Source organism: Equus przewalskii, chromosome 21 (assembly GCF_037783145.1).
Source record: "Equus przewalskii isolate Varuska chromosome 21, EquPr2, whole genome shotgun sequence".
Classification (NCBI taxonomy): domain Eukaryota; kingdom Metazoa; phylum Chordata; class Mammalia; order Perissodactyla; family Equidae; genus Equus; species Equus przewalskii.
Genome location: NC_091851.1, coordinates 14,634,597 through 15,788,029, shown reverse-complemented (window position 1 = coordinate 15,788,029; position 1,153,433 = coordinate 14,634,597). Strand labels below are relative to the sequence as shown.

The window sequence follows — 1,153,433 nt, the reverse complement described above, 5'->3', positions numbered from 1 at the left end:
CTAAAAAGTCCATTGCCTTGAGAATCAGATTAATTACTTTCAAACAATTTCTGGTCCAGTATTTTATACCTTTATACTCATAGACTCACTTGGGAAGATTTTTTTTTTTTAATACAGGTAACTAGTTCTCACCAAAGAGCAATTTGATCTGAAGCTCTGGGTGTAGGACCTGGGATGCAGTATTTTTTAAAATGCTACCAGTTGATTCTGATGCACAGTAAGGATTGAGAGTTCAAGAAGCATGGAGCCAATCAATTATGCAAGATGCTTAAAATGGAATATTGGTCTTCAAATGGTACTTGTCAAGTGTAGAAAACTCTGTAGATTTGAGGATGAAAATTTGAGCCTGAAAGATTCAGTAAAACAAACTGTCTTGAAAAACACTAATACTCTACAATTATTTTTCCATCAAAATAAAATGGTGCCAAGGACACGGCCTCTTCCAAGTAACAAATCTTTAAAACCAAAGTGAAATTTTAAAACCACTCCTTCAAATAGCATCCATCCGGTAGTCAGATGGCCTATTTTAGTTCATTTCCCGTTTCTGCTTGGTGGAGTTCTTGGGATATTTCTAGAATCAATGGGGAATTAGGAATTGGGTGCCAATTTAGATATTTGATTTGGAAATTGAGTCTTTGAAAACCATCAATTCCAAATACAGGGCAAGCCCTTCTTATTATGCTACCCCAGAAACTGGCAATAAGAAAACTCTAAAAACATTTATGAATGCAGGAGCCAGATTCTCTGGGCTGCAGGTGGAGCATACACAGCTGCCAGGAAAAGTAAGACACCTGCTATGTCCTTGAGTACCCTTTGATGGTGGGGAAAGGAGAACAATAGGGTCTGCTGTGGTATAACCTGGGGAGTAGTTATAAATAAGTGTGATTAAAGAGCTCTGTTGGGAGACCTTTCTGAAAGGGCACGCACAGTGGGCCCTGGTAGTAAGAATTCAAGGCTGGTAATTCCAGGCAGCTTCTGCTAAATGTAAAAGACCGCTGGAAAAGTTACCCACCTGCCATAATCAGTCCTTAACACCTGAAGATACATTACTTCATCAGACACATAATTAGCTACTCGATCTAGTCAGTTCAGCAGATGTCTATGGAAGTCTACTGTCTGTACAGACATTGTGCTTGGCGGAGAGGCATCAATGTCAAACACAAGTGTGAAAAAGGATCACTTGACAACCAGATTAAAAGACAGAGCTGAGCCTTAAGCCCAAATCTTCTGATTTACATGGACTGTGGAAGGGTCAGGAATCTGCCTTTGAACAGGCCCGCCCACCGGTACTGATGGTGCAGGGGTCTAAGAACAACACCGAGAGACTGATGGAGATTTACACGATGCCTTCATTGAGAGCATCTTAATTTGAAGGGAGAGGTGTATTTAGCAAAGACCTGAGTAAGACAGGACTCCAGCAGGGGTTTCTGGATGCCGAAAGGAAGCCTCAAAGAACAGGGAGTGACAGGAAAGTCCTGAGTCCAAGACCCTCCAGAAAGTAGGGGAGGACCCAAAGGAAGAGGAGATGAGCAGTTGCTGAGAACAAACCTCAGAATTTCAAAACTTTGCCTGAGACCCACTCGGGGAGAACAGCAGTTTAGAAAGCATGAGGCTATAAGAAAATTCCAGACCAGCGAACAGTCAACGAGTATAACTACCTGCCAGGCATTGCACCATGGTTTGGATACATCACCTTCACCAAGAGGCAGCTGCATCCTGTAGGTTATGAGTACAGACTCTAGAACAGTGGTCAACAACCCTGGCTACCCCTGAGATCACCTGGGAGCTTTGAAAAATACTGATACAAGGCCCCAAGCAGAGTTTCTGGTGTAATTGGTTACAGGTGTAGCCTGAGCCTTTGCATTTCTTCAATGCTCCCAGTGAGGGTTGAGAACTAATGCTCTACAACAGTGCTTCATCAAATCTGGAGTGTTTCAGAATCTCCTAGAGAGCTAACAGGGAACACTTCAACACTCCTTGAAGTAGGCGGGGCCCGATCTCTTGTATTTACCAAGTCCCCTAGGGGAAGTCTGACATCCACCAAGTTTGAGAATCATGGATCTAGAGTAAGACTGCAGGAGTCAGATCCAGGGCCTCACCACTCCTCAACTGGGTGCCTTGGGCAAGTTAGGCACCCCATCTGTGCTTCATCTTCCACATCTGTAAAGCATGGACAGTAGGACACATCTGATGAAGGATGACTGTGGACGGCTGTGGAGATTCTTTTCCTTCCCCTTTTTGACTAGCTTAGCAGAGAGCTGGCTTGGCAGCTCCGAGTCCTCTCTTTTCAGAAGAACAGGCTGATACTAGCCACCAGCGCATCCTCCCCACTTCTAATAAGGCCACTTCCCTGAGGAGGGAGCTTCTACTGTTTTATAATCTCATAGATATTTCCTGCGTATTCTCTCCCAATCCTCACCCTCACCACAATTATACAGAAAATGTTTTTCAAACTATAGTGTGCAGTGGACCCCTCAAAGGACTCGATAAAACACAGGTTTCTGGGCCCTACCCCTAGAGCTTCTGAGTCAGTAGGTCTGACTGTGGCCCAAGAATTGTATTTATAACAGGTGTTCAAGTAATACTGATGACAGTCTCTGATATGCTTTGAGAACCCCTGATGGGGAACACTTTAGGGACAGGGTTCCTCCCTACAGAACACTGGTCGTGTCTAAGCTCTGGGCTTAGAGAGTCTGAGGACTGTGTCACTTTACTACTTCTCTGACTGTTAGATTTCCCTCAATAGTCTCTCTTTTATATCTGTACTGCATAATGCAAATGGTGTACGTCCACGGCAATAATAGGGATTATACATACTATTGCATGTAAAATTGTTTAGAAATGTACGTTACAAAGAGTTTGAGATCTTAAATGGAAGCCAACATTATTTTTTATCTCTCAAACCACACTTGAATACTTACTATGTGTCAGACATTTGGCGAGATGCTGGAATTAATATATGAATAAGATGCATTCCTTATGATCTAGGAATTGACAAGAAGAAAATAAAAACATGTCCACAAATAATTATAATCCTATCATAAACACAACAGTATAAGTAGTCTCTAATATGGGCAGGATCCCATTAATTTAGTTCTCATTAGGGAAGGGCAAAGGCCATGATCGCTTTCTTTGCTACCACCAAATTCCCACAGGAGGCATAAAAAGCCACTCCCTGACCCCTCCCCCCGACTCCCCTTCCTCCCTGCAGCCCCCAGCCCTGACTTCAGAGTTCACTGGAGAGATGTGCTGCACATGTGTAGTATATTAGGCTGGACCGGATTCATCAAAGATAAACACAGTGCAGGAAACAGCATTTAGGAAATATCTATTAGATGTGGTTTCAGCCTAAATTATTTTTTGCCCACACTCAGATGCTTGAAGTTTTTATCATTCTTCCTATTATTATCTGGTGTTTACATAGACCCTTTCTTCAAAGAGCTACCACCACTTCTTCAAGTGTTACCTTCCTTTGCATTACATCCCTGAGAGATTAAGAAGTCACTGATTGCCTTCATTTCATGGAGGAGACAAGAGATGGAGAGACATTAATGGTTCGTCCCAGAGCAGGAACTGGAAACCAGAAGTTCTGCCCGAGGAGCCAGGGCTCCATATTCTGTTGTATCATAAAAAGTAAAAGATAAATACTACCCAAAGGCACGTGCCTCATTTGTCTCAAAGGATAACAACTTGGGGCAAAAAATAATAATAAATGAAACCAAAGGAGAGGTATTATTTTCCAGAAATCATGCCTAATCATTCAAGAGAAGAACTTCGTCCTCTTCAGAGGATCATCACAAACAAGCTACTTTAAATGAAGATATAAATTTCTATTTTGACTCAAAGGGTATAGCAGCTCCTAGTACCTGACTCCTGTTCCTGCCAAGAAGTGTTTATCCTTACCAATCCCCTGTAATAATGTTTAACAAATGGTGTGGGCTGGACCACCCAGCTTCTGGTAAGAAGAAAGAAACAAGCATTCCCAGGATCCATGTTTTTCTATGCTGACAATGTTGAGAAAGAATGAGAACTGTATGTTAAAATATCATGACTCCTCATTTAAAATAAATTGCATCCAGAGTCTTACAACGTTAATGTTAGTAGGTCTGGAGAAGTTGGACAGAAAAATGGTTGGGTTTTCCCTCTCAGATACTTTCGCCTAGTAGTGAGACTAACCACTGGGTATAGTACCCAATCAGAATTAAAAATAAGGCCTCGGTCAACTGCCCTCCTGCTGGAACTTATGGAAGAGAAATCCCGGACTCCTCAGCTCCCAGTTTATCAAAAAAGAAAGCAAAAATTCAACATTTTGTTCCTGGCACCTAGAATATCTTCCTCTAAATTTGCTCGATTCCAGGAAATCCTACAAATATTTACAATCTGAGGTCACTTTGCAATAACATTTTCTAGATGCTGATGGAAAACATGTCTGACTTGATTTGAACCATATCAACTTCTATACTGAGTCAGAACATCCTTACTGTGACAGACTCTTGTGAAACCCAAAAGTCAGAATCACTGGAAAGCTTGGACAGGAAGTATAATGAAAGCCCGATTTCCGGGGAAGTCCAGGAGGAGTTCTATGTGAATTCGTTGTATTTAGCTAAGATTATGGTAAAACTTTTCTGGCTCATGGTCATCCCACATTTGAAGGAAGCCTAGTATATTAGTGTAATTTCTAGATTTCTACACTGTCTCTACTTAAATAGCTCAAGAATAAGGAATTATACCTCTGAAACCTGACATAATCATAGGCAGCCAATACCTGCTTATATAAATAATCTCATCACCACCATTTTCATGTTTACATAACCTATAACCATTCACCAAATGCCTATGAGGATCTCTGGCTAATGAAAAACCCTTACCCAGGTAACTCATGGCTGAAATTCCCATAGGAAAAACTGATGAAGACAGCTGTCCTGTTTCATTAGATCTTCATATCAATATTAACAAATACCCAACCTAGAAGAGAGGAGTCAGCATGGCATTTGCCACTGGTCATTTTGATCAAGATCCAGACGAGTTCTCCCGTATTCACAGAAGACTGGGGGTACTCTGCAAAGAGCAAGGCAATAGCATTTTATTTCCCTGATCTGCCCACGTCACTCAGAACCTTAGCAGGCGCTTAGTAGAGTTAGCCGTGACCATTGGGGGTGGGGGCAATAAGGGAGAAACAGGAGAACCAGTTTGACCTTTAGAGTCTCAGGAAATTATACTGCTCTTGTGACAGAGGTGTCAGACTGCTTTGGCTTGCAAAATCTTAGCAGGACGTATTGCTCGTGGCTTCCTGGGAATAATAGGGATGTCCCAAGATCATCTCAGCAGAATATGTTTCTGAATAAAGCTCATGTAAATTACAGAAACATTTCTCCCATCACACCAGTTCACAACCCCTTCCTGATTTCAGCCCCTCCTCTTCACCTTAATAACCGAGATGTTATCAGGGTAACAACTGGAATACCCCTAGTTTAGCAAATTTCCTCCTTAATCCAGATGGCTTGTAGCTGGAGGTCTTCACCAATGTGTAAACTCTCAGCATTTTGTGGCTTTATTATCAAGCCATTATCAGAGTCTGGGCCTTCCTCCACATCGTGATTTTCATCTCTGGCTCCCTACCCCCACCATGCCCTACAAATAAATGTTATCTTTTATAGCCAGAGGGTTATGACAAGGAAAAACATTCTAACACAAAGGAAACGTGAATTATTACTGATTGAGTCTTGGTTTAAATGAGGAATTTGAGGGTACAAGGGGCCTAGAGCATTGTTTCACCTTGAAGAACAAGATGTAAAAATACAAGCCAGACTGGCACTGCCTCCAGACTCACTATACCTAGGGAGCATCCAGACTCGATTCTCCTTTCTGACTGAAGTCCTCCATTTAGCCAAGAAGCTCATTGTACAATATTCTCCTCATACAGACCGCAGAATGAGCTACTTGTGTTTTCTTAATTGAAAGGTTTTCTGCTAACCTGGAACAGGGAGCTGTTTTTAACTCTCGGCAGTCTACCTGCTTTCTAGAGGCACTAAATTTTCTTTATTGAACTCAGATAAAGACAGCAACAGTATCAAAAACTTATCTCAAAATGAAAGTTATGGCTTCCAGCTCTTGTTCCATCCAGTGACCAAAAATTAGCAACCCTAGGGTGCTATTTCTTTTTTTTTTTTTAAACATTGGCACCTGAGCTAACATCTGTTGTCAACCTTCTTTCATTTATTTATTGACTGATTGATTTTTTCTTCTTCTCCCCAAAGCCCCCCAGTACGTAGTTGTATATTCTACTTGTAGGTGCCTCTGGTGGTGCTGCCTGGGACACTTCCTCAGCATGACCTGACAAGCTGTGCCATGTCTGCGCCCAGGATCTGAACCGGCAACACACGGGCCTCCAAAGCAGAGCGCACCGACGTAACCACTCAACAACCAGGTTGGCCCAGGGGGCTATTTCTTTTGATTCTGTTCAGCAAATGGTTCTCAACTTTGGCCACACATTAGAATTGCCTCAAGGGATTTCAGAAATCCCAATGCCCACAACACCTGTGACCATTTAAATAGGAATTCTAGGGGCCAGCCCCATGGCCCAGTGGTTAAGTTTGTGACCTCCGCTTTGGTGGTCCAGAGTTTTGCGGGTTCACATCCTGGGCACGGACCTAGTACTGCTCATCAAACCATGCTGACGAGGCATCCCACATAACACAACCAGAAGGACCTACAACTAGAATATACAACTATGTACTGGGGGGCTTTGGGGAGAAGAAAGAAAAAAAAACAAGATTGGCAACAGATGCTAGCTTAAGTGCCAATCAAAATAAATAAAGAACTAAATAAATAGGAATTCTAGGGGTTGGATTCAGGCCTCAGTATTTTCTGAAGTGCCAGTGGTGATGCCAATGCACAGCCAGGATTTTAAAAGATTTCTTGAACTAGCAGTTCTCAAGCTTCAGTGTGCATGAGAATCACTTGAAGGACATGTTAAAATACAGACGGCTGGGCCTCAACCCCAGAGTTTCTGATTCAGTAGGTCTGGGGTGGAGCCCAAAAATTTGCATTTCCAGCAAGTTCCCAAGTGATGCTCAAGCTGGTGCTTTTAGTATGGGGACCACACCTTGAGAACCGATGTCTTACATGCAAATGTCGATTTGACAGTTTTAGGCAGAAGAAATAAAGCTCATTTGTTTATATTTAAGAGAAATTGGTTTAATACAAACAGCCATTTTTAAGAGCATTATATAATCTTTAATTTGACAAACTAATGGGAATATTGGTGACAGTGCCAAAGAGCAAGTCTTAATGGCTTCATTTCCCTCCCAATTATAGAAGAAATCCAACTCATAAAATATAACTGAAATGTTTAAACAAAGCACTTATGTGGTACTTAGGTGAAATTGTAACTCTTGTAAAACAGCACAGATTATGATCAATTTCATGAAGTATCTGGTTTGTTTCACCCAGTTCACTTGAAAATTTGAGCAGCTGAGCATCACAGAGAGAGAACTGTGTAACTGCACTTTGATTAGCAAAAACACAATAATTCAAATTATTTATCTAGTTCATAACATCTTTCTCATTCCTTAGGAAACAGCTTTCCTACAATTTTTGAAAAATCCCTGACATCTCTGGCCTCCATACCTGCTGAAGGACATCACACTAATTCCTTCAGGAAACAGTTGTATGTCTTGGTATCATTGTATCAAATCCATTTCTCCTCCTTTGGGGTTTTGATTTTTGCTAAGTTGCTATGATTATACCAATGCCTTTATCACAGAATTTTTAAAATTACTTATGAGTGAATGTTCATATTAGCTTTATTCTTAATAGAGAAAAAACCCTGAAAACAACACAAATGTTCATCAACAAGGGAAGGATAAATAAATGACAGCCTATTTATACAATGAAGTACAATACAACAATAAAAAAATTAAGTAGTGCACCACATGACAACATAAAGAATCTCATAGATACAATGTTGAGTCAAAGAAGCCAGACATAAAAGAGTTCATACTGGATAGTTTCATTTGTATGACGTTCAAGAACAAGCAAAACTAATTTATAGCCTACAATTCAGAAGAGTAGCTGCCTTTGAGGGAAGTATTGACTGGAAGGGGGCATGAAAAGTCCTTCTGCAATATTCTATATCACATTCTAGATGGTAAAGTGCATGCATGTATGTGTACACATTAATTGAGCTTATGATTCATGTACTTTATATGGTATAGCTTGAAAAGTTAAATTTCAAAATTTCATTAATATGACAAATTACCTTTTGTGAAATATTCCTCATACCCAAATTCAAAAACTGCTTACATGCTGGAATTTAATAATTGTTAACGATGAGTTTAATAATGGAACACAGCCCAAAAGACTTCTTATAAAGTCAAATGTAAAAGACTTCCATCTGAAGATTATTTACTTCCTCTTCTTTTTAGTGGGGCTTCTTTTGAAGGCCCACCAATATAAGAGTAAGGTATGAAATGCTATAGATGAAGGACAAACAGAATGGGGAGGAGAAAGACTTCATTGGCAGACAAAGGATTTCAACAAGTTTTGGAAGGCAGAAAGAGATGGAAGATGGTAACTGAGTTAGCAGATGCTGAAAAACATGGCCTAAGGTCACTGTAAAGGAGATAGGAAATGTGGCAGGGATAATTTTCCCTGAAGAATCCTAGACAGGCTTGGCGCTCAGAGGCATCAGCAAAACTTCACAAGAGATGCTAACTCGTTTGCAACTGTGAAAAAATAAGAAATGATGATTTTCACAAAACAAGAATAGTATAGTGTTTTTAAAAAGAGTGGAGAACAGGGGCCGGACCCGTGACACAGTGGTTAAGTGCATATGTTCCGCTTTGGTGGCCCAGGCTTTGCCAGTTCGGATTGCAGGTGTGGACATGGCATCACTTGGCAAGCCATGCCGTGGTAGGCGTCCCACATATAAAGTGAAGGAAGATTGGCACAGATGTGAGCTCAGGGCCAATCTTCCTCAGCAAAAACAGGAGGATTGGCAGCAGATGTTAGCTCAGGGCTCATCTTCCTAAAAAGAAAAAAAAAAGAATGGAGGACAAATAATTTTTAGAAATTAAAAATATGACCATCAAAATAAAAAACTCAAAAATATTGAGAAGATAAATATGAAGTAAACACCTCAGAAAATAGAAAAAAAGAACAGAGGAAAAATGTGACAGAAATAATAAGAGGTTTGGCAAATTAATATGGGAAGAAGGCTTTTCAGATGGAGAGAAAAGGGAAAATAAATGGGAAGAAATTATTTAAAAAATCATACAAGAAATATTGCAAAAGGTAAAAGACACGCGTTTCTTAATTGGCCAAGCCCAGGAGAATAAAGGGCAATTAAATAAAAAGGCCACACCAAAGCACATCATCATAGAGTTTAAGAACCGAGGGATAGAGACCTTTATGGATGGTGGAGTGAGGATGTCCATGAACCTGCTCTCCTACAAAAACAACAACAATACTGGCAAAACAATTAAAACCAATAATGTCAGAACTCTTGAAATTAATCAAATCTACTGAAAATTGCTCGTCCAAGGGAAATGATTAAGACATTGCGGTAGGACAGTGGATTGTACGGCATTTACCTTGAGGTTATTCCAACCACCCTGACCCTCACCAGCTCAGTGGCACTGCAGCCATGAAAAGCTAGCAGCCTCACAGCTAAAGGAGAAGACTGGCATCTTTTGGAGCTCTGTTAAAAGCTTCATGCTCAGAGCACAGTCAATATTTTTTCCAAACTGGTAGCTCCCTAGAAAATTGCTGTTTCCAAGTTTGTGTAGCCATTTGACTTGACTCAGAGCTCAGCTCAGCAAAAGAAAGAAAACAAAAAAACCCTACCCCCGGGGAATTGGTGTGAACGATAGCAATCTTCCAGCAACACTGCAGATGCCTAAGCCTGTGATGTGAGTTAGGGAAAGCTGGATCCTAGAGGAAAATTTAAAGGGAAGTCCTGTAAAACTATAGGACCAGAAGGAACTTTGAAAAGTTCCAACATTTCTGGGGATCTAAAAGGCCTCTCACATGCACAGGACTATGTGTACGCTCAGGAAAAACCTGGGAAAGTACAAAACCTCAGTCATTCACCTCTGGCTGACCTTGAGGCCTTGCACAAGTAGGAAGGAAACTTAGACTTGTCTTGTAAATTTCCTGAAATTTGAGGGTAGGCTTTCACACACAGATCCCCCTGACAAAGAGTACAACACATAAAGGCAAGGTATTTAAGGAAATGTTTTGACTGATCATTGGCTTACTACTAAATTGCACTGACCAAGTAGCAATCCCTAGGAAGCTCAAGAATAATAATTACACATGGTTGCATTAGTCACCAACGATTTTGCAACCTCCATGAGAACAGAGACTTTGTTTTGTTCACCAGAGTGTTCCCAATCTTGCATATTTGCGGAATTCAATAAATACATGAATACTCAAATTAATATCAATAAGCTTAGATCACCATCATTCTGTAAAATGAAAAATCAAAGCAACTCATCTATGAATCTAGCATTTGTTATCACTGTATTGCTTTGAGATAGGTGGTAGTAGAAGTAACACTACGGAGTAGAAAATGAAGTTGTCTGAAAAAAATTAAGTGGTGAGGTACTGGGTGGACCCTGTGATGTCCAAATCCCTCTTCAGGAATGAAGGACTTAGCCCTCCATTTGCTGGGAGTACAGCAAGAAGACTGCCAACCTTCCCTACGATTGCCTCAGCTCAAGAAACTGCCTTGTCAAGACTGTGCCTTCTTCCAGGCCAGCCTACATCCAAGATTGATCAAAAAGAGATTACAGAGATGCAGCCCCCTCTTCCCAACTGGGTCAACTCGAAAGGACCATCCTAGCCCCAGGATACTCCTGCTTCATTGAAACTGCATTCTCCCTCTGCCCAATCCTGCTTCTTTTCCCTCACTTGCACAAGTTTCCATCATGAAAGCATCCGTAATTAATGGGATACTGTATGAATCTCTATGTCAGAGAAGTAGGTGTCAAGTCTCCTATCAATTTCTTCCACTTTATCAAGCTGCCTCATGCATGAGCCCATGCAGGAAGGTGTTCCTTGTTATCTTTATTCTAGCATAAAGTAAGAGCTCTCCTAGAATAATAAGTACTTGTTTCCTGGCCTTCCATTATTTGGTATGGCTTAATTAAATTAATATGTCTTTGCTTCTCTCAAGCCTTGGGTAGAGGTTTAACATGTTCCCTAAAGATATAAAGAAGTGGTTTATTATAGATTTACTATGTCTGCCTTTATTATTTGTTTTTAGAGATTGGTGAGCCTGGTCATGATTACACATATGAACAAATCAGTTCCCAACTCTTCTGGCAGATTTCTGAGCAACCTTGCTTGGAAAACACCTGGCAAAACATATTTTCATTCAACTTCAGGCAATTCAAAAGCAGCTGAAAGTCACTTAAGTGGAAACTCAACTATGATGCTGCTTTTCAAATCAAAAGCAAGATCTCAGCTCCACAGGATGTGGCAGGTTGCCAGGTATTTAATATTCGAGGGACAAGTACACTGTTGGGAGCTTCTTTACATAATTGACAAACCAAAACCCAAAGTACCAAGGGTAATGATTTGCTTCTCTTTGACCACAGAACTGGTATTGTGATATTCCTCTACTGCATATAAATCACTTTCAGAGAGCCATTAGAGGGCTGTTCTGAGTCCTGAGAAGACAAGCAACAAGCCTCCGGGTAGCTGAGCAATGTCAGAACAAGGTACAGGGTGGGTTTAGGGTCACTTTGGAGCTGCCATCATTTTTCTTCTTTCTTACTCCTGAATCTGCCAAATTATTTTGGCCCAACTGCTGTGCATCTGAATTCTATGCAGACAATAGTACAGACACGTGGTTTTCTCACAAGGTCTTTGATGGATTGGATCAGGACATCAAACAGCAGCACATCTCCAGATGTCACAAAAAGCTTTGCAGAGGGTTTGCAGATTATGTTTTGCCAACCATCTGGGCTGTGAGACAGACACATCAGACCAAGAATGTCACATGAGCTGACCAGTATTTTCACAAGTCACTGGTGGTCGGAGGTTGAGGCACACTTTTCGCTGTGCAGGTGCCACATGGCCCACCAGTGTTCTGTTGTTAGAGGAATGATAGACCAGGAAACTAAAATGAGTAATACTGATCATGTGAAATTCCTTAAGGAAAGATTAAATTATCAGTTATTTTATATTATTTTGGTTCCTTTTCTTTAAAGGAAGAAAAAGATTTGTAAATTGACATTTCTGTGCTGATGATATACCAGTTGCCTTACATCATTTATATGCCTCGTTTGATTTTTGCAATACACTATGAAAGGATAAGAAAAATGAAATCCTTAGAAAGCCCAGAACCTGCCTAAGTTTACACAAGTAAAGCAAAAATATGAGGATCTGAACGCAGGTTGTAGTGACGTCAAATTATATGGCATTCCCACTCTTACACACAACCCAAATGAGTTATGATCCAAGCCCTAAGTAAAGAGTCCAATTTGTTCTCTTTTATTGATTTTATTTTTTTAACTCATAAAACAAGTGAAAAATTTGTCCCATTCAGTTCACATTTTTACTACCTCTCTTCTCATTGGTGAACCTCTTGGCAGGGCCTTTTATTCATAAAATAAGCCATGCTATTTTCAAGATTCTATTTGTAAAACACATAGCTGGTTATACTGAGATGAAACAGACACTGACCCTACCTTTTATTTATTGTTGAGCATGGGACACTGCACACAAACATCTATCATACACAGGGAAAGCTTCATGCACATTTCAGCTAGACTTTAAAGGATTAATGGAGGAAAAGGAACATCCTAAGCAGAGGGAACATCATGGACAATCATAATGTGTGTACAGGAATAAAAAATTATTCAAGATTCCCAGGAAAGAAAGAAAGAAAGGGAGGAAGGAAGGAAGGATGGAAGGAAGGAAAGAAGGCAGGAAGGAAGGAAAGAAAGAAAGAAAGAGAGAAAGAAAGGAAAGAAAGAAAGAAAGAAAGAAAGAAAGAAAGAAAGAAAGAAAAAGAGAAAGAAAGAAAAATTGTGAACATATCATACTGCTTCATATAAGTTAAAACAGGAAGTCTGAAAATAGGAGTGTTAAAGATCACAAAATTATCTCAATTCTTCACCCCTCTTTGTAACCACACCCTTTGCCACATAACCTTGCTGGGCCCTCCACCTGGGGTTGGGGTGATCTGCTCTGTCCCTTGACTTTGGCTCAGCCAATGTGACTTGCTTAGGCCAATGGGATGTGAGCAGGTGTGACACAAACAGAAGCTGATGTTGAACCTCTTGATCTCAAGTTCATGTGTCCGATGAGCAATAAGCAAATCATTGAGACACTGGTGCTTGGAGATGGAGAAAGGTTTATTCGAATTACCCAAAATGAGAAGATGGGAGGATAGGTTCTCTCAAATCTGCCTTAACAAGGAAGAAAGCAGGGGGGTTTATAGAGCTCAGGGGCTTGTGAGAAGGAGTTCTGGAGAAACAAAGGGGAAATCCATGTTTCTTTCACTCCAGATAGGCCCTTGTGCAATCAGACTTCGAGACCTGAAAGGTAGCTGGGGGCTGGTTATTTGGTGATCACAACTTCCTTGAAGGCATTCTTTTTCTTCTGCAAAACAAGCTCATAAATCCTTGTGACCCTTGAGTCACCTCTCAGGTTAAACAAGAAAATAGCAAATTGACAAGATTAACTTCTTGTCATCTGTGTCTTGTTGGGAACAAGGTTGAAGGGTAATCACGTTCTTATTGAATATTTACAGTAACCCTCAGGTACTCAGCTGCAAAGCTTGAAATGGGCTTACTTATCAGGCTTGCTTTGTTAAGCCTCTGCCATTGCCGAGAGAAATGCCTTGAGATAGCTTTCTGGAGGATAAAGGCATATGAAGCAGAGCCAAGGGAGTGCAGCTGCTACAGTCACTCCAGCCAAAGCAGTCTAGGTCAGCTGACCACCTGGCAACCCCACACATGTCAGTCTAGCACAGTTCAGCAGAGCCACCCAGTCAATGCCTAGATGACTCCGGACATGTGGGCAGTAAACTCAAATTTTTGTATGATACAGAAGTTCTCTTGTTTGTTATACAACAATAGATAATACAACTAACAGAAGAAGTGATAAGAAAACAGACAGATAGTGATAGAGGGAGTCATAAGAAATAGATAGCCAATACAGAGAGTGTTGAGAATTTATGAGAAAATCCACCATCGTCCACACAGATAGCATAGGATTTTTATAGGCATCATCTCATCAGCCTGCCTCTCAACTCCGTGTAGGACATTTGAACAACAGTCCTTCTCAATGCTGAGAAGGAATTTGTTAGTAACCCCTCCACATCATAACAGCTCTCCAAATCAAACCCTGATGCTTGATAGACCTTTACTGAGCCTGCAGTATGATGACCTCATGCCTCTGTACCCTTCCTTCATTTTGTCCCTTATGGTATTTCTCATCATGTCGACTTTTCCGTAAAAGAAATGAGCATCTTTGAAGGCAGGCATTTTGTTTTTCTCCTCTTTGCACCTCCTGGAATGCCTACCACAGAGATTTGCAAATGGAAGACAATTAAGTACATAACACTTTTTTAATTAAAACAGAAAGAGGGACTGGAGGCAAGAAAAAGCTATTTATGAAACAATCTCTTACCTGAAATTCCAAAATCTCACGGGTTTTGGCAACTTATCAGTGGCAAAAGCTAACCTAAACTGACAGGAAGCTTTTTATAATATTTACTTCGCTTTGTTTCAGGGCAGAAATAGTAATCTCATTGAATATGGCGTATTGACTCAAACCCTACCCACTAATATATGACATATGGCTCAGATTTATAAAACACACAAAAAAATTCTGAAATACATCCAGGCCCTAAGGTTTCTGATACAGGTTTGTGGATCATATTCTAATAATCCAGGTGGAAAATGGGCAGTAACTGGAGACTGAACTGAAAACACATCAGTAGGAAGAGAGAAGAGATTAGAAAGCCTGCTGAGGTAGAATAGAGAAGTCTCGGTCAATAAATGGATGCTGAGCCATGAGAAAAGTGAGATTTAAAAAGAGGAAACATAATTAGATCCACTTTAGCAAAAATACTGCAAATGAGGTACCAGAAAATATGGAAGCACAAGCGCATGCCCTCTCTGTGAGGAGCCAGGGAATCGTTTTCTTTCTGGCTTCTTCACCAGATGGCTGAACTTGTTTAAGTTGTTTCCTTTGAATCTCAAAAACTCTTTTACATAGGAAAACTTAAACTGGTGGTTTCCAAGCTTAATAGAGTTTTATAATTATCAGAACTAATTTAATACGCAGATTCTTGGTCCTTGTCATGAAGATTCTTTTTTCTTTTATTGCAGTAACATTGGAGTATAACATTATATAGCTTTCAGATGTACATCATAATATATTTCAAAATCTGTGTACAGTACATCATGTTCACTACCCAAAAACTACTTATAGCCTATCACCTCACATGTGAGCCTAATCACCCCTTGGTGAATGGAGAATGAAAATCGTATGATCATCTCAACAGATGCAGAGAAAGCATTTGACAAGATACAGCATCCATTTATTAAAAAAATTCTAAATAAAATGGGTATAGAAGGAAAATGTCACGGAGATTCTGAATTTGTAGGTGTGGGATGGAGTCAAGGAATCGATACTTTGTAACAAGTAGATGGTCCATGAACCATATTTTCAGAAACACCACACTAAAACCAAATCAAGGACTTTTGACTAGGCACTGATGCAATAAACTTTTACCAGGCTTCAGATTATTTGATTATTTTTTCAAATCCTCAAATTTCTTATCTATTGCTTTTTTTCCTACCCAGGAAGCTTCCTTTCTTCTGAGAATAGCACCTGCTAGAGAACACTTTATTCATCTTTTTGAGTCATGGAGTTCTACTAGAGACTTTCAATGGTAAAATATTACCTTAAGGCTCAGTTGATTAGCCTGAAGTTGAGCATGTGGCATCAGGTGGTCTAACCAAGAGCCCTTACCTGGGAATTTTGTATCTGGAAACAAAAAGATGAGGGAAAGTCTCTTCCTAGTTGCAAAGCTTTAACATACGCCTTGAGAGCCTTCCCAAGGTCTCATTTGCCATGTAGGTGGTTCACAGTGAGGAATGCAGTGAGGGAAACAGAGGCAAAAGTCTGAGAAAGAGGGGAGGTGACATCAGCATCATGGCAGAGTGAGCTTTTCCCTCGAACTATCCTTTCTAAAATACAACAAAAAGGACATTCAAACACCAACAGAGGATACACTCACAACACAGGAGATGCCTGGGAGTCCCACCAAGCCATATGCCTGAAGGTCGTAGTGAGGCTGGAACCTCTGGAATAAGGTGAAGTTGGTCAGCAGGAGCCCCGTGGAGAGAGAGGAGCCACAGCTATAGGAGGAGTACAGCTGAGGAGAGGTGCTCCATTCCCACCCAGCACTCTGGGCCAGCACTCCAGCCCCACATTTGCCAGGAGAGGTGTGACAAGGGCTGGCTAGAGGGTCACAGCTGTGGGATGGTGCTCTGTTCCTGCCTGGTTCTCCAGCCCCATCCTCAAAGCCCATGTTCACCAGGAGAGTGGCAAAGTGAGGGGCCAGCTAGAGGTGGGGCACAGCTGGGGAGAGGTGTTCCATTCCCGCCCGGCACTCCAGCCCCAAACTCCAGCCCCACATTTGCTGGGAGAACAGCACAGCGAGAGAGCAGCTAGCTAGAGGAGGAGCACAGCTGGGGAGAGGTGCTCCATTCTGGCCCAGCACTCCAGCCCTGCGCTTCAGCCGCATGATCACTAAGAGCACCACATGGAGAGAGAAGCAGTGGCAGGTGGAGCCCCATTAGTGCCCAGAGCACCATGCAGAGAGAGAGGCATCAGTTGGGGGAGGCATGCAGGCATAAGAAAGTGCTCCTCATCCCACATGGCACTCCAGTCCTGCTATCACCCAGAGCTCCACACAGAGTGAGAAGCAGAGGCTGGGGGAAGCACAGTGGATGGAGTGCACCACTCTCGCTGCCCAGTGCTCCAGATCTGCCATCAGCCAGAGCATCGTATAGCAAGAAAAGCACTCAGTGGCCAGAGCTGGGGAGCCCCAGATCATGCTGGGTCCACAATACACAATGCCTCCACTCAGTGGAGGCACATTGCAGCAGTGACCAAATAATAAGGCCATGTTGAGACAAAAATCCACACCATCAAACAGTATGAGAAAGTTTATTAAATCGCCATTAAATCTCCAGACCAGAAGGAAAGTGACAGGCACCCAGAAACCAACCCTGAAGAGACAGAAATCCATAAGCTAAATGACGCAGAATTCAAAATAGCTATCACAAAGAAAACTCAACAAGTTAGAAGCAAACACAGAAAGACAAATTAACGAATTCTGGAGCTTCTTTACAAACGAGATTGAAACTTTAAAGAAGAACCAATCCAAATTGTTGGAGATTAAAAACACAATGGATGAGATTTTTTAAAAATCTGGACTCCCTAAACATCAAAACTGACAATATGGAAGACCAAATTAGCAATTTAAAAGACAATACTATGAAAATGCTTCAGAGGGAGGAGAAAAGAGAACTAAGACTAAAAAGACATGAAGAGGCTCTCAGAGAAATATCCGACTCAATTAGGAAATGCAACATAAGGATTATAGGTATTCAAGAGGGGGAAGGGGAAGATAAGGAGAATGGATCAGAAAGCTTGTTCAAAGAAATAATAGTGTAGAATTTCCCAAGCCTGGGGAAGGAGGTGGAAATCCACTTGAAAGAAGCAACCAGAGCCCCAAACTATGTTAATGTAAAAAGACCTGCTGCAAGGCATATAGTAGTAAAGCTGGCAAAAGCCAATGAGGAGGAAAATACATTAAGGGCAGCAGGGCAGAAGAAAATAACTTACAAAGGAATCCCTGTCAGGCTTTCAGCAGATTTCTCAGCAGAAACTTTACAGGCTAGGAGAGAGTGGAATGATATATTCAAAATCCTGAAAGACAAAAACTTCCAGCCAAGAATACTCTACCCAGCAAAAATCTCCCTCAGATATGACAGAGAAATAAAAACTTTCCCAGATAAACAAAAGCTAAGGGAGTTCATCACCACATGACTCCCACTACAAGAAATCCTCAAGAAGGCTCTCATACCTGAAAAAACAAAACAGGAAAGGGTCTACAAGGCCCTGAGCAAGGAGAAGAATAGGTATGCAACAATCAGAAATTGGCAGCTCTCTATAACTTCAGGTTGGTAAACATTTAACTCTTACATCAAGGATAACGAAAAAGAAAACACCAAAATAAAAATTATATCATCACCTTAACCACAAACTCACAACACAAGATGGAATAGGATATGACAAAAATAACTTAGAAGGAGAAGAGGAAAGGGACTGAATCAGTGTACTCTAAGGAAATAAGAGGCAATCAGAAAACATTTTTCTTCGAGACTTTTTATATGAACCTAATGGTAACCACTAAACAAACAATTTGAACAGAGACATGTACAATAAAGAAGGAGAAAATGAAGAAAACCAACATAGAAAACTACCTAATTAAATCGGCAGCCCAATATACATGGGAGAAGAAAAACAGATATGCAGAAAAACAAGAAAACATGCAATAAGTGGCAGTATTAAGCCCTCATATATCAATAATCACTCTAAATGTAAATGGACTGAATTCTCCAATCCAAAGACATAGAGTGGCAGGATGGACTAAAGAACAAGACCCGACATTATGCTGCCTCCAGGAAACACATCTCAGCTCCAAAGACTAACATAGGCTCAGAGTGAAGGGATGAAAGATGATACTCTAAGCTAATGGCAAACAAAGGAAAGCAGGTGTTGCCATACTTATATGAGACAAGTCGACTTCAAGATAAAACAGGTAAAGAGAGACATAGAGGGGCGGTATATAATGATAAAAGGGATGCTCCAGCAAGAAGATATAACACTTATACACATATATATGCACCCAGCACAGGAGCACCAAAGCACATAAAGTAACTATTGACAAACCTAAAAAGGAGATACTACCAGCAACACAATAGTAGTAGGGGACCTCAACACCCCACTTACTTCAATGGATAGATCAGCCAGACAAAAAGTCAACAAGGACATAGTGGAATTAAACGAAAAACTAGACCAGATGAAATTAATAGAAATATATAGAGTACTCCACCCAAAACAGCAGAGTACACATTCTTCTCAAGTGTGCATGGGACATTCTCAAGGATAGACCATATATTGGGAAACAAGACAAACCTCAATAAATTTAATAAGACTGAAATCATATCTACTGTCTTCTCCGAACATAATGCTATGAAACTAGAAATAAACAACATGCTACTGAACAACCAATGGGTTGTCGAAGAACTAAAAGGAGAAATCAAAAAATATTTGCAGACAAATTAGAATGAAAACCCACCATACCAACTCATATGGGATGCAGCAAAAGTGGTCCTAGGAGGGTAATTTATAGCAATACAGGCCCATGTTAACAAACAAGAAAAAGCTCAAATAAACAGTCTTAAACTAAACCTAACAGAATTAGAAAAAGAAGAACAAATAAAGCTCAAACTCAGTAGAAGGAGGGAAATAATAAAAATTAGAGCAGAAATAAATGAAATTGAAACAAAAAAGCTGTAAAAAGGATCAATGAAACAAGGAGCTGGTTATTTTAGAAGATAAACAAAATTGACAAACCCTTAGCCAGACTCACTAAGAAAAAAAGAGAGAAGGCTCAAATATATAAAATTAGAAATACAAGAGGAGAAATTACAACAGATACCACAGAAATACAAGAGAGTATAAGAGAATATTATGAAAAACTATATGCCAACAAACTGGACAATGCAGAAATGGATAAATTCTTAGACTCTTACAACCTCCCAAGACTGACTCGAGAAGAAATAGAGAATCTGAGTACACCAATCACAAGTAAAGAGATTGAAACAGTTACCAAAAACCTCCCCAAAAATAAAAGTCCAGGACCAGACGGCTTCTCAGGAGAATTCTAGCAAACATTCGAAGAAGATTTATTACCCATTCTTCTCAAACTATTCCAAAAAATTGAGGAAGATGGAAAAATTCCTAACACATTCTACCAGGCCAGCATCACCCTGATACCAAAGCCAGATAAGGACAACACAAAGAAGGAAAATTACAGGCCAATATCACTGATGAACATAGATGCAAAAATCCTGAACAAAATATTGGCAAACTGAATACAGCAATACGTTAAAAAGATCATACACCATGATCAAGTGGCATTCATACCAGTGACACAAGGATGGTTCAATATCCATAAATCAACCAACATGATACATCACATTAACAAAATGAGGAAGAAACACCACATGATAATCTCCATAGATCCAGAGAAACCAAAAAAAAAAAAAAAAAAAAAGTCTGAAACAGAGTATTCTGGAACAATTGTAGCTCCTGGTTCTAGTTATTCAGGACAACCATAGGTCTCTTTGCCCTTTTAAAAGTTATGTGAAACCTAATATTCTCCAAATATTTTTTCCTGTGGCCTAAATGGTTTAGTTGGGCTTCTGTCACTTGCAAACCAATGTGTTTTTAATTCTTAATCCATATATTCAAATTTTATTTTTCTTATTTTAGAAAATTCATTCTGAATCAACAACTATACATGTAATGTCATGTTTCCAATCTTTGTATTTCTGAATATACCTTAATGATCATCCTTAGTAAAAGTTGGCAGAAGTAGAACAATTCTGCTTCTATTCAATCACATAAACATCAAAGATTACTTGTTGGTGCAAAGAAAACTAAAAAATGTTCTTGTGCAAAGAATGACCTTAATTACAAATTTTATGATGGATCAATAATTTTTGAAAACATACAGATTTCGTTGCCAGGATACTAAATATATTACTTAACTTTCACTACAGTAATAAACAATTCCAAAATCTCAGCAGCTTACGACAGCTAACATATATTTCTTTCTCATGGATCAGTGGAGCAACTATCCTAGAGAACCTATACACCCATATCTGGGGAACAGACACACAAATGTTTCTTATAGTCTCTATGGGAGCGACCCCACTTGCACACATTTCACTGGAGAACACAAGTCCCCTGACCAAACCCCAAATCAATATGACAGGACAGTGCTCTCCACCCACATTGAAACACACAAACTCAGAAGAGAGTGAATAACTGTGACAATAATATAAGCTACTGCATAAGATTCTTTTTAAAAAACTTCACTTTTGAAATATTTTCATCAATTAGTAAAATTTGTAAATTAGTAAAATTATCTTCTAATCTAATATATGTCATGAAAGACCTTCTGAATCTGAACAAAATAGATCTTATTTGTATATTATGTACTCACACACATACCCAAGCATGCACACCTATAATCTCATAATGAAGATCTTAGAGAAATTCTGCTTTCAGTTTGACATTCAGCTGTGCATTTTTTTCAATTTATAACCAGATGCACTGGGTTCACCTCTTGGTGAGTGCAGACCCGAAAAGCACAACCAAGGCGTAAGTGGGTGAAGAAAAGATTTATTGCTTGCACAAGCAATGGAGAACACTGGGGATAACTCCTCAAAGCAGGCTCTCTGTGAGCTCACTGCCAGTGGAGACTTTTCACACAAGAGAGCAGAGGATAAGAAGTTTATTTGTAATAACAACTGTGTTCATTCAGGGTGCATGCATAGCAGGTAACTATGCTATCACATACATCACATGATCTTAAAATGGCTGCTTAGATCCTCCCAGAGGAGGAGAGTTTAAGATGCTAACGAGTTTAAGGTAATTTTAGGTTGCTTAGTACTGAAACATTTTGCAGGGGTCTTGCTGCAACCCTGTAAGATTCTCTGCAAGATACTAACATTTGCAAAATGGGGGCATCAATTTCTGCAAAACAGAACACATAGTTTCTTCCTATCTGACAAACGTTTGACAGACTATGCTGATTGTTGATCAGATCCTTGGTAACACTTTCTTTGCCTGGTTCCCTGGTCACAAATTCATCGAATGAAATATTTTCCTAGAAACTTCCCAGTCTTGAAGACAGTATGGAGAAGATCATGCCGACATATTGCCTTCAATTTTTAAATGAGATCAATCATTCGTGAATATATCTAGCATAAAATTTGGAACATATTAGATCTTTCTTTTTTTTAATGAGGAATATTGGCCCTGAACTAACATCTGTGCCAGTCTTCCTCTATTTTGTATGTGGGATGCTGCCACAACATGGCTTGATGAGCAGTGTGTAGGCCCGTGCCTGGGATCCCAACTTGTGACCCCAGGCCACCAAAGTGGAGCACAGGAACTTAACCTGTACACCACTGGGCCAGCCCCTAGGTAATTTTTTACATCTAAATATGATTCATTCATTATTCCATCCAAGTCCTTCTTACAAACATTAGTCAAATTTTGCTAAAATCGTTCACAAATTATCTAAGAGCTAATTTTTGCCTTTATCCTGCCAAAGTCTCTTTGGTCCATAGAAGATTTGTTAGCTACCTACTCATTCCTTTTCTTCGCCTTTCTCAGACATTCCTACTGAAAATCCATGTGACATAACAGTTGAGAACAGGTTCTGGAGCCAGGCCACTTGATGTCAATAACAGTTAGCTATTCTTATAACTTCCTTTGTAAGTAAACTACTGACTTTAGACTAAATTAGGCTAATTTTTAATCCTATTGTCATAACAAATGGTAACCCTATCCTGATTTCAAGTCAACAATTAGAGTCACAAATTTTACTTATAAAATTGACTCAAACAGAGTACATGGCTTTAGGAATGGTTCTAATTTTAAGAAGCAATGAGAGATAGATAATGTTGTCTTAGGCACCTAATTATCACCAAGCTTGGTGTGGGAAAATCTGCATCCCATATAGCATTTGCAACTTTAAGGGAATAAACATAAGCTTTACAACCAACATTTGACAAATACAGTTTGCTCAAGCAAAGATATCCTAGTCTTAATTTTAGAAGACAATCATCCTTCAAACTATTATAAAAATTATCAATATTAAGAAAATTGTCTTTGCCCTTTTAAGCAATTAAACTCAGACAGAAACTCAACTTTGTGTTGACAAGATACATAATTAGTGTAGATCTAATTTGGTTATGTTACCAATAAGATGTCTAGTTGCTAACCTTTCCTTAATTCTGCAACATGATGCAATGGAAAGCTGAAGTTTTGACTTCCATTATTTCAGACTTTCTTATTAAAGTACTGATTGAGGTTGATGGCTTTCCTGCAGTTACATTTGACATTCTGATCAAGGCCAAATTAAAGAAATTTCAACCCTTCTTTGATAAACAAGGAGCTACAACAATGGACTCATCCTTTTGGTAGCTATAGCATCTTTTCAAATACTGAATCTTTGGACAACACGCTTAAAGGGAGTAAAAGACCAAAAATCATACAAACAAGTCAGCAATAAACATAACCGAATCATGGTAGCAGGATAGCCATGCCTATCTAAATCTATAAAACACCTATTGACACAAGAAAACATTTCAGTATATTTCAGTAAAAAGACAACTATTAGTGACTTGTCTCTGTGGTATGCCTCTTCCTTTTATTTACAGAGATTTCCATTCTTCTTTTCACCCTGTCACACAACCCACTGGTCTACAAATTTCATCTAACAGGCATTGTCCTAAGTGTATGTAAACTAAGTTGTAGCAAAAATAATATGCATTCATTGCTTGAGATTTGGAACCCACTTGTGAATAATTCTCTGTACACTTGCACCCATGAGAAAACAGTGAATCAGTCATGAACACAGCTCATTACTTATATACAATGTTCAGCCCGTGTCTCCTAGGCTTGGTTGAGAAAGTTCATACTTGCATACAGCAATTTGTCTTGTACTAAAACCCCTCCACTTTGGAATTGTTATAACCTGTTTTTGGACACAAGACTTAATTCTATAAGCATATGTTGACAGCCTATTGTCTAACAATAATGAGGAGCTATGGCACATACAAGGAAGTCCCTGTATCATCACAGCCTACCTGGAGAAAAAAGGCCCCGCACGAATAAGAGAAGACAATGTATGATCAAACATCACAGTGTCTCATTTAAGGAAGATATAAAACACAATGGAAAGAAGACTATGTTGGAAATTCTAGCCCTGGACACCAACCAATCTCTAGTTTATGACTTAACACCACTGGCTTCAGTTTCCTAATGTGAAAAATGGGGAAGTTCAGAGAGGTGACTTCACAGATCCCTTCAAGTTCTCAGGTTTGCAGAAGGTCAGAGAACGGGGAGATAATTGTGGCTTAGAGAAAGTAAAGAATGCGCCAGATGGAAAAGGAAAACCTAAAAATAAGTTAGGCATTAGAAGATGAAGTGGCATCGATGTTTCAAGAGGAGGGAAACTGTTTTAAATGGGCAAAACTACAAGATTAAAAGTGCTAGGGGTGTTGCTGCTTTTAATAGCTCTTCAAGATGCTATGCAACAACTTGCAAGAATGTCTCAACTCAACCAGTGTGATCGTGCATGCCCTTAAGTGAAATATACACGGGTTTTAGAGCATTGTGTATAAAGTTTGGCTTGAATCTTAGCTCAGGATGTTAACTCTGCTTAAATCTGGGCAAGTCACTTAATCTCTCAATGCCTCAATTTTTTTATTGTTAAAATGAAGACAATAATAATACACATTCCATCTAGTTGCTGTGATAACAGGTTGCTGCATTTAAAACTCTTAGCGTGACACCTAGGACGTTGTAGGTTTTCAATAAGGTTTTTACAAAAATTGTAGTTTTGGCAGCAGTAATGGCCATAGATGAAATACTTGAGCTACACATAAGTATGGATTTTGGTTCCCTGTATCTTCCCCAAATTTAGTTTCTCCTGAAAACACACATTTGAGATAGTGTAAGAAAGGAATTACTGCCTTTTCGGTACACAATCACAGCCAAACTCCACTTCTTATATACAAACGCAGAGGAGTAGAAAGGAAGAATAGAGAAAGCTCTTTTCCTCCATCCTTTTCGCACCCATCAATAACATAAACAATTTTGGGCTAAATCTTAAGATGCCAGTCACCATCCTCCAGACTTGCAGGTGTAAATAAAGAGTAAGCCTTATAGCATTTTTCAGTGATTTCAAAATTGAGACTGAGAAAGATTAAACACATAGCCAAAATCGTACCATAGCTAAAGAATCCCGAACAAACCCAATTCCACATATCACTGATCTACACTTAATTTTCTAATTATCAAAAACTGGTGATATTAAAAATGGAAAGACATCCTGTGTTCGTGGATTGGAAGATCTAACACAATTCATGTGGTGTCTCCGTTTGGGCTTCTATAATAGCATACCATAGACTGGGTAGCTTATAAACAACTGAAATGTATTTCTCACGGTTCTGGAGACTGGGAAGCCCAAAATCAAGCCACCAACCCTTTGCAGTGAAAGTTTCCTGACCCCCGTTCCAAAAGAATGACCTGAACAGGTTGTCAACAGATGTAGGCCCTCATTTCTTCTTCTATTAGAAAGTACGTAGGCAGAGAAGTCATTCAGATGTACCTTCAAATATGTTCTCTGCCATTTACTGACTGTGTGATTTTGTGAATTTCTAAACATATCTGAACCTCCTTTTTCATCTTTAACTATCAGTCTTTCAAGGGTAAGAATTACATGACCAAATTCATATAAAGCACCTTGAATAGTGCCCGACACCCGGTGAACATTGGCTTTCCTTTCACCTCCTGGGTAAGTTACTTGTGAGCTCAGATTTTCCCATCAAAATTATGGCAATGATTTCCTAATTGAAATAAAGCTGAGTAAGCAGATAATATAATAATTTCTGTAATAGTACTCTGGAAAATTCATTCATTCAATAAACACATATGAGCATCTGTATGCCAGGCATTCTTCTTCACTGTGGAAATGAAGACATTCAAAACTTTGCTCTTATTGAACTTGAAGTCTTGAAACTGCAAGGTCTGCTGCTTATTCGCAGACACTAAGAATGAATCAGAAGAGAGAGAGTGGTCCACTGGGTCAAGGGCTCCTGAGAGACGAAGGAGATAAAAGAAAAATGCCCATGGGATTTGACAAGTTGGAGGTTACTAGTGACCTAGACAAGAATTGTTTCAATGGATTGGGAAGGACAGAATCAGAGCATCCATAGACAATGATTTCAAGAAATGTACCTGAAAGGGGAAGCAGAGAAATTGAGTTGTATCAAGACAGACATTTTGAAAGATCATTTCTTAATATGGAACACTCTTTACTGATTGCAAGCCTCTGTGAAAGTGGGCACTAGTAAAGAAAATACAAGTTTGAGACAATCAATTGGCTAAATGAGAAAAATCACATGATCATATTAATAAATGCAGAAAAAGTATTTGACAAAATCAAGCACTCATTCATGATTTTAAGAAAACCATCAGCAGACTAGGAATAGAGGGGAATTTCCTCAACTTGTTAAAGAACAGATACAAAAAACCTATGACAACCATGACATTTAATGGTGAGAAACTAGAATCTTTCCTGCTAAGATCAAGAACAAGTCAAGGATGTTCCCTCTCACCACTGCTTTTCAACCTCATGTTGGAAGTTCTAGCTAATACTGTAAGAAAAAGGAATAAAAGGTATAGTGAATAGGAAGGAAGAAAGAAAACTGCTTTTGTTCATAGATGACATGATTGTCGATGTAGAAAATCTGAAAGAATTGACCAAAAAAATTACTCCTGGTAGTGATAATAGCAAGATTTCAGGATGCAAGATTAATATATAAAAGTCAATCACTTTCCTATATACTAGCAATGAGCAAGTAGAATTTGGAATTAAAAAATAATACCATTTATATTAGCACCCCCAAAAATGAAATATCTAGGTATAAATCTAAAATTACATACAACATATATATGAGAAAAACTATGAAATGCTGATGAAAGAAATCAAAGAGGAACTAAATAGATAGAGAGATATTCCATGTTCATGAATAGGAAGATTCAATTTGTCAAGATGTCAGTTTTTTCCAATTTGATCTATAGATTCAACGCAATGCCAAAAAAATCCCACCAAGTTATTTTGTGGATAGCGACAAGCTGAATCTGAAGTTTATAGGGAGAGGCCAAAGGCTGAGAATAGCCAATATAATACTGAAGGCAAAGAACAAAGTCAGAGGACTGAAACTACTCAACTTCAAGAATTACTATCAAGCTACAGTAATCAAGACAAAGTGAAGTTGATGAAAGAAGAGACAAATAGATCAAAGGACCAGGTGGAGAGCCTAGAAACAGATCCACATAAAAACAGTCAACTAAACCTTTGACAAAGAAGTAAAGGCAACACAATGCAGAAATGATAGCTTTTTCAACAATTGGTGATGGAACAACTGGACATCCACGTACAAGAAGAAAAATAATGAATCTAGACACAGACCTTAACACTTCCAAAAAAATAACTCAAGATGGATCATAGACTTTAACGTAAAATGCAAAACTATAAATCTTGAAGATAACACAGGTGAAAACCTAGACATCCTTGAGTACGGCAATAACTTTTTTAGATACAACACCAAAGGCATGATTCCTGAAAGAAATAATTAATAAGCTGGACTTCATTAATATTAAAAGTGTGTACTTCACAAAAGACATTCTTAAGAGAATGAGAAGACAAGCCACAGACTGGGGGAAAATATTTGCAAAAGACACATCTGATAAAGAACTGTTATATAAAATGTGCTAAGAACTCTTAAAACTCAACAGTAAGAAAACTAATAACATTTTTTAAATAGTCAAAAGACCTATTAGAATAGCCCAAATCCAAAGCACTGACAAAACCAAATGCTGACAAGGATGTGGAGCTGCAGGAATTCTCATTCATTGTTGGTAGGAATGCAAAATGGTACAGCCACTTTGGAAGACAATTTGGCAGTTTCTTCCTAAACTAAACACACTCTTAACATGCAATTCAGCAATCGCACTCCTTTGTATGTGCCAAATGAGTTGGAAACACATCCACACAAAAACATGCAGGTGGATGTTTATAACAGCTTTATTCGTAATTTCCAAGACGTAGAAGCAACCAAGATATCTTTCAGCAGGTGAATGGATAAATAAACTGTGATATACCCAGACAATGGAATATTATTCAGTGCTAAAAAAGAGCTATCAAACTGTGAAAAGACATAGAGGAACCTTAAATACATATCACTGTGTGCAAGAAGCCAATTTGAAAAGGCTACAAACTATATGATTCTGAAAAAGTTAAAACTATGGAGACAGTAGAAGGATCGGTGGTTACCACGTGTTGTGGGGAAGGAGGGATGACTAGACAGAGCACAGAAGATTTTTAGGGCAGTAAAACTACTCCATAAGACTGTAATGGTAGAAATACATCCTTATACATTTGTCAAAACCTATATAACGTGTGACACTACAAGTGAACCCTAATGTAAACTATGGACTTTGGGTGATAATGATGTATCAATGTAGGTTCATCAATTGTAACAACATACTACTCCTGGGGAGGATTTTGATAATGGGGAAAGCTGTGCATACATAGAGGCAAGGGAGATATGAGAAATCTCTGTACCTTCTGCTCAATTTTGCTGTGACTCTAAAACTGCTCTAAAAAATAATGTTTACTTAAAAAACAAACAGGGGCCGGCTCCATGGCCGAGTGGTTAAGTTCGCGCGCTCAGCTGCAGCGGCCCAGGGTTCGGATCCTGGGCGCGGACATGGCACCGCTCATCAGGCCACATTGAGGCGGCGTCCCACAGCCCACAACTAGAAGGGCATGCAACTAAGATATACAACTGTGTACAGGGGTCGAGGGGCGGGGTGGAGATAAAGCAGAAAAAATAAATAAAGATTGGCAACAGTTGTTAGCCCAGGTGCCAATCCTCAAAAAAAAAAAAAAAAAAAAAAAAACCTCAGACAATTTAGACCAAGATGACCTCCTCTTAGCTCAGGAGAAAATTTATTGCTTAAAAACATAAGTAAATGAAGTTCCCCTGGATGAGACAAATGTGGTTGGATGTGTAGCTCTTATCTTTCAGCTGGTTCCTCAAAAAGTCAGACCCCCTCCCCAAAATCTTCCCACTTTCCTTTCACCCAAATTGGGCTATCTGATGCTGGGAGGGAAATACATTTTACATTAACGGTATTGCTGAATTATGAGTTGAAGCCCAAGTTTCCATGAGTTATCATGGACAGGGTTAGTCTGCTGAACTGAATGATTCAGTTAATCCTAAACCTCACGTAAAACAGTAATTGCAGCCACCTCTTCTTCCTCTTAAATGTTTTGCTAAAATTAATAACAAATCACAAGGATTCTAGCACTTTCTTGGCAAGGTAGTAAGGAACCTGGAAATCAATTACCATAATTTCTGAAGGCCTACTTATGTCCATCTTCTAAGACAGATGCAATAACTTGTAACATTTGCTGAGCAATTCACATACGCCAGACATTGCATTAAGTAATTTACCGTATTATATAGTTTCCTAGCAACAGTCTGAGGTTCCTATTAATATTCCTGTTTTATAGATAAAGAAACTGAAGTTCGGAGAAGTTATATAATTTTCCCCAGGTCGCACTGCCTGACATTTGTGGTTTCTAATTTCAAAATCCATTCTCCAGATATGAAGCACTGAGAGAGACTCAGCACCGCCTTCTGTGGGTTCTGATTGTGAGGGAACAGCATGCCTGAATTGAGGGCAGGTGGCAAGGTGACTGTCCTGTACTCTCTTGGGTTGCTGGTGTCATGGAAGACCAGGCAGGACCTGAAATAATTCCAGATGAGCTATCACCAGAGAGACATGACTGTGAAGGATCTTGGGTTGGATCCTGGGCCAGAAAAATAACAACGAGGGCAACTGACAAGATCTGAAGAGATCTGTAGATGAGATCCTGTTATCATGCACATGTTGATTTCCCCGATTTTGATAACTGTGCAGTGCTTATGAATGTCCTTGCTTTTAGGAAAAACACACTGAAATGACTAGAGGTAAGGGAAAACCATGTCTACAACTTACTCCCAAACATTGCATAAAATAAATACAAACATAAATACACACACACGCACACAGAAGGACTTTGCCTCTATCTTCCCCTTCTTTGTAGGATCCTAAAACAAAGAGCAATACCAATCTACTCTCCAAGTTATAGTCCTTAAATGTGGCAAATGAAGAAGCAAAGAGTCAGGGAAGTCATCCCAAGAGCAAGAGAAAGGATCAGTTATGTTTAATTTTGTCTAATATTTTTACCCAGTACTTTCCCAGTATAAAGTCAAAAAATATCAAAAAATTAAAGGTCAAAAAAATTCAAATTCAGAACTCCTGCATTGGAGGAACACATATAGTGTTTCAATTTTAATTGAATATGGCCTGAAATTTAGGGGATTAGTCCAAAGCTAATTTCATAAACCTCAAATAGAATTACGTTGTAAGTGATTAAAATAAGAAAATAACAAAAGAATTCTAATTTGGCCATTTTATTCATAAGTAGGTATTCCCAAATTAACATTTAAACTGAAGTCAAATAAATCCTTAACACTTTATTAACTAATGCTAAGGCCAATTGTTTGAGACAACTAACTTATTTCAAGCCGGGACCATGCTATGTGTTCCCTTCCATATCCCCCATACTGATATTAGAACCCAGGCATATGATGTTTGATGGAAACGCGTTGAATAAACGGAAGTTGGGACAGGGCATCAAAACTGATACAAGGTTTTACGCTTCTGATCACGGAAAGCCAACTTGCATTCATTCCATTCCAGTGCCAGACAATCCTTATTTCCAGCCTCCTGTGGTCATCTTTGGCTAAGTGATGTGGGACAGTGCATTTCCCAAAGCAACTTCATAGGCCAAGCTTAATTAGGCAGAATCAACTTTCTCAAGTAGCACCAGTCCCAATACCTGGAACCACAGCTGTCTGCTGACATAATGTTCACATGGCACCTTGCTTTAATTTGTTATCTGAGATAAGATAGCATTCATTTTGACCCTGAATGAATGGCCTCCATCCCAGGTGTGAAGGTTGCCTCCATTATCTTAAAGGATAGAATATAAAGTATTTCTATTTTACCTATTTCTGCTGTTTCTGAAATCCCTTTTCTCAACTAAGTGGGTACGGTGGTACTAAGGTTTCATCAATCATTAGCCAACAGGACTCTGCATAAATGTGGCGGGGCTGCTTGCAAAGCAACCCCATTAAGGAATCGCTCCAGCAGGTCTAGTTTCTCTATCTTCATGTACGTAATATTTGCCATCACCTAGCATTTCAGATTATAAGTGTTATGTGACTCCCCTTGTGCTGGAAGGAGGTTTGGAAGCAACTGTGTAGATCCTGTTAGTCATATGTTTCTATGGTTATTTATAAATATTATGACCAATCTTAGTCAATATATGATGATTACAAATTATTCTTTTTTAATTGCCAGGAGCTGTTTTCCTCCAGAGGTCATTTAGAAGGATTTTCAAATTCACTTGACTCTGATGAATGCAACTGCCAGACAGAAAATATTAACGTGGCCAAAATTTTGTCAATTAGGTTGAGATGCAGACTCCAGCTTGCTGTGAAGAATGAGAAAAGAATGAAGAAGTGCAGAAAGGAATCCTTGGTTGACTGTGTCTTTGAGGAGGTACTTATTTACAAGCAGGGGAAAAATAAATCTCACGAGAAAATTATATGCCTTGTGGATCAAAGAGAAGTCTGTTGACTTTTCTAGATCTGAAGTTACTACACAAGATAGAATTGACAAGTTTCTTGTATCCTCACAGACTACATCGTTGGCAAAGACCAACATAAACGCTCAACTGAGAGTAATATTGGGTGAAACGCAAACTTTGAGTGGGAAGGGAATTCAGCAATGCGTACTGAGAAACGCAGCTGATGCTTTATGTAGAATATGCAAAGTTAGCTTTACGCCACTGGCCAGGCTCCAGTTAGCTCAAGGCTGTCATAACACATCTTGGAGCTTTGAGGATGCTAGCTGAATGAATAAATATCAGATTAAAAGTCTCAGGAGCCAGGCCTGTTTGCACCGTAAACATAAGGCAGAGAAAAGTAATTCAGGCAAAATTGAACCACAGAAGTGAAACGACTCTCATGTCTATTCTGTAGGTATCTATTTTGGTAAATATCCCTCTTGTTACTAAATATAACAGGTGCAAGCACACCAAGTATTATAAATAGCCACAATGACAGCGCAACTTTTTAAGGTCTCAATTGTTGCTTTTGCACATCAAGAGTTTTTGATGCATCTCTTGGTTGGTTGGTTGGTGAATGTGTTAACGTGTTTTCCAGTAAGCAAGACAGAATTCCTTTCTTTCTTTTTCTTTGCCTTCTTAGGTTTTTTGCCCCAGGCAAGAAAAAGCAAAAAGGACTCAAAACAAAAGAAAGGAGTAATTAACTGAATTCTCTTTCAGTTAGCTTTTCTTCTGAATCTGTCTATCTATCTACCTACTACCTACCTACGTGTGTCTGTCTGTCTGCCCGTCTGTATATATACATATCTTTGAAAAAAATAAACAAAAGTGAATCAATTTTTTTAAAAATTCAATCAGTAATTGTATAGGTGGCAGGTATATATGGCAAAAAGATAGAGGAAGTACACAAGTACAGTAAGGTTTGGAATCACCATACTACACTTCAGTGCCTCCTACTTGTGAGTTAAAAGGAAATGAATCCGTCTTCTGGAATCAGGAAACAGAATTAAAAGGAACCTAAGGAAAACATATTTCCAAATCCCCTCTTCCTCCATATTATTTTATAGATGAGAAAATTGAGGGCTGGAGACTCACTGGCTGCTGAAATTACACAAATATTTTTGGGAGAAGCTGCATTTAGAACTATGTTTTGGATTCCATGCAGGGGCTACTAGGAGGGTTCATGTTTGACACACAGATTTCAAGAGCAGAATGGTGGACCGCGAATTCCTCTGAAAAATTGCCAGCAAAATATTAGCTGCCACTACTGCACTGAAACCCATTCCAATCAGCAGATACTGTACACTTATGTGCCAGATAACAAAGCTTTGGTCAACCAACAATAGACCACGTATATGACCGTGGTCCCATAAGATGAGTACCATGGAGCCTACGCATGTAGTAGGTTACACCATCTAGGTTTGTGTAAGTACGATGCAACTATGATGTAACTATGATGTTGGGCCAACGACAAAATCACCTAATGATGCATTTATCAACAGACCCCTATTGTTAAGCAATGCGTGACTATACGTATAGAGATCTGATAATAGAGTAATGACATTTTTTCTTCAGCCAAACTCTCTAAAGGTTATGCATCCAACTGAGAATGTTTGGATCTCCCATTGGTTAAGGCCCAAGCCCACATATCTATCTACACATTTGACAAAGACTTATCAAGTGCCTAGTGTGTGTCAGCACTGTGCTGGAGTTGTGAATCCCACTCAGAGGTCCTGTCTTCTGAGAACTCAGACTCAAGTGGGTGAGACTGGCTGTTCACAATTTAATAAATCAATAAATAGATAATAACTGACTGATTTAGTGCTATAAGAAGAATTAACAGGGTGTCATGATACAGAATGAGAGAAAGGTCCAATTGTCAATAGGGTGGTCACAGTTAAGTCCATTTTGATGAAGTAAAATTTAAGCTGAGGACTGATAGTAGACACAAACCACCGTGAGATCTGATCTATGGGGAAAAAAATATTCCAGGTGAAGGAAGACCTTGTGGCCCAAATAAGTGGATGTGTTTTGAGACCTAAAAAGGAGTTAGACCTGCTGGATATTTCAAAGGAGAGAATAGTAGCTGTAGATGTGGAGGAGGATGAGACCCATCATGCAGGCGTCCATGGATAGGAGCACAGTTTTTATTCTAAGAACAATGGATTTAAGCAGACAAGTGATGTAAGTTTCTAAAAGATCCCTCTGGCTGTGATATGAACAATAAATTGTAGGGGCAAGAGTGGAAATGAAGAAATCAATCTGCAGGCTATTGCAGAAGTCTGGGTAAAACATCATGGTGACTTTGATAGAGTGGGAGTTCTCAAGATTGAGGAAAATAGATGGGGATGAGGGATATTTTGGAGAGAGAATTGACAGGACTGCTGATGAATTGATGTGGGGGCTGAGGGAAAGGGAGGCGTCAAGAACGACTCTCAGGCTTCTGGCTTCTGTAACTGGGTCAACGGTGGTGCCATTTATAGAGATGAAAAAGGCTGAGGAGAGCCAGGTTTGAGGGGGAAATGAAGGGTTCTGTTTTGGCCATAGTAAGCTTGAGATACCTATGACACATCCAACTGGAAATGTCAAATGGATAATTGGATGTTTGAGTCTCAGGCTTATAAGAAACATGTGGCCTGAAGACATTGAACACTCTCAGCCTATTGATGGGTTTAAGCTCTGGGAGAGAATGCACACATATCTTTCTCAAACTATCTCCACACACACAGTGCTTTCCATTTTCCTTCAGATTCTAGGGATTTGGAACACTGACCTCTCAACTCTGGGTGCTCACCCATCCACTTTATCTTCTGGGTTCCTCTCCTCTACAGAGCTGCGTCTTACAAAAATTTCTACTTATCCCTTCAAGGTGATCAGAAAACAGCCATACAGGCCCTTCTCACTTTAGGTCTTTTTAACTACAGTGGAAAAAACCCACTGCAAACAATAAAAACCGCTAAGGGAGGTTTTCAGTAGAAACTGAAAAGTTTTTTCTTCCTGTAAATGCAGCTATTCTTGGGATTCTTTGCTCCTGATTTGTTTCTTGGTGTTTAGACTAAAGTTTCCATCTATCCTTCACTTATAGCTCGATCATTCCTGTGAATGTTCTGAGTCTTTCAGTGGTGGAATTCACACCGACTCAGAATTCCAGATGCTGAGATCTGGAGAAGACTAGTCCAACCTGCTCATGTTACATGTGAGAACAAAAATCTAAAAATTTTAAGTAACTGACCAATGTGGTGGTTCTAATGTTTATATTATTTACACTCTCTAATTTTTCTATAACATTATATATATTTTCTTGTTGCTGGGTAGATTGTTCTTTCCTCTACTCTAGACTATATGAATGCAGCTGACTCACTTTACCTTGTGGGTTCCTGGACAACAAAACGCTGCAATTTCACTTCTAATTACACTTTCTTAAAGCTATACAGAGTTGCCTGCAAGTTCACTTACCATGGGCACCAGAACCGTCTCTAATTGAAGCTGGCCTCTTCCATCAGACTGACATACTCATAGAGATTTCACAGGAAGAGGGCTTCCAAAACACAGCCTCATGTCACTATCTTACTTGCGACTCTAGTAGGACAATGCATGACACAACGTATATAACAGGTTTTAAAACCTCATCATTTTTTGTATTCTTGGGATCTACAATATTTTCTCCTACAATTTTCTTGTTCTTTTTAATGATTAAATCCACACATGCTCAGCTGAGAAGTTTTAAAAATGCAGAAAAGTACGAAGAAAACAAAAATATCTATAATCCTATGAACCTTAGATAATCACATTTATATTTTATTATGTTTGCTTTCAGGCCTTATTCTAGGCATGTAAGTTTGTATGTGTTTTTGTGTATGTGTCTATATAGATAGTGTTTATACAAATTCACACATATTTATATATTTTTCTGTATGTATATATAAACATTAAATACATGTATATACAGATACATACAAAATATATAAAATACATACATATTTTTATGTGATTTAAATTTTCTAATTTTTCTAGAATTTTTTATAGATGTATTATGTATATGAAGGGATATATATATATATATATATATATCCCTTTACAAAATGCATGGCACATTATAAGCATCCAATAAGTGTTGGCTGCATTATTATTATAATCAAAGATACAGAGTGAGTGTCGAGAGAGGTGAGGAGTGTTCTTTGGCCAAGATCAGAAGATGCTCTCAGGGAGCATGAGTCAAAGCCAGCAGACTTTATGACTCTCACAATGCTGTGCTGGAACCAGTGGTGGATGGTCATAAGGACTAGTGCTTTTATCTCCAAAAACCCTGAACCAACACCAGGAATGACTACAAACCCAATTATGTGCATGCTCCTTCTTTGAGAACGATCAGTGTAGAACATGCTTGCCTCAAGAGGGATAGGAAACCAATGACAATTTAAATTCTCATTCTCAAGGCTTTAAAATAATAAAACAATTGACTTTTCTCATAACAATTACCATCTTCCTCCAAATACCCATACTACTCTGAACTCTTGTTTAAGTTTTGCATTCTAGAAATCCTACGTGTTGTTCTAGGCACATAAAGGCGAGTTTATTGAGGTGGGGAAGAAAGAGCATTAGCCTGTGTGTTCAGGGGCACACTTTCTCATGTGACTTTTGGCCTCTGCTTAAACTCTTTTCCCAGCTATACAGCTATGTTTTACAAAAATATAAGAATATTCAAGATCACTAAGTTCGGGTCTAAATTTATACATGTCAATCAGAGAAAGTGAATAACCTGAGACCATTTTGTAAACCAGAGGGGACAAAGATGAAAGAGGACTGGTTGCCATGATTATATAGTAGGCAAACTTCTCATCCTTCCTGGGACAAAATAGAGAAAGCAGGCTTAACATTGACTTCAGAAGTTAGAAGGAAGATTTCGTAAGAAGGAGGAGTTGCTTGACATAAGAATGAATGGGTAAGTTTGTGAAATATCCTCCAGAGAGCTCTTAAAACAAGTATAGTTCTCTGTCTTTGTTTGACTGGGTTGATTGGCACTAGCTGACCAGGGCTCATCCAGTCCTCTGACTCAGTGAAGCAAACATTGGTCCATGGACACTGGAAATATTCATTAACGTCTTGTGAACACAGTCATGAATCACTTAATGAAGGGGAATAATACATTCTGAGAAATGTGTCATTAGGTGATTTCATCATTGTGTGAACATCACAGAGTGAACTTACACAAACCTAGATGGTATAGCGTCCTACACACCTAGGCTATATGGTACTAATCTTATGGGACCACCATTGTATATGTGGTCCGTCATTGACCGAAACATCATTAAGACTGTATGTGCCTCCTAGGAATCACATTTGGGGCCAAGATGGTGACAAGTACCTAGCATTGTCCAGACTACGAATGGAAAATGGATGTTGATCTTTCCGATGCTACATGTACACACTAGACATGCTTACAAATGATCTGGTGGGGTTTCTCAAAATATGAGGTATGGTGCCCCCAAAATTCCTGGAAACACTCCACTATTTAAATGCTTAGCTATGTAAAAGCTTTGGATAAAGGGCTTTATTTCCCTTCCTTTAATTGTTTGAAGGATGTACACACATTTATTTACATACAAGTACAATCAGACTATTTTTGGCATCCAAATAGTCATCAGTCGCTTCAGGTGAGGGCGATTGATTCTTTGATGCCTTGGGACACTTTTCAGCTCATCTGCGGGCATTACTGTGATAAAAAAAAAACTTCCATATCTTCTTTTCCTATTTTTATTTCATGGCCCTCTTCACTTGTTCATTAATTCACTGGAATTAAAGGCCTGCCTTTGCTATTAAGATCATACCTGACTGAGGGAGTTGTGTAGTACACGCTTCCCTCACATTGATATATTTGCCATCATCTTACTGCCTATTCTTCTGTGTGTATGTTACTTCTCCTGAACAAAAAGTATGTAATTAGGCTTAATTTGTACTTCGTGTGTAGTATCTAGTGATATCTATCATAAAAAAGTAGAATATAACAGGATTGAAGGTTACATATTATCTCTAGAGCAAAATGCTATGAAAAATAACACGGAAAGTTGAAGATGAGCAGTGATGTTTAAATTCTCCTATTTAGTCTCAAATATTAATGATAGGTATGTAACTGTCCTAACACCCACTTATTTGATCAAGATTCTGGGGACTTGACCGACTGGAAGCACAACAGTGGGGAAGTGGTCAAAAATGCAAGTGTACACTCAATCACACTAACGCAAATATATTATTTCTAGGCAAAGGGGGAAAATGCCCCAGTATTCTTGCACTTGCCATAGTGCATCAGAAGAACTCTGTCAAACCCTTGGAGCCTTATTTAGGAGGAACACTGGAGGAGAGCGAGTGAGGAATTGAGGTGACACATGGTAAGTGTCCTCGGCAGCCTCAGCCCCTGCCAGCCTCGCAGCCTCTCTGGAAAGTCACAACAAGCTCTCATTCACCTTGGGGGCTTAATACTCCTACTTGGGATGTTTTTCCTCCCACTCCTTGCTAGATCTGCTCCTTATTCATCCCTCAAGTCTTTGTTTAAATAACTGTATCACTTCCTCAGAGAAACTGTCCCAGATCCACATCTTAATTCGTCCCCTACATCCTGCATGCTTCTGGCCAGTCTCATATCTTTCCAGTTTAGCTCAGGCAAGATCTGGCAAAATGAGTACAGATGGAGGATCCCCAGGCTGCCCCTGGTGAAGGAGCATTCATTGTATATTAGTATTTCCTAATTCTAGTGATCCCCATAGTCTCTCTTTATTTTTCTAAGAAGCCTGACAACAACTTGCAAAATCAATCAATCTGTCCCCCACATGCCCATATCATATTCCCTGACTTGCCCCTCACACCATCTATTCCAATTTAGCAGTTAATTTTTTAATATTTTATTTTACACCTTTCCTCCCTCCCCACTAGACTGACTTCCATGAAGGCAGGAACCAACTCCAATTTGTTCAGTGCCAAAACCTACCAAACATCCAGTAGAACCCATTAGAATGACAGTCTGTGATCAATCTGAAGGAAGCATCTACAAATAGATAACTTCCTAATTCAGAGAGAGATGAACCTCAGAGGCAGACCTTTCATTACCAATGAATGAATGAACAGGTGAAGAGGACCATGAAATAACCACTGCAAGTGTAGACTTCAGCAGACTGGCTGAGAAGAGTCCTGGGAAATCAATTACTGTTGCTTGAGAAAATGAGGAAACCGATACTTGGAGTCATTAATAATGTGCCAATGTCATACAAGCAGCAAGTGGCAGGGCATGCACAGGATCCTCAACAACTATCTGATGAATGAACAAGGGCACACATTCACAAGACAAGTTGCCCACAAGTTGTTGGGTAATTCCACATATAATAATGTTCTGGGTTTTTTTCTTTAACAATATTGTTTTCCAAAAATTCATTCCCAGTTTTGTATTTATGAAGCTCAAAAAATTGATTCCCTCTTCTCCATGATATCTCTTCATTATTTCATTCATTTAACCAAGATTTATTGACTGCATCAAATGTCAGATGCTATTCCAAGAACACAGTGACGAGCAAATAAAGACATCGTGTCTCCCCTCCTGGATTTTACTGGGATCAGACAAATAGCAAATCACCATATAAATGTGAAATTACTGCATTGCTACATATTTCACTGGAGAGAAGCTGTGGGAGCTTATAGAAGGGGTGTTTGACCCCATAACAGAGATCAGAAGGATGAATGGTATTATTCTAACTCATCAAAGAGGGAGGGAAATACATTCCAACAGAGGCAACAGTATGTGCCCTGTGATAGGAGACACAATGTGTGTGAGGGACTGAAAAAGTTCCGTGGGGCTGAATGAGATAAAGTGAGGAATGCGTGGTGTGAGCTAAAGCTAGAGACACGGGAAGTGGTCAATGCATGCAAGGCTGCATACGTAAATCTACAGATACTAATGGCAAAGAGAACTCTAGAGGAGTTTTAAGCTAGGAAACAATGTTATCAGATAAAAATTTTGTAAACTGTTTCTCTGACAAGTGTCTGCAGAATATAGGGGCAAAGAGTAGCAGAGATAATTGGATACTAAGGATGGCAAAATATGATGATGGCATGGACAAAAATGCATTGGAGATAGAAAGTGAACCAATTCAACCTACTGTTGGAAAGTCAACAGAAAAAGATTTATTGATGGTTTGGGTGAGAAGGAAAGAAAAGGAAAATGACATCTACAGGATGATTCTCTGCTATTTTCCTCTCCTGACACCCATCTCCTCCCTCTCTTCTTAACAATAGAACCCTAAATTTATTTGGTGTGGCTAAGAGTCTCAGATAAAATTTATATTTTTCTGCCTCACCTTCAGCTGTGTATTGTTATTATGTTATGTCGCTAACCACTTGGCAGGAAAATATAAGTGGAAGTGTTTGGACTTTCTGAGATGTTTCCTTAAAAAGAGAAAAAAAAAGGAGTCATGGTCTTACTCTTCTCTTCCTAAACCCTTCTGTTTGGAATTTAGATGTGAAATTGTAACTTGAGCAGTCAATTTGGATCATGAAGGCAAGGACCAAACATTGGAGAAGGCAGGCACTCACATGCCAGCCAGGCCTCCAGACTATTTTTATGAGAAAACAAAACTTTTTTACGTCTAAATCACCTGCAGAAACTGATCTGCTACACAGCATAGTCCACTAGGTAAACAAGAGTGGCATTTACTGGGGAGGCGGAAGGCTAGGGGAAGTCCACCTGAAGGGGAGAAACACCAAGAGTTAAACTGAACTTGATAAGTTTGAGATGCCTCAGAGATGACCGACTGGGCAGTTAAATATAGGAGTCTAGGATTTCTAACACATGTCTGGATTAAGTATAGATAGTTGAGATTCCTTGGCGTACTGAAGGTATTTACAATCACATAAGAAAATAAAGTAGATCTACAGATTCAATGCAAACCTGTCAAAATCTCAGACGGCTTTTTTGCAGAATTTGAAAAGCAAATCGTAAAATTCACACGCAAATGCAAGGAAGCTGGGATAGCCAAAACAATCTCGAAAAAGAAGAACAAAGCGGGAAGACTCACACTTCTCAATTCTAAAACTTACTACAAAGCTACAGCAATGAAGACAGCACAGTACTGGCATAAAATGACATGTTAATCAATAAAATAGTATTGAGAGTCCAGAAGTAAACCTTTACATTTGTGGTCAATTGACTTTTGATAAGGGCGCTGAGAAAATTCAATGGGGGAAGGAATAGTTTTTCAGGAAGTGGTGCTGAGAAAACAGGACGGCCACAGGCAAAATAATGAAATAGGATGCCTACCTCACACCATGCACAGCGCCGTATTGTCCCTCAGAAGCCCCAGCCTGTGGTGCAGCCTATTCCAGCGTGGACTGAACCCAGGGACAGATACCCCAGAGCCTTGGACGCTGAGTCAAGCTGTTGGCGCATGTGCAGTTCACTCCCTGGGACCTGCCCTCGGGCATCAGGCCCTCCTGGCCTCTTGGACAGGGCCTGTCCTCATCCATTAGGCCATCATCCAGGGTCCAGCGGTTCCCCAAACTGCACCATTGATGAGGAGGTTTGAATGGTGGCTCCTGTCAGACCACATATGGTCCTGCTGTCCTTACTGGACTTTGGGTATGTCTGGCAACTGTGATTCCTAGGTGACTTTCATCCCATGTGTCCTGGGTCAGGCACAGAATGGGTACAGAGATCCCTGAGATCTGGCTACAGGGGAATTATTAACTCTGTTCTGGAGCAGGATGGACCCTGGCAGCAGGATGTGTCCCCAGAAGTCTCCACCTGGGGCCAGGCCTATCCCTACCCAGCCCTGGGAACCAGCACAGGGAACCTGGATTCCGAGTGTACCCACATGCACATGCGTAGTTCACTCCAAGCTCACCTGCACTCAAGCATTCACTTCTACGCCTGGGTCAACAGGGGCCACCCGTCACCTAGCAAGCCATTTTCCTAGGCCAGGGTTTCCGCACTACGCTCCTGATGCACAGAAGGAAGGTCATTTGAGCCAGCCCTCTTATGGCCCTGTGCAGGGAAGATACAGAGGGCCTCTGTGGGCATCAGGTCTCCCAGGTGTCTCTCATGAGCGGATTCCCTGGCACTGCCCGAGATGACGAGGCTAAGGAGTTACCGTGAGATCTGGCTTCAGGAGAACAAGCATCTCTTTGGGAGTGGGCTGGACCTTGGCAGGGCAGTGAGTCTCCCAAAATTCCCCGCATTGGCACAGTCTATCCCTACACGGCCTGGACCCACAGACCGAATCCCAGGAACAGATCTCTGGAGGCCTAGATACTGAGTCTCTCAGCAGGCACATGCGCAGTTCACTCCTGTGCACCTGCCCTCAGGCATTAGGCCCTCCTGGATTATTGGATAGAGCCTGCCCTCACCCAACAAGCCAATCCTGGGGTCAGTGACTCCCCCAACCGTACCACTGATGATGAGGTTTGCATGCATGATGTAATATCTATTGTACTTCATCAATGAAAATCATACCTAGATTGTAGAAAAATTGTTAGAACTCAATAATAAAAATACTAAAGATGTGAATGGACATTTCTCCAAAGAAGACAGACGAATGGCCAGAAAGCACATGAAAACATCATTAGTTATTTGCATTAGAAAAAAGCAAATCAAAACCACAATGAAATACCACTTCACACCCACAAGAATGGCTATAGTCAAAATGGCATACAATAGTGTGAGTCGGCAGGAATGTGGAGAAATTGGAGCCCTCGTACATTGGTGGTGAGAATGCAAAATGATGCAGCTAATGTTATTTGAATACAGTTTCTGAAAAGATTAAATGTAGAGTTACCATATAACCCAGCAATCGCACTCCTAGGTATATACTCAAGAAATGAAACCATCTGTCCACAAAAAAACTTATTCATAAATATTTATAGCAAGCATTATTCACAAGAGCCAAAAAGTAGAAACAACCCAAATGTTCTGCCACTGATGAATGGATTAATAAAATCTGTTATATCCATACAATGGCAGACTATTTGGCAATAAAAAGTAATGAAGTACTGATATATTCTATAACATGTGAACATTGAAAACAAGCAAAGAGAAAGAAGCCAGACACAAAAGAATGCAAAGGACCTAGATCATATGATTCCAGTTATAAGAAAAGTCCAGAATGGGCAAATCTATAGAAACATGAAGTAGATGAGTGTCTGCATAGGGTTGGGGGTAGTGGAGGTGGGAAAGAATGAATAGACTCTTAATGGATACAGGAATTTCTTTGAGAGATGATAGACGTGTTCTGAAATCGGATAGTGGTGATGGTTGTACAACTCCATGACTCTACTAAAAAACACTGAGTTGTACACTTGAAATGGGTGAATTTTATGGTATGTGAATTAAATCTCAAAAAAGTGGTTAAAAAAATCAGAAGCGAAGTTGACATTTCTTTGCCCATCAGAGTGCAAAACCACACAATCATATTAATGGACTACTAGTTCCCAAATGTGCAATTTATCTACGTTCTTACCACGGGGTGCCTCTGTATCTGATCGTACCTTTTGGTTCCCAGAAGCCCCAGCATCTTGATTGTCTCTTTTCTTGCCTTTTTCTCCCACCAAACTATGAACAGAAGTGATGGATTTTTATATCAGAAAACACAGAAGTGATGGATTTTTATATCAGAAGTTCTCTTGAGACCCCAGCATCTTAACTGTCTCTTTTCTTGCCTTTTCCTCCCACCAAGCTATGAACAACTACACACAAGTGATGGGATTTATCTCAGGATTTCCAGAAATCTTGATCCAGATTTTTCTGCTTGAAAGATACTTAGCCATTGGTAAAACAGTAATTAGAAAATCAGAATTATTTAATTATATACTATAAATATGTAGGATGTATGTTATATACATTGGAATAATCGTTTACATTCAAGTTAACTTCTTCACTGCAGAAGTTTAAATGCATCTCCTCCTACCCTCTCTCTCAGATATTTGAAGTGTTTATAGAGTAGTCATTAATAAGACTTCACCACCTTAGGGCTGCAAGACTGATCTTTTATGTCATTTCTGGCCTATGCATGTCTATATAGGTACTCTGTCCGAGGGTGTGGCCCTCTGGCCCAGCTCCTCTCAGACTTGAGCTGTATCAGAATCTCACAGGCAGCTTGTTAAGATACTGATTGCTGGGGCCACCCGTAGCAGAGGGGTTAAGTTCGCATCTTCTGCTTTAATGGGACGGGGTTTGCTGGTTTGGATTCCAGATGCGGACCTATGCACCCCTTGTCAAGCCATGCTGTGGCAGGTGTCCCATATATAAAGTAGAAGATGGGCATGGATGTTAGCTCAGGGCTAATCTTCCTCAAAAACAAAACAAAACAAAAAAAACACTGATTGCTGGGCTCCACCCACAGGAGTGGTGATTCAGTGGTCTCTTTATTGGGCCTGAGAGTTTGCATTTCTTATTAGCCCCCAGGCATTGCTGATGTTGCCATCCACAGACCACGCTTGGAATGTCAATGGACTGGAGCGCTAACATCTGTGTGTTGTACTTAAACACGAGTCAGGCTTAGCTGTGTCTCTCAGAGGAGGCGTCTGCCAGAGCAGTTGTTCAATAATAAGTCCACATATAGCAAGCTCTCATTTTTAATAATTGCATATTACCACTTATATGATAAATTTTGGCTCCTTACTCTTTAGCTTTTATAATTACAATAAAGAATGTTAACAATTATGAGATAGTGTTTGTAATTTATAAGAAAATAATGTCCTAATAATTCGCTTTAGGGCTTCTACTCTAAGGATAATCCAGGGCCGGCCCCGTGGCATAGTGGTTAAGTTCGCACACTAGGTTTGCAGGTTCGGATCCCGGGTGCCGACCTAGACCCACTCATCAAGCCACACTGTGGCGGCATCCCACGTAAAGTAGAGGAAGATTGACACAGATGTTAGCTCAGTGACAATCTTCCTCACAAAAAATAAAAATAAAATAAAAAATAAATAAAGATCACCCTAACACTACAAAACAAGGTTTAAAAGAAGAAATTAATATTTGTAGTTATTATTCTAAATAATTGAAATTTTCTTGATACTTTTCAACCAAAACCAAAATACAAATAAATCGAATGCTAAAACATTTAATAAATTGAATCCTATAACTGCCAACCGTAAGAGCTGACAATCAACTATCATTACAACTCTATTCTTCTTATTTGAAAAGTAAATGTTTTTTATTTGAGTTTATAAGGGAAATTATAGCAACAAAATGTTACTTTTAAAAATATACGCCAGGAAAGTGAAACAGCTGACAAGATTAAACTGAACATCAATATGGTGGGAAAAGACCACAGGTAGGACACACGAGGGAGTCAATATTTTCTGAACAATAATCTAATCCATGATAGGTCTTAACACATGTTTCACTTTTACTCATAAATGATAGCTGGTTGAAGTCAAGAGCAAAGAAACATCATTTAGGGAGAGCACACAAATTATAGTAATTATGTAAATTTTCTCAACATGATCAGCACCAAATCAGCACATTGAATTCTTCTGATTAAAATTCCTGCAGATCAAATCAGAATAGCTTTAGATCTCAGAAAATCAGTGCTTAAGAAGAAAAAATACAGCAGGGATTACACACAATTTGTCTTTTCATTTAACCTGAATGAAGAGGTTCCAGAGGCACCTCCTGGCTGAAAAGAGAATATGAAGCCAACTGTCTTATAATCTAGAAAGAGATGCATCTTCTAGAAAAACAGATCAGTCGATGGCTAATCCAAAAGTGGTGATATTCTAAAGATCAGATCGCAAAAGCAGTCTTTATTTTTGATGATATAAAACACGTAACTAAATTTCAAAATATATCTAAAGAACATCTATCCTCTAATGAAACACAATGTAACATGCCATTTTTAATTTATTGGTCAACAAATCATACTTTTTTTCTTTTATAATTTTATAATCGTATTTTTTATTTTGTAATTTTATAACATTACTTTTTTAAGTAAATAACCTCTGTTCTCAATTTAAATAGTAACATATTTATACTTTGCCTGTGTATAAAGAATATTAAAAGATTTCATTTAAATAATTTTATAAAATGTGATTAATAATGCAAATTATTATTTTTAAAAGAGCATGTTGTCATATATCATGTAAATATTCCACAATGATTCTTTGAATACATAAAAGTAACTCCAAGTTTATATGTAAAATTTTGTATTCAATTCTAGGGTTGCTGTAACAAATTGACAAAAATTTCATGGTTTAAAATGACAGAAATTTATTCTCTCACAGTTTTGGAGGCCAGAAGTCCAAAATCAAGGTGTCAGTAGGGTTGGTTCTTTCTGCTCGGAGGTGAAAGCCATTCAAATACCGCTCTCCTAGCTTCTGGTGTTTGCCAGCAATCCTTGGCATTACTTAGCTTTTAGACGCATCACCGCAATTTCTACCTCACTCTTCCTCATGGCTTTCCCCCTGTGTCTCTGTATGTCATCTCCTTTTTTTTGTTGCTGTTTTTTTAGGAAGATTAGCCTTTAGCTAACATCTGCCACCAATCCTCTTTTTTGTTAAGGAAGATTGGCTCTGAGCTAACATCCATGCCCATCTTCCTCTACTTTATATGTGGGATCTCTGCCATATCATGGCTTGATAAATGGTGCATAGGTCCACACCCGGTGAACCAGTGAACCCCGGATGGCCAAAGTGGAGTGCGCACGAACTTAACCACTACACCACCAGGCCAGCCCCTGTCAACTCCTTTTTTGTCTAATACTCATCATTGGTTTTAGGTCCCATCCAAATCCAGGATAATCTTATCTCAAGATTCTTACCTTAATTACATGAGCAAACACCCTTATTCCAAATAAAGTCATATTTTAAGGTTCTGGGCAAACATAACTTTTGGGAGCCACAATTCAACTCACTACAATTGTGAAAGAAGTTTGTGAGTTAAAAATAATTATTAAAATAGCAGCAATTCACTGCTTGCTATTCCGCCCATGCCTTCTTTATTCTTTATTCACCCATAGATTTATTTTGTCCAGTGATTGAGTCCCTGCTATGTGCCAGGCACTGAGTTAGGCCCTTGGAAGACAAGAGTGACCAAAACAATTATCGCCTCTAAGAAGGCAGTCATGTGCTGCTTTCCACACAGGGCTAGGCTGTGGCCAAGTTTTCACCACCCTGACACAAAATGAAATAAACTTTTTAAGAATTTGAGTTTATTTCACTTAAGTGTTTGTTTTATTCCTAGAGTAGGCCCTGTTTACTCTTTTGTCCAGTTGCTTGTGTTCTATAAGTAGGAATGAATGAGTGAATAGATTGTGCTTTGGAATTTTCTTTTTCAAACTTCAAGATATTCTTTCTTGGGGAAATAAAAAATATGGTAATTCTATTAGATTCTCTCAAATTCATTTAAATTAACGAATTATTTTAAAGCTAAAATTCTGGGAACCACTGTTTCAAAGCGCATTGGTCATGATGCAAACCTCCACTGAACTTGGCCATCTTCTCCATCATACAAGAGGAGAAAGATTCTCAAGATGCTCATACGTTGTCACTAATCTGATATTGTTGGCACCAGCCTTCCAGTTTCACTGTAACCTGTGCCCACACGTTAGGTGAACAGGAAAAGAAAGAGCTGTCAGGAAGCTAGTTGCCTGAGGTGAAGAAATCTGCAGAGAGCAAAGGCTGCTGGGAAGACTAGGATGACTGTTAGAGCAGCTCTTGCCGCAGACTGTGAGAGATTAGGGCATCAGGGAGATATGCTTTGGTGGCTCAGTTGGATCAGATGTGACATAAACTATAGAGCAACATTCTCTCCATCTCTGCATGGAACCAAAGAGAACTTGTACTCATTGAGAGCTTCCCAGGGCATATCCCCACCTCAACATTTCTAAGGTTAGTTATCCTCCTAGACTCAGCGGGGAGAGATTGTGATGAGAACTGGGGTGGGAGTGGGTTGAAGGAAGATTGCAAGTTGATGGAGTCAAGAAGACTAACATTTGTTTTTATTATTACTGATAGTAATTTCAATACTTATATCCATAGGCTGGTAACAATTGTGCTACTGAAATGGGTGAAACGAGCAAGTGAAAGATAGAAGATTCATCCTACAGAAGGAGATTCTTAATAAGAGAAGCTGGGAAGTAGCATTTCCTTTACAGGCATATTTTAGAGAGGGGTGAATTTTAGAAGTATATTAATGAATGCTTCTGGAATAAAGAGTTATTTTAATACTTACAAGGCAGGACATGCTGAAGATTCTTCCTGAACTTTTATTTACTTTCCACACTGTGAGCAGGAAAGGGTTAACCCAGCAGGCCGAGGCTGCTCAAATTTGCACATCCCTAAGAAAGATCTGTCTTCAAGACTGGTCCTTGATGGGATCCTGAGAGAGAATCTCTGAGTCTCTAGAATATCCTGCTTGATAGGAGTGTTGTTGTATGCCCGAGGCCTTGGGCCATGCTCTGTCTGGTTGACCTTTTGGGAAGCTAGAGTCCAAGAAGCAGAGGTCAGGTTCATGGGCACTGCATGCCTACACGACTGACCCACAATAAAGCCCAGGACTCATGGAGTGGGTGAGCTTCCTGAAAAAGAAAAATAATCAATTCAAAAGAATGGGGAGTAAAAAAAATTTTAAGCTGAAAAAATACAAATCGTAAAAAGAAATAACTGATTTGAACACCCAAACAACCTACATTTTATTACGTGTCAAAGCATCAAACATTTAAGGAGACTCAGATTGGCCAAATATGAGATAATTCAAGCATCAAAGATAATCCTGTTTATAATTCAAACCCTGTAAGCACATAAAAGTGTATGAACACATAATGAGACTCACAATGATAGAAAATGAAACAGAAGAACCCACGTACAATTTGATAACTATCTAATACACAATTCTTTACTGCGAAAATGGAACTTAAAGGAAAAGCTGTACACATTAATTCTGCCTTATAATTCACATTTAGAATTATTTTATCTTTTTTGTGATTTGACCCTTTTTTTTCTGCTTTTTCTCCCCAAATTCCCCCAGTACATACTTGTATATTTGTTTACTTGTGGGTCCCTCTAGTTGTGGCATGTGGGATGCTGCCTCAGCATGGCCTGACGAGCAGTGCCATGTCCATGCACAGGATCCGAACCAGCGAAACCCTGGGTCACCAAAGCCGAGTGCATGAACTTAACCACTCGGCCATGGGGCTGGCCCCTGACCCTTTTTATGTTAAAGTCTGTTATATTTGAAACACCTATATCATTTTCTTTTGGTTTGTATTTGCATGATTAATATTTTTCCCCCACTCCTTTATTTCAACTTTTCTGTTTCTGTTTTAGTTGGGTCTTTTATAAACATCATATAGATTCTTTTTTCAAATTTGTCAATCTTTGTCTTTTAATAGAACAATGAATCTATTTATATATTTTTAAATTTTATTGTGAAAATTTCAAACATAAATGGGAGGAAAAATTAGCAAAATAAGTATCCTAACATCCACCAAGAAAATCATTAGTTGTTGACATTTTTCCATATTTGTTTCAGCTATGTCTATTGTTATTTCCCAAATCATTGAAAAATGAACACATCAAAATTGTCACTATTTTTCCATTATAACCATTAAATTCAGAGGTAAAAAAAGATTTCTTAAATTCAATTTTGAGGGCCTCTGTAAGTGGAAAAAATGTATAAATATAAAATTGCTCCTTCTCAAGTTCTTGAAGAGTCTGTGGTAACAAAATCCAACAAGAACAGTCAGAAAGAAAGAAAGATAAGATAAGAAAGAAAAACACAGGCCTAGAGAAAGGAAACTATTTTGTAAATAGAAATAATAAGATAAATAAAATATTATAAGTAAATTCATTAAAAATCAAATAATTTATGGAGTCCGTCCTGGTGGCATAATGGTTAAGTTTACATGCTCCACTTTGGTGGCCTGGGGTTGGCAGGTTCAGATCTTGGGTGCAGAGCTACACACCACTCATCAAGCCATGCTGTGGTAGCATCCCACATATAAAATAGAGGAAGAAGGGCACAGATGTTAGCTCAGGGACAATCTTCATCAAGAAAAAAAAAATGAAATAAATTATGAATGAATAGATTCAAAAGAAAATCCCAGGTAAAATTTTAGAGAAGGAAACCTAGTAATATGTAAAAAGAATAACACATCATGGCCATGTTAAACTTATTCTAGGAATGCAAGGATAGTTTAACATTTGAAAATCAATTAATAATTCTTCTCATTAATAGACCAATGAAGAAAATCCTATGACCATTTTTTAAAAAATGCAGAACATAAGACAAATTTAACATCTATATATGTTTTAAAACAACCAGTTACGACTAGAATTAGAAGAAAACTTTCTCAACTTGATGAATGAAATTTATTAAAAACAAACTACAGCAAACATTATATTTAATGATGCAATACTGAAATTATATCAGGGAAAAGATAAGGATGTTCTCTTTGACCTTTCTATTCAATACTGTACTATAATACCCAATGAAGGAAGGAAAGAAGCAAGAGAGGGAGGGAGGGAGGGAGAAAGGAAGGAAGAAAGCAGGGAAGGAGGGAGAGAGGAAAGAAAGAAGAAGGGAAGGAAGGAAGGAAAGAAGGAAGGAAAAGGAAACTAACGAACAGGATTGGAAAAAAACAACAAAAAATGTACTATTATTAATATGATGTGATTGTAGGTAGAAAACCCAAAGACTCTACCAATGACTTGTTCAAATAAATGAGAGAATTTAGCAATGTCACTGAATTCAAATTAATATACAAAGCAAAATTATATTCTGTTTACAAGTGACAAACAGAAACATAAATTAGAAGACCCTGCTTTCAATTAAAAAATACCAAAACATAAATCTAACGAAAGAAATGCAAGATTCTAGAGGTAGAAATGATAAAATTCACATTCAGAGACTTTACAGTAGATCTGCGTAATCATGGAGAGCTAATTTATGCTCATGGATTGGAAGATTCAATATGGTAAAGGCGCCAACTCCCCAAGCTGATCTATAGATTCAATGCCACCACAGTCAAAATCCCGACAGAGTAAGTCATGTGAGTTCAATGTGTGGGTGTGTGTATTGTGTGGGTTGACAAGCTTATTCTAAAATTTATGAGAAAATGCAAAGTAGCAAGAAAATCTTGAAGAAGAAGGAGAATGCTAATGAACTTGCACCACCAGGGTAGCAAGACTTCTTATAAAGACACTGAAACTAAAAGAGTGTGGCATTGCTGCAAAAATAAGCAAATGGATCAGTGGAATAGAGCAGAGTCTATAAAGCTATACATCTGCTTAAAGGACAGTGGAAAGGATCCAGGAAAGAGCGAGTGGCTAAATACTCAAGGGAGAAATGCTAAAGAGCTAAAGTTAATGAGATGGCTGGAAATGATGGGCTACAAAAGTTGGGTGCAGGGGTGGGACCTAAATAAGAGGTGATGTCTAAGTAGAGGAAGATGGGCACAGAGGTTAGCTCAGGGCCAATCTTCCTCAGCAGAACGAGGAGGATTGGCAGCGGATGTGGGCTCAGAGCTAATCTTCCTTGAAAAACAAAAAAAAAGAAGAGCAGAAGTGGGAAAACAGAGAAGAGTGCAGAAGGTTTGAAATGGTCATCATGGAGACTAAGAGAGTGAGCTGACTGCAAGCTGAAACAACGTGGTCATCACATGGAAGAACCACTGAAATTCGTGGCCAGGAAGGTGTAACTCATGAAACAGCAAAGCATATCTGCAATATTTATCTGTTGAAGTGCAAGCACAGAGAAGGTAAATACACAGAGTCAATAAGCCTTGAGACATTACTAGGTAATTATGGATAAAAGAAGAGCAAGTAGGTAGGCTATTGGCAAGGACATTACTGAAATGATAAACTTTGGAATATAAGCTGTAAATAGAAAGAAATTAAAAAGTGGATGGATTGCGAGAAAGGATGGATGTGAGTCTCCATGATAGTTTATCCCACTTTCGGTATTTTCTTATCCCTACCCCTGAAAACTTCTTTCTCTTCGCCTGAGTGCAGAAACCAGATTTTCCCCCAAGTCTCTCACCTCAGGCCATCAACACAGGTATTCCACTGAAACTGCTACTGATGACTTGACTGCCTTCCACTGAATTCAATAAAAAATAAAATAAATAACAAATCAATGCAGAGTCCAAACAGAGGGCAAAAAAAAAACCCCAGGACCCGCTCTGACTTACACAGCTAGTAAAATGTCTCCCTGACAGGTCTGTTTTAACAAAATACCAAAACCCTGAGTTCTTTGCACAGCTTGTAAGCAAATGTTGGCGTGTGGATTAGATTTACATCTTACTCACAAGAAAGAAAAAGGATTGTGAGGCTGAGGAAAAGGCATAACAAAGGTTTATTTTGTGGCAATGGAATCACAACGGCCTGGTTAGAGATGAACTTGACTGATGGGTTTTCCGTGGTAGTCTCCCAGCACTTAATCTTAGCCAAATATTAATGTGCTGAATTTATTACATTTGAGCTCTGAAATTAAAAGTGACCATCTGTGGCACATGTGTGTAGTGCATAGAACAGTAATATATTGTGGAGTAGCCCAACATGAGGCAAAGGATATTGTGATTGTGACATGGCAGGCAAACTCACTCACACACCGAGACAGCTAAATGAATCTGATGGACATTGGTGTCATTCCACTCTACAGGTATCTGCTTTCCGAAACAAAGCACAATATATAGGAAATATTTGCTAATAATTCCTTCAATGTATCTCTGTAACAGACTGCGCAGTCTAAATCTGGAAATGCAGTTTACTTCACTGAAACAGAGCCATCAACTGAACAAAACTCAATTCTAGAAGAAAAAGATCGCAAGTGTCAGACAAAAGAAATACCAAAGAAAAAGTTTCCTTTTTTCTGGAGAGCAAGGCTGTAATAAAGGTCAGCATTGCAAAGGCTGTTCCACGGAGATTTTCAGGCAGGTTTTAGAATCAAATTAGAAACACGTATTTATACATTTTGTGACCAAAGGAAAAACAATTAGCATTTTCACTTGGAAACGGAATGCATATAAAATTCACTTTTGCTACAAATTCAAGAGAATAGGATTTATATCACAAGGTTGAAAATTTAAAAGCTTAATAGAAAACCAATCTTTCTGTAAATTATATAGAGTGCACCTTTATAGGAAGGAAGTGTGCAATTTGCCAAGAAGTGGGAACCACAGAGCATGGGTAAATTTATTTATTTTGAACGAGCTTTTATTGACTCTTTGAAGTGTCTGCATCCAGAGAAAAGAAAACAATTAGGTTTAAATTAATTCTTGGAATGCCATCCCATCGGTATTATAGCAGAGACTGGGCTGTTATTTCTATGGGTTGTACATACATGACTGAGTTTAGTTAGTTTCATAGGGGAAATTCATAGCTAGATAAGATATGTTGTATCAGGATTCTAAAGAATTGGTGATTTAACGATGTTCTCACAACCATAGACGCCAGAACATCCAAATACTGTTCTGTCAGCCACATGGACCTCCTTGAGGGACTCCCGAGGACCCTCTACAGAAGGAAAATTAGTGGAGTAGGAATCAAAATATTGCCTTATTACGAGCTGCTCAAGAGGTTTAATATTCTCAAATTCATGAATTTGGCACTTCTAGAATGTTTTGGAGAAAGGAGAGAGGGACAGAGATCCAGAGTGACAGAGAGCATTCATTGTCTACAGGGCAGGACAAAGTTGAATTTACCTATAATTTTACGTTATTAAGTACCCTTTCAGCTATGAATGATATAAACTCAACTCAAATTGAGCAAATATGAATAGGCCACTAGAAATATAAATGGCCAATGAGCCAATGAAGATATTTTATCCTTCTGAAAGAAATTGAAATTAAAACAATGAGCAATGAGATCTTTTAGCCTCTAAAAGTGAGAAGCTGCTTATAAAGGTTCGAGAGAATGGCTACTTTTGTGCAACATGGCATAAGATCTTCCAGGAGATCTATTTGGCTAGGCAATAATAAAGGTCAGGAATGTGCGTTTGCATTTGTTTATTCATTAAACTAATGATTTAGCAAGTATTTATTACATGCCAAGCACTTTGTAAAACATCTACCTCTCACAGTGGTTGTGATCTACGAGACAAGATAGATATTACAATAAAACAGGTATACTAATAAAGCAAACAAAGTAAAATTGTAATTCTGACAAGCCCTGAAAAAAATTTATAAGGAATTAGATGTGCCTATCGTAAGGGTAAGTTGTGCAGTCCCAGAATTCTGGCAAAATTTCCCAGGGCGCACCTAGCTATAAAGCATTGAGTAAGTAAATGTTTGCTAGGTAAGGAAAGGAAGTAGCTGACAAATGTAATAACACGTACAAATAACCTAAGGAAGGAAAGGGAATGCAGAATTTAAAGGCCAGTGTATCAGTCAGCATAGGCTGTGGCATGTGGCAGTAACAAACTACCCTAAAGTCTCTGTGGTTTAAACAACAAAGATTCTTTTCTCACTCACATTTTATAGCCATTGTAGATGGACTTTGCTCCAGTTGGCTCTGCTCCTTGTTCTTCTCACTCGGGAACACCATCTAATAACGCAGCCACTATCTGGAAAGTGGTTACCAATCACCATGGTAAGGGGAAAAGGCTAAAAGGTCATAATTAGTCACGTGGCCTCAACCAACCACAAAGGGGCCCAGGGAATGCCCTCTCAATGGGTGCCAAGATGGCATAAAGCTGAAATCCTCCAAGAACACACTGATCACATGTCCTGTGTGGCTGGAGCGGAGAGAGTGAGGGAAATAGGAGCCATAGGAAGAAAACCTATCTTTATCCTATGAGCAACGGAGAGTCACTTAAGGCTTTACACTTTGAGCAATTTTTCTTGAGAAGAAAAATCATGTAGTTACATAAAGCTTAATCTATAGCTCAAACCACAGCAGTGTTTATTAATTTTTTTTAAGTAGTAGAAAAACCAGCACATAACAGTAGGTTCTTGTTCAAAAACAGTAGGTCCTTTGCTCCTTTATGATGAAATACCATATGACCAATGGAAACAATATACTTAGGAAAATGTGATATGAAAAATATGTTATTAAATGTAAAAAATATGCATAAGATATAGTACAAAATGACATCTACCTATTTTTTTAAATACCTTATATTTAGTATATGTGCATAAAAATTCTTACATATGTAAATAATCAGTTCTTATTTAATCTAGGATCATGGTTTGCCTGTTTTTTACCTTTATTATTATTGTTTTCTTTCTTATTATGTCTGCTTTATTCATGTGCTAATTTTCTTCAAAGGCAATATATTCTTTTCTTCAGCAGAATTTTTTAACTGGTCTGGATCTTATTTGCCACTGTCCAAAACTAGGTATCTTTTTCTTTTCTTTTTCCATTGGTAAACGTGACTAGACATCCTGTTAATCTCTTGTAAAGTATGTAAAAGTTAACATGTTTTTGTGTTCTGATTCATCTGACCATTCTGAAAACCGTGTTTGCATTTCCACTAGTTCAGACACTGTTAGAAAAGGTTTCACATTGGTTCCCATCTCTTCAATTACCTTTTGCCATGAGCAGCTCCACAGCTCATGTTCTGGGTCCACAACCAGCTGCCCTGGGGCAGTGAAATGGCAAACCGTTACTCTGTGCAAGGCAACCTAATATTCTTCAGGTAGCAATTCTAGAGTCCAGTCAAGCACCCCTATTTATTGAGCAATAAGGATCTCGTGAGAACCTGCACTGCGTTCACTTTTTTGACATTTTATTGGCTAGGATGATAGAACGGTCATAACTGCCAGTAATGGATCAAGAAGAACACAGCATATGTATCACCGATGCCATAATAAGAGCATATATATTGCTGAAGAACAGGCTGTCTTATTTTACTTTCTTACCCCATCACTGGACATTTTACAGCAGTAAATTCTCTGATTTTTCAAGGAAAAATCTGGCGCAAGATCTCAAGCCATATTTCATCTCTGTTTCAGCTTCCAAAAAATAAATAATCCATTTGACTAGACTTTGCAGACATTGGCCAAATGTTGGCCTGAATTCTGAGCTTATACCTGGATGGGTTGATACATCTGACACAACTGGGTTACCTCAAACTGGGCCTTACATGAAAGGCCTGAAAAGGTTTACGATCAGCCTGGGGTGGAAACCCTCCATTGGGAAGTGTGTTGGTGAAGGAGCAGATTTGCGCTTCTTACAAGGATTGTTTTGTAGCTTCATTGTAAATGAGTTTGTTTTTGTTCTTAAAGGGAAAAAAAACTTTAAATAATAAGAGGAGCATCATTAAAATCCTTGGAGCCCAGCATTTTATTTATCCAAATTAGCATTCATGAATTCCCATCTGGGGGGCCATCGATGCCCGCTGTTTTGGCTCTCATGACTCTTTACAGCATTCTGGATACCAAGAGGCCGTTCTGTTTGAGCTGAGATTTCATGATAAAATAGAATGTTTTTGTTTTCGTTTTTTGATAGGAAGCTATACCTGGTGCTTCTTTTGACTTAAGTTCTCCCAGTTTGGTCCAGGGGACAGATGTTGGATTTGAAATAAATTTAAAGTCAAAATACAAGGAGTGTTTGCTAGATAGAGTAGCAGGTTACATTTTTTAACTGAGATCTTCTTTGAAAATACTCTCTGAATCCTCCTTGGGAGGTACAAAGTAAGTCTTTATTTAGTTCTGCAGCAGTAAAGCAGAAGGCAGGGATTCTGCAAATATTTTCTCCCAAAAGCACTAATTAATGTGAAAGAAGATAATGACCGTTTGAGTCAATGTGAAAAATAATAGCTGGAAAACGCAAGTCTTCAATTTCGATTTCCTCTTTCATCAAAAGAAAAGAGAAAAAGAATGGTGAAAGCATCAAGAAAAGATGAAAATATGATTAGCTCTATCAGATACTTACAGTTGCTTAGAGCCTACTCTGTGAAAACACTGATTGCTCTTTTTTAAGTGAAAAGGAAAAAAAAGGATGAGAAGCAAAGTTCCTTTGCTAAAGTCTCATAAGGGGGATTTTCAGTTGGTGGATCAGCAACGTGATGAGGGAGGGTGGATTTGTCAGCACCTAATAAGGACACCAAGACAAAGCCAGGCTCAGGTCAGGGATCGGATGCCTTTAGGAAGCAGACCAAAAGCTAAAATCTAGTTACAGTAGCAGAAGTAGAGTAAGAGTGTGTCCAAGGTCAGTTTTCAGGAGGACCCAAAGAGCACACCAAATTCTAGTGGGCAAATGAGAGCAACAGTCAGCTCTGGGTCAGGGCCCTTAGGAGTTGACAAGAAGGTGAGTGACAGGAACCACACACATACACTGTCTTCAGTGGTTATTTGAATTGAGCTTCTGCTAAGGGTTAGGTCTCCATCCTGGTGAGAATAACTCTATAACGCCTATAAGTCACAACACACCAAACACTGTAGCTAAATTCAAATTTTTTATTTCCAGTAGTTATTTCTATCCTTTAAGACAAGTGTTGAAGCTGCAGATTGTCTGAGCTTGTCAATTACGTGCCTATCTTATCAAGGCCTCTCCACTGGCCTAAACTAGTCAAACTCTCCTGTTTTAGAAAATTGCTTTAGAGCCTTGTTTATATATTTATAATTACAATTTCACACAAATTACTTGGAATAACTCATGATTTTAGTTATATATTTCTCATAATATCCACTGTATGGATGCGTGTATAAGAGTCAAACTAAAAATCCTTTATGTGATAACACCAATGAATAGTTTCAAGAGAGCCCAGGTAGCAACTCTAAATTTTTAGAAGAGATCAAAATTCCCTATTTCTCTTAAAATCTTACCAGATAGCCGATAAGTTTCATAAAATCAGAGGTTTCAAGTTGGAAGTTACTTAAGAGGTGATCTGTGGCAGTTTTTTTTAAATATCTACAAATTTTGGACATTCCTTCCATCAAACTAGAATCTATGTCCTCCTCTCATGTATCTACATTGGTTTCTGATTCACTGGCAAATACTACAATACAAGAAAAGTGATGTTGCTTGATCCCGGAGGGTACGTCATAAGGGGCAATGCAGCTTCTGCCTTGCTTGTTGGGACACACGCTTTATGTCTCTGAGCCACCATGTAAGAAGCCCAGCTACTCTGAAGCAACTAGGCTGTGAGGAAGTCGAGAACACATAAAGAGGCCACATGTGCGGGCTCCAGTTGGCAGCTCTAGCTGAGCTCTCAGCCAACTGCCAGCAAAATCTGCCAGCCAGGTTAGTGAGCCATCTTGGCCTTCAAACCCAGGAAAGCCTTCATAGCGTTGCAGTCGGTATATAACTTCGTATGTTGTAGCCAGTACATAATGCAACTGCCTGAGAAACTCCAGTGAAAATTGCCCAGGCAAGCTCTTCTGTTCCTGAGCCACCAAAAGATGAGCGAAATAGAATTCTTGTTTTCAGTCTCTAAGTTTGGGGATCATTTGTCATGCAATGAGAGTCAACTGGCATACCATCTGATCCAAAAAATCCACTTTGGGATGAAACTTTTGCATGAAAAGATCTAGTAAAGGAGATCTTTCCTCATGTTAGCCATGTTTGGGATAAATCTATTTTGTTCCTCACATTCGACCAAAATCCTCATCACCCTAACTTCAAACTAATATTCTACAAATCTTCTCTGGCTTCTTCAACATGAAAGCTTGCCATGTAGACAAAAGTACTCTGCAAATATCTCCTTGATCTTTTCCCCTACAGGAAAACAATACCCTGTTCTTTCAGACTAGCCTCAAAAGATATGATTTTCTGAATTGTGTGTGCCTGCCTCTGAACATACTCTGACTGGAGAAGTCTATCGTAAAATATAATGCAAGAAGTTTGCCACTTTATTCCATAGTCATCTCACTAGAACAGAATTGGGTGAAATTGTTTTTTCTACTGCCACTATTGTGCTAGACACACTATTTCATTAATGCAACTTAAAATTGTGCTAGTCTATTTTTCTAACAGCCACATCACACTGTTGGCTTATTTTATGGCTGTCATCAAATGGAAGTCCAGAACTTTGCCATCTGTATTGTGGCCAAGCCAGCTCACTCTCATGCAGCTGACATTCTGAACCTAAACAGAACTTGAAATTTGTTTCTGCTTAATTTCATTTCCTCGGATTTGGACCAGCATGTCCCTGTCAGTTGACATCACTTTTATTCTTGGGTTTGTCACTTATTTTTAGCTATGTATCTTACCTATGTATCCTCACTTCTAAAACTCTATCAAAATTATCAATAGAAATATTGACCCAACAAGGCTAAGAGTACATTCCGTCAGAAAACTACAGGGGCCGGCCTGGTGGTGCAGCAAAGTTCACACATTCCTCTTCTGCAGCCCAGGGTTCACCAGTTCGGATCCTGGGTGTGGACCTACACACCACTCATCAAGCCACGCTGTGGCAGGTGTTCCACATATAAAGTAGAGGACGATGGGCATGCATGCTAGCGAAGGGCCAGTCTTCCTCAGCAAAATGAGGAGGATGGGCAGCAGTTAGCTCAGGGTTAATCTTCCTCAAAAAAAATAAAGACAAACTACAGAACTATTTACCAACACATAGCAGGCATATGTTTAAATGGCACTAAATATCAATAGCTTTATCATTCAATGTACATCCTAACCATGATATTCTTGCAAAAGATATTGTCAGATGTGTTGATGTAACAGAAATAGTTGAAATGCATTTTGCTCATCGAATTTTCTGTTCTCTAGAGATTCTAACAAAATGAGAAATAATGTGATTTTAGCAGGATTTATCTTAAGTGAATGTTTGCTAGCTCCTAGAGATTATCTATAGTATCTTCCAAAGGCTTATAAACTATATGCATGGTAATACATTCTAGAATATTATATTAAGCTAAAAGAGAAAAGGCAATAATCCCCAAAATAAGTCTTTATCACCATTTTTAAAGCCAAGATATAAATGTTCCTAGTTCAGACTTCTATCAGAAATCATGTTCTCTGATATTTCTTAAAAATTAGAGTGTAGCTGTCTTACACTATCAGCTAATATTTATTAAATGAATGAACTAGTTAAGAAATTAATGAAAAGGTACATGAACTCTTCCATTATTCAGTTTATTTTCTCCATAAAACATCACTCTGTGAAGTTACCTCGTTCATTTATTGTGCACTTTATTTACAGTTCTTTGTTTACTCCTGCTCAAAAGGGCAGATCTTGACTGCCTTTCTCGATACTGTACCCACTACGCTTAAAATAGTGCCCCAGGCATAAAACATCCACTGCATAAAAATATGCTGAGTGAGGAATGAGATTTGATCAATGGAGGGCTTAGGTCTCAAATTCGCTCAGATACTCAGTGTTTAATCTACTCCTCCCAGTTGAAAAAATTCTTTGCCTTAATGAAGAACTCTGATACACAATAGGAGTTTGTTTTCTCCTTGTTACTTGTTAATGTATTTCCAAGAAACACCAAATTTGTTCTCACTCTTATACCAAATATTCTTTTATTTATTTACTTACTTATTTTTATTGCGGTAACGTTGCTTTATAATATTGTATAGATTTCAGGTGTATAACATTATAATTTGATATCTGTATATATTACAGTGTGCTCACTACCAAAATTGTTGTTTCCATCTGTCACCATATAATTGACCTCTTTTACCCATTTCGCCCTCCCCTCCCCTCCCCTCCCTCCTCCTCTGGTGACCACCAATCTGGTCTGCTTCTTTGAGTCTGTTTTTATTGTACTTTGTTTATTTTGCTTTTGATTTGTTTTGTTTTTCATGTTCCACATGAGTGAAATCATATGGTATTTGTCTTTCTCCATCTGACTTATTTCACTTAGCATAAAACCCTCAAGGTCCATCCATGTTGTCACAAAGGACAAGATTTCATCTTTTTTATAGCTGAGTAGTATTCCATTGTATAAGTATACCACATCATCTTTATCCATTCATTCATCAATGGACACTAGATTGTTTCCGTATCTTGGCTATTGTGAATAATGCTACAGTGAGCAGAGGGGTGCGTATATCTTTTCACGTTAGTGCTTTTGCAGTCTTCAGATAAATACTGAGAAGTAGAATAGCTGGACTATATGGTAGTTCTAGTCTTACTTTTTGAAGAATCTCCATAGTGTTTTCCATAATGGCTGCGCCAATTTACATTCCTACCAAGAGTGTATGAGGTTTCCCTCTTTTCCCCAACTTCTCCAACACTTGTTATTTCTTGTCTTTTTGATGAGAGCCATTCTAACAGGTATGAAGTGATATTTCATTGTGGTTTTGATTTGCATTTCCCTAATAATTAGTGATGTTGAACATCTTTTCATGTGCCTGTGGCCATCTGTATGCTTTCTTTGGAAAAATGTCTATTCAGATCCTCTGGTCATTTTTTTCATCAGGTTGCTTTTTTGTTATTGAGTTGTATGAGGTCTTCATATATTTTGGATATTAACCCCTTATCAGATATAATAAATGAATACAGGAAAGTTACAGGATACAAAATCAAAATATAAAAATCTGTTGCATTTCTATTCACTAACAACAAACTATCAGAAAGACAAATTAAGAAAACAATCCTACTTACAATTGCAACAAAAAGAATAAAATACTTAGGAATAAATTTAACCAAGGAGGGGAAAGACCTGTACACTGAAAACTATAAACCAGTGCTGAAAGAAATTGAAGGAAAAACAAAGAAATGGAAAGATAGTCTCTGCTCATGAATTGGAAGAATTAACGTTGTTAAAATGCCCATATCACCTGAAGCAATTTATAGATTCAATGCAATCTTTATCAAAATCCTAATGGCATTTTTCACAGAAATAGAACCAAAAATCCTAAAATTTATACAGAACCATAAAAGATCCCAAATAGCCAAAGCAATCTTAAGAAAAAAAAAAAAACACAAAGCTTCAGGTATCACATTCCCTGATTTCAAACTATACTACAAAGTGATAGTTACCAAAACAGTATGGTACTGGCACATAAACAGACACACAGATCAATAGAACACAATTGAGAGCCCAGAAATAAACACACACTTCTATATACAACTAATTTATAACAATGGAACCAAGAACATACGATAGAGAGATGATAGCCTCTTCAATAAGAGGGAAAACTGGACAGTGTTGGGAAAACTGGACAGCCACAAACAAAAGACTTAAACTAGATCACTATCTTACACCATACACAGAAATTAACTCAAAATGGATTACAGACTTAAATGTAAGACTTGAAACAAAAAAACTCCTAGAAGAAAACATAGGCAGTATGCTCTTTGTCATTGGTCCTAGTGCTGTCTTTTTAGATATGTCTCCTCAGGCAAGAGAAACAAAAGCAAAAAGAAACAAATGGGACTGCATCAAACTAAAAAGCTTCTGCCACAACAAAGAAAACCATCAACAAAACAAAAACACAACCTACTGAAAACTAGGTGTTTTCATTTATGTTCCCTCAGAAACATATTCAAATGCCAGCATTTATTCTGGAGGTGATTGCAGGAAACACTGGGAGGGAAGTCGAGGAAGCAAGACAGGCAAAGGCAGAATGAAGAGTTTAACTCTTCCGTCGACAATGTTGAAGAATGCATCCTTGAATCTTTCCAATTAGGACAGTCATTCAGATCGACCTCAAGAGCTTGGTGGAGTAACACATGTTTCGGTGACTTCGTACGTCAAGCAATTTCCCCACTTTTCGAAACAAAGTCATGTTTACTCCTTCAGCTCTGGGGAAGATTGACTTTCCCCAGATGACATAGAGGGCTGACTTAGATTTAAATGGAACATCTGTATATATCCGATTTTTACATCTATTATTTTCCCCATTTTGCCTCATGATTTGCTGATGAAGTGGTAGGCATGCAACTGGAATTAGGATATTAGAATTAGAATATTAATATATATACAAATGTATATCAAACACACTAAAAAACTTGAAAATTATAAATAACTATCCGTTTTAGTATTGTGTAAAATAACTGTAAGACATTTAATGGCACAAAAATATGATAGTTTTTTATTCTAAAATGAAAACCAATTTCAAAGCAGTGTCTATACTATGAACTTACTTTTACAAAAATATGTGTATAAACATAATTGAGAGTGGTATAGATGGTAGAATTTTGGGTGAATTGTTTTTCAAATTATTTATTTGATTTTCTTTTTCAAAAATAAAATCACATTTTATATTTGTAATAATAAAGAAACAAAAAAGTTTGATAATTAGTATAAATAAATATCCCAAATAAGAGAGCAAATAAATTAAAAGATACTATTCATAGATGCCTAACTTAGAAAAATATCCTTACTTTATCGAAAAACATGTCATCCACCATTGATTATTTTAACAATACGTTCTCATCACTTTTCCTATCAAAATACAATTAGACGATCATAAAATAGGACTATTTCATGTGTATTTTAAATAAAAGTCAGGTTGCAAAATATAGTCTACCCACAATTTTCTGTGTATAACATGTTTGAAAATCTTAGATAAGGAAGACAGCAAAAATGGTGTTAGGAATTTCTAGTAATTTATTTCCAGTCCCGTGATTTTGAGCGTTTGCTCTAATTAAATTCCAGAAAACAGTAACGAAGAATAGGTAAACTTAATAAATTAGTTTGATCCAACCATAACAATTGATATTAAATAGTCATCATCACCATCATCATCATCATCACCCCGTCATAAATAAACAACAACAACAGAACTCCGGATAATAGACATTATAGATGGATTATATTGGTGGTTCACTGCTTGGAAATCTTCTTGAGCCTACCTTGTAGTATGTAGTCACCTGATAAGATTGAGCAGAAGATGCAAGCTGGCAGGGCCAGTACCTCTCTGGAAAGCAGTTCAGCTGGTACCATACAGACGATTGTGTTTGACAACATCTCAAAATTCCTCTCAAATTCCAATATAACCTCCTTTGTTGCTAGAGAGCCTGAAATCATTTACACCTTGAATATACAGTACACAATCTGTTATGATCTGCTTCTATGTGGTTCAACATCATTCACTCCAAGAGACACATATTTAAGGGTTAAAAGAAAAAAAATAAGGGCCAGCCTGCTGGTGCCATGGTTAAGTTCGCACCCTCTGCTCCGGCAGCCCAGTGTTTGTCGATTTGGATCCCGGACACGGACCTACGTACTGCTTGGCAAGCCATGTTTGGCAGGTGTCCCAGATATAAAGTAGAGGAAGATGGGCACGGATGTTAGCTCAAGGCCAGTCTTCCTAAGCAAAAAAGAGGAGGATTAGTGGCAGATGTTAGCTCAGGGCTAATCTTCCTAAAAAAAAATAAATAAATAAAAAGGAAAAAACAATTTCAACTGAATATACCATAGATCAACTGCTCCCCTGACAGGGTTTTCCATCTATTCTCAATACACAACTTACAAACTAGGGCAGAATATTCTGGTCATCTCTATATTCTTCTCAGAAATTATATAGAACTGTTCTGTCAATATGGTAGCAACAATTTAAAATAAAAAAAAAAAAGTCAACCCCTCAGCTGAACCGGCCAGCTTTCAAGTGCTCAATAGACAACTATAGCTAGTGGCTACCATATTAGATAGTGCAGAGATAGAAGACGTCCAGTTCTACTCAACTGTGCTGATCTATAGAGCAAATGCTGTCTAGCTACTTGTTATGACTTAATAAAAAGCTAAGGTCTTAATGACATCACTAGTTTTCCTGCAAACTTTAATATTTACCTTACAAAGCAGTCAGTACAATTTAAGGTATAATTGAAGGCAACTTGTTCCTAAAATATTCGGCTCTGTCGCCATGCTCTAGAAGTCATCTACACACGTCTGCAAACTGACTGCTTTTCTGGGTAACCAGAGTTTGGATGAGTCCTGCTGTATTAATTATTGATTACTGTATAACAAACCATTCCAAAACGTAGTAGCTTAGAAAAGCAATAATCACTAATTATCTCTCATGGTTTCTGAAGGCCAGGATTTGGGGAACAGCTAAATTGGGCAGTTCTGGCTCAGGATCTCACATGAGATTGCAGTCAAACGTCAGCTGGGCGGCAGTTATGTGAAGACTCAGTTGCACTGAATGATTCATTTCTAAGGTGACTCACTCAAATGGCTGACAAGTTGCTTCATTTCCATGGGACTTCTTTAGTGTCCTCACAGCATGGTAACTGGCTTCCAGTAGAGCTAGAGATCCAGGATACTAAAGCGAAAGCTGTAATACCTTTTATGACCTAGACTTGGATGTCTGACACCATCGCTTCTACCATTTTCTATTGGTCACCCAGGTCAGCCCTGAGTGATTCAACATGGGAGAGAACTACACCAGAGCATGAATATTAGGAGACAAGGATCACCACGGGCCGTCTTAGAGGCTGGCTACTCATTCAGCCAGCAGTGTTTCTTGCTAGATTGTGGGGGTTGAGAAGATTGAGGAGCAGAGAACAGTACCAAGAAGAGTTTAGTCACACTGTCTCTGGGACCTGAGCATATTTCGCCCAGTGATCCCAAAAGGAAGCCTCATGTCTCATTCACCCCTGAGCTTTCCTCAAATAATCAAGATACTGGAACTCTTCCTGCCTACTAGTTGTCCCGACACAAAACACATTTAACACAGAAGGGGAGGAAACTTTACAACTTAGACCTTCAATGGTTCTGAAATTTAGTCACAAAATGGAATGATTGGAGATCTTTAAAAAACATACTGATACCTAGGGCCCACCAGAAATTCTACTGTTATTGGTCTAGTTGCAGCCCAAGAAGCAGAAATTTAAAACCTTCCCAGGTGATTCCAACGTGAAGTGAAAGTTGAGCACCCCTAGATAGAGGAAGACCCTTCCAAAAGATCTCTCTCATGACCTCTCTCCTTTCTTAATCTCTCCATTCTGCTCTCACACCCTTGTTTTTAAACTCCTTGTTTCTCAATCCAATTCCTAAAAAATTTGGCACTTCCCACAAAACTTGGAGAATTCCTTGGTCCCTTTCAGTATCTACTCAACTCCATTAAACCCAAGATGCTGACCCCTAAAGGGTAGGAATGGGCTAAGTCCCAAGACAATGGGAGAAAGCAGAATGAGTGAATCCACTTGAGGCCCTTGACTGCGGAGTGCTGCAATGAATTTCCTCACTCATTCATCAAGATGCAAGCACAGCTTGTTAAAGGGAAAGTTAATATTTACCAGAAACAACACAATCGAACCTAACGCGAGAAAGCGAGAGCCTCCTATGAACGTGACCTTGACTCTGCTCCTTGTGAAAATAAATAAATAACCTCAGCACAATGGTGTTAAGGCGTATCTGACCTCTTCAAGATGTGGCTTATATTACAAGAGCCGCCGTTGTAGTAGAGAAGAACTCCTATCTTAACCATCTGGCTTGTGGCAGCTGTTCTTCCCTGATGCTTTTAAATCCTCTGCCTCTCCTCCTATCGGAAGGGGGGGGATGTTTCAGTTTACCACATCATGAAACAGAGACACTCCCTATGTTTACCTCCACAGATATTTACACACACAAGAAAAAGCTCTATACATCGTCAATTCGCAACATTTAGCATGCAAATGAATTTACCTGGGCATCTTGTTAAAATGCACCTTCTCATGCTGGGGAGGGAACTTAGATTCCACATTCCTAACAAGCTCCTATGAGATGTTGATGTTGCCAGTCTATGGGCCACACTTTGGGTAGCAAGGATCTACACATTATAGAAAAATAAGAATAATAACTACAAAGAAATTTTCATCTCTCCCCTTTGACCTCATGCTTGTCTGCAGGACTGAAATAGTGTTCTCTCACCCTCTTTTTTATTGACATAGTCTATAATATTATTCTTACACTTTCAATTTCATCAGCTTTTGTTATGGATAAAAGAGCTCTGAATATCTTTACGTTACAACATTACAGATCATTTGTGAAAAGACTGATAAGTAACAGATTCATATCATAACAAAATTTGCTCCGTTTCTAACAAACATTGCTATAGTCACTGCTACAATTAGCCATACCAACCTCAAACCCTTTCTCTTTACTCTTTGAGAAGAAAAAAGAAAAGTCCCACAAAATATAATTAAATCTACTTTACCAACCAGACTAAATATTGCACAAATATGTGTTCTCCTGGAATTGTTATCATAAAACACACAGTACGTAATACTTACAGTACCAAAATGACTCACACTCCATGCTACTGTGGTTGTATGTCAGTTGGGAGTACACTGAGCTGTGTTTCTTTATTTTATCCTATTAGCCAATCTACTATTCAAGTCTTTAGGACACAGGAGAAAACATGCTCATTTGAAACATAGTACCTCTTAACTCTGGGAGAAAACATCTATATGTAGCTTATTAGCTATAGTCACTTACAGAAATTATCCTCATTTTTCTACTATCATCCTGAAGCATCCTTTGGCATACTGAGTTGTTGGCCATTCCAATGTGTTATCTTCAGTGACAAAGCCAATTAAAAGGTCTTCTTTGCCTTTTCCTATAAAATAATGTAGGTTCAAAGTAAAAATTACTAGCATATTTCAAATAGTTATTTCTCTGGGTTAATAACAGGACAGTGCACAAGATTATGGCTTTCTTTTGTCTTTTATAATTATAGAGAAAAAGTACACTAAAATAAAAAGCAGAACAAAATATTAAAAACAACTCAAAAGACACAGAATGCATCCTTGTAATCCTAGCTAGTCATTACAATCAAGTTAAGCTTTTTAAAATTCTACATTTATCACAGAACACTTTTAACCATATAAAAGACACAACCAAATATGACTCAGTCTCAAACGAATTCTATTCTTCTCAAAATTGTATTATGTTTGCATTACTCTAACTTGTTTCCAATTAATATTTCTTTAGTTGATTCACATTTGGGTACAAAGGGAAAATGTACTGAAAACAATGCTAAAAGCAGTTTTGTACACACTATCATCCTGGAAGAAAAACAGAAAACAGAATGTTGCTTTTTCTTTTGCCTCCATGGTATCAGCCAGTTTAATCATGCAATATTTCCAAGCTCCAACCCAGCCCAGAATGAATAAATGTATGAGATGACATTGCAACTTGGAAGCCCAATACTCACAATAGCTGACTCCTTCGTAGGAGTCACCCTTACCACAATCTCTACCTTGGAAATCACATCTGAAGTGGCTGGATCAACCCCTTCAAGCCCCATATGTTGAAATTTTAGTCTAACTCCATGGTAACCATAGCAATGTTTATTTCGTTACTAACTTTTATAACGAACATAAAGAACTTTGGACATAAATATTTGGCAGCATTAATGAAATTGCCTAACTCTGGTGACTGTTGTGCTGTCGGTTCCTGGGAGACCATAGTGAAATATAAAGATCAAGGAATTATGTCCTCAATTTGACTCTGTAAGTAAAGTATGGTTTAAAAGATAATTTCCAAATTGCCTTAAAAGTTAGAAGATGTGGATTTCTGTCCCACTTTGTCACTGACCAATTATTTGAATTAGAACAAGACAATCTAACTGAGCATTAGTTAATTTATAAAATAAGAAATGGTTTATTCTCTGAAGTGCCTTTCATCCATAAAAGTATTAGTCTAATTCTATTTTAAAAGTGGAAGAAAAATTGTGTGCCTTCCCCAATGCCCCCTCTCTATCAATTTCATCCTTGACCTAAACACTGAGGCTTTTGGGAAAATTTCAGCCACTAACCCTGAATCACTAATTAAGCTCCTGGCTGCCCATCCCAGACAAAGGAATATACAACAGCCTACAAAAGTGGCAGACTAATAACTAGCCAGCAAATATTTACTGAGAAGCCACTGGAGACAAAGGGCTACATAACCTGATTCGTAGTAGAGCCTCATTGAGAACAACCTATGGGGAAGGTGAGTGGTAGTCTTCCGGTAACTGGGAATATTGTTAAACAGTGAAGCCCACAGGTAATGGATCAAAGCAGAGACTGGCAGAGTCCTCTTAAAGATGCAGAGTAGCCCTCTCTTTAAGCCTGGATAGTAATCAGTTGGACGGTGTTAGTGTTCTTGAGAAAGAAATGTGCCTGATAGGAACAGCATTGATCAGCCTTGGAAGTTCAGAGACACAACCTTGAGAACCTGTCTCTAGGGCAATTCAGATCCACAAGCATCCCTTGAGAGAGATTCTCAAAAAGACAAGAAATAACTATTGGGTTAAATTGTAATCAGCATTTAGTTCTGCCACCTACTTCTGCTTTCACTGTATCTGTGCCCACTGAACTACCTTCTGATTCAAATTTGACTTCACACATATCTGTCACTATTAAGCATGGAAAATTTGGTCCGACTCCAGAAGGAAGGTAGTGTGTTCTTCTGACTGGGATTGACAGCTCTTGATGCACTGGTAAATCTCATTTTCTGAGCTTCTCAGAAGGGAGGAGAATGGGGCGCCTATAATGAATTCCTTAGCCTAATGACAGCCTTTAAAGCCCAAGGAACACCACAACCACACATCACAACTGGGCTTCTTTTCCCTCAAACTTCGAGACTTTTATACTTTCTCTCTGTCTTCCTGCTCCTCCAGTAAAGATAATGAACTGACATGGGTCTGAGTTTTAAGAATGGTTGGGATTAGACAGATGTTAGAAGAAGGAATTTCAAAGAGAAAAGTGATTAAATTGGGTTGAGAGATTAGGTAGACCAGTCCAGCCAGTTTAAAGAGGAGTAACGATGCCAGGTGAGATGAGGTTAGAAACTTAAGCTGGATCTAAATCAGAAAGATTTCCAAAAGGGCATTAAGGCATCTTGTCCTAAGCAGTTGACTGTGAGAGTTTCACGATTTCTTAAAAGGTAGTGACATAGAAAACTTTGAATATCAGGAAGATTTTTGCATGCTACATATAATCATACACAAAGGAGTCACAGCAGAAACTATATTTAACAAAAAAGTATGTAGTTCAGTACCTTGGTACATGGAGGTAAGACACTTGGAGGGAAATGACTAATGTTTACTCACAGACAACTGGAGGGGGAGGGGAGGGCTGTTGGCCAGTCCATGAGTAATGGAAGGAGGAAGGAAAAGAAAGAATGGAGATCTCTCTAATTCACCCAGTACCTTTCCTTAGGAGTAGAGTCACCTTCCAAAATGACCAGCAAGTCAACACTGGCAGCAACTCAGCCATCAGAGCAATATCCAGGAAGCTACCAGAACCGCAGAGGATTCTAAAACACATTCATCTCGGTTGCAGTGTTATTCCCGAGAAATGTCTGTAGTCTTCCCTCAACACTTTCCTCTATGAGGAATGGAAATTAGGGTGACACATGGCAAGCAGGACAACTGGACACACCAGCTGAATCATAACATCTGTTGGGAACGTTTCTGCTATCATGGAACCTGCGAGATGCTTAATAATCATCCCTGCTTCCAAGAGTAGCTTTTTTTCACAAGCAGGTACAACAGCCTCAGAATTCCAGCTCAGGAAGAAACGTGTCTGCGTGAGCATGAGAGAAAGGAAGTTTGTGTGTGTGCATATGTCTGTGTTTTCAAAGCAGAGAATGAACACAAAATCACGTAGCCTTCTGGTGTGATGGGTTCCCCTGAGTTGAAGGTTTCAGTGATGCAGTTTGGCACTGGAGCTTTCATCTGAGCTGAAGAGGGAACCTTCCCTCCCTCTCTTTTTTGCTTCAGTTCAGTGTTTTGCTTGAATCTGAGTCATAAGCTCCTTAAGCTGGCAGGAAGTGGATAGTCGGGCTGGCAGCTCCCTCTCCCCCAAACAGAGGGAGTGTCTTGGCTGACACCTAAGCAACCTTTTCCATCCCCAGACTCAGTAACAGAACCAATGAACATTAGCAGAACGGAAGGCTGGGCTACACTCACAGAGTGGGAGAAAAGAGAAACCCATTAGCTCAAGCCATGGTTTAAAAAAAAATTTATGGAATTACCTCAGTCACTCACTAAGCCCTGTGAATGTTTTGTACGTATCCCCCCAAGTTGGGCTCTAATCTAGCCCACACTCCAACCTCTTCTTTCTCCATTAAGCTTCTGATCAACTCTTGCCTCTAGCAGTCTCCATCCTTCCTTCTAGTTCTCCTCAACCACAGCCACTCCAACAGCTAAGTTCACATTCTCAGGCCTGGCCCTTACACGTGGGCAAAGTCGAAATCTGAAGGAATCAAGGAAAGGTTTCTTTCCTGCCTGATTCCACTGGAATTCCCTCTTTACTGTGTTAGAAAGAGTACAAATGTGATCAGAGAAAGAGGAAACGCTGAGACAATATCAGTTTGAAACCCCAGCTCCATCAGTTGTCAAGTTAGCTCCAGCAGGGATGAAGGACATGAACAAAGAGGGACCAGATTTGGGGGAAGCAGAAGAATTGGGAAGAAAACTTTGGAATAGGAAGGCTGTCCAATGATTACTACAATGTGGTTGACCCTGTGCTGCAGTTCAGGAGAAGGGAGGGTGGGGGTCTGAACACCTGGATGGTAAGAATCTGACAACAGACCTACAGGGTGTTGAAAAGTAATGGCAGAAGGTTGGAAACAGCCCTTACCTCCTTCATACTTTTTCCTTCAATCAGCCTGATTACTGAAGTTTAGAACTGAGCCCTGACAGGTTTTCTGCATGCAGACCCCAACAGAAAAGTCAGTCTTGCCCCATACAGTTCCAACATTCCATATGCCCCTTTGTCTCCCTTGCAACCTCTCACCATCATTTATCTTTCTCTGGCTCTCATCCACCTTATCTTCAGCCTCCTCAAACCCCACTTCTGACATGTGGCAAGACTCCCAGGCCCAGGCCCCTGGCCTGTTTTCTACATGATGTTCCTCTGTTTCTTCCTGTCTGCACCATTGCTTAATGCTTTTCATTGCTCAGACCCGGACTCAGCTGTCAATCAAGCACTTGACCTCCAGAAGGCAGTCTTCGGCCATCCAATTTAAGAAAAGTAAAAACAAAACAGAATCAAAAAAAAATTCCCTAAAATATTTGAAATAGGTTCTGTTTGGAAAGTTAAAAATGGTGAATGCTGAGTGTGTAAAATAACATCTCCCACTGTCCTAGAGAGAACTTTGCAAAGCGGCTATATTTCCTATATTAGAAATGTATGCAATTTTGTTATGAATTGAGCTCTTTCTTTTCACAGACACTAGCTCTTTGTTTATTTCAGATATGAGCAGCTACACAGCTGCTCCCCAGCTCAATATTTGCAGCATATTAGTTATGAGAGATAACATTGAATTATTAATATAAATAATGTGTTAATATGTCCCCACCTGTATGTGTAAGGGGTCTTGGAAAAAAGTCCCCCTACCTAGTTTAAAATGATTTTCAGGACCAAATTTTTACAGAGGAGAAAGGAGCACACTCATAACCAAGAGGCTCAAGTAAGTTCATTTCTCCCTTTACAATTAGTTCAGATGAGATGTGCCCTTCAGTCTTTCTCTCCATGTCCAATTTCAACGTTGGAGTGCCAACCTTCCTACAGACAGATCCATCTTGCAATAACTCAGCCAAACTAAACGCACCATAGTTGGCATCTGATCATTACAGACCTTATCTGACAGCCTTGGTTTAGGAACACAAAGGGGTGGAAGCAGTCAATCATGGAGCACAGAACTTAATAAGAAACTCTGGTAGGAAGTGGAAAGCCCTGCAAGAAAACTATTAATTCAAAAGGTTGAGGAAAGACCAATCTGGTGAAACGTGACATGCAGAAGAAAGAGATAGCTGAGAATCCCCTGACACTCTAAGTTGTTGTCATAATTCTGTCTCCAAGTTGTGTCACTTGAAGAAGGATTAAATGTTTTCTGAAGTCCCATACTATGGGAACTATAATATAGTCCCAATTAAACACTGAGGACTAAATGTTTTCTGAAGTCCTATTATGATATACTATTTTATGTCTCTCTGAGTTCAGGCTCAGAGAAAAGTCAAATAGACACAGCTTGTGCAAAAATAAGAACTCTCAAAATAACCTAAATTCTTTATTTGCATTTTTTTAACTCCTTGAAGAGGACAAAGTCTCCAGAAATACTTTAAGAAAAAAAATGTTCTCATCCACTGGCTTAAGCATGGAAACCACTCCCAAGGCACTTTCTTCAAAACAGCAAGAGAATATTCTCCCCTAGCCATCCCATCCTCCAGCCATTGACTCCGTCCCCCTTCCCCACTTCATCACTTTATTATGGCAATTGAGTGACGGCCTTTGCCAGATCCTCTCTCTTCCCTTCTCACCTCTCGGGTCCTGTCGCTCTACAGCCATGCTCTGGTCCTCCACCACAAATGACAGAAGAACTGGTCAGACCTTCCTCAGATAGCAGAACTGAAGGGGCCAGAGTCCTCTTTAGCACGCAAGGGGTGTGAGAGACTGAACATGCCTAGAGGAAGTGTTCTTATCCATCAGGAGGATGGCTGATGCAGGCTCTGAAGTAGAAATGGTAAGAAAAAACACAGAGTGCAGGCCAAAGGCTTTTCCAGGTAGAAGTCCTAAACTTTGATGAATTACTGAGAAGAACTGTACATTGAAGCAGACTATATAACATTTGATGTAAATGAATGCACTACAGCTATATGCATCCATGTGGAAGGTTCTCACACACGTATCCTTCTCTCCTCCAGGACTCTGTCCTTTGAACACCTTGGTCTCCCGGACTTTCAGCTCTGTCTCCTCTACTCAGATAATTCACCAAGCTCTGCCTGGGTTCTCACTCTGTGAATTACAGCCTGGAGACTCTCTTAAAGGCAGGAAACTGGGACAATCGTGGGGCTCACTATATTTATTTTCTGTATCTCATTGTCCTGTATTACCTGATAACCAATGTCTTAAAAATCCTCTTTTTTTCTCATGTTTTGTCTGATTTTTCGGTTATTTCAGATAAGCAGGTAAATACATTTCCTCTTCTTCCATCTTAGCCAGAAGGAAAAATCTGCCAGCCACGGACTTAACAGAAACTCAGGCTGTAATGCTGAATTAAATTGCTAAAGATCCCCAGCTTCAGACACATAATGCCCCTTCTGCCACCCAAACTAGATCTCAGAAAACATCCGATATACCTTATTATGCTTTGCAGTTTTAAAACACTGTACAGACTCAACCAGAGTATATTAGTTTCCTAGGGCTGTTGTAACAAATTACCATAAATGTGGGGCCTTAAAGGAAGAGAAATTTATTTTCTCACAGTTCTGTAGGCTAGAAGTTCAAAATCAAGGTGTCGATCTGTAACTATCTTAAGAGCAAAAATAGAATCTTCATTTTACTCTAACCCATAGCAGCTAGTTTTGCACTTTGCTCCTAAAATAAGCTCATTAGTGTTTACAGAAAGTTTCATGTAATTGTAATAGGAAAGAGGCTTTTCTCTGAGGTAATTTCAGACACTAGGTTTTGATACAAGGATTCCTAAAGATAATGCCAGTTATGCAAGTCCAATATGCCTATAAGTGACACCTGGCTCGGGAACAAACAGTATTTTTTCCAGGTGTGCAGAAATTACTGCAATGCCAACCTGGAGAGATTTCACTGTTTTATATGCCATAAAAAAGACAAAATGTTGTGTATAAAAATATCCACTAATACTAAGACAGCATCAATTATAAAATGCATCCCTGACTTCATAGATAGTTAAGATGTGAAAGATATTTGTTTTAAAATCAAATATATCCTGTGTGGGTGTGTGTTTTGTGTATGAGTAAATGCAAATATATTTACACGCATAGATACTTTATGAAGTTGCTGTCCTGCAATTTACCGTTGAAACTGTCCAGAAAATTTCTCCAACTTCCTGCGTTATGAGATTTGCCCATCCCCTAACCCCTCCGCCCCCACACGTCCAGCCACACTACAGCCCGCTGACCCAATCTAGCTTGGCCAATCATATTTGAAATTTAAAACAGAACTGTCAGAGGCTGGGAATCTTTGTAGCCAAGTCACATTAACGTCAATCGTCTGACGTATGGTGCTGGGATGTCTCATAACTTTCCTTTAGCCAACCCTTTCCAAAGACTTAGGATTTAATCCTGCTCCAATTCCGCAAAATACCCCAGCATCCTTCCAGTAAATTCTTTTTTGTGGCTTAAGTCAGTCGGAGTTTATTTTTGTGGCCTGAAACCAAAAGAACCTTAACTAATGCAATGCCCTAAGAATATTTTTGGAAAGATATACAAGAAATTAACACTAATTACCTCTGAGAAATGAATGATTCGGTGGGTCCTGAAGGCACAGAGGGAAACTTCCATTATTACCTTCTAACACGCTGTACAATTGAATGTTGTGTTGTCGTGGTTTGCTGTAGATGGATTGGGGATGTTCTTTTTTACACCTTGAGCATGTGTTACTTGCTAGGTTTTTGTTTTTCATATCGTATTTGAAAAGGAATAATAAGATAATAGCTTTCTAAGTTTTCACTGTCACCTGTCTTCCTGCCCTGTTCAAGCTCCCTCATTTTAGGGATGCACAAACTGTGCCTTCAATAGTTATGGCATGGTCAACTGTTCCACAGCCATCAGACCCATGAGGTCCTTGTGTTAGACCAGCCCAGAATTACACATATCTTGTCATAGGATGAATAACGATTTTATTTTTAGGTGCAGTAGTTATTAATTGATCAAACATCTTCCTGTTAAGCTACTTTAAGTTCTTTCCTTCTACTTAATATGCCAAATTTACTCAATTCGAAATTCTATCTGGTTAATCATCTATTTTGAATAGAACATCAAGGTTACATGGGCTGGTTACTGATCATTTCACACTTTAATGTGAATTGTCTTAATTGGATTAATTAACCAGACACTTGGATGAAATCACTCTCATGGAATGAGTTGGGAGTTCTGAAGCAACTGCGATAAATTTAGAATAGTGGAAGTTACATAAGAAAACTCTTCTAGCTCCCTCCGCCATCTTTCCCCACTGCTACTACTCAAAAAAAAAAAAAAATTAATAGTGTCAGAAAAATCTCACCCCCTAGAGAGGAAATTAGCACAAGTCAAGACAAATGGACCAAATTAGCCATCTGTGGAAATAACCCACCCTGGGAGGTGACCTGCAGATGCCTTGTCAGTGGGAGCGAAAGGTTTCCAGTCTTGAGAGGGATCAGGAAAACCAGACTGGCATGTAATAATCATAAAGCAGAAAACAGCAGTTGTATTTTACCTTGCCTAGGATGATGTCATGGTGCTTTAGCAACGGATTTTAAAACAAGAATCAGAGAGTAGGAATGTGTCAGTGTTTGTCCAGAACTGTCTTGAAAATCAGAGCAGCTCCCAGAATCAATCCGATTCTACAGGAGAGTCACTGTGCTGCAGACAGGCAGCAGGTGTTTCCTACAGCACTCAACCACAGAGAGGCAGGGTCACAAAGCAAGCGAGAAAGGAGGGAGGCAGGAAAACATGGAGGGAGGGACGCCCGAAGGAAGGAGGGCAGGGGAGAGAAAGGGAAAGGATTAACAGCAAAGAAAAGGGGCAGGAGGAAGGGGAAGCCTCCTGCTCCAAAAACAAACAAACATAATTTGGCATGTGGCCGCTCAAAGTGTTAGAATGTTTGGGGTCCGGCTGGTTGGAGTTTTGATCTCCTCCCTCCTGGTCCATTGTAACAGCATTTTAATTGATTTTCCTGATTTGAATTTACATTGTTTCCAAGTGTGATTTGAAACACTGAAGTTACTCCCCCACCTCCTTCAGCATGTGGTTTATCAGTTAGGTCTGCCTCTCCTTCTCCAAGAGCTGCACCTCCCAGCCACATCCCTCCCCTGTGCCTTGGTTTTTTGTTGATACTTGTAGTGCTTTTTCACACCCTTGAGCCTTTTCATATTCTATTCCCTCTAGGTAGAATGGAAAGCTTACTTTTCAACCCCCAACCATCACCTCCCTTTTCCTACTGTTGAGCTTTTCAACCAGCAAGACTCTGCTCAAACAGTATTTCTTCCCCAGAGCCACAAATGTCCTTACACAAGAGAAGGATTCATTAAGATCCTATTGGCATTTATCAAATGTACTGTGGTTATCTGAGTTAATTCCTCTCCTCCACTGAATATATTGAGCTCCTAAAGAACAGACACTTTCTCATGATCACCTGAGCATACTGTTACCACCCAAGGTGGGGGTCGTCTGCCTGCCACAAGACATGCCAATAGTTGAGAGGCAGTGTGGTGGGAGAGAAAGGGTTTCTTTATTACAGCTTGCTAGCAAGGGGGAAGATGGGCAACTAAATTCCAAAAGAACCATCTTACAGAACAAAGACTACAGGCCAGTTACATACGGGGCTGGTCTCTGGTTGGGGGCATCCATCTGATCTCCAGGTGGGAGCAGAATCTGTTCTTAGTTCCTGATCCTATTTGTTTTACTGGGTAGGCCTCAGACGCTGGAGCAATGCCCTGTACCCAGATCTTTCAGTTGTCATTGATGATGGCTATCAGCATAGACTCTCTGCCCAGGGGTTATTACATTCCTAAGGAACTCAAAAGAACAAAATTATCAACTTATAGCAACTGGGAAGGGCCGTAAAATCTCCAGAGTATGTCTGAGTTAGTTAATCAGAGATCATTCAAAGTTATAATGTGGTTTTTCTTCCACGATATGGCTTCCTTTATGTCAACCTTGTGTTAAGCTGATATCAATACCAGTCTCTAATACATGCTCAGAATAGACCCTCAAAAGTACTTGAATTAATGAATGAAGCAATATAACTCTCATCAGGAAAATTTATTCAACACTTAGAAATGTTTGTTTTTTTTTTTTTCCAAAGATTAGTTCTTGGCTATTTTAAAATTCTGTAGGGGTGGCTGTCAATCTGTAGAAAATGAATAGCAATATGAATGATTCCTGCCCATAGTACTACAAGTGAATTCTATAAATCCCAGTAAGTCACATTGTCGTTTGGACCTGTTTTAACAACTTACTGGTTTCCTCATTTATTAACGAGTTGGATAAAATCTTTGATATACACTCATTTTATATTTGAATAATTCATGATTTAACCTTTTGAAAAATTATGCTTTAACACTATAACAGAATATCTTCATGTAATGTGTCTGTGCATAAACTACCCAATAGCATAGGCTGAGTGTGTGTTAATAGAATATAGAGAATGTTTTCTATTAAACAGCTTAACCTAATAGTTGCAAAGCAATATGAAACCAAAATGAATATATGTGTTAAAATAATAACACTGAATGAAAACACCAACAGAATAATACAGTAGAGCTCTTTAAAGCAGATGGTTGCAAGCATATATACATATGTAATATAGACACATATGCACATACATGTGTTAAAATGTAACTGATGTATTGTAGCCAATATATTTTCCATACAGTAATTCTGAGTTTATAGATTTCTGCATCACAAGTATGTATCACACTCTATTAAACATGTGGTCAGAAGGGCACAATGTTAACTGTGTTGCTTAACTCTTTTAATCGCTATTACTCACCCTTGCCTGTTATTTGCTTTTCCATCATTCTCTCTAACTAAAGCACATGTATCATCGCCCCCAGACATGATCCCACTCATTCAAGTGGAAATAGGAGCTTTTCCTCATAAAGGCAGTTGAGCAGACCACATTAAGCAAAAGGTTCCAAATCTAATGACCCATTAGTCATAGTCAACTGATGATCCACTGAAATGACTGACCAGGTAACTGGGTCACCCAGCTCAAGGGAAGGGTTTGTTAAGCCAATAAAGCATTTCACTGGGCCACTCAAGGAGCCCTTCCCCACCCCACCCCAAGCACAGACACCCAGCAAGATATGTGCGTTTAGTAGGGCTACCCACTCCATTCCCTAGAATGAGAACAGCTCTCACTTTCCCAAATGCAAGTACCACAGCTTCAGCCTCCATTTGCTCTGACAGGGTGTGGCCCCAAGAGCCATGTGGCTCATCCTGTGAGGTGTGGGTTTCTCATGGAGACCTGCACATTTCAAAGGACTGGAAATACAAGGTCTCCCTAAGACTGAAGTTCAGATTTTCTCCAAGAGAAGAGCCTTGCAATGTCACCAGTCTAGCTCTCAGATTTAAAAAAAAAAAAAGGCACCACATCACTTATTAAGATATATATTACATATGATTAGAACTTATTCTATTTTTCTCCCTCTCTTAGCTGGCATCCCTTGGGAGTGGAAAAAAAATCAAAGGCATTCCCACACAAAAGTCCACATTGAAGTATGTGTAAGTGTCAGATTAAAACTAACAAAAGACAGGAAACAGGGAGTTAAGACTTCACTCAGTCCTGAACTCACCCTATTGTGCCTAGGTACCAAGGGGTCAGGAAAGAACTCTGAGGTTCAGAATTAGCTGCTTCTGTTTCCTTTCACTGCTGAGATATTAAACTTCAAAAAATATTAAATGGACAAGAAGTCCCCAAGTGCCCATAACCCATACAGGGTGGTAATCTGTGCATATCTCTAGCTTTGAAAGGCGTGTTTCAAGCCTTATACATTTTCAAAATTAGAAAAACATCTGTTCCCTTTGGTAAATCCCCTTTTCTATGTATCTGTTTTCTGGCTGTCCAGGGTCCTTTTCCTTTCACACAATAAAGAAAGAAAGAAACTCTCTCTCTCTCTCTCTTTCTCTCCCTCTCTCTCAATTTCAGGAGTGGGAAAGAGTAGAGATTTCTTATCATATGGTGACCTGTAACTTATTTATTTTTAGTTTTCTTACCTTCAAGCCTAATTTTCACATCCAGGACAACCTCCAATACGAGATATGATTCTGATTCCTCTTGGTCATTTTTAAAAGACATCCGATAGCAATAATTTTAAAATGTCTCCAGCTTATCTGCAGGTGGGGGCAGGAGTCTACCTCCTCTGCAAGGACAGACTGCCCTTGGGGACTGTCGCATCTCTGCCTAGAGTTTCCTCACCCCAGTGCTGGGATAGATGCTACTCAGGTATAAATGGGAGTCAGTTACGTGGAACTGGGAATGCATTTTGTATTTTGCATAATGAAAAACTATGGTTAGTCTTCCGTGATCCATAATATTGCTGAGAAAATTAGCAGCGGCTAATAATAGTCCAAGTACCAAGTGTAACAACAGGCATGCTCAGGGAAAGACACTCAGGATTCTAACAGCTCAGGGTCCCGACACTCTTCTCCTTGGATGCTCTCCCTCCTCTGTGACTTGAGACAGATGTTCCAGCAGATCTGTCCCTCCAGGTCTGAGAAACTGGAGACGACTGAGGATTCCTGCTGGTACAAATCCCTCAGGTGCCTTTGCACAGTGAGGCTGTGCCTGCCACCCAAGAGGATCCAAAGCCAATCTTGCTTTCCCATCACTTCTATCAATTTTTCTCCTTTTTCAACCTCCAAAAGAAGTGAGCAAATCTCCAGTCTTCCTTTGACCAAGAATCACAAAGTCCTTCCTTATATCTAACAACAATAGGAATAATGGGGGGTCAAAATGGAAAACATTGGGGCATTCACAAAGTTTAAATAAAAAATAAGCTAGTGTCTGTCTCCTCGGTGGGGTAAAAGTTTAAAATTGCTTCCTGCTTGCTGGCTAACTCCTCTCATTCCCCTTTCCCCACATGCAAACATACATTTTTCATTTTCACTTAAATTTTACAAGACGGAAACTCGAGCATTGAGGAGAATGTTATGCATTAATCCTTCAAAAAAATAGCTCAGTACTTTCACACAATGATAAAGGCCACAGAAAGGAAATAGTTAAAGGTGTGATCGTGCAGTTTATCATCCAAACTGGCTCAGTTTTGAGAGCGAAAGGGGATGGGACAAAGGCTCAACTGGACTGAGCACTGCAACAGGAGGCTTCAAGTGGGACCCTCACAGGCACACCTGCACGTGGAGGCTCCTGGGTCATCCAGGTGTCCAGAGTCACTTTCAGATGTCCGTATTTAGAGAGGCAGGCTGGAGACAAAGCCTTTTAAGCCGGACGGTGCCTGGTTGCACTGAACCTTAGAAAGAGCCATACAGAATTCAGATGCAGGACGGATGTGAGGAGCCCTGAGGAAACAGGTAGACATTTTGATTATGTACGAGACCTTTGAGAAGTAATGGAAGCTTCGACTGGCTAATACCTATGGGATGAATTCTACAACTTATCAGATATAGGAAACCTTACATAGGGTATTTTTCTGGATAACCGAGTGATGCTATTAGCAGCGTTTTTGGGGAAACTAAGGCCAAAAAGTTAAGTAAGGTGCACAAGTTCAGCAACTAATAACAATACTGCCTTCAGGTCTACCTTATAGTAAAAAGATGATTATATTTTAGTGTGATAAGGGCCATTAAGAGGATATTTACAGGAAACTCTGAGATCATACAAATTGCCTCAATTCTTGCAAAATGCAGTAAGACCCCAGACTACAAATCTGAAGATGTAACTTTGAGTGCTGCTCACTCAATCTCTAGCTTTATTACCTTTGGCAAATATTTGTCCTTTTATGGGACTCAGTCATCGCTCTTGAATCTCTGAAATAGGGGTGTTCTTTCATTATTAAGTGTGTGCAGAGTCTCTTGGCAGAATGCCCTTCGTCTCTTGTCTACCTGAGAAGTCCTTTCTGATGCCCAAAGTCACTACCTCTGTGAGGCTTTCACTGAAAAATCACCCCCAGGAGGCATAGGCTGCCAATTGACCACTGTCTGCTTCCTTCTTGTGGCAGACGCAACTTCCTTCTTCCCAAACACCTTCCAGCCAACGGGTAACCATGTCGCCTGGTTCAGTCTAAGGACAAAGAAGAAGATATCTGTTGAAATGGAGATCAAGAAAAGGTTCTACTTCTCCAGTAAAAAGGGACAGCTGTCTCACTCCATTAGCTCTTTCCCCTTCTGCTTCAAACCGCCTAGAACACTGTTAGGATTTTGGAGATGAAGCAGCTGTCTTACAACCACATAGTTACCAATGAGAAAATGAAAGCCAAGAGACTAAGGTTGAGGGTGTGGAAAATGTGATAAGTGCATCACTTACGTAATTTTGAAGCACTGTACAAGCCCTTTCCCTAATTCTATCCTTCCTGTTATGAAAGGCAAATAAATTTCTGCTCTCTAAGCCTCTGTGATCATTTTTTCTTGTTTACAACCAAAAGCATACATAATTGACATACCCTCTATGTTAGCTCTTGCTGAGTAACAAACAATCCCACAAATCTACAGGTCAGCTGGGCAGTTCTGCTGATGTGAGCCAGGCTCTGGAAGACTTGGCCTGCTGACTTTTCTAGAAAGGCCTCAGCTAGGGCAATTGTTTTCTCCTTCATGTCATTTCCCATCCTCCTCCTGGCTAGCCCAGACTTTTGCACATGGGAGTAGCAGGGTTTTCAGAGAAAATGGAGCATGCAGGCCTCTACCTTACTCTGTTGGCCAAAACAAGTCACAGGCCAGCTCAGATGCAGGGGGGGAAGTGGAGAGCTAGAGCCACTGCTGTAGAAAATCCATCACATACGCATAGAGTATGAGAGGTTAAGGGCCAGGGTTGTGAGAGTATTTGTAACTCCTACATAGGAAGCCATCCTAAAAGGCTTAAATTTATTTTTAGCCAAATGTTTGCTCTGCTTAATTCACAGGACTGTTGAAAGAACCCTTTGTTTCTGATTCCACAGTAGATTAAAGGGGAGCCCTTTGGAGAGACAAAGAAACAAATACCTTACCACAAACTGAACTGCTGCCAGTATAATTAGATCTTTGAATGCACACTAGCAGGACAAGATTTTCACTTATCTCTAGGGACTTTGGAAAGAAAAAAGGAAGGAAACCAATTGACAGAAGAGCTTCAGGTCCCAGTTGGCGTTTGCAAGTTGAGTTAACACAGAGAAGTCCTTATCCCTGCCATCCAGTACTGACCACTTATTACCAGCGGGGAGCGTGTTATACTTCAGTCATCTAGTTGGGAGAACACTTATCTTTGCCTGGAAAGAAGTCTCCCACTTGATCTGTGTAGGACCTCCCAGGACCATCTTAAACAAACTATCCCCACTTAGAAAACTTGTGAGATGATGTTTTGTAGAGGAATATTTTTGGCTTTGATCAAATTGGGACTAGACAGCAGTGTACCCACTGTCTCAAAAAAATCAATGAACATTCTATCCCTGATACATGATATGTCAGAGTCTGGCTAGATGCTCACCAGTTTCCTCTTCTTGGGCACACAGCCAAACTACATCCTGTGACATCTTGTATCTAGGTGGGGACATGTGACTGGTTCTAACTAATGGAATGTGAATGAAGACATCCCTATTGGTTTAATGCAGGGGTCAGCAAACTATAGCCCACAGGCCAAATTTGGCTCACCATCTGTTTTTGTAAATAAAGTTTTTTTGGAACACAACCACCTCCATTTATTTACACATAGTCTATGGCTCTTTTTGCACTGTAATGGCAGAAAGTAGTAATTGTAAAAAGGAGTATGTGTCTCACAGAGCTTAAAATATGTACTATCTGTGCCTTTACAGAAAAAGTATGCTGACCCTCGGTTTAGGGTGTCTTAAAGCTGAATGCCTGTCTGCTCTCTCTTCTCCTTATCTGCTATCTAGAAGATGTCAGGGCAATTTTGAAGCCATGATTAGACTTTGCAGGAGCCCATCATGAAAAATCTTGGGTCCCTGGATGACTGCATAGAGTAGAGGCCCCTGTCTAAACAACCAGCCCACCCCCCCACTCCTTTTCGACCCACATTGGACCATGATTGGGTAGCAAATAAAACTTTAGTGTGATAAGGTATTGAGATCTGGGGTTTATTTGTCACAGCAGCTACACTACTTACCTTGACTAATATAAATTAGAAAAACACGGTACCCTATACAAATAAGATAATACAAATTAGAGTAATTTCAGCACAGAAAAATAAATTCTTTTGTCCACAGCCTATACCAAGCTTGGAACAGACAGGAGAGGTTACCATTTCCCCCAGTATGGAGATGAAATCTATTGGCAGAGAACCACCAGAGACAAATTCCAGCACTGACCCTAAGGTGTTCCCCTTGTACTGTCACTTGAGGAAAATTGGAAGCTTAAGCCTAGAAGAATAGCTCCCTGCTGGCTTGTCACTAATGCCTACCTGATTCTTTTTTATTATTAAAGGTTGCCTCATTTTTGTCGAAATGCAAACACCCCAGAAAAAGAGTATGTCAAAAATCGTTAGTTACTCCGTATTAAGAAGGACTTTATTATACTCTTTTAAAAGGAAAACTAGATAAACAAGCCAGAAATATATTTTTATGATCTCAGAGACAATTAGAATCCCAGACACCTGGAAAAGAGGACTTAAAATGAATGTAGCTGCGTCTTAGAAAAATGGAAGGTTGGTTAACTTTGCCCTCCTCCCTGGGTGTAAGACACGACTCTGGACCCTGAGATGCTCTAAATAGGAATCAGGAACCTAGCCATTTCCTTGAACTCAGAGGCCAAGCTGTTTTCCCTGTCGATAGTGTCTTTGTCCTTCACCTGCCTTGTCACCTCCTCTTTGCCAGGAGTCACTTCCTCTGGGAATTCTCCCCTGATCACTCCAGATGCATTCTTGTTTTGTCTTCTTCAATCCCTGCAATTAATAGATGCACAGGAAAGCATTAATTAACCTGTATGAGAAGTATAATGTTACACTTCTGTCTCTCCTACCAAGTGTCCGACTGGGGCCATTCCCATGCATAATTTCTAGAATGCACAATATGCTCAATAAATATTTACTGAATTGATGAGAAATTGTTCTCTAAGCCAGTGGGTCTCCAAATTTGTTTAAGAATTAAAATCATTTGGGGAACACATAAAAATATAGATTCTCAGAACTACTGAATCAGAATCTCCAGGGGTGAGACCACAAAACTGTATCCACAAAGTGATTGGGGGGCCTTTGAGCTCCATGCTCCAGTCCTAACCAGGAAATCTTCCAAGCCTGCGAATCTAGGTGAGCTGTAGTACTTTTCTTTGGTGGTTCTGCTGGGGCCTCGTACCATGGAAGTGAGGTGGGGAACATCATTCATGCATTCATTTATTCATTTAGTCACAGTTTTTGTTTGTTTGTTTGTTTTGTTTTGTTTTGAGGAAGTTTAGCCCTGAGCTAACTACTGCCAGTCCTCCTTTTTTTGCTGAGGAAGACTGGACCTGAGCTAACACCGTGCCCATCTTCCTCTACCTTATATGTGGGAAGCCTACCACAGCATGGCATGCCAAGCGGTGCCATGTCCGCACCCGGGATCCAAACCAGCGAACCCCGGGCCGCCGAGAAGCGGAGCGTGTGAAGTTAACCGCTGCACCACCAGGCCGGCCCCTAGTCACAGTTTCGTGCGCCTCCTAAATGTCAAGCACTTTTCTAGGCTTTGGGGATACAATAGGGAATAAAATGGACAGGAATCCCTGCCCTCATGGAGTTTATATTCTAGGAAATTGGGGGTTGATGATAAGTACAGATTATCATATGTTTGTAATAAGTGCTGAAGGGAGAAATTAAGCCAGGAGAGGAATAGGAAAGGGTTAGAGAGGAGTTCAAATAAAGAGAGCTACCAGTTCAATAAATAGGGCTGCCAGGGAAGACCAAGGGAGAAGGTGACATGGAGTAAAACCTGAAGGAAATGTGAATAAGAATGGTATCTGAGCAAGGAACATTCAAGGAAAAGAGAAAGCAAAAAGACTCTAAGGCAAGAGCATTGCTGGCCAGTTTAAGAAGAATCAGAAGGCCGTGAGTGAGTGAGGGGATGAGTGACAAAAACAGGGCCCCAAGTTTAGAAGACGCACACCATGCAGGGCTTTGCAGACCGTTGTAAGGTGTGTGCCCTTCCTCAGTGTGAGACAGGGAGCCGTCGGAGGGTTTGGGGCAAAGAAGTGACATGGTCTGACTTACCTTTCAACAGTCTCACTATGCTTACTATGCTGAGATTAGATTGAAGTGAAGACAAAGGTTGAAACAGAGAAATCTGTTAGAAAACTTCTGTCCCAACTTATGCAAAGACAATAGTCAGACTGGGGTGTACCAAGGGACAGGCGAGAAGTGGCTAGATTCTGAATATGTTTTAAAGGTAGAGGCAACAGCTTTTGCTTGTAGATCAGGTGTGGAGTGAGAAAGAGGGGAGCCAAAAGCAACTCTAAAGTTTGGGAGCTGAGAACGGAAAGGATGACATTGCCATTTACTGGGACAGAGAAGACAGGAAATTGAACAGATTGGGGGTGGCTATCAGAAGCTAAGTTTGGGATTTGTAAAATTGAAACACCCAAGTGGAGATACGAATGAGGATAGAGGTCATATTCACCTATGCATTTCTTCTTCACTGACCTTCTCTGGCTTGGACCTCCAATGCCTTAATTCAAATGTGCATTTTCTAAGGAAAAGGATAATTAGGTATGTTTTAAAAAGTTCTTTGTGAAACTGTAAAGGATTATGAGGTGAACGTTGTTATTGTTTATACATGGAAATCCCAGGATGACACCATCAACTCCAAGAAGGGCCTCTTATTTGGCCTTTGGCAAGCCAGGCTATAGGCAACTTCCAAGAGTCCATACGCCCTCTGGGTTTGGAGGCCAGAGGAGTAGAGTCTGGGTTATTTGCAAACAAATATAGTGCCCTTTCTGGAAACCTTCACAGTTTGCTAAACTTTTGGAAAATTAAACACTCATCATTAAATCATAACCTAAGGGGACATGAAGTAACAACTGACCATGCACACCCACTTCTTCTTGCCCAGGAAATAAAAGCATTATGTCCATCTAGAGGACATATGAGTTCCATTGAGACTATCTGAAAGCCATGGATTTCCTTTGTAAAGAAACCATAGTTAATTCTTTCAGCCCATCTCCCACTTCCAGCCCATTTCCCAACCACCAGCTCTGCCCTCGCTCCCACCCGTCAAATCTTGGTAGAAACAGCTGTCACCACAAAAGTCATAGCTGGGCTAGGACAGCCAGCTGGCTCTGTGATTCACAAACAAATTAACCTTGGGATTTTATTTTGAGCAAAGGGGCTTCCTATCCTATGTTCTTAGTGGCCATCCATATTTTTACTCTTGGATAAACAAACACCAACTCAAATGTCACACAAGTCTAAGCCATATTGTGAGTTTTCAGGGCCACTACCTACCACTGCTTTTTTAAAAATTTCCTTCTTAATCAAAAGCTTATCTCTTGAAAACTTTTCCAGTGACAAGATCCATGGCTGGGGTTTCGCTTCTCAAAGGGTGAGGGGTGTGAACATTATTGTTCCATTAACAATTTAACAATCATTTCTCAAAGTGTAGGTATAAGGCATAGAATTTACAGATGACATAATACGATATTTTAAGAAGTTAAGAAACCAGCAAATATATGTGTTGCCACACAGCACCATCTACTGACCAGATAGGAACAGAATGTGTGTGAGAAAGAGAGATGAAGAAGAGAGACTTGGAGAGATGGGGGAGAGAAAGAGGGTGAGAAGGAATGAGAAGGTTCGATGGAAGGGGAAAAAGGAAAAGAAAAAGAAGGAAAGGGAAGGAAGAAAAGTACTTCATATTTCCACTAACCCAAATCCTCATTCCATAGATTAAAAAACTGAGCTCAGAACATTTAGTTGAATTCATCAAAGGGGCAAAAGTCTCTTTGGTCATCTATTCATAAGAAAAATCACTTTCACATTTTCAAGCTTTAAAAAATAATTAGCCTTCTGTGGTATTGGAGAATGAATAGACATATAGATCAAAGGAACAGAATAAAGAATCTAGAAATAGACCCACAAATTGAGTCTATTGTTTTCTACAACGATGAAAAGGTGATTCAATAGAGAAATGATAGTCTTTTTAACAATTTGTGCTGGAACAATTATACAAAACGTGTGCAATCTCAAACCATACCTCGTACCTTGTATAAAAGTTAAGTAAATATGGATCATAAATTTAAATGAAAGCCATAAAACTAAAATGTCCAGAAGAGAAGATAGTAGAAAATCTTTGTGATCTTGCATTGAGCAAAGAAATCTTAGATATGACACCAAAAGCACAATCATTGAAGAAAAATAGTTATAAAATTGACACTATCAAAAATTAAGAATTTCTGCTTTTTGAAAGACACTGTTTAGAGAACGAAAAGAAAAACTATAGACTGGGAAAAAATACTTGCAAATCACATGTCTGATAAAGAACTTGTACCCAGAATACCTAATGAACTTTCAAAACGCAGTAATAAGAAAGCAAACAACTGAACTTAAAACTAGCCAAAACCTTTGAACAGATAAAATGCTCAACATCAGTACTCAAAAGGGAAATTAAAACCACAATGAGACACCACCATACACCCGTAAGAATGTCGAAAATTTTAAAATAACTGAAAATACCAAAGGACGCAAAGCAATAGGAAATCTTTTATCTTGCTCGTGGAAATAAAAAATGGCACAACAGTTTTGAAAAATAGTTTGGAGTGTTCTTTATACAGCCAAATATACACCTGCCATATGATACAATGATCCTACATCTAGGTGTTTTTCCAGGTGAACTAAAAATTTCTGTTTAAAATAAAAACTATGTAAGATGGGGCTGGTCCCGTGGCTGAGTGGTTAAGTCTGTGTGCTCTGCTTTGGTGGCCCAGGGTTTCGCCAGTTCAAATCCTGGGTGCAGACATGGCACCACTCATCAAGGCATGCTGAGGTGGGGTCCCACATGCCACAACTAGAAGGACACACAACTAAAAATACACAACCATGTACTGGGGGGCTTTAGGGAGAAAAAGGGAAAATAAAGTCTTTAAAAACAAACTATGTAAGAATGCTTATAGCATCACCAAAACTTGGAACAAACTCAATAGATAAATGGATAAACAAACTGTGATATAACAGAATACTACTCAGCAATAAAAGTGAAGGAACTCAGAAATGAAACAGGAGACATCTATATAGATCCTTTGGACATTAAAAGGATAATAAAGGAGTATTATGAACAACACTATGCACACAAATCTGATAACCTAGATGAAATGGACTATATTTTTGAAAGACAAAATTTTCCAAAATTCACACAAGAAGAAATAGACAATCTCAATAGGCCCATATCTATCAAAGAAATTGAATCAATAATTAATAACTTTCCAAAACAGAAAACATCAGACCCAGATGCATTAACAGGTGAATTCTACCAAAAATTAAGGAAGAAATGATACCTATGCTCTCCAATCTCTTTCATAGGATAGAAGTGGAAGGAATATTTCCTAACTCATCCTATGAGGCCAGGAATTTTCTGATACTAAAATTAGACAAAGATGCTATGAGACAAGAAAACTACAGATCACTATCTTTCATGAACACAGATGGAAATATGTTCAACAAAATATTAGCAAATCAAATCCAACAATGTATAAAAAGAATTATACATCATGACCAAGTGGAATCTATCCCAGGTATGCAACGCTGGTTCAGCATTCAAAAATCAATTAATGTAATCCATCACATCAACAGATTAAAAAAGAAAAATCATACCATCATATCAATAGATGTAGAAAAAGCATTTGACCAATTTCAATACTCTTTCATGAAAAATTCTCAGTAAACTAGGAATAGAAGGGAACTTCCTCCACGTGGGAAAGAATATCTACAAAAACCTACAGCTAACATCATACTTAATGGTGAGAAATTGGAAGCTTTCCTACTAATGCTAGGAGCAAGTCAAGGATCTTACCATTCCCCACTCCTTTTCAACATCATACTGAAAGTTCTCGCTAATGCAATAAGACAAGAAAAGGAAATAAAAGGTATACAGATTGAGAAGGAAGAAATAAAATGCTGTTTGCAGCTGATATGACTGTCTATATAGAAAATCTGAAAGAATCAACAAAAAAATCCTGGAACTAAAAAGTGATTAAAGCTAGATTGCAGGATACAAGTTTAATGTACAAAAGTCAATTGCTTTCCTATATGCCAGCAACAAAGAATTGGAATTTGAAATTAAAAACACAATACTACTTACATTAGCACTCCATAAGTAAAATATTTAGGTATAAATCTAACAAAATATGTACAAGTCTATATGAGGAAAATTACAAAACTCTGATGAACAAAATCAAAGAACTGAATAAATAGGGAGACATTCCATGTTCATGTATAGGAAAACTCAGTATTGTCAAGATGTCAGTTATTCCAAACTTGATTTATATGGTCAATGCAATCCTAATCAAAATCCCAGCCAGTTAATTTTGTGGATATTGACAAATAGATTCTAAAGTTTTTATGGACAGCCAAAAGAATTGCCAACACAATATTGAAGAAGAACAAAATTGGAGGACTGACACTACCAGACTTCGAGACTTACTATAAAGCAACAATAATTGAAACAGTGTGATGTTAGGGAAAGAATATGCAAATAGATCAAAGGAACAGAATAGGCAGCCCAGAAATAGACTCACACAAATATAGTCAACTGATCTTTAACAAAGGAACAAAGGCGTTACAATGGAGCAAAGATACTGTCTTCAACATATGGTGCTGGAACAACTGGATATCACATGTACACACACACAAAAAAATGCGTCTAGACACAGATCTTACACCCTTCACAAAAATTAACTCACAATGAACCAACGACCTAAATATAAAAGCAACACTATAAAACTCATAAAAGATAACATGGAAGAAAATCTAGATGACTTTGGGAATGGTGATGACTTTTTAGACAAAATATAAAAGGCACTATTCATGATAGAAGTAATTAAGAAGTTGGACTTCATTAAAATTAAAACTGCTCTGCAAAAGACAAGGTCCAGAGAATGACAAGACAAGTCACAGACTGGGAAAAAATATTTGCTGAAGACACATCTGATAAAGGACTCATGCAAAATATACAAAGAACTCTTAGAACTCAACAAACAATAAGAAAACAAACAACCCCTGAAAAAAGAAGAAGAAAATGAACCACTAGATTAAAAAGTGGGCCAAAGACCTTAATAAACACCTTACCAAAGAAGATATACACATGGCAAAAGGTATGTGAAAAGATGGTCCACACCATATGTCACTAGTGAAATGCAAATTAAAACAACAATGAGATACCACCACACACTTACTAGAGTGCCAAAATCTGGAACACTGACAACATCAAATGCTTGCAAGGATGTGGAGCAACAGAAACTGGCATTTTCTGATGATAAGAAAGCAAAATGGTACAGCCACTTTGGAAGATAGTTTGGAGGTTTCTTACAAAACTAAACATATTCTTCCCACTATGGTAAAAATGGGATTATGATGTGTTCAAGTAGGTTCATCAATTATAACAAACATATCACTCCGGGAGGGGATGTTATTAGTTGGGGAGGCTATGCAGGTGTTGGGTAAGGCGTATATGGGATATTTCTGTACCTTCCTCTCGATTTTTCTATGAACCCAAAATGGCTCTGAAAACAAACAGTCATTAAAAAATAAATCAATACTAGAAGAAAAATCCTACAGAATTATTCACGACATGGGATAGCCTGGGAAAAAACCCAAAAAACGAAAAAACAAAGGAACTGCTGATTCACCTAAGACGCAGATGAGTCTCAAATGCATTATGTTGCGTGAAACAAGCCAGTCTCAAAGGGATACATTCTGAATTATCCCACTTAATAACTTTCAGGAAAAGTAAAAACTATGGGGACAAAAATTATATCAGTGGTTGCTGGGGTGAGAGGAGAGGGTGACCACAAAGGGGCATAGGGTGACCACGAAGGGGCATAGAACAATTTAAAGGGTGAGGAAACTGTTCTATATCTTGATTGAGGTGGTGACTACAGGACCATATGCACTTGTCAAAACTCTCAGAACTATACAATAGAAAAAGTGGATTTTACGATATGTAAATTAAACCTTAATAAAAAAATGTAAAAAGTAATTGATCTGTAGTCCAATACATGACTTATCTTGAAAAAAAACTGGAATTAAAATTATTTTCTATCATCAGAATATTTGTTAAAATGAATCAACTTATTCTTACAAGAAAGCACTTGCTCAATAAAAAGTAATTCTGGCTCCTGTCAAAAATAGCCCACATCTAAAAATAATAGAATCTGAGTTGGTAAGTTTTTGGTGTAATATGAACAGTTACATCATCCACACTTTAATGATCGAAATTTATTATAGAGGGGCCAGCCCATTGGCATAATGGTGGAGTCCAGGGTGCTCTGCTTTGGCGGTCCAGGTTTGCAGGTTCAGATCCCCAGCACAGATGTACACGACTCGTCAAGCCATGCTGTGGTGACAACCCACAAACAAAATAGAGGAAGACTGGCAACAGATGTTAGCACAGAGCAAATCTTCCTCACCAAAAAAAGAAAAAAATTATTATAGACAGTAGATTGTACTGGCATTAAATGCAATCTTTGAGCACACTTTTAACCTGAATGTTTATCCGTATGAAATGCCTTAAGAAATTCTTTCTGGTAGCTTACCTTATACAAATAAAGGAATACACTGTTCTGAAGGCTGTCCCTTTCTTTTCAAGCTCCAAATTATATCTTACCAGCCTTTCTGGAGCCATACATTCGTTCTTACAACCCAGGCGGCTTCTCAGCCCCAAAGAGAAGAGTTCAAAGGTGGTTATCTGTAGGCAGAACAGTTTTTGTAACGGATTTATGACGCCAGGAGTAAGGGTCAACCAAAGTCGGGGGAGGGCTATTAAAACTCTCATAACACCAAAGGCCATTTTGCTTCACTAACATTCACATCATTGGTGGCTGGATCACTGTTTCTTTTTAAATCGTCATCCACTCGTATGATTCTTGGGCTATATAAAAATCACTTATTTAACAGTTATTTCTGGTAAGTCGGTTACGTACACTATGGTGCTAAAAACAAACTCAGGATATAGTGGAAAACAGAAAGACAAAAGAAGGGTCCTCAAGACAGCTCAGCATCCTCAGGAGGATGTAGACACCTAAAGTTGGAGATGACAGCACAACAGCATCAGAGTTGTGACGGGATCCGAGGAGCACAGGCAGGAAGGAAGATTTCTCAAAGCAGAGCTCCCAACCAGGGGAGCACAGTTAGCAGAAAAGAAAAATTGTGAGGCCTTGGGCATTAACCTATTTGATGCCTATTAACTACCCATTAACCAGGTTGACTGGGGAATGTGGGCAGTAAGAGAAGAAAATAGGAGCAAAGCCCTAAAGGCTTAGAAGTCTGTAGCTTTATATGATCTTGTAATTAAAGCTTTATCACATGAAAAATATATGCTTAGAAAATGTAAAGACAATAACCTTTTTAAAAATCCAAATCTCTGTTTGATTTGTAGATAACTAATTGCAGTAATCCAATTGATGCTAAGCAGAAACAGAGGGAGCAAATCTAATCTAGAGAAAATGTATCCACAAATAATATCATTCATTTGTCTTTAACTGGGGAAAATATTCGGGCATTAGAGTGACTTACGCTAGACAGTTAACTTCTCACAGAGCATTGTCTGCTGAATAAAAAGCAAAGTGCGTTAAATAGTCGCCGTAACACTTTTCTAGTTCTAAAACTCTATGAACTTGGAGGTAGTCTGACCAGACTGATTTCTGCTAGACGTCATTTTACAAATTGATAGTAATCTCTTACTTTTTATCTGTTTTCTGCAACAGAAATTTTTATGAGTTTTGCATGTTTAATCTTGCTATTTCTTTGAATAAAAAGTTTATCATTCATGGAAAAAAACATTCATTCATTCAACAAATCTTTATCTAGTTTCCATAATGTGCCATGACCCAGAATCCTCATTTGTGTTATGCACGCCAGTAATCGCTCTCTGTTGTCATATAAAGATCTGAAGGTACACGGAAGATTGGTTAACCAGTAGCTTAAATGCTTAGGTAAGCTCTCCTTCAAACCTGAAAACCTATGATAAAATGACAGCTAAAATGTTACAAACCTAGCCACATTTTTGATCTGTACCATTTTCAGATAGAGTTTCAATAAATATTATTCTCTTAGCATTCCATACATTCACTTCTCTTTAGCTTCAAAAGCTTGGTCATAGTTTTACACTTCTCAATTTTTGTCAATTTGTCCATATACAACTAGCAGTCTTTACCTTTTCAAAATATTAATAATAAATAATTCAGAAATAGCATCCGCTTATTTTTTTCCTGGATAACATTTTTAAAGCTTTTGTCCCTCCTTATTTCAGGTCTCATTATCCCGCCTTTATCAAAGAGCATTCTGACGTTTAGTTGTGGTGTTACCTTAGCAACAGGCCAAGGTGACATTTTCGAAGGGGTGGGCTCACAGTTTATTCTCAAGACCCAACAGCAACCAGGCCAACATTTAGAAAGAGTTTTAAGAATAACCAAGAAGACCCACCTCGATTGCTTTCTCAACAAACTAAGCAATGGTGGAAGGAAGATTTCTCTCCTTGGCACGTTCTTATAACAATCAGCCAGATACTTTCGCAGAGATTTAGCTGGAAACCATTTCTTCGAGTCCCTGTTTCTCCTAAAAAGTGATACAAGGTTGGATGTCTAGGACATTCTCTCATGCAGATGACGTATTGCTTCAGGCAGAAGCAAGCACTCCTACAATAAATCCTCTGGGCGGGCCTGCTCCACAAGGGTCTTGAAAAGCTGAGAAAAACAACCAAAGAACCAAGTGCAAAATGTGAGGCAGTTGTTACTGTCAACACATGAAGTTAAAAACACTCACACCATTTACCAAGTATACCTGCCCAAGCTAGTAAATTGACCTATTTCTCACTCACTCTCTTTTATTTTTGTAAACCAGGAGAAGAACACAAGAAAAAATCCCAAGAAAGGAAGGCAAGAAAAAGGTGAATTTTGCAGATTATTCGCTATTTACTTTGGGCAGTTATTGTTAACTCTTAGAATTTAAATCAAAAGAAATATAGGATTCCACCAATCTTGGGCAGTGCAGGAGAATATTCACCCTCTGTCTTCACCACATGCCATGTGCCCTCAGAATTAGACACAACAGACTCACAGATGAAGGGCAATTGCTTATTACACCCTACTCACATGATATCTGTAGATATTTTGTTCAAGTCCAATCTGTTAATTTCTGACCTGTGAGTTGGTACCCAATTTCATTCTTGTTAATACTCTCTTCATAAATCTTCATGTAAGTCTTGACTAGTGCTGAACCTATGTGCCACAGCACTTAAGGCCCACTAAGACTAAGAACTTTATGTGGAGAATGAAATAAAGACCTATCTGAAATTTCTGCCCTCAATTCCCCATTTAAAATAATCTCTACCAATACCTAGTTGTTGCTTAGAGAACTGGTTATAGGAAGTGGCTGATGTAGGGGTCAGAGCTGAGCTCAATCCAAAGGCCCTTGAATTCCCCATGCTGTGTATGTGTGCCCATCCACACGCTTCGGTGGGCCTTGCATCATGTGGCCTGCTCCTGTGCCTCCCTTCAGAAGGCTGACCTTGGACTATTGGAGCCCTTTGCTGCCCAGAGAGCCAGAAGTGCTTGGGAATTTACATCCTTCGAGGATGATGAGCCAGCCCAGTTTGTGTGAGCCTGAAGAGTTTCCCAAGATGTGGGATTTTCAGTGTTAAAAGCAGGACATCCCAGGCAAACTGAGATGGTTGGTCACCTCGTGCACCCCCAATACCGCTGGTGGGCAGTCTTTAGCCAATATCTGACTAGTGCAGGAACAGGAGAGTCCAGCTCCCTTGCTGCAAGTTGGAACAAACATTCGGGTACAATTATGCTCCAGAGCTCCTTGGGGAATCTAGCTGAAGCTGGAATTTCCCTTACTTGGGGTTTTCCCTTCTGTATCTGGTTTCACCCCTTAACTTTCCCTTGTCTCCGGAAAGCATTTCCTTCCTAAATCACTTGCACCCTATCCTCATTTCAGTGAAACACTTCTGGGGATCGCCACCGAATACACTTGCCTCCCCATGAGCATTAGAAAAATCACAAGATGTGTCCATCATTGAAATCCAGAAGGGGGTCACAAATTTCATTTCAGCCAAATTTTTGAGCTTCTTCTCCTGAAAGAAAACTAATAATAGAGATACTGGCAGGTGGAAAAATTCTCTCATCTTGATGAGTTTCCTTGTCGTTTCCATAGTCTCGGGTCAACTTGGAGGTGGTAAAGATGGCAGAAATGGCAGCAGAGGATAAATGTGGCTCTGCTGGGCAAAGAAAGAGTTAAAAGGAGAGATATGGAATTTAATAATAAACCCCAAGTAATTAAGATTTGATTATTTCTTATACAGTGGGGCTCAAGGGGTATTTTTCCTGAAATAAGACTGAAATATGACAAAAATAATTTTCTCTACCACGATACGAGTAGAGTTACGTAATCGTATTATTTATATATACTTACAGATATTTTTCTGAAACTAATTCAAGAAAATATTCACCTGGCCTGGAACTGTCCTTTTTTTATGCATATTTAAAAGCTCTCCTTCACTTGCTTGCTCTCGCTTTGAACCATGGAAGTTACTATACGATGAGGAGCAATTTGCAATAATTTACCAAAAAATCATAATAATAATAATAATAAGGTAGCTCTATATCCTGTGTGTTTGATTTAAGGAAAATGGTTTTCCTTTCAGGACCCCATGAATGTACAAGGTTCAAAGAAAGTGCGGAGCACTAATGAACAGACTGTTTTCCTGTGCAGGGCCCCTGAACAGAATGACTTCATTCAGGGCTACTGCTCGCGCATGGAAAGTGTTGGTAAAAAGTCCCACAGAGTTCAGACGACCTTTTCCTAACTTTCGTTTTTTTTTCCCCTGTTTGTCTTTTTGGTCTAAGCCAGGGATAACATAAATATTCATCAGCTGATATTTGCAGTAGCTGTGAAGTTTATGAATGAGGCCACGCGGCTGCCTCCCTACCCCATCTACAGAATGGCAGCGTCCCACCCAGCTCCCAGCCAAACGACACTTTCCGAAATCCCCAAAGCGTACTAGTAGGCTTTTCAAATTCAGTCGTTTTTTTTCTTTAATGCTCAAAGCAGAAATGCTGTCTGCTTAATGTTTACCCTGGGATTATAGGAGAAGAAAAAGAAAAACATGACTTTGCCAAACTTTAAACTTTCAGATGCCTTGACGTAACAGGCAAATGTGTTAGTAACTCAAAATATTGGTAGTCTGTATCAATGGTTATAATGCTTGCAGGTTTCTTTTATATATTAAATGCCAGACAGATGGCTGAGGCATTTGTTGTGCGAAGAACAGGGAAAATAACCACAGCTTTGATCTATTTTTGCTGTTGCGTTAATCACCTGGTCAGGTGTTGGAGAGAGATCTTGGAAAACACTTTTGAATAAGACAACCTCAAATAGGTCCTCAATTTTGAGACATAAAACAATAAAACTTGTGCTGGCCATAGGGCCTGGAATGGAGCTGGTCATTCTGTAATCCAGATTTTCCACAAATCAGCCCTTGAGAATCTGGAAGTTTTTTTTTTCTTCCAGGGTCTCTCAGTCAAATAAAGTCTTGGTATAAGGTGAGTTGTAAGTGGAAACAAGCGATTATGTGGTTGCAAATAATCAGAGAATCAATCCCCAGTGGTTAATAAACATAAATAAAATACATTTGTATAGATACAGGATAAGTATTGTCAATGTGCAATATTCTCTTTTTAACTTGCTTATCAGTGTGTTTCACACAAAACTCAATGTTTGATCTGTCCTTGTCTCCATAGAAATGTTACCTACAAGTATGAGTTAACTGGGTAATTCTAGGGCATGAGGACCATTTTTAAGAAATGTTACTCCAAGTGTCATACTTGGAGAAATCTCGTTGGGAATATTCTATATTTCTGAATTTTAAATAACAGATCAGAATCTCCGATAATCACTGATCTTTATTTTTCTGGGTTCAGTTGTCTTAGCCATACCTGGCAGTGGAAATAATTGTCTAAATCATCGAACCATAGAAATGAAGAGCAAGATCTCAGGTGTTCAAATAAGGACCAGATCCCAGGCTGGTGAGAAACTTGACTGGAACAGATGTCCTGGCTGGATTCCTGTCTCTATCTTCATCCTGGAGTCTAGCCTTGCCAGGACGAGAATGGGAGCCAGAGGCAAGTGGTCAACTGTATTCTCTCTGGCTCCAGCCCTCACTAGACTAAGATCTGATGAAGGTCTGTTGGAGAGAGCCAAAGGCAATGACCTTCTGCAGGAAAAACTAGACAGTAGCTAGGAATGATGGATTGTTGCATATGCCTAGAGACATTTGGGAGGCCAGATGAGTTAGAGCAGGCAGGAAAGCATTTCCGCTCCCTCTCATCCTTCCCCACTACTGAGTATTCTGATCTGGAAGTAGCAGAGAGGAGAATTAGATGTTGATCCTTCTCTATGAAACTCTTTTTTTTTTACAAAGAACATCAGATCACAATGTCAAAAAGAATTTCAATTATTAAATACTCATTACTCTTATGTTATCAGGGAAGAAAGTAACCTGATTCAACAGTGGCCTATAAAATCTTATGTACAAGTGATTTCCATGTTTTGATCTTGGGCATAGAAAAAGATTTTCGTTTATTCTTATTTATTTTTAAGAGACTTTACATATTAAAGACCACTTCCTGGGTTCCAGCTTTTCTTCCATCCCTCTGGCCTGTCCAGAAATACTTCATTTTCCCCACCAATACCTCATCTGTTCAAGTACACAGCTTGAATTTTCAACAGCACACGAGAACTTCACATCAGTTGAGGCATATCACAACTAGAGTTCACATTGTTCCATCAATGTGGCCCATGTAATTTACAATCCAAATTGGGAGACTTTGAGAGTAAATGGGGCATTGTTAACAATTACACTGGGAGAATGAATATAAAAGTAGGACTGTCATGGGCAAACTGGAGCATATGATCACTCAACACCTGGAGACTTCTAGCTGATTATCCAGTTTTATCCCCAGTCTCCACTTTTGTCCTCTGGATAACGAATTGCTTTCTTATTAGATTTAAATGCCACTTTATTTGGCTGCTATTCCAAATTATCATTGATAAACCTTACCCATCCTGCCTCCTCCTGAGGTTGCCTGAGAGATGTCATCTTCCTCTGTCTTCCCCTTGATGATTTTAATGGTTTCTAAAGTTTATCACATAATCAACAGTATGCTCTGCCTGTATGTAGAGCCAGTACTATCTCAAGAAACATGGAAGATTAGATTGTTCATTGCCACTGCTTCTGAGAGCCTACTCGGTAGGTACCGGAGATACAACTGTTGGTTCTCTGTACTGAAGTTTGCTCAGCTTCTGATAGCAGAATCAAGATAATTAACAAGGTACAAAGGGGCCTCAAACCAATATCATGGGGTCAGTGTCCACAGATGTTAGAGAAGAGCACCTTGATAGGATAGTAACTTCAACAAATTGGTTTTGGCTTGAGGACTCCATGATGTCACCTGATTTCCATCTCCTCTGTGGCGAATTCCTTTCACTGATGATCTTGAAGCGCTGCTGTACCTCTCCTGTTTCATGCAGTTCCTTCAGCATCGCAATGTGGAAAATAAAATTGTATCACTTCAAAGTCCTTTTTTTTGGGTGAGGAAGATTGGCCCTGAGCTAACATCTATGCCAATCTTCTTCTATTTTGTATGTGGGACATCATCACAGAATGGCTTGATGAGTGGTGTGTAGGTCTGCACCCAGGATCTAAGCCCATGAACCCTGGCTGCTGAAGTGGAGCACACAAACTTAACCACTATTCCACCAGGCCACCCCCAAAGTTCATAATTTTTTGAGTTATTAATTACCTGAAGTCTACAGATGCCATTTAAACTGATTAGGAGTATTCTGACAGTGATTTGCATAAACATATATTTTTAATTTCTTATCATTAAACTTTGATTTATTTTGCTATTAAAACTTTATCAGTTATCTTCAGCTCTGCTACTATTAGTTGACTGACCTTGGGTAAATTCTAATCCTTCTGGGTCTTTTTCCAAAATTAAAGATGAAAGGGCTGGAGCATTTCGCACTGCACTTTACAAAACCCTAGTTCTTTACTATACTAATTGTAGACATACATGAAGTATTTATGGAAAATATCTGGTTTAACAAAAGTAGTTATATTTCTTTAATAGAAGGCTTGAGATACATTAATAGCCAGATGTGTTTTATCAAACCACAAGACTCAACTTTAAATTTATATGATTAATTTGTGTACTTCAACAATAAAACAATCAAGATGTTCAATTTCCAAGAGAGAACACACTAGCTTTGGAACAACATGTTAAACTTCTATCAAACCTTCTGTGGCCTTAAACTGACCATATGGCTCTGGATCACTGATGGGTGGTCCAGAAAACAAAGTAAGACACTACTCACAGTGGGATTCAAGGCAATTCCCTGGCCAGCATCAAATTTCCTGGTTGTCAAGTGTTGCTGTACCTTTCAGGTGTTATGAGATTAAGGTCAAAGAACTCATATGTTTTCTAATTTTCTTTTTTTATCAAAATATGACCAGAAAACATTAGTTAATTTGTAAGGAGGCTCCAAAATTGAGCACACATAAACTACAAAGTGCCAAGTTAAATGTGAATATCAGATAAACAATAAGTAATTTTTTAGGATAAGTATGTCCCAAAGATTGCATGGGGCATACTTATCCTAAAAACAAATGTGTTGTTTCAACAGGGAACACCTATTATTTAGTCCCCAGCAAAAGTTCCTTACTCTGGAAATAGCAATGCCTCCTCTCTTCCCTCATCTCCACGAGACAGTATTTAGAATTCACAGTTGCTCCGTATTCTTATTGTTTCTTTTATCCCTGATCATGTTTGATTGGTCAAGGGATGTGGAAGTGACCCAACTAGAGTTCTGCTCTCAGATAATCTTGACCTAGGTCTGGAACAAGAGAACGAATTGTTCTTGGTGGCTGGAGATGTGAATCTAGGGAACTGTAGGTAGCCATGTGACCTACTAAGTGGAGATTGCTGGTCTACAGTGATAAAACAACAAAGCCATCATAATGGGAAAACCAAAAGGGAAAAAAGCAAAAAGAGTCCTTGTTGCTTTCAAATTCCTGGATCCAAGTTTCCCAAAGCCCAGTTGCATTCGTGTTTTTCCTGTGGTTTTCCTGTGATTTAGTGAGATACTAAAAACTGTCCTTTGGCTTGACCTAATTCAAGTTGTACTTTGCTCTTTTCAACAAAGTGTGGTGAGTTGTGAAGTCTCAACTGGATATTGTTTAGCATGCTTAAACAAAAACTAATTTTCTCAGAAGGGCTAAAGGAACATTAATTACTCACTACTTTTTAGGAGCTAACTATTGCATAATTAAAATGTAGCACACCCAGCTTATGTGGCCATAGACCCATTTTTCAGAGAACAGATCACAGGACTCGCCCATCGGATACATGTGAGTAACATTTGGCCATGTGATTTGACATATTCCAGGCAACTCTAAAATTCTATGACTTTGTAACATTTCAACTATTTATCACTCTTGATTTGGTAGTTATTTTTTTGTAAAAACATAATCAAAGAAATTTTTAAATGATGAAATCTATCCTTGAAAATTTTACTTGTTAATACAATAACATTCCCTTTTTTATTTCTGTTTTGAAAGTCAAACACAATTTCACAATAGCAATTTATAATCATAAAATACTCCTGTGTAAAATTAATTGTTCTTAGAATTTTCCTTTAAATATTGTGATTTTAAATTTTCTTAATGGAATGCTTTAGATATTTGATGCCAAGTATAGGATGTCAGAGTTGGTTGTAAAAAGAAATCTCCATAATATTCCTGATAAATGTTCATCAATTAGTTTAAGTATTTATTGAGTAACTACAATTTTTCCTGTAAGATGCTGGTGATTATGCAAAAAACAAGACAGACAGATTCTCTGCCCTCATGGACCTGAAAATCCACTTCCTAGCACTATTTCTCATAATTTTTCCTTATTGGTGTTTGTTTTGCTCTTAGAACATCATAGTGGAAGATTATCCATATGTTTACTAAACAGCATATAAGAAAGTAAAGATTATCACATGTCAATCCCAAGACTGTGGGGTATAAGCAACATGACTTTCTATCCAGGTATCTTTACCATGTTGCTCACTGTCTCTGAAATGCACTCAGTGTGCCCAGAACTGGAAGCAAGGCTACAGGAGGAGATAGAACACAGTCGAAGGAAACTCTTTCTATTGTTCTTGACACTATATTTCTGTTAATATGCTAAAGGATTAATACATCCTACAGTTAGTGATATAGAACTCTGCCCTCCCTGAGATAAATATTGAAAGCACCAAAGAGAAATGCAGAAAGTAGTGCACCATAACAGAAAGAGGTCTCTGTCCAGAGCCCAAAAATCTTGATGGCAGCTCTCACTCCAGTATTCATCATGGCAGGACCTCAATGCTCAGAGAAAGATCTAACGGCATCTAGGCATCCTCTAGGAAATTAAAGGTCATGTCCACAGAATTCCTCTCCTCTATTCCTTCTGTGCACCCTCCACATGAAACTGGTTAAAAGGTTTTTTTAAATCATATTTTGCTTTAGTAACTGATATGTCATCATGTGACAGCTGGTGACAAACGTAATTATTCATTTTACCGGACTGCTTCAATAGTGCAGACAAGTTCTGATTAGGAGCATTTTCTAATAGGGTCCGATATTTCTAGTTCATTCTTAACCCTTAATTTGGCTGAAGCAAAAACATAAATGAATCTGGCCTGGAAAATCATGTTGGCTCTTATATTGGATTGGACTATTGAGAATACCTGATTTATGCTTTGTTTCTGAATGAGAGTCAAAAATTCAGAAGGGTGAATAGTACATAAAATAAATTGAAATTGATATAGAGATGGATTCTTGCAGGACACAAGTCTTGTTTTGTTGTTGCTGCTGGTGCAGCTCAGTCATCTCTCATCTCCCTCTCTTGCGTAAGGTGAAAAATACTGCAGGATTATGAGACCCATCACCACCAGGATGGTTTGAATAAGCGACAAGAATATGAACATTTTTTAATATTATTAGAGACCAAGTAATTTTAATCAATTTATCATATACCATTTTCAATTAACTTTAAAAAGTGTATATTGCCACTTTTTGCTACTGAAGTTTGCTACTGAAACCTTGAAGAACTTTGCAGGGCCAGCCTGGTGGCTCAGTGGTTAAGTTTGCACATTCTGCTCCAGCAGCCAGGGGTTCACCCGGTTCAAATCCTGGGAGCAGACCTATGCACTGCAGGCGTCCCACATATAAAATAGAGGAAGAGGGGCATGGATGTTGGCTCAAGGCCAATCTTCCTCTGCAAAAAGAGGAGGATTGGCGTCAGATGTTAGCTCAGGGCTAATTTTCCTTAAAAAAAAAAAAGGAACTTTGGAAGTGGGAGCGTTAACAGAGAGGGTATTTAGTAGAGGGGGAAGAGATTGTCACTCGTGAACTCTTGAGAGGAGGCATGTCAAGTGGGGAGGCAGTTTGGGAATTAACCTCCTGTGCCCTTTGAACCACTCCCTTCCTGAGAAAGGGCCAACAACTGTGGGGAATGTCTTGCTTTCCAAAGACCTTTCTTTGGAAAGGTTTTGTTTATTTGCTTACACTTGCATCATTTTCTCCATCATTTGCCTGCCCAATAAAGGATGGACAAGGGATGGCAAAAGAGGTGAAAGCCAGTCAAATCATTCTGGTTAAATTGCTCACAGACCTGGAAAAAGATTAGCCAAAAAACGTTTAGCTAAAATAAGGTTTGGGGGGAAATCTGTGGATTTCGTTCAGATTGTATTTACATGACAACAAAGCATCTGGTCAGTTTAGTGGAAAGTAGGAAAATTGTTTATGCAGTAGTGTAGACAAAACCACCAGTTGATCCAATGATTGCATGTTCAAGTTTTGGCTATGGATTCTGGCTTTTGTATACACTTCCCTACCCATAATCATGAATATTTAATAGTTGCACAAATTAAATCTTTTTGTTTCTTTTTTTGGTAGCTGAACAGTTTACTAATGCCTGAATCTTCAAATATTTTTGTTGGTTTCTCAGATTGTTGTATTTTTTTGTCATACATATATCTATGTGGTTGGAAGTGTTGGAAGCAGTGAATTTTAACTTTATTCAGTCAGATTATTGAAGAATTTTGAAAAAGAGTTTCACTCTGACTGCTTTTTAAGTACACTTTTAAAAAATCACTACTTAAAACAGGGATGTTCATAGGGGCTGGCCCCGTGGCCGAGTGGTTAAGTTCGCGCGCTCCGCTGCAGGCGGCCCAGTGTTTCGTCGGTTCGAATCCTGGGCGCGGACATGGCACTGCTCGTCAGACCACGCTGAGGCAGCGTCCCACATGCCACAACTAGAGAAACCCACAACGAAGAATACACAACTATGTACCGGGGGGCTTTGGGGAGAAAAAGGAAAAAATAAAATCTTTAAAAAAAAAACAGGGATGTTCATATCGTGACATGTACTATATTAAATTACTTTTATTCAGAAATTCTCCCAAAAAACTAGAGAAATATTACTCTTTAATATTTAAACTAGATAGCATGGTTGTAATATTAACTAACATTCAAACCAAAAATATATTCTACATGAGTGCAAAGCTATCATCTACTATTACGCAGAAATTTTCAAAAAATCTGAGAGGTGCTCATTAATATTAAAACCAGGTAACATGGTAGCAACCATAATGAAAGTCAGAACCAAAGTGTGTTCTTGGGCAATGCTACTTGTTCATATGGTAAAGAAATCTGTGCTCCTGGATCAAGGAGTTGCCAAATTTCCTTAGAGAAAGACTCCTTGTTGGTGCCAATTGGCTATTTAAGATACAGGATTTTGTCCACTTTACAGGACACAGTTCATTATGTCTAACAAACTTTTCTCATTGTTTTCAGATTTCCAAGGTGTCAGTTGTTACACTACATGCCGTATATTCTTATTACTATTATTTTTATAATAGCTTACATATATGTCATTTCTACAGTTTGAAAGGGCATCGTTACTCACTATTACATCCTATTGATTTCTGATATTACTATTCTACCTAAAGGATGAAAACCAACAATCAAGATTATTTTCTGAAGATGATGCATTCACTCACTTGCTGGGTTGGGCCATGAACTCAAGACTTTAGACAAAATTCTTCCCAGTAAACCATCTTTACTGGATCTTCCCAGTAAAGTATAACTGGAAAGATTAATAAGAAAAACAAACGAAACACAAAGCTGCTTTAGATCAACATAGCATTTTCCTTGCAAATAATTTAAAACATGATTACATTTATTATTTCAATTGATGTGCCTACCATACAGGTAAGACCTACTATAACATTTTTTCATTGGAAAGCTACATTGAAAAGACTCTATGACTTGACCAAGGTAACCATGCAGCAAGGTTGGTCCTAAGTCTATTACATAGTCTCTTCTGTGCCTAAGATTGCTCTGAACATCCAGACTGTGCTATCCAATGCTGTACCAACTGGCCCACATGACTACTTAAATTTAAATTAATTAAATTTAAATATTATGAAGCATTCAATACCAGGCACATTTCAATTGGTCAACAGCCATGTGACGTTAATGGCTACTGTATTGAACAGCACAGATATAAAACATTTTTATCATCATGAAATATTCGTGGGGTGGCATTGTCTGAATAATAAGAGTCTTTAAATGTTTGTTTAATGGAACAAATGTTCAAAAATTTATAATAACCACTGATATTACTGTTATTATAACACTGTTGGTAAGGCTAACATAGAAAAATCCAGGGCAATATTGTAAAAATATATGTTAATCATTGATATGAGATATGCGCTGCTTAAGTTTGGTTTTTTCATATTTAAATTAAAAATAAAACACAATGTGCTAGGCGTAGTTCTGTTTTCAAATTGTGAGTCAGGAGATATTTAGCATTACCTCAGCTGAAGGTATTGAAATTCAAAGATAAAGAAATAATTCTTCAGATCTCAGGTTTGCCAGGAGGGTGGTTAAATTAACAAGGGGATGAAAGCAGGGCAGCCTTGATTTCTCTACATCAAAATCAATGCCACGTAACAACCCACACTGTCTGCAAAAAGAAAAATGTGACCCAAAAATATATCATCTGAGTATATATCATCTGGATATGTCATCTGAGCTGTCATTCAAATATAAAAGCATCAGGCAGATTTTTAAATACATACAAACTCAAGAAATTCAGCTATTCTTTTGAAAATACAATTTATCAATTAAATCTAGGGAACCAAGAAGAGAATCAAAGTTAAGCACCTGAGAATGGAGAAGCTACAAAGATTGTTATAAGTACTGAATCCATTTCAGTAAACAATAATATTAAACAATTTCAGAAATTACTGTTACAGAAGAGGATGTTTTATACTTTGATGACATAAAAAATAATATACTAACAAAATTGGGGGAGAAGGGGAGGAAAAATGAAAGTAGATGTAAGAAGCTAAATTCTTCATTTTTTACAGCAATGAACTGATATTGTCTGAAATTGAAACATGCATATACTAGAAATGTGAAATTACTCCAACCTCTTAAGTTGTTCATAATTTTTAAAATACAATGAGCAGGAACTTTTAAGCTATAATATTTCCTTTTGAAACAAGCATTAATCCTAAATTTAAGAATTCCTTCAATTCCACTTTCTCTTCTAATAAATTCAAGTAAAACTAAATTTAGTATTTCACTTAAATGTAACATTTATTGTACAGTCCTATTTTAGTAAAGCCTTTTCTATCTTTCCAGCCATTATTTATTATATCTATACAGCCATGTCTGAAATGATATCCACCTAATATAAATAACAATGAGCTCTACAGCAAAATCTGTGGTGATTTTTATTTTTACTCTGTTGAATTGCTAGAAAGCCTTAACCATTTTTGAAAAAAAATTACTTTTTAAAAATAAATACTATGAAAACAAAATACATGTTGGGAGTTATCATATTATCTCTCCTGATAATTATTATTAATAAGACTTTGAGTGTTTATTTATAATTCACGACACATTCTCACATTTCACCACGCCGTGTCCTCATTTCACAGCTGAGAATCTGAGGGTCCTGCGCTTAAATAACGTTTCACACGACTAGTCACTCGGATCTTCAGGATCTTAATCCAGTGTATTCAAGTGTGTTGGTCTTGACCTTCGTTTAGCGAGGTTAGAATGAAGCTCTAATGTATAATGCAAAGAATATAAAAGACTCTATCAATAAGAAGATCCCACTGTTAGAAAGAGACTGAGGAATTTGACTGTAACGGAAAATGAATCAGCTTTAAAGACAGATGATCTAACCAGAGGATACAGGTAAGAAACCAAGCCAGAATCTTTTCCCCAAAGATGCTGAATTGAACAAACAAAATCAAATTTATTGCTCACTTAAATTCCAGCCCTTGTTTTGGCATCATTCAGAGTAACACAATTCTTGGTTTTCAGAAGATCCTGGAAAATTTTTAGTTGAAGCTATGCTCATTATCTAAAATGATATTCAGAAAATATCAGCGGAGAAATAAAGAGATAATTGGATAAAAAATAAGTATTTCTTATTTACCCCAACCAACTATGGGCAACCACATTAGAGAGAAAAGAAGATACCTATTGCTCAAGTTAGATTTGGATAAGTACAGGAAATTGCATCTTTTGAAATAGATAAGATTTCCGATTGTATAAACATATAATAATAGCCTTCCATCATTTGGGTTAACATTTATTTACCTAAAATAAACTCTCATCCTGATGTCGTTCTGTAATTGGCATGTGACAGAGTGCACACTGAGGCGAAGGAGTTCAGAAAGCATCCTCTATCTTTATGTTATAAGAAACTTCAGACTTTCCTAAACAGACAAACTTTATTTTGTTGCTATGCAACTGACATGCAACACAGGCCATCGGACAGTAAATAAATTATGAATTTTACAATGAAAAGTCTTTTCCCTGTTTGAGAACAAGCCGCAACTTCCTTTCATGCTATACTAATCCACCGCAGCCCTCTAAAGCTGTTTCACAAACACCAGTGTTTTGGCAAGATAAACAAATGAATGAATAACACAGCAAGGACACAGATGCAGTTTGCAAACTGCACGCAAAGAAGCATCAATACCATTTGATTCATTGCTACAGGGCTGGGAACCTGAGCTCCCCAAACCGGGGGGGAGAGAAGGAAGTTTATTTCACACCCACATTCTTCCAGATAGCAGAATATAAGCAAGTTTAAACAAAAGAGATTCTGACAATTTCTATTGGCAGGTGCTCATCACTACACGTCTCAGGCATGATTCTGTGTAGGAGCATAAGAGGGATGTAGCCACGAGGGAAACATCTGTGAGGACAAGATGTTACAGGCATTGAGGACCTGTGACTCATGGGCCAGACATGGGCCACAACCATGTTTAACATGACCTGCTAAATGTTAAATATTTGCCAACACTTAAAATCTCTCCATAACAATGTAGATGTCTAGCTTTCTTAGAAAACGCAGAAAATAACACTGAGCTTGCATTTTCACAAAAATCAGTTAGAACCAGCTTCCAGGAGAGAAACTGCAAACATCCCAAACATGTAACAATAGGAGAATGAATAGATAAATTGTGGTATATTCATACTGCAACAAGCAGAACTAACTACTGATATATTCAACAACACGAATACATTCCACATACTTTGTGCAAAAGAAACCAAACACAAAAGCACATACTGTATGGTTCCACTTACATGAAGTTCAAGATCAGCCAAAACTAATCAAAGGTGATGGAGGTTACCCTAAGTTTACTTCTGGTAGAGGGGGTACTTTTAGGGATGATGGGAATGTTCTGTATCTTGATCGGGGTGGTGGTCCCATGGGTGTATATGAAAAATTTACTCACCTATGCATTTAGGTTTGAGCGCTTTACATACCTCACTGAAAGCATTTTACACCACAATAAGGAATAAAATTCAACAAAAAGAATCATTTGCTGAGGAAAAGTTGATCTTTTTGATGGGGCATGTCCCACACCCAACAGCTGGCTCATTACGTAATCTGCTTGGCAAATCTGACTTGATGCACCTCACTCTAGACTCGACCAGTGGTTCTCAAAGCATGATGCCCAGACAAGCAGTACTGGCCTCACCTGGGAGCATATTAGAAATGCAGATTTTCAGGCCCCACCCCAGACCTGCTGAATCAGAATCTATACGAGTGGAGCCCAGCAATCTGTTTTACAAGCCCTCCAGGTTATGGTGCACTCTACAGTTTGAGAAGCACGACTCCAGAGCACTACTTACATTAAATAACATAGAAGAGAAATAGACTTGGTCTATATTAAACCATCCATTCCCCATGACCCCTTTCCCCTACATTTTCAAGAAATTCAGGAACAGAAAAGTCAACTTGCTTTCTCAAAAAATATTTATCAGTTTCAGGGAATAAAATTCCCAGAAATGGGTGTGCAACAAACACACCCCATTCCTGTTTTAGTCACCAGAGAGCTTTGGTTTTAGTGTTGTTACAACTGGACTGGAGACACTCAAAAAAAAAAAAGTAAAAACAACTTTATATCTTTCTGATTATTGAAACAATATAGATCATAAAGCATTCAGTTACATTACAGTTCTGAAGAAAAGATGGAAATCTACATTCAAGGAGGTAAAATGACCCCGGGGGTCACAAACCTGTCTAGAAATTCACAAATTAAGACAACTAATCCCCATTCTCAGGTAACTTGCATAAAACTTAAAACACCATGTGGATCTCTATCTGCTGGGGAAGTTATCAACTTTTTAGCAAGTCACCACCCGACCATGTACTATGCTGTAGCCAAAGTGGACAGTCTTTGCCAGTAGCAAAGGGATTTCTGAATCATTGGGGGAATCAACTTTATTACATACTATTAATGGATTAATATGCATTGGAAAAGCGTAAAACAGTTACATGATACGACAATAATATTCCCTCTTGGTATTTGGCGAAAAAATAAGAGGTAGCTAGTCCTTCTCATTATTAAATAATTATTAAATTAATAAAAATTAAGTATTATTAAATAATTCTTCTTTATCAGACCTCAATATAATTTCAGAAAGAAAGATCTATGTTTGTGTCCATCATAATATTTAGGAATGCCCTAGCATTTAAAGGAAGAGAGGGAAGAAGGGAGGGAGAGACAGACAGCCAGAGTGGGAGGAGAGATCTGAGAATAATAAAACTTAACATATTTTAAGGTAGTAATTCTTTCAATTGTTTTACTAAATATTTCACCATGATTGGACAACCAGGGAAATGGTGAAAAATCAATTTCGAAATTACTTTATCTACCAAGTTCACCCCCAATGTGTCAAATGCCTGGTGGGGAAAAATAATCTAAAAGTCACGTGACTGGGGTTTTGTGGGCATGCAACCAGTGCAAATGCACAGCACTCCACACTCAAAAGGGAGCCTCACACTTGGGTTTAATGCTCTGTGGTTGTTGGTTTAAGACTCTTAATAATCTCCTTTGAGTTTGTGTTTTACAAGTAAGGGCCAAGGAGACAATGGAACATGCCTGTGGCTTGGATCCTAGAATCATACATTGTCCCATCTCCCACCTTCTCCCTACCTTCCCTGAATGAGTCCTTGGCTGCTGGCTCTTCCACCTGCCCAGTGACAGGGCCGCACTCCACCTGGGCACGGGCACAGAAGAGTTGGGGCAGGCCGCAGGGTGGTGTCCCAGGCACCTGTGAGGGCCTTCTCTTGCCATGTGAGTATCTCAAAGCCCAAGGAAATGTGACATTAAATAGCAGATACAAGATACCACAACAGGTTCTGAGAAAAACTGTAGAAAAAAGGAAAATGCCTTTCACTGCTTTTTGAACAAGAGGCCAACATTTTCATTTGACATGATCCTCACAAATTATGTAGCCAGCCCTGCATGTGACTGTGAATGGGACAGAAGCAGAAGAATAAAGAGGAACCAGGAGGTAGAAGAGAATTGATGGGGTATGCACAAGGGGAACACAGAGGTAATTATGTTCTGAGATTAAAATAGTTGAATTCCATACTGTTACAAATGCACCAGATATATTTTTTTTCAAAAACTGCTTTATTTCTTTGTGATTAAGAAGCAATATATAGCATAAAATATTCAGATAGATTCAGACACTAAAGATGTGAATGGAAATCGACATTCAAAGAAGTGGCATAGCTCAGGGTGCTAAAAAGTATCCAGAAAATCACAAATTATCAGCAACTCATCCGAGCTCCGTCAAGTGCCACCCCTCAGTGTTGTGAATCCAAATCTTCTGTTTCTCCAGGCATGTCCAACCATTTGAACCTGAGATTGCAATCTGAGAACACTGTCTCAAGGATATCTAAATGCAATGCCACTTAATAAACAGTAAGATCAATATCTTTCTACCTCAGCCTTAGCTACCTCCGACTTTATCAAAGGATATCTTTCGGTTTTTAGCACTTTAGCCTGCCAGAAGATGACGTTGTCTAAACACATTTTCAATGTTTTCTTTTTAACAGTTAATATATTTCCAGGATGCAAGTCCATTTCTTTCTAAAAGGTTCCTAGGACACCCATTGAAAAGTCAGAAGCAATGAACTAAAAGGGATTGCTATTTTGTTGGAGAAGAACGACACCCTTTGTATCAAAGTGGGGAATTACAGTCTGTGGTCACCCTCTGCACAGTGTCTCTTTGTCAAGTAATACATGCCAGAAAAAAATAATACAGATGGGAAAATATTGTGCACTGTCAGATCTTGGAAACGGCCAAAGGATTTTTCCTCACCAATGTCTTGTCGATGACTTTCACATTCTGGCACCCTGAAAAATAATGCATACATTTAATATGAAATGAATGCAATAATAATCAGGCAGGTAATCGTTTTCCCAAGGAATGTAAAACTTGACAAATGTAAGGTTTATGATTCAAGGTAGGCTTGCCAAATCTTATGTGGCATGAGACCATTTTTATTACCTAAACAGTCCTTAACACAAAATGACTGGCACATAGTTTTATTAACACAAAGAGTATATTCTTTCTGCCACATTTAACAGAGAGTCAGTGGCTGAAAGCTCTCTTTTAGGGTATGTCTGTAGCAAATTAAAACGCATAGTGAGGATTCACAGAATGGCATTCTTCTTGCTGAGGCTGTCCACACAGGCTCAGCACAGTAGTGAGTAGCCCATTGATCTGGGGCAGTCTGGGCGATATGGATCACAGAAAAGGAAGCCCTCATTACCTTCACAAGTCGGGGAGTTGATAATCAACTCAAGGTCATTCTTTGCACCTAGAGGTCCATTCTGAGTCAAATTCAAATCGGTCACTAGTTATAATGGTACTTTTCTATTTATTCATTCTTTCAGCAAATATTGTTTATGTGCCAGGCACTGCCCTAGACACTGGAAATTCTGCAGTGAAGACAACAAAGACCCCTGCCACATGCTTCTTATATTCTAGAGAGGGAAGAGATAATACATAATGCCTGTAATTTAAACAGTAAATTATATGATCGACGATGTGATAGGTGGGAAAAGGAATGAAATAATAACAGGGAAAGGAAACTAGAGGTTGAGTAGGTGGATGGAGAGTGGATTGTCATTTTAAATGGGGTGATCAGGACAGCACCCTTGGAGAGATGATTTAAGTGAAGACTTGAAAGACGGGATGGAGTTAGCCATGCAGATACCTGGGGGAAGAGCATACAGGCAGATGGAACAACCAATACAAAAACCCCAAGGCTGAAACATGTTTGAAGTAGTCAAAGAACAACAGGGAGGCAAACATGGCCTGGGTGGAAAAAGCAAGGGAGATCATAGTAGGAGTTGAGGTCAGAGAGAGGACAGAGGTCAAAGCACATAAGGCCATTATAAGGACTTTGGCCTTCGGTTTCTGATCAGAAGAATGGCGTAACCTGAACTAATGTTTAAGAAGATCGTTCTGATTGCCATGAGCAGAGTAGGCTGGGAGGGGGAGGAGGCGAGGACCGACAGACACCTGCAATAGCCGAGGGAGGAGAGATGATGGTGGGAAAGATACACAGAAAGACTATTGCAAAATCCAAGATAGAGAGAGATGATGATAGCTCCAGCCAGAGTGGGGGCCGTAGAGGTGGTGAGTGAGGCCAGGTTCTGGTTATATTTTGCAGATAGAGCCCCTGTGGATGTGAGAGTGTAAGAGAAAAGAGGAGTCAAGAATGACTCAAGATTTCTGATCTGAGCAACTGAATCAATGGTATTAACATGAACTGAGATTAGAGAGTCTATAAGTGAAGCAGGTTTAGTAGGAAAACTTAGCAGTTTACTTTTAGACAAGCAGAGTTTGAGATGCCACTTTGACATCCAAGTTGAGGTTTTGACTATCCAGTTAGTTAATTGCTCATGTGTTATGAAATGAGGAAGAGTCTGATGTAGCATTTACCCTTAAGGTACTCATATTCAGCCAAATATGCCTGATAAGACTGTCAAAGATAGAGGCTAAGTGACTGTTACAGACCATGCACGCTGTAGAGTTCCTCAGTTCAGAACGTGCTCTGCACTTGAGCTGTAAATATAAAGCCAACTTCAAATTTAATTAGACCCCAAATAATTCCATCCTCTTCCCCCTCAAATTCACTTCTCTCCAGCAAGGAGCCTGGCTTAAAGACCACTAGAAGAAAGGAAAGCTGTAAATGAGAATGACAAGTCTTACCACTCAGAGCCATGGCCAACCGGAACTCTTCCTTTAGTATCTCAAGGACATCTTGAACACCTTTCTCTCCCTAAGCAAGTAAAAGATACAGATCTTTTGGGTAAGTCAGTCTGACTTGATTCACTTATTTATTTCACTGCCAAATCACCCTGGTTTGTTTTTGTTTTTGTTTTTGGTGAGCTAACATCTGTTGCCAATCTTCCTCTTTTTGCTTAAGGAAGATAGTCGCTAAGCTAACATCTGTGCCAATCTTCCTCTATTTTATACGTGAGATGCTGCCACAGCATGGCCACCAACAAGTGGTACAGGTCCATGCCCAGGATCTGAACCTGCAAACCCCAGGCTGCCAAAGCGGAGTATGAGAACTTAACCACTACGCCACTGGGCCGGGCCCAACAAATCGCCCTGTTTTATATATTTATTTCTCTGCCTCCGATTACCTGGGAAGCCAAGCCCCAAATGATCGGTCTCCCCACAAACACAGCCTTGGCTCCCAGGGCCAGAGCTTTCAGAACATCAGTGCCTTTCCGCACACCCCCATCCAGGAAGACTTCCACCTTCCCTTCCACAGCCTCCACAATTTCCGGCAGAGCATCAATCTGTGGAGAGAAGAGGTCAATAATGTGATACTACGTATCTTGAATTGTTACCCAACTCAACTTCCACAGGCCACTGACCTTCTGGCTAGGGCTTAGAGTGAAAGAAGCTGAGTAGGTTTGGGATCAACAGTAAAATTATCCCCTTCTGAGAGAAAGAAGAAGTGCAAATGCTAGTAACTGAAAAACCAACTAAATTTGGAATTGAGTGGCTTATTTTTCTTTCCAAGTTCAAAATTTTTTTCTGTTCCTTATATTCAAAATTAAAGATTATGATTTTAAAAAATATAAATACAATTTTCAAACATGTAATGACATTTTATAGCTATTCTTTATAAAACATATAAAAGTAAATGATGTATCGTACTCATATAAATTATTCTGAACATTACTCCTTGAAAATCAATTGTTAAAATTCATACTCAGCTGATAGTGGAAGCAGTGGTGTATTAAAATGCAAACACAGCTAGTAATGAAAAACTTAGTCTCTGATTTCCCCATGCAACATACTTTATTCCAGCCATACATTAGAGAACTCTCCATGAAAATGTTTTTCTTGCTTTTAAAGGAATATGACCACATGCGCCTTGAAGGTCTTTGTCTTGATTGGCAATTAATGACGGGCTTATCTTAGCCCTAGAGAACACAAAGATCACATAGAGTTTGACCCCGTGGATTGCATCATTGTTCCTGAGCCTTTACACCACTCTGAACCCACTCCTCTTCCAAGGCAACTTTCAAGTGTTTCCCACTAAAAGAAACAGAGTGCCTTTGCCCACTCCTTGATATTGGCCTTGGCCTTGCAACCTACCTTGGTCAATAATGTGCCATCAGAGGTGGCAGAATGCCATTTCTGGGCATAGGCCTTAAGTGACCTCATGCATTTCAACTTTCTCTTGCACTTGTGCCATTTGCCATGAGAGGAGCATTCCCTGGGCAACGCTTCCCCTTTAGCTGGGGCCCCAGAATAAATATTCGGGAAGCAGAACTAGCCCAGCCAAGCCCAGCTGGACACGAAACTTGGAGTGCAGCCACCTAACCAGCACCAAGTCCAGATCGGCAGACCCCAAGCTGACACAAAGTTTCATGGGAATAAAAGACTGTTGATTTAAATCGCTGAGTTTGGAATCTTGTTTTACAGCATCATGTGGCATTAGCTAATACAGTTGGCTAATAGCCAATACAGTTAACGGCTAATAGCTGATACAGTTGGCTACTTTGATGTAAATGTTTGCACTTGAGAATGGAAACAATTCCCAAGGTGACCCGTAGGTCAAAATCTGTAGAAATTACCCACATTCGTCCCCAAATATTTAAATATAGAATTAAATCCAATTCCCGTTTAAAATGCATGCAGAAGAAGCTACCACCCATTCAAGTTCAGTTTTTCTAGAAATAATGGTGCTGAAATCATCAGCTGAAAAAGGCTTTCCCTCTTCTCTCCTAAAATTTTGGTGGCTAAATTTAAAGAGAGTTTTATGTAAAAGGCTGACGACCAAAGCCGACTATAGATTTGGAGGAAGTGAAGGCAACGTTTGGCCTGCAGCCCCTAAATGTTTGGCAGGTAATGTGATTTTCCCCTTTTCCTTTTGGCTTTTCTGCTTTGCTAAACACGCATTGGATCCACTTACATATGTCCCTTTACCTATACATAGTCCTCCTTTTACAGTCAGGCAAATTACATCAACATACAAATGCTACAATTTCCAAGCGATGATGCAAGCTGTAATTAAGCATATTTCCCCATTTGAAACCAGAACCAAAGAAAAATATTAGCTAGCTTGGGTTCAATACACATTTTCAAAGTCACGCAAATCAAGTCTGTTTAGGTTATTTCCAATGCCCAACCTGGCCTGAAAGGAAACTAATAAGGATCCTGAAAATGTGAATCCTGGGTTATAAAATAGAGCGCAGACTGGTGTTCCATGGGTCTGTGGACAAGGATGTTCTGTCCATTGCTGAGGATTTCCAGCCTCCTCCTTTTTCTCTCTGTAGTTGCACTTTCCGGTTGTATATTTCAGAGAATAATTCTGATTAGAGGAGATTAAATAAACATAGTAGACAAATCCACTATTTTATGACTTACGTTTCCTCTTTTCAGCTTGCTACCCATCTAAGAGACCATTCATTTCAGCTTTTCTTTCTTTAGTGGTTCTTTAGACAACTACTTGTGGGCTTAACTCCAGTGGGGTTGATCTACAGGAAAATATGGTAAGATCCCAATATGCTATCGCTCACTCAGCCATCCATTCACTGACTTATCAAACACTTCATTGAGGATACAGTGTATTCAAGGTGTCCTGCCAGGTGGTTCAAGGAGTCCAAAAAGAAGGCCATGGAGATTTGAGAAATATGCAGGGATCCGACTCACGAAGAGACTCCTCTTTCCCATTCTGCTCAAGTCCCAGTCTTCCAGGATGCTCCCTGGCCCACAAAACTTCCACTCACATGGAGTACTGTCTTTTCTACCTTCCTATAACAGTCACTGTCACACTCCTGATTTCTGACATTTTAGGTATGGAACCTTTTACAGGTTTCAAACCAAAGCAGCTGCACGAAACTAAAGCAGATAAAGCCAGAACTGCTTTAATCAAAAGTGAAGGGAGACAGAGTCCGGGCCACTACCCCCAAAGCCTCCCCTGACTTTCTCTGCTCCACCTAACGCATCACACTCCACCAGGCCGCTCTAGGGGAGTTTCCACTACGCACACCTAGAAAATCACTGCTCCATATGGGCTTGGCTGATTGTTTGCAACTGCAAAAATGGCTGCAATTCTTTCCCTCCCTATCTTCATCTTCTTGCAATGTGACATTTCAGCTCCTCCCATCATGCGGAAGAAATGGGGCCAGAAGGGTATTTCCCCAACTCTTGAATCTGAGCCATCCTTGTGACTTGCTTTCACCAAGAGAATACAAGAGGAGCGACAGTGTGACCATTTTAAGCTTAGATCTCAAGAGGCCTTGCAAGCTTGCACTTACTCTCTAGGAAACCTGCCACCTCATGAGAACCAGCCTACCTAATGTACCAGACGTGAGACAACACAGAGCTGACCCTGCTGAGGTCATGCAGCACCAGCCTGTCCTGGTAGATCCAGCAGCTGACCACAGATGCGCACGAGTGAGCCCAGCAAAGACGAGAAAAACCTCCCAGCAGATCCCAGCCCAAATTGCCAGCTCACAAAATTGTGACACGAATAAATGGCTATTGAGTTTTGGTCAGTAAGTTTCAGAGTGGTTTGGAACACCACAAAAGCTAACTGATATATCAAGTGTTTCCCAAAGATAGAATTGCATGGACCCCTTTTAAAGATTTTTATTTTTTTTTTCCTTTTTCTTCCCAAAGCCCCCCAGTACATAGTTGTATATTCTTCATCGTGGGTCCTTCTAGTTGTGGCATATGGGACGCTGCCTCAGCGTGGTCTGATGAGCAGTGCCATGGCCGCGCCCAGGATTCGAACCAACGAAACACTGGGCCGCCTGCAGCAGAGCGCACGAACTTAACCGCTGGGCCACGGGGCCAGCCCCTGCATGGACCCCTTTTAAAAGGAGAAATATAATCTACCTAGATCTCATAGAACATAGCTGAGGCCTCGATTTTGGAAACACTTGATTGAACAACCCAAATGCTTATTTTATGAAAATGTTTTGCAGTGGAGAATTTTCACTGGAAAAGAATGTCATATTTTTAAGCTTAAGGTAATCTGGGTCCAGTTACCATTGAAACAAAAATGAAAAACAATGTTTCCAGAGGTCAAAGACTCCAGAGATTCTGTCATTAGACCCCAGGTTGAGATATTCCAGTACTACAGATTTGGGAAATATTCTGTCACATTGTTCTCTAATTACTTCAAGACCAGTCTTGGCACATTATTACCTCAAGCACCTTGACCTGAGCTTAATTTTTAACTCTTTTTGGGTACAGCAGAGGTCTTGCAGTGGTTCTCAGTAGTACAATGTTAAGACAAATGGAAGTTAAACTCCTATTTGAGGACTCCTAGTGATAAGTATTTCTCCATCCAAGGGAGCTTGGTGATTTATAGGAATGTAGAAAGTATATAGTCCAGCTGCTCTCTTTTTGCAACCAACACAATAGTATGAAGAGGCTCAGGCTGAAAAGTCTGAGTAACTTGTCCCCTCAGCTCTCACCCTTTCGAGGAAGCAAGACAAGGACTTGAACCCAAGACTCTAGACTCCCATTTCAGTGCCCTTCCCATGACATCACTCTGCCTCTTTGGCTCTGACTTATGATGTCACAGAATCTGCAGGACAGCAAGGCCTCTGTGTGTCTGCTGAAAAGTTTTACACCACAGCCTCCTTCAAGCCTCTTGCCACTCACCTCAAAACCCACACGGTGAGGGAAAAATATCTTCACCATAAACTGAATCCTTTCTCACATTTCTCTCCCCATCACGGGCCTTAAATTTGCTCTAAAGTATGAGGCAAGACTCAAGTAGGCATCTCCTCTCTTGCACGCAGCATGCGAAGGGGAGGGTCATTGTTTTTTTAAAAACGGGCTCAGAGACCACAGCTCAAAAAGCCCTTTTAGATAAGTTTCCATATCCCCTCAGCCAGAGGGAAATAAACCACACCATTTAGATATTTTTCCCTTAAAATCTAGTTAGATTTGATTTCAGTAGATTTAGATTTTATTTTTAGAAAACAAACTTAATTTGGCCCTCACACTAAGCCTATGTCTTCATACACAAGAGAGGCATAAATCTGGGAAAAAGCCTTGAGCTGTGACCAGCTTCTCCTCCCCGCCAGGGGTCTTCACTCTCTACCTCTAGTTACCTGCAGGTAACATTTAATATCGTCTAAAAAGATGGGTCTCTATAAGGCAAGCTGAATTGGAAAGGGCTAAAAACTTCCAGTTTTATGATTTAAATTCTTGACTGTGTAATCACACAATGTGCAAAGACTTGGTTCATTCCTACCATTAGTGCTTTAGAAAAAACTGTGAGTACAAATATACACACTCAATATTTCCCCTGTAGTCATTTAGTCTGCCCTATGATCTACCCAACTGGTCTACGAGTTTAGCTAAAGCAACCTAATAGTTCAATGAAATAATAATCCACGACTACTTGACTAAATTATTTGTTCTACTCTACTTCCAGTTGTTTGAATGAATTCAATGGGTCATCCCAATAAAGCCATCCATATAATAACTTTGCCCAAACCATTCCGATAAAAGGAGGGAAATGCATATAAATGATTCAGTTCAGAGATGGTGGTCTGGAAAGCCCATCCACATTATTTTGTAAATATAGTTTTTTAAGCTTTATTACATGATGCTAGCTTCCTTCGACTATCATGAATCAGATTATGCAATATTGAAGTTTAAAGCCACCAAAGAAATAATCTAATGATGTTTAAACTTTAAAAGGTGAGGAAACTAAGGTTTGGAGTAGAAATCAATTCCCTCTGTTGGGTCACAGTTTGGCCCTTCTCTCTTTTCCTTGGCTGTCACAATCATCAAGGCCACCTAATTGAGCTTCCTGCCTCCTGTCATGCCAAAATCCAATTTATATGACTTATTGCTGCCAAATCAAGGCTCTTCTATTGCATAGCCAATGACTTATAATATTCAAGGACCTCTTCCCTCACCTGTCCAGGCTGCCCTATTTCCCAGGACTTCCTCATTCCCACCAGACACCGTAAACAAAATGGATTATTTGGTATTCCTCAAACACGTCTCGCTCTTTCCCATTCCACATTTAAGCTCACGCTTCTAACATCAGGGGTCCACCTAGGGACAGGGCAGAGGTGAAAGGCACCTGAAACACCATTGTCTCATCTAAGAGAATCTTGGCCAAGTCCCCACAAGTAGAGAGCATATAAGAGAGCTCCTTTTTAAAGTCTCACCCCACTCCACCAACAGCTCCTGGACCCATTCTGGATCAAGAATGCCTGAAATCCACCCCAGGATATGTGTCTGTCCTCATGACTTTTGATCCCTTTCTGAGCCCCCAATCCTTGATCTTAAAATCTACCCCAGCACTTCTGCTGGTCTCCTTGGCTCTTGGCTCTCTTGGGGCTAACTGCCCTCCTTACAGTTCTAACTCAGTCCCAGACCTTTCCAGCCAGGTTAGTTTACTTTACTTTTCTATCTGGATTCTGCACTCTGATTTGCCTAGCACAGTGTGTACAGAGTATAAAAACCATAGATGCACACTGGAATCTCCTGGGTAGCTTTGAAAAATACTGGTGCCTATGACCTCCACCCCTGAGATGCTGATGAATTACTCTTGTGCACAGCCTGGGCATCGAGAGTCTTTGAAGTTCCCCAGTGATTCTAATGTGCAGCCAAAGTAGCTCACAGCTCAAGCAGAGTAGCCTATTTCCAGCCAACCTTCCCTCCCCTGGGCCATGGGATTTCTCTCTCCTTTTCCCACCCACTCAACATCTCTCTGCAGCTTTTCAAGCCCACATTCACAGGAAATTCCAGCCTTTCCCTCCTCCTGACTTCGTGTCACATTTGTGCCGATGATCTCAAACTCCACCTAAGCTTTTTGTAATTATGACAATTGTCTGCCAACTCCCCTTCTTTGGACTCTCATGGCAGGATCATTTCTTTCATATTCCAACTTACATTATACTTATCAGTGAACCTATGAATACAAGAATAGTCTCTGCCCACAAATGGCTTTTTATTTAACAGGGACTTTTATAAGTTTACAAATAAATGTACTGGACTAATTAATGATCTAATTTAGGTAGTTATATGCCATTCAAGTTAAAATCTGAGATCTCATATATTCATACATATTCTACCTTGAGTGTCCACACAAAAATATACACAGAGAAGATGCAGATACAGAGACAGTCAAAACTGTGATGGAAATGAGAACTCCAAAGAGAAATCCCAGCATTCGCCGAAACTCACAGTGGCTGGCACCCCATCAAGTTGTCGAGCCCCATGATTCGACACCAGAATCCCATCCAAACCGTGTTTAACTGCCTCCCTGGCATCATCACCTAGAAAGAGGAAGACAACCATTATATGGCAAAGGCAACTTAACAGAAGGCTTAGGTTTAGTGGAAGCATCCCAGTCAAAGGAGCCTGACCTCACACATGGATACCTTGCTCGGAAACTGTAGCATAGAAATACACCCAATTAGTGATGGTTTCCTTGGCCAAAAAAAGTTGGCACTTACAACAATTTAATTATGAAATAAAATTTTCAATAGATAGAAAATTGGTATGCAGCTAAAATTTATTTATCCACATAAGGAAGTACTCCTGCTAAGTATTTTTTATTATTACTTATAAGATCATACTAGTTAGCATTTAGCAGAATTACTCCTCTACAATTTGGATAGCATAAAATAATCTATGTGTCAAGCACTTTAAGTGTAACAAGTAATGAACAAGTCTATACCCAAAACATTTTTTAATCCAAAGTTATAACTTCAGTGATTATTTTAAGTTATATTGTTCTATAATTAAATGTATTTTGCTCACTGAAGTATGTCAAAAATGTAATATTAAAATTATATGCTACATCTCTACAGTTTTAAAATAGATCAATGTTCTCAAATCAATTTCCAACATATTTTTTATATTTTAAACTATTCTTTTCCACATGCTCCCAATAACAAACCATCGGCTAACAGGATTATGAAAGTAACACTGCCTTTCAAGTTTGACACTCAAAAATAGTTGGTCCAAGGTTGTAGTGAAAATCAAATTTTGAGAACTTAAACAGATGGATACAGAACATCGTACATATTTACAAATTCAGCAATGGAGAGCAAGGGCAGATCTGATTAAGAATAATAAAAAAGTTTCATAGGAGGATCTGTAATTTTGATTGTTTTAAAATTTTATGCTAAAACACGATTTTCCAAACTGTTTCATGGAATACTAGTTTTTAAATATTCTTCTATTTTAAAATGATGCTAGTATTATTTTTCTTCTAAAATTACAGGGACATGACAATGTTAAACCTGTGTTTTATAGACTGAATCTTTGTGTCCTCCCAAAATCCATATGTTGAAGTCCTAACCTGCAATGTGCCAGTATTTGGAGAAAAAGATCTATTTGCAAGATTTCACTGGAAACTTCTCAGTCACTCAGAGGGAAAAGGCCCTAGCCTCAAGATGGAAAGATGACTTTTTCCCATCTCATTGATTGATCTATATTTTACATTTTAATGTTGCTTCATATTGGACCATACGTGGTTTATTACACAGCTTTCTTTTCCTGGATTTCTAATTGCCTCTTCTTTTTTCTCCACTTATTATGAGACTTTAGAGTATTCCCAAGTTCTTCAAACTTTCAATTATTCTACCTAACCTTTTTAAATTTCTTCTTTTCCCTCTGGACACAAGCTCCTGAGCCCTCTACCTTCCTGCTCTATCCTGCTTGGGTCACTCTCAAGGCCTACTGCTGACCTTCATCCTATAGGTTTGTTCGCACTCACTCTGCATTGAATCTCTTGTTGGGTTGAATCTAACTTGTGGCTTCATTTGGTTTATGTTCTCCTTTGTTCCTAGAACATTCCTTTGTAACTTCCTAAAAAAGAATGCATGAGAGGTAAGCTTAGAGAGCATTTAAATACCTTCTCCTGTGTTTGAATGACAATTGGATTAGGTATGATATTCTAGGTTGAAAAATCCTTTTCCTTAGAACCTTAAAGACATTACTGCACTGTCTTCTAGTGCCCATTGTTGTTGACAAGAAGATGGATCCAATTTGACTCCCATTCCTTTGTAAGTAAACTGTGTAATTGTTTGCTTTCTCTATACACATTTTTTTCCTAAAATTTCATAAGGGATGTAATAAGCTGTGATTTTTTTCCCTCAGTCTAATGACTTATGTCTCCAGCATTCAGAAACTGTCTGTCTCTAATAATTTCCTCCCTACTTCTTTCTTTTATTTTTCTATCTGAAGCCCACATCAGTTGGATATTGGACATTTTAAAGGATCTTCAAGGCTTTCCTTCATTTAAACATATTTTCCCTCTATTTACCTTGTCGTTGTTTTACATTTTGGAAAATGTCATTGATTCTATTGTTCAATCAATAATTTCATTTTTAATTACAGAAATCACACTTTTAGTCTTTGGTAGCTCTTTTTAATATTCTGGTTTTCTTTTGTCAGCAGATTCTTATTATTTAGGTATATTTTCAACTTCTCTGCATCTATCATTTGGAATTTTTAAAGTTTTTTTTTGTTTTATCTCTTTCTTCTGGTATCCCCTTTTCTGTAGTTTTTTCTTGGCCTTCTACGTTTTGCTGTTTCTGATATGCCATGTGATACTAAATTTTCCATTTATACTTAAGGAAGAAAGATTGGGGAGCTGCTATACACTTCCTGGGCTGTTTTATAAATCAATTTCTTTCCTGCCAAGTCTTTGCCTGGAGTAGAAATTCTTTCTTGGAGCTTCATGTGGGACAAGGCCAGGAATGTTAACTAAGAGGCTAGTGGACTACGAGCTCCTCAAGCATCAGAATGAGGTTAGCATCATGTCCTGTTGTAAATGTTATCCACCCATAGGTTGTCCCAGCCATCCTTTTATTTCCTTAGAAAGGATCAAGCTACTATGCTAAGGTGCCCATCATTGCAAAGAGGTGAGGGAAGGGGACAGGACTATTGGCTGGTGCAATACTTTTACAAACAGAATTCCAATTAATGGCCTTGCTTTCAGTCTCCACTTCTAATCCCCCATCTCTATCACATATGTAGACTAGACACCTAGAGCTGCTTAGGCACTCCATTAAATAATTTGCCCCTGCCTCCTCCAGGGTTCCCGCCAAGCCTATGTTGAGAGGCAATTTTCTTTGCATTTTCCTCCTATCAATACGCTCCTTTACACTTTGTTTCTTTCATAAATTTCTTGAAATTCCTCTGCTGTTTGTGCCCCTCATCTTCCTTTGCTTTGCTGTCATAAGTCTCGTGTATTTTTCGATTTCTCTACTTTAATTGAAGTGGAGTATAGGTTTAGTAAGAGGTTACTATGAGTACTCAGTCCAGTATTTTGAACCAGAAGCTCAATACATTATCATTTAAAACGTGTTTGGAAAATGGTTCTCTAAAGATATGGCCTTAACACAGTGCTGTCCAATAGAACTTTCTGTGATGATGGAAATGTTCTAGATCTATGCAGCTCTATACAACAGCCACTAGCCACGTGTAGCCACTGAGTAATAAAAATGTGGCAGTGTGACTGAGGAACTAAAATTTTACTTTAATTTCAATTAACTTCGTGGCTGCCATATTGGACAGCTCCGTTTTAATGTTTGCATGAGTTTACCTATTCTAATAAAGAGATGTAGTATGGTATTTTTTTAAAAGACTACATATATCCATAAATAAACTTAACAAACAATGTAAAAGGTATTTGGAATTGATGTGGTTTGCTCTGGTTATCTAGTTGTGTGTGTGATACCTTTGACCAAATCAAAGGTAAAAAAAAAATCAAATATATGAACTCTATTGTTCTATGAACCCCATGAATGAGGATGTATGCAGTTCTCCAATTTATATTCAGATGTCTGCCACTATGTAGCTACAACCTGTGTTTTGAGAAATTGAGTATTATCAATAAACAAATCCTATACACTATGAAAAAGTGATTAATTGCCTAGGCTTAGTAGTCAGATCACTTGGATTCAACTCCCTTATCTGCTACTTTCTTGCTATGTAAGTGCCAAGTTACTTAACTTCTTTGGGCATCGGAGTCTTAACCTGTATCACGAGGATAATTGTTGATTAAATGAATTGAATGAGTTAGAAAGGGCCTGACATATATTGACCAGTCAGATAAATATTCACCATTATTATTATTTTCATCTGATGGTGTGGGGAATATAAAGTGAGAAGATGAGTAGCTGAAGGAAGGTTCGTTTGCTGGATGCTTTCAGCAAGTCTGTTTGAGTTTTGTTTTTAACAATAAATTCTCATGCTAGTGTAGATTGTGATTACAAAGAGCCTTTCATTCGAAGTAAGTGCCATGTAAGTAACAATTTGCTATCTTCTCTCATTTCATGTGGTTTTCCATGTTCTTCCAGGCAGTGCCGGGGAATGCAGGGGGAAGTGACAGAATGGTTTGCTCAGAAGATAGGATCATGAGTGTCTAGAGAAGCAAAGAAAGTAAAAATAATTTATGACCAGAAATGAGCCTCTTTCATTAGCTACTTACGAAGCCTTGTCCACAGTTTTACATTTTGTTTTAACTTAGAGAGAAAAACAATGTTGAATTAATGAGAGGGTCAGAATGTTCTGACTTAGCACAGTGTTCATGAATCTTTGCTATTTTCATTAATCCTTAGAGTTTACTGATATGGCATTCCACATTTGTTAATTTGCCAGTCGATACGTTAATTGATTGACGAATACAATAGTCAATAGGGAATCACAGTGTTTGCTATCTTATTAATACATTATGTCCATATTTTATCTTAAATACCAAAGGGAAATGTAAGTACTCAAGATTTACCCACAAGCTGTTAAAGCTTTTGACCCAGGATTCTGTGATATCGTACAGGAGTTTAGTAATTAAATCCTAGATACGTGGCAGCAGTTTTGAACACAATCCAGGAACATTGAGTGAATATTCTTTGAGAGCGTCTTGAGAAAAACGTCTACAGGCAAAGAGCTGGTTAGAGAAGAGTTTCTGAGAAACAAAAAGCCACTATGGAAGTGAGACAGCCTAGCTAAAAACCTTTTTTTAATTTTAAAAACAATGCTCAAAAGCACGATGCCTTTGCTCATAAAGCCATTTGCTTGTTAGCGTGAGTTCTGGCAATCCTGTCTCAAATAGATGTTTGGAGTTCGTGTTGAAGTTTTCCAAGGGCAGAGTCTAATCATAGCAAGAGATTACATCTTACACTCCGATTTGCATTCATTAAAATGCAGTTCCTGAAATGGTGGTAAGGGGGGATGTTTCATTGAGACCTTTCCAGTTGCCCATGATTTCATGTTCCTGCAAACATAATCTGCATCTTTCTGGTAAAAGGAAAATGAAAGAGGACAGGAGACTCTCAGTCAATCCCTGTGACTTCTGGATGAAGATCTGTGAAAGAGTGAGAACTAGATTTCCCAGAACTGGCCCCGCCACCCCTCCCCCCATCTCCAGATTGAGTTTATGCACTACTCAATGCAGTTGTTGTCATAGAGACGATTCCGGTTTGTTAAATAAATGAAATAAATAGTTACAGAAAAACTAGACAATGTAAACTGTACATGTGTAAATAAGTTATTTCCTTTGAAATGCCAAATGCCCCATCTCTCTTTCTCTTGTTTTTGAGCCCTTTCTGCTGAAATAGATTCATATCGTTTTCAATGAGGATTTTACTCAATGAACATTTGGGCCATCTCCTGTGTGCAAAAGATTATGAAAATATGTAGTGACACGAGTTACACAATTCATGTGGATGAAAAGTAAAAAGAGCTGATGGATGGTGGTGGTGCTGGTCTTAGGTAAGATGACCACAGAATGAAGTCCTAGAAACCAATTTTTCAACCTAACATATGATAGTAAAGTCTAATTCAATAGATTACCATCATATTCTAGAGGACAAAGTCATAGAAAATGACATATATTGGGAATCCTAAATTGAATAGTTGGTTAAAAAGTTAAATAACCTTATTCTTATATTTGTTCCCTATTTGACTTAGATCAATATGGGACTATACTAAAACTTTGTCTTCCTTGGTCTTTTCAAGTCAGTTGTCCTGGGCCACTTCTCTGATGAAAACGAATTAAATATTTAAAACTACGTTAAATTTCTAATTCAATTACACCCTCCCAGTTTCCTCAGGTCACAATCATCTCTTGCCTGGGCAACAAGAGTTTCTTAAATGTCCTTCCTGACCCCAATTCTGCCACCTCCATCCATTAGATCCATTACACAAAGTGTGATTTTTCTAAAATGCTAATCTGATAAGGTTGCTTCTCTGATCAAGATCTTTAGTTGTTCTCAAACATCTTAAAGTCTGCATTCTCTAATATGGCTTATATGATTTATAAGTTATTACTCATAACTGCTTTATTTTGCTGTTATCCCAGTCTGAGAAAGAGTCATTTGACCTGATATCATAGCCAAACTCAAGCATCATCTTTCATTTTGAAATGAGATCTTCCCTAACCCACTCTTATAATTGCCCACGTTCTATGTTAAGCTGCACCCTTATACTGCACAGATTTCTATCTCAGCCCCCGTAGCATCTTTATTGCACACAAATTCTTATTTCTGTGCATGCCTCCTACAAGAATGTGCTTTCCTTTGGGCCAAAGACATTGTTACTATTTTTTTTAATTTTTAGCATACAAGAAGTATGATAAATGTATATGAAATGAATGACTGAATGAATAAATGAATAGATGAATGAATGAATGGGGCAGAACTGTCAAGTTAATGTTGTTTAGTACCCACAGTTGAATGTAGCTACAGGAAGTAGCACTAACAATCATGAATGACAATACAGATGCCAGCAGGTAAGTGAAACTATTGTCTAAAGGTGTCTGCAACACCAGGATACGCTCATTGAAGTATAATCCACAGAAATTATGAACTAAGACAATGATCAACAGGACAGAGTGTAACAGTAGTTTTTTAAAAGCACAGATTAAGACATATCTGGATTTAAACATATCTCCACTACTTATAACCTTCGCTGGGCCCATTCTTTTACTTTGATTAGCTTCATTTCTGTGTGCATAAGATTAAGTAGATAAAGTCTGCGGCACGCTTAGAGCTTTTTAAATAGAGGTCATATGACTCCCACGTATTCAAGTAAAACCAATGAAAAGTTTTGATTCTAAGTCATCATTAACCCGGAGATAAGACAATAGAACCTCTCATCCCAGAGCCACTGGCTTAAACATTTCCATTTAAAATAATATGTTTTTGGCAGTTATCTATATAACCATACTGAAAAAAAATATTTTCAAAGGCGAGAAAACATTTTTGTGGGTGAACACACTTACACTCCAAATTATTATAGTCACTGGTACCTCCCTGCGGGATTTGAATACATGTGGATACTGGAGAAGGAGTCAAGTGCCTTAACATTCATGGCTTGATATTTGAGGATTTTAATGTCCTAGTCAACCATTCTTTACCATGAGGTAAACACTCAGAAATTAGTTCTAGTCACTGGAACTTGGAGGGAACAGGAGAAAAATAGAAGCTTTTAAAACAAGTCTAGCTGTTGTAATATCATCTTTGAAGCTTCTTTTTGGTCTGAGCGCAACTGTTGCAGCTTTCAACCAAAGCAATGAATTTGAGACCTTCTACCTAGATCTTGCTAAGCTTCACAATTTAGTGACAGCTCCAAAATAAGGAAATGATATCCCAATACCTTCAAAAAGTTGACTTCTTACTTCATGAAAGTCCTGCTCTCCTTCATAATATTACTTAAGAATGAGGAGATATTTACTCACTAACATCAAAAGGGAGAACTGAGAGACAGAATGCCTCTTTTGAGTTCCATGCTAATTTTTCTTGATTATTTTCCCTTAAAAATATCACGGCTCATAAAATCAGTATGAACTCAAGGAGAGAAATAAACAAACCTCTCAAAATGCCTTTTGCAACAATTGGCAGTGATGTCAGTCCTCTTAGCCATTTAATGTCCTCCCAGCTGATAGATGGGTCTATTGCTTTAGCCACGTATGTGGCAAGGCCACTGTTGTCTCCAAAATTTTCCTTAGGAGAAAATGCTAAATCATTGGTTTCAAAATTTTTCATTCTGAAATAAAGAAACAAATAAAATGAGAAACTTCCCAAAGGTAGAGATGTCTTTACAATGACTCATTCAATGAAAAAAGAAAAGTTACCCCTTTCAAATCAATTGGCTCTTCACTCCTTAACCGTCTCTAGGTTGGTTGCATGCATATTTTCCATGTTTTGATGGAGGATTTCAGGCTAGATGTGACAATCTAGTGGACTTAATTGGTCACAGTTTATTTTACATCTTAGGCTGTGTTTGTATAAATAAATCAGTTTCAAGAAAAAATATAAATTCCACATTCAAATATCTCTACCTTTTCAAGCCAGTTTATGAACACAGACAATAGATTTAATGCTATTTTCCGCCAGCAATGCATATTAATCATAATGATAAACATTTGCACGGTATATTAGAGTTAACAGAGGGCTTTTATATCCCAATATTAACAAAGTGTTTTTAAAAGCTTTTAGAAACTAAAATTGATACCCTATGATTCCTATTTTACATAGGAAACAAAAACAGAAGTGAAGAACAAGATGCCCCCAAACATAAACTAGCTCAGGCAGCGTTCAGGTCCAATCTGGGTATCTTGACTCCTAATTACATTCTCTTTGCTCAGATCTCAGTTGCATCCTGGCAATTGCATGTGACTTCAGGAAATCTTCCAATATCCTTGTGGAAAATTCTAGAGGGAATTGGAACTGCAGTAACACGTGTTAATACTTTCTGTCTGCTGCCACCGTAGACTTTTCTCCTGTCCTGCTATTGGGGGCAGGGGGCTTAAGGAGAAGTGCGAAGTATTTCCCAGCAAATGAGTTGACAGGTCTTGCTTTTCCATCCTCCATTTAGTTATTTTCTCTGAGACTCTCTGCCTGCTGACTCAAACTTCCCAGTCTTCCCCAGACGATCCTGACCAGGGCATGAGCTTTCCAATGATCAAGACCTTCATTTCTCTGCCTGTGGTGTGACAGTTAATTTTACGTGTCAGTGTGACTGGCCAAGGGGTGCTTAGACAGCTTGTAAAACATTATTTCTGGGTGTGTCTGTGAGGATGTTTCTGGATAAATTTTGGATGATTCAAATTAGCATTTGAATCGGTAGACTGATTAAAGATGATAGTTGTCACCAATGTGGACGGGCATCATCCAATTTGTTGAGGGCCCAAATCGAACAAAAAGGCGAAGGAAGGACAAATTTGTTCTCTCTGCTTGAGCTGGGACATCCATTATCTCCTGCTCTTGGACATTGGAGCTCCTGGTTGTCAAGTCTTCATATTTTTACCAGAACTTATACTATCGGCGCCCCAGTTTAGGCCTTCAGACTTGGATGGAAGTTATACACTGTTGGTTCCTCTGGTTCTCAGGCTTTTTGGTTTGGACTGGGCCACTGGCTTTCCTGGGCCTCTAGCCGTAAAGAGCATGTTGTGGGACTTCTCAGCCTCCATAACTCTCTCTCTCTCTCTCCATATCTAATATCTATAAATCTTTATATATCCTGCTAGATCTGATTCTCTGGAGAACTTGACTAATACACGTGGTTTTCTCCTGCTTCTGGAGCCTGAGTTACCACTCACACAGCAGGCCTGAAGTGTCAAGGATGTTGGTGTATAAACACCCCTGCTTCCTCACCCCTAGGCAGACTCACTCTGAGATGTGTTCTACATGATCTCCTAGAATTTTCCAGCAGCATTCAGCTTCAGTTGCCCACAGTTGTAGCTGTCTTGATTAACATGCCTGTTGTTTGCTGCTCTCCTTCCTTCGCACCACTTCCCCATTCCTGTGCCAGCATTCCCTTCATCTTCCAAAGGTACAACCTGCACTTAAATCATTGCCTCGCTCTCTGCTCCTAGAGGAACCCAAACTGAGACAAAAACCCACTGAGTTACTACCTTCCCCTATATTTACTCTTGTTAACCCAGCTCGGACCAGTATTTCTCTAATTCACCTGGAACCTGAGTCACCACCCACACAGTAGATTTGAAGTGTCAAGGATGTTGGTGGAACAAATACACCAGTATTTATGGAGCATACTGGCTCTGCTACCAGTTTACTCTACACCTGAAGTCTTTTCTCTTGGTCTAGTATCCTAATATCCTGACTAGATTTTGGCAGTTCTGCAAACTCAGGACAAAAGTTTTTTCTGCCTGTACCTCTGACCACCAGCTGGATGGCTGGTCATCTGGATACACAATGGTACCACCCATGTGACTTAGTTGCCTACAGCCCCAAACCCAATTGTTAACTTCATATCTCTGAAAGACTGTCTTTGAATGATGACAATGACCTGGATTCAACTTGCTCTTCTGCACATTATAAATTACTCTGCTAACCAATCTCCCCTTTGGGTAAAAGCACAGCTGTATCTTGATCTCCGGCTTAGTCACAGCTTTTTCTTCCCTTTCATTTGCTCTGTCACTAAACATGGAAAGGAGTTAGAAGCCATGACTACAACAACTTTTATTTAAACCTAGAATACATAAGCACACTATTTTTAAATTATTTTTTTAAAGAATCGTACAACTTCCTTTGATGTAAAACTAAGTTGAATGCTTTTTACATTTCAGTGTACTCTCATCGAAAATAGCTGGTTGTGTATCTTGGGCAGCATATGTTACAAAGACATGAACATCCACATCCCGCATAATTCTATTCAAGTCATTGGCAAGTTTTTCTCAAGAAGGATTGAACAGTTGGTCCTATAGTTTCATGGATTCAGATGACCATTAAATATCATAGAAAATTCTAGCTCTGGGAGAGTCATACTGGTATCCATCTATTTATTGAGCTTTAGAATGGATTTTAGCTGAAATACTCAGGCATCTCTTTTGATCAAACCACTTGGGGTTGTACATTTTATCACAGAAGCTCGTCTTCTGTGGTCATCTTGAATTAAGCTAACCTTCTGGTCAATAAACATATGCTTATTATGAAGACCTATTCCATTACTTAAAAATGATACTAAGGGACATTAAATTCCAAATTTTTAAAAAATATTGTCAATAAGAAAAAGGTCCGGTCTGTCTATTCCATAGAAAGACTAAGGAAAAAAAGAAAAATATCTGTATGTGTATAAACTCTGCATAGCACCCCACCCCCATCCCAAACAAGCTACAGTGTTCCAGCAGGGGCGGGGTGAAAGGGTGAAATGGATAGGAAAAAACAGAAACATGGATAAAATTATATAAATAACTGCTGTTATTCTTGGACGGTGAAATGCAGATCAACACTTGAATGAATGTTGCCTTACAGAAATCTCAGCGCACAATGAAGCCTTGTTGTTACTCTAAAACGTTGTTCAAAGCCAGAAGCCAAGAAAAAGTTTTCAGATATCTTGACAGAGACCCACGATGGAGTGTTTTACCATGGCTCTGAGGAAATCTCCATGAACGCTATTTTTATTCGAATTATGACATATACACACACAAAAAAAACATTTAAAACGGCTTCTGATAACCAAAGTATTCCATTTTGTAAGGAAGGAAAAGGGCAACATTAAAATAATAACATGATTACTTAGAACTTGATTCTCTGAATCCCAACGTACGTAATAATCCAAAGGCAAGGGATAGAATTTCTTCTTTGTATGGGATTCATTGTGCCTTGAATGGCCCTCAAATATATTTTTTTAATCTAATATAGAAATTATTTTAGCTTTTAGTAAGTTAGTATCATAAAAATAGTAACAACTACTAAAGAAAGTTAGACACTATTAAATTACCAATAGTAGCACTAATTATAATGAATAGTGTTGAGATACATAATATTATTTATTATAAGTATTGATAATGTGACATTAAAGATAAAGTTACGTGTCTCCATAATAGGAAACAAAATAGAGCCCATGATATTAACACAATATTAGAGAGATTGAGAGATTCATAATACAAGCATACCTTGGACAAATGGCAGGTTTGGTTCCAGACCACCGCAATAAAGCGAATATCACAAGAAAGTGAGTCACATGAATTTTTTGGTTTCCCAGTGCGTATAAAAGTTTTGTTTACACTACACTGTTGTCTATTAAGTGTGCAATAGCACTATATCTAAAACACAATGTAGATACTTTAATTAAAAAATATTTTATTGCTAAAAAATGTTAACCATCACCTGAGCCTTCAGCAAGTCATAATTTTTTTGCTGTTGGAGGGTCTTGTAAAAAAAATGCAATATCTGAGAAGCGCAATAAAACAAAGCATAATAAAAAGAAGTGTGCCTGCACATAGAGGAATTGGTGCATGGGCCACCGGACTTTAATTCTGTGGTTGGGGAAACACTTCCATCAAGAATGTAGACCTACTAATTTCCTCCTCAGTGTGTCTGGCCAGATAGAAGAAAGGTTCAGGGCATGGATTTTATGCTTGAGGGCAAACTCTTGTTCACCTTCTTACTAGTCATGTTTTGTTGGGTACATCTCATATGATCAACTACATTTTTATTGATTGATTCAACATTATTTATTGAGCACCTACTATACGTCAGTGTTTTAGATGTTCAGGACATACCAGTAAATAAAACAACCAAAAACACCTGGCCGCCTGACCTCCTGACAAGGGGAGACAGAAAATATACAGAAAACATCATCAATAAGCGATCTATGGAACATGTTAGAACTTAAGTGCCATACAAAACAAGGAACCAAGTGGAACATAATAAGGGAGGTGAGCTGGTGGAGGCTTAACTTGAACTCTTAAATATGGCCATCAGAGCCGGCCTCATTGAGAAGCTCCCGTGCAGAGGAAATTAGCAGAGCATTGTTATTGTATTGGTTTCCTGTTGCTGCTATAACAAATGACCACAAACTTAGAGGCTTAAATATGACACAAGTTTATTCTAGTACAGTTCTGGAGGTCAAAAGTCCAAAATGCATCTCACTGGACTAGACTCGAAGTGACGGTGGAGCTGTTTTCCTCCCAAAGCCTCCAGGGGAGAACCCCTTTCCTTGCCTTTTCCAGCTTCTGAAGGCCAGACAGTCCCCGACTACATTCTCTGACCCTGATGCTCCTGTTTCCCTTTATAAGGACTCTTTTAATTACATTAAGCCTACCGGGATAATCCAGGATAATCTTCCCATCTCAAGGTTCTTAACACAATCACATCTGCAAAGTTCTTTGTGCCATGTAAAGAAATATACTTAAGGTTCTGGAGATTAGGACATGGACATCTTTGGGAGGTCATTATTCTGTCTAACCCAGTTACATTGTGAATGTTTTCCTAGCCAAAGAATTTTTAGACTATTGGGCCATGTACCAAGTCCTCCTTCACAAATCTTTCTCTCCCCTGCAAAGTCCCCCATACGTATTGCATCTATTCTGATCTCCACTGTTTATTTTTATTTTGGTTTCCCAGTGTAAGAACGTGTAGATCCACCCCTACTGTCCACATGTAAAGGAAGTGTGGAAGTTAGTCGTGCAGTGATTTGGGGAAAGAATGCTCCCAGCAGAGGGAACAGTCAATGCGGACGGTCTAAGGTGCAAGCGTGTCTGGTATGTTGAAAGAACAGCGGGGAAGCTGGTGTCACTGGAAGAGTGAAGATGAGGGTGCCAGGCACTGAGGTCAGAGAATCAGGCGGAGCTTCACAGGCCACGTTTATCGTGAGAGACCTGGGAGGACAAGGGTGGCCTGATCTGTTTTAGTGTGATGTGTTTTGGCTATTGTGATTAATAAATCATTTCAGGGCTTAAGGAAGCATGTCCCTGGGCAATTGCCAAAGGAGTAGGTGTCATGATTTACCCTGATCTTAGTCAATGTTGGAAATTACTTTTTTGCTCTTTCGACTGCCCTGGCTTTATACTGAAGAGCCAAATCTTCCCTGGGGTAAATGAACCATCTCCATGGGGCACAGAGATAAAAAGGCCCTGCTTCAAAGCCTCAGGAATCAGTTTAGTGAAGCAGCTTCATCCCTTGCTTCTTCCAAGAGCAGATGAGAATTCTCCTTACTCCCCCTCAGTTTCAGGAGCCTCCCTGCCATTCATAATGTGCACACATCCATGTGTTTTGCATATAGCCCAAGCAGAGACTACCAAACGCCTGAACTCTCGCTGGTCCCAGATGCCAAGAGCCGGGCCCCTCCCCCCGACCCAGGCAGAGGAAGTAGCAGGGGCTGGAAGGAGCCACTGCTTTACAGACTCATTCTCCTCTGGATTTCCTGCCTGCCTCGCCTGCCAAACCTCACTTCTGAAAAGCCAGCCTTCACCTTCTATGAGTCAGGTCAGTTGCGGAAAGAAATCTGATTTCATATCAGGCTGTAACAGATGAGCTTTTTGGTTGTATGTGGCCTCCAGCGGAAGCCTGGGCCTCCCATTAGCATGCTTTGCCTTCCATGGCTGACTGTGGGCCGCGGAGTTGCTGCCCATAAGGTGCTGGCCGGCTCTGCCGTCCACGAGGATAGACAAGCCCAGTGTGCGCTCTAGGGGTCAGGGGCACCGGACTGTGGGGTGTTTCCTGCGTTCCCTGTGACCTGGATGTGTTGCTCATTATGTGATCATCTTCAGAGGGGAGATGTGACAAGCTGGACAGCCGTGGCCACTCCTGTGCACATCGACAGCTGAAAAGGGCCTTTGTCTCCTGGTCCTTCACGTCATCTGGGCAGGAGCCGAGAGCGAGGAAAAGGGGAAGAAGCAAGTCAACCTTCCCGCTCCTGACGGAGTGGCTCTGGCACCAAGGGAGCAAGAGATACAGCCAGAAAGAACTGTGTCATCTCCCCCTCGAAGAAGACACCACTGTGAAACAGGCTTTGTTATCCAGAGCGAGAAAGTGCTTCTGAGGCTGCAAGACCTGACTGTATTATTTATTTTTGTAGTAGTAACAGTATCAGGAGGGGAGGAAAAGGAATAGCAAATTCCTTTCCAAATGGCCACAGGGAAATCATGAGGAATGTTTCCTGTCAGAAGCCTCAATAGTAGGAGACAAATTATTTTAGAAAGTCTAAAAAACAAGGAGTAGTAGAGAAATAATGTGAATACAGATTTCATATTAGGGATGTTTGAAGCCATCTATTTCCTGATTAATTTGGCAAGAAGTAGGAATATGTGAGGGACTTTTGTTTTTGTTTTTATTTTCTTAGAAAGACAGGGTGTTTGGGGAACCCCGTCTGGGATACATGGAGCAGGTTTATTGGCAGGCCTCTCAGGGAAAGCACTGTCTCTTTTTGCCATTGGGCAACAGAAGGACCATATACGGAAATAATATCCTAAACCTGCCTGGAAGTGTCACAGAGATGGCATCACACAGCTAATTTATATATGGCTCCTTGGCAAGATTTTAAGCACAATATTTTATACTCAAATAGGTGTGTACACAGCAGAGCTATATGACAGCTATGTGACACCTATACAAGATGCTATATGGACCTATATGGTGGATGAGATACATCCCACTCTGACTATAATATATACGGGACGCTGGCTTCCAACGATCTTCTTGTCCTTCAATAGAATGCTGATGTGATTTTGAATCTTTTAGATTTTGAATCTTTTAGAAGGGTTAATTTTACATACAGACAGTAAACAACCTGCGAATTGATGTCTAGGATCCAAGGAAGGCATCCTCCATCATTTCACATACTCTGATGGATGCTTCGAAATCCTATCATCAAAACATCTGCCGTTAAAACTAAGGTTGTGATCCGAGTTCAAATACTTACAGCCCTGAAGGCTATCAGTCACACATTGGTATGAAAAACCTAAGAGCAGATGTTGGTGGGAAGTGGGCAAAGGAAGAAACAAAGGGGGAAAGAGGTCTGTAGCTTAGGGAGGTTGGAGTCTTTCTCAGTAAATTCCGCTGAGTTCCTGGCTGTGACTCAAGATGACTCTAATCCCAACATATTAAAAGGACAAGATCAACAATTTCTTGCTAATGGACAGGCTGAATGACCTGATAAAACCATCATAGTTCAATTTTAGATCACTAGATACATGGTTTTTGCTAAGATGAGTAACTGAGTGAATGAATGAATGAAGGAATGAACCAGTGAATGAATCTTGCTTGATCCATGGATGAACCACAATGAAAGAGGAATTTTGCTGAAAGAAGCAGGAGATGAGGGCTAAAATATGTGGCTTCTCTTGCCTCTACTCTTTTAGCTTTCTTCAATCTTCCTAGCCACAGTTGTTCCAAATACAATTAAAAAATAAAGTTAAAAGGTGGTTCTTTAATTTCAATAGACCAAAACCTAAGGTATTGGGATCACAAAATAATGTTGCCTGGGCTATATTATGTATCTTCCATCTATATGGCAACTCATATTATCCAAAACCCTTAATGCACTCTGGTACATAAATTTATTTGACTTTCACAAGTATATGAGCAATTCTTGTCTCTGTTTTATAGCTCAAGTATGTGACACCCACACAAGGTGTGTGATTTGCTGGAGATAATATATGTGGATGTTTGGCAATGGTGCCGTCTCTAGAACAAAGACCCTATCTATCCTAGACAAGATCCCATTCAACCATACTTTGGGACCAATGTTTTACGAAGATCTAATTCCCCAGGGCACTCACTTGGAAACTGGAGAAAGCCTCTGGAGCTGGTTTATGTTAAGAGCAAAGAGAGCTAGGAAAACAGCTCAGGGGCCCAGGTAATCAGAGACCCTTTGTTACCTGAGTTGGGGTGGCAGCTTGAACCTGTTACGCACATCATCGAAGCGGTTGCCCAGGTAAGGGGTGTCCACCGTCACAAATATGGCCTTATACCCCATCCGCTCAGCCCGCCGCACTAGCTGCTTGGTGACCTCACGGTCCTTGTAAATGTACAGCTGCAGCCAGCGAAGCGCCTCAGGACCAGCCTCTGCCACTTCTTCAATTGAGGAGGTGGCCCAGGTACTCAGCATCATGCCGGTTCCCAGTGACCTGCAAGCTGAGGGAGAAAGGGCAAGATCAAGGCAAGCCTGGCATTTTCCCCACGACAAAGCCTTCGGGTTGTGGTTCATGGGGTAAAGACAACTACATGGGTAATTTGGCAATAAGAAATCAAGTCTTTAAAAATATAGAAATTTGTATTCCTTCTACACTTTGTGAATTGATCCTGAAAACAAAAATGAGTCAAATAGCCAAAGATATGCTATAGATAAGGATGAAAAAATTGTGAACAACCTGAATGTCCAACCTTAGGGGGTTGGATAAATTGTAGTTCATATGTGAAATGACATGTACACACCATTTAAAGGTAATATTTTTGTGTTGGTTAATTTTATGTGCCAACTCGGCTAGGCATGGTACCCAGATGTTTGCTCAAATACGTCTGGATGTTGCTATGAAGATATTTTTTAGAGAAGATTAGCATTTAAATCAGCAGACTTCGAGTAAGGCAGATTATTCTGTATAGTGTGGATGGCAGATTATTCTCAACCCAATCAGTTGAAGGCCTTAAGGAAAAGACTGACCTTCCCTGAGGAAGAGGGAATTCTGTCAGCAGGCCGCCTTGAGACTTGAACAGCAGCATCAGCTCTTCCCTATCTACATCCTGCCAGCTTATCCTGCAGATTTTGGACTTTCCAGCCTCCACAATTCCATGAACCAATTTCTTAAATCTCTCTCTATATACCTATAGATAGATATAGATACAGATATATGTTCCTCTTTCTCGTTATAGATATATATAGATATGTATCTGGAGGTATACATATGTATCTACATATCTAGAGAGAAAGAAATCTTACTATTACAATCATAAAAGAATATTTATGAACATAGAAAGATGCTCAAGGTATATTAAGAAAGCAAAAAAGGCTACAAAATGACATGTATAATGTGATTCCACATTTATACAAATGTGATTATTGGTATGTGAACCTAAACAAATGAATTGCTAATGATACGCGGGAGAATTATGGGTGAATTTAATTTTTTTCTTTCTTTTAAATTTTTATCTTTTAAAATTTTGTTAAAAGTGTATTCTATCATTTATGCTGTCTTTTTAACTTTTATAAAATACATACACTAGACATCCCAAGTAGACAGCAGTTACCTCACATCCTTTTGAGCAAGATGTCAAAAAATGAGCAAATAAATGAAAAATTAGATAAATTCATCTAACCAATTGTCTTAGAGAACTTGAAAGAATGTGGGTAGTAGGCTTTCCTCCAAAAATAGATAGTAAAATTGGGGTTAGGGTTAGTGGAGGAGAAAAGGATACAATGCTTAAATGCCATATACCAAACACGCTAAGAGATAAATGATAACTAGATAAAACTGACTATATGACCTCAGGTCATTGGATTTCTCTGCGTGCCCACCCTATGCCAAATGGGAGTAAATGTAGTTGTCCAAGTGACACTCAGGGTGATGAGGAGAATCAAGTGACATGCTGTTCAGAAAGCTACTTTGGGAGGTTAAAAAGCTTCCATGCTCCTCAAACTTTAGCAGACAGCCAAATCCCCTGGCGCATTTGTGAACATGCAGACTGTGAAAACACACTCCCAGAGTTTCTGATTCAGGGGGTCCAAGATGGGGCCCAAGAATTTGTCTTTCTATCCAGCTCCCAGGTGATTCCGATGCTGCTGGTCCTGGACCACATGTTTACATTTAAATAGTAGCATTATCATTTGATAGTGAAGCTCTAAAGTCAGCTAGTAATAAAATAGACTTTATTTTGGATAAATGCTACTTTTTCTATGCCTTTGAAGGTGTTTTTCATCCCTGTCCTTCAGGTCACAGGCCAGATAAAAAAGATAGGAGCTGGAGATGATCTTGTCAATGGGTCACTAATTTGTTCCCTCCCAGTGTTCCTCTGAGAATTTCTCTACTAGGGACTCATGGGTTGCAAAATATTGTCCAACAAACCACATTTGATTCAGTAATAACACATATGAACATCTGGACCATTGTTTGATTTTCATTAAGATTTGTAAATACGGAAAATAGCTCCAGGCCGTTCATGCTGTTTGACAGGAACACCAGGGGACATTGTTTGCTCGGGTTGGAATCCCCTAACCATCAATTTACTACAAAGAAAATACGTCCTGAAAAGGATGTGGCCTAACAATGATCACACAGAGATGGACAGCAGAATGAGATGCAAACCCAGCATGTCTGACCACTCCCCTAAGGCAGTAACCTTTCCAGAACTCCAAGAAGCCCTGGCACCAAGCATAAATAAATGTACTTCCCCAATTCTTCAGGGCTGTGACACTTGAAGGAGCAGGTTTGCTACATCCCTAAGGGATGCCACCACACCCACAGCTCTAGGAAGGCGTGGAAATTTGGAAACCAGAGGGTATGGTCTGCCACATACTATAGGTGCAGAGTGTGGCTGCACAAAAGGATCCAGCCAGGAGGACTGCTCAGATGATAAGGCACCTTCTTGTAGTTTACACAAAGGTATCATGTGGGTAAGCAGGAGATCTGCCAGGAAGGATTAAAATCCTCAAAAAGATCTCCTTGAATTCATAAGAAATCCCTACAGACATTCCACACAGATTGCTGAAATGCTACAAACCAGTGTACCAATAACATCTACTTCACCTAAACCAACAGAATTGCAGGAGGTGTCCACCCTCACAAACATTTTGTCCAAATCACTTGAGCAATGCATGTCCAGAGGGAAGGAGGGCCAGTCCATGCCATCTACGTCCTGAGTCTACCAGCTCTGATACTAATGTCTCCAGCTGTTACTGGTGCTCAGTATTTACTTTCCAGTGATTAAATCATACAGGGCTGAAATTTTGAATCAGAGCCCCCCCAAATTCTAAATTACCATTGTTTCCAGTTGAAGGCATTTAATAACTCATTATTTGGTGATTTCATGAATTTACTCCAGCAGTCTCCTGGATACATGGGTAATATCATAGTCTGTGCTGACATATTATGAGTTGAGGCTAAGATATTACTCCCAGGTGAGAACAGGTGCAAAACTTAGAAGGCTCCAGGCTTCTTGGAAAGTATATTACTGATCACCATGATCCCCATTCACTTGTGATTATTTGCTGGAATAAAGGAAAATTAGTGATGCATTGCATCCAATGTTTTCAGCACACTTTATGTTAGAATGAGGTATGGGAGCCTGGGGTTTTGCAAGGACCATTCAGAGAGAGAATCACAGATTTGCCCGGTTTCACTAAGGACAGATCTGAGATTAAGTTGGTATGACAATTCTGCTTCTTAAAATATCGAAATGTTTCCATTCGAATTGGTAAATAACCATGGCTCTGAAGTAAATCACCCACCTGAGTCCTTTCATGTGCCATCACTCCCTTCTCCCCAGAAGGAACCCCTGGACCCCTCCCAGCCAACAATCCAGCGATTTAAGGGTTAATGCTGGGCAGAGCTGAGGACATCCAGAATGTTGCTAGAGCACCAGAGACCAGCATCTGAGTATCTCTTCTCATTGGTCAAAGCCCTTTGCTGCACTGGTTGCTAAATATTTCAAACAGCACTTTTCCTGAGAGATAAAAATATACTCTTGTAGCTCACGTCACTCTTTTGGGGACAAAACTTACAATTTTTTAATTTTATAAAGGACCTAGCATAGTCAGATTTTGTTGAGAAATTCTGATCAAAATTATCCTTGAAAGTTCCTGAAAGCACAAATGTTTTTGATTCTGTTTTCTCTCCCCATTCATTTTTCACCATGAAACTCTGACCCCCTGCTCTCAAAAGCAGAAACTGTCAGATTTCACTTTACAAAGGACATGGGTCAGCTTGCATGGAGTCCTCTTCTCAACTTGTGGTGCAGTAACGGAGGAGTCGGATATATGTTGCATGTTTGTAACTCCTGGCAAAAAGGAAACCACCTTTGAGGTGGTACTACTATAAAGGCAAGGCCTGGCTCTTGTCCATGATGAAGGTCCCCAATGTTGATCCGAGTCTAGAAAATTTGGCTTCCGTATCCAGGAGGCTACACCATCAAGTAAACATTGATCCCTTATCACAGAACTCCATTTCCTTACTTTCCTTACTTCTACTCACCCCCTCTTTTACCATCCCTAAGACACATCTTCTTCAAGGATAGACACCTAAACTTTTAATGCTCTAGATGTAGTCTTGTCGTTGTCAGAGCTGTTGAGTCGATTCCAACTCCCAGCGCCCCATGTACGGCAGAGTGGAACCCTGTCCGGTGTTCTGTGCCATCCTCTCACCCTCCGCGCTGTATCAAACAATGCTCCACTGCTATTCATAGAGCTTTCATGGCCAATTTTTTCAGAAGTGGGTGGGCAGGTCTTTCTTCCTAGTCTGTCTTCGTCTTGAAGCTCCACTGATGCATGTCCAACATGGGTCACCCTGCTGGTGTTTGAAATACCAGTGTCATAGCTTTCAGCATCACAGCAACACGCAGCCACCAGCGTACAACAACTGACAGACCAGTGGTGTGGTTCCCTGACCCGGGAAGGAACAGGGGCCGCAGCAATGAGAGCGCCGAATCTTAATTAGTAAACCACCAGGGCTGGTTTAGATATAATTAGACTGTTTATATTTGACACTTTTTCCTCTTCTTTATTTAGAAGCAACAGTAATACATGATGCCATTGCTATAAGAAAAATGCATATCACTCACACACACACACGTGCACACAATCACTAAAAGAAACACTAGTAAGGTCTCAGGCATTGAAGCTGAAACATAAAGCCATGTATATAACCTGGGAGATAATGGCTGTATCTCAGAAAGACAACAGAATAAAACGGATTGAGAGTCAGAGGCCTGTGCTAGAGGCCTGGCCTTGCCATCCACAAGGCACATTTCATCTGCAAAGTAGCTCCAACCATAGCTGCTGCCCTTCCCACTTATAGCCCACTGGACAATGTTTGTGAACGTCTTCTGTGTAAACTTTAAGGCCGTGCCATTGTAAACGGTTAAATGAGAGAACATCTAACAATATTTGGAAAAAGAAGTCCTAGATAGCTTTTTAAATTTCATAATTTTGCCAAGGACCTGGATTTCTTAATATCATTATTCATTATCTTCTCCACACTCAGCTTTCCTCTGCAAGGGTTTTGCTGCTCAAGACACCCATCCCTCTTTCCCTTCCAGATCTAGTGTCAAATGCTCACTATCTGGAGGAAGAAAGCTCTTGAGAGAGAGGAGTTTTCTCCAGGCCAAGGCACTCTCTGCTAGATCCTATATAGGGAGAGGTGATCAAAGGAGATAATTCCTACATTCTCAGGGTGTACATCCCATTGAAAAGTCATGGACACGACAACAGCAAATAAGCCAGAAGATGCGACAAAAATATGCCTTTCCCCCGACCCCTGACCTGTCTACAGATCTCCACGGAGGGAACTTCAGCGTAGCACTAAGGGGCTGCCAGCATTTGTTTAGTCCAGTCATCAAACAACAATACACGGAAGAAAAGTTTTTTAAGTTCTCAGCACATTTTTTTGTTTCTATTTCATTTGCAATACCACTGTAAGTTCAGTAAGATGGAAATAAATGAGATTAATATCATTGCCTCCTATCACCCATAAGCCCTCCCCTGCCAAAATGGGCTGTGGGCTAGTGGAAAATGTTGCTGCATTCTGTTTAATAGAATAAAAGTTGTTCTCAAACCCACCTACAGTAAAGTTTCTTATTGGAGTTAAATCGCATGCCTGAGGGTGGGGAAATGCTACAAGGGTCTGCAATAAATCTGGCTTAACATCAAGTGTGGGTCTGCCTCCCCAAACCACCATTCAATGAAAGTTAACTCAATTTCCTACAGTATGGAACCTGTAATCAACTACTGAGGTTGACATCAACTCATATTAGACGTGAATGGAGTCACCTCTGGGGTTGATACAAATCCTAAATTCCCACATACAGTGATTTAAATAGAATGCTCAACTGTCTGGAACACTTAAAGGGCTAGAACAGGTAACCAGCTTTGCAAAACAGCACAAACTGGCAGAATCCTCTCTATGGCTAAAAATTGCAATTGTGCTTCTAGATTTTGGCAGGGTTTTGCTTGACATTAAGCCTTAATGAAAACTTTTACTTCTGGTCCAATCTGGATGTGGAAGAGAGAAGATAGGAGACCTGTTGGGGACTTGAGTTTTAGGGCACCACATACTAAGCTTACCCAGTCCCAATTTTTAATTGAAAACTGCTTTGTACACATCTCTCTTATTATCTAGAGTCTGCTTCTTACTTCCTGATCATTTCAGGCAATTGTCCTGAAATCAGCAGGCTCCCAGAAGATCTTAGAGGGTCTTCAGATGAGGGTGATAGTCACACTACATCCAATACTGTTTCACCTTTGAGGATTTAAACTACGCCTTTGGCTGGGAACCAGCAGGAACTCTCTTCCCAGGCTCTGTCCAGTGCTTCTCAAGCTTTGACGTGCATAGGACTCAAGCGGGGGATGTTGATAAAATTCGATTCTGACCCAGTAGTCTGGAGAGGGACCTGAGATTCAGCATTTCTGACAAGTTCCTCCTTGATATTCATGCTTTTGTTTTGAGGACTGTCCTTTGAGAACCATGAGGTAGATATTTTCTTTCACAAGGACTCATCCAAGTTAATGGGATATATCAGACGGCCTGAGTAAAGATAGGACCTTACAGAAAACAGGAGGGAGAAACTTATCAGTGGCAGTAGGGTGTACAGTGCTGGTGCGTTTCTTGCCAATTGCCAGTCACATCCTGTGATGAATCTTTCTTCTCCACTGGTGTCCCTCTGGAGAAGGCACAGGTACTTTTGCCACATTTTCTTATGCATTCATCTCTTACTAGCTTTAAAGTCAAGGAATTAAATTGTATTACAGTAACCATCCCCAGACCACTTAACCACTCTAAAATCTAGATTTTAGATTAGAAGCAAAAATAAACTACAAAATAAAAATAAAACCACAGAGGGGCTGGCCCCGTGGCCGAGTGGTTAAGTTCGCACGCTCCACTGCAGGCGGCCCAGTATTTCGTTGGTTCGAATCCTGGGCGCGGACATGGCACTGCTCATCAAACCACGCTGAGGCAGCGTCCCACATGCCACAACTAGAAGGACCCACAAAGAAGAATATACAACTATGTACCGGGGGGCTTTGGGGAGAAAAAGTAAAAAATAAAATCTTTAAAAAATAAATAAATAAATAAAATAAAATCACAGAAGATGAAGAAGAGAGACAGCTTACTTAAAGCTGAGAAGGCCAATTTACCAAATATAAAATAACTTCCAAATGTTTAATGTCAGGTCCAACAATCTTACACATATAAATAAGAAGCTGAATCATCAAGTAAAACTCAAGTTCGTCAAGTTAGGAGTGACAAGAGAGGGGACTATAACACATTTCAGAATGTTCATTCGCAGCTACTACCACAACAAAAACAAACAGGAAAATATAAAATATTAGCTATCAATGGGAGTCAATGTCTCTTATTCGGAACATTAATTCTTGTGAGACAAATCATATAGCCAGATTAGAGCAGAACAATTGAGCAATGTGCTACTTTGGGTCCAAATGATTTCTTTGAAAATAACTCTCCTTTATGGGAAAGGTGAGTTAAGTTTCCAAAATTATGTGTTTAAAGGAAAAGGGGTAATATGTTCAAAGGGCCTAAAGGTTTTTTTAAGTGCATTCGATTAAAAAGCTCCTGCAAAACTTAGTCATCAAAACAGCTGCACTGAAAATTTTGTTGAGAAAACGCATTTTGTCATCTGCACAGGAAGTCATTATGTAATGGGGAAAATATGCAGTGACAAAGTACCAAGCAGTTGTGTAGTTCTAAACTCAGTGTCTGACATATTGAAGTGTTTGCATAAATGTGCACCCTAACATCCATTGAGTGTGTCAGCCTTTCTTCGAACAGGAACTGTCATTAAACAGGTTTGTTAAAAACACAATTAACCTTATTGTATGAATGATTGAAGTTACCACTGAGATTTCTCAGAAAACGAATTTTCTGAACTAGTAATCTAAGAGAAGAATAAGACTTTCACTACAATTACGCTTGAAATACTTAGAAGCAGTCAAACAAACCTTAATTTACAATTTAGGGAACTTAACCAATTTAAACACTGCCAAGAAAGGCTAAGAAACCAGACTTCGTCTTTCCAGCGCTTTGGTGATGGCCCATTGCCTGAATTTGAGCAGTATAATCTTGAGAGAGCACACCGTCACTACACCTCTAGAACTCTTTTTTACTGTGAGGAAATATTTTCAAGGAACAGTTAGACCCAATGACATCTTAGCTCTCCTTTCCGTGGTTCCACTGTGTCTCTGGGGCAGAACTCCGCAACAGACTTAAACACTAGCTTTACTGTAATGATTCCCAGGTTATTATTCTGTCATCTTAGAGCATTGTCGGGTCCTGGCATAACTGGCAGACCACATGTGAAATGCCTTTTAAAGATGATTTCAAGGAGCCAACCCGGTGGTGTAGTGGTTAAGTTCTCATGCCTGCTTTGGCAGCCTGGGGTCGTGGGTTCTGATCCCTGGCATGGACCTAGCACCGCTCATCAAGCCACGCTGTGGTGGCATCCCACATAAAATAGAAGAAGATTGGCACAGATGTCAGCTCAGCAGCAATCTTCTTCAAGCAAAAAGAGAAAGATTGGTGACAGATATTAGCTCAGGGCCAATCTTCCTCACCAAAACATAAATAAAATAAAGATGATTTCAAGGAGTATCAAGTTTGCACACCACAACTTCAGTCAACCTTCCTCAGTTTAACAATCTCAGTGTCAAGATACACATACGAGCCTCTCCTTTTCACTGCCACACTTTAAATCATCAGGTATGCTAATAACTTGAGGAGAAGCAATCTCATGTTCTTAAGAAAGCTGCCCAATCACTTAAATTCTGGTGCCAAATCCTACCAATCATACCATTTAATGTTAGTCTTTAACATAGCTAGAGTTTAATTTGTTAATAGCTGTTTTTGATTAATGAAGTTTGTCTCATTTCAAAGTGATTTCAATGCTGAATCTATCATTTTTTGAAAATTTTTAGATACAAATTATACATTTTATATATATTCTACATCTATGTGTACATATATACATAAAGGAGGTCCATAATCTTTTATTATATATGTATGTATGTGTATGTGTATGAATATATATATGTAATGTGTGTGAGTGTGTATGCAGAAAGAACGTGTCCACTGACTTTTAATTGTTGGAAAAGAAGGTCCAAGACATCAAATTGAGCTGAAATAGATTGAAAATAAAGGTGAGAAAAGGTGTGAATTCATTTATTTTTTTTTTCACTACAATGATGCAAAGGTATTCCCTTCGAAATGTTTAACTGACGTAATTCAGACCAAGTTTTAGTGAACTGTCCTTTCTCCCTTATTCCTCCCTACTTTTGTTCCTCCTTAGTAAAAATGAATAAAATAATGGACAAAGACTGGGTCAGACTCTGGAGTGAAACAGATCTAGGGGCAAAGCCCAACTTAACCACTGACCAGCACTAGACTTTGGTCAAGGGCATCTTTCTCCACATCAAATGAGGAGATGATAAACGATAATCACCTTGCAGGTCTATTGTGAGGATTAATGATAGGGATGCAAAGTCCAGGCACCTGGTACATAAAAGGCGCTCACTTCAGAAAAAGTTTCATTTAAAGCAAATCTGGTGCTTTTCCTGGATTTAGGTAAAATTGAGAATAATGAGGATATTTTCCTCGTAGGTATGCTGAAATGTATATCTACTTGGTCACCTAGTACAACACATAAATATATAAATCAATAAAGCTTTCAAAAATACATCGTTTGGGTCTGGAGCAAAGGAAATGACAATTTTTCTTGCTGAATGGTCTTTCACTCAATGTTAAGGTTGATCACTTAATCTTGGAAAATCCAGAAAATTCAACAGCTAAAGCTCTCACCTACACCCTAATTCAGTTCTTTGGGGTCTGTATGGCTCTTTGTGTTACTCTGCAATCTGTTCCACCTGCACCTTAATAGGTGGTCAAGTCATAGCTGAGTCCCAAAACTTCACTTTGGAATGTTCTGGCCTTTTAGGCTCAAAAAGAAAGTGTTTAGATTTAATGGTTTTATGGCCCATCAAATCCTGTGTGGTAACCTCTAATTGCATCCAGGGACAGGAATTTCTTTTAAAATCTTTTTTTTTTTTTGACAGTTTAATAAGAATTTGCTAATACGCTGAGCATTCCTGGAACGCATTAGGTGGGTTTTGATTTTTCTCTATTTGAGGTCCCAGCACTCCCTCATGTGGCACTTGTCCACATAACAAGTCAGAAGCAAAAGGATAAATGAAGATTTAATCTTTGTTTTTCTCTTTCTTTTTGACTTCCCATGTTTAAGTGGAGCAAAAAGAGCTCATATAGCTCCATGGAGGATGAAATAAAAATTTATTACAACTACTCTACATAAAACCAGAGAGATTTCCATGATCATGTCCCAAAAGCCTCAGTGGTGTAGCAAGCATTTTGTTAATTGGTTCTTTGAGAAGTTAGAGATGCTCTACTTATCTTGCCAGCTGGAAATTTAACCTCATGAGACTACCTCTTTTATATGCTATTAGCATTTATGTTTATTACTGCTATTTCCTTCAATGTGTTAAATATTTATGGAAATGATTCTGTGTTCATCTCTGAAGATTATATGAAGGACAAAACTTAAAAATCAAAAACCAATCTAATAGAGTTTCAAATGGATGTGGTGTTATATGTAGAGGCAATTATATGACTTCTTATATATTATAACAATTGTCAATTACTAAAGTGTTAACTAAATCATCTACCACAGTAAATCTCTTATTCATAACACAATGCCTGGCAAACTGCTCTCCACTCAGTGTTTCCCAGTTATTTTCCTTCTATCTTAAAAGAGAAGAGTCTTAGGAGTTTTAATTTTTGTTTGTTTAAAATTCAAGCCCATTTATTTATGCTCCTGAATTTTTTACAAAGGTCATATTTCCTAATGAGTTTCATATTCTGTGGCTTATTCCATCTTCTCAAAACTATAGGGATAAAACTATAAAAACATAGAACGTTTTCAATTAATATTCCCAGGACTGTAGCATAGAGCTTGCCTTAGCATTCTTGCTGTAGTTAATGACATTTGGAAATATCAGTAACTGACCAGGATATTATAGACAGCACCGTGTAAGTGATTAATAACCTTGAGCAAGGTATTTAACCTCTCCAAGCCTCAGTTTCCACAACCACAGGAGTTGGAGAAAGATCCTTAGGGCTTTGGGCTCACATATTTTAAGATGGTAGTAAGGGATAGACGGGTTAATACATTTAAATTGACTGGTACACATTCATTACTAAATAAATATCGGTTATCATCATTCTGCACATGACTTTGAAGTATAGCATTTTAAATTTGTCTAGCATTAATTAAACACCTATTTGTGTTTTCGGCAAGATCCAGAGATAAATACATATGTGCTTGCTCTCCGTTATCCCAAGAATGCAGCTATGACACATGAACATCAAATGCACAGATGCTCACTCCACCATCCATGGCCTCCAGGGCTGGCACAGAAGGCAGAAGGTAGAGGAAGGAGGTGAGATTTGAGAAATAGAAGGAAGGGCAGTTCTCTACTTTGAGTGGTCTCTCTTTTTGGATCTGATAGAATTTTAAACAGGGATAAAACCATTTATTTATATACTGAAAAAAAAAATTGTAAAGATCATCCAGCCCTGTTGGGAACTTTCTCATTTTGGTTTTTGAGGGTTCTCATTGTGGAAGAATTTTTTCTTTGTTTTTGTCTTAGCAGAAGAACTCTTTCTTTAAAGAACTATTCTTTTGAACCCCAAAATGCAACACAAGTAGCTGCAGCCTCAATGGCACATCTAACTTCCCCAATCCTTGGGAAGAACCCCAGCCTCCTTGGGACGTGGTAAGCAAACCACCAGTCCTACTTAAGCAGCTCACTTTATCAATGAGGAAATGTAATCCTAGAGAGTGAAAATGACCTGCCACAAGACGTGAAATGAGTTAGTGGTGAATTTCCACATAAATCAGATGTCCCAGCCGGACAGCCCAGGGGACAGTTGGAGCCCACAAAAGTATTTGCTTTGGCCTACACATTGTTGCCCCAAACAGTGTTTTAAAGAATTTTGATTTATTTGCCAACATTTAAAACCAGGAGATTGCACATAAAAATCAAGATTTCTGGCTTCTCTTAAAATTTTGGAAGATTTGGCACCCCTGAATCCACACTCCCTTGGGGCGATAGCTAGCTGGCTCCAAGACATGGCTGCCTCCTTTCCATGGAACCTGCAATCTCAGGTTTGCTACAGTCTCCACCTCTCAGTTTGCATTGTTCTTTTCTTAACTTCATCTCTCTTTGGACATTTACATTACCAACCTGGCCTTTAAAGCCATTTTTTGAGGTTCCTGCATAAAGGTGAAAACAAAAGTATCTTTAGCAAAGTAAAAAGAGCAATTTTCCTTCCCACTAAGATGTAAACAGAGTGTACTTTTCTGAAAGTGAGATTTGATGTGTGGAAGAGAAATATTTAGGGACTTGGACTCTGAGGGGCAAATAAAAAGTGTGCCCCGTTTTGGGAAGCTTTTCCTAGCATTTATCTCGTGTGATCCTCACAAGAACCTCTAGAGGTAAGAGTTCGTATTCAGCTGGGGTGCCAGGTATAGTAGAGAAGTATCCAGGATACTCAGTTACAAATGGTTTGTTGTTTACCTGATCAAGTATAACTGGCTCCCTGTATTTTATTTGCAACTCTCTACTCATTGCCATTTTGAAAATGAAGAAAGAGTATCTCTATTGGTCAGTCTACAAACACACAGCCACGTAAAAAAATAGAGCTGTGTGGTTGGGCTGAGTTCATACCAGGGATGTATCTCATAGTGGTGAGAAGAAAAGCCAAAGGTCTCTTGAAGCAGGGTTCTGTGAAAAAGTGTGAAAACCAACTGGGAAGGTGAAACTGTGGTACTATGGCAACTTCCAGAACTTTCTGGATGCCCATTCTAAGTACTCAGACCAGCCCATTCCCTGGGGATTTGAATGGCCCTCACCTACTCTTACTGATCAGGCTGATAGGGACACTTTCTCCAGAGAGGACTGCTAACTAACCCCTGTCCTCTGAACTTGGCCCCAACTTCTCCTTCTAGCTAGGGCCCAAGGACCTAGAAACAGGAGACTTTGATTAGGGGTCCAGAAAATTAGGAGGATGGGGAAGAAAATTCCACCACAACAATTTCCGTAGATTTCACAAAGTCCCAAAGGATCAAGCTGTCTTGAAAGGATTTCCATCTTTTGAAAGGATAGAGTAAACCAAATATCAGCTGCATAATTCCCATGTCAATTTTCTGAGCTTTTAGAAAAGAAAGCAATCTCTACCAAATATGAATGTTCTTACATTCTTACTTAAATTTGCCTGGGGCTATATGTAACCTTCAGTTAGCTATTGTCTTGGTTCACATTCTTCCAGAAGCCAACAATAAGACAGAGATATGAGCACAAGTTTTTTATTTGGGAATGATCTCAGAGTGAGTGGAAGGAGCAGAAAAGTGAGAGAGGGATGGGAAGGCAGTCAGTGAAGGGTGTGCCCATGGGAAGGTAACAGGGACTCAATTCCATTGGGAAACACAGGGCAACGGTGTTAAAAAATGCTTCAGTTACTCTAATCAAAGAGAGTATTTATCCACCAACACCTGTATCATTGGCTGAGGGGTCCCCTCTCACTCACACATATCCAACCCACTGTTGGGTATGTGTGAGTGAGCTTCTGTCAGCTTCTGTTGCTAGAGAAAATGTCAGGCAAAAAGTTGTGGGATCTGATAGAAATGTTGAGTAACACCGGAATATATCCTGAGCACCAATAGCATCTGCTCCAGGCACACCTCCCTTCCTTCCACATAACTTATCCATCCTACAACCGAAACATACCAACCAAGGAATGCTCCTGGGTATGGGCTGGTCACCATCGACTTTCAGGATTAATCTAAGTATTAAATAGACCATCCATCCATAGGTGGTACTTGGAACATAGAAGTAAACCTTAAGAATGTTGAAATCCTTGAGGAAGGTTTCTACTGTGAATCAAGAATATAAATTTTGATGTCACTGCCCTCACAGGGACCTGACCCTAGATCTTAGATTCTAGAAGGTCGTGGTGCAAGCTCTCATTGCCAGTTCCTCTGTGTCCTCAGTGTCACCACCCTCTCTCCATTCTGCCTGTTCCACCTTATCCAAATGTCTATCAAGCATGTCACTTTCCTGGGGGGGGGGCCTGTTTTGCATGTCCCTAAAGTGATAATTACTTTTAGGGGATTGTAATGGACAGATGAATGGGCTTCCCCTTATGACATTTTCTGAGATTTTCTAGAAAATAAAAGCAGTACAAGGTGGTTAGGAGCCAAGACTTAAAGCCAGACTGCCAAGGTCTGAATCTCATCTCTATCATTTATGAGTTGCGTGACGCTGGGCAAGTTATCCACCTCTGTGTGCTTCAGCCTCTCATGTGTGAAATGGACTTAAGAATAGAACCTACTTCTTTGGGCAGCTCTCAGGATTCAATGCTTTAACACTTGTAATATGCTTAGAATAGTCCCAAAATACTATTCTAAGCATTTGGTAAATGAATCTAAAGCAAAAAGACTTCACTAGGTATTTAATAAAACCTCGTGGTTAGTGCTGACGGGAAATATCTTGGATCAAATAGTCCTGCCTGGGCTATCAAACTACAGTTTCTAAGCAAACTTTCTTCTCCTCTTTCTTTCCACCCCACCTCCACCAAAAATAAGGAGCACCGATCTTGGAACCTTCAGAAGTGAGGTAGAGAGTAAGTCCTGTCATTTACTAGTTACAAAAACCTGCTTGCTCTGGAACTCTAGCCCTTTTCCCACAAAACAGGGACAGAGACACCTGTCAAATATCAAATAAAGCAATATATATAACAATAACTTGCAGGCTCCAGGGTGTTTCACCAAGTGAGCTCTGCTTACTGCCTTCTTTTACTTCCTCCCCTTCATTTCCATTCTCTTCTGGGCCCCTTCTCCATTTTTCTCTCCTCTTTTAAATTTAGTTTTAATTGTTCCCTTCTTACAAAATAATTGAAATGGAATTTTATAAGTATGGACCAAAGACAAGAAGAATATAAAGTTAGAAGTACTTCCATCACTCATACATAAACACTTATAAAATGTAGTCTGCATTCTTTGTCCTTAAAAATAATTGTATGTTAGGACCCTACTATCGTTTGTAACTGCTTTTTAAAATATAATATATTGTAACATCTTTCCATACCATTATACTCTTTCTATGATATGATTTTTTAAAATTTTATCCCATATTTCATGCACCCTATTTTTGGCAAGCAATCTTCAATTATGGGACATTTGGGTGTTTTTTTCCCCAATCTTTCTCCTATTAAAAATAACAAAGGCATGAAAACTCTTGCAGAAAGGTCGTTCCTCAAAATCATAGTTACTTCCTTGGAATTCCTAGAAGAGAATTTACAGCATCACATGGAATCCACATTTTTAAAGCTTTAATACGCAGTGCCAAATCATTTTCTAGAAAGATTATTCTACTTTACACTCTTTCTACCAGTATTTGAAAATGAACATTTCCTTCTAACCTCATGACACTGTATAATCTTAAAATAACAATTGATATTTAGAAAATAAAATATATAGTTATAATTCACATTTATTTAATAATTAGTGAAACTGAACACTTTTCATATGTTTCTTGGTCATTTAGGTTTCTATTTGTGAATTTCCTATTTATATCTTTTTGCGCTTACATCTTTTTATCTACTTTGTGCTGTATGTTATTTAATTATTCAAATATAAGAGTTCTTCACACAGAAAGGACATTTGTAGTCTCATACTTTTTCAATTTTCTTAGGTTACCATTTGCTTTCATTTTTTTAATAGAAATTTGACAGCAGGGATGTTTCATATTTTTATGTGGATGTGTTTGCCTTGTCTTAGTGGATATTGTCTACAGCATGCTTGGGAAGTACTGTCTTATCCCAACTTTAAATAGACAGATACCCATTTAGTATTTCCTTTTTTTTCTTATCCCTACCCATATTTCAGGATTACCATAGACAAATGGCTGGGCCCCAAGGCTACTTATGTGTGTGTGGTCCTGGAGCTAAGGAAGCCCAGGCTCTGACCTGTCTGTCCAGCACCACCTTACTGCGTCATGCTGATGTCCCTGGCAGAATTCTGTGGAAGACATTTCAGGGAGGGAAGTGAATGCATTACAAGATCCTTAATTCTTAGAACTACAATGCTTTACAATAGCATTTAGTTCCTTTCTTTGAGCCTGAATTCCCTGCCCCGCTAAGAATCAAAAACAGTCAGATAGAATTCAGAATCAAATTTTATATGAGTTTCTGAAGCATAATGTTGGGAGATTTATCATTGCACATGCCCTTCCAACTGTTCACAGTTGCTAGGGGATTGGAAAGTCAATAAATTAGCCGTAATAAGGAATGTCTTTACATCATATTTGAATTTCTCATCACTCTCTCCTAAGGCAGTTAGAAATGCTCTATTGGGAATATAACCCATTTGTCAAAACTAATCATGGTCCAAAACCATGGCAGAAAACACAACCAACCAGGTCACTGCATTTGCTCTTTCTCTGTGAGAATCACATGGATTTTGGGAAGCAGGAAAGGCTTTGAAATACGGTAGCCACAAGGTTGAACCCCATCTCTTCTACTACTTAGCTGTATGGCCTTGGGTGAGGTAACTTCTCTGACTTCCATTTACTGAGATGTTGATATTAATACTCATGATATAACTAAAAGCTATTGAGAAAGTACTCTGTGCCAGGCACCGTTTTAAGCACTTTATATGTGTGACCGTTTAATCTTCACAGTAACCCAAGAAGGTAGGTACGAATTTTATCCCCATTTTACAGCTAATGAAACTGTAGCACAAAGAGCATCTTGCCCAGAGTCAAGCAGCTAGAAAATAAAGAAGCAGGGTGTGCAAGAACAGGCATTTTGATGGCAGAGTCAATGAGCTTAACTTTTGTGAGTGCAAAAACACCCAGAGAAGGGTTGGCTTGTTGGCTTCATGCATACAGAGAAAGGAGTCACTAAATGTTAGCTGTCTTCTGTCCCTTTGGGTGAGAACCTTGTTCCTACCTCGCACGGTTGCAAGCTCCCCATCGACATGAGCCATACACTGCATGGCGGTAGCCCCAACGCATATGGGCATGCTGACTGTCTGCCCCAAAACAGAAGTCGACAAGTCTACTTCAGCAACATTCCGGAGCATCCGTGGATACAGCTTCCATCTAGAATTGTTTTTAAAGAAAGGTTTCAGAATTTCAAAAGTATAACCAAAGCTTTGACATTATGCTTTAGCAAAAAAGAGAGACAATATTCTTGAATTTTCCCCATCAAGCAAATTACTTTACAAGCCTAAAGGAAAGGGGACAATTTTAATGTTGGTTAAGATGGAAAGTTAGCAATAAGATAATAATGAATTTATCAAGCCATTGTTCTTAGTAAGGTATAATTAACATATAGTAGAATTCACCCATTCGAGTTTACAGTTTTGTGAGCTTTGACAAATGCACAGTCATGTAACTGCCAAGACAATCAAGATCTAGAATAGTTCAACCATCCTGAAAAACTTCTTCATTGCTTTTGTAGTAAATCCCTCCCCAATCAATTCCCTAACAACCACTGACATATTTGTTTTGTCCCTATAACTTTACTTCACAAGAATATCGTATAAATGGAATCATATCGTATGTAGCCTTTTGAGTCTGGCTTCTTTAACTGGTGGTAATCATTTGAGATTCCTCCATGTTGCTGCATGTATCAATAGTTTGTCCCTTGTGTTTGATGAATAGTATTCGATTGTATGGAGGTACCACAGTTTGTTTATCCATTTCTCAGCTAAGAGACATTTGAAATGGTTCCAGTTTGGAGCAATTATAAATAAAACCACTATAAACATTCACTTAAACGTTTTTGTGTGAACATAGCTTTCATTTCACTTCTCCAAGCCATTTTGAAGATGCTATACAAAGGCAGAGAAGTTAGATTATAGTTTTAAACGATATGCTATGTCTACTTTATCTTTTTATTAATAACAGACAGTAGCTTCAGGCAATTACTTTTAAAATGATAATGTAGTTTCTTCAAAACCCTTAATGTGAATTCTGTATCCATTGAAAAATGATGAGGGAAGATAATGTTTTTGTTGTTTAATTGATCATTTTCCTCAAAAATGTTGTTGGGCAGAGACTGGAGTTTTCGGCTTAAAAAATTTTTGACTCTTGAATATTATTTTAGAAGACTTTTTCTCCAATTCTTCTGTGTAGCAATGAAAATTACCAATAAACCAAGAACCAAAACTTCACTAGTAAAATTTACAGGAGGATTAGTTCTCTTTCCTCTCAGCAAAATTTATATCATCCTATTTGTTCAGGATTATTTTTCTCCTCATTAGTAACTGATTAAAACTGAAGAAATTGAGTCCTATTTTTAGCGAGCACTAAGGCAATCGCGTGTGTGGAGACACACTTATGTACCTAACCAGCATTCAACTTTCATTACCTAGATTTAACTCTGCTTCCAGAAAGATCAAGATTTTTAGTTAATACAGTAAAGTGTGATTTAGTGATGGAGTAACCAAAATAAATCAACTCTCCAAAGTCTTAATTGAAGCCTACTTCCTGTAGCGGAAGAAGAAATTCTGCCTTCATGTTGCTTTGTGGAATAACTAAGGGTCTGTAATCTAACCCTTCCACATATAATAAAGTAAAAATGTCCAGCCCCTGAAAAGCATAATAAAGAAGTTTTACTGTACGATTCCTCTGCAATTCCTTTGAACATCGTAATTGTCATTATTTTCTGACACACCACATGCTCTGCTGCTGGAAGTCTTTTCTTCTCGACTGACCCTCACAGCATGATTCTTTGATCTCTGTTTTGAAAGGGAAGAGGCAGAAGCCTTGAAGAGAGTTTTTATTACCAATCATCTCTAAGTGTGCTATTAGAATGAGAGAAAAAGATTTTAATGGCAGCCGTTGGCGTGCTGGCCTTGAAAGGCATTAATATTTACTTAGAGCTGGAGAAACAATGGAAACTTTTATGAAGAGCACACACAGAGCTGCGGGGCATCAGCTCTGCGTGTGCCTGTGTGTGCCTGTGTGTGCATGTGTGTGTCTATGAGGCAGAAGGGACATTTTTAATGTCCAATTCCCATTTATAGAGCAAGGCTCAATCTATCTCCAGGCAGTAGCTTTACGCTTGTCCACATGGTGGCGCAGTCACTTTAATAACGGTGTATTCCGGCTTCCCCGTACACATTAGCTTCTGTTCTGGGCAGGACAGCACAGAGACTCATCAACCAATGCACAAAACACTTCTATTCGCACAAAAGCAATTTCTACGCAAAAATTAGATGAGATTAATGGAGTGGGAAATGTATGTTCTCTAAAAAGTCCTCCACATTTTGATATTTCCCGAAAAGCAATTACAACTCACCTTGTCGGATACTTCCAATAGCTTTCCAAGCCCCACCAGACCCTACCCCCAATTAGAGTAATTTTTCCACAATCTTACATAAAATAGTAGCTGACTATAACCTTGGACTGTGCTCTTATGGGACCTCCACTTTGGAAAAAGGATATCAAGATTGACAAAACAATTGAACCGATTGAATAATAAACCTTTTTCAAAGGGTGGAAAATGAAGACATCCGAGTAAAGGAAGTGGGGTAAAGGTGGGGATCCTTTAACAGGGCTTTTGATCCACACTTCACATCCAACAAGGGCCTCAAATTTAATTCATCAAAAAAAAATCAGGTGATATACACACTCCCCAAGAGGGGACCCCTCTGTTGAAGAAAGACACTCACACATCATTCAGCTTAAAAGCCGTGTGCTGTTACTGAATCTCACCAACTGGACACAGTGAATTAATGTTTTATAAGTCCTGCAGTATGATCATATTGCATTCCAATTTCCCCACATTAATTTGTTTACTCAAAGTATTTAAAATATATGTATATATAGATGTAATAGGTATATATGTATACGAAATATACCATAATTTTTGTAATCTTTCTTTACCACCATTCATTTATAATACTATGAGATCTTTCGAACATTTAACTGGATCACTATTAGCCTCTGAGGCACCCTCATAAAGGAAGAAGGAGGGCAAGAATTTAAGTCCGAAGAAAATATAGCATGGTAAGCATATTGAAATTAGTCAAACCATTTTTTGAAGGCTTTGGTGTGTAGATAGGTTTCAAGAAGGCCCATGAACCTCCTGAAATTGTGTGTGGTTGTGTGTGTGTGCAGGTGTGTGTGGAGGTTTGTCAACAGTTTGGATAAAGAAGCCACAGCTTTGAGGTTCAAGATGGAGCGAGGAGGAAGATGGAGGAAGAGGAAGAGGAGGAGAAGAGAAGAGAGCTGGGCTATGAAATCTCTTTCCACGTGAATCTTCAGAAATGAGAGACAATTACAGTGGCTGCTTTTCCTAATGCAAGAGCAAAAAGCAGCTTACCTCCTGTCGTGCAAACTAGCTGAATGATTCCGTGCCATTTACACCTATGAGAAGAGGACTGAAAATGTCACTGGTGAGTTTATATTGCTTCTCAAATATTAAAGTGAGAGAGTGATATCACTTTTATCATGTTATCTAAAAGAAACCACACAAGCTTCCGTGTCAATAGGTGAAGCCTTTCAACAGGAATGAGAAGAGCTTCATTTTCTAATATCATCAGGACTTTTAAACGCCCAAATCGTAGAATTATTTTCCACCCATGATAATTTCCCTAGAAGCCACAAATTCAGGAAAACCATGATTGAGATGGATACATTGAATTCGTGTGTAAGGAAACCAAACAGTACTCTTTTTCAAGTGAACTCCAATCAGGTCAGGCCATGCAAAATGTAGCAAGCTGACGTTGGCTCTGTTCTTGTCATATTTACAAAAGGAAATTATGTTCTTCATTGTGGCTCCATCTGTTTTACCTTATTTGTCCTTTTGTGTTTCATTTTATTTTATTTTTTGGCCACAATCATATTAGAGTCTACCCAGAAATATCTCCAAGCAGCTGCTGTGTCACCTGAGTGAGCCGTGTGCCCAGAACTCCAAAATGTGGTTGTCAGAGCTGAGTGCACAGAGATAAAACCTGTCACTGTGAATGACCTTTGGTGGTACTTGTGGGAGGCGGAGGTGTATAAATTTCCTAAATGTCTGAAATACCCTGACATTGTGTCACAACAGGTTATGTGAGGTTTGGTTGTTTTGCAGTCTTCATTTGAATCAGAGTGAGAGATTTCATCCCATCAATGCAAACCACCGCAACCAGGGCAGAAAATCTATTCTTAGTTCCAAGTGATCACCTCGATGATACAGGGTGAGGAACAAAGGGTCACCCAGAAAGTTTCACAGGAAAAGAAGAATTGAGATGGTAGATAGGCAACAGCCCCTAATGTTTGTTGCAATAAAAACTCAAGTGGTTGATAAATGGCATCAGCCATCCTCCAGAGAAGGTTGATTAATCCATGTTTTTCTCCCCCTTTAAAGCAGAACAAAAGAGAAAGATCACGGGTCATGGAAAAGGTGGCATTGTCAACGCATTCTCCTTGTCTGTGTCCTATCCCTAAGTTACGCAGTACATGCATAGGCTGCAATTACTCACTGGAATACCATGTAATTCACATAAGCCATGAGGCACTTTTCCTGTTCACAGCTTGGAGTCAGCACTGTCTTCTATGGCTCACAAAGTTTCTAGAATTTCTAGGGTCGCTGAAGTGATCCATCTGTTTTGCTGCACCCCTTTGCTCCCTCTTTGAGGCCTCCACTGGGCCAATTATTTTGGGCACATTTTGCATCAGTTGATCCCACCAGCATTTTGGAGGACAAAAGCCAATATGCATTGATTGGAATATAAGCTCCTGTGGATGGGAACTTTCTCATCACTCTATCTTCAGCATGTAGTACAGAGTCTAGCCCATAGAAATGCCAAGTAAGTGTAAGTTAATTAACTAACTAGCGTGGGGTAAAGGGGGTTAAAGGGTGAGTGCGGAAGGCTGTATATAAATGGATTGGGTGGTCACCTGAGCATTGTGACTTAAGGAAGGCAAAGAGACACCAACTCTATAAGCCTGTCAAGGGCCTGAAATTTCCTTGGTTAAAATGATCTATTTGGGTTAAAGTGTTATTTTCAGGAGATTACTAATAGACAAACTCTATTACCTGGTGAACAGAGTTGATATGCGCCCAAAAAGGGGCATCTTCCAAGAGCAGAAAACTTTGAAGGGGCCCAAAATGTTAAATAATGATTGGAAAAGATCATACAGAATTTTAAGCCCCTCCACTCTTAGCCAACTTTTCCTTTCCTGTGGCTCTTCCAGCATTTTTTGATCTCATTTGGGTTCCAGGCAAGATTGAGGCAAAGGCAAGGCTTGAAGAAGTTTGGAGGCGGCCCCACCCTTCACCTCATTCTCAGGCTCCTGCGGGTGAGTCGGTGCTGCTTGCCAGGGAGCACCTTGGCTAAAATGATTTCATTTCCCCTAATTTACACACAGAAAAGTGATTTTGAGAGATTTTGCTCCAGACTAAAGAAGACATCAAGAAGGAGAGCAGGTTCTTTCCCCTGAAAATTTTCTGCCTTTTTTCTCTAATTTATCACTATTAGTGAGCCTCTACACCATTCATTGGCTTTACTAAGGGCTGTAATGTAAGATGGATACACTTAAAACAGCATAGTATATTGAAGACTCTCCTCCCCTCCTTCAGCGAATAAACTATTTTTGTAACTGCTGAGAAAATAACACTCCTTTAAAGTTATTGTTTCTTGTTTTTATTACAAACAGAAAACATAAACCATGACACCCACCATCTCGTGCTTTGAAATATGAAAGTCAAGGGAAAACTGATTTGACAGAAAAAAGAAGGACTTTGGAGGAGAGATGAAACAGCAAAATTGAAAGATTAATGTTATGTAGACAAATTGAAATCTAAAGTGAACCTTTAGACTACAGTAATCAAAATGAATGGTAACAGAAAACCAGCAGGATGGGAATCCTGGAGGCAACAATCCAATGTGGTCAACCAGATAAGATGGCTGTCTTGCATTTAATGCTGTTTCCTACCCCATGAACGTACACCCTCACTGTCATACTCAGAGAAAAAGAAAATGGAGTCATCAGAATTTATCACTATTTTTATAGGTAGTTAAATTAATTATCCACATAATTCCGAGTGAGGAAAATTAGGGTTGGCTTTTCCAGTCAATTGTTCACGATCCTCAGGCTTGGAATATTTTTAAACAATTTAAAAGCCCAAGATTTCTCACAGCGCCAAAAATTCTCCCCTCTCTATTAAGCTCGTATCTAGACAAATAATTCCACATCATCAATATTAAAACTAGGAGATCTTATTTTGGTAGAATGTCTTTGTGTAAGTTTAAAACATGATTTAAAAATTGTTTTTCTTACCTGGAAAATGCTGCCACATTATCAGCCAAAGTTTCCTCATCATTCGCTCCAGACCTATAATAGTCATATATCGACTTTCGCAGTACTGATTTAGCATGTTGTTCATAATCGTTGATACAAACAAGCCGGGTGAACATTTTCACAGGTTAGTGCAACTCCAGGTTTTGGGGGGTATTTTTTCCTGCATTGTTTTCTACATCCTGACAATTCTGTTACTTGTCAATTATTAATAGACCTTTTCCAAAGTTCAGATTTAGTTCTCTGTTGCTTACATTAATTAAGCAAACATAGACTTAGACTTTGAAATTTCGTTTGCGGCTGTCTGCCAAAGAACAGCTGCACCTAAGCCGCAAGCCCTCCTTACAAGGCGACAGGAGGGGTTAGTTGTCTGTCACATTAAAAAGGCAGAGGAATGAGTCAAAAATTAAGGTCTTAGAGGAGGAACTGCATGAAAGTGCTTTGACTCAGTTCTGTTCAAGGCTGCTTCTTCCACACAGTATGGACTTTGCTCTTCGCTTGGTACCCAGGACGGGCTCCACCCTCATTTTTCATCCACATTTGGATCATACACATATCACATGAAAAAGAGCTTATGCAATGAGTGGGGCATCCAGTAAACACGGGGGGTCTACACAATATGAACGTCAGCCAATCGTAAACATTTGGCTTTAATAAGGAGCATTAAGGCCAAATTGACAGCTAATTCTTAAAGAGTCTTGTCTAGCTCTAGAGAGGATGTAGGGAGGTGGCGTTCCAAAAGACCTTGTGGACTCAGTCTAAAATTTCTCTCAGTCATGAGGAACCTGAGAAAGATCTGTACCAGTAACACATGATTCAGAAAGCAAGGCTTTGATATCAGCCAGACCTGGGTTTCAGGCTAGAAGCCTCCACTTAAAGCCACTCATCAGCCGTTCAGCAGCTAAATTCCAACTGCCTACATCTGTATGAGAATTTTCCCTTGAACTTGGAGCCTGCTTTTCCATCCACATGGCATACTAAAGTGCTATGAAATCAATGTCTCCAGGAACAGCCCTCAACCAAAGATTTAAGGGAGTTGGTGCATAAATACCCCAAATCCCTCACTCCTCTGGTGGCTAAACCCTGGGTGTGTGTTCCATACTGCAGGCTTCAGTTGCCCACACTGTTAGCTGGCTGATAACCCACCCTGTGTTGGCTGCCTTCCCTTCCAATCTCACTTCCCTACCCCTTAATTTAATCAAAAAGTTTTATGCTATTAGGATTGGTATTGAATTATACATAGGTTTATTCCTAAAGTTCACAAAATGCTTACTTTTTGCATCAAGGTGGTGATAGGTAAAATGACATTAAACTTACAACTGGAATATGAAAATCTGTTAATATGATAAGGGAGTCCTAAAAGAAATAACTCAATTTCACAGTTAACAAAATCACTTTGAAAGTTGATCTAAGGAATCTTAAACACTGCTGAAAACTCATTCAAAATTTGCAGGTGAAAGCATGGACTTTTATTTACATATTCCTTCGTTCCCAACTTTAATAATTATTAAAACTGTTAGCATCTTGCAACCAATGTAATTTTGATACAGAGGCAATTTAATATCCTACAATGAACCTGAAGTACGCCAAGTTCTGGTGAAATTAAGGAAGACAAGCACCAGTGCTCAAGCATCAAACTGGGGCCCTGGACCAACGGCATCCGCCTCATCGGCGAACTTGTTAAAAATGCAAATTCTCAGGCCCACCCCCAGTCCTGCTGAATCAGAATCTCTACAATCTTTTGTGCTGTAACAAGGCTTCCAGGTGATTCTGATGCACAATATTGTTTGCGATCACTACTTTGTCAAGACGCAGAGTAAGGAGAATTTTTTTTAAGAGGCTTGAATTAAAACAAAAAAATTCCACTGTCATTCTGTACTATTGCAGCCCAACAGCTGATTTGGAGTATCGTCTTAGTGGATAAACTGAAATATAGTCCCCATACTGCTTAATTAACCTCTTGGAGGAGAGAATTAAAGGAAGCAGTTGGAGTTTTGAACAGCTTTTGTTAATTTGTGATAATTACATTGTTTAAATAACACACATTGTTTCAGAGACAATAAAGTCTGTAAAACTCCTCTCTAGGCCTCAGTGGAGTGAAATGCTGAGGGCCTAACATGACAAAACAAGGTCAGGCCTTGTTCAAGCTGCTGAAGGCTGCGCTTGCCCCAGCCCCCTCCCCAGTTTGGGGTTCAGGACAGTCAATGCCAGTGCGATGGCATCTGCTGGATTTGAGCACTCCCCTTCACAGTGGCCAAATGAACGGGGATTTGTTTTTTTACATTGGACTTAATAAAATTTTAATTCACTTCTGACCCTCCCTAATATCCCAATAAAAATTTCAGCAGGATAATGCCTCACCATCTCCAGCACCGCTGGATATTTTGCGAACCACAGGGAGCTCTTCTCCTGCCTTCATCTCAGGGGAAACTCAAGCATGAACTAGAAGGAAGCGACTAGAACTCCACATCCTCGCTGGATCTTCCTTTCATTTGTCTTAAGATGTGATTTAGACTGTTGCTAGGAGAATGTCCTATTTCCTGTTTCTATCCTTTTCAGAGGCTTTTATTCTCAGTGATGTGTAGCCTTGGTGGAATCTTGGTCATTTTCGCCATCTAGTTGCTAAAAAGGGGCTGTGTTTACAACATCATAAACGCCGATGCCTAGTGAGATGCAGGGGATGCTGGACAGCTAGAGACGGTGCTCTTACAAGGGTAAAAACTATTTCATTGTGGTTTTCCTTTGCATTTCCCTGATTACTAATGACTTTGATAGTATTTTGTATGTTTATTGGCTTTTTACTTTTCACTTTGTGAAATGCTTGCTCATGTCTCTGGCCATTTTTTATATTACATTTGTTATTATTGACCGGTAGAATTTCTTTATATGCTTTGGACACAGATCCTTTGTGGTTATATGTGTATAAGGTACAGTTTTATTACATTCTTGACTTTTTTTCACACATGAATAATGCCAATGTCAGCCTCAAAGCTGCGTGAAGGAGAGCATGGGGTGAGATAGTCTCCATTTTCTTTCTCTCTCTCTTCCTTCCTCCCCTTGTCCCTTCCTCCCTTTCTCTCTCTCTTTCTTTCTCTTTGTCTCCATCTTTAACTTAGTTTCCTTTGTCTACTTTTTCTTCTTCCCTTTCCTCTTCCTCCTCCTCATTCTCTTATTATTATTCATCTATTTTTTCCCCTCCTTGTTCTAATTAAACCCAACTCCTAGACAGGCAAGTTGCGTCTAGCGAGGTAGATTTTTTTTTTCTGACTCACGCACTAAACATGTTGCTCTTTGAGGTCCTGGCTTTGAGCTGGGATGAAAGGTATTCAGGGATTACAAACTCCTGAGAACGCTTCTCTCTTTGTGCTGGGCCACAGGACGTGACTTTGCAGGCAGTGTCCTGGGGATGGTGTAAAGATGGAGACGAGGGAGATGTGTTGCCTTGTGCTTCTCCGCTATGCCGAGTTAACGTCCTTTTGAGCGTCCACCTTTAAAGTGATATGGTTTGTCTTCTCTTCCCCCAAGGTCTTTGAGGCTATTAAAATAGAGACTCAATACTGGGTCAACACATGCCCGCCGTTGGGGGAAAAGAAGTGTTAGGACTCGCTGACTTTTCTGAGCTCTTGCTCTCACCTGGTTCTTAATCTGTTTATTCCTTACTATTTAATGAACACTTTGATGCCTTTAAAAATATGTGTGTTATATTTAAAATAGCCATAAATTATTTACAGCAGGATGATTGAATTGACATATTTTAGATCATTCAGTTAGTATGAATACGGGCAATGAATCATTTGACTCCTAACTACTGGTCATGAATTATGAGTTGAGTTTTGTTTTTCCCTAGTATCCCAGATCCAGTATGTGGAAACAGGTCATTCTTCTTGCAAGAAGGGATTTTTCTCCATACTATGCTTTCACTGAGGTGTGGTCCTACAGGTTCCCATCTTTATACAGGAGTCTCCATGGCTTTGTCTCCCTACCCTGTGCAGCTACAGATGCTGACACTCTCAGTGGTCAGGGCTTAGTAGATGTCCTTTGGGCAACCTTCAGCTTGAGTGTCATTTATCTGTTGGGCTTTTGCTTGGTTTCCAGTTCTTTTCTGTTTTGGTGTGTTTGTGTGTTTGTTTACTTGTTTGGCTTCTCCAGAATATTCATTACTTTCTTGCCATTTCAGCCACGCATTGTAAAACATGTTTTTAATATTTTATCTTGCATCTGTAGGTGTTTTGTGAAAGACTTTTTTAGTAAACCTAACCCACAGTATTTTCAAAAATTGAAGTCTATGCTTTCTCTTTAATTATGGCTTTTTTATTGCATGTAAATTTAAAATTTTATAATGTTGTCAAATTTATCAATAGTTTCACTGATGGTCTGGGCTTTTTAGTCTTATTTAGAAAAATCCTCCAGAGGTGATAAAGCCATTCTTCCATCTGGAACTGATCTCTGTGCACTGTGGTAGTCCTTATCACTCTTCAGCAAATAGTTCTTCCCCTTGGGCCATCTTAGGATTGCATGTCCTGATTCGCCTGTTGGACCATAAGACCTATTCTGGCCAAAGAATCGTGGGTGGAAGTGTAGTGTGTCGCTTCTGAGACAGAGAATTGAATTGCCAACTGAGACCTTCCTGGGCTCTCTTTCCCTCTGCCATGATAACTAGCAATATTCCAAATGGTGGCTGCTCCGTCAGCCTGAGATCCCAAATCTGAGTGTGCATCATGGAGCATAGCCTCTAGTCAGACCAAAATGGCTATGTAGCATGAGCAAGAATAAACTTTTTCTGTTTTAACATACTGAAATTTTGATGTTGTTTATTACAGGACTATAATTCAACTCACCCTGACTAACTTAAAAAATAGAGGAGTAACAAAAAGTAAAAAATCAGAGGTACTTGCTTAGAGGGTGAGTGGGAAGAAAACCATTGTTAAAGGCAAGAAGAATGAAAATTCATTTCATGCAGTGGCAAAACCATTACTATTCTTGTCACTTGCAATAACTTGGAAGGCAGATCATGTACTTAATGAACATATACCCATAAGCGAAGGAATTGTAAAGCAAAATATATAGCATGAGTTGGCTACTATTGGCTGCATTGAGTGAATTATACATGAAAAATAAATAAGCTCACAAAAGACTTGGTTGGTTTATAAATAGGAAAAAAAGACTGTCCAATGGAGCCGAAAGAGAGAGTCCAGAAATTTGGGGACTTGAAAGGCTTGTAGAGGCTACTGGTTCCCAAACCCTGTCAATAAAACATAAATTTTAAAAGGTGTTTGAATGATAAAGATCATTTCAGACTCGGTTCTGTGCAAGGATCAAATCCCAGGCACAGCCCTTACCTTCCTCGTTAACACAACTGAATGAAACAAGCCACGTCAGAGCAAGACCCAGATAAGAATATGGCACTCAATCAATCTTTTTAACTGGACAAGATGGCTTGGTAAAAAGAGTTAAAACATGTGACTGATATACACGCGGTATGCTCTTCCAGTGAGCCAGTGCTACATAGCAAACCATCCCAAATTTAGTGACATAAAGCAACATCCATTTTGTTATGCTCGTGGATTCTGTACACAAAGAACTTGGACAAGGCAAGTAGGGATGGCTTCACTCTGTTCCATGATGTGGGGTCTCAGATGGCATGAGATGAATGGATGGAGTCTAGAATCATCTAGAGCTTAATCACTCACATATCTAGCACCTCAGCTGCGATTTCTCAAAGGCTGGGGACAGCTGGGACTGTCAACCAGAGCTTCTACTACGTGCGGCTTCTTCATGTCACTAGGACTTCCTCACAGCACGGTAGCCTCAGGTAGTTGGACTTCTTACGTGATGGCTTAGCTCTCCAAGACTGAGTGTTCTAGTAAACAATGCATAAGCTACGTGGCTTTTACAACGCAGCCTCAGAAGTCATGTAGCATCACTTCCTCTGCTTTTGGTCAAAGCAATCTCCAGTCCACCTGATTCAAAGGGAAGGCGACAGAGATTCCAACTCTTAATGAAACGAGTGTTTAAGAACTTGTAGCCACATTTTGATTTTTTTTTAAAGATTGGCATCTGAGCTAACATCTGTTGCCAATCTTCTTCTTTTTTTTTTCTTTCTTCTTCCCAAAGCCCCCCAGCACATAGCTGTATATTCTAGTTGTAGGTCCTTCTGGCTCTGTTATGTGGGACGCTGCCTCAGCATAGCTTGATGAGTGGTGCCATGTCCACGCCCAGGGCCAAACCTGTAGCCACATTTTAAAACCAACACATACTCACAATGAGGTCAAAAGAGAGAGAGAAAGAACAGAATAAGAGCAAAAGAGTAAAGAAATACAACCATCTTCCTTTTAACTAGCAGGAATCCATTCTTGAAAATCAGAAATTCTACATGTAAATGCAAAACTGGGAGCTTACTTCCTATTATATAAATGGGGAAAATTATAATACATTAAATGCCAGTACTCAATTCTCAACCAATTTCCTAAAAACAGAACCAAAATAAAGAAAACGTCTTCATGTAAGTTCTAAACTATCACGTCAGGATGTAAAATGTTTAAAACATCACTTCCTAGTGATCAATTTAAAAGATTGTTGCCAATTACTCTGCACACACTGAGAAGCCACACATCCCTGCAGACCGTCAGCACACGTCCGGAAACATCTGCGTGTGTTTCTGCCATTATACAGACTGTAAGCTGAATGTCATGCAAGACTTTTCACCCACATCATTTTTTTTAAATGTTCAATTGCATTTGGGTGATATAAATATGAATTTTTGCTTATGAACATTGTCCAAGTAAACAATTGAAATTATATGTATGTTTTAATTGTGAATATTAAGAACCAAAATGCATTTTATTAAAAAACAAATAGGGTTTCAGAATTACTACAGACAAGCGCCTACTGAAGGTCTCCCTTTCTTCCCCTTTCTAGTGGCTGTTCTGTTCCTGTCCTGTCGCTGCACATTGACTGTGCAGGACAGTGCTTAGCAAACTTTTATCAGAATCACCTGGGGATTAAGCATCGGTTCCTAGGATCACCTCCAGCATTTCTGATTTAGTAGGTCTGAAACGGGGTCTGAAAATTACATTTCAAATATTTGATGCCGCTGGTCCAGTTTGAGTAATTCCTCTATAGAGGACAAGAAACATGTTTTTTTAGTTCATAGGTCTCCAGAAAAAGAGAAGCCACATTCCAATCCAAGGTAGAGATCCCCCACACATCACAGTGTGGAGATGCTGGACTCAGAGCTGAATGCCGTTATTAAATGGAATTTCCTGTTCCTCTCGTTTGGGGAGGGGATAACTTTATTTTGCTTCAGGAGGAAAAGTGAGCCAAATATTTCAACAAATACAGTGTAGATCCAGCTTCTCTCTTCAAGGCACATGTGATATTGCATATTCTGATTCCCTTGTGGATGAGGCCCTGCTAGTTCTGGCTCATATGACTAGTCCTGGCCAATGAATTGTTAGTGGAAGTGAAGATGTCAGTTTTTGGTTGGGGCATTTAATTACCAATGCAAGACCCTTTCTACCTCTCTTTTCCTTGTCGCAGCAGCCAGCTATGTGCTAACAGTGGCTGCTTTGTCAGCCTGGGCAATAGACTGAAGTTGATGAAGAAAAGAGTCCCAGGCAACACAAGATGGGAACGTAGTGTGATCATCACTTATACCTTTGTTATTTTAGGTCACATATTGTATCCCAATCTTACTGATATATACATATATGGCCTAAGGTGGGAATTAATTTATTTTTCAAATAACTAACCAATTGTCTCACCATCACTTATTGAATAGCCCTTTCCTCATTCCATTAATAGTCTTTAAGATATAATATTTCATAGCATGCATGTAACCACTGGAACCTAAAACTTGTCCTTTTGACTAACAAAAAACTAAATTTATGCCACAATATCTCCTATGTAGACGTAAAGATATTCCCAAGGTTAGTGATGAAAGAAGATAACAGGTGCTAGAAATTATGCTTTCTGTAAGCAGTGTACAGAAAGATAAACGAGCAACCTCCAGAGGGCGCTATTCTCAAAACACAGCCCCACCTGGAACCAGTGAGCGAGAGAGCCGACTGACTGATAATGAGATGTCACAGTCTCTGATTTTAGCGATTAAGAATCAGAATTGAAATGACCTTAAACGGTGCAGTTTTATTTAAACTATAGTTTTGTACTAGGAGTGAAAGCTCTGGGCTTCAAATTAGAAGCCAGACAGGAATGATAGCTCTACCTAAAAGGTGATGCTAAAAGGAAATTGCTGCACTTTGATGTACATCCTGGAACAGATTCTCATTCTGCAGGCGCCTTGTCTTAGCAGGCAGGACAGAGAGGCGTGTAGTCTACCTACATGTGTTCAACCATTTGACACTCTTATGAATGTTATAGATGAATATTAACAGCAGGCTCCTTATAAATCATTCCCAATCACTAAAGGCTGAAAGTAACATATCCACGTACATGTCAAATGAAAAGCTCCTGTTACCATATTTGAAAACGGGATAATTGTTGGGGCTAACATCTTTTGGAAATTGCTAAAATAGAATATTTTTATGAGGAATATGTGTGGGAAATTTATTAAAAGCAAATAGACTTGGGAAAAGAATAAATTTTCATCCCTCCTCTCTCATTTTGTTGATAGTGATAAAGGGGATATAGTTTTTTTAAAAAAATAATGACAGTTTTTTTAAAGAACTGTAAAAATGCTTTTTTTATGTTCTGTTACTTCAACTCAATATTGCTGGAAATATCCCTTGTGGCAAGCAAAGGTAGCTGCCTAGCCACAAAGGACAACATAGGAAGAAAAAATGTTTCACTTCTAACTTTCTCCCAGTGAGGAATGGTTTGGCAAGAATGGCATTTCTTTCGTCAGCTTTGAGACCAGTGGTAGTGAACCAGTGTGAGGTTTCAGGCCAACATAGGTCAGTTACACAAGGATTGATTCTTGTTTTTGTTGTTGTTTTTTTGCTGAGGAAGATTCACCCTGAGCTAACATCTATGCCAATCTTCCTCTATTTTTTGTATGTGGGTCGCTGCCACAGCATGGCCACTGGTGAGTGGTATAGGTCCACGCCCAGAAACCAAACCCAAGCCACTGAAGTGGAGCATGCCAATCTTAGCCACTAGGCCACAAGTGTCGTCCCTGATTCTAGTTTTTTAAAACTCTACTAGAAGTCATGCATTTACCCAACATTAGTCTTTACAAGCTACAATACTATAGCCTCTTTGCTTTTCAGTACAAACATATTTGCTCAACATAATATTGTATTGATATGTTTTATATATCACATACTATATTATTATGCATAGTATATTATTTTAATATATATTATTATGATAAGCTTGTTGATCAAAAGTTATATAGATCTTAAGCTAAGGCAAAATTGGGAAACTAATTATTGCCTATGAAAGACAACTTCTTTGTGGTGGTCACTTCTTTAGAAACATTGAGTCCAAGAGTGATGAGGGGGATAGAAATAATAAATGTGGTCCTCTTTCTTCAATAAGGCAAAACCAGATCAAAACCAGTACAAAAACATCCTGGTCTGTGTAGACAGTGCTTCAGCAAATCCTCCACTGGTGATTCCAATATTAGTGTATTAACAAGTAGCATTTTTTTAATTAATATTAAATATAGGTACCACAGGGATCTTTCAAGTATTTTTCTCTTTCTTATCAAATTTTACACAGTCAGGTCCTAGGAAACAGAAACAATGGTTAAATTTCATATTAGCACATGATACTGCCCAACTGATATGTGTTTTATGCGTTTAAAAAAAAACCCTACCCTCCACCTCTCACCTTCCCCGTGACCCTCCCCTCTACATATCCCTCTAGGGAGGATGACTTAGCTGGCAAGTCCACTCTTTGCCCTTCCCACCTTGTTTCCACTTTCCGCTTAGAATGAAGAAAGCTCCAGCAGGCATCTTGGAACAATGAGGCAATCCAATGATGGAGACCAGAGCTAAAGATGACAGGGCAAAAAGAGACAAGGAGAGCCATTCCTGGTGGCCTAGTGGTTAAAGTTCAGTGCTCTAACTGTTTCAGTGGCCCAGGTTCTTTTCCCAGTCCTGGAACACACCAGCTGTCTGTCAGTTGCCATGCTGTGGCTGCAGCGCATACAGAAGAACTGGAAGGACTTACAACTAGGATATACAACCATGCACTGGGGCTTTGGGGACTAAAAAAAAAAGAGACAGGAAGACTGGGTTCTGGGGCCTACAATGCAGCTATATCAACTGCAAACTACTTGCCTCCAGACTTCCTTCATATCAGAGAACAAAACCCTTTATCTTATTAATTCTCTATATTTCAGTTGCCTTTTGCTAGCATCTAAACACAACTCCTCAGTGACCCAGACCTCAGTTGATCGGAATGCCCAGGAAAGGATGCAATAAGGTAATAATAAGATATATAACATATTATATATACATATATACACACGTACGTCATATACAATATACACGCAAACAATATTTTATATATATACAAATATATGAAATTGCAGTTTACTTTATATGTAAGATTAGCTGTGATTTATAGTTAACTGAGGATTAAATGTAACTTAATACAGTATCTATAGAACTAGATATTAGAAGTCATTGAAATTAGTCTTACTGAGTACAGTCCCAGAAACACTCATTCAAATGTTAGTGCTTGTTGTTTTGTTTTTTCTAAAAATTTATTGAGATGAACCTGGATGTGTGTACGTGTATGTGTGTTCTGTGATTTTGACACTTATCATCAAAAGAAAAATCTTGATTTGAAGATCCTATTTTGGCTCTTATTAACTGAAATTTTCTAATATAATCAAACACTATCAATGAGGGCAGCCCAGAAACTATGAGAATATTCATAGTGTCCAACTGTAGCTTCTGATGCCACAAGAGTAGAAGGATTGATTCCTCTCCACTTACCTTATAAACTACTATTTTAGAGCCTCATGCTCCCAAACTGGAGAACCCCATAGTTTCTTAAGTTGGAAACAGATAAAATATCTAATCAACCAGTAAGCCAGGTCACTCAGCTTTTTGAAATCCCAACAGAAGAAATGTTTTGCTCTGTACAAGTAGGTAGATAAAAGACATATATTCTGACCTTGAACCCCAGCACGATGGGTAGACATTAACCCTCATAGATGAGGCAGGCTAGTGCTAATGCAATTTTGTCCTGAGCAACGGCCCTTTTTTCTTAATGAACACATCCAGCAGCCGTCAAACTCAAAGAAAGACTCTTTCAATCTATTGAATGAGACCTTTACCCTCCCAGCTCTCTCCTCAATAATAAACAACAGAATGTTCCCGAAGTTCTGTAGGTTATTATAAATTTACCTCCTGACAATAGCCTCCTTATAATCAGGAAGACAAAGGCTGCTTTCAACTTCTGTGCAGCACCTGAGAGAAGCTCCCAGTAGGCTCATTATAGTAAATAAAAGCAGACAATTTTTCAGGTGTTCAATTCTTTACATCTCTGGAAGCCCTAGCAATGGGCACCCACTTGAGTCAAAAGAGGAATCATAGTTTTTTCATGACTGGCTTTCTTTCCAAGCCAGAATGAGATAATGTTATAATGAAACCTTGTCGCTCTTTTCTAAGCCATGTTTTACCCACTGTGAAATAACTCCTGAAAGTTAAATACACATGTGTTTAAGAATCCTATTACAATCCTTGTCTAAGAGACAGAAATATCACAAAAAAGATAGGAATTGTTGAAAAGAATATGGTGAATATGCAGCAGAATGACCATTGGAAAATCCATCTTAACATTCTCTATCGTGTAGCTTTCAAAAACTGTCCTCTTTGAGCTCTATCTTACTTCTGAAGACAATAATATAAATTAGCCTCTAGTGTTTTCCCACGAGTCCTCAGCACACCCACTTCTACCTTTTTCTGCTCTTAGAATCCACATTCATCTCTTCAGTTCAGTTAGATAACATTGGGAAGCAGGCCAGCTCCATAATTCTCAGCCCTTTTATCTTAATAGGATTTTCCAGAAATCATGTGGATATGGATCATACAAATTATTCTGCCCCTTCAGCTCTCAGTAGCGGGAAAGTGTCTGTTAATGAGATTTCAGTATTGATAGACATCGCCATTTTCCAGAAAAGAGATGGCATCACTCTCAATGTGCAGGAAACAATTTCTCAAAGGATAGCCAGGTTTAAAAAACACAGGAAATATAAATCGATAGACTTAAAATTATGGTGATATGGGCAGGTTATTTATTTTTGGCCAATATTTCTCAGCAGAAATAAAATACGTTTTTCTTATTCCAGAGTCTGCTCCAAAAATCAACATTTGATGTTAAATAATTCCTGCCCTCAGAGGATACATAAGTTCTCAAAATGTTTGGATCCATATAAAATGAGCAGTACTTGGAATTCAAGTTCAACTAATGAGGCACATAATCTATTTGGTATCTGCCTTGTTTCACTTCCCACATTCAGTACACTTACAGCAGTTCCAAAGTCATTTTTCAAAGTGGGCTCCATGGGTCACTAATAGATATTCCTTGAAAGAAATATATGTAGGAAAAAATATGTGCTTCAATGAAAAACTATGATTATTTAGATGATAATATTCCAGGTTATCTGATTTTAGTTTCTCAATGTCTTTGAGCTATTTTACAACTCTATAAGCTATAGACGTCCAATGGAAGTGCACAACAATTCTTGTCTATAGACAAGCAGATTCAGTCCTGTTCTATAGGAGATCAATAGACTTCCCTTCTCCTCTTATAGAAACACGAGTATTCCTTCCATCTGCACATTCATCTTAATGATCCTGATGAGAAATGTGTCCATTTTTCAACCTTTCCTGTCTGGTTTTGTCATTGATTATGAGTTAAATAAAATCTTTAACATAGATTGATTTTTTATATCTGTATGTGAGTTATTTTACCCCTTTATGAAAACCATCTTTTAACATGTGAATATATTTTTTTAAAAAGATAATACAAGTTCAGGAAAGGCTGGTAAAGAGGACAGGGCACTGAGCTGAGACTCTGAGACCTAAGTCCTTTTCCACAGTGCCATTAACAATAGGATGGCTATCTTTTAACTTTTTATTAGGAAAAATTTCAAACAGATTCAAAAGTAGAGAGAACAGTATAATGAACTTCCCTCCATTTAACCACAAGCCAGCTTTCACAATTGCCAACTCATGGCCAAACTTACTTCTTCTATCCTCTCCTACAGCTTCTGGTGGTTATTTTGAAGCAAATTCTAGACACCATATCATTTTGTCTATCTCTAAAAGATAAGGGCTCTGTTAAAAAAAAAAAAAAAAAAAAGATAGGCCACAATACGATTATCCTAAAATTTAACAAAATGTTTTTAAATCATCAATATTCAGTTATTGTTCAAATTGCAACTTACTGACAAGTCATGTTCTGGCTCTGAACAGCACTTCTTTGGCAAAGGAAGGCAGAATACATAAGACCCTGCTCATTTCTGCTACACTATCTGAAGATGCATCTTTAGGGATATCTTGCTTTTATGCACTGGCTGTGCTTCTGAAATATTGAACTTAGTCTGAAATTTTAGAAATCAAACTCTTGTTCATATGCACCCAAATGAACTACTACTTAAATAAAATGAGCAGTAAATAATTTTGAACAAGCATCTCCCATTGATGTGTTTGTGTATGTAGATTTTGAGGTGTCAGCTTTCTAAAAGGAGGCACTCTTTCACTAGTGATCTACCTCAAAAAAGTCTTATGAAATGATTATACTTCAAAAGTGCAAGCAATTACTAAAATAGGGTCTCTGAAGTTCTCTGCAAGGTCGTGAACATAAGAGGCATTCATTTCATATCTTTAGATTTGCCTCTAACATCTAAGCCAGTAGGAAGCACTCTGGAATCAAGAGATGCTATTGTCTTCACTGTTAACGGCTGGGAGCTGTCTAGCTATCTGAGTCCGCTCAGGCTGCCTTAACAAAACATCACAGATTGGTGGCTTAAACAATAGAAATTTATTTTCTCACAATTTTGGAAGTTCGGGATTCTAAGATCAAGGTGCTGGCTGCTTTGGTTTCTGGGGAGATCTCTCTTCCTAGCTTGCAAGTGGCCACCTCTTCACTGTGTCCTCACATGGCAGAGAGAGAGAGCAGGAGAAAGAGAGAGTGCTCTGGGGTTTCTTCTTCGGGCACCAGTCCTATCAGCTCAGGGCCCTACCCTTATGATTTCCTTATCATAGCCTTAGAACTTCCTTACAGGCCCTGTCTCCACATACATTCACACCTGGGGCGAGAGCTTCAGCCTATGAGTTTTGGGGGACACAAACATTCAGTCCATAACAGTACCTTAGTCCAATAATTTCATCTTTCATGCACCATTCACCCAGGTGCTCAGGCCAAAAACCTAGGAAACGCTACTAACTCTTCTCTTTCCCTTTCACCTTCCACATCCAATTCAGTAACAAGTCTTATTGGGTTAGTGCTAAACTATATCCCAATTCCCATCGCTAACCAACACCTATGTTTCAACTGCTGTGGTCTAAGCCACCAGCCTCTCTCACTTGAACTGATAACCACAAGATGAAGTTAAGAGCTAAAGTCAAATCATGTTACTCCTCTGCTTCCAACCCTACAATGACTTTTCATTGCACTTGGAATAAAATCCATACTTCTCACTAGGTGGCCTTCAGGATGTGACCTAATCTGCCCCTCCCACTCACACACTGTATGCTTCATCTCCAACTCTTCACCCCGTGTTTATTGCTGCTTGAAGATATGGAACTTATTCTAGCTCCAGAGCCTTTATGATTGCTCTTTCTTCTCCAGGAAACACTTATCTTCCAGATTTGTCTACAGCTGGCTCCTTCTCCTGATTCAAAAAACTGATCAGGATGCTGTGATAGGATGAATAACCCCTCCCTGCACCCTTCAAGATGTCCACATTCCAATTCCTGGAACCTGTGAATCTGTCACCTTGAAGGCAAAGGGACTTTACAGACGTGGTTAAATTAAAGATCTTAAAATGAGGAGATTATTCCAAATTATCTGGGTGGGCCCTAAATATAATCACAAGGGTTTTTCTAAGAGAAAGTTTACAAAGTCAATGTGATGAGAAAAGTAGAGATTGGAGTGACATGGCCAGGAGCCAAAAAATGCTGGCAGCCTCTAGAAGGTGGAAGAGGCAAGGAAATAGGTTCTCTCCTGGAGCCTCTAGAAGGAAACAGCTCTGCTGACACCTTGATTTTAGCCCCGTGAGACCCATTTCAAACTTCTGACCTCCAGAACTATAAGAGAATGAATTTGTGTTGTTTTAAGCCACTAAATTTGTAATAGCAGCAACAGGAAACTAATATAGATGCATTTAATGGATATTTGCTTTATAAATCAATTCCTTATAGAGGCAATATAATCATGATTGAGAGCACAAGCTGTAAACTAACACTTCTTGGGTTCAAATCTAATTTCCTAGATTAATGAGATACTGCGTGTAGAGTACTTTATATAATCACTCAATAAATGCCAGCTCAATTATTATTATTATTGCATTTTTAGTCCAAAGAAAAGCTCTGGTCTTGTGTTCTTTAACCCTTGGCTGCACATTAAAATCACCTGAAGAGGGTTAAAATGCTCATGCTTTCTCTCTTAAAGGCAGCACCAGCTACATAATTTGCAGGGCCCGTTATTCATAAATTATTAAGCATTTCAAAGCAGCAACAATGTAGCGTTTAAACTAAGCTTTGGGCCCTTTGAAGCATGGGGCCCTGTATATCTGCACAAGTTGCATCCCCATGGAGCCCACCTTGGGTAAAAGTTCTGAATGAATTTATCTAGGGTAGTGTTCTGGTATCTGGAATATTTACAAGCCAAGTTATTCTAGTATAAAGCCACAGTTGAGAACCACTGACATAGTCCAACAATGGCATTTAATAAATCAAAAACATTGACCCCTGTCCGGTGCTGGCTCCCCAGAATATCACTCAAACAACCTGCTGATCAGACAAAGTTGAGTTATTCCTTAAGGCAGAGCAATACCTCAACAGATTCTTAGTAACGCCTCAAACCGGGAAGGGCAAAATGAGGATATCATTAAAATCTGGAAGGCTCCTTTAAGGTACTTTGGTTCCATGGGTGAGGGCAGGTTTGGTTAGGACTAGGTAAGAATCAGGATACGACAGTTTAGGCTCAGTGAACACAGGAAGCCAGAAAGATGCCTTCTATTGAAGAGTCTGATGGGCCTTTTAGAAAGTTTCTGGAAATAACATAAAGTTATTTGTAATTTTAGCTTCCTCTGCGAGTGTTTCCCAGAATACTAAAGTTCAATTGATGAAAATAATAGAATAATAAAGTCATGTTAATACAGACAATAATCTGCATCGAGAATCTGGATTCTCACCCACAAGGGTTAAAGGATTTGCAAAGCATCACACAAGTAGTGGGTGAGTTAAGCTAGAATCTAAGGTTCTGATTTCAAAGATAGTGCTCATAGCACTTTACGGGCTGCATCTATAGAACACATGGGATGTACAACCACCTAATTAAAGCCTCTCGAGCTATACTGAGAATTTTCCCAAAACATATTTCAAAGACAGGATCTGCAATAGGAAGTAAGCTTCCAGGAAATTGTAAAATAGAAACTTCCAATTGGGATTTATAACAGATAAGCTCAAAGTATTAATTTTTCATCATTAGAAATATTTTCAAACCTAAAGATAAATCATGAGAATGATTTTGAAAATTTTAAAATTATTATGCCACAGATGTAACATTTCTGTAAATCTTACAGTTAAGTTGGTATCGGGGAATACTGAGTTGGTTCAGGAATCACACTTGAGAAGGCTTCACAAATTATTATTTCATGGCTGTTTTGTAAACTGAACATCTCAGTCTTTCAGTCTAAGTGTTTTCCTTTTTTCAAATGATGCAGCAACGTATGTTTTAGAAACTTTTACAAGAAATCCCATCTTTCTGTATTCACTGAGTGATGTCAAGAATAGGTCTTTGTTGAATTTTACCTAAACTAGAGAAGTTCTTGTTTTGAAAAATCAGTCTATATTTTTGCAAACTTTTATAATAAATTCTAATTTCCTTTTAGCTATTTTTCTAAAAGAAAATTAATCAATAACGCTTTCTTTGATGGAGAGTCTGTTTCCTTGAGTTGACAATGGTGTAATCTGAGAAGAAAGTAGCCCTCTGGAGAGATTTTTACATATAAAATTTAATTTCCTACAGAAAAACAAACCTTATCCATTGGATGCTCTTTGTCGGGAACTTATGATGGTGATAACGAGGGCAGGAGGGAGGCAGGGGGCAAATTCTTCCCATGCTGGAGCAGCAAACATGAGATTTTCTTCTTCTGCATCCTCAAGGCTAATTTACTTCTGGGCAAACAGAAAGAACTGAATGGAATTGATATAACTAACTTGGGAACTCATTATAACATCTTTCACTCAAATGTGAAACTTGCTATAAGTAAATGTTGGGGAAGGTAGGAAGAACAATTGTTTTATTTCTAGTTTTAGATTGAAGACTCAAAGTGTCAAACTCAAAGAGAGAGGAAAAAGGGAGAGGGGAGGGAGGTGGTGGGAAAAAATATGGTCCATAAAGGCAACAAATTATATCAGCTGTAATTTATTATTATTTCACTGTAATGTGACAGGGACAATATATTCTGAGTATTTGGTGATTCCCCCTAGCAAGGAAGAGCATAGCTGTATTCCATTTCTTCCTTCGTCTTCCTCCTTCCCCCCAGACCTTATTATACAAATTCATAAGTCAAGTGGAGGGGGGGAAAAAGAAATGATAAAAAGATTTGTAGCAGAAAAGGGTGAGATTTGCAAAAGGAGAAAAAAAAAAATAAGACATGGAAGGAAAACGGAAGGAAGAGGAAAAAAGCAAGAGCTTATGTAAAAAGGTGCAGGGGAAAGTGTGTAGGGAAGAGAACGGAGAATAACTAAAGGGGGGGGGAGTTGAAGGGGAGCCCTGTGTACCCATGTATGTCATGGTAGAAGAGTAGAAGAAATGAGGAGGAGATTTTAAAAAATGTTAGTCGGAATAATGAATTGGATTCTCCTTAGTATTTTTCCAGAGATAGAATTACTTATTTATGTTTCAGTTCCTGGGCTGAGTTGTGTTGGCAGAAAAGACTGAGTCATGGAAAGTCATTGAATTTAGATGGGTTACATTTTGGGAGCGAATCTCCAAGTCTTTAGAACTTGTGATGCGACATCCAACTGCACCTTGAATTAAATTATCACCTGAGTCAATAGTTCATTTTGTATGAAGGCCAGACTCTTGAAACAATAAAATAAAGAAGTGGGAACTGAAGAGTAGTAGGTTCTTGAAATAACTCCAGAAAGCCAGAGTAATGTGGTTGAGGCTTTGCTGAAAACTATAATTGGGAGGGGGAGAAGGAAAAACTGTTATAATTTGGAAATCAGATTCAGGAAGCAAATATAATGAATTGAGATTGTGTTTAAAAGAAAACTTGTCTTGTGAAATTGCCAACTGGACATCAGTTTTCAGACAACTTCAATGGCCATCTAACTACTTAAGAAATTACATTGCTTTCTCAACAGAGAAAGAAAGTCTATGTCAATCCTGCTTGGAGCAGCCAAAGCTGATGCCCTGCTCCACCGGTGGTGAACAGACTCATTCCAGGGGGATCTGGCTGCTGCCGTGGAAGCTAACTTCAAGCAGACTTTGGAACCAGTGGAGAATAATAGCTCCCAGAAACTTGAGAAATTTGTGGGAAATACCATGCCAAGGCAGGTAAATAAAATAAAATAACAAGTAAAAAACCTTGAGCTGTGATTTGACCATTCCACCAAAATATACAAAAATGCACAGACACAAAGACAGGCTGCCATCTAACATCCTACACCAGGGATGACTTACGAAGTCAAAGCTAGAAAAGCTGCCATTAATGTTAGGGATGATTTTGAGAGGACACGCCCATAAGAAGTAAATGGCTGGAAGAATTCCTAAGGTGGACCGTCTGCCAGCAGTGACGTAATGAGACTTGGCAAATCTACTGGTTGGAGAAAGTAGGTGACTGAGCCATGATTTGCTGGGTATTAATCCTGAAGCAAGAGCCTCATGAATTCTCACTATTGGTGAAGCAGACCTAGGCCGAGGAAAACAAAGAATGGATTGTAAGGCCTTCAGGGTCACCCAATGGGGCTCATGCCAGAGGCCCTGGGAAGATTTAGGGAACTGCAAGTTATAGCAACGACACTCCATCTTATTGAGGTCTTCTCAGGTACCAAAAATAGGATTCAAATCCCTAACAGGGACCCGAGAAACAGCTCTTCTTGAAGACTGGGCACCAATTTGCTTCTGGTACAAGTAGGTTTCCTACAATAAGAGATTTGAAAGAACTCAGCATGGGTGAGTACATGTAGGGATCACCCTCGGCCTGCCTGGTCAAACCTGGAGGACCGGACGTGGCTGATGTTTGCTTCTGTTGTGGAGAAGAGGTAGTGGTAGCCTCCACCTCAAGGGTGTTCATCAGATGGATCATCTTTTGTTTTACGAGGAATGGGGACTGGAGCAGAGGAGTAGAGAGTCTCGGGTTGGGGGGCTGGTTTTGGGATTAAGTACTAAACCTGATATGCTGGCCATTAGGGAGTTTTCCCATTCTCGCCTTCAATGTCTGTGGAAAGGACAATGATGAAGTTTGGCAGAGGCAGCTGAGCCTGACAGTTTCTCCTGTCAGAGATACTTGACAGTAATTTTGATCTGTCCAGAATAAACTAGAGAAGCTGGGGGGCAACAGACGGAAAGTGTAATAGGCACACAGGTACAATTTCTTTCAACACATGGGCATTCATGGCCTCCCATCTACTTCCCCTCCCAATCAATGTCATTCTGGTATTTACTACTTTCCTGGAGCTCCTGGCCTAATTAGGCAGTTAAAGAAACTTATAAGCCAAGATGGGGCATCTGTATCAGAAAGGATCTGTGGAGAAAGGATCTTTCTCCAGCGAGGGTAAAAGTGGAGAGGTAGTCGTAAGAGGAAAATGGAGGGAGAAAGAGAGCGATTCATACTCACGTTTTGGGGACATGATAGAGAATTTTTCAAGGATAGACTCAAGAATAAAAGGAGGGGCTAACGCTGGCTGGCAGGGGATTCCTTTGGGGACTAAAAGAGGCAGAGAATGAAAGGAATATAAGGAAATTAATATTTACTTTCGATTGCTAGATTATGGTTCTCTGAATGCAATAATTCACAAAGACAGGGCTATATGAGCCCCAGGATTTATTTAGACCATGGAATCCTACTTCATAGCAAAGTAACCAAAGACAAGAGAACTCACCACTCAGTTTAAGAACTCAATCATTACCAACTTACTTCCTCCCAGCATTTACACTTACTTCCAGGATAGCCTCATTCTGTTTTCAGGAGGTGGACAAATCAAGGTGAAGCTGTGGCAGACTGCCTGCTTCTGACTCATCCCTACTCCTAGTGTGCCTCCTTTCAGAGACCCAACTCATACAAGGAGCTTTCGCAGGCCCTCCCATCCTTAGCCAATCCCTGCCCCCTCTGCAGATAAAACTCTCAAAGCATCACTCAGCCTCTCAACGCACTCTCCACCCCTACTCCTAGAAACAGCAAATGCCCTCAGAAGAAAAGCAGCCCCAAACATCAGGATCACATTCCTGACCCTTCCACCTCCCCTAGGTCCTGGCCTGGTAATCCTTCACTATCTTGCAAACTCTGAGGCCTTCAGGCACTGTGTGTGTGTGTGCATGTGTGTGTGTGGGGGTGACTAAAATTTATAATATATTAACATCTTATCACTTACACATATATATTTAAAGCCACTTTTCTAATTGTCCTCACTAGGATGGTTGGTTAAAATTGTCTAGAACTTCTTTAGTGGATGTGGAAGCCCCTCAGCACCCCCGCTGTAAAGATGAGGCACAGAGAAGTTAGGTCACTTGCTCAAGTCCACAGCACTGACAAACGGTGGATGTGGGATTCAACTCTAGGAAGACGTGCTCCAGGATCTGTTTTCTCAAGCAGCTGCTCCCTGCAAGGATGATATACACTGTTTTCTGATGATATAAGAGCAAATCTTGGGAAATCCTGAGGAATATATTTCTAAAATTCATTGCAGTATTTCTACCAAAGATTACTAGTAAAGTAGTCCCGGGAATGTCTCATAATCAGAAGATTCAAAGGGCCAGCCAAGAACTGGAAACACTACATGTCTGTTAACAGAAGAATGGATAAACAGTGTGCTGTATAGCCAAACAATAAAATACTATGCGCCAATAAAAAGGATTGAACCACCCATACAGAATGGATGAAATTAAAATACATTTTCTGAGGAAAAAAAGTGCCTTATTCTTTTGGTTTTTGTTCCTTTATGTTTTTAATAAATTTTAAAAGTTTAAAGTTTTTATCTGATACTACTATCTCAAGGATTAGGGCACATCTAATTCTGCTGTCTGATGAATAGCTTCCTTCTGTAATTTCTTATTTTGGATTGTGAGTTCATCTTAAGTGGGACTTTTTCCAAGGTTTTAGTTAACCACAGACAACTGTGATCCAAAAATATTAAGTGGGAAATTCCAGAAATAAACAATTTACAAGTTTTAAACTTTGCGCCGTTCTGAGTAGTACGATGAAATCTTGCACCTTCCTGGGACATGGATCATCCCTTTGTCCAGCGTATCCACGCTGTAAACGCTACCCACCCGTTAGTCACTTAGCAGCCATCGTAGTTATCAGTGTGACTGTTGCAGTATTGCAGTGCTTGTGTTCAAGTAACCTTTATTTTACTTAACAATGGCCCCAACGTGCAAGAGTAGTGATGCTGGCAATTCAGATACGCCAAAGAGAAGTTAGTATTGTTAATCTCTTACTGTGCCTAATTTATAAATTAAACTTTATCATAGGTATGTACATATAGGAAAAAACATAGTATATATAGGGTTCACTACTATCCATGATTTCAGGCCTCCACTGGGGGTCTTGGAATCTATTCCCTTTAGATAACGGAGGACTACTGTATACCTCCCTCCCCCATTAGCCTTTTTATGAGACTTTCTTGGTTTGGGACCTTTTGAGACTATGAAGCTAGTGCAAATTAAACTTCCATTTGTAAAGATCAGGTCCATGGTTATGATTTTCTCAACACATAGACCAGGCAAAGACAGATAAACTTCCTCGTAGTCTGCATGTGCTAGTGAGATTTTCTTCCTGTCGCTGAGGATACAGCTGGGAATTGTATGCAGTTTCAGTTCCAGCTTCCCACCTTGCTATAGTCAAGACCATGTATCCTATACCTATGTTGCCAATACACACACTCCCTGGTTACCTAGGGCAGCGCCTCTCCACCACCACCACCATCAGCCCTACTGGGGCAGTCCCAGTACCAGGTCATGTTTATTTACCTCATGGTTTTTGACCCCTGTGAATTTTTCTTTTTGGGTCAGCTCTGCCCTTAAAAAGATGTCAGTTATATTTTAGCCAACATTTCTAGTTTCCGTAGTGGGAGGGTTTTCAAATTTCCTGATCCACAATATCGCCTGTCAAATAAGTTTTGGAAATGCTAGACTAAACTATTTCCTGGAGATTCACATCATTAGCTTATTAAAGGCCAACAATTTAACTTTTTGAAACAATGTACACTAAGATCTCTCCTGACAAGTTCATCCCTAAATCACCATCTGTTTGCATATTACGAATGAGGCAGTTCTCCCCGGTCAAGAATAGCCATGGGCTTGACTCTTTCTTGATGCCACTACTTGAACCTGTTTACATTGTACTCACAGGACAGGTGGCCTGTCTTTCTGCGATAGCATGAGAGCAGACCTGCAGTTTTAAAACAAATGCCAATACTATTGATATGTGTTAAAGAGCACAGAAAAAAAAGAAATCACCCTATTTTATGCCATTTAATAGGACAATTTTCTCTGTAAGGAGGTGATTTTTACTTTTCCAGAGTCAGTAGAATAAAGGCTCTGAAGGAGAGTCAACCGACTTGATACCACAGTGTAATCCCATGGCCTTGCTCAGGGCTGGTCCCATCTATGGGGTAGTCAAGGATCTGCAAAGTCTTAGAATGCTCTGTACAATATTGTTATTAGTCAGAATAGTTAAAAGTCAATGGTCAACCCATAACCTGCTGGTTTCTAATGCTATTTATTAGATTGAGACTCATGCTTAGAATTTATTGCATAGAGAGCTAGAGTTTGAAGGACATTCCCATAGAATGACAGCTCTGTAATTCTGTGAACCTAGAGTTGACCTTTGGGACACACATGTGCTCTGGGTCTATCCTATGGTCTCTACTAAAGTAACTAATTATAGTAAATAATTTTAGGAATTATATGCCCCACCATGACAAGAGAACACAAAGAATTCTGATGGCATAAATCTTTCCAGTGTAATTTTTAGGTTAATATGATTAATCAGATGTCTGTTAACTAAAATCTCCTTTAGAAAGATTTACAGAGCTTATAAATTACTGATTAATTATCAAAGATATTGAAAGGGGAGAAAAAGCTCAAGCCAAAGATTAATAAGAAATTGTTCCTCTATCACTCCCTCATGGAAAAGGAAAATGAGGACCAGAATCCATCCTGATGGCTCAGCAAACCACCTCCCACTGAGATAAACGCTAGTCCTATTTTTCCATACGTGCAGCTTAAGGGTTGCTGGTTTGTCTCAGAGGGGTCCCAAATCCATCTCTGCCTCAGCAGCCCCTAATCTTGCCCTCCTGGTCACAAGCACCATCTAAACTCTCAACCTAGACTGGGTTCCTTTTTTATAAACTCACATAGCATCTCTTAACTTTTCCATTTGTAATTCTTAACCCACTTATTAATGTCCATCTTCCCAAATAAACTACATTCTAGGAGAACACACACACCACTCATGATTTGAAAACTCTGGCATCTTGAAGACCAGTAATGGTAAAGTCCCGGAGGCAGGCAACCAGAATCCGACCCACATGTATTCTTTCCTCTCCCACCACGCATGCATTCACACAACTACCTTTTCTCAGGAGGTTACTCTTTGTGAGGCACTTGGGTTACAAAGGTAGGTAGGGTAGTCATTGCAGCAGAGATGCTAGCTCTCCAATCTCTCTGCTCTTAAGCAGATGGCAAGATTACATAGCCTAGCCTCCCTTTTGGTGAGGCGTGATCCTGTGACTAGGTCCTCATAGGAAATGTGAACAGAAGGACACATGTGTGCCTCCTGGCAGCCTAGCTTTCAAATCGCCCAGGAATGCTCCTCCATGCTCTTTCCCCTTCTGACTGGTTGGGAAGAAAATCACCGCAGCCCCCTTAAAAGCCACATGCTAGACAGTAAGGCCTCCATTGACCTGGGTCCCAGAAAAACCTGCACGAAGCAGAGCCACTACTGTCAGGGATGCCTGAGCTGATCCAAGTGAAATAGTACTAAAATTCTTCTTCTTAAAGCCTCTGAGATTCAGGAGTCTGTTAACGCAGCTTATTAGCTCAAGGCAGTTATCCATCTCAAGAAGTTCACGTGCTCTAAGAAAGAATTCCTACTATTGTGGAATATGTTCCAAAGAGCCTTCAAGGTTGGGGCAAAGCAGGGCATTCCATTCTACAATTCATTGTTGTTGGGTTAAAAGCTGCAGGTTTTGCTCCCACCAAGGATGTATGACCAAGTTCACATAGGCTGTGACACTGCATAATGGGTATTTTCCTCTACACAGACAAACAAGCATTCTGAGCCGGTTTTTCTGAAGGAAGGAATCGGTGGTATGGAAGTTGAATCATTTTCTTCTTATGACACATCCCCCTACCATCTTTCAAAAGTGAAAAATCCAACATGCATTACTTCAGTCCCTGAGGGTATTTAAAAGAGTCACCTCACAGGGCCAGCCCGGTGGCACAGTGGCTCCACTACGGCGGCCCAGGCTTCGTGGATTTGGATCCCCAGCACCAACCTACACACCACTCATCAAGCCATGCTGTGGTGGTGTCCCACAAACAAAACAGAGGAAGAATGGCACAGATGTTAGCTCAGGGCCAATCTTCCCCACCTCCCTTGTGCTTTTCCACTGCAATAGTGATAGGAAGGGTTAGGTGCAGACCAGAGTCTTCTGCATGCCCCAGGAGACAATCAGTCCACAGTGTCCTGAAGGAGTAGCAGCATCGCTTGCCTTCTGGTCCAGACCTCGGGACAGAGAGAGACCTGAGAAGTGAGTTCAATGAGTTTCTATAGGCAGCACAATGACTGTGACAAGGAGGAAGCCTTGGACCTTCGGACTTGTCCTTCATTTCGTGCACTTTTCAAGGCAGCTGAAAGACACATGGTGTGGGCTTTACCAAGTCAAGGAGAGAGAAAGAAAGAGGGACAACGAATAGACTGGGTGGAGGATGGACACAAGAAAAATTTTCTTTTAATAAAGTAGTATTTTTACTGCCTAGGCAAATGACTTTTATGAAAATACTTATATGAAAAGGAATACACTGTTTTGTTTTCACTTAGTTATCACTATCATTAGGTTTTGATGCAAATGGAAAATTACAATAAAATAAAACCACAGAGGATCAAGGGTTACGTACAATTTTGTGGTAAGGTGATTTGTAATTCAGGTAACGTACTGCTTGAGACTCGTATCTTTTTTTTTTAATTAATTAATTTTAAAAGATTGGCACCTGAGCTAACAACTGTTGCCAATCTCTTTTTTTTGCTTTTTATTTTTTTCCCTCCTCAAATCCCTCCAGTACATAGTTGTATATTTTTAGTTGTGCGGCCTTCTAGTTGTGGCATGTGGGATGCCGCCTCAACATGGCCTAATGAGTGGTGCCATGTCCGTGCCCAGGATCCGAACCCTGGGCCGCCAAAGCTGAGCACGTGAATTTAACCACTCAGCCACAGGGCCGGCCCCAAGACTCCTATCTTGATTTCCCATTCCAGGTGCTGCAGATGCTATTTGAGGAAGTAAAGAACACACGGATGAAAACAAAAATAATATCACTGGGCTAAAAAGTTAAGACTATTACAAAGAATATGGATAACGAATTTATAACGAATTGCAATACAAATAAACAGTATTTTTAGTATAAAAATTGCATCTGCATGAAGAGGCTATTTAGTAACAAATTATGATTACACTACATCAGAAACATGTTAAAGTTGTGTAAGTCACACACATACAGCGTCACAGGTCACATGAAACTTCACTGAGAATAAGCCATCTGAAGGCCATGTCCTGGTCTGAAACTCTCAAAGCCCTTCCAGTCAACCCTCCTGGGTCAGGAAAGATGCCCAAAAAGCCACCGCATCAGGCTTCATCAGACTTAATGACTCCACATTTGGCTTTTCAAGACGAGCTATCATCTTCTCAAGAGGAGCAAAATGTAGGACTGAGATAAAGAGATACTAAACAAGAAGGAACATTTCTGTTGGCACGAAAGATTTACATGAATACTTTCCAAAATTTCTTATATTTGACAGGATGGGTCAACCACACATTTATAACACTGGCAGAAACAACTTCAACACCGAAATGAAGGACATAGGTAAACTATTGATGCATATTAGCAAAAGCACCAACCTCTCCCTTCACACCAATTCCAGGTCTTATGCTGCAACATCAGGGGTGCCCTGTTGTTTCAACCTTTTTTTGGAGTCCTTAAGGTTTCTCATCCTGTAAAGCAGCATATAGGCTCCGCTCTTAAGGGACTTGGTAATAAGAAGTCATGTGCTAAGAACTTATTTAAAAGATATTTTTATCATCTATTCCAAAGGTGTTCCAGGATGCTGGCTCTGCAGGCTTATACACACCCAGATCATGGAGCAACACCTTGGCGATAAACAGGGGTTTTGGCCGTAGAAAAGTAAAAATTTGGCTTTCTCCACTGTCAGAAGTCAACCCGGACAAAGCTTGTTTACTTTTGACTCAGCGTGATTTGAGATTCCTTTCTGTAACTATGGAGGCCTGTGGCTAACAGGGATCACATGCAGGAGATCAGGTTTAAGTACGCGCCCGCCCCGCAGTGCAAGGCCCCGTGAACTCCACGTGCCCCACCTCTCACCCCAATCACTGCTGACACTTCAAAGGGAAAGAAAGAAGTGGCACCATCTCTATGTTGCTGCCCTATGATCTCTCTCAGCAAGTTGGGGTGGTTTAGCAGATCTTGCAAGAGATGAATAACAAAAGAAACTAGGAAAAAGGTAGCTAAAGATCAAACGTTCCTCCTAATCAGTGAAAAGGCACCCATCCTGCTCCAACTACTCACACAGAACGCTCTCCGTATCACCATTCCAAGATCCAGTTACTTTTATTTAATTTAGCTAATTTTTATTTATATAAAGTTCTATTCTGTAATTCAATAACTAATATTGCAACAGGGGGAAGCATGATTGTTTTTATTTTTAAATCAAAATCATGTTTCCATGCACTTGACTTTTGGATTAAATATATTATCTACAGGAGAAAAATCCATAAAATCCAACTGAAATGTTAATCTAATTTTAAATTACTTTAGGTTGGCTTTTTTCCTTTAGTTTTATATTCATTAAGTATTAAAAACAAACCTAAAGGCCTCAAGTGGAAACAAATTAAATTATATGTGTACTTATCAAGCTATTTAGTAAAAACCCTACGTTTTGCCAGGATGTTAAAAAAAAAAAAAAGGAAAAACAAGAAAAATGGTTCCTATAGCCAGACACTTCAATTTTTAATGGACCGTCTTCTCCAAACTGTTTGCTCCTCTTCTGCCAATTTTTTAACGTATTGCTGAGAAAGAAAATACATTTTTCTTAGAATTAGGTACTATTTGGGGTCCAATTGGAAATTGGCCTTACATTTATAAAAAGCCAAAGCAGATTTTACTTCTTCATTCCTGCCTCTCTAGTCAAATACTCCACTTTTAAAAAGCCAAATATTTCAATATGGCACAGGGGGCACTATACAGAAAAGCTACTATGAAACCTTTCTTATTCTATAGCTCTGAAGTTGAACTTAATGATCCTTGAAAACTGTTCCAGCTGATTATGAGAGAAAGAAATCCAGGGACAGGAGGGTAGGCCGGGCTCAGCTCTGATCCAGGAAGGCTTCCTGGTATCAGGGACACGGAGCTGCCACCACCAGAACCATGGCACTTTGGGAGAGGATGTCTGAGACCCACATGGCGGGAGGGGCGAGAAATGAGCAAAAGTCAAGGTTTTCCTGGTCAGCTCGGTGAATACTTCAAACAAGAGGTCATGTCGGTATCAGAAGAGAAAAACTATCGGCGACTCGTAATGAACCTCACGGTACCTCAACTGGGATAAGACTGTCAGGTAACTGAGTTGGAAAGATGAAAAGTAACCATCTAGAAATTGGATTCGGTCAGAATGAAAACTCCCTTTGTGTGCAGCTCCCAACAGGCTCACTCCACCGCACCAGGGAGCAGTTTCAGGACCTCGCCCTCCGTGAGCCCTGCAAAGCTAACACAAGGTAAGGCTTACTTAAACAGCCTGACAGGAGTGTATTGCATATTTCTTTTTAAAAACTACAGAAACTTTCTGAATTTCATAAACCTGTATTACTTATTATTCTGTCTGGACCCAAGGGACATAGGATCAACTTTAGACATCTTTCATAAGCTTGGAATCTAATTTTACAAATTTATTCTAAGACATAAATTAGGTAAGGCAGAAGTAGATGGATGGATTTTTTCAAAGAAACTGGGCCCCCAGGGTACTTTTAGTAGATTGAGTATTGAGAGATTTACAGGGATAAAACTCTTTACGAGATTAAGGAAGAAGGAAACGAAACCAAATCTTTCATTTCTAGATATTCACTTTCATTAATTCTTTCAGCAAAAGCACATCACTGAAGGAAAACCAGAAATGGTTTTCCAGTTATTATTAATATGGTTCGAGAGCCAGGGAACCCCTTGAGATGGAAACAAAACAACACAGTATTCAAGCTTTCTTCACAAGACTACCTTGTCCTGGCAAGAGTCAGAGACTGCTGGCTTCAAAAAGATTGCTAAAGGAACTTTTTGAAAAAAAATTACTACATTTTGGCAAAAAAACGACAAAAATCTCTCCTGTAAAATCCCTACTTCCTTTTGAATCTCCAAAAGTTACGACACTTCATTCGAGACGCTTGGCAATCACAGCTTCGTGAGCTGCGGTCCCTGATTATCCAAACCCTTAAGTCAGAATGAAGGCAGCTCACGTCACCCCCGAGGCTGCCCGAGCCCTCTCAGAGGCAGGATTGTGACGAGTGGGGGCGCCTGCAGAGAAAGCTGGAAATGTGAAAGAGAAGAAATAAAACATAAAAAAGGAGCTTCAGAGAGTGGGGATGAATTTCAAACTCTTTTCTACAATCATATCCAGGGCCCTCTCAATTTCTATCTCTAAAAAGCATCCCTGCACAGTGGTGCCTGGAGTTTCTTAGAGCTTGACAAAAACAAATGCTTAACACAGCAAGAGGAAGTCAGACTCCTGCGACACTCTGAGGATGCTCAGGCTGCTCCGCTCCCATTTTACGGAGCCTGAAGCCTCATCTACGAACAGTGCTCATCAGGGCTGAGGGGGGCATCCTCTGGTCAAAACTCCCCAGCCCCAAGGATATAAACTGGTGCCCATCCCAAGTCCCCAAACAGATCCTAACACCATGTTTGTTGTTTTGTATCCTGATTGTCATGCTCTAAAGATTCTCATTAATATATATGAGGCTTAATGCCATGAGACTACATGACCATAGATTGCTTTTTTTAAAGAGAAGCTTGTTCATTCAGGAAGAAATAAGGATTTGGTTTAAACTGCAGACCAGAGGAAAGCTGACACATTCCTGTGGTCTGTGTTCTTGGAAATACTGTCATTAAACCTATGGTCCCTTATCGGCATGCTGACTTTTGCGCTGCCTCAACGTGTCTTCCGCCACCTCTGTGTCAGCTGAAGAGGGTGGCTCAGGGACGTCTTCTTCAGTCTCATGGGCGTCGAGGTCCTCCTGGGCCTCTCGCAAAGGCCCCTGGTCCTGGGTGTCATTCCTCTCCTCATCCACACCAGGAGCCAGGCTGTCTTCCTCCTCCTCCTCCTCTGCTTCGTCCTCATCGCCAAGGTCTTCTTTCTCCTCTTCATCATCTACAAGGCTGTCCTTGTTTTCTTCTTCATTTGAATCATCTTTTTCCTCCTCTGCATCCTGCAACTGTTCAGCCCGATGAGCCTCCTCTGACTCCTGATTCTGCTCTGTGGAGGGAAGAGAGGGGAATGTCCTCTGAATAAACAATGGTCACTGAACAATCAATTGAGTGTGTTTAGCTGTGAAATTAAACAATGGGGCACCTGACAGTTTCCTCCATCTTGAAGCTATGTTATCACACAGCACAGATCTCTAGTTGGCATCCTAGCCCCATCCAGGGCTTCTCCATCCCTCTGTGGAGATTTCACTAACCGTGTTGACTTTGGCAGAGTACAGGGGAAGGGAAGGCAAAGGTTCCTTCATGCTTTGTATTTTGTACTTTGTAGAATGCTCAGGACCCACTCACTGGTCACAGTGATTGGTTTAGAAATGTGCCTTAAGTCGAGCCAATCAGAGTACTTCCCAGGAGTTTCTGGCCAGAGTCAGGAGGAAAAACTTTCTCACTTTCTACAGGGATTGCAAAGCTGATAAAATGTGAGTTAGGGCTGTTGACAGCTACTGAATCAGCCACATGGAAAGAGAAACTTAACATCCCTTGGGCTGTGCTTGAAGGCAGAACATCCCTGGACTTTTCAGTTATGTGAGCTAATAAATTTTCCTTTTTTCCCTAAGTTGCTTTAAACTGAGTTTCTGTTACCTTTAAAAATTCTAAGGAACATAATAGATTTTCTAATTACCTATGAAGTCTCAAAACCTTGAAAACTTCAAGAACTAAAAAGAAATATAAGCTTATTTAGTTAAACTCCCACATAAAATTCAACAATTACGAAGTCTCATAAAAGTCTTCATGCGAAGTCTCAAAAACAGGAATAAAAACATGCAAATCCAGGGCTATTTGGTCCCAGAAACAGTGTGGAGCAGTGCAAGGACTGGGAAGATGGCTTTTAAAGGACTTAGGATAGTTACCGGCATACAGGCAAACCTTATTTTATTGCGCTTCACTTTATTGTGCTTCTCATATACTGCATTTTTTTTACAAATTAAAGTTTGTGGCAACCCTGCATTGAGCAAGTCTATAGGCAGCATTTTTCCAACATTTGCTCACTTCATGTCTCTGTGTCTCTTTTTGGTAATTCTTGCAATATTTCAAACTTTTTCATTATTATATTTGTTATAGTGATCTGTGATCACTGATCTTTGATGTTACTATTGATGTAATTGTTTTGGGGAGCCATGAACCACGCCCATATAAGATGGTGAACATAATCGATAAATGTGTTTGTTCTGACTATTCCTGCTGTTCCCCCGTCTCTCTCCCTCTCCTCAGGCCTCCTTATTCCCTGAGACACAACAACATTGCAATCAGGCCAGTTAATAACCCTACAATGGCCTCTAAGTGTTCAAATGAAAAGAAGAGTTACATGTCTCACTTTAAATCAAAAGCTACAGATGATTAAGCTTAGTGAGGAGGCATGTCAAAAGGCCAAACGGGCCAAAAGCTAAGCCTCTTGCATCAAACAGTTAGTCAAGTTGTGAATGCAAAGGAAAAGTTCAGGAAAGAAATTAGAAATGCTACTCCAATGAACATATGAATGATAAGAAAGGGAAACAGCCTTATTGCTGATGTGGAGAAAGTTTTAGTGGTCTGGAAAGAAGATCAAACCAGCCACAACATTCCCTTAAGCCAAAGCCTGATCCAGAGCAAGGCCCTAACTCTCTTCAATTCTATGAAGGCTGAGAGAGGTGAGGAAGCTGCAGAAGAAAAGTGTGAAGCTAGAAGAGGTTGGTTTAAGGAGAGAAGCCGTCTCCATAACACAAAAGTGCAAGGGGACGCAGCAAGTGCTGATGGAGAAGCTGCAGCAAGTTCTCCAGAAGAGCCAGCTAAGATCATGAATGAAGGTGGCCACACTAAATAGCAGATTTACAATGTAGATGAAACAGCCTTAAATTGGAAGAAGTTGCCATCTAGGACTTTCATTGCTAGAGAGAAGTCAATGCCTGGCTTCAAAGCTTCAAAGGACAGGCAAACTCTCCTGTTAGGGGCTAATGCAGCTGGTGACTTTAATTTGAAGCCAGTGCTCATTTACCATTCCAAAAATCCTAGGGCCCTTGAGAACTGTGCTAAAGCTATGCTGCCAGTGCTCTATAAATGGAACAACAAAGCCTAGATGACAGCACATCTGTTTACAACACGGTTTATTGAATATTTTAAACCTGCAGTTGAGACCTACTACTCAGGAAGACTCCTTTCAAAATATTACTGCTGGGGCTGGCCCAGGTGGCATAGTGGTTAAGTTGACACGCTCCACTTGGGCAGCCCGGGGTTTGTGGGTTGAGATCCTGGGCACAGACCTACACACCGCTCATTGGTCCAAGCTGTGGCAGCATTCCACATATAAAATAGAGGAAGACGGGCACAGATGTTAGCTCACGGACAATCTTCCTTAAGCAAAAAAAGGAAGATTGGCAAAAGATGTAAGCTCAGGGTTAATCTTCATCACCAAAAAAAAAAATTACTGCTTACAATGTACCTGGTCACACAAGAGCTCTGATGGAGATGTATAATGAGATAAATGTTTTCATGCCTGCTAACATCCAACATCCATGTCACCCATGGATCAAGGAGTAATTTTGACTTTCAAGTCTTATTATTTAAGGCATACATTTTGTAAGGCTATAGCTGCCATAGATAGTGATTCCTCTGATTCTGGTTAAAGTCAATTGAAAACCTTCTGGAAAGGATTCATCATTCTAGATGCCATTAAAAACATTCGTGATTCATGGTAAGAGGTTAAAATATCAACATTACAAGGGGTTTGGAAGAAGTTGATTCCAACCCTCATGGATGACTGAGCAGTTCAAGACTTCAGTGGAGGAGGTAACTGCAGATGTGGTGGAAATAACCAGAGAACTAGAATTAGAAGTGGAGCCTGAAGATGTGACTGAATTGCTACAATCTCATGATAAGCTCTAACAGCTGAGAAGTTGCTTCCTATGGATGAGCAAAGAAAGTGGTTTCTTGAGATGGAAGCTACTCCTGGTGAAGATGCTGTGAAGATTGTTGAAGTGACAACAAGGATTTAGAATATGACATCAACTTAGTTGATAAAGCAGCAGCAGGGTTTGAAGGGATTGACTCTAATTTTGAAAGAAGTTCTACTCAAGGTAAAATGCTGTCAAACAGCATCACATGCTACAGAGAAACTGTTCACGAAAGGAAGTCAGTCAATGGGGCAAACTTCATTGTTGTCTTATTTTAAGAAACTGCCACAGCCAACCCAGCCTCCAGCAACCACCACCCTGATCAGTTAGCAGCCATCAACACTAAGGCAAGACCCGCCACCAGCAGAAAGATTACGACTTGCTGAAGGCTCAGATGATGGTTAGCATTTTTCAGCAACAAAATATTTTTTAATTATGTACATTATTTTTTAGACATAACTGTATTTGCACACTTAACAGACTACAGTATAGTGTAAACATGACTTTTATATGCACTGGGAAACCAGAAAATTCGTGTGACTCACTTTATCACGATATTTGCTTTATTGCGCGGTCTGGAGCCAAACCTGCAATATCTCTGAGGTATGCCTGTACAGTAGAGACCCAATAAATGTGAGTTCCCCTCCCTCTCTTCTCATTCCAGTCTGAATGAAGGAAAAGGTGTCAAAAGATCAATGAAGGGCATACACTTAAAGGGAAATAGCAATTGCCACAATGAAATATTCCCTAATTTAAGAGACGAAAAAAATAATTTTTGTTCAAATCTTTCTAGAGAACACATTTCAAGGAACTAGGTAGTAGTGATGGTTTGATCACCTAGCAAATCGGGGGGAAACCCACTATCTATATGAGCACAAAAAGGCACACCACTAAATTCCAAAAATACTCTATGGCATGAGTTTATTGTACTTACCGGAATGTTCAGATAAATGCCTTGGAAGTGGCACATAGAAACATTCTGATATGACCACCAAGACCTGGAGGGAAAAAAAGTGATTTTTATAGTGAGTAGATAGGACATTTATTACCAAAGAACCTCAAAATTAGGCCTTGCTTCTATAAACAGATATTCATAGACAAATAATTAGCAATGGTGAAAAGTCCTCAAAAAAGACAAGAGTATAATTAAGAATTTCCTATTTTTCAAATGTGCCATCATGTAGGAAAATATTATTAATTTAGAACAGAGGTCACAGAGGCAAATGTCTACAGAGAGCCCACTGTCCCCAGATTAAAAACAGACGACTCAAGCAGATATAAGAAACAAGATACTAGCAGCCAAGTCAAAAATGGTCTTTTAAAAAACCTATTCTGGACAAATAAAAGCAGTCTGTATATGGGCTGCCCCTCACCAACAGGCAACCCTGATTGTGTGGAAGAATACTTCAGGGTCTAAAATTCTTAAGAGTATCAAAAGAAATTTCTACAGGGACAAATTGTGAGAAAAACTCATCAATGACATGAACTAAATGGTATTTTAGACAGTGATTGACTGGCTTTACCTCTGACCTTGACTGCAGCATGAGTCACTTTCAACTTGCTATTAACATGTCCTTTCCTTTGATAAACTACAAGCTCCTCAGGGGCAGGTTCATCCTAGTCCATGTTCGACGCCTGGACTGGCACAGGCCACATTGATGAAAATGATGGGATATGTCAAACAGGGGAGAGTTAGCTGGAGCAGAATGACGTGGAGCCACTCTCTACACCTTCCCCTACATACTCACCTCGCGGCACCACACATCACAGAGAGCCCCAACACAGGAAGAAGCTGCCTGTTTAGAAGGCTATACAGTTCTTCTTGTACCCAGCTAACTCCCAGACTTAGCCCACACTTGGAATAACTGCCTAGTCTTTAAAATAGGAATAGTACTTCATACATTAGTGTTTTACAGGTGCTCTAAAATTTTAAAGAACCAAAGTCATAGTTCTTTTGATTCAATTTTACAAACATCAAACGTGTACCCTGCTTTGATTGATTACCATCTGTACTGTACTCATTTATGACTTTACTCAATATTCGGTTCATTAGGTTCAAGGTATCATACTAACAACTAGGGGGAGGGATCAAAAAGAGAAAACAATGGCAGTTTAATTATCAAACAACATGGAACATGAGTCTCAACAGAAAAATGAAGAAAGCACTTTGACAGATATTTAAGAGACACGGAGCTCACAACCAGTCATGGGGTGGGGAGGGAGTGAGAACGACCGCCGGAAGGAGGTGGTGGTTAACATCCTGGGCGTAGTCAGGAGAGGAGAGCTCCAGCTGCCTGGCTCCTCTCGGCTACACCAAATTGAGTCATGGGGGCTCTTGGATCCAGAGAAAGCCCTACGCGCCACGCTGAGGAGCCGCATGTGGTGGGGCAAAGGCATGCACAAAGCTCTGTGGGTGGGAAAGGAACAAGCTCCAAGCCATTAAATTGATTGGAGCAACATAGAGGAAAACATTTCCATCTGAAAAGACTGAGGATGAAAACTTCCATTTTTAATGGGATAGTAATGCGTTTATTAGCTATTCATGGGATATAATGTTCTTTGTGTTTTTCTTTTTCTTTTGCCTTTCTTAATTCCAACAGGAGGGGAAATTTTTGGTCCAGACATATTGTAAGTGAAAGAAGAAACACTGCCAGTGACAAATGTTGCCATTTACAACAAAGCCTGGGAGACAGTTAAGTTCCACCTGTGATATATCTGAGCCATCCAGAGGGGCTAGGTAAGGGGGCCTAGAAAAGACTTATGGGACACTGGCCTCAACCTTATCTCTCTTAGCTCTGTGACCTTGGACAAGTCACTTAACTGTTCTTCACACTCTCTTGAAACGACATGTTCCAGTAGCCTGTCACCAAGGTCTATTTTATATCTAACAGTACACAATTCCATTATAGTCTTCCTTTTTTAGAAATTGGGAGGAAACCCTCTCCTTACCCCAGATTCTCTCAGTTCAAAATCTATTTTCTGGTCTAGAGAACTATTCCCTTGGAACAGGGCACTTTCTGAGCCACTAAGAATGGCACTGTTTAAAAACAAGGTCTAGGGGCCAGCCCAGTGGTGCAGTGGTTAAGTTTGCATGTTCCGCCTCCACAGCCCAGTGTTCACTGGTTCGGATCTCAAGCATGGACCTATGTGCCTCTTATCAAGCCATGCTGTGGCAGGTGTCCCACATATAAAGTAGAGGAATTTGGCCACAGATGTTAGCTCAGGGCCAGTCTTCCTCAAAAACAAACATACAAACAAACAGGGTCTATAGGGGGATGGTGCTTTCCTCCTCAATCTCCCCTTCCAGGGTCATATTTTCAGGTTTCAGTTTTTAGCCAGGGAGGAGCAGATAGCCATGCATCTAAATGAGGAGAGCAGACTGATTTACCGTCTTTCATAGAGAGTGACATCTACTCCTCCTAAGACTGGAGACCCTCCTCTGTGGAAGGCTCTGTGCTAGGCACTGGTCAGCAGCATGTAGAAAAATAATCTGCCCAAGCACCAAAATTTAGACAGTGTCTATACATACCAGACAAAATGGGGACCAGATAATAATAATAGAGGCAAAAAATCACTGCCTGTGTTTTCCACTGCTTTTCTGCTTGTCTAGAGCTTTGCTGACTTCCATCCTTCACAGCAGAGTTGCTGAAGGCAGAAAATGATGCTGCCAGAGTGATCGGATGAATAGACTGTGCACTTAAGGATCTTTCCCATGTTGGTTTAAAATGCAAAATATAGGGGCCGGCCCTGTGGTTGAGTGGTTAAGTTCGCACGTTCCCCTTCGGTGGCCCGGGGTTTCGCTTGTTCGGATCCTGGGTACAGACGTGGCACTGCTCATCAGGTCACATTGAGGCGGCGTCCCACATGCCACAACTAGAAGGACCCACAACTAAAATATGTAACTATGTACTGGGGGAATTCGGGGCGAAAAAGCAGAAAAAAAAACTAAAAGATTGGCAACAGCTGTTAGCTCAGGTGCCAATCTTTAAATAAATAAATTAAATGCAAAATATATACTTGATTTCTACAAGTGAGCCCTTTGTTTACATGTGAAAAATAACATTTAGTAAAATATTTCAACCATCACTAGGCTCAATCAAGAAAACAAACAAAAGTCAAACTAGCAGCCTTGTTTCGACTTCCCATCTTTTAAAACTAGAAAAAAAGAGGAAACATAGTAGTCAGGCTTATGGGAAACAATGACTTGATCAGGAAATCACTTCTCTATGGAAAACATCCCGCCGCTCCTGGCCACTGCATTTAAGTTCAGCTCTATTAAGACTCAGAGGAAGGAGAACCCCCAGGGTCCCCAGGACCAAGCTTCATACGAGTGCATGACTGCACGACTGCATTCTGCTTTCAGCCCCTAGTTAACAGCCAAGGTGACAGAGAGCACTGAACTGCACACCTGGAGACCTCACTGAAGGCAAAAATTCTAGCTGTTTCTTTTAACACAGGTTACAGCTGTAGAAAAGGCATTTTGAGCAGAGACAAGTGTTTGCTATTTTATAGAAATTTATTAACAGAAAATTTATGAGTCTATTACTGCTTTGAAATTACTGTTATTTTGTTAAATAAATTTTTCCTCCCAACTTCTTATAAAGAAACAATATTCTACATCACTGAACAACTTGAACAGTCTAGAATCAACTCCATTCTTTCTTCAGGGCAAGCCTCTAATAACCTTCCTACACTGATTATTTGAATCTAAGTTTCCAAAGGAACCCAGGGCAGAGGGAGGCCTGACTCAATTTCTTGGACGTATAGTCAACCTCAAAGATAAAATTCCACAACTCTTCATGCTGAGAAGAGTTTTTAGTGGTCCTCCACTAGGCTGATACTCAACCTGCAGTCTCCATAACTCCGCCTCAGAATCGCCCAGGATCTCACTGTTCCTCCTCCAAGAGCGTCACACTCATGTGGCTCTAGAATGCACTGTTAGAAAAACCTAGCACTGGACAGTAGAGGGGAGAAGTGCATTTATAGCCAACGTCAAATTTATGTCTAAAGTCAAATCCTTTTAGGCCTAGCATTAGGGACATGTTAATTAGCAGCAATAAGATTAATGCAACAGAATGGAATATATCCAAGACCTAATGAAGAACACATCTAAGTTTTATCCCCACCCTTGAAATTAACATCAGCAGTCAAATCTCAGATATAAACCATAATACGAAGTGAGCATATTCATGGCAAATTAAATCAAGCTTCCTGGGCTCCTTGGAATATGACTTTATTGTCTCAGGGTAGGACTTGCTATAAAGGCAACTGCTCACATTTTAATTTTATTTTTAAAAAGACCCTTCTAAAGAGCCAAAATTCATTATAAAATATAAGGACAGACTTTAAGATAATCCTACCTAAAAGACTGCCCTTTCTATACAGATTTTTAGTCATCATCAGTTATTCCTACTATAGAGCATTCAAGAACTATGTGATTAATATAGAGTGTAAGGATGTAAGAACTTCTTATCTTAATTACAGTTTAAAGCTCAATCAAATTGATCAAGTGTAGGTAAAAACAAAGATTAAAAATACTATATCAAAGAGACAGGCCAAAACATTTATAGTTGCCTATACAGTTAAGTAAATAAATTTGTTATTCCAACTTACCTAAAACACCTACGGAGAAAATGTACAGATACCTACTGGATAATGATTTTCATACCAAACGAAGATATAGTGATGTGCTTTGCATCTTATTTTTTTCCATAATGACTGTGTTTTCATCCACATTATCATAAAAAATCCATCTTGGGAAAACCAGAGTGTATACATAAGCAGATGTTCAGGATTAGACGTTCAATTTGAGTATGTGAACAAGAAAAAATCATCTTGTTTACCCAGGGAACAAATTCACAGCTTTGGCCTTATCACCACAGTGTTCTAATCAAGTAGGCAATGTGTGAAATCACAGCTGACTCGGTTGTCTTGGAAACTGACTACCAATTCAAGTAAGTCTCTATTTCTTCTTTCATCACTGCCTATATTTGGGGGAGAATATTTGAAGGATAGGATTAGGAGATAATAATTTAATGAATTTTCCATTATATCTCAAGTTATCATTGAAAGCAGTATCAAACAAGCAAATACAATTTGACTGCTTAGATTACACACAAAATGATATTTGTTTATGTGCTTTTTAAAGCAGTATCAAATAAGCAAATACAATTTAACTGCTTAGATTACACACAAAATGATATTTGTTTACGTGCTTTTTTCTTTCTTGAATGCTTTCTAGTTTTGCACAAAAACTACTCGACTTCAAAGACAGGAAAAAGAGATTGGCATTATCTCTTACCAGACCCATGAGAAGGCCAAAAATCAAGGTGGCTAGGACGAAAAAGACGTAAGAACACCAAGCAGGAATTCCAAGGGTCACTGTGAAATAGTTGTGAAGATGCTGTAATCAGAAGAAAAAACATAAAATATTTACTTATAATGAGGATCAAAAATGTTTGAATCTCCCTCTCTAGCTATAACTCAAGTCTGCAAATTGTTTGTACATGAGCTCCCACAAAGTTCATCCAGAGGTTTATGCATCTACATGATTCTTCAAGAACAAGTCAAATTTTACAACCTTGAGAATTGAGAATCTGACAGTAATAATCAAGGTCATTTCTAGTAAGAATTGTTACACTTCCTTAAAGTTTATGATCTGGTAGAACTCTGGTAGAATTGTTCTTCTAGTCCCTTCTTCCATGATAGATTTTTTTGGTCACTCTTGTCTAATAATTATATATACTTCACTTTTTACTCATAACATGGCATCCATAAAAAATTAAACTTCTTGAATCATTATCAATTTTTAAGAACTAAATTACTACTTACAGAAAATCAACCATTTAAAATGTCTCTATACTCTTTTTCTAATCAGACTCTTGTTGCTCTACCTCTAACCCCATTCTTAACAACTGTCTTAAATGACAATTAAACCTAAAATATAATATTAGGCAGGAGAAAATTCTTCCAGTTGATTCATTATGAATAATTCATTATGATATTTCATCAGTCTTTGAGTAGAGTGCACATCCTTTCATGCTTACTGTTCTCTGGGACTCTATTTAATACCAAACACTAAAAAATGAGTGAAGAGATAGGGTCTTAGCTAGAAATTATTTACACGCTAAATCATATGGAATTACAGATATGAACCTACTAGTTTGGAGTCAAAGCCCACTTAGATGTGAACTTGAAGGAGCCACACTTCCTCATGATGGCTTAGTAGTCATCTGCTTTAGGCCCTTCAAGCTTCAAAAACAGTCATTCACCATAATACGAGCAATTACTGGGCACATGATGAAATGGCTGTAAACTAAATGTCATCAGCAGGCAGAGATAATGACTGAATGACTTGCCCAGAACTGATGAGGTGACTGAAAATGAGTCCAAGCTTCTATTTTAATTTAATATTTCTCAAAATCTAAATTGCTCAAGTATCTCCCATTGGTTTCTCGGTTTATAAATGTCAATACAATTAAATGACACATTTCATTCTCACTTAATTTTGAATGATAAACAAACAAACAAACTTGTTAGCTGATCTAGAATAACCTGAGATCTCCTCTCTTCAATTTCTTATTCAGCAGAAGCAAAAGATATAGACTCGGCAAGTATTTTCAACACTAGCACACGTAAAGTGTTAATAATAAACATTTGTTGAATAAGAAAAAGATATTAGGAAATCCTTAAACTATTCACAGGAAATGCAAACAACTCTTGATTTGTAAAACTATCATCTGTCCTTTACTGATGGCATTGGTCATCCTTCTGTCTTCAGCCAGGAAAACTGTTTAATAAGAATAATCCAGAATTCTGCAACTCAGCAGGCAAAACAGGTATTTGAGATATCAAAATGTTGTTTCATTCAAACTCTTCAATAGAAGTTCTAAAATGTATTGTACAGGTCCCTACTTTAGAAAATTCTATGTATTGAACATAGCTTATGTTCTTCTTGATGACTCAGTGCCATCATTAGGATTCAATTCTGAAATGTACTGAAGAATTAGCAGATATGGAAAGCCAGTCTGCATTTGTGCTGACTCATGGATGGATGTATTCTGAAACTTGCTCTATAAATAATATCTGCCCATTTGCCTTACTTACAGGGTTAGAATGAATAATGTGCAGTTGTAAGTCCTTCTGGACAGTGTCTTATGCCCTTTTTGCAAAATAAATGATTACTGTAACCCTCAAGAAACTAAGATATTTTCTAGAATGTAGTAAATTATTTGCCTTTGTATCATTACATTCTGAGTTACACACTTCTTAGCACATTCAAAACACTCTCTTATTTTAATAAGCTCCACTTGGATTTTCTTGTATCAACTTCCTCTTTAAAGGATTTATTTGTGCTTCTTAGAGATGCCCTGCTATCTTGTGGTCTTCTAGGTGACTGTTACTAACGCCTCATTAATAAAGTTGTGTTTCCTCAAGTGCAGACATCAATCTTTCTCTCTTTGCTCTGTCTGAGTCCACAATGATTTCAGAGCCTCTTAAGAGTGTTAGGCTTCACGGTACCAGGTACTTGATGTTTTGCTGCATATATGTTTCCAAGTAATAACTGATTAAAACTGTTCTAACTCAGTTTTAGATTTCTGTGTTTCTGTTAATTGCCAGGCAAAGTGACAGTTTTCACTTGTGGAAAATACTGACTCTTGTTCAATAATAGATGTGCCCATTACAAGGAATGATCTTACTCTGTTTTCTTAAAATGCACAAAGATATTGCTTAATGGGCCTGATAGTTTATACTATTACACTACTGTAATAGATGGTTGAGTTATAGCTAACTTTGGCTACATACAGATTTGAGTAAAGACATCATCACAGTAGAATAAACGAGAAGAATATCCCAACCAGTGGTCAGATGGATTTAAGGAATAGAGTCAGGCCAAGGCATCTATGCATCAGAAGCAGAGCCTTCCCCCCAACGCCAGGGATGACAGCAGTCCCTCTGGGACCTGAACAACTGCAGGTCAGATTAGATGCTGCCCGAGAGCACCCACCCATCCAGCCCAGTGTTGCACAGTCTCATTCAGAGCTGGGCTAATCCCAAAGGACAGAGAGCTTTTTGGATTTAGATCCCACTTATGTCACAGGACATATTCTAGGAGTTCTGGGACAAGCCCTAAATCCCTTTCAGACACAGATTAGAATCCTCAAAATATCTTCCCTGCGTGGCAGCAGCTCAAAAAGACTTCTCCAGGGATGGCCAAGGGTTCGCTTCTCCTTCCATGTTTCATCTTCTGGATATTTGCAACAGGACACAACTTGTAGCCTCTTGTACGCTCTATGAGAGGTGTCTTACGGATGTGTACCATCTCACTGTAATATTGTTCTAGATATTCTTACAAGGAAAAAAACCAAAAACAGTAAGATAAGAGATGCACTATCTAAAACACAGGAGGATGTTCTGGAGTTTTAAAATACACTCATTATTCTCCAGTCTAAACACTCACGGCCTTTAATTCTCATCACAAGATAGTTACAAAGCATTAAATCTTCTCCATCACAGATTGTCTTCCCAAGACTGTAGCACACATTACTGTAGCTGAAATTTGCTGTATGCCTGCATGCTTTCATAAGAACAGTAACAGTGAGGAGAGGTAAATTACATCCTATATCAGCTCAGTGAGCAGCACAAATCCACCAAATCAAATAATGTTTAAACACATTCAAATGTTAAACTCAGTTAGCAAAAGTACACATTGTACAACTGCCACAGAAAGCTATTTTAATCCTGCTATCAGCCTTGGTTAAAAAATAAGTGAATAAAGAGATAAAGTATTCCTTGTTGCCTAATCAGAGGGGAACAGTAAAATAATGATGAGAACAATGATTAGTGAATATAACTAACAAAAAACAGTTATCAAGTATGTACTAGGTGCCAGGTTCTATGCTAAGCATTCAAAATGTTCCAGTAACAACAGAAAAAACAAACGGGTCCAGAAACACGCACACGAGGTGGAGAACAATGGCCTGTCTCCCTGGAAGAGAGAAGACCATGCCTCCCTGTGTCACTGTAGCCAACTGTGAAAAGAGAAGAAAAGACAGAAAGATGGAAAAGCCTCTCCAAACATGTGCCACAGACAGAACTCTCCAGCCCAGGTTTCCCAGCCCTGACTGCGGCGTGTCCCAGTTCAACCTTCTGCACGTCACTTTCACGGCATTAGCCTCACCTTCTACTATCCTGTACATTATCCACATTTTTCAGTAAGCTGAGTCACTTTTTTTTAAAGTTGAACACGATTTTAAAGAAATTTTATATTGCTACCATAAATAGAAAAGCAGTATGAATTCTGCATCTAAAAGATGTCTACTCTTTGAGAAACTTCTCTTGTTATTGTACATCTTGCAGGCTTCAGTGACTCCTATAAGTGGGCAGAATGTCAAAACTATACTTGAAGATAGGTATTAGAGCTAAAGTGGCAATGACTTCTAGGAGTTTATATAAAAATTAAAATACACAAGTGGACTCCATTGTGATTAGGCTGGAAAAACAACGGGAATTTTGGTTATGGAAAGAACACTCTAGATTATCTACTCTTGCTCCACATTGTGGTCCAAATTACTTATCAAGGATTCCTAGGATTCCAGGTGACAGAAAGCAGGAAGCTTACAGGATCTGGCTTTTAAGACTACTCAAGGGGCTTCCTCACCTCAATGGTTTATTCAAGCAAGAACATATAGAAAGTTAATGCAGAGCTAAGAAAGCCAAAAGCAGACCCAAAAAAACCCCAGAGTTCACTGGAACTCAGCTGTGTGGGTGCCATCACCAGGCGACCCCAGCATCCTGAGGCCCAGCTTTTATCTCCAGAATGCCAGTTCACTCCTAAAGTAGAAACTCAAGGCCTTTAAGGAATCACTAGTTCAGTAGGCTCCGATCTTCCCCAGATATTGCTCTTATTTGTGTTTTCTCATTTTCATTAGAGAAAAATTAAAAATACAGAAAAAGAGATTTTTTTTAAAATAAGCCACAATTTCAATATCAGAGATAACCACTGTTGACATTTGATTAATCTCTCTCTAGGCATTTCCCAAATATACACAAAAACTTCATATGAACATAACACTATACCAACTGTTGTCTTTCCCCCCACTTAACAATATGCATTTTTCCCTATGGAAGTAGTTACATTTAACTAGCCACCCATCCAGGGGAGACTCTTGCTGAGGAAAGACTGACTCCTATCTGTCTATGTATCCACAAAAACTCAGTAGGATAAAAGAGACTGTGATAGGCATCAACAATCTTGCCTCACTGGTGTTAGGCCCTCTACGTCTGTCTTTCTTCTCTGTTTTTATCTTCTTTCTTGAAGACTACACTCTTTTAGTTCTAGCCATGCTCTCTCTCTCACTATGTGCTGTTTCTTCTGTTCATGGTTAATATGGTTGCACTACAGTTTTATATTTTCTAGACATGAGTTAAAAACAGGTTATGTTCCCCACAATTATACATTCAACATTGATGTGAGGATCTTGAGCAAGGGAGAAGAATGAGCTAAATAAGCTAAGTGAGTGGACCCAGACGACTGGCTCAGTAAGTGATTCGGTAAGAGCAACAAGGCAAGACTGTACCCAGAGGCTGAAGTGGGAACCAGAGACCTGATGGGTACCAAGGATTGGATCTCACCAGGCCAGAGATCATACCCTCTGTGAACAAGAGGATAAGGGTTGGATTCTAGATACACAGGTGGTGAGAGCCCTTCCCAGAGATTTGATAAAAGGCTAAAGATTTGTTTCTAAGAATAAAAGAAACTACAAAAGTTGTCAAGAGGCTTGGGGAAGCTAGATGTTGATACAGAGGGTAATACTATATTTCTGTTACAGATTTTTAAGGTAATATGTTCACATACGAGGAGATAAAAATAATCTACAAACCTACCATTTATATTCTTTTGGTCACGTACACTCCCCTCCCACATGACCTCTCCACATACACACAATATACATTCAGGGCAAATATACTAGTGATCCTGTTAAATATAAATGGATTAAATTTATCAGCTAAAAGAATTGCTTCTTGCTACCTGCTTTTTACAAGACTCACTTAAAACATAACTACAACAGAAAGGTTGAAAGTGAAAAAAAATTAATTTCCAGGAAAATGCTCACCAAAAAGAAAAAAATATGGTATTAATATTTAATAAAAATGTCTTTATATAATGTAAAATGTAATTGTCAAATTCTACAGTTTAGCTTATAAAATAATCTTTTTTGTTCTCTTTTTTCATATCTGGAAAGATATTCTAAATATACATATATACAAATATCATATATACTTTACTTCTCAGTCACTAAGAAGAATATCTTAATTGGTTATTCAGAGATGAATGATATTCTATTCTCCAAATGGCCCTTTCTCTGCAGTCCAATGCATCCATTCGTGCTGTCCAAGGCTAGGTACTGTGTGTACAAAGATAAAACATCCACTCCTGGCCTTGATGTGCTCCAAATGCCACACATTGTAATCATTCACATGATATAATGAAAAACTGATTCCTTATCTAAACTCTTGTTTATCTAAGCCCTCAATGCCAAGCTCTATGAAGTCAGAACAACTCCTTATCTTCCCTGATACTGTCTTTGAAAGCAAAACTACTCTTTAACAATGTGTGAAGGCCATGATCCACTTCCATCTAAGCTCTTCTTAACTCACAAAGCAAATTCACTTCTTGACCTGCACTTCTAGGTTCTGTGCTAAGATCTTGATCTCGAGGATTTCCAACATCCATCTATTACAATCACCCTTTTGGATTAGACATTACAAGGCTAAATACAAGGCTCTCAGATGGCTATCAGAATATATGACTCTGTCAACCGTTAGTGTCAGCATACTGCAAAAGGCAGAATCTCTTACTCTCAATTGCCAGTTTGCAATTCATAATTCTCAGCCCTTGAATAAACCTCTCACCAACATTAAGAAAACAGCAGAAGGAAACCATATCAAACTCAAACTATCTGGAGAAAGACCAAATGTTATTTATTGTTTAATATAATACACAAATGCCAAAAAAAAGACAGTTAACAAATTTTAACCAAAAAAGACTGAATTACGCCAGCAATTTAGCTTCTGTTGTAAAAAAAAACAAACCCTGAAGTAAGTATTCTATCTCACAAGGCAAAAAATACAATACAACTGAGAAAATGGGACACAAAAAGTTGTTCTTAAATTTCCCTCAACATATCAATGTGCATGAGAAACAGAAAAAGTCTTCATGAGGCTCCTTCAGTCTTAAGTTCCAAATACAACACTATCACCTACAATCCTAGCTTAGAAAAGAGATATGGAGGGATTCACTTCTAAAGATTTTTCAAAATACTTTAAGGATACGTATTAAATTCCACAGCAATTTTGTTAAATCTGGTACGAGTTAGCCCACTGTACACATAAAAGGGAGCAAAAGGTTATGTGACACATTCAAGATAATATAATAGTTCCACATTTTAACCTAAATAACAGTTCTAACTCACTGAAATGATTCAGTGACATGATATAATTCCATACAGCAGGGGCATGCAAACTTTGGGGCCACAGAGCAAATATTTCAGGCTTGTGAGCCAAACGGTCTCTGTCACAACTCCTCAACTGCACCACTGTAGTGTAAAAGCAGTCACAGAAAATAGGTAATGAATGAACATGGCTGTGCTCCAATAAAACTTTATCAAAACAGGTGGCCAGCCTACAAGCTGTAGTTTGCTGATCCCTGACATATAGAATCACTTTCAGGGATTTCTGATCTGTAGGCAGCTTATGAAGATGGGAAAATAAGATGAAGTAAAACCACATAAGCCCTCTCAGCTTTGTTAAAGGGATTGTCATTGACCTAAGAAAATATGACTTTAACACAATAGTTACGAGTCCTTATTCAATTTATGCCCTTCTACACAAAGACATATTTCCACTGGGACCCCACGTGAGTGCAGCTGTGTGGCTTAAGAAGAAAAGTGAAATTACAGAAGTATATATAAGCATTTATTTTCCTATTATTTAGAAGCTAAATTCTTACTCTTAAAAAACCCCTCTGCCAAGATTCACAAAGGGTATATTTAAGATTACTCACCCATATCTTGCCAGAGATGCTAAAGAGACCAGCCATTCCAGACATCCTAAAAAAAAAACAAAGAGAAGGAAAACCACAGTGATGCATATTATGAAAATACAAAACAAAACTGAAGTCACAAGGACTGCCCCTTCGCTTCTGGCAGTACATTGTCCTCTCTCCATGATTCAATTCCATTCTTATAGTTTAGACCTCATGGCCAACATTTTAATCACTCTGCTGTAACTGCACTCTAACCCCCTGGCCCTTTCTCCCTCCACCGTACACACATGGCAAAATCCCCAGCCCTAGCAGCTGAATGTCTCTGGGGAAGAAAAATCATATGGCCAGCTGACTGTTCTCCCTTCATCGTCACAAACTTCAGGGCGCAGTCAATACTGCCCAGAACCATTGGCATTTTTTGGCTCTACCTGAGATGAGAGCTCATGTACTTTTCTCTCTCTTCAAATCTTACACACCCTCTCCTCCCCATGCACTCTCAGCTAACAAACACTCCTTTGTCACTGCAAAATCAGAAAACATTATGTGATCTCTCTTACCTTTCTACCACCAAATCTGAGCCTGTACACATCTGTATCCACATTTTCTCTTCTCCTGTTAGAACAGAGAAAGTCTATCTGCCCTACCACAGTCCAAAACCTCCTCCCATTCCTTTTGTCTTATTAATGACTTGGTTCTTTCCATCATCCCCTCTTCCTGCGTTAGCACTTTCTCCCTCTGCTGGATCATTTTCATCAGCATGAAAACACGTGCTACCCTCCCTCATCTTCCAGCATCCCTAGATCTCACACAGCCCTCCAGCTTCACAGACAAACCTCTCCGAAGAGTAGTCTATATTGTTGTTTCTTCTTCCTCACCATATCTTTAACCCATTAAAATCTGGCTGCTGTTCTCACTACTGCACTATCACCATTTGTCAGGGCCACAGTGACCTCACGTGGCTTTATTCAACGTCCGTGTCTCAGACTTGATCTTCCTTCCCCTTGGTAACATGGGACTCAACAAGTACTCCTTCCTTCTTGAGCACCCTTTACTTGGCTTCTAGGAAACTGTGCACTCATATTTGTCCTGCTGCCTCACTAGTACTCATTTTCAGTTTCCTTTTGCTGACTCCTTCTCCAAAACTTCTTGATTTGGGAGTGTCTCGTGGCTCGGTCCCAAGCACTTTTCTCTTTTTCCTTTTCTCTAGGTGACCCCCTGTCTTCCAAGGCTTTAAATGCCATCTGTATGCTTTGTATTTGTGTTCTCCACGGAGACCCATCTCCATGTATCCAACTTGACTGCTCTACAAAGAAGTTTCCATCTCAAACTTAACATGCCCAGTACTGAACCCTCGATCTTCTCTTGCTCAAATCAGTAGGTAGGTCTGGTGGTTAAGATTCAGCCCTCTTACTGCCGTAGCCCACGTTCGTTTCTCAGGCAGGGAACCACACCTCCCATATGTCAGTTCTCATACTGTGGCAGCTGCGTGTTACTTTGATGCTGAAAGCTCCGGCACTAGTATTTCAAATACCAGCAGGATCAAGCATGGTGGACAGGTTTCAGCGGAGTTTCCAGAGTAAGACAGACTAGGAAGAAGGACCTGGCCACCCACTTCCGAAAAATATGGCCATGATAACCCTGTGAATAGCAGCAGAACATTGTCTGACATAGCATGTCTGATATAGATGAGGGGAAGGTGCAAAAAGACCAGGCAAGGTTCCCTCCACTGTATACGGAGTCACTAGGAGTTGGAATCGACTCAATGGCAGCAACAATATGTAATAGTTAATATAAAGTAACATGAGGTTTCACCACGTGCCAGGCACTGTTCTGAGCTCTTTCACATAAATTAACTTGTTTAATAATCACAAAAAACTCTCCATGCTAGTGGGACTGATTTTATCCTAGTTTTACAGGTGAGTAAACCGAGGCACCAACAATAACAAATCAGTAAGTATTCAAACCACGAGGATCCACCAAGTACTCAAACCAGAAACCTAGGAGCTATTATTTGTGAATTTTCCCTCTCCTTCACCTTAGCCAAGTCTACCTTCAAACATATTTCAAATCGAACCATTCTCTCCATGCCCACTGCTGCCACCCTGATATGCACTACCATTATCCCTAGGCTACACATGACAACAGCTGTCTAACTGTCTCACCTCAGCCGTTCTCGCTCTCTCCAATTTCTTCTCCTAAGAGCCACCTACTCATTGCATGTACTGATAACCTCCAAGTTCCCCACTGTGGCCACAGGCCCTGTGTGATCTGGCTCCAGCCTGCCTCTCTTACTCGGTTCACATGACTCTCCCTCCCCTTCATTGTCCTCGACCCTGGCCACCTTTCTGCTCCTCAGCACACCAAGCTCTTTCCAAATTGGGGCCTATGTTCATGCTATACACCCATTCCCGGGAATATTCTTCCCCTGCTTTTTACCTGGCTAGATCCTTCTATCCTTCATATCTCACACACAATCCTCTCCCCAGAGCCACGTCTCCTAGAGCCTCCATCTAATGTAGGTCCATGCCCCTCCAGTTATTCCTTGTCTCAGTAAAGGTGTGTTTGTCTGTTTGCTTTTGGTGAAGGAAGATTGGCCCTGAGCTAACATCTGTTGCCAATCTTCCTCTTTTTGCTTGAGTAAGACTGTTACTGAGCTAACATCTGTGCCAATCTTTCTCTGTCTTGTATGTGGGACGCCACTACAGCATGGCTTGATGAGCAGTGTGTAGGTCTGTGCCCAGGATCCCAACCCATGAACACAAGGCCGCAGAAGTGGAGCACTTGAACTTAACCACTATGCCACCAGGCTGGCCCCAAGGTGTGTTTCTAATTTTTTTTAAATAGGCCTTATCCAGACTATGATTCTCTGTATTCCTAGTTTTTTTCTTAATCTGTCTTACTTGAAGTTACTTGAGAAGAAGAGGGACCATGTCTGTCTGGTTCACTATTGAATATCTAGCACTTAGAACAGCATCTGGCATGAAAGCAGTGCTCAAATATTTGTAGAATAAAATGCCAGAGGTGAGCTGCTTTTAAAGTAAGCTATGTATTTCCTGGGTATTATATAGATACCACTAGATGACTGATTTCTGACGTATTGCATGATTTGCTCCTATTTCAGCAGGACATTTTTTACACTTACATATTCTAACATAAAATTACAAATAGGACAACTCATTCAAAACTAAAACCAACTGTGGAAAAACTTATTATCATTTGGCCTTATCTACCTCACCAAGTATTATACAGTTTGTTATCATGGCCAAAAGTTACTCCCAGGAGTATTCTGCTAGGCAGCCAGACATCATCAGTTTTCTTTTCCACACAAGATACAAGAGCAATTCTTTCATGAACTATAATTCAAGAAAGAGTTACTCCTCTATCTTATCAATAATTTAAAAGGAAGGAATAATGGTAGATGATGTTTAATAACATATTTTGTAAACAGAAAACAGCGTGGCTTAGTGCAAACGCTAGAGGAGAGACTTTCTGTAACCCACCAAATTACTACTTAACTCTCAGCATACTAACAAGTAGCTAAAACATATGGGGTCATAAACCAGCAATACCACATTGGCCAAACACGGTCATGTGTAGTCTGCATAATTAGAAGTGAATAGGAAGAAAAATGTAGGCTTTCAACGTCCATGGGCTGTTAACTTGATACCTCCTGTTCTTTTTTTAAGAACACTTTGTCATTAAAAAAACATCAAGTTACGTTAGAGAAGCGGGGGACTTCCAGCCAGTCAGAGGCTCAACTGATTGCCATTTCTTCTCTAAGATATAATTCTGCAGGTCTTCGTAGATTCCTGGGCCACGATAACGGCGGAATATTCCATCCTTTGCACTAAAATTATCAAAATAAACTGATTACAAACAGGTGTTACAGATAAAAAAAATCAAAATAACTATTGGTTTTACATGGGAACTCCACTTTGAATTTTAATTTGGCTCAAATGAAGAAAAACGATATAATTAGGCATAAAGCAGTAAGTAAGCATAAATATTAATCTTTTACAAATGAGAAATTCCAAAACAGAAAGCATTCAACATTCTATTTTATCACTGCACAATTTGTAACTATAAACGAAGTTCTTGGCAGTGTTTAATCTGCCAAGTTACTTTTCATTATTTTTGCTACCAATTATTTTGAGTTTTCTTATGACAGCAAAGCAGTAATTGTTACCAAGTTTTAAAAAATTGTATCCACATTTCCAAATTTATGTTATTCAATCCCTCCCCTCAAAGTCAACAAAACACCTCTTAGTGTTGCATGCCCCTTCAGGCTTCCCTCCCTCTCGCTCTCTCACCAGTCAAGCTCCCTAAGGGAAGAGTCCGCACTTGCCATCCTCTCCTCTCATATTATTCATTCACTACTCAACATGAGTGGGGCTTCTGCTACCACGACTCCATTGAAAGTGCTCAAAGTGGGAGAGTCTTCCATGACTCCCACTGCCATATCAACAGAGCACTTTTCTGCCATTTTTCCTTGGTCTGTCATTGGCACTGTCCTCTACTGAACACCCCTTCCTTCCTCCTTTCCCTTGCCTTTTATGACATTAGCTCCCTGGACTTCTCCCTACTACTCTGACCATCCCTTCTCAGTTTCTTGCTCCCTGTATTTCTTCACAGATGTCCTAATGTTGGTCAACCACAGGTTCTATCCTTGACCTGCTTCTCTTTCCACTGGGTATGTGTTCTCTAGATATATTTCAACTGTTACCTATCTCAGTGCTGAGGAAGGCCCAATACGTATCTCAAGTCTAGATCTTTCTTCTGAGTTCTAGATCCTGCACCCTATGAGCCAGCCATATAGAACTAGTTACTGTTCTCAAAAGGGATCTCATTTTCTCCTGGGCTTTTCCATGATATCTCCTCTCTCTGGAAAGGCCTCTTCTACCTTGTCTGCTTCACCAATTCCTATGTAACTATTAAGAATCATCCCACCTTTTCTATCGTCAGAAAAGTCTTCTCTGACCTCCCTCCTCCACACCTATTCACTGCCTGAAATTAGGTTCCCTTCTCTGCAGCACGCTGGGCATTGCTCTCTCCTAATAGCTCATATTCAGTGCAGAGCAGTCTTTCTCCTGAATGAGTGACGGTTTTGGAAAACAACTGAGAATTCCTGGTACATTATCTACTGATTTCTAATCTTCGCAAGACCAAAAAGTTACTTAAACTTACTGGAAAAACGCCGGGAGAGTGGTGACAAAGAAGCGGCCACTCAAACCTACAAGAAGCAAAAACAAAAAAAGTTACAAGAGAAACTTGGTCTGCCCCAAACACCTCACTTAAGTTCTAAGAACAAGCAGCCTGGAGCTTGCTTTCATAACCACATTATCAAAATCATCACAAGTATTGAATTGCATTTACCATTTCTTTCTTTGACTTAAAGAAATTTTACTTTTTTTAACCATTTTTATTTACCTAACACTTTCCAGTCACTGACATACAACCTGCTTATCTACGATGAGTTACCCTGGAGTTTTCTGGCTTGTGCGCCACTTGGAATTGTATGATGGCTGAAAGGATAAGTTTGAGAGGCATGCAAGCCGCGTTAAATACTAAATTCTCCATTTAGTAGCTTTGTGACCTTATACAAATTACTTAACCTTTATACCTCATCTATAAAATGGGTGTATTAAATTATTACAATTAACTGAACATAACAAAATAAACTATTAACTGAATTGTTCTGAAGTTAGATTAGATCAGTGTGTTAAGTGCTTAGCACATAACAACAACTCAATAAATTACAGGTATTATTATATCAGTTATAAGCCTAAAGGAAACAATAAAGGGGCTGGCCCCATGTGGCCAAGTGGTTAAGTTCATGCGCTCCACTTCGGTGACCCTGGGTTTGCTGGTTCAGATGCTGCGTGCGGACCTACACACCGCTCATCAAGCCATGCTGTGGCAGCATCCCACAGAGAAGAACCAGAATGACTTACAACCAGGATATACAACTATGTACTGGGGCTTTGTGGAAAGAGGGAAAAAAAAAAAGGAAGATTGGCAACAGATGTTAGCTCAGGGCCAATCTTCCTCAGTAAAAAAGCAAAAAAAAAAGAACAATAAAGAATATGAAATAAGAAGATCATGTATAATCTTTGCACATTTATAAAATTTGCAAGTACTGTCAAGGTACTCTATGTACATTAAACAGATGTGCCCAATTTGCCTTAGTAAACCTTTACTGAGCACTAACTCCATATCAAATGCTATGCTAGATACATGTGAAGACAAAGACAAATAAAACCCTTAGTCACTCAGCAAATATTTACTAAGCACCATTTTTGATCCAGGGACTGTGATAGGCACAGATAAGCAAAACACATACAGTCTGTTCTCACACAACTCGCAATCTGGTGGCAGAGGGAAAAACTTAATAATCACAATCATAGCATAAACAGAGATAGATGATCTCAAGAAAGAGGATGCAACAAAAACCTGAATAAGACTAGGAATGAAGAACAGGTCCCTGCTGTTTAAATGTTTACAAACAAATACTTAAGTGGACATCAAGAGTGAGTAACCCTGGTCTGGCAAAGAGAAAGAAAGCTAAAGGATACTCCTGGCCAGCATGGAAAAATGACAGACACCATTTTAACATTTCTCTTCACTTCTGCCTTTCCCACTGAAGAACAATCTGGACAAAATAAAATATCTATTCAAATAAAGTAGCTCAAATTTTATGTCTCTGTGGTCACTTGTCATTTCAAATACTGAAGCTTTACTTTTAAAAACATGGAAAATTTGCTTAGACCCATTTTATAAATTAAATCTGTATTCAGCATAATAATTTATTGATTGATGATGAGTCCTCCCAAAGGATTCTCTATTTTTTCGCATATCAAATCAAGAAGACTTTAAAACATCCCTATGGCACTTAAAAGAAAACACAGTTCTCTGAAGGTAGTAAAAGTGAACGTTACACAAAGAAACATTTACTACATACGTTTATTATTGTACATTAAAGGAAAAGAAAGGCTGTACTGGCAGTCACAAAAACAGAGGTGACCTGGTGACCTGAGAAGTCAACTGAGGACTGTAATAAGCATCTCTGTCTACAGGGCATCTCTGGCTCTAACAGTGCTTGGAACTCCATCCTAGGAGGGAACAAAGGTATCTTTCAGTATACTGCCAACTCTCAACTGCCAGAGGACAAAGTGTTGGCAATCCTAAATGCTTAAAAATTTATCATATACTTCTGTTTAAAATAAATATTACAAAGTTTCTTATCTCACTTCTTTCCTAGCTAGAGTCTTATGACCACCAAAAAGTTTTATCTAAGGAAAATTACAGTGTTAGGAAATCACGCTTCATTACTTAACTTTTAAAAGGCAATGAGCAAACAAAGTACATTCCACTACTTCTTCAAGCTTCTATTTTGATTTTATCTTTATTAGAATAAATAGATAGGATTTCTAATAAATGTTAGGTATCATGGAAGGCAGTATTTTTAACTTATTCTTTAAAGTCTTTCATATCTTCTTGGTCATCACTGGCCATGGCAATAAGTAAAAAAGCAAATAAATAAATATTAAAAATATTTCATAAAACACACTAAATCATACAATATGCAAAACAATATTTCCAGATTCAAGGGCCAGCTTGCCTGGGGTCAAACCTCACTTCTGCGTCGTCTTAGTTTGTAACACGGAACAGTTAATTTAAGCTATTTGGGCTTCAGTTTTATTATAAATGGGCAGAATTTCGATTTTGTAGTATTTCAGTATTAAATGATTTTATATTTATAAAGCATATAGAAAAGTGTCTGACATATAATAAATACTAAATAAATGCTAGCTATTATTTTTCTATATGTAAATCTCTGATTCAAAGTTAGAATAAAATAAGAGGATGTAATAAACACTAATTTAGTCTTAAGTGCTTTGGAAATTGCACATTATTTTGGATAACATATCTTTAAAAATAAATGTGTCCCTGAAAATCAATGAGTAATGAGTACAGAGAAAATAAGAAAAAAGAAACACAGTGGCAGATGGTCTTTGGGATTTTTCTGCATCTTTCTGGTTCAGGCTAGAAGGTATAACAGGACACTTATTCCCAAAATTGTTAGATTAAAGCACATAAGAATTTTATGGCTCTTGATACGAATTGCTGTTTTGTTTTCCATAACCAGTACACCAATTTACAAGGCCATCGACTAAGGTTCATTTAAAACAAAGACCACTATTAATAAATTGTAGCACCTCGAGACTGCTTTCATTTACGCTTCTTTGTCAATATTTCTTCAAATGACAACTCGTGGAATATTAATAATAAGGTTATAGCATCTAACTCAGATATGACTTCAGTTTGTTGTCTGGAATAAAATACTGTCACTGAAGATGTATTCAGTAAAATCTATAACAACAAAATCAAGAACAGCCAAAGTGGTCCTTAGATTATGACACACTACTAAGCGCTTGAAGATGCGACACCACACGAAATTCATCTCAAATAAATGTCACTTGCGAGAGGCTGAAAGACGTCAGACAGCCCTGGGTCTCATGTCAGTGCTCCAAAAATGTCTTTTAACCTTTAATACTGATGTGATGAACTGTCAAGGGAGAATGTCGTTACCCGAAAAGTTAAAACATGACCACCTTGGAATAGAGAAGTACCATCTGAGGTTGTGGCTTCAGGGTTTAAAAACAAGTGAGGATCTTAAAGATTTATAACAGCACGGCAACAGCTCATTTCAAGGTTTGCATAATGGTTCATGCAACAAATTTCAGAAAGTGTGGAAGAAACACGTGCATTCATAAACCTAAAGGTTAAATAAATAAATAAATAACAGGGATAAAGTTTGACCACAAAGTCTCCGAAATTTCTGCATGCTTTTTTTACCTTAAGGGTAATTTAATTTCCACTTTAAAAAGAAGGTTGCATTGCAACATAAAAGGGGCACTAATCCAGAATGCAGGAAAAAGTTAATTTCTTATTAGCAAGCTTATCTTAAAGACATATAGCAAAACATAAAGAATTAAAATATTAGAGAAAAAATTATGGCATAGAATTATATTTTGATATGCAAAAACACAATAGAAATTAAGTTCAATATTAAGAAAATAAGGATAGCTATTAGCTTCTGTTCTACTATTTATTAGCTGTGTTACCTTGGGCATATTATTTAACTTCTGTAAGCCTCAGTATTCTGAATAATATAGAGATAAAGAGTTTGTTCTTCCTAGGGTTGTTGTGAAGCTAAAATGTATGTATGTGCTTAAATTACCGGCTGAAGTAAAGGCTTACTAAATGTTAGTTAATATCACTAAAGAAAGCAGCAGAAGGAAAACAATGGAAAAAAGTAGAACTAACCATACCTTCAAGATTAAATAAAGTTGTCAACAGAATACAAAAGACTAACTTTTACAATTACAAAATTAAAATATTAACAGGAACTGAAGTACAGTAAACTAAATTGGCTTCTGTAATAAATTAGTGGTTTTAAACACAATGCTTACTCTTGGCCACCGCAGGGGTCCCGCTTACCTCTAATCTAGTCAAATGGCCACCACTCATGCATGCTCTATGAACAGCTGCTGTTTTCCTGTCCTTGACAACTAAGCTTATCTGCACGGAACAGACGGTTCAAGTACTTACCCATTAAATTTAATTCCCCAAATTCAGCTCAACTGCAACATCACCTGGACTATGCAGGATTGAAGAGGCAGTGTAATGTACCCTCATCTAAGGCCTGTCCTTTCCTGGACGTCTACATCTCGGCTGTAAAAATGCAATGAGCTTATTATAATCCCCAGTGTTTCTAATTCTCAAATCTTCTTTTCTGTTTAAAATACCTTAAAAACATCTCTTATTTTATATACCAATGAAAGAATTATAGAGTATGAACTATGAGTGAGAATTATTAAAGAGTAAGAATGATAAAATTCTTGAATAAGATTTATAACAGAATTATTAAAGGGTATGCATGAAGACTTCAAAAATTCTTACTTTCCCTTCCTTTTAAATTTCACTTGAGGGAAAAGAAACGAAATTATCCCTTGCTAGCACTCTCGTGGCAAGGCAGCTCTGATGAAAGAGTGTACTGATGGAGATCTGTAACCAAATAAAAGTCTGTAGACAGAAATATCCAGTAAAGTGCTAAACTGTAGAGAAAAATCATCATTTCAATGGTTTCCCACGGCCCATTCAGGACATTAGATTTTGTAAAAGTGAAGTAAATACGCAAATAGCTCCCAGGAAAAGGGACAAGCTGCCCCAGAGGCTTGCCAGTAAACGAGTACCACATGAGAGACTCTCTTCATTTGGCTTCCAGAAGCCCCCACTTCTCCATCTCCCTCCCACCTCCCTGGCTTCTCCTTTTCTTCTGATGGAACTATTTCTTTCCTTCTAATTGTTAGAGTGACCTGGTTCTCAACCCTCAAACCAGTTCTCCAGCACACACTCCCTAAATAATCTCAATTCTTTCCTTCATTTCAAATACCACTACACTGATCACCCTCAGTTGTAAATCTCTAGCTCATCTCTACTTGGATTTCTATTAAACATCTCAGACTTACACCCTGTCCCAACCTGCTCCTCCTTCAGTCTTCATCTTCTCTCTTTCTACCAAATGCTACAACTAATCTATCAGGAAATCCCTTTGGATAATGTAGCCAAATGTAGTATCTTGAATCCAATCACTTACCATTGCTGCTACTAGTCCAAGACTCCCTCTTCTCAACTCATGGGCCACTACAGTAACCTCCGAACTGCGCCTCCTGCCTCCACTTCCGACCCGCTATAGTCCATGTTTCACATAGCAGCCAAAGGGCTTATTTTAAAACATAAATCATGTCATGTCACTCCTCTGCTCAAAATCTTCCAGGAGCTTCCTTCTTACGATACTTCAGATAAAACCTAAACTCCCTGCCATGGCCAAAAAGACAGTGTATGGTCTGGTCCCTAGCTATATCTCCAGCCCCATTTATCTCAAGTACCCCACTGGCTGTCATATTGGTCCTCAAATAAGCCAAGCACACTCCCACCTGCCCAGGGTGTTTGTTCTGCCTGGAATGCTCCTCCCCCAAAGCTGGTGAAATTCACTCTCCCAATCTGTCAAGACCTCTGGTCAAACACTCCTTCCCTGTACATCCTCTTTAAAATAGTGGCTGCCATTATTTTCTACATTTTTGACCCTGCTTACTTTTCTTCATAGCCTTTACCACCATTAGACATTATTTGCTCTTTTACTTTTGGTACTGTTTATCTCCTTCACCAGAATGTAAGCTCAATGAGGAGCCAGCTCTTTGTCTTCCTTATTCACCTCTGCATCCCAGGATCCAGAACATGGCCTGGTGCAGGGCAGGAACTCAAATATTTGAATAAACACATTATTTCTAAACTCTATTAAAAGATTAATTGAAAGCTAGGTTTGTAATTTAAAGTAAAATTATAAAAACCAAATAGTATAATAAACATAAAATATATAAACATAAAATAGTATAATCTGAAGTGAAATATTCTCTAGGCCACTCAATCATGCATGTAGAATTTTGTCTCCTAAGTTTTATTTACAGTTTTTAAGTTTTTATAACTTAAAGAATTCTAGACTTTCTACTTTAAAAAATTATTCTACTACATAAAACAATCATTTTTCCTTTTATGGACAGTGTTTCCTCACTATTTCTATAGAATACCACATCAAAGACTTTTTTCCTTCTTCTTTGATAAAGATTTCAAACATATATAGCTTGTTTTACATAAATACTATGAGTCAGTGATGAATTTGTTTTTTAAATATTTCATCATAATCAATTTCTCTCTTACTTCACTATCAAAAAAGCACTTAATCCACTTATAGTGGAAAAGACAGTTGTAAGTCTACATTTTAGATGGAAAGATTATCTTCAGTTAGACTTAGATTTGTGAATCCATCACAAAGCCAACTGTTTAATTCTTTTAATTCAAATCATGCTGTGAATTCACAGTAGGTATACAAAATGGCTGAAATGTGATTGGCCAGCTGCATTTCTAAGAAACTCATCATAAAATGTGTCTAGTGTCCACTAATTAACAAGGGTTATACCTGATTTCACTGGACTCAAACTACTAAAAGATGAAAACAAGTTTACAGCAAAAATGTAATTCTAATAACTTGACCTCCAAACAGAATAACTCATTATAATGGCCCAAACCACGAACTAATAACCACAACTGTTCATCTTGAAATAGCAGATGGCCAGAAGTGGCTCAGATTCAAATGCTCAAAAGATGGAGCCTTAAGGACTCATGGCTTTTAATAGAAATCTCTCTCCATGGGTTTCTCAACACATTGATCTTAACACACAACCATCCAATTTGTTGTCCAAGTAACTGGTAATTCATTACCTTGTGTTTTTTGAACTCTCAGTAAGTACAGAAAGGCAATAGCTATACTTGCATACCTACCTTCTTTTTTCCCTTGTAAAGGGAGGCAACAGGTAGAAATTAAATGTAGATAGGAAAAAATGAATAAACTTTGAACATAGTCAAATTAGAGATTTCAATCTACAAAAGCCCAATTTTTCTTCTCTGGATTCATATGTAATACACAAGTTATTTTTAAACTGCAAATAGAAATTAATTGTATCTTTTCAGAATTCAAGTCTCCTTTACCTTCCTCTTCCTTTTGAAAAATTACATCATTAACAGCTAATAAATGTAGATGGAATGACAGAATTAGAAATTCACCATTCTGGAACCCACAATGAAACATTTAACTCAGGTAAGATCATCAAGTATCTTAAAACCCAAAGTATCACCCACAGATTACCTGCCAATTACAAAGTGGGGTCTTTTCTTTGTAACTGAGATGCTTAGTGTCATTACCTTAACCAAGTGCTCAAACGCGACATCACTAATGGTGACAGTACATGTCTTCTGATGGGATACAATATAAAGTCACAGCATCATCTATGAAGTACTCTTGCATAAATGTCTAACCCAAAATAACAGCTCTAGACTGAACTTCAAGTTTATAGAAAATGCAGAAAACACAAGAATAAGCTAAATGCCACCAGAAGGAAACCCGGGCAAATTCCTGGTCAGTTCTTTTGGGCAAATTCCTGGTCAGTTCTTTTCAGAATATCAATGTCATGAAAAAAATGGGGACTATTCTAGATAAAGGGCAACTAAAAACATATCAACCAAATGAAAATGGTGAACCTTGATTAGATCCTGGGTCAAAAAACTGTAAGAAGTCATGTGGGAAATAATTAGGGAAATTGTAATATGCTGAAGTATTGAAGGGAAAAATATCATGATGTCTGCAACTTATTTTCAAAAGACTTAGCAAAAAATAATAATATAAAAATATAAATATATATATATACACATATATGTATGTGTAAACAGACTCAAATATGCCAAAATGTTATCTATTGATTCTAGATGGTCAGTTCAAGGGTACCCATTATCCTCGAAAAGGATCTTGAAATACACTTGAAAATTTTAAAAATAAAAAGTAACAAACTTTTGCATTTAATGTTCGACATCCACAGTACCTGGTTCTTGAATGACATCTACCTTCCCCACGCTGATCTGAAGTAAGTCACCATTCTTTGCAAATGTCTCCCATTCTGAATCAGTCTGCTGGCAGGATGGACACCAAGGGGCATAACTATAAAAGAAGAATGGTTAATCAATATAAACATATGAAAAATATCTGTAAAAAAAAACAAAGAGAAATAGAGTATTTAACTTTAAAAAAATTCTTAGTGGCCAGCCCAGTGGCATAGTGGTTAAGTTCACATACTCTGCTTCAGTGGCCTGGTGTTCATAGGCTCAGATCCTGGGCATAGACCCACACATTACTCACCAAGCCATGCTGTGGCAGCATTCCACACACAAAATAGAGGAGGTTAGCTCAGGGACAATCTTCCTCAAGCAAAAAGAGGAAGATTGGCAACAGATGTTCACTCAGGGCCAATCTTCCTCACAAAAAAAAGCAAAAACAAAAACTTAACAAAAAGGAAGGACAAAAGCAAGCTTTTCTCAAGTCATTTGATACAGAAAAACAGAAGCGTATTTCCCCCCTAGAATTTAATGTATGAGTATCAATTCCCTGGGAAGAAAATTAGCCAAAGTTTAAGAAGATTTTCACAAATTCTATAATACATAAAATATTTTATTTCAGTGTTATTCTCAGAATCAACTCAAATTTTGTCACTTTCCAGATGGCTTTTGATATTTGAGGGTGAACACTGTTTTGAGTGCCCTACTAAATGAGGACAATTTTCACCAGGATGTCCCTAAACTAGCCAAACCAGTTTCGGATCCATCAAAGGTACAGATCTGATGAACAGAGACCAGAAGATCTGTCAACAGTAGGTCCCCAAGAACGTGAGGCATTTCCAAAGTCTGTGGCAGTTCTCGACCATTCCGAGAAAAAAGTTAAAGGGTAAACCAGTTTTACCCAACACTTTCTTAAATAGGAGTTAGAAATACCTGGGCCATTAACCAGAACCCTGGTTTTACATTTATTTTTTCATTCAATAAACATGAATTGACAACTATGCTACAAGCTGAAGCTACCAGTGTGAACAAGACAGACAGGTGCCTCCTCCCCTTGCAGACTGTACAGTGCAGAAGTGGACAGAGCTAAGCTCAGGAGTAATGACAGTCCCGGTGGCAAATGCTGTGACTGAGAGTGAGGAACACTGCTATGGAGACACTCAGGAGCTGGGTGATCTCAGAAGGGGTCACAGAGAAAGAAGCACACGTCCTAAGATCTAAAGTCGGAGGGAACAGCCAGAGAGGGGTTAAGGAATGTTCTAATCTGAGCAGAGAGAATGGCATGTGTGAAGCCTCAGAGTACTGAGAGGGGATGGTGAGGACATTATCCACAGCCTTTAAAAATGTTATAAAAGGAGTTAGGACTTTATTTGAAGCGCCATGTAAGCCCTAAAGAGGTAAGAGAATTACGATCCGATTTACATTTCGGAAAAATCACTTGCAATTCTGTGGATGATGGATCAGGGAAGGGTGAGACGGAAGCAAAGAGAAGAACTGGAAGGCTGGGCCATCAACCTGGCAAGATGCTGGTGGCCTCACCTTGCTCTCCCATGGTCCTGGAACACACCACGAATACTCACACCATAAAGCTCTGAAGTGGTTCATTTCATCTGCAGGTGTTAAAATGGGATCCAGAGAGGTGTGCTGTTTAGAAAGCTCAGTGGATTGAATAGTAATCCCTAAAAAAAGATATGTCCAAGATCTAACCCTGGTACCTGTGAATGTGACCTAGAAAAAGAGGTAGGAAAGAATGCCTGCTAAAAAGAAGAAAATACAGACTGGGGAAAAACTTCCTTAAGAAAGGAAATAAGGGGAAAAAGTGCTAAACAACTGATCAAATTCCATAACAAGATTTAGGCTCAAAGTGTCACTGACTAACTGCCCCGAGTAACTGAAAGGAGGTTTCAAAAGCATTTAACTTTCTCAAAAGTGTTTTTTAGTTATGTTAAAATATTCAACCACCAATTGCCCTGAATCAGTCCAAACCCCACCGCAAGAAGGATGCCTGTGCAGGTGGGCAGAAAAGTGACCAAAAGTTACCTTTGCTTCATTTTAATGTTAAGATCCCCGCCCCAGCAGGAGCTTAAGCCTTATTAGCATAACATGCGATGTGTATGAAAGCATATTTTCAAAGCAAACCTGTGTGAGCTTATACCCACCTCTGCATGTGATGACAAAACTTCCCTTTTGAATATTCATTCCCCATTCAAAATAAAAGGCCCCTGCTTTTCCTTGCTTGGAGAGCCACAGCTTTGAAAGCGATTCCCATGGTCTCCTTTATTTGCTGAAAACAAATTTTATATTGTGTGACAACTACTTTGGGTGAAGGCTTTGATTTCAACTCACCAAGAGGCCAACCCACTTTGGTTCGGTAACAAAAGGTGCTGTCAGGTCATTATTTACAAATCCTTTTATCTTGAACTGAGCAGAAGCAGGTATATAAGTGTCATTCAAAAAAAAAATACAAACCAACTGTGCTGAATAACAACAAAACCCTGAAACTGGGCAAGATTTTGGTCTTTCACATAAATAAAGATGGGGGGGTAGGTGGTAAAAAGTCAAGACAGTAAAAGCATTGAGATTAGACAGAACCCAGAAGAGAAAGGGCTGCCCAAAGCAAGGCATGCATTTCTCTCTCCAGGGAGGCCCCAGAAGCCGCCAGACTTCGTAAGCACAGTCGTTCATCCTCTCAACTCCATCTCTCGCAAAGACTGGTATAGCCAATTCCAAGATCATTCTAAGAGGTCATTAATCCTCCCATTACAGCTCACTGTCCAGTCTCTGAGATCCAAGAGACACAGACTAGAGAACGTGATCCAAGAACAATCTACTGACAGTTTGAATTTGGATGTTTTTTAAACACTTGTATTTCTACATTTCCAGGGCAAAGTACATTCCCGGTATACAGTAAGTGCTTAATAAATGTTCGCTAAATAAATAAGTAAACAAACTTCAAAGAAAATTATATTCTTCATCTGAGAAGACAATTTTCTACATATTTTCTAAATATGGAAATGGCAGATGAGACTGGGGCAAACTGATGGTAAACTTTAGGGAAAAAAGGAACATTTTATTATTAAGTATACTTCAACAGGCATTTCAGTATATTGGATAAGAGCTGGGCCAGATTCAGAAAGACCAACCACATTAACCATGTGACTTTGGGCAGGTTGATAATCACTCCATGCCTCAGTTTCTTCATCTGCAAAATGGGATAACAGCAACTACCTTAACAGGTTATTGGGAAATTAGATGACACGTGTAAAGCAGACACATACTAGGAACAATCATTAATACAAAGTACATTTGTAACACACAACTTGGTTTCCAAGACACTTTTATGACGCATTAGCTTGTGTGAACTTTACAACCTCATTGTCAAACACACAAAGCAGGTGTAAAGTGACTCGCTTGAGGTCACCCAAGACCACACAGAGCAAGAACTCAGATGGAGGTATTTATGTGATAAAAATCTCCAACGAAAATAAGACCCAACACCCACAGAGAGAGAGGAAGAGGGGAGTGAGGGAGTGGGAGAGAAAGAGAGAAGGAATAAGCAATAAATTCCAAAAATAAGGAGGAAATCTTGACATACAATTTAATAAACTCTAGATCCTCTCTGCTTTGTTTCTCTAGGCCTGTTTCTTCATATAACTCCTGGATACATTTCCTACATCAGTAATTATTAAATCATGTAAATTTCATCATTTTTCAAAATCTCAGTCCCTCATCTCTAGACAGGCTCTTATACGAATTAGGGTTTTGGTGATATTGACCCTCAGATACACAACACCCTTGAGATAATTTCAGACATTCCTTATATGGAGCGCTATCTGTTGGTCTAGGCACTATTACTGCCATTATTTCCAAGATTTAATCAGAGCTTATTCTGTTGGAAGGCACCAAGACCATTCACTAACCCAGTGGGTTCTTTTGGTGGTTGAGATAAGCCAACTCTCCCTCTCAGGTGTGGGAATTGTGCCATTGTTGCAGCTTTTAAAATCATTAGTATTCTTTTGTATACAAAGGATAGTAATTTAGACAGTAATTTAGAACCTACTATAAGTAAAATACCTCCAGGGCCCAAATGAACACAAAGAAGGAAAGTCACATGATCTTCATGCTCTGCTCTCCTGTGCTCTCTTTCTGTGTGCGTGTGTGTCTATACATATGTATATATAAATGTAATTTCTTTACGTACATATGCATGATAAAGCTCACCAGAAATGACTGAACACAATCTTCATGTATATTATTTAAACCTAGTTCATAGTGGCAGTCTTCCCCTAAGAACTACAGAAGAGTTCACCTGCCATAACTTTGTCTTTTATATTCAAATTAATCTTTCTTTGACTTACAAGTCTCCAAGAGGAAATAGAACCTTTATAGCCATGGTTCTAATGTTTGTATCTAACGTAATGTAATGTACAAAACAGTACCTTTTCTATTTAAATTTTTTGCAAGTGACAGTGGTATATAAAATTAGTAAGCTTCACAAAGACATTTTAAATACATTCCAGATAGCCTAAACATTGTTAAATTACACTAACTTGGATATCAGTCCAATGTTTTTATTCGTTTCTGGGAAACAAAATTCCATAGCATGCTTTTGTTATCCATGTTAGTATTTAGGTACAAATCACACTTAGGTTCTGCTATATGCAAGGTGGTTGAAGGCCCTTGACTCTTTGATTGCATGACTCACTGAATTTGGTGTGAGATTTCATTAAGTAAACTAAAACACTTCGGGGGAAGGAATTACTTAAATATATTTCCTAGAAATAAAATTTTACTAAAAATAAACTTTTATTCCCCAATAATGGGCAATTCTTTGCTTCTGTCCTGGCTCAAATTTCACCAGTGTTTCCCAGTACATTCTCTTTTCTTATCCTTGCAGAAACGAGATGGACAATGACAGAGTCAATTTTCACTTAGAACTTACTTAAACCAAAACAATCAGAAAAATCTGTGATAATGAAGACAACAGAGGTATCCTAGGTTCATCTTTCTATGACTTAATAAATGAAACTAAATTAAACGTCAACAAATGATGCAACAAATACAGACATCAAGAATTATTATTCTTTCTGGAAAATCTAGAAAAACTCTTAATGACCCAAGAGTTGAAAGCCTTATGCTAAATTATATTTCTTTAGAAGATCATTTCTAGGACATGTTATCATAAAATGTAGAGGGAAACTGAAAATTGACACCTCTACAAAAAGTATGACACCTGCTAGAGAAAATGGAATTCAGTACTTTCACTGGAATGAACACTCCATGAAGGAAGGAACTGGTGCATACCTTGTACCTAAAACAGGGCCTGGCAGGTCCTAGGCCACAAGTAAACATTTATTACATCAATAAACAAATGGGAGGTGACAGTCATCATTCTTTTTTTTTTCCTGCTTTTTCTCCCCAAATCCCCCAAGTACACAGTTGTATATTTTAGCTGTGGGTCCTTCTAGTTGTGGTATGTGGGACGCGGCCTCAACGTGGCCTAAAGAGCAGTGCCATGTCAACGCCCAGGATCCGAACTGGGGAACCCCTGGGCCACCGAATTGGAAAGCGTGAACTTAACCACTCGGCCACGGGGCCGGCCCCAATAGTCATCATTCTTAACACCTAAGAAAATATATACAGATGTGTCTGTCCTTCAGTGATACACCTGAAGAAGCTCTTGATTAAAAGAACAATTAAAGCCAATTATTCATTCATTCATTTAGTCAAAAAGTATTTATTGAGGGGCTGGCCCAGTGACATAGTGGTTAAGTTTGAGTGCTCCACTTTGGAGACCCAGGGTTCATGGGTTTCTATCCCAGGCATGGACATGTACACCACTCATCAAGCCATGCTGTGGTGGCATCCCACATACAAAATCCAGGAGGACTCGCACAGATGTTAGCTCAGGGCCAATCTTCCTCACCCAAAAAAAAAAAAAGTTTACGTATAGAACACCTAGTACTTGATAATTATTAAGGCTCCAGAGATAAACAATTCCTCTACTTTAAAGTTTATCATCTAGTAGTCAGACAAAACATAATACAAAAGTACATATACTAATTTATAATTACAAGTTGTGATAAGGGCCATGCTAGATGAAAACAAGGCACAGTAAGAAAGAATTTTCCTGGGGTTGGGCTATAGCGAAGGCGGGGCATCTGTTTGAGTGGTGAGAAGAGTCAGGAGTGAGCATACAGCAATAACGCTCTTTATATGCAGAAGCTAGAGATCGTAAAACCACGGGTGGGCCTCTGAATCCTACAGGAAAAAGGCCTCCACTCATGTGGGTCAGGGTGCTGGCCAGCTGAGAGCCTAAGCACCAAACAGCCAGGTTCTGTGCCTCCTTCCAGGTTCTCCCACTACCCACCTACTCTCCCTGGCTTGCATCTGGGACTGCAAAGCTCAGGGCTGCCTTCCAGTTCTGGCCTTGCTTACCACTTACTAAGGATCTGGCCTTGACCAAAGCTTTAACCTTTTCAAATTTTCATCTCCTCAAGTTAATGAGAACGATAATTCTGCACCAGATTGTTGAGATGATCAAATAAGGCAGCACTCATAATATGTGATGTAAGTAATGCAACTGTTTACTGTGATTGAAATGATGATGAGGAAGAAGGTGATGTGAATGAATATCCTTTGTGGAAACACTCTGAAATCAAACACTTCTAGGTTAGCCTATGAGCTACACTTCTGCTGTTTTTCAATACCCACACCGGTACCTAGGGCAGTGGTTTTCAGTCAGCAGCACTTGGAAATGTGCAGAGGGAAAGGAGGTTGTTAAATTTTTTTTGTCATGTGACAACCAGAATGTAATGGGCAGGGGCCAGGGATGCCAAAGGTTCTGCACTGTGTGGGCCAACCCCATACATCGAAGAACTGTCTAACCCAAAATGCCAATAGTGCCTGGTGAGAACCACTGCTTTGACAGAAAAGAAGCATTCAGTAAACATTTGTAAGATAAATGAAAGCTACATACGTCATTTATTTCCTTCAAAGCACAATAGACTGCCAGTCCTTTGAAATCAAGGAACGTAGCTCCTTCATTTTCAGCTGCCCAGGTCCCAACACTGAACCTAACACACAAGTATTTAATGACTATCTCTTAAACATTCAACCAACAAATTAAGACAATCTATTAAATTACAAGAAATTACAACTATTTGATATGGGCCTGGTAAGGGAGTGATGTTGAAGATGTTTGCTCCAGGTATAAGAAAAATACTGAAAAAACAATACTAAAACCTAGAGATCCTAAGGAAATGAAGCTTTCCTCCATCACCAGATGACTAATTTCAATTTTGGAATATGATCCCCACAAGAACAAAGTCAGAAAAAGTAGTGCTTTATGAAGATCTCTATGCTTTACAGAGGTACATTAATTTAACCCAAAGACACTTCTCTGGATACCAGTTTAAAGGTAGGCAGGCCAAAACTAAGCTACTTGAATATCTACTTCTTTCTTTGGGGGAAAAAACCCACCAGAAGAATATACATAATATATTATACTGCATGCTTTTGTGTTTCAAAAGAACTAAAGTAGTATTCTCAAGGACTGAGATAATGGGAGCCAAGCAAGTGTTTAAAATAGCAAAAGGTTACAAAGCAACTGAATGAAGGACAGTATGAAATAAGGGAAATAGAGAAAAGAAAGTATCAGAAGGCTTAAAGATTAGATCATCTTTCCTAAGCCAGAGAAAGGGCAAACTTTTCATCAAGGGTTGAGAGAAAAAAACACAGCAAGTCAATTCTAGAGACATGGCAGAAATAGGGGTAAAAAATATAAAACAATATATGCAAGCAAACAGGAAGAGAAAAACTGAATATACAGTAAGTCCATAGCATTCATGAAAATATAAATAGTAAAGGGATAATTTTTCAGATCTTAAAAAAGCTTTCAGAATTGAAATGGTGAATTTGAAATTGAATTGCATTTGACTGCAAATACATTAACTGATATTTCTCCTAAACAGAGAAGTTCTTTTTTAAAACTGAAAATTCACTTGCATAGATCCAAAAAATTCACTGTTTGAAAGACAAAGAAAATATAACAAATTAAATTTTATAATAGGAGCTATTCATGTCTCAGAGTAGACAAACAATGCTAGGTCCTTAAAATAAATTAAATTATCAACACCAGTATAACCAGGAATTTCATTATAGGAGCTTTGTATGAAGTGAAATACACAAGAAAAAATTCCCAGAAGAGAGGCAGCATACAAGCAAATGAACAAATAAAAAATTGTCAATCAAAGTAACGTCAAATTTTTTTTTTTTTTTTAAAGATTTTATTTTTTCCTTTTTCTCCCCAAAGCCCCCCCGGTACATAGTTGTGTATTCTTCGTTGTGGGTTCTTCTAGTTGTGGCATGTGGGACGCCGTCTCAGCGTGGTCTGATGAGCAGTGCCATGTCCGCACCCAGGATTCGAACTAACGAAGCACTGGGCCGCCTGCAGCGGAGCGCGCGAACTTAACCACTCGGCCACGGGGCCAGCCCCAGTAACGTCAAATTTTTAATATTGTCAGAAAGTCTAACTTGCTTCTTTAGGGAAGTTAAACACATCATCTGTGGACCCCTATAACAATCTCCATTTATTATGACCAGTTCACCTGAGCAAAGTGTTAACATGGAAGATAGTATTAACACATTCTCCTTTTCCCTGCTATATACATCAGAAAAAAATCAGATCATTTATTGGTTGTTTGAATGAAGGCTTAGAAACTTATAATAGGTCTATAGTGGTACTGAGAATATAATGAATTTTATATATTTTTTAAAGTGTTGGATTTTGTCAAAGAGAGGAGAGGAAGGATCACAAATAAGAGCCACAGTATTTCTTCAAGACGAGCACTTAGGTTCTGGTGTTTAGAAAGAAGTTGCATGTGATGGTTTATACCTCCTTCCTTTCCAGCCTCACTTCATCTCGACCTATTCTGAAGTGTGTTCGATAAAAACAGAACTTCTACAATGATCTCAAGTGCCTACACAGCTTACTTCCGGTTTCATGTCTCATCTGATCTTGCATCAGAGCCCAAACACAGCCCAGTGGATACACGGCAAGCTTTGAGCAACTGATTACTATGTCTAGGCTTTCACATTTATGAAGAATTAAAATTCGAACCGTCAACATGGCCAAACATAGGAGCTTTTGGTTGTTGCTCACTTAGAAGATTCATGTGGCTTAAACTTACCTGAGTTTTAGAGTCCTTGGTTCTCTTACTTAAAAAAAAAATCATAGCTATTTCAAAAGGAACTATGAAGCAGTTGAGGCCATTAAACACAGCCAGCCCTTTCTGCTTTGACCTTCAACACGGACATATACAAACTCAGTTTTAATCAGAAAATTGACAACTAGAAAAACTCTGTTGTGTAAGCACCTACGAAAAAAACAGATCTTTGCATAGAACTAGCTGACAAAATGAAGTCTCCCTAAAACTCTTACAATTATTAGGAACGTGACAGTCCTAAATAAAGCTCTACTGGAAAAGTTTCTCTCTTAAATAGAAACTGACCCTCTCACCTTCAATCAAAGTAGTTACATGGTTTATTTTAATAAGTGCTTCATGTCTACAGATCTCTTTAATAATTTCATTGACTTATTACTATACCAAAGGTATTTTACTTTGAGGTCTAAAACATCCCTTTCTTTGTGACCAAAAGATAAATACCTGTGTGGAAGGTAATGTGTATTATGTTCTTTGAACAATGTGATCCGCTAAGTGATTTATAACTTTGGCCGTGATCTCACACTGAGGTTTCCATTCGATAGGCGTCTGCTTGCAATCTAAATCAAAGATTCAAAATCCGGTCTTGGACAAATAAAGGAAAGCTCCAATTCCGAGAGCATCTATGACCTCAACGTAAAATTAATTATTCAATAGTAGTGATCAAGTATGTATACTGCCTGAAACCACAAGCCAAGGAGATGTGGTCTCAGTGATCGTTTCTCCAGACATTCTTCATTGTCCCTGCCAGCCAGCCACGATGGTCTCCAGCCTGTTCAGACATCTGCCCACTGTGTACTTCAAGTCTTTCAAACAACCACTTCCTAATAGAAGTTAATTTGAAGCTACAATGAACCTATCCCTCGCCTGCTCCTAACTCAAAAGTGAATTTGCCCATCTCCTTCAAGAAACGGCACTATCCACGATTTACCTCCTACTGTTCCAAAAGCACAATTCATTAATGTCCTTTTCTTCATGACACTAGCACAATTAAGGTATGCTATCTACACAGAAGGGCCTACCTCTAAAAATCATAACATATAACATTTATCTGAAATCTTCCTTTAAAACTTCAAAGGCACTAATCTTTCTGTTTTATTTTTCACAATGACATCTCGAGGTTTTCAACATAAAGACTAAGATACTTTGTACAAACTCGTCTGCTCTTGGCCGTGCTGCAATTTTATTTATTCAACAAATACCTCGCCCACGCTGTTTGTACTTGACATAAAGGTCAGTGAAGTGCCGCTTTTGTCCTCTACATACACACCTGTATCAAAAGCACACGACTGGCTTGCAGACGTCCCCTGTTCCCCCTCTTCCCCTTAGTAAGTTGCTCACCCACCAATCCCTGAAACACTTCCTCCTCCAAAGCAGCAGGCGAGCGAGGCGAGGGATACGCGCTACACCCGCAGCTGTCACCGCGGCCAGCCGGGCGCGCATGCGCACCGCGGTCGGGGGAGTCGGGTGACGGGCGCTCACCCGGGAGCAGGTCTGGGCTGGGCAGGGCGGGGCCGGGCCTGAGGGCGAGCCCAGCGGGCAAGGGGCGAGCGCGAGCGACCACGGGCTCGGGGAGGTCGGCGCCCGCGAGGACAGCGGGGCGTGCGGGCACACTCACAATTTCAGCATCCACTCTCCCTCCATCACCAGCGTCCAGTTGGAGGCGGTCATGGGCCGCACCCGGCTGCGCTCCTCAGGCAGCGCGGCCTGCTCGGGGCCGGCCTCCGCCGCCGCCGCCGCCGCCGCGACCCAGGCGGCCACCAGCGCCGTCAGCAGCGGGCCGCAGCGCCCGGCCGCCATGTTGGCGCGCGGAGCGAGGCTCCTCGGCGCGGGGTGCGGGGAAAGCGGCGACGGACCCGCGGCCTCGCTTCCCTGCCAGACGGGGCCTTTCCAGGTGGTCGGAGGAGACGCCGGGTCGCCCCGCCTCCGCCCGCCGCACCCCAGACCCCGCTCCGGACGCGGGCGGCCGCGCCGCCTCTTATCGGCCGGGCTCGCCGAGGCCACGCCCCCTCCTGCCTCGACTTGCCGTTGCCCGGGGTGTCGGTTGCCATGGCAACGGCCGCCCTTTCTTCCTGAATGCCGCGCTGAAAATAAACAGATGACCCAATGTTGCTTAAGTTAGAACATGCACCGCGTGTGCCCAGCTCCCCGGGAAGTGGGGTTGGCGCGTGTGGGTTTTTCTAAAGAGAAATATGGCCCGTAATTTAAAAATGCATCCCCTCCTCAGGGGTAGCCAAAATAACAAGTGGACTGCAAGGTAAACCTGTTTAATGAAAAGCCGAGGGCCGTGGTGGGCATCTCTTGCTAAAAGGGAGAGGAAAATGTCAGTACTCTCTGCAGGTGTGAATTGAAGCATCATTCCCTAATTGGAGTCAATAGTGAAACTAGACTATGCAATTGTATTGTTTGACAAAAATAATTTTAATTTCATAAAAATTTTTACAACGTGGGTCTTAACAGATAAAATAAGTCAGTTAATAAGAATGTTGCCGGTTGCAACAAAATGCACCCCACACTTCTCTAGGCTACAGTTTTGTCAGATCTAAAATGAGAATATCCTTAAATGATTTCCAGATCTCTTTCCAGATACGCATAAGGTGCATCTGTACCTTGAGACCACCATATCTTTAGTGTGTATGATGGAATTACACTTAGAGGGTTGGTGAGCTTTTTCAGAATATGCTTTATAAGAATTTATTAGGTGTGCAAAGTGTAAAACTGGGTAATGTGGTCGATATGTCATGAAAAGTATGTTTTCTGTCCTGGGCTTAAAACAAAAACAGCTATACAACTAAGACTATTGTAGGGCACATAAAATAAATACTGGCCTTGATATCAGTTCCCCTACATTAAACTCAGCATATATGCGGCTAAAACCAAAAGCACCCATCCCCCTTCCCTGCTTAGTCCTCGGCTGCCTGGCACCAGAATCCACCATCCACCACAGAGGCAGACAACCAAGGGTATCCACTCCTCATCTTGCCATCCCCCTCTCTACAAGCAGCCTCACAAAGGCAAGCGCAAGCTGGTGGGAAGGTGCCAACCAGCAAGGCCACATGCCTGACAACATTTAAAACCCCTTGCCTCCCATCTTTCAGGGAGTCAAGACGAATTTGAGGGCTCCCTCTCCTCTCCTGGCTGACGTCACCCAAAATACAAATCCTTTCCTTGCATAAGCCTGGCATTCCAGTTTTATTTGGCCCCTCTTGTGTGGCAAGTAAAGAACCTGTGTTTATGTCCAGTAGCAATGTCAGTCTCCAATCAGTACTTATAAGAGAGAAGAATTAATTTTGCCTTCAGAGAAGATCTTACCTGAATTAGGTGTTAATTAGTAGTCGCTAAATTCTAAGTGTAGCCAGGTCTTATCATCAAAATATGACTGAAATTTACAAACTATTGTAAATTTGGAAAATGTCCTTGCAATAAGTATTACTAAAAGTCACTGTTATTGGCTACAGATCAATCTTATAATCTCAATGGAAAATATTTTATTGTGCTTATAAAAAAAAGAGATTCATGCGTGGGGATTCTACCATTCTGTTCAGTACAATTTTTATACGTGATATGCGATTGGTAAAGAAAGATTCTTAGGGCTGGCCCAGTAGTATAGTGGTTAAGTTCAAGTGCTCCACTTTGGCAGGCCAGGGTTCATAGGTTCAGATCCCGGGTGCAGACCTACACACAGCTCATCAAGCCATGCTGTGATGGCATCCCACATACAAAATAGAAGAAGATTGGCACAAATATTAGCTCAGCAACAATCTTCCTTGAGCAAAAAGAGAAAGATTGGCAACAGATGTTAGCTCAGGGCTAAACTTCCTCATCAAAAAAAACAAAAAATTCTTAAAAATAGGATCTGATATTAAGGAATTACTATTAATTTTGTTGGGTGTGATGATGGTGTTATGACCATATTTTTAAAAATCTTTATTGGTTACAGATAGTGAAATATTTATGGTTGAAGTAATATGATATCTAGAATTCACTTAAAAAAACTCCAGAAATGAAATGTGGGGAGTGAAGGAAGGACAGATGAAACAAAAAAGGGACAACGTCAATGTTGAAGCCAAACTCATTTTTGCTTTTCTGTCTACTTTTGTGTATGTTGGAAAATTTGCAAAATGAAAAATTGAAAAGAGAGAGTATATCTGAGGCACGAAAGATACTGACTGTTGAAGGTTTTTCCATATCTAACACAAAATGTGTGTTCAAAAATTGCATTTCTTAACCTTCAGACTAAGTTCAGTAGGAAGGAATGTAGCAAGAATGTGTAGGAACAAATGTGCAGTGTGGTGGCACAGACCAAGGTCAGGGAGCGGTGCTGTCAGACCATGATTGGCCTCTCGGCCTGACACTTCCCACCTCTGTGACTTAGGGCTAAAACTAGTTGACACCGAGGTTCTGTTTAAATGCAGGCAGTAATAGAGCCTACCGCATAAGATGGCCGTGAAGACTAAATGAGATAAATATAATGCCCGGCTCACGATATGATTCAACAAAGGTTACTTCTTATTATTTGGAGGCACAACATGCTACAATGATTCTAAGACTCTCTATTTTTCCTAGGTTAAAGTCAAATTGACTTACATGGTACACAAAGTCCTCTACAGTCCAGCTTCAGTTTTGCTCACTTTACGTTCCACCATCCCCACAATCGCCTATGCTCTAGTAACACAAAGCTACTCCCCGTTTCCCAAGCACATAGTGATCACTGGTGAAATCTTTTAGAGTGTGATGTGAGGTTGGGTTGACAATGGGTCCCCAACCTACTTCCCCTTCTTTAGGGTTCAAAAGGGAGTTACAATCCAAATACTCTTTCCTTATACCCCTAGATCTGCACATTTATCACCACTTCATCACATTTCTACCATAGGAATATTGGCCATTCCCAAATTTACAGTGTAATCAACATCGCGTTATTTCAGTTAAAATCGTTGTGTCCATAGAAAGTGGTAGTATGCTGGAATTTGTTGGACAAACAGTTGGCTCCCTTTTTTTAAACTCCGTCCCATTAACTTCCTGTTCCGACATCCCCTCTTCATCTACCCCTTCTGGATGACAGTCTTTAAGTAGAATCATGTGTGGCTATTTCTGAGTCCACAGCATGGTAGTAAGAACCCACCAAGGAAAAAGTCTGCATGGCCAGCACCTCACAGAAGAGTGAGGGACACCCAGCTTTAATGATACTGCAGCTGCTGTCTCATTAGATCTGTGTTCTCTAGAAAAAAATATATATATATGTGTTCTCTAGAAAAAGATCTGTGTTCTCTAGAAAAACAAAAAAATACAAGGTACTTATATGCCTCCTTGCCTCTTTGTTCTGCTTAGAACTCTCTTCTTCTCTAGTAGCCTAGTGAATCATTATTCAGCCTCTATCGTGTAGCTCACACTGTACCTCCAATAGTCATGCGGAATTAGCTGCTCTCTCTTCTTGGATCTAATAGCTCTTCCCCGTATAAATCTATCACATTGTATATAATTACATGTAGTTATAACCCTCTTTCCTCATTCCTCCAACCCCTAGGAGGAACTCTTCACAGTTAAGGGCTTTGCCTTATATGTCTTTGCATCCCTGCAGAGCACAATACCCAACTCATAGTAGTGATTGGCATAGGCATCTTCCCACATGGCCTCCAAGACCCTCACCTCCTGGTATTCAAGCCCTTGTGTAATCATCTCCCCTTGAGTGTGGGCTGGTCCACGGGACTCACTTCTAATGAATAAAATATAGCTAAAGTAATGGGATATCACTTCTGTGATAAGGTTACAAAAACCTGGGACCCCATCTCTTTTTCTCTTGCTGGCTCATTCTGAGATGCCATATGGAGAGCTCCATGTGACAAGGAACTAAGGGAGGCCTCTAGACAAGTTCTCGTGAGGAAGTGAGGCCTCAGTCCAACAGCCTTGGAAGAACTAAATTCTGTGAACAACCACATGACTGGCCTAGAAGCAGATTCTTCCCCTATTCTTGAGATGACTGAGCATTATGAGTGACCCAGAGCCAGAGGGAACAGCTTAACTGGGTCCTCCAGCCAACAGAAACTATGAAATAATAAATGTTGTTTTCAGCCATTAAGATTGGGGTAATTTGTTATGCAACAACAGGTAACTAGGTCAGTGCTTAATCCTTTGCATGTTTAAAGAATGGAAGTACAATTTTAGGAAGATTGGTACCTGGTACTGAGAGAAAGAGTTTTTGTCCCTAGAGTAGTTACCAATGGTGGCACTAAGGGTCAACTATGATTTCACAAAAAACACATGGTTCTTAGTGGAAAAGGAATTGCTTGGACTCTGATGAGGTGACACAATAGCAGGAGAAAGAGGAAGAGTGTGGTGGGTGCATATCCACTTCCATTCTCTTTCCCAGTCTGCAGAGGAGGATGCTTTCACACCCTCTTCAAAGTCACGCATATTAGTGTAAAAGTTCTGGCCACTGGTCTGCAAGCAGAAGGGATGTGAATGTGTATCACTTGCAGATTCAAGCATTTAATCACTGGTGCAAGATGCTCCAGTGTTCCGTTTGCCTGCTGTGGAACCTTAGGGAAAAGGTCATGAGTGGCCAGCCCTGTGGCCAAGTGGTTAATGTTCCATGCGCTCCGCTCCAGCAACCCAGGTTCACAGGTTCAGATCCTGGGCACGGATCTACTCTACTCCTCAGCCATGCTGTGGAGGCATTCCAGATACAAAATGGAGGAAAACTGGCACAGATGTTAGCTCAGGGCAAATCTTCCTCTCTCACACACACACGAAAGGTCATGATCTAGGAGTTTCCAGGACCAGAGAAGCCTGAATTGCTGAGAGGCGTTAGGGAGGACAGCGCCCTGGACAGTCTCCTGGATTCTAAATGGACTCTGCATAGGCAAGATATAAATTTTCATTATGATAAGCCCATTCAGGTAGGCTATTGCTGGATAATTAACCATCTCAATATAGTGTCTCACAGTTCTGGGGTTTGATAGGCTCAGCTGGACTGTTTTTGCTTGGGTTCTTTCATATTCTGGCAGGCACCTGGGGGCTAAGGCTAGAGTTATTCTGGCACCTGGTACATGATGGTTAAAAAAGCTGGGGACTGAGGGGACATCTCTCCTATCCATGCAGCCCTCCATGTGGCTACTTGGGCTTCCTTCAGCATGGCGGTTGGAGGGCTGTCATACTTACTTTCTCTCGAGTGAGAGTTCCCAGAGGCCTGGGTAGAAGCTGCATTGCTTCTTAAGAACTTGCTTCAGAAATCTGAGAATGTCACTGCCACCACATTCTATTGGTCAAACAAGTCACTAACGGCCAGTCCAGATTTAAGAGAAGAGGAATTAGACTTTGCCCCTTAACAAGAAGCAGCAAAATAATTGTAACCGTCTTTCATCTGTCAAAAAGCCACTCTGAAAATGTGGAATTGTTTGTCCCTGAAGCATCGTCTAGCCTATTCTGACTAGTCCACTATCTTCCTTTGATGGCTTAGTCAAGAGTAGCTTGGGGGGTGTTTTGGGGGTGATATTTCCAGAAAGCGGAGTGAGAACTACCTCTCCCTTTTTACCTTTTGTGGGTAGGCTCCCCCTGTGAGGTAAAAGGTATTGGAAAGAATGGTTTACAAGCCTTTGGATAGCTACATGCTTTGATGCCATGGTATTTAAGTACTCATGGACTTCACAGGATTTTTGTTAAACTTGTTCAAAAAGACTCATAAGAATACACTAACATTTTTGTAAACAGACTCATAAGGATCAGATATCTGTCTTTTGTACTCTGTGTCCTTTTTACACATTGAACAATGGATGTAAGAAAATAATTTACCAAGTAAGATAAGAACTTATATACCAGTGGTAGAAACTTTTAATACATACTAACAAGGAAAGACCTCGATAAAATTGGCAGTGCGCGACTTGATATTATGAGGATAATCAATGAGAGATAAGGAGATTATATTCAGATTACAAACTCCATAATAATAGGGTATAGAAAAAATATACAACAGTTTTCCTATGGAGGATGGTGAAACCAGTATGAAAATATTAAATAAGTTATGCCATGCTGTAAAATTAGTCCATAAAGTAATAATAGGACAGGAATTTAATTACGCAAACAGATTTGCTAAATGCCTTACAGGAAAAAGAGATGGAGGGAGAGTTTAAATAGGACACTTCCTAGAACAGATGGCAGAAGAAACCATGAAGGATGGAAATACACGCAATTGTTCCAAGCTAGTGACTAGAAACAGATTCAGAAGGAGACTTGATAAGCCTCCAAGAAACAGCAAGCCCAGGACTACCTCTTGGTGAAAAAGAATCAACTAATTTCTTTAAAAACTAATAAACGAGCTCAGGAAAAGCTGCATACAAGAGAAATGTAGACAAATCAATTCTCTTCCTACACACCAGTAAGAATTGATTTTAAAATGTAATTTAGACAAATATCTTATTCAAACACAATGAAAACAATAAAGCAAAACCTAAAGAAACGTGCAAGACATATGAAAAAAGCTCGAGGACTTTATATGGCAGAGATGTCAATTTTCCTAATTTAATCTATAAATCTAATGCAGTATGATTCAAAATCCAACCAAAGGCTTTTATATAGAATTCTAAAAGTCTACCTTAAAAAGTTAACGCTTAAGACTAGCCAACAGGGTTTTGAAAAAGAACAATAATGCAGGTCTTGCCTTCTCAGGTATTAAATCTGCTATAAAGTTACAGTAAGACAGGAAAGTATTATATAAGAAGCAGCAAATAGATACATGGATCAGAGTAAAGACTCAAGAAACAAAACTGTATGTATATGGATATTTATATATGTTAAAGGTGGTATATTAGTCAGGATAAGGTAGATGTAGGCTGCAGTAACAAACACACCCCAAAATCTCAGAGGCTTGACTCATAAAGCTTGTTTCTCTGTCACGCAAAATCCACTTTGGATCTAAGAGACTCTGTGGAAGCGGAACACCAGGCAGGGTCTACACAATAGAGGCTGCTTCCATCTGATGACACTGTCGTTTCAGCATGAGGCCTCCTCCGTCATCATGGCAGGGAAAGAATAAGTAAAAGGCTGCAAGGAGCTTTGTGCTTCCTTAGTTCAGAAGTAGCACATACCAGTTCAGCTCACGGTCCATTGACCAGAGGTAATCATTAGACTGCCTAACCTATAGGAAGGGTGGTCATCCATGGAAACTGAATATTGATGTATACTAATAATGTCACAAATGGCATTTCGAATCAGTGGGGAGATTGGACTAAGGCACAGTAGTCAGTCAGGACAATTTCCTCTTCATCAAGAAAAAAATATATACATATCTCTACTGCAATCTATACACCAAAATAAATTTCAGATCCACTAATGAAAAAGTTCAAAATAACAAATGCTCTTGGAGAAGTTTTGGGAGAATACTTTTATAATTATCTGGTGGGCAAAGCCTTCCTAAGTAACACATGAAACACTGAGGCCATAAAAGGATTCTGGTAAATTTGCCACACGATGAAGAATAGTTTTTTAAGTAAAGTCAAATCAGGCAAAATGACCTGAATTATACACAATATACAAAGGTTTACTATCCCTGAAATTCAAGAAGTTCTACTAATAATTTAGAAAAAGACATACAACACAGTAGGAAGATATATAGGGTCATAAATACCTATGGAATAAGAAATAGAAATGGCAGATGAATGTGAAAAGCTGCTTGTGCATAATGCCGATCAGGAAAGTACATTTTATAGTCACTAATACAGCTTGGCTGACTATTCCCTCTGATTCCCCTTTGGGTTCAACCAACTGTGACTAGGACAAGACACCCTAATATTATAAAATCCTCAGTGAAATCTAAATATAATAGCTCCCTTCTGTAACTACTTGTCTTCCTCACTTTTTGATTATACTATACTTTCTGATTACATGGTGTTTGGGAACCTGGCACATGTGTGTCAATTTTCAAGTCAGATTAAATTGAAACTGGAAAAGAAGGAGGCATAATTTTTTCTATAGCAATTGTATGCCATAAATCTGGCAAATTGTACATGAAAGGGAAAAAATTTCAATGAATTCAAGTATAAAAATTACCTATAATCTCTGGTGATCTCTAATAATTACCAGGCCCTGGATATTGAAACATACCAACTTGTGTGTTCATTTCATTTAACAAATTTTATGGAGCATGTATTGTGTGTAAGCCTTGTACTAGATGCTGAGACATCAAGAGAGGCATGAGGCTCTGTTCTTAATGAGCAAGGTGTTAACTGATAATACATTAAATAACCTTCAGAAAACACTAAGTGTTGGATGGTCTAGAGCATTTCAGAATAGGAGGGCTGAGACTAAGCCGTGGAAGATATCCAACTTTAGAGCTACTCTGATATGTAGGTAGGAACAGAGCAGGTGAAGAAGAGAAGCAGAGAAAATTCCAGATGGAGAAAATGACCTGGTAACAAGAAAGTATAAGCACCTCAAAGTTTAACTCTCAACCTTAAAAAACAGATTTGAAACATGTTTATTATGAACAAATATCTGTTGTCTTTTGGCATTCGAAGGTTGGGAAATCAGGAACTGTTTTTGTGCACATAACATGTTAGGCAAAATTTATCTTCTATCATAGAGAAGAAATTGGAAAGGAACAAAGATGTCCACAGAGTTTATTGCTCTGCTTCAAGGCAACAAAACACATTAACTAAACCATCAGTTCTTGGTATCCACACAAGAATTCACCTTACAGATCTCATTTTAGTAAATATTTCTTGATATTTGAACCAAATATTTCCCAAGTTACTTAAATCATGAATTTAAAAGAAAAAGTTTTGGTTTTTTTGTGTTTTCTTTACATTTCAGTGAAGGTAGAAAACTGTTTACCATTTAATAAATTTAATGTTATACTCTTAAGTATAGTCTTTGTCCCTATTTCAAGCTCCTTTCCCTTTGTCATCATATAAAATATGGAAATCCAAAATTAGACGCAGATGAGCATTAAAATATTAGGTAATGCAGGCCAAGAATTCAACATCTTGTATTTTACCTTATAAAATACTTTGGGACAATTGCTAGGCAGTGATTTCTATGTTGCTGATAGAAGCTGGCAAAACAGCTTAAGCGTATTCTGTAAGAGAAAACGTAAGTAAAATGTAACTAAAAGAAAAGTCCATACTTCACACAAATCAGTAGTACAATTTGCTGCTAAAGCATAAACATAATACTTTAAAATTATAAATATAGTAGGATAGATTCTATGTAACACCATTTAGCCAGACCACCAGTGGGATGCTGGTAAATGTGTAGCAACCCACTTCCCTGAGGCCGGGAAGCCCTGATTCATTGAGTTTGCCAATTTATATGGTCTAAGTACCCCCACCATGGCTGATTTCAAACTACCAACTTGATGTCCTCCAGCTAGTAAAATTTTGTAAATTTATCATTTGGCCCTTACGATCTGGTATCTGGTGCAAGATGACTCTAGCACCCCACTGCCATTATACTACCACTTAATAAAATGCTTACCCTTTACTTATTATTCTAAATACTAAAGATATGGATTTAAAAACTCTAAAATAGTTAAAAAAAATATATGAATATAGGTATGTGTGTATGTTTTGCATATTTATGAACTTAAAATACTACACTTGAAGGGGGTCCGGCCTGTGGCCTAGTGGTTAAGTTTGGTGCACTCCCCTTTGGTGGCCCAAGTTCAGTTCCTGGGCATGGATTTACACCACTCATCAGTGGCTGTGCTGTGGTGGCGGCTCACATATAAAATAGAGGAAGACTGGCACAGATGTTACCTCAGGGCAAATCTTCCTCAGCAAAAAAAAAAAAAAAAAAAGTACTATGCTTGATTCAATCCTATGTTTTTAGACATTTATTAAATTTCTGCCTTTTAAAGTTTTTTAAAAACATAGCCAAAGAACACATATGTTTTTAAGTGATTCTTACATATAAATGTAACAGGTGTTGAGTTACTACTTGCATCTGTTGCTGCACACACACACACCCCTTTGCATTTTTAAATGACTCAATTTAGTACAGGTGGTTGGACTGTGGCAATGACACTCTTTCCAATATAACTAAATGACGCTTTTCCCATGTTCTGTGGCAGATTTACGACACTGCCTAAACCCTAATGAATTACGACATTTTTTTCCTCAAAATGCATTTACATAAAAGACAACATATACTTTAAAACACTGTAATATGAAACATGCACTATAGTCAAGTTTTTAGCTTCTATCTTTTTTTACCAATAAAAAGGAAAATAAATCCATGTTACACTTAAAAATACTTGTTTTCCCCATACCAAAGGGCCATAAATATTAGCCTAGTTTTATTTCACGTTTAATTTGAAAGTATGAGCACTTTCTCTGTTATCTTATTCTGTGCCATACAAAAGAGAGTATTTTCATCACATTATTGAAGGTGATTAAAAAGTCACTTTCTATAAATTACTGGCCCCTAAAATTCTCACAGCATAAAGGAACTAGGAAATAGAAGCAATCTCAAACCCAGCATTTGATTGAGGAACAGAAAACATCTCTCCTAGGAGAATGTACACAAATGCCCTACCATTTTTTCACTTATGTTAAAACATGGCAGCTTCAAATAAAAAGTTGCGTTGGCTATTGTGAAAGAGTAACAACCATTCCTGTATTCATGGAGATTTTCGTTAGAAAATTACTATATCAGTGGTTCGCAATGGACGATTGGGGGTGACTTTGTCTCCAGAGGACATTTGGCAACATCTGGAGACATTTTTGTTGTAACCACTTGGGAGGGGAGAATGTTACCGGCATCTAGTGGGTAGAAACCAGAGATGCTGCTAAATATCCTACAGTGTGCAGGACAGCTTCCTAGGATAAAGACCCAAAGCGTCAATAGAACCCTTTCACTGTACTCAAACATTTACACACACGTAAATGCACACAGGTGAAGAAATGGAACATCAACAGCACCACTGAAGCCCCCAACTTGCCCGTCCCCAGTCACAACCCCCTCCATCCCCTCTGGTGGTGACTTCTCTTTCAACTCATGCCGCGATTATTTCTTTGCCTATCTTTATAGCTTTTCTATCCATGTACGTATCACTAAACATGAGAGATGAGTCTTGCTTGTTTTGAATTTTATATGAATACAATTTTTATATGAATTTTGTGCCTTCATCAGGTATTCTTTTGCATCTTCTTTCTTTTATCCAACATTATGTCTGTGAAGTTTATGCATTTTGTTGAATGTAGCTGTGGTCTCTTCCTTTAAATTGCTGCATACTATTGCATTATATGAACCAAACAAGATTTAATTACCCAAATAATATAGATTGATGTTTCCATTGTTTCTAGTTTGAGACCATCACAGACAATGCTGCTACAACCAGTCTTGTACATAAACCTTGGGACACGTGTACCGGTTGCTCCAAGCATAGGACTGAAATACCAAATCTCAGGGTACGTATATTTTCAACTTTACTAGATGGTAAATTATTTTCCAAAATAGTTTTTCAATTTATATTTTTGCCAGATGTGTATGAGGATTCCTGTTTAATGATATCTTCTCCAATATTTGCTACTGTCAGACCTTTTAATTCTACCAATCTTGTAGGTAAGTAATGAACCTCACTGAGATTTTAATTTCTATTTATCTGACCACTAAGAAAATTAAGAACTTTACAAATATTTATTGGCCAATTTTTCCTTTTTAGTTATGGGCAAATTTAGGTCTTGTGCTTATTTTTTTCCTACTGTTTGTCTAATATTTTCTTATTAATGTTTAGAAGTTCTTTATACATTCTGGAAATTAGTCCTTTGTCAGTTAAGTGTAGCTAGTTTTTCACTAACTTTATTGTGTCTCTTTAATAAATAAAACTTTGTAAAGTTTAAAGGAATTGTATTTAGCTACATTTTCCTTTTCATTAGTGCCTTTTGTGTCCTATTTTAGAGATGTTTCTCCTAATGTAAGGAAGCATCTATTTTACCTATATTATCTCTAAATATTTTCCGGCTGTGCCTTTAGTTTTTGCGCCTTGACACTCCTTAAAATTGTTTTTGGATATGGTGTGAGGTAGGGATCTAATTTAATTTTTTCTCCTATGAGTCCACAGTTGTCCCAGAAACACTTATGGAAGTTTCTTAACCTTCTCTAGTGATCTGTTGTGCCACTCTGTCTTGTCTGCTATACATCTGTTTACATGTAGTGCTATTTCTGAGTTGTCTATTCTGTGTCATTGATGTGTTTGTCTTCCCTACATTAATACCAAACTGTTTTAATTAGTATGTCTTATAATACATCTTGATATCTCACTGAAAAAATTGTACACTTTTCTCTATGTTTTCAGTAAGTTCTTTTGATATTCTTGTTTCTCTATTTTTCCATATACATTTATAATCATTTGATTTGGGCCAAGTCCTAAAAACAAACAAAAATTCCTGGGATTTTTTTTTAATTGGGATTACACTGGATATATAAAGCAAGTTACAAGAGCTGACATTTTAACATTATGGAGTTTTCCAACATATCAATAAGTTATAGCTCTCTTAAATACTTCTTATTTAATGTCTTTCATTAAAGTTTCATGGTTTTCTCCATAGAGATTGCACAATTTTTTAAAGTACATACTACTAATTACTCTATTTTAGAGTGCTATTTTATTTTTACTTTTCTCACTATGTAATTATTTTTAATGTCCAGAGTTTATAATACAAGGGCCAGAGCTTTCCCCTTGACTCCAGTTTATAAATTCTCAATTGGCTTGTGAGGCCAATAAGGATACTTCTTCTTGTCTAATATGGTTTCTGGGAAGACTTCGTTCAATTCCTCAATGGTCATCTGATCAAATAGAATTACTATTATTATTAGAATGCTATTTTAAATGGTCTCCCTTTTTTTTTTCTAACTCTCTGGTACATATGAATATGAATGATTTTGAATATAAATTTACTATACACTTAACTTGTTAACCTCATTAGTTCTGAAAAAAATTGTCTGAAGTTTTGTGGCAGAAACAGTGTTAGGATGGCTCCTAAGATTCCTGTCCTCTGGTGTACACACCCTGAGTAAGCTCCTCCCCTTGAGTGTGGGCTGGGCTGGTGAACATGATGGGATATCAACCCATGATTAGGTCAAGTTATGAGGGGGCGAAGGAGAGGGGATTTTGCAGAAGTCATTAACACTTCCAATCAGTTGATTCTGAGATAATTAAAAAGGAATTTATTCTGGGTGGGCCTGACCTAATCATTTGAAAGCTCTTAAAGGAGGGACTGAGCTCTTAATAAGGAAAGGGAGACTGCCCTGCAGGCCTGGAGAAGAAAGCAGCCATGTTGTGGATTGCCTATGAAGAGGCGTGGCCTCTGACAGCAGAGCTCCTCAGTCCCACTGCCATGAAAAACTAAATTCTAATGACCCCAGTGCACTTGGAAAAGGGCCATGATCTACAGATGAGAACACTAGGATAAATATTTTGATTTCAGCCATGTGAGATGAGAGCCAAGATCTCTCCTGTGTCTTGCCTGGGCTCCTGGCCCAAAGAAACAGTGAGATAACAAATGTGTGTTTTTAAGCCACTAAGTTTTGGTAATTTGTCACATAAGCTTCCTTTAGATTTTTTACATACAGAACTATATTCTAAATGAATAATGAGAGTTTTATGTCTTTCTTTTCAGTCTTTAAACCATTTATTTCTTATTTCACTCTATTGCTCTAAAACCTTCAATACAAAGTTGACTAGAAATGACAGTAGGGCATTACTGTCTAGTTCCTTATATTGGAGGGAAAGTTCTCAATGTTTCAGTGTTAGGTATGATATTGTAGGATTTTTATAGACATTCTTTATCAGGTTAAATAACTCCTTTTTCCCTAGTTTGCTAAGAAGTTGTTTTTTGTTTTGTTTTCGGGTTTTTTTTGGTGAGGAAGATTTGCCCCGATCTAACATCTGTGCCAATCTTCCTCTATTTTTTGTATGTGGGATACCTCCACAGCATGGCCAATGAGTGGAGTACATCTGTACCTGGGATCTGAAGTCGCAAACCTGGGCCGCGGAAGCAGAGCATGTGAAACTTTAACCACTCAGCCCCAGGTCAGCCCCCGCTAAGAATGTTTTTAAGGAATGGATGTTGAATTTTATCAAACTCTTTCTGTACCTTTTAAAGATATTGTATGATTTTTTTCCTTCAGATGGTTAATGTGTTGAATTATATTAACTGACCTTCTAATGTTAAAGCAACCTTTCTTTCTGGGGTAGGGCAGTAGGGAAAGCAATTTAGTCATGTTGCTGTATTCTTTTTATAAATTTTTGGATTCAGTTTGCCAATATTTGGGCTAGGATTTTTGCATCTATGTTCATGAATGAGAATGATCCTAAATTTTCCTTTGTTTTTCTGTCTTCTTTGTGTTTTGATGTCAAGAATATGCTAGTTCATGCACTAAGTTGTCTGAAAAAGTTGTTGGAAATGGCGGGGGTTTTTCCCATGATTGTGTTGTAGAACTGAGTGGTAAAGTATCTATATCTGGAGAACTACTGAAGAATTGGAGATAGTGTCTTCAGGTTGTCAGGATAAATATGTTCAATATGCTAACACTTAAAAACACCCAAACATAGCAAGCTCAAGTTGTTTTCTCAGTTCATTAGTGCTCCAGACACATATCTGCAGAAATTGAATGAGGCTCTTAATCAGTGCTTCCTGAACTTATTTGACCACTGAGCACTTCTTCAATCTTAATTTGTAAAATAGAGTGTATTTTGTTAATTTAAAACTTTCTTCTTTCAATCAAGATCCGAGGGAGAGAATTTGTTTGGTATAGTGTTTCATATACACTAAATCCTGAACGAGATGACAAATATAAGCTGAATTAAATATTAAGTTGGCATAGATTAGTTAGTTGATACTACTTATGTATTAAAACTCAGATTTTGAATTCATGATGCATATGAAGCTGTTAACCAGGTGGTTCAGTTATGGAGCAAGAACACAATGCCACACCCAAAAGCAATGTCAAAATAACCCTACTTGTATTCTCAAGTCTTATGAAAGGGACACTTAAGCCATGTGGTACTTCTTAAAAAAACAAAATCAAAAACAAAATATAAAAATGAAATTTGATTCTCCTCCCACCCAACTCCTCACACATCAAAGCTGCACTCAATTCTCTCTCTGACATACACATATCTCAAATGTGTGCCCCTTTCTTAGACCTTGGCCTCCTGTTCTCTTACTTCAATAAGAACCCATAATGTTACAGATTCACGCAAGGATGGGAGAGGAAACAAGACTGGAGGAGGCAAGGCCAACTTCACTTCAGCAGGCAAGGAGAAGGCTGGATAGTCATTGATAAACCGTGGGGGGGTCCTCCATCGGCTTCCCAACAAACACTGACAGACCACATCATTCAGAGAGGTCAGCTATGACATGCTAACGAGACCAATATATGTACATATTTGGTTAGTTTTACTTATATTTGTGAAGATTATCTATGAAAAATTCTTCCTGTGTTTGATTTCTTTTCTTCCAATAGTACACCTATCGATTTTCTAAGGAATATTAAGTTTCCAAGAAACACAATTTTCACAAAATTTACTGGTTTTTAAAGCATCATCTAGTATTTAAATGTCTTTCAAATCATCATCTTTAAGGTGACTTGCGTATGTCTTGTTGAAGGTGCATTACATAATAAAATTGGTAGATGTAGCATATGGCCTGGTGTCAATCATATAAAAGATATTCAGAAATGATGTGTGGCCTTAATTCCTTAGAGGCCTCTTATCACTTTTGGCCTTGTGAGTTTATATGAATAGTTTCAGGTTCATATATATTGCATCATAGACACCTGTCAAGCTCAGATTTGCAAAAGATCAAGTGATGTTTTAGTAAGGACATGGTACAATAAGTTTCAGTTGATTTATTGGCAGAAATTAAAGTCATAATCGGTCCTATATTGCTAATGGAAAATATTTTGCAATCTTTAAAATATAAAATTTATAATACATATAGAATACTTCCATTTGTTAAAATGGGATTTTATTCCAAAGAGAACTGATTACAAGTTCCTGAACATGTCAGGAGAGAGTAGGTAGAAATTGTCATGGTTGTTCAGAAGGGGGTTTGTTCATTTTGTGATAATTCATAGAGCTATATATTTGTGGTTTGTGTATTTTTCTATATTTTTGTGCTACTTTAAAGCATTTGAAAATTTATGTTGTTAAAGTTTCTTAATATGAGATAATGTTGATCTTATTGGAAAACATAATAAATTAGGTTATGAAAGAGCACATTTAGTATGATTTTATTTTGGAAAAATACGTAAGTGTGTTCATGCACAAAGAAAAAGCTTGAAATGTATGCATCAACAATTTCTTAGTAGTTAATAAAAAGTGCTGTAGTGTGCAGCTGTAACTGATGCAGTTTATAGATAATGCTAATCAGTACGTAAAGAACTTCCTCATTATTTTTTACAGCTTCAGTATTTATGCATAAGTTAATCAGTTTCTGCTGATGGCATTTAGGGTATTTCTAAACGTTTATTCTCATAAAGAATGAATAATCTTATATACACAATGTACTCCATATATGCAAATACATCTGTCCCAGTAGTTTCCTAGAAGTAGAATTGCTGACTTAAGGGAAATATGCATCTGTAACTGTGACAGCCATGGCCCAATGGTCCTTCACAGAGACTGTCTCAATTTATGCTCCTGTAAGCAGTGTATGAAACTACCTGTTTCCACATAACCCTGTCAACACAGCTTGTATTTATTCCATTTTTCCTCCAAAATTGCTTAATGTGGAAAACGTAAAAACCGCTCAACAAACAAATATTTTGGTGGTATTATAAGTGATCCCCTCCCCTTTTGTTGTTTTCTTCCTTTGCTTTTTTTAGATTTTCAAATTAATAGGAAAAAAATCAAGCTACAGAACAGCATGTTTATCATACTACCATTGGTGTAAAGAATGGAAAAAGAATAGATGTCTGTATTTATGTACATGCATAGAAGTGCTTCAGAAGTTGAGGAAACACACAAATTCCTATGAATCAGAGAGATATTTCCCAGTATCAAGCTTTGTAAGAATGGCCAGGACGTCTACAATCAAATGCTCGGATGAAGCAGAGAGAAGTCTGTGACGTCATGGCGGCTACCTCGCACCATCAGCTAGAGATGTATTCTCTATGTGAGGTTCACAGGATCACCTTCCACAGTGGGAGCATTTTATTATGAAGCATCTTCAATTGATGCCCAGGAATAGCCAACCTGACATTCTCCCTAGAGCTCACCTGTACTATAGGTCATCGTTAGCCAGGGCCTGCCTTCTAAGGGCCTTTCAGAGACAATACTTCCACCTCCTAATAAATATCAGTAAGTCTATTTACCTGGAGGTCCAGATTACAGAAGTTAGACTAAGTCCCTTTGAGGCATGTTCCCTGTAAAGGAGTGAGTAGATCTCAGACAGCTAATTTAACTCCCCCCCAGAAGGATTCATTAAAATGTCTCGGGGAAGTTGGACAGCTGGGAATGAGGTAAGATGAAGATTTTAAACGGAATATCCTTTTAGTCCATGTGAATGTATTAATTATTAAAAATGATTATATAAATACAAATAGCAAAAGTGATAAATTAGAAACATGCAGTTTGTAACCAGTAGAATGGGATATTTCTGGATTCCTATTTTGTCCACATTCGTGGGCAATACTTCTATGCTATGCTTAAACATTGTGAATTTAATTTTGGTAATGGAATATTTGGCACAGGGAAGACTGAGAGCAAGGAAGAGAGTGTAACAAGGTTAAAATCCTTTGGCTAAGAAGAGTACAGATCCTTGTGTTTGGTTTTGGAGCTCTGCCTAATAACAGCCTATTTTTTTCCTCCTGAAATAGATTAGTAGATTTTATGTGCTTTCTGAATGTATTAATGACATTTCCATTTTTAAGTTTGATCATTGTATTTTATTGTGCTTTCTGAAGTAATGACTAGGCTTCTGGACTTCATCCTTAGTCCTATCTTTGTCACTTTATTGCCTTAGCAAAACATACTTTTTTGCCTTCAGTACAGATATGGTACAGGGCTAGAATTCAGGCTGGATGGCCTGCCACTTGCTATTTAAGTGACGTCAGAGTTACTCAGTTTCTCTGAGTTTCACTACTATTATCCCCATCTGTACAATGGGGATATCAATGCCAACTGTTTCAGCCCACATTCCCTGGAAAACAGAGCCTGAGGCCAAGTTGAAAGCAGTGATACTTAATTTGAGGGGTGTGAGAAAATTTGGAGCAACTAGTGTAAGGGAAGGAAAGGAAATGAGGCACAAGGAGGTACAGAACCATGGTAACCAACAGAGGTACCCACCTGGCATGGGATATCCTGAATTGCTAAAAAGAGAATCCATGCGTCAGACCACTCCGCTTGGGGGAGGAAAACAAGAGGACATGTTGTCTGGGCTTCACACAGATTCTCCTCCCCACTGGTCAAAGTTTGCATCGGTGGAATTTAACCCCTCACAATGGCAAGTGACATCATTTGGCCCACTCAGCTGCCTCTTGGGGCGCCGTAACCCAAGCCCTGTACTGTGAAATTTTATCAAAATCATCAAGTGGCTGGAGGAGTCAGAATTCTGGATAGGACTGTCTGGCTGCTTTGTGGTGGCCGTGAGGAAGCTTCCAACATTCATGAGACAAATGACTGTCAGCCCCAGGAGGTAGGCATGAACTGAAACAGAGCTGGTATGACATGGAAGGTGGCTGAGCTTCCTGGATGTGAACCTCATTTTCACCCTGTTCCGTTGTGCTGACAGTAGGGCTGGTTTTTTCCTCCACAAACAAGGCAGACAGTGACTTATGTGATACAACTTAGGGATATTAAATAAGGCATTTTAACCTATCACAGTGCCTGAAATTCTACCATTAGTTACTCATTTGTTTGGTCTTAAAGGGATTTTGGTCTTTGGGGTTCTCAAATTAAAGTTCAAATACTCCTATATGGTAAAATATCTTAAAGCCATCATCAAAGAATATTTTAGAAGTTGAAAATTAAGCTAGATCCATCCCAGAAACGTTGATAGATAGGAATAGAGTGCAGAATTCAAGTAGAAGAGTGCCTGGACCAACTCTGCCTTCTGTGTAAGTGTTTTACAGTCAATCCTAGACATCGCTAACAAAGGAGCTTCATGAAAATGCACCTTTGTTGGGGAATGTACTCTTTCCTCAATGAGCACTATAATGAAATGATCTCTATGAGAGTAAGGGTTAAAATTCTCTGCTTTGCAGCCAGACTTCCTGGCTTCAAACCCCAAAACTGCCTCTTATGAACTATGAGGCCCTGGAACAGTTGTCCAACTTCTTGGTACAGCAAGTCCTTCCTCTGTAAAATGGTTTAATAAGCACTAAGTTAGTTCCTGGATGTAAAGCTTTTATAATAACACCTGATATCTTGGTAGACAGTCAACAAATTTTGGCAACAATCCATCAACTTTTCACTACTTTATGTATTGTGGTTCTGAGTTTGACTTCTCACTACTTCCTTGTAACTAGGCCGTCAAGATCTCTGAATGGTCACTACCATATCAGCTATGTATTTTCTATTACAAATTATTTTCATTGGAGATATTTATGCCCAATTCTGTTGCATCATCAGATAAAATATGGAATTCAATATTTTGTTTGTGAAATCTTATTTAATTGCATCAAGAAAACTGTCTACAGTTTTATCATAATTGTGGCAATATCTATACATTTCCCCATCACAACTGTGTTCTCTAAAAACAGTAGGCTATCAAATTACTGATGAAAATCCATTCCAGATTTTTCTATAGACCTTTGATGTAATTCTTTCAATTATTCCTCTATCCATTAACTTAATTATCTCTGAAGAATAAGAAATGCCTGCCATGTACTATCTTAAAATATTAAAGTCACTTAAAAATAATTCCCAGAAATTCTTTAATATTTTAATATATTCACAAATAACATTGAAATAACTGATGTGTACACATTTTCCTTCTTTTTATGAAATATATTCATCCCATTAGAATGCTGAAAAACGTTCTCTCTCCCAATATATAAAAATTTTTTGGATTTTTTTCTAAACCTATGAGATAGTCCAAGCCATTCAGATACATTTTGAGCCTAAATCAGCATATGAACAGTAAGAAAACATGGAGAGGCAATGATTCAAAAAATATGTTAAAATGTAATACTAAGGGTAATCCCATTTAATGGGGAAAAGAATCTTTTCAACAAATGATGTTGAGAAAATTGGATATCTATACGCAAAAGAATGAAGTTGGACACTCATACCAAACACAAAAATTAATTCAAAATGGATCAAAAACCTAAACATAAGAGCTGAAACTATAAAAGTATTAAAAAAAACAGGAGAAATCTTCATGACATTAGATTTGGCAATGATTTCTTGACTATAACACCAAAAGCATAGTCAACAAAAGAAAAAGTAGATAAATTGGACAACATCAAAATTCAAAATTTCTATACATCAAAGGACACAATCAACAGAGTGAAAAGGCAACCCATGGAATGGGAGAAATTATTTACAAATCATATACTGATGAGGAGTTATTATCTAGAATATGGAAATAATCCCTACAGCTTAACAACCACAACAACAACAACAAAAGCCCGATGGAAAAATTGCCTTGAGTAGAAGTTTGTCCAGGAAAGATATATATATGACCAACAAGCACAGAAAAGATGCGTACCACCACTAATCACTAGCAAAATGCAGGTCAAAACCACCATGAGATTTCACCTCATATCCTTTAGGATGGCTACTATCAAAAGACCAGAAAATAAGAAGTGTTGGCAAGGATGTGGAAAAATTGGAACCCTATGCACTATTTGTGGGAATGTAAAATGGTGAAGCCACTGTGGATAACAAGAATGCCAGTCCCTCAAAACATTAAAAATAGAATTACCATATGATCCAGCAATTCCATATCTGGTTATAAATCCAAAATAATTGAAAGCAGGGTCTTGAAAAGATATTTTATACCCATGTTCATAGCAGAATTATTCACAATAGCCAAAAGGAGACATCAACCCATGTGTCCATCAACTGGATAAATGGATAAACATAATATAGTATATACATATAATGCAATATTATTCAGCCTTAAATAGGAAGGAAGTTCTGACACACGCTGCAACATGGATGAAACTTGAGGACATTATGCTAAGTGAAATAAGTTAGTCACAAACATTGTATGATTCCACTTATATGAGATAGCTAGAGTAGAAAAATTCATAGAAATGGAAAGTAGAATAGTGATTGCCAAGGCAAGGAGGAGGGGTACAGAATTTCATTTTTGTGGGGTGAAAAGAGTTCTGTAATTAATGCTGCTGAACTTCACACTTAAAAATGATTAAGATGGAAATTTTGTTATATGTATTTACCACAATTTAAATGATAATAAGAAGAAATAAATACAAATGCAATTTCTAAGAAATTGGAACACTTGTACATTGTAAAATGGTACAGCTGCTGTGGGAAACTGTTTGGAGGTTCCTCAATATGTTAAAGGTAGAATTATCGTATGATCCAGCAATTACACTCATAGGTATATACCCAGATGATTTGAAACCAAGGACTAAAATAGATACTGGTATATGAATGTTCGCAAAAACATCATTGGAATAGCCAAAAGGCAGAAACAACCCAACTGACCATCAACACATGAATGGATAAGCAAAATATGCTATGTACATACAATGGAGTATTATTCAGCTGCAAAAGAAATGAATTCTGACACATGCCACAACATGGATGAATCTTGAAAACATCAAGCAAAATAAGCCAATCACAAAAGGACAAATATTGTATGATTCCACTTAAATGAGGTACATAGAATAGGCTGAATTTGCCTATTGTAGACAGAAAGTAGAATGGTAGTTGCCAGGAGCTGGGGAGGGAGGAATGGGAGTTATTGTTTAAGGGGTAGAATTTCTGTTTAGGGTGATGGGAAAGTTTTGGAAATAGACAATGGTGATGGTTGTACAACATTGTGGATGTAACAAATGGCACTGAATTGTACATTCTAAAATGATTAAAATGGAAAATTTTGTTATATATATTTTGCCACAATTAAAAGATGAATATTAAAGAAAAACCACAAAAAAGTGCCATTACTGAGGATTTTTGATTGGTTTTAGGAAGTGAATGAAGGGAAGGAATTGGTGAGCACTGTAAGATTTCATGAACTTTGAGGCTCCACACGCTGTCAAAATAGAGCACACAGGAAGAAGAGGAATGGAATTGTGTGAATGAGTGGGAGCTGTTCCTTGGGTTTTGATGATATTGGGTTTGAGACGGTTACAGGGTATTGGTAATATGATTCCAAACAGTGGAGAAATTTGTTTGGAAATCACTGGCATTTACTGGTAGCTGAAAAAATGGTGTAATAATAATTAAAATTTGAGACAATTTTAGGAAAATTTAAGCTCCTCTTCCAGTCTAATACATATGGCTACATTATACTTAAAAAGAAAAACTTAACAGAAAATAGCTTCCTTATTAATAATAGTCAATTCTTTTCTTGACTTTTCTCAAAATGGAAAAATCAAAGAGTGGACGTCATTATGCCACTTCACAGCAACAATCTAATTTGATTTTCTTTTGGTTACTGCCAAAAATTTAATTAGATACATAATCCAAGGTTATTAATAATTTGTTTATTTACTCCAGGGGACAATGGGCTTTTGAAGGTTGGTTCTGAGAATCAACTTACTTATGTGCCCTTCTGCCTTCCGTGGGAGCATGGATTGTTGCTAAGACCCCTAGGTACATTAATTTTAATATCACCAGAAAAGATTAATGGCTCCACCTCGGTATGACCTCGCTGTGATAGCATCCTCAGTCAAGGTTCAAATGGGATGATACATGAAAATATCTTGATGTAGTTTAAAGTTCTGCATAAACTTTATTTGTTGTTATTGTTACCATAAAACAAGGCTGAGTCAGTGGATCAGCTTGCATCACAAGCACAAACATGTTAAAAGGGAAGTTAGCAGAATGATAATATTTTGTGTGTGATACCAGCTGGTTTTAGGACTAGAGAACTCTGATGCAGTTCCTTAACTAGTTCCTTAAAAAACTTTGTCATTAGTGTATTCAACTGTACTGACATTTTTGACCAGATAATTCTTTTTGTGGTGAGTTGTCCTGCACATTGTAGGAAGTTTATCAGCATCCCTGGCCTCTACCCACTAGAGGCTAGTACCACCTCCTTAGTTCTAACAATCAAAAATATCCGGAAACATTGTCAAATGTTCCCTGGGGGGCAAAATTGCCATGGGTTGAGAACCACTGCTGTATATGTAGGTATTTATATCTTGACTAATTTATAACAAAGATAAACAGTATTCAAGAACAGTGCTCTAATTGTCACCTAATTAGACTATTGCCCTTGAGAGATGCTAAGTGAGAGACGCGTAGCTACTGGAGAGCAGTGGAGTTATTCAAAGTCAACAGTAGATACCAGAACACCCAACAGCACGAGGAGCATTTGGAGCAACCAAGTGGAGCTACCAAATAGGGCAATGGAGTGAAGATTTTCCCACCTCCCTGGAGGCCTCTGTCTTCTTTGCATCTCTAGTTTCACTTTCCTAGCCCCATGCTTCTCCCAACATGGCCACTGACACAACAGCACCACCATCGCAGAATAAATCACTTTGGGGAAAGGACGGCATTTGCCCCACTTTGGGAGAGATGGATAATGTTTTTCATTATGTTTTTATCCGTTTCTGGAAAATTGATAGAACATCAAGGCAACCATAAAAACTCTAAACTACAACCTCCCTCTTAGTTCTCTGGTGTGAGCAAGAAAACATGCTACACATTTATGGATTATAATTGAGAAAGTTTCAGTGTTTTGTTGCTGTTGTGGTTGTTTCTAAAGTAAAAATGTGGAGTTCAACTTAAGGGGCATGAAAAACTGAGGAGTCTTTTCTTTATTGGTAAGTAAAAATAATAGGAGCTAACCCAGCATAGACTATAACTCCAAGAAAGAGAAAATTAACGTTTAATACATACACATAATACATATATATACACATAGATATAAATATATCTTTTTATTTTGAAATAATTTTAGACTTACAGAAAAGTTGCAAAACAATACAGGTGGTTCTCATTCACCCCTCACCAGCTTCCCCCAACATTAACATCTTATGGTGATCAAAACCAGGCTGTGAACATTGGTACGATATTATTAACTACACTGCCTTATTTGAAGTTCACCAGTTTTTTCACTAATGTTCATTTTTCTGTTCCAAGACCTAATTCAAGATCCTGCACTGCACTTAGCTGTCATGTCTGCTTGGTCTCCTCCAATCTGTAAGAGTTCCTCAGTCTTTCCTCGTTTTTCATGACCTTGGCAGGTAGAAAATCCTCAATTTGCATTGATGTGATGTTTTCTCATGATTAGACTGAGGTTCTGCATTTTTGGCAAGAACATCACAGACGTGATGCTGTGCCCTTCTCAGGTCATCCTATCAGGAGTGATAAAAGTGTCTTATTATCAACGATGGTTATCCTTGTTCACTAGGTTAAGGTGGTGTCTGCTCCATACAGCTACTGTTTTTCCTTTTATAATTAGTCAATATCTTGGGGAAGATGCTTTGAGACTATGCAGAAATCCTCCTTCTCAAACTTTGTCTACTACTTTTAGCATTTATCAATGGATCTTGCTGCAGCAATTATTTCTCTGGTGTTGTCATGATCTCCTATTGTTTCGTTCCTCCTACATTTATTATTAGAATTCTTCTCTACCTAGAGCTTTCCATTCTCTCCCACTTATTTATTTATTCCACGGTTTGTCCTATCAGCGTGAATGCATGGATATTTCTTTTATTCTATAGGTTATAATCCAACACTACTATCACTACTTATTTAGTTGCTCAAATTGACCTAGCTTTGGTTGTTGGGGATCTTTCCAAGTTGATGCCTGTGTCCTTTTGACATGCCCACATCCGTTTCTGAATATTTCCTTACTTTTTGGCACCACAAGAGGTTCACAGCTCATTTTGTATTTTTAAAATTAAATCTTCTCTTTCTTCTCATTTTAAAATGTAGGATGAAAAGGATTTTTCATGCAGCTAATAAAAAAGGACTGGAATTTAGAAAAGCCAAATAATTATCCTGAAACAAAAAAGATTTAGTCTCTAAAGAGGAGGGAGATGGTAGATTTTGAGAGAAAAATACGAAACCACCATGCAGAAGAGCAGGGAAAATGTCACAAAGAAAATAGGTGAGCTCGAGAAGAGAAACAAAGTAAGTGGGAGCAGAGAGAAAGACTTTTTTAATTTAAATGACTATAAAGCAGAGAAAATAAAAAAAAAAGGAATTGAAATGAAAATTTTAAAAATATTCACAATTGAGTTTATATGACATTTGGGCCCTCTATAATATTAAAATTAAACACTTCATTTGCATAGTGATAACATTTATGAAAATGTGGGAAAATATAAAAAAATCCAATTTTTTAATGCTCAGGTTCTTTTGGTTGTGGAATTTGTTAAATTTGTTCATGGCTTCGTTCTCTGAGATAGGACATACTTTGATTCCTTTTTTTTACTGAGGAAGGTTGTTGCTGTGCTAACATCTGTTCCAGTCTTCCTCTATTTTTTTTGTGTGTGTGGGATGCCGCCACAGCATGGCTTGATGAGCAGTGTGCAGGTCTGCACCTGGGATCCAAACCCACAAACCTGAGGCCACCAAAGCAGAGTGCGTGAACCTAACCTCTACACCATGGGGCCACATGTCTGCTAATTCAAAAGAGTCTCCGTTCTAGATAAGAATTCTCCTGAGAACAAGAATCCTTGGCTCTATGTGAAATCCCATTTCACCAGAAAGAAAGACATGCTACATAGCCATAGCAATAAGAACAAAGTCCTGGAACCATATAGAAAGCTCAAAAAGCAGATTCATGTCTATATGGAAACTTAGTATGGGATAGAGGTGGTCCCTCAAATTAGTAGGGAAATGATGACTTGTTTACTAGAAGGTGTAGTGTTAGGAAAACTGGATAAACATGGAAATAAAGTTGGATCCCTTCCTCACACTGTATCTTCAATGAGTCTGGGGTAGGTAAGGACTTCTTAAGAAATATTCAAAAAAGCACAAACCATAAGGTAAAAATAGGGATGAATTCACCTTACAACATAATTAAGAGTTCCTCTTCAATGTAAGACATCATAGACAAAGTCTAGGAGAAGTTAAATGTTCTGTCAAAAACTGATAAGATGTTAATATCAATAGTATGCAAGGACATAAAGAAAAGAGTGGGCACCCAATAGAAAAATAGGAAAAATATATAACTAGGTCATCCATAGTAGAAACAAAAATGGCTAGCAAGGATGTGAAGAGATACTTTACCACACCAAAACCCAGACTAATGGAATGCAACGATAACAACCTTATCTTTTTGGCAAAAACAAAACAAAAATCCAAAAAACTCAGTGATGTTACATCAAGTGTTAGCAAGGCTATGGGGAAATGGGAGCCCTCCTGCACTCCAGGTATAAGTTTGGACAGTGCAGCATTTGGAAGAGAAGTAATTCATTATGTTATGAAATTATATCTGTAAAATCCCTGTAAATTACGTCTGAGAATATAAACCACAGAAATTCCTGCATGAGGGTCATATGCAAGGATGCTTATCTAAGTATTACTTGTGGTACCAAGAGGGTGGCAATCTGGTTGACAATCCCTAGAAAAAAATGGAAGCCAAAAAGTGATGGATACTGTATGGTATCAGACACAAAGAACTACAAATAGAGACAGCAAAGGGAGGATCCTCAAAAGAGTTTGGAATGAAAATAAGGAAGAAAATGAATGAGATCTAGAGCAAAAGACTGGTGGTGGGAGGGGGGTGGATAAAGTAAGAGAGGGGCTTTGTATGAAATAATGATAGGGTCCCAAGAATTGGGGCGCATATTTTAACTCTGCACCCAGCTAAAGCAAACCAAACATTTCTGTACTTTTCTCCACTGCAGATAATGCAACCTGTCTTATTTAACCTGTTCTTTAGTCTGGTGTCTACCTGATAGATGAACATTAAGCCCAAGGCCAAAATAAGTTTATATCCTATATGTCTCCCGTTTTTATACTCAGAAAAGATTTTAAAAATCATTTTTTATTATAATGTGCAGCACACATGCTTGCAATTTTAAGATAAATTAGGAGACCTGAGTAGAAACATATTTATTCAGTCATTCACATAGCCTTTTCCTCAAGGTTGAGTTATGGGTCTTCCAAAGCTTAATTTGTGTGCATTCTTAATATGATGCCAAAATAACCTTAAAAAAAGAGTTTGCTTTATTTTATTTTTCCTGGTTGATGATTTAACTGAATCTCATGACCATTCAATAACTATCAAAATCAGGAAAACAAAGCTTAGGGGAAAAAAAGCCCTATACCTTCAATAATCATATGATAATTCTTGTATATTTATTCTAAAGAAAATATTGTAAACACTATTTCTGAAGCAACAAGTACCCTTCATGTGCTTAAGAGAAAAATCAAAATTGTTCCTAAAGCGATCATTTTGTTTTATATGTTCCTTTGACATGATTTCCTTCTACTCCCTTCTTTTAGAGTCTAAATATGGGAGCCTCTACCTAACATATTAGCACCCCACACCACTCACTCTACCCTTTATTGGCCAAGAACAAAGAGAGAAGGTCACATTCTGTGCCATTTGGTTCCTGAGAATAAAGCTGAATGCCCCAAGGCAGGTGGCATTCTCCAACTCTTCTGCTAACTAGTCCTAGCTTGTTTTTAAGATTTGTGCCACTAGATGGCAATAGAGTTCATAACTACTCAGCCAATTCTTGCAGGCCGTGGGGTCTCTTCTGTGTGCCACTATTCATGCGCTTGATGTATTTATTTTAAATTATCCTTTATTATTTAAATATATTACTCATATAACTGCAAGTTTCTATGAATTTGTAGAGCTTCATCTCTATTTCTTTGTGTAATCCTTAATGCTTCACATAAATATATATATTTTAAATGATATATAAATATATAAATTATATATATCATATATAAGTATAAAATATAACATAAGGTAAGTGTTAAACAGCAACGTGCACATCTTTGTTCACTGTCTTATAAGTAAAGTTTAATGCCCGGACTTGCTGACCTTCACACTTGAAGAAGGAATTTTTCTTTGACCCATTTAGTAGAGTCTGACAAACAGCAAGAACGTAATAAATACTGGACAAATGAATGAATGCAGTCACTTGGCTCTTGTCTTCTTCTCCATTCTACTTAAGCTAATAATCATCATTTCAAAAATATGCTATTTTTTAAAAGTCACCATTAAATGACTTTTGAGTTTGACATTTGTAACAGTATCAAATTCAACTATTACACTGAATCGAATCCTTGTTGTGTCTCCTGAAAGAATCATGTTTTCCTATACTTATTTTAAAAGTTTCCCCTGTCATAGTAATCAAACACACAGGGAGAGGGAAAAAAGTACACTTCTTCAAGTGTCTAAAATCGGATGAAGCTGAAATGGATCATGTGATTATAAATGAGAGACAGAGTGAATTTCACATCTGCTTGGCTCTTGTGACTTCCTGTGTAGCTTGGAAAAGTCATTCAACATCATTGAATAGAGCCATATAACAAAAGAGGCTCACTTACTTACGTGAGGGATGTGTAGGATATATTCTGTCGGTGGCTGTATTTTTCCTGTGTTGTCCTCTCCTCACAGGACAGTAGGCCATTTCCAACCCAGTCTTGAATTTCGGAGTGAATTTTAATATGTGCCTAAGTTCTTCTTGCTCCATGGGGCCCCTCCTCTGAGCCCAGAGACACCAGCTCCAGCTGTCATGCTCTCCTCAGAGGTCTGGGGGCCAGCCTCCCGGACCCAGGCCAACCCCAACTGGCCAGGACACCCTCTGCAGAGCTCCACAGGGTCCTTCTCTAGACTTCTCAATTTAATCGGTACAACACTTTCCCTTTGTTCTCTTAGCTGTTGGGGTGATTAGCTGCTTCCTACAGTTGCTAATTCAGTCACACCTTTTTTTTTCTTTTTCAGTGTTGGGTTAACAATTCTTTGTACTGAATCCTCACTGTCAACAAACTGATGTGGTTTCTGTCCTCTGAGTAGACACTGATGGATGAACCCCTTCTGCCGCCCTGAAGAGCTGTTTGAATCTTCTCTGTGGAAATCTTGGTAAATTTCTCATCCAGGATAATCAGAAGTAAACAAATACTTAGTAAACATTCATCTTTCTTCTGAAATTAAAATGACAGAGACGCCTAATGACAGGACAGAAGAACACAAAGGGAGACTGAGCCAACAGGCCACTTATTTTGGCAAAGTATGTGCCTTGATACTACAGTGAAAATAGAGCATTACAATTATTGTTACTGAAACTGACTGGAAAAATACAGTTCAATGACTTCAAAAATAGGAAGACACTTTGACCTTGAAACTGGAAGCATCAATAGCCCATAAAATAGTGAAATAAAAATGAACGTTTAAGGAATTCTGACCGTTACATTGTCCATAAAATTAGCAACAACACGTTGTGTTTTATTTAACTTCTGGCTTCTCAGAGGCGAAGGAAACCGTTTGGACATTTCATCCTTGTTGAACAGCATACCTTTCTCAAAGAGTAGCCACAGTTTAATTAGGAAGAAGTTCTGTCAAAGGAAAACTAAATTAGCTGGGATTAGGATTCAAGGATTATGATTTCTTATCTATTTTGATAGCATCTGTTTATCTGTAACATTTCCCAGATAATGGACTAGGATAGATGGCTCTGTTTTATTTTATTTTGCTTTGTTTTGTTTAATGAGATGTCTTAGCTTGTTTTTCTTATTACAGCATATGTTACCATGGCTATTGTAGTTTGGAAGATTCCACTTTTTACTCATGATAAACATACTTTTATTGAGCTTTTTTTTTCAGATTACATAAATAACACTTGCTTTTTAAAAAATTTCCGAAGATACCTCAAGTTATATGGAGGAAAGTAAAAATCACTTGAAATCTCACCAACCTATCTCATTACATTCACGTTAATATGCATACTTTTATGTAAAATCTATGATAGAAGCTTTTTTATACCACTTTGTAAAACTATTTGGCATTTTCTTGTAAAGCTAACCATATGTGCAGCCTGCAGCCAGCAATTCCACCCCCAAGGAAGATACACCAGAGAAACTCATGCCTATGTGCCTCCGGAGATATATACAGGGATGTTCATTATGGCCCAAAGAAGGAGCTACACACTAGTGCATCAACAAGAGTGGAGGTAATAAATTATGGTATAATCATAACTAGAAGATTATACAACAGTGAAAATGAGTAAACTACTCTGTCCATCAGCATGGTTGACTCTTAAGACATAATTTATTTATTTATTTATTTTTTGGTGAGGAAGATTGGCCCTGAGCGGACATTTGTTGCCAATCTTCCTCTTTTTGCTTGACGAAGATTGTCGCTGAGCTACCATCTCTGCCAATCTTCCCCCATTTTGTATGTGGGATGCTGCCACAGCATGGCCTGATGAGTGCTGTGTAGATCCGTGCCCAGGATCCGAACCAGTGAACCCTGGGCCACTAAAGCAGAGTGTGCAAACTTAACCACCATGCTGCCAGGCCAACCCCTTAGGACATAATTTTTGAAGGAAAAAAAGCAAGTTGCAAAAGAATACATATAATTCCGTTTTTATGAAGATGATAAACAAGTGAAACTCAACTTCATTCAGAGTTATGTGGTTAATCTATAAACAAAAGCAAGAGAATGACCCCTTGCCATAATTTTTTCCCTTTCTGTCTTCTTCCCATCTCCCCCTCAGTCTCACATTTTCACTCCCTATCCAAATCCTGGCATATGTGCAGCTGTGGAAATGCACCGCTTGGACCTCCCTTCAAAGAAAGAACTTGCCATTCAGCTGCAAGGAGCGCAGTTAGCTGAAAGCCTCCAAGATAAGGACCTTCATGCTCCACCTCAGCTTTTGAGTTGATGCTACACTTTTCTTGGGGCAGACCCAGCCCGTGTTTGGCCATTTGTACCCCATGTGGGACTCCTCCAGGGGGCAATCTTTGCTCCAGGGCTTCCCATTGGATTGGCCAAGACTTTGACAGCTGAATCATAATCTATGACTTGCTCTATCCTACCCTGCCTCTTCCCCCTTCTATCTTTCACAGGAGTTAGCTCCCCAAAAACTTCTCGCACTCATCTCAACCTAGCTTCCCAGAGGACCTGACTGAAACACCTCCTTCCTCCAATTGATCTAATTGTATACAAATGCAAACATTAGAAGGTTTAGCATTGTTTACAAAACTCTGGGGGCCGGCTCTGTGGCCAAGTGGTTAAGTTCTCGCACTCTGCTGTGGTGGCTCAGGGTTTGGATCCTGGGTGCGGACATGGCACCGCTCGTCAGGCCACGTTGAGGCCGTGTCCCACATCCCACAACTAGAAGGACCTGCAACTAAGATATGCAACTATGTACAAGAGGAGTTTGGGGAGATAAAGCAGAGAAGAAAAAAAAAAGATTGGCAACAGTTGTTAGCCCAGGTGCCAATCTTTAAAAAAACAAAAACTCTGATAATAGCACATACAATTATATTCATTTTGCTTTATCACTTAAGACAGTATGACTATGGCTCCAAGTCCACCTTAGAGATCTAATGCATTATTTTAATGGCTGCACAATGTTCGATGGCATTGACGTCCCTCAGTTTGTCAGTTTCCCCACTGATGGGAATTTTTGTCTTCAACCTTTTTGCATTTCAAACAATGCTGCAATAAACACACTTGCATATACTCTTATGTACCAAACCTTTTTTTTTTTTCCTGAGGAAGACTGGCCCTGAGCTAACATCCATACCCATCTTCCTCTACTTTGTACATGGGAAGCCTACCACAGCATGGTATGCCAAGCGGTGCCATGTCTGCACCCGGGATCCAAAGCAGCGAACCCCGGGTCACCGAAGCAGAACACGTGAACTTAACCGCTGTGCCACGGGGCTGGCCCCTGTACCAAACCTTTTATTTCAGCAGGATAGATTTTCAACAGTAGAATTTCAGGAGCTAGGAATAAGTGTATTTTGAATTTGAAAAAATATTGGCAGATTGCATTCCAAAAGGCCCTAGACAGTACACACCCACACTAGGCAAGTGAGAGGAGACCCTTTCTCCCACGTCCCTGCCAGTAGCAAGTATAATCACACTCATATATTTTTCCAGTCTGAGAGTTATAGTGATGCCACTGTTACTTATATTATTGTCTTCTCTAACTACTGGAGAAATTGAGCTTTTTTCCTTAAGTTTATTCTTCATTTGTGTTTACTCTTCCATAGATTGCCTTTTCATATCACCAGTTTATTTTTCCTATGGATTTTTTCTTACTAATTTGTAAGAGCCCTTTGAATATTATACAGTGTAACTAAATGCATTTTAAATTTGCATGTAGTCAAATATGTTAATCTTTTCTTCTATAGCTTCTTGGGTCTCCTATCTTGGTTAAAAAGTTTTCCATAACCCCTATTTTTTTTTTCCAAATTGTTTCCCAAATTTCTTTCAGTGATGCGTGTTGTTTCCTGTTTTCTTTTTAAATTTCTGCGTTTAATCCAACTGGAATTCATTTCGCTGCACGATGTGAGTTTGGAGTCCAGACTCTTATTTTCAGATGTAAAAATCAATATCCTATGATCATTTTTTAAATGCACTGTTTCCCCCATTATTTTCAGTACCACCTTGTCATTTATCAAATTCCTACATATATAGTGATGTATTGGGGAGATTTTCAGTCTCTTCTAATCTATGTATTATTTTGACTATTACGGCTTTGGAGTAGGTTTTACTATCTGAGAAATCAAATTCTGAATCCTTGTTCTCTTTTTCATAATTTCCTGTGTGGTTTTAATATTTTTTCTGTCACATGAACTTATTTTATATCTTTTGATGTGACTTTATAATTTTTTTCATGTAAGTCCTTTACCTTTCTTTTCAAAATTATTCACAAGTATTTTATAGATTTTGTCCATAATATGAATGTAGTGTTTTCCTTCTTTCTATTTTTACTTGGCTATTTCTATTGATTATCATAAAGCTATCTTCAAACTAGCCATCTAATTTTCTCAGTGATTATGTTAATTTTTAATAGGGTCTCTTTTTGCTTTGTAGGCAAGAAGAAATAATTTTGCATACTTTTTAAAATATTTTATTTTCCCCCTTTTTTGAATTCACTAGAATTTCCAAAGTAATGATGAATAATGACAATAGCCGATGTCTCCATCTTATTGTTTATTTTAATGGGTATGGATTTAGTGCTTCATGAAGCAGAATGGTGACCATTCATTTTTGAAGTTTGAGACTATTAGTTTCTTTTTCTCCTTATTTTACTTAGATTTTTATTGCCAATGGCTGCTGAATTTTCTCAAATCCCTTTTTAATATATATATGATATGCTTTTGTTTTCTCTTTAATTTGTTTGCTTAATATAGTATAAACGGAAAGTGTTTTCTGATACTGTACCGTCGGAGTGTTCCTGAAACTCACTCTATTTTTTCACAGTGTGTTATTTTTGACATACCAACTTCATATACTGAAGAGAGGGAGTTTTCCAAGTTTTTCCCCTACTAAGAAGTTAACATTAAAATTACCTATGCTGAAAAACACAGCAATCACTCATTTGGTTTTGGTATCATTTTCACGTTTTTTAAAGAATAAATACGTTTCAGTCTTTTCTTAGGCAATTAGTCTCTTCGTGTTTTTTACAGTTTTGGAGGTCAATTTTGGTAACTTTCAATTTTCAAAGAAAGCATGCATTTTCTCTAAATTTTCAAGTTTTATATCACAGAATTACATAGAATCATTCCTTTTCATTTGTTTCAACTCTTCACCTACGTCCTCTCTTTTTCCTTCTTATTAGTTAATATTTTTTTACTTTCTCTTTTTTTCACTAATCACATTTATCAATTTTGGGTCTAGGATTATTCATTCTGCTACATTTTTTTCTTTTCTATTTTTTAAATTTCCGTTATATCTTTATTCATCCCCTCTTTCCATTTTCACTTCTGTCTGTGTCCTTCCGACTTCATGAGATGAGCGTTAACAGAGCGGTTGAGGGTACACGTTGGAACCTGGCTTCTCCGGCTTGGAGGGCTGGGGCCACCGCTTGCTGGCTGGCTTACACTTGTGAAGCTGTTTAACCTTTATGTGCCTCAGTTTCCTCATCTAAATAATAAAGATAATAATACCAACCTCATAAAATTTTTGTGAAAATTAAGTAATTTAACATATATAAAGAACACAGAACATTATCTCGCATAAACTAAGCATTCTGAAGTACTGAATTTTTTTCTTCATTCTCTTTCGTGAATAAAGGCGTTGCAGACTCTATGTTTTCCTCTGATTGTGCTTTAGCCATGTCTCAACTGACTGAAAGCGTTCTTCTTTACGGTCTTTTATGCGTAGATGTTCACGTTAACTTCGTTTTCCTTATTAACTCAAAGGCCATTTGGCATTATGTTTAGTAATTTTAATTATTCCATTTTGGGGCATATTTTTATTATGTTCAATGATTATGATCAGAAGATGTGGCTTATAAAATTGATTTTTTTGGTTTTGGGTGGTCACTTATATGATTAAGTTTTTAAATGTCCCATACATATGAAAAAATTGTGTATTCTCTACATATAAATACTTGCTATATCATGAAATCACTTGTTGATTGTGTTACTCATTTCCTGTTCAAGAGTTTATTGATTCTTAAAGTGGTAATTATAATATCCATCATAATTCTACATTTTATTAAAATCTCTTTTCATTTCTAATATTTGGCTGCCATATTCATTGGTTTACAATCATTATGTCTTCTTCAGTAATTGTAGCTTTTATCTTACATAACGTTTCTTTATCCTGTTAGTGCTTTGGGTCTTACATTTTCCTTCTTTACCGAATTTATGTTCTTTTTATTTTTGTTTGCCTTTGAGCTTACAGTGCAATTGTGAATATTTCTTCTTTTCTTAAAGGGATATTTCTTCCTTTTTTTATTTTTAATTTTATTGCAGTAACATTGGATTATAACATTATATAGCTTTCAGATGTACATCGTAATATATTTCGAATTCCGTGTAGATTACATCATATTCACCACCTAAAAACCCCTTTTGCCTTCCTCCCCTTCCCCCTATGGTAACCACCAATCCCATCTCTGTTGCTATCTGTTTGTTTGTCATTGTTTTTATCTTCTACTTGTGAGTGAGATCATATGGTATTTGACTTTCTCCCTCTGACTTATTTCACTTCACATAGTACCCTCAAGGTCCAAGGAATGGGCCACCACTTCTTACGGCTGAGTAGTATTCCATTGTGTATATATACCACATCTTCTTTATCCATTTGTCCCTTGATGGGCACCTAGGTTACTTCCAAGTCTTGGCTATTGGGTATAATGCTGCAGCGAACATAGGGGTGCAGGTATCTTTATGCCTTTGCGTTATCAAGTTCTTTGGATAAATACCCAGCATTGGGATAGCTGGATCATATGGTAGATCTATTCTTAATTTTCTGAGCATACTCCATACTGCTTTCCATAGTGGCTGCACCAGTTTGCACTCCCACCAGCAGTGAACAAGGGTTCCCATCTCTCCGCATCCTCTCCAACACTTGTTGTTTCCTGTCTTGTTAATTATAGCCATTCTGACGGGAGTGAGGTGATACCTCACTGTAGTTTTGATTTGCGTTTCCCTCATAGCTAATTATGTTGAGCATCTTTTCATATGCCTGTTGGCCATCCATATATCTTCTTTGGGAGAAAGGCTCTTTCTTTCTTAAGTCTGGTATAAATTTCTGTTTATACTTGAAGTTCAGGAATTCTACCAGCATATGCCAAGTCTCATTTCATCAGCCCTGTGAGGAACCCATTCAGTCCTCTGACTATGAAGAATTTATCTTTCCTCCACTCAGAGTAAATTTCTTTCATTATTTAATTATTACCTCTCTTCCACCTGTTCCTTTATCTCTGTTTGGAGTTCTTACTAATTGCATATTGGAATGCCTGGAGTTGCACTCCAAATGGCTTTTGGGTTACCTCATCATTTCCAAATCTCTGTAATTTTGTTTTGTGTTTAAAGATATTTATTACCCAGAGTCTTCCTGCCTGGCAGATCTGGTCTCAGCAGTGTCTGCCCTCTCTTTCAATATCTTTCCTGAATCATAAAATTTGACAATCATTTCTTTTTGTTCTCAAAAGAACTTTATGTTTTATAATTGAATCCCTTTGCACTCCTTTATTTATTTGTTTATTTAGCGAGTTAGTTAGTTGAAGTTGCCATCTGTCCTCTGCAGTAGTTCTTTTTGGGTGGAAACCACCTGTTCAGGGTGGTCAGACCCATCACCCTCTCTCTGACTTCTGGGTTCACCTCACTTTATTGCTATTTTTCCAGATACTCAAGGATACTTACCCTTCAGACTCAGCCTTAAGTAGATATTTGGTATCTACCAGAAACCTCCAGTAAAAATGATCATTATTGGTGAAATGTAGGAGGAATTCCTATTAAAGTCTTAAACAAGGCAATGGTAGGTGCTATCATGGTCACTGTATTGGTGATCATAGCCAATATAATAAAACAAGAAAGAAGTTAAATACATTGATTAGAAAGGAAATGAGAAAACTGGCATTACTTGCAGATGATATCATCTGCCCAAAAAATCTAAGAGCATAAACCAAAATATTATTAGAACTAATAAGAGAATTTATCAAGGTAGTCAGATGTAAGATTAATGTACAAATCTTAGATATCATTCATAAGAACTAATAAATATTCTAAATGTCTAGAAATAAACCTACGAAGAGAGAAGTGTAAGACGTATAAGAAAAGACTCTGTAAAATGGGAAAAGTGCATGAGTATACTGAGAAATGTGTAAAAATCTTAGATGAGAAATTTTACTATTGTAAATATTTCACTTCTCCATATATTGTTCCTTAAATTCAATGCAATAAGAAATAAAATCCACATTGGAATTTTTATATGAACTTGAGAAAATACATTTAAATTTCATCTGGAAGAAGAAAAACAAACAAACATACAAACAAAAGAATAGTCGATATACTTTTCATAAGAAAACAAAGTACTAAAGAGTAATTTGACTGGCCTGATAACGGAACTTATTCTAAATCTACAGAATTAAAACAGTGGAGGAATAATGTTAGAAAATATAAGTAAAGGAGTCAGACAGACTGAACAGACCAAAAACAGAACTATTTTCAACGGGAAATTCAGTTTACAAAAGGTGACATTTCTAAATCAAAAGGATTAATTGTTTTGGAAATGGTACTGAGATTGTGAATTCCGCATTTGGAAGAAAAATAAATTCAGTTAACTATTTTAAATTTGTTGCAGATTGGGTTCCCCAAGAGGCAGTTTTCCAGACAGAGGTTTGTTGGTAGGAAGTTTATTGGAGATTTGCTCTCTGGATCGATACCTGAGGGGGATGTGAAGGAAGTAGCAATGGGCAGAGTGAGAAGCTAGGCTGCCATTTAATCTCGGTGACCTCAGCCAGCCCTAAGTGGAGCTCTGAAGCTGAGATGTCCAGCCCTGGGGTCAGGGGCCTGGCATGTTACAGTCCCACATGGATCAGTCATTGGATGTGAGCTGTCCCTCGGGAAGGGGATGTGACCTTGTGAGAGGCAGCTCTTCCCAGTTGAGGGCAAATTTCCAGAGAAGGTTGACACTACAACAATATTCACAAAATGAATTCCAGATGTATCTAAAGACCAATTGTAGGAAACTAAAATATGGAGTGTAAGTTTAAAAAAAAAAGTAGAATGCATTTATAATCTTAGGGTAAGAAGGCCCTTCTAATGATAGATGAATTTGATGACTTAGAGTTGAGAATTCTATAAACAAATCATAGCATAAAGAAAGTTGAAGGCCAGACTGGGAAAAAAATAGCTGTAATATGTTTTAACCAATGCATAATGTATGGGATGTAATAAAAAGTAACTTTACTTTTGTCTCCCAACAGACATCCTCAAAATTATTTAAGCAAGAGAAGCTTCAACAGACTCCATGACTTTTCTATACTATACTCATGTTAAGTTAAAAACACATTCACATTTCAGTCCAAGATATGAATCAACACTTCATTCTAAGATAAGATTTCTCCTCCTCCTTTCCAGCTCTGTGCTGCATTTTGTGGGGCCCCATGCTATTAGGGAAAGGGATGTTGTTGGCTTCCATTTGCCCTTTATCTCTTCTTACCTCATACTCTCTGGCTAGCTGTGGTTTTAGACGCTGCCTGGCTAAAGGGTAGGGAAAAGGAAGGAGAGGTAAAAGGATAGAGCAGAAAAGTTCCTGCTTAGCTGGAGATGGCTCCTGTCACAGCTGACTTATGCTCCTGGCTGATGTTTAAAGGGGACTCTCGTGGGAAATTTGGTGAGGTCTTTGGAGACCCAGATGATTCCCCTCAACTCCAACCACAGCATTCATGTCTCCAGTAACAGTGGACCAGTCCTTAGACTCTCTCCCAGGTGATTTGGGGCATAGTTGGGAAAGACTTCCACATTCCTGGACCTGCTGCAAGTGGGAAGATAGTTACTTCCCAAATGCAGCCCTTTACACTCTCTCACTAGTTCATCTGTCACTTTCTAGACATCCCGAGCAAAGGACAAGCAGCAGTCCACTTCTCTTCCACCCCATGGAGAATGTGTTCACTAGGTGTGAGAAGAGACAACCACATGGGACAAGGGCGGGGGCAGGGATGGAACTCACTGGGCAGAGGATCCCTTAAGAAATCCCTTACAAATCTCTATTCCTCTTCTCAACCCCTTGTGGATAAAGTTGTTTATCTGTTTGTTTTAGTTTGAAATGTATTCTTTACATTTATGTATAATGGAATATATCACAATATATAACAGAAAAGTGATTAATATACAGAATATATAAAGAGTATCTACAAATCAATACAGCTAATTCACAGGAGGCGAATATAAAAGGACAATTAAACAAAGAAAAGATTGTCAGACTCATTGATAATCACCAGAATAGAATTAAACTCAACTGGCACTTAGATTATCCAAAACAAAGAGATTCAAAGCATCTAGTTTGGCAAAGATGTGGGGAAGTGGATTTTTTCATTCACTCCAGTGGTGAATTGGCAATTTGACAAGGACTATTAAGATGGTGGAGGGTAATTTAAAATTTTAAACCCTCACCCCCTTCAATCCAGCAATTCCACCAGAAGTGGCTATATTAAGTTTTCCGACGATGAGTGGATCATCAGAGAACAGGAAAATATGCACCATTGTAAAATAGAGGTTTGTTTTCGTACACATCTGATTTGTGACTGTCAAAGTTATATCAGCAGTATATGCCTTACTGGAGCTTTCACAGGAATATATTCCTGTTATACGTGTGTATTTAAAATGTTTTTAAGAGATCATTCCAGTTTATTATTGTTTGGCAATCACTTAGTCCCACAAATACATTTGTTTCCTAAGACATAAAATGATGTCACCAAAACACTCTCTTTTGCCCTTTTCTAGGCTACTAGCTTCGGAGAGGGTATGCAACACTTTTTTAGCAACCATTTTATGGCAGGGGAGTAATTAAAAAGTGGCAGAATTAGAAGGGCAGGATGTTCTTTTAAGCCCTGGTTTCCCAGTTTCACTAGGCCATCTGCTACATTCTCTAAGATTGTAAACACCTGATACAACTCCGACTTTCACAATTAAAATTGGTTCCACGGCCCTAAAATGGAAACAATTTTATTTCCACCGCCAATCTATGTGAAAATGATCTTCTAATTAGGAAGGCGTCTGCCGAGCCCATTTCTGCTCTCTTAGAGCTGTCTTCTAAGAGCTCCTGGGCCTCAGCAGCAATGTTTCTACCATAGGACTCAGTTCAACCTGTTTCTAAAGCTGGCTGGATCTGAGTCTTCACAAGACACAAGATCTATAAGCAGACCATCTCTCCTTGGTATTTGGGAGAAGGATTAAGAGACACTGAAGAGTCTGGACTGGTTGCTAGAACAGGGGACACAGAAACTCAAGAGAGACAGGGCAGCAATGTTAGACATGGGCCTCCAGAAGGAAGGCAAATCATTCTGCAAAGAGAGGGGGAAGATTAAAGCAGACACACAGAGAGAAGCTGCGAGGGAGACAGGCAGCAGCAGCCTGGGTTCGTTGTGGTTTTCCTTTGTTGGAAATAATCACTATTAGTAATAACACTTACTGAGCTTCTACCAGATGCTGGGAACTATTCCAACCACTTTACATGTAATATACTATCTCTTTCAATCCCTACAACACCCAGATGACTAAATACTCTGAGAAACCCTATAATGGAGGGAGAGTTTATCTGCCTATGGTCTGAGAGCTAGACATGAGAAAAGCAACAATTTGAACCCAAGCTAAATGACTTCAGCGACTGTTTGCTCTCTCTTTCTCTCTCTCTTTTAGCTTTATTTGAACTTTGCTTCTTTTCTTCCCAACAAGTTTTTCTTTTGAAAAGTCTGTCTTCGTCCCTGATATTTTCTGTAGAGCTGTTTTTGCCCCCAGGGATGTAATCAAGACCATGTATTACATTTAGTTGTCAGATTCCTTTAGTCTCCTTTAATATAATATTGTCCTTGAGTTTTGTTTTGTTTAGTTTTTTTTGTTTTGTACTATTTTTTGGCTTTTTGTCCCATGTCTGTTCACATTTATCTGCTGCTGCATAACGAACAACCCCACAATTTAATGAGTTAAACAGTGTTGCTTCTGCTCTACTGTACTGATGGAAGCACTCATAGAGAAGGGGGTATAGACCTCCCACCTTTTAATAGGAATGATGTTAAAGAGCTTACACCACGTTTTAAAACCATCAAAAGATCATTGATCTCTTTGAAGAATCAAGGCCAGTTATTTGGTTTCTAACCTCATGTCAAACTGTTGCTTTCACGAATTATCCTATTAGCTTTTCAATTTTTCTTTTCTAACTCGAGTTTGAAGCGGATTTCTGTTAGTTAAAACTAAAAAAGCTCTAAACAATAAAGAACGTATTTCAAAAATTTTAATACATTGAACCCTAAGTATGTTGTGTTGGTAACAGGCAGGCAGGTCTTCAACAAAACTGCCCTTTATTGCTGCAGAAAAAGGCTACGACCTTCACTGCCTCTTATTCATGTCACCAAATCAAAGCAACACAGAACACCCATAACTCAGAAGAACCTTTGAGCCATAGCACCTCATAGCACACGTCACAGCGTATTGCAGGAAGGAAAACAAGACTGGTGTGCTGTTCTTTTAACAAAAGTTAGGAGGAAATATAGTTTTCAGTGAAGAACAATTTTTTCAATGAGGTTTATTGACATGCAATTTACATACAGTAAAGTCCACCTTTTTTGGATATGCCATTTTATGAGTTTTGACAAAATAGAATATATAGTCATAGTCAGGTAACCACTACCACAATTAAGATATAGCCCAATTACATTACTTCATATGATTCCCTGCTGTGCCTTTATAGCCAATTCTCTTCCACCATTGCCAGCCTTTGGCAACTACTGATCTCACTTTTTCCCTGTAGTTTAGAATGTTCCAGGTCATTTATATGGAATGGTATAGTGTATAGCTCTTTCATTTGCTATAATGCATGTACGATTGATCCATGTTGTTGCATTTATCAGTAGCTCATTTAGTGCTGAGTAGTAGTCCATTGTAAGACTATACCACAATTTGTTTTTTAATCCATTCAACCAATGAGGGAATTTGGGGTTGATTTCAACAAAACATTTTAAAAATAGTAGAAAACAGTAAAAATGAATCTTGTCGTAGAGCCTGTAATGTCTTAACTATCTTCATATTTTCAGATCATTTGAGTTCCTTTCTAGAAAAACTTTGAAATCATCAATCTGATGGGAATTATGCAAGTTTGAGGGGGAGCAATGGTCTCTTTCTAATCAATCACTTTCCCACTGAATTCCTTCTGGTTTGATGCAATTGCTCCTGTTTCTCAACCAGTATGTTTATGAAGAGTGTTGAAAGAGGATTATGTTTCAATGGGTAACAGCTGGCCTCATAGCAATTGGATGACAAAAGGATTATCCAAGTGTATGACTTGTAAAAATTGGGCCAGGAGCCCAGTTAGAAGATGCAGCACCCTCTTTGGCTGACTTAAGGCTCCGGTCCTCAACACTGCTGTCGATTAGGCAATCATGGGCTTTCTGCAGGAAGGAGAATGAACAGGCAAGGGCAGTGGGAGGCCCCGTGGAGAAAGAACAGGGAGTCTTCTGCTTCTTCCATTATCCAGCTCCCTCTCAGCAATAACTCAGAGCGAGTCATTTCACATGCTGTGAAAGATTTCAATAGGATAGAAACTAATTTTAAACCCATTAAAAATGAGCCCATATCAGCATTGTCTCCATGACCTCTTGCCTTTAAAACAACTGAGAACAATGCTGCCTCGCTGATTTTCTCATGCTATTGTATCATTTGCATAAAACAGGTGTGCTCCAAACGTTTCACTGCCAACTCAACATAATGCGCCTGAACAGTTCTCTAATTTCACTGTCAATACAGTCATCTTTTCTCCTTTGTTAAAAGGCTCTCACAGTCGCTGTAAGTAATGCCAATGCATACTGAATTTAAAGCAAATAATACATTTGCCTTTCCCGCTAACTTTGAATCTTGAAAAAGCAAGAGCTGAAAAATTAGGGATGCGTCCTGGAGTGAGTCACTCAATACTAAATTTCTCTGGGTTTGTGACAGCCAATATTTCTAAAAAGAAGAAAAACAGCAGGAAAAGCAAAAAGTTCTCCATCATGCTTGAAGCCTCAAGTTATAGGATTCATTTATTTATTTATTTCCAGGCCCTTTCCTTTTATAACAGTTCTTTCTTTTAAGGAGCTTCCATCAAAAAATGAAATGAATATTAACTTAGATTTATATGCCAACCATCTGTTTTCCTTTCCCTCCTCCCAACTAGTTTTCCACTAATGCTGCTTTCTTAGTAACTCTCATCAGCAGTGTCCTGGTTATACAAGACTAGACACTTACAGAGTTGTCCATAGATACTTCAGCCAAGATCACAAAATACACAGTTATTTATCTACACCATTCATTTGTGCACAATGACTGGAAATGAAAACAGATTCCATTATTTTCATCACCCATTAAACTAGTGTGTATAAATAAATGTATATAAATAATTACTTAAATATATATTTATGAAATGTATACCTAATACACATATATATACAGACACATGTACATGTGTATATATAATGCGTGTATAACATTTGTTCATGGAATTCCCATCAATGAACACCCGCTGGCCTCCTGCCCATGACGTACCTGCCCAGCTACTGCGCTCACCTGACCACAGACAGTACCTTCCTTCTCTTGCTTACTTCACTCTGACTCCACAGGCCACATCATTTCTTTCTTAAACACCTCAAACCAGTTCCTGCATCCTGGTCTTTGTCTTGGCTGTTCTCTTGGCCCCAAAAAGCAATTCCTGTGATGTGAGCAGGACTGAGTCCCTCTCATCCTGCACATCTCGGCTTAACATCATATATTTGGAAAGACCTTGGTTGACCAATTTAACATAGCTATCCAGTCATCCCAATTCTCTCACATCTTTCTTGGCTTTTCCTTTTTTCCTGACTGGCGTGCTGTCTGTCCCTCTGCAGCAGAGGGTGGCTGCTTCTCTAATCGCCCCTCCTTCCCACAGTTCCCTCTCAGGCCTGTGGCTCCCACTCTAAGCACCCGATCCTCTCTGCCTCAGGGGTTCCTCTGGCTATAGGAGCATGCGCAGCCTGCACAGGGGGGCAGGCCAAAGCACCAGCAAGTTCATGGCCCAGAAGCAGCCCTCAACCAGTGACAGTTGAAATTTGATGGACCCTGGGGTGCGACATCTCTGAGATCCACTTTGTCAAATATCCCAGAAATCCAGAGCAGCACTGAGCCCTAATGCCCATAGTAGTAGCAGCTCTTTAATACACCTTTATAATCTCCCTTCTCTTCCATACTTTCCTTCCCCTCTCCCTTACCCCGTCATCTCCCAACTAAACCATTTGTGCCCATATACTTGTTTGAGAGTCTGCTTCTGAGAGAATCCAACCTAAGGCACTCCCTCCACCAAAACATAAGCTTCACTGAAAACAGGAAACATCTGACCTATTCATCATTATATGCCCTTCCCCTTAGCGCTGGGCACATGTCAAGCACATGATAGATGTTTGTTGAATGAGTAAGTCATCACATTTGTGTGCATATGTATGTGGGGGGATGCAATTTGGATATCTTAAGTGGTTCTGTCCCTGCCCCTAAGACCTGCCTATCTCCCAATGTAGGAAAGCTCTTTATTGCCTTGGAGCCCAAGTATCAAAGAGAAAACACAAATGCATAGAAAGGAAGTGAAGAGACAATTTGGAACTTTGGGGATTCTAAATTGATGTTTTAAATTGTGTCTGAAAGTTGAGGATTTGTCTTTTTTTTTTTTTTTTTTTTTGCTGAGGAAGATTAACCCTCAGCTAACAGCTGTGTCACGCTTCTTCTGTTTTGCATGTGGGACACCTTCACAGCATAGCTAGTGAGTGGAATAGGTCTGCACACAGGATCCGAACCAGCAAACCTGGGCTGCCGAAGCGAAGCACACAGAACTTTAACCACTCGGCCACAGGTCTGGGCCTCAGGATTTGATTTTTGAGAAGACGATTTTTTGAGAGAGAAGAGGCTGTTTGAATATTCACATTGTGTGAGAGGTCCCAAATTAAATTGCAGGGAGTAAGGATGGTGGGAACTTCTCACCCTGCAATTGTCCAGGAATATTTCTCCACTGACCTTTCTCTGTTTCAACTTGGTAGAACAAGGGACAATCAGATTTCCTGAAGATTGTCGGTAGCATTAATAAAGTCGTATGTTAATATCGTTCAATAAACAGTAGCTATCATATACTTATTATATATTTCCAGGAACTCTTTTAGTCATTGACATTATCACCATGAACCAAACAGCACAAACCCCTGGCCTGATAGCACTTATGTTTGAGTGGACAGAGGGAGAGGGAGTTCAATGACCAAATTTAAAAATGGCATAGATGATAACATCAGTGGTGAAAATAAAGCAAGGTAAGGGGATGGAGAAAAATGCAAGTTTATATGCTGAGGTGAGGGCAGGTCTCTCTGATGAGATGACGTTTGAACAGAGGCATAAAGGAAGTGAGAAAGCAAGCTCTGCAGACACCTCCGGAGCGAGTGCATTTGACACCGATGAGATAACTCAGGGCAGAAGCCACAAGGCAGGAATGTGCTTGGCAAGTTTGAGCAGCTGCAAGGAGGCTCAGAGGCTGAGCTCGGTGAGGGAGAGTGAGACTGTGGGGCTGGGACCACAGACACAGCCAGGACCCTCTGGTGTGGAGCTTCGACTCTCCATTATTTCCAAATCATCTCTATGTGACCTCAAGTCAATTAATCTGATACCCGTGACTTAATTGAAGAGCTACTCTATGATGCAATTGTTCATGGTCACAAGATGGCTACTGTCCTCCAGCCTCAGTCCACAATTAAAAAACAGCAAATGTGAGGCTGGCCCAGTGGTGGAGCGGTTGTTTCCACACTCCAATTTGGCAGTCTAGGGTTCGCCGGTTCGGATCCTGGGCGTGGACCTATGCACCACTTATGAAGTTACGTTGTGGCAGTGTCCCACATATAAAGTAGAGGAAGATGGGCACAGATGTTAGCTCAGGGTCAATCTTCCTCAAAAAAACCCAAAAAGCAAATGTTTACAATGTAAAATTTCGACTGAAGAATAATGTGCATACTGAAAAGTGCAAAAATCATAAGTGTGCAGCTTGATGAACTTTCGCAAACTGATCACATCCATGTAACCAACATCCAGATCAAGAAATAAGATGTTACTCAACTCCCCTAGGGTAACCACTGTTCTAACTTCTATTGCCAGATACTGTTTGCCTCTTTTTGAACCCTATGTAAATAGGATCAAATAATATGTATTCGTTAGCATCTGACATCTTTTGTTCAACATTCTAAGATACATCTGTGTTGTTGCATGAGGCTGTGTTTTGTTCATTCTCTGCTGTGTGTGAATTATTTTTGAGTGAATATACTATAATTTATCCATTCTGAGATTGGTGAGCTTTGACATTTTTCAGTTTGGGCTACTGCAAACAGTGCAGTTAGAGATATCCTTGTTCATATCTGGTGCACAGTTTTGTGGGTACTTAACTAGGAGTTGAATGGCTAGGTTAAAAAACAGGCATCTTTTTAGCTTTAGTAGATTCTGCTGACCAGTTTTCCAGTGTGATTGACCAATTTTTCTCCCTTCAGCCATGTATTATAATTTCAGTTGGTCCATACCGGACCATTGGTATTGTCTGTCTATTTCGTTTTGTCATTCTATGTAGAAGTACTGGATGGTAGGGTTGTTTTTTGTTTTGTTTTTTTAATTGAGGTAGCATTGGTTTGGATTATTGATGAAGTTTAGGACATTATATTTTTGCTGGCTGGCAATTAAATGTTTGTGTTTTAAAAACAGCTTCTAAGTCATGCCAACAGTAGTTATGGGAATTGTAAATGAGGATAGTATAGTACCACATCACAGGGTGGGAGATCATTGCATGAAAGGATCCGTGTACAAAACACTCAATATGATGCCTGGCAAGAGTAAGAGCACGATTAATGCTATGTATTATTATCGTTATTTTATGTGCTAAGCAAAGAATTGCCTAAAAAATGTGATGATCTTTGCTACTAAATATTCCATTTGAAGATGAAATCCAGAGGCACTGATGAGTGAAAACGAACAGATGAATCACTTTCACGCAGCCAATAGAAATCAAAGGGCACTGGCACAGAAATAAACTAATCAAAGTAACTTCAGAGGCTGCACTATTTTCGTTTCAATGATGAATACAGTTTTAAATGTCAAAGTGAGGGTCAAAACAGTGACGTTAAAAGACTTCATCTTTAACAGCTTGCACATACTTTAGGTTTGACTATTGATATATCTCATTGAGCTAGATATTTTCATCTTTGGCCCATGAATTAACGTTTTTTGAAGATCTCTAAAATACATTTGATTATGTTCAGCACAATTTATCTGAAGCTTTATTTTCACAATTGTCACCATTATGTATCAGTTGAAGCATTAAATGGAGTCTCCACTGAATTAGGGCCAACCTAATGCATAGGTGGAAGAAACAGAAATCAACATGGTGGAATGTTAATACTGAACTGGCATCTCATCTCAATCATAAAGGATGAGTAGGATTTATTGGAGTCAAAGGCAAGAAGGACATATCAAGCCATTAAAATAATAGCAACAAAAGAACTGACAAAATTCTGTACATGTAATGTTCAGAGGATCATGAGGTCCAGAAAAACAGATAGGCAATAGGTAAGTAGAGGTATGTAGGTTGTTGCAAAGATTATGATGGCTCTTGACTAACATGCTCGATTTGGTTCTGTAGCCTTTGGGAACATGTGAAATGATTCTGAATTGAGAAATGACATGCCTATATTCTGGGAAGGTAACTTTAGAAACATTGAAAGGAAAGGATGAAGTGACATCAGGTTTGGGAGCAACAAAACCCTAAAGACTTTTGCAAGAGAAGAGTTGGTGTATGACGAAAGCCTGACCGTAGGTGGTAACAGAGAAAAGGAGAAAGAGGTGATTTATTTGAAGTATATTTTTGAAACCAACTTGATTGAACTCAATGACCTGTTGGGTGAAGAGAATTAAAGAGTGGTCTAAGATGACATTGAGGATTCTGTCAGTACTAGTACTTTCTAATTCTAGAAAGTTTTGAAAGGACTAGATGGAGACCAAATTTGGGAAGAAGATAATGAGTTTGGTTTGAGACTTTTTTGATGTTAATTTAATTCTGTTGCATTTATTAATGTAATGGAAATAGTAATTGAAACTAATGGAAAATCAAAGGTGGAAGCATTTGTGGGGGTGAAGATAGCTTAGAGGAGGAAGTAGAAAGATAAACAGTGAGAAATGTGGGGTAAATTTATGAGACAAGTTTGGACAACAAAAGCATAAACTGAGATTCTGTGCAGATGACACGATCTATGATAGGAGTCTAAAGCATAACAGAGATTTTTCTCTGAATACATAGATTCTCCTTCTTGGTATCTTCATTTCAACCTGATCTGAATGGGGAGTTATCAGGACCATAAGAAGAGAATAATTAAGAGAAATTATAGTAATTAACTTTCATATTTTTTAATACTTTTAAAATTGGAAAAGAGATCTTCCAAATGGATTGCCTTTTTAAGAGATTCTTTTATCAATGCTTTGTATTACTAGAATTCATTCACATAAAACTGTTTTTTAATTTCTTACTATGTTTTCGGCACTATTGGAAGCATTGGGATATAGCAGTGCAGGCAGGCATCCCCAAAGCTCGATCTTCCTCAAGAATCTTTTAATGGTTATCCAGAAAGCAATCTTGCCCTCCCCCAAAATTCACGACAACCTCTTTTCTGTTTATTTACTATCTTCCTCCCCTCATCAAAGGGGACTGTAGCCAAACATACCCATGATTGTAATATACAACCTGCATTAGACTTGGCAATTGCAATGGGCCAAGCGACATCTCTCTAATGGAGAAAAGTGGGTATTGCGATTTTAGCACAACTATGCTAACTGTAAAATACTAAACAAACATTTAGTGTGCCTCCAGTAATTCAGTAAGTGAAGCCAGTATTTTCTGAATAGATATTAATCCATGTTCATGGGTGATCTAATTTTTCACATCATGAGAGCTTTTGACATTACACAGTTCATTTTCCCAGAAAGGACAGTGAGTCCTTAAAATAACTATTGAACTAACCTCTGAGTGAACTAGCTTTGCTGTCACTGAAGATTTGGATGTACTCATTGTATTAATAGGATTTGGCTCAATTCTGCTTCTTTGCTTCCATCTTTTAAGAATGGATCGTGTTCTTAGTGGTCTACATTGTGAAAAGATAAAAGGCATATCTTAAATAAACTCTACTGTTTCTTTTTGCTATTATTTCCCCTTAGAATTTGATTCTGGAATCCCACATAGTTAAATCATAAGATAGAAGGCATTGGAGACACTTTATCATTGTGAGAAACTCCCTTATATAACGTTGGCTCACACTGTTAACTGCCTTATATTTTATCTTAGTCCCAGAAAAGTTCCCAGGATTTGAAAGCAAATATATACTTTTCCTCAGTTGTCATTAAAAATTGAGATGTTTCGTACTGACATGTTAGTAAATACTTAAAAAATCATATTCGAATGCCTTTTTATCCTATTCGAACGATGGCCTCTGTGTATTATAAATCTTACTTTGAAAATTTACTGTTATTGCTCTTACTTTTTGCTGCTTTAACATAATTCCACACTCACAGATGTACAAGTTGCCTGAAATACTAAAATTCACTGAAATAAAGCAAAACATTTCAAAACAGCCATCTGGAAGAAATCCAGAGTTTAGGAAGATATTCTTACCTTGAATGAGCATCATTTTTACTCAATAAGGTTCTGTTCCATTGTATTTATAGATCTTACAGATGCCTTGAAATATGTGTTTTTCCTCTGAGAGAATATGAAGAAAGCTAAATATCTACAGGAATTCCTGAGGAAGTATGTTTTAAATAAAACTATCCATGCAAAGAGAAAAAAAGAAAGGAATGAATAGATTTTTATCATCCTCAACACCGACTAGTTTCTCTTGAAAAGTTTCCAGCAGGGGAAATCATAAAATAAAATTATAGATAAAGTAGCTTGCTAAAATTATTATGCATGAAAATCTTCCTCTACAATGGGTTACAGGATGAAAGGAATTTATATCTATATTTCAATGCTAGTCATACATTCCCTATATAATCTGTTCCATTTCCTTATGTGTTCACAATCCTCAGATCAGATCTTGAATCCTTTTTATTTTTCAGGAAGATTAGCCCTGAGCTAACGTCCACCACCAATCCTCCTCTTTTTGCTGAGGAAGACTGGCCCTGAGCTAACATCCGTGCCCATCTTCCTCCACTTTATATGTGGGATGCCTTCCACAGCATGGCTTGCCAAGCGGTGCCATGTCTGCACCCAGGATCCGAACCCTGGGCCGCCAAAGAAGAACGTGTGCACTTAACCGTTGTGCCACCCAGCCGGCCCCTTGATCTTGAATCTTTTTATACAGTATACCTCCAAGATTTTATTTGGAGTATTGGCTTAATTTTTCAAAAGATACGATTAAGATGGTTTGTATACACTTTGGTTTTTAACACCACACTGTGTATGTCTTTGTAAGCTTCCCATGTCTGTATGTGATAGTTGCATAAAAAACACTGCACAGTCTTTATTAAAAGAATGGCATGCAGAATTTCTCTCCCATCTTACTAAGTTCTAAATTTATTTCTCACTTTACTAAAGACTGCAAGATATAAATAAATCTTTTTAAAAAATAAACCGCCAGAGTGTGGTAGAGATGAGCAGCCCTGTGGTATTTCTTTGAGCAAAAATCAGGGTGAGTTTTGAGCTCCCATGGTTTTTAAAAGCAAGTTGATTGCATGTGTTGTTGAAAATATCTGAACCATAGTGAGGCACGTACCTTTTGACCATGATTTGGATTTTAAGAGTGAACTAAAACCATCTGAGTCACGTAAACAGTCCCATTGGTTGACTGAAACTGCTGGGCAGGTTTTCCATAGTTTATGGCTCCCGCAAGGCCACCATATTTCTAGGCTGCAAGACCTCGGTCAGCAGCAATCCAGTTACTTGTTTCCAAAGCTCGCATGGTTGGAAGTCACAGGCTTCCAGAAGAGTGGAGGAGGTGGGGGGGAGTCTCATGTCACTTTTCTTCCGCTATAATGTCGCACTTTCACCTGCAACACAATAGGCAGAAACCTTCAGACTTGTTTTTTACCGGAGTGTGGAAACCGAAGCATGAGAACCAAAAAATGTTGTAACTAAAGAGAAAGACCCTGGAGTGAAAGATTTTCTTCCATTGGGATGCAAAATTTTAGAGGAAATAATCAGATTTGAGTATAAAGACACCATTTTCAGTTTTTAACTGGCTACATAAATGGGTGAAATTCAAGGGGTAGTTGCAAATGCATTATTTTAGAAGTTTTGAATAAATAATGCATAGCTCAAAAATATATCTTTACATTCTTAATTTTTGAAAACTCATTTTTCATAGAAAAGTTTATAATGTTACTACTGGTTGTTCACTTTATATTGACTTCCTTCCTATTTTTTAAGGACTCCAACTCTTTATGATAATGAAGGACAAGTAAATTTGTTATACTTTATGTTATACTTTAGGAACCAACTGTTTCTTTTATTTACAGTAAGACGAAACAAAATATTTTTGGATGTCTAGTAAGTGTTAGGTACTGGAATGTAGAAGTATGTTTCAAAATGTGAGAAAATAGATGCATAAATATATAAATAATATCACAAAGTAGGACACGATTATTGCAAATGACTAGTACAGACAACAAATACTATGCAAATTTATAGGAGATAGATTTCCTGAGGTGGGGCAGTCAGAAAATGTTTTATGGGAAGGTAGAAAAGGAAGAGACTCAAGAGAAAAATAATTAAAATATGTTGTGATAATTTTATGTGATATGATATGATAGCAGAGGTACACGTACAAGTTTTGGCATCACTAATAAGAGAGATCTTGTAGGATTAAATTTTTAGTGAACCACATTACTTCTCATTTGCACATATTCTGGGACATCATAAGACAGGACTGTTTGGATTGTAGAGTACATGCTATCAGTACACTGTCTATAGCCTTCTGTGCTGCTGGTCTACTTTCAACTGCACGTATCTGCATGGAGGGATTTCTCCAAAGCTGCTGATGCCCATGCGCATGGCAGGCTGAAAATGACAAGGAGTTAACACCCATTGGCAGCAGCCTTCAACACATGACTGAGCGAGTTGGTATACAGTGGGAAAACCCTCAGGTGTGTGTCCAACACTATCTCCCAGAGTTCCACAGCAAGACTGAGCTCCAAAAAACTCACAGAGGTGATGTACTATCTTGCTAAGACGCCCTTTATTGGCTTCTTTCTCTTCCTTGTCTCTTCCTCACTCCCCTAAGATACTTCCTGGATCATCTCCCAAATAAACTTCTTGCACTCTAATGTTTGCTTTAGAGTCTGCTGACTCAGGAACCTAAATGAAGACAGATGGGACATGTTTAATTGATTTAGTATTAGCTGATGGAGTCATGTTTGAGTAGCACTGAAGACTATCCATGTGTGTACATATAAGTCACAGGAACGACTAGAGAACAGCCTACTGAAATGCGAAGCCTTACTGATGCACACTTTTATCAGTTTTCTCTCTTCAGATGCTTAGGGCTCTGCCTTATCTTCACCAATAAGTTTAGAATATTGTATTTTAAGGTCAATGATACTTCATTTTAGCTCATTCTCATAAAATTGAAGCCTTCTAGAAGTGATTTTGAAATACAGAAAGATATATTCCTAAAAATCCACAATTCACTTTGTATTGCTTTTGTCATCTAGGGGTTACCAAGCTAAAGGTGGGATATGATGACTGAAAAAGATATATTCAATAATTGGTGGTGAGAGAGAGCCATTAGCCTGAGTGAAAGGCAATTTGCCATGTGTTTGACTTGTTTTGTAGTCTTTCTCTTTCAGCTTGTGAATTTCCAGAGAATCACAAATTTGATTTAATGGCTGATCTCAGATTCCATTCAGCAACACTATTGTTTTTATACATATTTTGTGAAATGATACTAATTCTCTCATCTCATGTTAAAATTAGGAGGAAGGAAATATAATTAAAGACAGAGCTATTACAGAGGCAGATATGAGAAGGCATATTCAGTGGTCACAGTTAAGTACAACCCGGGGAATCCAGATTACATGGAGAAAATAAACTTTTAGTCCAAAAAGTAACTCTATCAAATTATATTCCCAAATTGCATTTACTTACTGAGAAAAGCTCCCATTCATTTTAAATCTCTTTCATTACCAGCGCTTCATGGCTCCCTCAGCTAACACAAGCACACGCAAGAGTAATGTGTAATGAACAGATCTACTAAGTGCTGGAAAATAGACCACTCACTAAAATGACCTAGCTGATAAAAAAGTATGATTTCTGTCTTCAAAGGAAGGAGTAAAAGGATGACCCATAAAAAGTGCAATGACTTTCTTCCTATCCCCGGAACATCAAGAGTACTCCTGTCAAAAACTTGGATTGATGTCCTCTTTAACTGTAAAATGTGATGCCCACATTAAATCAAATTGTGAAGAAACAATTTGCAAATATTAGTCATTCTTACATAGCATAACCTAATTAAACAAATTACCTCTGGAAGGAGGCAGTGTCTGTCAGAGGTCCAATTTTTAAAGTTGCTGTGACTAGATTCATTTTACAGAAAATGAAATTGAGAAGTTAAGAAACTCTCCTAAAGTCTCAAAGCTGGTAGGTCTGGATCTAGAAACTACCCTTCAGCATCACGCTGTGGTTAAGGAGGAATAGGACTCAAGACAAATGTGATGTAAGATCTGCTAATTTGGAAAAGTGGAGATTGGGAACATGAGTTACTGCCCTCATAGGCTGCTGTGACTCTTTTGAACAGAGAGGAAACCAGTTTTAATTTTATTAGATTACTCATAATTTATGTACTATACTCAAATTTATGATAAGAAAAATTCAAAATTCAAAATATTGTTATTAGCCTTTGAAAACATAAGAAATATTTTTACTTCATTTGTTGTGTCTTTGTTCTGTGGCCAATTTTGTGTATTTAGTGAGAAACACAAACAAGTGAGAGAATTCTCATTCCAGAAACTCTCTGCTCAGTTATATTTCAACCTTTCTTTACTTAAGGTCAATCTTGAAAGCAAAATGTCATCTGATCGTATGGGAGTTTCCACGTTAATGAACTGACTGTGATAGTATCTAACTAGTCATCAAAAGGGACAGTAGCTCATACTTTTGTTTAGTTCCCTTATTATTACTCTGCCATTGTTTGCTTGGCTATATCTTTGAAAGATAAATAACTGGGAAGAAACATAAGCTATAAATGCATTGTAAATCTTTTAGTGATATTACCTAGTTCCTGTAAAGAGTAAAAGACAGTAGTCAAGTTAAACTGTATCAAAATTTTAACAAATTCAGGTAGCTTTGTCTAGCAAGTAGGTACACACTCATCAAAGAACGAAAAATATTAAAGTTCTTAAAGTAGGAATTTCATAGGCCTTCTCTCCTGATGCTTTATTTTATTTTATTTTTTTTAGTGACAGGAGACTGGTCACAAAGATCCTTAAGTCTTTGTCTTGATGAAGAGCACATCTCAGATTAAGCCATGGTATCTTAGACAGAGGGCAAAACAACGGAGGGCAAAAGAACTGGGCACTGAACTGAATCCTACTAGGTAATGACACTTGACATATTACGTGGTGTCTTGGATTGTCTTCTCCAGAGGCAACCTTAAGACCGAGGTACATATGCAAATGATTTATTCTGTGAGTATTCCCAGGGTAAACCAGTAAGAAAGTGGTAGAAGCAGAATAGGGAAGGGGAGAAAGTTAGGCAAAGATCTGAGTTCAAGTAAAGTCCCAGCTTTGGCCTGATCCTACAGGGAGTTCAAGAGCTTAAGTCACCCATGAGAGTTGGTCCCTGCTCAAGACAAAGGGAGCAGCTTTTACACTCCTGTGCCAGTCACTGGCTACAGATTATCTCTAGGAAAACATGAAAACCCAATTACTTCTGACTGTCCAAGAACCTGACGAAATAGCCTAATGGTGATCCTTTGAGGAAAATTACAGGTAAGAATAAACACATAAAATCAGAGATATGGGTGCACAGAACCAGTGAAGGGGATCTGAGTGGTTGGAAGTGGGGACAGTGACAACTCCTACTACATGTACTAGAGTGTAATCCAGCATGTTGGACATGGTAGTACTTGCCACTGTGTCCATTCGTATTTGGGGTTAGTTGTGCTATATTAGCCGGCTGTCTTGGTTAAACAAGAACCCAGTTTAGCTATCCTATTTCAGGGAGGGCTGGATTTGGCCTATGCTTCTGGTCCTAGTTTGCTGATTCCTGATCAAGATTAATGGTATAAAATAAACTTTCTGCACAAGTGTGCTGCTGTTAATACCGAACTTCAGGATTTTCTGCCTAAGCTAAAACAAGGTGAATCTATTATCTTATCCCCATTGCTGGGGAGTTGCCCGTAGCACCAAAAATAGAAATTCAGTACATAAAGATCAAAGGAATCTTTTTTTTTTTTTTAAAGTTTCCTGTTCCCATTAACTCCTCACTTCCCTGCATTCTCAAAAGGGCACTTTGCAGGAGAAATAAACAGTTTTGGAACCAAACCTGATAGGGAAACAGAATTAAATATATGTATCTGCTGCAGGACTTTTGAGCACTATTAATGTACATTCTAAATCCCCAAGAAGGGTGATAGTAAATACAAAATTGTCATACTGAAATGACCATATAACCCTTACTGTGTGGGGCATCTTTTAAGGCTAATGTCCATGAGCACACTTTGGTGAACTCTGTTATGAATGATTAATATAGAAAATTTACAGATCCTCTTGGCTCATGATTGTAAATGCAAATATCCTAAACAAAATGCATACAAATTGAACCACTATATAAAAAAGGATAGTGTGCCATGACCAAGAGGAATTTAAGCTATAAGAATATATAGATATATTTCATCACATCAAGAGAAAAAATATATAAAATTATTTAATAGTTATAGAATAAGGACTTGCAAAATATATACCCACTTATGGTTTTTTAAAAACAGCTCATTAAAGTAGTAGAAGGAATTTTTATGTTCTAACAAAAAATAAAAACAGAAAACTAGATCAAACATCATTCTAAATGGAGAAACATTTAAAATATCCTCTTTAGATAGAGACAAAGAGAATTGATTGGTGGTTACGAGGGGAAAGGGGGGTTGGGGGGAGGGCACAAAGCGTGAAGCGGTGTACCTACAACACGACTGACAATAATGTACAACTGAAATTTCACAAGGTTGTAAACTATCATAATCTTAATAAAAAGTTTAAAAAAATCCTCTTTAGAATTAATTATAAGGATCTGTACTATCTTTACTTTTACTAATTGTATTAGAGGTCTTGGCTAGTGTAGTAAGAGAAGAAAAAGAAATGACACATGAGGATTTGAAAGTAAGAATTACAACTCTCGTTATTTGCATGAGATGCCTGTTGACATGGAAAACACGAAAGAATTCACAAGCATGTTAGATGTAATAGATTTTATTAAGGTGATTATTTATAAGATTAATAATCAAAATTCATTTGCATATTTCTACAACAATGCAAAACACCTAGGAAATATAATTAAAGAAAAAGATACCGTATACAATAACATCAGAGAATATCAAGGACCTAAGAATAAATCTAACAGAAGATATGTATGATCTCCATGAGGAAAATTATAAAATTGTATTAAGAGATATCAAAGAACATATAAATAAATGGAGAGATTTTTATGATTAAGAAGAGTTAATGTTATACATATTTGAATTTTTCCCCAATTGAGCTACAGTTTCAATGCAATTCTGATTGAGATTCTGACAGAGCTTTTCTTGGAAACTGATAAGATAATGCTACAATTTACATGGAAGTATAATAGGACAGGAATCATCAGGACCCTTTTGAAGACTATTTTGAAGCAGAGAAAGCAGACTTACTGTACCAGGAATCCAGATATATTATTAAGCTATCGAATTTAAAACAAGAGGGTGATGACGTAGGAAGGGAAATATTAAGCAAAGGAATTTAACAAAAACGCAGAGAGAGACCTCAATAAGTAATGACTTTTGGACTGCAATGGAAGAGAAATGGATAGACTGTTTAATAATAAAACTGGGAAAAGTGGTTAGTTATTTGGAAAATAATGAAGTTGGGTTTCTGTCTCACACCATATTCAAAAATAAACTGCTGGATTAAGGACTTAAAAGTTGAAAAACATTTTAAAAGTTGAAAAACTATAGGTGAATATCTTTTAGATAGTCGGTCAGAGAGAGGAAACCAAGGGAAACTGTGAACATAGAGCTCAAGAGGATGCTTAGCTACAGTGATGAGGGTGGGATGGGAAGGGAGCGTATTTAGATAGGTCATTATCAAAATTTTAGCTTTTGTTTTGGTTAGTTGACTGATGAGTACATAACATATTATTTCAAATAGCCAATTAAATAAATAAGATAGCCACAAAGTAGGCTATATATTAGTCACATTAGTGACACATTATACATTAGTCACAAACCAAGGGTTGTGATTAATCAGTTCTGTACAACTAAAGTTCCTAATGCAAAAATATATATATAATCATTTTTAATATATTTGTGCTTTAAAATTGAGAATATATGAGCAAAGGAAACATTATAACACAATGGTTATGAGCATGGACTTCAGAGTCAAGGAGATGTCCTGATTTCAGCCCTTCAGTCTGACTAACCCTGTGCACGCTTGTTAGCAGTTTTAAAGCCTCAGTTTCCTCATCTGTAAAAAGGGTAACAATGCCTTCACCTTGAGTAGGCTTGAGGTTTTTAAAACAAGAGCATGAGATCATTAATGCCAGTGATTCTCAAATATGTCACAAAATATTTTCCAGAAAGAACAGGAGAGTGAATGGTTATCTCTGGGTAGAAGAGAAAGCAATCTTCTATAAGCATAAGCTTTCTTTGGACTCTAGTCTATTGTCTCTAAAATTTCCTACTAATTTTGATTATTTTTCAATCCACTTTATCATATTTTTTAAGTCACTTATCATCAGTGAGAATGGGGAAAAATAAAACTCACAGAAGACCCAGTGACAACTCAATTTGAGAATTTGCATGTGTGTGTGTGCTCGCACTTTAGCAGGAATATCTCACACTTGGTCTGGGGGTGAGGGACCAAGATCTGAGATGGGGAAATGTGAATTATCAAGAATGAGTCCACCTTCTGTAAAGGTGGACAAGTCTTTAACATAACTAAAGTCAAGCTTATCCACTTAGGCCGTCAAATCATGCTTTGAAGTTCGATAGGAATCTAATAAACTTTCAGAGGCCCAAGAAAGGAGAGTAGTGTCAGTTTTCGACGTCTCACAGAACAGGTAGGGGAAAATGTTCCGGAATTTCTAAGAGGTGAGTGCATGCAGCTAATCACTTCTGCAGTGATAGGGTCTTTGGGGAGAAGGACTGGCTGCTGTAGGTTGAATCCTTGGAGGCCAAAGCTAAGATATCTTGTGGTCAATCTGAGCATGGAAAGAGTATTGGTCTTTGCAGGGCAGAGAGATTCCCAGCACAGCATGGCTCAGCAGAGTCAGCAAGAAAATAGAGGAGATCTCACAAAGGGTAGCATTTTACATCAGGGAGAAGCAGCATCAAGAGCCAAATGAGAGTTCAAGACACCAAGATTCCTACCCATGCAGGAATGGAAGTCTGTGATCCACTGAAATGCTCAGACATGGGAGGCAGCATGAAGCCGTGAGAATTTGATACAGGATCTCCATTAGAGAGGGCCTAACACAAATTCTAATACATTTTAAGCAACAAATTAAAATGATACTCCTTGCACTCAAATTTTCATGGAACAATTCTTATCATTTTCTGTCAAGTTAATAGGAGAAATTACATTGAATCAGTCTTTCCATACCAGAAAATTGGACCAAAATGAGGAGAGCTGATACCTTACACAGGCGATGTCTCTTTTCCATTTTTGTATCTCAATATTGTGAGAACTCAGACTTACCCAAAAAGAGATTGGAACCAATTATATACATATATAAAATGTATAACAAAAGCTAGAAATACTACTAGATACCTAGGAATAAATCTGAAAAAAGCTGTGCAGGCCCTTTTTGGAGAAAAATTGTTTAAAAAAATGATTAAGGAACCAAAAGAAAGGCCTGATTAAATGGGTGAGATATATCAGGATATGGATGAAAGAATTCAATATAAAAATATGTTTGTTCTCGCTATTCTAGCCATAACAGGGAATACAGTCAATTCCAATAAAAAAGTAAACAAAATTTATCAAAGAATTTGACAAACTCATTCTAAAACTTGTATAGAAGAGGAAAAGTAAGGAATAACCAAGACCATTCAGAAAAAGTAGAAGAAAGATGACTTGCCTATCAATTATCAAGACTCATGATAGAGCCATAATAGTAAAGAGAACTTCTTTTAAAAAAATAGTGTTGCAATGGTGAATTAATAGATAAATAGACCAATAGAATAAAACAAAAGGAAAAAAAATCATGCATGGGACATTGATATATTAAAAAAAAGGATGTGAAATTTGTGGGGCCAGGATGGTATTAGGATATTTGGTTTTCTATTTGGAAAAAAGTAATCCGTAATTCACATCATAAGATACAAAAAAACTAGGTAAAGTCTAGCTTTGAAAAAAAGTAAAGCTATAAAATAAAAGCATAGCCTATTATTTGTACTACCTCAGAATATGGAATGATTTTTGAACCAAGAGATAAGGGAAAATGTGAAACCACCCAAACAGAGGTTATCATCATAAGTAATAGACTGATACATTGAATTGTACCATAATTAAAAGCTTCTGTACAAATAAGACACTGGAGTAGGGAGGTTCTAAGATGGTCCCCAATTATCCTTTACTCTTGCTATTCTTGACTTTGGGTAATCCCTTCCCCTGGAATAACTTGCTTAGAAGTAACCGATAGACTAGCTCAACACAGGAGGGCATGTCATTTCTGTGATTAGATTACAAAAGGTTCTGCAAGCACACTCTTTCTCTTGTTTGCTTTGATGAAGCAAGTTGCTGTGTTTTCTTTGCAGAGTCAGCTAGGAAGAGTGCCTCAGTCCAGCCCAGAAGGAACTGAAGACTGCCAAAAACCATGTAAATAAGCTTGGAAGCTGACCCTTCCTCAGCTGATCCTTCAGATGAGACCCTGGCCTGGAATGAAAGCTTGATTCCAGCTTTGTAAGACATTCTGAAGCAGAGGGCTCAGTCAAGCCAAGTCTAGATTCCTGACCCAGAGAAATTGTAAGATAATAAATATGTGTTGTTTTAATCTGCTCAGTTTGTGGTAATTTGTTTCACAGCAATAGGTAACTGATACAGATACTAGGAACGAATAGACATGAGTCAGATTGGGACAAGACACTACAACTCATATAATAGTCAAAGGTTTGGTATTTGGAAAAGGTAGTACATGAGAAACTCATACATGTTAACATAAAAAAGATAACTCAATAGAAAAACGGGCAAATGAAATAATCAGGTAATTCACAGAACAGAAACTTGCATTGACAATAAACATGAAATAATGGTTATTTTTACTAGCATTCAGGGAAATAAAACTCAAGAAACAAACAATATTTTAGACCTATTTGATTGGCAAAACCTTCAAAGTTTGGTAAAGTCAAGTGTGGTCTGGGTATATGGAAATGGGAATTCACATACGCTGCTGGGAAAAGTGTAAATTTTTGTCACAACTGTTGCAAAAATCATGATTTAGCACTATTTTGTAAAAATTAAATGATGCAGAACTATGATGCAGAATTTCTATTTCTAGGTATGTTCTCAAGAAGATATGAACAAAAATAAATATTTGATTTTCTTGAACTAGTGAGAAATAGGAAACAACCCAAATGTCCATCAGTAGTAGACTGTTACCGTCATGCTTTGCAAATACATGCAGCAGTTACAATATTTAGATAGATCTCAAAAAAGAAGGTTTAGAGAAGACACAAGTTGAAGAGCACAATACACAGTATGCTATTATTGACATAATTTATTAATAATGTAATTTTAAAATACCATTCAAACATAAGATAGATTAATAATATAATATATAATAATTATTTATTATCATTATTTTTAAAACTGACCAAGTAGCTACCAAATTCATGGTAGTGATCACCTTGGGAAAGGAGAGAGAAGGGTGGTCACAGGGGAAACCAAATTTTATTTTATTTGTTTATTTATTTTTTGCTGAAGAAGATTAGCCTTGAGCTAACATCTGTGCCAGTATTCCTCTATTTTATATGTGGGTTGCTGCAAAAGCAATACTGACAAGTGTTTGTAGGTCCATGCCTGGGATCTGAACCCACAAACCTGGGCCACCGAAGTGGAGTGCCCTGAGCTTAACCACTGTGCTACAGGTCTGGCTCCTTATTTTATTTTTATGTCTATTATCATTATTATTTTCTTCTAACAAATCATAATTATTTATGCAAAATATAAGCATGTTTAAATTGTGTGTGGTGGGTCCAAAAATGTTTGTTACCTTGCGTTTTTGGTATTATTTTTCAAAATAAAAAAATATTAAAAATAAAAATGATTGTGTCTGATGATTGTTTCCCCATTGTATAAGTGATTCCCAAGAGAGTCACTGAAAGAAGATTTTCAGCAAATTGCCTAAATTAATATATGACAACATTTCTGACCCCTGTCAGTAAAAATGTGTGTCTGAAAATCTCCATGCTTGAGATGCTTATCACGTGTTGCATGTCAGACCGGAAAAGTAGGATGAGTGTCGACTATTTTAACATTAATGCAGCCATTTTCTGCACATGTAAATATACTAACAGAAGTAAAGACAAATAATCCTCACTATCAGCTTTCCTTATTTATCTCATAACTTCATAGTTCGTTGATACAACCTGATCACATGCTGTATCACTCATTGTGTAACAAATCACTCCAAAATCTTAGCAGTTTAAAACAATGACCGCTTGTTATTTCTCACGGGTGGATGGCTCAGCTCAGTGGTTCTGCTGCTCTTGGCCAGGCTCATCTATGTGCTTGATGTCAGCTTGTGAGCCAGCTGGAGGTTGAATGATCTCGCATGGCTTCAGTGGGACAACTCAGATCCAGGCCACATGTTGCATCTTCCCGCAGGGTAATCCAAACATGTTCTCATGTAGTGGGAGGGATCCAAGAAAAAACGGGAGGGATAACCAAGTGCTTTTCTAAAGCTCCGCTTGATTCAAAGACCACCTGTCCAGGGCCAGAATCGGTACAGGAGGGCACTATCAAAGTCTGTAGATGTCAGGAAGTGTGAAAAATCGGGGACATTAACACAACTCATCTACCATACGTGCTTATAACAGTCATGATTTTTCTTGTGGCTCTTTTGATAAAATTTACTAAATTGACCAACTTAATAAACTGTCATATTACAGTAGACTCCCCTTATCCACGGTTTCACATTTTGTGGTTTCAGTTACCTGCAGTCAACCTCGGTCTGCAAGCAGATTGTCCTCTTGACATATCGTCAGCAGGTCAACAGGAGCCCAACGCTACCTCACAATGTCTACATCATTCCCCTCTCTTCATCTCATTATGTAGGCTTCTATCATCTCACATCGCAAGAAGAGGAAAGGTGAGTACACTACAAGATATTTTGAGAGAGAGAGATCACATTCACATAACTTTTATTACAGTATATTGCTACAATTGTTCTATTTTATCATTATTGTTGTTAATCTCTTACTGTGTCTAATTTATAAATTAAACATTATCATAGGTATTTATGTAGAGGAAAAAACATGGTATATATAGGATTCAGTACTACCTGTGGTTTCAGGCATCCACTTAGGGTCTTGGAACATATCTCCCACAGACAATGGGGGCCTACTGCATTATTAAATTGCTAACTCTGTATTACTTGTGGTACAAATAACATTTTCACAGTCCCCTGACTGTTATATTTATTCCGCACTTGTCTATAATAGAATTGTGAAGGTCAATTTACTCCCCTCTACCCTTCTAGTCCACTCCATCAGAGACCAGGAATCTTTGAGTGCTCAGAAATATAAAAGAGAGAGCAGTCCAGTCCATTTTGGCCTTGTGGTGTTGGAGAGGTGCTGGCTGCCAGTAGAAGCCGCTATCTCCTAATTTTTAAGTGACCATGGGTGGTAGGGTGACACCTTGTCTGGTGCTAGATTTTTCTTAAGGTTGAACTAATCCCATGAGGGAGGGCAGGTGTTTTTTCAGTTCCTTATCCAAACATTTTTTCCAGGTGCTATTAGTCCCAGAGTGGTGGAGAGAGACGGATTTTCTGTTGGCCCCTCGTTGGTGGAGATTGACATCGCAGTGGAACAGAGCTTCCAGGGGCCATTATGCCATCTTCTGCAGATGGATGGCCCATAGGCAGGAGAGATGCTACCCACACTAGTGAAAGGATCCTTGCTGGTTGGGGAGAAAACTGATGAGGAGAGATCCCTGCTCTGCTGCTACCATCAACGCCATAGCTGAAAAGATTCCTGGCTTGGCAGCATCCATTGGGAGGAGATATACATTCAGGCTATTGGAATTCTCAGTGATCAGACCTTTCAGCTCATGCACAGTGATTCTCCGGCTTGAGGAAGGCGTAGTTCTGCTCTTCAAATAACTCTTAGCCCAGAACCGCTGGACTCCTCCACTGATCACCTGATAAATTCAAATATTGGAGCTGATCTTTGAATCTATTTCTCTCCAGACTTGTATCCTTATTTCAACTTATCTGTAGCCCATCCCTGGTACTGGCTTTTAGTGGCTGTCCCTGTGGTTCAGCCTTATGAATCTCTCTAACTTTAAACCTCACTTAGCAGGAAATGTTTGGATTCCTTCCTCCCGGGAGATCCAGGGTTCCTTATACAAATGGGTTTACCTCCTCCATCTGCAACCAGCTCTGACAACCAAGTGATTCCCTTCTTGTAGCACCTTCCTTTGACTGAGCATTACAAATTAGCCTAAATGATGAGTACTCAAAACACACTTCTAAAAAAACGATTTTTGTCATCACAAGATTGGATTGGCAGAGAAAACCAAGTTGCAGGTTCTTTGTAGGTTAGACGTCTAACCTTGTAGACGTGGTCCTACTCTCCACACATACATCTCAGTTCATACTACATTCACTAAAAAATAGACATGACAAGTAATCATACACATACATGAATATACATGAATAATACATATTCAGCATTAATGCATTCATGAACAACCCTTTGCTCAGTACCAGCCTTATGCCAGGCAGAGTGCCAAGTACCGGGGACAGGAGGCAAACATGACATGGGTGTTGTTCTTGAGCTCCTGTGCAATTTTTAGGCAGGAAAAGCTGTAGAAAAAAATGAGAATTTTGTCATGATTATATTGTCTCCAATTTTACACAAATATAAACACACATTGTTCATCATCAGAGCTCAGAGTAAGACTGTGGATAATTTGCATGGAATTCACAAAGCTAACACAGTTTGTAAAGCTGCGGGAATTCTTTAAAAGTTTCAGGCTGGAATTTATCGGAAGCAGGCCTATTGCATACTTGGAAGAGATAACCAAGGTTAGTCAGTTCCTGGCTTTTTCTTTTGATAGAACTCAGATGGCTGTGATTTTGCCAAAGTTATACAGAGCCAACAGGCCCTTGAAACACATTTTCTTTATCATGAAGTGTAAGTTTTATATCTTCTACTTTGGTAAATTTTATAAATGCCAACTAGACGCAGTCATTTTGGAGAAAAGGCATGGACCCAAGTCTAGCAGACGTGCCTGCCTGTTTGGGTCCTCATCGGTAATGTCTTTTCTAAGTTGTATTTCTGGAAAGTTCCTGCATTGTATAATTATTAATTGATGGATTGTCCTTCAACTTATGTCTACGTTGAGAACTAAAATGATTATTAAATAATCTCTCCCCTTTTTTCCCCACTAACGATTTTACTGTGAGCCAGACTTGACAACTGTAGACATTCGAATATCATTTCACTTTCAATAACTAGAAATATAGGGTGGTACCAATTTCTGCAATTCACACTCAGACCTAAAGTAAAAGAGACAGGGGCAGAGTAAGAGACACAGAGAGAGATTGAAAGAGAGAGAGAGAATGAATGAACGAATTCATCTAGATTCCAAAAGTAGAGGGACTTAATTCTTTGATGATATTAGAAGGAAATAATTTTTTCTTCCCACTCACTAGAGTGAGCCTTGATATATGGAAACAATCTATTATCATTATTTTGAAGGCCTGAAGCACAATAGTATATTTTAAAGCATATACCTAGTACTTTTAGAAAGCATGAGATGTTACAAAACAATGTAAATCGCAAAGCAGAATCATTTTTCTTTTTTTTTAAAGATTTTATTTTTATTTCTTCTCCCCAAAGCCCCCCAGTACATAGTTGTATATTTTAGTCGTGGGTCCTTCTAGTCACGGCATGTGGGTTGCCACCTCAGCATGACCTGATGAATGGTGCCACGTCCATGCCCAGGATCCGAACTGGCAAAACCCTGGGCCACTGAAGCAGAGTATGCAAACCCAACCACTCGGCCACGGGGCTGGCCCTTAGAATCACTTTTCAATGTTTGAGGAATTGATTTCAAACATTTAAAGAACTGAGAACTGGTACTAATCAGTTCCCAATAATTGAAAATGCACTTGGCAAATGAAAAATGAAGAAAAAGGCTGAGGTCAGCTCATCACAGGCAACTTTATGTGGTCAGCAGGAGCAGTAACCTTTAGGATGCTTACTGGTAGATCTGGCCTACATTTTTAGAGGGGCTTTGAACACAGACATATTTCACTTAAAGTCTTTCAAAATGAATATGGTAATTTCCTAGGATGACAGTAAAGGTAATCACTGACTCTGTTTTTGTTTATTCCAGCAAGCAATAGGAATATTGGGAATTGAGTCGTTACACATAATGAATTTTTGCCATTGAAAAGACATTCCTTTGTTATACAAAGATTTTAAAAATAGACCTTCAATTGGAAGTATGGCATTCTAAGTTCGTTTCTGAAAATGGCCAATTTTCTAGTTAGTTACTGGGCAAGATGCGCTCTGCTGGAGGATGCTGCCCATGAACTCCCTTTGACTCTCAGAGAAGTCAAGCAGGGACATTCCTGTGTCTGTCTTCCCCCAGGAAATCACTGACTGAAGTCGGAATCATGAACAGACAGTTATCAAGAACTCTAACCAGGGGCCAGCCCAGTGGTGCAGTGGTTAAGTTCGCACATTTTGCTTCTGGGCAGCCCGGGGTTCCCCGGTTCGGATCCCTGGTGCGGACATGGCACCGTGTGGCAAAAGCCATGCTGTGGCAGGTGTCCCACATATAAAGTAGAGGAAGATGGGCACGGATGTTAGCTCAGGGCCAGTCTTCCTCAGCAAAAAGAGGAGGATTGGCAGCAGATGTTAGCTCAGGGCTAATCTTCCTCAAAAAAAAAAAAAAAAAGAACCGTAAACATTGAGGGAGAAAACTCTGCTGTATGAGCATCCATATCTTTCCTGCTGTCTGGAAATGCCCATCTGATCTCCTATGGGCATGGCTGGGAGGAAAACGAGCAAGAGGGATTTAAAAATTTGTTTAGTAGAAGTAATGCTTTCAATTAATTATTCATTTATATTCCCCCATGGCTTTTAAATTAATTCTATTTTATTATATGGATTAACACATGGATTCTATTGCCAAATTTTGTGTTTAAAATAGCAAATAAAATGGAAGCACTTTGAATAGCCCCTCCACAGTGTGCCCTTTCATTCCTTTTGCTATGTGTATGTGTGGGTGGGTGAGGGTGTGTGGATGTGTGTGTACACATTCATACTCTTATAGAAACAGATAACAAGGACGGTTGAACATATTTTCCATATAGTTATTGGCCATTTGTATTTCCTCCTCTGAATTTTCTGTCTAGGAAATTCAAATGAAGAACTTATAGAAATATAAAATTCAAATACATAGGGATTTTTGATATATGAATGGTTTCATATGCCTGTATCACTGTATGGGTCACTTAGAAGTGTTTTGGAGATCTTTCTTTGTCAGAACACAGAGAACCACCAATTTCTTTTTAACTGCTGTGTATAGTTATCCATAGGAGAGATTTAAAGGTTTTATTTAACCCTTCCCTTGTAAGCGCCTCGCTGCACACGTCAGGTTTTTCCAGCATAATCAGAAGCAGAATTATTCAGTCCAAGGGGATACGTATTTTAACTTTTAAGAAATTCTGCCAAATTCTCCTCTAAAATGTCTGTGCCAAATTATTCTCACCAGGCATGCCTGAAAGTTGATGTATTTCCCACCCTTGCCCACATGAGGTTAACAAACATTTTCGTTGTTGCGAAGCTGACTACAAATCATTGCAACAAATTTGTTTGAATTTTCCGTTCCCTGGGCGAAAAATGCAGTTGAGCATATTTTCCATACAGTTATCGGTCAGTTGCATTTCCTCCCTCTGAATTTTTTATTACGCCATTCAAAAAAGAAATGCAATGATTTCATACTTCGTTACAGTATTATGTTTCTCTTTCAGCTATATTTTGTGAAAGTCTTTTCTTGCTACCGTGAAAGTTATTTACATATTCCAGATATCTATTTAATTTATGTTATGAATGGTTTCCCCTATTTTATGGTGTGTCTTTTAACTTTAACAATGATATATTTCATAATTATTTTAATAATTAGCTTTAAAATTACATATGACTAAAACTCATCAAACTTCTTCTTTATAGCATTTTCAGGATTTTCCCAAAGTCATAAATACATGGTCTCATTTTTTGTTAAGGTTGTGCTTATATGGTTAGATTTTAATCCATCTGAAATTAATGTTTGTGAGTAGTGGGTGGGACATAGGGTTCAAACTTTATATCTTCCTGATGAAAAATCTGTTGTCCCGATATCATTTGGTGAATATTTCATTTCCTCACTGACGTGAGAGGCCACGTAATTAATGTACGAAATTCTCATAGATACACATGTGTTCTTGGCTCTCTAGTTTGTCATATCTAAATTTTTAAAATTATAACACAAGTATCAAGAATTTAACTATTATTGGCAACAATTAATCATGATCTTATTCATTTAACAGTGCTCATTGAGTGCCTGATTACGTGTGGTCACACTCATGGCTGTTATGTGTGTATTGGGGATGCCAGGTGCTGGGGAACACCGTGCGATTGATGGGCATGATCCAGCTGATCTGTAAGATGTCAAGCTTAAAAATATTTCAACTTCTCTTATGCAGTGTTGAAGAATCTAGATCCATTTTAGCCATACCAGAGTCTATGTAAGACATTTACTGCTTTGTTTGTCTTAACTGACTCATTTCTAAATTTCACATCAGAGACAATCAGTATGTAAAACTCTGAAACCACAGAAAAAGCATATGGCAAATTCTTTTCCCTCAAAAAATTTAAAACCTCTCTGGAGAAATGAGACATAAACAATCAAAAAGATATGATATAAATAGACAAAAGCAATAATAAATGAAAAGCTTCAAGATAGTGCAGCATTAGTTTTCAAATTAATAGTATAAACCATTAAAACCATGCCAGTTTGAGGGACCAGATCACCGTGATGTGGAAAGATTGAGCTAGACTCTGAATGTAGCTATGGAAATGCAAATAAGTGGGCACAAAGGGAAGGGCATTCTTGATCAGGGGAATTCCTTAATTCCTTACTCAGTTTTACTGAAACAAAAAAAGGAACATGTGTCGTTAAAGAATAGGCTGGAAAAACAGTATAGAGAGCATTTTCGAAGGGCTTTAAATAACTAAGTTTTGATTGTATGTTACATGCATCGAGGGAAATCGAAAGAAATCTTTTAAGTGGAAGAAGGACATGGTTAACGTGTGGTTTCAAAGCACTGACACTCCTGGAAACCTTGAAGGCAGGACAGTCCTAGACAAAAATCTGTCTTCTTTGAAATCAACTCTCCTTTTAGGGTCTCCTCTTCTCCCCAAGGTACTCAGTGTCATTGGGCTGACTTTCTCTCCTATGGTAGTACTCTTTCATTTTTCAGACCCTCAAGAAATACTACTATTCTTCTCTACTTTTCAGCCACTAAAGAAAAGTGAAATAGCTTCTGCTGCATGTATAATGAATCTAAAGATGATCTGTGCTCCTGGATTACCATGGCTGCTCCTGAACGTAACTCTCCTGTGAAATATGTTTGCATTTAACATAATTTGCTGAAAGAGATCAGGTGATGGAAAACCCTTTACTAGAAAGTATGTGAGAATTTCAGATTCTGGGGCAGCCTGGGAGGAGAGATGCTTTTGTCCTAGGGAAGTTTCAGGTCCTGTGGTTACCTCTAAAGTAGCTCGCAATCATCTCCCCCTCTGGGTTTTCATGCCATTATGTAATCCTCCTTTTGTTGACTGAGTTGGACTTAATGGCTTGCTTCCAGGAAACTGGGTATGGCAAAAGTGATGAGGGGCTGCTCCGTGACCGAGTGGTCACAGTTCCACATGCTCTGCTTTGGCAGCCCAGATTCACGGGTTCAGCTCCCGGGTGTGGCCCTACTCCACTCATCAGCCATGCTGTGGAGGCATCTCACATAAAAAGCAGAGGAAGATTGGCACAGATGTTAGCTCAGGGCGAATCTTCCTCACACACACAAAAAAGTGTTGGGATATCACTTCTGAGATTAAGTTGCAAAAGATTGGCTTTCATCTTGCATGTTCTCTCTTTCCCTTGCTCACTTTAATACAAGCCAATGCCCTGTTATAAACTGCCCTGGAGAGCTGCCCATGTGACAGAGAACTCAAGCAGGAACTCAGTCCAATAGCCTGTGAGGAAGTGAATCCTGTCAATAACCAAATGAGGAAATTCTCCTCCAGGGGAGCTGACTGATACTATCCTTGTAGGCTTGTGAGAGAGCTGGAGACAGAAGACCCAGTTAAGCCACACCCCCAGGTTCCTGACCCACAGAATCTGAGAGATAGTAAGCACTTGTTGTCTTAAGCCACTAAATTTTGGGTAATTTGTTATGCAGCATAGATAACTAAACTAGGCCATCCCACGACAGAACGTTCTGTGGTTATTGTAAAGAAGGACAGAGTCTTGGGATAGGAAGAGAACTTAAAATCAGCTGGCTCCACGTCCTGTTAGCTGTTTGAACTCTCATAATATTCCTGCTAATGATGGTCAAATTACACTTGAACACCACCGCCCATGTTCAAGTGTAACATTTTAATATAATTTTCAGAGGGGTTTGGGAATTTCCCCTGTCACAGTCACTTGATGATGATGAACTTTCATGTCTCTGTGATCAGCTATCACTAATGTGGGTTTCTCATTTGGGATAAAGAAAATTATCTTGCTAGATAGGACTGGAGGTAAAGAAAAAGCGTGTTCTCTAGCAGAAGGTCATGCATGTTTGGTCTAACAAGTCTTTTTGTAGTCAAGTTTCCCGTGTAAAACATATCATCTCAGAAAATTGAAATGAAAAATGGCAACATAATAGTGCTCTGAAACCATAATAAAGAGTAAAAAATGAATGATCACCAGGGTTGTAATAAATACCCACAAGTATTTTTTTTAAAAAGATAAAATACATGTGACAAATTGCACAGACATGTCAATGATTTCAGTTCCTAGGAAGAAAACCTGTACAATGATAATCCAGCTCATAAAATTATTTTATGAACTTCTCTTCATTAATAACAGGCGTGGGGCAGCTGCAGTGCATCTTGGAATCCCTCAGCATCTCCCAACTACATTGCTAACAAATTGAAGTCAGACACTCAAATGTGGTGAAGCGATTCATTCAATAGCAGCTGTGAAAGACTGGTCAGCTTCAACAGACTCTAAAGATAATTCAACTGGCAGGGACAACTGAAAAAAAGCCTGCATTCCTGCATGATTTATGTAGCTGAGGCTATTGAATAGAGCGCCTGCTCTTATCCCCTTGGGGCTCACTCCATATGCCGAAGGCTGCTTATTGCAAACACCTGCTGCTGCTCTCTGCCTGTGAGCTTTGATTCTGGCTCAGGCTCAGGCCAAACCAGAAATGCTGGAGGGAGGATAATGTTCTGGATGCAAGCTCTGGAGCAGAGCTTGAAAGACAGATACGTAATCTCCTTTGCTGCTCTGTCAGCATAACTCTAATGTGTGTCCTACAACATCTCCCAGAGTTCCTCAGCCGCATCAAGCAGCACTTGCCCATGGTGGTAACTTGCTAGATAATGTAACCTTTACTGCCTAATTCCCCTCCCCTAAATTAGTTCTCTGCTTCACTGCTAGTGTTTCCTGAGATCACTTCCAGTAACTATCAGTATCCCTGGGGTCACCCCAGTAAAGTATTTGGACTCAGTAAAGTCAAATCTCAGGTTCAGTTGCTGATTGGCTGCAGATTATGTCTCAGGAAGAATTTGGGGGATTTAAATCAGGTATTACAGTCCGAAAGAATTTGGGGGAGTTTTAAACCTGATGCGGGGTCAGTGAGCCGAGGAGTCGAAAGAAAGATTTCTTGGACTCTCAAGATCTGGCAGTAGTGCTCTTTTATTTAGAGAATAGTGTGGAATAGCATGGGGACAGGACCCATGGGCAGTCAGAGCTTCTGCTGCATGGGGACAAGACCCATGGGCAGTGAAGAACTGTAGGCATGGGGACAGGCCCATGGGCAGTCAGAGCTCCTGCTGCTGCATGGGGACAGGGCCCATGGGCAGTCAGAGCTCCTGCTGCTGCCCTGAGTTGAGGGTTAGGGCTAATTGTATAAGGCATGGGTACGTGACTTATTTTTACTGGTAAAAGAAAAGATGATGTAAAAAGTCATCAAATGATTTCAGTGCAGATGGGGTCTGGTTATTGTGCGGTCATATAACTTTAGATACGAATCTGGCCATATAGATCGGCATGTAGGTGAGGATGCCCCGGGCTTCTCTCCCTGGGGCAGCCCTAATTCATACCATAAAAAAATCCACTGGGTCATATAGTTTAGCATGTAGGCCAGGTCACCTTGGGCTTCTCTAGCTGGGGCAGCCTTAATCCACATCAAACCCACTGAAATGCTTAACAATAGAGCACACAAAATTCAGTAAGTTGTCTTGATCTAGGGGCCAAAATTGGACTTGGGACGTCACCTTAATGTATCTTATGAATGATTATTACATTTTCTCTTTCCTATCTTTAATTTTGAGATGATGCCAGAAGTCCATCTGCTTTATTGCGACAGAGATTTCCAACATGGTCTCCAAACTTTCATGAAATAGTAAAATTTAATATTCCTCAACCCAAGACGACTGTAGATTCATAAAGAAAGGGTCACAGCGCAACAATAACCATAACTTACTTCATACTTATTATGGGTCAGGAAATGAGCAAAGGGCTTGACATGTATTTACCCATTCTATGTTCAAAATAACCTTAAACTTTAGGTATTGTACTTTGTCTTTTTGTAACAAATTTATTGTTGACATGAAAACTGCACGTATTTGCAGTGTACAATTTTATGTCTAAACATATCTATAGACCAGTGAAACCATTACCACAATCAAGGTAGTGAACATATCCATAAACTAGAAGTTTATTCATGATTTTTTATGATCCTTCTTCATTCCTCACTTCTGCCCTCTTTCTCAGGTGACTATCACTATAGATTGGTTTGCATTTCCTAGAATCTTACATAAATGAAATAAAATATATCATTATATTATCTGGCTTCTTTTACTCATAATTATTTTGAGATCCCCCATATGGCTTTGTATATCTATAATTTATTACTTTTTATTGCTGAGTTTATTCCATTCTATGGACATTCTACAATTTGTTTATCTGTTCACCTGTGGAAAGACGCTTGGGTTCTTTCCAGCTGTTGACTACTACAAATGTAAACATTCATACACAATATCTTGTATGGACACACGCTTTCATTTCTCTTGGGTAAATACTCAGGAGTAGAATGACTGGATTGTACAGTAAGTGTCTGTGTCACATTTTAAGAAATGGCCGTTGTATCATTTTACATTGTCCCAGCAAGGTATGAGAATTCCAGTTTTTCCACATCCTCGCCAGGACTTGGTGTGGTTAAGCTTTTTATTTTTAGCACTTCTTTCAGTGCGTGGTGCTATCTCCTAGTTTTAATTTGCATTTCACTAATGACTAATGATGTTGAGCATCTTTTCATCTACTTATTTACTCTCTGTATATCTTGTTTGGTGAAATATCTGTTCAAATAATTTGCCCATTTTTATTTGGTTGGGTGTTTTCTTATCTGGGTTTGAGAGTTACTTACTTAGTCTAGATACAAATCCTTTATCAGATATATGATTGCCAAATATTTCTCATAGTCTGTGGTTCAACTTTTTGTTCTCTTAACACTGTCTTTTGAAGAGAAAAAAATTTTAAATTTGATAAAGTCTAATTTATCAACATTCTTTCTTATGGATTATGCTTTAAGCTTTTTGTCCAAGAACTCTTTGCCTAACCTAAGATCACAAAGATTTTCTCCTATGTTTTCTTCTAGAAGTTTTAAAGTTTTAAATTTACCATTGAGATCTATGGCTCATTTTGCATTAATTTCTATATATGATAAGAGATACGGATCAAAGTTTATTTTTTCTTTGGATATCCATTTGAACCACCACCATTGTTAAAAAGACTGTCCTTTCTTCACTGCTTTGTTTTTGCACTTGTCCTAAAATCAATTGTCAACATATGTATGGGTTGTCAATATATTTATGGGTTTTCTGTTCTCATCCATTGATCCATCTATCTTAACACAAATGCAAGAAACTGTATTGATTATTATAGCTTTATAACTATTAAAATAAAGTGGTTCTAGTTCTCCAAGTTTGTTCTTCTTTTTCAAACTTATTTTGTCTATTCTAGGTCCTTTGCGTTTCCAAATGAATTTTAAAATCACTCTGTCAATTTCTACAAGAAAGCCTGCTGAGATTTCGATGGATACTGCATTGCATCTATTCACCAAGTTGGAAAGAATTGCCATCTTAACAATATTGAGTCCTCTGACCCACGAGCATGGAGTATCTTTCCATTTATTTAGATTTTCCTTTTTTTTTCCTCCTCCAAGCCCCAGTGCATTGTTGTATATCTTAGTGGTAAGTCCTTCTAGTTCTTCTATGTGAGCTACCACCACAGCATGGCGACTGACAGAAGGGTGGTGTGATTCCACAAGTAGAAAATGAACCCAGGCCACCAAAGTGGTGACAGCAATGAATTTAACCACTAGTACCTCAGGGCTGGCTCTAGATTTTCTTTAATTACTCTCAAGAATGTATTGTAGTTAAAAATCATAGTTTCCAGTGACTAGGACTTCCACAAATTTTCTTGGTCTTATCCCTAAGTGTTTCATATTTTTGATGCTATTGTAAATGGTGTTAATTTCAATTTCTGATTATTCATTACTAGTATACAGAAATACAGCTAATTTTTGTATATTGATCCTATATCCTTCAACCTCATTAAACTCACTTAGTTCCAGAAGCTTTTCTGTAGGTTCCTTCAGATTAGTGATATAGATTATCAGGTGTTCTTTGAATTAAGACAATTTTACTTCTTCCTGTTCAATTTGGATGATTTAAATTTCTCTGTTTTGCTTTATTCAGTGGATGGAATCTCCAGTACAGTGTTGAATAAAGTGATAAGAGTGTACGTCCTTGTCTTACGCTTGATCTAAGGGAGAGATCATTCAGTCTTCACCATAAACTATGACATTAGCTATAGGTTTATCATAAATGTCCTCTACCAGGTTAAGGAACTTCACATTTATTCTTAGTTTGCTGAAAATTTATATTAGGAATGGATGTTAAATTTTATCAATGCCTTTTCTGCATCTATAAAGAAGACCATAGGGTTCTTCATATTAAGAAAGAGATTTTTCTCAAGATGATGAATTATATTGATTGATCTTTCAATGTTAAACCCTGCATTCATGGAATAAACTCTAATTGGTGATGATCTTTTTTATTTATTGAATTATTTGATTTACTAAAATTTTGTATAAAATGTTTGCATGTGTGTTTCTGAGTTGGTTTGTTGTTTTCTTTCTTGTAATGTCTTTGTCTGGATTTTGTATCAGGGTAATGCCATCTCATAGAACACGTTGGGAAGTATTCCCTGATCTTCAATTTTCCAGATGTATTTAGTAAAATTGGAATTATTTCTTCCTTAAATGTTTGGTAAACTTCACCAGTGAAGTCATTTAGGGCTGGAGTTTTCTCTGTGGGAAGGTTTTTAGCTACAAATTCAATTTCTCTAAAAGATATAGGGATATTCAGCTTATCTATTTCTTCTTACAGGAGCTGTGGTAGCTTGCTTCTTTCAAATTATTTTTGCATTTAATCTAAGTTGTTGAATTTACTGGCATAGAGTTGTTCATAATATTTCTTTACCTTCCTTTTAACATCTGCGGAATCTATTGTGATGTGACCTTTCTTATTCCTAAGACTTGTAATTTGTGTCTTTGGTCTTTTTTTCTTTGTCTGTCTGCCAAGAGATTTATCAATTTTAGTGCTCGCTTTGGCAGAACATATACTAAAATTGGAACAATTTATCAATTTTCATAATCTTCTCAAAAAGACAACTTTTGGTGTCATTGATTTTTCTCTATTCTTTTTCTGTCTTCTGTTCTATTGATTTTCGCTATGATTTTTATTATTTCCTTTCGTTTTCATACTTTGGTTTGGTTTTAACCTGTTCTATGTTTTCTGGTTTGTTAAGGTGGAAGTTAAGGTCATGATTTGAGACCCTTTTTCTTTTGAAAAATATTATTTAAATGCTATAAAATTACGACTAAGTAATGCTTTACAGGCATCTCACAAATATTGAAATGTTTTGTTTTTGCTTTCACTCAGTCTAAAATACTTTCTAATTTCTATTTTGATTTCTTCTTTAACTGATAGGTTATTAGAAGTATATTACTATCAAATATTTGTGGATTTTTCAGAGATATTTCATATTATTGATTTCTATTTTCATTCCATTATTGACAGATAACTTACTTTGTATGGTATGAATCCATTTGAATCTTTGAGACTTGTTTTATGGCCCCAAATATTGTCTGTCTTGCTAAGTTTTCTATGTGGACTCAACACAAATGTATATTCACCTGTTGTTGGATGAGGTTCTGTAAGTGTCAGTTTGGTCAATCAAGTTGGGTGATTGTATTTTCAAATCTTCTATATTCGTATTGACTTTCTGTCCACTTGTTCTATCATTTTCTGAAAGAAATACATTGAAACCTTTGACTATAACTGTAGATTTGTCATTTTTTTCCTGCAGCTCTATCAGTTTTCACTCACGTATTTTCAAACTCTGTTATTAGTGCATAAACAATTAAGTTTATTAGGTTCTCTTGTGGATTGACCCCTTTATTACTATGAAATGATCTTCTTTATATCTGTATATTATTTACTCTAAAATTTCCTTTGTCTGATATTAATATAGCCTCTGCAGTTTTCTTTTGCTTAGGACTAGTACGGCACACTTTTTTCACCTTTGTACTTTGAACTTATTTGTTATTTCATATTAAATTATACTGTGTTACTTGTGCACAGCATATAGTTGAGTCTTGGTCTTTTCCCCAATCTAATACTCTTTGCGTTTTAATTGGGTTGTTTGAATCATTTGCATTTAATGTGATTAATTTCCATTTAATGTGATTAAAACCTAATTAACTTAGGTTTAAGACTATCATCTTGCTATTTGTTATCCATTTGTCTCATCTGTTCTTTATTCTCTTTTTCCTTTGTTTGGATCAATTGAGTATTTTAGTGATTTTATTTAATCTCCCTTCTGGGCTTGTTAGTTATAACTTTTTGTTTTGTTTCCTTAGTAGCTCTTTTGTAACTCTTTTGGGTTTATAGCACAAATCTTTAACTTATCACATTCAGCCATCAATTGTTATTATACCACTTATAACTAAATTAGCATAGAGTTTAAGAATCTTACAATAGTATGCTTTTATTTCTCCTCTCCTAGATTTTATGGCTATTGTCACACGTGTTTACTTATACATATGTTATAAACTGTACAGCACATTGTAATTACTTTTGTTTAAATAGTAAATTATCTTGTAAAGAAATTTAAATAATAAGAAAAATGATCCCCATATATTTACACATATTGTTACCATTTCCAGTGTTCTTCATTCTTTTGTGTAGATTTATATTTCTATCTGTGTCATTTTTCACTTGCCCAATGTAATTTCATTAAGATTTCTTAAAGTATGTCTGTTGGAGGTAATTCTTTCAGCTTTTGTATATTTGAAAAAATATCATTATTTTACCTTCATCTTTGAAAGACATTTTCTCTGTGTAGAGAACTCCAGGTTTATAGGGGTTTTTCTGGGAGGGGATGGGAGAAGCTTTCAATATTTTGAAGATGTTGCTCCATTGTCTTCCCTCTCACATTGTTTCTGACACGAAATCTGCTGTCATGTTTATTTTTGTTTCTCTACAAGAACATGTCTTTTTTCCCTTGCTGCTTTTAAGATTTTCTCTTTATTACAGATTTTGAGCAATTTGATTACGCTGTACCTAGGTATACTTTTTTCATTTTTCTCAGACTTGGTGTTCACTGAGCTTCTTGGGTCTTCAGTTTTTTAGTATTCATCAAGTTGGGAAAAATTTTAACTTTTTTCTTTAAGTAAACCCTCCCCCTTTGAAGTCTCTATTTATATATATAAGTGGGCCATTTAAAATTGTTCCAAAGCTCACTGATGCTATTTTCAGGGGTTTTTTTCTCTCTTCATATATCATTTTGGATAATTTCCATTGCTAAATCTTCAAAGTCTCTAACATTTTATTCTCCAGTGTTCAATTTGCTGTTAACTATTTCAGTGTATTTTTCATCTGAGACGTTATAGCTTTCATTTCTGGACATTTAATTTGGTCTTTTAAAAATCTTTAATTCCTTTCCTTGTCTTTTTGAATGTATAAGAACTATCTTAATGTCCTTGTCTGCTAATCCTAACACCCATGTCAGTTCTAGATCCATTTCAATTGGTTGATTTTTCCTCTTAGAATTAATTCTTATAATTAATTACTTTCCTGATTCTTTTCCTACCTAGTAATTTTGATTAGATACCTGGTGTTGATTGCAAATTTTACCTTTTTCTGGTGCTAAATATTTTGACATTACTATAAATATCCTTGGATTTTATTCTGGAAGAGAGTTAAGTTACTTGGAAACAGTTTGATTGTTTAGGGTCTGGCTTTTATAACGTTTTGGGTGGGTCCATGAGATATTTAGTCTAGGGTTAAGTGTCCCCCACTACTGAGGCCCACTACAGAGTACCTTTTGGGTAGAACATCCGATGTCCTGCCCTGTGAAGTTTGAGGTTTTCCAGTCTGGCTGGTTGGTACAGCCTCTACTCCCAGCCCTTTGTGACTGCCAGACAATGTTAATTTTAATCCTTTCAGATAATTCTTTCCTTGGCCTTGGGTAATTTCCTTGCATGTGCATGCTGACCAGTGCTCTGCTAAATAGTCCAGGGAGGGCCTCTGCAGATCTTTAGAGTTCTCTCTCTATTCAGCTCTCTCCTCTCTAGCACTCTGTCAAGAGATCTGTAGGCAGCTTATGCTCCCCCAACTCAATTCCCTCTCCCCACCTCATGGAATCTACTGGGCCCTACTGAGTTTCTCCTTCCCTGTGCCAGGACATGGAAATTATCTCAAGGCCACAATCTGGGACCATTAAGGCTCATCGTTTTTGTTTCATGTCTTTCGGATGTTACTGTTCTTGGGTGTCTGATGTCCAGTGTCTTGAAAAACATTGTTTGCATATTTTGTCCAATTGTTTTATTATTTCAGATGTAAAGATAAATCTATTCCCTGTTATTCCATCTTTTCTGGAAGCAGAATAAGGAATAAGCAATTCCTTATTGTAATTTAATAAATGAGTAAACTAAAACAAAGAGAGTAACTTGCTCAAGTGGTAAAGTCAGAATTCAAACATATATTTGCAGACTCCAGAACATTAATTCTTGACAATTACCCTCTGCAATTTATGTAAATAATTATAGATAATATTCCAGTCCTTGCCATCTAGTTAGCACTCAACAAATATTACTTATTTTAATATAATAACAGGAAAACTATTAAATTGAAGTGAAAATTTAAATGCAGCCAGAAATATTTTTTTAAGGATCAGATTACTTAACACAGGTAAGGGACTTTTGATCTTATCAACTAATTGCAGGAAATTCATGACAAAAGTAATTCAAGTATAGACATTAAAGAGTTGTTTTCAAATAACTAAGGTTGACCAAGAAGAAATAAATCTAAACCCTAACAATGGATTCAGATTAAACTTTAAGTTCTTGTTTCTGAACAATTTAAGAACCTTTCACCTGGGTTACCAAAAGTTGTGAGTCAGATATGCATGCATGCCTCACTGAGGGTTTTCTCCAGTAAGCGATCGCCTGAAAGCCACTGACTTATACCTTGTCAGGCCGGATTCATGGAAAATAGGCTAAAATTTCTGATTAGCTCACTTTCTGGGGATATGTGAACAAGAGGCCCAAAAGATTGTGTATCATGGGAAAATTAAAGGTAGACTTAATCAATAGTCTATCGTTACATTTTTTTAAAAAAGGAGGCATCTTTATCATTTTGTTTCTGATGCATATACAAAAGCGTGTATTGAATTAACATATATATTATTTTCCAATCCACAAAAGGCTGATAAACTTCAAGTGATGTGTTACAATCTCTTTCAGGCTATGATTCTACCTAATTAATTCTAAGCATTTCTCATGGATTGCGGTAGCTGGCAGGTAATACTCTGCACTTGGCAGCTGAGAAAGTGATGTTTATTGCAAACCTTGAAGTGAGAAAAAATACTGAAATAGTTCCCCTTTTTCCTCCCTATCTGCCTCCATGCAGCTAGAGAAGTTGGCATAGTGCCTGGCACAGAGGAGGTGCCTAATAACTGACACCCTATGTGTCTATGAATGAAAATTTTTGGAGGATAAAAATATTATTGGGGAGAGAATAATGTGGAATTAGAAGGAAAAGAAAAGAAAGAATAAGGTGGATAATGTGGCATGGTACTCAGAATAATTTTTCAGCCACTCAGAAACAGGAAAATGGTAGAAGGTATAGATAAAACAATGAAGAACATAAGCAATCAATTTTTCTTTCAGATTTAAGGTCAAGTTAACAACTTATCCAAAGGCCCTAAAAAGGACAAAATGCTCAATAAGTGTAGTTAACCACCATCTCAACTGACTCTTGGGACAACCTTTACTTTCAAGGGGATTTTGAGGCTCCTGAATCATGAAGAGAAATGCAAAAGAAATGCTGGAGGTTTTAATAGGATTAGGGAGATGACAGAGAGGGGAATTATATTTTAAAGGTAATTATTTCAGGATAAATGATCACCCAGGCTTGGACAACAAATGCCTCCCCCACTATAATCTTTCCTTATCTTCGAGAATTCCCTGCTGACTCTAGTGACTTTATTCTAGTTTACTTACTAATGCTTCAAAATTTAAAAAACGTTTTGTTTAGCGTCTGGCCCCCTGGTCTAGTGGTTAAGTTTGGTGTGCTCCACTTTGGTGGACCAGGTTTGGTTCCCTGGCAGAGACCTACATCACTCATTGGTGGCCATGCTGTAGTGGTGACCCATATACAAAATGGAGGAAGACTGGCATAGATGTTAGCTCAGGGTGAATCTTCTTTGGAAAAAAAAAAGCCCCCAAAACCCAAAAAAGTTTAGTCTATTTATCATCATTGAAATAGGAATTAAGTATAAAATACTACAAATATTAAATGGAATATTCACATTTTTTATCAGACTATTTTATACAATGCAAATAAACCTTCTATTACTTTCAAAAAAATACCTTCAGTTATCTCACATCACCACCTCTGAGAGCTGAGATTTGGTGTTTTCTTTTGCAATTTATTGGTAGTTTTGTATTCAAGCCCACTGTACTGAGTCGATTTCACTCACATCATTAGTCCCCTTGTGTTTTTTCCTCACCTTTTCGGACAATAGAAATATGATTATTGCAGGTGGTGGGTTGTTATCTGCAACTTCCAGAAGACACAGCTACTTAGGTATTCAAGGTATTTCATCACAGGCCACAGCAATGTACATTTAGGAATGGACTGGAAAGAATTGAGTGTCCATTTGTGCAAGTTATTTCTGTGGTTGCAAAAATTATTCTGGAGAAATTACATTTTCCTCCTCCTTCTTATCATTTAATAGCATGCTTTGACGAGCATACACGTTCAGGAAAGGTATGCTCTCTGTCCAATGGAGTTACTGCTAAGTGAGTAACTGATGGCCGTTTTCATCAAATCCACATTGACTCTTTTTCTAGACCCAGTTTTTTTTTCTCATATATATATTTAGTTCTGAATTGGAAAATAAATGGTATCCAGGGTTGAGTGACTTAGCAAACAAATGATGTGTGGAAATTGCATAGCCATCTACCCTCTTGAATTGTCTCACAAAATTGGTTTAATGAGATGGAGACGACAATTAGCTTTTTCCCATTATCATTTCTCTAATTCAACATTCAGTTGCTGAGTGTCAAAGAGAGCTCCACAAATTATTCAGGGGTCAACATCGAAGCGCCGTGGCTAGAGTTTTAATGATCTCACTTTCTCTTCTTAAAATGAATTTTGATAATCCTTTAACATGCCTCCTTCCATTTCAAAATATTAGTCCTGTGCACGATGCCTCCCTTTTGCTCCAAAAGCACAGGGGAAAAAGATCTTTTTCAAATCTGAAGGCCACAAAGTACTTTTTAAATCTTTATCTAGACGGGAAGAACCACAGTCTGAGAACATGGCATTTGGAATCAAGAGAAACTGGACCTGAATCGCTGCTCTTCTCTTCCCAGCTGAGGGATGTTAGGCAAATTGCTTAGTCTCTGGTTCCTTTCCTGTAAAATGGGAGTAATATGAGCTACATTTTATAGAGCTGTAATGGATTAATATGTAAAGTGTCTGCCAATGTATATCAATTTCTTCTGTTTTTATGGTAAAACATAGTACTGTGAGTTCAAATCTTGTTAACTGAAAAAGGTGGAAAGATCAGGCAAGAATCAATGTGTACCTGCTGGGATTCATGACTTGCAGTGACGTGTGGGTCGACTTAACATTATAAGGCATCTGGTCCTCTCTCAGCATATTTTTTCCCAAGGAACTTGCATAATTCATGTTAGTATTTCTCAACCCATCACAGTCCCAAAGGCAACTAACTGCTGCGGGACATATAGAAAAGCTGGGACAAATCTGATGGTTTATCCAGAGTTTAACAGGTTCTTTGACTCTGCTAGTCTATCCTAGAGCCACGCTCTGATTCAACTCTACTTTTGGTTTCTGGATGCCCCAAAACCACACTTTATCCTCTAAATCTGTAATGTCCAACATTTTGATTCTCAAGTGCTAATTAGTAAGAATAATTTGTGCATACCATCTTTAAAGTACCTTTATTCATAAATACGTATGCACTTCTATCTGAATGCAGTTTACACGTTTTAAAACATGGATAAAAACAAATAGAAATAAGAGTTCCAACATTTTCTTGCCATGTTCCAATAGATCATCCTGCACATTCCTTGGTGTGCATTTCCTTTGAGATAGGTTGTTTTTTCTGTTGAGACTTGTGTGATGGTGAGGAATGAGTAAGGCAGAGAGCAGTTGATGCTAGAGACTAGCATTGCTTTGTGTTGCCATATTTGTCGCATGACAGATTGCCCTGATCTCATTTTACAGGCAGCTGAATCAGGTTCCCTTACTTTGCCAACAAGGACTGGAGGAAACTGGACCTTTGGCTGAGTGCCAAGCAACCCTTTTGCTAGCTTTATGCTTTTATAACCAAACATTACATTGTGTCCTTTGAGACTTACAAAATTGGCTTGAATCCCTACCCTGATCCTGTGCAAATTTTCTTGACCTCTCTAAGATTTCCACAAGTTACAGGGAGGGTTTATATTCTCATGGTTCACTCTCTCTCTATTCTCTTATTAATGTAAAATTCTCTATCTTATTGACTCTTGCCATCCTGCATGGGTTCTCTCCTCTTACCTTGTGCCACCCAGGGAAGGATATGGGGCACCAGTACGGGAGATCATTGGAACAGCTGAGGAGGGCTGTTACATCACAGCACAGAAAAGCAGATATTTACAATTAAATATTACTATCCTGTCATCTTTCTTCTTAGATTTCCCCAGTCGTTATCTATCTCTGTGCTGAATTTCCTCTTAGATGTCCCAGGCCCTCCACTATGGTGATATGTCAATCTCCCTCAAGATTATCCATCCGTCATCCAATATCTTGGACAAATTTTTTCAAAGGTGAATTCCAGGACAAGGGGGTCCAACACCGGACCTATGTGACAGTACTTCATATAACAGTTATTGACCCTTGTATCACTACATTGATGTGCCACAATCATTTGTGAAATGTGGTGCAAATAATTTATTACTGTCATACTATGAATATGCTTTGCTACTAAATGAGAATGGATTCAAGGTTACTCCCATAATAATCTCATTTCTACTTCTTTGAATCGTAATATAAATTCCAGAGTAGAAGAGAAAGTGCTAGAGTTGCAACAAGTGTGTTGGGAAATATGCATAAAATTGGTACACCTATGAGAGTGTGCCCCATGTGTGAACATCAACTATCATTAAGGCTTCAGCAGGGAAATGTGTCTCATTTTTTTATACCAATGGAATTCCAAGGTGGAGTACACACCCAAAGGAACAAGCAAGATGATTCAGTGGGGCAAAAAAGAAAATATTGCAACTTATATTGATGTTTATTTTTATCTCATGCTTTTAAATTTATCTTTTGAGTGTATGCAGTGTGCACCTGCTGAAGTTTTAAAACATAGCCATAAGTTCTTTGACACTTCTCCCATGAAGATGTAGGTCCTTGTTCCCTCCTCTTGAATTTGAATTTACTTGCATCAACAGAGTATGGCAGAAGGAAGACTATGTGACTTCCAAGGCTACATCATGAAAGGCAATGCAGCCTTCATCTTCATTGCTGGAAGCCCTTGCAACCCTGAGCCACCATGTTAGAAGTCCAAATACCCTGAAACTACCATACTATGGGAAAGCCCAAGTTACAAAACACCCCGATCCTTCAGACGTACCAGTTGAGCCCAGCTGAGGCACCGGACATGTGAGTAAAGAAGGCTTCTGATGACTCCAGACCTGAGCATTTTGAGCCACTCCCAGCTATTTGAGACTTCCCAAATGAAGCTCCAGGCATTATGGAACAAAGACAAAAACCAGCCCTTGCCCAAATTCCTGACCCACAGAGCACATGAGCACAAAAAAAGTCTGTTGTTTTATATTTTGAGGTTTAGTGATGGATTTTAATGCAACAACAGATAATCTAAACAACATAATATATTAATATATTAGTACATAGAAGTATAGTGGTCTAGTCGTTAAGATTCGGTGCTTTCATCGCTGGGGCTAGGTTCGTTTTCTGGTCAGGGGACCACACCACCTGTCTGTCAGTTGTCATACCACAGTGACTGCATGTTGTTGTGATGCTGAAAGCTATGCCGCTGGTATTTCAAATACCAGCAGTGTCACCCATGGTGGACAGGTTTCAACCGAGCTTCCAGGCTAAGACAGACTAGGGAGAAGGACCTGGCCACTCACTTTGCAAAAAACTGGCCATGAAAATCCTATGAATAGCAGCAGAGCATTGACTGATACAGCATCAGTGAGGATGGTGCAAAACGACGTGGCAGAGTTCGCTCTGCTATACACTGGATCACTAGGAGTCGGAATTACAGCCTCCGCACTAACAACATATAAGTAGTTTATAGACAGATCTACCTTCTAATGCTGGATTGCTGTATGAAGAAATAATTTATAGTGATTGAGTGTAAGATCAAGAAATTTGGAGACTACTGAGCTGGACATCAGATAATGATCACAGGACATACAGAAACTAAAGGTAAAGATAAGAAGCTTGCATAACCAGATGGGCTAGAATGATCTAAGTATACAGCTGAACAGCAGAGAGAAAATACAGGTATTGGCCAAGTAAGTGGTCAGATATCAAACTGGACAAATGCCAGAATCAAAGACCCCATAGAGATTAGGTGAAACAAATCGAATTGTGTGGGTGAAGTAGGCAAAGACCTCAGATACTTTGAGGTGACCTAGAACCCCAGAGCAAAATTTCAGTCACATCAAGAACTCTCAGGCACTTTCTTTCTAGTAGGATAGAAATAAACTTCAGACCAGTGAGGCCGTGGAAACAGGTGAGTGAATGAACCAAAGTGGAAAGGAGGACTGAGGAGAATCCTGGCAAGGCAGGCTTTTCCTGACCAGGAGAGACCTGCTACTTTCTCGTAGGACTCTGTATATTTCCTTCAAAGTACTGAGATATAATTCACATACCATAAAATTTACTGTTAAAAGTGTACAATTCAGCGGTTCTCAGTATTTTCACAAAGTATTTTCACTGTCACCACTATCTGATTCCAGAATATTTTCATCCTACAAAAAAGAAACTTTTGAAAAAGAATAAAGTGAGAGGAATCGGTCTGTTGGATTTCAAGAATTTTCACTTCGCTACGGTAGTCAACCCAGCCGTATTGACAGAGGAATAGATACAGGTCAATGGAACAGAATAGAGAACCAAGTCTAGATTCACAAAAATGTGCCCAACTGATTTTTGACAAATTTACAAAAGCATTCCGTGGAGGAAAAATAGGCTTTTCAACAAATGGTGCTGAAGCAATAAGCAAAAATAAAATAAAAATAAGAATGTCCACCTAAACTTCACACTTTATTCTAAATTAAATGAAAGCTGATCACAGATTTAAATATAAAATGTAAATCTATAACATTTTAGAAGAATCATAGGAGAAAATCTTTGGGTTCTAGGGCTAGCCAAAGAGTTTTTATCTTGACACCAAAAGTGTGATCCAAAAAAGGGAAAACTTAATAAATTTGACTTCACCAAATTTAAAAACTTTTGCTCTATGAAACATCTTGTTAAGAGGATGAAAAGATAAGCTATAGAATGGGAGAAAATATGTGCAAACCACATGCCTTAGTCTGTTTGGGCTGCTATAACAAAACACCACAGACTGGGTGTCTCATAAACAGCAGAAATTTATTGCTCACAGTTTTGAAAGCTAGAAGGCCAAGATGAGGGTGCCAGGATGGTCAGGTGACACATCAAACAAAGGACTAGTTAGTACCTAGAATATAAAAAAAACACTCAAAACTCAACACTAAAAGACCAAGCCATCAGATTAGAACATGGTCTAAAGAGAGGAAGAGACATTGTTGGTTCATGATCTTGGGAGCTCCCCAAGTGAAATTTGAAGCTGGTCCCCATACACGGAAGGTAAGGAGAGACCGAAGAAAGAGTCAGATCACTCCAGATTCATACGTGGCAGGTTTAATAAGCAAGGGAACTTATATGTGAGGCTTGTCTTGGGTGTCTGCAAGATAAGCAGGTCTCCCCACATGTTCACCAGAATCTTAAGAATTTATATACAGGCCTTGACTGAGTTCAGTCACTTAGCCAGTCCTGATGGTCTCAACAACACATTACTCTCCCAGGGTTGTGTCCTTGAAGTGGCTGTGAGTGTAGAAACCCTGGGCAGAATGTACATTCCAAGGACAGGGGAGGGAGTAAGGAGTTTCCAATTGCCTGGGTCCAGTTCATGGGTCAACTAGTGGTCATGTCCTCTCAATGACCTCCTCCAACAGACATTTCATCAAAAAGATATATATATATATGGCAAATAAGCACATAAAAGATGTTCAACATTATTAGCCACTAAAGAAATACAAATTAAAACCCCAGTGAGATATCACTGCAAGCCTATCCTAATTGCCGAAATAAAAAATATTGATAACACCAAATGCTGGCAATGATGCAGAGAAATTAGATCCCTCAAGCATTGCTGAATGGAATGTAAAATGGTGCAGTTACTCTAGGAAAAAGTTTGACAGTTTCTTAAAAAAACTATACATGCAACAACCGTACAACCCTGTAATCGTACTCCTGGGTATTTATCCCAGAGAAATGAAGAATTATGTCCACACAAAAACCTGTACACAAATGTTTACAGCAACTTTATTCATAATGGATCAAAGCTGGAAACAGATCAGATGTTCTTCAATAGGTGTCAATAGATAACAGGTTAAACATTCTGTGATATATATCCATATTATGGAATACTACTCAGCAATAAAAACAAACTATCGATGCATGCAACAACCTGGATTTATCTCTACAGTACTATGCTGAGTGGGAAAAGCCAACTCCAAAAGGTTTTATACTATATGGTTGCATTTATATACCATTCTCGAAATGACAAAATTATAGAAATGGAGAACAGGTTAGTGGTTGCCAGGATTAAGGAGGAGGTGGAGTCAGGAGTTAAGTGGGCGTGGCCACAGAAGGACAACCTGAGGGATCTTGCAGTGATGGAACTGTTCTGTATCTTCACTACATCAATGTCAATATCTTGGTTGTGATGTTGCATTATTGTCTTCCAAGATGTTACCTTTGGGGGAAATTGGGTAAGGTGTACACAGCATCTCTCTAATCTCTCTAAATTATTTCTTTTCTTTTTTTTTCTTTTTTCGATGAAGATTAGCCCTGAGCTAACTATTGCCAGTTCTTCTCTTTTTTGCTGAGGAAGCCTGGTCCTGAGCTAACATCCGTGCCCATCTTCCTCTACTTTATACGTGGAATGCCTATGACAGCATGGTGTGCCAAGTGGTGCCATGTCCATACCCGGGATCCCAACCGGCGAACCCGGGGCCGCCAAGAAGCGGAATGTGTGCACTTAACCTCTGTGCCACTGGGCCGACCCCTCTATATTCTTTCTTAAAACTGGATGTGAATCTACTATTATCTCAAAGTAAAAAGTTAAATTTAAAAAATGTAAATAGAAGTGGAACTGACATCCTCAGTCGAAGAATTGTAGGATCGTTTAGCCTGGATTCGATCATGATGACATCAGGATGGCGTGATGCTGTTGGTTTGTTACTATAGAACGATCCATTAAGCAAAAGAGGAAAAAGAACTAAGCTTTCAATAAGGAAGGTGTGTAGCTGGTAAACAGTAGCCTCGCAGGTGTAAGCTTTTGTGTGAATAAAGTGGACTTTTCCTCTGAAGATGTAACCCACTGGGGCACAGAGCTTGGCAAGGCGAAAACGGGGTAGATTTTAGCCCCCAAGAGCTAACCACATGATGAAAACAAAAGTCCTTCTGATCTTGAATGACAGGGATGATGTGCAGAAGAAAAATAGGGGTCATTTTCAGTCAAAGGGAATGGCCAGCCAGAAAGCCCTGCAAAGTATACATGAGATTTCAGGAAGATTCTTCAGGATACTGTTGGTAGAAGACAATTTCCAGAGGCAAGTGAACCAGCCCACCGTGTTAAAGCTGCTTCGCTAAGCAGTGCTCACCAGCTAAGATGAATGAATCTTTGATTTTAGAGTGGAATTCAGCGGGGAAAATTAGAAAGTGTTTTTACCACCTTCACACTGCAGACACTCCCATGGTGTTCATATCTTGTTTTTACTATTTTAGCAGACTTGCTTCCAAGCCTAGTTTTCCTCATCTGTAAAATACCTACCATACAAAGTTATTGGAAAAGTGGAAAATATGAACAAATTCCCTATCACAGTGACTGACACATGGCAAGCTAGAACTTTCAAGAGATCCTCTCTCTTCCCGATCTTGTCATGCAAACTCAATAATATTTTGAGTTGTTCTCTGCAAAATAGTATTCTACAATTAGCTGTGACAAGTATAACATGTGATGGAGTATTATACGTATCTCTTAAACCTGTGTTTTAGTTGCAAGTTCATAGACTAATTACAGAATTAAAAAGTTGTTATTAGCTCAAATAGCTGGTTATGTCTTCCCTGCTTGCCTATTGGAGAAAAGACATGCCATTTTAGCAGACAGCATTTTCAATAACTCAAATGTTTCCATTCCATTATAACAGATGACATTTCTGGCGTTTATTAGTGGGTTTTGCTGTCAAGCGTTAGAGCCTCCAGATTACCCTTGAATGGTTTTTTAGATTGCTTTGTAAGGGATTCTATTTTCTTTTAAATCTCAATGAAAATAAGAAACAGACAACCAAAATTTAAAATTTTAGTTAATTTCTTATAAAAGTAACATATATATATATAGAAAGCAAAAGTTCAAATAAAATGGAACAGTACAAATGAAAAGTAATTGTCTCCTTCCTTCTGACTCTCGAGCTTCACACAGACAACCATTTTTGACCATTTTTAACTCTTCTATTGGTTATTTTCCTAATTCTGAGTAATGATGTTAACTTTTTTAAATTCACTTTGCAAACTTTAAACTGTCTATTGACATTGATTTTCAAAAGTAGTTCACCTCATTCCTACCCCTGCCCTATTTACTTCTTTCTCTTTTCAACTTTTGTTAGTTTTGTTTTCATTTTTATTTATTTCATTGATTATCTTTATAATTTCAAATTATATACTTATTCCTGGTTCTTAGTATTTTCTTTCTTCCAATATCCTCAGTAGTCTTAAATTTCCCCCTTATTTGGCTGAGTCACATTCTTGAGTAGAATTTTCAGAAAATCTATTTGAGTCTTTTCGTGTGAGAAAACATCTTTGTTTTTCCCATACATATGCTTGATTGATAGTTGGACTGAGTTGGAACTCTTAGTTCAAAATAATGTTCTCTTCAAACTTGGAAGGCCTTAGTATATCATCTTCTGGCATCTATTGCTACTGATGACAAGTTTGATGTCATTCTTATTGTAATTTCTTGAGAAATCACATTATTGCTGTTGTTCCTCTTTGTAAACTTTTGGGTTCTTTTTTTTAAAAAAATGATTTCAGATATGGGTCTTTTTCCATTTGTCCAAATCTCAGTAAGCCTTTTAAGCAGAACACTTATGTTTTATTTGGCAATAGGAAATATGTTGCTATGATTTCTGTGATTATTTCAACCAGTTTTCAACCCTCCAACACCCCCCCTCCCCCCCCAATTTCTGTTTTCTCTTTCTGGAACTTCTATTATGTGGGTGGTATATCTCCTAAACAGACCCTTAATGATTTTAACTATTCTTTGAAATAATTTTTCTGTTTTCTTTTTTATATCTTTGTTTTTAGTCTTGGTCTTTCATAATCTCTTCCCATCACAGTAGCCAGATTGAGCCATGGTTAGCATAAGTCAGACCATGACATTCTTACTCAAACCCTGCAGTGGCTCTCCATTCCTCTGAGAGCAAAACATAATTCTTGCAACAGCCAATAAAACCCTCCAGGATCTGCCACTGGTACCCCTCTGGCTTCCTCTTCCACCACTCTCACCCTCACTCATTCCAGTTCAACTACACAGCCTCTTTGCTCTGCCTGTACCTCCCCAGGCTCACCCTTGCCTTAGAGACTTTGTCCAAGCTTCTCCCTCTCTCTTGAACTCTCTCCCCTTGTTGCCCCCATACTCTCTTGACCCACTTCCTCCTCTCTCTCTAGTCTTTGCTTGTATCTTAATTTCACAATAAGGTTGGCACTGATGGTCCCATTTGAATTCCAAAACCTACCCCGATCCCTAGTATTCACATTGTCTGTTTCCGTGTTCTCTTATTTGTTGCCTAATACTCGTTGTTCACCTGTTTATTATGTTTGTATTTATTGTCTGTCTCCAGCATCTAGAAGGTCAGCTCTGAAGGACAGAAGTCAGTGTCTGTTTCCACCAAGCAAGCACCTAGTACATAGTATCAGAATCAGGCACATAGTGGATATTTAACTAATATTCATTGACTGAATGACTAATTTGATGCGCTGGAAAATTAAATGATTTATTTTCTTCCAGCTCCCAATGAAACATTGTATTCAGTAATTCTATTTCAAATTTATCCGAATCCTTTCCTTTTCTCCAATTGTTCTTTCATCATAGCTTCCTGTATTTGTTTTACACTTGTGTAATCATCTCATATTGCTCCGAAAATAGTAATTAGAATATATCTAAATTCTTTTTTCCTTGAATTTTATTGAGAGAAAGGTGAATCCTGATTTCCAGTTCATTCAGTCATTTTTGTTTTATGTTATATGGCAAAATGCAGCAATCGAGACTTGATTATCAGTGCCAGATACTTAAATCAAATAAGCTTAAGCAAAGAAAGGATTTTTTCTTCTTTTTCTGCTGATGTAATTGAAAAGTCCATGGGTATATTGGTCTTAATTTATAGCCGAATCATTTATCTCACTCTCTATCTTTTGGATCTCGTGGTGGGCGAGATGTCCATTCTGTCAGTTTACCAACCCTAGTGTGATACGTGGGAATCTCTCCAAATACTTGCAGGAGAATAGTTGCAGTGAAGAATCTGATTGGCCTGGTTTGGGTCACATGATTAATATTAAGCCAAACCTTGTGGCCAGGTATTTGAGATTCTGTGATTTTTCAGACCTGGGTCCCATGTTTCCAAAGTGGAAAGAGGTAAAAGGTGAGCAGCCGCACCCAAAATACATGGATAAATTTCCCTGAAACAAAGAGAGATTTTTACTGTTGGAAGGAGGAGGAAACAACAATTGTACATCAGACATCATCTCTGTGCATTTTGAAGACAACAATGGATTCTCCTTTTTTGATCAGATACCTTCAGCTAGAAGGTTAAATAATGATATAGAAGATCGTTTATCTTCAGGGAAAACCACCTGAGTACAACCAGTAAACTATTTTATTAATTACTTTTTAAACTAGTTGAAGCAATATCTTCAAATTTCTATCTGGGCAGAGTTATGTATCATCAGGATTCCACTGACTTTGTGACTTAATTTTTATAATCTATCATAAATACCACTTGCTGAATATGAGGTTAAATTTGTACGATTAGATGTTCAAGATATTTATTCTTATTTCTTTAAATTCATGCTAGGCAAAATTTTTCCTGGAGAGAAGTAATACCTAAGTTTCTGATAATGCCAGAAAGGAACAAGCACTGTAATTAGTTCATTTTAAAAGGTTAAGGAGTGAAGCAAGTAACACAATAACAGAATAATAACATGATAGTAATATTTCTGCTAATAAGAACTTTACTGTTGACTATTCTTAAGTATTTCAAAATACTTTCACTAATATCATCTAATCTCTTGTTTTCTCATCTCATGAAATCAGCAGGAGAGATATCATTGTGCTCATTTACCAAACAAGAAAATTGAAGGTCACTGTAGGTAAATATAACTTCTCTCTAAACCACCACATCGCTTTTATCATATTGTGTTAGAGATCTTTGTTTATGTCTGCACCTCACCTGTTAGGATTATGAGCTACATGAGGGTGGATATCTTGTGTTATTTATTTGTTTATTCCCATTTCCTAGCCAGCGCCTGGCATATATCAGATGACAAAACAAAAAAATGAAAGTTTCAAAACAGAATTTAATTGCCAATGGTCACAAAGCTGAGTCGCATACAGCTGGGATGAAAAGCAAGTCCTTGTCCTTTTCAATACAGTGTGTAGACTGCTTATTAAAATACAATCAGCATTATCTCATGTGTTTTTAAATAAATGAACACAATAACTTTGAGTGGGTCTAGCGAGATGCCATCAGGCAAAGTATGAGTCAGGGTCCCAGCAGGAAGCAGATGACACACTCAAGCTGGGTAATTGAGGAAGATTAATAAAGGGATTATTATAAAGGTTAGGGAAGAAAACAAGGGATAGTGCAGGACCCTGGGACTAGTAATGACAGCAGGGAGCTGCCTCCACTCTTAGACCTAAAGAGGTAAGGAGAAGTGACTCTCAGAACCAATGTGGAGAGCTGGAAGGGCAACTTTATAGGAGCCGGGGTCCTCAGTACATGGAACCAAGTGACTTACAGAGATCTAGCATGCATGGAGCCAGGAGAATTAATACCCTGACTTTACCCTTCTTCCCTCCTCCCATCTCATCCTGGTATACCCCATGGACATAGCCAAACAGAAAATAGAGAGCAAGATACTCTTGTTGATGAATCCATCCAGGCTGGCATCCCCAGAGCCAGGGCACAGAGAGTGGGATGGAGAAGGATTGAGAGTAGATCCGGAGGGATCATCAGAAGACATCCCACATGAAGAGTTTACTACCCGAAGCGTTAAGTGATAGAAGTGAAAATTCACTTGAGAACTTAGCCTTATGCTTGACTGAAGACTGAGGAAGCTAACGTACTTGGAAGAACCTCGTGTGCTGACAGGGCTGCTGCCAGTCTTTGGAAGAGTAACTTGTTCTTGTCAAGAAGCATAAACAGATGGGCTCCATGGTTTAACTCACCACTTAAATTGTGTGCAGCTGTCAGATGTGACTACAGTCCTGGGTTCCAGAGGGTTGCAGGCTGTAATTTGCATTCAAGATCCTCTAGAGAACAACTGGCATACTCTTTGCACAGTAACTACAGGCTCAATCAATCCACACTGCTAGTATCAAAGGATATTCTTCATTAATTGAATGTGACAGTACATTTACCCCTCCTATTTTAGAGAACAAAATACTGATTCAAAGATTGTTCTGACTATGAACTCCAAACAACACACACAACAGAAGCCAATGAATCAATCTGGTCTATTTCTTCATGAATAGATTCTTCTGTGTGGGGTGTCCGAGTGAGTCCTAACTTGAAAGTCTCAACACTGCTCTCCCTGGCTGAGCCAACAGTAGTCTCCCCTTTAGCTTACTTGGCCTGGCTTTTCCTCTTGGGCCATGATGATCTCAGCTGCATGGGTGTGCAACTTGTACACACAGAATATTATGGAAATAACCTGAATAAATCTCTTTCAAGAAGAGAGTCGGACTCAGGCTTCTGGTGTTGGTGTCCAAAAACTGGGAGAAGCCACATCTGGTTCTAGCCTTGTATGACCCTCATTAATGAACTCATTAACCTTTCTAAACATTGGTATTTCCATCTATGGAAAGAGATGTTTAACTTCCCTTCCTACCTCCTCAGGGTTTTGAAATCTCTGAAGTGCCACCTAATTATAAAACAATAAATATTAAATATTTGAAAGGGTTTACATTTGCCTTTGTTTTCGCCAGAATAGTTCATGGGCGCTCATGAAGCAGTATGTCTTAATTAAACTAGAAGAAAGGTGTTTTATTTTAACCTATCATGAAAAGTTGCATAAAAATGGAAAATTCACTTATTAGTATTAAGTTTCAGATTTTCTAAGTGAGGAACGGGGATGATAAGAATATTCATTTCTTGAATTTTCTCTGGAACTCAAAGAATACTTTAAAAAAAATCAAGTGACATAAAAATGAAAGTTACTCCTCAGGTTAGTGTAGATAATGAGTCATAACATTTGATATGTCAATTTATTTTCATGTTACATAAACAGTGTTTTGTTACTCTTGACTAATATTAGAGTCAGAGTTCTAATCTGTGAAAATGGAATTTTTTAGGATTTCTATAAAGAAAATATGAAAGTCATGACCTGAATGACTTAGGTCAAGTGGAAGAAACCCCTGGATTTGCAAAGAGAAAGAACACCAAAGAACTGATTTAAAAAAAAAATCTTTTGTAAGTTTAGTAAGATTTTGGTTTACTAGCTAGGAATACCCATTCTCATATCATTTATCTATTGCTGCTACAATGCTGTGTTGTAAACCACACCAAAATGCAGTGATTTACAACTGCAGACATTTATGACTGCCTATGAGTATGTAAGTCAGCTGGACAGGTCTTCTGATCTTGGCTGGACACATTCATATGTCTGCAGTCAGCTGTGGGTTGGGAGGCAACTCTGTTGATCTTTGCTGGATGCTATCCCATGTTTGGGGGTGGCTGGTTCCAAGCTGTTCTAGGATGGGTTCAGATGGAATGACTAAGCTTTCCTTCACTGGTTTCTCACATCCCTCTAGCGGGCTAGCCAGGGTTTATTCTCATGGTGGCTGGGTATGTGGAGGCTTAGGCTCAGAACTGGCATATTGCCACTTCTGCACCATTCTTCTGGACAAACTAAGTTACAACACCAGCCCAGATTTGAGGAGTACGCAAAGTCTCCACTGCTGGATGGGAGAAGCTGAAAAATCACATTGCAAAGGGTGTGGATATAGGGAGAGACAGAGAATTGGAGTCATTTTTGCATTCAGTCTACCACACTAGTCTACTTGAATTTTCTTATGAGTAATGGCCAAGGGCTTATAAACACCCGGGAAGCGTTAAAAATTTGGACATTGCTGCACCAGCATGCCAGTACAACAAACAACCTGCAGAGAGCAAGACAAATTTGTACTTAGAGGGATCTATAAGACATGACAACTGTTTGTATGAATGTACAAGTTTGGCTGCCATACATATTCTGACATCTGAAAAATCCCATTTGTACTTAAGTAATCAAAGCAGATGCAGTATCTGGTGGTGGGACACCCTTCTTGGCCACCCTGACAACAAGATAATTCTTAAGCTGCTATTTATTTTACATATTAGATTTAATTGACAGCATAGGGTATGTCATTTTCTGAAAACTTCTACCTCACTTGCTTGTATTTTGGGAAGAAGGAAAGTTATTTTTACTCAATCATATTTGGAAATATAGGCCTTAATACAAACGGCAGTTGTATAACATATTTACTTGTATTTGTAAACTCTAAACAGTGTACGTGCGGCACAGAGTAGGGTGTTGGGGTATTTATAATTCTTGGCTTCTGCAGCTGTAGACAATTCCTTCATTTAAACATGGAGCTTCAAAGAGGAATTTAGATCAATGACCATAACATTTTTTGCTTGGCCTTTGTTAAAAACATTTTTCTTTTTGCTTGTATAGATATGGAATATGGAGAAAATAGAATTAAAGGATATTACTGGGAAAGTACAACTAGATAATTACAATGAAATCATTTAAATCACTACAGAAAATGTAAAATTAGGTAATTAAGAAAAGAGTGACTCTAACCCATTTATGGTTTTACATATTTCAGAATATGGCAGAGGCAGCTGCCTGGCCATGGTCCCTCCTAAGAGAAAGTTAGAAGTTATAAAATGTAGAGCAATGCATTCAGAGGAGTTGACAGCTTTCCAAATAGTAAAGAAGTAGGAAAATAATCTTTCACGTTGTTCTGCAACTTCCAAGGTTTTTACTGGTTCTAGTCAGCCTTTAAAACATGAGTTACTGTATAGAGTATGTTTGTAGTGGAAGTTATATGGGAACACTCTTGTTACCCCAATAATTCATTGTCCAAAGTTCTAATTAGAATTCTTGTTTCTCTTAAATTTTCATTCCCTTGCCCCTGTTGAATTGCTTTTGAACCAAACTCCTGTGCCAATCTACAGGCTGTTTGTGGAGATTAAGATTTTGTGCCAGCCTTCGGTTCTGAAGTTCGTTTGGCTTTTATTCAACCTACATTAACTGATTGTTTATTGTAACCTCTTGTTCACTGAATTCATGTATTTATTTCAGTGGAATATTTATAAAATTTAAAAATAGTAACCATTTTTAATCCGATGTTGGAGAAAGCTCAGTTGTGCATTCAAAGTCTAGCTCCTACATTATTAATTACATGACACTGACAAGAGGTTTGTTCACCTCCCTAGGCCTCATTTCCTCACCCTTAAATTGGAGATAATAAAGATACTTATCTCATATGGTTATTATAATGAAACAGGAGGTAATATGGATAAAGTAAATATTTAGTAAGTAGTCTATAAATCGTGACAACTAGAAGTCACATTACTTTAACATACATCCACATTAACCCAGGGAAGAATCTTTGCTGGGAAATCTGACCAACATAAGAGAAAAGACTAAAAATATTGATATTGAAGTTACCCAAGGAAATAGCCCACTCTGATCACCTTATAGTATGAGCCACACTCTGCCCATGCACTTACAGCTTCCAATTAGCTTTTGTTCCTGCTCCACTCATTAGAATAAACAAGCAACTAAAGATCACCAGATATTTGTGGGAAGTATCTGATATGAAAAATAAAGACTAATCAAGCAGGAGACAGCAACCAGGTAGGAATAAAGACTAGCCATTAGAAAGACACTTTAAAAATAAACAAAAGACATTAATATTATGGAGAAAATTGGAAATGAGACCAGGATGTTATAAAAATGATTGCTCAGAGAACAAAAAGGAGCTTTTCAAAATTAAAAACGTGATAGCAGAGACGAAAACTGAAACAGAGTTGAAAGGTAAAGTAGAAAATGCCACAGAAAGTAAAGCAAAAAGATAAAGTCAGGAACATAGGAAAGAAGAGATAAGAAAATTAGAGGAAAAATCTAGAGGGTCTGATATCCAAAACAGGCAGTGTTCCAGAAAGAGAGAAAATTAAGCAGAGGAAGTAATCAAAGGAATAACTCTAGAACATTTCCCAGAATCATAAGACACAATTTTCAAAATTAAAAGCCCACTGAATGCCCTGCATAGTGAATAAAATAATCCAAACCAAAGTCCAAAGTTCACATAAATTTAGAACAGTGGCAACAAGAGAAAGTGCAACAAATTTCCAGGAAGGTAAAAAAAAATTTTTTCATTTGGAGGATGAAGAAAGACAATCAGATTTCTCAAAAGCAACATTGGAAGCTAAAAGGCAATGGAAAAACATCTTTCAAATTTTGAGAGAAAATGATTTCCAAACCAGAATTTTCCTGTTCAGCCAAAATATCAATTAATTGTGAAGGGCAGGACAAAAGCATTTTCATACATGTCAACTCTCAAATAACTGATCTCCCTTGCGTACTTTCTCAGGACGTCACATAAAGATAAAATCCTTGAAACCAAAGGATTAAGAAAAATGAGGAAGACAAGACTTGGGAGTTCCAAAGCAGTGACAAGGCAAAGCCAATTCTCAGCCTAATGGGGAAGGGAGAGTTCCAGAAGACACTGGTGCAGAGACCTGGAGGACAAAGAATTCAGACTGGAGAAGGTCAGAAGACTTCTTCAAGAATGTGCAACGTGTTTGCACATAGCACAAGGAGATTTCAACAATTGAGGTGATATCTGTCTTGAATTCCCGGTGAGTATGAAACAAGCCGATCAAATGATAAAGCAAGGCATAGGGAACAAAACATTGTGCAGAAAATGAAAAGTGATTATGACAGTTGTATGACTCAGCTATGAATAGCATATAGTTTAATACATAATGTATAGATATACACATTGTTAAATCATATTACGTATGTATATTTGGTAAAAACAATATAAATACTAAATATGGAGCTAGCCAAAATTAAGATAAATCTATACCCATGGTGGGATAATGAGGGCAGGGGAAAGATTGGGAAAGAATGTTGAAAAAAGGCAAATTCTTCATCTTCCATATTAAGAAATCTACAGTTAGCAAACAGAGTGAATTAGTAAGTAGTAATAGAAATATATGATTTAACGATTTGGAGCTAAATGCCAAAAGAATCAGGTAAAATAATTGAAAATACTTATATCTGAAGAGCAGGAAATTGGGTGGGATTGGGACAGGGAGCTGCTTCTATTTATAAGAAGCTGTATAGATTTATTTGGCACTTAAAAACTAAGTGTTTGTATAATTTGATGGAAAAGTAGCATTTAGTGTTAAATGTTACTAATAGTAACATTTAAATGTTAAAAACAGCATGTCTATGACTTTGCTCTTATTGATTCAATGTTTTGAAAAATGAAGACAAATATTTCCGAAAAGATACATGTTTGGGAGGGCTATTAAACATGAAGACGTTCATACACCCATACATATACCCATGCCGTCGCTATCACCAAGTAACTATTTTCTAAATGTAAACACATTCTTCCCCATGTGACTACTGCAGTTCTTTGTCTAATATTTATCTGTCGATTTGATCTCACATTCTTGAGAACCCAAACCTGTCAAGCAACTCCACAGTGAAGGCTAGTCAACAAGAAAGCAGTGGCCAACCTTCTTCTGCTTCCCTCCTTTGGAATAAAAAACAAATATACAAAGATAAGATATAGTATTTTGTTAGTAAAAAACATGCTTCCAAAAATGAACCAAGATAATAATTGGTCTCATCAAAATTTATGTCTTTGACTAAATGAGGGATTGAATATTAAGCACATACAAAGGAGAAAAATAATTATGTAAATAGATAATCTCAATATTTAAAAATTCAAATATCAAGCATCAGCAATTTAGAATCATTTAGTGTGCTTTTTCTGAGTAGCACTGGTTATTGTACTATGAAGACAAAAGTCAATTCTTTTGACATGCTGGGGTGAAAAAGAAAGAAGGCATTAGGACAAATGAATTCTCTGAGTATAGAAATTAAGTAGTATGTTAGCTTTCTTCTGTGGTTTAATCTTAGTTTTCCACCATGGCACATAAAAACATCCTAACATGGGGAACCAGTCAATTGGTATACTATCCGTGGAATGTGGCATCAACATGGATTCTTTTTTTTACTTTTATTTATTTATTTTTTTAAGGAAGATTAGCCCTGAGCTAACATCTGCTGCCAATCCTCCTCTTTCTTCTGAGGAAGACTGACCCTGAGCTAACACCTGTGCCCATCTTCCTCTATTTTACATGTGGGACGTCTGCCATAGCATGGCTTGACAAGCAGTGCATAGGTCTGCACCCAGGATCCCTGGCTGCCGAAGCTGAACGTGTGAACTTAACTGCTGTGCCACCGAGCTGGCCCCCAACGTGGATTTTTTGCCCACCTTCAGCAGTCCATCAAAACTCAGCAAAGCTCCATTATACAGAGTTGGCCTCAGCTATTCTGTGAACAATATACATATCAGGAATTTGAGGCTCAAGATATATGCCAAGAAGGCACTATGATTATTTTATACAGAATAAGATAGTTGGATTTTCCTCAATGCCAAGATATTCCTTGATAAGAAATTAGTTCCTAAGGACGGTGGAACCAGAACGCCAGGACACTGGGGAATCATTCACTTGACTATGGTACTAATACACTACGCAATTGCTTCTCAACACCAATGTACACACCAATCCCTTGGGCTTTTGGCTAAAATGCATACCTGACATAGAAGGTCTGAGATGGAGAGCAAGGTTCTGTATCTTTCACAAGCTCCCAAGTGATGCTGCTGCTGCTGGTCAGTGGACCACGCATTGAGTAGAAAGGTGCTAAATGATATCATAAACTTCTCATTTACTAGATTACTAGGTTTTGTATGTTGGCATGAAAGAGAGAAAACTAATTATAGAGTTCGATAGATTGCCAGTCACACAGTAGGAACTCAATTAACATCTTTTGAGTGACTCTGCTATGCTTAGACAAGCATGGAGTTGAAGAGAAACCCCAGAGAACATGTCTCAGCCATAGTTAATGAGAGCTAGGCTATTATCTATACATGCTTGGTGCAGTTTTATATTTCATTTATGCAAATAATGCTAATGAGGAATGCTGTCTTAATAACTGCATTTCTCACATATTTGCAGGAAAAATTAATTTGAATAGTTATAAGTTAGATACACCTAATATTATTTTGTGAGGAACATGTATTTTGCAAGGTGATTTCCTCAGATTTTTCTTTATTGTGAGTTTGGCTGTTGCCAGGCTGTTTTTGTTGCTAGGGGGTTATCATGGGCCAAAATACAAATATATTTAGTTACATTCACTTAGTTCAGACAGTTGCCTGTCTTCCTATATGAAACATTTCCTGCTTTAGATCTGTGGTATTACATGGCCTCACTTCTTTATAGTACACTAGTGGAATTAATGAAAGCTGCGAATTCCCTGCCACAGAGAAATAAAGAAATGATACACTTATGAGGCAATAAAAGCTCAATTACTTTAAGGGAGGCAGTGAAAGGTTCAAGAAATCTCAAACTTATTTCTTCCTATAGAACAGAGGTTTGCAAACTACAGCCCATACGCTGCTACCTGTTTTTGTAAATAAAGTTTTATTGGAACACAGACACTCTCTTTTGTTTATATATTGTGGATGGCTGTTTTCAATCTTCAGTGGTGGACTTGAGTAGTTGTGACAGAGACCATATGGCTGGAAAGCCTAAAATATTTACTCTCTGACCTTTCCTTAAAATGTGTACCCATCCCTGCCACATAACTAAAGATTATGTTCTCTCTAGTAAATTAACTTGAACAGGTAACACGAGATAGCATTATTATCTTCACATGCTAAGATTAGAATGAGAGCACAGGACCATTGCAAATCTACTCTGCTTCACCCTTTGGAAGATGCGGTCACAACAAAGCTCAAATAACAGAATATAATTTGTTGGAGTGGGAGAGGTTCTCTCCATTGTCTTTATTTGCAACTTAAGTTTTCTTTTTTAACCATTCCCCCAAACAAAAGTGACTACTTGTTTTTAAGGCATTTTTTTCTCTGCAGTCAAGAATAGGAGGTGTTTTTGCATCTTCATATTAATGGGTTGAAATTTTTTTACTACATTTTTAAGTAAACCATTTTCCAAGTTATTTTTCATTTTTCATCTGTAACGTAATTACTGCCATCTGTTGCTTGGCTTAGCTGCTCTTTCCTGTTCTTTATACATGTTTGTATATGGGAATCTGATATTTAATATGTACCAATGGACGTAATCTATAGTAGGGAAATGCATATATGTTTATAAAATATCTGTATTTACCCAACACACATATATATAGAAAGTGTTTTTATTTATTTATTTTTTTGTGAGGAAGGTTAACTCTGAGCTAACATCCATGCCCATCTTGCTCTATTTTATATGTGGGATGCTGCCACAGCATGGCTTGATAAACAATGCGTAGGTCCATGCCCAAGATCCGAACCCATGAACCCTGGGCCACTGAAGAGGAGCACACAAACTTAACCACTATGCCACTGAGCTGGCCCCAAAGTGATTCTATTTTTGATCTACATTAAAGAGCTAACCTGGTACTCTTTTTGTGAATGCAAAATCCCAGCTCAACATTATTCTGTATCTATATGATTCAGCTTGGCATTACAAAGCTGGGTCAACAATGATGTGGAATTATTTATTCATTTTAGTCTTTAAAATCTGAAGGAAACTGGAATATATTTCTTTCCTCTGAGTCATGCAATTTAGCTAGATGAAGAATGAAATTGTCCAAATCCTTGTTCAGTCAATTCCAGAGCATATTATAATGTCAGTGTTAACGTAAAAGATGGTATTCAAGTGAGAAAAAGCAAAACTTCACAGTCTCTGTATATCATTGTAGATTGACATACATGGCAACATCTCTCTCTAATTATGTAGCTGCTACAGCAGCGTTGGGACTTCCTTTTAATAAAATGCATCACTATGCTAGCTCCCTCATTACTCACCCTCACAAATACTTTGAGTACAGTTTTTTTTCCATGAAAACCAGCTTTTCTATACTGATCCTGAATTGGTAGAATGACTGAGAACCAGCAATTTGTTCAGGAACAGAAACCCTGGGGAAATACATGGAAAAAACAAAAGACGTTTTTCCTAACCTGCTGGCACAGAGCATTGAAAGGCAGTAGAGAACCAATGTGGAACAAAACAACAGCATTAGAAGCCACCAGAGTGTTCAGTGTTTGCTTCTATATCGGTTAGTGTAAGTTGTGGCTGCATAGTCTGAAAATCCCCAAATCATAGGGGATTAGACAAGATAGAAACTTATATTCTTTCTCCCTTCAAATCCAGGTGATCCAGGGCGATGTGATTGTTGGGAGACTCAATGATTTCTATCTTTCTGCTCTACCAGCCTAGCTCCTGGCTTCCATTCTCAAGCTCACCATGTGGCTGGAACTTTAGCCATCAAGTGGGCACTCCAAGGAGCAAGAAGGAAGAGGGAAGGAAGGTGAACAAAGCACATTGCTATTCCAAATTGAATTGGAGTTTGTTGGAGGAGGTCATCAAGTGGATGTGACTGCGTGTTGACCTAAGAGCTGGACCGGGGCAATGGGAGGCTCCTCATTCCTTCCCCTGTCCTCGGAATGCATGTTCTGCCCACTATTCCCCCACTATGAGCTGTTTTCAAGGATGCAGCCTTGAGAGAGCAATGTGTTGTTGGGACCACCCAGACTGGATATGTGAATGAACCCAGTTAAGGCCTCTACAGAAACATTCAAGATTCTGGTGGGTGGATGCGGAGATCTGCTCATCTTGTGGCCGCCCAAGACAAGCTTCATATGAAAGTTCCCTTGCTTACTTGCCATCTACCAATCTGGAGTGATCTGCTTTTGTCTTTGGTCTCTTCCTGCCCTCCATGTACTGGGGCCAGTTTCAAGTTTTCCCCCAGGGAACTCTCAAGGTTTTGAGCCAACTGAGTCCTACTGCTAATGGGCTCTAGGGGAATGGATTCTGGACAGGCAACTAGAGCCTCTCTACCTGAGTCTCTTTGAAAAGTAACTTTTCCCCACTGCCTTTACATGTTTTAAATAAGAATACGAAGAGTTATAACCAGTCAAAGAGTTTGCTCTTAGATCCTTAAGGTGAGGCAACTATAGTGAAAGGAGAGAATGCCCGGAGAGAGAAGTTCTGATCTGAAACGAAGTCATATCCTTGTTTGTTAAAAGCCCTGGAAAATGTGAAAAATTGGTTATCCATATTTTATAGCTGTTACTATATCAGTAAATGGTGAGTGAAATCTTTGTATAAGAAGAAGGGGTGCAAAATTGTAGGATTTAACTTTAGTTTAATTAGGAAAAGGATTATTAGCTGAAACCAGTCAATGGGCCAAAAGATTTTTCTTAAATGGTGAAAGCATTGTTAGTGTTTGAAGCTCAAAAATTAAAAAAAATTTCCTTGAAATTCTGTCAAGACATCACTAGAGACCCAAAGCTTGGTGGTTACATTTCAAGTGAAAGAGGATTAGGGTGTGCTGAGGTTTATTTTTATAGAACAGAGAAGATACCTGTCTGGAAGATAAACTGACTTACAAAGATTATATTTTGCCACTTGTGCGTCGAAATCACTGCGTCAGAGGCTCTGGAGACGGCAGGAGGAAAATAGGATGAGGTGAAGAGGTCGTCCCTCAGTGCTTTTATCAGTCCTGAGATACTGTTTCTGTGGCCCTCACTCCGTAGCATCTGCATTTTCTGTGAAATCCGGCTTCTGCTGAGACTGTCTTTCTTTAAACATTTTTGGATCTGCGCTTCCAAATTCTCTTTTTTCCCAAAATGATGCTTAAGATGATCAGCCAGATTTCAAAAAATGAAGGGTAAAATAGACCTTAAATGAATATCAGGTTATTTTTCTTGGTTTTTTTTTTTTTTGATTGTTTATTTTGCTATTTATTTGACTACTTGAAAGTTCTCAATAATTAATCTGTACATAAAATTAATAGCTTTCATAATCATTAGTGATTATGGATTTTACTCTTACAACAATACTTATGTATACTTCACTTGACTGATGAAATTGCAATATATAGCACATTCTAAGCTACATTTAGAGTGCATACCTAAATCTGAAAGTATGTAGTCAGATATCAATGATAAATCTGCATGACATGCCTTGTTCTTGTTCCATTTTTCTTGTTTTTTAAGAAGAAAAAAGTGCCACCATTTTGGTAACATAACTAAAGCAGTCTGAAAGGTTTTTTCTTTCACGCGATAGAATTTAGAGAAAAGGCACTGTGCTATTAAGAAAGGGTTCAAATAAGAACCTCCGGGGCAGGAAACGTGTAGCTCTTCTCCATGTGCAGGTGATAATTTTAAGTTGTCTTCTTTTGAGTCTCTGCCTGTCTCAGAGTTTTACTTTTTTTTTTTTTTTGAGGAAGATTATTCCTGAGCTAACATCTGCTGCCAATCCTCCTCTTTTTGCTGAGGAAGACTGGCCCTGAGCTAACATCAATGCCCATCTTCCTCTACTTTATATGTGGGACGCCTACCACAGCATGGCTTGCCAAAAGGTGCCACGTCTGCAGCCAGGATCTGAACCGGTGACCCCTGGGCTGCCGAAGCAGAAAGTGTGAACTTAACTGCTGTGCCACTGGGTCGGCCCCTCAGTGTTTTATTTGATAACAGATTTCACTGAGTCAGAACTTGGCCATTTCATCACAATGAGTGTTCTTATTTACCAACTAAGATGTATAAACCTTATCTCTTACGTTGATGTGAAATGTAATGATGATAATGATAGTAATGACATTTATTTCTTAGCTCAAATACTCTAAAAGTACACATAACTGTACTGCGCAGGTGAACAAGTGATCAGGATGACCTTTAACCTGCTGTCATTCAGGGACCCAGGCTAACAGAGTCTTCTGCTCTGCCTTCTTTAATGCATGGCTCCCAAGGTCGTCTTGGGGATCAACTTCGTTCCAGCCAGCCAGGTAGGAAAAGAGTATGGTGCAGCACACTTGGAGGGTTTTATGTGCTAGAGACTATTTCATGTAAAGTAATGTAAGCTTTATGATTATCATAAAGCTAATTCTGGCCAGTGTTTCTCCATATTTCTTCATTATTTCAAAAAAGATAGAGTTAGAGGAAGAACACTGATACTTAGATGCAATTAGAACTCATTTATTCAGAATAGAAGAGAGCTTTTGAATTCTAGAAGGTTAGAGATGAAAATGGATATGATTGAGTTTATAGAGTCAGTGCAGGCAAAAAGAAGTCGACTAAATCATAGACCACAGAAGTAGGATGCTGTCTTTGAATATTGCATAAAAAAGTTATTCTAGAGCACACAAAGGCAATGTAGTACCAGTTTAGAATAATTATAAATGCATGAACTACTATTGATTAGCACTAACTACATGACAGAGACTTGCATATATGATTTCATTTGATCTTCACACTAACTCTTCACGATAGCGTAGTGTGGTAATTAAACGTGGTGGCTCTGGGATCAAAATGCCTGGGCTTGAATTCTGGTTCTTCCACTTTCTAGCTGGAAAATCCTGGGCATCATTGAACCCTTCTCTGGCTCAGTTTCCTCCACTATAAAATGGAGACAATAATAGTAAGCCAGTTCATGGAGTTAATGTGAGGATTAATGCATTAAAAGTGTAAAACCCTTAGAGTAGTGTCTGGCATACAATAAACTTTCATTGTTGTTATTATTCATCCATTAATGAATCAGGCTACTGTATTTCAAAAGGGGTGAGAAACTTTCCCAATGTCACACAGCTAGTAATTGATAGAACTTCTGTTAGAAAATGTCTGCTCAAATTAAAACACCTGTCCTTCCCGCTGTGGTGGGCTTAAGTGAATCATGAACTGACAAGAGAATGGGCTACACACACAACCACTTTTCCAGGAGAATTGGGAATATTTATATTATACTGTGATTAAAAGTATGGAGAATCTACTCAGATCTGAGTAGCGAGTTCTAGAAGTGCTTAACATGGTGGTTAAGAGTCAAGTTCTAAGGTCAGAGTTCCTAGGTCTCAAACTATCTCAAGTTGTGTGACCTTGAACAGGTTAATTCACCTCTCCAAGTCTCAGTTTTATAATCAGTAAATTGGAGGATAATAACATTGTCCATTTAAGGAGCCAGCCTGGTGGCACAGTGGTTAAGTTTGCACGTTCCGCTTCGGTGGCGGGGGGTTTGCCAGTTCAGATCCTGGGTGTGGACCTACACACCACTTGTCAAGCCATGCTGTGGCAGGCATCCCACATATAAAGTAGAGGAAGATGGGCATGGAAGTTAGCTCAGGGCCAGTCTTCCTCAGAAAAAAAAAAAAAAAAAAGAGAGAGGAGGATTGGCAGCAGATGTTAGCTCATGGCTAATCTTCCTCAAATAAAAATAAAAATAATAATAATATTTGTCCACTTGATCAGCTGAGAGTAACAATGATGCATAAGCAATAAAGACATTTATTTTCTTACTTATCAGGAAGTCTAGAGATGACTCAAAGGGTTAACAATTTCATGAAGGGGGATCAAAGCTCTTTGTGTCTTTCTACTTGGCTGAACTCTTTACACAACAACATATCAAAAAAAAAAAAAAAAAAGAGAAGAAAAGAAAAGAAAAGAAAAAGAAAAAAGAGAGAGAGAGAGAAAGAGAAAAACATTTCCCAGAAGCCCCACCTCCCTCAATACATTGGCCGGATCTGAGTCCATAGCCACCTCCTAGACCAATCATAGACAAGGGAGAATGGGATTCTATAATTGGTTTAGGTCAGTAGTCCAATCACAGTTCATTCCCCGGGAAGAGGGGGAAGCCGCCTCCCTAAGCACAGTGTTGCCACCTGAACCAAATCACAGTTTGCTTACAAGAAAAGGAGGATGGGAGGGTGCAGTTGAGTAGTAAGGGCTACGTTATTGGCTGTCTGGGAAGTGCTTAGCTTAGTGCTCTGGCCTAGAGTGAGTACTCCATAAAGGTTAGCTTTACCAACTCCCTGAGGCTGACATCCTGGAGGGCAATTCTGTGCTCTTACGAAAAGCAGACCTTTCTATTGTTTTAGAAACAGAACAGAACGCTGAACTTGATGGATCACAGGCCTGGCTCACGCAATTTTGGATGTTCTTACAGGTCCCTTTGCATGGCAAAAATCCTCACACTTTAAAATGCTTCTGTCTTGCATCCTTAACCAGAGGTGTGGAAAACGAAAGAGTTGAAGCAAGCTGTCTTGTGCCTTATGCTACATGTTGAAGGGGTCTATCCCGCAGCCCTCCTGGATCAAACTGCTTCCTTTTGCTGGCAGAAGCAGCTCCCACAGCACAAGTTTGTCTCGAAGACAAACACTGTTGAGAATTCTACAGCTTTATTCTCCTTGTTACATTCACATTCACAGCGACAGCTGGGAAGGATCAGGAATACTAGATGAATGACTCAACCAGCTATTGCCACAATAATGGTACATAACAAATTACTCCCCAGCTTGGTGGCATTCAACAATGAGCATTTATCGTCATGCTCATAAGTCTGCAGGTTGGTTGGGTTCTGGCGATCCAGAATAGGTCTGTTGGATTTGCCTCCAAGCTGAAGATTGGGCCTAGGTCTACCCCACGTGGCTGCATGAGATACATTGATCTCATGGCAATGACAAGAAACCCAAAAGGTCAAGCCAAACCTCACAAGCTTATTTCAAGTCTTTGTTCAAGTTACGTCTTCTAACATCCCATTGGCCAAAGCAAGTCACATTGCCAGTGGGGTTGATAAATACACAGGGTGCCTAGTTGAATACTACAAGGTCACATGGCAAAATGTGTAGATACAGAGAGGGACATGGAACAGAGAACAACGATGCCATAAGCCACGATGAAGAGGCTTAATCCACCTTCTCATTTAGCCTAGAATCCATTTCGAATCCTCTGAACTCTTCTTCTAGAGAGCACATCTCTGGTCCGTTTTGCCTTCCTAAATCATTCTAGTAGGTAAAACCTATTTGACCAATAAGCTTTCCAACTAATAACTGAGAGACTGTGGGAGAAAAGAAAGGAGAAAAGAACAGCTGTGGTAGGATCAGTTGTAAGGACAAGCGAGAAGGCCAAGACCCCTGGAAGTAGAGTTTGTTACAGTCCTTGGCAAGTAAAGAAAAAAAGCAATGTGAGAACATGACCAGTCGGTGCCTTCTGTGAGGTGACGAGCAAGCCAAAGCTGCTGGTTAGAAAATCTATGGGCAGTATACTTGGGTTTTAGTTTAGGGACATGTGATCAAAATGAAACAAATCAAGCTTTAAAGAGATTGTGGCAAGTGGCTTCCAAGGATAAGGTGTGACTCCCAAAAGAGAGTAGGAGCCAGGGGTCCTGTTCACCAGGTTATCCATGCTGATTATAATCGTGCCTAGCGTACAGCTAGTGATCAATACATGTTTTTTGAATGCATTGAAATATTTAATAGTAAATTTGGTAATATTTTGACTGAGTTTATAAACATTGGGCCTTGGAAGCCATGGGGGCAGAGGACAGGGAGAGTGGACACTTAAGAGAAAGGAATGTTTCTCTCATTCTTTCTTTGTTCATATTCTTCGTGTTTTAAAATGACTTAATTGAGATATAGTTTACTTACAATAAAATGCACTCATTTTAGGCGTACAGTTCTACGAGTTTTGACAAATGTATATACACATGGTATAGAATATTTCCATCACCTCAAAAGTTCCCTGGTACTCCTTCCCTGTTTATCTGTGCCCACACCTGACCATAGGCAACCACTGACCTGCCTTCTGTCAACATAGACTACTTTGCCTATTCTAGAATTCCTACAAATGGAATCATGCAGTGTGTAATCTATTGTGTCCAATTTCTTTGACAAGGCTTAAATGCTGCACATTTCACCCCCAAGGTTGCACATCCATTCCTTTTAGTGCTGAATAGTGTTCCACTGTTCAGGCATAACCTCAATTTGTTTATCTACTCACCTGTTGAGGGACATTTGTGGTTTCCAGCTTTGGACTATTATGAAGAAAGCTGTGCACACTGCTGCACAAGTGTGCGGGAACACTTATTTTCATTTCTCTTGGGCAAATACAGTAGTCCTCCCTTATACGTGGTTCTGCTTTGTGAGGTTCAATTTCCCGTGGTCAACCGCAGTCCCAAAATATTAAATGGAAAATTCCAGAAAGAAAGAATTCATAAGTTTTAAATTGCCTTCCCATTGTGAGTAGCCTGGTGAACTCTCACAAAGTCCTGCTTAGTCCCGCCTAAGACATGAATCATCCCTTTGTCCTTCGTGTCCAGCTGTATATGCTACTCCCCTGTTAGTCACTTAATAGCCATCTGGGTTATGAGATCAACTGTAGGTATCGCAGTGCTTGTGTTAAAGTACTCCTTATTTTACTTAATAATGACCTCAAAGTGCAAGAGTAGTGATGCTGGCAATTCCGACATCCCAAAGAGAAGTGGTAAAGTGCCTCCTTTAAGTGAAAAGGTGAAAGGTCTGGATTTAATAAGGGAAGGAAAAAAGTAGTATGCTTTAGTTAAGATCTACGGTAACTTTTATTACAGTATATTGTTATAATTGTTCTATTTTAGTATTAGTTATTGTTAATCTCTTACTGTACCTGATTTAGAAATTAAACTTTATTGTAGATTTGTATGTACAGGAAAGAGCATGGTATATACAGAGTCCGGTACTATGGGCGGTTTGAAGCATCTACTGGGGTGTTGCAGTGCATCCCCCACGGATAAGGGGGTGTGTTGCAAGTAGGAGAGGAAGTTCTGGGTTTTATGATAAATAAATGTGTAATTTCCTACAAAACTCTTCTCCAAAGTGGCTCTACCATTCTATGCTCTCTCCAAAACTGGATGAAAGTTCCAGTTGCTCCACATCCTCTCAAACACTGGTATTATCAGTCTTTTAAATTTTATCCATTTTGGTGAGGCTATCTCTTTCTTTTTTTAAAAGAAATGACAAATGTTTGTTGAATAAGTGAAGACATACTTTCTTAGAATTGTCTTCTAAGTGAGCAAGTTTCTATCGGTAAGACACCTCTCTCTTCCTTTCTCTCTCTCTCTCTCTCTCTCTCTCTCTCACACACACACACACACACACACACGCAAACACACACAGAGCAGAGGGGGCCTTCTGTTTCCCTGGGAAATAAAAGCGTTGCCTCTCTCAGGATGGGCTTTCTATCTCAAAAGTACAACTTAACCGCATGCCCCGGCTTCCAGACCAGCGCGCTGCCAACATCAGGCGCGGGGAAGTTTCCTCAAAGAGCCCTCACTCCAAACCTCTCAACTGCTCTCTTCTCTACTAATAAATAACAATTGACTTTTCAAAAAGCTGGTTTGTGGCCGGCGCTGGAGAGCTCCAGCTCAAGGGAAAAGCTGTGGATTGCCTCTCTGATCCCTCCCGATGACTCCCTTTTCCCACCGACTTCAGATCCAAAGACATGTCCAGGCTCCCGCTCAAGTTCCCCCCAAAACCCCAAGGAACGTGGCTCCGGTACACCCCCAGCACCCCTGCAAGCAGGGCACGGGGCATGCTCAGAGGGCGTGCGGGAGGAGCAGGCGTTGCCTGCAGTGGGGCCCTGGAGCCGGGAGGTGCCGCTGCGTCCCCGCTTCCCAGCGCCTGACCCAGCGCGCAAAGTTGGGCTGGAAGCCGCCGGGGGAAGGAGGGACCGAGCGAGCGAGGGTGGCGGGGAAGGGGGGGCCAGGAGGAGGAGGAGGAGGGAGGAGGGGAAGGAGCAGGGCGGGGGGTGGGGGGGCGCCGAGCGTGTGTCACTCGCTCTCTCCCTCTGTGTATAGAGGATGTGCTGAATGGTGCGCTTTGAGGCGGCGGCGGCTGAGGAGCAGGATCCGGCGCTGGCTGGCAGCCTCGGCTGCCCGGCTCGGCTTCTCTTCGCCCTCCGAGGCTCCGCATCCACCGCGGGCGCCCGGCCCCGCGTCCCGCCCGGGGCATGGCCCGGCGCCTCGCCCGCGCGCGCCCCGCCTGCTGAGCCGCGCCGGAGGAGGTGCGGAGGCCGGGAGGCCGGGGGAGGCCGGCGGGGGAGCAGAGTCAGCGCCTCCGGAGCAGAGAAAGGAGCCCGCGCTCCGCGCCCCGTCCCTGCCGCGCTCGCCCGGGCCGCCCGGAGCCCCAATGAGCCCAGATGGCCGGGGCTCAGCCCGGAGTGCACGCTTTGCAACTCAAGCCTGTGTGCGTGTCCGACAGCCTCAAGAAGGGCACCAAATTCGTCAAGTGGGATGATGTAAGTATTGGGGCGGCCGGGCTCGGGGCGCTGGCCGGGGCGCGGGGCAGGGCGGCGTGGGGGTGGGGCGAGGGGCGCGTTATGCAATGGGCGCCCCGGCAGCGGGCAGGGGCGGCCTGGGGGCGCACAGGTTGGCAGCCGCTGAGGCGGGTAGCAAACAGCAGGGGTTTTGCGCGCGCTCCTGTGGCCACGGGGGTTAGTAGTTGACATCCTGGCTGGATCTGGCAAGCGCACCCTGAGGGTCTTAAGACTTTGGGGCCAGTGGAGCAGAAGGGGCAGGCTTTGGCGGGTGACGGTCCTGAGAGTTTGGAAAAGTGGGGAGTGTGAAGTTGGGACCAGCTGGAAAGCGCTGGGGTGTGAACCAGACGCGTCCCTCTCAGCCCGCAGACGCACCCCCTATTACCGCCTTTACCCCCTTTCGAGAAGGAACAGCCCGAAGTCCGAAACTGTTTAGTGATTGCTAACCATCTTAGCGCTTTTATGGGAGCCCATGCGGCAGAGGACACAGCATTCCAGCCGACAGGTGGTCGTTCTTGCCAAACTTCAGCGCCTTGGCTAAGGAGTCAGGGGCCCTGAGAAGGACTGGAGAGGACACACCTGGGGACGACTAGAGAGCAGAAACCGGGGCGAGGGGGACGGGGGGGCGTTGCGGGGTCAAGGAGGGCTCAGAGGGCCGACAGGCAAATGGGGAGGGCTAGTTTTGAGAACTGAGCTGGCTGGAGTCTTCAGCTTAAAATACACCCATCAAGACATTCCCCCGTAATTTCCCCAGGTCTTGTCAGGTAGGGCAGAGTTTAGCCCAGCTCCAGATCTCCAGTGTTTCTTTCGCATGAGTCCTGGACCCTTGGACGTCAAGTGACTCTCCCCCACCCAACCAATGGCCTTCAAACACTTCAATTAATAATCTTGCTGAAAACACGGGAATCTTCAGATGGAGGATATTATCATATCAATTTTATGTCCTTGGTGTCATTCAAAAGGTTTGATAAGAGCGACCCACTGAATAAACCTGAGCTGCCAGGATCTAAGGAAATTTAGGTCCCAATGCCTACGACATCTCTTAAACAGGAGGAATTATAGGAGAATAGGGAGTTCTTGCTGAAAAGATTTTCTATCTAGTAAATTATGGCTTGTTATCCTCCAAGGTATTTTTCTTTAATCTTCTTTTAAGCCATTTTCCAGTGTCTGAAAACAATTTAAATATTCCAGGTAGCGAATCCAGTTACTTAGCTGAGTGGGTCTGTCTTTATTTTGTCCAGTTGGAAGCGCAAACGGAACTTGGAGGACGAGCCACAGCTTCCTTGAAAGCTCATGCCAATTATTAAACGCTGTAGGCAAGGATGTAAACATGGATCCTTTAACTGGGGACTTGACGCTTTTCTCCCTCTGTCCCAGTCTAATGACCGGATGTTTTTGTAAATAGAATAGAATCTAAACAATAAATTCAGACACAGATTAAATGCTTTGTTTGTGTCAAGGGAAAAAAATAGAAAATGCAATTCAACAACAAATAAAAAGTCTTGCTCATCTTGAGATCCTAGAACAGAGAACTAATGTGGTGTGGATTTACTGAGAAAGAGAGTGAAGGACAGAAGGAAGAGAGCAGGAAAGAGACTTCACAAAATAAAAAAGGGGGTTTGGCACAAGTGCTGGGTTTCTTCACAGTGATGATTTTAAACTGTATTTTAAATAATTCTCCAGAATGTCTAGTTTGGAAGAAAGTACCCAGTGTCTCTTTGAAAATGAAGGTCTTCGATGGAAACACATTTTGATACACCCAGGTAGATGATTTTTGTTATGTGCATTTATGTAACATTTATTTCTTCCTCACTTACTGATGCCAGGGCCTGGGCTAGATCCTGGGGAGGAAAAGGAACTAGACAAACTCTCTCCTGTTACAGTCCTTATATGTTAGGTGGAGGGGACAAACTATCATCAAGAATACCAATGAGACAGAGATTATGAGTGGTGCAATGAGAGTAACAGAGAGGCCACTAGTCAAACACTACCTGAAGAAGGTGGGAAGAACTTTCTCTGAGCACTGCAACAGTGAGTTTCCCGGGAAGCCCTCCAGGAAGGATGTAGGCGCTAAGGAGAGGGCCAGTAGATCTCAGATCTTTCATATGGGAAAACCCAGACTGCACCCGGGAGTCGAGTTATCTGGAATATGATGAACTATCCTGCAAGTTCCTTGCCTCTCTTGGTCTCCATGGTGATATGTGGACCAAGAGGATACCTTTCTTTGGAGTCCTTTATCCTCCCTAGGTGTCAGCCGTCTACTCTTCGCAGTTCATATTTGCCCTTCGAGATTCAAGCTAATTTTATTGCATCTTAGTGACACTGTGTGTTGAAGACAAAAGAGAACTAGATTTTGCATCCAAGGGCCTAGGTTTACCTGCTGACTCTTTTGGCAGTCAGCTGTGTGACTTTAGTTTAATCACTTAACCTCCCTGAATCTTTGCAGCCTTTTGTGCAAGACTGTGAGAACGCTACAGTTCCTATTTCATCTAATAGTTGGGAATAGCTAGTAGGATAAAGCAGCCCTTGTCACATTTCAGAGCCATCAGCGTGTGCATGAGAACCATCTGGAGGGCTTGGTAACACTCAGATTGCTGGAACCCACCTGCAGTTTCTGATTCAGAATGTCTGAGGTGGGACCAGAGAATCTGCATTTCTCATAGGGTCTTGAGTGATGCTGATGCTGCTAGTCTGGGGAACCACACTTTGAAACCACTGAGATAAGGTTTGTGAAATAACTTGAAAATTATGACAGTTAACACAGTCTCATTGGCCTGTGTAAATTATTGCTGGTTTGTGAATTTCATTTTATGTCTATGTTTGCATTTTGAGAAATTCATCCAAAGGTTACCTTTCTACCTAAGAGGTCAAAAGACCTCGATGACATAATCCTGGACAACCTTTTTACATCTTCTGGGATATTTTGTGAAGTGTCTCTGATGCCAAGACTGGCTTAACTCACATTCATACATTTCTTCTGAATTTCTTCTATGCAATAAAAATTTTTCAACGTTTTTACCTGCGTCTGGTGGGATTGCTGGAAAGGGAAAGGAAAGAGAGAAGATTTTTGAGTGGCTGTGTCGTCTGACTTTGTGTATCTGAGCAGAGGGGGCTGCTGTGTCTTTCCTTTTGGCTCCAACTTTGGGAAATACGTGCTGCCCCTTGCCCCAGGGGTACATACCCATCTGCTTGTTTAGAGGAAAAGTAAATACTGGAAACAACTTAAAAATCTCTCAAATATCTGATCTCACTTAAAAATTGTAGAACCCTGCTCTCTGGTCTTTAAGAGGAAGGGAGGAAACTCATAAAACAGATTCTGAATATCCTGTTAGAAAGCATATGGGACATTTGAAAGTGATGAGTTTGGGGCTATTTAGAATTGTTAGGAGATTCTCTCTTGTTCTTTGAGTGGTAGAAGCACCATAATCAGTGGTCCTGTTGTCCTGCTCACCATATGGAATGGAAGATGTCACCCAGAGGGCGCAGGGGCCTGCATTATCTGCTGGCTACCTACCAATGTCATGGTGAGGCTGCAGACATTCTAAAGATCATAGTCAAAAGCTTTGACATAGACACTAACCAATCACAGCAGACAGCAGGTGGGTGATGGAGCTGGAGCAGGGTCCTGGAGACACTGTGTTGCACCAGGGCCAGGCATTAACCTTTCTTTTGCCTGATCGTGGGAGGCCTGGGAAGCTCCAGTGTCTGTGAGGGCATATGGAAGTATTACAGTGGTTTAACAACTAGTAATGGTGTATATAGTCTGAACATCAAGGCCAAACCTTGTCCTCCAGAACTTGGCAAGCAGATAAACGAATGACCTCTCCTGGCTACCAGATATCAAAGGATGCAACTTTATCCTTGCTTTTATTTTGCATTTGTGTATTATCAGGCTCTGGTGCTGGGAGGTGGTTGTAAAGGACCCTGAGCATGATGGGAGAGTTCTGGTGGATGGTGGAAGGGGAGTTACTCTCTCCTTCTCCCCTAGGGACTTAGGCTATTGAGAGTCTGGCCTTCTCCTTTTGGTCCTTGGCCTTGCTCTGTATTGGTCAGGACGTCGAGGGAAAGTGGAAGGATAAAAACTGTACAGTAGGCGCCCACCTTCTGATTTGTCCTGTTTCACATCCCAGGGCCCTGTCTCTTTGTCCAACAACCTCTGGGCATGGAAGGCTTTTCATTTCTTTGTTCTTTCTTTTCCTTCACTTTCACCCTCCAAATTCAGATCTCACTGTGGGTAAGTTGCTTGCTAAATCTCAACCTCAGTTTCCTCATCTGTAAGGTATACCCACAGAACACCTGTTAATGGTAAATGAATGAAGGCACATGCGTTGCTTTGTGTTGTGCCCGACACATGGGAAACCCTCAATAAAACATGTTCATAAAAGTTATTGTCCCCCAATAGTTAGAGGGCCATGGATTTTATCAAGGTGGTCGGTATGTGTCAGACGACTCTTTTATTGTACAAGTGGGAAGATCAGCACTTTCTTCCATTCCCTTTAATGTGCGTTTGATTTTCATATTTTATAATTTGAAAAGGAAAAAAATCAGTTTTTTACCCTTTTTAAGAAATAGAGATGTTTCAGAGAAAGTGAATCTACATAAAATGTGGGATCCCTTCTCTTTATAGCAAGTCAGTTTGCAAAGCATCCAAAAGTTTTATTTCTACTTAAATTCCTTCAAAAAATATATGCAGTAGGTACACAGGTATGATACCCAGAAGGAGGAGGAAACAGTTAAACAAAACTCTGGTAATTGAGCAAGAATATAAATATATGTATATATACCCATAGGTAATAAATGTATATAAATAATCTCACGTCATACGTCCTGTCTTGCAAGCGCAATCTAACTTTCTAAAGTCGTAATTTCTAGACTGGCTAAGTTGTTTGAAAAGAAGGCCGAGGAAGCCCAGAGGTTTGGATTTGCATTAATGCCCTGTGGATTTGAAACACAGAACTGCTCCCTCACTCTCCACCACTCCCCACTTCTCCCCAAAAAGCCCCCATACCCAAAACAATTAATAATAATTTTAAAAAATTATAGGAAATTGCACATTTCCCGTCATCCTATATGGAAGCTTAGAACTTTTGCAGTGTGTAGAATGTGCAGTTACAGTTTCCAAAATGATGACAAGAGAGTGACGACAAGATGACACTGACAAGATTAAGAGAGAGCAGAGGGGAAGGGCCAGTGAGGTGGTAGATGGTGGATGGAGGGGGCCCCCACCGAGCGAGAGGCAGAATTTAGACTGGAAGGCTGGCAGGTGCCCTCTAAAATGCCACTTAAATATGCCCAGATATGTCCATTTTTTCATGTCCAAAGAGCTTTTGTGAATTTCTCATTGATGGTAATTACTGTAATTTAAGCATAAGAATATAACTTTTTCCGTGTGAGTCCGTAAAGCTATTTTAAGCTTTTCATCAGAGTGTATCATGCATACAGTAAAACAGGCAAATCTTCTGTCCCACTGGATCAGTTTTCACAAAATGAGCACTCCCACGTTAGCAGCACCAGATCAAGAAACAGTATTGGCAGCCCCACGGTCCCTGAGTGCTCCCTTCCAGTCCCTCACCCCCTCCCAATGGTAACCATTATCCTGACTGATAGCTGCATAGATTGGTTTGTGTTTTTACTCTAATACAGCTAATTTTTTTCAATGAAAACAAAACAAAAGCAAACCTCTTCAACCTAAAGCAGTTTTATTATTGCTGAATGACCCTTTTGAACAATTACAACAAAAGTGACTTATCTTGGGTTTAGATGACCCTTGTTTGGGTCCTTATCTGTCCGAGGGCGAATGGAGTCTGGGAAGTGAAGCAGGTGCAGTAAATACCCCAGAAGGAGGAAAGAGTTAAACAAAGCTTTAGTAATTTAGCAAGGAAATGTAATGCCTACAGGCTGTTATTGGCATAGCAAAGCAGACTAGTAGGGTGTTGTTTCTGGAATATATTTTTGTCTCGTATGTTTTCTCTCTTATCTTGCCTGACTTTGATATTCCCACCTATGGTGCATTAGGATAATTTGCTCTGGCTATTAGCATATCTCAAATACTTCTCTTGAAAGCTTAGCCTATCAATAAATAGCTTCAAATTATATTTACCTGTAATGACTGTTTAAATGGGACAAGAACCTTTTGCTTTTTTATGTTGCTCTTGGTAATCTGTAGTTAAATGTTTCTTTATCAGGATCCTTCCATGTTATCATGAACAAGGAGTGCCAGGAGAAAATGGAATGGGATTGATTGTGAATTGTTGACTAGTGCTCTGGGTCCCCACCTAAATTATAAAGCCTTGGTCACTGAAAACGTTAGTTTTCCTGTTACCCGAGCTAACATTAGGTTCATGCAGCCTTTTCAGATCATATCACAAATTCCATCTGCTCAGACAGATTTCACAAAGCTCCCCTTTCTCCTTCTATGCCGTGTCTGATCCCCCAGTCAGAGCCACTTGCCCCTAGGTATCAGTAGGGAAAGGAACTAGAGACATATTTCTGAGGTCAGTTACACGCGAGATCCTGAGAAAGCTATCAATTTCTGTAAAAAACTAACTGAAATAGCATGTAAAGAAGCTAGACTCTTTAAGAGTCTTTCTGGTTCCCTTCTGATCTCTTTAAGGTCTGATATTTGATTTTATCTTCTTCACATGTTAATTTCAATTTTCGGAAATTTTAATTTTAATTCGTATTCTGAAAAAATGCTTAGGTATATGTATTAACTGATGTTGACTACATCTGTCCATTTATCAAAGAACTAAATTATTGTAAATGGGGAAACAGACTATTATATAAAACAAGACAAAATAAATATTTAATATTAAAACAGAATTAAAAGCATCCTGCATCTGTTTTTCATTTCAAAGATTCTTTTAGTTCATAGTATTTGATTAATGTTTTGTTTCTTATTATTGCAATGAAGTTTTTTGAGCAAACTCTGGGAAAATGGATTAGTTAGCAAAGAAAATTCTTACCTGAACTAGTCATGACGGGTATCAATATATAACATTGATATCTAGGATATTAAGAGATTATTTTGTTGTTAAAAAATCAAATTTTCTTTGGAACTTATTAATGAAATAAGTAAGGGAAAGCTAACTTGATTCATTTTATAAAAGAGGTCATATGAGCTCAAAAAGAAGATGGAAGGCCACAGAGTAAGTCAGCAAGTAGTCTAGTAGGTCTATTAAAACTAAAATGAAGGATGCTAACCATGATGCTTTCTCAGGTGTACTCTCTTGGATGTGGTTGAGTCTCACTTGGCATCCATTCCCACATGGGACCTTTGTTAATACAGACTCTGGAAATCTAAAGCTAAGTTTACTAGACTCCTTTGAGGCATCTAGTATTCTGGCTGCAAATTAACCTCCACCAAAGACACAACCTCATACGGAGGGTAGAAACGTGAAAGAGGCCACCTTTCTGCATCCTTTGGGTTGTTTCTACAGGTATGTGAAATGTTGAAGGAGGATAGTATTATCTTCTATAATTGTTCTCTGGTATCTGGTTTCCTGGTCTGTGGGCACAAAAAGGCATTGATGACAATAGCTGCTCCCTGTTCTCAGATTACTCTTCTTTGTCTTCAGCTAAGCTGGTGTGTTTTTGATGCCAGGAGTTTCTTCTTGATTTCTCACCTTTCTGAATGTGTTGGAGGCAATGGCTGTCCTCAAGGGTCAGAGGTATGGTGTTCTCCTGTCGTTCATGGAGGCCCAGCCTGAAGCCCACTTCTTCAGTCCTTGCAGTGATTCTGTCAAGTGCTTAATTACCTGTAATTAAATCCCTTTATGTTCAAAATTTGCAGAGAGGGTTTCTTTTTCCTTCACTAATCCATGCCCGATACGGCCTTTCATGGTTCCAGAATTTCATGATTTTCAGCCCTAATGTGCAGTGATGATCTAGCCATCCTATGTAAATTTCTCCTTCAATATTACATTTGAGTGGAATGGAGTTTTGCTATAATACTGCCTCTGGAGTTCAATATGGAGAGTGAGTCCTAATCACAGACACTTAACACTAGTAAAGCATTATTATTTGTTTATATTCACCTCCATTCAGTCATCAAGACTGCCATGAGTGGTAAGAAAAGAGGAAGTGTTATTATTCCCATTTTACATGGAAGCAAGCTGAGGCTAGTGAGTCATGACTTCACCAAAGACATGCAACTATAGTTAGAGCTAGAGTCTAAATTTAAAACTACTTCTTTCGCTTAAATTCAGGGCCATTTCCAATCTACTATGGCATCCCCAAGCAGGATCCTTTGGTAATAAAAGACTTTTAATAGAATCCAAGTGAATACAAGTTGAAAGAGATTCTTTGACTTTTCCAAAGAATCTCCTTGATTTTAGGATTCATAAAAATGAGGCTTAGATTCCTAGAAACTCATCTCCTTTGGCTAGAGTCTTTAAAACAGCTGTTTTTGTGGTGTCTATACACAGTTTATTTTTGTCTACACTCTATAGGACATGGGAACATGGGAAAACATCATAGCTGCTTTGAGGCGCAGAGGCCAACTGTATAGTAGTATAGTCTACAAACGGTCCACATCACTTAGTATAGAACCGTGGAAATGGAAAGATATTCAGGAATGATGTTAAAACAAAGTTCATTTTTTTCATTGCCTAAGTGACGCTTTTGTATCTATCAAGACTCATTACATGTGCTTTTCCACCTTTTTCTCTTCCCAACATATTTGCAAATACTGTCTTTTGTTGGGTTCCTGTCAAGACTGGTCCCATGGCTTCTTATGGAAATTGTTCATCTTGGAAAATTAAAGATATGGTATGCATGAAGGAAGTGTAGAGGAAGTCACCTGCCCCCCAAGCAAGATGCAGAATGGCTTGGAATTCAAGGTAGTGTCAGTTGAGAGGCCAGATGTAGATATCCAGTGTAGGAAGGTGCATACAGGAAGGTGGATATGCCTTGTCTCTATTACAAATGGACCAGGGCTCCTGGAGAACGTTAGCTTTCTATTAATTATCTTCTTTCCCTAGGGTAGAGAATTGGCCTGGCACTCAGTAGGTGCTCAGGGAATGTTTGTGGAGTGAAGGAAGTGTCTCGTGTGTGTCTGGCTCACAGTGGCTTCACACAGTGGAATGTACAGTCTTGAGGCAGACCTGGAGACCAGTCATGCTCCCGAGAGACCTCCACGACACCCTGTGTGTGGTGTTGGTTGGAAAGCCCTGTGCTACATCCTTCCATTCCATCTGAAATCTCCCAGAGTATGAGAGTCTCTGTGGCACTCTTATGTATGGTTTATTCATGTGAGTTTGAAAAGCTAAATGTTTATTGTCAATACAGAGCTAACAGCTGTCACAGCATTGATTTCCTGTAAGGTCTAAACAGGGCTTAAGGTTGAGTGTGTACTCAGTTGCGATTCAATATTGGTTGAAAATTATGATGTTAATGTATTTATATCTGTTATTCTGAATGTTACCAGTGAGTTCTATTTTCTCAAAAAGATGCTCACACATATACCCAGATATTGCAGTGAAAATTGCCCTTAAAGAAATTCAGAAGTGTTGAGAGTGACAGAACAAAAGACTGGTGGTTGTGAAAACATTGTATCACAATAATGATTCACAAAGAAAAAAATGAATATATGAGCTTTATTGCCAAAATAAGAAAAATATCAAATAAAAGGCATATCGTTTAAAAATATTATTTATAATAAAACTTCCGCCTACATTACGTCTTCTGTTTAGAGGAAATGGAAGTGACTGGGACAGTATTGTTGACTTCTGCCCTTCCCCACTCCCAGTTTCATGTAGTTGGGTCACCTACATTTTCCCACCTGCCCTCCTGTGCCTGGGAGAACAACACACCTTCTCCATGTTCTGGAGCCCATGCTTCCTGGTTTCTCTGGATCCTGGCTTCATTATTATTCTCCCCTTTGACAGTATCTGTGGAAGTTTCTCCTCTGTTGAAGCTCTTCTAAGAACACGTATGTCATTAAGCCTTTAAGTCATAAAAATCCCAACACAGAGCCCAGCACAACGTCCTCCACCCTCCTTCCTCTAATTCCTGCCCTCTCGCTCATCTTCTTTCCCACAATGAAGGTGTAGTTTATCCTTACCGCCTCCCTTTCCACACATCCCACCCACCACTTCTCAGCCCTTCAAAGCCTTATTCTGCCTTCACGACTGCTTTGAAATTTCTCTTGCCAAGACTACTGGCAACCTGCTAGGTGCCAGCCCCAACTGATAGTTTTCAGAATCTACCTTGCTTCTTTTCCTGAGGTTTCCTTCCATGCACCCGTTCAGTATTCATACTTTAAATACGTACTGATGCCTCTTACAAGCTGGACATTCTGCTAGTGTTGTGGATTTATGATGATAAATGATTCAGTTCCAGCCCTCATGGAGTTTCTATTCTACTGGGGGAGATGGATGCTAAACAAATAGAGGTATAATTATTCCGTTATAACTGTGGTAAGTGCTACAGGAACAAAGTACAAAAGTACAAGTGAGTATAAGAAGTGTGGAAGGTTTCCCTGGAGAAATTCTATTTATGGAAAGATCTGAGTTGTAAGTAGGAATTAGTCAGGCCAACTTGAGGAGGGGGAGTGCATCAGAACAAGGAAACAGCACGTGTGGGCAATCCAAGGAGGGAAGGGCATGGGACTTTGAAGGACAGAGCAGAATAAGCAAGTGGGGCACTTGGTGGCTCAGATAGTGCTGGCAGGATGGCAAGGGCCTGCGTAAATACTGCTTAGGCCACTGCAAGATTTTATCTTTAAAGATTTTAATGGGAAGCCATTATAGCTGTGTTTCTCACCCTCGGCAGTATTGACATTTGGGGCCAGGTGATTCTGTATTGTGGGGGGCTGGCCTGTGCATTGTAGGATATTTAAACCACTGATTTAAATCTTAACTGATTTTTAAAAGTATTGGGCCACTGCATGAGCACATACACACACACACACACACACACACACACACACGTACATACGTGGCCAGTAAGGGCATGAAAAGATGTTCAACATCATTAGTTATTAGTCATCAGGGAAATGGAGTTAAAGCCGCAGCGAGATGCCACTTTCCACCCATCAGAGCTATATCTTACTGAAATGCTCGGTTTACTCCTCTGATGCCTTGCTAAGCAAGGAGCACCTTGGATGATTGGGGATCTGTGCTTTTGTGTGAAAGCCTACTATGTGTCTGAATACAGGTACATGAATCTGTAAGACAGTGTCTGAAGTAAACCGCACAGTGTTGAAAGAAACATGCTTCCAACTTTTCCCTGTATTATGTTTAAAGGGATTTTTATACCTGTGAGTAAGAGACAAGTATCTTAATGGTGCTTCTCTCCGCTGTTTTGCAACCTCTCTTCTGGACGTTCTTACTTCCTCTTCTTTCATTTATTTGGGGAAATTGCAGACTGGACGCAGCCCTGGAAGAGAATTCTCATCAGTGCTGGTGCACGTAGAAGTTTTACTGCACTGCTCCTAATCTAACACTCTAGCGTCCAAGTTTACCTCTACTGAGTTTTTTCACAGTCAGAGCTGCATTCCTGACATATAGTGGGCATCATGTGTGATTTCCTCTGATGCTTAGAATTCTTTTCCCTTACGTAGCTGTTTCCCCCCAAGATATATATTTGCTCTGTTGGCTCTGCTGCTTCCTGTTACAAGTCTTGGGCAATCCTGGTGGAATATCTTTTGTTATTTTTCCCTGTGGACTCTGTAATATTGATTAGTTTAGAAGTACACGTCTCGATCCACGTGTGTCCTCTTGTAATAGAGAAGGTAGAATAAGAACATGTAATGAGAACATAGAATCACTGTGGAGTCGGGATTGCAGTCTGCCTTGGCCCCTAGACTTTCTGACAGTGGTGTAAGAAATGCGCTGTGTCTGTGGACAGGTTCTTGACATTAGCATTCCGGTTTAGGGTTATAGCCTGTATTCGTTTACTAGGGCTGCCGTAACAAAGTACCACAGACCGAGTAACTTGAACAACAGAAATTTATTTTCTCATAGGTTTAGAGGCTAGAAGTCTGAGATGAAGGTGTCAGCAGAGTCGGTTCCTTCTGAGGACCATGGCCTCTCTCCTTGGCTTGTAGATGGCCGGCTTCTCTCTGTGTGGCTACATCATCTTCCCTCTGTATGTGTCTGTGTCCATGTTTCCACTTTTTATAAGGATGCCAGTCATATTGGATTTTATCTCCTTTTAGCTTAATCACCTCTGGAAAAACCCTATCTCCAAATAAGGTCACATTTTGAGGTACTGGGGTTAGGACTTGAACATATGAATTTTACGGGCCACCCAATTCAGCCCATAGCATACCTCGACCTGGTTAAATGCAGCTCAGAGGGTGGCAGCGTGATGGCTCAATTCAGATATTTGCAGAACTGACACTTTGACAGGCAGCTAGATTTATTTTGTACTACTTAGGTGTTGAAACTAGATGGTAGCTGCGTATATGGAAAAACCCCCAAACTTTCTAACTGGAATTATCTGACCAAGTTTGGTTTGTGAAAAAGATTTCCCCGTTAACGAGAGACCTTATTTCCCCATAAAGGTTTAGAGCTGCACTGCCCAATAGAAATATCATGGGAGCCATTTGGGAAATTAAAAATTTTCTAGTAGCCACATTAAAACAAGTAAAAGGAAGCAGGTGGAATTAATTTTAATATAGTTTATTTAATCCAATATATTGATTTCAATATATAATCAATATCAAAAATTATTAATGATCTATTTTACATTGTTTTCATTCTTAGTCTTTGAAATGTTATAGCCCACCTCAGTTGAACCAGCCACACGTCAAGGGCCCAGTAGTCACAGATGGCTAGCCAGCCCAGTCGGGACAGTGCACGTGCAGAGCACGCATTCTCAATGGGGGCCATCTCACCTCCAAAGAAATGAAAAATGGTTCTTGAGGGACAGAAAAATCTTAGTCTTTATTTTTTATTTTGCATAAAGCACAAGGGTACATACGGCCTATAAGTAGATATTCAGGGGCAGGCCCAGTGGCTGAGTGGTTAAGTTCGTGCGCTCTGCTTTGGCAGCCTGGGGTTTGCCGGTTCGGATCCTGGGATGGGACCTATGCACTGCTCACCAAGCCATCCTATGGCGGCGTCCCACATCGAAGAACTAGAGTGACTTACAACTAGGTATACAACTAGTGCTGGGCCTTTGGGGAGGAAAAAAAAAAGAGGAAGATCAGCAACAGATATTAGCTCAGGGCCAATCTTCCAAAAAAAAAATAGATATTCAGAATATCTGTGATATTAAAATTTCATTGAGGATGATTAGGGAAATAAATGTCTCTAGAGGCTCCTCAGTGGGGCAATAACGAAAAAATGTTGAGCAGCACTGATGTAGAGCATGTCCTTGAGAGTTTAATTTCCAGTGCTTTCCTTAGCTTAGCTGGGTTTCCTTGGGCAAGTTATTTAACCCAAGCCTTAGTCTATTTATCTGTAAAATGGGTATAATAATAGTGTCTGCCTCTTAAATTATTGTAAGTATTAAAGGAGAAAATCCATTTAAAGTTCATCCTGCAGTGATTGGTTCAGAGCAAGTGTCCACGATGTGTCTGTTACTATTCTGACAGGGATTTTTGTAAAGAATATTCTGGTATTGGAAGGAAGTTTGGACTACTAGTACCTCTGTCATTTCTTGCCAATTTCTTTCGGCTATATTATTATTTTTCTTTTTTTCATAGTGATTTACTTTATTTTTTAACATTTCATCTTTTTTATTGAGATATAATTGTTATATAACATTATATTAGGATATATTGTTGATTTATATCAGCACATTGATGAGCAAATCATTGTAATAAAGAGTTATAGGACTTTGTAATGTTAATGTTGATTCCAATGGCTCTTTTTCCTGCTGAAAGATGTCTCATTCTTTTGGATCTTGTGGTTCTGTGGAAGTCCTTTTCTTTCTTCCTTGACTGTCCTTTATTTGGCTTAAAGACGTTTTGGGGATTCATGTAAATTGCACAACAGCAGCCCCTTATATCATTATATTAGTCTTCAGTATTGATGAGGTAAGATGAGAGTAAAATGATTTCTATCAAAAAGAGAGGAGTAAATGGAAATTTACTGTACATCACGCACTATTACTAACTTAAGATATGTTTATTAGTGTTCTCTTTTTCAAGGCAAATATTTATTGGAGAAAATACCTTATAATTTAAAATAAGCAAATTAAAGTGGTATTCTTAGTTGGAGGCAATGTACTTATAAGACACCGGTTTATCTACATTTTAAGTTCACTGGTGCTCCTCAGGCCTTTACGTCACTGTATTCCTGACCCAGAGCCTCACCCTCCATAGGCCTCTGTCAGCAGATCTCATAATGTGGTCCCTGGACCTCAGCAGCCTCCTTGAGAGCTTACTAGAAATGCTGATTCTCAGACTCCTTCTCAGATCTGTTCAATGAGAAACTCTGGGCAAAGGGCCCAGCAATCTGTGTTTAACAAGCCCTTGCAGTAAAGCTCATGCACCTGAAAGTTTGAAAACCACCGTCTTATGGAATACACATCTTACAGATATTGATGGAGAGATAAAGAGTAAAAGATAGATCATCTGAGAGCTGTCTCCATTATTCTGCAGTAAAATGCTGCAAGAGTCACAATATGTCTGCAGTTGCCTGGGAAATGAAGGGTGACCATATATTTCAAACTTCAGATCAGAGCATTTTTTCTGACAATTAAGAATGCTTGGGACCTGGGTGGAGGGGCTACAGTGGTATGGCGAAAATATAGACACTTGCAGCTATGTGGGAGGTGGGAAAAAAGCAGGTGGAATTGAAAATGGATAGTCGTGTATTTCTGGGTCAAATCCCGCCTTGCATGGCAAGAACGCCAAGTTCCAGCTGATCTTGGAAGGTTAGAGGTGATTATGGAGGAAGCAGGCAGGGAGCTGAGATAAATGATCATTTAACAGAGGAACCGTAGCGGGAAGAGTGGGGTCAAGAAAATATTGAACAAAGGAGCTTTAATTTTGAACGAGGAGAAAGAATAAGCTAGAAATAGCATTTGAAACAATGAGGCAGCCTGGAACAGTGTTCCAGAATATACACTTGAGCCGTTTTACTCTGCTAACTTTAAAGATTGTCTGGGATCCTTGCAGTGAATTGTCACCAAGATTTCAATTAGAATCTTGTCAGATGCTCTTGTCAGACACTCTGATAAGAAAAGGAAGTGACCTGAGAAGGGTAAGTTAGACCTGCAGGTTCCTTCCAAATTTACCCGGAAGTAGGGATATGTGCTGTGTACAGCTTGTTGGAAACTTTTATTTTGCCCCACTCTAGAAGAGCAGATGAAGAAACAGAACTGAAGATATTGCTATGGTTTCTTGGAAATATCGTTCTGAACTTTTATGCATGTGACCTCAGAGAGGAAGCTTAAAATATTTTAAAAATTATTCTTTCATTATATTATCAAATTTGTTTCCAAATTCTTTTTTGGACATTTAAAAGTAAATTAAAATTTTTTAAATTCCGGCTGAAGTTCTATGAAACAACAAAATCCTTGTGAAAAATATTTTTCAAACTGAATGTTAAGAATGAATCTTAGGGGGCCGACCCGGTTGCGCAGTGGTTAAATTCGCAAGTTCTGCTTTTCGGCGACCCGGGGTTCGCCGGTTCGGATCCCGGGTGCGAACATGGCACTGCTTGGCACGCCATGCTGTGGTAGGCGTCCCACATATAAAGTAGAGGAAGATGGGCACGATGGTAGCTCAGGGCCAGGCTTCCTCAGCAAAAAGAGGAGAACTGGCAGTAGTTAGCTCAGGGCTAATCTTCCTCAAAAAAAAAAAAAAAAAGAGTGAATCTTAGGAACATTAGGATAAAACAGAATGGTGGTTCCTCAAAAAATGAAATATAGAGCTATCATCTGATCCTGCTGTTCCACTTCTGGATACATATGGAAAAGAATTGAAAGCAGAGACTCAAACAGATATTTGTAGGGGCTGGCCCCATGGCCCAGTGGTTAAGTTTGTGCGCTCCGCTTCTGCGGCCTGGGGTTCGCCGGTTTGGATCCTGGGAGCAGATCTATGTACTGCTCGTGAAGCCATGCTGTGATGGCATCCCACGCAGAAGAACTAGAATGACTTACAAGTAAGATATGCAACTATGTGCTGGGGCTTTGGGGAGAAAAAAAAATGAGGAAGATTGGCAACAGATGTTTACTCAGGACCAATCTTCCTCACACACACACACAAAACAAAACAGATATTTGTAGTCTATGTTCATAGCAGCATTACTCACAATAGCTAAAAGGTAGAAACAACCCAAATGTCCACTGATGGATGAATGGATAAACAAAATGATCTATATATACAATATAATATTATTCAACCTTCAAAAAGAATTTTTGATGCATGCTACAACATGGATTAACCTTGAACACATTATGCTAAGTGAGATAAGCCAGACACAAAAGGACAAAGAGTGTATGATTTTACTTATATGAGGTACCAAGAATATAGTGAAATTCATAGAGACAGACAGTAGAATGGTGATTGCCAGACAGTTAGAATGGTGATTGCCACTCCCTGGGAGGAGGGAGTGAGGCGTTAAAGTTTGATGAGGGTGGAGTTTCAGTTTGGGAAGATGAAAAAGTTCTGGAGATGGATGATAGTAATGTTTGCACAACAATGTGGAAGAACTTAATGCCACAGAACTTTACACTTAAAAATGGTATATTTTAGGGACCAGCCCAGTAGCGTAGTGGTTAAGTTCGCATGCTCTGTTTCAGCAGCCCAGGGTTCAGGGGTTCGGATCCCCCAGCACAGACCTACATGCTGCTCCTCAAGCCATGTTGTCATGCTGTGGTGGCATCCCACATACAAAATAGAGGCAGGTTGGCTTGGATGTTAGCTCAGGGACAATCTTCCTCAAGCCCCAAAAAAGAAGAAGATTATCAACAGATGTTAGCCCAGGGCCAATCTTCCTCACACAAAAAAGGTAAATTTTATATTATGTATACCATGATAAAAAAAAAGAATGCCATGATAAACCTTCATTTAATTTTTTTTTTTTTTTTTTTTTTGCTGAGGAAGATTCACCCTGAGCTAACATCTGTTGTCAATCCTGCTCTTTTTGCTTGAGGAAGATTTACCCTGAGCTAACATCTGTGCCAATCTTCCTCTACTTTCTATGTGGATCAGTGCCACAGCATGGCTGCCGACAAGTGGTGTAGGTCTGTGCCAGGGAACTGAACCTGGGCCACCAACAGAGCCTGCCAAACTTAACCACTAGGCCACAGGGCCGGGCCCTCATTTAACATTTTAATAAATCAGTTTTTAAACATAATCCACTATAATAATAATAATAATAAACATTGTTATGTGCCAAGCATTAGTCCAGGTGCTTTACCCAAATTATTCTATTTCATTCTCACAAAAAACCTCTGAGGTAAGTGTTATTATCATCTCATTGTTTTTCAGTTGTGGTTGTGTAAAATGAGGCACCAAGAGGGGACAAGCAGAGCTTTGAGCCCAACGGAATGGCCTCCAGAACTCTGCTTCTGTAATAAAACTTACCGTGTACTTAAGCCATCTCAATCTGCCCTACCCATCAGGAAAACAATCCCAAAGTTCAAAATTATCTCTGCAAGTTTGAATTTTCATTACAAGGCTTTTTGATCCGCTCGAGGATGTGACATAGCGTAGTTATGATGTGTATGAAAAAGTTGAAATAAACTGGTAATTTATTTCTCTTTAAAAAATGCAATTCCTGCAAAGGCCCAAGAGTTTCAGTATAAAAATCCATATCCAGTGGCATGCGTTTTCTTGTGCAGATGGTGTGTCCTTCTGAAAATTGCCAAAAAGAAAAGAACACATATTTTAGAAATGTTTAATATTGTAATTACAATGCCTGTAGTTTTTGCTTTATAATTTGCATGCTTTAAACTCAACAGACTATTTGTTTATGACGTTTTATTTTGTCATATGAAATTTAAATTTGCAACAATTTTGTGTCTAGATTTCCAAATATGTAGAAAATGGCCTTATTTTCTGTTACCTTGGAAACAGCAATGTCCAAATGCTATGTTTACTCTCTTTAGTACAATTAAAAATCATTTTATAGAGCAAATGTAATTTAAAATATTATCCTCAAGCATAGATTTTAGTTCATTTTATTTTATTTTTTTTGAGGAAGATTAGCCCTGAGCTAACTACTGCCAGTCCTCCTCTTTTTCGCTGAGGAAGCCTGGCCCTGAGCTAACATCCGTGCCCATCTTCCTCTACTTTATATGTGGGACACCTACCACAGCATGCCGTGCCAAGTGGTGCCATGTGTGCACCCGGGATCCGAACCGGTGAACCCTGGGCCGCCAAGAAGCGGAACGTGTGAACTTAACCACTGTGCCACGGGATGGGCCCCTAGTTCATTTTAATCAAATAAAATATGTAATGATGTTTATTGTTAAAATTATTTGGAAAACTAGATATAGCATTTTAATAGAAAGCATGTCAATGCCTTTAAAAATTTGTCTTAATCAATGAATATATGCATCAGTGGGCTTTTCATTTACAAGCAATGCACAAATATTCTAATTATTTGTAAAGTACCTCTGTTATGTAATTAATAATGCTACGAAGTTAAAGATGCCATCTCATTTTTTGAAGTTTTTATTAATAGTTGATGACCTTAGAGGAACTTTTAACAATTGTTACTCATTAAGTAACTCCTGGGTAGGACTTTCTACAACAATATATGTTAATATATGTATTTTTCTCTTACCTTTCTAGGACTCTGCTATTGTCACTCCAATTATTTTGAGGACTGACCCTCAGGGATTTTTCTTTTACTGGACAGATCAAAACAAGGTAAGAAGTGATATCTGTCTTTCTTACATTTTCCAATTGGTTGTTGATTTGCAAAGTATCTTATCTACGTAAGTATATCCATTTCATAGATGACCCTTCCTGATTTATTTAAAGATTCTACTTAAACAGATATCTAAGGCAGAAATGTCTTAGGATTTTCCAAGGACTCTAATTTGAAATATTAGATATGCCAAGTCCTAGAAACATTAGATGTGCTAAATCCTAGAAATATTAGATGTGCTAAATCCTAGAACAATTGGTGTCTTTTAGGACAGGAACATGGAAATGTAAATTACATCTGCTGTCGAAGAAAATAAGAGTATTACTCATTTAAGCCCACCCTCTAACTCTACCCTTAAAGAATGAAGAAAAATGATGAGAAAATCACTTTTGACCGTAATGACTGTCACTTTGTCTTTCACCTTCTCTTCCTTTGCCCCTTGGCTGCTCAGTAAGGGTCCTCCCAGCTTCAGCAGGAATTTGGCCTTGATCATTTCTTCACATTAGAAAACCAAGAATAAGATTCCTTAGGCTATACCTTCAATTTTTTAGGAATTTCTTCCCATATTAACTTTTTGTCCAGCGTTTCATGAATTTAGGATCTCATTTATTATGAAACCAATTGAGATGATTCCATATTGAATTATTAAAATGTAGAATGTCTGCAGATCGTAAGATTTATTTGGAGTTTAACGGGCAGTTAGACAAGAATATTCATAGAAAGTGGTTATTATTTCAAGAGACAATGCCTCAATTCTGTACTTGAACCTATGAGGCCACGGAACACGGAATATTTTGGCCCTAAGGTTCTAACATTTGGAGAGATGGCATAGGCTTTATTGAGAGTGCTAAATATATATGGAAACCTATAAAGTACCTGGCACCAAACTGTGAGGTGCTCTTAACCTTTTCCCATCACCACGTTAGGTCCCTATATACAAAGTTACTGGAGTTTGTCAGCCTTGCCTTCTGCTTTTGGGGCAACCTCGATTTCACCTGGGAGTGGTCGTGAGGAGTTGGCCCTGTGCAGTGGCATGTATGGGGTTGGGGTGGAGCCTGGGGGAAACTCTTAGGGTACTGGAAGGTAATTTCTGTTCCCCAGGGCCAGTCCTGAATGGCCCGGTTGACGCGTCATCCAAAAGGCAAATTTTAGCCTTGTGGCCCTGGAATTACTTTCTGCATGTGGGGCCCCTGGAATCATTTCTGGCCACGGATGTGGGTCTAAACCATAGACTCCAAGCTAATGTCAAAAAATGTGTTTGAGTAAGATTTCATACCCACTGTTCATGTTTATTACTGGGTGTGTTAATCACTTTGGCTTTGACATTCTGTTTGGTTTCCTGCTGTTATGTATAAAACAATGGCTTGAAAGAGGGGTTTTTTTTCCTCCTAAAGGCTATTTTTAGGACTGTTGAAGCTATATTCATGAAAGATATATTTATAATGCCTAGAGCATTTTTAAAGGTTGGGTATTTGTACACGAGACTAAACTGTCAGTTTGATTTTTCAGCTTGTAAATCAAGCTCCTATAAAAGCAACAGAAGGTATTTTGGGGCTTTTAAATAATTCATGGCAACTCAGTTAAGCTGTCTTCTAAGACCAATCATAAATATTTCTTTGCTTAAGAAAGAGAAAGAGTTTCGGACCAAAGGCTCTTTGATGCGTCTCTGTTGTTCTGTGAACCCAGTATTTTGACTCATGCTTATTTTCAAATGTAGAAAAACTTCTTCCAGTTTTTACAGCAACGATTTTCTCTTGGTCGTAATGCTGTTTATGACCAATTGAAGCCAATAATGTGGTAGAAATTCCTTGGATCTCTTTATTACTTTTCTTTTCATGGATATTAATCTTAGAGTTCTATCTAAGCGATGGTAAATTTCATTTTTCACTTTGTAAATACCTAAGGCATCCCTCAGTCATATATCAGAGTTTGGAGGTTTATTGTTTGGTCAATGATCCTATATCAGTATCCAAAAGATGAGAGGATTTAAGAAAAAAATTAAAGTTTCCATGCTTCCAAGTTTGTCATTTTCTTCTGGCTTTAAGCCCGGTCCTAGAACCAGAAGGAATGATGCATCCGCCTCTGGGAGATGGACTCCTGTGAGTGATATGTTAGCGTGAACCCACGCTAGAAGTGGTGCTCACAAACAAGGGATGGCACGCCATGCTTTTAGTTTATGTTTTTGCATAAGATCATTTGAAGGTACCTGGCCAAATGGTGCGATCACGATGTTACTTAGTGGCCCAGTTTCTTTAAAACATTATTTTCTGACAGTTCCTCTTAGTGATGTGAATCTATCGCGTGTACTACAGAGATCACGTCTCAGAGAAAAAGTATGATACTTTTAAGTTTATCCCTTGATTTTGCACTCTGTGTTTTCCATTGATTTGGGAGCTTGCATGGGTATTTGTTGTAATATGCCTCTCTTCGCCCTTCAGGCTTCTTTTCATCATTTTTCTCCTTTGTCTGTGCAGCCTGTGCCACAGCGCTTTGATTAGTAATCACCTGACACCTAGTCTGCTCAGAGGCGAGCTGAGTGGCTTTAAGAAGCTCTTGGTAAAGAATATTGTTACAAGATCTTTCTTTTTATAGCACTGGAGGAAAATCCTCACATTTTCCATTGTGTCTTACCCAGGTCCTCTCACCTGTCTTGGCTACGGTATACCATGGACCGGAGTCACCAATTTCACTCTCGATAGATAATGATAAGCTCCCTTCCCTACCCCTCCTTTCATTTGTCACCATAGAAATAATAGGTAACAAAGAATACAGCACAGATGATAGATTTAGGAATAAAAAACCAGAGCTAGCAAGTAATTTTTAGGTAGCAGACATGTGCTTTGGTGCAACATTGAAAGATGTTTGGGGCTGATGGAAGCAGATAAATATGAACATCATCTTAAGGGATAAATGTTCATACATTTTACCAGCTCTGGAGTTATTTTGATCATTCTTTCCTCTTTATTGTTGGCTCTGTAAATCTTATTTTGACTGTAATCAGTGAAAACGAGTCTCTAAATATGACTAATTTAAGCATGGTGGTTTTTCTTATGTCAGTGTGCAATGTGAAGAGGATCGGTTTATTTGTAATCATGGGTGAGAAGGGACCCCTGCACAGCCTGAGTATTTAAGAGGCTGCCCACAGTAGGCTACGACTTTTCTGTGGAGCTCTGCCCTATGGGGAGAGAAACCAACACAGGAAGTGTTAGCCGTGCAAACCCTGTGAACAACGAGAAGAATCTACATGACAATTTTGGAAGAAAAGCTAAAGAAGAAAAAAGGGGTCAATGTTAAAGTGCTAGTAAAAACCTATCCTGCTAAGATATGAAACAGAGTAGACCTTAGCCTTGCAACCCGACGCTGTGCTTCTGTTCCAAGATTGGTGTAAAAATGAAGAACTCCTACTACTTTCTCTTTTTTGGTTAGAGAGTTTGTTTATTTTTAATTTTGTGGATAATATACAAATACTTTTTTGTGTAAGAGAGTAAAGCAGTCTAAATGTCGTTATCCCCCGCCCCCCCCCCCCCCCCCCGCAGCTGTGGACCCCAATCCTAGTTCTCTGTCCAGAGTCAACTACTGGTACCAGCTTCATGGGGTCACTCCAGGTCTTTTCTTAGTGAATTTGTGCACGCGTGACTATGGAAATATTTCATTTTGTTTTGTTTATATCCGTTTGTATCCTAAATAATATAAGATTATTTTTACTGTTCCACAAACTTGATTTTCACTTGACAGCATGTCTTACAGAACTTTTCATGTAAGTACATGTGTATCTACCTCATTCTTCTAAATTGCCATATCATGTCCCATGGAATGGATTACTAAATTTTAAAATAAAAATGTCTCGTTGATGGATTGTTGGTGTTGGTCTGTTTCTAATTTGGGGCTACAGACAACAATCCTGTAATATAGAGTATAGTTAGCTTTGTGTACCCGCTCTGGATATATGGGTCAGAGGTTCCCTGAGGTAAATTTTCAGAAGTACAATTGCTGATTGAAGGCTATACATATCCTAAATTTTAGTTAATGGTTGTGTCATTTTATAACCCTGCCAGTCTCGTGTGAGAGGAACTGTTTCCTCTAGCCCCATCAACACTATTAAGAAACATTTAAACTTTTCTCTATCTGGTACAACAATTATATCTCTTTGTTTTAATTTGCCGTTGCCTGATTTGCTAGTAAGCTGTGTATACTTTCATACATTTGTGGACAATTTCTGTTTTCTCTGACATGAATTACTGACTTATACCCCTTGCCTTTGTGTAGAGAGTTCTGTATGTATTCTAGGTGTTAATCTTTTAACTGCTAGAAATATTGCAAATACTTTCTTCCTGTCTGTGGCTTGTCTTTGAATTTCTTAACTTTTAACTTATGCATGACAAATGATGACTTGCCATTTTCAACTTTGATGTATTCACATTTCAACCTTATTGTTTTCTTTTTGCTTTATTTAAGGCCTTTCTCATTCATCATTCTCATCACCATCATTATTATTAATTTAGGTTTTAATCCGTGAACAATTGTTTTAGTCCATTTGAGCTGCTATGATGAAATACCACAGATTGAGTAGCTTCTTAACGAGAAATTTATTTCTCACACTGGAGGCTGGAAGTCTAAGATCAGGGTGCTAGCATAGTTGGGTGAAGGCCTACTTCCGGGTTGTAGACTTCTTTGTTTCCAAGCATGGTGGGAGGGGCTAGGGATCTCTCTGGAGCCTCTTTTACAAGAGCACTAATCCTGTTCATGAGGGATCCACTCTCGTGACCTAATCACCTCCCAAAGGCCCCACCTAATACTGTCCTTGGGTGTTAGGCTTTCAACACATGAATTTGGGCAGGACACAAGCATCCAGACCATAGCAGCAATGTAATAATGTATTTTGAGGACCAGTGTGAGGTGGGGCTCGAAGTTCAGTTTCTTCAAATGGGTAGTCCTGTGTGTTGGTGGCTGCCTGTTCATTCTGGTTGCAGCCAGCTATGATAGCACCCTCTTTCCTGTGCCTTCTTCTGGCTTGCAGTGTGGAGGGTGTGGAAGGTGGGAGCTGAAATGGAAGGTTGACCTGAGCTGATGCTCCCATTTCACTCCTAGTGCTGACACCTCAACCACCTGGTTTCATGGCCATGGATCCTCTCCTGTGTTTTAATGCCTGTGGGCTTCTGGGATGTCATTTCCTACCTCATTTTTATTCCATTTATCTTCTGCCTTTCATACTTCCTGATTCAACAAGTGAAACTTTTCTGTTTACCCATGATCCTAGATTATAGACATAAATTTGTACCTGCATATTCAGTCATTTCTACAGACTTAGAAAAAGAGAGATTGGCTCTACCATATGCTGGAGCTGCCATCTTGTTTTTGCCAGTGATTTTTACATGAGACACCGTTTGGGATCCTTGTACAGAGAGATGATTAAGTTTCTATTAATGGCAACCATAGACTGCCTTCTCTTATGCTAACCTTAAATTTCTATACAGAGTGCAAAAGCAAAGTTTAAAAACTAAATATTTACATAAACCACAAGGATATTTTTCAGCATGAGTCTAGAGCTGAAAGATATTTTGAATGAGGGGTTAGCCCGGTTGCATAGTGGTTAAGTTCACACACTCTGCATTGGTGGCCCAGGGTTCGCAGGTTCAGATCCTGGGCACGGACCTACACACCACTCATCAAGCCATGCTGTGGTGATGTCCCAAATACAAAATAGAGGAAGACTGGCACAGATGTTAGCTCAGGGAGAATCTTCCTCAGTCAAAAAAAGTAAGATTGGCAAAAGATGCCAGCTCAGGGCCAATTTTCTTCACCAAAATAAATAAATAAATAAATAAATAAAATTTTGAATGATGCAACATAAACCTCCACCAGAAAATCTAGGAATATCCTATGCAAAAAATAGTCTGGGCTCCACAAGGAACCATCAGGCACCACTCATTTCATTAATCGTTGTTTAGCAATGGCGCTTCCTCTTTCAGGCAAACTTCTCTGGCATATCCCAGAAACATCAATTTTGACATTTCTTGTGATGGTAAGTGGGGCAGGGCACTAAAAAGTTGATGGAATGCAATGATGGAGCTATAAATTAAGATGAACTCTATTCATTCTTATTTGGTAGCTTCCCCAGAAGACTGATCACTGAAATTACTTTAGAAAACAGCAAAAAGCATGTGAGGATTACTTTCTGAGGGCTGGGATGGTTGCTTGGCCTGGAGCAGTATGCCGATCATTGGCAACTAACCAGCAGCACCTATGGACTAAGGCTTTTCCCTCCTCTTCCCTGAATTTCCTTCACTATTATTTAAAAAATTAATAGCTAGAGCAGACATGGTGTGAAATCTGTGCCCAAGTACCTTACTACTCCAGAAGCCACGAGTTGGACCCTAGTGGCCAGCACTTGAATTCTCTTGCTTTTTTCTGGCCACTACATCTCCCTTTGCCACCCATGTGACTGCCCAGAAGTTCCTGGGAATTAACACTCACCCAACCAAAGGAGTTTGGTTGGTAAATACCACAGCTTCCTCACCTCTTGGGTGGGATAATTCAAAGGTGCTAGCTTTATGTTTTCTCCTGGTGTTCTCCAATGGGATTAAGCCCATTCACCCGCAGTGGTAACTGGCTTGAAAATACACCCTTTATGAGCTTCCTTCTTGATTCCTCACACCCGATGTGTCCTGCAACCCCCTCTAAAATAAACTAATTTTCCTAGAATCCTTGTCTAGGAACTGCCTAATGTATCTGCTTAATGCTTAACAACTTCGTATAGATGCCTCCTAATGAAAAGTATTAAAAGGATTCCTTAGTAGGAAGCACTGGAACGTAATTGGTGAATACTTCATTTTAAGCCGGAGAGATTTTCTTGAAACAGTCCTAATTTGGGAGGCCAGAAGCTTGCAGTCAGGACAGATGTGAGTTTGAGTTCTAGCTCTCCGTCTGGTACATGAGTCACCTCTGGTGAATCTCTTGAACAATCTGAGCCTCGGTTTCCTCATCCATAAGTTGGGGTATTATGTTGAGTTGTTAAGTGTCATATATGAAGGGCCTAGCCTGTTGCCTAGCATTTTGTAAATTCAATCCCTTGTGGTGGCTTTTTTTAAATTTAAATTTTAAATTAAATTTTATTATTTTATTTTCAGCTTTACTGAGGTACCATTGACAAAATTGTAAGATATTTAAAGCATACGTGATGGTGCTTTGATATACATCTGAGTTGTGAAAGGATTCCCCTGTATAGTTAATTACACATCCATCACCTCACCCGTTGATCTTATTTTTGTGTATGTGCGAGAACATTTCAGTTCTACCTTCTTAGCAAATTTCCATTCTACAATACTGTGGTATCAACTACAGTCTCCATGCTGTACCTCAGATCCTCAGACCTTACTCATCGTACAGCTAGAAGTTTTATAGCCACTGACCCCAACCCCTCCACCCCTGGGAACCACTTTTTTACTTTTCTACTCTCTGTTCCTGTGCATTTGGCCTTTTTTCTTCTTTTTGTATTCCACATATAAGCAATACTATGCAGTACTTGTGTTTCTCTGTGTGGCTTATTTCGCTTAGCATAATGCTCTCAAGGTCCATTGTGGTGGCTTTTATTATTGTTATATAATAAACAATTAGTCTCTGACTAAACAATTAGTCCCTAACTAATTGTTAGGGACCACAAATTTGCTGTTTTGGAAACCAAGTGACCATCTATTTATGTATGTTTTTAAATCTTTTTTTTCCTCTTTCTTCAAGGTAATAGTGACTTGTTTTCTGTTTAGATTCTGCTGTGGACTTTTGATCTCAAGCATTGATGCTTAGGTCTGTTTGGGCAAACAAGATGTTTATTTCTGTATTTCATAATATTTCAGGAACACAGCCATGGAAGGCAAAAGAAGAGATTTATCATTTAGAAGACTTTTCCTCTGAGGATAATTTGCTAATAAATCCTCCATTATAGCTGAAAGTTTCTTGGACCCTCAGGAATCTGAAGTATTTTATGGAATAAGCTTTAAGATGATTTAAAAGTCTTGGATAGTAGAAAATGATATTATTCACAAGAAGAAGTGGATTCCCCCATGGTTGTCTTTGTCTGTTTTCCTAAGATGATCGCTTTAGGATTATCACATCTATATTGATATCTTGCAGCTCCTTGTCCTCCATACTGACCAGATCCTTAGAGATTAAACTTTTAGTCTTTTTGAGTGTAATTTAGTTAGTGGGCTGTCAGATTGCTGAGGAACAAACCTTTCCTGATCAAATCCACTTGCAGATTAAGCTCCATTTATGCTCAATGCTAGCTGCTTTTCACTTCCATAAACTCCAAAGTTTTTGCCTCATTGAATTCTAGCTGGTATAGGTTAGCCAAATGTTATGATTGCTCATCCTATGTAGATGCAACATACAACGAAGTGTGATTAGGATGGAATCTTTTGCAAGTTCTTGGAGGTTGTGATTCACGGATTTCTGGTAGAATTTCTAATCGAAGTGTAAACTTTTGAAATGCATTTTAAAATCAGGTTGGTTCTTATGAAATGGCATCATTGTAGTTTCTTTGGCATCATTTGTAGGGTGCAAATGCATTAATATGATTTTCATGTCACCGTCACCACACTTCATTATGTGAGTAATGACAGCAGTGCTCATTTGAATACATTGTAACCAGAGTTTAGAAATATAAAACACCCTGGCTTTAATTTAAAATTCATTACTCCTAATATAATTTAATTACAAAATTATGCTTCAGTTTTATGAGTTGCTTATATTTAGCTCTTCCCAGTCTTGTAGGAGAAATTAAATTGGAAGCATTCCATGCTATAAAACTATTACAATGGGGCGTTTATACCTTTTGATACCAAAATCAGTTTGAGACACTGGATTGGAGGACTGCGTGGAGGACATACATTTTGTATATTGCTCATCATTTTATTTTCTGTTAGGTGGAAAGCCTATTTGCCTTTGTTCTGAGTAGAATTCCCAGATACTTGGTGTTGACATCATGTCACACTCCTTTGTTTGAATCACAGACGTTGTAGATAGAGGGAGCAGTTTTGGTTGTTCTCTAGTTCATTTTCTTGCCAATCCAAGCTTGTTTGATCCTATTGATGGGGCCCTTGTCAAGCTCTTTCTAGATTTAATCAGCAAGATAAGCCTCTTTTTTCCTTCTGGTAAAAGAAATTTAGATGGACAGTTGAGTCATATAAGCATTTGCACACAAGAAAAATAAACTGAAATAGAGAATATAATTAATTATTTTTCCATTTTCATGTTTTATCATTGTTTATTTTGTTTAAATAATTAAAAAAGGCAAAACCACAAACTTTGAGCTACCAGTTTATTAGGAAGTTGGTGTTCACATGTTATAAATAAGTTTTTTTAATGTGTACTAATTCAATTTGTACATACCTTTTAATTACTGTTATTATTATCATGGGTGTTGTCATCACCAATAATAGCAAACACATATATGGTGTTTTCTGTATGCCAGGCACTGTTCTAGTACATATGTACACGTGCACACACTCATTGGATCATGTCTAAAAACTATGAGAACAGGGCTATCATTATCCCATTTACGGGTGAGTAGGTTGACATGCGCACAGAGGTCAAGTAATGACCCCAGGTCATACAGTTGGTTAGTAGCCAAGGCATGAGTAGAACCCAGGGTGTCTGACTTTATGTGCTGCCTCTTAACTTTTTGCTTTTTAAAGAACTTGCTTAATGTGTCAATTTAAGTTTCCCTGCGAGATTTTTTTCCCTTAGATTGGTCTGAAAAGAAACCTCAGTAGGCGTATTACATTTGCGGGGAAGAAGCTAACAGTATGAAGTGATTCTCTACTTGGGCTGCACGTTGAAGTCACCTGCGGAGCTTCAAAAAATGCTGATGTTGCCCGACTGACAGACAGTCTGATTTAATTGCTCTGGGATGTGGTCAGGACATTGGAATTTTTTTTTTTTGAAAGCTCCTCGTTTAATTCTAGTGTGCAGCCAAGATGCGCACTGGATAGAAAGCAAGCTGACATCACAAGTTATTCAGTAAACTTCCTGAGAGGATATGCTCACTCTACCTTTCCTGTCCGTGGCCTAATTTCTATCCAAAGTAATACTCAGCTTGAGCACCTGGAGGCCTTACAAGAGTCTGAAGATATTTAGCTATGATGGAATAATATTCCCTAAACTGTACTTAGGAGGGCAGGAAATTACTAGCATTTTTTAGAAAGAGTCTCAATATCCAAGATGGAATCAAAATAGATATTTTTGTTATATTCAGTTGATGAAAATTCATTTAATTTCTCATTCCCTGAATGTTCCAGGTCTTAGTTGTTTTATCCTTACCGAACATGTCCTCCGCATCCAAGCCCGGTTTATTATCCCCGATGTTTATGTTTTTCTATATCCTCTATTAGACCAAGTTCTGTTTGAACTCCATATTTAATTAAATTAGCTGCACTCTGGAATAAGCAAATGGAGTTCGAAAAATGCTTTTATATAATTATTTTGTTTTATATCTTCAATTTGTATTATGGATTCAAAAGCAGATATCATCTTATTAAATTATAACCTGTCATTTCTTATGAATTTGTAGGATCCTTCCTTTATCCACACATAAACCCACCAGAGAAACCAGAGAGAGCCAGGTCATATACAGGTTTGACAGGAAGCTTGTGATTTAATCACATCTATCTAATACATTTGAGAGTGGGAAACTTCGCATTTCTCCCATTAGAATTTCCGCTTTTCGATTCTGTCTTCTGTAGGGAATGAGGATGGTGATGAGAATGATTTTGCATGAGATTCCCCTTCAGCATTGTGCAGAACTCCCCACTTACTTAGGCACTGAGGCCTGGAATTTATATTGCATCATTGCAAACCCTGCACCTGTTTGAAGTGAATGCCTCAATGAAAAGTGTTATGGGGCGGAACTAGTTGCTATGCTAAGAAACTAACGACTATGCTGGTATACATAATGGATTCTATTTTTAGAAGAACATTTATTCCTATAGCATGGCTTCATTATGCAAGAGGGCAGCCATTTCAGCGCTATATTGTGAATATTGAGATGTCAGAATAGCAAAGTAGACGCCACTTTAGACTATGTTATGATTTTTTCATACATTTCAGCTCTGACATATTTCATTACTGGAGGCAAAAAATTAAAAGCAAAAACAAACAGGCAAAATACTAAAGCAATTTTAGTTTCTGGGTGTTTGTAGGTTGAGTTCTTCCAGCAGCTGACCCCAAGACAAGGATTCAAGTTCAAGTAGTTTATTTGAAAGGTGACCCCAGAAAGCATGGGCAGGGCAGTGGGGGAAACGAGACAGGCAAGGGAAGGCAGCCATTAAAGGGTGAATTATCAAATAGTTTACATTCTGGGAACTGAAGCTTCATCCCACTGGGGAACTCTGGAGACAGCGTGGAACACACCTCAGAATTATCCCAATTGAAGGGCCAGGGAGCTGTGCTACTTACCCACCAGTTCCTACCTGTCAGTGATTGACGGTAGCTCTCCCAGGGGCTGTTAATGACCTCAGCACTTCTGCCAGTCCCTCTCGATGACCAAAGCGGCTCCAGACCAGTGGGCCCCAGGCTTTGAGAAAACCCTCAGACATAGTTGCAGTTGGAAGCTGTCAGTTGGGATGCATGGGAACACATGGGCACCACCAGCAGTGACTGCTCTGAAGCCTTTAATTTTCAGTAGGTCAGACTTTATAAATTTCTACCACAGGGTGCAAACTGGAGGCTAACCCCATGCGCAGACAGATCTTGCTTAGCCTGCATAACGCATTAAAAATGTAAACAGAAGTGCCCAGCATTTAAAAATCTGAAGAGTGCATATACAAATCTGGATTTCTCATCTGAAGGCATGGCCACACAGGCTGACATACCCCCATAGCCACATTTGGCTGGAGCAGAGCTGCGGCTGTGTAGGCTGTCTACTTTAGACAGGGCGTGTGGTATCCAGTTGGCCTCAGTCCCCACCAGGCCAGCCTACCTCATTTATGTTGCCTCTTAGGCTCATTTAGACTTTTGAGTGTGAAATATCGGGCCTCTACGGTAACATTCTTTACTGGAAGCTTCAATAAGCTAATGATTATGAAGCTTCATATGGAATGAAGTTGATTCTGTCACAGTGGGCCTATTGGAGTGTTGTGGCATAGAAGACTGAATTTTATAGTGGAAAAATGGCTGAAGGTCAGCATGTCCAGGCCTGCTCATAACTGCCATAAGCAAAGCGATTGATGCTCTAAGCCCATTTCTTCTCTGTGAAATATGAATCTGAAGTGTATGAGTCCTGAGGTTGCTCTCAGCTTTAAAAGGCTATTATTCCAAAGTGACTTTCATGTGGCATTGTGCTAGGTAAGATTTATAAATATGACTCCTTGGCAAAGGAGGTCATGTTGAATTGAGCCATTAATCTATGGGAAATAAAAATGGTGGGCTCTGAGACACCAGGCAGGATGACTTCTCTTTGTGGAATGAATGGAATTAACTTCATCCCCAGCTCAATGCAGAGGGTACTGACTAGTTTAGCCAACCAGTGTAACTCACCCATCCCTCACTGTGGAGCTGCACTGTCCAATACAGTTGCCTCTAGACACTTGCTGCTTTTTATATTTAAGTTTTAACTAGTTAAAATAAAAATTTAAAATGCAGTTGCTTAACCACACTAGCCACATTTCAAGTGCTCAATAGCCACCTTTGGAAGATATAGTTAGAGAACATTTCCATCATTGCAGAAAGTTCTCTTGGATGTCACTGCATAGAGATTGGATCAGGAAGCGTCTATTCAGAGCCAGTGAAAAGTGAGGGAAAGTTTCCTTTATGGGGAAAGAACCTTTCTGTCTTTTGCTGCATCATATGCTGCAAGGATGTTAAGTGGACCTGAATTTGTTATTTCGTTCCAATGAATGAAGATATTGGGATAGTTCAGATGCCACGCTGGGAGTCTAAAGGGTGAGCTAACCCTGCAGAAGACAAACCAGTGAAGAACCAAGTCCTTGGTGATATCGTTTGAGATGCCACATTGGGCCTTTTCTATTCCATGAGCTGATCAAGCCCCTTCATTGTGTAAGTCAGTGTAAGATGGGGTGTTATCCCTTTGCCGTCAAGATTACTGACTGATCCATTGGACATTCATTTATTTAAAGGAAGGCAGGGACCCAGATATCTAGGATCCAGCTGCATCTGGCTCATAAACATGAAAGAGAGATAAAAGAAGGGATAGAATTTGTGAGGTTTTTATATGCAGTGGCTACAATTCTCTATGCAAGACATTGTTGTTAGTTGTTTTGTATATTTTTTTAAGTTGGGGTTTAGCGATCAGGAATAGTTTTAATGACTTCCAGCCATTATTAGGGAATATCTTGAGAAACGTGGGGAAAAGTGAAAATTTGTGCAGAAAATTGAAGTTTGTGACAGCTTATAATAGTCTCAATTGTACCAAGAGGGTTTCTAGGGAAGGAAAGTAGAACTTACTGCTAAAATGTTCTGTTGTAGACATCATGCCAAAGTGCTTTATGTAGACTGTCTTGGTAATTAATCAATTGATTGATTTCCTCCATTTTGCACTGGGGAGACTGAGGCTTTAGCTGGGATGCTTATTTCCTGGAAGGCCATCTCTAACCCTGCCAGTCTAGAATGGAACTCCTTCTGTGCTCCTAGAATACCTGATGCTTTCCTTCGCCTTAGCGCTTTTAATGCTGTGCTAATTTTGTCTGACTCGTTTTACTTGCCCAATAGTTGATGAAGTCTTTGAACTCAAGGACTTTATCCAATATGTTTGGCATTTCTAATACATTGCTAGTGTACAGTAATTGCTCAAGCATTGTTGGTCAAATAAATGAGACTGAGAAAGGCTGTGCCACTTGCCTAAGGTTACAGGCTACTAAGTGGTGGAAAGCCAGGTCAGTCAGGAACCAAGGCCAATGACTTTTCCTACAAGTACTTTCATTAAAGCTTTCTCCTGGTTTAAGACTCCTGCTGCCTCACTCCTAGCTGTTGAGGTGACCTCCCACTTCATTGGTGGAGAGAGAAAGCATTGAGGGCATCTCCATCTCCTTCCTGCCACCAGCCCCAGAAACCCACCTGCATCTTCAGCTCTTCTCTCCTCCTTTCCTGGGCCATCTTACTTCTTTGGCCCTGGACTCTGACTTCTCAATGATTTTACACTAACATTTATTCCTTCTCTTTCTTGTGTTATTAATATTTCCCCTTTAACTAGATCACACAATCAATATTAAACATGACAAGCCTCTCCCATCTTAAAAGAAAGTTCTATACCTTCTCTGGACCCTAACTGGCTGCTTTCCTTTCTTTCTCCTTTTCATTCACAACACACTTCTTTAAAGACTTGCCTATACTCTCTGCCTCCATTCCCACCCCCCGCCAACTCCTCAATCCATCTTAACCTGGATTCTGTGCCTGTCACTCCTCCAAACTATTCTTTCTAATGCCACCGATGACTTTCATATTGCAAAGCATATTGGGCATTTTTAGCTCTCTTTGTGCTTGATCTTTTAGTAGAATTTTACATTGTGAATTGCCCATTTTCATTGAAACCTTTTATTTTCTTAGCTTCCTTGCTCTTTTCTTCTCCCCGTCTTCCCGAGCACTCAGTTTGCTGTGCTGGCTCTAACTTGCAGTCCTTCTCCACGCCCCGGAATCTCATCTGCACTTATGGCTTCATTTACCATGTGCACACAGTGGCTTCCAGTTTTACATCACCATCCAATACCCTGCCCCTGAGATATCCGAAACCCAGCATTTCTAAGATTGGCATCATTCTCCTCCCCCTTTCTCTTCTGGCCTGGTCCTGCTGCCTTATTAGTGGCACTGCCTTTCACAGAGTTGCGCAGTCTGAACCCTCGAAGTCTTCCTTAGTGCCTCCTTCTCCATCTTCTCTTCAAGCTCTTGACTGCTTGCCTTTTGTGCTCCAGCCACAAGAGCCATGCTAGCCTTCTTCCATTTCCTCAGACGGGGCGTCCTCCTTTCCGCTTGAAGTCTTCACAAGACTTTCTCTCTGCTTGGAATATGTATTGTTGCCCTATGTATTACCCCTCCCCTGCTTTGCCATGCTTCTCACGGTTGTCATCGAATATTTTGTGCACAGTTATGTAATGTCCAGCTCCCCTATTAGAAAGTTGACTCAATGAGAGAAGAGTCCAGGGTTGCCCGGGTGAATGTTTAACAACTGGCTTTCTTGGTGGGAAAAATTATTTGGAGCATTTGCTGATTTCGATGGTGTAAATGCTCCCACCATGTCTGATTTCAAGCTGCCAACACATTGTCACTGAACACATACTTGGAAAGAGAAGGACACAGTTGGCTCTCATAAGCTTAGAAGAAAGCTCTAGCATACCACTAGGGCATGTCTGTCCTCTTCATTGCTATATCCTCATGACTTGGGGCAGCGCTGGACACACTGGAGATAACGACCCAGTTGGAGGGTTAATTGCAGTGTTTTTATTCCATAATAGAAATGTACTGGTAAGAAAATGTTTTCAGAAAAAATTGTCTGAAAAAAATTCCAGACAAAAATGACACGAAATCCTTCATTTTAGAATTGGACCAGGCCTTAAATGGTATCACATCCAATCCCCTCAGTTTTCTCTATGAAAATTGAGGGTCAGGGAGTGGGATCTGCCACAATCGTGTAGCCAGCTCGTGAAAGAGCCCAAGTTACAATGCACATCTCTTCATTACCACCCAGCACTCCTTCCACTAACTCACATCATCATTTCCCCAAAAAAGGAAATTTTTTAATACTAGTGATTTAATACTAGTGATTAGTGATTGTGTTATTAAACAGTGGTGTAGTGGAACATATCATAAATAAATCTGCTTTACAAAAAAAGCAATGTTTGATCGTTCCTTATTAAATTTTAAGTTGTCAATTGAGAGAGATTTTTCCCTTTATCATTTTTCCCCTTAATTATCTCCTGTAGTTACTGATATTGATAGAGTAAATATACTAGTCAGCCTGTGCCGTGTAGCAAACCACCTCAAAACTTAGTGCCTTAAAACAACAACCATTTATTTAGATCACCCCTGTATGGGTTGACGATCTGGTGTGGGCTCCAGTGGGTCATCTTTTTGGTTCAGCTGGGCTCCTCTGGCATCTGTAGTTAGCTGTGGGATGGATGTGTGGCTCTGCTGATCATGGCTGCCCTTTGATGTATAAGGGGGCAGCTGGGATGGCTGGGCTGACTTGACTAGGATTTGACCCATGTGGTCCCTCATTCTGCAACAGGCTAGTCTAGCTTGTTCTTATGGTAGATTGGCAGAGTTGTGAGAGAGAGTGGAAGTTGCAAGGCCCTAGTATCAAAATTGCCCTACCGGCACTTCTGCCATATTTTATATGCCAAATCAAATCATTCATAGGTGGGAAAATAGATGCCAAGTCTTGAAAATAACGTGTGCAAAGTCACATTGCAAAGAGACATGGATCCATGTAAGGGAATGGTTTGTGGCTGTTTTTGCAATCAAATACAGAAAAGGAATTATTTCCTCAAATCGTAGAAGATTCTGCCTGTGATGGTGGAATGTCTCAACGCAGCAGAAGTGATCAATGGCTTCCTCACCTTCCTGAAATATCGAGGCAATGTTAAATACCCTCACCAGGCAATTGTATTAACTATATACATCCAACATTAGGGCCCTTATACTGCTGTGCGGTAGGGGTCTCTCTTCATATGATAGACTTTGGGTTCCTTGATTGACGTTCAGAGAGGAAAAGATCTCTTGTGAGGTGTTGGGATGTAGAGCCACATTCCAACTCAAGATGCAGTTGGGCAGCACCCTCCCAGCATCAGCTCTTAAAACCAAAGGGTGTTTTCAGATGTGTTGAGGAACGAGACTGGATGGGGCCATTGCAACAGGAAAGAAACTCTTAATTCACCTTCAAGGATATGAGTTTGCTGTTATCAATCTCTCACTTTTTGTGCTATTTTTTCTCTTCCTAAATGATTTTGAAGTGATTTTTCTGTGCCCAATATAGCCTCTTTTTTTTTCATTTAAAAAAAGATATTCCTGTGTTGAGAACATGGAAATAATTCAAAATCTGTAAGAACACTGGGAAAGTAGAAATTAAACCTCAGAATTCTTCACTGTTGGAAAATGATCATGGGGAATTTTCCATAGTAGAGAGGTGGAAATCGTTCCAGATCTCTTCTTCTAGCCTGGGCCACAACATGCATTTTTCTGGGATGAGAAACACATGAGTTTGACCAAGGGCGAGTTCGGTAGGTTTTGTCAATGAAGCATGGGACGGGATCAGGCCTTACTCTGAGCTCATCTATTTTAAGCTGAGCGTGCTCTGGGAAGATGCAGGCATCAGCATATTTATATCTGACTGAGCCAACACAGCGTGCAATGAAAGGGAAGGAAGGCTGTTATCTAGTGAATGTACATTGGGTGGGGAGCCGCCAAGGTTAAAACATCCCGTTTATTGCCATCTCTTTATTTGTGCTTTATAGAATTAGTTGGTGACCTCCATAATTGTTCATTTGTAAGATCATGGCCTCTGAACTCGAACTCCCTGGGTTTGAAACCTGACTCAAACACTGTATGTGTGTCTGAGGAAACCAGTTAACCACTTGGAGCTTCAGTATCCTCTTCTGGAAAATGGAAATAATACATCTACTTCATAGGAATCTTGTGAGAATTAAAGGAGATAACACATTTAAAACATTTGGCATAGCACACAGAGTAAATGCTCCACACCTGTTAGCTATTTTTAGTAGAAATTGTAGTAAATTTGAATATATATATATATATATATATATGTACATATATGTAATGTGAATTTGAACTGTGGCAGGTGTTCATATCTTAAATCTTTTTGCACCCAATTTGATTGAAATGTGGGGGTCCCCAAGGAATGCAGATATACACTCAAGTGAGTGTAGATAGGGGGGCTCTCAAAGAATTCGTATATCCACTAGACTCCAGAACTCTGGAGAACAGATCCAGATGCCTGAACTCAGACAGGACTCGGGATATGTGACCTACATCAGTGGATCTTAGGAATAGAAGGTAGAGGGAGGGGGAGAAGACAGTTTGTCACCTAAACCAAGATCTGGACAAGCGTGACAGGCCCACTTGCTGGGTTGACCCTGGAAAATGAGATTAAATGCTCTACCTTTTATTATTATTATTTTTTTTTAGCTTTTCTTTTTGAGGAAGATTAGCCCTGAGCTAACATCTGCTGCCAATCCTCCTCTCTCTTTTTTTTTTGCTGAGGAAGACTGGCCCTGAGCTAACATCCGTGCCCATCTTCCTCTACTTTATATGTGGGACGCCTACCACAGCATGGCTTGCCAAGCGGTGCCATGTCCACACTTGGGATCTGAACTAGCAAACCTGGGCCGCCAAAGCGGAATGTGCGAACTTAACCACTGTGCCACCAGGCTGGCCCCTAAATGCTCTACCTTTTTGAAAACAGGAGCCATGTCTGATTTCTCTTTGTCTCTGGCAGTTTTCAGCGAGGTTTCTTATATTAAAAGAATAGCATTAAGATTTCAATGAAGATGACCTGAGTCCATCAGTTAGGGGATTTAATCAATGTCAATCAATGTTCCACCTGGGTGGGTGCCCTGGGCTCCATTCCTATGCCCCCATCCCTTTTGAGTGCCTATGATGTACTCTTCCTTGTCGTAGCTGAGAACTCTAGCTGGGGAGGCCTGCTGAAATTAATAAATTATTCTATCTGCCTTAAGAGCAAGTAGAAAATTCTACTGACTCTGGGAAAAAAATGACATGTATTCCTTTTTTTTCAGAGAGGATCTCAAAGCCTAAAGTAGCTACACTTGGATATTTACAGAACATATGTAATAAACTCTATTTAGAAACAGAAGTAAGAAGGGGGAAGCATTTGAAAGTATAACTTCGGAGTAAATCACAGTTTCATTCAAATGTAAGTGGGAAAATTGGAATAGGAAATAATGCCATTTGCAGATTTATTTTAAATCTTATTTAAATTTTTAGTCTTGCAAAGTTTGGGTGGAAAAAAGAATGTAATTGCTTAGAACTATTTTGGAAAACGGATCAATATATCAGTAGGAAATAGGCTACGCAGCGGGCTTTATTCTGGTTTCTCCTTTCTGACCTGGAAGAAGAGTATTATGTTAAAAGGGTATGCTGGCTACATAGAATCAAAGCCACCTTTAGTCTCTGTCTTTATTTAAACATAAAAACTGTGAATAGCGGGGCTGGCCCCGTGGCTCAGTGGTTAAGTTCACGTGCTCCACTTTGGCGGCTCAGGATTTTGCTGGTTTGGATCCTGAGTGCGGACCTAGCACCACTCATCAAGCCATGCTGAAGCGGCGTCCCACATAGAAGAACTCGACAAAACCTACAACTAGGATATACAACTATGTACTGGGGGCTTTCGGGAGAAAACAAAGGAAGAGGAATATTAGTAATAGATGTTCACTCAGGGCCAATCTTAAAAAAAACAAACAAAACCGTGAATAGAAAAGACTAATTCTGAGAAGAAAAAAGAAAAAACGAAGCCTAAATCTATTAGGCTGAGCCATATGAAATTGCTATAATTGTGTTCAAAAATGGTCATAGACAGGCAGTTTCCTATAGTTCAACAATAGTCATTCGGAAAGAGCAAGTACACTTTTGCTAAATTGGCTGTCTGATGATGACTGTGTAGTGTCTGACATTGATGTGGCAAAGATGAGTTCACTTCCTCTATTATTTTTTTTATTTTTTTATTTTTTTATTTTTTATTAATGTTATGATAGATTACAACCTTGTGAGATTTCAGTTGTACATTTTTGTTAGTCATGTTGTGGGTACACCACTTCCCCCTCTGTGCCCTCCCCCCACCCCCCCTTTTCCCTGGTAACCACCGATCAGATCTCCTTATCAATATACTAATTTCCACCTATGAGTGGAGTCATATAGAGTTCGTCTTTCTCTGACTGGCTTATTTCACTTAACATAATACCCTCGAGGTCCATCCACGTTGTTGTGAATGGGCCAATTTTGTCTTTTTTTATGGCTGAGTAGTATTCCATTGTGTATATATACCACATCTTCTTTATCCAATCATCAGTTTCTGGGCATGTAGGCTGGTTCCACGTCTTGGCTATTGTAAATAATGCTGCGATGAACATAGGGGTGCAACGGACTCTTGAGATTTCTGATATCAGGTTCTTAGGATAGATACCCAGTAATGGGATGGCTGGGTCATAGGGTATTTCTATTTTTAACTTTTTGAGAAGTCTCCATACTGTTTTCCATAGTGGCTGTACCAGTTTGCATTCCCACCAACAGTGTATGAGGGTTCCTTTTTCTCCACAACCTCTCCAACATTTGTCACTCTTGGTTTTGGATGTTTTTGCCAATCTAACGGGTGTAAGGTGATATCTTAGTGTAGTTTTGATTTGCATTTCCCTGATGATTAGCGATGATGAACATCTTTTCATGTGTCTATTGGCCATATTCATATCTTCTTTTGAGAAATGTCTGTTCATGTCCTCCACTTCCTCTATTATTAATGGATGTGATTTTATTCTAATACATTAGCGTATGGTGCAACATTTCATAAATAACAGGAAAGCATATGTGACTTTTAAGAATCTGTATAAGCTTGTCATCTGTAATCGTATGTATTTAATTGAGTATGAATATAACTTTTGCTTAAGAGGTCAGCTTCAAATTTGAGTTTGGGGAAAACAAACTTGGAATTAATTTCCCAGGTATGTATCATTTTATTTGCTCAGGAGTTATGTTCTTTTTTCCTTGTGTAAGGGAGGAACTCATTTAGGTTGCTTCTTTTGCAGTATAGAGTGGTAGTTAAAAGTAAAAATTCCAAAACCCATCTACCTGGGTTTGAATCCCAAGCTCTATAACTTGGGAGCTGTGTGACTTTGGGCAAGTGACTTAACCTCTCTGTGCCTCAGTTTTCACATACGTGAAAAGAGGACAATAATAGCACTTCCTCAAAGGGTTGTTGTGAGGATTACATGAATTCACTTAAATCAGTGCTTGTCATGTTGGAAGCAGTATGTAAGTGTTTAGTATTATTATTTTTTATTATGTCTTCATGAAACTTGTGTAAATGGGCTGTCTGGAGAAAGACTACTTATCTTTCAAAGTGAGAAGCTGTACTAATTCTCTTGTAGTACTAGAAATTCATTTGTGAGGAGTGTCCCTTTTTCAATATAAAGTCCACACAAGCCAGGTGAACCTACAGGGTGGGGCTTCCTTCATCAGTTTACCTTTACTGAGGATTGTTGGTAGAAATAAACATTCTCCGAGTGTTCACTTGGTTGGGAACTGTCCCACCTGCTGTTGCCTTTTGTAAGTTCTGGGGCAATTTCTTTTCAGGTGTGTTGTCTCCCACAAAGCAGTTTGGTGTAACTATTCTAAACCACAGTAAGTGATGTTTGGGTCTGTGTATATGAATGTGCATCCTGCTCGTCATTCATTTATTCAGTTTTATTGAGCACCTACTAAGTGTCAGACACTCTTCTAGGTAATACACAGCCACCAAAATGCATGTAAGCCAGGTGGTGTGCTATTCAGAGTGATAGAGTGATGGGAAGAGCTGAGAGAAGGGTGGTAGTGACTATGTAGGTACTCAGGGAAGGCACCTCTGAAAAGCTGGTCTTTTGAGCAGAGATTTAAAGGGTTTGGGGGACTAGCCATGTGGCTATATAGAGGAAGAATATTCCAGGCAAAAGAATTGGTAAGTGTGAAGATACGTAACTTCTGGCATAGTTTGATGAGCAGAAAAGCACCATTTGTCTGGAGCAGAGGGAATGGCAGACTGGGGCAATAATAGGAGGCAAGGTCAGAGGGGTTACTGTAAGGCAAACACAAATGATGTTGGGTTCTTCAGACCATTGTGAGGACTTGGCTTTTCTTGAATGAAATTCGAAGGTGTTTTAAGGTTTTGAACAAAAGTGTGATGAGAGTGGACTTATCTTCCAAAACAGGATCACCCAGACTTGTGCCATCCAGACAAGAAGGCATAGATTCATTTTTCTCTGCCCTTCTCCACTAAGTACAGCTATAAATCCTGGAAATAATGCAAGAGTCAATCAGTGGAGAACTCTCAAAGGTGCTAAGAGGAAGGCAAACTGATTGTGAGATCAGGACTAGAGGAATAGCACAGTGGCGGGGCATCTTATGTTTCCTCCAACCAATAGAGACAGGTGCCCCAGGCCCAGCATTTCATGATCACTAACCTAGAGACAGAAGGTGGCCAAAGGATGCTCCTTCATTCTATGGATCTAACAGGAGTCCTTCTGCTGTCAGCAGGAGAACACAGCTCTTCTGGCGAGGGGGATCAGTAGGGAGCCCAGCTGAAAATAAGTGGCCAGGGAAAGTGCTCTCTTTCCTCACTAGACCTGAAAATTCTCTCTCCGCTAAGAGACACAACATGGGGGTGGCTGGGTGGCTGGATGGCACTGGCAAAGGGGAGCCTGCCACAACAAGTAGCCTGGCCTGGGAAATCTCTTGTCTCCATGGGCCTGAGACTTCCCTCCTCTGTTCAGAGACACTGAGATTGCTGAGTGGCACCAGTGGGATTCCACTGCAGCAGGCACTTGGCCTGGGAAATCTATTTGTCCCCACAGGCCTGAGCCTCCCTTCCCCCATCCAGAGGCACTGGGGATCTGGACTGAAGAAACCCCTTCTGCCTCCTCAGGCACCTATAGGAGCCCCAGCAGTATCTGATAAACCGAGCAGACCAAAATAACACAGCAAAGCCTCTGAAAATTAAACTATCGTTAGAACCACAGCCCACAAAAGTACACCAGGACCCACAGGATAAAGTAAACAGAGTGATTGCCTGCTAAAATAAAATATTTAAGTAGGATTCAGAATCTTCTAACATGGACAAAATGTCCAGGATACAATTCAAAATTGCCCATCATACCAAGAACCAGGGAAATCACCACTTGAGTGAGAAAAGACAACCAGCTGATGCCAACACCTTGATGAATCAGATGTCAGAATTATCTGACAACGATTTTAAAGTAGCCCTCATAATATAATTCAATAATCAATTAATTCTTTTGAAACAAATGTACAAATAGAAAACCTTGCAAAGAAATAGAACTTTTAAAAAGGAACCACATGAAAAATGTGATATTAAAAAAACCCAAAAAACCCAACTCACTGCTTGGGCTCAATAGTAGTGGAGATGACAGAGGATAGTGTCAGTGAATTGAGGACAGATGGATAGAATTTAGCCAATCTGAATGACAGAAATAACATAGATTAAAAAAATTGAACAGAGCCTCAGGAACTTATGGGACAACAAAACGTCTGACATTTGCGTTATTGGAGTCCCAGAAGAGTCCCCAGAGTATTGGGCTGAAGAGTATTAGAAGAAATAATGGCTGAAAACTTACTAAATTTGGTGAAAGACACAAACCTACAGATTCAATAATCTGAGCAAATCTCAAACATGATAAACCCAAGGAAACCCTCACCCAGATACATCATATTTAAACTTCTGAAAACTAAGTCAAAGAAAAGATCTTGAAAGCAGCCAGAGAGAAATGGCACGTTAATTATAGGGAAACAACAATTTGAATGACAGCAAATTTCTTATCAGAAACCATGGAGCCAGAAGGCAGTGGCACATTTTTTAAGTGTTGAAAGAAAAGATCTGTCAACAGTGACTTCTGGTGAAAATATCCTTCTGGGATAAAGAGGAAATAAAGATACTTACTGAACGAAGAAAAACTAAAAGAATTTGTTGCTAGCAGACCCAATCTTAAATATTTATAAAGGAAATTCTTGAAACAGAAAAGAAATGATAAAAGAAAGACACTTTGAGAATCAGGAAGGAAGAAAGAACAATGGAAAGAGCAGAAATATGAGGACAGGTTACAGGCCATCCTTTGCATCATCAATTTTATAAATCATATTTGATCGTTAAAACAAAATTGTATCACCATCTCATGCTTAAAAGATGCTATTTAAATGTGGGGATGGTAAAGGGACTTAAATGGAGGTAAGGTGATTTCCACACTTCCCCTAAGGTGGCAAAATGTTGACACCAGTAGACTTTGATAAGCCACATATGTATATTGTGATAGCCAGAGCATACTTTGTATGTACTAGAACTATACAAAGACATACACTTAACAAAAAGACTATAAAAAAATCAAGATGGAATCCTAAAAAAAGTGTTCAAGTGACCCCCAGGAAGGCAAGAAAAGGAAAATAGAAGAGTGAGACCAGGAATAAACAAATAGAAAACAAATAATAAAAGGGCAGAGTTAAGCTCTAGTAATCGCCTTAAAGATAATAGCATAGAAAACCGAGAAACAGACTCACACAAGTATGCCCAACTGAACTTTGAGAACAGTGAAAAATCTATTTAATGGACTAAAAGATAATCTTTTAACAAATGAGGCTGGAGACACTGGACATCCATAGGCAATAAATAAATAAATAAATAAAAGGAAACTTGACCTAAACCTCACAATACGAGACTGAAATTAAATGGACTATGGACATGAATGTAAAGCATAAAACTGTAAAACTTTTAGGAAAAAAACTGTAGAAAAATCTTTGGATTTAGGACTAGGCAAAGAGTTCTTAGAGTTGATACCAGACGCATGATACATAAAAAGAAAAATTGGATATCATTAGAATTAAAATATTTTGCTCTGTGGAATACTGAGAAGAGGATGAAAAGACAAGTTATAGACTGGGAGAAAGTATTTGCACCTCACAAAAATGGCAAAGGACTTGTATCTAGAATACATAAAGAACCTTACACTCAACAGTTAAAAAAAACTAAGCTAAAATATGCAATTAGAAAATGGATGAAGACATATGCAGACAGTCCACCAAAGAGGATGTACAGATGGCACATAAGCATATGAAGAGATATTCAACATCACTAGCCATTAGGGAAATGCAAATTAAAATCCCATTAAGATGTCACTACCTACCTATCAGAATGGTTAAAATAAAGATGATGTCATTACTAAATGCTGGCAAAGATGTGGAGCCTGAATCACTCATGCATTGCTGATGGAAATGTAAAATGGTACAAAACTCTGGAAAACAGTTGGGCAGTTTCTCATAAAACTTACTGTGTAACTACCATATGATATAGAATGTCTTGAGCATTTATTTTAGAAAAATGAAAATGTCTGTTTACCAAAAACCTGAACACAAATGTTCATAGAAGCTTTATTCACAATAGCCAAAAACTGAAAATAGCCCAGACGTATTTCAATAGGTGAATGGTTAAATAGCGGTACGTCCATATCACCAAATAATACTCAGCAATAAAGAGGAACGAACTGTTGATCCACACAGCAACCTAGATAAATCTCCAGGATGCTGAGTGTGAAATACCAATCCAAAAAAATTGCATACTGTATGAGCTCACTTACATAAGTGCTTTGAAATGACAAAATTTTAGAAATAGAGAATCTATTTGTAGTTGCTAAGTGTTAGTCATGGACATAGGGAGGGAGGGAGGTTGGTGTGGTTATAAAAGGGTAACCTCGTGGTGATGATACCATTCTCTGCATCTTGACTATGATGGTGGATACATGAATCTACACCTGGTAAAACTGTATAGAATTAACTACGTGCACGCACATTCACATACACGTACACCTACGCATGTGAGTACCAGTAAAACTGGGGAAATCTGAATGAGATCAATGGATGGTGTCAATGTCAACATCCTGGTTGTGATATTGTACTACCTTTTGCAAGATATTACCGTTAAGGGAAACTGGCTAGAGGGTACTTGAGATCTCTTTGTATTATGTTTTACGTTTCTAGTCTAATTATAGAATTTATAATTATCCCAATAAAAATTTCAGTGAAGTAAAAAGGACCACCCAAGCAGCACCTGAGGATTCTCGGTAATATCCTTGATCTCAGAGCATCTCTAGACACAAATGACTGTGAGTCTCCTTTTGCTAAGAGGTTTTCATAACGTGATATTATCACTACTCTCTTCTCAATAATCAGAATGATGTTCATAGGAAAATAACGCATGGTGTATCAGTAAATGTTAATTGTTGTTATAATCAAAGTAAAGTAATTTCACACTAGTGTGCAATTGATGGACAGATTTAACTCTTTGAGGGATGTTTACGTTTTAGAAAAAGAATGGTGTTAATTCAAAAAAATATGACCACTATGAGAGAGATGATTCTGAGCAATATGGCTTTATGCTCTGTGTTCCTACTCTGGGCTGCTACTCGCTTCTATAGAATGTGAGGGCAGAAATCAGCACCTCCAACGTCTGCTTGTGAAAAGTGCCATGCAGTCCCCGAGTATCATTATGATTATCATTATATTTTATCTCTAATAAGAAGATGAGTTCAAGGTAAAAATTTTGGCAAGTACCTAAAAGTATATAAATACATATTCCCAGGACAGTATCAGAAATGGATGGTTTCGTTGAAGTTGGAAATAGAGTAAGTAGTAGGCCTAAGTGAGAAATAAAGGGTGTGTGACACACTTTCTGAAATCCAAAGTCCTGCTTATTAAAAGAAACCTTTATTTGTTAAATCTTTTTTTTTTTTTTTTTTTTTTTTTTACCTCAAACAAGGATTTGAGGTAGCTCACAGAATATTTGTTGTTAGTGCCATCCAGTCGATTCCAACTCCTAGCGACCCTGCGTTCAGCAGAGTGGAGCACTGCCGGGTCTTTTTGGCCATCCTCTCACTTTCCCGCGCTATATCAGACAACGTTCTGCTGCTGTTCCTAGGGTTTTCATGGCCAATTTTTTCAGAAGCAGGTGGCTGGTTCCTTCTTCCTAGTCTGTCTTAGTCTGGAAGCTCCGCTGAAACCTGTCCACTGTGGGTGACCCTGCTGGTATTTGAAATACCAGTGGCATAGCTTTCAGCATCACAGCAACATGCAGCCATCACAGTATGACAAACGACAGGCAGGTGGTGTGGTTCTCTGACTGGGAAACAAACCTGGGCCGCGGTGGTGAAAGCGCCGAGTCTTAACCACTAGACCACCACACAGCATGTATAGCATCCAGGATAACAATAAATGAGGCGAAGTCTCCAACTGTCTGGTGATATGGAATTGATTGAATTGTGGTACTTGTAAACATTGCAGCCCTAAAACTCATGCTATCGGTGAATATTAGTGCAATGGAAAAATCTTTATAATACATTAAATTTTAAAAAAGGACTTTAATTTTTGCATTTTGTATACATACCGATAATGTATAAATGTGTGTATGTGTGTGTGTATAAAATGAAGAAAAAAGATGAAAAGAAACAAGCTAGTTTGGGCTGCTGTAACAAGAATATCATAGACTGGGTGGCTTCAACACAAGCATTTATTTCTCACTTTTATGGAGGCTAGAAATTAAAGATGAGGGTGCTAGCATGGTTGAGTTATTGTTGAAGGCTCTCTTCCTGGTTTGCGGCTGTCTTCTTGTACCTTCATTTGGCAGAGAGAGAAGAAGCAAGCTCTCTCCTGTCTCTTCATATAAGGCTCCTCTCTCATGATCCAGTTACCTCCCAAAGGCCCCATCTCCAAATACCATCATAGTGGCGATTAAGGTTTCAAGATATGAATTTTGGGGAGACACAAACATTCAGTCTACAGCAATATGCCAGAATGTTAGCAGTGTTTTGCTCTGGGTACTGGTAAGAATGTGGGTGGAATTTATTTTCTTTCTTATGCCATTCATATTCAAACTTTCTTATGATGACTTTACATTATTTTTGAAACCAGAAAATAGTAAATAAATGTTTTTTTAAAGGAATAAGTCAGAACAAAGAGAAAACTAAGATATGAGAAGAAAAATGAAATCAGAGATAGAGCTGGTACACTGAAGGGCTTGATAATTACTCAAAGAGATTTACAGTTTGGCGCTGAGATTCCTAGCAGCACATACAAAGATTCTCGGTGTTGATCAGAGCAACCAGACCTGTTCAGAAGCTCCTGTAGCTGATAATGTAACTACCATTGATACTGACACCTGAAGATTTCTCCAGTGTGTCCCTGTAAAGAAGACCACGCCATCTCTTCCTTTAGTGAGTGATGACCACAGTGACATCTCTATAAGACATAGAAGCAATAGCATTCACAGGGTTTGTCTCATATCATTCTGAAAAGTAGATCAAAAGCTACTTGGTACTAGCAATTCTAGGAGAAATAAATCATATGAACCAGGTGCGCAGCAGCTATACAGTGTCTGCTGTGGAGGATTAGTGGCCTCAATTTTTCCCTTCCCTCTATCCACACTTCTTTGTAATCTCACTTTGTAGGTTCTCCCATCAAAAGATAGAAACTGTTTCCTCACCCCTTGGATGTGGGCTGGCATTGTGACTTTCTTTGTCCAGTAGAACATGATAGAAGTGGTGGTGTGTCATATCTGAGTCTAGACCTAAGGAGGGCTTTCGTGGTTCAGCTTCATTCTCTGTCAAGAGAGCAAGCTCTGGCTAGCCTGATGAAAGATCAAAGACTGTTTGGAACAGAGATGAGTCATGCTAGACCATCTAGCTTCCACTTGACTTGCTATTTGATCACATGTGCATGAGGAAGACAAGCTGAGTTCAGCTGAGGCTGGTCCAGATCGGCAGATCCAGTCATCTGGCCCATACACTCATGAGCAAAGATAAATCTTTATTATATGCCATTGAAGTTTTGTGGTTGTTTGTTATGCAGCATTATTGTGGTAATAAATAACGGATACATCTGGCTTCATCTGTTGTAGAGAAATCATGGACTATATAGCCTTCAGGGTTCCTATCCTGGTCCTTCATTTAACTAGAGATGTGACTTACAGCAAATATTTTACCCTCTCTGAGCAATCCATGTGAAATGGAAAAAAACTGATTTTCTGTTTAACTCATAAAATTGCTAGAGTGAAATGAAATATTTGTGAAAGTGTTTCGTAGCGGTGAAGTACAATTCAAACTTAGGCTAATGTCACACTCTCTGCTCTACAATAACATACCATGTTTAAATTTTCTTCAATGCGCTATCTTTCAGCTACTGAATAAAACAAACGTAAAGAGCATTTTAAGGCCATGCCAATCAGTGTTAGGTTAATCTAGGTATGTTTTAATAGCCTAATGTCAAATTTGAAATTAGCTAGAGGATAAAACTTTTTAGTTTTTGTAAATATGGCTTACAGAAGGGGTCTTTAAATAAAATAAAGCAAAACAGGCTTTGACTTATTCAAGGCAACTTTCTAGTTCAGAATGGCAAATATGACTGTCAGTCTCCAGGGACATCAGGGTGCGAAACCGATGCACCCTTGAAGTAAAATTTACATGCACTAATCTGGTAATGGTATGTGCAAAGACATAATTAATTATAAATTAGCTCTATTTAAATACATTTGCACCTTTTTGTTTCACAGTCCAGAGATCCCTGTATGATTTTGAAATCTATGAAGGAATTTCTCAAATTACATCTCATCAGCATTCAGAGTTGTTTTATTTGTGGTCACAGAGGTAAAAGTTGACTCTTGGTATCTTTAACTAGTTTATTATTAGAATAACCAAAAATATTACTTTTTTATTCTTACTTTCTAAGAAGAGAAAATGGTTTTCTTGGTTTGCCTGTGAATTGCATTCTTTGCGTATATCATCTTGGAAATTCTGAATATTTCTAGTTTTTAAATAGTAGCTTTTTAAAAATAATTATATATAATCGTTATAAAATTTGAAGTAATAAAGAAATTATAAATGAATAAAATAAAATAAAATAAAATTTTCTCTAGGTATTTTTACTCAGAAACACACTCTTAACTTTTAGAGAATATAATTTCAGATATGGGCCTAGGAAGCCATACATATAGAAAGATAATGCATAAAGAGGAGTACTTTTAGAACAGCTGGAACATGTGAGGCATACTAATTTAATTAACATTTTCGATTTAATTTTACTTGAAGTTAAGCATAAAAGTAAAATCCGAATAAAATCTAAAAGGCCAAACTCCAGATAACAATTTCAATAACAATATCCTATAACAACAATTATAGGATAATTTGTTTCTAAAGGATCCCTCTAAAGTTAAGAAAAAAAAATGATTAGAAAGAACTTGAAATTCTAGTCATTACTTATGTAACTAAAATTTTGCCCTTTAGCCATATCTAATTCCTGCTATGAAAGGTGAAATTAGATTATGTACGCTTCCTTTTCACTTCACTCTCTCGGCCCCTAAATGTGTTAGCTATAATATTAGTTTTACATTTTTAAGGATTCTACCATGCCATGATACTCTGTGGTAATAATTCCCGAAATTGTTTAAAGTTAATTCTGTCAGAAAACCAGCAATCTGATTAAAATGGAAAATGCAAAAAGTGTTTAGATATGAATAAGGAAATCCAAACTTATTTGTAAAGGTAGAAATGCAAATTATAACCACACTGAATTTCCATTTCATATCTATGAGATCGTCAACGATCTAAAAGTCTGACATTTTCTAATGGTGAGGCTGTGGGGAACTAGGCCTTATTCATGCATTGCTGAGAAAAGGGCAATTAAGCACTGTTCTTATGAAGGATAGTTTAGCAATACCTACCAGAACTATAAATGCATTTATCTTTTGAGTTAGTAATTTATCTTCTGGGCATTTATCTTTTTATGCATATCTACCCATGTACAAAATGGCTTATGTATGAGGTTACTCATCCCAGAGTTTCTTATAAAAGCCTATCATGGAAACAACCTAAGTGTCCATCAGTAGGGGACTGGTTGAATAAATTATAGAGCATTCATACAATGAAGTATTGTGCAGTTAAGGAGGTGCAAGGGAAAAGGAGGGGAAGGGAGAAAGGAGAGTTCTTTGTATTGATATAGAAAGATCTCTAAGATATTCTGATCAGTAAAATGTTCATGTCCAGAAAGTGTGTAATAAAGGGAATTAATAAGAATATACATATTTGTGGGGCCAGCCTGGTGGTGCTGTGGTTAAGTTCGCATGTTCCGCTTCTCGGCGGCCTGGGGTTCGCCGGTTCGGAAGCCTGGGTGCAGACATGGCACTGCTTGGCAAAAGCCATGCTGTGGTAGGCGTCCCATGTATAAAGTAGACGAAGATGATTATGGATGTTAGCTCAGGACCAATCCTCCTCAGCAAAAAGAGGAGGATTGGAGGCAGATGTTAGCTCAGGGCTAATCTTCCTCAAAAAAAAAAAAGAGAGAATATGCCTGTTTGCAATTGCTTATAGATAGATACGTATGACCTTAGAAAGTGTTTACCTGGTGTGGCAGGGGCTGGGACTAAAGAGGGCACTAGTAGACTGGTCACTGTAGCTCTTTGCATTATTTTGCTTTATTAATCAGTGACCATTACCTATTACAGAAAGAAAAAGCATTAATTAAATGGATTCAATTCTCAAGAGCACTTCTTTTGTCTCGGACTCCCCCTTTGTGATTTCTTTCATTGGATTCACTTTTTGGTTAGCTGGATTTTGTCATCCAGCTAATTTGAAAGGAGGATTCATGAGTATTCTATGTGGTAAATTACTGCATGAATGAAAATATCTATTACAATTTTTTTGTGAATCCTCACTTGAAAACCTTTCAAATCCTTTGGTCTCACTTGTTTCTACCTGGAAACATTGTTAGCATCATTCCACTTTCTCCTGGAACGGGATTGTGGCATTTACACTGAAGTGGAGTTTTTTAAATTTTACCCTCTACTTTTCTTTTTTTGTTGTTGTGGTTTTGATTTTTTTTAAGGTGAAGGAGTTCACTAAAAATGTCTCACACTCTTTTATCTTACCCAGAAGTGTGGATTTCATTTTAGATTATCTCTTAATGTTGTATTATTTTGTGGCTGTTAGCTTTAGCTCTAACTTTCTATGACGGAATATATTCAGGGAGGAATTTTAGCTCTTGAGAGACTTCATTCAGATCTTTCTTTGTGAAATTATTCATGTACTCTCCATGAATATTGTGAATGAAATATAAGAATAATCTGAAGTTTTGTGCTTGTTTGAATTGCATGTATCATGAAACTGATGTTAATTTTCTTAACTCTATATTGTTTAGGTTTTGGATTGTATGAGTGCTCCTTCATAGGAAGGTAGGCTACCTAATAGCTTTATTCTTTATTGACTATAATGAGAGTGTTGCAGATAAAATTTATGTGCAGAAGGTCCGAAATATCTTGCAAACCCCTATGAGTCTGCCTCCATGATGCTGAATAATCAGATTGAAACAATAAAGGGAGGAAAGTCATCTAGTTACCCCTATGTGCCTGTGCTAGTCCACATTATCTGAGAGGCACATGCCAAGATGGGATTAAATGTGCAAAGAATCTGTTAGGGGAAACACCTCTGAGTGAAAATAGGCAGTGAACTGGGAGAGGCTGGGAGAGCCTTCTGACTGTGATATAAGTTTGATCCTGAGTTAAGGAGAGAGGCAGAAGAGGTTAATTGGAAGTGTCATAGACTGACAGGTATTTTAAAGAAGGTACAGCAAACCTGAAGGAGAATCCTTGAGTCAAAGTCAACTGTCAGAGTCCTTTATCTCCTAGGAATGGGTCTGCATTAATCTCTCTGTTGAGATTAGTTATTGGCTGGGAGCACCAGTAGGGACCATGGGCTTGGCATAAGTGTGGTGATGGCTTTCAGAGGAGCTGAGCAGACTGAGCCCTCAATGCTTATTTCCAAGGCTTACACTGGGCATCTTCCTCTGTGTTTGTTCTTGGATGACCTCATCCACTCCTAGCATGTGGACTGTCCTTAGTCTCAAGCTGTAGTCCTGATCACTATCCTATTTGACATGCCAAACCTATTTTCCAATTGTCTTCTTTGTATCTCCAATTTGCTGCCCTCAAACTCTCCAAACTCAACACCCCACAATGAACACACGATCCTTCATCCCTCCCCCACTCCCACCTCTATCCTTGTCTTAATTCACCATATCATCTTCCTTCCCCTCCCCAAGTTAAAAACTTTGGAATCATCTGTATCTCTTCCTCCTCTTCACCTCAAATATCCAACCAGCTGCCGTGTCCTTTGCATGTATCAAAAATTCTAGACTTTGGACCCTCCTTCCATTCTATTTAACAGTCCTAAATTGGTCTACAGGTTCCTCTTCATAGTTAAATAGGTTTAATTTAATTAATTTGATGCACTTTTTGGTTAGTTAGATTTTGTCATCTAGCTAATTTTAAAGGAGGATTCCTGAGTGTTCTATTTCCCAAATTGCTGGATGAATGAATATAAATGGAATAGTTGGGGCCTGCCACTCCATCCCTTAATGTTAGTGACTGGAAAGCATCTCTCCTCTTCCTAGAATTCTTGTTGCTGAGCTCCTCGTTTTCCACAGTTCTTTAGCACTTATGCTTGTAGAATAGGCCAAAATCTGCAATGATGGATGCTGGCAAAGTAGTGGGAATTTTTCCACTTATACTGGTCACATTGATACTATGAGTGATAATTTTTTTGTTATGGAAAAGTTCCAGATATCAGAGCCAGCAATGCCTAATCTCCATATAGTAATATGGAAAGTATCAAAAGTAGATAACTAAATCAGTAAATTTATAGGACTCTTACACATTGTATGGTGCTGGTGCTGGTGTGTGTATAAATATATAGATATGATAAAGCCTTACATAATTAATTAGTGCATTAATAAGTTATTTTCATAACAACCACAAAATCTCTATGGGTCAACATCAATATTCCTAGCCCTCTTATCTGTAGGTTGGCTGGAGTTTGGCTTATCTAGTCTTGGCTCAGCTGGGCTTGACTTCAAACTACATACTAGGCTTAGTCTTCTCCAGGCTCAGCTGTGGATTAGGCTCTGGTCTTCTGTACATGTGCTCATTGTAGTGTTCAGGTCAAGAGCCAAGCCAACAGCCATTTGGAGGAGGCTCTTTTCATGGTGATGGCAGAAGTGCTAGAAAGCTAGACCAACTGCACAAGTACATTTGAAATCTTTGCTTATGTCATGTCCACTAAAATTCCTTTAGCCAGAGCAGGTTACATAGACAGACCCAACATCAAAGAATTTAGTGAGAGGAACCGTAAAAAAAGTAGACACTCGGAGGGGTGATGTACTGGGAACAATAATGCAATATAACGTAATTATAATGACTGCTTTCTGTAAAAAGAAAACAAATATGAAAAAAACCTAGGCCCTGTTGTGTGTATATGCCGTTCATGCCGCATGTTTAATCTCATTAGGAGGGGAGATGTATTTTCCCAGTAAAATTAAATTGGAAACTAAAAGAAAGGTAATGTGGGTTTCATGACAAAAGGAGATTTATGGCATTATTACATGCAAATGCTCTGATGTGAGTAGCCACCAACTCATAAACAATGTCCACAGTTATTTTGGAAGCTTCCTGGAAATCGTCCATTTTCATTCACATTTATAATCCTTGACCCATTCAAAGAGCTAAGTATAGTGTGATGTTTTTCACTTTTCAAAACTAGTCATAACCAACCATGTTAGGGTGTTATAAATGAGCTAAATAGTCAAACATTAACACATAAGCACTGAGTATATTAGGAAATGTATTCCCAGAAGGTGAACTTATATTCTTAAAGTATTGTGTAGTTGACTGTTATGATTAGTATGTGATTGGTGCTATTGTGATTTGATTGGTAATTAAAATATTTTGTAAGTGTTTCAAAGGAGAAGAATTCTGTAAAGCAAATAATTTAGAAATTGAATGAGAATTGTCCCAAGAGGTGAGTAGTTGTAATATTTAAAAAAACATGTTTCCCAAATGAATATGATGTAAGTGTTGTTTTATTAGTATTAGGAAGAATTTTAGTTTTCTATGTAGACAAGACATTTTATTTGGATTTTATGTAGAAGCAAAGATATTACACACAGAAAATGAGTCTCTTACTTCTACACTGGAAACGTTGGTAGGCATATGTACTTTTGTCCAGTCATAGGACACATGATGAACTTATGGTTGGAATGTGCTAGAATTTTCTATCATATTGTAAAATTTGTCAAAACTGCAATGCATTATCATCCATATCTTCTTACGAAACACGGATATGATAATGTCTTTAATTTTCAGTCACTCAAATTTTCTTCAGTTGTATTATTCTCGGTGAAATTCATTCAACAAATTTATCTGTTTCAACTTGGAATGATCCAAGAACTGACAACTTCCCACCTCTTTGATATTTGTCATCCTCAGAGTCCCTTAGAAACCTCGATACTTAACCATTTCCCACGCTTTAAGGAAAGTTTTTCTCAGAAAAAAAATTTGTAGAAGTGTGGAAGAGAAGATAAATATAATTTTTTCAGAATATTTTTTCAGTCATGATGTGAAAAATAGGAAGCATGTTCTAGCATGTCCTGAATTAATGGTGAACATGTGGCTTCACTGATTTTCTTTTCCCCATACACTGATATATAAATATATGAGGAGTATAGATTCCATACCAAGCACTAAAGCCAGAGTGCTTATGTAAGTTATTCTTTGAAAAATTAAGTTCTAAATGGCAGATAACACCAAAACCAGTATGTAGTTCAAGTATGGTTTGCGTTCCCCTTTTTGTTCATAGAATACATTCCTAGTCCCCTTTTCGTGAAACCTGGTTAATCATTGAACAGATCAGAGTGTATACACTACCTGAAATTCTCAAAGTAGTTTCTTAATACCTCTTTTTATATTTGCTGTTTAAAATAAGTTAGCATTATTTTTGCTTGATTATGTGAAATTGATCACTTTTACACTTTCCCTTCAACTAAAGTACCAATACTGTGATTTTGAAGTTTGAAATTCCTTAACCTTCCCTGTCATGGACAAGTTTGTTTTGTAGTTAGTGAGCTCAATACCCACATACAGCTCCGTGTTTATGATGGCACAGCCATGTGAAGATTTCAAACAATCATCTTGACAGTCAGGCCTCCGGGTCTCCTGGCTGCCGTGTTTATAGGCAAAGCAAGCTGGACGCTGGGCAGTCTACCTGTTAAGTACATAATGCTCCAATTGCCTTCTATTCTCGGTGTCCAAGTCACTCGCTGGTGTAAGTTGGGTATTTAAGGGTGAGCATTAACTCTCATGGGTCGCCAGGGAACCATTTAATAAGTAACTAGAGGCCTGGAGATGTTCATGTATTTCTCTAAATGCCCTGGTTTTGTTACTGTGCAGTTCACTGAAGGTCACTCCATAGTTTCAAATATTTAATATCCTTTCCCAAGTGAGTGACCCAGGTCTGGTAGACACTCTGGCTACTTCGTTATTTGTGGCCAGCCAGTACATAGTAAGCTAATCAAGTTCATAATTGTTATATTCTGACAAGGAAAATCTGATCAACAGATATAAGAGGAGTTCCTAGAGGCTAAAATAAATCTGAGTTATTATAAAAACAACCTCATTACATAAGAGTGTATATTTGCGTAAAGATTTTGAGCTGAGTACCATTGGGGGTATTTTTTTGGTTAACTTTTTATTTTGATATATTTCAAACTTACAGAAAATTTGCAAGACTAAAACAACGAACACCCATACATCCTTCACACAAATTCACTAATTGTTTATAATTTTTCCCACTTGTTTTATCAGTCTACCTACCAATCTATTGATCTACATAAATTTTTTTTTCCTAACCATTTGGAGATAAGTTGCAGACATGATGTCCTTTGACCTCTAAATAATTCAGTGTATATAGTCTAAGAAGAATGTGGTTTTTATATAACCACAGTACATAATTATCAAAGTTGGGAAATTTAATGATACATATTATTACCTAATTATGGGTGGGTTTTTTTGATATGTTATAGAGAGAGAAGCAAGAAAAGGAAAGTAAATGACTTCAGTTCCAAAACACCACCACATTAGTTGTACTGGGACAGCTTGTTGTGCTATGTCACTGTGACTTAATTATTTAATGGTCACATATTAGGCTAAATTTCAGTTATAAAGTTTCTAGATGATCCAAAGACCAATTAGATGAAGGTCACTTATTCAATAACTCTGTTGCATATCTTAGTCACTTCAAAGGTTTTTTTGTTTTTTTTCCCAGTGTCTTACCAAGGCGATGATTGTGGGCGATTACTCAAGCCCAGTTTTCACACTGCATTGGTAAAGCAGGATTGAATGAAGGATGCAAGGAAGGTTGACTGTGGCCTTAATATTCAACCATAACTGCATCACTTTGGAGCTGAACGTTTAGGTGAACTTCATTACTGGCATCCTTGAACTAGATCACCGTCGTATTAGATTTCTAGTTTTAAGTATGGAACTTAATACAAATATCATTAAGATACAATAAAAGTCTGACAAAGTCCATCTAAAATAAAGAGAACTGTTAATTTAACAACACCCTTGCAGGAGAGTCAGTGTAGCAATTTAAGTAATACAAACAAGGCAAACGTTTTAGAAATTGGATTTTTTAAAATGTCATCAATTTATTCAGACTTTCTAATGTAGCACTATTTAGCGGTAATTAAGAAGGTTAAATCCTTCTTCTTGAAGTCTTTAGGGAGATGCCTGCCCATTGAGATCATGTGTTCTCACCCACTGTCTCACGTTCATTTTTACAATCTGTGTTTCAAGAAATGCTATAAAGCCAAGTAGAGTTCTATGGCCCTAGAAGCCAATTCAAAAAACGTGTGACTGAACTGTAGACTGCTAGGTAGTGAGGTTGAGAAGAACACTAAAGAACCACATAAAGGGTAGGTGGAACCGGGAGGATTTCCCACCTGTGAGGATGAGTTAGAGGTGCAGGAAGAGACTCCCTCCTTCAGCTGTACCGCCTGAATATCTTAACACCTAAGCCTCTCCAGTTGGCATTGGGAGTTCTTAAAAAATGAATGCAGCATCACCTGTACCATCAGGTCAGCTATGGAAGTAGGACAGCTATCAGTCCTAAGCCAAGTATGGAGGCAGGACTGCACTTGTCATTTACAGGAGTAAATGCCACATGAGTGGCACCAGTGTAAGTACCTAAAGATTCAGGAGGTGAAGAGAGTATCTTAGAGACAATTAGAGAAGACCAAGGAGGAACTGGATAATAGAAAGGTGGAAAGAGAACATTCTAAGAAATAGTGTAAATAAAGTTATATAGCTATGAAGAAGCAGGTTTCTGCTGAGTGGTGGCCAAATATGATGGGGGCTGAGAGCAAATGTGTGTCTGGGATCTCCAGTTTGTTGCCAATTCTCATGAAAATAGGATACATGGTAGGGAAATGGTCTATAACATCCAGTTGGTAGAACAGGATGTCCCTAAGGGGTGGATGCCTTTCATATATCCAATTACATCTATAACTCTGCTAAGACATTTGTTCACGCACATCTTAGCAAAGTGAAGTCCAGCCATTACATATAGAATTTATGACATAAATAATAAGATACAATAAGAGGCTGACAAAGACCCTCCAGAATAAAGAGGACTGTTAACACATATTTTGTAGGAGAGGCTGAGGGAAAACAGGCATATTCACATGTTGCTGGTGGAAGTGCATATCGTTACAACACCCAGGGAGAACAACTTGGCAATCTCTCTCAAAATTACAAATAGGCCCTTTGCCCTGGCAGTCCAGCTTCTATTCGTAAATGAATCTGTAAGAAGATCCAGTCCTCTTACAGATTCATTAATGCATAATGCAGAAGAATTTATGTGCACTGTTTATAACAGAAAAAGATTGAAACCCAAACCAAATGTTTGGAAATGGGGACTGGTCAAATAAACTCTGGTAGATCCAGCCATGGAATACTATGCAGCTGTAAAAGAAAAATGAAAAAGAAAAAGAAAAAGAAGAAGAATGAAGACATGCTCTATGTACTGATTTGGAAATAGCTCCTAGAGGGAAGGCAAGAATAATCTCGTTTGCATGTATTTGCATAAAGAAACTAGAAAGAGATATAAAAAATGAATAAAAGTGTTGTGTGGTGGGTGGAAACTGGCAGATGGAGACAGGGGTGGGTGTGAAAGTCTTCACTGTGTAAACGTTTTTATACTTTTAAATTTTTGAACTATATTTGTGTACTAGTTAATGAAAAAATTAAAAAGCGGACTATTCTTATTCTTATAGGAATGGCAGAGACTGCTAATTTTCTACCCCAACATCTGTTCTAATTGTTTTGATTTTAAACCAGAACATTGTCCTGTAGGCTTAAAATGATATATCCCCAGCTTCTCTTGCAGCTAGGTGTGGCTCTGAGCCCAATCAGACACTGTGAGAAGAGTTGTGTGAGACATCTTGGTACTGTTTACATGGATGTGTTCTTCCATCAGGACCTTTCTGCTTTGCATTCTTCTTTGTAAATATGGATTTGGTGTCCAGATACCAGCAGACATCTTGGACAATGAAATGACTATGATATTGGAAACCATGGGCTAAGATAGCAGAGCAGAAAACTAGAAACACAGCTCTCTGGTGGTGCTATGGAGCCAACATACTGGCTGCTCCTGTTTTCTGTTATGTAAAAAAACCAAAAGCAAACAACAAAACAGAACAAGAAATCAGCTCCCGTCTTTTGTGTACTGTTCTTATTTTGATCATACTGTTGTTGATTATACATTGCCATCTAATCCAATATTTACCCCCAATGTGGGAGAATCACGTTGTCCTTAATAAAGATCTTTTCTTTTGTGAACTTTGCTAGGGCACTCCCAGTCTCTGCCTTTGCTTCTTCAAGTCTGGTCCCTCTTTGGGTTGATGTAATATGGCTTGTGATAAGTGTTTCTGGAGATATGACTGTTGTCTGTCACTGTGTTTTGCCGTCCAGAGTGCTAATGTTGGGAAAATTCCCATAAGTGCATTATGTCATTTTTCTTTTTAGTGTAGATGTACAGCTGGATTTTAAATATTTAATATGCAGTTAAAATAACCATACTGGCCATGTCAAAATAAATGTTCAGGTTCTCCATCATGGACTTAAGGATGTGGAAATACTTCGATTTTAGGAAAGACACATGTCTGTGTTATTGCCATACCAATAATTCAGGCAAACAAGTATGATGAGTAATAAAGAAAAGGATGTGGAGATATGAATGAAATTTAGTTTTTAGATTAATGGGATATTTGATAAAGTGGTGATAGGAAGGGCTTATGTATTTTCAAAGAAGACGTGCTAATGTGACTATAATAAAGAAACTATATCTATTAAGTAAACATTAACCTTTTTTTAAGAAGATTTGATAGCAAAAAGATATATCATTATCTCAGTGCTAGAAGACTCGCATTTTTTCATATTAGAATAAGAAGGGAATTCCGTTTATCTAAACCAACTTTTGCTCCCTGAAATTGATGTAAAAACCCCACTAGAGAACAATCTTACTAGACTGAAGAAGCAAACAAATTCAACTGTTTTTTTTTTTAAAGATTTTATTTTATTTTTTTCCTTTTTCTCCCCAAAGCCCCCTGGTACATAGTTGTATATTCTTCGTTGTGGATCCTTCTAGTTGTGGTATGTGGGATGCTGCCTCAGCGTGGTTTGATGGGCAGTACCATGTCCGCGCCCAGGATTCGAACCAACGAAACACCGGGCCGCCTGCAGCGGAGCGCAAGAACTTAAGCACTCGGCCACGAGGCCAGCCCCTCAACTGGTGTTTTTTAATATCTAATTTCTTTTAGACCTAGGATGACTTTTTCAGGGCTCCTTATACTGATTCTAATTTGCATACCCAATTTAGCAGCCTCTTTCTTTGCTTTAAGTAGAAAAAGTATTCTAAACTGCATTTTTACATTATTATTCTACATTATGGAAATGGGCTTTCCCACATGCTATTAAGTAGGAGATCTTTTAGGAAAGTAGAAAAGAAGCTATGCAAAAGAAAATAATTTTTCGAAAGAAGATTAGAAGATGTGGCAATAATTTGTCTTTATGTTATTCATGATAAGGTTCCTTCTCCTCCTCATAATACAAGAATTTACACACATAGAGGTGGTATGGCCTTTATACTAAATATATACTTTATTCATTCATTTCTGTATTCATCATTCTGAAGATTTATTGATCATCTACTTTGTGCCAGAATCTTGGAGCTGGAGCTAGTAGAGTTGGTCTCTGATGTCATAGAGCTTTGTAAAAGAATCTTACAGGGAATGAATTCTTCAGTAAATGCAAGTGATTACAAACGTAGACAGGTGCTTTGGAGGGAGAGTATGCCATTCTGCAAGAGTGCATGACAAAGGAACCTGACTCAAGCCGTGGGCTCAGAGAGCCCTGAGCAAGAAGGAGCTGAAGTTTAGGTAAAGTGTGGGTGCAAGTGGGGTGCACCTCATGTTCTAGGTGGATGAATCCTATAGAGCTTTGCAATGTGGGGGAGCTTTACCTCTGCCACCTGTAGAGGTTTACAATGTGAGGCCGAAGTAGGTGGAGCTTAGAGAACAAGAGGAAGAAATAGGTGAGATAAAGTGGGAGAGGTAGACGGGGCAAGACCACTTAAGGGCTTAAGGATTTATCCTGTAGTCATATATATTTCTTAATCTTTCATTTTGAAATATTTTTAGATCTATGTAAAAGTTGCAAAATAGTACTACTTCCCCTAATGTTAACATCTTACACGACCGTAGTACAATTTCAAAACCCCGGAAATTAACAGTGCTGCAATATTATTAACTAAACTACAGACCTAATTTGAACATCACCAGTTTTTTAGCTGGTGTCTTTTTTTGTTCCAGAATCCAGTCCGGCATCCCATGTTGCATTTAGTTGTCATGTTTCCTCAGGCTATGACAGTTCCTCAGTCTTTCCTTGTCTTTCAGATCTTTGGCCCTTTTGAAAAGTATCAGTCAGTTCCTTTGTAGAGTGTAACTCCTCTTGGGTTTGGATATTTGGGATGTTTTCTCATGGTTAGATTGAAGTTATGCAGTTTTGGCAAGAACACCACCAAAGTGATCTTGTGCCCTTCTCAGTGCATAATAATCAGGAAGAGAATTATATTTTGAAGTATCATTCGGCAGTGGGCTGTTTGACCAGTTTGCCTTTAATTTGAGCTCTGCATTGGTATTGAGCAAGCATTCGATGGCTTGGAATTTTACCTGCCTGTCCTCCATGTTACTCACAAGTGATAGAACAAGGAGGGAAAGGTGGAATTACTTGTATAATTTAATCTGATGTTTTTTCTTACACCTGTAGAAATGGGAAATGAAAATCCCACATCTGAATATTGTAAATGTTCTTATAAGCTGGGCACAGGCAATTCCACTGAGATGGAGTTGGGGAGGGAGGCCACCCTGAAGTGCACCTCCCTTCAAACTCTCTCCATGGTGTTCCTTGCAACCTCACTGTAGGTCAGAACCTTTGCTCCTTTTCTGGGGAACCTCTTCCCCATCCCAGGTGGCAGAAGGCTGTGACACCGAAGGGGGAGCGATGGCAGGGGGGTTTTCTTACCTGTGCTTAGTAGGAAGCTTAACTGGTTACACCTTCCACTAAGAGCAGAGAGCAGATGTGTAGGCTGAACTATCTCACTTTTTAGGATTTTTCCAATAATCTCAAACCATGTAAACTCCAGCCACTAAGGGAATGTTCTAATTACCACAGATCCTATTTATTTTCTTTCTTCTTCTTCTTTTTATTTTTTATTTTTTTGCCACTTACTACCTCAGAGAATACGTGGATCTATTGCTCCCTCAGAAGAACCCAGATATTTGACAGTGGTCCTAATAGCTGGTGCCTCAGTTGATCCACCTATCCTTCACATCCAAAGAACCGAATGATGATCTTTTTTTTATTTTTGAGGAAGATTACCCCTGAGCTAACATCTGCTGCCAATCCTCCTCTTTTTTGCTAAGGAAGACTGGCCCTGAACTAACATCCGTGCCCATCTTCCTCCACTTTATATGTGGGATGCCTACCACAGCATGGCTTGGCAAGTGGTGCCCTGTCCCCACCCTGGACCCGAACTGGTGAACCCTGGGCCACTGAAGTGAAACATGCTCACTTAACGCCTGCACCACCAGGCCGGCCCCTGACTGACAATCATTATAGAAATTTTCCAAATACAGTTGCAGACTACATTGAGCAAGGGCAACAGCTATATATTTGATCATTGTGTGAGTAATATGTAAGCATTTCATATGGTTCCCAAAACATGGAAGTGTGTGAAAGAGAGACAGACAGATATACAGAAGGACAAATGGACAGACACAGACAGACAGGCACACCAGGACCCACTATCTGGACAGAAACTTGTTAGCCTTTGAGCTTCTCTATATACATAACCAAGATAGGGTTATGCAATACTTATTTTAAAGCCAAAGAAAAAAATCCAAAGCCATTTTTAGCAGAAGCCTCAAATATATTCTTCATGGTACCAGCTGGGGTGCCCAAGAGAATTGCTATAGTTTTCAGGCTTAAAATAAACCCAAGTCTCTACCTTATTCAACAACATGATTTGGTACTTAATGTAGAAGTAAGCCTTCATCTTGAAATATAACTAGTGAAGGAAATTTACTTTGGGAGTCTTTCCAACTCATATTGACTATTACTCAGCCAGAGCTAAGGATTTACGTTAGCAAGCAGTGGGACTTCCTAAGCAGACAGAAGCAAGGTGGATAGCTCGAAAAGAAAAGTGTGATGTTTTGCACCTCTAGAGAAAATTCTGTCTTTTGGATTTGCAATCCATGATGTTATCAAGACGTGGTTTTAGATGAATGTGCAATAAACTTAAAGGAAAATGATAACTTTTTTTCAATCAGCAGAGATGTGAGGAATACAGTTTATCTACAGCATGAATGAAGACGCATAGTTTTTACCTGGGTTCGATTTTGTAGGTTCTTTTTGTTTCTTGCCACTGTTTAATACAGATGTTAGAATGGAAGTTTCCAACATGGTTAATCTTAATACTAATTTTATTCCTCAGCCAGTATATTCAGGTAGGCAGTATTTTGGGACATTGTTATTTTTCTCTTGGCATTTGCTTACTTATTTTTTTACTCTTGTTAATGTCAATATTATACTTTTTGGACATTCAGCCCTTGTATATATTGTGTCTGCATGCACAATGCTCCCACTTACTACATAGTCTATTTCTACAATGATATCTATCTTTCTCTGGACACTTGTGACATATATGCAGACAATCAACTGCAGAAGACATTCAGGCATTTCTTGGACTAGATAATTGTAATATCATACACCAGAGGTTGCTTGTTTGTCTATTTAATTTAATAATATATATGGAGAGTAAATTGTGTGCCAGGCAATGTATTGTGTTCTGGGGTTTCACACACAGATAGAAATTTCATAATAGAGAGAAGAGATTGTCTACAACAATGATCACATCAGATAATATGATGATTGATATTCCAGAATCATGAATATTGTGTTGAGGGAGCACAGGGGAGAGATCAATCTGTTTTTCAGAGGTTTAGGGAGTGAATGGGGGAGCAGAGATGAGGAAGGACATACAGATAAAGCAGAATTTGGTCTCGGTCTTCAAGGGAGGTGTATTTCAGGTAGAAGGGGGCCAAAGCACTGAATCACAGGTGTGTTACTGCACAAAATTGGGGTTCTTTTGCCTGATGAATATAAACAGCCAAGTCATCATGGCATCATCCTTTGGGAAAAGAGATCAGCTTTATTCTGTGAGATCGATCTGCAGGGAGACAGGGTGTGTGTGTCTTTAGATACGCCTCCCTGATTCAGGATTTGGGGAGAAATTTAAGAGGTTAGGGAGGATAGACTGGCATGCAGAAACACTGGCACGGCAGATTTTGACTGGTGGGCTTCAAATATTCATGGTAAGGTTTTAAACATTTATGAGAGGGTTCTAAACATTTTTGGTGAGGTGGGGAAGGAATTTTAACACCAGATCTTCCTGAATGAGGACCCTTTGCTTCTGATAAGAGTCCAGCTTTCAAGTTCTGGTCCTGTCCTGGTCCTTGGGTGCCATGGGGAGGAGGATCTTTGGTTCTGCAGTCACTTCAGGTCTTGATATCTTCTTCTGTGCATGCTCTGGCTACATGACTGCAGATTTTCTGAAGGACAATCTTTAATCACTTTGTTGATAAGAGATGGGATCTGTTCGAACTGGCTCTAAGTGGGCCTGTGGTTACAGGTGCACTTTGTTTCTTTGGGGAATGGCAAATATTATAGGGTGTATGTGGTGAACAGTGAATGGTGATTATGGAGGAGAAAAGGTTAAGCTGGATGGGCTTATCCATTGTATTTTTTCTTTTTTCTTTTGAGGAAGACTGGCCCTGAGCTAACATCCATGCCCATCTTTCTCTATTTTATACGTGGAATGCCTGCCACAGCCTGGCCTGATACGTGATGCATAGGTCCGCACCTGGGATTCGAATTGGCGAATCCCAGGCCGCTGAAGCGGAATGGTGAACTTAACTGCTGTGCCACCTGGATGGCCCCCCATTGTATGTTTTATATAGATTAATCCGGCAGTTGTATGGATTATCATTTGCAATCTGGAGAAAGTAATGATCACTACAGAGTTGAGAATGCAGTTCAAAGTCTGAACAATGGTAGTAGTAACAGGAATGTGGGAGAAGCACAAGAGATAGATGGAATTGATGACAAATTTAGCATGGAGAATAAGGAAGAGAAAGAAGCAAAGATGAGGTGGTGAGGTCTAGTTTGAGTAACCAGATCAAAGGCCATGTCATAAATGGGATGGAGAACTAGGAAGGAGAAATGGTTTTGTTTTATTTTATTTTTTAAATGATTTCCAGTGTGGTGATGAAGGGAAAAAGACAGTCAATTGGCTTTGAACTGAGTTCAGGAGCCTGCCTAACTATTTAGGTGGCGATGTCAGAGTACAATGGGAAAGATGAGTTTGCAGTTTCGAAAAGAGTGAGAAGTATATATCACCAGAGCGTAGATGGTAGTGGTGAAAAGGGAGAGGATGAGATTGTCCAGACAGAGAGGCACAAGAAAAACCAGGTTCCTGATTGATAGAACTTTTGAAGGAGTGTAATGAGAAGGAGCCAGCCTCCTGCTGAAGAATAATCAATGAGATGTGGGAGAAAAGTTGGAGAATATTTCCTTGAAGATTGAAGGACAAGTATTTCTAAAGGGAATAACCAACAAGATTATAGATGGGAGTTTTAAAATAAATCCCCTAACTTCTTTGCCCTTCCCTTGGTACAACCCAGAAGCAAGTTTCACACAGTTTTCAAGAATTCCCCTGCAGAATTCAGCCCCTAAAAATGTCCAGATTCCCATCCCAATTTGTGTGTATCAGGGGAGTTTCCCCCACAACACCAAATAGCTTTCAGACAGCAGTAAGTTGTCTAAGAATTCAACTCTATTCTGACACTGTCTACCTGGAGACAGCATCAGATCCCACAGGTTAAGCGTTCAGTCCTACAAGACTGCCTCTCTCCCACCCTCCCCACTTCAGATGCCAGTCACAAGCCCAGGTTGTCACCTGGGCTTTTGACCAACTGGCTATAGATTGGAGGTTCCAATGACCCCCTTTTTGGCAACTCAATTCACACACCAGTTGCAAGTCCGTGTTGTTACCTGTACATTTGACCAACTGGCTATAAATCAAAAGACCCCACGACCTCCTCCTTGGGTTCAATTAAGTTACTGGAAGGCTCACAGAACTCAGAGAAACATTTTATTTACCAGATCACTGGTTCATTATAAGAGAGTATAACTCAGGAACAGCCAGATGGAAGAGATGCACAAAGCACGGTATGGGGAAAGGGTGCAGAGATTTCATGCCCTCTGTCAGTGCTCCACTCTCCCTAGTCTCTGTGTTCACCAACCTGGAAGCTCTCCAAACCCTGTTTCTTGGGTTTTTATGGAGGCCTCATTACATAGTCATGATCGTATATATCATTGGCCACTGGTGATTGATTCCACCTCCAGGCCCTCTCTCCTTCCTGGAGGTCAGGAGGTGGGACTGAAAGTTCTAACCCTCTAATCACATGGTTGGTTCTCCTGGCAACCAGCCCCTATCCTTGGATAGGGTCCAAAAGTCACTTCATCAACATAACAAGAGACACCTTTGTCATTCTCAAGATTTAGGAAATCCCAAGGGCTTGGGACCTGTGAGTCAGGAAACATGGACAAAGACCAAACATATAGGAGAAGTATATTTTGGTCATCTGAATGACCAAATATGTATTTTTCTTATAAATCATGCTATCGCAGCCCCACTTCCCCACAGTGAGTAACATGTTCATTAGAACACCCTTCATTGTGTTTCCTCCCTTCCCTGTCTCACTTCTCAACTGTCCTCTGAGCGCTCCCTGCGGTCATCTTGGGATAGTCTACTTACAATCAGATCCTTGAATCAAGCTGTATTTCTGGGGGAAACAAACCTAAGACAAAATGGAAGTTTGTCTTTTTCTTCCTAAAAATGAAAGCCTGGAATGGGTTCGAAAGAAGGTGAACTGTGGAAAAAGAGAATTTGGATGTGAGGGATGAGGAACAACTGAGTAAGTAATAGAAGAACCAGAGGAGGATCAAGGGCTCCTCTGCTCTTGAGCCACAAATGGAGAGATTAGAATGAAGTTTGAGTTGTGATCATTCTTCATCATTCATCTTATCATTTCCCACAGAAGGAGACAGAATTGTTTACTGAGTACACTTCTGGGACATTCCATTCATCCTAAGTCTATTGTCCTTATTCATTCAACAAATATTTATAAAGCACATACTATACATCACATTGGCAATTTCCTATCTTAAAAGATTCCCCTTCCATCATTTTTTTTTTGTCTTCCTTGCCGCTTATTTGACAATACTGGTTGCTTCTACTTTTCTGGCATTGAGCTCAGTTAATCTTACTCTGCTTTTGTCATCTGTGATAATAAGTTATTATCCTAGAAATATGTTTTGAATTTAAATTGAATATCCATCTTGAACTTGCCTTAAATTATTTGTGGTAAATTTGTCGATTATAATAATCAAGAAAGACAAAGTAAAACAATTAGAGTATTTGAAACAGTCCACTTAATAATGCTGCTATGAAATATAGCAGGACTGTGGAAGGTAATTAATGTTCCAAAACTTGCTGAAATAGAGCAAAATGAGCTTTTTCTTGTCCGACTTTCGTATCTGGCTCTTCTCCGGCTTCTAACTTTATTAGCACGCACATATTACATTTCTGTAATTAAAAGTCTTGTTGATACACGACCTATGAAGTAGTCTTGCCAAAAAAAAAAATCAAACCTGACATTTATGAAGCCTCTAGGTCCAACTACTGATTTATTGGAAAAGTGAGAAGAGAAACATGCGACTAGTCCATGGGCATACGATAGGCACCATACGTAACTATAGGACACAGGACAATCAAATTGGTTTAGTCAACAAGTAAACTGCAAGAAAAAAATAAGACAGAAGGGGAAACTATAGTTTAAAATACTTACCAGTCATTTTAACCAATTGAGATGTATAGCCTTTATTGAGATTGTAAATTATTTAGAATTATGACATTTGTGAGATAATTTGAACATTGAGTATTTTATGATATTTAGGAATTATTGCTGATTTTTAAGATGTTTTTGTTATGTTAAGAGAAAGAGTTGGGGCCGGCCTGGTGGCATAGCGGTTAATTTCACACGTTCAGCTTCAGTGGCCCGGGGTTCACTGGTTTGGATCCCGGGTGTGGACATGGCACCACTTGGCAAGCCATGCTGTGGTAGGCATCCCATGTATAACGTAGAGGAAACATGGGCACGGATGTTAGCGCAGGGCAAGTCTTCCTCAGCAAAAAGAGGAGGATTGGCAGCAGATGTTAGCTCAGGGCTAATCTTCCTCAAAAAAAAAAAAGAAAGAAAGAGTCCACACCTTTAGAGATGCATTCTGAATTATTTACAGATACAGTTCTGTGATGCCTGGGAGGAGGATGTGGATGGAGCCAATGTGCCCCAGGTGGATGGTTTTGAGGGTGGTTTATGGCTCTGGGTGTTCTTAACACTATTCTGTTTCCTTTTTGTGTGTGGTGAAAATTATCCATGATAAAAAACATGAAAATTAGATTAATAATATATAGATAGATCACCTTCAATGTATGAACAAAACTTGGCTAATGTTTCCTATTGAATGTTTTTTTAAAAATTCATTATTATTATTTTCTTTATTTTTCCTTCTTCTCCCCAAAGCCCCCCAGTACATAGTTGTATATTTTAGTTGTGGGTCCTTCTAGTTGTGGCATGTAGGACGCCGCCTCAGCATGGCTCGATGAGCAGTGCCATGTCCGTGCCCAGGATCCAAACCAGTGAAACCCTGGGCCACCTAAGTGGAATGCTTGAACTTCACTCCACCACAGGGCTGCCCCTCTATTCAGTGTTTTATTATGTAATACCATGGTTTCTTAAATTCATCTACTTGACAAAAGTAAGGTTAAGCAAGCTCAAGAATCAATTAAAATCATCCTATAATAACTTTCATTGCAAATCCAGCTTTGACCTTTTCTCACAGAAGAAGAGAATATGAAAAGAACACACTTGAGCATGTTCTTTTTCTTACCCATGACTTGTATAGATGTTAGCTCAGCGGGTTTTTCTTTTTAAGCCAAAGATTCTTCTAGTGTTTTTCACCCTTCTTTCATCTTCTTGTTATCTTCTTTACATTTTAATCATTAGTATATATTGCCAATATTTTGAATAAGACCTCTAAGTCTTATATACTGCCCCTCTATTAAATTTGCTTAGTTTCAGAACTGCAGGATTCAGTAAAGTGAAACAGGAATGATAGGTAACTTAATAATGGAGTATGGAAGTATCGTCATGTTTGTTACATTTTTAAATGAAATATCCTCAGTCTGACTTGGAAATCATCAGTCTCTTGTATAATATTGTCTTTGGGTAAAATTAATAAAATGTAGTTTTTGAAGCTGCATCTAGATTTTGCTTCTGCCTAAAATAACCTGAAATACAAAATAAGTAATACCTTGCCCTGTGTTTTAGCTAACACACTGAGTTTTTAATTGCTTTTACTCCTAAGAATGATAAATATTAAGAATTATCAGAATTGCTATGCTGAATGATATAAACGTATCCTAAGAAAATATTTGAAAAGAAGAAAAAAGGTAAATATGCACAAAGATAGTCACTATAGTATTTTCAAGACTGAAACAATTGGACATGAGTTGAATGATACAAAGTTGCAAAAAATAAAAGTAAATCATGGTATTTCAGCAAAATGAATTATTGAACTACCATGAGAAATACATTTAAAAGAGGAAGCAATATGGAAGTATTTAGATATAAAATTAGGGAAAAATCCAAGCAGAATAACAAATTATGCTTTCACTCTTATAATAAATAGATAAAATATGTTAGTGTATAGATAAAGACTGGAAAAGGACATTCAAAAATGAAGCCAGCTGTTGCATTATAACGGTGGTGTTAATGGTGATTTATTTTCTCTTTAAAATTCTCTTCTGTTGTTATAATGATATTTATAAAACATTTTAAAAAAAGGCAGAAATGAGTTAATTCTGCCTTAGAAAGCTCTAATTATATTGGAAATACAGTCCTAAAGGGAAGACAATGGAAGGTTAGCTTTAAGTTGACCCTAAGAAATACAATGAATAAATTGCAGTGAACTGCCACCCGTTTTCAAATCTAGTTTGTTATAAGAGACCGTGCAGGGCATCACATGACTCTGTCCTCCTTGAACAGAAAGGGAAAATATGTTGTAAATCCTACACTCTTAGTGAATCATTGCATCATTAAGAAGAGGAGCTTGATCCATCTCACCATCTGTGATGACTCAGCGGCCGGCCCCAGGTAGGCACTTAAAAAATGGTAGTTGAGTGACTGAAGGGATGCTGTTGAGTCCCTATATCTCATAATCAATGCTTCCCAGAAGAAGTATTTTCTTTGACAGCATCTTATTTTATTTCTCTTTAATACTGTATTCCTTTTTCAGTAACTGCTCCCTTTTCTACCTGTACTACAACTTTGGAATTGTAGATAAATGTTTTCAGGTGCTAACATTTGAGTCCTACTCTTGGTATACTTTTGATGTGTATTTGCAAGCTGATGGGACAAAGAGGGTGGGGAGGTTGGCTTTTTGGGTGAGGTTATTGTGCTGGGAGGCATTGTCAGAACATCTGGATGTTAGTTTCCCATTGTCAGGATGCCAAAGGGTATATAGGTATTTGAACTGTAGACAACTGTCACTCTTTTTGTTTTTCTATTTTATTTCCTGAGACGCTGTGGGTCCTCTTCTGAGGTCCCAATGACTTGTTCCATACACTTAAAAAATTCTTGGAATGCGGGATTAGAAGGTAAAATTGTTTTTTTTAGTAATTCCTTTTTACTTTACAATTAAGTTAAAATCAGGAACTCTGAAAACCTGTCTGCTTTTTAAAAGGTGATTGTGGACACAACCTTTGATGGGGGCTGGCAGTGGATGGAGAAGGGAGGAGATGGTCATTTTTCTGTATATTAGTAAAGCGTAGACATGCTTGGTTCATTCCATCACTAGGACAGTGCTGCTGGGAAACAAATAGTTCCCTGTCTATGTTGATGTAGTGTGTTTTTTTTTTCAAGTCAATTAAAGGGTTTAACAGGCTTTATCTCACTAAACACACAGAAGACTTAATAAACCATAGACTTGTGCTTACTATCATTCCATCTGTTTCATAGATGTCATGTGAATTGCTCTTGGAATAGGAAAATATAGTCCCTCTCCCAAGGAGTTTACATGGACTTTTTCATGCACATGTTGTACAGCTATCAAATATACGGAGATTTGCAAATCTGATTGGAAAGGAGGCCTAAAGAAATGGTTTTCTTTTATTTCATGAGATTATTGAAAATAATAAAAAATGAGAATACTGTTTTAGATTTAGCTAGTGTGCAAAATAAGCATTTTATTGATGAATTGCATTTGTTTAACCCAAGCCACAGATCAATTAAGTAAAACAGAATGGAAGAAATTTTGGTCCTGCGTGATATTAAAATTTTCCTCAGTTTTTGTCTTGGCTTTTTGAGGGAAGATTATCATCAGGTAGTCAAGATTGAACTAATGTTTTTGCTTCTAAAAATGCTTTGCTAGCAGTTCACTTTGGAGACGATGATTAATTGTGGCAGAGAAAACATGAAAGAAGAACTGGTTCTACACACTGTACAGATGGGCTTCAAGGGGCAGTCGCCCTGACCGAGGAGCGCTGATTGCTATTTTAATTAAACTTGAGGGCAGAAGAAAAGGGATTTTTTTTCTTTTCTTGAAATAAGATTGAGGTTACGCGTTGTGTTTAACCTTGAGGTTTGTCAACAGTTGTAGAATAAAATGAACAGTTTACAGGGACAAACCAGGATGCAGTTTTGCAGTTCAGCAACCGAATGACTTTCTCATTGTAAGTGAAAGTAGGAAATAACTTTCCTTGGCAAATGTAGAGTTTGTCCTCAGAGGAGTTAGTTATTGTTCTAAAACAATGGGTATATGTAAAATGTAATTTAGGAAAAGAAAAGGAATGTGTCATCTTATGGTAGTTCTGCTGTTGTATTTTTTTCTTCTCTACACTTAAAAATATGTTTCTGTCATTTTTTAAAATTGCAAAAGGTAGTACTTGCTTATTGAAAGTAGTTGATAATATTCAAATTACAAAGTCATAATTCGTATTGGAAAAGAAAAACCAGAGGCGTCTGTATTGGAAATATGTGAAATAAAAAGTATAGTTCTCTTTTCATTTCCTGACTGACACCGAAGTCATCATTGGGACCTGTTTGGTGTGTTGCTATACAGAGGATTTTATTCTAAGTAAAAATAGCATTTTATTAGCATTCTATCCTAAGTAAGAGGAAAGCATACATATACATATAATCATCATATCTAACATACATGAGTGTTTGTCCCAGCTCTGTAAGTGCTTTTGCACACATTCACCGTGTAAATTTTACAACCCTCTCTACTGCAGGTGCTATGATCCACCCCCATTTTTTTTTTTTAAAGACTTTTTTTTTTTTAAGACTTTTTTTTTTTATTTTTTCCTTTTTCTCCCCAAAGCCCCCCGTACATAGTTGTATATTCTTCGTTGTGGGTCCTTCTAGTTGTGGCATGTGGGACGCTGCCTCAGCGTGGTCTGATGAGCAGTGCCATGTCCGTGCCCAGGGTTGGAACCAAGGAAACACTGGGCCGCCTGCAGTGGAGCGCGCGAACTTAACCACTCGGCCACGGGGCCAGCCCCGATCCACCCCCATTTTATAGATGAGAAAACAAGACAGGGAGAAGTCAAAAGTAATTTGTGCAAGCTCACACAGTTAGTGAAAGACTGAGCTGCATTTTGAACCCAGGAGTGTGTACTTGAAGCCAAAATGCTTACTTACCACACATAACCCCAAATAAATAAACTGAATGTCTGTGTATGTCCAGATGCATAATTTTTCTTTATTTGTAAAAAAAATAGAATCACTCTCTGGATCTTCTGCATTTTCCTTTTTTATTTAACAAGAAATCAAGCCCGTCTTTCCATGTCTGTGTATATAACTCTATCTTGTTACTACAAGTTTTAATGACTTTTAATAATTCCGTAGTTTGTCTACACTGTTGTTTGTTTTACAAATCTCTTTCTTGAAGGCGTTTAGATTGTTTCTCTTTTATTTTGGTGAAAACGGTGATGGGCATTCTTTTACACACATGTTTGTGCTCATGTTAAGGTATTCCTGTAGTACTGATTCTTAGAGGTAGAGTTGTTGAGTCAAAACTGTGTGCACTTGAAATTATGAAAGGACAGTTTGAATTCTGCTAAATACCTGCCAGTTTACACTCCCACCAAAAGGGCAGTTTATAATAAAACAGGACCACCCAAGAGAAACATAATCATTTATTCAATAAGTAATTGAGTTACATACCAGATTCAGGAGTTCTACTAAAGAAGAACAAAACGTGCTCCTTTCCCTCTGGAAGCTTCTGATTCTTTTATGTCGGCCAGAAACACACAGTCAAACTGACACAGGCAATTTCCGCAGGAAAGCAAGTCCGTAGCTAATGATGTTTCACGGTCTCGTAACTTTGACCTACTTCTCCTAGAGACACATATCATGGGTAGAAGAGACTTGAACCTCACTTAGCCTGATCTTTCAGATCCAAGGTTATCAAACGTTTTAGCTAAAGTACCCTCGAAAAAAATTTTGAAAATCTATGTATCCCTTCACAAATGTTTAAGTTAACATCTACATTTTTTTCATTCGAAGTTTAGATAGTCACAAAATATGTAAATTCTGGCTATATTATAAATATGAATGTTAGAAATATAACTGTTTGGTAAGCCTTAATGTATCTGATGGAATCCAAGCACCATAGGTATTTCATGCCAACATTATTCAATTAGAAAATGCATAAATAAGTTCTGTTTTAACAAGAGATTTATAATTATTTTGCTTCCACTTGAACTTCTATAATACTTCTACCATATAATTTTAATCTAACATAATATATCTGTACTTGAAATTCTTGTACTGGTTAGTTTATCATATTTTTCGGCAACAAAAGTATATATGTTTGTGTGTGTATTTATATGTGAATTAAAAAAAATTCTGTGATTATAATCTCTAAGAGTTGAAAACATTCTGGATGGAATATTTCTATTATTATTTGTTAAAATTGACAAAAACAACTGTTTCTTGATAAATGATTATTAAATATCCTGTAACATAGATTGTAATAATTTTTAATATAAAAATAAAACTATTGGAAATATCTCTCTTAAAAGGTTGAACAAGGCTCTTTTTAAAAAAGTCATATGTCTAGGGTGAAAATTATGATTACTAGAATGAAATAAGTTTCAACATCAATAGTATTCCCTTTATTAATGTACATGTTGAAACATATGCTAACATAAGTAAATGGATGGTAATGGAAGTATTTTTTTTATAGCTATGCATCTCAAATCTTTGAAATTTTAAGTTATATACAAAAAACTATCATCACTGATCTATCACCAAAAGTCATTTTATTAATCCATTGGCTAACAACTTAGACTTTCTTTCAGTTTTATTAAATTTAAAGAACTGGAAACAACCTGACTTGTAAAAGGATTTGTGTACCACTATTGAGGTCTTTTACTTTCTCAATTTTGGGAAAGACATCAAGAGATCATTCTCTATACCAATTAGTCTTTCACATAGAGGCAGCATGTATAACTTAGGCTTCAGATAATCAAAATATTGGTAATTTCAATAGACTTTGACTATGTAATATTTTCTTTGGAGAAAAACTTGTATCATAATTTTATGTCTATCCAAACCTTGGAGCTACGGTTTTAACTCATTCAATTTATGGGAAATATTCATCACATAATCTAATTGGGAAACCCAGACCTCATTGTCAGAAAAAGTCTGATTTCATTTTTCAATTCAAATAAACGTTAATATGTATTGTGGTGATCTTCATCTCATTTCTTTTTTTTGTTTGTTTGTTTAGAGTCTGCTGTTTGGTGAGGAAGATTGGCCCTGAGCTAACACCTGTTGCCAATCTTCCTCTTTTTATTTTCTCCCCAAAGCCTCAGGGCATAGTTGTATATCCTAGTTGTAAGTCCTTCTAGTTCTTCTATGTGGGATGCCACCACAGCATGGCTTCATGAGTGATGCTAGGTCCAGCCCAGGATCCAAACTCTTGGCCGCTGCAGAGCAGCACATGAACTTAACCACTGCACTCCCAGGCAAGTCCCTTCATCTCATTTATGAATTCTGAATGTGAGACAGAAGAGTCATGAAGCTTTGCCTTGCCTTTTTGCCTTGGTGAAGTAACTCTGCTGCTGTCAAGACATTTTCTCACTTTGTTTCCATATGTTCTGGTGGGACTCTCCCTCAGGATGGATGCTTTCATTCTCAATAGGAGGGGATGGAAGAGGCAAGTGTGATAAGTGGAAATTGTTAGCCGTCCCACTGCCATATTCTATGACATATATGGACGCAGAACATACTTATGATGGATGCAGGGAAGGTTCAAAGCACCGCAACAAGCTTAGGATGCCTTCGATGAAAGAGGCTATTATATCGCTTCATTTGGTGTCAAAGGATAATGTCCCTTAGAAAGATTCTGGTTGGATGAGGGGCATGGCTTTGCTTTGTAAAGAGTGAGAAGGATCCAGTGAAAGGGTGGATGAGATAGAAGGAGTGGCCAGCATGACTACAGGCTCATCAGACTTAGGAAAGCTGTACTTGTTGGAATCTCAATCCCTTCAAACTCTCCTTGCCTGTGTTTCTCTTGGGAAATGTTGGTCTACCCTCATCTCTCTGTCTGAGTAACAGCATTCTGGATCATTCAAGTGGGAGAGTTCATTGGTTACTATGAGAAAAGTGCCAGTGATGAGCATTAACAAATTTTACTGAATTTGATATTTAAGTTTCTCTACACATAATTATATTCAAATGAAATTATAGATGGTGTGGATAATTCTATAAAAGTCTACAGAAAAGGAAAGGATGCAGAAAAATGGGTGTTGATGAAATAAAACAGGAGAATATTAACCATGCTGTGTTTGGTTGCTGAAATTTCTTTAAGTTTCTCTTAATTTTATATTTTACACTGGAAGATGTGTTTATTTCACTTCCCCTTGAAATCTATTGCAATGCTTCCATGAATTATGGTTGGAAAAGATTGCAAAATCTCTTGGTGTATCAATTTTCCTAAAATAAATTATTCAAAGCAGTTCATTATCTATAATTCTATCTTGAGTTAAAATAAAAATCTGCTTTTTAGGTCAATCTTCATTAAGCTATTAATATCTTTTCATCTTATAAGACTTCTTAATTTCCTTTATTAGCAAGTGCGAGCAGCTGAAATATGAATGTCATTGCTTTGAGTATTAATTGATATTTGAATTCTCTTCAGCGGTTTTGTGCTATCAGCAACCTTCACTCTAGTACACATAGGTACAAGGTCTATATTTACTGAAAATATTTATGTTTTTACTTTACTTTTGGTGGTAGACGTGCCTGTTTTATATAATTTGCACGGCAGCAAAATTCAAGAATTGTCACGAGGACACTCAGTTCCTTGTACATTTGGAAAAGCTAGGATTTTGTTCTACTTCCTTTTGAAGAACATAAAAACCTTTTGAGCATAAATTAATGAGAAGTCAACTTAAAAATTTCAGAAGAGCATCTGAATTTTTGGTTTATTATATTAATTGATATATAGTTTCTTCAAAAAGAATATCTAAACATTTTACATACATTTTATTCTAAATAAAATTCACATCAAGGGAATATGATTGGTAGAAAGAGCACTGAAGTGGGAGTCTGGCTTCAGACTTTTCCTTTCTGCTCTGTTATCATTGCCAAATAGACATGTGCCTGAGTGTGTTTGTTCCAATTTATAAAATGAAGTGGTCAAATCATCGTGCTTATTCTTGTTTCCACTTCTGTACTGATAATCTCATGGGGTAGTAATTTTCATTGTTATTGTGTTTGAGGATTATAAAAGTAATGTAAAATAGAAAACTCACAGCGTAAAGATTTACGTAACACGAAAGGCACTCTCTCTCTGCAGTTTCCAACCTTGGCGAAAGGCACTGTTCTCTGTTTGCTGATGGCTGAATGATATGCCCTCCCAGGAGTATACCATTGTTTATTTACCCATGAAAGGACATTGGGAGCACTTTCAAGTTTCAGTTCCACCACACATGCAGAGACTCCCAAAGAACGTTCTCATACCTATGTTAGAGTTCTTAACTGAAAATACTTCATTAAAGTATGTGAAAATTTAAATGTTCACTTTTGCTGCCATAAAAGCTATACCAAAAATGGACATTATGGATTTTTTATTTCTTTGCAAATTTGAGAGTTGGAAAACAAGGTCTCTCCCTTCTTGAGTCCCTTCCTCCACCTACTAACACCTCTCCAGGTGCCCTTTAGATGGTACACCATGTTTCCTGCTGGTACTCAACCACTCTATGATGTCTCAAAGCCTGATGGGGATAAAAAGTGTATTCACTAATTCACCGAAGAGTTTATTGGGCCGAGTATTGCATGAGAGGCTGAGGCTACAGTAATGAGCAAAAGCAATCTCTTCCATCGCTGCTTTGATGGAGCTTACAGTCCGGGGGGTCAGGGACAAAGATGTTGCTTAGATAATGGTAGGAATGCATGTGCATTTCCCAACTGAGGAGAGACACCTGTGACTACAGAAGGACCTGCCTCAGTCTGATGCTGGTGGCTGGCAGGAAAGGGCTACTGGGAAGTGATCTAAGCTCAGAAGATGAGTAAGAGCTAATTGCCCAATGTGGTGAGGGTACTAAGTGGGCTAGGAAAAGAACTTTGTAATCAGAGGAGACCAAACATGCAAAGGCTCTGTGGCAGGAGGCAGCAAAGCAAGTCTGAGGAGCTGAGAGAAGTCCAGAACACAAGGTGAAGGTTGGGGAAAGGTAAAGCCAGAACAGGGGCTGGGATAAAGCCTGCCCTGTTGGCCAGATTTGATGACATCTTAAATGCAATCGATGTCAGTGAAGAATTTAAGCAAAGGTGGAAGTAGAGGTAGGTAGTGATGATGATGTTGTGTGTGTGTGTGTGTGTGTGTCCCTGTGTGTGTGCCTTTGCCCACAGGCAAGAAATGTGATTAGATTTGCATTAACATGACTTGTAATAAAAACTGAAAAGCTTAGATTTTCAAAAGTTATGATCTTGCTGACTTTGTACCAATTACCCATGTAAGCAGATAGTTCATAATTCTTTTGGAGGTAGTTCTCTTCAACAATGCAATTATTTTCCAGAGTTCAGCAAGGAAATACTAATAAAGTCATTTTCCTACTGGGCAGAGAGTCCCAGTCCAATTTAGCATCCACAACTAAGAGTTTCCATATAATTTAATCATTAACCACTCAACCAAAGCAAGGACAATAATAAATGTGTTTTAAAAATCCTTCTGATTAAAGCTGCTGAAAAGCAAAAGGTAAAGGTGGTTGAAGTAAAGAGCAGTTTTAGACGTAATGTTTCGGCTTTGGGAGTGATGTACAGATAATGACAATAGAAATGAGTCCACTATGTGCTTATGAAAGCAGCTATGTCTTCCTTCATTAAAAGGCTGCTGAATTATGCCTCAAGCTACATTTTACAGCCTTGCTTTCCCCCCTCTTAGGACTAATGTCTTCTGTTTCAAGGACCTGTGTAGCCTCATTCCTTTTCATGTGATAATATTCTCTGACGTGGCCTTTGAGTTTACCATTAAGCAATCCTGGGGTTTGGGATGGTGGTTTGGGGGGTTATATGCTATTTAACTTTCTCTTTTTCCTCTCAGATATATAAAAGGCCCAGGACCCCTTTCAACTTATTTGGGAGACTGTTCACACTTTCTTGCTTGGGGATTGTGTCTGCGGGGCAGCTAAGACTGTAGAAAAAGCCAAGCTAACTTGAAAATGGTGCAGTTATTGCTCACCTATGTCTCCCACCGTCTAGTTCCTTACTGGCTAAGAAAGACTTCTTCCTTCCCCATGCCACGCCAGCTTCTTCAGGACTAAGATTGCTTTACATAGCTGGGCCTAATGCAGAAGCTCCATGTTTACCATGTGAGTTAGAGGGCATTTGGAAGATTGTTTTGTTTTTCTGATCTCTTGACCTCCTGAAAACTCCTATCAGCCCTTTCTCCTCCCACCTTCCACCACACTATAAATAAAAGCCAACCCATAGGCACCCACTTGTATGTATCCGCTTCTTACATTTCTGAATCAATTTGTTGGTCTCAAAAGGCCATAGGAACTTGAAGACTTAAATAGCTAACAGAGAAAAAAAGTGAAAAAAATACTTGGATGACTTTGAAGCTAGGATGTTTGGGGAGCATCTTTGTTGTTTACTGAAGGATTAGAGACGACAAGTCATGTTGCAGAGCAAGACATAGGGCAGCTTTGAATTACAGCCATACAGAGCCATAATCTGTTTTGGTAAGGTGGTGAAGGCCAGTTATTACCCTTCAGATAGCTTACAGTTCACTGCCCCCACTCTCCTTGGAGCACAACAGCCCTAAATTATGCCATCCGTTTGGAATTCTCCCTCAACGGTCCTAGGTTCAGACTGGGTGGTGAACATTGAGAGCTTTTGGTCTGTCTTGACAAACTTGAATTTGTTGGATGCTCTGTATCCATCAGCATGGTTTTGGTTACATAGATCAAGTGCTCTGGGCTGGGATCCAAAACTTGTGCAAAATGACCAACCCTGGAAGGCAGCCTGAAGATCTTTGGAAAGTACTTAAATAAGCCAAAATATTAGATAATCTACCATATTTTAAATTTTATGTCTGTATATATTTTTATATATATATTATTTTTAATTCACAGGAGGGGGCAGTACACGCACCATGAGTATGAGAGAGATATCTACTTTATGCCGAGTTAATTTGCTGATACCCTGATTGCTCAATAATTCAGGATTGAGATTTCTTTGCTTCTTCTTATTCTTTTTTATTTAAAAAAACTATTTATGTGATTTTGAGGAGTTTGTTAAAATTAGCTGATATTTTAAGATCCTTTTGACATTTTATGTGATTATAGGACATGAGGACAGAAGTTCACAAAAACTGGAAGGCTCTCACAGTTGAAGAACTGCCATATTTGGGAGTTCTTGGCAAAGTTTTATGTAAACTGTATGTTTTTCACTTAGGGAGTCTTTATAATGAACTAAAAGCACCCACCATGCTTTTTGTATGCAGACTTCTAGTCACAGAATGAATTTAGCAAAGCTATTTGGAATATGGAATTTGGGGTTAGAGAAAGAAGAGAGAGCACAAACGCAGACCTAAGGGCGTTGTGGATCTCACATTGAGCATCAGGCTGCAGGATTTGCTCTTGAAACTTGAAACAAACAGGAATCTGGGACAATGCTGGAATTATGACATTGTCTTTCAAAAAGCCAAAGCAGAGTTTGTTGTGTTCTGTTTTGGTCTCCACAGCTTGAGAGGGACTTCTAAAACAAAGACAGAATTCAGGGATGAATCTGTTTCAAAATGCAATTCTGAGTGAATATAGAAAGTGGGTATATTTAAGTAGAAATAGAAATCTGATCACTGTTCATGGTGTCCACTCAGCTCAAGGTAGTTTTCTGGAAAGTAGAAGGTCTCTCCCTCAAAGAGGCCAAAGAAATGGCCTCACGAATGCTCATATTTAAACTTAAATTACAGAACCACACAAAAAGTGGTGAAGCCCAATAGAGAGAAATTCAGAATATTTCCCTCACTAAACATGAACACAAAAATATTTACCATCTGCTATGGCTATTTAGAAACCCAAGGACTTAGAGCTCTGAGTCTATCAGTGGAACATTCAGAAGCCTGAACAAACCAAAATGGTAATGTCAGTCAGTTTCCCTGACGTGACACAATCAGTAGCAGACTGTCCCCAATCCTGTTCTCCTGCCTCCCAGAGACGTCCTCCCAGATATGTCCTGTGTACACGGCTCACTGCTGAGGTGGTTTGACTTACTCCCTTTCTCTATATAACTTTAGTCTACCTGAGGGCAAGTGGCTGCTATGAAGCCTTGGCCCACCTGTCCTAAACTTTGTTTTAAATCCACTTTACTGAAGGTGACATTATTCTCAGTCATTTCCAGAACATATTCGTCATCCATATCTCCCTTTTAAAGCAGTTGGAACCTTGACACAGAAGGCAAAGTGTGTTATGTAATTCTGAATAATGATCCTTTCAGGTATGAGGGGTCTAGGGTTAGCATTAGGATAGGGCCTCCACAGCAAGTGAAGAGACAGGGTCAGAGTGTTAGGAGATGATAGAGTTGAAGGAAAGATGAGCTGATCGATTAGTTGACAGGGAAGAAAGCTCAGAGGAGATGAGGGATTGAGTGAAGAAGAAAGAAAAGTGACAGAAGATGGAGCGCCCCATCTCCCCTGAGGATGGAAGGAGGGCTGACAGAAGGAGAACAGTACAGAGGAACTTTCGGATGAAGAGATGGGTGGAGCTGTGCAATAACCTGGAGGAGATAGGAAGGAATTTGTGGGAACTTGATATCAATGGCTGTAAACTTCTTACCAAAGTAAGAAATGAAGTCATCTGCCAATACCATGATGAGCAGAGCTGAAGGGCTACTGAAGTGAATTTATTCATCCATCCATTCAACAATATTTAGATTGCTCTTCATTATATACCCAAGGCTCTGTTAGGGACATGTGCAATGAATAGGGCACGTGTGGTCCTTGTTTTCATCAGTGGGGAATATAGTGTGGTACCTTGCTATTTGAAGTCTAATGCATAGATGAGCAACATCTGCATCCCTTCGGAAAATGTTAGAGATGAGCATCTCTATGTACATTAAAAGTGGTATAGGGTAGAGTGTTGCTTTTAATGCCACACAGCCTGGGTCCAAATCCCAGCTTCTACCCCTTACTAGCTCTGTGGTCTTGGACAAGTATTTTAATCTTTGTTTCCTCTTATGTAAACTGGGAATAATAATAATAATGATGATGATGATGATGATAATATTTCATAGAATTTTGTTGAAGATTGAGTTAATATTTATAAAATATCTTGGCACATAGTAAACACTATATAGGTATTGATAAATACAAATAGGCAGTTAGATAGACAAAGTCCAGAATATAATAGAGAACAGAGACCATGAACTACTGGGTCTCAGGGGGGATAGTACCACTCCATAGAATATGTTTAGAATTTTGTGGGGGTTTGGTTGTTCCATTGATTGGGGAATATGGTGGGAAAGAGGTAGCACATCCTGCCCAAGATTCATCTTCCCTAACAGACATTTATGTAGGTGAAGAAACAGTTTGTAATGTTCCGAAGCTACATGAAACTCCATTTACATGTAACTGCAGGAGTTGGGCATTACAGCGTTTTATGATACACTGACCCTTCTAGGACTACAGCTGCCTTGTAAATTGAGGCATGGGTGTACTTTGTTTTGTTCAGAACATTGCTAAGAATTATTCACCATTTCAGAATGTCACTAATGCAACACCAGTCCCAGCATAGGAGTCCTGATGCAGTGTGCCTCCGTCAGCGTGTGGCACTCACTGTGGTTCTCCTTATTTGTACAAGAATCCAGAGACTTCCCGTATCTTCTAGCGAAGCTGTGGCCAAGCACTGATATATTGAAATGCATGTGCTTTTAGGGTCATTTACTTTCCTTTTATTTCTTTGTGCTACAATGAGAGCATTATGTTGGTTTTTAAGACATTATATTAGTGGATGAATAGGTTATATTATCAATGAATTTTATTTTATTACAAATATATGTTAGTTGGTGGCAGAGTTGGGACTGATATGGTTAGGACCCCTGGTACAAGCAAGTGCCCTGGGACAAGAATCAGCCAGAGGTGTGGAGCCCGGGCAGTTGTTGGAGGTTGGACAGAGGCTACTGTCCATGGAGAAGGTATTCATTAAATGGGCACAAAGTGTCCCATGAGGGATTTAGTGTAGTCTTAGCTTGCCAAGCTCTTTTTACTCGTGTAAGATGTTGACAGTTCTCTTTAAACCTTTACAAACAAGGTAGAAGTTAATGTCGTTCTGATGGAGAGTAGTTTCTACAACTAAACAAGCAGAGCATCTATGTCCAAACCCATTCACATACTCACACGCTTCTGGAGTTAAGCTCATATGCTAACGCGAGAGTGTTTATTCCTCAACTCCTTCCTTCTGCACGTGAGAGTGACATTATTAAAGGGATAAGAATTTGAATTAAGCTATATTTTAAAAACTTACTCTTTCACAAGTGTGATACATTCTTGTTCCTGCGAAGTGCATATGGCCATCTTAAACAATCTGAGGGTTTCACAACAATTTTTTCTTCTAGATTGCAAACTGTTTGCAGACAGGGAGCCAGTTTTGAGTATCTTTGTGTTCCTAGTAGCTAAAACAGTGCCTGACATAGAATAAGAATGCCATACATCTTTGATGAATGAATGAACGCTTGTGTGGGGGGGCTGGTGAGTTTGGAAAAGTAAACTGAGTTGAAGTCATGCTTTCTAGGTTCCACTTCCAGATTTGTCATTGATCTGAGTTTCGAATTTGGATAAGTGACTTAAAATCTTGGTTTCATCATCCAAAACCTGAGATTAATAACCTTACCCAGATTATGTGTAATGTTGCTCTTAAGATCAAAAGAGAGAAGTCAGATAAAACCGTGTGAAAACCACAAAGCCCTAACCAAATGCAAGCTTTAATAATTCCCACAAAAAGTGTGGAATCAGATTTGGGTCTGTTCGTAGAGGAGTGATAATTTTTGAGGGGTGCCGTGGGCTGAATAGTGTCCAAAATTCATGTCCACCTGGAACCTCAGAATGTAACCTTATTTAGAAATATGGTTTTTGCAGATGTAATTAGTTAAGATGAAGTCATGCTGGATTAGGATGGGCCCTGAATCCAGTAACTTATGTTCTTATAAAAAGAAGAGAGGACACATAGAGAAGAAGCCCATGTAAAGATAGAGGCAGAGATTGGTGTGATACAGCTAGAAGCCAAAGAACGCCAAGGATTGCCAGGGGCCACTGGAAGCTAGGAGGAGGCAAGGAAGAATTCCTACCTAGAGCCTTCAGAGGAGCGTGGCCCTGCTGATACATTGATTTTGGACTACAAGCTGCCAGAACTCTGAGGGAATAAAATTCAGTTGTTTAAAGTCACCCAGTGTGGGGGCTGACCCAGTGGCATAGTGGTTAAGTTTGCGCACTCTGCTTCAGTGGCCTGCGGTTCACCAGTTTGGATCCCAGGTGCGGACCTACACACTGCTGATCAAACCATGCTGTGGCAGCATCCCACATACAAAGTAGAAGAAGATTGGCATGGATGTTAGCTCAGGGACAATCTTCCTCAAGCAAAAAGAGGAAGATTGGCAACAGATGTTAGCGCAGGGATAATCTTCCTCACCAAAAACAAAAAAAAAGAAAAGAAAATGTCACCCAGTGTGTAATATTTTGTTACAGCAAGTATAAGAAACTAATAAAAAGAGTAATCATTTTTTCTTCTTGTGAAGAAAGGGGCAGGATCAGAGATGAAATAATGCCTCTGGAAATTCACCTAGTGTCTTTGGTATCATTATCATTGGGCATACCTTCATGGAAAGAGAAGCAGCTGGCGAAAGGTTTATAAGCATGGGCCTTTGAGACAGACATAGAAGGGATCCTGGTTCCACCATTGGCAACACCCTGGAAGGCTGGGCATACTCTCCTTCCCACCTGTAAAGTCCAGGTGATACTAGCTGTATCCTGCTAATTGATCTGAAGATTAAATGAGGTAATATATGAAGCTTGGAATATATGTGTACGTGTAACTTGGAATAAGACCTTCTAAAGGTTACTGGTTGTTACTGTAGACTAGGTAACTTGAGGCAGCCGTAATCCAGTTCCAGATAGTTCTACTTTGCCAACCTATAGATGAAGAACTTAAAAAAATATGATGTTTTCCATTTTAGTTCAGGATTCTTGATCATCTCTTCCCAAAGCATCTGAATTTGCCTTTGTCATGATGACAATAACCAGAACTGATCAATTAGCCTTACTTGGCTGATTTCTATTCCAATTGTAGACGTCTTTTCATATATTTTTTTAAGTAACTGCAACTTTTTGCCACCATTTAACAAGAATCCAGAAATGGAAAGTTATCAGGAGTTTGAAAAAGTTCTTAAATCTTGCAATTGCTTTATAGACTCAGTTTATGTTTTGAAATAAAGGCAAGGTTTTAAATGTCAGTTATTATGGGAAGGTTCCAGACTGACTTTTTGCCAGTGCTTTTGATTGAGAGAAGAGCAGACCAGGCCGTCCTCACGCCATGCCACTACCCTCTGTGAAGTCAGGCTTGGCTCCCCTGTCTCCTATCAATAAGGGGTTCTTCATTAGGTTTAAAATCACAAATAGCAACCCAAATGCATTAACAAAATAGATATTAAGAGAAACTTTCAGAGAAGTTCAAAGTTAAAAGTCACAGAGTTTTAATATTTAAAAAGACCTGCAAATTCCTATTCCATAGGCTTGTGTGTTTAGCTATACTTGCCAAAGATCTGCTTGCATATTGTTGTTAGATTGAATTGAAGCAAAAAGATCAAATGTCTAGATATTTAGGCTTAGCTTACCATTATTTTTCCAACAATTTATTATGAATGTTTTAAAACAGCATTACTACTGTACCATGTTTTATAGAAATCATGTAACTCTGGAGGCCCATTTACCTGGTTCTTGTATGTTGTATGTTAATTCCATAGAACAGTAGTTGTTGTTAGTTACATCTATGTACGTTCTGAATACCACAAGACAGTGTTATAATTTTTCTTTAAACAGTATTATGTCTTTTAAAGAAAGTAAGAGGAAAACAATCTTTAAAAAAAAAATTACCCACAATTCTACCACTTCCAATGCTTGTTAGTCATTTCTGAAGATTCAAGTTTACATTTTGTATCATTCCTCTTCAGCCTAAAGAGTTTCTTTTAGGATTGTTATAGTACAGGTCTGCAGGAGAAAAATTCCTCTTAATTTTATGCTTTGAAAATGTCTCTTTTTTACCTTCATTCTTGAACGATATTTTTTGTGGATATAGAATTCTAGGGTGACATATTTGTTTCCTTTTGAGACTTTGAAGATGTTTGTCCACGTCTTGTCTCCACAGTGGTCATTCACATCATTGTCTGTAGGTAATAGTTTACTTTGGCACTGTTCAAGTTTTTTTTTCCTTTAGCTTTGGTTTTTAGCACCTATACAAGATGAGTCTAGGTATGTTTTTCTTCATATTTATTCTATTTGGGTTTTGCCAATCTTCTTAAATCTGTAACTTCATATCTTTCAACAAATTTGACAAAAATTTGGTCATTATTCTTTAAATATCTTCTGTTCCACTCTTTCTCTTCTCTCCTTCCGGAACTCCAATTGCTTGTATGTTGAACTTTTTTATATTGCTTCACTTTACACTATTTTTAATAATTTTATTCAACATACATCTTCGTTGTTATAACCGGATATCAATAATTTGGCTCTCTCAACCTTGGTTACTTTAGCATTCTTTGTGAAAGAAATCCATTCCTTTCACTGTATTCTTTTCATATGGGTTATTATTTGTTTATTTAAAAAAATACTGTTCAACTACCTGACAAGTATGTGTGACCAGGGTTTTATGTAAATTCACTATGGCTATTGTGTTTGATTAGCTAAATCATGATTTTACTCACCAGCAACGTACGTACCTCAATATTTGTTGACTATTGCAAATCAGACAGCTTTGTCCAGTTACAATAATCAAGCTTCCACTGATAGGTGAATATTCCAACCTGACTGTAGCTCTGAGCTGTGCCTCTTTTAAGTGGAATTCTCTGCTCCAGCATCATTGAGCTTTCTTGTTTATGTCCCATATAAGGACTTGGTTACGTTTCTATTGTAGAAACCATAGCGCAGTTGCAAAGAGTCTTGCCCTTTTAGGGAATTTGTTCTTCACATAAATTGCCAAAACCCAGGCCTTCTTTGAACATTTATATTGTCTCACAGCTCTGTTTAGAACAGGCTGTAAGACTTCTCTGTCCTGAGCAAGACTTAAAGACCTCATTCTTACCATCCCGTTGGCAAATACCCTGGAAGCCAGCCATTTGGAGGAACCCAAATTGAACAAGTAAGCCTGAAGGCTTGGTAGAGTCCCAACGCTGACCTTTTTTCAGTCTTTCTTTCCTTTTCCTTAGGAAAATAGAAGAATTACTGCTTACTATTGATTGTAATGTGTATCAACTTTTGAAATTCAGCGACTGAGCATTAAACTTGTTTTACTGTGCACATTTGCTTTTGTTGAATTAAGTCCAGGTCTCTTCATTTCCCAGGGCATAAAATCTTGGTTAAATTCCATGGGAAAGGATTATGTTCTGGGTATATAAACATCCAGTCAAATACTTGTAGAATTCAGAAAGATCATACATTCTTAGACTCAATTCAAACACATGCATGTAGATTAAACCCCTTCTTCAAGGAGTCATCTTGTTTTAAGAGTTTTGAAAATGCCTTTTCCCAGCCTGATTCAAAGAACTCTCATTCTTCAGAATAAAATATACCTTAAGTTCAGATGGGAAAATTAGCATCACCCCTAAAGTACTTGCTTAGAGAGAGTCAATGAAGCTCTAGAAAGCACAAGAGAATTAGGATCAGTAGCTGAATTATTTTGAGATTTGGCACATATAAGGTTAATGGAATTTTTTAAAGTAAACTGTTGCTTACAATTTCAACTTGTTTTCATTTTGAGTTATTTTGGTTAAAAACAGAAACCAAAATTTAAACAAACAGCCTGCTTAATGTAAAATAAACATGTAACTTAATTTGCACATTTGTTGGATGCTTGTTTTGGAAATCATTGTGGTGAAATGGAAATAGACACTTAGGCTTCTGAGCCAGGTAGATGTGTGTTTGAATCCGGGCTGATTAGCTCTGTGGCTTTGGGAAGTCACTTAACTCCTTGAACCACAAATTCCTTTTCTATAAATTAGAAATGTTAACGTCTATCTTTTAGGGTGAGTGAGAGAACTAGAGAGTCAGCCAGCACCCAGTGTCTTCAGTAAACGCTATTATTATTGGGACTTGCCACTGGGGCTTGCAATACCTTAGAATAATTTTTAGGCTATGTTGTTTTCATAGTGGTGTTACATGGTTGAGACAATTGAGACTATACTTTGAAATCTTTTTATTGTTCAATATGCACCACACATATGATGCATAAATGATAAATGTGTAAGTTCATGAATTTAATCAATATATTGGCGTTTCAAAAAAACTTCTAAAAATCTTTTTTGCGGAGTTATAGCATATGTATTGAAGATTACACAGATAATAAGTATACAATTCAAAATAATTTTCACAAGCTGAACAAACCCTTGTAACCATTGTCCAGATCAAGGAATAGGACATTCCCAGTACCATGTGCTCCCTCCACTCCTTCTCTCTGCTCACCAAGGGTAACCACTCTCCTGACTTCTTATACGTTAGATTAGTTTTGCCTGTTTTTTTTTTTAACTTTATATGCATGGAATCATATACTGTGTCCTTTCTTATGTCTGGCTCATTATCATGTTTATAATATTTATTTTTAAAAACTTATTTATTATGGAAAATTTCAAATGTACACAAAGGAAGAGAAAGTCCAATGAACCCTAATGTGTCTGCCACCCGTTTAAAACCATCCTAACCCATAAGCACTTTGATATATGAAAGTGATAATTCTAATTAAATGTATTCTAATAAATTTAACAAATCTAAGAAAGTCTGCTGCATCCCTTATGAGTGAGGTGTTACTCTAATGATGAACTATTGGAGGTTTAGAAAAATATGAAAAATGAAAGAGCAGGTGAGTAACAATTGGCTCATTTTCTGCCCCAGCAAGAGGATCTTGGGTTTAATGACCAGCATTGACTTCTGATGCAAGAACCCACTCTCCCCACCCACACACATCCACTCAGTCACCAAATCTTGTGGATCATGCCCCTTTAATTCCTCTCTGCCCGCCTGCACCTGAATTGCTGGAATGGCCTCCTAGCACATCTCTTTGCCTTCTTTTTGCATCTCTATCTCCACTTTTGTCCTCTAGTCAATGCTTCACAAACGCTTGGTGGAGAAGACCAATTTTTTTCCTCAATCCATCATAGACCAATATTTTTATAAAACATACTACGAATGAATTACTAGAAAAATTAAAAAAACACAGACATGCAAGATATGAGTTCATTTTTTAAATTGTTAGGTTAAATAGACCTGAAATTGCTCTCAGCTTGCTATGAATGTTTCTAAATGTTTCCTCTTACTTTTTGTACTTACTTCCTTGTGGATTGGTACAAACAGCTTCACATATTTTGGGTAACAATGCTCTAGATCTGCGTAGTCCAATTCTATCACCACTAGCCCATGTGACTTTTTAAATTTCAATTAATCGAAATTAAATTAAATTGGTTAAAAATTCACCTCCTCAGTTGTATTAGCCACATTTCAGGTGCTCAATAGCCACTTGTGGCTAGTGGTCACTGCATTGACATTGCAGATATAGAACATTTCTAGCATCGTGGAAAGTTCTATTTGACAATGTTGCTGTAGATCCTTGTTACTCAAAGTGTGGTCCGGGACCAGCAGCACTGGTTTCACAAGGGAACTTGTGAGAAATGTAGAATCTTGGGCTCAAACCTACTGAAACAGAACATGAGCTTTTCTCGGATGATCCATATGTACTTTTAACTTAGAAGCCCTACTCCAGGATGTTTCCAGCATCATCTAAAATCCAAATCTGACCAGCCACATCTCTAATCTTTCCATAGCTGTATAGACCAACTCTGTCCAAACTGGTAACTATATGTGGCTATTTAAATTTAACTTAATTAAAATTAAATAAAATAGAAAATGATTTCCTTGGTCCCACTAGCCACATTTCAAGGACTCTGTAGTCGCATATGGCTAGTGGTTACCATACTGGGAAGTACAGATATAGAACATTTTCTTCATTGCAAGAAGTTCCATTGGACAGTGCTGATCTAGACTCTGGTTTAGCATCCCAAGTTCAGCATTATCGAGCCCCTGCCTTGCTCCCTAACTTCAAATCCCACGGTGCCCCAGGTTGACTGTTCTCTCTAACATGAACGGTCATGTAATTTTGTACCATCACACCTGCTGGTCCTTTGTCTAGGACACAATTTGTCCCCCTCCCTCCTCCCTACTCACCTCCTTATATTCTTCAAGCAATCTCTACGTCAAAATTCATCTCATAGGTCAGCAGCTCCAAAAAGCTTTTCTAGAAAACCATCCATACACCATGCACACACACACACACACACAATTTAGATTGATCCCTTTCATTACCTAGGTAGAAGCTTTTATATGCATGTATTACACTCTTTGTTATTGTTGATTTACTCTCTCTCTTCAACTTCAGCACTCTTAACATTTTGGGCCACATAATTCTTTGCTGGGAAAGTAGGGAGCTGTCCTATATATTGTAGGATATGTAGCAGCATTCCTGACCTCTATCACTGGGTGCCAATAACACCCCTAGTTGTGACCATCAAAAATGTCCCTAGACATTGTTGAATGTCTCCTGGGGGACAAAATCACCAATGGTTGAGAACCACTACTTTAGACCTATATACTCTGTAAGGGAATCTCTCAAGGTCTGTGAGACACTGTGAATCTGTAGCACTCCAAACAGTTACTGCACACAGTTGGCACAAAATGTTCAATGAATGATTGTCTGGAAAATCTGTCATCATCAGATGGTTCCTTTTCTGGCTTCCTTCCTTTGTTTCTTTCTTCCTTATTACTTTCATTCTGCTTTTTTCCACAGCAAGCAGCATGTTCTCATATCTAATTTGATTTCCTGAGTGAACCCACTGACCAGGAGAGAGGACCCAACAGAAAGAACAGTCAGTGGTCAAATGGGTCTCCCATGGCCCATTGGTTTGGTTGGCTGATCCACAGTAGATGGATGGACAAAATCATCAACCTCCTAAACTGAAGACTGGGGCTGGGAGTGAATCAGAGGTGACAGCCTCCCTGTGATGCTCAGTTTTATTATTTTAACTGTGAGCCAGAGTTGCCACCCCTATCAGCTTTTCAACTAGCTATCAGCACAGGATTTTAGAATTTGTAGCAAATTTAAAAGATTATGCATTCTAGCCTCCCTATTTTATCTACATGTGGACGCTTTTGTTAGCTTCAATGCCAGTCATCATTAGCATCTTGGATGAACATACAGATTTGAGGTTCCACCATTTATAGCCAGTCAAATGCAGAGTTACAGATCAGTGAAGCTCATGATCTGAAAGCCCTAAGCTTTGTAATCTGCTGCTTTGCTGCCCACCAGGAAGTCCCCTGACATTAAAGCCATATATGGGTTGGTGACCCAGCTTAGCTCTACTCCACCAGCCAAGTATAAAGGACCCAGAAGTTATATTCCAGGTCTGCAGCAGCTTTGGGGCCTGTTTTTCTGTTTTGCTCTTCATTCCAGAATCCTCTCAGAAGACTTATCCCCCACTTCACATTCTAAACACCTGGACCTCGTAACATTTGTCCTTCATGTTGGGCACCATTTCTATGCAGAGGTTTCCCATGAGTCTTTATGCCAGGCTCTAACTGTCAAGGCATTGTTGTTCTCTTGTTTTGGACTGACAGTAAGCTAGGTAAGTCCTCTCCTCTGTCTTGGTTCAGCACCTTTGCCACCACCAGCCTAGAGCTTGATCCACCTCTGATCCCAGCAGGCATGGTCTTAGATCCTTCCAGAAGCTTGTGCTGGCATCTCACTGTGACACTGCCACGATGCTATGGTCTGGGCTCTAAAAGAAAACGTGTATATATCTCTTTTGTGTGTGTGTGTGTGTGTGTGGTGAAATACACATAACATCCAATTTATTATCTTTACCGTAAGTTCAGTAGTCTTAAGTATATTCACATTGTTGTGCAACCATCACCACCATCCATCTCCAGAAGTCTTTTCATCTTGCAAAACTGAAATGCTCTACCCATTAAACAGTAACTTCCCCAAGACCTCCACCACCCCATCTCTGGCAAGCACCATTCTGCTTCCTTTTTTAAATTTAAATCTCCACTTTTCTTCCACCCACCAGCCTCTGGTAACCGCCATTCTACTCTCCTGTTTTTATGAGTTGGCTTTTTTTTTTGGATTCCACATATAAGTGAGATCATGCAATATTTGTCTTTCTATGTCTGGCTTATTTCATTTAACAAAATGTCCTCCAGGTTCATCCATGTTGTTGCAAATGACAGGATTTCCTTCTTTTTTAAAACTGAGTAATATTGCAGTGTGTGTGTGTGTGTGTGTGTAAAACATTTTCTTTATTCATCTGTCAGTGGCTATTTAGGTTGTCTCCATATGTTGGTTCTTGTGAAGAATGCTGCAGTGAACATGGGAATGCAGATATTGCTTTGAGATCCAAAGGAAATAAAATCACTATCTTGAGGAAATGTTATACATTTCTTCACCACGAAAGGTGAGCTCCGTCTCCCACTCCAGGAGTTGCCTGCCTCAGCCCCAGCACACTCTTGGCCCTGGGCAGCTACTTTAGGATCTTTGTAACTCAACCACATGGTCAGTTAGATGAGCTGAGAGAGTGACCGCCAAGCCACCGGGGACCCTGCTAATCACAGTCCTGGAGGTTGTTACAGACTTTTATTCAATCCCATCAAATATTGATCAAGTACCCACTCTGTTCTAGCCCCTGTGGTTACAATTAAGATGTTGTCATGTGCTTCAAGCTGCTGGTCATCTAGTGGGAAAGGACATGAAGCAAAAACACAATCATAGCAGAGTGGGGAATGAATATACAAAGTGATATGGCAATACAGACGAGGAGCGAGCCAGAGAATGATGGTAAGCATAAATACTCTTTTGTAAGCGTGTATTTTATACCAGGTGCTGGTCATTTTTTATGTAGTTTACATTTCTATTTAAAGTCTTACAACAATTTGGTTAGGTGGATAGATATCTGAGATAGGGGAAACCCCCTTTAGAAATGCTGACTGGCTGAGCTTTTTTCTTACTTTTTTTTTTTTTTTTTGCTTTTTATTGAAATACAAAATATGGTTAGAAAAGTACATGGTTCCTGAGTGTATAGCTCAGTGAATGTTCACAATCTGAGCACAACCATGTAACCAGCACTCTGACACCCAGGTTCAGAAACAGGGCATTTCCAGCTTCCCAGAGGTCCTTACATCCTCCAACCTTACCCTCCTCCTCCTGTTACTGCCCTTCCCCACAAGGATAATCTCCTGACTTTAACAGCACAGATTAGCTCTGCCTGTTTTGTATTTTATGTCAGTGGAAACATACAGCGTGTATGCTCTTTTGTCTGGGTTCTTTCACTCAACATGGTATTTGTATACAAGGCTCATTCATTTTGTCACATGCAGCTGTAATTCTCATTACCATATAATATTCCATTGTGTGACTGTTCCAACATTCATTCACCCATTGTACTGTTAGAGGCATTTGGCTAGTTTCCAACCTGGAGCTATTAGTAAAGGTGTTGCTATGGATTTTCTAGTGCACCTTTGAACGCATGTCTGCTGGTCATGTACCTCAGAGTAGAGTTACTGAGTTGTAAGCAGGGATGTGCTTGAAGGCACAGTGTAGAAGAGATGCCTACAATTAGCTCATGAACTGGTGGGAGCCAGCTTGGCACTTTGCTGGTTATAGGCTGTGCCTAAGTCCAGTTCAGTAGATACTGCCAGTTTGCCAAAGTGGTTTTACCCAGTGATGAGTTTTGAGGAGCAAGTGAGAGTTAGCCAGAGGGTAAAAAAATAGAAAGCAGGAAAAAGTGTTCCAGAAATGTGCAATGTATAATTGTCAAAATTGGTTGTTATTGCTTTAGCCATGTGCGTGGATTTGAAATCCTGCCATTGGTTCGCCTTGCTTATTCTTTCCAGAAATTTCCAGCCACTAATGGAATGTAACACTTTACCCTTTTTGAACTTCTTCCTTCTCAACACAGTGCCACATTAAAGGTCAACTGTAAAATTTCCACATCCTATTAAAAACTCTTCCTGAGGCCGGATATAATACTTTAAAATGCTACTTCTGTTCAAAGACATACACGTACTTATTGTCATGGGAGTATCTAGTGAACATGAAATTTCTTATTTGAACAGTCACTCTTTTTTGGTCTCAATTGTCTTTGCTTTGATTCTGTGGACCTGGCAACAATTGATAAATTGTTTTGGAGTAAAAGATTACTAGATTAGGAACAGCATTTTACTAAAAATAGACCTCTTGGCCATTACCAGGGTCTCAAGAGACAATGTGAGTGAGTGTCTGTTTTTCTTTACCATGATGTTAAGTGTCATCCAGAACATAATGCTGACTGGCTTAACCCCTCCTTGTTTACTATATTATGCTGAGAATTCATTTTTCTCCTTGTTAGAATCCATATTTGGGAGTTTTAGGATCACATAGTGAATGTGCCTGATGAGTAGTGATTTTTGAGGTAATCCTTTAAAAATGTCATTTCCCCTAAAAAGTAGCAAAGGAGTGTCAATTTGCCCAGCTCAATTCATCTAACTTCCTTTTGGGATTAAGGGATTGATTACTGGAAATTTCTGAAGGTATGCTCTATATGTGATTTTCTTGGAAAGCATTAGTTAAAATAATTTTATAGTCTTTGTTCCAACCATGTGGAAATATATGTGGAACTTTAAGAAAATGAAAATACTGTGTGCATTATTTCCTGTTAATTCATAAAATATATTCCATTTATAAACCAAGCTGCAGATTTATTCTGTTGGGTGAATAAGATTGATGATCCCTGTAGATAAAATCTACCAGTATAATAAAAATGCAACATAATAAAGTAGAGATTGATCCAGAAATGTAAGAATATTCTATTATTAGAAAACTTATTCATATAATCACTATCTCAACAGATAACAGAAGGAAAACCACATGATCATACTGATAAAGTGACAAAAAGATGTGATAAAATTCGACATCTATTTCTAATAATTTTTAAAAGATCTTACAAATTAATTATAGTAGGATACTATCTCAAACCGAAAACCAGCATCATGCATGATGGTAACATTCTGGGGCATTCCCATTAAATTGAGAAGGAGCCAGGGTTTTTCACTGTCATTTGTATTAGTGTACACTGTTCAATAAAATGAAATAAGCATTATAAATATTGTAATTTGAATGTGGCATAACTGTCTACCTTGAAAACAAAAGATCAACTAAAGAATTAATCTTTTTTTTTTTTTGAGGAAGATTAGCCCTGAGCTAACTACTGCCAGTCCTCCTCTTTTTGCTGAGGAAGCCTGGCTCTGAGCTAACATCCGTGCCCATCTTCCTCTACTTTGTATGTGGGATGCTTACCACAGCATGGAATGCCAAGCAGTGCCATGTCCGCATCTGGGATCCGAACCAGTGAACCCCGGGCCGCCAAGAGGCGGAATGTGCGCATTTAACCTCTGCACCACTGCGCCGGCCCCTAAAAAATTATTCTTAATGAACAGTTCAATAAGGAGAATATTTCCAAAATAAATTTATGAAATAAGAAGTTTCCTTATGTTTGGTAATCAAAAGTTTGTAAAGATGATATTCAAAACATCAACTCAAAATATAAAATGCCTACATTTTTTAAAAAACTTATAGAGTGTATACAATATGTATATTTTAAAAAACGAAATGCCCTCAAGGGAATCAAAAATAGTTTTAAATAAATAGAGATATTATATTTCTAGATAGAATAATATTTTAAACATACACATTATTTCCAAATTAAATTAATGCAAATTCTTCACAGTTAGAAAGTTATTTTTAAATTTGGAAAGTAACTCAAGTTAATCTGAAATTTTTTGGAGAAACTACTACTACTCAAGAAACAAATTACTTGAGAAACATTAAGAGGGAATTTTGTCAATCAAAATTTCAAATATGGTATAAGACAAATAATACAACATTTTGTTGACACGTAAACCAACACATCAGTAAACTGGAACAGAAAATTCATAAACACACCTGACTACTATTAAAACAAAACACAGAAAACAACTGACTTATAATAAAGGTACTACATCAGTTGGATAAGAGTGGATTTTTTGATAAGAGACATAATTTACAGAATCTACAAAAGGATAGCAAAAATAATTTGGGCAGCATTATTAAAAAATACTTCCAGGGGGCTGGCCTCGTGGCCAGTGGTTAAGATTGCGTGCCCTGCTTTGGTGACCCAGGGTTTTTCTGGTTCGGATCCTGGGTGCGGACCTAACATGGCTCATCAAACAGTGCTGAGGTGGCATTCCACGTAGCACAACTAGAAGGACCTGCAACTAGAATATACAGCTATGTAAAGGGGGGCTTTGGGGAGAAGAAGGAAAAAAAAAAGATCGGCAACAGATGTTAGTGCAGGTGCCAATATTAAAAAAATATATATTTCCACATAAAACAATTCACAGATTAAAAGAGAGAATACAAACGCAAAACAAAAGCAAACTAGGAATAATTTTTGCAAACTAGATGACATTTAGAAGCTTTAAATCCTTATTCCATAACTAGAGTAGGCGAAAAACAGTAAAATGGGCAAAGAATATGAATGGACAGTTAACAAATAAGGAAAGAAAAAAAGAAAGAAAAGAAATACAAACATAAGTATAAGAAAAGTAACTTCACTACTAACGAAAAAAAATACAAATTAAAACAATAATTATTTCCATCCATAAAGTTTCCTTTCTTCCAAAACCAACAGATCCAGTGGTTGACAATGGTGAGAGTAAATACCACTCTAAGCGATTTTGCAAAGAATTTAAATTGGTTCAGATTTTCTGGGTAGCTTTTGGCATATTTATCAAAAGCATGAAAGTTCTCAAGTCCTTTGATCCAACAGTTTCACTTTTAATTCATTATTCTAAAGAAATTATCATGAAAGTAAGCAGAAATGACAAAGAAGTTCATCGTGGTGCTGATCAATAGCATAACAAATTGAAAAATAAACTAAATATTCAACAATAGGAAATCAGTTAAGTAATTATGATATATGTCTATGATGGAATCTTGTGCAGGCGTTAAAAACAATGTTGCCAAATTAAATAATACATAAAAATGTTCATGTTCTACTGTCAAGAGGAATGTGCAGACTACAAAGGAAAATGAACAAAAAGATCTTATTTTTTAAAAAGGAGAAAATGCCTAACAGCTATGTGGATAAGCACCAAAATAACAGTGGTTTTCTCTGGCTGGTATGATTATGAATGATTTTAATTTACTTATTTGTACTTGCCTCATATTTGCATTTTTTTCTACAGTGAGCACACATAACTTTTGTAATTTATTATAGTAAAATCGTATATTTTATTTTATAAGAGATGTGTTTGGTATTTAAAAACAGAAATCAGAAATTGAATGATTGGAACTATTTGTTAACTTAGAGTTTGAAAAAGGAATCTCTGTCCACTTCTTTCTCTATTATTACTTAATTGGAAATCTAGCTTTTCCATGAACTCTGGGGTAGACACAGATAGAGTCCACAGTATAATCTAGGCACCAACCTTGGGATTAGACAGGTGAATAAGTGATGATTTATATTCTCAAGAAACTTATTGGAAGGAAAGGTAGCTTGGAGGGTGTTGGTGGGAATGAGCAAGGTAAGACTATGATTTTAGGTAAGATGATTTGAGGAGCTGGCAGGTTACCCAGGTGGAAATGTCCAGCAGACATTTGGGAATATGGAATTGGTCCTTGAATCAGATTTATCAGTGGTGATGATACTGATGTGGGAGTCAGTTGCCAAAAGTGACAGCTGAAGCCCCGTGAGAGCATGAATTCCAGGTGAGTTCAGACCCCCTGGTTGCACAACTCCAACACTTGGGAATGCTTTTCTCATTCTATTCTGGAGTTATGCTCCAGGGAAAATCACTCACGTAGACTGTGTTAGGAACATTGTCCCTACCATCCCTTCGTCATGCAAGGTGGCACATACTAGGTGAGTTCTCTTGGAGAGAAAGACAGAAGAAGTACAAGGATTCACATTTGTGTGTGCAAGGTAAGAAGCAAGATGGAAGATGTACAGTGACTCTTACTTCTATGTGAAAGGTGAAAGGAGAAAACAGGAGTCAGTGAACTGGTAAAAAGATGAAGCATGATATGGGGCAAAATTTCAGGAAGTATTTGGCCCAAAGTGTCAAATGTTATAGATGGACCTAAGGCAATGAAAACTGAGACAGACCACTGGGCCTAAAAGAATAAAGAAATAGATAAATCTTGCAGATCGTGGAGTCTACCTAGTAAAGGAGAAGACGACGACATCAAGACACGTGGAAGCAGAAGCCAGTGCCTGGGGAGAATGGAAGACTCTGTGTTCATAGAGTAGTATTGTTGACCGAAGCACTTTTATCTCTATTTGGAGAAACTTGAGCATGTTTCTACGTAGAGCAAAAGGAAATGGGGAAAGGGGCAATTAGAGGTACGAGAGAAAGAGGGGACGGTTAATTAAACAGACAGAGTCCTGAGGAAAGCAGAATGGGATTGCATCAATATACCCCAAGGCCAGTATTGGCGCTAGAAAAGAGAAGAAACATTTAATTCTCAGGAAGGAGACTGAGGTGGACAAGGAACTAACTCTTTCCAGAAGAGAAATGGGTTAAGACATCGAAGCCAACTTAAAATCTGGTTGGAATGTGAAAGAAAGGGAGAGGCCAAAAGTCATCAACAAGCCCTCTCATGAGCTTTCAGGGTCGTTAACTTTCCTGTGGCAGATGTGGAAATAATTTTAAGCCTTCTTATGCAAGGCAGTACTAATAATATGCTTTAATAAGATGACCATTAGATGCAAGGAATATGGGACCAACTTAGAGATTTTTGCAAGTAGGCCCATCACAGGCTTGGGTAAAATTGGAGATAGTGCCAAATGCAGTTGACAAATGTTAAGTTTTGTCTCTAGTAAATTGTATTCAGTTTTATCAAATGGTGCTTCAGTGTGTTCTATAACTTGTGTTTACTCTTTCTAATGGTAAATAAATAAATAAATAAATAAATAAACTCTTGAGAAAAGAATATTGAATGGACTACTGACTTTATTGGTTAACACTTTAGAAAGATATGATGCCTTATAGTAGATCCTTTTTATTGAACACAAAGAATAGCATTTTATTCTGTGCCTTAGAATGTTGTGATAGAATTGGCAACAACAGCAGACTTTGAGCTCTTTCAGTTCAAAAGAGCCACAGCACTGTAGCTGCTAATACGCTGTGAAACGGGTTCTTTGTTGACGCTGACTTGGAGACTGTGTTAAATATCCTGCCCACAGCTCTAAGGATTTGGCTGCAAATCGATAGTTATTTCACACTTGTGTTACTTTTGAGATGATAGGTAGTTCCCAACAATTTCCTTATAAATCAGATATGGTTTTACAAACCATAGGGATATTGGTTAAAGTATATTGGTTATGTTTAGATATAAATTAAGATACTACATGCAAGTTAAGATTTCCAAATAATAAGTCATCCATACTTTCGCAATAAACATACAACTGGGAAGGATTTAGAGATAATCTAGACTATAACTCTGATTTTTAAAAAATTAATTGTAATTATAAATGTAATCTATGAATACCTTCTTCGTTTAAATCCGAAAACAGTACAAATGAAGTCAATGTCCTCTTCGACATTTCTCGGTCTCACAAACAAGCACACAAATTAACTATGTTCTCAGTTTGCTGTGCAACCTTCCAAACTTTTCATGAACATTGGTGTGCAAATATATGTATCTGAGGAAAACATGCAGTATTGTTTAGTGTTTACTGTATGTTCAATAAATAGCACCATGTTTTACGTAATTTGCTTTTTATATTTAATGATGTCTCAGAGACCTTTTCATATTTGTAGGCATAGAACTACTTTACAGTTTTTACCTGATGCAGAGTATTTCATCATATGGATGCCCCATGGTTTGTTTCATGTCATTCCCTTCAGACAGACATTTGGCTGCTTTCAAAATTTCCCCTATTACAAATAATGCTGGAATGCACACACTTCCTTGTGCTGGGCTTCTTTAGGATACATAGAGAAGGGAAAGGCTGGGCCGGAAGTTATATGCATTTTACATTTTAATAGGCATTGCCGAATTACCCTCCAAAAGGATTGTACTCATCTTCTCTCCCATCAGCAATCTTTTATTTTTAGGGATGAGGAAAGTGAGACACAGATTATATAGCTTGGCAAATATCATAAAAATCTAAGACATAAAAATCTATCTCCCTGATAGATTTCTAATGCCTACGCCAAATTTTCTCCAAATTTGTAAGAGAAGAAAAGACTATATATTAAACTAGCCCTTTTGAAACTTTGCTTTATATTTTTCCTATCCTTTACCGATTTTGCAAAACCTGTTCTGATTTGTTATTTAAATTAAGTTGAAGAAAAACAGATATTTAGTTATTGATTTAGGGGTTATGGGGAACTATTATAAAAACAAGATTCTTTACCTGTCTGTTTTAAGTTATTTTTCTGGGTTCTGTGATCCTGTGATCTAACATCTGCTAAAATGTTCATGGTTGGGGTATTTTCTAATGTAACTGAAATTCTCCTGATTTAGAAATTTCATTTTCATAGACTTATCAACAGAATCATCTTTATTTCTTCACTTGGTGTATTTCCAAATGTAAGAAAATATGCAGAGTGAATTGATGAAATAAGATACAAGTAACATACTTGAAAAATCGAGCCTTGTTTTCTAGAAAAAATAATTTTAGTGGAGTTTCGATTCACTCTCCATGATTCCTCTGTGTCCCGGGGTCAGGTTGGGTCATAAACATCTGGTGATTCTGCCTAGGCATTCAGTTAACCTCATTTGGGTTCTCTTCTTTCTTGATATGGAAGAACACATCACTTGAACAGTCCCAAGTTTGAAGATAATTGGGTCCACATCATACGTATTTCTGGATAACTGATACGCCTTTGTAGCCACCTGGTGTCAGCTTGATGTTGAAGCAAAATTCTGTAGGAATCAAAAAATGCAAGAAATGCAATGAAACATTCAATGGGCACTGATTAGAGGAGAGAAACTGGGCTAGGCATTTTCATGCATTTTATCTAACGTATGCTTACAAGAAATTCGTGTGCTAAGTTTTATTTTGCTCAATTTCCATATTAGGAAATCACGGTTGAGAGAGGAGAGGGTCACACAACTAGTAAATACAGAGATTTTCCGGCCTTCCCTCCTTCTTTCCACCTCCTGCCTTCCATCTTGGCAGAAATCAGTGAAAGCTGGAGCAAAGAGAGCTTCTTGGAAGAAGTGGAGTTTGAGCTAAGTCCAAAAATGTGGCCGAGATTTAGATGAAGGGGGAGAAGAGGCTAGCATTTAAGGAGATGGAGGAGTCTGTACAAAGACACATAGATGAAGACACCCAAATGGGTACCCAGATGAAGGTACCCAAATGCAGTTTACTCGGATTTATCTACAAAGAACAGAGAGGCCTGTCCAGCTGGCTTTGGGCAGTATAATTTTGGATGATAAGGGGTTTTGGCAAAAAACTCACTGGGGCTTCATGAAGAACAGTGGTCAGAAATTAGGATTCAGGAGCTAAGATGACTTCCTGTCTCTCTAGAGAATTAAGTGTCTCTTCTCAACTTCTCTTCCTGCTACATACTTTTTGTCTCACTGCAGAATCATTTGTTTGCTTTGCCCAGTGTGTGGCCACCCCACTACAGCAGAGATGTATTAGTGTCACTGAGCCTCAATGCCAGATTCCAAGGGCCACATGTCCGTCCCTGGTCCAGTCAGCTGTGACGAGGAAAATGGCTTCAAGTGCTCACTCACCTTGGCGTAGAAGCAGGGTCTTTGACAGTGTGGCACAAACAGCTTCTCTAAGAAGGAAATGATTGGCATTTGAACCCCAAGGAGCAAGAGAAGTGAGAGGTCAATATGGTCAGACTAACTATAAAGTATCTTGAAGGCCAATGGGAACAGATGCACTTGATTCTCTAATTGAGAGGGAAAGCTTGCAAGGTGAAGGGGTTGGTGCAGGGCCAGTTGAAAGAGTGGAGAGACTGAGGCACAGAGGTGAGCTAAGAGATAATGGTATAGGGCATAATAACTAGACTTAGAGAGATGAGAGAGCAATGGTGATTGCAGAGGAGACAGGAGATACTTTGAAAGAAGGACAAACAGGATTTATTGACTGCTTATAAAGAAAAGGCAGCTTTCACCTCCAGGGATGAGGATAAGTTTGTGTGCCTTTGGAGATAAAGAAAGGTGAGGGAGAAGGAAGCTGATTGTCAGGAGAGAGATAATGCGTCTGTTGGGGGAATGTTGTCTCAGATTCAGCTGTGGTATATAAATACTGGCCATAAGGCTACAAATGAGGTGTGCAAAGTGCATTGGGTAAGCTGTGAAGCCATGTTAATTTGAAGTTAAGGAGATGAGACGGGGGATGGCTTTGGAGGAAAATGGAGAGTCAATGACCAATAGCCTTTCATCTGAATTTGTATCATTGTGGGACATGCTGTCTCTAGGTTTGTGACAGGATTTCACTGAACTTCTAGATGGATAGGTCACGTCATGAGGTGGGGATTCAAGAGAAACACCTGAAAAATATCATGACTTAATGATGTGACGGAGCGCAGTGATAATAGATGAGTTCCCTCCAGTAGGGAAAACTAGAAGTTAGTCCAATGTTTACTGTGGATAAGGCTGACACGGGAACTTGCTTTAAAGCCTGTGCTAGGCTGATGGCCAGTGGTTCCCAAAGCATGCCTTGGACCACAGATGCAAACGGGGAAAGGTTAAATTTTCAAACACGAGGATAAATATTCCTTCCTCTGTACTAATGGGACCCAGCCATTCCCTAATGCAGATAACATTGGTCTGAAAGAATGATTGTGTTTTGGCCAAGCCGCGAACTCCTTTTTGAGAGGCTGCCAGTTCCTGGTGGAAGCCAGGAAATATATTTTTAGGCCTCTATAACTTGGGCTAAGGGAGCTATGTACTGCCTAATCGTTGTCATCCAATGGATATAAATAGAACCTTGAAGGAGACAAGCCATATGCTTTGTAGTGGTTACTTTATTTAACTCTACATCGATTTACAGTCACTTTAATTCCTTAAAACCACTCTATTTTATTCATTAAGAATATTCATTGCACATAAAGATGCTTTGTAACTTGGCTGTGGAATCAGAAATGAAGAAAATTTCCCTTCCTAAAACTTTATGTAATAGAGTCAAATACGGAAGTCTTATGATAGTTGTTTTTGGCTTTCCTCTTAGAATTGAAAACAAAAGTACCCCAAAAGTAGTGTACTGTTAATAATGTATTTGTATAGTATAATTTCGATTTCCCCATCATTTTTATGCATTACCTCAAAGTTGAATGTGGCAAATGCTTTAGTTCTCTAATTTTTGAAGAATTAAAATAACTGGTTTTTACTTCCTTTTTTTTTTTTTTGAGGAAGATTAGCCCTGAGCTAAAATCCGCCACCAATTCTCCTCTTTTTGCTGAGGAAGATTGGCCCTGAGCTAATGTCCATGCCCATCCTCCTCTACCTTATATGTGGGATGCCTGTCATAGCGTGGCTTGACAAGCAGTGTGTAAGTCCACACCAGGGATCCAAACCAGCGAACTCTGGGCCGCCAAAGTGGAACGTGTGAACTTAACCACTGTACCACCAGGCTGGCCCCTGGTTTTTACTTCTTAAAAGCAAATTTATACTCTTTTGTATCAGAGAATTTTTATGGTAGAAATTAACATAGCAAATTTATAAAGATGTATACTTTAAACCAGTGTAAAGATATGCTGCATGTCCACCAGAATGAAGAAAATTGAAAGGACTGATAACACCAAGTTTTGGCAAAGATGTAGATAACTCAAACTCTCATGCGTTGCTAGCGGGAATGTAACTTGGTTATAACCACTTTAGAAAACTGTTTATTAGTATTTGTTAAAGCAGTGCATGTGTCTACCCTATGAGCCTAGGAGAAATGAGCATATATATTCTTCAGAAGACAGTTATAAGAATGTTCATAACATTTTTATTTGGAATAACACCAAACGGCAGACAACACAATTATCTGTCAACAAGAGAATGGATAAACACATTGTAAGAATGACCTATTAATCCATGCTACAATATGGATGAAATCTCATAAATGTCATGTTGAATGAAAAAAGCCAGACACAAAAGATAAATATGATTCCTTTTGTATGAAATTCAGGAAAAGGTAAAACTGATTGATGGTGATAGAGATCAGAATAGTAATCCAGTTTTCTCCTGGGGAGGATAATGTGGGAAAGTAGTCCCTGAGAATTTTGGGGTGATATGAAAATTTCTAGATTTTGGTCTGAATGGTGGCTCCATGGGTGCATACATATGTAAACATTCATCTGACTGTGAACTTGAGGTGAGAGTACTTGACCATGTGTATTTATACCTCAGCAAATGTGTGAAGTATGTGTTGTATGCCTCAAAATGACTCATAACAAATTATTTTCTTCTTTCCAATTCCACAGAGAAGGGAGAGGCTAACTTAGTGCAAAAGGTTGATCCTGGGCCAAACTGGGGAGGAGATGATGCAATTTAAGTATTGAGACAAATACAAAGGGGCTTTAACTTTCCTGTATTTACTGCAAAGACAGAAATTTGTTCTCTTGTGAAAGTAGTAAAATGATGTGGCTTGGGAGAGGTCCTATTTTTTTTTTTTTGCCTTTAGAACAGGTAATAATGTTTTTATATTTTGTACTATATCATATCATATACATTGAAAAAGAGAAGAATAATTTGAATTTTAAGCATATTCTTTACTTTTAAAATTATTTCTATATATCCATATAAGCACTCTTGTAAACAGCATCACATGCATGCTTGTGAGGTTGTTAGGGCAGTTTTGGGGGGATGTTCTCCCTGTTTCTTCTACCCATTTTGCTTCCCCTCTTATTATCAATCACCCATTATGTGTCTTACATAATTTTCTTTAAACTCACATAATAAGGCACATTTATTATATATGCATAGATAGACATGTGGATGTGTAAGTATATGTATAGATCCACCCGTAGACACTCCTCCGTAGGTAAGTACAGGTTTCTTTGTCTTTGTGCTACAAAAAAGGTATTACATCATACACGCTTTCCTGCATCTTCCTTTTATTCTCTCAGTAAAACTCCGTAAGTATGTCTGCAAGTTAGGTGGTATGTCATGGCGGCCTAATAGCCCATGGTGTGGACATTGCATAATGTACTCAACCAATCCTTTGTGTTGGGCAAGGTCTTTAGTAGACTGAAGGGAGAGAGTTTTGGCCTCAGAAACAGCAACCAGGGTTATGTGATTTAAATTGTCTAAGCCCATGTCTCCTCATCCATCAAAGGGGGATAAATTTATACCTGCCCACCCACTTTACAGAAAAGCTGTATTAGTAAAAAAGATGTTATATAGGAGTATATATGTTTGTTATGATGGGAAGAGCTTTGCCATTGTTACCCATCACAGCTTACTTGTGTTTACTCTGTGTGGGGCACTGATTTGATGGCTTTTAGTGTATTCACTTAATCCTCACAATAACCAAATGAGATACTGTATTTTTTCCCATTTTTCAGATGAGAATAGTTGAGGTGATTTACACAAAGTTAGCAGGAGATCTCAGATTCAAATCCTACATGTCATATGTGGGAGCTGTGATTTTATCTACCATGTAATATTGACTCTCAAATATGATGTCCACTGGACGTTTTATTTTATACATGAGTATTTGTAGGTAACATAAAATAGAATGGTTCTCAAGAAAATGATGTAATTACATTGTAACTCATAAACAATATTAAAATTTTAAAACAGAAAAGAAATGTGTGTCAGTTGGCTATTTGTCTGTAAGAAACCATCCCACTGTTTCTAAAACAACAACCATGTTTTTAGGTCACGATTCTGTGAGTAAGCAATCTGGGCTGGGCTCAGCTGGGTGGTTCTTCTGGGCTCATTCAAGCATCTGTGGTTAGCTGCTGGGCCAGCTAGGCAGTGCTGATCTGGAGATTTCCTGACTGTAATGGTTTCAAGAGGGACAGTGGAAACTTACAAGTATTCTTGAGGCCTACACTTAGAACTGGCATATCTTGGTTTCCACCACATTCTCTAAATCAAAGCAAGTCTAACTCAGATTCAGCCACTTGATGGGAATTACTGCCAAGTCACATGGCAGAGAGGCAAAGATATAGGGTGATGAATAATTGCACTATCTCGTTCAGCAAGGGAAGCAAAGAAAATAAATTTTCTTACTCCTTTAAGTCATTCTATAAAGCCCTGACACCGATTTCTTATTAGTACCGTGTATGTGCATGTTTTCTGCTGAGAATGCCTCCTATATGTTTGTCCTGTAGTTTGCAAACAGCTGTTTTTCTTTTCTAGGGACATTTCTTTCTGAGACAATGGCTCACTTGCCCCCAATGTATATCTAAACTGAATCAAATCTCTCCCCACTTCAGAGCCATCCTCATGTTCTTGAAGTCCCTCTGTCTTTACTGATTTTAATCTCTATTTTTCAGGCAGCTGGAGGACATGTCATTATCTTGTGGCTTTTCAAAGGAGCAGGACTGTTTGGCTACATCATCAATGTATCAAAATCAAATTCTCTAACTCAGATGGCTTATAATGTGTGGAAGCTGTATATTTCCTGAAAAGCACCATCATACTTTCTTTCCAAGATGGGTACCCTTCCCACACCTTCAGCATCTTCTCTTCATGTGCCAGTTCCCAACATCTTTGCCCCATTGTGCTAAAGAAGGACCTACATTTAGTAGATGAGTAAACTGAGGCACAGGAAAATATCTAGTTTCATACAGGGTTCATGGACTGAAGTGCGAAGGTTCCTCATTTCTTGGCTTTTGACCATATGCATTGTCTAATTTGATTTTTAGGTGGTTCCAGGTTTTTCTAGGAACCATCTCTGTTTTTTCTTTTGAAGGCTTAAAATGATGTATTCGTTAACTCATCCTTTCAACATGACATTTGTTCTAGGAGGCCTAACCACCTAGAAATGATGATATTTTTGCATAAAGAGACTTAGAAAACCATGTTGAATTAGGTGTTTATGAATGTTCCTTTTTTGTTTTTAGTCACATGACATAGTAGATGAAAGCATGGATTCAGGAATTGGCCAGACTGGGATTTATGTTCCAGCTCCACTACTTATAAGATGTATAACCTTAGGCATTTTAATACACCACACACACATGCACACACACACACATACATTCAACCTCTTGCTGCCAAATCTATTGCACAACAGTGAGATATATGACTGGCATACTGTGACAAATGCTCAATAAATGTTTATTATTATTACACTTGAAAACAAGGGACAGAGTAGATCAGAAAGGGTGACTACAGGACAGAAGATCACTCATGCAGACTTCCTTGTGTTTCTCCACCCTAGCTTTTGAGTTTTCTTTGAAGTGTCCAGATGATACATGCATTACCCGTGGGTAAGATCCAATGAGATAATACATTGGTACCTCATGCAGGGTCTGGAACGAGTAAATGCTCTGTAAACCTTAGGTTTCTTCCACTTCCACTCCCTCTCCTCGTGGTGACTACACAGCCTTTACATCAGCCCTTTGTCTTAGGTTGCATTCCCTAGAAGCAGAGAGGAAGATTGTGTGCTGATGATTATTAGGGAGGGATCTCAGGAAGCAATGGCAAAGGAGTAGTGGGACCAGACCAGGGATGGGGAAGAACCAAATAAGGGTTCCACTTCAGGTAAAGTCCCAGCCTCAGCATGATGCTGTGGAGCATAAATGCGCATCAGACTATGTCCTGCCTTGAGTCAAGAGAGCTCTCCGTTCACGCTCCTGCACCAGTCTATTACTGACTATGTTGGGGTGTAACTTCCCAGGCCCTTCCAGCTCTCCACACTGACAGGGCAGTTGCAGTAGCTCAGGGAAAACCCCTGAAGAAGTCTGTGGGTACAAGCAGTTGGGAACAAAGCATGTAGAAGCTGGGGGTGGGTGACAAAGGTATAGAGGTAGCAGATCTGGGTGGGCAACAGCAGTATCTGCTGTATCCTCTCAGAATTTATGGGGACCTGGTGAACAAAGCTCTTGTGAAATGGTGGCCTTCTGGTGGAAAGGGCAAGGCTACCACTTAGGTAAAAGTTGCGTGTTATGTTTATGAGCAGCTGCTAAAGCAATATCAATCAACAGAAGCAAGTCTATCTTTGAAGATCAAACACCCAGGAAATCTGTGTCAAGCTTCAGTCTTCCCAGTTAATCTTCTGCCAGACATGATCTGAATGTGGCTATGGGCATTTAATTAGAGCATTAGTGATGAAGGCGGATGGTGTTCCAGAATCAGCTTTATTATTATCCGTTGTAGGAGGAAACCACTGGTGATTAATTTCCAGGCCATATAGGGCTGTTCCTCCTAAAAGAACGGTTAAACTGAGAGATTTACTTCGGAAGGAGTAGAGTCTTTTCATTTAACTAGAGCTTTTAGGAAAGAGCAGCTTAGAACGAAAGCAAAGGAAGTTTGGGGAAATTTTCAGAATTCAGAAGAAATTCTGAAATCCCTCTTTTGGGAAATGAAATACTAAGAGTTTCGTGAATTTTTGTCAAAATAAAAATGAAATAGTCTAGTTGCATCAATCTTTAATTATAGTCTTTTAGTTGAGGAAATGTAATAACAAAAAAATCTGAGGGTTTGATTTAAATAAGAAATAGTATTATTAGAAATAGCAAATTTCCAAAAAACTGTTCATGATGTTTGACATGTTAAAAAAGGCACTTATATTTGTGAAACAATGAACTACTTTAAGATATGATTATTTCTAATGTTTCTTATTTTGGGGTTTCTTGAGAAATTAGAAATTACTAATGTCACTCTGAATATTTTGGAGGTAAGTTAATAAAACATTTTATCTATGATCCATGGCTTTTTATCCTTCCTACATTATTCTTGTCGGGAGTAAGGACCTGTCCATCATTGGAAGCAATTGGAAAGAAAACTTTGCCTGAAGCTGCATGAGAAGTGGAACCAGAATCTTAAATGGTTAATGGTGGCAAGATTCCAAAACTAATTGTGAAGGCTATTTAAATGATGTGGCGTCTTTTAACCTATTTTGATTGACAGAAAGTATCATAAACGGAGAGCTCATTTTCTCTTTGCTCTGTGCTTCACTGTGATTTTAGTCACATCCACTCTGACATCTAAACTTCCGTTGAAGCCATGTCTTCATGTATGTCACTCTGAAGCGGCAAAGATGAGACAGCCTGTCTGTGTACGTGACTCCCTTGAGTCCTATAACCAGAAGGCCTAAAGCTTCAATTTGTTTCTTTTGATTATTGGCAGATTGCTGTCTGCACCATCTCTCTGATGTGACTGAGTGTATTAGCTATTCGCTCTCCTAATTATCCATGCTTCCAGTGTTACCCATTCAAGATTTATGACCATAAGGAGAGTGGATTAGAAGCCTGAGGAACTGAAGCTTAAGTCTGCTGCCAGAGATTTACTGTCATTGTTTTAGGTGCAAAGTATTAACAGGCAGGCCAAGTCACTTTCAGCTCCTGTCTTAGTGCATTTAGTGTAGAATTAGCTGAGAACGAGTACATTTTCTCCAACACAGCTGTAAAATCAAACACACAGGGAGTTGTTGAAAACTGAGATTTAAGCTTAAGCCTATCATTCCATATCTGATGGGCATCACCCTGTATCTGTGAAAATCTGACGCTGGGGATGGGAAATACAGGCTTAAAAGGATGCTTTCAAGGTGTGTATCAAAGGCAATCTTGCTCCTTTAGTGTTTCCCATTTAATACTTTGCGATTTTTGTTGGTTGATTAAAGAGAAAATCATTTACTAATCATGTAGCGTAGATTGCCACTATAAATATCTCATCTTCTATGTTACATCTCATTTATTTTACTTTATTATTTGCGATCTGTTGGCTTTTGTGACCTTGTGCTTCAAAATGCCTTTGCATCTGTAAGGTAGTTGGTAACTAGATACTCTTCATCATATCTTTTGCTATCTTTGAATAACCTTTTTAACTTTTTTTTAAATCTCTTGATCTACATTCTAAACGAAGTAGGAAAAACTACTAATTGTGTAAACTTACAGAAGTTCCATTTTAAACTTTTAGTGAACTGATGCATTTAATCTTCCTTTCTGGCTGTCAGTCAACAAATATTCATTGAGCCCAAGAATATACCAGGGATGTTGCTGGCTGCTAGGTCAGGGAGGTAAGAGTGATAGTGCATTTCATCTTACTTTGAGGCTGTTGGTCCCAAAATATTTATTGAGCCCTAGCAATATGCCGGGGACTTTTCTAGCTGCTGAGGGTTCTGAGCTGGAAAGATGTAGTTCTTTTATTCACAGAAGTTATAGAAGAGACACCAACAAAAACAATGTAGGACACATAAGGTCTGTAGTCTGGTGAAGGGCTGGGCCAAGTACAGTGAAATCCTCAGGGAGGAAGACTTCACATCTGCCAGGGAAGGTAGGGAAGGTGGCCTTAGAGCTGAAACTTGGTGCATGGAGAGTAGTTTGCCTGGTAGATAAGAGCGTGGAGACGCATTCAAGGAAGAGAAACAACAGGGTCGAAAGCACAAAGGCTGGCTAGAGCTTCCAGGATCTACCAGTGACTGTGTTCTTGGAGAGTGAAGGGTAAGCAAGGAGTGGCTGCAGCTGAGAGGCGTGGTTGGGTGGAGGTCAGATCATAAAGGCCTGTATGTGCTGTTCAAAGTGGTCGTATCTTATGTGCCTGGCAATTGTTAGAAAGATGTGTATCCTTCTAGGAGACATGTTATGGTTAAGAAAATAGAAAAGAGAATTTTCCAACAGCAGAGATTACATACTTGTAAGTGAGACTCAAACCCACATCTTTTTGCCCCCCAAACCTTCAGAGTTGGAGTAGATTTTATGATGATAAACTTTGAGGTCATTTGTTTGCTGCAGTAAAGACGATTGGAATTGAGAATGGCCGTGAATGAAAGATATTTATTGTCCTAGACTTAGAGATCTACATGTGAATATTTTCTCATTGGTGGGTCAACACAGACAAATGCCCTTAGCAAGCTCTTTGACAATGCAGGAAGTCCTGAGGGGCACAGATGATGTTACTTGAGGGCCTAATGGGAGCTTCAGATGCTCAAGACTGGAAAATAGGTAGAAGGAAAATATGGGTGTTGAGAGAGTGAGGTTAGAGTGGTGCATCCATCATAGACTGGAAAGAGGAGAGAGAAACTGAAGGAAATTTGGGGCCTCCAGATACAGCTTCCCAAATGAGCATGGAGACACTGTCCTTAGCCAAGCTCAGCTCCTAAGGGGCGTTGCTAGGCACCAGGCAGCTGCTGGTGTCAGTATCCAGTGGGAGCATAGCTCTGCAAGTCTGTAATGAACAGTCACTCAGGTCTCTCAGATGGTGTGAAACTGCTGGCTTCACCTGGGAAAACTGTGTCTAAATTTTTGTGAATCCTATGTTGTAGCTGTGCAGGGGCGCTAACACCAAGAACACCTTGTATGGCACCTCCTTTCTATTGTGCTTGCAGAGCATTGGGATGGAGGGGGAAAAAGCATGAAAAGCAGGTCCTACAAATGGATAATGACCTAGTGAGCTCATATAACATTAGAATAAACGTGAGCTTCATTTTAAAGATTTCAGTTTTACTAAATAGCTGTTTCGTGCATAAGGAATACAGCTGGACCGCATTACTCCTAAGATTACTTTAATAAAACCTCATTAGCACAAGAAGGCAAATTGAATCCTCGCTTGATTAACCCTCCCACTATCCCTCATTTACCTCTGCAGGATAGAGCACTGAGTGTAGAACTTCACTGGCCAATCCACGTACTACTTGATGGAGAAGGGCATGGAGGGAACGACCTTCATCTACGCCATGTCTTCCTCTCAAGGCTAAAATTAGTATTAATTCAATAGGCTTGAGATAAAACACTATCTGTGGTGACATTTTAGTTTTGTTTTGCCTTGCTTATATTTAGGTGGCCACATGCCCGGGTTTATCTGGGACAGTCCTGTTTAAGTGACTTTATATGTGTGGGTCTATTTATGGACTGTCTTCTGATCCATTGATCTACGCTTGTACCAATACCAGACTGCCATAATTATCCCCTGGTGACTATAATTTGCCATTAGAGCTGAGCCTGGCTGGTTTAGACAAATCGTGATTCATTGCCTGGGGATGGATGCATTGCTAATCTAAATGAAACAGGGATTTTATTCACAAAGAAGGGATGAGTATTGAGTTGACAGATAACAGTGTTTGCTGCATGTATATTTAAATCATATATAAGCGGTATGTTTATGAATAGTGCTTTAAACCTACTCATTTCAAAGAACTTTTTCCCCCCAATATCTTCACTTGACTTTTGGCCACATTGCCTTTGTTACCACTGGAGCATCTTTTGGAGTCCAATGGAGTTTTCCAGAACAATTCTTATCCACTTCTACTTACATTGTTTGAGATGTTGCAATTTTAGTATCCCTGTATGATGTAACCACTGGAAATTTTAGCCCAAGCTATAAGTACCATTTGCATAAATTAGGATAGGTTTTTTTCCCCATTAATCCTGCATATATTAGAAGAGATCTGTGAAACCACTTATTGTATTGATTTTTAAAGTGTTCCTTCACAGGCCCCTTTAAATTATACAATTTGCAATTGTGAGGTCATGTCCATTTGGGAGTAATTCCTATGTCTGTATTAATTGTTTTTGCTTTCTGTTATACTAATTCTGTTTAAGCAAACCTCTAAAAGTACCCAAATTAGGATTAATTGAAGTAAATTCAGATTTAGGTATCTTCTCTAAAGATTGTCCTATTGTTCAAAATAAAGTGATCAAGAAAACACTGGTAACATGAGCGACCTTGGGACTTGACTATAAATTAGGCCCCTCTTTTCTGAGGGATACTCATCAAGAAAAAAAAGTGTCCACTTATACACAGGTTTATATAATTGTTTTCTGATCACAGATCTTTGGCTTTGTACCTTCTTTTGATCGTGGTTCAAAGTGGTAAATTTTGAACAATTTGAAAACTGCGATCTAACATGGTTGATGTATTTTATGTGGTTATAAGAAGCTTTTTCTTTCAAATAATGTTCCTTTGCCAGAAGATCCCTGCATATCCCACATTTAAAACTAACTAAATTCCCAGGACATGGGAAGATGGTGTGATGTGTCTTACTTGCTGAAAGTTCACTTTATCTTGGATAATAAAATTACAGCCCTACCTAGAATTAAACTTAATTGTACGGTATTGTGTTTCCTTTGCCAATTAACCCAATGGAGGTTTGAGGTAATATATGTGAAAAACGTTTTGTAATCTCAAAAGCACTGGGCAGTTGTTAATCGTTGTCATTACTATATTAGAAAAACTACCTGTGGCCACTCAGAATGGAGAAAAAGTCTTAACTGTGCGCAAAGAACAGCTCAACCCTTAGGCAAGCACTTTATCATCAAAACATTTTCCAATGACTGTGATTCATAGCAGATGGAAACTAACTCCTAAGCCAGTGTTTTTCAAACTACAGGTCTTGACCCACGAGTAGGTTGTAAAATCAGTTTATTGGTTGGAGACCAGCGTTTTAAAAAAATGAACAGTAGAATACAATATAACAGAATATCCTAGAGATAGTAAGGATAAATACTATTTTGAGAAGGTTTTACACATATACATATATGTAAATGCACGTACATTTACACAAATGTTGGATGGAAGTATAAAATGTTCTTATGAATCACTACTCAAAAACAAAACAAAACAAATCCAGTAATAATGAATGCCATTGACCTAATTCTTGTTTAAAAATCTTAAGAACCTTGTAGTTGTCCTTAGATTTAGCAATTATTATATTAAATTTAAATTGTGACAAAAATTATTAAGGATTATATACATCATATGCTGATTGTTCCTGAATCCAGACAGATCCTAAAGATTTTTCCATTAATATTCTTCTTATAAAACATTGAGTTATTAAAGGCAACCAGATATCCAGTTCAATTCAACACATTTATTGAGAATTAGGAATATTAAAAAAAAAACAAGGAAAATAAATTAAGATTCTATAATTATACTTTACGTTAAATGACAATTAGTTTTTTCTGTGGGATATAAATATTTCATAAATAGTTGATTTTTTAAAGGCTGATACAAATTTGAAAATATTATTTGAATTATTTTTACGTGTATTTCCCAAGTAGAGACTATGTCACTTAGCTACTGCTGTGTAAGAAACCACCCCAAAATGTGGTAACTTAAACAGAAGCCATTTATTTAATGCCAATTCTCTGTGGGTCAGTAATTGAAGCTGAGCTGTCCTGGGTTGTTCTTCTGGTCTTGGTTGGCTCCCTTGTGTGTTTGGTCAGGCATAAGTCCGCTAACCATGGTTCGGTTCTGAGGGTTGGTTGGCTGCCGGCTGGGGTACTTCAGCTCTTCCGTACCCCAATCATCTCTCCTCCTCAGCAGACTAGCCTGTTCAGAGGGCAGAGGGAGGGCTCTGAGTGACAGAGAGAGACAGAGAGAGATTGAGAGAGAGGAAGTATGGAAGGCGTGTTGAAGCCCAAATTGGAACAGGCACAGTGTCACTTTGGCTGCATTCTGCTGGCTGAAGCAGTTCAACCAGATTTAAGGGGAGGGAAAATAGACTCTACCTCTTGATGGGGAAATGGCAAAGTCACAGGGCAAAGGACAGAGATAGGAGGAGGCCATTAATTGGGACCATCAATGCAGTCAGCCTAACAGTTGATCTTTTTGCTCCTATCCTTTTCTTTGAAGCCATCTGAAGGAATTCTCCAGACAAATATCCATAAAGACCCTCTTTCCTGCTTTTTCTGAGCTTGTAGTAGAGAGAAGATTAATGTGGAAATTAATCTAATCCATGCATTAATAAGTAGAACATTTACTTAAACTGGTCAATTTTTCTCTCCATTTGATTGTAATAAATATTACGCTTTTAAAAGTCTAATATTGCTAACAGAAGGACTGTGTTTGCTCTGAAAACATTATAAAGCATGCCTTACTGAATAAATGCTTTCCTAAAAGGGTGTGGGTAAATAAAATTGTTAATCAAGCCACACTTTATATATTGAGCCTAAAATTTAAAGAGATCCTTTTGCATGTATTCTTTTTCCATAGTTGTCTCTAAAAGTCCTAGTTTTTAGAGGAAACGTTCCCCAAAGTGACCTTCACCTATAGAACATAATTGCTATATTTAGCCCAAAACTTGGGCCAGAAAGGCTAACACGCCATTTAAAACTTAGAGATAAAAATGAATATAATCTGCTGAGAATAGTTTCATCAACTAAGCCTAGAAATAACCAGGTACTCGAGTGATTTTTACGTAATCGTTTGTTTCATTTTGAACAAATTAGAAAGAAAATTAGAGGAAATTAGAAAGAAAATTAGAAAAGATAGTGCTAAATATCTACTCCTATGGTAATAACTTTATAAGGAAAAATTGAGCAAAATATGGCATTTGTGTATACCTACCTTGCCTGTCTGTGAATGTTACAGTCTAAATAATGAGTGAGATAATATTTTGAACCAGTTAGGATGACTGATTTCAAAGATAGACTGCTTGGGTTTGCGTTTAAATTCCATCATGTGTTACCTGTGCATCCCACGGTACTTACCCCCTTTTACACCTCTCAGTACACCAGGGATAATAGTGGTACCTACTTCATAAGTTGTTGTGAGGATTCAGTAAGGCAGTATGTGTGGAATACACAGGACAGTGACCGTACATGGTAAACACTCAATAAATGTTACCTCTCACTCTCAGTACTATGATTGGTTTTTATTCCAACCTTCATCATTTCCCCAATTCATTCCAGACTTGTTTGAACTCATATTGTGGGCCTGTGCCAGGGGCCTGGAGGACAGAGACAAAAGACAAAGGCATTGCCCTTGTGTAACTGGAAGTACTGGGTGAGAACCGTCCACCACACACAGAGATGTACACGTGGCGATGCCACTCGTAAAGGGGCAATCAGGCTTGAAGGTCATTCAGAGAGTCCTTGAGACTTGTTTTTTGTAAATGATTTCATGTATATAATTTCCTGAACTGAGGTGCATGCTTTTAGCTGTTAACTAAAATGTACTGAGTTAACTGGATATGCACAAGTTTATACTCAGCTGTACATTAAGCCTTAGAAAAGTGGCACATTCTTCCCTCTTTCTCTGGTTTGGCACACAATCATTACATCTACTTGGTATTTCACCGAGCATAAGCCTCAATTTGCTCATCTGATAAATGGGGACAAACTAATCAATGCCTACAGCACCTAAAAATGGGTCTAACACATAGTAAATATTCGATAGCTGTTGATCCTTAGCTTAGACTAAACTTTGGAGTAGTTAATTGAGAAATGAGAATTACTACGTTAATGAGATACTGAGCGTCGTGTGAACACCATCTTGTCAATGAAATTTTCAGTTGATCTAATATTATTTCAAAGTGAGACTTAAGTAATCCTTGCTTTCAAGTGCTGAGGTTTTTTCCTTTAAATATGACAACATCAGTTGACTCAGTTTAGTTCAATAGAAATTTAAGTGCTTGTGCCACATAACACAAAAGTTGAAAATTCAATTCTCATTTTATATATATACATATATATATCTCATGCTTGATTAGGATTCCTCATTAATGTGATATAGAAGGTGAATATTTATTGGCATCAAAGAATATTTTCACCTTAGCAAGGTGCATATAGGAAGTTTCATTCTAAAGATTTTTCGTGCTTTCTTCCTATTGCCCTGGGAAAATGTAGCAATTCTGCGTGTCACCCAAGACATCTGGTTGGGGATGCCCTATGGGGAATGACTGACAAGGAAGTCTTAAGAGCTGGACTGAGGTTCTCCAGCTATTATCTCAGGGAGGAAATTCCTCAAAAGTCCAGGACCTGGCCATGTAGAGAATAACTTGTCACTGTGCATAATTCTAAATGTTTCAGAACACAGGCTTTGCTGGCAGACATATCTGGGGTTGATCCTAACTCTATCAATTACACCAGCCATTAGCTATGTGATTTTGGAGAGTCTCAGTTTTCTCATCCCATAAAATGGGAATAGCAGCATCTATCCCATAAGACAGTTGCGAGGATTAAATGAGCAAATGCATATAAAGCACTTGGCTCTGAATCTGGCACATGGTAGGACTAGTGTTGTTATTATTGTTGGAATTGTCGTATTCAAACCTTTTCATTTTACAAGCAAATGACGAAGTACCATTTAAGACTTGCCAAAGGGTGGGGGAGCTATTTAATATCCAAATAATGATATCACTGATAATTTCTAAGTTGAGGTCATTGCACATTTTTAGCTAGAAGGGAACTTTGATGGACTGTAGAAGCTAGCGCTTTCACAAGCGTTTTCCTTCTTTCATTTATGCTTTCAAAAAATGTTTTTGGAGCGCCTACTATTGTGGATAGCTAGGTATATCCCAAGTTTATATCTTCCTGTTGTCTTGTACTTAACCTTGCTTTTGATTCTGCTATATATGCACTTCAGTCGTTTCTAAAACAGAGAATTGTAGAGCATACATATATGTTTTCATTCTCAATCACGTTTGCTAAGTTATCGCAATATTTTTTGAAAAATCGTAATCTGTTCTACTGGCAACAGTAACTTAACAATAATCACATGTGCCATGACAGCAAGAACAGCTGTTAGTGATGTTTGAACGATTGTTTTATTATTTTTATTTTTCCCACAGTCCATTAGGAAATCATACAAGTGTCATGGTAGAAATAAATCATTGGAGTAGGATGGAGAATTAGTTTTTTATTGTAAAAATAACCATACTGACCTGGATATGTATGTGGAGTCTAAGTAAGATTGCTAACTTCTTGAGTTTCTTACTTTTGTTTATTAAATGCTGTATTAACGTGCTGCTGAGCCTCTGGATTCTTCTTGGTCAGCCATTGCCAATACTGAGGCTTTGTGTGTTGGCAACTTTGAATTATGTATCAGTCAACTGTTGCCACAATAGTGCTGCGTAACAAGCCACCCCAAAACTTCATGGCTTAAAACAACAACCATTTTTTCTTTCTCGCGGTACCGTTGTGGTGGTTCTGCTGATCTGAGCATGTCTCAGCAGGGCTCATTGACGTGTGCGGTCATCTGTGAGTTAGCTAGGGGGTGTCATTGAACTTGGCAGGGCTCTCACATGGCTCAGGTCTCCCCTGAGTGGCCTGGGTTCTGCTCCACATGGCACTTCATCCTCCAGCAGGCCTGCTGTGGCTTTTCTCAGGCTAGCCCAGTCATAGTCTCCTGGCAACCACATAGCAGCAAAAGAAGAAATAGAAATATTCAGGCTTGGCTCTGTCCCTTACTGGTCCTGAGAACTTAAGTAGATCACTTAATTTGAGTCTTAATATCTTCATATGCAAAATAGGAATAATACTTCCTATTTCAAGAGATTAGTTGAGAAATAAGTTAAAAGGAAGAATGCATATCAAAGGGCTTTATTAAGGGGCTACAGAGATGATATTTTTTTTTGTAGAATGCCAGTAAAATAGAGTAGTGGAGTAATAAAGAAAACTAATTTTCTGCTTACAACTTTTTTCAAAAAGGAATTTCATTGCTTACTATTTTTTTCAAAAACTGATTTTGTTGCTTATTATTTCTATCCTTTAGTTGAAATTAAAACATAAGTTTTGTATCCCTATCCAGTGGACATGAAGACAGATTTTTGGCTTTCATCACATTGGCTCAGTAAGATAAAGGAATGTTCACTTCGTTTTAACGTTATATTTTGACTTCCTCTTCTAATCGCTACTTCAGGCATATGGCAAAATTGAGGAATAAGTAATGATTTGAATATTTTTTCTTTGTGAAATCTAGATAATTTTCTTAAAAGAAACACAACTACTTTTATTTGCTTCTCTTGAGCCATGGCAATTCTTGGATATTGTGATTGGCAGATTGTAGAGTCAAGTTGAAAATGACACTTTTCTTGGTACCACATCAGTGGTAAAATTTACCTGTATTTTGAGTCAGTCCAGGGTTAAATTGAAAATACTGTTTAGGGTTGTGGCCAGAATGATCACTGAACAATATCCTCGAAAACAACCATCTTTTTCTTAAAGGAAATCAAATGCTGCTGGGGATTTTAGAGAGCGCTGTGGACTAGAGTCACACACTTATGCTCAGAGGGTGGGTGTGTGCAAACAGATGCCCTCTAGGAATCACTTTTCTAATCGCATTGCATTGATTTTCTTCACTTCTTTCTTTTCCTGCCCATCTACTTGCTGAAATATACACTGTATTTCCTTCCTTGAAGCATTTTTTTGGTGTAAAATATTTTCTTCAAGATTTTGAAAAATTCAGGGGAAGGGGAAAATTTTCGCAGACTAAGATTCCAATGAAAGTTGATTCTGATTACAATGTAATGGTGGGTATGTAACAAATGGGAATGGAAATCTCCAAGATTGTTGATACTGGTCAACGTTTGGAGAATTTGGGACACAGATATTTACATAGGCTACTGCATCTTCATTTGAAAAGGAAAAAAATGTGTGTTTAGACAGATAGATAGGTTGATGGGTCAAGCCACAGAGTGATTAATCTGGGGAAAAAGAAAAAAGGATGGAATTCTGAAAAGAAGACCTAGTGATGAGAATACTTAAGGTAAAGATTCGTGAATTCCTGTTTCCTTGACGCTTGTCTTCTTGTGTGTAATTCTGATGTCTGTGATTAAAATCCAACTTTTGCTTTTCTAGTTTTTGAAAGTGAAAACTGGTAGAAAATTCTTATTTCTGTCAATAATGTCTGTAGTAATTGATCCATCTTTTGATTAAATGCCTCAGTCATATAGCAGCATTTAAAAATTATACAGCTGCTGTTATATAATTGGCCTCAATCCCATCTTGTACCCCTTCTGCTAATATAGCAAAACAAACCTACGCAAATTTGGAAGAAATTGTCCACAGCAGATACCAACCCCAATGCCACACAGTGGAATGCATTGTTCTACCTAAACTCAAGATGAAATACTGAACATTCTTTAACAAGGGCTGTGCATTCATTGCCATACGACTGTGTTTTGTTGGTCATTTAAAAATTTTTCTTTAAGTTTCACTGAAAGGGTAGGCCTCATTCCTTTTGAGGCTGTTGGTTTGCCTGGAAGAATGTGAGAATAAAAAATATGGAGATGATTACACTCTGGCTTCTCCCCATTTTGGTTCCTGCAGTTTAGTTTAATCTCTGCACCCTTTTTTGTTGATTTTATAATATTAACATTTAAGACATTCAATAGTAGGTGATATGATTGAAACTGCTGGCCATCTGACTACTCTGTCTGTGCTTTCACTAAGTTTTTGTCCATACCTCTCCCCAGTATAATCACAAAATATCATTTCATTTTCACCCTTCACAGAATTAAAAGTCCATGTTCTAAAATTAATGAAAGTCTTAAAATAAGGTTAAATTTATGTTAAGGAAAACAGTTAATATTGCTTTAAATTTACAGTTAATCTTTCTTCCTTACATTGTTGTTACTTTCTGACTCTCTTTTGATCTAACATAGAGAAATTTCTGTGTACGATCACCCAAGAGGTATAGCATATGTATTAGCTGGGGCGTAAGAGAGCTTGACTTATAAATTGTTTGATTAATAGAGAAAAGAAGCAAGGCAAGGCAAGGTCTTGTGTTCAAAGATAAAGTTGTCCTTAAAAGTCTAAAATTAGAGCTTGATTGTCTTGGAATCAAACAAGACAGAGATAAAATTAATATTTATGTAGGTTTGGGGCTTAAGGATCCTACAACCCAATTACATAACGGGGACAAAATAAGGTAACCCTGGTATAACAGCTTGTAAAAGAAGAAGTGGAGTTATATAATTAGACTGCATTTATCAAGTCGCACATTCCACCTACACTGGCTCTGAAGAAAGACGGAGGAGGTGGGCAGGGAAGAATTTCTAAGGAATAATGACTAGAACAGTTTGGTATGTGCATTGGAATCATCCTTTCCAACTTTTTTTTTATATGCATGCATAATATCACTCAGGTGCCTCATGATTTACACTTTTGTTCTTTAAAGGCCTTGATGAAGCCAGTCTTTGGGGCAAAAATAAGAGCACAGTGATTTGGGAAACAGCCAATGCTTGCCCTTTAAGAACCAAGTCTAAGGAAAGAGGGCAAGAACCACTAAGGGCATGTTTATTTGGATAGACTGTTTCCAGTATTGCTAAGTAGACTTATTAGGTATGTAGAGAGCACGGCTTTTGTGCCTTGACATGTGTAAGCCAGAAAATTGGATTAATGTAGTATTATCACTGATATTGATAATGCAGTATGTTTTTTCTTTTTTGCCAAGATAATTTATTTAGTAACTTTATTGACATATATTTTACATACCAGGAAATTTGTTCTTCATCGATCTTAAGTGTATAATTCAATGCATTTTAGTACTAAGTATGATGTTCGCTGTAAGTTTTTCATAGATTCCCTTATCAGGTTGAGGAAGTTTCCTTCTATTCCTAGTTTGTTGAATTTTTTTTTTTAATCATAAATGAGTATTGGATTTTGCCAAATGCTTTCTCTGTATCTATTGAGGTAATCGTGTGGTTTTTGTCCTTTATTCTATTAATATAATACACTACATTAATTGATTTGCAGATGTTAAAACAGCTTTGTTTACCTGGGATAAATCCAACTTGGCCATAGTCTATAATCTTTTTTATATGGTGCTGGATTAAGTTGGTTAGTATGTTGTTGAGGATTTTTACACCTGTTGTCGTGAAGAATATTGGTCTGTAGTTGTCTTTCCTTGTGATGACTTTATTTGGTTGGGTATATTATACTGGCCTCATAGAATGAGTTTGGAAGTGTTCCCCTCTCTTCAATATTTTGGAAAAGTTTGTGAGGATTGGTGTTGATTCTTTAGATGTTTGGTAGAATTCACCAGTAGAGCCAACTTGAACATGGGCTTTTGTTTGAGCAAAGAGTTTTACTTACTTACTCAAAATCTTTACTTTTTATAGGTCTATTCAAATTTTCTATGTCTTTTTTATAGTTTTAAACAAGTTTATGGATATATAATTCATATTAACATATAATTCATCCATTTAAAGTGTACAATTCAATCATTTTTAGTGTGCTTGGAGAGTCATACAAACGTAACCACAGTCAATTTTAGAAAATGTTCATCACATCCAAAAGAAACCCCATATCCACTAACAGGCACTCTCTCCCCTCCCCTCACCACATCCCAGCCTTAGGCAACCACTCATCTTTCTTTATCTATAGATTTGCCTATTCTGGACATTTCATACAAGTGGAATCACATAACGTGAGGTCTTTTCTGACTGTTTTTTTTCACTTAGCATATTGTTTCAAGGTTCATCTCTTGTTTGTCTTTATTTATTTTGTTACTCATACTTTTGGTATCGTATTTAAGAATCCATTTCTGAAATCCAAGGTCATGAAAATTTACTCCTGTGTTTTCTTCTGAGAGTTTTAATGGCTCCAGTCTGGGAATCGATGAAGGGACTCTGACTCTGTTTTTATGCTTCGGATTAGACTTTTGTTCACTTGACCTAGAACATTTCTGCTTATACAGATCAAATAAGAATTTACTGGGCTTCCTATTTCTTTCACTTCTAGGAACACCGTGATTAACTAGCCAATGCCATAGATCTGCACAAGTCAGCCTATTCTGTTTGCAGTGCAGTATGCTTTGTTAGTTCAACGGTGTCATGGGAAGGTACAGAAGAGAGAAAGAAAAAGAAAGATGATAATAAGGGGCTTTATTGTCATAATCAATGGTTGTGGTAGGGGCAATCAATACAGCAGAATCATTCTAACCATCATGGTTACAGTTGTTTCTATTTCTCTAATTCAACAACAGTCTTTTTTTTTTTTTTTTTTTTTTTTGCTGAGGAAGATTCTCCCTGAGCTAGCATCTGTGCCAATCTTCCTCTATTTTGTTTGTGGGTCACCACCACAGTGTGGCCACTGATGAGTGGTGTAGCTCCACACCCAGGAACTGAACCTGGGCCACCAAAGTGGAGAGTGCCAAACTTAGCCATCAGGCCTTGGGGCTGGCCCCTCAACAACAGTCTTAATAAGACATTTTTTCACTCCTGTGCTATTATCTGAAACAGCAGTAATTCCTGATGAGAACTATATTTTTCTAACTGTCCTTGAGTATACCCACGTTGGAAAATTAAACTCCGAACCACTTTCCCAGATTGTTTTCTACTGTTTTCTCCAGTTTTGGAGTTTATTGACAGTGGTGAGCCTGGTAGGACTATGTCCTCATACCACTTCTATCAGACTTCAGAAGTTTAGTGCCTTTTGCTTGTCTCAAATTTGGGGTGACAACTTTTAAAGAAATAAAAAAAATTAAAGTCCTTGCTAAATTAAATGTAGTTGCTGAAACTGTCAACATCGTAACCAATACATAGCTACTCTGCTACCATTTGCATTTGTGCTCCCTCTGAATGCCCAACATCTGGTGATGAAGATACAATGTGAGTGGGACTTCCTGTTTTCAATGGAATTATTCACTCAGCGACAGAATTTTGAAACTCAAAGGAGAAGAAATAAGAGTTAAGCAGTGACAATAAACATGTAACAACAGTTCCTGAGACCTAGGTTGATCCTAGTTCAAGAGGCAGTAATAAATGGACAACAAAGATTGTCAAACAGATGAGAAAAATTGTCTCAAATTCCACCCTTTAGAAATTACCCTCATTAATGTTGGATGAACTAAATTTTAACAAGGGAGGTTGGCAAATAACCAAATCCATATTTAAGGACATTTGATAGGTAATTTAATCATTTCGTAGTATTTCTCTCTCATTTTATGACCTGGCTTTTTATTTCATTAATATTAACCAATAACTACTTACTTTTGGCTCTGATGAATTAAATCTAAATGTCTCAAAAACTGAAATTGGCAAGAGTGAATTGCTTTTTAAACTCATTTCTGGTTGTTAATTTTGCTTGTTTTAAGATAGAAACTATAGGACTATATTTTACCTATATGTCATTTGGCAAGAGTAATTTGCTTCTAAACTTTTATGGTGGAAAATAAATCACCAAGTTGGTGGTAATCTAGGCAGACACTACATCAGTGCAATGCTACCACTTTGCTCCTTCAAAGCATCCTGCCTGAGAATGTCCATATGCAGGCTGCCTCCCCATTGGCTGAACCAAGGGGAAGATCCACCTCCCGTATGCTCCCTTAGATAGGAATTTTTCAAAGCTCCTCAAAAATATTGGATTTTAGGAATAGTAACAATTTTCCTTTATTTCAAGAAATTAATTCCAAGTATACTTTTCTGTATAAATTAGTTTTAAAAAATAGAGTAAGAAAATAAATTGCTCCTAATATGGTATGTTGTAAATACCATGGGCACTAGCATGAGACAGATCTGGGTTCTGATCTCACCTCTCCCATAGGAGGTGTCCTCAGGCAAAGCTGTTCCCTGATCTGTAATGTTCAGAAAACCATAGTTCATAGAGGTAACAGCATGGAAGATACAAATATATCTCCATATATAAACACTGTTGAAAGCAATAGAAGGGAAATGGAGAAGAAAAATCATCAGACTGATATTAGTAGATGTGATGAGTGAGAACAGGAGAAACTGATTGGGACTTTCAATACAAAAACTTATTTTAAATGGTGAACAACCAGTAGAAGCAACTTTCCATATTTGCTTTGAGTCTTTCTTTAAAACACACATTGTTTTTTGTAATAGGCACACACTTATGTTTGTATGTATATATGTTTATATGTCAGATAATGACAAAAGCACAAAAATCCAGGTTTTAAAAAAATCCTACCACCCAGGAATAACCATCACTAACATTGGATTAATCTCATTCCAAATAGACTTATAAGCATATATGCAGATATAAATATAGATGAAAAGGATTAAAAAATAATTTTATAAAAATAGGATCATTCCATAGATACTTTTTGTTTTTTTGATGAGGAAGATTGGCCCTGACCTAACATCCGTCGCCAATCCTGCTCTTTTTTTCTTGAGGAATATTGGCTGTGAGCTAACGTCTGTGCCAATCTTCCTCTATTTTGTGTGTGGGTTGCCACCACAGCATGGCTTGATGAGTGGTGTAGGTCCACGCCCAGGATCCGAACCTGCAAACCCTGGGCTGTGGAAGCAGGGTGTGCTGAGCTTAACCACTATACCACCAGGCTGGCCCTCTATAGATATTATGTTAACATGAAGCCTTAAAATTTTGATTTTGTATGAAGCCTGAGAACATTCACCCTCTAGTATGTCTTAGCCTCTCCTCCTGCTTCCATGTCTTGATTTTTGCTACTCATTTTATTATTTTTACATTGTGCATAGTTCAAACATTCACATTGTCCTAGAGCCCTATTTCCATATTTGATTAGTGTTAGTACTATATTTCAATGAAATCGGTGTTCTCCACCCACCATTTACCATGGCTTTGCACTCCTAAATTGTGTATCTTGCTTCTTCTCTAAAATGGCTCTATTTCATTGTCAAGGACTATGTGAAAAATATTTTTAGGAAGGGCTCATAGGTGCATGTATTTCATGCAATCTTCCATGCTTGTCAATGTCACTCTTTTGCCTTAAACATGAGTAATGCTTTAGCTTAATATATATTCTTGAGTCACCTTTGTCGCCATGGCCCCATGGTCTTCTAGCACTGGGTATTGCTGTGTCTAAGGAGAACCTGATCTTTCCCTGAAATGGGTTATTTGTTTTTTATGTCTGGATACTTAAAAAATTCTTTTCTTTGGTTTCCTCTGGATTGGGATATTTTGCATAGTTGCTTTGCCCATTTTTCGTCTTGCTTGAATGGCCCTTTTCAAACATTCTGTTTTTTCTAATAAAGTATTGGTGACTTCTTGACTTTCTTCCTTTATTGGAGACCAGGGTGTTTTCCCTCACAGGCTATGGTTTGAGAGCTGAGTGTTCTGAGTTCTTTCTGTTTCTTTTTAGAATTAAGGCTGCAGGGAGTACCTATTGCCATATGTGCACTTTAGAACACCAGGTCTATTTTCTCTCCTGACGTTTTGTTGAATATCCTGTGCCAAGTTTACCAGGTTACATCACTGTGTGTGTGTTTGTGTGTGTTGGGGGGGGGGGGGGAGAGGGAGGTACCTCCCAGCCCCATAGGGAGATATCCTCAGACTTTAGTTGACTTTCTCAGTTCATTCTGAAGCAACATGTGGATTTGTTCCTTCCGTCAAAGAGAATCATTCTTTCCCATTTTCCTCACTCAGAGGCATTTCTGCTATTTCTCAGACAAGGGGAACTGTAAGGACACCTACTCAACTTCCTCTCTCAATTTGTGGCTGTAGACAAGAATTCTCTAAGCTTGGACTCAACCATTGGCTTGGGTGAGGGGTCTGTGTTTTGAATCGAACTGACTCACAGCAACTCTGCCCCAGAAACTTCTGTTATTTTCTTAGCTGTTAGAGTTACTGCATTGGGTCAAGCTTCATTTCTCGTTTGTTTGTTTTTGTTTTGTATTCTAACTGTTTTGGCTCTTTTGTAAATGTATTCTTCCAGGCAGTTTTCATCCTCCATCTTAACCTGAAAATCAGTGCAGGATTTTGACCTAAAGCCACAAAGTTGCTCCTCTGGCCTTTGAAGATGGGGTTTGTCCCTGTGGGGAAGCTGTCTAGAAAGGAAGATCCATCCGCCTGTGTGAGCTAAGCTTATGAGCAGGATATTTAACTAAACACACTCCTTTTATTTTTTTACTTTTAGCTCTTACCAGTGTCAAGGGTACCATATTTTTTCCGTTTTGTTGTTGTTGTTGTTATCACTTGCAAGCTGAATAATAGCAAAGATTCACACCTCACCGACTTTCTTGTTGTTGGGAAATTCTTATTTTTCCTCTTGATTTATTTTTACTTGCTCTGAGGAGATGTACAAAACTAAGGGGAGAGGGGGACATGAAGATAAGACACACTATCATGATTGTTTTAAAACCCCAGCATCTTTAATGTTTTGAAAGCAAAACTTAAAAAAACAGTAACTAAAATAAAATATGCTTAAAATTTGAAGAGCTTTTCCTTTCCAAAATGTGTATCTGCAGGAGTTCTCACTCATTTGAAAGGTAGAATTACATCAGATTAATATCTCCAGAGGAAGAGCTAGCTTTCTGTGTTTTAATTCGAGTGCTAATAATTGAATAATATTGAAAATATTTTTCTGAGCGTCCATCCTGTTCACAAGTGAGAATAGCAAAGTCTAATTAGATTTTCCTGCTGTATTTTTCACTGAGTCTAGGCTTCTTGAGAAACCCACCTCATCCTGTGGTTGTGAGGGTTATATGAGCTAATATATGGAAAGCGCTTGGTAAGTGCTTAATAAGTATTATGTGCTAATGTTGTTGTATTGCCCAATGGGAATTTTCTCATTTAGCCCTGTTCTTATTGAACATTCTCTTTGAGGTCATTTATGCCTTAAATGAGATTTTGCATAATACTTAAAGTATAAACTCTATTTGTTTTCGATTTGAACTTTTGTCTGGGATATGTTGGTTTCATTGGTTAAAATGTGAAGTCACTGGACTTTGATGGGAACAGGCCTTAGATGCACCCTTATAATGGTCCCCAGCAACGGTTCTCTCAGCCTGTGCCACCAGGCCCAGGGCTGTAAGGAAATCACATAGCCCATCCATACACATTCAGAGCCACAGCACATCCATAGCCCTGCCGTGAGAAATGCCACTGAAATTGAGGAATTGAATTGCTGTCTCCTTGATTTCAATCTTTACCTCACTCCTGTGTAGCTCATCATTCATCACATTTTATTTCTCTGAGAGTTTTATTCCCTTTGCACACATGAAAATTATATATGGAGTCATTGTAATATGAAGATGCCATCATACCGAGCCACCTACAAATGAGAAGATATTTTGAGCATAACATCCTAAATCTGGGTCATTTTAAACAAATGATTATTTTAGTTGGTGATTTGTTTTGAATTTCTTCTTTGAGTTGCTGTCAATGTTTCATACCATCCACGCTACTCAAGTGTATTGCTTGGACCTGCAGCGTGGGCACCATCTGAGAGTTTGTTAGAAATGCAAAATCTCAGGCCCCAGCCCAGGCCTATGCAATCAGTCTGTGTTTTACCAGGACGCCCCAGAAATTCACATACATGTTAATGTTCAGTATTATAATATTGACGCAGCCAAGACCTTCTTTGATAGGGGGAACTATAACACTCAAAAGAAACGTGTACAAAAGGCCTTTAAACATACGAAACAGAAACTTCCTACTCAGAATGTAAAAGTCTCAATTTAAAACTCCAACTAAATATTCCTAATAGGCTGGTAAAAATGCAAAGGGATGACAATACACTTGTGGCTTGTGGAGGAACAGGTAGTGGCCTTGCTGGGAGTTGAGAGAATGGGTGGGAATAATCCCCAAAGATTTTTGGCATATCTATCAAAGATCTACCCTTTAACCCACCAAATCCTTTTGTGGAAATTTATCCTACAGACTTGCTTGCAAATGATATATGTACAAGGATATTCATTGCAGCATTATTTGTAACTGGAGGTCACATAGGGGGTTTTGATCAATACAGGACTGGCACAGTAAGCAGAGGTATAATTACACAAAGGAATATTATACAGCTATACAAAAGAATGGAAAGCACTCCTTTACTGTATTGGTAAGGAAAAAGAGAAAGGCACAGATAAATGTATATGAGATTTATTATCTTTTTCTTTTTTTTAAGATTTTATTTTTTCCTTTTTCTCCCCAAAGCCCCCCAGTACATAGTTGTATATTCTTCGTTGTGGGTCCTTCTAGTTGTGGTATGTGGGACGCTGCCTCAGCGTGGTCTGATGAGCAGTGCCATGTCCGCGCCCAGGATTCGAACCAACGAAACACGGCCGCCTGCAGCAGAGTGCGCGAACTTAACCACTCGGCCACGGGGCCAACCCCCAGAGATTTATTATCTTTTGTGTGAATAAAGAAAAACAAAATAAATATTTGAATTAGCCGTATGGGTGTTTTAAAAAATGACTCTGTAAGCACACACAAACAACAAATTAGGTATTTGCAATACATGTAACTGATGAAGAGCTTGCCAGGACATTTACGGAACTCCTAAAATTCCATAAGAAAATGACAGATGAGGCACTCGGGAAAAATGGGTAAGATTATTGAACAGGCTGTTCATCATTGATAGATTGTTCATAAAAGAGGATATCAAGTAGCTGCTAGATGTATGGAAAAGTGCTCAACCTCATTAATGATAATGAAATTCAAGCCAGGAGGAGCTATCCCTTTACACCTGCCAGATGGCCAAAATTAAAAATCCTTGCAATAGCAAGTACACCAGGAACTCAGACATGTGCTGGTGGGATGTAAATTGGTATAAGCATTTTGAAAAGCTATTTGACATTTTCTGCCTAAGCTGAACACGCACATGTCCTATGAACACCCCCAATTCCAGGTATATACCCAGTGGCGATGTAGTCTCAGATGCTCTAGGTAACAGGCACAAGAATGCTCTTATCAGCATTTTTTTGCAATAGCTCCAGACTGGAAACAACCCAAATACCAGCACTGGTCAAATAAACATGGCTATTATAAACAAACAAACAAATAAACCAAAAAAACCCTGAAAATAATAAGCATAGGTAAGGATGTGGAGAAATTGGAACCTTTGTGCATTGCCAGTAGGAACATAAAATGGTGCAGCCTCTGTGGCAAACAGTGTGACAGTTCCTCAAAAAGTTAAACATAAAATCACTGTATGATCCCTCAATTCTACTCCTAGGTCTGCACACAAAAGAACTGAAAGCAGAGACCCTAACAGATACTCGTATGCCAGTGTTCATAGCAGCATTATTTGCAACAGCTGAAAGGTGGAAACAACCCAAGTGTTCATCCACAGAGGAATGGATGAGCAAAATGTGATATATCCATACAATGGAATATTGTTTAGCCTTAAAAAAGGAATGACGTGGGGCTGGCTCCGTGGCCAAGTGGTTGAATTCGCGTGCTCCGCTGCGGCGGCCCAGGGTTCGGATCCTGGGCGTGGACATGGCACCGCTCGTCAGGCCACGTTGGGGCAACGTCCCACATCCCACAACTAGAAGGACCTGCAACTAAGATATACAACTGTGTACAGGGGGGGTTTGGGGAGATAAAGCAGGAAAAAAAAAAAAAGGAATGACGTTCTGACACATGATCCAACATGGATGAACCTTGAGAACTTTACACTAAGTGAAATAAGCCAGTCATAAAAGGACAAATATTGTATGATTCCAATTACATGAGGTACCAAGAGTAGTCAAATTCATAGAGATAAAGGGTAGAATAGATGTCACCAAGGCCTATGCGAAGGGGACAATGGGGAATTATTATTTAATGGGTGCAGAGTTTCTGTTTGGGATGATGAAAAAGTTCTGGAAATAGTCGTGATGCTTGCACAACACTGTGAATAGATTTAATGCCACTGAACTGTACACATAAGAGTGTTTAAAATGGTAATTTTGATGTTATGTATATATTACCATAATAAAAAATAAACAAATTATAGTATATTCATGGGAAAGAATATTATACAATGATGAAAATAAACATACTACATTTACATTCAACATGATGAATCTCTTAAATATAATGTTGAATGAAGAAAGTTATATACAAAATAATGCATAACGTTCAATGTATGTAAGATCATTTATATAAATGATAAAGTAAGCAAAACTAACCTGTAGAATATAAGGATGAAAATGAAGTAATTAGAGTAAAAAGAAAAGCATTGAAGGAATTACCATAGAAGGCAGGTGGTTGGTTATCCTCAGTGAAGGGGGTAAGGATCAAGAGGGCGAATGAGGGGTCTTCTGGGATGCTGGCAGTGTTCTATTTCTTACCTAGGTATTTACTTTATAATGACTTGTTTAGCTGTACATTTGAAATTAATTTTTGTGTATGTGTTATATTTTACAATAAAATGTTTAGAAAAACAATAAAAATATTTATGTGATGAAGATGTTAGTGGGAGAACTGGATGGAGTGGACATGATTCTCTTAGGTTTATATCATTTCTATTTGATTTTTTAACTAGGAGGTTATTACACTTAATTTTTTAAATTTGAAATACTACTCCAGTAAGATATTAAATGACCTGGATTAGATAACTGCAAAAAATCTTGACTTTACATATTGAACCTATACAGCCTTCCAGAAAATATAAAGACTTATTTTGTGTAAATTTAAAACCACATATGTCTTAAATATAAATACTAAATTTATCTTCAAAATCAACATTCTGTATTAAGTTCCACTTTGAAACCCCACTTTTTGACCCAGCTTATCAAACACTAGGCATTTAATTATTACAAATAAAAGGAAAGATATAAAGGAAGATGGATTTATTTGTTCCATTTTCAGACTGAACATTGCTTGGCCAAGGCCTGAATCAGGGTACCCTTTCTTCCCACAGAGCGGCCTCTCAGTAAGCCAGATCAACTCCCTTGTTTGATTCATGCGTTAGATTTCTGAATAAAGCCGTTTCGCCACGGCGAATCAGGAAGCATTGGTGTGCAAGAAGATTTAGCTTCTGCCTTGACACTATCACCTGTCACCCATGGCTGATTGGACCCCTCCTTCTTTCCCTGGTGCCTTGTTCAAGGGTCCTTCCTCGTGGCTGCACGAAAAATTAATAACCCTTTTTAAAGCAAAAATCTTATTTTCTGGTAGGATGGCATTGAAAACTGAGTAAGAATAAGGATAACAATGTCAGCATGTTTCTTTTGAAACTTTGCATTTAGCTCTCGAAGCAGTGTGATGTTGGGGATCTATAAAACGGTTTATCAAGGACAGTCAGCTTAGGAAAAGGTGTGTTTTAGAAAGTTCCTGGGCTGTATTTGGGCAGCCATTCCTCAAGTAAAATCACTGCGACTTCTAATTTATGTTAAAAAAAAAGTCATGTAGGTAAACCTAGGCCTCTTTTTAAAGCAATTTCTTTCTCCTGTACTGTTTGTTTGATTAAATTATTTTTAGAAAATCTTTTTACTGTAGACAACATGATCTCTTGTCGGTAAATAATTCAGCAGCAAAGATCAGATTTTTAAAAGTACACAGAAAAAGAAGCTGTTTGTTTACTAGATGCCTTTAAACTTTCAGACACATTTTACCAATAAACCTTTACACACCAAAGAACAAAGATCTACCCAAATATTTCAATTAGTTAAACCTTCTCTCTGCTCCTTAATTCATATCCAAATTGACTTTGTGACTTTGGGCCTAAAAAAATTCTCAAAAGTGTAGGTAGAACTTATATGAAGATGTTTTCCAATATTATTTTCTTGGTATGGTTGTATTTTAATTATTGTCTTTACCTTTTTTCTAATTATTTTTAAAATGGGCAAATAATAACTGATATGTTTATTAGTCAACAAATATATGTTTCCATTTAAGTGCCTCCCTTCCTTTTATCCTTTAAAGTTCTAGTCTGGGAAGATACAACATGTCTCCTACACACAACAACAGGCACTATTTTAAATACCGTCTACCTGGTAATTCAGAAATTTAGGGATGTTTGATTTTTCATTTTATTTTTGTACATTCCTAAGATATTTTGCAGCTACTTATTATTTTCATTAAAGAGAAGACTTTGGATAAACTATCATAGGACAATCTGACCTGGAACATTAAAATTTTTTTTAAATTTAAAAACATGCATATAAATCTTTACATGTATATATGTAATATATACGTATATATACATATGTTTATATATATAATGTTATATGTATAAATGCTCCAGTTAGCATTTTGTATTTCATACATTGTAACTGTTACATGCATTGGTTTGTATCTAATACAGGTCACAGTGATATCATATTAGAATATACTATTTCTGCGTAGTGCAGGGTCTCCAACAGCATGGATATTATCTACTATGGAGATGAGCTGTACGTCCTGCATTAGTCTTCTACTGCCTGCTGGTTTTAGTTCTAAATAAAAAGAGGAAGAGCACAAAGATGAAGCAGAAGCAATCTAAAGAGGTTAATTGTGCTTTCTCCCCTTATGGTTCTAATCCTGACTTGTTGCCTCACTGGGGGACAAGGTTATGTATGCCCACACTAGTAAACCTAGGCTAGGTCAGCTGGCCATGGTGAGTAAAAGATAGCTCTTTTGCTCTCTGCTGTTAAGTCATCGGCTATTTTAAATTTTCGTTGGGAGACAATGAAGGAATATAACCAATATTCAGCCTCTGTTCCTCTAGATCTTCAAAAGTAAGCTGTTGTAAGTCAACTCTTTCTTCAGATTTTTGGTCAGTAATGAACTAATCTTCATTTTCTGCGATATCCAGCAAAGAAAATGACAGCAGCAATATGGAGGCAGAATGTAAATAGATTTTATTGCCTCATATCCACTTGTTTAAAAAATAAATAAGCAAAATAAGGGAAAATAATTAATCAAAAGAGTTGCAGTTCATTTAGTTTTGTTTTTTGACTCTCTGGGTCCAAGTTAGGTTTTATCACAACTGGTTTCTATTAAACCTCTATTTCTTCTTTTCAATACTGTCTCCCATAAAATTAATAAGAGATCATGGCAGAAATTTTGGAAAATGTGCATATTAGTTAGAATATGCATCCAGCTAAGTAACAAAGATCCCGGTGTCTTATGATCAGAGTTTGTTTCTATACCACTTTACTCTCAGTTAAGCAGTCAAGAGCTGATGTGGTGCTTCCTGGTGTTCAAGACCTGGACTCCTTCCCTGTTATTATGCTGGCATCCTCAAACGTTGCTTTCACCTCTGGTCTGATAGGACTGCTTCAACTCCAGTCTTCACAGTCACCCTCCAGAAAGAGGCAGAAAAAAGAAAAGAATATTCTGGAAATTTCTGGAAGTCTTATACCTCACTTCCATTTAAATTCCATTAGTCTGTGTTCAGTCATCCAAAGGAAACTGGAAAATTTAATCTTAATTTCAGATAGTCATGTGCTCAGGTAAAATTACAATAGGAAGAAAGAAAGACAATATTGGGGGACAGATAGCAATCTTTGCCACAATACGTAAAAGTATAAAGAAGAAAATAAGTATCACCCATAAACTTACCACCTAAAGATAATCTCACCTTTAACTTTTGGCACGTTTGCTTTCATTACCTTAATGCGTTCAATATTGTAAAACAGAATTACACTGTGTTAAAATGTGCTGGTTTTGTTTTATGCAATAACATACCCTAACCATTATGAGAAAGATGTCATGCATACTATGCTTGATGTGCTCATGCATATCAAAATTTCATTCTGTTGACTTTCAAGTACTTGGATGATTGTATAAAATCCTGCATTTCATCCGTTTTCCTTCAAAACTCTCTAGACCATCTCTCCTTATCTTCTGGATGTGATAGGAGATGTGAGGGCATCCTGATTTTTGTTTCTTTGTAAGCAATTGTTGCTGTTTTTCTTTTAGACCTTCCTGAATGCTGTAAGGATTTCTTCCTCTCCCCTTGAAATATTAAAAAAAAACTCAACTCATTATAATATGTGTGGACATCGATAATGTTTTATAACTTTTTCCTGGAATCTCGGGAATTATTGTGGATAGCTTTGGAAATGTTTCCTTCCACTCTGTTCCTAATTCTTGGTTCTCTTGGATCTGTCTGGCATCATCCTCTGCAGTATCACTTTGCACTATTTGGGATTACTTTTCACATGTATTATCTTCTTTCTCATTGTTTTGATCTCTTTTTTCCTCTCTGTGTTCCTGCACCAGTGGTTTGATTTTTTTTCTGTTCTGACAATTATGTGCCCTATTTCTAATAAAGATTTTAATTTTGCTACGGTATTTTCCACATTGTCTTTTTAGCCTACCCAGCTCTTGTTTTGTTTCTGCTTGTGTCTTAGCTCCTGTTTTATCTCATTCTTTGGCCTTATCTTCTCATTGTTTATGTACTTCTCGTTTCAAGGAATTTTATTGATCCTATAAAGCAGCTGCTTCACTCGTGTTTGCTTTAGTAAATATTTCCCCAAATATATGCTCCTTCTCCTTGTTTGGGTTTTCCCTTTTTTTGTATATATAATGTGGTATCATTAGAGCTCAGGCTTTTAAAACTTTTTTATACCTTTTAATGTTTATTCATCCTTGAACAAAGAGTCATCTGTAATGTACACCTGACATTTGCCCTTAACCATGAAATAATGATGCTTGACTTCTTGGATCCTTTCATGTCTCTATATTAAAAAAAATATTTTTTTAAGGAAATCTTCTCTGGATGTTATATTAATATATTTATACTGCTAGTTCAGCAACCTAGCCTCTTGAAGGGCACGGTGGTTTTCTGTATTTAACTTTCTTCTTGGGCTGGCTTCCTTATCAGATACACAGTGTGACCATGCATGACCTTCTTCTACCTGCTGCATCATGGAAATGCCCTCCAGGTCAGGAAGATGATCAAAAGTGTGCTTGGTTAGCTGCTTCCTGAGACTGGGGCCTCTCCCTGGGGGCCAGCTACCACCATGGCCTGCTCATCTGTACCCAACAAATGAGTGTGGGGGGGTGGCTCCTGGGATGCTGCAAGGATTACTTCCAGTCATGTGTTTATTTCTCAAGATGGAGGCATGCAAGGTAGCTCTTGGTGTATCCCTTCAATTTCCCTTCTCATTAATATGTAGCGGAAGTTTGATAGCGAATATTATTGGTATTGTCTCAAGGCTGATATGTTATTCTCTGCATGTTATAGGCCATTGGTCATTTTAGAATAGATCTGAGAGGCATCGTGTAAGATGGTAAGATACGTTTATATGTTTTCTCAGGCTGCCATCTTATGTGTAAGTGCCAAGTTTATATTAATGCCATTAACTTAGACTCTTTATACTTTTATGATCCTCATAGTATATAAGCCAGCCCTGGTGGTCTAGTGGTTAAGATTCAGCACTCTCTGTGAGGCCCAGGTTCACTTCCTGGTCAGGGAACCACACTACCTGTCTGTCGGTTGTCATACTGTGGCGACTGCATGTTGCTGTGATGCAGAAAGCTGTGCCACCGGTATTTCAAATAACAGCAAGCAGGTTTTAGCAGAACTTCCAGACTAAAAGAGACTAGGAACAAGGTCTGGCCACCACCTTCTGAAAAGATTGGCCATGAAAATCCTAGGGATAGCAGCGGAGCATTTTCTGATATAGCGCTGGAAGGTGAGAGGATGGCACAAAAAGACCGGGCAGCGTTCGGCTGTGCCATACACTGAGTTGGTAGCAGTCAGAATCTACTCGAGGGCACTAGCAACAACATATTCATATTTCTGTATTATTTGGTATTCTGGCAAAAATTATTTTAGTGGTTTCCTCCTAGTCCATGGAAATATCATACACTATTTTGCTACTTCTTCTTGTTGTCTGGCCCCCTCCCACCCATGAGAGTCAGTGATTTGCTGAGGTTGGCCCCAGGATAAACCTGTATGTTCCCAGGTGAGAGGCCTCCCATTTGGATGAAGGCAATTTTCAGAAGTGGCAACTATGAGCTGTTAGCAGCCAACACTCCCAGGAGGTGGAAGATGGTGATCAGGCAGGGCACCCGTAGCATCCGGTGTATGAATCCTGTACATTTCCTTCCAGGTGAATTTTATGTGCGTGCTCTTTACCATTTCCCACTTTCTCATTTAATTGTCAATTAATTGTTAATTAATTGTTAATTATTGAACAAATAGTGAGTGCCTATTATGTGTTAGAGCTCTTGAATATTCCTAAGAGATTTCCTTCGATGAAACCCCAGAGATTCATTTGCCAGAGCTCTTTATATTAAGCAAAGGATCTCTTTATAATAAGGCCATTATCCTTTTATCTGTTATATTTGTAACAAAATAACTTCCTAGTTTCCTGTTTTCTTTGTAACTATATATGATGATTTTGGCCTGAAGAAGTTGAAAAGTCTTATACTCTTGAAATTATCAGTGGGTTTTTCTTTCATTTGTTTTCTGTTTAAAAAAACCACCCGTCATCCATAAAGCTGATAAATACTCAGATCCATATTTTTCATCTCTTATTTTAGTATTTACCTTTTTTTAACTCAACAGGAATTTATTTTGAATTTTTGTGATAGGTGAGATTCATATGAATGTACTTTCCTCAGAAATCACCAGCCAATTTTTATGGTGCTGTTTATTAAATATTTCTTACCTGTTGGTGTGTGACTTTTTTACCTTATACCCCAAAGAACCACACTTCAATATTATCTATATATACACATATATATGTATGTATTTGTATGTATATAAATAATACTATATCATATTATTTACGATATAATATGAAATATGTTTGAAACCAGCATAGTGGTTTCAGGTGTCAGAGATGTTTAATAATACAAAATCTGTGATTAAAATAAAGAAGGAAACAAGATGTCATCATCTTATCGATGAGAACTGCCACCCAAAATACTTCATTCTGTCCCCAGGAGGCTTGCTGGGCATGTTGGGGAGGGACAGAGAGCCAGATGGTGCCTGTGGTTCCATGTCGATGATTCTTACAGGGATGGAAAGCAATTACTCAGTCCTGGTCCCCTGGGAAGCTGCCGACAAAGCAAGCATGTTCCCTGCATTCGTCTCTACAAGGTATAATAATTAAGCCAACAGAATCATAGCGTCTGCCTGAGGGACATACAAAGAACCCGCATGAACCCTCTTGGCTTGTTCATCACCTCAACGTCACCCACACAGACTAGTAATTGCTCAAGGAATTTGTTGCATTTACATGTGACAATGTTCTTTGCTTCATGACTGCCTCAGAAACCTAAGGTACAGTGAGCAGTTAAAAACCTATTTATAACCAGTGAATCCTAAGCATTGAGAGTTTAGGTAGCTTTTACTGATGTCACCCCTAAGATTTGAGATGTCTTCATTGAGAAGAGGATGAAGTTACATGCTGGATTTGGCCATTTTCATGCTTGTAGTTGGCAGAAGCTTATTAAGTGCACTATAAACTGGAGGATTTCTCTATTTGAGATGTAATTATCAATTGTGTGTCTCCCATGACTCAGACTAGTTGCCAGAAAGCTGGATAGCAGGGGACCCTCCCAACTAGTACATCAGGAATTCTTGGTGCATCTCGTGAAGTCTGTGTTTTAGGTCTTCTCCACTCTTGCATTTCCATCAAGAGGCCAATGCAAATGGAAATGGGGCCTTTTGCTACCCTGATTCCTCTCATGCAGGGGCATAGAGGCTACAAGGAAATGAGAAGTGGCTGCTCATCTAGAGAGCTGGAACTCTGGCCCTGGGATGCCAGGGAAAGAAAATTCTGGAGAGGAGAGAAGTTATTATCATCTTATGTCAGCTTCCTTAGAAACACAGCCAGAAATGGGGAGTCTTGTGCAAGTGATTTATTTGAGGGAATGCTCTTGGGAGAAAGAGAGTGAGGGAATCAGAATAGGGTAGGGCTAGAAAGTGAGTAAAGATGGAGCAGGAGAGGTCTTGAGTCAGCCTGGTCCCATAGGAAGCTCTGGAGTGTGAATTGCACCACAAGTATCCAGCACGTCATTGGCTGCCAGCAGTTTCTCCCTCTCAGGGGTGGGTGTGTGAGCTTCCGGCCAGGTTCAGCTAAGGTGGTACTCCTCAGCCAAGGGCAGTTCTCCCGAGAAGAGGGCAGGTGGGAGCTGTTAGGCAACACCTGCAACATTTGTGGAGTGGGGACACCAGCCCAGTGAAGGGGACCTGAGTGGGGCACTGAAGCATCAATTCCAATACCAACTTTACTGTCCTCTCCCCTCCCCCACAGTCATTCTCTCTCTTACTCTGCTTTGTATCGTCATAGCACTTTTCGCTAGCTGGAAATATCTGATATATGTATATATTTACTGCTTATTATTTTATTCTCCACTAGATTTCATAAGCCCCATATCTCATCAATACTGTACCTCCAGCTTCTCAAACAGTGCCTGGCACATAGTAGATACTCAGGACATAATTTGTTGAATACATGAATGAATGAGTGGGCATGGGGTGAGGTAGGATGGCAAAGAGGCCCCTTTGGGACCATCAGACATCTGTGTAGTGCCCAACTGTAGTGGACACTGTCAGTGCCCCACCCAGATGGCCTCAGACTGCTGCTTCTTGGTCCTGGGTTCCCATCCCCTGGCTTTTGAATGCTTCACTCCTAATGCCTGCTCCCTTCTTCAGAAGACAGCCCTTGGGCTACTCTTCCAAGGTGCCAGGAGTGTCTCGGAGTCTCCTCCTGGGCAAATCTTAAGCCGGTGATTGACGGGGGTGAGATTATAAATGTCCAGCTCCCTTGCCTCAAGGCCACAGACACAAATATAATTTATCCTCCGAGTTACCTCCAGGATCAGGCTGGGACCAGGGCTTTCCTGAGATTGTAACTTGCTTGGCTTCTTTCTCTCCCTTGTCCAGTTTTGTTTCGCTCCTCCACTATCTGCTTGTCCTTTGAGCACTGTGTTAGTAAATCATGTGCTTATGTACCTTCCCCTCCAGGGTCTGCTGCTGGGAAATCGGATCTGTGACACTATCTAATAAGTCCGTGAGGAAGACATGAATCAAGTAGCTATGAAAAAAAAATGTAGAAATATGACTGTGGCTTGTGCCATGAGAGAATGGTATTATACAAGTACTTACTCCATTCTTGGAGATCAGAGAAGACTTTCCTGGGGAAGTGTCTCATTAGCTGAGATAATAATAGCTAAAATTGATTGAGCACTTTCAGCCTGTCGGATCTGCCTTAGGCACTTGACATGTGTTAAGTCAGTGCGTCTTGGGCTGTAATGTGCTCACACCTCCCCTGAGGATCTTGTTAAAATGCAGACTCTGGTTCAGTGGGTCTGGCATGGGGCCTGAGGAACTGCATTTCTATCCAGCTTCCTCCACTGGGGATGCTGATGCTGCTGGTCTCCTGTGCAGCTCTAGTTAGTAGCAAGGGGATAAATCAGTAATCCTCATCAGAGCCCTAAGGTGTAGATTCTATTATTATTTCCAGTTTATGGATGAAGAAAGTGAGGCATAGAGAGGTTAAGTAATTTGCTCAAAATTACACAGCTGGTTAGAGGTGGAACCAGGATTTGAACCCAGGCAGCCTGGCTCCTAAATATGTCATCTTGAATGCTATGAAGAAAGTCTCTGCTGAAAGGAGAAGTTATAAATGGGGTTGATCAGGCTGATAAATGAAGACAGTGCATCACTGTGGTTGATCTCAGGATGAATAAAGCCTTGACACCGCCCCTGGATGCTCAGAGTCCTTGAGTGTGTGTGACTCAAGGAGAGACTATTCCACCATCAGTTTCTCTTCCAGCCTCCCGTGACTTCCAACTATTAGGCTGCTGTGTTCTGACAGTGTTTCCCAACTGCTTAAAAGTAACTGAGTGAGTGCCAGTTCCTCATAGAGGCGAATGGCAACAGTTATAATTTCTCAAAGATCATTTGATTTATCTTTTGTGGTATTTCCATATGTAATATAAAACAGCAGGCAACTGGAGATTTATAACCTGATTCACTCTAATTGATTTCTTGGCTTCCTTGGGTCTAATTAATTTTTTCTGCATACCCTAAAATGGTGCAGTAGGCTTCCTAAAAGCTGTTAGAAGTCAGCTGTATCACAGTTGATGAAAAATTGAGGTTTGGCTTTTATTTGGTAGGTAAATAGACATTGATTTTGCTGTTGAGGTCCAGACATAAGCGAGGAAAATTGACTCCAGAACTCAACAGACACCCTGGACTACCCTGTCTTGGTCTGAGTTCCCCCAGGAGCAGCCTCTAAGATGTAGATTTCTTTGGAAGTAGTTTTTAGGAAGCAGTACCGGGAAAACCCTGGAAGGAATGGGAAGTGAGACAGGGAGAGAAGAGTCAGTATCAGTAAGGGTGCATTATCAAACAGGTTACCTCTGTGGGAGCTCAGACACTGGGGTTCTCGGGGAGACAGCACAGATCTTATACTTCAGAGTTACTCCAACCAAGGAACAAGTCGGCTGTGGTCTTTATTCACCACTCCCATCAGTCATCCCTTGAGGGAAAGGGCCTTAACTTCCAGCACTGCTGGGCACAGTCCTGGCAGGCTCTGGCAACCAGAGAAAACCCTCAATTTAAGAGATGGAGGTGCTTTTGCACTTGGAGCTGTAGGTTTGGGCCTACATTGGAATGGTCAACGCCAAGGGGATGTGGGCAGGACACCTACAGCATCTGTTACAATATCCATATATAAACTGTGTTGCTCTGATCTTCTTTTGGGCACCGGCAACTTCTCCCTGCTTCCCAGCCTCCTGCTCCTAATCTTGCATGGAGCCCGTATTCCAGACTCTCTATGCCACTGACTTGGAGACCTTTAACTAAGGCAGTTATCCATCTTATATTTTATAATATAATACTGGACCCCAATTTAGAAGAATATAAACTAAACTAAAACTGTTGATGAGATTGTGTAGATTATAAAGTGCTTTGGGATTTTGTTCATCAGTTTATTCAGAATGCCCGTCACAATGATGATGGTGACTTGGCTTCAAGTGAACCATTAACAATTTTTGGGGAAAAAAAGTAATGCCCAGCCAAAGTGGGAGCAACCCGTTATGAATCTGTACTCCTCAACCATTTCCTTAGGAGTAATGTGACTTTACAGACACTACAGACCAGGAGAATGATTTCAAGTCCTGTCTCAGATTTCCTCTTGGATATTTGGAAATGTACGTCCACCTTGGTGTGCCTCATTCTGTAACTCAGTGACACATTTTCCTTTTATGTCAATTAACAAACCATAGTGTCCACCATATGCCAGACAATATCCTAAGCTCTTGGCAAATTAACCTCATTTAGTCATCATAGCTTCACACGAGGTCGGTGCTGTTTTTATCCCCATTTGACAGATGTGGAAATTGAAGCACTGAAAAGTTATCATGGTGGTATTCTTATGGAAATAGCATTAAGATTGATGACATGTGTATATTAACTAATTTTGACTCGTAAATAATTCCTGCACCTCCCTGCTCTCACCCCAGATGGCTTTAGGAATGTTTTTCAATACATATTAGAGGGTTTATCTGTATTTTCTCTGGATTGTTATAAGAAAAATGTTGCCCTGGCTTTGTTATAGTGAGGGACAGGTTGTAAAGTCATCACATAAGAAAAAAATGCCACAGAGTCAAAATTACCCTTAAAAATGCTTTCCAGCACCCCCCAAAGTACTGCTACATGATTTTATGTGTACGGCCCTCTGTGGTAATTCTAAGGATCTGAAGTTCTAGAATAACAGAGCTCCACTGAAGAAAGGAATGAAAGAAAGTCTAGACAGATGTTTGGGCTTTCATATCAGCAGCTTTTAAGACAGCCATCAAATCCCTAGGGATAAATGGGGATTGGGTGAATGAATCAAAAAGTTTTTGCCTGCCTGCAAAATTGATACCTTTCTATTTTCACCTTAAGCTTCTCTAATCTTAATATCTGGTAATTGGCTTATTTGTTATCTTGAGAGTGTTATGCTTGGCAACAAAGTGTAGCCTAATAGTTAAGAAAGGGATCTCAAGAAAGAGAAGGCCTGAGTTTGACTCTAAGCCTCGTCTAAGGTATTTAACGCTAACAAATTACATAAAGTGTTTGAACCTCAATTTCCTCATCTGTAAAATGGGCACATAATCTGTACCTACCTGATAGGATTAGTGTGAGGATTGAGTCTCATAAAGCTCTTTGAAGGGTGCCTGGCACTTAGTAAGGATGCTAAGACTGTCAGATATTTTTATTATTCAAGAGTCAGAGGGGAATTTTAAGCATATGTGATGAGATTCAACTGTTTCATATTGTCCTGAACAATTCTACCATGATGAATGGACTTAATGAGGGCTTGGTTCCATTACTTACAAGCTTGTGACCTAATCAAGTTATTCATCCTCCCTATGGCTCAGTTTCCTCAACTGCAAAATGAGGTTATTAATACTACTTTTCTCATAATATTATTATCAACATCAAAGTAATCAATACATGCAAAACTTTAGGACAGTGTCTGGAATTTTCATCTATTTTTATTACTGCTTTATCCCAGAACCTAGCACAGAGTAGGTGCCCCATAAGTGCTTGATGGTGAAATGGGTAAATGGGCTATCAATAGCCACAACAGAGAAGAACTTTTCACATTAAAAGTGTCATCTTTTGGTTGATACTGTAGTTCCAAAGACATGTTATTTGATCACAGCATAAATTGCTTTCATATGTGGTCACATTTTTTAATGCTATCACTGATCTCATCAGAAAAATCTGTAAGCATTGAGAAGCTGTCAAACTCATGGTGGTGGATACAAGTTTTCCCGAAATTCTAATTTTTCCTTGGAAGTTTGAGTTTTATCATTGGCAACAAATACTGTCAGTTATTTACCTCCAACTGACAGACTCACTTGATTCATTTTCGAGAAAATGTGTGCCCTAGGCCCAAGTCTGAATAACCCAAGTTTCCCTGTCAGTCATTCTTTCAAGTAAAAATAGTGTTACATGGGAAGAACGACTCCTTTAGTTCAAAACTCAATTCCTTTAGTGCTTCCGTATACTACAGAAATAATACTTCTGCATACTTCCAATTTTGCCACACAGAATATTTGAAAAAGCATGCTCTTAAAAGTCAAGATTTGATAGAACTGATAAGTGGTACTGCTTCAAGAAGGACATTCTGAAGGGTATTTTTTCTACAGTGAGTGTGTGAGAATGAAGAATCCAGTGATCTCTGGTACACTAGAAGTTTGGTGTCATTATTTTGATTTGTGTGAAGGTACCAGCAGTTTTATCCACCGTTGCTTTTGTATGAAGTGCCAAGGTCAACATAATGAAAAAATGAATAACCTCTTAGTATCATTATGAAATCGTTTTGACCTTGGGGATACTCGAAAAGGGTCTTAGGGAAACCAAGTCATCCGTGGACCACACTTTGGGAATCAGTGAGCTATAGGTAACACGCAATAGGTAAAACTGGCAGGACTCTGTTGTTAGTGAGTGAAGGGATGAAAGGTATAGCAGAATCAAGAATAACTTAGTTTTCCGTTCTAAGAATGTGGGTGGACATAGATGCCACTGCAGAGAAGGAGGAGACTAGAGGAGGAGTAGGATAGGGGTAGAAAAGATTATTTCCATTTTGGGGCATGAGGCAGCTGGAAGAGATCCTATTTGGGTTGCTCATCTTAGGACATCTTGTGCAATTGTTCACTCAAGAAAGATTTATAGAGCACCCACCCACCGTGTGCCGGGGACATTAAGACTGTGTTTCATCCGAAACTTTTTTCACGCAGGAGTCATTTTCTTAGTGAAATTGTAAGCTTCCTTACAGGATGACCTAAATTATATATTTAGAAAAAAATTTTTATGAACCTATCACAGTGCAAGGCAGTGACAAAGCACCCCAGTTTACCGAAGATGACATTCTCCTTCCTGCCTCCCCACAATGACGTACAGTTTTTCATCCACCCTTTATTCCTGGTCAGACTAATATACAGTAATTCTAACCTTCATCATTAATCAGGGAAATACAAATATCACAGCAAAATGTTGTATACTCAATAGCCTGGTGACAGTTAACAAGTTGGACAATACCAAGGGTTGAGGATGATGTACATTATCAAGGTGCTTGTATTTTGCTAGTGGGGGGATTAAATTGGTCTTGCCATTTGGAAAACCACTTCTCACTGTTGTCTCAAATTGGACATTATATTTTCTATAATTGAGAGAATCCATTCTTAGGGATATAGCCTACTAAAAGTCTCGCATAGGTGCACCAAGATAACTCTACAAGAAAATGGATAGTAGCATGTTCATAATGGCAAAAAAAAAAAAAAAAAGGTCGGGGGAGAAATCTAAATGACCATCAATTGGAGAACAAATAGTGTTATTTTCCTACACTGGAATACTATACTACAGTGAAAATGAATGAACTATTGCTATGTGCAATAATATCTGGAAATCTTAGAAACACAAACTTGAAAGAAAATTCCAGAAGACTACATACAGTATGATACATTTTTTTGTAAAATTCAGAGCAACACGATTTAAAATATGTTGTTTCTGGATATATTTCTATTTGATAAAACTATACAAGAAATAAAATGGCCCTACCATCAGCCCAGAATTTTAAGGAAGTATTTTCTTCTGGCAGGTATGTAGACAGAAAGGTGTGATATGGGAGGAAAGGGAGGAATATATAGGTCAATGCAATGATATTGGTAACCTTCTATGTTTTAAATTGGAGAGGTGGGTAAATGGGTGTTTTTTATATTATTATATAATATATTATTATATGATATATTGTTATATTTTATTATAGTGATTTAAAATATACACGAATGTATGACATGTATAGTGTATTCCTAGATTTGTAATAAAAATAACATTAAAAGATAATAGCAGGAAAAGTTTCCTTGTTAAGCCTTTACTTCAATATTCAGGCATTTTTGTATTTTTCACATTGTGTTGTAAAAATGAATTTATCTGTGCACTTCCTGATAATTATGAGAGCTTCCAGGGCAAAGACCTTGTTTTAGTCATGTTTATATCCTGCCTAAAAAAAGAATTTCTGGGATATATTACGCACCAAATATATGTTTGCTGACCAAAAAGTATTGATCTAAATCAATCAGTCAATCTCCTGATTCCACTGAGTTTTCAGTTATGTTTTTGACCTAAAGACCTTAGCTATCATTTGGCTGCTAGTCAAAATATATAAAATCCTCCATTATTTGCCATAGATAGGCTTTTAGGTAAATATTCTGATGATTTTATTTTACCCACATGCACACAAAACAAGGAAGAATATCTTTTTATGTTTGGTTCAATGTGTTGTTCACCTAATACGACAATGAATAAATTTGACTTTTTGTTTAATAAGAGAAAGATTACTGAGCTGATTTTAACTAAGTTTATTGAGCAAGTTTGCCTCAATTTAATAATCCCCGGAATTGACATCTATGCTAAGATAGTTGCTACAATTATTTTCATGTTAAGACCAGCTGTCAGAACAATACTACATTTAAAAAACAAATATGTGGTGTTCTGTCAGTAACTAGCCATTTGAATCTGTCAGTTTAATTGGATCAGTTAAGCCTTACTGTAGCTTGATGTGAGAAACTTACGAGTTTATTTAGTGCGATGTATCTTAATTACTCTGTGTGTGTGTGTTTATGTGTCCATCTATCCTGTAAAATTCTTTGGAGTCATTTCCCACAGCCCTTCAGTGTCGTTTAGGCAATCACAGGGATCACCACTGTCCTTATTTCTATACTGTGCCCTCTCCCCCTTAAACCTTCATATAGTCGTGACAGTGGGGAATAGGGACAAGTATCTGCTCACCAAGAACTGGGAGTTCTCCCCATCTCTACATCTTGTTCAGCTGAGGTAATAACACACATTTATTGGCCTAGAAAACTTCTTTTAGGTCTCTTTTCCCATTAACTTTGTAGTTGTAAACAGTTGTCTTGAGGTTAGGGGGAAAGATGATTTGAGGAAAACGAGGGAGGAAAGGGAGGGAACATGCACAAGTATGTCTCCTTGTTTCGTGTTCCTTCCGCTGGTGTTTTGTTAAGTCAGTCAAGGTGTGTCCAGCCTTTACTGATCCTATTCTCCCAGCAGCAAACAATAGCACCACTGGAAGATTTCTGGAGCAATGGGGGATTCTTCATAAAGTGTAGGGCAGGTACAGAGAAAGGTGATAAAAATGCACAGTAGTTTTTCACATGTAGCTTCATGCAGACATTATTTATGTGTGATGAAGTAATCATATGTTTCCATTTATATGGAAAATAAGAGAGTTTGTTTATTTTTTTTTGATGTAAAATAATTTCTACTCAGATACAGCCTGTGCTATATTGGTGTATCATCTTTTCCCTTGCTTTGAAAGGATTTGGGTAACAGTGAGTTTATATATATAATATTATAATATATATACATATATTTGCACATGTATGTGTCTCTATATCTACATATACTAATACATATATGTGTATAAAATTAAGGATTAGATTGTATGGAACTATATCACTTGAGGTGTTCTTCCCCTATATGGAAAACTATCAGCCTTTTCCCTTATCTGCAGGAAAGATAAATGTAAACTCAAAAAGAGGTTATTAGTCATGTTAGTGGTAATAATGTTCGATATCCAGAGATTAGCTGAGTACATTGATGTCCAAAATAGTCAATGCCAAAGTAGTATAGGAGAAAGCTACTAAATAACTTGCTCTCTTTAATTGTTTATTGATAAAAATTCTAAAGGGGAATGGGAGAAAATGCAGAAGGGCCATTTAATGCCAAGTTATAATAATTATAACCACTAAGGGGCGGCTGAGAACGGATGCTATTGACTGGCAAAAGAAGGCTTTCTTGGGGTTCTGAGGATGTTGGTATCATTAATTCACAACCACCATGAAGGATTTTAAAAAGTGAGGTCTAGGTGCTGCTGTTCAAAATAAAAGCAAGACGTTTTCTAGGAAGGTTCGTAGCAGTCTGGTCAATCAAGAGCTATTAATTCCATGCATTCAGCCCGGATCATAGGAGCAGCACGCCAGAGGGGCACCTTCAATCCTATGCCTCAACGTTCACGTGCTGTCTGAGTAGTTTAGTCATTCTCTCTTCCGTTTTGTTGCCAAAAGTTTTCCCCATCGTTTTGCAGGCTCACTTGCTTCTCGTTTGCCATTTTAAATCATGGTCTTGCCAAATGCCTGTTCCCTCTAATAAGATGAAGCAAAAATCTGAGTCAAGATCATAAAGCTCAAAACCCACTGATGGAGTTTACAGTCTCCTTTGAAGAGCCCTTGTGAGTCACAGGTGCTGAGACACAAACCAATGCATTTTGTATCCCTGTTCCTCAAGCTATTCATTATTTTAAGAACTATTACCTTGGTCATATTTCTAATATTTATTTTTTAAACTGATATACTTTAAAATAAATGTACTGAAGAGGACTTTGTTCACTGACTGAACAAAGAGTTCAGTTTGGAAGTGGGCAAACTGGGGGCTTTTCTGGCCTCCCCATGAAATGAGCCCGTATGAAGGACGGATGCTTTGTTCATTTGGGTATCGGACTCTTGTTTTGCTTTTGTATTTTGTTTGTATGTGTTATTTTTTTATTTGCTCAGAAAAATAAATAGTTGCGTGTAAAACCCATTTATTCTTTAATTTCAGAAGTATTTATTCAGCCCTTCTTGTATGCAAATCTCCCATGGTATTACACAACACACAGGAATTTAAATGCAGTGGAGGATGCAACACAAGCAAACAGATGCATGGGGCATGTGTTATGCTAATAGAAAAGATATCTAAAGTACCACTCTAACTATAAACACGTTTCATTAAAATCGAGAATGAGAGAGAGAGAGACTACATTTATTCATTTATTCATTTTTACTGAAGAACTAGCATAAGGGAGACTGTAAAACTTCTTCAAATCCTCTTTAGGCAAAGCTCCGCTCATTGCGGCAGCTGCTCTTCACATGTTTCATCCCACATCACTGCTTTCTAGATCTCATTTCTTTCAGTCTCTGTGTCTTTTCTGATGGAAATTAATTTAGCCTTTTAGACAATTCTACCCATTACCCTGATCAGCACATAATGGCTTAGGACCCAGCAACCCAGTAACTATGCCTTAGAACAGTGTTTTTGAGCTTTTTGTTTTTGTTTCTGATGAAGTCACAGTAAAGCTTACATTCTATCATGTATCTCAGCATACACATAAACACCCCCCTCCAACACACACACACACACACACACACACACACACACACACACGGACTACACACTACAGTACTTTTAGTCCCAGGCGCTCTCCATTCTCAATCAACATTCTTGCTCAAAGTCATATCATTCAGTCTCATGGATGGAAATATACCTGGTGTCCACTCCCAAATTCATGTCACCATTCCTTCCATACGCCCCTTTTGATTTAGAGGCTGTCTGGCTGACATCGCTGCTTACATGAATCTCATGCACCCCGATTCCTCATCAGCAACTGAACTCTCAGTTTTTATATACCCCCAAAACCATTCTTCCTCCATCCTTCAATTTTTTTTTTTTTTAAAGATTTCTTATTTTTTCCTTTTTCTCCCCAAAGCCCCCCGGTACATAGTTGTGCGTTCTTCGTTGTGGGTTCCTCTAGTTGCGGCATGTGGGACACTGCCTCAGCGTGGTCTGACGAGCAGTGCCATGTCCGCACCCAGGATTCGAACCGACGAAACACTGGGCCGCCTGCAGCGGAGCGCGCGAACTTAACCGCTCGGCCACGGGGCCAGCCCCTCCATCCTTCATTTTTAGTAAATTCCATAGCTGTCTACTGAGTTGGCCGAACTGGATACCTAAGGCTCATCCTTTGGTACCGTTTAGACCCTCATCTCCCTGCATCTAATCTTTCACAATATCCTGTTGATTTTATATCCAATTTGTTCTTAGTGCCATTGAGTCGATTCCAATTCCTAGCGACCCTGTGGACAGCAGAGCGGAACCCTGCCCAGTCTTTTGCGCCATCCTCTCACCTTCCAGTGCTATATCAGACCACACTCTGCTGCTGTTCATAGGGTTTTCATGACCAGTGTTTCAGAAGTGGGTGGCCAGATCTTTCTTCCTAGTGTGTCTTAGTCTGGAAGCTCCCCTGAAACCTGTGCACCATGGGTGCCCCTGCTGGTATTTGAAGTACCAGTGGCATAGCTTTCATCATCACAGCAACACACAGCAACCACAGTATGACAACCGACAGACAGGTGGTGTGGTTCTCTGACTGGGAAATGAACCAGGCCTGTGATGCAGAGTGTTGAATCTTAACCACTAGACCACCAGGGCTGGCTTTTTTATATGCAATATACATCTAGAACCCACCCACTTCTATTTTCATGTCTCTCAAGGCTGAAGAACGTCCTTTGGTTTACTTGGATGCTTCTTCCTTAGGGCTCAACTTTAATGTCACCTTATGTATCAGTTATCTCTTGCTGCAGTAATGCTGTGTATCCAGCGCAAAACCACACTGGCATACAATACAACAGTAGGCATTTGTTCTTCACACATTTTGGGGGGTGGGGGTTTGTTCACTCATGTGGGGAGGGAGTTCACCTTGATAACTCTGCAGGTGTTAGCTAAGCTCACTCTCACATCTGGTGCTTAGCAGTCTGTTGGCTGATCTAGGATGGCTTCAGCTAGGAAGACTGGGATGACTCAGTTCTGCTCCATGGCTCATCCTCCAAAAGGTTAGCTGGAGAATATTTTCATGGTGGACGGGAGAGGTGCAAGAGCACAAGTAGAGCCCCCGAATGTTTTTTCAATGCTCTGGCATGTCACATCTCCTAACCTCCTATTGACTGAAGCAAATCACATTTCTGAGCTTGGGATGCAGGGGCAACGTGTTATACTTTGCTTCCTGAATGGAGATCTACAAATTCCCTGGTGAGGGGCATGGATAGAGGGAGGATGATGTATTGGGCCATTAAAGCAATCAATCTACCACGCTAAGTCAGAGAGGCCCTTGCCCCCAAGTGAAAGTCTCACCTCCCCCATTTATACTCTCTCACAGCACCCTTTCTGTTATTTCACAGCTGTATGTTTGGAAGTGGTTATTTTTTAACACTTATTTACCACCCAAATCTATTATCCCTGTGAGAGCAGAGAGAAAGGAGCTCTCTTTTGCTTATTTATTCGCAGAGCCTAGCACCATGCCTAGCACCATGCCTGTTTCACTCTAGGTGCTTGATAAATGTGGAATGTCTGACAAGAAAGAATCAGTGTCAGGGTGTCAGGTGCCCCAGGCTAGGGTGATGTTTACATCTGCAGGTAGAGATAATGACTTCAGATCAGTGAACTGGTCCATCCACCATGAGGCCCCTGATATCAGGAGCCTTGTGAGAGATGCTCCAGTTCCTGAGGCTGTAGCTGGGATGGACCTCTCTCTCTGGACTAGAGTTGGGGGCAGGAGTCAGTAGACAACATTGTATTCAGAGGAGCTGTTCCTTGCCTCTTTTTGCTTGTTAGACTTCTGCCTGGAATCGCAGGAGCCAGTCAGAGGAGCTGGAGAAACCCTACCCCCTCCTGGAAATCCATCTCTCCTTGGAGGCATCTAACCTAAGGCAATGTATACCCAGCTAAAGGCATGTTAAGCAGCATCATCTTCCATTCAAAGGGCAGCAATAGTGTTCATAAAACCTTCTTTCAGTTCAAAGAAAACAGACCCCTTTCAAAGAGCTGAGTTTGGCATCTCAAAACTGAATAGGCAAGTCATTCTCTACCTATTGTGAAAGGTTTTCAGGAGAATTCATTAAGAACTAGGAAGCACTGAAAGATCTATGATATATTTTTTTCTACCAAATAACAAATGCAAGCTTCGTTAGTACAATTGCACGGATTCAAGAGGAATCTAAATCCTTTGAGAAAAAAGGCAGCCAGAACGCTGGTAAGAGAGCCCCCACTCACCGCTTGACCAAGACCTGCCATTATGCATCCCCTCCTGTCATGTCATCCACACACTAGACGAATGAAGCTCCTGCTGCTGCTGGATCATGATCCCCATCATCCTGCTGCTCATGCTGTTTCCACCATCTGGAATACCCTCTCCCATCTTTCCTGCCAGTCCAGAGTCTACTCGACATCTAGGCACTAGGTATTATTGAAATGTAAAACATACACATACTTTGACCCAGTAAATTCGTTTTGAAAGATTTATTTTAAGGATACCATTGGAGCTGTGCCTTGAGATCGCGTGGCAATCCCCCAGAACATCAGCAGTATTTATGTCATCTCCAAGAGTTGGGATTTGGCCATCAAGAATGTGCCTCTGGCATCAGATTGCCTGGATTCAAACCCTGGCTCTACCACTTGCTGACTGTATGACCTTGGCCACATCACTTAACCTTTTTGCCCCAATTGTCTCATACATAAGATGGAGTTAATATTAGCAACTACCTCCTAGGCTTCTTGGGAAGATTAAAAGTGTCAGTAAATGTGACGTACTTTGGACAGTGCCTTGCACCCAGTAAGAAGTCAGTACTTGTAAGCACTTACTGTTTTCAGATGTGTTTTCATTATTTGTGGATTTTTCTTTTTTCTTGCTGCAGTTGCACTAATAACAGAGTTAGATCCTTCTCTTTGTGTTCTCTGCAACCTTTTACCCAGTACTTTAGCTAGCATAGGTGTTCCATGAACAGCTGTTAACTTGTTAAGAAATATAATGAAGTTTCTTAAGCTAAACTACTTTCTTTTAGAGGAACACATGCCAACTCTCTGATGTCGGGAGCTAGTCCTCTTTCCTGCTAGCATCTGCACATGTCATGACAGTTATTCAAGACCTTGACAACTTGATAATATGGTCAAGATATGTGGCCAATTTAATTAGGTATGAGTACAATTTAAACAGCTTGATTGGGTCAAAATTAGCTTTTTAATTATGCGTTATCTAACATCGGGTGTCAGTGTTGTGCTTTAGCTATTTAAAACTTTGGCTTTGGATTAGCAACGTCATAGCAATGCATGCCATCTTCTCATTGTATGTTCAGAATGTATCCATCTAGCTATTTTCCTCCTTCCATTAAAGAACATTCTAATAGCTGCTGCTAATAGAAGTTGCATGATCTAATGCCCCGTTCAATTTTTCACTTTTTTAATTTTATTTTTTAACACACCTCTTTATCCGTATACCATCTATGTCAAAAGACAAATTATTTTTGTCTTCTTTTTCCAGTAAAAACTAGGGTCGTTTTTATTTTCCAAAGAACAATTTATCAGATATTATTTTGTGTCATTGATATAGCATCTGGACATTGGGATGGAGGCTTGAAGATGGTGGGAGACAGTCTTGGTTAATAAGATTTCAAAGGGAAATAGACAAATAGAATTACAGCAAATTACGTTGGTTGCACCGTTGCGTTGTGAGGTAGGGAATCTGTTGCAAAGCTTGGTGCACTTGGAGAGAGTTGGTGGTCTCTAGTAGGAGAACAAATCAAGATGAGGCATGTCCTCCATTGTAAAGGCAGGATGGACTTCCTCTTAATATCTGGTGTGTGTCCCTGAAATAGAAGGTCTGCTCCCATGAGCAGCTCCTGAAAATATACGAGCATCTGGACTGAAATAAGGTTTCTTGTTCCCTCATTGTTACATTACTCTTGATATAGATCTGGGGTTTCGGAGCAAAGATCATGATTTTATCTCCTCAGTCCTTTTGTTTCTGGATTTCGTTTGCCTTATGGCAAGGGGAGGTGCTAGTTCTTGACACCACCCCCCTGAGCAGATGGAAGCTAGAAGAATGCTACAAAGCCGGATATAGATTTTAAAAGGGGTTTGGAAGAGAAACAAGGGAAATTCACAGTGATAAATTATTAATTTTTAACTATCCTTCTTATATATGGCACATTACTTCTTTCATAAAAGAACTAGAGAAGTACAATATGAAGAGAGCAATTTTTAAATCTCTGAACAGTGAAAATACTAAATTCTTTTTTCCTTCAAATTGGCCTTTTATGTCCAGTCCTAGGTAGACTTTTTTTTTTCTGGAAAAATCAGCAGGAAGTTCCAGGTGGCTGAAATCCACCCTGTACATTGTTGCCGAGAACATTTATAGCACATTGTTCGGAAGAGAATAGCTGAGAACAACAGGGGCTCTTCCAATGTGCCTCATTGAGCCCCAAATTGGAGACGTGTTTTTGTCATTTCAGAGTTTCGACAGTAGGGTCTAGGATTCAAAGCAAATACCAGCTCCTGCCGAACACAAGCCTTAATTAATTTCCAGCAGGAGATGAGCGATTGCCAATAAGCCATGAATTAAAATGGAACAGCGCACCAAAGGCCAGGTTCTCATCTCAGATGAATAGCGTTTCTTGCTGTTTTCTTGAAAGATCATGTCAGACTGAGAGGTGAGCAAGCTGCCCGGCCAGCTCTCTGACCAGAAGGGGTGAACAGTATGGACAAACACAAAGAAGTAAGTTCTGGCCCAGCAGAAAATGGGAATCAAATCTGATGGACTCTAAGGCATTTTGTGAGTGTCTCTGACACTAATAGCTGTGATATTACGGAGCATCTATTTACCTGGCTCCATTTTTTCTCATATCGTCATAAACCCTGGTCTTGGGAGAGTTCGTAAAGGTTGGCAGTTCCTGTCGATGCTGGTAGGGGCCACTTCTGCCAGAGGTGTGTCCAGGTGCTTCTTGAATTCCTCCTGTGACCAGAAACTCCCTCCCTCCAGGAGCAGCCTCTTTCATCTCTGAGCAGCCCAGCCAGTTTCCATTTTTTTCTTAAAATTGAGCCAAAAAGAATCCCCTGCTGCTTTAATCCATTGAGGCTGATTTATCCCTGAGGGCCAAGCACAATGAATCGAAACCCTGCTTGTGCTTGATAGCTCTTTATAAAAGAGGAAGGAGGGCCTCGCACTCCCCCTGAGGGGCCTCGTCTATGGGCAACACATCTCTGAACCTTTCCAACAGGCTTTGTTGGGCATGATTTGTGTGTATGTGTATATCCACTTGGTCTTGTGCAAATGACAATAATTATTATTATAAGCATAAATAGCCAATACTTATCGAGTGCTTACGGTGAGCTGGGTGATGTTCTAAGTGCTCATATAATCCTCACCACAACCATATGAACTGGTTACTAGGATTATCCCATTTTACAGATGAGAAAAAGTGAAGCCTAGAGAGGTTAAGTAACTTACCCACCTGGATATGAAGCCAGAATTCACACTCCTAACCATGACATTTTAATGCTTTTCATGTTCCTATCTGTCTATTTCACCCATACCTGTCTAGAAAACAGGAGCCATCTCCAATTTCCTGTGGGAAACTGACATTTCTAACATTTTCTCCATACTGGATGTATGCTAGTAACTTTAGGCGTGTTGTCCTGATAAAGCTTCTCAACATTCAGCAAACGTTATCAGCTCTGTTCTCGTATTGAGAAATGGGCTCAGAGTGGTTAACGATAACAGAAAGCAGCAGAACAAGATTTGAACCCAGGGGCCAGCCGGTGGCGCAGTGGTTAAGTGTGCACATTCCGCTTTGGCGGCCCGGGGTTCCCCGATTTGGATCCCAGGTGCGGACATGGCACCGCTTGGCAAGCCATGCTGTGGTAGGCGTCCCACATATAAAGTGGAGGAAGATGGGCACGGATGTTAGCGCAGGGCAAGTCTTCCTCAGCAAAAAGAGGAGGATTGGCAGCAGATGTTAGCTCAGGGCTAATCTTCCTCAAAAAAAAAGATTTGAACCCAGGCACTTCTGGGTCAAGACCATGGAGTTTCCATTCTCCCAACCTGCCTTAAGGTCCATAACCGGTTGAAGCTTGCTGTAGGCATCAGCCACCTCTGGAGAATGAAGGAAGAGCTGACCTCCTGCAAAACAGAGCCCTCACTAGTGCCCCCTCGCTGCATGAAAGAAGGGGTGACGTGAGTTCTGGTTTATGGTTTGACTTTAGGCATTCAGAGGCAAAATCACCACAAAGTTGGTTCCCTGACCCCCGTAAGCCTCTCTATTTATCTCTCCCTCACATTTGAGGCCCGTACCTCACATCTGCTGCATTATGGTTTCAGCCTTTAGCAGCTGTTAGAATTAGGTACTGAAATGCTCATTTCTGTGCCAAGTCTATGGTTAGTGTTGACTTTTGTAGAGCTGTATGCAAAGAAGTGAGAGTCGGAGAGGAGAAAGCTTGATTTGTGGGATGCTAAAGTAAATTGAGTCCTTGTGTGTGGCCCCCTAACGATCAGCGGGCAGAAGCTGAGGGTGGGCAAGGAGGCTACCACCAGTGGGCTCCAGGAGCATTGATGAGGGCCGGTTCTTTTACATCTAGTGATGGGATGTTTAAGGATTTGTTGAGATTAATGCATTCCTCTTTTGAAGTTTGAAAGCTCTCAGAGGATGTGAAGCTGATGGACCCTTCTCATTATAGGATGAGTCACTTCATTGGGTTGCAGTTTGCAGAGATTGGCTTCAGGGAATAAGTGATTTGTTGGACAAGGAGGAACAAAAAAAAAGGTGGAAAGATCAAAGGCTCCATGTCTCAGACGTGTCCTCTCTTGGCTTTCTCTAGGTCTTTCCTCTCCATCTTGATTATGAATCATCATGACTGGGAGGTCCCAGTTGGATTCCTGGACACATTTAGGAATGCCCCAGAAATACCGCCTACAGTTCACTGGTCATGTCAAACTGCACAATCTTCTAAACAAGTCAAATATAAGAAAGAAGTGTGTTGCTTTGTGGTCAAATTTCCTCAAGTGTTGGACTGAATCCTAGGTCAGCATCTCACTTTGGGCAAATTCCTATGTCTGCAATCCACAGTATTTTCATCTGAAAGTGAGGCCAATATTAACTTTTTGAGACTGTCTTAGGGATTAAGTGAGATAATGTCTCAGATTATCAGGGAACCAGACTAGTGCTGACACATAAAAGATGCTCAATCAAATATGACACCATTGCAATTATTGTTGTTTTAATATTAGGTTGTGGATTTATTGAAAGGTGAATGAAGAGCTCTCCTCTTATACAATTTTCTTTTCAAAATTTTTATGGGGATATTTTTTAAATCCTTGATTTGGAAACGGGAAATCTTGAAAAGTTTTACCATGAAATGTTACCATCAGAGAACTGCCACTTCCATTTACAACCATTAACCAAATCTCCATGAACTTAACTAGAACTGAGTTCATTCTGAACAAGGCTGTTTGGCGTTTTAGACCTCTCTTTTTTTCTTCAGCTCATTTGCAAATCCTCGTCTTGATTTAAATCATTCAAATAACTTCAGAAACACAATGGAAGCAGAGCAGAAGTAAGTGTTTCCAACTGTCAGGTCTGGTGAAGGATGATGTAAAATGGGACATTTAGCTGGCATCCTGAATGGTCTCTAAATAGACTTACCAAAAGCGTCCACGTTTCAGTGGCTAAAAATAGGACTTATTGTAAATGCAGCATGTCTGGAGACCTAAGGGTGGGCGTGGGTGAAATTGTTTGCAGGCTGGGGAACGCTGAGGGGCCAGTGAAAAGGTTTTAGTCTCTGGATTCAACTTTAAATGGATCCGTAAAAATGAAGTAAAAATGGCCTTCCTTCCCTCTTCAGTGTCATCTTCCGATGAATTACAGACTGAATCTGCAGAGGTAAAGCTAGTTGACGGTCTGAACAGTCCATTGATTAACTACAGATTATCAATTGGAGGAGTCTGCTGAAGACCTGACTACAAAGACCTGACCGCTCCCCTTTAGCCTTTAGACAATATTTTAATGTTAATGAAGGGTTTTTTTTTTTTTTTGGTTCAGCAGTTTCCCCATCCCACCCTGTTAATGGTTAATTATGTTGTTAGTTAGGAACACGTGTACTTGACTCATGGTGGTTTATTTCCTTCCTCCAAATTATACAGTAAAGCCATTTATTGTCTGTATTATAGGGGGCTTTAAATATCACAGTGGTTAATCCAGAAACTTTTTACCTTCGTTGAACAAGCAAAATACATTACCGCTTTATGCACATCACCTTCTTTCAGTAAGGGGACAGTTTTTCTTGGCCAACAATTAAAAACGTGAGATAGGAAGAGTATACCCAAATTCTTTCTGAGAAAAACACTTGCTCTTAATTTATTATTCCATACAGGCATATATAGCACTTACCACCTTCCAGGTGATCTATATTCTTTGCAAACATTAACTGTTTAATCCTCATAATGACTCTATGAGTGAAGTACTATGAATTTTCCCATTCTACAGATGAGAAAACTAAGGCACACCAGGGAGTAACTTGCCCAAGATTGCATAGCTAGTAAGTGGAAGAGGTGGGATTTGAACCCAGGCAGTCAGTGTCCGTGAGCTTAATCGGTACTCTATCAGTACTTTTGTTCATACTTCTTAATTAAGTGTAATAAAAAATATAATAATGACCATAATAAAGCCTGCCAACATTAGCATTGTATCTCTTTTGCCTTTACAGTGCTGTTCATTTCATTCCCAGATAGGAACCCTCATAGATTCTCTCCTTGTAATAGTAAAAATAGTCTTAAATTTGGTGATTTAAAATTGAAATCCAAATAGAAATTTAAAACAATGTGGACCCAGAAGCAAGTATTATTGGGAGAAATGTTGTGATTTCTCCCAAGTAAGTAGTGTGGTCCTTGGGATCCTCAACAATTAGGGCTAGGAGGCTCCGAATTTCTTACCCCTTTCTTTTTGGAGATGAAGAAACTAAGGTGGGGAATGGAGACTAGCTGGACCAGGGTCACAGGTCCCACTAGTGATAGTCTCCATGTGGACATATAACTCCCAGTTTCCAGTCCAGCAGGACCGTTTTCCTGAAATACCTTCAGCTGTCACAGCCCAGAAGACAGGCCAAGCACGTCCTGAGGTCTGAATCCAGCAGATGCTGTCGGTCTTTTCTCTATTCCCCAGGCGGCTTAAGAGATTGTCCATAGAACCTAGAGCAAAGTAGGTGCTGTCTGACTCTTTGACAGGAAGGAGCCAGCAGTCTTTTTAACAGATGGACAATCAATGGATATCACCTGGACTTGTCTTGTGTAATTGGTGATTTGTTTTTTAAGGTGGTCCAATCTGTTTCCTCACCTATAAATGATGGTGTTGTATGTTGAGTGAACCTGTCTAGTGCTTGATTTTGAGAAACTAGAGTGAGGACACCCTTTGATAGAATACAATTAATGTATGCCCCTTGCCAATTTTCAGAGATGGGAAAGGCCATTGCAAGGTGGAGGGCTGTACTCCTGTTCTAGCTATGTGGGACATTGCCTTGCCTTAGCTGGAGGGGGCTTTTCTCTTAAGCCACCATGGCCTTGCAAGGTCTCCAAGCATTCCTCCCACCCATCCTGGGCTGGAGAGTTGGTGGCACAGTGAATCTTATGGGTATCTTGGGCTATGATTGGGGATTGTCCACATAAAATGGGTTAATTGGATGGGTGCCATGAAGAGAGCGTCAGAGTGGAGATGTGGTCACTCACACTGGACATTTTATGAGCTCTGGGTTGACTGTGGATTATGGGTGGTAACTCACGGGTCAGTTTGATGCTGGTTTGTCTTTCCTGAAGCTCCCAAGTACTGTTAGGAGATCAGGTTTTCTTAACCTCTTTTGAGTCATTGGCCCCTTTGCCTGTGGAGTGTTTAGAATAATACTATTGTTGTTTTCAGTACTTTATTGAGGTAAATTTACATATAGCAAAATGAACAGATGTTATGTATAGCTCAATTGTGACAAAAGTATGCATAGTCACCATCATCCAGACCAAAATAAGAACATTCCTATCATCCTAGAGCGTTTTCTCATTCTTTTCCCATTCAATCCTCCCTCCCCTAGAGGCAGCTTCTATTGGTTTCTATCACCATAGATAATTTTCACCTTCATGTAATGGAACCAGACTGTAGATACTCTTTTGTGTGTAACTTCTTTTCCTCCTTGTAATGTTTTTGAATTTAATCGTGTTATGGTGCATACCAGTCATTTGTTGTTTTTATCACTGCATAATTGAATAAAGGTCTTAAGTGTATAAGCATACACATACAAAGGAAACTACTTATTTTGAAATACAGTTAACAGCATATTTTTAGAAAACATTTACTATATAGTTTAGTATATGTGCCTCTTTATTAATGCATTAATAGCAAACTCTAGCAGTGGATCCAATAGTCTAACAACTACTGTAATTTTCAAGTAGCAATGAGTGTATATATAGACATCTGCCAAATCTGTAATGGCATGTGAAAACATCTGTCATTTTTTTCTTGGTGGCAAAATAACCAACATTACCAATGTTAATGTGGTTTATTATCTACATCCTTAATTAAAGAAAATGCTTAGTTGAGTCTAGTAAAAATAAAGATATTTTTGCCATCCTAGTTCACAGACTCCCTGATTCTGTGGATGCCATGTTGTAAACCCTAGCAATATGTGGTTGTTAGCTGGGGTGGTTCTCCTGGCTGCATGATTCCTTGGCATTTTTCTCACCTTTTTGGCCTTTGAATTCTCTAATGCAGTCTTTGGGGGCTAGACAACTGGCTCCATTCGGCTCCTCTCTTACACATGCGATGGGAGCTTTTAGCCAAAAGATCTTTTTAAGTCTCTGTTTTCATACAACAGTAAGTTGCCTGAGCTATCTCTCTGAGGGGTCTAGAGGAGGCACTTTGGATAAGGAAGGACTTCTGTGAACAAATGGGTATGGTTTTCTAAGAGTGCTTTCATCGGTCCCTGGTAATATCCGTCCATGAGGCATTACGAGGGAAATTCTCTCTGCCCCAGAAGAATGCCCAAGACATTTCTATACCACAAGAGTCGTGCAAATAGAACCAAGGACAAGAGAATTCCTGTGGCCCACATAACAGCTGACATAGAAAAGCCTTTATTTTATTGTTTGAATTAAAAAAATAACTTTTTGAAGACTTCTACAAATATATTCCTTCTAACTTAAAATAATAACTAAAATACTGTCATACTTTGATGTCTGTGTTCTAAATGGCTAAGAGTTTTGTTAGTTGGAGCTTCAAATGAGAAATGGAGGTTCCATGAAGATCTAGTCCATCGAAGTGTCAAGTTGAAGCCTCCTAGTTCAGAATGAAAGGGAGCCATAGGGTGAGAGGCAATCTGTGTCCAGAGTCCTGTTAGCAGCACTTTGCTTCCGGCTTCGATTCATAGCTCATCTGCTCCCTGCCGATGGCCGAGCTCCACAGTGCTATGCCAGTTTCCATGGTGCTGATTTGCATACCAAACCAGGACTTGTATTTTTGTGTTTGCCTCACACATTTCCAGTGCTAAGTGTTCTTCTAAGAAAAGGATTAGCATACTGGCCAATTAAGAGAGTTTGCCAGAAATAAAGCACCCTTGGAATTATTCTCCAGGTTACACTGCCGCTGCAATGTCTCAGAGTTGACAATATGGTTGATTGGTTTTCTTAGGCCAGCACTGAGTCTTAAAGATAAAATATCTACATTGAGATCTGTAGTGATTTTTCTGCTTCTTTTTTTCTTACTCTGTCTTTTAAGTAGTTTGCAAATGATTAAAAAAGATTTTTTTGTGTGTGGTTTTATTGTGGAGCAGGAACGGATTTCTGGGAGGTTAGCTTTGGAGATTTTGTTTGTTTTTGTTGCTGGGGATCTCTCTAGTGGAAAAGTTTTGCCCCATTTCCTTGGAAATATTTTCTTAAGACATCATGTTTTTTAGAAATTATCCAGATTGTCTAAATCAGCAGTTTTAATCAGCTTTAATCATCAGCATAAAAGCTAGAAAATATTTGGTTCTAAAATTTCTCCATCAAATGCCACTTAGCAACACAAAGGAATGAAGGACTGATGCAGCCACGTGGCTAAATCTCAGAAACATGATGCCGAGTGAAAGTAGACTTTTACAAAAGAGTATAAACTGTTTGATTCCACTTAGGTGAATTTCTAGAACAAAGTAAATTAATCTGTGGTGAAAAAAGGAACAGTGGTTGCCTTTGGGTGGTAGGGGCAAGGACTGGGGTGAGGAAAATGTTTCATATCTTGATGGAGTTTGGGTTGCATTTGTATGCATTCGAAATTCATGAATGTACATTTAGGATTTGTGTATTTCACCCAAAATAAATTTGATCTCAAAAGAATGAAAAAATAAAGTTTTCCACTGCATAATATAAGGTTATTGTATCAGATATTTAGAAACACTAGACGCTGAGGAAAAGTGGTATGACGAATGGCAGTTCAATCAGCAGTGTATGGCAATTGTGTGTGGATATGTCCATTCTGTTACTTCGAATATTTACCTGAATCTCTAGATTCCTGTGGAAAGGTGTCTGCTTCCAGAAAGCACTGCCCTGATTTATAGTTTTATGTGGTCAGCGATGATTTGATTGAGTTGGAAAGTGGATCATTTGGATTTCGTTTTGATGCATCTTCCTTTTTAGGAATGAGAGGAACGGCATCTGTGATGGTGCCTTTGATTGGGGGGCATTTGTTAATCCTGTTTCTCAGGACGAGCCAGTTTTTATCTGTGTTAAATGCATCAGTTCTCAGACATTGGCATGTCTGATGATTCAGAAGTTCTTGACTTTCTGAACTGCTACCATAACTCCAGAGTGATCTTTTTGGCCTTACCAATGCTTTGAGTTTTCTAAGTTGCCACTTGAACTTGGCTAGGAAGCTGAGGAGGTGGTACCTGAGGCAGCTGAATCTTTTGGAAGGTGGCTCTGAATTCCTACCTTAAGTGATGGTTGGTTCATATTACAAAATTGGCAGAAACACCCATGTACGGATGTGGGCTTAGAATGTGAGCAATGAGGTAGACCTTACGTAACATCTACACAGGAGGAGAATGAGCCCTTATCTCCACCTGTTTTGTGGATTTTCTTCTCTGTTGATGCCCCCTCTCTCCTCTCACCACTCAACCTCTGAGTCTATTCTGCTGTGTCTGGGACACAACGAGCTGTAGAAGACATTGTAGGCAGCCCACCCAGATGCCCTTCATCCAGCTCGCTTCTAGATCCCAACTGATGTGAGGAATGATTTCTAAGGCTCACAGCTGCCTCCCTTCTCAGAAAATTACCCTTGGCTGATGGAAGCTGCCTAGTCAGGGAGGTTACAGATCCACACCCTCAATACACACACACATAATTCTCCCCTCTTCCCCTTGATGCCACAAGTAGGGACAACTCTGTGGTATGATTCACGCTCCAGAGCTCCCTGTAGGATCAGGCCAAAGACTGCACTCGAACACTTGTCTGCCTGTTTATCTTCCCCGTGAAAATGGTGAAGATCCTCAGCAGAACTTCAGGGACCAAGGTGTCCACCTTAAGACGGGCTCAATGACTGCCTCTGAGATGAATTTACATGTGGGTATTTGGGTACGTGTAATTAGGTATTGCCTATTTTCCTGTTTTTCCTGCTCTGAAACCAGCTGCATGTTGTGCTAGAGGAGTGCAACTCTTCTTGTGTGAAACAGAACCAAGAGTAATTACCCTCCTACATATTAATACGAGGGAAAAACAGGAAAAAGCATGTTTTTAACATTTTACTCCTCTTGCTTCCTTACCCCATCTGAAAGGGCATAATTTATACTCGTTCCATCTGTAGCACTTGCAAAAGGAGGGACACGTACAGAAGAAATATAAACCCTAACCTTGAGTCATTAGAATATGCCAGAGACTTTGTAGCTCCTGGGAGCCCGGAGCCTCCATGTTTTCGCTCTGGGGGGAAAAATGGCTTCAATTTTCGGTCGCTCTCCTATATTTGAAAGCGCCACCATTTGTTGTAGAGTGATGATTCTCTTCAAAATAACCGGGATTATAGAGTCCCCCAAAAAGTGTAACTATTTACTCTGCTTATTTACTTACATTGAAAATGATGTTTATGTATATTTGTATTTTAATGAAATGTAAAAGGAAGGGAAAATCTTTTCTTTCTCTGTAGAGTAAAATTTTGGTGCCCTAGAGGACTTCTCAGCCTGCTTGCTGCATGAATTTCATTTAAAGCAGAAAACACCAGCAATTTGTTTTTTTGTTCTTAAATAAGGGGAAGCAGCAAAAAGTTAATTATCTATTTGTGAAATAGTGCTGTGTAGCAAACCTCCTGAAATTAAATTAGGTGAATTAGCTCAGGAGTCTATGTTTCACCAATAGAGACTAGTCTCACTTGTCGTTCTTCTGGTCCTGGCTAGGCTCAGTCGTGTGCCTGGTGGTCAGCTGGGTATTATTGTTTGGAGCAATGGGGACAGCTGACCTATCTCTCTGTCATTCTCCAGCAGCCTAGCCTGAACACGTTCTCATGCTGGTGGCAGGAAAGCAAGGATGACAGTAAGCAACTTCACTTACCCAAACACTTTTCAAACTTCTGCTTGTGTCACACTTGCTAGGATCCCGTTGGCCAAAGCATGGCACATAGCTAGCCTAGGGTCACTGTAGGAGAATTATATGTATGTATATATATGTATATAATTTTATCAAGTGAAATATGAACCTCACTTGCTAGAACCCTAAAGCTCCAATTATAGCTTCACATTTTCTCTCTTCTCCAGAACTCTGCCCCTACTCATTCTAACCTTTTTCATTTGTCATCAGAAATTTTCACACATCACTTCTCCTTCTTGAAATATCTTTTTTGTTTTCCTTTTATCTATGCAAATCCTAAATATTTCCCAAAACCCAGCTCAAATTCATACTTTCCTGGAAACCTAATGCCTGTGTCATTGTTCAACATTTATATACTATCTTATATTAATGATTATCTTTATGTGTGTAAATATACATCTTGTTTCTCCAATATGGTATAAGTTAAGAGCTTAATAAGTATGTTGATTGACAGGAGGCCTGTTTTTCATGTTCTATGCTGATCTCCTCTTCCTTGTCTCTACTAACATTATCTTTCTTCTACATCTGAGTTAGCATTTTGAGTGTCATCTTCAGTCAGTTAGTAACAGCTACCTTAGAGTACTGTATGGGAGCAACTCTTCAGCCATAACTAAGAAGAGTTGGAATGAGCACCATCATAGATTAATAATGCCTGCTATGGATGCGAGAAGGAGTTAGACCATTCATATTTGGCACCAGAACAGTTCTTAATTCTTCTTTGAGTGGCATTATATCTTCTAAGCTCTGGAGGAAAATAGTAGTGATGTTCATTGGAGGTATCTAAGGTGATGCCAAAATATTATAAGATATGTAAGAAACCATACATTCAAGCAAAGTCGCTTCATCAGAGGCAGTATAATGCTGAGAGTGGGGCCTTCAGTCAACCAACCTTACTTTAAATTCTGATTCTGCTGATCTCTAACTCAGTGTCTTTGGGAAAGCTATATAACCTTTCTTTGCCTGAGTTTCCCCATATCTAGAAATGGTACCATCCGACACAAAGCTTAGCATCATTCTTGGCCTATAGTAAGCACTCAATAAATACTAGCTACTATTCTATTATTAAGCAGTAGTGAAAATTACAAGTAAGTAAAACATACCTTTAAAATGAATTTAAAGTGTAACTTCTGAATTTGGAAGTCTTAACTGATGATGGTTGATGAGAAGAATGGAAGGTTAGCAACCCTGGGTCTAACAGTGGGTAAGCCATTCCCAGGGTACCGGGAACCACTTTGAGCAGAGATTCTATCAGCCGTAGGCACCTGGTCTCAGTCAAGTTCAATTTGAGATGGAGAACCACTAACAAGGATTTGTTACAGGGATTTGACCATATACAATTGTGGGAACTATTAAACAGTCTCTGTAAGTCTGTTGTTTTTACATCTGAAGCTGGAATTTGAAGCCTGTGGGGAAGGGAAGATGGGTGTAAAGTGGGGGAAGGCAAGGATAAGCTGGAACTCATGAGCATGTATTGGACCCCAGTAAAACAGACTGGACTCCTGTTAGTTCTCACGTCCTCCGGCCTTGACAAAGCAAGTGTCCTTCAGGAGAAGCTTCATTGTGGAGCTGAAAACATGACTGACAAAGGAGGTACAGAACACTAGAGAGCAGGAAACGGTGGAGCAATTGCATACCCCATAAGTGAGCTATCAAATAAGTGACAATGGGCATGAAGTACAAAGCACTGTGTGACCTTCTGAGAGTGAGAACAGTATGGCTCCTCCTTCACTTCCTTCTCCTAACTCTGCTCCTGAACATCTCTGTGGTCCACCCTAATCAGAAACATACAGGGAAGGAAGCTGGGAAATTTTGTTCAACCAGCTAAGTTGACACATTACAGAGTCACCACACACCTCTAGTGGCCATATGCTACGACAGAAACAGAACTGGCCTTCAAATCGGGAGATCTGGCCGTGTGACCTTGGGCAAAACCACTTAACTTTTCTCTCTGGGTTTCAGGTCTTAATAGTCTCATGTATAAAAGGGAGTGTGAGGTGGACTTTTTCATTCTTAAGATCCCTCCCAACTCTAAGTCTATACTTTTGTCATCTTAATTCCTATCTCCGTTAAATTTCTTGTGTCTGCCAGTCTTGCTTACATATTTCCTGCGATTTTGTCCCAAGGCAGTCTGCTAAGCCAGAATGAGTGCTAGGCAAGTAAATGGAGCCTAGAGTGTTTGCCTAAGCTCTCAGAGCTGCCGAAGTCAAATGCTGGGGGCAAAGGGCAGTCGTAAATGATGGAATTAAATATTTACCGTGTCAACCATGACCACTCATGGATTTCAGAGAAAGCCGACCATATTGACTGAAATGTTTCACTTCAATTTTTTCTAATGATATGCAATCTTCACTAAATTTGCCAGCTCTCAGGGGACTGAACACTATTCAGCAACATTAATTTCTTTGCCTACTTCCAGTTACAAGCAATTATATTCTTGGCAGTTTTACTCTCCTTGAATAAGCACTTGTACACTTTATGGATATCTGGCAGGGCGATTCCCTCCGTGCAAAGACTCACTTATGGTTTTGATGCTAACTCTACAAAGTGCTTGAGCCACGGATCAACAAAGCTGGGTGTTCTGGCAGAAGATGTTATCCTGGAATACTCTGGAACAAAAAATTCCAAGAAAGCTGAAGGGAATTGTTTTTTTATGTTCTTACCTACATCTTTCCCCTCCCCGCCTCAACTGGTGAAATTAACCAGTCCTGGTAAGGTACTAGGTACAGTTTCACAATCTCTTATTGACAATTCCCTGTCTGGGAATTGACTTTGACTGGAGAGAGCCATCTGGCTGTAGTCATGCCCCCTTCCTGCAGCACATATCCAATGAGTGTTGATTCCAGTATTTAAGACCCAGCTCGCTCACCCCAAAGCAGGATAACTCTGTAGGGCTATCTCAATTCAGAGCTCCCGTGAGGTTGGCTGGGACTTTAGCAACTGTGTCACAGCCTAACTCTCTTTTCTTCTCTCAACTGCTCCCTTTTCTTCTTTCCTTTCCCCTCTGTAAGTGTTGATCCCACAAACATTCCCTAATAAATGCTTGTATAAAAATCTTTATATCTCAGTGTCTACTTTCCAGGGAACCAAAACTGTAACTGCAGTGACATGGAGAGAGATCAAGGTTTGGGAGGCAGACACACCTGGGGTGGGAGCTACCTACTAACTCTTAGATCTTGGGAAGTTGAGTTTCTTTTCCCATTTATAGCATGGTTTTGTTGAGAGGATTAAAGGCAGCTCAGTTTGTACAGATCTCCAGTCTTTGTTGGGGACATAAACACTCTCTTTTTATCCCCTTACAGCATTTATCACTCTCTATACTATATAATTTGCCCATTTATTAAGTTTTATGTTTTTTGCTTACTTTCTGTCCACCTTCCCCCTTACCCACACAACCACGAAAAAGAATATAAACCCCACAAGGACAAAGATCTTTGTTTTGTTCACTAATGCATTACAAACACAACACATAGTAGGTGTCAATAAATACTAACTGAATGAATGAGTGAAAAGATAAATAGAAGCAGGGAGACCATTGCGAGGCTGTGACAATAATGTAGGTGAGCGGCGATAGAGAGTGAACGACATGAAAGAATGGAAATGAGAAGTGGATCTATTCTAAGGGTTCGGGAGAAGTAGACTACACAGAACTGCTTAAAAAACCTAGAAAGTTCTCAAATCTAAGGATACGTTAGATTCCCCTGGAGGGGTTGTTAAAACACAGATTCCTGAGCCCACCCGATAATGTCTGATTCTGGAGTCTGGGTGGGAGCCTGATGATTTGTATTTCTACCACGTTTCTAGTGATGTTGCCATGCTGCTTTGGGGTTCACTCTGGCTTAGCAGAACCTGCCTCTGGCTTCCCCTCAGGTTTTCAGCCTTGTCCTCTCTTATTCTCCCCCATGCCCACCATGCTCTCTACAACAAGCTCTCCTTCCAGTTCTTCAGACTCATCAATGTCCTCTCTGTTGTTTGTCCTTATCTTCCTCTGGCTTTGAGATCTTCACATCTTTGAGATCTCAGATCACTTGGCAAGTCCTTGGAGAAGCCTTCCTGGGCCTCCCAGACTAGTGTAAGACCCCCTGTGAGTCACTGCAATAGGCATTCTGCAATCAAAGTCTCATTCAGGTAATTATTTCTTTAAGGAATGTCCACCATCGGAGACTGTGAGCTCCATGGAAGCAGGGGCTGCATGACTTTTGGCACGCATGCTGTCTCCCATTACCTACTGGAGTACTTGGCACAAGTGTGTACTCTGCAAGTATTTGTTAAATGAGCAATCTTATCCCCGCAAAACCCATGCAAATATGTGAAATTAGGGAACTTGCAAATCCTTAGTATCACAAAATAAAAATGCAAATCCTAAGACAATCCTATGGCCCCGTTGTGACCAGACTTGGTAGGATGAGCTCAGCACCCAATCCAGATTATTGTGAAAGCTGTTCAGTGAGAGAGCATCTTCAGCCTCTTTTGGTACCTGCTTTTACTATTCATTATTTTCCCATCTTGATTCAGTTTAGTAAGGCTTTTGGTTATTTTGTTCATTGTAGAAATAAAGAGTAAAATGTTAGTGTTCATCTTGTAACAATAAAGCTTCATAGTTTTAAAGGCAATTATTAAATAACCCATTCATCTGTTCTCTTTTAGATTTTTGAAGCTCTCATTATTTCTTCCTATTTCCTCTTGAGCACTATTGGCGTTATTTTCCTTCCATTCAGAGTACATTAGGAGTTATTTCTTTTCTTTTCTTCTATTTTTAAAATCTAACATCTCAACTTCTGTATTAGAGTGCAGAGACCAACATTAAGCTTGGAATTCATAAATAAAATGGGAGTCATAACCAGACGGTATTTCTCTGCAGCCTTATCAACTTCAGTATGCCTTGGTGTTCATACGAGGTCTTTAATCAAAAACGCATTTTGTAAATTTTTATACAGTTTATATGACCTCGAGGATTTTAAAACAATTCTTTAACCACATCGGAGATATGTATTTGGATCTTTTTTTCTGATCCTACAGTACTTCAAGTTCATTATGAACTCCTAGTCTGATTTTCTGGGGGGGAGGGGAATCTTTTAATGAATATAATGCACCTGAATTAAGACCATTTTGACTAGGCAAATGCAAATCTTTCAGCTCTTCTGAACCTTTCGTTTCAGAACATTTTTAATATATTAAGCTAAATGTTATTTTATAGAAAGTGACTATTGTTTTTTTTAATCCTCCACGTAGCTACTCAGTTACATAGATAAACTAGGAAAGGGTAGAAGCTGTTTTATTCGTCCCTGGGTTCCCAGAGGTTAGCACAGTGCCTTCCACATAGTAGATGCACAGTAACTGTTGAATGATTGCCATTGACAAAGTTTTATTATTATTTCTTTACCCAAGGGCACTATATTTTCTCATGTGTGTGTTTTGTGAGTTTGTATGACAATATTGTGTTCCTTGAAAAGCAGTTAAAAAAAGTTCAGAAAATAGATGTTTTCAGTGAACCAATAAGATGCTTATCTTTGTGTATATTTTTGTGGTCTGATTTCCAAACAGTGTGAGAGTCAAAGAGTAAAGTCCTTAAAAGTAATGTTTCATAATCCATTAAGTATTAAAGGTGAGAGTGATGCTCCCTCTTTGTTTTTATAAAATTGTCGCCTTTTCCTGTGGTTAAAGTAATGTATTTTTACCACTCCTTCCCACAGCTAATCTCTCCCACTTAAGGTAGCCTTTGTTTAGCTTATTATATTTACATCTACTTACCATGTATTTTTATAATGTAAATATATATTATATAGATACACATACACATGTGTTTTAATTATGCAATGACTGCCTGTTATAGCTTCAAGAACGTAGGTCTTGGAGTCACAAAAACTGGTGTTGGAATCTTATCTCCATTATTGTGTCAGTTATCTATTGACAAATGATGCTGCATAATGGATTACCCCAACACTTGGTGGCTTAAAACAATAAGCATTTATTTACTTCATGTTTCTGTGGGTTTGAGAAGGGCAGGGATCAGCTGGACAATTCTTCTGGTGTCTTCTGGTCTGGCTCACTCATCAGTCTGGCGGTCAGCTGACTGCAATGACAGGGGTGACGGGCTCATGTGTCTCTCCTCATCCAGCAGGCTAGTCTGGGTGTGCTCATGTCATGGCGGGGCAGAGCTCCAAGAGTAGAGTGGAAGTGCAGGTCTACGCTCCACATGACATGCTATCACTTCTGGTGCATTCTGATGGCCAAATAAAATCCCCAGGCCAGCTAAATTTAAGACACGGGGAAGAGACTCCACTTCTTAATGGTGAAGGGTGTGTATACAGAGAGGGTGGTGAATTGGGGCCATTTATCCAGTCCACCACAGCTATTCAGCCAGCCCTGGTGGTCTAGTGGTTAAGACTTGGCAGTCTCACCACCGTGGCCCAGGGTCGTTTCCCAGTCAGGGAACCACACCACCTGTCGGTTGTCATACTGTGTGGCTATGTGTTGCCATGATGCTGAAAACTATGCCCCTGGTATTTCAAATACCAGCAGGGTCACCCATGGTAGACAGTTTTCAGCGGAGCTTCCAGACTAAGACAGACCAGGAAGAAAGACCTGGCCACCCACTTCTGAAAAACTTGGCCATGAAAAACCTGTGAATAGCTATGAAGCCTTGTCTGATATAGTGCTAGGTAAGAGGATGGCCAAAAAGACCAGGCAGGGTTCCCTCTGCTGTACACTGGGTCGCTAGGAGTTGGAATCTGCTCGAGGGCACTAACGACAAAACAATAACAACAAACCACAGCTATTCACAAGTCTATGTTGAGCAATTTCCTCAAACCTCAACTAGGTAAGGAAAAACAATTTGCACTTTTCCTGTTCCTTCTTGTGACCCCTTGCATTACTCTGGTGAAATAATAATCACAACCGAGGCACTGAGTGAGCTCCAGGCACAGTGTCACTATGCCATGCGTTGAGGGAAGTAGCAGCCTCATTGACAGTGTCAGCACCAGGTTTTCAGCAACAAGAGTGAGATGTGTGACATAGTGTTTTGGCTGCCTGTATACACTAGAATTTAGCACAATGCATCCAACTTTTTCAATAAGTGTATGATGCATGAATGAATGCTCTTTTCCATATGTCATTACTGTGTTGTGATTAACAAAGCATGTGTGTTTTCACATTAGCATCTTTCAGAGTAACATGACACGCATACATATGAAATTGAGGATTGTGAGAATCAATTACAAACATCTGAGAGTCCACGGAACAGCAGTTAATACTTAGTGTTTGTTATATGCTGGTCTCTGCTCTAGGAGCTCCCTTCTGTTAACACATTTTATTTTTAGGAGGTAGGCATTAGGTATTATGAACTTCCCCATTTTGCAGATGAGGAAATTCAGGTTTATAGACATTGTCTTGCTCCAGGTTACACACTAATAAATGAGAAAGGCGAGATTGCCCTCAGGCAGGATCATTCCAGGCTCAGAGCCCCACGCCGTTGTTTTGCAGCTGCCGCTTCACTTAGGACTTCCATATGTGGTCACTTTTGTTATTCTGGCTGCTTTCCTTTAAGCCAACTCTCAGGGAAACCAACCCATGACTTGCATGTCATTCCATGGACATTTTTCATCCCACTCTGGCTTTGTCCTGACACCCACTCAATACATAGCTAATAAGACATTCTTTTGCCATCCATTTACATGTTACCAAGGAAAGCAAAACAGTTTTAATGAAAAATAGTTTTTTTCCCCCAATTTTATTGAGGTATGATTGACAAATAAAAATTGAATACATTTACAGTGTACAATGTGATGGTTTGATATACAGATACATTGTGAAATGGTTACCGCTATCAAGCTAATTAACAAATGTGTCACCTCACATAGGTACCTTTTTTCCTTTGTGGTTAAAACATTTGAAATCTACTCTCTTAATAAATTTCAAGTGTATGTTATTATTAAACTGTAGTTATCATGCTGCTCATTAGATCTCCAGAACTTATTCATCTTATAACGGAAAGTTTGTATCCTTTGATCAATATCTCTCCTTTTCTCCTACCTCTTAACTTCTGGTAACCACCATTTTAAAAGAAGAAAGAATGAAATAAGGAAAAAAGGAAGGAAAGGAAGAAGAAAAGGAAAAGAATAGAGGGAAGGAGGAAGAGAGAGAGAGAAAAAAAAGACAGGAAAAGAAAACGGAAAAGAAAGCAAGCATAACAGATTGCAATATGTTTCTATTGTCCTTAATTTTTGGCTCCTCCGCCCATCAGTCTGCACTTCTCTGTAAGCACACATCATTGAAATAAATTATTTAGAGAGTAAGCTAATTTTGTTGTGTTCAAAAGAAGCGGGTACTTAATACTAGCAACTCGCAAAAGTATTCTCCTTGGTGTTTTTTATTTGCGTGGATATATACTTGTTCCCTTTTATAACAAAATACAAACACATGTGAGAAAAACTCTGATTCCAAACAGCTTTTAAACCAGGTGGCCCTTTGCCTGCTCCTAATTGTTATTCCTCAGAGCCCTTATTGCCTTTCCCCAAGCACTTCATAACTTTTTCAGTCCTCTATTTCCTCATATAAACTTCCATGTTCTGCTGCCTATGTGTTTGGTATCTGTTATTGAAAATCGACTTTTTAAATAAACATTCTGGCAGCTTTGGAATGTTAGGGGAGACTTTGAAGAAACTGGAGGGGTGATACGGGTCCTGGGATGGGAACAGTAGGCTTCTGATAACAAGCCAAAGAGGGCAAAGGGTCCTTTAAATATTTTATCAGTACTCCGTAGTTCTCAAAACTCACCTATATAAAACTCCACTGGTAGAGAATCAACATCAAAATCAGACTGGCTTTGATAATAGTACATGATCTAAAACTGTGTTAGCAAGTCACCCAGATGTCTCCAAATAAGTGAAAAATCCCCAGTGAAAGGCCACCACTGTGTATCTACTCCGTGCCGAGCACATGTCTGGGAGGACTTTCACCACTCTACTGGATGTGTCAGTGCCCCTTCCATGCTCCCTCTGCATCCAGTCTATGCTGCTAGCTTCTTGTTACAAGTGCTTGTGACTTTCTGGCTAAGAGATCTCTGTGGACTCTGGAATATTCTGAGCCTTGTGCTGGGCAGGCTGGAAGCGTCAGGGAATGAAAGCCCCTATAAGCAACTCTGGGATTTGGTGGAAAAAGACCCCAAGTCCCTGAGCTTTCAATTGGAACAGATCTGAGGTATTTTCCCCCCGAAGCGGGGCTGAGCTGTGTTGCCAGCAACAGTATCTGTTTGCTAATATGTCCTCTGCAGGCTTCCTTCATCTCCCTGCCTTGCATCCCCACTCACCTGTCGTTGCTTCCTGGGATCACTTTTCCCAGATAAACTCTTTGCACTCAAGCCTTTATCTCAGGGTGTGCTTCAGGGGGACCCTACCGAAGACATCAGCCGTATGTTCCAAAAATTAGATTACTGAAGCCATCTGAATTATTTCATTAAAATCTTCTTTCTGTCCTTTTCTTTCCTTTGTCAGTTCTTCTCCATTTCTCTTTTTTCCCCTGCATTCCAAGGTCAGATAACCCCATCTTACAAGGTAAAGTTCTTTGCCATAATGAATACCACCAGCTAAAAAATAATGTCTAAAGTAAGAAAGTAGGTAGGCAGAAAACAGTACTGTAGAATACGACACTGGAATCTTAATAATTCTTGTGAATGGTGCCCTTAAGAAAAAACACAAAAACTCATTAAATTCTACCATAGAAGATGGTTATAAAAATAGAATAAAAAGGGGATATTCTACAAGCATTTCTTAAATCATTTTCTAAGAGCCTTAGATCATCAGACATAAAGTAGAAAAACAGTTATCCAAAGCAACACAAGATGTTTCTCAGAAAGTAGAAGATCTCAACAATTTACTTCCAAAGTTTTGAATTAAAAATGACAGACGAATGCTTAAACGTGGAAAAACTCCCTCAGAATTCTCCTTCACTGGGTAGAGTGGGCAGCCTACTCGGTCTGTCAGGGGAAAGGAAGTAGCTGTTGCTGACCAGACATGTGTTGAATTGTCTGGGGCTGTACCGCACGTCAAGGTTTGACAGAACTGACATAAAAAATACACCTCACATTGTGTTAGAATTGAAAGGAACGGCTCCTGTTCATTAGACAGGTGGAGCTTTTCAAAAAAAGCCACCTGCTGCAGTCGGATCTCCATCCCACAGAGTGAAAAGGGTTCCCAATCAAACCCAGTTCACTGATTGCTTCGGAAACACAGTCCCAAGAGGGATTTGATGCCAGAATGAACTTTCTTGCACACACGCTTGCAGAATTTGGCCATTCTTTTCTTGCTGATATGTTTTCTATCCTTTCTAAAATATAGTCATGGATACTTTAAGTCATATATGAGGTCTGTAGGAAAATATTTACAAAGTACATAGTGTCCCAGTTGTCAATTGCTGTGCAACATGCCACTCCAAACTTAGTGGTTTGACAGCAACTGTCATTTGTTATTGTTATCTATGTGGTTCTGGAGGTCCACGAGGTCCAGCTAAGTAGTAATCACTTGCAGTCTCTCAGGATTCTGCACTAAGAGGGTGCCTGGGCCTAGAACTATCTCAAAGGCTTTCTTCTCCACTTGCATACCTATTGTCTGGCTGGGGAGACTCAACAGCTGGGGTCTGGATCAGCTGGGGCTCCTGATCTTTGGTCTCTCTCTGTCTCCATGTGCTCTCCAGCAGGGGAGATTCAAAATAGCTGGGCTTCTCACCTGGTGGCTCAAAGTTCCAGAAAGGTGTGTCTCAAGGAAAGAGAACCAGGCAATGGCTCTGTTGCCCTTTGTGACTTAGGCTTCTGTAAGCTAGAAGCAAGGCACTAAGGCAGCTCATATTCCAGGAAGGAGCATGGACTTAACCTCTTGATGAAAGGATTGCCAAGGAATGTACACACCTTTTCTTCTTAAACCACTACGTTAAACAGTGATTCCCTTTCATCATTTCAGGGTCTTATCAATGTTCATAAGCCCACTGCATCTAACCTAATACCATACTCAGTCATTGCTGAGAAAAAAATTTGGCTAACTTAATGTATCAAAATTATGATACAGCCTACTTTTGCTAATTACTATGTGCCATCCAGCAGTTCATTTAAATATATTTATTTAGAGGGAAGGGTTAAGTGAGAGAACTGGAGATTCAGAAGTAAGATGACTTCTAAATCAAGAAAAAGTATGTACTATTGCTTTTCTCACTGAATTCAACTCATATTACAGTGACTGCTCTAAGCATAACACGGTGCTGGGCTGCAATGATTAATACAGCTAGGGAGAGGAGGTTTTAAAATTATGAACAGAACTTAGTCCTGGGTCTTTCAGGAGCTCGCAGTGTCTAAGGAGGGTGTAACATGCCACCACTAACTTAATGGTGTAAAACAGCAATGATCATTTGTTATTATTATCTATTATGGTTCTGGGGATCCATTAGGGGTGTGTGTGCACGTGTGCAAAATTCATTGACAGGGATTATTTGTCCACTGTTACAGAAGTTGCATTAATGAAATATTACTGAAAGACATGTATTCAGTTTTGATATTCTGCAGAGGCATCAGTTAAAAGTTCCTGACATTCTCCCACAATCCAAAGGAGACTATAAGTAACAGGCTTTGTACAGAGAGTACAAAAGGAGTTGATCACATCAGGCAATAATTACTTAGTTGATATTTTTTCTGTACTATAAATTATGATTTATGTTTCATAAATATGCAAATGTTTGTTGAATGAATAAAACTTTATGCAGTTATCATTGGGCGAAATCTGCAATTGACAGGTCTGTCTAGGGACTGGGGACTATCTTGAGGTAGAAGTGTCAAAAGAGAATAAAAATATTAATTTCTTCTCACTTTATTTTTAAAAAGTGTAATTGATGCTAAGAGGCATTTTCTTATTGGCTTTCGGTGTTATTCGGGTCTCATAAATGCATAAACATCAGCATCGCAACCTGTTTCCAGAATCACTTTCTCAGTGTTTGGACATGGGTTATGTTTATTTGTTAGGACCTTTCTCCTAATTGTTAAGTGAATTAACTCTCTCGAGTTTATAAATAGATATAGTATTAGCAAGGTGTGGTGGTTGCTGTCAGTGACCCCATACCCCTCAAACCTTTCTCTGTTCTCCAGCCCATTTCCAACTGCCAGTATCTGCAATGTGTGCCTGAATGCTGCTCCTTCTGTCTTTTCCTCAAAACTCTGAAGGCTGCACTGCTAGAGAGTGTGACAGCCGGATGTGCCATAGAATGTTTATAACCACAGGACAGTCCTCAGACAATGACTTTGTGAATTGCCAGGTGCTCATATGGACTTTCCACTTGGGAAGAAATTCTGAATAATTTTCAAAGAATGAAAATGTTTGAAAGTTTTTGATAATATTAGATACTGACACAAAGATACAAAAAGGTTTTCAGGTACTTTTCTTGTGAAACTTTGCATTTAAACAGAAGTTTTCTTCTTGTAAAATCATGATACAAGCAGTTAGTAGACACGAACTATTCACAAGAGCGGAAGTCATGGGAATTAACAGATGAGACTGAAAAGAAGGGACATATCAGACATTCTCTGTAATAAATAAATGACTTGAAACTACGTCGATTTTCTTGGTTAGATCAATGAATGCATATCCTGAAAAGCAGTGTTTTAGATTTCAAGTTCCAGGTCTCCAAAGGAAGGACTGCCATTCTGAGCTAAGATTGTTACATTTTAGACCATTATTCTGGAATCTTCTCTGGTAAGCCCTTGAGATAATTTTGTTGGGTTGTGATCATCTAGAGTTTCGTGAAGTTATGTTTTCATTGGAAAAGTTTTAAATATTTTAACAAGAGGCACTTGCTTGTAAGATTCATCCCATCCTTGAAGTTGGCCTATTATGGTGTTCATCCAGTTTTTATCAGGCACCTAAAGAGTCAGGAACTGACTTGATGAAACACTTAGGTGGCACTTACTATGTGTCAGGCACTGCTCAGAGAAATTTATTGTGTATTAACTCATCTAATTCTCAGAGTTGCCCGTTTAATAATTTCACGTATTTTAGAGCTAAGGCTCAGGAAAGTAAAATAATATGCTTAAGGTCACGTGCATATGATTTGGTGGAGCTGGGGTTTGAACCTGCCTGCCTTTGGAATCTATGCTGTTGAACATATGGGAGGCTCCATCTACTGCTGTTCTCAAGGAGCTCCTAGTTCAGTGGGAAAGGGAGTGAGCAAACAAATGGTTATGGGATTAAGTGGAACAGTAGAATGTTCAGGAAGCACTATAGAGGATAGAAAATGAAAGGCTTGACTTTGCCTGGGGGATTTGGAAGTGCTGCAGAGGACAGCACCCTTGACCTGGGTGGGAAAGGGCATAGCCCACTGGAAAAGCTGTTGTTTCCAAGGAACAAAATATTTTAGAATATTTGAGAACCTGTATGAAGCTACAAACACTTCTACCCACTTTTCTAATCTAGTTAAGAGTAATTACAAGATTACTCTTCTAAAAGAGATTTACCCTTTAGGGTTGCCTAAGTAAATATTTTGCTCTCGGTTAAGTGTTCCTACTTGGAAGTGTAAATATCTGCTGATGTGTTTACATGGCTCTCTTTAACTTCAGAAATATTCCTAAATTTTCTTCCAATTCTTGCTATTACGTATTAATTCTCTGGGAAATATGTGGAGCAATATATTGACCTCTACAGAAGAGATGTTGAAAACAAAGTAACTTTTGTGGTTTTAATTTTGTGTTGTTGCTCATCTGTCTAGCTTGTAAGTGTTCACTCATGTCCTCAGTTTAAGATTCTGGAGCTGGAAGGTTTGCATTCCTACAGCATAGCAGAACGATGCTGAGGGCCAAAGAGTAGGCAATTTTCAATTGTTTTAAAGCTTTCTAGGAATGATAGGTTATGATTTCCCATGGCCTGTGAGTTAAGCAGTCTTAAGAAATACATTTCTTTCTCATGACTCAGAAAATTGTTCTTGGTATAGGTTATCTACTTCAAATTTTTGCTGGTGACTTAGTCCAACTATTAACCCATGAAATTTTGAAGCCACAAAGTGCCTGTTAATCATGTCTTCTGTCCAAGTAACCCCCAATATTTTTTCTTTTTAAAAAATTTTTTAAAAATCAGAGCCAGGTTGTATCTTCATTTTTATTTTACTTGTGTGGTCTTCCAGAAGTTTCTCAAAAAAGTATACCCTGTTATCAAGACTGAAACACAACACTGAAACAAAAGAGGATATTTGCCAGAAAGTTAACATGGCTACTTTCACAGGGCCCAAACAAAAAATCTAAACAAATGGAAGATTTATTTCTTTTTCATGTTAAGGTCTGAACCAATGGGCAATTTAAGTTAACACTATTCCATGTGGTTTTCCAGATATCCCAGTTTCTTTTATCTTCTTCCACCGTATGCTAGAGTATTCATATGGCTGAATATGAATCACAGCACCTTGTCCTCATTCCAGCTGTAGGAAAGGAGAAGAAAGTGGAGGGTAAGCAGTTTCCTTTTAAAAACATAGAGCAGAACATTAATACAGCATTGGTGCTCACATCCTGTTGGCCAGAACTGAGTCAGATGACCATGCTTAGCTGCAACGGAAGATGGGAAATGTAGTCTCTAACTCAGTGGCTACTAGTGCAGTCAACACTTAGAGGTTGCTCTTACCAAAAGGAAGAAAGGTAGCTTGGATATTGGAGAACAATTAGCAGTCTCTGCCGTCGAAGGCATGCTGATCATAGTTCATTCAATATCAGGGTCTTCCCAATACTTCATGCACACCTCTGTATTCTAATTTTTTAATCAATTTGTGGTTCATTTTGGCACCCAGGTATTTTTCTGAGACTTTTCTGGCTGATGAATTATTTCACATATTGTTGAAAAACTATGTTGTTGTCTAGTTGTCACCATATAAAACTGATTATCTTTTTAGTTCATTGCATCAGCTACAAATATATATTATATGTAAACATATATATGCAGTTATATACATACAAATATAGTTGCATATATACATATATAGAGGCATACGCACACACACACACACACACACACACAGTAATACACATGCTTGCGCACACACACACACACATATGAAAACATGATTAGGAGTAATTTTTCTTATGTGGTTCACCAAATCTTTTTTCTCTCATTCTCTTGCTGAACTCCTTTGTCATAGCTTAAATTTGAATTCTGCTGCTTCTGCCGAGAGCTCAAAATGGAAAGAGGAGGCAGATGCAGGAGTTGCTGGTGTCGGCATCCAGCTTCTCTAGTCACTGTGCTGGCTTTCTTATCTGAATTTTTGAGCATATGACTAGTGGTTTTTTGGTGCATTGCCTGGTAGGGGTCCTAACCATTCCATTTTAATTTTAATTTTTCTGCATCATTTCTATTGATATGTTTGATTTGTTATTTATTTATTCTTTGGGGACTGACATATATATTTCAGGTATTGTTATATAGGAATTACATAATTTTATGAGTTAAATAAGTACATATGCATATAAAACAATAGCTTACTGCTACTCTTTGTGCTGCTTTGGGCGTATTGAAGTTGATGCGGTTTTGACTTTTGATATGCTCTGAGACAGATGCCCCTAGATACAATATCTCAGAGAGTTCTTGCTGCTCCAGGGTTCCTAGAAGACTCCCTGGAGGTTGGGGTGGGGGAGGATTACTCAGAAAGGAAAATGAACCATAAGCATAATATTATGTTATGGCCATCTAGTTAATTGACTGACCAGATATGCATAGACATAATGCTGGGTACAAAATCAAGGAAAAGCTGTCAACTTTGAGCAGCCCCAGTACTTTCAAAATCCAGTGTCTAATAAGAATACAAGATTCACGTGATGATTCTAACCCCTTCCTATTTCTCGACTGGTTAGCTTTGGGTGGTCTTAAATAACAACATTTAATTCTGTAATTCTGTATTTATATCCAATATTCTATAAAGGGAGAAGTCTGGTGAAATGGTTTTATCTATGTCCCTGCTAATCCCAGGCTCTTTCTGAGAAGTCTTCTAAAATGCTTACTTGCTTTTCTCCCGGATGTGTTAGGTGATGGTTGAAAATCTTTCAACCAGAGCGGCCAGATCTTTGAGTACAGGCAGCATTTTGTACTATCGGCCTAAAATAAGGACTTGTTTTTATCCACCACATTTGTGGCCCTTGTTTCCTTTTCACCTTTGTGTGCAGACACCTGGAACATTTCCTTCTTTCAGCTGCCAGAAATGTCAGTGATCCAGGTTCCTCTCCGAAGCTACCATATTTTGTCCCATGTGCAATGATAACGCCACTGATGGCAATGACATCTTCTCTGCCAGAGGAGCCCAGAGCTAGATCTACGATGAGACAGTTCAGCATTGTTCCCTTATTAAAAATCATCATTTGATTTGGGCCGTGATTTACTTTTAGAGTTTGCTTCACAGCCCACCTGTGCAATACCCAGAGCTATGCCCCAGCATAAATTAGAGTTAGATCTCTTAAACTCTAGACTGGCACACCACAGTGCAAATTCATGACGACTCTGCTTTAGGAATTTCACCAAATCTACACAGCAGAAATGTGCATTAAAATAAGCGTTGCTTAAATGTTTGTAAAAGAGCTGAGTTTCAGGTTTCCCTTGCGTCATTAAATGCTCACATATTTTGTACTTGAAAATTGGAAAATAGGTAGATGACAAGTAGGTCTTCAAGAATAATTCTTTCCTGGGGCAAAAAGCACATAAAGACCTCCCTCCCCTTCTCTTGCTAAAAACTGTAGGCTACAAGTACAGGGGAGCCTTAGAATGAATGGAAACAATGATATTGAATCAATAACAGTAGCTATTATTTATTAATTGCTTATCATGTGCTGGGCCTTTACACTGTATTAACTCACTTAATCATTATAGCAACTATAAGGGCAGATATTAGTCTCATTTTCTTTTTTAGATGGGAAGCTGAAGCACAAAGAGGTTAAGTAACGTCTACCCAGTGTCACAGCTGTAACTATAAAGCTGAGATTTGAACCCAGGCAGTCTGATTCCAGAGATGGTATGCTTAACCATTGTAACAAAGACCCATTTCTTCCAGGTGTTGCATGTAAATGCTCAAGAAGCTACATTTTATAGCCATAGAAGAGCCATGCCACATGAATGAAGACTGTTCCTTAGAAGGTTCTCAAATGTTCCTCTAGCTTACTGGTTTGGATTATCTACCCTCCTTTCATTGCTTCATTTGCATCAGACCCATGGTCATATCTCATATCCAGCAACCAGCTCTCAGTTCTGTAGTTCTGATGAACATATGCCACTCTATTGAGCTTTCTTATTTCTATAGAAGAGATTGGTTTGGGTTTCTATTTTCTTGATAGCATCTGAGGTTTCAAGTGTATTTTGAGGAGAAACTCGTTGGCATGTAACAGATTCTGGAAGACTGGGCATTTTACTGGCATTTGTTATTGGTTGAGTTGAAGGAATATTATCTCGATCTATGATAATAGCATCTAGGTCCTTTGCTGTGTCATAAAGGATGGATTTAAAATAGAATGAACTATGAAGGAGAGAAGTAGAAAGTATGACGTCATAATCTCTCAGGGCATAAAGTAGGTTTTCAGTGTATGTTGCATATTTAATTAGACACTTCTTGAATTTATGAGGTTGAACCCTATGAAATAGCCATCTTTGTAGGTCAGAAACAGTCAACTAGCAGACATTTCATTCACATGCGTGCATACATATACACAGACTCACATGTACATACATATCTACAGATGTTTATGCTGCCAACTCTGTCAATAAAACGAATAAGCAAAGCTCAAAATTACCAAGTGGAGTTTTGCTTGACCTCTAGAGGATATTAAAATCTTGCATAACTGAAATAGGAGGTGACTCTGAGAACCCATTCGAAGGGTTTTAGCAAAAAAGAATGTTTTTTTTCCAAAAAGACTTGCTTTTGGAATATTTTGCCCACCATCATATTCTCAAGGCAAAATTTGTACCTTGAAAGAATGAGACTCAAGCCATGTGAATTTTTTTTCTGTATAAAAATCAGTAGAAGCGTGTTACCCAAAGCTGACATTTTGAGATTTTTTTTACACTAATCTGCTGAAGGCAAAGCCTCTTCTCTTGGCAGGCTGATGCCTTTCACAAGATTTTGTGGTTGGGGGCATGGCTGAGCTGCAGTGATGTCAGTGGTTTTTCGTGCTTCATCTTTTTGACAGAAATTACTGAAGTGTGGTGTCCACATCCACCAAACCATTACATCTTCAGTTATTGTGAACTCAACCGAAAGAGGGGCTTTGAGATGTTTTGATCCTAAACAAAGAGCTTGTTTTTGGAGTAAAGTGGTCATTTTTTGCTTTGTTTTTCTTTCTTTCTTTTTTTATTAAAAAAATAAGACCAGGTGCCTGCAGAAGGTGGGACCCACCTTCAGTTTGGGGGAAATATCTCAAATACGAAGAGGTGCTTGTGTAAGGAAAAAATTGGCAGCTTCCAGAAAGATATTATGTAGATTTTTGTGTTGGCATCACGTGCTTATTATCACTTCATTCTGTAGAATTATGGAATATAAAGTAACACACATATGAAAGCAGTGCAGATAAGATGGTTGGCCCAAGAATGAACAAACATGGGTTTAGGACTCATGTCAACTCTTTAACCACCAAACTTGCTGGGCCTTTGTCTCCTCATCTGTAACAAGATGATTCGAAACCAGGAACCGGATGGTGAGGTTGGGTCCTGGGTTTCTGTCCTTGGCCCTAGAGTTTCTGACCACTGAGCTGGCAGAAGAACACACAAAGCATTTGACCTTGCTTCCATCTTTCATAATGCTCCGTGCTGCCCTTGGTATTTAAATGAACATGATTCTACTGACTTGCTGTCCGTGGAGTCTGCACTCTGGGCTGCTTTCCAGTGATGGAGATGGATTTATGCTGATTCATCGACACTTGCTTTCCCAGTTGCCTCCTCTCCCAGTTTCTATTCTAGGATTGAGCAAATCTGCCAGTCAATGAGAGGTTATTTGTTCTTTGTAAAGGGGCTAACATGGAAAAACCTAAGTAGACCCCAAAATAGATAGAACTTAAGTAGGATGTTTATTAGCCAGAAAATTCTGTAAACTTAATAGATCATGTATTAGTTGTCTCTTGTGGTGTACTTATCAATAACCAAAACTTATTGGACGTTGTTTTAAGTACTTTCTGTGTATCATCTCATTTAAACTTTATCACCACCCTATAATATGATTATCCCTAGATATGAAAATGGAGGCTCTAAGAGACTAAATTACTTGTTTTATGTCACACAAAACCACTCAGTGGCAAAGCCAAGACTTGACCCAGTCAGATTCCAGAGACAGTGCTTATAACATTGTCCCTCTCTTTGACTACTGGCACTCTCTACTCTTCTGAATATGTGTCACCTGCCTGCTGAAGTAGGAACTCTCAAATCAGAGTCAGAATCTGGGGTTCTGGCCCTGGGATATCAACCCCTAGTTGGAGGAACTATTTGTATCCAAACTTCACCATGCATAAAGTGGGAAAATAACACACATGCAATTGGGATCATATTTGCCTAACTTAGGGAATTCTTCTTAGGCTGGAATATTTATGTAGTTGCTTTGAAGGAACAGACTTGTTGCTTCAGAACAGAAAAACACTAAAAATACATACACCTCTTCTATAGTGTAGGGTTATTGCTGGAAAAACTCTTCCAAGTGAAGGAATACATGACCGTTTCTCAGCAATAAAATCTGAGAAGTGATGTGTGTCACCTCCCGGCTGATGTGGTTACAGAGAAGATGTGCCTCCCTCACCGTGTTTTCCCCACCCCTTGGCTGAATGGAGGGATTCCAGGCATGTGTTGAAGTTGGTGGCGCCAAAGGCATAAGGAGCCTGAGTTCCTGAATGATCACCTGGAGTCAAGCCATCTGACAGGAACACCTACACTGGGTTGTAACATGAGTAAGGAATAACCTTGCAATGAACAAGGCACTGAGATTTTTGAGGATTACCTGTTATAGCAGCTAGTTACTTAGCCTAACTACTAAAAACATAGTACAAAGGTGTTGTTGCTTCAATCTAGGTCCAGAGTAAAGAACGGAGCATTCTATTATTGTCCAGCCTTTCAATTGCTGAGCCAGTCATTGAGTTCAGCAAAGCTTTATGTTATTTTTCAGTAAATAAAATATTTATTTGACGGCCTCAGAGCAGTTTCTCAGTTGGAGGCAGTTTTGTCCTCCCCTGCTGCAGGAGGCATTTGGCAATGTCTGGAGACATTTTTGGTTGTCACAATTTGAGTAAGGGTGCTGCTGGCCTCTAGTGGGAAGAAGAGAGGGATACCGCTCAACGTCCTACAAATCACGTGACAGCCCCTTACAACAAAAAAATCATTTGGCTCCAAATGTCCAAAGTGCTGAGGTTGAGAAGCATATTTGGAGCCACAGATATGAACACCATCACAGAGCTCTTGGAACGTGTAGATTACTACAGGCAGATCACATGTAAGGGTACTATTCAGCCCCTCCTCTGCTAGGGTCTTGTTTACTTGGTACATCACTCAAGGCATATGCTCTTGACAAGACTCTTTCAGTTCTCAGGCAGCGTGTTGTGGTCGAATAAACAATGAGTGCAGTAAAAAACTGTGGCTTCAAAGCTAGACCTTTCTGTTAATCGCTGTATGATCTTGGGCAAGCTATTAAACTTCCTTAAGCTTCACTTCTTTCCTCTTCTTTCACCATCTACCTCATAGGTTTATAAGCATTAAATGGAATGATACATACTAAAACACTTGTTATAATCTCTGACATAAAACAATCACGAACATCAATATTATTTTCCTTCCCAAGATATCATAAATGTGACAAAAATAACTTGTTAACAAGATCTGAAACCATATAGTGGAATACATCAGAAATAATTTACTGGATGGCAGGGTGTACTGATCCACGTATTTATACATTGTCAATTTGTTGGTTGAATAAATAGTTTTAAAAAACTCAATTAAAGTTAATATTCAGTTCTAACTCATATAGTTCCAGTTTTAATTCCAGTCCCTTCTTGACAAAGAATTGGTAAACCCTCTGCCAGCAGTGACTTAGAGAAATGTTACTATCCTGACATATGTCCAGATTCTTTCTTCTGTGGTCATTCTGGTTCTATGTGTTCTTTTTTTTGTTTGTTTCTATTTCATATCCTAAGCTAGTCTGTGCCCCACACCTACTTCTGCCCCATGCTTGTCCATGCATGGCTGCTTATGTTCTTGTGTCAAGGTTGATATGCCATTGCAGAACATTCTCAGGTGCTCTTTGCAATGGCTCAAAGTTCAGACTTTGAGTTACAGAGTCTTGATAAACTTTCCTATAAACATAGCTCTTTCAGTACCAATGATGTCAGCACAGATTAATGCAATGCTAAGCCTTAATGAATGGGGGTCTCCTCATCAGTGCTTACACTATAAATGTCTTTTCCTGTTGCCTTGGGGATGTTTTTTTGCTCCACTGCTGTGGTATATGTTTTCAAAATAGCCCTGGAAGTTGACAGAAAAAGAATATCTTTTATACCAGTGTTTCTAAATATATATATTTGGGGGGGGGGTGGCACAACATACACAGGAAAAATATAATGTGTTTGCAGCCCCCTTGGTGCTGGAGGTGACCAGCTGGGGTCTTGTACTGGCCAGTCCTCACCCAGCTATGCCAAGAAGTGGACTTGTCATGACCCATTCATGACAGGCTGAATTATTGGGGAACTCTGTTCTAGATCTTGGCACTGAACCATAAAAAAAGACTGTTTTAACCCAAAGTTCTACCTACCCCATTCTAATCTTCACCCCCTAAAGAGTTCCCATTAAAGTCTTGTGTTTTATTTTTATTTTCTGGTTATTGTATCAATTGTCATTTTATCTGTAGGAGCTCAATTCACGGTTGTTGACTGTTCCTGTTAGCTATGCTTGAATGTCTCTGCGTGCACGTGAGCAGATCAATGACCCCCCCTCACCCCCCCACTGCCCCCTGCCCTGCTTATTCTCTTCCTGTCTTGGGAAGTGCTTGGTGCTCCTGCCTTGTCTTCCTTCAAGCACTTTACACATAATAGTTATTCTTTTGCTTCAGAAATGACTATTGGGGTCTGTGCAATTAAGGCCATTACAGGGCTCTTCCTAGCATCTCCAATACATTCAGAACATCGTAGAAGGAAAAAACATTATGATAATTTATGTGACTTGAGAACTAATTTCTTCTATGACTTTTAAAATGACATCTTCAAACGAAGAAGTGATTAGCCAAGAAGAAAGCACTCCTGGAGATCAACTGATTGCTTCTAATAACGCGGGTCGGGGAAAACTGGGTTCCGGCCCTGCCTTGAGGAGACCTGTTGATGGCACAGATGCCGAAGGGTGAGGGAAGGGTAGGGCAGCAGGAGCCAGTGGAACATTTGGAGCCTTTAGCCCAGAGGAAAGAAGTCCAAGGGGAGGCAGGAAGCTATTTTCAGCTCTCTGAGGAAGAGTTAATAAAAGTGGTCTTGAATCCTACAGCGAACAGAACTAAGACGAAAGGGTAAAACAGAAGTAGCCACAGTAAGAAATTCAAACAGCACGTTTAAAAATTGCTTACTAGTGTCAACAGTTGGGTGTTATCCTTCCAGAAACTTTTCTATATAAACCTAAACCTATACGCATACATACAAATATACATATTTTATATCATGCATATATATTTAAGCATATTTTAAAAATGAGATCATGGCCTATATATTTGTCTTAAACTGGGAGGCAAATTTGGACTCCATATAATAACACATTCTAAGAAATGGGAGTATCTATTGGTGGAACCACTGCCTCATGAGTATTGAGTTTGCCACGAGTACAAGTGATTAGAATAGTATAACAGGATCTCTAAATTTAATATGCATGCAAATACCCAAGGGATAGTGTTAAAATGCTGGTTCTGATTCAGAAGGTCTCGGGTGGGGTGTGCAGTTCTGCATTTCTAACAGGCTCCCAGGTGATACTAATCCTAGGACCACCCTTTGAGAAGCAATGGTCTAACTGAGCATCTCTAGGGATGCTTAGAATGGATGTCAGTTTTGGGTTGGGATAAAATACTTCTAAGTTCCTTTATACTTGAAGGTTTTATTTTATCTTGATTGCATATACGTCTATGGAAAAGAGTGTTGATTATATATAGGTGTTTTCATGTACCGTCTCCTCATTACTCATCAGTTCCTTCTTTTCTCTCTTTTTCTCTTTTCTCTAGTACAGTCTACAACACTATGATGATAACTATGATTATAACCTTTCCTATTTTAACATTCACAGGAAACACTGTGGTCCTTAACTCCACTGGCTGTGTATATCTTTATTTAGAAAAATATGCATCAATAAATTTTAGGATCATTTCTATGTGTCTAAAGTATTTCCGATAGTAATAGAAGCATTATATTTAAATGATGTCCTAATAATTCTAATAGAAGGAAGCAGAATAAAAATGATAATAAATAATAATGGCTAAGAACAATTAAGTACAGTTTTTAATGCTAGGCACTGTTTTAAGGTTTTTATATGCATTGAACAATTTAATCTAAAGAACAGATTTTTATTACTTTTATAAAGGAAGAAAGTAAGGTATGGGGAAATTAAGTAATTTGCCCAAGGTCACCCAGCTACTAAGTGGCAGAATTGAGATTTGAACCCAGGAAATCTCTGGCTTCCTAATTGGCAATCTCAACTATTCTAGCCGCATTGGGAAATTTCATTGGGATGATGTGAAGTAAGATAGTCACTTAAACTTAGATCAAAATGTGGGTTTTCATTTTATTATCATTAAGCTACCTTTTTTTTATTTTGGGGGAAGAATAGCCTTGAGCTAACATCCGCCACCAATCCTCCTCTTTTTGTTGAGGAAGATTAGCCCTGAGCTAACGTCTGTGCCCATCCTCCTCTATTTTATATGTTGAACACCTGCCACAGCATGGCTTGATAAGCAGTGTGTAGGTCCGTGCCCGGGATCCAAAAGTGGTGTACCTAACCGCTATGCCACTGGGCCGGCCCCACGGTACCTTTTATTTGGTGATAACTTAGTCTTGTAAATATACATTTCTTAGTCTTTGAGAGCATCCCTGCTTCATTTTGTAAATTCTAACATTTATGGAATTTCCTTAGACACATGGAATCTGTTGCAATAACCAGTTTCATGAAATAAAACTTAAAATAGCATTTGTAAGATGCATATGAGATTTTTGTAAATTCATAGTTATAATTTGATGACATTTGCTAAAACTAAATGATACCTAAGTGTCAGTATTGCTTTGAGTAATTTAGCATTTTTTTGCAAAATGACACCTAATGGCTGAAGTATTCCACACCATCCTTAAGAAGGAAGGTAATTCAGATATGCAATTTCTTTTCCAAAGAGTCTTGTTTTCTTAGTAAGGAAGCTAAGCTTAAGACTTAGCGTTCGCTCTTTAAGATTTCTTTTCTGTAAGCAAGATGAAAAGAGTAATTAAATGAATAAAGGCAAGTTCCTGGCCTCTCAAGTCGCACAGCTGTTCATAGCCAGGACATCTGCCTGTTTCTGCACATTGCGGCCATTGCTGCCAGTTGGAGAGAAAGGTGAGCTGTGAAATGAATGAAGGCCAATTCCTCAAACGGTGCCTGTGACCAAGATTCTGATGCTCAAGAAGCTAGAGACACCAAAGTGTCAATGATGTGGGGGACAGTGGTGGTCCTTGCAAAGTGATTTACAGCTCTAAGAATGAGCAGAGGTTGATTGTTTCTATTTTCCAAATACTTAAATTTATTAAATTATAATAACAGATAGTACATTCACATGATTCAAAGAAATATAAAAGGCAGGATTTTCACAATGAGAGGCATGTTAATTATTCATGGAGCTCGGCATCTTCATAAGGAAAGTTCAAGTACTGTCCTGTTTCTCTGTGGGAGCGTATCCTGTCAATGGAGCTCCAGCACTATAATTATTTTGTTAATGTTAATGGTATGTCTGCCTTTTTATCAATACCCTTTTGCAAGGAGGAAGCAATAAAATGGCCCGGTACTGGGAGAATTGTTGAGGAGAAAGTGCAGCTCTGGTGCAGGTTCTCTGTTTTGTTGATTCTCTTTATATTTTGTGATGTGTGGTGATGGTCAAGAGCCTAATTAGCAGAGCTAGTACAAGGATGATCAAAGTCATCAATGGAGAGGTTTCCTTTGCCCAGCTATCAGAAAAACAACAATTTTTAAAAATATTACTTTGTACACTAATAGTTCTTCTTTGATATAATTTATATACAGTAAAATGTACAAATCTCAAATATATCACTAAGTGAACTTTGACAAATGTATACACCTATGTAAGCATAGAGTGGATCGAAATAGAACATTATCATGGCCCCGAAAGTTCTTGTTTGCCCTCTTGCAGGCAATACCTCTCCCCACTAGCCCTCTCCACCCACAGAGATATCCAGAGACAACGACTATCCTATCATCCAGCTTAGTTTTACCTCTTCTTGCCCTTCATCTAAGTGGAATCACATGGGAGGCTTTTGTGTGTCTGGCTTCTTTCACTCAACATAAGGTTTCTGAGATTCATCCATGTTGTTGCATATTTATTGCTGTATAGTATTCCTTTGCATGACTTTACTACAGTTTGTTTTTCCGCTCTCCAGTTGATGGATGCTTGAGTTGTCTCTACTTTTGAGTTATTATGAAGAGAGCTGCTGTGAACAAACTTATACAGGTCTTTTTGTGGACATATGTTTTCATTTCTCTTGGGTAATTACCTAGGAGTGGACTTGTTGAGTCATAGGGTGAGTGTCTATTTAACTTTGTTAGAAACTCCCAGTTTTACAAAGTGTCTGTTTCACTTTACATTCTCAGCAGTGGTGTACGAGAGAACAAAGATGCTGCTGCTTACAGTGACAAGCTGTCACTCGCTCCTTATGTGGGCAGTTCCTCCAACTTATATATCCCTGAGCTGGAGGGAGTAGGAGAGAGTAATAGGCTGGGGATGGGGGGCAGTGGAATGATAGTGCACTGGAGAGGTAATTCATCCTCCCCCTGCCAGCAGGACGAGCTCATTTGCTCCCAGAAATGCTCCTCAGCCCAGTGATGCCTGCCAACCTTCCATTAAGAATTACACCATCGGCAGACTGGCTGTGTTACAGAATTAATTCCGGGACTGGCTTTCTGCCCACCTGCACCTTGACCTCATCTCTGCTTGTTCTCTCTCCACACCCACACTGCATTCATCTGGCTTCACAAAATCTCTGTCCTTCTGTTTTTGATGATTTACTTGGTTGGTCCTCTTATCGCTGAAGCTTCGTTGTCATGAGTTCTCTCACTTAATAACAGGTGCATAACTTTGGGCAGGTTATTTAACATCTCCGAGTTTCTGTTTCCTTGTCTGTAAAATGGGGATATGAATGCTGTGAGCATTAAAAAGTTAATGCAGCTCTTAATGCCTAAAAAGGGTTCTGCATGGGGCCTGGCGCAAGTAGCGTGTGCTTGGTAAGTGCTGTCTGTTCTATTCCCAGCACGGCCCCTCCTGCTGGACTTCTTCCGAATGATTGTCCCTCCACTCCCCTGGGCCTCCTTAATTGATAATTCGGGTAAAAGATCCTCCTTGGAACTGCCCTAGGAGTTCTTGCCCAGGTCCCTTCCCTTTCCAAGGCTCAGCCACAAACTGTCATTCTGAGAAATAGTTAAGATGACTCAGGAACCACTTCTACAGCAGACTTCGAAGTTCCTGCCAGCTTGATCTAGGGCCTTTTGAATTTCCTATTCCGTATTTCCCAGGATGGAGATTACATTTTAAGGATTATATGCTAAATATAGATCTCCATTATGTATTTTCAAGGATTTTAATATATTGGTAAACTACTTTTGACACGTAGAGTGTCTCCTCTTTAAAAATGAATTGTTAGCACATTCCGAGTAACCCGAACTCTATTATTCTTCGTTTCTGATGTTTGTATGATCTCATGGATGTCTAGGGTGCCTTTCCCATTCACAACAGAGGGCTTAGTGAGCTCTGGGAACACAAATGTCATTGTTTTTATCTTAAGCTATGTCATCTAATAGCAGCTCGCTTTCTTCCCAGCTCTCCGTCTTGCACTGTTCAGGTGGGACACCAGTGAGCAGTCCAGCTTCTTACACTCATTCCCCGCTGCCTCTCCCTCCAGCATTATGCTTGGGTATCATAAGCCTGCCTGTGCATCTCCTTCCTTGCCTGTCCTACCGTAAGCCCTCCCCCAGCATGCACACCCTGATGCTTCTCTTTTCCGTGTCTTTACTCACGTTACCCCTGTCTCTGGTTAGTACTTCCTTTTCACCAATTTGAAATCACTATGGACTACTCCTTCCCTGATTTTGCCACTCCCCTTCACAGCAACTCCTTAGGGAGTGCTCTTCACTCACAGTCTCTACTTGCTCCCCTCCCATTCTTACCTCAACACGCAGCTGAGAAAATTCTTATCATAGTGACCAAAGTCCAACATCTTGTCATTGGTTTTCATCTCGCTTGACCCCTTAGCATCTCTTGACATGTCTGATGGGCCTACTTCTTCCTTGAAATTCTCTCTGCTTGTAGTTTCTGGAACACTATACAGGCTGCTTTATGTGCCTGAATTCTCTCTTCCCAGATCTTCACGGGGATGCTGCTTCTCCTAGTGAAATTTCACCGCTTGCAGAGGCCCTCCCCGTCCCCGACTGACCTGATCAAATCACCTTCCTTACCTCTTCACCTCGCTTACTACCTTTTAAAAACTTAACAGCACTTATCTATACCTGACATTCTCATTTATTGACATACACGTTAACATTTCATGGGGCGGTTTGTAACTGTCAAATGGCACATTTGACAATAATGATGGCTGACATTTATTGATGACCTGCCATGTGCTAGTTACTGCACTACGCATTTTGCACACATTAATTCATTTAATATTGATGACAACCTTGTGAAGTAGGAACTATTATTTTCATTTTACATATGTGGAAACTGAGGTACAGAGAAGTTCAATAACTTGCGCTGGTCCCAACGCTGTAGGTATCAGGATGAGGATTAAGACCTGGCCCTTCTGACTCCAGGATCTGTGATAAAAATCACTGAGGTGAAAACCACTGGATCATGCTGCTTCCCCCGTGCTTTCTGAGAGTACACTGAGTGCTTTGGTGGGACAGAACATCTTCAGTGACACCAACTGGAGTCAACTAACATTTTATGTCTCCTCTGGAGCCCTGAGAATGTCAAGGTTTGGCTTTGTGATGACAGAAGAAGTAGTAGACCATACACAGTGAGGTGTTCATCTCATTTTGCATTGAGTGTGGCAAGCGTTCATGAAATGATAAAGAAGTGCATTGTAAATCTCGTATAAATCTTAGAATAGGAATGTAAATTTCTAAAACTTATAGTTTATAAATAACATGGTATCTGTTAATTTACTTGTTAAAGAATCTGTAATCTGGGATGAACCAGAACTCGTTTCCAATTAAAACAAAATAAGGACGATTAGCGGGTCTATATTTTCTTTCCTTTTACCCTCTGCTTAATCGTTAAAGCCAAGGCCTTCATGGATTATTGGAAAGGGACAGCAGGTTGTAATGCGTTTTGCTCTTAGAACAGATGTTTCCCACCTGTCCCTTTCCTCTCCCAGGCTGAACTTTGCCTTCTTTCCACGAATCCACAGCACACTCTTCCAGCTTGTTAGCGCTCCTGTAAACTGTTGCTCTGTTGCTGGCAAGCCTGCCTAGCCCTCAACCAGAGCCAACCCTCTCAGAAACTCTGAACTGGGTCTAACCAGTTCAAATAGGTTAGCAAATCCCGTCTCTGTCTCTTGGTGGCACCCTCCCTCCCACCTGCTGCTCCCCCCAAAAAAAGACCACAAAATCATTGGAAATGTTATATAAATGCCTTCTTATATAGCACTGCCCTGAAATGTTTGCATTTTGAGGGAAAATGACAATTAGAGAGGCCAGCGTGGAGCTCCACAGGATGAAAATTTTTTATTATTCAGCTACAGTAGACCCTGGAGATGCTCAAATCCCAAAGGGCCAGTAAACTCAATCCATGTGGGTATCTGGGGGATAGTTTTATACAACTGGATTACAAGTGAAGTGTCAGAGCTGTTCATTAACCTCCCTAGACATTCCTCCAGTCTGTACCTCTTCCCCGTTCCCATAGTGACTCCCTCTTCTAGCATCTTATTCATCTCCTAGTCCAGGTTTTCAAACTCTAATGTACCTAGCAAGCTCCTGGGCTCTGGATAATACACAGATTCTGACTCAGCAGGCCTGGGGTGGGGCCGGAGATTCTGCATTTCTAACTAGTTGGAGGGGGATGCCCATGCACTGGTCCACCAGGTCACGCTTTGCATAGCAAGATCCTAGGTCAGCACTTTTCAAACCAGAGCATGCATCAAAATCGCCTGAAGGGCTCCTTAAAACACAGATTTCTGTGTCCCACTGCTAGACATTCTGATTCAGTAGGTCTTGGATGGGGCCCAGGAATTTGCATTTCTAACAAGTTCTCAGGTGATGCTGATGCTGCTGGACTGGAACCCACACTTTGAGAACCACTGTCCTAGATTATTCTAACAGCCCCGACTTGTCTCTCTGCCCCCTCTACTTTGTTAATTCCCTAACACCAGAATTATTCGTAAAGTTCTAAAAATGATAATTTTGTACACTTTCTCACCTTGTTTATAAAACTGCTAATGATTCTGAATGGACCACCTAACACACTTCTAGACTCTTTGGCATGCTGTAACACATAGTTAGAGATAACCGTCCCTAAAACATAATTTTGTCAGAGGCCTGCCTCACTGGTTATCTAATGGCAACTATGAGGTACAGTGCGCCCAGTGCAGGTGGCTGTGCCTTAAGCAATTCTTTATTTCAGGGACTTATGCAGACAGCAAAAGCATTTGTTGAGAATGAATAAACATAGACTGTAGAATGATATCTACAAACTTTGGTAATCCATAAGACGTCGCACCAACTACGAACTCATACTATACATCAGCATTCTGCTCTCAACTCCCACATCTAACGTCTTGAGAAACTGGCCAGGGTCAGCACGAGAAGCTACTCCATTCTGTTCTGGCCTGGACTTCTCTGCTCTGCTGTAGTTTTGCTAATTCTTTTCTGTGAGACTCATGCCATTTCTTTTCCAGGCTGCTGGACGCAAGGGTTATTTGTTGCTGCTGCCGTTTGTTTTGTTGTGGGGATCTTGGTCCTAATTCTTTTTCTTCAAATCTGTAAATACTCCAAGTGCAGTCCATAAAGAGGCTTGACTTGCCTCCAGAATGCACTGCCAGATGCTGGCTTCCAGCTTTATTAGCCAATCCGAGAGATGGATTTTGTGGGTTTGTTTGGTCTCGCAGTTTGTGCCAACTGGGCACCCTGTCCTTAGTCCACCTTCTTCTTTGCACACAAGGACAAAAGGGAACATTTTATTCCTCTCCTTTGGGTGGGGAATGGTTACTTTATTTATGGGATCTGAGCTAAAATTTGATTTCCTCATTGCGTGATGCTCTGGCTTCATCTGTGTAAATCCACCTCCTTTGCTATTTTGCCAATTCATACCCAAGTTCTTCTAGGCTTCTGACAGCATTTGAGTCCTTTGTGGCCTTGGTCTTCCTTTGCAGCTTCAGCTCCTGGCACTGTGGTGTCTCTACTTCCTCCATCCCGCAAAGAAATCCTAAACTATTATACCTCCCAAAATGACCTATTCCCAAAATGACCTCTGCAACATCACTCTCCTGGTCCCCACCCCAACCTGATCAGGCCCACAAATGCAGGCCTACTCAGATTTCAAACTAAATCTTGTTAAGCCCAATGAAAATCAGGTGGTGTGTCCCCAAAAGGCAATTGACTTAAACTCGTCTCAGTTTTCCTTTTGTCTGGTTTTCATAGGAATGTGTGCGAAGGAGGGAGGAAGTATTTGCTGCAGGCAAATGTTTGAACATTCAGGCAAAGTTAGGGGGAAAAGGATGTAAGTGTTGGTAAGTGTGGGCACAGCTGATGCAGATTTGGCATGCTGAAAGGAATTTTTGCCCCTTTATGATCTCTGCTTTCTTTTTGTAAGTAAGACCTAAGGCAATTAAAAGCAGAAAACTACTCTAATCAAACTGACATTTATTTTTTTAGTATACTTGGTACACTGCAGACTCATTCTCCATATTTTTAGGATTTTTCAAAAAGTAAAGGAGATTCAAAACTGTCAAAATCAGCTCTTCCTTCACTCTTCACTAAGCGTTACTAGGAAAAAGGAAAGAGCTGGACTGTTTGCTCCGGGGTTTTATGTGTTGACACAGATGCATGTGATGGATTGGAAGCGGATTGCAGTGGAAACTTGAGTTCCTTTTACTCTTTCCTTCCTTTTGTGTTTTCACCCTTGATTGATGGTATATAGTGCTCATGTCAGGTGACAAACGTCAGGTTTAGAACTTTGATGTTCTCTATGAACTCTACCAAATGTCCATACACCTAAAAGGGAGCTAAAAATTCATCAGGCTTGATGAAATAATTTATTTTTAATTATGAACATATTAATGAGTGACAGCTTCCATCTTCAGGACTGTGAAATTGGAAGCCTTGAGTAGCAGATGATGTCAGTTGCCTGACCCGACCAGCTTTGGGGTCTATGCACCCATCTCCCCGCTGTTACAATGCCGTCCTGGGCACTGGAGGATGTTCAGCAGCACCCCTGCCCTTTACTCACTAGGTGCCAGTAGCACCCCTGTAGAATGACAACCAAAATGTCTCCAGATTCTGCTAAATGCCCAGGACTGGAGCAGGGAGCGGTAGGCAGCAAAATGGCTCCCTATGGAGAAGCATTGGTCTATTGAGAATCCCAAAGTGGCCTGAACAAAAGCCATGTCTCTCCCTAAAACTTTACCAAGCACAAAAGAGAGTGGAGATATTCTGCAAAACCAAGACTATTCATGAAACCACCTTTTTATTTCCCTCCAATTTTAGCCAAACTTCTACAGAGAAGTCTTCCTCAAGCATCTAAAATGGCACAAGAAAGAAGATGGGATGGTTTCTACTTTGAAGTGTTCACTGATGTTAAAAATGGTCCTGGTATAACTGAGGGAGGCCAGGGGTATTCACGTTTTACATTAGATCATGGCAGGATACAAAATTTTAACAGAGGTTTAATAGTGTCCCAGACTTCTATTACATTTTTGTAAAGAAAATAACTTATTGAGTACAACTGCCTGACATTATAAATATGGAGACAGCAACACTATTCAAAATGTTACCTGCAAAGCATAGGCCTGACTAAACTAATTTTAACCTCTTCCTGCTGACAAATCTCACATTTCCAGGTTCTTCCTCGGTTATGCCTGCCTTGGAACTCAGTCCTCCATATTTATCCCTAATAGAAGGCCTACACATGATAAAGATAATTAAGCCAATCTGATTTTCAAGCTTTCAGTAATTAATAACCATGATTTGACATTTTAAGAATGTTATGTTGACCTTGTTCTTTGCTCAGTGATGAGAATAAAATGCAAGAGATGTGCATTGGAGCAAGGACCTTGTAATAAAGATTTAACTTATAATGTTTCCTAATGTTCTCTTCTTCTTAGTTTACACAGCCCACATTGCACTTTTTCCCAAAGTAATCATTACTTATTATTTGAACTATTAAACACACTCCTCCTTAATCTTGTATTATGTGTTACATTAATCAAGACAGTGACAAGCAAAATTTTGCCCCAGAAATCTTAACCAGCTTTAAAATAAAATCACTGTTCACTTTTAAATGAACCATTAAATAAATCCACTGGCTTTTGGGGTGAAAAGCATTCCCCAATCCTGGGAGTTCAAATTGCACTCACCAGTTGCCTTTGGAACACAACTAGGAGTGCGTTCCTTCTCCCAGAGAGAGGAGCAACAGTAGGAATTCTGTCCCGGGAACACTTCTTCAGTTCCGAAAGCCTGTTTCCTTCCTTTCCAGAAAGAAATCAAAGAGGAAAGACAGGAATCATCTGGGAGAAAACTCAAGAAGAAAATGCACAGCTTGGTAGAAAGCTAGCTAGCTAGAGAGATAGATAGAGGATACAGAATTGTGATAGAAAAGGGAATTTTAAAGTATTTGTGGAGTGGAGGAGAGATGACTGTAAACAAAGCCAACTGCTAAATTTAGAAACTATGGAAATAATAGCCCATGCTCCCTGGATAGCCTTAGCTTTGATCTTAAGCGGCAAAATAGCTCCCAAAGTGTTCCTGTGTACAGCTATAAACAGGAAAGGATTAAGAATATGCTGATTAAGAGAAACAAATGTGTTTTACCTCTGGATTTTGATATTTATGAAATAGAAAGCAAGAATGTCAGAGCATTCTGTATAATTAAAATTCTAGAGTGTATGGATGGAAAAAGGTATACAATCCATTGTCTTGAAATTTCTATTACATAATTTGCTGCAATGGAGCTTTATAAGGGTAGTGCCTTATTCTAATTATGCTTGCTAACTAGTAAAGCAACCATGAGAAACCATGGACATGAGGTCTGATGAGCAGGACTGAAACAAAACCAGAAGATAGAAGAAGGAATGAAGGCGGAATCTAATTGGAGCAAGATGGTGTGTCTAAAGAAACTTCGTGTGTGTTTTCTTTTTCATTTCCTTGGATTGGTTTTCACAGAAATTTCCATTAGTTGGGTGACACTTGGTACGTAACAGACAGAGGTACTTAGTTTATTTGCTGTTAAGTTGAGAATGTGGCTATATTGGGGGACTTGGAATGGTCAAAAAATATAAGTGGAGTGGTCCATCAAAATATTGTTATACCTACTGTTTCTTTTAGAGCTGCTTACAATGTTACTATTACAATGGATGGACTTAGCCCTTACAGTTAAGACAAAATGTAAGGATGATGAATTTTTAAAGTTAAATTTCAATTTAATTCTATGAAGAGATAGCTATGAAATCTCAAATTTTCTTTAGTTTCAAGTAGTTGGAAGATAGAAGGAGCCTGGCTCCTTAAGAAGCCAGGTGGTAAATCCTTCCACAGGAGAGAAAGATTGGGAGTATTTGGGGGGAGGTGTGGCTGTAGTCACATTGTGAGTTTTTGTTGAAGAAGAGGTATTCTCAGTCATGACTGAGAGATAATATTCTGGAGAAGGTCATAGGGAAGTCCCAAAGAGAGGCAGAATTATTCATGCAGTGACTCTATTGTCTTTCAGCCAGTGCTTATCTCATTACTGTTGAACATACAAGTTGTGTTGATACACACGTATAGAGAAAGAAATGTTTCTCCTACCCAGAGGAAGCCTGCTAGCAATTGACCTAGTATCCATTCTCCCCTTACACTTCCCAGCATCCCTTGCAGCTAAGTGTGCCTGTGAGACTAAATTCCAGCCAAGAGGTGTAAACAGAAGGCTGTGAGACTGCTGGAACATTTTCTTAGAAGGAAGGGCATGTGCTTCTGCAATCCTCCCTCTTTGCTGCAGGCTGAAGTCTTGCCAATATGAATTGTGTTTGAGCAGCCATTTCTACCGTGAGGACTGAGAAACTGTCAAATAGAAAAACTTGGGACCAAGAAACCTGGTGATGCAGCCCTACCAAGCCTGGACTCCTACCTCCAGGCTTCTTTTATCTGAGAGAGAAATAAGTTGCTATTGTTACGTTGGCTTTTTTTGTTAAATCTATAGCTGAACATAAACTTAACTGATACACATTCACTATGATTATAAATAGGATTAAAAGAGATTTAATTCATATTTGGAAATTTATCTTAATTCCCCAGTTCATGCTAAAACTAGGGCAAATCTTTGCTTTAAAACAGATATCAATCAATCAGATGTGTTTAATTGTAGACAGATTATGAAGAAGTATGAAATGGAATTTTAGCCTTCAAGTGACATTTTTTAAAGTGAAAAAACAAAGCATTAAAAAATGTGCATACACAACACACACACACACACACACACACACATACGTGCATACATACAAAACAGTATAAAACATTCCACTGTGTATCAGTTCAGTCCAATAGAATCAGTGGAGCAAGGAGCAAAAGATTAGCACAGACAATAAAATCCTCAGCAGTTCAGAGGAAATAGCTACAAGAGACTGGGGAGTTTTGGCAGGGAACTAGGTTTTGAAGATTAGAAGGAAAGATAAGAGAGGTGACAAGAAGGGGAAATGGGATACAGTGAATACATTGTCAACAAAATGAAAGAATTTTAGGTTGTTATCTTAATATGACATATTTGCAGTCAAAACTCTGGTTAAAGGCTCTTTTGCTAGTGCTCATTTCTTTAGCTGGTCTTGATGGAATGCAAAAGCTGCCACAATAGACCACACAGTTCCACTGGTGGCATTTTCAGGAAAACTGTGCAATTACTGTCTGAATTTTTTCTATGAAGAATCCTTACTGTTTGTGTTTCAACTTGCAATTCTGTGGTCAAAGAGATGAGTGAATGATTGCAGTGTGGAGATTGTGTCTGGGAAGGAGAGAAGCACTGCAGAACACTTGGGTCATTGCTGGCAGCATTGCGAGTGGAAATTGGAAAGTTGGAGCATTTAAAAAGGCTAAATGAGAAGAGCTAAGTAAGATGGAGAAATGTGACAAGGAGGTTTGATAGGACCAGGTGGAAGACCAATACTCTGAGGGGAAATATGGGGTTTGGAGTGGGCTGTGGAAAAAGTGCCAAACGTCATCCAGTTGAAGGGGAGAGGAATCAGTGAGTTAAAAAGAAAAACATATGAAACAGAGAAATAAAACTGTCTTTACTCATAAACGACATGATAGTTAATGTAGGAAACCCCAAGGAATTTACCAAAAGACCCCATCTGGAACAAATAAGTGAGTCCAGCAAGATTGCAGGATACAAAGTCAATGTATAAAAGTCAATTGCTTTTCTGTATTTCAGCAATGAACAATTGGAATTTGAAACTTAAAAAAAATTATAATCACAGCAAACGTTGGGATACTTAAGGTTAAGTCTAACAAAATATGTCAAGGATCTTGCATGTGAAAAATGGCAAAACACTGATGTACAAAGTCAAAGATCTAAATAAATTGGGAGATATCCCCTGCTCATAGATGGAAAGATGCAGTATGATAAAGATGTTAGTTCTTCCCAACTCACCCATAGATTCAATACAGTCCAAATTAAAATCCCAGAAATCTTTTTTTTGGATATCAACACACTTAAAAAATTTTCTATAGAAATGCAAAGAACTGAGAACAGCCAGCACAATACTAAAATGGAAGAATGAATTTGGAGAACTCCCACTATCCGAGTTTAAGATTTGCTGTAAAGCTGTGGTATGAAGACACTTACAGTAGAGAATGCTTGCTGTAACTTCAATGAGATTCTGTCTACCAAGTCAGAGAATCGGGCTCAACCAGGGGTGTTGAGCTATCTGGAGTATGAGAGTCCACAGTTATCTAGGGGTCTCAGTTTCACCATCTATCAAATGGGGATAAAATTAGTTCTTCTCTTACGATTTTTTCCCCGTTTTTAGCTTTCCATGTATATATTTTCAGGATTATCCAGAAAAATAGAACTCTCTCTATATCTATCTGCTATCTGTGGATTTATTATAAAGAATTGGCTTACACGATTACAGAGGCTGAGAAGTCCCACAGACTGCTAAACCCAGAGGCCTGAGAACCAGGGGAGGGGATGGTGTAAGTCCCAGTGTGAGGTGCAGGCGAGGACTGACGTCTCGGCTCCAACAGTCAGGCAGAGAGTGAATTCTTCCTTTCTCTGCCTTTTCGTTCTTTTCAGGCCCTCAACAGATGAATGATGCTCACCCACATTGGGAATGGCAATCTGCTTTTCTCAGCCTACTGATTCAAATGCTAATCTCTTCTAGAAGCATGCTCATAGACATATCCAGAAATAATGTTTGACCAAATATCTGGGTACACCGTGGCCCAGTCAAGTTGACACACAAAATTAACTATCATAATATGCCTATGGTGTTTGATGATCTGAGATAGTGCAATTTGTCCTTTTAAAAAAAGGTCATATGAGCCCTATATTAACTGGAGTATCCTCATTATTATAAAAGATAAACTCTAGAATTTCAATGGCTTAACATGAGTATTTCTCATTCACTTAAGAGTGCAGTGTGGGTGTTTCTGGTCTGAAGATGGCTTTCTTCTACCTGGTGATTCAGGAACCTAGGCTCTGTCCAATCTAGTGGTTCCAGTTTCTCTTAGAGTCTTCTTGACAACCATGTAAAGGAAGAAGTGGAAAGAAAAAGACTCAGAAATGACCCTCGTCTCTTTCATTCATGTTCCGTTTGTGAGAACTAGTCATAAGACTCTTTAAATGAAAGCGGTGCTGTGAAATGTGGTTCATGATTAGGAAATGATTTTCCCACAATTCTCTACAGTATGTAAGGCAAAGTGCAGGTTTTGGTGGAGAGTTAGAAACCTTTGCCTTAAGTTCTGCATGGCCCGTTAATGCTGAACTGCACAAACCCACCCACTTGTATGGAGAGAAGAGTAGTACCATTATAATATAGTCCTTCTTCGGTCATTACCAAGCATAACAATGACTGTTAACCCCTTAGGTTTCTATGCCCTTTAAATGGTTTAATAATAATTCCATCAGAAAGTGGCTCTAAAGCACTTGGGAATGCTTATATATTATTAAAATAACATTAGGGAAATCACTAGTTACAGCCGCAGCATTAAATGATCTTTTACGTAACAAAGAGCCTCTTCATGCTATATTTTTCTTCTTAACTTTAAAAATAGACTTGAAGAGTGGATGTGATATAAAGTGAGAACCATCATGTCTGGAATTTACTGTGGTTTATATTTGCACTGATGTATTCATTCTCTCTCTCTCTTTCTTCTTCTCTCCCCTAGCATCTCAATTTTCAGTTGCATATTTGTTTAAAAATAATATCTGATCATCATAAACATCAACTATTTTCTTTAAATAACATGGCATACTTTCTCTGTGTGCTTTAGTGTAAATATGAGTGTTTAAAAGTATGGGAATTATTAAGAACAAGAAAGCCTGGTATATCCACATGCTGTTTGTTACTAATCTAGAAGTGTCCATCCAGTGGTTCCCAAACTTGAGAGTGTATCAGAATCACCTGGAGGATTTGTAATAACACAGATTTGCTGGATCCCACAACCCCTGGAGTTTCCAATTCACTAGGTTTTGGATGGGCCCAGGAATTTGTTTTTCTAACAAGTTCCCAGGTGATGTTGGCGCTACTGTCCAGGGACCATACTTTGAGAACCACTGGTCTTTCTATCAAATAATACCAAAGAGGTAAGGATAAAGGTATCAAATCTATGCAGTTTCTTGAATTTTGGACTACTTGATGTGTCCCAGCTTTTGTACTAAAAAAATAATAATGCCGAAAGACATACAGTGCTTAAGACTCAAGTTAATTTAATTCCGTAATCATAACGCAGAATAGTACCAGTTTGGGTACATGGAGACTTCTGTACTTAATTTTGACTGACCCACATAGAGCAAATGTGATTCGTCTGACTTAAAATTGAAAACCCAAATAACCTAGGTTGTGAAACACAATAGGTTTTATGATGCGGCCTAATAGGAGATAAAATGGTTACTAGAGAGGTTAGTTGAAAGGTATACAAAAAATGCTCAGTCATTACAGAAAATAAGAAAATCATGAAGATTTTATGGACAAGTAAGATAGAATATTTTCACCAAACATGAGTCCAGAGTCTGAGCTCTACAGATTCAAGCATTTCGTCCTGGGTATTTACTATCTTAAGAATACAGGGGAAGTAATTCTGAGAAAGATTTCTTTTTTTTTTAGGGTTTACTTTCATCTAAACAAGAAGAAATATATTGTGCAATAATGAAAAAATGATCTGTCCTCTGGCGGTTCAGTGCTTACGTTAAGGATTCATGAGTTATTTATTTAGAAAAACTGTATACCCAGGGATAGTGACCCTGGTCAAAATTTAGACTTCAGAAGAGATTAGGAAAATCAGTTGTTCCAGACTCTAGAGTATAAAGTCATTTGTCATAGCATGAAAAATTGTGGAAAGAAAGAACAAAAGTTACAGTGGGTCCCTTTTTGAAAGTAGGGGTCCTGCCTGGAATAGGCATGCAGGACTCACTTCCAGAGATGAACAACGATATTGATCAATAATGTGATTCTTTGAGGAACTGATCTAGAGCAAGAAGACATCTCCTATACCAGGAAGGTAATATTCAAGCAGCTGAGGCAGCTAATAACTATTTCTTCTGACCGTTTTGCCTTTGATGAAAAATCCTAATACAATTATTTTTTTCTCAACTATATTTGCAAAGGAGGCATTAAAAATGAGAATGTCTTTATTTGAAGGAAGGAGAGAATACAAAGAAATTCTGCCCTGCATTCTGCCAATGACAATTTTATTTGGGAACATTTCCACTCTCAATTGCTCCTTATTTTATCATCCAATTTAATATTTCAGAAAAGTTATCCAAGGACTGGTTTTTGTAGTTGTCTTGCTTGGCACCATGTTATGGCTTCTCTGTCTTTTCGGAGTGTTCTGCTTTGAGAAGGTGAAGTTCATGTCTAAGCATGTGCAGAAACCCAAGGTCAGTGCCCTCAGAGTGAGTTTTCAGGAAATCATGTTGCCATGACTGCCAACATCATCAAGCAGCAGTCTCCAGCAGCACCTTCCATGAAGGAGAAGGAAGGGAGGAGACCCTGGGGCCCCTCTGTTTCTTTCTCTCTTTCCCCTTTTACACTGTCTTGTGTTTATCCCTCCTGCCCTAACTCTGTCCAGGAATGGCCAGCCGATGAGTTGGCCCCAGTGTATCTGCTTTTCTTGTGCTATAGTGCCATAATCTTGCAGAGCTACTGGAGATGGCATGCCCCATGGTTCATCCTTACCCATCTTGCTCCCTTCCTCCTTTCTTCCTTTCATTCCTTCCTCCCAGCTTTCTTTCCAGAAACAACTTTTGATATATAACAGAAAATTATAGGCCGTCACAGGAAAAAAAAATCTCTTAAATGATTTTGCTTTAATTTTTTGCATTACCCAAGAACCTACTTCATTCATGTACTTTGTGTTCAGAGTACAGTTTCATTCAATTTATGCTTTGATCTCTCTGTCACTTGCACTAATATTCTCTTTCCTTAAATCTACTGTTCTTATTTTCATTCCCAGTGTCCTGTCCTTGACTTTTTGAAAGATTCCATACTTCTCACCAATTTATAGAAATAAACTGCACTGTGTTGCCACTTTGAACCTTTCTAATGAAGGTGGTAAGTGTACGAGTTCCTCAGGGACTTTCTCGTGAAGGTCAAGACAAGGATGTATTGGAAGACAAATGTCTTCTATTAGTCGTTCTTCCTTGTTTTGTTTCTACCTACTGTTGTGAATCTGTAATTGGAGTAAACATAAGGCCTTTAAAAGAGTTTTATGAGGTATTATTTCCTTTCTTGTTGTTATGGAGTACAAATGTGAAGCATATAAGTATATTGCTCCTTTGTTCCCTTTTTGGCTTCAAGCTAAGGCATTCCAGCAAGATCATTTACTCAAGCTTCCTCTTGACAAGTAGCCCATAGCCCACCTCCCAAATCTGTCCACATCTTACTCTGGTAAGATGACTTCAAATCTTTTTCTCTCTCTCTTGAAAACATTTCAATTTTTAATGAGCTTACAGAAAGGTCATGAAAATTTGGTCCGTTCCACATTAGCTATGGAAGTCTTATTCCTATAAAAAAATTATAAGACCCAACTTCATCTCTCTCTTCTAAATCTGTGCCATCTCTGAGTTATCCCAAGATACCTGGTGGGAAACCCCCATGTAGTCACTTGGCTTGTTCCTGAACTCTATCTTTGCAGTAAATATTAGTTCAATCTCACTTAATGATTATCAGGTCTTTTCTTTTCCCTCTGCCTACAGGATTCTCCTCTCAAGAACTGTAACTCTGCAATTTCATAGTTTTCCCATGCATTATCTTTCAAATCTGTCCTCATCCTACTCTTGGTCTGACTGCTTTTTACTTAACACCTTCTCTATTCAAGGAGAGGTGGTAGTACTAATTAATACATAGTGTTTGTGAAAATGCCTAGAAAAGTGATGTTATATAAAAGCTTTTTGAAAAGTCATCTTTATTCACTTTTTAAGTAAAGTTTTGATGAAATTGTGAAATAAATCCTTTTCATTCATCTTTGGAGTAAAGTTTGTATGTTCCTTTAGGAATAGATTTTTTTTTTTAAGAAGGGAGTAGGTGGTTGAAAATGCAATAAATCTTTACCAAAAAGAAAGTGACCTAAAATATAATGGATATGAACATATTTCTTTTTAGCTCTGAATATGACAAAAATGAACTCTGGTTTGGGAATTAGTTAAGCTGATGCTTTTTATAGCTTTTAATTATTTTTTTCAGTAAGAAATATTTCTCTTTTAAAATCAGTCACTGCCTCTTTGATTATGGTGTGATGAAGCTTTTGATGATATATACTCATGTGTCTATTTCCCAGGAAATGGTCAAAATATTTTAAAATCTGAATAAGGATAATACAAGATAAAATACAATGTACAGTGACTGAGAACTCACTGTCTCAAAGAATGCTCGTTTGACTATTTGCAAAGAAAATTTAAGAATTCCAAAAATATACAGAAATATATCAAAAGCCAAGGAAAATAATATGAAAATGTGATTTTTAAAAGTAGTATGCACATGATTCAGAAGAGTTTTAAGTTTAACATTATTTTCTAAATTTATTATTTGCAAGTGATAGCTGTGTTGGATCATGTTCTCCAAACAGACCCAAATACAAGTGGTTGTATGCAAGAGGTTTATTAAGGAAAGGCTTCCAGGAGACAACAGTGAGAGAGTGGGGTAAACAGGACAGTGAAGGGGAAGAAGCCATTCAAGGGTGAGCTTTCAGGCAAAGTCCCAGCCTCAGCATGGGAGTTTGCTCTGTCCCAAGGCAAAGTTGCTGGGCGTCATGCTTCTGCACCTGTCAGCCATGAGCTATGAACTCTCTGGGGGGAAATAGCCTCCCAGACACATCCTGCTCTGGGTGCATCTCAGCGAAGTGGCTCCAGGAGGCCAAAGGTAGTCAAAGGCCACAGGTGTCAATTGTTAGGAGGGAAGCAAGCAAACACTGGGTGATTGGTGCCAAGCCAGTAAAAGGGACCAGCAAGGATCCAGGTGGGCATCAATAGAGTTTCCAGCAGGAGCTTTATGAAAATTTCCTGGGTAACTGGAAAGTGACTCTGGATTTAGTGAACTTTTTCAATTACTTATAGTTCTTGATGTGAACAGGTAGCCTCATTCTGTGCTCTACTTGCATTAGTGTTGAGGTTGATCAACAGTTGAATTAAAAGGAGTTTATTTCTGGTGAATTTACAGCACATAGGTGGGTGAATTATAGCACAATTCATTGTGTGATGCTCTCCATTAGACATATCCAGTCCTTATCCCTACCAGTTGGCATTAGAAAATGGTCAGTTGTATTCCTTTTGTCCTTACCAGAAAACCAAAAGTGATCTTAAGAAGCGAGTCTTCTTTGAAAAAAATGACATTATTGCATACTTGTCAATTTAAAATATCTCATTTTGGAAGACAGATTTACTCGCTGCATATTCAGGATGTCCTGTGAGATTAAAAGGTCATCAAAATCCTGTGACTGATGCTTTTGCTGCATCCCAGAAGTTCTGGTATATTGTATTTTCATTTTTGTTTGTCTCAAGATATTTTCTATGCTCTTTGATCTATTGATTGTTCAAGAGTGTGTTGTTTAATTCCCATGAATCACAGATTTAAAAAAACAAAAGCCTTAGCATGTCCTTGATGAAGCAGTAAAAATTTGATTAAATCTTAAAAAAAAAACCCTGTGGTTGCCAGAACACAGGAAGAGGGTTGGCAGGATACAATGCAACATTTGGACAGAAGAATTTTTGATACACGTTGGAATAAATAGCTGAAGGAGAAAAATGAGACTATCTGGGTGGATATTATGAAGTGACTACTAGGAAAGCAAGGACAAATGCCATTTTTGTATACTTCAGAAAATTTGGAAGTCCCCAGACCTGCCATGAATGTGTGATTAAAGAGAAAAAGAAATACATCAATTATCAGCCTGGGTGTCTCATGCACAGGATTGAATCAGAGCATCTGGAAACGGGTCCAACATCTTTAGAATGTCTCCTTGATTTTGTCTAGCCTCTAGGGCCCAAAGTGGACATCACTGCCTCAATCTATAAGAATATTGATGCTACTGATTAGCACAGTAGTCTGAAGAAGACTTTTCTCAAACAGTTTTATTATCAGTTCTCTCATTGCTTTTAGGCCTCTAATGGAGTTATTTCTAAAATGGATCTAGGTAGCCTGTCCAGCGTCCTATAGAATGTCCTGCAACAAATTCTAGCTATTGTTAACTAGCCTTCTCTATGGGCAGCTGTTGCCTCCATTTAATATCTAGGACAGAAGTTCTCAAACTTTAGATTGCCTCTGAGTCACTCCAAAACTTAATTAAAATAGAAATTGCCAGGCCCCACCTCAGAGGTTCTGATTTAATAGGTTTAGGGTAGGACCTGAGAATTTGCATTTTTCACATATTGCAGGGCGATGCTGATGCTGATAACTAGTGGTCCAGGGACCACACTTTAAGAACCACTGGTCTAGGGAAATGAAAGAATTTGTGTTACATAAGCAGATAAGTGGTATGCTGAAATATTATATTAAGGTAAGATTAAGGGACTAGAAGCAGCTTGCACTACCAGATAAAAAAGCTTGGCTGTTCAGCCATAGCAAAATAGGTGTAAACCAGAGATATCGTTTTAAATGATTTAAAGGGAAAATCTGGCTACATTTAAATCATCTGGACTTTTCAAGTGGAAACAGCTTGTTTGCCTGATTAATCTATATCATTTCCATATTTCTTTTCAAGAGACCTTTTATGGAGATCAGATTTTATGCTCACCACAAATATCCACAAAGATAGTTTTCAGCATTTATGAAACTATTTGCTGAATGATGGATGCTGTTTCTAGTTAATCTGATTAGCCTGGAATGAGGACTTTGGCTGAACACAGATGTAATAGAAAATTGTGACAGTGCAATCTTTATCATCGTAGTTAAAATTTTTTAAAAACTCTGAGTCCTTAACAAATGCAGTATCATTATTTGTCCATAAAAATGTGGTGAATTCCTCCATGAGATGCCTGTTAATAAATAAGAATTGGAGAAATAAAACATATTGGTCGTAAACATCCAATATATTCTTGATTTTATTCATCTTTATAATATATATAAATTTTCCATGATTGTGGAGCCCTTTTTCTCAATTTTTAAATAATGTCCATGAAATAAGGTTAAAATAAAGCCAGTTACTGGCATTTTAAATTTCACCAGTTTTTCATTCAACATTTATAAAAATTGCTAAAAGATATTTCCTGATATAATACGTTCTAGAACCTTAGAATCATGTATGGCATTTTCCCCCCACTGTCATAGATGCATTAGGTTATAAATATATCAGGTCATAAACATAAATGCCAGTAGAATTAAGTTTTATTAATTTTGTGTCTTAATAAAGCTTTGGTGCGGTGGATAGAATTTTATGTTTAGCTGCATTAACTTTCAAATTAAGCAACTTTATTTTGCTGAGGAAGATTTGCCCTGAGATAAAGTCTGTTGCCAATCTTCCTCTTTTTACTTGAGGAAGATTTGCCCTGAGCTAACATCTGTGCCAGTCTTTTGTATGTGGGTCCCTGCCACAGCATGGCTGACAAGTGGTATAGGTCCCTGCTCAGAATCTCAGCCCACGAACCCAGGCTGCTGAAGTGGAGTACACTGAACTTAACCATTAGGCCACAGGGCTAGACCCCGTAACTTTTTGTTATTAATTGAATATATAAAAGTTTCTTAGGGAGCCAAAGAAGGAAATAAGAAGGAGGAAATTTGGCTACTGCATAACCAGGAGCTGAACTATCTTTCTGGTTATCTCCAAAGAAAAAATTAACTAGATATTTGCCAGTATACTTCACATTGCCTTGTGGGGATATAGCCTCCTAAAACTAGGGTTATAGTCTGTTTATCATGATACTTCTTCTTATATGTGAACAAAGATATGTTCTTTTTTCCATTTGTATTAGTCAGTTAATATTCCTGCTGTTTTATCAATACTGAAAAATAGTTCTTTAGGGAAAAAAATAGGTCTTGGGGTATATGGACTCATTTTCTATCTTGTACTCAGGCTCAGTGATCGTGGGAAATTGATGTATTTTCTCTGGGATTCAGTTTCCTCATCAGCAGTCTCTCCCAGTTCCAAAATTGTATGATTCCATTACAGTAATTTTTTCCTGTTGGATGTATTCAAAAAAGATCACAGCATTGCAGTCACTCTTATGCTGGGTAGAATGCCACAACATGTAAATTTATTTACTTTCTTCTTAAATTAAATGAGAGTAGTGTATTATTTATCTGTGGCTGCATAACAAATTACCACAACCTCAGTGGCTTAAAACAAGACACGTTTATTATCTCAAAGTTTCAGTGGATCAGGGTCTCACAGGCTGTGTTAAAGGTGTCTGTCGGGCTGTGTTCTCATCTGGAGCTGGAGTTCCTTTTCCAAGCTCATTCAGGGTGTCTCTGCAGTTCTGTTCTACAGTTTATCAGTGTCAGGGGGCCTTCATGCTTAGAGGCCTCCCCTTTTCATAGGCAATACACAACATAGCCAGCAGCTTAGCATCTCTCCTGCTTCAAGTCTCACACTTCTTCATCCTCTTTTGAAAGGCTCACCCAGGATCACTCTTTTTGGGTTAAATTTAAGTCATCTGATTGGAGACTTTAATTACACCTGCAAAAATCCCTTCACATTTGCCATATAAGGTGACAAAATCATGGGAGCGATTGCCCATCCCCTTTGCCATATTCTCTTGGTTAGAGACAAGTTGCAGGTCCTGACCATGCTCCATGGCAGGAGACTGCACAAAGGCATGGCTATCAGAGGCCAGAAATCATGGTGGCCATCTTTGAACTCAGCTTACTATAGTTAGGCAAAAAGTTGAGATTTGTGATTCAGTTGTACAACTGACCAACAGTTGTCATTTACCTTCTGTGTTACTTCTCTCATCTGCAAATTGGAGGAATATAATACTCATGTTACAGTGATGTTGCAAGGACTACTGAGATAATATATGAGAATTATCTCTTACAATTCTTGACACATTGTTGGTTCTCTATTGTTAATAGTTATTATTACTATGGCTACTGTTATTAATCACAATTCTTGACTTTGCCTCCTTTGGTGGTAGGAATCTTTAATCTCATCACAATAATTTTTCAGTTTTTATTTTATTGGCTTGAACTATTTCAGTAGTTACAATACAACCCATAACATACGAACCATCTCATTGCTTCTTCTCCATTTCAAGTGTTAGTCTTATTTTGCATTTAACTATGACACATAAAAGTGAAAATCAGTTTCCTCTAGAAGTCATCTCTCTTATTTTGGTTTCAAGGTTTTATGAAATATCTCCAGAGTACTGGATTTTCAGGTCCTTTTTCTTTGGTTTGTTTACATTCCATGTCTTTCTTCTAGATGCTTCACCTATACATTTTTGGTTTTTCTACTAGGATCTTTTGCCTTTCACTAGGATCTTTTCCCTTTCCCTTGAAATGTTGCCAGCACAAGAGTTTGTATGCATGCAGTGCTCCCTGCTTACTAAGTGGAGATCTTAATTTAATATCTCAGTTGATTCAACAGCAGCCCAATGAGGAAGGTGTTGCTGGCATCTGCGTCTCTGTTTGACAGACAAGGATATGAGGCACAGACATCTGTAGTAACTCGCTTAATATTGCACAGATTACAAATTATAATTCTAAGAGACAATATAAGGATTCTGCCTTCTAGTTCTGTGAAATTTGCACTATATTAAACCTAGGTTTGTTTAAATAAAGAAATCAGACGTATCGCCCTTCTCTTTTCTCTGCTGTGGTATTGAGGACCACACATCTCATTTCCATTTGTGTTCCTGACATGGGGGCGCCATTGCACTGTGGGGAAAAAAGACAAAAGTCAAGGTGGGGGAACAAAGGGAACAGGAGACCAGGTGAGAAGAGTGCAGAGATTTTTTTTTTTTTTGAGAGGTGCACTACACAGATTTTTCTCTCCCTCAGAAGTGGAATAACGTCAAAGCACAAAGAGTTGAGTCTATTTCATCTATTTCTTTTGAAATTAAAGTCCTTCATTAAAGGACTCTAAAATAGGTTTTTTTTTAAAACATTGGGCATATTAGGGAGGTTTGGCAGTCGATAAAACATATTAGTGTCTTCTACTTTTGGTAAATAGAGGTTGAACAACTTAATGAATATACCACATGTGGAGGTATACATAGTCACCCCCACATGCCCAGCCATTAATATCTTCCCTGTGAAATGTTTATGACTGTAATTGCTGCTCTGATTGGTATATATATCGTGTGAACTTGAAGCACGTTATTATGTTGGATGACTAATGGAACTTGGTGACAATGCACAGAAATTGGTATGCTGGAAAAGAGTTGAGTTTTAAATTGTCTTCTTCCCTGGGTTTGCAGCGCATTTCATGGCTCATCTACCTCATAGTGTGCTGTGGCTGATGGATTGAAATCTTTCTGCTGAATAGTAAGCATCAGAGACAATTTGATCTTCCTTTATCTTGGATGTTTCAGTTTTCTCATCACTCATTCAAAAATATCAAAAATAAGTACTTAATTATTGTTAATTCACTTTTGTCCACAGAGACAAAGGGAGAAGGCACAGCCGATGACAATGCTTCAGTGGCTGTTTAGAAGTCCTAGGGATGTGGTCTCTAAGCTTTGCAGGGGGCCATTGTGTGCCTTGGAAATAAAAGGGGTTCTGTTAGTTCATTCTTCCAGGTAACCCACAAGCCTTTGGGCACCCCAAGCCCCTTTCCATTGTTGGATGGGCTTAGAGGTGAGAGAGAACAAACTTCCCTCTCTCACTTTTCTAAAGATGCCTCTGATTTTACTGAGTGTAACACAAAGGTAATATAGTACAGCATTTTCAACATACATAAAACAATTTCAATGATTGCTTGAATTTCTGAACAGAGACATTTACTTGTATAGAATAAAATTTAATGCTAAGGACACATTAGAATAAGAGTTGATGGCATTTATTATGCAATAGTTTTTCTTCAATAGACTTTAAGCCTAGATTATTCACCATTAGGCACCCTTTTGCATTCAGTAGGTGTAAAATTTTAATTCGACAGTTCCCTATAAAAGAAATGACAGTAATAGCTTCTTCATACAAAGTAATGTAACATATAAGTAATGTATAGTTTTATCCATCGTGTTCACCTAAAAAGGCTTATGATAACAACCCTATGAATGAATATATATCAGTACTTGTCAAAGTGTTGTCCGTGGACCAGCAACATCAGCATCTCCTGTGAGCTTATTAGAGATGCAGATTCTCAGGCCTGTACCAGTCCTGCTGACCCAGAAACTCTGGTGGATTGCACTGGCCAATCTGTGTTTTAACAAGCCTTCCAGGTGACTCTAAGGTTTAAGAGCCACTGGCGTAAAAAGTACTATCATATTCATTTTATAAGTAATAAAATAAATGCATTATGTGGTAAAATGATTGGCCAAATACATGACTAGTTCATATTAGGGCCCTTACTCAAACCCAGGTTTTCTGCTTAAAAATCATATAACCTCACTCTCTTAAAGAAAAGAGGAAAGGAATAGTGAATTCCATAAAGTTGGAAAACAGTTACTCTTAAATTGAGAAGGGGACCATTTCACCGCTATCTAATAATGAGAGTGGGTTGTTAAAACTATTAGCACAAGAAAATTAACCTAGAAAAAGTTTTAATGACACAAGTAACATTTTTGTGTTCCTGTGTATTGGGTTCCTCATTTTCTTTTTAATGGAGGAGAGAATAGGATGTAGTTAAACCCCAGAGGGGTGGCTGTTGCATGTTAATAGCAGGGAGAGACACTATTTTAATCATCGCTTTCCATCCAAAAGAGTCCGTGGACAGCTTTTCCACCTGGGTCTTTCCCACGCCACATTACCCATGTTGATAGTACCCTGTGGTGGTTTTCCTGCACACACAATTTTACACATGGACGAGAGAAGTTTCTTAGGCGCTGCGGTATCAGAATGAATCCCCAGGGCAGCTGGCATTAACTACCCCTCTGTGTCTTGGAATGAACATTTCCTCTTGAGCTGAAAGTAGAAAACAGCGTCCATTATCTGAAATATAAAAGTCTCTATAATGATGCCAGCTCAGATCTAGTTCTTTGTGAACTCAGTTTGGGCTCTCTGCGTAAAAACAAATAAGTAAAGTTTAAGTCTATTGTTTTGTTCAACTGAGAGGAATTTCCTTGAATCGAAAATGTTGCTATAAAATTAGGTAAATGTATTGTGTATGTGTGTGTGATTTTTATGCTGCATGTATGTAAAATGTCATGCAGCATATATAGAAAAATGCATCAGAAATAAATATCAGCATCTTATGAATAATTATAAAGAGGACACACACGTAATGACTAGTAAGTCTGGAATTGATTGAGCTAACTCTCCACGCAACTCGGCTGTGTGTCTCGAGTGACTTGTAGTTTTCTGCACACAATTCCTGCCTCCGTGCATTTGCACCTGCTGTTTCCTCTCCCTGGAATGCCCTCCTCCACCCACTATACAAAATTATAAGCCTGCAAACTCTTTCTCATCCTTGTGTACTGACTGAAAAGAGTCCATAGCCTTTTGTAGCCCACATCTTGCAGTGCACCTTGAAATGTCTCCTTTGGAGTATAATAATTGCTTTTGTGCATGAGTTCCTCAAAACAGGTATCTGATCTTTGTATTTTTTTGGTGTCATTCCTCAGTATCTAGCCTGTGCCTGAAGCATTGCAGCATTCAGTATATAGTACTTGAGTGACTTAATGACTGGCATTTTCACTTGGATAAACCCCTCAAACCAACGTCTCCAAGTTGTACTATCATTTTGCCCAAACTTTCTAGTCCAAGTGAGGAAGATGGAAACCCTAGAGCTGTTTATTGACTCCTCTCTTTCCTTTGGTCAATTCTACCTCCACAGTATCACACTCACCTTTCTTCCGAATTCCTCTGCCTTCATTTGGTCTCCAGTCTCTCAGATCTGCCCTCGGTTCTGGTCTTCTAGATTAAACTTCCTTAAGCTGGGTTCTCTTCCTCTTTGTCCTCTTCCAACAAATACTTATTTGTCGTTGCTGTGGAGATAAAGAAACCTGGGCCAGATGCTCGCCCTCCTCCTGTCTGAGGACTTTATTATGCATTTGCCTAAGTGAAGCGTTGAGTCCTGTGGTTGATAGCCTTCTCTTCTAACACTTATAACGTGACCTTCAGTATTGTGGATGGTGTGGCCTCAGGGCAAGCGTGACTCTAGTTAATCTGTCCTGCAAGCTCCTGGCTGGGTTGCTACCTGTCACATCCCAGGGTCTGGGAGGATTTCCACAGAGTCACACTCAACAGGGAATGGGTTAAGGAATCCGCTAAAATGGGGAAAAGGAAACTTACAAGGCCAGGGTGAGCAAAAGAAGAGAAGACACTGTTGCCTGCCCTCCCTTCTACCCACAGAGAGCTGTTCTGGGGCCGGCTGTTCTGTTGGACCTGCTGTATGGGTTTGCATCCCAGTGGAGAGACTCTATCTCCTCTTTGACCCTTATCACACTGCAGTCATGAGATCAACTTTAGTCGCAGGAAAATAATCAGACCATTTTGCACCAAACGTTAGAAATCGGTGGCAGCTGTTTGAAGGAATTGTCTGGGAACTCCAGCGGCCAGTAACTGGGGATGTTGTGGCCTATGAGAAATTATAGCCACTCCTGTCCAGAGGGTTTATAAGCAGCTGAATTCCATGCCTGCATCCAACTGGCTCATTTTCTAGAAAATGTAGATTGGATGGCTGGAGTCCTGTTAAGACGACTCTGCTCATTGCACCGCAGTCCCTCTGGCTGGTGATAGAGTCTACTAGATAACTTGGTGTCATATGTGTCACAAACCTCATGGCTCAGTGTCCTTAGCCAGACTTTCAGGGTCTCCATCCTTTTGCCCATATTCCTTTCTGGTGTCATCTCCCATGACTTTTTTTCATATATTAGTGCCTCAGCAATGAAATACTGAATGTCGTCCACGTGAATCCCCTTCCACACTGCTAGTATGCATTCTCTTGTGCTGTTCCTTTCTCCTGGATGCCTCTTTATCCCGCTCCTCCTCCTTATCCCTTCCCCTGCAATATTCCCCAGCTCTAAGTGTCTAAAGGCCGTGAACACCTCAAAGTTCTGCCATAACCTCAGGTCCTTTTTTGCCTGGATATTTTTGCTCATGTTATACCCTCCAACTGGGATGAACCCTCTTTCTCCTCATGTCTCCATGGATTTTTCTCTCAGCCCCTAGGGGAAAAGCTATCTTTTCTCTGTTGAGCCCCCCATAGCAGTTAACTTTAAATTTTGCATTAACATGCTCTCCTTTGTCTTATGCATATACATTTCTTTACTCCCCTATTTGATGGCAAGTCCATCCAGAGAAGCTGTCCTAACTTATGTGTTTTGTACCCTAGAGTAACTTGCATATTTAGGTGTTCCATAATATATAGTGAATAAATGAAAAGATCAGGGCATATGGTATCTGTGCAAAAGGCTGGGTGTGGGGTATAGGAGGCAGATCCATCCTTTACCTTGGCCAGGTGAGCTGTGTATTCTGTGAGCTGATGGGAGCACCTCCTTCCACCTGTCCTTCCTAATACCCCACCCTACTCACACATCCTTATGTACACTCAGAATGACTCTCAGAATTATTTTTCAGCAAAGGAACAGGAAGGCCTGATTCGTCATGACTTAGGAATGGCTTGTAGGATAGACTGAGGATCCAACCACGCACATGACACTTTCAAAATGTTTTAAGATATATATTAAATGTAGCAGTTAGCAGTTAGTTATCTTTTTGTTTCCATTCTGATTCATTTGATAAGCAATGTAAGAGGAAAAAATACCCCAATTGCAGAGAAATCTTCAGGCAGGTACCAAGATAATATTATTTTTAAAGGCGATGTTAATGATATAAAACAAAGAAAAGAGATCTGTGTGGATGCTCAATGATTTCACATTTTTGCCTTCCAGGAGACGGAGCTGTTAGATCTCAGCCTTGTCAAGGATGCCAGATGCGGGAAGCATGCCAAAGCTCCCAAGGTAGGAAGCCAAGCATTGCGCACGCACCAGATGCTGCCTTCATTATTTAGCTGTGTCATGGTATCAATTAATTGCCCCCACTAAAAGTTTCTCTGTTGGAGATGTTGTAAAACACCATCAAACAGCCAGTCCTTCCAGAAGCCCGTATGCCCTAAAAACTTCCACTTTTGTTAAAAGATGGAAACGATGAGCAGATATATAGACCGTTGGACATATGGATTGCTTGTGCCCGCTAATGTTATTTTTGTTTGAAAAAAAAATTAACAATGCCAAAGTTGCCAGGTAATTCTAAATAGTTAAAATGTGCTTGATGTTATTTGAAAAATTCCTTGAGCCTCAAAAGCATACGTGAACTAAACTTTTAGACGTGATAAACAAGACCTTATAGCTCAAATGCTTTGCAATTGGAATCATTCCATCCATGACGCCAGAGGGTATAAAGTCTTCTTTATGCAAATTTTACTAGTGAAGACAGGCTGACTTTGGGATCAGTTGTGTGGAATGTTGATTTGTTTGGATTTGAAAACTTGCTGAAGAAATATTCAAAGCAGTGTTTGCAGTTTATGTATTTATTTTTTGAAGATTACTTAAAAATGTTAAGTAAAGAACATACTTTTTTTAACTTTGATTATTTAGTAGATTATAGTAGAGGATGTGTTGACTTGCCATCAAAGCGGGAAACTACTCTTTATTGTATTTAAATTTTAGTGCTTTAAATACTTCCTTTCTAGCAGAGATGATATTGGCACTTGGGAAGAACAGGTGGAACTCTTGCCTCTTTCCATAATTGGTATAAAACTAGCCATTTTCTATTTGAGTATCTGCCTGCAACTTTTGTTTTATTCTTTAAAAGACAAAATACTTTCTTTGACATCAAAAATGATCTGTTGCTGTGGAGATGCAGGAAGAAAAAAAGTCACCTGGAATGACGACTCTTCAGCTACAGAGCAGTGCAGTAGTTGCTGGCAAATTCTACCACAAAGCAAATACCTAACACTGCTTTTATTACTGAAAGGGTTAAAACCATTTACAGGAAAATGTAAAAAAGAACAAGAAAAATCAGAATTATTTTCAAGAAGTTTACTTGAAGTGTTTCATGTGAAAGCAGTCTATTCTTTACATTCATATCTTAGTAATATAATGGAATTTCAATAGTTTGGTTTTTCAGTTTCGTCTCAGGCTTATCATCATTAATGCTTTGTTGATGCTTCAAAATTGTTCACAGTTTTCAGTGCAGGAAAGAATATTTTTTCTTCTTCTTCTCCCAACATTTCAGCCAAGTTTCATGTAAACCTCTTAGTTCCAAGAACTATATTGGTAACACAGTAATAAGCTTTGTCTTTTAATGCATTTATTGGCCTAATTTAAAATTTCATTATTAAAATTGGCTAAAGCCAGTTGCCTACACTATCTCAGACCCCTTTTGTTTCCAGGCATCAGGAGTCAAAGTCAATTCCTCTGCCACATGCAGAGTTTCTTTCAAGCTTGGATCTTTCTCTTTTATTGCGGTACGCAGCCTGCTTATCAGTTAGGTGTTTCATTTATGGATGCAGTTTGATAAATGTCCATTGAATGCTGATAAATGAACAGAACTGGGGTCTGTATTGTGCTCAGCTGATAAATCACTATTAGATCCTAAAATGCTTCTCTTGAGGACAGACTTCGACGCTCACAATGCTCTTGCTTTTACTGCTTTCTCCATCAAAGATTGCTGTCTCTGTGGGTTATCTGTGTTCTTGGCTTTCTAAAAAAGATGCCATTCCTTTTCCTTGCTGCTGTTCAAGAACCTCAACCCACTGTAATATTTTCAAAGCCTGGTTCTGTTGCATATTACCTGTGTGAGCTTCCTGAGACTCAGACTTCTTCCTCATCAGCTAAATTGGTGATGATTATAGTAATAATAAGTACTTCATAGTAGTCCTGTAAGAATTACATGAAATAATTCATTAGCAAACCTTTAGCAAAGGAGTTCTCAAATTTAACTGCTCGTGTAATCACCCAGAGAGCTTTAAAAAATGTTGGTGCCTCTTCCCTGCTTTCAGAGATTCTAGTGACACAAAAAATCTAATTGATATAAGCGTGGCATGGACATCAGGGTTTTGAAAAGCAAATTTGCAGCAAAATTTGAGCACCGCTGCTTTACCTTATCGTTTCTATATAATAAACACTCACTAAGTATTAGCCACTCTTGTTGGTGTTATCATTATTTTTACATTTATTATGATTAAAAATTTCAAGTCAGATTTGCAGGTAGTCAGTTTTCATTCCCATCACTTAATTTAGAAAAGTTTATATTATAAAGAGATAGGAGGTGGGATGGGCTGAAAGGGACTCTGTGGATTGACAGGCAAGAAAGAAGTGGATATTGATGTCAGCTTAAAATCTTTAAGTTACATAAGAAACCCCCAGCTCAAACTGAATAAATAAAAGATAATTAATTAAAAATTATTGGAATGTATTGAAAATTTCAGTGGAAGCGTGGGGTTCAGGTGGAGTCTCATTCAGCTGCTCAAAAAAATGTCACCAAGGAATAGGGGCCTCTTTCTCTCACTGATCTGGCTTCCAAGGTGCTGGAAGGGAATCCTTTTCCATCCTGAGGATCCCCATCGTGGCCGTCCTCTGAGTGCCATCCCTGGCAGCTCCTGGCTTCCCCACATGACAGCAATTCTATGTGGCAGGGACCAAAAGCGTGACTCAAGTATTTCAGAATGATTGCAGTATAACCACCTCACAGAAGGAGGTGTATGACCCGGAGGAGGAAAACTAAGCAAGAGGAGACCATTGAGTTGACTAGACAGAAAGCATCGTGACTAAGAGTAGAGGATTAGAAAGTGTAAAGATATTAGTATGGAGGGAGAAAAACTTAGAAACTTAGTACAGAAAGGCAATGTAACATGAAGACAGATTGAGTGGAAGACTTTCTGCGTGGTTTATAGGCCATAAAGGAAGAAAGAACACGTGTGGAGCAGCAGAAATTATTTATCAAAATACCCAGACACCCCCCCAAATATTTGTCTGTGTTTTCATATTATTTTTGTTTTTCGCAGCATCTCATTACATAAAAATTCATGATCTGGTTGAAGATGAACTGTTTTCTCTGCCCGCTGTGATTTGAAATAACATTTATAGGAAATGGAAAAGCTTCTATGTGTTGCCCTGTTAATGAATTTTAAATGTTGACTCCTAACACATTATGTGCAATTTCAGATCTGCTTTTCTGTATACAACCTTTGTTCAAGTTACCAGTTTTGAAATTTGTCACTGGAGGGAAATTGGGAGATTTTTATCCAAATGTAAAACTAACAGAAAAAAACATCTGATCCTTTGAAATCTAAAATGTATTTATGTTTCCTCTCTGGTTCCCTCCCTCCCTCCTTCCCTCCCTGGTTTATGAAGTGCATGTAAAGTGCAAGGTGTTGTGGTATATACATCTTATCTAGGCTGTATACGCACACTCTCTGGATCTTCATTTCAAAGGATCTTTACTTTTAAAAAGCGTGTTTAGGGGCCAGCCCTGTGGCCAAGTGGTTAAGTTCGCGCGCTCCACTGCAGCGGCCCAGGGTTTTACCGGTTCGGATCCTAGGCACGGATATGGCACTGCTCATCAGGCACGATGAGGCCGCATCCCACATGCCACAACTAGAAGGACCCACAACTAAAAAATATACAACTATGTACTGGGGGGATTGGGGGGAGAAAAAGCAGGAAAAAAAAAAGAGTGTTTATCACTGGTGTTTCTGATCTATTAGTGGTTTCTGACCCAGCAGACCAATTTAGTGGCTCATGTACAGCATTAATAAAATGAAATAGGCCTGTCTAGAATGGAAAATAATCTGTGTCTTGTGCAAAGCACATTGTTTTGTGAAACTTTTTTTGTGTACATGAGTGCATGTGCTTGGTCACCATAAAAGTGTATTTTTTACTATGAGCCGTGTCAGAAAGTTTTCAAAAATAGTGCTGAAAAAGATAGTTTCTTTATCCTCAGGATTCTTAGGAAGTATTTCACCCTTAGCCAGCCGTGGTGATCCAGTGGTTAAGACTGGCACTCTCACGCTGTGGCCCAGGTTCTTTCCCTGTCAGGGAACCACACTGCATCTGTCCGTTGTTATACTGTGGCAGCTGCACGTTGCTGTGATGCTGAAAGCTATGCCCCTGGTATTTCAAATACCAGCAGGGTCACCCATGGTGGACAGGTTTCAGTGGAGCTTCCAGATTAAGACAGACTAGGAAGAAGGACCTGGCCGCCCATCTCCAACCCTATGAATAGCAGCGGAGCATTGTCTGTTAGTGCTGGAAGGTGAGAGGATGGTGCAAAAAGACCAGGCAGGATCCCACTCTGCTGTCCACAGGGTCACTAGGAGTCTGAATCAATTTGACAGCAAAAATTTCATCCTTAGGTGTATTGAAAAGTAGATGGGATTAGAAAGGTGGAGATGTGGGTTTGGGTGGCAGCCCTGCCATTAGCGAGTTTAGGGAGGTTGTTCGTACTGTCTGTGCCTCTACTTTCTCATCTGTGAAATGGAGAGTAGGAAGGGGCACATGATTTTAGTTGTGTAAGTTCTGTTAACCTTTTTTATTTTTTAGAAGGTAGATTTATTTTTTTTTCTCCCCAAAGCCCCAGTATATAGTTGTACATCCTAGTTGCAAGTCATTCTAGTTCTTCTATGTGGGATGCTGTCACAGCATAGCGTGATGAGCAGTGTGTAGGTCCATGTCCAGAATCCGAAACAGTGAACACTGAGCCGCTGAAGTGGAGCACGCAAACTTAACCACTCGGCCATAGGCCAGCCCTCTGTTAACCCTTGATTCCAACTTTTAAAATGAGAAGTTAATCAAGCCAAGGCATTCCATCTTACAGGTTATAACACTGATCTCCAGCAAGTTTACATAACCTAAAACTTCTTACCTGGATCCTAGCAAATCAGGTGAACTTAAAGAAAATCAGGTCACATTTTAACCAAGATATGATGCTCTGCAAACACAAAGAAAGAAAGGAAGACTTATGTCCAACCTTGTTTGTGGCTTCTCAAAAGCAGTTCTGGGAGTGCCTTGGACTCCAGAGGGAGCGACACCATGGTTACAGAGGCTCACCCAGGTTTTAGTGTATGAAAACTCCATACTGCCGACATTCAACTTTCAATGATGCTTGTGGTGATATCATTGAAAAATATTTCTCTTGTTTTACATTCAAACTGTGTTTTGTGCAAAGAAACCTCCTTCATGAGCTTAGCTGGCAATTAACCAGTTCGTTCTATAGGCAAAGGGCAGTTTATTTCAGATGTGTGATGCTAATTTGAATACAGATTCCTTGTAAATATCCAGGTCACAATTAAATTATGTGTAGTATATAATATCACCAGAATCACATAAGGTAGAGTAAAATTAAGTTTTTTTAATTGATTAGGTTTTGTTTTCCTAATCGTCATATAAAAATGATGGCTTTTAGGGGGCCGGCCCCATGGCCAAGGGGTGAAGTTCATGAGTTCCACTTTGATGGCCTGGGGTTCGCCAGTTCAGATCCTGGGCACAGACCTACACACCGCTCATCAAACCATACTAAGGCGGAGTCCCACATACAAGACCTAGAATGACTTGCAACTAAGGATATACAATTATTTACTGGGGCTTTAGGGAGAAAACAAAAAAAGAAGATTGGCAACAGATGTTAGCTCAGGGCCAATCTTTCTCACCCAAAAAAGCCCACAAAAGAGGCCAGGGATGCTGTTTAGAAAAAAAAAATGATGGCTTTTAAATTTCACTCTTTATTGATTTGGCAAATAGTCATTGAGTGCCACCTATTTCTGCCAGGCACTGTTCTAGGTAGTGGGAAAACAGCAATGAACAACAAAGATAAACAACTCTGCTCTCATATGATGCTCTGTTTAGGAGTGGGGAACTGGTGGTGCTGGTTAACAGCCTTTCAGAAAAAAAAAGAAAGAAAAATCCCTCATTTGTTGTGTTTTCTGATTTCCTTTGGGTAAATATTCTCAACCTGGTGGGCTTCAAGCCACAATCTGACATCATTGAATGCAGAGTCAGAAAGCAACGTATGCCACAGCCTCTAGCCCCTTGAGCAGGCTCCAGCACCCTTCTGGGTGGGGGAAACAGATAACAGATAAGTCTCACTGAGACAAATAAAATGGGACAGGAGGCCATACGCCATGAGTGGTAAAGAGGCTCACTGTTTTATAGAGCCATACGGGAGTAAGTTCTCTTGATAAGAGGAGGTCATATAAGCAGAGACATGAACTAAGGGCGGGAGGAGCATTCCAGGCAGAGGGCACAACACAGCAAGAGCAAAGCGCTAAGGTGGGAACATGAATGGCATATTTGAAGAATAACAAGGAGGCCAATATGGCTACAGTGGAGTGCAAGAAAGAAAGATGATGAAGTCAGAGAGGTAGCCAGGGGTCACATTATTCTGGGTTTCATAGGCCATGCTAATGATTTTGTCCTTTCTTCTGAGAGAAATGCAAAAGGATCTGAAAGTTCTGAGCAGAGGAATGACAAGATCTGACTTAGCTTTTAAAAGCATCACTGGCCAGTGTTGAGAGTAGACCACTGGGGACAAAGGTAGAAGCAGGAAGACCAACTAAATGGCTATTGCAAATATCCTGTGCAGTGTTGATGATGATTTTGACCAAGAGGTGTAGAAAAAACATCAGAATCTGAATGTGTTTTGAAGGTGGAACTGTAGGATTTGTTAATGCATTGGCTATGACACATGAGAAAAAGGAAGGATTCAAGAACAACTCTCAGTGTTTTGACCTGGGAAAGTGGGAGAATTGAGTTGCCATGTCTTGAGATGGCAAGGAAGATGAACAATTAAACAAAAAAAAATTCAATTTGGTTTTTGGATATCTAAAGTTTAAGATATCTATTAGACTTCTACCTGATGATGTCATATTTGAATTCACAAATCTGGAGGTCAGGGGAAATGTTGGCCATGGAGTTATGACTTTAATTATTTAAGGCTCAGAGCCATGTGTGGTCCCCTAAGGAATGTAGGTATAAAGAAAGAGGCCTGATGTCTGAACTCTGGGACCTCCAGCATTTAGACTTTGAGAAGATAGGAAGGAAGCAGCAAAAGAGACTGAAAATGATATATTGCCAAAAAGATTGAAAGCAGAGACCTCAAACAGATACTTGTACACCCATGTTTATAGTGGCATTACTCACACTAGCCAAAAGGTAGAAACAAGCCAAATGTCCACCAATAGATAAATGGATATACAAAATATGGCCTATATATGCACAATCAAATATTATTCAGCCTTAAAAAGGAATGAAATTTTGACACAGGTCACAACATGGATAAACCTTGAAGACGTTATGCCAATGAAATAAGCCGGACACAAAAGGACCCACGTTGTATGATTCTACTTGTGTGAGGTATCTAGAGAAGTCAAACTCATAGAGCCAGAAAGTAGAGTGGCAGTTTCCAGGGGCCAGAAGCCATGGGGAATAGAAAGTTATTATTTAATGGGTATGCAATTTCAGTTTGATAAGATTAAAAGTTCTGGAGATAAATGATGGTGATGGTTGCACAACAAGACAATATAAATTTACTTAATGTCCCTAAACTATACACTTGAAAAATCATCAAAATGGCCAATTTTATGGTATGTATGTTTTACCATAATTTTAAAAAAAGGAAGAGACTGACAAGGAGCAGTCAGTGAGGAGCATGAAGAACCGGAAGACAGCATTTCAAGAAGGGGGGAGTAGTCATTTGGGTAAAAGGGTGGAATTTCCTTCTAGTTTTTTTTTTTTTTTTTTCCACTTTTGCACACTTTACTGAAGATATTTTATATATGCTTTAAATTTTTTTCCCTGTATCGTTCAGCCTTTCCTGCTAATATTCCAAATAGGCTATTTATTTAAGGGTTGTCAAATCTCAAATAGCTCGTCATAGAATCTGGATGCCAATATATAAATCTCATAATGAGCTGTTATTTGGATGTTATACAGCAGTGGTTTCAATGAATCATCCATGAGGCCTGGAGTTGAAATTAGTGCTTTATTTATTGTCCCTCTTTGCTGATGATAAGCTATTTCCCTGACTTTGTACAGATTTCACCATTGTGTGAAGCCACAGTCATAAAATTTGATGTAGATATTTGAGGTTTAGGAAAGAAGAAGAAAACCCTTTACACAACAAAATAAAGATTTCTCTCTTTTTCACTCAATTGCTAAGGAGATCGACCTTTGGCCCAGATTCTTGGTTCCAGCTATTTCTTAATTTACCTGACATGGTGCAATAGTTGTTGTCGTTGATGTTGTTTTGTCATTTTGTTTCCATAAATGTGTGTTTATTTGCATCTTTACTAAATGGAGAAAAATAGGGCTAAAAAATCACAGAATTATCCGTGTGTATGTAATGGTTTTGACAGGTATTCACATTTATCTCCAGATGTAAATTATATGGCATAGTTCCTTTTTTATGTTCATTAAATTCCATAGATGTCAGCGGTTTCCTTGGAAACAAAAACCTTTATATAACTAGTCAAAGATTTGGTAGCAGAAATATCAGGATGCTGAGGGGGTTAAGGAATAGTTCCCTTGGTAGATATTTGCATTTAAAACTCTTCTGCCAGTTCCCCCTGCCCGTCACCCTCATGGCCATTCCATAGTGAACAACAGAATATTTTTAAAGCTGCCTTTAAAGTATAGAATATCTTCTCTAATGGTTAAAAGCTTTTTACTTTCTAAAAAGCAATGGCAGATAGGCAAAGTCTTTTCTGCGATGTTGGTGTAAATTCTCAAATTTGAGAAGGGGTTGGTATATTTCTTATCAACAATTAAATTTGAACATTTGAGCAAGCCTACAGTACCCAATATATATGTGCGTCCATCTGTACAATACAGTGAACTGAACACGCATATGGCTAAGTTAAAGATTCTATAGTTTTTATAACAGCAAGCATCTCTTAGTACCCTACTGCCAAAGAATTCAAAATGCCCTTGAAGGTTGTGGAGGGGGAAGTGAGAGGTCACTGTTCTGCCAAGGGGTGAAAGCAGGTGAAAGACATGGCGGCCAGGAGAGTTGTCTTTGTGGGCCAGAGTAGACCCCTTGTTGACACCAGTATTAGTAACCCGAGTTAACTAAACCTTAGGTCTTTCCAGAAAGTTGTGACTCATTTTATCTTTGCTTCTACCTGATGTCATTTCAGTCTAAACCCAATTTGTTCCACAGGCAATGGTACAGAGTTGCCTTTTGGAAACATGTATCAATTTTAATTCTTTCAAGTGCAGTAATACGCCATCTTGTGGAGATAACTGATATTAATTTCTTAAATTAATTCTTCATAGTGTGCTGCTCTCTACGCCAGTGTTTTCAAACTTTGGGTCTAATATAGAGCTATGAGAAACACTTGGGGAGCTTTTAAAATATCCATGTCTAGGCCACACCCATGTCAATTAAATCAAAATGTCTGGCGTGAGGCTCAATCGCTGATATTTTCTTTAAAGCCCCCCAGAGATTCCTGTGTTCAGCTAAGCTTGAGAACTATTAATCTAAGAGAAAAGAGTACCAGCTTAAGTGGATGGTTTTTCTCTTTACACAGTGATGTACTAAGAATTTTCCTACAACATTCATTTGTCAAAAGGACCAGTTTTCAGTCTAGACTTCCTTACAGTTGACCGGCTGTACTTAACATAAAGAAAAGTGTGCCATAGTTCTTGTATACGTGTTCTCCAGCCACCATAACCAAATACCACAGACCAGATGGCTTAAATAACAGAAATTTATTTACTCACAATTCTGGAGGCTGGAATTCTGAATCAAGGTGTCAGCACGGTGATTGTCTTCTGACGGTTCTCTCCTTGGCGTGTAGATGGCCATCTTTTCCCTTTGTCCTCACATGGTCCTCCTGTACCTATCAGTGTCCTAATTTCCTCTTTTCTTGTAAGGACGCCAGTCATATTGGACTAGGGCCCACTCTAATGATCTCATTTTAATTGATTTACCTATTTAAAGACCTTATCCCCAAATAATACACTCGCACTCTGAAGGGGGTTAGGAATTCAACATATGAATTTTAGGGGGACACACTCGAGCCCAAAACAGTATTTCTTTATTATATTACAAAAGATTATTTCACAATTGCTCTAATATAGATAAGTAGATTTTTTTCTTAAGATCAGTATGATTGTCAAAGGGGATAGAAATGTATAGTTGGAATCATTCGAGAAAAAGACGTTGTTTTTGCAGAAGGCCTTTGTTACAGAATATGTTATTTTTGTATCATCAGCACATTCTTACTCGTTCTTGTCTACCCCAGAGCACACAACATGTGTCTTTACACATTTTAAGTGCCTAATACAGAGTAGTCATTAAGTATACAAGCTCTCGGATCAGCTGGCCAAGGCTCAAAGCCAACTACTAGCTAGATAACTCAGCAAATTATTCCACATCTCTGAGGCTTAGTTTCCCCATCTGAATTATGGAAATAATCTCCATGCTTATCTTATCTGGTTGCTGTCAAGACTCAATGATAAAATGCATGTAAAGCGCTTAACACAACTCTCATGTCCATTGTATATGTTAAATACATTTTAGCTATCGTCATTAATGAATTTCAGTAAGTAAATAAAATGTATAATTGATGTTTATGTGATGCGTTGTAAAATGAGTTAGAATTGCATAATTTACCTATTTACAGTAGAATTCCATGTACTGCTGTGGACTGCTTTACATGAGAATTTTATACTTTTGTAGCTCTGGTACTTGAACCTACCTATGAAAATCTATTTCTCATATATAAACTGTAGAAAAACGAACTTGAAGCATATTTATCTTTGCAGCCAAATACCTGCCTGCAGAGGACCATCACAGCAACCCATTGTACTAAGACTTACAGTTCTTATTTAGAAAACTGTCTAAATTTGCAGATAGTTAAATGGAGGTCTCGAAAATGAAAATAATTTTAGGGCAATTTACTTTCAGTTAAGAACAGTTAAGGACATATTGGTGTCTTTTTCTGTACTATGAAGCTGTTGAAATGAAAATCTGAAAGCAAAATCTGGAGCACTATTTTGAAATGGAAGAACAAGATTTAGGGTCAAAGAGACCCAGATTCAAATTCCAGGGCACATATCAACTGGGAGATCCCAGGAAGGTTTCTTAGTTTCTTAGTAGGAGTGATAATACCTCCTGGATAGGGTTGTCTGCTGAGTTGGATGATGGTTGGTAACAAGACACAAATCATAATGTCGGACACACTTTAGGAGCTCACTCATTGCTACTTAACTCCCTACCTGCCCTAGGTTCACTTTTTGGTTTATTCTTCTTAGCACTCAGTGAGTCTGATAGATAATTAAGCATAGTATATATTACTCGAACTGCTTTCTGGTTGGAGATTTGGTTCTAAAGTAATTTGGCATGTAATTTGACACGTGGTCCAATGGGGAAGAGACTGGAATGTAATTCGACACGTGATGTAAGAGGATTAAAAGTCCACGGAATGAAAGTGATACTTATGTCTACCGTGGAGCTATTGTGAGAATTAAATGATGTACAAACCTGAAAGGGCTTTGCCACCCATAATGGTAACATTAATTTGGTAGAGTGGAAGGAACTTAAGTGTATGTACTAGAAATTCATTTTTATCATCTTCCAATGAAAAATGGCTGAAAATTCCTTCCATTTACCACAAAAGCATGAAATGCTACATTGCAGACTTTGGAGGTGATACCTGACACACAGTAAGTATTTTCAGGGATGAAAGAATACTTTTACTGAAGTTTTTTTCTCTTTCTCGAATGTGAACACAATTAACATTCTTAGCTGTCTAAAATGTGAAATTTCAAGTACCCAAAGAAATCACATTGATCTTATGTAAAAAATGGCATCTCAAAGTCAAAATAATGTGGTAAAATATTTGCTACTTGACAGATCTTTGTTAATGGCTGAAATAAAGTTTTGTAAGACTCCTGAAATTAATATCCCTAGAGATTTCTAGGAGATGAAATAACCTACCTAATTAAGCAGAATAATTGTTGGTATTTAACTATGAGACGGGATCATTGGATCTAACAAGTCAGAAAATTCACCTTTTGGTCTCATACCAACACGTTTTCTCCATGCCTTTTGGTACTTCCTCATCCAGATGTTTCTTGACATTTTAATTTGTATCCAAGTACTAACCGATTTCAGGTAAGACTAGTGGGGCTGGAAGAAGAATATGCTGATCGCTGTCAGCCATGAAGGGATGTAACCCTGTGAAGATTCGCTTTTTTTCCTCTCAGGGACAAAGAATACTTTTTAAAAAACAATTAATTAATATTTCTCTAAATGAGTTTCTTGGAACGCTTGCAGGTGTTCCGAGATCAAAAGTGTTGTCTTGTCAAATAGGTTTGGAGATGCTCAGTTTCTTCATTACAGGACTTCTCAGAGCCTTTGGTGTGTTGGACACATGGATTGGCGCCATTTTCCATTCTTTTTGGACAATGGGCCTCGTTGTCAAGCGCCTATCACGCGACTAATGTTCTGCTGAATTCAATTTGGTAAATGTTTCCATAGTCCGTTCTTATGAAGTTAATCACACTTCATATCGGGACTGGAATACCAATTTAAGAATGATGCTTGTTTCCACAATAGTGCAGATACCTAATGAAAGCAGTTTAAAGACCAAGTTCTTTGTTGATCTAAACCAGAAAAGTCTTTCTTGAGGTAAAAATCCCTTGATAATACACAGTTGAATTTTTATCTTGTATTATACATAGATTGATTTAAATTTTAAGCATTATTAGCATTACACCCCTCCCTTTATTATTTTTTTTCAAATTTAGACTGTGGCTTATGACAGAAAGTCATCAGCATTGCCAATGTATCATTCAAAACACAAGAATTTCCTTTATTTCCACAGTAGCTGGACTGTAGTTTGGCATTTAGGCCAACTTAATGCACAGTGAACCACAGGGCGGGATTCCAGGTCTTTCTGTGATCAGTTTCCTATGGCTTTACATCTTATCCCCTGTGTAAAATTGATACCACTTGGATTCTTGGTAGGATCTGAACTCAAGATAAAGCTTGAATTGAGGTTAAATTGAAAGTAAGTAGAAATTGCTTAGGGAGCAATAATTTTTAAAAGCTGTATCCTCTTCCTGGTTCCCTTATAGGTGTGTGTGTGTGTGCGCGCGCGCGCGCGTGCGAGCACCCATGGAGAAGTTTGCTGATTTGCTTGGTCACAGGAGGTGACTTTAATGCCCTGAAAGTGATACTTTAACTCTGTAACCTCATGTTGAGGGGGCAGCAGTGGTCAAGAGGCCCCGCCGGCGTGTGTCGCCTCAGTCAGTGGCTTAACTTCTCCCTGTCTCGATTTCTTCATCCATAAAATAAAGTTCATAATACTGTTTCTCAGGGTTGTTGTGACGATTCAAGGCCATAAAACCTGTTTCATAGTGGGGGCTCCATAAGCGGTAGCTGTGTTATCCCTAACGCCAAAGGTCATTTGCGCATCCATTTAATAGACTTGAAGTCAGGGTCGCTATTTGACAAAGTAGACTCTGCTGCGTCAGCCAGAGTCTCAGTGTTTTCCTTTAGGTCCTTACATTTGCCATCTATTTTATGGAGGCTTCTCACTCTCTGGCCAAGTTTTCACTTTTAGTGATATCTTGAATAACCTTTTTTTTAAAAAGCTTTGTTCATTATTCATATTTCAAAAATACTAAGAAAATATTTAAATTTTTAAGTTAAACATTTCCTTAGTAGAAGATTTCAGAATTTGTAATATCTGGTTAAAAATTGCCCAACATAATTTTTATTTTTACAAATATTAATTAAAAATTAAATTTTATTGCTTCTAGTTGAAATTGTCATTTCGTATCTATGTATGAATTACATTTGCTTTCACCCTTACAGTACCTTAGTGTGAATTTAATAAGAGTTAATAAAGAAGTTTCATGGATTGGGACACATATAATCAATCTGGGAAATTAACTATTAACTTGATTATTTTTGCTGTAGGTAAATCTCTATGGTCAAAAATAGGGGTTAAAGAGAGAGAGTTATTTTATTTCGGGGGACTCAAAACATGCTTCTGTATTAATCAATTTCCATGTGTGCAATTTTGTGTGAAGATTAAAGATTATTTAGAAGGCGTTATCTACATATTTTTACTTACAAATATGGATACCAGATGAAAATCTAAATAAAATTAATTTAAGGTTTCATATTAGCTCTGTCCCACACATGTACCCAAGAATATAGAATAGCTGAATGATGAAAATTAAATTTTATGTTTACACATTTTTAAAATCGATAGTGCTTTCAAATAAATTGTCAATTCATAATATTGAAAAATAATAGCTCAGAATTTCTAAAATAAAAATAGGCGATCGAGTGAGATATTTCGTGTGAGGCAGTGTTTGATGGAACTTGTGGAAAGTATGTTAAAGAATAAGTTGTGTAAGTAACAGCAAACTAGACTCGATATTTGATGTTATAGCTATCTGCTCAAAACTTCATGGTTACGGGTGATAGTTCTTAAATCAAATAATTTATTTGAAGGATACCGTAGAGCATTTGAAATATGGTGGAAGTGTGACTAGAACTCTTATTTTTCCATTTTTAAAAAGACAAAGTAAATTATTATTCTAGTGTGTAAAATGCAAAAAGTCATAATAATTTGATTCTCTGCTCTGTAAATCTTTTTCCCGTGATACTTTGCGCTACATTATTCTAAGTTCTTTAAGCAAATTCTTAGAAGTGCTCCAAGTAACTAGAAATCATCAAGCTTTTGAAAATCACGTCCTTAAGTGTTCTGCTTTTAATTTACCAATATTCATGCCCATTTCAAGGTTGTAAATTGAGGAAACTATGAAGTTGCAAAAGAAAAATAATATGTTGAGCTGAGCCATGCCTTGCTTTTGTAAGTGGAGCTAGTTTCTCTGGCAACAAGATGCTAGACGATAAATCATGCATCTAAAACCATAAGTTGCAGAGGCAGTGGGAGCAGGAAGTTCAAGGGTGTCATCTGACTGTGTTGGTGGCATCTTTGCCACAATTAATAAGGTGTGGCGTTGTTAACTCAAGGGCAGAAATTTAGGCTGTGGTGAATCCAAATCCACTCAAAATAGTTCTTTTAATCCTAACAAAACATATTGCTTTAATAGCATTACTTGGTATTAGTTGCATGTGGCAAAAATTTCACGCACTGTTAATTCTCACACTACATTGGAAGGCTAGAATTGGGCATCCTTGGCTCTAGATAATCCTTTTGGCTGTGTGACTGAGAAGAGAAAAATAATTATTTTAGGGACCATTCCTGAATTATTGCTTTAATGAAGGCTCAGTCACCAAAACTGGGAGGTTGCGTAAAGAATAATTCAAGAACAAGGTGGAGAGAGCAATGGAAAGGGATTCTGGCTTTAATTTTGGCAACATCAGAAGCTACTATGAAAAATTTCTTTGAAAAACCGTGGAAACCAAATAAATTGCCTTACAGGTTGGGTAATTCCAAATATACAAAAGAAAAACCCAGTCACGTGTTTATCTCCCGAAAGATCAAACTGGGTTCATCTATGTGTTGGCATACGTGACGTATTAAAGTTCTTTCATTTAACGTGACATCTTAAGCACAGTTATGATGCTAAATATTTTTCATATTTATCAGTTTTATGGCTGAATAATGATTTGTTGCTATGAAATTATATTAACTATTTACCATCCATTTACAATTCAGTAGTTATACAGCTTCCACTTTATTTTTATTATAAGTGGCTCTGATGCAAATATCTGTCTTCATTTTGCATTTTTCTTCTTCGTTATTTCCTTAAATTGTAGTGCTAGCAGTGGGATCACTGGTCCAAGTAGATCTGATTTAATCCATTTTTACAACACTCTTCCTTATTTTTCTCTCCTTCCATGTATATGTTTCTTTTTTCTCATAGTGGCAATTCTGGTTCCTTGCCACATCAATGTATGTACTTATTTGTTACAGTCGACACAAAATAATTCCAGGATAAAAATACTAGTGCCACTAATAACAAATCAACTAGAGAAAATTCAGTATTTATTTGCAGTTCTCTTTACTTCTTAGAATCTTTAGGAATATAGATTCCAAATTTATTGAAGTTAATGATTTTCTGTAAAAGTATACTGACTTGCGAAACAGTTAGATTCATCTATTTATAATTATATTCAGTTTTAGAGATTACTATTTCATCCTATTTATTTACATGGTTCAAAATTCCAGAGTTTATATATATATAAGAACACTCAGAGAAGTGTTCTCCCATCCATATCAGTCTCACCTCATTTCTACCCACCTTCTAGTTTTTTCTTTCCATGTTTCTGTTTGCAAAGGTAAGGAAACACACACACACAGCTATCTAGTCCCCTCATATCATTTAATAAAAGGCTCATCTTTTCACAGTGATCTGAGATGCCAGTTTTTCAAAATATATATAAAATTTCCCTTGCTTACACAAAATGTAGCATTCTATCTATACACTTTTATAGCTTGCCTTTTTCACTTAACATAATCTCGAAACCACACTCCACATCGGTCCTGGGGATCTTTTTCGTTCTTTTATTCAGCGACTTATTATTCTACTGCATGGTGTACTGGAGTTTATTCAACCAGTCTTCTGTGGATGACCATTTAGGTTGTTTCCAGTATTTTGCTGTGTGTAAGAGACTACCGTTAAAACAAAACAAAACAAAAAATGACTTTATGTATGCCTTGTCTTACATATGCAAAAGTCCAGTTTCAGGGTAAATTCCTAGGCTTATTTATTTTGCTTGCTTCTCCTTTGTAGGTTTTCTGCTTTGTTTTGTTTTATTTTTATCATTTTCTATTTCCCCTGCAATGTATAAAATGATCTTTGCCCCTTCATCCCCAGGCTTACCAAGGGTATTATCAAGGTTTTCATTTCTGTCAATTTGGTAAGAAATGCTATTGATATAGTTTTAGCTTGTATTTCTCTTCCCATGCATGAAATTAAGCATCCTTTCATAGGTTTAAGAGCCAAGTATACATATTTTTTTCTATGAATTTTTGTTCGTGTATTCTCCACATTTTTCTCTCTGGTGTTTAGTCTTTTTTTTCCTTTCAATTTTTTTAGAACTCTTTAGGAGAGCTAGTTCTTTTTCCATCTCAGAGCTGCAAAAATGTTCTCGTGGTTTGTCTTTTGCCTGTTGAATTTGCTTACAGGGTTTTTTTGCCGTTTAAGTTTTCATTTGTATTTTTGTGTGGCCAACTTATTAATATTTTCTTTTATTGCTTTTGGATTTTGAGTCACAGAAAATCTTTTTCCATTCTAGTTTATAAAGAAATTCACCCATAGTTTTTCTTCTGGTATGGTTTCCTATTTTTACATTTACATCTTGGACTATCTAGGAGTTTTTTAAGTTGGATCTTGTGAGGTATGAATCCAATTTTATCTTTTTCTAACTTGATATCCTTTTGTCACAACACTTTTTTTTGTCCCAAGCTGGTATCTAGGTGTTCCAATATTATTTACTTAAAAATACAATTGTATCTTTTCTCCAACTTGCTATCCAGTTGTGCCAACACCGCTTATTGAAAAATCTGTCTTTTGCACCATTTATTTAAAAATACAACTTTTGTCCTAGTGAATTGAGTTAACGCCTTTTTCATATGCAGTTTTTCCATATGCACTTGGGTCAGTTTATTCTGTTCCACTGTTCAGGCTGGCTATTAATGCATACTGGAGTACTTTAAATTCAACTTGTGTAAGGAAAAAGTGGATTCTTATTTCAGAATAACAAAAAACTCAGAAGTTATTGTTTTTTATCAACCCATTGTACCTACTCAATTTTGTTCCTGATACTATTCTCTCTTTTCCTCTTTAACAGCCATTCCCCATGGGAAAAAATCATCTTTCCCTAAGGCAGTTTTTATTAGTTTCATATATTTTGTGTATCTACAGCATGCCATTTTCTAATTTTAAGAAAATTAATTTTTTTAATTTCATTTTTTTAAATACGTTGGAAATGAAAAACAAAATTATTATCAATTAAGTAGTTGACATTGTCTTGTAAATTTAAGCACAACGTCCAGGAAATAAAAAGAAGAGAAGAACACTTGTGGTTACTCTGGCTTATAAATTCGAGTTTTAGAAATCTCTACCATCATTAAGTTGTTCATTCTATAATTTCCAAGCACATTTTATGTAAAAATAACTCCTGTGCATTATTCATGTTGACAGGCCCTTTAAATAGCTGTAAAACACGTGGGAGCAGATTGATGCTGCATCTGCCCTGTGCTTTTTAAGTCTATCAATTTTATGGGATAGAAATCTTGCATAACGCCAGAAGTTTTCTTACATTCTCGACTGCTTGTGGTGGCAGAGGAAGTACCTTTGCTACATTATGTGGGTGAAAATGTCACGTTTTCTGATTGGATTTTTGTCTAAGGAAGGTGAGAGCTGTCAGTTTCGCTTCCTAACTGTTAGAAGGATGTTCCAAGTTAAGTAAGTTTTCTTTTAAATGAATGTCAGGAGGAGCAACTGTCTGCTACCTGTCTATGCTCTGCTTTGTGCCAGAATTTTTCTTGACAGTGATTACCAGGAACATAACCATTCTTGCCATTTATGACCTTTGGAACATGAAAATTCAAATGATATTAACCACATCCGTAGCGGTGGAATTGGTCTGGTTTAATATATTTAAATTGTTCTTATTTTTTGAAATAAGTAATTCATGCACATACTAAAAAATAAATTCTGACAGTGTTAAAGAGTAGTATTAAAAAGTATACCTTCCCACCTTCGTTTCTTCTGTTCCCTTCCCAGAGACAGTAATGCATAGTGGTTTCCTGTTTTTATCTCCCAGGAAATCTGTGCCTATAGCAGCCCATTAAAAAAATCTTTTTAATTCTACATAAATGATGGCATGTCATCAAATGCTATTTAAACTTAACAATATGTCTCAGAAATTATACTGTATTAGTTCACGTATGTCTACTTCATTCTTTTTTTAGAGATTGAACAAAGATGCAAAGTAGAGAGTATATCTTTATTTGGATTGTCTTTTATATTCCTTCTTAAATTTTAAAGTCTTCATCAAACAGATCTTACAAGTTTAAAATTGCTTTTCCTGTGCATTCTATCACTTTGATGCTGGTTTTGTTTTGTTTTGTTTTGTTTGCTCACGAAGATTAGCCCTGAGCTAAATCTGTTGCCAACCCACCTCTTTTTTTTTTTTTCTCGAGGCAGATTAGCCCTGAGCTAACATATGTGGCAATCTTCCTGTGCTTTATATATGGGTCACCGCCACAGCATGGCTGATGAGAGGTGTAGGTCCTCACTCAGCATCCAAACCTACAAACCTGGGCTGCCAAAGCAAAGCATGCTGAACTTAACTACTATGCCATGAGGGGTCAGCTCCAAGATGCTGTTTTAAGTAGAGCTTTCATTTCTATTTCTCACTGCCTTTTCTTAAATAAACAAAAAACTAATTTTTGGTATATCATTGTATATCCAGGAACTTCACTTAATCTCTTTGTAATATTTTTCTGTTGATTTTTTTTCATTCTAACAGGAATACAGCCATACCATATGTAACAAATGATAATGTTGTCTCCTCATTTGTAAATTTTATATCTAATTTTTCTTTATTTTTGAACTTAAGTTTGTGTATTTTGATGACTTGCTAAAATTCTTATCCCTTTGCGGTTGGGCAAAAATTAATCAATGTTGAATATGATGTCATCTTAGTAGGTTCTAAACTCTTTGTGAAATAGAACGATTTAATTCAATAAAAATATTGAACATCTCCCACAGGAAAATCCCTGTGCTTGGTCTCAAATGATGTAGAAAGAGAAATAAAACAAAGTCTTTGCTCTCTCGGTTCTTACTCTTTAATGAGGAAAGCAACAGAAAGTTTGCAAATGATTATAATACAAAGTTAAATGTGGTAAATGATACAATTGGGATGCAAAGGAAGTGTTTTGGTGTAACAAGATTTTAATTTTGCCTAGTGGGCTGGAACTGTGATGGCAGGAATGGGGGAAGATGGGCAAAGCTTCACAGTGAAGGTAACATTTAAGCAGAATCTTGATAGATGTTGTGCATTGTGCAGATGGCATTCTAAACCCCAGGGGCCAATCGAGGCGCATTTTTGAAGCTTAATTTTATTCAGTACCTACAATAGGTTACCCAGGGACCTTCAGTATCATTTGGAGACTACACATATGTAAGAATTGGACACTAGTACCTTGTTTATACGTCTTAATTTGAAATTTGAGTGTCCATTCAATTGGAAATTAGGACCATTTTTTCTCATTAATTGAGAACCATGGGTTGTCTATAATTTCCCTTTATTTTTCAGAATCTACCCTAGACTTTGAGTTAAATCAATTTACATTCCCACTAACAGCGCACAAGGGTTCCCTTTTCTCTACATCCTCACCAACACGTTAGGCTCTTGTCTTTTTGATAGTATCTATTCTAATAAGTGTGAGGTGATATATAATTGTGGTTTTGCTTTCCATTTCCCTGATGATTAGTGATGCTGAGAACCTTTTAATGTACATGTTGGTCATTTGTTTGTCTTCTTTGGAAAAATATCTATTTGGTTCCTCTGCCCATTTTTTAATTGGATTGGGTCTTTTGTTTTTTGGTTTTTTTTGCTACTGAGATGTATGAGATCTTTATTTATTTTGGAACTAACACCTTATCAGATATGTGATTTGCAAACATTTTCTCCCTTCAGTAGGTTTCCTTTTCATTTTGTTGATGGCTTCCTCTGCTGTGCAGAAGCTTTTTAGCTTGATGTAGTCCTACTTTTTTATTTTCAAGCTCTTTATTTCAAAGCTCAAGCCATCTAACTCCTTCCTTGTAACAAATTAAAATTCCTTGCCATGTATTTCATCTCCTTTTGATAACTCTGCAGGATAAGAAAATGTGTATTATGTGAATAAGATCATATGAGTCATACTCCTCAAAATATATATTGCATTGAAAAAGAATGGATGAAATACTTTCCTAGCTGATATGTCATTTTTACTACTAATGAGGGACAGGATGCATTTTGAGACAGTGAAGGAGCTATTCAATTCCATACTTCAATAGCCATCTGACATAGCGGCTAGGGTGGCTTTCTGTGATTTGAAAATTCTAAATTTTTTTTTTTAAAGATTGGCACCTGAGCTAATGTCTGTTGCCAATTTTCTTTTTTTTTTCTTCTTCTTCTCCCCAAAGCCCCCCAGTACATAGTTGTATATTCTAGTTGTGAGTGCCTCTTGATTGTGCTATGTGGGACACCACCTCAGCATGGCTTGATGAGTGGTGCCATGTCCGTGCCCAGGATTGGAACCTGCAAAACCCTGGGCCTCCAAAGCAGAGCGTGTGAACTTAACCACTCCGCCATGGGGCCAGCCCCTGAAAATTCTAAATTTAAAAACATACAAGTCTTTTTAATTATCCTTCCTCAGAAATATTAGTATTTGGCAGTGATATTTTTTGAGACAAATTTTAATTCTTCACAAGACATATTTAGTTTTGCAAACATAAAACATAATAAGAATATTTTAGAAATATGATTCTAACATTAAAAATGTCAGAATTTTTCCTGATTATGACTAGAGTTTGGGATCTAAATAGTATACCAAACCACAATTCTTGGAGTTGCATGTGTCCAGATCAGCAAAAAGAGCAACATCTCTCAACCCCAAATGCCTACCTGCTACCCTGACTTCCTCTGATATTTTCAAGAATCCTGTACTTGCTTCCAGTAAATGTTCAAAGAGTGATTATTTTATGCTTAGTTCTCAATACAGAAGGCAGAAATCAGTCTTACTCTCAATCTCTAACAAACCTTCCTGATATTCAGTCTCATAAAACAAGAAACATTTGTTATGTTAATGGGTCTACAGGTCAACTCTGTGCTTCTGGCTTAGGCTGGGTTCTCTTATGTGTCTGTGATCAGCTGTGGGTTGCTGAAGTTACTCTGCTGATTTTGGCTGGGCTCCCACATGTTTTGGAGTCCCCTGGCTCTAGGCTGACCTGGGCTGGCTTCTATCCTTCTCCGTGTGTCTTGCATACCACTCCCTCAAAGCCAGTCTAGCCTGGGTGTGTTCTCATGATGGAGGCAGAGATGCAAGAGCAGGCTAACGTGGGAGTATTCTCAAGGTGAAAACAGAAGAGTAAGAGAGTAATTGTAAGCACAAAAGGTCTCTTGAGGTCTAGACTCCGAACAGGCATCCCATCAATTATTGCAGAGTCTTTAGCCTAAAAGCAAGTCTCAAGGTCAGCCAGGATTTAAGGGTGGGGAAATAGATTACCTCTTAATAGAAGGAACCGCAGAGTCACATTACAAAATGGTGTGGAAACAGGGAAGGTGGAGAATATGGGCTATTTTTGCAATCAATCTACTCCCGCTTTCTCTCCCAGAAGCTGACTGTTTTCACCAAAATCAAAGTCAGCTGAAACCTGGACAGTCCAGTAGCCAAAATCCTTCTCTGTGGGTGTTAGTATTTGAGTTAACTTTTACTAGCATACAGAGCCAGTTGTTAAACACAGCTGTTAAGTTACATAAACTTAAAAGTAAATACATTACAATGAAAAAGGTATTATTACTAAAACCCATCACTTTCTGGTTATTTTTATTATTATCTATGCTCTCAAGGTTATTTACAACTATTGTATCTGAATGGAGGAAATGCTGTATAGTGATGTGCTGCTTCACATCTCTGCCCAAATCTGTGCTCGGTGACATCATGTTGGTAGCTTGAAATTGCCCTGGGAGTATTTACACCACTGAAATTGTCAAAGACTACTAATCAGGGCTCTTTTTCTTTTCTTGATACCTGCTTGTTAATATTTACCAAGGCATCACTGCCTGAAAGTGTGGTGAAGGATTTGGAGGCTCAAGTCAAGTCATTCCTGCATGTTGTAGCATGAGTTACAGATTCACCTCATTTATTTACATATTTATTTATTCATTGAATTATAATTGACATGCAATGTTATATTAGTTTCAGGTGTACAACATAATGATTCGATATTTGTATATATTGCAAAATATCCACCACAATGTATAGTTACTATACATAGTTACATATACATATTTACATATACATAGTTACATAAGTCCATCACTATACATAGTTTTAGAATCTTTTTTTCTTGTGATGAGAACTTTTAAGATCTACTCTCTTGGCACCTTTCAAATATGCACTACAGTTTATTAATATAGTCTCCATGCTTTACGTTATATCCCCATGACTTATTTATTTTATAACTGGAAGTTTGTACCTTTTGACTCTCTTCACCCATTTTTCCCCCCTCCACCCTTGCCTCTGGCAACCACCAGGCTGGTGTATCTATGAGCTTGGTTTTGTTTTGTTTTATTTTAGATTCTGCATATAAGTGAGAGCATACGGTATTTGTCTCTCTCTGGCTTCACTTAGCCTGCTCGAAGTGACTGCTCTCAAGGCCCGTCTAAGTTGTCACAAATTCACCTTATCTATTCTTATATATTCTGTTACTTTGGAACAGAAAGGAAGGAGGGAATATGATATGCATGGAGTAATTCCAGAAACTAAATTTCCTAAACTTGCAGATTTAAATCAACGAGGACCATGGTGGTAAAAGCTGTTTCTCACGTCCTTTAGTAAATTCAAATGTTGGTAAATGAAAACATAAATTCATTCAACTTACTAGTGTTAAGATACAAGCCTAACCTTAAGCAAATATGGGGGGACAAGGAGAGTGATATGTTAAATGATAGCCACAGTCATAAAATAGGGTGCATACATTCAGGAGAAAATTGTCTTATGTTAAGTGTTATCAACAGAATAATTTCAGGGTGAGTTTTATGTCTTGAGATGCAACAAAAGGCAATTGAGACACCATGTTTTCTCTCCTTATTAATGGAGACCAGGGCTTACTTATTTTTTGAGTCAGTTGGTTTGATGTTTGCCTTCCAATATTCCAACATAGCCAAAGTTCATGCCATCTACACAAGAGCCTGTCAAGCAGAGAGCCTTTTCAGAAAGAAAACTCACTGAAGAAGCCTTAGTAAAAATGTAAAATCCAAAAAGTAGGGCTACTCAAATTCTGTTCTTTGGTTGTACCAACGCCACAGGGAATTCCCAGAACAAGCAAGAATGGTAGCAGCCGCGTGTGAGGGATCTGCTTGGTTGGGCTGTTCCTCATTTTTTAAATCGATTGACTAGGGTTGTTTCGATGAATTGTTGGAATATGGTTTTGCATGGTGGGACCTTAGAATAAATGATGTGATGTTTCAGAGTGGGGAAAATTAGACTGGTAACTAAGTAAAGAATCAGAATTTTATTTCTAAGCTTCGGACAGCTCTGAGAAGGTAGTTTTCTCAACTTTCAGTCCATAGCTTCTTGAAACTTTAATTGTTACTGGTAGCCAAGGGGTGAAAGCTAGAATGAATCATGTGATACTAAAATGCGACTTCAGTGTGAAGTAGTGTTTAGCTTAGTATAAATACAAATGGATTTATAGGGAAATAATTATAGATATGTGTACATACAGATATGTATACATATCTAGTATACACATATGTATTCTCAAGCTCTGTGCACCAGCAGAACCTAGAAGCAACACCACCGCACAGAAGCAATGAGCACACCCAGTGCCCAGATCTTGATTTCTAATACCATTCTCCAATAAAAGGAACCAGGGCTCCTTGGAGAAATGGCTGATTCTAAGGCTGTGGCAGGGAATTTAAAAGATGAGCCTGGACCATCTGATAGTTTCCAAAAGTAAACAACTACTCAAGAACTGGCCTGGCGGCATACGGGTTTAAGTTCACGGGTTTAGATCCTGGGTGTGGACCTACAAACTGCTCATCAAGCCATGCTGTGGTGGCATCCCACGTACAAAATAGAGGAAGATTGGCACAGATGTTAGCTCAGGGACAATCTTCCTCACCAAAAAAAAAAAAAAGAAGAAGAAGTACTCAAAAAAAACAGAAATGAGAGTATGTCAAAGTGGCATAAGAGCCAACTGAAAGAACTCCCAATGTCCGTGCTAGAACCATTTGAGCAACAAAATAAGTAATGTAATATTGGATTATAACCCAAAGTATATAATAAATATCTATGAATCCATTCTGATATAATTAAATGATTGAATACATTTTTAAAATGGGAAAGAATAGACAAGTCTCCCATTCAGAAGAATCCCAAATAAATTGTGTAGATAATGCCCCCTCAATACGGTGGAACATCACTCCAGCCTTTAAGTGTTGGTTTCACATAGTGGCCACCTCCCAAAGAGAACAGTATGAAAAGAGGAAGAAAGAGTAACTTTCCAGTGGAGAAACCTGACAACCACTACCTCAGTCAGGTGACCAAGGCCAACATACCGGTATTAAGTCATGTGGATGGCATGTAGTAACCTTTATATGATGTCATGAAGATGATACTTTAGCTTGTGGTCTTCCTTCCCAAGACCAATAACTCCAGTCCCGTCATGAGAAAAACATCACACAAACCCAAATTAGGGGATATTTTACAAAATGCCTGACAATACTTCTCTAAAATGTTAAGGTCATCGAAAACAGGGAAAATCTAAAAAACACTCAGAGTATAGAGTACCCTAAGCAGACTAGAGACTAAATGTAATGTTGTATCCTGGATGAGATCCTGGAACAGAAAAAGGACATTAGGTAAAAACTAAGGAAATATTAATAAAGTATGGACATTATTTCAAAATGATGTATCAATACTGGTTCTTTGTTTGTAACAAATGTATCATTCTAAGGTAAGATAGTAACAACTGGGGAAACTGGATATAGGGTGTAGGAGAATTCTCTCTACTATCTTTGAAACATTTTGATAATTCTATTGACAGAAATCTAATATACTTGGTGTAAAAATATTCCAAATTGGAAACTTGTTAATTTTTATTGAAGTGTAACTGACTTCAGTAAAAATAATTCTACTGTAGTATATTTGAATTTTTATCGAAGTATAATTTTTTTGAATTTCCGTTTTTATAGGAACATGATTTTTTATTGAAGTGTAAAATTTTTTATTGAAGTATAATTTTGTTAAGTATATTAGTTTCAGATGTACAGCATAATGATTTGATATTTGTATATATTGTGAAGAAAATTTATTTTTAAAAAAAGCTTACAGTGACATAAATATTAGACTCCCTCGCCAAATTTTCTTGTAGTTTAAATAAGATGCTTGGATATTTTGTGGTGTTTGGTTTTAACGTCAAGTGTCTGCAGTGTAAATCTGTAGGTAATAGATTGCAACACATGCTTAATACAATGATTCTTAATTTTGGAAAGATTTACACCTTTAAGCATATTAGCATTTGTATCTAAGTAGCTGAAATCACACTGTAAAAAATGCCAACTGTGTTAGAGTCTATTTCTATCTGCATAGCTACCCAGTTTGGCTCCTGAGACAAATTACTTACTCATCAGCCTTTCTGCCTGTGCCACACGCATATCACTCCCTGTTCAAGACACTTGAGAGCCATGTATATCTAATAATAGTAATAATAATAATTTTTCTCTTGCCAAACCATGGAATTTCATTACTAATATTAATCCTTCCTGTTCTGTGTGAATAAAGGTTCTAGAACCTAAAGTACAGTTGATGTTTATCAAATAAATTTAATTTTTAGTATTTTATGTAGTGTTAAGCTTTGGAATTTAAATTTTCAGGAACAAGTAGCATTTTAGTGGGTTAGAGATTGGTGGGGAGAGGTCACACCCAGATCCACTCACGTGTGGTCCAAATAAATTAGCTGAGATGCAAGAATGCAATGGACGTGAAGTCAGAGCTGGGGGAGAGGCAGTGCATATTGGCGGCATTTTACCTTGGTAGGGAAAGGATTTCCTTATGATGACACGCAGCTGCCTATCACACTCTTTCCATGAGTAGGATCCTGATAGAATGCAAAACCATAACTGGAACTTGCTGTGCAACAAGCCTTTTATGAGGGAAACTTACCTCCCCATTCCATATAAACTTTGCATTAACAATCAGAGAAGTCTACAAATATTGTATTCTTGGGCAAAACTTGACATCTGCAAGGACAGACAAGGATGCTACTCATAGGGAACTTACGTTCTATTAAGAGTCGGAGTTGACAAGAGGAGACAAGAGGTAAGTGAACAAATGAATAAGCTCAATTAAGAGAGTGATATGAACTATGAAGAAAACTAAAACAGAGAACAGGACAGTGGGGACAAGGCATGGGGTCTACTCCTTGAATCTATTTAATATACTTTCATTAATAAAAAGTATAGTTTTATATAGATTTATTCATATTGTGTATGTTTTTTGTAACTTTTTTTCACCAAACATCGTGTTTATGAGATTCAGCCATATTGTTGTGTGTAATTGTAGATTGTTCATTCTCTTTTCTGTGTAAAATATTCCATCATATGAATATATTACAATTTATTTATCCATTATATAGTCGATGGTCATTTGTGTCGTTCCTAGTTTGGTGCTGTGACAAATACTACTGCTTTCAACATCCTAATACATGCCTCTTGGTGAACACACATACCGGGAATGGAATTGCCAAGTTACAGGTCTGGATCAAACATTTAGTAGGATCAAGCATTTTTGCAAAGTGGTTGTTCTAATTTACACTCACAGTAATAGTGTAAGAGGATTCTTGTACTTCGCACCCTCCCCAAAAGTTGATAATGTTCATTTTTTCATTTAAGTCCTTCTGCTGGGTGATTCACAGTATCACATAATAAACTGTTTACCCTTTTATTATTATTTATTTATTTACATGTAAATAATTTATTTAATTTTTATTGAATTTGATATGCATATTATGATCAGTTATAAGTCTTGATTCATGAACCACAATCCTCATTGACTCATACACAGTCTGCTTTTATTTTGATAGTTTATTTATTTTTTGTTGAATTTGGTTGAATGATAACCCCCAAAAAAATCTATCCATGTCCCAATTCCTAGAAGCTGTGAATGTTACCTTATTTGGAAAAAAAGTCTTTGCAGATGTCAATGAGTATCTTAAGCTAAAAAGATCTGGATTATCTGGGTGGGTCCTAAGTCCAGTCACAGGAGTCCTTGTGAGAGACACACAGGGGAGATTTGATATAGATAGAACAGGAGGAGGCAATGTGAAAACAGGAGGTGGAGGCGAGAGTGATGCAGCTACAAACCGAGGAATGCTGGCAGCACCAGAAAGTGGAAGAGCCAAGAAACAGAATCTCCCCTAGATCCTTCAAGGGAGGTATGACTCTGCCGATATCTTAATTTTGGACTTTTAGCCTTCAGAATAAGTTTCTCTTGTTTTAAGTGACCAAGAGTGTGGCAATTTGTTACTGCAGCCACAGGAAATTAATATATTTTTTTTAATTTTTATTTTTTTCGGATGTACATCATATTTCGAATTCTGTATACATTATATCATGTTCGTCACCCGAACACTAATTATAGTGCATCCACTCACATGTGACCCTAATCACCCCTTTTGCCCTCCCCCCCTCCCCTTCCCCAATGATAACCACCAGTCCAATCTCCAATGCTATGTGGTTTTTTTTTTGTCGTTTTTATCTTCTACTTATGAGTGAGATCGTATTTGACTTTCTCCCTCTCACTTATTTCACTCAGCATAGTACCCTCAAGGTCCATCCATCTTGTCACAAAAAATTAATACATTAAAATAGGTAATTTACATCATCTGAAACTGCACCATCTAATACGGTAACCATTAGTCGTATTTGAAATATGACTGGCCCAAATTGGATGTACTGTAAGTGTAAAATACACAATGAATTTTGAAGAATTAGTGTGGAAAAGGAATATAAAGTATTTCATTAGTAACTTCTTGTATTAATAATACGTTGAAATAACATTTTGGATATATTGGGTTAAAATAAAATATATTATTAAAATTAATTTCACCTTTTTTCCTTTTACCTTTTTAAAAAATGTACTAGAAAATTTAAGAGAACACATGTCTTTCACATTATAGTTTTATAGGATAGAGCTACTCAAACAACAGTGAAAACGTTTGGAGGTCTTTCTATAAGGAGTACAGCCTAGCCACTGCCAGTTCATCGTGCTTTTACCCTTTAATCACTTTGGTAAAGAGTAAAGACTCCTATTGTGTTGCTGTTTTCAAGTCGTGTTGCACAGATTGTTTGGGGTACAAATTCAGACATCCTGTTTTCCATTGTTGTAGTTTATAGAGAAGAATCTTTTTAAAAAAGAGCATGTGGATTTGCTACCCGACAAACAGAGGCATTTTCCTTTATGACCTTGTCAAGTAGAAAGACAATTTCCTCATTAAAAAACTGACAATTTTAATAGGAAAACTATGGGTCAGCTTACCCTAGTTATTGCATGCTAATGAATACATTACAAGTATGTTAGTCAGTTATTGCATTAGAAAATCCCTTCAACCTCAATAGTTTACAGAATGTGCATTTATTTTCTTCTTCAGGGATGTATGTCAGCTATGTTATGCTGTGCTATACTGTGCAATAACTGAATTTGGCTCAGATCTCAAATTGAGTTCAGATTTTCTCTTTTGGTCTCTATAATCTAGCTCCTTGAAGCAGCACCTACCTTAGACTGTTCTGTCATGGCAGTTTCAGGAAGTCAAAATATGAGCAAAACCCTCCCTTCCTCTTGAGACCTTGAGTCACATCTGGATCACTCCTACTTCCACCACGTTCTATGGGTGAAAATCAGTCATATGGCCAAATCCAAATTCAGTGGGGCAGGGATGTACCCTCTAGCTACTGGAACCCATCGTGGGGTCCCAGGAGTGAGAGAGTGAAGAATTGAGAACAATAATCCATCTACCACACAAGAAAACACTGTTTCCTCTTCTGACTTTCATTTTAGTATCAAGTTTACAATAATTGACTATCTAATATGTGATCAAATTCTGCAGTAGAAGTGGGAAGTCAGAGATGGGTAAATAACCAGGTCTTGCCATATAGGACTCTATAGTCTAATGGAGAATACTTTAAGTATTCATTATACTCATTTAAACACTCATTATATATACAATTTAAATACTCATTGTTTAACACCTTGTGGGTCCTCATCTGTCAAGCAGAGATGGCGCGGCTGCCTGCCTTGTATGGTTATCATGAAGATTTATGAGGTAACACACATGAACGGTGGGCATAGTACCTGACGCATAGATGATAAAGATTATAGCTTTTGTCTGAATCTGCCTATGTAGTTGTCTGTGTAGCTATTCAGTTTGACCTTAATTTTAAAAAATGAAATATATCTATATATAAATGTACTTTGGAAAGATAAACAAGATGGAGGAAACGCATTAGCATGTTAATGGTGCCTGTATTTGGGTTTTGGCATAAGGAATGATTTTTTTTCTTCTTATATATTTTGGTAATTCCTAAAATTTCTACAATGATCATCTGTGACTTTAAAAAAAATCAATATACATTTTAAAAGGTAATTTACCCAGTACATTGGATCAAATTGGGAAATTTCAGCTCCAACAATTGTTTGCTAAAGACTTCCACCAGCTTATGTAGATAATTATGCAAGCATTAAAGTTTATTTTGTTTTCATAGATATGTGGAATTTTCTAGAAATGTTTTGTTTAAGGATTAATAAATTTGATTTCTAATAATGATGCAAATTTTACTTTAGTATTACATTGGTGTAGACCCTGTGGTTAATAAAATCATCCATTTCTTTCCTGCTTTACCCTATTGTTGTTTAAAATGGTCAAGTATTACCTGATTTCCTCTCATGGGCAAAGATGTGTACTGCCGCAATAAACGCTCATTGTTTGGAGGGTCTCCAGGTTTATTTTGGTTGTTAAAACTCGTACTTAATGACATGAACACAGAATGGTGAGCAATCTGGGTTTTTCTCTTTTCAAATTGTCAGTGTAAATAAGTAAAGGCATTTTAAAATATGAGGTTATGTTTCTACCAGCAGTCTTGATAGTTAATGTGCAGAAGGTTTATCAAGCATTCGAAATAGGCCTAGTATTCTGCTGAATTTGTTAAAGATCTCGGAGTGAAGTCAATCCCTGGTTGCTACTTTTCAGAGACCCTTTCAAAGTATGCTAGTTAGATACAAAAGGACGATATCAGAGGCTACCGTCACCTCTGTTTGACCGTGAAGGTAAAGGACACCCAGCAGACAGCCCAATTCTAGATTTTTCTCTATTTGCAATATCAGAAGCATTTTAACATGTGAATCTTTTATTTTTGGCAACTTTCCCTGTCTCAAATGAGATTTTAAAACTCAAGGGCTAGAATGATTGAACTGGTGTCATCTCTAGCATCTTCCATGGAAGTGTTGCCTCCAGTGGACGCTGTCATCAGCTGTGGTTTTCTAAACTGAATTGCATTTAATTATAATCAAACAATTCGTGCTGCATTTGAACTTCGGTTGTATCTTTATTTGCCAGAAAGATTGTTGACAATAGTAAATAGCCAATACTGACATCCTGAGACTCTAACAGATTAACTGAGAAACAAATAAGTATATTTCTGAAGCATTTTCAGCTATTAGAAAGATAAATTACTCTGTGAGTCAATAAACAGTATCATTTTTATGCAAAGGTGGATTAGGAGAGTTATCAGGACAAAAAACAGAAATCTATTTTTTATTAGAAGTACTCTGTCTTCTCAGTCTTGACACTAGGAGATGAGTGATTTCTACACATATTTTTATTTTGGTTAATAAAATTGAGAAAGATTATTGCAATAGCTAGTATTCCAAGAGGACATTTAAGCCATAGCAAACTATTTGTCAGAACAAATACTTGTTATTCACCAAATCCATAAAAAACAGAATAGAAATAAGGATAGTTATGGAGAGTATGTTGTCTTGATGGCCTATGGCGTTTCAACCAACTCTTTTAGAAGAAATGTAAACAAAAATGTCTTAGAGCTCCCCATTTCAGAATCCTTATGAAGACGTAAAAAAAAAAAAAAAATTCCACAAACATAGTGTGGGGCATTAGAGGGGAGTGAGGAGTGAGGAAAATAGGGTGAAAAGATTAAAAAAGTGAAAAATCAAAGAAAAGTAAAATATCTGAGAGTATTTCTCCAAGGTTTAAAGCAATTCTAACCAATAAAACTTCTGCACTGCTAGAAATGTTATCTATCTTTGCTGTCTAGTATGGCGGCCACTAACCACTTGTGACCATTGAACACTTGAAACGTGAAGAGTGTGACTGAGGAAACCAAATTCCTAACTTTATTTAATTTAAATTTAAATGGCCCCATGTGGCTAGTGATTGTCTTATGGGACAGCACAGTTTACAGCTCTAACACTCACAGTGTGGTTCTTGTACCAGTAGCATCAACATGAGCTGGAAACTTATTAGAAATGCAGAATCTTGGCTCGCACCCAGACCTACTGACTCAGAATATGCGTTTTCAGGCATGTGGTATGAAAATTTGCAAGGCACTACCCTAGAACAACTTTCACTTGCTAATTAATCACCCATTCAGAAAAACTGGGAATTCTCTATTTTTATCCTGGGCTAACGAACATTCGCAACATTTCATTTTATCTGCAGAAGAGTATTTGATGCAGTAGGAGTGAGTTGTTATGGTGGTTGAACTGCTTACTTTAAATCTTTTCCAAATGTGAACAAAATGTACCCCGTTGATTGATCTGTTGATTCATCCATTCATGAAAGAAACACAAAGTCCTTACATGACAGGTGCTGTCTGAGGTTTATTGAGCATCTCTAGTTAAATTTGTGTGCGCTTTATTTCTCTGCTGCGAAGGGAAAGGGAAGGAAAGAGACAGATTACTGGGTTCAGTCTTGGGACTTGGATTAAAAATTATCCTGAAAAATTTTTAAGGGAAACATTGTAAGAGCTAGAATTGGAGAATGATGTTGATAAAAACATATGCCTTAATTTGGATTCCTCCCATATCTGACTCTGAGACAAGAACTTGGGTATAAGAAGTCTGTTTGGCAGTGATCCCAAGAACCACAGTGAGTGGAGTGGGGAGAGTGAAGCCGGGATGAGAAGGAGGTCAATAAAGGGGACACTGCTGAGTGTGTCACAGATATGGACAGCTGGGGCTCAATCCCTCTTGGGGACGATCTGATAGACTGTGGATGGTGGAGGGAGGAAGAAGTCAGCATGTATGAGAGCTGTCATCTGAGCTGCAGGTGACTTCCTAAGTGGTGGATATGGTGTGGGGCACCAGAAGCATCTTCTACGCCATAGTAGAAATTGCTTATGTAATAGGATAGTGCTATCCCCTGCTGAAAGATATCAAGAGCTGTTGAGGAGTGGGAACTAAGAACCAGGACACCCGAGTCTGACCTGGGTCTTCTACTGTTTAATTATTTGGCTAAGGTAAATTGCTCTTGGCCACAGGGTACAGTGGAGGCTTTGGATTTCGTAATCAGAGAGATTATTTCTTGCTCTAGTGTCAATATTCTTCGGCTCCCTTCCTCACCAATATCTGTATCTTTATTTCACTGAAACTTGCCCTTTTCCTCCCTTTCTCTATTCCTCGAGAGAATGCTAAAAATAACCCATAGGCTAATGAATCTTCAAAACACAGGTAGGATTTGTTTGAAATTCCATTTGCCCCATGTGTGTTTAGCTACTTCTAAGTTCAAGATGTTGTGAGTATTTGAATTATATTTTCAGAACCAAGAGAGTGAGAATGCATGGTGTGACAAAGAATATTTTCTGTTCTTTGTATGCATTTATTTCTGTTTATCTCAACAATGACTTAAAACAACTTACATAGGTACATAGTACGGTAAGTTCTGGGTAGAGAGAAAATAAGGCCAAGTATTTATAGGAAAAGTCTTTTAGATGTAAAAATATTACATTAAATCAGATTTAGTTATATATTATCAAATTGACTTTCGTACATGAACCAAGATTCTAAGTGCTCTATGAAAAATCCAAGACACAAGGTCACACTCACTGTGGAGGATGCAAAGGGATGTTCACTTACCTTGGGCAACTTAGTGTCCCTTTGGGAGGTAAGATATAGCCCCGGGAACAGGTAAAATAAGCTTATAAGGAAGCACATTGTATGTACAGTCACATGAATAGGACTGGCCAAAGATCCTGTAGATACTGGGGAGAATGCATATGTGAGAAAGCAGAGGAGATGCAGCACTGTGACTTAGCATGGTCAGTAAGAGCTCTTTTAGACACGGGAGCATTTGAACCAAGTTTTGAAGAATTAAAGATAGGTGTAAAGACTTCCAGGGAAATTATGCAAATTGAGTTGGGCATGATTGTGTTGGGTTTAGGGGACCATGTATAGATAGCCTGGCTGAAGAACAGACCAGATTTGCTACACATACATTTTTTGCAAGGTGGAATTGATCATGGCAATAGGACTTAATTACCTCAATAGTTCGTTTTCCTTTTAGTTCCATATAAAAAGTGTTTTGAGTTTATTCATTAATGAATTTCTGTATTTGCTTTTTTGTTGAGTGCCTTATATTAGAAGAATAAGATTGAATGGGGCAGTTTCTCTCTTTAGAAGAGTTCACCCTACAGGTAGACAAATGGTTACAATTCAAAGCAATAAATCTTAATAAAAGTGCCCATGAAATTATATACAGTCTAATCAGATTCTCTAATCGATTTGTTATTTAATTCCTATTTTCAATGGAGTCTCATATACTTTGTAAGAAGACAGAATGTCTGAGTGGAAAATCTTATGAGGGAAAATCCAATTTGTCAGATCTTAGAAGCCCATTTTGTATTTGCGAATGATAGTTCAGTCTAGCAGGATGTTCTGATGCACATGGAAATGGGCCTACAGACCCATCGCCAGGAAAACCAGGCTGCTCACGAGCATTATAGAAAGGGTGTTCCTGATCTACAGTCACCTGGCTGGAATGGGGCAGCGGCTTACAATCCTTGAGCTCCAGTTGGATCTCTTCCATCAGATCCAAAGCTGAGGCTCCTGGGCAGCTCCTTGGTGAAGGGTGCCAGTGTCTTCTACACATCAACTGAATTGTTGAGGTTAGAGGTGGTGAGAGTCAGACAGGTTCCTCTCTGATCTCACTCTCTCCCTGCTCATATCCAGTTTTCTTTCTCAACTACCAGCCCTGACCTACAGTCACTTGGGTCCCACTGGTAGATGCAGTGGCCGCAATCTCCCATAGACTTCTTCACCAGCTCCCACAGCTTTGTAAGATGGAATTGCTCTCCTAAACCCTGATTCCGTGTCACTTTGAGTGACTCTGCCTCCCTGATCATGTGCCAGGTACATTAGCTCCTGTTTGTTCTGCCTCACCCATCAGGCCACCTCTAAGCATCAAGCATTACCTGATGCATATCTGTGACTGAATGTCTTCAGAACATGCAGATCATGGGTTTTTGTTCACTTGCCCTAGAAGGACCTCAGACATGAACAGACAATTGTATGTAAATTCTTATTTTACTGAAATCTGCAGTCAGTAATAAATGGCAGCCTCTTATCTACTAATGGAGAACTTTCTAAAAGCCTTCTTTGTTGTCTCTTTTTCTTTAGTTTTTCAAAGATGATCTTTGGGTTGTGCAAAAGTATGCTATAATGAAAAAATCAAAATCTCTACATTTTTAGAAAAAAGATAACTACTTTGTCTGTGAACTTCTCCTGTAATTATAGTCTAATTTTCATACACTTACTAAGTACTCCAGATGCATGGCTCGGCTCAAAGACACTGATGACTTTGTTTATCCTAACTCAACCATCCTGGAGAGTGGGACTGGATGAAATGATACTCTTCTGTCAATGCCTCTGGAACCCCTTGCCTACACAGAGGGGAGGGGGCAACGCCGAGATTTCTGAGAGTCCCAAGAGAACCTTTTTTAAACTCAGTCTGTATAAATTGCTTCCTGTTATATTTCCATTAGCTCATTAACGTAATTTTCACATGATTATTGCAGCTAATGATTATGTAAGCATCCCTGATCATGTGGAAAATTAAAGATGTTAAATTAAAATATTGACACTGCTGTTAGTAAGTAATGGTAGTTTATAAGATGTCTGTGTTTTGGAAGTTTTTTTAACTTAATCTTTGAAAAATTGAAGTTAACCTGCCTTTGGTATATAAAATTTGGCATGTGACACTTATTTGTTTATTCATTTTTGGTCAGAAAGATTGGCCTTGAGCTAAAATCTGTGCCAACCCTCCCCCACTTTGTATTTGGGATGCTGCGACAGCATGGCTTGATGAGCAGTGTGTGGGTCCACTCCTGGGATCCAACTCACAAACCACGAGCTGTGGCAGCGGAGAGTGCAAACCTAACCACTATGCCACCAGGCCGGCCCCTCATTTATTTTGAACTTCATACAATGTTTAACAGTTTTTGTGATACTTTTATGTGGCTTCTGAATCTGTCATGGGAAGGATCTTTTTACTGAATCAGCTTATATTTTCAGAAATGTGACTTTAGTCACAGGCCTGGGACAGTGCTTGACCAATAAAAAACATCAAAAATGTTGGTGATTATTAAGATAATTTTACATGGAAGCAATAGGACCATTTGTTCCAAAGTATGGTTTCTTTGTAACTCAGATATTTGTGTACCCAATTTTTTTTTATAATGCTTGAAATTTTTAAGGTCACTGTATTAGTTGTCTCAGTGTTGGGGTAGGTTTGTCACTGTTCTTGATTTGGAGGTCTCAAATATCTGTATGAGCAAGCAGTTTGTATCAGAAATTATTATAAATGGGTTTGCATATTAGAAATGAGCCTGTCAAAGTTCCATTATTAAATAAGGTCACAGCAGTAATTCTGATTAATGGAGCTGATTCTTGACAGCTCTGAGGATACTTCTAAGACATTTATAAATATACGCTTTCATAACAGAAAATGCCCTTAATTTCCTTACCCGTAAAGTATGGCTAATAACGTCTGCCCTCCGGATTGTAAGGGATATGAGAGAAGTTTCTGAATTAGCTAAATGAGATCAGCAGGCCGAGCTGACATAGGGGTGCTGGGCATCAGCTAGCCGTTTCCACTCACCTAAGCAAGCCGCTCTTGCCTAGGATCTTGGCAGAGGACGCGACTCAGATTTTTAGTTTTTCAGTGTTCTGTGAACCCCCAGGTTTGTTCAGGATTATCTGAAGCCATAAATATTAAACCTAAGATTGACAAGATTCTGCTGAATATCTATGGTGTTATCTTTTTCAGTAAATAAAATTTTGAAAGCTTCAGCCTCTGTACATTAGATCAATGCACCTAAGTGGCTAAAACAAGAATGCGATAACGTGATGCAAGGCTGTAATTCAGAAAGTTATCTGTGAGAGTAGCAGAAAGATCCAAATCAGAAAGAAAAATTTGCCACCGTGGTTCAGAATTTCTTAAGCTTGCTGGAAGTGTATATTTTGAAAGTCTGTTTTTGTTTTAAAAACCCAGATGGAATAGACCGGTTTGACAACCTGAAAAAGAAATTTAAAAACTCAACCATCAGACAAATATCATGTCCCTAGCAAGAGACACACTGAGGGAAGGATGCAACTTAGAGAAAGAAGACCCAGCGCTCAGCCTTCCCAGTTAAGCTGGTGAGAGGAAGGAAGAGAACTGCCACAGTGTGGAAAAAATGAGTCCTATAACCTTATCATTATTTGTGAAACTCATTGATGTGATGAATTTGCTTACATAATTTATGTGTTACCGTTTTATATGTACCTACTTCTCTTCGTCCTTAGGCAATTAATTGCCAGTAATATACAAACTTTCCCTTCTTGCTCTGAAAGTTTGTGGAACCTGTCATTTCAGAAGGAGAGAAGCAGAAATAAGGAGTTCAAACCATGGGAATTTTTTTGTTTTATTTTACTTTTTCAAGATAATCAAACCCTTGAGGAAGCTCCCTTGGAAATAACAGAAGTCTGGGTTCAGGAAAGATCTCCAAGTTTCTCTCACCCTATTAAGAGGCATCAGACTCATCAAATGCTCTTCAAAAAAGTGTCCCATGATCTAATAAACTTGGAAAACCTCATGTATCATATTGGTCTGTTGGAGAGTAACAATTCACATTAGCATGTTAAAGGTTCTGATAAGGCCTGTATTAAAGAAAGTGTTTTAAGTTCAACCTAGTGACTCCCAAACTAATTTGACCAGAGATCCCTTTTATACCCTCAAACCTTTGTACACTGGTGAATGTTTATTTAACCCAAACTTGAATTTGTCCGGAGTACTCAACCTGTGGTCCTTGGACTAGCAGCATCTGCGTCACCCAGGGCTTGTTAGAAATGCAGAGTCTCAGGTCCAGATCCAGACCTCTTGAATCAGACTCTGTATTTTAACAAGATCCCCAGGTGGTTCATAGGCATGTTCACGTTTGAGAAGCACAGTTCTAATATTCGTTCTAATTTACCACCTTCACTTCCATGAAGTTAAGGACCTGCTGAGAAGATATCCCATGCACAGAATTTAAATAATTTGGGAGCTGCAGGGAAGTTGTGTCTGCATGTGCCTCCTCTCTAGTTTCTGTGAAGCTGGGAGATGTCCTCGGAGGCCTGAGTGAGCCTTGCACCCTGCTCCATTTGTGTAGTGGGTCATGAGAGATGTGCCCCGAGATGACAAACCGCAGACAGGCAGAGGAGCCTGGGTCTTTTCCAAGGCACAGTGTCAGCTGGGGCAGTTTAGAGAAATGGACGTATTCAACAAAAGTCAGAGCAGGACTAACGCTTCCAGGAGAAGATTTACGGATGCACAAAAAGGGCAGAGAAGCACAGAATTGCAGCTTACTGTTGAAAATTGCGGCTGATATTATAACTTTCAAATATGATTATTGATTTGTTCTGACAGGTGAAACATTTACGAGAAGTCAAAACACTACTCAGTATGCAAAATGCCCACAGAAGTGTCTCGACCAGAAACAACTAAAATGTATCCAACTGACTGAGAAGGGGCGGAAGAGACGTTTCTGGGGTGATGGAAAAATATTCTGTATCTTGATAGAGGTTACACTGATATATGCATTTGTCAGATTCAGCAAATTATTTGCTTAAGATCTGTATATTTTACTGTACATTAATTATACCTAAAAAAAGCTAGATATCTTGACTTATGAAATTTGAGTACAGGTGATATTAGATGAAGCAATGTGGACTGTCAAGGATACTTTGATGAAAACATGCGTTTGAAAACATCCTTCCCTTGGTGTATGGAGAGCATTTTATTGGCAGGAATAGCCACATGCATTGTGTCAGCTGACCTTATTGACCTCATAGGCAGGCCAATCAGTGATGCCAGCTCTCCAGAGAAGCTATACTGAGGGAGTCGTAGTGTGGGCTCTGGATATAGACTGTCTGGGTTCAAATGTGGCTGTAATCCACAGCAATCCAGGACATGCGAGTTGGCCTTTCTGTGTGTTTCCTTATCTGTAAATGGCAATGATAAAAATATTTCCTTCCTAGGGATGTTTTGAAGACTGAATGATTTAATATTTGTAAAGAACTTAGCATTGTCCTAGCAGATAGCAAACGTTATATATGCATTTATTAAATGAACCCAATGGCTCTAATCAAGTAGCTACAACCACCGCTACTATCATCTTAGCTAGTTTTGTTTCCTTAAACATTACTTAGTGCTATTTAAAATGAGCCAATTGTGAATTATTTCTTTTCATACTTATTGTCAGTTACCCACCCACCTGCTTCATGAGCCCCAAGACATAAGGAACTGATCTGTTTTGCTCATCGCTGTACCCCCAAGCACCAGAACAGCACCTGACACATAGTAGATGTAAATTCAATACATTGAATGAATGAGTAAATGACTAGTTTGAACAAAACCAGTTCTTAAAGAAGTAAGTCCTGTGATGTAATCTCATTTCCTTAAATACTGATTAAATTATTGTGCGTCTACTTGTGCACTTAGTGATAAGCAAACAGCTTACTGGAGCTGAGTTGTCTGATTTGATAGAATCAAAGAAGTTCCTTGACTAATGAGAAAGAGCCGATAATTGGAAAAAACAAGAAATGAGTATTCCAGGTAGAGGGAACTGCCATTGCAAAGCCCTGAGAGTGGAATGGTTGCATGTCCCAGAATCTGAAGAAGTTGCCTGCGTCAATATTTAAACTAAGATTTTGTCTCCAGAGAAACAAAAACTTCTGCTCTTAAGAATACTTCAAAGCTTGGCCAAGATGTTCATTATACCATTTAATTATGCTTGATTTACCTTTTTTCCCTTTAGGGTCATACAGCAACTAAGATTAAGCAATTTATATTATGATTGGGACTAAAGCCAAACTAACAACAGAAAAATTTTGACCTTCAAATTTGGCAAATACTGTATTTCCATTAACCCTAGCACCTGCTTCAAACTCTTTCAAGTAGGTACCTGATCATGTTCATCTATGTATCTCTTAGAAGCTTCCCTGCGTACCTGGCACTTAATAAGCACAATTGATCTATAATCAAGTTAAGTGAATTGAATTTGAAAGTGTACAACATATGCACAGGTTTTAAAGTAAGGCTTAATTTTTTACTAAGAAAGACAGAAGGGTCACCCACACAATCCAGAAGCTGGGCCCACTACTTAGAGCTCACAATATCTTAATGACCTTGCTAAGCCTACCGTTTATCTCCGTACATGCACACAAAATTGTAATAATGAACAATGGATTTGCTTTGCCTACCGTGAGTTATACGATAAGCTGCCCTGGGCAAGAGTTTACAACATTACAAAATATGTCATGGTGAAGATTCATGTTTGAGTCGTAGGACAGGAATTCAAATCTTTTATTTGTTTCTAAGGGCCTCAGATAACACACGTTTACATTCAAAAGATGACAGAGCATTTGTTCAGTAACACATTAAGTATTTATCATTTTGTGGAGAGTAACTTACTTGTCTGATCTCCACCATGCAGCACTGTTTTAATATGGAAAGACTCATGTTAGCATTCGCGAAGGTATTTAATGGAAAAATATTTGGCACAAGACCAAATGAATGTGTCTTTCTTTCAACTCTCTTCTATGACTGTACTCCTGAATTTTTTCTCACACAGGATACATTATCCCCTGGGCTGCCTCCTGCCTTCCCCAACATCATTTCCGTACCCTGAAATGAGCAAAGATGGTCTAGCATTTGGCAGAATGGTTCCACCTCAACACTTACGTGAGCTCAGAGAGACCTAGTCAAGTCGTCTAGGACTGTGCTTCTCAAACTACAGTGTTCATCCGGATTCCCTAGGGAAGCCTTTAAAAGGCCAACTCTGATTCAGCAGGTCTGGGTGGGGCCCGAGATCCTGTATCTCTAACAAGGTCCCAGGTGATGCTATGGACCATGCACTGAGTAGCAAAGGTGTAGCATCAGCAGCAATGGCCACTATAGTCAGGGCCTTAATTTCTGGACTTCTCTTGCAGTGAGCTGGAAGATGTCATATCCACACTGCATTCAATGTGGAAAAAAAAGATCTTGAAACTTTCTTCCTAAGAGAGTACTTCTGTGCTGTTTTTAAAACTTCCTTCTCATTTTTCTGGTATCTTACAGCAGGCATTAGGGAAACCTGCTTAAGCTCACCCCTTTTTCACTTTGAGCTTTATGGTGACACTTTTCTGGCACCATCAGCAGCAGATCCTGCTTTTGTGCAGAGTTGAAAGGACCGTGGGAAGCACTGCTTCATTTCTGTCTGGAAAAGCCAGGGACTCGCTGACAATATGATTTCTTTCCCTGAAACGTGGAAGGATGATTGGCGAAAAATGAAACATAGCACAGCAACTGTTCTTCACTGAGGGCCAAGTCCATGAGCAATGTGCTACTTTAACTCTCAGTAGTTTCTGGACAAGGCTGAAAATAAATCATAATCCTAAGGGAAGAAAAGTTCTACTTCTTCCCAGCAGTATTTGAGAAAATAGGAACTCTGTTACAATTTGATTTTCACTCCATTCATGGAAAACCAAACAAGCTAACTAGTTTTATTTGGTTGTTTGCACACACACGCATGCGTAGGCTTATGCATATCCCCCTTCGCCTACAAATTTGAGGCTCAGAATAGGAAATTGATGAGCAAGACAGAATTTAAGTTTAAGCCCTTCTTTTGCAATTTAAGCTCCAGACCTTCAAAAGTATAGGCTGAGATGTTCAGAACACAGTGGGAAAAAATGAACTGGATGAGGATGAGGATGTGCCAAAAAGTGGAAGAACAATATTATAAGATGATTTTATAATAATGAATAGTTGGAATCTGGACATACCCAGATTTATAGCTTAGACTCATGGAAGATGAAAGTCCAGATGCTGCCCCAACCAGAAAGTCTAAAAGGAAACCTGGCTTCTGAGGATTTGAAGATGTAAAGCTTGAATTTTGATTCTCTAGTCATAATTGGTCTTAGCTGAATTAGAAAATACAGGGGTCAGATGGAGCTTGAATGGGGGGTAAGCTGCCCGGAGAACGGTCTGGTGAAGGAGACAGTTAGAAAGACTAAATAAAATTGAGGAAGGAGGGTGAAACCAGATGTGGATCCAGACAACTCAGGATATCCTCAGCTAAAGCGTCCATGGCCTGAGTCTCAAAAAATAAATCTGAGGTCAATTGTAAGGGTTTTTATGGCTATGTTTAGATAGAAGAAAAGCAAAATGCACAGGAAAAAAATGGGTATTGTCAATAGAATGAGCAGGATTATTTACTCTTGGTTTGTATTCTTCATCCCCAAAAAACCATCATTAAACTACAAAGGCATACCAGGCTTCATGAAAAAAGAAGTGTGACAATTAAATAAGAAAGTATCTCATTATTTAAGATGAGTTCAGAAATCTCAGGGAAGCGGGTGGCTATGGACTCGGTTAGTTCGGACTGTCTTTGAGAAATGATGGAGGACAAAAGTGGTCAGAAGTTAGGAGCTTCTGTGGCTTCCATCTAGAATTTTGCTTGGCATCTTTGTCAAATACTTCTCAGAAGCATTAGAATTAAGAGGGGGAAAGTTAACATTTTATCCTATGGTAGGTAATAGAGAACTTGTTGTGGATTGTGGATTAGTTGTGTGATTTCGGTGCCATCCGTGGTTCCTGAAAGACAGAGGCTTCTGCTTTTTTTTTTCTTTTTTGAGGAAGATTAGCCCTGAGCTAACATCTGCTGCCAATCCTCTTCTTTTTGCTGAGGAAGACTGGCCCTGAGCTAATATCTGTGCCAAACTTCCTCCTCTTTATATGTAGGTTCCTACCACAGCATGTCTAGCGATTAGTGCCGGTCCACACCTGGGATCCAAACATGTGACCCAGGCCGTGGAAGCAGAGTGTGCTGAACTTAACCACTACGCCACCAGGCTGGCTCCCAGGAAGGTTTTTAAATGAAGCTCTTTATCATAAAAGGAAAGAAGAACACTAAAAACTTTGAGGATCTATGCTGCACAGGCATTTGAATCCTTTCAACCTCCAATTGAAGTAGGTGTTATGTTTCACCATGGTTATGGCCGAACGCTCAAATGCTTAAAAAGGTGAATTAACTTTCACTGGCTTAAAAACATAGTTTAACTTGAGCCTTCCCAGTTGCTTGTCAGTGTCAGAGCCTGAATTTGAACCTGGATCTGCTTTAGCCACACTAAGCGCATGTGTTTGTCAGAGTTGAACGTTGGCAACAGAAGGGCAGGTCAGTTTGGGAAAGCTGGAAGCATCTTCCAGGTACATGCGTGCTGTGGGATGAAGGCTGAGAGTCTGAACCTTGGAATAAGGCCAGGGGTTATTTACTTTGTGGTTGGGCATGTAAGAGTGTGAATCTGAAGCTGGATCTGAAACTAGAAGATAGGTTAATGGGAGAAATAGGAAAGTGTGCTGTGAGTTTGAGTTACATTTGCAAAAGCTCGAAGCTGAGACCAAGAGGGAAGAATTTCTCCTTAGGTAGAGGTGATCAGTAAAGATCTAGGTGACCGGAGAGAGGCTGCAGGTGATGTGAAATCCAGACATGTTTAGAAGAGAGGAGAACAGGAAGTAAGTTCTCCCAGGTCAGTTCTAAGGCTGAGATTACTTTTGTGGGAAAACTGGGGACATGGGTGGAAACAGCAGGCTGAGCTGGTGCGTCCATGAACTAGTGGTCTCAGCAATGCCCCGCCTGGGAGCGGGATGGGCCCGAAGCCGGGCTGCGAATGCAAGTTGCAGGTGCGTGCTTAATGAATCCAGCTGAGACGATTAGGGCACCAACGATGTGAGGACTCAGACTGGCTCTGATGTGAAAGTTTCCTTCTCCAAGAACAAGCTAACAGGACTATAGCAGTGCTGAAGATGGAAATTTCTGTTTTTATTTTTCATCACAAGAGAGCAGAGAAAGTGGAAATGAAAAAACAACTTTCCCCGTTGTTTATTGGTTTGAAATCTAAAAAGAGTTTCTATTATATTATTGTTACAAATTATTTATTAATATATAATTATATATTGATTTACTATGTATTAATATATTACACATTAATAAACTTATATTGTTGTCTTATTCAATTAATTCTAAGCTCCCCATGAGGTGGAAAAGAAAACCAGACAATCAAAAATCTATACAGCTTCAGCCCTATTCCAAATGTTGAAGTTTTCTGTGTGAATTAACAAAACCTCTGAGATTAATATCAAGAGACTGTTTTCACTGGCACCTTGTGGCCATGAAGCCTGGATTATGGTCATCATCTGAAGAGCGAAGTTGTTACTAGAAGGACGGTTACCTGAATGGAAACGTCACCCTTTTTACTTTTTGAAAATGAAACTGAAACAGAGCCAAAACAGGAGGAGAGGGAGAACAAGAAGACGAATTCTTTCCAACAAAATGCCATGAATGTATGACTCTGCATGTGATTTTTAAAGACTCTAAATTGTTTCACGTCCTTTCTCAGTAGGTTTTGCCACCAAATGAATTTGCTGCAAACTCATGGCCAGATTTGTAGTTTTCAGAGGTTTTCGGACTTCCAAATTATGAGTGAAGGATTGCAGACCTGTATTTCCTATGTACAGTGTTGGGGGACTTCAGTATTCATTCTGACGGTCCCCATCTCTGGGCTTCTATATGTGTAGGCACATTCTACACAAAGTGTAAAGTCCTCCAGATAATTTAGTGTCGACAAAGATTACTTTGGAGTCTGAGTTGTCATGTGAGGGTCTTGGAAAGAACAAAATAATGGCTAAAATTTAATTTAAAAATTTGATTTGAAAGAGCTTAGATGGTCTATTAGTCTGCTCAGGCTGCCACAACAAAATACCAGAGAACAGGTGACTTAAACAACAGAAATTTATTTCTCAGAGTTACGGAGGCTGAGAAGTCCGAGATCAAGGTGCCAGCAAGGTAGGTTTCATTTTGAGGCCTCTTCCCTTGGCTGGTAGATAGCTGCCATCTCCCTGTGTTCACACATGACCTCTTCTTTGTGTGCACTAGAGAGAGAGAGAGAGAACTCCCTGGTGTCTCTTCCTATAAGGCCACTAATCCTATCATATCAGGACTCCACTCTTATGACCTCATTTAATTTAAGTACCTCCTTATAGGCACTGTCTCCAAATACAGTCACACGGTGGGGGAGCGCAGGGGTGGTAAGGCTTCAACATATGATTTTTCAGGGGGACACAATTCAGTCCATAGCATATGCTAAAATTCAGAATTAACTTCACTGCTTTACCAGAGGATTATGTGCTGTGGTTTGTGGCAGGTTTTTTAAGCCCTATTTTCTTTCAATCCCATGTTTGTTTCTTTACCAAGGAAGTCTTTCCCACATGATCAAAGAGACAGGAATCTAGAAGTGGCATTTGAAGTTGCCAACATTAAACCTTTGATCTATCGAACCTAGTTACCGGCAGACAAGGAGGAGAGATATCGCTCATCCATCTATATTCACAACTCAGAGGTGCAGAAATCCAGCTGCCAGGGAAAACATTTCCTGTCCTGAGTTTAATTTAGCATTGAACCTGTCACTCCTGGATGATTTCTCCTGATGGCATCCGTCGGGGCAAAACAGTGTGACCCCCTCTGCCTTTGCTCTCTGTAGGTTTTCTCGTCACACATGGGATCCATTCACTAGCCTGGCTAGAACCGGTTTCCCAGAGCGAACAGATTCAGCAACTGGGCACAATCAGCTGAGGTTAACCAAACTTGTAATTAGACCCAGGAAGCTTTATTAATACAGTTTGCTTTATGGAGTACAGTTACAACAGGAAACACATTCCTTGCAGCATCCTGTTCTTTTTTTGCATGTGTTAGTTGATCAAGAGGGAAAACCTCAGACCTCAAAATCAGGAGTATAATTGTAAACATCTGGAAATTTAGCTTTCTAATAACTGTAAAATTTTAACTGTAAACTTTCTAATAACTGTAGAGTAAAATCTAACTTTCTAATAGCTGTAGAGGAAGAATGGATTCTAGAAAGATCTCTGGGAAATGGTTAATGAAGTGCTGAAGGTTTTAAATTTGGGGAGAATATGGTTATTTTGATTGGCAACGTGGAAGCCATTTCTGCCCATACTTTCTGAAGGTCTCCCACAAAGAGGGGACCTATGAATTGCAAGGTTAAGCACAGGCTGTGAAGTGAAATTGCTGGTATCATTCCATCTGTGCGACCTTTGGCAAGTTCCCTAATTGCCTGTGCCTCAGTTTCCTGAGCTGTAAATGGAAATACAAAAGCAACTGCCTCACAGGGTTGTTGCAAGGAATAAATGAGAAAAAATATAAAGAACATAAAAGTGGGCACCAAGTGAGTGTTCAGTAAATGATGGGTATCGTCTTCATCATCATCATCATCATAATCGACGGGCTCTGTCAGATGATAATGGCTGTATCCATCTGAAAATGTTCCACTGCTAATTGCCCCAGGAGTGGTGTGAAGTCTGTACATAAGCTGGAAGTGTTTAATTCTAACAGTATGACATCTAGAATAGCCCTGGGTAGCACCAGGGGATAAACAGTTTCTCTGGAATAATGGTACAGTTCTTTCTATTGAAAAAACACAAATTATTCAACCCATCGTATTTTTGTTTTTGCCCTTATTACCAGAAAATTACAAGATGATTTTCAATCCCAGTGACTATTAGCTTCTGTGACTAACATGTTTATTTCTTTTCCATTCTTAGGAATTTGATTTTCTATTCTTACCCTAAAAAGCACAATGGGTATGTTTGTGTGCACCACTTCTTAGAAGGAGGCAGGAAGTTAGTTGGCAATTGTTTAACTCATATATCATTCCAGTTAGTTTGTGTCTGCACTTCCTTTTGGAATTGAAACATTTTTGAAAGCATGATCTCTATCTTGTTATTTTTCATTTATATAAAACTTTACTGAATGCCTACGTGTGTCCAACACACTAGACACCAAGATTTCACAAGTAAGTAAGACCTAGTCTCTATCTTTAATGGAGCAAAGAACACAATTATAAAGTAATAATAATATCTACTACATATATGAACATGTAAGATCAGAAGGATGGGAATTTCTTCCTCATTCACTGCTTTATCTCTGCTCCTAACACCGTGCCTGGAAGAGATTAGATGCTCAATTAATGTTTCTTCAATAAATTATTGTGCCAGGCATTTTACATGTATTAAAAGTAGTAGAAGTAGTATTTATTGAGCAGCTCATATCTACATGCCAAGCACTGTACTGAGCATTTCAACAATACCATGAACCAGAAACAATTGTTAATGTAAAACAGAAGTGAACATAGAGGTCTAGAGAGGTTATATAATATGCTTACGGTCACACAGCCCCCACCCTTAACCAATACCTCCACCTACTGCACTGTATTATCCTCGCACTGCAGAGGTGGAAGGATAGTTCCCCCCACTTCATGGGTAATGAAACTGAGATTTCCTAAGGCAGGAACTGCTTAGTGGAAGGCACTTCTACTAGTGGAAGCCTGAGTTCAAACTGACACTCTCAGGACTAAGTGTGTATTCTTTTCCCTATTCTACCCAGCCTCTCATGCACATAGACAGTTAGGCAGATAAATGTTCTAAAGAAAGTCTCTACACGTTGTACTGAGACCTTGTCATGTAGCCACAGCCCATGATTCCACGGCATGTAACACACTTGCACTAGAATACTTGTTGAAATGAACTGAGCCACAAAGTTAACCCATTGGGGATGAAATTTGGCATGATTCTTACAAGCTGCCCGGTGATTTGAATTCATTACTCTTTGCTGCACTGCTTAGTTCTTCTGTAGATAAACTATAAACGTTAAGGCACTTTTTATCCTTACCACACAAAATCATGGAACATAGGTGTGGTAGACAGAATTCTGAGATGGCCTCCATGATCTCCGCCCCCTGGTATTCATGCCCTCTGTAATCTCCTCCCTTTGAGTGTGAGCCGAATCCAGGACTGGCTTCCAGCCAGTGGAATATGACACAGGTGAAGGGATTTTCAGATATAAAGTTACAAGTCAGTTGATTTTGAGCGAATCAATGGGGAGATCATCCTCAGTGAGTCTAACTTATTAGGTAGAAGCCCTTAAAAAGAGACTGGGCCCTTCCTAAGGTGACAGACTATCCTTACAGGCTTGAAGAAGTTGGGGCCATGTTGGAGGAGCCACATGGTAAGGAAATATGGCAGGCTCTAGGAACTGCAGGCAGCCTCTTGTGTCTAAGGCAGCCAGAGACAAGCCAGGGCTCTCAGTCATACAGCTCAAGAAATTGAACTTAGCCAACAACTTGAATGATCTCGGGAGACTATTATTCCCCAATCAGGTCTCCAGCTGATAACACAGCCTGGCTGACACCTTAATTGCAGCCTTGTGAGCTGCTGACAGAGGACTCAGCAGGGCTGTGCTCAGACATCTAACCTATGGAAACGGTGAGGTCATGTGTGTTGTAAGCTGCTAGGTTTGTGGTAATTTATTATACAGCAGTGGAAACCTAATACTTGTGCCTTAGTTGTCACTAAGGCAGTTGTAATCCCAACAGGTTAGCCAGTGTCACTATTCTTATTCCTGTGGCTCCATTTCTTACATCTAAACTTTGGGATTCAATTAAAAGTTAATATCCCATTTCCCCTTATCAGATATACTAAAAAGGCAAAGAGTTTTTTTAAGGAAGCTGTGACTAATTTAAATGCCTTTCAAAATAACATTATGGTGGTTGACTAACTCTAGGTGGAAGGATGAACTATAATGAGATTTCAAGCATCTCTAAGGATTAATTAGAATAATGCTAGGTGATTCCTGGATAAGATATGCTAAATGTCCTCTCCATATGAGGAAGATAATGGTGTGTGCTCTACTTCTTTTGAAAGTTCCATCATTAATAATATTGAATATATGTGTGTATACATTAATTTTTTTGAGCAATGACTATTTCTGCTTCACTAAATCTAGAAATCTCACTGTGTTCAGAAAAAATAAACAAGCAAACAGACTCATCAAAGTAGTGCTTTTACATTGTTATTACATAAGAAGAGATTTTTATTTTATTTTATTTTTGGGGTGAGGAAGATTGGCCCTGAGCTAACATCTGTTGCCAGTCCTCCTCTTTTTGCTGAGGAAGATTGGTCGTATGCTAACATCTGTACCAATCTTCCTCTATGTTGTATGTGGGATGCTGCCACAGCATGACTTGATGAGCTGTGTGTAGTTCCACACCTGGGACCGGAACCAGCGTATCCTGGGCCGCCAAAGCGGAGTGTGTGAACTTAGCCACTACATCACCAGGCCAGCCCCCAAGGGATTTTTAATTTTAAAAAATATGCTATCACCTAACAATGCTCTTCTTCCTTCTCTCCCTCTTTTCCCTCCCCTCCCCGCCATCATTTCTTGGATTTTAGTATCTGTTAGCTCGTCTCCATGTAATGCCTCCCCTCTGCTCTAGGCTTCCATCCTTCTAGCTCCAAATTCAAGAGATATCCCTGGTTCCATTTGCTCCAGCAAAAACTTTGGTGTACCTTTCATTGGAAAAACCCACATTGTGGGCCAACCCTTGACCTAGTCACTGTGGTCATGGGCTTCATGGGCTTTGATGATCTGGTAGGCCAGGCCTGGAATTTGTGCCCTTTCCTATAGCCAGGAGCAGAGGCAGTCTATCAGAACCGGGTGGACTTGAGTTCTGTTTTCAAAAAGAGGGAAATGGATGAAGAATTTCCCTTACTGAGAAGATCTGCAAAACAGGGAAGTTTTCCTGGGGATGGAACTTGGGAAACATATTTAGAATCATCCCAAGATTAGAGGGAGTATGAGCTAGAAGAGAGATCATTCTGAAGCACCTATTTACTTTAATAACATCTGTTAGTACAGGAAGAGACAACTAGATCCGTGGAATAAAAGAAACTGGAAACTGTTCAGAGAAGCATAACTCATTTAGAATGGCTGCATGAAATGCTATTTCATTATAGTGCCAGTGTTTTAGAAATGTTTTTATTAAACTATACACAAACACATGAACACAAATGTTATAGTACTGAGCAATGCAGTTAATATGTATTTCTCAAATAACCAGGCATCCAGCACAGTAGAGTGGCATCCTGTTGTTTTCACCATCAATTTGTTCTCTCTGATGTGGTGTCTATTGCTACCAGTATTTTGTATTATTGTGAATATTTCTGAGCCAAGGTGGCTGATAAAAGTGTGCATATGTTAGCTCTGGCATTGTCCACCAGAGTGGCAAGGAAAATTATCCTATTTGACATTAAAATGCCAGGGGCTCTGGGAGCTCCCAAGACAGTGATCAAGGAAATATTAGATAAAATTACCAATTATGTAGTTAGTAGGTATTAAGGGAAATCTTTGAAAATTTAGTGGGTCACATACACGTTACTGTAGCCTTAGAAGATTGACAGCTGGAAGAAAAGAAATCACCAATAAATGATGCTGAGAATACACTTCCTTACAGAGCATATCAAAATGAGCAAGTCACTCCCTCAAATACAAATAAATTTACATGAATGTATTTTGTACATGTTATATATTTATAAATATATTTTATTTCATATATTTATTTTATATATTTATATAATTGTTTTATTTTATATATTTTATGTCTTTATATTATGTTTTATTTTTATGTTTTTATATTTATTTTATATGTTTATACATAATTTCATATTTGTTTATTGGTGGTACTTAAGCATCAGTTATAAGTGATATTTTGAATTAATTGGGAAATGGTGTCTTCTTTAAGAGTATTGGGACAATGGATATCTATGTGTAATATAAGTAATTTTGGCACCCTATCTCCTACCGTATAAACAAATAAATTCCAGATGGAATAAATATCTAAAACATCGAGGGAAATCCAAAATTACTAGAATATACAAAAAACACTTTTTATCACTGTGGAGTGGCAGAAAACATTTCTAGACATGAAACAAAACCCAGAAACCAGAAAGGAAAACATAGGCATTGTCTCCTTAGCACTGTTAAACATCTGAATGGGGAAAGACACAATGGACAAGGATAAAAGAGAAGTTACAGGTTGGAAGAAAACGCAAGATATATCAGAAAGAAGCTAAATATATGTCACCCCTAACATACAAATGGCTCTTACAAATCAATAAGAAAACAGGTTCTCAGGCACCTCTGGATTCAAGCCTCACTTGTTTCTCAGCCACAAGCTCTAGAGTGCTCCAGGAATCAATGACGCCAGCCCCTGGCCAGGTGCTCTGTGATCTGCTGGATGGTGTGCCTCTCTGTGGCTTCTGTACTGCAAACAGACAGGCGCAGTCCTTTGCCAGAGGGTGCCTACGATCCAGCTCATGTTCCCCGTCTTGACACTGCCACAAAATCCTCAGTTCTCACCTCAAATTGCAAGGAGAGTATCTCCTTAATAACTGGCTGCTAGCTGTCTCTTCTGGCCCATGATGAAGGAAGCCACACACGCTGCTCATCTTTGGTGATTTGGAACATTCCTGGCCTTGCACATGCCCTCAGACTCTGCACTCTGCTTGTTGACTTTACTCCAGAAAGAGAATTGGGAAGAAAAGAGGGTCAGGAACATGCTCTCCAAAGGCCATCCTCTCAGAATCTCCTCTGCAGTCATTTTTAAGCATCTCTTGAGAGCCTTCTACACTGTAGGGTTCCCTTCATTTACCTTTGTATCCCCAGTGCTTTGTACAGAGTGGGCACTCAGTAAATATTTTGGCAAGAGTGAGCAAAAGATTGAACAGTTGACAGAGCAAAGTGCTGATTCCCTCTCTTTTCCATCCACAGGGTTCAGAGTCAGAGGCTGAAGTTGTAGTAAAGATGCCAAGCTTTGAGGCACCTAGTGAGCATTAGCACACTGAAGTGTTTCCTATGACTAAGAAATTCTTTTATTATCCCTTTACAAACAATATCTTAAAAAGAAACCTCTTTTAAAGGCTTCAAAGGTGACAGGATGTATTTTTTGCCAGTAATCTCTAAATACAAGTAACATAAACTGGTACTATTTCATAAGAAAAACTGAGCTACAGAATTATTCGAGTACTTAACCAAGGGAGCAGGATTTTCTGTCAAATTTTTTTGAAGGCTTATACGACTCATTATATTCAGACCACATCTCAAATGGACTTTTATCATTCTTTAAATTGTGTGGTATTTGGATATTTAGATTTATGACATTTAGATATTTAGATATATGGTATTTGGATGATATGTGGATGGCAGAACTGTAAATACAACTTGGATCTTTTCTAATATTATGCTTCATCTAGTGCATTTTCTAAGTTCTGCCTTATGTTTAATTTAAACCCCTTTCTGCCTTCCTTTTACTGGTTAGATTTTTTTCTTTTCTTCGTCTAGATTATTGACCTTTTTATGGGCATACAAAACTCCTCTTACCATGTACCAAAGTTTTTGAATTTTTAAAATCTTCCTTTGACTAAATCATTCCTTGTCCTCTTTTGAAACTCTTATGACCTCTACTTTCTTTCTTTCTTTCTTTTTTTTGGTGAGGAAGATTGGCCCTGAGCTAATATCTGTTGCCACTCTTCCTCCCTGTATTTTTCTCCCCGAAACCCTAGTACAAAGCTGTATATCCTAGTTATAAGTCCTTCCAGTTCTTCTATGAGGGATGCCACCACAGCATGGCTTGATGGGTGGTGTGTAGGTCCATGCCCAGGACCTGAACCGATGAACCCCGGGCCACAGAAGCAGAACTCGCAAACCCAACCACTACACCACCAGGCCACCCCAATGACCTCTACTTTCTATTTTCTTTTAATTAACAATATCCTAGAGATTTGCAGGCTTATTCGTGGATGTATATATATTATCTTGTTAGGTGTACAGAAGTGAGTCATATAAAAGGTTATGTTAGTTTCAAAGAATGTTGAAGTAAAAGAATGATAAGAATCTTATGTAATAGAATTGCACATCATCAGAGCTTTTTTCACAAGAGCATTTGAAATATAGGCTGATCATATCAAGGTCACCATGAAATGGGATGATTTAAACGAGTTACGTTTGGACAGAAATACCTTGTAGCTTGAAAGCCAGCAATCAATCAGTGGCTAGAAAATATATTTTTAAGGCTGGAAAATCATTTTAATGTAGCCAATGTTCTGATGGCAAAAAAAGATTTAAACATTTATGAGTTCCATAGCTAATATTAATATGGATGATGGGAAATAGAATACATTCTTTTTATTGTTCTGTTTTCATTCTTCAAAAACCTTTGGACATTTTTATTCATGTTTTTATTGTCTAAGAAAACTGCTTAACAGTTCTAGCTGGAATATTGAAAGGAGAAGGGAAACTCAGAGCCAAGAGGTCCCTGGTGACTCCTGATGGTTCCTGGATTCTCTGCGGGAATTGATTGCTATACGTTATTCCATCACATGCCTTTTTTCAAGGAAAATACTTGTCTCTTTGGGGCTTCCTTGTGTTTCTACATATCTGCAAAGTTTGTATACTACAGCTAGCACACAGCTCAGAAATTAACTCAGCCTCACTATTTTACAGGTATTTGAGATGGAACAAATTCAAGAGACTTTACTGCTGTCGTTCAGTAGAGTAATCTTTTCTAAAAGGTATCATCACAGGAAATCTGGTTATGTCCCTTCCAATAAGTAGCTACATTTCTGGACAATGTTCCAATTATTATTGTTTAAAGTTAAAGTTAATTCATTGTTTCTAACTGGTGATATTCCCGTTACAATGGTATCATCATTTCTTCACTGGCATCAAGCATCTATGGTTAGCTCTACAGAATTGAGTGAGAATTTTACCCATGTGATTATCTTTCATAAAAAATAAATCAAGAATTACATGGTTATAGTTGAAATCTATGTGAAAGCATCAATTTTCAAACTTACAGACCGTAATAGGATACTTACAGAAGAGCCTGATAACAAAGCCCGTTAGCCAGAGGCCTCCTGAATATGATATGAATTTCTGAAAGGTAGAGTGATTTGCTACAAGAATTACTTTGAATGCATTTTCCAGCCAAGGCTTTTGATACCTTGCAGTGTACTAGCTGCAAGATAATCTGATCACAAAATAAGAAATATGATCATTGTAATTCCAGCTCATGTTAATAGGAAATAATAAATACTCTTTATTCTGGAAGTTCGCTGAGTGACTTAGTATTTATCTAAGTACAGGTGGTTTTGCATGAACACTGGGGACTGAATGAAAGACTGTTTGCTTGCTAACGAACCAGGCAGATTTGAAACATGAGCAATGACTGACCACAACAGAAGATATCTCTGAAATTATTCATGCTTCCAGCAGAAGTAGGGATTCCTGTGGGGAGATGGAGGAGGCAGAGGGGATAAGATCCTCTTCAAATTGTCTTTAGGAAGGATGACCATGCAGTCTGGCTTGCCCAACTGTGAAGCTCTTTGTATTGGAAAATTTTCTTAAACTAGTTTAAATATCAGTACAGGAGGATTAACTGAGAAAAAACAATAAGGTAATTTACCATGGAACTGTTATATAATTAATATAAAGAAGCATTATATGAAGATAAATGAATATAGAAAATAAGGATTTGGTTTTCAAGAAATACACCTTGTTCTAGTTCTGAAAGAAAATGGGAGAAGGCACACTGAATATAATTGAACCCAGCATATTTCTAGAAATAAAATAAATGAATATATTCAGTTTATTTATGTGTGTGTGTTTACAAGATATGGTTTAATGATTCTGTAGTCTTATTTTTTTGGTGAGAAAGACTGGCTCTGAGCTAACATCTGTTGCTTATCTTCCTCTCTTTGCATGAGGGAGGTTGTCCCAGAGCTAACATCCATGCCAGTCTTCCTCTATTTTGCATGTGGGGTGCCACCACAGCGTGACTTAATGAACAGTGTGTAGGACCCCACTTGGGATCCAAACCTGCAAACCCTGGGCCACCAAAGTGGAGCACGTGAACTTAACCACTATGCTATTGGGCTGGTCCCTGTAGTTTTATTTTTATTTAGAGAATTTTCTAGAAAAATCTATATATGTTTTAAGTGCTTAATTTTACCTCTTCATCTTTTATAGACTTTTCCTGATTTTTAAAATTTAAAGCACATTTCAGTGAAGATCTGCATTAAAAATTTAGTGAAAGCCGCAAACCGAAATTATCTTCTTTTACGGGTAATTCAGATGAATCTTTTCTGACATAAATTGTCAAGATTTACAATACTATCTGTTCAATTCTTCTTGGTTTTATTGATGAAACTCAGGAGATTAAAGTACCTTTGTCATGCTATAGAAACAAGTAAAACAGCCAAACATAAAAATCAAGCATGCTGGGATGATACTATAATATTATTTAATTATGAAATAGTTACTGACTCATCTTCATTCTCTTGAGCTCTAGTACAACTTAGAAAGACTCAGTGAAACCCAGTTTTCTGGAGTGTAGGGAGAATTGCATTTGACATTTAGATTAGAAAACTATATTGCAAAGTTTAATGCAAATGAAGCTTGACTGTGGGTCACAGCCTTGGACTATGTTTTTTCACAGCCTTGGACTATGTTTTTCTCAAAAGTAACATTTTTGGCTGATGTGCAAGAGGCCAGTTCCTCCATCTTGATGGGATGAGACCCCTGATTTTTATACGGTAATGGAAGAGTATACCATTCAATATCAATTTAAAAATAACTTTTCCTGATGTGGAAAAGAAATTGGCAAGAAAACCTATTGACCATTAGCCAAACTAGAGACAGGATATATACTTATTTTTCCAGCTTTGCTGCCTCACTTCCATGTCACACCCGCCTCGCCCCTGCCATCCAATCTCCACCAGTGTCCAATCTACTCTTTGCCCTAGGAAGGTGACTCTCATGGACCATTTGAGTTTGCCCAATGGGAGGCACAGTCAGGCTGTTGAAGGACAAGGGGAGAGAGATGTGGGGTGTTTACCTCCTACTGCCCTCTCCTTCAGCACCACGTTTCTGGCAGTGGCAGAATATCTCCCCAACAACAGTTCTCAACAGACAACCCATCTTTTATGGCTCCAGCTCTCACCAGTTACAGTAATTCTATTTCCATCACACCCCTACCTCCCCCTTCATCCCTTCTCTTCAGGCCCAGGGGTAATAATAGACCCGTGCAGTGGCTAATCCTGGGTGTACCAGCTTCCCTTGTTGGTTCCTGTCACCTACCTATACCCTTCATTGAAGTCTCTTCCCTTAATATATCTGTTTCAGATATTTGAGTGGAGGAGAATGGGATCTTGACTGATTCAGGATTTTTACGTCTCTGATGTGAGAACACTTAGGAAAGAACAAGGTGAACATGAGGAGCCTGCATGAGTGGGTTGTTTAGTCAAGCAAATAAGTATCTCTTTGTACAGTCATCCCCAATGAATGAGCGTTTATGATGGATTATATCTCAGTGTTATATCTTTCCTCTTCTTCTGATCAATTATTTTTATCAGAAAAGTCTGTGAAGCCATCATGAAAGATGTTATTTTCAAATTTTATTTGATGCACAATTTGGAGATAGAGTTAATTCATTGAATAATAGCATCAAGATTCCAAGAGCTCTCAATGATCTGGAATCCTGGGTGTATAGGACTGGAGTTTTACTGAAATTTTGCACAATATGCACCTGTGAATGTATATGCACTGAATGATTTGCTTTGATCATAATTTCAGTGTGAGGCAACATTGTGATTCATCTGTTTAGAAATATTCATTACATTTTAGACGTAATTAAAAGAAGTCAAAGGCCAGCTATACTCTGCACCAGTAGGACCATATCTGGAGACATGCTTCTTGTTTGGGGCACTACCATGAACAGGTAAACAAACAAGAGAGCCACATGGCGAATGGGTCCAAGCACCAAGTTTTGAGTGCCGGATTTTAGTGACCTGGGTTTTACTCTCAGCTCCTTGGCTTACTAGCTGTGAAATTTGGGCCAGCTGGATACCTCGTGTTCCTCATTTCTGAAGTGGGGACCCTATGACCTTGGAAGTATTTATTGAGAGAATCTACATAAAGTGGTGCCCGATACCTTCCAAATACTCTCCAAACAATACCTAGAATACTACTAATAATTACTAGGGTGTGACTGGTCTGGAAACCAAGTTACATCAGTAACCGTCCAGGAAACTGGGGATAATTTAGTTTGTGGGAGGGAAGATGTGCTGAGGAATAGGGTAGGCTTCTTTAGAAATGTGAAAGATTGTCCAGTAGGAAAGAGAATTACCCTAGGAAGTCAGAAGGAGACATTCAGCGGAAATTACAGGGAAATATAGTTTGGCCCAATATCAGAAGTACTTTTCTCTTTTCTAGATCTGTCCAAGGAAACAGGCTGATGAGCAATGTCTTTTTGAGTCAACAAAAACTGGATAATCACCATGTGGAATATGATTTTAGCAGGACCTCCTGCAATAAGGGCTTGAGTAGGGGAGGGGCAGGCCAGAGGGAAAAGGTGACAAAATGACCTTTAATTTCCCTTTGGGATGCTACAATTTTGGACTGTGTGTGTATGTTGGACAGAATATCAGGAAAATGCATGCCACCTTTGTTTGTATTCATGTTGCCCTCTTTCAAATCAACCCTTTGGCAGTAGCCCTGAGACATGATGTCCCAACTCAGTATTGACAATCCCACCTATATTTCCTGTTCAGGTGGTTTTGCCTGCCAGAGATTCTTGGGGTGACACACAATGGCTTCTGTGTTGCCAGCCTTGCAGACTTCTTTAAGAAACTGTTTTGTGGGGTAAAAGCTTCCTAACTGGACCAAATCCCTTTTAAAGGGATTCCTTTTCTTGACCGGAATGAAAACATCTGTTGAGCAGAGGAGAGACCCTCAGTGTTTGTGTTTCCCTTTTGGCCCTGCCAGGTGTTTTTACTCTCACTGAGCAGGCTCTGGAAACCTTAAGTGCACATCAGTTTTGCACCTATTTCTGTTTGTACCTCTAGTAGTTGATAATTAGAGCTTTTCAAAGATACTCAGCACATTCCACGTTTTTGGTGGGAGCAGAGCCTTTGTGTGGAAAAGTGGCTGATATATTTCTAAGTAAATCTGTAGATGTGTTATGTTTAGAAGGCAGGGGAAGAAGCCTGAGCTGGCAGAGTAATTGCAGTGTTAGGGCGCCACTGAAGACAAATAGTGTGCCCAAGACTGTGAAAACCCTGTCTTATAAAAACTTGTTTCAACATCAGGGCTCCTGCTGGGACAGAAATAGCAATGTGTACCATTTCTGAGCGAATCTGGAGAAAATGTCAATGTAATATCTCACGGATAATTCGTTTTTGAAAAATGAGCATTCTTTCTACTGACTACTTCTTTTTTGGAGGGATGTTTTTGGCTTTTCCAACTGTGCTTTCCTCCCTGTGTGGATTTTTGCTGTTTGTATGAGTGGTGATGACAACAAAGTAAAGAAATGGACCTCACACAAGTCAGTTTCAATTTTTTAAGGTCAACAGGTGGCTTCTAGTTAAGAAACGAAATTGCATCTGCTGAAAGGCATGGTACAACCGATTGAATGGGATGAACTTGGAGGTCCCTTCCCATCCTGATGTTTTCTGATTCCATGAGCACAGCAACTACCAGTGGATGTGACATTTCATGACTCATCAATTGGCCATTTCAAATGCCAGCTAAAGTGAGAAGCAGAATAGAATACTCTTAAATGAAAATTCAGTGAAATGACTAACAGAAATCTGACATATTTCTTTGGTTTGGTGAGCATTACTGGCAATGAAAAAAATGATTAGAAATATTCATTTAGGAAAATGAAAATAATTTATTTTTATGGAATGCTTACTACATGCCAGGTCCTCTACATGCATTTTATAAGCATAGGGATTCTGTTATTATCACCAGTTTATGGATGAGGAAACTGAGGGTTATAGATGATCTAAAGTAGTGTCATGAAGCTGACACCAAACAAATACTCTCTCAGCTACTATGTTGTCCTGCTTCTCTATAGCAGACACTAGCGATTCACCATGCGGGGCATCCCCTTGGCCCGTTAGATTTCAGAGCACCTGTCATAGATGGTTCATTGCATATTGCCAGCACCTCACTTCAAGTGCATGTGGGAGAGAAATGGGAAGACCCTTCAGTGAGCAGGTGCACCATGGAATACAGGGGAGTTAACATCCTCGAGGGACCTCCCTCAGCCAGTGGAATAATAGGGGATAGTTTCTGAGTAAACACGCAGCTTCTCTACCACCCAGGAGAACTGTTCTGAGGCACAGTTTCTCAGAGTGCTTCCAGCAGGACTGATCCCAGCTCAATGCACCGTAGTAACGAACCCATTCCTGTATCCTTTTTTAATAAATAAACGATCGTCATCTCATCATCTCATTGTCCACACTCCTCTTTTCTGCTTCTGGGATCACCTCCCAAATTAACTTCCTGTACTCATGTCCTTGTCTAAGATGCTGTCTTGGAGGGAAGCCAAACTAAGACACTCCTTAAGAATATGTAACTGCTATATTTGTTGCAGGCATAATTCCACTAATGGACTACAGCATCCATTGCACCATGGGGTTTGACTATCACAAAACCTAAATTTATAGGCGAATATTTCTGTGGCATCAAATCTCTAATTAGATAATGGAAGTTAATGATAATACATTGAAATTTGTTCTTTGGAATTCAATTATTCAATAAAATAAAAGAGAATCTTCACCACACATTAGCGTGACTCCTTTGAAGTCTTCAGAAAGCCTAGTGATTTAGCATGAATATTTCAAGATCGTTTTTCCTAAGCTTCTTCCTAGCCCACTCCCAGAAGTGTCTGCTATTAATTTCCTTTGTGGTCTTAGATGAGTCAGAGATGGTAAATGAAATGATTTGTTCTCATTCCTTTTGAAAAATTTCACGCCAAATCTCATTCCATCTACTCCAAACCTAATATTTATCTCTAATGGATTAAAACAGCTATGTCAATTTGGGGAAGAGTTTTATTGAACACAGTCAACAAAGTCATCGCATATATTTTTCTTTCAATTTCTTGTCAATGTCTGAAATTAATGGACAGGAAGAAGCATCCATTAGTTGGGACCATTCTTAGGTGGTGTTTTACTTGTGAGAAGAGTGCATTTGGTGGAGCGATAGACTTGCCCACAGTTGTCACCTCAGAATTCTACCAAGGTACTACTGTTTTTTTTTTTGTCTCTTTTCCTCCGTCTCTGCTCCTCAAATAGCTGAGTGGCTTTGCTTCATGCCTCAAGCACAGTACTGGAGTATGTGTACCTTTTTTCCCTCAGCCTTATAGAAAGCGAGATCCCTTCTTAAGGACTGTTTTTAGTGGAGCATCCACCAGAGCTTCCACTCTTTGTACGAACAACCAATCCAGCTGGAGGATTTTATTTGAGGAATTCTGCCATCCTCCATTCATGACATACGACCAGCTCAATAAAATTGGGCTAAAAATAAGAACTGGTTCCTGGAAGCTAATGCTACCTTGGACAGTTAATAAAAATTTTGTGGAAGGACTGTGGTACTAGAACCAACACCAACGAGTAGATGTCTCCACACTACACCTCATCACTTTGCTACTCAGTTGTAAAGAATGGACTTGTACCTGATGAAAACATTTAGCAAATTTGTGTGCGATGCCAGTGGGAGATACGCACCAAATGGGAAGATAAGGGAAGATTCTCACTGCTGCCATGTTCGAGAACTCTTATCAGCAGTGGGATGAATGCTAAATCTTTACAATAATATAGAAACCGTGTGCTTGTTTCTCATCAATGATGACACATTTTTCAGTTTTGAAATACTTGGGGTCCATTCATCAATTTTACATTCAGCTATGCTTATACATGTCCATGCCACAGAGTCATTTCCCTATTAAAAATTCACTGTATCCTTGTGATATGAAATAAAAGAATTAGTTCAAAGAAAAAAATCGACAATTTGTATTTGGATGGAAATTTTAAGTGGATTGTCTATTTCTGACTCATCATGAGAACCCCTTTCAGCTTGCCTTCTTTAAAAAAGCATTTTAAAATTACTTTTTTATCAGCAATTTCTTTCCTCCCTCCTTCCCCTCCTTCCTTCATTCCTCTTCCTTGCTCCTTCTTAGCCTCTCTCTCTCCCTCCCTCCTTCCCTTCCTTTTTTTCTTTCCTTTGTTCTTTTTTTCTTTCACTCATCTAAAAATCCTGTAATATAGGTGTTTGAGGGAATTATTTCAGTTTTAGTATCCACGGCAAGGTTCTCTGGAACCCAGGCCTGGAATTCTGTCCTATTTTTAAAATTGCTACTATAATAAGAGATCTACTAGGAAAAATTGAAACAATATCAAATGTGAGTAATTTGTTAAATGGCAATATTCATGAAAAAAGTGTACTTCACATGTCTCAATTTGCAAAACATCATTCTATTTTAAATTTTTTTTTTTTTTTTTTTTGCTAAGGAAGATTTTTCCCTGAGATAACATCTGTGCCAATCTTCCTCTTTTTGCTTGAGGAAGATTCGCCCTGAGCTAATATCTGTGCCAGTCTTCCTCTATTTTGTATGTGGGTCACCTGCCACAGCATGGCCCCTGACGAGTGGTGTGGGTCTATACCCGGGAACTGAACCAAGGCTGCCGAAGCAGAGTGTGCTGAACTTGACCACTAGGCCACAGGGCTGGCTCCTATTTTAACTTTTAATTCTCTGATCTGATGCTTTGGCTTTGAAATAAATACTTTGTGTTAGAGACAGATTATTCTTTTTCTTCCTTTTCTATTTTTATTTTTGCTTAATCTGTTAGCTTTTTTGCCAACGCCTAAAGTTCAAGAGGAAGGTGCACAGGGCAGTCCTGGGAGTTTCTTAGCCGTGTGAAAGCATATGCTAATATCACCTAAAGAGATGCAACATGGCCTACTGGAAAAACATTGAGATTTTAGGGAGAAGAATTAGATTCCTGTCCCAGCTCTGCCATTGGTTAATTGCCTTGGGCAAGCATCAAGATCCTCATTTGAAAATTGAAGTTCCATTTCCAAACATTTATTGGGCCCCTCTAAAGTGCTAAGCGCATGTTGGTATGCTGAAGATGTAAGATGAATAACAGATAGGTGGTCTCTTTGAGGAATATCATAGAAGAGAGGGTGAGCTAAAACGAATAATAGTTTATGTGCTGGAATAGAGCCAGGTTCTATAGCAGGAGGCACTATTCATATTGCTCAGTGAACCCTGGAAAAGAAGCATTTGTTTCTCTCCAGGGAGGCTGGAGGCTGAAAAAGCCCAAGAGAGTAAATGATACTTGATTTGGATTTTGAAGGATGACTAGGATTACCCCAGATGAATATATTGCAGGAAAGATGTTCTGGTAGGTACAGCATGAGTCAAATGACTGTAGAACTTACAGAGGGCCTGTGAGTAGCGTATCTGAGATGGAAAGTTTGTTGGCATAATGGTGACCTGTGATTGACGACACCATGTTTGCTTGCCCCGTTAAATGTCCCTGAGTACACTAGCTGTCATGGACACCAGAATTGCAGCCAGGGGAATTTTCCTATGGAGCACAAATCCACTCACCTTGAACCCTGCTAGACTTGCATCCTGGTTTCTTCTTATCTACTCATTTGTGGGTGTGAGAACCCACCTTGGAATGGCACCTCAGCTTCTGGCACAGCATCCTTCCTAAGGTACTCCATCCTACAGCTACCCTTCCACTCCAGTCCTTGGGCAGGAAGCCCCCTTCCTCTGAGTCCCAGTCTTCCCCTCACCAAGCCAGCACAGTGCCCTGTAGCTTCTGATGGAAGCTGAACAATAACAGTACTTCTTGTAGCCACCTCATGGGGCTGTTGTGAAGAATAGTGATAACAATGTATGGAACAAGTGTTCATTTTGGAGGTAAACAGACTTGGAGTTAAAACCTGCTTCTGACTGAGAGAGCCAAGGTAAATTAATTAACTTTCCTGGGCCTCAGTTTTCTCATCTGTATGATGGGGCTAATAGTTCTTTCTTTGTAAAATTGCTCTGAGAATTTTCATTCAACAAATACGAACCCTTGATATATACAGGTTACTCTTCTAGGACCTGGGGATACAGCAGAGAACCACATCCCTGCCTACTGGGATTCAGACAGGAAACAAGGAATTAACTACATAATGTAGTATCAGGTAGGGATTGGAGGTTGGAACAAAAATAACAAAAGGTAAAGGGAGAGAGAGAGACACACAGAGTGAGGGTAGCAATATTGCAGGGGGTGGTCAAGGAAGGCTTCCTACCTGCATGAAAGGAAGGAGCAAACCATGCGGAAACGTGGAAGAAGAGCATTTTAGGCAGAGGGAACAGCAATTGCAAAGGCTCTGTTGTGGCCTGAATTGTGCCCCCTAAATTCTTATGTCGAAACCCTAACCAGCAATATTTTGAGATAGGGCCTTTAAGAAGGTAATTAATATTAAATGAGGTCAGAACAGTGGAACTCTAATCTGATCGACTGGTGTCCTTTTAAGAAGAGGCAGAGACACTAGAGAGCTCTCTCTCTGCACACTCACAAAGGAAAGGCCTTGTGAGGATGCAGTAAGAAAGTGGCCATCTACAGGCCAGGAAGGGAGATCTCACTAGAAACCAACCTTGAAGGCACCTTGACCTTGGATTTCCAGTCTTCAGAACAGTGAGAAGATGTGTCTGTTGTTTAAACCACCCAGTCTGTGATATTTTGTTATGGCAGCCCAAGCTGACAAATACAGGCTCTGAGGCTGAAATGACCTTGGCACGCGGCTGCAGCACAGTAAGTGATGGGAGAGATGCTGGCAAATTAGGTGGAGAAGTAGTCAGGATCCAGGACACCTTGGCCATGATGAGTCGTCAGGATTTTATGCCAAAGGCGATGGATGTCTTTGGAAGATATGCTTCAAGATGTGAAAGGATATGACATATGTTTTGAAAAGGTCAACCTAACCACTATGTGGAGAGTTGACTCTGGTCAGTTTTGCTAAAGGTATGTAGAGAATTGACTCTGAGCCTCAGGAAGGCACACCTTGGGGAGAGCAGTTAGGTGGCAAGGTTGAGCCTAGAGTAGAGATGGTGAGACATGATTGGGATGAATTTCAGAGATGAAGCTGACAGAATTTGGTGATGGATTGGATGTGAAGTGCGAAGAAACAAGTCAGGGTGACTCACAGGTTACTGGATGAGCCATTGGGGAGTGATGGTGCTTTTGTGGAGATTGCGTTTCAGCTGTCTGTAACACTGTTCCCCAGACTCCAGCGTGGCTCCCTCTCCCCTCCTGCATGTCTGTACTCACATGTCACCTTCGCAACTGGGCCTTCCGTGACCAGCCTACTTCAAGTCGCACTGCCCCTCCATTTCCCTCTCATGATTTACTTTCATCTGTGGCATGTGTCCCCATCTAATGTATTATCTACTTCACTTACTAATTTTGTTTATTGTCTTCTAGAATGTACACACCATGATAGGATGTATTTTTGTTTGTTTTGTCCATGCTTTTAGGTTCATTGTGCCTGGAACACTGTCTGGCACATAGCAGGTGACTAATAAATATTTGTGGAATGTATGGATGAATGAATGGATGGAATCCTAGGGAAGGAGAATCAAGAATTCTATCAAGATGCCTACTAAATACCCAAGTGGAAATGTCTAGTATGTCATCACCTATATGATTAAATAAGATAAGGCCTATGCAATGACTAGGGTCTTGCCTACCACTTATGGTAATGATTATCATTTCAAGTTTTGTTATTCTACTTCTAAGCCCACCACATCCACCTCTTACTATGTTTTGGTTGAAATTATCTAAGACCTGTAATTCTTAGTTCTGTGGGTATGTGGTTGGGTAGAGGGTGGTGAGGGAAGTCGGTACAGCCAAATTTTGTCCTTTAGCAGCCACTCACCACTGTCACACAAATAAACACTTGCAGAGATCTCCTACTTCCTTCACAGGCTCTCATCTTTGTGCTGAGAATTAATTTCCATCTATGTTCAAGGACCGTAATCAAGCAGGGGCAGTAATCAGAATGATGTGTACAGCAAAATCAAAGCTTTTTACATCAAAATCAAAACCGCACAGTAAATTATAGGAATATGTGTTATGGTTTAATCAATGACTCCAATGTTGCGTACATGATTGATGCTAAGAGAATCACAGATTTGGTTTAAAAGTGGCCAAGAGGAACATACTATGAATTATCTCATAAAACTTAGTATTTACGACTTACTTTTGCTGTATGTCTCACCATTCTGTACCCAGCAGTGTTAGGTAGATTCCTGTCTTTGCTGTGAATTGTGAGTGAAGGGTTTGGGGTGATTATTTTGTTTCTTTCAGAGAAGTGAAATAATTGTTAGTTTGCTTGGTGGCATTATTTGTTTTTTTTTATCTTCACAAATTATAGAGTTGATTTTTTACCTCCCTCCCCCATCCTTAATAATAGAGTCAAAGAGTAGGTTTATCTTTTAAGGGATGTATTTTCTGCTTTTAATAAGCACACAAGTTATGTGAGGAAAAGTAAATAAATTTTAATATAAAAGAAAATATTTAACATGCATACAAAGGGAAAAAAATCCTTTTACCTTCTTTACCTAAGGCAGATTTTACCCAAAATTGTTCTTGGACTTCAGTAGAGATAGGTTTTTTAATCTACCTCTCTTTTTTAGAAGAATGTATTTTATGTACACACGGTCTCCACCTTCAAAAGGGCCTCCTAATGAAGTCATGCTTCTTTGCAAATGTACTAAGAGAGTCCAAGCGAGAGAAAGTTCAAGTGTGGAGCACCCTCCACTGTCATTCAGAGTCTATGTCTGTGTGGGACGCAGCACGTTCAATGGGAGTAACAAGAGCTTTCCAGGCATCACCTTGACCCTGTGTCTCACCTCCACCCCTTACCGGCTCTTCTTAGTTGTTGTCGGTATATACTTCCTAATCTGTTCTTCTCCATGAACGTGTCCCCCAGAAAGCTGCAGTGATTCTCAGCGCTTCTCTTGTCTTTACCCTACATCGTGTCAGTTATGTGTTCTTAACATAGATATCATCTCATTAATCGTGTTCTCTTTTCTGTCCGGACTTCCAATGCTTAGGTCTTCAGTATCTTTCATCTGGACCACAGTGATGACTTCCTTAGCAGACTCACCTCACGGATTTCCTACCATCCATCCATCTTCTATCCTGCTGCTGGAATAACATTTCAAAAGTCCACATTAAATCCTATTTGTCTCATATTTAAATTTTTCACTATTGCCCATAACTAGAAGGTAAATTTATAGACTTGTGAGTTTGTCATTTAATGCCCTTCATGATCTTCTCAGCCTCTTTGTTCAAAGTCACCTCATGCTTATGTTCCCAAGTAAACACACACACCCACACACACATACACACACTACACCCTGCCCTCCAGGCATACTCACAGGCATCCCTCACATGCCGTCCTGTCCATAACTCTCAGTGCGTTTACTCTTGTAAAATTTCCCCCTCCATCCTCTTATTGGATTACTTTATAAGGTTGTTTTTAAGATCTGCTTGGGGAAAGAAATGAAGACTACACAAATGAGAATAAACAGAGGCTATTTCTTTAGAACTTGCAAGGGAGTCAGCCACCATCATTTGCCTTTGGCAGAGACTCAAAGGCAGGCAGGGACTAGGAAACCTTTACAGTGAAACAAAGGGAGGCTTCTGGTGTGCTATGATTGGAGGTTGTTGGCATGGGGAAACTGGAGTGGGGCTAACTAGAAATAGGCACCTGATGCGGTTGGTTTGGGAAACATACTCAGCTTTCTTTGGCTGGTCCTGAGTCAATATGAGTGTAGGGAGCAAAAATAGGGAAAGTAGAAGTCATTGACCAAATCACTGTTTGGGGCCGATTGATGCAAAGGTTGTGGTTTTGCTTCTTGGTCTGGTTGCTGGAGAGGTTGTGGTTTGGTTTCTGGCTGGTTACTGTAGAGATCATGGTCAGAGTTCTGTTGTCACATATGGTCCATTGTCCATTTGTATATTCAGTTTCTCATGGCCAATTAATATTTGTTGAACGAGTAAATGAACATTTCATCTTAGTAAATGTTCATTCCCTCTGCTTCCACCTTAATGATAAAATTCTGATGTCCCAGCTTCTTTATCTCTCAACAAATTATATGTCCCTTTCTTAATGTATGGAAAAGGGAGCTTCCACATAGGTGTGTAAGTGCTGATTTCAGGAGAAAGCAGATTATTCCCTTGCCCAAAGATATTCCTTAAGCCTTTACTCTTAAACATTATGCTCTACCACCACCCTTAGATAAACAGAAACTTGGGAGCATGCATTCTCTCATTTTTGACAATCCATTCCTATTGCATATCCAATTTGGCCCGTTTACCTTATTTATATTACATGTCTGTGATGAAAAACTTTTGGGGTTGTAATTCCAGACTCTTATGTAAGTTCTACACTTAAAGAAACTGACCTTCAAAACTAACTTTTTCCTCTTAAAAACAGTAACAATAACATGCCATCCATTCCAGAAAATATATCATGCAGATGAATGAAATAATGTTTGCACAGAGCTTGACACTCTACCAAATATTCTAATAACATGATGTCTATGCTATGAAGTGTTTAGATTCTATTTTCAATAGAATTAAAAGCCAATGTAGGATAAAATTGCTTGTCATGCTTTTTTTATATGGAGGCATAAGGGGACATTGATGCCATTAGATAATTTAACAGCTGAGTTCTAGTAAAGTCTCTGAAGAATGTGATTGGTTTGGAAGGGAGGAGGTGATGGTGGTGTTTATTCATATCTGTCTTTGTAGAAAAACAATGGGCTACAATGTGAACCAAAAAACACTTATGCAGCTAAATTACAGAAATCTGTCTACTCATCTCTGAGGGAAAGTTTTGGCTAAGCAAGTTAATTTTGTCTTCAAGCATTTGCATAGTAATTGTATTGGGCTTGACTGTGCATCTGCATGGAAATTATTTTTTTCTTTCAATCATATTCTTTGGACAGGGATTAATATAGTTCGTGGAGAGTGATCATATAATAAATTATTGATGTTGAGTGTCTAATTACTTTTGTGGTTTGGTCCTTTATAACTTGATGCCTAAGATTCTAGTCTCCAATGTGTTTACTGCCTTTATTGTTGATATCAGATAATAGGCACTTGAGTTTTATGTATGGGCTTGGTTTAGGGGTACTAGTGAATGTCCTCATATAGTATAGGTCTTCAAATGTTGTTAAAGAATGATAATTAAATATACTCAATATAAAAGAGTCTTGTGATGTTATTTAAACTGACATTTTTAATGTGACTGTTGTGATGCTCATGAAAAATGTAACCATGTAAATTATCTAACGGAATTGTTGTAGGAACCTCAGGTGACCTGAGGTCAGTGAAACCATGGCATGCCATGATCCGCCATGGAGGCCACGACATTCTTTATTTCCCCACTGTATCCAAGGTCATTTCACAAATCACCACTTTGCATGGCACAACCATCAGGGTTTCTAGAAATTACCTGGAGGTGGTGAATGAGATGTGGTCAAGTTACTGTGTAATATCTTCCCCCCAAAAGATGAATGTCAATATGTGACAACTGAAAATGTGCTCACATTACACCAATTTCAGTGGTAATTTTTAGCTCAGAAATTGTTTGTGAACTAATGTTTCGTCTTCCTGAACCAGTTTGGTCTTTGTACATGGAAAAGACTTATTTTTGCAGATTTGAGGACTTGTTCTTCTTTGTTAATTAAAAAATGGTAGAAATGATTCTACTAAACTCAAGATTGGAATGAGGCAGTGACAGAAATATTAACAGGGTGAGCTCTGTTTCCTGGTACCTTCTTGAATCCTTCTTAGTAGTTCATAGCATTTTTCTAGACTTCTTGTCTACAGTTACATATTGACATCATCCAGTATCAATCAAGAGGACTTCACTACTTTCCTGGCATTCGCATAAGAGCTGGGAAGTCATCCTCTTACACAGGGCTTAGAATATCGTTTTTAGGTACGTGACCATATGCTTGCTGACACTCAGTGCACCTGCCTTAAGTGCACACCATTCAAAGATTTATGAACTCTTGTGGATTATTCTGTCTGCTCAAGGTTCACTGGAAACACTCTCTCTTCCCAAACATTTATCAAAACATAAGGTGAATGCATTATTAGTGCTAATCACTATTCAGAATTCTCTGTCTAAAAGAAGTATTTACTTTAACCAATGCGAAGTCTCTGTGTGATGTCTTGCATATAGGTCATCCATATTTGAGGACCATTATCTTTATTATTGACCTTTTAGTGTTTATGCTGGATGTGAAGTTCTCTATATTCTGCTAAATGTTTCTCACTGTTGCCCTCACCCACCCACCAGCCCACATATTTTATTTGATTGTGAGTGTTTTGGGAAAGCTTTTGAAGGTTTTTCTCTAAAGCACTCTATTTAAGATTTTAATGCACATATGGATCACTGGGGGCTCTTGCTGTTGTTCTGATTCAATAGGTCTAGGTTGGTGCCTGAGATTCTTCATTTCTAACTAGCTCCCAGGTGATGAGGATGATGCTGAAAGCACACTCTGAGTAGCAAGGCTCTAGAGCAGTGCTTTCTAATAGAACTTTCTGTGATGATGGACATGTTCCGTATCTGCATCATTCAAAGTGGTAGCCACTTATCACATGTGGCTATTGAGCACTTGAAATGTGGCAAGTGTAAATGAGGAGCTGAAATTTAATTTTATTGATTTTTAATTAGTTTATATTTGAATAGCTCTTTGACTACGCTAGAGGATTTATATAAGGTCTTCATGGTTCATTGGCTTACCCCAGTCCTGAGAAGGGTGGTCTCGATCTTCCAGAATCTTACATAGGGCCAAAAACATTATGTGTGCATAGTAAATGGCTTTCCTATTATGCGGTCTAGTCTACATTTATGAGAACAGATTCATAGAACTCTCATATAACAAAAAGATTTGATGTGAAAGCTATAACACATGGTGGGTAGGTAGTTCTGCCTCCACCAATTACAGGATAATTTCTGACAAGTCACTTAATCCCTCTAAGCATCAATTTCCTCATCTCAAAATAGCAATCATGATTATGGTAATACCTACTGCACAGAGTTGCTGTGTTGTTCACATGAAATTTTTGCCAAATCAGTTTTTCAAGTGGTATTTGCTCTGCAAATACTAGTTTTTGTTATGTCAGCATGTGTTCTTTCCCTCCCTTAAATATTTATATTTTTCGGGAAACAATATAGAAAGATGCCTTACATGGACAAAATTGCACTCTAATTGGGAGGATTAAATAATAACACAAAACCATGTGCAGTTCTATTTCTTTCCTCAGGTAGAGAAAACAGTTCTGATGGTCAAGGAGGAAGCCTGTAGCAAGTTTCTTTTATGTTATTGCATTGCATTTTATTTTATGTGGAAATTAACATAATATTTTTGGTTTGCGATTTTGCCTTGTTTGATGGACTCTCTCATAAAATTGTCATAAATGTTTTGCTAAGTCTAATAGGAATTGCATAAACGCATCTCGTCTTAAAAATACCCCATTCCAACTTGCCAAATACCGAATTCCCCCCTTGTTTATAGTGATAAAACAAATAAAGGACATATTTTATTTTTGTTTTTCTTAAGTAGATTTGTTTTGGGATAGCCTGGGTTTTTTTTTTTCATTTCCTCCATGTAATAGATATATAATGTAAAATATATTAAAATTTATCTTTATATGTAAGTCTCTATATAAAAATATATGTATAACATAATAATGTATAATATAATATAAAATGTATATATTAATCACAAGCATTGCCTGCTTCATGAGCATAAGAAAAATCACAAGAGCTAACATTTAGCACGTTTGCAAAGGACTATTCTAAATGCTTTTCCTGTGTAAGCTCATTGAGTTGTCACTGAGACTGAATGAGGCTTTAAGCTCTTTTACTGTTTGCTGGTGTGTTGAGTTCTGGAAATATTGATAGTCTTCTCATCACTGGTGATGGCGTGGAGCAGCCATCTGATGGCCTTTGTACTATCATGATTTATAAATGGGTTGAACCGGCAGCTTCACCGCAATGATTTAAGAATGATTGATTAAGACAAATCAGGGCATTCCTGAAAGAGGACAGATTGATTTTATGTTTTCTAGTTAAAGTGTTTATAGCTTGTAATGCAGCTGTCTGCTTTTATGTATTCTTAAACAAGCACTATAGACCTTATTAAATAATTTAAATGTTTTGTTTAAAACTTGATATTGCAGAGAATTCAGCTTCCTGTTTGCATTCGTCAGTGTTTCTTTATGGACCTTTTCCCTTCATTCTAGATTATATTTTAAAGTAAATCAACCAATCTGGATAAATGTAAAGCCAACATGATACTTTCACTTTTAACCGTCTCTCGAGACTGAATCAGCGCTGTGTTCGTTCTTAGTTTCTATGGCAGGAAAACAGATCAGAGTTTAGACTGACTCTTGCCATCTCTGTTCCCTGCCTTCTCCGACACCTCCCTCCACAGTAAGACTTGGATGCCAAACACCTGATTTTTCTACTCACATCTCAGGTATGGCAGACAAGATGACATATGGCAGGCCAATAAGCAGGAAACAACTAGGGAGAACCTTCTTTTATGGATAAAAGACATGAATAAAATAAATGAATATGAATAAAAAGACAAAGAATCGTGAGAAGCACACCTTTCTGTGTTATTCCAACCTTGAATAAATGAGAATTGGAGGCGTGGAAACCATCTTGTGACCTTTGAGACAAAATCCACAGGATGAAATGTGAGAGCAGAAAAAATAGTTCTGCATGGCCCCTGAAAACTTGATCTCCTTAAAGCAAAAGAGGTGGTTCCATGAGGTATAAAGTGACCCAAATGGAAGTTTTTATACTATCTGAGGATTATAAGATCTTTCAAAAGTTATCTAATACCAAAATCCTCATAAGAAACCTAAATGCATCCTTATGCAAAGACTTCACCCCCTTCCGAGGTGCCACATTTCATCTTTGGGCTGTGTGTGAGGAAGAGGGCAGAAATGTTTTCCTTTTAGTGACCCTGAATCTCTTTGTCGCCATAAGTTTCCATGGATTGGTACTAACTTTTCTCTTGGATCCATCTAACCGGTTGGCCATATAAAAGGCACCCACTTATCAGAAGATCATTATGCTGAAACCCTTTAACGTCTCCATTCTCTGGTGAAAAACTCCAGTTAGTTCATTTCTTTCTTATGCACTCTGATTGCTAGGCCCCTCACTATCTTGATTTTCTTTTTCAGATCGTGCTCATTTGTCTCTTTAAAGTGGGGTTTCTACAAATGGATGCATTTTGTTTTCCGGGAGCAATCTGAGCTTGTACAGAACAGCATATGAGTGTGGATGTGGGTGCGGACATATGGACATGCACATACTTTTTTTTTTTTCTTAGAGGAACATTAACCCTGAGCTAATATCTGCTGCCAATCCTCCTCTTTTCGCTGGGGAAGACTGGCCCTGAGCTAACATCCATGCCCATCTTCCTATACTTTATATGTTGGACGCCTACCACAGCATGGTGTGCCAAGCGGTGCCATGTCCGCACCGGGGATCCGAACCGTGGAACCCCCGGCCACCAAGAAGCGGAACGTGCGCACTTAACCACTGCGCCGCGTGGCTGGCCCCCATGCACATGCTTTTAATTGTGTATTGAATATCTACTAAAATGTTTATAATACGTATAAAAGATACAAAGGGTAACAATAAAATGAGTATGCCTGTAACTACCATGAGCTTGCCCTGCCTTAGAATCCCTCTGCGTACCCCATTCTGATCCCTTCCTTTTCTTCCCCACCGATGTAACCACTGCTCTGAATCTCGTGCTTATTTTCCCCATCCTTCTCTTTAGAGTCATACGACATACCACACAGCTCTAAAAATATACTGTCTAATTCGACATGTTTTAGAATCCTTTAAAAAAGAATCATACTGAATATAAATGGAATCATATTATATACATTCTTCTGAAATTTGATTTTTCATTCAGTAATGCTACTTGAAATTTATTTGTGCTGATGCAACTAGCTACAGTCGTTCATGTTGCACTGCTTTGTATTTGTCTCAGTTTTTCCATGTTTCTTTCTTTCTCTTTTCTTTGTTGAACTAGTTTGAAATTATACACTGTACTCTTTTTTTCTAATCTCTTGGTTACCCTAGAAATTTTAACTTGTGTATTTAATTTTTATTTAATCAAAATCTTTATGCTTCTCTTGAATAACAAAAATATGTTAAGCATTTAAGCTTCAGCTATTGTTGTCCAGTATTTAATTGTATCTTCTTTAACCACATGAAATAGACATTTTTAATGTAATCCAAGCGTATTTAAACTCACTCTCATATTCCCCAGTTTCTTGGTTCACCTCTCCTTGCATCTCTGACTTTGCATTTCAGATTATTTTCCTTCTGCCTGGAGGGCATTCTGTAGGAATTCATCTAGTGAGGATCTGTTGTTAAACATTTCCCTTTACCCACAACTAGAAGGACGTACAACTAAGATATACAACTGTGTACAGGGGGGGTTTGGGGAGATAAAGCAGAAAAAAAAACATTTCCCTTTTTGTTGGATGAAAATGACCTTTGCTGATCCTTTATAGTGAAAGTTAGATTCACTGGGTCTTAGTTCCGGGTTGGCACTTGTTCCTTCTCAGCACATTGACAAGAGCATCTTACCGTTTGGCACCTACGTTGCTGTTGACAAGTCAACTGTCAGCCCAATTGTTCTTCCTTTGAAGTTATCTTTTCCTCTGGCTGCTTTTAGTATTTCCACGTTGTCTTTGGTGTTCTGCAATTGTACTATAATTTCTCCAGGTGTGGGTTTCTTTTTAAGTATTCCACTCAGGATTTGTTCGACTTCCTAAATTTGAGGACTGAGTTAATCAGTTCTCAAGCCTTCACAGCTGTCATTTCTTCAGAGCCTCTTTCCCGTATCATTTCTAGGGTGTATACCAAGGAGTGGAGTTCCCAGGTCATGGGTAACACTATGTTTAAACTTTAAGGGAGCTCCAGACTTTCCCTAAAGAGTTGCATCCTTTTACATTCATACCAGCAGTGTATGATGATTCCAATTTCTCCACATCCTCACCAGCACTTGTCATTATTTGTCTTTTTATTTATAGCCATTATAGTGGGTATGAAATGGTATCTCATTGTGGTTTTGATTGCACTTACCTAATCTTAGTTATGCTGAGCTTTTTTACATGTGCTTATTGGCCGTTTGTACTTCAGCTTTGGAGAAATATTTGTTCAGAGCCTTTGCTTTTTTTTTTTTTTTTTTGTGATGAGGAAGATTGGCCCTGAGCTAACATCTGTGCCAATCTTCCTCTACTTTGCATGTGGGTTGCCTGCCACAGCATGGCTTGATGAGTGGTGCAGGTCTGTGCCCAGCCTCTGAACCAGCAAATCCCAGGCCACTGAAGCCTGAAGCAGAGCACACTTAACTTAACCACTGTGCCACTGGGTGGCCCCCCTTTGCTCACTTTTTTAAATTTAGTTATTTGTCTTTTTATAATTGAGTTTAAAAGTTGAGTCATATTTTTTGCACATTTGTTTGTTTTGCTCTTGTTTTGTTTTATTACCCCTTTGCTATTGGTTAAAAGCAAGGAATTGCTGAAATGACCAAAATGAAAAAAAAGGAAGGGATGAGGGGAGAGGAGAGAGAATCCGATGGTGTGGAATACTTGTAAACATGATGCCCAAGTTTCACCCATTATGAACAGGTTAGTTAGGGTTTACTAGCGCAGGGAAGGAAAATATTTTCTTTATCTCTCTTAGGGCCCCTGGCTGGATCTGAAAATTAAACTGACAGATACAGATTAACAGGAGAAAAACATTTATTTAAGATAAATTTTATGTGACACAAGAGCCTTCATAAGAAAATGAAGACCAAAGAAACAGTTACCCTGAGTATTTTTATGCTAACTTTGATGAAGAGTGGACAGTTCTGGAGAAATATGATAGGTCAAGGAGTAGAGTAAGTGTAGTAAACTGGGGGAAATTTGGCAAGGCCTGTTTGTTCTGGAATGTGTGGGCATCCCTTTGTCTTCAGAGCTAAGGATGCTCCTTTCTCTGGAGTGTAGGGAGGCACCTGTCATGTGAGGGTTTTATGATCTGTGTCCGGGGAGAAGAGTGGGCCAGGTACTGGGTGGGGGGAAAGGATGGGGAGGAAGGGCAGCGTGACCTTCCCGTTTCTGTTGTTTTCTCAGACTTCTTCAGTTTAAAATATTAACTATGCCAAGGTGTATTATTTTGCGGTAGCATGTCCTGAACCCCACCGTTAGCTAGAAAGATGTTATGTGCAAACTACATATTGGTTTTAATATGGTAGCTAGTTCATATCTTCTGTGCCATATTTAATATCAACATTTCCCAAATTGATCCACTGAATGTTAATAGGTGTTATAGCAAAAGAGGTTCGGTGGCTTAAAGTCTGGAGAAACTTAGATTCAATAAATGCAATGCAGTATCTTAACTAAAGGTGTTCCATGAGCCTTTAATATGTAAATGAACACTGTAAATGTTTGGGAGGGAGGCCAGGCATGAATATGAAACCCCTCTTCTTTCCCCACTAATCTTTTGAGAGCTGTGTTCTACAGAACACAGTCGAAGAACATTGCTTCAGAGACATTAATTTCCCTAAAAGAAAGAATATTACCATAGGGAGCTCTGATTGTGACAATAGGACAGAGATGAAGGGATGGAGAAGCAGCAATTGATAAGCTGCCTGTTACAAAGTCAGAATTAATATTGGAAGGAACATGACATTTTATCAAATGAAAATTAACGTTAATTAAACAGAGGAAAAATCCTGGGAAGATTTGAGACAGATAGTTTGTGATTCCTCTTAGCTGGCGTGTTTATTTTTCACTAGAGTTCATAATGGACCCCCTGCTGGGTGAATTGGTTTTTGTAGGCTTCCTTTGTTGTGTATTTCAAAGAGCTCTAAATTTAACACATGCTGCTCTTCAAGGTGCAATCTTTGAACAGCCCTCCATTTATGGGCCATGTCCTGGCTGGCTAAGTTTCTCTATCTCTATTAAGTTAGAATAATAACTTCTTCAAAGGAGCCCATTTAATTCTGGCGAATCTTCTCATTTACGTAATATTTTGGTGAAGTTGATGTTTTCTCGTAAATTCATAGAGAATGGAGCTATTTCTGGAAATAGGAATTGAGAGTTTAGTTGTTCCCAGCTCTCTGCACTGCCTTCTCCAGAACCACAAAAAAACAACCTTTGCCTGTTCCCGTTGCTTCGGGTTGAAGATATAAAAGATCTTTGTATTATTCCATGTTCACAATAAATGCAAAAATGATCATTTAAAAAATTTTCCCCTAAGGTTACTAGCAATGTGTTTATTAGGAAATTTAGCTCTTGTTTTTTGGCGAAGTAGTTGAACTTTCATTGCAAGGCAAATTAAGCATAGATAACTTGATCGTAAAGATATTATTATTTGCAAACCTTTGTGGAACTAATTTAGACCTAATTAAATCAGTACATATAACTCAAAAGAAGGGTCTTTTTCTTTCATTGTTATTTTATTTTATTATTCATTTTATTTTTTTGCCTATAGTACCAGTGATGGGGTTCTTGTGGTTACCTAGTTTAATTATTAAGTAGAAGGCAGATGATGCATAAGCCAATCCCTGATATAACAGTTAAAACCATCTCACCCAGCCAAACTGATGTGATAAAATGTAGTCCAACCCCAGATATACCATCATTCTATCCAGTGACTCTCTTTAGAGTGGAAAAGTTCTCTTCATCTTTATCTTATAGTGATCACTCAAGTATCTTAGAGAATTGGAGAATGAAGAATCTAAGTGCTAGATTATAAAGACCTGAGGTACAAGAGGGACAAGGAGAGGGGCCATCTTCCTCTCTCGTGTTAGATGATGTAAAAAATAAACCCCCAACTCTCCATAGCTTAACGCTATATAGAAGTTTGTTTTGTTGTTGACAAAATGCTCCTTATGTTGGACTATTCCCCTTTAAGCCATGATTTACAGACCCAGGATCTTTCAGTGTTGTAGGCCCATCATCCTCAGATTGGGACTTCCAGCTGACCCTGCTAGGCTGCATCAAGTCAGAGGGAGAAAGAGCTGGGAGGATCACCAGTGGAAGGTGTAGCGGAGGAAGAACTATTCCTTTGCCTTCTGTGTTCTTCTGGCTGGCCTAAGAATTAAATTGACACGAGACAAAATAACAAGAGAAAATCAAACAAAGTTTAATAACAGGTATACATGGGAGAAACCCAGGGAAACTGAGTAACTTGCCAAAATGGTGGAAGCCACCACCTTAAATACCATCTTCAGCTAAAGACAAAGGAGGATGTTGGGGGTAGTGGTTTGGGACTTCAAAGGAGAAGAAGGAAATTTACATGGAGATACAAAAGCGAATGTTTAGTAAACAATGTTTGTTGGATCATTTATAGACAATGTGACCCGAGAGAGAAAAAGGGGCTCAGCAAGGATCCTCCTGTCCCCCACACTAGTTTATATTATATTATAGTTATCTGATGGTATTAGCTCCTTCCTGAAACAGGGCTTCTATCTTAAATTCTTTTAGGCAGTTAGGGGGAAGCTCAAAGTTTCTTTTGGAGTCTTTTGTCCTTAAACACAATCAAGCCAAAGAGACACATTTTGGGATGGCCAATTCTGATCTCCCACAAAAGTCTTTGTGAACATAGAGTTTAGCTCTTTTTTCCCCTGGCTGGAAGTCAGCCACATGGCCGCATCTTACTTCTGGGACATGTAGTCTGCCATATACCTAAAAGAGGGAAATGGGTTGTTTTGAATATGTAGGTGTCTCTGCCATATACAGCTGGATATTTGCTTTTTTATGTTTATGATGTTAAAATTAATCCGAGTAATGAAATGGAGTTAGTTATCCCAAAGGAAACAAAATTACGCATACACATTAATTATACACTTAAATCCCAGCTTAATAATTAATATATCAGCATTTTAAGTAATTTCCTTAATGAGTTCTCTTCAAATTATTTCGAAGATGTTTTGGGCATTTCTGGAAGGGAAACTTTATTGAGCAAAGGATCTGTTCTCAAGTTACAAAACAAATAACTAGCTCATATTTGTATCTCCCAAATCTCCTTGCAACATCAGAGCAAGGAGCTAAGCGTCACACATAGCTGGAAAATGGATTTTGACAGCCCAGCCTTGTGAGTTATCATTTCTACAGGTACCATTAGCATGAAGCTCAAGCTGCCTGCCATATATGCTAATGGGAAGTAAATATCCATTCAAGCTCCCTGGCCTCCTTTTTGAAATAGAATATGACATCATGTGATTGGTTTTGTCTGAACTACTCAGTGAGCGAAAATGTGATTCAGAGAAGTTATGGCATGATGTCATTATTCCCGAAGCAGATTCTCAGGGAGGCTGGGCACTCAGCCGCCTGATTCTTGGAGCCAGCAGCCATACACAAACCTGGTGCCGAACTTTAATCTCATTTGTACAATATAGTGAATTTCTTCTTAAATGGCAACACAGTGGGTTATTTTTAAAAACAGGAAATGATCTTGTGCTCCAGACCACCACTGATGCCTCTAAGAGAACTTGTGGAATTAAGGAATTGTCTGCTATGGTCTTGAGTCCATTGGTCTCTTATCTGAGCACATGTTGTAGATGAGGCAGAGATATCATTACGGCCTTCAGCTCATTCCCAATCCCAAGTGGCAAAGAGAGGCAGGACTTGGATGTTATTTTATTTGCTTATTTATTTATTTATTTAGCAAATATGTGCCCGGTAGTGATCTAGGTGCTGGAGACATAGTCATGAATAAATAAAAATCCTCTTCTTATAGATAATAAGCAAACAAAAATATAATCTAATGCCAAGTAGTATCATGAGAAAAGATAAGGCAGATGAAGTACTAGAGAGGAATGGGGGAAGGGCAGGTCATGGAAAGGGTGTTCTGAGAATATGACATGTGAGTAGAGACCTGAATGAAGTAAGGGAGAAAATCATGTGGAAATCTGGTGGAAGAAGCTTACACATGGAGGGAACAGCAGGGGCAAAGGCCCTGGGTTGTGAGTATGATTGACAAGTTTAAAGATCAGCAAAGAATGAATGAGAGGGAGAGTGGTAGGGAATATGGTTGGGGCAGAAGTAAAATCGGCAGGGCGCTGCTATCCACCATCATAAGGGATTATCTACAGACCCATAAAGCTGCCCTATTTGGGGTTTCCCACCCATGCTTGAGCACCAGGACAGATGACACTTTGTAGTCCTTGGGCTCTGTCTGCATTTGGGCTGGGGACTGCAATTTGCCATTTCCGGGCCTTGGGTGATTGGCAAAGGTTGAGAGGTCCCAGGTTGCAGGCAATGGGGAGGTGCATCTCCCGTAAAGAATTTTAAAACCATTGTAAGTGTGACCAAAATTGGCCTACTTTTTATTATCATAATGCTTAAACAATTTCAGTGATACAATACTCTTCCTCACGGGGCCAGACTACCTTCATCCCCCTACATCCCTTGGTACAACACTGCTTTTGCCTGAAGTTTCCGAGGCATAATACACATTCACTAACACAAAAGCCTCCAGATATCTAGTAACAATATGCATTTGTCAAAAAAAGAAGATGGCTATACACACAGGCAGCATAAATACATATTCTTTAGCATATTTAGCAAGAGCATATCATTGAGTATATGAATATAAAATGGAGCAGTATATTTGCAGTCAAAAAATCCTACATGGAAAATGGTAAATTATTAAGATAGAGAAACTAATATTACTCCATACCTGTGATATGCCAGAAAGGTTTTTTTCATACATTTTATTCATTTGTTCAAAAACCATTTTATGAGGCTGACTCCGTGCAACTGAAGATATAATGTAGAGCAAAAGGGACGTGCTTGCAACAAACCACAAAGTGTGGCATGACTATTCCAATTTTACAAACAAGAGAACTGAGTCGTGGAGGCGTTCAGCCTGTGCTCAGTCATACAGCTGGTAAGAAAGAGCTGGAACTCAAATGCAATTTTTTTCTACACCTTTCTCTTGTTTGAAAAAACAAAAACAAGTTCAGATACTTGCATAATTTTTAATTTTTTGGAGATAATTTTAAAATATTTCTATCCACGTGGACTGACTTGGATGGGGGTACTGCATCTAAGATGCTATAATTAATATCTGGTTCAGGAGCAAAATTTGTATGCAGTATATAAAAAATGATTAATAGGATAATCCAATGCAATGTAGAATCTGGGAACACAGAATTAATAAATACTGGGGTAATTGGTGGAGAATATATGATCTTTTCTTTAAGTACAAGTTTTCGTTCCACCCGTGGTAGGTTATATTAATGATTCTATGACTTGCAGTCATGCATCTGGCTGCTTCTCCACACCTCTGCAGGAACGGTATCTAACACAATGTCACATTCCACTGCTTCTCAAATTTTAAGATGCTTCTGAGTCTCTTGGGGATCTTGCTAAACTGCAGATTCTGATTCACAGATCTGGGGAGGGCCCGCAATTCTGCGTTTCTAACAAGCTCCAGGTGATGCAGATACTACTGGTCTGTGGGCCACACTTTGAGTTTAAGGCCATTTCTGGCACCAGCCAGAAGCTGTCTTGAGCCCCATCCCAACTACTGGTTAGTTCTGAGAGTGTTTGCCGGGCCCACCTTCCAGTAGAGCAACTTACAGGATTTGAAGAAGGTATAGAATGATGGTAGAAGAGATGAAAGAAATAAAAGTGTTACAGTGGATTCTGCACCCTATTTCTAAAGAAATCACAGACCCATCATTTCCTCCTTGTTAAGCAGGTCAGCCTGATTCGACACAGCTGGTCTGAAGATGCACCCCTTCACACAGCAAAGCTGTTGATCCCCTTGAGGAATGAGTATTTTGCTCTTTGGTGTAACCTCAGTTTTACTTTGCTGAAACAAAACGAAAAGAATCCAGCAGTGCATTTCCTCATATTATTCATTCTGGCCGGATGCTAATGTTAATTTTCTTAAGTGCTTGGGCCACTGTATTAAAATTATCCCTTTTATCAAATGGTTTAATGTGAATCTTTTGAAAGCATGAAAGAGAATTTCTTCATTAGAGCATTGCCTCTGAAAGTTTAATGAGCACACAAATCACCTTAGAATCTTATTAAAAATATGAATTCTGATTCAGTGAGTCTTGGGTGGTGGCTGAAATTTTGCATTTCTTAAAAGCTCCTAGGTGAGGCTGGTTCTGCAGATCCTTGGGCCACTTTGAGTAGAGAGGACTTAGAACGTTTGATCTTGCCTTGCATTAAGATGACACTCGTGTGTGTGTGTGTGTGTGTGTGTGTGTAGTTCAAAGTAGTGAGGAAGTTATATATTGACAAATAACCTGAAGTGATGGAAGGGAGGCATTCACCTCATGACCTAGGCCAGTCATCAAAGATTCCACAATCACATTATTTCCTCACCGTGAAAGACTATTCAAACATCAGCTGTTTAATACAGGATTTTTGCCAGTAAGAGGATGATCCATTCCGGTTTTTCTAAAATCAGGCTGTTTTTTAGATCACTCGGCAGGTTTGAAGAGCGTAGATGTTCAGAGCCCACCCTAGACCGACTGAATCTTTGGGCATGGATCTAATGAGTAATCTCTAGACGAGCAGCCTCAGCCGCACAGGCAGGCTTATCAGACATATAGACTCTCAGGCCCCATCCAGATCTTCTGAATTCAAATCTACAGCTTAGAAAGACCCCCAAGCGTTCCAGCGCAATTTCAATTTCGAGAGACACTACGAAGTGGGAGGCAAACTGGATAGTTGCCACAGCAACATAATTGTTAGGTATTAAATGGCTCCTTTCCTGTTTAGTAGTTTGGGCCTCTCCCTGATATTAGAACCAAAGGAAGACAGACAGACAGACAGGCCCATCCAATGCCTGCTACATTGACTGAACTTCCGGGATGGAATAAAAGAACAGGGAAAAGACACAGAAAATGTATCCAGTTCCATGTCATGACTGCTCGACATCAGCAGTTCCGTCTCTCTAGCTCCTCTTTATTGTGATTTTTCTTCAACTTTTCCCCAGAAAGTTTCATTGCTTGCTTCCAGCTTTAAATCTATTGAGTAAAAGTTTATCTGCAGGAAACTGAATTGGGTATTCAAGTCTAGAATTGCTTGACCATAGAGACAGCTGTGTTCACACTCTTGTTACCCTGTGGTGACACATCCTTATCCCCGGGTGAAAAACTCCAGCAAAGGGACAAACGAGCTAGCGTTTATCGAGGAAATGCTTTGTGCCACCATCATGACAAACGTAAAGGGTTACTTGCTCGAAACTTGAAGATACATGTACTTAACTCAGAAATAATACACAAATGCTGCATTACTAAATTCTGAAGTAGTGAAAACGCTTAAAGTAAGGTCTTAACAGTGGGGCATAGATAGTCTGAGCAAAAAAAGAAGAAAAAGTATTTCAAGAAGGGAGATGTCAGTTTGAGATGAGGCTTCATAGAGCGAATGGAACTTGAGCTGAGTATATATAAGATGTGGGGCATTCCATTTAGAGGCAACATCTTGGAAAAAGGCAAAAAAATTAAATAGCACAAAGATGAAAGGAAACAAATAATATAAGAGCTTGCTCTTAAACATGCAATGCTATTTTATAGCTTACATTTTTAATTTTGGGCATAGAACTTTACATATGTTGGGGAAATTGTAGCAGTTTTTCTAATTCTTATTAAGGAAGGTAGTTAGTTCTGGAAATAAACATATTTTAAATAGTTATAATTTTCATTATTTTTTCCTCAAGGGTATGGATTATGATGTTTCCTGGTAATTTTTGCTAACTTCATGATGGAATGCATAAAGGTTTTATGAACTAATTATTCTGAATAAAGTTTTCCTGCTAATAAAATCTAAAAGCTGCAAAGTGTTCATTTGAGCAGGTTCTTTGCATAAATTAAAAATGCTCAAAATTGCTTGGACGCTATGTACTGCTGTTTCATGAGTTTCATTCTATTATACTTGTAAAATCTTCACCATGTGGTTTATAGAGACAATTTTGCATTCTGGCAGTTATGCCTAATTCTTTTCATAAATGCTATTTGGAATTTCTGTTGTCATTAACTTTTGAATGCGGGAAACAGGATTTATGACTTCAATATAAATAAATATTCTCTATTTTTAGGTGATAATGTTGAAGTGTTAATAAGAAATGCATGTATTCAAAATAGTGCAGAATGATATGCCCAATAAATTCACATATTTGTTTACTTTTTATTATCTACTCTGCTTGTTCATTTATTTTACCTTATCTGCTTTAGAATGCTAATTGATAACAAATTATATCAATATAGAATAAATGTAGGCCATCAAATTATTCATTTGAATGTGAACATTTTTATTTAGTGTGTAGAGAAATGCAGTGTAATCTCAACAATGAGGTAGTGCTGGAACATATTTCAGAAGATACAATATTTCTAAAACTCACAAGAACTTGTAAAACACTGGCTTACATGAAGTAATTTTCATGCTATGTAAGCTTTGATATTGAAAAATCTATGCCTATTAACTCACACTGGAAAGTTGCAGAAGGATATTGGTTGTGTACTGGATCTCACCTTCCACTAATAGAGAACATTATAGAATATACAAATCTTACTTGCCTGCAGACTCCTTTACAACACAGCCATATATTAATTCACTTTCATTTCCCTACCACCCATGTAGTGTTATGTGTTCACAATTCTTCATTTGCTCTCCTTCTTTGCTATGGTTGAATGTGAGTAGAGTAAACAATAGTAGACCCAACAATAGTACATGTCCTGCAGACATCAGTCAGTATCCACAAAGCACCTTCCATGCTGTCATGTTTAGTTCTGGAACTTCTGTGTATAGGCATCCCCTGAGCTGAGCTCTAGCATATGATGGTGGTGGTGAAATATCTAGACATTGGTGTCTAGAGGTTTTCTGAGTAGTGGGACAGTAGCCAAGAAATAGAGGAGAAATTGACCAGGCCAGCACCTTTCCCACCTCTGGAGTCTCCAGGTAGTGGTTCCAAGTAGTTCAGAGATACAGAGGTGCAGCCTTAGGACGTGGCTTCCCAGGCCAGCAGGGTCAAGCGCTCCCCAAAGATTCCACAAGACTGATTTGGTGCCTGAGTGGGGAGAATCAGGGTCTTGTCCAATGCCCAGGCTGGGCAGAGAAAATTAGGGATGTGATGAAACTTATATCCAGTAGTACAAAATGAACAGGAAAACACCAACACTAGTTTGGTTGACAATTGGTAGTTCAAGAAATGAAAAAAAGGATAAGAAACAGACTTGAAGGCCTGAGAAAAGATCAGTCCTGAGACTGGGCAGGGGGAAAGGGGAAGGAGCTGTTCTGAAGGAGATCTCTGAGAAAGGGATCTTTATCCCTGAGTAGGTGCTGTCTCGCATCTGCCTGCAATTTTTAGGTAGTTTTGGAGCAGACAGATTACAGCCTTTGGGTGCGGCCTGTGTCACAAAGAGGGTTCCATATTGGCTGATAACCGCCAGAGAAGGGTGAGTTTCCTATTAAATCTTCCAAATTCTAACCAAGTAACCCCAGGGAATCTGCCAGCGGCTGAAGGTGAAGACTAGAGTGCCAGCTGAGAGCCACGTTACAGACTGAGCAGTGAAGCTGGCTTTGACGGAAGTAAAATAGGAGACTTATAAAACTGCCTCTCAGTTTTGGGAACTGAAATTGAGAGTTTAGTATAGCATATAGACAAATTTTAAACGCATTTGTTATTTAAAAAATTAAATTGTAGTGTATTAACCCCTAGTAATAAGATTCTTTTTGTTTTTCTGAGTTTTTTTGCTGAGGAAGATTTGCCCTGAGCTAACATCCATTGCTAATCTTCCTCTTTTTGCTTGAGGAGCCAGGGATGCCAAAGTAGAGTTCACTGAATTTAACCACTAGTCCCTGGGGCCAGCCCCCAGTAATAAGTTTTTATACCATGTTATCACCTGACAGACAGCAGAAATCTTCATGGGCATTACTTTCTAAGTGTCTTGAGGTATCTTCTGATATGATTGCTGACAAGTTCCTAGTTAAATAACACTAATTTGAAAATACTAATTATTGTGAATTTTTGGATAACTTCTGATACAGATATTTTATTTTGAAAGTATTGTTTTTTTCTCTAAGAATAATAGCATTCAATAGCCATTTTATCTTTTCTTTATAGATGATTCTTGTGTGCTATTTGTCCTGTACCTAGAAGGTAGGGCATTGGGAAGGTTAGTTGCTACTAGTTGGTGGTTGCATTTAGTTTCACTAAACTGAATGCTAAATAAACCTCTCATATTTGTTCTTCCTTGGCTGTATTTAATTTAGTTCATTTTAGTTAATTTTCTCAAAACGAATCACAGACCAGCTTATGTAATGTCCTTAATTCCTATTTTGGAGGGGGCTATTTTTACATAGTAGTTGTTTTTCCCCCAGTAGACTTTGTGCCTTCTCTATTCCTCACCTGAGAATATCACATTGAACGTCAGGCAGTAGCCGCCAAACAAATCAATACCTTGAATTAGTTCTTTGATCTGAAATTCACAGATAATGGAAGCAACTGAAAGTCAGTGTTTTCCGTGAACAATAGTTTCTTTGTTTTTTTACCAAAACAAAAGGAGATAGCATCTCCTTAAATATCTCTCTTTTATGAAAGAGGAAAAATTAAACAGCAGAAAAACTTTCAGGCTTGGAATAAAAAACACTTAATAGTGACGTGAAACTTCATGAACATCCACAGCTTCAAGAATTATTTTAGTGTACTGTTTATTCCTAGTTTAATAAAATCTGTGGTTTTTCTACATCTCATTTTATTTTGTACCTGAAGAAAATTATTTTAAAACTGTGATTCTGTAAGCCCAGGGTAAAATTTTTGTCTTTTGTCCAGCTCGAAATTTGTGTCTTTTGTCCACAGAGTGGCATATTCATTAACCTATAGCGGTGAATAAAGAAAGACATGTCTCAAAAAATATTATTGAAAGTAATAAGGGCAATATTTTCAAAATTATCTAACTGTCTGGTCAAGCCCATACAGTGTCAATTATAGGAAAATTACATAGAAAATGCTTGCAGTTCTCATTTTCACTCAGAAAAATAAAAAGCAATTTAATTACAAAGGACTCCATTTTATATATGGCAAAAAAAATAGATAAATACAGGCCACTTGCCAAGTCGGACTATGTGTAATAAAGTGGGGTTTGAAAACTTATGCTCAAAACATAATCAGAGAGTCAGCGTGTGAGGCTGTTGTTAATGGCAAAGAGATGTTTTCGAGATGTAAACAGAATGGGCAGTCCTGCTTTCTTTTAACCTCTTTTTCTACTGAATCAAGGGGAGTTATTTTGGGGTGAAAAAATGGTGGTGGGAAAAAATGCAAGAGAAATTTTTTCTCCACTTATCTGATACCTTTACCCTCGCTCTACGTATTTATGGGAACAATAGCAAATGAGAAAGGCTAAACTAAGCTTAGTTGATTTACCAGGCCAGTAATATCTGAGAGAACATTTCTCTACACCAGTCCTCTGATAAATACTAAACTCAACTAAATAAAAACATATTTATTCTCATAACCTCCTTGAGACAAAACCCGAGTCTTCTATTTTGTCATCTAAACTACAACTGATACAATATTCTATCCACAGAAGACTCTACATAAATCTTTTGTATTCCATAATGTTGCACTCACATATATGTTATAAATGCACAAAAATCTTCATAATTTCATTAATCACATGCTAACATACCAGCTTCAAATTGTTTCATCAAATCGTTATAGTTAACATTAGTGATATGAAGTTGGTCCTCAAAAGTCAATGTATAAAACACTTTTTTTTTCCAGTGATTTGTTATTCAAGACCACCCACTTAAGTGTCAGTGAAGTGACTTGCCTGATTAGCCCTTCTCTGCCTCAAATCCTAAGTACTTGGACAAACAGTTCTTTGGGGTCTTTCTTGTTGAAAATATTGAGTTAATACCTTAAAATTACAAGCGACTGTGGGGCATTTGATTTGAGCACAGTTGAGAACAATGCTATCCAAAGAAATATAATGCTATTCACATATGTGGTTTAAAATTTTCTTGGTAAACAAATACTGCAGAATGCATTAACGCTTCAAATGAAGAATAGTATCTTGCTAAAACCATTTAATTTTCTTCACTGTCTTGCTTCATTCTGTAAAGGATCAAAGACAACTGAGGCAAAGGGTACACAATAAAATGATGGTAAAATAAGAATTGGAACCCCCAAAACAGGAATATACTAGGAAATCAAGAGCAAGGAAAACAAAACACCATGCACAGACCTACCAGCCAAGCTGGCTGCATCATTAATACCTTTGCACGTGCTCTTCCCTATTCTCAGACTTGTCGCTTTCCCAGAACTTCTGATAGCTTCTTTTTCTTGGCATATGTGTCTCTTTTGAGATGTCACTCTCTCAGAGATGCTCTCACTGACCACCTTCCCTGAACCTGATTTCCGGTCACCTCTGCCACGTCCCTTTGCTTTGTTTTCTGCAGAGCATTTATCAAAATGAAGTTGTTTCTTATTCACTTATGTGTTTATGTTTTCTTGTCTCTTCCCCAAGTCGAATACCAGCTCCAGGAGAGCAAGGGTCTTGTTGAGCTTCCTTAGCACTGCATCCCCCAGTTTTGAAAATGATGCTCTGTACAAGAGGACGCTTTATAAACAGTTTTAAGTGACTAAATGTTCTTAAGAAGTTATTATGTGACCCTAAGCTGTCTGGAAGTCCAAGTGAAGAGAAAGAAATTAGAGAGGAGGGTGCTTACCAGTGCTTCACAGGGAAGAAAGCTTTCAAAAGCCAGCGCTTAATAGATACTTAAGTACTTAATTATAACAGATTTGTGTTGCATGGGACCCCATTCACTGGGGACTGACTGATGGAGTGAGCAAGGCCTCATATATTCCTACAGCAAACCTGGGACTCGAAGCCTTCTAACTGTTTCTTAAGATTTCTTCCATTAAAAAAAGAAGTGAAAGGCATAATTGTCAAACAGAACTTTGTATAGGAGACAAACTTGCATGATCCACATCTGGAGCTTTCTGTTCGGCTGGATTCTTCCAAACATAGAACTCAGATTAAAAGAGTAGATAATTGCATATTCCTCAGTCCTCCACAAATTTCATTTTTCTCCATTGACTTCTTGATAGGGGCTGGGAAAAAAAATAAAACAGAGCTATTCAATAAAGTACTCAATTTTTTAAAAGTTTCCTTTTATTCTTGTGTTCATGATTAATTTTAACTCCTCAAATAAGTTGTAAGCTGCTTAAGAGAAGAAACTACAGCATACTTAAATATTTCTTCTTATTCCTAGGACCTAAGATGGTCCCTGTATATGACAGGTATTTACTAAGAATCAAGGTTTGGTGATGCTTTTGCTATTATATGGATTCATTAGCCACATAGAAATCCATTACGTGCATAAACAAGTTTTATTATCCCAGACTCTTTCAAGGTAAGTTCTGAGAAGCAACACGAGCCAGAGGACAGCACAGAACTTCAGAGCCAGAGGGCTTCATCTGGTGAACTAATTAGTGGCAGAGCCTCATTCTACTATACCAACGTTAAAAGATAAACTGAGGCATATTTAAAAATGAAAAAAAGAGTTTACCTGAGTAAAAATTGATTCGAATCGGGCGACGCCAAACTGGAAGTGGTCAGGAGCACTCCACCAACAGGAGCCAGTACTTTTATAGAGAAGAATAGGGAGCAAAACAAGGAAAGGATTTGATTGTCTGTAGCTTAAGGCTGCCTTGTTTGAGAAAGCCTGGTTGGCTGTGTGTGAGTGGTTGTCCTTAGGTTTCAATTTATTAACCTTGAGGCATTACAGGCTTAGGTTTTTCCTTTGCTTAGGTAGGCTACTAAGGCGTTGAAATCACCTCAGTCTAATGGACTCCTCATTTAATCAATTTAATACCAGCAATTCTTCACAATTAGTGTGCATCTAAATCGCATAGGGAAAGTATTAAAAATGTAGATGTCTGGCCTCCACTCCAAACTCACAGATTCAGAATCTACAGAGGTGTTCTTTAAACCCTTCCTAGCTCTTAGACGGATACACTGAGATACAAGGAGCATACATGAGGTATCCCGGGAAAGTAGAGAAACCAAGACAGAGGGCTCTGGTTATTGACTGCACATTATCAACTATTCCAAAACTTAAAGGCTTAAAACAACCGTTTTATTATTGTTATTGCCATGGCTATAGACAGAACATGTTGGAGAAGACTTGTCCGAGCTCCTCTGCAATGTCTGTTCCATACTCAGCCAAGGATTGGAAGAGCAGTGGGTGGTCAAGCATCTCTCTGTTTTCCTGAGGTCTCAGACCTCTCTAGGAGTCTCTCACAGGAACTTTCGGGCATGGTGACCTCAGGTAGTCAGACTTCCTGTGGCTGAGGGTGTTCTGGGAGGCTGGAAGACGAAGCTGTCAATCTCCTAAGGCCTGAGCTCAGAAACTAGCACAGCATTACTTCTGCTGCCTTCTATTGGTCAAAGCACTCACAGAGCCCACCCAGAATGAGGGGAAGGAGACAGAAACACCTCCTCCCCCGGGGCGGTGTATCAGGGAATCGGTGACCACATTCAATCCACCACTGGGTTCCTAAACCAATAGGACCGTGGGAAACCCTGGTCTGACTTCACAACTTTAGCAGTATTTTCCAGCTCATCAAAAAGTTGAAAAGTTTTCTAACAATACAAAATATCAATTTTACGCCATAAACCCTAAAATATGTGGAATGGTTTGGAAATGCTTTTAAAATTAGCCTTAAAAAACTTTGTTTAAAAAAACTTTTTTGGTAAATGTTTGTAATATAGGATTGACAGGATAATTAGCCCTATGTTAATTTGTTATAGATTTATTTTTATTTGAACTTGTAACAGGGAAAGAAAAATTTAAATGACAGATAAAATGATGTTTCAGTGTTGTGTTAGGAGATGGAAATTTTGTTGAAGTAGCTATTTTAGGAGGTTTTTTCTTGTTAAAGCCAAAAAATGTTACATTGTTATGAGAAAAGAAAGTATAGAAATTAAACTTTACTGAATTGAATGCAAATGTCAGCACACTCAGTGTTTATATTATAAGTGTCAAGTGGAAAAATAAACTGGGCGGAGTTAGAAAAATTAATTTCCGAGTAGACATAAAAATCTCTGGAGCATTTTATGCTGAAAATAAAATGCCTAAAGCATTTCCAGACCAATGAGAAAGCCATTGTTGCTAGTATTTGTTTTCTGTCCTATCCACTTCCCTAACTGTTCCTTAAACCTACACTCTCAGAGTTTTCACAGGCTTGAATAATCACCTATTGTTGTAAACTTGCGAGAGACTTTTAACTCAGCAAAGGGTTTGGTTAGGGATGGTCTCCCCCATGCCATTGCATTTTAGCTAATTGGAAATTAGTCCGCTTTCTCACACTTTAATCTCTTATCGGATTAGTCATCTATAGTGGGGAGGTTTTTGTTTTGATTTTTGTTATTGATATTTGAGTTATTTCATTAAGGACGCAATTTAGAGCACTCTTGAATTCCCAATTAAGTGTCTGACTCACCACTTTTATACCTCTCCTGTCTTTAATTTTAGGTGACTTATGTGATGTACTTTGTTTTGTTTTATGTTGAATAGGAATGGTTTTGTAACTAGCAGAGGTTTTGAGATTATAACCCAGATAGAAAGCACTGAAGTGTACTATTTATGTGGGTAGGACCAAAACAGTCATTGTTTCCACTGGAGATGCAATTAGTTGTAGACGTTTGTAAGAAGTTTCCACGCACTGTTATTTATTTCTTAGAAGTGGCTGTTGTAAGTGCTACTTACAAATGTCCCCCATTTGGAAATAAATGATATTGTGCTATTTGGTAATGCAGATGGCTTTTTAAATGAGGACATATGACTTGATTTAAGAAGCATCAATATGAACTGACTCACTGTGGAATGGGTGCCAAAGACAGTAAGATCTTGATTGTTCAAGCTCTAATTATTGCTATTATCTATAACAAATCCATCTTCTCTAACTGGCCTCCCCATATTGCTCAAAACTTTTTACATCATCTCCTTCTCCATTAGTTACTTTGTAATAAGAAAATAAACTAATTTATTGTTCACTGTAGCAGCATAAACTAAATATGTTCTAGATTGATGCACAATTCTCTCCCTAGCAAATGGTAGCCAACTGGGATCGCATCTAATTTGCTGATCAAACCCAGTGCCATGAGCACTTGAAAGGCAATCAGATTATATTTATTACAGTCTTCTCAAAGACCTTCCATCTGAAATATTAAAGGAACTACAGACTTTTAGTCCTGAAGTTTGTCAATAGTGGCATATTTAAAAGGACCCTTCTTTGAATGAATAATGAAAGTGAAACTTCTGTTCTCCATAGGAATGAATAAAAGAGAAATAGTTAATGCTGGCTATATGCTCACTATTTTGAGTTTCCGAATATTTTTCTAGGAACACGGAAAGCTTGATGTGAAATTAAATAACATACCCTAACCTGTTTTGAACAAACCACTCCATAAAAGCAAGACTTTTGTTTTGTTCACTGTTGTATCTCCAGAACCTAAACCAATGGCTGGCACACAATTAGTGATCAATTTCTGTTGGATGAATGAATGAAACTCCATGCCATAGCAGTGACAGAATCTGGACATTGGTATTAGCTACCACATGATGAGGCATGCTAAGTTGATCAAACTGTCCTGGCCCACTTAAAAAAAGAATCTTAATCTGTTCAGGACAGAAAAAGCAGAAAAAAGACGAAATCCAATCAACTGAGTATCTCAGATATCTGTGATTCTAACCCGTTCATGTGTCCAGGTTTGTCAAATGCCACAGTTACTTTCCCAGATTAGACTTTCAAGTTGGAAAGACATTGAGATTCAGAAAGATAAAATACCCATGTATTAAATGCATTTTTATCTTTTTCTCTCAATTGCTTTTATTCCAAAATCTTCTTAAGAGTTGCTGACACTCCTACAGGCCTGTAAAAGAGAAATTGTATTTATTGACATTCTCTATCAAAGTGCCTTCTAAGCACTTTTGTACTTCTGATATGAATGACAGAAATATCTCATTGAATCCTAATCAAGACTGGATGCAAGTGGCATAAGGTTTGTTGTTTCACAAGGTTCCAGCCCTTTTAAACTGCACCATGGAAAGAACCCTGTTGTTCTATGCAGCAATAGAAGTCTTGACAGAAATGTGATCATTTCGACTGCTTCATTTCACAAATTATTCCTTACCTTCCCCTCTTTTTCCTGTTACAAAATATGAGCCATGTGACTTTATGTGCACGTGTGTGTATGTGTGAGTTCAAAGGCTTATCCACTTACAAACTAGAATTAGAAGATGAAGTCCTTGCTATTCTTGGGTTATCTTTTCTTTGTTCATATTTTTCTTACATTTAAGTAAAAATACTTCTGCAAAACATGTTAGAGATGTTTTGTAGATAAATCCTAGATTTTGCAAAGTAGGTCATGCACAACATTTTTTTTCCTTTGGGTACTGGCTTGGCCGTACTTGGTTGGATTTCTGGAAGTAAGGAATGGAGGCTTCCCAGCCACACCTGTACCAGTGCTTCCAGAGGACAAGGCCATGACTCCAAATCCTCTCGTCCTGAACTTCATCCAGGAGATCAGCACTTGCCTTGCTATAATCGTCTGTGGTGATGACCCAGGTTTGGAAGGCTTTGCAAGAACTGTTTTGTAATATGGAATTGGCTGTCCTCTACTTCCCCTGGAGTGACTGGGATTTTTCAATACAAGAAAGGCACCATGTCTTTCTTAATTGGTTTGAATTGAATAAGGAGGGGACAAGGGGACGTGCGCAGCTTCTAGGTCTGATCTGCCCTTAAGCTCCTCAGAGAACTTCTATAGTGACCTCGGGTCTGTCTGTTTAGATAAAGGGGTGCTTCAGTGAAATTATGTATAACATAACCCACGTCAGAGGCTGGCCTGAAAAAGGCAGAGTATTTTTTTAAAGATAACCATTTATTTTTATAAAAGCTTTATTAAAGTCTAATTTATATACATATTTATTTTTGTAAGAACATTTGAGGGCTAAATATGGCCTATTCATTGTAGAAAATTTGAAAAATATAAACAAATAGAAACTCACAATTCTCAGATAATTCCTTCTTAAAATTTTGTTCTCTTACCACCAATTTTTTCCTGTACAGATTTATATATATATATATTTATATACATTAAAACTAATTGGGATAATATTTTATATAGATTTTTGTAATTTGAGTTTTAATTTATTATAACATGAAAAATTTAACCTTTCATCATATTCTTCAAAAACCTTACATTAATGTTTATGATGAAATGGTATGATGTTTGAGATTTACTTCAAAATACTCAGGGTCGGGAAGTGAGGTCAGTGAATGAGTCATAGATAAAACAAGCTGGTATTTAGTTGATATTTGTTCAAGTCAAATGATGAGTACTTATGGGATCTTTATGTGTTTCTTCTATATACTCTCATATGTTTGATATTTTCTGTAATAAAACAATTTAAAGCCTTATTTTTGGTAGTTACATGGTATTTTAATTTAGATGCTTACTAGAGATTTAGATTGTTGACTGTTCCTTATGTTGTAAACAACACTGAGAAACAGGAGCTGCAGGGTTTTTAATAGCAGATGTGTTGGTGCCCCACTCACATCCCTTTCTCTAGGCTAGTACACCCGGCACTCAGCTGCTGTGTATGCCCGCTGCTCAGGATTCACCCTTGAGGTACGTGATGGGTTGTGTCACATCCCACCCAGGGGTGGCACCACAGTCAATGACTGGCTTATATGAAGGTGTAAACGTGCAGGTCGTTGCCTCTAGGTGGGACTTTTCTGAAGAACTCCTCAGGGATGAGGCTGATGTAGATTCCGCATCTTTGGCTGGCTGCTTCTCCACCGTGTCCTGCTTCACTCACTCCCTTACAGTTTCTCCTGAGCACCCTGCCTGGAGAAACCACAGACACAAGAATCTCCATCTCAGCCTCTGATTCTAGGAAACCCAACCGAGATGAAATAACTGATAGGGAAGCATCAGACATCTGAATACAACTAGGGCTGCCTCTAGGCTCAGAGGCTCATGCTTGAAATGCCCTACAAGTGCTAGAACACCTTTCTGACAAATTGAAATTTCTCTAAGGAAGCTTCACTTCACTTTAGCAATGGTTAGCATTTGGATTCCTAGACCCATCCCCACCGTTTAACACTTAATTGCTCTGTAAGTGACAAATGGGCATTTTTAGAATATTTTTGTCTTCTCGTCATAACATAGTATCAAAATTTATTGACCTGCATTTGATAACTGTATTTTTGCTATTAAACACAGTAAAACTCCCAATAGAGGAATTCGGTGAATCTATGTAAATTTCCTAGATTTAATGACTGTCCTGGATAGTGTTGTCCTAGAGACCAACATTTAATTGATAGCTTATATTATGAAAAATATAACATGGCAAAGTCTCATAGTCCTGTTGAATCTCAGCAGTGGCATGTTAAGAAGACAAGTGGAGATTAGGAAACATTTTCCTAAATAAAATTCCTTATTTTATGTGGTACTGATAAGCAGTGTTTATAACATTAAATAATTTAGTCCTCATGCGTTTATTGAATACCTTAAGAGTACATGCAACTCTGCTAGGGGCTAGGAACCCAGAGTAGTAGATTATGGATCCTGCTCCCAAGATGATACCACTATCTATTGCGGGGAGGGGCCCTGGGGTTGAGGAAGAGCTTGGACCTGTAAATAACCTGTAAGTAAATATCTGTACACCAGACCTCTCTGCAGCCTAGTAGAACACAGGATATGACTTTAGCAGTGGAATGAGCGTAAGTGGGGAGGGAGCTTGGAGGAAGGCTCTGCTGGGAGCTGAGTATTATTTTTCTCCTTAAAGGTGAGTATTACATAACTAAATTATTTCAACTGAATGACCTAGAGAGATAAGCAGTCATAAGAAATGAAAATGTCTTCACATCTTTATGTAACTGCTCATTTTGTAAAACAGCATAACTTGGCTGCACACCTTTTCTTTTTCCCCCTCCCTCCGCCAGATTCCTGGAGTCTGAAAGGTATCTTTGATTTAGTAGCTTTTTCTAAATGTTTATGTTGTAGCAAGCTCTGGTTTGGGTCAAGCAGGTGATGAAAATTGTAACTGCTTCCAGAGATCAGGTGAGCCCAAGCCCTGGGAGCAGCAGCACGGGGCTTGGCAGGGTCCCGGTGACCTGAAGTCAGCTGGAGAACAGATGCAATGCAGCCAGTCAAGGTACCAGGAAAGTTCTAGAAAGCTCTCATATTTTGGAAGTACTGGTTTGAAAGACGGTTTAGCCTGATCACATTCTCCCTGGAGGCTTCCATACCTGCATCTAAAGGGTAGCTGTGTCCTCTCTGTGGATTTGAGATTCTCTGGGAAGTTCCAGGGGCACAGTGGTTCTGTTGGGTTAGAGCGTTGGCCTATTTAATGTCTATTTCCTCCTTGTTGGCATCCGAGGGCTCGTTCACAGGGATTCAGTCATCTCCCGAGGCGAGATTGAAGGAATCCAGGTGGAACACTCTATAAAATGTCTTGAATCAGGCAAGAGAGGACTCTGGTACTGTGGTAGGTTGTGTTGTCAAAATACTCACTGCCCTTTCCATCTGTCCTTCCTTATCAAGCCCCTCTCTTCTAAAGGATTATCCTTCCTGCCCCATTGCTGTAAGGCTGGACATGTGTCTTGCTTTGAACAGTGAACTAAATGTAAGAGAAGCAGTGTAATCCATTATCCAGCAAAAATTTTAAGAGACTTTGAGGGGTTCAGCCAGGCAATCTCCTGGATCGTTCAGCCAGAGTCTGGAGTTTTAGAACCATTTTGTCGGTTTCTGCAAAGAATTTGGCATTTTGTTTGGGATTGTGTTAAATATATAGATGAATTTGGAGAAAATTTACAGTTTAAAAAATATTGAGTTATTCGACCCACGAACATGGTATATCTTTCCATTTATCTAGTTCTTCTTTAATTTCTTTCAGTGGTGTAGTTTTCAGCATACAAGTCTTTCACATCTTTTTTCAGATTTATGCCTAAATATTTCATATTTTTATGCTATTTTTTCCTTTCAATTTCCAATTATTTGTTGCCAGTATATGGAAATAAAATTTATTTTTGTATATTGATCTTGAAGCCTACAGTTTTGTTAAACTTGTTTATTTGATATAATAGCTTTTTATATATTTCACTGGATTTTCTAAAAAGACAATCATGTCATTTTTCCTTTCGAATTTTCCAGGGCAATATTGAATAGTGGGGCAAGAGTGGGTACGTTTGTCTTGTTCCTGATCCTGAAGGGAAAGCATTTAGATTTTCATGATTAAATATGATATTGGCTGTAGGCTTTTCATAGAAGCCATTTATCTAATTGAAAAAGTTCCTACTTTGCTGAGTTTTATCAGGAACATATGTTGGATTTTGTCAAATATTTTTTGTGCATTCGTTGAGATGACCATATGATTTTTCTTTTAACTTTGTTATTATCGTAAATTACACTGATTAATTTTCAAAAGATAAAACCACACTTGCATTTCTGGGATAAAACCCTCATTTGGTCATGCGATATTGTTCTTTGTATATTGGATTCAGTTTGCTAAAATTTTGTTTCCAAATTGGCATCTGTTTTGATGAAAGATATTGATGTGTGGTTTTCTTTTCTCATGATTTTGTCTGATTTTGGCATTAGGGTAAAGCTGGCCTCATCAAATGAGTTGGGGCATTCAGTTTTCTGTAAGAGTTTGTAAATAATTGGTATTATTTCTCCCCTAATGGGCAGAATTCAGCAGTGGAGCCATCTGGGCTTGGAGTGGTGATCTTTGTGGGAAGAGTTTTCATCATCCATATTGTAATTTTTGTTTCCAGAAGTTTGATTGGGTCTTTTTCATATCCTCCTGTCTCTACTTAACTTTTTATACATATGTAATATAGTCATGAAAACTGTTTTAATGTCCTTGTATGCTAATTCTAACATCAGTATCAGTTTCAGTTGCTTGATTTTTCTCCTCATAATGTGTTATATTTTCCTACTTTTTGAAAATCTGATAATTTTTTATTGGATACCAGACATTATGAATTTTACATTGTTGGGTGCTGGATATTTTTCTACTCCAAAACTTTTGGCTTTGTTCTGGCACAACTAAGTTACTAAGAAACTGTATATTCCTTCTGAGTCTTGCCTTTAAGATTTTTTTACACCACAGCAGCGTTCACCCTACTATTTCCTTATTACCCTAATTATTTCCTTTTACTGAGACAAAACCTTTTAGTTTACTCTGCTCAATGCCCCATGAATGAGCTTTCGCAGGGTGGCTAGTGGGAATGGGTATTATTCCAGCCCTGTGCGAGTGCTGGCCATCCTTACGGCTCATCCTCATGGCTTGTTCTTTCCTCAGCCTTGGGTAATTTCCGAAGTGCATGGTCTGGTCAGTCCGCAGATGAATACTCAGTAGGGGCCCTGTACAGATCTCCAGAATTCTTTCTCTCTGCAGCTCTCTCTTCTCCAGTACTCTTGCCTTAGTCTGCCTGGATGCTTCACTCCATCTCCTCAACTCAGGGAATCCTTGGAATCTGCCTGGGTTCCTTCTCCCTGCCTCATGGACTGCCAACCGTCTCTTGACAATAGTTGGGTTATACATAGGACTCACTTCATTTGTTTACCATCACCCGGACATCACTGTCCTTCTTTACTTGGTGTTCTGTCTCTTGAAAACAGTTGTTTCATATATTTTGGCTGTTGTTGTTTCAGATAGGAGGATAATTTTGATCTTTTTTACTCCATTTTGACTAGAAGCAGGAAAAACTAAATTGATTTGCAAATCAGTGCCTATTCTTCGTTCTAGGTGTGGTGGGCTAAAGAAGTTGTCTCCAAATTATATTATTTCTCTTAGCCACATCATTTATTACAAAATCTGCTCGTGTTAGATAAATGGTTGCTTTACCAACCATTTTTTCCCAACCAGCCCCTCTGTCTTGGTTAAAAAAGAAATTTTTGCTCACTTCCTACTTCCTTACGTAGAGTTCCATTATTTAGGCTTCTGAAAATAGCCCTTCTGACATGTAAAGGACTCATTTGACTGCATGCGTGAGTCATTCACTTTCATGTAGTTTGAATAGTTAACTGCATCTTCGAAATGGAATTCTGGGGATGTTGATAAACTGTTCAAATAGGTCTTTTCTAAGTTTGCATCAAAGGAGGTTTTGTGGAAATAGTTGGCATAATTAAATGTCTTTTCTCTTTTTGCCTTTTAAAAAAATAACGTGGCATAATGCTAAGTAAGTTAAGCAGGAAATGTTTGTTTTTGTTGAATCAGATTTCCTCCTGTACCTATGTTGGGGAGTAATTTAGTGATTTATAGTTTCAGAGTGATAAAATAGGGGAAAATGATGCATTTCCTCTGTGCCCAAATCATAATGTAGAGGTAAGTCAAGAACTCAGAATATTTACCTTCAAATATACGATAGCATTAAACCTAAGCACAAATATTCCCAGAAGTATATTTTTTATATATTGATTTAGTGTTGAATTTGGAAATTTGTTTTCATGCCTAAATTCCTATAATGCAAAGAGTATTTTTATATATGTTCATTTTTTCTATTTACTTCTTGAACTATTTTAAATTACATAAGTGTGTGAGAAATAATAGCATTCTCATTGTAACAGTCAAACAATTCAGATAAAATAAAATTCGCCTGGTATCACCTTCTTACCTCCAATCTCTTTCTCTCCCAGGAGGTAAACATTGAAATGAGTTTGATGTCATTACCTCCCGATGATGAGCCCAAGACTCCCTTCTGCACCCCACACCTGCCACCTTTGCAGTTTGAATACTCATGTGCAGCTCTCTCCTTTTGTAAACGTCCACCTCTGCACTATGCTTTTGTGTTTCAATCAACCTTATGCGTCATCCATCTGTCATTGATTTCTCGAAGTTTCTGGTCATCAAGGGCACCACTTATTGTTCTATCTTTTGGATGAGAAAGTGGTAAAAAATGAACACTGACTTTTTTAAAAAGTTTATTCCAAAAGTAGTTTCTGAATTTAGAACAAGATCATTGATTAAATTTTCTTGACTAGATTGTACAATGAGTTTAATTTTAATCTAATTCCAACATTGTGATTATACATCATTAGATTTTAACTAATGGTTTGATTTTATGGCAGGTTCCAAGAGTAACTATTTAGGGTAGACGAAAGGCTCTGGTTTGCTTTGGGTCTCTGGAAAAGTTATTAAATCTCCATATAATTTTCATAGCCTAGCAAATGGGAAGATTATGATACTTCATTTCTCATAAAGTTTTCGGAGATCTTGCTGCATGCTTTGCCATGATTAAAAGGTAAATCTCAAATAGTCCTTCCCGTGGCATATAAGAGTCTGCATTTTCACCTTAGCTGATTCTGAAAAGGAATTAATACGTAATATCTTGAGCATTTGATAAACTGGAAGATTATAAGAAAACATTCTGGAATATTGTTTTCCTTCTGCTTTTTACAAGTTTCTATTTCTTTTCCTCTAGATTTTTCTGTAAATGTTCAGTGGTAATTTAGGTTGAATTATTATGTGTTTAAGGAATTCTAAGACAATAATTACCAGGAAATTAACTCAAATTACATAAGAATGTATTCTAGACAAGATAGGTCTTGTATTGTTGTAGTGGGGAAAACGCCACGATTCATCACAATATTTAAAATTAGTAAGGTATTTTAAATACTTGAACATTTTCTTTCATTTCAGATGCTAACTTGCTCTTAAGTCAGAAAACAAAAGCCAGCTGCCAGAGTGAATGAAGTACTTAAGGAACTAAAAAGGGAGAGAAAATAGGCTTTTCTCAGTCTGTAATTCTGGATGCTCTTTAAATGTGTCTGTCATATGCTCCCCTTGTCAATTTTCTGTGTCCATTTCTACCTCCTTCTTTATTACTCAGAAAGTTCTATAATTCTCTTCCTTCCAACACAGTTAAGTCACTTACTCCTTCCTGTCTCCCTTGTTCCCTCCCTTCCTTCCTTCCTTCTCCACCTCCTGTGGTTTACATACTAGCTCTACTGCTGGATTCTTTGGGACCTTGGGTGGCAACTTAACTTTTGACTTTGTCTCCTGATCTGTAAAATGAAGATGATGCTTGTCTATTTCACAGGGTTGTTATGATAATGACTGAGCCACAATATGTGAGAAAGTCAAACATCATGCCTAGTGCCTTAGTAATAAATTTTCTTTTTCTTTTTTCTTTCTTGTTTTTTGTCCTACTCTGAGAGTCTTTCCCTCCCGCTCTGAGATTTAGTTTAAAATCTTTTTAAAAAAAATCTTATGGAGAAGAGGAATAGAGATGAATTCATGAGCAGGAGGAGAATAACACCAACATCAATAACGAACTGATGGTATCGACCTTTATTGAGTACTTAGCATGGCTAGTTGCCACTTTAAGCCCTTCACTTGCATAAATTCATTTAATCTCATTGCAATCCTATGAAATAAGTGCTATCATAATTTCTGTTTTATACCTAAGGAAACAAGATTTTAGAGAGATTAAGCAAGATCACACAGTTGGCATGTAATAGGATCAAGATGTAGACCTCAACATTTTGGCTTCAGACTCTGCGCTCTTAGCTCAGCTGATGTTTGGAGCAGGACTGATATCCATAAAATGTGAATCTGGCTCTCCCTGATCTAGCCTTACCTGCCTTTCTTGCCAATCATGTCACTGACCTGCACTGGCCTCAGTACCCAACCTCTTCCCTACCTCAGGGCCTTTGTATATGCTAGTCTATTCTCTCTGCCATTTTTTCAGATCTTCCCAGCTCAGCAAAATGTCATTTCCCCAAAGAGCCTTCTGTGATCACTCTATTCAAAGTAATAGAGTCCTGTCTTACACACCACTCATATGTTTCTGTGCTTTGCTTTATTCAGAATACTTATCACAACAGGATATTATCATCCATATTTATTAGGTTTTCTTCCTTGTTTTCTGTCTGCCCCACTAAGGATATAAGCTGTAACTGAGCATGGACATTGCTTTTTTATTGCTGCTTTATCTTCTGTACCTGGTATTATTCCTGGCACATAATAAATGTTCGATGTGAATGATTAAATGAGAGTCTGGCATTTTATACTGCAGTGAAAGTATGTCCCAGACTTATAACGTTTAAAGAGGATTTACTCTCCAAAATTGTGGGGTAATTCATATGTATACCAACTTGGCAATGATTGATAACCAGAGATTTTCCCAGTTATCTCTCTGTTATGGGCCTCTTAAGGAAATGCTGATGGACAAGGTCAACAGACCACACCCTAAAGCCACTTACAGAGGTAGATTTTCTTCCCAGGGTACTTTTTGGCACAGAGTTGGCTAAGGACATTCTTAAATGCTGTCTACCATTGGTGTAACTTGGAAATCCGTCAGGGAAAGGCTGGTAGAGTGGACCCTACGTCAATCATGAATCGAGTAGACCTGTATCCCACAAAATAAATCTAGTTGACTTGTATCCCACAAAATATAGTCTTTTGTGCAGTAGTATATCTAGTACCAAGCCTCATATTCCTACTGATACTTTAAGAATTAGCCTTCATGCTCATTTTTATAATAATGCTGAAGGTTAGGCAAGAAATAATATCCTCATTTTACAGGCGGAAACACTGAGTCAAAGAAGTAAGGGACGTGTTTAAACAAACACTAGCTTATATAGGGTCTCTATGTACCAGGTCTGAACTACTTTGAAGATATTAGAAGCTTACTTGACATAAAATTTTGAAGGACTATTATGATTACAGTGAATGTTATATAATATACGTGTGTCTCAGGAATCCGATAAATGATCATACATTAGATGTGCTAGTGAGTTTAATTGCTTGGAAATGAAAGAAAAATATACAAAATTTTTACTTAGACTCATGCATTTTGTGTAGAAAAAACATTGAAATTTGGAAGCGAATAGCAAATCTGCATCTTATTTTGTGTATAACTGCAGTCCATGTATTAATAGCAAAATGCTTAAGAAATTTTAATTTATTAAATCCATTGTTGAATATTTGAAATACTCATCAGATATTTGTTACTGAACTTTAAAATGATATGTGAGGATCTAAGTAAATATCATCTGTCTAAAAGTAATTTTGGAAGGTAATTCAGAAGATAATATTTTGAATACAATTCTGCCAGCAATTATTAAATATGTGTTGAGGAGAAAATTGCTGTCCAAATTACCCATCTTATTCTTGGCATTTTCTGAAAAACAAGACAAATATTTTTTTTTAGTTTTTGAAGGCTGCTCATGGCAGTTACAAGCCAATTAGTTATAAAAGATTTAACCATGCACTTGACCATAAAATGGATTGGTTTTGGCTGCTGGATTATAGTTTTAGATGATTTTATGTAGATCCAAGCATTACTTGGACTTACTGATGATTACAATGATTATTTATGTGAATGGTCAAAATAAGAACCCAATAAGATTAATAGGATATTTTTCTTGGTAAAGGTACAGACTATGTTTTGAATAAATAAATGAAGTATGGAAAAAGATCTGAACGCGTCACGAATTTTTAAAGTCATAAACGGGCAAGAAGCTCATTAACTGCAGAAATTTAGCCCTATTCATTAGGGTGTGTTTCTTTTTAATCATTGCATTCATTTGCTAGTCTAGTGCATAACACTTTTCACAAGGACTTAAGATCCATGTTTGTCTTTTTAAGTGATAATGACTTTCTGAATATTTTATATCTTGGTCACTATATCTTTTAGGAAGATAAAAAAGTTAACAACAAAAATCTCTTCCTACAGTAAACTAAATGCCAAGAATTGAAGTCTTCATTTTAGAGGTTATTTTATTTACTCTTCAAAATAATTCTACGAAATAGATTCATTGATTCACTCCACAAATATTTATTGAACTACTAATAAGTATGAATTCTTAGAGTGTGGATTATGTGGTAAAATGAGGTTGTCAAAGGTCCCTGCCCTGAGAGAGATTTCATTCTTAAGGGGAAGAAACATCCAATAAAGAAGACAGTATCAGTTTGTGATGCATTGTAAAGGATGTATGATGCTGTAAGAGTGACTAACCCACGGATAGGAGGTCTGCTTTTGCTGCATTACAAACTACTCCAAAATTTAGTGACTTAAGACAACCCTTTATGTAGGCTTATGTTTCAGCTGGTTACAATTTGGGCTAGGCTCAGCAGGGTGGTTCTGCTGATTTAGGTCAGGCTAAGCTGGTCTCAGTTGGAGGAACTTACAGGAGTGCTGTCAGCTTCCAGATCAGTTGGAGGCTGGCCAAGGATGTCCTCAACTGAGACAGCATGTGTCTGCTTCACATGGTCTCTCATGTTTAAGCTGCTGAGCCTAGATTTTTCACATGGTAATCACTTGGGCAGGGTTTCCAAACACAGCAGGTAGTCTTGGGAAAGCAGGTATTCTGGACTTTGTTTCATTCTTCTGAGGGCATGCCCTATAAAAATTGATCGGATGGTCCACAAGTCTTCGTTTATCACTTGTGAGAGTCCAAAACCCATGAGAAAAATAAAACTCCTTCTGCTGATGGAGTGGTATTAGTGAGATTTTCAAAGTCTACTCTCAGGCTGAGATGTCGTTTCATCTAATTTTGAACCAGTATGCAATTTTCATTCTGAACGTAAGTATTTTACTATGACCTTTCTAACGAGTAAGTGCAATACCTTAGGAACTTAAGGGATATTTCAGGTGAGGGCAAAAAAGAGATTTCTTCTGAGAAAAATATGAGTATTGCTTTTTCCGTAGTCTTCTTCTGCTTCCTTTTTTTGTACGTGTCATGGAGAGGTGCCTTCTCATCTATTCACCTGCCCTGTTGAACACTAACACAGTAATAAAGCAAACCATTGGACAGTAGTTGCATTAGGGGAACTCAAATAATTATGGTTTTCTTTTTTTGTCGTTAGGAAGCCAGAAAGATGTACAGAATCATTGCCAAGTACTTTGTATCCAGTGTTCAATGAAGAGAAGTAAAGAGATCATATGGCACAAACCCGTATTTCCATACCCTGGTGCCCCAAATTTAGGGTATTCTGGTTGTTATTTAAATTCATATAATCTTATATTCTTGGCATGCATGTCAATATCTTCCATTCAATGTCTATTGTGTTAAAGTATTTCAAAGGATGCACTCAACTCTCCTACATTTGTAATGAGGGCATAGGTATGTTAATTTGCTACATTTTAATAAAAATAGAAACACACATAAAGGTAAATATTTGTGGAGATTTCTATGTGGTTCACGGAGTTTTTCTCTTTACTGAAAGTTTTCATTAATGCAGTCAACAAATATGTATTAAATGCTTATTATGTGCTGGACACCGTTTTAGGTGCTAGGGGCACATTAATTAATGAGACAGGTGATGTCCCTGTCCCTTTGAGCTTACCGTCAGTCAGAAATTAGGTGGACAACTCAGTCTTTCTACTTTTTAAAAATAGCCTGCTGATAAAACTTTTCATGAAAATTAGGATGTTAAGACATTTACTAAAGAAATTCTGAAAAGATTACATGACACAATTGAGCCGGATCCAGTATTCCAGTGAATTTCTTTTTAGCAGCTTATTAATTTAGGAAAAGATTGTTTTGATTAGAAACAGTCATAAAATCAGTCCATGAGGTATAAAGAAGCTGAAGAAAAGGAATCAGAGTCTAAGGACGCACACAGAACATTTTAAATATCTTTAAATTCTCTTTTTTCCCCGTACAAATCGGTCTCTTGAAAATTCAAATATTTTACAGCCAATGCAACAAACCTTTGGGTTTGGGTTCTATATACTATTTCTAGTGTCTAGAATTGTAAGGATATTTAAGACATAAGAAACCAGTTGTCCCTAAAATGTTGACATCTTTGCTGACAATCGGAGCTTAGCATGATCCATTGTGACAAGAGCAATGACTATAAAATCACGAAATGACAGGGATCACAGAAGTCATCCCTGAGAGTTCACTATGTGCGCAAATAGTTCACATTGTCTTCAAGTATTGTTTTTTCTGCAATTTAGGAAAGAAAAATTTTACCAAATCTTTATTCCTCATCTTTATTACACACCCCATATTAGTGATTAAGAGCCCATACTCAGATGTCATCTTGCTTTGAATCCAAGTCCTGGAGTCACTCTTACTTTTCTTATGGCCTTGGGCAAGTAACTTAACCTCCCCGGGACTTAGTTTCCTCCTCTTTAACGTGGAATAGATGAAGTAGGTCCTGACTTGCTGGTAGGGTGATCATGAGGCTTAAATGAGATCGTGCCCGAACAGTTTACTGTGGTGCCTAGAACATCACAAGCATTCCTCAAATCTTGGCTATTGGTATTCCTATTCATATTTGTATTCATATTTGCATTGGTTCTATTAAATATGCATAAAATGCACCACTGTTTCCTTATGTAGCATGAAAGAAGGATTTCCTCTCCGTTTCTTGCCCTTAGTTCAGGTCCCAGCCCCTCACCCACGATGTGTGTTCTCTCTTTATGATTTCTGAGACACCCTAACTGTTCACATCCAGACACACCCATTAGTACACCCGAGACTGATCGCCAGCCACCTCCCTCCTCCTTACACTGCCAGCTGCACTAGAGGAACCCACTGTGGTAGCATGACCAACCAGACAGAAGACATGTTCCATTCCTGACCTGGGACAGATAATGCCTTTTCCACAACAAAGACCGACCTCTGCCAAACCAAATCACTTGGCACAATTGCTAACTCCAAATTCATTTCTTCACTTGTTTGCTTACGAGCTCCCTCCTCGGCGGTCAGGCCAGCCTGGGAGAGACCCTGTTGGACGGTACCATGCACACTGCCATTCCCGGGTGTCTAGCACAGTGCCGGATGCACCGTGGGCTCTCAGTGTGTTTGTTGAGTGAATGAAGACACAGAAGCACCCTTTGCATTGGAACCAGTGGGCTCTAGTCTGGTCACCGCCACTGTGCCTTCCCATGAGGGCGTGCTGCACTCTGTCCCATCTCCTGAGGCTGCTCTGGAGAGAAGCCTTTGCTACCTTGCTGTAATCCACCCTGAGCTACTGGACAGCACCCCTGCCCTTGCTGGATTTTCAGCATGGGTGAAGTGAAATGTCAATCAGTGATAAATTCCATGCAAGGGGCTGTAGAAAACACCCCCATGCCATGATCCTGACCTGCTGCTTAATCCTTCTGTAGAGTTCTGAGTTCTCCTAAATTAGTGGCTTTTGCTTGGCAGCGTGCAGTCTTACGGTCTTAACATGTATTTACGAATAGTCTCTTTGTTTTTGTTGAGGAAGATTAGCCCTGAGCTAACATCTGTTCTAATCTTCCTCTATTTTGTATGTGGGATGCTGCCACAGCACGGCTTGACAAGGGGTGTGTAGGTCTGCACACGGGATCTGAACCCACAAACTCGGGGCTGCCGAAGCCGAGCATGCAAACTTAACCACTACACCACCAGGCCAGCCCCCCAATAGTCTCCTTGTTAAAAGCTGCTAAAAAGTGCAACAGAGTATATCATATGCAACCATTTTTGGAAAAAAAAAAATATATACACGCTTTGGGGTTTTCTTGCTTCTGTTATGCCTATGCTTTCTTTTATTTCTTGTAAATTTGCTGCTTTCTTCTAAGGCATGAAGAATGTAATTCCAAAAGTAAATAATCAAACAAATAAATAAAATCTATACATAGTGGCTTTGCTTCATTTGTCAAATGTATTTAACTTATATATATTTTTTATTTCTAAAACTACTTTTCCATTTTTAATGTATATAATGACTACTGCATAAAAAAATGCTGTTACATAAACTTTAAAATTAATGCTGTTCCATGGGTAGGCTCTAAAGATAGTATAACTATTAAAAATATATATCCTTAAAGCACCCCAAAAAGGGAAAAATACTTGACATGAACTCTTCTGACATTTAAATCGTTTCTTATTCTTGTCAGCAGTGTCACAGTAAATGATAAAAGTGGTATTCATAGCCATACATTTTTCTGAAATTAATTTTCTAACATCTTTCACTTGACAAGGCAGGTGGACATGTTTAAAGTTTGAAATATTTTATTGTATTATTTGCAGAGATATTAATGTGCATGCATTGTTTGGAGGAAATAAAATGCTTATTTATTTTCTGGAATATTGATTTGCATTTAATTAAATACAGTTTTTTCTGCCTAAGTACATTTATCCATTGAATATTTTCAAGTTCTAGTTATTCTTTGAACAACTATGTTCTCATAGATAGGAAAATTTCCAAAGTTTTGCTGATTGCTTAATAGTAACTCCATTGTTAGTTCTAAGTGGTCCAAAAGTTAGTCTCTAACCCTTGGAGAAAATATTTTGTTCTCTGTGCATCTTTGCAGCATTGTTAGAATTTTTTCTGGTAGAATACTTTTACAAAACCCCAATCCCAGACAATATTTTTGCCATTTTGCTGATAATTCCTAGAGAGAAAAACTGCAAAATTAGTTTAATTATATTCTGTTCCTGTGTCTCTTGTTTTCCCATCTCTTTTCCCTAAATCATAGAAAATCCATAAGCCTTGGGCAGACTTAATCTCCTGTTGTAGTCTATTCCAGCTAATCACCTCTCTTCAATAATCATGGGCATGGCTGGACAGAGGAGGGAGTATGTGATCCTTCCACTGGCCAGCTGTGTGCTGTGAAGTCTTGGCACCTGAGTTCACCACTGTATGGACAATGACAGAATGAGACCCACCTTAGAGGTTAATATGAAGATCCAATTAGTTAGTAGAGGGAAGGCACTTTGAATAATGAACCACGAAAGCTATCAGCAGTAATAGAACACTAGGAAGTAATCTTTCTAACCTCCAGTCCAGTCAGGTGTTTCTTCCAATACACCTCCGAGAAAACAGTGTTTCTAAACTGATTTGAATGACATTCAGATCTCTAACTATGGTGGCTGCTTGGATTGGCTGTTTCTTCTATTTCTTAGAGACACTGCACATGGTTTTTCCTTTCCCTGGGATTCTTGGCAAGATACCTCTTTCCTCCTCCTACACACAGTTCAACGTCATCTCCTCTTTGAAATACCTCTTCCCCCCAACTCTTTCCACCTCTCTGTCACCTGAAGAGTCAACAGACTCCCTCCTGTCTGCTACATGAATGTATATGAACTGTACAAAGTAAATCTTCCAAAATATCAGCTCTTGTCTCTTGTCCTTTCTTTCCCATGGAAACCTATACAGTCCCAGGGACAATTTACTGAATGAATAAAGGGAGAAAAGAAAGTTACTTTATTTCTTATCTCACAAACTTTTAATCAAGTTCTATTGATTTATTCTTCTCTTTCCCTGATCAATCAGAATGATTTTGGTTGTTCTCAGATATTTACACATAGTCTCCTTTAAAAAAGATATAACAGTGTATGTAGTATGCTACCATTAAAATAAAAGATATATATATTTGTATTTCTTGTACATTCATCTAAAAATCTCTGGAAAAGCACATGAATGTGATAAAAAAATGTTTAGGAATTGAGGGTCAGGCCCTGGGCTGATAGGATCAGGGGTTCAAGACTTTTCAGTGTATACTTTGGCTTTACAATTTTGAATTTTGAGTCATGACATTATGTTTCTCATTTAAATATTAAATAACAATGAATATTTGACATAAAAATTTTAAAGTCTCAGAAAGTCGAATGTAAAAGTTTCATTCACTCAACTAAATTGTACATTACCTGACTCCTAAGTTTGTAGAGGAGAAAAGAATGTGGCGGGCTTTGTCACTAGTCCCACCTCTCCTGCATTACTCAGTATGAGGCTTCTGACATGTCTAGAATTGGAGCAGGGGTAGGGCGAAGAGTCAAGGCGCATAAAGATCTTACTTGAAAGGCATAGTTTTAATTAGGTATTGCCAGACAAGCTGCATAGAAAAAGTGTATTTTCAGTCGAGCTCCATTGTAGTCAAGTTCCGTTGTAGACTGGCAGGGCTATGCTCTGTATCACCTTCACTCTGAGGCCCGCATCGGGGAACAGCTACCATTTGTTGTGTTGCCAATTGCTGTGGCAGAAGGAAAGAGAAGTAACAAATCATGTACTGGTTCTTAAAGTGTCTTCCCAGAAGTGACACAAGCCACTTCAGCCGACATTTCCTTAGTCAAAACAAACCACAAGGCCACACCTAACTTACAAGTAGGCAGAGATATGCAATGCCCCCATGTGTGCAGAAATACCAAAAGTAATGCTAAATAGCACTGACAGATGTTTTCCGGGAAATATAAGTCAGGACTGGAGTTCCTTTTCAATTGTAATTTAGTTGTAATCTGGGCCACAAGATGTTCTGGGGAGACATCTGAAATTCACATGGTTATAAAATGATAGGTGACTATGGCCCAGCCTCCCGCCCCCACTTCCTCTTCTTTCTCTGTTCTTGTTTTCTTCCTCTCCTCTTTCTCTTATGTTTTCTTCTGACCTCACCCTAAAAACACAGTTTAACCCATAAGTTCACCAGAAAAACAAAACAAAACAAAACCAGCTTAGGTGACTTCTGAAATATTTAGTTACTAAAAAATATTGAATGCAGGGTACCATTTAAGTGTCTAATATTGCCAATGTGGCATTGAGATATGGGCAGTTTGTTCTTTTGTTAACTTTTCTCTCGAGAAGAAAGACATTGGATAGTTCTTACTGTGACAAAGAAACAATAAGCCTTTTCTCAGGAGGACCAAGGGCAATTCTTTTTGCCGGATACTTCCAGGACACTTCTACCAGGGCCATGTCAGTTTCTTCAGTCTGTTGCCTCCTCTCTGGCTGAGCAGAGAGCCCTCTTGAGACTCAGCAGCTCGATCCGTGTTAACCCACTGTAACTAATAGGGAAACATGGGCTGGGATGTAGGGAAGGGATATTGGTTTTAGTTACCCCACCAGAGACATTTTTAATTAATGCAATTGGTGAATAAAGCAGCAATCAAATGTTTATGTGCTTCTCCAAACAGGGGAGGAAAGGAGTAGAGAGAATAGAGAAATATAGCCTACTAGTCTGTTTGGTGTTTGTTTCAAACAGAAATTTAAAAGCCCCTAAAATCTTTGCAGTGACAAATTCCTCATTACTGTGATATCAAGTGAAATGCTCCGTGAAATATATCTTGTTTTGCTGGATGTGATGTGAACAATTTTCTGAAATTGTCAAATTGCTCAATGAGATTAACTCTTCTCCAAGAGACCACTGGAAATTTTAGCATTAAAAGAAAGAGGAGGGAAAATACAGTTGGCTGGCTCAGTTGAGAAGCGATCTCTTGGAGATGATAATTATGTCACATCTGTTTGGAGAAACGAGTTGGCCTTTAAGGAAGTGAATGGGGTCACAATTTAATTAAAGATGGTGGATTACATGCAAATTACTTGCTAGTATTATCAGAAGAATCTGTCAAAAGGAAAAGTGGGAAAGCACTGTTTTCCATTTTTCTTGAGGGAATAACTCTAGGCACAGCTGGAGAAGTTAACTTGCTTCTTTGGATGTAAGTTTTAACTCTGGTGTTTGGACAGATCATTGCACCAGGAATCCGCAGATTTCCTTGGTTTCTCTTTCCTTCTTCCTTTCTTATGCAGGTGCTGGTCATTCATAACTTGATTTAACATAACACTAGAGCCAACATGGTATTAGCTGGTTTTTGGTTGCCTTCTTCCGTTTGCAAGAATTTTAGAAGCAATCATTTGCCTTTAAAAAAATCAGAAGTTGGATTTAAAAAAATTACTTGTTAGTATCTTGCCAGTAATTCTAACCTAGTATTTTTAGCTCTGTGGACTTGAACCTAACTCAGCTGAACTTTCTGATCTAATAATAAATCTTTTTCTCTCCCAATATTGTCTTTGAGATACTAGAAGGTTTTCGCTCTCTCTCAATGTGAAATTATCTATATCAACCATTTTTGATGTTGTTTGCTATATTGAACATTAAAATTCCATATTTTAACATGCCAAACAACTAGCAAAGAAAGTCTCCATGAATAATGAACTAGAAAACTACGCATTTTAATAAGTCAAAGCGCATCTCAGGGAAAGATAGAGCTTTAATGAATCTACAACTGTAGATGTTATTTTAAAAGGACACTAGGCCCATTGTAAATAAATTTCCATTTGTTGGCTGGTTATTTAAATGGTGAATTGCTAGAGAAGATAAGAATTTAAATAATCAGTCCGTCTAACTAATCACAACTAGTCTAAAAATACTTTCTATAAGCCTGGGAAAGTTATGAAAAGAGTAACTCTTTATCCCATTTTATCTGATTTAATCTCAGATGACATCTGTTGCCCAGTTTATCACTGGCCTTAGATTTTTCATTTTTAATAGGATATTATTATTGGAATTTTACTTTAAAAATAGTTTTAATAGAACTATTATATCAGTCTATTAATATAATAAAACCAATTTCTTAGTCAAAAAGCTTCTAGTCTCAAAGTGTCATGGTTTGAACAATAAATTGTAAGGTCACATTGGTCACACTAGGGAAAAATTTGTTGATTTCAATACATTGGAGGTTCCTTCATGACTGTCAGGATCTGAGAAAGCAACAGGACCTGAGAAAATAGCTGAGAAGTAACAAGTGTCAAAGATCAGAGTGAGGATTAAGTTACAGGCCCTCTAGAGTAGTGAAAGTTTTAAGGAATATGTTTTTCCCAGGTGCTGTGACCAGCAGTAAGCAAAGAACAAAGTCAAGGTAGAATGGAAATAACAGAAGTCAGTTTCCTTCAGGAGGCCAAGAATTCATCAGTTTAAGATCCAAGACAAGAAGCAAGACTCAATGAGTCTCAGAGAAATAGATTTGGAATACAGGGCAATAAGAATTTGCTACAAGCAAGAGGTAAGCTAGAGCTGCCTCCTGGGGGTGTTTATATATTTCCTACAAAGGAAGCATTGCAAAGATTGTTGCCAGACAGTTGGGTAAGTTAATGTTGCAATTATAAAGAGGTTAAGAATTCAGCACTTGAAAATAAATATTTTAATAATCTGCATTGATAAATACAATACAAAAGAAATGAAATATGAAAAATACGTTATTATCAAACATTCTTTGAGTATTGGAATTTTATGTCTCCCTTTCTAAGGCCATGATTTTGAGGTATGAATATTCAAAGTAGACTGTTGCAGCTTCAAATACCCTCCACCCTATAGCTGCCATTCTAGCCTCTGTATTATTTTATCAACAATTCATTTAAAAGGAGAAGATTGTAGTTATGCCACGCATCTTTTGATAGCTATGTGGGTGTGGTGCCCAAGATGGTTTTAAAGTTTTTAAATTAGTTTAACTTAAAAATATCCCAGCAAAGACAAAAAATTTAGAAAATTATAGAGCTAACAAAAAAAAAATTCTACATAATTTAAAGACATATCAAATGATTGGGTACTTGCATCCAACCCCATTTAGAAATATTCCCATCTGCCAGCGGGGCTAGCATAGATGTGTGGAGATTCCCTTTCCAAATATAACAGGTAATGGTGAGTGTCTTAGAAGGAAAACGACACGTAGATCTGAGTTCAAATAGCAACTTGAGATACAATAAATATATTCCTATAGCAACTAAAAGTTTGGCTTACTCTACAAATTTATAACACCTCAAAGTTCATGCTTTCTTTCACTGCTTTAAATTTTAAATACAGACAAAATACCAAGTGGTCACATCAAATGACAGACTTTAGATGGCTCAAGTTCTCTTTCTTCATCTTTACCATCACTGAACAACCCTGGCTTATTTCTAATCTGTTGTTTAAACTCTGGTATGAGTAATATCACAGAGGCTAGAGACATGGCCTTTGACCAAAGGAGATGAATTCAAACCAAACTGTTAGTTACTTCTTGCTGTGAAAACAAACGTGGTGTTGAATCTGTGTATGTCAGCTGTGTGTCAGGGGTCCACTATAAGGAGGAGTTCCCCAAAAGAGGTTCCACGTAGAATGCAATGGTCATTAAAAAATAAGTTATAAAAATGTGCTCTTGTAAGATATATATGTACATAAGTATACATATAAAATACATATTTATTAAATAAATGCATTTAAATATACATAAACATAATTTTAAATATATAAATGTTTATATAATATATATTTATATGTAATATATGTTATACTATATAGACATAAAAATAAATTATATATACATATAATTTAAACTTATACTTGTATATAAATACATAAAATAAACATTTATATAGAAAGCATATATATGCTTTAAATTATATATACAGTTGTATTTCATATATAATGAAATCATATATATATATGTATATATATGCACAATGAAAACTCAGCAACAACCCCAGCACTTGTTTCAAAGTAAAACCAATAAAAGATTTTTGAGAGGAGGAGGCAGTATTTTATTACTGATGCCAGGGAAGGATAATAATAAAAGGCAACCAACTTTTAGTTATAATGTTTTTAGAAGTTCTTTCAGATAGTGCACTCCCCTGTTACCCGCACCTCGGGCAGACAACTTCCTCTGCCCCGCCTTGTATACACTACTGCCTAAACAGTCTCATAGTTTAATTATATTTTTCCTTTAATGCCAATAAAAATTATAACCCATTGGCCATCAAAGCCTAACCCTCGTGCAGTAGAAGCGATTCAACGTTAAAACTTCCCCTGTGCCCAGTGGATTTCGGGTCTTTGCGCTGTACTGCTGCCCAGAGAAATCCCGCTCTCCTGCCTGCGTCTGGCTAAACAATAGAAATGGTGTCTTGCTTCCATGGGCTTCCAAAACACATTCCACAGGAGAGAGCACTAATCCTTGTAAGACAACTTGGAGATAAAGTCATCATTCTGAGCCGAAGCAGAGGAGATTATTGAACATATTTTCCATGTGCTTTGGAAAGAAACACGCATTCAAAGGAAAAATCCTTCAATGGATCCCGTCAATCTGAGGTAGAAAGCAAAGGCAGTCAGCGCTTGCCATTTTGTTTGTGTTCTAAAAGAAAGCTAGATACTGTTATTCCTCAAACTATATTATTGTTCATGCCTATAAAATACAATGAAGAGAAAGTGAAGAGAGAGAGAATAATCAGTTAATTAACCTAAAGCTGTTTTAGTGTTTAAGGATGGCATCCTCTAGTAAAGACATTGGCATGAGAGGAGCCATTAAACCCGTGAAACGTCAGTAAAAAAAAATTGTTTTGGCGCTGTTAAAACTGTTGAGGTGACTTCAATCTGCACTGCCTTCTGAAGCCTCAGGAATAATTGACCACTTTTCAAGTGACTGCTTGATGTGATATTGCTCCGTTAGACCATTTAAGGACTGGTGTAGGCACACAAAAACATTGCCATCTGCTTTGTTTCTTGTGGCCTTGCTTATATTTCTGCTTTCTTTTCAGGGAGTATATTATTCACCATCATTTCTGGCAATGATTAGAATTTATGGCCCCCAGTGGAGGATTGCATGTTGCTTTGATTGACTGATTAATGTAGATTTTATGTATAACAAGGGGGAAAGAGTTTGAGAAGATTTTCTAGAAATGTGAAAGTCATCATTTTGTCTACTGTGTATGAGACCCAAAGATCATTGTATTGATGAATTTAGAGTGAATCAGGTGTCATATAATGAGCAACTTGTTTATTCTATCAACTCAATGATTTCAGGGCTAAAGACAGATTGATTCCACCTTAAAAATTTCCCACTAGCCAAATCTAATCCTCTATATTCATAACAAAGTTAATTGTCTGAGTTATTTTTTTAGGATAAGACTGATCTTTTTTAAACTGTAATTTAAAAATTTACTGTTCTCGCAGAAGAAATGATTTTTAATTACTGTTCTGCAGAAGCTAATTAAACTTCAACAGACTATTTCTAAAGGAAAGAGTTTTTTTCCATGTAATCATCTAAACTTTTTCAGATAGGACTACTATTCTTTTAAATAGAAGCAAGAAAAGTTTTGTATTCCAGAATTTCAGTCCATATGATTGGAATATTTATTGGATTTGGGATTAAGTGACCAGTGTTTTTGGACTTAAAACAATGATGGAATTTTAATCAGAAATCTATAAAGTTAAGTGCATAATCATCGCTTTTTGTACATTTCTGATTCATTGAGATAGTGTGAGAATTTATTTTTAAAAATCTATATAAATAAGTTAATCTTCTAATATCAAAAATGAAATTTGGACATAGGTGCTATTTTTACAATTCTTAAGTTTTTTAATATAACTTTTATATTTTTTAAAGGAGTGTTAGCAAATAGTTTAATTGCCTTTTTGTCTGTGGTTATGTTTGAGGGAAGTATTGAAGCTCTGTAAATATAAACCTACTAAAACTTCTCCAAGCATATTTTTAAATGAAGTGTTTTAGATTCTTAGGGAACTTATGTGATGTCGACTTTTCTCTACTTTTCTTTTTAACTTTGTGGTTTCTTTTTTTAATGTTTAAACAAAAGGATTCAATATATAAATCTAGACCCAAACAAATACAAACTGTATATTTCCATGTGTATGACATATAAGGAAAGGAAAAATTAACCAAAGGGAAAAGACAAGAGGAAATCTTCAGGACTAGTGGGCATATTCTTTGATCTGGGAGGAGGTCACACAGGGATGGAGATGTGCAAAAATTCATTAAGCTATACACTCAGCGTTAGAGCTGCTGGCTGTATATGTGGTAGGTCATAATGAAGGGCACACACACACTCACTCCTTTATGCACAGGAAAAGTAACGTATCATGTGAGATCAGGGCACAGGATGAACACTATTTTCATGATAAGTTGCAATAAAACTAATTACATTTCTTACAGTGTAAGTGGTTATCTTCATTTAAATGCACCGAGTGTGTTGGAATACATTGGACGATTCAAAATGAATACATATACAACGTGTAAGACATGTGCTGAAACCAAAACAGTTACATCCTCATTAAAGTATTGTAAGATTTCCATTCCCTTTCTGCCAGCTGCTATCATTAAATATCCCCTGAAATAAAATAGTGTTCCCTAAAACCTGCTGGATGAGGATAGAGACACTTTCAAATGAAATGATAAAACGTTACCAGAGCTGAAGAAACAAAGGCATTTTAAACTTTATCATTAAGAAGAAAGATTATGAATCACAATAAAGGAAGGAATTCTATCCCTAAACACTATTATATTCCATAGAGTACAGCCCTTTCTATTCTCTTACACTGTTGTTTCTATCCTAGCAAAGAAAATCATGGCTAAAAATTAAAACAATACATTTTGTTAACTTCATATCTCATATAATATATATGAATGAATATTCTAATATTATTATCTTTTGCTTCATGTGTAGACTGCAGAGAAGGAAGAACTATTCCTTTACCCTCCAGGTCCTTCTGGCTGCCTAAGAATTAAAATGACATGAGACAGAGTAACAGGAGAAAATCAAAGTTTAATAACACATATACATGGGAGAAACCCAGGAAAACCAAGTAACTCACCAAAATGTGGAAGCCACCACCTTAAATACCGTTTTCAGCTAAAGACAAAGGGGGATGTTGGGAGCAGTGGTTCAGGACTTCAAAGGGGAGGAAGGCAATTTACATGGAGATGGAAAAGCTAATGTTTGATAAACAAATGTTTGCTGGGCCATCTATAGACAATGGGACCCAAGAAAGGAGTTGGATAAAAATGGGCTTGCTACAGCCTTCCTGTCTACCACACTAGTTTACATTATACCATAGTTATCTAATGGTGTTAGTTCCTTCCTGGAACAGACCTTCTGAATTCTTTTAGGCAGTTAGGTGGAAGGTGAAAGTTTCTTTCCAAGTCTTTTGTCCTTAAAAATAATCAAGCCAAAGAGACACATTTTAGGGTGGCCAATTCTGATCCCCCAAAAAAGTAATTCCTTAGAAAGGATACCTTAGCATAGTGATTCTCAAACTTTAATATTCATACAAATCATCTGAGGATCTTGTTAAAACTGAGATTTTTTTCTACAGTAGTGCAGGGGTGGGTTGAGATCTGAGACTTCTAACAAGTACCCAGGTGATGCTAAAGCTGCTGGTCCATAGACCACATTGTGAGTAATAAGACTTTAATTCAATTATATAGATATGCCTCCAGGGTTTTATCATAGAATTTTGGTTATTAGATTGTAATATATCTTCTTTATCATATAAAGGAACTATCTTTTAGAGCAACGTTTTGCATATTTTAATACCTGTGGATCTTGGTAAAATCAGATTCTGATTCTGATTCCGCAATTCTGGGCTGGGGCCTGAGATTCAAGATTTCTAACAAACTCCCGGGGGCGCTGCTGCTGCTGGCCTACAGACCACACTTGGAGTAACAAGGTCTTAGATTAAAAGATGCTTAGATCCACTGGCATTGATTAGCTTATAAAAGTTAGAGGTAGGGGTGGGGGAGGAGAATGGAAGGCAAAACGTTAGTCAAGGCACAGAGTATTACCATAGATAAAATGGTAGAAGTTTCAATATATTCAGCCCTGGAGGAAGAGCCCCACACTTTTAACAGTACTACCACTTATTTACTGTTTCTGTTGTAAAATGAGTACAATAATAGCCCTTCAATTAGAGAGCTGTTTCAGTAATAGCATCTGCTTTATTAGAGCAGTGGTTTTATTAAACTAATAACTGTTAGCATGAAGATACCATTTACTGTAAATTACATTTGTAATTATGACACTAAGTATTCTCAGGTTGTATACAATTATTAGAAATTGTACCCTAATCTTTTACGTCTCCTGTAGCTTCCTTTCTATCACCTACACTCTGTGAGTTTGTGTCACTGGATGCAGCTTTCATAGGGAGCTGCTTTCCTGTGTCCCGCACAGTCATACAAATTGATCCATGATCTGTCCAGAAACTTGTGTTACCAGCTTAAAGAGTAGTTAATTAGAACTTCCTTCCCAGTCTCTACTTCCCACAGTCTGGGTTACTTCACTGTTTGGTGCTTCAGTCAGAAATAATTTGCTGTGTAGTTGGGTGTGGCTTTGAGGGAGGCACGATATAGAGAAAAGTTTGTATAAGAAATGTACACATCAAACACTGATGGTAACAAATACCCCAAAGTGCAGGGACTTAAACCAAAAGCCATTTAATATCACTCCTTTTGGGTCAGCTAGGGATGTTTATTTAGACTCAGCTCAGCTGGGTGCATTAGATGAGGTGGCTCTGCTCCATGCGTATGTCATGTGCCGCCTCTGAGCCACGAGCTCCTCCTAGTGATGGCCCACGTATGTGAGAGCATATTCAACATGGAAGCACATTCCAAGACTCTGCTGTATCACACCTGCTAGTATTACATTGGTCAAAGCCAGTCACACTTGAGTCCAGTGTCTAATCACTCTGCTCACGATGAGACCAAAGCAAGTCACATGGCCAAACCCAACTTAATATGGAGCAGAGAAGTGTTGTCCTCCCATGGAAGTGAAGGGGAGCAAGTGATCTTTTCAGGAAACAATCTAATCTACCAGAGACAGTCTTCCTTTTATACATGTAAGTACAAGAAATATCTAAAGTCTGTGGGTCAGTTATTTTCATAACATGCCCAATAACCATAGCTATCTTTAGCCAAATTAGAAGCATTGGGATTGCTTTGTTTCTTTAAGAATCTCAAGTTTTTACAGAAAGTGAGAAATTATGGTCCTAACATCGTCTTATGCATTATTTTTCAGTTTGGTTCTATGAAATACTAGTCATATGTAAGAGTCTTAAGTTCCAAAAAGTCTGGTGACTGAAGTCTTGGGCAAGATAGGTATAGTAATTGAGTCATGATCAAGGTGGCAAGGCATTCATTCAACCAAAAAACCATTGATCAAAGATTTTCCATGCATCCTTTGTTATGGCCATGGAGATGAAAAGAACACAGTTCCACACTTTGCAATTCTTACAATGTTTGTAGACAAATGAATAGGACACTCAATATAAGGTGGTGGGTCCTGTATACTAGGTGTATGCCACTTCTCACAGGGAGTGAGTGTGACCATCTGACAAAAGAGGGTGCTAGATATGAAGCTAGACCTGAGTCTTGAAGAATGAAAAAAAATTCACCAAAGGATGGAGGATTAGGCGTTCTGCATAGAGAGATGACATCATGCTCCATTCAGGGAGCTGCAAGTAGTGGGGTAGAAGTCTTTGTGTCTGATGCCTTCTCCTTGACATCCTGGTCCTAGGGGGCTAGACCCTGAAGAGGCCTGTGTTGCAAGCCTAGAGCTTAGTCAAGATACAAGAAAAGACAGAATTTACCAGAACATGAAAAGATATGGAACAGAAGTAGATCTTCTGAGAGGCATTGCTTACAATTGAAACTGGAACCAATGCCAAGTTGGTGATACAACAGGGGCATCAGTCAGCCATTTGAGCCTGACAACCAGTGAGTTTGCCTTTCTACAAGTGGTATTAGTCTGATTCAGGGTGGAAGGAAATGAAGAAAGAAGATCCAGCGATTCCTGTGTAGCAGAAATAGCTCTAACAGCTTCAGCAATATTCATGTTTTTCCCTCTTCCTCCTGGGAACACAATAGGCTGCATTTCCCAGCCTACCTGGTAGTTAGAGGGGCATATGACTGAGCTCTGGTCAACAGAATGTGAAGGGAAGGGGTGTACCCCACCTGCGGCCCCAGCCTATCTGCTCTCCTAATGCAGAAGATTCCAAGACTTAGAGAAGAACAGAGGGGAAAGATGGAAGGAGTATGGGTAAGTATGAATGATTACGTGGAAAAGAGAACCAACCCCTTCTCAACCCATTTGGGTTGTAGGAGCTTAGAGATTAACTTTTATTGTGCCACTTAGCTTTGAGAGTTGTTTCTTAGCATTATTAGCCTACGTGGACTAATAAAATCAGAAATGCTGAGTTTGACTGTTATCTCCTCTCTCCCAGCTTCAGGAATACTATACTTTGTGGATAAAGAACTTTCTCATAGCTCACAAAGAATCCTCTCAAAGAGGTGGGATGCAGGATAGAACTGAAAAAAGAAAGTCCAACTGGGGCGAAAATGGCCAAGTGGAGACTGGGCAGTATAAGGAGGCATCGCCCACTATTCACTAAGGGAGCAGTTAACGTTCTCCTCACAGTTTAAGTTCAGAACCTTGCCAGTTTCAGAGGAAGGTTTCATTAATTCATTGATTTATTCATACATTCAATCATCCAATAAATACTTATTGAACATTCACCACAACGTACCAGGCAATATGCCTGGAGATGAAGTTGCAAAGTAAGCAAAATGGACACAGTCCTTGTCTTCTCAGGAGCTTATAGTTTGTAAAGTAAGAAAGATATTACAACTGCGGTGAATACTACGAAGGAGAAATAGACAACATGTGAGTGTGTTTAGTATGGAAAAGAGAGAAACCTATAGGAAGGAAAGATAAGGAAAAGTTTGATGAAGGGACTTTGAGCTGAGATCTGAAAGAAGAGTAAAACTAAGCTAGAGGAACTAGGAAGGGAAAGAGGGAACAAGAGATACAAAATACAAAACAAAACAAAACATAAAATCTCATTAATAACAGCAAACTCTTCTTTATACTTTGTAACTCTTTCCTCACCCAGTGATGCTTAAAGATTTGGGGAAGGGAGTTGCTCTTAGAGATCTGACTATTTTTGTATAATTGCTTTCATATTGTATAATTTCCTAGTTTTACTAGAGATAATAAAGATAGAGATACACTAGGAACCAAATACGGAACTTGACGACCCCAGTGACTCACCATATGATATACAAATATCATTATGTTGATGTCTTGCTTTGTTCCCTGAAAAAAGCCATGTGAAACTTAATTTTCTATGTTTGTGCTCTCATTTAGCTCAGTAATTTTAAGGGACTATTAGGACATCATTCATTAAGTCCTGAAGAACGTTTAGCTCTCAAATTTCTTGTTGGATGTTTCCTGACCCATAATGTGCAAAAGGACGTAGTATTCGACCAGAGCAACCACTTTATACATCTCTGTATCATAAGACAGCCTGACTCAGGTGCTTAATATATAGTTTCCTTTTTATTTTTTTTATTTATTATTTTTCTTGGTGAGGAAGATTGGCCCTGAGCTAACATCTATTGCCAATCTTGCTCTTTTTGCTTGAGGAAGATTGTCACTGAGCTAACAGCTGTACCAATCTTCCTCTATTTTCTGTGGGATGCTGCCACAGCGTGGCTTGACAAGCGGTCCTGTGCCCACCCCTGGGATATGAACCTGCAAACCCTGGGCCACAGAGGAAGAGTGCGGGACTTAACCACTACACAACTGGGCTGACCCTATAGTTTCTGTTTTAAATCGTGAATGCTTTAGAGTTCATGTGTTAGTCAAGAGAGAATTCAGGCTTTCTCAAACCTGGCAGGCACAGAGAAAATCTACTTAGAAAATCACACTTAAGCAACAGAGTGATAAGAAAAGTCTCTGTAGGGGTCATTAGCACTTTGTCTGAAGAAAAGCTGTTGGTGGATCTTCTCAACTTTTTAGCTTACAGAGGCAACACTGTTGAACAATTCTTGGTGAAACCAAGACTTAGTGAAGAAGGAGTTTATTCTGAAATTTTGTTTTAAGAATTTCAGGATATCCCTTTGGTTAATTTAAAGTTAGCATCCACTTTGTAAAGATAGCAGATTATTTTTGCAATTTCGATCATAATCAGTATCTAAAGTTTGTACTAGTCGATGAGGCAAAGACTGGAGTTTGGATAAGTCATATAAATGTACAATACTTTTATCCAATTACTTTTTCAGTTATCCATACCCAACTGGTTTTTTCTGTGTTACCCTCTTCTCTAAAGTTGGACCCAAGATGCAAGTAACAACCTATGCATCTTTTTGCTAATAATATTTTATTAAGGTATAATTTACCTTCAGTAAAATGCACAAATGTTAAGTGTAAGCTCAAAGAACTGTGAGATATGGGCAAACCTACTTAAAAATCACCTAGATCAAGATAGGGAAAATCATGCCTATAAGTTCCATCTTGCCCTATTCCAGCTAACCACCCCCTACCTCCAAAGACAACTGCTATCCAGGTTTTATGACTATAAATTACTTCTATCCGTGCTTGAACTGCATATCAATGGAATCATACAGTGCATAGTCTTTGGGGTCTGGCTTCTTTTACTCAAAATCTGTGTATTTTGAGGATTTCTGAAGTGTTAAGGATAGCCTAGGGTTTCTGTAAACATTGAGTGGATACATAACTTCATCTATCTAACCCTGTGAGAATTGAGCTAATACTTCTTAAACTGAATGTTTCTGATTATGATGAAATATTACTCTAGGCAGAGACTGTGTTAAGTGAGCTGTGCACTATCGAATAAAACTATCCTGAAACAAATTAAAAATAGAAATAAAATTGCAGACAATAGACAATATGTCTAACCTTAGATAAGCTCATCCTAAGTACTTCTCAAAAAGAAAAGTCTAATTATAAATTATTCTTATCCATTTATTAAGGCTGCTCCCAAAGGCCAATTCTAGACAATGCTATATTAACTTTGTATCAGTTACTTTAAAAATTCATTTTTTCAATAATTTTCATTAATTCAGTCAGAACATTTTATTAATTCCGTCAGGCCCTCTTTCTCATTTGTACAAATTAGTAAAGTGCCAATCTATATGTGGAGTTCTGGAGATTCATCTTAAGAACTAAAAAAGGGAAAGAAGAGAAAAAGAAAAAGTTAATGTATCGAGGCCTATGATGTGCTCATGATACACAATACTTTCTCTTGTATTAATAAATTAATTTCTTCCAATAAATTGTGATACACAGAATGCAATACAGCTAATGGAGTACAAGTTCAAATACATTGATATTTAAGCATGGGCTGCATTCTAAAAGTTCACCTCTAAGTCAATATTTTGCCATTGAAACACAGATATAAATAAAGACTACTTTTCTAGAATGATCTATATCACCTGTTGTATGTGTAATATCTACTACGATAAATCTACTGAACCATTCTCAATGGACCAATAAAGTCAAAAGCCTTTTATCATTCCACCATCCCATGCCCCGTACTTCTTCCTCTACCAGATACATATGGTCCAAAGCAGAATGGTCCCTTTTCCTGGGAAAAGCAAATTAAAGAAAATGATTTTGCAGTGATGAAACAGATAGTCTTCTGTACCTGGAAAGCAGCCACTGCCATTTTAAGTACAAGTGACTGAAAAACAAGGTATTAAAAATTCTTAACCACAATAAATATAAGAATAAAGTTAAAAAATAAATGTTCTAAACCACATAAAGTGTCAAAAATATTCTTGCTTGTACATTTTGCTAGACATAGGAGAAAAAGTAAGATAAGAATATGAAATGAGGGCTTATATTTATTTGAGACAAATCTGAGGCAGAAAGATAGAGGGATACTTCTGCCTCTCAAATGAGAAAGTCTTAAATTAAAGCAAGGTTATCTCAAGCTGGCATTTCAGTCAAACTGGCTGAAATGTGCAGGCCAAACTATCAAATGAAATGTTGATCATAGAGCATGGTTCATGGTCCTCAATGGAATAGGCAGTTTGGCATGAGGTCACTGTAGTTTCTCACCATCGTCTACCAGAAAATGGTCCAGTGTGATATACTGACACCTTACATAGTTGAGGGGGTCATAGCATCCCTGGACAAAGAGGGTAGGCCTGGTTGTCTTGCTCATGTTCATTCATCCACCCATCCAAACAGCATTCCACTCAGTGTTTATTGAGTGCCTGCTCTGTGTGGGACGTGAGTCTAGACAATTAGGATATGGGGAGGGTCGGGGGAGAGGGTAGATAAGGCCCAGGAAGCTGGTGATTTTGTGAGGATTTAGGAAAAAGATAAGCATATCCATGGAACAACAATTAGATTCAAGAAGAACCTTTTAAAAATGATTCTAATCCCACTAAAATATATATGTGAATACCACTCCTAAAGGAAAAGCACCCAATCATCAACAAATAGAACTGTATGAGGATTTACTTGAAAGTCTCAGGAAGGTGTGAAATAGAGTGAACGCTGGGCTACAGTGAACATCATTTGAGTTATTAAGCTGCAGTTTTAGATCCACTGAAAGGGGACAAACGGAATTTACTCAACATCCGGTGGATCAAGATGGCTTTCAGATCAATATGGAGGGGGAGGGAAGGAGATGCTTGTGCGTTATGAGAGTCTGTGGTGAGACCAAGACACTAAGTGCCTGAGAGATGCCCAGTGACAACACAGAGAGAGCACCTCAGAGAGATCTGAAAGCTAGGCTCGTGGCTTCTCATTCCCAGAGGCCAGCATGCAGAGCACAATATTATGTGGAATAAGGCAGGCCAGTGTCAATACTCAAGATTTCACAACAGTTAATTATTTAGTTGCTTAATTGATTAAATTTAAAATAGCAAAAAGCTTCCAACATACATTTCAATGTTTGGTGTAAAAGTTAAAAAATAAAAATGACAACAGTAGCAACAAAAGTATGAAATTAAAAAAAAAACCTAAATCAATTAAATTCATTTCAATGCTATGTATTAAAAGCCTTCATATATCCAAAAAGTGGAAAGACTGTTATATGCACAGACTCCAGGCACAACTGTAATAGTCTATAAATTTACATGAGAGAAGAAATTTCAAGAAAAACAAATATTTAAATACAAGTCTGTGAATTTGGCAATGCAGAAAATTCAATACATCATGAGAAAAATTAATCTCTCTGGGTTTTTTCAGAGGGATGGGAACACGGCTTTTTTTTAACGTTTCCCCAGGCTACCTAAGCCTGGGTCCATTTTTTTAATAACTCGATTTTGCTAATCAATTGTGTCACCTGTTTCCCTTCTTAAGTGCAAATCAGGATGAGAGTGACATTCTAAGTGTGTCTTTGTCTTTTCAAGGTCATGTTTGGTCAAGAGTATCAGCCAGGATTTCTTTCTCCTTTTTTAAGCAGGCAGCAATGATCTGATTAAATATTTATAAGTCCAGTTGGGTAAAGTTAAATGGAGCAGAAGATGAAATTAAGAAGGAAAACCAAGTGTCACACTGCAGAGTCTACTTAACTGATGCCAAGAGTTGGAATCGTAAAATTTTCTTGAGTGCTCTATATAAGCCAGAGTTGGGTTGTTTGGTAATGATAAGTGAACAATGCTTTCTAAGAGTTACTAGTCAATGTTCAGAAGTCATCTAAAAATACTATCTGAGTAATTCATGCCCTCTCACTTTTCTCCAGAAATAGTTTTACTCTTCACCGATAGGGGTAGGATGTAGGAGAGGGAGGTGCTGACTGTGATGTTTTACTGCCCCAGCTGGGACCTGTGCAGCACCCCCTTCCAGAGCGCCGTCACAGGCTCCCTGGGGGCTTGTGAAGAATATTTGGAGAGGTGTGAGCAGAGGTTCTGTGTTCATCCACCTGCTTTCAGGAAAAAAAAAAAAAATCATGTAAAAGAAAATCACGATTAGCAACCTACATCACTTTAGTTGCTTTTACAAAGCTTTCCAATGTCCAGAAGGAAGCTGCTGACAATGACATTTCTGTAAAGGAAAAAAAAGTGTAATTTTCAGTCTCAGATTGGAGGCTGGTGGATGGAAAGGGGAACATAAATTCATTATAAAATATTCTCTTAAACCATATAGAGGTAAGAAAAAGGAACCAACTACAGACCAATTATGGAAGAAGATTAACCTTGGCAGAAATGCATGCTATTCAGTTATAATTAGTATTATGTATTCATAGCATTTTCTCGGTTTTCATTTATTTTGGGTTGAAATGTCATAAATATTTGTCTGCATGGTAATAGTCTAGTTAATTTGATTATAATGTTGATAAGGCCAAGTTCAGGTAATCAATCTCAATTAGGCTGGTTAGTTTTGCGCTAAAAAACTGCACAGATGGGACACAGTTCACTCCAACTCTAACTGACCATGTTGTGCCCTTGTGCACCGGGAGGTCTGGGAAAGCAGACCTCAGGGAAATCGCTCCACACAGACACTGGAAAAATTAACTGAATTTTCATGTCTTACCAACAGTCAGTTGTGTTGCTGTCATATGGATTAAGTAGAACATCAGAGAAAAATCAACTCTGTGTTATCCATTAATAACACCTGAAATAAATGAAGTAAAATTTAGAAAAATCAATAAAAAATGAGGGAAAATGAACTTTTCTTTTTGCTTGGGGCCTGGAGGGAGATGTCAAGTTTTCTTTCAGTGTCTCTATCCTGTTAAATTGTTATGACACTTGTTCAACTCCTCAAATGCAAATTGGGGTTGGATAACAATTTTCATTAATTTTCTTCTAAAGCATCAGTATGTTTACCTGAAGTCTTGCATTGCTAATGACTATCCTTAAGGTAAAAGAATAGTGGTTACTTTTGGGGTGGGGTAGTGACAAGGATGGGGGCATGTGGGTGGCCTCTGGGACACATTAAATGTTCTTTATCTTGATCTAGGTGGAGGTTATCTGGCAGGTTAACTTTGTCAAACTTCATTGACTTGTGCACTTATGACTTATGCACATATGATTTGACCTCTTTTATGTTCCAAAGATTTTTTAAGGAATTTATAAAAGACGAGTTGGGTTTCTATATTCATTCCTATAAATGAAATTGTCACATAGACCTGAAATTTTGTTTCAGTACTGGCTCCAGCATTTTCTTTGATGATATGTTTCCTGGATGTTTGTGTTTTTATCAAATGTATCCTAACATCTTTCTTTGATGTATTTTTACTGGGACCTTTTTTCTGTAATGCAAACACCTATTTATAATTTCCAATATATTATGCAAATTAATATCTTCTTCCCAGTTAGGATTAGAAAATCACTTAAATTAAATGGCACCTTGTGCTTCCAGCTGCCTTCAGATATAAGCCCTGCTTTGACTTGTTTTTCTATCATCCTTTTCTGAGCAGCAAACATCCTTATTTCCTTCAATATGGTAAAATATTCAGTGTAAGAGTCAACTTTACTCACAGAATACTTTTTGAATCCATGCTGTTTTTCTGACATTGGCTACTCCATTCATTACATTCTATATAATTTTGTATACTGATGCCTTGGGGGTAATAATTGTATTTTAATAGGAAAATGGCCCTGATTAGCAGTAATATGACCAGCTGTGGGCTGCAATGTTAATATACACCTGCTGTTTCAATTTTCTAGTAAAGCTGATGATCACTGAAGGACACAGTTGATTCAGAAAATCATGCGTGGTAATTGCATCAATCATCAAGTTGGCTTTTGATCTTTCATCTCTAGCAGCATGCCTTTAGCTTTTATTAAAGAGTAGAGAAAAGGGGAACCAGTACAAGCATCCTCCGAGGCTTGTTTAGATCTTTTATCTAGCAAGTGAGCATTTGCAATTCTAAAGGACTGGTCTCCAGTAACAGTTAAAGCATGGGCTGTGACGTCAGACACAGCTGGATGATGTCAGACACACCTGGGTATGCGTGCTTGCTGAGTCACACACTAGCTTTGTGAGACTTAGCAAATTTATTTCAACTCTTAGCCTCAGATTTATTATCCAGAAAATGGGTGTAATTATATCTTTCTTATTGGTTTATTGAAAATATTAATGAAATTTTGGATGTAAATTCCTTAGGTAGCACATGACATGCACTCAACAAATGATGACTATTATTTTAAATATCTTGCAGCTCATTTCCATCAATATCAGAAGTTGACTGGACTCGAAATAAAATCTCTATTTTGTCTTTTAAACCTTGCATATGAGAATAAATAAGTATAAACTGCATGATTCAGTTTATATGAAGTTTAAACACACACACAATCATTTTTATGGGATCAATATCAGAACAGTAGGTCCCTCTGTGAGGGATGGTATAGTCTGGGAGAGGCAGGAGGGTTTCTAAGGTGCTGAAAATGTCCTATTTCTTGATCTAGGCCATAGCTATTGAATTTTACATATATAAAAATTCATTGAGCTGTACACTTAAGATCCATGGATGTCAAAACTCAATAAAAAAGAAGGAAGTGGCTTATAAACAATAATATTTCTTATTGAGGAAGTGTAAACTGCTACAGACTTTTGGGAAATTAAGAAGTCATGACAATACTCAACTTCGCCTCTATCATCTCAAGTAAATATTCCAACAGTAGAAATATTCCAGTAACAGATAAAAATTATTTTCATGAAGGTATTCATTGCAACATTTCCTGTTTTTTAAAAAAGCAACATTGATAACAATGTAAATTAAATGTCCTGCAATCTGGAAAAAAATACATAATTTATGATGCCTCAATTTCAGTGATATGTAGTCATCAAAAACAACTGTGCAAAATGGTACAGCTGTTTTAGAGGACTCCTTGGCAGTGTTTTATAAAGCCAAGCATACATTGGCCCTGACCCAGCAATTCCTTTTCTGGGTTTTTACTAAATATGAGTGAAGACATATGGGTCCACACAAAGACCTGTACATGAATGTTCATAGCAGGCTTATTCATAATAACCCCAAACTGGAAACAATCCAAACATCCATCAATAGGAGAATGGATAAAGAAATTATGGTATATGCATACAATGCAATACTACTCAGCAATTATTACAATATGCAAGAATCTCCAAAAAACATGTTGAATGAAAGAAGCCAGACACAAACGATTACATACTGTGTGATTCCATTTATATGAGATTCCAGAAGAGGCATAATTAGTCTATGGTGATAGATATTAGAACAGTGGTTGCCTCTAGATGGAAGGTGGGGATTGTCTGATGATGGAAATAGTCTTTATCTTGTTTGGCAGGATCTGCAGCAACCATCTTGTGACCTTGAGGGTCTTCTCAGTAGAACTGTAAAGATATCAGTCTTAAAATTGTTGAACCAATGTCAGGACCCTTATACTTCCATAATTCTTATGTAAAAGAAGATAAAATCCTGTTTGTTCAACCACTTTAGCTGATAACACCCTATAAGAGAAAATTCAAAGAAATGTCTCTCTAATTTGTTCCAGTGTAGAATGGAGTTATTAATGATGGCTGCAGGAATTACAGAAGCCTTCACTCACTCTGGCATTATAGAATGATAGGCTTGGAAGGGATGTTAGCAGTTATAGAAAATGACACTCAAGCCCGGGGAGGTTATGTGTCTTGCTCAAGGACACACATGGCCAAGATTAGATCATATACATCCAATTCTCAGTTTCCTTAATGAGAAAAAAGAGCTTAAAAGAACTGTGACAATTCCCAGAGAAAGTGAAAGGGTATTTTCTATACAATGCTAAAGAGCACAAAATATGAGATAAGAAAGCTTGAAAGGAAGTTGCTAAAGATGTGATGCTTTGACAGTAAAATACAATTCTACACAAGGGCCTTCTAATGATTTCTCATTGTGGATGTGTAGGTTGTGTACACTTCCGGTCCCCTCAATAGCAGATGCTTATCATATCTCAAACTCACATCCTTGATGTTTTTACTTTTTACTGATTTATTTTTGCTTGTTTGTTCTTGGTCTATTTCAAGAAGTGTTGATGATAAATTTTGAATTGTGTTCTCATCAAGAAATATACGAAAATCGGTAGTAATTTCATGACTGCATTTAATTATGTATTCACTTGTCATTTTCCAAAAGAGTAAAAAATGCCCCTCTGTGTTCTTTATGGCATTATTAGCAGTTTCGTATATCTATGAGAAAAAGATGATTTTAATTTTATCTTATGTTATTTTAAATATATTTGACTTCTCTTCCTCCAAGAGAGTATGAACAGCAATGCTTCCCCCCCACGACTTCCAACATATGCCCAAAGAACATTTGTAGGGTGTTTAAATAGCCCTGCCACTTCTTATAATATGTTTTTACAGATAAAGAAAGGTTCCATCTTCTAAGGCAGTGCCATTTCTGTGGCATTCAACAAATCATTGAAAGACTTTTGGTTCAGTTTGTTGACAGAGTCCTAGTGAATGAGAACTGGATGGTTGTGTTGATTGTTTTAATATTATTTTGTTTATTTTATCAATAGTTAATATAAGCATTGTATTGAAGGCACAAAATTCAGAAGGAAGAAATAAATGATGAACTATAAAAACTAGTTTTCCTCACACCCTTCTCCAGCCATCCTGTTCCCTTCCACAGAGGTAATATTTTCATATAGTTCAACATAGATAATGTATAAAATGATAAATAACAAAAAGCCCCCTCTTGTCTATGTCTCCCATCCACCCTATGTACCTCCCTTCAAACGATGATCTTAATTTTGCATATACTTTAAAGTCTATTATTTTGAACTTACATACATATTTAAATATATATTCTTCATCCTATTTTTATACAAATGTTGATGTATAATACACAATGTTTCAAACATTTCTTTGTCTGAACAAGGTCTTTGAGGTCTATATGTATCAACTCATGAAGAGCTTCAGCAATCTTTTGTATAGCTCCATTGTATTCCATTGCATGGATGAGCCTAAATTATTCAACCAATCCCTTAGTGATAGGATTTAGAATGTTTTCAGTATTGTTCTATTACTAACAGTGCTGCAGTGAATAACCTTAGATGTCCATTATTATGCATATGTGAGGTTATACTCAGTATCCATTCTTATAAGGGTATGTGCTTTGGCAATTTTAGTAGATATTGTCATCTTGCCCTCGGTAGAGCCATTCTTTGCTAACAAAGGACGTCATCAGAACCCTGGACACTCTCTGTAGGCCCCTCAAAAACCCACCCCTGACAGTCTTCCCATCTCCAACAGAGGTAAGCACTATACTGAATTTTTATTTATGATTCTCCCTTTCTCTTCATGCTTTTACCACTTCTATAAATTTACAGATTCCTAAATAACATATTGTTTTTAATATATGTAAATAGAACCATACAGTATAAATTCTTCTGTAATTTGCTTCTTCCTCAGAACATTCTATTTTTGAGATCGTCCATGTTGATGCATACAACAGTAGTTCTTTGATTTCCACTTGTGCGATGTGCCATTCTAGGAGCATTCTGCAATTCATTTATCCATTCTAGTGGTAGACATTTTTGTGCCAATTAATTTTTTGACTCTTCCAAACAATGTCGTGCTGAATATTCTTGTCAATGTCTTCCAATGTACATGTTTTCAAAAGTTCTGTAATTCTTGGAGTATAACCAGGAGTGGAATTTCTGCATTGTGTGCTATGGGTATTTTCAACCTAGCTATGTAATTATTAACTTTTCCGAACAAGTAGTCTCATTTATCTTACCATCTGGGGTGGGTGAGAGCTGTTGTTGCTCCATATCCTTGTTAATACCTAGGGTCAAGCTTTTCAATCAAGTGCATGTGAAATCATATCTCACTGTGGTCAGAATGTGCATGTTCTGGATACTAATAAAATGATCATCTTTTCAGATGTTGCTTAAGGTTTTCACTTCTGTGAATTATGCCTTCAAGTATTCTGTCCGTGATTTTTTTTTCTTCTCTATTGGGTTGTTTGTAAATTTTTCTAATTGACTCGTAAAATGTCCTCTATACACTTTGGATCAAGGTATTGGTCAGTTATGTTTTTTAAATCCCTGAATTGGATGAAGCACTCCCTAATTTCAAACTTGTCTTATTCGCTAGTGTAAATATTTAAGATTATTTAATATCTTTTAAAGTATTGTTTTAACTTCATCTTTCAAACATTGATGCATAGTATGTTTACTATAATTCATTTCTTAATATAGTCTAATTTTCATTATTATTTCTGCTTTGACTCATGAAGTGTTTAGAAGTGTGTTTTTATATGTATAAAAAAGATGGGCTATTTCTTGTAATTTTTGATTATTTATTTAAATTAAATTGCATTGTGGTCAGAGAATGTGTTCAGTGTGATACCAATACTTTGAAATTTGAAAACATTAACTTTATTGCTAACATGTGGTCAGGTTTTATAAATGCCCACACATGCTGGAACATAATTTATATTGTCCAATAAATCAAAATTATAGATTGTTCTTTTCAACTTTTCTACGTCTTTAATGTTCAATCCATGAATTACTAAAGATCCTTATTTGTCTATTGTTAACATAGCTGATACTTTCAGTTTTTATATTCAAGCATTTGGTTTGTTTTAGGTTTATTTTTATGTAAAGTGTGAGGTAGGGATCCAACTTTTTTCCCCAGATCTCAGTTGTAACAATAGATTTTACTAAATAATTCTTCTTTCTCACTACCTCTTTGTTGTGTCACCTTTATTATATACTAAATTATTGTATTTTTGGTTTACTTGTGAATTTCTATCCTGTTCCATTGATCTGTCTACTCATATAAGGATGGGATTTTTGATTAGATGACAATCCATAATGAAAATGAAAACTGGGCCTTGATGTAGTGATATACTGAAAGATCCAAATCAGAAAAGTAAAGCAGAGATTTTAGAAAGATGGATGTGATTATGGCCTTTTTGCCTAAGGAAGACTGTGCAAATAATGATTGAAAATTTAGGCTTCAACAGAGGGAAATGCACATTGTTAGGAATTACTCAAAGTCATGTAACAAAGGACTCTGTAATTCTTTGTTCTGTAAAAGAGATCATATTATCACACTAAATAATACTTGCAATAATTATTCATGTCTTCAGAGAAATGGGCGAATATAATTAATGCATGTTTTATGGTGTTTTGACGCTAATCTAAACCAACTAGATCAAAGAAATTTACTTTTTGAACAAAAATGGCAAGACATAGTGGTTACAATTGGAATGTGATGTGAAGGTTAATGCATATATTCCTCACATCACAAACACTCCCTGATGGTTCAACATCCACAAATCTATCAATGTGATACACCACATTAACAAAGTGAAGAATAAAAAATCACATGATCATCTCAATAGATGCAGAGAAAGCATTTGACAAGATACAGCATCCATTTCTGATAAAAACTCTAAATAAATTGGGTATAGAAGGAAAATACCTCAACATAATAAAGTCCATATATGACAAACCCACAGCAAATATCATTCTCAATGGAGAAAAACTGAAAGCTATCCCTCTAAGAACAGGAACCAGACAAAGATGCCCACTGTCACCACTCTTATTTAACACAGTATTGGAAGTCCTAGCCAGAGCAATCAGGCAAGAAAAAGAAATAAAAGGGATCCGCATTGGAAAAGAAGAAGTGAAACTGTCACTCTTTGCAGATGACATGATTTTATATCTAGAAAACCCTGAAGAGTCCACTAAAAAACTTTTAGAAATAATAAAGGAATACAGTCAAGTTGTGGGATACAAAATCAATGTACAAAAATCTGTTGCGTTTCTATACACTAACAACGAAGTAGCAGAAAGAGAAATTAAGAATACTATCCCATTTACAATTACAACACAAAGAATAAAATACCTAGGAATAAACTTAATGAAAGAGGTGAAAGATCTGTACACCGATAACTATAAAACATTGTTGAAAGAAATTGAAGAAGACACAAAGAAATGGAAAGATATTCCGTGCTCTTGGATTGGAAGAATTAACATTGTTAAAATGTCCATACTTCCTAAAGTAATCTATAGATTCAACACAATCCCTATCAAAGTTCCAACAACATTTTTTACAGAAATAGAACAAAGAATCCTAAAATTTATATGGAACAACAAAAGACCCCTAATAGCCAAAGGATTCCTGAGAAAAAAGAACTAAGCTGGAGGTGTCACACTCCCTGATTTCAAAGTATACTACAAAACCGTAGTAACCAAAACAGCATGGTACTGGCACAAAAACAGACACACAGATCAATGGAACAAAATTGAGAGCCTAGAAGTAAACCCACATGTTTATGGACAGCTAATATTCGACAAGGGAACCAAGAGCATACGATGGAGAAAGGAGAGTCTCTTCAATAAATGGTGTTGTGAAAACTGGACTGCCACATGCAAAAGAATGAAAGTAGACCATTCCCTTACACCATGCACAAAAATCAACTCAAAATGGATTAAAGACTTGAATGTAAGACCAAAACCATGAGACTTCGAGAAGTAAACATAGGCAGTATGCTCTATGACATTGGTCTGAGCAGCATATTTTCAAGTCCCATGTCTGACCGGGCAAGGGAAACAAAAGAAAAAATGAACAAATGGGACTACATGAAACTAAAAAGTTTCTGCACAGCAAAGGAAAGCATCAATAAAACAAAAAAACAACCTAACAATTGGGAGAAGATATTTGCAAACCACATATCAGATAAGAGGTTAATATCCAAAATATACAAAGAACTCATACAGCTCAACAACAAAAAAAACCCAACAATCCAATTAGAAAATGGGCAAAAGATCTGAACAGAGATTTCTCCAAAGAAGAAATACAGATGGCCAACAGGCATATGAAAAGATGCTCAACATCATTAGCTCTCAGGGAAATGCAAATCAAAACTACAATGAGGTATCACCTCACTCCGGTCAGAATGGCTATAATTAACAAGACAGGAAGCAACAAATGTTGGAGACGGTGTGGAGAGAAGGGAACCCTTGTTCACTGCTGGTGGCAGTGCAAACTGGTGCAGCCACTATGGAAAGCAGTTTGGAGTATCCTCAGAAAATTAAGGATAGATCTACCATATGATCCAGCTGTTCCACTGCTGGGTATTTATCCAAAGAACTTGAAAACACAAAGGCATAAAGATACTTGCGCCCCTATGTTCATTGTGGCATTACACACAATAGCCAAGACTTGGAAGCAACCTAGGTGCCCATCAAGGGACTAATGGATAAAGAAGATGTGGTATTTATACACGATGGACTACTACTCAGCCATAAGAAATGACGAAATCCAGCCATTTGTGACAACATGGATGGATCTTGAGGGTATTATGCTGAGTGAAATAAGTCAGAGGGAGAAAGTCAAATACCATATGATCTCACTCATAAGTAGAAGATAAAAAAGACAAAAAAAAAAAAAACCCACATAGCATTGAAGATTGGACTGGTGGTCACCACTGGGGAAGGGGGCAGGGGGGAGGGCAAAAGGGGTGATTAGGGTCACATGTGAGGGGATACACTATAATTAGTGTTGTGATGGTGAACATGATGTAATGTATCCAGAAATTGAAATATGATGTACATCCGAAAAAAATAAAAATTAAAAACAATAAATTAAAAAAAGGAAAAAAAAGAAATAAAACACTCCCTGCTAGTAAATTGCCATGTTCTATGTTTGTACTTATAAGCTATTCTCCTGGATATGTGGAGCTCATATAAATTAATGCTCACTTATAAACTTTCAGCAATGCTTCTGCCACCTCTAGATCTCCCGTCCTTATGCATTCAAAAAATTAATCCTGACCACCCCAGGAGGCTAGGAGTAAAAGGAAAAGAGAGGTAGAAAAAAATAATTCGCTAAGATTTTACAAATTATTCCAGATTAAAAAATATATATCTTGAAAATGATGTGATGATGTTGTATCAAAAAATCATTACTACTTATCCAAGATTTTAGAACTCATAACTTTTAAAGCACAAGCCATTTTGTTTCATAACTTTCAGTTTAATTTCACTTGACCATATTTTGAAAAAGTAGAAATGAAAAGTAATATATACAGCAATTTAAAAATATTAGTGAATTTACACAACTCAACAATAAAAAATCAAATAACCCAATTACAAAATGGGCAGGGGACATGAACAGACATTTCTCCAAAGAAGGTATACGGATGGCCAATAGACACATGAAAAGGTGCTCATCATCACTAATCATCAGGGAAATGCAAATCAAAAGTACACTAAAATATCACCTTACACCTGTTAGATTGGCAAAAATATCCAAAACCAAGAGTGACAAATGTTGGAGAGGATGTGGAGAAAAGGGAACTCTCATACTCTGTTGGTGGGAATGCAAACTGGTGCTACCACTATGGAAAACAGTATGGAGATTCCTCAAAAAGTTAAGAATAGAAATACCTTATGACCCAGCCATCCCACTACTGGGTATCTATCCTAAGAACCTGAAATCAGCAATTCCAGAAATTCCATGCACCCCTATCTTCATTGCAGTATTATTCACAATAGCCAAGTCATGGAACCAACCTAAGTGCCCAGCAAGTGATGATTGGATAAAGAAGTTGTGGTATATATATATACAATGGAATACTACTCAGCCATAAAAAAGGACAAAGTCGTCCCATTCACAGCAACATGGATAGACCTTGAGGGTATTATGTTGAGTGAAATAAGCCAGACAGAGAAAGACGAACTCTGTATGACTCCACTCATAGGTGGTAGTTAACATATGGACAAAGAGAACTGATTGGTGGTTGCCAGGGGAAAGGGAAGTGGGGGGAGGGCACTAGGGGTGAAGTGGTGTACCCACAACATGACTAATAATAATGTACAACTGTAATTTCACAAGGATGTTAACTTTTATAACCTTAATAAAAAAAATATTAGTGAATTTAATGGTGAAATCTGATCTACTGGGATCTACTTAACCCAATACCCAAAGCCCAAGTAATAAGCAATGTCGGGTATGGAGAGGTCTGTTACCCTCTTTGGGACATTAGTATTTTGTTTCCTACCTTATTCTAGAAAGTGCCTTATTTGCCCATCTAATATGCTTTATGAACCAATTCAGTGCTACCTTCATTTTGAGAGTATTTCTAGTTAAATAAAACACAACAAGGATTTAAATTGAAAACCTGTAGTACTTTTGAGCTATTGGCAATATCAGATCCTTCAGCAAGAAAGCTGTTTGATCAGTTACTAAGTACACAGGCACTGCATAATCTTTCCCATGAAAAGCCAGGTCAGGTACATATTTTGGTTGCTAGGCAGCTGTTGGGGAAGCGATCCCTTCCAGACCTGTGGCTTGTGCCGCCTGCATTTCACACCAACCTCCTCAAACCTCCCAGGGAGTTGCTAGAGAAGTTCTCATGTTTCTTTCTTTGCTTTTCATTTCCCTAGCATAAGCACTCCATTTGTGCGTCAGCTTTTATCATGGACATTTCTGGGAGCTAAATATGGTAGATTTCTATTAATTGATTCTGAAGATTCGCATTAAACAGAAATAGAGCAAGGCCATAAAGCCATTTGTGGAATTTGAGAGTGTGGCTGAGAATATATTAAGATTAAAAGACAACTCCTGTTATACTTCCATTGTCACGAAATTTGGTAAAAGCAATTTAGAGGGAAAAACAAAAGTGAGACAGTGAGAGGGAGAGAAGGAAGAGAGGAAGAGAGGGACCCAGGGAGGGAAGGGAGGGAGGGAGGGAGGAGGGGATGGATGAAAGGAAGAAAAGCACTTTTTCATCACCTTGAGAAATGTTATATATGAATGTGAACTGTCGTGGAATATTCCTTGTGTGGCAGAATTTTTAAGCTCTTCAGCTACCTGTACCATGTCGATTCCTCCAGAGGTACAAACCCTGCCTTTCTAGTCATTTAGAGCTTTGGCCATCATACCCTGGAGGAGATGTGGAGTGAAGGAGGCAGTCCTGTAGGAGGGGCTTGTGTGCTCCTTAAAAGCAAAGCCTGATGGGGTCGCCAGCTGAGAGAGAGAAGGAGAGAGTGAGACAGAGAGGGAGAGAGGGAGAGAGGGAGTTCTGTCCTACACCTTAAACATTGTAGAACTGGAGTCAAACAACAGGAGGCAATGTTTTCAACCATCTGGGAAAGAGGGTCAGGTTTACAGCTTTCCCTCAAAGCCAGGGATGTTCGCAGCAGGCATCAGAGAGGGGGAAAAGCCATTTTTCTAGGTTCTATTCATGACCCGAAACAACTGAGATCTTTGTTTATCTTTGAGGAGGTGGGGATAATGGGGCTTTTGTAGTGAAGACAAGGAGAAAAGAGGGCTGCAGTTAATTAGCCATCCTGACAGGTGTAGACACAGGCTGGGAACCTGGTCTGTCTTCCCTCTTCATGAAACCCAAGCAGAGCAGGAAGCCTACACTTGTCCTATACCTGCAAGTCGATTATGTTGAAACTGTTTTACCACTTGCTTTTTGCATTCAGATATAGACTTTCGCTAAACCAGGCAGACAGTAAGCAAAACAACAAACTAGAACGGTATCTTCAAGCTCCTTCTCATGGTTGGTGGAAACAGAGCAAATCTTTTCCAGAATATAGTTTTTAGAATTATAAAGTAAAAAAAAAAAAGGAAGATAGAGTCAATCCAGGATTTCTTTGCTGACCATTCTGAAAGAGATTCTTAGACAATAATTAGAGTTTACTAGCAAAATAAATGGCTTTAATTATGATATCCTAAGTATATTACATGGTTTAAATATAACATTTTGTTAGAATTAATTATAGCATATTAGCTATATCTCATCTATAGTAAAATGTGCTGCCCTATATTTCAAATAACTGTGAGCCTTTGGGGAAGGAAATTTGGCAGTATACACCAAAAGCCATGTCGATGCCATTCTCTTTGACATAGTAATTCCATTTCTAAGAGTTTGAGTTAAGGAAAAAGTTAAAAATTGAATACAATCATATTCATGAAAATATTTAATTATAATAAAGGAAATAATACAAGTAACCAGAGTAGAGGATTTATTAGGGCAGTGGTTCTCAAGGGCAGGGGGAATTTTGCCACCTAGGAGAAATTTGGTAATGCATGAGACAGCCCCCACAACAAAGAATTACCAGCCCAAACTGTCAGTAGTTCCAAGGTTCAAAAACCCTACATTAGGACAATTAGAGGATACTGACTCTAGAAAAATATGAAGTCTTTAAAGCTCATATATAAAGTCTAGGCTAGGTCGTGGAAAATTATTTTGCCATACTAAGAGAAAATAACAGGATGCAAATTTGTATACATACATGAGGGTCAACAGCAATTTATTACGAAGCTAAGATCTCTCACTTACACAAGCCCCTCTAAAGGCTTTTAGAGAAGCTGTAGTAATGCATTTTATATGGTTACAGATTTTTGTAAAAAAATTTTTTTAGTTAAGATTATTCTAATTTTTGCTTCAAGTAAGAGTTTTCTTTTTTCCCCTTAATATATATAAACTGCAGGTACCACAAAACTAGATTCACCTTTGGATATAATTTTAATGAAGGGAAACATGATGCATATGATCAAGGACAAACGAAATCTGATAGGAAATTGCCCAATAGCTAACTGCAGTAATGAGAGGATGGTGGGCTCATGGGGAATGTTTTTCTCTTCTCTAGTTTCCCAATGTTTTGAAAAGCTATTATATTAACTTATAATGAAAGAAAGTATTTTTAAGAGAAAGAAAGTTTATAGATTTACAAGAAGAAAAAATGTGGAGAAAAACCACCATATTAAGTCCCTTATGAGTTTTTTGTGGCTTACATCTTGATCTTCTTATGCTGCCCTTTCTGGCTTTGTAGATCACCCTTGTCTCACAGCTGTCTGTCACTCGTACTAGTGTTCAACTATTTCGCTAAGAGGGCATGTGTTCCAGTTGCCTACTGCTCCATAACAAACCACCCCACAACCTAATGGGTTGACTGGGTTTTGCTGGGTGATTCTCATTTGGGGCTTCTCACATGGTTGCAAATGGTGGTTGGAACTGAAGTCATGTGAAGGCTCCCAGATGATTGTAACTCACATGTCTGGTGTCTCAGTGCTCCTGCCTATGGCCTTTCTCAACAGCAGAGTCACCTGGCCTCCCTACATGGCAGCTCAGTACCCCACGGGGCAAGAAGCAGAAAGTGCCAGTTCTCTTAACGACTAGACTCAGAACTGGAAGAGCATCACTTTTACCACATCCTGTGATTCAACACAGTCACAAGCTATCCCATATTGTAGAGGGTGGAAGGTGGAAGGGTAGACACCTTTTCTCCATGGGAGAACATCATGCACATACAAAGAAGAGCTTCGTGGTGGCCATCTTTGAACAGAAGCTACCACAGCAAGGGACATCTAGTTTCTGGAACTGCCTTAAGGTAGGGAGAGGTCTGTGATATAGAACAGATACATTTTCTACAAATATGGATGTGATGACAATGCCTAGCATGTGGTTATACCCATATGCCCATGAACTGTGAGTGTGTGAAGTTCAAAACTTCTCTTCCTTAAGTCCAAGGACATTTCTTTAGAAAAACAGTCAGAATTGGGAATAACCTCAACAGATGTCAGACTTCCATTCTTATTTCTCGGTAAGTTTAGATGGGCTGCATTCTGAAATATCACTTGTCTTCGAAATCCTAAGCATGCCCATTTCTCCTTTCTCAAAGTAAGGCCCTTATCACTAATAAATGACTTCTAAAGCTGGTCACAATTTACCCTTCCACTCATGCCAGTCGTATTGATTCCGTTCCTAAGCCTGTATTATACTTTCATTGCATATGAGAAAATCTTTAAAAGTTAATGGATCTATTAGATAGGAAAATGGGAGAGTCTTACACAGGAATTCACAATTCTCCTTTTCCCCAAGTGTTTGATAATGCAACAGTATGCAGAGTATACCTGGGCAGGCAGCGTGAATAATGATATGTGGAATTGAATTGCATTCACGAGAAGCAGTACCAAGACGTAACCATACCTATGACATGCAGAACCTCAGGATAAGGAAAGAATATTTCTGATAAGCAGCTATAGAAAGTAAAAGCTCTTAATTAGAGTTCTCTGAAAAAAGGACCTTCCTAAAATCCTCTAGTATAATTTTCTATTATGGAAATCAATCAGAATAGAGCAGTGAAATCTAGCTGAAATTTTAAAATATTTACTGGTAATAAGCATTTTTATGTATTTTTTTAAATGGAGAGTAACTAATGCTTGGCTTAGAAAGTTTTTTTTTGTTTTTTTTTTTAAGATTTTATTTTTTCCTTTTTCTCCCCAAAGCCCCCCGGTACATAGTTGTATATTCTTCATTGTGGGTCCTTCTAGTTGTGGCACGTGAGACGCTGCCTCAGCGTGGTCTGATGAGCAGTGCCATGTCCGCGCCCAGGATTCGAACCAACGAAACACTGGGCCGCCTGCAGCGGAGCACGCGAACTTAACCCCTCGGCCACGGGGCCAGCCCCAGGCTTAGAAAGTTTTTTAAAAAAAAAAAACAAAAGATCCTACTTTCTGCCAAAGAAAGGTGTTTGGAGCTCAGGAGTCTACTTTTCTGTGATGGTGGAGGGCTTAGTAGAGCAGCTAAGGAAGTGAATGAAGTAGCACTCAGGAAAGGCTGCCTGAGTCAGCATGAAATTAATCAGAATTGTTGACGAGTGTCCTCTTTGCTCGGTAACAAAATTCCTATTTTGTTTCTAAATGTATGAGTAAATGACCGGGGCTATTATTTGCATTGGAGGATTGATAGTCCACGGATTCTGTCAGTTTTACTTGTAATTAATGAGCAAATGGTCAAGATGATTAGAAGATGTACATATGTTATGAAATAAAGAGACATTTGCAAATATCAACCCAGAAAGACAGACTCGATCCACTTATTAAAAGCATGCTAGGGGCCGGCCCCATGGCTGAGTGGTTAAGTTTGTGCGCTCTGCTTTGGTGGCCCAGGGTTTTGCCGGTTCGGATCCTGGGCACAGACGTGGCACCACTCATCAGGCCACGTTGATGGGGCGTCCCACAGGCCACAACTAAAATATAAAGCTATGTACTGGAGGGATTGGGGAGAAAAAGCATAAAGAAAAATAAAAGAAGATTGGCAACAGTTGTTAGCTCAGGTGCCAATCTTTAAAAAAATAATAAAAAATAAAAGCATGCTAGTATGCCACAAATTAACCAGCACTTAGCATTATTTTGCTATCTTTGTCTCTCATTTCTCTTACATGTTACATACTACATCTGATATTTTATGTCAGGTATCAAACAATTCTATTTCTTGTTATCAATGTACAATGCCTCAATTCTGTGACTAGACCAATGAGAGAATAAATTAAGACTATCTCATACTTTCCAGTCCCCATTTCATTTTTACTGCTAACTTCTTAACCACCTCTCCCTAAAAAAGGTCATCAAATATTTGCACCATACCCTTAATTCTCATTTTTAGTTTATCCAGCTGTAGCAAAAATGCCGTTTAAGATTCATAAAGAACAGTTTCTTCAGGACCTGATGTCATGAAGGCTCTAAAGTAAAGAAATGCTCTGAGGAATATCATTTAAAACCATTTGTCTCAGATTTTGGATGCATTTCAAATGAACTTGTATAATGTGTTTTCCCAGCCTGTAATATACCCATTCATATTCATTTATTCAAGGACCAAATCAATCACCCAATCGACACATATATGGTGACTATTCTGGATGTAATGCTGATACTGGGATTATAGAATTAAAGATGATTAGTAAATTACAATCTCTCCCTTAGAGGACAGGGAAGGACTCACCTGTCTTGTTTGCTGTTATGCTGTTATATCTCCAGTGCCTAAGATTATGCTGAGCACAGAATAGATACTCAGAGTTGTTCTTTCATCCTTCCTTCCTGCCTGCCTTCCTTTCTTCCTTCCTTCCTTTCCCTCTTTCTCTCTTTCCTTCTTTCTGTCTATCCTTTCTTCTTCTATTATTTGAACGATTGACATTTTCACAACACAAACACCGATGGAAATAAATAGAACTAAGAGCATAATAAGCTTCGCAGACTGGGATTTGACCAACTGGTCTTCCATGTCTTAGTAGCCCTAATGGGGTTGGAGGTTATGTCAATTTTATTCCCCACTGAACCTCCAGCGTTAACCCAAGTGACCTGACAAAAGAACCAATCAATTAATAATTGATATCAAAATAAATGATTCAGTATATTTTCCAAATAAGACAACATAGTCATTGAAACTCATAAAAATGATGTGGAAAAAAAGAAAGATTTCCATTTGTCAAGAAAATGTTAAATGATGCTCTTTATACTCTACTCAAGAAAACAAGGTTTACATTCTTTTCTCATTTATCTGGAAAATTCATTTATACAAAAGTCCTCATTTAGCTTTGGTGTGTGATAAATGAGCTATTACTTGATATTCCCTTGCTTTGTCCATAACCATCTCATCTGGAAAGCAGGATAGGACTTCCCATTTCTCTCGCTTTCTTGACCTGGCAAAGCTTCTGTTAAAACAACATCTCTCACGGGTAACACACTGCTCAGTTTGCAGAAGCCCACAGGTGGATGAAACTGAACCCAGTTGTAAATCACAACATGGAAAAAATCTTGCATATTTCAGAAGACAGAAAAGAAAATAACTTGTCAGCCAGCAATCAGAAGCACATTATATCTTAGAAAGCCTGCCTCTTGTACCTGTCAGGCTCAACGGGTCCTTTCGCACAAACCTTTCCAATTCATTTGGAGCCTCCAGACAACTCCCTGCCTCTCGTCTTTCAAATTACCCCACACGTCTTAGTTTTCCTTTGAAATGTTTCCAAACCACTGGAGCACACCTCACCATAGACCCCCATTGATGAAATGTAGGACGGAGGTTGTGTCAGATAGAACTAATGATTAGAATTATTCCCACCTTCTCCAAGTTGTTGACAGACAGCGAATAAAGGCAACATTGTTACACCTACAATTGATCTATTGAAGTTCAGACTTGTTTTTGACCCATGAAAATACCACCTTTTTCCAAGGCTGTTCTAAGCCAGTGATTTAGAGCCCTAATTCCCTGTATTTATTTTTTAAATAATTCTCCCACTGCTCACGCAATGAGGCATATTATTATTATTACAACCGCCTGGCTTTGCACAGCGCACACGTGTCATATGCACAAACTCATGGAAAGAAAAAGCATACAGATCCTGCATTAAGGTTGAGAAGGGAAAGACACCATAATTGTTTTCTACTCTCTTCTATTGTAAGTAGTGAGGATCTTACCTAGGTTAAGTATTTCAAGACTAAGCTTAGATTGTATGAGAGGCGGTATGCATAGAAAATAGGAATTAAGGCTTTAAAGCCAATCCCACCTGGATTGGTTTTTGGGCTCCATTTAGGAGTGCTGTGACTGCTGGCATACGATTAACCCCCTTCAAACATTGAGGAAAATTTTGAATGCCATTCCAAGATATTTAGACTTTCTTCCACAGGCCGAAGAGAGTCTTTGAAGGTCGCGGAGCAGAGGAGTAAAATGGTAGAAGAAAAGCTTTAAAATAACTTGCAAAGGGGAGATGTCAATGGCAAAGGAGTCTCCAAGCTCCAGTCTCTTCCAGACAGTAGAAGTGCTCCATGTCTGGCACAGTTGAGTCTCCTAGTCTGGTAAACAATGTTGTAGATGGATGACTATGACAACTGAATGAGTGACTGACAGACCCAGGTAAAGAAAGATGACGAAATGGAGACATGTTGACTGGCTGATGAGAATTCAAGACAGGGTGCATAATTCACTTTCCTCCCGAATAATTTATATTCATTTTTTGGATATTAGCTGAGTCAAATACGTAATTTGCTCCGTACCTCACGTAATGGTTCAATAACCAAGTATTCACTCAACACAGACCTTCAAGCAATGTCTCAAATCCAGAAGACACAAAGAATTCTGAGATGTAACTTTCCTTTCAAACTTCCCTCCCTTTTACATTTGCATGAGATTTTGAAGTAGCAGTACAATTTCGATCAGATAAAGAGGAATGAGATGGCTTCAGCTAGCTGCAGAACACAGATGTGGCTTCATTACCCAGCTGTGAGTAATTTTGCTCGCAAGTGGAGGTAGAATTTTGAATACACTGAAAGCACGTTCTGTAGCAGGAGCACTGTGCCTCGGATATTCTGCTACCACATACTCCACATTAACAGCTCACTCTTGTCAAAAGTCTCACTGGGAGGGCCGGCCCCATGGCCTCGTGGCCTGGGTTCAGTTCCCAGGCACAGACACAACTTGTTGGCGGCCATGCTATGGCGGCAACCCACATACAAGCTAGAGGAAGATTGGCACAGATGTTGGCACAGGGCGAATCTTCCTCACCAAAAAAAGAGTCTCATTATGTTGATTTGTGGTCTGGGACCTTTTTTCCTTTTTATAATCCTCAGCGGACGGCTCTTCTGAAGTCACATACTGGAAGCTCTTAACTAGAAATTGTTGAGAGCAAGGAGAAAGAACAACACTTAAGTAAAAAATGGAAGAGCTTCAGTGACATTTGCGAAATTGCCTTTCTTTCTGATTTGGTTGGAAAATAATATTTCAGATTCTATGGAATTATTCTTTCTCGCATACTTCATAGAATAATATACTTTGAGCCAGAAAGGACCTTAGGGGTGATGTTCAGTGTCCTTGTGCAGATCAGGAAACTGAGACCCAAAGTTAATTGACTTGCCTCACAGTCATGGCTTCAAAGTCAATTAGTGAAACAGAAATTTCCTAGCAAGTTATGCTTTGTTTCCTTATGTTTAAAGTTCATTCATTTGCATATTCATTTGACCATCAACTGCTTATTAAGCAGCCACTACATGGCAAGCACTAGCTACACACTGAGAATATCATGATAAACAAAGCAGACCATGTTTCTGCCCTATGCTGGTGATAAATGCCCTAGCCCCTTGTTAATCAAACTGCATCAGCATTATCCAGAAGTTTGTTAGCAGCGCGGAATCTCTTGGGCCCCACTTCAGACCTACAGAATCAGAATTCTCCTTAAACAATATCCCCTGGGGTTTTGTATGCAAGTTCAAGTTGAGAAGACAGACAGAAAATAAATTAAAGAAGGGACATAGGAAGTGTTCTGGAAGAGTAGTGGGAAATGAGGTAAGAGAGACATGTGGAGGCAGAGTACCCAGAGCTCTGTGGGCCATGTGAAGGATGTGGGCTTTTCTTCTGAGTGGGTATGGCAGCCTGGAGAGGAATTTGAGAAGAGGCATGGCATGATCTGACTTAAACACAAATTATGTGTAGCACAGCTTTAAATGTTAGGCAGACAGAGAGCAGATCAGTGGCGGCCTGGCAATGGGGGATGAGCCACAAAGGGGCACAAGGAAACTTTGAGGGTAATAGAAAGATTCTATATCTTGACTGTGGTGGGAATACGCCGATGTATCCATTTGTCAAAACCCATCTAATGGTGTACTTAGAATGAGTGCGTTCTATTATATGCAAATTATCTCACAAAGCTACAAAGAAAAAAAAAATGTTAGGCACTTCATACCCCAGATATAACTTAAATTACGTAAAAGAAAAAAGTGGATCAGAGAAAAGATATTAAAAAGTGTAACAGTTGTAACCACACTTCTCTTCAAATTAGGGGAGAAATGGGGATGTGGCCTGCACAAGATCAGGTACTGTGAAAGATCATTCCAGGACCCCAAAACCTTGGGAGATGGCAGAAGAAGGGTGGAGAATCCAACGCGACACTGAAGTGAAGAAACATATGGTCAGCATCTAGAGGACGGATTCTATTTTTGCTTTCACTTCTGTTACTTCCTAGCTTTGTGACCTTGGGCAAGTCACTTATTCTTCTTGGGAAGACAGTTTCTTCTCTTTCAAGTAGTGATCAGAGCACCTGATCTGATCCCAGTTTGCTGTTTAAGGTTCAAGTGCAACAGAAGAGCGGGAAGGTACTTTGAAAATTAGAAGGCACTCTATACATGTAAGTGGTCGTTAAAACTTCCTTCTTCAAGCTGTATTCATACCAGTTAGAGCAAGAAAGACTCCAATTATGAGGCTTTACTGACACTGACAGAATTTAGAACACGGTCAACTTTTACTGATGTTTATGTAAAATTCGGTTTTCTGCATGTGCTGAAGTATGCCCCAAAAAAGTCCAGCTTCCACACTTCCAGTGTATCTCTTAGGTGGAGTCATTCCTCTCAATTAAAGATAAAATAGTGAAAGGAAAAAATGTGTTTTGTAAAGAGAGCATGTGTAACAAACTGAAAGTCACGAAATAGATTTGATATAGATTTTTACATTCTTGTGTAACATTTTCTTGAGCATCTGGCACTCAGCAAGGCATGGAAGGGCATCCAAAGATGAATAAAACAGTCTTCATTGTCAAGGAGATGACAATTTGGAAAGATAAATAATATATGTCTAAAAATAACTAGAATGAAAAAGCAGATGTGGAAATATTATAAGAAAAAATTTAGTGCAATGGAATTGTAAAGGGGGGTAAACGCTTGTCTCTTGTAAGCCTTCATGAAATAGGTGGTGTTGGAAGTAACATTAAGGGATGAGTGGGAATCAGCTGAGGACAAGAAAGGCATCCGAGGTGGGAGACTAGATTGCGCCAAGTCATGGAATCAGGAAAATACAAGGCATTTCTGAAATGATGTGATAGCCAGTTTGACTGGGGGAGAGCTTATGTTTGGGGCATTAGTATGAGAGATCAGGCTGAAGGTGAATTGAGGACAAGACCATGGAAGGCTTTATGTGCCAACATTTCATGGCTGGAAGTGAAAAACCACTGGAGATTTCTGAACAGAACTGTGGTAAGACTTGAAGTGTGTCCACGGAAAATGCATCTGGCATCTCTCTTGTGTATGTCCTCATGTTGGGAGAGACCAATGCTAGGGAGACCAGTTAGAAAACAAGAAATGGTGAAGGGGAGGGAAAATGAGGATTTGGACTAGTGTGGTAGGTACAGGGAGAGGAAGTTAAGTACAAATATAAGTAACATTGGTATTAAAAAATTGGCTGGAGGCCAGCCCAGTGTAGTGGTTAAGTTTGCGTGCTCTACTTTGGTGGCCCTGGGTTCGCAGGTTCGGATCCTGGGCGCTGAACCTACATACCACTCATCAAGCCTTGGTGTGATGGCATCCCACATACAAAATAGAGGAAGATTGGCACAGATCTTAGCTCAGCAACAATCTTCCTCGTGCAAAAAGAGGAAGACTGGCAACAGATATTAGCTCAGGACAAATCTTCCTCACTAAAAAAAAAAAAAAAAAAAAAAAATTGGTTAGACATCAAAACCTGACGGATGTGGGAAGTAAGAAAGAAGAAAGCATCAAAGAAGACTCTCAGATTTCCAGCCAAAATGAAAAACTTTGCAAGAGTGCATTGGGTGAAAGATAGTAGACTTTTTTTTTTCTTTGAGGAAGATTATCCCTGAACTAACTGCTGCCAATCCTCTTTTTGCTGAAGAAAGCTGGCCACCAGCTAACATCTGTGCCCATCTTCCTCTACTTTATATGTGGGACGCCTACCACACACAGCATGGTGTGCCAAGCAGTGTCATGTCCACACCCGAGATCGGAACCGGTGAACCCTGGGCGGAACATGCTCACTTAACCGCTGCACCACCGGGCCGGCCCCTAGACTTACTTTGAAGACACGCCAAGTTAGTGGTGCTGGTGGGCCTGCTAATGTTATCAGGTATTTCTTTTATACTGTACAGGTTTACATGTATTATCCTATTTCATCTTCAAAAGGGCATTGTGAGAAAAGTAAGATCATGTCTTTACAGATAGAGAAATTGAAGCTCAAGAGGTAAAGTAATGTGCCTCAGGTGGCAAAATTATCATTCAAGGAGACGTTTAAATGTTGTGTTCTTTTTATAGCACCATTGCAAAAAATTTAGCAGGTAGCTGGACATGGATGGAAGCCACCCAGTGGTTTACCTGAAGTTATGGAGAAATGACTTTCTTCCCTTCCCTGACATATTGTAGGACACTATAAAACCTATTCAATATGTCTACATAGTCTTAAAAACTCTCGAATGTATGGATGATCTTCTGGTTCAGTGACTGTTTCTAATGGATCCCAATGAATCATTGCCATGAATCCTTCAGTAGTATTTTGCTAACATATGATACATTCACAAATATTAGTTCTTAAGTTGTGTTTTGGGAGTACGTGATGACATCATGATTCCGAATTTTCTTATATTGCCCAGAATGCCACTCTGATTCTTCATGGAAACCCATACCATACACTTAATATCTGTGGGAGAGGTAACATAATGCAACCTGTGTTTGAAAGCTCAGTCACCCGCTGAACATAGCTTGTTACAGAAATAAGTATATTCAGAACACAGCTGAGAAATCTCAAATCTGGGGCTGAAATTAGTTGGTGATATTATAATAAACACCATTGCCATTTTGTGTTCTGGCTGTTTCTTATTCAAGTTGTGTGTTTGTAGGAAATGACTAGTATAAAACTTCCTGACAAAAATCATATTTCTATTTTCCAAATAAGAGTTTTCTTATGCCATAATAAATGAGTTTTTCTTTTGAATTCAGCTGTGCTTTTCTGAGTATTATCTTCCGGCAATGGCTTTGCCTTATCTCTGCTCTGCTGTTTCCTGATAGCTTATTTTGCTATATGTATCTGAAGATTTATAATTCCACCTCCTAGTTGGAAATCAAGGGTTGGCATTAATTAACAGTTACTGGTGAAATGGCCCACTGATAAAACAAATGCATACATTTCTAGAATAATAACTTCAATTCTTCTCTGAAAAATCTGAAGCGGCAGACTGTCACTTTACAGAACTTTTTCATTTCTCCAAATTTGTAATAAAGCCAGCTCATTATTTCTTCAGGCTGCTAAGCATCAAGCAATTTGTTGTCTGTGCTCATTCTGTCTGCTCATGGCTCGCTTTTGTGTCCACTGAAGCCCTACAGCTGACTCCAGGATCATTTTTTTAAATAAACAATTATGGCACCTTCGAATATGGATATTATCAAAGGAGGGATCTAATTGTCCATCAGAGATTTGGACCAGGCAGTTATTCCTCATAAAACCTAAAGACGAGGCTCAAGAAATTAGGCCTGCCTGGGGACATGTGTCAAATGCATTATAAAAGCATCACCTCCTTGGTTTCAATGGTGTCACCTCCATCTGTCCAGTGTTGCAAGCTGGCAACTTAGGAGTCATCCTTTATACTTTCTTCTTCTAACCCATTTCCAACCTATTCTGTGTTCTGAAGGATTGCTTCTGGAATCCATTCTAGTATGTCCTGGATGCATTCATTTTTCTCTTTCTCTACTGCCCCCACTTAAGTCAGTCTACCTCAATGTTTGGCAGTAACCTTCTAACTGATCTGCCCACCATTCACGTGTGCTCCTCTCCAGTATTTTCCCCACACTATGGTGAAAGTGATATTTTCAGATTAACTAGTACATCAAGTGAGCCCAACGTTTGAAACTCTTCAATAGCTTTTGTTGCTTTGAGTATCAAGACCAAAAGCCTTATGACTTTGAAGGCCCTGCATGTTCTAGCCCCACTGTCTTCTCCAGACCTTTGTTATCATTCTCCTCTTCACTGGGCAGAAGAGATTCCCACCCTCGAGACTGCTGCTTTTATCCCTTCTCTTGGTTAATTCTTTCCCTCTGCCTTTATTTCTCAATTCAAGTGCCACTTCCTCAGAGTAGCCTTCCTAATCACCCTTGAGCCCTGCCTCCAGGATCAATCTTTATCTATATCTATCCATCTATCTATCTATCCATATTCAATAGGACTGAATCTCTGTACTTGAGAGCACTTTGTAAATTTATGTTTATTTGTGTCCGCAGTCTCCACCACCAGACTGTAAACTCCATGAGAACAGTGGTTATATCTGGTGTTGCTTAACGTTATATGCTCAACACCTAATTCAATGTCTGGCACAGGTGGGTTCTCAATAAATATTAGTAGAATAAGTTGAAGTGTTTTGCCGAGCTCTGAATGTTGATCAAAAAGAAGTAACGACTGACAAAATATTAGATTCCAAGAAAATGAGGTATTTTAACATTTCTCGGCAGATGGTTTTCAGTGAAGCAGTAAGGAAAGGGAAGACATAATTCTTGAAGGCCAAAAGAAATTAAAAGGGGAATGAGGAGGCAAATGAAGCACATAAAAGGATCCCCTCCCTCGGCTACTGTTATCTTATATTTGAAACAGGCAAAGTGGAGTTGAAGAAGAATGTCTAGGTCCAAGTTGCCAGTGCTTGCTTTTAAGTATTCTCATGTTTTTAGCCAATTAGTAATTAAACAGTAGAGGAGCAGCTCAGGACCCACTGGAAAGTCAAGATGGCCAAGGGAGTGTTCAAGGTTTGATTTGGTTACTAAAATAAGCCCCAGCTCGTGCACTTCCCCAAGCCTCCCTTCATTCTCTGGGCCATCACAGTGCCTTGAGAATATTCTTAGAATCAAACTTTGAACCAGTGATTTGCTTTTAAGTTTTCCCTATGGTTTCTTGTGCACCTTACATGAAATTCACAATGTATAATGAATTAAAAGAACAACTCCCCGCAGTTTAGATATCGGAGAATCCCAGCTGATGGCTCTTTCTCTTTCTCTGTCTTTGCATAATTAAACTACTACCAGGAGCAGATTAAAAGATATACCCATCAGTTTGGCAATTTAAATTCTATGACAGGGAAGGACAAGTGGAGCAGACAAAGAACAGAGATTAAGACATTGCATCAAATAAGGTCTGGGGCTAATTTTCCTCTGTTTCCACTGATTAACAGGAATAATTAAATTGAGTATAAAATAAAATATAAAATATTAGTGACTGCATCTCACCACAAATCCCTCATACATTTCTCTGTTGCTAAACTGTGGGGTTTTAATTTAGTAAAAGTGAAGGGTAGGGGTCACAACTTCAAGTTGGCTGTAACCAAAAATATGAAAAAAAAAAAATCTCTTTCTACTGAAAGAAATCTGCTGTAAGATCTCTTTCCACTGGAAGATGAGAGCACTACAGGCTTCTTTGAAGAGAGTAAATATCCTCAGACTTTTATTCTAACTTAAAATAAATGGTTTATGGATGCTTAGTCTCCTTCTTGGCTTCAACAAAATATATGCCCAACTTGCTTTTTTACTAATCATCATTTCTTCTAAAGGCGTGGAAGAGGTATTTTATTTGGAAGGTGTGACCCTTACTGTCCTATGCACACCCACTGTCTTCTATGCCCTGTAACTGAATCCTTATGCCTCAGGGCGTTCTTTAGTGGACTGCCCCTTTGGTTGCTGGAGAGTGAGCTCTCTGAGAAGCAGCCCTCCAACAATGATCTGTGAGAGTTAGTGGATAAATACGTAGCTCCTCATCCCCTAGGTGACTAACTACGTCATTCCCAGAGGACTTCTGAATGATGAAACCCCAGTAGCCCACAATGGTAACTCTCCACAATACAATTTTCATCATTTCGTTTCCCTTCCCTTCCCTTCCCTTTCCTTTCTCATTTCCCCACAACTCTACCAGTATTTTCTGAAATCACCTCCCAAATAAACTACTTATGCTGGAATCCTTGTCTCAGGTTTTAGATTTTTCTCTAAAAGGGAGTGACTTTGGATTGCTATAAGAGTCTGCTTCTGGAGGGAGAACCCAAACTAAGAGGGAGAGGCTTGGTATTCATGAAAAGCTACAATTAAAATAAGATTTGAGGCTTAAAGCTAGGCTTATAAGACTGTTATATCTAAGCAATTATTAAAATATTGAAATGCTTTTATGCTAGTTAGTAAAGAGCTGCTTCCCAAAGTCTCTAGAGGGCACGACCACTGCCCTGATCACCAGTTCCTTCCCATGATTTGGCAACTAAGGGTTAATACTTGCCATAATGGGGTGCTTCCAAGATCCTTATCTGGTGTGATAGACACCAACTGTCCTGAATGATCAGTGTGCCTGCCTTGTGGGTTATGAAATGTTTTAATATTCTTTGTGGTTAATTTGGTACCTGCCAGACCCAGATTTAAAGTAGAGCTCTTCTTTTGATTACTGTGTAGAGAAGACTTGGAAGTTCTAGTCCCCTAACTCAGCCTTTCTCACCTCTCTGAATAGACATCCTTTGGCCCTTGATGTCCAGCTAATATATGCTAGATTTTTAAGGAAGTGGATAGATGCAGGAAACAGGAGAAGGAAGAATGGAGAGAACAATCAATACCTGATGAACTTCTGGGAAATTTTGTCCGCATTTCCATTTGAGCTGCCACTACAAACAGAGCATTTCCTAGATGGTAGCCCCACTGCACTTAGAAACAACCACAGTGCAATAGATTGGGCTTCCCAGAGATTACACTTACATTCCTGCCTCTGTTTTTTTCTAGATTCAAAAAGTTCATGAGGGAAGAAATGTAAGATCAAGCATCTCACACACACACACACACACACACACACACAATTTCAATTTCTTAGTGGATATTTGCTGTTTGGCCAGATATGTGTGGCCCAGAGCCAGATGCCAGAGCCACTCCCCAGGCACCAGACATTTAACATCTGGTCCTGCACTGGCATCTCCCCATCCGGGTTGTAAGTTTTATAGCTGGAAAAGCATTTCATGCTGATTTCATGGTGATTATATGTTAATCACCTCAGGGAGTTATTAAGAATTCAGGATAAACTTGGGTTGGCGAGCAGGGAGCATGTGTCCAAATGACAGCTATCCCTGAGCTGCATCCTTCATCAATTTGATGACCCCTAAAAACAGTTCAATTTACATGTATAACTGCATCTAAGGAGCAGAGCTGGAGCTTCAGAAGCTGAGTTTTGTTGCAAATGCCCAAGTGTAGGCCACAGATAAATCAGATCTCAGAATCAGGATGATTTTATAACCTGCATGCATTTTATAGTTTCTCATGACACAGTAATCACAAAATTCAAAAGGCACACTCTTAAAGTGTGAAAAAGGCAATTTCAGGGTTCCTTTTGGTTTCTGCTGTTGCAAGGCAGGATTTAGATACAGTTTCTCACTATTTAGATTTGCTATTGAAGTTTTAGTGGCATACCAAAAATTTCAGTTAGTATCAGTAAATATCATCAAGACAGCCTCAAGTTCAAGATGGAATAATTTCTAAAATAAAGCAAGAATTTGGTGCCCAGAAATCTTGTTTTAAGATGCACAAACTTCTCAGCCTTTGAAGGCTCTCTATTTTAAAAAACAGATTTTTATATATGTAAGCAAGCATCTTCTCTTTTATGTACCTGTTTCTGATATTTATACACATACAGTGAAGTTTTAAAAAATATTTTATTCATATCTGTAACCACTGATAACATTTGGGGTTTGGAAAGGTTAAAAATTAGAAATCAAGTAAAGAAAAATTCAAGCAAATGAATCCAGAAAAAAAGGGAACCTTCATAAAATCATTTCTTAAACCCCAAAAAGCTATTCTACAGCTACATACTCACTAAAATGGCTAAAATAAGAAAAATAGTAACAAGATCGAGTGTTAACAAAAGTGTAGCATAACTGAACTCTTAGGCAGTGGTGATGTAAAATGGTACAACTACTTTAGAAAACTTTTTGGCAGTTTCTAACAGAGTTAGGTATATACCTACCACTCTCTGACCCAACGATTTCACTCCTAGGTATTTCCCCCAAAGAGATAAAACATATATCCACGTAACAACCTGAAAAAGAATGTTCATAGCACTCTTATTCATAATAGCCCCAAACTGGAAACAACCATGTCCTTTAACCAGTGAACGGATGAACAAGTTGTGGTATATCGTATAATGGAATACGCCTCAACTATAGATAGGAAGGAATTACTGATATATTCAACAAAATGGGTGAATCTCAAAATCATGTTTTCAAGAGAGTTGAAGAGATACAAAAGAGAACATATTCCACAATTCCATTTATACTAAGTTCAAAGACAGGCGAAGTACTCTGTAGTGATAGATACCAAAGTAGCAGGGTTCATTCTGGAGTTCATTGGGATTGATTAGAAAAGAGCATGAGGAGAACTTTCTAGAGAGATGAAATGTTTTATGCCTTGGTCTGGGTGATGATTATGCGGTTATATACAATTGCCAGATTACACTGATCTGTATGCTTAAGATTTGCATTATATATGTATCAATTAAACCTCAATAAAGTGCTGTTAAGGGAAGGCTATTGCCCAGCTTCTGCCTTCCTGTTTGACAATATTGATGTTATGTTATTTTTCTACGTTAGCTCAGAAGCTAAATTCAAATTCAGCATATGACAGCATCTAATTCATGTGAAATTACTAGGACACGTACCGTTCTATGAAAGGAAACTCTCCAGAAAATTGAAACTTCCCCTTTCGGTGCCCAGTCTAAAAAAAAAGAAGTTAACCAGTTTTGTGGCAAAGTCTCCTGTAATTGCTTTTTTTCTTTTGGCAGGATCTCATATTGGTCATCTTCTCATGTGGCATTGACAAAATTTTTTCCCACGTATTTAATATTCCTTCAGAATAGCTAGACAAGTATTTTCTATATGCTAGGAAGTATTTCACTGTGTGGAATGTACCACAATTCCCTTTACTTGTGTCTTTCTGGCAGTCCTGTTGCTTGATATCAACTAATAGGTGAAATTCTTTGGGATTTGAGAAAAGCAAAATGATTAAACTGGGGGAGAAGAGATGGATGTAATCACAGGGTCAGGCTCAGGAAAGCTGAGGGACACCCAAGAGATTAGAGCCATTAACTGTGAAAGAATTTTCTAGTCCTGCCATTAACCTAGATGTTCTGATTATTGCTAGTTGGATCTTTGATCATGCAAAGATGGGCTGCCTAGCATATCAACAGACATTCATGGTCACTTATTAAATTTCTGTTCATTTAAAAATCATTCCTATGACTCACTGTCTCTTTCATGTAATTTTAGTCAGGTCTAGAAATGATTTTAAAAATTCTTTCTGAAAATAATATGCTTATTTTGATGGAATAGAGAAAATTGGTTCCATCTTTATTGGTAAGAATTGTCTAAGTTGTCAGTGACTGATTATTTGGGGCAGACATGGAAATTATAGTCTATTCCCCTCCAACTCAAGCAATTTTCTGATGCTTTTGATGAAGCCCTGACAACCAAATTGCTCCTGTAACATTTAGGATAAGAGCGCATGCCATAGTCTACCCTGACATACACATTGGGCCTTACCTTATCATTGAAACAAAATGTTCCTACTTGCTTCTTATTTCCCACATCTGAAAGAAACACTTAGGAATTGAGAGAAAGCCAGAGATTTATAGGAAATGCAAATGTATGACCTTTCCAGAGAAGGTTTAAGACCAACAAGAGGGAGAAAATATGCCTTCAGAGGTGCTTAGATCATAAAAGCTGCCTCTAGAAGCTCAAGCCAAGACCCCATGCTGAGTGAGGTGCAGCAGTCCATGTTGTGGTAGGTGATCTTAGTCTATGAGTTGGTGTTTTCCTCATGCGTCTGGATTATATAATATAACTTTGGGACGGAGGCGGAGGAGAGAGGGAACGTGTGTCCAGACTGTGTCAGAACTGCCTCCTTCACTTCAAAGCTCATGTCATTGACTTGGCGTCATGATCCTTTGCCTGCCTGCCTTTTGATTCCTATTCAACCCTGTTAAGGATATAGGGTTAAGACTGTGATGTTTGGTGAAGTCAGCAAAAATGGCAGAGGTAGGAGCTCCAATGGTCCATCCCTCCATGGAAACACCAATAAAACAAGCAAAAACTGTCATAACCAACTGTATCAGAACTCTGGAAAATAGTCAAATGTTTCAAGCAACCAAGCAAATGGGGAATCAAGAAGAGGGTCACTTAAACACTATAAGAGAGCTCTGTGGCATTTTAACTTAGCCTTGTGTACACCCCTCCTCAGCGTGGCAGCAGTGATGAAGATGGCAGCCCGTCTTCCTAATATGGATACCTCGTTCTAGGAGGAACAGAGTGAATCTTGGTATCAAGAAATTATGTTTGTCTGTTTTGATATGTCTGGAGATTTCCAGAAGGAATGACACAAGGTGCTTGCCTTGCTTTTGCCTAACTTGGGAGTTCTCTAAAGGCAAAAAAGAAGCCATGCAGAGGGCATTCATCAAAAGCATTGAAGGGCAAATGAACAAGCTACTGCCACCAGGGACAAAAGATTACAGTTGCAACAAACAGTAGACATGCCAAAAGCCTAAGAGGAAAAGCTGGGGAAAGAGTTACTTTGGAGAATACTGGTTTTGAAAATATCCCAATACAGCAAAGAATCTAAAAAGCCATGCACATGCGCAGAGTAGGACGCATGCTCAGAAAAGATCTTAAGAGACTCAAAACTTTCACCTTCATCCCATCTTTAGGCTCTAAGCCAGCAGGAAGTGACAGCTAAGATGAAGTTATAAACAGCCTATCTAAGCATTGAAAGAGTGCCTCAACACAGAGCCAATCTACCAAGTCCAAGAGGTTTTTTTTGTTTGCTTGCTTGTTTTATTTTTGCTTTTGTTTTGCTCAAGCTCTTTAAAGAAATCTCTGTCAAACCATCAGCTGACCACAAGCTAAAGGAAAAGAGATTCAGAAACTGCACGCAATGAAGAATACAGTCTTAAAAATACTTTAGAAAAATGGGCAAAGAACTTAAATAGAAATTTTTCCAAACAAAATGTGCAAAGGCCGATAAGCACATAAAAAGATGCTCAGCAACACTAATCACAAGCAAAATGCAATTCAAAATCACAATGAGAGACTACTTCATACTTATTAGGATGACTGCTATAAAAAAATAAAAATAGAAAATAGCAAGTGTTGGTGAGGATGTAGAGAAATGGAAACCATTGCACATTACTGGTGGGAATGTAAAATGTTGCAGCCACTGTAGAAAACAGTATGGCAGTTCCTTGAAAAGTTATCCAGAGAATTACCATATGATCTAGCAATTCAGCTTTTGGAATATACCCAAAAGTGTTGAAAGCTGAGACTGGGACAGATATTTATACACTCATGTTCATAGCAGCATTATTTTCAATAGTCAAAGGGTGGAAGCAACCCACTGTCCATTAATGAATGAGTGGATGAACAAAATATGGTATACACATACAATGAAATATTATTCAGCAATAAAAAGGAAGGAAATTCTGACATGTTACAACATGGATGAACTTTGAACATATTATCCTAAGTGAAATAAGCCAAACACAAAGGGACAAGTATTTGTATGATTCCACTTATATGAGGTACCTAGAGTGGTCAAATTCAGAGACAGAGACTAGAATGGTGGTTGCCATGGGCTGGTGGGAAGGGATAATGGGGAGTCAATATTTAATGAGTACAGTTTCAGTTTGAAAAAATGAGAAAGTTCTGGAGATGAATGGTGGTGATGACAGCACAACACAACAATGTGAGTTAACGTCACTGAACTGTGCACTTAAAAATGGTTATAATGGCAAATTTTATGTTATACGTATTTTACCACTAAAAATTAGTTTATAAAATTCACTGAACAAAGAACCAGCTTCAACTCATAGCAAGCAGCAACAAGAAACCCTAAGGAGGGGGAATAATGTGATTTCTAGAGTTACCACATAATAACATTCAAAATGTCCAGTTTTCAACAAAGAATTATGAAGCATGCAAAGAAACAAAAAAGTATGACTCATTCACAGGAAAAAAGAAATTAATAGAAACTCTCCCTGAGGAAGCACAGACATTGAAATTACTAGACAAAGACTTTAAATCAACTCTTAAATATGGTCAAAAAGATTAAAAAAAAACCATGGTCAAAGAACTAAAGGAGGAGCCAGCCCGGTGTTGCAGTGAGTAAGTTCACATGTTCCACTTCAGCTGTCTGGGGTTCGCTGGTTCGAATCCCAGGTGCAGACCTACGCACAACTTTGTCAAGCTATGCTATGGCAGGTGTCCCACCTCAAATAGAGGAAGATGGGCACAGATATTACCTCAGGGCCAGTCTTCCTCAGCAGAAACAGGAGGATTGGCAGCAGATGTTAGCTGAGGGCTAACCTTCCTCAAAAAACACAAAAACAACTAAAGGAAACCAGGAAAACAATATCTTGACAAATATAGACTATCAATAAGAGATAGAAGTTATAAAAAGAGAACCAAATAGAAAAATTCTGGATGTGAAAATTATGTAAACTGAAATGGAAAATTTATTACAGAGGTTTGACAGCAAATTTGAGCAAGCAGAAGAAAGAAACAGCAAAGCTGAAGATAGGTCAGTTGAAATTATCCAGTCTGAGGAAAAGCAAAAAAATAAAAGGATGTAGAAAAATGAACAGAGCCCAAGAGACCTGTGGGACACTGTCAAGCATACCAACATAATGGGAGTCTCACAAAGAGAGGAGAGAGAAAGGGTTAGAAAGAATATTTGAAGAGATAATAACTAAAAATGTTCCAAATTTGATAAAAGACATGAATTTACACATCCAAGAAGCTTGATGGATCCCACGTAGGATAATTGCAAAGAGGTTCACACTGACACACATCATAATTAAACTGTTGAAAGACAATGACAAAGACAGAGAATCTTGAAAGCAGAAAGAGAGATGTGATTCTTCACATAAAAGAGAGCCTCTGAGATTACCAGCTTATTTCTCATTAGAAACCACGGAGGCAAGATCACAGTAGAATCATGTATTTAAAATGATGAAAGAAAAAACCATCAAGCAGGAATTCTATACCTGGCAAAATTGTCCTTCAAAACTTAAGGAAAAATTAAGATATAGCTATATAAACAAAAGCTGATAGAGTTTTGCTAGTAGACCTGCCCTACAAGAAATGAAAGGACTCTAGACAGTAACTTGAAGCCATACAAAGAAAAGAGAACAATGGTAAAAGTAACTACACAGATAAATATAAAAGCAAGTTTTATTATAATTTTTGTTTGTAACTCCTCTTTTTTTCCTATGTGATTCAAAAGACAAATGTATAAAACAATCATTATAAATCTATGTTAATGGGCACACAGTGTATAAAGATGTAATTTGTGACAATGGTAATATAAAGGAGCAGAGATGGAAACGTATAGGAACAAAGTGTCTGTATACTATTGAAGCTAAATTAAGATTAATTCAAACAAGATTACTATAAATTTAAGCTGTTAATTGCAATCCCCAGGGTGATCACTAAGAGAATAATTTAAAAATATACACAAAAAGAAATGTGAGAGAATCAAAAGGGATACATGTCAAAATCAATTAAAAACAAAAAAAGACAGTAATGGAAGAATTGAGGAACAAAAAATTAATACAAGATATATAGAAAACATTTTGCTCATCCTTCTTCATCCATAATTACTTTAAATGTAAATAGATTAAACTCTTCAACTAAAGGGCAGAGATTGGCAAAATGGATTTTAAAACAAAGAAAAAAAACACAAGATCTGACTATAGGGTATCTACAACAGACTCACTTTAGATCCAAAGACACAAATAGTTTGAAAGTGAAAGGACAGAAAAAGATGTTCCATGCAGTTTCCAAAAGAGAGCTGGAGTGGCTATGCTAATACCAGCCAAAATATTCTTTAAGTCAAAAATTGTTATGAGACAAAAATGACATTATATATTGATAAAAGGTCTAAATCATTAAGAATATAGAACAATTGCAAATATATACACACCTAAGTGTATAAAGTTTGATGTAGAAAAGGGAATGAGCCTAGGTCTTGTACTAACGTAATTCACTTTACCTCTCTGGGTTTCATTGTATATAACCCTACAAATGCCCTATTTTATAAAATATGAATCCCTTCCGTCCCTTCCTTCCTTCCTAATTTCCTTTCTTCCTTCCTTTTTTCCTTCCTTCCCTCCTTTCTTCCTCCTTCCCCCCATCCCTCTCTCTCTTTCTCCTTTCCTTCCTTCCTTTTCTTTAGCAGGCAAGTTTTGGGTACCTACTTTTTGCCAGGCTCTGTGCTAGATGCTGGAGATACACATATAATAATTACAGCCCGTATAATCTTAAAGTTTATAGTCCAAGTAGTGATTCTAAAACTTTTGGGCACGTTAGAATCCCCTGGAGGTTGGTAAAAACACAGCTTGCTGGGCCCCACTCAGTGTGCCTGATTCAGTAGGCCTGATGTGTGGCCCTATAATCTGTGTTTCCAACAAACTTCCAGGTGATGCTGATGCTGCTGGTCTAAGGAGCACATTTTGAGAGCCACTGGTCTAAATCACAGGTTCTCCACCTTGACATCACCTGTGAGCTTTAATAATACTGATGCCTGGGTCCCATTCCCACATATCCTCATTTAAATTGCCTGGGTGTTCCCCAGGCATCAGGATTTTTTTAAACTCCTCAGGTATTTCTAACGTCGAACTAAGTTAGGCTGAGCAATGCTTTGTAAGTCACTGGCTGCCTATTACAACAAGTTGGGTAGGTTTACAAAAAATACTGATGTCTGTGTTATGAACCGACTCAGTCAGAATCTCTGAGGATGAGGCCTGAGCATTACTAGTTTTTAAAAGCTTCCCAAGTGATTTGGATGGTTAATCATGATTGAAAGATACTGTTCTATGCAAAAGTAACATACAAAAATTGAAGGAGAAAGGTATGTAATTTAAAATATAATTTTTCCCTTTTAAATTATTTTTAAAGACATATACAGGAAGATAAATGAAAAAAACAGATCTCCCATAACCTACCACTATACTAGGTCTATTATAATCTTATATTTTTCTCATCCAATCTTTGGCCATATGTGTATATTTTATCCAGATCATATGTGTGCAGTTTGAAATTCTACCCAAAAAATCTTCTTTAAGCCATAGAATGACCCTCTTAAAAAATAGTAAGTGCAAAACAGGTGGCACTGTGAGCTTTTCTCCATGTTCACTGAGGAAAGACAATAAGAATTAACTTTCACATCAGCAGATAATTTAGATTTGTCACTGGAAAGAGCTTCCTGGTCAGTAGAGTTAAACTGTTCAAGGAAAGAATGTGTTGATAAATCAAAGGATGGAAGAAGTAAGCAGATTCTGTCTAAGAGGCCACATGATGGGGAAATGACCTTGGAGAGATGACTTGGAATTTGTCAAGGATGGTTTCAGGTACAATGCTGAAATTATTTGCCTATGCATACATCTCTCACTCAGATCTCCTTCTGTGTATACTTTACCATCTTGTTGTGGTGTGTGGATATATCTTCCAACCTAAAGGAATGGAACTAGATTTATATTTCCCATTGTAAAATTTGGTATCTTTAACTTAGAACATAGTATAATTATTACTTGTGTAAATAAGATTTGCAATTTTAGCAGAGGGATAATATATAATACTAGAGCCCTCATTCTTAGTCTGTGCTTCTATGACAGTCTAGACATGATCAGCTTGAAAATATTTCTCTTAGTTAATTCAAGTGGGTGCCATGACTCAGCATTGGAGACTTGAAATCCAATGGGTTTGAGATTTCATACAGAAGTCCAAGACCCTTTTCTCTTCTGTCTAGATAAGTCGCATTGAAATAACTGCTATAGTTTAATTCTATCAATAAAAGTAAAAGATTTTTAAAAATTTTTCCCCTCATTACCTCTCCTCATTTGTGTTTGGTAAATTTGCTTCAACTCCTCAATTTGCATGAGGATTAAATTTCATTAACAGATTGCAATTAGAGAGTACAGTTTATAGACTAAATCTACTTTATACCCTAACTAAATCGACATCAAGATCATCAATGCATTTGACTAGAAATCCTTTAAAGAAAGCCAAGGCTACAGTTAACAGAATTTTTTCCATAAAATTAAGAACATTTACTACAATCAACATACATGAACTAGTAAGTTTAGCTCCCCTCCACTCCATCACCTGAAATTACAGAGCTAGGCCAATTGGATATTCTTGCAGCAAGAAATTCTCCCTACCATAAGAAGGCAACCATGAGTTAAGCTTGCTTGCCTTTTTCCTTTTATCAAATCTTCCCTGGGTGAAGAAAGATAGTGGGGAGGGAAAGTTCTTTGCTAAGTTCACTCTTAGCCTGCTTAGCCACATTCCTTCATAGCTAAGTACAGAATGGCTGCCTGTGTGGGAAGCAGAAATTGAGACCCGCTCCTACCCACATCTCACTCACATCTTGAGCCAAATGGACGGCCATGTTGGAGGGCTGCTGCTTCGCAGAAGCAGTGCTTTACCTGCGGCCAGGTAAAGCAAGGATGTCCATGGGGACTTTGGGAAAGGTAAGGCAGTTGTCTCAATGAGAGCCAAAGAGGAGGCTAAGTGTCCCTTACTCATTGAAATATTTCTCCCTCTTGCATGTATATTTAAATAGTAACCGTGCCGACGCAATCTCACTTGCTCTGGCCACATGCTAATAATGTTTGCATGAAGCCAGCCCACCTAACAGAATGGCGTGCAGTCTTTTAGCCAAACTACACACTGATTCCTCTGTGCACTGCAAAATGCTCCTTAAAAAATAGATGGCATTTTTAATAAGCAGAACCCCAATTTAAATATAACCAACTGAAATTCTAAGCAATTAGGCAATGTGGCTTCACATGGGGGTAATCTTAACATTAGTAATACCTGAAATGAAGTAATTTCTAGAATGTTTCTAATCTCAAATTACTACCTTTGGAAACATTTTGGAGGATACACTATTTTTACTAGCTAGAATAAATTCTAAACTAGGAAAAGTATATAATTGAGGCCTGGCTTTTTGAAATACACAGTCTCTCATCTTTATGAGATACGTGTTGCTGACCAATCTGTGGGCTGTTAATGTCATTACCGCTACCACTTGCTTGAAACTGCCCCTTCTTGGTGACATATAGTGTATGAACCAAAGAGACCTATGAGACTGACAGCCAAAAAGAAAAAAAGGAGTGTACATATTATGTTAAATCACAGGGTAGAGAGGTAGTCGATTTGTAAATATTTCTCAATTGGAACAGTCCTTGTGTGAATCGGCAAAAAAGACTTACATTCACACAACAAATTGAAAAATTTGCTTAAGAATTAGAAAGCAAGTAATTGATTTTCTTAAAATGGTGTGGGGGGAGTAGTATAGCTCTCTCAAGGGAAAAAAAAATTAAGTCAAATTATTTGAAAAATAATTTTATTCCCATCTACAAAGGCTCTGGCCTTAGCTAGAACAGGAGAAATAAAGGCCCCGTCCTCTCTCTCCTCCCACCTTTCCATCTCCTGTTGGTGTGTCTCATTGTCCACACTCGAAGCGAAGCCAGAGGGTGAAAGCTGGCTGATGCCCTTCACAGAAGTCTGTCCCCCGGGACACAGAACAAGATGGAGAAAGCTGGAAATTGGGTCTGAATGGGCAAACAGAAAATATACAGTATATTTGCTCAACTAGTATTCTTTCTCTCCTTTTTCCTCAGCAGCATTTCCCATTTTTATTCATGGTGGCAATGTAATCAGCTAAAAGACTGGGTTTGGCCATGTGACTAATTTCTGACCAACGTGATATAAGCAAAAGTTGTAAGGTAGAACTTTAAAAAAGGTTTTTTTACAAGGGAGTATAGACAGCCACTTTTTGTCCCCCCTGCCTTTCTCCTTCCTGATGCTTGTAATGCAAAGAGGAAGATTGAAGCTCCAACTGCCATTTTGGACCATGAAGCAACCTTGCACTTGGCCATCACTGCTAAGGATGGGAGAGCTGAGATTTACAAGGGATTTGGATTCCTAGTGATTGAAGCCACCACATCAGTTCAGCCCTGGATCCCCACTCTGGGCTCATTCCATATGAAGGAAAATTAACCCTATGTGTTAAAAAAAATAGTAACTCAACAGTTCTAAAGTTTCATCTCGTTATTTATTTGTTATCAATCATATAGTTAAAATACGATGTATTTTTAAATCATTACTTTTTTATTTTTTAAATTAGTTTTAAGCCCCCAGCCTGTTTGTAGTTTTACAGAGTATATTTGACTGCCTTACAATAGGCCACTATCATCTTAGGAGCTGTATTCATTTGAGATGAAGCTTGTGCCTTATCAATAGATGGACACAATCATTAAATATTGGACTGTTTGCTTAATGTATCAAGTGAATGGAGGAACAAAGCACCCCAACTTATATTGGTTTTTCAGCCATTGAACCAAGTGCACGTTTCATGAAAAGGTTGCTTTTTTCCAGTAAACGTGACAACAGATACCTCAGCACCTTCAAAGTCAAACAGGACTGGGAAATGATGTGTGACCTGTCCTCAGAAATGTGAAAGACAACATTTCTTAGGGATCATGTGACTATGAATTAGATGATGATCTTTATTTAAATATCAACAAACAAACATAAAACTTCTGTTGGACAGCTTTTAAGCTGTTGGATTTTCCGTGGAATATATTTTAGCTTTGTTTTCCTTGGTTGGTAATCATAGCACTAAATTTAATAAATAGACATTATTGAATTTCCTTGGAATGTTCCTGGTGATGTAACATAAATTTAGTGCACAATTGGCTATGATACATGACTATTCATCTATAGTACTTAAGGGTGACGAAGCCTGTTTCAGATTTTCTGGACCTCAGTTACATAGCTTGAGCTATCTTAAGAATATAAATCACTTCTGGTTTTTGAAAAACTCACATTCAGGAAATACAGCATCTATTTAAAAGACTCCTCCTGTGATCCTAATAGCATAAGGATATGTTGATACTATAATTTTGTTAATGTCATTTGTATTGGGGCGTACCTCAAATTGGTACGTAAAAGACAATTAATTTAGAATTGCTAGGTGGAGAGGAAAAAACACAGAATTTGTAGTTTTGGCCTTGAGCCAGTTAGCTGGATAACTTGATCAGACCACATTTAGTGTTTCTCAATGAGGGTACTATTGGCATTTGGGCCGTTATGTGATGTTGACCTGGGAGTTGGCCTCATAAATGTTGGAAAGGGGTAGCACTTTCAGCCAGCTAAAATGTTAGGGGCTCCCAAGGTAACTTCTTGTTTTGTGTGTTAGCCTTGAGCTCCAGGGAGGATAGGCCAAGTCTGAGAGCAAGTGTTAGAGTTTAAAAAAGATACTGCAGTTAAAGTAAAAAGAGGAGGGCTGCTCAAGTGATGACTCTGCTATAGGTCTGTGGTGATTTGATTCCATCGCCTCCACTCTCGTGAACCTTATTATCCAGGCACTCAAATCATCACTTCATTTTGCCCTTATAGACAGTCAGACTCCTGAGGACATGAGGTTCAAAAGTTGCATGTTCTGGGACCGGCCCAGTGGCGTAGTGGTTAAGTTGGCATGCTCTGCTTTGGCGGCCCGGGGTTCGCAGGTTTGGACCCTGGGTACGGACCTAGCATAGCTGGTCAAGCCACGCTGTGGCAGCATCCCACATAAAATAGAGGAAGATTGGCACAGATGTTAGCTCAGGGCCTATCTTCCTCACAAATAATAAAATAAACATTAAAAATTCCATGTTCTACAATAACATCTAGATCTTGATGGAAGATCTCTCTAAATTGTGAGGGCAAAATCTTCCTTCCAAATTCCAAATATTTTGAATGAACATCATGATGCCCATAAAACTGTAACTTTATTGGCATACATCAGAAACTATTTTATGGTACTTTAAAATAGTTAAGCAATAATCATTATTAGTAGGTTATGTATGCTTCCACTCTGCTTAAAGGCAACCAGTGTCGAAATGCCCATTTGAAGTTATTAACATTCTTTAAAAGCCATCATTTAGAAGTTGTCACTTAGCAACCAAAGCTGTGGCTTTGAAGTGAATTTATGCTTTAAAGGGAATTTATGATCAGTTGAGTTACAGATCTCATACCCAAATAGGAAATCTGAAGTTAAAAGTTTTAAAACACAATGTTTGGAAAGGATATGCATGTATAGCTGTGATATTGTCTTAACAACAAATTTTCTTTTAAAAGAAGACTTTCTTCTTGCATTAGTAATCCTTAAACAGGAGGTCATATGTACTTGGAAAGTAGGCTGTTCATGAAATCTATAAAGTACCATCTAAACTCCAAATGAACTTCAAACAGCCCAAAGCAAATATATGCTGGATAAAGTGCATTGTGGTTGTTGGAAAACTTTAAAATACAAAAATTTCCCATTACTCTTAGTATTTTACCTCTGAGAATTTTCTAGCCAAACTTCTATTTGAACTGAGGTCAAAAATCAGTTACTGTGTGGGTTTTTCTTAAGGGATAAATTTAATGAAAGGGCCTTGTTATTGCAATATATGCTGCCTTCATTTCAAAAGATTTCCTTAAAGCATCATGATTAAAGCCTAGGGAGAAAGAAATTCGTACTTTTCAAAATCTCTAAGAAGTACCCCACAGAAAAAAACGAAGTTCCGAAGCCACATATATAACGAATAAATGCTCCTTTTAGCTTAAAAATCATAACAAATCGTTAGTTATTTTTGTTCCTTTTTCTTGAAAGTGTTTTAAGAATTTTAAAAGGCTAGCATACATTGTATAAAGTACTTCTCTTTATTTCCAAAGGAAAGTGAACTGTTTTATTTTGATTTTTTTTCACAAAGAGTAGGGAAGATTTCAAATGTTCAATAAGTATTTTTTAAAGCCTACATCATTACACTATAGGAAATCTAATATGATGTTTGTCTTCAGTTGGATTCCCTAGAGACAGAACCTGAGAGAAGGTTTTAGGTACAGAATTTATCTGGAAGGTGATGTCAATAATTACCAGTATAGGAGTAGGGGGTGATACAGGGACGAGAAGACAGCCAATGTAATGTGAATCATCAAACAAATTACCACTGTGGACAACTGGTACTTAATCCCATTGGGGTGCTCTGGGCAAGAATGTAAAACAAAGACCTTATTGTTATCTCACATGAGGGGCAAGAGAGCTGGGGTATTTGTACACCAACTCCTACCTGTCTTTGATTGATGGATGCTTCTGGTTTCTGAGAGAGGGCGTTTAACTCAACCACCTTCTGCTCATCCAATACTTGAGCCTAGTGGGCACCAACAATAAAGCCCTTAGGCAGAGAACTTCAGTTGTTCACTATGAAAGTCATTGGTCTGCGTACATAGGAATGGTGAGAACTCAGGAGATATTGCTAGGACACTGACAGCATCTGCCACAATGAGTCCAAAAAGCTGACTATAAATTCCAACTACATAGTGAGAAATATTTCCCCAAAGAATAAATATCAATAGTAAATATATATCAGAAATTTTCCAAACCCTGTAGTAATCAGAGAAATGCAAATTAAAACATAACTATGAAAGCAGTTATTGGTGTATTTAGTTGTCAAATTTTTGTAAAAAGTAAAACTGTGATAAAGTCTAATACAGGCAGGGTAGTGATGGTATCAAAAATATTAAAGTCATTTAAAAGATCAATTTGGCATTGTGTTCCAAGAGATAAAGCAATTTCCATTCACTCCGACCTAACGATTAAATTTCTAGGAAATCAGTATTAAAGAAATTAATCAAAACTTGAGAAGAGTGATAATACCCTGTGTGTCTAAAAAATGGGGAAATGGTTAAGTTACAGTATATGCGATCAATGGATATTTATATAACCAACCAGATTATGGTTATAAAAATGATTATTAACATAAAAATAAATGCTTACTGTAACAATAAGCAAAAAAAGTACACAAGAGTATACATGCATTCTGGTTACAGCTATCTTATCTTTTAACAACATTAAAAATTACTGGAAGGAAATACACCCAAAATGCCAATGGTGATTAGAATTTAGTATCAGTTGTCAATTACACTGTTTTATTTGTAAATAACAAAAAGTACAGCTCCTACTGGTTTGAGCAATGAAAGAATTTACTGCCTCTTGTAACTGGAAAGCCCAGCAGTCAGGCTTCGGGTTTGAACCAGCAGCTCAACTGGTCATTCAGAGTCTAGCTGGTTTCCTTCTCTTCACTCTGCCTTCTGTAATGTCTGCTTCATGTTCAAGCAGGCTCTCCTCTCAATTGTCCCTTTGACGCCAGCAGCAACCAGAACTAGATGCTGCATTGGTCACTCTAAGGGTCAGAATAAAGGCTTCTCTTCCTCACACATTGAGCAAAATCCCAAAGTTTTGGGTTATGTATGCCCAGCACTAACACTAAAAATATGGCCTGAGGGTAAGAGTGGCTTTAAACCAGTGAGGGCATCCCTCTGAGACTGTGGGTGGGTCCATTCCACGCCAAATCCATGGCTGCTACACAATGAGGGAGGCATCGCATAAGCGCTGGGGAGGCAATGCCAATATCTACGATGGTATGTAAATATATACATATATATGTGTTTTTACACATGGGTACATACATGCACAGATATACACACATATACACACCCATCTACAGGGGAAACACAACTGAACTACCAAGTTGCTTCATTTGTTCATTTACTCATTCAGTCAAGACACATTTACTAAGTACCTATCTTATTTCAGATACTATTCTAGCACAGCAGACACAACATTAAACAAGACAGATAAGATCCCTTATCTCATGTAGTCGACCTCTCAGTGGGAGAAGATCGGCCATAGACAAATAAATGAATAAACAAGAAAAATGATGTGAAGGGATTAAAGCAAGGTGCCTGTTGGAGTAAGGAGATGGATTTTTTTCCCCCTGGAGTGGTTAGGAAAGGACTCTTTGAGGAGGAAACATTGAAGCTGAGATCTGTATGAAAAGAAGAGCACCCAGGCAAAGATAGGGGTATAGAGCACACCAGGAAGGCCCGTTAGCACAAAAGGCCTCAAGGTGCAAGCGATCCTGGGATTCTGGAGAAACAGAAAGTCCTGTGAGGCAGAGATATAGGGTATGAAAATAGGAGTGGGCTGAGAAGAGTTTGGAGTAGTACACAGATACCAGTCAGGTAGAACTTTGAAAACCACAGTAGGAATTTGAGTTGCATGCAAAGAACAATGAGACACATTGGAATATATTTAGTAGAGAAGGGCAAATATCTACTTATGTCTTTAAAAGACCTCTTTATGGGCTGTTTATAAAATGGATTGTGGAGAGGTACCAGGAAATCCAGTCAAGAAGCAGCTATTTTCTTCCAGGGAAGAAATGGTGGTGATGTCACCCAAGTGGGTAATAGTAGATGGAGAGGAGAGGACAGCCTGGGGATAGACTTTGTGGAGGTAATGCTATATGTCATGCTGTGACAGTTAGAGAGGCTAACTCGACATTTTTTTTCACTAGTGCAGCTGGTGGATTTATGGGCTGTAACTAAGGTGAGAAAGACTAGAGAAGGAGATTTGGAAAGGAAGGGAACAGGGGAATTAAGAATACTTTAGAAACATTCGAAGTTTGAGATGTCTGTTAGTCATTCATATAGAGCCGGTTACACATTTGCGGGCCCAGTGCAAAAATGAAAATGAGGGGGGCCTGGCCCCATGGCCAAGTGGTTAAGTTTGTATGCTCCACTTCAGCAGCCCAGGGTTTCCCTGGTTCGGATTCTGACTGCAGACATGGCACCACTCATCAAGCCATGTTGAGGTGGCATCCAACATAGCACAACCAGAGGCACTCACAACTAGAATATACAGCTATGTACTGCGGGGCTTTGGGGAGAAGCAGAAGAAAAAGAGAAGGAAGATTGGCACCAGATGTTAGCTCAGGTGCCAATCTTTAAACAAAAAAAATGAAAATGAAAATGAAAATGAGGCCCCCTTGTTCGGAAAGCTGGAAGGAAAAATGTCATTAAAGGTACTAAAATATAGAACTTTTTTCTTTCTTCTATGGTCCCTTTCTTGAATTGTCATAGGATTTTAAAATTTGCTATTTAATGTCATTCTAAATAAAGTTAAAATTTTACGTTATTAACATGAATTTTATCATTCATCTTTATGCTGTGCAATGCCTTTTTAAAAGCAAATATAGGAGCATTTAACTCATACAGAATCACTAAAATTTTACAATTCATAGTTCATATATGCATATGCATTTTGCTTGCCCTATCTTTCCCATTTTTTCCTATGTCGTCATTTTCAGTGTAGTGGTTGGCTAATATAGTGAAATGACACAAATAAGACAGGGCTCCATGGTGGTTTGTGTTTCTTAGAATGCTATTGCCTTCTTTCTGCATTTGAGGCAAGTTCCAATTCTAATGGAAGGCCTAGCTTCTCATGGCTGTCAGTGCCTCTAGATGTAACACACCTTGTGCTCACTTTGTGTCGCACTGAACTCTCATGTGTTGTGGATCCACAGGAAGCCTGTGGTTGTGGGCAGTGAAAATTATGTGATTGGGGCGACAAGAAACAGTGGACGTGGGTATTACACATATCTTCTCTGCTCATGTGCATCTTTCATTGTCCCATTGGACTTCACTTGCAAAGCACACGTTCAAATACAAAAGGATTAAGCATTTCAGCGTGGCGACTGTAGAGCATTAAGCCAAGCATGAACCCTTCTGAATGCAGTTGCCCAGGGCCCTACATTCGTGAACTTGGTCCTGCATTCATGTGAAACGTCTAGGAAGTAGATATTTGAGTCTGGTGTTGTGAGGAAAGGTCATTGTTGGAGATGTAGATGTAGGAATCATTAGCATTTATGTATTAAATATTTAAGGCCATAGACAGGATGGGATCATCTAGGGGAAGTGTGCAACTGGAAAAAATGACTCAAGAAAGAATCCTAGACACTCTAATAACGTAAGAGGGAATGGACCAGCAATGTATATTGGGAAAGAACGTCCATTAAAGCAGGAGGAAAACAGGAGAGTGAAAAATCCTAAAAACCATCAGAAGACAATATTTAAAGTCAAGGGGCACGATCATTTATAGTGAAAGCTACTGAGCAGCTAAGCAAGATGAGAACAGAAATGTCACCACTGGATTTGGCAACATGGAGGTCATCAGTGATCTTGATGGAAGCAATGTCTTTGATGTAGTGGGAACAGTTGTTCAACTGAACATTCAGGAGATGATGTACCATGAGAAAAGAGACAGCAGTGTAGACGGCTTTTTCAAGAACTCTTGCTAGGAAAAGGAACATAAAAATGGGGCTGTGTTTGCAGAAGGATGGGATATCAACGAAGTGATATTGATGCGTATGGCTGCAGTTCATTTTAATGCTGTATATTATTCTATTCTACAAACCTACTGCAAGTTTTCTCTGTCCTTTCTAAATTATTAGACATTTTGGCTGTTTCTAAATGTATTCTGTATTTCAAAATAGAACTTTTATGAATGTTCATATATGCATCTGTTTTCCAAAGTGGTTGTACCAATTTATACTCCCATCAACAGAGAAAAGAGTTCCTAGTTATTTACATTCTAATTCATGAGTGTGAGACTCTGGCCAAATGATCCTTCTGACCGCTCTATAAAAAGCCCAAGTCCTAAATGGTCTCATTTTGAGTTTCCCTTTCATCTCTGCCTGTCAAGTTTTACTCTAAGCTCCCAAAGGCATAAAGAGCTTTTAAATTTTTGTTCGTTGTTTCTCTCTGAGCAGGACTCTGGAGTATCAATGGGTGATTACAGCAATAGTTTCCTTCACGGCTTTCAGGCCATGATCGAGTGAAAACAAAACAAAAAGCTGAGAATTCCATGCCTCTTCAAGCCTGTTATTTTAGGGTAATTGGGCATTTACATTTTGCAGTCTGTAGTTGATGAACATCATTTCATGGGCAAAAGAGAAATAAGATAAATGTAGATATTTTTAGAATTTCCTCTAAGACTTTTTTTTTAAAGTCTGATTCATGTTTGAAGCATATAGATTAGATCTCAAAAGTTTTCAGCAATAAGTATATAGCAAAAGAGAAGGAATCAAGAGCCAGAGGGCACTCTGATTTAAAATGCAAAGATTGAGAGTAGGGAATCCTAAGATCATAGAATTTTAGTGTCATCAGAAAAAATAGAAATAATAAATATTTGTGATTCTTAATGATTTTCCACCACAAAACACTTGCTGGTGGGAGGTATCTTAGTTTGAGTTGGCCACATGCAGGTCCTAAGGCAAGGTTTGAATGAAAGCAGTTTATTTTAAAGGTGTTCCAAGGAAATAGAATTAGAGGTGAGGGGAAGTGAGACAGGCAAAAGATATAGTCAACAAAGGATGTGTTATCAAGCCAGTTACCTCTGTGGGCAACCAGAGTCATTCCCACTGGAAACTGGGAGACAGGGTCAAATACAAGCCTCAGAGTTTCTCCACCTGAGATACAAGGGAGCTGGGGTATTTATCTACCACTTCTTCAGGTATTGGTAAAGGGTTATTTCCAGGAGACATTATTTTCACAGCTCTTTCAGCCTGCTAGGCACTGAGCAGGCTCTGGCCTCAGAAAAATCACTTCTGCCAAAAAGATACTAAGGCTGCCAGTTGGAAGTCAAGTCCGAATGCAATAAAAGTGTAAGAGGGGACATGAGCGTGACAACAGCAGAGGCTTGGTGTGGGGAGACACAATGGTAGTTAAAACAAAGCCCCTCCAGTACTTTTTTCTGATACTATTACAAATGAGGGCCTCCCACAACCTCTTCGGGGGTCAGCCATTGAGTCTAACCCATCAATGGCAAATGAGGCCATGGAGGTTTAGTAACATTTAGTGAGTTGATCAAAAATGCATAGATGCAATAGAAAAATCAGACATCTTGATGTTTAATATATGAGTTTGGTGAACAGCAGTAAATTGTGCATCTTCAAATATTTAGGAAAAGAAGAAGAAAATAGCTGTCTTGGATGTTCAAGTGAAACATTTCAAAATGGAGACTGCTTAGCTTATACTTAGCCCCAACCAGACTCAGAAAAAGACAAGAACCCTAGAGTAGACAGCATCGGGATCCCAGCAGGAGCTTTCCTCTTCCTATAGAAGCTGACTATTGTGCCCATAGAATGTGTCTGTTGATAAATAGATTCCCTGTGACTCCTACGTTTTCTTTCTTGACTCAGACATAAATTTGGCAAAGGAGAGTCATGGGAAATGGGCAGAAATTCCTTTTGTCCTTTGAACTAGACCAGGATCATGCAGTGACTCCATCTCAGCACCTCATCTAAAGATAGATTCTCCTGCTCCAGGATTTTGGTCATCCCTTTGGTGGACAGCTTTGATTCACTATAAGTGGGGAAACTCCTGGCTATTTCTCAACTCACTCAAGAGTGCTAACAGAGGGATTCATGTTGATCTGACATGTTTACACGGTAAGGTAATTACAAGTGGAATTCTGATCTGTAAACATCTTGATTCGATTTTCCCTTGGCCTAAGATCACATGAGAGTTGTTATCCACCCCACCTCCAGAAATTGTGGTCTATGCTACTTGTTTTATTCCTTTATTTTATACCATTAACAAACTTAGAGATGTACATCAGTCACCATTTGAAACTGATTGATCAAACTAAGAAACAAATCCTCCTGCTTCATGGAGGACACCCAGCCTTCAAACATTTGCATATTGACGAAGTCATCAATACAATAGACTAATTTATACAATACAATAAAAGGTATTATCCCGGTTAAAATCACAAATACATGCATATATTCAGGTGCAGTAGGCTTTTTAAAAATTGTTTAGAAAATATAATTTCTTGTTTAATTTTATAAATTACCTCATAATTGATCAAATTAATATTTGAAAAACATCTGATAATTGGTGGACATTTCTACTTAATTTTCATTAAAGGCAAGGAGTTTAGTCTGTCCTCCTGAAGCACTTAACCTGATTTCATGTCTTAATAAAAAAGAAAAATGCCATTTAGGAGGTCAGAGACTGTGCTATGCTGTTAAAGGCATTCCTATGAGCCTATCTTTGTTATTGATGAAATTCCTCCAGTCTGGGATGAACAAAGTATAAAGCAATAAATAAGAGACCAAGGAGAATAAAAGAACCCTCTCTGACCAGACATTCCTAATTCTAAATATAGTTTAAGAATCTCTCCTTTCAGTTTTAGCAAAAGGTTTGGAGATGACACTTAACACTGACATACTTCCAGACAATATTTCCAGGCAATAATTTAAATTCATTATTTTCCAGTTCTTTAAATAAGTGTATATATATATGCACATATATGTGCTTAATAATGGAAGCTCATTTTAGAAATATTTGAGAAATACACATCTATGAAGCATCAGAAAATAATTCATTACTCATCTCTTCTAGTAGTACTTTTAAGCATTCGTTTTTTTATTTTATCTAGCTGAACAAAAGTTAAATATGGCATTGTGTTTCCTGCCATTTTTTGTGTTAATTTTTTACGTAGTAGTCATCAATGAATAACTATATAATAATCCATATATCCCCTAAATTTCTATCTGGGATTTTAAAAGTTATGTGTAATGGCGAGTGAGACCTGTAGTTGAGATAAGGAACAAACAGAGGTCTCTGGGGGAAGTAAAGAAATCATACTGCAGAATAGACCTGAATTCTATAGAGCCGGATCAAGGAAAGGGAGTAAAGAACTCCAAGAGGAGCTGGGAGTGAAAGAATGAAGGTTGATAATAAATACTATTAAGGAAATACCAACAGTTATGTCATTTCTTATCTGTAGATATATCAGAGATAAATATTTTACAATCCTGAAAACAACCACGTTCAGTCATAAGACAGTTTCACAGATTCTTTGATGACCTTTGATGACGTAAGCAATCTTAACCTGGCAAAAGAAAAAAAATAACATTAAAAATTCCCCCACGATAGTGTGTCCTAGTTTAGTTTATAAGCCTTGGTATCTAAGGGGGCTGATGGGAACTGAAATTTAAAGTTTTTTTTTAAATAAAGTTTAAAGACTAGAAGTAAATTCACAGACAATAAACCACGCTAATACTCTTCTCTTAGCTAATTCGTAGATTATCAGTCGCTTTTAGCTTTTCCCCCTGCCTCTGTCTTCTTTGTTTGATTTTGTTTTCAAAGTTAAAATGCCAAGGAGCTCATTACTGCTTACTGTATTGGGCTGTCTTGTGAAAACCACTTGTGCTTTTTTATATCCCAGATTCTCATTACAACTGGGTCCATGCAGTGTGGGCTGTGGGGCCTCTGCCTTTATGAATATGTCTTTAAAAGTTGCTCCAGTAACTAATAAACCTGATCCCTATAGCCCGTAGGGATCTTTTTCATCTCTGTATTCTAATAAAACCTACTAACAACTAATTCATAATCTTGACCTTTGTAAACCTTTATAATTTATTTTTGGTATACTCATTGCTTTGTCTTCACTGATTAATAGCTTTGTTAGGGCAAAGACAGTGCAAACTTTGTGCATATGTGTGTGTTTTCCAGACGCCCACCCAGTGCTTGGTACATATTAAATTATCTGCCATTAATATTTTTGTTGAATGAGCCAACTTCCTTTGGATGGGCGTGAGATAGCCACTTCTGTATAATACATTCTCCCTTCCAGGGTATTAACGCGGTATTTCAGTGCGTGCAGGTTACAAAGGCTCAGAACTGAACAGTCCTTGATCTGTTGAAGTACAGTGAGTGAAGGGAACAAAGCTGTTGACCCATAAAAATTAATTAATAAAAAATAACCTCTCCTAAATAAGAAATGGAATGCAAAGGATGTGTTGATTTGTCCCAAGGGCCATAATTAGAAGTTATGATCGAGAACCTAAGTTATTTGTAAGAGGAGTAAATCTGTGCAGATTGTTCCAATGAATATTGCTTAAAGGACTATCCAGAGTATAAAAATTAGATTAAATTCTTACAGGAAACAGCCCTTCCTTGTTCCTCAGTTATTTCTCCAGATTTTTTAAACACTACACTTTCTTCTTTGTCCATTATCACTCAGGGTCATCAAAAAAGAATTCAACCATGACCTGGATTCCTGAGAAATAAATCACACAGTTTCTTACTGTCTTCCAGTTTAACTTGAAGTAATGATTCAAACTCTTCTTTAAGCCTCTTCTATATAATCACAAATGAGTAGATCATTAATAAGATGGATGCATATTCACATATAGACCTGAGGAGTCACAACATCTTGAGAGGAATAAATATGAGTTCAATGGAAATAATGTAATAAACATACATCTTCATTCCCAGCCATTATGACAGATGATAGAATATTAATCTAATTTGTTTTCAGTACACCTATTTTTCTTTAGGTAAATTTGCTGGTATTTACTTAGTTAGAAGATTGATTGCATTTCTAGTCTCAGTTCTTCACCACAACCACCCCCTGTAACCATGCCCTTAGATACGTAACTTTCTTCTACTCTAACTTTGGGCCCAACAACGTGATTCACGTTGGCAAATGAGATATTGGCAAACATGACATTCACAGAGACATGAATTCACAGTGCAATCAATTGGGCTTCCTCTTAGAGTTGCCCCCTGACACTGCCATGAGAAAGACATGCCCAGGCAAACTGCTAGAAGAGGAAACACTTGGAGCAGTGCTAACACCCGCGATTTTCTCAGCCAAGGCCATCCTAGGTCAGCCAACAGCACATCTACCTACATGCATGTGAGTGGGCTCAGTCAAAACCAGCAGAACCACACAACCAACCCACAGAAGTACAAGCTAAATAGCTACTTACTGTTTTAAGCTATTTTGTATTGGGGTAGTTTGTTACATGGCATTAATATGCCAATACCTAACTGATACACCTTGATTTCTCAATATTCAAATCTGTAATTGATTATTTCTTGTTAATTTTTAAGTATAGAAGCAGATGGACGATGAATAGTAATTCCTTGAATATGTCCATTATTCTGTTTTAAGGATATGGTATCAAATTAAATAAAAAACACAATGGATTTTTTTCTACAAAATTCTGAGAATGTTCAAACTATGATCTCCATTTTTTTCCTGTAAGAAAGAATCGAGCAACTACAGAGGAATCCGGCTAGCCTGTATCTTGAGTTCTCCAGAATTATATAAAGTTTTTTCAACTGATAATATGACAATAGACTTTAGTCATGCTCTGGAAGGCAGTTTCCTCAGCTGCATGGAACGGAATGAAAAATGTTTATTATTTCTCATTATTTTATGAGTTGACTAGGCAGATCTGGTCTGGGGCAGCTCAGTAGCAGCTTGACAGCCAAGGACGACCTCACTCATGTGTCTGGGGCCTCAGCTAGGATAACTAAGACCTCTCTCTAAGAAGTCTTTTATCTTCCAGTAGGCTTGCTAACATGGTAGCAGAAGGATTCCCAGCAGCAAGGGAGGGTAGGCCCCATGGAACAGATCTTTGAAAACCTCTGCTGGCATCACGTTTACTGGTGTCCCATTGGCCAAAACCAGAGTCAGTGTGGGAGGAAGGAACAGAGAGGAACAGAATCTTGCAAGGGCATGGATACAGGGAGCAGAATTATGGCAGCCATTTTGCAAACAGTCTACCTCTTATGTCAGCCTATATCTTCTTGATGGGGGACTAGAACTGCTGTGTGCCCATTTCTGGAAGTTAGTCAATACGTCCTACACCCTGGCCCATGGAAGACAATTCTATCCCTGTTTTACAATGTAGGTTTTATTATTATTATTGAGATATGGTGAGTCCAAAAGATCAGGAGATGACTGACATTGAAAAGACAGTTTGCTACTCACAGTTCTCAAGAGGAGGGGCACACCATGCCACAGTGGGCCATACGGGGGAGCCCCAGCATCAGTCAGGAGGCAGAGGGAGTGAGGGGAAAATGTGGGCAAGAACCTTTTTTGTGGTTTCCTTTGGAAGGGGTGGGCAAGGCAGGGTAAGCAGGCTGAGACTGGCTGATTTGAATAATTTCAGTGGGCTCTGGGGTCAGGGCCTGGCCCTGGGTGATTAGGGCAGGGGAGTAAAAGGTCCCAGCAGAGGAAGTAGGAGTGGTTCTGGGTTTGTTAGTTTGCACATAAGCCTCCAAAATGAGTTGTTTACTATTCTAGGAATTAACTAGCCCTGGGAGGAGCAGTCCCTCCAGTGTCAGCAAGGCCTCAGATGTCAAAACATCAGAAAAACAGAAAATAAAAAGGCATGGTTAATACAAGCTCCACTTCAAAATTGTATCCCTAAGGCAATAATACATTACTGTTCTAAGAGAGAGCAGTTTTACTTCATAAAATCATGTAAATTGGCCCTGCTGATGATGCAATGACCACAACATTCTCAAAATATTATTAAAAGGATTTCTCAGTCCTATGTGAGGTGTAGAGCATTGACTTCTTGCTATCCTGTCCCCTTTCTAGGATTTTCTTTCCAGTGTTCGACGTTAATGTAGGACCATCTGAGCATTCTGTGAAGTGCCCACTCCAAATGTGTGTAAAAATATATGGCATGCTCTCTGAATGCATGAAATTTTTTCAGGGGAAGCAATCTGAGATCAATAGAAAGCAGTATCAACTTAATGCACTTTAACAGTGATTTATTAGGTACCTACTACATGCCACTGGCACTACGATAGGTGCTGGGGGGTTTTAGCCAAATGCCATTTATGCTCTCAAGCGACTCATAGTTTAGAGAGCACAGATTATAGGAAAACAAATGACTGAGCTACAGTTAGAAATCAACTCTGTTGAAATGAGTCACGGACAGCTTTAGAGAGGAGATATTGGAGGTAGAACTTCAAGGGAATTTGACACGTGGCTGTAGGTAGCATCTGTGCCAAGGCACAGGGGTAGAAATTAACATGTCATAAGGAACTGCAAACACTTGCTTTGTGACCAGAACCTGGGATGCCTATGGAAAAGTGGCCAGAAATTAAACTAAGTAGGAAGTAGTCAGGATCAAGGAGGATCTTGGATGCTATGCTAAGGCTTGGGGCTTTACCCCACTAACAGTGAGGAACAATTTATGAGTTTTAAGCAGAGGAAAATATATGAACAATGTGCATCTTTAAAAGGTTATTCGGGCTCTTCTGTGGAGGATTGTATGCTCTCTGAGAGTAGAGATCCCAGTTTTTTCAAATCTGTATCCTAATATCTAATGAGGAGCCTGGCCCATAGTAGGTGTTCATGTGGCTGAGATCATTATGCTGATTAAATGTTCCATATGCTTTCCTGTATTTCCCAGTTTTCCTTGCAGTTAACTTGGAGCCCTGTGACTAGTTCTGGCCAATGGCTATAAGCAGAAGTGACTTGGTGACCATTTGGATATGGAAGGTGAAGATGAGAGATGAACCTAGAATGACTCTCAAAATCTTTCTTGGGTGGTTCAGAAATGGTTATAGGAGATAAGTTTGGGGAGAAAGATCATTGGTTCAATTTTGGATATCCTGAGTTCAAGATGACTGTGAGATGAAGTTTTAATTGGAATAGAGCTAAATGATGTATGATATAGACAGCAATTAATCTGGGCAGTCACGAAGAAAGAATTTTAAAATATGTATCACTTTATTGGGTCTGCTAAACTGACTCATCATCCAGGTTTGCCCATCTAGAATTGAGGAATTTCCCAGGATGCAAGAGGGACTTTCAGTGTCAAAACTGAGATAGCCCCAGGCAAACCAGAATGGTCTGCTATGCCATACCACCTGCAAAGAAGAGCTATTGAGTATTTCTCCTCTGAACTCAAAGATTTGAATTAGAGAGATCTGGACTGCTCCAAGCTTCTGTATGTCAGCTATCATTTAGTTATGTTGACAATGAATCGTGATTTGTCAGGATAGGAAAGAAAGTATGGATGCTGTAAACCAGTATTGTGCTAGAACCAGCTCACACAAGAACCCAAGAGCTCATTCTGCTCATTTATTCCTAATCCTGCATTTAGTGAGTCATGCCGATAGACTAAAATTGGCCATGCTAGGAGAATTTACATGATGGAAATCAGCAAGTACTATAAATCAGGGCTTTTCTCTCCCACCCCTAACCCCAAAGCTGGTTTTTAAACATTTACCAGCACACCACTGCCAAAAGCTGAATTGAAGAAGTTTGCAGACCTTGCGTTGTGGGGCAAGCCCAATGTAGATGCAGCTGGTACCCTATCCTATCCCTTTACTAAGTCAGTGTGTCTTTCACACAGATGCTATGTGTGTTAGCTGTTAACAACTCATAGCCATTCCCTTCTTCTGAGAATTGGCCTCAACTGACAGGAGCTGCCTTGTTGGGAAATCCCTGGGAGGTAATACCCTATTACCAGTGGTGGCCTGTAGCCAATGACTCATAGAGGGGTAGCAAAGGACAACTCCTTATCTCTACTTAGGACAACACTATGGTGCCATGCATACTACAGAACTCCCCTTGGGATCAGGCTGAGACTAGTCACCAGATGAAACCACATCCTTGTCCACCTGCTTCCCTTCCCCTATATCTTGCTTCCCTTATTTCCTTTTATGTTTCCTCCAAGAGTCTCTCTTAATAAATCACTGGCTTAAGAGTACTCATCTTGGGCTCTGCTTCTAGGGACTGTGACCTAATGTGCCCAGCCCAGGAGAATTTCCATGGAATGAACACGTGATCTCTAGTATTTCTCACCCACTAACTAACAAATTGTTGAGAGAGCTTTTTGATCTTTGTGCTTCCTTTTGAGCAAAGAGCATCCCTTCGATTCTTGAGCTTGCTGGCATACCGTGATGTAATTCTCCCCCATTTCCTCCTGCGTACCTACTAGTAACCTCGAAATGCTTTCGAGGGGAATTTTCAATTTTGCATTTTGAACTTTGGATCCTCCTTTATTTAACTAAGTTGAGAGGAGAAACGAAATTTCAGTGTATTAGCATGACATTTAAGGTAGAGAAATTTCGTGGCAGTAGGCAATCACGTGGGGCAGCCATTTATGGCTGAATTACACCATTTGTAGCTACTTAACATGCTGAACCATTCCTCTCTGTCTGGAAAAATCATAAAAAGAGGCCCGTCAGCACTCTGAGTCACGGCTAAGAAGCTTATGCATCCTCACACCTGCATTTAAATGAGTATTTCCGGGGCACAGATATAAGGACCTTAGAGAAATGAAATGAAGCACTTTAGCAGAGAAACAATATTAGTTTCTGCCTGCATTTGCAAATTGACTGCAGGAAGAACACTTCTGAAATTAGTTTATTAATAATAGTCATTTTGAATAACTTTTTTACTTCATATGTTTTTTTAAAAAATGAGGCAAGATCATATAAGAAAGATTATAATCAAGTGGCAAAATTTGATGATATCCAAATATGAAGGAATAGCAACTGGTATCATGCCTTGCACCAAGTAGAAATTCTATAAATATGTGGTGAATACGTAAATCATGTCAACAATAGGATTCATAACCAGAAATTGTGAATACTTCACCTTTAGTTTCTTCTTTTTTAAATTTTACTTTTCTTTAAGGTATAATTTACTTCGAGTACAGTGAGTAAATTCTAGGTGAAAGATGAATTTACAGACACACACACACACACACACACACAAATACACATAATCACCACCCATATTGAAACTGAGCCTTCCTAGTACCTCAGCAGGCTTCCTCAATTACCTCCCCAGCAAGAGGTAACTACCATTCTGACTTTACACTGTAGATTTTCTTGTTTCTGTGGTAGAAGAATTGTTTCCCTGCATAGAAGCAGGAGTAATATAGTTATAGCGCCCCTTGCTGCATATTTCTAGCAACCCTTTAGCCCACCCTGATCCCAAGAAATCATTAGCCTTTTGCTACTTAAGTTCAGAAGAGCTCACCCTCCCATTGGCCCCACTGGGTACCCCTATGCATGCTATGGCCATGTTCTCAATGTGATTCTTGGAGCTTTATCCACTTTGTGGGGACAAAACGCTTCCAAGGCCCTCAGTGTGGCTATTGTAGGTGCATAGCTAGATGTGTGTTCTAGGACCTATATCTAGATCCTTTCAGATATCTCTCACATGCCCGAGCTAAGATCTGTGCATGTCCTCAAGCCAGTGCCACCATGCTGTCAAATGAGCTAGGGCCATATGGCAGGGACAGATTCCATTGCCAAATCTCCAGTTTACTGACTTAAATGTGCACAGCTCAGGGGACGTCAGTTGGGCTCATCTTAGACTAGCCTCTTGCAGAATTGTTGAAGATGAGATGGGGTTGGGCAGAACTACAACCTCTTCTCTTTGCATCATGCTCTACACACATTTTACACCGTTAATGCCAAACAGTTTCTAGTTTCCGGTGCACCATGTTGGTTCGTGTCTTCCTGCCTTCGATCATATTATTACCCATTTTTAGAACTATCGAGTTTTTGCCTTTCTTGACTTGGATGCTTTTATTTCCCCTCAAGTCTCAGCTGAATTGACACATCCCAGAATCACGAGTTTCTCTCCTCTGAGTCCCCATGCCAATGTGCTTCTTTAGCATTACTTTCACTTTCTCCTAAATTGGAGGGACCCCTGCTCCTTGCCAGTTCCACGTGTCCAAATATTTGTCTTTTTTTAAATTCAAATTTGGACACTATCTCCATGAACTCTGTTCAGCTCCTCTCTAATGAAGCTTATTGCTTCCCCTCTACACAAAATTTGCCAGTTTGTTAATACCTCTTTGTGCTTTTCACATTTCATCTTTCCTCCTAAATTGTAAAAACTCCTGGAGAAAAGGAGCCATGTCTTATCCAATATTGGATTCCAATCCACTCCAGCACCCAGTTCAGTACTCCAGATTCAATTAATCCTCGCTGAATGAACGCATGCAGACCTGAGTGAATAAGCAAGCCTCACTGATTAACCACATCAGTTAAACTGGGGCAAAGACATTTTATTGTATTGGTTCCATCATCTGACTTGTGGAGAGGCAATATGACCTACAGAGTTGACATGCCTTTGATATCACAAAGTGTGTGTCAGAAGAATCATCTTTCTAGATCATTTCACCAACTCTAGCGTTTGGCTTTCATTCCAGCACATTTTTCACAAAGAAACGAAGTTATTTAGTGATGATAGTGGATTTGTTATCAAAACAATAAGGAGTAGAGAAAATCAAATTTGCATTTAAAAGTAAATACTGGGCCAGTGACTAGACTAGGCTTGCTAATTGTATCACTCCTTTATGGCCTCCCAAAGTCCGATATTTACAATGACAAATCCCAGTGTGCCGTAGGCCTTAGTGGTCACTCAAATAGGAAAAATTTGGAGTATTAAATTTGCAAATTCAAATGATCTCTTTTGCTTATTTTCTGCAAAATTCATTTTGATGTAAATTAGACTGACAACTTAAGTTTCCCGTAAATGTACGCCATAGTCTGTAAATGCTGTCCTACCCTCATTTCCTCCATACCTTTCTATCTGGGCTCACAAATTTCAATTCCAGAATCCAGAACTGTGGTATTAACTCAAAAGTCTGAGCAACAAAGGCTGGGACCCTCATATAAACAGTGTGGAATCTTTGAGATAGAGACCTCTAGCATCTGACGGTATATGTTTCAGTTTAGGGACCCATGAAACTGTAAAGGTTGAGCTTTTGGTATATTATATAATGATGATATTTTTATTAAATTTTCAGGCCTAAAAATATCTTTTAGTAGATGAAAGTATTTTTACCTACCAGAAGTGCTATGTAGTTTGTAAAATTGTGCCAAAATTTTAAGAACAGAAAAGGATCTGCTTTCTTTGCTGTTGTGGAGGACAATGCCAGAGCTGTGAAAGATAAAAACTGTTGAGAACTCAAAAAGGCGGATGATGCAGGATCTACTTAGCTTTGTGCAGTACCAATACAGAATTCTCCCAGGACTTCTACTAAATGAGTTGGGTTATTATTAATTAGTAGGAATTAAAACAATTATCGGATCATGTACAGCACTGTTCTTAATGTAGCCTGCCTGGGGACCCTCTTAGGAGAGTATGTGGCAGTATGACTCTTTGCTTTCTTATATAACAGTATCATAATGGCCCAAGCAAGGGGGAATTCCAACAAGAATACATACCAGCCCACCCAAAAGAGGCCTCCATGGCATTCCAAGCAGTTAAGGGAAAACAAGAAAGCAAATGTGAGAGCAGAACCATTCCTTATTGAAGACACCGTGAGTCTTTTATTTTTCTCTTTTCTATTTTTTTCTATTTTCAAGATGAATTTTACATTCCTCCCTGCAAGGTTGCAGGCAGAAGAAATAATACAGTTGTACATTTGTCACCATTGTGTCCCAGCTTATAACTCTCTTACCTGAGATTATAGATTTTTTGAATTAATGGAGTATTAATACAGAATTGCTCATACTGAGATTTGTGTATATACCATAGTAAATAAGACCTGAGACAGTAGCACATGAAGTCAAAGGTCCTGGGTTCTAGTTTTTCCTAGCTGAGTGGCCATGGTCTAGTTATTAAACATTTCTGGATGTTCCAGTTCATGACTGTAAAATAGAAATGTTGAAAGAGGTGACCTCTCAGGCCACTTCTAATTTTGAAATTGTGATTTCACATAATCTCTCCCAACCCCCACCAAAATAAAAAAAATTTGGAAACCAAGTTTGCCCCAGACTATCCTGTATTGGAAATGTCCCTCTGGTGTTGGAGTGAGTAGACATAACTATCAGTTACTGTAAAAAATAGTTGAGACTTATGTAATATATGTCTCAGTGCATGATTATTGAGCATGTACATTGTGCAAGACTCTGCACTGTGAATTGAAGAGAAGCTCAAATATATTTGAAACATAGCTTCTGGTATGTTACCTGGTCTGAAGAGGCCTCCAGTGGAGATAGGGAGGTGAAATAGTTATCAAAATAATTTGGGGGATGGTGGAATAGGCCACCATAGTAGTGGTTTGTCTCTCCACCAGTTGGTGCTTATAAATTGCCTTGGTTCTTGTTTCTCACTTGATTATCTTTTTAAAATTTTGTATGGAACCAGGACTGATGTTTTGTTATTTACGAAAGTGATGCTCTGCACTGAACTGTGTTCCCCTGAAATTGGTATGTTGAAGCCCTAACCACCAATACGACTGTTTTTTGAGATAGAGCCTTTAAAGAGGTATTTAAGGTTGAATGAGGTCGTAAGGATTGGGCCCTAGTCCAATGGGACTCATGTCCTTATCAGTAAAGGAAGGGACATCAGGGATGCACACCAACAGAGAAAAGTCCATGTGAGGGCACAGCAGGAAGGCTGCTATCTGCAAGCCAAGCAGAGACGCCTCAGAAGAAACCAATGGCACCTGCTTATGCCTTGATTCTAAAAGACTTCCACTCTCTAGAACTGTTTCTGTTGTTTAAGCTACCAAGGGTGGCATCTGTTATGGCACCCCTAGCAAACTAATACAGCTGATTTCATGAGCTTTCATGTTTTCCGTATTGTTGTGTTTCTGATGTTTATAATCCCCCTACCCTTTTCCAATCAGGAAAGTGGAACGTGTGTTTGGGAAAAGGACACTTGTGCCAACCTCCTGCCCCCAGCACACACACCCTGATATAAACGTCTAGCAAAATAACCCACATTTGATAAGCGTCTTGTGAGTGATGGCAGACGTCATGATAGATCAGCAAGGGGGAAACCACTGGGCATCTTGAGTGCTCAAGGCAGGCTCTGTGGATGGTTGAGCTGGACCAGGTTGACTTCCATTGCCATTTTTACCTTTGGCTTAGTTGTGCTGTCCTCTCCAATTTATTAGGTGAGACAGAATGGGTCAAGGCATGAACATGTTTTGAAAACCATTTCTTCATTTGCTCAATAAATAATTGATTGAAAATTGAGCAGTCAAGCACTCTAGGTCCTTGAGTCATATTAGTGACCAAAACAGACCCAAATCCTTCCTTTCTGATATTTGTACTCTTGTGGGAGGGGGAGAACACCTGCCTTCGAGGAGTTCAGCATCTTGTGGGGAGATGGTCCCGCTTAAACTGATGATTTCAATAAAGAATAGATGTAGATAAAAGGAGGCCTGAACAGGGAGCTGTAGGTGGAGGCTGGAGATGACTGAGCTGAGGTGACCCTGAAGATTTCCTTTTTCTGTCCGGAGAATACTAAGGTAAACGCCAGCCCAAGATGCTTATCACGAAATAGCATCTTCTGAATTAATTCTTTTTTATGTTCAATTCATCATATATAAATGTAAAATATACAAGAAATATCAGGTGAGTTATTTTTAGCTCCCTTTGCGAGAATTTAATTATTTATACAATAGCTAAATATAGCCCAGTAGTAGGTCAAATTGATAGAGGCTTTTCCTTGGCTCTGTGGTATCTTTTTCTTGTTGCTATCTGTATCAGATTTCTAGCACTGCTGTATAACAAATTACCACAAATTTAGTGCCTTCAAACAACACAAATCTATTATTCTACGGTCTGTAGGTCAGAAGTCTGACATGGGTCTTACTAGGTTAAGATCAAGGTGCCAACAGGGTGCATTCCTTCCTGGAGGCCTTAAGGGAACATCTACTCCCTTGCCTTTTCAGCTTCTAGGGACCACCTGCAGTCCTTGGATCATGGCCCCTTCCTCCCTCTTCAAAGCTAGCAACGTTGGACCAAGTTCTTCTCACCCTGACAGCTCTCTGATTCTCTCTTCTGATTCGTTCTTCCACTTTTAATGACCCTTTTGATTATATTGGTCCCACTTGGATAATTCAGGATAATCACCCTATTTTAACATCAGCTGATTCGCATCCATCATTCCATCTGCAAACTTGATAGCCCTTCGCCATGTAACCTAACGTATACACAGGTTCCAACAATTAAGACATAGACACCTTTGGGGAGCCATCACTCCACCTACCACACTAGTTTATTTAATATATTCTGATTATTAGGAAGAAAAGTAAATAATGAACATAAAAGAAACTAAATAAGAGAAAAAACAAGTTTTGTCTATCCTGCTACACTAGAGAATAGAGAAGACCAAAGAGCTTTATTTTTCATCTTAATCATTTTGACAAGATCATTTAGAAGGTAAAGTCAAGGAAACAGACTTTTTAAGGTACAGTGCAATTCAGGGCTCCCTCGAGTAACGTCCAGCTGTGTGTATGGAGGGATGTCAGTGATACTGAGACATCACCTTCCGAGGACTTGCAATAGAGGTGCTTTACACAGTAGGGGCCATGTGGGAATCCCCACGTGAGAACACGGCCTAGTGAGCGGTGCTATGTCCGCGCCCGGGATCCGAGCCCTGGGCCGCCAAAGCGGAGCGCATGAACTTAACCACTGGGCCACAGGGCCGGCCCCAGATATTTTTATCTGGCAGCTAAGGAGTATTCCCCAGGCGCCTCCCACCTTCTGCCCACACCATCTCCGCCCTCGCTCTTTCCAATCCCTGCCATGTATTCTTTTACTCCTAGTTAGATTCTTGCCCACTAAACAAAAACTAAAAGTTCTTGAAATCTTTAGTATGATCCCAGTGACAATCTGACACTGCTTCCATGTAAACCGAACTTTACTGTTTTTGGTGGGGTATTTTTGGGCCTGGTTTCTGGCAGGGGGCTATATAATTAACAGTACTAGTAATTTTGCAAAATTAATTATAATAGCTTAAGATTTATCAAGTTATTTTATATGCCAGGAATTCGGATGGACTTTCCACAGCCTCGCGACAGCCCTTGGGGAAGGTTCTATCACCGTGAGTGAAGGGATGCTAAACCAAAGAGGCACTGCCCCCACGGGGCAGCCCTGACCTTCAAGCCCAGACCCGTGTTATTCCAGAGCATCAGCTTGTGCCCTCCATTTAGTTTGCCAAACCTGACTGATGATAAACCTCTCTTGAGCAAACTGTTTGCTTCCTGAAGGTTTGAATCAGACAGTCTGGGCTGGGACTCAGAATTTGGTATTTTAACTTTGCTCCTTCCCTCGTGTCTCAGGGATACTCCACACGTACAAGGCTTCTCAGATGTTCATGTGCCCACAGGTCATCTGGGGATCTTGTTAAAATGCAGACCCTGATTGAGGAGGTCAGGAGTGTGCCTGAGATTCCACATCCCTACCTGGATCCCAGGGGATGCGATGCTGCTGGTCCACAAACCACACTCTGAATCAAAACTTGGTGCCTGATAACTAACTTAAGTTTTCTGAGAGCCATGAAGACTCTACTCGTTGTAGCTTCCTCTTCGTACGTTGATTTGTAAGAATCCCCTGGTACGCCTTTGAGGAAAGAAAAAGATAGCACTTGTTAGACAATGACATCAGCAAGAGCTCAGTGCTTTTTTTTTTTTTTTTTCTTTTTTGAGGAAGACTAGCCCTGATCTAACTCCTGTCAATGCTCCTCTTTTTGCTAAGGAAGACTGGCCCTGAGCTAACATCCATGCCCATCTTCCTCTCCTTTATATGTGGGATGGCTACCACAGCATGGAGTGCTGAGCGGTGCCATGTCTACACCCGGGATCCAAACCGGCGAACCCGGGGCCGCCGAAAAGGAACGTGCGAACTTAACTGCTGTGCCACCGGGCCAGCCCCTAGCTCAGTGCTTTAAATGAATTTTATAGCTCGAACAGTAAATGAATTATCTCTTTTAGAAATAAAACGTTTAACACACTGTATCTTGTATGCATTAGATATTAAGCTCATGTCTGATTCATTTCAGAAAACTGAGTTCCTCACCCAAACTGAGTTCTTAAAAGGCATTTCTTAAAGGAATAAATTTTTATCTTAACCTTTGACTTATTTTAAAAGTAGGTGTTACATTTTATATTCCATATTCTAGTGCCTAGTTACTTTTTTTAGGATGTGTCTGTGAATTTTCATTCAAGAGTATGTATCAACCTCTTAGGTGCAAAATAAAAGCGCGGACTTTTTTTAAAGGCAATTAGTAAGCCTGTACAACATACAAGGAAAAAAATAAGACTTTTGGGGCCAGCCCAGTGGTGTGGTGGTTAAGTTCGGCATGCTCTGCTTTGGTGGCCCAGGTTCTCAGGGTTGGATCCCGGGGGTAGACCTAAACCACTCGTCAAGCCATACTATGTCAGTAACCCACATACAAAATTGAGGAAAGGCTGGCACAGATGTTAGCTCAGGGCCAATCTTCCTCAAAGAAAAAGAGGAAGATTGGCAACAGATGTTAACTCAGGACTAATCTCCCTAACCAAAAAAAAACAAAGACTTTTTTTCTTCTTGAAGAAGATTAGCCCTGAGCTAACATCTGTGCCCATCTTCCTTTACTTTAATGTGGGACACCTGCCACAGCATGGCTTGACAGGCAGTGTGTAGGTCTGCACCTGGGATCCAAACCGGTGAACCCTGGGCCACTGAAGCAGAACATGTGAACTTAAACACTGCTTCACTGGGCCAGCCCCTAAAGAATACTTTTAATGAGACTAAAACTAACCTAAACATACTAAACAAGTAAAGGTAAAGTAGAGGCAACTGAGTGGGGTTTTAATTCACTTCTCTGAGTTATGATGCCCAATGAAAAAATGTATGTAACCACAGATTTTAAAATAATGTGAATAACAGCAATGTTAAAGAAAAGAACTTTTCCTGTTCTTCCCAAGCAATAGAATTTTTCTTGGCTACTGGAGACATAAGTTAAAGAGGTGAAAGCAGATTTTATTCAGGAACTATTGCAATAGGAGACAGGAGACCTCAGTGAGAACTGGGCTCAATTCCGAATATAGCAAGGACAAGTGGGGCTTAGTGGATGGAAAATTACTGGGAGGAAGCATCAGGGGTTGGGGAGAATGCTGGCTAAACTGACTTGATAGCATTCTTGCTGGTGGCAGGCCAGCGTGATCAAATGCCAAGGGCAGGGGATGAGGAATTCGATCGGATATTGAGGATGATCAGATTCTGAGGGTGGGGAGTTCTCTCTAAACTGACTTAGCAAGATCCTTGCTACAAGTGCGTGACGCAGGCCACAGAAGAGAACACCAAGGTCAAGGCCTACAGGGCTTAGAGGAGCCTCACCAGAGTTAGGTTAAGGAGGGTGTCTTGTCAAAAGCAGCATTAAAAACTAACATTTATTGAGCATTTCCTTTGTACTAATATGTACTAATCACTATACTAAGCAATAAGTCTCTGAGGGAAGTGCCCTCTGACCCCTTGTACAGATGGAGAAAAGAAGTTGAATAACCACCCCCACTTACATGGCTAGAACATGGCAAAGCCAGACTCACCCAGGTTGTTCATCCCTAATGTAGAATGCCTCTGAGCAAGTTTTCTTTGTTCCTGAGTACAGCGGAGGGATTAATATGTATTGGCAAGCTTTTAGACATTGATGGAGAGCCAAGTTTGAAACATAAAATTCATCTAAAACCTCCTAATGTTAACAGGTGTGATCTCTCCTTGCTTTGAGACAAGGCTTGTTCTGGAAGCGTAGGAGCTGTTTACTTTCACAGTTCTGTTTATCTCGCCCATCCTCCTTCCCTCTTCCCAGAACCCCCACCTCCACCACCGCTGCCATTTTATCTCCTAGGACTGTGTGAGTTCCAGGCTTCCAAGGATACCTGATGTCATCCAACATGTTCCTCTTCCAGTCTCAGATCAGATAAGAATTAAAGTTTTCTGATGAGATTAGTTTGAAAGCTGATCATAAGACACAAAGTATTATTTTCTAATATCTGTAAGGATGCTCTATATAAAGGACAGTGTTTCACCCAAACAAAGGCAAGGTTAACTCTTGGAAATCCTGGAAGAGGGGCTCTTATAATAGACTTTAAACTGCATTTAAAACACCCATATAAAATACAAAATGGCGTTTAAGGAGGTGTAGAGATATTAATTAAAATGGACTTACTGAAATGCCAGGGATATCGTCACTCCTGAAAATTGAATTAAACACTGAATGTCAGTGGTGAATTAACATGAATAGACTTATCTATCCTTGCCCAAATGTATTTTATCCACAAAATATGTAATACACGACAATTAACCAGAGGTTATGGATTCTAGCTGAAACCCAATCAAATTCTTCAGAAATCTATTAGAGGAATGCATTCAGGTCAAAGAATATTAACAGAAAAGCTTCCATCGCTGAAAGGGCAGGCAGAGTGAGTTTTTAAAGTAGTGTTCAAAATTAGGCTTAATTGTTCTCCTCTTGATCTATTGTTCTTGATGATTCGAAAACCTGGGTGCTGCAAGTTAAACTACTTTAATTACAGCCGTGTCAAATATGTAGGCCTTTCTTTTTTTAAAAAAAGAGTTTAATTTCTGTGGCTTATGGAAGTTAGAGAAACTGAAAGCACAGTTAAAAGCTGGTATCTTAGTTGAGAAACTTTTCCTGTTCTACCCAAGCTTTTTTTTTTTTTTTTCTTCTCCCCAGAGCCCCAGTACACAGTTGCCTATCCTAGTTGCAAGGCATTCTAGCTCTTCTGTGTGGGATGCCTCCACAGTATGGCTTGATGAGCCATGTCGTAGGTCTGTGCCTAGGATGAGAACTGCCAAAGTGAGTTCGTGAACTTAACCACTCAGCCGTGGGGCCAGCCCCTGAACTTTCTATTTAGAGAAATGAAATGCTCTCAAATGCTTTTCTTTTCTTTCTTTTTTTGCTCATTGACTTTAACTCACTATGAATGGAACTTGTCTAAAAATACATTTTAGGAATCAAGTGTCCTTCTTTTGTATACATCCCTCTAAATCTATGGCTAAGACCAGTGTTTAAGGTTTTCAAAGTGGCTCCAATCCAAGATCGGTTTAACATTTGCACTTTCCCTGAAGTGGGACTCTGAGATGCAATTCAAACAACCTTTTAGGCAATCCCAGCTGGTGGGTTTTAGCATCACCAGCTGGCTCCAAATGGGCCATTTGCTCTCTCTAGTAGGAAGAAGGGGGTCATAAAGAGAGATGCAATGCTTGTCAATTCAGCTGTTTCTGAATTCATAGATCAGTGGTTATCAAAGTGTGGTCCCTAAATCAGCAACATCAGCATCCTCTGGGGACGTGTGAGACGTACAGGTTGTCGCATCCCATTCTACTGCATCAACACCTCTGGGATGGGGCCCAGCAATGTGTGTTTTAACCAGCCTTACAGGTGATTTTGAAGTGTGAGAACTGCTTTTGTAGATACTTGTTTCAACCTGATACTAACCAATAATCCCACCACTTAGAATTAGAAGGTTTCATTTTTATGTTATGCTGAATAGATAAAAGTGAACAATTTTCACTTGCTTAATGGGCAGCAGGTTTTATTTTGGGGTGTTGACAATGTTTTGGAACTCGATAGAGGCGGTGGTTGCTCAACATTATGAATGTGCAAAATGCCACCGGATTCTTCACTTTAATAAAAGGTTAATTTCATAGTATGTGAATTCTACTACAATTTTTTTAAAAAGATATGGTGTAAATGAAAGCACTTTGAAACTCAAGTGCTTTAGACATGCCAATCTAGACAATAAAACTGCAGATTTAAAAATTCTCCAACCCCTAATCATTCAAATTTTGAGACTATCCTAAAATTTTTCTAGACACCTATGATGATATGATATATTTTAATCCCACAATTACTGAAGTTTCCCAATTATACATGGAAAATCTACATCAAGCTGTGATTTGAGTGCTAGTCATGGAAAGTTTCTCATTAGAATTTTTTTCTTTTTGGTAAGGAAGATTAGCCCTGAGCTAACGTCTGCCAGCACTCCTCCTCTTTTTGCTGAGGAAGATTGGCTCTGAGCTAACATCTGTGCCCATCAATCCTCTATTTTATTTATGGGACAACTACCACAGCATGGCTTGATGATCAGTGCATAGGTCTGCGCCCAGGATCCAAACCTGTGAACCCTGGGCCACTGAAGTGGAGCACGTGAACTGAACCACTACGCTACCAGCCAGCCCTCATTAGAATTTTTTGATGAGTCAAAAAATATTCAACTGCAAACAGATCAAGGGAAATCATTATTTGTTGTCTATCATTGTTAGAGGGAGGATTATAAAAGAGGCAGAAAGAATAAGAATCAGGCTTTTAAGTTAAATTTCAGGAAATATCTTATAGCACCCCCACCCTCATGTATTCTATAAGTAGAGTTTTCTTCCTCATGGAATAGAATATAGAATATTTTATAGACTATATAGTCTATGCATAGAATACATTTGATAATATGGTCTGAGGGTGCCCCTTGGAGTTGTGCAACACAAAGATCTTGGGTATTGTCCTTTGTGTGTAGAGGATTTGTGAGCTACTGAACATATCTGTTATGAATTTCATTGGGGAATATTTTTTTAATCTTTTTTTTTTTTTGAGGAAGTTTAGCCCTGAGCTAATATCTGCCACCAATCCTCCTCTTTTTGTTGAGGAAGACTGGCCCTGAGCTAACATCTGTGCCCATCTTCCTCTATTTTATATGTGATGCCTGCCACAGCATGGCTTGACAAGTGGTGCATAGGTACACACCCAGGATCTGAACCAGCGAACCCTGGGCCACCAAAGTGGAATTTGCAGACTTAACTGCTGCGCCACCAGGCTGGCCCCCTTTTGGGGAAGTTTTTTAGTAAACATACCAGAAAAAAAATGATTCTATGAAGATTCACTAAATATGCAAAACAAAAATCTATTAAGCCTTAAAAGAACATTTTATTTTATTATATAACCCTATAAATCCCGTTCCTAACTATAGACATAATATATTACAGAATAGAATGTTGGAAAATACCAAAAAATACAAAAACGAAAACAATTTTCTTGCATCCTCACAACTGAGGAATATGTTGTATCTTGTGAGTGGATGTCTGTATGTCTGAACACATACCACACGTGTGCATAGAGGACAATCACACAGCATATTCCATTTTGAAATCTATTTTCTCCTTAGCATGTGATATTCCCTTGGCAAGATGTGCTCTTCTACAATATCAATACCATTTTAAGGGCCACATAGTATTCCAGCCTATCGATTTAATTTACTTGGTTAATTGATTAGTTTCCCATAATTGAATACCACACTGATTGCTTCTGGTTTTTCATTAAGATATACATCACTGTGACTACTCCCCTTGAATCTATATTTTTGTGCTTTTGCTGATTATTTTTCACTTATATTCATTCGTAAGATCTCTGTTTATGCTAAAAATATCAACCTTTCTTTTTATCTGTCAAATATTTTCCCCAGTTTGTCTTATTTCTTTAATTTTGATTTTAACATCTATTTTATGTTCAACATTTTCTTTCATGGTATTGTCTTCCTATCCCAGTTTTATATAAAAATGTAACTGTAGTTTTATCATCGTGGTTTGTTGTTTACATTTAACTCTTTATTTGAACATCATTATGATCTGTGAGATGGTAAAAGAGAGAAATTAATTTTTCCAAATGACTAAAAAATTATCTCTTTGCCATTGATTGAACAATACAATACTTTCTTCACAGAGATGGGAAAAAGCTTCTCAGACTAGGTTTATAAAATAGAGCAAGTTGCTTAACTTCTGTGTACCTTAGTTTCCTCCTCTGAAAAAATAAAGATACAGGGGCCAGCCCAGTGGCATAGTGGGTAAGTTTGCGTGCTCCACTTCCACAGCCTGAGGTTCACAGGTTCAGATCCCGGGCGTAGACCTACACCATTTGTCAGCCATGTCATGACGGTGACCCACACACAAAATAGAGGAAGATTGCCACAAATGTTAACTCAGGGACAATCTTCCTCACCAAAATAAATACATAAATAAATAAATTAATTAACTAATTAATTAAAATAAAGATACAGCACCTCCCTCAAATGTCTAATATATGGAAAGTATTTAAAAGGTGTCTGACACAAAATAAACTCTTGGTCAGTGTTAGATTACTTCTATGACTACTAGGATTCATACTATTTAATTATTATTGCCCTCTTCAACTCAATATACTAGTATTCTTTTTAGGATATTTATATTTATATTCATATCTATATTCAAGTGAGATGATCTATATTGCTTGTGCTTGTGTTAACTTTGCCAGGCTTTGAATGAGGTACTTGATAATTTCATAAAATAAAAAACTTCTACATCTTTTTCTTTCTATATTATTAGGTGTAAAATGTATCTTTGCAGGATAAATTGACAGAATTCCTCCCAAATCCTTATGAGCCCTCAACCTGTCTTTAAGACAAGACTTTTAAAACTGTTTCAGGGTTTTCCTTGATTTTTGATCTGTTAAAGATTTCCTCTTCTTTTGGATCAGTTTTGGTAAATATTTTGCTAGAATGAATTGTTAGGAACATGTCTGAAGGTGGATACCAGTAAGGAAGTTGTTCCAACAAGCTACGCAGGAGATGACGGTTTCCAGTCCTAAATCCATCCTTTACCAGTAATCTCAGGCTCCATAAATGGCGACACCATCTTTCCTGTTGGAAGACTCCCTGGCAGTCTTGTTTAATTCCTCCCTGTCCTTCAGCATCAACTACCACCATCCCTGCATCCTACCTCTCAAAAAGACCTGTTGCTTCCATGTCCAAATTACATCCAGAATGCGTCCCCTTCCATCTCCAATAATTCCGCATTAGTCCAACCACCATGAAATAGATTTTGTAATAGCCTCTTCATTGGCCTCCCTGCCTCCAGTTTTGCACATGGTGGACAAAGTGAACTTCCAAAATTATAAATCCAATCATGTCACTCCCCTGCGTTAATCTAACAGCTTTCCTGTGCATTTGAAATAGAAATACAAACTCCATTCCTGTGAGAGTCCTGTGACTTGGCCCAGCATTGGCCCCCTGTCCTTGCTGTCACAGATCCCTGTCCCCTCTCTTCCTATGTTCCAGCCTCTCTGGGCTTTATGTTCCTTGAAGAAGCCAATGCATTCCCACCTCAGGGCATCGGCACTGCCTCTTCCTCAAACTTTTGTGTGGCTCATCCTTCTGTTATCTGGGTTTTGTTATATGGGTCCCTCCTTCACCGCTCCATCTAAAGTTGTCCCTACCCTCAATCCACTCCCTATTTCACCTCCCATTTTGTTTTCTTCATAGGTGTATCAGTTTTTTAAATTTTCTTGTTTATTATGGTTGTTTATTGGTCTTCTTCAATGTAAAAGTTGCATGTGTTGTCCACGTGTGCCTGGCATGTGTTTGCCTTCATTAAATTTATATTGAATAAATGAGTGAGTGAGCGAATGCATGCAGTAATGATGATTTAAAAAATGGATGGATTTGAGAGATTGAACAGTGAGAATTTTTAAAAGTTAGACATAAAATGACTAGAATATATGTATGTCAAGCTGTACACGTAAAATTAAGGCAGTCTCTGCTCTTTAATGCATGTGTGTTAACCCTGAATAAAATAAATCCATCAATGGGTCTTTAAAATAACTAGAGAGAGCACAAAGTTTAAATCATACAGCTAACTCAAGAACCTTCGTTTGTACATAGTCTAGGACATAATATCACATGCAAATTAAAATCTCTTTGAGAATGAGTTTTGTGATTTTGTAAAGATTTTTTGGGCTCTACCATGTGGTTGATAAACAAAATTGTTCCCTTTACTCGAGGTAGTAAATGGACCTCAGAATGAGCTAGTGATCACCTCTGGCTTAAAAGAAAAGAGTATGCCCACAGGGCAAATTTGTTTCAGCTCAGAAAACACTTCATCATGCTCACTAAAATAGAAAGCTTTACATTACCGCGTGACACTTGTTAAATATCCAAATAAGAAAATATTTTCTGATAGTTAGAAAATGACAGTTAGATTTACAGAGTAGTTTCTTGCAGAGGACACTAATGCCTTTCATAAAATGTTTCATAAATATATTTTATAAAAACACAAATATGAGTCAGTTGGCATAATGACATGCACAATGTAGAAACTCAAATATTTTCTGAATAAATAAGTGAATGAATGAGGATGAAAAATAAAAATAGTAGAAGTAATTATTTAGAGCACCAAACAAAGCTTTATTTTACTTAGAGATTCTAATATTTGAATGAATTCCATTTGTACTTTATCATAATTAGTAGACTGCAACAATTATCAATTAATTATACAACAGGAATGAGCTGTGTAATTCAGGACTATTAGCTCCTAAAATGTTTGAGATATATAAATATAGACACCCTACTCTTTTAAGTTACCCAAAAAAACTAGCCCCAACATTCCTGGGACTTTTGAGCTTAGTGAAGTTAAATACTTTTCTCTTATTCCCTGCCAAAATAAGAAAATCTTTATTGATTTGAAAGTCTTCTTTTCCTCCAACATTTCCCTGCTCACTTTCACTCATTTATACAGCAGGCAGGTCAATAGAGCAAAAACAATGTTGGCCATTGGGGATTAGGTTACTGACTTTAGATAAACTTATGTTGTAACTGTATATTTCCCAGAGACGCTAGACATGGTTCAAGCATTTATATTTGCGGTTTAGAGCATAAGAAAGAGGAGATTAAAAGTTTGGAAACTCCCCAGCATTTGGGAGAAGTGAGAATAGTGAGATTCCGCCAAAGAGAGGTAAAGATTAAAAGTCATTGTGCCAGGCTGAATGTATCCTTCGAATGCTGTGCATATTATGAATGCTGACTCCAACGCGTCTATCTTGTCAGCCGCTGCTGTTTTAAGCATCTTCTTTCCCTTCAATTCACCACCTATCATTAAGCCAAGAAAACTCAATCACCTACCAAGAGTAAAAATATTTTGAAGTTTTCTCCAAAAATACGGAATTCCATGATTCACACATGTCTTCTGTCTGAGACATAGAGGAACATCTTTCACCGTATGGTGGGGACATTCCGGTACTTTAGGGAGCATGTGGGTAAACATCTGTATTCACACATCAATAAATTAACCCTTCCAAAGTGTACAATTCAGTGGGTTTTATATATTCAGAGTTGTACTGTCATCACTACTATATAAGTTTAGAATATTTTCATCGCTGTGAGAAGAAACACTGTACTCATTAACAGTCACTCCCCTTCCTACCTCCCCCCAGACCGTGGTAACCATTAATCTACTTTCTGTCACTATAGTTTTGACTCTTCTAGACATTTCATGCAAATGGAGTCATACAATATGTGATCTTTATTAACTGGCTTCTTTCACTTAGCACAAGGATTTCAAGATTCGTCCATGTTGTAGCACTTAACAATACTTCGTTGTTTTTAAATGCTATGCAATATTCCATTGTAGAGATATACCATATTTTGTTTACACATTCATCAATTGATGGGCATTTGGCTTGTTTCTACTTTTTGGCTGTTTTGAATGATGCTGCTGTGATCTTCCATGTACAAGATTTTGCTTGGACGTGTTTTCATTTCTCTTGGGTATATACCTAGGAGGGGAATTGCTGGGTCATGCGGTAACTCTATGTTTAACATCTTGAGGAACTACAAAACTGTTTTCCCAAGTGGTTGCAGCCTAGTACATTCCCACCAGGAGTGTATCCATAAGTCCCTTATCAGATAGAATTTATAGTTATTTTCTCTCACTCTGTTGGTTTGCCTTTTTACTTTCTTGATAGTGTCCTTTGAAGCACAAAGTTTTTAGTTTCGATGAAGTTCAGTTTGTCTATTTTTTCTCTTGTTGCTTGTGCTTTTGGTATCTAAGAGACCATTGTGTAAACCATGATCATGAAGATTTACACCTGTTTTCTTCTAAGATCTTTGTAGTGTTAGCTCTTATGTCTAGGTCGATGATTCACTTTGAGTTATTTTTTTAAACATAGTTTAAGGTTTGGGTCCAATATCATTATGGTAATGATAAGAGGTTTTATTTTATGTAAGTCTACTTTAATTTAAGAAATTTGCCAATTTAAAGAAAAACCTTAAATCAATGCTAAACTATAAGCATCTAAGAAATGTGCCACAATTATTTTCAGGCTTTCTAGAAAAAAATCAATCAAGGTTCCATATTACTGAAGAAATTCATGCTTAAATTTTTACTTTCATTTAGTTTTATTTTAGTTTATGCAAGGTAAGGATGGAATACAGGAGTGGAATAGAGGTTGGTACCCATATACATAATATGTGCCAAGCTCTATGTGAATGTAAAATTTTATTTTAAAGTACAATCCTTTGTGTTTTCAAGGTTAAGAAAACATGTATGCAAGAGGGCGCCTATTGGGCCCTATCTGAGTGAATTCTTAGTTATGAAATACAAGGAAATACTTTGGTTTTAATTAGGTTGAGCCTTAGTGTTAAAAACTCATATAAAGTTAAAATTAAAAATACATCAGTATCTTTAACAAAGGGATCACCAAGAAAGGTTTCCACTGTAGTCAGTTCATTAACATAGTTATGTAATCGTCAGCCATCATTAACTATCTTAAAATGTTGGAAGCCTCTATTAAGACTTTATTTTAATAATAAAAAATGAGTTCCTTAATCCCTGAAAATATGACTTCCATATGTTTTTCACTTCTAGAACCAGTAAAAACAACTTCCTCATGAGGGCTAGGATTACCAGGAGGGCTAGTAACATGGACTAGAAGAAATTTTATTGGCCGAATACAGTTTATGGAGTTTTATTGGCTGAGTGCGCAGGAAACACTTAATGAGTCTTTGATCAACTCTCCTAGTGTTTCTACAGGTATTTTACGAATGTTTCCTTTGCACTATTCATAAGTCTGCAAACTCTTAAGAAATATAGTCTCCTCAAGTTTTCTGTGTAAAAAAACCAACCAGCTTTGTAGCTCACTCTTTTTAACTTCCTTAAATACAATTAGGTGGCCTTCTCCTATGCTCCAGAAGCACTTATTCCACTACACTCAAGGGTCTATGTCTTTTTCTCCCCTACCAAGTCATCAGAACCTTGAGGACAAAGACTATTCCTCATTTATAAACATAACCCAGCATAGAGAATGGCAATAAAAACACAAAGTTTCTTGAATGAATGAAAAAAAAGGTACAAATGAAAGAACACATGAAAGAAGTGTTTTTATGGTATTTGTAGAGCTCCTGGAATATTCATTTGTGTATAGGTGAGTCAATTCTTTTACTAAGTTCACTTAAGAAAACGTTCAGAGTTTTCCTGGGGTTCTCTGATGTCAAGATCCGAAAAGCAGTTTTGAAGAAGGCAGTCCTTAAGGCCTTGTCTTTGCCATTCCTTGGATGGGCAAGTAGGGAAAGAATTGTATATAACCAAAAGCTAGTTGTCCCTCCTCAGTCCAATGACCTGTACATTTCAGGTCCCATCTTCTCATGGCCTTACTTGTGTATACCTGAAAGTCCCCTGCTTTGCCATGACCCTAGTGGAATTCCACAGGTTTCACCAGGAGGCCTCATTACCTTATGATTTACATATCCCAGAGGAATTCTATGTCCTGGTTCCCTAGGTCCATTGGGTTCTCTAAACCCCACAGATGAACTAAACCCTACAGATCTGTAGGTTATCACAGACCCTCCTGCCCCAATTACTGACTGGGCCACCTGTCCCAGGTTATTTGGGTTGCCACAGCCTCCACTCTGCCCTAGAGGGCCTTTAAGTCCTTTCCGCAGCAGAATTTCATTACACACAAATGAAACTACCAACCCAATTCATGAAACAGCCATACTTCCTTATGTGAGCATTTTCTGAGACAGTCGGGAGAAAACTACCATCTGTTAATGACTTTCCAGGAAGAATTTTGGGTCCTAAATGGATGACCACACTCAAATGTGCATCCCAGACGTGACAGGGCTTGACAAGTCCAGGAGAAGTAGATCTGGAGGTGAGATGCATGTGTGCAAGGTTGTTCTGGCTGCTTTCTTTTTAACCATAAAGCGATAGAGCTTGGAATTGTGAGTGTTGGCTCTACTACATATTTTAAAGGTGTAAATGTGCATCTCTTTGTTTCTCGAAAAGAAAAAAGAAGACATTTCAAGGTTTTTCAAGGAATGCCCAATACTATCCAATATGATGCTGAATTTGTAATTTCTCCTATGCATTATAGAGCTCTGTGACACACACATAGCCCGAAGAGCAATTATGTAAAATGACACCAATGACCACCATTAATTATGGCATTTTTATTCAGGTGTTAGAGCATGACTATTGCAGAGCCATTTCAAGGTCTTCTAGGAGTAATAAGCTCAACAATCAACATTTAGGTACCGACTTCAAGGACATTAGCTGTGCCCATTAAGCATACCTGTGAGTACTGTAATAACCTCACAAGGAGAAATTCAGAATATGGGCTATTTGCTGGCTCCCTTCTATGCCGATATGTAACCTTCAGTCAATATCGTAAGATTCTCTTACAAAGTCTAGTCTTTGTAAATCCTCATCTATAGACTGAAAAGAAACTATGAGCACATGTTCCCATTTAAAAGACAACTTGATTCTTAGTTATTTTTTGAAAAGGATTACCTTTTTGTATTGTTCTCGATATTACAATGATGTATTGAGTGCATAGTCTTTGTAAACATTTGCAAAGCACGTAAAGGATGAAGAGAAAATGAATTTTTATAAACTGAATATTTTTGCAACGTCAAGATAAGGAAGGTCTTTCCGCACATAACAATACATCAGAAAAAATAATTTAAAAGATCGATAGATTTGAATATCAAAAAATTTTAAAGTTCTATAGGGGAAAAATACATCATGACAAGCATAAAGACAAATGATACATTTGGAAAAAATATTACAGCAGATTTGCTAGGCAAAGGGTCAATAAAAAGTCTTTTTATAACTCAGTAAGAAAAAGAGAAATAGCCTATTAAAAATAGAGAGGTAACAGCCTGAAAAAACAGTTCATACTATACAAGACTTGTGAATGCCAGTAAACAAGAAGAGATGCTTCCCATCACTAGTAATTTTTTTAAAACACAAATAAAGATAATAAGGCATTGCAAATCACTTGGATGTGGGAAAATCAAATTCATAAGGAGGACAGTGATTCATAGTTCTTTTGTTATATGTAGAGAAACATCTAATACATCACACTAAAGGTGCTTTTTTGTTCCAAATCACTGTCCAAAACCACCCTCATAAAACATAATAGGCTTAGAAATCAATATTTTTGATAAAGTGCCTTTATAATTCAAGTGCCACCTTCCACTACCAAATGCAACAACGCACAGAAATCTTTGCTAACATCTGCCTTCTGTGGAGACATCCCAAATGTGTCACCTCTCTTTAAATCCTTTTAGAAGTGTTCTTTAAATGTACATACTTCATTTGGCTTTCTTGGGCTACATTTTGATAAATATAAAATGACTTTAACATGGGAATCAAAGGAAAAAATATTTGAGGGATTAAAGAGCAATGACCTGAAATCCACGGAAGAAGAGAAAGCATAACAAATCTACTTGACATCTTGCTCTGCGGGCTGCCTTTGCTGTATTTAGAATCCTATCCAGAAGAAAACTGAAATCAGGAGCTTCATTTTCTGTAGCCACTCCCAAGTAGGTAAGACCTTTGAAACAGGATTTAAGATCTGCAAGTAGGAAGAGTCTCAAGGGCACTTCACACTTAGCATATTAAAAACAAAACTCATGATCATACGGTCTACTCCCCTCAAACCTGGTCCTTCTCTGGATGTCCCTGTCCCTCATGGCTACAACATCGTCTCAGTTAAGAACCTGGGAGTTATTGCTGACACCTCCACCTCTTTAACCCCAATACCCAATCCAGCATCAGGTCAAGTTGATATTACCTCTTCCCTTTCTCTCAAACCTGTCTGGCTACACCACTGTGCCCCTGGTTCAAGCTGCAAGCTACTAGCCTCTCCCACCTGAAATGCTGCAGTTGCCTCCCCTCCAAGGTCCTCCACATTCTAGAAAATCACACCCTTTCTTTCCTCTGCTTGAAATCATACAATGGCTCCCCCCTTATTCAAGGGCTTGGAACTGCCTAACAGGGACAGACCATACCTCCTAGTATAGTCTGGCCCCCATCTGTCTCTCAGGTTCATTTCACCCAAGCTTCCCTACTAGGTTTGAACTTTCTCTTACTTGCTCCTCTTCCTCCTACCACAGAGTATTTGCATATGCTGTTCCCCTGCCTGAAGTTCTTCTTACTTCCCCTCCTTCACCTATTATCATATTATAATATAATATGAATTTGCAACTAAATAAATTGTATTCAAAAACAAAGGTAATAAATACTCAAAACATACCACTTTCTAATTATTTTGTTGTATTTTGCAATTATCTCTAATTATTTTGTTGTATTTTACAACTATCTGTGATCTCGCGACTGTTTATAGCTCTCGTATCTGTACAGTGAAATACTATATAATAGAATACTACTGCTTGTCTCTTTCCACTTCTGAATTCAGTGATGTCATTTGAGTAGCTTGAAATTGGCCATGGTGGGAGTATTTACACCATGAAAATCAATAAATGCTACAATTCAGGGCTGTGGAGGTTTTTGTTCTTGTTGTTTGTTTGTTTGGGTTTTTAGTTTTTGTGATTTTTTTTCTTTGAAAGCCTTAAATATGTACCAGCATACCACAAGAGGCAACCTATTCATGGTTCAATGCAATCCATTTTTTTGTGCTTAACTGTTGAAATTACCCAACAATGCTAGGAAATCACTAGATTGAAATGACACTGTTAACCAATCCTCAAATATCTTCTAAACTATATTTCACAAAAAGGTATTATGTGGGACTCATTAAAGAAAAAAAGGAAAGTATATGCATCCTCTTACTCTCATTTCATATACTGCTCTGTCTTGAAAACCTAAGACAGTGATTGCCGTAAATTAATCATAAAGGAAATATTTGAATGAATTAATTAGAGAACTGAAGAAGTCAGGTAATTTGAGTTAGTCCTTGACAATAGGATGATTTGAGTTCTCTTGATACAAAACTGGGTGCCATTACAATTCATCCCAACACACTTCATGCATTAAATGTTGTCTTCTTAGGATGCTGTAAAACATTTGATTCCCCACATTTCAAAGGATTTACAAAATCCCCTATGGAAAACTTTGGTAAGGGAGGGAAAAGATGACTGAGAAAAGAGGGAAGGAGGGGAAAAGGTGGAAAGAGGGTAAATGACATTTGAGAATGAAGGTAAAAACAATTGCCTAAAAATTAATTCATGGGGCCAGCCAATGGTGTAACAGTTAAGTTCGTGCACTCCACTTTGGCTGCCTGGGGTTCACCAGTTTGGATCTTGGGCGAGGACCTACGCACCCACTCATCAAGCCGTGCTGTGGCAGGGGTTCCACATATAACGTAGAGGAAGATGGGCACAGATGTTAGCTCAGGGGCAATCTTCCTCAGCAAAAAGAGGAGGATTGGCAGCAGATGTTAGCTCAGGGCTGATCTTCCTAAAAAGAAAAAATTAATTTGTGCAGGCCAACAAATAAAATGCAATGAAATGACTAATAATGTCATGCAAACACTTATTGTGTTTTTGTATAATTTTTGTAATATTAAGAGAGCTTCAGACTCAATGAATTCCCTTTTCATTCCTGTTTAGAATTGTACTAACAATTTCGGTGGTAGTGTTACGGCATGGAGATATTATTAACCTACCTGATCTAATGGATTAGACACATTCATATAACTTTCAAGGTAATTTTTTCTCGTTGAGGTCTTAGAGATGACAACTTTGGTCTTCGTGTATAATGCTGGATTATTTTGATGGATGGATAGCAAGGAATTTTAAAAGACAGTTTCTTACTTTCAAAGAGAAGCACACACATAAAAAGACATATTTAAGACAGGGCTTATTTAGATGCTATTAGTTATTCTTTATAAAAGTAGACGTCAGAACTTCTCCAGACTTTGAATTATAAAGAGCTTTCTATGCCTAGGTTTCTGAAGATATAATACATTATTGATCTTTATGCATTATGGAATATAGTCAACGCATGTTTATCTAGAGCAATGGTAAAGAAAGACATATAAATAAAACAAGGAGATAAATCTGAAAATCAAAAAAATTTAATCTTGAATATTTTTAGAGCCTTTCACATACACATATCTATATTTAGACATTTACAAATAAATTATCCATTTACTTCAAATTCTTTCAATTAGCTATAGTGAATTGACAGGAAAATTTCTCTCCTTTAAACTCCTACAACTCTATAATTTTAATAAGAAAAAGATAAATAACAGCTAAGAATTATTTCACTGCTATTTTGCATGTCATACTTAAGTTAATTCTGTCAGTCACCACAAAAATATATTAATTCTTTCTGTACTTTTGTACATATGACACAGCACAGTTTAATTTTAATCATCATTCTAATGCTTTAACATGAGCAGGCATTGTTATTATCTTCCACATTGTGTGGAAACTAAGCTGAAGCTCAGAGAAAACAACTTGCTTAATTCTCAAACCTAGTTAAATGCAGGAGCCAGAAACATAAAAGTTCTAGAAATGTCTTGTCCTTTAGCGCTCTTTAAATGATGCTTCCCATGAAAGAGGGAATTAAAGAAAATATAAAATTAAAATACATATGTTTAGAATATAGTCAGCCAAATATACACAAGCCATATATACATAAATGTAAATATAGATATATATTTTGCTTGTCACAAAGTAAATATATATATAGTAAGATGTTCTGGTGCCTATAAGAGATTAAATTATTCAGTAGATACCCTCATATTGTCTTTCATTTTCAAGCTATTGATTTATTTTTTAAGTACTCACAACTTATGTGCTGTCCCAAGTACTTAATGTATAATTATGCATTTATTCTCTTGACAAACCTTTGGAGAGGACATTACTGTTATCCTCATTCCATAGATGAAGAAACTGAGGCATAGAAGGGTTAAAAAAGCTTCACAAAGTCACTTTTAATTGGCAGAGCCAAAACGCAGTCAGACAGACAGGACACAGTTTCTACTGTCTCCTGGCAATTGTCAAACGCCCGTAGCAGACGCGTGGATTTTACGGAAACTGCAAAGGGAGCATTGTTTGTGTTTGTCATTATTGAGGAATTCTTGGGCTTCCTTTTTTGATATGTTTGATTTTAAATTATGTTCTGAGGTTCCAGAAGCCTCTTTGTGACCATTTAACTGTATCAAAGTGCCATGGAAGGAGGCAGACACCACTACAAAATAGGAATAAAATATCTCACCAACAAAAAACTCACCGACCAGGGAGAAGTTAGTAAATGTATCTGCATTCTTTTAACAAACAGACCTCATTATTGTTCTCAAACTTGGGCACAGCGATATTGAAACATGCCTAGAAGCACCGACCCCCCTGAAAGTTGAAGGGAAATGTAATGCATTTCACCCTGTCTGTGGGGGATTTTAAACAGGAAGAAACATAGGATGTCTAATTGCCTGTTTTGCACACACCACTATGCCTGCAGGCATGTGGATTTTTATGTACTGGAGTGGTAATGGTTGTGCATATGAATTTTGCTGGCGGTCAGGTGGTTGTATGAGTCAAAGAAGGCTGGGTGATAGTTTGAAACATGAGTGACAAGCTGTCTATACTGGAGAATTTTTGTTTGACAAATATTGGGAGATGATGAGAAGAAAGCTAACTACTTTTTTAATTGACTTTTTTTTAACTGCTGTGTATTTCGTGCACTTTGCCTTTCAGTAAGGATGATTGCACATATGATGATTAAACTTGACCATTTAGCTTCTGTTCTTTCCTAGGAAGGCAAGCGGTGCCATTAGACCACATTTCTTTCCAATTTTAATTTCACATTTGGATTATTTTATATTTTAATGAACTGCCTAAAATACTGCTAGAGGAGATGACTTGGATGGCTGCTGATTTATTTAAGTTTATGCTGCCAATTGAACTATTTGCACTATTTTTGTATAAATTCCATCAAATTGGATATGCTTTGTAATGCAATGTGATGTGGAGATGGCTTAGGTTTTATAATCAGTTGTACTTGGAGTCAAAGCTCCCTTCCTCCTATTTATAAAACTGAACAAATTACTTTACCTCCCTAAACCTCAGAGTTCTCATTTGCAAATTGGGGAAAAAACATAGCTACCTCTCAGTGTTTGTTTGCAGATTAAATGGAGGGGAAAATATAGAACAGCTAGGATGGTGCTTGACAAATACTTACTAATTAGAAGAACTTATTGTATTTATATTTATTATTTTCATAGAGAACTGAGCAGTTAGGAATCTAAATCTGTTTATCACCCTGATGAAATTTCTTCAAATGTGGATTCTGTAGAATACATGAAGATTAATCAATATTGGGACAAAATGCTCTTATTTCTTACAGTCACTTCAACACCGTAACAGACATTTTTGATGCACTCATATTCTACTGGCACACCTCCAGAGGTGACCTACAGAGACTTCCCGTCTAGTCCTGAGACTGTATTCTGGTCATGGAAGTGCAAGGGCATGGCGTCCCAGGAGAGACTCTCCACCAATGACGGTGGGAGTTGACAGATCAATACTCCAGCTTCCAGGCTCCTTAGGGGACATTCTGAGGTGTGTTCTTCACGCTGTCTTGGAGTGGCCCTAGTTGGGCTGAGCCTCAGTTCCCCAAAGTGGTAAACTGCTCAGTAACACACTACTGATTGGCTTTCCTTCCTCCTTCTCTCACTTTCCCACTCCCTCATTGTGCTTTCTGTGATCACCTCCAAAATGACTGACTTTCCCTCCAATCTTTGACTCAGGTCAGCTTCTGGAGCATCAAGACCAACATCCTATAAGCCAAGCATGTGTATTGTGACCCAGGAACCTTACTCAGATAATGCAACTTCTTGAAATGGACAGCATTTGTCCAGCTCTGAAAGTGTCTTTCCCTTGGACATCTCCACATTCTGGCACTAACTTCTTCCCAGGAATCAGGACCCTTAATTTCAATCCCCTTTTTCTGCTTCTCCTGAGTGTCAGCCTGCCTGAATTCCTCCAGCACCCACTTCCCCTTTCCTTTCTTTCTGGCTTTTAAACTACATTAAACCACACCCTGAGCTTGTTCATGGAGAGGAGGAAAACCTGGAGCAGTTAAATTTTTAATTAACCACTAGAATACTATTTGGAGATTCTTCTTCTTCTCTGTGGCCATTCCCAACGATAACCAAATTTTTAGGTGCATGGACATGCCCATGCTCAAGAGAAATATTTTTCAAGACAGTTGCCTTCCATTTCTTTCAAACTATTCTTTTTTCTTTTAGGTTTGAATAGTGTGCTAGCTTTAGCTCAATCAACTCATGCCTGGCATCTTCAGACCACTTTATTTTGAATGGAGATGTATAGCCAGACCAACTAAATTCTATCCTCTCCACCAATAGAGTTCTTTACTTGTACAAAGAGGCTCCCCCTGAGTGGAGGGGTGACTGACCATACAAATTCATCACCACTCTATCCAAAACAATAGAAATACCTTGTTATGATAACACCACTGTGAGACAGGAAAGGCAATAGTCTACTAGTTCTTTTTTTTTCCTAGTATTTGCCCATAGTTGCTTTGCTTTGCCATAGTCAGTCTTTTCTCCCTTTGCTCCCTCCTTCTGAAGAAACAGCTGAAAAATATTCAAGCCCCCTCATCTATCACTTACAGAAAACAATGTATAAACAACGTCCTCCAAGTCTTCCCCTCTGTGTAGGAGACATTCACGGCGCCGTGTTTCAGAGTCATAGTCCGTGCAAACGGGTAGTGTTTTATCTGAAAAACCTTGCTGGCTATGTGAGCTGCTTAAGCTACTTGTGCACCCTGAAGAGGAGAAGGGCATTTCTCATCACATTCACAAAAAGGAGAGAGACACCTTTAAACTGAGAGGTGTGAAACTTAATATTGATTCCAAACGAACTTGTTAATCTATTTTTTATTTTTCGAGAGACAAATGTTCAATTCAAAGGATTGTTGGACAACCATCCTGGACATAAGTTTATATCTTTCCTTTACAATAAAATTTGAATGAAGCAGAAATTTTGCTCTGCTTTCAAAGAGGTGGCTTTATCCCTGCAAAGTGCGTGCTTAGGAATGTTATTTAAATGTAACAAGGAATCCATCTGTTTAATTTCCAGTTGTTGTACTGACTGTTAATGGAAAGATTTTCATCCACCTGATCCTTTATAAAAATGATGGATTAAAGTTACATTTATATAACTGTAATTCAGATTGAGAAGGTTGCATCACTGCTGGGAATAAAAGTAATGTACAAATTGTTCAATAAGCCTAAAATCCAGAAAAGATCTATTTCATGGGGATGAAAAAATTAGTAAAGTTATATCTTCTGTACCAAAAATGAAATCTAAAGGTCTTGAAAAGTTGTTTTATTTTGTGGATATCTGACATACAAATAATAAAGCTTTTCTTAAAAGTCACATTAAGGAATGAAGGTTGAAACTGGCATTTAACTATTTTAAAAATCATCCTTTAGCTTGTGTTTATTCCTCCTACTAATTTCTAATATTTTGAATGATATAATTACAGTAACACATTCAGTAAGGGAGTCCTTGTGTCTCAGGTGTGGAACAGTCTTTTCTTTCTTCAGTGGCCCAATACCTGGAAATAGGAATTATGAACTTGAGCAACTTGACTTTCTTTGCAATAGGCATGAAGTAATTTAATCACAAATCCGGGATAATTGAGAGAAAATGGGCTTATTTAATCAGACAATCTCTATTTTGTAACTCCTATGGGAAGACAGACTTAACTTTAAGAGTGCAGTAAATTATAGCTGCCAGGATTCTTCGTTGGTCTGGTTCATTCCACCTGTGCAGACGTACCTAGGATATTCTCTGGGGAAAGCAGGCCTTGAGTGACAGCTTAGTGAAAATATGAAATTCCAAGTTCACTTCACCTCTTATTTCTTTCTGAGCTTGGTTCTTTAGTGTTCTCCAACAGAGAAATTGAACATTTTTACAGAGTTTTAGAGGTAGCTTGTTTTCTTTGTAAAAATTTTAAGGAATTTACATCAATTGCAGGGACGAAGGAATGTGTTTAAGTCTGATGGTAACATGAGTAGGTAAATCTTTCTCTGAAAACTTATCAAGAGATTCAATCAATGAGAAAAGTGCAGATGTAAAATTCCTTAGCAGAATAGGTTTTGGGGAGAGGCTGGTTTTAGTGCAAATTATCTATAGGTTTCTGTTATTGTTACTATTTTGATTTTGTTTGTTTTTGAAATGCAGCCACTCATATCCCCAGACCTGAGAGGTATGTACCCAGTGACAACCATTCTTTTAACCGTCTCTTTACCTTAAATTCCTTCCACCTATAAGGTTCTCCAAACACGTGGTATCTTTGCTGTTGATCCTTCCAGGTAGTAACCTGGTCTGCCTGTCTGCTGAGGGGCTTCTTTGCTGAAAACAGCTGAGGGCAACTTTTGGTGGTTGAAAGGACAAATATCTTTTTCAGCATACCCCTCACATATCAATATGCTCAATAAAGATGAATGAGTTTTGAAGCCACCATGTCATCTTGGGATGTTGTGTTTAAAATGAAAAACTTAGAGGTGCAAAGAAAAGTGAAGTCATGTCCTAGGAGAGAGAATTCTAACATATCCAAGTTTGGTGTTGATAAAAATGCAACAGATGAAGAACAGGTATGGTTTGAAAGACAAATAAAATGATTAATGGTGGAAAAGAAAGTTTAAAACTGAGTATGATCCATCACCAAAAAAAGACGTAAGTAAGGAACTTTCTTGTTACATACTTTAAATGATTTCTCTGTTTACTTCCAGAATTGAATAATTTTACAATATTGTGGTTTCTGTTGAAAAAATATTTCTCAAATATAACTGCTCCTCCAGTTCATGCTCAATCATCTTTTCTTAATTATTTATTGTACAAATGTTATCTCAGATGGAGAGAAACATATAATAATGAATCCTCAAATACCTACCCCTCAGGTTAATCCTCATCTTCGTCATTTTGCCAGCCTCCTTTATTCTCCCTATTCCAGACGTTGCCTCTAAATAACTTCATTACAAATTTCTAATTGCATAAAAGCCAATAGGTTTTTAAAATATATATAAACAACTATGGGACCAGCCCCGTGGCATAGTGGTTAAGTCAGTGGCCTGGGTTTGTAGGTTTAGGTCCCGGGCACCAATCTACACCACTTGTCAAGCCATGCTGTGGTGGCAACACACATATAAAATAGAGGAACACTGGCACAGGAGTTAGCTCAGAGCAAATCTTTCTCACCAACAAAAAAAAAAGGTGCCAGCCCGGTTGCATAATGGTTGAGATCATGCACTCCCACGCACTCCATTTCAGTGGACCAGCGTTCACAGTTCGGATCCTGAGCATGAACCTACACACCACTTGTCCAGCCATGCTTTCCTGGCGTTCCACATATAAAATAGAGGAAGAGTGACACAGATTTTAGCTCAGGGCCAATCTTCCTCAAGCACAAAGAGGAAGATTGGCAGCGGATGTTAGCTCAGAGACAATCATTCTCACCAAAAACCCCACAAAAAAACACTTTTACAGAGATGCCACAAAGAGTTGGTCATCTTTCTTATAAATTCCTGTTGACTACTCCTAACAATATTGTTAGGACCAGAGGGAATCCCAGAAACCCTTTTTCCAGAATTATTTTCTATCCTGGGGACCTCCTCCAAGTGCTCACGACTTTCCTTGAATTCCTGTATCTCAAGGAAACTCCCTGACCCCCACACCTGGTCCCTGCAGTTCTGTGAGGAGGCACCCTAATCAATTGAGTACTGAAGAGGTGGGCAAAATTGTTCTGAATGGACATGAGAATTAGGCAGTAAAGTAGTATAGACCGAATAGAACACGCTTGGGAGAGAAAAAAGCCAGAAAGTGAGTTGTGTGGCTCTCACTGGAAGGAAAGAAAGGGTCCAAAGTATGGAGCTCATTCACTCCCAAATATTGTCCCATTAAATGTGGAAGTAAAGATACTGTCAGCACTGGTTTAAAGCTTGTGATTTCTAATTACAAGTTTCAGGTAGTTTCTGAGAATTATATTTCTCTTTCAAGTTAAAAATAATTTTTAAGTCTTGATCAAATATATTTTCTCTTCTAACCTTGCCTCAAGGGTGTTCAAAAACTGTGATGCAATTAATCATTTCACATGACGGCTGGTATCATTCTTTAATTAGCCTTCACAAAAAGTCCATTCTTCCTGAACATTCTCCTTTAATCTTTCATTAATGCTAGAATGCTAAAATTCCCCCTGTTTTACTATTGTTGTTTATTTAATAGAATTTTTACTGTATACCTCTCCTTTTCTGGGTCATACAAATTGATGTTTTTCGATAGCATCTGATCTTTCTAGGAGTCCTGATGTACTTGATAAGCTCTCGACTTGCTAGTTGAGTTGAGGTTTCAGTTATATTGGGCACAGCTTTGAAATGGGATTTTCTCTCTTCATAACTTACCTGAAAATGTTCTTCATGCAGCCAAACAGAGGAGAAAGTTCTACTAACTAAAAAGAGAATTAATGTCACCAAGTCAAATAAGTCAGCTTGAAAGGCTCTGTTTGTTTTCTTTCTTGGGTTTTTGAAGTCCACTTTTTCTTTGTAAGGATGCTGTGTATAAAAACCTCAGAAGGGAGATCAAAATAACCAGTCTAAGTAATCAAGCCCTGTTGGCCCAGCATTTAGCTAAATAAATAAGAATGCAAGTCTTTTCTTTGCTCAGAAGCTGGCTGCAAATTTGCTAAGTGATTGATTTGATGCTAATTTTCTGCATGGACCTCTCATTTCCTTCAAGGCCTGTTCTAGGAGAGAAAAATAAACTCAGCCAAGCTGACTGAGCCCTGTTGTAGTTTTACTTTGAATTCAGAAAGTTTGGAAACCTCCTTTACCCAGAAGGACTATATCTCCAAGGGATCATCACTTATGCTGTCCCAAAGGATGCATCTTGCTCTGAAAAGGCTGCAGAAGTTCTTTCTGTCCAAATCTCAGTGCTTTTTGAGGATAGAATTGAAATCAACATAATCATGGCAGGTGCCGCCATTTTGCTCACTCTACCAGCCTCTCTCTTTACATCAGTACTCAGTGTTGGAGAAGGTCCATGCTGTGACCTTCAGCCATGATTCTGCCCCAGCCCTAAATGGCATTGTTGTGTTTGATTCTACCAGAACCACTTTATTCATCTTAACATGTCCATGAATTGAGGAGAGGGATGAGATTTTGCATTTCAATATGTGATTCATCGGATGTTTGGAGGAAATAAAGGGAAAATTGGAGCACATAAAAATGTGTCACTGGCTTCTTCAAGGCAAATGAAAACAGGATTGAAACAAAAAAACAACCCACTAACTGGGAAAAAATATTTGCAAGTCACATATCTGACAAAGGCTTAATATCCTTAATATACAAAGAACTCTCGCAACTCAACCACAAAACATCAAACAACCCAATCAAAAAATGGGCTGGAGACATGAACAGACATTTCTCCAAAGAAGATATACTGATGGCCAATAGGCACATGAAAAGATGCTCATCATCGCTGATCATCAGGGAAATGCAAATCAAAACTACACTAAGATATCACCTTACACCCGTTAGAATGACAAAAATATCTAAAACTAATAGCAACAAATGTTGGAGAGGTTGCAGAGAAAAAGGAACCCTCATACACTGCTGGTGGGAATGCAAACTGGTGCAGCCACTATGGAAAACAGTATGGAGATTCCTCAGAAAACTAAAAATAGAACTACCATACGATCCAGCCATCCCACTACTGGGTATTTATCCAAAGGGCCTGAAGTCAGCAATCCCAAAAGTCCTGTGCACCCCGTTGTTTATTGCAGCACTGTTTACAATAGCCAAGACGTAGAAGCAACCTAAGTGCCCATCAACAGACGAATGGATAAAGAAGATGTGGTACATATATACAATGGAATACTACTCAGCTGCAAAACAGAACAAAATCATTCCATTTGCAATAACATGGATGGACCTTGAGAGAATTATGTTAAGTGAAATAAGCCAGCGAGAGAAAGATAATCTGTGTATGTCTCCACTCATATGAGGAATTTAAAACTATGGACCAAGAACAGTTTAGTGGATACCAGGGGAAAGGTGGGGTGGGGGGTGGGCACAAAGGGTGAAGTGGTGCACCTACAACACGAATGACAAACATTAATGTACAACTGAAATTTCACAAGATTGTAACCTATCAATAACTCAATAAAAAATAAATAAAAAAAAATGTGTCACTGAATGACAGTATGACAGAAAGAGCTCTAGACTGAGGACCGTAAGTCTTCTTTTTTCACCTTTATTGAGATATAATTTACATATAACGTTGTGTAAGTTTAAGTGTACAGTGATTTGATCTATTTATATATTGCAATATGATTACCACCATAGCGTTAGCTAACACATTCATCATATTACGTAACTACCGTTTCTTTTTTGTGATGAGAACATTTAAGATCTACTGTCTTAGCATCTTTCAAGTATATAATACAGCGTTATTAAGTATAATCACCAAGCTATGTATTAGATTGCCGGAACTTACTCGTCTTATATCTGGAAGTTTGTACTCTTTGACCAACATGTCCACATCTCCCCCACTCTCCAGCCCCTGGTAACTACCACTCTACTCTTTGTTTCTATGAGTTCAGCTTTTTAAAATTCCTCATATAAGTGATATCACGTGGTATTTAGCTTTCTCTGTCTGACTTATTTCTTTTAGCATAATACCATGAGGACCGTAAGTCTTGAGCCAGAAATTCTCCCTCCACAATCTTTGGGCAAGTTACTTGACCTCTCTGGGCCATCGTGGGGTGAGGGACTTCAAGTCACACCATTTTCTAGTAAGAATAAAAGGCAACTTGGCAACTTTGCTTTGAAGGCATTCTAGCTCTAATTCTTTTGAAATGATGCTACTGTGTTGGACTCTATTTAAGACTAACTTTTTTCTGCATTTATTATCCAGGACCCCAAGTTGCGTGAACTTTTGGATGTGGGAAACATCGGGCGCCTGGAACATCGCATGATAACGGTGGTATATGGGCCTGACTTAGTTAACATCTCCCATTTGAACCTCGTGGCTTTCCAAGAAGAAGTGGCCAAGGTAGGATGGGTAGAAACTTTTGAAGCTTGTCACCTTGATCTGAATCCTTATGGTAGTGAACTGATGCCTGTGAAAGACTTTGAGTTTTTGTCGTATTTAACATGTGTTGAAATTCCATCTAAAAATAATTTATCTGCCAAGTAGAAGTGCAATTCAAACATTTCCAAATAATGGCATCTACTTAGAATTATGGAGATTTTTCATTAAGAGTAACACATTTGGTATAATTTCTTTGCAAGAGAAAATATAAATAAAACCACATTCCATTTCACCTAAACATCTTATCCCAGCTCATTCTCTCTTAGCCTTACCTCATGCCACTTCCAATCCTATCTCCTTTCCAACATCTCCTTGAGGGCAGACATCTTCAATACCTTTTTAACTTCTTTTACTTTGCACAGCACCTTGCCCATGACCATGCACATAGTAGTTGCTCAATTAATATGAGAAAGAATGAAAAAAATAACATTTTTAAATAAAAATTTTAAATAATATAAATAATATTTATCCAGCTATGGACTAAAAAGGTGAATTAGACATGGCCTCTGCATTAAGAAGTTGCTAATTTACCAAGATAATGGGTCTTTCAGATGCATACAGAAGTAACTAAAATACAGGCAAGATAGATCAAATAAGACGCTGTGACCTTCTGGGAATCTTGGGCTCAAGTTTGATGCTTTCTCTAAAAATGTCCAATGAACTGAACATATTGAAAGAAGAGCCTTTTTTTCCCCCATGTTTATAGTTTTTAGGATACTAGTGACAATATTTTCCCTTCATACAATTTCCTTCAAGAGTTACATATGAATCTAAGAATACTTCGAAATCTGCATGTCATATCTGTGTCCTTATAGAACTTCTTATGTCATGGATCACACCTACAAGGTCGTGTCCGGCCAGTGTTCTGTATAAATCCATAATTTTTAACCCTCAGTGCTCTGACAGTTTTCTGAGCTACGCCAGATGTACTGCCCTGGCCGCTAATTCACTAGTGGTTATGGCAGAGGTTTATTTCCAACATTTACATAACATTGACTTCAGTTCTTGTAATGGAATGAATGAAATGCCCACCAATTTTAACCTTCTGAGGTCTTCAGAAACTGCTCTTCAAGACTGTGTTACAAACCTCATCTATTTTATCTCTTTAAGAAGCAAGTCACCCATTTGTTTCTGTAGGATGATTTACACTCGGAGAGACTTCAGTTCAGTGAAACATTGTGTGACAACATCGTACTTGCCTTGCAATAGTTCTTATTCTGGTATCCTGTTGGTAATCTATTGAGTTGTACTGAATTCATTTCTCAGTAAATGGATGGATGGATGGTTGGATGGATGGATGAATATGGATAAACAGCTACTAAATATTTGCAAAATATATTTAAAATCTCTTCCCCCCAGATGCAACCATATTTTATTTAAAAAATAACCAATTCATGAGATTCATTAACTCTCAATTAAAAACATTCAATAAATGTCAGTGACTTTCAGGGAGGCTTTTACTAAGAGTGAACATAGATTTTCTATTACAAACCAGTTTGCACATCGTTTATTGCATTAAACCTTTGTGCAGTTATGTTTAAAACATATTCAATTTCCTCCTCTCTGTGGGCTCCTACTCACTAATTTTCTTTGGGGATTCTGATTTCTGAGCCCTGTAATATTGCCCATCAGGACTGCATCTCTAGACATTTTTCCAGCAGCTGCTTAATGTTTCTGGTACAATTAATGAATCTACAGAGTATCTTTTGCCTTCCCTGGCTGTAATATTCTGTAGGGTATTTTTCCCCCACTGAAATTGCTGGACTGGAAGGCTAAGATTTGCAAACACTATTTTACTCTGAAAACTTGCTTTCCATTCTTCTAATTGTCAGTCTTGTCTCATAACATCACACCTTCTATTTAATCTCCAAGGCCAATGTACATGCCCCCTTGTGTAGTGCCAGCAGCAAAGGAGACAGCTTCTCTCCTTATGTAGAATCTCTGACAAAAACCTGAGCTTCTTTGGAAGTTGAATGTCTCCAGAAAAGAATTGTTTACAAAGGGATTCTGGCTCATTCATTCATTCAACACACAATTGTCAGGTGCGTTCTCCATGCCAGCCACAATTCCAGAGTTAGAGATACCGCATTCTAGAATGCCGAGAACCAACAATCTGGAGGACATAGACAAGTTATGATTATGAAGTAAAAGTATTGTAGGTCAAATGGAGATCTGTGTGGAATAATAAAGCAGGAGGAGAGTGTGAAGGTGGAAGAAGGGGATTCTTTCTTTATGGGGTGCCCAGAGAAGGCAAACATCTGAAAGAAGTTGCTCAATTGCAACAATATCATAGGTTTCTGAGAAGTCTGTTAGATGAATTAAAACTTTGAATCAGAACCAGGACTTAAACTTTCCTAAATATATCATTCCAGATTTGCATGCTTTCTTTCTTATGTAAATCACTTGACATTGAATTTCTTATTTATTCTTTAAGACAAGTGACTCTAAAAAATGGACTGGAGAGAAAACTGCATCTTTCAATTTTTCCCTGTGTAGTTGGACTAAAAACATGGTAACTCTTGCAATTAAACAATAATCATGCTTTTTGATATGCAGCATGATTTGCCAACCCCTCTCTAGCCTAGAGATCAGCTTTTGCTGCTCCCTCAAGGGGCACCTCCCTTTAACGTACCTGGAAATAGTTGATTTGTTTCACATTTTCTCTCTAAGTCACACACTTGTCCATGATTCTCTTGCTCCCCTGGGGACCATGGACACATCCGTGTTTGCCACCTCCTGGGACTCCTAGCCTTCAGTCTCCCTCCCTAGGATGCCCTGACTTCTCCTCGGAGCCACAGAGAGGAGGTGAATATCACTATACTCTCTTTACTATCCTACACTTAATTCCCAACAGTCTTCCACTCACAGCTATATGACTTGTGGCAAAGTTGGAGATATCAGCAAAGGAAACTAGCAAAGGCAACAGAAGTTGATTTCTTGTCTTATGATGAAGACTTTTGAAGGACTTTGGCTTTTATTGTGAGGGAGATGGAAGCCATTGAAGGATTCTGAACAGAGGATGGACGTGATCTGTCTAACCCTTGAGTTAATAATGGACTGCATGGTGGAAGCAATAATGGAAGCAGGGAGACCAGTTAGGAAACTACTGAAATATTTTAAGTGAGTTGCTAGTGACTTGGTCAAGGTGGAGCTGAGTAGGAGATGAGAAGGAGTCTGAATATATGTATCTACATATTTAAAGGAAGAATCAATAGCATATGCTTATGAATTGTATATTGTATGTGAGAGAAAGAGAAGAATCAAGGATGATGTTAGACTTTTGACCTAAGAGACAGGAAGGATGGATATACCACTTACTTCATAGGGAAAATTTAAAATAGAGCGTGTTTGTGCATATATAGCAAGGGTTCGGTGTTGATTTTGTTCAGTTTGAGATTATTATTAGACACTCAAGTGGATATGTTGAGTAGGCAGTTGGATATATGAGCCTGGAGGTGAGTGCCCAATATAATACATTAATTTAGAAGTCATCATGTTATAGATAGTATTTAATGCGACTGGATAAGATCAGCCAGGAATTAACTATAGATAGAGAAGATGTCTAGGATCTGAGTGATACTCCAACATGAACAGATTGGGGAGATAAGAAAGAATCAGAAAAAGGAGACTGAGAGGGAGTAGTCAGTGAGGTGGCAGTGAGGCAAGTGTGTGCCCTTGAAAGTCAGGTGAAGAAAGTGGTTCAAGGAGGAGAGAGTGATCAACAGGGTCAAATGCTGCTCTTAGTCAAGTAACAGGAAGACCAAGAATTGGCCATTGAACTTAAAGAAGTCATTAGGGACCTTGATTAGAGCAACTTCAGTGGAGTGGTAGAGTCAAAAGCATATTGGAGTGGCCTCTGGGGAATATTGGCGGAGACAAATTAAGAAGCCAAAAGAGACTGCTGTTTTGAGAAATTTTGATGTGAAAGGCAGCAGAGAAGTGAGCAGACTGCTGGAATGGGGAAGTGAGATGAAGAGATGGTTTTTAAGATGAGAGAAACAACAACGTATATGTATGCTGGTGGGAATGATCCTGAAGAGGGAAAACAATGTGCTGATGTAGGAGAGTAGGAGAATTGCTAGAGCATGTCCTTGAGTAGGCGAGAGCAGTAGGATCTGGTGCAAGACCCAGTAAACTAGATCCTGGGGGCCAAGTCTGGCCCACGACCTGTTTTTACAAACAAAGTTTTATTGGAACACAGCCATACCCATTTATTTATATATTGTCTATGACTACTTTCACTAGACAGAGTTGAGTAGTGACATAGACCATATGGAGTAATGACATAGACCATATGGACCACAAAGCCTAAAACATTTACTGTCTGGTCCTTTATGAAAAACTTTGTTGACCCTGTTCTAGTTCACAAATAGAAGGGCTCGGCTCAGACACAGCAAGGGCATTTTGTGTATAAGAGGATGAGAAGTGGAGTACATCAGTAGAGATGCTGGTAAGTGGTACATATGATGGAGGGAGTTCTAGGTTTCTGATTGTCTCTGTTTTCTCAGTGACAAAGGAGATAAGTCAGTAGCTGATAATAAAGACTATTTGAGTCCTCAAGCCCTTTTCAGCACCAGTTGGTGAATTTTACTTAAAATCTGACTGGTGTGGTTAACATTTACTGCAAAAGACAGATCATTTACATGAATCCAAAAAACAGTGTCATTTTGAGCAAATGAACCAGTTTATCAGATCAATGCAAATTTTTCCATTGGTCAAGGAGTCTGAAGATAAAAGCACTCTCTTTTTCCTGCCCCATTCTACCTACTCTTTCCAATATTCTGTTTTTATTTGAGGTGGGGGGCTACATAGAAAGAGACTTCTAGTTGTGTGTATTAGTTCTTGCCATCATGCAGTCTAAACAGCATTGTGTAGGTTGGAAAACAGATTGCTCTGCGTCAGGGGCAGGGGTTCACAGGATTGCCATATGCTGGTCTTTACCTTCAGATCTCAAAGATCCAGTGTGTAACTGTTGGGAGACCACTCTTCACCTAGAGAATCTTGGCAAGGAATGTAATGTCTCATGATTAGCAAAGAGGAATCCCGCTATGCAAAGGAAACAAAGGTGAAGCCTTCCCTGTTTGGATTTAGAAAACTAAAACAATTTTCAGCATATCTTTCCTCTGGGTTCTGCTCCCTTTCCATGGCTGGGCGCCTGGAAGCTCATCCCCTCACCAATCCCGGCGACCTCCCAGCCCTGCTCTTTGTTCTATGAAATATACTAGCGAGATGACGTATCACCCTGAGTGACAGGATTTGAGATTCAGGCTCTGATATTCAATCCTAATTAGTTGGACACTCTCATAGGCCCCCTCGTGGGCACTGTATTGAACCATTACCCAGTCTGGCAAATTTCAGCCCAGATGTTGCTCCAGTATGTTAAGATGCAGTGGACAGAAACAGCAAGAATCTGGTGGGTTGAGATTGAGATGCCGAATGGCAGAGGCAGGCAGGGGAAATTTTGTCTTCACTTCTCTGTGCAAAGATTGACTGATGCCATTGTTTTCAGTCCTTACTTCTTTACACACTAAATTCTCTTAAACATTTAGAAATAGGAAAACAAAATAAAGAAATTCACTTTTCTCGTTCAGCAATGCTACTAGCAGGAACTCAGCCAGATTTTTTAAAACTTTTGATTGAAATATACACAGAAAAGTACTCAGATCATAACTGCATAACTGGTGGATTTTTGAAAGAAGAGCACACTCCTGTAAACAGTACCCAGATCAAGAAATAGCATCACCAACACTCCAGGTGTCTACCCTACTAACACATCCTTATTTTGACCTCTAACTTTATAGATTATAAATTAAAACTATAGATTATAGTTTTACCTGCTTTTAAAATTTCTGTAAATGGAATCATACAACGTGTTTTCTTTTTTGTCTGACTTCTCTTACTTACAATCATGCTTATAAAATTCTTGTGTATTTTGCATGGGGTTGTAATTTGTTCATTCTCTTTGTTAGGCAGTATGCCATAATTTATTTATCTGTTCTACAGTTGATAGACATCCAGGCAGTTTCTAGTTTAATGCTATTATAAATAGTGTTGCTATAAATGTATGCCTTTCTGTGAGGTATGTAATTGCTGGTCATAGATCTCCATATGTCCAGCTTTGATGGATACTGACAATTTCCTAAACTAGTTGAACCAGTTAGTTTTTCTAAATGTTAATTCACACATGCAAAACAATGTATAATAGAGGCTCTCTGTATGCTAAATTATTACATTTTGAAGTAGTTGTTGCAGAATAAATGAGCTCTTCAAAAATATGTTCCATAAATTGAACATCAGACTTGAGGGGCTATTTTAGATTTTTTAAGGGACTTCTGCCACCTCTGAAGCTATGAATGTCACAGAGAATCTAGTTTCACTCATTTTGAGAGTATGATATAGGATTTCCCGGAAGTGTTCTTTGACTTCATCCACATCAGTTGCTTGCCCACCATCCAAATAACTTGCTTGCTCTCTGATTTTCCTAACTAGCTCTCACATCTCTTTCCTCATTCCACTTCCCCCTGCCATCTTGTTCAAGTTCTTGACAGGTCTCATCTGTAGTCACCTCCTACCCCCTTTTCTAGAATCCTCTCTTTTGTCTCCAACTTTACAGGTCTATTTGCATAGGAATTATCTTAAAAGAAAAATCAAACTTGATCATGCTTAAAATCCTTTTCATTGCCAATTACTTACAAAATGAAGTTTCTTGTCCATTTCATTCATTCATTCATGTAGTGAACAAATATTTATTGAGGGTCTAGTATGTGCCAACCACCTCGCTGGACACTGGGGATTCATCGTGACCGAAGTAAACCTAGTCCCTGCCCTCAGGTGCTGATGACTCACCACTTGGATCCTTGCACCAGTCTGCTCCAGCAGATCCCGACTCACTGTGCTTCTTTCTGACTTTATAATTTTAATTTTAGTGCCTTAAGAATCGTGTGCTTTCCTAGACTGCCCTTCTCCATTTTGTCCACCAGAAGAATTTCCGAGCCTCAGTAGGGACTCAGCATAAATACAACTCATCTGTCTCCCCCTCCATCCCATAATGTCCATGAATAACTGATTGTTCCATGCTCTTTTCTTTGATGAACCACATGCATATTTTCTATTGCATTTATCTCACTGTAATTATCTGTCAGTGTGTCTGACACCCTACCCTGGATTTGTGAGCTGCTTAAAGTTAGAAACAATAGCTTAGTCATTTCTGTGTTCCCAAGATCTAGCTTAGTGCTTAGTGTGTAGTAGGTGCTCAATAAATGTGTGTTTGGGAAAAAAGAAAGGAAGAAAGCACAGAGGGAAGGACGGAGGAAGGGGCGTTTGACCCTTGAAAACAACTGATAGATCATAAAATATTCTAGAGTCATGAGGACTTGGGACATCAAGTACTCTAATCATCTCACTTTTTAGAGTTGAAGATGTTGAAGCCCTTTAGCTGGGTGCTCCAGGCCTCTTCTTCCCAGTATGGACCTCTCTCCACAGTTTGCCAAGATGCTCAGTAGGAGAACCGTGGTGGTACTAACTACAATGGCTCCCATCCTCTTAATCTTTCCAAACCCAACCTTGTTCCCACTCGAAGAGTCGTTGCCACCATCACCCTCCTGAACCCATCAGTCACCACACACTTTCTCAAGAAAAAGAAACATAGCTTCAATTAGCCAAATACTTGAGGGCTTCAGGCAAAGGAAATGAGAGAAGGTGCCATAGTCAGGGGGCTCTCTCTAAGAAAAAGAAATTATAATCTACAAAATGAAGTTGGAAAAGAGAAGAGAAAGAGGGACCTGGGAAGGGGCCTGCCACAGCCACCTCTGGCCGTTCCTGAAATAGAACTTGCTTCATCAAAAACTTTGGGAATTTTCTTAGATATTCTTCTAAGTTAATAGCATAGACATTTAAAATCTGACCTCAAGAGACATAACGTTCTCATATTTCTTTTTATTCTGAGAACATATACATTGAGATAAGAATTTTCATTCACTAACAGATATTCTCTGTAAAATGTTCAATTTTTCTGATTTCCTTTTTTAATTTAGAATCAATTTATGGTGAGTGAGCAATGACTATAAGTTTGACTTCTCTCTAAACAAAAATGATTAAGAAAAAGAAAAAAATGTACCATATATTGTTTTTGGCAATGTGTTTTGGGACATAACGGAAAACTGTGCATGACATCCCTGGGGGTAGAATATATATGCCAAAAAGATTGCTATTTACAGTTGTGAAAAGTTAGCCCTCTTGGTTATTGTGTTTTGTGAGATCTTCATTCACTGCCATTCTTGCCCTTCTCATTAACAAAATACGCCTATGTCATCTTAGGCCATTCCCCGACACAATCGTGTATAAGGGCCGAGATCTTACTATGTCAATACATTGCACTATTTGCCTTGGAATTTTACAGTTGTGGATATCTTTTGTTGGAAAATGAGATTCATCCCATATTCTGCGCTTGAGTTTTAGATGAGTGTGGGGCAGATAAAGGACACAAATCTTAAACTTTTAAATTGTGAAAATGTCACCCATCTGGAACATCCATATAAAAGTCTAAAAGTTCAGAAGTCAAATGAGGGACATTCATAATAAAAAGAGGAAAAAAGGCAATTTGGACTTGAATCTCTTCCTTACACCTAGATAAGAATCAGCAATTGCTATTCCGGTGATTGTGGAGGAAAATGCTCCCGCTCTCCATCTCCTGAATGTCTTTTCTGCATTCGTTAAATGAGAGCTTCTTTTGAGCCAGGCAGTGTTCAAGAATGCCACATAAAGAAATTAATGCCAAATCAAAAGGAAAATATATCCCTCAGGACACAGAAATGAACATGATTTCAGACTGTGGGCTACTGTTAGTGCGAGCCCACTTTTCCCCAGGAAGAGAAGACAGAAAACTGCATAAGCAGCAGTATCTCCCTTTCTTTCCATACATCTATAACCCAGAGACAAACTGCTCCCACCTTGTTCCTCTGCCTCCCTGTCTCCTGAACCTGGCAGCTGAGTATGCCCTGATTGTATTATCTGTGAGCCTCACCTTGAAGCAGGCACACGGTTTCAAACAAGTAAACAAATCAAGAAACATTCTTTTTTTGAAGGAAGAAGAGCTCTAAGGAAATTTGTCTTCCTGGTTTCTTTATTGGGGAAAAATACCTGACATGCTTTGAGAATGGCAGGTTGATCTGTTTCATCCACTGCCTTAATATCAGTTGTCATCTTTTTGCTCCCAGTGCATCAAATGCTCCCAGTGAATAAGCTGCCCATAAGAATAAAAAAAACTTTTTTGAAAACACTTTGTCAACAATTTTCCTAATAGTTATATAATAATATCCTTTCATTCATTCATTCAACAAATGTTTAATGGCCTCCTGTGTAACAGGCTGGGAATAAAATAAATAGACAAACATGATTGTCTTCATGATGCTTACTTAATGGTGGGGGGGTAGGTTGAAAATAAACAAAATAAATAAGATGTTGACAGGTGACAGGGAGAAATAAAGCAGGAAAGAGGGATGAAAATGCTGGAATATTTCAAGGGGCATATTTCCGTTTTAAATAATTTGGTCAGATAAGGTCACACTGAGATGATATTTGAGGAGAACCTTGAAGATGATGGAGTGAGTCAAGTGGTTATCATGGAGGAAAGCAGGCTCTGAGACAGGTGTGTACTCAGCATGTTGGTGAAATGGCAAGGAGCCAGTTTGGCTGGAAGGGAGTGATGATCAAGAAGGAGATTAGTGAGAGATGAGTCAGAGAGGTTAGAAGGAGGGGTGATGGGTGACCCAAATACTGGTAGATGGACACTGTAAGAATTTGGCTTTACTCCCAGTGACACGGGTAACTATCGCATCGTTTTGAGCAAGGGATTGATTTGGTGTGACATATTTTCACAGGACTGCCCTAGCTGCTCTGTTGAAAAGCCATAGTAGGAATGCAGAAGCAGAAATGAGAGACCAGGATGCCTGGGGTAGAGGTGGTGAGAAATGGTTGGATTCTGGATATATTTTGAATGTAAAGCCAAAAGATTTGATAATGATGAGATAACATGTCATGAGAGAAAGAGGGAGCGAGCTAAGGATGATTTCAGAGCTTTTCGGAATTGCATTTATTGAGATGGAGAACCAGTTAGGAAGGGAAAATAAGAAATTTGGTTTGGGACATAAAATTTAAAGTGGTATTAGCCCAGAAGAGCAGAATAGCACAGGTGTGACCTCTTATCTCTTTTGAGGTACTGTGAAAATGATGGTAAAGGAACATAAAACCAAATGATGAAAGAAATGAAATGAGATGGGTCACTAGGAGATGACATAATTTGATAAGTTTGCAGAAGAAGAAAATGGAGACAGGACAGTGCCTGATGAGACAGAGTAGAGAAATCCACAGTCTAGGGTACATGGAGATCTGCAGCCAAGGAAGTCACTGACCTGCTTAGAAGCAATTGAGAGATGCTCCAGACTTGTGTAATACCAGCCCAGCAGAACATGGACTAAGAATTAAGGGTGACAACTAGAGCAAGGAATTAAAGGAATATGGACGAAACTGTCAGCCTCTCCACTCCCTTCTGCTGCTCCACATGTAGAATAATTGATAACCAATTATTTCTCAGGTCAAAAAGCTGAGCATTTGTCTTTTATGGAATTGAACAAACTATTCAGAGAGAATTATAGTGGCTAGCACTGGAGTCAAGGATCCAGAGTAAAGCTCTTCTCAGTCTAGCATTTATGAATACCACACCATAGTGGCTGGCACCCATGTGCTTACTACCCAAAAGAGAAGTCTGCAGGCCGGTAAATCCTACTCACATACTCAGAGCGCCCAGTTAGCCCCTCTATTGCCCCAGTCTAAAATGTGAACTAACAAAATAGCCACAGGCTATTGAGAAAGGCTACAGTATCGAACGATAAAAGAGGCCAAGGTGAACAAAAAGAGAAATGATCATGGAAGACACAAGGATAATTCAAGAAGTAAATAATTTTTAAAAAATGCAAACGTAGAAAGTAATTTTTGGAGAGACTTTTCAATAAATTATATCCATTAGATAAGGACAAGATGCTATGAAAAATGGGTAACAAAAATAGAAACTTTTCTTAGAAATCAAAAATGAGATAATGGAATCAAAATCAAAACTCTACAGAACTTTATCTTTATCCCTGAATGTGGAACCAAACAACAATAAGAACCATGAAGGCAGCAAACAAACAACCAAAAAGTAAAAGACAAAAAGATGGCAATAAGAGAAAAGATAGGAGTTAGAGGCCCAATCAATTTAGAGAGTGCATAGCCAGTGAAAACGGGAAAACAGAAGAATGGAAAATAAGAAAGACCAAATACAAGAAAATATATGAAAGCTAAAGAGAGATCTTGAAGTTGAAATATCAAGTCTGGGAGTGGAATAGATTCAGGCAATGTGAGTAGGAAGCTGGAAGATAGTTCATACATGAAAAAGGCTTGTTTCTTCTCTCCAAAAGAAAATTAAGACAGAAGAGATAAATGTATAATCTAAATATAAGGCATGCCAAAGCATGCAGGATTTTCAACAACTGGAGGAACAGCCAAAAAACATTCATATTGTCTTGGTATTAGGAATGTTCCCTTTTTTTTCTTTTTAAAAGATTTTATTTTTTCCTTTTTCTCCCCAAAGCCCCCTGGTACATAGTTGTATATTCTTAGTTGTGGGTCCTTCTAGTTGCGGCATGTGGGACGCTGCCTCAGCGTGGTTTGATGAGCAGTGCCGTGTCCACACCCAGGATTCGAACACAACGAAACACTGGGCCACCTGCAGCAGAGTGTGCCAACTTAACCACTCGGCCTGGGGCCAGCCCCAGGAATGTTCCCTTTTGAAAGCCATATGGTTCGTGGTGGTGGAACACTAGCAAGTAAGATAATCAGAGTCTAGTATATGGCCCTGCAGAAAATTATATTTGCATTTTTATAAACATGTAAATTTTTATTTTATTGGTTTTGAACTTTTAGAATCATTTACATGCAAATAATCAAAGTCAATTACGGACACTAGACAAGATAAAAACATTTCAACTTTGATAATTTAAAGAGTAAATTTAAGCTAGCAAGAGTTGGAGGTAAAAAGATTAGCAGGTAAGAGTCCTCCTCTCACAAACAAAGAAGACAGGTGATAGTGTCTTTAATTAGTGGGTTAAGAAACGGGTTAAGTATGTTGCTTGAGGTCGTAGAGGTGATACGGGCGAGGGGAAAGAACACTAGTGGACCAGTTCTTTCAGAAAGAAGGAGCAAGGGCAGGTGGGAGACAGGGTAACAGATTTAAAACCTCATCAATCAGAGTACGGTATCAGTAGTTAAATTCTAAAATCAGTCAATCAAGAAAAAGCAGTGCAAATATATTATTTAGAAATATGGAAGTAACTCCCAGAAATGTAAAATTAGAAATTCTGAAAGCGGTTGTCAAGAAGCAGAACTAGAGTAAAAGTTCCTTAAGCCATCATTGTCTTTTGTTATAGCACCTCTGGACAATTTTTGGAAAGCTATATATGTGGTTCTTTGGTAAATAATAAAGTTTTAGCTTGCTACAATTTATTAAGCACTTGTTATGGCTGTCACTCGTCAAAGCATTTAATGTGAGCTATCTCACTTAATTCTCACAACAGCCCTATGAAGCCAATTCTATTAGTACTTCCATTTTTTAAGGCAATCGTGAATATTAAACAGGTTAAAAAACTTGCCCAAGATGATTCTGTCAGGCAGGGTTACATTGGGTTACAGAAAACCCAACCAAACAGTAGCTTAGATAAATGAAGGATTTTTTATTTTTCATTTTGTTTGGTTTTGCTTTTTTTTTTGTTCCTCATGCGGCAAGAAACCTGAAGGTAGGTAGTTTCTGGCATCGATTTGGTGGCTCGGGAATAACAAGGCTGAGACCCTGTGATTCTTACCTCCTTTTCCTTAGAGATCAAAATGCCTCTGCAGCTCCAGCCATTCCATATGTGTTCCCAACAGCAAAAAGAAAGCAGCCCCTACACCAGGAAACCGCGTTTTCCCAGAACGCCCCAGCAGACTTCTGCTAATATGTGATTCACCATGTGTCACGTTGCCACTCTAGTTACTGGAGAAATTGGAAAATGTCGATTTTTCAGTTATTAAATGTTGCTGGCCTGAATAATGTCAAATTTCAGTTAGGAGAGAGGGGAAAATGGTTATTAGGGAGTACTTAGCAGTGGGTCCCCCAGCTAGAGAGAGGCAGAGTGGGGTTCTGAAATCCAATAAAGTATATTTTTAAATAAAGTAGCAAAAACATCAACAATATGAGAGTCAGTAACAACCATTAAATAAACTGACAACAGTATTTTAATTTTAAATTAGAAGACAAGCACAAAAATTCACCCTTCCATAGCCTCCATAGGCGGTGAGAAATGGCCAAAGGTGAGGCCATCGGAGCCAAAGGAAAGAATAGCTCTCATCGTAGAGGATGGTTAGAGTCACTCACCAAGGGCCAAGGACCCCTTCGTTTAAAGGGGAAGACTCTAGCTTGCAAAAAGTTTCAAAATAAAGATAGTGGGGGTATAATTAAGGTGTTTAAAACAAATTGACTTCCAAATGAAAAAATTATATTTTAGCAGAATTTCCTATGTTAATGAGGAGGAACCTGTGTGTAGTTTACTAATCAATTTTCAAGGGATGCAGTTTGAATTTTGTCAAACAGATTTCATTTAATGGATAAGCAGCATGACTTAACACCCGAGAAATTGTGGTTGTGCCTCTTTTTCCTCTTGACATCTATCTTACTAAAGAAATCAGCTGTTTTCCTTCTCTTTTAAAATCTTTGTTTATTTGATCTCAAATAGAATTACTTTTTTAACAATAAACAATGGTATCAATTATAATTGCAGACCCTGCTTACATATGTTTATTGTCTATACTACACAGCATTCAGCAGATTCAACCAAAGTAATAATTACCATTGATATGGCTAGGCTTAGAAGATATAACAAGTGTTTTCATAAAAGTGACAGGAGACTTTTGGAAAGAACCATTTCAAGAATATGGTGGATTGACAGGAAAGACGTGGAAACAAAGCTTTGGGGTTTTTATATAAGGGCACTAGATTAACGTTTTCTCCGTTGAACAAATGAGCAATGACTCAGGAAACTAGCTGGAGGGAGAGAAGGATGTCTCCTCAGCTAATACTCAAAATACATCTGATACTCACAATGATAGGGTTGAAAACTTCTCATCATCAAAACTTAGCCAAAGCAAACATATTTCTCTTTTCTTCCATTCAGTGCCGTGGATGTTGCCCTCTCTGGGAGGCTTTATTTTTATCCGTTGAAGAATTCTCTTAACATTCATTTTAACTTGATTTCACCACACTAAACTTTTTCCACGGGGCAGGAGGATGTCAAGAGGTGGTGGAAGAAGACTAGGATATGCTAGACCTGACACCTCTCAAAAGCAGCCCAAAATGTGGATCCTTGCACATCCACATCTTCTACACTGCACCAGCAGGCATTTGAACTCTTCCTTAGACCACTGGGTACTATTTAGCACAGCAGTGCTTCGCTTATCAGCATACAGCCAAAAACATAAAACAAAGCATAAACGTGTCTATAAAGCCAACATAGATGTCTTAAGCCCTAATACTAAAGCTTCCATACTTTATTAATTGGAGAGTGCCTTCAGCCCCATGTTACACACAGTACTTTGAGTTTTTATAACCTAGTCCAGCATAGTTCAAATTACAATAGGAAATCTGTAAAGCCAGCATCACAAACCCTGTAGGCAAGAATCGCGATTGAATATTTAAAACAATGGAGAAGACATAAAAGTTAATTTCAAAACGCCATAAATTATGAAGCATGGATATAACTCTCATTTACAGATTCATTCATTCATGCACTCAAGTCAACAAGTATGGATTTATTGCCTATTTTATAAAAAGGATGGGACACAGATCTATGAGATTCCACGCAAGTTATAAAATGACACGCTTCCTTTTCTTCTCTCTGCTCTACACGGTACTCTTAAGAATGGATATATGTAGCGTTTTCTATACTCTTCCATCCTTTTGCTCACTGCTTCTCCCCCAGTTCCAACGATTTGATTTGTGTGGACACTGCTATGTTCTGACCTGAATAGATTGTTCTAGAGGTAGACCAATTAGAGACTTTCTCAGGATTTTTCCTACTGGAAGTGAGGAAGTCAGTTAGACTCTGTCTGGTGGTAGGAGGCACCATATGTAACAACTCTTGACGCAGTTGGTGGCCATGGGGAACAGGCTGGTCAGTAGGGAAAAAAATAATGCAATCAGGAAGAGAGAGCAGTGAAAAAGCAATGAAGAAAGTTCTGGCATTCAGGCTCCAAGTTCTTGATGATCTTGTATTACAAATACATACTTTTGCTGCAGTTTGTCCAACTTTTCCTTCAATTAGAGGAAATAACTTAGTGTCCTTGATAAATTCTCCTATTTCCTAGGCTAGTCTGGGTTATGTTTTTGTTGACTGTAGCCCAAAGAAATTCAAATCACATAGTTTGAAAATAATTATACACCTTTCCTTGATATTACATCATTTGAGTAATATGATTTTCTAGTGTCTCAATAGTGATAATATTGGGACCTAATATGCTTCCTGGTTTTTGTTTTGTTTTGGTAATTATATTATGCGTGGCAACCATTTCTCTTTGAACATGAGATGAAGATGACAACACTTTGACTATAAATATAAGACCCGCATTGCCATCAATATAGAGAAACTGTACTGGAAATTTTACCAAAATTATAAATGCTCTCTGTAGTATCAGAATCACAGTGACTGCTCAGAGAGTCCTTTCTGATTTTAATGTAAGTCTTCACATCTCATATACCATCTTTCACCATGAAAAGATTCTTTCCTGCTCCATTAAGACAAATGCTCAGCAGGATGAATTCTGATGCATGCGGTAGGTGAGAGAAATGTGCTCAGCCAAGCAATGCAACTCTGGATGAGCCGCACAATGAATCTTCTTACTCAAATCCCAGCTCCCTACCCACCTTCCGAGCAGAGGTAATGGGAAGGACACCATTATCAGTGACAGCAAGAGAAGTTTGCCAATAAATAAAAAATAAATAGAAAGCTATTAAAAATTGTTAGGACCTATGTATGTCTCACAAATATTAAAATATCTTGTTAGAAATTATTTATCCCAGGAGGGTTTAAAAAATTAATTAAATACAATAAATTGAGGCTTCCAAATCAGGCACTTTGGAAATATCTGCTTTTAGATTATTGTCATTTGTCACTCCTTTTACTTCATTAGGGTAACCATTGACTTGTAATTATTTATAAAATTGTACAGTCTAATTATAATTTTATACATATATATGGAGAGAGAGAGAAAGAGAGAGAGTGCACGCTTTAGTATTCCTTTTAGAATATTTTCACTTCCCCAAGGAACTCTCTGAAAGAATGCATGTTTTTTTTCTAAAGATTTTAATTTTTTCTTTTTCTCCCAAAGCCCCCCAGTACATAGCTGTATTTTTTAGTTGTGGGTCCTTCTAATCGTGGCATGTAGGACGCCGCCTCAGCGTGGCTTGTTGAGCCGTGCCGTGTCCTCATCCAGGATTGAAACTGGCAAAACCCTGGGCTGCCAAAGCAGAGCACGCGAACTTAACCACTCGGCCACGGGGCCGGCCCCCTGAATACATGCTTTTAAGAGCGTAAGTTACACTCTGCCTTTTCTCTGTGACTCCAGCTGCCTAGTAACAGGTCACAGCCATGGCCAGGATGCCCTGCAAGCCATGATGCCACGTGTACCATTTATAGCATTCAGCCATTGTGTAGCACTTTGTGTCTACCCATAGGGCTGATATTGATCACTGGCCTGTGTTTGAGCTCAAACTTCAAACAAAAACCCTCCCTTTTTTAAAGACAATGAGCACAAATATCCTAAAAGAAAATGGGTTAATATTGTGAACAGGAAATTTGCAGAAAGGAGAAAGTAGAACAGTCCTAACATATAAAATGATGCTCAACTCTGCTGGCAAACCAGGGATGCCAGTTAAGACCACTGCCAGGTCCCACTTTGCATCCATCAGATTTACAGATATTTTCTGAAAGTCTGACTATAGCAAGTGTTTTTGAGAATGTGGGAAAATGAAAGCTCTCCTTTGTTGCCAATAGGAATGTAGAGTGCCCTTGCCACTTTGGTGAGCAAGTAGCAGCATCTGGTGCTGATAAAGATGTATGGATTCTAAGAATTCATCATGATATTCACCCTAGATAATCTCTTGGATGTGGCCTAAGGCAACAGGAAATAGATTTATGCAAACAAACGTTTTTGAAGGAAAATATCATAAATATCCATCAATAAAAGAATAGATCAATAGATTATACATTCCCATAGTGGGGTAGTATAGTAGTTAAAATTAAGAAACTAGATCTACATTGCAGCAGCAAAGACATATTTTAAAGACATAATGTTGGTTGCAAATAGCCATTGGCCAAAGGATACATACAGTATGATATGATTTATGTAATATTTTGAACATACAGGGGTCCATAGCAGGGAGCAGCAAAGTTTCCTTAAAGAGCCAGATAACAATTATTTTGTGGTTTTGGAGTCTTTGTTTCAAATACTCAACTCTGCCTTCATAGCATGAAAGCAGCCATAGACAATATGTAAATAAATGAGCATGGCTTTGTTCCAATAAAACTTTATAAAAACAGGTGGTGGGCCAGATTTAGCCCTCAGGCCTTAGTTTGGTGAACACCGATCTACACCATTCTCCTCAGAATCCACATGAAGATAGATATAGTATTGATACCTACTTTTCAAAATAGAGCTTGCTCCTGGGGAGAGGAAGAGGAATGGGAGCAGGGAGAAGCACAGTGTAGAGTTAATCTGCACTGCAATGTCTTAAGTATATATTTTTTAAAAAGTACTAAAGAAAGTATGGCAAAATGTTAACATTTGTTAAGTTTGAGTCTGTGTTAGTTACTCTATTCTCTGTATTTTTATGAGCAAAAGAAAAATGTAACACTGAGAAAAAGGAAAGATAAAATAAATACATTAAAATATTAAAGATAACATGAATCAGAACAATGGGACAGAAGCATCTGCAAGGATGATATTGCATCCAGAAGACTCTGTCTTTGTCTGTGTACCCATCCCTTGCAGTCATAAGTTAGGTCAAAAAGTTAACAGGTGTGAATTGCCAATGGGAGAAATTTCTCTCTGTTCTCAGAACTAGGAACAGTTGTTGAACTGCTGCACAATGGTATCTGGACCTAGAGCAACCATGAAGCCTATTATGATTGAATCTCTCTCTTTACACTGGAGAAAGCAAGTTCAAGTTGAATTTGTGACCTACCACTATCAAAGTTCCAAGACTTCAGATCTGCATTTTGTGGCTGACCTCACCCTTCCTTCCATCTTATTTCTCCTCTGCCATCATCATCTTAGCATAGTCATAAGGTTTTTACTTCATAAATTTCAGAGTTTGTTTCATCATCATAGCATAGAGGGAAGGTGTTCAGACTCTAGAGGCAAATTTCCTGGGTTCAAATCTCAGGTGTGCCTATAACTAGCTGTGGGACCTTATGCCAGTTATTGAATACCTCTGTGCCTCAGTTTCTCGTTTGTAAAAATAAGGTGGTAATAACAGAATATCTCTCATTGAGTGGTTGTGAGGAGTAAATCAATTAATTCTTTGCAAAATGCCCGGGACAGTGCCTAGCTCATAGTAGCGCTTTATACAGAATACATTTAGTGGATTTATTTATCTTTTTTATATTATTGAATTGTATGTATCAGATTTTGGAGCCCAAGAAACCAGTGATCTAATCCAAACTGTGACTTTTATTAGCTCTGAGGATATAAATAAATTTTATAAGGGCTTTGAAACTTGGAATCCTCACCTGGAAAATCAGGCTAATAACAGTACCCACCTCCTAGAGAATTGTTGCAAGAATTAATTAAGTTATTGAATGCAAAAAATTTAGCTCAGTACATAGTAAACACTCAAACAATACCTATGAGAGTAATTGATAATCGTGAATCAATTGATAGGATTAAGCAAACACATAAATCTTGTGCCAAGAATGACAGAGCTTGAATGGCTTTAGAAATAAACTTTCATTAACTTTGTGACATGGTAGGAAAACTTGGTACCTCTAATGGTGTCAACACTGGTATTTCAGTAATGGCACCAGAATCTGTTAGAGGAGGGAATTGCCGAAATAATCTTGCAGTTATAAGATACAAGCACGTGCATTTATGAGCAGAGATTACTCCAGATGAAATTCCATAGAAGTTGACCTTTAGATCCATTTTCTCAAGTTCGGGTCTCTGTTGTTCCCTTCATGAGAAGAGATTGATCATAAGACAGAAAATGTCACTTAAGAAGCTTCAGCATTTCAAGAGCAGGGGCTGAACCAAGCTTGGCAGAAATCATCAGAACCTTGTCTCTGAAAGTAGACAAACAAATCCTCCAGATTAAATAAGAAACTGTCCTTCCATTTCCTTACTAACTAGGGCCCAGCACTGGATTATGAGAACACTGCCAGGGTAGGATCCGTCTACCCTGCAGCGAAGCCTATGTCATAATCTCATGATGAGCCAAGGCTGCTTCAAGCTGCTCTGGCCACATCTCTTTAGCTGTGTTGTTCTTAGTACAGCTGTAAGAGCTCTTTGATTATTCTAAAACAAATAGCCAAAATAATTTTTTTATTTGCTTGGGAAGTGAGAAGACAAAAATTAGAATAATGCTTCCTAAACCGGGTCCTGGAACTCCTCGCACTCAAGGTGCCATCCTTGGCCTAGAGGTATGCTCAAACTTTAATATGCATAAAAAATGTAAGGGTTTTTTGAAAACAATGCAGATTCTGAGTCAGAAGGTGTGGTGCTTAAAGTTCTACATTTCTAACAAGTTTTATGTCAATGCTATAAGTCCTCTCTAGAACCTTGTTACTCTTAGCATGATGCAGCATAGACCTCACTTGGGATGCAGATTCTCTGTCCCCTCTCCAGACCTCCTGAATCAGCATCTATATTTCAACAAGGCCCCCAATGATTTGTATGCACGTGAAAATTTGAGAAGCACTGCTCTAGAACATTGTGAACAAATTTCCCCCAGGCTTTGGATGTGCATCTCTTCTTTACACAATGTAGCTACTTCTGGTACCCCAATATGTTATTCTGTTATCCTGAAATATGTTATCCTGCTGTAGCTGACTGTAGCAGTGCTCTGCCCACATCGCCTCCAATCTTTTTTGTCATTTTCACACACAACACCTTGCTGGGCTTTCCCTTCAAGCAGCCAGCACCCATGTCTCTTTGTTGGCTGCTCTCTCTGGATGCTAGAACCCCCTTTGCCTGCTATCAAGGAAAGCAGGATTTGCCTGGGGATTTCCATCCCCTCCAGCAGCTCTGAACTGCGACTAACAGGCACAGGGCTCACCATCCTCCAGCTCCCTTGCTCCTCATGAGAAAATTCAACTTTGAGGCTGGTCTACACAGGGAGAGATGATGCCAAAATTACCGTCTGCCAGTTTTTCATTGAGATCTCACCCTTCTACATTCTTCCCTTCCCAGTCCTGCTCACTCCCCTATAATGTTGCCAGAGAACACTTTGTAATACATCCATTCCTCGTAAGTCCTTGTCTCAGGGTCTGCTTCTGAGAAACCCAAAGGAAGACACTTGCTGTTTTAGTTCAGAGTGATATAGACTGCGAGCACTACCCAACCAAGAGTTGAGTTATTTCTAAAGTTCCCTTAGTCACTACTTTATTCCCTGAATCTTTGATTCATCCTGAGTCAGATCTTTTGACTATCTCAAAAGGCTGCAGGAGGCCAATGGATTCTAGGAATTCCACACTTGGAAATTTAGATGCTCCCATTCTCAGAATGTGATGAAAATGAATTATGCTTTGCTTTCTGAATGAGTTCACTGTGTCTGTGCAGTGAAAGTGATAATGACGCTTTCCTTCAGCTGGCTTTATAAAGGACCCATAGAAAGAGCTAAGGATCTGGAAGACCTGCTCTGACCAATTCTGCAGCCGCAGACACCAGCTACATGTGGCTTTTGAGCCCTGGAAAGGTTGCCAATGCAAATTAAGATGGGCTGTAAGTGTAAAATCCACACCTCATTTCAAAGACTAAGCACATAAAAAGAATATAAAGCATCTTGATAATTTTTATGTTGATTACTTGATTAGTAATATTTTTGAAATATTGGGTTAAATAAAATATATTATTAAAGTTAGTTTCACTAATTTTCACTGTTTATTTCTCTTCTTTTGATGTGGCTACTAGAAAATTTTAAATTACATGTGTAGCTCACATTATATTTCTATTGGACTGGATATAATAGAGGCTTTAGCCTTCAACCTAAATGGTCGGACCCAGTTAAATCTCCCTAACTCTTCATAATGCTTTCACTGTACCTATTTCTGGTGTGGAATTGGCCCTCAGTGAACATACAAAATGGTACATTGCCCTCAATTATAAATACTTTTACCAATGCATAAATCTGCCGTGAAGCTGGAAATGTCTGAAACTTGACCCTTAGCCCAGAAAATATTATACTAGAAACCTATTTTTAAAACCAGTGCCAGTAGGTACTGCTTAGTTTAAAATGATCGGATTGGAGGAAATTTCATTTTAAAGCTGTTAAAAAGTCATTCTGATGCTTTTCTGTGTGAACATCAAGTTTGGTGGTCAATTATTTGGCCTCACTCACAGTTCTTCCGTGTGGTCTCCCAAGTCCTCCACCAACAGTGTTGGGAGTTCAAGGCCTCCGTCCTTCTCACCTGGACTATGATAGCTTACTAACTGAATTCCCCTTCTTTGGTTTCTCAGCCTCAAATCCATCCTCAAGGTGGCTGCCAGATAACCTCCTTAACACACAATCCAGCCCTGGCTCTCCTCACTTCTCACCCTCCAAAAAAGGCCTTCAGCGATATCACATTTTTTGCTAAATTATCTCCAGATACCTAGCAGACATCAAGTGCTCTCCATACTCTGGCCCAAACTTGACATTTTTAGTTGTAATTCCCCCTCTTTTTTCCAATTCCTATTAGACTCCACTCCATTCCCTCAAAGTCCTGCCATGTGTGCTTCCTTCTGGTTCTCTTCCCAGACGATTTGTCCTGCCTAGAAGGAAGGCCCACTTCTCTCCCCCATCACTCTATACCCCAAATCCTCCCTCAAATATATTACACATTGATATAGTATCAGTGTCTTAAGTCAGGAGGCAAAACACAAAAGACCAACAAAACAACAAATAGAAATAGTAGAAATGATAAAACTAGGTGGAAAACCTATTGCTCTAAAAAACATGATTTCATTGAGGAGAGAACCAAGTCAACCTCAACATCAGATGATTAGATCACTTAGCTTTCATGTCATCTTCTCTTCGAGAACTTTTTTGGGGGGGGGGGGAGCAGGGGGGGACAGAGTGTTAATTGTGTGTTCAAAATCATCACCCAGAATGGAACTTCAACTTTTCTTGTAGATGTGCTTCTTTCCATTTTCTTGGAAGCCAAGTGAGATCACTGGTGAATGGTGTGAGGTAGAGATGAAGATTAGGAGAATAGTAAGGGATTGACAGAGTCGGGAGGAGAGAGAGTACAGGGCACTGTAGAACATTGTGACTGCCACTGGTTTAGAGAACTTCTAGAACTGTAATTAACATTTAAAGATTCCCTGGTATAGCTGCTCTGGCTTGAGCAGTAAAGTAGGGAGATTATATGTGCAGGGGTGTTGAAAATATATATGACTGTATTTTAATCTTTTCTGTAACTCTTTATCTGTTTATAATACAAGGAAAACAGTAAGAAGCACTCGGTTATTAAAAGGCAACCTACCACTTCCCTATGGGTAGGGATTTTAAAAAGCAGATAAAAACATTTCCTTAGGAAAGGAGTAGCCACTCAGGGATTTGAATTTAATTATGTCATTTTTACAAAAAAAGAGAAGAAGAAAAAAATCCCCTTAGGCATACAAATTGAACCAATTTGTCTTTCTGGTAGACTAGCTAAAAACATGTGTCTAATACGGTACAGTATTTAAGCTAACGCAAGTGTCATTTACATTTTTCAGGAATGGACAAATGAGGTTTTTAGTTTGGCAACAAACCTGCTGGCCCAAAACATGTCCAGGGACGCATTTCTGGAAAAAGCGTAAGTAGCTCTAATTTTATTGCTAAGGGTGTTGCTTCTTCTGAGTCAGTTTCCTTTCTCCTTTGTGAGTCTTTTGTTTATGCTGCACTGGCTTCTCACATTGATATACATAAATTTCCCTTTGGGATTTGTTAGAGAACTCATACCTCCACAGTTTGGAATTGGAAGACTTCCAAGAAAGATCGCTCTTTCCTCTGAGCTGCACACCCGTGTTACCCTGAGCTCCCTTGAATATCAATGCCTTGGACATGCAATAGACGTTTCCAAATCCTGGCAGCTGTGCGCAGGACCAAAAATTATTAATTTCAGAGAGTCCTCTGCTTCTACATCTGCCTGTGTCATATGAATTATTAATCTGAGGAAGAGAATAAACAACATATGGTACTCATTTCTCTAGTCTTAGATCTCTGATAGATGCTACAATAACTCCCCTGCTTACTTAAATCAATAGCCTGATGTCCTGATTCGTCCCCTTATAGACAATCACAGCAAGTGTTAGTAAGAAAAGAGAAAGAGAAAGGATGTAGAGGAAAGAGAAGAATGAAAAGAAGAAGGAAAGAAAAGCAAAACAGGATTACCCAATCACTCTGGAATTATAGTCTTTCTAAAAATTGTTTGACCAAGGAAAATAATGATTTTTGCCAGATGAGCAGCAAGGAAAGCTGGTTGATTTCCCTTTGAAAACTGGATGTCCAGGAGGTTGGGACACCTTGAAATCAAAACTACAAGTGGAAACATTATGAGGTGGTCCTCTATTTTATTTAATAACTTTCTCTCTTCCCTCTTCTTCTGTGAGACATGCCCATCATTCCAGACCTAAGAACCCAGCCCACATTTCTTTCTTCCTCTTTTATGAATTCCTTTTACTGTTGGTCACTACCTCACAGGTCTTCACTTAAATGCTTTTTCATGATATCATCTCATCTCCTTAGTTTGTCACCTTGAGGACCCATCATAATGCCCCTCCCTCTCCTTCCTTTCTTCCTCCTTCTCTTTACAATCTTTGATCTTACCATCCTCCATCCAACAGACATTTCTAGAACATCTGTTGTGCCAGATGATGTTGCTGGAAGGGGACCCAGAGATAAAGATGTTTTCCCTGAAATTTAGCTTGTTATAGCTAGTAAAGCATCTAGTTGGCTAATCATTATCTATTGCAAATGTCCATTCCCGATAGGTGTCTCCCTATGAATAGCTGCTGTGGACATTCTAGAACATGCTTTTGATGAACATGTTGTAAGCATTTCTGTTGCATATACATCTAGATATGGGATTTCTGGGTCACAGCGTGTGCAGTTTCCTAAAGGGATAGTGCCAATCTACACACCCATCTGCAATGTCTGAAAGCTCTGTTGCTCCATCTCTCTATTCACATGTCCATAAGCAGTTGAAGAGATAAATACAGTTGTTATAGTGACACAACGGAGTACTATACACAATGAGAGTGAATGATCTACAGCTGTAACCAAAAATAAGGATGGGTCTCAAAAATGTAAAATTGAGTGGAAGAGCTGAGACAAAAAAGAATGTGATTCCATTCATATATAGTGCAAAAACAGGCAAAAACAAATCTTATGTTGTTTAAAGCTAGAATAATGGGTCCCTTTTGGAGATGGGCTCTGGAAGGGGGCGCGGGCGGGGCTTCTGGGAAAGCTATTAAAGTGATAACGTTCTATTTCTTGATCTGAGTGCCTATGGCAGAGTCTTAGACAGTTTGTGAAAATTCAGCAAACTGTACATATGCATGAGCTCTTTTCTATGTATTTTATTCCACAAGAAAAAAGCTTTTTTAAAATTAAATACTTGTTTTTCTGCTTCCCCAACAGCTATACTAAACTTAAGCTGCAAGTCACTCCAGAAGGGCGCATTCCTCTCAAAAAGTAAGCTGCATGAGCATTTCCCATTATTCATTTTCTTTTTCTCAAAGATCTGAATCCGTGCCATGGCTCTGTTTCATTTCTCTACTGGTCCAAGGGGTGCGTGGAAATGCGGTAACGCTGCCTCCCTCATACTCTGTATGCACACCAGTGCAGTTGGCTTTCTCAGAGATTCCCTCATCCCCCTTTCCTGTGACATCATTTTCAGGAAACAACAAAGCAGGAACGGGGTAGGAGGGGCAGGGGGACCCTTGCTGCTAAACCCACATGACCATCTGAGATTCAGATGCATGGAGCAATGGGTATATTCTGATTCTTTAAAGATGAATGATAAAAGGGTTTGCTTCAATGGAATGTTCCAGTTGGCATCATCAACAAGATTGTGATCCATATGCCTTTTAAGCATCTCTAATGTGTGTGCTTTCACTTCGCAGCATATACCGCTTGTTTTCAGCAGACCGGAAGCGAGTTGAAACTGCTTTAGAGGCTTGTAGTCTTCCATCTTCGAGGGTGAGCATGGTCCCTTTCTAAAACTAGCACCGCTTAATAGCTCTGAGTAATCATACTAAAGCATATCTTGCCCCAATATTAGCCAAACATTTTTTTTTTAGTCAGGAAGTCGAGAGCCAGCCCTGATGGTCTAGTGGTTAAAGTTCGGCCCTCTCACTGCTTCCGTGGCCTGGGGTTGTTTCCTGGTGGCAGAACCACACCGCCTGTCTGTCAGTTGCCATGCTGTGGTGGCAGCTCACATAGAAAAACTAGGACTTACAACTAAGGATATACAACCATGCACTGGGGCTTTGGGGAGGAAAAAAAAAAGAGGAAGATCGGCAACAGATGTTAGCTCAGGGTGAATCCTTCCTTCCCAAAAGGAGAAAAAAGTCCGTAGGACTTATTTGTTAATAATTACAATATATGGAGTCACTGTAATCGTATTTTCTTTTACTCTCATAACCCAAATATTTTCATCTAGAAAGACCCTTGATCTTTGTAAATAAAAAAGCAATAGCCATCTAGTATAAAAAGGTATTAGCCAAAAAATATTAAAGTCATCAAGAATTTAAACTTCCCATTAATAATAAATTCTTTCTTGACATCACTGAGATATTGGCTATTGATTATGGATTATGATTCAGAAAATTTTGAAATATTACTTTCATCTTAATATCATCCTTTTTAAATGTCTAGGTTCAAGATTTTTAAGTTAATAAGCAATTAGTATAGTAGTACATGTTTATAAATAAATATATTTACATACTCTGCAGGGCTGTGCTCAGAAAGTTTTTGCCAAGAGGCACGCAGGATAAAAACAATTTGGAGACCACTTACTTTGTTCATATGCAGTAAAGTAGACTAGAGGCCAAGCATGTAACATGGTTTTTTGTGCCCAACATTCAAGGTGCTCAATATACATTAACCACCTAAAATAAGTAATTTGCTTTTTTTTATGCCCACATTCGAGCCACTCAATATACGTTAGTCACCTAAAATAAAATAATTTGCCTTCATTTCAATGCATTTCTACATACCTGGCTCTAAAAGGATTTGTTACCATTGTTTCTAGGATAACTGAGTCTACTGCATAAAATCTTTTTGTCAGTGCTATATGTAGAACTCTCCTTTCTGTTACAAATTATTTGTAACCTACTATCTGAGCAACAAGTAAACACATTCCCAAGGATAACACTTAAAGGAAGAAACTTTAAAGCCTGTTGAAACAAGCTGGCAACGTTCAAGTGGCACTGAGAGAAGTTGAGAAGCCATTCTTAAACTTATGATTAAATTATGAGAAGTATTGAATGCTGTTACTAAATTCATTAGCCAATTCTTGTGAATACTTTTCAGAAAAGTGAAGTTTATTAATGACTTTGGTAGGTAACAGAAACAAAAAGAGAGCCTCTCCACTCTCAGTTTCCTGCTGTAGGTAGACAAAGCTGATGATGCTGCAAACACAGGGGAGAGCTGTGGGAAGGCCCCCAAACATTTTAACCTTCACTTTAATAAGCAAAATAAAATGATCGCACTTGCTTGTTATTCCTCCATCGTTAGATGCTTTGGAGTAGGAAAGATGTAACAGTTAAGGTCCTGTTGTTGACTCAACAAATATTTCTTGAGCTTTTACTGTGTGCCCTCAAGCACCGAGAATATGGTGGTGAACAAAACAAAGTCCCAGGATTCAAGGACCATAGGGTCTCTGGGGGTGCTAGTCAAACACGTGGACTGACGTGTAAATTGGAGGGAACTATAAGCAAAAGGAATGGAGTGCTGCCATCGAGAACAAGGAGCTCATTCTAGAAAAAGAAAACAATGTGTGCAAAGCCCTGAGGCTGGAAAGAATTTACTGGTTTGAGTAACTGAAAAAAGACCACTGCATTTAAGCATAAAAAGAGAGCGTGAGAGATGAATTCAGAAAGATGTGCAAAGAATGTTTTTTCCTCTGCAATTGCTCCTGGTTTTATCTTTACTGGATAACGTCTTATGAATACAATGATCAAAAATTTTAACTTATTATAAATCCAGGTAAGGGAAAGAAGGAATAAAAAATGAAGCTGAAAAAAAAAAATCAAATCCATCAATCAATTCTCTGTAAACTGCAATTTTCTAAACAATTGGATTCTGGCAATTCAGTCAATAAATAAAAATTGAGTTCTTACAAGCCGCTATGTCTATTATAGGTTCAAGCTTTCAGACCAATGTCAACTGGAGACATTTTAAAAGGATAATGAGATTCAAATAACTGGAGTTATGTTTAGATTGGAAAGATATTTATCTATAGTAAATTAAATGTTATAACAATTTTTAAAAAAATATAATCAAACTCCATCATAAATTTTTGAAAGATCGTTGTTCATAGTAAAGTATCCTTTACTTGGAGGACTTGCAGAGTTAGAATGCTTTAAAAAAATCTAAAAGCTAAAGACAGTTTTGGAACTAGGAAATAAATGTTTCTGTGCACTGATTGTATAGCTTTAATCCTTGTTGTAATGTCATATCTACAGAACAGTGGCTCTAGAAAATACCCACTAATTAGCAGAAAGATTCTGGTTATACTGACAAGAGGTGTTTTAAACAGTCCCCAGAAGAAAAGGTTACATAAATGGTAGATAGTACAGCATATCTGGGAGCCGCATTTCATAGCCAACAGTCATTCAGACTCAATTTAATTGTGTTCTGTAAATAGATTCTTTAAAAAAAAATAGATACATTACCAGAAATACAGTGGATATCCTGTCAAAATTTTTTAAACATTATCTTTGTGCACATTGTTAGGGATAATTAACGCACTTGAACTTGTGTCTCAGCCAACATGATCCTTTGGAACAACACATCCCTTTAGAGGGAACTCCTTTAGAGTTCACAGTTGCTTGCCAAAGTTACCTTAATTGTTAAAAAGTAGCACTGTATCTAAAAAGAGAGACAAAGCAATTACCGTCCTTCTCTTAGTAATCCAAACATATTATAACAGACCTTTGAAGACCTTTCCATATTGAGAGAATCACCACTTTAGCCACAAACTTTTTGAGAACTGAAAGTAGTTTACTTGACCAAATTCCCTTTGATTTAAGACTTTTTAACTTACAAAGAGCTCAGTGACATTTGGAATTGTATTATAGTCTTGGCATATGTATTTGCATTTTAAAGAAGTAGGTGAGGAATAAATCCATGTATTTGTTTTAAAAACTAAAGTTTACTATAGTTAGGGACATTCGTGTAATACCAAGGAAAATGGTGAGTATTTTTTGGATTTAAAGAATACTATGAATAAAATTTATAAAAGAACTTCTTCTCCCAGGATAACTGTAATATGTTGCCTTTCTCTTATGCCACATACCTGGCATATAAATCAGAAATATAGTCATTTCTGCAGTGTGATTCTTAAAATCACCTTTATCAAAATTGCATTTTAACCGACATTAAGTATTCGGCTCATTATGACTAGTTTACTTGTAATTATTTCACGTAGTCTATGGCTAACTTAACTTTGATTTATAGCTTTAGAACAAAAGCATTGAGAAGAGGTTGAAACCTTGAATTTACTTGGAAATAATCCATCAATTTGTCAAGATAAAATCTGTATGTGGACTCTTTATTCATTAGTGTCCGCTGCAATAAATTCATATGTTTTTAAGTAACATTTTTCTGAACGTTAAATACCTGTTTATCACAGAATTATTTTTCAAACATGTAAAGAAGAAAATACAAACCACATCCAAAAACTGAAGTGAACGTTTAATTTGCTGAACTACAGTATGAGTTGTAGAATCATGCAAACTGGATTCAAAACATAGCATCCCCCACAGATACACACTTGGGACCTTAGGTTTTGCAACCTCCCATCTCCCTAGTGTTTGTATCTCAAAGAGGGGATGGGTGACCATGCCAAACTCATGGAGTTGACATGGGATTAAATGAAAATATTCAAGTAAAGCTCTTGGAACTATATGCTTGGCTTAGAGTAAGTGCTCAATAAATATTCATTATTACCCTCTGAGTATTTTTTCATATGCATACATGTGGGGTTTTTTCCTTATATTTAATTTGATGTGTGGATGTGTCATAACTGGGTCTATGGAATCTGGAAATGAAAATGCCACCAGTACTACTATCAAGATTTTGTTTTAATCTTTTCCCTTTTGAGATTTTTGTATACAAGCAAGGAATAGAAGCAACTCCATTTCTTTTTTTTTTTTAAAGGTTTTATTTTTTCCTTTTTCTCCCCAAAGCCCCCCGGTACATAGTTGTATATTCTTTGTTGTGGGTCCTTCTAGTTGTAGCATGTGGGATGCTGCCTCAGCGTGGTTTGATGAGCAGTGCCATGTCCGCACCCAGGATTCGAACCAACGAAACACTGGGCCGCCTGCAGCGGAGCGCGCGAACTTAACCACTCGGCCATGGGGCCAGCCCCTAAGCAACTCCATTTTTAAAGTTTGCTAGTACTTTGCAGTTTCTGGAATAAATGAGCCTGATTCAGACTGTCTTAACTAGTGGTCTTCTTAATTCTTCCTCCAAAGATTTTTCTGATAACAATAGCAACAAATCATCACTGACAATCTGTTTTGTACTGGGTGCAAGACGTGATGGACCAAGTCCTGGACTATGAGAAGAAAACCTAAGGTCTGGTCCCGTCTCCTGGGTTTGTCCAAAAAACATTGATTAGCCATCTATTATATGCCAGGCATCATATTGAGGACGCAAAGGAATTTAATAAGAGATAATCGCTTCACTCAAAAACTCAGTCTAGTAGAAAATTAGAAATATAAAAAGTAAAAGAAAAACTGTGTGATGGATGCTATAATGAAGCTATACAAAGATGGATTGTAGACACAAAAAAAGAATGTGTCATCTCCAGCTACTGTGGTCAGAAAGGGCTCACAGAAGAGTATTTGTACATTGAGCATGATTTTTAGAGTATTGAACCTTGAGCTTCCTCCTGATCAAACAGGAGAAAATGAATCTGTTCCACCTACTTCACCAAATCACGAGATCCAGGAAGAGAAAGTATGTTAATGAGCTTTGTGAATTTCAGCCTTGTTTAAAACTTAAGAGATTAGGAATTGTCCATAGCTTTTTCCTAAATATCTCCCCTATACTCTTTCACTTTAGTTTTTTGTGATGCTCGTTTTAACTCATTTCTCCAAAATATTTTTCCTCCCATTTTCACCCACTGACCCCAAATGCTTTGGGGCATCCTCATCAGTCAAGTTAAGCAAGTGAAAAATGAAACAAAGAAAATCAGCTGTATTGAAATGTTTCTCTTTTTCTATGTGCTAACATCCAACTGGTAGTGAAAATAATATTGTGTTTATTCAGATTGTCTCGTTAATTTGTCCCTTTTAATAGGAAGTCCTATTACACAGCTGGTAAATAAACAATGGTTAGAGTTTCAGTGAAGTGTATTGTACCATGAAATTATGTGTCGGACTCTTATGTAAATTATTTTTACTGAATCTGATATTCTGCAGAAAACATACAACACACAAGTCCTCACTAGCAATTTCCACCTTTCTCGTAAACTACATTCATTCACTCATTTAGTAAATATTTATTGAACACCTGCTATAAGTTAACACTGGAGAGAGAGCAGTTAACAAGCAGGAGCTAGGTCCTAGCTTGTGTAGATCTGAAGGCTAGCAAGAAATGGAGAGAGTTGTACAGCTGGGAGCACAATACAGTTAAATATGAGATAAGCAAGGTGCAATGGTAGCACAGAATGGAGATAAAACCCAGTCCAGGAGGAAGAAAAGCTTTCCAGAGGAAGAGATTTTAAACTAAGCCAAAAGGGAGAGAAAAAGAGGTCAGTCAGAGAAGGAAGATAATTACTGATACCCTTAGATACACTCTGTTTATGTTGTGCTGGGCAAGGTTGGAAGGAGGGAGTGGAGTGAGCTCTAAATAGTAACTAGTTGATAGGTAGAACAGGAGAACACCCTTGGGGTTCATAAAATCCACTACAGGTAGGTGCCTGAGTTGGCCAGCAGAGACACTGAGGATTTTCTTGCATTTGATTTTTAAATCTTTCTCTTCCCTGTGTCTGTCAGCTAAAGAATAGAGAAGAGAGGGTCAATTCCAGCTATCTACAAAACTACCTAAAGAGACATGGGTGTCTAACTCAGATAGAGGGTGGCATCAAAAACTGTGCATCCTCTAACCAAAGGGATTTCTTTACTTTTGCGAATCAAATGGAATTTTGGAAACCTGTTTACAGGTTGTCCCCATTTTATGAGTGGCAAAACACCAATAAAACAATCCATGGGAGTTTCCCATTGTTCTTGCATTTGGCCCCTTGTGCCCATGATTTCAAAGTTGGTATCCGGGTAACTAAGTCTAACAGTACAATGCATCTTGCTATGTATATGATCATGTGTTGTTTGGTTGTCTCAAAATTCTATTGTGCAAAATAGATTTTTTTTCCTACTCTATAAATGGATTTCGTAAAGGAAATATTATTTTGTTTGTTCATTACACAAATGTGGGATTCCTGCTGTCTGCCAAGTGATGAACTAAGTTTTCTTATCTGTTAGCAAGCAGTGTACAATTTCAGACAATAATTTTTAGATATTTCTATAAAAGTATATTTCAAAACAGATGAATATGGTAAAAGGAAGGGTGTTGCTTTGGTTGAAGTGCTTGAAAATAAAAATAATCACATAAACACGTACCTGAAATAGGAAAACGACATGAAGAATGTCCTTCCTGTTAACAAAAATGTGAATACATGCTTCCGGTTTCCATGGCAGCCGGACTAAGCAGAAAAATAAGTCATAGAAGTAACTTTTTGTGTCAATGACTTACTTCCCAAACAATAGAACCAATAGAAATAATGACTGGTGCCGTCCTACTTATAAAAACTGATTATTTAAACAAGAAAGGGCATTGTTTGGAAAAAAAAAGAAGCAAACTTGGAATTTATGTTTTCATTTTGAAAATGCGTCTCCAGATTCTTTACATTTTTACAAAATATATTCATTCAAAAGCCTGCTAAACAGCACATAAACAAATATAAATGTTCATGCCTCTGATCTGTATACTTAAAAATGGTTAAAATGGTAACTTTTATGTTATGTATATCTTATCACAATAAAAAAAGATTAGGGGAAAAAAAAAGCAACCTAAAAAAAACTTCCAAACAGACCCTGTGTTTACTAGGTGAAACTTACTTTAGTAAATGTACTTCCTTAGGAAGTTGCCTTAACATCCCTTTAGAAGGAGAAAACCCTTAAGCTTAAATTATAATAAAAAAGCAAGAGAACATAGGCTTTTGATACCTCAAAGCTAGTGTCCAAATGAACCCTACAGCTGGCTCATAGATGTTTTCTGGATGTTTACCCTGACCTCCCAGAAGAAAGGGAAGAGGCAAGAAGGAGGAAGGGAAGGAAGAGCAAGAGATGCAAACAGGGAGCAAAGAAGATAGGGAAAGAAAGAGACCCTTTACTGATCCTGTTGTTTCATTTCCCAGAATGATTCAATACCTCAAGAAGATTTCACTCCAGAAGTGTACAGAGTTTTCCTGAACAACCTTTGCCCTCGACCTGAAATTGATAACATCTTTTCCGAATTGTAAGAGAACACATTTTCACCCACTTGTTTCGGCTTGCAGTGGGACTCGGTGGCTGGGGCAGGATTCTGAGCAATAGAGGGAGGTGGACGAACCTCTTCGTACACCATGTGTAACACTTGTGCTTCTGTGTTATCTGTTGGAGACAGTCACGGGTTCCTGGCCCTGAGGTGCAACCACTGCTTTTAATGAATGGACGTTTGCTGTGGTTTGTTGTTCCGTGTAGTTGTTTTAGTATTTTCGGGAGGCTCTGTGTGGTCGAAGATTATGGCTAGAAGAGACAGCCATGTTGGCTCAGTAGAGATCGACTTATGTTGCAGAAAGAGCTCTAAACTGGGAACCAGTCATTTTACCTCTCTGAGTCGCATTAATGAAATAAGAAATTTGGATTACTAAGAACCCTCTTAGCTGAAAATTATTTGCTTTTATATTAGAAATTATATAGGTATTACTTTTAAAAAAATGATTGGAAAAAGGAAAATAAACATACCATAGAAAATAAACAAACCAGACAAATTTGAGGAAGTAGCAATTTATCCTTCTTGATATACTGAGATCTACAAGATGACAGAAAACGCAAAATTCATAAAACAAGGATCTCTTCATTTTGAAGACAGGCCAATAGTGCTAACTGAGAATGATGTTGTATGTACTCCCTTTGTGATGTTCATTGCCATCAACTATTTCTTGAATATCTGCAATGTTTGTACCATGGAGCTTGTCTTTAGGTTGTCAACAGGATAGAAATGAAAAGTTTGAATCATATTATATTGAAGAGTCATAGGCTCTTGCTGAAGTATGAACTTAATAAAAAGAAGAATGTACCCAAATAGATTGTTTACTTTCTTTTTAAAGTAATGAGTAACAAATACATCTTTAAATGATTAAATAAGATATGGGAATTTGATGACTAAACCAGAAGCTTAGTGTCACAATTGAAAAACAACCCATACCTCTGTATTCAGTTTAGAGTGGTGCGTCTTTACCCGAAAGATGCAATGTTTTCTTACTGTGGATTTCCTTTTGCATTTGACGTAGTTCCCGGAAATGGGGATTTAGTGTGGTGATTGCAAAAGATGTTTGTAGCCCATTGAGGTACAGCAACAGTGATGGAGCAGCACAATGATTTTAGGGCAAGATAGGAATTTTAATATAGCATGCTCTTACCAGGTATGGCAGGATTTTGTTTCCCTGTAACTAAATAAGTATATGAATGACACTTGGTGGAAAAATATTCTAATTCCTTGGTTTTTAATTGTTTTTAGTGGTGCCAAAAGCAAACCATACCTTACTGTTGATCAGATGATGGATTTTATCAATCTTAAACAGCGAGATCCTCGGCTAAATGAAATACTTTACCCACCTTTAAAGCAAGAACAAGTCCAAGTATTGATTGAGAAGTATGAACCCAACAATAGTCTCGCCAAAAAAGGTCAGTCCACTTTGTCCCACACCAGAATGAAGCTCTTGTTTCTAATTGTGAAATGGGTCACCCCCCTGGTAGTTAGGGACATCAAGGATTATTTAGGTCAGTTTCCCACATTTGTATGCCTGTTTTCCTTTCTGACTTAAATCACTGGTGGTTCAATCAGAAGCATATTTTTTAAAACTTTGATGTGTGGTGTTTTTGTTGTTATGTGTATGTACGCATGTAACATAGTTTTTTTTTTTTAACATCTAATCATTTGTTTTGTTTTAAATTTACCCAGTGACTAAATGCATCTTTCTCCAACAGGAAATTCACTATCTTAAAGGTTGCCCTTTTGGGTCTATTTTTAATTCTGTGAAATGACCCACAGATTTTCCTAAATCTCTAAAACTGAAGAGAATACTCAGTCCATTAATTTAAACTATTGATGAATTTTTCCACTTGGGGAAATATTATAAAATTTGGCCTTTTATATTTAAAAAAAACAGTGTAGAACAAAATAGCCTAGAAATTGATGTCAGAAAGACAGCTTTAAGTTGCCTGGAAGTTATTAAGAAATTTATATTTTTGATTCTGGAGAAATGAATTGCCAAAATAAGATCGTGATGATTTAATTGCCAGGAGTTTTCCATTATATGTGGCATCATTGTCCCCGAACAGGATCTTTAGCTGTTACTTTACCACTAAGAGCAATTCTCATCTGGACTAAAATATCTTCACTGAGAAAAGTGGTGTGTTACCACTGATGTTTCTGTGAATTGCTTGGATATTCCATAGGGAGGAAAATAATGCACAATTAACCAAGTATTAAGAAGAGATAAATTGCATCTTAATATGCAGGCAATTTATAAGTAATAGAAACAGCTCTAACAAATTTAGAGTCATTAATAAGAATGATTATCATAAAAATTGATTAAAAAATCTTTTAACCCATTGTATTTATTTTGGAACTGGTCCCCTAAATGAAAAATGAAAGCAGTTATTAAGAATAGAAGTAATGTCTTATAATTAATTTTATCCTACATGTTATTAGTCGGGAATTTATAGATGATATATTTTAGTTTTGTTTGTATTCTTGGTCGACCATTGTGGTTGTCATCATTCTTACTGTTGCAGTGGGGAAGAGGTCAATCAGAGGAAACAATTGGCCAAGAGTATGTGTTGGCCTTCCCAGGCCACCCTCCCGAACCTACTTTGTATGACACCCTTTCTTCCTTAGGGCCACAAGAGATGGGAGTTCTCCTTATCGTTAAGCTGAGGGCAACTCCTCAGAGGTTTCACCTGAGCGCTTGACAGTTCCCTTCTGAAATCCAAACTTCACCAAAAATAACTAACACAGTGTTATAACAAATATAACAAGACTTCTAAAATCAATCTGCCCACGACACTAGGAAAACAAAAACTTTTGTGAAAACAAGGAGGCACTTCAAAACATAAACTTTGCCCTTTTCTCCTCCCTTCACACACACGGCGCATGGCCCATGCTTCAGCTGGCCTGTGAGGCCCTCATACACAATACTCTGATGACTTGAACTAAGTAGAGGATACAAAGGGAGAAATCATGACAGGTTACTGTCTAACTCTATAGTCCTGCAAGAACCAATTTTGAGTCCAATGGAAATTAAGATGATGTCTCTTACTGTCGGCAAGAGTACTCAGTGCCGTCTTATAGATGCACTAGGTATGAATTCCATAATCACAACAAGCACACAAAGTTCAGGTGTATTTAAAATAGCCACTTTATTTATTTTTCTATAACTTAATGTGATACTGCTCATGAAGCTTCCATGTCGGCCTTGATGTGAGTTTTTTTAAATCACAGAATTCATTTCTTAACCCAAAACTCCAGTAAGAAAATGAACTTGAGATGTTTCACACCGAATCATTTTGTTTGCTGCTTTGGCTCTGTTTATGTGAACAGAGAAGAATAAAGAAGATTGTTTTATTGTGTTAGCTGTTATTTCATAGTCAAAAGGATAATGGTTTTGAAATCTTTATTTGAAACGCTAAGAAATTGTTGGGTTAGACCTCAATTCTTCAGTAACTAAGAGTTTGAAATATTTTTCAAAAAGTGAAAATCAATTTTTTAATTTGATTTTGCTGTTCATAACATTTTTAAGATCTTTTCAGGAGCTCCTTTTTCTGTCTTCTTTATTTATTAGATAACTACAAGTAAAATCCAACAAAGTACAATTTAAGAAAGTATTATTTGATCTCAATATGGCACGTGATATGCAAGGAAATTAACTCATTTTATATGACTTTCAAAATGTATGTTTTTGTTTTGCAAAAAAAGTAAACCAAGACTTTGGGGTCAAACAACTTACCTAAGATCTCATACCAAGATGCTCTTTGAGAAAGCAGAGTTTTTAACTTTCAGTCAACTGGTTAATACATTTTGATCAATAAACACATAAGAAAATAAGTAGAGAAGTTTAATATTACATTATAATATTTTTCTGCTGCTGTTTTCATTTTGACTAGTTCCTCAAATTTCCCCAAGCATTAATCAAATTAACCCACAAACTCAGTCTCATTTGTCTGAGAAAGACACTTCCATATTGCCTATATTTGTTATAAAATGTTAGGAATAAGAAACATACATAATGTGCATATATAATAACGTAAATATACGTATACTCTCTGATATCAAAAAATTTGTATTTTAAAGTAGGTGTTAATTCACAAAGTTGACATATGCTAATGTTTAGTTTTTATATGCATTTTATATAATTTTTACATTAAAGAGAATCTAAAATTATATGAACATTTTTCAGTATGATCAGAAACTTAAATGTTAAAGCTGATCATAGATTAACTGACTAAAAGTACAACACATGAATGTGTGAAATGAAAATCCAGAAGGGATGATGGCCTCTGATGCTTTGCGGGCCTGCTGTCATTAGCATGTTGACCACACTTCCAAGCTGAAATTTCTGTTTCTGGAGTGGTATGTATTGCTTATAAATAATCAGAGGGTTTCTGTGTAGTATAAGACAAATGTTCACATGTCTGGGTTCCACAAAGAAAGAGTTTGAAGCTTATTGCAGAAGATACTATTCTCGAGGGAGTTTGGTTTATTTTTACAATTTAAAACCACGCATTGAATAATGTCATGGCCCCGGGTCAGCAAATGCTTTCTCCTTGCCATGTTATTTGCACTGTAGACCTAAATATGCCTAACACAGGAATACACAATGACCCCTGCCTCTTCCAAATAAAAGGGTCATGAATGTCAGAGTTTGAAGACTAATGTCTCCTGAATAGAGTTATTTTTTATCATTTAAACTCTTTAGAAGAAAGGCAGTGTGTAAAATCAGCATGAAGAATAAAAGTTATATTGATGTCTTTAGTAACAGAATGTAGACCTCTAGATTCAACTGATATGTCTATAAATGAAGACCTAATTTTGCTTAAATAAATTGCCAAACCAAAAGAAAACAGTAGAGTTGGTTCATACTTTTATTCTTCTGTGAAGAGCAGGTGTTCATGAGTATTTGTTAAACAATTGAATTAATATAGTAGATTTTAATATTAGCAGATGTTTTGAGCAGCATTCCTTTTCTTCTTCTTCTTCTTTTTTGGTGAGGAAGATTGGTCCTCAGCTAACATCTGTGCCATCTTCCTCTATTTTGTTTGTGGGATGCCACTACAGCATGGCTTGTTGACTGGTGTGTAGTTCCATGCCCAGGATCCCAACCCAGGAACCGAGGGCCACCGAAGTGGAGCATATTAACTAAACCACTACACCACCAGGCTGACCCCTACATTCCTTTTTTTATCATCAGTTCTTCCTCTTAAATTTTTATCAGGTGTTCTATGCCAAAGCTTCCCCACTTTATTGCAATTAAATCATTAAAATGAAACTATATAATGTCTTATAGTCTTTGATCAGTACTTAGCGAGTTAATAGTTTAAAAATTGAAATGAACTCAAAATGAGTAATAGCAAAGCAATTTGGTTTTCAGCAAAGCAAATAGAAGTTCGAGTATTGCAAGCATTTTTGCATCAAATAGGTGTAAGCTAATAATTAAGCATCAGCAGAAATAACCCTACTGTATTTTCAATATTGTTTTATTTTAAAATGCTGATATGAATGAACTATATTGTATCATTATAGTTAACAGCAAAAAGCACCCAGAGTGTCTAGAGAGAGCAGTGGACTCAGGAATCCTGCAACCTGTAGTGTTAGGTGGAACTCCTTCAGTTGAGAAATGACGGAAACCTAACTCAAACCGAAGCACAGAAAGGAATTTCCTGGAGCATATAAGCAAAAAGTCAGGGTGTTAATGACTTCAGGCATGACTACATCCATGGGCTCAAACGATGTCAAAGAACTGTGTTCCTTCATCTCCCATCATTTTCTCTACTGGCTGTCATTCTTGGGCAGACTCTCCTGAAGTGACAAGAAAGCCACCGGCAGTTCCAGGTCTACCAATCTTAGTATACAGAAATTCTTTTTACTCATAGTTCCTTCAAAGGTCCCAGAAACCTGAGCCTGGCTTAAGTCACCCAAGCTCACCCCGAAGTAGGATCACTGTAGCCCAGAGGATGGGATGAAATAATTGGACAGACATAGGTCACATGACTCTCCCTACAGCCAATGAGGAGTCAACTACCTAAACCACATGGACTGACAGTGGGAGAGAGGTGGTTTCCTGAAATTCAGTTGGAGCGTGATACCTAGAAGAAGGAGGAATGGTGACTGGGCAGATAACAACAGCAGATCCCACGAAAACTGGGTCAGAAAGCAGTAATTCATCACTACTGTTTGCCTTATTTAGGAAGTCATTTAACCTCTTTGACCAGTCTCACCCTCTAGTTTTCTCATCTTTGAAAAAGTTCCCTGCAAGAATTGCTGGGAGAATTACATAAGTTGCTCATGGTAAGAAGGTTGCGTATATTAATTGTCACCCATTAACCCTTTGTTGACCTGAACTAATGAAAAGTGATAATTGGCATTTACACCAAATTATTTCGAACTATTAATGGGTCTGGAAGTGAGATTCAGAGCACTGGGGAGAGGCATTCCTGAACATTGCTGTCTCTTGGCTAACAGGCTTGTTTAACTTACTGTAATTAAGAATAAGTTAGAATCATTTGATGATGAAACCTGAAAAAAATATGGCAAGTCGTATCTGTACACAAACATTCATTTCTGACTCAATCATTCTTTTATATATATTTTTATTAAAATGGAATTATAATTATAGTTAAAAATGTAAAGATTTATACTGGAATCTTACTATTTACTTCTTCACTTAATTTTCCTAGTAGATCTTTAAAAATCATTATTTTTCCCAGCACCATTGCTCTTTATTAGGTGGAAGTTGTCAGGAATAATGATTACTTTTATCAATGTCTTTTGTGCAGCTTTGAGAGATCAAACATGCCATAATTAAAGAAAAAGGCTGGCTTAGTGTTATGGTTAAGCCAGTTAACCTCAGGCAAGTGACTTGACTTGCTTGAACTCCAGGTTCCCCATCTGTAAAATGGGATGACATGGGTGCAGCAGACATGGGTGCTCTTCTCATACACCCTGGCACTCACTCTTCCAAAACAGTAACAGCACTCCCTGCAACTCTCCAGAACTTTCTCTCAGATCAACCACAGCCAACCTACAAGTGTCCAGGACCTCATAGTCCCAGGAGTAGTTGGAGGCCAAATACGTCATCTTCCTTGCCCCACGTGTGGGACAGTTTCGATGTGCGTTCTCTACTTTTTCCTGGAGTTCCCCAGTGAGATTGAGTCCTAGTTGCCCACAACTGTACCCTGCTTGATATCATTCCCTTTATTAGCTGCTTTTCCACCTCCTCTCATTTCTCCACTGCCCTCCTATTATTTCCTGGGGTTACCTCCCAAATAAGCTACTTGCACTCAAATCTTTGTCTCAAAACCTGCTTTTGGAACAACTCAAACAGAGACACTTTTCTGTAAACAGCCCTAACAGAATCAAAAGTGAAATACTGGTAAGGGCAGAGTAGCTGAACACTGAGAAAAAATAAAATGGAAAGGGCCTGCACCGCCAGCTCATTCATTCCAACCTGTCACATAACTGTCTTAGTTGTTACCATTCATGAAACCCTGGTCAGTGGCCTCAAATCCTGGGATCTCCTGTCTACAAGGGACTTAGCCATTTATCCTAAACTCTCAGGTCATAGAAGAGACAGCTAAAGAAGTGAGAATGTTGAGACTATCACCATATTTTCTCTGTCCCAGTGCAGAGTCCTCCCTACGACTCCAGACTCCCACTTGGGGCCCTCCATCAGGACTTGCTGAGAAAAGAGATGCAATGCCAGCTATTTACAAGTTATCAGTTGGCATCCATAGCAGTGGTTTTCAGACTTGTCCTTGACATAACATCCTTTCATTCGTGTTTGTTTCTTCTAACAAAGTCTCACAAGAAAGGTCAATGTATGCGAAAAACCTTTAAAAGGATTACAGTCATGCATCACTTAACAATGAGGATGCGTTCTGAGAAATGCACTGTTAGGCAATTTGTTCATTGCGCGAACATCATGGAGTGTGCTTACACAAACCTAGATGGTATAGCCTACTACACACCTGGGCTATTCGGTACTAATCTTATGGGACCACCATCATTTATGTGGTCCATCGTTGATCAAAACGCCATTATGTTGTGCATGACAGTATTTTGGTTGAATAGAGGTGAGCCTGGAGTGTAGCTGTGATGGCTGCCCTACTCCTGCTTCCTCTCCTGCCCCATGCCATTCTCTGCAGGCACTTCTGCCAAAACCTCAGGAGATTCAGGATGCTCAATTTAAAAACCACTCTTCTGGAGGAAATATTGACTGGTTCAAAGATCTGCCTCACAATTAAGATGGCATCCATTTAAATATGTTTATATAGATTACTTGTGTAGCAATATAAGGAACAAAAGGACTGAAATGAATGAACAAAATCAACTTAAACAAGATAGATTTTCTCCCAAAAGACAAAGAAAAACGGATGAAAACTATATGATGTAGCCAATTCTTTTCATGCCTTGATTAAGTTACTGCACTGAGAAAGCTGCCAAAAAGCCACTCGTATTTTATTGATGAAGATCTCATTTAAATTCCACCTATTGACTTTCTACCCTCTGTGGAAGGTCACAGAAGAATGACATTATCATCTGTGAGTATATTCCAAGCTTCTCTTACCTCTGTGTTGTTTCATATGTCCATAGACTTTTCTGAAATATTTGAGATTGGCTAAAATGAAAAAAAAAATTCTTTTCACGATAGCCATTATGAGTCCATTGTTCATTTGTTGTCTTGGTAACTTCCATCTGATTTCCCTTCCTTGACTGCATTTCCTCCTTTCCCAGGAGGCAGAAATTGGGCCTGAGCAGAGGCAAATGCCTGGCCCAGGAATCCTGGATTTTTCTCCTCCAGCCTTAAGTGACCTCAGTGTCTGCTCAGAAGCATGGTTCCAGCCAGAATGTCACAACCATGTCCATTCACAGCTGAAACAGCCTTTGTTCAGAAAACAGCCAGTCAGGAAAAATATAAACAGTAAAAGACACAGTCAACTGTCAGTCCCAAGAGGTAGGGAAGTGACCTTGGTAGTCCAATCCACCCTAGTCTGCTGAGTTTTGTTAAAACTTCTTTCCCTCATCAGACTATACCTTCCCAAGATGCCTTGCCATTTTGCATGAAAACTAGTGGGACAAAGCAGATAGTGTCTATTTTTCCCGTAAGTGAGACGTCTCATCAGAACATAGTGTTGATAATCGCTGAGTGTTACCCTTTTCCCTTCCCGGTAGGGGTCAGGTGGGACTATGGCTCAGTCAAAAGGAACAGCTTGGCAGGTTGCACTGTGCTGGAAAAAGGCCATGAAGCCACAGGCATTTGGCCCACAACATCTGCATTACCCAGAGTCTAATTTTGTTAATAGTCAACTTTAGACCAAATAAGTGGAAAGGAAACAGATCAAATGTGAAGAGAATCAACTCCACGGAAAACAAACAATGACCACAAGGAAGCCAGATGAGGTGAGATGTGGACTGTCTACCGTAACACTTAACAGAAAAGCTGAAAAATGTGCAATGGCAATGGGTGAAATAATGTCAGGAAGCTGACAATGACCAATAATTTCCATAATTCATTATAGAGATTCTAGAGCTCTATCTTGACTCTGAACCACTCTGCTCTCTAAGACTCCAGTTGCAAAAGCAAAATTATCTACAGAGTAGGGATAGTATTATTTTAAGAGGAAGGCTTAACGAGGATGATTGGCAAAATCAACCTTCACACCTAACACTCTACCTTACACGTAGAAAATGAGCCAAAATGAGTCTTATTAATGTTTCTATTTGTCTTTGTTTGGGTTCTCCCAGAAGCTGACTCTGGGAGAAGAATTCAAGCACAAAGAGTTTATTTGAGAGGCGATTCCACATAGCTCTAGTAGGGCAATTTAGGAAATGAGAATGAGGAAGGGAAGGCAGCCAATAAAGATTGTGTCATCAAGAAAGTTACCAGTGTGCATCACTGCATCTCAGTCTTGGGGCAAACTCTAGAAGCCAGTGTAGAACACACGCCTGAGTTTCCCAACCACAGTCACTGTGGATGCTCTTAGGAATTGTTCATCCTCAGGCACTTCCATCTGCTCTCCATAAAGTAAGCCATCAGACAAAGAGATGCAGATGGAAGTCCAGCCCAACCATATCTCCTGGGGCACCAGTACTGTCAGCTACAATGTCATTATCAACAAAACAATATTCACCATGATCACAACAGTATAAAAAGAATTTTTCCATCCAGCTATGCAGTTGTAACAAGAATCTCCAACCTGTCAAAGGAGGGATCCTCCAAGGTACCTGGTGCTCATTGAACTCTTCTGTATTCTAACATACCTGATGCAGTTCTTGGATATTTTAATCTAGCAAATGTGTATTGCCTACCTCACTTAAGAGCTACAAAGAAGTGAAATGAAATCAAGATAAAGTTTTCACTCTCAAGGAGACTGTCATTCAGAGAGGAGATGATATATACAAATAACTATAATAAAAGCAAGAATGTGATACACCTCCATTGATTCATCCAGCAAATCTGAGTGTCCTTTATGTGCTAGAGAAGCTTGGAGGAACAGGAAATTTTTATTTATTGTGTCAGTAATTGCTCGGAACTCTTTACCTGCTAATTATCTTGTACAGACACAAGAATGAATCTTTGAATCTGTGTTGTTATCCCCATTTTACAATGAAGAAACTGAGTCTTTGAATGGTCACGTAATTTTATTAGTTTGGGAAGGAATTAGTGAGAAGGCTAAAAGGGCATGAAAGCCGAGATACTACCCTTGGCCCATTCGTTCATTTATTTAGTCAACACACATCTTTTCAGCCTTACTGCCTATGTCCATGCTTGAACTAGAAATAGAAAGGGGCCATTCTAGACCCAGAGTTTTGCCAGTTTGGATTCTATGCATGGACATGGCACCGCTCATCAAGCCATGCTGAGGCAGCATCTCACATAGCACAACTAGAAGGACCTACAATAGAATATACAACTATGTACTGGGGAGCTTTGGGGAGAAGAAGAAGAAGAAAAAAAGCAGATTGGTAACAGATGTTAGCTCAGGTGCCAATCTTAAAAAAAAAAAAAAAGAAAGAAAGGTACCATTCTTCTCTTCTTGGGGCTCCCAGTATAGTAAAACCTCCTCTGTGAGGAAGGGTATTGGAGGCTTTTGAAGAAAGTGACTCAAGCTGTACTTCGAGAGTGCTGCAGAGTAGAGAGCTGAATGAGGGACAGGCAGAATTTAAGGCACTAAGATAACATGTTCTAAGTAGTTCACCAGAAAGTTTTAATGAGCACATCTTCTGGGCCTGCCTTTACACTAGACACTGAAACAGACATAAATGAAGTGAAGATCATGCCCCTTGCCCTTAGCAAGCCAGTGTCCAGCTTGACCAAGGAACATGACATTCTGGGTAAGGATCTAGAACATTTTTGCCTCCTTTGCATTATGCTCAGGAGCCATTGTGAAGGGTCTCCTCTGATAGAGCAATGTGGCAGGGCATAATAAATCTTGCACGTGTTGCATAATAAAATGCAACAAACTTGTTTTCTAGCCTCTGAGAACCTCGAACTCTAAATGATAAATCAGTATTTACGCAAATCTAGTGGAAACACTCCAAGCCTGTGTTCAAGAGAGCAGGGTTCTTATCTGGATTCTGTCCTTATCTAGCTATGTCAACTAAAAAGGACTTTCATCTTGCTGGGTCAAAGTTTGTTTATCTGTCATGTTAAATAATAAGACTTTGTCTTACCTACCAAACAGAACAGTGAGCAGTAAATAAACTCGCAGATGTGAGAGTATTTCAAAGAAGGGAAAGTGCTAAATCAAAGTTAGGTGTTATTATTAAGAACTTTCACACAAACCACATAAACAAGTGCAACTTACTACAGTGAAAACTGCAGGGACACAGAAAGCCATGAGAGCTGAGTGAGGGGTTAATTTTCAAAGGCTTTTGAGACGAGCACGTAGCCATTTAGTGGGCATTGTCACACATCTTGGACTTGTATTTGTACTTAGCTGTGCTAATAAAACAGCTTTTACAACCAAAACGGAATAAGAATACATGACACTTTTCAACCTAAGAGAAAATAATAATGCATGAAATCATGTTTAGAACATACTTGACTCCAGGATTGAAAAATAAGTTGATAAACTAGAGGAAGAAACCAGCAGATTTCGTATACTATACAAGAACAGTTAGTTGGCAAACGTCCTATGAAAGTTTGTGCCCAAGCAAAGATAATTGAAAAGGAAACATTGAATAGATTATTTCTGCAAGCAGGCAAATCAATTTTGGTGAGCCACAGGATACTGAAGCCATCTGCACTTACTTTCTCTGAGCTGGTCTAGCAGAACTCACATTAGGGTCACAGTACCAGGAATAAACATGAGCCAAGGAAATAGCTTCTCAGTGCTATGCTTGGAAGTGACTTAAGGAGGTGCTAAGCCATTGGACCAGTAGCATTCCAACATACTCTGGTATCATAACATTAAGAATGGGGATTGAATGATGATGAATGGATTCTCAATCACCTAATCCCAGTGACATCCAAACATTTGAGCAGCCAGCTCCTGCCTAATTGGCATTTGGCTCAACAGAATGAGGCTGGTGGCCATGTTAGCTGGCAGGCATCTTGTCCAATTTGTCCATCTCAACTGTGTGATGACTCTCTGGATTTATAGGCCATCTGTCTTGCAAGGCAGAATTTGTACAGATTTCTCTGTGTTTCCAGGCTTTGAAAGATGTTATTTGCATGTGTTTGGCTATTTTTATTTTTTTAAGCTAACCTGCATATTTTTTGCAAAACCCACAAAATGATGTCACATCTTCTGTTTAGCATTTCTCTTATCCTCACATTGCCATAACAAGTTTTCTGTTGTATTTTATTTTTCTTCCTAAAAGTTAGGCTCATGTGTTGGAGAATAAAAATGCTAGTGGATGCCTTTAAATTACTTGCAGAGATTAGAATGTAAATTAAGTCTGGAAGAGAATTTTAGACCTTGATAGACAAATCCAAATCAAAGAGCTAATCCTCACGCCTCTGCCAGATGGATCATTTGTCCTGCCTGAGCCCAGCTTCTTTTAACAGAAAGATTTAAGTAACACGTTGTAGAGAGCTAAGTAAATCATGGGAAAAAACTCTTCCTCGGTCACATTCAGGGCTATTTTTAGGACTAATCCAGGGTGCTCAGATTGAAGCCAACTGCCAGGAGGCAAGATCTCCTTTTCATCATCCATGCGCCTCATCCAGGCAAGTGCTGGGAAAGTTACATGGATAAGTATCATCAATTGCACTCACCACCGTCTGTCTTTCCATTGCTCCTCCATAGGCTCCAGATCCAGCTCGCACCTAAGTCCCTTGTGACCTCACACAAGTTGCTTACCTCTCTAAGTCCCTGTTCACCTGGAAATGAGAATTAAAAAGTACCTCTCTTGTAGGATTTCTGTGCCTGGCACATGGTCAGTGCTCAAGTAATGGCACCTCCTCCTCCTATTATTATTATTATTATCAACCTTTTCCTGATACTAGATTATGTGTGATGTCTTCTACAGCAGCATAGCATAGTGGTTAATGGCATGGAACACAAAGCCTGACTTCCTGGGTTCAAATCCCAGCTTATCTACTTAGGAGCTCTGTGACTTCGGGCCAGCTACTTGCCTTGGATTTCTCATCTATAAAATAGGCATAAAAGCAGCTATAAAGAGTTATTATGAGGATGAAATGAGTTAGTATTTGCATAGAGTCAACAGTTTATGAAGGTCTGTTAAATCATAGACTTAAGATAGATTAAATTCATGGAGCTCTTCAAAGCCTGGCTCTCTCTCTTTCTTCTTTTCCTCTCCTGCTTGCACTTATACAACACATTTCCTTTCAAGCCAGAATCCATTATTTTTTTAAAAGTACTGTTTGTAAACACAGCCGGCCACATTTTCTTCCCTTGAACCTCCACAGCATTATTTTTTTCCTTTAGCACTTCGTTTCTGCTGCCTTCCATCTGTTTTTAGGGCTAGCTCAGGAGCAGTTCCACGGTGGTGCTTTGATGTCAGGATGGGGTCATTTCCAAGGTAACCGTCCTAGTCAAAAACACGTCCTGAACAGGGAAGAGCCTGCCTGGGGGACTTTCAGGCCACCTTAGTAATGTGGCATGAATTCTATTTAGAGATTACCTTTCGACCATTCCCACTGTACTTTTTCCCTCCCCTGGTCACAGAGATCCTGTAAAGTATCATGAGAAGGTGTAGTGCTGAGGACTTGCCACCAAGCTCAGAAGTTTCAGTGCAATGACAAGCATAGGCTTGTGTCACCTGACCTTATCGAAAGTTACTTTCGTAAGCTTGTGGGTTGAAGGGGAGGACCTATGGATGTGTTTCAAATAAATTTCTTACTTGTGAATTTAAAAAGAAATTCTACCAGGGCTGAGCAAAGAAGAGGAGAGGGTATGACAGGGCAGTTAACTTGCCCTCTGCAATGTAATGAAGTACAATCAACTCTTCTATTGTTTAAGTATTGATTTGCCCTATTCTGAATTATCTGTGTCCCCTTCCTCTGGTCTATTTTAGTGGCTTTAGCCATTTGATTAGCACTTCTGCCTTGGGCTAGGCAGAGGGAGGGAGTAAAGATAAAACTTTCAATCTCTCCAGGATTCTTGGTTGGGACTCAGTTCTCCAGGCTTTCCCTGTGGTTCTTAAGCACACTTGTTTACCATCATGGTACCATCAGTTAAAGCCAGGCCAAGCCCCTGGGTTCTGGTCTCTAAGCTATCATTGTGTTTCTTTGATGTTTTTCTCTTAATCCTTCCTTTGCGGTGTCATTTACAGCTGAACTAAGAATTGCCATTTTTAGTTCCCTATGATACAAATTAGTTTGAGGTGTTTAGTTGCCAAGATAATACACAAAACTACTCATGATATGTATTAATTTGTTGTTAGTGCCTTCCAATGGATTCCAACTCCTAGCAACCCTGTATCCAGCAGAGTGGAATCCTGCCCAGTCTTTTTGCACCATCCTTTCACCTTCTGGCACTCTATCAGACAACAATCCACTGTTATTCACAGGGTTTTCATGGCCAATTTTTTCAGAACTGGGCAGCCAGGTCCCTCTTTCTACTCTTCAGTCTGGAAGCTCCGCTGAAACCTGTCCATCGTGGGTGACCCTGCTGGTATCTGAAATACTGGTGGCAGGGCTTTCAGCATCACAGCAATGTGCAGCCACCACAGTATGACAACTGACAGACACGGGATGTGGTTCCCTGAGTGGGAAATGAACCCTGGTGGCAGTGAATCTTAACAACTAGACCACCAGGGCTGCCTTATGTATTAATACATAAACGTTAATATTCGTGGAACCTAATAGTCATTCTTTCAACTGATATTTATTAAGCATTTATGTGTCAGTCACTGTCCGGGTTCTAAGGATCAGCAGTGAACTGACAAAAGCCCTGTCTAGTGGCTAGACTTCCCACTGAGTACCTGCATCTCTTTGCTGAAAACTTTCTTTGGCACCTGTAGGCCTCTCTTCCCAAGGGTGTAGTGGACAGAAGTACTGGGAATTAATACCCCTGGAAGCAATCAGCCACTGACTGATGGGACTTGGTGTATAAATACCCCGGTTTCCTCTCCCTTTAGATGGGACAACCTGCAAGTACATGTTCTACCTCATTTCCCAGTGGTTCCCCAAGGGTAATCCCATTCCAATTCCAGTTGCCTACAGTGGCGATTAGTTTGATAATTCACCATTATGGACTGCCTTCCCCACGCTCCCACCACTGTTTCCAAGAGACCACCCCCTAAATAAACAAATGCCCAAATCCTGGTCTCAGAGTCTGATTCAAGGGAAACCCAGCCTAAGACCCTCTGTCCTCATGAAACTTACAATCTTGTAGGAGGAGACCAAAACTAACAAGCCAGTCTATATAGAGAATGACAGATGGTGATAAATGCCATGGAGAATATTAAGTAGTGTATGAGATAGAAGTGCCAGCAGGAGGAATTGCTATTTCTATAGGGTGGTTGGGGAAGGTTTGGGAAGGCTTTGTGTTATAGTGACATTTGAGGTCACTCTCAGTGCACTCAAAATAAATGTTTTTTTCTTCTATCTTAATTTCTATATTGAAATAACCTAGGGTGGTGTCTAAGTGCTAAGAGCCTTACCTAGTACTTGGTCATCAGAGGAAGACTCTGGGCTTAGGTCATCTGTTCAAGCTGGTAGTCCCGATACAGCCTTGTTCCTTTCTGGTCTTAGACATTGATCATCATTTTAAGGACAGTGGGTTCAGCTACATGCTTGCTAATCACGGGTGGACCAAGAGAGACCTCTCTAAGGCTCAGGCACAGGTCCATCTATTTAGACCCTGCAGACACTTCTGCTCCTGCTGTTTCTGGCCACTGGGGAACGCCAAGGTTCGCAGCTTTCTGGAGCATCTCCCAGGAAAGGAGCCTCAGGCTTCTCTCTTCAGAACATCAAACTTGTCTGGCACTTCCCCTAGACCTGGGGACAAGGAAGGCTTGGTAGAAAACTTCCCTCAAAACCATGCAGAAAATGTACCCTTCAGTTCTTCCTTCTCGGCCATCCCTACCTTCTCTGAGGCAAAGCTAGAATGCTTTGTTGCTGCCTATATTGGAGGAGAGTGAGAGAGACTTGGGAAGAATAAAAGGGAGGAAATATCTCATCTGTTAAGTACTGCCAACTATGACAGGATTCAATACACAATTTATTTCAGCTGCTTTAAAATTTAGTTCCAGAAGTCTCCTTAATTTTTTTTGGATTTAATGGTCTAATTTCTCCAGCAGTGCTTTGAACTCAAATTGTAACTTCACATGAGAGACTTGGGAAATACAGTTACAATTCTGGACGTATTTTCTGCTGATTGAATGAGGCCATGAGGGACACATCCCATGACCGCCATGAGGAGAGTTAGACAACTCCCCAGCACTTATAAAATAAAAGGTCACATGACTCAGTCATGATTCCCCTAGAAATTTGGAGCACTGACAACTCCTTACACACACTGCAATACCTGTTCCACTCAAGCAGCCTGTGAGGTTGGCAGAAGAAGCCAACAGGTTCACGTACCTTCCCACCTGAAAAGCACTGAGAGCACAGGCTGCCTCTGTGACTCTGACCACACTCTACCTGGGAAAAGATGTAGCAAGGAAAGCCTGACAGACAATTATCCATAGAGTATCATCTGTGGTGAGATATTAATCACTGCATACTTTCCATTAGAAAGATATAAAAGAAAACCAGGGAACCCCATGATAAGTCCCTGACCAGGCAAAGCAGATCCATGACAGAAAACCTTTGGTTCCTCCCTTCTGATTTAATTTTACCTAAAAATATAAGGATCAAAGGATAAAGCATGCAACATCTGACTCTTAAAACAGAACAAAAATATCTGCAGTGTGGTGCACTGGAAAAATCATGGAACTTCAGGACAAATATGGTGAACTGAACATATTCATCTAATTAAACTCTTTGTGAAGCCACACTAAAAGTGCATTAAAAGAGATATTTTTTAAAGGCATAATCTGGCAAGAGTGGGGATGATAGGATGAGAGATAGCAATTATATGATTTTGGCACTGGCTATATGTTTACAGCTATAACAAATCTGAGAAAATTGGTCATAGATCAGCCACGTGAAAATCTGGGAATGAACCTGAGTTATTCTATAAAAAACCTTACAGGACTCAGAAATTGATGGTGCTAGGGTCCTCTGGAAGTCGGGTTTGGGTAAGCCCTAAAATAAGGAGGATTGGTTAACAGTTGTTTGTGGAATAGTCAGAACTCCCACCTGGGAGAAGACTGAGGTTGACACAGGCCCAGGTGAAGGGAGGGCTGCCACTTTAAAACAAGGAGATAAAGTGATCAAAAACATACTGAGTGCTGAGATCTCCAGCATTCTTCCACCATTTGGCTTTAGAATGCTGGCATCCAGGGCTTTACTCTCCTGCAAGTGATTAAACAGATCTTCTCTCAGGACTCTGATCAGCCCGAGAAGAATGAACTAACAGTATTGCTATTAGGGGTTACTCCAAAGAGACAAAGACTGAGCCCTCTACAATGATGCCTTATGAACTCTCATACTTTTCAAGACTACCAGATACGTTTAAAAATCCAATCAGCTCTTTAGTCCCCCAGTTTGAAATGTGAACAATTAAAAATTACTAGATGTATGAGGAAAACTTCTTGAAAAAGTAGAAATAAGCAGTAAAAAAGGTAACCTTGGCGAAAACACTGCAGTGAGAAGAAGAGTTATCATATACATATATCATTAATATAGTAATTATCATTAATAATTAATTAATATTAATTTTATTAATATTAAAAGTAATGTAATTGATATAATAATATCTCCGTAGAAAGATAACAGAACATATTGTACTGCTGAAAAAGGAACAGAATGGTATTTTAAAAAGAAATATCAGAGAACAAAAACTCGTTCTTAGACATTAAAAAGAAGGCAGCAGAAACAAAAGCCTCAAAGAAGAGTTGGAAATAAAGTTGAGGAAATCTCCCAGAAAGTAGAGCAAAAAAGTTACATGAAAAATTGGAGAGAGAATGTATAAAGATGTAAAATTTTGCCAAATCATATTTCAGAAATAGAGAACAGAGGAAATTATCAAAAGGATAATCCATGAAAGTTTTCCCAAACAGAAGGATCATACCTTTCAGACTGAAAGGAGTCAAAGAGTACCCAGCACAGGGGATAAAGATAAGCCTATACCAAAGCACATCACTGTGAAAGTTCAAAAAACTGAAACTGAATAAGATGCTAGAAATTTCCAAAAAGATAAAACAAACAAACAGAAAACAGGCCACATATCAGTTTTTAGGATGATAAATCGGTAAGTCTTCAAACCTCTTAACAACCACACTAGAAGCTAAAAGACAATGAAGCAAATTTTCCCACAAAAATATAAAAGAATAATTTTTCCAACCTAGAATATTATAGGCAGCTAAACTAGCAATCAAGTATGCAAGTGTAGTGAAGCCAATTTTACATATGCAAGGTTCAAAAAATTGAACACTCATGAACACTTTCTCAGGAAGCTACTGAAAAACGTTCTCCGACTAAAATGAAAAAGCTAACCATGAAAGAGGAAGACATGGTATACAGAAATAAAAGAGATTTAACAAAGAAGAAAAGTAAAAGAAATGGAAATTGATCAATCTAGATTGGAGCAGGTCATAAGACTCCAGGAAAGACCCTCAAGAAAATGAAACTGGAAAACATTTATTGTGTTTGAACATATTGCAAAGAGGTTTGGATAACTTGTGGCGAGTTTGAAGTTGGATTAGAGATATGTGCAAAGAAATGAAGCAAATGACAAAACAAGACATATTAACTACAGGGAAACTTAAAAATTGTGCATTAAAAGAAAAATAATCATTGTTTTACTGTATGACTCAGCCCTGAACAGAATATGTAGTGATGATAAAATAAGCACTGATTACACATCTAACTAAATTGTAATATAGCTGTCTCAGAAGGCTGGGAAGAATGTGTATATGTACTCTGGGGTAGAAAGAAGAAAGAGCAATATCTTCATCTCCCATGGTGGGAAGTCAAAAAATAGTCATACAAGCATATTATTTTGAGATATAGAAGTAAATACCAAAAGCATCAACTAAAAGGTTTGGAAGCATTTGCTTCTAATCGAGGGGAAATGAGGGAGCTTGTTTCTACTAGCTATCATAGCAGAAGCAGTTCTGGACAGCAGCTATAGAAATAGATCTAAATTTAGAAAACAACCCTTGCCAGTTGCTTCCAGACCAGGCTGTTTCCCTGTAGTCATCTCCTGCAGCAGTATCTGTGCATCAAGAGCAAATAAGATGGGGGTTTCTTAACTGTACCTTGGCTGCTCCATCCACTGGCCACACTCAGCCCCTCCCTTCTCCTTCCTTCTAAATTCAGCCCATCAGCAATCAAAATTGGCTGATTTTCCTCCATGTTCTGCAAGATGTGGGCAGCAGAAAAGTGAAAGAGAAACTGGAGCAGAACTGGAACAAAATGAGTTGATCCTCTCTGAGGATTCCTGAAATTTACATCCTTAAGAAGCCAGAGGGCTTCTTTGTGGCCAACATGAAGTTAGTTTGTTTATCTGCTAAGTGGGCACCTTGCTCTGACTCCAAACTCTTCAGCTACATGTGCATTAAAAAACTACACTAAATAAATAGAAACCTGAACTGCACGTCAAAAGGCATCAAAGAGGGATATTACACAGTAGTTTTTCAAGTTCTTGAAGGTCAGGACTCGAATGGACAAATCCTTGGTTATTCTCTATCCCTGGAACATGGAGTTGGGCCCTCACTAAAAATATATTCATTAATCACCACCAAAAAGGAGTTCCCTAGCTCCAGGGTAAGTTCAAGATATCTTGTTCTTCATGGAGAGACTCGAGCTGAAACATCTCTTCTCAGATGCCTGGAACAGAAGAGTCAAGCTGGAAAGTCCTGTTGGAGTAGGTTTCTAGAAGTCAATAGACCAAGGGATCAGGAGCTGAAAGGATGAGAGAACCAGTTCACAAATCTCTTCCCATTCTTCTGTTCTATTCTCCAGAGCTCCCTTTTCTGGTCACAGATCTTCCTCATTCTTAATTGTTCCCAAGGCCCATGGGATGGCCTCAGGTTTAGAGAAGGCATTGGAGTAGCTTGTACCCCAGTGATATATTCGTGGGCCTTTGCATGCACTTGGAAGCATGAAATACATCCAGTTGAGTGTCACTGGATACACTGCACGGTTTTAAAACATCCCTGGAGGGTATCGTTTTGTCACAGCAGAAGTTCAAATTTCTATCTTCCTGACATGTTCAGGAGGCCTCCAGTGGAGCCTCAGTCATTATCCCCCCCAGGGAAGGGGAGAAGCAAAAGGAAGCCGAGGTACTGTTGCTGACCACGGCATTTTTGCAAAGCTGTGTGACATTTGAGAGTTTCTCTGCAGCAAAAATATTTCTGAAGGATGAGGAGACATATAAATGGCCATTGGGGACCATCATTTTATCATGCCACTTTCCTCTTATATCTCTTTGAAGATTGTTCCTCCCCATTGAACTCAGATCTTTTCACTTTTGCTCTAAGTGGTTCAAACAATATATATGCTAATAAAGATCTTTAGGTTCCATTATGAGTGACATGTCCAATTGGAAGCATACCAATCTTTTATTAAGAAAATATGTAAGCGGCTTTATTTTTAGCGTCTGTCAGCTGGCCTTATCCTTCTGAACTTAACTTCTCTTCTTGTTGATTTTATTCCAGAAAATTGTAGCGTTGGTTTTAATTGTGGTTTGATGTCTCATAATCTCATTTTACTGTGGGACATTTTGTTTTAATTTAGCTAGTAATCATCCTTTTGTATTAAACCACTTGAATTCATAGAATTCTACAGCTAGAAGAGACTTAAGAGCCCATATAATTTATTCATCCTATGGTTGAGGAATTTGTTCTTGATCAGTTATTATTTGCAGGAATGGAAGCTGGATTTCTTGTGCTGTTACTAATTTGTTTAGAAAAGCAATGCTTATCCTATCTCAATTCTCAAAGATTTCCGTTCTTCTATGCTCCTCAATGGACCAGAAAAAAAATTGTAAGCACTTTTGCAAACACCGTGCAAAGCTGATGGAAAAAGACTGATGCATTCAAGTGAATAGCACCAGCAATATTCCAGCTGTTTTTAGGCTAATTCATTTGCCAAACATCTGCATTTTTTCAGCTGAACTCCTGACCCCCTTTACTGACACTTTGCAACTTACAAATCTACTATACCTTATCTGTACTTTTTCATCGGCTTTTCTTGACTTTGACATATCTCTGCCTAGTCGTTTGATGCCTCAAAAGTCTTATGCAATTGCTCCTTTAGTTAGCAAGGTAAAGCTCTGTGGTTGAAAAGCTGCTCGCTGGTGTCTGCTCTCCTTCAGTCTGCAATCATACTCTGAACTGCCCTCCAAACTCATTCATTGTTCTTGTTCAAGGTTAGGTAAATTCCTTCACTGGAGATTTTTAAATTATTTAATATAATTAATTATAAATAATCCTCACAAACACTGATTCACCTAACTCCTGTTTTTTTTTAACTGATTCTAATCTATGCTAAAAATTGTGTTAAACTCTTTGACTCCCATTAACTAATAAAGGTAGAGAAGATAACCCAAAGATTATGTTTAAGTGACCCATAGGACATTAACCAGATTTATATTCAATTTAGCAATATTTTTATAGGTTTTGGGGTTTTTTTGTTTTGAGGGGTTGCTGACACACGCACACATGTATGTATCAGTGTCTCAAGCCTCCTTTGAAATAGCCTTATCTTCTTGGTTTCCTCATTAATGAATTAAATAAAACTTCAACACGTGTTCTTTGGTATGTTGCCAAGTATAAGTTGACCTTAATTATAATGCCCTTATTTGAGAATATCAAATATATAGCTTGTATACCTCCACTTTTCTGTTTTCACCTATGACAGACATCAAAATTAATCACAAGCGTGGCTCAAGTGTTCAGAAGGCATTAGATGCAATAAATGGGAATCAACACTAAAGTTAACATTAATTTGTCATTCTTGCCGTAGGTTTTGTTTTAATTGCTTTTAAAAGTTGCTGATCAGACCGAAGGATATTTATTCCTGCAAGATAACAGACACGAACTGGCAGCCTCATGGTCAAATCTTGCACCATAAGATGATATGTTTGGTCACACAGTATTTTATTGTTGTTATTTGCATGCCTTTAGAAGAAGTGTACACATACCCACAGTGCTTTGGGGCACACATTATTCCACAGTCACATTACTTTCCTTTGCTGGCCCCTAAAGCCACTTACATTTACCCTGTCCCTTAAGGAAGAGGCAAGTTAGAGGCTGAGTTGTATGAAATTGTCATTTGCATAGGTTAAAAATGCCAAACATTAGCAATTTCATATGATTCAACCTAATCAGATAAAAGAATCAAAATTATGCTATCCTTGGTGATCTTCCAGTTTCAGAAGAAATTATTTTCTATTTTGAATCACTAATCATCAAAAAGAAATGCTGATTTAACACCTACTGTGCACAAAGCATCATGGTAGATTCCAGGGATGACGAAGATACGAATATACACCCTGTTTTGGAGGAGCGCATGCCTGGTTCTCCAGGTGTGAATGGTCTTATTTCCTATTCGATTGTGAGCTCCTCAGAAGCAAAGGCTGTGCTTTACTGTGCTGTATTTGTCTGTGTATACATCACATGGCAGATGTTCAGTAAATCTTTGTTAAATGAGTAGAAGGTAAGGAGAAAGGGGAGAAGGAAGAGAAAGAGGGAAGGAGGGAGCCTAGTTTGAGAAGAAGCTGACAGAATGGACTTGTCACAGAAAGAAAAAAGACTACAAAGAAATTAGATTTAAAAAAAAATCACCTCTGGGGCTGGCCCTGCGGCGTAGTGGTTAAGTTCAGTGCTCTCTGCTTTGGCAGCCTGGATTCTGATCCTAGGTGCAGACCTACACCACTTATTAGCCATGCTGTGGCAGCAACCCACATATAAGGTAGAGGAAGATTGCCACAGATGTTAGCTCAGGGCTAATCTGCCTCAGGAAAAAAAAAAAAAAAGCCTCCAAATGTGTTTTAGATGCTAACATAGTTTTAAAAGCCATCTATTGAAATAGCTTTGGCCCTAAGTGGCATTGACTTTGGTTTGTTTCCAAAAATCGAAACCAATCTGAAATGATATATGCATTCCACTGTAAACAAATTTTAAAACGAAGGCTGCAAAGGCACTAACCAAAGTGACCTCATCAGTGGCCACATGAGCGGAAGGATCATGTTGTTGGTGATGGTTATTTGGAGACAAACTATGGCATCTATTCAAAATTGGTCACACAGGTATGCCAGTGTGAGGACCTTTATGTCATATTTCTTATTTCTAATACAAGAGACCATCTTAGCTCTTTTATCATTATTGAAATTATCAAGGTATATGTTAGAGTTTATTTTTAAGGAGTTTATAATGCAGATAATTGTTCCTATTTAAAAGTTTGTTTAGGAAAAATTTTTTTTCATAAAACTCAGCTCTTCTCGTTAACTGAGCCAAACCAAGTTTCTTTCTTTTTCTTTCTTTATTTCTGGAAAATATGAAAGGTGATTTAGCTATAATGTTTCCAGAATTGAGAAAAGTACTCATCAGTCATTTTGAGAAATTTATTGGATGTGAAAAGATTTACACTATGGTAAATAGTCAATGCTAGCTTTACCATTTACGGATGACACACCTCTTACCATTCAAGAATAAATAATGCTCAAATTAATAAAAATTAGATTATGAGAGACTGTGTTTTTACATATGAGTTTGGTATGGGGTGAAGAGAAGGAAAACCATTGGTGAAAGAGTAAATCGCTAGAACTTCAACAGAAAGCAAATTGGTCACATGTACTAAAAGCCTTAAAAGCCTTCAAAGTCTTTGAACTAGCAATTCTATTTCTGGGAATCCTCCTAAGAAAATAATTAATAGATTGTACAAAAATTGACTACCAGAGTATTCAACGCAATGTCATTTATACTAGTGAAAAATTAGAAACAACTTTAATGTTCAATGATAATGGAATATGACTCAGTCAAGTTATGGTTATATATTTTTAATTTATAAAATATAAATATATAGTATATGTTTTAGTTAAATATTTATTTTCACATGAAAATGTTCATAATATATTGTTCAGTTAATACAAACAACAGAAGTTACTAAATCATATACTTATATATATATGACTGCATTTTCATAAAAGAATTAAACACACATGACACTTTTTTTTTCTGGAAGGTAAAGATACACTTCAAGATTTTTACAGTAGTTGCCCTGAAAGAAGAGTTAGGCATGTTGAGAAAAAGATTTCTTTTTCCTCCCTGTTCATCTCATTTCCTAATTTTTCTTCAATGAAGGTATACCACTTTTATATTAATACAAAACTGCTTCAACAAGAAAAAGAGAAATGCTACCCTCCAACATTTCCTGGCAAGGTCTCTACTACCCACAAATGTGCTGTTTTTTTGAAGCTTTAATTGTTAAAGTTTCTCTTTCTATGTATTCTACAAAGATTAATATGATAAAGATAAAGAATTATCTCATTATGTAGTGCTAGTCACCTCAGAAAGATAACCCCAAAAGAAAAAATCTAAATAGAATCTATCTGAACTAAAGTGTAACTCATATTTCTTCCATTTGAAGTAAAGTCATTCTAAATGAGAAATGTAAAGACCTTTTTCTATGAGCATTCGATTTCATGGTCCCAGGAGAGATTCATCTGTGGTCCTTTTTATTTTCTGTTTCAGAGAAAAGATCATTCTTTGAAAACACTTTTGCTTCATTTTAAGTAATTTCTTTGATTATAAAAGTAAGATAAATTCCTAATAGAAAATTTGGAAATTCACCACTAATTCTATTATCCAGATATAAGCACTAATAATATTTTGGTGTTTATCCATAAAGTTGATAACCATTCTTATATTTAAAAACAGGAGATTTGGTACCAGCACATTGGCTGAGTGGTTAAATTTGCCCACTCCGCCTCACCAGCCCGGGGTTCACCAGTTCGGATCCTGGGTGTTGACCTACGCACCACTCATCAAGTCATGCTATGATGGCAGCCGACAAAGAAGAACTAGAATGACTTACAACTAGGATATACAACTATGTACTTTGGGGAGAACAAAAAAAAGAGGAAAATTGGCAACAGATGTTAGCTCAGGGCCAATCTTCCTCACAAAAAAAAAAAACAAAACAGGAGATTGGTGTTTAAGTATTGAAATCCTATGAAAGTCAGTGAGGCTCATGTAACCACATTTTCTCTATTATCTGTGGTATTTGGAGATAGTGTGATCCTAGACTACTGTTTTTCCATATTAAAATGCAATTGTGACCACTGTCTTCTACCTTGGATGCTACCAGAATTTTCTGGAAAAAAACGCTAAGGCAACGTGATACCAGCAACCCATAAAAAGAATACATTCACATTCTTCTTAACTCTTCCTTTCCTCCAGGACAGATATCAGTGGACGGATTCATGCGCTATCTGAGTGGAGAAGAAAATGGAGTCGTTTCACCTGAGAAACTGGATTTGAATGAAGATATGTCTCAGCCTCTTTCTCACTATTTCATTAATTCCTCACACAACACCTACCTCACAGGTACGAATTTATAGTTCCTTCACTATTACTTTAGCCAGTCTCACCAAATTTCACCAACTTCTACTTTCTGTTGTTCGAAAGTGAAGGTGTGTTTTCTTTTGTTTCCTGTGAAGTGCCTCTGAGCAGTAGGGTTCCACAACCAGGGGCTCCCCTCGTAAGTTATATCCTTAGGTTTATGAAGCAATGTTGTCATTTCTCCACAACATTATCTCTTTCTAAGTTTAAAGTCTTCTAAAATGTATCCATTTGCAGACCAATGAAATTTTTGTGTAACGGAACTCATTCTTCTGCGGACTTCAAGCCATTTACAATCCTACCTAGTTCTCTGGACTGTTTTCGTCTACAGGAAAGGGTTCTGAAGCCCTTAATAACTTCTGCTCAGGGCAAATTGCTAATTTTGCTGAAGGTGGAATAGGGCTTAGACGTAAACAAATTGATCCGTGAATGATAATCTGTACTTTGTTGTAAATATATGTATGTATATATATCTCAATACGGTTTATAAGAAAAAATTTTAATAAAAATGTTGTAAGCTGAAAGTGTTTTTATAATCAAAATAAATTTCTTGCGGAATACTTTCTGCATGGCAGATCTCTAATTACCAGCCTTGAAAAGACTTTGTAAAAAATCTACTGGTTAAAAAGAAAGCTTTTTGAAAACCATGTAATTCTCCTGCTTAGCACAGTCCATCATCCAAAGGAATATGAGATAGCCAGACCGTAAGACTCACAACACAACCGAGGTCTGGGGTCTCCTTTGGCATCTCTGCGTTGTAGATGCTCGCCATGCCTTGGGGGAGGTTTGATGTGCTCATTGTCCAGGGGTGTGTGGTTTGTGTTGCAGCGTAGACCAGCAATGCTGTGTGTAGAGTGACAAGGGAGATCCAGGCACTAGATATTCGTGAGAATTTCACGGGTTTCAGCCATCTGGCAACTAAGCAGTTTTTTCTTTTGAATTCCGTAAGAAGGTCCACTCATCCTAGCTCAAAGGCATGTTGTGTTGGTATGGAGTCCAGCACTGGCCTGGTATCCCACACTCAGTGAAAAATAGCTTAGAATAGAAAGGACTCTTGGACAGAGCAAAGTAGCCTCCAGAGAGCTGGAATAGTCTATCTCAGGATGATTCCTCATAATCTGAGACCATCTAGTCAGAATCATATAGTCTGAGTTCTACAGCCAGTTGAACACAATTTGTGTGTTCTTCCTGAAAACTGGATAGTTATCTGGCTACAGGTGGCCTGTTCTGTTTCAACTGACATTATCTACTAAGAGATAGTCGTGCCATAAAACTAACTAGATTCATTTTTGGCTCATCCGAAACTCTGTTCTGGTCATTGCTTGCTGCATAACAAATCATTTCAAAACTCGGTGGCATTGAGCCAGCCCTGACGGCCTAGTGGTTAAAGTTGAGCACTATCACCACTTTGGCGGCCTGGGTTCTTTTCCCGGTCATGGGACCACACCACCTGTTTGTCAGTTGCCATGCTGTGGCAGCAGCTCATATAGAAGAACTAGAAGGACTTACAATTATGATATACAACCATCCACTGGGGCTTTGAAGAGGAAAAAAATAATAATAAGAGGAAGATTGGCAATCGATAACAGCTCAGGGCAAACCGTTCTCTGCAAAAAAACAAAACAAAACAAAACAAACTCAGTAGCATAAAACAGCCAGTATTTTATTTTGATCCATATTCTGTATGCCAGGAATTCAGACAGGGCACAGAGGAGATGGCTTGTCTCTGCTTTCTCATGTCTAAGGCTTCAGCTGGGGAGTGAATGCCTGGGGGTGATGCAAACAGCTTGGGTGCTAGAATCCTCTGGAGGCTTCTCCATCAACATGCCTGGCACTTGGGCTGGGATTACCCGACAGCTGGGCTCAGTCAAGATTGCTGACCTCATTACCTATAAGAAGCCTCTCCATGCGGCTTGGGCTTCCTCACAGCATGGCAGCCCCAAGATAAGTGGACTTTTTATATGGCAGCTCATGGCTGCAAGAACAAGTGTTTCACAGAATGAGGAGGAAGCTTAATTGCCTTTTTGCACTTAGCCTCCAAAGTTCTATACTGTCACTTCTTTCTTTATTTGTCAAAACAGTCACAAGCCTCCCCAGATTCAAAGACAGGGGACATGGACCACAGCTCTCAATGGGAGAAGTGTCAAAATATTTTTACCCTGTTTCAGAACTAATACAGGTTTCGTAACTTCGAAAGAAGAGTGTCTACTGAGCTCACTTCCTTGGATTCAGTTTCTTAGGCCTACTACAAAAATCTTGCAGCTCCCACTCAAATTGATAAGCCATTACAAAGCATTATTTTCATTCTCAGGGGTTCTTAATCTTATTTGGTACCACTGACCTATTTGACAGTCTGGTGAAGCCTATGGAACTTTCTAAGCATCGTGTTAAATGCATAAAATAAAGTAATAGGATTAAAGAGGAAATAAATTCAGCTGAAATATTTCTAACAAATATTAACAAACAAATTTATGATATATATTTTTATGAACACAATATAAGATTAGTATAAATAATCTATTGTGATATTTGAAACAACTGGAATATGATATGAAAATATCTGTGATTTCTACTGGTGACAAAGTCACGGGTCCTGCTAATACTAGTGTGATTTGTGACCTACATGCATAGCTGAAGAGAATGTTAAATTTCACGTAGATGTTTAAATTGAAGATGTAATCTTTTTTCCCATCCAAGTTAGAGGGGGTCTACAGAACCTCAAGTTAAGACTCTAGATCTTTGAAATATAACTTTAATGACTTTAGCACATGATGGAATCTTGCATTTACCATATACTTAGGACTACAAGACTCTTAAAAATACTTAAATGTATGTTCAGTTAAGTTTTGGACATTGTGTGTGGTTTCATCAACCTGGAAGTCACAATATGCAGTCATTTTACTAACGGTCCTTTTTAAGTCCAAATGTGCCTTCCAACTGATGTATTTAAATTCATTAGTATCTATATTATTTGTCATGTAATATATGAGGCCATAATACCCAAATGAATGAATTCCAAGATTGACTGGATATACATTCTATTCTTTTTACCTTCTTTCAGAATATATCAATTTTTCTCTTTCTGCATATCATTATGGACTTACGGTTTTCAGATTTTATGTATGTTCACACAACCACAGGCACTATTCTCCTTTTGATGCTCAAATTATCTGAGCTTTGGTCAGTGGAAACATTTTTTAGGCTGGCTTCTATATCCTCTTGACGTGACCCGTTGATCTTTGAAAACGTCCTTCCTTTCTGGCCCATAAAGATCTTCCAGGCTCACCTTGTCCTTCTTTGTGCCACACATAGAATCAGACTTTTCCCCCAATGAACCTGGTTCCTTTCATTGAGAAAAAAAAAATTATTTGGGTGAAAACAATTTGGACCCTGCGCTATGGAATGTTGTTTCTGGACCATTTCAGTGAACAAAGCAAGAAAAGATACTTTTCTTTTTTCTTCTTATGGCACGAATTCACATAAATATTTGCACTTCTATCTTCCAATTTAAATTCTTGGTTCTATAGCTGTGCTTCCTTTATCAATCTTGATACCTAACAAATTATACATAATTACTCATTTGCATTACTGACCACACAATAATAGCTCTAAGAAAACCGTTCAATGTTAACACAAACAATAAAACTACAGGATACTGTTCGGTTTTTCTCTGCAGTTTTTTTTTTAACTGCATTTTTCTAAGGATTTTTAATCCAATTAATTTCTTCCAGAGGCACTCATTTGCCTTCCCTCTGAATAACTGGGTAAGCACAGATGTGGTAGAGAATTTGGCTCCATTGTGTCACTTTGGTTTGGGATATGAGCATATTAAGGGCCAGTAGTTCTTAAAATGTGGAGCTGTCAGATACTGGGAAAGAGAAGGGTCCACTATTTTTTGATGAAGAAAGAGCTCGAACAGCTGTCCCCAAATTTCTGTACAATGCCTTCATATCACCACCATCTGATGTACCTGGTTTCCGACTAGGTAAACCAATTCTTTCTTCCATTATTTAATTTCTAGTAGTATTAGAATTCATATATTTTCCAATATTCAATTTTTAAAACTATGCTGCCTATGTTAAATCGTGTTCTGATCTTTAGGGTTTATTTTAACTTATCTTGCTCACTTTTCTAAGCCATATGTTATTATACCCAGGTTTTTATGTACCCTACATAAATCCACATTCTCACAATATTACCTTGTCCCAGTAGCAAAGTTTTTTATTTTCCTGCAGGGGAATTAAGGAGATTCCATATAATTAACCCAAAAAACTACATATCAATTCTAATACAGCCTCGTTAGGTTTTACCTCAAATCTTCTTTTGACTTATGGGTAAAATTTGGTTTTACTTCATATGAGATTATTAGTATCCTTGCTTTAATTATAGATAAACCTAATGAGGAACTCCTATCTCTCAGAGACCTTTGCATAAATATAAACATTAATAATATAAAAATTCAGACTTCCCAAAGCCAACTAAAACTATTGTAAAAGAAAATTATAACCAATGTATAACCCAACAGAATCCAATTAAATGTTAAAATCAATACTTAGAAAATGAGTTAGTTTTTATACTTCAAAGGCATTTCCAGAAGAAGTAGAAACTTTTTCTATAGAAACATTTCATATAAGGGGTGTTTGGTGGAAAAAGGAAAGTTTTCCTACTCAGATGAGTGCAAAAAATGCTAGATATGAACAAAGATTGGCACCTACCACAGTATGTTTTGAATATAGGGAAAAAAGCTTACAGATTCTCAAACATCAAAGTTATGACTAGCTCTCCTCCCCCTACCATCACCACTCTACTTCTTTTCTTAGAGCATTTTAAGAACTAGCATTCCTGAGAAATGCCACTCTAAATTCAAATAAGGAGAATTTCGATATTCGGAATGTTCTCTTCTGAGCATTCAAAGAGACTGTAAAAATTAAATATACAGTGTAAAAACCAAAGCAATTTAGCAATGCATTATTATCATTATGTTTATTTCTCTACTCATTACTGCCCCTTTGTTGACCATCGAGACACCCAGAAGGAAACATAAATCGGACCATTGAGAGAAATATATGCATAGAATGAGTTGATTCTTAATTATGATGGTCATATTCTAAGGTTTTGGATAGTCTTGGCAGTGCATCAAGTAGTGATTATGTTTTAAATTATTGTTTTTCCTTGAGGAATATACCCTTATCTCTCCAAACAAAATTCTCTCAGGACAGAACAGTAAGCACTCATTTCAACCTATACTTTTTCAGCTCTTCATAAATTTTCCCATACTCCAAACCATTCAGGAGATAATGGCTCTATATAAACATGCAAAGCAAAGTGGTATATTTCTAAATAATTAGCATCCTTACTCAGCTTAGAAAAAATTAGATTTCCGATTTTAGTTATCCTCTGATACATTAAATTTCTGATTGAATGTATCAAATAATTGTTCAGCTCCCTTCTCACATATATGTTCTTGGCTGCAGAAAAGTTCTAAAAATGATTCAAGGCATAATTTACCCTTGTCAGTCATCTACTACCAACCCAGACTGAGTGTCACTCCCTTTTTTCACATCTCTCCCACTCATTTAGCCTTTAGCACATGTAACCTTTTATAGTTTATTTTTGGTTTAAAGTACATAAAGACCTATGAAAGTTGGGTGGTAGAATAGAAAGAAATTGAGCTTAGCAAATAAACAGACCAAGTTTAAATTTGCATTTAAGTAAATTAACTCTTCTGAGCCTCAGTTTCTTCATTTGTAAAATGAAGATAAATTGAAACAACCAGAGTATTTGGAGCTGGAAGTAATAGGATGCTATTACGTAATGGCTTAAATATTAAAGAATTTGTTACCTCACACAATAAGAAGTCCAGAAGTGGAGTAGCTGAGGGTTGATTAAATCAGGAATTCATTGATGTCATTAGAGACCCAGGTGCTTTCCATCTTTTTGCTCCTCTCATGGTTTCAGGACGACTGTGCATCCTCAACATTGCCTCCCTATGAAATGATATCCATATGTGGCACAGGGAAAGTCCTTGTCTTGTGGCCCTTTGTAAGAGTGAGGTCCCCCTACCCAATCCAGTAGATTTTCCTTTAAGCCCTATTAGATGTAGCCCAGAGTTGCACCACGCAGCAATGCCCACATTAATCACTAAAATGGGGCACAGAACGACTATGACTGACTGAGAAGAATTAAGATTTATCCCAGGGCTGGGGAGGGGACCCTGAAGCATATCAGAACCTAAATAGAATATTCTGTTGGCAAAGAGAAAGAGAAAGAAAGGGCAACCAGAAGTATAAGATTGAAGTGAGAGTTAAACTCCTTGCCACATAAGAACCTTCTATTTTATTTGAACTTGCCTCCCTACCTGAATGGTAAGGGTAAGGACTATGTCTTGCCTCATTTTTGGATCCCCAACAACCAGTATTTTGCTTCCCACAGAGACTGTGTTTGGGAATGGGCACAGATCCTAATGGTGAGACTCCTATATCAGTAAGGCATATGCTTAAAATTGTTTTCCCACTTTCTCACCTAAGCCATCTCATGACCAATGGATCTATGTTCAAGCAAGCTTCATGGTCTCACTGGGGCAGCTGGCATATACTATGGAACAGAGAGATCAGATCAAATCAATGCCCCTAGAGACGGTCAAGATGAACAACGTAGCCTCTGTATTTTGGACAGTTCCCTCAAGTGTGGCTGTGGAATTACGTGAATGGCTGTTAACAGCATTGAAAGCAAGGAAACATAGTCCCCATCTCCACTTATTTAAGGAGACAATGTTTATTGAAGAAAGCCACTGAATTAACAAATGCATCACATTCTGGAAACTTCTTATCCTGGAAGTTGAAGACAATAAATAATGGTAAATATAGACAGTTAATCATCACCCTGTGCAAGGTGAAAAATTCCTCAGAAGCCTGTGTTAATAAAGGGACTGTTATTTTCAGTTTTCTGGTATCTTCCAACCATGGATGCCTTGGGTAATCTGAGACAAAGCTCAAGTGAATGTAGCCAGCTACCCAAAATGAATGCAGTCAAGTGAGAAGTTTCAGAGCTGTAACTTGGGGCAGTATTATGAATTAATCTGAGATGGAGCTTCGGCTCTCAACTTCAATCATGGGCTTGGAATGTCCTCCAGAGGGTGTTCACAGCCACGCAGAGATGATGGCAGATACTAGTTTCAGAAATAACACAGGTTGAGTGACTCATGACATATCATTAATTCTAACCCCTGGCAATCCCCTGGCCCCAGAAGCTGTATTTATTGGATCTAATCAAATGGAAATATAGTGGGCAAATGGGATAAAATAATGAGGACTTAGGATTTTAGGAAAGAAAAATAAACCAGCTTTGAGGCTTTTGGCAGAAAAGGAAAGAATAATGGAGAATATTATTACATATATTTAGAAAAAATCTCCATAAACAAAGGAAAACACAGAGGGAACCTAATATGCACTCCAAGAAATAGGACAATTATGGATAAATGTGAGTTTTCTCAAAATATGCTGTCTTTGGGAGACTTCCATTTCTAATAAAGATTATTCATTTTAAGAATAGACAACAAGTTTACCTTGGAGGGATCTTTTGGGCTTAGGTGTTGGATGGTAAACACAACAGACACACACGCCTTCTCATTCTTTAGGCTTTTTTTCTTTGTTTTCAGATTCGCTTGCATCTCACAAACTCAACCCCAGGGCTTACCATGTCTTTCAAAACTAACTGATCAACATTCAAAAAGTACATCAAATTCCTTCTATTTGTTCTTTAATACAATTTTGCAAGCAAATCTAAAGAAATGTTTCTAGAAAGTCTTTGACTCTTTTATGATAGAACATTCTAGTGTAGGTTAAGGATTTATTTCCTTCAATCTACCATTAACCATTATTTAGCTTATAAATTCATGGCAACTTCTCTACTGAAGTTGGTAACACTCAACAAAGTATTAAATAGACTCAAAGATTGCACATTATGTAATGATACTGCATATAGCCAGTAATATAGTTAAACAATTTCCTAGATAGTATGCAAGAAAATCTGCTCTACTCTTTAATAGCAGCGCAATTTTCTTCTGGAGGTAGCATTTTTAGTTAGTTAACCTGATAATTCTTTGAATTCTTCATTTCCTTCAGCTAAAGTAGTCCTCCCTTAAGCTTGAGAATAACATATAAATGACTGATTTTCCCCGTCACTCCCACTGTCCCCTTGCCCTTTATGCAGACAAGACCTTTATTACAATAAACTTGGAGTCAATCATAAACGGCAAATTGATTGTCTAGCATCATGAACTTTTGACATTTTTTGTCAGCATTTCTGCTTTTACAAACACATTTGTATGTTTAAAATGCCCTATTTTTTCAATAGAGAAAAGTGGTTATGCAAACCTTCTTAATCAGCCTTTCAGTGCATTTTCTAGGGCTCTATAGAACTCAAGAATGTCATCCTTTTGTTATGCTGATGGTTGGGTGTTGTGACATGCATATAAAAATAAAATTAAGCCAATTGGCTTAATCCCATTGTCTTTGTCCTGAGTGTCTGCACTGGGCAGATCTTGTCCATTTCAGAGTCATTTTGATAGTTTTCATCAGTATGTCATCTTTTAATTGACTATTTAAAATAAAGTGATGGAGGCTAATAGAGTATAAGTCAGAGAAAATCTTTAATGTGGAAAACCAAAGACTTCGATTTGTATGTTGATTGTGGACTTGTTTTGAAAGTTATTTATTATTAAACTTTTAAAAATAATTATCAAGAAATTCGCATCTTCCATTGACTTCTTATGTGAAACAGAAATGGTTCAGTTTCCATTCCTGCCCTCAGACCTCTCAGGTGCCTTGATTATTACAATTCTCATCACTTCACTAGAATATTTCAGCTCCGCTAACAAAAAATTTTAATTTTGATGAAGCTCATCTCTTTTTTCTTTTGTTGCTTGTGCTGTTGGTGTTATACCTACAAAACCGTCGCCTAATCCAGGTCACAATGATTTACTGTTATGTTTTCTTCTAAGAGTTTTGTAGTTTTAGCTCTTACATGTAGAAGCTTAATCCATTTTGAGTTGATTTTTTGCATATGATATGAGGTAGGGATCCAACTTCACTATTTTGCATGTGGCTATCCAGTTGTCATACCACTATTTGTGGAAAAGACAATTCTTTCCACAATAAATTGTCTTGGCACCTTTGTTTAAGTCAATTGACTGTGAATGTGAGGATCTATTTCTGGACATGCAATTCTGTTCTGTTGCTCCATATATCTAACCTTATGCCAGTACCACACTGTCTTGATTACTGTAGCTTTGTAGTTAGGTTTGAAATTGGGAAGTGTGAGTCCTCCAACTTTGTTCTAATTTTTCAAGATTGTTATGGTTATTCTGAGTCCTTTACATTTCCATACGAATTTTACAATCAGTTTGTCAGTTTGTGCAAAATAGCCAGCTAGAATTTTGATAGGAATTGAACTTGTAGATCAATGTGGGGAGTAGGCTCATCTTAACAATATTAAGTCTTCTGCTCCATGAATATGGGATGTCTTTCCACTTATTTACATCTTCTTTAATTTTTTAACAATGTTTTCTAATCATTAGCATATAATTTTTGAATTTCTTTTATTAAATTTAAATTTATTCCTACAAAAGAGCACTTTTGAAAAGAGAACGTTTAGCTTTTCTAAGCGTTTATGCCTTGGATAAACATGACAGAGGGGTTGACTTGTATAATAGAATAGCCCGTCAACAATATTCCCTCACAGGGAGGCAGTTAGAACTCAAAAACTGAGTTCTGAAGTTATAATCCTGGATCTTCCACTTACTAGCTTTGGAAACTTGGGCAAGTGAACTGGTCTATGCCATTTTTGTTTTCTGAATCTGAATATTTTTTTAAAAGAAAGTTAGTTGTGCCAGAGAGACTTTTATGAAGATTAAATATAGTAATACGTGTAGTTTGAAGAACTATAACTGGCCCATGATAAGCAGTTGATAAACATGAGTTATTGTTATTGTTACAATGCGCTCTTCTTCTAGTCTGTCTTCCCTGAAACCGCTGCTAGAGAGCCACCATTTCATCTGGGATTGTGCCACTAAGTTCTGGTGTGTTGAAGCAGAAGAAAGGCTGAAAACAACTACTCAGGCTCTTCAACTCTTTGTTTTCCCATGTTGAAGAGCTTTTCTAGGAAGCCAGCAATGTCTTTCTTGCTTCTTGGGATTCTGGGCTTCATTTTGTTGGTGTTTTACAGCTGGCCAGCTGGCTGGAAACTCCTCCGTCGAGATGTACCGCCAAGTGCTTCTGTCTGGTTGTCGCTGCGTAGAGTTGGACTGCTGGAAGGGACGGACCGCAGAAGAGGAACCAGTCATCACCCATGGGTTCACCATGACAACTGAAATATCCTTCAAGGTAGAGTGAATGAATATTGCTAAGAGAGGCAGCTGAGGAGACCTGACCACTTTGGGTAAAGCCTCCTCAGATAGAAAGTCCCAGGGGTCACAATTAAGTCTATAGGCCATTAATCACCTTTGCAATTTCATAGGCTAAAATTTAGCAGTTTATCCATGGATAACTGGCATCAGGTATATTGGTCCATGCTAACCAAAATCTAAGGAAATTGTCTTACGAAAGGAAATATCAGTGAAGTTGTCTATTTAGCGCTCATTCTGGTTTTTTTTGCATTTTATCATTGTGAAGTATAACATACATAACAAAGAATACATACAACTTATTTGCACAGTTTACTTTACTAATGACTATAAAATGTACACCCATGTAACTACCACCTAAATCAAGAAATAGAAACTTACTGACACCCTAGAAATACCCCATCTACCCATTCTCATCAGAATGACCTCCTTACCCCCAGAGATGACCACTTTCCTGACCATTACAGTGATCACAACTTCGCTCTTCTTTAGAGTATACTAGTTTATGTGCAGCCCTAAATAATGTTGTTTCACCAATTTTTTAACTTGATATAAATGGATTCATACCGTGGTATGTATTATTTTGTGTCTTGTTTTTTCACTCCACATTGTTAGGAAGATTCATCAGTATTATCGCAGGTACCTCTAGCTTGTTTGCTTCCTTATGATGATGATGATATTAATTACTACTATTTAATTATTATATAATATTCTGTTCTGTGATGCTAAAATGGAATATTGCCTATTAAATGCCAGCTTTTGGCACATTGGTATGTATCAGTCAAAGATCCTGAGGAATACTCCCATACTCAAAGTCAGATTTATTGGCTTGTGCAACAAGGGAGCACACATATCATGGGGAACTGTGGTGTCTCAGTAACAGTGGATTAGAGAAGACTTACAGGATTTGGGCTTATAGTAGGTGATTTGGGTGAGGATTCAAGGATGCAGGGTTTTGCTATGGATTCGGTGCTGTCAGTAAGCAGAACTAATCCTATGATTGGGTATCTTAATAAATCCTCTCCAGAAGGCAAAAACCAAAGCTGTAACTGATAAAAAACATCAGCCATTCTTATTAGCCAGGAATGAGGGTGTGTCTGCTCATCTCCCTTCTCTCTCCATCCATGGCTCCATCCTAACTCATGAAGGGCCTAATATTCATCCAAATGGATACTCAAGCCCAAATATCCAAGTTATGTTCACATCCCCAGCAAAAAAAGTCATCTCCAGGAGCTTGGGGCCATTTGGGTGGGGGAAATCTGGGGTCCTAGATACCTAAAAGGTGATCTAGAAAGGAGATATGTGGGCTTTAGAAGACATATTCTCCTGACTGACTCAGGCTTCTCACCTCTTTGGAAGGGAATCAGAGAAGAAGGGCCAGAGGACAATGTCTACAGCACAGGTCCCAAGGCATGAACCCCATTACCTGGTTTACCTGGGTGTCAGGACAGAACTGTTGCTAGGTCAACAACTCTTGCCCTAAGCAACCAAGAAAACACAGCCCAAGTGTGTGGGAAGCTAAAGTGGAGTAGGGACAAGGCCAGGGGATATGGGGAAGTCAGAGTGCTAAGATGCCAGACTACTGCATGAATTAGAGGTACATCACCAAAATTGGTGACAAAGTTTGGGATGAAGAAGACAGTGAGCCACTTGCCAAAGTCTTTGCTGAATGAAAGGAAGCTCAGTAGATGGCAGAAGTGAGGATGTGGCAAAAGCTGGTTTGGCTGCCTTGTGAAACTGGGATTTTTAAAAAATAAGATTGAGAAGTCATGTTTCAAAAGTAGCAATGGGGGCAAAAAAAATCCCATGCTTCAGCTTTTAGCCCTGGGGCACTTGTGTTGTGAGAAGATAAACAGCTCTCACTTGGGAGAGCAACAAAAAAGAAGCAAGATTTTCAAGGGACGGCCAGGTTTCAGTTGACACAAATGGATTTCCTGATCAAAGGTACACTATTTGACAGTAATAAAAATGTTCAGAAGTAATATCTTTAGCACCTTAAAATATGTTTTCTATGTTATGCCTAAGGAATTTGACTTTTCATGATTTCTTAAACTTAGGCTCTAGTACAATAATTAGAGAAAAATGGCACCCTTTACTAAATTTTACAAGGAAGTTTAGTATGGGGTTGACCTTAACTCTGCTCAAAATCTTTAAACGTTGTGTCTGCTTCTGAAATTGAACACTCTTAAGGTCTTCTCGTTTTCTTTAATGGAAAAATCAATGGAGTTTTGTTTCATTTCCATAGTGCCCGCCCAACCCCTTGCCCCTGCCATTGTCTTTTGTCAGCTGTTAATATACCAACCCTAACCTTCTGGCTAGGGTTTTAAACCTAAAGGCCCTAGTTGGTCTCTTTAAAACAAAGTGGAGGACAGATGACCCTGGTGTGGGGTGGGGGTGAGTGCCATTTGGGCCCATCCGTCTGTTGATGGGTGGAGATGATCCTGGAGAGGGAAACAGAGCATCCTAATGGAACCATTATGAGCTCAGGGACTGATGGTCTTGTGCATTGACCCACTGCCAGGAGAGCCCGCCCACTCCCCTTCTCACTGTCCCCTCAGAGTCCATGTGAGAAACAATTACATTTTCTTAAAAATTTATAATCTTCAAGATTCTTTGAGCCCCTTTGTGGTTTGGGGGGAGGGAGACAAACACCAAGCACATTCTAAGGCATATTTATTTTATGCGAAGCATTGGCTTCTTGGCCATAAAATCAGCTTAGAGTGACTGTCCCTGTGCACTCGACCACACGAGTGATTCTTCAATCACATCCGTGATCCTAGAGTCACAAGCTGATTCAACATCTATTCCCGGGCTCCAGAGGCAGCACTTCTCAACCACATCCACACGCCTGCTGACAGATTTAGAGACTAAAAGACTAAATCTAGCCCAGAATACTGCTTCCTCTCTCTGCCTGCCAGAGTTGGGGGTGGGGGTTGACAAAAGAAAGCAGGAAACTCATCTCCCTGGTGGTTGTCTGTCCAGCTCTGCTTCCTGCTGATGTGCGTTCGCAGGATAGAGAATTCTTGCAGGGATGTGGCTGACTGGTGGTGGGCGGGGATGAACGTGGGGAGTAGGATAGCCAGCCTGTTTTGTGGACAGATATACAGAGCAGGCATTCTCTGCATCAGGGCCAGGACTAGAGTGAGACAAGTGAGGCAACTTGCATGCAAAATTGAAGGAGCTGCTTACTCTCAGGGTTGTGTAAATGCACAGCTGCCACCTGAGATTGAGTGTCTCTCTAAATTTAGCCCTTAAGACACTTCACTTGCCTCACCCGAGTCCCAGCCCTGCTCTGCTTTTGCAGAAACCACTGTGGACAGTGACTTTGTAAGAAAAGGTAAGAAGCTAAATGGGGGACAAGGCCCCACACGATCCATATACATCTCCCACAGCCCCCATTACTGCTTCCCCTTCACTCTCTTGACTACAATGCCACTGGCCTCCTTGCTGTTCCCTGACAACGTCCCACCTAACAGCTTTTGCACAGATTGTTCCCTCTGCTGGAATGCTCTTCCCCCAGGTATCTGCATGGTCACCTCTTACCTCCTTGAAACCTTTCTCAGATGCCACCTTCTCAATGAAGTCTACTTGGACTGCTCTATTTAATATTGTAACCAGCCATCACGCCCACTCCCACACTCCCGGTCCACTCCGCACCACTGCTTTATTTTTTCTATTTACCAAGTGGCACTTAACCACATTCTACCGCTCTGCTTAATTTACTTACAGATTATGTTCCTTGTCTATTATCTGTCTCCTCCTCGCATGTAAGGTCCACAGAGACAAGGATCTTTGTTTTGTTCCCTGATCTATCCTGAGCACTTCCAAAAGAATCTGGCTGGGGCCGGCCCCGTGGCCGAGTGGTTAAGTTCACGCGCTCTGCTTCTGCGGCCGAGGGTTTCGCCAGTTTGGATCCTGGGCGCGGACATGGCGCCTCTCATCAGGCCACGGTGAGGCAGCGTCCCACATGCCACAACTAGAAGGACCCACGACTAAAATATACAACTATATGCTGGGGGGATCTGGGGAGTAAAAGAAAAAGCAAGAAAAAAAAAAGATTGGCAACAGTTGTTAGCTCAGGTGCCAATATTTTTAAAAAAAAAAGAATCTGGCTTATAGTAGATGCTCAATAAATGATTGCTCCCATCCCAAAGCAAATAGACAAATTATAGCATGGCCTTCATTTTTAGTCTTTCTTGCCTCTATTCATCATATAAATGAATTCTATCTTTCTCTATGTTTGCATGTGAAATTCCATCTATAATATATTGATGGGCAGTGAAAAGATTTTCCCAATGTTTGCCAGTTTGGGCTATCCCATATATTTGGACCTGACCTTCACAGTATAATTAGACTATAATCTATAGCCACAGTGTGTATTGCAGCAGGAAAATAAACTGATTGCAAAAGTTCATCATTTTTAGGTCACACAGTTTGTCTGCTCTCAGTCGATGGAATCTGGAAAGCTTCTGTGTGATATATCCCCCAAAGTGAAAGTTCTTATTGGCGTTTACCACTTATTTATTGTATGGGCCAAAATAAAAGGTTATGTTCTGGGAAAGAGGGTATGCTGTAATTCAGCATCTTTGTGGAGGGCTTTTTATTTTGCACTCCAGATTTATTTATTATTTATCCCATATATCTGCTGTTCTGTGTCTTTGCCTCATTGCCTTAGCCATTCTGATGGTCGTGACATGGTAATTCGCCACTTGGTCTTTATTCTCTCTGCTCCCACTCAATCTCTTTCCTGCCGACATTGGACACCCACCCGCCAACCCCATCCCCAAGCTGCTCCTTTTTCTCCCCTCAGGCAGCTCCTTTGTAACCAGCAATTGTACAAGATGGAAAACTGGGTAATGTGATAAAATATATGATGGAAATATATTAAATTTGAGGATGTGGTTAAATGGAGCGTTTCCGAAAATAAAGCTTCATTCTCTGAGAGAAATAATAATAATTTAGGACGCAATTTAACTGCTACATAAATGCTCACATAAAACGGATGTGGAAATACAGCCTGCTGTTGTCTGTCAAGGATAAAGGATTTCAAGGGCAGTTTTTCCCACTGGAGGTTGGTAATTGAGCCATATGGTTTATAGATTATTGAATCCAGTGTTAGAAGTCTCTGAAAAATGGTTTTGACTTAATAAGGAGCAATTGAGCAGTAAGATACCTTCACATCCAGCGTCCACTGGTGATAGCTCATATGAAAGAGCGAAACTTCAAACCTAGGACTGGTTCTCTCCTTCTCAGTGATCGTGCGCACTCAACCCCTGGCATCCACTTCATCTCTAGGAAGAGGCGAGAAGCTCAAACTACACGGCAAATTAAACACAGCGTGGCCTTGGTTAGAGGCCCAGTGGGAGCTGAGAGGTGTGTCATAAGTCAAGTGCACAAGACCAGAAGTGGACAAGGCCAGAGGCAGGGAACGAGGAGAAGTAGGAGACACAAGACAGGAAGGTCTCAGAACCCCAGAGCCCTGGTGCAGTTCAGGCCACACCAGCCTCCCCACTGTGGGAAGAAAGAACCAGACCCAGGGAGCTAGGAAGAGGGAGGGAGACAGGGCTCCTTACAAGTCTGAGAGCAGGCCCAGAAAAACACTCATATTTCATTGGCCAAAGGTAAAGAGAAATAGGTGCTTGGCCTGGAACAAAACACTCACTTTCTAAGGGAAGGGGGGCCGGGTTCTCACCTTTAGTACTGCCTCTCTTTGGTCCAAATGCTGATGGGGCCGGTCTACGGTCAACCTTCATTATTAAAGGCAGCTGGAGCAGTTCTCAAATAGCCAAAGACAGCAGTCATCCTCAGAAAAGTTATCAAAGACTAACTACACTGTTATTTACATTTATGTTTGAAAGATTTTTTTTTTTTAAGATTGGCACCTGAGCTAACAACTGTTGCCAATCTTTTTTTTTTTCTCCAAAAGTCCCCCCAGTATATAGTTGTATATTTTAGTTGTGGGTCTTTCTAGTTGTGGCATGTGGGACGCCCCCTCAGCATGGCCTGAGGAGCGGTGCCGTGTCCGCGCCCAGGATCTGAACCGGTGAAACCCTGCGCCACCAAAGTGGAGTGCGTGAACTTAACCACTTGGCCACAGGGCTGGCCCCTGAAAGATTTTTTTTAATGTAAGACTCAATCTTGATTGGAAATTTTGGCCGTGAAAGTGTTAAGTTAACTGGGATATTGAGTGTAGAATCAACATTCAAACTTCTTTAATACAAAATTACATTTACCTTACAATCAAGTTTTAAGCTTTGCTTAAGTTAATGATCACACCAGTCCAAGGGTTGACAAACAGTCTTCTGCAGGCCATATTCAGCCTGCCACCTGTTTTTAATTTAATTTTCATTTATTTATTTTTTTGGTGAGGAAGATTCACCCTGAGCTAACATCTGCTGCCAATCCTCCTCCTTTTGTTTTTTCGTTTTTGCTTGAGGAAGATTAGCCCTGAGCTAACATCTGTGCCAGTCTTCCTCTATTTTGTATGTGGGATGCCCCCACAGCATGGCTTATGAGCGAAATAGGTCTGTGCCCAGGATCTGAACCTGCAAACCTGGGCTGCTGAAGTGGAGCAGGTGGAATTTTAGCCACTCAGTCACAGGGCCGGCCCCCTGCCACCTGTTTTTATAAACTAAGTTTTGTTGCAACATAGGCACATCCATGTTTACATATTATCTATGGCTGCTTTGGGGCTACAAAGGCAGAGGTGAATAGTTGCCATAGAAACTATGGGGCCAGCAAAGCATCAAATACTTACTATGTGGCCCTTTATGGAGAAAGTATGCTGACTTCTGAAATACTCAATAGAAGAATAAATGGGAACACAATTAGATAAATGATGCTTCTTTTCTATTAAGAATGTTGAGTTCATTCATTTATCTGAAAATATTTAGTAAGCAACAAGAATGCACCTTAGCACTTCCTAGGCTCTGGAGACAGAGCAGTGGAGAAAACTGAGTGCTTACCCTCAAGAAATTTACATTCTAGTGGGGAGAATCAACCAAAATAAACATACAATATGGTGCATGGAGATATGGCACATGCCTTAAAGGCAACATAAGTAAGTCCTGAAGGAAAAGAGGGGCTAGTGGGATGCTATTTTCAGCAGGATGGCGGGAGAAGAACTTTGTTTACACGACATTTGAGTAGAAACCACCACTCCCCAAAGTTAGGGAAGTAAGCCTTGCTTTCAGATAAGAGTATTCCTGATAGAAGTAGCAAAGATGAACAAAGAAATGAAAGAAATGAACAAAGAGATGAAATGATGCTTGGTGTATTTGAAGAAAAGCAAGAGAAGTCAGTGGACTGTATCAGGGTGAAGATTGGGGAAGGGGAAAAGGAGATGAGTTTAGAGAGATGGCAGGTGCCAGGTCTGATAAGGAATTTGGATTTCACTCTGTGAAATGAAAGCCCAAAGAAGGGTTTACTCCAAAGGAGTGAAATTATCTGACTCAGGTTTAGGAGCAATCACTATGGCTGTGGTATTTAATATGCAGACAAGAACCAGGGAAGCGGTTAAAAGGTTCTATCAGTCAGCCTCTGGTAGGTTTTGCTGCAACAACAAGAAACCCCAGAATCTCAATGGTTTAGAACCATGAAGGTTTATTTCTCACTCAAGTTACATGTTGGCTGTTGCTCTCATTGAAAATGTCTGCAATCCATACAGAAAGAACAGCCCCAATCTGTGATGTCACTGGGCTCATGGCAGAGAGGAAAGAGACATGGCAGAACCACATGATGGCTCTTGAAGATGGCTCAGCAGCAGCACACATCATTTTCACACACATTTCACTGGCCTAAAGAAAACACACGGCCATGCCTGTCGTCAGCAGATCTCATAGGAAGGAATAGTGAATGTATGGGAGTGATGATAAAATTTACTGTAATTACTGCAGAGGTTATGGATCAGGATGATAGAGGTGGAGGTACTGAGATGTGGTTGTATTCTGGGTATATTTTAGACAAGATTTCTGATGAATTGAAAGATGTGAGAGAAAGACGAGTCAAGAATGCCTTTAGCTGATATGATAGGGCCACATTTATGAAATAGTCAAAACTTAGCCCTTTTTTCCCCACTTACCACTTACTTCCTTTATGATATTGATTTGCAGTTCTGTTGAGGACTTTGATCTTAGGTGGTTAAAGTCATTAGCTGCATAGGAGTTACTGCAACGGTTACCAGCATAAAGTCTAGAGTCAGTTACACTTTCCTGGGGTTTCTTGGATTCTCCTCTTTGACCTTGGGCAAATTGGTTAATAGCTCTGAGCCTCCATTTTGTAATCTGTAAAATAGTGGATAATATTTTCCTTATGGAATGTTTATAGCCTGAGATAAGATATGCCTGTGCCATAATAAATGCTCTTTAATGGTAGCTCTTATTTGTATTAGTAAGAGTCTAGGGTGAGTGGAGAGGGAGGCACCAGCATGGTATGCCCATATCATGAGCTGGGTCCTTTACCTTTTCTAGCTGCATCCTCACAAAGGCTTGTAGAATGAAACTTATCACCCTCACTTTACAGGTCAGCACAGAGGCATTAAGTGATTTTTCCCAAGGTCACACAGCTTGTAAGGCTAAGTAGGATTCCAACACAAGCCTGTTTGAATCTGAAACCTGTGCTCAAATAAATCAAAGAAAGAATTGAAAATCTTGATGCTGCTTGCTATTTATAGTGCACTTATTTTTGATGGCATGAACTATCATAAAGTGAAACTAATAACGTATGAATGGCAATCTGTGAATTCAATTCTAAGCAACAGTGAGAGTGATTCTTTTGCTCTATGCAGGCAGATCCTTCTTAGAAGATATATGCAAATGGAGCACAGAATTAGAAAGCCTTATTTCTACCCTGGGGCCAGGGAAATGGCTTTCTGGCATGGATGTAAAGAAAGCTATGCATTGCTTAAGAATTGAAAGACGTGAGAGAAAGAAGTACCTTAAGAAAGTAGAGAAGATAGTGGAAAAAGCTCAGGCATAAGGAATGAGAGTGGAAAGTCCTACGTGGAGGGAGAATATGAAAAGAATAAATGCAACTAAAAAGCAAATATATGGGTGTGTGAAACCACAATAGAATTGACATGATATAATTAAAAATAAAGGAGATCGTGCTTTAATACCAGGCCAATGAGAAAAACACTTTGAAAAAATACTACCCAAAGCTGGCAAATATGCATTGAAATCTAGTCCTTCATAGATTACTCTAGGGAATCTAGGATGAAAAGTAATTTGAAGAAACACAAGAGACTGTAACAGTATTCCTATTTTCTAATTCAATAATTCCTGAGAATATATTCCCAGAAAATAATTCAAAATATTAGGAAAAAATGAAGGTGTTCTTTGTAGAATTATTTGAATGATAGCTCTCAGAATATGTCTGCCCAACAATTTGGTAATGGTTAAATCAATTATAATACTGCTCAATTCCCTAGAATTTTATGCAGATATTAAAGCTTATGACATACAGATTTTCTTAAAATACAGATTGATGAGTGAAGTAGTGATATATGTTACAGCATGGATGACCTTGAAAGCATGCTAAATGAAAGATGCCAGACATAAAAGGCGGCATATTGTATGAATCCATTTATATGAAATGTTTGGAAGAGGCAATTCTATGCAGGTGAAAAGTAGATTAGTGGTTGCCTAGGGCTGGGTGTTTGGGGGCGGGGTGGGTGAAGGGGAAGTGACTGCTGATGGTTACATGGTTTCTTAGGGTGACAAAAATGTCCTAACTTAGATTGGGATGATGGTTGCACAACTCTGAATATACCAAAAACCATTCAATTGTACACTTTAAATGGGTGAATTATAACTCAATAATGTTATATCTTAATAACGATGTTAAAAAAATACAGAGTATTTACTATAATTAAAACTGTTATACAAATATATGAAAAACAAACTAGAAGTAAATATAACCAAATGCCAACAGTGGCCTGGTTCAAAGGATGAATTTATGGATGAAAATTTTTTCCTTCAATTTTTGTCCAAATTTCTAGATTTCTTTTTGTATTCAAAAACAATAGATATAATTAGCAACTAGAAGAATCATTCTCCTTTCCCCCTCCACCAAAATCTAGTCTTGATTTTTTTCACTTTGCTAAGTCAAGAGTCAGAAAATTTATAGTCCAGAAGCCTGTACAACCCCTTCTAGCAATGTCAGACCATTTCATACAATTCTATGGATGAAAAAGACAAACATATTATTGGATGTAATCACAGAGCAAAATACACATTAAAATTCCGGCATATTGAATATACGTGTGTTCTCATTTTTAGGAAGTGATAGAAGCAATTGCTGAGTGTGCATTTAAGACTTCACCTTTTCCAATTCTGCTTTCATTTGAGAACCACGTGGACTCGTAAGTATTCAACACGTTCAAGAGGAAGTCTTTCCCAAATAAGGCATGTTTAATAATTGTTCATTAATGACGTTCTTGTATATTTTCATCTGTATATGGTGGAATTAATTATTTAAATCTCATTAATATTTGAATAATCCATTGAACTTGTGGTCTCTCTTTTCATGCCAAAGTAGGATTTTAAATTAAGGATTCCTCTTTTTACAATGCGGTGGAACACATTTCCTTAAATAACACATCTCTATTTCAACGGGTCGTTTTTATAATCCTCCTCCATTAGCTCCTTCTATTGCATGCACATGTGTAGTCAGTTTTGCCACACTAAAATGGCCAGTTCCATACATGTTAAGAGCTGGTGGAAGGAGAGGTGTAAATTCTATTCCGCCACTTCGCATTTACACAGAACTCAGACACTAAGTGCTCCCTCCTTCCTCTTCTCATTGGTTTCCCCTGTTTGTTAACATTTGTACACATTTTTCCTATCTCAAAATAGCCCACACTTACTCTGAGCTACACAAAGAAAAGGTAATTTTGACTTGACTCTTTTATATTCATTTTATCACAAAGTGCCAAGGTAAAACACGTTTATATCTAAAATGTGGATATTAGTTTATCATATACTCAATTTAAAGAGCTTCAAAATGAAAGATTCTTCTTTATATTGAATCAAAATTCAAAAAACTAAAACTCTGGTTCATGGAATTAATGTCTGAAGACTGTGTAATAGTGACCATCATTGCTCAAAAGAGCATTTGGGAAGCCTCTGCTTCATTTCAATGACTGAAGCCAGGCTTCTCAACTAAAAGCCAATGGCACCTGTCCTAATTTGGCTCACAAGTTTCTTTTGTTTCCCTTCTTCCTGTTGAAAGTCTTTCCCAGGTCACTGATTCCCTTTGTCCAACTAAATTGCCACACATGCCTCAATTCACTAATTCTTAAGGAATTCACTAAATCTCAAAGAAGCGGTTTGGTCCTGAGCAAATTTCAGCTTGAGGAATTTCGAAGTAGTTAAATGTGATCATTTGTTAATGTGTCCGTGGAGAGACCTTATGGCGAAGTAACCAATTTTATAATTATCTGTGTTTCTAGTTTGCCCTCAGGAAATCCATATTACATTTACCAGCTCGTGATTCTGTTTCATTAGGACACAATCATCCAATGAATGATGTCATCACTTGGCACAGAGTTTTTCTAACACTTCTGAGGGTCAGTTGAAGAGAAAAGAATTTATTCTGTTTCCTTGCTATTTCTCTTCTAACTAAGGGAGCACCTCTTTAGTCGCTGTATTTAATACCTCATTTGCTCTGACAGCTCTGATTTGCACATGACCTTCCTGGAGCATTTTCTCATCTCTGCCCATCCGTTTGTGACTGGGCTCGAACACTGCCTTAGAACTTTCTTTCAGGCATTCTAGTTCTCAGGCTTGTTGGTGTGTTATTTCTTTTTTGGAGAAATAACTACAAATCAGGTACATTTGTTTTCTTCAGGAAATGTTTCTATATAAATTAGACAGAGTGAAAATCTCCGGTTCCATTCTCTGTTGTCACACCTGCTCTGTTGAACTCTCCCATGAGGGAGGCAGAGAAGTGTCAGCAACCACCACCACCACAGACATAATAACAGCGAATATTTACTGAATATGTGTTATGTGTCAAGCAGCGTTCCAGGCAGAAGCGCATGTAACCCTCACTGCAAACCCAGGTGCTCCTAAGAATAAATTTTATTATGATTATCCCTACTTTACAGGTGATGAAACTGAGTCCCAAAGAGGGTGAGTAACTTACCCGAGGCTGTGAAGCTAAAATTTGACAGAGCTGGGATTCAAATCCAGCTAGTCTGGCTTAAAACTCATGCATTTAACCAACACTCTCCCCTACACCTAAGCAGAAGCAGAAAGAAGCTTTCAAAACTTCAAATGAAGACCACCCAGCATCCACAAGACCACGGCCTGTGAATGTTCACATTGATGTGGCTTGTACCCTTAACCACAGGATATTTTTTCAGTCTTCCATACCAGTCATTCAGAAAACTAATCCCTACATTGTACACAAAAGCAAAGAAGATAGTGCCATAATACTGCCTTCAGGTTTAAAAATGAGAAATTTAGCTATTAAAGGTTTATTAATAATTCATAGGTAAGAAAAGAAAACAGGAAAGCAACCTTCCCAGGATGCCATGATTTTTATCCCTAACCACTGAGATAATTCAATGGCAGCGAAATACTAGGACAGCGAATTCTATCTTGGGAGGAAGTGGTCTGCTTCCTATTTCCGTTGTCCTTGAGCTGCACGTAGCAAAATCGCTCAGCCACAATTCTTTCCTAGGAGGATTATCACACACCCAGAGAAAACTGATAAGCTTTCCTTTTCCTAGTAAACCCAGTGCTTGACATGTGGGCCACCTCGCCTCATTGCTGAACCAGGTGACAGACATCATTCATCAGTTACAGCGCTCTTTGCACTAAACCGAAATATAATCTCTGAATCCTTCTCAACACAGTGACACAGGAACACACCCACCAAAAACAAGTGAAATCTATTTGCCATCTCTAGTGAACCGTTTTATTCTCCTATGTGCTGCATATACAAAACGCCAGACTCAGAATTCTGGTCCCAGCTCATTTGACCCATGCCTCCAAAACAAACTCACACCAGACAAAAGAAATTCACTGACTTTTGTGGTTTTCTGTCCAAATATTTGAGATGATCTATCCACAGACAACAAAGTAGAATCTGCCATTAGTTGCTGGCAACTTATCCTTCTCCACCTGTTACATCAGAATCCCATAAAATACAGATTCCTGAGCCCACCTCCACACCTGGATTCGAATTTCTAGAAATGAGACTTCAAAATTTTTAAGAAATAAAAAGCCCTACTTAACTTGGATGTCCCATCTAATTTGTGAACTAGTGATTTCATAAAAAGAATTCTACGCTGAAGTCAAGTGAAGTAACACCCAGCCCTGGTTCAGACACAGACACTGTGAGAATTTGGACAAAGTCCTTGATTTCCATGGGTCATAGAGCCCTTGTCTATAGAGAAGCAAGTTGGGTTAGGGCAACTTGGAGCATTTATACCAAGAAATGGGACATGTTCATTTTTGTCAGAAAACTGACTACTTTGCCAAGTGCCTACACTATAGGGGTATTTTAATCTGTCCAGATGTATCTGCTATAGCCTGAAGCTCAAAATATATTTCCGAATATTTTCCTCTCGCTTCATCCCCATGGTAGCTGATGTGGATGCTCTAAATGCTTCAGGATGTTTTTTTGTTGTTTGTTTTTTGGTCTCTAATTGTGATTTTAAAGGCTTTTCTTTCTGTAGTTCTGACTCACAAAGTCGGTTTGTCTCCCTCTGACTTTTTCTGTTCACTTTGATCTCTGCTCTACTTCAGTTCCCTGTCAGGTGGGCAGGTATGTTTGTGGAGAACATAAATAGCCTGATTACCAAATAGCACATTTTACTGTTTCTTGGACATCTATCTCTTGTTCTTTCCATCTCAGTTGATTTTTTTATTTTTTTGGTGAGGACGATTGGCCCTGAGTGAACATCTGTTGCCAATCTTCCTCTTTTTGCTGGAAGGAGATTGGCCCTGAGCAAACATCTGTGCCAGTCTTTCCCTATTTTGTACGTGGGATGCCACCACAGCATGGCTTGATGAGCCATGCATAGGTCTATGCCTGGGATCCAAACCCACAAACCCCAGGCTGCTGAAGCAGAGCATGTGAACTTAACCACCACACCACTTGGCAGGTCCAACCATCTCAGTTGATTTTGAGGCAGGTTCTAAAATGTCTAGGTCAGACATAGATCCTTGCTCTTCACAGTGTGGTTGATCCATTGATTGGCAGCATTGGCATCACTGGGGAGCTTGTCAGAAATGTGGAGTCTTGGGCCCCATCCTAGACTCTGCCTGGGAATTGTCATTTTCTTATGGCCCCAGGTGATTTGAATGGAGTGTTAGAGCACCGCTCTAAATGCCATGGTCCATTAACCACCTGCATCAGAATTACCTGCAGCTTGTTACGAATGCAGGTTCCCAACTCAGTGAGCGGACACTGGGGACCAGGCCTGGTCACCTGCAGCGTTAGCTCAGGCGATTCTTTAATGGAATTGAATAAGAGATTATGGGATTATTTCCTCCAGCAAAATCCTTCTCAGGGCCTGATTTAGAGACTGCCTGACAGAGGGCAGAGGACTCTGTCTGTCACCTGCTTTGGGACACCTGGAACATCTCCCCCAAATCCCTCTGCTGGTGACAATATGGTTCCCCTAGAAATCCCGAAAGCAGAGAATTAGGGTAAAACCCTTCCTTTCACTCCAGGTCCCTGATCAGAGGAACTTGGGGCTCCCAAGTTCCAGTACTCAAGAAAAATGTCATCGGCTTCAGCCCCTGTTGACTTATTTTAACTGATCACAGCCGTTCTCAAACTTGAGCGTGCATCAGAATCACCCGGAGGGCTTGTCAAGACACAGACCCTGGGCCGGCTTCCCCAGAGGTTCTGATTCATCATCTGCATTGGAGGCCTTGAATCTGCATTTCTAACCAGCTCCGGGCGCTGTTGATGCTGCTGGTCCATAGAGTAGTGAAGTTCTGTGACATATAATAGCGTTACTCTGTGAAAGTGAAAAGGAGGGTTTGGACAATTGCTTTTGTGCAACGTGGGCCAACCGTGTGGGCCCAGCACAAATGGACATGTCTCAGCTACACCCACAGAGCTGCTGGCTTGCTTGAGCCCCTGGGCCAGTTATCCTTTGAACAAGGGTGTCTGAACTGAGGATACCCAGGGCTGCTCTGCCAAATCAGCCACTTTTCTGCTTGCTCCCCAACTTCTAACGAGTTGTCCTTAAACAACCAGCCTCAGTGATTTTCAGGATCAGTTCTCTGACTGGCAGGTTTTCCTCTCTCCCTGATCGTGTTGAGGAATGCCGCTGTATATTCTGAGGGCTGCACAAGCCACAGAGTAAAATCTTACCCAGGTCAAAAAAGGCATGATGAGAAGGTGGAAGATTGTTATATAGGGCTTTGCAAGTTCTGTGAGGCTCTCCTTTGCCTTTCCTGGCAGTTCCAAGAAAGCAGTGGCCTCAGCCTTATATTTAAATTCCAGAGACCTCACTGGACCCCCAAAACATATGCCTTTTTTTAAAGGGATATAAAGAATGCTTTTCCCCGTGGACCATTGCAGGAGGATTTGAACCCCAAAAGCACCCCTCTTCCCAGGAAAAATCAGTCCATGATTCAGGCTTAAAAGTCATGGAAGAGGGAAAGAAAATAAGAATCGCATTTTGTAATCAACTTGAATTGTAGTAAAGAAGGCTTTTTATCACTTACTTATTCTTACTACAGTCCTAGTTCTGCTAAAACATATTGACATTGCCGCGTGTAGAGACAATTGTTGGAAATCAAGTTGGACAGCCTATAGATCAAAGTCACACTCCACAAAACCCGATGTAATTGGATACCTTTTCCATGATATTTAACATTCTACAGAATGAGAAAAAAATTTTATTGCTTTTTAAAAGGTCAAAGGAAGCAGGAGCATTGAAAGAAAATGGATGCTCCCTCGTATCCACCGTGTTGTTATGTGAACAGGCACGTGAGACCTCTAGTCTGGCTGGCAGATGCTGCCTTGTAACACTGAGATCATCTTACATCCCTACCGCCCTTTTAACGAACGTTTCAAAGGCGTTTGCGCCCGTTACTTCACTTCGTCTTCTCGGCATCCTCTGCCTCTTTCCAAGAACAGTTATTATCTTCCTCATTTTCTAGATCCAGAGCGGCTGAGAGCCTGGAGCTCAGCTCAGCAAACCCTGCAGCTCCAGCTTTTGCCATCAGACCAGTTCCTACTGGCCCATAGTCAGGCTGACACCGCTTTTGCTTCTCTAGTAGGCACAGAAGAGTTGCACACACCTTTCCTCAAGGTGCCTGCTTCTGTTATCTTTCCTCCAGACCCTCTCCCAAGTGGACACACTGCTGCCTGTCTGCCCTTTCTCCTTCTCTCCCTCTCTCCTCCCTCCCTCCGTTCCTACCTCTCCTCTCCTGCTTCACCTCCTTATAAACACTCCTTTGCAGCACAACTCTCTGTCAGTTAGGCAACTTTCATCCAAGAATTCACATGGAGTCATGAGTGAGTTCCACCCCCAAGTGTCTTGCGGTTGACTTAGAATCAAGAAATTAAACAAAAGGGACTGAGTCTCTAATTCTGGGACATTCAAGAATCCAGTGATAGGCAAATGACCTGCTGTTCCCTCCATCTGTGTCTCTGCAGGGCAGCCTTAGGAATAGCCTGCACAGTCCACTTGTGTGTGGTATTCAAATTTACGTATGTTGGGATAGTAAACAAGGGATTTAGAATGATGAAAACCGATCCTGAAGGGTAGGATGAGGGAGTTACATCTTTCTGTAATTAATAACACAAAGTAATCCTGGCTGGTGTCTTTGATTAAGCCTCCTTTGCTTCCTTCCTTTCTTTCTTTCTCCTTTTCCCTCAGCCCAAAGCAGCAAGCCAAGATGGCGGAGTATTGCCGGCTCATCTTTGGGGACGCCCTTCTCATGGAACCACTGGAAAAATACCCAGTAAGTAGTTTTGATGTTTACCCGTGAAGGAATGCACATATTATTTATGATAGGAGTTAGGAAGAGACTTCCTTAGATCCTTTCCATGTTTATATTTCTTGGTAAGATTAATGCAATTGATAATGAACCTTGGACCACGAGGATACCGGCAGTGTACCCGACTGAGGGTGGGAGTCGTGCATCTGTTCTCTTCCTCTGCCCACGGTCTTCTCTCTCCCTCACTGCCAGAGGTGAACCAGTCAGGACTGCAGGACTTCCACAGTCACAGTCAGCCCACGGAGACAGTCCAAGGGGACAGGGCTCTGATCACCTCCCAGGGAACCTCCTCACACTCCTTTGAGAGAAATGGGTCAGGAAAACAGGACATTGCAGGTGACACAATGACATTCCAGCCCACCCCTGCTGGCCGCTGCTCACTTCCTGGCATGCACCTTCTGGTGTAGCAGGACTCAGGCCTCCTATTGCCGTGGTAACATCCCTGCTTTGGGAAGGAAAGCAGCGGAAATATCCTGAAGGAGGCTTTTCCCTCCTGGACACTTTCTCCCAGTCTCCACACATCCTTCCATAATTTCATACCAGTCCCCAGACTCATTGGAAGCAAAATATAGAGGACCAGCTTATGGAAGTTCACAAGACTTTCTAAAAATAACCCATCTTGGGACTTACACTCTAATACAATATCTGATAACCCCCTCATGAGAAATTGATTTCCCATTAGATGTGCAGGCCTAAAACACTAGAAATAAGACTTGCAAGTAATGGCAGCTTGAGTCTCAGGGCTGCAAGGAAATCTGAAGCCACGCAGTCCACTTCTGCTGACGCCAAGGAGACTGCAGCTTAACTACCTAGTGCCAGGAGGGGGATTTTGCCTTTTATAAACTGCATCTGAAAAGTTGCTCCTACCAGCTTGCCTGGATGCTCCGGCCTGTCTTCACCAACTCTTCCTGGCAGACACCACACTCCAACTGATTTCCCTCCTTTGAAAATCCAAGCCAAGGCCTTCTTATCTGTCCTAAATCAAGATGGTTGGATTTCTATGGTCCATCGGAAAACTCATGAAACTTCGGGTTAGCACTCCAAATCTCCCAGTACATGTCTATGGTTTTATTCATGCAAATTTAGTTGCAGAAAAGTAAGGGTACAGTAGTTAAAATATACCTTTCATGAAAAAAAAAGAAGGAGCTATGAACCAGCCCCCATGCAGGACACACTTAGAATAGTTTAATGAGCTGTGTTGAAGGTAGTAAAGAGTAATCTAGAAGTTCTTGGTATCCAGCGCTGTCCTGGGCATTCGGGGAGGGAATCTGAAAGGAAGGGGCAGTATTTCTAAAGAATGTGCTTTTCTTTTCCATTAGCTGGAATCTGGAGTTCCTCTTCCAAGCCCTATGGATTTAATGTATAAAATTTTGGTGAAAAATAAAAAGAAGTCACACAAGTCATCAGAAGGAAGTGGCAAAAAGAAGCTCTCGGAACAAGCCTCCAACACGTACAGCGACTCCTCCAGTGTGTTCGAGCCCTCGTCTCCGGGAGCCGGTGAGGGGCTGGCGGGCTCTCCTTCTCCTGTTATGTGTGGGTTTCAGAACTGCTGCTCTGAAATCAGTTTAAAAGGACGTTTAACATTCCCATTTGGGCACAGTTTTAACGTGTATTGGTTTTCTGTTTCTGCTACAAACCTGGTGGCTCAAAACAACACAAATGTATTCACCCCAGGTCTGCAGGTCCAAAGGCTCACGCGGGTCTCACTGGGCTGAACTCCGGAAGTCAGCAGGGCTGCTTCCCTTTTGGAGCCTCTAGGGAACCCTATTCCTTGCTTTTACAAGCTTCTAGAGACTACCCACACTTGCTGGCTCGTGGTCCCCGTTCTCCAGCTTCAAAGCCAGCAATGTCTCATCTCACTTTTTCTGCCATCGTATCTCCCTCTGACCACAGCCAGGAAAGGTCCTCTGCTTTTAAGAACTCGTGTCATTACACTGGACCCAACCGGATAATGCAGGATAATCTCCCATCTCAAGGTCCCTAACCTAACCTCATCTGCAAAGTCCCTCTTGCTGTATAAGGTAACATAGTCACAGGACATGGACATTCTGGGGGAGGCTATCATTCTGGCTACCACATAAGGCAAAAAATCTTTGGAGTGACCACAGGATTTTAAGCTTCCCAAGGGCAACAACCAAAGTACAAAAAACAGACCTGGGACCATAGCTTCACCAAATGCATTCTCCTTGATGATATGCTGAAGAGGTCTGGGCAAGTTGACTTTTCCATATTTTACAGAGCTCTTTTAAAATGTGAAATGGTAAAGTTACTTGAATATCTGTCAGAGCTACTTGGTGATGCTTAATATCACTCATCTTCCTTCTATATTTTATTTGCAATAGATTTTTGTGGTTGATGAGAAAAGAATTCAAAGTGATCACCCATTTCCTTTGAATTATTTAGTCTAATTTCTTTTCCAACCTTAGTCAGAATCTTGGCAATCTGAAAAGTACATTACGAGGCTCTCTTGATTGGAGGGTGAACGAGTGGAGGAAAGTTTAAGCTAGAAAGTCCTTCAGTGAAAAACTTAACTAACATTGGAACAATCGCTGTGGAAAACTGTTGGGGACTATCTAGAAAAGCTGAACATATGCTCCCTCTGTGCCCCAGGGAATCCCCTTCCAGGGTATATACCCAACAGAAATGCATGTAGATGTTAACCAAGAGACGTGTACAAGAATTGCTTAAAGCAGCACTATTCAGAATAGCCCCAAACTGGAAACCAACCAAATGTCCATCAACAGATAAATAAATCATGGTATATTCGTACCATGGAATAATATGCAGCAATAATGATCTGCAACTGCACACAACAATGTGGATGAATCTCAGAAACATAATGTTGAGCATAAGCAGTCAAATACAAAAATAGTATCTACTGTATGATTCCATTTATGTAAAGTACAAAAAACAGGCAGAACTACCCTATGCCTTTAGAAGTCAGGAAACGGTTCCCCTTGGTGAAGAAGTGGCTGGAAGGGAACCCAAGGGGGCTTCTGGATTCTGGTTGGTTATCTTGTTTCTTAATCTGGGTACTGGTTACTAAGGTCTGAGTAGCTGGTGAAAATTTATTGCACTGTACACATATGGTATGTATACTTCATTGTATACCTATCATACATCAATTAAAAGATTTTAAAATTATTAAAATATGCAATCAGGAAAAAAAAAGGTTGACCAAGACACTGACTTATCTTTTCTTCTTTTTTCCATCTCAATCGCCAATACCTTTTATTGTTTAGATTAAAATCCTTGTCAACAGACATTATATAATTCTTTGAAAGAGTTTGTTTTTTTTTTTGAACGTCTGTTTCAACATTATTACACAATTCTGATTCTTTTTTCAAAAATAACTTTTGTTTTCAGTAAGAATGTTCTTTTTGAAGTTTTGGAACACATATCATTAACAGGACACCTATTTCCTAGCACAATTCTACCCCCGTAACGTTAGCAAGGAAATCGTGTCTTCCTTTGCACGTGGGAGCTTGTTTTTCTACCATCTGCCTTTCTCACTACCAGTTCTCTCCCTCTTATTAACTGGATGCATAATGCAAAAAAATAATTTTTACAGGCAGTGAACACTATTGCTTAATACAGAGAAAGATCAGCAATCTGTTAGTAATTCAGTAGATTTCCTAAGCTAGCCCTGTAGTCTGTTGTGCAATCCTTATTTATTTCAATGGAAACTTTTGGACGTTTTAATATGTAGATCGGCTCCTGAATAAAGAGCACTGCTAATTTACCATTTGGTTTGTAGATGTCCTCAGTACTGGGAACTCAAGTAACTGGAAAAACATGAAATGGTTCCTATTTCAACTCCAATTTACTTATCCTGGCCGGTTGGCCAGGTGCCTCTTCCAGGATTCAGCCCTTTGCCAGTACACTTGTCTTAAAGAACTAGGGGAAAGTAAGATTTTTTTTAAATGGTTCAACAAGATTCCTCAAAGGTCCCTCCAAAGATTTATAAGGGAGAAATCAGGCCCTGCTCATAGAGGAAAGGAAGACAAATTCTTTCTTTCCCGTGGAAACCAAAGAATGACCTGATTGAGTATTGGAAGTGACCAGTATATTGCTGTGTCCCATGAAGCATTGTGTAGAAGGTTCTGCCAAACAGCTTTTTAAATTACTTGATAAAGAGCATCCCCTCTTTAATTAAAAAGCAAACAATAGTTACAAGAACTGGGGGCAACAAATTTGATTATTAAAAAATTTTAATTGCCACCCTCCTAAAAGAATGTGCCTCTATATAGCATACATTTTTCTATCCATAATATAATTGACTCACCTTATTAACTGCATCATAAATTGTTCTATGTGGCTTTCTTTAATAAGCCAAACATAATAAGCCTTGTCGGTCCCAGAAATCTTTTCCCTCTAAAGATATTTTGTGAATACTTTGCTCACTGCTGTCATTCAGTTATTGATTGAACTCCATCAGCCAAATGAAAACATTTATAAGCTTCTTAGAAGACAGTGCTGTGGGCACCGTGTCATTTATATGGATTGAGCACAAGGCAGCTACCTTTCAGAAGGCAGGGAGCAGGAGGTGCTTGCACATGCAAGTTGCCTCTTGCTGAGCCAATATTGCCATCTACTGGGTTTATGACGCTATTGCACTGTGTAAACCCTGAAAGATGGAAGTAATCAGTCTTGAACTATGCCTTCTTTACTTTTTACTTGCAAATCTTTTTACATAACTGATATTACCATGTCTGACTGAAGCCAAGAGCTGCAGAGGAAGGTAATGCCTCATACTGGTGGAATCATCCACCAAATCTTCAGAGAGAAAAACAATCCCTTGAAATGACTGTATATTGGCTAAATAGGAAGCTGAATGAAGTCTGAGTGAGGTAGATTTCCACGCATAACAATTTTAAGTGTTCTCCCATTTTAATCCTGCCTTTTTAAACAGAACGTCACCATTTTCTAAGATATATGCATCACTTAGGGGACAATGCATCCATCAAACAAGCCTGCAGGCAAATCGTAGGCTACGGTTGGTACCTCATGGTTTATGTGCAGTCCGATGTGCTCCTGTAGCCACCGTGCTGCCCCAGCTCCTCTGCCTCAACTTCTGTGAGGTCCTCTGTGGCCTTGGAGGAGTACCCACGCTGAGCACTGGCCAAGCATCGTGTGGGAGAGTCAGGGCTGAGAAAAAGAAGGAAAGATGGAGGAGTACTAGTTTATCTGTTTTAGGGTCATAGAGACCCAGAAAGATAACATATACATCAAGATAGGATACACATACCATAGAGAGATAACTGGACGTGATGCCATATGTTTGGGTTTTCTTAAAGAATTTTCTTTCAAATTAGGATAGAGTCCTCTTTTTTTGAAAGATTGGCCCTGAGCTAACATCTGTTGCCAATCTTCCTCTCCTTTTTTTTCTCCCCAAAACCTGAGTACATAGTTGTATATCCTAGTTGTAGATCATTCTAGTTCTTCTGTGTGGCATGCCGCCACAGCATGGCTTGATGAGCAGTGCGTAGGTCCATGCTCAGGATCTCCAGCAACCCTGAACCACCAACACAGAGCACGTGAATTTAACCACTCGGCCACGGGGCCAGCCCCAATGCCATATGTTTTTAAAACATATTGATAAAAATGTTGACAACCATCTTTTATGGAATTTGGAAATTTCAAATAGTATTCACAAATCAAATGTAGAAAAAATCCGCATTCAAAATGTCAGTATAATTCTTTATAATTAATAAAATTTACATATCCAGGGGAATAGTTTTACAACAGTGAAAGGCCAATTTCCAAGGAAATTTTTGGTAATGCATGTGTTACATGTGTTTCAAACTTGTAAATGTTTGTTTACTTCATGATCTGTTATTAAAATTTGACAGGGGAAGCTGACACAGAGAGCGACGATGATGACGATGACGATGACTGTAAAAAATCTTCAATGGATGAGGTAGGTGTCTGGGCTTCTGGTGTGAAGAGGCTTTCCACTGACTGACCAGTCCAGGCGACGCCCTCTGGATCTAGTCCATGGCCACCTTCTGCCATCTAGTGGTGAAAAGAGTCACAGTTCACTCTAAAACTTTTTCACGCGCCTATTTGATAATGAAGATGCAAACTTGGGTCACTGAAGGAGTAAGCACGGCACTGAGGAAAGTTCTCTATCACAGTGTTGCTGAGAGTGCCTTCCATCAAATGGGGTATCTAGAGGGAGAATTCAAAATCTCTGCTATCCAACTGCCCGCTTCAGTTTTGAGGCAATTAAATGCATAGTTAAATGGTCCAAAGTCCAGAGAAGACATGAGTTTTGGAGAAATCTTCCAAAATATGGCATTAATTCCATGTTATAATTTTGGAATGACTAGAGATATCCATTGATATAAGCTTAAGCGTCCCAAATAACTTCATCAGCTCAGACATATAAATTTCAAAGAATCTAGAAGCAAATCAGGGATGGGTCGCTTGGAATTTTAAACCTTTGTTTTAGCAGGAGTCTTGGTCAAAAAGTTTATACTGAATCTGCTTTCAAATATATTGGAAAGTATCTGTCTCAGTAGTTGTATCTTTACAATTTAGTTAATAAGGACAAATAACAAATAATAAGCTATTCTTACATGATGTTCTTCCTCTTATAATTATTTCCTTTAATGTAGTCTAAATTTTTGATTAATTATGTTCCCCCACTAAATTTTAATGTCCAGGAGGAAAACTGTTCAGATGCCTGATAAAGTAGTTCTGCCTGAGAATTGTTTCAATTGTGTATAACTTTTTATCAGTGAGTCTTGATAATTTAAAACTGTTTTACTAATTGGATGGTCCATTTGCAAATTAATATTTCCCAATTAACATTTAACCTAAGGATTGTTACAAGAGTTTCCAAAAGAAACCTTGACTCCATGTATTCTGTCTTCTAAAGATGGGAGAAAAAATTAGATCAGTCTGCAGAGGTGTGTCCATGCCAATATTGCAGTGTTGGTTTTCTTCTTTGTTAAAAACTCCATCAAAGTGATATGTGATAGCTAGCCAGCCCTGGTGGTCTAATGGTTAAGATTCAGCCCTCTCACTGCAGCAACCCAAACTCCTTTCCAGGTCGGGGGACCATACCACCCGTCTGACGGTTGTCATACTGTGGCAGCTGCATATTGCTGTGATGCTGAAAGCTATGCCACCAGTATTTTAAATACCAGCAGGGTCACCCATGGTGGACAGGTTTCAGCAGAGCTTCCAGACTAAGACAGACTAGGAAGAAGGACCTGGCCACCAGCTTCTGAAAAAACTGGCCATGAAAACCCTGTGAATAGCAGCACAGCATTGTCCAGTACAGCTCCGGAAGGGGAAAGGATGATGCAAAAAGACCAGGCAGGGTTCCACTCTGCTGTGCACAGGGCCACTAGGAGTCAGAATCAACGCAATGGCACTAACATGTAATAGTTAATATAAGTAATATGAAGTGTTACAATGTGTCAGGCACTGTTCTGAGCTCTTTCACATAAATTAACTCATTTAATAATCACAAAAACTCTATATACTATTGGGACTGATTTTATCCTAAAGTTATAGGTGAGTAAACCGAGGCGCAGAGCAGTTAAGTAGCTTGCCCAACATCGCACAGTTTCCAAATGGTGGGCTTGGAATTTACAATTAGGCAACCTGTCTCTATTGACCTGGCTATTGATCTCTGTACATTTAAATCACCTTAATAAGAATGCAGATTCTGGTTTGCTGGATTTCTAAGGCTCACCCAGGTGAGGCTGACGCTGCTGGTCCCAGAGCAGCTGGGAGCCGCCCCTACACCTTCCTCCTCCCACTCCTCACGTGTGCAATGTGAGGTGTTGCTTTTTGTTCCTCCTGTAATGAATTTTCTATTGGCAATAATCATTTTCAGAAGAGGAGGGGTGATTTTCGCTCTCATGGATCAGTTGATCATTGCCCTGGGAAAATAACCCTTGATCATATAGTGCTAATGCTGACTCTGGGAAGGTTATTTTTATTCCTGCTTCCAGGGCACTGCTGGGAGCGAGGCCATGGCCACAGAAGAGATGTCTAACCTGGTGAACTATATTCAGCCAGTCAAGTTTGAGTCATTTGAAATTTCAAAAAGTAAGTTTTCCCTGGAGAAAAACCCCAAATGTAGCATATAATGAGTATATTTTAAACACAAAGTAATTAGACCAAAGAATGTTACCCTTAATAGAACTATTCTGTGAAGTCTTGAATATAGCATAAGTTGACATCTGGTTTATACATATATATATATGTATGTGTATTTCATATATACATATATAATAAATATATGTATTTCATATATACATATATAATATATATAATAATAATATGAGAGGGTATTCCATGATGTTTCCCCAAAGTACTTAATAGGGCTGCAGGCATACATGGTTATCTGAAAGACATTAGACCAGAGTACAGCTAATGGAGAGTTTTACACTTGTTTTTGGCTTGGAACAACACCATGGGCTCCATCCATTACATGAATGACAGTGTTGAAATAAACTATCTACCCATCGCCCAGAAAGGAAGCAGCCAGAGACTTGGTCAGCCCTGATAACTAGAAATAGAACCAAATCAACTCATTCACCACATTCCATTTGCCCAGCCTATGTTTTAATATATTTAGGGGAATCTATCATTAACATCACGTCACTTTGTGTTTTCCCTTTATCCAACTACACATCCATACTGGAGGCAAAAAAAAAATATCGTCTTTCCTCCACCTAAAGAAAAGAGCCCTTTCATGAAGTTTGTCCTTTATATTTGCATGAAATGTAAGATGCTATCAGGTTAAGAGAATCTTTGGGACTCTTTAGCTGCTTATAAATGTGCACTGTTAAAAACTAAATTTTTGCTTAAACGCAGCAGCCTCTTATAAAGGACAGCTTTACAGAGATATCAAAATCTAAGCTTCTACATAACACATTTATGTATAATTTTGCCCAAAGAGTCTTAACTTAGTGGCATATGGTATTGAGCTCTCTACAACAAAGAACATAACTTCCAAAACAGTTTGTATATAAAGATTTCAACATTTTCCTTGACGTTTAATTACCGATGCGTCTTACCACAAGTTATTCAATTTGAAACGTCCTAAAGTAGCTATTTTTATATTTCATTGGCTGTAAAATGAGTTTTCCTAATTCATGAGTCAAAACTTCCTAGACGAGTAGCCAAGCTGAGAAGTAGCTGGTGCATTTAAGTCCTTCAGAACCTGGCAGCAACAGCATCAGCCAAAGATTTACAAACAAGGACTTTTCTCCTTGTGTTTTATATCATTTTATCACTTTTTTAAAGAGAATACCACACGTATTTTACAAAGCACCTACTAAATTGACAATTTGAATTAACAGTCGTGCTTAAAATAATTGGTCAAATGAAAGTAGATTTTTAATGGACCAAAATAAGAGAAGAAAGAGTCTACCTTACAGTTGATTAAACTGGGGAAAGTGAGGAGAGGGATGAAGGCATCTGGGAATGATTAGGAAGAATGAGGCTTTAATTATGGAAAGTGGGCATCAAAGAGGGAAAAATGCCTCAAAGTAGCTCAGTTTTAAAGACTGGGAGCTCTCTACCCACTCTGGATGACGCTCGTCCTAATTTGTACACAACAGTTTGACTTTTAGTTGGGAAGAAGACAGAGAAACTATCTGACTCTGAGTCTTTCTAAACTAAGATAACTTTGTTTTGTTTCTCTCACTCTAATTGGGAGCTTGGATTTCATTTTCAAAATGTTTCCCTAAGAGTGGTGAGACCTCGAGCACATTCACCTCCCCCGCCTCTGTTATCTAATCTGAAAATGAGGCCATCCAACTGGAAAATTTCCAAGGATCCTTCTGCTTTGAAATATCATAATCTAATGTCGCTTCAGTTATTTGAGTCAGAAGGATATATACAAACTGAGGCAGTGACAATGTGGATATAAAAGAGACAGCCAGCATCTAGCACTAACATACACTTAGTCTCTCTATTGAACCCCCGCCATGGCCCTAAGAAACCAATCTGAATGGATTTACCAAAGATTCCTGCAGGACCCAGGCTCTTTTCAGAAGACAGCTTTCATGGCCACACTTTCCACATCTAAAGTTCATTTCCCCATCCTAATGCCACCATGTTTCCAACTTGCACAACCATAAGCATGTCTGACCCAGGTGGTAAACATTAGAAGAGACAACTGAAACTAAACTTTCATTACAGGTAAATAATTCACTGAAAAAAAAAATTGAATATGAAAGTTTTCTGAGGCTTCATTGCCTTCAACTTCACTGAATGTTTGCCTACTTCCTGCATGTGATAATTTATAATGTTCACTTTTATTTCTCACCTTTTTTGCTGTATTAACTCAGAAAGAAATAGAAGTTTTGAAATGTCTTCCTTCGTGGAAACCAAAGGACTTGAGCAACTTACGAAGTCTCCAGTGGAATTTGTAGAGTATCCTTGATTTGACGAATGACTACTGAATTAACGGAAGTTGTGTGCTATTTGTTTAATTTTTGTTTTTAATAAGGAGAAAGACGCGTGAAATGGCTTAAAAAGATGCATGAAATGGCTTGAATCTGTCACCTGGAATGATAAATCATTTCAGGTTTCATATGCAAAGTGAGTGGGGTAGCCTGGCATGCGGAGAAGAGAACTGGTCTTGGAGTAAAGGAAATCCAGATTTCAAGGTTTCCTTTACACTGTCAAGCTCTTTACCCTTTGGCAATTTGCTTACTGCTTCTGACTCTCTTCATCTGAAGTACAGAAATAATGACACTAGCTTTATGACTTGCTGTTTGGGTTAGGGACAACTATGTAAAGTGTGTCTATGTACTCTACACATATACAAGATATAATACATGTAAAGTGTATATATATGTATTTACACACACATACACAAACCTTCCTGGCATCTCACATCCTTATATGGAATAGATGTTCAATCAAAAAATAGTTGGGATGATGATGATGAGACTATAAATATATATTACTAATAGTGGCTTTGTTGATACTCCTGCCAATATTCATTTTTATCCATGAATCAAAATAAAATGAAACAGGTCTTTAATTTTTTTCTTAAAATTAATGCTAAATATCCCAAACAGCCCAATTTCATGAAGCAAGTCCTAGAATAAAATAGTCACCTTTAAAACTCATCAACAATAGGAGGGGGAACAAATGTAAACTCCATAAACAAAGTCACCTTATAAAATCCTTATATTCATTATGTTTCACTAAGTACTGACTATGTGATAGACTTTTTGATATATATCTTATCTCATTTAATCCTCACCATAGGCCTATAATGTAGAAATTGTTCAACCTCTTTTATAGATGAGGAAATTGAGGCACAGAAAAGGGAAATAACTTGCCCTAGGCCATACAGCCAGCAAGTTCCAGAATTAAGGTTCAAACTCTATTTGGCCTGACTCCACTGCACGAGCTCAGAACCTTAGCTAGCCTCTACCAAACTTGGTCATAGGAATAGTCAACCGTGTTTTGGAGACATAGCGTTGTTCAGTAACTAAAAGCTTCTCAGGATGGAAGACTGATGACGATAGGAACCAAAATACAAAACAAGGGCAAAACTTCTGTGCTATATTTACCTCGTTATCAATCATAAAGAGTACCACTGTCTTGGCAAATAGCATTCCCAGAGAAGGTTAAGAAAATGAGCAGAGAGCATTTCAAAAATAGCCTCACAGTTCATGTTATTTGCTTCTGCCAAACACAATATCATCCTCTCACACGATTTCACACGCTCGAGCTTCCTCATGTGTCCTTAATCATTAAGCTTGTCCTTAATAATCGCCACAAAATCACGTTGACTTTGACTCAATCATTTTTGCTACCTCATTAGTTTTCATCCAGAAGGCTCTGCAAGGGAGATGTTACATTTATTTTATTAAAGCACACTTATTCTGTTTGTTCAGAAGCTTTTTACATACTTCACGCACTAGCCCCATGAGATCATCAACATTTAGTTCATTTCCCTGATGGAGAAAGATGGAAGGTGGCCTCTCAGTTAATATCATTGGCTAATTATTTTTATAATTGTATTCACTACTTAACATGATGGTCCAGATATAACAAAATGCAGCTTAGCAGGATATATCCAAAAGGGACACGCGTGGATTCGTCCAACTACATGCCTCAGCTCTTCTGGAACGCAGGTTGCCAAATGGTTGCCCTTAATTTCCAAACAGTGGGTAAGTAACACCATTAATGGTCGTTTCCCTTCTGTTATAAAGCCACATTCCCAAGTGTCCAGAAACCATTCCCAAGGAAAAAAGACTTGGCCAGACTTGATTGAAAAAACAAATAAAAGCAAATTTCAAGGAAGGAAATAGTGCAAAACAAAGTGGATTTTGAAAATTGAGAAATTGTTTTCAATAGTTTGTAAACAAGTCTTCATTTCCACGGGTTTTGCATTATTTTCAAACAAAATTTTTATACTTTTTAAAGTAATACGTATTTATTATAGAAAATTTGGAAAATTCAAAAAAGTATAAAGAAAAGATAAAACTGCCAGGAATGCTACCACTCAGAGATTCAACACTGTTAACTTTTGGCTTTGTAATCTGTAAGTTTTTTTGGCTATGTATATACATGCTTTTTCACTTAATTCCTTGTTTAAAAATATATATATGCATATATATATATATACACACACCTAAATGCTATGCAGAAGCATGAATTTTAATAGCTGTATGTTAAGCATATTTTACAATTCACTAAAACCATTTTCTATCACTGGACATTAGGGAATTTTTTAGACTATAAGTAATGCTCTGAGAATGGTCTTGAATATAAATTGTCAAGTCTATCTCCTAATGTTCTTTTTGGAAAAGTTCCTAAAACAGAATTACTCTGCTAAAAGATGTGAAAGTATTAAGAACCTTTGTGCATAAAGCCAAATTGTCCATCAACGTGTTTCACTAGATTTCTCCTCCATCAGCAAGGTATGACATGAGATGTCCCCTCTCATTTGAGGTCTTGGTTAAGTATTATCATTAAATAATAATAATAAAATTTCAAACAAAATATACTACATCACTGTTGTTGTAATTTCATGTCTTTGTTATTGAGGTTGAACATTTTAAATGTGTGTTTTGATTTTTATATTTCTGCTTTTATGAAGGCCCTATTCAGGACTATTGTCAGTTTTCCTATTCATTTATAACAGCACTTTCTATATTTATTTTTTGAGCTCAGGTTGATTAATGTTTTGTTTTATGGACGTTTGGTTTACTTTTGTGATTACAGCCTCCCCACCTCAGGATCGGATCCCTATTTACTCCCTATTTCTCCCATGGTTTCCTTTTTATTTGTCATTTAACCCTTTCATCCATCCAAATTTAATTTTGGTATATAATTTCAATAAGACATCAACCCTTTTTTATACTGAACTAGAATTAAAGCTTAATAGATGTAGCCTTTTGTTGTTGTTGTTAATTTTAGCCCATTTTTTCAACTTATATTCTTTTTCATTAATAAATTTACCTGCCTCCTGGAGCCAATACTTCACTGTTTTTATTATAATGTTTTATATCGTTTAATACCTGGAAGTGGAAATTCTCCTTCATTGCTATTAATTTGCAGTTCTTTTCTTGCCATTGCCAGTGGGATTCCTGCTCCAAATGAATTTAGTTTGTTTGTTAATACATTTCCTTCTCCCCCATTGAAAGAAATAAGATTTTGATTAAAATCACATTAAATTTATAAATTCATCTGAAGAAAACTGACACCTTTTAATTTTCAGTTTTCTTATCATAGGAAGTACATTTTTCTCTACTTAAAAAATTGTTATATTAAGTACCTCAGCAAAATCACTTTCTTCATTAGTGATCTAGTCTCCTTAGATGAAATTCTTTTTTATAAGTTGTTTCTTTTTTTTTTTTTTTGAGGAAGACTAGCCATGAGCTAACATCTGCTGCCAATCCTCCTCTTTTTGCTGGGGAAGACTGGCCCTGAGCTAACATCCGTGCCCATCTTCCTCTACTTTATATGTGGGACGCCTACCACAGCATGGCCTGCCAAGCGGTGCCATGTCTGCACCCGGGATCCAAACCGGCAAACCCCGGACCGCTGAAGCGGAACGTGCGCGTTTAACTGCTGCGCCACCAGGCCGGCCCCTAACATTATATTTTTAACAGATTGTTTCTGGATATTGATATTCATATATTTATTTTATAAATGATCATCTTCCTAAGCTCTTATAATAACCTCTTTTGCCAGTAGATTCTATCAGGTTTTTCAGATACACAATCACAATAATTTAATCACATCCTAACTTTTCCCCCTGTCTTAGTACTTTGCACTGACCAGTCTAGAATAATACTAAATAATAGCATGAAGACTGGGCACCTTTCTCTGCCTCCTGACACTAACGAAAATCTGATCATTGTGACACATTGAGTAGATGCTGGCTGTGACTTTCAGACAGATATTCTTTCACACATTAAAGGAGCACACACTTGTCCTAATCAACTAAAAGTGTTTTGGGAATTTATGTTGAACGTTATCAAATGTCTCTTTGACACCTATTGGGATGATTATATGTTCATTTCTTCTTTTGTGAGTAAACGTGATAAGTTATGTGAATAGATCTTCTAATATGTAATTATCCTTTTGTTCCTGCTATAAATTCTACTTGCTTGCTTTGTATTACTTTTCAGAACTTATGATTTGCTAATGTAATTTTTTAGGCTTCTGGAGTTAATTTTTTTCATATACGATAGGTCCATCATTTTGGTCTTTTGATACTTTGTCCAATTTTAGTATCAAAGTTATAACAGCTTAATAAAATGAGAGATAAAATTGTACTTATTTTCCCTACTCTAAAGATGATTTGTACCTGGAACTTTGAAATAATTCTATCATCACCTCTTTATTATCCACCTAAATACAGATGAGTCATGACTCAGACAATCTGGAACAAACGACACCTTCCAAGATTCCTTAAGACTTTAAAATGTTGGGGTCTTTTTAACCTTAGCAATTGCAATTAGTGTGGACATTTATTTCATACACTGAGTCATAGGAAAACTTTGACCAGTAATCTTTGTCTATTAGAAACAGGTCAATGTGTAATTAGATATTGGTGTTAAATAATCAAAGAAATTCAAATTTTAAAAAGGAAATCTTTTTTTCTTATAAATTAAAAAAAGAAGAACTGTAGCATCCACTCTTGGTGAGGTGTGGGGAAGTCCATTCTCAAAAACGTGGATAAGAGGAGTGTAAAGTGGTTTAAACTTTCTCATGGGCATTTTAGCAAGACTTGTCAAAAAGCTTTTCCAATGTGCACATCTTTTGACCCAGAAATTTCTCTCCTAAGAATATTGTTGATGATGGCTTCTAAGATTTCACCACAACGCTATTCATCAAAACATTGTATGAAATGGTGAAAAATTAGAAAAGCTGTAAATGAGCCCAAAGAGGGGCCTGGTGTAACATTTATTCAAATATATCTGTGCAAAAGAATTTTATATGGCAGTGAAAATTAAAGCAGACAAATATTTAATGAAATGGACATATTGCATGTTCAAAATATATTTGAAGTAGAAAAACAGAATACACATTAATCTGTTAGCAGTGGTTTATCTCTGGATTTGGAGCTTACAGCTCAATTTTTTTTTCTTATCTGTGTTTCCTAAGTTTCTACAATGAATCAACATTCCTTTTTAAAATGGGAACAAAAGTGCACTGCAGGGCTGGCCTGGTGGTGTAGTAGTTAAGTTGCCTCCTCTGCTTTGGTGGCCCGGGGTTCGCCAGTTCTGATCCCTGGCCGGACCTACACACTGCTCATCAAACCATGCTGTGGCAGCATCCCACATACAAAGTCGAGGAGGATTGGCACAGATGTTAGCTCAGGGCCAATCTTCCTCAAGCAAAAAGTGGAAGATTGGCAACAGGTATTAGCTCAGGGCCAATCTTCCTCACCAAAAATAAAAAAGTGGACTGTAATACAATGTTACTTGTTGCTCCAAATATTAATACAGTGACCATAAGGTTTGTATCTTTGATATTCAGACCTGGCTATGCAAATAAATATGGGGATGTATGAATATAACGGGAAGAGTGGCTACAGATTAAAGCCAGAGTTCATGAGGAGACCTGATAAGCATTTTGATCCATTCACTGAAGGCATCGTTGATGGGATAGTGGCCAACACTTTATCTGTTAAGGTACGTACACCTCTATTATAAAATTGTGCCAAACAAGAGTCTTGAACATTGCCTATTTTGCGTAGTTTAGTCATTAAAAATTTAGTTGCCTGCAAAGTCTTCATTTCCTTCATGCACTTTTTTCTTTAAGGACTGAATCCGAATTAGTAGTTTTCAGAAGGCACACGCATGAGATAAAGAGACTGAGCGCCACTTTTTAACAGGATAAAAATTAGCCCCTAAATCAATAAAACAAGCTGGTGAGATTCACCGTGGCCAATCCTTTCTTTTGTTGTAAATATCCCACCGTGAAATTTACCACAAAAATTAGTGACCCATATTGGAGAAATCATCTGGTCTTTTTTTATTTCCCATTAGTTCTAGAAAAATATCCACACTGAGAAAAATTAGAGGAAAAAAGTATTCTCTCCACAAATTGTGAAATATTGAATACAAGTCTCAAGTTACCATAGTGTGGCTTTCAAAACTCTTATCAGCGTATTCAGGCATTTAAAACGCAGAGTGATGATATTAAATAAAAGAATTGCTTAATAAACATGCTTCTGGCCCTAAAAAATTAATTCCAAATGATTTCTGCAGTCTTTGAAATTAATGTTACAGCAGATACCATTTCTTTTTAGCTGTGAGAAAATATTTTTAATACTATGGATGGGAAATCATTTTTATGAAGAGCTTTTTATGGGAATTCTCTAAGCTTCTGGTGGTTGTAGCTGAGTTTCATTTACTTGTTTAAAGTCTCATTTCTTTTCTGTTTAACTAGATAGCTGTAGAACTAGGAAACGTTTTTTATTGGACAGAAATGCAATGTTCTGATTGGCCCTAAACCAAAGGCATATAAAAAACTGTGTTAAAAAAATGCTCCGTCACAGTTTCATTAATTTATAGCTACCCTAAGCTTGTTGAGCCCATTTTTACTTTAAAATTTATGTCACTTTATATCAAAGATTAAAAATAAAATTTCAATGAAGGGTCTCGCAATTTTATCTCTTGAAATTATTTCACACTGTATATCTGAAGAGTGGAGCTGGCAGCATTAGAGCTTCAAGATTATATTTATTTTAGGAAATTGTTTTCAGCTGAGGATGCTTCATTCCTGTCAAGTTTGACTAAGATAAACTCCTCAGCATCACACACTGATAAAACGTTATTTTTAGAATCCTTGTCCATGGTTGTGATAGTTGGGTCAAACTAATAATGTTTTGTCCTTGTTTGCCGATTCATCTTGCTTTGTACATGTGTGTCTGCTTATTTATTTTTTCCTGAAAATTCCACTGCGACAGTGTCAGGGATCATAAAATGACGCAGAGTCAGGAAAGAAAGTTGAGGGGAAACAGTTGAGTTCCAACGAGTGTAAACTGCTGCCTGAGCCCAGAACGGAGACACTGTTCTAGAGATGTTAGTATCCTCTGAATGGACAGCCACCCTGCAGTAGAGGTCTGCCTTTAACATTACAGCTAGAGACAAGAAGAGGCTCACACCCATCCTGCGGTGCCTTGGTTTTGATCCTCAGACATAGACTTTGTAGGACCAGAATGACCTGTGAGGTCACATGGTGTTCTGCCATCCTTTTTTACTAATGAGAACATTGAGGGTTAGTGTCATAACTTACTCAAGGACTTCTGCTTTAATCAAACACCTTAAGCACACAAAATCTTTGTGCATCTGAATTCCCAGTGTGACTCCCGTAACTCGGAAGTTTCAAACATGCTGTAAAATGTCTGCTAAGTTGTCCTCATGTAGAATCTCATGATAAACAAAGAGATTGTTGCTGGCAAGTCCCATACACTCAGGCCAAAGAGAACATTCAGGAGAAATGAGTAGTCCTGGGCAAATTCAGACAGCCTCTTCCTCATGGCTTTCTCTTGAAGTTGTTTGGAATTCCTGACCACATCAGCATATAGCTAACTTTGGCCACACTCAGAAACTAATGGCCATTCTCAGGCCACCATTGTATCCAATTTCTGGCCCAGTCATGATCTTGGAACAGTAATTCTGTCCCCTTTCATGGACTTGAGCTCGGAAAGCTCCTGGCCAGCGGCAGCTTTGTCAACCAGACAACCCAGGTTCATCAGGTTTGCTCCGTCAGCACCTCTTTCCCCTGCTCCCCTCTCTGGTGTTAAAGCAGGACATCTTGTTTGCCTCCGGTAACCTTTACAACACCTGAGAATCCCTCAGATTCTGAAAACTGGATTAGAAAAAGAGGCAGACATGGGAGACATTTTGTGAATATGTGATCCATTAGTTTTATGGCCAGACAAAGGATACACGCAATTGTGTGGATGGCTAAAACTCGGTGAGGTTATGGGTGCTGATAAACTGGGCTTGATAGTTTAACATGAATATTTGGTTTTGTTTTTTTATCACTATTGTGGCTTTTTATTTAAAGTGCAACAACTCTGAGAACTGGAATAGCATGGAGTTCCAACAACTCCTTCAAGTTGAATTTTAGAAACAAGAGGAAATTTTTTAAATGCTAGAGTTTCTACTATATTATGCTTTAAATTTGTACTCTCAAATGACCTTTTTATTTCATTTACAATCACGCTAAAATGATACTTTTTATCTTGTAACATTTTTAAGTATTTGAAAAACCTTTATACTCAGTTGACTCTAAAGATCCATCTTTAACATTTAATAGATGTATCATAACTACAAAAGCCTCGGTCTCATCAGACTCTAGATATTTGTTCATATATTTCCTCCTATACAACTTTTTCTTGTTAATTGACTCCTTCTAACCTCAGCATTTTCAATATTCCTCTACCAACTCTTTAACCAAAAGAGAAATCATATTTCTACTCTTGCTTCTGTGTCATTTTGACTATGGTTCAGTATCCACCATCAGCATTTCTCCCTCCTTAAAGGATTCTCCTATATCGTGGTTATTCATTTACTGTTCCTTTTCTGTTATGTTCTAGATTATTTCTGGTCAGTTTCTTTCTGATAAGAAAGTTGGGACTTACGTAGAAGTGGACATGTTCGGTTTGCCGGTGGACACAAGGAGGAAGGCATTCAAGACCAAGACATCACAAGGAAACGCTGTCAATCCCGTCTGGGAAGAAGAACCCATTGTCTTCAAAAAGGTTGGTCTTGTGTCCTTAACATGAGATGTAACTGCATATCCCAGGTGTTTGACACTGAGAAAAAAATTAAATGAGCAATTATTTGCTGCTTAATTTGGGGATTTAAATAGCAATAGCATTTTCAAAGCTATCTTGAAAACTATTCAAGATCTCTGTGAATCACTTGTTTGGATTTTTAGAATTGTATTGTTAATCAATTCTAGTATACCTCATTTGGAGAACAGAATAACCTATTAATTTAATTCACATCCTCTCATAATACAAGTGATAATATGTTTGCATTGTCACTCAAATGAGGTAGAGTGGGAAGTCAAGAATAATATTAATTAAATTCAGAATCGCTAGCCACTGGCAGCTAGTCATTCTATCTTGTCCAGATTCTGATAGAGTTAAAACATTTGCATTCGACTAGGCCTTCTCTCTGCCTTCACCAAAAATCAAGTCTTCAGACATGCTTATCACACAAAGGACGGCGACAAGTCCAATAGAAAGTAGAGCAGACTTTCTTACCTACCCTTTGCTGTTATCTGGCCAAAATATCTACAAAGACAGCCTCTGCAAAGAGAATATCTATGATAAACATCTCTGTGCTCGTTTGTTTCATATGTTAATTGGATTTAATAATAGGGTCCACTTCAGAGGGTTATTATAAATATTCCCTAATACATTAAAAACATTTAGAAAATATCTGGCACGTTGAAAACAGTCAAATGATAGTTTGCTGTTGTTATCAAAAATAAATTTTTAAGGATACAATTGGTCTCATGTTCTTGACCTGGGATATAACTGTTTACTCCACGTTTTACGTTGAGGGAAAAAAATGAGCAATTACTTGTTGCCTAATTGGGAATTTACATATTTATAAAGCAATCACATTTTGAAAGCTATCCTGAAAGCCCTTTTTTTTCTGCTTTTGTTTTGAAAATGTAAAAGCAATTTGCTTTGCAAATATAATAGTGAAGGCTCAGATAGTGATAAGACCGCTAGCTGTATTTGAACATAGAACTGTTGAGAATGTTCACGTCGAAAGAAAATCGTCTATGTACTGAGCAAACTTCTCATTATGACAAGGTGAGAGAACATAGATGAAGCTGTATCTGTGGTAATGTTTCTCCTTTTGAAAATCGAAATTATAGAGCAGCAACTTAACTTCTTATCAATTAGCTAAGTAGAAACTTCTATTTGGATTTAGGGAAGCAGGGCTATTTGACTATTTACCTTTCTAATTCTTTCTTGGACCTGCTCGTTCTTATAACTACGTGCATCCTTAATGTCCCTATAAGGTGGTCCTTCCTTCTCTGGCCTGTTTGAGGATAGCAGTTTATGAAGAAGGAGGCAAATGTATCGGTCACCGGATCTTGCCAGTGCAAGCAATTCGACCAGGTATGGATAGAGTGGTGAGAAACTTTTTTTCAAAGTTGTAAAGAAAGCCATCGCTGCTTACATGATTATTAAAGAAAGATTTAGGAAGCTATATGCTGCTTTGTCGTGTTCTTATGTAACAAGGGCTATAAGATTATTTATTTAAATCTGGCAGTGTCACATTTTCGTGACATGCTATGGTATATCAATCAATTCTTGCCAAAATAATTAAGCGTAACAAACTATCTGAAAACTCAGTGATGTATAAGCGTTTCACCTTCATGCTCATGGGCCTGTGGGTTGGCAGGGTTTGGCTGGGCTCAGTCATGTAGCTGTGTTTGAGGCTGTGGGCTGGGGTTAGGTCTGTTCCTCTCGTGCTCATTTAGGGGGCCCTGACTGAAGGGGCAGTGGTGCCCACACTATGGACTTCTCATGCTGGCCCACCGGAATGCATAAGAGCGAGAGTGACTCTGCAGATGTGTTTTAAGCCTCTGCTTGGACCACATCACTAACATCCCGTTGGCCAAAGCAGAAGTGCATGGCCAAGCCTCAAGTCAAGAAATCATGTTTAGGGGACAAATTTGAACAAATAATTCAAGCTATGACAATACGGTTTTGTGGGGGGTTTTTGTTGGTGTTTTGTTTTTTATTCAAGTATAGTTGACATGCAATGTTATATTAATTTCAGGTGTACAACATAGTGATTTCACATCTGTATACGTTACAAAATGCTCACCACAACAAGCCTAGTAACCATCTGTCACTATACAAAGTTATTACAATATTATTGACTGTATTCTCTATGCTGTACGTCATATTCTCATGACTTATTTATTTTATTTTATAACTGGAAGTTTGTACCTCTTAATCTCTTTCACCTATTTCATCCTTCCCTCCATGTCCCTACCCTCTGGTGACCACCAGTTTGTTCTTTGCATCTATAAGTTTGTTTCTGTTTTGATTTGTTTGCTGGTTTTGTTTTCAAGATTCGACATATAAGTGAAATATATGGTATTTGTCTTTCTCTGCCTGACTGTTTTCACTCAGCCTACTACACTCTAGGTCTATCCATGTTGTTGCAAATTACAAGATTTTATTCTTTTTATGGCTTAGTAATATTCCATTGTGTGTGTGTGTGTGTGTGTGTGTGTGTGTGTGTGTGTGTGTGTATACCACATCTTCTTTATCCATTCATCCATCAACAGACACTTAGGTTACTTCCATATCTTAACTATTATAAATAACCCTGCAATGAATGTGCAGGTACACATATCTTTTAGAATTAGTGTTTTCATTTTCTTTGAATAAGTATCCAGAAGTGGAATTGCTAGATTGTATGGTGGTTCTATTCTTAATTTTCTGAGGAACCTCCATACTGTTTTCTATAGTGGCTGCACCAGTTTACGTTCCCTTCAATGGTGCACAAGGGTTCCCTTTTTTCCACATCCTTGCCAACACTTGTTATTTGTTGTTTTTGATAATAGCCATTCTAACAGGTGTGAGGTGATATCTCTTGGTGGTTTTGGTTTGCATTTCCCTGATGATTAGTAATGCTGAGCATCTTTTCATGTGTCTGCTGGCCATCTGTACATCTTCTTTGGAAAAATGCCTGTTAAGGTCCTCCGCCCACTTTTTAATCAGCTTGTTTGTTTTTTTGATAGTGAGTTGTTATGACATATGGTTTTGAATTCTCTTTTGTGGAGAAAAACATGATTGGAAATGGAAAAAATTAGAATTGACATTGTTTTCCTGTCTGATGAGAAAAATAATACCTTATCACTCAAAACCATGTGATTAAAATGAGAAAGAAGTGTTCTGTTTGTCATCCAAAGTCACCTAAAATAAACACCTCCATCACATAGGTGTTCCTGTGTTATAACTAACATTGTGAAGAAAATGTGATACACAGTATTGTTGTCACCCTCCAGGCTATCACTACATCTCTCTGAGGAATGAGAGGAACCAGCCTCTGATGCTACCAGCTGTCTTTGTCTACATAGAGGTGAAAGACTATGTCCCAGATACATATGCAGGTAAACAGCATAACTCAAAGAGATATTTCCATCTGGGGTCATCCATATTTTTGTGGCTCAGTGGAAGGAAAACTGGACCAAACAAAGGCAGGAGATTCTGGTCTCAGAATCACCTCTATTTTTGTATGTATGTTTAGAGGTAGATTGCTCAAGCCTTTGTGGATAAATTTTAATTTAATTATTTAATTTAATTTAAGTATCAATAAAGTTTTGAGCATGTTTTTTCACTCTCAAGGGCCCAGCACTTCCTAAACCATGCTATCTGGTCCTACAACAGTCTATCTAGGCCTGTACAATGAATTTGCCTTCAGCCAGTTTTAGAACTCTGATCCTTTTCATGGTTGGAATCCTGAGTTTAGAGGAACCAACTTATGGCGATGTCAACCAGGAATCATAAATTTAAATGCTTATACTGCTAACTGGCCAGGGTGTAAGTTACTGGGGAGTGGTGGAGACTATGGCAAACTTGGAGCACATGCCCCATCCAAAGATGGCAGCCATAACTCACTCCAGCTGGCTAGTGCCATGTGCAAATGAAACCCATATTGCCAAACCTTTGGGTTGTTTTGACAGTCTTGAAAGCAGCCTTTTTATGTGAAAAGTCTCCACTTATTAAACATCATTTGGGCCAAATAGTACAAGTATGTGGACCATTGCTAGAGTGAAGGAATCCTCAGAAAGAAACTAAAGAATCTGGAGTATTGAGGCATCCTGAGTAGGAGCCTGTCCAGGTTGTCTCTCAGAGCTGACCTCACTTAAGTTCTCTCTTCTTGAGATTTCAGCAAAGAGTCCTGACTCTTGTCCATTTCCAAAATGTTGGATGGATGAGTGGATAGTTTTTTGGGTAGGTGGAAGAATGGAATTTGGATGATGAATTGGTGGATGGATAAGCGAGTAGATGGGTGATGAATGAATGCGTGAATGGCTGGGTGGATGAATGGATGGTTGGTTGGATGGATGGATAGATGGATGGTGGATAATCAATACCTCCAGGACCTTTGATTTAAAATGTCTCTCCTCTATTTAGATGTGATTGAAGCTTTGTCAAATCCAATCCGCTATGTGAATCTGATGGAGCAGAGAGCTAAGCAACTGGCTGCTTTGACACTGGAAGATGAAGAAGAAGTGAAGAAAGAGGTGAGAGGGTGTTCTAATCTTATGCATGGCATTAAGCATGGTTTCTACACCTAGTTGCTGGCTTTTCCCGTGTAACATCACACCTGAGGAGAAGAAAACAGCACACTGGAAAAACACTTTGTTGGAGTTCAGCATCATGTCACAAAACATCTAGATGACTGAATTTTTCATACTTCAGTCTCTTCTGGCATTCTGTGGCCACCACTGGCATCTGTCTTATTTTGTGACCCCCTTAAACAGTACATATGTTACTGTTTCAGGTGAAGGTTTCTAGGTGATTTCATGTTGATTAAAGGTGATTAAGGCACTTAGAAAAGAAGATGATCATCAAGTCATTTAGTACTTTCCTTTGTCTTTAATTTGAAGTGCAAGATTTTCAAAAGTGCTTTTGTGATTTCTTACGATACACAAAGTACTTAACACAATACCTGGTGTGGTGCGGGGAATAAACCATTTACTATTATTATTAAATTGTATATTTATGTATTATAATATATATTCCCAAAATAATCGGTGTATTATTCCAAATTACATGTCACAATGCAAAGAATAATTAAGGAAGGGTTTAGTAAAATTAGAAGTGTAATTTGTGTAGACATAAATTACTACTAATAGCATTCTTCTCTAATTAGAAAACAGGAACTCTTTAATCAACTTGATGTATTTTATTTTCTAAGAAACAGAAGTTCAAAGAATGCATTTCAAGTAAAATCACATGTATTGTCACTATTTAGAAACAATACTTTTCATGTCATCAACTTCTACCTATTTCTTGGCCAGGTTCTCCAAGGAGTAAGCACTCACTTGAAAAGAACATTTTAAGACACTACCAGTTTCAGCTTATACAGTACAGCAATTGAGCTAAAATCTCGTCATGGAACATTTTGCTAATGGTGCCTCAGAGAGACCATTTCTCTAATGATGGCAAAAAAGGTCATTCTAAGGAGTGGGAGACCTAGGGCCATTGACATTGCACGGGTCTTTTCACACATTGGTGTCATTTCAAAGCCTTCACTTTGCACCAGACATCACATATCAAAAACCTATTTGGGGAGAATGGAATACCAATGGGTATAAAAATACCGAAGTAGGGTTTTAGATCAACTTTATTTTTATTTCTCCTCTAAAAATGGTGAACAGAAAGAATTTTTAGTAAATGTACAATGTTAGATAAACTTAGAGAATATTTGAACATTTTCAGTTTTAGAAATAACTTTAGAGGCATTGACCATAGATTCCATATGGTCTAACAGAGAAAATACAACTTTTTTCCTTTGAAATGTCTAAACCCTTAACTGACCTCATTTTTGAAATTCGAGAAAAAAAAAATCATTTGCCCTTCCCATGTAATGCTAGGAAAGAAAAGTCATTTCACACCTTTGAACACCAGTGTGCCCTTTATCTTGTCTTGCAATAATGTAAGTTTGTTTGAATGAGGCCACCGAAAATAAGTAGCTGTGGTTTTCTCAAAAGAAAATTCGATCTAGGACATGGCAGGCACTGGAGACACTATTTTAGCAGCAAAGACTTTTTTAGTATAATCCTTTTAACTTGGTGGCTAGAAAGGTCATTCCTATTTGAAAATTAAAGACTTCATTCGACTGCAAAATATTCCCAGATTTGTAATAGTCTAATAAGTTATCTTCGTAGAGTAATTTGCAAACCAAATAAGTAGTAAAGTTGAAAATTCCCCCATACTTTGAACAATAGACATTTGTTTCAGATCATGTGAAAAGTTGTTTATATACATATATTTCCAACATATATCTATATCTGTATGTATATATAGATAGATAGATGTGTATAGTACTAAGGTACTATATAAACTTCATATATATATATATATAAAATTTGGAAATTAAGAAACAACAGAGATTTGAGTTGCTGGACTTATTTTGTCTTTTTAATGTCATTGTTTAGGGTGGTGGGTTAATAAAGTTGCCTAATCTGAATCATAACAAAGGCTTTATAATATTTATAGCTATTTCTCTAAATAAAAGTTCATATAAAAAATTTTAAAACATAACCAAAAGAAACAAAAAAGCTCGTAAGTAATCTTGCAGATACTGTTAACATTTTTGGTCTATACCCTTCTAGCATGTTTTCTACGTATATGTTTTTTTCTTGACAAAAATTCTTAATTTTTAAAAATGTTTCACAGCCCCAGTACCTTAATGTGGTTGTAGAGATGCCCAATGGGACATCAGTAAAACTTTTTATTTTCTATTTTTAAAATACACCTGTAAAGAGAAAAAAGTAAACATCCAATGTATTGATTACAAAATATTATGCGGTATCACTAATATCTGAATGCAATATTCGAACATGACTTGTTTTACCACATCAAAGAGGGCAGAAACATTCTACTGAGTGCTTACCATGTCCCCGGCACTCTTCTAAGCCCTTTAATGTATTAACACGCTTAAGTCTTAAAGCATCTCTATGTCTTAATTACTATTATTACTCCCATTTAAGAGATGAAGAAACTGAGGCACCAAGAGGTTAAATTCCTTGTCCTGTGCCAGGCAACTAGTAAGGAGCAGAGTTGAGATTGAAATCCATCCAGTCTTGGCTCCAGAACTCATGTTCTACACCAGCACTTCTAGAAGTTTTATGTGCAAACCAAGACATCGTGATAAAGTGCTGCTCCTGATTCAGTGGATCTGGGGTGGGGTCTGAGGCTCAGCATCTCTAACAAGCCCCAGATGATGGGATAATGCTCTTCCACAGAGCACACATTGAGTACCAAGGGTCTAAACTGAACTACATCACACTACCTCAATAACAAAGCTGTAATTTTCTAGTAACCTTTAACTAGGACTAGCCCTTCATTCATCTTTCCATCCTCTATAGCAGGTCACCTGGATGACTGAGCACAGAATATAAGACCTTTACCTTAAATAGTAGCATCCTTTGAATTGAATTTTTTTGTTGAATCAAATGTCAACATTTCTCCCTTTAAAACACTTGGATATTATCAGAATTTGTTCTCTAACAAGTTAGGTTTAAATATGTGGGTTCTATTTCATTAGTTTGTACAGTGGCTGGCCAAAATACATATCTCCTCAACCCAAAACTTCCAAGATAGAGAGGCTGCTTTCATTCAAGGCCAAAATTTCTGTTCTCAAGAGCTCCCTTTATTATCCACATATGCATATATAAGTGCAGGTGTGTGAGAGGCCTTCGTGGTCATTTTGATGTTGAAGAGGGTAAGTTGTTTGGTAATACTAACATTTTATTTACTCCAGGAGACCTTCTTTTTAAGTTGTCAGACTCGTGTTCCTATAAGTGAGCTGAAATTTATCTAAAACAGTTTACAAATATTTCCTAATTCAGTCTCTGGCACCATGGGCATCTTCAATGGCATTTAATTATTGGGAAAGAGAAAGTTCCTATGGTCTGGTGTGAATTTCTCCAGTAAAATAACCCAACGGCAAAAAATCCCAAGTGGTACTCTCATGAGGTTACAGCGTTTAACTCAATAAGGCCTTGGGTGTCTTTTAATTTTTCCAAGACAGAAGCCTGAAATGTTATTCATGGTTCACGAGCTTGGTGTTGAAATCAAAGATGAGATGTACTGGTAATTCTGGATTCTCTTTGAACGAAAATATTCCCCCTCAAATAGTAAATTAGCAAAATATCAACTTATAAAAACAATAGTTTCTCAAAATCCCTGAACTGTAAAGCATCCTATAGAGTAGGAAGAGAAAGTTGGCCTTTTAGGAGCTGGCCTTTAGATAATGACACTGTCACTTTCATTTCTCTATGGCTTTGGAGTTCAGGGGGACTTTTCATTGGGTGCCCTGGATAAAACTGGTCCCAATTAGGCCAAACTAGGGTAGTCATCCTCACTTTCAGAAGAGGAGTGGGTGCTTATAATGGTAGAGTGACTTGCCTAATATCAATGGCCAATAAATAGAGGAACTAGAGTCTTTTTTTTTAATTTTTTTTTTTTTTTTGAGGAAGATTAGCCCTGAGCTAAAGTCTGCTGCCAATCCTCCTCTTTTTGCTGAGGCAGATTTGCCCTTAGCTAACATCTGTGCCCATCTTCCTCTATTTTATTTGTGGGACGCCTGCCACAGCATGGCTTAATAAGCAGTGTGTAGGCCTATGCTCGGGATCCGAACCAGTGAACCTAGGGCCACCAAAGAGAAGCATGGGAACTTAAGTGCAGTGCCACTGGGCCAGCCCCTAGGGTCTTTTTAAATGAGATCCAAAGAGAAGAATATATATTCACTTGAGTTGAAACTACTCAATGATCAATTCAATTCAATTGCTTTTGCAAGAAACCTCCTCCATAACAATTTTTAAAATTTTAGTAGATCCTAATAAGAGCTTTGGGTTCATCTACCTAAAATAGTGATGAAACCAGAAACTTGAATATTATAATCCATGCAGTATCTAATACCATTATAAAAGTGTGACTTTCATGCTGGCCCAGTGGCCAAGTGGTTAAATTCCTGTGCTCCGCTTTGGTGGCCCAGGGTTTTGCTGGTTCAGATCCTGGGCGAGGACATGGTACCGCTCATCAGGCCATACCGGGATGACGTCCCACATAGCACATCCGGAAGTTGTAGGTGTATACAACTACACTATACACCTGTGTACTGGGGTCTTTGGGGGGAGAAGAAAAAGAAAAAAGATTGGCAACAGATGTTAACTCAGGTGCCAAACTGAAAAAATAAAAAGTAAAAAGTGTGACTCTCAATAACAAAGTTTTTCACTCTGCTTTAGAGCAGGGCTTCTCAAATTTTAATGTGCATACAGATCACCCAGGGCTCTTGTTACAATGCAGACTCAGACGCAATAGGTCTAGAGCAGGGCACAAAATTCTGCATTTCTAACAAGCTTCCAGGTGATGCTGATGCTGCCGGCCTATGGACCATATTTTGAGTAGCAAGGGTCCCAGCTTTAGCATGTTGTCCCCCCGTTATCCATAGTTTTGCTTTCCACGGTTTCAGTTACCCACTGTCAACTGACGGCACAGCTTGCTCCTGTCATCCAACCATCAACATTGCTTAATGACGGGAATATGGTCTAAGAAATGCGTCATTAGGCGATTTGTCATTGTGCGAATATCACAGAGTGTAATCCCACAAACCCAGATGGGTGTAGCCTGCTACACACCAAGGCTACTTTGTACTAATCTTATGGGACCACCACGGGATATGTGGCCCATTGTTGACTAAAATGTTGTAATGCAGCACATGACTACATATTGTTATAATTGTTCTATTTTACTATTAGTTATTGTTATTAATCTCTTATTGTGCCTAATTGATAAATAAACTTTATCACAGATATGCATGTATATGGAAAAACATAGTATATATAGTATAGGGTTCGGTACTGGCCATGGTTTCAGGCATCCCCTGGGGGTCTTAGACGGTATGCCCTGTGGATAATGGGGGACTACTGTATCAGAATCACCTGGATGGATTCTTCAAGCACAGACTGCTGCACCCCTAACCCCAGAGCTTCTGATTCAGTGGATATAGGGTGGACACAAGAATTGCGTTTCTAACAAGTTTGTAGTGATGCTGATGCTGCTGGTCCAGGGACCACACATTGAGAACCATTACTTTGGAGCCTTACATCTGTCTCTAACAAGGATGTGGCTCCCCCCAGATGAAAGCCATTAGTTCCATCCACTCTAAAATGTCAGCTTAGTCACAGAAGCCTGAGAAGGGCTCCAGGAGAGACTCTCTTCTCTGGGAATTGTCCAGAATCTGTTCTGTGAGTGATTGGCCATAGTCTTTGCCAAATGATTTGGCTTCATTAATTTGAAAGATACAGTCTCATGAGGTGAACATAAAGGGTGGTCAGTCTACCTTCTCTTTCAAAGAGGAATCCATGATTTCTACCTAACTGCAAAGAGTTCATTTCTGCTGATTTCTTTGAAGACTGTATCAAAATATTTCTAACAAATTAAGGTTGCTAGGAAGGGTAACATATGTAAAACACATATAAAATAGTCAGCAGGGCTATATCCTTTCATGTCTTAAATCTCTTTCTAAATAAATGGCTACGATTATGAGTCAAATGCAGATTCTCTAATTACAGACCACAGAAAGAGCAGTATCTTCATCCTTTTCATTTATTGATTCATTCACTCAAAAAAATATTTTTCTTATCCCAGCAAAACATTAGGTGGTTCTTTAGTTTCAGGATTCTGTCATTAATAGTATATCTATTGATTATACGTTCCAAAATGGAAACAAAATGTGGATTTATTCATTCATTCATTTAATAAATTTTTTTAACACAACTGTGTCAGTCACCATGCTGGGCATTATATAAATAATGGTGAGAAAAAATCAGATGCTCTCATAGGCTTTACTGTCTGTAGAGAGAAACTGACATTAATAAAAACTCATACATATCCGTGTAAACTTGCAGCTATCACCAATATTTTGACAATGAGATATCATGTGAATGCTAATGATTTCTTTATATGATGATGCAGTCATGCTGTGTCAAGAATCAATTGGATCCGTGTTCCACTTACTTCTGGAAGAACATTCTGGGTATCAATTGGAATAAAATCCCAAATAATTTTACTTGATAAATGTTCATCAAAAAGCTTAAAAAACTCTAGTCAACACATGAATACATTCAGTTCCTTAAAGCTGTCTTTAGCTTCTAACGCACCCTGGTAGACTCTTCAAAATATAGGAGCTTTGCCGTATTTTGTTATGAAAATTTTCAAACACACAAGCATTGGAAGAATTGTACAATGAACACCCATAAATCAATCGCCTGGATTTCACAATTAAAATTTTGATGCATTTGTTTTATCACATATATATTTCTCTATCCATTCATTATTTCATCTTATTTTTTGATGCATTTCAAAGTAGGTTGCGAATATTATTCTACAATACCCCTAAAGGCTTCAGAACACATACATCAGGATATAGTTTTTAGAAGTGATCTGAATTTCTTAGAAATGTGGGGCGGATACATTATCTTATTTCATTCAGCTGTTATAAATTTAAGGTACCAGTTGTACTCTGGTTTGGGGAAGCTCGCTCTTGAGGGAAAGGCTAGCCCTGACAAAGTCACATCCACTGCCCACGTTTGTCCTGAGTAGACTGCATTTCTGCATAATAAGATTGTGAGTCTTACCTTTAATATTCTGGAAAACCTGATGACCTTGCCCCAGACCATCTGGCTTCTGAATCAAGAGCTCCCACCCCACCACTGCGTGGACGGGACTGCACTTTTTAGGTGACTTAGGCAAGAACAGCATGACCCAACAGCTCCAGCAACGCAGTCACACGTTTGCTATTTGGAAGACTCTTTACTTACCATATTAACCATTCAACTAAATTCCACAAATCCTAGTTCTCTGTTGCTTGATCATCAGATCCAAATTTTCAATGCCCCACATGCGGAAATCTTTTCAGCTATTATACCAAATGGCATCTCCTCATTCTATAAAACTTGTGAAAATGGCCTTTCCATTTATCCTTTTACTAATACATTTGTATTATATATTATATTTTCAAGGCACTTCTGTTTTGGAAATAGGAAGGGTATAAATATTTCTTTAATGGAATCTTGGTTTTTAGAAGTCACTCGTGTTTCCTAGGAAAAAATATTGCAATGCTTCCATTTGGCCACTAGAGGGCAGAGACCGTCTTCTGTTGGGGTTCATTCTGCACATTTTTTTTTCTTCCCACCCAGCTAAAGTCTAGTGCATCTAAAGTACTGAACCTTCTTTCCTTAAAAATTGTTTAATTGGATCCTAAGAGTCTCCGTTAAATTAATAAAACTGACATTTCTAGTTCTGTACTGTTGCATTAAATCTAGCCCATTTCGTCCGTTTCCATCATTTCCCTTAACTGCCTATAAATGTGCAGTGCGAATGGTGCCCCCCTGTGGTTGTGCGATGCAGCCCACCCTGCCTGGAGACATCTCCCGTGTGACCCCTGCGCTGAGCATTTCTCCACAGATAACCTCAAAATCCAGCCCCTGCCTTGGTGATCTCTTTATCCTCAGTTGTAACTATAAAAGTGTCCGCCTGTATGTTTACTCAACATTTATCTGCTTTTTTAAGAAATATCTTTGAATTTATACATTATGTCACTTTCTGAAATGTAGACTTTGTCTTACATATTCTTAAGAAGCAGAGATTTATTTTCCCTTCATCTTGACTCAAGTTGGTGTTTGAACTTGGTTTCCCGAGGACATACAGCTATGGAATGTCTGCAAACCTGATACGAGGCAAAACTAAGCTTGCTGGATTCACTTGGCCTATGTCTCCAGCTTGATACCCCCAAGACACTAATTCCAGTTGCCCAAAAAGAAGCCACACATTATTGTCTTCATGGAAGCTGACTTTCTATCTCCCTACTCTTTCCTCCATCAAAATTTTCTTTTCCTCCGTCCTTCTCCAGAGGGCTAATTTCAGCCAGCTGTCACCGTGGGATTCGCCTCCCACATGTTTCCAGAAATCTGCTTGGATATAAATGGGGAAGGTCAGATATGCATGGAAAAGGGGCTCCTTCCTTCTCTGTTTCCAAAGCAGCTGAGTTTGGTGACCACAGGCACCCCTTTCCACTTGGAAGTTGGGAAGCTTTACCCCTATTATATTTAAGCCAGAGGACCAGACCAGTGGATGACTTTGCAATGGCTCAGTGCTCTTTCCAACATTCCCTTTACTTCAGTCCCTGCTGTGCAATGTAAATGCATTTCCTTTATGAATTTTGTGGCCCAACGTCTATGGTATTTCACTCTTCTCAAGTGTCTCCCACAAACCCAAATGCCTCCAGGAGTGAGGCAGGTAAAACCTACATGAGTGGAGAAGGAGCTGTCCTAAAAGGGGCAGAAACCATTCCGTTCTAACCCAAAGTGGGAATGTAGCCCCAGTGTGCTCTACCTGATTTTTCAAGAGAAGCAGGAAATCCATTTTATTAATGTAAAATCTCCTTAATTTAAAAATTTGGCAACTTTGGGTGAACCAAAGAAAATGTTTCCCCACACTCAACTAGGGCCCTAAGCCTCCAGTCTGCAATTTTTTGATGAACAAAAAACACTCGATCCCTCCCCTAGGCATATGATTTTTGGGAGAAGTTTCCCAATGGATGTAACTAAATAATGCGACCATACCAGAACTCACCCATCCGAAGCAGCCATTTTTCAAAAGACACAGTTCTGCATAGTGAGTTATCTAGGCTGCCTAGGTTACTGGTTTAGGCTCCTGCCTCCTCAACTTGATTTCTGGCCACGGGTCCCAGGGTTCATCTCTTCCACCTTGATACCTCCAGCACCGGGCAGGCCATGGGAGATAAGCAGAGATTATTTGTGGAATTAACCTAAATTCTGCCATCCCTTAAAGCAGTTTTGGAATTCATGTTTTAAAGATGCTCTGGGGGACAGATTGAAATCAACTTGTGACAATCAATGTCATTATTTTCACTCATCTTACTTTTTATAAAAATGTTATCATATGACAATCTGCTGTCTGTAATTATGTGACAAAATGTCGCAACATTGGCCTTCAAATGACTTCTGGCTATTTCCTAATATATTCTTTTAATGTACTATAAAGTGGAACATTGGAATAGCCTCATTCTCAGTAAAATACACCATGGACCCAGAAGGTAATTCTAAGAAAAGGGTTGCAGAGCATTTAGAGCATTAAAAAGCATCATTGAAATGGTACATAATTACTGAGGCAATTATATTATAATGATCAATGTTTATTCAGCAAACATTTATTGAATGCTTATTGTCTGCAGGGCACAATGGACTAGCTGCTGGAGAGGTTGGAGTAGAGATTTCATAAGTTTCAATGCACTTATTATTATTATTCATTGGTAGTGTTGTACAAGCTTAAATGGTTTATTTTTTTAGTACACACATATTTACTCTGTACCAGGAGCTATTCTAAGCGCTTTATAAATATTAATTTATCTGATCCTCTAAACAACCTTACAATATAGACAATATTTTGATCCCCAGGACATACATGTTCTCATCTGTAAAGCTGAGGAAACTGAGGCATGGTTAAGTGATTTGCCCAATATCACACTGCTAATAAGTGGCAGGGCCAGAGTTTAAACTCAAGCAAGTCTGGCTTCAAAATCTCAATTAACTATTGCTGGATAACGAACAGCCCCCAAATTTAGTGGGTTACATCATCAACTGCTTCTTTTTCAGGAGTCCTTTGGTCAGCTGGGCAGTTCTGCTGGTCTGAACCATGCTCAGCTCATCGTAGCTGGGCTCACTCACGTGCATGAGGGCTGGCCGGTCTAGGACATCCTTGCCTGGATGACTCAACTCGCCTCCACATGGTCTCTCAGCCTCCATTGCTATAGCAGGCATTTGAGAAGGAGGAAAAGTTCACAAGTACATTTTCAATCCTCTGCTTGCATCAAGTTTGCTACTCTCTCATTTGACCAAAGCAAACCACATGGCCAGGTTCAAAGTCAGTGTGGAAGGCACTACCAAGGGGCATGGACATAGGAAGGTGTAAAAATTGGGGCCTTTAATACAGTTATCCTACCACAGTCATGACTCAACACCATGCTATTTCATCCTGCTTTCCAGATAGTTTTAAATTTGATATTTCAGACTCCAGATGAGTTGGGGAAATGCTATCAAATATAGCCTTATTGGTTTAGGAAGGTAATGTAAGAAATGTGGAGAATGAAAGGGTGTTTATGATTTTAGGCTGATCCTGGGGAAACACCATCGGAGGCTCCGAGTGAAGCCAGGACAACTCCAGCAGAAAACGGAGTGAATCACACTACATCCCTGACACCTAAACCTCCCTCCCAGGCTCTCCACAGCCAGCCAGCTCCAGGTAAACGCTCTGAAGAGAGAGCTGTACAACAGGATTGCCAGCCTCCAGTTCATCTGTGCCCCTGAAGGAGGTAGCATGATCCAGTTAGCCGAGGCAGCAAGTGAGCCAAGATGCATGGACTCAGCAAGAGCTTCAGAAATGTGTGATGAATGAATGAATGAATGAATGCTGAGAGAGACTCATAAGTGCTCATCTGGCTCTGCTGATAACTTATAAAGCCACAACAAAACATCACCCACATTTCCCTTGTCTTTGGATTGAGATGTGGATTGAGATCCATCTGCTGGCAGGCTTTGTGAAGAGTTCTTCAAGCATCTTATAAACAGCTATGCTTTAGAAGCACATTCTCAGTTCTATCTCACTAAGTTAAGTCTCTGCCAAAAAATTCCTTTCCATCCTTCTCCAACTTACTTTTCAATACCCTTGAGAGTCTGCCGTGTGCTGAGCATGCTGCTAAGGTCTTCACGTGGATTTTCTCATTTCACCATCATATCAAGCCCATGAGAGTTGAATCTGTTCTTCTCCCCACTGTGCAGAAGAATGAAGTGCAGTTCTGAGATGATAAAGTACTTCTTGAGGGTCACAAAGCTAGTGAAGAGTGAAGGCAGGACTGACACAGTTCTCTAGGACCCTAAAACTCTTGCTTTTAGCCGCTATACTCCTAGCAGAGCTACACCAATGTCTCACTTCTCAGAAAAATCCTTTGATTCTTTGCAGCTAACTTTGATCCTTAGTCTAAGACTGCTTTAGGTAATTATCTCCTGTTTGCGTGTCCTCTTTCCCCAGTAGGTGGTAGGCTTCCTGGGATAGGCTTCAGTGTGATGCTTCCTTTGCACAGAGCTGGGGAAGAGCATGGACTTGATAACTTTTTGTTAAATTGGTTAATAAAGTAAATAAAAGGGAAAAGATTTCTCATGCGGGAGAGCGAGATTTTGAAAAGAATAAATCATATTAAATTTATGTTAGATGTGACTGGGGCCTATGCTTTTAAGAAGATTGTTGAGATCAATAATAGTAAGAAAATGACTTGATCGTAAACAAGTGACGTTTTCAAGTGAAGATTTTTATAAACCAAATACAAACATTTTGAGTGTCTCTGGAATAGAAAGAAGTCACTTAAATCTGTGAGTAAATGTAGGGTGGTGCTTTTGAATGTAAAAGAGAATTTAGCAGTTTAGCATTTGATTTTTTTAACTTGATGTTTTGAAATAATTTAACTTACAGAATCGTTTTTAAAATGGCACGGAATACATTGCAAAAATGGTCTCCTCTTCTCTAATATTAACATCTGTCAGAATCATGGTGCAATTATCAGACCAGGAAATTAACATCAGCATACTCAGACCTGAATTACAGACATTGGGTGAACTTCACCTGCTCTCCAGGTTCCAACTCAGGATCCCCCATTGTGTTTAGTTGTCATGCCTCCTTATTCTCCCTTAATCTTGACCGTCCTTCAGCCTGTCCTGTCATTCCTGACCTTGACACTTTTGAAGAGTGCTGGTCAGTTATTTTGTAGAATGTCCCTTAATTTGAGTTGGCCTGGTGTTTTCTCATGATTAGATTGAAGTTATGCAGTTTCGGCAAGAACATCACAGAAATGATGCTGTCCCCTTCTCACTGCATCTTATCAGGGGTACCTGATGTTAATGTGTCTCATCATTGGTGATGCTGGAGCTGTTGGTTAAGATGGTATCCGCCAGGTTTCTCCACTGAAAGTTAGGATTTTCCCCTTGTGGTTAATAGATTTCTTGAGAGAGATACTTCAAGATTATGCAAATATCTTGTTTCTCCTTAAACTTTTGCCCAATGATTTTGACATCTACCAAGGAATCTTGTCCGCAACAATTGTTACTGCCTACTGGTCAGCGTTTGATTTTTAAAAGACCAGCTGCTATTTCTGATTTTACCAAAAGGTGGCAATAGCATGCCTAAACTGAGTTTATTGACAGGAGTTTTGATTCAAAGTGGAAGGATGTCATTTCTTTCTATAAATGGAGCATATAGATTCACATTTAATTAGGTTTGCCTGAGTTATAAAACAAAGAAATTTCTTAGAATATTTTTTGGAATTATTTTCTCCTGCAATTTGTAATTTCTTAGTAAAGAAATTTAGACTCAGGGCTCAAACATTGTTGTTATACAAGCAGAATAAAATTTAAAAAGTTAAAAGAGGCTATTTATTTTATCTTTTTATTTCAGGTTCTGTAAAGGCACCGGCCAAAACAGAAGATCTCATTCAGAGTGTTTTAACAGGTAAAGACCACCCTTTTCCCCCATGGAATTAGGCACCTGAATATTATAGAGTGTACGTATTTAGAGGAGAGGAGCTTTCCATTCACCTCTGAAAAATAACATCATTAGTATTTCTTCTCTAAAAATATCTAGAGATATACAGTTGTAGTTTAGGCCACATTACATGATGTAATCACAGAAAAGTAGCCATATTTGGCAGATAGGACCCATTGGTGTAAAAATAATATAATTTCACAAGATATCTATTTTAGAATCAAAGAATAGTTTCATGCTGGAAATGTGACCCAGAGAACAGGAATGCATGTCTTCCCAAGGTGCCAGCAATAAACTGTATTTGAGAAATGCAGAATATGATTCTCTTATGACTATAGAATACAGAGTGTTTGAGAACTGTGGTACAGTTTGGAAATATTTTATATTTGGTTAGTTCCATAGACTAGTGGGACTAAAACTGGTACAAGATTTCTTTAATGCTATTAGCAGTATGTAATAGAGTCTTAAAATTTTTTATAATACTTCGTCCAATACACAACAGAATTGCACACACATGTTCATCCAAAGCAGCACTATTGGTGAAATTCCCAAACTGCAAACAACCCAAGGGTCCATAAACAGTAGGGTAGATAAATAGATTGTGGTATATTCACAGAATAAAATAGGACACAGCTGTGGGAATAAATAAACTTAATCCCACACAACATGGAAAAAATTCACAAGAATAATGTTGAAGTAAAGAGTCCAGACACAAAAGAGCACATTCTCTGGTTCCATCTCCATAAAGTCCCCAAACAGGCAAAGCTAATTCATGCTGCTGGAAACACGGATTTAGCTTATACTTGGTGGGGGGTAGGGACCAAAAAGAGGGCCTCTGGGATGCTGATGGTGGTCTGATTTTGATCTGAGTGATGATTATTGAAACATGTTCATTTTGTGAAAATTCATAGGGCTGTGCATTGATGATTTATATACTTTCATGCATGTATTTATATTTCACCAAAATAATACATAAAATATGCATGGAAAAATTAATCAAGGAATGTATTAAAAGAAAATAAAACATGTTGTTAGAGATTTAGTTCCATGGGAAATAATATAACGTTAATGCAAAACACACTTGACAGAAGTGTAAGTAGAAAGTGATTCCGACGTTATTTAAAAAGACATAAATGCATAGACAAAAGGCAATGGGTCTGTACCAATATATTAGCAGTGGTTATCTTTGGTAGCTTGTTTATGAGTGATATTTATTTCTTTAAATAACTGGACATTACCCTGTATGCTTCAGAACATATTCAAAGAATAGCCTCTCTTGCACAGACATTTTAAAAAATAGTATTTTCCGTGGAATTGTTTTTAAATCTGAGGTTGGAACATCTTGAAAATTACTAAACTTGCCGGAGCCGATGTGCTGCACACCATTTTTAAAGAAACAGGATTAAATCCATCACCAAATATGCAGCCATTCCTTATGATTATAAATTCTTAATGTAATAAGTTATTATGCAACCAAAATGAGTGCATTTGGGCCGGAGGGAAGCCGTTAAATAAATGGTCCTAATTCTCTCCCTGGCCTCTTTCTCAAAAGGAATTGACTATCGTGAGAATAGACACATTATAAAAAAGGGGAGCATTTTTCAATTGCTTAAAGACCTTAGCTTTAGGAACATAAATTATCATTCTGACTTCCATGTTTATCCACTAGATGTCTCATTTTCTATTCAAGACTGTTGTTACTCATGGTATATATTATTTCTGAATCTCTTGACAGTTCTAAATATTGATGATAACGTATTTTTGTTGCCAGAAGCAGAAAGTTCACAACATGGAAACGTGAACTATGACTTAATCTAGATCCAAATGCATGATAATTCTTTAAAGTTAAGACACTGTCAATTTTAAGGTACCCCACTATTCATGGATGGCTAAGAAAGAAACACACTGACACACCATTACACTCTACGGACTATAAAATGCACTTAATTTTGGAAATGTTAACATATTTTTTCAATGCATATGCTAGAATTGATGAAATATGTCAATAAAATACAGAATGTTTTAAGGTCAAGCTTTGTCACGTTAAGTGCTTTCTCAGTAAAAATATGTAGTAATGTAAGCTGCCACTAACACTTATAGTGCCTTTGGGAAAATCACATTAATCACCTTCCCTCACTTTGCTGCTTTATGCCGGAACACTGAGACAAATATGCAAACCTACAATGTCTATACCGTGAATACTGCTCCTTAGAGATGGTGCTATAGAACCTGTACAATCATTTGTTAAAACTCCAAAGGCGCACTCTCAGAAACCGTATTAAATACTTTGCATGAATTCTTCATTTCATCATCTTAACAACTGAAAAAAGTGGTAGAAGTATTGTGACCCTTAAGGTGGATGTACCTGGTGCTCCACCCAGATTCCCTTTCCTGTATGGTGCACCCATCTCCCAGCTGTAGTGAGTGTTGGTTGCTAATGGTTCATAGCTTCCACTTCTCTTGAAAACGGCCTTTAGCCAAAAGTAAGCTCCCTCTCTAGTATGCTATGTCTTTACCCCACTGACTGTCCCGAATTTGCAAAAGGCTGACCTTTCTTTCCTCCAGGTGAGACTGACTCTGTTATACAATTCATACTCCAGGGCTCCCTGTGGGATCAGGCAGAAACGAGGCTCCAGCTGCAACCACATCCTTGCTTAGCTGCTTCCCCTTGCCTATCGGCTGTCCTCGCTCCCCTCCTCCTGAGAGCCCTCCTTAGTAAATCACATGCACGAATCCCCCTTTTGGGCTTTGCTTCTAGGGAAGCCAAACTTAAAAACAAAATTACAAGTGAAGAAATTGGGTCTTGAAGAAATTTGGCAACACAGTCTCAAAGTTAGCAAGTGATAGAGCCCAGATATGTTTGATATGAAAGCCCTGCTCTTAAGCTCCAGTTGGCTGGGATCAGACAAATACTGCTCAATAAGCAGGCTGCTACTCCTCTTTGCATCAGTGCTTTGAGTTCTTCCAGGTCTGTTAGCTCTTGTACTCTTTTGTTGCAGAAGTGGAAGCGCAGACTATTGAAGAGCTAAAGCAACAGAAATCGTTCGTGAAACTTCAAAAGAAGCACTACAAAGAAATGAAAGACCTGGTTAAGAGACACCACAAGAAAACCACTGACCTTATCAAAGAGCACACTACAAAATATAATGAAATTCAGAATGACTACTTGAGAAGGAGGGCAGCTTTGGAAAAGACAGCCAAAAAGGATAGTAAGAAAAAGTGAGTTGAATGGGTATTGTTTGTTTGTTTTATAGTATGAAGGAAGAGAGTTATTTACATGGATTTTTGATATTTTATGCCATATTTTGGGCCGACATTGCTGCAAGAAAGAAAGCCACCCAATTCCCTCCATTCTCTAGAGCTCTTGTGTCATCTCAGATCAGTTTTGCTTGTGGACTCAATTTCTTTATTTGACCAATTTCTGAGAATAGATATGAGGGAAGTCTTACCTTTGAGTTCTAGCCTGTGAGTCCATATTATAGCTGCCAATCTGGTGGGTATGAAATTTTTCCATGTACCTAGAACCTAGTTGAAGAGGTCACTTGTCTTTTAGAAAAGAGAAGTCTCAAGTATCCTTTTCTGCCCCATCCAAAACCCTCAAAGCCTTGTACAGATAACCCTTGTGTCTGGGTCTAGGCGGCCCCACAGCCCCATGTACCCAGACCTTGACTGACAGAAGCATCTCTCACACATTCATTCAATCAATATCTGTTGAGTGCCTGCTGTGTGGGACACAGTAGTAAACACGACCTACACAGTGATCACCCGCAAGTAGCTAAGATGGTAATCGGGGAACTATGTGAGCATGGAAGCTACCTGTCTGTGAGCTAAGAGTCAGGTTGTACCACATCCTTCCTTTCTCTTTCTTACAGAACAATCTTATCTTGATGCCAGGTTATAGAGACAAGTAAGAAGCATTTTTCAGATCCATATGGTGACATGATTTAACATGGGCTTAACTTGAAAGCACAGTCAAAACCCAGTACTTGGATTTTAAGAACTAAATCATTATTTCTTAGAGCTGGAGCAGCCTTAGAAGCCATCTAGGTGAATCTTTGTCACTTCTTCACAGAGGAAGCTGAAAGCTAAAGGCATTCACATTTACCCACAGTTACACAAACAGTTCAGGTAAAGCTTGGCCTAAAACGTCTGCTAAATTTCTATTTTAGTGATATGCATGTAGTTTGTTTATTCACGTATTCATCTACTTATAAGTCAGACCCTGAAAACTTCCAATAGAGTATTGAAGCAGCTCATCATAGCAGATGAGTAAAAATCCTACGAAAATAGAAAAATAAAAACCACACACACACACCTACATACACACAGACTGAGTGGCTAGCAGTTACCTAGACGTGCTGTCCATTACAGGAGTCGCTAGCCACATGTGGCTATTGAGCCCTTGAGAAGTGGCTCATCCATATTGAAATGTGCTATAAGTATAAAATATGTTCCAGATTTCAAAGACTTCCTTAAAAGAAAAAAAAGAAGAGAATGTAAAATAGTTCATAATTTTATATTGACTTATATTGCTTTTCTTTTAATTACATGTTGAAATGATACTATTTTGGGATGTATTCGGTTATATGAAATATATTATTAAAATTAATTTCACTCATTTTTTTTTTTTTTTACTTTTTAAGGTAGCCACTAAAAATTTTAAATCACCTATGTGGGAAAAATCAAATACGTGACTTAGGTTATTTCTGCACCAGCTGTTTAGTGTAATTTCTCTTTGAATACTAGATTTAGCTTTTAGCTTCTGAGAAAAGGAAATATGGGTTAGATGATTCTTCTTATGTGATTATAGGAAACTTGCTTACTTTTCCAAGAGAGACAAACACTTCCCCAGTATTAAATTACAAGAGAATTCATCTCATGGATCTTATACAGGCAATGTTAGGCAACAGGAGATAATGTCTTCAACCTTGTTTTTACAGAAGATGTAGAAACATTATTCCCTTGGTTATTGTTTTATACTCTCCCTCAAAAAACAAACAAAAGTCCCTAAGCATCTAGTATTGAAAGATAAAACAGGAGAAACTTTTCTTCAAGAGGCAAAGCCACTGAGGTCTGATTATGTCTGTCCATCTCCCACCCTCCGTGAGACATGTTAAAATCCTGAAAATACTTCACTAATAAATGGACATGATGTCCATTAGATTAGTGTTGTTTTTTTTTTTTTTTTTTTTTGAGGAAGATTAGCCCTGAGCTAACATCTGCTGCCAATCCTCCTCTTTTTGCTGAGGAAGACTGGCCCTGAGCTCACCTCTGTGCCCATGTTCCTCTGCTTTATATGTGGGATGCCTACCACAGCATGGCTTGCCAAGTGGTGCCATGTCCACACCCAGGATCTGAACCAACAAACCCTGGGCCGCCAAAGCGGAACGTGCAAACTTAACCGCTGCGCCACCACGCCAGCCTCTAGATTAGTTTCTTATTCAAATATCCATCATCTCAACTGAGCTTTCCACATTATGTGAAGAGGAGATCATTCAAAGATAGCTTCTGTGCAGACACTGGCGTGCAATGATTCTGTGTTGTTCTTAAGAGCACAGACTTTGCCTTCCCCTAAGTGTCTGTCCTTGGGTAAGCTGAACTGCTGCTCCCCCATACTGTGTCCTTAGGCACATTTTCTCACTGAACCTGTTTCCTCAGATGTAACATGGCGATGGTTATGCCTACTTGTTGGGTTGTTGTGAAAGCCAAAAGTAAAGTAGAGAGTGGCTGGCACATGTTGAGCTGTCAACAAATGTTGACCTGTTGCCTCTGCTGTGGTGGTTGTGGCTGATTGAAGAAACAGCTTTATGTTCTGGCTACACTAGCTTCCTGCTACAAAAGATGGTAAATGTATCTCATGTCCATGCCAGGATGGAGGGCCACCTCAATGCTGCTGTGTGATTCCGATGTATCAGGATCCGTGAGCCTTGTAGAGTGTTCATTCTCACTTGGCCTTGCATATAAAAGTGCAAATAGAAACCTTTGAGGGAATTCTGCATCCCTTACTTGACAAAATAAGATCCTAACCCCAGCGTTAACCGACTGCCTCTCCACATGGCACTATTGATGCTGGCCTACTTCAAAGAGAGAGCAACAGGAATTTCTTCTACCTGTTCCACCTGGCTGCAAGTGAAAAAACAGAGGCAGATTGAGGCCGAATCTGATGTGCTGGATATCTTGGGTGGTTTAGTCTTCTTTCTGCAGAGTTTTCCATATAAAGGAAAATATCAGAACTGTTCTTGTACTGCATTCCCAACACTGTCTCCTTTTCTATTGTGTCCTATAAGAAGTGAGAGCACAAAATTTGAAGGAATCATACCATATGTTTTAACGCACGAATAAGTTAGTGAGAATTGCTTTGATTTATTTCAGCATTAGTCCTAAATATCCATATGTACAATTTTCTGGCCATGAATAATTCAAAGAAAGTTAACCTGCACAGAGTAAACTCTCAATAAATATTTTAGAATGAACTAATGCATCCTCCTTCCTCTTGTAACCTACGCATTTTGAGGAAAGTGCCATTTTGTGTACAGATATCAATGAAGTTGCTACCCAAGCCCAAAGAAACATTTTAATAACATATCTTTCCTATTAAAAGATGTCAAGAAACAGACCATATTGGCTGGGAGGGCTGCTGGCACATGGCATCTACACATGCTCTCTGTTTTCAATACACACTACCCAGATGCAAAATGTGGTACCTCTTCAACTCCCTCAAGAGAATCCAATCAATGTAGAATGTACTGAAATTGTCAGGGGGGAGAAATGTAGCTGGGAATGACATTATATGTGCCATATTAAAAAAAATAAAAAGATTAAAGCCTTAAAAAATTCTTATTAGACATTGTTTTTCCCAAGGGGGGACTATCATTCTCTCCACCACCACTGCCAGGGCCCCCAGCCTCCTGGCTTTCCTTTTCTGCCCCAACCTCTTTCTTGAGCAACACAAATTTCATCTACTTTCTGTGTTTGCAGACCCTCTGCTGCTAAGCTTGTCCGTGGGGTATCGGCCTCTTTCTCAAGTGGTTTCTTGAAATATTTATTTCCAAACACAGCCCTGTCTCTAGGAGGAACTCTGGTGAACAGCCTACCTCCACCTGCTCGTGACCTGATGATTTTTATGAGTCAAGCTCTGTGTCTCTGCAGATCGGAACCCAGCAGTCCTGACCATGGTTCATCGACAATTGAGCAAGACCTTGCTGCCCTGGATGCTGAAATGACCCAAAAGTTAATAGACTTGAAGGACAAACAGCAGCAGCAGCTGCTTAATCTTCGACAAGAACAGTATTATAGTGAAAAATACCAGAAGCGAGAACATATTAAGTTGGTAAGCCTGAGAAATGCGATTTCTGTTTGTATCGCTGGAGCCCTCTTTTCTATAGAAAACTTTTGATGCTCTTAGATGACTTAAAGGGAGACAGTGGCAGGTCTGGCTGCCACCTTCCCTTCACTTCTTTACCCAATAATCTTATTTTAATGCCAGGTAAGATGTATTTTTCAGATTGATATTGTGACTTATGATTTCACATGCGCTTAACTTAAAAGCGCAATCAAAACCCAGTACTTGGGTTTTAAAAAGGAACAAAATCATCATTTCTTAGAACTGGAAATTGCACAGGTCACATAATGTTCACCACGCTCATATTTTCTAAGCTCCATTATTCCAGCATCTTTACCAAGCTCCTCTCTGTTTCCCAAAGAAGCTATGTTTTATTATTTTTATTTTCACTAACTTGTTTTGGGGTTATAATAGTTTTTTGAGATCTTTGAACTCTCACAAGGAATTAAAAACACTTATATCTTTCTTCAGGAAAACTAAGAACATGCTGCAAATAAATGTTCACTTTTTGTATCCTGGGCTTTTCAAGAACTAAAAAAATTGTACAGTCCACTCTCCTTCATTTAGAAAAGCCAGTATCTAAATGGCTAATATGGAATGTTATCTACCCAATTCCTGTGGCTCCCTGTGAAAGGAAATGACTTCATCTCTGTTAATGATCAGTTTTGTCTTCCAAAGTGTTTTCTCATGAATTGTGACATTCTCTCCCTTGTTGTTGATGCCTTGACACATAGTAGGGTCATGATAAATATTTGGTGACAGATAGATGAAATGAATCAAATAAAGTAGCCTTGAAGACAAGCTGATGCCAGCTGAGTAAGTGTAATAGAAATTAAAGTAGTATACCCAGAGGAAACGGGTTCTGAGAGGTGTTTGTATGACCTGTCCATTTCGTTGCTGAGAGCCTGTCCATGCAAGAGAATTCTGAGGTTGTTTCTGCTGGTACGTTGGAAATGGGTGGATGGGTTAGTCGTGATTGTATAACAGGTGATTCAGCGTAATGGTGTTGTCCTAGTACTGGGTCTGCAGTGACAACATGCAGATGAGCAGGTCAAGATCCCATAAGGAGCTTATCAAAAATCAGATTCCGCTTGCTCAGTTATTCTCAATCTCAGCATGCATCAGAACCATCTGGAAGCCTTGGTAAAACACAGATTGTTAGGCCTCGCCCCAAATTTCCAATTCAACAGTCCTCTTGTAGGGCTGGTGATGCTGATGCTTCTGGTCCTGGGACCTCACTTTGAGAACCATTGCCCAGTACTTAAATGTGAGGCCCGAGGATTTACTTTTTAACAAGCTTCACCTGATTTTGGTGGACTGCTCTATTTTTGAACTACTGAAATAAGATCTAAGCAGTGATAGAATGGTCAGGCAGAGGTCAGGTTTTGTCTAAGGATGGGATTGCTGTGACAGATCTGAGACAGCCAAAGTGAATTTTAGTGGGGGATAATGGCTTTGGGACCCAGTTACAACCACTGCCATCCCACTTTCTCCAGGACCCCATCCCTAGTACTCCAGAAAATAGTAACAAAAATTAAAATTAGAATAGCAGCCATGTACTGATTACTCATGGTGGGGCCATGTGCTATGCTATGCCATTTACAGAGATTGTCCACTTTAATCTTCACAACAGCCCCTGGAGTTTGGCACTATTGTCAGCCCAATTTGCAGATTAAAAAACCTTACAGAGATATTTAGTGACTTTCCCGAGGTTCCACAACTGGAAAGTGGGTATGGTTGGAACTTGAACCTTGGTCCTCTGACTCTAGAGCCCCTGCTTTATAACCACTGTGTAGATGCCTCCACTAATTCAGATTTCAAGTGAAGGTTATCATAATGGCCTCACATCTACTCCCATAGAGCACACGCGGCCAGCTCCTTCGTGACTGGATACTGTACCTCTCTCTCTTTTTTTAACAACTTTATTTCACATGCTATGCAATTCACTCATCTAAAGTGTACAGTTCAATGGTTTTTAGTGTATGCAAAGATTTGTACAACCATCACCACAGTTTTGGAACATTTTCATTACCTCAAAAAGAACCACTGACTCATTCATTCATTCATTCATTCAACAAATAGTTATGAGACACCTACTCAGTAAATATATTAAAATACTAGATGATAAAAATGACAACAATCCTAGCCTTTATGGAGCTTACATTCCAGATGGGGGTCAGATCATAAACAAAATAAGTTGTTAAAATATATAGTATGTCAGATGGTAATAAGAGCTTAAGAGGTAAGTCAATCAGAAACAGCGAAATAAGGAATACGGTGAAGGGAAGGATGAGTAGTGTGCTTTGATTTTTTTTTTTTTTTTTTTTTGGTGAGGAAGATTGGCCCTGAGTGAACATCTGTGCCAATCTTCCTCTATTTTGTATGTGGGATGCTGCCACAGCATGCGTTGTTGAGCGGTGTGTAGGTCCACACCCAGGATCTGAACCTGTGAACCTCACGCTGCCGAAGCAGAGTTCGTGAACTTAACCACTATGCCTGCAGGCTGGCCCCATTCTTTTATATTTTAAATAGAGTAGATGGGGAGGCACTCACTGGGAAGGCAGCATTTGAGTTAGGAGGTGAAAAATAGACCCAGGCAGACATATGGGGCAAGATTTTCCTAGGCAGAGCATTAGCAGCTGCAAAGGCTCTGCTTGGGCGTGGGCTGCGTGTTGAAGGAACAGCAGGGGGCTCTGCCTAAGGAGGACTATAGGGTCTTAAGTCAAAGAGATAGGACTTTTAGGTTTGGGGACTGATCTCTTAGGGTCTTATAGGCCTCCATATGGCCTCCAGGTTCCACTCAGAGTGAAGTGAGAGCCACTGGAGGAGTGACATGATCTAAGGTAACTTTCACAAGGACCACTCTGGGACTGAGTTGCCCGGTACATGGTGAGGAGCAGGGCCCCAGGAAAGGGCATAGTTTGGACGAATGGTGGCCCCACCGGTTAGAAGGCCCCACTGGGATTCTCCGGCAGATGACTGAAGTTGACTCCCAGGGTGAATGTTACCTAGAAGACTAGACAACCCAGACATAATCATCAAGAGTGTCCTCAGGACCCCAACCCCTGGGAAGACTCCATTCCCCCAGGAAAGAGTCACGGCAATTGAGAAGAGACGTGGCAGAATAAGAAGGAAGCCCAATACTCGTAGAAGATTCTCAAAACAGGAATTCAGAGTGTGGATGAAAACAGATGCCCACACATCCCACAAAGGCCTCTTGGGGAGAAGGGGACTTGTGCTGCAGAAATGGGTGCAGAAATCACAGGAAAGAGCTGCACAGTCTCAGAGTGCCAAGATGGATACCTGAGCATGAGGCACCGAGTTAAATCTCGCCAGATGAGGGTATAAAGAGCTACCCAACAGATTTTCTCCTGGAGGAGAGGTTGGCTGGGAACTACAGAAGACCAAGCTGAGCTCATGGGTGGGAAAATCCCACCTGAAAGGACAGGAAGCAGGAGAGCTCCTACTGGAGGTGGCAATGCCAGAACATGTGCTTCTCCCTAAGAAAGAATGAGTGCATCCATTGTAAAAGCTTTGAAGAGTTTTCAGAAAAACATAAATATGTGTCCAAGCCAGCCTGTCCCTTTCAGCCCAAATATAAGCACCCTACTCAAAATACTCACCCCTTCCCCAGTGTCATCATGGATTTGGGTTTCAAATAAAGCCCCAGTGTCTTTGAACATACTTGTGTGGGCCTTTGTTAAGAAGGCTAAGGCCCCCAAACCTTGGATTTAGAACCACACGAAGTTTATTTTATGGCCATTTTGGGGCATCCACAATTTATACTACATGCCTTTAGCTGACATATGTATCAGAACTTTCTATCAACTCTGTTTCTAATAACCAGAAATTGTTCTCCCAGGAAATCTTCTGACTGAAAGGCACCCAGAAGCGACAGTTCTATCTTTGGTTGTGGTTCTGAATTATGAACGGGCCTCTCAGGATAAATTAGACAAATAGAAGTGTAATTAAAAAGCAAGGAGGCCCCAGGTTAAAAAGACTATTTGGGTGATGAGGAAAATTAAGCAGAAGATATTTCATCTCCCAAAATTGCTTTGGGAATTAAATACAAACGTGTTTTGGTTGAAGATCGTGTATTTCAAATGCCAGCACCCACAGTTCAAGGATGGAGAAAGAAACCATGGCGTCAATAAACTTCCTGCCAAATGTTCATTAAAAACTTAATATTTGCAAAGCACTCTGATAGACACTGGAGATTAAGATAAAGAAGACACGGTCACCACACACACTCAGGGAGCATGTATCACAAACAGTTATAATACCATGTGATGAGGGAAATGACAAAGGTATCAGCATATTGATATGAAAACACAGATATGGGAACAATTTACCTAACTCCATCAACTGATAAACACCAAGAGAATATGTTTTGAGGTCATTGTTCATATTATCATGGGAGGTGTAAAATGCACACCAAGCTTCAGAGACTCTGGAGCTTCGAAGAATTTTTATAGCTGTCCAAATAAGGATCTTCATCCCTAAAGCCCTACATCCAAATAGCTTGGCAGCCTGGTTAGTGTGGTCCCCAGACCACCTGGGAGTCTGTTAGACCTACAGAGTCTTCAGGCCCCACCCCACACCTGCGAAATCACAGTTTGCATTTTAATAGGAGTCCCAGGTGACTTGTTACATGTTCAAGTTGAAGCTCAATTTTAGAGCCTATGAATCCTTATCTTTGCTCAAAGTGCGTTTTAGAAGAAGCCTGAAGTTCCTTTTAGTTGAAATGGGAAATACAGTACGATCTCCGCTACTCACAGCTTGGTCGTCAAGCCAGATGGATGTCTACCAGTGGCAGACGCACAGGTCCTGTGGAAGCTACTCCTGTGACTTCCTGCCTGTATCCTCAATAGAAGGAAATGGTTGTCTTCAGGCAGAGGGCAGTGAAAATTAAGATGGAAGCCCTCCCGCCCCGTTCAAGTTCTTGCACCCCGTGAAATCTCTCTATAGATATCTCGGGGATCTGTGGATCCCAGTCAAGGCTTCCTGTTCCAGGGAAGAACTACAAGGTTGGAGAATCGACTCTGATGTGTTTATTTGTTTTTTGTGAACTGCCTTGGGTGGACCCTGAGTTTTGCCTATCCCAAAGGATAGGTTTTAATTTTAAAAGTGACTTTGGTAAGTGATAGAAATTCTTAGGGGGTCCCTCTGAGGGTTCTCGATGACTCTCAGTAATCAGCCCCACTCACATTCAAGGCTGAACATCCACAACCTAGTGAGAGGGGATTTTGTAGTGATGTCAACGGGGTCACTTCTCAGTCGCAGCAGTGCTTGGCCCGCCATTTTGTCTTCTCGCTCTTCCTCTTTTTTTAGCGGCTTCAGGAAAAGATTCCCTGGTTTTCTCTTCTAGTCGCCATACTTTTAGTCTTCTACAGAGGCTTGTTTCGTTTTCCTTTGCTTTGCTTCCTACCCTTTCTCCTCTTTCTCCTATTTTAAGTCTCCCATATGTTCTAATTCCATGCCTTTCTCCACTCCTTCACATTGACCTTGAAGGCTCGAATTCTTCTAGACATCCTCCTGCCTGTCCCACCAGTAATGGTTCCTGGGCCCCAAACCAACATTAGTACCCAGTGATATGAGTTCCCCAACTCCCTGTTGATCCCAGAGATTTAAAGTTGGGTTTCACAGTGAAAGCTCTGGGTGAATACTGATCAGCTATGAGTGGAATAGCCTATCAGGATGTGAGTGGCGGTAAGTGAGGGTCTAGAGACAAATGTCCTGATTTCAGGCCATTACTCCCCCTCTGAGTAGTCGTGTGACCACTCTGAACTTCAGTTTTCTCATCTGTCCAATGGAGATTAGAATAATCCTCCCTTCATTAAACTATAGGGAGGAATATTGAGATGATATACACAAAACCTTGTTTTTAATGAAAACCTTTTTTTTTTTAACAGTCCATGAATTAGCTAAGGAGATCTTGAGTTCAAATATAAATATGTGTTCCAGCTTTTGACATCCTGCTACAGCCTGAGGGAGCTCATCATCTTCCTTTTAACGACTTTTATCAGCACCATTTGCTGCTGCAACCTATCCGAGAGGCAGCCTTGAATTTTCTCCCTTCTATGGTCGCCCAGCTAAAGGATATGTGCCGGGAATAATTGCAGTCAGGAAGCATCTCCACAGTAGTTGCGATAGTGTTATCTATCTTCCTCCAAGATTCTGACTTTAATGTGGGATCATTTTTCTTGAGAAATAAATTATTTAGCTTTCTTGAAGTCACTGCTTTAATTATGAGCAAAAATAAGCATATTTCCGTATATGTGTTGTCTATTTGTATTCCTTTTTTCTACAAACTGCCAGTTCACATCCATTGCCTACTTTTTTGTTGGATTGTCTCCTGCCTTTTTGACCCACAGAGTTCATGCTATATCTTTTCATTGATTAATTTGGGAGGTTGCGCAGGTTAGAGAGTGTAAACATAATCATTCATTCACCAAAAGTTGTCGAAGGCCTACTACGACGGTCCTCATACTGGTGGGGGGATTCTGTGAGGACCAAGCCTAAATGTGATCCCTGCCCTCAGGGGCTCACAGTGGTTAAGAGCACAGGTCGTGAAGTCATACAGACCTAATAGTATGCCCATCTTTATCAGTTAGCTTTGTTGCCTAACAAACACCTCAAAACTTATAGCCTTAAAACAACAACCATTTATTTAGCTCATGATTCTGTGTGTAGCAATTTGAGCTTGACTCAACTGGGTGGTTCTTCTGGTCTTGGTTGGGCTCCTTCATGTGTCTTTGGTTCAGCAGCCACTCGCTTAGGGGCTCTGCTTCTGGAAGTTGGCTGACTGTCAAGGCAGGTGACTGATCCACATCTCATATCATCCAGCAGGCTAGCCTGGGCTTGTTCATGTGGAAGTTGGACAGGATTCCCATTAGGAGCAAGTGCAAGTGAGCAAGGTCTCTTGAAAGGGCTTGTAACTTCTTCCTTCTTCTTTGGCCAAAGCAAGTCATAGGACCTGCTCAGATTCAAAGGATAGGGAAAGAGACTCTATCTCTTGTTTAGGGGAGCTACAAATCACATTGCAAAGTGTGAAAACAGGGAGCAGTGGACAATTTGGGCCATTTTTTGCAAAATTCTACCCACAGCCCTCATAGTTTGGATGTGAGATTCAATAAAACAATCCATGGAAGCTTAACACAGTGCCTAGAACATAGTCATCATTCTTTACCAAAGGACAACTTACACAGGATTTAGAGTGAGGAGACTGACTTCCATTTTTAGTTATGTAACTTGAGCTAAATCATTTCACCTCTTTGAGTGTCTGCATTCTCGTTTCTAAAACAAAAAGTTTGTACAAGAATGCTTGTAAAGTCTCCCTTGGATTATAACGCTAGTTTCACTTAAATTATAGAATGCAGGGATAATCCAAACGTCAGATCTATCAAAATAATAATTAGAGATTTCTGTTTAAAGCTATAAACTTTTAAACTTCGGTTTTTCTTTTGTGTGTCTGCATAATATATCTTAATATATTTTTATGTGTTAATTGGTGACTATTTAGATGAAATTAAGGGGAAAAAGTCAGTAATAGAACCATCCCCAAAGGCAAAGGAAATAATAATTTTGACTTGTGTCAAGTTAAGGAAGCTTAGGGAACAGAAGAGATTCTGCTGAAAGGAAAATTCCAAAATAGAAGCCACAGTCTGATAATTTAGTTTGTGCCCTCTGGAATTACAGGACTCATTGCATTCCATCTGGCAAGTGAGGGATGCTGAGATGATATATTTTGCATTAAGAAAAAAAGTAGCTGACATGCTTTGGTATTTATCTTCATGGACAGCTCTTCTGGGTCTAGCTTCCAAATGCACCGTTGAAATGTTAAGCCCATGATTGATTGCCCTATTTTAGTTACAAGTCACAGGACAGGTCATGTCTGTTAGTCAGCTCTCCTCTGCTAATTATTTGAAACCCTCCAGTTTGAACATTCTTGCTACTTTCCCACCTCTAAGTGGTAAGCAATATTTATTTAGTTCATTTATTCCAAATTAAATGGCCTTGACATCTTTTAGAATTATGAAGCCTTGTCCTAAAGTTTTAGTGGTTTGAGTTTTTTCTTAGTTGGTTTAATGAGATATAATGATCTCATTTGACTTGAACAGATGCAAACGTGTTCTAATTTTATTTTATTTTGATCGAGAAATCCGTAATTGCATCATTTGGGATACTACACCAACTTTTTAATAACTCTTGCAAATACCTCCATTAGCATTTATAATTACAAAAATTTGGTAAATTTTTACTTAAAGCTATATATATGAATCATTTTAAGTGAAACTTCTTTAATTGTAAAAGTTACCTTTCTCGTTAAAATAAATATTTCATGGCCATAAATCCCTACTTTTTGTTATTTTCGGGATATTTTTATACCATTATTGAAATCTAAAAGCATACCTGTAACCATAGAATAATATAATTCTACAATTTATCAAAGGAACTTTACAGATAAGTTAGAAGCTATATTTTACTGATGAGGAAACAAGGCCCAGAGAATTGAGATGGCAAATTATAAGCATTATCTAGGCTGATAAAACACATCAACTAAAGCTCGCTTTATCAAGTTTCTTGATTTTTTTCTTTAAAGTTCAAAAATATTTCCAGTCGATAGCCTCATTAAAGAACACCAGAAATACCTTTCGAGGGAGTATATGTTACATGGACCCATTTATATTTCCCAGAAAGCTAAAAAACTGACCTTTACCTCGGCATAATTTAAAAATGAAAAAATAATTTTAAATGTTATAGATTCATTAGGCCAGCTTATTGATGTTGACTAGGAGTCTTGGTCAGATTTTCACTTTTACTTATTTCTTTGCCCAGCAAGAAAAAAAAATAATTCCAAGGATCCTTTAAACACATTTTAGATTCAAATAAACAGCTATAAATTCTATTTAGCTGTAGAAAATTTTTTTAAAAAAATTCGTAAGTATGAAAGGATATCTCAGAGAATGATCAAGATAGTTGCCCTTTTAGTCTAAGAATTTCTCCTCCTCCTGAATAGAGAAGCGACCTCGTGAAGCCTGTCAGCTCCACGTGGACGGGGCCTGTCTGTCAGCTCACAGTCGGACCTTCCTTACTAGCACAGTGTCCAGCACATCATAGGTGCTCAGTAAATACTCACTGACAAGTGAATGAATATTTCTCAATTTGATTGACAAGGATACACTCCAGTATAAACATCCATCTTGTTTTTACATTGTCAGTATGTGTTTAGTTTGTCCATCATGACTTGGGCTAGAAATATCATAAATTAATTCTTCGTAGAAGAAAAACGCACAGTTTATAGTGAAAACCCAGAGTGGATGCTTTGACTGGCAGAAAGGAAGGCTAGGGAAGGGAAGGGAAGATGAGTTGTGTCAGAAGGGTGAACGTTCTATACTTGGCTTTTTGCTCATTTTTCAAAATTGTCCTTCTTAGAAGAGACTCCAAACATGCCACGTATTTTTTATCCCTTTCAAGTTAGAGTCAAGGAATTAGCATCTTCCGTGGAAACCATTCTCTCACCCTCAAATGACTAAACCAAGTGACATTCAGCATGGAGTTGAGAACAAGCATGAAATTATATTCCTCCCAGAGCTTTTCTTTTTTACTCCTTAAAAGGTTTGGAACATTTAACTAGGGGTAAACAAATAAGCAAACTAAGTGAAATGTGTCTATTCCTTTGGGTCAGAAAAAAAAATCATGCTAAAAGTTAAAATTAAATTTTGTTTACTGAATTTCAGTTTAGCATGTACTCTCTTGTTTTTTCCCCTAGGAATTCTAAACTATTCTTTTCTTCTTTTCTATCTTCAGTGGGTTTTGTGGCTAATACATGATTGAATGGTTCTTTGAGTAGAGTGCATCTGCTAATCAATGCACCAAAAGTGAATGTACCCTTAGGTTAACTAAAAAGCACTTCAGTGATTGTGTGAAAAATCCCTCTTCTGGGTCCTATTTTTGCTTCTCATGCAATAGAAACCCTAAACCCAAAACTCAGAGGTTCCTCCATCCTGTTTGAGGGTTAAGGAGTGAAATTTTTTATTTCTGCTTTTTGTCATGATTCTCTTGGTTGCAACAGAAACTCATGCTGGACTCACTTAGACAAGAAGAGTGTATATTAGAAAAATACGCAAGGTAGATCTCATAAGAAAAGACTGGTCATCCACACCGGGGAAGGGAAGGAATAGAGAGATGGGCACCAGAGACCACTCACAGCATTTTCTATGTCTGTCTGTCTCTCTCTCTGCCTCTCTCTCTTCCTCTCCCTCTCTCCTTTTCTCTCTGTTTTTCTTGCTCACTCTCTCTCTCTAATGGTTTTTTCTTCACGTTAGTATTATTCTTTTCCAGAGCAGCAGACAAGCTTCCCCTTGTCTGAAAATTTAGATACCAACCCCTTCTAAGACACATTTCTTTCTCCAGTGGCAGATTGGAAAAATCCTGGCGAAAGCCTTGTTAGGGTCATACGACTGGCCAAGCTTGCAACCTTAGACCAATCACCTGAGGCCAAAGTCAAGGTATAACTTGTCCAACTTGGATTAGGGCCTCCCCTGGACAAGTTACCCTGGCCAAGGGATGGGGGTAAAGAATACAGCAGCTCTCGTGGGAAGCACATTGGGCACACGGCCAGTTCTCAGAAAGCAGAGGAAGCTCTTCCTGGAGAGGTGGTATTGGGTAGAGCCCCTACTCACTCTTTTTTTTTTAAAGATTTTATTTTTCTCCTCAAAGCCCTCCGGTACATAGTTGTATATTTTGTTGTGGGTCCTTCTAGTTGTGGCATGTGGGACGCTGCCTCAGCGTGGTCTGATGAGCAGTGTCATGTCCGCGCCCAGGATTCGAACCAACGAAACACTGGGCCGCCTGCAGCAGAGCGCGCGAACTTAACCACTCGGCCACGGGGCCAGCCCCCCTACTCACTCTTTTTAGAGTAGGAAAGAGATAAATTATTGATTCATGTATATAATCTCATTTCCAGTTTAATGTGAGTCTGACAATAGTGGCATATTATTAATAAAGTCATAATATTAATCATTCTGCCTCCTGGACCTTAAGTAGAGGAAGTTTAAATGAAAACAGTAAATATTGTAAGGACAGAATTACGGTAGGAGTGATGGTGTTTTGAAAATAGCTAGAAAGGGCAGAATGTTACAGGGAGGGGTCTGTAGTATAAGAGAGCAGAGGAGACCAAGGGAAACTGAGCACAGCAGAAGGATATTTACATAATTGTCACATTAAACACAGAGATGTTGTCCTTTTTTAAACACATAATCTGGTATTCTAGGGAAATGCTATTTTTATTAGTTGCATGCAAATGCCACATTAATAAAAAATACAAGGGCTGGCCCCATGGCCGAGTGGTTAAGTTCAGGCGCTCCACTTCAGCAGCCCAGGGTTTTGTCAGTTCGGATCCTGGGCACAGACCTACTACCACTCATCAAGCCATGCTGTGGTGGCATCCCACATGAAGAACGAGAATGACTTACAACTAGGATATACGACAATGTATGCGGGCTTTGGGGAGAAAAGAAAAAAAATACACCTGGATTTCACAAGAAGACATTTGTTTCTAAAGGAACAAAAGTTAGTTTGTTAAATACCAAAATTATATAGTTTTGAAAGTATTTCCAATAAGACAGCCCACAGCTTGGACATGACCCTCCATAGTTATCACCAAGGTTGAGGTCAGTCTGGTTTTAAAACTTAAAAGATTTCGTTTACAATATTTTTTGAGCACCTATTTTGTATAGAGCCTAAGGTTCCAAAAGATAATTAAGAAAGGGAGATTGTAGTAGTGGCATCCTTTTGGAGAGTAATAATAAAGTATGTACACACAAAGATAAATATCTATAAATGATATCTTATAGAAAAAGTCAATCAAGGGGCCAAGGCCTAGAGTTATCTGGGCAATCAAAGAGGAGAATCACCAAAGGGTGCTCTAGAGGGGAAAGGCACATGGACAAGGGGAAACCTTGGCTGGTGCCCACTGCCTTATCAGAAGCAGTTAAGGTAGCACAGTCCAATGGAACTTTCTGTAAACATGGGAATGTTCTGTATCTGTGATGTCTCCCATGCAGATGGAAATATCATCAAGGTGCAAGAATAACATGAGAAAAAGTAGAGAAGCAGGTGTGTGCTGAACAGTTCTGAGAGCAAAGTACTGCATAGTTTGTTGGGTATGATGAATGCTAATGAGGAAAGTCGATTTAGAGCTGGAGCATAACATTTTGAGGATAGAGAGTCAGTTAAGGCTTTGCTACACACAAAAAAGAAGACTATTTGGGATGGAGTAGGAGGACTAAGGAGCAACTGAGGGCAGGGAGAGGATTCTTGCCAAGTCCAGACTGGAGTTAATGAAAATCTGCACCAGAGCGCTGTTAACACAAAGCCATGTGACACATAGTAATGAGAAATTAACAAATCTCCATGACTCAAGTACCAAAGAGGGAGGTCAAAGATGATGTCCACTTTAGAACTGAATGATGAGACTTAGTGGGAAAATATAATGGCATGTCTTCTGTGAGAGACAAATCTTGAACTTGCTTGTAAAAATGTTGAGATGCTGGTCAGTCATCCTCGCTAGAGTTGGTCAAAAGGGGTTTAAAATGCCGAAATGAATTGAAGCCCCTAAAACAGAGAAGGAGTGGCTGTGGTGGCTGCTGGAGATACCATAAATTAAGGAAAGAGAGCTTTGTATGAGAGTGATTGGCAATTGGCACTCTGTCAAGAAGATAAAGTTGTGATTCCCAAACTGTGCAAAGGCACCCTGAGGCACCACGTTGAACTCACTGGGCCATCACATTTTTGAAGGAAACAGAGCAACATCTCTTAAAAGCTATGAAAAGTACTGCTATTAAGTTGTTTGGGCCTAATTATTTAATAAACAAATGGAACTGTTCTTTTCTTTCTTTTAGCCTAAGGCTACCATGAAAAATTACTGTGATCCTAAGGGTGCTGTGAACTAAGAAAATTTTTTAATCTCTGAAATAATAAAAGTTAAGTCCTGAAAAATGGCCAATAAGTTTAGTAACAAAAAAGTTTTTGTAATCTCAAAGCAAAATCAGGTGAATTCCAGTGGTTGGAGTGTAAGTGAGATGGCAGGGTTGAAGAATTTTGGGGTGAGGCATTGAAGCTTTAGAAGCAGCCATGAGTCTGCCATTTTAGGGATAGAAATGAAGGAAGATCAAAAGTGGAACAAAAGTTTAGGGTTCCCTAAGGACAAGGAAAATAGAGATGTGTTTTTATGCAAAGGGAATGTGTACAATGCAGAAGAAAGTTTGAGAGGAGAAAATGAAATGGTGGATCAGGTCCTGCCCCAGGGAGAAGAGAGGATGAAAGCAAAGGCACAAACCTTTCTCTTGGAAGGAAGAGTAAGGAAACCAAGTTAAGAACCTACAGGGTAGTCTCTAGGACTTGCATGTGTGCTTTCCCCTTCAGCTTTCATAATCACCCCAGTAGGGAAACATTTTCCATGTATCAGAGGTGAAGAAGCTGAGTTTGGGGTCATGAAGAGAATGCAGATAAAGTTCCTAAGATCTTTTGAGATCCTAGAGAAGAAGGAATTTGAGAGGGTGTCTTAGCTTGGGCTGCTATAACAAATTACCAGAGATTGGGTGGCTTAAACCACAAACATTTATTTCTCACAATTTGGAAGCCTGAGAAGTCCAAGATTAAGACACCTGCAGATTCAGTGTCTGGTGAGAGTCCGCTTCATGGTTCATAAATGGCTGTCTTCTCACTGTGTCCTCATATGGCTGAAGGGGCAAGTAAACTCGCTGGGGTCTCTTTCATAAGGGCACTAATCCCATTCATGAGGGCTCCACCTTCATGACCTAATCACCTCCCAAAGTCCCGCCCTCCTAATACCATTACATTGGGGGTTAGGATTTCAATATATGAATTTGGGGGGAGTGGGGCACAAACATTCAGTCCATAACAGAGGGCTTCTTCTAAATTGTCTCCATCTTCCTCAGTAATCTAGCTTCTCCAACTGTAATGTGCACGTGAATCTCCTGAGAATCTTGTTAAAATGCAGATTTTGATTTAGTTGAATTGGGATAGGGCCTGAGAATTTGCATTTCTAATGTGTTTCCTGGCAACGCCAATGCTGCTGGTCCGTGGACCACACTTTGAGTAGCAAGATCTAGAAAGCCAGGTCATCAGCCCAGAGGTTCTAGAATAGCAGCAGGTGTTTAGTAGATCCTTGATATATATTTGTTAGATCGTGGCCAAATTGAATAGTTTAGATAAAAGTGTGTGTTCCAGCAGCAAAGGAGGTGGGACCTAGTTCTGAGAAGAGTAAAGAACAAGTGCTTGTGGTCTGGGGGAGGGGCAAAGAGGTAGGCCAGGGCATGCAGCAGACAGGGAACTTCTTTTGTGGAACTTGAGGGAATAAGGTGCTGGCAATTGTGTAGGGGCTGAAACCAAATCAAAATAAAAGTCAGAATTGAGCAGGTAGAAGGGCTGTGAGATCTCCACCTCAGTGGCTTCATTGACTAGATGTCGATGTTGCTGAGGATGAGGGCAAGAGGTGGAAGGAGAACAGTAAATGTGAGCAGGTGCTGGCATAATCAAGAAAAGATTCTGGAGTCAGGCGAATGACAGAGATGACAACATGGCAACAGAAGTATGAATACCATTGAATTCAAAAGCATTACTGGATATTTAACAGTGGTCTGTAGAACGAGGACAGGCCCACCAAGACCCCCCAAATCTGGCAAAGTATCCAAATCACCAAGGGGGGGATTTTGAAAATATAGATTCCCAGCCCCTGCCCCTAGACATTTGGAGCTTATAGGCCTAGAACAGGCCCTGGAATCTGTATCTTTAAGGAGTTGCCCACGGTGATTCTGGTTTCAGCCAAGGTTGGGGATCCCCGAATAACCCTCTGTAACTCCTTGGGGTGAATGGAAGAGGAACTCTGGAATTTTATATATAGATAGTTTGATAAATGGCACTACAAAGCTATAATATTTCATAATTTCTTTAATTGTGACAGTCATGATCAGGCAATCCTTTTTGAATGATCAAATAGGTTTTCTGCTGGCCTAAACCCCAGTTCATATTTGTTCGGATTTAATCCACTTCACAGATGGATGCATCAAATTTCATGTTAATGTTAAGTTAATGTGGACTCTTTGTTGTAATTCTGTAAGAGAATTTCTCCCTTGACTTTTTTTATTCTCTTGGATAAGAAGAATTTTTTAAAACAATTTCTAAAATCATAATGAAAAGGCAGCATGGGAAAGCGATGAAGGCCATAAGCCATGGAGCCTGAGTCCTCTGGGTTTGGACCCACTTCTGCCACTTACCACCTCTGTGGCCCAGAGCCCAGATCTTGAGCCCTATGTGTTAGCGTCTTCATATGTAAAACAAAGATAGTGGCGCTGACCTCTCAAGATAACTCCTCACAAGGTAACTCCTGGACTTGAATAAGTTAATACACTTTAAACTCTTCAAACTGTGCCCAGCATATATAAATTACCAACGAAAGTTTGCTGGTATTATGATTATATTGCTTTGTCACTGTTGTAAGCTACCACTTATATAAAACTAGTCAACTCACCCTGCTGTATCTGAGACTCTCCATCTCTGGGGAACAGCAGTGGGGCCTTTCACAGGAAGCGCACACCATCTATTTGGTGCTCCAGTAAGAAGGGTAGAGTCCAGTTGCTACCACTGCCTGAGCAATGACAGAAGGTTCCATAAGTTCTTCATGTCAGATAAAGAAAGAGAAGGGATCAGAAAGAAAAATTACCCTCGTATAACTGACAAGCATTTATTGAGCACCTCCTGAACACTAGGAATTGCGTGGAGGACCGATGATATGAAAACACAGTCACTGCCCTCTTGAAACTTGGTTTGATTAAAAAATAGATGCAAACTAATAAAATAATTGCTTTCATGACAATGTATTCAAAAGTCACTGATAGCACAAAAGGGAATTTCTCATGTTCTTTGGAAGTTACTCACACAAAGACACGAACATTGATTTCTAAGATGGGTAACTCGTGTCTTCCTTGAAGCAATTAAACAATGAATGATAGCTGGGAACCAAGAATTATAATTCATAGTTGATTATAACTTACGTTTGTATCATACTCATTTTATTTTAAGCTTCACAGTACCTCCAAGAGATAAAGTCATTGATAATCTCATTTACAACCAAGAAAATGTAGGTTCAGAAAATGTCGGCCCCTTGATCAAAATCATACTTTTAATAAGTTATAGACTAGGAATTGGAACCTGGGTCCACACTGTTAGGTGTCTTTGCACTGAGCCAAGTGGCAGTAACCAGCACAATAATCTTAACGAATCTTGTTTAATTAAAAGGGATGATAGGGTGCCGGCCTGGTGGCACAGCGGTTAAGTTCACATGTTCCCCTTTGGTGGCCTGGGGTTCGCCAATTCGGGTCCTGGATGCGGACCTATGCACTGCTTGTCAAGCCTCGCTGTGGCAGGCATCCCACATAAAATAGAGAAAGATGGGCACAGATGGTAGCTCAGGGCAAGTCTTCCTCAGCAAAAAAAGGAGGATTGGTGGCAGATGTTAGCTCAGGGCTAATCTTCCTCAAAAAAAGAAAAAGAGAGATAATAGTAAAAATTTCATATTAAAAGGGCCAACCCTGTGGTGTAGTGGTTAAGTTTGCATGTTCCACTTTAGTCACCTGGGGTTCACAGGTCCAGATCCCAGACACAGACCTAGCACCAGTCGTCAAGCCATGCTGTGGAGACATCCCACATAAAATAGAGGAAGATTGGCACAGACATTCGCTCAGCAACAGTCTTCCTAAAACAAAAAGAGGAAGATTGGCAGCAGATGTTAGCTCAGGGTCAGTCTTCCTCACACACACACACAAAAAATTCATGTTAAAGCCTAGATAATGTGATGGTTTTGTTGATGCAAATAATCAATATATTGATGAGAGAGATAAGATGACCTTTACTTGAGCCAGGCTGAGGACTATAATCTGGGAAGGCAGTCTCCACTAAGGAAAAAACTGTTCTGGAGAAGCATGGTTTTCAGTACAATTTTATACATTTTCAGAACAAAGAACATGGGTTAAACACGCCCAAGATACATATTCATCAAGGTTCAAAGAGATATTCAGTTGCAAAGTAGCAGATCAACATGACCCTCCAGGAAAGGAGACTTATCTTCCGGAGTTCTGATGTGGGCGTTACAGATACTGGCAGTTGTAGGAGGGAAAGGATGCATTCTTATCTTCGAAGAGTGCATTCTTTTGCTTCGAGATAACATTTAATGCATTCTTTACTTTAGTGGTTAAAGCAGATGTACAGTGTATGCTTAATAGGCCATTAGTCAGGCTTCTTTAGTTCAAGCTGAATCAGTTTTAAAACAGAATAGCCACTCCATATACCTCAATATGTGAAAATTTCTTGTCAGTTTTAAATTATGTCCTCATTGCTTATGTTAGAAGTCTGGCAATTTTAACTATGGTTAAACATCAATCACAGATTTTCTAACTACAGATATTGTTGTTTAGGGGAGCAAGAGGAGAGGGTGCTTTGTTTGTGATAATGTAAAACAGCAAACTGGCATTTTCTTTCCCCAGCTTATTCAAAAATTGACGGATGTTGCTGAAGAATGTCAGAACAATCAGTTAAAGAAGCTCAAAGAAATCTGTGAGAAGTAAGCCTCCGTTCTCATTACAATGGACTTGTGTATATAAACGTATTAAACATTGCCAGCTGATTTGCCTTTTTTCCCTTTTACTTCCGTTTGACTTCAGAGAGAAGAAAGAATTAAAGAAGAAAATGGATAAAAAGAGGCAGGAGAAGATAACAGAAGCTAAATCCAAAGACAAAAGCCAGATGGAAGAGTAAGGAGAAAGAGCGCCTTCTCCCCACCTTTTACCTGGGATCTTTTTATTCTGTATCAGAATAACAGGTTCTCAACCATACAAAGCCCCATCTGTGAAATTTCTCCTCTAATTAACCTCTCAAAATATCCCTCTTATATGGTTTTTAACATGGAACTCGAAGAGCAGTTCAATAAAGGATTGGGGCGCACCCGGGGCCTTTTAGATAAAGATTGAGTAAAGAGCTTCCCTTCTGGAAAGGCTGAATCCTCACTTCTGATATTGTCAGAAAACCTTCTCGGCATTTGGTGAAAACTGAGCTTGCCCCTGGGTGGAACTGACCTTTGCCCAGAGCTGGTAGATTTTACCTTCCTTGCCGTAGCAATAAAAATGTTGAGAGTTCTGTAAACTTTCATCTGGAAATCTGAGATTCCTGTGTTTGTCGATGCCAAATGAGTTCATATAACGATCTGTCATTTGCTTTTAGGGAAAAGACAGAGATGATCCGGTCATACATCCAGGAGGTGGTGCAGTACATCAAGAGGGTATGTTGGTTAATCCCTCTCTCCTTTGCAAACTGTGTTTGAGCATTTGGCAAGCACAATGTGAGCCTCTGGAGGGAAATGCCAGGCTTGGCCGTGTCTAGTTATCACCAGCCCCCAGAAGAGCTGCTTCACTTTTGCAATCAGTGTTTCTGCAAGTTTAATTGCAAACCTATATGTAAAATGGCTCATCTAAAGATAGATGTCAAAGATCACTTCCAAAGTCAGGAGCCTAGATACATGGTAGCAATGGGAGATTCCCCCAAAGAACCTTTAGTCGTCATCAGTGGTAGAGAAGATGGCAACCTCCAAAGGCATTTCTTATTTTTTTTAACTGGTATTATGGAAATTTTCAAACATTAACAAAAATGCAAGAATGATCTTAGTCTCAAGTTTGTGTGCCCAATGCATAGTTAGCCAATCACTAAGACATGTGCTTGGAGATGGAGAAAGCTTTATTTGAATTGGCCAAAACAAGAAGGCGGGAGGATAGGTTCTCTCAACTCTGCCTTAACAAGAGAAGAAAGCAGGGGGTTTTATAGAGCTAAAGGGCTTTGCAGGAGGAGTTTTGGATAAACAAAGGGGTAATCTATGTTTCTTTCACTCCCAATAAGCCCCTGGGCAATCTGACTTCTGGGTGTCAACAGCAGCCAGGGCCTGGTTATCTGGTGATCCTTGAAGGCATTCTTTTTCTTCTGTAAAACAAGCTCATAAATCCTTGTGACCTTTGAGTCACCCCTCAGGTTAAACAAGAAAGCAGCAAATTGACAAGATTAACTTCTTTTCATCTATCTCTGTGTTGGGAACAAGGTCAAAAGGTCTTATTGAATATTTACAGTAACCCTCAGGTACCTGGTGTCAAGAATCGTATGATCCATTGATCACCCCACCTCCACCCCTATGTACCCATTGTCCAGCCCCAACACTTAGCAACAGTTTCCAAACTTGTAGGGGAATTCTTGACCAGGATATGAAATAATTAAGTATATGTCATAGATCTGAAAAGCTTTCAATTTTTTCTGAAAACATTCACTTGAACATGTAGATGAAAACGACTTTCTTTGTGACTTTCTTATAGTTAGAAGAGGCGCAAAGTAAACGACAAGAAAAACTGGTAGAGAAACACAAGGAGATACGTCAGCAGATCCTGGATGAAAAGCCCAAGGTAAACTGAGCTGAATAATGATACACACTAATTTCATTTTCTTTCCATCCAATTAGAATAAGACCTCCCTAGTTCATGTACCTCCCACACAGTCTCAGATCAGTTCTCAAACGTGAAACCATGTATGTTTCTTCATGATGGTAAAAATCTTTACAGCAATATTCAGTAAGCATTTATCATCAACTGGTGAGCTTTAAAAACTGCAAATGCCTGGAGCCCAGCTCTGGAGATTTGGTTTGCATTGGTCTGGAGTGTGGTTCAGGCATAGGTATATTCAAAGTACCCCACCCACTCCCTGCCAGGATAGAGGGAATTAGAGAAATAAGCCAATCGTCTTCAACTCTAAGTATCTGATGTGATATTGTCATGGCAGACTTTGTCCAGTAGAGGATGTCCTGTACCAAAATCACCCTGGTTTTTATCCAAGAAAATATTCTCCTGAACCAGAAAACAACAAATCTTTTTTTCCCCCTATAATAATAGTTTATTGGGCTCTACTTTAAAATTACCTTATACTTTTTGTTTGGTCAAAATCAAGTGTTTCATGAATATTAACTTTAAACAAACTGAGTATTTCTCATTTGAATACTTTCAGGCTAGCAAAAAGCATCTCAGTTTTAGATCATTCTACCCATTTGATTCATCACCAACTAGTTTTCTGTTTGTGAAAAACGTGCTTTTCCATTTTTCTATCCTTCCATCTGCAGTTTAAAATACCTACTCTAAAAGGTACTGCTATTTCATACAAGTGCTTTTTGAACGTGCAAAGCTCAAAAGTGTTAGTTTTGTTTCTCCGTATAGTCCATTCATCAATTTACTTCTTATGGCATTCTTGTGGCTAATTCTAAATGTATCATTGTAGTTATTTCTGCTTTTCTTCTTTCGTATTTACTGGACAGAACATTTATTTAAGATTTTTGACTCCTAAAGTTTTTAGGCTTGGCAATATACATTCTCAAGCATAATGAAAATCCAAGGATAATAGTTACTTAGATATGCTGCTAATGTTTTTAATATAAATATATGATTTAAATATTTTTAGCCAACCTCTCGGGTTGATTATGCATTCATAAAGTAGAATAAATCTTAACATAATTTCAGAAATTGCTGTGCTTTTCATTTAGGATCGATCTGTTAAAAATGTTCAAATGTTTGGAGCAAAACATCCAGGTTTGGCTGAAATTTAAGAAACATCTTAAGAATAATGAGTCGCAGGTGATACATTTTCCGTCCATGTGTCTGAATTCAAATTTGTCAGTGCTCTGTACACTGATATAAGATACTTAGCTTATGGTTGATATCTCATTAGCCAGTTTTTGTATTTCTGAAAAATCTCTTTTGGGAAATATTGTTATTCCTATAGAATTTTATTTTGCTTTGTTTTTGTTTTTGGTCCAAATACGTCAACTACTTTAGCCATAGGCAAAATGCAGTCACAAATGTGTGTAAATTACATAACTCTCATATAAATAACCCTACAAAGATTTTATGTTGCTGCTTCAAATCATCATGATGAAAATCAACTTTAATATGCGTTGAAGCACCTTTAAACTTCTTCGTTGGGTATAACCAAACATTAGAAGAACTAATAACTGTTGGGCAATTTATCAGTCAGAGTGCATTCAGCGGCAACTTAACTAGAGAAAACCCAATTAAAACTGGCTTAAACAATAATAAAATTTAGTAAGCCACATTACTGGAAGTTCACAGGTATCACAGTTCAAGGAATGATTTATTCAGTGGCTCAAGAACCTCATCGAGAACTCAGGTATTTTCAGAATTTCCACCATGCTATTCTCAGTTTGTTGCCTTTCATCTCTAGGCTGTAAACCCACAGTCACAAGGTGGCTGCCATAGCTCCATGCATCACAACCTTCCGTATAATCATTCAAAAGCAGAAAAGGGAATGTCTTCATCTTGTAACCCTTTATAAGATTGAGGGAAAACCTTCCTAAGTCTCCCCAATGAGCTTCCCCTCATTAGCTAGAATTATGTCATATGCCCATTCCTAAACCAATCACAGGCATAAGAAAACAAAATAATAGAGGAGAGATAGCAAATGGGTAGGTAATTAACAGTGTGTACCACTATCATCTTTATAGCAATTTTCCATTTCTTCTTTTTCGGCCCTTTAGAAAGAAATCTGAAGTATTTCTATGGATTTTTAGTATTCTGTTGCCTTCATTTAGGCTATAAATAGGTACCATGATGATTTCTCTTTGCTTTTCATCCATGAGGTTGCTCTTATAATCATTTTGTTGTGTCTGGATTTGAAAGTTGCCCTTGAAGATTGTTGGTTCCGTGTCCAACTAAAGCATTTATTGAGAGGTGTTCTTCAGGGCTTAAAAATTTTGTGCTTTGGAACCATGACTTGATTAATAAAATATGAAAATATGACTTTAATATTGTAGGACCCAGTGGCTAATAAAGGGAAATGACCATGACAAGAAGGAGCAATAATAAATAGCGGAGTAAAACAATAAGATCAAGTGTAGGTCATGCAGAGAAAGACCAAAGCACAGGACTGCAAATGTAGGCAAGTGAAAGGCCAGGCCCAGCACGGCGGCCTCCCCTGCTCCTGTAATTGTTGGACGTGGACCAAAAATAGAATGGCACTGGCTTTGAAATAATTCCTCTTCACATCCAGTATTCAAATGGCCTTTGAAGCTTGACATAGATATGAGGGAAATTAACAAAAGCAGAAACAAAATAGAAGAGGAGCAGCTCAAGGAAATGAAACTGACCAACAATATCTGTAGAAGAGGTTAACTGAGTCAGTTCCATTCAGTCAGAAAGATGAGAGGCAGAGTGATTTTATGACATCTCGAAATTTATGAACTCTTCCATCAGCGAATGGTGGCCGAGGAAATTGAGTTGACACTATAGTAGGTAATATTAAAGATAGTTGTAACCATCTTATGAAGAGAAAAGCATGCCAGACTCTGCCAGAGGTTACTGAGGGGAATAGAGTGCCTCCTTCAAGTATTTTGCAGGCAATACAAGCAGTTTTCTAACTAGAAACAATAATGGCTAATCTTTCGCTTACAGCAAAAATATACACTACATGGCATCTTTCTTCTCATTCATCAGTTTCTCTCATACTGTCCGATATAATCGTTTACTTCCTCTTCATCCACTTATTCTAACTAGTGTAATAATGTGCTTTGTGTTCCTAACCTCCTCCTAAACGGGGGGGGGGGGGGGTGGGGAGGGGTGCGGGGGGAGCTCTTTTTACATTCCTATTTTCTCCCAGTGTTACTATTTTGAGCTGTTCTGAACCCCAATTACCATCTGGGGAATTTTCCAAGCCTTTGGTAAGCAAACAACTACGTTAAAGGGGAACAAACAAGACTGAAAAAAAATTTTAACAAAAGAAATTTGAAAAGCCAATTGCTGGAAGACAATAGTTCCGTGGCAAGGAGGAATTCTTCTGGCTAGATTTAGAGCAAGCTAAGACGGAGATTAATTCAAAGTGTAACTTTGCTGACCTTTGACTCAACAATGAGCTCATGATCTGGAAGGATCAACTCAAAATTTACCATCCTGCAACAGAACAGTCATAAGAAAATGTGCCTCAATCAAAACAGGTTAAAAATTCATTTCATTTCCATACATGGACCAAGAACTTTCGTCCTGCTGGTCTGTATTTAATAGGGGACCAAATTTGGCTAGCCACAATGTGAAAGTTTATTTTAGAATGCTCCAATTTGTGACATGCACCAGGCCTTTTTCCTATGAAGAGTCCATTTTTCCCCATTAAAAAAGAGATTCAATGAGTCTATTCCTTTTGTATGTGATTTTTGAAGGCATTGGGAAAAATGGAAGTAGGTGATCCCTTAGAGGCAACTTAGACAAAAGATAAATATTTTGGCCCACACTTTGACGTAAAATTATGTTGTGCATTCCTGTACATAAGTCCCTCTGAAATTTGTTAAGTTACAAACAACAGTAGACATTCTTAAAAGAGAATGCTCAGCTTTTCAGTAGAGTTCCAAATTCTGGAGAAATGAGCAGCTGCATGTTTTTAGCAGTGAAATATTTGATTCAGTCCCTGAGTATATGCTGTTTTCAGTTTTGCTCAAGGTGCATCTTTTTATGAAATCTATAGCTGTAGAGTTCTTAAGACGGATGCAATAAACCCTAGCCAGTCTTTCAACTCAGTGACGTAATTGGTTTCCTTGGGATTTCCATACCCGGGTTTGCCACAGCCAATAAGAAAGGGTTGATTTGTACAAAAGGTGTTAGAAGCAACTCAAGAACAACTGCCAGTGAAGAGGAACCACAACTTTTGTGGTCATGCTCGACTCTGGATTGACTCACTATGAAAAGGGTTTTCTGCCTTTTTCCTGAGCAGAGAGATTTATTTTAACATGTGGAAGCATCGTTAATCAGGAGTTGCCCTATCTGCTGTGAATATTACAATGAATATTGATCACTTTGCAGCTCCTGGCTCTCATGACAGGAAGAATCATCTTTGGAGGGGACTTTTTAATGAACCGTCTCTGTAACCTCATAAAACAGTCGATAAATGTGTGATTTACTTTTTCTCTGACACTTAATTTGTCTTTGATGCTTCTTAGAACACAGGTTTTCTGTTTTAATTTAGCTCATCAGCAGGAGAGCATTCCAGGAAGCTTTAGGGTATTTTAATTTATAGCCAAAGAACATTTCATCACGTAGCTACTGGCTCTTTTTCTTCCTCCACCAGGGGAATATAGGCTGATTTTCCTCATTTCCCCTCTGACACCCTTGTCACAGGATGAGTGACTCATCTCTCTGGGTGAAGTTAGTCTTGTCGGCCCTACCAGTGGGCCCTGAGACAGAACCCTAAATGTGGCTGATATTTCAGTCTTGCCTTCCCAGTGTTCAGGGAGAAAGAGACTAACTTGGGGGTTTAATGTAAAACCTTCATTCTTACATGATTCATTTGTGCCTCCTCAAATCTTTTGCTCCCTGCCAGTACTCAGTGGGCCTTCTCATGGAAGCCAGACCACAGACTCCAAATTGGCTGCCTGTTGACTGTGTTTTGCTCATTGTCAAGTCTTGGTTGACCCACCTAGTGGGGTTTTTTTGGTCTGTTTTTTCTAAGGAAGAAATCTCCTTTTCATTTTTATCAATGCGAATAATTGCCTTTTTAAAAAATAAATAGTTATTTTCTTGAATGGAGAACTTAGACGTGTTAACTCTCCTTCTGGGCGATACTAGAACATCAGAACAGTTTTAACTCCATTTGTCTCCTCTTGATTTATTTTTGAAGTTTATTTTAATTCTATAGACTTCTAAACCCGTAAGACATTATTATTCTATGTTATACATTCAGTGTTTATTTAGATTTATCTACATATTCACAAACTTCTTTGCTGAACATTTTTTCTTGTGTCTCGGACTATATATTTGGGATCATTGTCTTCTCTATCCTTTAGAAGTTCCTTTTATACAGTCTACTGATGGTAAACTCTTTGGTTTTTGTTTCGTTTTGCTTTAATTTTCATCTGAAAATGTCTTTATTTTACCTTCATTCTGGAAGGATATTTTCACTGGGTATAGAATTTTAGGTTGGCAGTTATTTTCTTTTAGCACATTGAAGATAAAATTCCACTGTCCTCTGACTTCCCTTGTTATTGAGAACTTAACTGTTAGTGTAGTTCTTTTGATGATAACTTGTATTTTCCTCCTTTGCTTGCATTTAGGATTTTTTTTCCTATGCTTTAAGCAGTTTTCTATATTGTAGCTAAATACGTGTTTGAGGTGGCTGGATGGATAATTTTCATCAGTTCTGTAAAAACCCAGCTATCGTGTCAGCAAAAATGACTTCCAACCCATTTTCCAGAAATTTCCTTCCATCGCATTATTTATATAAAATAAAATGGACCTTCTTACTCTATCTTCTCTGTCTCTTAACTCTTTTCTCTATTTTCCATCTTTTTCTCTTTGTGCTACCCTGTGGATAATTTTTTTCTAACCCTTTTTATTTTTTAAAAATTGGAACCTGAGCTAACATCTCTTACCAATCTTCTTTTTTTTTTTTCTCCCCAAAGTCCCCCAGTCCACAGTTGTATATTCTAGTTGTAGGCCCCTCTAATTGTGCTATGTGGGATGCCGCCTCAGCATGGCTTGATGGAGTGGTGCTAAGTCTGAACCCAGGATCCAAACCGGCCAAATCCTGGGCCTCCAAAGCAGAGCATGCAAACTTAACCACTTTGCCACAGGTCCAGCCCCACCAACACTTTTTCTAATTCACTGAATCTTTGTTTACACTGCTCTTGTAGTCTTCCACTGGGTTTTTTATTTTAGCTTTGTATTTTATTTAATTCTAGAAGTTCTATTTGGTTTATTTTCAAATCTACAATTTACATGCCTGGCTTATTGTAGGGAAAGTTTCCTGTGAGGTTCCTCATTCTGAGCAGACCACAGGCTTTGAGGTTTGCTCACCCTACAAGCCTGTCAAAAGATGAATTCAAATTTTCCAGCATTAGCAAAAGCCCCTTAGGACAGATGCCACTTCCCTGCTTATTACTCATCTAGGTTTGATACCTCTGCGCTTAGGCCTAAGCATTTTTCAAATTTTTGTGATTCCTCGGTTCTTTAAAGAAGATAGTTTTAATATCAAATCCCACTTTTTTAGTTGTTTTCATTGGGAAGGATAGTCCAAATAACCTAACCAGCCATTACAATTACCAGTCAACGGATCAACAACAATGCATGTGTCTTACAAAATGGCTGCTGCTACCTCCCTCATGAGCTCTCCACCTCTTGGGAGAGACTCCCTTGTAACCCACCCTAACTGGAAACATACAGAAAGGAAACTCTGGGAAATGTAGTTCAGCCTAGCCAAGCTGGCACATTACAAAACCATCACACCATTATTTAAAATTCAGAAATTTTCTTATTTAAAAAAATTAATTTCCCTTTAAAAATTAGATTATATGATTTCAGTGAGCCAACATGTAAACAAATCTCTAAAGCTGAGAAGAGGCTGCCCCTTAGGCTTGTGTGGCATTGCCCAGGCTGCTTCATGGATTTCTGTTATCTGTTGACCCCTGTAAGGCAGCTGAGTTTGAGATTTAAACAAAATTGCAACTGAGATTCACATAAATGCCATTGATTCCTCCCCTTTTTCTCTACCTACTAATTTTCTTTCTCCTTCCTTTGTCCTTATTTTCCTTTCCAAAGGATAAGAAAATGTGGGAGTATGGTGATGGGTGTATTGGATGGGAGGGAGGGGATTCAAGGAGAATACTCAAATACCCACCACCTGCTGGAGTAGAGAGTGTATGTGTTGATGGGGTTCAGAGTCTTCCCAGGAAGCACTGAGTTTAATGTCAGGAATAGGATGAGATAGTCTTTAATCCCATTGACGTTCATCTGCCCACCTACCATAAACAAAAAAGGCCATACAACCACTCATGGCCCACAAAACCTTTACTTCTACTTCTCCTTCTACTCTGTGTGCCTGTCATTGTGCACCATTTATATGAATTTTGCCAATACTAATTACCGTTGTCCCTCAGTATCTGTGGGGATTGGTTCCAGGACCCTCACAGATACAAAAATCCGCAGATACTCAAGTCCCTTATATAAAATGGTGTTGTATTTAAGTATAACCTTTGCACATCCTCCCATATACTTTAAATCATCTCTAGATTACTTATAATACCTCATACAATGTAGATGCTATGTAAATAGTTGTTATACTGTATTGTTTAGGGAATAACGGCAAGAAAAAAAGTCTGTACGTTTTCAGAACAGACACAGCCATCATAGGCCTTCCCATACGCAGTTGGTCGAATCTACAGATGCAGAACCCACAGATATGGAGGGCCGACTGTAGATGTTTTATTCCCAGTGTATCTCTAGTTTGTTTTTAAAGCCCTGCTTTGTTATAACCAGAATAATGAAAATAGTCAAACACACACATCCTAAACACTTTTAAAAGTAAAGAATGTAAAAATTTAATTGATCTCAGGAAACCACTACCTGATCTTCCAATGGCCTTCAACATTTTAAGGGGAAGAATGGCCAAACTCAAACCAAGAGAAATATTTACCTGTGGCAAGTGCCTGGCCACTGGGCTGAAAAGATGATGAAGGAAGTTTCACTTCAAACTAGGAAAGCAGTTTCTAAGAGCAGGAGTCACATTCTCTATGTTCCATATCCTACACCTGAGGCCAAATTAATGTGACAAATCTACCACTTGGAGTCCTGCTTAAACATTTTCTGTCAACAAAAATCGATTGACACAAGTCTTCTGAATTTATTAGAATCATTTGCTAAGGATGATCTTTGAATTTGACAAAGAGGTCTTTGAATTTGTAGCTGAAACCAAGGCTCAAATAATATTATCATATTCTAAAGAATTTCATATTTCAAAGAGTTTTAGCAATTGAGGTAGGTGCTAATGTTTGTGATAGACTAGTAAACAGTTCGTCACATTCCTGGATTGAATTCTGTTGGATGGATCCTCCACTCCCTGCCCTCTGTGACCATCACACACCCACACGTACTTTCACATATACTCAAACACAAACAACTTCATACAACTGAGGGGAAGTTTAGCATGTTTAACCATTTTGGCATCAAAATGGATTTTGCCCTAGCTAATTATGCTAGCATATGGAAAATCATGTCTAGGATAGTAGCCAGCATCGTGTATGTGTTTTTGGTGACATGTAGACAAAAGGAAATATGTTGTCTTCTAGTTTGAAAAGGATTTCTTTCCTTTTTCTTTGAACCTTACACATTATTATCTTTTAAAGTAGTTCTTGGGTTTTGGGAAATACACAAAAAGCTATTGCAATTCTCAAATTTATTATTGGGTCTTTGTTTTCGGTGAAATCAAAAAACCCTATGACTTGCAAAATATTGTAAAGCAGTTAGGACATGTTTATACTTGTAAAGGTGCCAACTGCAGCACAACCACGGGAGCCAAAGCCACCACCATCTCTCACCTGGATTTCTAAACCAACTCCTAACTGATCTTCCTGCTGCCACGTGTGCCCGCTCACAATCTATTCCCAAAACAGCAGCCTTTTAGAACAGAAATCAGGTCACTCCTCTGTTCAAAACCCTTTCACAGTCCCCATCTCTCTCAGAATAAAAGTCTGCAAGGTCCAACGTGATCTGGCCCTACTTTGCTGATCTTCTCTTCATTTCCTCTTTGACCTACTCTCTGTTCAGGCCACCCTGGGCTCTTTGCTGGGTCCCAACAAGCCAGGCCAATCCCACCTTGGGCGGTTGCATGGACTATTTCCTCTGCCCAGAATGCTTGCCTCCCAAGTGTCTGCTTGGGCAACTCCCTCCTGTCTTTCAAGTCTTTGCTCTAATCTGTCTTCTCAAAGAGGCCTTCCATGATCACTCTATTGAAATTTGCAACCCCCCTCCACCACTCTCCCATCCCTGGCATCTCCTCTCCCTTTTATTCTGCTCTACTTTCTGTTTTTCATAGCATTTATCACCTTCTCTCATTAGGTCATTTACTTCTTTCTTAAATGTGTCATCCAGTTTTGGTCCCTCCCCATTAGAATGTAAGTTCCATGAGAACAGGGGCTTTGACTATTTTGCTCACTGATGCTCTTGAGTTCTAGACACCCAAGAACAATGCCTGGCACATAATTGGTGCTCAATACCAATATTTTTGGAATGAATGACTTCTATAGAGGGCTAACAAAGTTAACTTCATGTATTAAAAAATAGCTCTCTCTCTTTGAGAGAGAAAAGTGTAGCCGTTACGCCCCAACTCATTGGGCTGCTTTGTTCATCTGCTGTCAGTAATTCAATACAATCTTTTCTTGGGTTTCTTGACAGTAGTGGGGTTTTGTGGAGAATTTCTTAAAAGTAATAGCTGTGATCACATTTAACATCTTATTCCTACAAAGGGTAGGGAAGAACCAAGGAGAATTCAATTGCCAATCCTATTGCATTTGTGGTAGGAAGTGTTGGAATAGACAAAGGAGTGGGAGGTTTTAAATCTCCATTCTAGAAGGCACTTCAAGAGAGCTCCCAGACAAACCATTTGAAACAACAGATGACTTAGAAATCAATTTCAATGCCACGAAAATGACAGCCTCCCTTTTTTTCCACACAGGGGGACGGTTCCTCCTCATTCTTGTCGGAAACTTGCCATGAGGATCCCTCTGTGTCCCCCAACTTTACTCCCCCCAACCCTCAAGCTCTCAAGTGGTGACTACCATCCTTCCGGCCAGGTAGGACTGGATGGGAGGGGTCGCTTTTGAGAGAAGGGTGGCATGTGGCCATCTGGTTCACAGGCATCGTGGACTTGCTCCTTTGTTCTTCATCCTCCCTTTCTCTACATTCCCATCTTTTTCCTGCTGTATTTCCCAGCCACATCCATGATGTGCTCCTCATCTTTATCTGTCTTTTTCTGGTATTTATTTCTTCATCATTGTTCTCTCTCTTCCTGACATAAATTCCATTCTTCCGTATTGTCTTCTTCTCCTTTCTTCTTTTTGTTTCTCTATTTGCAAAATTGGCTTCCTTTTTGACCTTGACCCTTCTCTCTTACACTCACACTATTATTTCCACTTTTGAAACATTTTTTAAGTTCCTACTTCACACAGCACTGGTTTCCTACAGTATTATTATCTTAAAACCCAATGGATTAAATGAACTCTCAGGGAGTCTTCTCAACCCACTCCACTCATCACATCCCTCCTTTTAAAAATCCAGCAGAAGTCATTGTATTCCCACATGGTATATTGAGTTAAGGGGATAGCTCAGGATTTCCTGATTCTCTAGAATTAAGAGCTCTTGAAAATATCTCACTAATAGGGATGCTTGGGCCAGGGGCTACTGGTTGGAGCAAAATGAAGTTTGAAAATTAGAAAGGACTTCAACTTGCTGAAGGAGATGCATCATGAAATCTATTGTATTCCTTTTGCTAATAAGAAAACTGGCCTAAGCTATTTCAAATGGGTATGCGTTTCAGGGAGAAAAGAGGCATTATCGTGATTATAAAGAAAGCAAACTTCTATTCTGATGTATTGAAAACAGAGTTCTACAGTGAGGCTTAGAGTGTTTTTGTCTTCAAGCACTTGTTGGTCTGTGAAGCAGTACACTTTAGAAACATGTCAAAAGAGTAGTGAAAACAACTTTACTGAGAAAGAGATGTAAGTTCTTCCTCTTTCTCTACGTCAATTGCCACATACAATGATTCTATAGCTCAATGCTTTTCACATTTTAATGAACATATGAATTACCTGAAGAGTCTGAAAACGCAGATTCTGACTCAGGGGGTCTGGGTGGGACCTGGGATCTGCATTTCTAACTAGTTACCACGAGATGCCCTTGCTGCCACTTTTCTATGGACCACATTTGACCAGCAGGGGTCTAGTACATTCCTACCTCCTGACTGTAGCACCTGGAAGGAGATGCTCTAAGCTGCCTGCATTGTGTTTTGTTGCGTTTAAATTTTTTGGCCTAATCATGAGCCTGACCCTTTGATATCTTTTTATTTTCTACTACTGACTGTGATACTAGAAAGAGAGAGGCAGAGAATGCCGTTTGAGAGCAAAGCCACAGCCTGGCTATGAATTCTGTCCATGTCCTCCCAACAGTGACCATCCCGTTCCTGTGGTGGCCTTCTGATAACGCCCACATGGGAAGGCAGGGCAGAGGAGGGGCAAGTCCTACTGACTTCTCCACGAAGGCTTTAGGGAGACCTTGGAAATGTCTTCGTTTGGCTGTAAATGTTTAGGCTATCTTTTAAGTCATCAATTATAAGCATCGTTGGGTTTTTTTGCTTTTGCATTTATTGTTGCTGTCCTGGTAATTTTGAGAGTTATTCGGAAACATTTAATACCGCAGTAGAATATTGAATTCTCTCAGAGGAGGTAAATGACAGTGGAGCTCAGAACACATGACTTGGGTTTTGGTTTTTTAAACAAATGCAATAGAGACGTAAATGTTATATTTTGGTTGCTGTGCGCTATCAGGCTTGTGATGGCTGGTTCACAACTTGTATTCCCTTCAGAATGTCAACTGAGCTTCCTGCTTAACAAAAATATTTGTTTTCAAAAGAGATAGCTATTCCCAAAATACCTGGACGTGAAAAAATCTTTAATCTCTTAGTTAGTTTTGTCCCTTTAGCATTCCACATATAAAAGGCAACATAAAAATAAACCAATTTCACACTTTCCATGGAAAAATAGATCTCATTGCTAAAACAGAAAAAAAATTACATTATTTTGTGTTTGAAAAAGAACAAAAAGTTATTCTTTTATAGCAGTATATGGAAAGTCCATTTTTGTACCAAATTCGATATTTTCCCAAATGTTTCTTCCTTACCTTAAACATCTCCATTAATAGACTACAGCTGAAAACAAAATAATTAAAAAGTAAATTTGCCAGAAAAGAATGACTTTTTACTATAAGATTGATCCCAAGAATATTCATTACGTAAATACTTGAAATTTCACATTTTTAAATTCGTGAACACAAACTTTCATCAAGGAAAAATATATTCCTTGTTATCAGCTAGAGATTAATAGGTGGAGATGAACAGGTTAGTCATACTTTTAACTCTGGTAACTTCTAATTTTTAATAAATGCAAATTACTATAGAACAAGATTAAAAACAACAAAAAAAAGGATATTTGCTCATTTTGAGTACGTATGAACCTTTATATAAAATAACTATAGAATGACCAATTTCTAAAAATTCCCATGACACAGCATTGGAAAATTATAAATTTATACCAAGTGTTTATTCTAGGCTATGACAATTTCAATAGGGAACACAAAAGAGCAAAAAATGCAGTTATTACATGCTTTGAAATAATAAAGAGCAATTCAAGACCATTAACATTTTTTCTAACACTTAAATAATAAAAACTATAACAACTAGCATTTATTGAGCACTTGCTATGTTCCCAAGCACTTCCAAAACACATCACATGTCTTCTTATTCTCACCATTGTGTGGTTGAAGAAATTAGGGTTCAAAAAGGTTAATGAACTTTACTAAGCTCATACAAGAAGTGCCAAACCTTGGAGACCCCATGTACTGTGTCCTTCATCTTTCTCAGTAAATATCTGAAGGCATGATTTTATGTTCTAGCTGTCGGGGGGGTGATATCTCTTTCTCACATTTCATGGACAGGCAAGCAATAAGGGCATATCGTCTGAGCCTCAGTGTACTCATCTGTAAAACGGAGAGACTACCATTGAAGGACGCCTTTGATTGGTACCACAGCCTTTGAAGGAAGCAGATCTCTGAGCGGTTAGAAGGGATAGACACTAGTCACATATACCAAACGCTGTTTCATTTGCTGGCGGCATACCCCAGCCTCCACAAGACCACAAACTAAGCTTGCCAGCTATTTAGCCCCCAAACTGATCATGACAGCTAGAGGAATTAAACATCGTAGGCAGTATATTCAAGTTTCTCAGAATCACTCATTTTTAACAAACGTCTTGGAGAAGAACATCTCCCGGGACTAGATGTTAGGAAACTTTCAGCCCTGTGCAAACAAGACTCACCTCCAGGAAGCCGAGGTCGGCAGCACCTCCTGTCATGCAAGGCAAGCAGCTGTTTTCTGTGTTCATCACATCCAGGGAGAAAGCAACGTCAAGCAGCTAGGGAGACCCTGGGACATGTTGTGGCCTGCAAGAGGGGGTTAAAAGGATTTTGACACAAGCTTCTCTGTCCACGACTGCTGGCGGTTCACAGCGTTGGGATTGAAGGAGAATGTCTCACCTCCCCCCAACGTCTACTTTCCTCCTCCCTCTTGTCTTCTCTACTCACAAGCCATCTAGCTTATATGTGTAGGTGCTGAGTTCAAATCAGAGGTTACATGAATTTGTTTCCTATGAGATCTTCTTCCCCCTCTCTTCTCTCTGCACCCTCCCCTCCTAAATCCTTCTCTTCCCCAAGCCCTAGAACAGCATCCTTGTTAACTAACACCAACTTCTCCTACTTGGAAAGTTGTGCCCTGAATTATATGAGAAAGGAGTTAGAGTGCACACTGGGCTTTGCACCAGGGCCTATTTTTATTTGTTAAGGAATTGTCTTTATGGTTTTCATATATTCATTCAAATAATATTTGCTCAGCCCTAGTATTTATGCCTGAGGTTACTAGGAAATCTAAAGGAACATCTTGGAAGAGAAACATCTCCTTTTAGATTGTATTTAAGTCTCAGTCTTAGCACAGGTAGGAGCTTCTCTAGAGCACATGACTGATGACCTTGTTCTCCTCTTGCTCCAGAGTGAGAGTGAGGGAAACTGCTTTGGGCTAAATGATGAAAGATTTAAGTAAGAAAAAAGGAAAGTCCCGAAGGGTAAGAATATCTAAATACCTAATAGATTGCCGAGGGTCATCGTCTGTCTCTTTGAAGATCTTTAAATGTGGCGACAAAGATGCTGCCTGAAAGCAATACACAACTGGGTGACCTTTTTATGATCTCCTTTGAGTCCATGAAGAATGCGATTAATTAAACTCAGAAGTTTGCCACTAAAATAATAAGTATGAGATCCAGAGAATTCAAGGTGTTGCAAGACTCATTAAATAAGGTTGCATAAATATGCTGAAAGATTTAATGAGTTCATAGGTCACTTATAGAACAATAGAGCAGAGATGACCTAGAAAAAATAAATTAGAATCAATATTGTGCTTCCGAATTAACGACTATAGATTGCTATATTAACCCCTGAAAGATGAATTCTATAATTATATCTCAATGGTGCATGTTGGTGTTCTCATCCCAGGGCAAATGAAAATTTCTCATTTTGAGTTTTTTACTTGTCAGTAATAAAAATAAATTTACATATGTGTATTTATTTCTGTGGTCTGTGGGAACCATGAATGCCTTAAGTAGTTACAACTAGATAAATAATGTTAATTTTTTCTTTTGTTAATTCAACTAACACTTATTGAACACCGACTGTATAGCAGGCACTAGGCTAGGTGCTGGGAAAATAAAATGATGCAAAAAAGATGCAACCTCACCCTCCACCTCAAACTGCACACAGTCTACTGCAGCTCTGTCCAATAGAACTTCCTGCAGGGACGGAAATGCTCCCTGTCTGAGAGGCCAATGCCGTAGCCACGAGCCACAGGTGGCTATTAAATATGTGAAATGTGGCTGATGCAACTGAGGAACTGAATTTTTGATTTTTGGTTAAATCTGACTATAAACAGCCGCATGTGGCTAGTGGCTAGCACATGGACAGCACAGAAAGATAGCATGCTGAATCTTAATTTCTAATGTGTAATCTACCTTTCTACGAAGGATTTGAGTTGGGACAAAACACTATGATCATTATTATTATCCATTAACAGAGCTGTTTACAAGGGAGGAAGGACTAACATATACTTGAGGACACTAGGGATAGCTTCCTAGAGGTGGCACCTCTTGACCTATAGCATTAAGTAGAACTTTATCAAGCAGAGGAGCAGACAGGAAAGAATTCCTCATGACGGTGTGACAAGGCCTGAGGTTGAGTATCATTACTGCTGTGGAATTGCGTGTTGTTTCATTATTTACATGTTGTATTAGTCAGCTTGCGTCACCATAACAATATGTCACAGACAGGGTGGCCTATACAACAGAAAATTATTTTCTCACAGTTCTGCAGTCTGAAGTCCAAGATCAAGGTGTCAGCAGGGTTGGTTTCTGTGAGGCCTCTCTCCTCAGCTTGCACATGTGCAGACGGTGCCTTCCTGCTGTGTCCTCACATAATGTTTGACCTGCGCTGGAGCAGGAAGAGAGAGCTCTTCTTATAAAAACACTGGTTCTGTCAGATTAGGGCCTAAGCACTATGACCTCATTTAGCATTAATTACCTCCTGAAAGACCCTATCTCCAAATACAGTTACATTAGGGGTTCGGGCTTCAACATAAGAATTGGGGCGGGGGGGAGTTATAAAATTCAGCCCATAACATGTCAGTCAATAAGCAAATATATTTTCTCTGGGTTTTTTTCTGAGAAGGAGATATATATCCCACATTCAATCACACAAATGTACAGAAAACGATTATATATTGATCTAGCATCTGATTATTTTAAGTACAGCTTTTGATTTACCTATTGATAGATAACATAGAGTTCTAGAAAATTAACAAGTATGAAAGACACCTACAGCAAGGTGTTCACCTCGCAGAATGCGAATGTGATTAAATAGTGCTTAAGCAAATATTAATATTAATTTTTACTTTATTCTTGGAGAACAAACCAATGGTGAGCTGGACCTGGTCATACATAGTTCACAAGAGCCCATTTTAAAAATTTTTCAGGGATTTTGTGAGACAATCGTTAAACACAGCCATTATTAAAAAGTAAATTATATAAACTTACAATTAAACAAATTATTACAGAACAAAGGTAACATGTACCCAAAACTCACCATTTGCTACTTATTTAGGACATTTCACTCTTGTCTGTGCTGTCTAGGTAATTTACATCTATTGTGTCTGTGTGGTGGCTACAGAAAGGTCCTACTGTGCACCTCTTCCCAATGATTTGTTCAAGATTATTACTCTGGTAGCTTAAAATGGGCCATGGTAAGAATATGTACACCGTGGAAACCAGCAACTGCTACAAATCAGGCTCTTTTTTTCTAGGAGAGCCACCTATTAAACACTTACCAGTGCACCCCTGGCACAAACCTTACTGTTTTATGGCATAGGGTGTTCCCACGATTTATGCAGAGTTCCCATTGCAAATCACCATAGTCAAAAACATTATTACCCATCTTTTATAAACAAAACAAAACTTTCTTCTAGAATATAATTTATTAATTTTTAAACATTTTTTTCTATTTTTCCTCCACCAGAAAGGAACTATACTGCCTTGCTGACCTATGAACTCTCAGGCCTTGGGTGTAAATTGTGGGGGTGGCGGCAATGAAAAGTCCCCTATAAGATAAGGGTAGCTGACAACATTGTTCTAATGCACTCAGCAGTGTCTTCTACCTGAAAATTGCCTCAGCTGTAACAGAACGTCTCTCCCACTGCTAATATCTCCCCACAGCTAATGTGAAGCTAACACTTGCCTCATTTGTTTACTGGGGCCACTTTTTTCCCTACTAAAAGTTTTAAGCGACAATAAATGAAATAGAATAAAATCTGGGGTAAACAGGTTTGGGATTCAGTTTTATTTTCTGTAGGAATCATTTCTCTCCAATGTTGGTCTTTTATACCACTTCCAAACAAGTAACGAGTTGCTCAGACTTTGAAAATGAAGTGCCATTTGGCAGGATTCACATTCTACCTTTTATGAAAACTACAATTGAGTCACACCTCTGGTCTCTAAAATCTGAAACCCAGGCAGTTAAAGTGACTTGTCTGAGATAAGATGGAGAATAAAGGACAGCCCTCAATTTCCTGCCCAGGTCTTTCACTTCAAATTTACACCACAGCACATCTTGTTTTCTGATTAAAACTCTGTTCATTTATGATTTTGTTTATCATCATAACATTTTATGAGGCTATTATGAGAGTGATTATTGAAGAAGGAATTCAAGCAGAAAAGAGTAAGTGATTTGAAGTTTTTACCCTTTCCCTAGGTGAAACTGACATGCACAAAAATAGAATCGTGAATCTAGATTGAATTTAAGCATAGGATGGGTAAAATCTTTGACATATAGAGAGAAAAGAGAAGGGATCCCAGGACTGAGTTCTAGATAACTCTTAATTTTAAGAGCTCTGGTAGAAGAGAAAAAGCCTGAACGAGACTGAAAGGGTACAACCTGTGAGGTGAGGGGAAAACCAAGAAAGTCAGAGAAACCAAGAAGGAAAAAAGGCATCAATATGAAGGGAATTATCCACAGTGTCTAAAGCAACAGAGTGGTACAGAAAGATGTCCTTTGACTTTAGTAACCAGGAGGTCATTTGTGTCCTTGATATTAGTGAGGGGTCAATGGAAAGGTGGGAATGGGAGCCAGATAAGAGTGGGATGAACAGGAGGCAAGTAGAGGAGTCAGCTTGTCTAACACTCTTCTGGAAATTCAGACTTTAAGGGAATAGTAATGGCGGGGGGCCGGGGGTGAGGATGGGCGGAGGAGAATGGAGAAAATAAGAGGAAATACAGTTGGGAAGAGGTTAATGAGTACTTCTAATTTATGGTCCAATCTAGTATATCATGACATTACTAATTAAAGTGATTGCCAGGGAAAAAGAGATTTCACCTGCTTAATAGTTGGCAGGGTTGTTTTTCCCTCTGATAAATCAATATTCAGTGGAAGAATAATATCCTCGTGACTACACAGCATAAACTACCAAGAACAATAAAAAGTTTCCCTAGACGAGCTTAGACATTAGGTTGTTTTCTCTTGCTATTTAGTACATTAACAATAGTACTTATGCAACTTACATGGTGATCTTCAGAGCTGATCCAGAAAGGCACAAGGCCTGCATTGCTGCTACACTACAGCCTCTGCAGACCCAGAGACTTGCACATTTACCGTCCTGTAATTAGAATTCACTCTGCCTTGTGTAGCAGTGAAAATATTTTGCACGTAAGAAACTGATATATCTTGTTTTCTCCTTAAGCATCCCCTGCCTCCCTACCCCCCCCAATCCCCCACCCCCTCCTGCCTCAAGGCTGAGTCATAGATCCTGGAAAGAAAAGGATGGGACCCCCTAAAGAAGGTCTTCGTTAGTAGGGCAGAAATCTTGGAAAATAGACACTGCAAGAGAGGAAGGGATTTCTCCAAATTCTTTAGCTTTTTTTAACACGGAAGCCAGGCCTGAAGATCTATTATAGTCTTATTATAATTTAGTCTTATTATATAATATAGTCTTATATTATAAGCCCAATGGTGACAGAACTAATGATATGACATAGAGGAAGAAGAAAGTCCACCCCTTGCAACCCTGGGAATTGTGGGAAGAAGAAGGGGAGAGAGAATAGAGCAGGAGGTGGGACATGTATGTAACTCTTTGTCTTCTACTCTCCAGGCCAAAATCTGGAAGATTTTGGACAGGGCTCATGGTTCCCCATAGCCTGTGTGTCTTAGAAGGGACAGGAAAGTTCCTGTGTGCCCTAGTGATGGGAAATGGTAGTATTGATGGGGCTAGTGGAAGCCTAAGAAGAAGACGAAGAGGCTCCCTCAGGTCATTTGGCCCAGACCATGGGCTTAAGCAATGGCTACCAAGCATCAGTCACTCCAAATGTCCACCAGTCTTTAATCCAGGGAGAAATCTAGACCAGCCACTTCACAGCAGAGCCCTGTGAGGATATAGAGGGAAGCCTTGTGGGTCTGAGCCTGCCTCCTTCTCTCCTCCCCCATTTAAAGACACACTGAGTTCTGTGATAGACTTAGCCACAATTTTGGTGAGCTGAAAATAGAAAGGACAACTTCAAAGGACTGAACTTTACCCAAAGAGAGTGGTTCATGCAAGAAACTTCTAAAGCCAATCCTATGGGGAGTGAAACTCTGAAGCAACTCTAAGGAAATTGTCTCTTTCCTTTAATAGTTAGAAAGGCTAGGACAGCCTCCCTTTCTGTCATTAGAAGTGTAGCTCCTACACCTCCAGGGAGAGTGGATTGAGGAAGTGTTTCCGCTGTGACTTAAATGACAACCATTTCATGGGCAGGCAGCTCAGGGGCTGAGGTAGGCAGTGCCAGCCACTCGGAGTCAATTGAAAGAGAATGGGTCACCTGGGAGTTTTCTAACGTGATTGCAGGTTTCCTGGACACCATGTCCTCTCCTGACCCAACACCTGCTGTGACAGAGAGATGTTTGTAATGAGATGAATAACAAACAGCTTCCTGAAGGTTGGGTCACCTGGGAACAAAAGGCACACTGCCTAGGTGGAGCCAGCCTTTTCCTGTTTTCTCTTATAATTTTCTCTACCAGATGGAACTCTTATCAAATGCTTAGGCAAGATTTTTAGTCAAAGCCTTTAAACTCAGGTTTTTAGGAGAAGAAATATTTGCTGTTTCATGCCCGAAAATTATGCTCAATTCCATTGAACTATAACCAGAAATTTGCTTTTTTTTAATGTCTGCTTCAAACATGGGAGCTCAGAATATCCTTCTAATATGATCGGCTGTAAAATAAAATATTCCCCATAGACAGATTAATTAGACTGGCTCTTGACAGCCACTTTTCTGGGGATATTTCAATAGATTTATCCTAGAGATGTGTTCAGAGGTGACTGCATGCCCCTGCAAGGGCACAAAGTCAGCAGAGCTTTCCAGGTGACCTGCAGGTCTCCTCTAGGTCCTGAGATGACTGCTAGAACTGGGGCCCAGTGCGGAGTTCTGGAAATTTTCTTTTATTTATCTTTCAGTTTTGTGTCTAAGCATATTGTTTGGTGTATTGGTCAGAGTTTTATCATGATCACTTACATTTCTGTAATTCCTCAGTATTTAAGTCCTACTGGCAAACCAAACTGTGAAAAAAGCTATTACGTGAGATTTTCCAACAGCCCAAGAGGAAGAGCAAAGACGCTCAGAGTGGCAATCAACTGCGTTGCACTCCTGTCATTATTTTGACCATGGTTCTGGCCTTTAGGAACATTCTCTCTAAAAATTAAAGCTAATTTAGCTGGAAAACCTAGAGACTGCCCATTGACAACTATTTTAACACCTAGATTTCTAATCTTAGAATTATAGTAGTCACTCACTTGTCGGAAAGTAGAATAGGAAATAGGTTTTCTTTTTAACATCTTTGATCTCTTGAAATTGGAGGGCAGTGGATTTGAAAGTTGCACTCCATCCTTCCATCTGTCCATCCATCCATCCATCCTAATACGTACTTGCATTTTAAAAAATGTATACTTAGATATACATGTAAACATATTTAAAAGGCAAATTTACTCACCGTTTTGATACATTTCTCTAATCTAAAGAAGCCTGTACTGGTACTTAGAAGCTTATTATCAGTAAAACCGTATTATAATACAGTACAGGGAGGGGGTGGGGGTCCCTGAATAGCCTCTTGTCCTCTTCGAATTTTGCACCATGTGCATTATCTACCTCTTAAATTTGTTAATCTATTAATTTTTTTTCAAAACACACATACATATTATTACACACATCCTTCTACTGTGACACCAGCAAAAATATTCTCAAACAAGCACATCTCAATGTGTCTTGTTGCACAGCTATCTCCACTCTAACTACCCCGGTATGATGTCCATTATTTTAAAAATCCAGCCCCTTTGATTTCAGATCACATGTTTCCCTTCTCTATTGTGTAGAGGTCAGGTAAATGTAATTTCTGCTCTATTGCAGTGTTTGTTCCAGTCTTCTTTCCCCTGCATTCCTTCCTTTATTCGTTTTCAGCTGCTGTTAATTTATATACAGTTAAAGGGGGAGGGAAGCATACTAACTGAAAAATTGATTGCATAGCCTTGAGGGCTTTCTTTCACTACCTCTAGTGTCCAGGAATGGCATTTCCCCAGATTTATCCTCCCTTATTTAATAGGGGATTTTTCCACTGGACTTCTGGCAACGTCTTGTGTTCAGATTCTAATGTCATGCTCTGCTATTTTCATTATTCACACAAAAATGTGTTAATGAGCCATGGGCAAGTTAAATTTATAATCATACAAAGGTGAGATAAAAGAGCCATTGCTAACCCTGGCAAACCTAAGGTAGAGATTTTTAGAAAATTATATAGACAGTAAGAGATGCAAAGGGTTTTGAAATAAACCTAATGGCACCTTCATCTGGCAGATGTGAAAACACGCCCAGAGAAGTCCACTTACAGGTAGTGGTAGGACCAGGCCAGAAATCTAGTCTCCAGCTTCCTTGTTTGTTCTCCCAACCTCACTGCGAACCAGTGTCTTCTCCCAACCATAGTTCATCTTAGTGAGTTAAAATGTAGCACAAGAAAAGAAATAAAGACCTAGAAATATTTGAATATTAAAGATTTATCTGCTGTTCATAAAACTGTTGAAAACATGCAATAAAAAAGAATTTCATTAGGTGCTAGATGCAATTTAAATCTTAAAAGTCAACAATTTTCCTCTGTACCATCAATAATCAATCTCTCCCTCTTATATATATAATATATATAGATATAACTATATATAATATAAAATAACAAAAACCATAAAATATAGAACGCATATTTGCATAACCTCTGTATAAATGTTCTTAGGCAGTCTTGTGTGTTTCTGTGAGACAGATTCCTAGAAGTGATATCTAAATTGTTTCTCATAAAATGATAGTGAAGAAAAAAAACAGAGGCAAAAAATACAAAACAGGAGATAAGTGTATGGGAAATCAATAAATGATTAGAAGACAGAAGGCAAATGGAAGGGAGGTAACTAATTTCACAGAAAAAAGAAGCAAGCAAGCTGAGTGCCCAGAGCACGGGACCCCAACTACGAGGGGCACCAGAAAGAGGAAACTGAGGGGAACAAATTCTCAAAGAAATATGAGAAGAAACATTTATCAGACTCAAAAACATTAGTTACCAGACTGAAGGGCCAAATTGAGTGTCCAGCAACAAGAAAGAAAAGATCCACATTAAAGCCCAAAGCTGGGAATTTTGGAACACCAAAAACAAAGAGAAATTTCTAAATGTTTCCAGAAAGAAACTACAGGTCACAAGTTGAAAGTCAGAAAAGAATCAAGCTTCTCTACAGAAAATCTGGAAGTTTGAAGGGAAGGAAGCAGTCTTCGCAATTCTAAAATGATTTAATGGATAATTGTATATCTGGATTATTAAGCAAGAGAGTAGAACAAAAACATGCTCTACATGCAAAATACAATACCACCTAGATATTTTTCTAAAATGCAAACCAAACTCTATGTTTCTGTCTGTATATGTGCATGAATATGAATAAGAATGAATAAAGAAGTTCTGGACATTTACACACCAAGCTTTTAAATCATGGTTAACTTGAGGGAGGGGGCTAAGATTAGGAGGTGGTCAAGAGATGCTTTACAGCTATCTGTGTTGTTTGTTTGCATGTGTTTCTTGAAATTATGTATCCATGTATTACCTGGGTGATCAAAAATATTCTGAATTTTAATGTAAAACACTCCATTAGTGCTAAACATTAGCTTCAAATGGGAGATTGTTTGAAATTTTAAGCTTTTCTCTAACTATTCATCTGGATCCACTTCCTTCAAGTGCCCTTTTTCTTTGTATTTCTAGCTTTAAAAAATCCAATTCAGGCTAAAAGGAGTCATTATGGTTCCTTGATATCATTGCATTTCTGTTAATGATCCCTTCAAACTTGATTCGTTTTTAGTAGAATTACAGTGATTCTGAAGCCATCCTGAAGTCACCTGTTTCCCTCAGCCATCTTAAATCCCACATCTGTTGCTGATACGATCTAAGAGATGAAAACAACAAAAAAGCAAACTGGAGAGACCTGAGTTCCCAATAAAAACAAAGACTCTATACAACTTTTAAGATATGTTGAAATGCATCAGTGAATGAAAAAGAAATTAAGAAATACTCACAGGACAAGGTACAAGGGAAAGCTGGCACCCAAAGAGGTAGGCAGAAAGGCAAAGCTTTCACCTAGAAAGTATCTGCTGCGTTGACGTTGTATGTAGATTTTTCATGATGTGTGGGCAGTGGGAGAACAGAAAATGAAGCCAAAGTGAGGAGTCTAATAAGAGACCCACCACATAAACCTGGGACCTCAAAGGGCCACACAACCTCAGAGAATGCATGAATAAAAAGTAAACCCATCATTGCAAGGAATTACAAGAAAATTGCTCGTGTCAAACTTGTCGTTGCATAGAGAAGAAAAAATTTTCCCTGAGAATTCTTGAGTGCAAGCTGGCCTCATGTGGGTTTGAATCCTGAATACGTACCACCTGACAGACTCAAGATTTAGTTTAAATCTGTCTCATCCTGGAAATCCTCTGGGCTCCTGGCATAATTAATCAGTTTGTTTATAAAGGAGCCCATGTTCAAACCAGGCCTTAAACTGTTAATACAGAAAATATTCTAAGAAATATCAGCTCCTCAAAGCAATTACAATGAATATAAAGGAAGTCCGTGAGTGAGAACTAGTGGAAACAAAACATAGCAGAATAAGCCCTATGAAAACATTATTTTGGAATTATAAGAAACAGAATGTTGAACACGTACTTTTATGATTGACCATACATGTAAAGAGCAACTGACTATAAAAAATGATGAAGCATATTTGAAAACAGAGTGATTTTCTATAAATGAAAATATAATTACATTTAAAATTCAATGCAGCATTCCAGCAACAGAGAAAGAATTGGTAAATTTAAAAAGTGATATATAATATCACCCACGATATAGCAGAGTGTCAAAGAGATGGAAAATATGGTAGGGAGATTAAAAAGCATGAAGGATAGAGTAAGAAGTGAGTAAGCATGAGGACAGAAGAATATTTGAAGAGGTTATGTTTCAGAACTGATGGAAGACACAAATTCAAAGATTTAGGAATCCCAAGCAAGATACATTTTAAACAATGTCATATCTAGATGTATCACATGGAAATTTCAGAAGACCAAGAACAAAGCAAATATTTTAAAAGCAGCTAAAGAGAAATTACTTTTAGAGAAATGACAATTAGACATAAAATTTATTTCTCAGCAATAACAGTGGAAGCAAGAAGACAATGGGATAATATCTTCAATGGGTTGAAAGAAAATATTTGCCAATCTATACTTTTACACCCAGAGAAAGTATCACTTAAGAATGAAAGCAATAAAGATGTTTTCAGCCCAGCCCAGGTTGGCAGGAGATTGGGGCTGGGGGGAGGGTGTGGTAGGGAGGGCTGAGTGTTTGTCACCAGTAAATCTTCACTAAGGGAAATCATAAATCTGTATGCTAGTCAGAGGAAAAATGATCCCAGATGGAAAGTCTGGACAAAGATCAAAAAAATTATAAATAGGTAGATAAACCTAAATGAACATTGACTATATAAAATAATAATAATGTTTTATGGGGTTAAATTAGAACTAAAATATAAAACAATACCATATAAACAATAAAACAAGAAGGGGTCATTGGTATTAAACTAATCTAAGTCCTTGTGTTGTTCATCAAGAGGGTCAAATTATTGATTAACCCTAGACTGATAAATATTAAAATGTCTAGTGCTACTAAGAGAATAAAAAGAGTGCATAACTTCATAAATTGCAGAGGGAAAAAAATACGAGATTAGAAAAAGGAATCCAAAAGAAAGCACAAAATAAGATGGAAAAAAAATGAATCTGTTAGGATCAATAATTACAACTTATGTCAAAATGTTCTATTTACAAATATCAAAGATTGTCAGCTTATTTTTTTTAATTAAGTGATATGCTGCTTAATAAGTACATATGTGGAGCAGAAGGGTTTATAAAAGGAAAAGAAAAAATACGCCTACTAAAAACTAACCCAAAGAAGGCTGCTTTAGTATGTTCATATCAAATAAAATTGATTTTAAGGCAAAAACAAAGAGCTGCTATGTAGTAATAAAATGTTCAGCTTCTGAAGAGAATATAACAATTTTAAACTTATATGCAGATAATAATGTACTCTCACATGTAAAGCAAAAGTATTTTGAATTTCTCTCTATAGTAGAAAATATTCAACACACTTCTTTCAGTAATTGATGTATCAAGCAGACCTCCCCACCAAGAAAATCACCAAAGTATAGAAGATTTGGATAAGACAACACAATTAGAAACTTTACTGGTGTGTGTGTGTGAGTGAGAGAGAGAGAAAACCTCGTTTATGATAAAGTTCGCACTGGAAATCAGTGGATAAACGTTGGCTTTTGATAAATGCTGTCAGGACTATTGGTTATCAATACGGAAAAAGATGAAATTGGATTCCTACTTCATATCATACACAAAAATCAAATTCAGGTGGTTTGAAGAATTAAATGTGAAATATAATACTACAAATCTTTAGAAGATAATGTAGAATACCTTTGTAAATTTGGGAAAGGGAAAGATTTCTTTACCAATATAAAAAAACAACAATACATAAAAGGAAATATTGATAATTTGGTCTAAATTAAAAGTGAGATGTTCTGTTCATCAAAATACACTTTAAAAAAGTGAAAAGACAGATAAGTGCTAGTATCCATAATATAAATGAAATTCTTATAGATTAAGAAGAAGACAAACAATAGAAAAATGTGCAGGAACTTAATCAGGTGCTTCTTATACGCAGAAGCACAAATGGTCAATTCATATAAATAGGCTAAACTTCATTAGTAATCAGGGAAATGCAAATTTAAACCATAATTTTATATTATTGTATGCCATCCGATTGAGAAAATTTTTAAGTCAAATGATATCAAGTGATCTGCAAGGATATGATGCATTTGGACAATTGTAAACTGCTGGTGGGAGTATAAATTAGTACAAACACCCTGGAAAACAACTTGAGATCATCTAGTAAAGTCAAAGATGTGCATTTCCTAGGACCAAGTACCTTCTCACCAAGATAGAAACTCCCTAGAGACATTCATGTGTGTATACGTCAGGAGAGTCATGCAAGAACGTTCATGCAATACTCCTTGAACTAGCAAAAAATTGGAACTAACCCAACTGTACTTCAAGAGTAGAATGAAGAAGTTTTAATACATACTTAGACAAACAGAAATTATACAGCAACAAAATAAATATGACTTATAGCTACACACAATGACCTGGATAAATGTCAGCACCCCAACATTTCATGAAAAAACCAGTGGCAGGAGAATACATAATTGTGATTCCAATTCTATAAGTTTAAAAGCCTGCAAAGTGGATCAATATATTGTTTAGGGATACAAACATGGTCAACTAATTTTCTTTGTGTGTGTGTGTGAGGAAGACTAGCCCTGAGCTAACATCTGTTACCAATCTTCCTCTTTTTGCTTGAGGAAGACTGTCCTTGAGCTAACATCTGTGCCAATTTCCCCCTATTTTGTATGTTGGATGCCACCATGGCATGGCTTGACAAGCAGTGTGTAGGTCCGCACCCAGAATCGAAACCGTGAACCCCAGGCCGCCAAAGCAGAGTGCACGAACTCAATCACTATGCCATCGGGCCAGCCCCTCAACTAACTTTTTTTAACTGTGGGAATGACCAGCCAAAAACATCAAGACTGCCATTCCTTCTGAGGAGTCAGGGAGAAGATGGGATCAAGGAGAGGCACGATGGGGACTTGAAGCCTAGTGTTTTGTAAACTGGTCAGTGGGTGTTTATTGCTTCAATGTTCTTTACATCTTATGAATATTTTACCTTCTTTTGTATCTACTCAATATTTAAGAAACAGTTTATTTTAAAAAAAAAGAAGAAGAAAGAGAGTAGTCATGATGTATTGGTGCGCTGAGTATGACTTTAACAGATGGAATATTTTCTTATGGTAGCATCTTTAGCACTTTTCATTATGTGACATGATTCACCATAATGACATATAGAAAGTGGAAAATAAACTCATTCAGATCAAGCCACTACCTTGCTTAAACCCTCTGTGGGTTTATCAAAAGGTATAGAACAACGTCCTCCCTTCTCAGCAGGCTTCTACATGGCCCTGTGTCCTCTCCAACCTGCTACCGCCCAGCCCCTTGGGCACCATGCTCCAGCTACCCCAGCTTCCTTTGTGCCTCCAAACAGGCCTGCGCTTTTTCTGTTTCTGCTGCTAGACCACTGGTCCTCCAGATTTCCCTGTGGCTGATTCCTTCTTCTTCAGTTCTTGCTTCAGATGTCGTCTCCACACAGAGACCTGCTTACTACAGAATAGGCTCTATCTCCTTTTTCTATTTTATTCACGGCACCTTTCATTCTGAAAATGTCCTATTCATATCGTTACTTGTATATTGCCTGTTTCACCTCCACACAGGGGCCACATCCCTTTGTTTATTCTCACCCCAAGCAGCTGGCATATAGATACTCAATGAAAATTTATGGAGTGAATTAATATTTTTTGCCTAAATATTTGGGCAATAGAAAGTTACTGTGTATATATATGTGTGTGTGTACATGTGTGTTTTTTTTTAATTTGGGAAACAATAAAGTTCAAAGAGCCGTTCACTTCACTCATTCATTCCACAAGTATTATTGAGTATCTACTGTGTGTGGAGGCATTGTGCTAGATACAAGGGGTGCAGAGTGAACAGGAAGGCAGCCAGGAACCTCATACTGGGACTGCACTGACATCCAGTTGTTACGAGCAGGGACCTAAAAAGTCAGAGTAAAGTCAACACTGGAGTGATTTGGAGACCAATTTCCTTAAGAGCAAGTGGCAGGATTCTGGGTTTTCTCTTCAGTAATTCTTCAGTGATGCTTAAAGACAGCATGAGGATTAAAGGATGAGAATATCACAGGTAAGAAAAGCTTTAGGACACGAAGCCAATTACTGCATCAAGGTCAGAGTTTCCACCAGAAAGCAAATTAAAAGGCAGGAAAACATAAGTCGCTTGATCAGTTTCTTAAGCAATGATCCATGGGGCAGCCCGGTGGCGCAGCGGTTAAGTGCACACGTTCCGCTTCTCGGAGGCCCTGGGTTCACCGGTTCAGATCCCGGGTGCGGATATGGCACCACTTGGCACGCCATGCTGTGGTAGGTGTCCCACATATAAAGTAGAGGAAGATAGGCCCGGATGTTAGCTCAGGGCCAGGCTTCCTCAGCAAAAAGAGGAGGACTGGCAGTAGTTAGCTCACGGCTAATCTTCCTCAAAAAACAAACAAACAAAAAAAACAATGATCCTGCATCTACCTAAACACTTCCTCAGAAATGGCATTGAAAACTCCAGTTTGGAAAACCCTTCTGAATTCCAAGACTGATTGATGAAATGACACTTCTATCTTTGATCTGTTGCAATAACATTAAGTGGGGAGAGCAGAGCTGTTTCTATAATATTCCCTGCTACAGTATTACATTGTCTGCCTAATCAATTAATGTATACTTTACCCAGTTTTATATCATACTGAAATATTAATATTTGGTTTGACACGTTTATGGTCAGTTTTGAGCAAGCCCATTTTGAACCAATTATGTCTTGACTCGGGGCACACGCCCTAAGTGCATCTTTGCTTCTATGGGACGCTCTGATTCAGTTTATATTCTTTTGATTCATACCCTGTTTCCAAACGAGAACAGGCTCAAGACAGGAAGGCTTGTTTACACAGGAACGCATTTAGTCTCTACCATCTCTCTTAGCACAGAAGGCCCTTGAGGATCTTGAACATTCTAAATACCGTGAGACACTTCTGACCACATCATAAGGTCATCACAACATTTTGACATTTTGTTCTTTAGGTGCCTAAATGTGGACTCCTGGTTCTCAGTGGCTTTCATCAGCACCCTACTGGCTTGGCAATGACACCCACACCCATCTTGTCTCCCAGACTTGGGGAATCTGCTTAGCATCCTATCTCCTTGCTTTTTGGAATTGATGCATCCAGCTTTCAGACTGTTCATGACATATGTAAGATAACCAACAAACCAAACTGCATTTTTTAACTCAAAGGCAGAATATTTTTATTTAGTATTAAACTATAGATTGTTGGAGCTGTTAGTAGGTCACACAATGTGTTGAGTGATCCAGCTCCGTCCTTTGCCATCTGGCTACATGAATCAATGTCAGATGGATGCAAATATAGCTCTGTGAGGGGACCTTGGGAAACAGTGTTGATGTACCAAGCACAGACCCCGGGACAGTTACCTGCTCCTAGAATAGTGTTTTCAAGGTAAATCCAAAGACATCACAGCACGGGTTTACATAACCAGCTATATGATTTCACTGTCTGTTATTTTCATTGGGATGCTAGAATCTGAATGGGCCCTGTCTCTACTTCATTTACCTTAATTTTATCGCATGCCCTGAAATTCAGGGAAATTCAGGGACAGCAGGGAGTGGATGAGAAAGAGTTTGTGAGAGAAACTACATGTAGCCTCAAGGACAAACAATAATAATAACACTAAGACAATGAGGCTTGTGTATCCAGCTGGCTACTAGATTGTCACATAGCTGCTGGAATTGGTTCTCAACTTGGACTTCACAGCTTTAGCAGTACAGTAAGGATTGGGATTAATAATTATAATTATCAATGTTATTTATTTAAAGGTAGGTTGGTTCCCAAGAAGATGGAACACAAATGACAATAGAGCATGCAGAATAGAAAGATAAAAATCATTAGAGAATAACTGGGGGAAATGAGATAAGGGGAAAATAAGAATAGAAAAGTAACGTGGAGGCAGAAAGGAGTAAGTTGGTAAACCACACACAATACACATCCCATAATAGCCAGTCTATTAGTTGGCATTGGGCCACAGAGTCCATAGGTCAAAACTAGCCATAGAGGAGAAATAGCCCTGGAATAGCTTGGGCTTTAAAGGAAGATTGGCTTTCTCATCCCCAGATGCCTCCATATACTCACACTCTCCCCAGATGCCCGTTGTTGTACTCATTTATCGTTCAAACATGTCTTGAATGTATTTATTGTGCCAGAACCATGCCAGGTTCTGGGGAAACCATGGTTTGTAAAAGCAGATACGGTCCTTGCTCTAGTGGAGCTTACAGAGAAGTGAGAGAGTTAGGCAGAAAACAAATGATCACATAGAGGAATATGAAGCTACAAACTGAGACACCTTCTCTGAAGGCAAAGAACATGGTTCCAGGAAGAACTTATTACAGAAAAACCCAGACTGGTCTCGATGGGGTAGGTTTAGAAGGGTAAAGATCAGGCAGGACTTCTTGAAGCAAGTAATGCTTGAACTGAGAGCTAAAGCCAAGTAGGAATTAACCAAATAAATTATGTGGGGTCTAGTGGAGTAAGGAGTGTATGGATAGAGGGAAATCCTTCTAGAGAGAGAAAATAGTACATGCAAAGACCCTATGGTAGGAAGGACCATAGTGTGTTCAAGGAACTGAAAGGTGGTGGTACATAGGGCACAGAGAGCAAGGAAGAAAATACAAAATGGGGAAAGAAAGGCAGACAAGAGTGAAACCCATACAGCCTTGGTTGCCGCATTAGCAATTTTGCTTTTTATCCTAATAATACTTAACCCTGGGTGAAGGCAGCGATATGACTAGATTTAGGTTTTGAAAGATTTCTGTTGATTGACGTGGGGAACAAATTGGAAGGTGGCAAGGGAAAGCAGGATGCAAAAGATTAGTTAGGGCCATTATATCAGTGCAGGCAAGAGACATTGGCAGCGTGGACTTGGTTTGTGACAATGGAGACAGAGGGAGGTAGAAGGATGTGAGAGCTAGGACTTGGTGCTGGGTGCGCTGTAGGTATAGGGAAAGGGGAGAGTCAAGGAATTACGTGGATTTGTAGTTTGTGCAACTAGGCAGATGTTTGCACCTATCATTGGCCTAGAGAACTGCAGAAGACAGGCAAACTGGGAGTGATGGGAAGGAACCATGAGGGCGGTGTCGGACATGGTGTGATTTAGATGCTTTGAGGCATCTAAGTAGAGAAGTCGTGTAGATGGTGAACATACCAGTGTGGAACTGAGAGAAGTCTTAGCTGGAGGTAAAAGATTTGTGAACCATACATATATATATATAAAGGAAAGGAAGGCATGAGTGTCAACGAGGTTCCGAAGGGAAAGATATAACAAGAGAAAGAAAAGGCCTCAGGTGGAGCCTTGAAGAGCTTTCAAGGAACTTCTCTTCCTGGGGTTATTCTGAACACAGCATTAAGATTGCAGGGGCAAGTCTTTTTTTTGTTTGTTTGTTTTTTTCCCACCATTCATTTATGCTTCTTTCCTATTATTTTGTTTTACCAAGGATAAACAACTATCAGCCATCTCTCACTCTATAATTTCCTTAGTTAAGCCTAAATCACCCCTACCAGTGATGATACAAGAAATTTCACCATAAATAGGCTTAACAAGATGAAGCATATAATTGAGTTAGTTTTTAATGAGTAGGACTTTATATGTGTACTAAATGATGCTTGTTACCAAAACCATTTAAGTGTTAATGTTTTTATGCCTTTGTCTTTTTACTGGCCAGTTACTCTGGCCTTGACCTGTGAGATCAGCATAAGGCGCTGCCCATAGATGCTCTGAGATTTGATTTGAGATGACCTGGAGTTCGTGCACTGTCGTTGACTTAGAAATGATCACTTTGCATATTTTAGAAGATGACATCTGTTGGGTCAGTTTTGCAAGGTCATTGTTGTAAGCTACATCTAAACAAGTGTAGGATTTTGTAAAAGATAATTGAGGAAACCAACAAAAAAGTTTAAATTCGTATTATACCAAACTTTCATTGTCCAATATTGTGTTTGCGTGGCAGACATTGATTAAGAGGAAAAGGTCCTTATTTATAGGCATAATTTTCTTTCCATGATTATTTGTTCACTGAATTTGGTAGTGACGGCGTTCCAGTGAAGAGTTGCATTGTGTTTGTGTGTGGGCATGCACATGTGCTCTATGGGTATTTGCATGTGCTGTGTGTGTTTGCCAGTGTTTACTATGGAATTGAAACCCAGACATCAACTGTGATCTCTGCAGAAGGAGCACTAACTATATAGTTTAAGCAGCAAGTAGAAGGGCTGTCTTTTTGTTTATTATAATGCAGGCAAGAGATAAGAATGTTTCGTCAAGTTACTATGAAAGAAGATTGTGGAACTCCACTGTCCAACTTGGTAGCCACTGGCCACAAGTGGTGATTCCAATTTATATTAATTAAAATTAAAAATTACAATTTTCTGTCACACTGTCCACATTTCAATAGTCTGTGAAGCTAGTGTCTGCAGTACTAGGCAATGCCAGTAGACAGCTTTTCCACCATCACAGAAATTTCTTTTGAATGGCTCTAAACTAGAGCAGGGATCAAATCCAGCCTGCTGCCAGTTTTTGCGTAGCCCATGAGCTAAGAATGTTTTTCACATTTTGAATTCATTGAAAAACAATCAAAGGAAGAATAATATTTTAGAACACAAGAAAATTATTTGAAATCCAAATTGGAGTGTCCCTAAATAAGGTTTCATTGAACACAGCCATGCTTATTCATTTACATATTATCTGTGATTGTTTTCTCACGGCAACAGCCAAACTGAGTAGCTGTGACAGAGACCCTAGAGCCTGCAAAGTCTAAAATATTTACTCTCTGGCTCTTTACAGAACTTTGGCAACCCTTGAGCTAAAGGAGGGAAGGTGGCAGTGTCACAAATCACTTTAATAGAGACTAGTCTGTGTGGTTTTAGAAAAAGAAATCAGAGGAAGGGAAAGTATATCCAAAGCTCATGCCCTGATGTGATTGCTGTAGGATTCCCTTCATTTTAGGATTTCATGGTCAACTAGGGTGAAAGTTCCAGAAACGCTGGAGGTAGCCTTTAACGTGAATCCAAAGGATTTCTTCAAACCCGCAGTTTTCTCAGTGTCTTTTCATGACTTTTTTAAGATACTGCCTGAAGCTCACTTCTCTCCACAGTCCGCTATCCTCCCCATTGTCAAAAGCCAAATTAAGTTCTCTCAAAGGTTTGACAATATGAAACAAGGAAATTCACTTACCCTCTTGACAGCAATGTCAATTATCTTCTGAACCTTCTCTCAGGCGAATGGCTGAGACAATGAAAAATTATTTTGCAGTGGGACCTGAGCCAACTCAGCATCAATCTTCTCTCATTACTATCATCTCTCCCCATCTCATGAGAATGGGCTCACTAATAAGAATATGTCGTCTCTTATTGGGCCAGGCTTAAATACATACAAGAACTTCATTAAGTCATTCCCTATCTGAAATGCCCCAAGGCTGTTGAGAATTTCTGCCAGACTAGGATTGTATCTTCTGTACCTGTGAATTGACCGGTGCCATGACAAAGCTTCCTAGGGAGCCCAGCCAGCTCCGTTTGATAATGTTGATGGACAAGATTGTATCTTGGGGAAAAAAATCCTTAGGAGATGCATTTCTTGTTTAAGCCCCTAATTCCTCAGCATTAGCCTTAAGCCTAAATGACTTCAAAGGAGTAAATTATCAGGAAAATCTGTGATCAAAAGGATTGCTGTGTGGGTTTTCTTGGGCATGGCTCAGGTTCAGGCATAGATGCAGGTCCTCACTTTGGCTGAGTATGCCCCCTGACCTCCCCATGTCAGTTCCACACATTGGCTGCTAGGGGTAATTCAAGTTAACACCATGGTGCAATGTAAAGTACATGAGCTTATACTTCCGGTCTTTAAGATTTCTGAGCCTGATCTGTACACACCTACTTTAGTTTGTACTGTCTTTCTGTACATCTTTGAACAAACAGATGTTTTCAGAGTTTTCTGTAGGTGGGTTTGAGGACATCTAACTGTTTCAACATTGAACGCTGTGTCAATACACACCTGGAAGGAGTCATTGGACTAATACTTCCATAGCAAAAGGGAGCTAAAAGTCAGCCATTTTGATATTTAGATTTCTTACTGACATGTCTGATTTATTTAATTTGATTTAATGTTACAGAATAGGAAGGTAGAACAAACTGTTTGGGAATGTGTAAAACCATTTGGTTTTTAAATTAAAAAAATACTTAGAGTGAAAATTTGCACTACTGAAAGCATTTTGAAATTGTTGTTGAGATGTGTGAAGCACACAGAAACAGTTTTAGAAGCACTGGATTTTTTTTTTTTTTTTTTTTTTTTTTGCCGTATAGAATAATGCCAAATAGATAGTTTTGTCAGAAAATATCATAAAGCCAAACTGTCTTTGATAATTTTCTACATTTATAATGCTAAGTCTCTTTTTAAATGCTTATACTATCAGTAGTTTTTGATTTATAACCACTGAACCAAGAAATGGTCCATTAACAATAAAACAGAATCTTAGTTTCACCTTGCATCACTTATAGAGGATGCGAAGTCTAAGGCAATAACAGATGTCTGAGTAGAAGTGAGAATCTAGGTGTTGTGGAAGGAGGTTATACTCAATGGGAACAGCCTGCATGGCTGCCCAGAAGCAAGGGAACCATTGAAGAAAATGAAAGAAGCCCATTACAATAGAAAGAGATGAGGCTGAGGAAGAGAACAGGGCCAGAACAGGCAGACCATTGCAAGAAGCAATAAGGGCTTGGAGCTTTATCCAGTGGACAGCCATCGAAGATGCATAGCCCAATTTTTCTTTTAGTAGAATCTCTCTGTGATGTGGAGAGTGAATTGGAAAGGGGAACCAGAAAACCAATTAGAAGACTATTCCTATAATCCATAAAGTGGTAATATTCTGCTTTTACATCCTTGAGAAGACAGCACAGGTAAGGACCACCCAATGCATATTTGGTAGAATAAGAATATTGGTAGAATGATTAAGGAACATAAAGAAAACAGTTAGGACCACTAGCCCATTACCTCCATTTTCCTGTGTGTATCAGATCAAGTACCCTTTCTAAATGAAACTAAACTTTATGGTTGTTTAAAAAAACAAACTTAAGAGTCTCATGAGAACTCACTGAACTTGAGTCTCCATGTATTAATTGTGATAAAATCCATCCGAAGACTGACATCAGTATATCTAGGAGGGGTGTATATTCTAGGTCAGATTTCACATGGCTGACACTGGGAGTCCCAGACATAACATTTAGAAGCAATGCTTTTCTTCACAGGTGGAGGCCTCCACTCCTTTCAGATATATTACATCTGCTCACATTCAGAGTAACCTGGACAGGAGGTGAGGGCAGTCCTGATTTTTCACTGGCCCACACATCCATCTGCCCCATGATGGACCGTCACATCAGGTTTCATTAGAATGTTGACCACAGGTTAACTAGTGACCTTTCTTTTTGTCAATACTTATTTAAAATCTCCCTGCTTTTGTTTCTAACTGGATGACTTGGCCTTGGCTTCCAGTGCCTTAGGGTCATCAATTTGAAGGTCAGGTCATTATAAAAGAGTGTGGTCCATACTAAAGACCTCAGGACGTACCTTAGATATTGAGATGTTGAATAAATCCTACCAGTTCCTTTTATTATAAAGTACCTCTTTTTCTTGAAAGCGAAGCCCCAAAATAAAAATGTTTAAATGGCAATTTATTTTTTGATAAATGAATTCTTTGAAATAAATTTCACAATTACTTCCCCATTCTTCCAGTTAAAATTTAATTTTCAAGGGGTTTTAAAAGTGAGGTTCAGACATGAATTCACCTAGTAGATATTATTTGCCATTTGTCTATGGCCTTTTAACAAACATTTTATTGACCTGGGGATGGTGAGGACTGAGACTTCAGTGATTCCATTTCTAACAGCAAAAAAAGAAAACATTACTGGCTGTAATAAAATTTAGTGGTCTTAAAATTTAAATAGAACAGTTGTTTATACTTACTCAGGGAAATGGAGAATTATATAGGATATTTAAATAAATTATGGAACACTTGGTCCTGAAAAGTGCCCATTATAATACTTTAAACAAATTTAATTTAATTTAAAAGTTTCAGGTCTTCTGAATGTCAGGGGAAGGTGAAAATGCAGTCATGCGATACAGAGACAGGCAGCAGAAAAAACAGCCAGAAATTCTGAATTTGGATCTCTTTGCATCTCCATGTGCAGCAGCACCATTTAAAAGATGATCTCGATGATCACTGACACTTTATAAACTTGAGAGCAAAGTGCAATGTATTCCTTTTCCATGGATTAAAGCACATGATAGTTCTTGAGCCAGGTTATAAGAATCCCTATCATAAGATTAGGAGAAATGGGAGGAAAGAGTCAGGAGTGAAAGCCTGACCCACAGATGACTCTTTTGTTTAAAGAAAACGTTTGATCTTGCTTTCAGCGTATGACTTCCTGAGCAAAGATTTTTACTGTAATAAGTAACTGTTTAAAACTTTACCACATGGATTAATCTGAGTCTTTAGACTCAGATTATCTTGATGACAAAGGCCCACATCCCTTAGAAGGCACCTCATGTCAGCAGCTGCACAACACCATCAGGGATGGTCATCGTGGACAATCACTCCAATTTGTTATCAGCACTGTAGTGGGTTGAGTGGTGGTATCCAAAAACATTTGTCCATGTTCTAATTCCCTGAACCTGTGAGCATTACCTAATTTGGAAAAAAGGTCTTCAAGGATGTAATTAAATCAAGGATCTTGTGATGAAGAGACCAGGCTGCATTATTCAAGTGGGCCCTAAATCCAATGGCATGCATCCTTATAAGAGTGAGGCAGGAAGACAGTGGATATAGACAGAAGAGGAAGAGGCATTGTGACCACCGAGGCAGACATTGGAGTGGCAGACCCAACTCAAGGAATGCCGGCAGCCAGCAGGAGCTCGGAAGAGGCAAGGGACCAATTCTCCCCTACACCTTTGGAGGGAATATGGCCCTGCCAACACCTTCCTTTCAGACTTCTGGCCTCCAAAAATGTGAGAGAATAAATTTCTGCTATTTTCAGCCACTCAGTTTGTGGTAATTTGTTACAGCAGCCACAAGAAACTAATACCCTAACAACGGATCCTGTTCCATGTATTGGTACTCTTCCTAATGTCTGCTTTTCTGGGTGAGGTATATTAAAGGCCTTTTTCCCTTCCATTCGCCTGCATATCCTTCTGGAATATTCTCCGTGGCAGTAGTACAGACCATTAAGACCACATTTTGTATACATTGTATGTGTGAAATCGGCAGAGCTCAAAAAAATATTTGATCGAAAGCAATTCTTAAACTAGTGAGTTTCTTTCTTCTCAATCTCATCCTTTCAACAAATATTTTTTGAGCATCTAGTATGTGTCAGGCATTGTTCTGAGTGCTGAGGATTCAGTGGGGAAGAAAATGGACAAAAGTCTCGACTCCCATGGAGTTTTCATGGACAAGCAATAAGTAAAATAAAGAAGTAAATTACAAGCATGTTGAGTGGAAGCAAAAATTACAGAGAAAATTATAGGAAGAAAGAATAGGGAGTAAAAGTTTTCTATTCTTAGGACAGTCAGGGAAGACCTTACTAAGTAGGTGACCTTAAGGAAATGCATTAGTCAAGGTTCTCCAGAGAAACAGACCAATAGGAAATATATATGTATATAAAGAGATTTATTGTAAGGAACAGGTTCACATGATTATGGAGTCTGGCAAGTCCAAAATCTGTAGAGCAGATGTCCCAGTTTGAGTCCAAAAGCCAGAAGCTGTTGCTGTAGAACCAGGAAGAGTTGATGTTTCAGTTCAAAGGCTGTCAGGCAGGAGAATTCTCTCTTACTTGGGGGAGGGTCAGCCTCCTGTTCTGTTCAATTTAGACCTTCAATTGGTTGAATGAGGCCCACCCACATTAGGGGAGGCAATTGGCTTTACTCAGTCTATTGATTTACATGTTAATCTCATTCCAAAACCCCTCACAGAGATAGTCAGAATAATGTTTGATCAAATATCTGGGCATCCCATGGCCCAGTCAAGCTGACACATAAAATTAACCATCACAGGAGGAGTGTTGAGCAAGCTATATGATATCTGTGGAAAGAGCTTGCTAGGCAGAGTAAGTTTCAAGAGCTAAGGGGCTGGTTTGCTTGAAGAACAACAAGGTAGTGAGTGCAGGGGGCACAGACAGCCAGGGGTTGGTAGGAAATGAGTTCAGAGAAATCTGGGTGGGGCTGGTGGCAGACCTAGCTGACCATGGTAATGGCTTTTTGCCTACTTTTTGTTATTTTGTAAGACTTATTCCAAAGTCTCTGCTTTTGTCACATTCTTTTCCTTTCACTGTATTTTTTCCAGTTAATAAAAACCTTATTTTAAGTCTCTAATCACAGATTTTAGAGATCTATGCTGTATGTAAAGTGCCTCATCAAATTCCATTATGATTTATTTGTGGAGATCTACTCACTCACAGAAACAGAGAATTCCACGCATATCTTGTGTTACTAGCCTGTTCTGAGTATTGGTGAGTTGAATTCATTTATGGACTCCTGAATTGGGCTGTCTGTGATGACCATGCTGGTCCCCCATCTGCTGGGGGACCAGCTTATAAGTGGTTATAGTATATAAACTGCATAATAGGTTTAACAGCTTCTCCATAAGTACCTAATGATGCTCACTCAGTGGGCACAGGACCAAAGCACGATGTCTCTAACTTAAAATGGCTAAAAAGGCATCCGGGTCAGTGAGCTTTAACTGCATAGCAAACCACCTCAAACTTAGTGACTTAAAACAATAACCATATATTATTGCTTATATGCCTATAGGTCAGCTGGGCCTTCCTGTTGATCTGGGTTGGGCTCAGTTGATCACAGATGGTCTTCGTCAGGTGTCTCTGTTCAGCTGGCTGATCAACTGGAGCCTGGCTAGTTGAGAATGGCCTTCCCACTTGCCCAGCAGCTGGCTGAATGGCCCCTGGGACAGTGAGAGTGATGGCCTCTATGTCTCTCATCCTCCAGCAGATTCATCCAGGCTTGCTCAAAAGCAAAAACATACAGGCCTTTTAAGGCCTGGACTCAAAACTGGCATACTGTCACTTCTGCCACCTTCTACCGTCCAAAGCAAACCGCAAGACCAGTTCACATTCAAAAGGTGAGGAAATAGACCCTAAGTCTTGATGGGAGGAGCAGCAAAAGAATTGTGACCATTTTTTTCAGTCTATCCATCATCCCTGTTAACATAGTATGGTGGTTAATTTAACGTGTCAACTGGGCCACGGGATGCCCAGAAATTTGGTCAAACGTTATCTGGGTGTGTTTATGAGGGTGTTTCTGGATCTATAGAATGAGGAAAGCAGATTGCCCTCTCTAATATGGGTGGCCCTCATCCTCAGTTGAAAACTTGAATAAAACAAAACGGCTGAATGAGAGAGAACTCCTCCTGCCTGACTGCTTGAGCTGGATGTTAGTCTTTTCTGGTCTTTGGACTCAGACTGAAACATCTGATCCTCTTGGATCTTCAGCCTGCAAGTTTTCAGAGTGAAACATAACCCCATCAGCTCTCCTGGTTCTCAGGATATTAATAAGTCTATTTCCAGTAGTAAAGAGGGCACAGGTAGTCCATAGCATGATCCGGCATAGAGATATGCAAAATATCACTGTTGCATACTCCTAATCAACCACTTCTAAGAAGCAAGGATCTGAGTGAGTATGTATATTATAGTTTTGAACATATTTGGCGAAATAATTAATGTACTGGGATTGGCTAGTAGCTTCTATTATCGCTGGACAAAATAGGGAAATAAAAGGATGAGCGCAGGGATTCAAATTTCCAGCTGAAGTGCTACCTAAATAAGCTGAAAGCTTCTATGTATGTCCTCAAGCAGATCTTTACCTCCTGTAGCTGTAGAGCTGAGACTCCTGAAAATCAAACACAGAATCTCATCCTCAAATGCAAGTTGAACTCCCAGCCTCCCAGGGGTCTACTGGTAAAGTGAGGACAACGACTGGGAAGGAATGGGATCCTGAAAGTTGGAATGGGGATATCTTGGAAGACCCTGATGAAGGTAGAGACATTGAGTCCCTAAATTCTGATCTTACTTTTGCCAGTGTAAGTAGTCTCTCGACCCCCAGTGAGAGTAGCATCTCCACCCCTCTCTGGGGGGATTAATCTTGCATTGCTTGAGGAAACTGTACTGACCTCTTCTGAGGCCGCTGCCATGCAAGACAATGCTGAGTTTCCATAGGACTCACCCCCGACAAGCTTCTTTGCTTCCAGACCTATAACTAGACTCAAGTCCAAGCACATCCCTAAAGGTGAGGTACACAGTGTGACCCATGAGGAGGTGAGCTATAATCCAAAAGAACTACTTGAGTTTTCAAATTTTTATAGACAGAAATCTGGAGAACATGTGTGGGAATGGATATTAAGAGTTTGGGATAATAGTGGAAGGACCATAAAGGTGGATCAGGTCAAACTTATTGATATGGACTCACAAAGCAAAGATTCTGCATTTAATGTTGGCGCTTAAGGAGTTAGGGCTCTAACAGTTTGTTTGGTCAATTGGCTGAAACACGGACCAAAAGGTTCCCCAAAGTGAGCAAGTTGGAAATGCCAGGCCTACCTTGGTTAAATGTAGAAGAAAGGATTCAAAGGCTTAGGGAAATTGGGAAGTTAGAGTGGACGTGTCACTTAAAACCTACTCACCCACACTGGCAGGGTCCAGAAGACATAATTCATACCATAACTATGAGAAATAAACTTGTGAGGGGAGCCTTGGCATCCCTGAGGAGTTCTATGATTGCTTTTCTCTGTAGGCCAGATGTTACAGTGGGAACTGCATTCAGTGAATTGGGAAACCTAAATGCAACAGGAATAATTGGATCCCAGGCAGCAGGGGTGAAGTGGTAGCACTCAACTGCCAAAGGCAAGGTGAGCGTGGTTACCATAATGGACAACAGAATGAAACAGCAGTCAGAATAGTCTCACTCAGGCAGACCCATGGTATTGGCTGGTTCATCATCGTGTTCCTAGAACTGAGATAAATAGGACATCGTCTAAATTCTTACCTGATCTGTATAAGCAAAAAAGTTCTAGGTTGAATGAACAAAATTCTAACCTGAATCATAAGAAGAGAGAATCATAGCCCCTCAATCAATTCCCAGGCTTGAGCCAGTTTACAGGCCCAGAACGCCTTAAATGAAGGGGAGGACAGGCCCTCTTGAGGGAAGATTCTGGTACTCTGCCAAAAATTTATACTGTTGATCATTTTCCCAGCCATCCCCAAAGGACCTACAGCTTTTTACCATGGTAACTGTGCGTTGGGGAAAAGGAAATAATCAGACCTTTTGGATACTAACGGACACTGGCTCTGAACTGACACTAATTCCAGGAGACCCAAAATGTCACTGTGATCCACCAAGCAGAGTAGGGGCTTATAGAGGGCTGCTGATCAATGGAGTTTTAGCTCAAGTAAGTTTCACAGTGGGCCCAGTGCATCCCCAAACCCGTCCTGTGGTTATTTCCCAGGTTCCAGAATGTATAATTAGAATAAATATACTCAGCAACTGGCAGAATCCCCACATTGATTCTCTGACCTATGGAATGAGGGATATTATGGTGAGAAAGACCAAGTGGAAGCCACTAGAACTGCCTCTACCTAGGAAAATTTTAAGCCAAAAGCAATACTGTATTCCTGGATGGGTTGCAGGGATTAGTGCCACCATAAGGACCTGAAAGATGCAGGGTGGTGATTTCACCCACATCCCCATTCAGTTCTCCTATGTGGCCTGTGCAGAAGACAGATGGATCCTGGAGAATGACAGCAGATTATCAGAAATTTAACCGGGTGGTGACTCTCATTGCAGCTTCTGTACTAGATGTGGTTTCATTGTTTAGCAAAGTAACGCATCCTCTGTACCTGGTATGCAGTTATTGACCTGGAAAATGCCTTTTTTCTCCATTCCTGCCAAAAAGGTCCGCCAGAGGCATTTTGCTTTCAGTTGGCAAGAGCAGCAATATACCCTCACTCTCCCACCTCAGGCGTATATCAACTCCCCAGCCATTTAGTTCACAGAGATCTCAATCACCTTTCCCTTCCACAGGATATCACACTGGTCCATTACATTGATGACACTATGCTGATTGGACCTAGTGAGCAAGAAGTAGCAACTACTCTTAGACTTACTGGTAAGACATTTGTGTGTCAGAGGCTAGGAAATAAATCCAAGAAAAGGTCAGGGGCCCACTACCTCAGTGTAATTTCCAGGGGTCCAGTGATGTGGGGCATGTCGAGATATCCAATCTAAGACAAAGGCTAAGTTGTTGCATCTGACCCCTGCTATAGCCAAAAAGAGGCACACTGCCTAGCAGGGACACACCCAGTGGATTTTGGAGGCAACGTATTCTTCATTTGAGTGTGTTTTTCCAGCTCGTCTGCTGAGTGACCCAAAAAGCTGCCAGTTTTGTGTGGGACCCAGAACAAGAGAAAGCTCTGCAACAGGTCCAGGCTGCTATGCTAGCTGCTCTGCTAACTGGGCCATCTGATCCAGCAGGTCCCATGGCATCTAGGTTTAATATTATGTGCCATGTCCCAATAAACTTTGGAAATAGGCAATACCACCACCACACACACATCCATAAATGAAGAAACAGCTCAAAGCAGTTAAGAGATTAGTTTCACAACACAGAGGCAATAAAACTAGGAATCAAAGATAAGATTGTGGCAGACTCTACAGCCTACTTTCTTTCGATTTTTTTTTAGTTCTTCTAAAAGACTGCTTGAGTCGCGGACTCCAAAATATTCAGGGCTGATCTGTGTGTTGTTTTCTTACATATTTTCCCCAGTGTTCTATTCACATCTCACAGAACCACTAAGAATTCTCCAGCATTTGCTGTGCTGCTGTCATGGCCCGTAAGTACCTCACAGACTGAATTGAAGCAGCATCAGTGGGTCTCCTCTTACTTGAGCCCAAGCCTCAAGCACAGTCCTGCACCTCAATCAGCCGATTGAAAAATAGTGTGAGCTTCTAAAGATGAAAGGATGTGGTCCCTGCCTTCAGTTCACTGGTAATCTCCTTAGGGTGATACAACAGAATGAAATGATGAGATGAAATAGGGGCTGGGCTGTGTGACAATGACCACAGGTAGCGAGGAGCTCAAAAAAAGAGTGATTGGTCTGTGGAAGCCACACAGGGGAAAAGACATTGTGAGTTGAGTGGAAAAGGATGCTGCAAGAAGGCTTGGGAAGGTGGGAAGTCTGCAAAGGGACTGGCTTGAGCAGATTATCTCAGAGCAAAACGTGGACTCCCTCTCTTAGAGTTCCAAGCTTTTGTAACTTCACAATCACTTTGGCCAGTATGCTTTTTCGGGAAGGCAACAAATTCACAAATGCTGAAGCATACATTCAACAAAGAACCCTCCGTTGATTTTATTTTCTTTTTTAATTTGGTAGACCTTTTCAGACTGAATCTCATCAGGAATGATGTGATATGAGCCACCCATTGTACTGAATGAATTTCTACTCTTTTTAAATTTGAAATCAGTTTTTATTTTATATGCAGGCATAGTATCCCACAATTATAAGTTAAAAAAAAAAACTAAGAAAACACTCTCCACCAGCATTTTCTGTGATTGCAATCTAGGTGCTGAAGTAGCCTGGTGTTATCTCACAAGGCAGTTTCCTTAAAATGTGTGAGTAATGGCTATTAAGTCATTTTATGGAGTCATTTCTAAAATAATACATTTTGTCCTGTTGCCTTAATTACCTTTAGCTGTGGCTGTATTTTAAAGAACAGAACTCCTTATCATGACTGTTATAAATACAGACAAATTTTCCCCCCTTGTGGGAATCATGAAGCTAACGTGTTTGCCTTTTTCCTTCTAAAACAGATCTTTATTAAAAGGAAATCAGTACAATCATAGTAATTGAGAGCAACAGTTCTCTTAATTCTGTATTCAGTTGAATCCCGAGTTTTTTCTGCCTTCTTAGCTCTATCCTTCCGTAAGACAAATCCTTTTGCTGGCAGGGGCTCCAGAGCAAGCACATGGGTAAACATGTGCTCACAACTCCTGATTTATAGTCTCCACTCTTAAGCTTATGCTAATTGACATTAAAATCAGAATTCCAGGGTAAATGCCAATAAAGGAAATAAATTCTGAACCTGCAGGCCACGATTTCTGATGGTTGTATTTGTGTGCATGGGGCCACCAGGCTCTGCATTTCTAAATTCAAGTTCTCCACTGATGCTGAGCTCATGGCCTTGAATGTGTGATTCATACTTGTGTAACATCTTGGAGTCATTTTATAGGGATGCTAAACTTGTTTGCAGAGGCTTTAATTTGATTCTTCAGCTTTGTGCAAAGAGAAGTTATTTGATGTGGTCTCTGTTTTGGAGTAACGAGGGAGTAAATGTAAATAAGACATTAGCATTGTCCAACCTCTGTCATAGTTAGAATTAATGCCCTGTGTCTGTAGTTTGGAAAGTATCTTGGCTTATGTGGCTGCTGTTGCAAAATGTAATAAAATTGGGATAAAACAAGGAAATGATGACATCAGTGTAAAATAGAATGAAATTTGACCACTGCAAATGCCATGCTTTACGATATTCCAAAAGCCTGGGGAGAATGGTCAGGGCCAGCCTACTTATGCACGGGGACAGACAAACAGCCAGTAAAAATGCTTACATATAAAGTGAACGATGATATTTTTAATATGGAATTTTAATATTTGGATCAATTGTGATGTTCTTTGTCAACCTTATATCAAATAAGCAGTCCAAGCTATTTATTATTATTTCTTGCTGATGACTACTGGTTTTGACCATTTGTAGGTCGAGGCTCACAATTTATCCAGAAGTGTGGTTTTGAATCACACAAAGTGCTTTGTGGCAATGGAAAATCATCTACTGAAGTGTTTTCTATTATTTCATTTTGAACTAAAGAGGTTATGTGGATTCAGTACCTAACAGGTTTAATTCATGAACTTGACAGTGCAATGATTTCAGAATAACAACAGACCAAAATATGAAAGAGAAGAAATCACAAATTCTGATATATAGACTTTATTTGATGTTAACTTGCACATTAATTTTTAAGAATATCAGAAAATGTACATAGTTTACTGAGATGAAACTATGAGTATTTGAACTTGGAGAATGACAATATTTCACCCAAACACAATGTTTTGTGTTTTACCAAGTTGTGAATACATCATGACCTGATAGCATCATTTAGACAGAAATTTTGAGGAACTTCTATGCTATAAATATACAGAATATCTGTAAAGCAGTATTTCAAAATTAGGACCTTCTGGCTTTGGAAAATTTTATTTTGTGAAAATTCCCTGAAGTTAGACATTGGCAATCTAGCATCTTTTACTTTCCTGCTGGAACAAAGTTAAATATTAGGCCAGTCATTTATGGCAGTTGGAGCCAAACTTTTTGATATCATGACCCTAAAAATTGAGTACTCACCCCCCACCAACTTAAGCATATTCATTCATTTATTTATTTATTCATTGTATGTATTATTAGACTAATACACATTCATTACAAATGATTGTGTGTATAATATATAAATGTATTTTAAAATTATAATGAAATAATGATAAAAAGGATGACATAAAGATGAAAATAGTGTTATATTTTATTTGTTAATGATTCAAAACACCTCTTTGCTCTCAAAGTGAGAGCACATTTGTTTGAATAGACTTTATTATTTTCAAAACTCTTGGTTTAACACTTTGATTCAAATATTTAAAGTGCTGGCTCTAAGTTTTTGGGGTTTTTTTTCAAAACTTGATTTTAATGACTGTCACTGCTGGAAAAAAAAGATTCCTTGCATAGATTTGAAGATTGAAATGGAAGAGGCGCATCCTTTGCTGTGGTTATTGCATCCCTACATCCCTTTTATTTAATCCCATCCCCAATTGTAAAGGTTTGATTTTATGATGGATACTTACTTTTTGAGTACTCTGCTAATTATGATGGCTTTGCACTTTCATTAACATGCTATACACTTAAGGTAAGTTTTGTTATTAGCTATAGAGGAACTAAATCCATATTTCAAAGAGTCTTCCTAATAATATTATTTTTTAAACTGATTCTCCTGTGATGGTTGTTTTTACCTCATAATGTAGGAAAGGGAGAAATGTCAACTCTGCCAGTTTCTTTTTGTTTACAGCTCGCATGGTGGCTAATATGGTCCATCTCCATTTCTTTGCAGGGGTTTAGTCCATTTGGTGAGAGTTTGTTTAGTTAAATCCACTTAACTGGCCACAGTGAACTGAACATGTTGCAGGAAACCAAAAGTGAATGTATAAGCAAGGGCACCACTGTCCGGCCTCAAAGCTGTGGGATCCTCCTCTTTCCTCAGAAGGCCTTTAGCTCCATGTGGCACTCAGAACATCTGTCAAACACTAATATGGCACAGTGTCAAATTTTATGATAGATTTAAGTAAAGCTAAATTTTCTTGCAAGTGGAAGTTTTAGTACTTTTCTCCCATATTGCAATGGATCATTTGTCTAGGGATCCTCAAGCATATACATGCCTCCTTAGAGGCTCCAGGTTTTGGGTACTAGATCACTTTTTCCTTCCAAAGAAAATAGACCATGAGTTCTTTTAGTGATTAGAAAGTTCTGGTATTTTGAAGGCAGTAAAGATGATGCAAGTGCCCACATTTTAAGCATTGCCTCTTTGAACATATCTAAACGTATTAAATCTGTCACTTTTTGCTTTATGAAGTTTGAGTATAATTATTGGGTGCATAGTTATTTAGTATTGTTGTGTTTCCCTGTAAAATCGATCCTTTTATCAATATGAAATGTCCCACTTTAATTTTTCTTGCCTTAGAATAATGCTTTCCAATACAGTAGCCACTAGCCATGTGTACCTATTTAAATTTAAACTAATTAAAGATAAACAAATTTAAAAATTCAGTTCCTCAGTTGCACCAGTCACATTTCAAGTGCTCAGTAGTCACATGGCTAGTGGCTACTCTATGGAATAACACAAAGAACATTTCCATTATCTCAGAATGTTCTATTGGATGGGGCTGCCCTTCATCTGACATTAAAACAACCACACTAGGTTTCTTTTGGTTCATGATTACATGAAGAATGAGACAAATTAGAAAAATTCACAATCATAAATGGAGATTTTAACATACCCCTCTCTGTTACTAACAGAACAAGCAGGAAAAAAATCAATAAGGATATAGGAGATTTGAGTAATATAATTAACCAAAATTACCTAATCCACACATTCAATACATTACATCCAAGAATGGTACAATACATATTCTTTTAAGCACACATTGAAATTTTACCAACATAGACTATGTGCTAGGTCATAAAGCAAGTCTCAAAACCTCAAATTATTTAAATTGTGTAGAGTACATTATTTAGCCAAAGTGGAATTAAGCGAGAAATCAGTAATAGAAAGATAACTAGAAAATCCCCAACTATTTGGAAAATAATCAACACGCTTCTGAATACCCCAAGGGTCAAAAAAGAAATCAAAATTAAAATAAGAACACATTTTTAACTGAACAATAATGAAAATACAACATACTAAAATTTATGGGATGAAGCTTATGCAGTGTTTGGAGGGAAATGCACAGTTTAGAAACCTGTATATTAGAAAAGAAGAAAGGATGAAAGTCAGCACTCTAGGTTTCCATCTCAAGAAACTAGAAAGGAAACAACATATTAAACCCAGAGAAAGTAGAAGGAAGCAAATACAAAAAATGAGAACAGAAATCAGCAAAACAGAAAATAGGCAATAATAGAGAAAATCCAGAAGGCTAAAAGTTTGCTTCATTAGTCTAAAGTGATTTTAAAAACCTGATAAAACCCCCTGCAAGACTGATTTCTCTCTAATGAACTTAATTGCATTTGTTGCCCAGATAAAAAGATGTTTGCTTTGAAACTGTAATTTGCTAAACTTTCAGCCAAGTCATTTCTCTTTCCATTATGCCAGGCTTTTTAAAAGCCTGTTTTTCATCAGTTAAGTTGAATCATAATGATAAGAGCATCATCAGGGTAACAGAAGTGCTGAGTGAAGGAAGAATGTGGAAAGAAAGCCAAGCTGTGAACATGTTGCGCTCAGGGGACGTGACATTTAAAAGGCGTCTATCTGAGGGCCTCAATGGACAGTGTGGAGAGGGAAGGACAATTAAATTAAATATTAACTTTTAAAAAGATGAAAAAGAGCTTCTCTTCTATTTCACCTTTCAGAAAGGTGAGAGAAAATGACCGACAGGCCACGAATCTTGGTTTTAACCATGGGGACAGAGTGGAGTGGTAGGTACAGTAGATGCCAGCTCTCCCTGTGGGGGAGGCATTGATTACTGAAGACGCACCTCAGGGATTATGTAACTCCATAAGCATGAAACTCAGCAAAACTGGTGGCACACAAAGAAATCACACCTACAGTTTGGGTTTTGTTAGTACCATACTGGCATAACCTGCCAATCAGTGACTCTCAAACTTTAATGTGCATGCAGATGAGCTGGGGATCCTGTTAAAATGCAGGTTCTAATTGAGTATGTCTGGGTGGACTTTATAGTAAGTCCACCTGTATCGTCCAGATTTGTAACAAGCTCTCAGGTGATGCTGACACTGCTGGTCCTTGGACCACACTGAGTAGGAAGATTCTAACTCAGAAGCCCAAACTAGCAGTTCAAACACCAAATCATGACAGTAGCTGTTTACCTGGCTTGGATAGTGTTGCTGCTCACAGTGTGGAATTAGCTACTAACACTTACAAAGTGTGAAATTTCGCACAAACATCAGAAGTTTCCCTTGAAAACTGGGAAGAGCTGTCCAGAGCGGGCCTTCTTCTGTTCCTGGCAACTGTCAGCTGGAGAGGATTGGAGGCTGTCACTTTAGGAAAGCTGTGATTTACCCTCTGCCGTAAGCCCCACCTCCATCACACTGACCCCTTGCCCACGGTCCATCGCATTTGTTCATCTGCCTTCCTAATCTCAAGGGCTTGCAACCTTGGCTAAATATTGGAATCACTTGGGGAGCTTTGAGAACTACTGATGCCTGGGTCCCACCTCCAAAGATCCTCATGTCATTGATTTGGGGTGAGGCCTGAGCATTTTAAAAGCTCCCAGGTGATTCTAATGTGCAGCCATTTAAGTCAATTTAGTGACCACGCCAGCAAGATTCTCAGCCACCATCCCAAGAGATTCTGATTCAGGTCAGGACCACCCACTTCCTAATATTTGCAGCACCTGAGAGGCAAAAGAAAACCCCAGCCCATAGCCTTCCCCTTCTCTTCCCACCCTATACCTCACCCCAGTTCTTTCTTGTACCATGTAGGATCTTCTGTGCATAGGAGTGGACATCCAAGCACATATGTCCAAGATCTGTCCTTACTCCCTTTCAAACGTCCACCCCTTGGTGATCCCTTAGACTTAGGTGTATGCAAAATGGTTAAAAAGTCTGCTCTCAGGAGGCTTGACCAGGGGAGAAAGACTGTGAGGGACTGGAAAGGGAGCTTGGGGCCAGGTGGGAGGGACATTCTGGTATCCCCATGAGGCGTTTTTTGACACCAACCAGTTGTTTGAGATCAGCTAAGTGTCCTACAATTTAATTGAGTTCTGACACTAATCACCCAGAGTTAGCACAGATCCCACAGCTTAAGTGTTCGGTGCCACAAGTCTGCCTCCTCTTGAGATGAAAGTCACAAGTCTGAAGCCATCCCCAGGAGTTGGGGTGTGCCACCCTCCCAGCATATGGATGCATTCTCCAACCTGGAAACTCTCTGAACAGTGTTGTTCAAGAGTTTTTATACCCCAATCTCCAGGTAGCCCCTCCCTTCCCTCGAGGTTGGTAATGGGAGCTGATCCTTCTGATCCTTCTATTGATCGGCCCCACCCTGAGGCTATCTAGAGACCCTAGCTAAGTCATCTTATTGGCATAAATTCAGAGGTAAAGACACTTCTGTCACTCAGGAAATTCCAAGAGTTTAGGAGCTCTGTGCCAAGAACCGGAGACAAAGACCCAATATATGTCTTATGATACCCACCCTGGGTACCCCAGCATTGGGGAGACCATGTCTCCAGATGAGCTTGCCCTGTGAGGAGTGCATGGATGAAAAAGGGCCAGAAGAGGCCATGAGGGCCCAAGTAATGGACCCCTTTGCCCAGATCTAAGGGTGGTGTCCTAGGAGGTCTGGGATGGGCCTGAGAGTCTCATTCACACAATCTCCTCGAGGTGATTCTGAACCAGATTGGTCCACAGGGTACACTGGGAAAAACAAACTCTGCAAGAGAATCGGAGCTAAAGAAGAACAGCTTCCCCTCTTTTCTCCTTCTGCCTAACAGTCCTCACTACTAGTCAGATCCTGGAAGCCACACTTGGAATGTCAAACCAGGAGTTTGTCTTGCTTTTGCAGATGGGTCATATTTGGGGGGCTTGAAAGCCAAACGCTTAGAGTCTCCAAACAGTTCCTCCCAGGAGAAAATGACAGCAGGCTTCGAGAAAATTAGAGAGAGATTTAGAGATTTTAGAGAGGGCTGCACCCTCTACTTCTGGGAGCTCCTTCTGCTAGAATTGTCATATTTGGTCTTAGAAATAAAAGCCAAACACTCAAGTGGGCACTGCCTCCCTCTGGGTTTTCCCCCAGAAAATCCTGCTCTGGCTTCCAGATTTTGAGATAATGAGAGCTCATTTGACTGAGTTCTTTCCAGCTGCCCAAGCTCTGAGTTGTCTCCTGTAATCTCCCACAGTTTCTATGAGGCTGACTCCATCATCTTCATGTTATACAAAGGAACTGAGACACAGGGACTCGCCACTGGCCCACGCTCATGCAACTCTTCACTGGCAGAATTGAGATCTGAATCAAGGCACCTGGCTCTAGAACTCATATTCTCTAAACTGCTGTCTGCATTGGATCTTTAAAACAGACGTGGGTCAAGGTGCCGCAGTTGTCAACTGAGAGCTGTGTGACTCCCAGCAGTTTCCTTCCCTTGAGTCTAAAGGAGACAACGCTGTGAACGTTAACATTTGTCACAGCCAGAGCAGACCCTGTAGCCTCAGGGCAAACCAAGCTGCTCAAAAATACCCACAGGCACATTTTCTCCTCATGCTTACAGGGCCAGGAAATGTGCTCACCTTTTAAGGGGCTGCAGTTGTACCAACAGTGCTCACGAGTCATGGATGTACAGGATCTTCCAGGGCAAAACATTCCTGAGAAACCAGACTGGACTCCCTTTACTTGGTCAGGAAAAGAAAAAAAGCTAAACTTCCCAGGGCAGTTGATTGATGATCCTCATCCTAAATATCTGAAGAAATAGGAAGAAAAATTCCCCAGCCCACTCCAGGAGCCCATCTCTGACAATCCTATTCCAAGCAAAATCCATAAGCCCGAGGTTGCAAACTGACACCCGGGCTGAAATAAACAGCAGACGCAATTTATTTGACTCACGTATTGTTGTAGTGCTTTTTCTTTATATTCTACTATTTTCTTTTTGAATTAGTTTCCCACTTTTAAAAATCAGGAGAGTTCTCATTTAAAAGTGTTTCCTGGCTTTTTTGAAATATCAGAAGACCTAGCCACATTGAGTCAGTGTTCCCACTTGGCAGTAATTAGCTGGACCTGAGGAGTGGGTTCCCCCTTAAATGGGCATATGTGTTTGCTTTAGCCACAATCACCATCATTCATTGTTGCCTTACAGCCGCATACCAGCACCACCACCACTGCTTTTTACTATTAACTTTACCTCTCTTTTTCCTATAGGCATTTGCATTTAATAACTGCAAATTTCCTGTTGTTCAAGATCCCTTGTCATTTATGACATGTGCATTTGTTTATATAAAGCTTGCTTCAATGGGCCACCCTAGCCTGGGAGATAGTCATTGCTTTGAGATTTATACTGGGTTGCAAAATAACCCTGAGCTCCCACCCAACCTTCAGTCCCCAGGTGCCTTATCCTGATGGCATGATTTGTTTTTTGCATGCCAACTCCAACATATGGTGCCAGATGTCTGGGACTTTATGTTGATAAGCCTTTTTAGGCTTGCCCAGAAAGACCACCACAATTGATTAGTGACGTCTGCCATGGTCACCTCAACTGCTGCTATCCATCAGAAGCTGTCAACTCTGTGCTTCCTTTTCCATTTCCGTTTTTCTTATTTTGTGCTTCTTGTCTGCCTCTTAATTATTCTGTCATTTCAGCCACATCTGGGATTACTAAGTGTTATTTCTAAACTGCAGCTACCAACATGAGCGAATATCTTCTTGTTAGGTCTCCCAAAAGAAAAGTCGATTGTTTTTCTAACCCCTAATTGAAGACCTTGAGGAAAGCTCCCCATCACAGAGTGCTCCTTTTCATCAACAACGAAGACATCCTCCAGGACAGAGTCGAGGAAACCCAACTCTAGCCAAGCGAGCATCTAGTGCCAGCCCTGGCTGTCCCCCTAGAAGTGAGAACAGCTACCCCACCCAATTTGTTCAGTTTCCTTGTTCCCCCTGCTCTGGAACTGACATCAGGGCCTTGGCCCAGAAGTGGAGGAGATCCTCGCACACGCAGGACCCCAGCTGGCTATGTCCCAGTGTTCTCAGTGTCCTCAGGATGGGCCTGTGGTCTGGGAATCCGCTCCCCTCACCTTTCCCTTCTCCTCAGAAGTCATATCAGCAGAGGGTCAGTCCCAGCCAAAGAGCAAGCTGTGAGTGAGCCTCTTCCTTTCTCTGAGATTGATTGGTTAAGTGTGAGAAGGGCTACTTTTACAGCCTGAGATTGGAAAGCGCCAGAAGTCACCACAAACCTCCAGCAGCATTGTTTGCTCTCTGATTTCCTCCTCTCGTTCCCCTCTGTGCAACGTTTATTGTTTTCTTACACTTCTCAGCTGCCCTTTCTACACCCCCAGTGCTAGATACCACAGGCAATAGAAACTTAGTACACCAACATGATCACATCCAAACGGCCCTTGGCCAGCCCACCATGTCCTGGAAGTGAGCTCGGATTTTGTCACTGCCCCTGGTGGTGGCCTGAAGTTAGCCCGTGTCATTTACAGTGCAACAGTCCATATGACCAATGAGGAGAAAAGGGCCGGGGACATAAGGTGAGCGTGACCCAGCTAACGAGTGGAAGTACCCCCAATAGCAACCTCTACCAGCTGCATGAGTTTAAAGACGACACAAAAACACACATATATATTGAAGTTTCTGAAAAGTGGCTTATCCAGAAAAGAAAAAAGCATTTATCAAAAGAATAATGGGCATATAAGGAGTAAAGTAGATTATTAGTCCATAGGTGAAAGCCTGGGAGAAAAGAATTAAATGCCTAAGTCATAAATACACAGCTTGACAAATTTTTTAAAAGCTTACAAAATTACCACTCACATCAAGTTACAGAATATTATCAGCATCACAGAAGCTTCTCTCTTGCTCCAGTCCAATCAATACCACATCCATCCTGAAGTAACCACCGTTCTAACTTCAGTCAATACAGAGATTCGTTTTTCTAGAAGTTTTGGAACTTTATATCAACAGAATCATACAGTCTATAGTCAGTTGCACCTGGCTTCCTTTATTTGTTGTATGGCGCCATGGATGGAGTTTTTTCATTGTTGTACAATATTTGAATACATCACAATTTATTTATCCATTCCACTGTTGATGGACACCTGGGTTGTTTCCAGCTTTTGACTATTGTAAGTAGTGCTGCTATGAACACTTGTACTGCAGAGAAAAATGTGGAGACTTAAGGATTACTGACTCTAAAGTATAAATTCAATACAAGCGAGGAAAAGAAAACCTTCCCCTACAAAGATTCTCTTACTTCTGTGTGATTCTCCTAAACAATGACACCCAGAATGGGATGCTTTCTGCCCCTTCAGCCGTCTCCTGTGCTAAGACATTTTGTAGAACAGTCTGGACTCTGGCTAGAGCCTCATTCCATAAAGAGAATGCTTCCCCCAAGCTTTAAACAGCATTTGCTGGCCATAAAGCGTTTCCAGTACGCTAACGGGCCATTTCACCACTAGAGGGCAAGCACGCCTCCGCGATCCTTGGCTTTGCCGGACCCGAAGTCAAAATGATGAATCCTGGTGAGGCAAAAACAAGAAGCCAGAGTGAAAAGGGGAAGAGCGCGCGAAAGCAAAATAAACGTCTATAAACTTAAACTTTCCTGGGTAGGGAAGGTGTGAAAAACGTCACCCATGAGTCACTTTCTAACTCTCTCTCCGTCTTTCTCCTTCCAGTTTTTAAAAAATCAACCCCATGGTCCTCAGTTGTTGAAACTACCACTCAGGAGGCTGGGACTGGGTCAGTCAGATCTTACAGGGCGTTTCTCAGCACAGCCTAGAGCCTTGATTAGGGAGGGAGGGAAGCTTACGAATCCCCAACACCCCGGGGGTTCTGAGCAAGCAGCAGGGAGTCCCACCACCTCTTCCTCCTTACGACTAATATTTCTTCCAATAAAACCGTGATATTTGCTAAAATCACGGCACTGGTGGGTAAGGCTGCGGGTGGGACACCTCTTCTCTGTCTCCCCCCTCTCCATCCCTCCATCCCTTCACCTCCCACAAACTTAGCCAAGATTACAGACCAAGACGTGTTGGGTTTTTTTCTTTTTGCGGGGCGGAGGCGGGGTGGGGAAATTCATTATGAAGCCGAGTTGCCTTTAGACTATTTATAATAAATTTCTACTAGAAAAGGACATTCGGCGGACAACCGTTTTCTTCTGCCTCAGCATGACCAAATACAGTAAGAATTCAAAATGAAAACTGAAAAGCAAGGAAGAAGAGCCTACAGCTGGAGCAGTGTGTTTTCACATCTCTCGCTGGCGAATGACAAACGCCAAAAGGAGCCTCCTGTGTATTGCTGTCCCCATTCTCTCCTTTCGCTTCTCCGAAGGGCTAGGAAGCCTTCACTGTTAGCCAAGACTCCTTCGTGCTGCAGCTTAATTTTCCTTGCATAATTTTAAATACAGATCATGTCTACAGTGCAGCAATTAATGGATAGCCTAAAGACTTATTATTTCAAACTAATTGATATGTAGGAAAAGTTTAAATAACATAACAGGGAGAGGGGAAATTTTAAATGATGTGTGCACAGTGAATTTAGAATTTCTCTCTGTTGTGGAAGTAGCAAAAACATCTGATTAATAAGGGGATGTGACCAAAATTAGACTTGATCTGGAGATCTTTCCCTGTTGTCATTCTCGAGTATGTGACTGGAAGGGAGAAAGAGTCAGACATTTCAGAAATAGGGAGGGGGTGGTCATGTCCTCCCCACCACCACCGCCACCAAGTCTAGGGGACTATCTCCTAAGAGAAATGAAGGCCAGAGTATATTTTGAGTTGTGCTTTTAGGGAAGCATTACGAAATGGGAAAACGAGGCCAGTATTTCCGTTGTCACTCTGTGGCCAAACCCCCCTCTTGATTTAAACTTGAGAAGGAAATCTATGAAGACCAAGTTCAGCCAGCTGCAAGAGAACTTATTCCAAATCCCCAGCGCTTCCCAGGCCAGGACTCCCCCCAGCTTCTAAGAACTGTCAGAAATGTGCTGCAATTGATCACATTACTGGCAAAACAGAACAAAACAACCCACCTTTCTAATTTTCCCATTCCTCATTCCGGCAAATTCAATAGGAAAGTTCAGAAAATTTATCTGAAGAAACAATACTCTTCAAATGGGAGAAAGCAGGAACATTTTATTTTAAGAATCAATTGAGAACTATGATGCTAGACTACGATCTGTATTTAAATGGCAACATTTTCAACATCAGAACTGGCATTTGTAAGGAAACAGAGTTCACAAACCACAGAGCGAATAAAAATTGCCTTGAAAATGTACTTTTTCACACTAATTTATATCATGAAAATATCTGAATGACTTTGGCCAAGTCCCTTAAACTTCGTGGTCTTTGGTCTTTTCAAATATAAAATGGCCACATGGTTTGGTGACTTTTCAGGACACTTTAGTTCTAACGACCTACTTTATTTAGGTAAACCTACACACATTTTAATGGACATCAGGTGTACAGAATTGGATAAATAATAATCCTTAGTTAATGACACATCCTTCTCATTGGTCCATGTAAGGCCATATTGAGCTATTTATAATATAATAAATACCCGTGAAATAATTACACAACACAAAAACTAGAACACTGATTTCTCCGCTGTTTGGTACCCCTGCCTCTCTCTCCCCAGTCTCTACTCTCCAAGGTTGTCATGAATCTGTATCTTGTATGAATAATTCTTGTACTTTTATATTTACATAGGTATAGATATACAAGTGCATTATACATATATATACACATATGTACATATATGTACATTTGCAAAGGTACATATATGTGCACATGTATATCTATATCATATGTATATGTATTCCTATAACACATATTTTGTTTTTGACTTTAGTTGTTTTTAACTTCATAAAGTAGCATCATATGAAGTTAAAAGTATCATACTGAAGTATGCTAATATATGTAAAAGTATCATAATGAAGTATTATACTGTATTATGATTTTGGGGGACTTATATTTTTCACTTAAAATATATTGCTAAACCCAACAGAAATGTGCATATATATATTCATCAAAAGACACATACCAGCATGTTCATAGCCACACTGTTTATAATACCCCCAACTGGAACTAGCCCAGTATCCACCACGTGTTACATCAACAAATAGAGTGTAATATATTCACACAATTAAAGACTGTATAGCAATGAGAATGGACCGTCCACAGTGGCACACAGCGTAATGGATGATTTTCATTTTTGCCATATTCTTTGACAAAAAAAAGTCACAAGTAAGGAGTGAAAAAGTGTGCTCCTTTTTTAAATCAATCTACCACACTTATGATATTTATACTTTTTTCTACGTATACTAACAAAAATATATTAAATAAAATTAATTGTATCTTCATATCCATATCTGCATATATCTACATAGATATCCGTATCTAATTATATCCACATTATCCATATTGTTGAATATGGCTTTAGTTAGTTTTGACTTCTAACATCCTAGTCCATGAGTACATTACAGTTTATCCACTCTCTTGTTGATGGGCATTTTAGTGATTTCAGTTTATTGTTGTTATAAGCAGATCTGCTATGAACATTCCTGCACATATCCCCTCATATGCAAATTTTGTTCAAGAGTTTTTCTTGGTTGTATACCCATGTGGAATTGCTATGTCCTAGAGAATATGGATCTTCAGTTTTATAAGATGATGCTAGATTGTCTTCCAAAGTCACTGTCCCACTTTACACTTCCCTCAGCTGTATATGAGAGACCCTGTTGATCGAGACTTGCCAACAGTTGATATTCAAGTAAGACTTTGCAGTATGTTCCATTAAGATAGGTATAAAATGACATTTCACTGTGGTCTTTATTTGCCTTTCCCTGATCAATGAAGAGAATGATCATCCTTTCATTTGTTTATTTGTTGTTGCTTTGGTTTTGGCCACATGTGTTTCTTAAGGAAAATGCCTATTTGTATCTTTTGCTCATTTTTTAAATTGAGTTATTTTTCTTGTCTTTTGCTTTGTAGCAGTTCTTTGTATTTTCTCAACACTATGCTTTTGTCAGATATGTGTGTTGTAAACATCTTTGCCCAGTTCATAACTTTGTTCTCGCTTTTTTGAAGGGGTCATTTGATTAACAGATTTCTTAATTTTAAGTATTTAATCTTTGTTTTAATGTTTATTGTTAGCTATTGAGGCTTGTTTAAGCAATCCTTAACTAGGCCAAGGTCTGAAATATGTTTATTTATAATGTCTTCTAAAAGTTTCATAGTTTGAGTTTTGGTTTTTAAATCTTTAATCTCTCTGGGATTTATCTATGTGCATGGTATGTGGTGAGGGTCTAATTTCATATTTATTTATACAGATAACCACCTTGTAAAGCTTTATCTATTAAATAATTCCTCTTTTCCCACTGATCTGCCATGCCACCATGTTCATATATCAACATTCTATACATGCACCAGCCGGTCTCTGGGCTACCTATTCTGTTCTATTGGTTAATTTGTCTATCTTTGTGTCTGCAGCAATCTCTTGATTACTATAACTCCATAACACAACCTGTATCTGATAAGATACCCCTTCCTATTCCTAATTGGTTCGTACACTTTTAAGGCCAGCACTTAGGAACAGTGAGCTCGTTTTTGATTGGCTCAAAAACTAACTCATCTCAAAGAAGCACCAACTCTGGAACTTTCTTATAAATAACATCTGCTGACAAATGGAAAATATTTCAAAATAGCATAGCCTGAATTTTTTCAACTTAACCCTTCATATCCACATTGAGATAATCATAACAAATATCCTTCAACTCGTACTTCTCAAACTTTAGTGTGCATATGAATTACCTGGAGATCTTGTTAAAAATGTAAATTCTGATTTAGGGGATCTGGGGTGAGCCTGAGGTGATACTGGTGATCCTAGGGCCACGCTTTCAGTAGCAAGGCTTTATGAAGTGATTTTATCCCACAGAGTTGAATTGGAGAGCTCTTCCTTCTAGAGATGGCATTCTGGCTTTTGAAAACTTTTTGAATTTTTACCACAGTCTTGTGAATTCAAGAACGCTGTTTGTTTGCTTGTTTGTTTGGTTGTTTGTTTTGATCTCTCTGGATATTTTCAGAATCCCTTCCTAATTCTGAAGTGTTGGTCAGATATTTCTTGCTGAAGTCTTTTTTCCAGTGTAGCCTCTAAGCTAAAGTCTATTAGACGAAGTAAAATATTTTCAAAGGTTATGGATTACTCAACTGAATAAATATCTACTTGGACGTGGACAGCACTTGGGTAGCACAATGGGAATAAGAGAGAGAAGGCAAAAAGAGCATAATATCCTGTTCTCCACTCTACCTACCATGATAGTATATATCAATTTTGCCTTTGTTCTTCCTTTATTCTGTATAAAAGCTTCCACCAACTTTCTATTCTCGTGAGTCATTGAGGGACTACAAATATGTGGGCTTCTTGTTAATGCTTGCTAGGAAAAGAGGTTATTATACATAATTGGAGACTATGGTGTAAGAGTAACTGAGTTTGAATTCTGACTTCATTATTTACCAGCTCTGTGACTGGCTGTGTCACTTAGCCATTAAATTATGATTGTGTTTACCTCTTAGAATAACGTAAGATTTCAAAGAGGTAATCCATACAGATAATCCATGCCAGTCACTTATCCTAGTGCCCAGCATATAATATACACTCAATAAATATTCATAGTAATAGTCATTACTTTTTTTTCCCCCGCACAGGGAAAGATTTGCCCTGAGCTAACATCTGTTGCCAATCTTTCTCTTTTTTTTTCCCTCCCCTAATCCCCAGTGCATGTTTGTGTATCCTCATTGTAAGTCCTTCTAGTTCTTCTGTGTGAGTCACTGCCACAGCATGGCTACTGACAGACACGTGGTGTGGTTCTGTGACCAAGAAACAAACCTGGGCCGCCGGAGCAGTGAGAAGTCTGAACTTTAACCGCTAGGCCATCATGGCTGGCTCTAGTTGTTGCTATTTCACAACTATTACAGAATAATTACCAAGGGCCCAGTGAAAGAAAACTTTTGTGCTTAAGACACTGGCAATTAGGTTGTTTTCATGTGTGGTAACTGGAGGCTTTGGTTTCAGCGATTAACTCAGAAGCAAGTCTCTCCCCCGCAGTGATTCACAATTCCCAAATCAATAATACCTACTGATCTGGCAATTCATCTTGTATGCCTAGCTCATGTTATTATATAACTTTGCCTTGGCTCAACAATCATATTTTAAATTTCTAACCCTTGTGAGACAACTATTCTATACTGTTCAGGATTCCCCTAGCCAACTCCCATAGAGCCAATCATTTACATTAGTAGATGCTCAATAAATATTAATTAGTCAATTCAATGATTAATGAGGTAATCCATATACCTCCACAGGGACTCAAGCCGGGTCATTCAGGAAAAGCACCTTAAGGCCTATTCTCTTTAAGAAATTGTTATATTATCAGTGAGCTCCCATTTGTTCCTGACCTGAGTTTCCTGGTGTCTTAAGAGAACTCACAGGAAAAGTTCATATGGTGATAGGATAACCAGTAATTAATTTTTGAGTTCATTTAGAAACCAAATAATTCCAACCAGTTCCTTAACTTTCAACTCATCGTTTTGATCTCATGGTAGACACAACTTTCTTGGATGAGTCCCTCCCATCATGGTGTCTAGGTTTGACTTGACAGATAAATTTGCAGTCGTGTTCTGTTATATGTCTTCCAAAGAAGTTGGTTACTGATTTATTAAATAAATATTAGACATAAAAATAAATATTTTAGAGGAGTAGGTGAGTAGAAATGTATGGATGAGTAAAGGGGAAAGAAAGCCAAATCACCAATTTTCTTTCTGATATTTTAACCCAAAAGGCTATATTTTAAAACAGGTTTCATGTCTTGATTAGTGGCATTTCTACTTGAAAATGTTGATAGCATTTGGCTCCCAAGTATGAAATGCAAACATACTTGTATAAAGCAAACAAGTTTAATTGGTGTATTTGTATCACCGACATGTGATCAAGGCAGAGGAACGGTTAGTAAAGGATCAGGTGCTTACTATGTTTGTTTGAGACATAAACGAAGCATAATTCATTAAGTGGTGACATGGGTCACTTTCTTTGAGACAGAGCATGTGGTTAACAGTCAGGCTAAAGAGAAAAAAATGTCAATTAACTTTTGAGTTATTAGAAAAACGTTGAAAATATACATTTGGACAATTAGATATTAGATATTTGTTTTAAAGCAGAAGCATTTTCCTTTAAACATACATTAGACCTCTGATCTTGTTATTCAATTATTATTTTAATGCAAAAGCCATTTTCTTAAAGGTCTCATTATATTTCTGCTATTAAGTCCAGCGTAGTAACGTATTTCCTCTTGTGGAATACATTTGATCTTCTTTTAATAGGATAAACTGCTTTTGAATACGCTCATGATACCATACATTATTTATTCATCCCAATGTTCAGCATAATTTTTCTTGCCAGCCTTTCTTTCACTTGAAATGTTGTGTAACAAAAACGCCAGAACCAACTGGCATTTGAGTTTATCCCTCTATTGCAAATGCTTCTGGGTGAAGAGGGAAATAAATGTGCACCATCACTATGCTGGGCACATTTCAGCCACAGTGTATCTTTTCTCCTGTACATCAATTTCTCTTCTCCACGGAGTTAATTTCACAGCAGTTTAGACTCCTGTTACATTATATATGACCAGGGAGGTTAAGGTCCTCGCAGTAGGGATCAAAAGAGATCCAAATTCAAATTTACTTGGATTACTGCTAGAATTTAATCTGCTTTGAGGCCAGTTAGATCTGTGTCAATTCGGAAGGGAATGGATATTTTCCAATCTAAATATAGTCATTGGATAATTTATGATAGCTCTTCAGCTTAAGTAGTTTATAAGCAAGTCAAATAGTATCAGTGTGCATTAGACACTAGGGCACATTACTCCAAACGCTGTAGGAAAAACCCTGCAATTTTTACACCTAATGTATGCCAGCTAATAAACTCAAACTGAGTTAATGTCTTAGTTTGGGTTCCCCCAGAAGCTGACCCTGAGACAAGGATGAGAGTAGAAGTAGTGTTTCTGAGAAGTGCTCCCAGAAACTAGTAGGGGGTAGGGAAGTGAGGCAGCCAAGAGAAGGTAGTCGATAAAAGGTGTGTTTATTATCAAGCAAGTTACAACCATAGGCAACTGGTGCTCAATCCTACTAGGGGACTCTAGGAGACTGTGTAGAGTATGCAACTTAGAGTTATTCCATCCAAAGGGTAGAGAATCTGGTATATACATGCCAGCTACTGGGCAGCACTTCCAGCCAGCTGCGCTCTCCACTAGTGAAAGCAGGCCACTGGAAATAGAGCAGTCTATATTGTAATGATTAGTCCAAAGGGTTCAGGCTGGACAATGACAACTACTATAGTTAGTTTTGGAAATGAGTGAGAAACCCCCCAGGATTATAATACTACAGCCTCAATAATTCAAATTTTGGTGGCATTGAACCCAGTACTTGTACCCAATATGTGTACCTTGACAACAGTCAATTGTGTTTAGGTTTACCAAATATTTTCCAGATCTAACACTACTTTCTTGGCAAGACTTAATCATTAAATATCTAAATGATTCTTAACAGTCCATGTGTACAAGAATCACCTGCAAGGCTTCTAAGTTCTATTCTGTGGTTCTCGAACATTGGGATTCACCGGAATCAGCCAGAGGGTTTAATAATACACAGATAACTGAGCTCCCACCCCCAGAGTTTCTGATTCAGTAAGTTTGGCATAGGCCTGAGAACCTGCATTTCTAACAAGATCCCAGATGATGCTGCTGTTCTGTGTAACCTCACACACTTTGATTGCCCCCGTCCTAATCGTTTTTGTGTTTTGCCATTATTACCAAAAGAAAGATGTTATATTCTTCAGATAAAGAAAATGTTGAGAGGCCTCGAGATACATTTTCAATCTAATTCTAAGTGTAAAGAATTAAGCAGAGAAAATTTTTTCCACCTCTGAAGAAGCAGACAACTCAAGGTTGGAATCTTTTATCCATAGGTGAAAATTCTGTCATATTTATTTGATTGACATGTACTGAAAGATGGTCATTTATAGAAAGGAATCATAGGTATGGATTGATAGGTTTTCTGGGTGGGATTTTACATAGCACTAGAAAAATTATGCACATAATAATATTTTCCATTATTGCTAGGTCACTGATCTCTGCTGTATCAAGGGATATTTTGAATTTTCATGGAGTTTTGGTCTACTTAGTGTACAATTAGACGAAATAGTCACATTTTTAAAAAACAATTCAGAGTTCTTATATTTTCCCTTTTTTAGTTGTTTTGGAATATAATTGGACGTGCTGCAGAAAGTAAGAGGGAAATGAGATGGGTAGGCCCTTAGTAAAGTTAAGTGGCAGTCACCAGGACATGGATGCAAAGGAACTGGAGTTTAATGATGGCCAGTACTTCTGTTCTTAGGTAATTCCTATTCTGAGATACCAGGGAGAGGTGATCACTCCCTCCTTTGTGCTACTGTTGTATGTTTCTTATAACTTTACTGTGGTACTTATCTCAGCGTATCATGTTACAGTTTTAAGTTTCACATTCTCCCACTTGTCTGAGGACTTCTTGAAACCAGGGCTGTGTCTCATTGATGTCTCTATGCCTACCATTAGTCACAGTGCCAGGCAGATAGAAGGGCACTCAATAAATTTTTGATAAATTAATGAAGAAATCAACAAATGTATGAGGGAGTAAAGGCAACAAAAGTGAGTAAATGTAGAGAATGAACCATGAATCAATGGCATTGGCCATCCAATCCAGTATTGCGAGTATCAGGATATGCTCTCTGGCTGGCAAGGCCAACTGAGAACCAGAACAGGCTCCGTAGAACCTAGTAGACTTTTCTGTCACCAGTAGCTTTCCCTAAAGCCATTTATCCCTGTGTGAGTAAGGATGCCTATGATTCATCAGAGGAGCTTTTAATTCCCTAGATTGGATGATTTGAAGAAATCACCCAAGTTTTTGGAAGCAGTGCCAGGGTTCTATATGCCAGGAGATGGTTAGCTTATGGGAAGGTGGAAGCAGAAAGTAAGATTTAGCTTACTAGCTCTGCCTTGTGATCTAAGCAGAAGAAAAAGGAATAATGTATTAAAATCAATTTGCAATGACACCTAATTGAAATCACTCATTCCTGTGCTCACAAGAGTAACTTCATTATAGTCATACTATAAGTTCTGTGTAGACTTTAATCCGGTGATAACAATGGGAGAAAAGGAGATTTTTTTTTTTTTGTCCCTGCATTTTTCTTGTAGAAGAAAAATAGATTGTTGAAAATAATGCCCCTGGGTTTCATAACACTAGCTCTTTCTCTCCAATAGCTATAAAGTAGCTATAAAGTACTCAAGATTTATTGTTAGGATAATTCTCTAATTCTCCTTTAAATCAAGAATAACCAAATAAGCCCCAAGCAACTTTAAGAGGCTATGTTTGTGGTATAAAAATTGGCTAATAAAGATGAATCATAAATAGTAGAAACACTCATAATATCTATGTGTGTGTTCCGTATTCCTCTAACCTTAATGTAAATCACACAACACAAATTATCTACCTGAGAATGTATTGGCTAGCATGACACTAGCTGCTGTAACAAGCAGCACCAAAACATCATTGGCTCCTTTCCAATTTTATTTCTTTTTCATATAATAGTCCAACATGGGTATTTCTGGTTGGTGGGTAGCATGCTTCCATGTGGTAATTCAGAGAACCAGGTTGTTTTCATAATGTGGCTCCATCACCCTCTAGGACCTTGCTGGGAAAGGTAAAGGGATGGTAGAGATGTCCTCATTCGCCTCTGAAAAGCCCTGCCCTGACATTTCATTGGCAAGAACTGGTCAAATGGCCATGCCTGGGTGCAAAAATAGTGAGGAGGCCTTGTAAACATTGTCCCTATCTAGGCAGCTGCCACTCAGGCCCAGCAGATACCATGGAAGGCTGAATGTCAATTTTGGGGAGAACTAGTCATCTTTGAGAACGTAGAGCAAGATAATAGAATTCAAATCTGCTATATCTAGAATTGCTCTAAATTGACTGCCACTCATATAAGACCCCAATGATAAAGTCAGTAGCAAATCACCTGTGCAGACCTCTTGAACACAGGGATCCATTGGCAGAAGGATCTGGTCTAGAAGACTTAAGAAAGAGCATTTCTATAAAAACACCTTGCAATTAGGTTTATCAGGTTTCCCATTCTAAACCCTGTGGGTTTAGCACAGTCACATTACCATACTTTGATAAATGAGGAGATGGGAAAATAGGGAGACATCCCAAATTATCTAGCAAGTGCCTTCTAGAGGAGCTGCCTAGAATAGGGTCGAAAGCTCATCCCAAGTGTAAGTAAAGTCTTCTCCTTCCCAGGGATGAGTGCCTTGTCAAAGATTCAAGACACCAGCACAATGTGGTTGTGTGTCCACTCACGCAGCAGAGAGGATGGAGGCCAATCCCTGAGTGGGGAGGGCTTGGCAGCCTTTTGAGTAGTTAGTTATCTATCAAGTCCAAAGACAAACCAGTGGAATAGATTAACCAGATATTCCAGAAGTTGCAAATTGACCTGCACAGTGTTTTTTAAATTTCTAATTTAGGTGTCAATGCTGACAAATCAGATTTTCATTTGACATGAGAATCCAGATTACTAGGTGCTTTTGGAAAATCAGAAGATGTGGCAACCTTGGGCATCCATGTGGCAGCAATCTAGCTGGCAAGGTTGGGCGGCTGCTCTTTGTACCCAAGGAACGCCCTCTGCAATTACCACGGTCCCCACCCAGCCCCTGTCATTCCTTTATTTACCTTTTTACCTGGCCCTGTTTCAGTTTGCTGTCTTGCTGAGAAGTTCTATCATGGTTTTCAATTTCACCTTGGAGGAAGCATTCAGGAATGACAATCAGACTTCTCAAAACCCGTATGAGGCCAGGAGGACAAATGTCTAGTTTCCTCTCAGATCAAGTTGTAAATGGCCAACCAAAAACCACAGCAATTTAAGCAGAAGACATAACCATCGTGTTTAGAAGGAGTAACTGTATAATTAGGAAATACTCACTCCCTAAGCATCAAAATCAATTATCCTGATAAAACCCTAGTACAGCTAACTACTCTTGAAATATACATTTATAAAAAGAAAAAGAAAAACCAGAACTAATTTTAGGTGATCAGGAGAAGGGCGTTCTCCAGGGACACGGCTGAGTTCATTCTAGGACATCTGACACTGTCTGGCTCTTGTTTTTTAAATGCACAGGGTTTACGTCAAGACAGTGGTTTAGTTAGGGTTCAAGTTGGGTAATTATTAATGCTTGGTAAATCTTAAAAGGAGTTAAGACAAGGGTGTGTGCAGATGAGGAGACTGATCTGAAGGGAGGCTCCATACAAGATCAAGACTTCTATGAGAATAAATCTTCAGTGACCACTTCCGGCATGTCCTTTTTTTTTTAAAGATCAGCACCTGGGCTAACATCTGTTGCCCATCTTTTTTTTTTTCCTTCTTCTCTCCAAAGCCCCCCAGCACGTAGTTGTACATTCTAGTTGTAGGTCCTTCTGCCTGTGCTATGTGGGACGCTGACTCAGCATGGCCTGATGAGTGGTGCCTTGTCCGCACCCAGGATCCTAACTGGGGAAACCCTGGGCCACAGAAGCAGAATATGCGAACCTGACCACTGGGCCATGGGGGCTGCCCCTGGCATGTCTTAAAGGGTCCCACCCCAAGACTTCCCAAGGAGGAGGTTTCACTGGGACCCCCACTTCTCTGAGATGGTTGCATGCACCATCTGTGCTATAGACATTTGTTTCTAATGTGACTCAAGCTAGGAATTGAATTCATAATGTAAGTTCAATTCTTCCCTGCTGGGGGCATTCCGCTTGATTGAGAAGAAACATGCCCTTGATCTAAAAATAATTAGCCTTTGAATAGCCTTTTATTTCAATTGACTGGAGGCTTTTTATTGATTCTTATAGGGTTTATGTGGCTGAGAGAATGGGATTCTTCTCGTGTTGTCTTTCTTAGCCTCTTTCCCATGGGCATAAATCACCCTTTACTGTCAAACCCCTGTTCCTTATAGTTCAGCTAAATCAGGAGCCACAAACTGGTGACTTGCAGACTAAATTGAGCCTTTTATTTGTCTCTTGGTACATGTGAACATTTTTTGAATTTGAGTGTTTTAAACATGAAATACAATTCCAGTTGGCCACAGGTGTTGGCACTTCTCCATTGCCTTATACCAAACCTAATTCACAGATTTGTATTGTTTCTTGGGCCCCATAGATATTTGAATTTGAGATTCTGAGATTAATGTACATATATTAACTTGATTAATATATGAAGAGTCCTAAGAACAGTGCCTTCCCCACAAGAAGCACTCAGTAAATTGTAATTATTACCATCTTTATACATATTACCATCATTACTTTTATGGTTCTGTATTTCATTGGCATTTACTAGCAATATTTACTAGATTGGTTCTACCCCAAGAGATTTTTCTTTTTCCTTTTAAAGTAGGACTTTTTTCCTTATTCCAATTTTCCATTTGCTTATCCTTTCCTGTAGTGTCTGACTCTTTACAGAAATAATCTGATTAAATTAGACTGCACTTAATGCCAAACAGGAAAACAGCCAGCTGACCAAATAAACAGATCCTAAACTGAAGAGTTACGTAGGAGGAGTGAAAAGCCAGTGTCTTCCGAGCGTGACAGATGCAAATAAGAAAACCCAGTGAAGGCTGAGAAATAGAGCAAGCTAATTGCAGCTGGGTGAGAGTCCTTGCTGTTTTTCATGATCCTGTACTGTGTTAAGAGGGCAGCATGTCAGTAAAATCCTGTGCCATGGAACCCCTCCTTAGCATCACTTTTCAGTAAAAGATACTTCCCAATTATTTTGTGAAAGCAGCTTTGAAATCCCAGACATGCAAGGAAAATACTTCGGTTATTTGTTATTCTTCTCTCAACACACAGAATATTGGATTACTGAGATAGTCACAAATCCTGTTTTGACAGAGCGAGAGGCTGGCCTGGAATGGTAGGGATGGAGCCCTAGGTTAGGGGGAAAGAGTTTGCTGTTCAGATCTTGATTCTGCACTAAACCACGTGAGTGGTAGGCTTCAGTTTCTTTGTTTAAAGAATGATGGTTAATCGTGTTTTATTCACTCAAGGTTATGAAACAAGTCTCTCAGCTTCCTTAGCCCAGAGAACAGGTCTTCAAAGATTTAGACCATCTTTTGATATTTCAAGTAAAACAGTAACATTCAGTTTGACAAAGTGTCTCTGGACTATGATTAATTATTCTGGTAAAATCAAAATTGCTTTCGTCATTCACCATCATTTTTATTCCCGTCTATGATAGGCCGCATCTGAGTCTTCTACGGAAAGCACCTGACTAAAAATAGAAAGCTCGTAGGCCTTAAGAGCAGGCACCTATAAGGGGAGAATATTCCAGTGCTGACGCAACAATTTCAAGGCCTGGAACACACGCATTAGCTGGGATGAAGTGTCTTGTCAAGTAGCATAATTATTGCCATACACTGTAATAAAATTTACTTTTAGATGCTGAATGGCAGGGGTATGTATATAAGGCAGCAAGAGTCTGGATCCTGGGACATGGTGAACAATTTGTTCCATGTCAAGGTGACAGAATTTTTGAGAGAAATTATAAGGGTCATGGGGGAAATGCTACAGTAACACTACATAACAAACACAAAACTTCACTGGCATAAAATAATAAATGTTTATTTAGCAGGGTTCAGCTGATCTGGGCTGCTTGTGGCTGATCTTAGCTGGGCTTCTTCATATATCTGTGGTTAGCTACAGGTCTGGTAGGTAACTCTACTGATCTTAGCGGGACTTGCTTACATCTCGGGTACCAGCCAGCTGCTGGTTGATCGTGGATGATTTGGGCTGTATTACTAGGATGATAAGGGTGACTCAGCTCTGTTCTGTGGGTTTCGTCCTCTACCAGACTAGTCCAGGCATGTTTCCATGACCATGGTAGAATAACAGGAATGAAAGCTGAAATGTACAAGTGCTTTTTCAAGCCTCTGCTTGGGCCATGTCTGCTACCATCCTATTGGCCAAAGTAAGTCACATGACCACCTCACATTCAAGAGGTAGAGAGTTAGACTCTACCTCTTTAATAAAAGGAACTTAAAGTCATAAGACAAAGGCTGTGGATACAGAAAGAGGTGAAGTAGCAGAATCATAATCCAGTCAGTCTACTGCAAAGGAGAATCAACTAGGTTCTGGTCCTAGTTTTGCTGTTAGCAAGCTGTATTCTTGAGAAAGCCACTTAACTTCTTCCGGTTGTGGGTTTATACTAAGTAAAGGGAAAAGGTTTGACTATATAGTTTCTAAAATCTCTTTCCAATACTAAGCCTAACATCCCTTTCAAAGATTTCTACAGTAATCTCCAGACGTCTGTAAGATGATTACAAAAGAAGTTTTGAAATATGTTTTAGGAGTCAGAGGACGTATAAATTATGGGTTAAGTTAGGAAATTGCAGCATTTCAAGAGAGGTGTATTGGGGCAAGGACAGCGAAGAAGGAATGGGGATGGAGCAAGGGAGAAAATCACAGGAATCTATGTTCTTTGCTGTATTGAGAGCAAATTTCCTCTACAGGCAGTTGCATGGATATATGGCTGTGTAGAGGGATTTATACATATGAGTTATGTTAGAATGCATTTGGCCTTTGACTTGAAATAAAATTTAAAATGCAAATGCATGTTAGGAACTGTGCTTGGTAAATCACATGATCTCTAGCTTTTGTCTTTCCTCTTTTATTGATTCCGTATTTGGATTTACTTAGCATTTGGTATTTGAATCTACTGCCTGCCTTGTCCTTAATCCCTCCATCTTTCCTTTCTGCAGACTTAGCAACCCTCGTCTGCCTTCACCCAACAGCCTCCAACAAACACTTTGCATCCAAACCTGAACGTTAGCCGACTCCAGAGGTCTCAAGAGGTGAAATTTAGAAAGAGGATACTTTTATGTAAATCTAGATCCTGAAATAACATTGAGGAGGGATACACAAAAGGAGCACTTTGTTGGGAGCCATTTGTCTAAAGTGGTGCTATTCAAAAAATGGTCCTTAGACCAGCAATAGCAGCATCACCTGGGAGCTTGTTAGAAATGCAGGATCTCAGGCCTCATCCTGGATCTACTGAATTACAATCTGCATTTTAAGAAAATTGCCAGGTGATTTGTATGTACATTCACTTTTTTTTTTTTTTGAGGAAGATTAGCCCTGACCTAACATCCGCCACCAATCTTCCTCTTTTTCTTTTTTCTGAAGAAGATTGGCCCTGAGCTAACATCCATGCCCATCTTCCTCTACTTTATATGTGGGACACTGCCTCAGCATGGCTTGATAAGTAGTGTGTAGGTCCACACCCAGGATCCAAACCAGCAAACCCTGGGCTGCCAAAGCAGAGCATGTGAACTTAACCACTGCACCACCAGGCTGGCCCCTGTACATTCACTTTTGAGAAGCACTAAGCTAAAGCTTGTCCATCTAGTCACTTTTAACATATAGCTGTCTTTTAAAAAAGTGTTCTCAACCACAGAATGTGAAGTCCCTCCATTTTAATTTGTGGCTAACTATAAAAGAAAGAAATTTGGTAATGATTTAATTTTTATATAGCAGATTCAAAGATAGATATATTTAAAACTAACATTCTCAATTGTTTGTATATATGTACTATATACCTTTAGGAAGAGTAAGGAAGAGGAAGTTACACCTAGGCAACTCTGTCTCACTGGTAATTGTCATCTATTATACATCCCATGGGGAGAAGGTTGAAAGCTTCTGCCCCAGGATGAGGATAACACCAAGGATATGGGAAGATTCTAAAAGACCCAATTTTTAAAGTCCCACGTCCTCCATAAAGTATTTCCTATATCACTTCAAGGCTACAATCCGCTCCCCATTTTCAACATCCACAGCACATCATGTCTGTAGCAGCCATTCAGCCCAACTGGTTCTTTTCCCCAGATGTATCACTTGTCACCCTGAAAGGGTTCTAAATTTGTCATTCTCCGCAGCACCAAACACAGGGCCTTGCACCAATCAAGGTGTTCAAAAGTATTATTTGTTAATAAATGCATCAAAATCAACAACAACCCGGAACATAGTCCAAAAAGAAAAATCGAACAAGCAGCATAATTGTGTTGCATTAACCAAATGAAACCCTAACGATGTAACTGGAAAGAGCAAAGACCACTTAGTAGACAGGGTTCCAGATGTTTTCAGCTGCAAATTCCTTTTTTTCCTCTCTCTTTAGAAATAAAGTTGCTCAAAATTAATAAATAAGCAAGCACAATATGCTAATTACTTAACATGCTTGATCTCATGCAAACCTTTTAGCAACAACTTTGGAAACTGGCATTATTATCACCATTTTATATATGAGACAGTTTAAATTCCAAGAGATTAAATAAGCTGCCCAAGGTCATATTTGGTAAAATGCAAGCACCCTGTGTGGAGAGAGAATCTTATCTATCCCAAAGGAAGTATCCACTTGTGTAGATCTATGGCAACAGTTTAATTTGTGGTCAACTTCCTCACCCTTTGCAACAAGCTCTATTACTAGTTGGTATTTGTTCAAAAGATGAAAATTAATTTTAATATCATTTTTTAAGCAAACATAATTACTTAGGCAAAATCTGCCAAAAATATAGGTGTGCACCATACTCTGGCCCTTGATTAAAAGCGTCAGGAACTTACAGCCATTGTGAATTAGCTGTTATTTTCCACATTAGTATGAACTATCCATTTATTTCTGTTTAGGTCTGGAGTATTTTCCGTTTTGACCTAGAAATGCACTGATCATCATTTTACTCATTTTCTTTAGATCTCTGTTACCATTGACAACCTTGAATTACAAGGTTGAACAAATGCTGTATTTCACTAGAGTGGTTGGTAATTTTGAACTTTGAGTTCATGTTCACTGCGGATTGTTTGTCTATAGGGGAGAGTCCAAACAGTCTGAATTTATTGTGCCTCTGCTGGGGTTCTATGGATTTTATCAATTTTTGAACAGTTTTTGCTTTGATTTATTGGCACTGGGTACCCATTCACAGGGGTAAATGTGGATTTGGAAACTGTACTCTCTCACAATGCTGATTTGGGTTTGTGATTCCCTGTTGCTGACATTTTTCACCCAATGGGTCCCCTGAATCACTAGCTTCCTTCCTTGCCTTGTCCCCAAGATTATGGACCCATTGAAAATGTGGAGACTCCTGACTATGCAGGGACTTCAGTTTCAGCCCTCCAACAGCCAAAATTCTCAGGCTGTCCCCTCCTGTCCTCTCAGAACCCAAAACTCTGGCTCCCCAAGGTGGAGAATCTACTCTGCCACCCATGGCCTTTTGGCTTTGAGTTCCTTTGTTATTCCTGTGACTTAGGGATTTCCTTTTCTTGTATTAAAGCTCAGTTATAAATTTAAATAAATGTGTATGTTCTGTTTTGTTCAGTTTTTATTCCCTATGTTTGGAGTAGAAGAAGGAATTTCCCACTCAGTCCCATTGCAATTTATTCTAAGGAAATTTAAAGGAAAACAAACAAAACCTGGAGTGGTTGGGATATATAATGTAGTCCCATATTCCCACATGCCATTTCCAACAATCTTCTGGTAACCTGACCGACCTCAGTCTATAGTTTTTACATGATCCTGTTATTTCTGTTCTTGGTTGAAGTCCAAATTCATGAGATTATTCTAAAAATAAGATGAGACTTTGCAAGGTTGCTCAGGCTGGTTTTGAAATCACTCATCCTATGCATGTACTTTGTAATGCTTTTCCCATTGTTTTTAATAACTTCCTAGCTAATTGATGGTGTTGAGGTTAAAACACCATAGTCTCTGCAGAAATTATTCATAAAATTTTCCTGGTCACTCAGTCTCACATTCAGTATTTTGCATTTTTCTGTTTTGTATTTTTTTATGTATTAGGTTTGTTTTTATTTTAGAATGCTATTTTTGTGCTAAAAATAAGATAATCACATTACCATAAAAATGAGAAATAGAAAAATGAAAATATCATAATCCCAACACGGTTTATATGTTAGTATTTCCTTCCAAAGTAATTCCGTGTTCTTAGAAAATATTCTCATAGTTATAATCACAGTACATATACAACTGTATATGGACTTCATTTATCACAGTAACATAACTATTTTTCCCTATTTTCATAGTTAGTTATTGGTTTACATTTATTGGCTTCATTACGTTTCTTTAAGTGGAAGTCTTACGTTTTAGTTTATAAAAACTCAAGTTTTATTGATGTTTTTGTTGTTTCTTTGCTTGTTTGTTAGTTTATTATTTCCCTAATCCTTAGCAGTAAATTTCAAAATATTTTGAGCAGGATAATTACAGTACCATATTACCATACCTACTTCCCAAAGGCTGGAGATATTTTTTAAACGGTTAAAAGATTGTGAGGAATTAAATGTTAAATATATACAGCAGATACTCCTAGAGAAAGAAAAACAAAAAAGAAATAATCAGAAATGTCTAATGAGAAAATGAAGTGAAATAAATGATCCTATGTGTGTATCAAAGCTGCACAGAGAATATTATTATTTCAAGTGAACTTTAGCAGAGTAATATAATTGTGCATCCTTAGTGAGATATATTCTGTGAAAAAAAGAGCCTCAAAAAACTCTTAAGCTTTTAATCTTAAGCTTAAATATTATGGTTATTAGGTCATAATATTGAAACTACTTTGTGTATATTGCAATATAAAGCAAATAAGTAAATATCTTATCAGAAAACAAAATATGCAAAATTAATTGCAAAACAAAAAAGACGTACAAATAGAAAATCAAAGCTGTTAAAAAATTCTATGCTGTTATATTTAAATTTGAAATATCAATATGTACTAACGAATTTTCAAAATACATGTCCTAACCGTCCATCAAGATGGCCTAAACGCAATGACAGTCAGTAGCACTGAGCACTTTTAGCGCCCAGAGCTTGGTTTATTAACACCTTCTCCACTAAAGCTCCTTGGAAAAGTGGCTCTTTCCAGGTCCGAGCCAGAGAAAGTACAAAAGGTGTCTGAACTATCTTGTTATACCTTGAAAAAGCAAGTAAGTGTTCAACAACTAATTGGAGCATGTCAAAAGGAACGAGGAGTCTGCCTGAAAGGGCTCCCACTGGACAAGCATGGGACAATTTAAGCTCAAAAAAGAATAATGGTGCAACTGACTTAAACAAAAGGGATAAATAAAAATAAAAATGTATTTTCCGTAGTTATTTTCAGAGGAAGAGAGAGAAGAAAAAGAAAACTCATTTGCCATCTTGTGAAATAATTATTGACCCAACTCCTTCCTCAGAATATTTGTAAGTAAAGAAAAAGAATTAAACACTTACCCTGCCTTGTTAGGAGGAACTCTAGCTCATCTCCAAGTGATGAGGGAAAGCTCTTCCTTACAAAAGAATACCAGCTAAATAAGAAAGACTTAGAAAATTACCATTTACCCCCAATGAGATAGGCAAGAATCATCAATTTCATGAAAGGATACTAAGAAAACTTTATGTGGATCCAGAGTTTCACCCCACAGAATAACTGCAAATTGCAAGAGGAAAACATTTGACAAATTGAGGTCTCGTATTTACCACTTTTAGCCAAGTGATCAAACTTAGAATCGCTAATACGACCACGTGACACTAGGCGCCCACTGAAAACGTTGCAGTATGAGATGTAACAGAATAGCTATTGACTATTCTTGTCCGCACAGATGTTTAACCTCTATCTAATCAAGCCTACAGGCTTAACTTCTAGTTTACGGGAAATTCAGGGTTTCCAGGACCAACTTAAATGACAACATAAGGAAACAATCAGACAAATTCAGAACGTGGGCATTCTATAAGAAAATTGAACGGAACTCTTCAAAAAACCCAAGTCATAAAAAAATGTAAAGCAATAAATAGTTCAAGTGGGAAAAAGGAGAAAGACATAACAGTCAAATGCAATACATGAACTTTGGTGGAATTCTGGTCAAAAAAGATAAGCCAGAGAAATTTGGGAGGGGAAATTTGAACATGGATAGGTGTTAGCTAACATCAAGGAATTATTCTTAATTTCCTTAAAATGATTACGATATTGCCACTATGTAAAAAATGTCCTTGTTTTTAGGAGATGTGTGGTGCAGTATGTATGGTGAAGTGTCGTGATGTCTGAAATTTATTTTCAGTTAATTCCCCAAAACAGGATAGTGATAGACAATGATAGTGCACATGTGGCGTAATATTAAAATTAGTTAGCATTGTTTCCAAGGTTTTTGTTGCTGTTGTTGTTGCTGCTATTTTGTTTTGCTTTGGTTTGGTTTGCCTCTACGAACAATGCTGCAGTAAGTATGGGAACGCTTTCATCCTCATGTGTTGGTGCTTTTATTTCTCTGGGCCAGATTCCCAAATGTAAAGTGCTGGGTCAAAAGCTATGTACATGTTCTTTCTTATAGATATTATCAGATTATTGCCTTATGTTTGAAAATGTCAGTTTCCCACCAGATGTTATTGCTCCTTTAAAAATATTTTTTTTACCAATGTAACGTCCCTTAAAAAGGGGTTGTGCAATTGCATGTTCCTGATTGTTAATAAGAGTGAGCATCTTCTCATATATATATTGGATATTTGCATTTCTTCTCCTATGAACTGCTTTATTTTTGACCATTTTTTCACGAAAAAAGATTATTTTCATTTAGATAAGCATGCCTATGAATTTTCCTTTGTAGCTTATGGTTTTTCTGTCTTGTGTAAGAAGGTCTCTCTACCCCCTGATTATATAATTATTCACCTGGGTTTTCTCCTAAGATTTTTATTGCTTTGTGTTTTATATTAAAGTCTTTAATACACTTCATTAGGCAAAATTACTTGAGATGGACCTGCGGTCAAATTGTGAAAATCTTCCTAAATATCTGTCTGTGCATACTTTGTAGCAATTTTGTTTTGTTTTGGCAGTTCTGTCTTTGTTATCCCACTGTAGCTTATTAGTCTCTGATTTCAATTTGTTTCCTTAGAAAATTGGTTCTCATTATCTCTCTTTAATGACTCAGCAACCTGGCTTATTTTCTATTTATGTCATATTTACATTATACTGAGGTGGGCTTTTTTTTCTATTTGTAAACTAACCTTCATGAGTAATTTTGCTTTCTCTCTGGTCTTCGCTTACATTTATGCATCTAAACACCTTGCTTAACTAAATCAACGCCCTAATTTATTTCTTAAGGCAGTTGAAAAAAATGTGAGAGGCAGGATAGCATCCCAAGAGCAAAACTCTTTGACAATATTGTCAGGCAGGGCTAACACATTTGAACCTGATGGTATTGCCTTTGCCTGCTTATCAATCCAGAATTCACAGAAGCAATGAGGGGGCAACATGTTTTGGAAATCAAGGTAACTAAGAAATTTAGAAATTGAGTCTGGCTAGTCAAATTGGAGAACTCAGCCTATAATAAAACAAACTCTGGCAATGCTCTTATTTATTTATTTATTTATTTATTTATTTTTTAAAGATTGGCACCTGAGCTAACAACTGTTGCCCATCTTTTTTTTTTTTTTCCTGCTTTATCGTCCCAAACCCCCCACACATAGTTGTATATCTTAGTTGCAGGTCCTTCTAGTTGTGGGATGTGGGACGCTGCCTCAACGTGGCCTGATGAGCAGTGCCATGTCCACGCCCAGGATCCGAACCCTGGGCCACTGCAGCAGAGCACGCGAACTTAACCACTGGGCCACAGAGCCAGCCCCACTCTTATTTATTAATATCTGAGGATAATGTAACAATTTGCCTTAAAATCAGAGATTAAATTTGACCATGTTCCCCCCCTCTTTTTTGCCCATTTTCTAAAAATAGATCTTATAAACTTAAGATGAAACAAGTTCATGTTTGCTGATATAGAAAAGCTCCAAGGCATATCATACGAAATCAGATTTCTCATGAAAATCTATCTGTGCTTTGATGATGTTTCCCCAAGAATGTGTTTTGAGGCCATAGGGATAAAAAGATGGGGTCAACTGAATTAAATTATGAGTGCTTCGTGGGCCAGGCCATATATGATATTCCTTTGTATCAGTTAGTTATTGCACAATACTGCCGCCTAACAAACAACCACAAAACTCAGTGGCATAAAACAATAAGCATTTACGAAGCTCATGAGTCTATGAACCAGGCAGGCTATTCTCTTCTGGGCCATGCTCAGCTGATCTCAGTAGGCTTGCTCAAGCCTGTGTTGAATTGGTGGGTCAGCTAGCACAGGCTGGTTAATAACAGCTTCACTTTCATGTCTGATAGTCAGTTGAAGTGATGGAAAGAGGTATAACTGGGCCATGTATCTCCTCCTCCAGCAGGTCAGCCTGGGCTTCTTCCCAGATGCCCGTGTAAGCTTCCAGCCATGATAGCAGAAGCACACAAGACCTTTTGAGGTCAGGCTCAGAACTGAATACTGTCACTAGGGTCCATTCTACTGGACGAAGCAAACCACAAGGCCTCCCCAGATTCAAGGTGATGAAGAGTACACTCCACCCTTTGATAGGAGGAACTGCAAAGACCATGACTACAAGGAGGGGCAAGGAACTGCTGTCCCTTGTGCCATCAATCTACCATTGCCTCAGAGCCTGCCACTTGAGTTGCACAGAGTAGAAACTCAACACAAGTTTAAGTACATGAACCAGAATGTGGCAGTTAGATGGGATGACACTGGCCCCCAGCAGAGGGATGATCAAGAGCAAGCCTTAGTGTTCAGTGGAGAACCACCTGAAACTCAGGACTGTGGAAGGGAAAATCAGGCAGGATCCAAACTGAAATTCCACAATTGGACTCAATCTCTAGAATCCTCTGGTCTAAGCCAGATTTAGATCTGCTAGGAGAGAAGTTTGAAACTCTCCACAAGCCAAATAAGATTCATGAGTGTGGTTCAAATTGATTGCCAACAATAAAAAATCAGGAGATCTTACATGAAAACTTGAATTTCTGACTTCTCTTGAAAAACAAGAGTCTAGCAAGCATCAGCTAGAGCTGAGTTTCTGGCACCCGCTTTAGATGGAGCCTGTCCTCCCCACCACTCCTGCTTCCTTGCACACAGCCTCCTCCTCTTATTTTCGTGACTTGCCTGGCCCCCCTGAACATGTGAGTTTGCGACCCTTGGGCTGGAATAGCTCTAGACTCCTGATGGATGGGGCTTTTGGGGAACAGAGCCAGATTGCCCCACATACTTTTTATATTTTCTTACAATGAGTAAGTGTTCCATTTATAAGAAGTAAATAAATATAAGAAGAAAAAAATAGAAGCTCTAATTTGAAATTCAGTAATAAAAGCAATTTCGTAATTCATTAATAACTGAAAGACTTTTTAAAAGACTGAAATATGGAATTTAATATAAATTTAATTTATTTAATAAATTAAATTATTTTAATTCATTAAAATAGTTTAGAATACAATAAAATGTACCACTAACCCATGATAAAGAGTCCACTAAAGTTATAATTTAGCCACAACTGGGCCAATTATTAAACATTACTTAATATAATTATTAAAATTAAATTATTAGTATTGTAATATTATGATGTATAATAAGGAATATATATTTGATCTTCATCCCAATTCCTGGCACAGAGCTCCTAAAATTCTTGGAATTTCCTAAGTGTTAAGAAGAACAAAGGTGTCTTTTGTTATGTTAATGGTGTGGCTTTTCAAAAGCCCCTAGGTAACCTAAGGCTGGGGGCAGGTGGCCAGGGAAGTGAACCTTGTGATTAGAAAGTTGGAACTTTCAGTCCCAGCCCCCTGACCCCCAGGGGAAGGAAGAGGGGCTAGAGGTTGAGTTCAGTCGCCAATGGCCAGTGATTTAATCATGCCTATGTAATGAAGCCTCCAGAAAACCCAAAATGACAGAGATTGGAGAGCTTCCGGGTTGGTGAACACATGGAGATTTGGGGAGAGTGGCTTGCTCAGAGACGGCTCATAAGCTCTGCACCTTTTCCCACACCTTGCCCTATGCTTGCCCTTCTATTTGGCTGTTCCTGAATTATATTCTTTTATAATAAACCAGTAAGATAGTAAGTAAAATGTTTGAGTTCTGTGAGCCACTCTAACAAATTAATTGAACCCAATGAGAGGATTGTTGGAACCTCCAATCTATAGCTAATCTGTCAGGAGCACAGATAACAACCTGGACCTGTGATTGGCATCTGAAGTGAGGTGGGGGTGGGGAACTGAGCCCTTAACCTGTGGGATCTGATGCTATTTCCAGGCAAATAGTGTCAGAATTGAGTTCAGTTGTACAACACACAGCTGGTGTTGTAGAGAATTGCTTGATTTTGTGGGCGAAAAAACCCACACATCAGAATTGGGTGCAGAATCATAATTATTAAAATTAGATTATTAAAAGTTATTAGAAAATGTTAGCTTAAGTACTTGGCATTTTCTCACATTTCAGATTTTCCTTTTTTTAATACACAAATTTTAAAAAGAAACAGCACTATCAAGCAGCATGAGGTCTTGTCCACTAACGACTTGAGAGAAATTGACTGCTAGGTCACATGCAATATATCTCTAGCTGAAGGTCCCCCATTCTAACCTAAATGAAGACAGCATTCTGCTGTTTCCTAAACACAGGGACTCTTGCTTTTCTCCCTTTCCCTACATTCCTTGGAAATGGAATTTTAACTGCATGTGTTGCTGGATTACAATTGAGATGAATTGATGACGAGGCCTGAATGGTAGTAAATGGAAACTGTCAAACGGGCTGAGACTTCACTCATGCAAGAGAGTATGACAGCGTAAGAGCCCCATCTCCTCCTAAATTGTTCAAACACCTGGGAAGGAATTAGCCATTGTCTTCCTGTCTTTGATGCTCTAGTGGTTCTTCTGTCCCGACACTGAGGGTGGGGCTGTGTGTGAAGGTGCCTTTGCTCCATTGCAGCAATGTGAATCTCAGGGCCCCCGGGGTGCTCCTCTCAGAACATTTCCTCCTTGGCTTATTAGAATTCATATGCCAGCACACATATTCATAAATAGCCCACATTTTGTATTTGAGGAGAATAGGTGACTTTCAATACTCAAGCCAAGGCATTTTTATCAGGTGCTTTTTGATGTGGAAAAAAATAAAAGGTCATTCAAACAGATGCAGAATCTATTATCTGAGACTCTTGGGGCCTGTTTTTCAGAATTCATAATTTTTCTGATTTTTAAAAAGGTAATATGATGCATATACTATGAGCATAATATCCCAGGGGGGCCTGGGTCACCCTCATGATCAGACAAATTAATATGTCAACAGCGCCATGCATGGATATTGACATGAGGTAGGATAAAGGAGGATGATGAATAGCCTTATATCAGTTAATGTCAATGAGTTTGCCACAAATTTACAAAAACCTTCCGGATTTCAGAACTTTGGGGATTTTAGAATTGCAGATACGGGATTATGGATCTATATTAGATAACTAAGCCTTGGCAATTTCTCTGGCATAGAAGCAAAAGTGAAAAGGAGTTGAACAAAAGAGGGTGTTCTCAAGCTACCGGCACTGTCCAGAATGTAAGTGAGGAAAGGGAATCAAGAAACCAAGGGGCCGATGCCCTAAGGGCTGTCCACACCCTAGACTGTCCCAGGGCCAGGGCAAGAACCAGAGACTGCACTGAAGCTGCAGATAGAGGACATACAGCCAGGATCAAGACAAAAAGTAGAAGTGGGATCTCAGAGTAGAACCAGGACAGAAGATAATCAGGGTGTCCAAAGTGGACCAGCTGCATCGGCATTACCGGGGAGGCTCTGAGAAATGCAGGACCTGGGAGCCCAGATCTGAATCAGAACCAAAGTCAAGATTCCAGATGATTTGTAAAAGATATCCCTGAAAGATTTTAAGGACATATCTTAAGAAAAGCTGCCTGAAGGCTACTAGGAGGAGAAAAAGCACATAGTCTCACACGCTGTTTCTCAGATTATGCTCCCTCCTTACCATTCAATAAGCAAAGAGAATTTTATTTAAAATTCTAGGTTTCCATGGGGCTCTGCACAGCTCAGCTTCCCAGCAGGCAGCACCCACCGCTGTCCTGCCCCTCACTCTCCTTCTATCAAAGACTCCAGCTTTTACTTGTTTTCTGATTAGGGCCACCAGGTAAGTCTGCATTTGAAGAAAGGGTTCTGTGATTTTTAAAAGTCTGAAAATTCTCCAGAGCATTACCTTTAAATAAAAATTAAAGATAAATTAAAAGACAGTTTATAGGTAGCTAAAACAGTTTACGAGGCAAATAAAAATTAGAATGAAGAAAGGAATCAAAATAAAGAAGTGACGAAGTCAAAATAGAAGTTCAAGTTGGTTCCATGAGTATGTTCGGTTGGTAAAAATGCATGGAGCTCCTCTTCAGAAATGTTGCTTCCCAGCCTTTGGATGAGGCTTCACTTCCTGAAGCCCACAGCTTGATCCTCTGTCTACTCCAGACAGCTTCTTCGCTCTCCCCAGTCTGATGCAGGGCTGACCTTGGCACTCCCAGCTACAGTACCTTCCAATCTCTACACTTAAGAACTTCAGATCATTGCATACTACTCCTGTAAATTTTTCCAAAGACTTACCTCTGTGTATGTGTATGTGTTTGTGTTTGTGTGTGTATTTATTTATATTATTGCAGATTGTTTGCCCTATTATGCCACACAGGACCTGAACTTGACTTTCAGCTATGGACAAATGACAGGTCCAACTAAACTCTGTTTTACATCTTCTCTATAGGTTACCAGTAGATGATATGGAAATTAATTTATTCCACCCCTGTCTTTGTACGTCTCTTTCAAGGTAGTACTACACGAGCGGTTATATAACCTAAATGACATGAAATCATCCTCCTCTCTTGATGTCTTCCAGCTGCAGGTGGAGCTGGAGCAAGAGTACCAAGACAAGTTCAAAAGACTACCCCTGGAGATTTTGGAGTTCGTGCAGGAAGCCATGAAAGGGAAAATCAGTGAAGACAGCAATCACAGTTCTGCCCCTCCCTCTCTGGCCTCAGACCCTGGCAAACTGAACCACAGACCTCCCTCCAGTGAGGAGCTGGAAGGAGACAACCCTGGAAAAGAGTTTGATACCCCGCTGTGATTGCTCCTGCCAGGCTGTCAGAACATGCATGGCCATTCAAGCTCCATCGGACTCTCTCTTCTTCAAAAATCACTGCCCAGAAGCATCTTCCTGAGAAGCATCCCTTAGCCTAAAATCCACACCAAAGGGAGAGGTCCAGACGGATCCATGCAGATATCCCCATGCCTAGGTTCCATGTGTTATGTGGAAACTACTGCAGGTCCACTAGTGGAGAGTGCATGTATGTGAGATTTTTGTTTTCTTTCCAATAGTAAATTCAAAGCAGGCCACTTCCAGGCTCCATGGAACATTTAATGAAGGACAGTGTCTTCTTTGAAGAGAATCAAGCTCATGGTTTTATTTGAAGCTCTGGTGTAAAGTATTTCAAAGTAATAGAAATAGTTTGAGAAATGCATAGCACTATTTAACACTATTGAACAGCCAACTCTGAGCATTTTTTTTCCCCAACTGCCCCTCAACTACCATATCTTCAAGTTAACGTGCATATTAAATTGTTTCATCCTTTGCTTTGCAAGCACTGGTGGCTTGCAGTTTGCTAATTTATTTATCATAGAGGCATCAATGTACTTGTTGCTGACATGGCTTTATTAGATACCGTAGTGATCCAAATAAGCTGGTTTTCTATTCTGAAAAAGTCACTTGATTGCATCCTTGCCCAGTGAAGCTATCCCCAGACTTGGCAATATGGCTTGAACATTGGCTGCATGAGCAAGTTGGCCGCACACTTCCAGGCAGTGTGCTGTCCAAGTTGACTATTTGCACTCAAATCTGGGTATTCATCGGCTGTTGACCTGAAGTGATTAAATAACAACAAAGAGTCTGTTCAGTTGAATAAAAATACTTGAGCTGATGTATGTTGAGCAGAGATTCAATCAGTGACCAGGTTCCAGTGGTTATTTTGCTCTCTGACATTTTTTTTATTGTTCATTTATTTTTAATATAGAGATAAACATTGAATATTTATCTAGAGAATACACAGACCCACATATAAATGATATATATTATCTCCATGTATATATGTACACACTCAACCATTTAAGTACATACACATACACCACATACACACATACCACATACACACACACATATGCACATTCATACAAATGTAGATGTGTGTATATTAATTGGCAGTGACCCAAACCTCTTCCACGAGATTTAAAACCAAATTCAGGAATAAATGGATAGAGAAGAAAGTGGCCAAACATCCAGATTATGTGGATATTAAATTATATCGAAATTCTAAGAAACAATTGATGGAGCCGTTGATGCAAGTTAAAGTAGATTTAGAATTTAGAATGTAAATTTCATATATATTTTGCAGGATCAAAAACTGGATTATAAGTATCAGATTTTAAGATTGTTTTAATGGTCAGAATATATAAAAATGTATAGGACAGCAATATGGAAATTTATTAGTATCTTCCACAATTTTTAAGTCTGACAGATATCAATTTTATTCTAAAATAAAAAATCTTTCATTATATATTTACTATGTACATTTAATTCACTTTACTGTGTCTTTTTGTTAAGTTCCTATGTCAAGTGGCATAAGAGAAGCAAATTATATCCTGGTAAAAATGATCAAAAACGTTATTGAAAAATCTTAAGTAAGAGAGAATAATTATATAGAGGAAAATATAAGTTAGAGAGTAACACAAAGAATATTGAAGTTAAGCCCTAAAGCAAGATGCTTATAGCTTTATTTTATTTTAAAATAAACCTGTCTGATTGTAGCTTAGCAAAACATGTTAAAATACAAAACCAGTTGTGTCCTGAAAATTGTGTTTCAAGAATTTAATATTTTTATGGAAATTATTTAACTTTAAGCAATAACTAGGGATCACAATGAAGTTTTAATCAAAACGAAGGCTTAGAAAAAGGGTTTGATTAAAAAAACACATCTAGCGAGACACAAGGGGAAAAATCCCATCCTCTTTGGAGATGATTATATTTTGATCTGAAGGATTTGGGGTGTTAATTAGACACTTAATAGAACTTAACTTCCACTGAAAGAGAAATCTTTTGTAAATCATTCTACTTTTGCACTTTGAAAGAAAGGCATTACTCATAAGAAAGCAAGAATGGTCAAAATCGAATGCTGCATTTTTATAAACAAAATTAGAGACAGTCTAAAATTGCAGAAGAATGAACTAATAATAGCATTCATAACCAAACACAAAGGTGATGATTATAGAACATTGTATCACATTTTAGTATAGAGACAGACTAAGGTTGAATAACCTTGACGTACACAAAACTGTTTTGGTAGTTGGATTTCATTATCTTAGTGACTCTCGTCATTTTACAATACGTTTGTATTTGGCCATTTACTGTAATCACATTTTTATATCTGTACAATGACACTTTTTGCAGTTGTGGGGTAGTGTATAACACTGTCCATCTTGCATCATTGAAACTACTACAGTGATACTATCATTTAATAACATTAATATTACTTGAAATAGACTAAGATAAAGAAAAAGGGTCTATATGATGTGCAGTTTTGTGCCTTTATGTATTTGCCTTGTTCTTTGTTGAATGTGTGAAATTCTGTACTGTGGTTTTGCCTATAATAGAGAGTAGAGCTGTGTATTCAATTAGACCGTGCCCTCTGATACCTATACACTACTGAGAACTGCGTGGTTTTGGCCGTGTAAACCAATTTCCAAAGTTCTAATGACATGCCATGTGTTTTTGGTTTTTAACATTTCATTTTAACATTTCAATATTGCCATCCATTAATTACTACTCCTGTAATAGATAAGCAGTCATTAAATAATTTCAAAAGAAAGGGCCATTGCTTGCATTACTTTGAAGTTAATGTTGCGCTTGTGCACTGTATAAATATTGTTTGTGATGGATTGGACATTGTGACTTTCACCTTTTCAGAAGAAAAACAAAGATAGGACAAAGTATTTGAAGCTCTTAAAATGTACATATTTTGGTTCTTCTATCTCAAATTATTTAAAATGCATAGTTCACATTTTTGTAATAATTCTATGCAATTTTGTGGCATGATGTTTCTTCCACTTGTAATTTTATGTGCTTTCATCACAAATCCAAAGGAAACAATAAAAATTTCTTAACACAACCCAACTGTTATTTCTTGCTGTCAGGGCCAACCTTCTTTTGACGGGCAAGATGGTGGGAGAGGGCATAATGCCAGTCTTTAAGGACATAATGCCCACCCTGATGGAGCACATCTGTCCCTGTGCAGGAAATTGGGGTGTCGCAATGCTTGTGCCAAAGGGCGCAGTTGTCATTACTCTGTCATTCACTTACCCCCATCCAGGAGTGGCATTGTACTTGCCCATTACTTCCGTGTTCAAGATCCTCCATTCCTTTCTCCCTTCCTCCCTTCCTTCCTTCCTTGACCAAAGCTAAGAAAGGCAAAACAGTCAAAGCTTTTTTGACAAATAGTGGAAGTGACAGAGTACTTGATGTAAGTTTTCTCATAAAACATATAAAAAAAAGAGTCTGCAACATTGATTTTAAAAAAGAAATATGTGAGTTATGAGAGTGTCCCACAGGCACCCCAAATGCAATGTATTAGTTATCTATTGCCATGTTACACATTACCCCAAAATCTAGTGGCTTAAAACAATAAGAATGATCTCTTATATCTCATAGTTTTGGTGGGTCAAGAATTCAGACAGGGCAGAGCAGAGACGGCTGGCGTGTCTGTACTCCACAATGTCTGGGGCCTTGGCTGGAAGACTAGAAGGCTGAAAGCTGGAATCCTCTGAAGATTAATTTACCCACATGTCTGGTGATTGATGATATGTCAGCTGAGAGACTAGCTGGGACTCTGGGCTGGAATACCAACATATCCCCTCTCCACATGGCCAGGGCTTTCTCACAGTATGGTTTTCTCACAGTATGGATTCCAAGGGTGACCTTCTGAGAGAGAAGCAGTCAGGAGCTGCATCAACATTTTTATGAGCAAGCCTCAAAGTTACATGCTCTCACTTATGCTGGACTCTATTCATTGGCGCTGTCACAAGCCCCTTCCCAGATTCGGGGGAGGAAGCAGCATAGACCCCACCTCACTGTGGGAGCAGTGTGGGTCACCCTGAAGAACATGAGTGATGGAATAAATATATAGACATGGCCATCTTTGGAAAATATAATCTGCCACATACAATATGCACCAAATTGAATTTGTAGTTATGCTCAAACCTGCTCCACTGCCTTTGTTTTCTAATCAATGAACAGAACCAATATCAATTCAGTTGCCCAAGCCAAAAGGTTGGGATCATCCTTGACAGCTCTCTCTCCCTCTTCCTCTTTCCAATAAGTCAAGTTAGGTCAATTCTGACCCTGTGATAGCCCTCAGATTCATTCACTTTCTATCCCTTCTGCTACTACCCAAGTTCAGGCCACCATCACCTCCCACCTCCCAAGGTTCTCCTAAATGATTTCCATGCCTTCAGTCCTAAATCACAGAATGGCTTTCGAAAACTGTAGCTAGACTGATCATACAAAAGCAAAAATGGAATTAAGCCTTTAATTGAGCCCATCTGTCCTCAGGATAAATTCTAAACTCCTTTATAAATGTTTGAGATCTTGGTACCTGCATAATTTGGTGATGATTTGGTACCTATATGACTCTCCAGCTTTATCTCTGAGTACTCCTCTCACACACCACACTCCAGCCTTATGGACCATCTCACCTTCTGGGCTTTTTAAATACTATTCCCTCAACTACTCAGACCCTTACTTTCTGCTTCCCTTTCCTTTGAACCCCTCCCCGACACACACACACACACACGTGTGCGCACACACTCACATTCTCTCCTTTCCCTAGCTAACTCATATTCATCTTTAGGTTGATAGCATAAATGTCACTTCCCCTAGGAAGCCTTCTTTGATCAACCCAAGTTCCTCCTCATCTGTGCTCCCACTGCATCCTACATCAGTTATCTATTGCTGCATAACAAACATCACCAACTCTTAGTGTCACAAACAACCATTTTCTGCTGGTTATGGGCTGGGCTTGACTGATCTCAATTGGACTTATTTGTACATCTGCAGTCAGCTGTGAGTTGGCTGGTCGCTGATCCTGACTGGGCTCTTTGACATGTCTGGGACCTTAGGTGCAACAACTGGACCAACTTGGCACTGCTTCACATGACTTCTCACACTCCAGCAGGTTAGCAAAGGCTTTTTCACATGTCAGAGGCAGGATCCAGAGAACAAGCCAAAGTGTTCAAGGTCTCTTGAAGTCTAAACTCAGAACTGGCGCACCATTTCTTCCACCACATTCTGTTGGTGAAAGTAAGCCATACAACAAACCCTGATAAAGAATAAAAGGATATTACAATGTTATAGGGAAAAGGATGTAGACACAGGGTGGTCATTAATGGCGGCCACTAATACAATCAACCTACCAAACACCATGTACTTTCTTTCACATATAGAGTACATGCAAGCTCCAATGTAATGGCCCTCTTACGTATATACATCCTTCACTGACATCTTTGATGCCAGGTGTCACGTCTCATTCACTCATTGAATCCCCAAACCCACCATAATGTAATCATACAATAAATATTGCATTTATCATGAGTAAATTTGTGTACTCATCTAGCTAGTTAGTGCTAAGATAGAGAAAAATAAACAATGGATATCTACATAGTAAGTGTCATTAACTTAAAGCTACACTATTATTAGGCACATCATGTGTTGGCAATACTGTAATAGTAATCCTAGACAACACAGGAGCCACATTCTCTGCCTTTCACTTATGGCACCAATCTCACAACACAAAACAGCTAGTGAGGGATAAAAGTAGGTCAGTTACCAAACATTAGGTTCTGGAACAAAGGTGGAGAAAGCCAGGTTCACCTTGAATCCCAGGAGTATGAACAGCCTCTTTTTGTGCACAAGAGAGAACTCAGGAGCCATTCTTGCCCCTGGAATCCATGCACAGTCCAGTTGTTTCTTTGAGCATTCTGCATTTTTTTAATAACAATTTTGTTGAGCTATAATTCATAAAGTTCTTCATTTTAAAGTACCCATTTCAGTGGTTTTTAGTATGGTCAAAAGTTGCTCATCAATCACCATTCTCTAATTCCAGAACATTTTCAGCTTCCCAAAAAGAAACCCCATACTCATTAGTAGTCACTTCCCATTTCCCCTTTCCCCCCACCTCCTCTCCCTAGCCCCTAGAAATCGTTAATTTATTTTATGTCTCTGTGGATTTGGACATTTCATATCATTAGATTTATACAACATGTGGCCTTGTGTGTCTAGCTTGTTTCACTTAGGATAACAATTTCAAGATTCATCCATGTTGTAGCATGTATCAATACTTCATTTCTTTTAATGGTTAAATAATATTCCATTGGACGCATAGTTTATTTATTCACTCATCACTTAATGGACATTTGGGTTGTTTCCACTGTTGGGCTATTATGAATAATGCTGCTGTAAATACTCGTGTACAAGTTTCTGCTTGGAAATATGTTTTCATTTCTCTTCAGGATAGACCTAGGAGTGGAATTGCTGGTTCATAAGGTAACTCTACCTTTAACTTGTTGAGGAACTGCCAAACAGTTTTCTAAAGTAATTGCACCATTTTATACTCTGAGCAACGTCTGAAGGTTCCAGTCTCTCCACATCCTTTCCAACACCTGGTGTTTTCTTCCTTTTTGATTATTGCTGTCCTAATGGGTGTGAAGTACCATCTCCTTGTGGTTTTGATTTGCAATTTCCCTAATACCAATGGTGTTGTATATGTTGACAATATGTGTAACTTCTTTGGGGAAATTTCTATCCAAATCCCTCTCCCATTTTTTAATTGGGTGGATAATTATTCTAAAATCTGGGTCCTCTTGCTTAATTTTTGTCCTCCGGTCACTTTTGTACCTGTCCATCCCAAAACTCTATCTTAGGAAGGCTCTCTCAGTTATCATTCTTCCTTGGACCGCTGAATAATTAGAGGTTGTTTGGAAAATGGTGCTGATTGTTTTCTATGTGAATCCAAAAAGTCATTTGTCTATTTATTTTTTACTTAAGTCAAGTATTCGTTTATTTTTCCAGATTTCTCTTTTCTTCTTAAAAGTAGGGTGCAAATAAGTCTGATAAACGTGGGTTGAATTCACAGGGACCTGGTGAATTTCCTGTGGAAATATGGAAGGAAATTTATTCAGGACAAGTGAAAGTTTGAATATTGCTATGGAAATATTTGCCAAAAAGCCTTTAAAAGTTGAAGTGAATTACATAGCATGTTATCAAACTTAGGCTGTCAAAAAGTTTAATGTGTCAAAGCTCTTGCCTTCTCTCCCCCTCACCTTCATCTCTGGATTTATTCTATTTTCTTTAACTGTCTTTAACCTTTTGAGTCACTCTTTAACTTTTGCAACGTAAATCATCCTATCCTTCCTGAATGCTCTGGTGTTGCCTAATTCAGCCCCCAAAAGGCTCACAAACTAAGTAGGCAAAAATAGAACTATTCTTACATTGGGAGAAGCTATAAATACTCTGATGTCAACATTTTTCCAGTAAGATGTCAGTCAACACATATTTAACAAACACCTACTATGTTCCAGGCACCGATTCTGCCCCAGGCTCTATCGGGTTAGAAGTTCAGGTTTCTTGGTCATAATCATGCCCAGATAAGTATTTCTTTAAGGCTACTCCCTCAAAATGAATCATATTGCATGTCTCTATCCCAACACAGTTAAAAAGGAAAGGTCTATTTCCCTTGTATCATGACAATACTAATGCTACACATATGAGATATGCACACACACACACTCAGACTGGGACAGAGGGTCTTCAGCATCAAATGGCATTTAACATCTTTTTATCCTCCAAGAGTTGCTCCCTAAGTCACTCGTCACTTTATATGCAGCAAAGGGCAATCCCAACCTTTTAAACCTAGAATATGGTCCATTGCCCATTGAGAGAAGGTTTTCCAGCCCAAGTATTTTATTTGGGAGATAAATTTGTACTGAAATCTCTCTTAATAAAGCCAAAGTAGAATTTGATCCACAATACATTACAAAGTCTTTTAAAAATACTTTCCCCATTTTTTCTCTCCCTGTATATGATTGTCACAGATAAAATATCTGCCTTCAGGTTGGCAGGTGCCCTAGGCCTAGCACTTACCTCTCTATGGGGGGAGGCACAGCTAGGAGAAGGCCAGAGTGAGGCCCTCTAAGCAGGGGACCCAAGACAGGGACTCCCCTTCGCCTGGATCTAGAGCAGTACTGCTTCCAAACATAAGCAGCTGAGTAATTCTTGAAATATCAAATAATTCAGTCTTGTTCTCAAAATATTTTCCCCATCTGATCTTTTCCTCATTCAAAAAACTAAGCCTTTCCATGTTCCATATCTCAATGAAGGGGAGCACCAGGTAGAAAGTTGGAAGTCTGCTAGTCTCTTCTCGGGGGCTGTATCATCCAAAAGCCTGTAGACTCCACAAAATGAGAAGAATTCCAGTTATGGACAAAACGTTTGGGATAAATCATGAGACAAAGCTGTTCTTGCGTGAGCTGGGAGAAATAAGCAGAAGTAAGGGATGTAGTAAGAGTATAGGTCTCAGGGGGTTACCAAGAGAGGAATTTTTCCTCTTTATGCAAAGTACCAAAGAAATAACAAGGCCCCAGAGGGAACACAGTCAACTCTATCAAATTGCACTTAGACAGCTTCAAGAAATTCCTATATCCTAGAGTGGCATGGGAACAACAGAAAAATTCTGGGACTCCTAAAGATAGGAGAGATGAGGCAGAGAGAACCACTAGGTATAAATGGACCAGGAGGACAGGAACAAAGCAGGGCAACAGTTGACTCAGTGGAAGCCAGCATAGAAAGAGGAATTTAAGGTCAGGTGGGTCCTCCCTCTGGCATATATTGGCACTTCGTGAACATAGCTGCAATTGGAAAGAATTAACAGAGATTTTTTAGCAGCTGGGTGCTCAAAAAATGAACTAAGTTGAATTATATAAAAATAATGCACACCGTACCAAAAGCTTCTAAATTCATGAAGAAAATTCTTTATATCTAAAAGGACTAGGGGCCGGCCCCATGGCCGAGTGGTTAAGTTCCCGTGCTCTGCTTTGGCAGCCCAGGGTTTTGCTGGTTCGGATCCTGGGTGCAGACATGGTGCCACTCGTCAGGCCACACTGAGGCAGTGTCCCACATGCCACGACTAGAAGGACCCATAATTAAAAATATACACAACTATGTACTGGGGGCTTTTGGGAGAAAAAGGGGAAAAAAATAAAATCTTTAGAAGGCCTGAGCTCATCCAAAGTGTCCTTTAAGACCTGGAGGACTGCACACTTTTATGATATGCAAGGTAAAAAGTTACTCAACTGGCCAACCATAGTGAAGAAAGACCATCCTTAGAGAGATTACCATGTTGACTGTTCTCACTGCTTGAAACCTTGGTGATAATGTCTCATTTAATCCCAAAATTTGCACTTCTTGACTTTTAAGTCTTGGGCATACCTGCGTTTTCACCTGAGTATGCTTGATGCCATAATCTACCTTTTCTATTCCAATGGCCCATGGTGGTCTGAGGTTCAATACATTGGACTGTTCTATCTTATCATGTGCTGGATTATAATTTGGGGGATATAAGGCCATTCTCCATGCTGTTTATCATCTTTACTACCTCCCTAAACTGCACATAATCCAAAGGGAGATTAGATGACCACATGGCTTGAATTAGTTATTCCAGGTGTCCATGCCCTCCCAAGTCCTCTCTACTCTTCCAAAGTTCCTTCATGTTCCATTCAGCACATTGATTTTATAATGGCATCTGAGAAAACTGTCATTTTCAACTAATAATCCTAGCTCGCAATTCTGCTGACATATCTTCCAATTCATTGATCCTCTCTTCAATTGTATCTAATCTGTTGATAACCCATCTATTGAATGGTTTGTTTGTTACTTCAGCTATTGCATTTTTTTATTGCTAGATGTTTTATTTGGTATTCTTTTAAAACTGTTAGGTCACTTTTCATAGTGTCTGTTCTCTGAAGATTATTTCTACTTTTTTTTTCCTTTTTATATCTGCCAGTTTCACAGTTTGGTTTCTGCTGGTTCTTGATTATGGTGCTCTATTTTCTTGTGTGCTTAATTACCTTTTACTGTATAATGACTATTTTCCTTGGAAAATTATTTATGAGCATTCTGTGAGAAATAAGATGGAAATGCCTTCTGACAGAAAGAATTGGTGTTTGTTTCTATATAGGACCTATGGGAATGTCCAACCCAGATACCTTTAGTGTTTTTATTTTTTTAGTGTTTTTGGGCCACTAATGTATGTGATATTCCATTTTAAGAATGAGATTCTTGTGAGGCAAGTTTGTAGATAAAACAATCTCTTTGGGACTGTTTTTCCTCCAGCTGAGAAGCGAACTTTTTATTGCCAGCCATATAGTAAATACAGTGTTAGGATTACTTCTGATTTTCCTTTATTCTGACAGTGAACCCAAGGGGCACTAGCCTAATGGGTAAAGGGTCTACTGTTAGGTTCTCTGATTTGGATTCTTTTTTTTTTTTTAAAGATTGGCACCTGAGCTAACAACTGTTGTCAATCTTCTTTTTTTTTCTGCTTTTTCTCCCCAAATCCCCCCAGTATATAGTTGTATCTTTTTTTAGTTGTAGGTCCTTCTAGTTGTGGCATGTAAGATGCCACCTCAACATGACCTGATGAGCAATGCCATGTCTGCACCCAGGATGCAAACCAGTGAAACCCTGGGCTGCCAAAGCAAAATGCACAAACTTAACCACTCGGACACTGGGTTGGCACCTGAATGGATTCTTAGACTTTAATTTTTATCTGTCTTATCCAGCGAGGCCATCAAAATTGAAGCTCAAATTTGTCTAAATAGGTAAGTTGTCTCAAGTAATTGGCTTCAGTGCTCTGCTTACTTTTCTGGATTCCAACTTTCCCTTAGATTTTGGCCCATTAATTACTTGCTATCTTGTCATCTCTTCAGTACTTTTAAGAAAACATTTTGGTTTATCTAGCATTTTGGTTGCTCTCTGCAGGAGAGTTGCTCAGTTTCTATTAGGTATATTTTGAAATTTTTAGACTATTTTCCTGAAGAATACCTTTGATGTTGCCTAGACCAGGTCCTGCATCTGGATAACATGAAAATGTTACTGTCAATAACCTAGGAAAGTAGTCAATCAAAGTCTAAAATTAAGTGGCTCATCTGTTGTTTGGAGACACTCTATAGCCTCACTCACATATCTCAGCTGAAATAGCAATTATATAGTGAAATATCAGATAGACATGGAAAAAATTCTCCCTGTACTCTAAAGACCTTCAAGTTGTCAAATGTGTGTAGTATATCCTTATAAGCTAAATTTAGCAGTTAGAGCTCCAATTTCTCTTTGAGAAGTGTAAAAACTCATCTAGCCTGACAGTTCCCTGTTGGGAACCTCCAAGAAGTCAATTATTCTCACCAAAGCCAATTTTAATTTTGCATGCTAAATTACTCCTGAATTTCTTATATGATTTTCTTTACGAAAAGCATAATATCAAATTTAAGGGCTAATGGCTTTCAGGACAGCAATATAAAACATGATCCTGACTCACCAAATTGACTAAGGAAATAGATGATTTGGATACATTACAGTTTTCACTGAGAAATAAGTACAAGATCAATTCTTCTTCTTTATTGTATACCCAGAGCTTATTGTAGCATTGGGCTAGGCATGGTCCATAAGCAATGACAGGGTGATAATAAAAGTTGACTGAATTAATTAATTTGTGGTAGATTGACTGAAAAAACGCACTAATTCTTCGCAGACTCTCTATACTTTTGTAATGTGACTTTGTAGATCCTGCCATTAAGAGGTGATCTCTCTTGGGGCTGGCCTGGTGGCATAATGGTTAAGTTTACATGCTCTATTTTGGTGGCCTGGGGTTTGCAGATTCAGATCCTGGGCGCAGACCTACACACTGCTCATTAAGCCATGCTGTGGTGGTGCCCTACATACAAAATAGAGAAAGATTGGCACAGATGTTAGCTCAGGGCCAGTCTTCCTCATCAAAAAACAAAAATAGGTGATATCTCTTTCCTACCCTTGAATTTGGGCTGGCCTTATGATGGGCTTTGGCTAAGAGAGGGAAATGACTCCATTATTCCTTTTCCAGACTAGACCTCTATCTTTTGGAAAACTGACACCACCATGACACCACCTGTGCCAGCCTGCTGGAAGATAGAAACCTCATGAAGCAGTTGGCCTCATTTTCCAGATGAAGAACCAGATGTGTGATAGAGTCTAACCAAGATTTGCTAAGCCACCTAGTCAACCAGCAACTGATCACGGACTCATGCATGAGCCCAGCTGAGGTAGCGGAGCTGGCCCAAGCAGCAGAACCACCCAGCAAATCTACAAACTTCTAAGCTTTAACAAATGCATTTTGTTTTTAGCCGCTAAGTTTTTATGTGGTTTGTTACACAGCAGTAACTAACTGGTACAAAATCTGTGTTACCAGTCTTCCTGAGTGTGTTTTAGAGGAGAGGATGCCAGGTTTGGAATAAGTCCTCAGTTCCAGTTCAATCTCTGCTATGAGCTGGCTAATCTTGCATTAAACACTTCACCCTCTCTGTGCCTCAGATATGAGATTCTCTTAAGTTCTAATCTTATATGTTGTGTGGAATCCCCCCAAATGCTTTACTTTACATTCTTTCCATCCCTAAATAAGAGAAAAGTTGATTTTTCTAAATAGTTGAGCATTTATCGAGTCTCCAGGGAATTTGCTTGTACATCAAGTATTGGAAATTATGGAAAGTTGAGCTGGATGTGTTCTTACTCTAAACCACCCCTGAAAGTATATTTTTAGAACAAATCCTTATTGGGAGCTTTCTATGATTTTTGTTTTCTTTTGTTTCTGCCATTCTATTCTCAAAGTAGAAGTCAAACAAACAAAGTCTATTAAAATAATCGAGGCTTTGGTGAACTTTGTACTTAACCATCATCCCAAAAAAGGATACAAAACAGATTAAACAATGGAACAAAAATACCACTCTAATATCCATCTGGCTTTTAGTTATTGATTATATTGCTAGAGTAGAGAGATGTAGATAATTGGTAATTGGTCTTCAATTCTGAAAGTGTAATGGGCTCACATATACAAATGGACTCAAACACACAGATTTGTGTTTATACAAGAGGAGTCCATGTGACAGTAACTCTTAATATGTGAGGGTTAGGGACCTCTTTGAAGACCTGATGAAAACTAGGAACCCATGATTCAGAAAAGCACGTATACATACACATTCACATAGTGGACTTTTTCATGCTTTTTGCCTTCTCAGCACCTTATAAACACTGTTCTATGTTTGAGAATTTTTCTACTTATTAATCAACATATCCTCAGTTTCACTAGAAATTCACTTCCCATGTTTGCAAATGTGGCACAGACACGTGGCCTAGGATCAACCATTCAGTTACAAATGCGCAGGGCTTTCGGAAGGAGGCACTGTGCACATGCATTCTGGCCAGGACAGAGGCAAAGACACAGAGATTTCAGAAGCAGTAGTGGATGGAGGTTCTGGCACACTGTGCCCCGTGACAGCTGGGTGAGGTGCGGTGAGTCTGTCCAAGAGCAGGGGCAACAGCTCTTCCCCGGAGCAGTCCACAGTATGACATTGGAGTTGTTCCCAGCTGTGTAGCTTCCAAGCCTGATTCTCAGACTCTTTCAGAGATGCTGTGAGCTATCTAATGCTCTTTAATATATTTTTAAATTATGTCTGCAACAGAGAACTCTGACTGATATGCACATTAAAAAACAGATTTTGCACTTAATTCCAAGATTTTGTAAGACCTTCTGAAGACCATTCGTGGCTTAGCTCCCTTAGAATACAGAGTGTTCACAAATTGATAATATAATATAATACATATAATAGTATAATACAAGTGGAGAGGTAAAAAATGGGACAGAGAATGACAGCACATAGGGCTTCTTGGAAGGGGAGAATAAACACTGGGTAGAGTAAGCAGACTTAGCTCTAGTCTTCACTTTGTAACTAACTTCCTAGTCATTCAGCACCAGGTGGTATCTATGTCCCCTGCCCTGAATCTGGGTGGCATTGCGACCAATACAATGAGACGGTAGTGATGCTGCATGACTCCAAGGCCAGGTCAAACAAGGCAATATAGCTTCTGCCTTGTAACCAGGGACACCCTCAGCCACCATATAAAATGTCTAGCTACCGGAGGCCGTGACACTGTGAGCAAACACCAACGATGTGGAGAGGCCATGTAGGGGCTCTTGAGATACTGAAAGCCGGTGTCAACTTCCAGATAGGACCCTGTAATTTTTCATGCAGATTGATAAGTCAACCCAGGACGATAGGCATCAACCAGGACTGTCCTGGGAGAAACTGAAGGTCACCGTACTGAGTATCTACTCTGAGCTAAGCGCTTGGGCCTTTCCTTACCACTGTGGATTTCCTTAAAATGTGGGGATGGTTGTTGAGCTAGTAGATGTCATAAATCCCAGTGCTTAAGGATAAGGAAGGAACAAAACCACATAGACAGCTGAAAATGAGTGCTGGAACATGGCAGGGACTTCAGCAAACTGAAGAGCACACCCAGTCTAGAGGGAACGACTCAGCTCCCATATTCACCATCTGAAAGAAATGCAAGCTCAACATTTCCTGACATTCTGATTTTTTTCAAGAGAAGCTAGAAATCTGAAAGTCTAAGTTAAATTTTTCAACTTTTTTATTTAACTTAAATAATTTAAAATCTTCAACTTAAATTCAAAAATTTTTAGGCAATTTTTAATGTGGTTTCAGTGGGCTAGAGGATTTGAATGAACTCTTCAGGCTTATGGGCCAAAATTAACTTAAATACCCTACTGCCACTTTTATGTATCTACTAATCCTGGCTCTCTCCAGGCTCACTTTGGGGACAGCTATCGTCTTTGTTAAAGGGGAGCCCACTGTGTCACAAGCCACTCTTCTCTTTTTTTGAGGAAGATTAGCCCTGAGCTAACTGCTGCCAATCCTCCTCTTTTTGCTGAGGAAGACTGGCCCTGAGCTAACATCCATGCCCATCTTTCTCTACTTTATATGTGGGATGCCTACCACAGTGTGGCTTGCCAAGCAGTGCCATGTCTGCACCCGGGATCCAAGCTGGCAAACTCCAGGCCGCCGAAGCGGAACGTGCACACTTAACCGCTGCGCCACCGGGCCGGCCCCCACTCTTCTCTTGTCTCACAAGTCCAGATTGAAGCTGATTGAAGCTTCCTATCTATTCCCTATGTGAAAGGGGTTTTAACTCTATCATGTCAGTTTATGTAAATGTCTACCCAGGTGCAGAAAAAACATACAAATCAAAAATTGGCTCTATGTATTAGTCAGCTATTGCTATAATAATGCGATATAATGAATATCCAAACAGCTTATAAGAACAGGCATTAATATCACAATCATGGATCTGCGGGGTGGCTATCACAGATCTAGGCTGGGCTTAGCTGGATGGCTCTGCTTCAGGCTTTGGGTCAGCTAGACTGTGGATTGAATTCAGGTTTGCTCTTCCCAGGAGTGGCAGCTACCCAGGAGAAGCTCTTCTCAAAGCAGATCACTACAGTGCAAGAGCCAAGCTGAACTGCACCAGTCCAATTAAGGCCTCTGTCTGCCTCATATCTGCTAATATTTTATTGGTCAAAGCAAGTCCCATGGCCAACTCCAAAATCAAGAGGGCCAGGAAGTACACTCTACCCACAACAGAAAGGGGAGAGAAGTGAATACTTACTGAAATAGAATCCAAACTCTCTTACCCAAGACATCTTTCTAAAGAGCTAGTTTTCTTTCTAAATAATCCTCCACACAGCCTCTCTCCCAGGTCCTGCTGGCTCCCCATGGAGCCTTCGGACTCTGGGACTTCACCACCAGCGGACTTTGGCTTCTGCAGAACACGTGGTGGGTGGCAGCAGATGCTGATGACTTGGAACCTCTCAGCACAAGTGTTCTAAATTAGGAACAAAGCATTCCTTGGGCTACGCCAAACTTTAAAAATAAGGCTTTGCTCCATACACAGCTAATGACCTTGGTGAAGACAGTCTAAATGCTTCATTTAAGATGTTCAAGAAATTACTTGGGAACAGCACCATTAGGTTTTTCCATCCCATCTGTGCCCTGCCTCTGAGGCCTCTCTTTGCCTTGTTGTCTGGGGTCCCATGTCATGGGTTCACAAGCAGGCTGTTCTACATAGAATGTGGTCCTTGGGCCAGTTCTGCAGTTGGAACCCGTGTAGGCAAACTTCTCGGGCATATTAACAGACCTGGACCTAATGTAAGAAATCCACAAATGGGTGGTGCCTTGGGGGTTTCTTTGCTATGGATATTGCTTCTTTACTCTGCTGTTTGGATGCATTCTAAGGAGAAAAGTCAACCACTGTCATGGTGAGTTCATTCTTTAAGGCTGAGCTACAGGGGACCCGGGGATAGGGCACAAATGCCTTTAAAATATCTTTTTCTGAAGAAACCATGGAGCAAGGTGAACCTGTTGCCAATTCAAGCCTGAGTTGAAGTGCACGCACACACACACACACACACACACACACACACACACATACACGTACACACATTACTGAATGTTTTGTAGCAGACCCTGGAACTAAGGTGCATGAAAAACCTGGCAAGTAAATCGTAGCAGAAGTGGATTGACAGATAGGATGGACCAACCCCGCCCCCCCCCCCAAGCCTCTCTGAATCCTTATTTAATGTAGAATCCAGAGATAGTTGAGCCAGCTCATGTCCAATATTGGTACATGATCACATTCTAAAGAAATACAAGTCCCTAATTTTTATTTAAAAAGTAAATTAATTGTTTTTTAAAGATTGGTGCCTGAGCTAACAACAGTTGCCAATCTTCTTTTTTTTTTCTCCCCAAAGACCCCCAGTACATAGTTGTGTATATTCTAGTTGTGAGTGCCTCTGATCGTGCTGTGTGGGACACCACCTCAGTGTGGCCTGAGGAGCAGTGCCATGTCCGCGTCCAGGATCCGAACCAGCAAAACCCTGGGCCACCGAAGCGGAGCACATGAACTTAACCACTCAGCCACGGGGCAGGCCCCAAATTAAATTAATTTAAATCTTCCAAGAGACTCAAAGAGCTGCCAAAGGTAGAGGTGAATTTTAGTGCTTAATATGACACACGTCTTCCTCATCTAGCACCTTGAAGACCTGCATACCACTTAAACTATTTAACGTAACATGAATTCTGACTTCTTCTCACTGTTAGTCTCCTCTATTAACAAAACTGCCATCTGTTGGAGTCATATGCTTGCCAGGACAAGAATTCTCCCTCATTTTGCACCTGCACTGTTGAAAGTTTCAATAACAAGTTTGTAAACAGAAATGTCTCCTCAGGCTTGATAATGAGTCAAGACACTTCCTTCAATATGGAAAGAGAACTTCAGTAAAGATAGCTGTTATGGAAGTTGCCATATTGCTTAGAAATTTACATTTGTCTCTTGCAGTAGACTCTGACTCCCCATCCCCCACCCCAAGGTAGGGACGTTATGTTGTTTCTCTTTCAATACCTGAGATATAGTGGACACCCAATAAATGCTTGTTGATCTAACGAATGAACGAACTAAAGTTATGTAGTTACTTTACATAGTCTTTCTTCTCAAAGCTCAGTGTAAAATTTGTCCTGCGTTAATCTAGCAGGAAAGTATAAATAGTATATTCTTGCTGGATGAAAAATGTTTATATATATATTGTGTGTGTGTGTGTACTTTGTGTGTATTATACATTATATACTTTTATTATATATGTATATATTATATATAATGTACACATATGTTATATATATACATATAACCCACATACATACATACAGTAAAGAATATCTTCCATTTTTTTTTACCAGCATCTATAACAAATAATTAGCCTTGTCTAGCCATCATTAAGTATTGGGAAGTTGTTAGAATTTGTCATTGCTTCTGATTCCAATTGATGAGCCCGGAGGTTCCAAGTATCCCCCTTTCCTGGCCAGATAGATGTAACCTGATAAATCCACACATTCAGATGTTTCTCTAGACATTTTCTCCCCAAGTGTGGTCTGTGGACATCAGCTGAGGGCTTGTTAGAACTGTAGAATATTGTCTCCACCCCAGGCCTACTGAATAGAATCTGCGTTTTAACAAGATTTTAGGCTAGAAGACCATGTTTCCCATGATACCAAAGTTTACAGACCTCTATGATGGACTGCTCAGCTATACCTAGAGAAGTAGCCAATGCCCAAGACAGGGAAGTCTAACTTCTAACAAAGAAAGAGGAAACGCCACCGGCCCCTCCTATCTCCTGCATCCCTTGGATTTGAAATAGATGGGAGGCCGGCCAGTCCCAAACCCATTCCCTCCTCTCAGAACTCTTGGTGGGGCAAAGTACTTTGAATAGAATGGGTAAAAAAAATATTGATTCTTCATGAATGTGTGATATTATTTCATCCTGTGCTTTGTTTTCTGTGCCTTATCAGCCTGGGCTGTCCTTCTTAGAATGAAGCAATTATTTAGCTTACTCTAGAGCCAACCTTGCGCACAGCGTTTATGAACATTTAAGTTTTTAGTGTTTTCTAAAGCTGATGACAATAATGATAATAGCCGTGACGGTAATGATATGCTGAGAGCACTTCAAATGCTTCTTCCTAATCATTCTCCCCAATCTGCTCAGAATTCTAAGTAACCAGTGATTTTCAAACCAGGTTCTATGGAGCCCCAGGTCTGTTGGTAACACACAGGGAGAGGAGGGTAGGAGGGGGAGGCAGCTGAGTGACTTGGCAGACCCATATGGGTTGAGGTTAACATCTAGAGGATGCACGACACAAACAAGCATCTTTGCTTTGATGGCTTTTGCCTATTAAAGACTGATGAAGACTTTTCTGAACATAAATTTTCTTTGAACATAAGATTCTCCTATGAAAGCAGTCTTTGGCCTAACTTATTGCTGTGGTCCTGGTTTTAGTAGATCCTGCAATGTTTAGTATTAAGGTATTTCTGGAAATGAAAGAGAAACATCTGGGAAAATGAAAAACTATATTTTGGTTTGAAGCATATTTTTCAGTCCATGGGAGTTGATAACATTTGTTTGCATATTTCAGATTCAGACATAGGTTTCAGCAACACCATGAGATATTATGAAAAAGGAAATACCAAAACTGATAACATTTAAAGTTTTTTTGAAGGTCCTGAATTCTTTGAAGAACCTGGAACACAAAACCAAGAAATTCCATAGAAGAGTCTGCTTGTATGGGTACATTCTGGGCAAGGTGATTAAAAAAAGAGAATCTTCTTGGAATCTGTTAAATTTGGTTTTGTCTGGAGTCAAAAGAATGTGCTAGATTCTCCCTAGTGACCTGATCCAGTATGGTAATTCTATTATTCTGGGTTTACTTTTTTATTCCTGAGGTAGAAAGCCATTTCAGTTTCGAATTACAAACCCGGTAAGTTAAATTGTGTTGATAATAAACCCAAACTTCAGATCTTTCCATCATCCATTCTGCCCTCACTCAGGTTCATAATCTTGTCAATTCTTAGAAACACACTGAAATAAGAAGAAATAGGAATATATCTATTTTTGAATTGTTCCTATTATGGGTATGTGGCAGGTCATATTTTTCAAAGACAGCCACCAAATCCTACTCAACCTCTTCTTCTTATAGTGTGACCATGACATTCTACCCATCAAGTGCTGAGACTATGTTCCACTCCCTTGAACCTGGACAGACCTTTTGTGACTACCTTCACCAACAGAGTACAGAGGAAGTGACACTATGAGACTTCCAAGACTAAGTCATAAAAATGGCATTTACTTCTGCCTTGGTCTCTTGGGACGTTTGCTCTTGGAACCTAGCTGCCATGCTGTGAGGAGGTCCATGCCACATGGGGAAACTACATGTATGTGTTCCAGCTGACAACCCCAGCTGAACTCCTGGGCAATGACCAGCATCAACCACCAGACATGGCTGAGGAAGTCTTCAGATGACTCCAGCCCTGGCCACAGTCTGACTGCAACCGTGAGACCCCTTGTGAAGCTGAGCCCGGTCAACCCTCAGAACCGTGAGAGACAGTAAGAAAATGCTTATGGTTCTTTTAAGCCATGAATGTTAAGGTTATTTATTACACAGCAACAGATAAAATACTCAACACCCTATGTTAACTAGGACAGAAGACCCTGGCATCCTGAGTGATCAACTGAATTTTCTGCCCTGAATAATTAATTCGTCATTAGAGGTGGATGCTATTAATTTTAGGCTATACTGTAATAGCTTTCATTTCCTAAGGGAGCAGTTGGACTTTGCTTATAAACCAAACTACTTATTCTATCCTCGTAACTAATTGGATTAATTTCTCCATTTTCATCATGACTAACCATTCAGTTATCAAGGTTTTCTGATACTTTGTGTTTGCGATATCTTCTAAATTTCCTCATGCTAGAATTTCTCTAACAACTTTCAGCATCTTTGCCTCCCACTTGCACACTCCCAGTCCTACACACTGCCACCAGATAGCCTTTTAAAAAAATTACATTTATCATGTCATTCTATGGCCCCAAAATCCCCCCCAAAAGATTCCCACTATTTAAACTAGAGCTGCAAACTAACATGCAGATAGAGGACAGTTGGGTCACGTAAATAAGTAAATTAGACCAGGTATAAGACAATAGGGAATGGTGGGAATTATAGCCAATTGGATTTTGCAGTTCTCTTCTAAGAGAGGTAGATCCTCTTAAGTCCCAATTGTTGCCAAGCAGGAACGCAGGTTCCGTATTTCCACATCACATGCTTTTTTTCAAAGGAAGGCATTTTTCCAGATTTCTATGAGAAATCACCAATTTAATTTAAATTAAGTGGCTTAAAGCAACATTCTTTTACTTAGTTGACAATTCTGCAAATCAGAAAGTTAGCCTGAGTTCTTTTTTGATCTTAACTGGGCTCCCTTTGGGATCTTCTGTCTGCTGCCAGGTTGGATGGGAAACCAGTTGCTCTAAGATGACATCAGCTGTGGGACTCCTCTTTGCTGCATGTGTCTCTCATCTCCAGGCAACTAGCCTGGGCTTGCTCACGTAGCGGAGGCAAGGCTTTAAAGTGAGTCTATGCAAGGCCTGTTGAAGCCCAAGTTTGAAACTGGCACACAATCACTTCCAAAGCAAGTCACAAGGCTGGTTCTGATTTCCCACGTGAGGAAATGACTGCATCTCTTGATGGAAGGAGATACAAAGTTGCATCATAACTATTCCCTTTACATTGTAAGGGGAGTAGATATAAGAAGGAAAAGAGGATTAGGGCCATTTCTGCATTCTGCTAAAATAGGATTTAAAAGAAAATTTTTTTAGTATTGTTCATGCTAAAAAGAATATGGGTCAAAACTGTATGTCCCCATTTGGCCACCTGTGCTTCCCTCTGCTGCCCTCACTCCTAGAGCCACACTTTCTTCCTATTCCTCCTCTTTCTCCTCGCTCTTAACCCATTGGCTCCACGCACAGTTCCATAGAGATCGTTTATTGGTTCCCCACACCTGTCCTGCTCACGTTCATATGTGAACTTGAATCCCTTGCTCACTCATCTGGAATGGCTTTCATCACCTCTTCTGTACTTTGTGTTCTCATTTCCTCAAAGGCTTACTCAAATCTCTGCATCTCCATGAAGCATTCTTGGAGTACACCATACTTATTCTCACCACACCTGTGACATTAGCACTTGGTTTTTGCACTTTTCTTTATTCATACTTTGATTGACACTATTTCATAGTGTTCTTAACACCGTCGTCTGTGAATGCTTTGTTTTCCCACCAAAATTGTAAGTTTCTGGGTAAAGAAACATACCCTGCAATTTTCTTGTTTAGTAATCACAGATTGGGATGCGTATCATCAGTTAGCTACTGCAGCACAATAAACAACCCTAAAATTAAGTGATTTAACAATAATAATAACTTAATAATAATATTGTTAATTATTAAACAATAGTCCCCAAATTAAATGAAAATGAGAGAAACCTCCAAATTCTTCTTAAACCTGGGCTCAGAACTGACATGCTGTTACTTGTTTGCATTCTCTTGATTAAAGGAATTCACATGGCAAGCCTAGATTCAAGGAATGAGGATATATATAGACTCTATCTATTAACAGGAGGAACTACAATGTCACATTGCAAAGAGGAGCAAATACAGAGAGAATAGTTGTGGCCATTTTTACAAATAACCTACCAAACAGTGCTGGCCTGGCTCCTAAGGATTCCTCCAGGGACCACATCTGTTCATGCTTCTCATTATGAGGAATTTGCTTCTTCCTCAAAATGAGCTATGTCATTAGAATAGGAGTTGTATCTTCTTCCATAATCAATGCCTCCCTGACCGAAATAATTGGAAAAAGGTTGGCTCCCAATCCAAATGTGTGAATCACAATAACTTATCTGCCATCTTCCCTCCCGATTACCCCGTCAACGACCTCCAAGACTGGTCCAGATATGGGCACACAACCCAAGCTGTCCTGATAAGAATACTTCTCCAGGGTTTTTATCATTGGAACTGATGATAAAGAGTTAGCTTTCTCCTTCCTTGTTCTTAGATTAAGGCCAGTCGTGCCATTGCCCATGGGCCTAATCATGAGAACAAGCCTGTCTTCAGTAGGAAAGAATGAAACTAAAACTCAGAGAAAAGCCGTGATGAAAGACCGAGAGAGTCCTGACAGTGTTCAGGTCTTCACTTCAGCTTCCTTCCACAGCTTCGTTGTATAGAAAATAAATCTCTCTTTTTTTGTTTATCCCAGCTCAAGTTGGGTTTCTCTCACTTGCAAGCAGAGACTCCTGACAAATACATTAGGAATTTCCTTCAGAATCCAGCACAGTGCTAGGCCCACAACAGGTTGTTTAATAAATACATGTTAAATTCAAATAGAAAAGAATACAATGTGATACTTCACAGCCCCCCAAATGGCTAAATTTTAAAAAGAGAAACAATACCAATGTTGACAAAGATGTGGAGCAATTGGGATGATCATACAACCTTGAATGAAAATAATACAACCTTGGAAACTTCTGGCGTGTTGGAGTAAAACTGAATATATATGTATACCCTAGGACCCAGCAATTCGAATTCTAGGTATATACACCACAGAAATGCAAATATATGTTCAACAAAAACATGCGTAAGAAAACACTATTCATAGTAGCCTCAAACTGGAAACAACTCAGACGTCCATCAACAGTAGGATGGCTAAGTAAGTTGTAGTGTGTTCATACAATGACGTTTAATCAGCAATGAAGATGAATGAACATGAGTTAGTGAACACACAGGTGAATCTCCCAAACATAACGTCAAGCAAAAGAAGTGAAATACAGAAGTGTACATATAGTGTGGTTTTATTTATAAAATACAAAACAGGGGAAACTAATTTTCACTGTTAGGAATCACGATATTCATTATCGTTATGGGGAGTTGTAACTGGAAAGGGACACAGGGACCTTCTGTATTGGTTCCATGGTGTTTAAACTTATGGTTTATGCTCTTTTATAAATTTTTAGGAGAAGTTTAGTTAAAGAAATTGGAGTAGAAATGGTTTTGTGGTTCTTTGGACAGTGGTAGGCTGGCCAGGTTCCTCATCTCCCTCTGAGTACTACGCCTGACACATCCTTCTCTGTAGTAGAGAGGGGAGGAGGTGAGAACTGTGAGAAGCACAGCTATGCCCATAAAGGAGCAAAGCCATCAAGACAAAACACTTCTGTGACGAGGGAAAAACATGTTCCCCGGCTTTCCCCATCTGTCACACCATATGCAACAGCATCTATCAACACCCAATTTGCTGTATGTAGCTGAGGATGTTCCTTCTACGTAAGAGAATAACTTGCCCCAATTAGATCCTAAGATGAAAATATCTTGAAGCTCGATGCTCTGTGAGTCAAGTCATTATCAGTTTCAAGCAGCTGCAATAGAATTGGATCCTGGACTTATCCAAACCCAGAACTCCACACCTAACGTCTTAAATTCTCATAGCCCCACCTCAGTCCACAATCTTTCAACTTTCCTTGCTTTCTCTTCATTTTTCTAGACTAGCACTTCATCTAGACCTTGACTCATAGGCCATTCTACTCTCAAGCTTTATCTGAGCACCTTCCACGCATGGTAATTTCCTAACCCATCCTCGGGGATCTAGTAATTGCGATTAGTCTAATCATTAACTTTCACTGTGTTGCTCTTTTGATCTTCAATAACGCTTGCCTAGAAAAACCTTACCCCTACCATTCCAATTGTTTTAAGCCCTGTACCTGGTCTTTTGAGATCCAATAGGGGTGAAAAATCACAATCACATTATTGCAAATTTATGGTCTGTGACCAGTGCCAAGCTTTCATCCCTGCCCAGTAATTCTCTTTCAAGTCCATATTCAGTTCTCTCCCCAGTTCCCCTCAAAGACAATTCCAAATTTCCACCCATTCTCTCATTACAGCTACTCCAGTGCCTCCTCTTACATCTTTTTTTTTTTTTTTAGTAAGATTAGTCCTGCGCTAACTGCTGTCAATCCTCCTCTTTTTGCTGAGGAAGACTGGCCCTGAGCTAACATCCATGCCCATCTTCCTCTACTTTATATGTGGGATGCCTGCCACAGCATGGTGTGCCAAGCAGTGCCATGTCCGCACCTGGGATGCAAACCAGCGAACCCCCGGCTGCGAAGCGGAACATGCACATTTGACCGCTGCCCCACTAGGACAGCCATCTCCTCTTACACCTTATTTTCATCAGAAAACCCATCTGCTGAGATCTCCCTCCTGCAGGCCGGCTTCGCAGGTGTGCAACCTGTGCAATCACATGGGACCCTGAGATTGGTTTAATATTCTGCTGTCATTGTCTTAAAATTCTTTTTTTTTTTTTTTTTTTTTTTCCTTTTTCTCCCCAAAGCCCCCCGGTACATAGTTGTGTATTCTTCGTTGTGGGTTCCTCTAGTTGTGGCATGTGGGACGCTGCCTCAGCGTGGTCTGATGAGCAGTGCCATGTCCGCTCCCAGGATTCGAACCGACGAAACACTGGGCCGCCTGCAGCGGAGCGCGCGAACTTAACCACTCGGCCACGGGGCCAGCCCCTTAAAATTCTTAATAATTTGTGAACACAGTGCTCTGCATTTTCATTTTGCACTGGGCCCTGCAAATCATGTAAGCAGTACTGCCCTCCTGCCAAGTGGTAACATGTCATTTATATTCCTCTTGGTATTCCTGCCTCAGAGATTAAGAGGTCTCTCCTCCTACTCAAGGTGCATTCCTTTTTTCTTTTTTTTGATTGAGATATAATTCACATACCATAAAATTCACCCTTTTAATAAAGCATACAATTCTGCAATTTTTATTATATTTGCAATGCTGTGCAACTGTTACCACTATCTAATTCCAGAAGAAAAAAAACCCACCCTGATCATTAGCAATCCCACTCCAATCTCCCCTCCAGCCGGCCCCCAGTAACGACTAATCTACTTTCTATCTCTATGGATTTGCCTATTGAAACCTTTCATGTAAATAGAATCATACAATATGTCACCTTCTGGGTGTGGCTTCTTGCACCTACCGTCTTGTTTTCAAGGTCAAGGTGAATTCTTGTATCCTTTCTTTGGACCAGCCCTTCCTACCTCCACAGATCCTTTGCCCCAGAGTTGACCCTGCTATTTGCCATTTTTCTACAGCTTCTTCTCTGTGAATCAGTGTCTTCAAATCCCTCCGAATCTTTACAACAAAACTCTTTCCTTCCATCTCACAACTTCTCCCACTAGTCCTTGCTCTCTCTTTCTCTTCCTAGTCAAGCTTCTTAGCTCTCTCTGCTTTCTCATCTCCCATTTATGCCCCAACCTTCTCCAGTCTGGCTTCTACTCACTCCAGACCAAATGCTCTGACTAAGTACCAGTGGATTAGTTTGATGTTTTTGCTCTTTGCATTCTTGAGCTTGCTGTAAGGTTTGACAAGGCTGACCACTCCTTTGTTGATATTTCCTTTTCCATTGGCCTCTTGGTCCCTCCCCTCCCACCGCCACCCCTACCACAGATCTCTCTGGCTACCCTTCTCTCTAATTTTTTCAGAATCTTCATGTGTCCCCACAGTCTCTAAATTCCAGCACTCCTCAGAACTCTGTACTTAGTTATTTTTTATTTTCACTCTGCAGATTTCACTGGGTCCTCATCCAAACTGAACTATCACATATACGTTAAGGATTCCCAAGTGTATGCTTCCAGACCTGTATTATATCCCGGGTTCCAGACCTGTATACAAGTATCTACTGAATTTCTCTCCACCTGAATAGTCATATGCTCCTCAACCTCCTTAAATGTGTTATAATTAAACTCACAGTGTTTTTCCAAACCTGTGTAAGTGAATGAGATCTTTGTCTATCATCCAAACTATTCCGCACAGAAACTGGAACTCACCATAGACTCAAAACTTCCTTCACCCACACACAATTAATCTCCAAGTCATTCTCCCTTCTCCATCAGCATCTCCCAAGAATTGCATTTGTCTCCCTTTTCCTCCTTCCCACCACGACATCACCATTGGTCAAGACCTCAGCCGCAACAAACCCTTCTAATAATGTTTGCAGAATGAGCTTTCGAAGCACATATCTTATTATATCTTTGTCTGCTTAAACTCATAGCTTTTCTAATAAGGCTCAAACTGTCTCTATGACTTTACCTCCCACTGCCCTATTAGAATATGTCATATAATTTCACAACTCCATGTTTAAATACTTATTTTCTTCTCCAGAATAGCTCCCACACCTCACTCCCTTTTCTCAGATAATGTTCTGTAACTCTGTAAGAGATTTTCCCAAGAGTTTACTCTTCGCAGAAGCCTTTCCTCAACTTTAGATTCTCCTCGGGTATATACCCAGAGGAAACGAAAACAGGATATTAAAGAGATATATGCACTCCCATATTCTTTGCAGCCTTATTCACAATAGCCAAGATGTGGGAACAACCTAAATGCCCATCCATGGATGAATGGATAAAAAGGATATGATATATATTTACACAATGGAATATTATTCAGCTGTGAGAAAGAAGGAAATCCTGCCATTTGTGATAACATGGATGGACCCTGAGGGCCTTTGTTAAGTGGGATAAGTCAGACAGAGAAAGACAAATGCTATATGATATCCCTTACATGTGGAATCTAAAACAGCCAAACTCATAAAAACAGAGAATGAAACAGTAGTTACCAGGGGCTGGGGGTGGGGGAATGTGACAGATGTTGTTTAAGGGTAAAAACTTGCAATTAGTGGATAAATAAGTCCTAGATATCTAATGTACTGTGTAATGAATATAGACAACAATATTGTACTATAAACGTCAAACTTGCTAAGAGACTAGATCTTAATTATTCCCACCACAATAAAGAAATGATAATTATGCGATGTGACAGAGAAACTGGCTACCCTACAATGGCAATCATATTGCAATATATAAATGTATCAAATCAACATGTTGCACACCTTAAATTCACATAATGTTAGATTACATCATGAGGGTGGCGCCCTCATGAATGGGATTAGTGCCCTTACACGAAGAGGCTGGAGAGCTAGCTTGCTCTCTTTCAGCCATGTTAGTACACAATGAGAAGTAGGCAGGCCACAACCCAGAAGAGGGTTCTCATCAGAACCCAACCATGTTGGCATCTTGATGTCAGACTTCGCGCCTCTAGAACTTTGAGAAATAAATTTCCGTTGTTTGTAAACCACCCAGTCCATGGTACTCTGTTATAGCAGCTCAAAGTGACTAAAATGCTAGTACTGTGAATGACATACAGTAGGTACTCAATTAATGCCCAATAAATCACTTTTAGAGGTTCCATATGATTCTGTAGTTTTTATTTTAGCTAATTCTTAAGAAATTTTAAACAGGAAACAGCACAATATGCACAATTGGTTGGAGACGATATGGAAAGAAATAGAATCCTATAAACTTAACTGGTTGGTGGTCATTGACCCCTTTAAGAATCTGATTAAATCTGGACTCTGTCCCCAAAGAAAGGCACACACAAATCCAGGGGTCTGTGTACAATCTTGTTAAATCCCTAAAACTTATTCTTAGGTTCTACTTGAGATCTCACATTTTAAACCTGAGTGCCACTTTCTCCTGTGCATTTCTGAGCAGACAAAGCTCCCAAAAGGAAACTCCTTCTTACCACCTGGGATAAACACTAGCATGAGGGCATTGGAACTTGATTAAATGTATCAACATATCAAAATGAAGGATGCGGAAAGCAGAACAGAAGTAGTTTAACCCTGGAAACATGGGTAAAAATAACCACATAAGAACAAAACTTAGCAGTGCCCACCTAGCACCACTGCATCACAGTGGTGGTGGACACTGGGCTGTAAGTCACTTTTAGTGGACACTTAAACCAGTAATACTAATTTCTCTTGATCATATATTTACATGACGAATTCTTATTGACACCTGCTATGTCAACCACTGTGCCAGGGCTGGGGAAGGCAACAGACCTGAACACAGCTCTCCTGCAGTGACTGTTGGTTCTCTTGCTTACTTAGCAACCTTCTGATTCTGAGGCTGCAGCCGCCTTTACCAGAGACTTGGGCTATTTGAGTACAATTCAGTGGATTTCCTCCCTCATGAGAACTGTTTCTAGCTACTCCAAGCACAGACCCAAAAAATGCATCATGAAGCAGATTTCCCTCTATCAGCCCCAAATCACAAAAGTAATGACCTTAATTACATACATGGAGGTCTGTTGGCACCATTGTCCGAAGAGAGGGGGGTTAAAAAGGGTGGGGGACTCATAAAGAGAGGTGGGGGGAGACTCCTGTATGCCCTTGGTAGAAGATGAAGGAATGGCAATGATTGAGATCCCAAAGAGGGACTGGTCCTGCCTCAGTGTGAAAGCAGCTGTAATCCTTGGGGCTGGAATAGATCTAATGGTTCAAGGCCCTTGGCCTGAGAAAGACCAGCCTTCATCACAAAGCTGATGATAAAGTTGATTTGTATATCAGGACCCACAAAATGGAGGCTCCCCCCACCAGTGGCCCAGCCCACATCACAACTGTAAACCCAATCAGCCTGCACTTATGAGAAACGCCTGTCAAGGAAACCTAACATACACCAATCAAATCCTCCAACTCGACTTTAGCTAGCTCACCCAACCCTCGAAAATAGGACCCACTGGACTTTTAAGGAAATCCCCCACCTCCTGGCCAATCATGCCCTGTTTTCCTGTCTCTTGTCTCACCCCTTCTCACACGGTAAAACTTGCTGTTGCCCAAAATCCCTCGGGAAGAGTGCTCCTCTGCTTGTGAAGCACACCACTCCCCCAATCCATGGGTTGGTTTCCCATGAATAAAGGACGTCAAACTTGTTACTAAATTGTCTTAGTTTTTTCTCTTGACACTGGGAAACAAGGATATAGGTGCCGCCACCAACACTCCTGACCCCTAATTATGGACAGCTTTGCCAGCAAGGATGAGGCCAGCCCTCTCTGGAGAAACTCACACCCCACCCCCGACCTTGTTTCTAAATCACTGTCCTCTCAATGCAGCACTCATCCATCCCGGCCTATGAGGCAGTAAGCATCGCAATCCTGCCCATCTCCCCAGCCCTTGATGGAACCCAGGGAGCTTCGGGCAGCTTGGCTGAGAGCTCCCTGCACTAGATTTCCCCCGGCTGAGAGGCAGGCCACAATCAGAGTTGCTGCTGCTGGAGCAACACATTGGCACTTGGGGCTAATGAGGGAGCAAGAACTGCTTCACCCTGCACTGGCTTCTCTTCTCTGTAGTGACTCGGCAAGGAATTGCCTCTCCTCAGCAAGCAGGTTCCCTTCAGCATAGTCTGGGTGCTGAGAGGACACGAAGGGTAGAGGTGCTATTTCCTCTAGATACAGCTGTAGGTGTGCAATGACCCCTGGGCAGACACTGGGGAGGGCACAAGGCCTTGGCGGAGGAGAGAGGTGGCCATCATCCTTCTACTATGACGGGCATTTGGAAGTTTGAAGTATGGGTCAGGAAACTTTTTCTAAAAATAGCAAATATTTCCAGTTTTGTGATCCCTGAGGTCTCCATCATAACAACTCAGCTTGCGGTGGAGGGCAGCCAGAGACTGCCCCTAAAGGAATGGGTGTGGCCTGGTTTGGCCCCTTGGATGTAGTTTGCCAACAGCTGGTAGTGTTGCATTCTGGGAAATTGTTTGTAGGCACCACAAGAGTCGACGATACAGGGACCCACTGCATCCTTCTAGCTACTCAGCCTCCAACTTCGCGGTGCATAGGGAGAAGCGGAAGTACGTAAATGCTAATTGACAATGTTCAGATCTCTGTGCCTCTTAAATTAACAAACTTGCCTAAAGTGACCCCACCACCGGGTGATTGGAACATTTACCCTGGTTTTTGGGCTTCAAAGCCCAGGGCCATTTAAAATTCTCCAAACTAATGAATGCCTCACATTTGGGGCCTCTTGGCAGTGGCCTGTTTTATTTGTTTGCTGGTTGTACATTATTGCCAGCAGTGTTAGTCTACCTTCTTGGTGAAGTAGTGCTTCAGGTGTGGTATGTGGGCAGAGAAGGAGATATTTGGACTCATGTGATATGGTGCCCAGTCTCAGCCCAGTCTCTAACCTTGGGAACTACTTGGCCTCCCATCTTTAGCTCCCTTACCTTTAATCAGGGATGAAGACACATGCTCCTGGCATGCCACAGAGCATCACAAGACTGGAGTAAGAGCACGGAGGAAATGCTCTGCAAAAAGGACAATTCTAATTCTTCTAGCAAATTCCTCAGGATGTGCTACCCCCTCAGTTGTCTCATCTTTAACATAGAGATGGCATGTTCCTCATGGAGCCGTGGTGAGGACTAAAAGAGAAAGCTATGTGAGGGCCACAGCATGGTCTCTGGCATATTCTAAGTAATCAGTAAATGTTAGCCAAGGTTATTTTCTGTGCTCTGCCCTTTCTGTTGTTTTAGAAGTGTTCTCTGCCTCGCCCTATTTTAGCACAGTCATAAAGGTTCTGAGGCACAGGCCAAGCTATGCCCAGTCTGAAGCCAAGACTAGTTTATGGCCAGTAGCCATAGTCACAAGTGACAAGCTGCTGAGCCTACTCCAAATGAAACAACCACAGGCCATCAGAGCGTTCACTGAGTCCACTGGATTAGCAAAGCAGGACAACGCCTTCTGTACCACCATCTATGCCATCTAGTTAGGAGGCAGAATCTCAGGACTAATTGCTTCATTTCTTCATTTGGCCTTGAAAAAACATTTCATTATTTGTTGTTGCCTGCTATGTGGAAGGGACCAAGAATATCCTCTAAAACGGAATCTGTTTTGTTTGGTGCTATGGAGACCCTAGGGAGGAAAAAATTTCTTTGAAAGAGGGGCTGTCATTTCCAACTTATCTTTACTACTCACCTCAATGCTCGAGGATCTCTCCACTCATTCATGAAGCGTAATAAGGAGGACACGAAAGCTGGAGCTGGGGGATGTCTGGCTATTTTATATAAGATGGCTGAGGAAGGCAGCAAAGGTATTCAAGCCAAGACCTGAGGGACACGAGCAAGCAAGCCACACAGACGTGTGCAAGAAAGGGGATTGCAGCAAACGTGAAGAGGAAGCTGCAGCGTGGTTTGTAAATCGTGAAAGATCAAGGAAGCTGTGAGGACACAATGAGAAGATGGCCATCTGCAAGCCAGGAAGAGAGCCCTCCCTGAGGAACTGAACGGGCCAGCACCTTGGGCTTGGACTTCCAGTCTCCTGAACTGTGAGAAAATCAACTTCTGTGTTTTACGCACCCAGTCTGGTATTCTGTCATGGCCGCCTGAGCAGACTAGCACAGTGGGTCATGATATCAATTTAGCAGTTCACGATCAGCGTTTAAAAAAGGAAGAATAGACTTTAAAGTGTCAGAATGTGTTGCATATCGTAGGGTTAACATCATTTCATGAAGTTTTTTGTTTGCATGTGTGTCCTGGATCGTGTTGTAAAATGTATTTCTTCTGAGGGTCTTGGTCTAAGGGTTAAAAACTACCTGCTTTAAACACCAAACAAAGGTGACTTTTGGCAACTAAGCTGATGCACAGTGCTAACGCCTAAAAGCTTCAGCCCAGCATCCTACAGCCGCGGGCAGGTGTGCACGGGGCTGTGTGAGACCTGTGTTCAGCCGCCACACCATGTGCCAGAAAAGCAAAAGCTTTAGATTGTTCCGGACCTCCAGTCCCCTCTCTGCCTGGCGATGGGAAATAGGACTGACTCCTTTGACCTGAGCTAGTTACCCATCCACACTGGAATTCTGGACAATTTGAGGAGGAGAGAGAAGTCTCAAGAGGCTTCTTGCTCAGTGAGGCCATGACAAAAGTGATATAATAATATCTACACCCCCAACTAGTTCTAAAGGTTATGTTAGTTAAAAAGGTTTTCTTAAAGATCTTGGAAAGGAGAAACCAGCATCCTCAAAACTGTGTCAGAGACACATTGTTTCTCAGTAAAATTCCTTCCAAAGTGGAGGGGGCCAGGGGGCAGTGAGGAAGTCTACACTTAAGAAACCCAGAAAGCTTATAGGCAGAAATAGATTAATGACTCAGGGACTCGACCTCAGGGGGGGTTTCTGTGATACGACATGTATGTGACACCTGCTGTTCTTAATAACCTTCAGTTCTCTGAACTCTGCACTGGGACAAAGAGTAAATATGCCCACAAGCTTTTGTACTGGCAAGCCCAAAGACGGAAGCTCTTGTTTCAGCAGAGCCAAATTCCCCCTTTTCCAACATGCCTCAGGTAATAGTGCCAGTACTGGTTGCGACAGCTTAGGTTTTTGTCCCAAAATAGTTATTAAGAAGACTGATATTAAATGGAATAATTGGGGAAAACGTTGCCTCAGTTAGCTTTTCAGAAACTGTAGAGGGAAAGAGAGCAGAGGCAGCTTTGTTTGTGTAGATTCAAATTCCCCTCATGTTTAAGTATCGTCTGCCATAGGTTCCCTAAAGAGATGCATAAATCTTGTGAGACGAGACACTGCATGAAAAATCTCTCTTCCAGATAATGGTTATGGTGGTTTTAAAACATGACTTCAAATTCTTTGGGACTCCTCCCATCAAAAGGTAAGTTCTACGTCCCCTTCGCAGGCATCTGAGCTAGTCTTGATGACTTGATTGTAATCAGTAGAATGCAGCAGAAGTGACACTGTTTCCAAAGCTGGGTCAGAGAACACAAAGGCCATGCAGAAGGCCCATGCAGCTTCTGCTGCTTCTCTTGGGGTGCTTGTCCTGGGGAAGCCAGTTACCACATCAGAAATACAACTACACTGGGGCTAGCCCCGTGGCCAAGTGGTTAAGTTCGCGCGCTCCGCTGCAGGCGGCCCAGTGTTTCGTTGGTTCGAATCCTGGGCGTGGACATGGCACTGCTCATCAAACCACGCTGAGGCAGCGTCCCACATACCACAACTAGAAGGACCCACAATGAAGAATATACAACTATGTACTGGGGGGCTTTGGGGAGAAAAAGGAAAAAATAAAATCTTTACTAAAAAAAAAAAAAAAGAAATACAACTACACTGAGACCACCATGTTGGGAAGGCCATGCGCAGGTCCTCCGATCAGCAGCCTAGGTAAGCTCCCAGCTGACAGCCAGTACACACTGTGAGCCACGTGAGCCACTGTGGACATCTGAGCCAGTCAAGCCATCAGTTGACTCTAGCCCCACTGATATTTGACTTCAACTATATGAGAGACATCAAGAGAGCCCTTCCCAAATTTCCGATCCACAAAATTATGAGTAAAAATTAAGTGGCTGTTTTAAGCTGCTACATTTTGTGGTAATTTGTTACAAAATTATTGAGACCAAACAAAGTTATTATGGTTAATGAGTTAACAGTAACAGGAACAACCATCTGTACTACAAACAGCCTTGCCGGACACACAGCTCTGTGAAAGCAAACCCACATCCATTGTGGTCCCTCTTGTATCCTCAGGATCAGGCCCAGAGCAGGTGCCCAGAGAGTCAGTAAGCAAACAGTGCCCCATAAGAAATTTGGAAAATATTTTATTGCTCTTGTACTTTCAAATATATTGGCTTTGATTATTTAAAAGAATCACAGAAATAAATATTTTTACTAATATTTCCTGACTGGCTTCAGGTGGTAATGTTTTCTGGTTAAAGCTAAAAACAAACACAACAAATTACGGCTTTTTCTAACTACAGAGACCTGAGAACATAAACATATATGTAAGAGTATACTGTGGCTGATTTCTTAAAAAAACAGGAACTATGCTTGCTCCGCAAATCCACCAGTTAGAGTCATGTTTACACTCTGCTTTCAGCTATAGTCATTTGTTTATTTGGACAGCAGATCCCCTTTGGTCTAGATTTAAGGACCACCGTCACTGTGTGACTCCTCACGTCTCACACTGGGATACACACACAACTCAAGTTTGCCTCAAAACTTAGAAAGTGGCCTAAGACTATTTGCAAAATGAAACACATTGTCAAATAGCACCATTAGAAGGGCAGAAGCCACTTAAAGAGAGCAAAGGGTGATGTACCTAGATGCAGGAGATGGGCTAATTGCCACTACTGGGCAAGGACTTGGTCCTGAGGATATTGGCAGTTAAAATAAAAGGGAAAGCATGTTGGATTTATGACTTGACGCCAGTTTCGTCTCTTGAGGCAAATTCTTCCCAAGAATCAAACTCTTCTATTGTCTAGATATTTGCAGAGTGGACGATGTCTTTGGCCACAGCTTTGGACAAGACATAGAAATGTATAGTTCAGGTGAGTCATTCTTGCTCAGTCACTTAGAATGGCTGAGACTATAGCCAATGATCCAGACACCCAGGGAAGTAGGAGCAGGGAGGACATCGTAACTGGTGCTGCTGTGATCCTGCCCTGATGTCCGAATGTTGACTTCCTAGTGGGGTGCTTGTGAAGATATTTCCAAGGACGTAGTTCCCTGGAAGGAAGAAGTTCTGCGCTCCAGTGGGACCTCATCAGATACCCCTCCATCTCTCCATCTCCGGCTCTCCAGGATATTCTTCACAGCCTCCTCCTGCTGTTGTCCCTCTGTCTCTCTACATCTTGGGATAATGGAAAGATGGCTTCAGATCAGGCCTCCATTGTGCAACTGGCCCATCCAGAAACTCAAGAAACTTCCCTGTGCCCAAAGTGGAGGTGGGCCTGCTCTACACCCTGTGTCATCTCTCACCAGTTACTTTAGCCTGCTCAAAATGTCCAATGAGCAGAACAGCAAAAGCACAGAGCAGTCAGGCACAGAAAGTGAGTCCCTCTTTCTCCCAGGTAACCAGTCTTGCAAGCCCTTCTCACCTGGCTAGGAGGAAGGAAGAACATCCCCTTCCCATGTCCTACAGGAAGGAGTACCTTTCCACCTGGAAATTCAATCCCAAAGTCTCCAATTCCACTAACTCCTTTTATATCAGCTGACAGTAGGCAAATGATCATGAGATGATTGGAGGAGCAAAACTGGTGCTCTTCCCTCTGAGGTGTCTCTGGTAGCTCTTTAGTTTCTGTGTAGTATTTACTTCTTACTGTCTATCATTCAAAAACAATGGAAAAAGTTCTGTGTAACATTCTGCTAATTGCATATGCCTCAGTTACTCTCTGTACTGGTCTAGTTATCTGCCTCTTTTTCCAGACTGTGACCTCTTGAAGGCAGGCATTGTGTCTTACCATCTAACATCTAGCATATCAATAAGTATTTCCGTGAACAGACACAATTTAAGACAGGGATTTCATTTACCTTGAAATCTTTACTGCCAGCTTTCATTTTATCAGAGTTTTTGTGATATAGGTTCTAAGAAGAACTAATTACATAGGTATTTCTGAACTTGTTGAAAAGCTGAATCGGGAGAAGTGTGTCCTTACAAAAATCAAAGGCTGGCTGGGTGGCAATGATAGAATCAGAGAGGGTAGCCTCATCTGGCCTCTTCCAAAATAGGGTGCCAGGTGGCTGGAAGAAAAGAGGGTCTGCCTCCCTGAGCCTGTAGGAGAGAGATCATTTCCTAATGGGTAGGTCTCCTTTGGTCACTGTGAAACGGGCTCAGTCAACCTCAGAGTGAGCAGAGATGAATCTACTTGCCTGTGGGACTTGGGTGTAAGTGGTCCCGCAGCAAGTACATATGTCATCCACATGGCTTGGAACAGCCAGATGTAGATTAGGAAAGTACAAAGCAGCTGGGGTCCTTGTACAGGCAGGCTCAAAAAGGGCTCAGGCACTCAGCCCTCATGAAAGTGCCAACTGGTACGTATTTCTAGAGAAGAATTTGACAACTGTTACCAAGAACGTAAAAACATACACTTTAGATCCAGCAATACCACTTCTAGGAATCGTTTCCAAAAAAGATCATCAGGAGTGGAACCCACATGTGCTCAAAGGATGCTTATCTAAGTGTATTAATTAAATTACTATATTAATTAGTACAAGGGGATATTATGTAGTTGGAAGTCACACTGTAGCTAATAAAACATGGGAATGTTCATGATACATTAAGTGAAAAAAGCCAGCACAAAATGGCACTGTGGTGTGATCTGCTTGTAGGAAGGATAGGCAGAAGAAGATAGCAAAAATATTACCAGTGGTTGTCTCCACAGACCAGAGAGATTATGGGTGGTTTTACGTTATTTCTCATACTTTTCTGTTTTCCCTATTTTTTTCAGTAAATATATGCTATGCTTGCAATTAAAAGAAAACAATAAGTATTGTTTTAAAGAAGTAGAAATAAAATCCAGATAAGAAACTAATTTATCATTTATGGCTGAGACAGTGAGACAGGAGATCTGGCGCAGAAGGGGTTTGTAGGGGGAGAGAAGGATTACCAAGCAGGATTACTTTGTTTTCATCATAAGAACGTTCTTTGCATTGTAATCTGGAGATAAGTGGAGTATCATTCCAATTGTGTAGGTGTGTGTGTGCATGCAGGATAATTATGAAAAAAAAAAGAAAGAGAAGATGATGAATTTACCAAGATTTGATATGGTAACACTATCAAGAAGTGAGGTTCCAGGTTGACTTTGTGGTTACCTTAAGCTATGTAGATCAGACAATATTGATCCATGAATCACAGGAGTTAAGAGCTTGGGCTCTTAACTGAGTTCAAATTGCAGCTCTCTTAATCACCAGCCATGTGACTTTGGCAAATCATTTAATCTTTCTCAATTTGTCACATCAGTAAAATGGGGATGATAATAATAATAATTATAACAATAACAACAACATCTACCACATTATTTGGAAGATTGAATGAATTAAGACACGTAAAGCACTGAGAACACAGTCTACGTATAATCAACTCCCAATAAAGGTTACCTATGATGATGATTGTTAGTAAAATAAGTTCCTGCAACATACTGCAGTGGAAAATCCCACCCTGGGAATCAGAAAGTCTGACCTTGAGGACAGACCCCACCACTTTGTAGGACTGTGACCTGGACCAGTGCTTATCTTTTCAGAAGCCCCTTCTTAAAGACAGGGATAGCAACATCTGTCTCCCCTTCTTCATAACACCATTGTGGGGGCCAAGCAAGGTACAATTGTTGAAAATCCTGATCAACAGAAATGGGCTAGAGAGCTCCCACCCTTCTCTTCACGGGGAGGTAGGTTTTCAAGACTCCCTGTGTAGAGGATTATAGCCTAGCGTGGTTAGGATGAATTGAGGCTCTGGGATAATAACCAGGTGTCTGTTATAAGAGCTTTTAAACTCTGCCACCTGGACGGTGGAATTATCTAAAGCGGTTACAGTAGTTCATCTGTAAGAATCTGTTGTGGAAATATGACACCTAGCACTTTCTCTTTTGTTTACAGAACCAGAAAACATCTAGATGCTCAACACAAAGGCTGCATTAAACAAATTTCTGTCCATATGTACAATGGGATGTTTTGTTAGGAATAAAAATAACATTTTAGATGTCAACTTAATGGAAGGGAAATTGCTCGTTACATATTAAGTCAACAAAGCATGCCCATAAAGACACTTCTTCATAAATTACACAGTGGAGTATACAAAGAAGAAAAGATGTGGTTAAGTTTTAAACAGGAAGATGCCCCTACTGAAGTCTTGTTGTTATGGAAAGGGATTTGGGGGTGGGCTATAAACCAAGACCGCTTACCTACCAAGCTCAAGGCTATTAGGAAAATCAAGTTAGTGTAAGAAATACTTCATAATGAAACCCAGAACAGGTAGAAGGCAAATGCTCTTTTAGCAAATAGGGCCAGAGCAATTTGTTTCCTAGAAAAAAGTCCTAATTATATTACTAGAAGGATTACGAATACTACAGAGAGACCAGATGGGGATTTCAGAAGGAAATCAGCCTTGTAATGTGAGGGATGTTTTATTTCAGATATTCTGGGAGAGAACAAACAGGAGTCCAGAGTAGAAGTCCCTCACTGCCTTTCCCATCACAGCATGACTTCAGGGCTCACCTAACCCCATACTCATCTTCAGAGCCAGCACAATGGAGAAAGGTCAGGAAGTGAGCAAGGTCTGTTAGAACATCAAGAGTGTGCCCACTGCACTGAGACTGTGCCACTTGTATACAGAAGAAGGAGGTCAATAGTGGCCTAGATCACTATGATGACGGAATTTTTGCCTGTCCCTCTGAATACAGAAATGCTTAAACCTTACTTAGAGACAAGAGAGTGACTTTCCTTTGACTGGGTGAGACAGACTTTGGTAATCTACCCATTGTGGACATATGGGCAGTAAGGGACTGTCTCCAGTTAGAAAGAAGGCCTTTCTCCACTGAGAGGTATCCATCCACCTTTTCCCTTTCCAGAGGGTAGCTAGAGATTTATCCTATGGGACAGAAGAGGAAAAGGTTAAAATAAGTTGGTGAAATTGATTCCAGAGGGATTGTTAAGTGGATTCGAGGTTTTAATATGCCCAAATGCATCTCACATTGAACTAAAGTTTATTGATTACTGTGGAAGACTGAGCATGCTAATGGCCCAATTAATTTCCCTCTCTATATCCATGCTCCTTCCCATATGACTTTTCAATTCCTTCTACTAAAGAGACAGTGTCAATTCCCCCGGTCCTTCAGTCCGGGCTGGGCTGGGCTGTGTGACTTGCTTCAGTTAACAGAATGCAGTGGAAGTGATGATGTGCTGCTTCTGAGCCTTGACTTCAGAGAATTTATGTATTTCCATGGCTCTCTTATGCCTCTGTTATCACCATGACAACATTTTCAGGCTAACCTGCCAGAGGATGAGACATAAATGGAACAGAGGCCAATCACTCAGTCATTCCAGCCAAGGCCCGCCTAGATCAGCTGACAGCCAGCCTAACCCCAGATACATAAATGAGTCTAGTCAAGATCAGCAGAGCTGCCCAGCTGAACCTCAGATGTGTGAGCAATCAATTTATTGTTGTATGCCACTGTGGTTGTATGGTTATCTGTTACACTGTTGTGTATTGTTGCAACCACAGATAATTGACATAATTACCTACCTTCTCAGTGCTCAACTCATCACTCTCTAAATCTCCCAGTCACCCATGAAGGAAGTATCATTATTTCTACTCCACAGATGAGGAAACCGAGACATAGTGAGGTTAAGTGATTTGCCCAAAGTCACAAATATAGTAAGACAGGGAGTTTTCATATTCCTAGTCCCAGGGCTCTCTCTAATGCACTACAGGTGAATCGGGAAAAGGCAGACTATTTATATCATATTTTTAAAATAAATATGAATGCAGACTGACTGCCTGGGTTAAAATTCCGGCCCTCTCATTTACCAGTTTTAGAACATTTTGCAGATTTCTTAGGCTTTCTGAGTCACAGTATTCATTTCTCTAAAATGAGGATAATATCATCTGTCTCAAAGGTAATTCATTCCCCAAATATTTATTGAGTGATGACAATGCCCCAAGTACTGTTTTTAAGTGCTGGGGATCCATTACTGATGAAAAGTGCAAAGGTCTGGAATCAGTAATATATTTTGCATGTTTGAGGAACAGCCTAAACTTCAGAAAAAGGGAAGGATTTGGTTTTAGACAAAACTTCTTAACCAGAAACTTGAAAGAAGAAGGATTTCTCTTGTTAAGATGCTAAACTCTATTTGGTGTTAGGATTAGGAGAGAGATGTTTGAGAGGGATTTGGAATCTCAGAGCAATGGGAAACCCTACTCCCTCAGAACTTCTTTGCTAGGGGATTCATTTGTTGGGAGATGTGGAAAAATTCCCATGTCCTGAGAATAGCAGGACAAAATCATTAAAACTAAAGGGCACCTCTTCTGCTATAGTGAACATCTCACGGGGACCTATGTTGACAGATGAATCAATGACAAGATTCCTGCCCTGCCCCCCAACATATCAGAAATTCATTCTAGAACCCTGGCATAAGTTCTGGGAATGGAATACCTTAGAGGACCGCCCCCCCCCCCAAATTAAATGATCCTGCTGTAATAGAGGGATAGAACTTCAAAATGCAAATCATTTCGAGTTACAGGAAATAAAATTGTTATTTTTTGCACACTCAATTTTGAAGTGTTACATTCACATACTTTATTTAAAACCCAAGTGGTAGCTGTTATTATAATTGGTTTTTGTAAAATAAGGTAAAATGTAACATCCCACACTTTCTGTAGAACAGACAGCTAGCTCTCCACCAAAATTTGTGCTCCTTATTCTGTGATATGGTGCTTAACTGGACAGCAGCTGTCCCGCAAGAGACTACATTTCCCAGAATCTCTTGCATTTAAGCAGGGTCATATGATTAGTTCCCACCAGTGAGTGGAAGTGATGTGTGTCCTTTCCTTTCCAGACCAAAATATCTTCTCTGTTTTCTCTTTCTTTGTTTGCCATCTAAATTGTAGAGAACTCTGAGGCTCTGGGGAGGCAGAAACACAAAATGGAAGGAAACTGAACTACTGGATGTCATCTGGAAGGCCCACCCTCTGACCAGGAACACCAGCATTAGACACTCATGTGAGCAAGAAATAAATGTCTCTTATGTCGAAACATGATATTTGAGGGATTATTTGTTACAGCAGTTTATGTTACCCCAATTAATACAAAATTGCCCCCACAAATCACAAAATGACCCAAGCAAGAAGCAATGTCTAGGTTTGAAGAAACTACTTCCTGAAAGAATGAATTCACCTTGGGGCAACACATAGGGTTGATGCTGGATTAATCAGAGGTTGCTAAAGTAGAATTCAACCTAAAATAGTACCGCACAAAGGTGTGTGTGAGGAGTCTAAGCAAAGAATCATGTGAAGAGAATCTTTAGGTTTAACACAAATTCCCCAAGTTTTATACAAAAGAAAAGTCAACTAGTCAGATGGGGGTCCATACTGTAGCCACATGTCACAGGCTGTTCCTGCCCCAAACCCTTCTTGATGCTGGAAGACCTCCTGTTTATTGCAGTCATCATTGCTGTTGGAAAGTGGTAGTAAGCTTGCTTTTTTCAAACAGGTGTGAATTGCATGGATTCTATGTCCTAATATGCATCTATTGTCACTTGATATTTTCACATAAAGAGAGTTGCCTCATGGCATGGCTTCTGAAGCTCACACGAACTTATCCTTCACAAGCCCACAAAAACTGCAAACCATGTAATTCAGAAATTTGATTTGGTTGTTCCTGTTAAACCTCATGAGTGCAATGATTTCCTCGGCTCAGTGTTTTCCCTGTCATAAACTTACCCTCAACAAGAACCACTGACATTTTCAAAGCTGTATCCCAATGGATACTGAGGCCCAGAGAACTTTAGCCACTCACTCAGGGTCATTAACATGGTAGAGATAAGCCTACTCCGCATTTTTTTTTTTTTTTTGCCATTAAAAAATTCATCAAAGACAATGGTTGCCATTCAGACAGTGTCCATAGTGGGAGATTGATAGTAAGATCCCAGTGAGCCCGTATTCCAAAAAAGCTACCACATTGGATACTTAAGATCTTCAGTGGGCTGATTCCAACTAAAGCTGCAAATTCTTCATAAGGCTGAATGAAATAGTAGACATCCATGGAGACCGTCAATAGAAGAATGGATAAATAAATCATGGTATATTGGCACAATAGAATACTATATACTGCAATGAGAACGAACAGATTTCAATTACATCTGACCACATGTATGAACTTCACAAACATAATATTGAGCAAAAGAAGCCAGAACAAAACAATATGTGATATACGATTCTTTTTACACAAAGTTCAAAAACAGGCCAAGTTACTCTATTGTGGTAGAAGTTAGAATGGTGTTACCTTTGAAGGTCGGGTGGAACTGGAGGAGGGGACAAGAAGGCTCCTGGAGAACCGGTAAGGTTGTTTCCAGACCTGGGCTCTTGCTCCCCGGTGTGCTCAGCTTGTAAAAAAGTCACCAAGCTGTGCTTAGTGTCCTTTTCTATATATATGTCATACTTCAATCAAATACTTCCTTGAAAATCAAACGAAACACTTAAGGACCCCTGCGGAGACCTCTCAAAGTTTAGAGATCTCAGGTAATGCATCACCACCTTACTTCTCATATCCTTTTGAAAAAGTTCAATCTTGGATTTTGTTATATGTTGCCAATCAAAGTCAATCAGGTTAAGATAGTCTTACAAAAGTGGGGTTTGGACAGATCTATTTATAACTGGACTCCTCTTCCTCCTGTCTCACCTCTTTCAGTTTTTGATCATAAGCACATGTACACATTTTAAAGTGGTAGCTAAGGTTCAGATGTGGTCTGTGCTTCATAGATAACATATAGAAGTAAAAACCAGACCTTGCCTGACAGTGTTAAGCAGTCATCGTTATTATATGCCCAAAAGAGTCAATGCCACACTTAAAATGTTATCTCCAACACGCCAATGGGCATGGGAAGCAACTCGAACTTGGACTTCAACCCATAGCTTCCATTATGCTTCTTGTTTGATTCTGTCCTAGTGACACAAATAAAGTCACAATCGATATGTGTAAATCTAACATTTTAAAGCTGTGTTGTTTCACCACCAGCACCAGCATCTCCACCAACCAAGCTGGTGTGGTTACATAGTATTCACTTGCTATCCTGACTGTAGGTTCTGGTTATTACTACTGGCAGTATTGCTACATGACAAGTTACCCAGAAACACAGCAGCTTCAATGTTTTGCTCTTGGTTGTGGGTCAGAAATTTGGGAGCAGCCCAACTGCGCAGTGAGCTCTTGAAGTCTCTCATGCAGGTGCAATCAGAGGTTGGCTGGGCTGAAGTCATCTGAAGGCTTGACTGGGCAGGACATGGAAGATGGTTCACTCAGATGGCTGGCAGTTGGAGCAGGCTGTCTGCTGGGCTCAGCTGGAGCCAATGACTGGCAAACTGACATATGTTCCCCAGCCTGGTCATCTCAGAGTTGTCAGCTTTCTTACAGGGTGCCTAACTTCCAGCTTCCCCACAGTGAGTATTCCCTGAGAACCCAGGGCAACTGATGTTGCCTCAGAAGTCAGGAGCATTGATTCTTTGCATTCTTTTGCTTACAAGTGAGACACAAACCCACCCAAATTCAACAAGAGGGAATTAGACCCCCACCTCTCAATGGGAGGAATATCAAAGAGTTTTCAGCCATTTTTAAAAACTGCCACACTGTGTGACCAGTGCAATAACCAAATTAAATTTAATTGATTGCCTTCTTTATACTGATGTTCTCTGGGGTCTTCACCCAGAATGTTACAAGTAGTCATGGAAATGCAAATCAACTAATCAAATTCCTCTGCTAGGAGCGGGCCCTGTGACCTACTAGTTAGAGCTCCATGTGCTCTGCTTCAGTGGCCCAGGTTCGTGGGTTTGGATCCTGGGTGTAGACCTACTCCATTTGTCAGTCAAGCTATGGTAGCAACCCATATACAAAATAGAGGAAGACTAGCACAGATGTTAGCTCAGAGCTAATCTTCCTCAAGCAAAAAAAAAGAGGAAGATTGACAGCAGATATTAGCTCAGAGTGAATCTTCCTCAGCATCAAAAACTTCCTCCGCTAGGTTTTGTTATCAAAGAAGCTACAAGATGCTCCCAATTAATGAAAACATATTGCTGTAGACCTTGAGCCTATGATGTTGTAGGAGAAGCATTGTTATCCACCTGTTCCATTTGAAGAAATTGAAACCTAAAAGGGCTGACAGTCACCTAGCTGTTAAGTTGCAGAGCTAAAATTTGAACTTATGCTTTCTGGCTCTAAGCCCAATATTTACAACTATGACTCTGAGAGTTTAGAGTTTAAACAAGTTTCAGTCATTTCAGTGACATATTCTGCACCAAGTACCTAGATGCTTTGGAGATGAGTAAATCTTACATCCTAGCACTGTATCCTGGTATATTCTGACCCATTTTGTTAAGCCGAGCACAGTACTAGCATCAACTGAGTGATGTATTTGCTGGTCTTCTGAGCAAAGAAAATGGAATAAACAATCTTTAGATTCTTAAAACTGCAGCAGAACCACGCACCCAAGAGGGAAAGAAATTTTATTCCGGGTGTAGAATATCTTTATCAATCGCCTGGCTGAAGGACTTGGGGATTAATAAGGATTAAAACGGCAAGCAAAATGAAACTAGATGGAGTTCCTAAAGGCTCAAGGGGCCAGACTAGAATTCAATATGATCTTGGGCAAATTAAAAAGACAGCTTGTTAGAAATGAGATAAAATACAGTGGGAACAAATGTTGGATGGCTCCTCTCAACGAAAATCCACATAGCTGCAAAGGTGGGTAAGACTGGCCAGACACAACCACAGCAAACCCTCATTTCAGAGCTAACAAGCTCAACGTGATGGGAGGCAGTCAGCAATGTTAATTTCGGCTGTGGTGCTTGTGGGAGAGATTAGAGAGTATTACTTTACTATGGAGGAGTTTTCTCCCACCCCTCGCCCCAAATTAAATCACCTACCCTTGTAATGCATACTCAAAGTTCCTTTTTCTTTTCTTTAGTGGCCTTTATCACTATTGTAATTTTTAAAATTTTAGTGTGATCATTTGATTAATACTGTCTTCCCACTAATGGTCAGGTCTATGAAAGCAAGGTCTGTATCTGTTTCCATCATACACGCGGTGTCTGCCACAATGCCTAAGATATAGCTGGTGTCTTCTGAACGTTTATTGAATGAATAAATAAATATTAGGATGAGAATAAGGTAAACCATGGGTCAGCAAACTATGGGCAACTGACCAAATGTAGCCTGCCATCTATTTTTATATGGTTTGAGAGCTAAGAATGGTTTTTAATTTTTTAAATGGCTTTAAAAAATCAAAAGAAGAATAGTATTTTGTGACATGAAGATTATGTGAAATTCAAGTTTCAGTGGCCAAAGGAAAGTTTTCTTGGAACACACCACACTCGTTCATTTACATATTGTCTCTGTAATACGTAGCTTTTTGCTTTAGTGATTTCGTGCTAAACTGATGCTGTTGAGTAGTTATAACACAGAACATATGGCCTACAAAGTCTAAAATATTTACCACCTGGCCCTTTATAGAAAAAGTTTGCTGACTCCCTGATAAAATCTGGCTTTTATCATTCTTGAGAGTCCATCCATGGGAGGACATATTCCTCAGCTTTGGGCTGGAAACTAATGGTTAAAGTGATTTTTGTGGCCCCCACATTGCAACATGGAAATAGTCACTCTCTTTTTCTAATAGGATGAAAGTTATAAAAAGGAACTGCTCAGCTCCACAGAATTAAGGGAATAATTACAGAATGAATAAATTAATATTAGGATGAGAATCATGTAGACTGGGGTTTGGCAAGAATGTGAGGTTTGGAGTCATGTAGAGCTGGGTTCACATCCTCTAGACATGTATTCTTAGGCAATATAATTCCCTGAGCCTCAGCTAACTTTTCTGTAAAATGGGAATAAAGTTATCTTCCACATAGAATACATGGTGATTAAGTTAGTTATGACCGACACCTTTCGGGTATGCTTGTGCATCCGAGAATCCTTTCTCTGAGTACTGTTCTCCCAACTCCAGGGGCGACCTGTGCAGCTCTATCCACCTCCTCTCTCCTGGCCACCATTGACTGGACAAAGCGTGGACACCTGCTGCCAAGTCTGTCCTGAGCCAACTGGATCTTTTCCCCAAAATAATGAAAATGGAACATAGAAACTCTAGTTAGTCCATTTGAGGTACTTGGATTTGAGTCATCTGTTTGGCCCACCAACAAAGGTAGAAGAAACTGGTTTGCCAACTGAGCATAATGAACACGTAGCAAGATATTTATGTGGAGAGAATGAAAGTCATCCCTCCCTGTTAGGATGAAGCCCTCTGAACCTATTCTGCATGGCAGCTGGCATTTTCTGTTCATGAAGTCCTCCTAAAGTCGTAAGTTCTGCCCGTGGAGCCATCCCCACCTCCAACTCCAAGCTGCGTACACATCTCAATCCCTCAAGAATCCACACCCAAACGGGAGAGATAAAGGGTTCCTTGTATTCCACTATTTGTGCTGCCAACGCCTTTATTGGGAATCCTCCAGTGTCAGAGGGATGAGACTTGGAAAGAAAACAACTACACATAGAGATGGGTGACCCCAATCCCATAAAACTAGAACTTGAGAACTTGACCATCAGGGCCAGCCTGGTGGTGGCAGCGGTTAAGTTCGCAAGTTACGCTTTGGCAGCCCGGGATTCACCAGTTCGAATCCCGGGTGCCGACATGGTACTGCTTGGCAAGCCATGCTGTGGCAGGCGTCCCACATATAAAGTAGAGGAAGATGGGCATGGATGTTAGCTCAGGGCCAGTCTTCCTCAGCAAAAAGAGGAGGATTGGCAGTGGATGTTAGCTCAGGGCTAATCTTCCTCAAAAGAAAAACAACCAAAACAACAAAAAACAAACAAACAAAAAAAGAACTTGACCATCAAGACCAGCAAGTCTCAGAATTGTGTTGCTAGCAATGTCTTGTTAAAAATTAAGCTTCGGATGGAAGTTGTTATAACGACTGCCTGACTGCATACCCTCAGAGGTCTGAGCCCCTCTGGCAGCTGTGTAGGAGTAGGTTACACGCAGGAATTTATAAGATAGAACTCAAGTAAAGGGGCCAAGGATTTCTCTCGCTACTGATTTGTCAGAGAAACACATGGCAGCTCAGGGAAGCCCCTAATGCCAACAGCTTTCCATTATCTAGTTTTATTCCCTTGGGTTCAACCTGACTACAACTACCTTGTTGTCCTTGGTTCAGGGACATATTTGTGCACAAATCGTGCTTTTAAAACGAGTTCTAATGGACTTCAGTCTCTTGTCACAAACATGGCCTGCCTGAAACAATATGTAGAGTGCCTGGTGCATAATTGTCATCCAACAGTTTAATGGTTGTTATCATTGTTTTTTAAATGATTATTAATTGGCCTTATTGCTATGGAAGCCAATGGCCATAGTTTTTATAGATGCATACTGCAGTATGTAGACATGAAGTGATATTTCTGGGATTTGACTCAGAATAATTCCACAATACATTTTTTTAAAAAAGAGATTCAAAAAAAGAAATAGATAAAGCAAATTTGGCAAAATCTTGGTAATTGTTGAATCTGGGTAATGGGTATATGAGATTTCATTGTACTATTCATTCTACTTTGTGTGTATCAGAAAATTTCACAAGAAAAAAGTATATTAAAATTATTTTTTAGAGTTAAAATAATTAGATTTTAAGCATATTAAGTTTCTTAGATACAGGTTCAAAAAGCCAGTTTATCATGCATGCTGTAAAGAAAGCTTTAGAATACTTTATTCTTTCCAAATAAAAGAGACCTATCTTGAATGATGTCAAGTGGCCCAGAGACAGGGAAATGGACCAAATGACATTTTAAGATTCACCTTCTCAACACACACATACACACACAAATGCACACTTTTCAGCACTGCTAGATTACATTGGAAATTGAAGTGTTTCTCCCCAAAGAAAGGGCAAGATATTCTCCCTCCTGAGAATACTTAGAAAAACATCAATAATCCAGAATGTGTCAAGGAACTGCAACATTTCCTTGGATCTTAAGGTGGGAGAGGAAATCACATTACTGATTTCTTTTTCCAATCCAGGATGACAATGGAAATGAGTGATTCTGTGTCCGTGTTTCCAAGCATTCTGTCCTGTGGCAGATAATTCTGCCCCTGGAAACTGCTGCCCGGGTGGCTTCCTTCCTCAAGTAAAATTAACCCCCTGCGAGTCTTGGTTAATGAAGTCCAACTGCTTACTAAGCCAGCGTTTTTTCAGTTTGAAAAAATGGAACACCAGTACATCCTAGCCTAAGCCAGAGAGTATTACTTTTCTGCTGTAGATTTGAGGTCGAGAAAGGGAAACAGAGGAAGGAAGAAGGAAAAAACAAAGGTACCAGCAAACTGAACACAGAAATCCTCTCCTGAAGGCCCCCATGCTCTCCGCTCTAGAGGCAGGAAGAGGAGGAGCTTCTCCATCCATCCCCAAGAGCAACAGGCAGCCCAAGGTCAGCAGGAGGGGTGAGCAGAGGATGGCAGGAGAGACCTCAGGGCCTCTTGGATCCCTTTATTCTGCCACCTCACAGCTGTGCCTGAACCACCAAACTCCTGCCCATTCGGGCTCAAGAAATGGGATGAGGGACTTCAACTTGAAGAAAAGATGATTCCTGGAGGCAAGTCAGCAGAAGTAGGTTACTGAGAGCCACCCTAAAGAAAGGAGCAAGGCGGCACCTGGCATAGAACCTGGCCCGTGGGAGATTCTCCATAAATTTGTTCATCAAGTAGAGAAAATGCTGAGTGGGTGCCTACTGTGTGCTCTGTGCTAGGAAATTCAGCCCTCGAATGAAATAAACATAAGCTCCTCGACCTCCTAGAACATAAAGTCTGTTGCGAGGACTGGTAGTCCTGCAGATAAACATACACTTGCTAAGAGTGATAAGCAGAACAGCCCTGACCTAGAGGGCCTCTGGGATTCTTTAAAAGTTTTGTGCCCAGAGCCCCCCAATGGCAGGATAGCAAAGTAGCAAGGAGTTCAGGCTCTAGAAAGAGATCCTCTGTCTTGAAATTCCAGTTTTACCACTCCCTAGCTGGCTGACCCTAGGCTAGTTATGCAACCTTTCTGTTTCTCAGTAAAACAGTGATGATAACAATAAAATGAATATGAGCTCCAGTCTCAGCCCAGCTCTGTGACTCAAGAGGAAATCTCTAATGACGATATCACCTAGCTCCCTTGCCCTCTGGCTTCTGGTTGGACTTGGCCAATGGGAAGCACATCCAGGAGACTGGAAGGCCAAAAGATTTGGCAGTTGCCAAATCTCCTGTCTGGTGGCCCTCTCCTGGAACCCTCACTAGCTATAAAACTCCACCTCCTCCAGGCCAGCGAATGGTAAAGGGGAAAACTCCCTGGTGTTCCTGGCAGGGCAACTCTGCCTGCTGGTCTCCCAAAATGGTCCCTTCACGAAACACCCTTCAACCACCCTTTGAGTATACCAGGTACTTAACACTGGGGTCCTGACCAGAGCGCCTTAATACACCACATAGCCCTAGACAAGTAGTGGATAAACAGAAGCTAATATTCTCCACGTAAGACTTTGTTCTGGATATGCACCATTTCACAGAAGATGTCTATGACTCCCGCATTGAAAGCCTGTTGAGAAGAGGTAGCCCAACTTTTCCCAAATTTTCTAGGAACACATCCAAAGAGAGTGAGAAAGTAAGGACCCTGCAAAACGCTAACATCAAGTGGCCATACATAATTTTGAATACCCAAAGCCTTGGCCTTTTGTCCAAAGGCCATGGTGTCATTATAAGAAATAATAATGCTGTAGGCCCTTAGACAATGATGAGAAAAGAGAGATTTTCCAGCAAGAGATCCCCAGCCAAATTTGAGGCCGTTATTTACCCACTTAAGACAGAAACGATCCTCTCTGGGCTCCTCGTGATCTAATCCTTTAAGCCTTCTGCTGGCACTGGAAACAATGTTAAGCTTCGGGATCAGGCCCTTTGGTTTTTATAATCCACGGGAATTTGAAGATGATAAATTTGGGGAGAGACCAAAAGTTCCTAACACATAATTGGAGCCCAAGGGAGAAATAATTAGGAGAGAGTCGTGTAACTCCATCCCCTCTTCTCAAAGGCTCTGAATCATATAAATCTGTTGCTGCAGCTTCCCTCCTCTGCATGCCCCATTTTGCCATGGAACAAGGAAAAAGGCAGAGGCAATGAAAGACAGTGAAAAGAAAGATCTGTCCAATATGACGACTTATTAGTATCTGCTGTGAGAGGTCTAGGGGGGAAAGAGTTCAAACTGATGACACAAATGAAAGGCAGGGATCATTAGATTGAACTTACCCAGGCTTTCCTGGTCACCCCCTACCCTTGGCCACCCTGGCCAAGAACAACTGACAGCTACACATAACAAAGAGCACATCTGATCTATTCTTGTTAATAAGATCTGTGGGAGCAGGTTAGTCCTAATTTATGGTGGCTTAGGCTTCAAAATTGAGAGTCAGAGGATGAACAAAGAGTTGCTTTCATTTTATCTATAACTGTAACTGTAAATAGGGCATCTACTAAGAGAATGGACTTTTGTGGGATGTTCCAGCAATGACTATGAAAGCTTTAGCAAAATCTCAGAAAACGAATTCTTATTTCTGTAGTTGTCAGAGGCACTAACCTATATTTGCCATTAAACTTATGCCAAGAAGACAGCCTGTGAAGAGCTGGGTGGGCACCACTGCACATGTTGTGGGCATTGCTAAGGGGTTGGTAGCAGGGAGTGTCAGCTGGTGTCAGAAAAGAGGGATACCCCCTACACCTTGGCTGGTGCTTGTGTTCTGCTTCATCTCTCTTCTCTCGCCTACAGTCTGATGAGACATTATCTGACTCATTTTTATTCCAATAGTTTTGGTAGGAGCCTACATTAAGCCACAAAGGAAAGATCGTTGAGAGCCGCCCCTGACTTTCAAGCCCAAATAGCTCTGAGTAATATCTGGCATAGAGTGTGTGCTTAAAAAATGTTTGCTAGACTCAAATGAAGTCAGTATGCGAGTTTTTGTTGTGGAGCAGACCAGATGCAGTTGTTGGTTTGCCTTAAGATATCCAGCATCCTCGGGAACCAGCCCAATGGCCAAGTAGTTAAGTTCACGTGTTCCACATCAGCAGCCCAGGGTTTCACAGGTTGGGATCCTGGGCATGGACATGGCACCGATCATCAGGCCATGCCGAGGCGGCGTCCCACATAGGACAACCAGAAGGACCTACAACTAGAATATACAACTATGTACTGGGGGCCTTTGGGGAGAAGAAGAAGAAAGAAAAAAGAAAAGAAGATTGGGAACCAATGTTAGCTCAGGGCCAATCTTTAAAAAAAAAAAAAAAAGATATCCAGCATTCTGGTGGGCTTTTATGCCACAAGGAGAACAGACTCAGCCATAACAATGATGAAACAAGTAAATTCAGAAATACTGCACAATCTGAAGGATTGTTGGGGCCACCCTATTTCCAGGCTCTTGAAATTCCCCTACTAGTGCATCACTTTTGGAAGAAAATACCGCGTTCCCAAAAGGACTCCTCTAGGGAGCAAATCCTCTATGATCTTGTATTTTTACAATGCTTTGGACTTTTTTGTTTGCTTTCTCATCCTTTAACTTGCTTAATTCTCAAAACCATTTTTTCTCTAAGTAGGATCTTGATTGATAACCACTCTACAAGTCAGGAAATTGAGGCACTGCCATCCTGACTTTGCATAAAATGCCTTTATAGAAATTTGACTTGGGCATTCCAGAACAGGTAGCATTCAGAGCGTGAACTTATTTTGCAGAGCAATTTCTTTCCTAACTGGAGAAGTTGAGCAGTGGGAAGATCCCAGGCCCCCCGGGTTGGGAGCCGGAAGCAGAACCCACCCAAGTGCTCCAAAAGAACTTTGCACTTCTGCCTATGGTGGGTTCTGAATAATTTAGTAAATTATTCTTAAATTACAATCAGAGCTCCGACCTCAAAGTAATGAATGGATTTTAAGGACGCCTCACTCAGGCAATGTCTGTGCTCTCTCACAGAAGTTCTTTGAGTGCAGCTTTCTTTCCAACCAGCTGGCCGCAGTCTGTGTTTTTGGTCTCATTGGGGAGACAGACTTGTACCTTCTGCTGATCCTGTCATCTTGCAGACAGACTTTATTGACTGGCTTCACTGAATGTTCTGATGGGGAAGTTTCCTGCGCAGAGCAAGTGGATTCAGCCTGGCCTTCAAAAGCTTTATCTACACACGGACAGAAACCAGTGGGCTTAGAAGGAAGAATGGAAAGAATTATTGCCAAGTGTAGGTTCTTGAAATACTCAGTTAACTAGTTTAGAGGAAGAAGAATGCATAGCTATAGGAGACAGCATGTGAGCATGCTCAAGAAGCATTCCTTGGGCAACATGTGCTCAGTAAGAATCTGTCTTTGGATCTGTGCCTTCAAGGGTCCTTCACTACATTTCACCACTTGGCCTCTGGTTTGGCTTGATCTGGGCTAGTAATTAGTTTCCTCTCTTAATACTACATCTGCAGCTTCCTCCACTTGGGCCTGCTTCCCCGTTGCCTTCTTTCTAACACTCCTCACTCCCAGCAATGATGTTTCAGGGAAATTCCTACCCCATTCTGACCCTGATCCACTCCACTGTTCTCTTCACCTGGGGGTCAAGAAAGAGTTCTCAGAGTCTCTGAACTCTTTTGATGGAGAACAGTACACTCTGCAAAGAAAGCACCACAGATAGAGGAAAACACTCTTCAGAAAGCTTTTGTTTCCTGATTTCATCAATTATCTATCATGCAAAACAAACCATCCCAAAACTTTGAGGTTTAAAATGGCAACCATTTTAGCTCCCGATTTTATGAGTTGGCATTTGGACTGGGCTCAGCTCGGTGCTTCTTCTGGTTTCTGTGGCTTGGCTCAGGCATCTACGGACAGGTGCTGATCAGCTGGCAAGTCACATCTATGCGGGACTGGCTAGTCTAAGATGGTCCCACTTACACATCTCATGGTTGGTTCACTGTTCGCTGGGGTGATGAGGGTGAAAGAAACATGCATTTCTCATTCTCCAGCAGGATAGCCTGGGCTTGTTTACATGGCAGCTCGATAGAGTTCTGAGAGAGAGCAGAAGCATGTAAGACCTCTTGGAGCCTCAGTCAGAACTAGCACATCACTTTCACTGCATTCTATAGACCAAAGAAAGTCAAAAGGCCATCCCAGGGGGCTGGCCCCGTGGCCGAGTGGTTAAGTTCGTGCGCTCCGCTGCAGGTGGCCCAGTGTTTCACTGGTTCGAATCCTGGGCGCGGACATGGCACTGCTCATCAAACCACGCTGAGGCAGCGTCCCACATGCCACAACTAGAAGGACCCACAACGAAGAGTATACACCTCTGTACTGGGGGGCTTTGGGGAGAAACAGGAAAAAAATAAAATCTTAAAAAAAAAAAGGCCATCCCAGAATCGAGAGTTGGGGAAGCAGATCTCTTGATGGTAGTTACTGCAAAGGGAGACAGATAGAAAGAAGAGTGAAAACTTGAGGTCATTTTTGCATGACTCAGAGGTGAAGTGCAGTGACTAGTGAGCAGAACCTACTGGCCTAAGTAGTCTTTTTTCCTGACCCCGTGGGCCTCATACTTTGCCCTGTGAACCTCCAGGAGAAATTCAAGAAGGATACCTAATACAAATCCATCTGCATAAGTCAGTAAAATCAGAGTCAGAAATAACTGGCTGCTTTTTCAAAAGGTAGAGTTTCTCATTAAGGATCTCCCAGGGCAAGGGAAGCTGTAGACCACATTGTACATGCATAAGTAAAACCTCCGATCCAGCCTGCACAAGGCCTTGGCATGTAAGGGCGTATTCCCTCCGGTGGCAAAGTGTGTTTCTTCCAGCACTTGCCCTTACTGATAAACCATTCAGTCTATAGCCTTTTTGATCAAGGTCCCTGTATGCTTGGTCTGTGTTCTTCAGGGTCAGCTCTGGGATGCCCAGATCTTTAACCAAAATGGATATACAAGCCTATCATTCAGTCTTCCTAGAGAAGCAGATGGAACAAAGATAGGCTTTCAGGCCTGTTGAGATTTTGGCCATGTTTTCTGTGCTCCAAGGTTTTGTGTTCCCAAGATCCATGAATGATATTTTCCACAATCATCTGAATTGAAGTGGGTATAGGGAGGTGCATGATCCATTTCTACAACATCCTCATTTATTCCAGTGACTCTGCTCCTTCAACATACTGATTGAGATGGGCCTGTCCCTCCTTCATCAGAACCAGAACTCTATACAGTCTCCAAAATAGCATCCTTCATGCCGTGGCTGGTTCTCCCTCTACTGCCAGTTCCGTGGCATGCTTCCTTCATTGCTACAGGGCTTGCCTGGCTGGACGGTCTAGACCAGACCCTGGCTGGACCAGACCCTTCTTTGTTTTTCTGACTACAATGTACTTTTCTGTGGGAAATTTTGGGGAACATTAACATGTCAAGAGTGCTCTCCGTTTCAATAAAATGTTAGGACAACTTAACAGATGCTGAGGAGCCTTGAAACTGAGGGAGAACAAGATAAAACTTCCAGATACCTAACTGTAAGAGAGCATAAATTTAGCCCCACCCATTGGAGAAGAGGCACAACAGGCCGAGTGTGGAAGATGCTCCCAGCCGTGCCACCCCCTGCATAGACCTGCTTTTTGTCTCTTTGCTGCTGTCCAGCAGAGGGACGCCCAGGAGGGAGAGTAGGGCAAGGAGAATGAGTGCTGTCATTTTATTTTTTGACCTTGCAGTTCTTTTCGCCTTTCCCTGGGGGCCTGAGATATACTTTGCAGGTGGCAGAATATAAAGCCAAAATGTTAACTCATTTGAAACGCTGCGTACAAGAGGATTTTCCCTAGTTACATACATTCTGGGTCTAATCAAATAATTATCACAGCAGCTGTATGCCCACCCCATGGCCCCTCAGCCTACCACGGAGTCATCTGCAGTTGTGGTGGCGACAGTTGCTGATCACTCCATCAACCCCCAACCCAAGCACCCGCTTCTCTTGTTTCCACTTTTGGAGGGCTTTCTCCAGAGCCTCGGAAGCTTGCTCAGCCCACCTGCAATGCAGCCAGGAAGCTAGGGGTTTAATGCCAAGAGTTGCCTTCAACCAGGGAGAACCGGGAGTCATAGATAAATACCTCAGCTTCCTTATTTCTTGGGGTATCGTAGTCATAGTTCTCCAGAGAAATAGAACCCATAGGAAATACATATACAGAGAAGGAGAGAGAGATTTATTATGAGGAATCGGCTCATGTGATTATGGAGGCTGAGAAGCCCCACAGTCTGCCATCTGCAAGCGAGAGACCCAGGAAAGTCAATAGTTCAGTTCCTATCAGAGCCTGAAGGCCTGAAAACCAGGAGCGCCGATGGTGTAAGTCCCAGTTTGAGGGCGGGAAGAGACTGATATCCCAGCTCAAACAGTCAGGCAGAGAGAGGGAAGTCTCCTTTCCTCCGCCTTTTTCTTATTCAATGACTTGGATGAAGCCCACTCACGCTGGGGAGGGCAATCTGTTCTATTGGTCTACCCACTCAAATGCTAATGTCTTCCAGAAACACCCTCGCAGACACACCCAGCAATAATGTTTAACTAAATTTCTGGGCACGCTGTGACCTAGTCAAGTTAACACATAAAATTAACTAGCACATGGCGAACAGATCTGAAGCGCATTCTACACAGTTCCGCAGAGGGTCTCCAGTGACGTGAGCCCTGGCTGCCCACAGTAACCTGCTCACCAACACTCCCTTTATTGGCTTCTCTCCTTTCCCTGCCTCACTTCCTAACTCCTTCACTTGTGCTTTCCTGGGGTTTCCTCCCAAAGAAACTACTTGTACCCAAGTCTTTGTCTTAAAATCTGCCTTTGAGGGAACCCTAACTAAGACACTTATGACTAAGTGAAAAAATATGATCCTTCCCTCATAGTCCACTAACTTTGACTTAAGACAATGCACCAAGTACGAGTTGAAATTAGGAGAGAATAAAAATTCTGAATAACCTGAGAAAGCCAGTTGACAGAAGAGATCAGGTGAGAAATCAAGTTGCCGCAACCACTACAAGCCTATAGGGGGCCCTTTGAAAATTTCAAAAGGATTTCACTTCCTCAAGACACTTTTCTTTCATTTATTGAGACACTTTATAATATAGGACAAGACAATTTTGAGCCATCTGCCAGAAACCGTCATAATAAATATAAAAATGTATGATATCTAAGACGTGAAAAGTAACCCTAAGCCCCCAACTTTCACAATCATATGTGGTGACTCTGCCTTTACTTTGTTTCCAGTTTCAATTCTTGTTCCCCAAAAGATCAGCTGGGCTGTGGTTCCTGCCCTTGGATTCTGGTGAGAATTCCCACTGCATTCTTTCCACCCTTAAACAGAGCTTGGGTGGGTCTCTGGCCTCTAAAGCAACAAACAAAAGAAGTCCTAAGTCACTGCTCTCAGTTACCATGGACAGGACGGGACCCTAGAGGCCAACAGTGGAATCAGTTACTAGCTTTAAAATTTGTTAAGTGTTTATTGACGAACTCTAGATAGGGAACCAGCTAAATAACTTAGATGAGGTTTAATTATAACTAATTACATAGCATCCAACTCTTAATGTAGAATAGATTCTAAATGGTGTTTTTCTTTATTTAGAAAAATTATTTGTGTGTGTTAGTCAGGTTTCTCTGATGATAATGCTCCATAACAAGTAATCCCAAAATCCCATTGGCTCAAAACAACAAACATTTCTTTTACTATCACAGGTCTGCTGGTTGGCTGTGGGCCATTTTCAGCTGGGCTGGGCTGGGCTGGACTGGGCTGGGCTGGGCTGGGCTGGGCTGGACCCCACACTGTGAGTCAAATTCAGGGCTGCTCTGAATTCTTCTTTCCAGGATTTGTGGTTGAAGGAACAACAGTTACCCAGGGCACACACTTCTCATGACAGAGGGTGGGAATGTACTAGGCCAAGGCCAACCACGCAAGCACATTTAAAGGCCCTGCTAGGAGATTGCATGTCAAAGCTACTCACATTCCTGACCAAAGAATGTCCTTGCCCTGTGTGCAATATGTGAGGAGAGGGGACATACGCAATGCCTAATAGAGTGCAGTGCACTGTACAGTCAAACAGCAAAGGGCATGCCTGTGTAATTCTACTACTTAAAGGGAGTGAAGAATTGGAAATCTACCACAAAATGGAAAATTTTAAACATGTCCAAAAGTAGACAGACTGTCATAATAATCCCCAGTGTACCTATCACTCAGCTACAAAAATCATCTCACCACTAATCTTGTTTCACTCCCCCTCACTCCCTCATTATTTTGAAGAAAATCCTGGATATTATGAGTGTCTCTTAAGGGAAGAAAGTGAATCTATATTTTTGCAGGACAGAAGAGGTTATTTAGCACTCAAACAGTTCACAGAACAATAAAAGGGATTTACTGGTAAGTTAACTTGATGTGAAATGCAGCCCAAGAACATTGAGAGTCAGATCCAAGATTCTGTCCTGGGCATTTGACACTGAATATTGATGAGTTTTATATTTAGCTGCCTGGTCCAGCTGGGATAATGAATATCACAAAAAACTAAAAGTAAACGCCTACTCTGTACCTAGTTCATTAATCCTAGTGACATAAGAAGAGGAAGAAGAAGAAAAGAAAATCTGAAGTATCAGAATTTGAAGATACAAACCCAAGTTACCTTTTATGTGGGCTAGAATTCTATTGCTTTTGGCCAAAGCTTCTCTTCCCCAAGATACTTTACTTTCATCTTTTGGGACATCTTATAATATGAGACAATTACAAAAATATACTTCAAATAAGTTAAAAACTTCAAAGAAGAACAAGACTTTAGAAGGTAGAAAAATAAGAAATATTTCAGAGTGTTTAACAAAAGGAATCACCAGATCAATTTATTAAAATATTATCATTTTTAACTCATATTTAAAATATCTCTATTTTTTTTTTTTTTTTGAGGAAGATTAGCCCTAAGTTAACTGCTGCCAATCCTCCTCTTTTTGCTGAGGAAGACTGGCCCTGAGCTAATATCCATGCCCATCTTCCTCTACTTTATACATGGGACGCCTACCACAGCATGGCTTTTGCCAAGTGGTGCCATGTCCACACCCAGGATCCAAACCAGCAAACCCAGGGCCGCCAAGATGTGGAACATGTGAACTTAACCACTGTGCCACCGGGCCAGCCCCAACATCTCAGTTTCTGAAGTGGCCAATGGAAATGTATTTTTTAAAGTCCATGTGTGTGATTTCTGTATTAGTTTGGTAGGGTGCCGTAACAAATACCAGATGCTGGGTGTCTTACACAACAGAAATTTATTTTCCCACAATTCTGGAGCCTGAAAGTCCCAGATGAAGATGTCAGCAGGTTTGGTTTCTCTTGAGGCCGTTCTCCTTAGTTTGTAGATGGCCACCTTCTTGCTGTGTCCTCACATGGCCTTTTCTCAAGGTGCATACATCCTTGGTGTCACTCCCTCTTTTTATAAGGAGGGTAGTCATATCCATTAGGATCTCATCCTTATGACTTCATTGAACCTTAATTACCTCTTTAAAGGCCCTCTCTCCATATATCATCCTGTTGGGGGTCAGGGCATCAACATATGAATTTGGAGGGACACACTTCAGTCCATGATAATTACATCAGTTGGTAAGAATTATTACAACCACTTACTAACCAATGCCACTGCTAGCAGTAGTTAATTAGCTAATGATATAACTAGTCATAGTTAATAGGTAGTAATATAGTGCTTACTATGTGCCAGGAACTCTTGTGTGTGCTGTCAAAAATTAACTTCTTTAAAAAAATCCTGTTATGTAGGAACTATCAGTTCCCCCACTTTACAGATGAGAATTTTCACCATGTTATGGACGAGGCAGAGAGCGGCTAAAGGAAGGAGTAGAGAGAGGGCTGCCCCTTAAATGCAGGGTGCCCAGTGAAATCTGAATTTCAGATTGACTCTTTAGTATGTGTATGTTCCAAATATTGCATATGATATGCTTATACTAAAAAAGTCTGTTGTTGATCTGAAATTCAAATTTAACTGGATATCCTGTATTTTTATTTACTAAATCTTGTAGCTCTAATTAGAGGCAAGGTGTGTTTTCTATTATACTGGAGCAGTGGATTTTAAATTCTATTCAAGAGACTTTGAAACTTTCTAGAAATATATGAGGAGATTGCCGAGAGGGCAAAAAAGAAGATGAGCAGTCAGATTTCCCCTTTCAAATACTGGAATTCCTTTTTAATTTCTTTTATACGCTGAGTTTCCTATAAATGTTCATTTGAGAAAAAATATATGTATTCCCTTGAGGTAAAAAATTTTTCAAAACTACTGTTTTTCACGTAAAGCTAGTATGACTTTTGCCTTTTTTTTTTGGTTTTTTGGTTTTGGTTTGGGGGATTTTATTTTTTCAAAAACTTTAACTTTGTATTTTCCAAACTTCATAGTCTCTAACTTTCTCTCTCCCCCCACAAAAAACACACCAAGACTGGTTGCTTGCTTCGAGGACTCTAAAAGAAAGATTTGCAGCTGTGGTCCAAGGCCTATAGGCTGCCCCAGTCTTTATAAATAAAGTTATATTGGAGCATGGCATCACCCACTCCTTTACTGCTTTCTCCTACAAAGGTAGATTTGACTAGTCAAAACAAAGACCACATGGCCCAGAAAGCCAAAAATGTTACTATCAGGCTCTTTACAAAAAAACTACGCCATCTCCAAATCTATAAGAATCTGCTTCTGATGGCTGATGGCATGCTTTAGAAACAAGTTGTTTTGAAAATTGTTCTGGGTTTAGAAGAGGTAAGATTAACTGGGCAGATTGGCTTTCTGTGATAACTTTTAATTTCTTTATGTCACTTGAAAATTGTCTCAGAAAATAGCATAGCTATCTGACAAAGTGTTTCTATTGAAGATTCAGTTACATGGTTTGTTGCTGGTAATGACCTGTAATTCTGGAGAGATGAAATAGAGAGGAAGCTTTTACTGGGACAAAGTCTAGCAATATCTTCTGCACTGTTCGTGGCTCTTTTCAAAAGTGAACCATGAAGCAGAAACCTGATCATTTCTTCCCTGATTCCAGATCACTCTCTGAGTCAGTTATCTAACAAACCACAGTAATCAGCAACATTAGAATTCCAGACAAGGCATTCAAGGCCACAGGATGCTTATAATAATCTGAAGGGATTTAGCTCGATCATCTCAGGATTAGCACTGGAAATTTTAATAGAGTTGTTACGTCTTTGAAGTAGCATCTTAGCAACACCTGAGTCTTTCTTCATAGAAAGTTCTCCATAAAAACATTATCCACCACTTGACCCTGGAGAACTCAGTTCATCATTTCCTGCTTCATTTAGCATCTTAAACAGTTATTTTCTATAGCTTTGTAGATTCATCCCGACTAATCAATAGCCATAACTATTCTAGGGCCATGAGGAACTCAGGAGGAGTAAAACCATTTAGAAAAATGTTCCCGTCTGAAGTTGAACTCTGTACTTAACACCATAAAAATCACACAGTCAATCTAGCTGGTATGTTTATCAATGATATCACTTCTTCTTGCCTTTTACTTATTTATACTTTCTGGTGATATGGATTACTTGTGATTAAAAGAAATTAGAGTGTCTAAAGAAATTAAGAACATATTTTAAAAGAAGGATATTATAATACAATTTAATTTTTAAAACCTCATGAAAAGACAGATATAGAGTCATATTCATTAAAACATCGATTTTTACACTATTATCATGGTTTGGATTTCCTTCCCTTTGAAGCCTTGAAAAGAGCTACAATAATAGTAAGTTTCAAAAATATAGTTATTATAAATAAGAAGACAATCCCTTTACGTTATTTATGCTGTCCACAAAAATATGTTAGAAACCACCTCCCTAGGAATGAGACTATCCCTTGGGCCAAACAAGGATTAGCCATTTTAGAGACATTTTGAATGTGTAAAAAAGGTTTTAAAGAGATGGGGTAGTTAGGGAGGCCATTGTGTGCCATCTTGTTTGATTGGCATTACCTGCAGTAACCTCAGCTGTGTCTGCCTTGGTGCTTCACTTGGGATTGGCGTTGGTCTAAAGATGCTTCCTCAGGATGAAGCAAATTGATCTATGTTCAGGGCTTAAAGAATAATTTCCTCCAAGGGCCACAGTAAGATGCTGGTGGATTTCCAGGCAGAAGTCACCCAGGAGACCCATCAGGGGCTAAGTGTTTTTCCAGACAGAATGACTCTCCACTTTCTTCCTCTAATCGAGGCGACAAGAAATAATCGGCTTGTGAGAATCCACACTGAAAGTGGAAGGATGGGGGCATCCAAACAGCCAGACACAGCCCTAATCAAGCCAACTACACTAAAGACAGAGAGAAAAGGTCACAGTTATCCTAAGATGTGGGTGCCCAGAGCTGCTGCATACAGTTGCACGATTTGTGTACTGCACAACGGCACCCAGCCAAGGGAGTAGGTGTGACATGGGTTGTAGCATGCCTTCTGTCTGCCCAGAAGGACAGGATTTCCTAATTTTACGCTATTTCAGAGATTCTTCAACACTCTGAAATCCATTCAGAAATCCCCAAATTAAAAATCCTTCACTTGACCATGGTATTACAACTATTTGTGCCAGGGTAATTTTTTAAAAATATATTAATTGTTTTTTTTCTTTTGTTCTTTGTGAAAGAAATATCCATTTCATTCATTAACCAAGATGTGGATTTAGCGCCTTATATGTAGCACGGGCTGGAGAATACCATATTGGGGTAGGCTGATGACATTAGTGGCCTCAATACTATATCCTCCTCTGTGTCCCTGCCCTTTGCTGTTTAACTTTCTAGTGCCTGCCTGCTCTGTCACTGGGCTTGGTCAATGCAACTTGCTTTGGCCAGTGAGATATTAGCAACCATGACAGAATCAGAAAAAGCAAAAAAAAAAAAAAAAAAAATCACTCTGGATTCCTTAAGGAGAATGAATTCTGAGAAATAAGATTGGAAATAGGCAGACCAGTTAGAAGGTTGTTAGTTATCCATTGAGAGATGACTGCCACCTGGACCAGTCCAGAGTAAGACTGACATAAAAAATACATGCTGTGAAGACACAGTTGACACAACATGCTGGTGGATGGGAGATTGCTGAGCGAGAGAAGCACAAGAGAAAAAAGAACTCAAACCTAAATTTTTCATTTGAATAATTGGGCAAATGGTAATACCTTTTACTGGGAAGAATGGGAGAACACTGGTTGAGAGAAAAATCAAGGGTTCGATTTTGACTGTGTTACGACTGAAATGCCTATCAAAACTCCAAATGAACATGTAAAAAAATGTGTGGAATATGAGAGTCCAGAGGTCCAGAAAGCAGACTGGTCTGTAGACATCGATGGGGTTTGAAAACATGGGAATGAATCAGGTCATCCAAGAAGAAAGTATTGAAGGAGAAAGGAAGCGGCCTGGTACTGATCTCTGGGGGATTCCAATCTATAGATGTCAATGCCAACAAAGGAGGCTGAGAAGCAGAGGCAAGGACTGGGAGCAAGGATCCAGAGCGTGTTATTGCATGGAAGACCAGAGAAAGAAGTCATCAATGGTGCAATGGTGCTGAGATGTTAGGTTCAAGAAGACCAGAGGAGTGACGGGTGGATTTGGCAACCTAGAGTCATGGTTGGCCTCGACAAGAGTGGCCTCTATGGAATGTGGGGTGAGTGTGGCCTGGGTGAGGAGGTTGAATTCAAGGAGGGGACACAATGAACCACTCTACACAAAGGGGAGTAGAGATGTTGCACAACAGTTGGAGGGAGACAGGTGGTTGCTCTGGGTTGAATTGTGTCCCCTAGAAAATATGCTCAAGCTTTAACTCCTGATTTTTGTAAATTGAACTTATTTGGAAATAGGGCTTTGCAGATGTAATTAGTTAAGATGAGGTCATATTGGAGTAAGGTGAACCCTTAATCAAGTATGACTGGTGTTCTTATAGGAAGAGGGGAAGAGAGAGAGACAGAGACACATGAGGGCAGAATGCCATGTGACAACAGAGGCAGAGATTGGAGTGATGCTGCCACAAGCCAGCAAACCTCTGGGGCTACCAGAAGCTGGAAGAGGTGAGGAAGCATGGTCCCCTAGAAACTTTGGAGGGAGCACAGCCTTGCCAACACTTTGATTTCAGACTTCTAGACTCCAGAACTGTGAAAGAACAAATCTCGTTGTTTTAAGCCATCTAGTTTGTGGGCTTTGTTACAGCAGCTCTAGCAAACTGATACATTGGTTCCAGGGGAATTTGTTTATTACAATAAAATAAACTAGAGGATGTTTATGTGCTGAAAGGAATAATCCAGTAAAAAGGGAGAAATCAGTAACGCAGGAAAGAAAGAAAGGGTAGTTTCAGGAACCAAGTCCTTAAGAAAGGGGAGAGGACACAGGATCCTGAGGACGTAGGGTCTCCTCAGCAGCAGGAGGGGAGGCCGAGAGAGTGAGTGTTGCCGGTGCCTTGCAGATTTGGGAATAATAAGATGTTGGAGTTTGGTTGGCTGCTTCCTTTTTCTCACAGGAATCTGAAATAGGTCACCCACTGAGGAGGGTGGAGATATATGTGTGTTGGGGGTGGGGAGGGAATGGGTTAAGAAATTGGAGGAGACAGAAGAAGGTATGGAAGAGCTGTTTTGGAAATGAGGAAACTGAACATTCTTGCGAATGTATTAAGGGAGATTTGCGGCCTTAAAGGTGAAGGGAAAGTAGTCAGCATGGTTGTGCATTTTCCTCACAAACCTTCCGTGGTTCTGGTGCTGGTGTAGGTTGGGTAGGTATTGAGCTTTAAGGGGGATTTTGTGTTGGGTTATTCATTTTTTCTTTTTTTGCCAGGTGACTATGAAGAAGCCAGAATTAAAATAGCTTGCAAGGGAGTGACTTTAATAATTCACCAAAGTGAACAATTTATTGTGGACTGGAGATTTTGCTGAGAGGTCAACGAGCAGCTGATGTGGAGTCCTGGAGCACCGGTCTCAGGAGTACCTCAAGGATGGCCTTTGTGTCTCAGGACCAGGCCAGGCTATAAAGAAGTTGCTAGAAGAAAACAATCTTATTCCTGGCTTTTGTAAAGGAAGGAATGAAGACACTGAGGCTGATTTCTGGGGTAGAGGGAATGGGAAGGAAGGAAAGAGAGAGGAGGTTCCTCAGGCTGGGCAGCAGATGGAGGTCTGGAGGCCCCCAGTTCTAAGGATCCAAGGTGGAGCCTTGAGGTGGAGTGGACCTCCAGAGGGCAGCCACAAGGACACCTAGGAGGCATTCTCAGACACTGCGGCCCTGGGCCTCAGCAGAGGAGCCTTGTCTAAGAATTGCCGGAAGCCCAGTGGTCTCAGTTTCTAAGCACTGTGCAGGCGCCATGGGGCAACCTGTGTGAATGAGGAAGGGAGGGGCCTCACGAAGTGCTCCGTGCCTGAGACCTGCCCTCCTCCCTTCCCCAGATGCGCCATGACCCTGTAGTTGAGGCTGGGTGTGGGGGCCCCAACATAGACTCAGATGAATGGCCAGGAGCCTAATGCTGCAGGCGCTCAAGGTCAGGTAATTTGATATTTAAGAAAATTAAGAAAGGTGCCATTTAATCTCAAAAACTCTATGTTGAGTGAAAGAAGCCAGACATATATATGAAGTTCAGAAACAGGGAAATCTAATCTATGGTGATAAAAATCAGACTAGCAGTTTCCTCTAGGGGCAGGGGAGGGGGGCAAGTGACTCAAAAGGGACATGAGACGACTTTCTGGACTGATGGAAGTGTTCCTTTCTTGATCTGGGTGATGGTTACACCACCATCAAACTGTACACAAGATTTATAAATTATGTATGTAATTTACTGTATGTAAATTACATCTCTGTGTGTAAATTTCATTGTATGTAAATTGCATCTCAACAAAATGTTGACTTGGAGCTCCGGTGGCATCCTGTGAAGGGAGGAAGGAAGAAAGGGAGGAACGGAGGAAGGAAAGAAGGAAACAAAGGTACCACCAGCTGCATACCCTAGGCTATCCTAGCTGATTCATACCTATGGCACATTTGCCACTCATTTGTTCCACACACTTTTATTAAGCGTTTAGTCTGCGCCAAGTGGCCAGAGAGAAAAACGTGGAAGCAAATAGGTAAGTACTCGGAGCTCAGACCTGGGCGGGATTGTCCTGGGACAAGTGTGAAGAGGAAGTGAAAGGGCATGTCAGCAGGAGGGACTGTGGTTTCTCCAAGACCTGAATGCACCCCCTGTGCCTGCACTTCTCTTTCTCCATAAAAACCTGAACACAAAATCAGTCCTGAAGCCCAGAACTTCCCCGCCACAATCCCAGTGAAAGATGCTGTGACTAATGCTGACGGAATGCTGAGCTTGGGAAGTGATTCCCGGGAAACAGGCGGCCCTGCGCCCCAGCAGCACAGCCCACCCAGGCATTCGAACAGGTCCCCGCAGTTCCCACACACAGGTTACTGAGTGCCCATTTGTCACTGGTGAACTGGAGCAGAGGGAGAAGGAGACCCTCTCGCACACACCGCTCCCTTCAAGAAACAAGGGACCAAGGGTTGCCCTGAGGAGACTTGGGAATGTGACATTTCCTCAGGCTGGGGGACATCCCGAGTTGACTTTCCAAAACACGGGGTTAAATTGTCCTGATTGTTAATCTTCTTCCTCTCTCTTTAGGGAAAAACATGTCCCTCCAGATCTTGGTATCAATAAAGAGAGCACTTGAGACTGTTATAAACATTGATAGACATTTGTTTAGGATAACAGAAAAGAGCAACACCCCATGGTGGAAACAGCAACACACACAACCTTCCACATAGCTATTTCTCTGCCTAATTGCCGGCAGCTGACTTGTCAACTCCAGCTTCTCAACACTTAGCTCTCAGAGAAAGAACTCAGGACCCATTGTGTCCTGTGAATGTAAATGAAAACTTCCTAAGATGCCATTCATCGTGAGTTTGGAAGTTAAATTTAAAGATGTTTTGAAAGACAGCATTTTGCTGACACCCTATAATCCATGTTATGACACCATTTTGTCAAGAGGCAAAGCTTCCTTTCTCCCTGTCCCAATGAATGAGAGATGTTCTGAGACAGTGGTTCTCAAAGTATGGTCCCTGGGCCAGCAGAGTCAGCATCATCTGGGAGCTTGTTGGAAGTGCAAATTATCTGACCCTGGACCTACTTAATCAGAAGTTCTGGGACTGCACCCAATAATTTGTGATTTAACAATCCCTCAGATACATTCTTTAGTTTGAGAAACATTATTTTGAAGAAATCAGAAGCTAGGTTCTCTCTGATATCAGATCAGAATTGAATTCAGTTCCTATAAGACTTTCAAAATAAAGTGACTTACGCAAGGTAGAAGTTCATTTCTCCAACATATAAAAGAAGTTCAGAGGTGGATGTTCAGGGCTAGTATGAAGGCTCTGTGGTGTCAGATGAAAAGTAGGTTCTATTTTCCTGCTCTGCCTTTATTAGTTTATCGTTTTCAATCTCAAGATGTCTTCATGGTTCAAAATGGCTGCTAGAGCTCCAAATATTACATCTCTGTTCCAGGCAAGAAGCAGGAGGAAGGAGGAAAAAGAAAGTGGGGTCTGCTCTAGCAGTTTGTATCTCTCTAAAGGAATTTTCTCAGAAGTCCCACCCAACAGTTCCCATATGGGGGTTTTTCGGCTACCCGTAGTTTTTAAGAGAGGTTTGGGAATACAGTCTTTTGCTTGGATTAAAATGACAATTATTGATAGGCCACTTACTTTCTCTGCCACCACAGTTCGATACCCTCTTGCATATAAACACACATAATTCCAGATATAAAGCAAGGCCAAACCCTTTTATCCCAAAGAAAGATCAAGTATGATTATGACCACATTTTATGAATTTTGTGAAAGTATATTAAATCATATAGTCAAAACCTCATAGGTGATCTTGTTCAAAATTTTCGTTTCCCAGATAAACAAACTGTGGGCTCAAAAGGTAGATTTTTGTGTCAGTGGAGGACAGAGCTGATCAGGATCAGACCTGAGATACTAAAACTGAGGGAGATTGGAATAGATCTGGGATGGTTAATTTCATATGTCAGCTTGACTGGGCCACGAGGTGCCCAGATATTTGGTTCAACATATTCTGGGTGCGTCAGTGAGGGTGTTTCTGGATGAGATTAACATTGGAATTGGTGGACAGAGTCAAGCAGATTGCTCTCCCCATTGTAGGTGGGGCTGAAAAGAATAAAAGGCTAAGAAAGAATTTTCTCTTTTTGCCTGACTGTCTTCGCCTGACACTGGTCTTCTCCTGCCTTCGGACTTGGACTCACACTGGAACCATTGACTGTCCTGGGTCTCAGGCCCTCGGACTCAGACTGGAACTACACCCTCAGCTCTCCTGCGTCTCCAGCTCGTGGACTGCAGATCTTGGACTTCTCAGCCAACATATTGTACGAGCCAGTTCCATATAGTACATCTCTCTCTATTTATCTATCTCCTCTTGGTTCTGTTTCTGTGGAGAATCCAGACTAATACAAAATCTAAGCCTTCCCAAAATATATTCTGAAGCAGTAATCTCAGGAGAGACTCCATGGAAAAAGAACTCTCGGTCACGTGTTATCAGTCAACATAACAAAGACCTTGGAACCCACTATGATAAAAAAAAAAAGTACTGCTCTTCCCAGAAAAGACATCTACATGCTAAACAGACATATTGCTTATCACTTAGAGTGAGTCCTTGGAAAAATAAAAAATAAAATGGTTGCTTTGGGAATAAATTTTATTGTAAATTCTCAGGAATTATTTCTGAACTCCTGAGGTCTGCTTAGACTATTTCAGGTTCCACCCATGGAACACGGACAACCAGTTACGGTGGCACATTCTCAGCCTGGGGACAGTGGAAAGGGTGCAGAGAGGAAAACAGGGTGCGAAAGAAATGAAGGGGGTAAAGAAAAGCAATGTGCTTGTCTCAAGATGATTTTGACATCAGAACCCTGATTAACTTATGCACTAATTAAACCATCCCCAGATTCTGTACAGTCTGAAAGTCGCCCACCTTCCTCAACACCCAATCACTCAAGGCGATTGCAAGCCTCTTGCATCTGGGTGTCTACAGGCCACTTGACACTCGAGGGTGCCTCCCTGCATGGAAACCGCAGTGACTGTGTTCATCACATGTTGGTTCACTCCCTTCCTTACTGTGGACTCTTGCCAAGGCAGCTGCAGCTCTCTGGCAGCTGTTTAAATAATCAGCTAGAACAGTAAGGCCAGGGCTGCCCTTTTGTTATTTCCTTGGGACTCTTTGCTCAGGAAAAAGCTCTCCCAGACTGATGGGTGTGGCCAGGGCAGGACCACATGGAAATCAAAAGTGGGAAGGAAGGGAGCCACCTCAGGAACTACACCTGAATGAGATGACAAGTGGGTAAGGCATTGGGTGGGAATCACCAGAATCCTTTGGGAATTTTGTTTTCAAGGGCAGGAAGCAGTGGATGTCCACAGTGATCATGTCCAGCAACAGTTTAAAAAAGAAAATGACGTCAATATATATGGAAGGGATTAAATCAAACAGGATGCAATCTCTAAGTAAAAGAACAGCATTATGGGAATGTCGATGTCAGATACCATCATGGAGGCCATAGAGGGCGCTGTTGTTGCCCTCCCAGACCTCCTTACTGGGCAGCAATGAGGATTTACTGCTAACAGAGAAGGTCCATTTCTCCAGAGAATTGCCCTGGAATGAATAAGACTTACATTGCCCAGATGCACCATTGCCTCCTGGAGCAGCCCAGTCAATGGCTGGCTGACACTGGGGTACAAAAATGCCAACGCTCTCACCTCAAGGTGAGACAAATCTGTGGTATGATTCATGCTCCAGAGCTCCCTGTGAATCAGCTCCCTAGACTTTCCCTAAGGCTACATCCTTGCTGGGCTCCCAGGCACAGCCTGCTTCCCCCACTCCCTTCTCCTGAAAGGCCCCCTCAATAAATCACACACACAAATCGTCGTCTCAGGCTCTGCTTTGAGGGAACCCAACCTAAGATAGTGACTGAGTCCAGACATCTTTTATGGAGCCATTCTACATCTGTCCTGCTGTAGTGGAAGACCTCGCATGAATTTTTACTTCTATTCTGTGGGCAGTACCTGCAGTTAAGAATTCAAAGAAAGGTCTTCTCTTTTAATTGTATTTCTGTATCCTTGCATTTACCCTCATAATTGGAGTCTGAAATGCCCGTGGTTTCCCTGTTGAATCACTAACTTCCTGAGTCACTTTACATCTGCTTTTCAGTCTGCAGTGTGCCCGTCGGGGATTCAAGCCCTGGGGAATAAAAATATGATGAAGCCGAAAGACTCCTGAAGCCTCAATTCCATTCAAAGATTTTGGAGGTAAAAAGCAAACAATTTTATGTTAAGGTAAACATCAATACACCATGGAATAGAGTGCAAAATTCACATGAATTTCTAAGATGAAACAGGGGACTTTAAAGAAATCATGGGCTTTCTATGAGCTGCTTTTGGTTCTGTCTAGAAAAGCCCTGGATAGTATCCAGAGAGATCCACAACGTGTTCTTTTCAAATTATGGCAGTAAGAGAACTACAAGGGAGGGAGACATAAACCTACATTTTTGAGACAAAATAGAAAGACAATCTAAGGGATTGTTTCCTAAAGCTGAGCTTCTGAAATTGTAACGTGTGTAGAAATCACCCAGGGGTCCTGATTCAGCAGGGCTGCGGTGGGTTCCAGGTTTCTGCATTTCTGACAAGCTCGCAGGTGACGCCACTCTGAATAGCAAGGCTATGGGGCCCATCCCCCAACCTGTGCTTCCATTGGGTTTCAAAGTGGATTTTCCTAGCCTTTGTAGGGAGGGGATGAGGATGGGGAGGTGGTAAACATCCTGCTCCAGCGTGTCCTTCTGGCATCACACCCTGGGGGCCGTAGTGTGAGATGCTGATGGGATCCCTGGAGCTAGCGCCGCCCCTCCCTAGGCACAGCGAGGCTGTAAACATGCCCTCATTTTGGACCATGGGGCTGGGAGGAGGAACTGTTTTGAACAAAGACCCCACTAGGCAAACACAGAGGTCAGTCTCCCAATAGTCCCCTGTGGGCGGAACTGATGCTCAGCCAGTATACCTCGGGAAGACTATCCAGTTGATAAGATCTTGAAATACTTCCCTACCAGGTGGTGAACAGCCACTGTCCTGCCCCCACTATACCCCTTCATGGCCCCAAATGCCCAGGCCCCTCTGAGCCGGCCCTCGAAGACCTGCTGCTCTGGCTTGCTCCAGCACCACAGGTGGTCTGCATCAAGGTTGCGAAATAGTTAAAATATCAACCCTGCCTGCAGGAAAAGGAGAGAAGGACATCAGGAACACATACTTTAACACACACATTTTTTTTTTAATTGAGGTAAAAATTCATGTAACATAAAATTAACCATTAACCATTTTAAAGTTTACAAGCTAGTGGCATTTAGTACATTCACAATATTATACGAGCATCACATCTATCTGGTTCCAAGACATTTTCATGACCCCAAAAGGAAACCCCATATGCATTAAGCAATCGTTCCTCATTTCTGCTTCCACCCAACCCCTGGCACCCGCTAATCTGCTTTCTTTCTCTATAGATTTATCTTTTTAGATGCTTCATGTAAGTAGAATCATACAGTATGTGGCCTTTTGTGTCTGACTTCTTTCACTTAATGTTTTCAAAGTTCATCCATGTTGTGGCATGGACCACTGTTCTTTTCCAGGGCTGAATAATATTCCATTGTGGGGACAGACCACATTTGTTTGTCCATGCATCACTTGAGGGATATTTGGGTCGTTTCCACCTATGGCTATTGTGACTTGGGTAGCATATTCTTAGAATTCCCCCTCAGAGTCATTTTTTCTCCATAGGAGGAAAAAGAGTTCTGTCACCTACCTGAATCAATTTTGCTTTTTAGACCTGGTCTGAATTCACTTTTGGCAGTTTAAAACAATTTGCTTAATGCTCAGGAATGAAAATTAACGGAGATTTGATTCCAATATTCTGTGGGTGCTGAAGTCAGTTCAAAAAGAGGCTCTTCAAAAATGTCTGAGCAATGGCAGAGTTAGTGGAATAGAATAGTGAAATAAGGAGCCTGCGTCCCAGTGGAGCTGCCTGGCCCTGGGCTTGTTACTCGACAGGTCCCTCTGCTAGTCATCATGCTTAAAGGGCTGTTACAGTCCTTTATAGCCATATCTCATGCACGCTGGCCTTAATTGGGATCCCCTAAAATCAAACCCTGAGACAAGAACGTGGGTGCAGGCAGTTTATTTGGGAGATGTTCTCAACCAACACAGGTGATGGGTGGCGAAGTGAGACCCAGAATAAAGACAAGGTAATAAAGGATGTACTAATGAGCAGCTTACCATGTAGACACCTGGGGCTCAGTTCTTCTGGGAATACACGCTAGAATCATCCCCCTGAAGTATTAGGAAAATGAGATCTTTACCCACTAACTCCTGTCCTTCTTTTGTTGCAGACTGTTCCTGGGCTTGTTAAATCTCTGGCTATCCTGGCTGAGCACCTTCTCCAGCCAGGAAACCCTTCAGGCCGATAGTGTAGCAGGTGCCTGAGACAGGAAGCTATCTGCACGTACAGGAAATGCCCCCTAAAGCTGCAGTGGACCTCAGGCAGGGCACCAACAGCCTCTGCTGCCATGCTAAGCATGGGGCACCGATGAGCAGCGAGAAAGGAGCTGAGGGAGGCGAGGACATCATTCATGCCATGGCAGGATGGACTTGGTCATCAGAGAAGTCCTCTTGGAAGACTTCTTGGAGGAGGCAGGGCCCCTGCTTGGGCCTTAAAGGAGGAAGAAGGAGAGGAGAGGGGGGACCTTCCAGGAGGAGCTGCCTGAAGCAAAGGCACCAAGAAAACTATTTTTCATTCGGAGTTCCCCGCCAACAATACTAAGGGACAAGCCACAAATATGAACTCTTTGCGCACAAAGGTGATGGCTCCAGGAAAGCGCAGAAGAGGAATTTCTTTGTACTCAACCCAGAGGCATCTTAGTGGGGTGGGGGTGGGCTAAAAAGGAAAGGAAGTTGCTGTGGCCTGCCCCTGGGGTTCCCTGGGGAGCAGGGACTTAATTGAAACCGTGGAAGGAAATTTGATACCCAGGCATGAGGATCAAAGGGCCCAACGGCCTCCAGGCCCTGTGTTTTCTTACTGTCATCCTCTTAAAGTGACCCAGGAAGTTTTCCCTGATAGTCACATTCCATCCTGTCAGTCCTACCACAGTGGTTTATTTCATGATATAAATTCAATTACTTCAACTCACCATAGTTAACAGTTACATCTTTTTTTAAATTTACATCAGAACCTCTCTGCGTATTTATCAAGCACAGCCACAGGCAGGAGTTCTGAACGTGGCCTTCGTGCCGATCGACCCCACTAACAGTCTGGGGAAGCCTACGACACTTCACAGAATAACGTTGCGGTTGTTGTAACAGTTTTATTGAGATATAATTTCCATACCATAAACTTCATGCATTTAAAGTGAACAGTTCAATAGTCTTTAGCATAATTTACAGAGTTGTGCAACCATCACCAGAATCTAATTTTAGAACATTTTTCTTCACCCAAAAAGACACCCGATTCATAGCCACTCCCCATCTCCCCGTACCCCAGCCCCTGGCCACCACTCATCTGCTTTCTGCCTCCATGGGTTTGCTTATTCTGGACGTTTCATATAAATGGAATCGTATAATATGTGATCCATTATGACTGGATTCTTTCATTTAACATAATAGATTTGAAATGTACCCATGTTGTAGCATCTTTCAGTACTTCATTCAGAATGATGCTTTAAATGCATAAAATAAAAAAATGTAGGATTCCAAAGGAAAAAAATTTATTGAAACACAGTTAAAGTATTTTTAAAATAAATTTATGATTTGTATTTCATTAATGCTTTAAACGACAACATGCAGTGGTGGGCGAAACTACAATTACTAAGTAGTAAAGAACTTAAACAGTCTTTGAGAGAGCAGCCACAACTGTTATGTGGTAAGAAAATGTCTGTGATGTCTACATCACAAAGTCACAGATTCTGCGAACACTGCTGTGGTCTGTTGCCTACATTCACAATTGAAGGAAGTGCTACAACTCAGTTAAAAATAAGTAAAATATGGGATGTTTTTCCCATCCCTGCATAAGGGTCCTCCTAAATTCTATCCACGGACTCAGGGGGCTGAGGTTACCAGATGAGGAAGCTCTGATGAGATTTAGAGCTGAGCTTGGAAGCCACACTAGACACTCTGCCTGATCTGAAAGCTGCTTTAGCCATCTCCTGGCTGTGTGACCTCAGACACGTTACTTAACCTCCCGTGTTTCATTCCTCATTTGCAAAATAGGGATAATAAAATGCTTGAGAAGGTTAAATGAGTTAATGTAGCCTTCTTGGAATAATATGTGATCTACAGTAAGTGCTCAATAAATATTCTGTCTTCTTATTATTATTTGAGTCTCTACACTCAAGGCTGATCTTTGCCCTGAAGAAGCTCACAGTATATTTGTAGGGTGAGACACATAAAGGAAAACTCCAGGCGATGGATTACGAAGTGTGCTGTGTCCACCAAGCAGAGGCGGGGACGGCTTTCAGAGTGGGTACTATCTGAAACGTGTTTTGAAGGATGAGTAAGAGTTCACAAGGCAGAAAGAACAGGAAAGGAATTCCCAGAAGTGGAATGCATGTCCAAAGACACTCCCATTTGGAAAAACATGCAGTGATAAAAATTCTAAGTACCGCATTCAATGTTAAACTATTAAATAGAAAAGGCTACACTTACATGTACAAATTTTTGGACACTATCTTTATCGGAAAAGACATATTTTGGAAAATTTGTGTGGGCTGTCACAAGCAGGGATTCCAGGTGAGGGGAGGTTTAGATTGTGGGCCATAGAGAACTATAGAGATCCCATGATACAGTCTCTGGTCCTCCTCATTGGAAGTCATTATTTCCATTGTGATTTAAAAAAATAATTCTCGAACTTATAAACTAAGATATCTTTGCCCCCATAGACCACAACTTTCACAGGGCAAGGTTGAGTCGGGTTCATGGCTATATCCCCAGTACTGAGCATGGTGATACAGCCAGTGGGTGCTCAATAAATGGCAGAGAAGATGTAGGGGGTCCCCTTCTGGGCGGCTTAGATGCCAGTGAGGGACCGGTTCCCAAAACGTATTTGAGAAAATTAGATCCCACAGAGGAAGGATGAGCGAGGCCCCTCGGATGGAGCCTCTTGCCTCAAAGCGTGAAAGCCACTAAAGGCAGCACCGTTTCAAGCTTTTCTCAAGTGATACTGCCCACGAAGGAGCAGACATGACCACCCTTGCTCAGCTCTGCACTCACTCTTCCAAAAGCCAGCTTTCCTTGGTGGCAGTGGCCTAGACACTGCCATCAGAATGATGAAGGGGGCATCCATCACTTTGTGTGGTCTTTCTGGTCCCCCATCCCATTTTGCCCTGAGAATATCACTATAAAATGAGTACTCACCATAAAGATTGTGGTAGTCACAGAGGTGGCATGACTAATGGGAAGGAAGGAGGAGTTGGAGTTTGAGAGGGAAAGTATCTTAGTTTTGTTTCCCTATAATCGGAGCCTGAGACATGGCTTCAGGAGCCGATGATTGATGGAGGGAGGGAGTTCTCAGGAGGAGGGGGATGAAGATCATGGTATAGTGGAGAGGAGAAGGCTGAGCAAGGATGTGGCCTCACTGGAGTTCAGCTTCAGCCCAATCCCACCGGAGCTCTGGAGCACGAACAGAGTCACAGGGTTGGTCCACTCTGAGGCAAGGTGCTGGCCTATTTCTCCCTGTGCAGGCACTGTCTACAGGCTGCTGGAGATGGAGGTGGGGGTGAGGCTGCTCCCATTAGGCCCAGAGCAAATCTCTGGAGAAACGGCAGCTGTGAGTCATCACCAGTGAGCTGTCACAGCATCTAGGAAAGGGTACAGGCCTGGGAATGGAGACACAGGCAGAGTACCAAGCCAAACTGCCAATTTAGATGAGCTAATATGGCCACCCTTCCTCATGTCTGAACTTACTCTTCTTCATTTGTAGTATAGATATATAGATACAGTAGTGACTAAAACAGTGGGTACATATGTGTCAGTTAGAGATCTGTGCTTACAAGCAACAGAAATCAACTCTTTATCACTCATTGAAAAAACAATTCATTTGAGGGATATAAGGAAGCTCACAGATTGTGCTGGACTCTGGAAAACTAGGCTGGGAAACAGGACAGGGAAACCGCAAAGCTAGGCAGCTGAGTAGCAAAAACTACTCAACTATCTGGTATGGACGCCATCAGTGGAACAAATGTGGGAAACTGTTATTGTTGTTATTGTTTTTTTTTTTTTTTTTTGGTTAGTGTTTAAGATTCTCACTTTTCTCCACCAATTAGATCTATGCTCTGAGAATATGTTTTGGAAACTTACATTAGTCAGCCTTTGCTATGAGTAGGCTGTGTAACGAGCATCCCCCCCAAATCTCAGTGGCCTTCAAAAGTGAACCTTTATTTCTCATTCACAGGTTTGCACTTTGGCTGTGGAGGTTCTGCTCCAGGCTAAGAGCAAAACACACACATGCTCCATCTGTCTTTCCTTCCAGCCTAAAGGAGCATCAACTGCCTGGGGCATACTTTTCTCACAACAAAGGACAGCAGTGCAAGATGCCAAGCCATCTTGATAATGGAAGCTGATTTTGAAAAATGAAGCTCATGTGAAGAACGTCATGTCTGATTGGATTCTGTTGGCCAAAGCAAGTCACACAGGCAAGCCCAACATCAATGGGGTGACAAAGTATATTCTCTCTTGGGAGGGATAAGGGAGAGGGAGTATTCACTGAACAATAATGCAGTAGAACACACAGAACTCCTCTGGGGTGAGAGGGAGGTCAGGGCTCTGGCTCCCAACCGGGCTCCAGCCAAAGTGGTTTTACTCTGATCTGTTTTTTATCTTGCATTTGAGTAATATTTTATTTGAAAGAAGTATTCCATTGCTTTGGGAAAAAAAAAAAAAGACTTTGGAAATTACTGATTCCAAGCCTTTTGTTTTGCCAATGAAGAATCTGGGGTCAGAGACTAAATGCCTTGGTGATCTGTATCTGTGCCAGGACCCAAGCTATGAGATTTGAAGTCAACCAGATCCAGATTTTTAATCCCAGCTCTACCGTTTCCTAGTAGCATCCTCCCGCCATCACAGGCAAGGGTCTGTCCAGTGCCCTCAGTCCTAAGGCTCTGCCATTGCTGACCCACTGAAGGATGAAATACATGACTGGACCCTCCACAGGTGTGATCTGCACTCAGATGGGGAAGCCAATCTGTGCCCAGCCATGTCCCTAAGATGAAGTGCACTGTTCCTGACACTAATGTTGCTATTTGCAGTACTGCTAAACAGCTGGGTTCCCTCGGCGAAGTCCTATGCATGACTTGGGTATATAGCTGTCTCCCACTGGAGTACAAGCTTTTTTGAGGATAAGAGTTACTTTTTTTTTGTTTACTTCTCCCCACACCCGCACTTCATACCTCTTTCACACTCCACAACACAGCAACCATCCTACCCTCACACAGCAGGGGTTTGTAAATTATTATAAATTAAACAATGCTTTTTCTTCCCATGATGCAGAGGCAGCTTTTCAGAGAAGACATGATTTCAGGAACGATTTCCCAGAAATTTTGAAGGTCCTTAAAACTAGAGGGGAAAGTCTTGTGCTGTCTGCAAAGGCTCATTGGCAAAAAGTGGCCCACCCCAAATGTATAGGAACAAAAAAACACTTAGAGCCAGTCAAAACCATTAGGGCCTTTGGCTCTGATTTCAAACAAGCAGAACAAACAAACTCCAGTCCAAGCAGGAACTGGTTCTGCTGTCCTCTTCTTTTAAGCTTTGCAAAGTCAAGTTACAGTGTTTGAATGTTTGAGAAGTTCCTTCTAATGGATTTCCTTTTATTGTGCACTCCAGATGGCCAATGGATCCTAGGATAGTAAATAGACATGCCCATTTCAAATTTTGACCTAGTTTGTTTAGCACTTTTCTGGCATCACTTGTGTATATTATGGGGGGGAAAGGTGTGGCTGTTACTTAGTTTTATAATAAATCCAGCTGTGTTTTACACATATTGTTATTCTAAACATTGTGACTTCTCAAACATTCAACACAGGTTGACAGCAAGGGCAGATGTACACACATCTCCTCCACCCCACACTCCTGGTAAGTAACCAAACCCATCCTCCACCCTGAAATTCAACAACCTAGTGGTTAAAATGCATGCTTTGGGGCACAATGAAAGGTTCGTGTCAACCGCTCTGGTTCTTAGAATTTATGAGTTCAGAAATATTTATTTCACTTTTCCATACCCAGCTCTCTTCTTCTGTTTTTCTAAGACCAGTATAGCGGATGAACTACCTAATTATGAAAGAGCTCTTCCTACCCTACACATTTAAATTTTACAATATAAACAAGAGAGAGATCAAATCACCAGTGGGTCTTCTTCAACTCACACTGCCTGTCTCTCCACTGCAAATGTAGGGGTTGCTCAGATAATCTGTTCACAATGGTGCTAAACTGGAAAACGCAATGATGCTCTCCGAGAGTACCTCATGGCTGAACAAACTTAGCATTTTTAAGAAGTCAAGGGGAAATCTTGATCTGTGGGGATGAGTTTCAAATACCTCAGAAATCAGGAAAGCAGGACATATAAATACCTACAACTTAATCCTTAATAGCTAAGACAGCAGAGAACAGGAGAGCTGAATACCTGCACCCTCTTCTCCAGTAGGGAAGGTTTACCTCTTGGCTCTCCCTATAGATCCAAGATGGTGGACTGAGGGTCAATCCTGCAGGAAGAGTCATCTTAGAAAAGTGTTTCACTTCCAGACTTGGTCTTCAAATTCCAGCTTGGATGTCCCCTTCTTTCTGAAGACTTTTTCAACCTACCTTCCCCGGACATGGCTAGTCATTTCCTCTTATGTTGTACTGATGAACCTTATATGTACTTCCACTGCAGCATTAGTCACATGGTATTGTCATTTTTAATTTATACATCTGTCTCTTCTACTAGCCTCTGATCTTCTCGAGGGCAAGGACGGTGCCAACCTACCCAGAGAACTTAGTACCATGCCTATTCCTTAGTATAGAATCATGGGTCTTTCAAGTAAGTCACATCATCGAGTGCTGGTAGATTATTTTTCTCTCTGCAACAGTGAAAAGCAGGAATCAGCAACTATAATCTCTTCTGAGGGTTTAGAATCAAGAAAAAGGGGAGAAAACTCGGCCCATTCTACGAAACTGAGGAATCAGTTTGCCTGTTTCTTCTTATCTTAGCCTGACTCCGCCCTCCCCACACTCCTTTCAGTAGCCATAAATGAATGGATAAGCTCATTACTACGGGTACCATATGTCCCTACCTCTCAGTGGTCACAGCTCATTGGACTGGCATGATCATTTAACCGACAAGATGGGCGAAACTGAACAATATGACTGAGGGTTTTCAATGAAGCCTAGAAGTTGAGAATCACTTGATAATAATCCCTGTATCTAAGGTCATGTAGCCTCAAGAGGAAGCAGCCATTTACTATTTTATGGCCAGAAGCAATGAAGAATGATTACTGAATATGATGAAGAAGAAAGAGAAGCAGGACAATGAAGCAGACACACAGAAAGAAGCAGAAATATCTGTTTCATTTGCCTCCAGAGAGAGAAATGTATACAATTTTCTTTTTCCCAATTCTTGACCCATAAGAAGCCTGCTATTCTCCTGACTTTGAATTCCATGACCCACCCCTCCACCCTACGTTCAATATTTATTTTAGCTAGCTTATATGGATTTTAGTTTCTCATGCATACTAAAGCATCCTGCAAGACAATTCGACCTTGACCTAATATATCCATTATTGGTACATACCCATAAACTGGGGCCTGATTCATTATGTTCAGAGCAGTAAAAAATCTCTCTGCACGGCTCACCCATGAATACAACCTTAACAACTAGATGTCCTTTATTTTGTATTATACTCTTTGTAATGTAAAGTTACAGAATTTTAGTCAAACTAATCTGAGTTCTAATCCCGGATCTGCTCATTTCTTAAGTAAGTCAATTTAAAGAACTTATATAACCTCACCCTGCCTTACTTTTTAAAATTTTACTTCTACTCTACACATTTGCAAACACACACAAAAGAAGAGAGAACAGTATAATGAAAACCTAGGTATACATCCCCCAGCTTCAGTAATTATCAGCCTAACCTCAATCTAATCCTGAGAAAACATGAGGCAAATCCAAACTGAGGGACATTCTACAAAATAACTGACCAGTGCTCATCAACAACGTCAAGGGCATGACAGACAGGACAGACTGAGGGACTGCCATAGATTCAAGGAGACCAAGGTGGCATGACAAGTAAATACAGTGTGGGACCCTGGCTGGGTCCTGCAATAGAAAAAGGACATTAATAGAGAAAAAACGAAAAAGAGAGGAGAAATTAAAATAAAATCTCTAGGTCAGTTAATGGTGTTAGATCAGTGTTAATTTCTAGGTTTCGATCATTGTTCCACAGTCATTTAAGATATTAACATCAGGTGAAGGTGGGCAATATGCATTGAGGACCTCTGTGCTAAAAAGTAGCACAACTTTTCTGTAAGTCTAAAATTGCTTCAAAATAGTTTTAAAAAGTAATATTCATCAATATTCTGCCCTTCTTGTTTCTTCTACTCCTCCCCCACCCCCACTATTTTATTTTTGGTGGAGTATTTTAAAGCAAATCCAGACAGGATATAATTTCACCAACCAGGCTCTGACCGATAAGAACTCTGTTTTGTAACATAATTGCAATAACATTACCACACCTAACAAAATTAGTAACAATTCCTTAATACCTAGCACTCAGTCCATGTTCCATTTTACCAAATGCCTCAAAAGTGTCTATATATGGGGGGTTTTTTTAATAAAATCAGGTTCCAAATAAGATCCTGATATTGCATTTATTTGATCTGTTAAGTCTTTGTTCATCTATGGGAGTTCCTGCCCCTCCTCCTTTTTTCATGCCATTTATTTTTTAAGAAACTAGGTCATTTTTCCTGTAGAATTTCCCACATTTTGCTTGGATGGTTGTAAGCTTGTGGTTCGGTTTCTTATTATTACAAAATGGGGACAATGACACTCACCTCAGAGGGTTTTTGTAAGGCCTAAATGAGAAAAATATACGAAAAAAAAGCCCAGAGCAGAGTAAGCGTTCATCTCCCACCCTTATTCACCACCTCCTCCTCCAGTCCTCTCTGAAGGTTTATAATTTATTCAGTTTTGAAGATCATACTCACATGGGCTAACAGATGAGTTTTCACAAATGACATCTAATAAAGGCCTGACCCTAGAAACTGATAAACAAAAGAAAACTCTATCCCCTCTCTAAAAGCGACCATGTGATCACTACTCAAAAATGTGATCCCTGGACCAGCTGTAGCATATCCTCTGAGAGCTTGTTAGAAAGGCGAATCTCAGGCCCACCTCAGACCTGCTGAATTAGGATCTGCATTTTAACAAAATCCCAGGGCCTTTTGTGTGCACATTGTAGATTGAGAAGCAGTGGGCTTTAGAGCACTAAAAGGTTGTTTTTTGTGCAGAAATTGGGGATTCTCTTTAGTCACCATGACAGAGAAGGTTCTAGTCTCCCCTCAAACTGTGAGGGTCTTAGAAGGTCTTCTCTTTCTTCCCTCAACTCCTGTCTCTTTAAATTCCAACACGGAGCTGGGTAGTTAGAGGCTTCTGTGGGCAGAGGCCAGCAGAAGGTGAGCACTGTCTTCCTCCCCTGACTCTTCAAAAGGAGCACTGAGAAAGAGAGGGGTTTCTTAGGGGCTGCAGGTAGCATTTGGGTAAATGAGCTGTGAATTCTCACATTTCTCAGCTATGCAAGGAAGCTCTTTCAAATATAGCTGTCATTTTGCCCATAGGTTTTGCTCCTTTAGAGATTTTAGCCCCAAGGACTGTAGGCTAGAGACATTTTTGCGTGGTTTGAAGGGGTGCCTCCAAACCTGACACCTCAGATGCCCTTGAAGGGTTTACAGGGAGCATGGCCCATCTTGACCTCATAATGACCTCTCTTCCCAGAGGAGGAGTCGACTATTTCAATTGTACTTGAGCTTATCAGTCCGTACACATGTTTTATTTTAGAGAAATTTGCTTCTGTTTTAACATGGAGTCATATAAAATATATATGAGGAATTTTTATCTTGCCTAAGGCTTCAGAGTGGAACTGCTATCTGACCTTAGAGCCAGACCAAATTAATGGCTCTGGGTATTACAACTTTTATTAGAAATGTACCTTTTTTTTTTTTTTCCTTTTTCTCCCCAAAGCCCCCCCGGTACATAGTTGTGTATTCTTCGTTGTGGGTTCTTCTAGTTGTGGCATGTGGGACGCTGCCTCAGCGTGGTCTGATGAGCAGTGCCATGTCCGCGCCCAGGATTCGAACTAAAGAAACACTGGGCCGCCTGCAGCGGAGCGCGCGAACTTAACCACTCGGCCACGGGGCCAGCCCCTAAAAATGTACCTTTTAATTGCATAAATAATATGTAAATGCATCTGGAGTATTTTAAAGTAAATCTCAGACATCATACTTTTCTCATAATTACTTAAGTATGAAACTCTAACACATAAGAATTTTTCAAACATAACCAAATAATAGTTTCATACTAGAAAGAATTCACAATAGTCTTTAATATCATCTAATACTAGTTCATGTTCAGTTTCCTCCGTTTCCTCATTTTTTTTCTTTTTACATTTGGTTCATGAATCAGGATCCAACCATGGTCCCATAGGTTGCCTGTGGTTAATATGTCCCTTATTATGTAACAGTCTCCTACCTGTTATTGTTATTGTTGTTTAATGCCATTTATTTGTTGAAGAAACACGGTCATTTGCCCTATATAGGATTTCGTCAATTCTGGATAAGGCTAATGGTTTCTTTGTGATATTGATATCGACCCTGATATCAGTTTCCCCACACTAAACCCAGCATATATGGGGTGAAAACCAAAACACTCATTCCCTGCTTACTCTCTGGCTTCCTAGCTCCAGAATCCACTATGCTCCATGGAGACAGACACCACCAAGGACAAGCACCTGGACTATCTCCTCCCCACAAAGAGATACAGACTGGTGGGAAAGCTTCTGACCAGCAAGGTCATGAGCTCCCTCCTCTCTGCAAGTGTCTCAAGGCCAAAGACAGGCTGGTGGGAAAGCTCCAACCAGCAAGGCCATATGCTCCCCCTCCCCTACCTAAAGCCCCAAATAGAAACCCTTCCTTTTAGCTTTTCGGGGATTTTGGGATTTGAGTGTTAGCTGCCCTCTCTCCTTGCTCAGCGCTGTGCAAAAAATAAAATTCCTACTTTCTTCCACCACACCCGGTGTCAGAGATTGGCCTGCTGCACAACGGGTGAGCGAACTCACTTCTATGGGTGAGCGAACTCACTTCAGGTTCGGTAACGATATTTTGTAGTATACTTCTCTACCTCTGTAATTCTTGTAAGTGATTAGTTATATGCTATCTGGTTTTAAGTTTATATATATCAGGCAATGCAAAATTCTAGTACTTAGGGGCTGCCTGGGCAGGGTATGAGGAAGCAAGCATGGCTTTGAAGCTCAGCAGACCCAGCTCTGCTCACTCGGTGAGCCTGCCACTTGAAGCCTATGGTGCAGTGATTTGTCATAGAATGCTCCTAGTTCTCATAGCAAACAATGAGTTGCAAGGGTTACTGTGAAGATTAGATATTTGCAAAGCACTGATCCAGCATACAGTTGGTAAGTATGAATGTTTATTCCTGTTTGAGCCTCACACTCCTCAACAGTCAACTGAGATGACTGGATTGTATGGCCCGAGCTTCCTCTGCAGACACGAAATTCCATGACCTCTGTTACATTTTAGAATCGGGGGGTGGGGGGTGGGGGGGAGGGGGGTCACTGAAATTGACATGGAACACTATCGCTGTTTACTTATGCTCTCTTTCTGATATAAGCTCCTTAAAAGTAACTTTTAAATTATTTTTTTCATTCAATAAATATTCATTTGTCAGTGACTGTGTCCAGACACACTCCTCTGGGAAATACGGAGATAATCAAGGCATGGTTCTTCCACACAGGCAGCTCACAGTCTGGGATTGGGGAGGAGACAGACACACAAGGTGAAGGAGCTGTGTTTGAGGGAGTTTCTTTCTCTAGAGAGGCAACAAAGATGATGTCAACACTGGGGTTGTGTTTGGGGACCTCTTTCCTGTCCGTGGGGGTGGGTTTGGGCTGGTCTAGCTACTGTCATCAGGCCGCCTGCCTTTCTTCTGACCTAGGACAAGCTGTCTGTGATTTATTGAGGAATAGTCAATGGATAGAAAGAAGGGATTGAGAACAAAGGACATTGGGTTTGTGGGGAGGCCTGAAATCCCGTCATCTCCAACTGGGGTATCAGAATGCTGCCTTGAAGGCTAGCTTGTAGGAGGCACTACTGAAAAAGTTGGGAAGGAACAACTTGAGATTGGAGGCAGTGAATGATACTTTGGGGAATTAGTCAAAGAGAAAATCCATTGAAGGATAAAATGTAAAAGAAAAAGAAGGAATCTGTCTCTAAAAGTTAAAAGCAGACAGAGTAGTAACGAATGATTCATTTTGCATAATCAGCATTTTCTAAGCTGCACAAAGATAGCAAAGTCAGTATAAACAATTTCAGTTACATCAAGAAACATCTGACCTTGACAAGTGACTTCCTGCTTCAAGGTCTCACCCTCAAGTTTAATTGAAGATTATCACTTTTCATACACTGTATGAGACATGCACATCTTCACACACCTACAAACACATAGAGTTTACACCCCCCGCCCACACACACACACATATATATATACTAAGGCTACTTAATATTGTATTATAAATTATAATACTAACATGGTAACATATATAAAAACTACATGAGAGCCATTATGACTATGATGTTATATAATATATATTATTAAGTAGACTGAGGCTCTAAGATTTTTTTAAATTCTTAATTGTTTTCTACAATTCTTCAATCTTCTCAAAAACAATATTCACAAACTATTATAAGTGACTTGAGACAAACACAAGCACACAGAGGCATCATAATGGAATTCTATCATTGACTTCCCCTGAATCAGAAAAGAAAAATCAGAATATAAAAATGCCATGAAATAACAGGACAATCATCTTAGTGACAGATGGTAGGCCTCAAAATAGCCACCTGCCCTCCTTCCACATGAACACACCAAAGAACCCATTTGAAACTATTTTTTGATACTAAGTAGAAAATATGAGCAATGTGCAAATATCAGGAAAGCATTTAAGAAAGAGAAAGAGAATTATTTATTCCAAAGTCCATTTCAACGCATGATTTATTTTTTGGACACGTCATTTAAGGAGGTATATTTGGATCTGAGATAATTTTATCAAATGCAACAAGTTTAACCAAGATCCTCCCCAGTGACAACCATCTAGGGTATAAGGAACCTGGATTCATCCATTGAGAAATACAACATCCTCCCCTGCAATCAATAGGTTGGTGCTCAAGTACCAAAACAAAAATCAGATCACTCACGTTACAGCATGTCCAGAAAATTATCAAAAATAACTGTTATAACCCTTATCAACAGGAAATGAGGATTTAAGTGTACAGCTGGAAAAAGGGACTGAGGCTTGAAGTAACTTAAGCAAGCATTTAAATATTTCGAAACCCTCTGAAGTGACACACCACATCCCTGTATCTCCCGTATTAGGGACCAAAAATAATTTATGTAAAGAGTGGATAAATATTTTCAGTTTTGCAGGCCTTAGTGTCTTGGTTAACCACAGCTTCTCAAGTCAGCTATTGTACTCTGAAAGCGGCCATAGAAAATACGTAAATAAATGAGCATGACTGTGTTCTAATAAAACTTTATTTAGAAAGCAGGGGCTGGCTGGATTTGACCCACAGGCTATATTTGCTAACCACTGTCTCATGTAATTTCCTATACTCTCCTGCATAGTTGAAACAAAATTTAATATGGACCTCACACAAGAAAAAGAAAAGCAAAAAAAGACAAGCAAAACTCAATAATATAAATTTGGTTGGTTTGGAATAAGCAAGTGCCCTGTTAATTACTTTTATTTCTTTTTACTTGAGTGGATGATAGAAACATGATTTCAAGTGGACTCTAGTCTCTGAGACTTAACCACATGTTGAAGTTGGAATTGAATGTGACATCCATTATTCTTGATATATGTTGGTGTGGAGCATTTCTATTCTGAGCATTTATCTGCAATCTGTTCACAACTTTAGATTATAACACTAAATATATTTTCTTCTAAGTTAATGGAATCAAAGTCTGTGGTTTCACCGTATGCATTTAATAGAATCAGTGCATGAGATGACAATTATTCTTGGATGTTTGGTTCTGAAATAGCCGCCTGCATGATGGATTTGGCCCTAATATCAGGCTGATAAAATTTGAGAACACAGATTTCCAACTTTACTTTCCATTGTATTTATGAACAAACTCTCACAAGGCTGGGAACCACCATCTTGCACAATGATGACACATAATATAACACAAAGGAGCTGCCTCACTTTGCATTTTGTTCTTATTTTAAAAGCCCAGGGAAGAAGGATATAGTTCTGAGTCAATCTAGGGAGACCCACACATGCTGGGACTAAGTACTATTTGGCGTAGAACAGTGGTTCTCAACCAGGAGGTGATTCTGCCCTCCAGGGAACATTTGGCTATCAGACATCATCTAGAGACATTTTTGGTTGTCACAACTTGGGTGCTACTATTGTCTAGTGGGTAAGGCTAGGGATGCTGCCACACATCCTACAATGTACAAGATAGTCCCCACAACAAAGAATTATCTGGCCACAAATGTCAATGTAAGAAGATTAAGAAGGCCTGTCTAGAGCCACTCTTAAACTTTGTCAACCCGGGCCCCTATCCTGGGCCCGACGCTTCAGAGGACTTACTCTAGCCCTCCTCTAATTATTCTGCTCCCCATGGAGCAAGAAGAGTAGGCCAAGAGGACAGGCCCACCCAGAGCCCACGTTCCTCTTATAGACCACACGCTGGGTACCCAGGAACCCAGAAGCGTCTGCACCTGTGTGGACCTCCTCCTACATCTGTCCTCCCTATGGCAGACCCCTCTGGTAATCCATGTACCCCACGCCGAACAAGTGGCATGCCAGCTGGGGAGGGGGTGCATGATCACAAAGTCCCTCACAGTGGTGGGAAGAGTTTTTTGGGGTGAGGGTTAAACTCCATTTGATATCTTGGCCCAACCATGTAATTGTTCAAAGTGAACCTGATCAATTTATCCCGTGAAGGGCCTACAGCATCATCTCACATCTCCACAGGGTTTGGAGGTCCAAATGCCTAATGTGCTTCCATGTCAATGTGTATGTGTATGTGTATTTGGCAGTGAGGACAGAGTTAGCAGGGTGTGTCAGTCCAAATATTGTCTCACGCCAAACGAGATCAATAGCAACCCATTGAGCCAGACTGAGGACTACAGAAATCCCCAGAGAGCCAAAAGCCATGGGGGATTTGCAAAGCATGCTGGAACCAACCGATCTGACTGTGGGCTTCTCCTGAGACAGTTCCTGGGATCCTGGATCCGGCCTAAGTTCCAGGGCAGAGATTTGCACAAAAGAATCTGAAGACCCTCTGACAATAGCCTACAGGCCCAATTCCCAAGGCCAGGGCTCTGGTTTGGCCCTATTCTACATACCACTAAAGAGTCAACATCCTCTATCCTTATGACGGATGGGCAATGGGCCACTGTTTATTACTTGCTAGTTTACATTCAAGCATGCCTGTGCCGATTATGAACAGGCCAGCCCACAGGATTGCCTTCCTGAAAGCAACAGAAATGTTTCAAAAACATGACTTACAATGAATTGTTACTGAAATCCTATTTAGGTGCAATCAAGGAGGTTACCATTTCAAGTTAAGTTACTTGTTGAATATCTTGGTCCCCTGGGCTAATTTATCTAGTCTAGATTTTCAGATATAATGTTTGCTTTAAGCATCGTACAACAGGGTTGCATTAAGGACATTTAAGAAATAAATTTATATATCCCTCCACTGAATCCACCTTAAAGATATTTATTTTTCTTGAAGAAAAAGGTATTAAATGCACACAAACACACACATGGACATATGCCTTCTATACAAAGTTGTTGTGTATCGTAAAGTAACATTTTTAAGCAGGAACTGCTTTTTGAGACCACTCTGAATTACTTTGTAAACTATAAAGTGTTATCAAATGTTCTTCTTTGTTATTACAAAATAGTCTCTGAGATTAACTGGAAAATCATTCTGTATGAAATCATCAACGATCTGCCCAAATTAACTGGCAAAATACAATTTGAATTATGTCCAGACCCAGACTGTGGCCCTACATGAATCCAGCCATGGCCTGTAGGCCAGTACCTTTGGCACATCTGCAACCCATTAGCAACTTCTAGCTGGATTTTTCTGGCCCAGGGGAGTCTCAGACTTGACTGTGCATCAGAATTACCAAAGGATGTGTTAAAACACAGATTGTGAGCCCCATCCCCAGATACTTTTATTCTTTAGGTCTGAGATGGGGCTGGAGAATTTGCATTCTAGCAAGTTCCTAGGTGATGTCGAATCTGCTGGTCTGGGACCACCCTTTGAGAAATAATGTTTTGGTTTTTAGCAGGGGTCAGCAAATGTTTTCCATAATGAGCCAGATCACAAATATCTTAGGCTTTGCAGGCCGTATGGTCTCTGTCATCACTACTCAAGTTTACCGTTGGATCCTGCAAGCAATCACAGATAATATGTACATAAATGGATGTGGTTGTATTCCAATAAGCCTTGACTTACAAAAAAAGGTGAAGGTGGGATTTGTCCAGTGGACTATAGTTTGTCACCCCCTGGCCTGTGGGATAAAGGGTCTTCAGGTAGGATCTTTAATGTCATTTTCCATTATCATTCTATAGTGCGTTCCAGCCACAAGAGTCTCCATGCATGACCCAACAGGCCCACCTCTTTCACCAGGGTGTGTGTGTGTATGTGCTCACACACTCTCACTAATGGTGTCAACATAGTATCATGTAGCAGATAGGGAAGAGAGGAAAGGTTAATGGGAAAAAAAGAAAGAGAAGTAGCAAGAAAGAAAGCATTTAAAGTAACCAAAGTGAGTCCCTAACTAAAAAGGGTTGAAAACATCTTGTCAATGTTTCCCCCTCCTTTAACTCTTCCTTTTTCTTAATTCAGGGGTCACACACCCTTTCTGAAATGGTAGTCTTTTGGGTTTATTCCATGAATACCTTTCTAAAACTTCAGTTTCAAGCCTCATGGAAGAGCTTATTCTGAATTCTATACTCCTGCTCTAACAGGAAGAAAAGTGACTCCAAAAATAAAACAAGAAGAACGTTTAATGGGACATAAAGGGAGGCCGTGGAGTTTCTGTTATTGATGTTGTCTTTGCAATATATCTGAAACCCTTCAGTGTTTCTGAGTTTCATCTCCCAACCTCTCAAGGAAAAAGGCTATTTCAGTTCCTCCCTTGTCTTTATCCTTCCATTCAAACAGACAAACCAAAAATATTTTATAGATAACTTGTATTTTCAGTTCACTCACAGGCACTAAATTCACTGAATAAAAAGTCATATTTCAGTTTCTACAATTCCATTACAATTATAAAGGGAAAGACAGGAATGAGGTAATCAAGCAAATTATTCATTTATGTGACCACGGTCACTTATTTGAATGCACTGTCTCCATATGTGTCACACATAAAAAGTGTTAAATTGTTGTGAATAATTTTACTATATTTCATTTCATAAAACAAAAATTAAAAATTACCAGTGTTATCTTCCTATTAGAGAGTCAACTCAACAGTAAAAGAAAGGGTAAAAGGGATTAATAAGAACACCTCAAGCTAAATACAACTTTGTAATTTCCTTTTGTGACATTATCTCATGTTAAATTACACATGCTACAAACATATAGCATCTTCTTATGGCTTCAGTCCAAAATGAATAATAACATTCCCTGAGCAATGGCTATGAACAGCAGTCCCTTTCTCTCCTTTGATCTAGAATGCTGTGCAGATTATTGAGAGAGTTTCCATTTCTCTGAATCTGCCAGACACTTTGATAATCCAGTTGCTGACATTAGTACTAGCAACCGGAACAAATTCTGAGGCACTCAATGCAGAGCCATGAATAATCAACATAGTTTTAAAACAAAGCAGAAATTAGACATAATTATAATGCAATTGTTGCAATGTAACTAAGAGAACAATAGGCTGAGGGGTAGGGTAGAAATATTTAAAATGTTCAACCCTCACATGTGTCTGAAAAATAACCTTGGAGCTCAATATACTCAAAGGCAGGAAAGGATACTTGATTCTGTCTAATCACATTATACTAGTCTTACACAAAACACCCACGGAACAAATAAGGAAATGCCATCCTTGAAACCTTATAGAATAAATAGAACTTACCTGTTCTCTTCAACTGCAGCAATTCCTGCTTCCGGCTCCATTAACCTGTAGGAGTCCAGAGATTAAGCACCACTGGCAGCTCTTTGTCTCCCTCATCCACTTTCGTTTCATGTTTGTCTTTCACTTTGTTCTGAAAATCAAAATCCTTAAGGGGAAAATCCTTCTGTAGATTGTTCCTCAATGGCATTACAACAATGGAGCTTTGGTTCAACTGGAACATACTCAATGGCAAAGCTCAGGGAGCTGAACTGCTATATATAAATGTAGCTTACCTTCTGTGGAACTTTTTTTAATAAGTAATATCCTTTTTCTACATGATAACTGGGATTTTAGTTCTAAAGGGAAATCATATAAAAAGTAGGTTACCATATATCATTGTTCGTGCGAACAGTATAGAATCACAAATCTTATTCTCTAAGTATGCAAGCAAATACTTTTTTATTTTAGTAGTCAAAATATCACTTTCTTGATATAATTTTAATTTTATATATTACCTTAAGTTTTATTTCCAGATATATGGCTTCTTAGGATAGGTTATTGAGATCATTAATCTGCCAAAAGTGTTCAAATCCGCATGGTCCGTGTTTCACAGTAGAACATAGATTCCCAAGCACAGCTTTGTGGCACCACAGGACTGACCCCAATTATATCCGGGACTGTCTCAAAGCCCTGAGTTCATTTATTTTCTCCTAATTGAGCTGCATATATACACATATAGTACAGAGGACTTTAAAGGCAAAGGAAGAAGGGAGTTTTGCAAAATTCAAGCCACAAACTGAGTTAATCTAAAGAAACTGCAATTGTGTCGATAGATCTGAAGTACTACCCATTCTCAGACCAGCTATTTTAAAAGTTATTTTTTTTAATGTGAGCAGATTATGTAAAAAATTGGCCTATACTCTTCAAAAACTAACAATGCCATGAGAGACAAAAAAAGGTTGACGATCTTTTTCATATTAAAGGAACTAAAAAGATATAACAATTAAATGAATACCTGATCCTATAATAGACTTTGGATGGGGAAAATGTTGGTATTAAAGACACTGAGACAATTGGGAAAACTTGAATACATACTTGATATAGAATAATAATATTGCCGGGCTGGCCCTCTGGCCGAGGGGTTAAGTTCGAGTACTCTGCTTTGTCGGGCCAGGGTTTCACCAGTTTGGATCCTGGGAGTGGACCTAGCTCTGCTCATCAGGCCATGTTAAGGCAGTGTCCCACATGGCACAACCAGAAGGACCTACAACTAGAATATACAACTATGTACTCGGGGGCTTTGAGGAGAAGAAGAAGAAGAAACAAAAAGATTGGCAACAGTTGTTAGCTCAGGTGCCAATCTTTAAAAAAATAAAATAAAAAGAAGAGAATATTGTGTCAATGTTAAATATCCTGATTTTGATCATTGTACTGTGGTTATATAAGGGAATCATAGTGAAAATCCATGCAGAAGTATTTATGAAAAAAGGTGATGTCAGGAACTTACTCTCAAACAGATTGTCAAATATATATGTATGTGTATGTGTGAGCACACACACACACATAGAGAGAGAGAGAGAAGAGAAAGACAGAGAGACAGATACAGAGTGAGGCAGAGACAGAGAAGGAAAGCAAATGTGGCAAAACGTCAATTGATGAATTTAGGTGAAGGATATATCCAAGATCATTATACTATTTCTTGAACATTTGAATTCTTTTCAAAATAAAAAAGTTTTTAAAACATCAGCACAGTTGATAATTAGTTTTGATGCTAGAGAAATATTACTAAGATGTTTTCACGTATATCTGGGTCTAACTTAAACTATTCTTCCTTCCACCACAATTATAATAAACGTGTTGCATTTTTCCAGTGGAAGAACCATGCCACACAAAATTGGGGACTGTATCTTGGTGTTATGCACAGAAACAAAGAGACTGACAGTGTAATTTCCACCTACAAAATGCTCATAGGGGCCAGCCCGGTGGCGCAGCAGTTAAATGCACTTGTTCCACTTTGGCAGCTGGGGATTCGCCGATTCGGATCCCGGGTGCGGAAGCGGCGCCACTTGGCAGGCCATGCTGTGGGAGGTGTCCCACATATAAAGTAGAGGAAGATGGGCATGGATGTTAGCTCAGGGCCAGTCTTCCTCAGCAAAAAGAGGATAGGCAGGAGATGTTAGCTCAGGGCTAATCTTCCTAAAACAAAACAAACCAAAAGCTCATTTACTGCTTTTTCTGGCTGTGGATGGGTTTTGTGAACACTGTTGAGGACATGGAAGATTTTTGAAATTGCTGCGGCTGATTCCTCAATTGAGAATAGGGAAACACATATGCGATATACAGAAGCTCACCTTCTCCCCACTTCAGCTACCAGATGGTGAGAGAGCAGAAGCCTTTAGGGAAGATCAGCAGCCCAGGAGAAAAGACCCAGGACACTGTCACTGGGAGCTTCCCAAAGAAACAGCCAAATTCTCCACCAGCTGTGCCTCCCTGTGGGTTGAGTGTTCCCTTCTTGCTGGAAGGCGGAGCAGCTTCCTGGGGCTTCACACAAGACTCCAAGGCAGAGACCTGAAGATACAATTTGTTTCAGATGCACTGTTGTCAGCAAAGTAGCTGAGCTCACACAAAACTGTCTAGCTGCAGCTGAAATTAGAGGTGAGCCAAGAGATTGTGTTGTGGGAAACCAAAAGGGTCTTCTACAGGTCAGTTTTAGGAGGGGACTTCTGCCAGTACTTCACTTCTTCCCCGACGCTCCCACTCCTCATTTGCTTCTCCCCAAAGGAGTGTATTGACTAACCCATTTGGGCATATATTGCACTTTATTGGGCTCATTTCACTAGGGGGCCAAGTTACTCTGTAACAAAATCCTCATCTATATTTTCTCTCTTTAACCACCGGTTAAACTCGGGCACAGCTGGTCCTCTCGCCTCCTCTTTCACTCCTCAGCTTAGTCATGATGGGCACCACACTTTCTGCCTCTGTGTGGCAGGAACACCAGACAGGGTCTATCTGAGGAGACCTTCCATACTCTCTCTCTGTCCTGGCTTCTTGCCTGCAACTGGTAAGGGTAACTAGGTAGATCCGTACTGCAGGTGATGAGGTCTCTAATTTAGCCAGAAGGACCAGAATTCTAGATCTTTGGTTTTAATGGATGGGCAAAGCAGGGTGAGAGGTCACCAGAATAAGCCCTACAAAAACCGCAGATGTTTACATTAACAGATGTGGAACAGCAAATAAATCTGTTTAATATTACTTTTAAAAATCCAAAAGGATACTGAAATAATGACAAAGGAACAGTAGACTATTAATGTTTATCAGGAAGGTTTGAAAAATAATCTGAAATCTAATGGATGGATTAAATAGCAGATTAGAGACAACTGAAGAATCAGAATCGGAAGAAATTACCTAAAATGCAAATCATAGAGCAAAAGGTGGACATTATGAAAGAAAGGTTAAGAGATGTGAACAATAGAGTGAGAAGTTCCAACACATATCTACTCAGTTTCAGAAGTAGAAAACCAAGTGAATGAGAGAGAGGCAATATTTGAGAGACAGTGGTTATCATTTTCCAAAATTTTTCAAATTTCTTGAAGTACAATAAATTCCTAGCACCTAGACATATTTTAGTAAGCTGATGAGATCTTAAAAACAGTCAGAAAGAAAAGATACATTACTTACAAAGGAATAAAAGTTGACTGACAGCCAAGTTCTTCTAAAAATAATGGAAAGGAGAAACAAGTATGATGACACCTTCAAAGAGAGAAGATATTAGTCAACCTAGAATTCTAGACTCACTAAAAATATCTTTCACAAACAAGGGCACAATCTAGACATTTTCAGACGAACAAAAACTGAGAAAGCTTAAACTGAGGAAGGTGTTAGTGTTGCTATACTTTAACTACACGTATTTGTCGTATACACTCATGTCATATTTCATGAGAGGGAGACAAACACAAAAGTGAGCAAGTCTACTCACAATTCCTCTCTAAAGATCTTTTAAAGAATATGTTTTAGGAAGAAAGCAAATGGTTCTGGAAAAGTAGATCTGAGATGCAGGAAGGAATTGAGAGAAAGGCAAATTGATAAAATACGCAAAAAACCAAACATATATTCACAGTGTAAACAATTTTAAAAATGCAAAATTCAAGATAGACCCAAAATGAACAGCAAAACATGTAACTTGGGTGGATGATTAAAGTATCTTAACATTATTGCATTGTTTAGGAGGCAGGTCAATATATTGATATTCATTTTAGGCTATTATTAAGTTAAATAGTGATATTAAAATTTCCGGAACATTTGCTAAAATAAAAAAAATACATTAATTATTTTTTTAGTAAAGAGCAAATTACTAGAGAGAAATAGTTAGAATAAGGTGAAAATTAATTCAGAACAAAATAAGAAAGGAGAACAAAAGGAAATATTTTTTAAATAGGTCAAGTATAAAGGGCAAAATTAAACGGAAGAAATGAGTTCAAATACTCCAGGAATGACAATAGATGTAACTGAACTAAATCTTCAGGTAATAAACAAATATTATCAGACTGAAAAGATTTGAAAAGATTACCAAACTTTTAAATCAAATATTCAAATTGGTCATATCTGATTTTGCTTTGGACCAAGAGAAGAAATATGGAATCTGAAATCCTAGAAAGAAAGGTGTAGTAAAGACAGACCTTGTAAATTGTTGAAGTTACTTTGTTCTTTTGAGAAATTGACTAAATTTGGAACTGGAAATAATTTTTTCAGTCTCAATGTTTTGTTCTATGCAGTGTGGCTTCTGTGAAATGCAAAATTTTCAAATGGCTCCAAGTGGACTGGCTTGAGATAAATATGTTAGTGTGGCTCATATTTGTGTATTTCTTCACCCACGGTGAATTTGTTTCTCTCTTCCCCCTACAAGTGGCCATTCCACACAAAGCTACTAACCTGGTGTGTGCAGTAAATTATGTTAATATTATTAGTTGTTTGGCTTAATTCCTGGGTTACCCACATTTTATCGGACTGACATTTTTAAAAGAAAATACCACAATGGGGTTTCTCATGGTATCAGACCTGGCGCTGAGATATGACAGTAAGAAGGGAGAGTCTAATTCTCCTCAGCCTCCTCTCTGGCATCTAACCACATCTCTTAATATATATGTGGGCCAGTGTGACCACGAAGAGAATAATTTAAATTCTGCCTAGATTGAAACTTCGCAACTGAGAAATATGCAAATATTTGAGCATCTTACAGAACAGAGCAAAGGGAGATGGTGTGCAAAGACGAATGGTGGGGGAGGGGGACAGTGCTGCAGGAATGGAAAACGTTAAATTAGGCTAAGCCTGGCCTTGCTGAGGGCTGCTGTGCCTGGGAACTTGATCTTTCATTCTTTTGCTCTTTCATGCTTTTGCTCTAACCTTACATACTTGGGAACGAGCTCATGCTATTTTATCCCGGTTACCACACCTGGTAAACAGCCTCCAGATAAGGCAGGTGGGGTGGTCGAAGGAGAAGTGCAGGAATATATAAAACTTCCCAGGGGAAGAGCAACAGCAAATGTCGAACTCCTGGTGGATGCTCCCTAACTGGTTGTACTTGATTATATTCATGCAGACTTGGGGATTTCAGAGGTCTGCATCTCAGGTTAGGAGCACGCTGTGGAGTTCTCCTGGACTGCGTCACCATCCCCATGGGTCTCCACATCCTTTGCCTTTAAAGACATGTTTCGTTCTCTAACTGAGCTTGTTGGCAGCTTTCCATATCACTCCACTATTCCATCATGCCACCCACCAGGGATCTTGAGAGGAAAGTTTCCCTAAGTGAGGAAGAGTCTGAGAGCATAGCCTACACTCAATAGGTCCTGAATATAGAAAAAGGCACTGGGCCTAGGTTTAGTGGTTACATAAACAGGAAATTTGGGAAACTAGGAGTCTGTCTGTGTTTCAGTTTCCTCATCTATAAGACGGGAATAACAATCACTAACTCCTAGACTAAACATGTTAATTCAATCTAAAGCACGGTGAGCAGAAAAAATTCGCTATGTTCCCTAATAATAATTATTATTGTTACATGAGTGTGTACTTGCACTAGTGTCCCTGGACATTCCTATATGCACATGGAAGGAGAGAGCTATACAGTAAAATTGAAATAACTGTATTAACTGAGGCCCAAACTTCTCTGCTATAGGGCCTGAGTCTCAAAAGAGAAGGAGATTAGGAGAAAGTGTGTCCTGACAGACCACAGAAAAACAAACGCGGGAGATTCAGGGACAAATGGGATAAGCAGAACAGGAGCCCAGAGGAGAATAAACAACTGGGGAGATGCCCTTGGTGGTGCAGGCTGAGCATTGGTTAGCCTGGGGTAGAATTAAGGTATCAAGCTCTGGCAAAGCTGGTAATGTCACTACGAGCAGAAAAACAGAGTATCAAGCAATGGCTCACATGTTACGTAAAACCATCCTTCTCCTCTTGGGAGATTCCCATAGAGAGCGGGCTGCCTGTCCTACAAACCACTGAAGTCGTGTTGCCTGGAATTAGGTGGGAATATTTAGATGCCGTGTGTATATTATAAATAGATGCGTGATTACATTAAATAATCGAAAGTGATTTCCTGGCCAGTGCTGATAACAGCCCCTTTGTTCTCCATTGAATTATCAGGATAAACCAGAATGTTTTGTTCCTTATGATCAAGGCATGAGCTGCAAATCCTGCACTTAAAAAGCATTTGCTCTTATCCAGGAAAGAGCAAGTGGGTTTCTTTTCTATTATTACTAGCTCTCTGTTGGTAGAGGGTCAGGTTTGTAGGCTCCCCAGGGATTCCTCTGAGCCCTTTTGTGGGTTCTGATTGATAACTGTTAACTGGATGAATGAGTTCTCTGCCAAGCCTCAGACTTTCATTGTTGGGTCCTGACAATTTCAGCCTTCTTTGCTGCAGCTACTCCAAACCCTTATCTTTTCTGATCATTTAATAGGAACTTGGGAGGGAAGGCAGAGAACTGGATTGTTCGCCAAGTGAATGTCCCGTAGAGGTACTTCATAAGGGTCAGGCAATTGGAACAGTCTTTTGTCCCAGCAGAGGACCCTTCCCCTTTGGTAGTGATTGCTCACTCTCTGGCTATATCTAAATGCCCTGGATAAAAGATATTGAGAACTGTTGCGAAAGTCCTCTCAGCTCACAGTGATAACCATAGTCCTTCTACAGGGCAATGAGACCAAGCCAGCTGTACGCTTGCATTTAATAGAGGCAGAGTCTACATGAGCGGTTTCTCAAAATGTCATCTCCAGTCAGCAGCAGCATCCGAGAACTTCTCATAAATGCACATTCTTGGGCCCCACCCTAGAGCTGATCATTCAGAATCTCTGGAGGTGGGGCTCAGCAATCTCTGGTTTAACATGCCCTCCAGGTGATTCAGATGCACATAGAAGTTTGAAGAAACCTGCTTTACAAAGACAAATCAATTTTTTTTTTTTTTTTTTGAGGATGAGGATTAGCTCTGAGCTAACGCCCATGCCAATCCTCCTCTCTTTTGCTGAGGAAGATCGGCCCTGAGCTAACATGTGTGCCCCCAACTTCCTCTACTTTGTATGTAGGACATCTGCCACAGCACGGTTTGATGAGTGGTGCATAAGTCTGTGCCTGGGATCCAGGCCAGCGAACTCTGGGCCGCCGAATTGGGAGCACACAAACCTAACCGCTATGCCATCAGCAGCCCCCTAAAACGAATCAATTTTAAGTGCTTTAACTGAACTGACCTGACATGTCAGCTGGACAAAATAGTGTTTGCATATCAAAAAGCCCTGAATTACTGAGAAACTAACTGTAAAGTTTCTCAGGGGGTCTAATTCTCTTCTATAAACTGGCACCCCAGAGCTGTAGATAGAGCTAGACCATTAACAAAAAATTAAAATTAAAGTTAAAAAGAAACACTGATGCCAAGTCCCACTCCCAGAAATCCTGATGTACTTGGTTCAGTGTGCTGCCTAGGTATCAGGCATCATCCCTAATTGATGTTTTTGTTGTTTTAAAGATTGGCACCTGAGCTGACATTTGTTGCAAATCTTCTTTTTTTTCTTTCTCCCCAAAGCCCCCCAGTACATAGTTGTATATTCTAGTTGTAGATCCTTCTAGTTGTGCTACGTGGGCTGCTGCCTCAGCATGGCCTGATGAGCAGTGCTAGGTCCACGCCCAGGATCTGAACTGGTGAAACCCTGGGCTGCCGAAGTGGAGCCCACGAACTTAACCACTCAGCCATGGGGTCAGCCCCCCTAATTGATTTTAATGTGCAGCTTTGGTGGGCTGATTGCCAAAATTGCCCACAGTATGCCTGTCCTAGTATCCATACCCTTTGCAATGTCCCTCTGTTTTTCCTCCCATTAAGAGGAGTCTGTTTCTCCACTCCCTAGAATATGACCTTGGAACAGGTAGCAACCCTGATAGGAGCAAAGACTTGGAAAGTGCTTACACAGTGGCGTTTGCTCATTTGTTGCTTTTGGAACCTGAGACATCATGCAAACCAGCATGGAGGATGACAGACCATGTAGAGACCAAAGGGTTGTTCCAGTTGGTCCCACTGGAACAACCGTGATCATCAAAAACTCAGCCAGTCCGAACCTACTTGCTGACCGTAAGTGCATGAGAAAGCCCCAACCAAGATAAGCCAAACCTGAACCAAGAACCAACCTGCCATATTATGAGCTAAATACATAGTGGTTGTTTTAAGCCACTAAGTTTTGGGAAGGTTTATTAAGCAACCATGGGCAGGTGGAAGAGAATGCTTGCAGTCAATGAAATGGTGACTCTTGAAGGGAGAATCGTGACACCCAGGAGATTATTCCAGACACCCCTCACTTTAGAGTTGCTTGGCTCAGCTCACTAGGCCTCTCTGAGCTTCCTCCTTCTCTCCTTTCAGGCAAGAATGCCCAGTTACAAGTACCTTCCACAAGTCTTCTGATTCACTCAGCCATCACTAAAGGCAGAAGGAGAACTGGACCACGAAAGCATAAAGAGTTGGGGACCTCCAAAGAAGATATAATACAGATTTTAGTCCAAAAAATGTTTTTAAAGGAGAATATTGAATAGAATATTTATTGTTAAGCATCTGGATTACCCCCAGCAGGGATTAAGGGAAGTATGAGATTCGTACATTGAGTCATGACAAAAAATTTTCGGCGTGTGTAAGGAAATGTATTTCTTGACAAAAAAGAGACCAGTAGGAAATAAAAAAATCATTGACCATAATCTTTTGTCTATAGTGTATGATGGTTCCAATACTCTTCTTCTACTCAGCATAGAATAAGCAGGACAACATTATAACTACAGTGTTGGGGGTGGGGGTTGGTTTGACTTGACTCACATCTTGTCCTTGTTATCTCTGTATTCTCATTTGGCTTTACTCCCCTCTCCCTTCTGACTCTATTTTCTTGTTGCTGTTGTTGCTAGTTGTTGCTCTAGTCCCCTCAACCTTAACTAACTCCTTCTTATTTTCAGGGTTTCATTTTGGATTGAGGTATTCCAAAAAGCCCAAGCCCATCCTAGACTGAGTTAGTGGTCCATTTTCTAGTTTTATCATTCCTGTATTTACCTTTATCGTGAAGCTTTTCACCTATATTGAAGTGATTCTAGACTATGAACAGCTTCAGAGTAGGACGTATGTCTTATGCCTTGTTGTGTATTGTATGTTATGAAAGTGTTTGGCTGCAAGTCACAAACATCTTAATCAAGAAAGGCTTATTCCCTGCCCTACTCAAAGTAAAAAGGAATCGGGAGGAAGGCACTTGGTGACTTTGATTCATATCATTTAAATTGCCAGCAGGAATTCTGGCTCCTTCTATCTTCCTGCTTCAAAATGCTTAGTCATGATTGATTTCATTTCTTCATCATCATTATTATTATTATCCTTATGAGTGCAAGATGGCTGCTGTGCTTCCAAATACCACGTCTATAGGTAAGTTAGGAAAAGATGGAAAGGAAATACCAGCCAGGTTTATACTTTTTTCTGTGAAAGCAAAAGTCTTTCCAGAAGTTGCCCAGCAGAAGCCTGTTTAGATCTCATAATTTAGAAATGCGTCTTATGCACATCCCTTGCTGCAAGAGGACTGAGTAACAAGTAAATACAGATGGATTTTACGTGTGCTGCTAACTATATGAGGGAATTGCACTTCAGATAAAGGAAGATAATACTGAACTTCTCTCTTTACAAGTCCTTGGCTCTCACATCGTGAACTCTACAGAGGTATTCAGCCAGAAGATTGCCACACCTGACTCATTTGTGGCAATCCTACTACAGTCCGTAGATTCATGCATTTAACCTTTTATGGGATGTGGAGTCAGCTTTGCGGGTGGTATAAATTATGGAATCCAGCCATTCTATGGTCTAATTGAATGGCTGTGTATAGAGATTGGACCTGAGAAGGTTATCTCAACTTTAGGAAAACTTCTTTTAAGGAAAATTCATGTAGGGACTTAAGAAAGCTAATGTTTAGCACCCATCGTTTTTTTTTTTTTTTTCCTAGGTATGCTTTTTGGTGAGGAAGATTAGCCCTGAGATAACATCTGTTGCCAATCTTCCTCTTGTGTTTTTTTCTCCCCAAAGCCCCAGTAGTTAATTGTATATGCTTGTTGTCAATCCTTCCAGGTCTTGTATTTTGGATGCTGCCACAGCATGGCTTGATGAGCAATGTATAGGTCCACACCCAGGATCCGAACCAATGAACCCTGGGCTGCCAAAGCAGAGCATGTGAACTTAACTACTACGCCACTGGGCTGGCCCCAAGCACCAGCCCACCCAAATTTGGAACCAACTGATAGATGCAGGCATCAGTCAGATAGAGGTCAATATTTAACTGCTATGACTGAAAAATTCTAGTTCAAGAAAGTGCCTTCTATTTCTCTCCAATATGATTCCTTTGACGGGAACTTACATATGAGTTACAGGTACTTGGGGCAACACCAGCCTACCCATGGGGGCATCTACTGAAAAATTTACATTATGGAAGAGATGAGAATGAACACTTTTTGCTGGCAGGCTGATCCCACAGGGCGGGACTTGAGCCAAACATGCTCAGCTCCTTCTGGACTCACTATCAGATGAGTCTTTGCTTCTCTCCAGGGGAGGATGGGGAAGGGGATGGAGAGAGGCCAGAGTGTTCCTCTAGTGGAAATCCCTGTTCCTCTAGTGGAAATCCCTGTCTCCCCAGGGGACCACAGTGTGAAAATGCTCTCTTCCCACCTTGTCTAGGTACATCCATCAGCTGCTTTCTCTTACCCCTGCTGCTAAACTAGCCAGGTGTAAGGGACTTGTATCTTAGGGGACTCCATGGTAACAAGGATTAGAGAACTCTGCGGCAGATGGAATATATTTATCCAGAGAGAGCGTTTGTTGGTGGCACCTCACAAAAAGTAAATAATTGATAATGGTGTCGATGACGAAAATATTAGTAACTAAGGATTCTACCCTGGAAGTTACTCAAGAAATGAGGATAGATGAATTTTATTTTAAGTGAAAATGGAAAATAGAAACTGGAAGCATTAAAGGATACAAATTAAGAGAAAAGTAAACAATGTGAGAGGATATGGTGAAAAAATTATTGGCCATGACCATTTGGTGCTGACCTCTGTTAAGTACAGTGTTTCTCAACTCTTTTTCATTACTGCCTCCTCTAAGGAGACTTTTTGGACTTTTTTAAACTAATCTCACCTCCCCTCCCATGAAATTCTGATACCACAGATATACTATATATCTGTTTACATACTACAGCTCTTGGGAGGCAACAAGCCATTGTAACATCTAAGATTTTTTTTCACACACTCCCACCCAAAAACCAATTTTCTCCCCTTTGGGGGCAATATTGCCCCCATTAAGAATGCGTGGCTTAGGATAATAACGCATATTCCATACTATATTCTGGGCCCATTCCTTCAGAACTTCTGAAATCCTCTAAAGAAACTTGAAACACATGATCCAGGAAGAAATTAAATTGTTTTAGTGAAATTACCAGACGTTTTTAAAACAACCCACTGCTATCCATCAAGCTATTAGCAGCCAGAGAGGTTTTATGTTTAATGACATTCAGCCCATTGACACACTTTTCCCTAGCAAACAACACTTCTTTATGTTATCACTTTACACAGAGGTACACCATGCAAGGAGGCAGTCTTGAAACTTAAAAAAAAAAAAAGTTTAGAGTTTTGCTTGGAAGCCGGATTCCAAATGTGCCATCATCTAAAACCGGCTGAGAAGTTGGTGGAAACTATGTCTTTGTCTGTGTCAAAGCTGTACTGCCAGTCCCTAAAATAAGGCGTTGTATCAGTTAGCTACTGCTGCATAACAACCCACCCTCAAATTCAGTATCTTAAAGGGATAAACATTTATTATTGCTCACAAGTCTACAGGTCAGCTGTGTATACTTGTAGCTTTGGCTGTGTTCGCTCATGCTACTGTAGGCAGCTGTAGATCAAGGAGGCAGCTCTGCTGACCTTGGCTGGGCTCTCTTACGTGTTTGGGGGTTGCCCAGCTGAAGGTTTGTCCAAGATGGCCTCAGCTGATACAGATGGGCTCTCTTCCATGTGATTTCTCTTCCTCCAGCAAGCTAGCCTGGGCTTATTCACATACTGGTATCAGGGATCCATGAGAGACAGTGGACACTGCACTAGGTAAACTGAGTAGATTTTATGATCTTAAAACAAATTGGAAAATAGCAAATTGGAAGTAAAAGAAACAAATGACACAGCATTAATTGTCATAATATTGATTCTTTATAAAAAAGAGAAATGGAGTGGCATAGTGGAAAAAGGGCATTAAATTAAGTCTATACAGAAGCTGAAATATAATGATGTACACCTGAAATTTAAAGAATGTTATAAACCAATGTGACTTCAATAAATTTTGTTTTAAAGTATCAGAAATTGGATTTCTCATCTCAATTTTTCTAGGATGTAACTTTAGAAAAATAACTCACACTCTCTGTCTCAGTTTGTCCATCTGTAAAATGGAAATATCTTTTCTTTCCATCTCCTAGGCTTATTGTGATGAGCAAATAAGATGTTTTTTTTAAAGGTTGGCCCTGAGCTAAGATCTGTTGCCCATCTTCCTTTTTATTTTCCTTTTTCTCCCCAAAGCCCCCCAGTACATAGTTGTATATCTTAGCTGCAGGTCCTTCTAGTTCAGCTACGTGGGACGCTGCCTCAGCATGGCCTGATGAGTGGTGCTAGGTCTGCGCCCAGGATCCAAACCGGTGAAATCCTGGGATGCAGAAGCAGAGTGTGTGAACTTAACCACTCGGCCGTGGGGCCGGCCCCTGAGATGGTTTTAAACTGTGAAGTTCTTTACAAACATGACATATGGTCCCCTCCTCCCTGTGTATTAACTACCTGAATTCCTTTTCCTAATTGTTATGAATGAATAAGCAGGGATTTTCTGTTACCTGACTAAAAGGATAGGAAAAACTGTTCTGTGGGAAGAACAAGGCCACGTAGCTTTAACATTTGGCTATGTCAGTAAAAAGCCCAGTGACCTTGGGAAACCTACATGAACTTGGGAGAGCCGTGTGACCTCTGGTCATTAATTTTTTCAAGGTTGAATCAGAGTACTATATTTGAACAGTCCTAAAATCTCTTCCGTCACTCAGATTCTAAATGAACTGGTCTTTTTTTGCAACAAGTTAAAAATCTATTGTTTATGTTTGTAAATTTTAAAAAGAAAGCAGATGGAATTTGAACTGATCCAAGCATTCTGGTAGATTAAAGGGAGTAAAAGGAATTTTCCTAATTGAGAATGAAGCTTTGGAGATCAGAGGCAGGAGGGGTGGACAAGGAGAGAAACAGGGTTGGGAAGGACAACAAGGAGGGAGATTATTGAAGAGCAAGAATGACAGAAGATAGACACAGGTTAGCAGCATTAGCCGCAGCTATTAAACTAAAATTCTTCCAATGGGCACGTTGGAAGCTGTTGCAAAGCCAACACAGTACTTAATTTTTTTAAAATAAACGGAATGACTGTAATTGGGGAAAACATTCCCCATTTGACCACAGTTCCTAACCCCCAACCCAAATTATGCCTTCATGTTATCCGTTTGGTTTCTTTTAGGATTCTGAGTTTGCAATCCCTGGTTGTTAATGAGAAGTGATTAAAACATGACTCCCATCCCTTAGACAATACAGCTCTCGACTCCAACAGCCCCAGCCATATACTGGATGAGCAAGTTACATAGCCTATCTCTGTCTCTATTTCCTCTAAGCTATAAACAGTAACATCTAATTTAGGGGATTTTGTGAGAATGAATAAGGTATCAAGTCTGAAGTGTATAGCAAAGTGGCTGGCACATAGAAGATACTCAATCAATCTTGGTTCATTTCTTTGGGGCTCAGGGCAGGCCACCCCAAGATGTGCCACAGTGGCATATTGATTATTTTGAAGTTACTTGAGAAAGAGCTACTGCAAAAAGGGCACTCTGATCCTCCTCTCTTTGTCTCCCTGAAAGCAGGAAATAAATCTCCCACGTGAAAGGGATGCTCCTGTGTGAAAGGGATCCAGAAGGTAGAGTGACATCCTTATCATCAGAGAGAGGGAATTCAGGACTGAGAAGGCTGTGTAAACAAACTCTGCTTAGATTCCTGACTAATTAATCACCCAAAGCCTAAGCATCTATGTCCTGTCAATTTCTCACAAATCTGTTGTTTCTTTGTCTAAAGAGTATAAAAGCTGCTTGCTTTGGTCATTTCTTCAGGTCCTGTTTCTATGAGACCTCCATCCATATGAGTTAAATTTGCTTTTTTTCTCCTGTTAACCTGTCACGTGTCAATTTAATTATTAGACCAGCCAAAAGAACTCAAGAGGGGTAGGAGGGGAATTTCCCCCTTCCAGGCAATTTTTCCTGTCTCTGTCTCTCACTTCTCTATCTTCTATCCATTTCTCTTCTTCCCCTTTTCATCTTGTATCTCTCCTCTTTCTTTCTCCTCATGTTTTTCTTCTCTTCTCTCCTGCCTTTGCCTTAGGGATTTGTGAGCTCAAGTCCTACTCCTCAGAAAGGACACTGCTTCCTCCAGGACTAGAATTAGCCACTGCCTCCACCCCAGCCAGCGTCAGAGTCTACTGCAGGGTTCACGCCACAAGGACAAGTGGAAAGAGAGGGGCTCTCTTTTCCAGACTTGGGGCTTCTAGAATCAGCTTCACATCCATGGATAAAAGTTCCATTCCAAAATCAGTATTCCAAATACCAAGAAGTAGAGAACAGAAAGTGATTCGAAAAACATTTCTGCTAAAGAAGATAAAAAGGTCCAGCAGCTACACCTACTTACCTACAGTATCAAGGGAAGTTATTTTAATTACTTTACTCTTTCTTCTTTCAGCTGAAATTGTTTGATATGGCCAATACTGAATGCAAAAGCATCTAGGGTTTTTGTTTCTTAAGTGGTGGTTTTCTTGAATAATCCTGTGCTCAATGCCAGTTGAATTGTTTCATTTATTTCTTGATGGTGCTGCTCTTTATGTAAAGTTAATGGTGTGGAGTGCGTTAAAGAAATGCAACTTGGATTTCTTTTAATAGTTTCCAAAACAATCTGGAAGATTGCTGTAACTCTTAATGAGATTCCTTTTAATTTTTATTTAATGGATTATCTCTTCTCTCTACGTAGGACTTTTCTGGGCAATTGATTATGTTATCTTCATTCTGCTTTACGGCTGTGAGACCGATGCTTGTTCACGCCATTTGGGAACCATTTTTGTCTCTGTTGCTTTCCTCTTACCATTTTAGGTGCGTACATGTGTTCTTCTTAAAGAGCAAAATTAAAAATAAAGTTTGCCCAACATGTGAGATGCTAAGATGTCCTCCCTCCTCTCTGCCTGATTGGCCTTGAAACTACAAGCTGACTTTGACACCATCAGGGGCTAGAGCCTTGCTACGGAGATTTGCAACCTCAGCACAAAGCTCTGCATAGAAGTACTAAAAAAGTGAAAAATGGCCCTCCTGACAACCAGGCCATGATGTTCCTCCCTGAACATAAACAATGCTCACAGCATATAAACAGGACAGAGGCAAGGACACTTGACACCCACAACGAACAACTAACCATGGCCCCCTTCTGACTACCAACAGCCGGTCTAGCCCTACTTCAGCCTCCTAGAGAAAAATTATTCGCATACCGCAGCTTGGACAGCATCCATCCAGAACTGGCCCCTGTTTTCTTAAACCCACCTTAGAGTCATCCAACATGAACCCAAATCCCGTAAGAAACCCCTTTCAACTCCCTCTTATGGAGAGGCCCCACCACTCCTCAGGGTGTATTCTCCTTTGCTGCATCAAGCTCAATAAATCCCACTTTGTTTGACTCAAGGTGTGTTCCCGAGGGGCTTTTGTCAGTGAGCTTTATAGTAGGTTCCTTGAAAATGCTTGATTAATGATTTTTCTTGTTTAAAAAATCAGCCAATTTTTATGGGCACAGAGATTCCTCCTTTTCAAACTTCCTCTAACTTAATGTCTATGGCACCATTCTCTCTTGACCTTCCAACCGGCCCCTCATCACCGCCTCAGACTCCTTCTGTGTTCTTTTTCCTAAGATGGCCCATTACAGGTGCCAACGAGGATACCATCCATTTCTCTTTTCTAAGTCACAGTTTCTTCATCTACAAAATGGATACACGTTATCACATATACTGTGGTACTAATTGCTAGTTTCCTGCCAATATCTATGCTTTCCATCTTCCATAGAAATTGATGAAAGTTATTTAATATTGTAAATTTTAAACATACACTAGAAAATAGAAATTAGTATAATGACCCTTATGTTCCTATCACACAGTTTTAACAATTATCAACTCATGGTAAGTCTGGTTTCATCTGTATCCCTCATCCCAACCTCGCCATATTATTTTGAAGCCAATCCCAGAAACATCATCCACTATGTCATTTTATTCATAAATATATCAGTATGTATTTCTAAAAGATAATGACTTTTCTTCAATGTATCACACTTAAAAAGTAATCACAGTTCATATTTTCCCATACTCATCAGTCTGACTTTCCCTCAATGTTTCCTAACTTTCTTTGTTTAAATCAAGATCAAGGTAAACTTTATACGTTGTATTTGGTTGACATAATTTACCTGAATTTTTTGTCCCTGAAATTTTTTATTGAATAACCAAGTCTTTTGTCCTGTTTGGTTTCCCAGTCTTGATTTTGATGGTGAGTTTTACCTAGGTGTTGTTTAACATGTTTCTTTGTTCACTGTTTTCCTATGAATTGGTAGTTAGATCTAAAAGCTAAATAAAAATAGATTTGAGTTTTCAAAAAGTGACATCAGGGTAACCTATCATTAACTCAATAAAAAAAAAAATAAGAAAGTGAGATCAGGGGCCAGCCCTGCAGCCTAGGGGTTAAGTTTGGCACACCCCTCTTTGGCAGCCTGGGTTCAGTTCCTAGGCGCGGACCTAAACCACTTGTCGGCATCCGTGCTATGGTGGCAACACACATACAAAATAGAGGAAGATTGACACAGATGTTAGCTCAGGGTGCATCTCCTCAAGCAAAAAAAAGAAAAGAGGGGGCCAGCCTGGGGGTGTAGTGGTTAAGCTCACGTGCTCCGCCTCGGCTGCCTGGGGTTCGTGGGTTCAGGCCCAGGGCGTGGCCCTACATACTGCTCATCAAGCCACACTGTGGCAGCATCCCACATACAAAAAGTAGTGGAGGATTGGCACAGATGTTAACTCAGGGACAATCCTCCTCTCACACACACATACACACACATACATACACACACAACACAAAGAATACTTCACAGTGGTGGTGTGGACGTCAATTAGTAAGCACATAGTACTTTGGGTTTTTAATGATGTTAGAAGGTATTGATTGATGATCATTGCCTAGATCAGTAGGTACAAAATTTTCAGGGATTGTAAAATGGGAGTATTCTGATCCTATTATTTGTTCTTCATTTGTTAAGTAGAATATGTTAGCAAGAATACATCTAAACAAAGAAACTTCCTTTAATCAACTGTTGGTGACCCTGAAATATAGTTACGGTAGCTTGTTTTCAAAATAATAATTTGTTCCCTAGCATCCTCCAATGATGACCAAAGAGATATTTTATTCTGTTGTTATTTGTTTAGATTTTGAACTAATTGGTCTGTTTCAATCCGTTGAGTTACTAATCTTATTAATGGTCTGAGTTTCCCATTTTTGGTCAGTGACTCTTGGCATTGGTTCCTGAGACTTTTTGACATGGCCTTAGTGGCTTTGATAGCTTCCTTGTTGCAAACACATCACAGACATTTCCTGTCCTTGACCCGGAACCGGCCATTTTCCCTGTGCCTTTAGTGGAGCAATGGCATTTAGAGATAACACTCTGGCACTAGGGGTGCTTATGTCACTGAGTTTGTCATTGTATCCAGACTTTTTCAGTGGAGGGATCTAGAAAATATTTGTGTGCATGTGTGTGTACATCTATTTTTTTTTAAAGAAAGCGTGTCATTAATTCATAATAAAACTTCTAATTCAAATTCAGGACCACAGATTTTTAAATCTTAACTTTATTGATCTTTACATCTCCATGACCTTCCTTTCTATCTAAAAATTCTGGTTCTCAATGACATTCAGCAAAACTATCCCTTGCTTTATCACGCTGTCCACAAACAGACTGGGAATAACAATATCAATACCACCACCAATAAGTGATTAGTTAAAATATTTTTCTTTATAGTTTTTTTTGTCTACAGGGTACTGCCCACTAGGGATGTACTGTCAAATGCCTGTGTTTTAAAGTCACTCAAAATAGGGTGGTGTGTGTCAAAATGATTGAATTTATAATCAGATTGTTTTGTTTCATTTTGCTTTTAATTTTTCAGAATTGCCTCTTTGAATTTTAGTTTTCCTTTATAATTATGCTAAATATTTACAAGATTCCAAATCGTCATACAATATATTCAGAAAAGTCAGATTCTATCCTAGTCTCTTCTATCCTGTTCCTTTCCTCCCTCTATAGGGCACTAATTTTTAAACTGTATGGTTCATCTTCCAATTTTTTCATAAAAGCAAATGTACATGTGTATTTTATACCTTCCTCTTCTTAGATAAATGGTAGCATACTCTTCTCCACTGTGCTTTTTCCCACTCATCCCAGAGTTTCTTACTTAGCAGTTTATAGAGCTATTCCTCATTCCTTTCTACAGCTGCATAGTACTCCCTGTGTAGAAGAACCTGGCCTCAATGGATGGACACGTGTGTTGTTTCCAATGTTGCTTTTACAGATAGTGCCCCCAGGGCCACTCGAAATAAAGATTAGCCTTCCTTGGAGCTATAGATTGACACAGACTAAATTCTTATCAATAGGATGTAAGTGGAAATGGCATATTCAACTTTGGGTCATAGCTTTAAGGGAATGGCTGTTTTTCTGTCCTCCTTCTCCTCTCTGTGCTGGCCAGATGTAGGCATGGCAGTGAATCTAGGAAGGGTAGAACAGCAAAAGAGAAGGACTCTTGGTTTCTCATACCAGGGAGCATTATACCTAGAGCAGAGCCTCCACCGCCAGCTCAGATCTTTACATAAGAGAAAATAAATGTGTACCTCCTTTAAACCAGTGCTGTTTTTGGTCTCAGTCACACATGGCTGAAACTACGTTCTAACTAATACCTTTATCTTGTAGAGTTTTTATAAGTATTAATTAAATGACACAGGTAGCATGCCTAGTAAAGGAAGGATATATCCTTAGGCCATCTCATCTGCTTCAATGGTTTCCTCTCCTGCCTATATCAGCTGATTGCCAAGTCTCAATCATCATTCTAAACCTTTGAGACCCGTATATCCAATTCCCTAGTAACATCTTTACCTGAGACACAAAGTGTCCACAACTGAACGTGTCTCCTCCCTTCCTACTTTATTCATACCTATGGGGAGCAATCACCATCTACTCAGTTGCCCAAGGCCGTAAACTAAGGCCACCCTATAAGCCTTCATTTCTTCCCCCTCCTACATCCAGTTGGTTTCCCAGTCTTACTGGTCAGTTTCCTAAAACGTTCACACCTCTATCCTCTCCTCTACCCCACTGAGACTTCACTCTCTTATCCATTGCTTTAGTTCAGACCTGCGGTGTTTTCCTTTTTGACTCTTGTAAGTGGCACCTACGTGGTTTTCTTGCTTTCAGTCTTAAGCTTTATCATATAAAAACACTTCTTATCATTGTCAGTGTGACTGTTTCATGACTAGACTCAAAGACATTTGAGGACAGTAACATTATTTTCCACTTTATATATGGAGTCCTTAGCAGAGTCACTGGCACACAGTAGTTACTCAATAATTAATATGAATCCAGGTGTCAGGCACAAGTCAGAGCTTCATGTATATTAACTTAGTTCACCCCCTCTATAGCCCTGTGAGGTAAGTACTACTATTTTCTCCACTTTACAGAAGAGGAAACCAAGGCATAAAGTGGTCAAGTATAATTACCAAATTTGTTCAACTAGGAAGGGATGGAATCAAGAATGCATCCCCAGTGTTTGTTGAATAAATAAAAAAATGATTGTATGAAAGGATGAATTAATCAATAAAGAGAGATTATTCCGTATTTTATGAATATCTAGTACGCTCCTTAATATAGGCTGATTTGTAAAACCCGCTCTTCCACAATTCCAGAGAGGAATTTGGAAAAACCCATTGAGCCCCAAAATACATCCTCTATCTTCTCACTGGTAAATACTGGAGATTTCACCATGAGAATTCATTGCTGTATCTTGAAGCTTTGTGCTCTCTCCTTTTTTTTTTTTTTTTTTGGGTGAGGAAGATTGGCCCAGAGCTAACATCTGGGCCAATCTTCTATTTTTCATGTGGGATGCTGCCACAGCATGGCCTGATGAGCAGAGTGTAGGTCTGTGCCTTGGATCTGAACCTGTGAACCCTGGGCCATCAAAGCAGAGCACACAAACTTAACCACTACACTACCATGTCAGCCCCTAAAGCTTCATTCTCTTAAGTCACCAACACACTTTGGAAAAGAAATACTTTTAGTTCCTCACGGTCATTTGTCCTTTAGTGTGGATGAGTGAAAGTTATTTTAGGAGGGGTTGGAATGGGAAGGATCATGAGGGTGGTGGTCTTCTGAGTTGGGTGGAAAAGAAGACAGACTTTAGAATGTAATGACCAGCAACAACAGATACTGACTTCCGCTATGTCTGGATTCTTTATGAGTTTTTATTGCTGATTGTTTATTGGCTTTTATGTTTGTTTTGATTTCTTTTTAATAAAAAGGCTTGGATGCCAGAACTGGAAATGAAAGGTGATAACATGGAAATCTACTGTGCCTATAAACTTGCCAGGAATGGAGGAAATCTCACAACGCCAGAATTTATGAGACCAGACAAGGCCTGGCTACTCACCAGGAACTTTTCATCTTCATGCCTGGGTGATAAATTACACCATCATTTTCAGGGACCATTTGCTATAGAAAAGCAAATTAACCCAGTAATTTTTAAATTATACCTCTGAGGTTTCATGAAGACACATCCAATCTGGTTATGTTTTGGTCCTGAGGCCCCAGCTTCCTGATTCTTCTGTGATTGTGCTAACTCCAGTTGTTATTTGATTCTGAAGGAAGTTCCATTATTTTTACTGGCTTGAAGCCTATAATGGCAGAAAGCTGGGAATTATGAATGTTTTAACTACTTTTTAATTTTCTCATGACTTTGTGCTCTACCTGTCAGTACTGAGTTTCCTTAAACTAAGTTGATCTTGAAACTTGTGTGTATTCTAAGGGTTTGGAATGTTTGGTTTTATAACCTAAGTTGTATTTGTGCCCATGTGGAAGAGAAATTACATCTTCTTCTATGATTGTATGTTTCATGCTATTGATGATTGTTGATAATTTAGTATTTGAATCAATACTATGTGGTTTTTTAATTAATATTTCTTTTCGGCTTTATTGAAGTATAATTGACAAATAAAATTGTAAGATATTTAAAGTGTACATCATGGTGATTTGATATAGGTATGCATTGTGAAAGGATTCTCCTCATCTAATTAATTAACATACCCATCACCTCACATAAATATCTTTTTTGGGAGGAGGTGAAAACATTTTCTACTCTCTAGCAAATTTCTATTATACAATGCAGTGTGATCAACTGTAGTCACCATGTTTTCCATTATATCCTCAGACCTTATGCATTTTATAGCTGAAAGTTTGTACTCTTTTACCAACCTCTCCCTGTTCCCCCCACCCCTGAGACCCTGGCAATCGTTTTTCTACTCTCTGTTTCTATGAGTTTGACTTTTTAAAAAGATTTCACATATAAGTGATACTATGCAGTATTTGTCCTTCCCTATCTGACTTATTTCACGTAGCATTATGCCCTCAAGTTCCATCCATGTTGTCACAAATGGCAAGATCTCCTTCTTTCTCATGGCTAAATAATATTCCATTGTTTGTATATACCGCTTCTTCTTTTTCCATTCATCCATTGATGAACACTCAGATTGTTTCCATGTCTTGGCTATTGTGAATAATGCTGCAATGAACATGGGAGTACATATATCTCTTCAATATCCTGTTTTAATTTCCTTTGGATATATACCCAGAAGTGGGATTACTGGATGATACAGTAGTTCTATTTTTAATTTTTTGAGGAAACTCCATATTAATTAATGATTTTTAAAATATGAAAATGCTAAAATATTCTCTGACTCCTCAACTTAGCGAAGCATTCTTTCCTTGTCTTTAGGTAGAGGAAAGTAAATTTCCTCTATGTGGTTCTTTTTTTCTTTCCCAAGTCACTTACTCACTCATGCACCCATCCTTTCATTCATTTATTCACCAGATAAATACTCATTGAGCACCAAGTATACCTCTGATGCTATACCAGGAGATAAAAATAAATGGTGGACAAGAGAGACCATGTTCCAACTTCACGCTTGAGTGGGTTTTGCAGAAAAGGTAGCACAAAATGGCAGCACAAGCCTGTGAGAGTAAGTACAGAGCACTCTGGAGAATGCAACTGTATCTCCTAACCCAAACTAAGCCCAGGGGGTGTTATCGGTTCTCTCCTCTCTTTTCCCCTTCTCCTCTTCTCTCTTTCCCTCTCCTGTCTTCTGCTCTCCCCTCCCTCACCCCACAAGGGTTTCCTTCCTCTCTGTGTGTCAGTATTACTTTCTCTTTGGCCAAATGTGCTTCCTCAATATGGCCACCTACTGTTCCATATACATACTCTCCCAGCTTGGCAACCCTAGCAGAAAGAAAACTTCTTTCTCCTCTGTGCATGTATGAATTCCGGGAAGCATTCTAATGGGTCCTTCTTAAATCACATTTCCGTTTCTTGGACCCATCCCTGTTGTCAGTGCAATGCAGCACTATTTTTGGTGTGGCCTGAGCTATATTATTTTCTGTGTGAAAACCACCTGCAATGAGGAACATCCATCACAAATTTCACCATACCCTTTACTCCCTTCTGAGCACTTATCACAACTCATAAAATATTGTTATGTCTTGGTTGTCTGTTAATTGCCAGTTCCCCTAGACACTAACATCCGTGAGCAGGGACTGTGGAAAATACTCTGATACTGATGCATGCATGCAGAAGTTTAAATCCTTATTCTGCTTGGATCCTATTTATATATCCCTGTATCCCTAGGGCCTAGCACATAGTAGGCATTTAATACATATTTGTTGAATGAATGAAAAATTTACGCCACTCCCCTGGAAGAGTCCTGCTTTTTATCCCAAAATTTTCTGTTTTGATTCTGCTGGGAACTTCATCTCTTTTTGGTCTAAGATACAGTGCAGTGGATGAGGGAATGGGATTTGTTGTGGATTCAGGCAGATGTGAGTTTGAATCTGAGTTCTGTCCTCTCTACCTGAGTGTCTGATTCCTCCACTGTACTATGAAGGTAATGTCTATTGCATTGAAAATGCGATAATTAAGTAAGGTAATTGTGCAAGGCATTTATGATTATGCCTGTGCTGGTTTTAAAACGTGTCTGCAAATTCTTTGTCACTCTTCCTGTCATGAAATGGAGAGTAATTTCCCTCCCTTGAAGACTGGCTGGCCTCAGTGACTCCCTTCTAATGAACAGAAGGTGGTGGAAGCGACCCTGCTTGACTTAGAATGCTCTCTCAGGTCGCACACATTTGAAGACTGAACAGCATCTAAGAAGTCTGTCCACTTCAAGCTGCCATGCGGGAGAGACCACATTGAGACAGAGAGACATAGAGAGAGACCCACCTACTCTGGCCCACAGATGTTTAATTCTTCCTAGCCTAAGCACCAGGCATGTGAGTGAAGATGTTTTCAAGATGATTCCAGCCATGTCCTGAGCCTGACTGAGCAGTCACATGAGGTTGCAACAGCGTAAGAGGCTGCAATCAAGAAGTGCCCTGCTGAGCACAGTCAACCCCCAGAACCAGGAGACATGATGATAAGAAATGGTTGACTCTAAAGTTGAATTAGTTTGATGTAGACCAATTTATAGGTAATCAAAATAGTGACTGATGTAGTAGGTAGTCAATAAACGGCAATTTCGTGTGTGTGTGTGTGTTCTGAGGAAGATTGTCCCTGAGCTAACATCTGTGCCAATCCTCCTCCATTTTAAGTGGGACATTGCCACAGCATGGCTTGACAGGCAGTGCTAGATCTGCACCCAGTATCCGGACCCAAGGAATCCTGGACTGCCAAAGCAGAACACGCAAACCCAACCACTACGCCAGCCCCAATAAATGGCAATTTTAAAGTATAAATTTTAAACCATGTACTACCATCTCAATAATATAGCACATATTAAGTACCAAACAAATGAGGCAAGTGATATTAGGGCTAGCTATCTTTGGGAATAATCCCCAGTTGTTGAAAATAAACTAGAGTTGACTTCATACTAAGCATATATGATTTAAAGCAATGTATGTGAGGCAGTGTAGCCCAGCGGTTAAGGGCATGGGTTTTGTAGACAGACCACTTGGTTTCAAAACTTACTCTGCTAGTTCCTAAGTGCAAGACATTAGACAAGCCGCTTCTCCTCTATAATACTCAATTTTCTCATAAAGATGGAATTCTGAAAGTACTTTTGTAATAAGCATAAAATTGAATAACTCACATAAACTTAGCCCACTGCTTGGAAAGCTGTGCCAGATAAATGTTAGTCATTGTTATACTGGGAATCTGCTGGGCCAAATGGCCATGGACTTCTGAACTATGAGAAACATTCTCACGTGGGCGTTGAAGGAAGCGTTGAATTAATTCAGAGAGTTTGACATGGAGACAACAGTCCATAAATAAAATACGCGCTTGATAAAATGGCCTGCAGATGCCTAAATTATCCTAAGGTAACAATTAACATTCTATAGCGTGTTTTCATTATGTTTTTTATTAGATAACGTTGTTGTTGTCCAAGCTGGCATTCTCATTGTGTCAATTCTTCTGTCAGTGAATTTTCTTCCTGCGCTTCATAAACTCTTTGAGAATTACATAAAATGTTCAGTTTCCTGGAACAAAATGTATGCCCATGGTGAAATTCTTTCATTTAGATTAGTGAAAGTAGAGGCATAGAACATTAATTTTTAGAATTCTGTCCTGTAAGAATAGATTATAAAGGCTTGTCTACTCAAGTGTTGCTAAGATTTCACATGGCCCTATGTTAAGTGTTGTTCATAAGTTTTCCTATAAGTTCCTGGTAGAAGGGAGGAGCACAGAGATATTAATGGCACAGTCCCCAACTGTCCATTCAATGCTTTGACCCTGGGTTTAGACACAGACATTTGGTAAGCTCATAGCTTCATATCTCTAAGTGGAATCAATTTTTAAGTGATTTTTCTCAATGTTAAAGGTTTGCTTCTTAGTTTTTGGGCTGAAGGTTTGTTCCACTGGTACTGACAATGTCAGTGCTGCTATTGAAAACTGACAAAGGAGGTTGCTGAACAAAGGGAAGCCCTGGGAACTGCCCCCTCCCCCATTGCTCCCTCTAATTCTTTCTGTGGCTTTGGAAAAAAGAACTTTCTGTCCCTGTTTTGCTGCCTCTTTCTTATTTCTTAGTGTATCAAATGGGGACAATGTCTTCTCAACAGTGAGTAGATAAATGTTGATACTGGGATGAAAGCTTTAGAAAGGTGGATGTTTCTACAATGATTTTATGGGCAATATGCATGACACGTTTCTCAGGATAGGAACCATATTTCATCTCTGACAGAATACAGGAGAGAGGTTGTATAGTCTCCCTCATCAGGAGACAGTTTTTTGAGTGCTTGTCATTGAGTAATACGTAAATAGTGAATAAAGATCTGAAGACAAAGCTACTGAGGTCTCTAAGTTGTTAAGGATAGGAATATATAGGGAAATTTTACAGATGGATATTTTTGACGTTTGAACCACCTCAAACATCCCCGGATGAATATCAAGCCAAAGAAAATGCACGAAAATGTGCTATACATGGATGGCCTGCACTGAGTAGACGCAACTGTGTGCAAAACACTCTATTCATACTTGATCCAGCATAATAATAACAGGACTCGTTCTCACAACACCGGACTCACAGGAGACGTATTCAGCTGAGGATCTGACACGTGGAACATCCTCTTTCTCCAGAGCTCAGAGTGCTTCAGAAAAATGTCAGGAAAATGACAGTGGAACCTATGTCAAGTTTGAATCTCAAATTGTGTCAAAGTGTGAGATTCTTTTCAGTATAAAGGAGATTGTAAAGGAGGGCTTAGATTGTATGGTTGCAGAAAATTAAGGAAAAAATGCCTTTCGAAGATAGGAATTGTAAATATGATCATAAATTTGATTTCAAAGTTTGTATTTTTACATCCCGTTTGATACAGAATAAAAAAAGTTAAACAAAATGAAGGTATATATTTAGAGAACTGGTTTGTCAAAATACATTCAATTGTCCTTTGAGTCACTGAGTTGTTTTACAATTAAATAATAATAGTAAAAGTAACAACATACACTTATGCAGTACTTACTATGTGCTGGGCGGTTCTAATTGCTACACACAAATAAATTAATTAAATTCTCAGAACAACCCTCTCTTCATGAGGAAATGAGACATGAAGGGTTTAAGTAAATTTTCCAAGTTCTCATAGAACCGTGGTTTGAACCTCAGCGTTTTGGTTCCAGAATTTGTTCTCTTAACCGCTACAGGTGTATTGGCAAAGCTTAATTGTAAATCTGTGAAACAGATGGGTCAAATATTATGAACTGCTGCATTCAGTAGATTATTCAGTAGATTTTTTTTGGTGTCTGAACGTAATGACCAGAGTAGTAAAAATCCAAATGGAACCTCCTAATAATGTAGGAATTCACTCATTGGACAAATAAATCCTTATTTAAAAACTGGGCTGGTCCCTGAGGACATCATAGCAAACGAAAATTCCTTCCAACTCTTAAAGGGGCTCAGTCTTCCAGGGAGGACAGACAGTACACTGCAGATTAAAACACAGAGTTGTGAGTGCTGCGATGGGGGGCATTATGGACGAGAAACTGAGGGGTTGCAGGTTTTAGCAGAGCAAAAGAGCACAGAGAAAGAGAGCAGCAAAAAATCAGGCACTTCTACTCCAGTATAAAAAACAGATAAAAACTTTAAAACAACTTGAATATGTGTGCCCGTTACTTTAAACTGGATTCAATAAAGTTAGCAACGATTACCTTCTCCTTTTGGAGGGATGTAAGAATAGTAAAGATTATGAAATGGCTATTCCTTTTTTCCTCATTTTTAGAATATGACGCTTTAAAATGTGAAATATATCTGAGTGTGTGTGTGTGTGTGTGTGTGTGTTTATGCCCATGAATGAATTAATTGTTTAAGATCTTTGGGAATTTTAACACCATGTCAACCCATAAGGCCAAATCCAGGTTTTATATATATATGTATAAATTATACATATATAAATTTATATGTATATATAATTTTATATACATATAATACATATAATTTATATACATATAAATTATACATATATAAAATTAAATTAAATATATATATTTCTCTACAAAGGCTGTGCCACAACATAACTCACATAAATATTCTTTTTTACGTTATGAAAGGAACATCCATCATGTCTCTATGTAACCTCATTTAAAAGGCACAATTTTGCTTATTGCTGAATGATTATGTACGACCACTAAGCAAAAAATTCCAGTAATGTGATTTTTATTTGTGTCTGTTATCTAAGTAGGCGTTCTATTTTGCAGTCAACAAAAGACCACATTGATAGTAAAACTACGGAGAACATTTTCTGAATTTTCAAAGAATGCTTTTTGAGCTTTTGGCAAAGGTCATCCATTGCAACCATGTCTTTCCTTTCTGTTGCAGAAACACCTGTATGGGTGAGAACCAAAACACATAGGAGACTGTGCGAGTCATCGGAGCCGGAATCTCTCTATTAGGTCAGTGGTGCCAGGACACTGGACAGAAATCCCAATAGATACAAAAGTACAGGCTCTCCCCACCATGGTGGGGAAGGGGTTTATTTAACCTGACAGCAGTCTACCTTGAATTAACCTGACCGTCATAAAATAACGTTATTCCCTTTGACACTGGGGTTTAAAGGGGATGCCTTAACTTCTGAAAGCCGCTAAGGCAGCATTTAGTATTTTTTACTGCTTGATAATTTAACACAAAGCACCAAGCAGTGCAGCTACTGAATAATACTCATAGAATTACATATTTTAGTGGATCCACTATATTTCTCCATTCTGAAGGACAATTTTAGACATTCTGTTTTAGTATTTCCACCCAGCTCCCTGTTAGGCGGATCAACCTGGTGTGTAATTTTGTGTCAGCTGACATAAATCATCACAAAGAAATGAAAAACAGTTGGAGAAAGAGAAAGAAAATCATGACCTGTAAGTGTCTTCCACAGGCTGACTTCCACTGTGGCTCATACGAATACTGAAATTGCAGTTTCATTTTATTATTTAGTATTTATTACAATCATAAAATTGTAGGTTAAAGTACAAAAGTGTAAAGGGAAAGCGGGAAACCCAATTTTACGTCGTAGAAATAGTGTTAAGACTAAATTGAAGAGCTTTTGGAAGAGAGAGAGTTATCTCCATGCAACACTGAAAGGTTAACGTGACTGCTTTCATTTTCTGCGATTGAGATTACGGTCTCATGATAAAGTCCCAGGTACGCTGTACGTGGTCCATCCAGAGCCTGTTACAGTAGCAATTCGTGTCCATGACTTCAGGGTTATCCACAGGGCGTTATTCACTATTTAACCAAATATGATACTGCCTTGTTTATTCTGCATCAATGGATAAATTAAATCCTTAGATGACAGAATGCTCTCCTTTTCAACTACCAAACTTTTTTCTTCTTTTTTAACCAGGTTACTCTACCACTTAGAGATTCAGTGGCTCCATGTTACTTGGAGGTAAGAAAGCCAAGCTCCTCGTACACCTGTAATCATCCCCTCACTTCCATTGTAGCATCTTCTCTACCGCAACTTAAAATCTATGCCCTAGCATGCAATTGTCTCATGATTCTGTGTCTTTGCTACTACTGGCCTCTGTGACTGAAGTCTAGCCCCCCTCACTCCTTTAATCAAGGCTAAATGATCCTAAGACCTCTCTCTGTCTGTTCAGTAGCTATATTTATTTGTTTGTTTATTTTCTCCTGTCTTTCCCCTTGCCATCAGCTTCACTCTTTGCTTCCTCCAAGACAGTGGAAACAAAACCTGAGCATGCACCAGAATCACCTGGAGGGCTTGTCCAACTACAGAAGGCTGGACCCCACCCCCACAGTTTCTAATCCAGTAGGTCAGGGCTGGACAGGAGCTTTGCATTTCTACCAGGCCCCCGGGGCATGCTGATACTGCTGGTCCCAGGCTTGCAGTTTGAGAACCACTGCTCCAGGAAATGACTTTACCCCTTTTAATTGCTCTTTCAAATTTCCAGAAGACTTTAAAACCAGATAACTAATCTTATTAGGCAGGAACACACAGCTAAAAAGAAACATCAACTAAGAGAGTCTGAGGAGATTTCCTGTAAGACAAGTGAATTTTGGTTTATGAACTTCATGACATCAATTTTGGTTTCCCAGAGATTTTTTGTATACCTCTAATTTTAGGCTCTTTTCTTGGCAGTTTGAATTAGAGAATTAATGACCTCTAAATAAGTGAGCTATTGTTCCGTCTTTAGCTATAGTTTTTGTGCATTTTGACTGTCAGCTTCAAATTTTTGCACAGTTATTTCAACCATGCAAAACTCACCAATAGGACATCTTTGCGCAAGTGTTCTGAAACTTACATACGTATAAGAATCTCCTGGGGATTCCTGTTAAAATGCAAATTTTGATTTAGCTGACTTGGGCCAGGGGTCCAAGAGTTTGCATTCCTAACAAGCTCCCAGGTGATGTGATGCTGATGCCGCTGGTCCATGGACCACACTTTGAGAAGTAAGGCTTTCGATAGAGAACTCCACCCAGACGAGCTTTTGACTTGGTTAAAAAAATAAGGCATCATGAAGAGCTTCAGTGAACACTCAAAAAGGTTAAAAATTTTGCAGATTAAAATTGTATTTTGTGAAATCCTTGTGATTGCTTGGTGCATTATCTTGCAGTGTATCTTGCACAAGAGCTTGAGCCAGAGCTGTGCGTGCACATAGTTTACTAAGGGAATGCTCTCAGAAGACACTTGTAAGAGGTGGGAAAGTAGGATGGATAAGGGGAAGGAGCCAAGCAAGGATGTGGTCTCTAGAAGCCTTAATCTGATCAGCAGGGGCTCTCGAGTATAAATTGCCAGGCGGAGTTGCCTGACCTTGGGGCAAAGGGACCAGGCTTTTGTGCCCTCTAATTAGTCGTTGGCCACTTGAGGGTGGGAGAGTTAACCTGCCAGGCATCTCCAGGCAAGGTGATTCCCATCAACAGAAGGCAATTTTCCAGAGAAAGGTGCAGCTGTGGGCCATTAGCTGCAGCTCTCACTGCAGGGACAAGTGTACAGGATGGTAAAAGGGATGTGAGAAGAGTACTAACGGTGGCTACTGGGAGTGAGAATGGATACGCCAGTGGATGCGGATTGCTTCAGTGGGGACTCCTCTCCCATGGGTGGATAATAAACCTCTCTCTAGACAAGGCATTTAGGAGGGACCTGAGGTTAGAGGCAACTAGAGACCCAGAGAGGGGAGGTGGGAGAAGCACAGGTCTAGCCTGAGTCTCTGTTCACAACAGAAGAAACATGGGTACATTTAGGACCCAGAAGCAAATCTGGGACACCAGCCAGGAACTCAACAGTGGGGGAATAGAGAGAAGTCCTGGGTAGTTTGTTGGCCTAACAATGCAGTCCCTGTTCTGCAAATGCTCCCCAAGGGAAAGCTTGGCAGCATGTGGCCATTCTATGGGGGTTTCCTTTCCAGGTACCTTTCTACAGGCTTCACATTCTCCAAGTTTGTGCTCTCCTAGGAAATCAAAGATGCCTTCTGTCCTATCAGATGACAAACATCGCGTTTTCTTGGCACCACCCCAGGAAAGAGCAGATGCCAGACTTCAGACTTTCATAAATGAAAGATTCCAAAACCTAGAAAATCCTTCCCAGGGCTGAAGGGGGAAAACAAAAAGAAAGAATCTCTTTCACTTATTTTTTTTAACCCAAGTTAAAAGCATTTCAAGCATTTCAAAGTGAATTGCATTTATTTTCTATACCGTATCTTTCTGGTTTTAAACAAACATATAAAATAAAGGCAAATTTTTTAAATGCCCTAATCATAGAGAATCTTTCGTCCCCAGAATGTACACGTTTTGAAAGTCTCTTTTGTGCTAAAATTGTGTAATGGTTTCTAGTCTTGGAATGTAAGTACCTTGGGGAACAAGCACGATATATGCAATCTATTCACCACCTTCAAATTAAATTTAATAAACAAACAAGCAATACTCTATTAGCAAGGACTGAAAGACGTTGTCTAGACAGCTTCCTTCGGGCAAAATAAACAGTGGCCAGCACAGCTGGATGCTGTGCACTTTGGGAAATGGGCAGACTCAGACAGCTGAAGACTCAGGGAGGAGGCGATGTGACTGGGGAGAATCTTCACATCTTGATAGAGCAGTAGGGCAGACTCCAGACCATCATCCTCTGGGTCCCATCAGGTGGACAGTAAGCATCTTTCGCTGTAATGACAAACTCCTATATTGCTGGAGTTGGAAGATTCAAAGAGCACGCTCACTCTTCATTCTAGAGTTGGACTTAACAGATCCCAAATGGAACTCCTTGCCTGCTCTCCACCCTGCCCCATCCGCAGTCCTGCACAGCTTGGTCAACAGCCACTCCATTATTCTAGTTGCCCATGCCAAAATAATTTCAGTATCTTTGCCTCATCTCTTTTTCTCACAGCCCATGGCCAATCCATTAGCTAATGCTGTTGGCGTTCCCTCTAAAACCAGAATCTGATCATTCACACCGCCTTCACCACTATTGTGGTCCAAGTTGCCACCAGCTCTTGCCTGGATGATTGGAATATCTCCTTACGTAGTCCTTCTACATCTTCCCTTGGCCCATATCACTCTTAACTGGGCAGCCAGAGTGATCCTTTGAAAACATAAATCAGATCGTGTCATAGTTCTCTGTTCACAAATTCTCCAATAATTCCCATCAGACTTTTAAAAATCTACTAGGGCTGACAGGAACTACCTCCCACCCCGCTACATAGACCACATTACTCTTTTAACCTCCTTACTCATCATCTCTCCACTTGTTCCCTCCCAACACAAAGTGACACTGGCCTCTTGCAGTTTCTGGAACATTCCAGGCATGACCTCATGTTGGGGCCTTTGCCTAGAATATTTCCTTCCAGATATTTGCATGGCTAACTTCCATGCCTCAGCAAGTCTTTACTCAAATGTCACCTTCTTATTGCCTAATCTTTCTATTTAAATTACAAACCCCCTGCCCCAGCCCTCACACTTCCTATCCTCCTCTTGATTTATTTTTCTCCCTTAATTCTCACCACCAGCCAACATACTAAAAATGTTACTCGTATTTTCATTGAGTATTTTCCCCAGCAGAATGTGAGCACCATGAGAACACTGATGCATGTCTGTTGGGTTCACACGTTGATGCCCAGCATCTAGCACAGTGCCTGGCACATTCATGGCCCAAGAAATATTTAAAAGAATCTTACAACCTGCCTAAATTGAGCCGGTCACTGTGCTGGGCCCTGAGAGTAAATAAATCAGCAAGACAAACATGGCCCCTGCCTTCACTGGGGTTATAATTTAGAGCTGAACAGTCTAATGAAGTATTCTCTAGTCACATGTGGCTATTTAAATTTAAATTAATTAAAATTAAATAGAATTGAAGATTCAGCTTTTTACTCGCACTGTCCACATTTCAAGTACTTTATAGTCTTATAGGGCTAGTGGCTTCCAGGTCGGACAGACCAGATGTAGAACATTTCCGTCATCATAGAAAGTTCTATTGGAAAACCCTGATAGAGATTGTATCTCTTGCTGGATAATTTAGCGTTCATCTATTCCAATTCCCCCAGTTACAGGTGAGGAAACTGAGGCTCAAGTAGAGAGTGATTTGACTGAGATCATAGAGCTAGTTCATAACAAATCCAGTATTAAACCCAATTCTTCTGATCCCCCAGGCCAAGGTGCAGGCAAACATGATATTGAAGTGCCATTTACTTCTTGTGACAAGTCAAAATACGAAACAAACAAAACAAAAGGCCTTCCCTTTGCCTTATGATGCAAACATGCTCAATTATAAAGACAGACAGAAAGGGTTATTTAGGGGGCATTTGTCTCCTTTTTCCTGCTATTGTCTGAACCCTTTTCCTATTTGGGAGATATTTCCTACTGTATGAAGCTTGGTGAAATGTAGAATCTAACTCTTTTTTAAAGGACAAAAAAAGCGAGATGGATATGTTTCCCTCCTTTGTCTGGTGGTAGAGTGGTGGATTTGCCACCTGGCTTGGTTCATCAGATGCTCCTACCCTGGATCGTCCACGGAGAGCTGCAGAGACGAAAAGAACCGTAGCAATCACTTACCTTCCCTCAGGCCACTGCAACTGCAAGATGAGGGAACAGTCCTCAGACTTGGACTCACCTTGTTTGCTGTCCATTTCCAAGTCCCAACTATCTATCCTTCCTCCCATTTATGTGAGCCACCTACTATTCCTATATGGTTTTACAGCTCAGATCGGCCAGAGTTCATATCTGTTGCTTGCAGCTAAAAACTCTGACTAATAAAATGCACCGATCACGTTAAAATTCATTTGATTTTAAATAAATGTTTCCTGGTATTTTTGTCTATGTTAAACCTTGAACATCAGACCATCCCTCTGGCTTACGTGGAAGATACAGCTCATAGCTGAACAGTAGCCATAGAAGATGAATTGCTTAGACCATCAAGCTTCTTATTCCTTTAGAGGAATTGGCTGATTCAATTGATGGTGCATTCAACGATGAAGAAGAGCAAAATGTAATGATTTCCAGCTTCATGGGTCACTCTGGCTTTGAAAACCCCTCAGGGAAGTGCTTGGAAAGCTGAGGCTTGAAGTGCTTTAATGCTTCAGAAGTTCTGATGATAAATACTTCTTTGTGATGTGTATACAGTTAGCCTTCAATAAGTGTCAATCGTTATCATGTACTTAGCAAATTTATCTGAAGGGAAAAGTCCAGTGAGCAGTGATGAGCTGGTAAGAGAACTTTCCAAGTTTGAGAAGGTCTGCAAAGTAAAATTGTTCATGAGTGGGGCCGGCCCCACGGCGTAGTGGTTAGGTTTGTCGTGCTTTGCTTCAGTGGCCGTGGTTTGCAGGTTTAGATCTTGAACGCAGACCTACACCACTCATCAGCCATGCTATGGCAACAACCCACATACAAAGTAGAGGAAGATTGACATAGATGTTAGCTCAGGGCTAATCTTCCTCAAGCAGAAAAAAAGAGGAAGATTGGCAACAGATGTTAGCTCAGGGCAACTCTTCCTAAGCAAAAAAAAAAAAAAGTTCTTCTGTACCTAGGAATAAAATTGTCTTGTATACGAATTTACCATATTTAATTCCCATTTCCCAAATGATTGGGCATTTAATTTTTTCTGAAAGGAAAGAGTCTGTAGCAACCACATTGACCTAATTGATAGTTATAGACCATCTCACCCAATAACTGCAAAATGCACATTCTTTGCAAGTGCAAGCAGTGGGTTCACTGAGATAGACCAAATGCTGAGGCACAAAAAAAACTCTATAAATTTCAGGTGATTGAAATCCTACAGCGCATGTTCTCTGGCCATGATGGAATTAGATTAATAACACAGGATATCTAGAAAAATGTTCAACATTTGGAAATTAAATAACACGCCTATAAATACCCATAGGTCAAAGAATTATAGTGGCTATTAGAAAATATTTTTAACTGAATGATAAAAATAACGAGTCTAAAGGAATTCAAGTGGAGGAATCTTTTCACATCATACTCCAAGATAATAATGATGATTAAAACCTCCCTAAAGTTTATATAGCACTCTATAATTTACATATATTCTGACATTTTAGCTTAACCTCTGTAGAGAAAATGTTAATATACATGGGCAGGATACTAAACATCTCCACACTCTCAAGGAGTTGTAAAGAGAATTGTTGGTCTGCTGGTTGACCTACAGAATGGTGATCTTGGTCCCTATCCTGGGTTCCAGCCTGGCCCCAAGCTCTTCCTCAATCAGCCTCCACTCTCTCTGCAGCTAAGCCTGTTCCGCTGCCTCTCTGGCAAGACACAGTGACATTCAAGCACACTTGTGCATGAACTTGTATGACTCCCTATTTGTTGGATAGTTTCAACCAAGGTTAGCAGTGATTTACCCTCTACTCCTCAGTAAATGGGCAAGCACACATCAATAGTCTGGCGCGAGTGGCTTCCCTGTTGGACAGACCAAACGTAGACCATTTGCGTCATCACAGAAAGTTCTATTGGATAGGGCTGACATTCCCTCTCTCGATAGATAATTCAGTCCAAGCCCATTGCTTTGTCATGACAGGAGGATCTTGCTATTTGAACATATTTGGTACTGAAAAACTTAATTCCACCTAAAAGAGTGACCATGTTTTCATAGGAAGTACTGAAGAAAGGATTTGATATTGAAATAAGCCTAAGAAATGAAAGGAGGAAATCATGAAAATAAATTTATTTCATACATTCTTAAAACTTAGGTTAAAATGGTAGTTTTGCACTAGTTAGACCAGACAGTGAATAAATCAAACACCGACTTTTGCATAAATATGATTATAATTCTGTGTTACAATATTTTTAAGTCATATTTATTTGTAGCATGATCCTAAAAACGCCAGTTCTTTCAAAAATTGAGGACTTCACCATTTTCCCAAGGGCTCCTCTTAACTTTTGATATTTAAATTGTTCACCTCTAAATTACGTATTTGATCAAAATCCTGTTTTCATTTCTCTTATTCACTTGGTAATCCTGTGAACTTCTCATTTATCAGATTTTTGGGGGCTCATGCTTTCTGGTTGCTTCACTCTGTGCTCCATTTGAATAAGGAGCCACTTTCAGTTCCTGGTACAGACTATGCTCTTGGGAACCTCAGTGACTTTGCACATTCTATTCACCCTGTCCTCATTCTTCGCCCATTCACTTCTCCCTTTACCAATGTAGTTCTTTCAGGTCTCAGCTTGGTATTGTGTGCATTAGGCATCCCTCCCACATGTCCTATTACATATTGTATCTTCCACTCACCCTCTATTGGCACCACACCATATTATCATAGTCTATATAGTTATGTGTATCTCCTACAATTTTATGAACTCCTTTAAAGTGGTGTGATTGACTACTGTTTACCTTTACAATCCTATATTATGGTAGCATGGTGCTCGTCATAGGCAACATGTTTGACAAATAATTGTTGGATGAATAAATGAATAAATCATTGAATGATATCAGCATTGTATAACGAGAGGAAATACATGAAGCAATTAGAGCGATACAAAGTAATACATTATATAATTCTGAATTAGATGAAGTTAGCTTCCAACTTGTATTCTACGAGAAATATGTGCAATTGGCAAAACAAAAAAAAAAAGAGTCCTTGCAGTTGTGATAAAGCTATGCCTTTTGGGATTGGGAGATTATCCTGGATTATCAGGTAGGCCCTAAATGCAATCATAAGTATCCTTATAAGAGGGAGGTAGAGAGAGAGCACTCCCACACAGAGGAGAAGACAGTGTGAAGATAGAGCAGAGAGAGATTTGAATTTGCTGGCTTTGAAGATTGGAGTGATGTGGCCACAAACAAAGGAATGCCAGCAGCCACCAGAAGGTGGGAGATGTGAAGAATGGATTCTCCCCTGGAGCTTCTGGAGAGAGGGCCGCCCTGCTGACACCTCAATTTTGGCCCAATGTTACTGATTTAACAATTCTGGCCTCCAGAACTGTGAGAAAATAAATTTCAGGCCACCAAGTTTGTGGTAATTTGTTACAGCAGCCACAGGAAACTAACACAAGACAGTAAAAAGAAAGAAGTCTATGTTTTCTTAGTTGCTAGGAAAAGATTCAGGCAAGAGGTGGAATTTGAACTTGACCTTGAGGTAATTGGTAGATTTTGTTAGTCTAGATGTTAAAGGTTCATTCCAGACAGGGATGGGTAGGTTTTACATTGCCAAAAGTTTAAAAGTTTGAAGGAGGATAATAAGAGTATAAATTACAGCAATGCTAGCTGCTGTAACAAATAAACACTACATTTCCGTAGCTTAACACTGTAAAAACTTTTTCTCTCTCACGTTAAATCCAGTGCAGATACCCATGGTCAGTAGGTGGTGGCTGCTTCAAAGTCACTGAGGGGCTCATGCTGATGGAGGTGCTGCCGTCTCCAAGAGGTGGCTTTGAAGATTGCCCGGAATAGTAACTTTCAGATGGTACACCATGAAAAAGCGTGGAGAATCACACACGGGAAATCCTTATGGACCAGCTCTGAAAATTTTTGTGAACATTCCATTGTCTATTGCTATGCACTAAATGTTTGGGTTCCCCCCAAATTCGTATATTGAAATCTAATCTTCAACATGATGGTATTTTGACGTGGGGCCTTTGGGAGATAATTAGGTCATGAAAGTGGAGCCCTCATGAATGGAATTAGTGCCCTTACAAGAAGAGGCCAAAGAGCTAGGTTGCTCTCTTTCTGCCATGTGAGGACACAACAAGAAGTCAGCAGTCTGCAACCTGGAAATGGGTCCTCACCAGAACATCACTACACTGGCACCCTGATCTTGGACTTCCAGCCTACGGAACTGTGAGAAATAAATGTCTGTTGTTTATAAGCCACACAATCTATGGCTACTTTGTTAGACTTTCTTATCTAGTTACCTACTTTGTTATAGCAGTGCAAACTAAGACAGCTGCATTTCAGTCACATGGCGACACCTAACTTCAAAGGAATCTGGGAAATGTAGGCCATCTGTGAGCCCGGAAAAAAAAGGAAATGGATCGGTGAAGACATAGATGTTCTTTTGGTTCATAAATATTTGCTTTGTTTTTCTTCCCACATAAGAACATATTCCCTTTCCAAGAGAGATAACTCAGAGCTCCATCCAATTGGTACATCCAACTTAATTCCAGGATAGCAGGTGATGGCATAGACCACTCCATCCAGATGTGGCTCCTCATAGTCCAATCACCTATTATCTAAAAAGACAAATTATCTGCAAACTCTCGCAATACACACTACACAATGAGCCAGTAGAGACCAAATAAACTTCCTATTCATAAAAGGGAATACTGGGAGACACACCCACAGCAAATATGGGACCCACTAAGGAGGCACGGTGAACACCCTCCCTCCACAAATACCCTGAGGGTGGGGGAGTTCCTTGATAGACCCCGATTCTACTCTCTGAGAGCAAGCCCCTGTCCCTGTTCCCCATGTCCCCAGATCTTCCCTTGAGGAGACTCTTTCTTGTCCATAAACCTCCACGGCCACATCCGAGGTACACAGAGAATGTACCTTCCTTGTGGGTACACAGCTTTCATAGCCAGATTCTAGCTGGTGCAACTTTCAGGTCTCTGAAGGTTTTGCTTTGTTTTTCCCAACACACATATTTACTAAGCTTATACTCTGTGTGAGGCCCTCTACTAGGCACTGGGTACAGTGGTTTGAAAACACAGGCAGAAAAGGTCTCTCTTTTCACGTATCTCACATTCTAGTGAAGGAGATAGACTAAAGGTTGTTTTAAAGTTCAAACAGTCCAAACTTTCTCAGTCCTGGCTCACAGTTTCTTTGGCAATGCAATTGCTTCAAAAATTTAGTGCACCCACATCATTACATAGTTCTGATCCTAAACATAGATCTCAGATCTGTTTTTTGTTAGTTTGTGTCCTAGCCCCTACATCTTTCTCTTTAGCTAACGGCAGTTACTTTGAGGACGTGTGAAACAGTAAGGTCAGGTGGGAAGAAAGTAAGGCCATTTATCTGATATTCATGTCTGGCTGAAGCACTTTGTTCAATTATGAAGTCTTCTTGGAACCTTCTCAATAAAAGCCTTTCTAGTTTTATCTATTACTATGTGAAAGTCCAATGCTGTCACAGGGATTCTTTCAATTTCCTTTGATATTTGCTTTGGAACCAGCCATGTCTTGTCTAAACCTATTGTGACCTTGTAATATCTTGCTAAAATCCACTTGCAGTTGCCAACACACAAACATGCTAACTTTTCCATCCGCTTTCCCTAGAGCAGTGGTTCTCAGAATCTGGTCCCCACACCAGCAACATCAGCATCACCTGGAAAGCTGTTAGAAATGCAAACTCTCAGTCCAGATCTATCAAGTCAAAAACTCGGGGTGTGGTGCCCAGGAATCTGTGTTTTCACAAGCCCAGGTGAGTCTGATGCACACTCCAGCGGAGAACCGTTGCTCGACGGCTACAGGAACGGGCCTTCCATGTTACCACAGCGGGAAACTTATTTGATTGGAGCAGGAAGTACATGTTGGTGGTAGAATAACACAAAAAGAGAAAAAAGGGCAATCAACCATTATGTTAAGGTGATGATTTTCGGATGTTGAGGAGGTCAACATGGTTTTTCCTGACAAAAATTTTTTAATTAAGAATTACAGGCTCTTTGAAGGTAACCCTATTCTGCGATCATGGTGGATGCAGTTGGCATTAATGATTTCACTTTAGGTGATGTCATTGCAGAGTGCTCCCGTTTCCTTAGGGATCAGTTTCTTCCCCATTCTGTGTGGTCCCGGGGATGTTGTCAATCATGGAATTCCATGCCTTTGGTTACAAAGGCAAGTGTATGACTCAGGCCCAGCTGAATCTGGTAATCTATCCCTTTGACATGAGCAATTATTATGTGACTCAAGCACAGTTAGTTAGAATCCAATCAGAGCCAGTAACTGACTGACACTTCTGACACTTGACACCGAAGGCCACAATGGTCTGCTCACCTGTTCACAAGTCTGAACACAAAGCCAGTCTGGCTCTTCATAGTACCCGGGATTAGTTAGGGCAGGAAACACAGGCTAGTATAAAATACAAACCCCCAGATTTCAGGGCCTTAACACAAACAAAATGCAAGAGCCAGCGTGGATGTTTTCAGACAGCAGGCAGCCTTTCACACAGTCATTCCGGGATCTAGGCTCCTTTCATCCTGTACTTCCTTCATCCCCTTGGCTTCAGAGTCTACAGCCTGGTCCGTTGCGTCTGTCCAGCAAAAGGGGAAGAGAGAGTGTGTGAACGATTGAGTGTGGGAGGTGTTCATAGGCAAAATCTAGGAGTGACACACATCACCTCCTTCCACATTCCATTAACCAGAACACAGTCATGTGGCCACATCAAACTGCAAGGGGGGCTGCAAAAGGAGGTCTGGCTATACGTCAGGAAGTCAAGGAAAAAGATATTTGTCAACCCATAGGAATCTGCGCCACATACCCCACGCACAGCAATTGGTCCAAGTGTAGACATGTGACCCAAGGCAGCCAATCAGAGTTCTTCCCTGAGATTTACATACCGAAATGGAGTATAAGAAGTCCTGTCTTAATTTTAAGGTCATTAGCTAGGGTAAGCCTGAAGTTATCTGTCCAGCCTGTTCCCTTACACCCGGTCCACAGAGTCAGAAAAGAGCCCAACACATGTGGAGAATCTGTGCCAAAGTATTAAGAGAGTCTTGACCGTTTTGTTTTGAGTTCCACATCAGTTACCCTACAGGTCAGCTCCAAACTCATCCTTTCTAGTGACTTGAGCTGATAAGGTCCCTGTTCTTTCAAGCAAGTTTGGATTGAGTCCTGATATATACAGCCTTGGTGAAATGCTTGACTGCTTTCCTGATCATTGAGTCCTGGAAATTCTTATATAATATCTCTACTGGAGTGGAAAGGGAGAGGAAAGGCAGCTTCAGTCCAGTATGAAGCAAGGAAGTCTTTCTCACTCTCTTTTTTGTATATTGCTTTATAGTTTTAAAACACATGCATTTGTTGCATAGATAGATGAAAATAGAAAATGGAAACATAAGTAGCTCATTTTTAAAATGTCAGCATCCAATGTGCTACTAAGTCTTATCAAAATTCTTCTACTATTAATGAATTTGGTGCCCCGCCTAGACACCCAGCTGATGCAAGTGTTGGCTGACGCACCTTTCTCTGGAGAATTGCCCTTGGCCTATGGGAGCCACTTTACCTGGAATGGCCTGGGAAGCTGTCCCTTTTCCTGGGAAGAGGCCCCAGTCAGTGGCTGATAAAATGGTAGAAAAGCCCAGCCCACTCACTTTAAGGGAGAACAACTCTGTGGTGGCATTTGCTCCAGAGCTCCCCACCGGATCAGCTGAGTCCAGACTTTAGCTGAAGCTGTTCCTATCTAGCTTCTTTCCTGGTGCTCTCCGGAAAGTTTCTCCTGAAACCATCTCAGGTTCTGCTTGTAAGGAATCTGATCTAAGGCCCCATCTTTAGTCCCTTCATATTTCGTATCCATCTCTTCCATTTTACTTCTGGCAAAACTACATTCATCCTTCTACCTCTTAAGGTGTACAACTCAAGTCTTTCCTGTACGGAATGGTCAATTTTAGTGCATTACACCCCTACCAAAATGCTTTTGAAGAAATTAGTTCGTTTAAAGGGTTGTACAAAGTCTACCTAAATTCTCACTCCCATCCCCCATGTACTCCAGTTTCTAAAGCATTCTGCTTTGACCTTTAAAGTGTTCTGCTTTTATTGTAGTTGGGTGTTTGCATGCCTATCTTTTTTGAGAAGAGAGTTTATCTTTCATCCACGTGTCCATAAGTGTTTGTCTTAATTTTACTCTCAGGATGAAAACCAATAATACGTACCAGTGAAGACGCCTTAGTTGCAGCCTTAAGAAACTTTAAATTCCTCCAGCTTATAGCAAGGCCAGCACAAGAGCTCAGAGCAGAGCAGAAGGATCAGGTGAGATGAATTCACCCCAAGTGGCTATAGACATTGTGGGGGCAAAGGGGACAGAGAAAGGGGTAAATTAAAGGGAGGCCCCGACTTGCAGGAGCCTAATAATATGTATGTGGACAGAGACGGCTTTTATTGTATAGGAAGACGGGGAGCCAGGTCTTTTCCTGTGTCAATCAGGTGGCAAGAAGATGATGGCAGTAGGTGGCTCTGCTGGTACACTCACTGTATGGTCAGGAGGTACTCAGGTCCTAATCAGGTTAGGTTCTTGATGAAAGGCACCATGGTCTCAAGGCTGGTGAAGCCAGCTGGGGACAGCAGGCACTGGCACGGCTCCCTGTCTTATTTCCCCATGGGTTTTCAGGGTATAGTACAAAGTACAAACTATCCGTGAGAGGGTGTCATCCAGGATAGGAACTCATAAAAGGAAGAATGTATCATTACGGTATATTACTGTGACTTGTGTCCTAAATTTCCCAGGCCCTGTCCACCAAGGGCAACAGACAAGCCCAAGAGGGTCCTTGGAAATTCTCCCACGTATTCCCAGGAGTGATTAATCAGGGCGCTGGTATCTGGATACATGGCTGGGCAATTTGGTCTCGCTTTTTGAAACCCTTTCTTGACCTGAATGTCTAACGTTTTATTCACAGCTTTGATTGTACCTGTAACGGAAAAGCAAAGCTGGCCGTGAGACTTTAACATGTCGTTGGCTGTTAGCTGCATTCTGATTTCAGGGATACTAAAATGTGAAAATATATATATTTTACAACTAACATGATACACGAATATCTAGATTTTCATTAAGAATTCTGACTTTAGGAGAAATGATTGGTAGAGGGAGTGACATCAGAGACACGGTGGAATAAGACGTTCATCGATCGTGTGCCCCTCAGCCCCACAACAACAACAATTTAGCAACCGTCCACAGACAAATGTACCTTTATGGGAGCTGTGGGATCCAGCACCATACGCCAAGGGACTAGGGAGGAATCTCCCTCATCTGTGCATTCGGTAATAGGCATAGAGATCTTGGTCTCAGGTGTGGACACTGCAGCAGTCCGTGAACCAGCTCCAGCCCCTCTTGGCCATGGAATGGGAGCCCTGAATAACGTTGTCTCAGACAGTCACCTACAGATGAGAGAGCTCATGTGGAAATCCAGATTTTCAGTGAAGAATTTCCAGTACACCATTGGAGCAAAAAACCACAAGTTTGGACTCACTGACGAGGGTAAGAGGAAAGATCTGACTCTACCCACATCACTCCTATCCCCAGATGGCACAGCTCAGGGCCGCAAGAGACCTTCTCAGCCTGGGATGTCTCCCATGGAGGGAGTGAGAGCATGTGAGTGAGTGCCCAGCTTCTGGAAGTTAGATGTTGCCAAAGAGGCCCATTTCTCTCTTGCCCCATCCAAAGTACTGAACTGTGACTAGGGGCAAGGAATGGCTAGGAGAGCAGCAGGTAGGGCTCTTGAAGGACATTAAAGGGACCCAGATACTACTAACTGCATCTTAGACTCCATCAAGAAGCCTACCCATGAGCTTCTGAAATCACCTTACCCAGAGTTTCCCCCAGCTGGCCCACAGGCAACCCCAGGGCTCCAGAAGCCTCACCCACATACATCTCCACCCTGTGGCAGGCTCCCTGTGTACTCTTCCAATGATGGTGGCAAGAGTGAGCTTTGGAAGATGGCTAGTGAGTGTATGCAGAAAGCCAGTCCAAATATGTGGGCTGGGAAGAGACCACAAACTTGAGTTTTAGTGCTACCACTGGGAAAGCAAAAGGAGCCTGTCAGCACCTGGCCCAATGCATTGCAGGATCTAGAGAAGGCATGCAAGCTTAAGAATTCTGACACAAGAGGAAGCAAGAAGTGTGGAGCAGGCATATCCATAGAAGGTGTGGGAAAGCCTCAGAATCCCTAGCAGGGCTGATGGAAGATATTTCTCTGTTGAAGGCAGTTAATAAAGTCTGGAGGAAGTGACTGCTATTTCAAATGTGAAGACAGCAATGCAAAACTACAAGAAACATGAAAAACCAGGGAAACAGACTCCATTAAAGGATCGCAATAATCTTTCAGTGACTTATCCCAAAGACATGGGGATCTGTGATTTACCTGATAAGGAATTCAAAAATCACTGTTTTAAGGAAGCTCAAAGAGCTATAAGGAAACACAAAAAGAATTCAACCAAATTAAGAAAACATGAACAAATGAGAAATTTGACAAAGGCATAGAAAACATAACAAAGAACCAAAGAGAAATTCTGGAGCTGAAGAAAACTATGAATGAAATGAAACATCTAGTAGAGAGCATCAGCAGTAGAGTAGACTAAACAGAAGATAGAATCAACAATCTAGAGGATAGGAACTTTAAAATAACCCAGTCAAAGGAGAACAAAGAATAAAGAATAAAAAGAGAGAAAAAAGCCTACATGACCTATGGGACCCCATCAAACGAACAAATGTCAGAATCATTGAAGTTCCAGAAGGAGAAGTGAGGAAGAGGGGATGAAAGTTTATTAAAAGAAATAATAACTGAGAACTTCGTAAATCTGAGGAGAGACTTAGACATCCAAGTTCACGAAGCTAAAAATCATACAATCATCTCAATAGATGCAGAAAAAGCATTTGACAAAATTCAACATCCATTTATGATAAAAAATGCTCAACAAACTGTATATAGAAGGAACATATCTCAACATAATAAAGGCCATATATGACAAACCTACAGCTAAAATCATACTCAACAGTGGAAGGTTAAAATCTTTTCATCCAAGATCAGGAATAAGACAAGGGTGATGACTCTCATCACTTTTATTCAACATAGTTCTGGAAGTCCTAGCCAGAGCAATTAGGCAAGATGAAGAAATAAAAGGCATCCAAATCAGATAGGAGTAAGTAAAATTGTTATTAGCAGATGATATGATTTTATATATAGAAAATCTTAAAGACCCAACCAAAAAACCGTTGAAACTAATGACTGAATTCAGTAAAGTTGCACAATATAAAATCAACATATGGAAATCAATTGTGTTTCTATACACTAACAATGAAACATCTGAAAAAGAAATAAAGAAAACTCTCTCATTCACAATAGCATCAAAAACAATAAAATACTTAGGGATAAATTTAACCAAGGAAGTAAAAGATCTGTACTATGAAGACTATAAGACTTTGAGGAAACAAATTGAAGAAGGCACAAACAAATGGAAAGATATCCATGTTCACAGATCAGAAGAATCAATATTGTTAAATGTCCATACTACCAAAAGCCATCCACGGATTCGACTCAATCCTTATCAAAATTTCAATGGAATTTTTCACAGAAATAGAGCAAACAATTCTAAAATTTGTATGGAACCACAAAAGACCCTGAATAACTGAAATAATACTGAGAAAGAAGAATAAAGCTGGAGGCATCACACCTCCTGATTTCAAACTATATACAAAGCTATAGTAATCAAAACAATGGGGTACTTGCATAAAAATAGACACAGAGGCCAGTGAAACATAACTGAGAGCCAAGAAATAAAACTTCACGTATATGGTCAACTAACATTTGACAAGGGAGCCAAGAATACTCAATGGGGAAAAGATAGTCTCTTCAATAAAGTGTATTAGGGAAACTGGATGACCACATACAGAAGATGAAATTGGACCCCTATCTTACGCCACTCACAAAAATTAACTCAAAGTAGATTAAAGACTTAAACATAAGACCTGAAACCATAAAACTGCTAGAAGCTCCTTGACATTGGTCTTGGCAATGATTTTTTGGATATGACACTAAAAGTACAAGCAACCAAAGCAAAAATCAACATCAAACTAAAAAGTTTCTGAACAACCAAAGAAACCATCAACAGAATGAAAAGGCAATCTATGGAATGGGAGAAAATATTTGTAAACCATATATTGGATAAGGGGTTGATACCCAAAATATGTAAAGAACTCTTACAACTCAGTAACAATAAAAGAAACAATCCAATTTAAAAAATAGGCAGGGGAGCTGGCCCCGTGGCCGAGGGATTGGGTTCACGTGCTCTGCTGCAGGCAGCCCAGTGTTTCGTTGGTTCGAATCCTGGGCGTGGACATGGCACTGCTTGTCGGGCCACGCTGGGGCGGCGTCCCACATGCCACAACTAGAAGGACCCACAACGAAGAATATACAGCTATGTACCAGGGGGCTTTGGGGAGAAAAAGGAAAAAATAAAATCTTTAAAAAATAAATAAATAAATAAATAATAGGCAGGGGAACTGAATAGACATTTTTCAAAAGAAGATATACAAATGGCCAACAGGTACATGAAAAGTTGCTCAACATCACTAATCATCAGGAAAAAGCAAATCAAAAGCACAATATCACCTCACACCTGTTTAATGGCTATTATGAGAAAGGCCAGAGATAGCAAGGCAAGGATGTGGAGAAATGGGAACTCCTGGGCACCATTGGAAAGAATGTAAATTGGTACAGGCATTATGGAAAACAGCACAGAGGTCTCTCAAAAAATTAAAAATAGAACTTCCTTATGATCCAGCAATCCCATTTCTGGGTATATATCAGAAGGAAATGAAAACAAGATTTCAAAGAGATATCTGCACTCCAATGTTCATTGCAGTATTATTCACAATAGCCATGATATGGAAACAACCTAAGTGTCCTTCAATAGATGAATGGATAAAGAAGATGTGGTGTACATAAACAATGTAATATTATTTAGCCATGAGAAAGAAGGAAATCCTGCCATTTGTGACAATGTGGATGGATCTTGAAGGCATTAAGGTAAGTGAAACAGGCCAGAGAGAGAAAAACAAATACAGCATGGTATCAATTATATGTAGAATCTTTTTTAAAAAAAAGTCAAACTAGGGCTGGCCCCGTGGCCGAGTGGTTAAGTTCACGCGCTCTGCTGCAGGCGGCCCAGTGTTTCGTTGGTTCGAATCCTGGGCGCGGACATGGCACTGCTCATCAGACCACGCTGAGGCAGCGTCCCGCATGCCACAACTAGAAGAACCCACAGCGAAGAATACACAACTATGTACCGGGGGGCTTTGGGGAGAAAAAGGAAAAAAATAAAATCTTTAAAAAAAAAAAAAAAAGTCAAACTCATAGAAACAGAGAGTAGAAAAGCAGTTGCCAGGGGCTGGAGGATGGGGGAAATAGAGAGAAGTTGGTCAAGGAATACAAACTTTCAGCTATAAGATGAATAAGTTCAGGGTTCTAATGTACAGCATGGTGACTACAGTTAACAATACTGTATTGTATACTTGAAAGTTGCTAAGAGAGTAGATCTTAAATGTTCTCACCACAAAAAAGAAATGGTAATTATGCGAGGTGATGGAGGTATTAGCTAACCCTACTGTAGTAATCATTTTGCAGTATATAAGTGTATCAAATCGTGACGTTGTACTTAAACTTACGCAATGTTATATGTCAATTCTTTCTCAATAAATCTAGTGAGGGGCTGGCCCAGTGGCCGAGTGGTTAAAGTTCTGCATGCTCCACTATGGCAGACAAGGGTTTGTGGGTTCAGCTCCTGGGTGTGGACCTATTCCGTTCGTCAGCCATGCTGTGGAGGCATCCCACATACAGAGTAGAGGAAGACTGGTGTAGATGTTAGCTCAGGGCAAATCTTCCTCACAAATAAATTAGTTAATTAAATAAATCAAAAATATATCTGGGGAAAAAATTTTTAATGGAAATCATTGGTCACAAACAAAAAAAGGATCTCTGGCTTTGGAAGCTAATTTTGATCCAGGGTTTAAATTTTGGCTCTGCCATTGATTAGTTGAGTGATCTCGGAGAATTTAATTCAACTTTCAGAATGAAAGCTAAAATTTGAGGCTAATACCAGCTTACAGATCACAGAGTCATTGAGAGTATTTGATGAGTTGATATAGGCAAGATGCTCAGCACAGTGGCTGACACAAAATAAGAGATGGTGACTGACATTTTGGGTGCCTATTCAACAGCCTTTCTCCCTCATTCACAGAATCCCAATTTATTACCCTGTCTCAGAGGACCTGTCCATTAGAAGACCAGGATTCTCCTAAGCCCAAGAAGGGGGCTAATTTGTCTAAGTCAATCTGAGTCATTTACCTCCTGTCAAGTGATTGATTTAGGCATAGGAATGTCATGTAATTCTGGCCAATGGAACATGAGGGGAAGTGGGGATTTTAACAATGGCATACAAACCAGGGAGGTTTTGGAAGTTATCATCTACATGTGAAGGCTGGAATTGCTGCAGCCATCTTGGTACCAAGCAGTGAACAATATCAACATGCTGAGGATGATAGACAGAAACAAAGACGCCCCTGGATCTTTGGGGATACTAATGAACCACTGAGCTAACCAAACCTAGAATCCCTTGCCTCTGGACTTCTTGCACAGTAAGTAATTAATGACTTCATTGAAGTGATTTCTGTTCAATTTTCTATTAGTTGTACCAGAAAAGATTCAAAATTGATGTAATTCTCAATAAGTATGAGCTCATCGTTATTTTTGTTGCTGTTGTTACTTGTTGACTTGACCTCTCTGTTCCTAAGCTTCCTCATCCAACAAATTAAGGACAAAAAGACATTTTCTTTTGAGATTTGTCAATAGAATGGATGAGAGAATGCGTGCAGGGGGCTTAGTCCATTGGCTAGCCCAAAGAAAGCTCTCAACAAAGGGTATATCCTTCTCTTCTTCATCTTCCTGCTCCTCTTCCTCCTGTTATTTTATTGTTATTATCATCGTGAGGCCACTGTTACAGGTTGTAGGGTTTTTCCACAATTCTCTCTTTGCTCTGGGGCATGCCATGGTTCTCTACGGGCGGGGAATACTACTCAACACTTTCCTTACTTTGGACTTGACCATATATCTTGCTTTAGCCAACGGAATGTTAGCAGATATAATCTATACCATGTCTGTTCAAAGGTTTTGACTATGCTCATATAGTCTGGCTTGCTGTCTTGTACTCCTGTCATTTGCCAGGAGAAGAACATGCCCCAAGTAGTCTCCATTCCTTCAGCCTGGGTCCTAGAATGAGAGACATGTGGAGCAGTTCTAAACCTATCCCACAGTCTGAAGCAGAGCTGGTCCAGTAAGTTCCAGGAGCAGAATCTGAGTGCAAAAATCTTTGTTCCTCTAAGTCACTGAGATTTGGAGACTGTTTATGGTGCAGCATTATTGCAGTGAAGAAAAAACTAATACAGCCAGGAAAAACCCCAAGTAAATAGAATCTAAATGTCTTCCCCAAATTTGTTGCATGGTCCAAGGAGATCCACACCTCTGGAGCAGACCCTGAAACAGTGGAAGGGCTGACGGGACCAGCAGATTCTGGGCTCTGCAGCGGCTGATTATCTTCTAAGAGGTGAAAGGCTCAGGCTGCTAGACAGACCTCTTCTTCACATCCTTTAACTGGCATGCATGGGGCAGGCTTTTCCTACGGCAAGTTTCTTCAGGTCTCTCATTAATGGCAATTGAGATGAAGTAGGCTAAGGCTGGCTCCAGAGGAAGAAAATGGTTTGGATACTATTAGAGGCATCTCTTGATTACTCTGTATGGAACATAAATTACTTCAAAGGAAGTGAGTCTGAGAAGCTGGAACTAGAGCCAGATGTGGAGAATAGAGGAAGTCAGCCAGTGAGAAACAGGAATGGGAGACTGGAACAACAAGAACCAAAGATGCAAAGTACAGGAAGGTCAGTCAGAAGAGCAACAAGATGCTCCAAAACCACACACTGGAAAAAATCCAGAGTTGAGAAGTGAGTGGAGGTCAGTCCTGGAGAAGAAGCGAGGCCTGGAGTGTGACAAAGGAGATGGTAAACGTCTGTTAGGATCAAAGCTATGGCCCATTTGTTCTAAACCGTTTGGGCTGGATACTACCTCCTTTCGAGTGAGCTCTGGAACTAAGAACTGGAAGGAGGTACTACTAAGGTTCCAGGTGGCACAAGGACAGTGGTGACTCCTGACTCTGGTTTCCTGGCTGGTATCCCCATGCCTTTTGGACTCAACTTCAGAATTTCTCATCCTGGTCCTCTGAAAAGCTGAGCCTGCTCTAAACCCCAAACCCCCAGTGGAGTCCATGCTTCTTGGCACTGCTGACACCTTGTGTGGCTGTCTGCATATTTCCTGTGGCCAGATTCCCCCTCCCCCCCCCCCCCCCGTCTGCCAGAGAGAGCCCCCCTGGCTTTGCCTTGCTGGACCTCTCCTATACAGACCCCTTGAGGAGATGGATCGCTGACTTCTGCCTGTCACTGAGCCCTCCCATTCCATGTTCCACCTCCTGCTTTTCCCTGGCTCACTCAGGAGCATCCACAACATTCTGCCTGGTCCTCAGCTTCTGGTTGTTCCTCACAGAACTTGCTGTGCTCCATTGCTCAGAATCTAACACATACGTAGGTTCGAGAAGTGTCTACAGCCTCCTTGAGTGACCTTCTCTACTTAACTTTCTGCTCCCTGAAATTATATCTTATAGATGTGGTCCTTTGGTTCACATTAAAATATAAATTCCCCATGAGAGAGACCCTATTAAGCCTTGCAGGGAATTGCTAATTTACATCTTAATGTGAACAAGGTTATTGGATTCTTTTCCCCTTAAAGCAATCTTTCTTGGGGGTAGGGGAGAAGGTCAGAAAGATGGTTATAGAAACAGGGAAAGGATACAAGAGGGTAAATTTAGTTCAAAGCTTTGTCTGGGGCATTTAGTGTGGATAACGGTTCCAGGTACCTCTTTTTAACCTTGATGGGTAAAGTTTTTTGTGTTGCTTTGCTCAGTTTGAGATTTAACTCCTACCGGGTTATTTCTGTGATGGAATGATATAAAACATTTTTAAAGCAAAAGAATTAATGGTAAATATGGATGTGTCCTTATGAAGAAAATCAGTCAGCATATGAAAGATGCTGAGCATCCAGGATGATGGATATAATTGAATCACTGAACTGTATGGCTATTGTGTTGGCTGTAGCCAAAGCAACTCGAGAGAGTGTGTTTCTTTAGGGAGGCTGATCTCTGTGTTTGGCAGTACAGTGTGTCTTATTTGGTCATTTCATTTCGGGGGCCAGTTCTAAGTGTGCATTTTCAGAAACTGAGTTTTGCTGGTGAATGCAATAGATCCGCCTCAAAGGACTGACTCATAGCTCTCAAACTCACAAGAGTATGATGAGAGGTAGACCTTTCTAGTGAGCACAACAGTTTAATATGTCAGCACACCTGCTTCCTAGGATCAGGGTCATTGGGAAGCCAAATCAGTAGCAAGATGGTAGCCTGGTGGAAATGAGTGAAGAAAGGCTTTACAGCTAAGATTGAGTTGTTTTAGGTGCCAGGAACCATGCTGAGCACTTTATTTCTCATTTATTCCTCAAAACAATCCACAAACAAGGTGTTTTCATTATCTCCCTACAGAGGAGTAAATGAGGAACCAAGAATTTAAGTTTTTTTCCAGGTCCTCAGAGTAGAAAGAGCCTGAGCTGATTCAAACCCAGGTAAGTCTCTCCGTAAAACCAAACTCCCCGTGTCTCTGGCTACATGGAAGACCTGGAGATGGATGTAGACGTGTAAGGATGGGCAAGATGCCAGTGGGCAAAGGGAAGGGAAGACAGTCCAGGCATGTGTCTGGGAGTAAACCCAAACAGTGCTTAAGTGTGGATCTCAGGGCTCCTTTGACTGTATAAAATTTGTAGGTTAAGAAATGCTCTTGGTCTGCCTTGGTGTCAAAAGAACCAAATTTCATTTTACTTGTACATGTCTACATGTGTTGTATTCTGCCTACCACCAGAGAACTATTTGGGTGAACTGGAAAAATAAGTAATGAAAATAATAATGATATTAGCCAAAAAAAGAAAAAGAAAGAAATGCTCCACGAACACTCACGCCCTACCCCAGAAGCAGATCGGGAGGAGCGGGAAAGAGAGGTTCTCTGCGCTCAAGAGAGGACAATTTGGGAATCCTCTACAGATGAATCTTTACTCTGAAACTTTTAGCATTGAGACTTTTGTTGTTGTTTTTGGTTTATTTTGAAAATTTTAAAGTAAACATAAAAATTTATTAAACTCTATAAAAGTTATAAAAGTAAAATTGTAATCTGATAGATGCATAAGAAAAGTAAAATGAAATAATCAATGATAGAATTATTGTGGTTTTCTCTTAGGCCTAAGGATATTTTAGATATTTGAGGGGAAGATACTTCATAGAAAAAAAACCCCAACATGGTCTGTGTCAATTACATGGAAGAAGGCATCCAAATATAGTACATGCTAAATGTCCTTATCACTTAAAAAACTTTTCCATTGGATCTATTCTATTCACTGAGGCGACATGAAAATTCTATGTTAATTGGGGAACCAAATTCATAGATTGTTCGAGCAAGGCAACACATCCAATAAGAACTTAGTGAAATATTTTAAGCTAAGTTGATTATGAGTAATTTAACAATAACTTCTTAAAGAATTCACTGAAAAATGGAAATATTGGGAGCTGGACCGGTGGCCAAGTGATTAAGTTTGCAAGCTCTGCTTCGGTGGCCCAGGGTTTCGTTGGTTCGGATCCTGGGCACGGACATGGCACCTCTCGTCAGGCCACCTGAGGCGGTATCCCACATGCCACAACTAGAAGGACCCACAACTAAAACCTACAACTATGTACTGGGGGGATTGGGGGAGAAAAAGCAGAAAAAAAAAAGAAGATTGGCAACAGTTGTTAGCTCAGGTGCCAATCTTTAAAAATAGAAAAGGAAATATCAAGAAATGAGTATGTCTTCTATAACTTGACGTAAATGAAGAAACTTGACTAACAAGCAATAAAAGTTTCATAATCACACATATGTCTTGGTGCTTGTAATCATTTTTCTACCCTAATAGAACATACTATTTTTTCCAAGTGAAATTCCAGGAATAATTTTAGAAGTCAAAGTATATTGTCCAAATGTATATGCATAAAAATGTGTGCTGAATGCACGTTTTATCTGCATGAGAAGCATTCTTATTTACTACCATCTTTGTCTTAGTATTTTTGATGAGCTTTTCTATTTTAAAAATAATAAGGCTCTAGAATAATAGCATGAGCTGAAAGAAGCTTCTAAGATAATGAAATGCCCTATATCCATGCCATCCAATATGGTAGCCACCATCAACATGTGGCTACTGAGGTTTTGAAACATGGCTAGTGAGACTAGCACACTAAATTTTAAATTTTATTTACTTTTAATAAATTTAGTCTAAACAGTTATATGTAGCTAGTGACTACTATATTCGACAGTGTAGTGCTGGAATATAAAAATACGTCTGCTTAGAGTAAACCAAAAGTGAAGATAGTTTTTTTATAAGAACATCTATGAATCTTAGGTATTATTGTTCCCATTTTTCACATGACATATTTGTATTCAGAGAGACTATTTTGCCCAAGGTTTTATAGCTTGGAAGTGAACCCAGATCAGAGACATCAAAAACCCAACTTTTTCAAAGAATCTGGGCTGCTCTAAATATATGAAACCTTGCTTCTGTTGTTGGACACTTGTATTGACCTCAGTTTTTTATTTTTCAGAAATATTCAATTAAATGCATATTTTAGTACATAAATCACTGTCCTTATGGCTAATTATTATTTTTAAAACACTACTGTAAGTGAACTTAGAGTAACAGGGTATACAACTATTGCAAATTATTTTCAGGAATATTTACACTCCCACCATCCGAGTTTAAGTATGCTTTAAGTATGGTCATTTAAGAATGTCTTGCCGATTCAATGAGTGGAAGATTTATTTAATTACCACGAGCGAGGCCTAATGTTTATTTCTTCTGTAAGTTGTCTGTGGTGTCCTTTTTTTGAGATCATAACTTTTTTTTTCCTGAGGCCTTCTAGGTTGCAGATCTTTCGAGGCTACAAACTGTTGGTAAAGTGTATGTAAGAGAAACCAACACTTTACTGAGGCTTTTTCCCTTTTGAATTCAGAGGCATAAATTTATGAAAAGGGCCTGCTTTGGATAGTTGCATGAGTAGCTGCCCAAATAGTTTGGGACTGTCCCCAATTTTTCTGTTCTTGGGATTCCAAGAGTACTTAGAAGGTTCTTAAGAAGGTTGTGGGTATACCAAAATGAAAACTGAAAATAATAGTAACAATAATTAATAAACCAACAGTGACCAGTGATTCCACTACATAATGATTAAAGATGAACAATCCTAGTATTTTTGAATGTTTTTTTTAGAGCCTTAATTCCTTAGCAGATTAACCAGGGGTCAGAGAAATTTATTAGCTTGAAAGATGCTACCACTTAAAGATACATTATGGCAGATAAAACAGCTCTACAACATAAATAAATATGATTTGACAAAAAAATTCACATTTTATTACAAATCAGGAATATATCACTGAGTAAAGTGAGTTACACCTATGGATTGAAATTCGGTGATGATGATAGGGGTTAATTTCACACTGAGGTTAATAACTAATTATTGAATTGCACATGACAATTACCTATAAAATGAAAAGTGATGAGAAATGAAAAATAAGCCTTTCTCTGCTTGCTTCTCCATCATCTCAACATAAAATAAGATGTTGGGCCCCACTGACCATCACCTTGCTCAAACTAAGGTTCTTGAAGAGAGATAGTTCACTTCATAACTAATTAAAAGGCTGATATTTGGCAATATTTTGTCTGATTTATTCACAAAGAAACTTTACACTCTTTGAGTCCTGAGGTTCACAAGGTAAGGGTATCTTTTTGTAGATTCCATTTTTTCTTCAGTACCATTGTATTTCTTAAACATTATGTAACAAATCGAAAATTTCATTTTTATAAAGTTTTCCTCCGAGTGTCTTAAAAATGCATACACGTAACTGAACAGTCTCAAATAGAAGTACAAACATGAAATGATTTCCATTATTTCCAGCTGCAACTTCAAATATTCTGGGCTGATTTGTTCCCACTACTCCTGATGGTATCCTGGAAATATTCTAAAACTTACTGGCCACTTTCCCATTAGTTGGGATAGGCTTGGTTAGGCTAAGGTGACAAATTAATCTTACAATCTCAGTAGTTTAGCACATCAAAGGTGTAACCTTCTCTCATGCACATTCTGTTGAGAATCTGGTGGCTCTCCAGGACAGTAGATGGATGTCCGAGGGATGACTCAGGAATCTATCTGCTTCCATATTGTGGCTCCATCATCTCAACAGATGGCTTCCAATAGGAAGAGAGATTTGCACGTGCACGACTCTGAGATCAAGTGCTTCACTCGTCTCAACCTAATCCTAGTCCATGGATTCTGTCTTTTTCTTTTTTTTTTTTAAAGATTGGCACTTGAGCTAACATCTGTTGCCAGTCTTCTGTTTTTTGCTTCTTCTCCTGAAAGCCCCCCAGTACACAGTTGTATATTCTAGTTGTAGGTCCTTCTGGCTCTGCTATGTGGGATGCTGCTTCAGCATGGCTTGATGAGTGGTGCTAGGTGTACACCCAGGATCTGAACCAGTGAAACCCTGGGCCACCGAAGTGTAGCAGTCGAACTTAACCACTTGGCCCCTGTGCTGGCCCCCAACGATTCTGTCTTAATTTAAAATTTCAATGTTTTATTTATCATGGGTTTCTTTGCATCAATTTTTATTTTTAAAAACTTTTTTTCCAGATTTTATTTTTTTCCTTTTTCTTCCCAAAGCCCCCCAGTACATAGTTGTATATTCTTTGTTGTGGGTTCTTCTAGTTGTGGCATGGGGGACGCTGCCTCAGCGTGGTCTGATGAGCAGTGCCATGTCCGCGCCCAGGATTCGAACCAACGAAACACTGGTCCGCCTGCAGCGGAGCACGCGAACTTAACCACTCGGCCACGGGGCCAGCCCCTTAAAAAACATTTTTAAAGAAACTATTTTAAATTTAAAAATTTAAATATTAAATTTTAACAGTAAAATATTAATTTTATTACTTTCAAATGTTTTAAAACATTAACCATCCTGATTACTGAGTTTTTTGGCAGCTCTCTAAATTTGGTGTCTGAGGCAAGTGCCTTGGTTGCCTCACCCTAGTCCCAGCCCTGCCCTGGGTGGAGAATGCTCCTTGAGTAGGAACCTGCCCATGGGATCTGTGGCCATGGGCTCTGACCACTGGAGCTCCTTCCTGTTCCATCATCCTTTTCAGCCACATTTGAGATCGGCATACGGGAAAAGATTCTCCTTAGGGGCTCAAAGGTTGCATTACATCTGAAACAGTCAAAGATTTCTGTTTTCTTGGCAATACATTTCTCTCAAAAACCTAGCAGGCTTATGTTCCGTCTGACTGATGACCACAGTAGAGGTTTTCTTGGTTCTGAATCCTGCGCGTATTTCACTTCACTGACTCGGTGCCATGCCTCATCTTCAACCTGGTGGGGCCCAGCTGGAGGGTGCAGGGCTTCAGCAAGAAGGTTCCCCACTTCCTCTTCTTGTTGTCTTGAGTCATTTTATCCAACTGAAACGTTTCACTGTGCGGATATATCTTAGTCTTCTCTTTGCCCTGAGGTCCTTTAATCAATTGGAAGTTTGTCCTGGTATTTTTTTTGCATAAAGTCATTTTTGGGGATCTGATCTTTTTCTTTGGGAACTGGAAGCAGAGGGCTTTTCCAGACCTTCATGACCCTGAATTTCTGGCGTCCTTCTAATTTCTCTCATTTCTACTTGCAAATTGGCAGTTGTTTTCTGAGCTCATCTCTTTCTTGTAACACCTTTGCCAAATGCAGCCAATAGCAACTGACTCCTAAGATTCTATTTTCCAGTCTCTACTCCTTGAGCTCAAGTCCCTTAGGTTCATATGCCTCATGTGTTAGGCCGACAGATGACTCCGAAATGTCCACGTCTTAATCCTGAAAACCTGTACGGGTTATTTTACATGGCAAAGGGGAATCAAGATTACAGATGGAATCAGGTTGTTAAACCTGGACCTTAAATTAGAGAAATAATCCTGCATTGTCTAGGTCACCCCAATCTGACCATGTGAGTTCTTAAAAGTAAAAGAGGACAGCAGAAGAGTGAGTCAGAGGGATTGAACATGAGGACCATACATGCTATTGCTGGCTTTGGGGACGGGGGTGACAAGTCAAGGAAGTGGGGACCTCTAGACACTGGGAACAACAATTAATTCACAGCCAGCAAGGAAATATAAACCTCAGTCCTACAACTGCAGGGAGCTGGATTCTGCCAACAACCCAGCTGAGCAAGGAAATGGATTGTCCCCTAGGGCCTCCCAAACGGAATGCAGCTTGATTATATCCTGGTGAGATCTGTGTAGGATTTTTGACCTACAGAACTTTGAAATAATAAGTTTGTGTTGTTTTAAGCCTAAATTTGTGGCAATTTGTTACGGCAGTAATAGAAATCTAACATATCCCCCAAGTTATCTTTGATGACTGTTTTAATAAATATTTTGCTCCTGCCTACATGCATCACTCTTTCCAGACTGATACATCTTACCTTAATGTCCACTGCTTGAGCAAAAAGACTCTATCAAATATTTTAAGTTCTTGTTATGGTGGTACCCAATTTCCAATATCAATTTCTACATTAGCCAGAATCAATTATCCTGGGGTTGCAAATAAATCTGGAATACCAGCGACTCCAACAAAAGTTTAGTTCCAGGGTATCTCTTTTCCAAGAGGTGACTCAGAGATCCAGCCTGCTTACATCTTATGACTGTTTAATCTAACGTGTATATTTCAGGGGGCCACAGCTGAGGAAGAAAACACTGGAGGGTCCCCAAAGATTTTCCCTTTCTCAGATCTGAAACAACACTTGTCACTTTTACTCATAATTCATTGGCCAGAATTAAAACACTGCCTTTTGTAACTTGTAGAGGGATAAGAAATGCGGTCTTGTTGTGTGCCCAGAAGAAGCAAACTCGATAGGAGTGGCCATTAATGATTTCTTGCTATATTCAGTTATTTAAAATAATGCACACTAGTCCAATTTAAAGCTCCATTTTAAATTGGTTTTCATTTAAATCTAGTTTAAAGAGCATCTTCTTATTTCCTGACTTGGAGACTTGAAGGGAGAGAAGCAGCATGATTAGCTCTTCTATTTCTCCTCCCACACTAGCACCCTGTAGTGGAGGGAAGGAAATTAAGCAGATTTTTAGGGAGCTGATGTTTCTTTCCCCTCCTTCTAGGTTCCAAAGCCTTCATTTTATAGGGAAGATGAGGAAACAGGAGAAATGGAACACATCCCTGGCTCTTTTGATGGTGGGATGTGCTCCAGTCTTACTCAGGCTGGGTATGCTGCTGACCGTCTCCACTAGGATGGAGGTGCATTGTTTCCTGGGTGATATTCATCATCCTTCTGCCTCTGCCCCAATAAGGACCCCTTGGAGAGTAGCAGCCAAATCTCCCTTTGTCCTCAGCTGCTCACTCAGTTGGGCATTGCAATGCTTGAAGTGGCCACTGGTTGGCTTCCTTTTCTCTCCTTCACGCTTCTTCATGTAGAGCCATGGATAGTGCTGAGGCCATTTTGTGTGCCCTCTAAGAGTCTCAGAGAATGGCATATGGTGCAGATTGCTTACCAGTGTACTACACCACAGTCCCTTCTTATTTAGCTCCCTTCCCGTCATCCAAGTTCTTACCATTGTTCTCTATCTCCATGTGAGGGGCAACACGCTTAATATTCATTCAGTCCTCCCAGACTCTGGGGCTACATCTCAAGATCCTCCCAAGAACCTCCACCCCAAGCCCACTTAGCTGTAATAGCACAGAGTGAGGCTACAGGTTTTGTAGCCCAGATGCCCAACTGGGTGCCCAATGAGATGCCAATCTTCCCTTCTAATGGGCAAACCCAAGTCTTTGGGAATGGTTTGTTCAGTGCATCTTCCTTTCCCTGGCTTGATTTGGGACAAGAACTCCTCTTTTCCTCTCATGAACAGGGAAGGAAAAGCCACAGCTCTGCTTACTAATTCAGCAACTGAAGATGCCAATGATTTCTTTTTTTTTCTCTCCCCAATATATCTGCGTGGAAAAATGAACATAATCAATAAAATGCATTATAGTGCTATATGTGCTATATAGTCATTGCTTTTTAGAACTACCACGAAAATTTTATAGAAGTTTAGAGGAAGCAAAAGGTTATGAGAACTAG

The 1,153,433-nt window shown here is 39.1% G+C and overlaps 3 protein-coding genes across 6 annotated transcripts; 1 reads left to right on the top strand and 2 right to left on the bottom strand.

Annotated features, from left to right (window-relative positions):
• Positions 1 to 110,287: 110,287 nt before the first annotated feature.
• HAO1 (hydroxyacid oxidase 1) lies at positions 110,288 to 160,970 on the bottom strand. 2 transcript variants are annotated; one of them, XM_008537627.2, is made up of 8 exons: positions 160,471 to 160,970; positions 154,142 to 154,293; positions 136,781 to 137,036; positions 128,024 to 128,199; positions 120,385 to 120,476; positions 113,343 to 113,501; positions 112,903 to 112,972; positions 110,288 to 111,035 (listed from the first exon to the last, which is right to left on the bottom strand). In XM_008537627.2, exons 1-8 carry the CDS (start codon positions 160,605 to 160,607, stop codon positions 110,965 to 110,967), a joined length of 1,113 nt encoding a protein of 370 aa, XP_008535849.2. In that variant the 5' UTR covers positions 160,608 to 160,970; the 3' UTR covers positions 110,288 to 110,964. The 2 variants fall into 2 exon arrangements, with proteins under 2 accessions (XP_008535849.2, XP_070443984.1); XM_070587883.1 differs by lacking the exon at positions 113,343 to 113,501 and having other exon boundaries at positions 160,471 to 160,745.
• A 24,823-nt stretch (positions 160,971 to 185,793) lies between these two features.
• Positions 185,794 to 232,353, bottom strand: TMX4 (thioredoxin related transmembrane protein 4). Its single transcript, XM_070587884.1, has 8 exons — positions 231,886 to 232,353; positions 221,034 to 221,149; positions 212,722 to 212,767; positions 211,256 to 211,384; positions 207,556 to 207,601; positions 199,792 to 199,893; positions 194,425 to 194,488; positions 185,794 to 190,615 (listed from the first exon to the last, which is right to left on the bottom strand). The coding sequence occupies exons 1-8, from the start codon at positions 232,065 to 232,067 to the stop codon at positions 190,254 to 190,256; spliced, it is 1,047 nt and encodes a 348-aa protein (XP_070443985.1). The 5' UTR covers positions 232,068 to 232,353; the 3' UTR covers positions 185,794 to 190,253.
• Positions 232,354 to 342,810: 110,457 nt separating this feature from the next.
• PLCB1 (phospholipase C beta 1) lies at positions 342,811 to 1,007,852 on the top strand. 3 transcript variants are annotated; one of them, XM_070587881.1, is made up of 33 exons: positions 342,811 to 343,320; positions 362,039 to 362,116; positions 558,015 to 558,083; positions 772,555 to 772,692; positions 795,766 to 795,845; positions 797,672 to 797,725; positions 798,157 to 798,232; positions 805,680 to 805,780; positions 807,044 to 807,210; positions 831,731 to 831,877; positions 842,117 to 842,274; positions 852,572 to 852,654; positions 859,147 to 859,231; positions 860,587 to 860,764; positions 865,120 to 865,187; positions 867,238 to 867,334; positions 869,587 to 869,671; positions 871,304 to 871,428; positions 875,252 to 875,406; positions 878,325 to 878,489; positions 879,773 to 879,872; positions 881,780 to 881,884; positions 882,912 to 883,021; positions 893,702 to 893,834; positions 896,037 to 896,090; positions 899,123 to 899,342; positions 903,273 to 903,453; positions 921,033 to 921,109; positions 921,210 to 921,299; positions 921,766 to 921,823; positions 922,899 to 922,985; positions 933,070 to 933,187; positions 1,004,534 to 1,007,852. In XM_070587881.1, exons 1-32 carry the CDS (start codon positions 343,222 to 343,224, stop codon positions 933,166 to 933,168), a joined length of 3,522 nt encoding a protein of 1,173 aa, XP_070443982.1. In that variant the 5' UTR covers positions 342,811 to 343,221; the 3' UTR covers positions 933,169 to 933,187; positions 1,004,534 to 1,007,852. The 3 variants fall into 3 exon arrangements, with proteins under 3 accessions (XP_070443982.1, XP_070443981.1, XP_070443983.1); XM_070587880.1 differs by lacking the exon at positions 933,070 to 933,187; XM_070587882.1 differs by lacking the exons at positions 342,811 to 343,320; positions 933,070 to 933,187 and adding an exon at positions 345,022 to 345,101.
• The last annotated feature ends 145,581 nt before the right edge of the window (positions 1,007,853 to 1,153,433 follow it).

Bases quoted from the DNA above. Each gene is read 5' to 3' on its own strand.
- HAO1 (XM_008537627.2), bottom strand. From the start codon at position 160,607: ATGTTCACCCGGCTTGTTTGTATCAACGATTATGAACAACATGCTAAA. The intron at 154,294-160,470 runs GTAAGAAAAACA...AAACAATTCTAG, and splicing joins AATGTGGCAGCATTTTCCAG to ATGGAAGCTGTATCCACGGA. The intron at 137,037-154,141 runs GTAGGAACAAGG...TTTCTCCCTCAG, and splicing joins GGAGCTTGCAACCGTGCGAG to CTTGCAGGTCACTGGGAACC.
- TMX4 (XM_070587884.1), bottom strand. From the start codon at position 232,067: ATGGCGGCCGGGCGCTGCGGCCCGCTGCTGACGGCGCTGGTGGCCGCC. The intron at 221,150-231,885 runs GTGAGTGTGCCC...CTTCTTTTATAG, and splicing joins GGAGAGTGGATGCTGAAATT to TTATGCCCCTTGGTGTCCAT. The intron at 194,489-199,791 runs GTAAGAGATAAT...TTTTCCCTCCAG, and splicing joins TTGGCCTTCTCATGGGTCTG to GTCTTGGTGGTCATATCAGA.
- PLCB1 (XM_070587880.1), top strand. From the start codon at position 343,222: ATGGCCGGGGCTCAGCCCGGAGTGCACGCTTTGCAACTCAAGCCTGTG. The intron at 807,211-831,730 runs GTCAGTCCACTT...CCTTTCCTCCAG, and splicing joins CAATAGTCTCGCCAAAAAAG to GACAGATATCAGTGGACGGA. The intron at 831,878-842,116 runs GTACGAATTTAT...GGTGTTTTACAG, and splicing joins ACACAACACCTACCTCACAG to CTGGCCAGCTGGCTGGAAAC.